Below are 1,136,358 nucleotides of genomic sequence, written 5' to 3' on the forward strand. Positions count from 1 at the left end.
CCCTGGACGGACCTGGTTGGGGTTATGAAGGTATAGATCCTGATGCATTGGCTTAAAGCGCAGGTTTTTAAGATTCTGACCTCCCCCCCCCCAAGAAATTTGGAACTTAGAACACTCATCCCATCCTACTCATAGCTTCAGATCGCTTTTTTCTCCATTTTTTTTCTTTCTGTATAGAGCATGTGTCTGCCTTTGGCTCTTGGAACCAAGACACTTTGCCTTCCTGGTTGTGCCCAGCAGGACATCAGCTGCCTCAGCACTTCTCCCCTCTGAAGGCCCCCGCAGTCTGGGGGGACATATGGTGCTTCTCCGAGGGCCTTGCGCTGGCATTCCTCCCACAGCCCCTGGGCAGCATTCGTCATCTCTGGGGAACAGGATGCCAGAGCCATCTGGGTGTCCCTGGGGGCCCTACTTGGAGCCATTAGTGATGGCTGATTGCTCTCCTGGCCACTCTCAAGAGACAGATGTACTCACCTCCCTTCCAGGAAAATTCATCACCTAGCTTCTTATTTTTGCACAGAACCTGCTGGAGCTGAACGGTGGAATATGGCATAAATCCCAGGGGCAAGGGGCGGGGAGCGGCTTTGCCCATCATTTCAGGCCGGGGTCAACCTTTAACATTTGTTCTTCTCTGCCTACTTCCATCTTCAGGTGGGTTGCTCTCAGCCAGGTAAAGCCATTTCTTTCCCTAGATTTTAGTCCTTGGAGGAGTGCCTTGGAGCCCATGTGCCCTCACAGTTGCCTAGAGAAGGGAGAGGATCCAAAGGAGTAAGATGGACCAAAGACTTTTCAATTTCTATTGGGTAGGGGCTGGGGATTTTGGTTGGTAGTCAAAGAGGGTCCAACTATATCAGTAATATTCTGATTATTTTACCAAGAGGATATATTTATGTATTACTTATGTAATTAAAAATTAAACCAGGGAATAATATGAACACCTTAGGTATTAGACACTAACATAGATGGATGTACTGGGTACAATCAAATGAATTGAACTGAACTAAACCTTTTGCTTTGGTGACTTGTAAGAGAGAAGTTGTCCCTCTCATTTTCTCTTGCCTTTGATCAGTGGATACTTGAGAATATCAAACCAATTTTATTCAAGTTGCTTCTCGACAGATGTGAACCTGATCTTCCTCGTATCTAGTGTGACAAGAAATCCCAAGGAACTGATCACATTGTGTTCCTGCACTGGTACCACGTAATGTTAATTATTGTAGCTCGTTTGAAGGTTGTGTGGTTATTCTTGTGTGTAATTTTCTTAAGGTAAACTTTCACGTGAGTTTCTTTAAGTTACCTACTAAAAGATTGATATGGATTGAAGCTGAATTAAATTTATCTTTTAAATTTTGCTAGAATTGACATTTTAACTATGGTTATTCTTCCCATCTGCCACATCTCTTTATTCTTGTCTTTCCTGGGTCCAAAGATCAAGTTCCGTGGTTTCCTTTATATGGGTCCTGAATATTAAGTTTATTCCTAGGTTTTTAATATTTTGTGCTACTATTATGAATATAGTCTTTCTTTCTCATTATGTTTTCTAACATATGATTGGTGCTATATTCATGAACAAAATTATTCATTTAGTTCATTCTATAAGTATGAATAGGCAAACCATTTATTTTAGAGTTATTTTATAACCTCTACCTTTACTGAATATCCTTATTACTCTTAATAAGTTTGGGATTACTAGGCATATATCATTGATTGTGACAATTTTGAATCTTCATTTACAAAGTAGTTGTGGTAATTTAAAAACATGTCTGAAGACTCTTTGACGCACTTTTTATAGAGGGTGAATCTACGTCCTCTCTCCTTGAATCAGGGCTAATCTCAGTGACTCCCTTACAACAAGTAGACTCCCACAGAAATCATCCTTTGCAACTTAGAAGGCCAGGTCAGAAAAGGCCGCTCAATTTCCACCAGAATCTCTTGGGACATTCAGTCTGGGTGAAGGCAGGGGCCAAGTGATGAGTCTCACTGCCCTAAGACCACAATGGTTGGGGGGGGTCACGTGTAGGTGTCTTAGCCGATAGCCCAGCTGGCCTCCCAGCAAATAGCCAGCATGAATGACAGCCATTTGTGTGAGGGACATCACACATCAAGGACAAACATCAGGGACATCTGGCCCATGGAGGGCTTAAAGATGACTCAAACCCAAGTCCCCACCTGATTGCAACCACAGGACAGACACTGAGCAAGAACTGGCCAGATGACCCCTCCCTGAATTCCTGATCCATAAAGTCATGGACAAACTCAGAATCGTTGTTTGGGGCTCATTCGTTACACAGCAGTGGTAACCATAATAGTCATCTACGAGCATCCCACCTGAAGATGGTAGTAATCTCTTTTTCTTGCCTACTTGCATTAGCTGGATTGGCATTAGCCAAAACATTAAATAATAGCAATGATGTAGGCATTTATGACTTTAATGGAAATACACAAATTTTTCTTTATTATTTAATACATTGGCTGTATAGATTAGGCATTCTGTAGTAATACAGAACCTCAAATGCTCAGTGGTTAAGTACAACAAAGTTCTGCAGGTCCAGGTGGCTCCGAGGATAAAAAGTTCTCAGTGTGGTGATTCAGTGACCAGGCTGATGGGGGCTTCCCCATCCTGTGGCTGTACCCTCTGAAACACAGACCTCCTGGATGGATGGCATGGGAAAGAAAGTGCTGGAGAGTTCCAGCATTTAAACATGCAGCAATTAAATACTTTGGTGTAGGATTGATAGACACTATTTCTGCTCAAGTTTATTAGCCAGGACTGGTCACGCAACCCCTTTATGCCTGGATGGGACAGAGAAGAAGATGGTAATGCCTACTACTCATTATTTAACTCTTATGCTAATACAGTGCTTTGTAATTACTAGCTTACTGACACTATTATATTTAATCCGAAATTGATATTAAATTCTGTCAATTCCTTTTTCAGTACTTCCTAAGAGGATTTTCCCTCTTTCTTTAATTGAATATAATAGGGTGACATTGGTTAATAAAATGACATAGGTTTCAGGTGTACTATTCTCTAGGACATCAACTGTATATTGTATTGGGCCAAGTCAAGGCTTCTTCCATCACCTTTTATTATTAAGATAATTGTATGTGTTTATCCCTTTACCTATATATAGACTTCCTAATGTTGAGCTATTCTTGAATTCCTGCCATATAGGCTCCTTGGACATGGTATATTATTTTAAGAAACAGATGAATGTAATAATAATTAATGCTTAGTAAAAATCTTTGTTGCATTTGTCAATGTGACTGGTCTAGGGAATTCAGAGGTGTGTATGTTCACTCTTTCAGATTTGGCACCTGTGCTGTTTTAGCTTCATATTATTCATAATATGAACTGGGAAGTTTCCCCTTATTTGCTTTGCTGTGGGATGGTACATACAGCACACGATTTTTTTTTTTGAAAGTTTGATCAAGCTCACTCATAAAACTATCCGTTCTTGTATCTTTTAGAATTAACAACTTATTTTTTTCTCTGATAATTGGTCTGCTTGGGTTTTCCATTTTTGAAGACAATTTTGGTGATAGTCATATATTTTCAAAGTCATCTATTTGATCAAGATTTTGAAATTTACTAGCGAGAGTTATTCATAACATCCTTTTAGAATGCTGTGTAATTTCCTCAATCACGATTTTATCTCTTTTCCATTTCCTGCTTTTGAGTATTTGTGTTTTATCTTGATTAAAGCTGTCAGTAAGTTGTTTTGTTAAATACAGCAACAACAAAAAGTGCTTGGATTCAGTTATCAAATCCAGTGTTTTTCTGCATGTGCATTGGTGGTAACATATTTTCCTCTACCTGGCAGGGGACTCGATTTCACAGGCAGTCACTTTCCCCGATTCCTCAAAGGGAACCTCTGCTTTGAACTCCTGCATCTCTTCCTGTGTCTTGTGATGTTTTCCTGTTTGTGCATCCTTACAAGCGAAGTTCTGAGCTTGCTCCGAGTTGGGAGCTGCTAGAGAGCACGGTGGAGGGAAGAAGCGGGAAGGGGAGTGAAGCTGGGATTTAGTGTTATTTTTCTCTGCCAGTTCAGAAATCCAACAGCCTGTGGGGCAGGGGGCTTAGCCAGAGCCGGGGCCCTCAGCACAGGGAGATAAGTCAGCCCTGAAGAGGCTTGTATCTGCAATTAGTGTTGGTTGGAACCCTGCTCCCCCATCTTCTCCTGGCACATTTTCCTCCTTCGGAGCTAGCTGTCTACACAGTTCGTCAGGAGTCTTGTCCTGCCAAGGGCAGGCTGAGAGTTAGTATTGCTGCAGGCTCCTGACTTTGTGGGCCTGGATCCCTGATCCAGATAACCCTCCCATTCCACTGGCCAGCTGCCCTGTTGTGCTAACGCTCACAGTTGGGCCCCATGTGGGGCCACTTATAATCCCTCTTACTGTGTACTGGGCAGGCTCTCTATTTTCGGCAAAACTATGAGATGGTAGGACTCCCACTCCCGAATGTGAGTAGCAAATTAACACTGTGACACTCAGGATGAGCCCAGGATAGCTGGCAGCCCTCTGTGTGTATTGGCGGGGTCCCATCGCCAATTAACAGCTGGAGGATGGGGTAGTGTGCATAGTTTAAAGCCCAGTTTCCCAGCTAGTGTTCCCTAAAACAAAGCCTCAGACGACACTTTACTCGGAAATAGGATTCCAGGAAGCAAGGAGGGCTTGGGACACAGATCAGAGAAGTAGGATGGGGAGGCCATACAAGGTTATGTTATGGAGTTGGCCATTTTTACAAAAGTCCATTTGTTTGTTCTGGGACCATTGGAAAAGTACATGAAATATAGTTCAGAACTACCCTCAGGGGCAAGAAAGGAGGAAGCAATAGTCTGCAGGCTCCAGGCTCCCATTGGTCAAAGGTTGCCCTGGGGGGTGTGGTTAACTCCAATGCATTTCTGAGTGGCGTACAAATGAGCGTGGGTTCCTGTGGGCATGAAAACTACCATCCTCTGCATGCATTTCCACAAGTTTCTCCCTGCTATTCTCCCTCCCACTAAGGGTTTTCTTAATATCACTTCCCAGGAGCTGGAAATGGGTGATTGAACAATTTTCCGAGTGAGTGTGAAGCACTTGGAGGGATTAAACACTTTCTTTCCTTGGAGTCCCCTTTACATCTTCTAGGTAGCAAAACATGACTTAGTATCAACCCCTGATGAGTCTCATTTTAGCTCCTTGTGTCTCTTAACCAGAGGAAACTCCTTCTAGATTCACTCAGTAGCTTGGCGGCCAAGTCGCCAGCTTTTACTACATTGTTTGTAGATATTGTGGAAGAAAGTGGGGTGACATGGACTCAGTCATGATCATGTGGATGGCTTCTTGGTCCTGCCCTGCTCACGCCACAGAAGGATGACTTCACCTTCTCACTAGGCACAGGGACCTGTCAGGGTTCTTGTCATTCAAAAGGAGATGGTAATCTTTCTGGCTCAGCTGGGTCTTAAAGCCAGGCCCCAAATTTAACCATCAACTTACATAGCTGGTAATTGTCTGGGATAACAGCCTCTAGCTCGTGGGCATTCGGAGCACAGGGTAGTGTGATGCGTGGGCTGTAAAACATCCTGGATGCTGCAAACTGACACCTGGCTTAGGTCTGACATGTAAAGAGAATTGTGCCCCTCTGGCCCGTCTCTAGGACTGGGCATGCAGGGCTGGTGTCCCTCACTGTGAGTGCCACCCAGAGGCATCTCTGTGAGGGCACCTGAGTCTCGACGTACCCAAAACAGGTGATACACACACACACACACACACGTGTGTGTGTGTGTGTGTGTATCTGCATAGAAAGGTCTGGAATGGCATAAAAATATTGACAAATACCTTTAAGAAGTGGTTCCTTTCATCTTATGCCTCAGATACTTTTGAACTGAGTTTTTTCAAGTGAGCACGTGCTACTTTTATAGTAACTCTTTAAAAGACATTTCCATGTTGGGGCGGAAAACAATAGGCCCCAAAGTAAACTTGTTATTAGGAGATGTGTGAAATGTTTCCCTTTTTCTTATTTTCCTGGTGTCAACTATTACATTTGTGGAAAAAGAATAAATACAGCAGGCAGAATAAGTGAGGTGAAAAGACCAAGGACAAAGGGGCGAGGATTACTAGCTGGCTGGCCACCAGGTTCCCCAGTCAGGACCCAAGCTGGGAGGCCCGAGTGCTCCAGGCTCTGTGGCTTAAGGGGGTGTCAGTGGGTATATATCTAAGTTACTTAGGTTGGAGAACCCTGCCAGTGTTCCTAAAACTGAGTGAGAAGAACCAAGTGAACCCTGTGCTCCAGCCCTGCTGAGCACGTGCGTCCAACTCAGAGACCGGCAGCCTCTTACCTTAGTTTGGGAACTGGTCTGTCTCCTTGTCACCTCTGGCCCTATCTGCCTCTTTATAACAAACAGCAACAGCATTCAGAACGGTGCTTGCCTAGCTTCAGCATGTGTTACCATCACCTGCGGCACTTGGTAAGCGTGCAGGTTCCTGGGACCCATCCCAGACCTAATGAGTCAGACTTTGCATACTCAGAAGTTTCTCAGGTGAATCCACGCAGGTAATCTATGGACCACATTCTGAGATGAGACGCTTAAAGGCTGCACCTGGCACCATTGGTTTGGTACCTAATCTCAGCATTTACTGGAACATGGAGGAGCAGGGTCTCTATGTCAGGAGGTGGAGTATATTTCCCTGCCCTGTGATTCTGAGTATTGCCATGCAACCAGCTTTGTCCAATGGGATGTTGCAGACAGGACTCAAAATAGCTTACATGATTGGACGTTCTCTCTCATGCTCCTCCTATCACCATGAGAAGCACTTGCCTAGGCTGCGTTGCTGGCCCAGGAGGAGGATAAGAGGCACATGGAGCAGAGCTGCACCAGCCAAGGGATCCCAGGCAAGCTCAGCCTGGAGGAGACAGAGTCTGCAGCTGGTACATAAGCAGCCCGCCGAGATTAGCCGAGCTCAGCCCAGATCAGCCAAGCCCCAGCAGGACTCAAAGCACTACGGTTTCAAGTCACTGAGTTTTGGGTGGTGTGCTACTACGAAGCAATAACAAACCAATATGATTTGTTGATATGTAGATCCTGAAACTGTGATCCTGTTGGGGCTTAAAAATACGTGTGTTTAACCAACTTCCCCAGTATTCTGAGACCAGCGCTCCCGGGGCCACACTTGAGAAAAACTGATTTAGACCCAATCCTTTTACTAGTGCAGTGTGTAATCACAGAAAGTCCCGTAATATTCATGAACCTCAACTTTTCATCTGCAAAGAGGGAGTAATATTTCCTGTGTTGTGGATGTGAGGATTAAATGAACATAAATACAAAAACACTTGGTTAGTTGATAATAGGTTTCCCTCCTCTTCTTCAACGTGTCGCCACCTCACACCCAGCCACGCTCAGGAAGACAGCAGGGCGGGTATCTTAGGAAAACAGAGATCTCAGGGTCACAGCTTTATTGTATAGATTTCCAACACAGCCATATTACAAACATTGTCAGGGGACATTTACAAGAATAAATAAGATGGACTTGCGGGTGTAAAAACATTACACTTCACTGTAATGTACAGTCAAAAAATATATCTGATATTCATTGACCCAACATTATTTACCTTCTGCTTTTTTTTTAAGCTAGAATTGGAAAGGAAAAGGAAAAAAAAAAAAGAACATTGACAGCACAGTGCTGGCTTTTTAGAAAAGTTGATTTATTTTGTTTTCTCTTCTCATACGTGCTTTATCTATCCAACACCCAAACTGTACAATGCAGGCCATTGGGGTTCATGGAGGAGGCCGTGGAGACTTGGGTCTCAGGCGGTGGCATATGCCCAGTGGATGTGAAAGTGTCAGTCTCCGTGGAGCTCAGTGGGACCCCATGATGGCTCTAGAGAGCCATGATGGTGTCCAGTAGTCAAGGCAATGAGAGATGAAGCCCGACCCTTTGCCTTTCATTGGGTAGTAAGATGTAGGGTGGAAAGAGAAGGTGGGAAAGTGCTTTTGAGTCTGATTGCCAATATGGGTTAGCCTGATCCACCTGGCAATGAACTGGATAATAATGGGGATGACTATAATTGTGTGTCAACAGAGTTACTGTGCTTTTGTTTTGCAATCTGCTCCAACAGGCCTCGAGTGGGGAATGGGGATAGAACTAACCTGTGGAGATAATGGATATGAGAAGCAAAGTCCTGCTCTGGGTCCCGCTTGGACCTTTATTGGTTCTGCTATCACCGATGGCCTTGTTGGCCAGTGGGGCTGAATTATGGTTGGTCTAATCAGAGATCTTGGTGGGCAATGGTTTTATGCAAATTGGTTTTATTCTTTTGGGGCTATTTGCTGATACCTGGCCCAGATGAGCCCTGGATATGTAGCCAGGGCAGCATCTGGGCCTGCGTGGTGGGGAGAGTCAGACAGGGGAGCAAGGAGCTTGCGCCTGCATAAACCAAGCACAACCTGCTTGGCTTTGTGCTCTGCAGGAATGAAAGAGTTCAAACATGATCCCAGTTGCAGAAGATCTCACACACTCATGGGGGAAGCAACTTAAAGGCCATTTCAGCAATGCTCCTGTTTCCCTTTAAAGAGAGTCAGGCTTCTGCTGGACCGCTGCTGAGATGGGCAGCTCATCCCCTCTGGCAGACAGCAAGTTTGTCCTTGTATTCAGCTTCACCCACTGATCCTAGTTCCACTCATGGGAGTGGCCTGGGACTGGCAAACTGTGCTTGAGTTTTCTGACACCCTACAGGCCCATGGAGGATGTGGGCACTGGGGTTGTGTCTGACCCTTCCGAAGGCTGATTTGACCTGGGAGGACACCACCTTGCCCTCTGAGCCTCCGGACTGCCCTGGGGGCTTTGACCCAAGGAACAGCTTATATCGTTAATCCTCCACGGGAGGGTGGGGCATGGTAGGCACTGAGAGTTTATCGAACCATCACTGGAGGGGTCCCCTGATTTGTGCTCACAAGCCCAAAGGCACTGAGGAACATGTGCAGGGACTCAGTGTTGCAGTTTTGGTGGGTTACTTCACACGCCCCTCCTCCCCCAGATCTAAGAGTGCCACTCACCAAGGAGCCATGAATTACAGTAATTACCATGAGCTGCACCCTTCGTACCAATGCCTTCCTTTCCAACACTCTAAGGCCCCCAGACCCTAATTCTCCGCATAATCCAACCAAGGATCAGGATTCAGTTCCACCCCACACGGCCGCTCTCAGATCCAGCAGGATGTTCCCTGGTAATCCAGCCCCTATAGCTCTTCCCTACCCATCCTCTGCCATCCCAAGTCCTCCCACACCTCCTGAATCAGGCCCAATGAGCTACCCCCAACCTCTTAGATAACTAAGATGCCAGACCTGGGGCACTGACTGCTCCTCTTGGGGATCTAACATTCATGGAATGGCTTCTAGGGGGTGAATGTGGTCCCTCTGATGACCTCTTCCTGCCTCTTCTGGGGGTAGGCAGGAGGAATACAGATGGTCTTGGTCTCTACAAGAGGGTCATACAGCCAGCCAATGCCCTGCCAAAGTCTACCGCTGGTTACTGATAAACCAGAAGAGAGTCTGCTCGTGCGCACAAATGAGGCTGAGGTACCCCTGCTGTGCTTCTAAGGGTTGTGTCCATGAGCCCGAAATTTGTGCCAGAGGCAAGTGGAGCCCCTTCCATTCTCTGCCACTGACTTCTCTCCCTGCTGCTCAAACAATGCTTGACCTCAAGGCAGGTGTCTGGTAGGGGAAGGCAAGGCCCTGCCTTCTGTCACTTCTAGATAAGTGAACACAAAAACCCCTCTGATGTGGAACCCTAGAATGGGAATCAGGAAAAGGCTGAATCTCGGCTGGTCCCCTCTCATTGGGTTTGCTCTCCCTATTTCCCTGTTTTACCTGGCTGTGGTTTGGAGCTGGCATCGTGGGTGGAGGAGCTCAGGGAAGCCAGATGATGAGGAAGGCAAGTCTGGGGTGAAATTACTATGTTTCACCTTCTGAACTGCCCTGCTACTTGGGTTGCCCATTTGCCCCTAAGGATGCTGGGCCAATACAATCTGTTGGCCTCACGGCTGAGGATTAACACCCTGCTCATTTTACCCTGGGAATCTTCTGTGTGTTCCATGACATTACTTCTGACTCATCTGGGTGTTGCTGATGGCCTGTCTGTCCAGCCGGAGTGGCCAGATGCAGGCTAAGGGGGTGTGGCTTTCCTCCTCCTGTTCTAAGGTAGCGAGGTGCAGACTTCTCACTCTCCTTCAGTGTCTGTGGATCTGGGCTGGGCAGTTCCTGCTGGAGATGACATGAGAAGTGCTGGGCCGCTGCCCCCAGGCCTCACTCCCGCTGTCTGCAGCAGCCTTGCTAGGCTGACACCTCTTTGCACACAGCAGGCACTCAGCCAGAGCTGGGGAGAGGTGGGTCCTGGTGAGGACACACAGCAAGAGCTAGCTGAGCAACAGGGAATGGATGATGCATAAACATGACTGGTCAGAAGGAAAATGATCATCTTTGCTCTAAGACACTGAGACTTATCGTGAGGCAACATCCTTACTCCAGGTGGTTCTGACCAGTCCTCCCCCACCCCCCTGTCCTGTTGTGTCAGAGAAGTGACCACTTTGTCCAGTTGTCCCCATGCACCCTCGATTCTGAGTATTCCTTTTGGGTCCCCACTTCTTGGCCTTGCCTTCCTATTTTTCTTTCTGAAGCTTTCCAAATCTCTTGTACTTGGCCAAGGCTCTTCTTTTCATATCTTTTTCCCATTAAGTGGTTGGCCTAACATTCTATAGCCAAGAAGTAGATGAACTGTTCCATAGTAACCTGTGCTTTCTGGTAGCGGCCCCTCCAGGGAAGGCCCAGGGCATCATGGGAACCCAGGAAACCTGTGTGGTTGAAGCAAAGCGAGGCACCTTCCTGACCCCAGACGCTCATGTGCAGTGTGTCCTCAGAGCTGCCCACAACAGCAACCATGCTGGACTCCACCTGGACAAAGGGCACTACCTTCTAGAAGTCCCAGCATTCAGGAACCTGCTGAGTAGGGCTGTGTCCATCTTCTCCTTCCCCTTCTGGGGATTTACGGGCTCATCTTTCGCCACACCAGAGAGCACATCATTCTGGTGTGTGTCGGTGGGCTCTTCCCAGCATCCAACTGGAGGAGACTCGAACTGAGAGCAACCCATGAACAGCGAGGTCAGGGTACCCCCACACCAGAGGATCTGCTGAGGGGAAGGTGAGCTGGACTTGACTGTGGGTCTGGAACTGGTCTCCAGAGGAAGCAGATTGGCCAGGGGTTGTGACCCTCAAACTAGGATATAACCCCGCAGGGCTCAGTATAGCGAGTTGAGGGGGTCCAAGCCACATGAGGGACAGGGTATGTGGTTAAAAAATATTTACAGTCATATTAAATCGGGCTAAATTAGAGTGGAATGCAAATATTGTGTAAATTGTCAAAGTAAAAACACGGAGCTGTGAGAAAGTTTGCATTTACCCTGGTCCGCTTTGGGCTTTACAAGACCCATCAGGCTACTTGTTTCATCCTAGTCTCTGCGGTTATGGGAAAATCTGACAGAATGACAGGAAAATAAGAGCCAATTTATACCCTGGCTCTCCCTTTACTAGCTGTGGGACTGTGGGCAAATGACTTCTCTCCTCTGGTGACAGTCACAAACGCTTCTTAGGAGTGTGGAAAGGATTCAGTGAGCTCACCTGTGGGAGTCCCCAGCACAGGGCCTGCTGCTTCCATGTGACGGCCGACATCCGGCAGGCTATCGCTCGGGTCTCACCCAGAGAGAGGGCCAGCCTACAAGCCAGCCGATTCCTGCTGTTCCCCCAAAAGGAGGCATGCTGGGGCCTCTAGAGGCCCCTGGGCGACCCGGGGTCTTCATGGAAGAGTGAGAAGACACCTCCTGAAGCTATCGACGTCATAAACACACACCGGCGGGGAGGGCCCTGGCATCTCTTTAATACCTCGCCTCTTCTCCAAGCAGGGTCCTGAACTTGAACCTGAGAACCACGAGGCTTTGTGCTAGGTGAGGGCACCCTCTTTGCCCCTCCAGGGACACAGGGCTAGTGCCAGCTGGGAGACTCAGAGAGCATTTGAACTATTTTCCTCTGCATCCATAAAGGTGAGCCCGCCCTGGAAGTGTGGGTGGGGGAGTAGGGGGAGGGTGGGAAGATATCTTGGGGGAGGTGGTGACTGATCCAGTCCAGATTCTTGGGCACCAGTGCCCCCTCTCATCCAGGCCCTGCCATGTACTTGCCATGTGGGATCTCAGGGAGGGCATCTCCCCGCCCCCCACCCTATGAGCCTCAGTTTCTTCCTTGTAAACTGGCCTGAGACCTGTTCACCGCCCTGGCGTCTCGGAAGGTGGTTGTGTTGGGAGGAAATGAAGGGACAAGCTGCAAGAACTGTCGCTGGCCCTTGGGTTACCCTGCCATGGCCTGAATTTCTATAATTTCCCTTCTCCCTAAAGTCACACTTTAAATTCCTACAATTTGAAAGGATAAAAGCCACTGTCATTTTTTCCCTGCCAGCCATTGTGCCCCTTCCCCAGCAGAGGAAATCCCAGGGTGTGTGTTAGGTAGCCTCACCCCCTCACTCGGTGCGGAGGAACCCAGATCTGAGAACAGGGCGGATAACGGGGTGACCTGCTCTGCCCTAGGCTCTTTGAAGGCTGGGGGAACGCCATCGGAGCGGTGGATGGGAGCCGGGGGCGCCAGAGGGACCAGTGGGCACGGAGCCTGGGGACCGGCTCTGCCTCACCAGGGAAAGGGCGCACGAAAGCAGAGGACTTGGTCGGTCGTGGGGCTCTTTTGCCTCCTTTTGCTTTGAGATGCTTCCTTTTGAACCTCCAAAGCGACAGCCCTCCCTTGATCAAGTCTGGTGTCCCTGGACTTCCAGACAGCTCCCCAGCCCATGCCGAGGGGAGCGGTTTCTGTGGTCCCCTTTCATGTCCCCTCCCGTGGGCTCCGGCTGGGTCACCCCGCTCCGTGGCAGCGCAGAGACCCCGAGTCTCTCGCAGAAGCAGAATCTCCTGATGCACTGCGTATTTTGTTCCAGCAACAAAGTAATGAGCAGACAGACAAATAGCTGTGATATTGAAGAGTACACGCTGAAGGGAATGTTTTCACAGTGTCTGATGAGGGGGAGAGAGGCGGCGCCCCAGCCCCAGAGGGACCTCCTCCAACACCGAGCTAAGCGCATCCCCCCGAGCTCCCTGGGGCCCACAGGGCAGAGCTGGCACTGTCGGCAAGGTGTCTGTCTCCCTGACCTCGGCGCCTCTCCTGTCTTCCAGGAGCGCCGACCTCCCTGCGTGCTGCCCCTGCCCCCGCCCCCGGGGTTTTTCGTGCCTCCTGGCCACTGCCCATGCTGCTCCCTTGGCCTGAATTTCCTTTCCTTCCTTTTTTGGGGGGAGATGTCATATGCTCTAGGAAGCCCTAGGGGAGTCTCCCTTGCTCCTCGGCTCCCGTGACACTCTTACGCGGCACTGGGGTTCCCTCTCCCCAGCGCAAGGTAAGGGAGGACACTGCACCGATTGGGTTCTGTGCCCCTTGGGCCCTGTCTGGTGGGGGACCAGCTTCAAGTTGGAGCTGCCCCGTCCCAGGCCACCCTGGGGCAGTCCATATGGAACCAAGGTGCCTGCAAGAGGCCACTCGACAGACCTCATTGTCTGCAAGGACAGGGGATGGTTTCCACTGGCTAAGAAGTTGTTAGATGAAACCAGTTCTCCCGGGGAGCTGGGAGTGAGGGACTAAAATCCGCCCGAAACCCTGTGCCTCCCAGCAGACCTGGCGTCAGAAAGGATGAATTGCGTTTCTGTCTGCAGAGTTCTCTGCTCAGAAGTGTCTGGCCTTATTTTCCCTCCATGAAATAACTGCTTGGCTGAGAAAGGATGAAGGAAACAAGGAGAAATTAAGCCTTATCACCATTATCTACCTTTTTGGGACCCAGAACCTCATCCCTGAGGAAGATGCCTCCGTTTCCTCAGGTGTTGCGTGGAGCTGATGGAAGGTTCCGGGCTCTCCCATGTGGGCTCTAAGGGTGAGTAAGAAGCCACGGGGAGGGTGTCGCGCCTGGCATACAGCGGGTGTTGGTTCCCTGCCACCCACGCTTCGGGCAGGACCCTGGCTTTCCAGCCGAGAGCCCCTGGGCCTGTTTTGAACCAAAGCAGACCTCGGTGCACCTGGCCGCTTTCAAGACACCAGCTGCGTTTCCCAGGAAGCAGCTCGAGTTTGGACACCCAAGGTGATGCTGAAAGCTGGTACCTGATCTGCCCCAGAAACCTGGGAGCTGCCGTCAGCCCGGCCCGGCTGTGCCCCGCTCAGTGGCTGTGCTGTCCCCGCGTGGGACCTTCCGAGGACACTGACCGATCACAGGTCTGAGAGACTTGTCTTACAGCTGCACAACCAAACCTCCTTCCCCGCCTTTTTTTTTAACATAAGAGACTTAGATTTTACATCCCCCCAAAGAAAGTTTCTTTTAATATATACTTTGGAAAATAATCAAATCTTATCCTGTCGTCCCTCCCAAAGGAGCTGCCACCCAAGGGTCTGTAAGAGCCCTGCCCCAGAGCGGTGGCCCCTTGGCACAAAGACCAGGAAGAGCCAGGCTTCCTGCGGGTCCACCCCCTCCCACTGACCACAAACAAGCAGAGAAAACCTTTATCCAGAGTGCTGTGGACCCAGCAGGCTGGCCAGTGAGGGGAGAAGGTCAAGGCCCAGGCTGGGGGAGGGGTACAGAACGCTAGTGGCCAAGCTCCATGCAGGTTAGGTGACAGGATGGGGGCCTCCGCTGTGCTCTCGGGACACCCCCAGGTCACGGGGTCCAGGTGTCTGGGGCCAGAGGGCACTGAAGGAGACTGCAGATGGCAGTAGGGCAGGGACCACAAGGGCCCAATCATCGCCATGACAGTGTGGAGCAGGAGGTACACCTGCCCCACTGCCCAGGAGACGCAGGGCCGGGGAGGTGCTGCGAGCCTGCCTCTCCCGGCACCTGCGCCGTCGGCTGGCTGTGAGGGTCACACACTCAGAAAGAGCAGAAGCAAGAGGTCGGGGAGCTGGGAAGTCTGGGGCCTTGTTATGGGGACACTGGTGTGCGGGTCCGTGTCTGTGGCTGGTAGGGTGTGCCAGGGAAGCCTGGGCCTTTCAGAGCTGCACCTGCCGCAGCTGCGGGAGGCCCCTGGGAAGGTGCAGAGCCCACCGCGGAACACGGGACCTCCAGTCTTCTCCTTGCGCTGGGCAGGGCGCCGCCTCTCAGCCCCTGAGCGCAGTGGCTGCCATCACAGGAAAGGGGGCGTGAGGGCAGTGGCCTCGGGACTCCGGCAGGTTCCCCGTCCCGTCAGGCTAAAAGGAGCTTAAATATTCCAGTGCCACCTCGTATACAAATTTATACTGTTCCTGAGGGGAGGACAGGCAGACAGGGAGGGGGGAGAGGAGAGGGAAAATGCGATTAGAGGCACAGATTTTGGGGAGAACTTCATCTACATCCGTGCTGAGAGTCAACTCCGAATTATCCATGTGGATTCCGGCTCAGTAGATCTGGGGCGGGGCTCAAGGAGCTGCATCTCTACTCAGCTCCCATGGTGCTGGTCTGCAGAGCAGGCTCTGAGGAGGACTACCCTTAGGGTAGGTTCAAAGACGCGTACTGTGGTCCCTATGTCCCCATCATTGCACTGGGTCTTACCAGCGGGGGCTCTGCCTGCCCAGCCCCTCTCCACCCCTTCTCCGGGGTCCTAACCCCAGTGCTGCACACTATAAAAATCAGCATATGTTCATCAGAACAGGGTTGGACTCAAGTGAAAACATAATCACACTCTCCTAATCCAGAAGCCCTTCCCCTCAGCCTGAATTATCGATACTTCACTAAAGGAAGTGCAGAAAGTAAAACCAAACGGGGTGCACCAGGATTGACGCGTGGGCTGCTCTGCAGGCAAGAGAAGTCGGCGAGGCCTGGAGGGAGGGAAGCAGCAGAGGGCAGTGCATGCAGAGGCCGTGGGCCGTGGGTGCTCAGTATGCATCAAGTCCCTGAGCGATTTTACTATTTGACACTCTTTTCCTCAGGCCCAGGGAGCAAGGGTCGTCCCCCGGGCCGTTGGAGGACAGTGCCTGGGACACTCACCAGCGTCTCCACCATGTTGGACTTGTTGTTCCGCAGCGTCTTCACGATGTGGAACACGTCGATGATGTTTTGCTGCTGGATCATCTCACACACGCTGCAGATGGCGCAGAAGGTCCCGCTGCGGCCTCCCCCGTTTCTGAACACAGAGTGAGGAGGTGAGCTGGAGTCCCGGAAACCCCAACATGCCGATGACCCTAAACCACACCCGCAGTGGTGGGGACTGGCTGCCTGGCCATTGGCAAGGTGAGGCAACGGAGAAAGCCTTAGCCCGAGCCCTATGTTATGGTTTGAGTCCCAGGAACCTGCTTTGACCTTGGGTAAGCCAGTCTCTATGTCTCAGCCCCAATGGTGCCGTTCATAAAACGGAGGGGCTGGACTAGATGACCTTGGAGGGTTCAATTAGCTTGATGCTTCCTTGCTCCTGCGAGCATGTTGTAGTCACCCATGGTACACTGAGCCCTCAGGCCAGACAGGGTGCCGTTATGCATGTGGTGTCTGCATCCTTGTCCAGAAGATGCTCTGGGTCTGCCTACACATCCCGTGAAGACAGTGGAAGGCTGTATGTGATTTTCCCCTGACTTTTCCCCATCCGCTAAGGAGAGCCATACCACAGACATGTCTCAGCCTAGGGTGAGCCAGCCTAGATATTTTTATGGGGGTGAGGGCTTGGGCGGGCCTGAGATGTTGTACCCTGAAGTGACAAGGCCCTATTTGTACACCCTGGTTTAAGCAAGACCCTGCAGACGTGGAGCGTAGGGACAGAGGGCTCCTGGCAGGGTCATCTCCCCGCCACACCTTCTTTCTGATGCCCCACAGCCATCTTCGTGGAAACACCCGCCCCGTCTTTACAGAAAGTCCCCTTTGGAGTCTGCCGGATTCGGAGCTCCTGGGCGTGCTGCCAAGAGAAACTAATGATTTCACGTAATGGTCTGTGTCTAAAGAACATCTGGACGGGAACAGAGGCACTCAGCCAGTCTCCCAGATGTTTCATCTACAGGACATCCGACGACCAGATGTCTCCAGTACAGACGGTTGCCCTCCATTCACTGGCCAGCGCCTGCATTTCAGTGTCTGTTTTGGTATCTCTGGCTCCCAGGGATGCCAAGGTCCCTGTTGATAGAAGGACACCCCTGTGCTTCCTTTGGTTCAAACTGCTGGTCACCTTGGCTGTGGAAGACATGGATAAAACGGGATGCTGCCGAAGAGCAGTTAAAAACCAACCACAATGGCAAAGAGTAGGAGGGCTTGTTTTTTTTCTGGAGCAAGGAGAGCAGAGTTCGAAAAGAAGAGGGGGGTGGACACAGGCATCTCGGGCCCAGTGGAATGAGACCCTGGCAGGGTGGGTGTGGCTCTGTGCTGAAGGGGCGGCCACCTGAGTGTGTGGGAGGGAGCTGAAGGGAGCAGGTCAGCTGGCAGGGAGCAGCTGCCGGTTTCTGGGATGTGGGCAGGGCCAGCCCAGCTTGGCTGATGTCGCCCACCAACGTGACGTGTGACACCTCATGACATCTCCCCGGATTCCAGTCTGTGGCCTGCATCCTCTGGGAAGGAGGATGGCTATAGGTGTTGGTCCTTGCGCTGTGTGTGTGTGTGTGTGTGTGTGTATGTGTGTTCAACTCCCCTTAAGCTTTCTGATTTTTCTGACGTGTGCGCACCGCCTTTCTGGAAGAGGAGAACAGTAAGCTGGTTTTGAAAGGCGACTCAGTTCTGAGGTCAGTAGCTGCTGTTAACGCCTCCGCTAGCTCCCCAAGTACTTATTCTGAAGAAGGGAGGACTCTGGTCCAATCTTCCCTTCACACAACGTTGCAAAGAGGGAGGCCCTCTCAGTCATGTCTCCCCAAAAGATTGTAACCCCCAGGAAGCAGGGTGAATGGTGAACGGCAGTCAATCAAATGCCCCCCACCCAGCTGTTACGGCTCCGATGTGTTTTGGGTCTGAGGTCTCCGTGGGATCCTTCTCTGAGATCTCTTTCTATTCCTATGATGGACTCAGACACAGGCTCTCTGGAGCAATTACATTGGGAACATCTGCATATTCGCTACCATGATATCATAGATCTGCATGTTGGTAGACAAATTGTGTTTATTTTCTAACTATTTCAAAGTACCATGCGGTCTTAAGATGACCTAACTCAACATGCCCATTGGACAGCTGAGGAAACGGAGGCTCACAAAATACATGGTTTCCTTGACCATAGCTTGTCAGCCACAGTCCGCCAAGGGTCCTGACCGCCCCCCTGCGTAATGACATCAGGGTCTGTTTGGGAATCCCAGTGTCCAGATATGGCTGTTCTTAAGACCAGAGGTGAAGGTTCCATTTCACCCCGTAACGGAGGTGTAACATGGTCGACCTGAGCCCCCTGTGCCCTGGGAAGACGTGCTCTAGCCTCCGGGAGGGGTCTTGGGTAACTCAGAGGTAGCGTGGGTTAGTGGGCGACACACTAGCTGGGGAGCCAGTGGGTGGGAATCAAAGCTCCTCTCTCCACTGCCTGATGGCTCACCCTGTCTGTGCCTCCACTTTCTCACTGTAACACAACGAAACCCACCTCGTCGATGGACTGAGGTGATTCATTTTCATTGCTTGACATTAAGCTCACTTCATTAACCCATTCCCCTTTCTTCTTTTTCTTCTTCGGGAAATAACAGAGGCAGATCTGGTCGGAGGGACCCACTGCATCCTGAGCTTTCTTGGGACTGGCGGGGCACATGGCGCCTCCTGTTGGAGGGCGGGGCTTCTCTCCCCCTTGGGAGCATGGGGTGTAGTCCGCCCACCCTGTCTGTGGAAAGGCCACCCAGCTGTGCACTGATAAATATATCCTATAGCATTAGTTCAGGGCAACACACTGGCATCCCCAGGCCATTACAGGGTGTGCTTCCTGACTACACCTTGTTGGCCTTTAAGAGATGTTGAGATGCGTACAGCCAGGAGCGCCCAGAACCCCCCACCCCACCCCGTGTCCCCGGAGACCCCTCCACGGTGCGGTACTCACAGGCAGTGGACCACTGTGCGCCCCTCCCGCCCGTCGTACTGCTCCTGCCACTTCTCCAGCCGCCGCACCACTTTGAGCAGAGAGCGCTTGGAAGGCGGCGTGTCTCGGTAGGCAGGCCAGCCGATGTACTGAAGGTGCTGGACTATACGGTACCCGTCCTGCGGCTGGGGACAGAGAGGCCGTTAGGGCTGCTCGGCTGGGCGTGTGGGCGTGCAGGCCCTCCCGATGCCCTGGGGGTTGCGGCATCGCAGAGGAAGACAGATTAAATGAGGTCTGAGCCCTGCTGTCAACGGTGAGTCACAGACGCTCTCCTTATCTCCCTACCTTTGTGCACACCAGTTCTCCTGTCGTGACTGCCCTGTACCCCCTCTCAACCTGGAGAACTCATACTCAGTCTTCAAAACCCAATTCAAAGGTCTCACTCTTCAGGAAAAGCCTTCCCTGGCTCTACCAGGCGGAATTCATCTCTCTCCCTGAAGTTCATGTACCAGAATATGTGTCACTTCCCCAGCAGACAGTGAATTCTGAGGGCAAGGGCTGCGTTCGGTTCACCCTGGGCCCCAATAATGACCAAAGTCACTTGAGTCAGCTGCCATTTCGTAGTTTACTAATCTGCTCTCCCGCCCATACGCTTCCACCCAGCCAGTGAATTTCCTCTTGGAAGCAACCACTTTTCACTTTGGTGTGGTTCCCAGGGTCTAGCCCAGAGCCTGCTGGAGCCAATCAGAGGCAGCAGCATCTCATGCCAAAACAGCGGGACTCAGTGGGAAAGCGGTAATTCCTGAGAAGTTTAGTCTACATGGCAGCAAGCGTGTCAGGAAACAGGCAGATGGCGGGCGGGATGTCACCCCGTGCGTCTCTGCGTGTCGCAGCCGCGGCTGGATCTGGAGCCGGAATCGGCAGCGGCATGACTTCCCCGAGGACGAGCAGATCCGGAGAGCTCCACACCGGCTCCCGGCCGGGGGGAGGCTCCTCTCCCGGCAGCCTCCATCTGTCTGGTGGGGCGAGGGGAGGCACGTGGGAAGCGCTGGCGGCCGGCCCTCCACTTACCCGAGCCATGTTGCAGATGCGGAATATCCTGTGGATGATGTCCTCGTCGATGTCCGCGGAGACGAACTCCACCTGGATGGGCCCGTAGCAGCCGGAGGTCTTCTCAGGCCAGTACTGCATGCACAGCTGGGGCGGAGGGCACAGGGAGAGCCAGGGACAGGGGTGGGGAGGGCGTTAGTCTCACTTACCAGTGAGCCTTTGTTGCTGTCTGCAGAGCACACTGGTTAGAGATAGGGAGGATCGTGTAGGGAATGAGACTCTGCTTCCCTGCTGGGGGGCAGCCCCCCACTTGGGAGAAATTGTTGACAAGTCAAAGCTCAGAACTCAGAGACACTTGGCTACGCTGATTTCACACCACTTGTTGGCCTCACTGGGCCTCCCTTTCCTCATCTGTAAAATGGGGGAGGAGTGTTTAACTGAAAGCGCTGCTGCTCACAGGACTAGGTAGAACCTTCCGAGGGAAGGGCAGGTAAAACCTCCAGTTCTGTTTTGTTTTCCTCACTAAGGTGGATCACGGCAAACTCTTCTGCACCCCAGGAAACCCCTCACCGTGTTCCTTCCAGGACCAGGCCCCGAGCAGTGTCAGAACACACATACATGCGCCTTGGCACCAGACAGGCTTGGGTCCAGACCCAGCCCCTTGCTCGCTGTGTGACCCAGGCCTCTGGTTCCTCACGTGAGCAATGGGGACCCTTGTGCTGGCCTTGCACCAAAAGGCGATGTGACAGGGTATTGAGGTCTTGCCTGTGATGTTTCCTATTTTCCTGGCATTGAGAACTAGATACTACAGCTATGAGCGAAAGCAATGCCTGCCCCTCAGCCTAAGACAATATCTCAGTCAGAGGTTCCTTTGTCACCCAGGGGACATTTGGCAATGTCTGGAGACATCTCTGATTGTCACACCTGGGGGCTGCTGTGAGCATCTAGTGAACAGAGGCCAGGATGCTGCTAAATACTCTCCGCCACAGGCACACTCACCCCCACGCCCAGTAATCTGGCCCCAAGTATCAGTAGTGCAGGGACCGAGAAGCCATGGCCTGATATCACGGATTGTTCTTAGGTTCATAGTCTCATCCAGAAAGAGGGACAGATGCTTTATTCTCCTGTATTTGCTGGGCCACTGGAACGACTTGAGTTGGGGCAGGAACACTGAGGCAGTTGGCGGGGCTATGGCTCAAAGAAGAGCAAACGAGCTTCCTCGAATTCCTGGCCCCCAAGGGGAAGGGAGATGGACCCTGTCCAGGTCTGCAGGCCTCTGCCCTGAGGCACAGAAGAGAGCTAAGACTGGGGCTGCAAGCTTGGTGGGGACCCCCTGGCACGGACAAAAAGGCCACGTGGTAGGAAGACCCTCCAGAGGGTGGAGCTGAGGCTTCCGAGGTCAGCTTGGGGTCAATTCCTTCCTTGGTGGGGTCTGCTGCAGCCGACACTGAGCTTGCAGACTTGGAGTTAGATTGTCAGGGGCGAGCCGCGGAGATTCAGCGGTCTCCTCACAGCCACCACGGATGCAGGATTTTCATGAAAGCGATCAGGGTCCCTTTTGTGGAGAGAGAACAGCCACCTCACCCAGAGCAGTCACATGCGAAAGTGTCTTTGATACTATCCCTCCTTTAGAACTAGTTCGAACCAGGATGGAAAAGCCAGGAGAGAGAAGAGCACCTGTCTCCCGCCTTCCTCGCTGCGGAACCCAAGTTCTGGCTCAGGGATAACGTTGCTGGAACTATGGCCCACAGGCCACACCCGGCCAGCACCTGGCTCTGGAAGTAAAGTTTTATCGACATGCCGCTGTACTTATCCGTTTATGTACTGTCTGTGCTTGCTTTTGAGCTACAGCCACAGGCTGAGTAGTTGCGAAGATGCCACATAGCCTGCAAAACCTAAACTGTTTCCTGTCTTGCCCTTCACAGAGAAAGATGGCTAGCCCTGGCACCGTTGGCTTGTTCTGGGGATAAAGGGGACGATGCGTGTGAACAAAGCCCTTGAGCCCACAGCACCACCGAGTCCCAGTGATTCATGCTATTATCGCACCGCTCAGAGCTCAACAAAATGACAACAATTATGATAATACCTAACATCTAAAGCGGAAGGATTCTTATTATCGCCCATCTCAAATAGGAAAGATGCGCAAGGTTGGGTTGCATAATGCCGTGGTGCTTGCCTTCCTGGCACCTCCACAGGGGGTTCATTGAGCACACTAATATGTGTGTATGTGTGCGTGTGCATGTATGTGCGTGTGTGTGTGTGTGCGCGTGGCTGGTCACAGGGGCCTCTGAGGCTGCACCATCATCTGCTGAGCTGTGTGGTAATGACAAGTCTACAACTTGACCTTCCTTTCTCTTTGCCATTGGCTCTTCTGCCTTGCACGCTTCCCGGTAATGAGGGACTAGGACTGATACGTCTGTGGCTGGCCAGAGAAATTGGCATTCATCAGAACTGCCCATTAGAAAAATAATAATTGCCTTTATCGCCAGCACTGAATTCAGCCTGGCCAGAGGTTGGCTGTGCTCCTGACCTCAGGGACAAGGGTCCAAGGCATCAAGAAAAGCCCGTCACTCCCGATGTGTTCAGTCTGGAGACAAGGCAGGGTGATTTGTCTCTTTTAATATGATTTCCAGACCAATTTCTCAAGCTAACAGGTTCTATTGTGCCTCAAATGAGACTCCCCTATTTGGGACACTTCTCTGCATCTGATTTTCCAGCTCACTGTCCCGCAATGCCCAGAGGGCTGGGCGAGTTTGCAGGGTCCTTCCAGTCCTCAGTCAGGGCCGCCCTTTCACTCGAGTTCCCTAATTTGTGAGCTCGCACGGGGAACAGCTGGGTGACATTCAGCCGGGTGACATGTGGGCAGATGTGGTGTGTGAGCTGCCAAGGATCATCAGGGCCTTCCCCACATGGGGATGTCACATGGAATCCAGCCACGGGGAACAGGAGAAGGGAGCGGGGAGACAAGTGTTCCCAGTGAGCCTGTGGGGCTTGGAGGTGATTCTCATCAATAGGAAAAGTCCTCCATGGTTTTAGCTCAAGGCTGTCCCGCTGTCCGGGCACTGCTGTGCCTCAGTGGGCGCGGCCATTTTGGTTGTGTATGCAGTGCAGCAAAAGGGCTCCTACTTGAAGTGCCCTGGGTTCAAATCCCAGCCCTGTCACATTCTAACTGAGTCAGCCAAATCTTTTAGCTTCTCTGAGTTATTAGTGGCTGTGAGTCTTAATGTATCTGCTCAGCACAGGAATCTGTAACTAATGAATACTCAGTAAGTGTGAGCTATTCATTATTAGGCAATGTGGGAGAGGGTCACTCAAACAGATGGATAAAGTGAAGTATCTTTTCCCCTCCACTAAGTAGCTCTTATGAAAATTTCTCTTTAGGATAATACCCAAAAGACTGCCCTTGTTGTGAAAACTCCTGATCAGGCAGCCTGGGGGTGCAGTGGGGCACTGCTCTGCATGCCAAAGGAGAGACACGTGTGGGCTGTCCCTGGGGCAGCCCAGGAGACGGGAGGGGGAGGTTGGGATGTAGTGGAACCAGCGAAACGGTCGGAGGTGAATCCGAGTGTCATGTGATCCCCCCACCCTCCTACATACTCAGTAAATTTACAAAAAACTCGCACAGTGCTCAGTGTGCGTGGATTTCCTGTGGAAATGGGCAAGGAAGTGAGCCTTGCTCCCCGGGTGATGCAGAAACGGAGCAGAGACCACATATGTGGTCCGAGGGGCCAGACCACGAACACGTGAGCATCGGCACTTTGTAGGAATCTTGGGGATGGAAACTTACAGTTTCTTAAACCCTGGAAATGGGGGTTTCAAACAGGCCCACTTGACTCTCTAAGACTGTAGGTTCCAGTTGACGTGGGGTCACATGGACACTCAACCCAAGTCTGGTATTTTCTGCCTTAGATGCAAAACTGTCAGAATGGCGGTCTCTAAGAATGGATGCAAATCCTCCAGCCCAGAGCCCGGGCCACCAGCCTCCTCCCACCTCACAGCTCCGCACTCTCCCTCCCTGCCCTGCAGCCTTGGGTGGGGGACAGCTGTCACAGTGGCTTCCCCAGCGCGCACACACAGGCCGTGCTGAGGATCACACTGGGCAGGTGAGAGGGGTCCAGTTGCTGCTGCCGACTTGGAAATGGCCACGCTTCTCCCAGACAAGCAGAGTGGCCTTTGTTATGTGTTGTCAGGACACGTTAAACCAAGCAGAAGCCGTGAAGCCCGTGTGGACGGCCCTGAACAGCTGCCAGATGTCGTTACACCAAGTGGCCTCCATGGCTGTTTGGGTCACGAAAGGGGCAAGTTCACAAAGGTAACTCCACTGTTAACACCTTTTTTTTTCCCTGATGGACTCAGAAAGCTCATTAGTGGCCGGAACAAACATGCCCCGATGTGCTGAGTGAAGACCAGCACAGGGCATATTTCGGGGGGAGTAAACAACTTTAAAATGCATTTCCGTGCACCTTGGTTACGCCTTTTGTTAATGAAATAACCCTTTGATGAAATGGAAAAGCCAGGGGACGTCACAGCTGCAGAAATGAGGACTCTACTTGTCACGGTCCCTGTGACTCACCGAGCGGGGTGGAGGAGCCAATCCCACGCTACCCAAAGATGAAGCGAACTGGTAGTTTCAAGAGAAAACTATAAAAGAGCCACCCGAACTGGTTTTAAATTTCAGGTCAGTGATTATAAAATTCCATTAAGTATATGTGATAAAGAGCCCAACACATATCGTTGGCTTCGCTGCTGGGGCCAGTGAAGGGAGACAGGTGGCGGGTGAAGCAGCGGGCACAGAGCCAGGACAGAGGGAGAGGCGGGCCACATGCCTCTCCCCCACCCAGCCTCTCCTCGGTCCCTCGGGGCTGGGGGTGTTACACAGCACAGTGTGATTCCCAGGAGGCAGGCTGGGGGCCCAGGAACGTATCTACAGGGAAAGGTAAGGTGGGTGGAAGGCGAAGGCTCGGGGAGGGTTTTAGAAACAGGTGTGGAAGAGACGGCTGAAGTATGCAACTTAAGAAAGGAACAATGTAGGGGGAGGAGGAGGAAGACCTAAGGAGGGTGGGGTGGCAGAACAAATAGAGAGAGGGGAAGAAGGTGGTTCGGGCAAGAGGGTGCTGGGTGGGGGTGCTGTCACCCTCAGGTGACACTGGAGAGCACCTCAGGGGTGTGACGCTCACACTGCCCCCAGTGGAGTCTGAGCTGGAACTCAGAGGTGACCAGGAAAACAGGACCCCTGGGAAATCTTGGGAGTGGGCCATGAACTCTCCCACAGGGTGGGAAATAGGAGATGGAGTCCATTTCACTTAAATCTTCAGAGACAGAGTGAACTTGGCTGGCAACACGGTTACACGGATTCACAGACGGTAACACTGAGAACTGGACAAGAAAAGGCTTAGGGTGACAGAGCCAGCACGAAGCAAGGTTCAGACTTGAACCCAGGTCTTTCGACTCCAGACTGCTTATCCTACCATTATCTCTACTGCAGTGGTCTCCAACTGTTCTGGCACCAGGGACTGGCTTTCCCACAGATGGCGTGGGGCGGGGGGTGGTGGGAGAGGCAGGAGGCAAGCTTCCCTCACGGCCAGGTTCCTATCAGGCCGCACACTAGTGCCAGTCTGCAGCCCAGGGGCTGGAGCCCCCTGCTGCACTGCTCCAGTGTGGGCAGAGACAGGAACTCAGCCCCCTGCGAAGTCAGACCTGAGGTGTTCTGCATGTCTCAAGAGCACGCCAGGCTGGGTTTTCACAAGCCGAGATAAAAATGGGGATATAGATGTCGCTGTTCGCCCTGCAGGCACAATGACAAGAAAAGACATCTCTGAAATCTCACCCTTGCTTTTCTCTTAGGAGGATGGTGAGCTCGCTTCTCTCACTTCCAGAAACAACATGGGAATGCATCTTTCTTGGTCCGGCCCTTCCTCACCTTTCCACCGGCTTTGCACCCCCTGAACGCTTCACTCTCCATGGCAGGAGCCTCAGAACTGGGCAACTCCGCTTGTGAACTAGGGAACAGTCCTCCCTGCTCCATACACCCAGGGACCCACAAGTCCGTGCTTACTGGGCATTGGACCCTGGAGTTCCTGTTTCAATGGCAGCGATGGTCCCCACCATCCCCGACAGGAGGCCCCGGCCTGAGTCAGTGATGGGCTGTGGGGCTTGGACAGATCCCTCCCGCCGCCTGGGCCTCAGCCTCCTGACCTCCAGAACCAGGGTGAGTGGACCTGGGTCTGATCGGTGGTTTCCAGAGTGGGGCCCATAATGTTGGCAGCAGAAGCCAATGAGCTTCTCTGGAGATAAAGGCTTATCTCTAAAGCCTTTAGGAGGGGATCCTGCTGTTTTCCTGGAGTAGAGGACACCGAGTGTTTGGCTCTGGGCCGCAATTAGAGTGTCTCATCTTTATTAGCTCTGCACACCAGCAGCAGATCAGAAGTTCATCGGGGCCGTTATGTTTATGGAAAACATACAAGAACACTAATTATTAATTGGCGAATACAGTTTGGGAAATGAAAGCTTTCAAAATAGTGGGCCCACTATTTTTGGAGGGAAGACGGGAAATATCGGCCGTGTTTGCAGAACACTCCAGTTTTTGCTTCTGTTGTCACAGGGCCTTCCGCTGATGCCGAGCCTCCTCCCTTTCTCCTAGGGGGACCGCGACACCCTAATATGGGGCCCACTTGGATGACCCGGGACAAGCTACACATTTCAAGATGCTTAACCTCGTCACAGCTGCAGAGCCCCCTTACCACTGTAGGAGAACACATCCACAGGCTTAGGGCTCAGGAAGTGGATGACTTTGGGGGGGCTCAGAGGGTCTCCTGAGCTTTCTAAACAATGTGGTGGGCATGGCATGGCCACGAAGAGGGCTTTCTTCTGTCGTCTACCCACGCCAGACTCTGGTCTCACCACAGAGCCCACAAAGATGGGCAAGGTCTTGCCAGTGCTATTGGGGGTGACTGACAAGGTTCTCTCTGGCGTACCTATCAGACACCACAGTGTCACTGGTGGGGTGTTGTGGTCCTAGGAGTTTGCCCCAGGAACCTGGCTGCAGGCCTTCAGACTTGCACAGAGCTAGAAAAATCTCTAAGGTTGCACACGGTTGCTTTGGGAGTCTTTATGAGCCTCCGCTGCTCATGGTTATTTTGGACGGCAGCCACCGCAGAGAACGGAAGAGTATCTGGCTGGGCACGGCTGATTGAGTGAAGTAGTGCAGGAATCTAAGCAGAGGCGGACAGATCTGGCCAGCAGGGCAACCTCATTTATTGCGACTTACAGGAGAAGGCTCAGCCACACCACCGACACGAGCCCTTATGGTCCCCAGTCAGACCCCAGGATGTGGCACTGGCCCTCTTGGGGGCACTCTCATGAGCCCGGGACCTGGGGCTGGCCTGCGGTGTGGCTGCGCGGGCTGAAGCTGCGGCTGCCTTGGCACGGGCACCCTGGCAGGCAAATGCTGAGGCCGCTTCATAGATCCGCCCCTCCAGGTGCTGAGGGTGACTTTTCTGAGGCTCTCGCTGGGCCATTGTTTATTTCTGAAAGGGGCCCAGCTGTTGCGGTGATGATATTTATATGAGCAAGTGCTCCGTTCATCTGCCGATTTCAGGGGATGCTCGCCAGCTGCACATGACAGCCAGCCTCGGGGAGCGTCTGAGCCTGATGCTTTTGCATGTAGAGAACCAATTCTCAAAGGCTGTACCAACATCTGGAGCTGAAAGATGGAGCTGAATGGGGGTCATTCTCCCAGGACCCCCCTGAAAGGGTAAGCTATAGCCAATGACCTTGACCTTTGCTTCTCTATGTGTCCCAAAGCGAGGCTCCTTGAAAATCCTCCTCTGTGTCTGAGTTCTGGTTTTGCAAGAAAGGGATATTGGGAAAACGGAAGGGTGAACCAGCTTTCGTGGGCTCTGCTTTGCCACGGGCTCACGGGGCAGTGTTCACTCGCTGTTTTACTTGTTCAGGCAGAGGAACAGGGCGGGGATGCCTTCTGACTCTGCAAGGGTCCTTGTTTTATGGAAAGCCACTTGATGTCACGGTTATCTCAGATTCCACCCACCCCTTGTTTGGGCCCGGCCCTTGAAGTCTTCCTCTTCTTTCTCGCTTCCCATGTTCAACCATCAGGATACGTGTTGGGTCTATTTTTTATAGCCAGAATCCACTCCGTTGCTGCCACCTCAGTTCAGGCCACCATCTCCTGTCACCCGCCTTCCTGCGGAAGTCCCCTCTCTGTCCTATTTCCACTTTTAGCAACTACCCTCCCCCTCCCCACACCAACAGTCCATTCTTAACGTGGCAGCCAGAGGGGTGCTTTTTAAAGAGTTGGATTACTTTTCCAAGTCACTCCTCTCCTCAAAACCTGTCCATGCCTCCTCATTTTTCTCCAAGTAAAATCTGAAGTTCTTCCTAAAATCCTCCTTGCTCCCCAGTCCCTGCCCAGGCCCTCCATGACCTGGTTCTGCTGCATCTCTGGGTCCTCTTCTGCTGCTGTCCCCGCACTCACCCTGCTCCAGTCTCAGTGGCCTCCAAGCTGTCCCTCAAGTGAGCCAGGCCATGTCCACTGCAAGGCCTTGGTGTGGGCTGTCCCCTCAGCCTGGGGCGCCTTTCCTTGAGATGCTCATGTGACCCGTTTTCTCACCCCTCCAAACCTGCGTGCACTTGGATGTGGCCTAGACAGGCCCCGCTTGACCACTCTGTACAGTTGCATCCCACTCCCCAGACCAGCTTTCTCATCTTCATCGGGCTGCCCCCTTGTTTTTCTTGTCCCATGCACTTGTCGCCTGCTAACATGCAATTAAGGACACTAGAGAGTATGTGCTGTTTATTGTCTGCCCGCCTTAGACAGAAGTTGCACGGGAGATGGGAGTTTTCTGTTTGCTTTCCCTGCCTCCTTCCCTGATACCTTCCAGCACCTAGAATGGTCTCGGTGAAGAGCAGACACTGAACAAGCAAGGCTGACTGAACGGGCGGAATCTGCCCCGGCTGTCTCCCACATGCACACCCCCACTGCATGCAGTCTCACCTTCTGTAACCTGCTCCTCTCCCGGCCTCCCCAGCCTTCCTGCTCCCTCTCCAGCTCCTCCCGCGCCTGCGCCCTCTGGGCCAGCTGCAGCCCTAGGTGCCTGACTGCTCTGCCCCACCCCCTGCTGCCATCCCAGACTTGGCCTTCTCATTCCCCTCCCACCTCCCACAGGTCCCCAAACCCAGGCACTTGAACTCTGGCAGGGTTTTCACATCCAACCCTGGATCTCCTGCCTCCTGGTCAGCTCCTCGGCCAGGTTACCCCTGTGTTTTCTGCACGTTTGCAACACTCTCTGCCCCAATCTCCTGGCTTCCAGGCTCATCCTCCAGCTTTTCCCCCCTGCTGGTCCCCAGCTGAGCTTCCTAAAAGGAACTCCATCACACCACTGGGCAACCTCTTCAATACTTCTCCTCCCTGTAGTAAGTGTTTTCGAACTGTGCTCCTAGGAACCCCCGGGGTTCCACAAAGTTACTCAGTGGAGGCGAGTCTCTGAGAGGCCCCAGGAGGAGCCAAGAGACCTGGTGGGTGAAGCCCTAGATCTGTCCCCACCCCCTGCCCCGTCAGTGCTGGCAGGTCTCGGTCATACCTCCTTCATGTGTTGGGCTCACATGAAATCTTTTATTTGAAGAAAGCATTCTGTTGCGCACAAAATAAAAGTCTTAAAAAAAAAAAGACCCAACTTACCATGCTTGTTAGCCCAGCACGGACAGCCCTCTGCTAACTTCATCACCACCCCTCCTGCTGACACACCCCGGGCCCGGCCACCCCGCCCCGAGCTGTTCTGCAGACAAGCCCGCACGCATCCAGCCCACCCTGCCTCTGCCCCTGCCGTTCCCTCTGCCTGGAACGTCCTTTCCCGGCTACTTCATCCCCCACACACCGAATCTCTGCTGCCTTTTTCAAGGCCAAAGTCACCTTCTTTTTGAAGCCTTCCCTCGCCCTGTGGGCAGAATTAATTGCTCCCTGTTCCCCGCCGGCACAGCACTTGGCTGCTGACCTCTATTACAGCGCTGCCACTCGGGGTGGGGACAATTTGCTCGTGTGTCTCCGCAGCCAGACTGCGAGCTCCTGGAGAGCCGAGACCGGAACTCAGAGCCACTTTCACGGTGTCCCCACACCGTGCGGAAGTGTGTCGTGTTACTCTGCATTTCCCGCACGGCAGTGACAACAATGCTTTTCAAAACCCCGAAGGGCCATTCTCACCTCTTCTGCCCAGGAATGGCTGCCCTGCCGTGGGGACGTGGGTTCTAGAAACTGCCCCATGACACATGGCCCATGTCGTGAGTACAGGATGTGCTGTAGGCACACGGTGCCTGGAGCTGTCAGACCCAGAAAGGCTAAGGCATGAAGCCTGCTGGACATGGGGGTCACCCGTGACAAAGCTGGGGCTCGGTTTGCCAGTCCGTGGGCAAAGGGTCCAAGGTTCAAGCCCCAGGCTCTGTCCATGCAGGCTGCACCGTGGAGGGAGCCTCTGGTTGAGGTAGCCAGGCACTGGGATAGTCTGTGGGGCTGGAGACACTCAGAGCTGGGGCAGCTGTCTCTTCTGTGAGCGCTGCCAGGCTTGGAACATGAGTCTGGGGCGCAGGGCCAGACAAAGCCCATCGCCAGGGGGTGTCATTGCAGGGATATGGAGAGCCCTGCGGTGGCAGGGCCTTCTGGGAGGTGCCTGACCTGTGCCAGAAGCTCCATGGGCTTGCCTGGGGCTCACAGCCTCAGGGCCCATCAGACAGAAGCTGGACTGGGCAGAGGCAGCGCTGTGCTGGGTCTCCGGGCTCTCCCTGCGGCTGTAGGCACGGCTGCCCCCATGCACCTGAGCGCCAAGGCCAGTGGCCGGGCTCCCGCCTACCTGGGCAGTGTCCAGCTCGTTCAGCATCACCACGGAGGAGCAGTTGTAATCGAACACCAGCCTCCAGAAGTCCGCCACGGTGTTGGGTAGCGGGTGCTGCGTGACCACGAAGGCGGCGGGCTGCTTGTGGCTCTGACAAAGGAAAGACAGACACGGGCTTCGTAAAATGCCCCTCCGTCAGCGGGGTTCTGATGCGGGCGAGGCCCGGACAGCCGCCCCGCCGGAGGCCCCGAGCCTGCCAGACAGGCTGCACAGAGCGCCGGCCGTTCTGTTGTCTCTGGGTGCCCTGGCGGCACAGGGGACCTTCTCGTAATGAACTCATGCTTCTCCAAATGAAGACATCTCATTAGCAAAGTGTCACTCAGATGGGGGTTATCCAAGTAAATTATTTGTGTCTTGGAGCTCAGCAAATAATCATCATGACAACATGAAATGAGAGACTCTGGATGCAGATTTGCCGTTCTGCTGGCTGAGGTTCCTCCTGGGATAAGAAGGGGTATCTCGTGTCCCTTTGCCCGCAATGCCGCAGGAGGGGCCGGCTCGGCCTGAGGCAGAGAGCCTCCTGAAGGGGCTTATATTGCAGGAGGCTCACTCCTGCCCCAAGGCTGGAACGAGGGCTGAGCGGCCCGGCGGGTGATGGGCACTGTGTCCTGTGAGCCAGCGGGGCAGCGAAAGGTGCCCGGGTTTTAGAGTCAGGCAGACGTGGTTTCGAACCCAGCTTTCCCACCTGTACTTATATCATCCCTCCAGCCATTCATTCATTCGTCTATCTGTCCATCTGTCCATCCATCCATCCATCCAAGCACCATTCACAAAGGGACTTTTTGTTGGTGCTAAGCCCTGGCAAGCTACTAGATCTCTCCAGACCTCGGGTGTTTTATCTGGAAAATGGGCATCATAACTACAGGGAGAGGACTGAATGAGATTTGCGTGTGGAAAGACCAGCAAGCAAGGAGCGAGCTGTGAGCCCCTGTCGGGGCAGGCACAGCCTGGCTCAGTTCTTCGTCCTGGGCACGGGCACGGCGGCTGGCACACTCAATGCCCAGCACAGGTCTGTGGCGGGTGGAACTTGAGAAATAGTCCACATTTGCAACATGCTTTCTTGGGAGACAGTCCCTGTTGGGAGTCCCAGCTGTTTTTGGGGGAATCAGAAGTCTGCAGGAAGATGGGGAGAGGAGAGGAGCCCACCCAGCCAAAAGACCCCACCAAAGGGATTGCCCAGAGCTCCTGTCTGTGAGGTGATCTCTCAGGGCACTTGCGGCAGAAAAAAAATGCCTTGTAGCTGTGGATGCCACCTATGCACCAGGGGTCCTGTCTTCTCAGGGTCTTTCCCTGGCAGTGGGATGGTCAGAGGAAGGTCTGGGAGGGCAAATGAATGTTCCCCAAAGCCAAACTCTAGCTGCCAACATTCCCCTGGGGCAAAGAATCCAAGCTTTTCGGGTTGAAAAACTTGGGGATCAGACCTTTCATGCCATCATTTCTTAGCTACTTGACCTTGAGATAATGATGGAAATACCCTGGCAGCCAGTAGTCACCCCCAAAATGGGGATAACAGTACAGCCAGACGCGGAACAAAGCGGTATAAGTCCTGGGGCCGCCACGGTGGCCGACACTCAGAGAATGTTAGTTTCCTTCCCTTTTCCCTGTCCCTGTGATAAATGCCCTATTAGGCCAGCGCGCCTGACAAAGCCTTATCTGGAAATATGTTCGAGATCCGTGCTCCTGCCGGGTTTCAGGGATCAGCTAGCAATCCATTTCATGGATAACATCATCCTTTACCAGGGAAACATTAAAAATTAACCCAAAGGACTTCATATTTTTCTGCTGGGAGCCAAGCTGCCATGGTTACCAGATAATGCACAGACTGAGCTGGAATACAGATAAGGATTTGTGTTTTGTAAGGAAGGCAAAGGCCCCAGCGAGGGCTCACGGGAGAAATGCCCTGCGGACAAGGAGAATCCTGTCAGCCTCAGAGCTCGGCAGAAGGCGTGTGACTCCAGGCAGTGTCTCACCTGCCGAGTGGGGGCCAGCGGCATGTTTGATCCTGGCCTTGATGGGGGAGGGAGAGGGAGGGAGCTGTGACAAGTGGAAGACAAAGCTAGGAGGGACTCGCAAGTGTGGGTGCCCTGCCAGGCTACACACACACACACACACACACACACACACACACGTCCCAATGTGCACACATGCACACATACATACCTATGCGCCTTGACCTTGGAATGTTCTAAACTAAAGCCAGAGGCCTGACCTCCACGCCCAGCTATTGGATCTGACCAGACTCCCAGCTTGAGGAACCAGGGTTTCTGGGGCGGGGAGCTTGGGCACCCCCTGGGCAGAGGTCGGGGCAGGTCCCTACAGAGCTGAGACAGACCTCTTGTCATCTCCCCACCTCCAACACCTCAGACCCTGAGGGGGAGAGAGTTTCAGGAGGCTCAGAGGTCAGAGAAGTAGTTGCTCTTGACCCCTGGAGAGAGTAGCTCATGTTCCTGCCTGTTCTGGGTGGAATGGGAGGCTCACACGGGCTGGGTGGACAGGACCTCAGGGGCGGTCGGGAAGGGGACCTAGAAGGGCTCATCCTCAATCAGGCAACGGTGTTCTCCACCCTGAGCATCGGGAGGCAAGCTGCCCGAGTCCTACAGGACTGAGTAAACCGCGGGGAGACTCAGTGAATGCACTCCAGAGTGTGAGCCGGGGTCCTGGGTTCTGGTGTTTCCACTAGCTCCCTGGGCGACCTTCAGCCAGTCTCTCCCCTCCATGGCCTCACTTTCCCTTGCTGAAAAGTCCTAGGACGACCCTAGATGATTCTGGCTCTTTCCGGCTGCAAACATCTCTGCATCCCAGAAGTGTAGGGACAAGAACCGGAAATAGTTGGAGGACCCAGAGTAGAACCATACAAGCCAGGAACGTGGATCCACTGGGGCAGGGACATAACCTCCTAATCCCAAACCAGGTTGGGCTGGGCACCCGGTGCTGGGAAAGCAGGAGGCAGTGCCCCTAACAGAATAATCACATTCCCTCTGTGCTCCCTTTGCTGTCCCCACAGCATTTACTGAGTACCTGCTAGGTGCCATCCTCATTCTTGTCTCTGCACAGGAGTTGTCTGGGAATCTGCCTGGGAGCTCCTGGGGGGAAAGAACCTAGGTCTTCCCCACTTTGTGTTCCCAGGGCCCAACCAAGGCCTGGCACGAGTGTCTCCTGAACTGAACTCAAGGCTGGGGGTCAGCTCTGTCGGCAGCAGGGGTGGGGACTAGGTCGGCTGTGGTGTCGTGGGAACCACTTTAAGGTGTTGGTCATTTCTAGAGCACAGCTGATACACAGGTTTGGACAAGGGCCTTCAGGGGGAACAAAGGTTCTTGGGGGCAGCAGGATGCAAAGCAAGGGGGGAATGCATGGGGAGGGTGGTCAGGGCCCTGGGGTCCAGCCTCCTCCACCTTGGGGGAGAGCTTCTCCCTGCAAAGCTGGCAGGAGCGTTCCTTGGCGGGGCTCAGCTTACGTCCATCAGCGCCGCATTGATGTAGTTGCTGGATTCCCCGTCCACCGAGATGAGGAAGGGCAGGCAGCGGTCCAGAGGCAGGACATCCATGCTCCGGTTCTTATCGTGGTTCCGAGGCAGGAGCCCGATGCTGCAGTCCTCGGGTCGCACATGGGGCGTCACAATGTTGAGGGTCTGTGGGCGCAAAGGTGGACAGACAGACACCGCTCAGATGCTTTCCCGGAACAGAAGGGCAGTGAGTGATGTTCAAGCTCAGCCTAAACCCCCTTCTCCATCCTCCAAGCTCGGCCTTCCGGTGCCTTTCCCAGGACTGTTCCTCTTCTGTGGTGATGTTCCATCATCATCTGCTGGCCTCTCCGGGCCCTGGGAGCTGAGAGCCTCTTTCAGGGGCTGTGTGCCACCGCCCTGATGCCAAGGCTGCAGGGGATGCATGCGCCCACGCAGGCTCAGACACCAGCTCCCAAGACCTGGCAACCCTTTGAGCTTAGCTGCTCATCTCAGCCAGCGCTGCATTAAAGGGAGGGCTAGTCGGGAGCGCTGGCCAGGAGGCCGCAAGGTCGGGGGCAGAGGCAGGGCATCCCCGATGAGTGTTAAACTGTGGCTGGATGAGGAAATGAGTCTCACCAGCGTGCCTCTCAGACAGGGCTGAGAGAGGAAAGACGCTTGGAGGAGCTGCCGAGGATGGGTAAGAGACCCTCAGGGGCCAAGTCCTAGCATGTCTGGAGGATTTTAGAGTGTGTGCTTGCAGAGAAGTCTTGTAATTATGGGGCTCGCACTGAGCTGCCCAGACAATCCACGGGATACTGAGTGCCATCGCCAGGGGTCTGTGTCCTCCACTCTCCCATTACTTCAGAATTTGATCTCTACTCCAAATCAATAACATCTATCTGTCTGAAGGACACTGAGGTACTGGCCTGGCCAGGGTATCTGCCCATCAACCATGGGTCCAGTATTTGCCCCTCATGCCCTGGAGCTTCCTTGCTTCCTCCTGCCTGTTCTCAGGCCCTGTTGCCTGGTCTGACCTTGACACTGACCCTGGGGCAGTGAGCTAGACTCTGGCTTTGCCTTCCTCAGTGATTCCCATCCAGGCCTCTAGACCAGAGCTGCGCTCTGGGGTGGTGCTTCCAGAGTTGAATGTGTGGACAAACCACCCAGAGATCTTGTTAAGTTGCAGGTTCCTGTTCAATAGGTGTGTGTGTGTGGGGGGGGCACCCAGATTCTGCATTTCTAGAGCACCCAGGGGACACTGAGGTTGCGGGTCTCTAGGTCCCACTTTGAGTAGTGAGGATCTAGGATGCTCCCCAGCTGTACAGAAAGACTGAGAAAAGCTGCTTCTCTTAGGGGACGGAGGGGCGTGAAGTTCACACCTGCCTGTGTGGGTCTGCTTGTCTCCACGGACAGCCTGGCCTGGAGCTAAACATGCCATCAGTCCAGAAACAGAGTCACAGTCAAGACAAGTGGCAGCCTCACTGAGCGATGGGTCCAGGGTGGCTCGTGGTTGTGCATTTTACGCTGTGGAGTTTGCTCTACAGCGTACACTGCTGCGGACTCTGGGAGCGCGTGGACACGCCCGCTCTCACCAAGAAAGCCCCTCGAGTGTGCTCCGTGCCCCGTGTCACTGAGCCGGGATGTGCCCCTACCTGAAACTCGTCCTTGATTTGGCTGGAGTTGGTCTGGGGGTCCAGCCTGCTGATGTTGTAGTAGAGGGAGCGGAACTCGCACACGGGGATGGCGGTGTTGCCGCAGAGGCACGCTTCCAGGATGGCGTCGTGCACGAACACGTACTGCTCCTGCAGCCCCAGGGGCAGGGGGAGGGGGGGAGACAGGGCACTGGGTAAGAATGGCGGCGTGGGGGTGTGCTGTCCACATGTCATCCCGTGGCTGCAAAGGACGGGCACGATTTATGCTGCGGAATCACTACTTCCTATCCTATAACTGGAAGGACCATTTCCACGTTTTTTTTTTTAGAGAGTGTCTGAGCCACGGTGAGTCTGGTCCCTCGTGTAAAATTGAACAGCACGATCACAGGTGAAAAATTAGCAACTGTGGTCATGCTGCAGCCGGTGCTCTTGGTGTCCTGCCCATGTCCCCTCAGCTGTAACCTTGACTGCTCAAGGCTGCTTACGCAGATACCTGGGGTTCATGCGGAGGGCTTTTCCCCAGTCCCAGGGGCACACCTGGGCTGCGTGCAGGGGAGCCAGCAGGGCCGAGAAGCTACGGCCCCCGACAGGACTCGCCAGCAATGGCAGGTGGGGAGATCGGGGACAAAGACCTAGGTCCCCCTCCCCCAGGTGGGGCACTTGGGAGAGCATGTTCCATGCTGTCACAGAGCTCCCAGGACAGGACTCCAGGTGTCCACAGTGTCCGACAGCTTGTAAAACACTTCAGTAGGGTCAGAGAGCTTGGCGTCCCTCCCTGCGCTCTCACCAGACAGCGTGTCTTGCGACCCCCTCCCACATAAGCCACTTGCCCTCCACTGCTTGTCTCAGGGGCTGCTCCCCAAACATGCGACACCCCCTCAGCCCCCTCAGTCCTTGGGGCCTTGCTGTTCTCTTCTCCTGGACGCCAAGCCCCCTCCCCCTTTTCTGTGCCTTCAGTGTCTCACTTCCTCTGCAAGGTCTTCTCCAAATTCACCAGGAGGAAGTTGGTGCCGTAACTTCCAGGCCCTTAACAAAGCTTTGTCGAATGACTGTTCCCTGCAGAACTTGGCCCATCTCTTTATATAAAATGCTTATCTAGACACATACGATGACATACTTGAATGTCTGTCTCCCCCAGCAGACAGCAAGGGCCACAGCGTGTCTAACTCGAGCTGGTGAGCCTGCCTCCCGCATGCACACCTCTGGGAATGGAGGAAGTGGCCTCCTGGCTTTAGCAGCCTCCCCAGGAGCCTGCAGACCAGCCTGTGGGAGCTGCCACAGGGCCACAGCAGGGTTCCATGTGTCCAAGCCTGTAAGTGACCGGCCATGCCCACAGCCACAGGTAGTTTCCCTCTGCAGGGCTGATGATGCGGCCCAGCTCCGAGTGCCCTGGCACCTGGAGCCTTCACCAGAACCAAAAGATGGGCTGGTTACAGGAGTGACACCATGGTCTCGAGGGCAGAGCAGGCAGAGAGGCTGCCTGGTGAGAGTGCGGTGCAGGGGAAGGAGCCCAGGCCTGGAGGTCACACGGACCCGGGCCCTACCAGTATCTGGTTAGGGGAGGCGATGGGGACACGGGGGCTCAGTTTTTTCACCTGTACAGTGGGGGTAGTAGTAGGATTTACCCCAGGGGGTTGTTGTGAGGAGTAGGAACAATCCCCTGAATGCAAAGAATCTAGCATGATGCCTGGCACATAGTAGGTGCTCAGCAATAATGATGAAACCCTCCCAGTTCCCTCGGGTCCTGGGCTCTCTCACTGGACAGAGAGGTGCTGAAGGTCTATTCCTCCTTCAATGGCAGGGGCTGTGTTCTCTCCCTTGGAATCCCCAGCACCTTGTTCAAGAACTCAGTAACTTCCCTGAGGAAGCCATCCTGGCCATGACTGAAGCAACGCTGGTACAGAGCAGGCATTCAATAAATGCCTGTCCTTCCCTCTCTCTCTTCTCCTTCACCCAAGGCAGGAATACGATTCAAAGAATACCTGAATGCGCTCATTCAGTCCCTGCTTGGATGCTCTTGGAGATGGGGAACTCACCACCATTCCTCACTGGTGGGAGTCCCTGAGCTGTGTGGCACCCCAGGGTTGGCAGGGGTGTCGTAGTTTCTATGGTGTCTCACTCACTGCCATTTCTCCCACACCCAGGTCCTTTCCTGCAGGATGCCACCACCCATGGGTCTTCCTGCTCCACCAGGCTTCTCCTGGGCCGGGGCTGCCGGTGGTTGGCCGGCTCCGTCCCCCAGGACCCACCTCCGTCTGCACCAGGTTGACCCTTTGGGCCCGGAGCTCGCGCACGCAGTTGAAGATGTCCACCACCCCTTCGTTCTCGGCCATGTCGAGCATGGTGTCGATGGCGATGAAGCAGCCGGTCCTCCCGGCTCCAGCACTGGAAGGAAGGACAGTGGTCTGTGTCAGGGACTTGGGGCAGGACCAGCCCCGGGCAGGCCCCTGACATCCAGCCCTGTGCCCAGACCCTGCAGAGAGGTGACACGCTGCAGAGGTCAGGGCTGTCTGAACCTCACTGTCACCAGGAGACCCTGAGCAAACGGCTGAACTTAGAGCCCCAGGTCTGTCGCCGTAGAACGGGAGAGCACTGTTTGTCTGGGGGCTCTTCCGTCAGGACTGGCCCGTTTTTGTTGTGCGCGTTTGGCAAACTCTCACGTGGCTCTTACCAAGCACCAGCCATTGTTCTAAGTGCTTCGCCAGTGTTACCTACTGATTCTCTGATGAGGTTGTTAGGACGTTTCTCACCCCATCTCACAGGTGGGGAAACTGAGGCACAGGGCCCTTCCTTTGCGCGAGAGCCCACAGCTGGCCAGTGGTGCAGCTGGGACTTTACCCCAGGCAGGCTGGGGTAATAACAGTCGTAGTACATACACATGCTCACGCAAACACGTATGCACGCAGTTTCCTCATCTGCTGACTAATGATGGCTCACCTGAAAGGTACCCAGCATGCTGGAGATGCCTAAAAACATGTCAGCCCACTTCCCTGCTCCATATCACTCTTTCTTTTATCTTCTTCAGCAAATGGGTTGATAGATGGAAGGAAGGAAGGAGAGACTGGGGGAATCAGAGAACAGGGAGAGCGAGGGCAGACACCAGCTCTTCTGAGCGGTCCCAAAGGCAGAGCGTGAGTCCCAAGTCCCATGTCCCCACCCTGGGTTTGGCTCCACCTGCACCAGCTGTCCCAGAGTCACGGAGCAGGAGCACCCACGAACTCACGCAGCTGCCAGCCCCAAGGCCCTGGTCTGGGGCCATGTCTCCTGGTCCACACTCGATTCTGATGGCCGAGGGCTTCCTTTAGGAGATCTCAGACCAAGTCCAAAATGACAAACAAAGAAACAAAACCCCAGGGTCTCAAGGAGACCCCATGGACCTCCCAGATCAGGGCTGGGCTCCAAAGCCGGAGGCCATGACTGTATTTTCCTTAAACACGTGTGGTTCTGGGAGTGAAGGCCCGGCTGTCAGGGAGGCCGCTCGGCTGTGTTTCTGTCTCTCTCGCTTCCCTCATGGAGACGAGTGTCTTTGACTCACGGCATGAAAATGAAAGGAGCGCAAAGAGGAAGAATGATGGAACCGTAGGGAAAGCGATGCTGGCTGACCATGAGTCCACGGAGGATAGGCCAGTGGGAACCGTCACCAACAATGATCTGCAAAGCAGACCCCTGGGAACCCACCCCCGACGGTCTGGACAGTGACCCATGGGAAGCAGAGTCTTCACGTATGGCCACATTTCCTGGTTTGAATGAAGTCTGCGTTGTGCTTGCCCTAGTGCACTTCATCCCCAGCAGTCCAGACCCCCAGAAGGGACTCAGCCGGCTGGGGCCTTAGGGTCTAAGAGCCACCCCACCCTGTGCCTTCTCCCCAGTCTCATCCCCTGCCTGTTTTAGGGGAAAGAACTAACTTGACTTGAGTTTGAATCCTGGATCCCTTGCCTGGTGTCCATGAGCCTGTGTTTCCTTCCGCATATATCACACCTCCCTACAGCACTCTCGTGAGGACTGAGCTGTGTTTATTCCAGCATCTCGTACCAATTAAGCTCATGCTCTCTGGGGTCAGACCCCCAGGATTAAACTCTTGTTCTACCGCTTACTGGCTACGTGACCTCCTTGGGTAAATGACTCACCTGCTCTGGGTTTCAATACCCTCGCCCATCAAATGAGGCTGGTAACAATAAATAGACCCTCCAGGTAGCATCGACACCACAATACATGTAAACTGCATGAAATTATGTGAAAGAAGCATAATGCATGCAAATTGCTTTGCCTGGTGCCTGGCTACATAGCAATTTCTCAATAAACAGATGCTACTGATACTCAACAATTACCGTATTTTTTGGACTATAAGATGCACACCCCCCATTTGGGAGGAATAATGGTTGGTAATGCTGCTGTTGAGTTCTGTTTACATTTACACTGGTGGAATATATTATGTTATTTATGTTATTAAATATTTTACCGCACTTTTTGCTTCAAAATTTTTTTCACTATTTTCCTCTAAAACCTACATGCGTCTTATGGTCTGAAAAATACGGTATTCACTGGGTACCTCTTTAGGCACTGGATGCTGGGATTGGGACTGGGGTATGAAGGTGGGTAGGGCATGGTTCCTGTCCTGAAGGCTTGGCAGTCTGGAGTGGGGGACAGCGTTAAGAGGCAGAGTACTGTGGTATGTTTAAGTGCTTACGTATACCCAGAATACCCTTAGGCACCCAGCATATGTCAGCCAACCCATTTCACCTTCAGGAGGGCCCCAGGGGCGGGTGCCACTCCACCCAGGTGCACTGAGGTGGCTTGCTACAGAGATGAGACACGGAGGCATCGTGCAGGGAGGGAGGGTTTGCCATGGTCTCCCTTTTCCCCTACCCCTGCTCTGGCTGCTTTTTGGGGGCACATGACTTGGAGGCTACCATTCTATTGTCCTTGGATTGTAAAGAGATGGAAAGCAGAGAATAGATGCGAAACTCTTAGAGGGCCCAGGGGCATGAGAGTGTGACCTCCTGATCCTCAATCGCCTGGCCGTCCATGAAATGGGATTTCTGACCCTCACCTCCATGTTCTGGGGGAGGGAAAGTAGGTGCCACGCGAGAAAGGGATAGTTCTGATACTGCGCCAGTTCACGGAGCCTCCCTGTGACTTGACTCGAGACCTTGGCTGACGGGGCTGTGCCAGGGCAGGGGTAAGATAAATTGCACGCAGGGTCTGCAAGATGGGCTGGCCCAGTCACACTGGAAAAGAGTCAGTGGGAAGGAGGAGGACAGTGGCGCAGGCTAGTCGGACTTCGGGTCTGGACGTCCTCCCTCCTCCAATCCTTCGTGCCCTTGACGGGATGCTTCATCTCCATTTAGGAGGGTTCAAAGCCGTGCCCGTCATTCCCAATGCGGCTTTCCAGGTCAGAGCTGAAAATACCTGTTGCCCACAGTAACGGGGAGCCTGACACTGCCCATCTACTGTCTGTTCGGGACCCTGCAGGCCAGGAACTGATTTTTGACATAACAGACGTGAAGGGAAGCCCCTTCCACAGTGGCCGCCCGCTGCCACGTCCAGGAGCCGAGGGCGAGCATCCGCGTTAGATAATCCCGGCTCTGGCGCTGCACACCTGTGCGACCCGAGCGAGGTGTCTGCCTGCTCGGCACCTCTGTGTCCGTACCTGTCAAATGGGAATGGTGACGGTGCCCATCTCTCAAGGTTGCTGAGAAGTAAGTGAACTAACGTGGGTAAAGGGCACGCGCAGCAGATGCGGTCCCCGGGGGGGCTTTACTGTTTCTGGACAACAGAGGTAACAGTGGCTGCTGAGGCCCCGCCTACTGTTCTTGTTAGACCGCAGCAGAAAGCACTCGGCACTGCGGACACAGACGGGGGAGTCTTTCAGGCAAAGAATAAAGGCCACTGGACAAGACGGTATCTCCCTCCCTGAGAGAGCAGAGCTGCGGAGGGTCCCTTTTATAGCTGGTCAGGGGCGGGGGTGGGGAGGGGACTTCCACTTACCTGCAGTGGACCACGATGGGCCCAGCTTCAGGAGGGTTGAGGAACTTGACCTGGCGGACAAAGCCCAGGAGGCCAGTGGCATAGCAGGGGACGCCGTGGTCGGGCCAGCTGGTGAAGTGGAAGAGGCGGAGCTCCCGGATCTCATGGTAGCCTTTCTGAGGAGAGAACGGGCCTCTGTTCCTCCAGCTGCTGCCCGCCGCCCCCCCCCCGCCGACACACACCCTGTCCGGCACCCATGGGGAGCCACGGCTGCGCTGCCAGGGAGGACAGGCCCTGGGAGGGTCCCCAGGTGCTGCTGCACAGAGGGATTCCCTGATCTGCTATGTCTGGGAACTTGGGTAGCAGATCCAGTGAAGTGATTGCATGACGGCAGGACTTGTCAGAGCCTTCAGTGTGCTCATACACATCCGGATCTCCTTTGTATGGACGGAGAAATTGAGACTGAGCCAAGTTAAGTAACAGGCCCAAGGCCACACAGCTAGGAAGTTGTGCCATTATAATCTGAACCCTGGCTGCTGGCCCCCCCTTCTGAACTCCCAAGCATCAGGACACACCGCTGCCTGAGCATTCCCGGTTGAAGAGAGGGACGGCTTCCTAGGCAGAGAGGCAGCGCAGGCAGGGCATGGGAGGGGACCTTGCACCAAACGTGCACAGAATCACAAACAGCCTAGGGAAATGCCAGAGTGAATGGAAGACAGGTGAGGGTGGGCAGCAGGACTGGGGTGGGCAGCTGGGTGGGTACTGGGTCCTGGAAGGCCTGGGATCCCACCTTCAGGCCTTTGGACTTGTCCCAGAGGCACCGGCTGGGGAGTGACAGGGAGGCTGCCCAGAGGGCTGCACAGAAGGGGCTGTGTGTCAGATTTGCATTGTAGGAGGGTCACTCCAGCTACTGTGTGGAGGAGGGATTTGGCTGGGTGTGTTGGGGGGCTATGAAGAGGGCACTGTCGATGGCCACCCATACCCCCTTCCCGGGCCAGCCCCCCTTGCTGCCCACCCCAGCTACTCTGACTCTTGGCTGCAGGCAGCTCAGAGTTACCCCTTATTCAGAGAATTGCTCTCAGCCCCGAAGGAGCCAGCTTTCCTGGGCTGGGAGCCAAGAGTGGGACCAGGATGAGGCTGGTCCCCAGCTGAGACCGACACCCTTGCTCTGATCCTTCTCCTGCCTGCCCCGTCCTGCCTCCTTCTGTCCCCTCCTCTTCCTCACAGTTCTCCCTGACACATCATCAAGGGGATCCGAATCCTGGTCTCAAGCTCTGCTTCTTGGATGCTCAAACTGAGACGGGGCAAGGCTGGAGGCAGGGAGCCCCGTTAGGAGGCTGCTGCAGGGCCCAGGAGGGCCCAGGCGGGAGTGAACAAAGGCCTAAGTTAAGGCGCCACTGGTCAAGCTGAAGTGGGAGAAGAGAAAGCAGCTTCAGGAATACCTGAGGTTGTTCACACCATCCTCTGAATCAGCTCAGCCCCAGGATGCCCTTGTTTGCGCCCTCACCAGCCTGTGCGATGACTGTGTATGTCTCCCTGATGGACTGTGTTCTCTTCAAGGGCAGACACCGATTCCTGTTGGTTTCTGGGTCCCCAGCTCAGGAACCGATTCTGAGCTGATGACCCAGGCAGCGCTCGCTGAGCTCCTGCCTGGATGCGGTGCAGAGCCTGGGCATGCTGAGTGAGTCCCCTGAGGCCTGTTCCTTCCTAGGGGGACTACTGTCCCTTGTGATTGTTTGAAAGAAAAACAAAAAGACAGCCCAAGAAGGGACTCCACCTGCCTGCCATTCCCCAAGGCCTCCCCGGCTAGGGTCTGTTGCCAAGACGGGCCGTCATGTCCCCTGTCGCGTCCCCAGTCACCGAGTGGTAGATGAGATGGGTGTCCCATCCAGGTCCTCTCTGGGGCTGTGCTGCAGGCCTCAGCTGCAGGAGTGTGGGCTGCTAGTGATTCACAGGTGCCCCTTCTCTGAAGAAGTACCCTCAGCTGACAGGAGCCAGCTCACCCTGAAGGTGACCCCTCGGTGCCCGACTGAGACGAGGGGCCAACTCTATGGCGTGGTTGATGCTCTGAGGCCCCTGTGAATCAGGCCAAGGCTAGACTTCCCCTTCTCTCTTCTGCTTCCCTCCCTCTCTTCCCAATTTCTCTCTAGAGTGGTCCCTTGATACACCTTGTGCATCTGCACCCGTCTCCCGCTCTGCTTCTAAAGAAACTGACCTAAGATCACATCAATGGAGCTGTGGTCCTCCGTCCAGTGGGGGCGCTGCAGGGAGCAAACGGTACATCCAGCACTCAGCTGAGCACACAGGACTGGCCCTTGTCAAGCCCCGACGGCACCGTTCTCAAAGCACTGACGACCCCAGTGCTCTGCACCCTCAGGCCTGTGGCTGCTGGGTCCATGAACACTGTTGCTTTTAGAAAGTGGCGACTGGGGTGGAGTGGAAGTGACAATGAACTTCTAGTCAGAAGTTCACCACGTGTAAATCCTGCTCCGGCCAACTTGGAGCTGGGTGACTCTGGAAAACTGACTTAAACGCTCTGTGCCTAATTCTTTTTCATCTATAGAACGAAAGTAATAATCGTGCCTACCTCAAGGGGTTGTTAGGAGGATTCAATGAGTTAATTTATGCAAAGCACCTGGTTTAGTAAGTGTTCAATAAATGTTAGCCGTCATTCTAATAGTAGTGATACAGTAACAATGGTTCTATAGTAATTAAATTATAAAGATGGGGATAATAATTTGCAAGTCACATTCTTGCTCTCAAGCTCCTGCCACCTGGCCCCCTCCTCTCAGCGCCCAGACTAGCGTTTCTCAGTCCCGACACTGTTGACGTTTTGCACTGGATAGTTCTTTGTTGTTTGGGGCCGGGCCGTCCTGTGCATTGCAGGACGTTAATTAGCACCTCTGGCCGCTACCAGGTAGATGAGAGTAGCACCTCTCCTCCCTCTGTTTTGACGACTAAAAATTGCCAAAGGTCTCCTGCGGGACAAAATCACTCTGAGTTGAGACCCACAGGCCTAGAACATGCTGAAAAGATTTCCCCCTCGTTGTTTGTCTAAATGCCTCCTCCTCCAGGATGCCCTTTCTGACCACCTCTTGCCTCCACTTGTGGCATGTTTCTTTCATGGCTTTAATCACCATGTGCTATTATTCCATTTATTTGTTGAATTCTGTTCATCCCTCTTGCTGGAGGTGGGACCCTTCGGATCAGGAGCCACATCTAACTGGGCTGCTGATCTGTCAATCACAGATGGGCACAGAGTGGACCTCACTCACTGTGTATCCCTAACGGACAGACCAGCTGGTCCGCCTAGTGGACAGGCTGCCCACAGCCACAGGGATGCTTACCTTCTGGACCGTGAAGGTGCGTATGACGTATTCCGCCAGGGGCTCTGTTTCAATCAGGGTGACTTTAATGTCGCCATAGACCTCCGTGTCATCCGGCCAGTATCGCACACACTTTACCTGTGTGAAAGGACAGAGACAAGGACACATGAGCAGGTGGCTGAGTGTAAGTGGCCACCTCACCTGGCTTTCCCGTTCAAATAAACCCAAGGGTGACTTTGGTGGCGTTTCCGTCCAGGGGGTTCTCAGCTGGCCAGGGGTCAGCAAAGTGCACAGGGCCATGCTCACTCCCAGAGGAGCCGGAGCCATTAGGGATAACGGTGGCACCTTCTTCTGCAGAGCTCCTTATCATGTTCAAGTCCATTATCCAACAATAGATCTAGGCGAGCTAGGTGGGTAGTGGTATCCCCACATGACAGATGAAAATAATACTCAAGTTTGGAGGGTCTGGTGGCTTGTCCAAGGTCATGTGGCCGGTTTTCTACCTTTGGCTGAATGGTGTATCAGGCTGGGGCAGCTGATACCAGCAGAGCAGAGATGAGAATAAAAGGTGGGGAACAGTGAGGAGGTGAAAGCGGAAGTGGTCGGGAGAGGGACATTGGTAGTAAGATCTGGCCACTGGGGGCTGGAAGGAGAAGGTTCTCAGCTCGGGGAGGATGGAAGGTGCCGGGCTCGAAGGGAAGACCCTGCCACAGCTCTCTGCCCGGGCGGTGGGTGCGGGCGCTACGAACAAGCCATTCCCCCATTCGACTCTGAGTCACACTCCGCAGGAGGAAAGAGAGATCACGATTTTCCCCGTAAAAGAACAAAAGCATTACCATTCCGGGGGACGCCGAGCGGCCTAGAGTGGCATTTCCCACAGTGTGTTCCGCTGGGTGCTAGTAGGTGTTAGGTAAAGAACAAGAAAACAAAAAAAAACAAACAGAAAAGGTTTTGTGGTCAAATGAGTTTGGGAAATGCTGGATTAAACAAAGTTCAACGGGCTGTTTCGCTAGAGGACTACTCCTCGGGTTTCATGTGCTACTGCTCATGTTTTGTTTCGTTTGGTTTGGTTTGGTTTTTGACTCTCCAGAAGGGGCAACGAGCGCACAGCATTTCCCAAACGTATTTAACCATGGAACCCTCTTTTCACTACGCATCCTGCAGACCAGCATCCCGTGGAACCCACTTAGGGAAACGCTGGTAGGGCGCCACAGGCTTTGGAGGCCAAGGGGTGAAGTGCATGATTCTAACACTCGGCAGCTGTGCAGCTTCCAGAAAGTGCTGGAGGCCTCTGTGAGCCTCAGCTTCTGTGAATGACGACAGCTACACTTCTTGAGAGCTCACTCTGTCTAACGCGGTCTCCTACACACACTTTGCATGTATTGTTTTAATCACGTATCACTATGACCATGTAGATACTGTTATCCCCATTTTACAGATGAGTAATCAGAAGCACAGGGAGGCTAAGGACATTGCCCAAGGTCAACAGTTAGGAAGGGATGGAGTGAGGGAGCAAATCCAGGGTGTGTGAACAATGACCAGGAGCACTGTTTTGGACCATTGTGAGAAGCAATAAAGTGAACACATGACAGGGTCCGGTGCAGGGCTTGGCCAAGCGGGAGTCCCGTTCAGAGATGGGTTTCCTGTCCTCTTCCCAAATCCACATTAGACTCATGATCTACCCACGCAGGCAACCTGTCTCTGATGTGGGAAGCGTTACAGAACAGGCGGCAATTTGCCTCTGGATTCTTAAATCCTGGGATGGTGCTTCGTCCACAGTAGCCGCAGCCTGGGCCTCAGTCCCTGGGCCTTAGCCCCTGGGCCTTAGTCCCTGGGCGGAGGCCCCACGGGCACTAGGATGAGAATCGGGAGTTGGAGACCCTGTGTGGGTCCCAGCTGGGTGACCTCAGGGCAGTCACTCCACCCCTGTGGGTCTGCTTCCTCATCTGTAAAACTGGGAATGGAGTGGGCTCAAGGGTTAAGTCTCTCCTGGCTCTGCACTCCTGTTAGGGCATGAGATGTCCACAGCCCTTTACTGGGTTATGACTCACAGCCCAGACCCCCCTTTCCCCTGATCTGGGAGGCCAGGATGCTATTTGGATGAATTATCTAGTTCTCGCCAAAGCAAAAACTTACCTGCCCACTCCTTCGTTAGCCCCTCAGTAGAGAGTCCCCCTTCATTCTAGTGTGTGCGCACCCTGCCTATGAATCCAGCAGCCCACCCACCCACAGGCCACAGTTTACCAAGGAGGCGACAGCGAGCTGGGCACGGCACTCCCATTTCTAAGCCCTAGAAGGAGCTGAGGACCACCCAGGAGAGACTTGAGATAGAACAGAGTGGCAGACCAAGGTCTGAACACTGAAGAAGGTGGAGGAGGTTCAGAGGTCAAGGAGCAAAGGGTCGAATGCTGCTGAGTGGTCGAGTACAATGAGAAGAGAGAAGTGGCTGCTGGTTTTGTCCACATGGAGGATGCGGTGATGCTGACAGTGTCACTGTGGGTGGGATGGCGGGAGGAGCTACGAGGACGGCGGTGGGCAGAAGAAAACCAGATACAGAGCCTGCCTGCCGATCTTTAGTTTGGCAGAAAAGTGGGGACAAGAGAATCATTTTGCTTCACCTGTCATATATTTTTAAGGGGGAAGGTACTCAAGATGTTTGCCTGCAAACATCCAGCAATCAGAAAGAGAATTATTTTTTCAAGTGACGGGGGACATGAGAGAAGTCGAGTGGAATCCATGGTTCAAGGCTCTGGGGTTGCCTTTGAAAGGGCAATAGTCGCTTCTTCCATCGTGTTGGGCTGAGCCAAAGAATCGGCCGATATTCTACCGTTTGGGTCATTGGAAACAGTCACTTGCATGGTTCAGCCTGAGGACAGAGGGGAAGAATGAGATGGCTGCGGACACAAGTAGATACGAGCTTTGTGGCGTGAAGATGTGGCAGTTTGCGTCTGATGGCTGACGTTTCCTCGAACCATGAGATAATGTCATCGACGGAGAGTGGGGGTGGAGGAAGGAAGAAAGGAAGGAAGGAAGGAGGGGGCTCTGAAAGGACAGGGCATCCCTCGAGTGTGAAACAGAAGTGAGGATTTCTCCCTCGCTGGTGGCTGCGGGGGTGAGATACGGGACAGGAGGCCCTCAGCACAACGCGTGAAGACACACGCTCAGGTGTGCAGCACCAGCACCCTCTATCCAGGTAATCGCAGGAGGGGCTTACCCTGCCCACCTCCACGAGGTTGGTGACCATGACGATGCTGGCTGAGTTCTCCTGCCAGATCATCCTCCAAAAGTCCTTCACGGTCTCCTGCATTGGACCTGCCGACAGGGAAGGAGACAACAGGGTCAAAGACCGCGAGCGTCAGGAGGCAGCCAAGAGGCCGTCCCTTCTGGCTGCTTGGTCCTGGCTTCATGTGGGTGAGTGACAGTGAGGCTGGGGGGTCCTGGATGGGACACCCAAGTAGCTGAGCCTGGGGCCTGAGGCTTGTGAGGTCAGAGTTTGGGTAAGAAAGGCCACATTGCAAATTTGCCAGCCTCTCTCCTCTTCCCTTGCTCATCCTCTTGCTCAACCCTTCCTACCAGCCCCTTTCCCCTGACCCATCCCCTCATCTGGACAGTATTATGGGTTAATGATAGAGCTTAGGGGAGTTTTTATACAAATTGGGCTTCAGAACCTCAGTGAGACAGGAAGGAAACTGGGCAGAGAGGGCGGGAGGGTGGAGAGCTGCCGGGGCCAGATGCGGAGAGCATGGAGACAAGACACGTGAGCCTTTGCCGGGGGCTCGGGCAGAAAGGGGAACAGAGCAGATAAGGAGTGAGGGTGGATGGGACCTGAGGATCCAAAGCAATTTCCTCAGAAAATCCTCTTTCAATATCCCGGGCCTTCATCATTTTTAAAATTACAAGAGTACTACTATGTGTATTTGCTATAAAAATTTGAATGCCAGCCCTGGTTGGTATAGCTCAGTGGATTGAGCTCGGGCTGCGAACCAAAGTGTCGCAGGTTTGATTCCCAGTCAGGACACATGCCTGGGTTGCAGGCCACGGCCCCCAGCAACTGCACATTGATGTTTCTCTTTCTCTCTCTTTCTCCCTCCCTTCCCTCTCTAAAAATAAATAAATAAAATCTTTAAAAAAATTGAATGCCATTTTTCTATACATATACAGATATGCATATCTGTTATATGCATGGATTTACTGTAATAAGAGCATCATATCTACTATATGGGTTTTCCCATGCCCTTGAAAATTCTTACCAAGCGTGATATTTTTCATAACTGCATAATTTTCCATAATAGGGAAATATCAGACGTTAACCAATCTACCAATTGTTGGGTACTTAAGAGTTTTCACTTTTTTCCCTATTTATTATAGATAACACTGTGAAGAGTATCATTACATATGTCACTGCCCACATGTATGATCATCCATAGGATTTCCTCCCAGAAGGCCTTGAGAGGGATGGCCATTGCTCAGCCTTCTGATCACATACTGCCGAGACGCTCTCTAGGACGGCTGACCGCTTCTCTCGTCTGGGCGCACACGCTGGGGGCATGAGGCGCAATCAGCTCCGCTTCTGGATGGTGCGTTTTGGTGGCACAGGCTCGAGGCTTCTGCTTAGGCCTGTCCTGCCTGAGCATTTCCTCGTCACGCCTCCTCCCTCTCTCACTCAGGCCCCTCCCTGCTGCAGCCGAACTTGCCACCTCCTTCCTTCCCAAACAACCCAATGAGCAATCTCAAGACCTCCGAGCCACTCCAGCCAGACCCCTTCTTTGCACCACTTCTTTGCTGGCAGAAGCTCCCTCCTCTCTGCCAGTGAAGGGCAAGGGCCCTTTGGCGGAAGGGAAAGGAGGGCACTTACCTTGAGTTGCAATGTAGTGCCGAGGTCGATGGTATCCCTGGATGACAGAGAAAAGCATGGTGAAGGGCCTCTCGGCAAAGCTTGCAAAAAGCATCATATCAATGATTATCCTTTCTAAGAGGTGGCTTCCTCACAGGCAGAATGGGAGTAGCATGAGACATGTCTCGGAGAAGTGTTAAAGATGGCGAAATAAGATAGTGCATACAAAGTGCTTAGTGAATCACTGAATGTTAGCTATCACTGTATCAATATAGTCGGGAGGTGCCCACAGGGGCTTGCCTGGGAGCCAGTGGACAGGGAGCAAAAATTGGGTGGGCACCACTTATGTCCACATACCCAGGAAGAGGCAGAAATTTTTGAGTTTCTGTGGGGCATCGACCACCAGAAATTCACTCCTGAGCCATGATTACACGCAGAACACCGCACGAGGCCCCGTGGGGGACCTGAGAGAAGAAAATAATTGCACCACCGACTCCTTGCATTAGTGACAACTAGGAAAAGAACTTCGGGACGTGTGCTCTGATGCCTCTCTGTACAGTATGACTGATCTTGGAACTGATGTCCCATTCATCAGGGAGGACCCTGAGTAGGTGTGACCTCAAGACTGATAAAGCCACCTTCTGATTCCGAGGATCAGCCAGCTTCTGATTTCCCTGTATATCACAGAGCATTCTAGCAGGCCCTGCTGTGCTCTAGTGTGGGGCTACCCCAGTGTCCTATAATCCTAATAGTTGGGGAGGAGGCTGGAGATGACCTTCTTTTTTGCCTGGACACGGCACACATGGAGGGCCCCCTTTCTTATTACAGAGAGGAAGGGTGTCATATTGGGTAGAAGTTCAAGTTTGGGGGGCAGATTTGCATTTAATATGTAATACTGAATGTAATTAGCAATCATGGAATGAATAAATGAATGAATGAATAAATTAAAAAAAATACAGATGCCAGTTATGGAGCCTGTTAGTGGAGAGGTTGCAGATGGCTAACCCTTAGGATTCACCCTCTTGGGACAGAATGGGTCCTGCAGGTTGGCGCACACCTATTTCGGTCTCTAGCGTTGGTGATCAGTCTTCTCTCCCATTGGGGTGGCTGAGCAGCCCAAAGGCCCCCTCCTTCAGGAGCTGGGCCAGACTTGCCATCTGGATGGTTTATGGTGAAACAGATGTAGCAGCTCTGAAGTCCTGGATCTGCTTCTGGTTCAAAGCTGAGTTTCTGAGTGCTCTGCATTTCTCCACCTGTCTTCCACTGGTTCCGTAAACACTTACTGGTCATGCTTGGGCTGACTGTCAGTGCCCACCCAAGGCCAATGTCATGACCAAAAACTGTTGGACCAAGCACTAGAAATCAATAGCATCGCCTAAACTCTTTGTTTGCATGGTTCTATCTTCCTAGTGAGGTTGTCAGCTTCTTGAGGACAGCCTCTGCCTCTTAAGTTTTAACAAAATTTTACATAGAGCCCAGTATGGTGTGAAACTCAGCAATGGCCCATCGACAAGCTATTGACAGGCCAGCTAGAGAGACAGCGTAGCATGATAGTTATGTGCACAGACTTGGGACCTAGCTGCCTGGGTTCGAATCCTGGCTGTGTCCCTTACAGGCTGTGTGGGCTGTGGCAAGTTACTTAACTTCCTCATACCTCAGTTGATTTTTTGCTGTTAAATGGGGATAACAGTATTTACATTATAATGTTGCTGTTAGCATTAAATGACTTCATATACAATAGTTCCCACATGCCAGGACCTATTCTATGATGTAACATATGTCTTTGTTATTGTTGCTATTTTACTGTGTATCTGGCAAACATGTACTGAGTGCCTGTCACCACTAAAAGTATGTGCTGGCCACTCGGAAGGTCCTGAGATGGTGGTGGCCCTCCCCTCCCCTCTGTGCTCCTGCTCTATTACTGCAGTAACTGAGCCTTTCTTGGAGGCATGAGAAGAAGAAAGGCAGGGTGAGAGGTACGGAGAGCTAACTGTCCCTCCAAGTCAAGATGGACAGGGTTTCCCAGGCTCACAGGAGGAATTTGACTCTAGATTCTAGGAGTTTTCTTGAGTAGGTTTGGGAACAGAACATAGTACCTGAGGGCGGGGAATGATGTGGTTTCTCAAGTCCTGTCCTTTGTAACTCCATTATCACTTCCCACAGTCCTTGTCCTCCCTGTCGCGGGCCATGGCACCTCCCCTTACTGGCCTCCCTGCCTCCAGTCCTGTCCCAAAGCCCATCTGCTTCCGGCCACAGCGACCTTCCCAAAGCACACCTGATTCCATGACTTCCCCCCTAAAAGCTGCAAAGGCTCCCGACTGCCTGCAGAGTGATGCCCGAATGCCTTAGCTCGGGACCAATAATCTGCCCTCCACCCTCGTCCCCAGCCTCACTTCCAGCTGTCCCTCTCTGTCCCCCTTCCCGACCTCCTGTGCCTTGTGTCCCAGCTCCCCGCACTGCACTTCAAACGAGACTTCCCTTCTCCGGAGTGGTCCTGCAGGGCTCAGTACTAGTACCTTTACCATACGTGCTGCAGTATGTTTTCTGTGCTTTTCTCCCTCCAGGCCAAGGGACAGGCCACCCAGATCCCGGTGTAATTCCCAGCAAAGGCTGTTGGTGGTATACATGTATGAATATGTCTTTGAGGTGAGGTTGGGTCACTCCCTAAGGCACAGGTTGGAAGACAAACACCCTCTGGGGGAAACTGATTTGGAAGATCCTAAGTGCTTGAAAGTCAACGGGACTGAATTCTGAACAAGAGATTCACATTTCAATTGTGGAGTCAGATGGTTTGGGTTCACTGGTTTGCCCATTCACTTGTTCTCTCAGTCATTCAACATCCAGTGAACAGGTATTAGTGCACACCTACTCCTATGTCCCAGGCCCTGGAAATGCCAGAGCGGACCTGATGGATGTGGGCTCTGCTTCTGAGCAGCTTATAGGCCTCAACCACTGGAGCCAGGGAAGGCGTGGGGGTCTGTAGAGTTCCCATGGGCAATGACTCGGCCCGGTCGGCCAGAGGTGTGTTCTCTGGGGTGGCGGCAGTTCGACGGGCCCCGTGAGCCAAGCTCCAGCATCTTGGCATCGCTGTCACTCCCATTTCGTCCCTTCAGCACTCGTCTCTGTTTTCTTACCGCCCTCCCCATGGCTCTCTGGCTGTCTTGCTGGTCTTCAGAAACAATCCCATTTCCATCTAGAGGCCTTAGCAGTGGCCATTCCTGGTGCCTGCACAGGCTGTCCCCACATAATTGAGTGGTTTAGCAGTTTAGGGGACTAACTGGGTGTTAGTCAGCTCCCCAGAGAATCCTTCCCTGACCATCCTATCAGCCTGTTTCTGCTTTGCCTGGTTACTTTTTTTTTTCAGAGCACTTATCACCAAAGAGCGTAACGCTCTTATTTGCATGCATCCATGCATGCTCTGTGCCCGTTTCCGCGCTGCGCGTCTGAGTGAGAGACGCTGTCTGGCCTCCCAGAACCCATGCAGCCCCCAGAGACAAAGCATTCCAACCACGAGCAAGACTCCTCCGCAGTGTTGATAATAGGAAGTGAACTTCTCAACTGGGGCTCCTCCAGGGATTTGCTACGAGCTGGTGCAGAAAACTTTGTAACCTTAAAAGAACTCAGTTCATTTAAGCCCCACCTGTGTATGGCACACAGATGGACTGCCAACCAGCACCGGGCCTGCCTGCATCTGTCTGCGAGCAATGGGAAGGAGGTGTGCATCCAAAATGCATTTGTCTCACTCTGCACGCATGCATCTGTTACTTACGGGGGACCCAGATCTGATATTTATTTCCATTCTGGTCATTTATAACAAATTCAAGTGGCCAACACATTCTCGGGTACGCAAACCCGCCAGTGGATGGTTCAGGCGGTGGCAGAACCGTGGCCTCTGGAGGTAGAGTGAGCTGGCCGCATTCAGCTCATTATCCAAATGGAGTCGTTTTAATGGATCGTCAAGATCCAGCTGCAGATAAATGATTCTAGTGAGGGCAGTAAGGTCTTTGGAGAGCTGGGAAAACTCTGACTGGGGTGGAGACCAGGACAAAGGGGTGAGGACTACTAGGTAGCTATCTAGAGTATTCTGGCCAGGAATATCCATAGTAGGTTCACAATTAATGGGATTCTCCCACCCTCTGGCCCGTGTTGGTAGCACTGCTGGGAGGTGCTTGCACTTGGTGCCTTCTCTGTCCCTCCATGTTCCCTTTCTGCTCTTGCATGCTCTGCTCTGTGCCGTGGGGGGTTGACCTGCATGGACTGCACCATTGGCTTCTATGCCTTCCGCTTAGAGTTGGGTTTGGTCACTGAAGAGCCGAGAGGAACTCAGGGGCCACGAGGAGCTTGGAGTGTATGTTCTTTTGGTTGCTCTCCCTACCCGGTCCCTAAGGGCTGGCCTTGACTCTCTATCAAATGCTACAGCTCCTGTCAGGGGGCCCTCTCCTTACAGCTATTCTCTCCCCTCTCTAGGCCTGGAGCACCCCGCTGTTGCTTACCCTGGGGACACTGCACCATACCCTGCTGGTTTCCCACCCTTATTCACCTCTGCTGGGTTAATCCATCTGAATGAACCCTATTTCCCAGTGGGACCCTGATAGACAGACACTTCACATCAGGCATCACATTCCTGTGGGGTGGCGTTACCATCCCATTTTACAGATATCAGAACAAGTCAATAATTTACCCGAGATCATCAAGCTAGTGAGCAGAACTGCCTGGATTCAAGAGGCCTTACAAGGACTCAATTCATCACTTTGGTCTTGTGAGCCCTTGACTTTAACCATGGAGACCCAGCACAGAGCCCAGCACCACATACTAAGATAGCACCTTGCAGAGGCTGTCTGGCTGGTCTGCACAATCTGCAGTGGGCAGAGAACTGAATCTAGCTGTGTGAGCTGGAGCGAGGCTCTTTACCTTGACCTCTGGCTGCTTTAACAATTGGCTTGCAGCATGCAGTGCAATGGTAGGACCGGGTAGAAATGGGAGGTGTTACTAGTATTGACGTTACAGAGATTCACTTGCAATCACAGCCATTTCATTTGTTCCCCATAATATACCAAAGCACATTTGGGCTCTGACTGCAGTCAGACGCTCACTCAATTTTGGACTGAGTGTCTATCTAGAAAAATGATTTTTGCTGGAGGTTACGACTCAGATGACAAATGCTAGATATTGCAACTCAGGCCAGCACGTGGGCCATGGCCCTCAAGGCTATCACATCCATTCTACTGCAGGCAAGGTCAAGGGGAAATGGAATAAACCCGCTCAGTCTGGGTCAGCACATGCAGGAGGGACTCCAGTCCAGAGAGCCATTCAGGTCTTGTTCCTTGCCTGGTTCTGCCGCTGACCAGCTGCCTTGCCTGAGACAAGCTTTGTAACCTCAGCTTCACCATCTGGAAAATGGGGATGATGGCGTACCTGGGAGGGTTGTTGAGACATCTCTCGAAATGGACTCATTTAAAACTACCCGTCATAGGGCTCAAGAGGGACTCAGAGTTACTGGCTCTTGCTATTGCTTTGCTGTTATTATTAAAGCCCGTAGGGCCTGGTGGGGGAGGCACCCCTGGTTCAGACTCCTGCTCCCTACTCCCTCACCTCCTAGCAGTGTGATCCTGGATAAGTTACATGACCTAGAAAGCCTCAGCTTCCTCACCTGGAAATGGGTAGTAACAGCACTTACTTTGTGAGGTTGTGGTACTAGTTAAGGTCATGCTGATACCCAAGAGGTGATACTTCTTAGGTTGCTATCACCCCTTCTTGCCTGGCTCACTCTTGCTGCCTAAGGCAGCACTGTGTCACCTCCTCCAGGAAGGCTTCTCTGACCTCAAGCCTTTGATTTTCCTTTAGGCTTCCATAGGCCCTGCTGTGTGAGGGTTTCCTTTGTGAGGGTTTCCTTTTGAATCTGACTCCCTTATTGGACTCGAGTCCCTTCTAGGTCTATATTCCAGCACCCTCATCCCAGACTCCCCTCCTGCTGATCTCTCTCTCACCCCTGGTGATAGATGAGTCACCCTGAAGCTCAGCTCTGAACTGGTCACCTTCTTAATCAAGCCTTTTGATAGCTTTTTCTTGCTTACAGGATAAAGTCTGACTTCCTAAGTCTGGTCACAGACTACCTGTGATCTAGCACCAACCTCATTTCCCACCATTCCCATTACATAGTCTCTGCCCCCCTCAGACTGAGCCACTGCCTATCGCTGCTTCCAGATGCTACATCTTGGCCGTGCTGTCCCCTCTAACCAGAGGCCCACCCTCCCCCTTTGGTTTTCAATTCTACCTGTGCTTGAGGCTTTGTTTCACATCACATTTTACATTGCTGATGGAAGAGGCAATGTTTTTTCCCCATCTCTGAACACCTGCAGCATTTTATCTGCACTTATAACTCTTACCACTTTGTAGTTTGTCCTACGACTGTTGCTGGGCACAGCTTATCTTCCTGCTGAGGTTTTAGAGGGTAGGGCCATGGCATTTTTAGCTTTGTGGTTCCCAAAGCACCGACTACACAGGAAGCCCTTTTCAATTCTTGTTGTCTAAATGGCTATACCTCAAATGAATGAATGACTTGATAAACAGACACATACATGAATGAATCAACAGGTGAATGAACATGACTGGCAGTTGTCTGGGTCCCGCAGAGCAGGCTGCTCCAGCCAGCCTGAAGGAGCAGGCTGCGCTAGATGGATAAATAACTTGGGCCGCACTAGTTACACCAATCAGGGAGGAGCCAGCGGCTCTGGCTCTGTTCTGGGAAGGCCCCCTTCTTGGGGAGAGTCAGAGGGACAGCCACAGATTTTTGAGCCCGACACAGCCAACCCCAGACCCCAGGGGCCCAGCCCACCGAAGACCCTCACATCGATGTAGTTGGCGTTGATGTAGTCGGAGTGTGGGTCTCCATCCAGCACCAGCAGCCTCACCCGGGAATGGTCGTCTGCAGAGAGAGAGGGAGAGAACAGCCCTGCCCTCTGTTAGAGCCGCCATTGGTTAGTTACCATGTACCCGGAGCCACGTGACATCTGCACAGCCCTCTCACTTAACCCCGCCCCCAACCCTGCATGGCCCATCGTTACTACCCCCATTTACAGACAGGGAAGCTGAGGCCCAGGGAGATCACGGTGCCTTAAAAAGGACCTGCATCTTCTCTTTTTTCCACCTGCCCCTGGATTCTGGCTTCGTTGGGGCCTACCTGGGTGAGTCTTAGTGATTACAGTGGGGATGGAAATACCTTCTCCACAGGACAGTGCAAGAGATACTACATGAAAACACCGGGGGAGCGAGAGGCATTGGGTCAGGATTAATAAGCTCCATTTTCATGCTTGCTTAAAAACGGCAAATTTACCTATTTTCCACATGGGTACAAATTGCTTTTCTCTCGCCTCTTGGAGTATTGCCACAAATAGATTGTCGGCCACATATTGTTATCAATACTATCATTCAAGCGGAGCTGGCTAAATCATTATAAAAGAGGTCATCAATAACTAAAAATCGTGTTACGGGGAATACCATTCCAAACACAATCTAGGCATAAACAAGATTTGCAGGCTCCGGTCGATGGCACGCTGACTTCAAATAAACCAAATAACCACCATTAAAAAAAAACAACGAGTACAGCAGAAGAATCGGCCTAATCTTTTACGATTAATTAAAGTGAGCTCCGATACATAAATAGACACAAGCCATCAGGATGCCCGAGTTGGATGGGGTTGGGAGGAGGGGCTCAGCTGTCCAGGTTACTGTGCCTGTGGCTGGCCAGTGCACCTTAAGGTAGGCAGGGCTGGGGTTCCCAGCAAGTGGAATGGAGAGCTCTGAGCATCCCCAAGGGTCCCTGGGGGTCAAGGCCAGGTCAGCTTATTCTGTTAGACTTACAGAGCACTCTGCAGTTCATAAGCACATTTACTACTACGAGCTGGAGCCCCCTGAGAACAGGGATGCTGACGGTTTTGCTCCCTCTTCTATCCTCTGCACCTACGCACGTGGCAGGCGCACAGAGGCACTCAGTGAATGTATGAATGGACTGCCTCACTGGGCTCTCACAATGCTCCTGGGAGAGAGGCAGGATGGGTGCTGTTCGTCCTTGTTACAGATGAGGAGACCGAGGCTCACAGGGACTGACTGGCCATGGCCAGTGGACGGTGGAGCTTGGAAGGGCGGGGTCCTTTTAAGGCTGGGTCCAGATGCTCTGGCTTCCAAAGAGGGATCTAAGTGAATACTGGAAACCACGACAGGTGTCCACGGCGGGAGGAGTTAACAACAGAGAAGTGGTTACTTGGGTGATGGTGGGGCTGGAAGCCAAGTAGAAGAGGGGGCAGCAACTCAGAGATAAGCATCGTGTCTCCTTAGACGCAGCCTCCCAGGGGTGGTGGGACAGAGGGAGGAGGCGCCAGAATACGGTGGCTGGGGGAGTGGAGCTGCTGCATGGGGCTTCTTTGGCGGAAGCTGGAGAAAAGGAGCCTGTGATTGGGACAGAGGGGGAGAAATACCTCCTCTTCTTCCTTTCTCCCGCCTCCTGATCTCCCACTGGCGCCTGTCTCTGACCAAAACCAGCCAGAAGACAGCTGCCCAGAGACTGAGAAAGGCAGCCTGTGGGGTCAGTTCCCGGTGAGTAGGAGAAGGCAAGGAAAGGGTCCCAGGATGAACGAACAGTTCTGGGACTGGGCAGCACACCACCCTGTATCTGTGAATTCATCAACTAATTAATTCAAAATGATTCATTGAGCATCTGCCACGTACCAGACACTGCTGGATGTTGATACACTGGGTGCCTCATTTTTTTCACACATGACAGGGGAGAGTTTCAGTGGAAGCAACTAAGGGGGTAGGTGGGAGGTCTGAGCCATCCGTTTGGATGGGTGGGGAGTCTGAAGCTAACCTTTATGGTTTACGAAAAGTACCAGAAAGCTTACATATGTGATCTTATGCCATCATTTATTCCCCCAAGTAACTGTATAGATTATTATATTAATGCCATAATGATTTCTTCTTCTCTTTCTTCCCATTTCACAGATGTGAACCTGGGGCTCAGGGAGGTTAAGCAAGTTCCCATGTTACACAGCCTGCAAGCAGCAGGGCTGGATTCTGTTTCAAGTCCGTCTGACTCTGGACCCCTGTTCCGTTCACACGTGGGCTGCCCTGGACTTCTCGCATCTCACGGGTCCTGCTCCTGGAGCTCCTGCAGGACCCTGGCCCCAGGGATTAGCCTTCCTGGAAGACATTCCACCCAGCAGGGGCTCACCTAAGGCCCAGCCTCTTACTCTGAGCTCTGGCCATTAAGCCTTGTCACCAGAGGTTACAAAAACTGTAAGTGTTAAACAAGTGAAAATGCATATTGTGTTTTCACTCATTGGTTTCACTAATGACTTATTGATTCAAAAAGCTGCTTTGTTTATTGAGTTATGCCTGCTCCAGGGGTCTACAGCACCGGGGATGGAGATTCTGGTGCAAAATGTTGAAAGGTAATTTACTTTAATATACAATGGAATTTAAACTCTGAAAGCACAAATTATTACAAACCAAACAAAAGGAAACAAGCCTTTCTTTCAGTTCAATATTCTTAAAGATGACAGGAGCCTCTAAGCACCAGATGATGGTGTTCCTCAGTCTTTCCTCTTCATTCATTTATTAAGAACCATCTCCTGAGCACCTACTATGTGCAGGCTTGTTGAAGGGGCTAAGGAAGTGTCACCAAAGTGATACTCAAGCTTAAGGAGTTTGTCAATGTTGTGGGGGAGAGACAGACAGCACGTAGAAAGGGAACTTCAAGGTCTAAAAGTAGAGGTGGAGGGCTTCGTGGAATGACACATGAAGGAGGGGGTAATGGTACATTTGACCAGCGGACAATAAGGAAGGTCTTTCCATCAGAGGGAATCGTAAGGGTGAAGGCAGAGATCCTGAGAAAGCAAGCATGTTTGGAACTGCGAGGTTTCCTGTCTTGTAAATGTGGAGTGTGAAGGGGTTAGCAATGGGAGAAGAGGCAGACGAGGTGGGTGGGGGCCAGATTACAGAGCATTCTCTATGCCGCGTGAAGGCACTTTGATGGCAGTAACCACCCCGGGGTCTGCAGGCCGTCCACACATGGACTCTACTTTCTGAGATGGTGAGGGGCTATTTTCACATGAGATGACCAGGATTCATTCTTACCTGATCTCACTTGTGGCAAGTAAGACACACTGGGGACGTGAGGTATGGAGTTAAGGCTCAGCTCTGGGTTTGAATCTTAGCTCCATCATTTAGGAGGTCAATTCATCTATCTTAGCCTTGGGTTCCTTAGCAACATGGGGCCAATACTATGTAGCTCACAGAATGCTGGGAGGGTTAAATGAGGAACTTTGCACATGAGAACTGAGAGTGCAGTAAGAGCGTGAACAGACGAGCCACAGCCTGGGAGAAAATACTTGTAAAAGACATCTATAAAGGACTTGTATCCACAATGCACAAAAATACTCTTAAAACTCAATGATAAGAAAGTGAATACTCAATGAAAAAGTGGGTAAAAGATCTGAAGAGAGACCTCACCAAAAAAAAAAAAAAGATATGCAGGTGGGAAATAATCATATGAAGAGATGTTCAACATCATATTTCATTAGGGAATTGCAATGTAAAACACCGAGACACCTCTACACACCTCCTCGAACGGCCCAAACCCAGAACGCTGATAGCACCAAATACCAGAGAGGATGTAGAGTGATCGGAACTTTCAGTCATTGCTTGTGGGAGAGCAAGGTGGTGCAGCCACTTTGGAAGACAGTTTCTACCCCAACTAAACAGACGCTTATATGATCCAGCAATGGCTATTTCTGGTGTTTACCCAAAGAAGCCAAAGACTTAACGTCCACACGAAAACCTGTGCATGGATATTTATACGTAGCAGCTTCATCCACAATTGCCAAAACCAAGATGTCCTTCAACAGGAGAATGGATACACAAATGGTGGTACGTCCACACAGTGGAATATTACTCAATGATATAAAGAAACGAGGCATCAGGCCATGAGAAGACATGGAGGCACGTGGAATGCACACGGCTAAGTGAACAACGCCAGTGTGAAAGACTTCACAGTGTATAAACCTAACTGCAAGGCATTCCAGAAAAGACAAAACTATGGAGACTGTAGAAAGACCAGAGGTTGCCAGGGACTTGAGGGGAGGGAGGAAAAGACCGAGCACAGGGAGTTTTCAGAGCAGTGAGACTGTTCTGTATGACACTGTAATGGTGGGTACATGTCACCGTACTTCTGTAAATACCAAAGAACTGTCCAACGCAAAGACTGAACTCTACAAACTATGGACTTCAGTTAATAATAATGGATCAATATTGGTTCATCAACTGTAACAAACAGGTCACAAGACTCAAGATGGTCCTAACAGATGAAACTGGATGTGGGAGGGAGGGAAGAAGGGAGAATGTGGGGTGTCTGCATTTTGCTCAATTTTTCTGTACATCTAAAACCTCTCTAAAAAGTGTTAGGGCAGTGCTGGATACACGGCAGGTGCTAAATAAATGACGGCTGTTGGCTGGATGTGAGGCAGGCCATGCACTGATGGCAGAGAACCTAGTAACTCGGTGTTCCCCGTTTGCTCTTTGTCCCGAAGGTAAATTGGCCTCGGTGCAGGGGCCAAGAGCTACTGTGTGCTCGGGAGAGAGAAGAACACAGGACGTAGGGTCTGCAGAAAGGCATCGCAAGGAGAAGCAGAGTCCTCATGGTTTATGTATTCCTCCTGGGAGACGCTAATATCATTCCGTGCCCCCTTCCTCGTCTAACTTTATATAATTAGAAGGATAAAAAATTGTGTTTATACACACGCTCATGGAGAGAGGTGGGGCAGCGGGCCGTGTGAAGGAGTTCATCCAGGGTAATTTACAAGCAGCCCAGAACATTCATTATGCTCTATCTACCTTTTGCAAGCTTGAAAAACAGCTTAAGTTGGAGCTCCTTGTTTGATATGCAAGACAAGAAGAATTGAGAAGAGTCGCACAGAGGAGAAGCAAAATGCCTCAGGGTGGGAGGAAGGTGTGGGAGCCTGGACCCACCTGGCTCTCGGCCGAGGAGCGAGGTGGCAAGAACTGGGTTACCGGGAGGACATGGCGGCTGGCAGCAGGTGGAGGGGAGGTACAATTGCAAAGCCCTGGAGATCCAAAGGGACCTCCACCCCAAGCGCAAATCCAGGGGAACAGAAACATCATCCCTCTGGAATCAATCTGTTCCTTGTAGTTTCAGGACAAAGACCCGTGGTGTGTTGGCAAATGTTCATTGAACAGCTCTCTGGGGGGAAGAAAGGCCCCGCCCACTAACGTCTGCTGGTCTCTGTGCAAGAGTCACTCCCACCATGGCTGATCTCAAGCTGCAACATGGCATCCACTAGCTCACAACATTCCTGAATATTTAACAGTCTGTTCTTGCAAGCGGGCATGCATCAGCTCCAGGACTCCACAGACGGAGAAGAAAGCCTTACCAGCCCCACCAGCCTTCCCTGATCTGACAGTTTGGGACTGACCTCCCAGGGCAGCCTCCTGCACTGCTCCCTACACACTAGTCTGGTAACTGCGCCCTTCTTTAAGTCGCTCAAATGCATGCTGTCTGCTCTCGCCTCAGGGCCTTTGCACGTGTAAAGGGATACCCCCAAACCCAGAAGACTGGCAACATCTCGTTCTTCTGCTCTCATCTCAGTGTTCCTCCCTCAGGAAGTCTCCTGTGACCTCTGCACCCCAGGCTTGGATAGCTCCCTATACCTTTCTTCCCAGCTCTTAGAGCAGTTACATTTCTGTGTCTGTTAGGTTAACCTGTGGCTCCTCTTCTTACTCTGTTTCAGGAAGGACGCCCTATTTACCAAACTCCTCTACAGTGTGGGGCACACAGCAGGTGCTCAATAAGTGTCTGTCCAATAAATGAATTCATACCTGTGTCTGAAAGGCCAAGAATGAGAAAGGGGCAGGCCCCTTGCTTACAGAGGTACAGTTGATTGTAGGTAACCTGGCTTGGGACCCCAGACTCTTTCCTGTACACGAGAGTGGCAGCGTGTGCCTGGATCATGTGCCTAAACTTCCCTCTCCCCAGGGTGGACCCCTCACCCCACTTGAAGACCCAGCCTGTCCTGCCCCAATTCTCATGGCCAATTCTCGCATTCGGTGGGAGAGAGGCAATGGGTTGGGCAGGCTCCGGAGGCAGATCTGAGGTCTGTCACATGCTGACCATATCACCCAGGGCAAGTCACTTATCTCCTCTGAGATATAGTTGGGTATCTCTGTTTACCCAACTATAGTATCAAAGTCATATCTGCCTTAGCAGACTGTTGCAAGGATTAAAAGAGGGAAGGTATAAACTCAGCTGGGGTGTTGTAAGAAATCAACATGAATGTGTAAATTCAGTTTTGTTATCATTCTAGACCAGCGGTTTTCAAATACAGTCCCTGGACCAAGAGCATCAGCAACATCTGGAAATCTGACAGAAATGCAAACTCCTGAGTCCCGGCCCAGACCCACTGAATCAGAAGCTCCACGGTGGGGCCAAGCAACCAGTGTTCTAACACGCCCTCTAGAAGGTTCTGATCCCACTCAGGTCTGAATGTTCAGACCCATGCCCAGCTCTGTAGCACAGAGGTGCTCTGGCTATTTATTTAATTTGTCTTGGGAAAAACCAAAAGCTCCTACTGGAATTGGGCCATGAGACTAGAGACCTACTTTGTGTTAGGTGGTGAGGTACAGAAATGTCTTTACCTGTGTGGAGCATGTAAGGTTTTCCAGGTACTACTCTAGAAGCGTTATGGATGCTATGCTGTTAGATTTCCATAGTAACACCGTGAGGTATGTACCATTACCCTGTTTTATGGATGAGAAATTCAAGGTTCCAGGAGGTTTAACTACTCAGCAGAAGGTATAAGGTGGAGAGGTTCCTTGTAGCATGGGGGTCCCTACCCCTCCTGGAACCCCAAGACCCAGTGCCTCCAGACCTCTTCCAGGCCAGTTCTTACCCCCAACACTGTCCCACCCCATTGTGTCCCCATGGCCACCCAGAGGACATGGCTGAGTTTCCTGCCAGGTGCAGTTCTACCTCTCAAAACAAATCACACCCCGCATCCCTCCCCTATCACCCAAGGTAACCCGAGAGGTTGCTCTTCTCAAATCACATCTACTTAAAGAGAGCATCGCTTCAGAGAGGTGGGGCTGGGAGAGACGGCCATTTGGATACATGATGCTCTTTCTCCCTGTCTTCTGGGCACTGAGGAGGGTAAAGAAAAGGTGCAATTTTTCAAAGAAAAGAGATTGGACTCATTACAATGAATTGTGCCGCCGAAAAATCATCTTCTAGAAGAATTGGAAATGTTAATGCCATTGTCTTGCGTGAGTGGATTGGGAGGGGGCAGGGAATTCTGCCGAGACTGCCTGGGCACCTCATTGAAGCGAAAGGTCTGCGCATTCAATCTTGATTGAAATAACACCATCAAGAGAGAGGGTGGCTCAGGCAGGAGCGGGAAGCAGCCAACATTCTGTGCACCTCCCTGTCCGGCAAGCCTGCAGTGCGTGGTGGAGGCTGGGCAGCTCCCCTCTGCAGGGCCCTGCAAGGGGCCCCTCCAGCAGCTGGAGGCTCAGGCAGAGCACTGACAGCTGCTGGAGGGACCGGGGCGTCTGATGGATTTACTGTCTCCACCTACACAGGCTGCCCAGCCCGCTGCCCAGCCCACAGCCCATGAAGGCAACTTTCAAGAACGAGAAGTCTTCTTATTTGAACAACTTCAGAAGCAGAATCTGAAACAAGGACTTGAGCGCAACGAGTGGATTTGAGGGGGGGCGGTGAGCCAAGGAGACACTGGGAGAGTGGGAAAGGAGATGGGGAAAGGAAAGAGTTCAGAGGACTGGACATGGTTTTCCCGAAATGTCCCCTTGCCCCCAGTCCCTGCCCAGAGCTACTTGAAAGCAAAGAGCTCTTTGTTCTGCTTTCCCCGTTCGTTTCCTTCCCTTTCACTTCCTTGCCATTTCCAGTTCCTGGAAGCCCCACTGTCTCTATTACTAAATTCCAAACAGAAACATTTGGAAGAAATGGCTTATGCAGCCAAGGTTTTCCTCTCATTGTTTCATTTGCAGGCTGTACGCTGCCTCCTCCTCGCCTCTGATCTTTCAGTTCTCCCTGGCCCGGGCCTTCGCCCTCCACTCCAGCCTGTCTGGGTTCCTTAAGATGCTGATCACATCCCGTTTTCTTCCTGTGCCGAGAATACTTCTATTTATCAAGCCAGGGCAGACTTGCCTTTGGGAGAGACACCTACAAGGGCAGGAACGCTTCCTGTTCCTTGGGGCTGTTTCTCTGTCACCTTTCTCATTTCGGTTCCAGGACTTCTTTTTTCTTTCTTGGTTCCCTGTATGTCTTGTGCTGCATTAGAATCCACTGGTTACCTCGGCACTGTCTCAGTACGCAGTATAGACCTGCTTCAGCCCCAGTTTGTTGCATAATTACTGACTCTTAAACTAGAAGGGAGATTCAGGTTTATTTAAGCCCATCAAGGTGGTGTCATTAGGTGATTGAATTCCCTCTGCCTCCCTTCGGGTTTCCCAAGAAGACGTAAGAGGAGGATTCTGGTGTGAGTAGTTTATATAGAAGGAGAGGGTTCACCAGGGGGAAGGGGGTGAGAGAGACGGCCAAGAGAAGGCAGCTCAGAAAGGCCATTTTCAAGGCTGTTACTACTGTTGGCAACTGCAGCCCACTGCCTGGGGATTCTGGGAAAGGTGTGAAACACAACAGCCTCATGGGAGGGTGAGGAGCTGGGCTATTTCTCGGGCCGGGGAGAGACTGCCTTGTGCATGAAGAGAACATCTTGCTCAGCTTTGGAGAGGGTCCTCAGGCAAAGAGATGCAGACAGGGCAGGACACGGTGCACAAGTGAGTCGCCCTGGGCACCTTAGCGAGGTGCTTTCTCTCGGGGTGGGGCAGATGCAGCATCAACAGCTGAGAGTGTGGAACCTCCTTGCATGTTACAGGCTGGGTGTCTCGCTCGCCCTACCCTCGTCCTGGCCTTGGATGCTGGTACCGTCAGCTGGTGTCACTGCACAGTGAGGCGGTGAGGCCGTGGGGTGCGGGTGGGACACGGAATGCATCTTCTGCACCCACGGTGATGGAATTCTAACCCTCTTTATTGCTCTTCCTGCTGCCTGGGATCCAGGCTCTGTTCTCTTCCTTCAGGTGCGGTACCTTCTTCCTGACTGGAAGACATTACTATGCCACCGTTCCAAGTGTCATCTTGATCTGGCCTTCCTCCATCCATCCTTTTTGGGTGCTCTCCATGTTATTTGGGAAGCCGAAAGGGAGAGATCCATGGCTCAAGGCCTTTGGGGTCTTGCAGAGAATCTGCACTTTCCAACATTCAATTCCTATTCACTGAGCACCAACCATGTGGCAGGTTTGGGGACACAGAAGTGTAGGACAGTCACGGGTCTGTTGTCGCAGAGCGTCTGTGTTTGTGAGGGAGTCAGGCAGGTGACAGGTAGCCACTGAAATGCCTCTGGAATCACGACAACGATAAGGGCTAGGAGAAGACACATCCGTGCTCTGGGAGTGAATAACGGGGCTCTGAGCAAATTCAAAAGGCCAGAAGAATCCCTGAGAAAGTGGTGACTGAGCTAAGACCGAAAGAAAAAGTTGAATTAGTAGAACAAAGAGAGGAAGAAAGGACACTTTGATAGAAAGGACAGAATGTGCAAAGGCCCTGTGGTATCGGTGAGCATGGGAAACCCCAGGGACTGAAGGAAAGTAGTGTGGCTTACTGGAGGAGACCACCATAGAGAGGACACGGAGGGACACAAGACGGGAGAGGCAGCTAAGAGACTTTGGACAAGGAGTGTTCGTGAGCGAAGGGCAACCATTTGAAGAGTTTCCAGTAAGATGACACGATTCAATTCAGGGCCCTCTCGCTTCCGTCAGGGGTCAGATAGGGAGAAAGTTGGGGGCAGAGGTGGATGGGGAGCAACCAGGAAACAGGCCAGGCAGAGGCCAGATGAGAGCAGGTGACGGCGTGGGCAAAGGTGCGGAGAGCAGAAGGTGAGCAGTGGGGTCTGGAGAGACATGTGGTCTGGCTCGGCTTCTCGCCCTTGGCTTCCACCGGCTTTGGCCCCCATACCTGACTCTGCCTGGTTGTCCCTGCCTCTCAGGAAGGCAGGGTCTCCTCACTGTGCTGTAGTCTTTTATTTTTTCTTCTCTGCACAACACCCCTGCGAGGAAGACGTCACTGTACCCATTTTACAGGCTGAAGACTAAGGGTTCGAGTGATCACGCAAGGTCTCACAGCCTATAATTCAGTGACCCTATCTGGACTCACACTCTGATAGGGGGGACAGACAAGCGACCAGATATTTTAGGGCACGGTCCTTGAGCTGAGTAAGCGTGAACAGCCACATGTGCCCAGAATGGGAGCTCCGTGGGAGAAGAGGCTGGAGTGCCCCAGTGCCCACCTCCAGGCCTGGCTCAGAGGATGCCCACACGCCATAGGTCTCGACACACACTTCCCGATCTTTTGCACATTTCTTTCCAGTGCTTCATCTGCGAGAAGTCTTGCCGTCTGCATTGCTGTCTGCATTGCTGTCCTCCGAGAGGCACATTATAAGTGTTTTCTGATTAGTTCTACCATTCATAGCCTATTCCTAAATCGGCACAGGAAACAGCTAAGCTAAAACTTCTGCCTCCTTCTTCCTCTACAGGGCTGCCTGTTATCGTACGCTTTCTTCCTCTGCACTTGTTCTCAGGCAACGTCTAGACAGTGAAACAAACAAATCACTGAGCTGTGCTAGAAATAATTAGTTACTCATGATATTTTTTTTGACTGGCTTACTCTGAGAGCGGAGACCGAGGAGTGTTATGGACCCAACTAGTGAGACATCAGAAGGCCCAGGTTGACTATACTGAGGCGACACAGGCTGTTGTAGATGCTGTTCTAATGAGAACATGTACTCAGCTTCCCGTATGAGGTAACTCTGTCCTCTCCATATCATGGTGCTTTCAAGGCTGTGCATGCCAACATTTGGCAGTGACAATACCGGCATGCCACCTGATGTTTAGCTCTGTGGCAGTCTGTCTCTCCATCTCTTCCCCAGGCACTCACTCCTGCATGCGGTCACACACAAATACTGTTCCTGACTTTGTGCAGGCCTCATTGTCCTTTGCTGGGACTGCTACAGTAGCCTCTTGACTGGTCCCACTGCCTCCAGCCTTTCCCAATCTAACCTGCCCTCCCAATCAGCTACCCTAGAGATCTTTCCAAAATGGACATATGATCACCCCCCTCCTGAAACCTGGCTTATTCCATGACCCCTCATGGGTATTGAGTGAATTCCAGTTGAAATACGGTAGAGTGCTATGTAGATACTGCTTAGCAGTGCCTTTGCAAACGTTAACTCCAGGGCTATGAGTACAATGATCTCAGGTACTGGGTTTTACATACCTTCTTTCAGTGACTCTACCTATGTTTTCAGTGACCCTATTTTCATCATTTTAAAGGTAAGGAATGAGGCTTGGAGAGGACAGGAAACCTGCCTGGGCCCTGTAGGCAGGACGGATGCTCAGGCGGTGTGATTGCAGAGGGCTGTGACCACTCTGCACCACTGCCTCTGTCACATCACTTCAGGGGGGCCTATAGTTCACTGTCACACAGAAGGCAATGCCCTTCCATACGGCCTCTAGCTCCGCACACAATGTGCTTTCCTCCTGCAGGCTCAGGGCCACCCGGTGCCTGTGCCCATGCAGCCCTGGGCGGCAGGCACCCTCCTGAGAGTGTGCCCATGGGCATGGGGTCTGGCAGAAGTCGTGATGCCCTCAACCCTGCCTCTGCTGTGACTGGAGTAACCTGGGGCTCCTTCGAGCCCTGAGTGGTATGCTGCCAGCCCTCAGAGTTTCAGGCTCCTTCTGAGCATCAACCCTTGCCTGGGATTCTACCTTCTTAGAGTTGCAGTGTGCTCTGGCCTGGGTGTTCTCAGCCCCTCCCTCATGGGCTGGACCTTGCTCCCTACCCTGAGTCACTTCTCCAGAAGTACTCTATGTTAGAGGAACCATTAGGAATATAAAGAATTCCTTTTGGCCAGGCTTCCTCTCCAACCTAAAAAAATTTTTTGCATAGTGGGCAATGCCAGGCAAGACCCAGCTTTCAGAAACTTCACAGATCTTCTCCACTGGGACCCAGCTTCCCACCTGCCTCCTGTGGCCAAGGTCAGTCACGCTCTGTCACCAGGCCAGATATGACAGGGAGAGTGAACCCCAGCTCCCAGCTTGGCATGTTGACCCAAAGTTGGAAACATCAAGGATTAATTGCATGATAAGAAATTCTAGGTAAATAATAGTAACAGCGTTGTTTCCTCCATGCCCCCAAAGCCTGGGGCCGCCCAGAAGAGCACTTACAGGATATGATGTTTCCGTATCGATTCTTATTGCGATTTTCATCCTCTTTGGCTGTGTCCCACGAAGCTGTCTGCCCCTCCGGTAAGGCCTACAAAGAAAGGACAGAGTGGTGAGAATGGCCTGAGCCAGCGGGGGAAACGGTACCCACTGTGACGGGTCATTCAGTGCAAAGAGCTGCATGGTCTTGGATGGGGCCTGGGGAGAACACAGACGGGGCCCCTCCATGGCCTTATTCACTCCTTCATTGACTCAGATGCCACTGATGTCTTCTGTGCCATGAGCCCAAATCTGGTCTGGGAGAGGAGTCATTCATTCATTCATTCATTCATTTGACAGATATTTATTGAGTCCCTATGTGTCTGGCACTGTTCTACATACTTGGGGCATAGAGAAATAAACAAAATGCCCCCTGAACTTCCAGATGACTGGGAGAGGGTGAAAGGATAGTGATGGAGGATGAGGATTAGTTCAGGTTACACAATCTGTGAGGCCTTCTCTGAGAACATAGCACTTGAGCTAATAACATAATGGTGTGAAAAAGCCACTCATCCCAAGAAATGCAGGAGGCACTTTCCAGACAGAGGGAACAGCAGATACAAAGGTGGCAACCAAATGACCACAGTCAAGGCTGAGGCAGGGGAGAGCAGTGACAGAGCACCAGGGGAGGCTGGGAGAGTTCAGATTAGAGGGGGCACTGAGGTCACTGGTAACCAGGTGCGTGTTATTCTAACTGTGATTGGAAACGAGCAGGAGAGTTACCTGATCTGATTTATGCTTTACAAAGTACATTTTGGCTTATGTATGAAATACAGGAATGAACGGACCTAGAAAGGAAGCAGGGAGATCAATAGTTCAGGAAAGAGAGGATGGTACCTTGGACCCTGGTACCAGGATGGTGGCAGTGGGCGTGGTGAGAAGCAATTATTTTCAGTTGAATATTGTAGATTTTGGTTCTCTCCAAAGCAGGCTCACTGCTTTAGAAAAAAAGCATCTGAATATGAGGCTCTTATTTAGAGACAATCCTAAGAAGTATGGGTGTGAAAGTCGGGGAAGTGAGGCAATCAAGGGAAGGAAGTCAATACAGGGCAAATGAGTGGGCAGCTTACCACTGCTGTAGCTGGGGCTGAATCCCATGCCCACTTCATGCCCACCAGAGGGAGAAGGAGGCTGGGGTGTTTATCCACCGACTCCCACCTACCAGCTGAGGACAACTCTTAGGGGCTCCCTTAACACTGCCATGCTCTGCAGGCAAGGTGTGCATGTTCTTCGCTGTTGAGGAAATCCTCGGGCAAAGCCTCAGGTGCTTCCAGGAGGCAGGCACTGGGTACAATGAGTGGAGAGGGGATAGAGGGGCAGGTCACAACACATCTACTGTAGACCTGGACTAGGAAGGAAAGAGAGGGATGAAAGCTGACACCCAGACTGTTGGCTTGAAGGACCAAGTGAAGAGTCACGTCACTTACTGAGATGGAGAAGAAGCAGGTGGGGGAGAAATGGCATGGGGGAGGCAGGAATTAAGCGTTGTGTTTTGGGTACAGAAAGCGTTTAGAATAGTGCCTAGCGCTTGTTGAGTACTATGTACTTATCATGTACAAACAAAACGGTAAGAATATCGGTAGCAGCAGCAGCAGCACATTTGAGAGTATTCGACATCCAAGCTGAGATGTTGAATAGGAAATTGAACGATGAGGTTTAGGGTCAAAGTTTGGGGGAGGGAAGAGATGGGAGTCATTGGTTTATGAGGAAACAGACAAGTGAGCAACCGTATGGAATGACTTAGGGTTATGAGCCAAGTGTTACGGAAACACAAAGGTGGGTATAGCCAGTTATCTCAAAGAGAAGGAAGCTGGGCATTTAAGGGAGAAGTGACAGCTTTAGGGAAGCTGTAGAGCATGAAGGTCAGGCCACACGTTGACTACTGTTCCCACCCTGCTTCTGGGAGAAAAGACTGAATGCCCTGCTTATGGGCCTTGCACTGCTTCTGGGACGGAATCCGCAACATCTCCAGTCTATGCAGGTCCCTGTCAGCAGTGCAGGGGAATGGAGCAGCCACGCATCTTAACAAACCAGCTTTGCTTTTGCCCATCTGTTCCTTGCTAGGTCTATTCTAAGCAAGGAGGAATCTGTAACCTGATTGGTCAGAAATTCAGCCATTCAGCAGGCCATGTTTGACAGGCAGGCAGGGCCACTGTCTATCACCAGCACAGCCCAAGCACCACGCCCTCTTTCTTGCTTCCAGTCTCCCATGTGCTAAGCCAGCCTGGATGGGTCCTTTTTTAGAGCTGAGGCTGGCCAACTTTTTCTGTAATGGGCCAGATAGTGGGCAATTTGGGCTTTGCAGGCCATACAATCTGTTGTAACTACTCCTACTCAGCTCCACTGTTGCAGAGTGAAAGCAGTCATAGACAGAATGCAAACAAATGGGCATGGCTGTGGCCCAGTAAAACTGTAGCAAAACCAGGTTGCCTATGACTGTAGTTTGCTGACCTTTGTGCTAGAAGCGCGACCATGACCTTCAACTCTGTAGCCGTTGGGTAGGTAGAATTGATGCCCACTCCAGATGGAGTGGAGATGGTAGGAAGCCCTTGCCTGGCTTCCTGACTAGCCCATGTTCTCCAGCTTAGCTTCCCCAGGGTTTTAGGTTGGGGCAGTAGAGTGTCTTCCTAGCTATCGATGGATCAGAATTTTGTGTGTGACAGAGACCCTTAGACAGGTATCCCAGAGGAGAAGCGACAGAGTATAGGTTCTAGGCACCAATCTCTGCCTTTAATCTCCGTGTGACAAAAGCTCAGTGGAGATAGGAAAATGCTTATTTTATAAATGGAGGGCTCAGCTCCCCTCTCCTGCTTCTTCCCCTCCTCCTCTCCTTGCCCCTGTCAATGACCATCACACTGCATCCCTCCCGCCACCAGCAGAGGTCCTCTCTAGACTGCAAATGGCTCCCGCTCTTCAAAGTGACTCTTAGCACTCAAGATTCCAGCACCTGGTCTCATCCTCCTGCCACAGCCAGGTAGCGCCAGCTGTTTCGGGCAATGAGACAGGGGCACACACCCAGTCCTGGCCCTCTGCAAGGTTGGGCATGCTCGTCTTGGCAGCAGCATTGGACTTCTCAATGTTTAAGCTGATATTCTGGGGGTGGATTTTCTACCTGAAACCCTCTGTGATAAGAGTGGAATGTTCATCCAATTATATTCACCCCAAAGCAGTGTGAAGACAAGGAGAGGACATGCCAAGTGTTTTCAAACTAATTTTCCGGGGCACTAAAGGCACTAAAGGCACTAAATACAATGCTATGGACAATTTTGGCTGTTTCAGATTTCTGAGACTGGCTCTCTGCATGCTGTTCCCTCTGCCTAAAATTCTCTTCCACCTGAGTCTACCTAGTAAACTTCTACATACTCTTCAAAACCTAGTTCGAAATTTTCTCCTTTGTGAAACCTTCCCCTTTCACCTTCCTACCACCTCATCGTACCCCTGACTAGTCAGTCACTTCTGCTGTTATCAGATGGACTCTTCTACATCTAATAATCTGGATGTCTTGTCTCCCAACTTGGTGAAGGATTGCTCCAGGGAAAGGAGAGCCTCTTGTTCACGTCTGTACCTCCAGAGCCCAGTATTGGCTTTGTACTTCACATGTCCTTGAATCACTGCTTTTAAATAAACAAGTGGATAGATGGATGCAAAAATTAGTGGGTGAGGCTCCTTCTGTACATTTAGAAGGCAAAGATATTGGACTCTCAGAGGTGTAAGTGATTTTGAAAATCACCTGGTTGTGTTCCTATTTACAACTGCCTTCTAGGCAGCTGCTACTTGGATACCCTCAGCCACAGAGAGCTCACTGCCCCATAAAGCTTCCTGTCTCACTTTTAGACAGGCCCACTGGACAGCGTTTTGTTCGCTCTGTCTCCACATACTTTGCCTTTGGCCCGCTCCATGGGGCCCTCAGAATAAGCATGCACCTTCTGCATGGCAACACTGCAGAGATTTGCTGAAGGTCCCTGTCTACTCTACCCCCAGAGTCCTTAAATGACACACAGTCGGGAGCCCTCTCAACATCCAGGCCATGCTTTTCAGGATGCACCCAGCAGGCAGATAGCTTTAGAAAAATCTTAAACTACACAAAACCTCTGTGATGAGTGGCCTTCTCCGTGGGAAGCCATTCAGGATGCTGCCTCAGCCCCGGCAGCCTCTGTCTCCCTCCTGGTGGGAGCTGGAGAACAATTTGGAGCTTGGTAGAAGAGGAAGACCCAACAGCTGCCCACCTAGGAGAGAGCGGTGATGAGGTAATGACCCCACGTGACCCCCTAATTGGCAGACTCTGATCACACCTCCATTTTCCTTTTTTAGGGAGCTGCAATCTAACAGAAGATAATCTCTTGGAGGAAAAAAATAAGAGGGGGCAAAAGTATGAAAGAGAGACTCATCTCCGTCTTCAAAGTGAGCCAGGCGAGGGGCATTATTTTTACATTAGCAACTGGTTACAGTAGATTGACCAGGGAATTGTGGCAGTCATTAGGAGCTAATCACATTCTTTTGAAACCAAAATTGCCATCTCATTATATCCATCCATTATCAATCTCCGCTTCCCTTTTCTCATTCTCTTCTCCTTGGGAGTGTTGAGCTCTATTTTCACACTCCTGTCTGAGTGTGAAAATGTTTCCTACTCTTCAACGCTGCTGCTTTTCTAAGATGATCATCTTTCTTCTCAGCCCTAAAAGATGCATGTAGGGCTGCCCTCATCCCTGGAGGTCTGAGACGAGGTATTCGTAGAATCCTCCGAAGTCAGACCTGGAAGGATCTGTTGAAAAAAATCATTGCCTCATTTTATAGACCAGTAAAGTGAGGTCCAGACGTGACTTGCTGAATAATATATATACGTCTGCCTGCTCTCCCTTCCCGCCACAGTGGCCGTCTGGGTGCTGAGTCCTGGCAATAGGAGCAATGGGCATGGCAGACAATCCCCTGAATGTTATGTTTTAGTTGTGGGAAAGTGCAGACAATAAACAAACATGCAAGAGAACTGTTTATAGTAAGTGCTATGAGGGCAATGAACAGGGAGCTGGGATAGACAGTCATTAGGGACAAAGGACAACTGTAGATAGGGTTTACTGGGTGGGACTTTTTGAAAAGGAGATGTTCGAGAAGGAAAAAAAGCAGCCCCTGGCTCCTGGGAGCTGGCCTAGCACTCACAGCTGGATCTTGGTGTTTTCTGGTTGAACATAAGCATTTTAAAAAAAACATATTTTATTTATTTATTTTTAGAGAGGGAAGGGAGGGAGATAGATAGATAGAGAGAGAGAGAAACATCAATGTGCGGTTGCTGGGTGTCACGGCCTGCAACCCAGGCATGTGCCCTGACTGGGAATCGAACCTGTGACACTTTGGTTCGCAGCCTGCGCTCAATACACTGAGCTACGCCAGCCAGGTGAACATAAGCAATTTTATAGAACGCCAACATCAGACAAGGCTACTCTGAGACCAGGATGGAGCTAGGCAAAAACACGACCACTCTGTAATCAGATCTAAACACAGACAAAATATGGACATTGTCTAAGCTAAAAATAAATGAGCAAACATCCTCCTGTCCTGGCTAGGATGACTGACTGCGGTTTCTTTGATATTTACACCCTTAGCCTTGAGCTCATATTCCCCTCTTACAGGTAAGATTTACGAAGGTACCCTGTCATACCGCTTGATACTACTTTCCAGTCCAGAACAAAGCCTTAGGACACCTAAAAGCGCCCACCCACATCCTATGGGTCCTTTCTGTCATCCTCTTCCTGAGTCGTCCCTTAGATCAGGGGTGTCAAACTCATTTTCACTGGGGGCCACATCAGCCTCGTGGTTGCCTTCCAAGGGCTGAATGTAATGTCAACCCCTTAACAGTTAAGCAAGTAAATGCTGCGCTGATTCTGAGTGACAGCAAGTGCGGAGGCCGTGAGATGGCATGAGGCGGTGTGTTCTAGAACTTCAAGGTAGGCTCTCCAGGACAGAGAGAATAAGAGTGACAGAATGACATCATGTGGGTGGGGAGGAGGTGGTGTCCAATCAAGACATTGGTGACCACAGGCAAGACTGTGAGTTTTATTGTAAGTTAGTGGGAATGCTTTGAACATGTTTTAAGTGGAAGGCTGAGCCAGTCCAGCAGCATGACAAGTGGGTAAGAGCACTTGTCTCTTGAAACCTCCTTCATCCTTATTGACAGGCTACATAGACTTTAGGGTAAAACTGTCATCTGGTTCCTACAACAGATTCGCTCTTCCTGTGGTGTCAATCCACCCATGGACCCATCCACTCACCCACGCATCCATCCACCCTCCCAGCCACAGAACTGGGGCCCACGGAGCCAGTGGGGGCTCAGACCACATGACCACCATCTCTGGCTTCTTCTGCTCTGTTGTGCCAAGTCAGCCCATAGGACTGTACAACCTGCCTCCGTTTCCCCATTCGATACTTGAATTCCCTGGTAGTACTGAGAATTGTCCCTGATGCCAGCTTGGTCACTCCCTTCTCCTACCTGTTGACTTGACCCTCTTGAGATATGAGGGTCCTTTCTGAAGCTTGCCATCCTTCTCTGGAGGCTCTTCTTTGAACTTAAGCCTGTTTGAGTTACGCTCCAAATCGTGAGATGTCTTGACAGAACACAGCGCTTCCAGGAGCAGCTCACCTCCAATCCGGGGCTGAGAGCATCCTGGTCCGTTTAATTTACCTGCTCACCGGCTGTCCTCAGCAGATTCTGTCAGCTGTGGTGCCCCCCATCATACCCTTTGGCTTGACTGTATCCCTGGAGATAATTGGATATGATATGCCCTGGGGTGCAGCAAACCAGGCCCAGGGAATGCTGACCAGGCAGTTCCCGGCTGATGCTGCAGGGCACAGGCTGAGGGTGTGTTTCCTCCAGGACCAGTCGGGCTGCCAGGAGTTCCCTGCGGCCCGGCCCACCACACACTCTCCTGGAGCAGGGGAGATTTCGGTCTTCACCAAAGACGTGTTTGCTCATTCGCTTATCTTGTCAAGAAATACCTCTCACCCACTAGTTGTGTGTACGAGTCGGAGAAGGCAGGGCTTTGCAAAAGGCAGGCAGAGTGAATATTTTTTTCTGCAAATCATTTCACCGTTCTAAGTCTCTATTAACTTTGCTGACAATGAAGTCAATAATAGGCCCTTCAGTTTAGGAGTGGGGGAAGGATTCGACTATAAAGGGGAAGCATGGTGGAATTTTTTTGCTGATGGAACTTTTATATATCCCGATCATGTTGGTGTTTGCATGACTCTATAATTTGTTAAAACTCATACATCTACACACTTCTATCCCCAATGTGAATTTTACACTATGTAAGTGGAAAAGAAATATCCTGCGGAGTTTTGTGATGGTCAGTGATTACCCGAGATAATACCTCTAGGCACCCAGCACAATGCCTGGCCCATAGTAGGTGTTCAGAGGCTCTTCCATCCCACTATTTCCCAAGAATATGCTACTGAGCCCCTTGGCTCACCCCTAGAATTCACTCTCTACCTTTCTTTGACCAGAAACACCCAGGTTATTGGCACAAGAACAAGGATGGAGGCTCCCAGCAATATCCATCCTATGTTGTCTGGGACCCAAGGGGTTCCTGGCAGTGGGACCACATGATTCCACTCACATGTGGGATATGAAATTGAAAGCAACAGATGAACAAACAGGAAAAACAAAAGCAAACCAAGACTCACAGACACAGACAACAGTATGGTGGTTACCCGAGGGAAGGGGGGTGGGGGTGGTAAAAGCTGAAGGGGGTCAAGTGTATGGTGGCAAAAGATCTGACTTCGGGTGGTAGGCACACAGTGCAATACACAGACAATGTATTACAGATTCGGACACCTGAAACCTGTATCATCTTGTTAATGAACGTCACCCCCCAAATTTAATTAAAATAGATAAATAAAACTGGTCCCGTTCTGGGAATACTGGGACAAGACGCTCACTCCGGGTGCAGGTGAGACATAGTATTTAGGGTGTGAGAGAGAGTTTCATGAGCTGTTGGCCTAAGGTCTGGCCTTCTTGGGTCCATGGGTTTAGCAAATGCCCATGTTTACAGGTGTCCGTGGCTTGCTGGTGGATGGCCAGGGCCATCAGAGATGGCCGTGCGGGTTGAATCCAGTATAGGAGCGCCACCTCTGAGGGAGAGCCGCAATCTGGTAGACATGACAGATTTCAGTTTGTACGGTGAACGTATTCTGGAAGGTGACGGTCCATCATCAGGAGACAGGCGCACCTTTGGCTATTTCCCTCTAAGGTGCTGTGTGAATTAGTGGGGGTCCTGGCAGAGGCCAGGCTTTCAACACGCGCCTCCTGCTGTGCTGGGAAGCACACATCCTAGGGATTATAAATGTGGACAGAGGAGACAGGGAAGGATGACTGATGACGCCTACTCAGAGTGGCATCAGGAGAGCAAACATTACTGTGCACCATGTCACTAAGTAGAAGGCAATTTATGAGTTCTGCTGGGGAAGCTCGGGGGAAAACCAGATTGCAGCAAGGTGGGGGCATCTGTCTGTGCCAGGAGCTTTGGTCAGGCAGAACAGTTCATGTGTGTCTGCATGCGGAGTCACTAAACACCCTTTAAAGGGCCCATTAAAATCCACATTTTTTTAAAAATTATTAATTTTAAGAGGGGGGAGAGAGAGATAGAGATTGATTTCTTGTTCCACTTATTTATGCATTATTGGTTTCATGGGTGCTTGTTGTATGTGCCCGGCCTGGGGTCGAACCTGTAACTTTGGCATATTGGGATGACTGAACTGCCCAGCCAGGGCCAAAAGCTACAAAATGTTAAATGATAAATTTTAGGTCAGTGGTTTCCAGAGTTCAGTAGGGAGTCGAGGTTCCTAGGAAATTCAGCGAAATGCAGAGGCCTGAATCCCGTTCCATGTTGATGAGATCATGACTTCATTTTCTTTACTAATTCTCCAGTTTGACTCCAACACACAGCGCAGTTTGAGGACCACTGTCTTAGGTGGCAAGGTAGATGAACACAGCGAAGTCCTGGGGAAGGCTCACCTCACAGGCACCAGCAGACCTGCGGTGCACCTGTACAGACTGTCCACAGTTGGGAGCGTTTCTCTGTGTTGGTGCCTTTGCGAAAGAAATACTGTCTCCCCCGCCCCCACCCCCATGGCACTGTCTTAATCGCAAAGTCTTTCACCAGCACTTTGCAATTCAGTTAATATTTCACACTATTAATATTCAGTTAATACTCCTCTATTTCTCCCAGCCCTGAGCCTATGATCTGGGGACCCCCTGCATGCAATTCCAGGCCACAGATTTCTGATCCCCTCTGCACACTGTCTCCACATGTACGCAAGTTTCTGGGTGGCTATCTCTGGGCCCCCAGCTCCACCTCAACCTTGAAGTCAGCTAGAGTTAAGAGGTAGACTGTCAAGAACCTATGCATCCCAATGTTCATAGCAGCACAATTTACAATAGCTAAGTGCTGGAAGCAACCAAGATGCCCATCAGTAAATGAATGGATCAAAAATCTATGGTACATTTACACAATGGAATTCTATGCAGCAGAAAGAAAGAAGGAGCTCCTACCCTTTGCAACAGCATGGATGGAGCTGGAAAGCATTATGCTAAGCGAAACAAGCCAGGCAGTGAAAGACAAATACCATATGATCTCACCTGTAACAGGAACCTAAACAACAAAACAAAGAAACAAGCAAAATATAACCAAAGACACCGAAATCGAGGACAGACTGACAGTGACCACTGGGGAGAGAAGAGGGAATTTCAGGGGAGAATGGGAAGGGTTTACAGGAACAAATTTAAAGGACACAAGGACAAAAACTAGGGGGAGGGTGGTAATGGGAGGGAAGTGGGGAGGGTTGGGAGGGTGGGCTGGATTGGGAGTAAAAGGGAGAAAACTGTACTTGAACAATGATTAAAAAAAAGAGGTAGACTGTCAAAGGCCATAAATATCACCATGTTAATTCTGCTCAGGAAAACTGTGTGTAAAATACCTATTCATCTCCACAACTAGCTTAAATTTCATTTCTTTTTCCACAGGCGGGCATCTTGGCTTCCCTTCTACGAGCTGGCTTGCAACATCTCAATTCTTGCATGTCGCTAAGCCTCTGAATATGCGCTTCCCTCTGTCACACAGGCTCTGCCTTGACCCAGCCTCCTCCTACCTTTTTTCAACTCAGTGTCTCGCCTTTGGTGAAGCTCCTGATCGATCTTGGCAGCGACAACTGGCAAAAGGCAAAAATAAACACCACTACCAATGCCTGCGTTCACCCTGGACTGCCCTTAATCACAGGTTTATAAAGCATTTTACCCAGCATTCTGTTGTGTAATTACATGGTGTGGTAAGAGCTTCCTTTAAAGAAGAGTATTTTTATTTAGCTTTCTAACTATCTCCAGTGCCCCAAACAGCGCAAGGCACACAGTAGGTACTCAATAAGTATTTCTGGCCAAATGAAGTAGACACCTATACTATCAGACTTCAGGAGTCCATGCTATGTAGTCACACCTTTCACAGAAGATGAAATGGGGCCCAAGAGATGGAAGAGTCACGTCCAAGGCCATCTAGCATGTAGGTGCAGACTGGGAATCAGGACTTGACTCTCAGCCAAGAGACTTTTCTATGGTACCTCCTGAAAATTGCTCACTTGGTTGGGGAGGGTTCCTATATTAAACTCAAAAAATACTGTTTGCTGGGTTACAAACAGAATTAAGTGGAAAAATAAAAATAAGCCCAAAGGAACAGAGAGAGAGTTAATAGCCTCTCCTACGTGAGATCTTTCTGCTAGGAAAACTTCCAAGTCTGAAACCACATGGGTTCCTGATGTCTTTTGGTTACCCCCACCAAATGGCCCATTTTCTCCTTCCTTTAATCCACGGGGAGTGGAGTGAAATGAGCAGGTGGAGCCCAAGTGTCCCTACTTGGGTCATTAAGAGTTCCCAGAGCTGGAGAACAACCACGTCTTCCCTCCCATGACTTGGGCATCTGCCACAAATTCCCCTTGCCTCTCCCCAGAGTCACTCTCGTTTGCAGATGGAAAAGCTGAACCAGGATTTCCCAGGGGTCCCCTGCAGGGGGCGCTGTTCTGTGACCGTTACCAACCGAAGAGAGAAAAAGTGGGAGAAAGAGAAGGTCTGCTCTGCCTCTGTTTAGATGGCTCTGGGCCAAGAGGGGAGCACCTGGGGTGACATGAGGGGTCCGTCTCCATGGTTACACCCCATCAGGAGGCCACCTGCTCACTGTCACCCACAGAAGACTGAGAGAAAGATGGCAGCACTGGCCTCTGCCCACGAAGCCGTGCACGTGACACGTCCGCCCTGAGCTGGAAATTGAACAAATGTTTGTTCTTGATTAGGCTGCATCGCACTTCACACAGCTGTTCCTTGCTGCTTAAATAGTCTTAATGGAGCTGTAATAACCAGATACCTTCTGGTCACACTACTGGACCTGTTCCATTCATCAGGATGACAGACTGCCTGCACTGGACTGGCATTAACATGCTTCCCTTTCTTCTCTCCATCACAGAGTCACCTGTTCCTGTGCTCCCTCGTCTTCCCCAAACCTGCTATTCTGATCACAGTGACGGCAGGGCTCACAGACAGCCCTGCTTTCTGGACAGGTTCTGCTTGCATTTGCTGGCACGCTTAGGTTTCGCTGTTGTTGTTGTTGTTTTGGGGAAGACGGGAGAATTTGGGCTGGGGAAGTAAGGTGAGGCGGAGGGGGCCTCTAAAAGCCACAGTGATGTACAGAAGCCCCTTGACTTGAATATGGCTGTGCCCCCCCCCCCCCCACAGGGTAGATTCGTACAGTCACCGCACACCTCCAAAGGCATCAGAGGTGACCAGCAGCAGGCACACCTGGCGAGGTGATGGGCCTTGGGCATATGGAGGGCATGTACTGGGGACTCTGGGTCTTTCTACACCAGTGTCTCTCAACCTTAAAAGTACATTAGAGTCGCCTGCAGATCTTAGAAAACAGAGATCTCTGGACCCCACCCCCAGGAATCTGATTCAATTGGTTGAAGGATGGCCTGGGAATTGGCGTTTTTAAAACTTCCTCAGGTAATTCTAATAGGCAGCCAAGACTGAATACCTCTAAGACTCGCATCTGTATGGCAGGTGCAGTTAATTTGCCCTAGGCCTCCCTGAGTTCTTAGGAACCGGAGGCCCCTGATCACTCATGGTTGCTAGGTCTTGAGACAGAACTATGGGGGTGGGAGACCCAGAGAGTGGGATCCAGTGGGACTGTCAGTAGGAGGAGAACTGGCTGGCTTGTGCAATTGGTTCCTACACAGACTCGCAAAATATTGTGGGCAGAAGTGCTCTTTGGGTCATTTTGACCACCCCCGCCTCACTCTCATTGCGCAGATATGTAAATGGAGGCTGAGGTGGGGGGACCTGCCCAAGGTCACCCAGAGAGTTAATGAAAGAGACATGACTTGAATCTCGGCATTTTGACTATCAATTTGGGATGATTCATACATTACTTCAAGCCATTGGACTTAAAATATATATCGAGAGACTCAGGTTTTTAGGCCAAAGCGAACGAGCTGATTTTATGGCTCTACTTGAGAAATGTGTGTGGGTTTGTCTGGGCTCTGGGCCCAGTCTCCTACTTCAGGCAATTCCATCTTTCCCCTGAATTACTGTCTCAGCCGCCTGTCTGCCTCTGCTCTCCCCGCTCTGATCCAGGCCAGATAAGTTAACATCTAAAATTCGAATCCAGCTTAAAAATCCTGCTCCCTTCAACATCTCCCGTGGCCCCTGGAATAAAACTCAAACTCCTTGGCCTGACAAACATGCCCTTGCCCCAACCCCGTGCCTACCCCCGCTGACAATTTCTGCCCCATCTCCGTCCATGTTCCTTCCCACAGTGTCTACGTACCACACACTGCTTCCGGCCCCAGTAACTCAGCCTGCGGTGCACACCTCCCCTCCGTGCCACAGCTTGTTCGTTCTAGTCCCGTCCCTGCTTTCATTTGGTTATTCCTCCTCCTTTAGCTTTGGTTTAGGCTTTGTGTCTCCCAGAAAGCCACTGGCCACTGACTGTCAGGCTGGGCTTCGTGCATCCCATCCCAAAGGCATCCCTCCGCTGTGACATTCTGCTGAGATGCTGAAATGATCAGCTTAGAGGCCTGTCTGTAGTGCAGGCTCTAAGGTCTCCGAATGCAAGGGCTCTACCTCATCTCCTTTGTTCCGAGAACCGAGGACAATGTCTGCTCTATGGAAAGGGCTCAGACATCTTAAAGCTGAAATGCCTCAAAGTTCAGTCCTCGGGCCCTGCCTTTTTCTCTGCTCACCTGCTTATTGACTTTGAATGGTCTTGTGGCTTTATCACAGCCTGTATGTCCCAAACTCCCAACGTTTTCTCTCCAGCCCTGGCTTCTTTCCCAAGTTCCGGACTCATACGCCCGACTACCTACTTTCTATCTCTGTGAAGATGTCCAGTAGATATCTTGAACTCAGTTCAAAATTAAACTCACAGTTGCTCCATTGCCCACATGCCTTCTCTACCTGCAGCTTTCCCATCTCCAGGAGTGGCAACTCCATCCTTCTAGGGCACAGGTGGTAAACCCAAGGTCCATGGGCCAAATCCAGCCCTCCACCTTGTTTTATCTGGCCTGGCACCTTGTTTCTACCTGGTGGCAGCACTGAACTCTCATTTAACTGCTAAAGAGTAGTTACATTTACACAGCCCTAAAATTACATTTGGCCCTTTGAAGGCAAGTGCGAGGCTGATGTGGCCCCTGGCGACAATGAGTTTGACATCCCTGTTCTAGGGGTCAGGTAATAATAACCCTGGAGTCACCCTTCATTCCTCTCTTCCTCCCACATGCCGCATCTAGTGTGTTAGGAAATCCCATCGGCCCTATGTTGAAAATGTATTTAGAATCCAACCACTTCTCACTACCTCCACTGCCACATCCTGGCTTGAGTTATCGTTGTATCTCACCTGGGTTTCTGCTCTGGCCTTTTAACTGGTCTCCCTGTTTTACCCTTGCTTCTTATATCCATTCTCAACACAGTAGCTAGAATGAGTCTTTAGAACCATTGTCAGATAATTATCAGTTGCCTTCTCAAAACTCTGCAGTGGCTGTCCATTTCATTCAGAGTAAAACCAAAGTCCTTATAATGGCTTATGGTGCCTGATAACAGTCAGCTCCCCTTTATTTCTCCTGTAGCTTCTTCTATTAGTCTCACTCTTTGTTCATTTACTCATGACAGCCTTGGCCTTGGTCTGGAAGTCTCTTCCATCAAACATATCCATCACATCTCTGCTCAAGTGTCATCTTCTAATTAAGGACTACTCTTCTCCCCTATTTAATATTAGAGCTTCCTCCTTCACCCCATAGCCCTGGAACACACCATCTCCCTTCCTTGCTCTACTCTTTTTTTCTTCTACAGAAGATTGTATCATCCGAAGACTGTATTTTCCAGTATCTCCAGTCCTGCATTTTCTCTCAGAGTCTTGCAATGACTCCTCCCTCCAAGAAGAGAAAGAGTCTAATTTCCCTTCCCTAGAACACAGGTGGTTATTACCTGCTTATAACCAATAGCAAGTGGTAGGAGTGGTGCTGTAATATCCAAGCCTAGGTCACGGAGGGTGATGTACTTTCTATGTTGTTAGTGATGAAGCTCACCTTTGGAGTTATGAGCTACCGTAGAATACGCCCAACTATCCTGAAGCTACCATGCTGTGAGGAAGCCTGGGCCACTTGAAGGGGCCACGTGTCAGTGTCGTGGCTGACAATCCCAGCTGAGACCCCAGCTGACAGCTTGCATCGATCACTGGATGTGTAAGTGAAGGCATGTCCAGAGGCTTTCGACTCCCAGCCTTAGAGCCTTCCCAGTGAAGACTTCAGATGTCGTGGAGCAGACACTGAGTATTCCTGCCGTGTGCTGTCCACATTCCTGACTCATAGTTGCAGCGAGAACAATAAATTGGTTGTTTTATGTTTGATTTGGGGTAGCTTGTAGCACAGCAGACAGTATTTTTCACTAGCACACTGCAATTATTTACTAACATCACATTAGGTAAGTGACTGTAAAAGCCTATTATTTCCCGTTTCCCCTGATAGAGCACAAGCTGCATGAGGGCACAGATGTTGTCTGTTTTGTTCACTGTCATACCTAAAATATCGGAACAGTCCTCGGGAGTAGTACATACTTAGTAATAGTTTAACGAATACATTTGCAAGGAATTGTACAGCTGAATTGAATTTTAGAAGACACAGCTTCTTATTGTATGTCAACTTTTCCAACCCACTCATTTGTATTTAAAAAAAAATAACAGGGTCAGGGAGTGGCAAGCAACAAACAGAGCACATGGCGTGCTGGTCTGAAAGTAGGCCTGGAGACCCAGGAATCTGGTCTCATAGGACAGACAGTCTTCATGCTCAGCAGGGAGACTCCAGATACCACAGGAGTGACATCCGGTTATAGTCTAGGACAGGGAAGCAGCGCAATGTGGAAAGATTCCCACTGAATAGTGTTTTCCAATTAGCCCTCACTTAACCAAAAAATGCTGTTAACTAGCAGCTAAGCATTCTAGCTCACTGATTAATGTCAGTTGAACTAATTGAAGTCCAGGCTAGTCTAGTTAGTGATATTTCCAAATGATGAAATGAGATATGCGTTGCTTTTTTTTCTTGTTACAAAAGAAGTTCCATGCCAGAAAGCTTGGGAAAAACAAACAAACATTGCATCAGTGTTGAGTTACCTCGCTGTATCACTGAATTGTGGTTATGAAAGAGTACTGTAGTATGAATATTTCTCTATATGATTGTGTCCCTCCCAAATTCATATGTTGAAAGTTAATCTCTAATGTGATGCTATTAGTTGGTGGGGCCTGTGGGAGGTGCATAGGTCATGAGGGAGGAGCCCCTATGAATGGGATTAGTGCCCTTAAGAAAGCAACACATGGCATGTGTGAACCAGAAAGTGGGCTTTCACCAGACACCGAACCTACTGACACCTTAACCTTGGACTTCCCTGCCTCTAGAACTGTGAGAAATGCATTTCTGCTGTTTATTAAAAAAATAAGTTTGGAGAATGCAAAAAGGCAGTTTTTAAAAAAAAATCAACCACACAGGGATGGATGCTTTTAAAAGACATATCAGTCTGGAAGGAAATGCACCAAAGTAGTCAAATGTATTTGTGTTTTTGTTTTCAAACTTTAGATCGCGAGTTCTTAGAACAGTATTTCGTAGGCTTTGACTATGTCACCCTTGTTGATAAGTTACATGTTTCCCCTAGTGCTATTGGGAACTTGAGAGCAAACTAAGTGTTATGATTGACATATTAAACCATCACGATATTGAATATGTACACACAACACCCTCTCTTGCCATTCACTCAACCAACAGATCTATGTTGGCGTGCAAGCACGCATGTGCACCCCATCCCCCACGCTTCAAGGGTTTGGAGCCACTCAGCCAACTCCCTAGGAAATAAGGACCAGGCACGGGAGCTCATGAGACCATCTCCTTCAACTCTTATCCCAGCATCCTCCAAAAAATGTGTAGACTGAGCATATGAAAAACCTGTTCTACCTAGACCATTATTTGAAATTAACTGCTGGTTCTCCTGAGCAGGTCATCACTCACATCCATTGACATAAACCCTTTTGTTCTCACAAACGTGTCAAACGTGCCCCATGCCGCCACGTTTTACATCCTCATAAAGTTTTAGGACCCGACAGGCCCTTAGAAATCACCTTATCCAAACTATTCACTCAACGGACAACAGAATTTTAAAACTCCGGTAACAAAATGATACGCCAAGACCACACAGTTTGCTGTACTGCAACCCCCCTGTGTGGACCCCCAGTGGAGCACAATTTTGTGACCTCACGGAGCCTCTGAAATCATTGCCTTGTAAGCTCTTTCTGAGAATACCGTCTGCGAGATAAACTTAGTCCGCATTATCAAGAATCCCAAATGGGCAGAGTCTGAGTCCAGGCCTTTTCACTGCACACAACAAAACTGAACTGAGCATATTTGGGGCACAGGCTGCATGTGAAACTAAAAAGCCACACACACACACACACACACACACACACACACACTAGTTCATAAAACTCAGAGCCCAGCACACAGTAGATGCGCCAAAAATATTTATAGGAAGGGAGGAGGAGAGGGAGAGAGGAAAGGAAAAGCAGAAAAAGAACATTTTCAAAGCAGGCTGCAGCTGGACCCCGAGCAGCAGGCGAGGGGGGCAAGGCTCCTCTGGGGAGGCGAGGTGCTCTTGAGTTCTCGGAAACATCTTAATGAGTTTTCCCTTCAATTTTATTTCCCTTTTTGTTTGTGAAAGGTGATGCCTGGCGGGCAAGGTTTGAGACAAAGGAAGCGAAATTGTTCTGCCTAGGAAAGGGAGTATGGGAGGCCTTTTCCTGGCTGCTGGAAAAAGAAAAATAAAGGAAGTTTTGAGGACACTAAAGAGAACTTTTGGGGAGGGGGACAGCAGGCATAGAGACCTGTGAGGGCCACTTGTATTCAGGCACCTCCTGTACTTGGCTGCAAGTCTCTCCCCTCCTTATCCCCCAAACCTGAAGAGCAACTGCTACTCACAAATCCTTTACATTGTAGGCACTTTGTGGGTGTCCAGTGCAGAGGTGAGGAGAAGGTACAGGAGGGGGTAGCAGTCACCAGGGAGGCAGTGTTGACTTGGGTGGTTGGGGGGAGAACTGAGAGCACACCAGATGCATAGTAATGAGGCAAGAGGTGGCCAGGAGCAAGCAAGCCTCCCAGAAGCACCGGCCGGGGAGATTGGCTGGTTTTCCTACAACATGTGGGTTGGGGGCTTGAGCCCCTCTAGCTTCCTATTGAGGGAGGCCATGATGCCCAAGTGCAGAAACTTTGGCGATAACCGAGTTATAGAATGAAGAGAAAGCGTGGGAAAGCAGGAAGGGGGAAAAGGAAGTCTCAGAATCTTTTAGGTGGAGCTTCTCAAATTTGAACAGTAAACAGATCATCTCGGTTCTGGTTAAAATGCGGGTAACGGATTCAGTAGGTCTGGGTGGGGCTGGAGGTGGTGCATTTCCAACAGGTGACACTGATGCTTCTGGTCTGGGGTCTTTACTTTGACCCCATCATAAAGTTTCTGCGTAGGCTGCTGCCTTACCTCATATTCCTCCTTGAAGCCGTAGCCCTGGCCTCTCTTCATCTGCGTGATGTGCTGCAGCAGGTCGGCCACCCGGATGGCGGGCTGGAACTGGTCACGGGGATAGCTCATCTCCATGGGGTCGCAGGCCCGGTAGGGGTGAGTCTGGATCGTGAGCGTGGGCTGGGCCAGCTCTCCGCGGCTGCCATCTGCTTCACACAGAGGGAGGCAGAACAGACCATCACCTATGGGAGCTGGTCCTCCGTTCCCCCGTGCCTTCCCCAGCTTGACCTGAGCAGGGCAGAGGGAGCTAACTCGGGATTCAGCTGCTGAGGAAACCACAGAAAGGGCAGACACACACGCCGCTTCCCTGGCATGGCTGTGGTGGGAGATTTAAAACCTAAAACAACAAACAAGCCCATGAACACAATGACCCTTGGTTCGCTCTGTCTCCGGGGTGTCTGTGGATGGAGCAAAGGCAAAGTCCAGGTTGGCTGTCACTCCCTCCCCATCTCAGTCCTTTCCTGAGGTTCGTTGGGGTGGTCTTGGCCACTCCTCACCATTCCCAGAACCACTGAGGAGCCAGACAGGCTAGATGCTGTGGGCACCCTTCCGTTTAGGAAGTAGGGTGCCTAGAAGGGTTGGGTGCCTGCCTGCAAGGGAGGAGAGCCTCGGGGTCCTGGAGGTCAGGGCCACGTGTGTGTGTACACTTCTGGTCCACTTGCCTATGCCCCTGAGACCCGGTGTCTGTACTTGCTGGTTCCTGTTGGGTTGCACACTGGGAGGAAGGACGTGAGGCCCCAGCAACAGCAGGGCGCCGACCTCTCAGTCACTCTCTCCAGCTGTGTGCTCCACAGCAGCGACCACCTTCCACCTGCTCTCTAGCTTTCCCACCACTTAACGCTCTTGGTCCGGGAGTGTCACTGAGCCCACCTTGCAAGTAGGGAAACCCACACTTCCACCTGCAGTTCCACCAATGACCTCTCCTGCGCCTGGGTTCTATGCCTCGTCTCCTTCTTAGCATCCCTCCTTGATAAAAGAGCTATATTCCCCCCTGATAATAATCTTTATACCACTGAGTTGCTTTAACTGTCCTCTCTTAGTTTGGTCACCCTGGAAACTGGTGCCAGCTGAGGTTGGATTTGAGTTCCTCTGTTCCCCTTGGGGAACCACATCCTTGCCCTACGCCCTCCCTGCTAGGCTTTCCCTGCTGGTCTTTCAGGGCCAGCATACCTTCCCCAGGACCTCTGGGGCTGGCCTGCCCAACCTCCTCCCAAAGACACGGGCAGTGTATGCCCTGAACCTTCCGTCTATGGCTCGTGTGAGATTTGACGTGTCTCACCCAGATGTATTCAGACACAGCCAGGAACCCCCGCAGGACCCCCCAGGCCTCTGCCATACCCATTGCCTGGGGGGTTTAACCACATATTCCTGATTTCCTGCAACGTGTCTTTTCAAAATCCATGTTTCCTTCAGCTTGGTCGTCACTCAAGTCACAACAATGCATCAGACGCGGATGCGGTACGTGAAGGTTCATGTCCCTCCTGTGTGACAGCGCGAGAGGCACTGTCTCGAGGAAGGAGAGAACTGCCGACATGAAGATCTAGAGTTTAGAGCTTCATGCATGAGGAGGAAGGGTCCAGGTGAGATGCCAGCACAACCTTCCCGACTGCTGATTACATTGTCTCTCGAGATTTTCAGTGATAGGGACACATCGTCGTCACTGGCAAGGCTTACAGGCAGCGCTTGGCAAATGTGGAGGCTGCTGCCCTTCTCCATCGCACCCTTGGGGTCGGGAGTTAGCTCCGCTGAGAATGCACTCTGTGCCTGGGGCTCTGGTAGGTGCTGGCAGTGCACAGAGCGATGCAGACCGCACCCTCAAGGCCCGATGGTCCAGTAGGAAAACGGGCAAGAACAGGGGCCGGGGAAGCCAAGTGCTGTCAGGAGAGAGCAAGGAGGGCTGCAGGGATGGAAGACAGTGGGCAAAAATGTGATGGGGGCAGAGCTGTAAGAGATGGTGTGACGCTGGTCTAGGAAGGCCGTGAACATGCACCTCTGAGCCGGTGGGAAGCTACTGAAGAGGACTTTAAGAAGAATCCCTTTCTTTATAGACTCTCACTGTTTCTTGTGGGTGTCTGCTGTCCTGTCAGCTGCCAAGGACATGAGGCATCCTTCCTGTGAACATCACTGCTGTGATGGACAGTGGGGTGGGGTCGGGGGTGGAGCAGAAAGACGTACTTGAGTTAGCTTCTCTAGATTCTGCACTGCGAGACTCCCGGGAGAGGAGGAACTGGAGCCCTGTGAGTGTCTCCCACCTAAGCCACATCAGCTATGGGGACAGATGTCTTCAGAGACCCACGGTCTCCCCAAGGACTGGAAGCATGGGCTGCCTGGGAGACCGGCTGCCTGGCACAGACAGGCTTCTTAGGAATGGGCACCTGGCAATTTGTGCGAGACGCCAAGTGTTTCCAAAACCAAATAGCTACCAATATGGATATTTTCCCTAAACACATGGCTAGACAGACTGTAAACTCGGTGTCAGCAAAACCAACACTGGAATGGAAAATAAATGCATTTGGAACCGAGCGACTTGTGCTGCCGTCACATTTGTAATAATGTCAATGCTGGTGCTAATGATGCTGCGAAGACTCAGAACCAAGGGATTTTCAAGGTTTATTAATTCAACTAGTTGGACTCTTTTTTCCCGACATATCTCACCTCACCTATTCCCTTATTAACCTCCGATAACGCAGAAGCGATGCCTTTTATCACACCCCATTTCACCAGACGCACTATACTTAATTTTCCATCATTAGGTTTAATGAAAACCCAATTTCACATCTCACTTCTCTCAGGAACCTGCGAGTAATGCTACGTTTTTATCAGCCCCAATTAAAAAGCGTTATGATGTTCCCGTGCGAGAGGGAGCCTTAAAACTAATGTGCGATTCTGCTGCTAATTCAACAAGGGTGCTGGAACTCACACGCTGCTCATAAAGTGTAACTCAAACCAGCTGGCCCAGGGAGAGGACGTTCTTCATTCTTCTCCCCACCAGACCCTTCATTTTCATGCCATTTCAACCTCTCATTTATGGGTCTTCCATGTTTACTTACCACATAATAATATTTGGGGTTTCTTTCGCACTTTTTCTGTGGCTGTTGCCTTAGTCGGGGAATTCCCTCGCTGTAACTCTCTCCGCTGCCCTCGAGGGGCCAGTGGGGCGGGCACAGGAGGGGCTTTGGTGATGTGAGTGAGATCCCGGGTCACCACCGTCCCTCAGATTTCCTACTTTCTGTCTCTCTACCAGGTCTTCTTCCTTCTCCCTTGGGGATCTATCTCTGACCTCTCTCTCTCTTTTGCCCCGCTGCAGCCAGTCAGTATGGATCTCCCTCTAGCTTCAGCCACATATTTCCACTGCCTTGCTGGGACGTGCCACTCCTGCTGGTGAACGAATATTTGCTGAATCCCTATTGTACAAAGCACAGTGTTAGATGCCGAGGACACACAGGAGGGTGGAGAGAGTGTGTTCAGAGGGAGATAAGCAGGCTGCAGCCCTTGCGTGAGGGAAGAGGAGATAAGGTGTGCATAAACAGGTCTAACAAAGGAGGGAGGGACAGGCATCTGGAAGATGGATGGGAGGATGCTGTCCTGCAGAGTTAGGCACCATGGAAACGCTTCCCAAGCTTTAGGCATTCCTGCCCCATCCCCCACCTCTGTGGGTTTGGCCATCGCTGTGTGCAACCTAATCTGTCACCTCTGTCCAATGGGACTTCCCACAGTGATGGAAAAGGCCTGTGCCAGTGCTGGCCAGAGGGTAGAGCTGACCACACGAGGCCCCTGAGCATGTGGAAGGTGGCGGATGGGACCGAGGGACTGAATTTCAAACTCTGTTTCATATTAATTAATTTAAATGTCAATACCCACATGTGGCTTGTGGCTACTGTATCGGGCAGCACGGATCTAGAGAAAGGAAGAGACAGGGGAACCAGAGTGCCCTGGAGTTACATTGTAGGGCAAAGGGGCCCGGTGGAAATATATCGTAAGCCACATACGTAACTGAAAATGTTCTCAGAGCAACATTAAATCTCAAGAATACATTTTATTTAACTCAATACATCAAAAATACTATTTCAACATAGTCAGTATAACATTATTAACAATGCATTTTTACATTCTTTATTTGTACTAAGGCTTTGAAATCCAACGTGTATTTTATATTTATAGAGCATTTCAATTCAGACTAACCCAGGTGATTCGTGGCTGCCATGTTGGACGGCACAGAGGTACCCAGGCTTCTCCAGAGCCAGACCGAGTTCTGGAGAGAGCTGACTTGGAGCCGGCACGAACGCTGAAAAGACGTGGGTCTAGTGTGAGAGGCTTCGGCACAGCGCTGCCCGAAGGAACGGTATACGGTTGACAGAGTGTCCTAGGTCTGCGCTGCTCAGTATGGTAGCCGCTCACCCGCCTCCTGTGGCTATTGAGCGTTTGAGGAGCTACATTTTTATTTTAACTTAATTTCAATGAATTTAAATTTACATTGCCACACGTGGCCAGTGGATTGAATCGTGCAGATCTACACAATGATGTCTTCAAGTTTTTTTCTTGAAATCAACTTTCAATCATTTTCCTTTCTCTCATTATGAATGGCTGTGAAATAAAGTCACGGGTGTGATGCCCTGGTTTTGTTTTACTGTTCACTAAAATACTTCCCTAACTGTTTAAGTAAAGGCCTGCCCACGGCCCAGGAGAAGAACACAGTCCACACCCTCAGAAATAGATGCTCGGAGTCTGGGCGTCAGCATCGGACAGAATGGGGCTGGTACCCTTCATCAACCAGTTTGTGCTGTGCGACCTTGGCCAAAGGACTACTACTCCTCAGCCTCAGTTTCTTCATCGATAACACAGAGGAAAGGAGCGCAGTGAGGACTTAAAGAAACAGTGCCCTGTCATGCTTATTCAGTGCCTGGCATCTGGGGAGCTGTGCAGACACAATGGTTGTTCTGATGTCGGAAGAGATGTGGTGCCAGGCACACGAGACTTCACATACCTGCGAGGAGGGCACCTGGAGAGTCTTTCAGGGCTCCTCTCTTCTTTCCTTCACAATGCTCCGCAGGCATCAATTTTACTCCATCCTTGCCCCTGTTGCCCGAGTTCAGGCCTCCAGGATGGGACTCTTCCATCAGGCTCCTGGTGGCTATTCCATTTTCACAGTTCTTTTCACACAGCTTCCATCAAGCCGTTCTCAGCAAAAGCCTTCCCAGAGTCAATACAGAATCCCTTCACCAGCCAATCCAGTCCCTGTAGTTCCTGGTGCTGGTATGCATTGTGTATTTCCTCTGTCACAGTTCCCCTCAAATCCACGCACCCCTTAGGGCAGAGGAGCATGAGGAGTGGATGGGCACATACTTAGAGACTGCCTTCCAAAAGAGAAGAGGCTGAGAGAGGACGGCAGGTTTGAGGTGGGAGGAGGCTAGTCACCTACCCGGAGTGGAGATGTTATCAGGACAAACACGGGGGAGGGGGCGTGCATGGTGAAAGCGGGCTCAGGGGCCAAGCACGGAATCTGAAGACAAAACCTGTATTCAAATGTGAACTTCATGACTTTCTAACTATGAGACTTCAGGTAAGTTGCTTAGAACCTAAGACCTTTATTGGTAATTGGCAATAAAGATGTTGATGATGATGATGCCGATGATGATGATGGTGATAATGATTAGGAGTTTGTTGCAAGGATTAAGTGGGATTCCATTGGAAGAGGCCTCCCTCACCAAATACCAATAAAGCCTCAATAAAATAAACTTGTAATAGCATTGAAATCTATGCGTGTCAACTAACCCAGTATCAGAATTTAGGAGGAATATCCATTATTATATCATTACCACATTTGATATGTGCACGAACATAATGACTTCGTTTTGCCAGAATTTCTTAAGAATCTCTGAAATTGTATAAAATCATTTTTTTACTTGATTGAACATGGCAATTTCCCTCCCAGAGTTGGAAGAGATTGCAATTTCTATGGTGAAGCATCTAACGCAGTAGTTGGCTTATGTTTAGGTGTCAGGCTGTAAGAAAAATTTGTCCTCTTTTTCAGCATCCTAGATTTAAATTAGGATAGGTGTATAGATGGGTGATCCCTGAGAAACATCAAATTCATCCCCTCCCCCATCTCCTATCCACTAGGGGCTGTGCCCTCACTCACTGTAATGGCAGACGAATTTACCTCTTCTCAAGTCTGACCAAGCACAAAGCGTTGAACTGGTAGAACCATAGTAAGTACAATGTCACTCCATTGCACCACATTTTATGAAGTTGAAATGGACATTAAATAACTGGTGATTGACAGTGACATACTGTGTTACTTGATGTAACCATGGCCTGGGGGATAGAACATAATGTTTATTCTTTTCCTATTTCCTTTCCTGGGCTCAGACTCAAAGGCCCTAATAACCAAATGTGGAGGTGGGGGTTGGGCATCTCCAACTCTTTCCCCCTTCACCCCTTTCACTGGGGTCTCTGACATGGCCAAGGCCGAAGACAGTGGATAAAGACCTTTGTGGCCAGAATGCAGATTCACCATTAGGGAAAATTCATGATGGGAACAATTCACGGGGAAAGTGACTTCTGGATTCATTCACTCCTTCTGGTGAAGAAATCAATCTTCCTCTCTGTGCAGGGAGCACGAATCCCCCCTCTGTGGCACTCACATCAGATGGCAGGGTGGTGTTAGACCTGCTACAGAGGGAGGGCCTCGAACATCCATCGCTGTGCCTCCTGCTTATGCCACAAGATGCGGATTCCAGACAGTTAGACAGCGAGGGCTGCTCTGTTTAAGGCAAACACCAGTCCTGGAGAGATAGCTCCTCCTCCCTTAACATCATGTAAACAGAAACGAAACAGTATGGGTCCTAGAAAAATCCACCATGTCGAGAAATAAGGACAAGGACACTCTTGGATGCTGAGAAAAATGCAATTTTCTAAAGATACAAAGCAGTCAGGGTTGACTGTTTACCCAGCCACCATCTGCTACCTTCTTTGCTGGCAGAGCCCTCGAATTAGTTTGGGTGCCCACATTTCCCCCGTGTGACTCAGGAGGGTGACCCTGTTCCTAGATCTGGGGGCAAATCCCGGCTTCCTTAAACCAGTCAGGTGTTCCTACCTCCTCTGCCAATTTTTCAAAAATTTTCAATGAGATTAGTGGGGGGGTTCTAGTAAGGAGCTTCCAGGAAAGGTGTCCTTACATCTAAAGAGGAATATTCCGGAGGCCCCCCTCCCTCCCACCGGGAATTGTTCTATGGGGGTGGGAAGCCTGCAATGGCTACAGCCATCCACGAGGCCAGGCAGAGGGCAAGGTCCCATGAAATGGCCAAGTGGAGAGCCTAAATGAACGTGGGTCCTTAACGACATTCTTGGGCATTTCATTCAACCAGCCGTGGAAACTCATCTAACTCTTGACTTCCGGTTCTATGAGATAATGCATTAACTTACTATTTAAGCACATTTGATTTGTTTTCTTTTTTCTTTACTGGCATCTTAACCTCCAGGACTGAAAACAGAAATGCATTTTAGAAAACATGGAAGAATAAAGGAAGTGAAAGATTAAATAACAAGACAACAGCTTTTGTCAAAATATGGATCAAGTTAAGAAGCAACTACGAAAACCCTCGCTGGGTGAGGCAAGGGGAGATTGTGCGAGGCCACGATGCAATAGCTGAATTAAAATGGATGTTGGAATCTGTAATAAGAATAAGCAACTGGCAGAAACTTGCAGAAAATTAGTTTGAGAACCTTGCAGTGGAAAAGGTAAGGGCGTAACAATGAGACTTCCATTTCCTCTATATCTATCATCTGCTCACGTGTGTTCACGTGCAAGGCACCAAAAGACATTCTCAGAGAGAAGAAAACAGACATATGAAAGCCAGATAATTGGTGTTACTAAAGAAGAGAGCTGAATAAATGGAACCAAGGAAACAATAAGAGGTATAACGTAAAAACAGCTCTTTGGCAGAATAAATACCTAAATCTTCAATAAAGAGTTCTCCATGTACAACTTAAAAATAGAACGGATCTCAAGATACAATTATTTAAATATTAATGATGTAGAAACACTGGGATAAACATCTAGGCTGGAAAAAAATGATTACCTATAAAAGAAAAGAAACAATGCTAACCATATATTCTGTTGCCCACATTTAAGTGCCTTGGGCGATGGAACCAAATGTTTGAAGGGAAAAATGCTGTGACCGCCCCCCAAAGATCCACTGATACATGTTGGTTCCCCTTAGTGAGGCTACAGAAAGACCTTTGCTGATACACAAAGATTCAGATTGGCTCTGTTTTTTTCCAGAGGCTTGGGGAGGTGGAAAGATAGAAAGAAAAAAAAAACTCCACAAGATTGGAGGTAATCATTTTATAAGAGAACTGCTTTTTTAAACACCAAAATCAGTTTAACATACATATGCATATAAAACAGAATAAACTATAAAAGTAATTCTTATAGAGAGACTATACTAAAGAGTAATATAAAAATTCATGGCTAAACTATGAAGTTCTACCAGGAAACGGGTGACTGATACATCGCTACATATAAAAGTATATCCACTTCTGGTGGCCAGAGGGGAGGGGGTGGGGGATGAGTGGAAAGAGGTGAAGGGTTAAGATATGCCGATTGCCAGGTACAAAACAGTCCTGGGGATGTAGAGTAAAGCAGAGGGATTAGCCTTAACAATATTGTAACACCTATGGTGTCAGACGGGTACTAGACTTATGGCCCTGGTCTCTTCATAATTTATATAAATTCTAATCATTATGCCATACACCTGAAACTAATATGTCAACTGCAATTGAAAAATTAAAAAACATTAAAAGTATGTCTTCACCTTTCATAACAGATGGTCAACATATATTAATCTTGTTCTTAATTAAAGAATCTAATTATAGTGTGTACGTGCACATGGCTGTAAGTGTATGTGTGTGTGAATCTAAGTTAAAGGTACCAGTTAGTAAGAATAAAGCAGGGTGTACGGAGGCAGGGAAACCCTGGATCTTTATCCCACGTGGGTCTGGGGCTCACGTTCATGCTACAGGTGTGACAGGCTAACCACAGACATAGAAGCCAACACACAAAACCTGGGTAACATCACTGACGATCCTTTTGTTCTGAAGAGTACATGAAAAACCACCCTAGAGAGGCATTTCAAAATCCAAGACGCATTATTCTCAAAAAGCAAAACTGCCTCCACTAAAGATGAACTCCTAGTGGAAAAATAAAAAATATGGAGAATGACAAGCCACGGGAGGAAGCTTCTCCCCACGAGAGGGAGAGTCGTGAGACATAGTACACAGAGAAATATGCCTCCCCAAAACGGAAAATAATAAGACAATCACAGAGACTATGAAATAGATACATTTGGATTGATTGAAGAGAAAATGGAAGGCCCATGAACCATAGAAATAATGCAACACATCATAGGAAAAAGATGGGTGGATTTGAAAAACACAAATTTAACTTCTAGAGATGACAAATATAGTCATTGAAGGTAGAAAGTAGGTAAATAAATATAAGAACAGATGTTAATGGAACATGATAGAAATTAAAGGTACAATAACGAAGCTGAAGAAAAGGAAAAGTTGGCTCTTTCCTTTGAACACACCCATAAATTTAGACAAACCTCTGCTAAAAAATGACAAAAAAAAGAGACACAAACAAACCACTTCACAATGATAGGAAGTTGGTGGAACGCATTTATCACACGCTTGGAGCGGCGAGTGAGTAAATGCCGGGAAAACCAGGGAGCACATCTGAAGATTCTGGAGATGTGGCCAGGGTCAGAGGTTCCAGGTCGGATCGGCCCTTCACTAGCACATCAGCTTTTCTCTTTTCAACAAAGTTCTTTTTTTGAGTTAATTGTCGATTCACAGACAGTCATAAAAAGTAACAAAGCGGTCCCGTCTACTCTTCACCCAGTATGATCATCTTGCGTAACTGAAGTACGAGGTCACAGCCAGGAAACTGACATCAGTGCACCCCACTGAGTTATTCAGATCTCATCGGTTTTATATGCACGTGTGTGTGTGTGCATGTGCACGCATGTGTGTGTTTGGTTTTATGGAATTTAATCATGCATGCAGATTCCTGCGACCACCACCCCAGCCAAAACGCAGAAGCAGTGTCAGCATGAGGCCCCTTCTGCAACAGGGCACTTGCCTCTGAGTTTCTCTCGTCTCTCAGCCAAGGGCCGGTCACTGGACCCTGGGTGTCTGTAGCAACAATGAAAACAAGCATCTCTCAGTGTGACCCTGAAGTCTGCCAGGGCCCCACACACTGGGACCCCATCCTCCCTGATGCCCCTCTAATCCCGGGGTCCACAGGGTCACCACGTGTGGCCATATGTGCTGCACATGGCTCAGTGTCAGAGGGCCCCATCCACGTAATGGCCCTGCTTTGTGACTCACGCCCTGTTAGTTCGAAGTCATCAGTCTTTACCTAAGAGACTAGCGGTCGGGTCGTTCTTTTCATTTTTCACAAATCATAATGTGAAAGGTTCATTGTGTGGCCTCAAGGAGAAGGAATTACTCTGTGGACTTAGTGTCCTAAGAGCCAAGACCGAGTTAGGAAGGGAGACCTCTGTTCAGGGTGTCTTCTATGGACAGAGAGTCAGGCTCCCATGACGGGTTCTGCACACACATGTATGTATAGGCATGCACACATGGGTGTATAAGCATGTGCACACGAGCATGTGTGTGCGTGCATGGCCTGGGAAACACATGGGTTTCCCATCACCTCTGCTCCATGCAGAGCTAAGTGGTTTTTTTTTTAAATCTCTGTTTTATAAAACAGACTTCTAGGCACAATTGTTTCTGAAGAAAGAATTTTACAATTAAAAACAACCTTTGAAAGACCATTGCTTTGTTTGGATGGGGTCACAGTTTTATGAAAATCAGTGGGAAAACAAGACAGCCAAAGTGCTGACACCGGCGTTCCACAGCGTAGGCTTGAGAACCCCAATCCGACAGGAACACAGTGACACTCGCTGCGTGTGTCGGAGGCACTAGACCTGCAGCGGCGACGGGATGCTCTCGGGTCGCCGTCGCCTAGCAATTGGAGCAGGAAGGAAGTGTATAAAGCTGAGGGCTGTGCACGAGGTCCTGAAAATATGTTGTTGAACCACAAGGGAGAAGCGATGTGATTCTGGACTTTTAATGTGGTTTAGCTCACTGAAACACAGCTGTCTTTAACACCTGAGTCTAATGTTTAATTATTGCATATTCTCCATTCATTTGTACTAGCGGAGGCACGTGTCTGAACTTTGATGAGTAGAAATATATGTCTCTCTCACACATAGACAATGAGATAGGTGTCTAAATTATTTTGCAAGCTAACAATAAAGTACAGTACAAACATTGGCTGGGAAGAAAGGGATTCCCGGATGAGAGTGAAGCATGTTAAACTAAGAAGAAACTGTGAGGTTATTCCGATTATTTTGAAGTTATTAAATAAAAGTTCTGTATATGTGGCTGTGCATGTTAATATAAATAGAATATTCAAAAGAACTTACAGGAAGGGGCCCTGGCCAGTCAGTTATTTGAAGCAAAAATAATAAGGAAAAGTAAACTGTAGACTTTTGATATTCTTTGAAACATGAGAGAGGGTGAAATTGGGTGGCGTTTGGGAGGGAAATTGTGCAGGGAGAAAGACTGAGATTGTATAAGGAAGGGTCTGAGTTATACATAACGGGGTTGACCGAGCCTGCAAACTAAGCACCTTCAGGTGGCCCCTGCATGCCATTTCTGTGTCTCGTGGGGCTCCAACTAGCACAAGTACAGATGTGTTGATTCATCTGCCCCCACCCTTGAATCATTACTTATAGGAAAATCGGGGCTACAGCTGAACGTATCCTTAAAGTAAACTCAGGTTGGTTGGGAGTGCGAGCAACGGGGGCAGGCTTCTACCTTGAAAACTCTGGAACGGTTGAGGAATCTGATGTAACAACGGAGGAAATGATTCCAATGAGAAAGACTGAGAGACTCCCATCATATTTCCCTGCAGACAGGAAAGGGGTCAAAAGTGTATTGACTCTGAACATAAACTGACTTGAGTGAAAACCCCTGATGCTGCCACTTACTGGCTGTGTGACTCTGGGCAAGTTACTTAACCTCTCTGAACCACAGTTTCCACAAAGGGTTTGTGACTGAAATCTCTGAAAGATGAAGAGAGAAAGTGGAAGTCACACAGTGTGCTGTACAATTGTTAGAAGTGCCACACACCAGAGGTCAATAGAACACAGGAATTAGGGATGGTCCCTTCTCTCCATGGGCAGGACCCTCATATGTGCTACCCCTCTTGTTCCCCATAATGGCTGAAACAGTGTCCTCACATCCCCCTAAATCGCGTCTTGCTTCTTCATGTTCTGTTCTCCACAGTGAAGCGTGAGAATGTTTTAGAAGTTCAAAGCCAAGCATGCCACCTACTCACTAAAGCCATTTATTGGCTGCCAACTGCCCTTTGGCTATGTTTCTGATCTTTCATATGGCTACAAGGCTATGACTGGTCTGGCTCCCACCTTGCTCGCTGGCCTCATCGTGTGTCTCTCTCTGACCTTTGCTCACTAGGGTGTAGCCATCCAAGTTCTTGGCCGCCTGAGAATCTACCTGTGTGTGCTATTCTCTGGAATGGTTAATATTCCCCCGACCTTCCAATTCCAAGTGGACTCCTATTGATGATCCTTGAGAACTCAGCTCAGAAGTCAACCTTCCTTTTCTAGAATAGACAAACTGAGCCATGGCAGGAAAAAAAGGTCAGAACTTACTGGCTGGTTGGAGTGGGGCAGCATTTGCCTGGAAATGGCATGAGGGATTGTCTTGGCCTTTCTGTATATTATTAGAGCTCTGGGTTGCACAAGTGCATGCAATTGCTGAACTCAGGGAATGGAAAGCTTAAGATTTGTGCATTTATTTGTATGTAAATTTTACCTCAAAGGAAAAAATACAGCACTGAGCCTGCATTATTGATATGCACAGTGCAGCACTGGGGGAGAGGGAAGTGTACTGACGTCTGAAATTTCCTTCGCGATGCATAAAAATATCAAGATGGATTGAGGGAGGGATGGATGGGAAATAAGTGATAAATTAAGTGTCACAAAATGTTAATGGTAGAATTTAGGTGGTGAGTAAATGGGAGTTTACCAAAAAAAATCTATTAACTTTTCTGAATGCTTGAGGACATTAAGGAAAACATCCCATCTGCCCCCAGCCCCATCTGAGAGTGCCATGTGAGATCCTAACAACAGCATCTTCGGGAATCACAATGCAGCTTTGTGGACATACATGTTATCTCCATAGTTACAACAGTGATGGAAAAATCAATAGTGACATTATTTAATGTCTGCCTCCTTCACCAGACTGTAGGCTCCACGAAGGCAGGTGCCCTGTCTCGGCTGTATGCTGCTGCATTTCCTGGATTTAGTAGCTGCTCAGTAAATACTTGTTTGGTCGGGACACCTGCCCCACCAAAATCCATCCCCCTGACTTGCCGAGAGGTGCGACTCCTGTCTGTTTCCAAGGTCCCTCTCTCATGCCTTCTTGTTTCTACGGTGACAATAGCAAGCTCTTCATTTCCTGCCTCAGTTCCATCAGCCTTGATGGGTTGAGGGAACATTGAAGCCACATGCACTGGAAAAGCGGTTCTTCCCCAGATGGGCTTCTGGTGATTTCAGTGACGTCCAGATCCCATGAGCATCGCGAGACTCCAGCTTGGACTGGACATGATTTAGAGTTCCTCACTGGCCTCAGGGTTACACCCACACTAAATACTGTACTGCCAGCCCAGCATCTTGTGTTGTGTGTGTAACGCTGCACTCCAAGGCCTACATCCTTATAGGATGACGCGTGAGAGAAGGAAAAAATAACAATGCCTCTCGCCGAAACCCTGGGCTTGTCTTATTCTCTCTCTCTCGTCAGTTGTAATAAGGCAAAGGTCTACAAAATAGCTGCAGAGTAATACTTAGCTAAACTGGAAAAATTCCATTTTGACAGGTTACACAATCTTCAGCCTGACAGGTGGCTTTTTCTTTTGTTGATGTGTAAGGAAGAGCTAATGAAATGACTAAACTTGTCCAGGAGAGGACATTTAAATGTGGAACAGCTGTTTGAAATGAGTTTGCCATTGTACTGGGCAGACAGGAACCTGACTTCTCCATTACAAATGATGCCCTATGTACTTAAGTGGAGTTTGTGGATATGATAAACCACAAAGACAGCAGAACTTAACAGACTGGAAGTACCACAGTTCTGGGGTTTTCATCCTGAGTTCTCATTCTGGTGTTGCCATGAAATTGTCTCGGCTAATTACTTCCATTTTTGTGGACTTTTAAAATTACAGAGTTGGATGAGACCAACACCTCTCAAACTTTACTATGCATTATCCATGGAGAGTTTAAAAGGCAGATTCTGATTCAGTGGGTCTAGAATGTGGCCTGAGAATTTGCATTTGTGATAAACTCCCAGATGAGGCTGGTGCTGGTGGTCCATGAACCTGCACTTTGAGTAGCAAGGCCTGGTCTCTAAGGGAAGTAATTCCCAGTTCAGAAATACAGTGTGTTCATTAGCAGTCCTAGCATTGCTCGTAAAAAAGCAAACATTGCCCTTTACGCTCTGAGTGGGCGAACAAGGTAGTAAAGCTTAGCATTGTCCAAAAACAGCCAAACAAAAAGTTTCAAGCAACCAAAGCTACTGGCCTTTATTTTGGGTTATTGGAGCAAGGGCCTCAGTTCCTTACTGGCTCTTGGCTGGAGACCTCCCTCAGTTCCTTGCCCAGTGGCCCTCTCCATAGGTAACCCCCAACAGAGCTCCCCACAGAACAAGCAAATGAGAGCGAGAGAGAAGATTGAAAGCCACAGTCTTTGCATAGCCTAGTATTGAAAGCTATATCCCAACACTCGGTCATAACCTATTGATTAGAAGTCAATGACTAGGTTCGGCCTGCCTTCAAAAGCAGTCAGTGTTACGCAAGGATGTGGAACAGGAGGCAGGGATTATTTGGGCCACTTTAGAGACTGCCAACCACAAACCCCAATGTCAATCTACAATGTTTTTTTTTTGTGTGTGTGAGAACCCAAAGAAATAATGTCAACAAGAGAGTGTGCCTAGACATAGCAATATCCACATATAAGATTACATTATGATAATTTACTCCAAAGGGTCCAATCAAAACCCTCCAGTACTTCTACTTAGCTTTGCTAAGTGTTCTAAATCATTCAGTTAATGAAAGTTCTTTAATTCATGAAAGGTTCTAAATGACCCTCTCTGCACTTCTCTAAACATTTTCTCAACATCTGATAGTTCAAGGGAAATACATGGTTTAATTTTCCTTACAGCATAAATTGTCATTGACAATAATCTTTAATCACTAAAGAGTTAACGATGAACTTTGAATGGCTTTACCCAGATAAAAAATTCATTCCCTAAGTACAGTAAATGAATTAGCCACGTAATTGACAGTCAATTCCACTAATAAAACACTAATTAAGTGATTCTGCTAAGTAAAAAGTGCAATGTGGTGAATTTGCTAGACAATAGACAAACTAATAAGTTTTCATGCTAAATAAATGGCTCGTAATGGTGACTAAACACTCACCATGTGTAGGATCAGTTGAAAAAGCAACACTGCTTCTAGGAAACAATGACAGAAGTGACTCTGCCAGCTAACATCCTAACGACATGACACCAGGCTCCTGACCAAGTCGTAAGTCTGAATGGGGTAGATATATTGGATCCTCCCCCGTGGGTCACTCCCATCCCACTTATCCTGCTCCATTTTTTATAGCACTCATCACTTTCTAGAATACCATATGTACTTAATCTTTTATTGTTACCTATTGTTTACTTCCTATCTCTCTCTTTCCACTCCCAATACCATTATCATGTAAGCCCCATGAAGACAGGGAATTTTTTGCTGCTTTATTCACTGCTATAGAATGAATGCCTATTACATGTTTAGCACATACTAGTGCTCAACAAATATGACTGACAGAGGAACTGGCAGCAGGGTTCTGAAGCTTGTTATTCTCTAGCCATTATGGAGAGTACTGCAATATAAGAAGTAGATGGAGTAAGGAGCAGCCTATATCCTGGGCTTTGAAGACATCACTATCAAATTATGCCATCCCCTGGCGACCTCAGAAGTGTCTGCATATCTCACATTATTTGGAAGGGTAGGTTATGGTAGTAGAATAATATACAAGAGAAAGATTAGGATTGAATCCAAGACCTATTATTTATTAGCTATTTGACTTTGAAAAGTTACTTAATCTCTGAGCCTCAATCTCTGTACTTGGGAAAGAAACCTGTACTAATAATAATCGTTATTTCACAGGTTGTTAGGATTAAAGGATGTAACATATGTGCAACATCCTGCGTAGTCCCTGACACAGAGCTAAGGCTCAATAAGTGTTAGTTTATTCTACTTTGCTCTTTAAAGACAATGTGGCATATCCTTTAATACATAGGGTAAGTTGACTTTTCATATTTTCCCAGGCATTGGGAAAAACCCACAAGGGAATAAAGTTGGAGAAGGGAAAGCAGTGAATGGAGTGAAGGTGGGAAGGAAAAAAAAAGTTGGAAGCACAAAGCCCTCTGGAGGAGAGAGGGGAAGTCATGAGTGCAGGGGCAACAGGGGCCACGAAGTGCTTCTGAAGAGTGTTCCTTCTCTTTTCCAGGTCTGCACTGAATGATGGAGCCTAAGGAAGCCAGTATTTGATTATGAGGCCTTTAGAATTAAGGATTAGGTCAAAGATACCAAAATCAAGACCTATTAAGACGCAAAGTAGCAAAGTATATCCCATATATCTCTCTAAGACTAGTGAAATGGTCTCCTCATCTCCACCATGGGATCAAATCCTAAGAGCAACCTTAGTCATCTCCATGGCAACAGGTCTTCATTTTTTCCAGCGATACACAAGAACAGTTGGTTGGATACAGAATACTGAAAAGGGAATCATTGTGTTCTATTTCAATCACAAAATTAACATAATGACTCATTCAACAAACACTGATCAGATATCTATCGTATGCCAAGTATCACACCAGTCTCCAGGGATACAGTGGTAGTCAACAGAAGTGGTCTCTGCCCTTTGGAGCTGACGTCTAGCAAAGGCAGACATTGACCAAAAAATTCTTAAGTGAGTAAACACTTGCACACATGACTCTTGTGGCTCATGCTGGGAGGCACTAGAACATAATGCTATTGAAAAATGGTCACTATTTAGTTTGGAGACAGGAAAGCCCTCAAAAGGTGACAGTTAATCATAGATATGAAAGATAAATAGGGTAGAAACAATAAATGACAGAGAGGAAGAATGTTCTAGAAAGAGGAAACAGAATTATGGAAGCCATGATGTTGGAAAATACTTAGTGCTTTCAAACAGTAAAAAGCCAATATGAATGGACTATACTGAGCAATCCAGAGAGTGGCCAAAGATGAGACCAAAGATGTAGCCAGGAATCATATCATTCTAAGCCATAGAGGCCATGAAACAAATTTTAACTTCATCTCAGGGGCAATGGTGAGCCAGCAACAGGCTTTTAGTTGGGCAGTGGCATGGTAAGATTTTCATTTTAAAATTGCAGAAAAAACTAGGCAAGTAGGTATTTTATAAGTAAAGCATGATAATGATGTTGAATTATTAGGTAAACCTTTGCTGATGGATAAGTTTGAGAGTGATAGGACAGAATGAGAAGAGATATTACTAGCAGAGTGTCCAGGGACCAGCTTTGCAAGTGCAAGTATTTGCTAGGGCACAGCTGGCTGAAGACTCAGTGGAGAACCATCTGGGTCTACACCACAGCAGAAGCAGAAGTGACTGCTAGTTTGGAATGGCTCTCTTACTTTCTGAGCCTCTGCCACATCTGTAGATCAGAGGGAATTTCATCTAACTTAGATCAAAGTCCCCGAAGATGAAAGGGGTTTTTACCTTGGAAAAACTGAACTGGCCCAATGAGATATTAACTGAATAAGGACAGTCATTTAAAAAATCAAACATGTCCAGATATTTCCAGGTGCAAAACCATCAAGATGTTGACTGACTAAGGGATTATGGAGCAAGCAGGGAATTGAGTTAATACTTGTGAGTGTAACAACAGTCCCCAGATGGAATGCTGTATAGCATCCTTTTTCTATCACCTGCTTCATTACAAGGAGCTGGGCACACCAACTGGTTTGTAGTGACTGATAATTCTGTAACCAGGTATGTGTGTATGTGTGAGTGGGGGTATGCATGTGGATGTGTGTGTAAAATAAAATTTCCATGTGCACCAATATTTTGTGTGGTCACTTTTCTTGAATATGAAACAATACTTAGTTTTTATTAGCCTCATTACCTCCCACTCCAGTACATTCTCCTCACTGTCCCTAGAATGATCTTTGTTAAGTTACACTCAATCCTGCCCCTCCACTTAAAATGTGTTAGCCCTTTGCGGAAAACAATCTATTTCTAACTCTAGTTTTATGGACCTTTTAAAACACAGTCCTTAATTTCTTTCCAGATTCACCTCCCACCACTTAACCCCATGGAGGTAATACTCCAAATATTCCAGGGAGATCAAAACACCAATAATTACAAGTCCAAAGGAAGGGACTTCCTGAGAAAAGGATCGAGGTCAGTCTGACAGCAAGGAGGATCAGCACCTTGGACAGACACCAGGCCACTTGCCCTTTACAGTCTCCTTCAAACCCTAGGAAGAAATTAACATTGTTGGTGTCTTTTGGACTCAGTATTTTAGAAAGTACCTTTGTACTCACAGGGAATTGTACAAGTGAGCAAAAGCTGTTTCCAGATTCTGAAAATCTTCAGAGACCCTGGTGAACCATGTGCTAAAAATAGAAATGTTATCATTCTAACCGTGGAAACTGGAGATGTGAAAAATAGTCCTATCCTCTTGATTTTATCAGCCAAGTAGATTTTCTCACACCTCTGTGCCCTTGTACACATATCCTCTTCTTTTAGAACAGTGTGGTCATTTCTCCAAGATGATATCACTGATTTCTCCTCCCCATATAGGCATACACCATTTCACTTATTGAGAGGTGGAGCTAGTTTCTCTACTCTCTGAGGCTGACCTGTGACTGCTTTTAATAATTATGTTCAGGTGAGGTGATGCTAGCCAGTTCCAAGTTTTTAAGGAGACTGGCATTCCTCCTGGGTTTCCTGGAACACTTGCTCTGGGGAAAGCCAGCCATTGTGCAAGAAGTCAGGTTCCCAAGAGTCTGCCATGCTACAGGGAGAGGGCAATGCCAGCCAGCTCCAGAAGTTCTAGTCATGTCAAATAAGGGGTCAGACATGAAAATAAAAGAGCCATTTGGGCATTCTACTCTCAGCAGATGCCACTTGAGCAAGAACTGAAGCCCTAGATATATGGCCTGGGAGAGCTGTCCCAGTTATTTCCGGTCATTCAAGTCATTCCAGCCGAGTTTCCTCATTTTCATACAGACACAAGATATCCTTGGTGCTCCTTACCCAAACTCCTGGCCTACAAATACAACGAGCAAAATACAAAGGTTGTTGTTTTATGCCATTAAGTGTCAACATGGTGTGTCATATCAAAACACAGACCAATAACATGTTTCTCTCTCTCTGCCTTGACAAACTCTGATCTCTCATCCTGGGGAGAAAGGGTCAAAAATGGAAGAAATCCCTGGGTGGAGATCTAACTAAGTCAATTATGGAAAGAGTGTGGGTGTAGCCAGAGGTCTAGATGAAGAGATGGGAACCATTTCTGTTGAGGACTAGAGAGTAAATATTTTAGGCTTTGTGAGCTAGCTGGTCTATGTAGCAATTAAGATCTACTGAGACAGCACAAAAGCAGTTATACATAGACTATTCTTTTCTAAAAAAAGGAATGTTGTTCCAACAAATCTTTACTTATGAAAACAGAGAGTGGGCTGTATCTGGCCTCGGGGCTGTAGTTTGCTTACCTTGCTCAAGATACAGCAATAGCATGAACAAAGGCCCTGTGGTAGAAGGGGTGTGGAAAAAGTGAAGCACTGGGACAAGAAGGTAGTGTGACTCCTGGAGCTCACAGAGAAAGGGGCAGTGAGATGTGACCACCTGGGAGGGATGGCAGGGCAAGACCTGTAAGTAAGGTCAGGATGAGGACTTTGCTTTGTTGCTTAAGAACAACCAGAAGGCACACAATTGCTTTAAGCCAGGGAGGGATGAGGCAACATGTTCAGGTTCATCTTGGATAGATCTCTCTGGCTGTTAAGAACAACCTGGACTAGAGAATGACAAGAAGGAATATGAGGATTATTTATAGTAGTGAGTTTCAACTGGTGTACCATAAGAATTTTTAAAACATGCACTACCTATTCGTCAGGGCACTGACCTCTTTTCCCTTAAATTGTCAAATAAAAAATGACAACAGCCAATACAACAATAGTCATCTGGCAGGAAGGATTCAAAATCATACCTATTTTTTGTCATATCAGCAAAAATATATTTTATGGTGTGCTGCAGAATTTTAGTAATTAGTTTATGTGTGCCATAAGAGGAAAAAGGTTGAAAATCACTGATTTAGAGGTTATGGGTGTTACTGAGGTAAGAGGTAATGGAAGCTTAGACAAGGATGAAGGTAATGGATGTGAATGGGTTCTGAAAATACTGAACATGAAGAATAATCAAAACTTGGTGCTGATTGGATGTAGAGGGTAAGGCAAAGGAATGTGTCAAGATTCATCCATACTGTATCTCTGCTGAATGGATCTTTACTATTGTGTCTAACACATCTCCCCTGGTTTTAGTGCCATGAAGTTGAATTTTTATTTTCATTTCCAGCCTCCATAAAATTAGGAAGTCAACTCACATGAGTGGTGAGGTGAAAAGTAAATGATCTGAAGGGAAATGAATCACGTGGTTAATGGGCCAGGGCAGCTTCCTCTCACCAGGGACTATTATCTCTGTACTATATCATGTCATATCACTGTTGCCTGTGCTCACTATCACAGCATGGGCTTTTGGGGGACAGAAATGCCTTTTTCTTGTTTGTGTTACCAACAGTATTTTGGTGGGAGGGTCTCCTCACCTGACATAAGAGGTAGGTTTGGGATAGAGATGTATTAGATGTGATGTAGGCAGTTCTCTCAATGCGGTCAAGAGCATCGCACTCAAGGTCAGCCTGAGTAAGTAAATCTTGGGACACCCTCCTTCCGAAATGTGCAGGAGACCGTCCAAAGGATGATGGTTACAGTAATGCCGGGGACAGAGGGACTGCAACTGTCCTCGGCCCTCTGATTTTTTCCTTCCACTTTCTCAAATGTTACTTTTCAAAGACGTTCCCTTTCCAAATCTCTAATTCCCCAAATCTCTAATTCCTGTCTTCTATCTGCTGCACACCTCTGTGGGCAATGGGACAAACCTCCACCTGAGGGAAAACTTTAGGAGGGCCCCTCCACCTGTGTGGTGGAACCAACCCTATGACTTCATTGATTTTCTAAGGAAGGTAGATCCACGCCTAACCACTAACAGGTACATCAGACTCTAGGCTCTTTGCAATTTCTACTTTGAATCAATCAGAAAATTCTGCTTGAAATACTGAGGTCCTATCATAATCCAAGCTGAGTGGACAACCATGAGGCCACCTCGTCCACTTACTCCTTCATACACTCCAGCCCAGCATCCAGGTGGAGGACCAGAGGCTCTGCACTTGACCACACCCTCACAGCCCTTTTTATAGTCCCCTGTTTCACCCTCAGCTTCAGTTGGCTGCTTTCTATAGACACTCCTCATATGTAAACCCTGTTCAATGCTCTGGCTCTTCCATTTACTTGCTGAGTGACCCTGGCAATGTGTTTCATCTCCATATGCCTCAGTTTCCTCACTCATGGCAAAGTCTTCAATCACCCTGAGTACACAATGTGCAAACATTTACATCCCCAGAACCAGACTCCTCTGCCCAGCTCCAGGCTCACAGCTTTAACTGCCTACTTCATTTCTCTTTGATGACTCGATAGCAGCTCGACCTAACCCCTCTTCTGGCCCCTTCCAAAACTGGCCTCTTCCTCTGAGCTTTACCTGAATTAATGTCATCAGCACATACTTAGACTGAGTATAAGCAGAAAAGAGAAGATTCTAGACTAAGGCTTGGGATGCTTCAATAGCTACAGATTGGCAACCAGAGGAGAAACCAACAGAGAAAGCTTAAGAAATGACTGAGGAGGAAGGAGAAACACCAGGAGAGTAGATGTCAAGGAAAGAAAGTGTTTGAGAAGGATGGCTGCTGGTAAGTCAACCATAAAAACCCAGGTGCAAACCTGGGAGGGTGTTCTTGGTAGCTGCGTGCCCTTGAGCAAGTTACCTCACTTCTCTGAGTCTCAGTTCCCCTGAGCTGCCCCACACAGTTGTTGAGAATATGAAGTGAAATGATGCATGTAAAGTGCTTTGTCCAGTAATTACTCACAACATGTTAGCAAGTGGAATTATTATCTATGTTTGCAACTTATCAAGGCTGTAGCTTTGAGCTGAAGGGAAATAAATGGTCTCTGAGTTCGGTTTATTCTGCTACCTAGCAACTGCGTATTTACATTTTCAACATCACTTCTTTATCCCTGATTACTTGAGCAAGCACTTTATAAGCACCCTGTCGTCATTCAGGACCACCTGTGAGGTGTACAGAATAATTCTATTTTCTCCTCAAGATACAGTGGCCTGGCATAAACTGTCAAAGGCAACTTTAGCCTTGTAGCTTTACTGAGGTCTCTTGGGAAGGGTACTAAGAAGGAATGCCTGGGCCAGCTCTTGAAGCAAAGGTCTGTAGCTGATAAAATGCTGTACCTAGGTATCTACCATGCAAAGCTCAATTTATCCAAATCATAGAGACTGTGAGGCCAGGTTCCAACAACATGCAAAGGCACCTAACACTAGGGTCACTCTCATTTCCAAACAAGTTGCTCTTCCTAGAAAGTGAATTTAATGAGGCTACAAATGTTAAATCCCAAAGGGCAGGTTCCACATCTCTCGCAATATGAGCTCAAAACAGAGCACCTTGTATCCCAAAGCCTTTTCTCTGGGCCCATGACGCTCCTTACAGCTCGAAGCCTTCTGTTACTTCTTCCTGGGATGATCTTCCTCTTGTACATCCTTCAAATCAACATCCACTTCCTTGCAGAGTATTGTCTAACCCAGGCAGAACTAATCACTTGCTGAGTCTCTGATCAGTGTTTCTGGGGCACTATATATGTCTTTTCCCTATTACTCACCACATTTATTGAAACCAACCCACTTCCAAATCTCTCGGAAGATAGTACTGTCCCTGAAGGCAGACACTGTGTCTTATTTATCTTTACAACCCCTACACCGCACAGCATATAGTTGGCATTCAGTGGTTATTTAAAGGAACACCTCTGCTACTCCCATAACCAGGGGATAAAAAGTTTAATTCAATTAGAGAAGGATCTGTTCAAGTAGAAATCAGATGGGGGGGTGGTATACAGAAAACATTAAAAGACAAATTATTGACCAGAGTTAATTCCTCTGAAGAAAACCATGGGACAAGGACTAGAGTGGTCACAGCGCCCAATTCTAGCTCAGGTTCTGCTAGTAACTCAATGAATGACCTGAGAAAACTCTCTGGGACTCAGTTCTTCATCTTCAAGACAAGAAGTTGGATCAGATGCTGTCTAGTGTCACTTTTTGGTTTTGATGATCTACTATATCGCTTCCTGAGTCTAATATCCTTCTCTGGCACTTGTCTTCCTTTAACCCCTTCGTGTTTGTGATGGACAGTTTGTCTACTTTCTCAAGGCCATGTAAATTTCCCCTTTTCACTTCCAAGGAATAGACAATTCCATTCAACTTTGGGTTGCCAGGAACTTAATAAGTGTTTCCTTTAATCTGTCAGCCAAGTGGATGTTTGCAAAATATTCAATAATCTCTGTAAAATATTCAATAAAACTGGAGGTAGCGAGCTTGTAACATTCAATTCTTTTCCTAGATTCAATTTAATCCTGGAGCAACCAGAAAATATAATTGTCCTTGCAAACAGAATTTCGTGCATTACAAAAATATTCATCTTCATGATGTTGAGCTCTTGGTTTCACTATGTGACTCATGATTGCTTTTTCTTGTAAATTTCCACTCCTTCCATTCTGACTCTTAGGATGTTTGCTATTCAGACAAAAGGGGAGAAAGTTCCCAAGCTTGTTGGGAGGGGGCCTCTGGGCTTGTGGACCCCCATACTGGCTTTAGCAGCCTTCAGGTCCTCAGGCAATGTCTTCCTGGTGAATCCACCCTGAGAAAGGGGGCATTACAGCCCTTCTCTCCCCATGAGCCTGTAACTGTACAGTCATCAGAGACAACTTAGCACATGAAGAGCAAGGGCTTTGGAGTCTGGCAGTCCAGGGCCTCACTACATGCTATGCTAGCGATTCTCAAACTTGAACATGTGTCAGCATCACTTGGAAGGTTTGTTGGAGACAGTGAGTTTTAGGTTTAGGCTCAAAGATTTACTTCCCAAAAGTTCCCTGGGGATGCTGATACCGCTCATCTGGGGACCGTGTTTGAGAACCATGGCTTTGAGCAAATGACTCAATGTCTTTAGACCCCAGTTTCTTCTCTGCAAAATGGGGATACCAGCATCTACCTTACAGAGGGCAGTAGGGTGACATGGTCTTGGCTGTGAGCTTAGGGTTGTCAGAGAGACCTGGGTTTAAGCTCCAGCTCAGCTATTTAAAGCTATGAAGCCTTGGGCAAGTTTCTTACTTTTTAAACCTGTTTCCTCACCTATAAATCATCAGGGATAATCATAACACTTATTTAATCCTCCCAACATACCAAGGAGATAAGATAATACATATAAAACTCTCGGCTGGAAATGGGCTCATAATTAATGCTCAATAGATGATAATTGGTACTATGAATATTAATAATTATTACATTCTGAGGCCCCAAACTGGGAGGATTTAGTGAGCTCACTGGCTGAAATAACCAGAAATAAAACATATGACTGTATGCTGGGATAACAGGGTCAAATTTAACAAGACGGCATGCTTTTAAGCAAAAGATGGAAGGTCAAGTTGGGGTATTACAAAGATAGGATAGCAGAGATGTAATTAACTTCATTGAGCTTAGGTTTCCTTATTTATGACATCAGGATAATAATTCCTACCTGGTAGCAATGTTTTGAAAATTACAGATAATATGTGATCAGCACCCAGCAAAACAACTGCCTCAGAGAAGCTCCCGAGCAGAGGGAAGGTATCATTAGCAATCCTTAACATCACATGTCATCTAGTCCATAGTTACCCCGGGGAAGGCCACGGTCAGAGCAATTTTTCCAGAGCCCTATTTCTGCAGCTGGCTCACCGTCCTCCTGAAGGAGTTAAGGAATCTTCCTCCAGAGTTTACCATGACCCCCGCTGATCCCTCCTACAATGTAAAAGTCATGATCTGTCTTCCCCATTGGAATGGTTCTAGTCACACAACATGCAACTACAATAATCAGGTTAAAAGTTTGCCTGGTGTTTCCCCTGCCTGCTTCACCTGTTAAACCACCCCATGTGTGGGGTATTGAGCCTGAACATTTCTGCACTTTTATGTGGTCTATGGGCTGAAAGACAGAGGCATCAGGCTTCAGGGCTCACCCTCTGCAGCAGCAGCAGCAGCGGATATCTCCTAAGGCTGTGTACTGCCCACCAGCTATAGTTTGGGGCACATTGGAAGTACAAAGTCAGGGGAAGGGTATTTTTTGCAGCCCGCTACTGCAGCCCTTGTTGGTCTGTGTGAAGATGCCCACTGCTGGACCATCTGTCTGCCCCACTAAGCTGCCATCTCTCAGTGGACACAGGTCATTCCATGCTTAGCTCTCCATTTATCCAGGGCTTGGTCCCGCTCAGAAATGCCTGAGGATGGGACCATTGGTCTACAGTCAGAGCTTCTTAAGAAGCTGGTGCAAAATTCCTACATATCTGCCTGTGAGAGTATCCACTGTCGCAGGAGGTTCAGGCTCTGAAATGGGCAGAGGAACCAAAATGAAGCAGTGTCCTCCCAGACAGCAAGGTTATTCACCTTGAACTCCTTTCTCTCCTCCACAGGCTTTGTGGTGGAGAGAAAGTCAAAGGCTGGAGGAAAGACTAAGGCACTTGGTTTTGAAAGTAAAGCACCTGCTTTGGGGTCCAGACCTCACTATCTAGTCATCATGTGACTTAAGGAAGATCTTTTACTGTCTCAGAGCACCAATCTCCTCAACTGAAAAATGGTTTAATAATAACCATATCAACAGTGCAGGGTTACTGTGAAATGCACTAAGATGCCAGATATACACATGCTTATCACAGAGCTTGGCACCTCGTGGGAAGCTGACTGGCTCCATGCCAGTGCCCAGCCCCAGGCCTCCATGCAGGACACAGCTGTAGCAGCAGCTTCTGCCCATGCGGTAGAACAGCTGGCTGACCATCAGGAGTGGAGTGGAGCCAACCTCCCTCCCCACCTCTGGGCTGCCACTGATGGTGCGGGGGAAGGAACACAGGCCTGGAGTCAGAAAACCTCAGTCCAATCCAATCCCATCCTTACTCTCTATTTGTGCAACTTTGGGCTTAGTTACTTCAGTTCTCTGACTTGAAGTTTCCTCACTTACAAAATCGGAATAATATTTAACTTCCGGGGTTTCTAGAAGGCTTAAGAGTGGGGATTTATATAAAGCATAAGATCTAGCACATAGTAGGTGCCAATTGATGTTATCTTCCTTTTTGGGCTTTTGCTACTAGGAAGTCCAGAGCCAGATTAGAATTTAAAAGCTATCAGCCTGCATATTCAGATTAATTTTTAACATAATATAATGCCATTTTAATATGCACTGGCCTTGCCCTTCCTGACTTCATTTATGTTTTCCTGATCCCGAGTATTTATTTCTCTTACAGCTATTTTATTGTAGGTACTTTTAGTGGATAGTTTCCCAAATTCTTTGTAGAACCAGGTGGTAGAACCTAACTGATGCAGGAGAAATGGGTCTTTATCATGACTGTGTAAGTGCCTGTGTGATTTGGGCCACAGAGCCTCTCTGAACCCCAGCGTTCTCATCTGTAGAATGAGGGCAATAATAAATGTGCGGAGTTAACCCATGGTGCCCGATAGGCAGGTGAGCCTGTCCAGTGCTGTTACGGGAAAGACAGACAACCAAAGCCCATCACATAGGAATCCAACAAGGATTTGTTCAGAAGCATCTTGACTTGGACTGAAAATGAACAAGGGGAAGATAACACCATGAATAAAAGATATAGAGATGAAGACTTGAGCACAGACATAACAAGAAAGCGCCAGACAAAAAACCTAGAAAATGATCCCACTGAGGGAGAGATCTCAGGAAAAAAAAAATCAGGTACTAGGGCAATGAGTCACAACCAGAGTACTTAACGCCAGTATTTCTTTAAACTGAAAACAATGCACATTGTGTGTCCTGGAATTGGAACAGGCTCTCCTTTTTGCAAGAATGTCAAAGCAATGGCCCAGACCCGACACAGCCCCATGACCCCTGCCATGGGGAGGCCAGGGCTCCTAACATGAAATTGGGAGGTTTGATTGAATGAATGTTGAATAACCTGGCCTAGCAGTGAATTGGAATAGAAAACCCCAGAAAATAAACCTATGCGGGAAAACAGAGTTTGCATTGGGCCGAGGCCCACCCGTTCAGTAATAAAATAATGGCTCACGGCATGTGCTTCGGTAATTTCTTCCAGGGCGACACCTATTCTTGTGCTCTGCCCGCGTCAGTGCTTCCTCAACATTTGCAGATAATCTCAGGGCCTCCTAATGGCGCCGATGCAGAAGCCAGGCGCTTCCCTGATGCCTCGAAAATAGATTCAATTTTACATACATCAGGCTGATTTCAGAGGCAATTTCTACATCTCCAGCGTAAGCAGTACTTACATTTTTTCGCCCTCAAATCTTATTCCAGGGGTCCCGCAGGGCATTTTAAAAGGTACCTGATGTATTCCACAGCGTTCAGAGGAATCCCCAGAGCACGTTTGTGGCTGTAGCCTGCGGACCCTGGATGCACAGATGGAATCCTAAAATGTTGATTGATTCGAACAAATGCAAAACTTCTTAGTAATTGAGTGTAATGTCAATTGAAATTTGTTTTTTTTCTGTCTTTTTTTAAAAAAGCAATGTTATTAAAATGAATGTTTATACGTATATGCCTGTGTGTATTGTATATATACACAGCATACATATAATATCTCATGGAAATACTGTCTCTGGACTTTAAAATGTCTAAGAGATTCTATACAGCATGCTTCCTGCTCCTCTCTGGCTGGCTAATCCACCTCAGTCCTAGGTGCTTTCCTCTTAGGAGTCCAAGTTTTAGCCCACGGGGACACAGTGGGCTAAATCTAAGAAATTAGTGTTACCCAGGTTTTTACTTCAGATCAGAAAGCTTAAGATCACAGACCTACATCATGCATCTCTGACCACAATGTTCTTGGCTTTTGGAGTCCTTCAAGGACGTTCTTACAAATGGACAAAAGTGTGCATGAGACCGGCCTGTACAGGAAGGGTCTGGGCTGAGTGGATAGTGCTGGGACAGCATGTTCCATCAGCCAGACTTGCCCCTCGGCCAAAAGCAGGGGGTCAGTGACAAGTTCATCCAGCCAGAGGCTGGGGAGCTCAGTAAGGACACACCAAACCTGCTTCCTTGCTCACCCCGTTTCTGCCTCTCCTGGCCTATGTCAATATCCCCTTGTTCTGGACCCCAGGCAGTGTATGAGTCTCAGCCATTCACCTTGGTTGAGAACGGAGAGAGGACCAGCTTTGTGGTTCAGCAGACCACAAACTTGCTCTGTACTCTGAGAAAAATGAAGTTAAATATTTGCTCATGAAATAGTCAGTATGTGCCATTAGACTTTATCTTTAAAAGACATTACTCATCCCTAAGAAGGGCTCAGACTTCCTCAGCAATGGGCGAAGGGACAGCATCTGTCTGTTGATAGGATGCAAAGGGAAGCACACAATATCGCCAGCCTGTATTATTTATCCGTGCCAACCTGCATAACCTGAATGCAGTCACGATAGAAAAGTCCGATAAATCTGGACTGTGGGGTCCTCTACGGGACAACTGGTCTACACTTTCAAAAAACGTCAGCATCCGGAAGATAAAATAAAGGTGGGAGGGCTATTCTAGGTGAAAGGGGATGAAGAGACTTGATGACCAAATATAATGTGAGCCCCTTGATTGGATCTTGGATCACAACACTATTGCTACTACTAATACTCCTGCTGCTGCTACTACTACTACTAATAATTTTAGGGCCATTGAAGAAATTCAACTATGGGCTGTTATATTACATGTTAAAATAAGATTACATATCTTGGGTAAGATAAGGTCACAGTGGTCATACTGAAGAGCTGTCCTAGTTCTTAGGAAACACATGCTGAATTCTATGGAAGAAGAGTGTTATGGTGTCTGCAATGTATTTCTAAATGCTTGAGAATATGTACATATATTATATATTATATATTAGAAGACAGAGCGCACGCACAAGTATTACAAATAAGAGCAACTGGTGAATCGAGATAAAAGCTATAAGAATACTTATTTTACTGTTTCCCCCCAATTTTCTATAGGTTTAAAATGAATCTCTCTGTCCCGAGGCAGCACATCCATATTTGAAGAAGCCATTTCCTCCCTTGAAGTTTAGTGTTCTTAACCAGGGTGCCTATAAGAACCCCTCAAGTGACTATTACAAAACTCACACCCCTCCCTGCCCCTCATCTCCTCTCTGACCCTCACCCACCCCCTCAACCCCTCTTCCTTCAGGAGATTTGACACAGTGGGTAAGATGTGGGGCCCAGATATGTATGTTTTGAAAACTGCCTCACATGGGGTGGTTCTGTGCTACACAGGAGGTTCAGGACAATGGGTCTGAGTTACCCTCAGGCCCTGGGTCTATCAGGGACTAGCTGCGGAACTCTGGGAACACCAGCAAAACACACTGAGCCTTGGAGACCTTACCTATAAGGTGGGAACAGTAATACGGGCTGTGGTGAGGAGGTCAGCGGTCAGTACGTATTTGCTTCTTTTTTCTCTCCCTCTTCTCAAAGATTCTCATCCTACCAAACTGATCATATCTAAAGCAATGTTTACAAAACATGGTTTCTTCCACTTGCCATGGGCCCCGTGTGTGCAGGCCACCTGTCTGGGCTCCCATTCCTTCTGATTTCCCGCCCTCCCCAACGTGGGGCAGAGGCTAGGGAATCTAGCATTCCTAGCAGACCCAGGAAAAGAACTGGCAGTCAGAAAGAGAAGAACAAAAGTCAGCTCTCTTGAGTCTGGTCACTACGATAACTTTAGGTCACCAGTCTGGAGGTTGTCCTTTGGAGGAGGGTCAGCCGTGAAATCTTCGTCACTTCTATTGGCTTGGGGTCCTGTATTAACTCTGTGTGCAGAATCAGGTTCTCCTCACTAAATGCCACTTGCTACCTCGGCTGTAGGTTGGGACTGGCCAAGGTTTGGGGAGCATTGCTTTCAGGTCAATCTGAATATGTTACTCATCGGCCCTGGGACTTTAGAGTGGTTGCTTCTCTGAGCCTCAGATTCCCAAACGTCCAACATGGAGACAGTAATAACCCAGGACTCACCTACTTGCATGGTTTACATGAAACACAGCTTTGGAAACCCGAAGATACTCAATTCAATACGGCATGTTTTTCTCCTTAAGTGCATAACCGTGTCTTCCTCCTCCTTTTCTACTAGTATGAGTTTTAAACTGTCTGTATTTATGTCCACGAGCCATTAAAATGGTTGCTCCTGTTTTAAGGCCGATTCTTCAATTCTCCTTTTCACCTCAAAATGAGTGGCCCCAACTTTTTGCCAGGGAGAGCCATCATCCTGGGCCATCCCAAGGAAGCATCCCGACCCCATACCCTATAGCACCTGATCATGGTGTGGGGTCCACAAAAGGGGCACCAGGGTTAAGCTGGACCACAGATGTTCCCTTCCCCTGAGTTGGCTCAACTTACTGAATCCATTCACGTCCTGAGAGCTAGAGGAGAACCCTTCGTCATTGCGGCCAGTGCTGAGCTTGGTGGTGGGTTTGTCGGTCGAGGCCACGGGCCCCATCTCCCTCTGCGCTCCACTCTGTGTCTCCTTCTGCTTCTTGGCCAGCTTCCTTTGGGACATGTGCAAGGGGAAAAACCACAGTCAGATGCAGCCAGTTGCACGCAAGCATTGAGAAAATCAGACTGCTCTCCTTCCCCACCCGTCACCCTCAACCCCAAACGAGATCTGGTCTCCAGAAACAGTCAAGGTGGGTCCTCCAATGCCAAGGAGGAATAAACCTAAATCCTCCTAAAACCATTAATGGCTTCAATTTACTCAGAAATATAATATACATCCTGCCTCATCCCCTTCTATGGGTGTGTTCTTTAGGCTGAGCTTAGAACAGGAATTCAGTGAGAACTGCGTGATGCTTCCCTTGCTCTCCTGTCAAAGGGAGGGGGAGGCCAGATGGATCTTCCTGTTCCTATGGCTCTGAGTGAGATTTAAACAGAGTCTAGCCTTACTCAGGGGCTGACTGAGCTCAGGAAATAGCACAGAAAACTATGGTAGACTGAAATAGGGTTGGAGGTTGGCAGTAGGTAAGGGTGGAGTTTTAGTTAGCCTTGCAGCTCAAAAGGAGAAAAGTGAAAACTGAACCTGATGCCTAGCTTTCCCCATAGGAATAACAGACTCTAAGAACTGGATGGGCATCTATAATACTAGTAGTTTAAAGCAGTGTTTTCAAACTCAGGTGTAAACTGGAATCATGTGGGGAGCTGAAAACACACACACACGCATACAGCGGCCCAGGCTCATGGGGGTAGGACAGTGCCTGGACCTTTGCCTGTCCACCAAGCTCCCCAGGCCATTCAGACACTGTCCAATGAAGGTTAAAGCCATTAGTTTTGGCATCAGGCAGACCTGGGTTCACAGCCTACCTCTACCACCTGCCAGGTGCACGACTCAGGGCAAGTTCCCTAACCTCCTTAAGCTCTGCTCTCCTGCTCTGTATACTGTGGCAAGTAACAGGACCGACCTCAAAGGGTAGTGAGAACTAAAGGAGACAATGTGTGATACACACAGAGCATCGTCCCGGCACAGAGTGAACATTCAACATGCGGCAGCCGCTGTTCCCATTTCTACATCGCCACCGCTGGACCAACTACATTCCAAAGTCCAAATCTCCCTCAGCAGCCCCACTGTGAAACCCCCAGGTTACATCACGTGAGGGAGGCTCTGGCACCTCACCGGGGAACTAAAGGGTTAAAAACTTCTTTGCTGTATGGATTTGAAATCTGCTTCCCTGAAGTTTCAGCTGATTTGTCTTAGACCTGTCATCAGAGATAAAGAAATATGTCTAAGCCCTCTTGCATATGACAGTTCTTCAAATATTTCCAAAAGACAACATGGTCCCCCTGAGCTTTCCCAACACTTAAGCATCTAAACAGAGTTATTACGTTCCTATGACATGAGACGCTATGGGTCACCCATGAAATACACTGAGGGTAAATTCTTCCAGGTGTCTTCCTCCATTTTTCACAGAACTTGGTTTCGACTTCCCCCTTGGCCAACGTGAGAAGAGCAGATGCCCCAGGGAGGTCAAAATCAGTGCTGTACAGGGCATACTCTTCCAAAGTTGAGCCCTCCTGATTATGAAATGGGAAGTTTCAAGAGGTAATGATCTCCCCGTCAGAAGAGGTATTAAGTGAAAGAATGAACTTGGACTTAGAAGTATTTTGGAGGAGTTCATTCAGGATCAGTTCTAGTCTGACAGTGTGATAGTAGCCTCCTTTGTGCGGGTCCCTTGACCTTGGTGTAGATTGCATAAGATAACAGATGACACACTTCAGTGGGAGTAATTCGAGAAGAGTTCATGTACGGAAGGACCACCAACGAAGGTGAGGAAAGGGTGTGTGAGTGGAGAGCTGATGAGCACTTGTGTGTCCAGAAGGAAAGCAGGAACCAGAACCCAGAAGGAGAGAGTTGTGAAGAGCCCCTCTGCATAGAAGTGGCCTTCCCTCAGCAGAGCCAGCCCACCCTGGGTGACTTCCCAAGGGGGAAACCAGAGGCAGCAGCACCCTGCCTACACTCTCCCCTCTCCCTTTGACCTCCTACAGTGGCTCTCATTGGCCAGATCTGCTGCGAGCCAGTGGCCCGGGGTCGCCTAGATCTAGCTGCGAAAGCAGAGAGAACAGAGTGGAGAGGTCTGCAGAGTGAATCCAGACTCTGGAAATCCGTGCCAAGAAGACAAGAAGAGATTTTACCTCCCTCCTTTGGCTACTACGTGTGTACAAACACAGCCTAAAATGGAATTCCTCATCACTTATATATTGATTTATTTGCCCCATTGGCCTGGGGAACACAGGGCACCCAGGCAGAGGGATGCATGTTTAGTTACAAGGCTCTGTCCCCAGGCACACGGTTCCACGAGGGAGCCTATGCCAGGCAGAGAGGAAATCGAGAAATGAAGCCCTGGACCAGGGGCGGCTTTCCTCACCATCCGCAGGCGGCCAGACAGGGAGGGGGTGGACGCCAAGGGGGGAAAAATGAGACCCTTTGCTGCTGCTGCGATTTCAAAGTTTTATTCTTCATTTATTATCAAAAAGGAATATGTTTAAAAATGTATATGTGACCTTCTTAATCATATTTGAAAAGCTATGCGGCGGCTCCTTTGCCTCTTTCCGAGTTTTACTCGTGTTGCCCCGGCAGGAAATAAAAGGAAATCTGATAAGAGAGTGAACTTTAAAACTCTAAGTGAGTATGTATTGGAGTCTTTGATATTTCCTTGGTGGGGCAGAACTCTTAACTGATCTCATTCCATTCAGGGTAAAATAATATGGAGAGAGTTGTCTGCAGCACAAATCATTGCTCTCCAAAGGGATGGTATTAATAAAAAATGGCCTTGCTGCATCTATGAAAAATGGAATTTTACAGAAGTGTGTGGGTAGCTCTGACCACCTGGATCAAAATATAAAGAATGGAGCCTCTCCAAGACATATTTAAAAATGAGACAACTAACCAAGGTGTAAAAACTGACTTACAATACCCCTGGACCTCAGCCCATGGCTGACATGGAATGTTCTTGGTGATGATGATGCTTCATAATAGTTTGAAGATGTATAGGCAGGTGTTTCAATAGCAGGTCACTATGCTACAAAGTGGAAATGGTGGAAATAGAAGAAAAAACACAAAACTGCAGTTTGAGGACTAACCCTTAACAGACTTTGAGATTTCAGTACTGAAAAAATCCTCTCAGTAATAATGGAAAAATCATATTTTTCTACATATTGCCATCGAGTTTAATTGATTCCCCTCCCTTTTCAGAAAGGGGGACATCCAAACCAGTGGGATGGCATTCGAGACCCTCGGGCTGTGTCCCCAAGCTTCAGCTCAGCCTTGTCTCCCACACCTGGCTCCCTACAGGAAACACCAGCGACTCATCTCCCTTCTACAACCATTCCTCAACACTCTTGTTTTTTTTAACGTGTTCCCATTCTTCTCCACTGGCCACCTCCCCTTCAAGGCTCAGGGGAAGTCCAAGTTCATATCTTCTTGAGGTTTTCTACAAACAGATTTGCGGTTTTCTCTGCTTGGTGGACTCCCCATTGAACGAACATTTATTGAGCACCTACATGTGCCGATCTCTCTTAGATGAAAGGTCATAGCGACAAAGCCCTAGAGTAACCTTGACCTTCATAGGACATAGAGACTGAGGGCAAAGACAGTCACTAAACAGGTAATCCAGAAGAAATAGAAAATCACAGAGGTGTTAACAGCTCAGGAGGAGAAACACATGAAGCTGTGAGAGAGCTAACAGCTGGTTTGTGTCCTATTAGGAGATCAACGAAGGCCTGGTTGCCATGTCAGCTAAGCACTTGACTGGTCCAAACGCAGTGATTCAACCTTCCCACCCACTGGGGCGAGAACCTCTTGAATGAAGGGCTTTTGACTTCTTGCACCTACTCCAATTTCTTGCTGAGTGTCTGGCACATAGCTGGTGTCAATAAATTCGTTATACAAATTTATATTTAAAACTCTACAATTTGAAGCGTAGAAAGACTGTCATCCTACTCTGACTGCAAATTATGAGCACTTTAAAAAAAAGATACATACAAGGAAAGAGGAAGAGAAACCTGCATGAAATTGCTCTGTGACCTGGAATATTTATGCTTGTGAATATTTTTGGCTAAAGCTTTGCATTTCCTCTCTGCGGTGGTCACAGGCCTCTTGGGCTGCTGGAAGAAGTAATGGAATGTTCACAGAAGTCAGAGATTTTTCCTCTCAGAGCCCATAGAGTAGCCATAGCTATATATATTTTTTAAAAACCCTCATAAAATAGTCACATGATGCATGGAATGGCCATATAACTTCTGGAGTCCCCCGATCCCTGAAGACTCAAGTATTTGTGACTTCACAAACTTGGAATTTTCTTTTTCTCCTTGTTCTGAGATTCTTGCCAGCTGGGTCGCACAATTTCACCAGCAGGGGGTACCAAAAGCTGGTAAAAAGAGAGCGTGCACAAGTCTTGATATTCCTTTGCAGGTTCATTTCCAGGGGCGAAGAATGCTCTAAGACATTGCAATCAGAAGTTTACTGCTTCTGACAGTGGGGATGGTGTGATGTGGCTGCAGCTCTTGACGTTCTGTCTTTTAACAGAGCATTCTGAGGTCTCTCTGACCTTTGCTCAGTAGCTGAGTGAGGCTAGGTGGCAGGGAGGTGCCTGTGGTGGCCCAGGAGTCCTGGGTTTATTCTAAGCACCATTCTTTATATGGGACAGTGGCCCCTCATGTGAGGGGCTGCAGGGCTGCGAAGGGATCCAAGGTCATGCTATGGGCTGGGGGGGGGGTTGAAATGAATAGGCATATTTCTCACAGAGAGGGAATACTCAGGAATGCTCTCTTCACACATCTGACTTGTGGCTCTGGGTGGCCCCAGGGTGCAGAATCAGTGCCAGACTGGCTTGACAAAAAAAAAAAAAAAAAGAAAAAAGAAAAAAAAATGGCACTTCTAGCAAAGGAGAACTATATGGGTATCTTTGGAAATACCTAATGCCTAAATCATCCTTCCCATTCTTCTCCTTTGGCAACCTTCTCTTCACCTTTGAAGGCCCAACTCAAATGTCCCCAGTTTTTAGACATCATGTCCCCTTCCCAACATTATCAGTTTCTACCTCTTTGCACAAGTTATTGGGAAAATATTTAATGAGCACCTAGTTTATACTGGTGACTGTGAGGCAGAAGATGACCAGGCTGTGAAAAGGCAGACATGACCCTGGCCCTGTTTAGGCTTTTGGAAGTAAGGAGCCCTCCCTCACTGGAGGAATTCAAGCAGAGACTGGGAAACCACCTGGACAAGAGGAACTAGGGAATTCCAGCAATCGGACTCTGCAAAACCCCCGAATCTGTTCTGGGCTGAAAACAGGAGGCCCCAGTCCACGGGGGGACAACTCCTGGGGTCCCACCCATGGTGCTTCCCTGGGTGGGAAGAGCCATGAAGCCTCCTGGGGAGACACTGGCCAGACACTCTTTCCCCTCCCCGTAGAGCTCTTGCCCTGACCCCCCTCCTCCAATTGCATCTTTGGACAGACTAGGATACCACGAAGACTGGAACCCAGAGGGCTATCTCCGCCCCTAGGAGGCGGACAAGAAAACACATGGCTGAGACTCTACCCCCGTGAACAGCTGGCGTTAGACTCTCTGAAGCCAGGAGGCTGCTGTGCTGGCGTGACTGCATCTCTTATTAAAGTTACGCGTCAGACCCAGAAGGAAACTGGGCCATCCCCTCCCTGACAGAAGAAACCGAGGCCCAGACCGAGGGGCTTGGCAGGGACACACAGACAGCACGCTGGCGGAGGCCACGGGACCCGTCCCTGCTTTCTGCCTGCCAGCTCAGGACACTTGCTCCAACTTTCCTCCACTTCCCCTTGCAGGATGACATCAGAAATGCAAATTCGGTACACACGATCCTATTCCCTTACGAATGCAGCGAAACCCCACTAACTCAGATGACTATGACTGAGGCAGCCACTGGGCTGAACCCCATCGGAGTCAGCAGGTAAATGAGGGTATGGAAGTGCGTGGGGTTTAGGGGAGAACGCACCGCTTTCTCTTATGTCAGGAGGCAGGGTGATGTGGTCGTTAACACACTGGCTTTGGTGCCAGACAGCCTGGCATCCAAGCCTGGCTCCATCTCAGACTAGCTGTGGGAGCTCTTACGAGGGACTTGTCCCTCAGCATGTCACTTGCCTCCCGTCTGTAGAACTTGGGTAACAGCAGTGCTCCCCAGAAGACGGCTGTGAAGACTAAATGGTAAGTGACTAGCAAAGCGTTTCCCCCAGCACATGGTACATAGTAAGCACTCAATAAGTGCTCTCTGGCACGATAATCTTTTAAATACAGACAGCAGCCATGTTAATTTAAATGACCTCATTATGCATTAAACACGGATCCTCTGAAGCAGAGGCCCCGAAGAACGTCTGTTCTCTAAAAACAATCTTTGATGTATTTCTCAACCTCAGCTGCACAAATCATAAGGGGAGCTTTAAAAATTACTGATGAGACTCTCATGTAACTGGTCTGGGGTGCAGCCTGGGCATCTGGGTTTGCAGAAGCTCTCCAGGTGGTCCTCATGGGCTGGTGGGCTTGAGCATCACCAATGGAGCATAGTGGTCCTCCAGGTGTGGTCTCTGCAGCAGCAGCAGCAGCAGCCTCACCTGGAAGCATACTAAAAACGCAATTTCCCTGGCCCCATCCCTGACCTACTCCAGAAACCCCAGGTGAGCAATAAGTCTGCCAGGTTTCTGACGTTGAGAACCCGCTCTTCAGCCAGCCTGAATGAGCAGAGTCCTTAGCCTGTTTCAGCAGTGAATGGGAAACCAGGAGGCAGGAGATCCCAGGGAGTTACCATGGGCATGCTTTGTTACCTCTCTGGGTGTTGATCTTACTGCAGAGGCGAGTTGGCATCTAAGAACCATGGCAAGAATTGATGCCTTTTAGATGACTGTGATTGGCTTCATAGTGTCTCACTAACAGATAACTTGACGCCCTAACCTCTGGTACCTGTGCATGTGACATTATCTGGAAATAGAGTCTTTACAGATGTAATCCAGTTAAGCTGAGGTCATGAGGATGGGCTCTACTCCGATATGCCTGGTGTCTATAAGAAGAGGGTGATTTGGACAGAGACACAGGGAGAGTGCACATGATGGCAGAGGCGGAGACTGGAGTGGTGCAGCCGCAAGACAGGCAACACCAAGAACTGCCGGCCCCACTGGAAACTAGGAAGAGGCAAAGGAGGATTCTACACAGAGTCTCAGAGGGGCATGGCTCTGCTGACACCTTGGTCTCGGACATCTGCCCCCAGAACTGTGAGAGAAGAAATTTTGTTCTTTGACGCCATCCAGTTCATGGTGCTGTGTTATGGCAGCCCTAGGAAAGGACTACAATGACCACAAAACAGTGCATCCTGAATTCATTTCATTTCACTAATAAACACTATATAGTGCTTATTCCATGCCAAGTGCTGTTCAAGGCTCTTCCAAGCACAGTGTATTACCTTCTTTAATTCTCCTAATAACTTTATGAGGTGGAAATAAAAATCTCAACTTGATGAGATCAAAGAGTGAGGCAGAGTGAGTTGAAATAATTCACCAAAAGTCAGCCAGGTGTCAGGAGAGGGGGCTGGGATTCAAACTCAGGCAGCCAGGCTGCTGAATGTCCTCTAAGCTTCCTTATTATGTCATGTTCAGCCAAGGACCTACATATGTCTGTCCTTGTCCCCAGTTTTCTCAGCTGGCTCCCTTCCTCTCCAGGCAAACACATACTCACACACACATGCACACACACGTATGGACACACGAAGCCAGAAAGCTCACATCCCCACCCTTTCACATCCTTCAGGTGATGCACATCCTTTCTGCTCACTGCGTCCACTGGGCACCAGTTCTGGAACAGCTGGTGGTCCTTCCTTTCCTACCCCCATCGCTCTCCCTTGAGGTCTCTCTGTGCTTCTATCAGAAGGGCAAAGTTACAGAAGCAATAGCAGCAGATCTCACTATGATCTGAAAGGCCAAGGGACCTTGGCCACTGCCTCTGTCACCTCCACCTCTCTGCTGTCTTCCTCTCCGAGTCTGTGGCTCTACCTGCCTGTCTCTGCCTCTACCTACCTGTCTCTGCCCCTGTCTTCTGCCTGTGCCTGCCCTCTGTCCTCCCTGCTGGGATGGGCTCCCCTATACATCACGCTCTTTCCTCTACAGGCAGAGCCAGACCCAGGCTGACAATCTTCTGGAGCTGGCTGGGGAACCAGCACAGGAGAGGGTCCCAGACAGATGCAAGGCCCTCCTCCCTCTGGACCTATGACCACACTACCCCTTGGACTGTGAAGCCACACTCAATGGAAACAGCATGGGCTCTGGAGCCAGACTGCCTGAGTTCACAGCTTGGCTCCACCATTCACTAGCGACTTGGCCAATTACTTAGCCTCTTTATAACTCGGTGTCCTCGTCTGTAAAATAAGAATAACCCTAGTGAATTCCCACAGCCATTTGCAGTAGACAGGACTTATAAATATTAAAGTTCTTACAAGAGAATCTGTCACCTACCCAATAAGCTCTCTATATGAGTGTTTGTTGAATAACAGGCGATGAGAAGGGAATGTGTGCCTCCTGGGGAAGGGAGGACAGAAGCTATGGTTCAGACAGTGGGAACTGCCCTAAAAGCTCTCAGGCCACTGAGCTCTGAACCCCTGGGCTAGGCAAATGGCCCTTTGCTCCTGGTGCTGCAGAGACACCATGGACTTTGGCTCCTGGTTCTAAGCAGCCATGTAATATCACGATTGTGTCTCCATCTGTACGAGACGAACACGCAGTTTCCTCATCTATAGGTTGGTGTTTGGTAAGCCCTGGTTCACAGAGTTGCTATGGTGATTAGAAAGAACAAATGTTAATTTGTCCTGTTTTTGCATCCCAGTCATTTGCCGGCCCCCCTTACCACCCTTCATTATAACAACTTACGTAATGCACGGCTTTGCATCTCCTCTAGCATCTAGTTCAGCACTTGGCACAACACTGTGAAAACTTCAGACACGTTTACTGACGGACTACATGAGTGAATGACGCACAAGTCCTGTGCTGTTGCTCTGTCCGTGTTTTAGCCTCCCCACGATTTACACTGGACACTGCATTCCTGCACTTACTGCCCGACCTAGAATAGGTCCTACTTGCTGGCCTTCCTCTACAGGTGGTGCATGGCAGGGAGTCTCAGACTTGAGGTGGCATCAGAATCACCGGGAGAGCGTGTGAAAACAGGGATTGTTGGGTTCTACCCTCAGAGTTCCTGATCTACTGCATAGGAGGCAGGGCCTGTCAGTTTGCATTTCCAAGTTCCTAGGAGATGCTGGGACTAGACTCTGAGAACTACTGGTCTATGGAATGTCGTCTCCCATCCCCTTGGGAAGCACCTGCCGTTTATCTGCTGCCTCGTCTCCATCATTCACTTTATACTTTATTCCCATCTCCCACCCCATCCTACTCCTAAAATCACCAACGGGCATAATATACCCTTTAATCCAGAATTCCTATTTTCTCAGGACTTTATTCCAATGCAATAATAATAAAAAGGGAAATGTGCATAAATTATGTAGATAACACTGGGAAACACAGCTTCATTTATTCCAGGGCCTCCTCAACTTTGGCATATTGACGTTTTGGGTGGGATAATACTTTGTTGTATGGGGCTGACGTGCATTGCAGGATGGTGGGCAGCATCCTTGACCTCTACCCCCAGATGCCAGTAGCTCCCCCCACTCCTAGCTGTGACAATAAAAAATATCTCTAGACACTGCCAAATGTCCCTGTGTGGGAGTGGGGGGCAGATTGCCCCAGGTTGAGACCCACTGATAAATATAGATATATGTAGATACACACACACACACACACATATATATATGAATGTATGATTAACATTTAGCAGATTTTAGCATGTGTTTGGTACCTTGAACACATCTGTAATCCTCAGAGCAACACTCTAAGGTGGTGACAATGTCTGTTGTGTTATAGATGAGAGATCGGGGCCCAGAAGGGTTCATCTTAAACTCCTAAAACAGGTAAAGGGACGAGGTGGGATTCGAGCTCCTGTTCTGCAGCCCGGGGAGCCCTGCTCCCTCCCTCAGCCTGCTCCGCTCGTTTTCCTGAAGAGCAAACGATCACTTACAGCCTCATAAATGTCTAACAATGGGGGACCGGATCAGTAAATTATGGTGCGTCCCCCGGTTGGAGTATTATGCAGCTATTAAAATGATGGAGTGCCATTAAAAATGAAAACTATGTAACAACGTGGAAAAATGCTAACTGGATTACATTAAGTTAAGAAAAAACCCCGAGCAAATAAAAGCTGTGTTTAAAATGTGATTACCACTATGAGAAAGTGTGTCTGTACTGATGCATTAGATTGAAGGTATTAAGGATAATTTTCCTTTCTTCTTGGAGATCCATTGTTATCAGAATGTCTTTGTGATCATTATTTTTAAATAGTAGCAGAGTAATGAAATTCAAGGCTTGCCCTAGGTCCTTCTTCTACCTGAATTAGTGGAAATAAAGCCTTTTTAAACCCTTTGCACGGGGCAGGGCTTTAATACACTCTTACTTTACCCCCAAGTAACATGATGCGTGTATGTTTCTGAACTAGGACACCTCCCCTTGCACTGACCAGCTCCCCCCCCGGCGCAGCGAGCCGGACGCACAGAAGACGGCGTCTCTGAAGGCATCGGCATGGATCACTGGGGAGCAGGGCTGTTAGGAACGCATGGTCTGTGACTAGCAGCTGTGTCTGTCTGTCAGAGGGCACTGAGCGGAGCACTGGTCTCATGCATTATGCATGAAGAGTGGCCTGGCACCCTGGCCCTGCCGTGCGGGAGAAGTCGTGCGCAAGGAACATCTGATAAACTGATTGGGATGTCAAAATGTCATTAAGGATAAATTAATGGATGTGTTACTTTGGCTGGAAGAGGCCGTGCCAGCGAGACAACAGGCAGCCGGTGGGCTGTTCCCCAGCCCAAGACAGACGGTGTCTGCAATGGAGATTCATGGTCTTGATGCTACGTGAGGTGCTTTGCAGGCAGAAGAATAAACAGAAATGCTCCAGCACTTAAGCGCCATAAAATCACAAGCATGAGATAAATTAATTAGTGTACACTAGGAAGGCGGCTGGCCTGTCGGCACTCTTGGGGGAAGCGAGAATGGATGGCACTGGGCGAGAGATGACGGGTCTCAACACCAGCCTCCTGAAGAGAGCAATAGCATTTAATGTGCAATCATAAACTGCAGCTGATGGAAAGATGAGTCAGGTCTGCGTTTGTTTTTTCTTGGATACCATTTCCGCCTGCTGCTTCAAGCTCCCTGCATCTGTAGGTCGTGTCTTAGGTGACTGGGGAGACCTGGGATGGCTGCCACTTGCTTCTAATGCATGGGAGGAAATTATAGTACCTAAATGCAAGGGGCAACTCTCAGGGCAGCCCGACTCCCCCTATGGCATTCTAGACAGGGGTGGCCCATTCTCCTGTGATGGGAGGCTCACTACCTCACATTCATCTTGTTCTATTGTAAGACAAGCATTGCTATAAAGTCCTTCTTTATGCTTCCCTTGAGCCATCCTCCTTGTCACTTAACAACAAAGGCAACAACAAGAATAGCTAATGCTCAATGAGCGTTTGCTAGGTTGCTAGGTGCCAGGCACTGGGATGTGGTCAAGTTACAACCTTATCATGTATCATCCCCACTGGACAGTGCAGGAAACTGAAGACTAGAGAGGGTGAGAGACATGCTCAGAACCACACAGCTAGCATAGAGCTAACATCCAAACCTAGGCTTGCCTAAAACCAAGTCTTAGCATTTTTACTATCACACAGTTCTCAGTTCCATGACCTCCACTGGTGCAGTAGAGCCTGGCTTTCACAGCTCTGCAAAATACAAGAAGGCCAGGTATGGGAATTAATATTTTGAGCTCAAATCAGGCACTTTGCTAAGCACCTGGCCTGGGTGAGCTAACCTAATCCATTCGTCATGCAACAGCCCTTTTCCTCCATCAGAGGCTTCTCTTTTCTTGCATTATTAGTTATTTCTTTTTGGTTTCATGTATATTTATTTTTAATATAGAGAAATCAGTGTCATTTCTATATATTAACAATAATCAGAATCTATTTAAAAAGTACCATTTATCATAGCATGAAAAAAACAAGCATTCAGGTCTAACTCCACCCAAACACGGGTAGGACCTGCATGCAGGAAACTACAAGCTGCTGAAAGAAATCAAGGCAGACTCATGCAAAGAAGAGACATACGCCACACTCTGAGGCCAGAGGACACAAGGTTAAGTCATTGATTCTCACCACATGGATCTACCGATTCGGTGCAAGCCCAGTCAAAGCCCAGCAGGGTTTCTTGCAGGTATCAACAAGCTGGCTTGAAAATGCCATTGCACATTTATTTTGAAAAGGGAGGGGGACCAAGGCGCCAAACCTCAACTGTCCAGAAAGTGAAAACTGACACCTGTGGTTGTGTTAAACATCATAATCACCTGGGTGCATTTTAGTGGCCATTTATATCGGCTATGGCTGAATTTGAGGGACATCACCTCTATGGCACAATGCTCTTCCTAAGACACCACAAACAAAAACACCTTACAGGACAAAAGTTGACTTTAGAAAATTAAAAGTCTGATTCAAGAGGCCTGTTTACGAAACAACCCCAACGCCATCCTCCCTTTAATCTTTGTTTTTCTTTCTCCAACAAAGATGATACAATTTCATAAAATTGTAGGATGATGAATTATCTTTGTTCTTGTTTGATTCTTGTCCTAATTCTGCACTGAGTCTATTTAAAGGAATAAAGTAGTTGGTACAGGTTTTTTTTTTTCTCTCCCCTATTATAATTGGGTTAAAACTTTCCGGTAGGGACCAAACTTGAACCTTATTCATTTCGTGGTCCACCTGGTCTCCGAGGGTGCAAATGCTATCAGTTTCGCTGCCACATAAAGTCGCCTCCTTCAGCATCCTTATCACGCCCACGTCCCCATCCGTGATAAGAACAGAGCCCCGGTAACTGGCAACTCCCTGGGTCTCTTTCTTCATACAGCCTGTGCCCCTGTTCAGTCTGATGAGCCTTTACTTCCCTCCATTTAAAATACTCCCTCGCTGGAGTAACTTTCAGATTTCATAAGATATCTATATGAAAGTACCTGGTAAACCGAAAAACACAAGTATACATAGTACTGTTCAACTTAAAGCACAATAACAATAACTATGGTGTCCAGAGCACCTACTGCATGCATCACACATAGAGCCAGAGGCCAGACATGCATTACATTGTCTTATGTGACCCTGGCAAATCCCGCAGCGGCCCTCCAAATCTGGTAGGACCGTCCCTCCTTCCCAGAGGAAGCAGGAGCTCAGAGAAGTCAGGTGAGAAAGCGGCAGAGTCCAGGATTCAAACCCGAATGAGGCTGTCTACACTTTTGTTGACTCCGCTGCTGCTCCTAGGTACCAAGCACTGTTTTCCTCACCATTCAGAGCCAAGGTAAAAGCACAGTTTAATACCATTAAGGAGTGGGAGGTGAGATTACTGAACTACAATTTACTGAGCAAATTGCACCCGGCCTAGAAGGCTAAAAAACCCTGCGTGGTAAGAGAATGGAGGCATCTGCTTTGCATTAGCCACGGATCCCCTGGAAAAACCTCAGATCCCTCATTTTCAGAGTAGCGTTGCTGAATAAAGCAAAGACAAACGCATAGTATAAAATCCCTCATCAGCCATATATGAGCTTAGATTTTTTTCATCAGAAGTTGTCTCCTTGGCGGTAGATGCCCACATTATAAATGACATGAGAAAGAAAAAATAAGGTAAAATACAGATTACTGGGCTTTTTTCCATTTCCAAAAAAGTGCATTGTCGCTCTGCTGCTTGAGGGAAGGGGGGGTGGGGGGGATGGGTAGAGGTGGATAAAGGAAGGGGGAATGGGCACATCTGTAACAGTATCAACAATATATTTAACACATCCATTTTTCAGAAAAAAAAACCCCAAGCCTTCCTTAATCTCGAGGCTCAATATGGTTTATAACATTAATGAAGCCGTATTTTCATTCCCAACAAATACCAAGTCTCCTACGACAAACAGAGAAATGACCACACTCATCTTTCCATTCTTCAACTTCACGTGGGTGGCTGAAACATACACACCGATGTCCACCCTCTTAGGATGTGCCGCACAGCGGTTCAAAGCCCCTGGAATGAAAAAGTGCTCCAGGAAGCAGCTCGGCCAGTGTTCTTTTATTCTGCTTGAAAGGAGACTTCATAAACCGAAGTGCCGGGCTCCTCGAGGGCCCATCCCTAACCAGGACGCTTATAAACGGCTGTTTCTTAGGAGACCAGTCGCGGCTGGGAGGTCTCCAGTCCTCACTGCGCACCAACCCCACGACGGGGAGTGGCTGCTGTAAGAGATTAGCTACTACTTAAAACTGAGCCTGGGCATTTTTGCTCGTCGTTACCCGGTCTCTACACATTTATGAGTAGCAAAGGAGTTGTCGACTTCAATATTTAAAGGAAGGAAATGGTGCCGTCCAATAGCATTCTATCTTCTACGGACACTGCCCTCCACACTTGAGTTCCATTGTCATAACCAAGCCGTATCTATTTGATGATCTCAGGAGACCAAATTCTTAACTAAGGGTTCTGTGGCCAGACCAAGGCCGGGAGCTAATCTTCCGTGACCCTGGCCTCAAGCTGTCCCAGACGGGTGATTCTCGATCGGCATTTCTGATTAGAATGACCTGGGGAACGTTGGCATGTCCGGGCATCACTTAAGGCCAGTGCAATCCATCCTGCAGTCTTTCTTTATAGGCTGTGGCTTGTGGTTCCCTCTTTCCCTGGCTGCCCCCTGCAGTCATACAGCAGCTCTTCTGAGCGCTGTTCCCAGGAAGGAGGCATGATTCCCACTGGGCCCGGGCAGAACACGGTGGCCCCTTGTGCATTCTGAGGACCATGCCTCTTTTAAGGCAGCTTTTGGCAGCCACATTACAAAAGACAAGCTTGTCCCCTACCCCGTACATTTAGAAATAACCAGGGTAGCCCTTGGACCTTCAACCACCACCTTTCTTTGCTGTCTACTGGTCTGCAAAGTCGAACCACCATCTCCATTGTTTTACTTCATTATTTGACAGCTTCTTCCCTTCCACTCAGTTTGGTAGACACAACCTCTATTGCCTCCCGGACACACCCAACCACGGCTAAGTTCTCACTCAGCTCTACGGTTGAATGAATGACAACAATTTCCCCTGGCACATGCATTATATTATTTAACTTCTTTTGATAAGCCCATGAGTGGATCGCTATCATTCTCATTTTACAGATTGGAAATGGAAATGCAGAGGGCTCAGGAGTCATAACTATTAGGCAGTACAAATGGGAATGAGACTCTACTTCCCTTGGAAGTGTCCGTGTGTGTGTATGTGTGTGTGTGTGTATTTTAAGATAGTGAAGCCAGAAAGAAAAGGGGGTGAATATGTCATTTCTTTAGGGAAGCATCTCGCATTGGCCCTACACCAGGCACCTCTCATGACCATTAGCTATGGGGTCCTTCCTCGACACAGAACCAGCGACTTCCTCCCTGTGGTAGGTTGTCACTGCTCCTCTTTTGCATATTTATAACATTATTTTAGAATTCTCTGTTAACACTTCCAAGTTACCTTTTCAGCCGTGAGCTCCTTAAGAGAAGGGTATTTCTTCCTAAATACTTAGCACCTTGCTCCGTATGTAGCACAAAGAAATTGCTCAGGAAGCACTTATGAATGAAAGGCTATCCCACTGAAATGTCACAGTTGCTCTGAAACGCAGTGTAATTACCCCCATTTTACATAGGAGAAACTGACACCAAGATGGAATTAAGCGACTGAACTAAAACCGTGGGGCCAGAATGCCCAGGGCTCGTTCCCGCCACACTCATCTGTGTAATAATACCTTGCTAAGTACCTCCAAGCCCAACCAGACAACGAGGCAATAGGTGGGAAATCACTCTGGAAGAGATAAAGCAGCATACACAAACAAGATGTAATCGTTATCATCATCATCATTGCGGAGCTTAACTAAAGCACTTCCTTCCATTAAAAGCACTGTGCTGAGCACTTAGGTGTTTTCCCGTTTGCGTATGTCAGAATCCTCTCTTTGCCACAGTCCTAGCTGCAACACTCATTCCCAACAGGGGATGCTTGCTGGAGGCAGGTGCTTTTAGAATTAAATCCATCCCCGCCCGGATGACACATTGCTAAGGGACACCATGGCCAGGCACTTGGAAACCTGGTTCTTTCCTCCGGCTGGCTCAGCAAAAAGCTCTTACTACGTGAGCTCCCCCCAGCAGGGGCTCTGCATGAAGATGTGCACAGGCTTGTGCCCAGCACAGGCACAGGTGAGAAACAAATGCCTGTGAGTGAATGACTGCCCAAGGGAGGACTTTGTAGAGTATCACCTGTGGGCAATAAAGCGGTGACTCTAACTAGTTGGTATACACAATGTCCACAGGCAGACGAGGCGTGCATGGTCAGGGGAGGGGCAAACCACAGCTCAGATCTACGTGTCTCCAGGCCAAACTGAAGAAAAGTCAAAGGCAATGTCACAGGCGTGTTCCCTGAGAATTAGACGCTGAGACAAAGATTGACACGTGGGAGACCAGTTAGGGGGGCTTCTGGGGTCAGCATCTGTGGAAGGGAAGAAAAGGGGAAGGGAGGGGGAAGGAGTGGGAGGGGAGAGGAGGGAAGGGAAGGGAAGGGAAGGGAAAAGAGTGGCAGAAACGGAAGCTAAATGGTGAAGCAGTTGCAGTGGTGACCTGAGCCAACCCCGTGGGAAGTAGTGAAGCTGGGGTGACTTTTTCACCCATGTGTCAACTGATTAAATGGATGACCTCGGGGGAGGCAGCTCTGAAGGGCGAGTAGTCCAGAAGGGGGCTGTTGGCCAAGACTTGTCTGCCAGCCACAATTCTGGCAACGGGGGTGGGGGGTGGGGTGGCAGGGAGTGAGCTTTATTCTTGAAGGGGAGTCTGAGTAGCAGCACCTCACAGCGTCCTCCACACGGGCTTCTCTTTACAAACACGTTTCAGTGGTCACCCCGCTCTGTCAACAGAGACTCCCCTACATTCTCTCTCACACCTTTACGAAGTTCCAACGCGTTTGCGGAATCAGAGCATTTAGAATCACAGACAGCCCTTCCTCAGCCTCAAGACCTCCCTAATACCTGGTTGGTATTAACACTTACAGTATAAGCTTAAGGGAAGTATAAACCGCTTTGGCCACCTTTGGAGGGGAAACACTCCTTTGCATCTTCCCCGGTTAAGGAGACAGATTCTGACTTACAGGATTGCTCTGCTTGGTATTCATGACTGATGCGTTCAGGCCCAAATTCGACAGAGCGAACAGTAAAGCACCCATCCGGTCACCGCCCCCTCCAAATCTATCCACATACATGGTGTACCCTGTGCCTTTATGTCGGTCCTGTGCAGCCGCATCCATTACTTTCACACATTTATAATTGTGACACAAGACTACGACACTTTGGAACCCGAAACCAATTTAAAATGACCAAATAGGTGATCTGAAAGTCCTGCCATCACTCTATGCCAAGGTACATAAAAAGGGGTACAAACTAACTTCTAGAGAATGGAATAATGTCACTCCATGGGAGACAAAACAAAAAGGAGGGGACAGCCAAGCTCACAGGCACACCCACCTGTGTGTGTACACATTCGTGTGATCAATACAATCTTACGGTGCCTGATTCGTTCTGGGCACCAAGCTAGGCGTTGGGAAATGAAAGATGAAGAACACACAGTCCTCGTTGACGAGGAGATAGCCATGCAAACACACTGAGGGCGGTGTAAGCCAAGCCTGGTTCATGAATGAATCAGTCAATGGGCGAATAAATGAAAGACAAGAGGCAACAACAGAAACGTGAGCCCGGGAGAATGGATATCATCTGTGGGAGGTGGGGGTGGCCGCCTGAATAGGAGAATAACCGTTTCCCCTTTTTAAAGACACTGGGATTTTCCGGGCATGCAACTTGGACAGGTGTACCAGAAAGACGGCACGGCAGGAGCAGAGGTGCAACATTGAGGAAGGGATAGTTATATCAGGGGAACGTGAGGATGTCGGTGTGCAAAATAATGATCTGAGATGTGGATAAAATGCAGATCCCCAGGCCGCAGCCCCAAGGGGTGGGCCCAGGAATCGGATTTCTCACTGAGACCTTCCGCTTGGCTGAGCAGCACCAGCGTGACGGGCGTCCCCGACTCGCCTTCACGGCAATGCTTCAGGTTTCCACCTGTCAGTGTGTTTGCTCTGAGCTTTCCGCAATTGATACTTATCATTTTTAAATGGCTTCCTTTTATTTCTATTTTTTTCTTCATTTTTATTTGAAGTGACTGATAAATGACATAAAATGCTTTTTGAGTAGCTCTTGATATAATCATTTTAAATTCCTCTTTACATGTATCGAGGTAATGATATTTGACTTGCAACAGCCTAAGCTGAGCAGAGGTGTGTGCACTGGAGAAAAGGAGGCAGTTTCTAGTTTCTGACTTTGGTTGAGAACCTACTATGTCCTCGACATTTTGCAAGCATTATCTCATTGAATCCTTGCAAGATCTCTATGAGCTACGCATTTTCATCTCCACTTCCCGTACTAGGAACCTGAGACTCAGAAGACATTGAATGGCTTGTCCAGTTACAGACGCTGAAAAAGAGCAAAGGTTTCCTGAAAGTCACGTCTGTAAGAAAGGTGCAAGTGGAGTGACCTGAAATTGTTGCTACGTTTTCTTTTTAAGAGCAGGTCACCTCCCTATCGCCTGAAGCTGTTACGTCTTTTAATTTCATCTTGTTCTTTCATTCATCCACACACATGTACCAGGAGTTCACTGTGTGTATTAGGGGCACCATGAGGAACACCCTCGATGGGTAAGACATATTCTTAAGATGTATTTGCTCCCACCTCCAATAACAAAGTAACTGCAGCGAGAATTTGGAGAAATGGTTGTTCTCGCAGGGGGAGAGAATCGGGGAAGACTTCTTGAGGAGCCAGTGTTTGATCTGGACCTTGAAGAACAGATGTTAGATGTGGCTGTGTTGAAGTGGGGAGAGGTAGGAAGAATACGGGAAAAGCTCGAGAGCTGCAGAGCATCTGCAGATGGGGACCAGCCCCGATCACTGTCCCTGTGCACTGGCACAAGGCCTTTGTCCAAGGCTAAGCGAGACAGCCGCATGCTCTCTCTCCGCCAGGAGGGTTGGTAAACATCTTAGTGCTTTTACAAGAACTACTCTACTGAAATGTCTCTGTTCGAAACAATTATTGTGTCCATCACACACCTTGAGGTAAATTAACCCATGAACACGCATCGGCTCTTAATATCCTCTTAAAAAGCAGACACTGAAGTTGTTGGGTCTGCTTTGCTACAAAAAGGCAAAAAAAATTCTAGAGAAGCATTTCTGTCAGCTTGGAATGTGAGGAATAACAGCCGCTATTTATAAAACGCCTACTTTGTATCGGCCACCCTGCACACACAGTCTCTCATCACCCCTCACAGAAGTGCTGGAAAGTCACTCTTGCCATCTCTGTTTGGCAGATGAAGAAACTGAGGCTCAGAGTGGTCCCATGATTGTTCAAGGTCATGATTATTCTAAGGTTGACAGAAGAGGCTGATCTGGAATTGTGATGTAGTCTGATGCCAAAACCCACCTTGTTCTCACTTTCTTGTGTGTGTACTGGACAGTGAAGGGTCCCATTCTAGATTCTTCTGTGTCCCTGGGTCCTCAGATCCTTCTGACTGTAGCTCTTTTTATCCTGTACATTAGAACTCTTTTTGTCACCCCCTCACGCTAACCCCTCGGCTACCCCTGATCTGGCTTCCTCATGGTTCTAGCTCTGACCATGTGGCAAATCCCAAGGAAAGCAAAGGTACACTTGGCCCAGGCCCTCTCTGCTAGCCAGGAGTAGCTACCTCTTCTTGCACATAGCAAGGTACTAATGTGCATGCACAGAACTGAAGCTCTACAGGCAGACAGTCTTGCATTTGAACCCTGGCTCTCCCGCAGCCTGGCTGGGGGTTCTCCAAACACGTGGTCCAGGCTGGAGGCCCCCACCCCTTGAAGAACAGGGGTTGGTGAAAAGGATGCATATGACTTATGGGTGTGTGGTCCTGGGTTACACCCCTAGCCCTGCCACATCCTGGCTGTGGGATGTAGACGAGTCCTCAGGCCTCAGTCTTAACATCTAAATAAATTCAACATAACAGCATGTTATGTTGAGGGCTTGAACGGCTTGTCGGTACTACATGACCCTGGCACACGGTAGCTCCCAACAGGGAATTCTTTTCAATTTCTGCCCCTTTCTGGGCTGGGTCAGCTATGGTTCGTTTACCTCTTCATTTGCACGGCAAATGCGAGGTGCAGCTCTCACAGTGGAGCTCAGTGAGACAGGATAAATCTTGAACTTCACCCTCTCTCTGTATCTCAAAGTCTAGGGCAGAGATTGGCAAACTATGGCCCTCAGCACAAACATGGCCCACTGATTTTTAAACATAAATTTTATTAGAATAAGTCCATGCTAATTCATTTACATATTGTTTATGGCCACTTTGTATTATAGTGTCAGAGTTGAGTAGGTGCAATGGAGACAGTTTGAGCCTGTGAAGCCAAAAAATGTTTACTTGCATAAAAAGTTTGGGGTCTCCTGGTCTTGTGTATGAGATCTTTCAAGGGGGGGGACCTGTGAGGGTCTTTTTGTTTGAGAAAATATTTCCCCGGCTTCTCCCCCACCCACACTTTATATCTTCTTTCTCTGATTTATCTATTTTTTTTCTTAGCTCTCTGGACTATCACATAATATCTATATTACTCACTTTCCTTATATATCTTTTTTATTCTCTGACAACTCCACTATAAAGTTCCACGTGGGCAGGGATTTTTTTTGTTTGTTTTGCTCTTATATCCTGGAACCTTGGCCAGTGCCTGGCACATAAGTGGGCACCCCACAGATATTTGTTGAATGAATAAACACAGGTTTTATGAACAAAATTATTCAACCAAAGTGTGTTTGAGGCTGTCTTTTTCATGGACAACTTTGGGATTTACAGGGGGACCAGGTGGACTCCTGACCCCTGGGAGAAGAGCATTGTCATTATTTTTTATTTTCTAGATGAGACAACTGAGGCTCTGGGTACGTAAGTGCTTCTCAAACTTGAACATGCGCGTGAGTTACTGGGGATCTTGCCACCATGCAGGTTCTGACTCAGGAAGTCCAAGCAGGGATCCCAGGTGCTTCTAGAAGCCCCGAGGTGATGTTAACTTTGCTGGTCCATGGCCCACACTTTGAGCAGAGAGAGACTGAAGCTCCCACTCAAGGTGTATACCTGAGACTTGATGGAGTGGGGTTTTGAGTTTGGGGCTCATGGAGGTTCTCATTCCCTCTTCTCTGTCTCCATACATCTCTCAATCTTATGGTCTCACAAGACCTGTTGTTCTTCCCCTCCAAGGCTGCTCCCCGTCCCCAAACACTGTGCCTCCAGACTGTGCCTTCCATAGCCATCCCACTGCCAGCATCTTCTGCACAGGCCCCTCAACTTTACCTACACAGGTGCCCAGGACTGTCTGACCCTTCCAATGGCTAATCTCTTGTTTTTCCACTACTTTAGGGCCTAATGGTTAAAAATAAATATTCTTCTTCATGGGTCCCAGATGGGTTGTCTTTCTTTCCCAACCCAACCCCATGACCTTTGCAAGAGACTACTGATGGCCAATGCCAGGGCCATGCCCATGTCCTCCACGCCCATCTATCTGCCATCAACTCTGCCACTGTCCGTTTCTCCCCAGCAACAGCTCTCTCCTCATGGTTCTTAGATCTCTCCTTCTGCTTCTTGGTCTGCTTTGCCAGGTCTTCCCTTCTTTTGGATATTTAACCACAGCCAGTTCTTGGGCTGGCATGAGTTTCCCATTCTAGGATCTGTGACTTCAAGTCTGCGGCACTGGAAGGGCCTTTGGTTATGCCTGTACCTCGAACTACAAAGACCTGTGTATCTGTCTCCTATACTCCCACACTGTTCACCTTTGAAGTTGTCTGGGTGCCCAGCACAATCAATGCATGATATAAAGTGGGTACCCAAAGGTATTCTATGTGCACTGGCTGAGAGACTAAAGGGCTGAGGTACCCAGAGGTGGTGATGGGTCACTACATGCCCACACTGACTCTTGAATGCCAAGGCCATGAGAAGCCCTAGAAGACCAAGGGGCTCCCAGGGGCCAATGTGAGTGTGTTACCCCTCATAGTTTCTGGAAGAGGAAAGAAAGAGAAGTAGCATTTCATGATTGGCAACTTTGTGATAAGCACTTCACTATATCACCTTATTTCCTCTTCAAGGTAACTGTGAGGTAGGCCTATTGACCCTACTTCAGAGCTAAGAGAAAAGAAGCTCAAAGAGTTTGAAAACTTGCTCAAGGCTGCACAACTGGTGAGTGATAGAGATGGATATGAACTCAGAGTTGCATGATTCATGAAGCTCATTCTCGTTGCCCCACAGCAACAATGTTCCGTATGGTTTCATGCCTCTATTCCTTTGCAGATGCTGTTCCCTCTGCTGGGAATTCTTATTTCTTCAGAACTGGCAGGCCTGTCTCTAAAAACACTGATAACTATCCTCTTCCCCATTAAAAATGGAGTCACCCAGTTAAGTGCGCTTATACTAACAGCCCATATAGACCCCTCTCAACCAACATTTCAAGTATTAGATTTTATGCTGGTCTCTCAGGTAGACTCGAGCACCTTTAAGGTGAAGCTCAAAGTCCTGGTCATCTCTCCAACCAGTGTCTGGAACAGAATGTGCATGTTCAATGCCTAGTGGTCAAAGGAATGAAAGAGCAAATGAAGCAAGTTCCCTGGTACTTCCAGCATTGGTGGTGGGGTTCCATTGATTTCTATATAACATAGGGTAGTGGTATCTGAATCTTATCTGCTCCTTGCCTGGGCCTACTGACCTGTGGACTAAGAACTGATCAGAGGGGATGGAAGAGGCTTCGGCTAGCTCTGTCTGCATCTGTGAAGGCTTCAGCAGGTGATCACTGCCAGACATGGCCTCTCACACAAGGCTGGGTTTCCAGGGGTGGAGGACAACATGGGATGATGGGTAGGTAATATATTACACTTTACCAGGAGCCGGACATTCTGAATTTTAACCCCACACTTTTGAAGACTAAATGTGTGATTTCATATGCCTCTTTGGACCTCGGTTTTCAAGTGTGGAAAATGTATATTAAGAATATGAGACTGATTCAGTGGTTTTCTTACTTTACATTACCAAGGGTCTATTTATGGAGTTGTTCTCCTTTACTCTGTTTTGAAAATGTCTGGTTTAATTATGAGAAAAAAGCATCATCTTTATTTAGAAAGTGCAATAAAAAGCTGACAGGCAATTAGCCAACAAAATGCATCGATGGTATGAGATCACTAATGCTAACACCAAACGGAGATACTTCTAGCCCAAAGCAAAGACCCTGGATGCCACCTGTGAAGCTATTTCTAGATAAAGTCATGATGCCCTGTATACTTTCTAAAATAGTGGAAATAGTCAATGAATCTCTTTCTAACCTTTAAGCCCCTATGGCCTCCAATCCCCCAAGCAGACACATATGGACTCTGTAGTTGCTGAGATCTGAGGTTCTCTGGTTTATGTGTACAAGTTTTGCAGGAGGATTTGGTTGACCTCTTGCTGGAATATGGAGAATTTCTAACTAGAAATTATAATGACAGAGGAGAAACAGCCTTTCACATCTCCAAAAATAGGGGGGAAAAATTGAAGGTGGCAGAAACATAATGGACACGAACAATGAGAGTGCATTTTCAAATGGAGGACATCTACACAAAATAAAAGCTGGGGCTACAGATGACTCAGACGGGAGTGAGTATGAGAAACCAACAGACACTTGGTTGGTGCAGGAAATGCATGCCACAGGTCCCCTTACAGGGCACGAAGCAAAGTTAACCCCGGGTCGATACTTACAAGTAATAGGAGTAGGAATAAGCATTTCTTCTATATATTGATGGGCAGTCAGATGAAGGAAATGTCCAAAAAGGGGGAAAAAGAAAAGACAAATAAACAAGAATTAGATTTATATGAAATCTTGATTGTTAGAAATGCACATAGTATTTCAGCATCCCTAAGCTCAAGGAGATGCGTGTTTCTCTACTAGGTCATCTTTGCTGAGAATCAGGTACTTTCATTGGCAGAAAAAGTGAGAGACCTCTCCTATGATGGAGAAACTCACTAGTCACACAGAGGAAGCCACATCTCATGCTGACTGTGTTAGCTGTTTGAAGGTTCTTTCTTAGGGTCAACTCAAACTAGCATCATTAATTAGGACTTTTTGGTCTTGGGTCAAATATCTGTGGCCTTCCAGTGATAGTCTGTCACTCATGCACATGACAGTGCTCCTATGACCTAAGAAAAACCGTAATGATTTCTGTCTTCTCTGTTACATCAGTCTCTATTTAGTAGGTAATGCCAGGGCAAGGGGATCATGTAGCCAGCATCCTCGATGGCCCCCAGTGATCCACACTTGCCAGCAGCCATGCCTATGTGTAGTGTCCTCCCGCACTGAACCAGGGCAGGCCCCATCTGGCCAACAGAATGGAATGGCAGTTACCTTTGGGGACTTTTTAGAATAGATCAAGAAGAAGTCTTGCAGCTCTGTCTGGGTCTTTGCAACTCTCACTTGGACCCTGGGTGTCCCTGTATGAAGTTTAAGTATCCCAAAGTTGTTATGCGGGAGAGACCATGTGGACAGGCTACAGAGAAAGGCCCTGAGGCTGCATGAAGACAAAGAGCTATCCAGCCAGTCTGAAGCTTATTTTTTAAGCCATTAAATTTCAGGGAGTAGTTGCTTACACATCAGTAGATAACCAGGGCAAAATTCAAACTCAGGAAAAAGCACAGCACTAACAGAGAGGAATTCCAGTCTTTCGTCTGAAGAGTCTACAACCTGAATGAACTCTCTGTGCCTTCATTCCCTCATCTCATCCTCAGATGAGCTGAGCTAGATCAGTGTTTTCCAAACTGTGTCTCCAGGAACCCAGGGGTTCCGCAGAACACTCTCACTGTAATGGGGGAGGGCTGCAGGTCTCCTACTCTGCCAAACCCAGAGATCCTCCGTTTTGTCTATTTCATAAATTAGAGGTTCATTTAGGTATTCAGATGAATAAGAATTAAAAAAAAGCAATGCCTGTAATCTCCTTCTGATATCCCTTCTAGCTCCTGGCTTCTGAACAAGAACTCAAATAAGTCCCTAATATTCCCTTAGTTAAACTTCATATTTTGTAGGAAAGTAAGTAAGCCTGCTTTTATTTGGTAGACTTAGTTACACTGACAATAACTGTTAAATTTGCAGATAGAGAAAAACTGCTGAATAATTCAGGCTCTCAAATATCCGTCTGAGTAGGCAACAATGGTTTTCTTCCCTCTTATCTGGTCAATTGCAAACATCATCCCATTTGTTTGGCACCAGAAGACACAGTCTTTCTATCTGCAAAGTGGGGACATGTCCTCAGGGCCTCATATTTCCCCTCTCAAGTAGGATGTGGCCAAAGATCCCCACTCAGGGCCACTTCTAGGCTTTCTCTCACTTATCCACGAGAGCCCAGCTTTACAGCTATAGAAGGAAACTGACTCAAAGCCAAGAAGCCGTGGCAGAAGGGAAGCCCTGTGCCTCCTTGGGATGCTGAGCTGGGGAAAATGAACCACAGCGAAGCAAGATCTTGTCACTCATAAAACTGGTCAATGAACAGAGGCCCTGGATGAGGGTGAAGGGGGTGAAGAATTCCCAACCATGATGGGTGGGGATTGGGAGAGTCCTTGCAAGTCATCAAATCTCCTTCACCGACCCCAGAGGTTGGCACTGTAAGACCCTCCCTCTTCTTCATTGCTGGCTCCGTGGCCCAGTGCCTGGAAATGGGATTCTTCAAGAGCAGAAAACTCATGATCCATTTAATGAAGACTAACAGACACCTGTGTTCTCCATATTGTCAAGGACACTGGGCTGAGCATCGAGAGACCAGGGTTCTGAGCAAGTTCACTTGCTCACTGTGACATTGTGGGCAAGCTGATTCATTCTCCTGGACCTCTGTTTTCTGATCCACCTACAGGCAAGTGGCACGGATAACTACCAGCTTCAACAGCTTTGAGGAGGGGAGATGTGATGTGCCCTAGCCCTAGCATACCAGTACCACCACTTGCTACCCGATGACCTTGAGCAAGAGTTCTGCATCTTAGTTTCCCCATCTCAAGCTTAGGGACAATAATGGCCTATTTCTGAGAGTCATTGAGGGCATTAACATTAGATCAAATTACTCTAAATTACATTCACATTATGGATGATTTATAAAGCATTATGAGTATATGTTGTATTAATCTAAAGTAACATTAGGTGATATTAATCTAAATACTTAAAATATAGTAGGGCTCAATAAAGAGGATTTTATGCCTCCACCTTATCCACAAACACGAGGTTTGCTGTTTCTCACTCTGGTGGCCAAAAACAAAATGTGCATTTCTTTAGGAATGTTAAAATAGTAATAAAATAGAAATAAATATTTATGTAGCACTACTACATAGTCAGGCATTGTTTTCCTCACAAACAGCCTGACATATAAGTATTATCATCATCCCCACTTTACAGAGGAGGAAACCAAGGCAAAGAAGGGTAAATATCTTGCCTAAGACCACTCAGTAACTGGATTTGATGGGAACATGGCTGTAAACTCATGTTCTTGACCACTGGCCTGTGCTGCCTTTGGGAAAGGAAGAAAACAGATGTGTGCTCAACAATACAGTGGGTCAGGCATTGAGATGACACATATTTATCTCTCTTAATCCCACACACAACCCATGGAGCTGTACTCATTTTTATCTGAGGACTCTCAGGCTCTGAGAGGTCACTTCACCAGGTCTACAGCTCTGTGATTTTTGGACCCATTGCCAAACCTCTATCCTGAGCCCGGCTTTCATCACTGTCAGCAGCCCCAGCTGCACCCACCATTCTGGACCCTCTGGCTGTATGTTGTCAGTCTTCAGGATCCACCTCTGCCTGGGCTGCCTCCTCGTGACAGCATGCTTCCTGAACCTTCCAATCACCACTTCCAGGGGGCTCTTCTGAGTTACCCTGTTTGGTACCAAAAGCCAGTGCTGTCCTGACCCAGCTTTAAGGCGACTCAGAAGGTTGACAACTGACAAGCTTTTATTAATTGAGTACCTTTTCCCAATTAAATTACAAGGCCTTCTGGGTCAGGGATTAAAGTTCTTTATTCTGTGGCTCAAACACAGAATACATATGTGTTTTCTCTAAGGCCTGAAGGAGACTTACTGAAAGTCTAAATTTATAAGGATACAGTGATATTGCGAGAAATAGCCTGAGACCAAACATCCTGAGCAGGAAGACAGCTGTGCTTAGGAAACAAAAACACCCCGGCCCCCAATGTAATAAATCACATACCACAAAATCTTCTTTTCAGCTGGCTTGCAAGACAGACTTGAGACACAGATTCTCTTTTTTGTTCTGTACCATTTAAACAAGACTAAGTTGTCTATTTAACTATCCAATTGACCATCTACCAATCTATCTGGTATGTAAAGCCATCCATCCATCCACCCATCTGTCCGTCCATTCATCCATCTGTCTACCTATCCCTTCCGCTCTCCCTCCTTCCATCCAAATATCTATTTATCTGCCCACTAAATAATCTATCCATCTGCCTGTCCATCTAGCCCACACCCCCCCACACTCGTCTACATGGAGATACTCATCCTGTGTGTCTCCATGTAGCCCTGATTCTGCATAGTCTCACTTGAAAAGAAGCCTGGTCCAAACAGCCAAAGGTACTACAAAAAGAATTGCAAACTTTAATGTGCATCTTTTGTAAACTGTAAGGGAATCCTGTTTGATTCACCCACCATCTCATATCTCTTTCTGCAACCTTTCCTTTCTCAAGATCCCCCCTACCCGTTATAAAACAACCAACCAACAACTCCCTCTCTCCTCTCCTCTCTTTTTCCCCTTTTGTTTTGAAGGTAAATTGATTTAGCTTCTTTCATTAAGTCCTTCCTTTGGTCTTCTGTACCTCTACCCCATTCTCTGACTGCTTTCTAGTTCAGTATCACAAAACAACAACCACCACAGCAAGAGGAAAACTCTCTTTGGAGAGTGACAAAGAAACCCTAAGGCCAATGAGGATGAACACTTCATGGGAAAAAGCTAGAGGCATCTTATGTGTCCTGGAAACATGTGGACGCAGCTTCAGTGAAGACTTAGAACCAGCTGGATCCACTAGGAGCAGGGAAAACAGGCGGCGCCATGCCCGTGTCTGCGGAGGTCAGGGAGAAGCCACGGATCAGGCCGGCGCAGGGGGTGTGGCAGGTGTTCGACTTCTGAGAGCTCCTGGACCCAGAACTAACTGTGGATCGTGATGGTACTGAAGAGGTGCTAATATAGAATCCAGAGCTGTGATAATTTGCCTATTATTTGGGGGTTTCTTTTCCTTTCATAACACTTCCTTTAGGGAGTTGTGGACAGTGCTCTGGCCGGCAGTAAGTTGGTGACAGATGCAATCAACCAATGAATTTTTCCCCGTAAGAGGCAAAGGAGGCCACCACCAAGCCCTTCACCTGCCTTTGGGCATCTCTAGACATGAGAAGACAGAGTGCAGGCCTAGGCTTAATTTCTCTGTTTCCCCCCTTTAGCTTTCTCCTCTCCTCTCTTTCCGTGTCCTTTGCCTATACCCATCTGTACATTATTATCAACTAGTTCAGCAAAATGTTGTATTTTCTCAAGTATCAAAAGATACTGTTTATGTAAACACTGATTAGCAAACTCCCGACCTCTCTGCCCACTGTGCAGCTCCTGGGACGTGCCTCTCGGGGAGACGTGGTGATCACGTGATACCTGTTGGTTGGGTCTGCTGGATGATTCCGACAGAGGTGAGAGGTGAAGATGCCCAGAAGAGGTTAAAAGCCCACGACTCCCTCTACGCTTGCTTCCACCCTTGAGACAGAAAGCCCTTTCCTCCCTCCCGACAAGTCACACACTTCAGAAATAGCTGTTGAGAAGGAAGTGAAATTTCTCCGCAAGCTCACAAACGATGGTGACATGGGTTAAGCCAGGCTTTAGAAAGAGCAAAATTGGAAGAGCGTATCTGACTTACAAATCAGTGGCAAAGAATGGGAACACTGCAGGTCTACCAAATAGGGACGCAGTTCTATCAGACTGGTTTCTCTTTCCAGGTAGACAATCCCAGACTCACCTCTGCCTCCAAGTGCCTGTGATTCTGAGACACATGACAATGATCTCATACATGCCAAGTGCTTACTGCCCCCAGAGAAATCAAAACCCCTTGTTCGACCTCATCTAAGAGCAGCTGACATGTCACTGAGACAGTCCATGTGGCCACATTTTATGGGTGATGGTGACAATATGACAATGCAGTGCTGTTCTTAACCCTTTGGGGGCTCTTGCTCCCCAGTAGTAACAGAGTGCCTTCCCTTCCCTATAACCTCTCTAGCCACAAAGTCAGAAGCTGGAGGAGAACTTGAACTCTTTAGTCATTCTTCTTGGGAGCCTGAGGAAGAGAGTGGCCCTGTTTGACCAAAGGTTTCAAGAAAGGACAAGGTCCTGTCAATAAGACATCCTGGCCGTAGAGGGCACTGGTTGACTCGGAACAGACCATCAGAGACACAGGGACATCTGGAGGCCAAATGGCTAAGAGACAGCTGCCTGTGTGTGTAGTGGGAACCACAGTATATTTCTGACTCACTGGTGGCTGAAAATGGGACATGATTATTCTTTTTGTTTAACTTTCTGCATTTATATATTCACATGACCCGTTATGTAGAAGCTGGGCATTGTCTTTGGGGCATTCTGTCCCTTTGTTTTGGTGGGGAACAAATTTCAGGAGCACTCTTTAATTCTATAAGTAGAACCAAGTCCCAGGTCCTTGTTGCTGGGCTCACCCTGGACTCTGAAGAACCAAACCCAGAGCTTCAGATGGAGGTGTAAGCAGTTTGTTTAATACCATAAAAGTCTCTTAAAGTGGGGGGGGGGCAGGGCACATTGCAGCACATATTATTAAAATGTAGATCCATGTTTTTGCTCTGGCAGACTTGGGGAGTGGAGGCCAAGGTTGGAACCATGGTGTTGAAACTGAGAAGATGTGAAGTGACCAGTAGGTGTGGAAACCTGGTGCCAGGCTGGGGGCTAAGCAGAGGTAGATAGGGGGACTCTCTGTTTAGGGGAAAAACCAGTGCACAGTAGGGACAGCGATGGCTGACGTTCATCAGCTTTCCCTCTCTGCAACTCCCCTATGTTATCCTCAAGGCTTCAGAGTGTCTGGTAAACAGAAGACAGCAGTGTAGTGAACCTTGGGGTTCAGGGAGGAATCTGTACCCTGGTTTCATGACCACACAGTTTAGGGGAAATATGCCACATGAGAAAACAGGGTTAGGTGACCAGAACTGCCCAGAGAGACATCTGTAGAGGGTGGCCGGCAGCACCGATCCAGCTGGAAAGGTGTTATGGGACACAGAGTAGGGAGGATCTTCCCCTGGAGACCATGGCACCATTGGAAGCCTTCTCCCTGCCACACAGCAGGCGGCCAGGACTGCTGCTACTGGACCAAAGGGAAGTCAGGGCTGAGAGGAGACGAGAAGGCTGAAGCATTACTTTCCTACATCTGTATTTCTGAGCCCACCTGTGTCCCTGGGGCTCCCTGGTTATCTTGGTGAGGTGACGCATCACAACAGAACAGTTAAATCAGAGAAGACTCACTTCCTGACACAAAGCACCCCAGGGCACAGCCAGGTGGCTGAAGCAGAGGGATCACTAGCGCATAAGAAACTGACCATCTCAGAGCCACCCGCCAAGCCGGTGGCACGTGTCCTGCAGTCACCAACAAAATGAACCACAGCTGGCCCATGTATTCCAGGACCCTGACAATCACAGCAGTAGGTCCTTGCCCGAAAGAGAACAACACAGCAACGACCTGGCCACACGTCAGTGTGGGGGCCCTGGAGTCACCGCGGGCGGCAGGGCAGCGACCTGGACTCACCTCCTTTTGATGGTGAGCATCACGCCCAAGAGGATGATGATGAACATGAGGAGGCCAGCGATCACTCCAGCCATCTTCACGGTGTTGTCCACCTGCTTCTCTGGCTCCACGGTGTTAGAGTTCTGGGTGGAGGCACCTTGGAGAAGAAAGGAGGTGGAGGAAGATATTGAAAAGGCTCATCCTACATGTGGCTAGACAATAATAATGGTAATGAGAACAGCTTATATTTATTGAGAGCTAACTATGTGCCAGGCACTGTGCTAAGGGTATCACACACATTGTCCCAGTTTTTAACCTTCTGAGGATGATTAAGCCTTCATGAGGTTGGGATTATTCTTATGTCCTTTTTTGTTTGTTTGTTTGTTTGTTTGCAAATGTGTAAAGGGAGATTCAGGGCAATTGAGTCCCCCAAGGTTACACAACCGCTGTGCTGGGACATCTGACCAGTCACCCTTGTCCTCAGTTGGAGGATTTTGTCCCTCACTCTGCTTTACCTCCAGGATCAAACCATGGAATTACAGTTCAATTCTTGGGTTCATGAAATTACTCCAAACCCTACTTCATCCTTTCAGATAAATGGTGAAAACAACAGCTTTATGTTAAGGTAATACAACTAAAATCACTGGATTTACAAAGATAAAAACAAAGGTTTGTTTTGTGTTTTATATGAACAAAATGGTAGGGCAGAAATTCAGTGTTGTAAAAGGAACTGCCTTACATTAAAAAAAAAAACCCACTTATATCTGACTGACTCTAGTTTTTGGGTTTAATGCTGATGCTACATACATACTCTGCCAGATGCTAAGTTGCTGACTCAAGTCCAGGGAGCCGAGCAGCAGCTCCGTCCTCTGCCCTGTGCCGGGACATTTCATGGACCCACTTTGCTCAGTCCTCACACACACTCTAAAAAGTAGAGACGAGCTTCCCATTTTGCAGGTGAGAAAGCCAAGGGGACTTGCTGAAGGTCACAAGGCCACTAAAGGTCAGAGTCAGGATTCCACAGGTTTTCTGACCCTCAGTCTAGGCATCAATAGTCAGAAACCTTGCGTTCAACTTTCGGGTCCCCTGGTCCCTCAATCGCCTGTCCCAAAGCGATGATTTGCTAATGCCATAGGAGCAGCAAGCAGACGAAGAGTGCCTGAGCTCTGCCTGTTTATGCATCGTACCAGGGAGCAGAGGCAGCTGCGCGCTCCGGACACCTGTGTGAACACTGCTGGGGAGTGTCCAGCACCCCGAGTCAGTTCCTCCTGCTGCTCTTCCTATTCCCAGCGGTGCCTGCTTAACTCCACAGAATCCTCTTCCTGACCCGTGCCTACTTTCCTGCTACGTCAGCACCAGCTCATCCTTCATCAGTGACAACATCTTCTCTGGTTGCCTGTGCTCCTGGGGCCGTCCCTCTCCTTTCTCTCAGCCTGACAACTCTCTGTTTCACTTTGCACACACCTTAATGAACCAATATTATTAGTTATCTAGTTATTATTATTAGTTATTATTATTTGTTTCCCTATCTGTCGCCAGAGTTGATCTGCAAACTCTTCGGGGGTGAGGTTATGCCTCCTTTATCTTTCCTTCCTCCTGTTAGCCCAGAGCCTAGCTCGTAATATGTGTTCCCTCAATGTTTGCATTGTTCAGTGTTTCGCTGAAGGGATGACATCGCTGCCCACATACATTTGTTCTCATGGAACCAAATTGAGTTTCTCCTTTTCTAGCCGTGTGTTCACAGAACTCAGCTGAATTGAAGGGACATTAATGCCCATAAGCTATGATTCTGATTCCCCCAACCTCACTGATGGTTCAGAATAGCCCTCAGGCACAATGATGTATCCCCTCTTCTTCCTTGAGAGCGTCGGTGTTTATTTCATCAGAGCGCTTGCCCCAGACACTCCTGTAACTTGGACAAGCTGGGATTACTCAGTCAAGTCTCCCTGGTGAGAACACTAAGCCTTCAAGAGCAGAGAGTGAGTCCTCGATATTCCTCTAATGCCAGTGTCTAGCCCAGGCCTCCATCCTCCTAATTGTTGGTTAACAGATGATTACTGATGGCATAAAGGCAAGTGAACCACAGTTATTTGCTTCATTCACTAATTTGCTCCTTAGCACCCAGGGGCCGAGTGCCAAACTGTGCTGTCAGTGGGGTCTGAGAGTCTTCTTTTGGAAGGACTTATGGATGGGGGATTTTATCCAGTTCCCCTCACCCACTAAAGGCAAAACCAGGGCATCAAACCCCAAGACCATCTACTGCGCATGCTCTACTTATCTGGAGCCCAGAGAGTTCCTGAGGGAATTAGCCAACCACCTGTTTGGCAGGGCTGGGCTCACGTTCTAGAGTTGGGGCTGGTTCCCAGTAGTCCCCCTGCAGCGCCCCTATGCCAGTTTGGACATGAGGTTTCTGAGATATGTCTAGTCCCTGAGACGTATGACATGACAGAACACGAAGGAGGCTGAGCACCTCAGACCACAGTTTCCTTAACACGGTCAGGGTCTTTGCATTTGGACTTGAAGGAAGTGTTGGCTCTGCAGCATTCACTCACTGGCGTAGTGGAACTTTACTTAGTGCGGGCTATGAGATTCTGTTCTAGAGACTAGGGGCACAAAGGCAAAAGAGCCCTGGAGAGGATCCGAATTCCCCAGGAACACTGTTATTGGCTTGGTCTAATGAGATTCATTCCTTCAATGAATAATCACCAGCACCCGCTATATGTCAGGCATTTGGTGATAGAGTGGGGGGCGAAACAGACAGAGTTCCTGGCCTCAAAGAGCCCACAATGAGTGTTGGGTGGGGCTCAGGAGATAGGATTAATGAAGCAAGAATCAATAATAATAAGCTTTCAATTCTATTAAGGAGCAGAAGGAAGAGATACATGCTGTTTGGGAAGTTATAGTGGGGAAATGAATAACTTCTGGGAGGAAGTGGCCAGTGGGGTGCGCTCCCAGGGAGGACAGGACAGGCTGTAACTGAAGGAAGAGAGAGTGAGAGGGTCACATGGCAGCAGCAGAAGAAACAGCACTGGCCAAGGCTGCGTGATGGGGCGAGGGGCCCAGTGTATTCAGGAAATGAAAGAAACGTAGTGGAATGAGGGTGAGAGAGGAACTGGAGGGGGCAGCGCTGGCCAGTCCACATGGGACAGTATAGTCTGCAATGAGTGTTTTTGTTCTTTGTCCCCAGAAACATAGAAACCACTGAGTGTTATCCACAGGGCAATGCTGTGGTGTGATCAGTATTTCCAACACATCATTCCAGCTTCACTGTGAAGCCGAAGTGGACCGGGGAGATGGATTTTGCAGGCATGTGGGTGGGAGATGATAGCAGCTGCGCTCAGGTAATGGCAGTGGGGACAGAAAGATGCAGTAAGAGAGATAAATGACCTGAACTAGATATAAATAAAACCTGTTGATGGACTGGACATGGGAATAAGGGAGAGAGAACTGCCGAAGAGGATCACAGCTCTTTGGTTTTCCTAACAAAGTGGATGACGGTGCTGTTTATGGGTTCAAGAAACAATTGAAAAAGAATAGCTTTAGAGGAAAAATGTGCGTGTTTGGGGCAATTTGAGCTCGAGAGATACTCTAGAAAAGTAGGAGCTCTAAAAAGAGGTCTGAGCTAGAGGCAAAAATGTGTGAATCAAATATATGAAGATGGTACTTGAAGCTGGGGGTTGATGAAGTCACCAGGAGCAAAAAGAATGAAAGGAGATCAGGCTTAGATAGAGGCTTGAGGGCCTGTGGCACAGGAGACAGAGGAGAAATGGCCAGACAGGTAGGAAAAACAACTGGGAGAGTGTTGTGTCCCAGAGCCAATAGAAGAGTTCCAAGAAGGAAGGAGAAATCAACTGTGTCAAATACTACTTCTAGGGTAGAATCAAGCTCCATGTGCAGAGGAAGTGGAGATCTTGGATGAGTATCTGTAAACCTTTCCCAAATACATCCTAAGATGTTCCTAAACAGAAGCACCTTCAGTGGTGATTGTGAACCAGCAATGGGACACATTTGAGGGTCACAGAGGAGCATCCAAGACATTCAGAGAGGTCATCCCAAAGTCAACAGCCCAGTGGTTTGGACAAATTCAATGAGTTTAGCCAACAGACATCAGAGCTGATGTCACAGACTCTATACAGAAAAGTTATTATGAGGAGCCAAGCTTGGCTGGCCAGCTCAGCTCCAGGTACAGGGTTGTGAGCATTCGCTGGGACGTGGCACATCCAACTTCTGCTTCGGTATCTCCTTAAGGGCATTTGCTCCAGCTGCTGGGGGTTTGTGCCTTGGTCCTAAAGGAAGTGTGCCAACAGGGTTCAAAGGGGATACAGGTATAGAGGCAATAGCTCTGGGATCAAAGGCCAGGCAGGATTCCCATGTGGCTCCTGTATCAGAGAGGAAATAAGAGGGACAGGGGCAGAGGATAAGCCAGTCCTGGTCTTGCTGCAGTCAGCAGTGTCCACAGGGCTCACATCATAAATGCCCCAGGGGCAGAGGAGCACCTGTGCTAGGACTGAGGGAAGCACATGAGGTCGGGTAATGATGGGGACCCCTGGTGATGTGATCGGCTGTCTCAGGCAGGCATCGAGCTTCTCATCAAACAGGCACTCAATTGCTGCTTTCTAAAAATCTAGCTTAAGAGTACTAATCCATTACTGGGGGCCGAGCAACGTGCTAAGCACTTTTGTATAATAAGTCATTTAATCATTATACAACTTGACTCAGAAGGAGCTTGAATTAGCTCCTTTTTCTTTTACATATATCAAAAGTGTTCACAAAACAGTGAAGTAACTTGTCCCAGGCATCTAACCAGTGAGTTTCAGAGCTGGGATTCCATGTGCAGGACTCATCCCCTTAGCACTGTGATGGAGATGTAGTTAAGGAAATGCCAGCCCTGAGCTCATGTAGAAGGTCAGCCACCTGACTCACTGGCCTGAAATCCTAGGGAGCTCTCCAGAGAGGCAGAATCAGAAACCATTCAATAATATGGAAGCTGCATTCCTTTTGCCCTAAGCCCACCCTTTTCACGACAGTCAGTCAAACTTAGCACCAGTCCTCAGTCCCTACGAAGCTCTGTCCCCAGCCCTGGGTGACTTCTGTCTACTAAGCAGGAACTGGGAGTCTGAGATCTGAGAGAAGGCAGGGCCTCTCGGCCCTCCACTGGGAGCCAACCTGAGAACAGTCCGGGTAAGTCAGAGCTGGCAGCGAGGCGCCAGGTGGTAGATTCATCCAACTGCGTAGCTTCAAGGCCGGATTCGAGTCCCTTGTGTGATGTAGTCATCAAAAACAGTTTTGTGAATCCAGCCGGCACTGGCAGAGGGCTCCTGTCTCTAACATGAGGCTGCGTGCCTGACCTCCTCCCCCCGCCAGCTGGGCCCTCCGAGCTCTGAGTGCCCCAAAGCCTGAGCCAGTCCTCTCAGAACAGCAGTTGCTGTCCCCTGCTTTTGACTTTCCACAAAAGCTCTTGTGGCATAGAATCTGGTCCCCTCCTAGCTGCAGCTCAGAGTCCACATCTGGCTTTCCACGTGCTACTTGTCCACTCTCGGGCATGGAAACCTGGTGCCCAAGGTGTGGCTCTTTGTGCCCTGAGGTCTGTCCCCATCTCAGTATTCACACCATATGGAGGAGCCAGTCACTGTGTTCAGTTTCCCCTACTGCCTCCTTCCATATCACCGGACAACATGATGGTTTGCATTTCCCCCAAACTCCTGGGACCCAACAAAGGCAACGCTGCTCAGCTCTGCTCTGCAGTGGTCGGACCCCTGTGATGAAGCTTGTGCAGTTGTGGACCCCAGCCTCCAAGAGGGACCTCCGGGGCACACAAAGACAGGCCGAGAGCCTTGCCACTCAAAGTGTGGTCCAGAAGTAACACCATCCCTTGGGGACTTACTACAAAAGCAGAATCTGGGGCCCCACTCCAGATCTATTGAATCTACTTTAACAAGGTCTCTAGGTGATTCAGATGCACACTAAAATCCAGAGATCATTGACTCTGGAGGCACGGAAGACGGAATCAGGACTTCTCAGCCTAGAGAAGGGGAAATTCAGATGAGTCTTAATTCTAGCCTTCACAAAGTCAAAGGGCCATTGTGAAAGATGGAGTAGATTTGTTCCCTTTAATTTTAAAGGTCAGGACTACTAATGCGTAGAAATGACAGGGATAGACTTGAGGCCAGCATAAGGAAGGGATTTCATGTGTAAGTGCCATCCAGCCCCGCCCCCGCCCAGCCCTTTTCACCGTGGCCTTGTGATGCAGGGGAGCACAAAGCAGTGATGGTCCGCAAGTCTGTTTCAGAGCAAGCCCCCTCTTTACCTGCCTACTCAGTATCCACCTGGACCCAGGCTTCTTGGATGCTATTGACCCCGTCTCCTACCTCAACCTCGATTCCCGTGACACCCATGCTCTGGGTAGAGACAGTCTCCCTGTCATCCTTAGAGCCATGAGACTCCCATGGTATCTACCCCAGACCCCCAAGTCACTCACAAAGGAAAGTGTGTCGCCAACAATGAAAGGCACTGCCTGGGCACTCAGCGTGCTCTGCATCAAGCAGAAGAGACTACCTGGCCTCCAATACCCTTTGTGAGGTTCACGATGCTGTGGTTTTATGAGATGGGTTTAGCATTAAAAATACATGAGCCTGCATCTAGACTCCATCACTAACTCACTGTGTGACCTTGATCAAAGCTGTTAACCACAATGTGATTTGATACCCTCATTTGTAAAAGAGGCAGTAAATGCCAAGTTCACAGGCATTTTCTAAGGATCAGATGTAACAACGGAGGCAGAAATGCCCAGTGAACCCTGAGGAACTGCCCACACATGTGGTCTAATGATGGCATGACCTTGGAACTGGTTCCAGGGGAGCAGCGGGGAGGGGGGGGGTTGGGGGGGTTGGTGTCAATAAACTGTGGGTGCACAGTGGGTGCTGGGGCAATGCTTCCTTGCAAACTGCTGCCTGAGTTCATCCAATCCTTAGGATGAAGGCAGGTGGAGGCCCCCGAATGATTCATTTAACTTTCCTCCCATCGTCCAGGCCTGTATCAGGCTCGCATCTGGATGACTTAATGGCAGCAATAACATAATTCGGCAACAAGGGACTAATGATTCACTCTCAAAGTGCCCTCGCTGGCTCCAGGCCCATTTCTATAGCTTTGCCTCAGAGAATTTCCCCTGTAAAGATACGAAGCAAAAATAGAAGTTGCAGATAAAGAACATCTAATTGCAATTGATAAAACCAAGGAAATCCCGGTGGAGGCATAACCCACGCTGATGATCATGGCTGATGGGAAGGAAAGGAGCCGGCTCTCAGGGACACGACTCCTGAAAGCTGAAGTCTTGAAAACACACAGTGGCCTCTTAGCTGTCCAAGGGCGTACTATTCCCAATTCCTACCGTGTTGGCAGTTCACCCCATCTACTCAATGACTCCTTTTGTTGGAGAGACTCTGCCTTTACCCTGGCTCTGCAAGCATCTGCGCCCCAGCACAGAGAACCTTGGAAAGCCTGCGCCTGAGCTGCTGCCTCTGAGCCAGTGAAGGTTTGAAGCATCGAGGGCTTCTCTGATTATGGGGGGGGGGGGGGGGGGAAGGGGGGGGTGGGAGTGGGGTTTGCCAAGAGCCAGCAACTGGGAAAAGATGAGGAAGCTGGGCAACTCCTGGTTCTTCTAAAGTCAGGCGTCTACCAAATCCCTTCTGGATCTTGCCAGAAGCGAATTCTCAGAATGGTGGGTTATTTTTAAGATGGAACTGCAGTCCAGATAGGAGAAAAGCTGGTAGGAAAACATCTGGGTCCTTCATTAGAGGAAGGGCTCCAGACTGTACAAACTGCAGCCCAAGGCCCCCGGCGCATCTGTAATTGCGGTCCTGAGCGACTCTGGCGGCCTCTGGGAATGAGAAGGAAGCGAGCAGGAGGGGCGCGAGAAGCCTGGGGAGAAACAAATGCTGTTGCTGGCTTTTTGTGTTTTTTTTTTTTTTTTTGATGGAAAGATGTGGATTCCAAATATTTGACACAAGTAAGTGTGATGTTGATGCAGGAAAATATATAGGCTGAATGGTGCAATTAGATTTTTTTTTAAATTACCATTTACTAAAGGAGGGAATAATCACTAGAAGCCAGCGCAGGCTCTGCATCTGTCAGCATGCAGCCGGGAAAAGGGAAGCTGTTTCAAACACTTAAACTCGAGCAAACTTATAGAAAATTGGCACCCGGGGTTCAGGAGGGGATGGTGAGGCAACCTAGAGGGTGGCGTCATGAGCCATTACTCTGCCCGTTTTGGAGAGACAAAGGGTAGTGGTGGGGTCATCAGGACCCAGAGGGGATGCCTTCTCCTTCCTCTTGCTCCACAATTCATGTCTCCTCTTGGCCCAAGCCAGACACCATTGGCATGGAGCCCAAGAAACAGCCTGCAGGGGTCTCTGCGCGTCCAGCGCTGCAGGGGGGGAGCAAAGGATGGATGTGAGGCCAAATGGGCAACGGCCAGCATGGGCTTTCTATGAACACGTGATGCTAGGTTCGCCTCGTTGCCACTTTTGAGAGGTGTCTGGACTTGTAGATCGGGACGAATGTCCAGTACTGTGCCTTAACTTGAGCCAAGTCACGGCCAAGATGGAGGAGACACTGGGACTGGCTTTCAGGACAGCCAGGTGTTAAACTGGGCCGTATCTAGGAGAGTCAGCATACCTGACCACATGTAAAACAGTAATATTATTAAAAATAAAGAGTTAACATACAGTGAGGGTTTTTACTATAAGCCAGGATGCTGTTTTATGCTCTTCACATATACTATCTCTTTTAATCCTTACTGCAACACTAGGAAGTGGGTTCTTTCCTTTTACCCATTTCAGGGATGGGAAAACTGAGGCTCAGATACTAAGTAATGGTAGCAAGTGGCAGAGATGGGATTTGAACCCTGGCAGTCTGGTACAGTGTTTATTCTCATTAAACCATTATTCTATTCTGCCACTGCTCCCATAAACAGGGGGAGAGGCTGCAAAGCAAAGAAATCTGGTTGTCTTTCCTCAAATATCAGAAAGAAAGAAGCTGACTGGTATTTAGGGAACTGGGAATCTGATTTTGACCTGGCAGATTAAGATGCCTTTGTATTTATTCCTGTCCCTGCTCACTTTGCCACCTGCTGTCTTGGGCAGCTCCATTTATACCTGCTTTTCTTGGAAATTATCTCATCTCCTCTCATGCCCTCTCACCAAGATATTCTAATATCTAAGGGATTGATGAACATGTCATATGAATCTTGTTATATGGGCCAAATTATACAGACTTTGCTCAAATGATATTTACACTTGACCTTTTAAACTTAAGTTCCCTCATCCTTTTCACTTCCCTTGTATATCAGCCACCCTCTCCAAGCCCTTAATATATTGCATTTAGCTTCATTATTAATCTCTGAGCTTTCTCCATAATACCTTTCTTGATATTTAGCAACCAAAGCATCCCATATAATTTCACAGGGAGACAAGTCCCGCTCAAGTTTAGGCAACTATTTTCTGCTTTATTTCCAGTACTCGCTCTTTGATGGCACAATGACTAATTTTGTAAATTGTTGGCTACCTCCCCCACATCTTGGCATGTGGCTCTATCACCAGATCTGGCTGATAACAGAGTGCATGAGAGGGATTATTCCATCATTCTTCTAAGTGACATCACCTAGGATGTTTCTCAAGTAATAAATAAATTGCCTCAATTCATCATATGACAGTAATTGCTTTTAGCCAAGATTTAACTCAGAGTCAATGTCAAGTAGCTGGAAAACACCACAGAGACACAGGTTTTGCAAAGGCAGCTCCACCCTTGCTGTGGAAAACCATTTAATAAGTACTGAGTTAAGTATAAAGAAGATAGAGATTTATACTATCCCAGGCTCCCTTGCTATTACCCAGCCAGTCCTAAGAGGCAGGAATCACAGGCTATACAACTAAAAACTGCAAAATATTGCTGACAGAGGTGGCCCTCCTTTCCAGACTTTTAATGGAGGTCAGCACCCCATGAGATGGGAATAGCTTCAATTGATTGGCTGAAAGCACTCTGGCCACACAAATAAATTGTTCCTCCAGTGCTGATTCTGCTTGGTCCCGTGCACCTCCTGAGCCCGTGTTTCCAGGTGGGTCTTGTTTTGCACAGCAAATGGTCTGTGTAGGTCAAGTTCTAGTTCAGTCACATTACACACAAGAGCAGAGATGGCGATAAAAGACGCTGATGGCGAATAGCTTCTGGGTGCAAGAAAACTCCTTGATTCTAAGTTTTTAAAAAATGCATTTGGAATTTAGCATAATAGACTTATTTATGGCTAGTCATGATCAACTGATGCCAGGCACTGTCATTACTGACATATATTGAAAGGTACACCCTTTCAAGGGCTGCATCAGTGGTGGGCAGAGAATCCTTTTGTATTTATTTTCCCATGGTCTCAACTGCTCCCTTCTGTGCCCAGTGAAGGCATTCGGCATGAGTGCCAGGACCCTGGCCTGTGAGCAGACGAGGACTGGAAGCGATGGTTAGAGTTGGGTGAGACGCTGGCTAAGGAACCAGAGATGGGCACACTTTGTCGACTGGTTTAGGCACCAAACCACAGTTAAAGTTAAGGACCAGGATGTGGCGGGGATAGCGGTCCAACCTGAAGGAGGAATCAGGAGCCAGTTGGTGGCTAGAGTTTAGGAGTCCATGCCCAAGGCCATGCATGAAACTAGGTAAGTTAAGTGGCCTGCAAATGAATTAGACCCATAGACCAGCCTCAAGAGCACCAGCTGAACCTTTGGCCCCAGAGGAGAAGTCTCGAACGTTGCCCAGTGAGAGTGGTGCCAGGATGTTGACGATGATAGTGGGTACTGCCGGTGAAGTGATTAAGAGACAAACTCACTGTCCGGGAGCTCACTACCTATTGGGAGATGGAAGCATGCAAGCTGAGACTCAACCTCAGTGAGTTAGGTGCTAACAAAGAGGTATGTACAGAGAGGGGCATGCATGACGCTGCTCAGGCAAAAGTAGATGACACGCTGTATTTCCATAGGCCATCGGGAGCGTGGGACAGGCCACAGGCATCCCTGAGACCAGCTGGGGGCCTCCTCCCACAGCTTCCTGCCCGGCTTCCTGTGGTCCAGGTGAGGTCTGCCCTGCTCATGAGGATGAAGAGGCTGAGTCAGCTCAGCCCCGGTGGGTGGTCCTGGCTGCCTCCTTGCAGAAATCTGTGTGTTGAGCTGGGAGCCCCAGGGTCTTGAAGCTGCTTAACTGCAGCTGAGAGGAGCACCCAAGGCCTGAACTGGGGATTAAGGGTTCAGTCTGAAGCACAGATGTAAGAGAGGACACATGCTCTTTTGGATGCCCTGCTGCAAACTGACAGTCCCTATAGACTTTCCCAGCATGACACAGTGCATGGTCACACTGAGCAGACTGTCATTCTTCCTGTGGAGCCGGAGCAGCCCTGGGGCAGCTGTGGAACAGGGGAGCCTTCTCAGGAGTGGGCAGTGTAGAGAGAAGCATAAAAGCCGACCAGGGAGGGTCAAACTATGCCAGGACGCTGAGAACAGGCTACGATAGCCTGATGGGTGAGGCAGAGGCCGAGGCCAGGGCGTGACCAGCATGGATGTCAAGACTATTCAAAGGCAGGAGGCAGAGCCAGAAGGGGGCATCAGAGCCACAGAGCGGAAACTGGTCCTTAGCCAGACACAGAGTACAGCCACGGAGGCCCCACAGGGAGATGGGGTGGGCCAAAGAGATCCGCTGAGATGGCAGCTCCTGGCCTCGGCCTCCTGGAGCTCTGTCAAGGCACAGCTCTTGAGAGTGGACCCCATCCATTGCCCAGTACTCAGGATTGCTGCATGTCCAAGGGTATTGGTTTCTTAGGCTCTTGCAACAAATGATCACAAACCGGGTGGCTTTGACCAACTGAATTTGGAGACTCAAGGTCTGAAATCAAGGTGCCAGCAGGCACCCTCTGAGACCAGGCGGAAGCCTCCCTCGCCTCTGCCCAGCTGCGGTGCTTGCTGGGCAGTCCTTGGTGTTCCTTGATGGGTCGTTCCAATCTCTGCCTCTGTGGTCACATGTGCCTTCACGTGATGTTTTCCCCTTCGTGTAAGGACACCGGCCACATGAGATCAGAGCCCACTCCCATGGCTTTGTCTCACTACTTACATCTGCACAGACCCCCTTTTTAATAAGGTCACGTTCACGGGAACTAGGGGGTAAGCCTGCAACATATCTTGTCTGGGAGACACCACGCCACCCACAGCAGCAGGGTCAGCGGAGTCACCACCCAGGCAGCCTGGGAACGGGCTGCAAACAGGAGGGAGGTCTTCCCATTTCATCAAGTCAAGTCAAACACAAGTAGGAGTCAGGGCCAAACAGAGAGCAGCAGGAAGCAGGATGTAGATTCCTGCTTGGTAGCAGACTCAGCGGAACAGGAGGCTTCTAGAAGGATGACACATGCGTCCTGGCTTTATTTGTCTGCAAGGGCAGCAGGGTGTACCAGGGGCCGAGGTGTCCCTAAGGCTCTGACTCAAAAACATACGGTAATTCAATTCTTTCCAGCTGACTGCAGCCAAATTGATGCCCTGAGATGTGACAGCATTGCCTGACCCAATGGGGCAGGAAGGGGAGGCAGAGGCAAAGATCTGCCCAGCTGGGGCAGTTTTGTCCAAACCTTGCCTCTGGAACATGCAGCTTGCAGCAAGCATCGGAGTGCCTGAAAACGAGAGAGGTACGTGGGAGGGAGGGAGAAATCCTCAGGAGCAGGCAGTGTAGAGAGAAGCACAAAAGCCTACCAGGGATGGTCTGAGGGTCAAACCATGCCAGGACGCTGAGAACAGGCTACGACAGCCTGGTGGGTGAGGCAGAGGCCAAGGCCAGGGCGTGAGTAGGGGAACACAAGCGGGATCAGAGAGAGCAGCCCATAAACACGCAGCACGGAATTCAGATGAGTGCAATGAAACTGAGCGAGGCTAATAACACCAGCGGCGGGGACAACATCACCTGTTGAGACTCCAGCCAAATCCACTACAACCATGTTTTCTTTCTTCCGGCCTTTGCCCCTTGGTTTTGGAAGCAGCAATATCAAATCACTGTGTTCTGTACGAACAACCAATCCATCCCTTTCCCCAAAGGGTGGGAGGAAAAGCAGCTCTTCTCTGAGCAAGAGAAGAAAGAAGTAGAAGCCAAGATCTAGAGAGTCTGGGGCATCTGTTCTTGCTCACTCAGAGTCCGGGGAGAGGGCTCCCCTGTGATGCCCAGGCTGGGCATGGGGTTCAGGGGGCCTGGACCAGCGGATCTGCTGGAGCCCCACTCAGGGGTTCCGGGGATCCAGTCTCTGGGAAGCCTGGCAGGTGGAACGGAATAAAGAGAACCGAACATTCACCGAGCATCTACTCCGTGCACACTCACTTCTGTTCAGCAACAAAGCAACAAAGATGGTCAAGACTTTTTTACCTTTAGATCTGAACTGCCCGTAATGCCTCACGTGGGTTCTGAGCACTTGAGAAGGGGCCAGTGTGACTAAGGAACCAAATGTGAACATTTGTTTCATTGCAACTAGTTTAACTTTAAAAGGAAGCAGCGCAAAGTATGCTTAATTGTAAACGCAGTGTTGATCTTTTTAGGATTATGTCTCATTTGAACTGTTTAAAATTTAGCGTCTGAATTGAGAAATACCGTACGTGTAAAACCCACGCCAGATTTCAAAGGCTTAGTGCAAAAACAGAATGCAAAATACCTTTCATGAGCAATTTGAAAATACTGAATATATGTGAAAATGATACTATGTTGTCTACATTGGATTAAATAAACTACCTTTAAATTAATTTCACCGGTTACTTTAGACTTTTCTAATGTGACTCTAAAAAACGTAAAACGACATTCGAGGCTGAGATCCTATTTCTATTGAAGAGTGCAGCTCCGGAGGCTTCCCACAGGGGGTGCTCTTGCCCCTCAGGGAACATTTGGACAGGTCTGGAGATCTGTTTGGTTGAGACAAATGGGGGGGGGGGCAATCTAATAGAGGCCAGATGCTGCTAAACATCCCACAATGTACAGGACGGCCCCACCCAAAAGGAGAATTATCTGTCCCCAAATGTCACCAGCGCCTCAACTGAGAAACCCCACAGGTCAGGGAGACCCCAAGAGCTCGCTGGAGTGAGCTAAGCGAAGAAGTCAAAGCTGTTATCACGCTTAGTTCTCGAGATGCACTCTGACCACGGGTATTTCGTCCCCACTTCTCCAGATGGAGGCGGGTGAAGCCCAGGGAGGAGGAGTAACCGGCCGCGCGTCACCAGGCAGAAAGCGGCAGAGCTGGGAGCTGAACCCAGTCTCAGCTCACGCCGAACGCCAGCCAGTCCCGCGCGGCTCTCCGCGTCGGTGCTGCCTGTGTTTACAGCCTGGTATCGCCATCACTCAGGTCCGCGCAGTTATAATTTAGATCAGCCATTATTGCTACCAGGGGATGCGCGTTAACAAAACACGCTTTGGAAGGGACAGCCAGCGCCGAGAGAAACACTCGCAGGCACCTCACCCATCAAGCGACGCCGGGGAACGCGGGGAAATAAATGGAGCCCGGTGAAATAAACCTGTCAGGCGAGAAACATTCAGATGCCCGGGAAGGCAAGAGGTAAGAACAAATGTGCCGGATATGGGACTGGCTCTGTTTAAAGAAAACATTATCAGACTGCCCGACTTCAATAGAGTCCAGAGAACAATGACCCAGCACGACGCGGCAGCTCACACTCTGGAGAAGCCATTTTCTCCGTGAAGGGTGTGTGAGTCACTTTCCTGTCACTGTCATGTGCACCCACCTGAAACTCCCACTTCCCTGGGGGTGAGGGCGACACCCAGTGGGCCTGCGATGGCATGCAGTAGGGGACTGGCATTTGGTGAGGGCCTACTCTGTGCTGCTCCTGAGTAGGGCACTCCCAAGGGTCGCCTAATGCAATCTTTTCTCTCTTCTTGACTGGGTGAGAGTAAGCTGGTGATATACAAGGCACCCTCAACTCTGAGTACCTAACATACCCTTTAATACGACTCTGCAGCAGGTGAAATAAGGCTATACAACTCGCTTAAGGTCATATAACTAGGGAGTGGCTAAGATGACATTCCTGGGGTGTTGGTAGTGACACATGGGGCTGGAGGGTCAATGGCAGGGGGACAACTTGGCCTTAGCAAATACTGTTGGGGCTTTGCCCAGCTCTCCCTTACCTGGGCAGCTGCATCTAATCTCCAGCTGCTGTGCTGACTGCGTGCGAACAGCTCACAGACCTCTCCCTGCAGAAGTGCCATCAGACCAAGGGGTGTCGCCTCCCCAGGTGGGTGTGGCACTCCCTTGGCAGCCCTCGGCCACTGGCTGACGGACGTTGGTGTGTGTATTAGTTAGGACTCATGCCAGACCCCTTGTCTCAAGGTGGGAGCAACTCTGTGACACAATTCACCCTCTAGAGCCCCCTGTGGGCTCAGCTGACTCTGGGCTCCTCACCCCTCAGCTTCCCTCCTGCCCATCCTGACTCCCTCTCACTTTTTTTCTTCTGAGAATACTCCTCAATCAATGATTTGCATAAGAACCCCCATCCCAGACCCTGGGTCTAGGGAACCCCACATAAGACATTTACTAACAGCGAGGTTTCTGAGTCTGGGAAAGGGGTGGACAGAAGTGGACGGTGAAGGTACTAGATCGCTGGACTCATGTCACCCTTGCCTGCTGCACCCTCTTTCCCACCATGATAAACTTGACCAGGTAGGGACCTGTAGAGTGGAAGCCATTGTCTAGCAACAACTTTGAGAGAGGCAACAGTCAGATGTTTGAAATCTCTGGGAGACTTCCCATGGGCCAGAAAGGGCCCCTGCAGTAGAGATTCCAGGTCAGCAGGGACTGTCTGTCTCAAGGGCAACACTGGGCATCAGCCTCTGACACAGATGGGCGCTGCATCCCGACCTTGAAGAGTGGCAGATGTTTATGGGAAATGAGGTCAGACAACGTGTTCAAGGGAAGGAGCAGGTAGTTCCTTCAAACGAATACCTAAGCCAGACTGGACGCTCCCATCCCACCGTTTTGCACATCCATTATCTTGTTTTGCCTCAGAACACAACTCCTGAAGACTCTGCATGTGCAGAGAATATAAGCCCTTGGTAAGAGCCAGGTATTATTTATTATTCCTGCTAATGGATAAGAGAAGTGGGAATCGTCACATTTGAAGGACTTGTCTAGGACAAATGGTAGACCTGGGACCAAAGACAGATCTAATCATTTCCTAAGCACAGGCATGCTAAGTCAGTTCTCCAATCTTAGACCACAGCACAGCTGGAACTTGCCTGGGAAGTACTCCGTTAGTTCCCCAGTATGGTTGTTTGTGTGTTTGTTTGTTTGTCTGTTTGTCTGTTTGTTTTGAACACCATGCACCTCTCCTTTGCAGTACTACTCACAGCTGGAGTTGTACCCTTCCTTACTTGTGTAGTTTTTTGACTAATGGCTCTTGCCCTTCCCAGAAAGGTATAGAGACATGTCTTCTTTTGGCCATCATTGTATTCCTTGGTGCCTAGAACAGAGCCTGGCACATAGTAGGTACTTTGTAAGCATTAGCAGAATGCAGGGATGGGTGGATGCATGCATGCATGCATGCGTGAGTGGGTGAATGGATGGGATGGGTGGGTGGAAGAATGGGGGGATGGGTGGATGGATGGGTGGATGAGTGGGTGAGTGGATGGATGGAGGGATGGGTGGGTGGGATGCAGGGACTGCCAGTTCCTCTATGGTGCACCTGGCCTGGAGGACCTGCTGAGCGTGGGTCACTCTCGCTCCCCTCCCACCCGCCCAGGGCTCTGGTGATCACCTGTGGTGAGGAGGCAGAGTGGAGTCCCCGGGGTCACCTGGGCGCTGCCCATTGGTGCTGACCACAAGGAAGCCAGTCCCCAGGCAGCATGCAGAAGAGAAGGAGAGAAAGAAACACACATGAAAACGGGCGGCGCAATGAACAACACTGCAGTTCTATTGGCTCTGAAGAGCTCACACTGAACAGCAAAAGAACATCATGAGTTAACTGAAACAGATCGTTTAAAATGGAATAAGAGTCACCATTTATCAAGCACCCACAACATGCCAGGTCCTCTGCCAGGTACCTCACATACAAGGTTTCTAAGACTTCGAACTGCCCGGAGAGTACAGTAAATCGTTATAAACCAACCCATCACCTTTCCACCCAAATGTCTTCTCTCCCAGTTTCCCCTTTCTTGGTCAACAGTGCCTCCACCCATGCAGCCACTGAGCTAGACACCTGGGGTCATTCTTCACCCCTCTCTTTTTCTGATCTCCCACTTCTGATCACTCAGCATGCTTCACCACTTCTACCCCCAAAAATCTTCTCTCCGATTTCATCTCCAACTCAGTTCAAGCCACCCGTGTTTCACTTGCATTACTGAAGCAGCCTCCAGTCTTGCTCCCCGCTTCAGTCCACTTTTACTCTTCGGCTGAAGTGCACCAGTGGCCCTATTGTTGTCAAGGTCAAGCTTAGACCCTGTCACCCAGCTCACAGGCCCTCAAGGAGTCCTCTGCCTGCCCCTCACCCACTCCCCACGCCCCCCCACTACCACACTCTGTCTTCTGCCCTAAGCACAAACTCCTTTCCATGATCTCCAGACCCCTCCCTTCTTGTCTGTAGGCCTTACCTAGGCTTGTCACTGTGTGTGGGACACACCCCCTTCCTGCCTCCGCAAAAGGCCAACAACTGCTCATTCGGGTGTCAGTTTACAATTCTTTCTCTCTGGGGAATCTTTAGTGTCTTGCCACTGTGCGTCCTCTGTCTTCCCGTAATACCCTAGTCTTATCTTCTTTTTAAAGGTTTTATTTATTTATTCTTAGAGAGAGGGGAAGGGAAGGAGAAAGAGAGGGAGAGAAACAGCAATGTGTGATTGCTTCCTACATGCCCCCAACTGGGGACCTGGCTCACAACTCAGGCATGCACCTGGACTGGGAATCGAACTGGTGACCCTTTGGTTGGCGGGCCAGCACTCAATCCACTGAGTCACATTAGCCAGGACAACACCCTCAGCTTCTCACTGTATTATGAATGGCTGCCTTCCCCTTATTTCCATAACCTCTTTGAAGGCATCCACAGTCCCTCATTAACTAGTGAACTTCTGTGGCCTTGCACTGTATCTGGTACCTAGTAGGTACTCATTGAATATTTCTTGAATAAATGAATGGACAAATGAAGAAATGATGAGTTAGAGAACTGACGATATGACCCACTCAGGGTCACAGAAGTAATAACTGGCAGAGGCAGGACTTAAGCCCTGGTTTGCCTGACTAATGCTCCTGCCCTTTCAAACTCACCACTTGCCTCTCCAAAGAAAATGGTACAAAAGGCTCGTGGGCGTCCTGTGCTGGCCGAAGGCTGCTTGTGCCTCTAGTGATTCATCAACAACACAGCAGAAAGTTTTTATGCAAAACGGAGGGAGAGGCAGGGCATTCCAGACCAACTGATAAACAGGAAATACACAATTGCAGAAATTCACACAAAGGGCAAGCTTGACTAACAGCCATGAAATCTATAAAACGTCACCGACGATACAGTTTGGCTAACAGTAATCATAAGATGGCTCCCCTAGAGGCAGGGAATGTTGCCACTTGCAGAGGTCAGCACATGCTGGCCCCTGAGCCAGGTCCACCCCCGCCCCCCCAACCACTGTTTTCTGTGTGGCCATGTGCTAAAAATGGTTTTTGTGTGTTTAAGTGGTTGGAAAAAAGTAAAAAGAAGAGAAACATTTTTGACAGATAAAATTTACATGCAATTCAAAATTCAACGCCTCTAAATGAATGCTGTTGGCACACGGCTGTACTTATTTTATGGGTATTATTGACAGTGGCTTTTGTGCTGTAGCGACCAAGGTAAAGCGTTCAGAGACCGCATGGCCTGCAAAGCTGAAAAGTATTCACTACTACCTGGCCCTTTACAGAGAAGTTTGCAAGCCCTGTTCTAAGCGGCTGTGTTTATTATTAATTTTCCTCCCAACTTCTGAGGCAGGCAAGACGAGAACTGTTAGGCTTGCATGCCAGAAAAAGAAACAGAAGGCTTGAGAGGAGAGATGACTCACATGTCCCCACCTGGCCCGTTTCAGCAGCATCCTCTCTGTTCTCCCATGTTCTGGCCTTGTCCTTGCCTTGCAACTCCGCCTCTGGTCCATTTTCTAAGCTGTAAAGAGTGTGGCCTTGTCGACAAAGGCAATCTGCCTAAGTACCTCCAAGGACGCCCGCTGTCTCAGGACAGTATGTCCACATACACGCGAAGCGGCTGCACAGAGTGCTTGCTGACCTGGTCTAGCTCGCCACCACAGCCGCGCCTCTCATCAGGTCTAGCCTCCACCGGTCACTGTGGCATTCTAGCCATTGTTCCTTTGCCTTGTCCCGTTCAAGTTCAGCGGCATGATCTCTTGCCTCTAGCCCATGCTACCTCCTCAGCTCAGAAGACCTCCCGGCCCTCCAACCTTGTTCATCGTAAGTGATACTCTCCTGTGCCAACTTGTCTGGAGTTTTGCACACCTTCCACTGATTTGTGTTTCCCTTCTCGGGGCTCACACGGCATCCTGAATTCACCTACTTTCATTGCAGCCCGTAGCAGACTGCACTGCTGCAATTGGTCTGTTCATTGCGCTCCCATTAGCTACTACCCGTTGGGTGTTTATCGTAAGTCAGTCAGCCTTGGGCTAAGCATTTTATATGCACTAGCCCCGTGATATAAGTGGTGCTAATTGTCATTGTTTTTTTTTTAAGATTTTATTTATTTATTTTTAGAGAGGGAAGGGAGGGAGAAAGAGAGAGAGGAACATCAATGTGTGGTTGCTGGGGGTCATGGCCTGCAACCCAGGCATGTGCCCTGTCCGGAATCGAACCTGCGACACTTTGGTTCGCAGCCCCTGCTCAATCCACTGAGCTACGCCAGCCAGGGCGCTGTCATTGTTTTATATTTGGAGACAGTGAGACACAGAGCAGTTAAGTAACTAACTTTCCCAGCCTAGAATCAAAGACTGTCCAAATCCAGTGATGAAGTTCTTAACCTTTAGGGGATAAGGGACCACAAATCAGTACTAAGTTGCACCCAATACATATTTATTGAAAACTAAATGAAGAAATGAAATTCTGGTTTAGTATTTTTCGCTTACTATGTCACTTGGAAAATTATGTACATTTAAGTTTCGATTTCTCTACCTATAAAACTGGGATGCTAAGTATCCTCTGAAGTTCTTTAAAGGATTAAGTGAGCCCTGACCAGGTAGCTCATTGGTTAGAGCATCGTCCTGATGGTACACCAAGGTTGGGAGTTTGATCCCCAGTCAGGGCACATGCAAGAATCAATGAATGCATAAATAAGTGGAACAACAAATTGATGTTTCTCTCTCTTTCTCTCTCCTTTCCTCTTTCTCTTCCTCTCTCTCAAATCAATAAATAAAAGTTAAAAAAATAAAGGATTAAATGCAAAACAGCCAAAGCCTGAGTTCAGTTGGCAGGCCCCGAGGAGCCTCCCTCCCCTCCCACCTAAGGCTACAGCTCTGCTTAGTGAGAATGCTCAGCCATGAGGGAGAGGAACAGAGGTGCAGCCAGACAGGTGCTGGGATGGGGAGAGGTTTCCCCCTAGTGGGTGGAAGAGCAGCAGATAAGTGATGGATCAGGGGTCTCCCAGGATGCAAAGGGAAATGGTAATAGGAGAGGCACTCATATACATTGTGCTAGAGGTCACTAGTATTTACTGGTGAGTGACCCATCTCTCCTTCTTAGGCATACAAAAGAATCCACGTTTCGTCAAGGCCACATAAGTGGACGTGATATGCATCATTTCCAAGTGAGGTATTTAAGATCCATTTTACCACCTCCATACTTCTCCTGTCCCCACTATAAGGTCCTCTGAGGCCATATCTGTTCTGGGTGACATAACAACAAATAAAGCTCTGTGGTATTCAGCTACTAGGATTTGGGTATCACTTTGTTGTTGCAGCAAAGCCTAGCCTCTCCTGACTAATCCAGTGCCAGAAAAGGTGGAGGTCTCGTGCATTCACCAGGTCCCCCATCGCATGCCCTTTTACTGGAGGGTTCATGACCCCTCTCTCTTCACCACTTTCAGATCTAGTTATTACAGATATGTGTCAGCCATTGATGAAAACATGGAGACAGTGCAGAGAAAAGGCGATCAGAAGGCTGAGTACCTCAGACTTCCCTTCTGACTTTTTTCCCTTCTAAAGCAAGGAATGTTAAAAGCAAAGAGATGCTGATGGGCTAAAGAAGATGCTGGAGCAAATAACCTTGAAGACAAACTAATTTCTTGGTTTATTAGCTTCCATATGTTGTAGAAGTAAAGGCAGCTGAAGGCTTTTTGAGGTTTCTGCTCCAGATCCCAGCACTTGGCTTGGATACCACTGCAGACAGGCCAAAGAACCGTCACATCCTTGAGATTCTATTGTCAACTACTCCTGGAAAAGAAGCCTGACAAGGAGTTAACAAATAGGAGCCAGGGGACCCTGAGTGTCCCATGGAGTCTCGCCCAGACCGTGGTATTTACAAGATTCAAAACGATACCCTGGAGAGGCCCTGAGCTTTGGGGTTAGATCTCAGCTACAAAAGACCTTGAGGTCTTTACTTATTTAATCCTTTTGAGCCTACATGGCTTCATTTTTTGAGTAAGGATAATATAATAATGATCACTATTAATTTAGTGCATACTATGTGCCGGGCTTTGCTTTATCATTGCACTGTTACACTCAAGTCATTCTGAGAGCCTCAGTGTGGAAAATTCACTGCATTGGCTGTGGCCAGGGCAGAATAGCACCATCCTCCCCAACCCCCAAACTCACACCCTGGGCTTTCCCCTGGGCTTTCTAAGGACTGAACAACAACCAAGAGCTTTCTAGTAGACTGGTCACTATCATCTTGTCTCACACAAGTGTTTCTCTATTATGATTCCTTCTCCAGTTGCCATGGCAAGATTTGGGCATCCTCCGGCCCTGGGTCCCTCCCGAAATGTCTGGGCAGATGATGAGAAAAGGAAAAGTGTCATATGAAAGGTTACCAAGTGGATGAGCAAGATCCTATACTCAGTCAATAATTATATATAATTGCTAGGTAGACTTCATCTAAATACAATGACCTATAGATGAAAAGGTTAAATGCTAAAAGCTGAGCCCAGCATCATTGCTTTCTCCTTCCAGTTTCTGTACTTTGACTCTAGCTTCAGTCTGTTTGACAGAAGCCCAGTTTATACAATTGTGCGAGAAGGGCTTAGAGTCCAGTCTTTCCCTTTCCTCCTTAGAGAACGGCAGGGACAGGCCATGTGCTTAGCAGACCTGGGTCTCCAGGTCTCATATCAGAGAGGGTCTGAAGGAGAAAAGGAAGAAGGGAAGCTCAAGTTGTTTATTATCTTTTGTGTTCTCGGCCTTTCACATGCATTAGCGCAAGTAATCAGGTGAAGGAGCTCATGACCTCAGGCCTAAACGTGGAGGGATAGACTCATCGAGTGTGACTTCTCCAAGGTCTGATAGTTAATTTTTAGATGCAGGACTCCAATCCAAGTGTCTCTGATTTCCCATTATCCCATGCACCCCCGCAAAGAAGCTTTATGCATATGACATGAACCTTCCATATAGCTTTGGCTCAATGGGAGAGGGAAGAGCAGGCATTTCCTGTCTTACAGCAGACCGTTCCTACATCTCGCTTGGCCTCTCACACCACCTGTGCATGCTATTCCTGTGGATAAGGAGCCGTGCACACACCATTCCCCTTCTCAGCTCCAGTCTCAGCATCTGCAAAATGAGGGCCTCTCACTGGAGAATGGCTATTCACTGCTGTTCCTGCCAGTCCCTGCAGGGGTGACCGTCCACATGGAGAGCAGAGAGACAACGGTGGGTGCGAGGCTCTACTTCAGGCTCAGCCATTAGTAAAACGAGCTACATTTACAAAAGACTATCACCCATGCCTGCTGTCTGTTGCAACTGGGACAATGGCTTTAGTCCATCCGTGCCACCGGGCGGCGTGGAGCTGTCGCTGACATTTGCCCTCGCCTCATGCTTCATTATTCTGGAGTTCGGCTTTCGGCACCTACTCCGAGTATTTAATGGGATCTTCAGAGAGTGTTTACTAGATTAAAACTGTGGCTGTCTTCTGCAAAGTAACTCTGCAAATGGCTCTATGGGTTTCCGGATTTATTCTGTCTCAATGACTCGGCTCAGTTGGCAAATCAAATCAAAGCTTGTTTTTCTAACTGCCACTTGGGTGCAGCCAGCGGGAATGGGCCCAGCCAGCTGTGTTCCCTTGATGGCTGGCGCCAGAGACGGGGCTGCTGCTCCTCGCCGGTGGTCAGAAAGGTTCCAAAGGGAAGGCAGCAGGCAAGCAAGGACCTGCTTGCTCGAGGTGGGGCGGGGGGAGTGAGTCTGTGGTAGGGAATTTTATTTTCTGGAAGCAGCAAGGGCAGACAGGATCTGTGTGGCCTCAAAGACTGAATGGCAGAAATAATAGGGAGCCAATTTGGACTCGGGACATGGGGGGTTCCTCTAACTGAAGTGTGGAAGGAAATCCCTAGGGGAGTCGTGAGGCCCCTGTCACAGCAGGTAGCCAAGCAGAGCCTGGATGGTCTTTTCATTAGCGCGGATTGTAAATCACTTAGTGAATCCCTACCTCTACGGTTTCTGCTCCCCCTTTCCAAGAGAACGGTTCTGACAAACAGCGTGTATTTGAAAAAATGAATGACACGTTAGCACTCCATCTACCCATGCATCTACACATTGATTGACTGGCTGATTCATCAATTGATCCATTCATTCGATGTATCCATTTGTTCATTCTACATATTTTACTGAGCACCAATGTATGCTAGGACCGGGGGACATAACAGTTTTCAAAATAGGCACAATCCTTTCACGTCACTTAGAATCTAGCTGGGAGACAGACATCAAACATGTAAGTAAACGACACACACACACACACACACACACACACACACATCTTTTTCTGCAAGTCATGATGAATGCTATGAACAAAAGCACAGGGTATATAATGAGAGTGGAGAGAATGCTGGGCATGTATATTAGACTGAAGGTCAGGATGGTCTTTATGAAGAGCGGAAGTGTAAGCTACCATCGGAAAGACACATGTCTGTTAAGCAGATACATACACGGTGGGCAGATGATTTTAGGCAGAGGGAGCAGGACGGACAAAGGTCCTGAGGCTGGAAGGAGCTTGATGTGTTTTGAGAAGTGCAAGAAGACCAGTGTGCTGCAGCGTAGTGCGTAAGAGCATAGAGCCTGGATGAGCCTGGAGGGCAGGAAGTGGCCAGATCGTGCAGGGCCTGTGGGTAATAATAGAAAGTAGCAAAGGGAATGGATGGGCGTATGGAGGGCGGACAGGGGGAGAATTAGATGAGCAGAGAATTACTGAGTCAAGGGGCTTGGAGGGAACTGGACGTCTGTTTCCAGAAGAGGAACTCACTGGTATCATTCTAGAACGGAGCCACTGGGTCAGAACCCATTTTCCCTTTCCTGCTCTGTCTGAGCCAGAAGACATGCACTGGGTTAACTGGGCACCGCCTTGAGCAGCTGCAGCCTGGAGCATCTTCCGCCAGATGGGATGGTCAGCTGCCTTGGGAGGGGTTGTATTATCTCCCACTTGAGCTTCAGCACCTTGGAAGTCTAAGTATCCCACCCCAAATTCCCACGTGACCCATCTTCACCTGAGCCCCCGCCTCACCTTCCAAATGGAAACATCATTGAATGAGTGGGTCCAAGTGCATCTCCCTCCCTCTTACTGGCCCTTTCTCACAGTTCCTGTTTAAACCACAAGAACAAAACCTACTTTTAAAATAGATTTTTTGTGCCCCCTGACTTTCTACTGCCCCTGCTTCAAAGTCTGAATAATAGTTTTCTGTTTCCAAGCCAAAATGTAATGTCTGTTACCCATAGTCTGCAGTTTTCTCTCTACAGCTCTGGGTAGACTCCCAGAGCTACAGTGTACCAAGAAAAGGGCTTTAAAAATATTTTTAGCTCTCGAATTTGAGGCCATCCTATTAGCTCGTTGCTATTCCTCAAGCCCATGATGAAGCCCATCCTCTGTGTAACGGAGCCCTGGGGTACCCTGACCCCCTCTTCAGGTCAGCGTGCCGTCCCCCGCTGCTGTGAGTGGTGAGGCTGCGGGCTTGCACCTGAGACTTTCTCCGGAGACCTGTACAAGGCTCAAGGGTGCCATCTGTCCCCGGAGCCACCTGAGAGATCCAGGGGCGGGCGAAGGGTAGGGAGGTGTAGAAGTGCCAAGGACTGGTTGTTCCGAGGGGAGGAGGAAGGAATCATGGTCTTCTTGTCTCAAAACAAAACAACTTTGGAGAACTGTACATTCCACCCCAGGCTTCACTGTATCTGAGAATGGATTCCTGCTCAGCAGTTTTGCCTTCCCTGCCTCCCTTCCCTCTTTCACTTAGATTTCTTCCAAGAGCCCTCCCTCAACACATCACAGGCGCCGAATCCCTGCCTCGGGCTCCGCTTGTAGGGGATCCGTCTCACAACTGCTCTGTTCCTCTTTATGGGCTCTTTGATAAACTCCACTTCCCCACTACGGTGGATCTCCACAGAGGAACATTCTGGTTCCTCTAAACCCCCAGTCAGAGCTCATAACAGCAGACCCCGGCTGAGGAACAAAGTGAGGAAGAGTGTGAAGCTGGGGCATTTGAGATGAGCCTGTTCCCATCCTAGGGCTGACCCTTCCATGAACAAATACTGAAATCCCACCCGACAGCCCCTTAGCTGTGCCTGCCATTTGAGGGTCTCATTTGTCCCTGTGAATAAAAACTGGTGACACGTGAGTCCGCTAGCTAGATCCTCTCTGAACACAGGGGACATGGCCCTTCCTGTGGGACTTGGGCCAGGAGTACGGCTCCTCCCGCAGTCGGAGGTTCTGAGTCAGCTGGCCTCCCAGGCCCCGCCCTTGCTCTGGGTTCCGCCCAATCCACGGTGCTGGTGGAGAGGGCGGGATGAGGGGACTCGAAGGCAAAGGTCTGCTCCACTGCACTAGTCCCAGCAGAGCAGAGCCCAGCACGGTGGGCCAGGAGCACCCAGGCCAGGACAACACGGGGCTCCTTCAGTCCCCAGGTTCTTCAGAAGCACTCATCACAAACACAACTGCACCGTTATCTGTTAAAGTTGTCCCCGTGCTGTCTGTTTCCACACTAGGCTGCAAGCCTGTTGAGGACAGGAACCATGAAACCCTCAGCTTTTTTCAGGATGCCGGGCTCATGCATGCTCCACGAGTGAGCTGCCTACAGGCAGGCAAGAACAGATGTGGACAATAATAGAAGTGTTTTCCCAAACACTTTGGAGTAAATAAAACACTTTTATGTTTATACATAGCATTTGATCCTCATAACAAACTGGGTGGCAGAGGTCTTGGTGCTCTGGAGCTGGCTCGCTCCAGCTGGCTAGAGCTGGTTGTTAAATACCTGGTCCTTCCTTCCTTCCCCCCTCCCTTCTTCCTCTCTCTTCCTTCCCTTCCTCCCTCCCTTCTTCCTTCCTTCCTCTCTCTTCCTTCCCTCCCTTCTTCCTTCCTTCCTTTTTTGCCAGCCAGCTGTTAAACCATTCTAACTTGAAATTGGACGTGGTAGGGATATTTACACCTGCAGATCAACAAGGACAACAAATGTGGGCTTTTCTTTTACAAGGAGCAGGTTTATCGGCATTTGACTGGCAGTAGGTATGTTCAAAAGGTTCTAGGAATGGGTAGATGGGGATCCCTTTGAATATGATGCCACTGAGTTTCGGAAAGATCAAGTGAGACCCTCAAGGTCTCTGAGCCTGGCTGCAGGGAGATGCTGACTCCAATGCATTCGCTCCTTTCAGCCAACTATGTGCCAGGGATCCCTGCCATGGCAACATGGGGTTGGTAGTTAGTTAGTGGTTAGACTGAGCAGCCCTCATCAGAGCTCCCCTCGTAGGGAAGCGCTGGTCCCTTCCCCAGAAAGCCCAGCCTGGTCTGGCCCCAGGACCTCGGTTGGATCAGGTGCAACAGCACCTGAGCTGTTGGACAGCTCAGACCGTCACATGGGGTCTGAGAAGGGTCCTGCTGCCACAGACCCTGCTCCTCCGCCAGAGGCAGCCTCACCAGCTTCTGGAGGGAACAGGAGCCAAAGCTGGACCTCCCCCCACCTCTGGACCCAACTCTGGCAGGGCTGGGTCCCGCTCTTGCACTCCTTTCAAAGCTGCTGGGGTGACGCTGTGAATGGGGAGCCGTCAGAGGCTCCGATAGGAACCACACAGATGCTGCCCCTAGCTGCATGGCTCCAGGTTCCTATGGTGGGTGAACAGTGACCCCCCTACCCCCGGTTCACATCTTGAAGCCCTAACCTCCAGGACCTTAGAATGGGGCCTTACTTGGGAACAGGATCCTTGCAGATGTAATTAGTTAGGAGGAGGTAAAACTGGAGTAGGATGGGCCCTAATCCAACATGACGAGTGTCCTTATAAGCAGAACTTTGGACACAGACATGCACAGGGAGACGACATGTGAACATGAAGGCACAGATCGGGGTGATCCTTCTACAAGCCAAGGAACCCAAAGATGCCAGCACACCACCGGGAAGCCAGGGGAGAGGCCTGGACCAGATCCTGCCCTCCCAGCCCAGGTGAGGAACCGACCCTGCCGCATGCCGCACCCTTCCTGTGGGACTTCCAGCCTCCAGCACCAGGAGACTTTGGTTCAGCCGCCACAGAAAGTTAACACAGGTCCCTGACTTTGCAACCCTCCAACCTGGGTGGGCAGCACTGCATTAGAGCTTGGGTGACCAACAGTGACATTACAGACAGACACGGGCTAGAGCGTCACCCTGGAGCCTGGTATGGCACCTAGCAGGAGATGCGCTGGGCTGGGGGTCAGGTCAGAACGACCCCAAAGGAGTGTTCAGAGCTGCTCTGTTCTGAGTGACAGCCCCCCGCCCCACTTCTGTGACACTCACACAGGTGAGCAGACACTGGTGTCACCACGATCAGGGACAGAACACAAGCAAGTGGCTTTGTCACAAGCGCACTGGCCTCAAGCCTGTATGTGTGACCCCATTACAGGGGCTGGAGGCCTGCTGGCGGACACAGGAGGAAGGTGCCACAGTGACAGAGAGGTGGAGAGAGCAGAGGGCCTGTGAATCTGTCACTGGGACCTTATCTCTCCCGATGCCTGCAGGGTCCCCAGCATTGTCTATTCCTTCATTAAAAAGAATAATGTCTTCAGCAAACCCACTAAGAGGGAAATGTGATTCAGGAAAGGGATGGGTCAAATATTGATTTGGGACCTTGGATCCAGATACAAAGTCCCCACACGCAGTGCATGGGTTTAGTGGGTCTGTCTGCCTTTAATCGACCCTGGGTGCTCCTGCAGTCCTGCCAGCCACAGAGCAGACTCTAACCAAACCCAGGCTTCCTTCCCTTGCCTCTGCTCTGCGGTCACCAGTGCCCTCTTATCTGATAGGCTTTGGAAGGGCATTCTGCCCAGCCAGCTCCCTGCCCCAATCCCAAGGGCTGCTAGAGCCCCCGCTTCTCCGGGCTGCAGTGCTGGCCCTCGGTGAACTGGAAAACCCGGGTGTGGCTGCTCGGAGCCACTTCCGACTCCCGACTCCTCCGAGCTCTGCCAGGGCCTGGCCTGCAGGGATCCCATCATTTCATTCATGAGTTCCGATCCCCTCACTCCTTACAGATTCACACGTTCCAATAACAAAGACTGACCTGGAAGTCAAACAAGAGGAGGAGTCCTACAGGTCTCTAAGGAGAGGCAGAGAGCTCTTCTGCGTAGGTCTCTAAAGGCCACTCACTTCTCCTAGACCAGCAAGGCGACTCCGGAGAAGCACACATGCACAGCGGCTCCTGAATGTTCCGGGGAAGTACAGTGTTACGTGCTCTCTCCAAGCCCTACTGTTATGTACCTACTGCCTGTCTGGTCACACGTTCCCAACTCTAATTCAGAAGGTAGGACCCAACAAACTACCCGTTAAGGGCCTTATGTCTCAGAGGGTGTCCTTAGAATCCCACACATCCCACGGAGGGCATGTCTAGAGGTCAAAGGCTAGAGGGGAACCATGGAGCATCCTCACGTGAGGGTGTCTGTGGAAGCTCCCTTCCCTCTCCCTGCTGCCCGTTGGAGCCGATGCCGCAGACACCCAGCCTGCTGTCCTGCCTGCTGCCTAGTGCTCTAGGCTCTCCAATGGGCTCTCCAACGGGCTCTCCAATGGGCTCTCCAGTGTCCTTCCTCCTGGGTTATCAGCTTTCTTCAGTGGGAAGGTCTGTCAAGGTCTGTGGTTTGTGTTACTTTTGTTTGCAGGCCGTCAATTCTCCCGGCCTCCTCCCAAGAGCTATTTCATTCCTCTCTGTCCAGTAGCGTGAGTTCCCGAGAGGGAACATGTCAGGGACATGCCGACCTCTCAGGACTTATGTGGAATCAGGGTGCGTTCTTGTCCCAGGGAGCCCTAAATGCTTCTGCCTTCTCCTTCCTCCCACATCCTCCCTGCTCTGCCTACCTGCTGCTCTGATGCCCCTCAAGGCTGTAAGGGCTGTGCATGATAGGACTTGGTGCATGCTTTGCCAAATAACCATAGGTAATTCTTCTCTCTCTCTCTCCCCCCGGTCTGTGTCCCTGTCTCCCCCCATATTTGTGTGCCTTTTCCTTAGTGTGTGTGTGCATGTGTGTATATATATTCACATAGGCATACATACATACTAGGGTCATTGTTTTTCTGTATCCTTTGTATCTATGACTCTATTTATACTTATAACTGTCATCTCCATGAAAGCAATCTATAAAACTATATATGCTATCAATAAATGCAGGGAGCAAAAGAGAGCTGCCTGATTTTGGTGTGTTTCTAGGGAAGGGATAGCTATTAGAAATATCAATTCTATAACAAAAAGGTAAACCTGATTTCTAACCATTCAACCTTATAATAGGTTAAATAACAAAGCATTCATTGATTTTTTTTTAAAAAGAGTAATAAACAGACACATATACCAGTTGACAGAGCCACACAATTCAATTATAATTAGGAAAACAAAAAGTGATGAGCCTGAACCGCGTTGCCTTAGTTTTGGGGGTGAGTGTTGGGAATGCCAAGTCCAAAACAAAGCAGCGTTTCCTTTCTTGTTGTTAAAGGCACTGGCAGTAATCCCCTCATTTTTGAAAGCCATGTGCAAATTGAGTCAAGTGCATAACCCAGAAGATACGTTTCATAAATATGCTTCAAAATTCCAACAGAAACAAATATAAAAATATACATAGCAGGAGAATTTTTGAGTAAATCTATAGCCACCATGATTAATGTACCACCCCATCCACCCATCCATTCATCCATCCCTCCATTGATTCAACAAATGTGTTTTGAGCTCTTACTCTGCTTGAGGTGCTGTGTTATTAATATATACTGTCAGATATGCATTAATACCTAGATGAAAATGACTCCAATAAAAATAACAGTTCTTTCCTGTTACTTTCGGTGATGGCTGCCTCAGCTCTCCCTGTGTGGTGTGAGGGAGAGCTACCTAAATGACTAAAGATTGGCCGAAGACAGACAAGAACACGCCAACCTACCTTTCGTAGCCAGGCGGACACAGTTGATCTTTGTTTCCTGTGAACGACAGAAGCGAAACTCTAGTTAACTAGGTGTGGGTTTGGTTTGATGCATAAAGAAAGAAATACACATATATTTGCATATATATGCATTCACATGTATCTTTCACGGTAATTTTAAATTTGTTCTTTTCATTTTTGCCCCACTGGAATCACCCTGTAATTCTATTTCTTCATTCCTTTCCAGGCTAGGTATAGCTTTGTTCCTTTCACTTCCTGGCTCCCATGACTCCCTGAGCTTCTTCCCCAGACAAAAGCACTTGATAAACATACCAGATACCATCCAGCAGTGAACAGCTTTAACAATAATACTAAGTGGGTACATTGTGGCATGCACCGAGCTTCATTCAGTTGCATGGGTTCCTGAGAGAACCCATGGGTTGACAGATGGTACCAAGAGCATAGATTAACTCATGGGTTAGCAACTGGCACCGAGGGCATCCTTGGGAAACTTTGTTATAGGTAAATAATGCATCTATACACACAGACTGAAACAGACACTTGGCAATAGCCCCATTGGTATGAATGTGTAAGAATCAAACTGTAAAGTTCATGTTAAAAAAAACACGTTGGCCCCGAGATCTCTGGTGGGCCTCACAGTTGTGTGTGTTTGTGTGGCAATAGAGTCTTTGCAGGGTGAACTATCTAGTCATGGTCGGCTCTTCCCCTGTGGATGAAATCCATAAATCCGTGACGTTGCTGGGCAGGAGGTCGAGTTACAGAAGATCACTAGGTTAGCCTGTTTCATTAGGATCATCTTTCAGGAAGTCCTGGGACACATTGAAAATTCCTGCTAAGTTATGTCTGCAGTAATAGCCTGAATGTAGTGTAGCAGTGGAAAAAAAGACAAAGAATGCAATGGGTGAGTCTCAGGAACACGATGCTTGTCTTGCTCATGCTCACTCATAAGGAACCATTGCTTCTAGAAGGCACTTGTATAAGTCAGGATAGAAAAGCTTATGCAAATATAATAAAACCATGAACTTCGGTGGCTAGAGACAGTAAAAGCTTATTTTCCATTCAAACTACATGTCCAAGGTAGGTGTGTGGCTGGATCTGGGGGAGCGTAGTGTGATTGTGGGAGATTCTCATCATTGTGGTCACTCAGAGACCAAGGCTAGTACCTCCACTTTAACACAGGCTCCAGTGTTCACCGAGGCAGGAGAAGAGAATGCTGGAGAGTCTGGATTTACATGCAGCACCTCGATCTGAAGCAACACGTTTGCTTTAACTCAGGTTCCATTGGCTAGAAACAGGCAGGTGGCCACGCCTGACTCCAGTGAGGTTGCTGGAGGCCTCCATGCACCCAGAAGTGGAGAAGAAATGGTAACATCTGCAGCAGGCTCTGTGTTGTATACACATGCCTCTGAATGCTGGAAACTGTCACCGCTATTAAACCCAAGCTGGACTCCTTGATGGTCTTGATTCTGTTCCCCAAACCACAGGAAGTCTGCCTTTGCTTGCATAGAAAAGATGTCTGGATATTGGGAGATAGTTTTCAGTTGATTAACATTCTTATTCTTCAACAAATTCTCATAGGATAAGAGTTCAAGGCATTTGAATCATTCTAGCCACTCATCCTAGGACGTCCTCCGGGTTGTCCCTCTTAGTGAGAAAGGACTAGAACATGAAGCAACAGTCCACAGGAGGTCTTGTCAATACATGCTTACCCAGATAGTCACTATTTTCTACTTTCCCTACTCAGACTGGGCTTCTATTTGTACAGCCAACATCCCAGTTTCTAACTGATCACAGCGGATGTACCAGCCACCTGCAAAACCCCACCAAACACATACCTGCCTGCTTCTACATACATAAATGTGGTTGTGTTTCTGAAACCCACATACAGGGTCATGCACACTACTGATGTCCATCTTCTTTGACTCATCTGACTACTATAGCCTATCATCACGTTCTCCATGATCTGCAAGTCACTGGAACTTCAGATGACTAATGTGAGCAGTAACTGAGAAAACGAAGTGGTGGAGCTCTGTGGCACCTACTAGAACAGAACCCTTCTCCCAGCTTGGCGTTCATCTGTTCATCAGAGCCTTTGGTCGGTTACCTAACGAATGACTCATCTCCCCAACTGCTCATTCGCTCACAGGCTGACGCTGTGTTTTCCCACAACATAGCTCGAGAACAGGGTCTAGGCTGCTTCAGACCTTGACGCTCTGCTGCACGGCCCCCCCCTATCAGCCCGAGAACTCTCTCAAGAAGGCTGGGTTGGCATGACTTGTTCTTCGGAACAAGTGCTTCATCTCTTCTCTGTTTTTTATGCTGAGAGTGTTTCTTTTTAAAATAGATAATTGTTTTCTTTCACAAATGGAACATGTAGAATTGTGAAAAGAATATGACACATTAAAGTTCAAATATATATTCATTTGAGGTGTTCATATGGCATTTTGAAGCATGCTATGTTTTGAGAAAAAGGTATTTTTAAAGAATACATTTAGAAGATGGAAAAAAGGAAAAAGGACTGAAAAAAAATACAAATCAAGTTGAACTCTCTAAACGTAATGCCAAAAAAGCTTATATGGCAAATGAATTAAAACTTTAAGAGATGAGAAAAGTGAACAAATTAGTTTTTCTGTTTGGTTGGTTTCATGTTTGGAGAAAGAGCAAAGTTCTTCAAATCCTCTTGGCTTCCATTTTTGTGCTTTGCTTTAGAAGGTCAGTGAACTGAAGCCCAAGACGGTTAAAGAGAAAGAACTGATGAAAATCTACAATGGCCCTGCGGTGCCACGATGACGTCACTGGGAAACTGTGTCAAATGGGAGAGGTGCCAAGAGACTAGGGATGGGCAGAAGGACCTCCCACTTTATATTCCTACAAATGGAAAAGATTTTGCAAATACCATATTAGAAAACTTGCCAATTCTGTGCATGACTGTCGGAATAGAGCTGTGGGCAAGGGTTTGATGAGGCCAATACTGTTGGGGGTAATTTGTAACTATGCAGCTAGACTTTAACGATAATCAATCTAATCTCTTTACCTCCGAGAATCTATTCTCAGTGAATCACCTTTATATTCAGAGGTGTTGGGTTCCGGTGTTTTTATAAACGTGGCCAGGAAGAGCGCCACATCTGCCCAGCCCTACAGGCATGATAAAGAGAGGGGTGTGGCCTAGCCACACAGTGGAAGTAACAAAGCTGATTACAAGACTATGTAATTACATGGGATAGTAAGCCTAAGAAAATAAAGAACGAAAGTACAATTTCTATGACGACTATCATGCAAATGTAAGCATTTAAAAAATAAGTCCTGAAGGAAATATACTAAATCTTAAAAATTGTTGCACAATTAATTTGAAGCATAACATGTGTGTAGACAAGTCTAACGGTCTTAAACATGGCTTGCTGAAATTTCCACAGGTAAACACGCATCGATGACCAGCACCCGCATCTGCACACCTGACAGCACCAGCGTCTCAGAAGTCTTGTTCACCCCCTCTCTGGGTAGCTTCACCCCTGCAGAGGTGAACACTAACCTGCTTTCTGTGGGAATATAATCCTGAAGCTGTGTCACATCCAAGGAAATCCTGGGTAGCTGCAATGGTTTATTCTACTTACTACGTTCTCTTCCCCACTGGGTCATTTGTGAGAACTTTCGTATTAGCATCGTCTCCCCTTCCACAATTGATGCATGATCTTGGGCATTCCCCATCACCACCTCCTCCATCCCACATCTGTCAAAATCTGTTTTCTATAATCTAGGGTGCATGCCTGATTATGCTTCACTCTCTCCAGCTCTCACAAACATGGCAGTGACATGTACTCTTTCTTCCAAGTTCCCGAAATCTTTAATTCCGTAACCAATTTATCTTTGTTTGTTAGAAGTAGGTACGGAGCAACAAAGCCTTGAATCACTCTCTTGACCTTCTGGGTGACTGAACTGTTAGCAAGCAAGTTGGGAACACGCTGGGAATTTTGCATCCTATTGTATGGGAAGTCTGGTTCGTGAGCCTATGCCAAAAGCCCCCAATCAGTTCGGTAAACAGGAAATTAGTACTTTCTTTTGTGTTTAGATTGCGTAAGGCTTTGGAATGAGCAGAACCATTTCATAGTCTCTGTTCCATTTCCACGGTACAATACGATTTCATTTCCCCATCATTTTAAATCACTCGTACCCCACTTCCCACTCCAGACTTGCAAATCTGCACACAGGCATATATCCCTGGGGGTAGAACATAATGTCCTCACTATTGTGCTTCCGTTGAGATCTGCTTCTCCTCAAGGTGCTGCCAGTGCTGGGCAATATCGAGCAAGTCACTGGCCCTCTCTGTGGCTCAATTTCCCCATCAATCAAATGGCAGAGAAAGGAATGGAGACACTCAGGCAGAGGAGGAAGGATATTGTAAGGCTGCTTCAAGCTCTCCCGTGTTGAGTCTGGTTTCAGCCACTGTCAGTACACCTGCTTTTTTAGTACTCTGTCCTCATGCAGCACGCAAACATTACTTTTCTAATATTTGTGACATTAGATAACTATTCCCACTCCATATCACTCCACCCTGCAAAAAATAGCTTTTTCTTTTTAAGTCAGCTATCACCTATTTTATTTTTTCATAATGTCTCACACCTAAACCCCCTGACCTACTTATACCCCCATTTTGAGAACAGGCCAAGTCTGATCCATCCATCTATCCTCCCACCCTTTAACTATTTACTAAAATTATAGGATGTCTCTCTAATGGTGGGTCTTTTAGTAGCTGCTGTTTACTATCCAGAAGGACTTAGGTTAAGTTTTATTGCCAACCTGATCAAGAATCCCTAGGTGCCTGTGCAAAGCATACGATTCTTACTTTACTTCCCTACTTAACAGGGTGGGGGTTTAGCCCTGATCTTGTAGTTTTCACTTGCCCCAACTCATGCCTTTTTCTTCCCTAAGACTGAGCTGCCCAGTTAATATGGGATTTAGTCCTGACCCCACAGTCTCTCCATAGTTTTCCAATTGCTTTGACTTTTGCCTTAATTTTCCCCTAAGACTGGGCTTGGACCTCCACTTAACTCTTTATCCATTGAGTTAGCAAATCAATAGATATTTATTAGTAAAATCGTTATTGATCATATTGATCATGACTGCATGATCAGTATGTGCCAGATCTTGTGCTGGGTGCTGGTGATACAAGAATGAGCAAAATGAACATGCTCCTCATGGAGAATGCAGATAGTAATTTTTCTAATATTTGTGACAATGATTAGATAAACATTCTCATAAATCAATATCTAAGTACAAGTTGCAATGAACACTATGAGGGAGAAGTGATAGGTGTTATACATGTGTAAAGAGGATGACATAGAGTGTGGGAGAGCAGGAAGATGGTCAAGTGCCTTGAGCAAGGACCATTTAACCTGAAGGCTAAGTAGGAGTTAGATATATGAAGTATCCACAGAGGGTGTTTCAGATTTCGGAATGGGTCTGCAGGGGCCTGGAAGCAGGGAAATGCACGGTGCAGTCAGAGACATACCAAAGTGTGGTATGGTTGTACCATCATGAAGGACTTGGAGAATGACGCGAGATGGAGCTAGAGCCTTGCCCTTTAGACTATAGAACACTGGTTTATGTTTTAAGAAGAACAGGAAGCCACCAAAGAGTTATGAACCAGAAGAATAAAAATGTTAGATTTACATTTTTAAATGTGGAAGCTGCTGTATGGAAAATAATTATGAGGTCAGCGAAACCAGTTGATGGGAAGAGTGTGGAGGTGCAGTCTAGCTGAGCGATGGGGGCGGTTTGGATCTGGACAGTGACCGCAGAGATCTTGCCTCAACCTCCCATACCTTGGAAAGCATACTTTGGCTCTGCCTGACCCCAGAGACTTCCCACCACCCCATCCCATGCTCACGGATCAGTCTGTACTTCTGGTACTGACACCTCTTGGGTCCTCAATCTAGCCTCCTTGCACCCCAATTCCCCTTGACCCTCTTCCAAAATCCACAAAATCTACAACCTCAACATAATTGAAATACAGACACACCTCAAAACTTCATAGTCCCTGTTTTACTAACAGACAACAACAACAACAAAAACTACCATACCTGAATGAAATATTTCTAAGGCTCTCAATGCAAGACTTTGTGATGGAAAGCAAGGGCTGCATAAAAAAAAGAACAACATGAAAATAGAAAACACAGGATAGGGTGTAAGACTGATGACAGACTGAGTTTATATGTGTGAAAAATCTGAAAAGGAATCCCAGTGATTAAGGCAATGAGCATGTGACAGGGACTTGGAAGCCCACATAATTCAAGGTGGTAAATCTTCAATAGGTATCCCTTGGGAGATTGGATGGTGAAAGGGGGGATTTTAGGATCCTATAAGTCAAAAGAGAATGACTATGGCAACAACAAGTCAGAGAACACACACAACGACCCATCACCCATGGCCCAAAAATCTCAGTCATTCATTAACAAGCCATACTTCTCTATCAGAATAGTGTGTTTCTGAACCAGGAATTGTATAAGTTGCACTAAATTTATAAAAGCTAAATTGAACAAATGAAACAATACAAAGAGCAACTATGTGAAGAAAACTAAAAATAAAAACATCTCAACTGATAAAATCCACACCTGAAGAAAACAATCACAGACAGAAGAAAAGTGTAACACAACACTAAACTAAACTAAATTTCCTCAAACAACTCTGAATTAGAAATGCAAAGATTAAAAACTGAAATGTGTAAAATAATCAGTAAAAAAAAAAAAGAGGTAGAGTTGGTTGAATGAAGGAAAGAAGGAAAGAAAAAAAGAGTCACTTGAGAAATGAAGATTAAATTACAAGGTGTCCAAAGGAAAGTTTAATAAGGGGCATTGGAGAAAGAGAAAAATCACCCCAAAATGTAACAAGGATCAATGAAAAAGGGACTTAAAGGGAAGATGAAGGAGATCTCATATATAGAGAGATATATATCTATATCTCTATATCTATATCTATATACTTTAAATCCCTGAGAATACAGATTAAACAATTGGACAGGTAAAGATTTATAACAATAATCCAAGAAAACTTTCCGGAATGACCAGATGACCTGAAAGGAGCCAAAGACCTGAGAGACCAATTTCAAGATCCTGGTAAAACTAATTGGAAAACAAAATGTTCTCAAGAACTCCAGGCAAAATGGCCAAATAATTCACAAGAGTCAGAGAATGAGCCTGTCACGAGACATCTTCAAAACAACACACAAGGTCAGGAAATATGAATCGGCATTTTCTAAGATACTCAGAGGAAGACCTTATGAACCAAGGGTTTCATAGCTAGTCAAGCATCTTTCAAATCTCAAAGCTATAGAAACATGACTATCAATATTCAATCACTCCAAGAATACTGTGCTCATGAGTCTTTCTTGGGGAGCACCCCAAAGGATAAGCTTCATTCCACAAAGAAATAACAGGAAACTTCAGCAAAAAGACCAGCTGTAAGTATTTAATAAATTTCATTGTAAATCTGAGACTAAATTAAGGTAGGGACACCACTGAAAGCAGAATAAGTATAAATGTTACATTTTCTGATACCGTGGAAAGAATGCAAGTTAGAATGTGAAAGGAGAAGACACAGGGACGCAGGTGACTAGAATAAGCCCAGTGACTGCTGTGCAGGCAACAGGTGAACATGCATGGATTCCGTCCCAAACTGACACACCGGTGATGTCTGCAAGGCGGCAGGGTGAGAGTCTGCGGCACTCTCCCCGCAGAAACGTAACTCTGACAGCCACCCACGAGTGGGAGTACCTTTGCGGGAGCTTCCAGCAGAGAGGTGCCAGCACCGCTGGAGCAAAATGTCCGAGAGTAGATACACGGAAGAAGGTAAGAAAGACGGTTGCAATTTACCCGCATCAGCCCAGGGTTTCTTCCATGGGGGAAGTGCATGCATAGTGAGTGCCCGGCTTCCCCAGCTCCACAGGAGGGTGCCTGAGAAGACCACGTTTTTTTTGGCCCAACCAGAACAAAGAGGTGACCAGCAGGGTGAAATAGCCTGGGGCAGTGAGGAGCAGGGCAAAGAAAATGTGGTGTGTGTAGTCAGTGGACAACTACTGAGCTGTGAAAAGAATGCCTGGCTATGTGCAAAAACAGGGGTGAACCTGGGGGACACTGTACTGAATGAAGTGAGTCAGACACAGAAAAACAAGCTCTGTGTGGTCTCACTCCCATGTGGCAGCTGAAAAAGCCGAGCTCTCAAAAGCGGAGAGTTAGAGGCAGATGTCGGAGGCTAGAGGGTGGAGGAGATAAGAAGATGCTGGTCCAAGAGTTACACAGGCTGAAGAGATTCTGCAGATTTGTATAATTCTCTATTGTATTCTTAAAAGTTGCTAAGAGAATAGATCTGAAGTGTTCTTACCACATACGAGGGCAGGTATGTGAGGGGACACATATGTTAGTTCATGGGATTGTGGTAATCATCTCACAATGGACACGTCTATCGACACATCCTATTGTACATCATCAATATACAGAATTTTAGTTGTTAATTATACCCCAACATGCTGGGGAAAATGCTGAAAAACCAGATGGGATAAGGTTAAGTAAGGGAGGATTAAAGGTATTAAAAAGTATACGCACAAAGATAACTACTAGAACAAAAAGGCAAACTTCCTAAGTAGCAAAAGACATTTTAAAGTGAAAGAGGAAGAAAGACACCCAGCATGTATTATGAAATTAGTTCAGTAAATTCTGACCTGAAGAACTTAGAACAGAGTTGGGACCAAGTGTATCAGTCATATCAACAAATGGGAATAGGTGTAACTTATACAGTTAAGCGGAAAAGATTCCAAATGTTCTCATAAAGCAAGACCTAACTTTCTGCTATATAGAGAGGTCACACCTATAACAAAGTAATTCAGAAAGGCAACAGTAAAGGAATTGGAGAAACAAAAATGGCAAAAGGGGGAAAAAAGGCAGCCATGATGATCCTGATATCAGACAGGGTAAATTACCATTTAAAAAGCATTAAACACAACAAAGGGCACATTTTAATGCTGGAACCCACAATTACAAAGAAACATAACATCCATGGATATAGATGAGCCCAAACCTGCAACAATCCCCTTTAGGAAGCAGAAACTACAGGAGATGCAAGATAATAAGAAAACTACTGTCAGTGTAGTTTGCATTAAGTGGCAAAACCTTAAGTGAGGAAAACCTTTTTCTTATGAGCTTATGAAACATTCACAAAAATTGACCATAGATTAGCTAATTAAGAAAGCATTGTTATGTCCCATAAAGTAAAAATATTATAAGCAACATTCTATGATTATAAGGCAATAAAATGAGAAATTATTGAGAAGATTTAAAAAACCAAACAGATTCTTTCACTTGGAAATACACAAAATAATTTTTTGACCAATTCCTAGGTGAAAGGAAAAGTTATAAGCAAAAATGTAAATATTTTAAAATAAAATATAATGAAAACTATGTATCAAAATCTATGGAAAACACTTAAAGCAGTGACTAAGTATACTAATAAAATGAAAAATAAAACAAATTAACTTAATTTCCAGCACAAAAATATATAAAAGGAACAAAAATAAATGATCCCCCACAAAACACACAAAAGGGAATAATAAAGGCAAGAGTAGAAATTACAGAAGTAGAGAAGATAAAAAGAGTGGAAAAAAGGAAAAAGAGAGGCAGCACCAGTCTACAAAATAAGAAATGACAAAGGGAAAAGTTGGGGGGGGACTACTTATTGAAAAAGAAAAATTTTTTGAAACACGAGACTAGTTTTTAGATTTCTGGAAATAATTTTTAAAAACTAAATGGAATTGATAAATTTCTAGGAAGATATATCTTATAAAATAAAAATGGATTCTATTAAGAATATAAACTTAAATGTTCTGATTCCACAGGAGAAATAGAGAAAGATATCAAGGAACTCTCCCCTAAACAAACAAACAAAACCACACCCAGATGTCTCCACCGGGATGGGGGGGAGGTGGGGGGGCGGGGTGCGGGGCTTCCTACCAGACCTTTACAGACAAGACAGTAGTAACATAAACTGTTCTACAGCACGGAAAATGAAGAAAAACGTTCTCATTTTTAATGAAACCAGCGTAACATTAACACCTAAACTTGGTAAAGACAATGTAAAGAGGGGGGATTATAAATCAATTTTCCTTCTGAATGTGTAAAATGGTTAAATATGAATAACATTAGTGAACAGAAGCCGATGCTGCATTAAGAAAATGAAATGCCATGATTTAGTGGAATGTATTCTAGAAGCGGAAGGTTGCTTCGATGTTAAGAATTCCATTCTCATCCTGCTACCTATGAGTCTGTCTCTATTTTGTTCAGTTTGTGAAGGATCACAGCTAAGGGGGTGGTCGGGTAGGGGGTGGAAGGATTGAGCAAAAAGGAAAAAGGACTCATGGGCATGGACAGCAGTGTGGTGATTGCAGGGGGGAGTGGGGTATGAGGGGCCTAAATGGTAAAGAAAAAAATAGAATAAAAATTATTAAGTAAAAAAAATCTATTCTTATAATATGCCATATTAATAGTTCACAGGCAAAAATTATGTTATCACTATTCATGCAGAAGAAGCATTTGACACAAGTTAATACCCATGCCTGGTTTTAAACAAAACTCAAGAAAATAGGAATTGATAAGCACTTTCCCAACATGGTAAAAATATACCTTAGTCCTAAAACCAGCATCTTATTGAGTGGGGTCCTAGTAAAGGCATCATCACTGAGACCAGCAACAAGAGTAGGATGTTCTTTCTGTCCACAACTGCTTCAGATTGTACTGGGAGGAGAAGCCAGTGCTTTTGGATAAAAGAAATCAATTAGAGGCATGCACACTGGAAAACAAACTTAACACCAACTCTGTCTGCAGATGATGTAACAGTATATCTGCAAACCCCTGGAGAATCACTCATACGAGGTAGCAGGATATAAAATTAACATGCAAAGTGAACAGCATTCATATAATCAGGGCAGAGGATGTCATGGCAGCAAATCTCATTTACAATGGCCACAAAGATTAAATGCTCGGTAATAAACTTGAAACCTACGGAAGAAAACTTTACAACCCCCCTGAAAGACACAGATGTAGGCTCGAACAAATAGCAGGAAGACATCCTCTGTTCTCAGGTAATTCAACATCTTAAAAGATGTCAGTTCACCCTAATTAATGTATAAATTTAACTCAATCCCAGGCTTTTTATGGAGCCGGATAAGTTGACACTAAAGCTTACGTGAAGAATGAACGTGCAAGGACTAGGAAGCCATGGGAGAGAAAGCCCAGGTCGGGGGACTGGCCGTCTCAGATACTGAAGCATGGAGCCTCCATAATAACCACAAGCGTGTGGTGCTAGAGAGCGAAGAGGGTAACCGGCTGGTGGAACAGAACGCAAAATCCAGACAAAGACCCAAGAACACACAAAAACTTGGAACGGAAAAGTGGCATCTCCAATTTGGGGGGCAAAGATGAACTTTTTAATAAATGTTAGCAACTTAAATAGACATTTGGGAAAACTATATTAGTACATTACTAGGTACATACTTTATACCATATACAAAAATAAATACCAAACATCAGAAAATTAAATGTAAAAAAAATAAACTAGACAAGTTCTAGAAGCACACATGGGCAAATTCCTTTATAGCCTTGGTGTCAAAAAAGGCTTTTCCACTGTGACTCAAAGTCTCGATGCAATAAAGGAAAAAAAAATTGAAGCATCTGACTCTTTTTTTTTTTGGCATGGCAAAAACATTATAAGAGAAGTCTAAAAATGTAATATATATCACAGATAAAGACTTAATATCCCTGATATATAAATAGCTTTTAAAAATTGAGGGAAAAGAGGTAAATATCCTGATAGAAAATTGGGCAAAAGACATACACAAATAATTCAAGTTTTCAAAATTACAATTCAACTTGAATTATTATTTTTATGTATTATTTCATATATTAAAAAATCTAAAAATATGAAAAGATGTTGACTTCACTTTGGTAAGAGAAAGGGAATTAAAACTACATTGGGATACAATTTCTCAGGTGTAACCTTGCTCGAAACTGAAGTCAGACCACACCAACAGCTGGTGAGGCTGTGGAGAAACAGCCTGAAGCATCACTAAGGGAAATGCAAATTAATGCAACCCCTAAGAAAGGGAATTTAGAAATATCTATGACGACTACATACTTGTCCACCTTTTGATCCAACCCTCCCTCTTGTAGGCAAGTACTCTGACACACCTCTAACAATATGAAAATACAGATATCCACAGTCCTTTATTGCAGAAATGTTCGTGATTGATAAACATTTTAAACAATCTACATGTCCACACGTGAGAGTGATGAAGATATATTTACATAATAGGATACTATGTAGCTATAAAAAGCGAGTAAGACCTCTCTCAATGAATTAAAAGTGATTTCCAGATATCTATAGCATGCTATCTTTTCTGTAAGAAGGGGAAATAAAATACACATGGATCTTTTAATGTTGCAAAAATAATTAAAAAGTCAGAGTCCTCATCTACAGAATAGTAGCGATACCTTTCGCACATCTCACTGGGATGAACAACACTTAGCGTGCACGTGTGCCTGAAAGATGCAAAGATTATACGTGAAAGGTTTATCCCCTTCCCCGTGTGCAGTGGAACAAATCCCAGGCATTTTAGTGTGGCATGCAAGGCCTCGCCTCTCCGTCTGGTCTCCGTCTCTGTCTGTCCTTCTCTCTGAATCCTGGAACCAACCCCCAGCTCTTCTTCCCAAGGTATCATGGAGTCCCCAACCTTTGGGTTCTACCCAGGGGCTCCCTTTGCGGGACATGCCACACCCTCTGTCCCATTGTCTGCATGGGACACACACACTTACTTTTCAATATTCAGCTCACACGTTACTGTTCCTACGAGACTTCTGCTAAGCACCTCCTCACCCGGTCCACCCCCAGGCTTCCGCTGCACACTGGGCATTCCCCTAATGCGATTCCCATTACAGTTCATTGTACTTATTTGTTTTCATAGCTGTCTTTCCCCTGGACTCTGGGCTCCCCCGAGAGCAGCAGGAACTGTATGTTATGCATCTGTATATCCCCCCACTGACTCAGAGCAAGCCCTTAATAAACAATTGTTGGATTTTATCATCATTGTCATCAGCATCAGCATCAGCAGCGGCAACCCTTGCCCACTCTGGCCCAGAGTTTCTTTTCCTGCCAGCAGAAGGAAGCTGCACAATCTGTAAGCTCCCTTTCAAAACTACGTGTTATGCTTGCCATTCCACAGCGCCAGGCGTCGGAGGCGAAAGAACTGCCGCACAAATCATCCGCTAATTGGGATGTCAGAAGTGTGGTTCTTCTGAACCTCACGGCGGGGGAGGCTCAGACCCACACCGGGGACTGGCGACTCCCGGGGCTCAGCCAGCCTCAGCCAGAGCGGCCCTGCGGGCCTCCCTGCACCCCTCCCTGTGCCCCTCACATCTGACCTTAATCATCCCTGCTCCCTGGGAGCGATCCTCTGAGCTGTAATTACTAATGGATGTTTGCAAAGTTTTTGAAATTCTCAGGTGACAGATGTAATCAAAGGCCAATTTATTATGATAATTGTTATTAGGACAGCTCCTCATTATTGGTTGATGTTAATGGTGGGGCCAGCAGGTGTTTGAAAATTAAGGAGGGGGGATGGAGGCTGGCCACGTCTGGTGGGAGAGAGAGATGTCATGTATGGCGGGGCTGGGGGGGTCTCCTAGGGACTCCTGCTGGTTTCAGCCGAGCTGGGTTCTACTTTGGGGCATTCTGACAGCAGGAAGCACGGCACTGAATGCGCAGGACCTTCTGGCAGCATTTTTACACGCACGGGTTCAAACCCGGCTCAGTCTCTTGCTTCTGGAATGTGTTCTAGTAAATTGCAGCCTCTCTGAGTGGTGGTTGGCTTGTCCGTTAAATGAAGATACATATAACAGCAGTTTACACTTCACGTTGGAGAATGGATTTGGCGAGACCAATGAAGAGATGGTTGGGGTTTCCCAGGCGAGAGACTGACATTCAGGACTAGGATGGTGGCACTGGAGATGAGAAAAATATATGGACTGGAGAGCAGTTTAGTGGAGAACCGGTAGGACTTGGTGACAACTGGTTATAGAAGGTGAAGTGTCTTGGCCAACCCACACTTCGGAGATGGAAAGACTCAGGGTTGTTTCTGGCTGGAAGAACTGATTTAAAAAGACCATCACCTACTATTTCCATCGGTCTTTCCTCTCAACTCTGCATCCTGATAAACTGAGTTTATGAGCTTGCAGAGCTGGGGGTTACAATGTAAAAGATGGAACTTGACCAAAATTCAGCCTCTGGGAAGGGGGTGTGGAAGAACTGGCTCACGTCGCCACGTATCTCTCTAGAAGTACGACATTCCCAGCCTTCCTGTGAAACTTTCTCTCTCCTCGGTGGACCCAGGCTGTTGGCTGGTGTCCCTGCACAACCTGGATCTCGCTGATTTTGTTTCTCCTCCCTGAACGCCCTCCTCCTGCATCCTATTTGGATAGACTGTCTGCAGTCTATCCAAATTGATTGACGGGTTAAACATCTCTGCACCCACAGATTTTGCTTGTTCTTTCCTTCATGCCCCTCCAACTCCGCCCCATACATACCACCTGTGACATTCTAATAGTGACAGCCGACAGTGTTTATTCCCCACTGAGCACCACGATAAGCATTTTTCCCACCCATCTTCTCCTTTAATATTTGCCAACATTTTTGCAAAGTTGATACTATGGGCATCGAAGTTTTCCAAGTGAGAATGAGACCTAAGAGTCTAACTTGCTGGCGTAAGGTCACACAGACAGTCAGTGCTGATCTGTGCCACAGGACAGACCCCATTGTAAGTGTATCCACTAAGAATGCAGATGGAAGGAAACGGGAAATCCATTAATGTTCTTTAATGGCATAATTAATAGCATTAAGGCCATTATATAGCATACGAAACAGATGATTTGAGTGTCAATGGCTCTGTTTTAATCCCAGTTTAATACTGTATTATGTATGACATTGATGGAGAAGAGACTACGGGTGTTTGAGTGAACAAGATATCATGATACTGACTGGTTTCTCTTCAGAGCCCCTTGTGTGTGTGTGTGTGTGTGTGTGTGTGTGTGTGTTTATATATTTATTATATATATGATAAATTCCCCTTCTAGGATCTCTCATAAAATATACGTAAGTTTCTTCCCATCCAGCAAGAGAAGCTATGCTAACCTGCTATATGCCTCTTTTTGCCTTGGCTTACAGGAAGCTCCAGAGGACTAGATAATGTTCTATTTCATTAACTTCTTATACTAGGGCTGTGGCACAATGATACCTTTCTTCCATTAGGATTCCTGAGGTAATTTAAAATTTTATTTGGACTGAGGATGACTAGATACACATTCATATATACGTGTACATATAGATACATGCATAGAAGCACATGTTGGATTTATGTGTCTGTCTGTATGTATGTGTGTGTGTGTATATATATATATATGTATGCTGAATTTGCACACACACACGTTTATGTTTAGAACACCTTCATTTGAAAAGTACTCAGGAATAAGCAGAGAGCACCCACCCCTAGTTTTTACTCTTCTCAAAGACCCCGGGGAGCTTGGAAGGACACCTCATCCCCATGTGACCGATGGGGAAACTGGAGTTTAATAGGCCAGTCATTCAGCTCATGTAGCAGAAAAAAGGCGGAGCCGGAACTTAAACCCTTGGGTCCAGTTTCCGAATTCAGAGGGACCCACTGGGCTGAGCCTCACGGAGACCCTCAGTTTGGAAGGGGCGTGATGGAGGCGGAAACCCTGCATCCATCAGGGACGGTAGGCTGCCATTTCCGTGAGCATTTTGGGGACAGAGCCTGGGACACTGACGCCTCAAGACCCAGGCTGATGAGACGATCAGCTGTCAACATTTGTGTAACCTTCATCTGCTGCTCCGGATGAGTTGGAAGTATATTTGCATTGAAAGGAAAATGTTCTTGGCCTCTCAGGTCTCATACCATGACAATAAAATCCGTGGGAACTGTATGTGAGCGGAAAAATAAATGAGCAACCTGGGAGAGCTCATCTTGGTATTTGCACAAGACGACCCTCGGGGAATTTCTCACTCACCTGGAAAGAGAAGTCTGAGACCCCGCAGAAAAGTTCAGAGCTTTCCAGAGCAGGTGGTAAGTCTCAAATGCTAGAACAGAGGCCTGGAGGGGCTGGGTGGTCCCCAGGAGACAGAGTCCATGGAGGGCTAAAAAGCAGTCCCAGGCAGGTGACGGGGCACAGAATGCAGGCTCTGCCGACAGACAAACCCTGGGGCGGGCGTTCACCACCAGGACAAGGCTTTCAGAAGTGGTTACATAAAGGCTGTGATGATAACCCTGGATTCCAAATGTCCGTTTCCATCTGCTTCACCCCTCCCCCAGGGCTTCTACGGAACTAATAATCCCCCCCAGAAATATGTTCCCAACAGGACTATGGCAACAAGTCAGAAAAAGGATGCACACAGGCCTTGGGTTTACAGTTATCTGTTACCGTGGCTCCACCATTCATCTCGGGAGAGATCCGAGGTTTTCTAAAGCCTCTCTGCCACTGTCTTTCCAGGTGGAACAGTAGCACAGGGAGTACGAGGCATTCCTTTGCCATGTCTCCAAGGAGGTGAAGAGAGAAAGCTGTTACTGAACGTCCTCCTTCAGCATGGAGTAACCGAGGCTCTACGTGATCCCAGGGTGCTTCTGGCAGTCCATATGGCCGCTGATTCAAGTGGAGTCATTTGCCTGGGAGACCAACCAGGAAGCAGCACAGGTTGTAACAGCACCTCGCTTAGTGTCTGGGATACAGCAGGCACCCGACAATAGAAAGTTCTCAGGACCTCCGATAGGAACTGCGTAGGTGCTTCAAGAGGGGGTCTGGGTGTTATGAGACCTTGAAGGGAAAGCTTAGGGCATATTGGGGGAGTGTGGGGGTCATTAGGATGTTCTCACATATCCCCATCCTCTCTGTAGGCACAGAGCTGGAAGGCACTGCCTCATTTCTTTCAAAGTTAAGCATGGCCACATGACTAGACTGGGCCAACAGGATGAGAAAGTGCTACGTATCATTTTACGTGGGAATTTTTCGGAACCAGAACCTACTTGTCACATATCTCTTGCTCTGCCTTGGTGATTGCGAAAGCGTGTGTCAGGATGGACTTTCTGTCAGTCTGAGTTCCTGAGTGACAACGACAAGCACAGCCCTTCTGCTGACTCACGTTGGACACGTAGAAGGAGTGACAAATGCTTCCCTGGTAATATGTGGAGACTCCATGCTTGTTTGTTACTGCAGCATAACTGACTTCATCCTAACTGATGTAGGAGCTTTCTCATACACTCCCTGATGAAACATCTAAGACCCAAGCCACGAGACAGCCTGTGTGGTCTCAGCTCTACCCTATTTGAGCTTGGGTCCCCCACGTCTCCTCGGTCCATGGTTCACCTGAACTTTTTCTCATGTGACATGTGAACAGCCACTACACTGAAATGAGGATAAGGAAATGGGGTTGGGAGGGGCAAGATCATACCCCAAAGACAAGATCAATTATGTTGAAAGATTCAACAGACACAGATGTCAGGCTTTAAACCACGTATGAAAAGTTAAACCAAGAAGAGGAAAGCCTGTGGTGGGGTGATAAAGCAACTGAGTCATAGGCGAGTCAACAAGGTCAACAGCGGTTGACATGGCTCAGGAGGCCCTCCAGAGTTAGGAGGGTGTGTGCTTCCAGGTGGAGTCTACTGCACAAATGGGGACATGCCAGGTGAGGATGCTCCAACACCCCCCTCCTCTTCCCAGTGAAAAGGAAAAGAGTACAAATATTACAGTAACTGTGACAGATGCCTTAAATGCATTGTCTCATTTAACCTCCCCCAAACTGGGGAGGTAGATGGTTAATCCCATTATACATCTTGAGATGTTAGGTAACCAGCTTAAGTTCATGTAGTTAGTGACAGCTGTGATTCAAAGCCACGTCTGTTTGATGTCCAAGTCTCAGTTCTTTCCATCTTACCATGCCATAGAAAACCCACCCGTGTGCAAAGATCCCTTTAACAGGTCTTGAACACAACTAAATACAGTTTCTTTCGATTCACTCACAGACACGGATTTTTCCCCTAACCCAGCTCTACCTAGATTATCCCAACTATTATAATGTGAATACACCACAAACATGAATACCTATTTGAACTAGCATCTGGCTTCTAACTGTTCTCCAGAGGTGACTGAATTCAGGAACTGGAAGAAGCAGTGAGAGACAGAGAGAACAATCCCCCTTCTCCTTCCCACTGCACTTATTTAGCTCACCGTTCGGCAGAGGCATCCACCAGGTGAAACATGCCCCCACTTGACAGAAAGAATATGGCAAGGAAAGAGTGCTCTCTCCGTATAAACAGAACATGCACAGCCACACCGCCCCAGAGGAGGTGGCTTCTGATAGATATTTGCATGAATTCGCCACACTTGTTTTGCATCCAACCGTTAATTATGGTCCTTTCAACTCCACAATCATGGCTAATGGTGGTGGGAAGCAGAGAACAGTAGATTCAGCAGACCTCATTCTGCGAAGAGTGCGAAAGAAAACACAAAACTGCACCCCCCCCATACTGTTTACAACTGAGACTGTTACTCTGGGTAACATTTGGAGGATTTGGAGGAAATCAAGGCTGTCCAGGAGCCTGGAGCTTTGGAAATGAGACAGCTGGGGAAAAAAGTTTTACTACTATGATTGAAAGAAAGTCCTGTAGGCCTCATCTGTCTATGGTGGAAATAGCCCAAAACGATCTCTCTCATGCTATGCTGAATGGAAATTCAGACTTTACTCACACTTACTTGGTGCCTTTTAGTATTTGAGATCTTTTCTCAAATAACTCTCAAAGTAAGGTGTAAAGTGAGTATTACTATTTTCATTTTATAAGTGAGAAAACTGAGATGCAGAGACAACAACAGTTTGTAACCTCATTCATTTATTCATAACATGGTTACTGAGTATCTACCATGCATTACATATTGTACTCAGTATGGAAGATACAGCAGCAAACAAAACTAAGTTCCTATCTTCCGGAGCTCAGTCAAATGAGACAGGCACGCACTACACAAAAACAAATGCAACATAAACCATGCTCAGTGATACAAAGAAAATGAGTAGTTAATATGCAAGTGAGTACTGGTGTGGACAAATCTTAGATATATAACATGGGCGGGGTGTCCCCAAAGGATATGATATGTTTGAAAGAAGGCGAAGGGATTAGCCAAGGGGACACATATGAAGGCCCCATGGACATGGACAATGGGGTGGGGACTGACAATGGGAGTGGGGGGCAGGCTGGGCAGTGAGGGGTAATAATGGAAACAACTGTGACAGCATGAACAACAAAACAAAAAAAGGACATGCAAAAAAATGACAAGGTCTGAAAAATAAGAAGGTATCAATTCTGCAAAGAATAAATACAAGGGAGATTCGAGTAAAATAACAACTCGTGTGAAGGTCCCGAAGTGAGAAAAGTATCTGGGAATGTTTGGGAAATAATGTCCTAGAAAATGATCAAGAGAAGAAGGATAGTTGAAGTGTAGCCCTCGTAACCACATCTGAAGTGCAATGCTGGATTTGGGGCATTTCTTTTTGATGAGGGCAGGGGGACAAAGCAGTCTGTCTATGAGAAAACAATACCTGGATGAAAGAGACAGAGAAATCATGCCACGTGAGCAACAGAAGTAAGTGCACATTAAATATCAATGAGAAATGGCCTGAGTGGCCAGGGATCATAGTTGGTGCTTTCATATTTTCTCCAAGGGAAAGATCTGATTTGTTCAAATCAACACAAGTGCTCAAGAGGAGATAGTTAAGGAGACAGAATGTGGCTTTACAGAAGGAAAAGCGTACTGATGATGTGCCTGCTCCCCCCAGAACCAACTCCCTCTCTCTCTCCAGGGAACAGCAGTGGTCAAGCTGAGGCTATGGAACGACCTGCCGAGAATGCTTCACTGGAGATAACCTTGTTGGCTTCCAGTCTAGTGTAGATGACACTCCTAAATGTATCCAGCTCTAAAATGCTATAAACACTACATGTAAGACAGGTGTACAAGCTATTCAAAACAAATGGTTACAATATGGCCCGAGTCACAAGAAAGGCACTTCAAATTCAGCACCAAAGTCAGTGCCCCGACAGCTGCAACTGCTGTCGTGTTCATTAAGAAAGCACCCATGTTGCTGAGCCTCCTCTCATGTGTCTGTGGGCCATCTGTATGTCCTCCTGGGAGAAGTGTCTGTTCAGGTCCCTCACCCACTTTTTAATTGGGATTGTCTGTCTTCTTGCTGTTCAGTCATATGAGTTCTTTACATATTTTGGAGATTAAACCTGATGTATCATTGGCAAATGTGTTCTCCCAACATCACTAGCCATCAGAGAGATGCAAATTAAAACCAGAATGAGACATCACCTCACACCTGTCAGAATGGTGATAATTAATAACAAACAACATTAATCAATCAACAAATGACAAGTGCTGGCAAGGATGTGGACAAAAGGGAACCCCAGTGCACTGTCGGTGGGAATACAGACTGGTATAGCCACTGTGGAAAACAGTGCGGAGTTTCCTAAAAAAAATTAAAAATGGAGCTGCCTTTTGACCCAGAAATTTCACTGCTTGGAAAATACCCTAAAAATCCCAAATCAAAAATTCAAAAGTACCTCTGCACCCCTATGTTCACAGTAGTGCTATTTGTAATAGCCAAGTAGTGGAAATAGCTTAAGTGCCCATCAGTAGATGAGTGGGTCAAAAATCCGTGGTACATTCACCCAATGGAATCCTACACAGCAGAAAGAAAGAAGGAGCTCTACCCTTTGCAACAGCATGGATGGAACTGGAGCCTATTATGCTAAGGGAAATAAGCCAAAGATAAACACCATATAATCTCACTTATAAGAATTTCATGAATGAAATAAACCAACAAGCAAAGTAGGACCAGAGACAAGGAAACATGCAACAGACTGCCAGAGGAAATGGGGGAGGGGGGTAATGGTGGGAAGAAGGGAAAGGATTAGTCACAAAAATGTGTATGAATGACCCACAGACATGGACAACAGTGTGGGGACTGACTGTGGGAGAAAGGGAAGGGTAGGTGGAGGAGGGCTAGGGGGGAAAAATGGGGACAACTGCAATGGAAAAAAATATATTTTTTAAGATTTTATTTATGTATTTTTAGGGAGGGAAGGGAGGGAGATAGAGATAGAGATAGAGAGATAGAGAGAAACATCAATGTGTGGTTGCTGGGGGTTATGGCCTGCAACCCAGAAATGTACCCTGGCTGGGAATCGAACCTGGGACACTTTGGTTCCCAGCCCGCGCTCCATCCACTGAGCTATGCCAGCCAGGGCGGAAAAAAAATATTTAAAAAAAAATTTAAAAAGAAAGCATCCCTGGGTAAACATGGTAACACTAACTTAATCAAGTTCCCAACGCTAGTGCCTGTGAACAGCTCGCACCTTGTGAAAGTGTCTGCGAGGACTCTGAGCACCGTGCCGCTCCATGTGCATGTGCTCGAACCCCCATCAGCGCTTACACGGCCGGCTCTAAAACACTCCGAGTTCACACAGGCCACTGTGGAGTTTACACAATGTCTTTACCTCATTCTGACAGCAGTCAACACTTAATGAGGGACCGCCACTCATTCTTAAATCTAATGACCAATAAATTTTTCATATCATTTCCCATATGCATGTATGTATGTATGTATTTTTGGTCTGTCCTCTACTAGAGTATAAACGCTCTGAGGACAGAGAGTTCTTTGTTTGGCTTACTGCCTTACTGCCTTATTCCCAGCACTTAGAAGAAGTACACTTTTTTTTTACAAATATTATGTACTTGCTAGATGTTTACTTAACCAACTAACAATGTCTAACTCTCCTAATGGCTTACTTACAGTCACACAGTTACTGGGGTTTTGTGTGCAGGTGGTGTGATTGGACAGACCGAATTTTTAGTGAACTCTGCTGAGCGAAAACAAATCCTTAATATCCACAGCATAAAGATGTCTGGACCCTAACATTATCTTATTCTGCTCTGGCCGAAACGTGCAGGTGAACTTGGGAGTAATGAGATTGACTGAGAGTGAATTATTCAATCCGGCCCACGACTGTCTTGCAGCAAGTGGCTGTTACTCTCGCCTACACCTTGTTTTAGTTTCACTAAAACTAACTCTTTTAGTTTAACAACTTTGCTTCGTCCTTCATTTTTAATCTTCCAGTGACATAGATTTGCTGAAGTCTGGTTTTTACTCGACCCACGATAGTTTTCCCCTTTTATGAGGGAAGAGAAGCACCACTTAAAAACAAATCTGGTGCTTTTGTCTTTTATCACGACTTATAGTTGCCGATTTTTATTTTTACTTATAATTTCCTTTGTTTCTCCCCCTTTTCTTTTTAGGTTGTTTTTTTTTTCTGGCTTTTAAATGATAGTTGAGAAGGCTGCTTTTATGTTTAAAAACTACACTTTAAAAAAATTCTCAGCATCAAAAACAAAACAGTAGTATTTATTCCATCCTGTCTAAAGTGAGAAAATCAGCAGATTCTTATTTACGCTTATAAAATCCTCTTTTCCTCAGTTTTTATTGACACAATAATGAATTATAGACCTAGATCACAATTGTGAATTTTTTACACTATATATCCTCTCTTTAAGTAATTCATTTTTATATTAATCTTCTCTTTTGTAACATATTTAGAGCAAGCACTTAGCATTAATGTTATGCATAATTAGTTTCTACACTCGCTGGGGGTCATTTTACCCCATATTTCTTTATTTTTGTTCTCTCCACTTTGACTCATTGCTCAGCCAATTGCTCTTTGAAAGATTTATTAGAAGCAGGGCACGAGGGAGTCTGTAGATCCTGAAACTGTCTTTCTGATGTATTTGCACAAGAACAACTTGGCTGATCAGGAATTTGTGGGTTATAACATTTTCTCCTCAAAAATCCTCCGGGCTTAGCTGCATTGTGTGCTCGCTTTCCCGCGTGAAGAAATCCGAGAGGGCCCAGGCAGAGATTTGTCAGCCTGAGAACAGCTTTTCTTCTCCTGTGACCCTTTCACTCTACCCAGTTCAGGAAAACCTAAATACCAAATACAGTAACTTGAAGCAGGGCGTGTAGCCTTTTTCTCGCTGGAAAAATACAGCACTCTGAAAACACAATAGCCCTCACAGCTTTCCTCTCTGTGCTTGTGAGACCAGCTCTACCCTTAGGATGACTGGCCTTCAGACCCTACCCGTTCTGCTCCTGCTTGTGTCTCACTCCTGCGAATGTCAGATCCAACATGGGAGGCCACACAGTGTGGGCTTGAATGCAGGAGCAATTACTGCTTATGAATGAGCAGGCCTTGCTCATCTTGGATGTAGTAATAGACACTGTTTCCTCGATGTGGCAGCTTCAGCGTGGGGCGGCTGTATTCCCAATGGGAAAACCCCATGTCTTGAGAAGGGGGCCTGTTGTGGGATGTTTGGGGAGTTAACCCCCCAGAAGTCCTCCTGTCTGACCCGCTCTCCTGCCCAGGGCCAGCGATGCTCCACTTGAAGTTTATTTGTCAGTGTTTTGGGTTCTGTAGACTTGGTCTCTTGGTGTGTTTTCATGGGAATCTTCGTAGGAATGTAACAGAATGTGAACCGAGTACCGACAGCCACCCTGCTGTTCGCAGCGAGCACTCCTGACAGCATCTCTTAAAGTGCCTCCAAGAACAGGGAAAGCCACACCTTGCCAGAGCCGTGATGAACCAAAACCCTGGCTGGTATGGGATGCAGAGGACCAGGAGCAAGGCGGGCCTGGAGATGCTCCTGCCCACGCTCCTGTCTTCCCCCCTAGCAAGCCAGTGTTCCATGCAGAGGGAGGAGCAGATGGACAGGTGGAAGGCAGTCTGGCTGCTTCTCTTTGCAACGTTATTGTCTCCGTGACGAGTGTTGCCTGAACCAGTAATACATGCAGAACTGAAATACCAAGGTGGAATTTAAATGGGTCTGTGGACATTTTAAATGTTAATTGGTTCCTCAAACCAGGCTTCTCACCAGGTAATGGGCGCCACTGACAGACTAAACCGTGTCTGCCACCAGAGCCTGTGCAGGACGTCCTCCACACGCGTCACCGCATCTTGCTTTGGTCTCAGCTTTCCCTCCTCCAGGGGCCCTCTCGCTTCTCCAGCTATGCCGTGGAGCTCGGCACACTCTCCGTTCCCATGCGTTTCCATGAGGGCGCGTGCAACGTAACCTTCATGTGAACTGTCAGGCCCAGTGTACATCAGCGGTTCATCGTGCATGCGTTGAATGAAACAGGTTAACGTGGGCTATGTCCATGAAAGCATCGTAGGTGGGAGAGACAGACTTATGCGTAAGAGGAATTCAAGATACTTAGCTTGCAGAAACTAAGACCGGCTGGGTGTGTTTGTGAAGAGGGGGAGTAGATGCTACAGAAGATCTTCTGGAACAGAGGGAATACCACCTGGGAGGGTGACTGCATTGGTTCTCTTGGTCCCTAAGGGTAAACCCAGAGCAATGCACAGAAGCCACATAAAAGACATATTTTGACTGATGAATACTTCATACAAAAAACAGGTTACCTTGCCTTTGGGAGAAAAAATATTTTCTAATGTGGTTAATGGTCATCATAAAGAAGCGAGGGTTCACCGATTAACTAAAATATGCTTAGTATATGCATAGATATTGGATTAATAGGTATTTTATAGGTGAGGAAATTAAGATTCAGGCCATGTGATCTGTCCAAGTGAAACACCATTTTTTTATCCTCTCATACAGAGATCTGCAAAATTTTTCTGTGAAGGTCCATGTGGTAAATATTTCAGGCTTCATGGGGCGTAAAGTCTGTGGCAACTACTCAGCCGTACTGCTGCAGCATTGAAACAGCCACAAAACTATATAAATGAAAAAGTATTGCCGTAGTAAAAACAAAATAGGCCTGGCCAGGCAGCTCAGTGGGTTAGGGTGTTGGCTCAATGCACCAAGGTTGCAGGTTTGATTCCCGGTCAAAGCACATACAAGAAGCAACCAAGGAATAAATAAGTAAGTGGAACAACGAGCTCCTTCCCTTCTTTCCTTCCTTCCTTCCTTCCTTCCTTCCTGCCTTCCTGCCTTCCTGCCTTCCTTTCTTCCTGCCTTCCCTCCCTCTCTCCCTCTTATCAATAAAAGAAAAACTTTTTAAAAAATTAAACAGCTTATTTGCCAAAATGAAGGTGTGGGGCTGGATTAAGTTCACGGACACTATTTGTCAACGTCTGCCCTAAAGCCGCACTGCCTTCTCGCCTGAGAAACGGAAACACACAAACAAGACAAGCAACGGCCTCCACGTGGCCATACTTACGCCATTGGCTTTGCTGAGTGCTTGGAAGTAGATACTGTAGCTTTTCAGAGGGGAAAGAGGGGGATTCCAGTAGCCATTGTATGTCTTGTTGTCGCCCACTGTAAAGGGCTGAGTGACGGGCAGGTTGGCGGGCTTCAGCTCAGCAGCGAAGTAGTGCAGAGAGTCGAGGCTGGAGGCGTTCCTGTAGCTCACAGGCACCGAAAAGCACTCAATGATGTCGGCCGCCCGCCGTGATTTCTGCAGTCTCTCCTCCTTGACAACCAGCTGATAAACACTGGACAGGACAGAGAAGAGGCAAATGAACACTGTCTGGAGGGATGGACTGGTTAGTCATTATCATCACTTCTGTCGACAGCTCAACCTCCCTCCGGGACTTCGGGCTTACAAACCACTGCTTTGTAGAAATCTACCTCCCAAAGCCAGTTCACACGGGATTTGTCCTGGATGCAACTCGGTCCCAACCCCTGCAAACCTGCCTGCTCCCCCTACATTTGTTTCTTCCTTAGGGAAGCGTAGTGCTGTCCATCAAGTGGCCAGATCTTGCATTCGGGGCTCATTCTCGATTCCTACTTCCTTGGATCTCACTCCGCACCTCTAATCAACAAGCCCTGTCCACTTGACATCATCAGTCTGAACCTGCTACTCCGCCTTCTCCTCCTCCCACTCATAATGTTGAGGATGGGAACTTCCCCACCTCTTACCCCGACTTAACCTGTCTCTTTGTTTTTAATTTAACTGATCAGCTAACTAGTCAATCCACTGATCTTCCTAATCATATAGCACTGACCCTCTTCTCACACTTTCACAGGCTCTCCACTATTCGGATGACATGAGCTAAACTCCCCATCCTGGCGTTAGGGATATTGCGAGCCTGGCGTCCAGCCCACCTCTCAGAAGTCTGATTAAGGAGAAGAGAAGAAACAGCACATGTACGTTGTGTAAGTTTCCTGGCCCTGATGCTTACACTTTAGGAAGCGGTGTGGGAAGAAAGAAAAAGAAAGTGGGTATCATTTTTGTTTATTGTGGTAACTTTGTCTCATCATCATGGTCTTGGAAATATATTCATTTCAGCTCTTTTCACCTTGCTGATAATGATAAAATCATACCTAAATGAGAATAACTCCCCAAAGTCCTACTTTAGTACAAAAGAAGTGGTTGCAATAAACTATTTAGGGTTATTTGTAAACAACGAGATTTTTTTTCCATGCTAGAAAACTCCTGAGAGTACGAGAGAAGGAAAACTGAAAACGCTCACCTCACACCATGGAGCATTTACTCACACATTTCCCCCCCCTCCCCACACCTGCTCTGTTTCTCCCAATGAGAAGACAGGCATTTATGACCGTATTTCCTGCGTCACTTAATGTGAGGATCTTATCTTACAGGTCCCTGAAAGCTACACTGCAGCCCCACCTCAATGCGTGAGGCCAAGGATAGTTTGACCCTTCTGACACCTCCCTGCTTTGGGTGTCCTTGCTGTGGATCACCTTCGATGTCCACTGCTCTTCCTCTTTGCTACAGTGACTGACCCCCAGCCTTCTTCTCCCTGGCTTCTCAGGCCCAGGCTTGCCAGCAACTTCCACCCTTTCCTTTCGGCGTCTCCTGAGTCCAGAACACTCTACTCCGGTCCCAAATCACAAGACCCGCCTCAACCCCTAGAGGACAGTTGCCTCACACACTTTTAAGAGCAACGCTTGCAGGAACTCCTCTGCAGGCTTCAGAGAGCCCTGCTGCGAGGCTGTCATGCTTCCTCCGAGTCTCGAACTAATGGTTTAGATGATGGCTCCTGCTTTTCTGAGAGAGACCAGGGACCTATCAGAGCCAGCCACCCATCACTGACACACCCTGTGCCCCTTTCTGTATTTAGGGAAGCTGTCTCCAGCCAGAGGCTGCGTGCACTCAGAATGTGGACACCCGAAGGCAGAGAGTACACTGCAGCTCGAAGATGAAGTCTCTTTGACTCCAGAAGGGCACATCTGGGCTCACGTTCTCCCCGAAATAGACTTGTTTTAGTTCAAGTTCTTCCAGAAACAGACCCTACACCAAGGTTTCAAAGCAGATGATGTGTTGTTAGGGAAGGGGACCCCAGAGAAACCAGTGAGGGGATAGGGGAGAGAAGAGGGGAGGGAGCCAAGCCAGGATGGGATTTCAGGCAAAGTTCCCGTCTCAGTGCAATCCCAATGGCAGCTCTGGAGTGTAACCTGTACCCAAGACTTAATCTCATCGCAGCTGGTCTCCCAGTGCCAATCAGCTCCTGGCTGTGCACTCCACTGCAGAGACATCGAGTCCCAGGCACTCCCAGTTCCGTGTGTGGGGCAGACAAGGGGGCTGCAGCAGTCTAACGGCAAACACCGGAAGAAGGTCACACTGGACAGGTCGCAACGGTCACACATTTGCATCAAAGCACACAGAAGCTGGGGGATGGGCACACTGCAAGAAAGGGGCCACGAGGAGACCTGAGTTGACACCTACCACAGTGCCCCCTACAGGGCACTCATGAGACTTGCATAGGAGCAGGGATCCAGTTGGACTGGATGTCCAGTTGGCGTACTTTTCAACCTTTGTTTCCAGCCCCACTCAGATGAAGCACATGGTGTTATCCCATCAGTCCCAGGGACTTTTCTACCACTGATCATTTCCTTTTATGATACTATTTGTTTATTTGTAAACTTGTTGTATTTTTATAGTTGTATAGGAGCCAGATACAAGGAGTTAGCAGATATATACAAATACGAAATATCTAAGTAATTGTGAAACAAAAACAGTTTCAGCCCAGAGGGAGTCCCTCTGGGCAGCTCCCACACCCTCTGGGGCTCCACTGGTCATCGAGCACACCTTCGCCTGAGAACACCGCAAGGTGCTCGGGGCTGACCTGTGCCCTCTGCACCAAGATTGCAAGCAGGCGTTTCTCCCAAGAAGAAATGTAGAAGGCAAGAGCCGGGTACCTAGTGAGCTCATTGCTTCAGCTCCTCCTCCCCTGAGGACATGTTTATTGATTTTAGAGAGCGGAAGGAGGGGAAAGAGAGAGAGAGAAACAGCAATGTGAGAGAGAGACACTGATTGGTTGTCTGTCATCGGTGCCCTGACCAGGAGCCGAACCAGCAGCCGAGGCATGTGCCCCGCCCAGGGATCAACAGGGTGACCTTTTGGTATATGGGATGATGCTCCAACAACTGAGCCACCCAGGCCAGGACTAAATTTCTTAGACACCAAAAATTTATACTGATTGTTCATACTGATATCACCAATTCAAATCCGTAAATACCACAGTCTTCCTCACCTTCCCCATTCTACATTGGGTTTTCCTTTTTTCTACAGTGAGACCCCGTATTTCCAACAGTGACATTTTTACTCATAAACTCTCTCCCACAATACACACAAAATCGTCAGAATTAACTCACCAATGCCGCAACCACTCTTAGTACTTATAACTGAAGTTCACGGTTTCTGTCCTTCCCTGCTCCAGTCCCCTCCCAAACAAGCCAGTCCTAAGCCGTGAGACAGGGCACAGCAGGGCAGGCACCTGTATGGGGTGGGCGAAGCCAAGATGGCGCCCTGTGAGGAGCAGAAGCCCACCTGGCAGCCCTGACGCCAGGTCAGGTGATTTAGGAGGTCAAAACAGGCTTCAGAGCTACATTAAGATGCTTGCCTTGTGCACTTTCAGTGTCTCACAAGTGTACAGTGGAGTTCGTTTGGAGCCACAGGAATTCTCTTCACTTACTTCAATCAAGCAACATAGTGTGACGGCCTGGGTGCAGAAGCAGATGCGGTGTCTAGCAGCCGTCCGGTCCACCCGACGTTAGAGGTCAGCAAAAACGTAAAACGAGGCTACACTTCTCCCTAAGTCATTTTGTTTTAGAAGATAATTGTCTTCATAAAAATGTGTTATTTATGTTATGTGTGATGGGCTTACTGCTATGATTTATTTTTATTTTTTTATTTAAAGTTTTGTTACATGAATGAATACTTAAAAATATTTCTCAGTTGCATTTTCTATTACGGTAAATTGATATATGACGTTAGACATAACTCACATAAATTAAACTTAAGGTTTTTAAAATTCTGTTTGTGCCCTTTGACTACCTACCAGTTGACCGATCAGCTTTCTGTTTCTGTGAGACTATTTTCTACGAGTTGGTTTCTCCAGTCTTTTGAGGTATAACAATAAATAAAAATATGCATATATAAGATGTACACTGCGAGGCTTGAATAGATGTATACATTGCAAAATGGTATCACAATTGAGCTAATGAACACATTCATCACCTCACATAGTTACCATTGTGCATGGTGAGAACACAAGGTCTATTCTCATAGCAAATTTCAAGTACAAAATACAGTGCTGCACAGCTCTGCAGCCCTCGCTCATGCTGCACAGCTGCTGGGCCAGCGCCTCCCCATCTCCTCTGCCCTCCAGCCTCTGGCAACCGCCACTCTACCCCTGCTCTTACGAATGTGGCTATTTTAGACTCCACATGTAAGTGAGATCATGCAGTCGTCGTTTTTCTGTGTCTGACTTATTTCACTTATTATAATATCCTTCTGATTCATCCATCCATGTTGTTGACAATGGCAGGATTTCCTTCTTTTTTTTAAGTCTGAATAATACTGTATTGTCTCTACACACCACACTTTCGATTTCACCAAGGTCACAGGACACAAAGTCAATGTGAAAAATTCAATTACAAGTTTATCATTAGCAAAGAGCAATCTGAAAATGAACATAGGTAAGCAATTTCATTCACAGTAATATAAAAAATACTTAGAAATAAATTTTAAAAAGAATTAAAATACTTGTATATTAAAAAGTTCAAAACATTGCTGAGAAATTGAAGAAGATCTAAGTAAATGGAAGCATGTTCTATGCTTATGGTTTGGAATAGTCAATGTTATAAAGATGAAATTTTTCAACAAATGCATCTATAGATTTAGGGCAATCTCTATCAGAATCCCAAGACACTGTCTAAAAACTAACAAGCTGATACTAAACTGAATATGGAAATTCAAGGATCCATAAGAGAAAAAAAGTTTAAAATAATTACAAAGTTGGAAGGCTTACAGTTTCTGATATCATAATTTATGACAGTCAATACAGTTGATAAGTATAGAATAGACTTATAGATCAATAAAAGGGAATTGGGAGTCCAGAAATAAACCACTATTATGATTGATTGATTCTTGACAAGATGCTAAGACAATTTCATGCTAAAAGAATAATCTTTAAAGTAAATGATGCTGAGTTAATGAAATACATGAAAAAATATAAGTTTAAATTTATGCTACACAGGAACTAACAGATCTAATAGATCATACCATAACAAAACATTTAGGATCATGGTCCTAAATGTAAGAGCTAAAGCTATAAAACTTCTAGGAGAAAATCTTTATGACCTTTGATTTTCAAAAGGAGTAACCAGATGCAACGCCCAAACCATGAGCCATTAATGGGAGAATGACACATAAATTGGATATCATTAGACTTTTTTTTTTTAAATTGGGCTTCACAATACACTATTAAGCAAATAAAAATATGCATTGAGAGAAAATATTTGCAAATCATATGTGTGTGTAAGATTCACATTCAATACACATAATCACAACTCAATAATAACAAGACAAACAATTCAATTACAAAATTGGCAAAAGATCTGACTAGACATTTCTAAAGATAAAATACAAGTGACTAATAAGCTCATGCAAAGACGGTCAAGCTCATTCATCATTAGGGAAACGTAAATTAAAACCACAACGAGAGCTGGGAACCAAAGTGTTCCAGGTTCGATTCCCAGCCAGGGTACATTCCTGGGTTGCAGGCCAGAACCCCCAGCAACCGCACATTGATACGTCTCTCTCTTTCTCTCTCTCTCTCTCTCTCCCTCCCTTCCCTCTCTAAAAATAAATAAATAAAATCTTTAAAAAAAAACACAACGAGAAACCACTGCACACACCCACGAGAATGGCTGGCTGTAAAAAAACAGAGAGTAGCAAGTGCTGACGAGGGCATGGGAAAACCGGAAGGCCGTCGAGGACGAAATAGTTCAGCCACTCTGGAAAACAGTCTCCTAGTTCCTTATAAAGGTCATCCTAAAGCTACCTTTCACCCAGCCACGGCACCCCCAGATTTCTACCCAGGAGAAATGAAAAAGTATGCCCACACAAAAACTTGTATACATGTTAATATCAGCATCATTCACAATAGCCAAAATAGTAAAACAGTCTATATGCCCATCAACTGGTGCACAAATGAACAGTATGTTGCATATTCACATAATGAAATATTATTCAGCGATAAAAGAAACAACGTATTGCTACAGCCCACAACCTGGATGAAGCTCAAAAACATGACTCTAAATGAGAGAATCCAGATGCCAAAGACTATCTGTTGTATGATTTCATTCAGGTGAAATGTCCAGAAAAGGCAATTTCCTAGAGGCAAGATCAGATCAGTGATTGGCGAGGACTGGGGTTGGGAGAAGGAACCAATGGCACTCGGGCACTGGGTGTTTTAGGGCGGACGGAAATGTCCTGAAATGGAATTGCGGGGATGGCAGCACAACCCTGGAACTTTTCTGAACATTATTGAATTGAAATTGGGACAACCGTAATAGAATAAACAATAGAAAAGTTAAGAATGTCGATAAAATCTGACTGTGCCTGGACGGACTTGGAGATGCATGAGACTGTGCTTCCACACCATTTAGGAGGGGCATTCTAAAGCTCAAATAATGCTGCTGTGCCTTTACTGTTCAGAAACACGAAAACATTTTTTTTAGCAAATAAAAGTTGCGGGAAAGTTTCTTCAAAATAGATAAACATTATAAAACATAAAAAATTATTGAATTGTACACTTATAATAGGCGAACTTTAGGGTATGCAAATTGTATCTCAATAAAGCTGTTAAAGAAGCGAAGGAAATGAACTGAAAAATCTCATCTGTTCTTTCTCCCTTCAAAAGTCTGTGCTTTAGCATTCAACCGTGCACACATTTGAATACAAAATGCTATGGTAAAACTTTGGCATTACTGTACGAGAGGGCTAAGAACCAAGTGTCAGCTTTGTAATCCTCCACAGAACCTCGCTTTGCAATTACATGCCCCACACTCTTAGAGTCACTGGCAACTATGGAGCTGAAATTTACAACGGTATGTCTTAGTTACCCAACCTTTGTTCTGGGGCTCTGGGAATTCCTGTCCCCCCCCCCCCCCCACTATTTGCCTAGTCACAATAGTCCTTAGAAGAGGCAAGGAAGTGGAGAGAGGTACACATTTGCAATTTAATTTAGTCAGAGACGACATGTGTTTCTTTGCTTGGCCTCTGACTAGCTGTGTGACCTCCTGCCCCCTGTCTTGGCCTTTCATGTACTTCTTTATTCATCAGATATTTATTGAGTGATTATGGTGTAGCAGGTGCAAATTTGAGTGTAACTTGGCCTCTGGCACCAGGGGCTGAGAACTCAGATGGGGAAGACAGATATTAGCGGTTCACCACAAAACAGTAAGATGAGGGCGGGGCCAGGAACTCGGCCAGGAAGGATGATGAGAAGAGAGCTCTTGCAGGGCAGTGTGAAGACTAAGCGACATAATGTGTCCAAGTGCTTTCCACACAGTAAGTGCTCTGTGAACACTGGCAGGAGCCCACACAATCTCGGCCTGCGCTGTCACCACGGTGTCATCAAATTAGACAACAGCGATTGGTCTTGTTTTCCATTGGGCCCTTCTCTCGTGATTGAATTGCACTTGATACATTTCACGAAAGTGGATTTTAAGTAGACATTTAAAGAAAGAAATATACATTGCGTAAAGGAACAATAACAATTCAACTGTAGAGTTCAAATTAAGTTTTACTTATTTGCCAGTGAACTAGAGAAACCTACCTCACAGGGGAAACCAGGCAACCATCTGATGACAGCCAGAGTGTCAGCTCCGCTTTTCAATGTTTGAAGGAGGCTTGTCTAGCTGTAACTGAGCTTGTCCTTGGCTTGAGGTAAATTTTATGTTGTCTATGTTAATTCTATTTTATTGATTATGCTACTACAGTTGTCCTGATTTTCCGACCTGTTCCCCTTCCACGCAGCACCCTCCACTCCCTCGGGCACCGTGTTCATGAACCATGAACTATGGGTCATGTGTATAAGTTCTTTGGCTACTCCATTTCCTATACTGTACTTTACATCCCCATGGCTATTCTGTAACTACCTGTGTGTACTTCTTAATTCCCTCTCCTCTTCACCAGTCCGACCTAGCAACCATCAAAATGCTCTCCGTATCCATGATTCTCTCTGTTCTACTTGTTTGTCTAGTTTGTTTTTCAGATTCAATTGTTGATAGATATGCAGTTTTGCCATTTTATTGTTCATCGTTTTGATTTTCTTCTTTTTCTTAAATAGTTCCTTTGGCATTTCATATAATAATGGTTTGGTGATGATGAACTCCTTTAGTTGTTTCTTGTCTGGGAAGCTCTTTATCTGCCCTTTGATTCTAAATGATAGCTTTGCTGGGTAGAGCCATCTTGGCTGTAGGTCCCTTCTTGCATGACTTTGAATTCTTGCCAATCCCTTCTAACCTGCAAAGTTTCTTTTGAGAAATCAGCTGACAGTCTTATGGGAACTCCCCTGCAGGTCACTGACTGCTTTTCTCTTGCTGCTTTTAAGATTCTCTCTTTATCTTTAACCTTTGGCCTTTTAATTATGATGTGTCTTAGAGTTGGCCTTTTTGCTTCCATCTTGTTTGGGACTCTCTGTGCTTCCTAGACTTGCATGTCTATTTCCTTCACTAAATTAAGGAAGTTTTCTTTCATTATTTTTTCAAATAGATTTCCAATTTCTTGCTTTTTCTCTTTTCCTTAATGCATCCCTATGATGGGAATGTTGGACCTCTTAAAGTTGTCCCAGAGGCTGCTTATGCTATCCTCATGTTTTTGGATTCTTCTTTCTCCTTGCTGTTCTGATTGGTTGTTCTTTTCTTCCTTATATTTCATATCATTGATATGATTTTCAGTTTCATCCACTCTACTGTTGTTTTCCTGTAAATTGTTCTTTATTTCAATAGTGTAACCTTCATTTCTCGCTGGATCTTTCTTATGCTGTTGAGGTCCTCATTAAGTTTCTTGAGCATCTTATAACCAGTGTTTTGAACTCTGCATCTGATAGATCGCTCATCTCCATTTCATTTAGTTCTTTTTCTGGAGTTTTGATCTGTTCTTTCATTTGGGCCATGTTCCTTTGTCTTCTCATTTTGGTCTCCTCCCTGTGTTTGTTTCTATGTATTAGATAGAGCTGCTTTGACTCTGTGTCTTGATAGTGTGGCCTAATGTAGTAGGTGTCCTGTAGGGTCCAGTGGCATAGCCTCCTTTATCACCCAAGCTGGGTGCTTGAGGTATCCCTTTTCTGTGGGCCAAGTACACCCTCCTCTTGTGGTTGAGCCTTGGTTTCCATTGGCAGATCAATGGGAGGGATTTACCCAGGCCAGTCAGCTGCAAGGATTGACTGTGACCACTGACCACCAACCTCCACCCTCAGTGGAGGATTAGCTGTGCAAAGGAAGGTGGTGGTGCTCTGATGTGGTCTGTAGCTGAGCACTGGGTGTGCTGGCCCTGGGGTTTCCTGGGAGGTGCAGGGCAAGGTCAGCCCCACCTGTGTTTTGCTTCGGGCACCCTGCCTGAGCTATAAAGCAATTTGAAATGGCTGCTACTTGTGCTGGGCTTGGAGATTTGCAGAAGCCAAGCTGTGAATCTAGGCTGGCTGCTGCTAGTGCTGAGTCTGGGGTTCACTGAGGCCAGCTGTTGCTTGTTTGAGAGGGTTCAGGAAGTTGTGAAGCATGAGCTAAAACTAGCCATTCATATGGAAAAGCAGCTTGGGTGGGCCTGTAAATTGGCAGAGTCTCTGGGGATTTCCAAGGCAGGTCGAACAGTGTTAGCCAGGTTGATGGAGTCTCACATATGGCTCTAGCTTCCTGGATCTGTGGGGGAGGGTTTAGAAAAATGCACAATGGCCTCTGCTCGCCTTGATGCCAGATATTTCAGTTTCCCCCCCAGTAAGCCATTGGTGCCTTTCAAGCTGCTACCCCAGTGCTGGAGCTCAGAGGGAGTGAGTCTGAGTAGGTGAGTCCATGTGTGGGTTCTTTACGAGGAACTGCTTCAGGCACCAGTAGTTTCTTCCACTGACTCAATCCGTGCTGGTTTTCGCAGCCAGAAGTTGGGGGCACTTATCTTCCTGGCACTGGAACCCTGGGCTGGGGGGGCTTGGTGTGGGACTGGGATTCCTTGATCCCAGTATCCTTCCCAAATTTTACCCACCACACACCAGTGTGAGACCTGCCTGTTCCTCATCTGCACCCCTCCAGCAGTCTGGATGGATGTGGTTTCTCTATCTCCGTAGTTGTCAGACTCCCACTCACTTTGATTTCTGCTGGCTGAGTGATGTTTGTTCTATATTTTAGTTGTAATTTTGATGTGGTTATGCGAAGAGATGAGCCATGTCTGACTATGTTGCCATCTTGGCCAGAAGTCGAGATATATTTTAAATCAAAATGCAGAAGGCCTGGCTTTTGTCCTTACATATTTGCCCTTCCATCATGGATCCTCATGTGGTTCTAATTTCAGTATACATCCAGAATCAGGCCACTGTCATCTCCACAGCTACCACCCTGGCCCAAGTCTGGTCATCTTTTAATTAGTTTATGCAAACAGCCTCTAAGCTGGTCTCCCTGCTTCCACTCTTACTCCCAATACTCTATTCTCAAAACGGTGGTTAGAGTGACCCTTCAAAAACATGACTCAGTTCCTAACCCCCTTGTGCTCAAAGCTCCCCTGTGGCTCCCACTTTACTTGTAATAAAAGGCAACATCTTTGTAATGCCTTCGAGGCCATTTCTTAGGAACTATCCAACCTCACCTCTTCTAATTCTTCTCCAAGTACTGTTACGTCTTTGCTGTTCCTTGAACACTCTAGACACGCTCCCACCTCAAGGCCTTTGCATTTGTTATCCTCTAGGCCTGGGATGCTTTTCCTCGGATATACACAACCTTTGGAAGCCTTGCTTCTTCACCTCTGCCAGTGACGTCTTACCCTACCACTCCATTTAAAATAGTAGTCCCAACCCCGACATAGCCTATTACACGCCCCTGCTTCAGTTTTCTCCACATCATTTATCATCATCACTTGCACTGTGTGTATGTGTCTGTGTGAGTAAATGCATCTAGGAATGTAAGTCATTTGTTTTATTCTCACCTGAGGACATTTTCTCATTGCTTTATGTTTTAGAGAGAGAGAAGGGAGAGAGAGAAACATTGACGCAAGAGAGAAACAACAGGTACACACCCAGACCAGGGATTGTAAATGACTGGACTGGGGATCAAACATGCAACCCATGCCTGTGCCCTGACTGGGAATCGAACTGCAACCCTTTGGTTACGGGACGTTGCTCCAGCCAACTGAGCCACACTGGCCAGGGTGGTTAAGCCATTTCAAAAGAATAAACATTGCAAATGTCAACCTTCCTTCAGGAAAGAGCAACTAGTAGGTGGACAGATATGGGGCCAGTCGGCTGATATTTGGATAGATGACCCTGCATTGGTGACCTTTTCTAACTCGACTCTGAGCTGAAAAACAAGGTTGAGGTTTCTGTGCTGGCTCTCCCCCTCTCTGGCTCTACCCAACACGCTGAGCGGCCCAGGCACTCCACTTCCAGAACTTGCTTCTGAAACAGGACAATTCTGGCCAGTGCCATCCGACACAAAACAGAAGAGATACACATTTTAGAAAGGAAAGCAATTTATCATCATTTGTAGATAACATGACTGTGACCTAATATATCGAAGAGAATCAACTGAAAGACTTTTAAAATTAGTAAAAGAATGCAGGAAACTGGCTTGACAGAAGATAGAGATAAATAAGCTGTACACCCTGAAAAACAAGCTCGAGAACATAATTGGAAAATCCTGTTAGAACAGAGTCCTTTCAAAATAGCTAAGGAAAACACAAATAAGAAACGTACAATCCTGACGTGGGGAGAAAAAAGCCTCCACTGAGTAATACAAAAGTGTCTGCAGCTCCTTGCGCAGGGCTTGGCAGGGTGGGCGTTAAATAACGTGCCGAACTGAAGAAGAATCAATGGACAGAAACACTGACGTCCTGGGAGAAAGCACCGCGTGTTGTAAAGATGTCGACTCTTCCCAAAATTGATGTGTTTTCTTTGGGAAAAAGCAAATTGTATAAAATATGAGGCCAGTTAAGTGGCATTTGGGAGCTCGAAAGGTCTGAATGACCTTCATTTAGAAATCCCAGTAATTCCAATGAGATTTCTTGCAATTGTTTGTTGAAAATAGAAAATATGGTTTAGAACTTCTTTAAAAAAAAAGGAATGGGGGTAAACAACCACTCCTAGATATTAAAGCATATTACGAAGTTAGACTCATTATGTACCATGGGTACTGCAGTGTGATTTAAAAAATACAGGGCAAATGTACATGTGTGTGTGTGTGTGTGTGTGTGTGAATTTTACATATAGAAATAGAAGCAATACCAGTTGATGGAAAAGAAAAAAATTTATCAATAAATAATCCCGGATTGGATTTTAAAGCGCCTTAGAGGACAATTAATGGGGACAACTGTAGAAATTTGAATACGAGCTATATGTTAGACGCCAATATTATGCCAATTTTAAATTTCCTGAGTTTGATGACTGTGTTGTGGCTGCGTGGAAGACTGGCCTTTTTCTTGGGCGATGCAGACTAGAGGTTTTAAAGAACACGATGACTACAATTAATCCAGCAACCATTTGAGAGATAAGAAGAAGAAAGCAAATATGACGAAAATGTTTACAACTGGTGAATCTTGGGGAAGAATATGTGGATGCCTATTGCACCATTCTTGCAACATCCCATAGGTTTGAAATAACAAAACATATTGAGCGGAAATAATCATTGTAAGCTTTCACAATAGAACAACTCACAAGAGATAAAAAGAAAAAGATGTATCTGCGTACAAATTTGAAATGTCTGATGACAAGAACAGAAAATACAAAAACAACAAATTAGAAAAGCTACTCCCAGAAAATATGACAAAGAAAGAAACAATATTTTGATGTTCAAGGGATTGTACTTGGTATGGAGGATAAAAATGACAAGGGGCCCTACGCCAAACTCAGAGAAGCCTCTGTATCAGTAAAGCTCTACACTATACTATTTCTGCATAATGAGAACGAGCCAGGAATTATTAAACCAAAAATCTAAACAAATAAAAACTCCCAACTGGGGGAGATAAGAAATTTCCCAATTAACTCGCATATCAAATAGAAAATCAAAACCACAATTTTGTTTTCTTTAGGAAAACGGTTTCGACAAGAAGGCTGATGTTTAATGCTCATAGGCTAGGACCAAACCTGTTTGTGGAATGAGAAGCCTTTGTTATTAAACAAAAGAGAATGACAATAAATTAATTAAGCATTCAATAAAAAGAAAATTAGAATAAACAGCGCTGGAGCCAGATGGCTTTTCCAATGAGTTCTTTCAATCTTTCAACAATTGATAATTCCCATGTTATATAAATAATTACATGAGACAGAAAAAGAGGAAAGGCATCTCAAATTGTTGCAATTTGTTCCTCTAACATACTATTAGATTGGCTCCCCACATGCAGGTCACGTACCTCAGGTGCACAAGACAGATTTAGGTGTAGGAAATCTGGGAAAACAAATCATAAATAAGTCCAGGTAGAAAACAATATGATCAAATACAGAGATGCTGAAAAGGCATCTGATACCTGCCTCTGATCTGAAGAATCACAAAGATAAGTGGTAGACTGGAGGTATTTTTCCCGATCATGTTTAAAACCCCTATTTCAAACCTGTAACTAACATCACACACAGGAGAAATTTAATGGAGGGCTGGCCTTTGAGGTTGGAAAGAACATGAACTGGTCAACTCTTAACCTTACTTGGCAACATTGCCCAGAAAGGTCTACCAAATGCAACAAAACATAAAACCCAAATAAGAGCTATTGCAACTGGAAGGGAGGACACAAAATTATCATTACTCACAGATGATGTGATTATTAGACTGCTAAGCCAAGATAATAAAATTTAATTAAAGAAACTCGCAAGAGATTTCAGCAAATCGAATGGATACAATATGGGTGCGCACACACACACACAGGTTCTCAAAACACCAGCAAAATCCAGTTAGCAAACGTAATGGGGAAAAGATGGCACAAGACAGCACAAGCTGAATATTAGCAAGACGCAGTTTTAACAAGGTAGCTATGGGTGTCATCTACGTGAAAAAATCTGCACAGTTTTCCTGAGACACAGTGGCCTCAAATGCACAAACAGGCTTGCTTCTTTCATCGTGGGAAAGCTCCTGTTAATGTAACCATTTGAGGTTAAGAGTTTTAATCCAATTTAAACCAACACCATAGGTGATTATTTAGGGGACATGATAAAGTGATTTTAAACTTCTCAGGGCAACGTAAGTGGGTGAAAATCGCTAAGAACTGTCGGGGCACAAGAATCACTCGGAGGACTAGATAGGAAAATGTTCTGTAAAGCTGTAATTAAAGCGGAGAGAGAGGCAGACCTGACAGAGCAGAAAAGGCAAACTGAGAACACAGTCGGACACACACAAACACTTGTGCAAACTGCACACTCAGGCAACATCACTTGTCAGGGAGACTGAAAGGGGTATCCAGTAATGGTATGGAGAAAAACCTAGCTATTGAGAGAAACAAAAGAATAAGTACACAATACACATCATTAAAATGATAATAGCTAACATGGTATACGGCAAAAGTATTGTAGAATGCAACTTTGTTAGGGAGGATCAAAATTATGCTCAACCCTTTCTCCATATCCTCACCAGCACTCCAGGATCTGGAAGCAACCCAAACGTCCATCAATAGATGATTAGATAAACATGTGGTACACACATAAAATGGAATATTACTTGGCCACAAAAAGAATAAAATCTTGCCACTTGTGATGTGGATGGATGTAGAGGATATTATGCTCTGTGAAATAGGTCAGACAGAGGAAGATAAATACTATATGATTTCACGTATATGTGGAATCTAAAGAGTGAAATGAACAACAAAATAAACACACTTGCAAATACAGAGAACAGACTGGTGGTTGCCGGAGGGGAGGGGAATTTGGGAGGCTGGATAAAAAAGGTGAAAGGAGCCCTGGCTGGCATAGCCCAGTGGATTGAGCGCGGGCTGGGAACCAAAGTGTCCCAGGTTCGATTCCCAGCCAGGGTACATTCCTGGGTTGCAGGCCATAACCCCCAGCAACTGCACATTGATGTTTCTCTCTCTCTCTCTCTCGCTCGCTCTCTTGCTCTCTCTATCTCCCTCCCTTCCCTCCCTAAAAATAAATAAATAAAATCTTAAAAAAAGAAAGAAAAAGTACATTTGTTTAAAAAAAGGTGAAAGGATTAAAATGTGCAGATTGTCAGTTACAAAACAGTCACAGGGATGTAAATACAGCATAGGAAAAATAGGAAATATAGTCAATAATATTGTAGTAACTATGTATGGTGCCAGATGGGTATTAGATTTGTTGGGGGAATCACTTTGTAAATTGTATGTATATATGTCTGTTCACTATGCTGTACACCTGAAACTAATCCAAAATAATATTGAATGTCAACTGTAATTGACAAAAAAGTATCTACAGCCTAACTTTTTAATTTAGTAAAGAAAAATACAATAAAAACCTACCCCACGTGTTAATGTTTTATGATAGGTTTATAGATTACTTTTTCCTCTGTTTTCAAATAATTTCTATATAAGCATATATTACTTTTATGATGACTCTAAATTCAATTTTATTTAAAATAAAGTGATCAAATAAAGTTCTAATAACTACCTCAATATTTTGATGAGAATCAATGATAATGAGGGATGTGAAAAGAGTTTAAAAATGATTGTTTACTATATGTTACAACTAGCTGTGGTGTCATATTTTTAATTGGTGGATGAATTTCCGCCCACAGGTGACATGTCATAGTCCATGTCTAAGACACTTGTAGCTTACCGTGTGATGCTGATGTTTGAATACCGCATCCCTGCTGAACTTTGGAAGTGTGCTTCTCCAGGTTCAAGTTGAACAGCAGTGTCATTCCAAACCATCAAGGACCCAGTGATATATGAAGGAGAACTGATTCGGTTTACGGCGACCACAGACCGACAGCTCTTACTAGCTCATGTTGATAGCTCATGGAAACAACAACGTTAACACAGTTTATGTAGACTTCAGTGACAAGGCGTGCTCAGAGCCAACAGTGGCCATTGACAGCAGCTAGGAGAAGCAGAGCGCTATAGGACCTTGCTACTCAGGGGTCCACGAGCCAGCAGCATCCTCATCGCCTGGGAAAGTGTGGGAAATGCAGACTCCCAGGCCCCCTCCCAGATCCCCTGCTGAACTAGTATTTTAAAAGATCTCAGGTTAATTCACCTAGGAATTACATTCTGAGTAGGAAGAAAGTGAAATAGAACACATGAGGGAACAGAAAATCTTCCTATTGTTTTGTTTTGTTCATTTTTTTTAATAGACATTTGGGAGCGCTTTATGTCCTCCTTGGAGAGTCAGGCTGTTTCCCTCACCCCAGGCCTCCTGATGCTGCCTTCCTTCTCAGACGTCCTGGGAAGCAACCTCTTTCCCCTCCTGCCAAGTTCTCACTTGAAATGTCATTGTTGTTTTCTAAAGTCACCTTATATTGTGAGAGGAAGTAAAGAAGAAGAAATAAAAGTTCAACAAGGCTAGCTTCAATAGGGATGCAGGCTCCGAACTTCACAACTAAAACCCATAGTGACGCTTTTACAGAGGAAGAGGCTACAGCAGCTGTTTTTAGCAGAGTAATCAATAGCGCGCCTTGGATGGCCGTCCATGCCACAAAGACGTTTGCACAAGGAAAGGGAAGTGTCCAGGTGAAATCCTTGAGCACTTTTTTTGTGAGACCATCTGAAATCAATTACCCTCCAAAAACCCTTCTAAGCTCTAAAAAGGGAAAAGGAATGATTATTAATTAACCATTAAATTAACCACAATAACTGGCATAACCGTGCCGGATAGGGCAGATAAATGCAGTCGAAGCATCATAACGCTCATTAAGACATTTTACCTATGGGAACAGGTAACTCAGGCTGAGGTTATTTGCAGCAAGGGGCTGAGCTGAGATTTATCACCTTTGTGTAGAGAATTGAAGGAGCCAGGTCTCCAGCTGGCAACAGTGTCACCTGTGACTTCCGGAGCCCCGCTATGACTCTCTGAATGGGGGGCTAGGAAATAAGAGTTGGAACAAGCTCATTTTGTATTTGTATGTACACCCAAATTCAGAGACCCTCCTGTGGGAGCTCTGCCCTGAATTCGTGAGGTGAATCAGACTGCTGGATACAATATCATAATCTACTCTGGCAGTTCTCAAAGTATGGTCTAGGAACCCGAAGACCCTTTTAGTAATTCTGCAACACCAAAACGATTTTAAAAGTGCACTTTTTTCCACTATGTTGCTATTTGCACTGAACGCAAATTCAACAGTGGGTAGAGCTGCTGGCGCTCCAGCAGGAGCGAGGCAGTGGTACCCAGCCCAACCAACCACACTTGCCATGTATTCTTCATCAGCATATAAAAACTTGCTACAAAAAACATGGATGCCAGTGTGACTTAAGAACGTCCCTGATGAGGCAGTAAAAAGTGTTGATTTCAACCCTTGGGCACACATCTTTTTAATATGCATGCGGCACAGTGGGAAGTATGCGTAAATCACGTCTCCAGTTACTGCAGTACTATGGCTTCTTATGGTAAAAGTTTCCTGTGATTGACTTAACTAGTCACGTTTTTAATGAGGGATCGTTTTTTTTTTTAAAGAATGACTGACACATTGGACATTTGGTAAACATTTCCTCTAAAATAAATAAACTCTACCTGTCACTTTATGGAAACTGAAAGTACTCATTTGTAATAGAGCTTTCGAGAGAAAATTAAAATTTGAGAAACTTATCTGTCACTGTAAATTTGACAGGTTCCCGATACTTAAAAACTTTCCTGATGTATTGGTGGTGAAATTAGCAGATGTGATATTTTGATATATCATAAAATGTGTCAACATTTGAAGGATTTTTGTAATTCTGAGAATTTTTTCAAATAAGGAATGCATAATGACACAAAATCAAGGATCAAACATCAAGGATAAAATATCCATTCAAAGGGCCGCAAAACTGATATATTTTAATGTAACAGAATGTGAAAAGTTTACTGATATGGTTTCACTGTAACTAAACTTTAGGAAACTACCACTCTCTGAGTCTTGGTGTAATATCAAAGAAGAATAGCCACAATCACCCTTAGTGGCTATTAAAATATTCCTTTTTTTCCAATTATATACTGTGTGAGGCTGGATTTCCTTCACATATTTCAACCAGATCAAATCATGACAACAAATTAAGTGCAAAAATATATGAAAATACAACTATCTTCTACTAAGCCAAACATTAAAAATATTTGCAAAAATGTGAAATAATGCACCTATTCTCCCTCATTTTATTGTTTTGTAAAACAGGAATGAGCTATTTATATTCATATGTAATGGATTCACTATTATATTTAAATGAGTTATAATACTTCTAGTACTATAAATATTGACAAACAAAACCCCACGAACAAAAAAAGCTCTTTGGGATCTTCATTATTTTTTAATAATGTAAAGGGATCTTGTGGCCAAAAAGATTAAGAAACTAATTTAATCATGCATTACACAATAGAATTCTAGTTGGCCATAAAAAATAATAAAACATTACCCTTTGCAACAGTATGAATGGACTTGGAGAACATTATGTTAAGTGAAATAAATCAGTCAGAGACAGACAAATACCATACGATTTCACTCCTATGTGGAATCTAATGAACAAACTGAACTAACAAGCAAAACAGAGACAGACTCATAGGTGGAGAGCAGACACCAGCTAGTGACGGGGGAGGGGAGGTTGGGGGTGGAGGGATTGAACAAAAAGGAGAAAGGACTCACGGACATGGACAGCAGTGAGCAGTGTGGTGACTGCTGCAGGCAGGAAGGTATAAGGGGATGACATAGTAATGAAAACATACAATAAAGATGAAATCAAAATAAAAAATAAAAAACAAAAGAAATAAACCCCCCAAATGAAAGAACAAAAAGGCTATCGCGATACTCAGAAGTTAGGGCTTCTCAGTCCTGGCACTGCTGGCATCGTGCCTGGGCAGTCTTTGTTGTGGGGGCTGTGCTGTACGTTGCAGGATGTTTAGCAGGATCCCTGGCCTCTACTCACTAACCAGGTGCCAGGAGCGGCCCCCATTTCTAATTTGTAACAATCAAACGTCTCCAAACAGTGCCTCTGGGGGACAAAGGAATTCTGGTGGAGAACCACTGCCACTCATAAATGGGAAAAGGATGTTGAAAAGACAACTTGCAAAAAAGAAATGTCATAAGTAAGCCAAGAAATGCAAATCAAAATGATAATAGGCTTCCATTTAAAACCCATTAAATTATCAAAGTAAATGTGAATTATAACAGGCCATCTCAGTGAGGTTGTGGTGAAACGGGTAGGATTACATAATTCCACAGCACTGTAAATTGATTCATCAACGCATGGAAATAATTTGCAATGGCTTTCAAGATTCATAAACATCTTTATGACCCAGGACTACAAAGTGCACAGATTTTAAAATCTGCATTAAATTTGAATTTTGGCTCTGAAAGTTACTAGCTGTGGGACCTTCCTTTAAATATTTAAAGGATATTTGAAAATGTGAAGATAATAGTAATGTTTCCAGAAATGATTATTGTCTGAACATCTAGTTAAAAGTGGAAGATTTAATGCACTCCATTTATCTCCCGTCTCTGCTGAGATCCCACTAAAATGACAGTAAGAAAATTTTTTTTAAAAGTATAAAAATCCGTAAGAAAAAAAAAAAGAGAACCCAAAAAGAGCCATTAGTGATGAAAGGTTTCAAAAAAATTCTGGAAGACTAAAAATGCTCAGAGGAAAGGAATCTGGTTTAGCAAGAGGAAGAAAACCGAACTGTCTGAAACCAAAGGTGATATAAAAAGGTGGAGGTGATTTGCCCAGTGGATCTGGAGCAAGACTCTGATCTTGGAGCGATCAAGTGTGGAGAGTGTGCACGTGTAATGTGAGGCTGCAAACACGGGTGTTGAGCACAAGTCTGTACCTGAAAAAAATCAAACTCTTACACAAGGAATTTTATGTGTTTGTCTGCTATTCTCAGGCAAGGGATAGGAGGTTTCATCTTTGGAGAGTTAGAATGCCTTCCTACCCCAAAACACAGCACATATAGTTACCTTTTATGACACCTTACTTTTAAATATTGACTACTGAAGTTCACTGGTTAGGTGAGGAATGCTCCAACAGGGAAGAGAGTAGTCAATTCAAATGTGCAAAAATGACTCCAGAGGAAATGGAGATAATACGGGAGTCAGAAAAGTCTCTCTCTCTTTCTTCCTCCCTCCCTCCCTTTCTTCCTCTCCCTCCCCCCAAATCAAAACAGTATCCTCAGAAATGTTTAAGAAATGATTGTTTCAATAAACAAGAAGTGCTATTGTGAGGGAAAAAACATTTAGAGGACGTTAAATAGCTTTTAAAAGGAAAAATTATGATTGCTAAAATTTTAAACAAATGCTAGACAAGGAAGAAGATACCAAAAGAAGAGAAAGAAAATAAAAAGAAAAAGAGTATTTAATAGTAAAATGAATGACACAGCTTTGTGGGTGGAAAATGTATCAATAGTATAGTAAAAATATCGCCTGAATAAAATAGAATAATTGTAAATTCTATGACAAATTTTAAAAAACACACAGCTCTATGTGATGAGAGGACAGCATAGGGGTTAAGAGTTCCAACTGTGGAGCCAGATGGCTGCATGAACTCAGGTAAGTTACCATATTTCACCTTGTATAACACACAATATTTACCCAAATTTTTGAGGGAAAAATAAGGATGCACAGTATATTCATGGGTAGTACCTGAAATACCTCGTATCTGCTCTTATGTTTTGTAATTATTTGCTACGTAAAATTTCTTGTACCATAACACATTAAAAAATAAAGGCTAAAATTCCTTTATAATACAAAAAACAAATACCTAAATATAAATACATAATTGAATTAAAAATTAAAATGGAAGATTTTTTCCCCTGAAAGTTTGGGCCAAATGGGCCCCAAATGTGGGTGCACATTATATATGGCCAAATGCAGTACTTATCCTTTTATTTCTTTGGCTTTTCATCTTAAAATAGGGATAAGACTTGTTCTGACCTTATAGGGTTGTTTTCTAACCCTCACCTGAGGATATGTTTATCGGTTTTAGAAAGAGAGAGAGAGGAGGGGAGAGAGAAGGAGAGGGCGAGGGGGAGGAGGAGAGGGAGGGACGGAGAGAAATATCAACGTGAGAGAGAACCACTGATTGGTTGCCTCCCATACGGACTCTGCTTGGGGATTGAACCCGCAACCTAGGTATATGCCCTGACTGAGAATCAAACCCGCAACCTTTTGGTGTATGGGATGATGCTCCAAGCAACTGAGCCACCCATCCAGGGTTTTGATGAAAATTAACTGAGTTAATGTATGTAGAGGCCTTAAAATAGTGTCTAGTACGTAGTAAGCTTTCAGTTAATTACATAATACTATTATAAAAATAGCATACCACTCAGTACTGATGTGACCTGCTTTTAGAGCATGACAAAATGAGCCACTGTGTATTTATTTAACTAAAAAATAGTAGTATAACTACATTAGGAAGCTGAAAGGGAGGTACTGGGTGATTTAAGACAACCAAATCCTCATCTATAATAGCAGGAAGTACACAGATAATGCCTGTAATCAATAACTTTAAAATAGCACATTATGTAGTGACATTGCCAATTCCCAGAAGCAATGGCAAAGAATTAAAATGCAGCTGCCCCTGGGGCTCTGGGCTGAGGGGGGTACATTGAAGAAGGCGAAGCAAGAAATGATTTGACTGCTTGATTTCGCAACTACATGCACTGGTTACTTTGAGATTTTCTAATTAAAGAATGAAAAAGGTTAAAATATATGAATTGGCTGTCAGTGCTTGGCATATAAGAGTAGGCACTCAATACATTTTAGTTCCATTTTATTCATTTCAGTAATTCCACTCCTGGGGATTTTTTCCTATTTAAAGATACAATACCAAAGGAAAAACATGAATAAGTATGTTTACTGCTGGGTTATTCATAACAACAAATAACCACAAATGACCCAAATTTTCAGCCATGTGGGAATGGTTAAGAATTATGCAAAAACTTGATGGAGTGCTATAAGCCAAGAACATGAGCTTATTGTTTCAGATGGCTATGAATTGGCTGTAACCTACCACACACACACACACACACACACACACACACACACACACACGCAGAGTCTCTGATGTGTTCAGGGCAGGAAACAGAAACCCGAGAAAACCAAGGGTTCTGAACAGAGGAGATGCAGGTACAGCGTGGCTCAGGGCATCTTCCTCTGGCCCCTGGAGTCCCTAATGAGGGGCTCATGGATGCCTGGGTCACTACGAGGAGGGGGGGGCTCATTTTTTTTTTGAGCCGTGGCCTTTTATACGTAGAATTCACATCACTGTTCAGGAGAATACAGACGAACGACCTATGTCAGTGACAGCAATGATTACAGACCTGTGGGAGCCCCCCCCCCCTCACTCTATAGTCCCACCTGCATTAGCAGAGTCACGACTCACCCCGAAGGCATTCTCAGCAGTGGCTCAGCTCCCAGCCCTGCAATGCCTAGAAACCCCATTTGCTGGCACAGACATGAATGAAGACTCTATGATATCCATGAAGGAAATGCATCCACTGATGCGTTTGAGTCTCCGTCAGAACCTACAGCTCTCAAAGGTGGTCTGAGTCGGGCAAACAGCCTCTTGAATCTCTGGCTGTGACTTTGGGTGTCTGTCCCCCACTTCTTGCTCCTCCACCTCTCTGGGCATTAGGGTCTCCCAGAGGCCTTGTTAAAACACAGGTTGCTGAACCCCACCCAGAGTTCCTGACTACAAAGTCAGGGCGTGGGGCCTAAGCATTTATACTTCTGACAAAGTCGCAGGTAATAACTTTTGGTTCAGGACCAAACTTTGAAAACCATGGTATTACAGGCACAAAACTGACCAAAACCAATTGGGATGAAAGTTGAGAGACTTTGAAGGGGGAAGAGAAAGGCAGGGGGAAAGTTTTCTGAGGGTTCCCTATCTGTCCCTTGTCCCAAGGCCCACCAGGTGGAACCTTGGTTTGGCATCTGTACCACGTACACCCCCTCCCTACGCTCCCTTCCCTGAAGGGCTATCCCACCGAACCAAGCCTTCCTTGTTACCTTCCTGAACTGCAAGATAACCTCATCCCACCTTCCTGCAGCCCACGTGCTGATGCCAGAGGCCACCTTTGTAGGTTCCAAGAAATTATGCATTCATTATGGAGGAAATTAACACCTCAAAGCAAACTATAATTAGGAATTCTTCAATTCAGTTTATGCTTTTTCAATTAGGCGCTCTATAATTTTAATCATGGGAGCATTAACATGTTTCTGTAATTTATATACCTGTGGTATAATTAAGCCTGGGAAATGCACCACTCTGAACCTGAATGGAAGTGATTGCTTCCTGTCACACTCGCGGTACCACGGATCCCTGATGGCGAGACCGTGCCAGTTTCAAAGGAGCCACTTGGGAGTTGCAGAGGCCAACACGAGGGCTCCTGGCTTTGGGAATGTGAAGGCGGTTGCAGACCGTGTGATGCCCTTGAACATCTGGCTCCTGCGTAGAAATCTGCATCCCAGAGCTTCAACTCCTATTGTGACTTTCAAAACATTCCCACCACTGGAAACTGCTTTCGACAACTATTCTTGGAAACTAATTTCAGTTGAGCAGGAACAGGCTGTCCTGGCAGGAGAGACATTATCTGGGAGCAGATGGCTTTGAAGTGAAGAAACTGAACAATAGGCTGAAACTTGGCCTGGATGGGGACCAGATTCCTTTTTTTTTTTCCCCCCATTGATTCGTCTTCCCCCACTTACTCTAATTCTGCTCCTTTCTCATAGTTTCTGCTCTGCCTTTTAGCTACAAAGCAGGCCCTGAATCCTCTGTGCAAGGTTGTTCCCTTGGGAGTCTGAGCAGTTCTGCAAGTCCGAGGAATTCAGAGACACACGGAAAGTTTTTGTGCTTATTCAGCCTGAACCTCTGAACTTTCTGAAGGTTAAAAACCTTCATATTTTTCCTCGTCTTCCTGCTCTCCCCACAATAGCAAATTCAAATTTGCTGACTGCAATAAAAGGAAAAAGAACATAATCAAAACTGGCCCCGGGGGACAATGCATACAGATTCCAACCCAGCTGAGTGACGTGCCCATATGGCCGCGGCATTTTGGCGCTCAGTCTATTGGGTTTGATCTCGGAAAATATGGAGCTTCTTATGGTGTGGACGTTGGAAATGGATTTGCTTCTCCCAGGCTGCTCTAGCCTTCCACAGAAAAAGACAGATCCATTTGGATCTCGATGCTCAGTCTCCCCAAACGTCCTTCTTCTCCCTAAGCCCCGAACCTGTGTAGAAGTGACATTGGCACGTGAGAACACAGCACAGATTCCTTCAGACGCAAGTCACTGTCAGCATCATAAGAAAACAGGGGTGTGATTTTAGCCCTCACGTGAACAGGGATGGAGAACTAGGCTGGCAGAGATCCTAGTTCAGCTGGTAGGAGTTAAAACTGATTATCCTCCTGGCTGAAACATACAGCAAAAAAGATACATCAAACGCTGCAAAACCAACAGGGGCAGCGTGACAATAAAATGCAAAACCATTGCTCCCCCGTGTCGTGAAAACACACAGATATTGGCACCGTGGAAGAAAATACCTGGTTCCCTGGACAGTCCCCTTCTCTTGTCCCCGAGGCCACCTACTGACCAAACCAGTAGTGCTCCAGTTGTGGTTCAAGACCAGCAGGGCCACCAACGCCTGGGAGCTTGTTCAGAATGCAGACCCTCAGGCCCAGTCCCTTTATCCTTGGGATGACCAGGAATCTGCATTATCTCCTAGCTCTCCGAGTGATTCTCATGCCCACTAAGGTTTGAAAACTCGGGTCAAACCATTACCCAGACTTGATCCCCGGTGAGGATGGTGCCGTGGAAGCTGGGAATCCAGTCCGGGAGGTCAGCGTCTCGGCAGCGAGTCAGCCCAGCCGCAGGTCCCTCTCCGGCTTTGGGGACTTACGTTCTATGCCTGTGTCTAAGCCTCCATTGTACTTCTTATTTCCCATGACGGGGTTCCTGGCTTTTGAGCTGTGGCCTCAAAAGCCTACTGCATCAATAGCCTCTCTGAGACCAAACACGGGCCGTGACCTTTTTTCACCAGCCCTCCGGCAGGCTACGGCGGGACAATAAAATCGAATCTTCTGCGGTGGCGGGAACGCTATTCAGTACGGTAGCCGCTGGCCACCTGTGGCTGCTGAGGACTCGAAATGTGGGCAGTGCAGCTAATGAACTAAAGTTTCCATTTAACTCAACTTTAATTCATATAAACTTAAATATCCCATGTAGCTCTGGCTACAGTATGGACAGTGAAGGTCTAAAGTCTTGCCCTTGAAGACTTCTTGTGTTACTAGGTTGCTCCCCCTTGCCCTGCCCATAGCACTTATTTTTTAACCTTTATGATCTTTATAAATTGCTTTGGTGAGCCTACAACCAAGCAGAAATGCACTTAGGAAGAAACGGGACAGGTTGTATTGCGCAAGTGGGCTAAGCACCCGTTTCTTCTGCCTAGTGGCGGAGACTGGAAACTGTGAGTTGCTTATTTCCTATTAAAAATCCAGGGCTTCATGGCACAGGCCTGGGTTGTGGGCCAGGTCCACAGTGGGGGCCATGTGAGGCAACCACACACTGATGTTTCTCTTCCTCTCTTTCTCCCTCCCTTCCCGTCTCTAAATATAAATAAATAAATTTTTTTTTTTTTAAAAAAAAGCCCTGGCTGGCGTAGCTCAGTGAATTGAGCGCAAGCTGCGAACCAAAGTGTAGCAGGTTTGATTCACTGTCAGGCCACATACCTGGGCTTCAGGCCATGACTCCCAGCAACTGCACATTGATGTTTCTCTCTCTTTCTCCCTTCCTTCCCTTTCTAAAAATAAATAAATAAAATCTTTTTAAAAAGCCAGGGCTTTCAGGATCACCTCTCTCAATGCTGCCGAGGGGAGGTAGCCCCCCATGCAGCCCCGGGCAGCTGGGGCCAGCACTGTGTGGAATGTTCTCCGACTGAGAGCGAACCTCCTTGGATTCTAACACGGCACAGGTCTGTGCATGAGCTCAGAAGAACCTTGGTAGATCAGGCACTTGATGATGAAGTCCGACCTGAAAGTCTGACCTTTGGGTGGTTGCAAACGCTGAGACAGAATCATCAGTTATCAGCTGGGCGAGAACTGAGACAAAGCGGCGATGCGAACTGTCACGGGGGCTGAGGACGCTGTGAGAAGTCAAAGTCAGCAGCAGGAAGCGCGAGCAAAAGTGACACCCAGGAGGAGGCATCTTGCAGAGTCACTGCTGCTCTTGCAAAGACCTTAGAAGCCATTTGTCACGTGACGCTGTCTCCTAGCATTCAGCCTGTCAGAGCCCTTGTCCTCCAAGCGGGGGTAGCACCCTCTGTGTGCCTTGCCTCAAGCAGTTGCCCAGGGTGAGAACATTAGCATGACAAGAACTCACCTCAGACTGTCCTTCCACCCACAGCCCAGCCTCTGTTTTCCTTGAAATACTTGGCTTCCGCGACCTTCACCTTGAATCCCTTACCATCATCCATCCACCATCACTGCCCACACAGTCACCCCCAGAGCCATGGTATCCCATAGCAGAGTTCCACCACTGAAGCCGTACCTTTGACCATCTTACTCTCGGGACACCAATTCCCGTCTTTCCAGCCTCGCCCTGCTGTGTACCCTCTACAGGAGCTTTTAACAGCACTGAGGGTGTCTGGTCCTCAGTATCTCTGTCATCTGCACATCTGCCTCCACTAGCTTTTTTAAATCAAGCCTGGACTATATGGTCCACTTTCAAGCACTTTCATTGATCTCATCATCTTTGTTTTCCTACGGTCGTCTATCAACTCCTGCATCTCTCTTCTGCGATCAGACCTGTTCGGAGTCCTTAGGGAAGATTACACTGCGAAATGTTGCCCATCTCTCTTTTTTAAAACCATTCCTCCTTTGGCTTTCTTGTTTTCACTCTGATACTCCTCCCACCTCTCTGGCCAGTCCCCCTCCATCTGTGTGGTCCCCTGGAGGCTCCTGGAGCTGCGTCTCACTCCTCCTCTCGCCTGGAGAAGGCCACTCTCTCCGCCCAGGCCTCACACACCACCCGGATGTGAACCCGGACTCTAAAACCCCTGCTCGGTGCCTCCGCAAACTCCAGCCTTGCGGGATTTAGACAGACCCTGCCGTAGGAGGGGAACATGACGACCACTCTCTGCTTTCCCTCATGCCAGCAACAGCCTCATCTCCATCCTTCCAGATGGCAGACGGCCCAAAATAGACACTCTTTCCTCCCTCGTGTTCCAGCGACTGCTCCTGCGCCTTTTAAAACATTCTTCCTGAAACACCTGTTTTTCTTCCTTGGTTCCTTGGTTTCTTCCATTCCTAAGGAATGTAATCCAGAATCCTTCAACTCCAGTGCCAATGCTTGGTAAGCTGGGTTGTTTTGGGGGGCTGAACAAAAGAGACCTGTGATGCATTTAGGATGAGCAGCAGTGGATGCAAACCCTCCTAAATTATGTGGGTGTCACCTTTCTTTCCTTCTGTTTTCCTGGATGGTCTTTCTGATTGCAGCTCTGTGCCACCCTCAGAAGACTGACCCTGTAACCCTACCTGTCTTGTTAATCAGAGGTACATGTCCCCCCGTCACTGTATCTACACTGTGAAATAGCACCATAAGGAATAGCTCTGCGGCAGCTTTTATCCCACTATTTCTTATTTCTGGTTGTTTCTTCTTGTATCTGGCTCCTCCTGTTTTCCAACCTGGTGTGATGAAGTCCCAGCATGCTTTTAGGCTGCTCGGCTGCAAGTGGTATGACTTGCAGAGCTCAGTTTCCTTGCAATGTATGTGGGAGTGCCTCTTGTCCACCCCCCCAATCCCAAAGTGGGACATATTACACTCCTCATCTTCAGGCCCAGAGGTGGCCCAGAGGGCTGGGAACTAAACAAAGCCAGTGCTGTTTAGGGAGAGCGTCTAAATGCAATCTCAGTTTCTCATCTCTGCCCACAGGGACAGGAATTTAGATACTCCTCAGGCTGCCCCAAGTTGGTAAGTCCTCTAGATTTGCATTTTCTCATCCTAACTAGACACCATCATAGGCTGCCGTCTGAGAGTCAGATGGTAATGATGACAGTTTTGCTCACTGCAGCTCCGCCGACCAGCAACCCCGCCCCCTGTGATTGTTTCATGTGCTCTCCCTCTGGGCCTCATAGCTATTAAAGGAATCCTGAAGGAAATTTGGCAATCATTTCCTTGTCTTCCCAATAATGGTTCTTATTTCTTTAAACTGTGGCTGGATCACGAATCTGTACTGCATCTAATCAGGGTGTGTTTCAGAGTCTATAGTGTTAACTGGCTGCACCTGTCAAAAGCAGAGGGCCCAGGGATTCTCATTAGGGAGTGATGAGAACTTGCAATGACCTTAGAAGCCATTTGCCATGTAACCCTGTCTTTTCTTATTCAGTCCTCCAAGCTGGAGCTGCACCCTCTGTCTTCCAAGCCTCAAGAAGTCCATGAAAGCTGTCCATACATCCTAACTGACTCGAAGAAGGTCCCTCAGAAGTCCCCATGGCTCACCTGGGCCACACATCAGGTCCCAGCCTGTCCCTGTTCAATCGGTTCCTAACTCTTTCATTCGGTTCCCAGACCACTTTTACCACCACTGACCCCTCTTGGATACAGGGTCCTTCCGAACCCTTCCCTCCCTCTGTGTCCTTGGCTCAGAGAATGGCACCATTGTCCACCCCACTAACCAACCCGGAAACCTGGGAGTCACCCTGGCCAGTGGCTTTTCCTTCACACCCACCACCGGCCCCATAGAGAAGTCATCACCAAGGCCTGACCACTTTGCCCCTCCAAGTTTGCGCTCCATCATCACAGCTACTCTGACTCGGTTCACCTTCATGTCTCATCTGGACAAACACAACCGGCTCCCAGCTGGTCTCTCTGAACCACTCCTGTCGTCTCCCATCAGTTCTCCACACTGACGTCAGGAAGGCTACACTCACACTCACACACATACACACACACACACACACACACACACAGGATGGATCATATTGTTCACTTGTTTAAAACCCCTTTTTATTTTTCACTCCTCATTGATCTCAGAATGAAACTCCTGACTCTGACAATAACAACGCTTGTGTTACCTGGCTCTCTCATCCACTCTCACCGTGCACCTCTCTCTCCTTGCACCTTCTCCCCACTGCTGTCCTGCTGGCCTCCTTTCAGTTTCTGTGACTTCATCTCTGGACTCCCCAGTCTGTGTCTGACCCTCCTCTGATAGGAAAGCGTGAGATGGAGAAGGCAAAGAAGTACAGAGCGCATTGTCCAGCTGGCTCTCATTTGGGACACGGAAGAGCAATTCTCCTGGGCATGTGCGAGGAACTGCCGAGGATGCCTAGACTCCCATCCCGCACTGGCCGAAGGCTGCCCCTGCGGCGTTAGGGGTTTCTGATCTGCCAGCTCAGACCAAACAAGATCCACAGGGCTTTGGAGAAAGAACTGAGGGAGGAAAAAGGAGGGAATCAGCAACTGCTTGCAGCTGTCCAGCACAGCTACTGCTGAAATCAGCGGGGAGATGGTGAGGTGACGTGGACCCAGGGAGAACTGGCTGCATCTAATCAGTCTGTCATTAGTGTCCGTTTGCACAGAGCCATCTCCGCCATTAGGATTTCAGCCGTGCGTGGCCTGTTTTGCTTATTTCTGCATCTTCAGTGCTCAGCAGTGTCTGGCACATGGTTGTTTGCTTAAATTCAAATGAGGTATTTATTGACCTAATTAGTTAATGAATTGATAAACACATGAACAAGGGAACGGATAAACCTGGCTCATCTCCTAGGGTCTGGTCTCACCTCTCTGGCTTGGTCTGACTCTGTCTACCCACTCTGGTCCCAGTGTTTATAAGCCCTCAGTTAATGGAGCTCATGGGGTCTCCATTCCCCTTCCTGAGGGGACTTTGATCTGCTTTGCTTTGATTTCACACCATAAAGGTGCATCTCCTCTAACCTGACCTTGGTTCACTGGTCCTTCAGTGGTTGAGACGCCCAGGCCCTGTGTGCCTGATCTGGTATTTGTGAAAGATGCCCAACTCCGGGGATCCATTTGTAAGGTAAGATTGTTCCAAGGATTTGGGGACACCCGTGGAGATAACTGCACATTCCCTGACATGTCATATGGTTGCCAGCACCTTCCATGGTGTTAGAGGAAATCCAGCAAACAGGCATGAGCTTCTAGCAGGGCTCGAAGAGGACTCCACCCCATAGTGACCATGGCAGACAGCCGGTCCCATCCCAACAGTGTGGCCAAGTCAAGAAGCAAGTTAAACAACTGCCAGTTGTACTTCACTCACTTTAGCTTATTTGATCTTCAAAACAACCCGTGGCCTGGGTATTCCCATTTTCCCAACAAGAAGTCTGAAGATCAAGGAGATGAAGTAACTGGCCCAAGGACACCCAGAGAGTCAATGACATCAGCCTGAATCTGATTCCTGGAGCTGTTGCTGTTCCAAGGCACCCGACTGGGCAGTCGGCTGTGGCAGGAAGAGAGTGAGAGATCGACAGTCTGAGTCAGGAGCCACACAAGGGGGTCGCAGGCTGGTAGAGATTGACATGCAAGTCCCTGACAGAGGAGTAGCCAGGACAGAGCGGGACCAGCCGCTCTGAGGAGCAGATGCATTCTGCTAAAGGGTGGGAAATGGCCCTGGATGTGCGACACCTATCAGGACAAAGTCCAAACCCCAAGTGAAGACCTTCTCTACCTGGCCCCTGCCCACTTCTTTGCCTCTCTCCTCATCTCCCTGCTGCTGCCCTCTGCGGTTCCCTGAACACACTGCATCTTCTCTGCCTTGGCTCCTGTATCTGCTGCTTCCTCCTGGGCCACGCCTCCCCTTTGTTGCTAAGCAACCCCAACCCCATTGGAGCAGCTCTCCCTGCACCAGGTGACCAACTGATGGACGCCTCTGCAACTGAACTCTCATAGGAACCTCTGACCAAGTACGCAGAGTTGTCAGCATTTTGTTTCTTTTTCTGAATGTCCTTCCTATAGATCTGCACCATCGAAAGTGGTAGCCCCTAACCATAACTTTCAAAAAACCAATTCCTCAGTCACACTAGTCATATTTTAAGGGCTCAATAGCCACATATAATTAGTGGTGACTACTTGGACAGCACAGAGACAGGGCATTTTCTCCTTGGCAGGAAGTTCTATTGAATAGCACTCTTACAGACTAGGGGGCAGCTGAAGGCAGGGCCTGTGGGGTGCACCTCCACGGTCCTGGGCATCAACCAGGTGTGCAAAACAGACTTGCCGATTTACTTATGTTGTGTTTTTTTTTTTTTTTAGTATCTGCTAACTGCCAGACACTGTCCCCAGGAAAGGGAATCTATTAGTGTCAAGCCTCTCAATTTCTTGGAGCTCACATTCTAGTAAAGAACACGAAGGAAACAAAACCTGAGAGAAGCCAAGAAATGCATAACAATGTAACGTTCAGGAAGGAATGAGGAAGAAGGCACACAGGGCGCTTGAGTAAAACCCGGGAAGGGGCAAAGTGAAAGGAAATAAAGCCAGAAAGGGGTTGGGGCCAGATTCTGATGGGCCATAAATTCCATGCTAAGAAGCTTGAACATAAATGCGGTAGGCAGCCAGTGACCCATTTAAGAATTTTAAGCAGAAAAGTTAACTTGATCCAATTTGTGTGTCTGATGGACTATTCCAGCATCTCAGTGGGAGACGGATAAGGAAGAGAAACTGATGCCAGGCAAACCAGCAGGCCACCCTGACAGGTTAGGAGAGGGGTGGGGGGAGAAGGGGGAAGGAGAGAAGACAGCTAATCCCAGAGCTGAGACTGACGGTGAACAGACGGGTCCCACTGTCTGACTGGATGAGGAGAGAGTAGGGAGAGAAAAGCACACCTCTAAGGAAGCCAGCTGGGCATCCAGGGGAGGGTCTGATACAGAATCCAGGCTCCGCCCCCAGCCTTACTTGAGGGACTGCATTATGGGTGATTAATTTATGGCCAAGTCACTTTCTTATGAAGGTTACTACAGATACATCAGCATGACAGGCGGGGTGTGGAGGGAAAAGGCTCAGCGTGTTTAAGTCAGAGCTGAATATTAGATTCTAGTCACTATTTGATTGATCTTTTAAGCAATTCTGGGATTCTGTCACTTAAAAACCAATAAATCTTTGAAGGCCTGGGGAAAGCAATGCAAAAGCAATAAATCTCTATTGCGGAGTATTAGAAATATAGGCCAAGCAGCCGACATGGTTTGGCGGGAGAGATGAGGGTGTGGGAGCCGCACACACCAATCTTCCTCTCCACCCCTCCTTGCCTCCCAGCATGCTCAGTTCAACCAGGAGTCAGAGCCACAGGACCCCAAAGGGGCAGCAAGTGACAGAGCACTGGGCTGGGCAGAGCAGGGGCTGGAGCTGGGCTGAGCCAGGGCCAGAGCACTGCTGGCAGAAGGAGGAGGAACAGCCTACCTGGGTGACCGCTGGAGGCTGGGGCTTAGGTATGCATCTATTTGAAGACAGGCAGACTTAGAGACAGACATGCTGAGGTCTGCAAGCTACAGGCTAGGCCCACACGACCCGGAGCTGAAGGACCCTGAGAAGTCCTCTTGCCTCCCCCTCACTTCCTAGTTGATGGAGGTTCACTCCACAGCCTCCCCATCGAAAGGTTACCCAATCATCACATGACATCCCAGGCCCGGGAAACTCACCACCTCCTGGGAGGAGCCAGGTCCGTGTCCTGGCTGTACATGTAACAAGCGTGGTAACCTTGGACCAATCATTTAACATCTCAGAACTCAGCTTCATCCTTTGAAATGGAGATGACATTTCCCATCCAGCGTACTCACTGTGTACATGGCCATCAGATGACACAATGCAATGAAAGGACCTATCACTATAAAGTATGATTCCAGGCACCCTGGTCCAATGCATCCTGTGAACATTTTGTGCCTGACAGTCAGAGCCTTTGTTGTTTTCTCAATGCTCCTGCTTCCCCCAACCTGCAGGGCTCCACACTGGCCACCGGCGCTCATCTCTCCAACCAGTTTATTCCTCCTCTCAGCCAAGGCAGTCCCTGTCCTCACTGGCCTCACATTATCTTGTTGGGTCAGTTTCATGAACTCATTTGCTTCCTTGTGTAATGCAGAACCTCCAACCCCATTCACAGGCACAGTTTCTGGACGATAAGCCTGAAGAGGACAGGTGTGCACCTATCTTGTTTCCTGCTATAGCCTGCCTATCTCCTGTTCCTGGGACATGGCAAGTGCTCAATAAATATTCGTTGACTGACTTACTGTTCAACTGCCTCCCATGTGGGCATCTTAGTGCCCTGAGTTCAAGGTGAAAAAGAGTTAAGGCAACTGAAATCTACTGTGATATCGCCACTGCTGTCATTGCAAGTTGTCCCGAAAGTCTTGCAAAGTGGCATTGGTGAGTCCCTTATCCTCCTTGGCAGATGCCCAAGCAATAGTCTGAAAATAATTCCAGAAATGCAGTGTACCCATCCTCAATGATCCAGAAGCTTGGGAAGAAAAGCAGCCAGACATTTCCAGACACCAAGCATTGCCCCTTTGAGCAGTGACATTTATTTTAATTTTTTTAAAAAAATTTTGGAAATGTCACCAAAATATATCATGCATAACTCTCTCCTAGGGAGGTGGTGCTGTGTAGCGGAATGAGTGTTGGCTTGGGGCCAGCTGAACTGGGTTTAAATTCTGCCTGCACTGTTTCCTTGTCTTGTGGTCCAGCTCAGCTCACTCATGTCTATGTACCTCAGTTTCTACATCTGCAAAATGGGGAGACAATCACCGCAATGCTGCGAGCACACAGATAGTTTATAGTGAGAGGCACACAGCAAGCCCTTGCTCAGCAGGTGCAAGCTAGCAGGTTCTTTTTACTTGAAGACGTGGGCCCTAATGCTACATTTTGGGGGTGAGCCAGGAACAATGAATGAACAACTGTGGCGGTGAGGAGCTGCAGCATGCAGACCTGCGTATTCCTGTGTCGGTTTTCCAGAGTTTTCCTGCTTTCTGCTCCCTGCCAACTGTCATTTTTTTTCACTGCTACTGGGGCATTTCCATTCTGTAGTCTCAGAATGCATGAGATTAGTAAACAGATGGGCATCCTAAGAGGATGTAGGCGCCTAGGGACTGCGTAAGGGGCTTCTCTTTGTGGGAACTGGAAGGGCTTTCCCAGGAACATTGGTTTGGGCTGCTCAGAGGACCCCTCTGCTGGTCTCTGCAGTCAGGCGGGCCTGGGTGTTAGTCCCGGCTTCACCACTTACAGGCTCTGTGACTGACCTTCGGTTTCCTCACTTTCGACAGCAAAGTGCTACTCATACGTTAGTCAAGGTTAAATTCTTGGACCATAGAAGTTGCCCAATAAATCATGGTATGAATTACTTTGGTGAGTTTATAGAGGTTTGCAGAGATACAATCTGATTTATCCTGAGGATGGGACCCTGATCCTCAGTATAAAATTTAACTTTAAGCAGCCACTGGGCAGAACCCAGATTGGTTATTTCTTACTACAATTCTTTAAAGAAGTTTTTCAGAACCTTCGTGCCAGAAAAAAGTTAGGGGACCTTCAGGAAAAAGCAAAAGTCCTTCCCTCCGCATCATAAAATCAGGGTCTCAGAAAAGCTTTGGACATTTGAATAGGAAGGAAACAGGCAACTCTGTGATCTTGTAATGGGAAAGATTTTTCAAAAACCATTTTGAACAGCACTTCCTAAGTTCCAAAGAGAAGAAGCAAAGCTAACAAAGGAATGAGCTCTCTGAGAGCCTGCCTTGCTTTGGCTTCTGCATTTCAGCCAGCCTCTGTGAAATAACGACCCTCCACACTTTCCAGATGAGGAAAGCTCAGGTTCAGAGACATCAAGTAACTTGTCCAAGGTCACACAGCAGTGTCAGTGTTAGAGCAGGATTTGAACCCAGGTTCTCTGCCACTAGGCTCACATCCTTTCCACTGCCCCATCCAGCAGCCAGAAGGCTACGGGGAGCTGGATCCACACCCACCAGGAGCCACTGCGGTGCCAGCTGATCAGGTTCCTTTGCTCACAGGTCTGTAGGCTTGTGGGATGAAAGGGGATACCGGGATCTCCTATATAATGGTCATGGGTTTGGGGTCAGCTGCTAACTTACCATGCAACATTGGATACACTGTTTCTCTTTTCTGGGCCATAGTTGGCCACCTGCAAAGCTTGCTAAGATTTTGAAACATGACCAGTGCTGCTGTGTGAGAGAGGTAAGAGCTCTGAAATGGAGCCGGGCATGGGTGGCCAGAATGGAACGTGTGACTTGGTACCTGGAGGACCTGCGTTCAACCTCAGCCTTCCTACCTATTGTCTCTCTGCATGTGGGAATTTCTGAGCCTCAGTTTCTTCACCTGAAAATGAGGATAATAGTATGGCAGTGTATAGGCAGAATTAAATGACGATGTTGCAGGAAAGGAACGGGGATAAAAAGCAAGTAACTCAATAACTATTAGATGTAAGAGACACCACGTGCGCCCTGGCTGGCGTAGCTCAGTGGATTGAGAGCGGGCTGTGAACCAAAGTGTCGCAGGTTCGATTCCCAGTCAGGGTACATGCCTGTGTTGCAGGCCACGGCCCCCAGCAACCACCCATTGATGCTTCTCTCTCTCTCTCTCTCTCTCTTTCTCCCTCCCTTTCCTCTCTAAAAAAATAAATAAAATCTAAAAAAAAAAGGGAGACACCATGTGCTTTGGCTCATCACGGCCAGGATGGACCTGGAACAACCCACGTGAAGAATGCAGGGAAAAAGTTTTCAGTTCAGGTGCTGCACACACATTCGTACACACAAACCTGCTGCCAGGTCTGCAGATTCACCTGACTTAGGACAGAACATTGTCCAAAGCCCACGGAACTGAGGGCGACTTCCCAATTCCCCTCCATTGATTCCGTCTGCCACCAGGCCTATCATTTCTGGGTAGAGTTGGGTCCGGTTGGAAAACAGATAACTAGACCATCTCAAAAGCCTCCTTCCTGGCAGGTCTCCCCGTCCCTAGTTTCACAAAAGTGACACCGCATGTGGCTGTCCAGTGGCTCCCCGTGGCTCCTTAAACACGCCCGAGCATCTCAGACACGGCCCCCTAAGTCAGCCCATCACCCCTGCCGTAACCTCTACACTAAAGCGAACTTAACCACTCCTGGTTGCTCCCAGGGCACCAGGCTGCTCCCCTCCCCCACGCCTGTGCCCAGCCCGGACCCACTCACTGCTTTGCGAAAATCCTACACGACAATTAAGATCTAGCTCTGTGTCACCTCTGCTGGGAATTCTCCCCTCTGAACTCTCATAACGACCTATGCACGTCTCCATAAGTGCTCCCTGCATTCTAATTATGGTTTCATGTTTCTGTCCCCCCAACTAGAGACTGGCTTCCTTTTAGACCACGAGTCATTCATGGCTAGTTCACGGCTACCGTGTCCTGAGCAGTCAAACAGCCCCTGGCACAGAGTGCCGCTCAGTGAAGAGTTGTTGGATGAATATATAAATGGATGATTTTTATCCCCTGGGCTCCTCCCTCTTCTGGGCATCTAAGCTGCTCCGTGCATGCTTGTTGAACTGGACTGAGCCAGTTTGAAAGCTGTTTCACCCAACACGCTGCTTGATTTCAAGGGACTGTAGTCCTTTGATCGCTAAGCAAACCAATGTGGGAGCTGCTGCCCTTGAGCAAAGTGTAGCTGGTTTAAAAGAGATGCCCACCTTGCTGATAGCCATGAGCCATGACCTTGCACTGGGACAGCTTAGTTACTGAGAAGCTTTCATTGCCTGAGCCCTGAGTATGCTCCTGAGCTCCAGCAGCCTCTTGTGAAAATCAGCAACACGGCTTTGACTTCAAGCCCCTCTACGGGACCCCAGCACACGATGGCCCAACCCGGGACCAGCCCAGAGGTCCGGCTCCATTCACAGTCATCTGTCCATGTGTATGCTAATATCAGCCAGACATGGAAAGGAGACCGTGTTCCCAGGCTTCCAACCCACTAAATAAATTTACTGTAGATGTGTTCCAGAAAGTTCTCTCCCAGCCCTCCTCAGATCCCCATCAGCAGGCTCCCTCTGAGTCAGTTCCCACAGCCCACTGAGCAGAGTGAGGCTCCTGGGCTCAGGCTGCTGCCCCTCTTCCTCCAGGGAGCCCGGCTCCTGGCCAGCCCTGCCCATGGGCACCGACGGGCACGGGACTCGCTGGGAGGTGTGCCTGGTACAGAGAGGGAAAACTGTGAGTGCTGGGTGCAGCAGCCTCCTCACCTGACGGGGGCTCCCCTGGACTGAGCAGGCTTCAGCATCACCGTGATGGTCGTGTCCGTCTCGTTCAGCGGGGTGTCTGTGTCGTACTCGGGCATCGACGGAGCTGGGCGGAGAGAGCAGAGAGTGTGGAGCTCAGCGTTGGGCCCGGACCCCGCTCACCACCTCCCCTCGATGCCGCCCCTAAGGATGCTCAGGATGCCTGCAAGGGGGACCTTTGGGAAAGGCTCGGTGAGAGTCACATGGCCTCCCAGGCTTTCAGCGAAGGAGGTCCTGACCTCCGACCTGCCTGAGGGCTCCTTCAAGGTGCAGAAGAGTCTGGGGAAGGGTGGCTGGCAGTGGTGTGGCCAGTAACCCTCATGCATTGAAAGTCCCACACCAAATACACGGATAAACACAGGGAAAATAAGTACTTCATGAAGATGTGCACGCAGCCAACCTTGTTAAGCACACTTGAAATGCACATTTCAGCAGTAACGAAGTAATTCTTATCTTTTTTTTCCTCATGAGACCCTGCCTCTTTCATCCCCAGCCGACAGGAGTGCCACTGAATCTAATCCCTTGGGAAGGTAATTTAGCCATTTGCATTAAGAGCTATTAAAGTCCATATCCCCTTTCATTTAGTATTTCAATTTCTGGAATTTAATCCCAAAGTTACAATCCAAACCAACGAATTAAAGTTTATTCTGTAACTGTTTATTGAAGTGTTATTTTATAACATCATGGACAATACCCAACCACAGGGGAATGTTTAATTAAATTACGTCCAACCACTTGACAGAACATTAGAACGGAAAGCAATGTAGCAACATTGAAAGTGCTTATGGTATAAACATAAGTGGAAACATTAAGTTACAAAAAAACACCATGGGTTCATTATGCAAAATGTGTATGCGTGCAGACCAGAAGTGCACAGGTATTCTGGAAAAATATGTATTGTAGAAAAGGCTGTGAGATAATTCTGCTTGATGCCCTCTGATGATGGAAGGGCCCTACTGGAGGTGGCAGGCGAAGTCTTGGACCACCCTGGCTTTGTAACATTCACTCATTCATTCATTCACCAGGCATTTCATGAGAACCTCTGCTGTGCCCTGCTTTGCCAAAAGAAATGTTCCTAAAAATAAATCACATTTTTACAAGCCATTGTGTATGAAAAAAAAATACTACTTAATACAACTGTGTGGCACATTTTTTGGTGAGTCACTCAGCATCCCCTCTGGTCTAATCGATGCAGGTTTTACACTTTAGGAAGTTGGTGCGTTGGGTTTCATCCCAAGTGGGATGGAGGGATTGCACCGTCCTGATCCCTCCAATGCCAACCACATAGTCAGAGCTGGCTCTGGCCTTTGTCACTCCCAGGAAAATTAGGGACGGGGACACACAAAGCAACAGCCACTTTCTGAGAGTGATACCTGAAATTTTGGTGGCGATCCTCGTGCTGACAGGGGGCCCGAAGCCCTTTGCCGTGCTCGCCTTGATGGTGAAGGAGTAGGTGGTCCCTGGGTACAGACCCACGAAGAGGTGGTGGGTTTCATTCCGGAGCTTGAACACTTTCCCCCTCTGGCTGGAGAGGTCGGCAGTCGGGTCGAGGGAGCCCACAGCCTTGTAGTTGATCTGCACGACAAGCCAGCAAACAAACCAGTAAACACCTCACCCGGGACGCTGTGCAGCGCTCAGGGGAGGGGCCTCTGGGGAGACAGGAGAAGGCACGGGAGCACGTTTGGATGCTGTGGTCCATCTTACAGATCGCCCAGCCTCCGAAATCGCCGCTGCTGCCACTCAGGGGAATTGCTGCCCAACAGAAATACAGTGCCAGCCACAGGCACGCTTTCTAATTTCCCAGTGGTCCCATGGAAAGACTCAGAACGTGAAATCAAATCAAATAATACATTCGGTCGAACCTAATTCATATGTGCAAAAATATTATCATTTCCACCTGTAATCAACATAGGAAGGTAGTGAGATATTCTATATGTATGTTTTGTAATAGAAATAAATATCATCTGTATTTATTCACACGAAGTCTTAGATATCCACTGCACAGTTGGCCCTTATGATGCATGCCCGTCTGGACTAGCCACGTTTCACAGTGTAGTAGTGGCCGTGGCTAGCGGCCACCGCGCTGGACAGTGCAGCCGTAGAGCAGTATTCGAGAGCGGCGTCCCAGTAAGTTATCTGGAAAGCTAGTTAAACATGCAAAACATAGTGTCACAGGTTTGATTCCCAGTTAGGGTACATGCCTGGGTTGCAGGCCATGACCCCCAGCAACCACACATTGATGTTTCTCTCTCTCTCTCTTTCTCCCTCCCTTTCCTCTCTAAAAATAAATAAATAAAATCTTTTAAAAAATGGAAAACAGAAGCAGAGGCACGGACACATGGCACAGGCTGAGAGCTGTCGGTGAGGAGGGGGGAGTGGGGACTGGGTGAAAGAAGGGGAAGGCATCAGCCAGAGGACACACATGCACGACCCATGGACACAGACGGCAGCGTGGGGATGGCCAGAGGGAAGGGGGGCTGCAGGGGCTGGGTGGAAGCGGACAAAGGGGAGAAAATGGGGACATCGGTGATAACCAGCGTCAACAATAAAAAGAAAAAGAAAGAAAGAAATGCAGCTCCTGGGCCCCTCCTCCACGGGGTGCTGCCTGTGACTTTCTCATGCATTATATTGTTTGTCTTCCTGCCACCTGGGGCATCCGGATCTCTATTCTCATTTTAATGAGGGGGACACTGAGGCTCAACTGGGAACCAACTTGCATTAAATCAGCGCTTTCTGAAGTATCTACTACGGTGAAGGCCCAGTTTTGAGCTCCCTCACCCACTGCAGACCGGTAATAATGCAAAGACCCCATCACACGTGGCTCATCATGTGAGTCTGGCAATGACCAAACTGGTTTACACTCTGTGCAGGAAGACGTGTCCACTGACTTTGCACTTGGATGTCAAGGCCCTCTAGACGTTTCTAGGCGCTCGCCCTCAAGTGCTGCACTGACCCTGCCGTGAAACTGACAAAACGGCGGCACCCTGGCCCTGGCCCCCCGGGGGTGACTCTGAGTATCATTTTTCTAAATGAAACATTTGTTCAAGTGGCAAATTCCGGATTTTTTTTGGTTTATTTTATCTAGTTTATTTTATTAACATTTATTATTAGAGTATAAAACACACGCAGAAAACTATACAGCTGGATGAATGTTTGCTAACTGAGCACAATCCCTATTGGAAGCCAATCGAGAGAACATTTCCAGACCCAAGATGTTCCCTTCCCTCCCCTTCAGTCCTTAGCCGCCTCCCACGACAGGGATACTTCCCGTGGCAGGGATACTTCCCGGGGCAAGGATACTCCCGTGGCAGGGATACTTCCCGGGGCAAGGATACTCCCGTGGCAGGGATACTCCCGGGGCAGGGATACTTCCCGGGGCAGGGACACTTCCTGGGGCAGGGACACTTTCTCTCCTGACTTCTAACAGCATGGGGGAGTTTTGCTTGGTTTTGAACTTTATACAAATGAAATCACAAGATTTGCTCTTCGTTCAACATCGGGCTTGTGAGACTCACGCAGGCCATGCGCAGCTGCAGACCAAGGGCTCGAAGAAGGACTGTTCCCAGGTCCCTTAGACTCTTAAACCTCAGCTCTTTCTTCCCTGCCACCCTGCCCGGCCTGGACACCCACTGCATTAATCAAGGGACACATTCGTTCTTTGCTCAGTGCTCCTTCAGAAGTGCTTCCCGAACATCCCTGTATTCTAGGACCTGCACCGTGGGCTGCTGGGGCCCCCAGGTGAACACCAGTTGGACCCCGTCCACAAGTGTCTTCTCTTCCAGACCGAGGTAAGTCAGCTACGTGGCGCCTTCCATCCCTTTGCTTCCCATCCCAAATGTCCCATGCCTGACAGGAAGGCCGAGCCCAGGTGGGAAAGGGAACTCACCAGCTTTACTTCAAAAATCAGCAGTTCGCTGTTCCTGGCAAGGGCAGCAAATGTTTTTGGAGAAAGACAACTTTTCTCTCCCGAAGCCGCACGTCTAGGAGAGAGGCCAGACTCATCCTGGAGCGGAGTGAGCCCAGGAGGAGAAATCTCAGCACTGAAGGACTTGGGCATCGTGCGAGCATGGCCTGGGCAGAGCGCCCCACCCGCGGGTCCCTGGTAGGCCTGGCTGCAGCGCTCCCTCTGGCCACCCCTGCCCACTCCAAGCCTTTCTCAGCTAAGCTACCGACATCTGCCTCTCTCTGCTGGAGGGCTTTTTGCGTGGGCGCTGGCAGAAGTGCCAGGTAAATAACACCCATCGGACTGACAGGAGCTGGTGCACACCTTCCCCAGGCTCCTATCAGCCGTGCAGCATCCTGGGGCATTTTCCTGGGGGGGGGGGCGGGTTCTGCTCCACCAGCCTCCAAAGGGAGCTGCCTGGAAAATACACCCACCACTGGCTGCCTTCCTTTCTCTTCCCCACTCCCTAGTGCTTCCTAAACTTCTCGATAAGGCTACCATTCCAATCTTCGCCTCCAGGGTCTGCTTCTGAGAGACACCCAACAGAGACCAAGTGCTCAGGGGGGTGTCTCAGGGGAGAACTGAACTGATCTGGGAGGATGACAGGGATTTAGAGCAGAGGAGAGAGCCTTCTAGGTTCCAGGTAGAGGGAGCCGCCTGTGCCAAGGTCTGGGGTGGGAACAGACTTGTGGGAGCTGGGAATCTCACTCTCAGTGAGGCTGGAGAGTGGTAAGCAGGAGGGAGAGCTGAGTGCCAGTGCACAGCTGGACTCCAGGTTTCCCTACTGGCAGGAGAAGGAACAGGCTCTGAGAACTCTGCTTGCGGCAGTTAACCCCAGCCCACAGGTGGAGAAGGCATGGATACGCATCCTTTTGAAAGGATGGCAGCTACATTGATATACAGGTGCAGGGAGGTAAAACTCATGCCTTAAAAAAAAACAAAACTAGCCAATTCCTTTTCTGTCCTCCAAATTCAATCCAGAAGCAACTCAATTTCCACCGAGCTGTCAATATAATATACCGTGTTCCCCTGCTCTCCTAACCTTTCCTGGTATTACAGGATCCTCACTTACTTGTAATGAAACACTATGAATAAATCAATGTATGTTAATATAGCGTGTCTTCAATTTTTGATGAAGGGCTTCACCAAGTCTAATCCCCACTGCTTTGTCAGAAACAGTCTTTGAAATATTTAACTTGCAAGTTTTATGAACTTGCAACTTGTGGCGGTGGCGGGGTCAGGCTGGGGAGGGAGAGGAGGAAGGTGAGAAAATGGGATGGGATGGAGCTGTTGGCCGTCCCATGCATAATGCAACGTGAATCTTTGTTTGGAAGGTTTGTGAGAACAGTAAACGTAAAGCAGTAAGTCAGTGGGGGAAAGGCTGCTGAACGGCATGGCAGCCCTGGCCCCAGGGACGGAGCTCTGGCTGCGACAAGGGGCTTGGGGCCACCCAGTCTCTTTGGTCTGTCGGTGGGATCCCTAGCCAGGAGCTGGAGCGAGCACTTCAACATGAGCACCCAAACACACTGCCCCTTAGAATCCCGTAGCTCTCAGGATTAAGACCACTTTCTTATCCCACGGTCTTCATTAGCTCACTCCATGGCTTGGCCTCTCTTGGGCTCCCTCTTGCAAACAGGGCCTTATCACAGCGCCTAAAAAGAGCCACGGCCCTCTTGCCACAGGACCTTTGCACCAGCTCTTCTGTTAGCTCAAAACACCTTTTTCCTTCCCACGCCTCCTTTTACCTAGTGAATGACTCCTCTTACGTAAAACGCTGCTTTTCCTGTGCGCCGTCCCTGACTCCCACCCCCTCCTTCCTTATGTTCCTAGAATCATATCACGTCTCTCCTCTCGGAACCACGAGCTTTACATTTAGCCATGCAGTTGTTCCATGACGAGTCCCTTCCCACTCTCTCCAGGGCTGGGAAAGTAAAGCCTTAAAGCCAAACCAGGTCCTTCGTCTGTTTCTGTAAATGGAAGGATAGTGGAGCCCAGCCCAGCCATTTATTTCTGTATTGTCTGTGGCCACGTATACGCCATAACGGCAGAGTTAAGGAGTCGTGACGGAGACTCCACGGCCCACACCATCTGAGATATTTTCTCTCTAGCCGTGCGGAGAAAGAGGTTGCTGACCCCTGTACTAGACTTTCAGCTCCAAGGGGGCAAGGATCTCAGCTGGGTTTTGTTCTACATTTTCCCTTTGCATGTACAAGTAAGTGATCACACTAGCTGCATGGCCTGAGCAGTTTGCTTAACCTCTCTGAGCCTCGGGTTCTTCAAGGGTTCAAGGGTAATTTTAATGTCAGGCTCTGTTTCGGTGTGTGTTGCAGAGTGACCTCCAGCTTCTTCACTCCTGGAGAGAGCCCCTTTGTTCAAGAGTTAAGGGTCCCGGGAGGCTAGGAGCAATGTTAGCCTTTGCTTCAAGGCTCCCGCTGTGATGGAGCAGAGAACAACAACAGCCTGTCTACCCTGAATGGAAGAAGAAGAAGCAGCAAGAGAGGCAGGGAGAGCAGAAGGAAACCATTCCCCTTGGAGAGCCCCACAGGAAAGGACTTGTTTGTTTCTTGAATATGTGTGGATCGAACCATGCAGGGCTCCAGGCAGTGAGTGGGCTCGGTATGGGGCAAGACCCAATGGTTCTGTGTTCAGAGAGAGCAGCTGACACGAGTCGGGTCCCGAGGATGAGATGGTGCATGAAGGCTGAGAGAAGATACGAGATAAAGTAAGGAGGAGGGAAGAGGCCAGGGCTCAGAGCAGCTGATCAGAAGATGCAGTCATGACAAAAGCAGCATTCGGAAGCACTGGCTGTGTGCCAGGCACTGTGAGAGGGGATTCTCATAAACATCACCTTGTTTAAGCCTCAGAAAGTGATATGGGTTCTTTCTGATCATTCCCATTCCTCAGCTGAGGAAACTGAGGCTGAGGGAGGAGACATGGGCAACGTGTGAGCTGGGGAGAGGGCAGCTACCTGTGTGATCGGGCAGCGTGCTGGAAGAGCAGGGACACCCACAGGTCACAAGTATACTCTGCCGCCTCAGCGTCACCACAGGGATGCCGTGGAGTGACAAGGACTTGGATGAATCTATTCGAATACCCTGAGGGGCCTTGCAAGGACCAGAGGTCTGCTCAAAGGGCTCGCCATCACACAGATAACCCCATACGGATGAAACCCATAACAACATCACCTGCCAGTAGAGATAGCATAGGCCGCGTCACAGCCTGCCCCCTAAGCTCGACATTCCAGAAGCATCCTCTACAGCTTCTGCTATACCCATGGTCTCTTTTTCCTGAACTCTTTGGGGGAGAGGGAAGTCAGCACCCTAAGTTATGCATCCCACCTGCTCCCTGCTTTCTCCAAATGGCTTCCAACTCATATTCTGGAGGCCTTGAAATATTAGCAGGGGTGTCCAGCCTTTTGGCTTCTCTGGGTCATGCTGGAAGAAGAGTTGTCTTGGGCCAAACACTAACAAAAACTGATGAGCAAAAAAAATAAAGGCTTTAAGTAAATTCATGATTTTGTGTGGGGCTGCATTCATAGCCGTCCTGGGCTGCATGTGGCCCACGGGCCCTGCGTTGGACACCCCTATTAGAGTGTTGATAAGACTAAGACTACAGGGAAAGTAGACCCACACGGTCAGTTCACTGAATTAAGGGTTCAACTCATCTTACTTCTCCGTAAACTGAAAACAACTGGTTAAAATATTTACTCCCTTTTTTTGACCCACGGTACAAGCATGGTCATTGTCTTGGTGCCCTCCAAGGAGACCAGTTAAAGGTGATCTCCTCCTGTTAGAAGTGTGGCGTTGGGTCTGCAGTGTCCTGGCAATTTAAAAATAGCATGGGGACACGTTCCTTCTGAAGAACAGCGAGAACACGCAGGTGGCCATCACGCACACACCAGTGACTTCTTGGCCACGGGGCCCGTGTTGTTCCTGGAGAGCCGAGGACTGTAACAGCAGCGGAAAAAAGGACTGTGACTGACGTGTGTGCCGTGTGCCTGGCGTGTTCAACACTGTGGAGCCAGCCAGCCAGTGCGGGACCTGCCGCTTTTCTGCAGACAGCTAACGCTTTGCTTCTACTGAGATGGGCTCATTCTCTCAGTCAACAAATGCCCCCTGAGAATCCACTCTCTGCAAGAGTCTGGTCTGGGCTCTGAGGAAACAGCGAAGAAGAAGTCCCCGTTCCTGACTTTGGGGACAAACAAATGATTGATGGATATTACAAGGAGTGGAGTCCTTTGGGAGTGATGGGTCCTGCCAGAGAGAGTAAGGACAGCGTAGCAAAGAAGCTGCCAGGGGGCTGGGCTGGGCCAGGGGTCCTCAGACTGGACTCCCCTCAGAATGCTCCAGGGACTTTTTGAAAAGGACCGATGCCTGACCCCGCCCCAGACGAATTGAATCAAATGCTGTGGACACGGATGCCTGGGCACCGGTACATTTTTAAAGTTCTCCAGGAGACTCAGTGGGCAGCCAGGGCCGAGGACACTGGAGCTGGGCCCTACGGCACGAAGGGGAGTGAGCGGAACTACGAAATGTGGCACGTGCCGAGGAAAGCTAGCCTGAAAACAACATGCTGGAAGGAACTAGAAACTCACCATTCAATCACAGCGGGTGTAGGCAGGACTCGCTAATGAATGCTCAAGTTGGAGGGAGAAACAGAATATTCCCATAGCTCATCTCCCCCAGATTTCCTAGCTACTATTGTGGTTCCATCACAAAACCCCAAATTCTTTGATACTCCCCCGACCCCTGCCAAAGGATAGAGCCTAATCCTTCTCTCCTTGAGTGTGGGCTGGCCCTAGTGTCTCGCTTTGAATGAACAGGGGGAAATAGTAGCTTTAGAATGGAGAGACGTGGCGGATACCACCTTAACCAAGGGGTCAAGGTCAGCATTGTCAATCACAAGTCACACTGAGGTCAAGAGGCCCCTGGTACGATGTGATGAGAAGGGCATAGGCCCTCTGTGGTCTTTTTCTCCAGAATCTCAGCCCATTAGTGAGAAAACATCAGATAAATTCACACTGACCACTCAAAACAAATGTCATGGTCATGAAAATAAGACTGAGAAACTGTCACAGAATGGAGGAGAATAAGGCGATGTGACCCCTAAATACTATGCAGGAACCTAGAAGGGAGAATAGGACACCTGTAGAAAAACTCAGAAAATTGGAAGAAACAAAAACAAAATAAAAAAACCCTTTGGAGCTTGGTCATTCGTAAGACACAGGTGCGAACTCTCCATTTTGATAAATATACTGTGGCCGTGTAAGATGTCAGCATTCCGTGAAGTTAATGTGAAGGGTAGAGAACTCTCTGGATTATCCTTGCAACGTTTCTGTAAATTCAGAGTTATTGCAAAATAAAACATTTAAGAAGCACCAAGAAAAAGTGGTGTGCTGGTCTGGCACTGTGAGGTATTGGTGGCTGCAGAACAGAACCCACAACAAACACTCATTGTGCTGCGGACTTGGCCCTGGGCGAAGCACTGTGGGGCCTATGGCAACTCACAGCACAGTGAGGGGGACCGGGTGGCCACAGGGATCCGAGGTCAGGATGCATTAGCACTACTGCTCTGAAGGATGGGGCAGCAGTTCTTGGGAGCACGCAATAGAGAAGGCTTCTGGGGCCAGGAGGTCTTCCCCTGGAGTATGAAGGCGTTGGCCGGATGACGGACATGGGAGAGAGGTGGGAGGGAGTGACGGGAGACAGAGGAGAGCGAAGGAAGAGGAAGCCTGAGAGATGCTCCTGGGTGGGATGACCGCCAGCTTCTGTAATGCTTTTGTACAAATTAGAAAAAGGCACCTCCCCGGGCACACACAGTCCCGCTCAACACTGTCCTCTGTACTTCAGTGGGCTGACAGCGCCTTTGTAAGAACAAAAAGGCAGGTCTTTCTTGTGCCCAGTTCTACTGGCAGAGGCAGCCCAGTGCTCCATGAGCTCCATCCCTTTGGTGGAGTGTCTTTGTGCAGCGCACACACTAGGCATGTGGCAGCTCTGCTTCGAGGGTCAAGTCGTGAATACTCAAGTGCTTAGACTTATCTTGAGAGTAATGTAGACCCATAGAAGGGAAGGTGGGCTACCCGGAGAGGTACAGGCCGTGCCTAGGTTTAAGAACAGTGGTCTGTTCTGAACTGTGGTCTATGGCAACAGAGCATCCGCGTCACCTGGGAGCTTGTTAGAGATGCGGATTCAACAAGGGCCCACCCCAGACCGACTGGTCAAAACGTCTGGGGTTGGGGTCCTGGATCAGGGTTTTAACGAGTTTGCAGGTGATGCTCATGCATGTGAAATCTGGAGATGCACATTCTCTGGCAAGGGGATGAGGACTGAACTGCCTGGAGGAACAGAAGCCCTTGGGACGGCCTGGCTCTCACCCGGGGGACAGGCGACAAGAAGGCCTGGTGCAGACCAGCTGAGGGGACGGAGAGAAGGAAGTGGATGTGAGAGCCACTGGGCCCTGGCTGGGGAAGGATGAGGGCCACAGAATATGGTACAGCCAACGCCTAACAGCAGATGAGTCTTCAAGGCTGGAGACTACTGTGGGGGGTCTGTCCACCAGCCTGGTCCTCTGGTGATGCTGACATTTGGGAGTGAACAGAGCTGGGGAGGGGAGGCCTTTGGATTTCAGCACTGCAGAATGCACGCTGAGGCCCCACATTCACCACTTTGCAAGAGATGAGTGACTAGGACACATTTTGTCATCTCACCAGCCACAGTGCTCCACGAACAACTGGATGCAACAGCAAAACCCTGGGCAGGACCTGCCAGGCTTCTTGGTTTCCAAATCTGCGCTCCAGGGTCAGTCAGACCCAGACCATGGCCCGCTGTGCTCCGGCTGCCTGGGCTGCGCTCCTGCCCAGGGCTGCCAGCACAGGAGCCGATGCCTGCCATGTACCCAGCGTGAGAGTCCTGCCATCACCCTGCAGGGAGCTGATGCTGAGCTTGTGTCGCCAGGAATGAGGGGCACTGCAGAAGGGGAGTGGACTTGTTTGCCCACCATGGTGTTTGCTCATTTCCAGTCAACACCCTGCTCTCTGACTTCAGCCGGTTTCCTGGTGGCTTTGGGATCAAACACGGGAAGAAAGCACGCTCAGACTCAGCATCCAGCTAGCTGGCCCAGGGTCATTAGCACTCACCATCTAGCAATCAAATCTGCCAGGCTGGCCAGTAGGTGATAATAACAAGAATTAACATATATCAAGTGCTTATCACAAGCCCGCTCTGCTCCCTAAGTCACTGCCCCGCTCCAGCTCCCCTACAGACTTCAGGAGACGATGCCACCCCTGCTCCCCCATCAATAACAAATGCTGCCCAGCCAGCATCTCAGCCCTGCCAATCCTTACCACTGGGCTGCTCCTCAGTTTCCTCCCCTCCCCTCCACTGACCCACAGGGGAGGGGTATTTCCACAGACAGTTTCTCTCTTCCAAACTGGTCTGCATTTCAAAGACACGGTCAGACTCCCATAACAGGGCCACCATCAACTCTGATGGCTCTAAGCGCTCGCACGCTAAACTGTCATAATGCGGTTTAATAATATGACACTTAAACCTCCTTTCGGCTTTTAATCTCATGATGGGGTGTCCTGGGTGCTATGATTTTGTTATTTTCACAGAAACTTTCTTGCTTAATGAGTCTGTCTAGTTATATTCCCAATTGCTTTTAGCCTGCATTGCAATATTTCTTGGGTTTTTAAATGTGAGCGGCTCGCCATCCAACTTCACACTCAGCTGATTTCTGTTCTGCTGAGTTTAACCTGGTTAAATTGCTAAGTTGCGTGGCCAATTCCTCTCCGGTCGGCTTTGGGCATGGGGATGCGAGAGGGGTTGAATCATCCCTTGACCCGGCGCCCTGGCACCTCGCAGCCCCGCCGGTGGCCTTTCTGGCAGAGAGAGCCTGGGGAAATCCTCCACGGAGGGCAAGGCCTGGATTCTATTTATTCATCGCTGTGACTGCCAGCTCCCAGGCTTGGCAGAGTGGGAGTCAGTGAGGTTTACCGAATAAATGAGGATTAGGAATGAACATGTAACAAACTCAGAATGTCATTCCGCTGGGTTTGCAATGAAGTCACTCTGATGCAAAAGTGTGGCATTTGCTACCCTGCCCTGTCACCTGCCCCGTCACCTGCCCCTTGTGCATGTCCGTGTATGGCCAGTTGCCGGGGCGGGGGGGGGGAGGATTGGCAGCAGGTGGCTGCCATGGTCAGAACACCAGGTTTGTGGCGCATCTGCCTGGGCCTGCCACCCCCAGGGAAGACTTGGGAAGCAGCCCTGGCAGCCGAATCCAGGCCTGCCTGGTACGCAGTTGGCACTCAATTACATTATGTATTTAAACATTAATGTGACCCCAGCTGGTGAGGCTCTTGTCCTCTTGGGTCTGAGTTTCCAACCCTGGAAAAGTAGAAAGACCCTCCCAGTGCTTTCCCAGTTTGGTGGTTTTAAAAACATGGCCACTGGTCCTTTGCCTTTCCTCTTATCAAGAGATGAAGTTCATGTCCCCCACTCAGTCTAGTGGGACTTGTGGCTGCTTCAAGGGGAAGCATGTGGAGAAAACCATTCTGTGTTCCTTCTGAGACTGGGTCACGTGAGAGGCGATGCCGCTCCTGACCTGTCCACAGGGGCACACGCGTGTCTGCAGCATCCACGCTGCAGGGCAAGAAGTACAACCCCTGGACTGTGAGGGAGCACAGGGCACAGGAGGAGGCCCGGCAGGTGCTCTGGTTGACAGTCCCAGGTGCATCCGGTCTCTGAGTCATACCTGTCCAGGTAAGCGAGCCATCCTCCAGGCGATGCTGGTTCTCCGCTGTCTCGTCACTCCCGGCCATTTGAGATTTCTTAGCTTGGTCCCGGGACATCGGGAGGCTGAAGCAAACTATCCTGGCCGTGTCCTTTCAAACTCCTGACCCGAGGACTCTGTGAGCATGACGGGGTTGTTGCTTTCTGCCCCTGCATTTGGGAGCGGTGTGTCATGCAGCAACGATAACTAGAGCACCATCTGTCTGTTACAGTTGAGAGTTTCTTGAGAGCACGGATGCCGTTTTATTCGCTTTTGTATCCCAAAGAGGACACATAGTACATGCTTGATAAATACCTAGTACCTCCTTAACCACGTGATCAGAGTCAACTCCAGTAAGGAGAAATGCGGGCAGTCAGGCACCTCCGGATAAGATGCTCTGAGGAAGGCACATCACTTGTGTGGTCTTTTTGCCAAAAAATGAATAAGCTAAAGTCAAGTCTACAAAATAGACCAGAAGAGACCAGTACTCTTCCCACAGTGCCACAGACTGAAAGGGCGAAGACAGACTGCGGAGCTGATCCAGATTAGGGGAGACAGAGGAGTGAGGACGAATTAAGTGCAATGTAAAATCCTGGATTGAATTGCGAATGGAAAAGAGGACATGGCGGGGGGTGGGGGGGGGGGACAAGTGAAATGCAAATAAGGTCTGTAAAGTATAGTATTCGTCATATTGTAGTTTATAATATTAGTCACTGTTACCTCCTGGTTTGAATCATTTTACTATGGTCATGGATGATGCTAACATTAGGGGAAGCGGGGAGGGAGGTATATGGGAACTTTGTCTAAGTAAAACAAAAATACTTTTCAACTGAATATTTTTTTAAAGGAGGACAAAATAAAAATGTGTGCTACCTCGCATTGATGGGCTAACCTGGAATTGTGGGACCACACCAAAGCCTCAGCTCTCTGCTTCCGACCACCTTGTAGAAATTCACTACACTAATGAGTTCCCATGGATTGCCACTTCATGTTTGCCAAACAAGAGCCACGCAAGCAGGTTCCATGCGCTGTGCACTTAATCATCACACACTTATGAGGCTAGTGCCACGTTTATCCCTGTTTTACAGATGAGGAAACTGAGGCCTAGTGAGAAGAAGTGACTGTCCAGGGTTCTCCCAGCTCGTAGGAGGCAGAGGCAGGCTTGGCACGCAGGCATTGAGAATCTAGAACCCACCTGCTTGGCCCCAGTGCCCTGCCCTCGTCATGCAGAGTGGCCAGCCTGGTTTCCAGGGAGACCAGAAACTCTGCTGTGAGAGCCCGTTTGTTAAAGAGATAGCAGGGGCGAGAGGACCTGCCTGGAGTGTGGAGGAATGGGGAGAGCTCCTGGTGAGAGACTTGGGGATGTGCAGACCACAGAGGAGGAGGACTGGGGTAGAAGTAAATGTGGACAGTGGAGGGAGGTGAGGAGACCTGGCCCTGGACTGCGGTTCCCGAGCCCTCCTGGAAGGTCTCTTCCCCCAGCTTGGAGCTTCCGCCTCCTTCCCAGAAGGCTAAGGCAGGGGGCAGACTCCAGAGACCTTTTGGGGGAGAAACCCATTGATCACATAATCACACGTTCCGGGGCCGAAGTCTGAAGTTTCACTGTTCCATTATTTCCCCTTCATTCAGCATTGTCCTCATGAAATTAAAATGGAATTGATTTCCTCCACCTCCCCTGCCCCGCTTAAATTAGGCATTAGGAGAGGAATAAAAGATGGGCATATCAGAGGTCTGAGCACCAATTCAAACCAGCAGAGTGTATTTGCAAGATGTTTTATTAGCCCCTATTATGAGGGGAAAGTTCGGTGAAAGCCCGCTTTTTTTTTTTGTTCCAGCTCCTCCTCCCCACAAGAAATGAAAGCTTTTGTTTTTCTCTCTTCCTGGTTAAAATGGGCATTTTTTCCCCTCTAACACTCTCTTCTGCTGGTCTCAGGTTAGAAGCTTTCTCTTTTTTCTAATCTTGCCCATGTGGCATTTCCCCAGAAGCAGACACGCAGCAGGGAGCACTGCTATTTAGGGAATTGTTGTTTCTGGGGGAGCAGTTCATCAGGAAGCCCACGGCCTCCTGTCTGCAGCGACCCCAGGCTCTCGGCTGGGTCCCGAAGTCAGGAGAAACTAAGGCTCAGGGAGGTCAAGAGGCATGCCTGAGCTCACACAGTTAAGTGGATTTTCTCTAAGGAGACAGAAACAGCCTGGGAAGGAGTCGGAAATCTCGGGTACAGATCTTGTTGAGCAGATCCAGGTGTCTGGAGTGGGACTTCCCACTAGAATAAAACGTGAGCCCCACTGGGAACTTCTAATTGTCTAGGAGCCGCATTCGAACAAAAATAAAAGGAAACAGGTGAAATTTGTTGTCATGATAGATTTCACGTGACCCAAGATATCTACAATGCTATTACCTCAACATACAATCAACACAAAATAATTAATGAGATGTTTTCCAGTGTTTTTCCCACGAAGCATTTGAAATCCGGTGTGTTGCACGCCTCCCACACATCCTGATTCAGACCAGCCGCGTTTCGGGTGTTCAACAGCCACGTGTAAGTGGTGGCTAGACAGAGCTGGTCCAGACCAGGGTTCCTCAACTTCTTTTCTTGTTATTTTCACTTCCTAAGCAACCTGTTTAGACATTTTCCCCCCTTAGCTTCCCCCATGAAATTTTAATTCTACAGGTATGTTGTATAGCTGTGTATGGGCCCCCCACACACACCAACAGAGCTGTTTATGCGCTTTATGAATGTTATGGGTATGCATAAGAAGATGGGTTTTTCATCCATCCCCTCCCTTTAAGAGCCAATTTCCACCTCTCATGGGCGACAGCACTGGCCATGCATGGAGTAGAACAAGCAACAACAGCCCCGAACTTCCCTTTCTTATCTATAAACAAAACGAGGGCTGGTGAGTGGGTCAAGCAGTTCCTGTGGAGGAGCATCTAGCACTGCTGAGTGCGGCGCCGATGCGAATGAGTGGGTTGGATTGGTGCTTCCAACATGTGTTCTCCCCACGACCCCCCCACAGTTCCCGGGAGCCGGGCCCCCTCCTGAGCCACGTGCTGTTTGCCCATGTCCTCTCTCCTGCTTTAGGGGACTTCACCAAGCCATGCCAGGGAGAGAGACCAGGGGTGCTGTCCTTCAGCCTGACCCCAGCTTGGCCAAGGGAAGCAGGGCCCTTTGGATTGAGCTTCAATGCCTCCGTGCCCCTACTGGACACCGAATCGAAGCTGAGAAGCTAGAGAGCACCCTTGAAGGGCAGCCCAGGTTTCCTGGCACCTGGATCAGGCTTTCCCTCCCTCCCCTGGGTGCCCTCTGGCAGAGGGGTGGTGCCCAGGCTTATTACCAGTGTAGAGCGAAATGCCGCATATCCCAATCCCTCACTCCACTCCTGCAGCATACCCCAGAGTTGAGGCTGCCAACTGTGGACTTAAGTGGCCCTTAACTGTGGTCCTTTATGAAAGCCCACACTCTTTGCGGATAAAGATACAGATCTGATGTCCCAGGTCGTCAGAGATCCTGGTAACTTCTTCCCTTCCCATCTCACTTCGCAGTGGCTACTAGGATCCATCTCTGTACCTGTGGCCCCCAAGCAGCCCTAACTTGTCATTGGCAACTCTGCCATCTGTATTGAGTTCCTCCTTCTGTCCCATCTGAGTGAGACATGTCCCTAGAGCCAATGCCAGGGGTCATCGTGGGTTCATCCAGGACCCCTCTGGAGACAGGGCCCTCTGGGATTGTGCCTCTGGGCGGTGCTCTGAGCACACGGGTGCTGGACTCAGCCCAGGCCGGCTTCTGCGTTCAGCTCTTCCCACAATTCCATCGACTCTACATGGCGCATGTGAAAGGGGCTTATTGCAAAGAAATGACTTGGCGTCCTAAGCTGGGGATGGCAGCGGAAAACCCAGGACGCAGCGAAGAACGGTAGGATTGCCTGGTCTGCCACAGCCCAGCCCTGTAGGTGCCCACTGCGGGGGGACGCCCGGCTACGCACTGGCCCAGAAACTGGCTTTGGAATTTTACCCTTCTCTGTCTCTCTCTCCTCCTTCTCCTCCTCTCCCTTCTTTCTTTTTTCTCTTTTCTCTTTTCTCTTCTCTTTTTTCTTTTCTTCTCTCTTTTCTTTTCTTTTCTTTTCTTTTTTCCTTTTTGGCCTTCACAGTACAGTGCACTGCTCACACTCTTGTGTTTCTTTATGGCTATAGCCCTGCCCTCCCTTTTACTTGGGAAAGGGTTCAAAATAGAAAGGAAATGGTTTTGAAGGTTATCAGTCAAGATTCGAGGAGGAGAACAAAAGGATGAAGCTGGCGTTCTGAAAGAGCTACCCGGGGGTGTGCTCCTGGGCACCTGTGGCTGGTCTGCAGCCAGACGCTAGCAGCTGGGTGGCTGACGAGACTCAGTGTCATCCCCAGGAGAAGAGGCTGGCTGTGAAGCTGCTGAGATGGGCCCATGTGTTTAAGAACCCTTGGAGATGCCTAGAACTTAGTAGGTTGTCAAGCAGGTCAGCCGACCTGAATTTGCAATGTTAGTGAGGGTCCCTGAGAATATTCTGGGTAAACCATTGACTCATTCAACTTGAGTCAACGGATTATTTACTGAGCAGGAGTATAAACTAGCCATTATTTTAGGCACTTGAGATATGTCAGGGAAGAAAAAACCAATAGAAATCCCTGCCCTCTTGGAGTTGACCTTGGAGTTCCTGGAGCAGGAAGAGGAAGGGGCACAAGTATAGAAAACATAATATGTCAGTAATTTTGGATGTTAGGCAATGTTAAGTGCCACAGAAAAGAAAGAAAGAGAAAACAGGGCAGAGTGATGGGTACAGGATTTCTGGGGAGGAGAGAGGCAGGCTGCAGTATTAACCAGGCCTAACTAAGAACACGAGATGTGAGCAAGGACACGACAGAGGAGAGGGAGTTCGCTAGGGGGAGTGTCTAAGAGAAGGGTTTTCCAGGCAGAGCACAGCTTGAACACAGACCCCCAGCTGGGGTCATGTCTGGTTTATCTGAGAACAGCAAGGAGGCCAGTGTGGCTGGAGGCTGGGGGCCAACGAGTGAAGAGTGGGAGAAGGGATGAGATGGGTGAAGGTGTTTCATTGCACCCGTGTAAGTCCTTGTAAGACTTAGGCTCCTGGTCTGGGTGGAATGCGGGCAACTTCAAGTCATGAGCAGCATCAGGCTGAGAATCAGCTCCTGAGACAGACCTGGTTGTGAGGACCAGCTGGGAGAAGTAAACCCTTTGTCCTTAAAGGTGATAAATGAATGCTCCAGCTCAGGCCACAGATGCAGGGGCCCATGACCTCCTGGGACTCCTCCGCCAAGACGCTGGGCCCTGGGCACCTGGCATGACAGGTTGGTACGTGGAGGCTACCTCCAAGTGCTCTGAGTCCTCGGGGAGCTGCAGAGCCCAGACTTTGGACCTTGCCTCCTTGTCAACCCCCCAGTGCAGCAACCCCCCAACCAGGCTTCCTTTGAACGTCCCTGCCGGGTGAATCAGGGGAGAACAGGGCACATGGACCAGACCCTGTGCAGAAAAATGAACACAAATCCAGTATGTTGAGGAAGTGTCTAAGAAGATGACCTTGACCTACTCAGCATGGCTGTCCCCAAGCTGAGCCTCAGGAGGGTGGAGCTGATTTGAAGATGTCAAAAGCTGTTATAAACAGTGCTCCCGAAGAGGGTGACCCTGAGCTTTCTCAGGGGTAGCCTTTGGTTTTAGCCTCCCCTGAAGCCTGAGATCTTGCAACCATTGCTCTTCACGCAGAGGGAACTGGGCTGGGGGCCCAACAGAGCCTCAGAGACCAGAAATACTGCTGGGTGAGTGTTTAAAGCAACCCTTGCTCCTCACGAGATCCACTCCTGCAATTCCAGCCTCCCATCAGGATGCAGAACTCACAAATCACCTCAAATGTGAGGAAGGCAACTCAGAGACCCTCTCTTTAGCATGTACAGGTATGCTACTAAAAGGCACGGTGTGTTTCACGTGGGAGGTGGAAAGAATCATCCCATTGATTCACATGAAGGCTTCTCCATTGAAAAATACCAAAATTTGCATGAAAGACATTTGCTAAAGTAGTAGCAATTTAAATGCACTCTGAAGTGCTCTGAATACAAATAAAGGCATTCTCGCATTGGAGACCTGTCTAGAATGGCTTCTCTTCTTATCCCTTTGCTATGGATTCATTGTTAGCCTGGGATGGCGGGATGTACTGGCTCAACCACACTTCCTGGGTGGAAAAGAAAAAGGACTCGTGGTCACGGACGCCAGTGTGGTCATGGTGGGGGGAGGGGGTGGGGGGAGGTGGAAGAAGAGTATAAGGGGGATAAAGTAGTGATTTAAAAAAATACAATAAAAAGGCATGTGTGGTCTTCAAAAATCTCATGAAACCATGACCCCCAAACTGCATTACTGTTTTTGTTTTGATTTGTGAATTTATTCCTTTTCAAATACATTTTTTTCAATAAATATAAGCATGTGCAAAGAAAAATAAAGAAAGAATTCTGGAACCATGAGAGTGGTCCAATAGCAAACGGGACCCTTAGGGGAGGGGAGCACCACATGTCTCCAACTCTGAGCACCCCCGGAGAGTTTTAACGCTGTCCAATGTCCCCTTCATCCTGACTGTGTGCGTTGAAAGCTCCCTTCCCCATTCTCTGAACCACAGTTTCCATTTCGCAGTCAGTGGAGTCAATGGTGCTGACGGCACATCTGCCAATGACACATCTGCCAACGTGCCTTCACTTGCTCAGAGGACAGAAACTGTGCTAAGCGAAAAGGGCGGGTTGAGCTCAACGGCCCAGAGGTGGTGGGGGCCAGGGGGAGTCCCCTTGCAGGTGCTTCGCACACGCTTTGAAGCAGGTGGCAGGGAAACCAAGGGCCAAGCCCAGAGAAAAGCCAGCGTGCACAGGGGAGGATGGAGCAGATGAACCGAAGGGAGCAGGAAGCAAAGCCAAGAGAAGGAAAGAGAGAAACCTGGGCATTTGACTTTCTGATTATCTGTCCATGACACCAAATCATTTTTTGCCCACTGTCCAGCTTCGCCTGTCAAGCCAATCTGAACTATTGTGAGGGCCTCTTGTTTCTTAGAAGTCTATTTCCCTCTTGAGAACATCTCATCTACATCGTCAGCCCATTTGGATCTTCGATCCATTCCTTGCTCCTTCCTCAGCAAACAGACAAAAGATACCGGCATTCTTAGCCCAGTAGCTGTCTCCATGCCCCCTCCACAATCTGTACCCGTGCTCCATTCCTCCCCACCCCAAGTCCTGCTCCCTGCCATCTACCAGGCATGGGTTCACCCAAAGTGCAGGCTCCTGGCCACATTCATTCAGTCGGGCACCTGGCACTCCCTAAGGCAGTGCAGCTTGTCCAGGAAGCAGAGCTGAATGGCGATGCCTTCATTCCACTGCCATGTAACTCTGTGGGGGAAAAAGCCCATAAAGCAGCTGCGTGGGCTGAGAAGGGCTATTCCACTTTATCAGAGTCCTCGGGCACCACCTCCAGATGGGGGCCAGCAAGCGTCAGGTGTCAGTCTTCCCCTTGAGCCACATGTACACACAGGACAGCACACCACCCCACCTGGCCAGGTCCATGGCCATCCCTCAGGAGACGGGCTGGTTTTCCCCTAAAACAATACTAGACCCTGCTCAGCCCTTCTCAAAACCAAGAGACAGCTCCCTAAAGTGGTTAAGACCCTGTCCTCTGCCACACACCAGCTGTGAGACCAGGGACAAGTTGCTTAGTTTGTTGGTACCTCAATTTCCTCATCTGTCAAATAGGGATAATGAAGTCCCTATCTCCTAGGTGTGAGCAAGGCATGATTAAGATAATACTTGCAAAGCCCTAAGAACAGTGCTTGGGACATAGTAAACACTCCATAAATGTATCTGCTATTATTATTGTGAAAATATTCAAGTTCTTCAATGATTTTTCTTTGCTTTTACAATAAAAGAACTATGTACTCTGTGGCTCACAGATCCTGCATGGTCTGACCCCTGGTGTCATCCCCATGACCATGTCCCCTTGATCTTGAACTTGGACCACACTAGCCTTTTCCCTATGCCTGGTACTGGCCCTGCATCTCCCACCATAGGGCTTGTGGCCATGCTGTTCCCTCTGCACAGCATGCTCTTCCATCCCTTCTTCGGTTGGTTAATGTCTCTTCCTTCAGTTCTCCACTCTGTTGTCATTTCCTCAGGCAAGCCTTCCCAGTCCAAGTGCAACGCGTCATGATTGGCCCCGAAAGGACCAGGACTGTTTGGCAAAGCTCTAGGGAACATTGCTGAGGTTGTCTCCACGTGGATGGTGCCCCCTAGACTTGTACAGAGTAGCAGCCCTGAGGTCAGGGAGTTGAGTCAGAGGTTGGGAAGGACAGATGGGGGTGGGGGACAGGATCTGCATCATCGGATGGTAAAGGAATAATAAGCATTTGCCAACATTTTCTGTGTGACTCAGAGTCTTAGGTCTCACATGGCTTCTTCTACCACTTTTCCGCTGTAATCTTAATATCTACGGCGAAGGCAGCACTTACAGAGCACATGAAGAGAAAGCAACTGGTTCGCTGCTTGAGATTCTGCCCCACAGCTGCCTGGGAAGCAGATCTGCAGAGCCCATCTCACACATGCAGCTTCGCATTTGTTTGTTTGCTTCCGCGATCAGTTCCTGCCACTCCAACCAGGCTAAGTAACATGCAAACAGGGGCCACATCTGCTATGTTCCTGGCAGTTTCAGTGCTCGGGGTTGGGTTGTCTTCCAGCCCCACATTGCCAAGAGCGGTGCCTGAAGTTCCAGCCCAATCCCTGCTTCAAGGGAAGGAGAGCTAGGAGCCTCAGCCGCACTGGCCAATACGCTCATGAGTCAGTCCGTTCATCAAGGGAGGTACTGACAGTTGTGTCCGGGTAAGCTGCTGAGTGTGAGCCTTCCTACCCAGGGGTAGGAAGATACGGGACAAGACCGGGATCACCTTAGAAGGATCAGAGGGGAAATGAGCTGAGAACACAGGTAAGTTCGTTCAGAGTGTGGCCAGGCCACCAGCATTTTGGGCAAGCCTCCCCTACTCCCGGAATTTTGTTAGTCTTTAAGCTGTTGGGGGAGGGGAGGGTAGTTGGGAGACCACACAACAGGAGTTCCAAAGGTCCCGTGCTTCCCTGTGAATCCAGGATGTAATAGAGGAATACTTCAGCATTCAGAGAGCTCCTGCAGACCTTGGCTCCCTACTGAAAAAGGACAATTAAAGACAGATCAGCAAGACAGGAAATAAGGATTTTGGATTGGAGAGACATAGGAATATTAGACTGATAAAAAAAAAAGACAGGATCTGCTCAACTTTGGCAACTAGTTCTTAATTCATTTTGGAAGATATCTAAGTAAAATATAAAAAACACTGAGATTTATGTGGAAGAAACCCAAGAGTCCACCAACGGATGATAGATGAATAAAATGTGATACATAAATACAGTGGAACATTCTTCTGCCTTAAGAAGGAATGAAATTCCGACACTCGCTATAACATGAATGAACCGTGAAGACATTAGGCTAAGCAAAATAAGCCAGTCACAAAAGACAAATTCTAAATTATGCCACTTATATAAGGTACCCAGAGTAGTCAGGTTCAATGAGACAGAAAGCAGACTGGTGGTTGCCAGGGCCGGAGCGGGTGGGGGAACGGGGTGTTATCATTTCCCAGGGACAGAGTTTCGGGTTTACAAGAGGAAAAGAGCTCTGGAGATGGATAGTGGCGGCGCTTGCACAGTGTGAATGTGTTAACCACTGAGCTGTTCATTTAAAAACGGTTACGATGCCACCTTCTACGTCATGTGTATTTTACCGCAATAAAAAAAATTGGAAAAAAAACCCCAAACACTGAGATTTTAGCCACATTCTGTTAAGAAAAAAATGACAGAGCTCACAGCCAAGACAGGGCATATGGAGACGATGGACACTCACATGGTTTGAGCACCTACTGTGTGCCTGGTGTGTGGCTGGGCTCCCCGGTATGCATTGTGTAATTTAGTCCACGTGGTAACCCTAGGAGATCAGTATCACTCTTTCAAGTTATGAGTAAGGACACAGGCTCAGAGGGGGTGAGTGACTTCCTGTAGGTCACAGAGGTGGTGGCACACTGCCCGGCTGGGCTCTGAGTCCTGTCCCAAGAGCAGGCAACAGCATTCTTGTGTGAGGCACCAGAAGAAGTGTTCGAAGACAGGATCACAAACCCATGAGTTCATACATGCCCATTGCTAACCCTTATTATCAGACAGGGGCTTAGGGTTTCTAAGTACTTAGATTTTCATTTGTAAACTGATGGGATCCTGCCAGTGAAGGGAACTCTCAGAGGGGACAGAACTCACTCCTTTTCGGCTGTCACATCCCCTCGTGACCTGCCTGCTGTGTCAATGCTTCTAACCCACACTGGCCAGCGGCATCAGCAGCCTCGGCCGTTAACGGAACCCACTGAGGCAAATATGGTTTGCAGCAGCAGTATCAGAGACCATGGGCATAGAGAGGGAGCTTTGCCATTGGCAAAATGCAGACCCAACTGGGCCCTGCCTGGAAGTCTCGCTGGTGGGCAGAACAGGTGCGGCGCCACATTACAGAGTGTGGGGAGGAGAAGAAAGCCGTGGAGTGCCACACCAGGAGGCCAGCCATCTAATCTCACAGGTACACCACTGGGTTCCAAGCCCTGTGCTCGCTGCACCACCCGGCCCTCCATGAAACTCCTGATGTTGGGAACTGCAGGATGGGGACCACAAGGAGGCCAACTCATAGCATGAGTTGTGCAGGACCCAGGAAGAATTCTGAGCTGAGACCAGAGGGGTACCTTAGGGATGGTGGGAGAGGCCGATGGCCCTGTCTGAGGAGCTGCTCTCTCCCAAGGCAGGTAGAAGGGTGCAAGAACAGCCCAGGGAGTAAAACTGAAGGCTCTTGCAAGTCTGCACCCAAGAGTGAGCATCTCTTTAAATTCTGTTCCCTGGGCGTCTCACTTGCCTCACGGAGTCCCTCACTCCAGAGCAGGAATGCAGTGACTCAGGGTGGGGCAGGATTCCACATAGGTCCAGCCCCAGGGTCCTCCTGCAGCTTCCCTGAGTACAGAGCATCCGTGCAATAGCACTGCCCCCACCGACTCACACTCAGCACCTGTTTATCACCCACCCTGCCCCCCGACCCCACCACAAACCTTACAGAGGCAGGGGCGGCTGCCCTAGGAGACTGAACAAGGAGTGTGGGTGTGGTCTGTGGACAAGAGGGAACCGCACTCAGCAGAGTAGTCAAATGTAAAATGCATGAGATCATGAAGTCATTAATGGTGAACAAAGGTGAGTAATTGTTGGATCTCTGGTCTAAACTTTCAAATCAAGCAAGTAAATAAAGGAAACGTATCTTATAAAACAGAGTGGTAGAGTTTAAAATCAAGTTTCAACAACATTACAGTCTACTATCGGTGTTATTGGGTGCTATTAAAGGGAGAATCACAAAAGAGAAAATATGTGAATATGTATTGCAGAGAAAGTCCATGTCCGTAATATAGAAGATGTTCTTACAAATGAATAACAAGGATGAGCATGCACATGGAAAAATGATAAATGAAACTGATAGGAATCTCACAAAGATACATGTCATCGATAGGCAGGAAGGAGATTTAACCTCTCTAGAAATCAATTTTAAATAAGATATCTAGGTGGGCTTTCCTAAGTAGTAAAGAGATCATAAAATAATAATACAGAACTTTGGTAGCATGAGAGTAAATGGCAGTTGAGTGCACTGCTGGTGGGACTGTAAGCCACTTTTGGGGACTCTTCTCACGGCTGGAAGCCTCCTACAAGGGGTGGGCAACACCAGAGGCAGACATGGAGAGCAGAAGCACAACAAAACGGAATGAATACCCGAAACCAAAACCAGAACTGCAGACCAGAGCATCGACTTTTGAAGAATGATATACTACCAAGGAGAATCTGTTCCAGAAATTCACAGATTATCACAATGAAGATTCCTCCAATGTAATTATTCTTATCCTTGGGTCAAAGTTCATCCCTGGGATGTCAAAATGTTTTAGACAAAATTCAGTATCAACTTATAATGAAAAAGCAGTATTTGTAATCCGGGAAAGAAAGACGGCTTTCTTAGGGGGAGGCAAACATCACGTGTTTTTTTTTAAAGATTTTATTTATTTATTTTTAGAGAGGGAAGGGAGGGAGATAGAGAGAGAGAGAGAGAAACATCAATGTGCGGTTGCTGGGGGCCATGGCCTGCAACCCAGGCATGTACCCTGGCTGGGAATCGAACCTGGGACACTTTGGTTCCCAGCCCACTCTCAATCCACTGAGCTATGCCAGCCAGGGCAACATCACGTTTTACATTCATATTTACCGAGCGCCTGCCGTGTGTCAGAGGTTACAATGGAGAGCAAGACCAGGTCCCTGGTCACATGAAGGTTACATTCTGGTGGGGTGGGGGTGAACAGGTGATAACCAAGTGAACAGATAATCAACAAAAATTAAAAGAAGTTAGTGACAGGCGCTGTAAAGAAAATCAGGAGGGCTTAGTGAGTGGTTAATAGTCACCTTCGCATTTCACGGAGAAGGAGTCAGCGCAGACCTGTGAGGTCAGACACCCAGAGGGAGGGGCTTGCTCTAACCACTAACTTCAGCATTGCTATCATGAGGCCAGCACTTGGAATTAAACAAACCAACAAACAGCAGCAACAAATAGGGCAGCCTACAAGGGTATAAAGACTTTTGTGAAAATCTTTGGAGAAAAAACGGGAAAGATTCCAATTAAAATAGTTCCAGGAACCCAAAGACAGGGTTTTGCCAACAGAAATGATCCCAGTGGACGGGAAACGGCCTCCCCGGCCACACTGGGGAGCCGGGATGAGCCCAGCTGCAGGGACCGGAGGCTGCCGTATGGAAGACGGAGCCGCTCCCCACCCGCTGCAGGGGGGAATAGCGATCCCAAGTTCCAGGAGCAGAAGGAGAGACATTTTAAGTTCATTCAGTGCAAAACTGCCTCCAAAATGTCATCAGCAAAGAATTGCCCTCACACTGACTAACCCTCATCTGACTCTTAAGAGTCTCATATCAACGAATTCTCTTCCCCCCAGGAGGACTTCAAGATGCGTCCTTTCCGGGCCACAGCTGGTTGCATGCGGTGACAGTGATCAATGGCTCCGTTGGGTAGATTTGCTGTTTTTGCTCCATTTCATCCAGCAGACAGTCTAGCTGCCTGTCTGGAGCACACACGCCCGGTGCTCCCGGCCATAAATGCGGTGGCCTCCCTGGGGGAGGCTGACACCAAACCCTAACCCTCACCCTTTCTGGAGGGCAAGTTTCAGCAGGTACAGTGGGTGAGAACCCGGACTTCTGTGTTGACAGGAAAGACATGGGCACCACTCATGCCATGAAATGGGAGTAAGGAGGTTCTGAGCAGACGGGGGCAAAACACTCCAGACGGGAGGAGCAGCCCAAGGAGAGGTCCCCAGTCACGGAGCCCATGAGGTGAGGCTGGGTCTGACCGAGAGCAGAGGGCCCTGAACGACATGATGAAGGCTTCCGGCTCGACGACAGAAACAGCGGGAAGCCAACTCCGGGATTAAGCCAGAGAGTCACATTATCTTATTTTCCTTTCAAGAGAAAGAACACAGTGGTGATAGTTTGAATTCATGCAAACGGAAGATACACAGCACGGGAGGAGCGAGGCTGACAGCTGCTTGTCCCTGAGTTCGGTTTGCAGTCACCTCCTTCCGGTGGTAACTTGGACGACTGCCACTCTCCCCGCCGCTTCCTTCCCAGCACAGCCCTGCGTTTCCGTGTGTGTGAGGCCAGGAGAGAGGGCTTCCAGGGGGCTAATGGTGGACATTCCCCTCCTGTGCTTGAACAGCTTCGCCAGACACACTGGCGTTCGGCAGCAGTCATGGACAGAGTGGGGTTGCATGAGGAGGCGTAGAAAGCCAAAGAGATCGGTGTGTGGGTCCAGGGGAGCTCACGGTGCACCGGGGCTCAGGGTATGGGCTGATGCCAGACACCCTCAGGCAGGGGGCCCACCATGGCATTGAAGTCCAGTGCTCCTAAAGGAAAGACCTACCCAAGCCACGGTCCCTCTGGGCAGATGCTGGTCTGCTGTCTTGCACTGTGCTCCCCAACACACACCTGCACACACACACACACACACACACACACACATGCTTGTACATGTGAATGAGTATCATACATGCACACCCACCCCCAACCAAGTTATTTATAATGTCAACAAATATTCTTCCTTGAGTTCAAGTGCAAAGGCTACAAAAGCCACATTTACCTCTGTCACCTGTCTGGCCAACTCCACATGATTTCCTTCAGACCCTTGCCTCTCACCACGTCTTTATTTTGGCCCCCACAAAGAGGGAGTCACTGAGCTAACTTGCCACTCACACTGGTGGCTCTGTGTTCGCACTCATGGTTCTGAATCACTCGCCCAGCCCAAGTGGGAACAGCATCACCGGCTCTGTTCCCTCCAGGACTGTAAGCATTAAAGGTCACAGAGCCTTGCAAGCTGTATCGTGCAACCAGACGAGACTCTGGCCCAGAGAAGTTCCAAATACTAAACGGCTCAGCTGCCAGTTCCCGGTGTCACTTTGAAAGCACCACTGGACTTGAAATAAAAAACCCAGACCTTAAATCCTGTCCTGCCACTTGTCAGCCTCATGACTATAGATGAGGCATTTCCTAGCTCTGAGCCTCAGTGCCTCCTCTGTCAATAATGCCTGCAGAAGGCATGGCAGAAGGGCCAGGACTAGGGCGATAAATACTGGGGGCTTGGAGGAGAAGGAGGACGAAATGGGGGAGGGGAAAGAGGAAGCCGCATGAAGGGGGTGTAGCACTGTTTGCAGCAATAATACACAGGCAGACCCAGCAGTGACCGCATTACAAATTCTGCAGCAGCGCCAGAAGCATGGCGGCCATGAAAATAACATCCTCATAACTAACGATACTCAAGTCGATACCCAAGTCCTTGGGGTCCGGCTGATAGCAGGTGCCGGTGCTGCCGGCCACAGCGGTGGAGGCAGAACAGGAGGAGGAGCAGATGTGGTCCTCTCACTGCTTAGGAGTCCAGGCTCGAGCCAGACTGCCTGAACGGAAACACCAAATCCTCTACTCACCAGCTGTGGGGCCTGGGAAGCTCGTTTCGTGTTTCTGTGCCCCAGGCCCTTGGTCTGTACAATGGTACCTAATGTCCAGTTCGGTTGTGAAGATGAAATGAATTAGCATATGTAAAGGAGAGGTCAGGGTGTAGGGGAAGAGGCTGGGCTTTGTGACCTTCTGCGGACTGATGGCCTCCTTGAGGCTCGGTCTCCTTATCTGTACGATGGGGACACAAATGGGACTCACCTCCTATGACTGTGAAAGATTAAATAGCTCATGCAAAACTACTGGAGCAGCCCTGACATATAACAAGCACTCACTACTTTCTAGCCACTATAATAGGCCTGCCATCGCTTAAATAATTACCTAGGTAATTTAGAGAAAAAAGAAGTTTCCTGTGAATTCCAGACATGAGCTGATAGATGTGACATTAAACGAACCTGCTCTGGCAGGTCCCCACAGTGACCATTCCACGCTTCAGTCCCTGCGGTGCCACCCACACCTCCGCTTCTCCACTTGGAACCCCGCCTTCCCTTTTGAACGTGGGTGCCTTCGGCTGTCTTTACGCTCAAATCTCTTTACCACGTCAGACTGCCCTCGTCTCACAACTACCATCCCCTCCCTCCCTTACGCTTCTTGCTCTACCACAGTGCCCCTCAGCCTGAGCACGTGGTGCTCCGTTTGTCTGCCATGGAATCCCCCGTTTTCTCTCACCGACTAAACCCTGGTCATTGCTCGGGACCCAGGTCAGGCCCCTTCACTGCAGGAAAATTTCCCGTATGGCCTAGGCTGGTGCAACACGTGGCAAGGTTCTATTTATGTCCCTGCAGAAATATAAAGTTCCCAAACACTTCATCGAGACAGAACAGGAAAACAAAGAAAAACTAGTAGGAGTGCTGTCGTATAACAACTCAATTTATGATGACACCCCAATGACATCAGCTTGCGGGGAGCCCAAGTTCAAAGTGCCCAGAGCCGTGCCTCCCAGGTCCTCTCCCTGCCATCTCCAAAGCAGCCTGAGCCTGCCTGGGGCGCCCCAAGCTCACTCTCTCACTCCATCTCTGCTTCGAGTTCCTCACAGGGAGCCAATACGCCAGGTACCTCCTCCATCAGCCTCGGCCCTGGTCGAATGACTGGGAAAATGAAACACACCAGCCAAGGCTTGGAGCCCCAGAATTGTAATTACAAGGTAATTTGAACTCCCTTCCTCCTGGGGATGCGTGGAAAAGCTAAAGTCTCCTCAAATCAGTGTTGTAGAACTCAACAAAGAATGAAGGTGCCCCTTCGCCTGGCTCCAAAGCCCGTGTGAGACCAGCGGGATAATCAATTTCACAATTCCGTAGAGCTGATTGGAACGTGATTACGGAGCCAGCCAGAGCGTTCTGTCTGGGCTTTAAAAAGGCCTGTTGCCGTGGGACGTAAATTGTACGATGTCTGGCTTTCCCCAGCACGCCCCCCAAAGCAAGGACTCCGCTTCCTGAGCTTTAATCGTTCGATACCCTGAGTTCCAGAGTCAACGTTGCCCAAGGCCTGTAAGGAGCGTGTGTGTGGTGGGTGGTCCTCTAAGAAGTTAAGTTAGCCCTGGCTGGTGTAGCTCAGTGGATTGAGCTCGGGCTGCGAACCAAAGTGTCACAGGTTCGATTCCCAGTCAGGGTACATGCCTGGGTTGCAGGCCATGACCCCCAGCAACCGCACATTGATGTTTCTCTCTCTCTTTCTCTCTCTGTCTCTCTCTGTCTCTCTCTCTCTCTCTCCCTCTCCCTCCCTCCCTCCCTTCCCTCTCTAAAAATGAATAAATAAAATCTTAAAAAAAAAGAAGTTAAGTTCAACTTCAACAGATAGTTTTGGGACCATTTTGCTACTGTAGGCTGATTGAGGAAAACCTTAGACTTCAGTATCACCCTCTGATGGATTTCTGCCTCAGTTTCTTCATCCCACTCTCCAGTTCCCGGTGGTTTCTAGATCCCTGAGTAAATAAATAGCTCTGCCATCTCCTCTGGGTGACAGAGTCCTATGCTCAGAAAGGACTGATGACTTCCTGGCACCGAGACGCAACGGGCCTCGACCAGGAGGTTGTGAAGAGGTCAGGTTTAGCCCACACTCACCACACTGCCATGGGTCCTGGGCCTTCCCTCCTTGGGATCCCCACCTTCCTGAGGCCCCGGCCTGCCCGGGCTGGCTGGTATCATAAGCCCCTGGGTGGGGGGGGTCCATGAAACTGAAGACAGGTACCTGGGGAACTGGATCGGAGCACAGGTTTCCCTCCATGACCCCAATAGAAGAGGGGAAGGTGGTTACACAATGAGCTGCAGCAAAGCCCCAGGAGGGCACCATGGAGGGGGAGTGAGCTCCCTTGGCCCCAGGGCTCCTGGAACAGCCTCACACACAGCTGACCATACTCTTGAGTTTGTTGGTTTTCTGGTTCTCCCAAGCAGACTCTGAGCTCCATGACAACAGGATATCCTTTTCATTCACTCCGGTATCCTAGATCTTTAGATGAGTTGACTCATGGGAGGGGCCTTCGGGATTCGATATAGGAGAATACTTCCATAACCCCTTTAAAGTTAGGCATGGCCAAAGGACTTAGTCTGGGCAAGAAAAAGTGAGTAGAAATGACCTGTTATATCCAGGTAGATGCAAGAAGAAGTAAATGACTGCATTAGTCTTCCACTGTCTTTGGAGGTTAGTTTCCAACTGGGACAATTGAGAACTAAGATGAATCTATTGCGTTACCCTCCGTCTCCAGCCCTTGGAGAACCTGGGAGTACTCAGACACAAAATCCACGCACAATCCTCCTTCCCCAAATCTAATGCACAGCATAACAATATTTATAGAGAAAGGTGGCAGAGAAATGAGGCAGGAAACAAAGCAATTGTAACATTTTGGTAATATATCCAAGCCATAAAGATTTCATTAGCTTCCCTAATAGATTGCTAATGAAAAATAAGACCTTTTTCCTATTTTACCTACTTTCTGAACATTAGCATCAACTTGACTTTCCAAGCTTTGCACCCCATTTACATTAATTAGAAAGTTCCATATTAAGGAAAGCTTTTAATGGGCTGTTATTGCAGATGATTTTACTGGTGAGCGGCATTGTTCGGTCTAATAGCACATAAAATGGCATCTAGAGAGGATACTGTGATAAAATTGAACTTCTGATGGACTTTGGAGCTAAGCTGCCCTTTGCTGGAGGTTGGGTTCAGAGAGACTTTCTGAGTAGGTGAAATGGCTCTTCTGTTTCCTTGGACTAGAGATTGTTTTGAAGCATCAAATGTTCCTAACCCCAGGGTCCCCTGCCTGGGCACACCACTGGCAGGCCACTTCTGGATCCTTGCACAACACTAGGCCATGTCAGGAGTCCTTGCGGAGCAGATGGAACTGTCTTCAGACTGGAATACAAGGAACAGATTTCAGAAAAACAGATCACCAGGGCCAGGTGAAGAGGGCCACGGAGGTAGGTGCCAGGTCTGTCTGTCCAAGGAAAGAAGGGATTTGACTATGTCTAGGGTTAAAGGCAAGAGGACAAAGTGCTTGGGCAAACTGATGCGTCTAGACCTCGGGAAGCAGTTGAAAAAAAGGCATAAGCCAGAACAACAACAAAATGCCCACATATAACAGCAATCAATTATACAAAAAAGGGGCAAGGTGGGGTGCAGGGACAATTGGGATATCGGGGTGGGTATATAGGTGCCAGAGGTGCTGGGTGAAATCCTACAGGACAATACCTACGGTTCCAGTGGTCCTGTTCCCACTTGTGCTGTGCATGAGTGGTCCCACCCATGGGTGTTCTTGAAGGTTTTCCTTGGTGCTCGCTTCCAGGTGCATATTCCCCACCTATCCATTTAGTGTGAGAATAAACGGATTCAGGAGTCAACATGGGGCGAAGTTTAGGAGTTTGAGCACTGGGGTTATGTCTGGGTTTAAATCCCAGCTCTTCTGCTACGTAACAGCTCTGCATTCTGGGCCCCATCCGTTTAGCTCTCTGAATCAGTTTCCTCAGCTGAAAAATGTGTCTTTCGGGCTGTTGGAAAGACGCAGTGAGGCTACTCATGTGAAGAGTTGAATGCAATTTCTGGAATCTAAAGTATACTTAATACACGTGAGTGATTTCGAGCATAATCACATAGTGTGGGTGGTTCACAACATGATGGAGCACAGGGCATCTGAAACGAGCCACCCTGAACCCCGAAGGAGCACTCATGGACCAGTGGGATATGGAGTCATTGATGCCAGTGGCCCTTGAAGGATGCGTTCAGCTGCAAACTTTCAGGCTGGACATTCTGGCTTCCTTGGTGCCTCGACTGGGTGCTATAATCTGTAACTTAAGTGACTGTGAGCAGCATGGGGTCGTGCAGTTTTCTTCCTGTCAGTCTGGCCACAGGACACTGCTAAACAAAGACAGATAAAACCCGACCTTTAGGCTTGGACCGCCTTGGCTGATCACCTTGAAGCCACACCCCACAGGGAGCTTCTGGTATATGTGGGACATCAGGGGGTAGTGACATAGTTGACTTCAGGGGTTATGGACAGAATATCCAGTCTCAGGCCCTTGTTCCGACAGTGTTTGGTGTGCAGTGAGAACTCCGTAATGTTAGTTATTAGTACTTCTATTATAGAAAAATATAGGAGTAAATGCAAGGACATTTTATTTTATTATCTTCTTACTTGAATATCATGTTCAGGACAGCAGGACAGAAGCCCCCCATGCTGTTGGAATCCATTAGGCATCTTGGGTTTCATTATAGACACAGTGCTGGACCCACAGCCGATCGTAACCAGGGAGATGAGCTGGTGTGGGGCCTGGGTGTCATGTCACTCTGGGAATCATTAGAAGAATTTTCCAAGAAGAGCAAATGTGGTCGCTGCATGATGTTGGTTGTATCCTCACAATCCCATGGTGGCCATGTTGAGGGAGTTTATATATATTTTTTGTAAGTAGGATTAGTGGGAGGAGGGGGTAGTGAGGTAAACAAGACAATAAAGACGGAAGACTTGTCAATCTAGGTCTGACGTGAGGCACATCAGCTTGCTGCCTCGAAACGCTGTGAGTTCCCATCCCTTGGGCATTCAAGATAAACATGGATTCATTCATCAAATGCTTATGAGACACGGGCCGGTACAGGGTCAGTGATAATAGCTGAGAACACAAAGATTAATAAGATGCGGTTCTTGCCTCCTAGTAATTCACTCGCCAGTGGAGAAGATAGACCCATAAACAAATACTTAAATCAATGAGGTATGACACTCATCAGAGTAGAAATGTGTACAAGGTTGTGTCAAACAAAGAGGTGATGGAGTGGGGAGGAGGCGAGGAGGAAGTCAGAACATGCTCTGGGGGGTTACTTCTCTAGGTCTGACAGGTAAATGCGGGGAGCAGAGAGATAAATGAAGCTCTATCCAAGGAAGCATCCAGAGCAGCACAAGGATACCGAACAGCATGTAGGGCTCTGTCAGAAGTTTGGCATTGCTAAATGAGGCCGGGGAGATAAGCCAGGATCCCATTTTGGAACCTGTGGGGCTAACAAAAGGTGGTAATCAGGGGGTGACATGGTTAGATTTTATCTGTGGCTACAGCTGTCTCATGGGAAAATCAATGCAAGAGTCCACAAAAAAAATGATGCTGGCCCAACTAAAACACGGAGGTGACACTGAGAGACTCGAAGACCCTCTGGATGCAGAGGGAGAGGGGACAGCTGAGGACAGCCCAGCTCCCAGATCTCCTGGGAAACTGTCTCTTAGGGACACTTGAGAGGAGTTGAACTGGATAATCTAAAGGCAAGAGGGACATTTCATTTATTGTCACCCATTGGATGCCAGACCTCGCTATGATCTTACATATCTCCCTGACAACCCTGCAAGGTGAGAATTATTATCCTCATTACACATGAGCAAACTGAAACTATTCTATGTGTCCAAGATCATAAAATGAGGCCAAATCTGACCCAGCAGTACCTACATTCCAAAACCCACATTTCCCCTGTGAGATCCTCTAAGTCCCGTTTTCACCCAAGTGTTCAGGATTCTAAGCACAGCAGCTAACTCCTATCTGTTCAAGATTGAAATAGGGCCGGCCTTGGTCTCCGACACCATGCCCAGCCTGGTTATGTACTCTTTCCACATTAAATATATTCACATATAGCATATAACTCACATATAGCATATAAGCAGTGCCTATAAATATTTTTCCAATAAAAGTGAGGCCGTGTATTTCTTCTGAGTGATAAGACCCTGCTTCAGGCAGTGATATAAACCAGCAGGCTGAAGGCCAAATAACTTTAGCCAGCCCGGAGATCCAATAAGTTAAAATACGTTTTGGAAGACAGCTTCAGGCCAGACATGTTTTTTCCTTGGCAATTATACGGAGACACCTTATTCAGCACAAGCAGACAGACTGGCTGCAGAGGGGGAATTTCTGTTTAAAAGGGCACCGGCGAGTCATGCCAGCAAGAGTCTGATTTGAATTTAAGCTCGAAAACTAGAGTCAGGGAACCGGGGGCTTTGTTTGTTCATTTTTTACGATCTTTCGGGGGAGGCATGTTTTATTTGGAAACACCTGCCAACAAAAATCTCACTAACATCCTCTTTCCTCCTCCCGAAATGCCCCTCCCTCCTCCCCTCTGTGGTTTCTATTTGAAAACTTCCCGTAGGGCGGTAGTTTTTACCTGGGGGAGATTTTGCCCCAGGGAACCCGTGGGACTATCCAAATGCACGCTAGGTTGTCCCAGTTTAAGGAGGGGCGGAGGGCATCTAGCCGAGGCCAGCGATGCTGCGAACACCCTCCAAGCACAGGGCAGCCCTCACAACAAACAATTATCAGTCCCAAATGTCAACGATTCTGAGGCTGAGAAACCCTGTGCAAGGGCTTTCCCTGGCTTTCAGACTCAATTAGACCCGCATGCCATATGTGTTCACAGCAACCTAAACTCCTGAGTCATAGCCGTCAGCACATGCCGCGGTGACGGATCAATTGTGTGATTACTAACTGAGAAGTCTACGAGGGTGGGGGCAGAACCTGTTTCCCTCCTCGTTGTCTCCAGGCAGCCAGCACAGTGCTGGGCAGGAAAGAGCTGATGAATGAACCGACGCACAGTGAAAGATGGGATGCAATTAATTGGTGGCTTGTGCCTCTGAAATTATCCACATCTCCCCCGCTTCAGCTGGAAAAATTAATGGAAAATAGAAATGGGTTGATTAGGTGATTAATTCATTTAAAAAGTGTAAACTGGGGATCATTTTTCACCCTGGCGCTGCAGATACGCATGGTACTAAATTTCACCAGAGTGAGCTTCCCGGTTGGCCCCTGGTGATCTGCGTCTCCTAGTCTGCACACCCACGTGCAGTGACCTCACACCTCCGGGGCTGGGACATAAAACATCTTGTGATTTCTCTCTCTTCTTCTTGCATCACTCACTCTGGTGGAAGCCACCTGCCAAGGTGCTGAGGCCACCGGCTGACAGCGGTGTGAGTGCACCGTCTTGGAAAAAAACCTCCCAGGCTCAGATGACACAGCCCCGGGTGACATCCGGTCACAACCTCGTGAGACCCTGAGCCAGAACCACCCAGCTCTGGGTGGTTCCCAGCTGCTCCCAGATTCCTGAACCTCGTAAACTATAAGATGAGACATACTTGTTGTTTTTTACGGGCTAAAAAAAAATTAACCAAGAGTAGGGGCCATCTCAAGTACGGAAAAGGAGACTGCTGTGCAGGGGTAAAAAGTTGTGCTGTGCAGTCGAGTCTGAGCTTGAAAACTTATTTAGATTTACTCCTGCTTTATAATTGGCCTTAGCTCTTTCCATTGTTTTTAAAGTAGGAATAGCACCCCGTTTTAAGGGTCACAAGTAGAAACAAATTGAAGAATATGTAATGGGGAGTCTTACAGATCATTTAAGAGGGATATTTGGGTTTTTTGGAGAGAAAAGAGAAGGGAGTTACTAGTTCTAAGCTCCCTCAACCTAGGGAAAAATTAAATGTTTCTTTTTAATACCCCTTAACTGCACTTTGCAGAGAGGAGGAGGCTTGGGTGCTATAGCAGAAACGGGAGAGGGGTGTGCCTTGACCCTGAACACACATGCAGGAGGCCGGGGTAGGATTACCTGAGTTGCAAAGACTTAGACGTAAAGTCCTAATGTCAGGGTGGCCACGTTCTGAGCACCAGGCTCAGCAGCCTCAGGAATGAAAGCCCTGGTCGTGTCCCGATTGCCGAGCCCGGTGAGGTGGGAGTGGGCACCACCAGCAAAGCTTCCAGGGCACCTGGGGCACAGACAACTCACATCTCAAAGGCAACCCGGAGGGACCGAAGACCAGAGGCCCTGGAGTAAGTGGGTCAGCCCGTGGCTCTTCTCAGATCCTAAATAATGGAAGGAGGGAAATGCAGCGATAAATAGGGATGGATGTGTTGTCAGCCACGCCGGCGGAAGTGAGACGTTTTGTTCCATTCAGTAAAGTAGAAGAAAATTAATATGTCTTGTTCTTGGGTATCACTGAACAAATCATACGTGTTGAAAAGAGATTTAAATGTCCTGTCACAGAAATATCGCTGGTTTTCTCTTTCTTTCAGATGCTGAGCATAAACACGTTCATCACTGAGGACATAGTCTAGGCTCGGCTCGACAGAAGAGCTTCTAGTTATCTGATGTCCTATGTGCACCAAGGGCTTCCCTGGGAGATTTCTCTTCCTGCCATGATGGGGGATGACCGGGGGGAGGGGGGCACACTGTCTTTGCCACCACCCTGTGTCCTGCTCTGCCCACCTGCCCCACGCCCGGTCTTGCTTCCAGTAGCTCCTGAGTGGTTCTAGACCCCTCCTATGCCTGGCACCGCCTCTTCACCCTCATCGTTAATTTTTTCCCAACAGGTTCTGCATGCTCCCACAGGTCTTGCTTCCATTTCAGCTCATTCCAGCGGAGACAATCTGACTTAAACGCATTCAGTTCTGACACAACATTTCTTCCCCTACCTTTTAGCAGACCTCGCATGAAATGTCTTTGTTCCTGCCCTCTGTTCTAGCTGTGAGTCAACTAAGGGTTCTGAATGGTAAGAGGGCTGTTAAGCATATATCAAGGAATATGGTTTTCATAAGGAAATAAAGGTTGGCATTTTCTTCTGGTGGCGGTGTTTACAAATCTTTTTTTCTGATGCTTCCTCAAAAATAAACCCACTTGATTTTTCATCCCTTAACCCATGCATTTACCTTTCAAAACAAAAAATGACTGCCATGTTGCAGTGACCCACAGTTCACTCGGCTTACTTAGCAGAGGAGGATGCGAGGGTACTGCAGAGTCGGACAGAACTGGGTTTGGTTTCTAGAAAAGACTGCAGCACAATCATCGCCGCTGGGCTCCCCATCTCCCCAGAGAGTTGGGGCTTCCCAACACAATAGTGGGAAAAAGCCCTGGAAACCTGGAGGGGTCCATATGCAGGACCTCTGAAGAACTTCTGTGAGGTGGGACGGGCATGGAACCTGGTCGAAAACTCAGCGAAGTCAGAGCTGTTGTAATGCTTGCTTTAAAACTGCAAACATACACAGTAGCGAATAACTTGAACATAACCAAGTGTTTGACTACACATCATCTCGTAAAGGGGAAACACTAGGTGATGAACAAATCTGCACCCGACCGGGTCCAACCGTGCAGGGAGACGCAAAACCCTCCCACGGGCCTCCCCCGCGCCTACCTGCTTCCTCAGTTCCCTGTAGGTTACCAGCCACACCCAGTGTTCCAACCCCGCCCACCCCCAATTTTACACAGCCTTCCTTTCACCGCTCCACAGTAACTCACACACTTTAACCTGAGAGCCACTTCCGCGTGTGAGTTTCAAGACTTTCACAAGGTAAAGTGACCTTTGTAAGGAAGGTTTGTGCATTTCATAACCATTTACCGCGATGTTACTATCTTTACCAGCTTTCTACTTTTGTGGTTACTGATAAAGTTTTTGAATGTTAGATCCTTAACTCCAATTCTCCTATAACCCCCATCGCTTTTTGACTGTGCATTTTGCATAGCATGGTGATTTTTAGGAATGCGTAGTCACATTATACAAGGTGGGGCAAAAGTAGGTTTACAGTCGTGAGTACATGAAACACAGAGTTTGCAGTGGTGTTATTATTTATTCATTATTGTATTATTTTTCACAATACAACCATAAGCCTACTTTTGTCCTACCCTGTATGTAGTATATCAGAACCGACTGCATTCCCAAGTGCCAGGTGAGTAAAGGGGGTGGACACCAACAGAGTCCCGTGGGAAGAGTCAGGGAAGACTACAGCTGTGACCACAACCCTCAGGGTGCCCAGCAGGACGGGACTGGCCCCACACGAATGAGCAGGAGCGAGCAAATGCACCAAGTCTACGGAGATGTCACAAGTCATGTGTTAAAAAATTAAACTAATTCAAGTCAAAGTTGGAATGAGGACACAAAAAACAAGTACGAGGTTGGCAAAAAATCTGATAATGTGCCTTCCAAACCATAGTCGTGTACCTCTTAGCAGAAGACATACCATATTTTTCAGACTATAAGACGCAGTTTTTCTTCCCAAATTTGGGAGGAAAGGGGGTGTGTCTTACAGTTCAAATGTAGCTTATCTGGCTTGCTGTGGGGGGTGGCCTATGTTATTTATGTTATTAAATATTGTACCACATTTTTGCCTCAATTTTTTCTCCCTATTTTCCTCCTCTAAACCCTAGGTGCGTCTTATGGTCCAGGGTGTCTTATAGTCAGAAAAATTCGGTACTTGTCCCTGTAGCAACCATCTTCCTTCCCCTCTCTTCTTCCACCCTGCAAAGACCGACTTGGTTGCTATCTGCCCTTCCCTAGTAAGGCCATTAACTTAGCAAAGGGGACCTGATGCCCATCTCAGGGGTAAACACTAAATAATTTCAGTCAATCTTTTTTTTAGTTCTTTTTTATCTTTTTTTAACATTATCTATTTATTTATTTTTAGAGAGAGGAGAAGGGAAGGAGAAAGAGAGAGAGAAACATCAGTGTGTGGTTGCCTCCTACTGGGGACCTGGCCCACAATCCAGGCATGTGCCCTGACTGGGAATCAAACCAGCAACCCCTTGCTTTGAAGGCCAGCACTCAACCCACTGAGCCATACCAGCCAGGGCCTAATTTCAGTCAATTCTGATGACTCTAATTCCCTCACCAGTGATTGGTTTATGTGTGGGCACGTGATCAAGTTCTGGTCAATGAGACGTGAGGAGTTCACACTGAGCTTCCGGGAACACTTGCTCACCTATAAAAAGAGACTCTTAGGAAGGGCTGTTGTCATGTCCACATGGGATGTGTGAGGTCACAGCAGCGATTTTCTGACCACGAGGACAGCCCACCCAAGGGCCAAAGCTGGTCCACTGGAGCTGATAGAGCACAAATCTCCATGATGATGTCTTTAAAATGATGAAGCGAGCAATTCCAAAGGGTATCAGAGGATGTTTTACAGGATGTAATGTACTTTCCATCCTGTTTAAGACATTTTGAGTTGACTTCTGCTACTTCCAGACAAATGTATCCTGATTGTGATCCCGTTTGTTTAGCAATACTGTTTTCAAAAGAAAGAACTGAAAGACATGAGTAACTGTTGAAATAAAGGGGGCTCCACTGAACTATTATTTATAATAATGAATAATTAGAAAAACTAAATGTCCCAGATTAGGCAATTGGCTAAATAGGTCGAGTCCATTGTATAGAATCCCCTGAGACCATTAGAATTACGCTGATATAAACGTACTGCTAGTGGGGAATGTCCAAAATGTTCTTGTCTCCTTCCCTTCCTTAAAGCCACTTGCCAAAACATGAACTGCGATGAAGTCCAACTTCTCACCCACTGTGAGCGCGCTGACCAGCTGCGGGAAACACACTGAAGCATGTTAGCCGGTTTTATTACAACTCCTGTCCATTGATGTCTAGTGATCCCTTAGTGTTTCCTGGGGATGCTTTGGCATTTCCCTACTCCAGTCCCTTTCTGAGATTCCCAAACCATTTTCTAATTCATAGAGTCTTTCCCAATCTCCAACACCTCCATGCACTCCTCACTCTTAGCCAATAACCCTGCTTCCTACATTACTGTGACAATGGAATCTTCACGGCTGGAACCATGGCCTATGTCAACTGCATCACCTCCATCCACACACTGTGCCTCCCGTCATAGTCAGAGGAACAGTTTATGCTGTACCTAAGCCATCTCCACCTATGGGAGACTCCATGCTCTCTCATTTGCCAAAAGACATTCCAACAGCAGTGCCCGGCTCTTCGTGATTAATCTCCCCATTCCATTCAATCCTTCTCATCGGCTCTAATATTTCTCCCATTTTAAAAACATACACAGAACTCTCCCCCTTTCAACCAGAGAGCATCTCCAGCCACGGCCTCAAGTTTCTCCCTGGCTGCACTTATCCTATCCTGTTATTCATCACCTCCCGTTTTCCTGGAAACTCCGTTGAATCGGGTGTCAGTACCACCATTCTGCAGAAACTGCTCACAAAATGTCACCAATGGCCTCCAGGTTGCTGGATCCAAAGACTGATTCTCAGTCCTTATTTTACCTGAACTATCAAGAGCATTTCACACAGTTCATCATTCTCTCCTTGAAATAATTTCTCACTTGACACCCTGGACCCTGATCCCTCTTGGATCTCCTACCTCATCGGCTGATCATCTCAATCTCTTTCTCCGCCTCCAAAATCCAACTGCCCTGAAGCTCGGTCCCAAGAGCTCTCTGGTCTATGTACGTAAGTAGGCTATGATCTCATCCAGCTTCACAGCCATGAATTCCATCGATAGGCTGACAATTTTCTGGACTTCAGACTAGTATATCCAACTACTCACTTCACATATCACCCAAAATATCTAACACAGATCTGAAACGTAACATACCCAGAATCTGAATCCCAATCTTCTCCCCAAAGCCTGCTCCTTGCACTGCCTCTCATGTCCCAGTTAATGGCAACTCCATCCTTTTGTTTATTCAGTCCAGAAACCTGGAGTCGTATCTGGTTCCTTTGTTTCTTTCACACCCCAGCTCTAATTTGTGACCAAATTCTACAGGCTTTACCTTCAAAATAGATCTGGAATTCTGCCAATGCCCCTCACTCTGCCCTATCTTGGCCTAAGACTCCATCGTTTTTCACCTGTATTATTCCCATTCCCAATCAGTGTTCTGACCTTTACCTTTGCTCTTCTACCGTCTATTCTCAGCAGAGCAGACAAAGCATAAACAGTCAAGTCTTTTCTTCCACTTTTTCCCTCACTCACTTGTTCCAACTGTACTAGTCATCATTCTTGGAATGTGAGAGCCATGCTCACCCAAGGGACCCTTTACACCATCTGTTTCTCCACCTGGAAGAGTGTGTCCTCCTGATGGGCCTGTGCCTTCCATCTGGGCTCTGCTCAAGTGCCACCTTTGAACTGGAGCTTCCCTTACACAACATGGTCCTCCCATACAGAGCCCAGTGCACCGTATCCTCTTTACCTGCCTTACTGTCTTCTGTAGCTTTCGCCCCATCTAGTGTTCAAATACAAGTGCTTGCTGATTAGGGGCCCCTCTCCATGAGGATGTAAGTGCTACAGGTGCTGGAACTCTACGTTTACTCCACTGCTATTTTAGTGCCTTGGACAATGCTGGACCCACAACGAATATTTAACAATACATGAGTGAAAAGGTGTTGTTAATTTACGCACAAAGCTGATTGTAAAAAATTACATCTATATGGTCTTGATTTTGTAAAACAAGTCTATCCGAAAGCTGATATTGACTAAACACATTGTACCAGCCATTTTGTTAAGCACGTGCATACCTCATCAAAACCACTAGTGTCTCCACTTTGTGAGGAAACTGAGGTTTGAAAAATACAGTTAACTTACTCTGTGTGTAAGATAACTGGTAAGGACCTACGTGGTAGCACCCAGCTTTAGCGCGAGGGCCTGTGCTCTGTGGCATACTACCTCCAGGTGTGTGTGTGTGAGAGAGAGAGAGAGACACACACACACACACACACACACACACACAGAACATTGTGGGAAAAAGTTTGCAAACCTGAAAGGTACATTCCTTAATAAAACAACAGATAAACAGAAACAGCCAGAAGGCATGTACAATCCGATTAACATCGTGGTTAATAAAATGGCAGAAAATTAAAATAGTGAGATAGTCATTCCTTTTATTGTATTAGCAAAAATAATTAAGCCATAATACTCACAATTTCCTAACAAAATGATTGTTTACGTGTAGGAAGATTTAGGTGTGGGAAGATTTAAGTGCAAGTATTTCCATTACAGAATTGATTATAACAGTGAAAAAATATCCAGTAATAAGAGCAGGTTAAATGAATTGTGCACATCTTAAAGGTGGAGTATTAGGTAATCACTAAAATGATGTAAAGGATTACTTCTGAGATATGAAAATGATGAGTGCATCAGTACATGAAAAAGGAAGGTTATGAAATACCGTGTTTAGTGGTCTTCTAATAGTGCATCGACAGGAACACAAACACTTTGTATATTAAAATTCCTGAAGGATGTAAGTTTTAATGAATAATTACCTCTGCAGAGAGATATTATGAATGATAATTTTTAATTTAGCACCATCAGTACACTATAAATTAAACTGCTTGTTGATTTTTGGCACTTTTGTATAAAAACATAGTACTGAATTAGATATCTATCTATGGGAATCCCAATGTTTAGTGGCTGAAAAGAGCAATGACTTACTATGACTTGTCATAATCCTGTGAGTTAGCCATCCGGGCTGTTTTCTGCTGGCCTGGCTTGGGGTCGCTCACGTGGCTGTTGTCCTCAGTCAGCCTCCGCTGGGGCTGGAGGTTCCAAGATGACCTCACACGCCCATGTTGGTGCTGACTGTTGGTTAGGACACTTTGGTTCTCATTTGACTTATCACTTTCTGGAAGACCAGACTGGGGTTCTTCACAGAACAGTGACTTCAGGGGCCAAGGGGGTAAGGAGAGATATTTCGAGTCAAGTCCTTTGAAGATCTAGCTTTCATACTTGCCCATCATCACATCTACCATATTCTGTTGGTCGGAACAATCCACAAGGTCAGCACAGGTTAGAGGGGGTGGGGAAACTAAACTCTACTTCTTGCTGTTCCCAAAGTGGCAATGCCACATTACACAGGGGCCTAGGCACAGGGGGATGTGATTTATTGGGAATCGCTATTAAGCAATCTAAGAGGTGAACTATAACAAACTATTCAATTTTCTCCAAAATCCGTAAGCCTTTCCAGTGTCCTCTCTTGAATCCCATTTAGAATTGCCTTTGACCTGGCTGGCATGGCTCAGTTGATTGAGCACGGGCTGTGAACCAAAGCATCACAGGTTCGATTCCCAGTCAGGGCACATGCCTGGGTTGCAGGCCAAGGCCCCCAGCAACCGCACATTGATGTTTCTCTCTCTCTCTTTCTCCCTCCCTTCCCTCTCTAAAAATAAATACATAAAATCTTTAAAAAAAAGATTGAATAGTAGAATTGTCTTTGAATTTCGTTGTCTGGGGACTGGTGAGGTGGGTCCACTAGGGCTTCATTATGCACAAAAGGCACAATGGGATCATTATTGTAGCCTCTAAGAGCAAAGACAGGCGCAACAATGAACTAACATCCGTGATCATGGAGTAGTGTCTGGGGGGCAGGTATACAGAGTATGGTACGGTGTCTCATATTCACACTGTCCCTGAGACTCCTGTCTTGAGTCCTAGGATAGGGGAGGAACGGTGCTGTTTTAGTTGTTTTTAAATGGATTCCTGTGCTATGGATAATGTTGCATCAGCACTGCTTGCCCACACACCATGATTAGTTTAGTGTCAGTGCCTTCCAAGGGCGCCCAAGGATATCCATGACTATTCCTTTAGCGGCAGGAGCTACAGTGCCCTCAGGGGCCCTCACCCACAGAACTACAGCACAAGGACGGCAAAAACATGGGCCCAGCACAATTCTGTAGGTCCGAGCCACCACCGACATTCCTTTTCACCACGGAAAAAGTCATTGTGTTTTTCCAACATCTGACTTACAAAGTGACTTTGGCAGTATCACCTTTTGTAAATGGAAGATGGCCTGTAACTTGGTTGCCTTAGCAACAAATTAGATTGAACATTAACATGTGAATCCAGATGGTCATTCCAGGAAGACAAGAAACAGCCGCAGCCCACTCTGTAACGCACCCGTCAGTGCTGTCCACATCAATACCTGACACGGTCCTGAGACACCTCATGTCGTCTTTAACCTGGCTCAGAGCATCATCAAGGCTGGGTTATGTTTTCCTCTTTATTACAGAGACAGCAATGTGGAGTAAAACTTACCATTGACTTTGAAGGCAAAACCCTTCTAGTGTCTGATTCAGGACCCCCGTTGTGAGAATCGTAGGGGCCTCCCATATGTCTCCTTTTCCTCTGCAGAATGACTCTGGATGGGTACTGTTGATTAATTGACGCATTTATTCAAATATTGTTGTGTGTGATAACTCAATTTTTGTCATGGCCTGTGACAGGTCCTGAGGATGTAAGTGCAGTTATTATAATTTCTGCCCTCTAGGAGCTCAAGTCTGGAGAGGAAATGACATTTAAAATCACTGCTGTGTGTTGCGAGAAGGTACCACACAAAGGTATTTGCAAAACTGGGGGAGCCCAGAGGAGCCCAGATGAGGATGGGACTGTCCCCCTCTGAGTGGGTCACGAAAGATACCCTCCAGGAGGCAGGACTCCGTGCATAAGGAAGTCTGAACAGCGCAGAGAGAGGGCGAAGGAGCACCTCTGCAGAAGGAACTGGTTTTGTCAAGGCCGGGACCGGAAGCTCACAGTGCACGCAGGGCATGCTGGGTGCTCTGATGCAAAGAGAAAGGTGGGACGCTGCTGGGCTTTCCAGACGGGTAACTTCTGAGTGTTCTGAGCTGTGGAGCAATGGAATAAATGCACATCTGAGAGTGGTGGTAGCAGCTTTGAGGATGAGTTCAGGAAGACAACCCAACTGTGCGGGGTGAATTCTGTAGCTGGGGCAAGGGACGATGGGTTTTGCACTACTGAGGCTATACCGAGGGACCAGGTATTTGGTGGCCAGTTGGACGTGGGGTTTGAGGAAGAGGGTAGAGGTCAAGATGTCCCCAGGTTTTTGGCTTATGGATAGTGCATCTACTTTTTACCAGGACAGAAATACAGGAGGAGAAGCAGTTTTGGTAACTCAGATGTCAATTTGGAATAACTAAAATTATGAAGATTTTTTTTAAATAACAACTCAGCCCTGGCTGGCATAGCTCAGTGGATTGAGCGCGGGCTGTGAACCAAAGTATTGCAGGTTCGATTCCCAGCCAGGGCACATGCCTGGGTTGCAGGCCACGGCCCCCAGCAACTGCACATGGATGTTTCTCTCTCTTTCTCCCTCCCTTCCCTCTCTAAAAAATAAATAAATAAATCTTAAAAAAAATAACAACTCAATCTTTAAAAAAAACTATCAGGGTTGGCATCTTAATGTTTTGTAAACTCAATATCTCAGAAGCTTATTGATTTAGTCCATCCCCCCCCACCCCTACTCTGCCTACCATCTGCCTGAATATCTCTTAACACAACAACATGCAAGGAAAGTTCTGCCAAATCAATCCCTTGCTCAACGTGGACCTCGATAGGCTGGTATGGAGGAGCTGGGTAAGTGATGAAAGTGATAATAATAATATTTATATCGTATTTTGTAGTTTTCAAAATGTGTGTACCCAACCCATCTCTCTCTAATAACAAGCTTTTAAGGAAAATACAAATATTATCTTCAACCACTATTTTACAGATGAGGAAACACACACACACACACTCTCGCACGCAGGCAGGAGCACAGAGGCAGCCATGAAGAGCTGGGAGAAGACCGGGCGGAGTCAGAGCTGGACCCAAACGCTGTCTCTGCAGATGATGCACAAGGGTGGACCTGGGAGCATCATTCTTCCCCTCAAGCCGCACGCCCGACCCTGTGGTAGTATGGTGAGGATCGCATGCTGTCACCGATGTGCCTGAACCGGCTTAACTAACTAAAGGATGTTTGAATCCCCAGCATCATTGCTCACAGCAGCACAGACAGTGGGGGCAGGTCAGCGGGCCAAGCCCGAAGCCCTTGAAACTACTGGTTTCTCCAGCTTCCTTTTAAAGACCATATTAAGCCCTGGCTGGCGTAGCTCAGTGGAATGAGCATGGGCTGAGAACCAAAGCATCGTAGGTTCGATTCCCAGTCAGGGCACATGCCTGGGTTGCAGGCCATTACCCCCAGCAACTGCTTATTGACGTTTCTCTCTCTCTCTTTCTCCCTCCCTTCCCTCTCTAAAAAGAAATAAAAACAAAATCTTTTAAAAAATAAAATAAAGACCATATTAAAAATACCTAACGGTTTCTCTTGATTGGCTGGGCAGCAGGGGTGCCTGTGCTATGCAGAGCCTGCTATCCACTCCACTGGTCACAGTGCGTGGACACCTGGCCTATCAATCAGACCCTTTGTCCTGAGAATTCGGAATGGGGTCTCTCTGGTTCTAATCAAGCTAAGAACTGTAATAAGGGACTAGAATGGCACAGTCTGTCAGGGGAAGGAGCAGGGGTGGGGGGAGAACAGAGGAAGGTGATTAGTTGAATGCGGCAGGTTTGCAGAGAAAACAGGGGTGCGGTGAGGAGAGAGGGAGGGAAAGATGGAGAGAGACAGAGCCAGAGCCAGCTGCTGCCTCAGTTGCTGTTGAGGGTTTTCGTTCCCCAAAGCTTCAAGGACCTGAGATTTGTGAGTTATCCGTGTACCTTCCCAGCCAATCTTCCTCTCTTGATTAAACCAGGTGGAGTAGGTTTCTACGATTTGCAACCAACCAAGCCTATAGAACAGATGAGGGTCTATATTCAGATAATTGGGCCCAAGAGGCTGGAGGCAAGCACACAACCAACATATGTGTGAAAAATACAATGAAATTCACATACTCCTTCTCAGAAAGATGCCCTAATGGCCTATGGGAGACAGAGCAGTGGGAAGGGGAGAGGCCAGCAGCAGTATTGAGCCTGTTCTGAACGGGACTGAGTCTGACCCAATGACCTACATCCAATGACATGCAGCCATTAGAGGAGGGGGTGGAGAGAGCGAGAGAGAACTCGAGAGAGAAGGAGACTCAAAAATCTAGTTTTCCACAAAGCGAAAGAGATAATAATGCCCAGTGTGGATTATAAGGCATTTAATCTCGAGGAACATGCAGAGTTTGCTAGAGTATCTGCTGCTGCTCACGCTGCCCTGGGTCTCAACTCTCTCAGGAGAATTGTGGTGTGTGTGTGTGTGTGTGTGTGTGTGTGTTCACATTCCTGTGCGCATGCTTATACTTGCTCATGCATGAATATGTGGGTATTGCAATAACACTTGACTCCAGGGATAGCGAAAATCAGCAGCTCCAACAACGACACAATTTTAAAAAGATGTCTGTGTCACTATTCAAAATGCAATACTTGTACTATTTGGAAAATATGTAAAGAAGAAAAAAAAAAGGCTTGGTCCTACTATCCAAAACAGCATTCGAAAAATTGCCATGGATCTCCCTCCCCCTTTTTCTTTTTCCCTGTTCACTTTTACACAGCTCCAGTTATTCTGCATTTGCAATTTGCATTCTGCTTTTGTGACTTTTATTATATGACCCTGCATCCTTGATTTTTCAGCCTCCTACTAAACATTTTTAATGACCCTGTAATATTCCATGGCAAGTACCATCATTCACCTAAAAAAACCCCTCTATTTCTTGAGTTTCATTTTTCAGTAGTTTCATTTTTCTCACAATTACAGACGATACCACAATGATTAATTTTGTTGGTACAGTGTTTTTTAAAGACTATTCTGGACTTGTATTGGTGAGTGTGTCATGTGCTTCACAGATGGTTACTTGTAGTAGCACCATGTGAGTGACAGGTGACAGGGTTTGTGAATGACCTTTTTAGGGCCTCTGGAATGAAAAAGAACTGACCTTGGAGTTAAATTTTAATATCAGAGAGACTAATTCCTTTTTGCCCTGAAGACTTTCAGTCTTCAACTGCCCCCTTTAATAGGCAAACATCTTACGTGATATCTTGGGACAAGATTACCCTATCCAGTGACTGGATCCAGAAACAAAGCCCTACAGAAAAGCATCTGCAGCGAGGCACCTATCTATCTCAGCCCTCCAGCCATCACTCCCAACCTCACAGAGCCCTGCCCTGCCCCGCCTCGACCGCCTCACTCACTCCCAGTGCCAGTGCCTCGAGCCTCTGGCGAGGCCACATGCAAACCCGCCTGTCTGGGAAACAGGTGACCCACTCTCCCAATTGATGGTATAAAGATTTATCTTGATCTGTTTGTGCCTAAGGAAATACTGTTCTCTTTTGTCTCCTTTGTATGGGAGTCTCATGCATCTAGGTCACCTGGGCTTTTGCCCCCGGTTCCAAAAACAGCTCAGTTCTCCCAAGACCATTTGGAACCTCGTCTGGATCCTCAGATGAATAGGAGGAGGAGCCTTGAGCTCAGCTGCCCCGAGGTCAAACAGGAGATCCAAATGGAGATTGTGAACGAGGTAGAAAATACTGAACAGAAACAAAGGGTAGAGGCCATTTCTGTCTAAATACGTGGCGGCTGCTAAAGCTATACTCAGTGAAAAGTGATCCAAGAATTTCAGCTAGAAAAAAGTACCCCCAAAACTAAATGAAATTAGAAGAATAAAGAAAATATATATATAAGTAAAATCCAAAGCTGTCCCTTTGAAAAAACATGTGCACATGTTTTTCCACAACATTTTGTGAAACAAATAAAGTATAACACAAAATAATAGAAAAAAGAATGGTGATGTAACCATTAATATGAGAGGTTAAATGCATTTATAGTTTTAAAGAGATTATTATGCATAACTCTATAGCAGTAAATTTTAAAATCTAGAGAGCGGTGATATTTTTAGAGAAAAACTAAATTCAGCCAAAGAGCAGAAAACCATGGAAGAGTTTAAGAAAGTTACTTAAACATCTGTTATAAAAATCATATCCAGTCTAGATCCTTTTTCCAGCTTATTTAACCTAGCCTTTATAAAAGATAATTCCAGTGACAGGCGGAAAGTTTTAAACAAATGGGATTAATCAGTGCCTCAAAAGGATGAATCATGACTAAGCAAGAATTATTCCAAGGACGGTTCATATCAGTTAATACAGCAAAACCATGGACTATAACCAGAAATTAATGGGAAAGGCCATATGGTTGAATCAATCAATGCTGAAGTGACATCTGTTATTGTGTCGCCCAGTATTTGTTTTCTCCTATTCTGGTAACTAAAACCAAAACTTTCCTCTGGGGACACACCATCAGTGAGGGTTGGATGGGACTCGTCCCACATCAAGGGTGGAGCTGGTGCTCTACATCTGAGCCAATCAGCACGTTGCATTACCCTGGATATAATGACTGATTCAGGAGCAAGCCTATGGCCCTCCCAAAGCCAGTAGAATAGAAAAAGGTATTTCTGTAAATCCTAAGAATACCTACACTTCTTCCACCACTGGATTGGAAACGAAGTACGTGAGTTTTAGTGTTGCTCCAGCCTACCAAGGGGCCACAGGGGTTGAATCTGTAAGAGATACCAGATCCTGGTGGCACAGTTTGAGCCCTTACATCAGGCTGGCCTCGAGTCAGCTGCATTGTGAACATTTTCACTTATGAAAGCCAGTGCATTCCATTTTTGCCTAAGCAAAGTCGAGTTAAGATTTCCTAGCATTTGACACAGAGTGAATGATCATTGATATATATGTCAAGACACATTTGATAAAATTCAGGAGACATACAAAGAAAACTTTAAAATAGGAACTGATGGGCACCACTTAAATATAATAAAGGCTTTTTAAAAACCCTCAGTAAACCCCATATTAAAGGGTAAAATACTGAAGCCATTGTCTTCAAAATCAAGAACGTGACAGGCATGCTCACCGTCTCCACTTCTGTTTCATATCATTTTGGTGGTTTAAGTCAATGCACTTAGTCAGGGAATGAAATATTCAGGAAAAATACTTACAAAAAAACCCAGAATTGAATCTATCTGCAGATAATGTGACAGTAAACTTAACTTGAGAGACTATTTTGAAAACGATTGGAATTTATGCAGGAGTTGCTAATTTGGCTAGAACTGATCTAAATAAATATCAGTGGCAATAATTAGAAACAAAAATGTCATTCGCAATTGACTAAAGTAATGAGATGGTTGTCAGAATACAGTTGTCAGGAATGATTCTGGACTTATGTTTTTAAAAAAGCAATTAAACAATATAATTGTTTATTGAAGACATGAAAACATGTCCTGAACAAATAGAAATACCATATGTATGAATGAGCAAACTCAATATACTAAATACGTCAGTTCTTCCAGACACAATACATTAATGGAATGTATAATTTAAACCTTTTTGGCTTTCATTCATAAAATTAACCACCAAATTATATTATTAAAGACATAGTCTTCCAAATATGTCTAAGAAACCAAAAAACAGAGACTAGAAAATTATATTAGAAAAATAATCAATGAAACTAAAACCTGTTTTTTTAAAAGATAAACAAAATTGACAAACTGTTAGTAGATGAAGCAAATAAAGGGAAGATTCAAACAAAATCAGAAATTAAAGAGATAGTTAAACTGATAACATCCATTTATGATTAAAAAAACCTCTCAATAAAATGGGGATAGGAGGAAAGTACCTCAGCATTATAAGGGCCATATATGACAAACCCACGGCTAACACCATACTCAACAGTGAAAAACCAAAAGCTTTTCCTCTGAGATCAGGAGCAAGACAAGGATTTCTACTCTCAACAGTTTTATTTAACAAAATATTGGCATCCTTAGAACAATTAGGTAAGGAAAAGAAATAAAAGGCATCCAAAAGAAAAGGAAGAAGTAAAACTGGAACTATTGTAGATGACATAATTTTATTTCTATAAAACCCTTAAGACTCTACCAAGAAACTATTAGAAAGAATAAATGAATACAGTAAGTTGTAGGATACAAAACTGATACACAGAATATGCTGTTTCTGTACACTAACAATGAACTATCAGGAAAAGAAATGAAGATTACAATCCATTTACAATCACAACAAAAAGAATAAAATACTTAGGAATGAACTTAACAAAGGAGGTGAAAGACCTGTACACTGAAAACTATAAACACTGCTGAAAGAAATTGAAAACATAAAGAAATGGAAAGATATTCCATGCTCATGGATGGGAAGAATAAACATTGTGAAAACATCCATATCACCTAAAATAATCTAGAGGTACTGCAATCCCTATCAAAATCCCTATGACATTTTTCACAGAAATAGAGCCAAAAAAAAATCCTAAAATTTGTATGGAACTACAAAGTCCCCAAATAGCCAAAGCAAATACTGAGAAACAGAAATAAAGCTGGAGAATCATACTCCCTGGTTTCAAACAACACAACAAAGCTACAGTAATCAAAACAGTATGGTATTGGCAGAAAAACAGACACACAGACCAATGAAACAAAACTGAGAATCCAGAAGTTAATCCACATATATACGGACAACCAATGTATGATACGGAGGCAAGAAAATACAATGGAGAAACAAAAGTCTGTTCAATAAATCATGTTGGGAAAATTTGACAATTACATGCAAAAGAATGAAACTAGGCCACTGTCTTACATGACACACAAAAATTAACTCAAAATGGATTAGAGACTTGATTATAAGACCTGAAACAATAAAAATACATGGAAGAAAATACAGGTGCTATGCTCCTTGACATGGGTCTTAGAGATGTTTTTGTAAATTTGACTCCAATGGCTAGAGAAAAAAACACAAAAATAAGCAAAAATGGGTCTACATTAAGCTAAAAAAAGCTTCTGCACATGCAAAGAACTCCACCAACAAAACCAAAAGGCCATCAATAAATCCACAAAGAACAAGTGTTGATAAGGATGTAGAGAAAAAGGAACCCTCTTGCACTGTTGGTAGAAATGGAGATTGGTGTAGCCACTACAAAAAGCAGTATGAAGGATCCTAAAATATTAACAATGGAACTGCCTTATGACACAGCAGTTCCACAGCTGGGTATATAGGGGCACCTCCCCCAAACACAGAATTATCTTCTGGAAGGCAGGCACCTTATAGTACAGACTTCCCCTGGCGAGGTGAGTAACAAACACATTGGTATCAGTGCACCAGCTGGCATTGTTGTGAGAAGCTGTGTTTAGCTTCAGTGAATTCTTTTTTGAAGACTTGAATAATTTTACCCATTTCATGATGGGTGATTTATGAGCACACATGCCCACACCTCTCTGAGTGTTCAGCAGTTTTTTGACCAAAAATGGCATGACCCCCATTCCTCCCTCCCTACTCACCCTTTCTTGTCCCAAGTGACTTTTTCTTTTGTTTCCCTGGATGAAAAGAGCCCTCAGAGGGAAATGTTTTGCTGATGTGGAAGAGGTGAAACAAAAAAATGGCAGAAATACCAAAAGGCATCAAAGTCAGTGAATTCAAAAACTGTTTTGAGCAGTGGAAAAAAACATCTCAATAGGTGTATTACATTAAATGGAGACTATTTTGAAGGTGACTGAAGTTTAAATATGTAGGAATAAATACACATTTTTAATAAATAAATTTGTTTTTGGGGTCCCCTCATATTTGAAGAAACTCAAAACATAAATTCAAAAGAATATATGCACCCTATGTTCGTTGCAGTGTTATTTACGATAGCCAAGGTGTGGAAGCAGCCCAAGCGCCCATCAATAGATGAGTGGATAAAAAAGTAGCGGTACATACATACACTGTAATATTACTCAGCCATAAAAAAAAGGAATCTTACCATTTGTGACAGCATAAATGAACCTAGAAGGTATTAAGCTAAATTAAATAAGTCAGTCAGAGAAAGACAAAACTCACATAATTTCACTTCTGTGTGGAATCTAAACAACAAAATAAATGAACAAACAAAATAGAAACCGACACAGGCACAGAGAATAGACTGACGGTCGTCAGAGGGGAGGGGCCATGGCGGGCTGGGTAAAAAAGGTGGAGGGATTAAGAAATACAAATTAGTAGTTAAAAAACAGTCATGGGGATGTAAAGTACCTCAAAGGGAATAACCACTGAAACCAATATAAAATAATATTAAATGTAAACTGTAACTGCAAAATAAAATGTAAATAATAATAATAATAATAATATACTAAATACTTAAAAATCTCCTAAACAAAAAGGAAACAAACAGAATGGAAGAACATATTTGCAAATGATATTTCTGGTATGGGGTTACTATCCAAAATATCTAAAGAACTCATGCAACTGGACAACAGCAAAAAACTTGATTAAAAATTATGCTACGTGAAATAAGCTAAAGAGAAAGACAAATACTACATGGTATTGATCTAAAATAACAACAACAACTATATAAAAAGGGAAAAACCACCATTTCCACATTTAAGCTTTTATTAAAGTCACCGTAAGTAAAATAGTGTATTATTGCCCCAGAAAGGGAGAGAACTTCGGTGGGACAGAATAGGATTTCCAGAGTGGAACCAACTTTATATGAGGACACAGTGAGTGACAAAGGTTGACGAAGGTATGTTTCAGTGAAACATGCAAATGTATTTTACTTGGAGATGTTTGGTTATCATGGAAGATGATGTTTTCTTGATAAACTTAAGGAAAAACTAAGTCTTCTACTGGCAACATTAGGAAATACAATGAAAGGATCACAAAACATATCAAGAATGACCACTCCATAAGAATTAACTCCTCCCTTAGCTAAGGAGCTGGACCCTTTGTCTTACCCCAGCCTGAATTTTTTAAGAGAAAACTACATGATGTGCATACATGGGTGACCAGAGAGTTAAATCTGGTAATAGACAACTTACCTTGCAATACAGTAATGCAATTACAGGGGAAAAGATGATAACTGATAGATGCATGGAATATAAATTATAGTTTTCCTAAAATGGGAGTTATGGTGTTGTGAAAAAGTGTTTCGAAACAAAATCAGGAATGATGTCAAATTTAAGGTAGTATTTGTACAAATTGGTGAATGAATGATTTCTCGTGTTATAAAAGTACCAATAACCTGGCTGGCATAGCTTAGTGGATTGAGCGCAGGCTGCGAACCAAAGTGTCACAGGTTCGATTCCCAGTCAGGGCAGATGCCTAGGTTGCAGGCCATGGCCCCTAGCAACCGCACATTGATGTTTCTCTCTCTCTCTCTTTCTCTTTCCCTTCCCTCTCTAAAGATAAATAAATAAAATCTTTAAAAACAAAACAAAACAAAACAAAAAAGTACCAATAAGTTATTAGAAAGCAAAATATTTGAAAGAAGAAGCAGCCTCATATAACTTGTGACTGTATTGTTTTCTGATTTAGTTTCAGAAGAAAATGGTAAAGGCAACATAAGAAAACTAAGGTAATGCAAGTTAGTGTTTTAATAGGCCCGTCAGGACAGGATCTGGCCCAGCCCACGGGCCAGCCCAGCCGTCCTGTTTTTGTAAGGAAAGCGTTGGTGGACTGTGGTCACACAGAGCAGTTACCTGTTGTCTGTGATTGCTTTCACACCACCTCCTTGGATTAAAAAAAAAAAGCTTGTTTACTTCTGAAAACAGAGCAGACTCTATGGTGTCTGGCAACACAATAAATTTAGAAAGGCATTACAAAAGTAGAAACACAAAGAAACAAAACCCCAAACCACTTGGAAACTTCCAAAAAATCTAATCAAAATTTAATTCAAATAAAAAATCAAAACCACAGTTTCATCCAGAAACTTTAGAGAAGAGCAATAACTATTGTGCTTCATACAGACTCTTAGGGAATGCTGCCCAAACTGTGTATTTCATTGTCTTATTACATGCAGGAACAGTGAAAATAAATTATTGGAGGCATTTAATTAAAAAAAAAAACCCACAACATGAATATCTGAGGTAAGGAGAAGGAATTAATAAAGTATAAAGAAAAAAGTAGATTCAAAAGATATATTTAAGATTTAATTTGTTAAAAAGTAAGCCAATAATACGATAGATAAACCAATAGCTAGTAAAATTTTTTAGAAAGGAAAATAAAAACATTAAAGGCAGCTAATGACAGAGCTATATAAAACAAAATACAAGATACCCAAAATAAAAATACATAAACCAAGTTTGTAGAACTGGAAAGAGAAATATACAGAGCCACAATAACTGCTGGAAACTTCAATACACCTCTCCCAGCACTATATAGAACGGTAGATAGAAAATTATTAGGACTAGAGAATAGGAGCCTAGTTAAACTATAAACCAACTTGATGTAATTAGCATTTGTAACACAGGACGCCTAATAGCAAAATATGTATTATTTCCGTGTGCACTTGACACATTCACAATAAACTATATATTGGGCTATAAAACGAAACTCAGCAAATAAAAAAGATGTGCAATCACAGAAAGTATGTTTTCTGTTCAAACTAAAAATCATTCACAGAAAAATACCTGAAAGTCTGTCTATATTTGTAAATCACACAAAACACTTTAAAAGTAATTCATAGGTCAAATAATAGATCATGAGGGAAATTAATTAAATTGATTAAAAATAAAAACATCATATGTTCAACTATGGGAGATAGCTAAAACAGTATTTAAAAAAATTACAGCATTGAAACACCTGTGCTAGAAAATATAAAAGTTTTCGTGTCAATAATTTAAGCTGCACATTAAGAAACTAAAAAAGGAAGGGCGAATTAAACATAAAGGAACACAAGAGAGGAAATAATAAAGGCCAGAAACCAGTGAAATCAGAAAACCAATAAAACGATGAAATCAAAAGTTGATTTAAAAAATAATAATAAAACTGACAAGCCTCTAGCCAGAATAATCATAAGAGAAAAGAAGAAACTACAAATCACTAGTGTCAATAACGAGAGAGGAGACATCACTACAGGGCTCTGAGACAGTAAGAGAACAGGGGAACTACTGGGAGTAACTCTGCAATGAATTGGATAACATAGATTAAGTGGAAAGATACAAACTGCCAAGCTCACTCAAAGATTTAGATAATCCAATTATCCTCATGTCTCTTAAATAAGTTGACTATGTAATTTAAAGAACTTTTCACCATGAAAAATCCAGGCCCAAAAGTTTTCAATGGAGAATTCTACCAAAAATGATAGAAAAATATATATAATACAGACAAAAAGTAGTATTTTTTAAAAATTTTAAAAGATTTTATTTATTTATTTTTAGAGAGGGAAGGGAGGGAGAAAGAGAGAGAGAGAGAGAGAGAAACATCAATGTGCGGTTGCTGGGGGCCATGGCCTGCAACCCAGGCACGTGCCCTGACTGGGAATCGAACCTGTGACACTATGGTTCGCAGCCCGCACTCAATCCACTGAGCTACCCCAGCCAGGGCTGAAAAGTAGTATTTTTAATCAGTGGTGCTGGAAGAGACATCCATATGTAAATAATGAACTTTGACCCATCTCTCGCATCATATACAATACTCAACCCAAAACCAAAGATGGAAGAAACAGTTTGCGACCTTGGGTTAGGTAAAGATTTTTTTAGTTATGACATAAAGACAAAAGAAAGCAAAACCACATTTAATTTGCTGGAGTTCGTCAAAACCAATACTTTCTACCCTTCAAAGGGCACTATCAAGGAGATTGGAAGGTGTCGGAAACAGGCACAGAACAACACCGTGTGAAACACGTATCTGATAGAGGACTTGTATCCAGAATGCACTCTAAAGAGCTCTTGAAACTTAATACAAAAGTGATCCAATTTTTTGAATAGGTAAGTGCTTTGAACAAACGCTTCACCAAAGAAGATATGTAGAAAGCAATAACATATGAGAAGTGCTCAGCACCATTAATCAGACCAACCCAAATTCTAACCACGATGAGATCTTAGCCCTCACTCGGCTACTTGTACAGCCAAAGGAAGCAGGGACAGAAGACCGAGCAAAGTCCTGACAGGCAAGATGCTTACGTACGGCTGGCTGCTGGGCGTGTAAAATGGTCCAGCCCCTTGGGGAGACAGCAGGGGTTTCTGCTGCAGTTATGCATACACTTTACATATGACCCATCACACCCAATCCTGGGTATTTACCCAAGAGAAATAAAAATATATGTCTACTGGAAGACTTGTACAAAAATATTCACAGCAGTTTCATTCATAGTAGACGATACCGGAAACAACATAAATTGCCATCCGTGAATGAGTAAGTTGTAGTATATTCATACAATGGAATGTTACTCAGGGAACAGGAAGCAAATGTTATAAATATTAACTGCACTTACTGTGGTATTCATTTTTGATATATATACATAATAAATATATATAAATAGCTCTGGCTGGTGTAGCTCAGTGGATTGAGCGCGGGCTGCAAACCAAAGCATCGCAGGTTCCATTCCCAGTCAGGGCACATGTCTGGGTTGCAGGCCATGGCCCTCAGCAACCACACATTGATGTTTCTCTCTCTCTTTCTCCCTCCCTTCCAACTCTAAAAATAAATAAATAAAAATCTTAAAAAATACTTAAAAATAAATATATATAAATATATACATAAATCATTATGTGGGATAACCTAAAACTAATATAGTGTCATACAATTATTTCTTAATAAAACTGAAAATGATAAAAAACCAAACTACTGGTACATACAATAATGTAGGTAAACCCTGAATGTATTCTGCTTAATGAAAGAATCAGAGTTCAAAACCCTCTGTGATTTATTTATTAGATATTCTGCAACTAGCAAAACCACAGGGACAAAATTCCCACCAGCAGCTTCTAGGGCTGGTGGAGAGCGAGCACACGGGGCTTGGGGAAACCGCTGGGGGTTATGGGTACAGTTTACATCTCAGAAGGAGTAGTGGTTATACATCTGTATGTATTTGTGAAAAAGCATTAAATTTCCTGCTAAGAAGGGTAAGTTGTATGATATACAATAACACTTTTTTAAAACTTTAACTTAACACACACAAAATTATGTATAATCAAATAATCATGGACAAAGATGATATTAAAATAATAAGGCACAATATTTTTCCCAACCCTACCACTATTCTGTTTGAAAACCAAATGAATTTCCAAGTAACCAGACACTAACAAATTTAACGGAAAATAAAAGAAACTCTAAATAACTCCACAAACATAAACTAAACTAAGTCACACGAGAATGTCCAAATGACCTGTGTTCCCCTCCTCTCCTTCCTCAAAGCACCAGGACACCTAGTTTTATGACAGAAAATTTTCAGTCTTTTAAAAAACAGATAATTCCTAGATCAGTGAAATGGTACTAGGCCATAGATAAAATCGACAACTTAAAACATTGCTGTTTTTAAACCAGCCTAACAGACAAAACACAGTTTTACAAAGATAGGCTTAAAAAACTCTCCAGACCAAACTTATGAATATGGATGCAAAACTCCTGAATTCAATACTGTCAATTTAGCAGCCCATTGAAATGACTTTACCATGTGATGAGATGAAATTGATTTTGGCTGCACGAGATGATTCAATATTAGGAAATGTGCCTTCGTTCATTATAACATGAAAAGGTCAAAGAGGAGATTGCCTGATCATTTCTGAAACCACAGCTTGATCTCTCTGCCCAGGGCTCACACAGCTCACCCCACCCTGAATGCAGAACCCCCAAAGTGACCCCTCTTCGGAACAGCTCTCCAGGACTGCAGGCAGTCTTTGAAATGTCCCCTCCCCTGCCGCCAGCACCATCACTCTACAGGAGGGCGAAGACTTTGTTTATTGCCTCCAGCGGTGCCTGGACCCGATCAATAAATACTTGTTGCATGAATGTCAATCGCTACCTACAAGGCTTTGAAAGAAATTAAGCATACATTCCCAATACAAGGCTTGGTGAAATCGAAATAAATCACTACATTCTAACATGATAAAAGAGGAAGGTATCTCAAATCCAAATCCTGCTTCATGTATAACGTGGGAAAAATCCGAGCTTTTCCATTAGATTCAGAACAAAGCTAGGATGCCCTCTATCGCCCCGGTAATTAAACAACGGGTGGAAACCTATGCCTGTTGTTGGGATGGAGGTAAAAATTATTGCTTGCAAGTCAGTCTCGGCGAATCCACTGAAAAACACATTAGGAAAAAAGAGAAAACTGTAATAAGGTGGCCGGTTACACAACTGGTGTGAAACAGCCAAGGGCTTCACAAAGCACACACACACACACACCGAGAACGTTGGGGGAAGGAACGATCAGTTTGAAAATGCGATGCTAGGAAAATCCTACACGTAAAAGCGTTTCGGAAAAAGTATCTAGAAACAAGCTTAACTAGAAATATGAAGTACCTACATCAATAAAGCTATGAAATTCTATTCAGAAATATAGAAGATTTTATGGAGTCATAACTAGGCGTTAGATAAGAAATTCAATATGGTAAGGATATCAATTCTTCCGAAATTAATGTACAAACTTGAAGCAGGTACAATATAAAACCTACCGGTAGGTTTTATATTGCAACTTAACAAAATACTCTACTACTTATCTGGAAAAATACATAGGTGAAAATATCCAGGATGTTTTTGAAAAAGAGAAGGGGAGTAGGTCCATTAGATATTAGTAATGTGTCGTAAAGGTACAAAGTTAAACACCTACACTGATAGTACAGAATAGAACAACAGACTATTCTACAAACTTACAATAATTACATATACCTATAAAGGCATATATATTTGATTAAGGTAACTAATTGGATATTTTGGGCAAACTGTACCAGCGGTACTGATGTATGCATGAGGATGTTCATCTTCACCATTATTTACAATGATGAGACATTATTAATTCACGAGATTTAAAAAAGGTAATAAATGCCCATATAGTGAACTGCATACTATGCAGTATTCGGCAGCTAATAAAAATAAACTCAGGAGAACTCTATACAACACACTGATGGGAAAAAATATTCCTAATATACTGTTGAGTCAGACAAGATTACGGCCTGACCTATAAGTTAATGTGAGCTTGCAATGAATAATTGCATTCGTGAATGTAAATGCCTTTTCTTCCTATAATGGGTTGAATGGTGGCCCTAAAAGACATGCACCAGGGAGGTGGACTGTGTGTGCCCTTGTTTGGAAATAGAGTCTATGCGGATGTTATTAAGAATTTCAAGGTGAGGTCATCCTAGACTAGAGCGGGCTCCAAACGTAATGACAAGAGTCCTTACGGAGGAAGAGCAGGGCGGATTGTGCACACAGGAGGAGGTCAGGAGAGAATGGAGGCAGGCACTGGAGTTACGCAGCCACAAGCCCGGGAACGCCAAGGATCATGGGTAGAAGCCAGAGAGAGGCATGGGGCAGATTCTCCCGCAGAACCTCCAGGAAGTACTAGCAACCTCGACACCTTGGTTTTGGACTTTTGGGCTCCAGAACTGTGAGAGAATCAATGTCTTCTGTTTTTAAGCCACCAAATTTGGGGTAATTTGTTACAGAAGGAAACCAATATACTGCCCAATCAGGGCTAATCCCAGTATTTATCTTGGAAAAATCCCCTCTTATGCACTCCATCCTGCAGCTCCTCCGCCACCCCCCACCCCCAACCCTGACCCTGGGACTCATTAGCCTTCTATTTGCTGCCCTTACATTAAAACAGAAGAAATTGCTTGTAACCCGACCCCATGCATAATTCATGGCTGAGCCTGGCCGCATTTGCTTTGTCAGCTTTTGACGCACTGGTTATAGAGATAATAGTGTTATCTGTAGTAGAGCAATACTGTCCAATAATAGGGGAATGGGTAAGTAAATTAGGATCCATCAACATGATGAAATATTACATAGTCACTGAATAAGATAATGATAAAGATGGGCAACAAGGGGAAGAAAGGTTTCTGACACAACACGAAGTGGAAGAAAGTATGCCATCAGATCATATCTGCAATATAATAACTGAAATTTTTCCTTAGATGTGGGCAAGGACTCAGTTTGATTTGGGGGTTCTGGGACTGTGGGTGTGTTTCTTCCTTCTTTCACTTAGTCTTAGAGATGTACTGGTGTTTGTGCTCTAGTGAACTAAAAGGTCACCGAAGCCCACAGTCCACCCCAGGGTGCCATAAAACCATCAGACGGGGTGTCAAGATAGCGCCAAGCAAAGGGCTGTGTCTAGACACTCTACCAAACTTCACCCTGAAGGAGAACTGAGGATCTCCTATTACAGTATAGAGTCTTGTGTTTTCTGAATGAAGTTCAAGTTCTTCCGGCAACTTCCTAGTAATATTATCGATCACTGGATATGACACGAGGTGCAGGTAATACCACATCCCAGTCCTCCCAGGTCTGTCTTCCCAGATCTCACTGCTCCCCTCCCCTCCTAACACCTGTGCTGCTCCTAGTGAGGACTCCTCCTTATTTCCTGCTCATCCCGGGCTGTGTTCTTCCTTCAAAACACAAGACAGGGCTGTCCCTTTATCCCTTCTCCTGTTTTTGAACAAACAAACCACCTGGTCATTCTTGCAGGCTCCACTTGACTGCAAACTCATCCCTGGAGTATTTGGGGGATTGCCCTGGGGCGCTTCCAGTAGGACCCTTTGGCTTACTCAGATGAGGACACTGAGTTCTAGAGATGCGCCATGTCCTAGGAGGCCACATGGAGCTCAGAATAGTGGAGACTGACCTGCTTCCCTGGTCATGCATCTCCGATGTCTATCTAGGCTGGGAATGTCAAGGTCAGGGCGAACTCCAGCAGCACAATACAAATGAGTGATGGAGGCAAAAGTTCAAGTGCAATGGGTTGAGAATGAATGGGTTGAGAAGAAGCGGAAACGGTTCATTGAGAGTGTATCATTTCCTTGGCTGCCGTAACAAATTACCATCAACTGGGTGACTTCCACAACCGATAGTTATTTTTTTTGACAATTCTGGGTGCCACAGCTCTGAAATAAAAATGTGAGCAGGGCCGTGCTCTCTCTGAAGGCTCCATGGGAGGACCCTTCCAGTGGCCGTCAACCATCCTCGGCAACATCCTTGTAGATACCACCCCATTCTCAGCCTCCACTGTCACAGGGCCTTCTCCCGGTGTCTGTCCCTGTGTCCAGATTTCCCCCTTCTTGTTAGGACGAGTCACTGGATTAGGCCCATCCTAACCCAGTATGACCTCATCTTAGCTTAACTGCATTCATAAATACAGAAGGTTAGGACTTGAACATCTCTCTTTGCGGGGTAGGGGGACACACTTTAACCCAGTACAGACAGTAATCTTCCTGGACATTTTAGGGTTAAAATAAAAACTCACAACTGGAGAAAAATAACAAAATAGGACAAAACAATGGATAAGCCAATATCTATCACTTTTTTAAAAGCTCATTTAAATTTCGAGGCAAGCATTAACTCCTGCCCACCACACTCGGAGTGGGTGAATAACAGGAAGATGAGGAAAGCCTGACATGTACTAACCCCTGCGCTGTTCCCGGAGTTCTCACACATCTTCTCATGGTCAAGTCCTCGCGGCAACACGGGACAGGCACTTACATCCCCACTGTACGAACGAGGAAACGGGAGTTTGGCCGGGAGCCCTGGAGACGCAGTTAGCAGAGACTGTGAAACGTGCCGCGAGTGGGAAAGGCTCACCGTGTTTCAAAGTCTGAGTACAAGGAAACAAGTGTCAAGTCTCTCGCTATTTTTATACTATGTACGTGTTCAAATGATACTGTTTTGGATATACAGGGTTGACCCTATTTACTGTTTCTCTTTAGTTTTTAGAAGGCGGCTACTGGGACATTTCCCATCACACCCATGGCTCACATGTTTTCCTTTTAGGTTGGAAAGTGTTGCTCTAAAGGGACAACTGAGAAGCGTGCAAGTTTGGGTCAGACCCGGGACTGGGGGCTCCCCGCACAGACCATCGCCTCCTCTCAGGGCTCTGCCTGCACAGCAAAGTCCACAGGTTAGAAAACAGCATTTCAGGCCCTGGCTGGTGTAGCTCAGTGGATTGAGCTTGGGCTGCAAACCAAAGTGTTGCAGGTTCGATTCCCAGTCAGGGCACATGCTTGGGTTGCAGGCCATGACCCCCAGCAACCACACATTGATGTTTCTCTCCCTCTCTCTCTCTCTCTCTCTCTCTCTCTCTCTCCTTCCCTTCCCTCTCTAAAAATAAATAAATAAAATCTTAAAAAAAAAAAAGAAAACAGCATTTCAGAAATCATGTGGAAATGGTGAACATATACATGGGGCTGGTGGGGGGCAGGTCACCAAGCCAGCAATCATTCGTGTGGCGTGCAGCTGACAAATGAAAGACAAGAGGAAAGCAGCCATCAGCTTGTCCTCAGAATCAACGCCCGAATCAGATCAGAAGAGAAGCAGAGGCAGACCGCCCAGATGGGGAACGGGAGTGTTGCATGTGGAAAGAAGGAACCTGACACTCAGAGCTGATGGGGGGCCTGCCAGCCAGGGGCGGCTGGGCTGCGCCCAGTCACGGAAGTTGCTGCCACAGCACGTGACCTAGCCCCATCCACGGGAGACGCTGTCCTAGCTGGAGGCCACTCCACGTGGTCCTGGGGTAGACAGAGGCAGACGCCATCAAAAACCCTAATCTGCTGCCTCTTGCCTTTGACGAAGACTCACCAGGCCTTCATGAGGGCTGTTTCCTGTTGTAACTGAAACATCCACTCCAGGAGGAGAGAGAGTTGTGTCTGTTCCTCACTGATGTGTCCCGGCAGTCTAGCACGGCACCCAGCCCGTAGTAAGTGCTCAATGAACACTGAACAAGTGAATGAGCAAATGACGAATGAAGCCGGCTTCCCATGGGGCACTGCCTATAGGGAGAGGCCATGATGGCTCTAACAAGGCCGGTCATCACTGTGACTGCACGTGTCTGTGATGTTGTGTGTACAGCTGTTGTGCGTGGGTCCACTCCTTCCTTTGTTCCAGCATTACAAGTGCCCGATGTGGGGACAGAGCCGGAGGTCAAGCCCGGCTCGCCAGGGATACAATCAAGCCTGAGCCCAGTTACAGGTGGACATAACATGCCTGAAAAATGCGCAATGAATAGATGAGGGAGGAGCTCCCTTCCCTGCAAGGATAGCAGGAAAGGGCCAGAATTTTTAGTAGAAAAAATATAGTTCCTGCTACTCTGGCATCTCTGCTTTTGACCCTCTCCTCCTCACAGAACCTGGCCTTACTCCATCTCAGAACCTGGCACGCGGTTTGAATGTTAACGCTGTGGACCCTTGTCTCCCTCCTCCATCTCCCCCTCCCCCAGGTCCCCCTGGCCACAGATCTAGCCACCTCCTCCTCCGGTTCCTCTTCTGGAAGTGGAGGGTCATTGGGGACCAACAGAGCAGGGAGGTGAGAGGTGGGGTGGGGTCTAAGATGAGTCGGGTGGGCAAGTTGACAAAGAACTATCATTGCCTCTGTCAACATGCCAAGGGCCTGCTTGCTCCGGATGGAGCTAGAAGCTGGCTGCTTCCCTGCTGCCTGCGGACAGGGAAAGTGTGTGCTTTTAAAGGGCCATGGGTCATGCAACCTGTGTAGCTGTGCAAAATGTCATCACGACCATCTCGCCCATGGGTGGGGCTCGCCTCAGCCTGTGTCACTGTCCGGGAAGCAGCAACTACAGGTGTGCTGAGCGCAGGGTGTGTGGGGAGGAGGGGAGGCCCGAGGGAAAGGCAGTTGTCCCCAAAGGGAAACCCACATTTAATGTCCAGAAGGTGCCTCGTGAGCAAGAACTTGATTCAGCTGCAGGGACACTAGGTCTCCACCCCACTGTGTTCACAAAGAAGGGGCAGAAGCTCTTGGGTGCCACCCAAGTTCAGCTGGCTTTGGCCAAGTTGCTGATGGTGTGTTTTCAGTCAGGCTACAGACCAATGATGTGTGTTGGGGGGGTGTATGTGGGAGGGCTTTGCGAGTGCACTGGCTTGCTGACACTGCTCTCATTTCCATGGATGGGTTTCAGGAAAGGACAGTGACGTGAGCAAACTATCCTTTAAAACACCACTCCGGTCACTCTGTGACGCATGGCCTGTAGCGGGTGTGGACCAAGCACGGAATCAGGGAGAAGGGCTAGGACATGAGGCAGCTGGGACAAGCGATGCGAGTGGGCACAACCCGGGTGGTTAGAGTGAAGGCAGAGGAGCAGGCAGATCTCAGGCACGTGGTGGAGGCAGCAGTTTGAGGACTGCGGACGGCGTGCATCTGGGGCAGAGGAGCAGAGAGTGAAGGAGATGGGAGGTGAGCCCCTTCCACACCAAGTACTGCCAGGGTCTTCCTCGCCCCATCACAGGCAATGACTTGGTCACCAACCGGCCAGCGTCATCATTATCCTCCCCACTTACAGACCAGATGTAGGAGCCCAGAGAAGGGCTTCCGCAACATCACCCTGGGCCTGGTGGTCAAGTCAGACCGGATCTCTTTCTCGCGGGGTTCAGAGTCCACTGCCCCTTCCGCCACAGCCGGAGTCCATCCCAACCTGGTGCCGGGCACTGCGCTGGCCTCGTCCCCCTGGCCGGGGCCTCTGTGCCCACTGCATTTTTGATTGGAGCGTGGGCTGATGCGAGGCACCACGCAAGGGGATAGTACAAACCCAGAAAACGCCAAGTGGCTATGTTCGCTGACATCCTAATTATAATTCTGGAACGTTATTTAAAGGGAGTAACATAAAGATTGAAAGAAGCAAATGCACGAAGGTGTTCATTGAAACCTCATTCATAATAGAAAAATACTGGAGACTCTGAATGCCACACGGGGTGGTTAAATATATCGTGGTAGTGCCACTTGGTGGGACATTATGCAGTCATTAAAATGCTAGTAATGCCATAACTAAGATATACTTTTTAAGGACGGGAAAAGCTTTAAAATTATAGAGATGCAATAATTACAACTATATAAAAATTTCATATGCATATAGACAGGAACGGGAAGAAAACACGGAAAAAGAGAAATGTAAGGTTCTGACTAATTAAAATAGTTTTCTTCTTCTGTGGCTATTATTACATTTTACAGATATGAACAACTAACTTCTTGTAACAAATGTAAAGTTTGTGCTAAACTCCAACTTAGCCCCCTACGGGCCTCTATCCATTTGGCATCTGCTGAACTCACCAAATGCTATTGAAAGCAGAGGGTACCAATCTCAAGGTGGCTTTCTGCTCCAGAAAATACATCTGTTCCTGCCGTACCCGTGACTCTGGACACTCGGGCTTTTCTCAACCTCGACAAAGAAACCCTTGCCTTCCTCAGCCGGACTCCAGTGCCACAGGTGCACTGTCTCTGCGCGAGCAAATCCTCTCAATTACTGAGGGAAACTTACAGCCAGGATTGCAGCTTTCAAGGTTATACCAAGGGCATGGCCACCCCAGGACTCCTGTAGGTCAGGATATGTGATTCTCCACCGACGGATTTCGGAGCGCCCAGCGGAAAACACCAGAGTCGGTGATTGACAGCTCAGGCCTCCCTCTCACGCTTCCTCTGAGCGATCCTGGCTGACGGAATTTGCAGGGTGGTACAGGGGGGAGTCTGGGTCTCAAACGCCTCATCTAGCCAGCAACGTGACCTGCTCAGGGCCTGTCCTGGGGGTGCCTTTCTCATTGACACACGTGGCTGACATTCTGGCATGATTAACTGGTGTCGCTCGGTTCATGTCTACGGGGACGATGTGGCCGCCACCGGCCCACACCAGACTCAGAGCCGTCAGAGCAAAGGCAGCGCTCTGGGGCAAGGCACAATAGCCCTGGCCAGTGCAGCTGCGGGGTTATTTTTTTCCAGGTGAGGACAAAAATACAAAACGAACTTTCGCAACATCTTTATTCTCAGGATGACAACGCAGGAGGCCATCTGGACTGGCGTCAAGATATTCCACGGGGAGATGGTTCTAGTAGGAATCCCAGGTGGCAGCGAGGCGCACGTCTGTGAGGCATGCGGAAAGGGGACGGATTTAGGTGAAGAGCCGAGGACGAGAAGAGAACTTGGCAAAAGACAATATGAGAGTTTTCTTTTTCCACGATTCTCTGACACAAAGTAGCTTACACTCCAGCTAAAATTGGACAGGTCAACTTGGGGCTGGGGTGGGGGGCGGAGAAAGGCCAAATAAAGTCACCCACTGAGCATCCACTATGGGCCAGGACCTCTTTCAGATGGCGGGGAAACTTTGGTAAATAACACAGAGTCCATGCCTTGAGGTGTAGTCACTCACACGTCACTCGAACGTCATGGCAACGTACCCTGCCATATTGCGTGGGGGAGGGCACACACCAGTGGGAGGAGGAGAGAGAAAACGCTGGCAAAGAGGTAATAATGGAGATGACTGACGAGCAGGCAGGGCCCCAGCAAACAGGAAGTGGGGAAGGTGGAGGGCCTTGAAGGCAAAGGATCAGCATACACAAGATACACCGGGAAAGGGCAGCTCCTGCAAGAAGCTTCCAATAAGCCATTCAGTGCTGCTGAGACGCAGAGATGGGAGCAGGCGATGTCCAGGAAGGAGACCGAGGAGGCCGTGGGGGTCAGGGGGCACCCAGGTTACAGCTCATGGGATCTCATGGGATGTTCTGCTGGTGCAAGGTTGTCCGCGTTTGCTGGCTGGCCTGTGTGCTTACTGAGTTACTATCCTGGCTGATGCGGAGGGTGGAGCTTGGAGAAAGATGACCAAGCACTGGCAGATGTAGCAGGTGCTGGGAGCAGGAGTCTTAGGGAGGTTGAGCCACCAACAAGGGCCAAGGCAGGGTGGGGGGGCAGGCAGTCCAGAGAGACCCCCCATAGTGGTATTTAAATCTGGCCACATAAGGGGCTCCTACTTTCTGGCCTGGCCCCTGACATTCTGACTCAGGAGTTTTAGGAGGACCCTGTCCTCCCTGTCTCTGCAAAACTCCGGGGCTTGGAAGCCCAGCCGGGTTTGAAAGCAGCTGGTTTGGATGGTCCAGTCTGCTCTCCCTCCTGCCCTCCTTCTCCCCTTCCTGCCTGTCTAGAACTGTCCGTTAAGCACTTAGTACATAGCAAGAACTCATTAAGGTTAAGAATGTGGCATGGAAGTCGAAGAATAAAGAAAAAAAGTTTTTTATCCTTGCAGTGTTTCTCAAATTGAAACACTTGGATGCCCCCACGTGCCACTGCGTGGACACCCAGGCCACGGGGTTCCAGGGCAGACCATGCCTCGAGGGTCATGAACGACGGCTTGGGGCTGGACGCGCTCTTCTGGGGTTGGAACTGCACACTGAACACGGTCACAGGGCATTCCTGTCCCCACTTTGATGACACAAGCATGTCATCTGGTGGCCCAGGACAGGCGTCCTTATTTTATTTAAAGATGGTAATTGATTTAAAAATGAAACTTTGTAAACCGCCATGGCTATTTATAGGGACCCCTGCCCATGTGGACATGGCTGTGTAGATGTTTGTGAAGGGATTTTTTTCAATATCGATTTGAAATGGGAAACATTTTAATGGTATTGAGAAATATTAGCCCCGTGTGCCTTCTGCAATTTTCCTCTGATGCTGACATGCCAGACAGTGCATATTTGGGTCAGAAATCCCTGTCAGAGCCCTCCCAGAGCCGTCAGGTCATGCACACGCCCGTCAGCTGCAGGAGAGGGGAGGGACGGCACTTGCACTTGGGAAGCCTCTGCTCAGCTGCAGAAACACTCAGGCTGAATGGGATTTGCAGATAGAACCTTAATGATGGAGCCGCCTCCGCGGAGGACCCTGAAGCCTCCTCCCCCATCTGCCCCCACCTGTTCTCTCCCTGCACAAGTCCTCGTCCTGACTGAAAGGCACTCCTCACGGGTTTATCAGTTCAAGTTTGGGACACACCACATGGCCTGGAAGAGGCTGGTTTCAGACCTCATCTCCCTCTCTGTTTCGAGGCTGCATCTTTTTTTTTAATATTATTTATTTATTTATTTTTAGAGAGGGAAGGGAGGGAGAAAGAGAGAGAGAGAAACATCAATGTGCGGTTGCTGGGGGCCGTGGCCTGCAACCCAGGCATGTGCCCTGGCTGGGAATCGAACCTGGGACACTTTGGTTCGCAGCCCGCACTCAATCCACTGAGCTAAGCCAGCCAGGGCTGAGGCTGCATCTCTAATCCCCATCTGTGAGCTCCAGACCATTCCAGGCAGGTGGACTGATCGTGCCTGGGAAATTCAGAACAAATCCATGGTCATGTACTGAGTGCCTGCAGAGAAAGCACCATGGCTGACTGGATAGGTGGATAGGTTTCTGCAATTGAATATGGTAGAAACCCAGGTTTTACTTACTAGTTAGGTGATCTTAGACCAGCTACAGCTCCCCTCTAAGGCTTCACATTAAATGGGGATAACGATCCTCACTTTGTGGGGCTGTGAGGATGGAGATAAAGTACGTGACGATAAGCACTCTGAATGGCACATGGCAATGATAACAGGGGTCTCAATAGGGTCCTAGCAGGAAACAGAGGGATAATTCCAGGAAAGTTTGATAAAGGGACTATTTACCCTGCAGGCAGGGTGAGGGGAGGGAGGTGTAGTTGGGGGTGGAGGCGGAGATCGAGTGAAGGAGAGGCGGGTGGCAGAGGGGCTAGGTTCCAGAACTTGGAAGGTTCTCTCTCTTTTTTTTAAAGATTTTATTTATTTATTTTTAGAGAGGGAAGGGAGAGAGAAAGAGAGAGAGAGAGAGAGAAACATCAATGTGCGGTTGCTGGGGGTCATGGCCTGCAACCCAGGCATGTACCCTGACTGGGAATCGAACTTACGACACTTTGGTTCGAAGCCCGCGCTCAATCCACTGAGCTATGCTAACCAGGGGAAGGTCCTTTTGAGAGGAGATGGGACCTTCCCCAAGAGAGGTGAATAGCAATGACCCTTCCTTCCCTCTCCTCCCCACCTTCTACCTGCTGCAAGGAGCTCCTTCAGCTGAGAAGTTAGGAAGGCGAGGCAACTCAGGGATGCCTGAGGTTTGATCTCCTGAGCCAGAGAGGGGGTGGAGAAGGATAGGGGGAGCTGCAGGATGGAAAGAAGTTGTCTGCACCACTGCCGTTCACGGAGGACCCAGACCGGGTCCTTGTAACTCAACAGGGAATTAAATATGTTCTTGGAAGTCCAAGGATTCTGAGTCTAGTGGTAGACAGATGTAGAATATAAGCAATCACAGCCTAGGGTGTGCTATTGTAACACAACGAGAAGGAAACTCTACTCCAGTCGTTCAGAGACACAGTGTCCCTGAAAGGATCCTTGAGCCCTTGAGACATTGAGGGATGCACAGACTTTAACCTAAGAAAGGAGGCATTGGGAAAGAGCATCCTAGATAGAGGGAAGATGAGAACAAGGGAAGTGTGATGTGGATGTCAAGTAAAGCCTGTGGATTTGGGGAGGTGGCTGTCAAAACAAGGAGAGGATGCTGGGGAGGCCAGCGAGGGCTGGGCTGTTCACTGAGGAACCTGCTGGTAAGTTACAGAGGATTCAGATTCTATCTTGAGAGACATCGGGATCTGGGGCTGGATCTTAAAGAGTAAAGTGACTACTAAGATCTGTGTTTCAGCAAAACCTCAGGGAGGAAGGAGTTGGCCATGACCTTGACCCACAGGAAGTGGTATGTAGGTCCACAGATGTGACAGGATAGGGGAGGAACCTCACTGCAGGGAAGGGGAATCCCAACATGGTGCAGGGAGAGCATGGTTCTAAAACTGGGCCTCCCAGCAATGTTCCCAGCACGACAGAAAATCTTGGCCCGCAGACCATTTCAGGCTGTATTTGCTAAACTTCAACATGTGTAAGCACCACCTGGGGATCCTGTAATGATGCGGAGCCTGACTCAGCAGATCTGGGGTGGAGCCTTAGATGGCACATTTCTAAGGAGCTCCCCGGTGATGCTGATACCAGAGGAACACGCTTTGAGTGTTTGGCTTTACAGACCTGCTGCATCAACCTTCTTTACAGACGAGTAAAGGGATGACTGGTGATGTGCCAGAGTAAGTTGGTCGCAGAGCCTCTAGGAACCTTGCTATGAGTCCTCCACTTCAGAGTGCCCATGGGGTCCCCAGGACCCTCTGGGAGACTGTTGGAGGCCAGGCATGCCCCTTGCTACTTATGGGCAAAGGGGAGAAGGACTGAACAATGAGTTGCTGAGGCAAGAGTATTTCCGACATGCCCTTGGAGAGTGTAAATGGATCTGCCAACATGTGATGAGCTCTTCACACATCCGCATGCTCCGAGAGTATCGTGAAAGCTGACATAAATCTCTGGTGGGCTGCCAAAGGCCGCTTCCCAGACCCGGTGATTGGCATAAAAACTCAACACAGGACTCAAAGCACATGCGCACACTGGTGCAGTCCATTTGGAGAACAATTTGTCAACAGGTATCAAGAGTCACGAAAGTGTCCGTTCTAGTTGACCCTGTAATTTCACGTGGGGGAATGTCTAAAATAGAAATACACCAAACGCACCAAATAGAGGAGCAAGAGAATGCACCAAACAGAGCAGCAAGTAAAACACCCAGGACACTGAATGGCTACCAGGTAGTTATGATGCAACATGTAGCAGGTCTTCAAATAACATCATTTTGTTCAATGTCATTTCATTATAATGTTGATGAGATGCCATAGGAACTGATCTCTTCTTTATATCAATTAGTCTATGGTAAGATTGGTTTTGTAAAATACATTTTGCTTAAAGTCGCAGAATTTATCAATGATGTTAAGTGGGGACTCACTGCTGTATACTAATTCTTACAGTACTCCTAAATTGCAGGCTTGAATACTGATTCTCCTACATAGGCTTTTAAAAAATTTAAGCATATATGATAACTCAATTTTAGAGTGGTTCATTTGCCCAAAAGTCTTCCATCAGTTCATGTTGGAACTGGGATTTGAATCCAAGCCAACTTGACCCGAAGGCTGTGTCTTTTCCCTCAAGACCTAACACCACCATACACATAAGGTTCATTACAGCATTGTCAGAAATATGGAAAAACAATGGAGAAATGGATAAGTAAATTAGCGTATATATACACCCAATAAAAAACTATGCCATCATTAAAAAAGATGAGCTGTTTCCATGGTGCTATAAAAGCTTCATGATTGTGATAAAAGGCTTAATGAAAAATTACGATAGCAAATTACATGTAATTGTAATTAGTTAGGTAAAAGACGTATGCATATTAACAAAGATAAAATACGAGGCAGAATAATTGTTGTGCCAGGGGAAGAGATTATAGGTGATGCTTTTCTTTCAGGTCTCGACTTTCCGTACTACTGTTATAAAAATGGCCGGGAAGTCTGGAATTGCAGGACACACGTGTTGGTGGAAAGCGCAAAGAACCGCTGATACGCATGAGCTCCCTAAGGGAAGTTCCAGTACAGTCCTGGAGCCTCTACACATGCTCTGCATCTGTGGCTCTGTGGCTCAGTCCCAGTCCTGACAACGCTCTCTGGACAAGTGACTCTAGTGTAGACTTTCTCACCTCCGGCATCTTCCTCAGGAAGGCCTCCACAGAACTGCTCCCTTATTCCAAGTAGCAGCGCAGTCATTAAAAACAAACAACAATAAAAAACTGCCTTCCAGACTCGCAGGCAGCACATCCACACAGAAAGAGGGGGAGGGCAAAGAGAGCAGTTAAGCATCACTGAGGACAACACGGCTGACGTTGGGAAGGGAAGGATGAGTGTCCTAGACCCCGGCTCATGGGGCCAGTTCCTGAGGGCTCCAGGGAAAGCACAAGTACACTTGGTTAAGAGACAAAACGACCAAAGAGAAGGGAGTGGCCAGTGCTTTTCTCAGTCGTCACCTTCCCCACAGCTTCCGAGATGCAATCTCCATAGGCCCTTGGAAGGCCAAACCTCACCTAGTGCCAACGGTACAGCAACAGCTTCAGCCAGTGAGGTGCGGAATCTCAGGAGCCTGGGGGAGAATCACAGCCACCAGTGTGTCTGACACAGTCCTTCCTGGGAGGCTGCTGAACCCAGGCTGCTTACTGAGGGCTTGCTGCACTGCCACACACTGCCAGGGACTTGCTGGCAACAGGCTGACCCTGAGGAAACTAAGCCTGCTGACTGTCTTAATTCCTAACCTGTCTAGTCCCCTTGACTCGCCGTGTGGAGTTCAGCCGAGAGACGGGAGCAAGTCTGATAAGGACACGTCTGAAGCTTGCTTTAATCCACTGGCAACTGGACGCTCAGCTGCCCAGAGGGGCAAGTGCACATGGGAAGTTTCCCCAGAATCTGAGATGAGCTGTTTTATCTTCTTATTGGCCCATCATGCTGAGAGGTCCCTGCAGGTATCGCAACAGAGTTTGTCAAGAATATCAAGGTTGCAGAAAGGATCTGAAACTAAAACATGAGCAGAGTACAGAAAACAAAAATAGATACCAAGGAAGTGCCATAAACACAGCTTCTGCAGGACAGAGCAACAAGTGAGTGCGGAGCTTCCCCATCTCTGCATCAGCCTCGTGGAGGCAGGCTGCAGGTGGCAGCTGGGCTTCATCTCGTGTGTTAGCCCCCTTCCCTCCGGCTGGGAACGGCCGCCTTGCAGGAGATGAGAGGCATCGGGAGGCCATGCCCCAGTTCGATGGAAGAACATGTCCTGACTGGTTATTGATCTGTCATGGGAAGGGAGCTCCGGAGGCGTGGGAGGACACATACGCCCCATATTCATCTTCATTTATTAGCAAATAGGCACACCGAGACGTAAACTTTCAAACAAGGAGGAAAATATGCACCTCATTTCGGGTTTATCGATTTCCATCCAAATTTGGACATGTTTTTCTACTGCCCTCCCTTAGATCCATTCCTGTTGAACGGAGAGAGCTATTATTTTGAATGCGTTTCTCTGATCAATGACAGGCATGCAAATGCCTCTGCTCACTATTGACAAACCAGTTGAGAAGGAAAAGGAAGCAGAAGTTCAAACTTTGCTAACCAGCTATTGAGAGAGATCCAGGTCACTCTTATCATACCCTAAAATGCTGTCTCCCATCCGGGAAAATCAATCCACAGCCTCTGACACCGAATGATTGGAAAGTAAATTATGGCCTATATGCCCGGGGACCGGAGAGCCGTTAAATGGGGTAGTTAAGTAGATCACATTGAAATGGGAAAATGTTGAACGCAGTGAAAACTCAAATTGTGCAATGTGGTCGTAATCATGCAAACGATGCTGTAAATGCACGAGGACTAGGCAAAAAACCTGTGGACTGGTTGATATGTGAGGGAGCGAGACAGGGGTGACTTCCTGCTCCCCATCTTTCTAGCACCATATAATGTTGTAATGCCACTCACATTACCAAAGAATAAATTAATTTTTTAAAATCAAGCAATCATAAGAAAGTAGAGATTTAAATGTCTCTTACAGCTGTTGCCTTAAGTTTGATTCACGTTTGGAATCCCGTGTTATTCATGAAGCCAATATATCCTGAGTACCTGCTTTACGCCAGGTACTGGTTCAGGTACTTGGGAAACAAAGACCCCTAACCTTGGTAAGTTCACCTTTTAGCAGTTGGGTTGTATGAATTGCATGTGAACTCACTGGTCGTTGGAACCTCATGTAGTCTACTGTAGGATTTAGGACACAATTGCACAAATGTACCTGGTTGTGTCCAGTCACACCCGTGGGCTGACTGACGCTAAGAGTTATTCCTGCTGATCATTGAACCTCAACTGTCAAAGGGAACCTCTCCAACCTTCATTCATTTTTTAAAAATGAGCCTATTTCCCAGACACTGTGTAAGTAAGGCACCAGGCTCTCCAATGGTGAGATACATATATATCTTCCCGTCCTGCTTTCAGGCCACCTACAATATAGGGGCACACTTATAAATAAACACAGGGTGGGGGAAAGTAGGTTAATAATAATAATGCTAATTAATAATGCAATCATTAATAAATACATAAAAATACAACAGTAAAGTCAGCGTTTGGTGTACTCATAACTATAAATCTACTTTTGCCCCACCCTGCATATGAAATTAGTAATTATGACACATATTATTGAGGAAATGGGAGCAGTGATAGAGAATAATGGTGAGGGGTGGCATCATGCTTTGCTACCCTTAAGCAGGGCCTCTCTGAGGAGGGAGCATGCCCATTGGCACCTGGAGTATGAGAACGAGTTGGCTACAGAGAAGGAGGTGGAAGAGCTTTCAGGGACCTAAGAACTCCACGTGCAGTACGCCGGAGGCAGGAAGGAAGTTGGCACATTGAAGGACATAAGAGGAGGTCACTGAGATGAGAGGGGAAGAGAGGATGCAAGATGCAAGGTCTTTGGGGCCTACACGAGCAGTTTGGACTTGATGTGAAATGCATTATCTCTGTGAGCACGGTGTTAAAGCTTTGGGAAACTTTAAAGAAAAGTTATATAAATAGAGAGATTTAATAGCGTGAACATGTTACCCACCTTCCCCCATGTAGTTCTATGCATTCAACGCAATTCTAATCAAAACTACAACAGGGATTTTCATTGAATTTGATGAGCAGATTCTAAAATGAAAGAGCCAAGGGCAAGAATAACGAAGGAAGGGTCTGCTCTGTTAGAGATGAGGAGTAAGGGGGAACTACCATATTTATGACCATGTGTGGCTGTGATGTACATTGGCCAATGGAATGTAGAACTCAGAAACAAAGGAATGTATATAAGGAACTTGGGCACATGTCAAATATGGCCTATTAGATTAAGGAAAAAGAAGGGCTATTCTTAAAAGCACCCAGGAAAGGGATTTATCCATGTAGGAATTTTGCTCCCCATCTCACACCATCCACATAAATTAACTACATACTTTTTAGTAGAACTATAGGAAATCACCTTTCTTGCCTTGGTTTGGGGGAAGGCCTTCTTAAGGACAGGCCATGCTAACAGAGAAGCTCGTAAGCGGATATAAGATATCACCAAAGTTCTGGTTGTCCTGGTAGTTGGTGTGTTATTACAAAAATGAAACAATACATTAATACAAAAGAAGGTCATGGACAAATCAATGAGGAAATTGTTTCATGAAACTAGGAGTAAGACTGATTCAGCTTTGCACGCTGGAGTGGTAGGGTAGGTCAGAGCAGGAGGGATCCTCTAAACCTACCTGGTCCAATTCTTTCAGGTCATAGAGGCAGAAGACAAGGCCCAGGTAGGGAAACGGATTCACTCAAATACATTATTTGGCTATGGCGAATTGAAAGTCAGTAATACATTTCTGAGTTGCACAATTCACTATTTGACTTGTAATGACACACGTATACTAAAAATATGCATACAATGAAAGGGAGACTGAGGAAGCAATGGTGATTTTTATGACATATATTTTGAAGGGCTCTGAAGAAGACCTGGTATGCATGTATGTATGTATGTATGTATATGCATGCACGCATCGAGTCCACAGTTACGCAGGCCAACACCCCGTACTTATGTGCAAATTTAGGTGGTCCAGGCAAAGGACCGCTGGCTGGCTGAGCGAGGAAAGCCGCCCGCCATCTCCTGAGTCCAGGGAAAACATACGCCCGGAATCACACATTTGAATTCCAGTCTCCAGACGCTCCAGAGTGAAGGTTCCACGTGTCCTGACGACAGATGAACACTCACACTCACCCTTCCTTCGGGTCTCAAACACAGAGCTGTTGTGACCGAAACACGCAGAGGAGCCAAGCCAGCTACAGCGGCAGATCCGCGCGGCCTTGCCCAGTCCTGGAGGAATTCCACCAGTTGCACGTTACTCAGGTAAAACATCTGAGATGAAACGAGAACAGCTTATGATGTTTAAAGAGATACTTGGCAGCGTACACACGGCCCCTGGGCACAGCTTATTGAAAGGACCACACAGAGAAGGCTCCATCTGGGTGTGCGGGCCGCCCCTCTGCAAAGGTGGCTGGGTGCACGGTGCGTCCGAAGACAGACTCCCTCCCACTAAGGAACGAGACGCAGAGCCCATGCTGGCCCAAATGCACGACTACCTTTTCATTTCCTTCCCTCCACTCTCCCAGGACGACTGTACATGCCCAGGATTAAATTTAACCTGCAGGTTGATTTTAATGCAAAATTTTCCTTTAGCAAAAGTTCTAGAGAGGAATTGTGGCAGACGTTCATGAGAAATAGCCAAGGGCCTATTGGAATAACAGGGAGTTTCTCCCATGACCTTTGAATCCATGTCATGGATGGGAGGTGACCTGGTCCCTCCAGTCCAGGAGAAAACAGACACAGACCCTTGTCTCTGATCTGGGCCACGATGAACTCCCCAAAGAAAGAGAGCGGCCTGAGGATGCAATGGAGAATGTGGGTGCAGCCCAAGGGTGAAGGCTTCACACACACACACACACACACACACACACACACACACACACACACTGACAAAGACATAACTCCGTATGTGCATACATGTGCCTCTGTACAGCTGCATAAACTCACAAAGGTGCCTGTTTATGCACCGCGCACACACAGACGAACCTACTTATCCACGTGAGCACCCTGCAGGAGTGTTTTCCATGCAGCAACCTCTCCTGTTTTGCTACAGCTGAACTGAATGATTAATGCTCAGTGCAAAAACTTCCATTGCCAGGGGAACGTGATTTGCTGTTCTTGAGGTAACAAGCGCTATGCCTCTGTTGAATCCTCCCGTCATGTTACCTGGCTCCATCACAAATGTGTTGTAATAGCAAGAAAACAAAAACAACCACCACGGTAAAAAAACACCCCGAGGCAAATGAATAGGCAGTGTCGATAATGCCACCGGTGGATGACAGGCAGCTCTCAGGGTCCCACTTGCACAAAGGCAACTTACTCACTTGGAACACAACTTCCCGTCCTTCCAGACTCGGAGTGCCAGAAGTCATTCTTTTCAACCTCCAGTCTTTTCTACTGAAACACCTGTCAGCCTGTCTGTGAGCCAGCAGGCCTGTGTATGGCATCTACTCAGGGATGCCCGTGCTTTTCGGGTCTCTGGAAAAGAAATAGCCTATGGAGGTTGAGGGATGGGCCGAGGGTTCGGAAAAATGTCTCCCACACATCTCGGGGCCCTAACGCTGAAGATTTAGGGCCAGCCTCTGGGCAAATCTACTAAGTTTTGTGTGCGCATGTGCCTTTTCTAATCTCACAAATAAACAACAGAACTAATTTCTACTATACGGGAGACAGGAGAAGATTTACAAGGTAAGGTCAGTGCTGGGCTCAGCACTGCAGTCTCATGATACCATTAGCAAAACGCAAAGGGAAACTGACAGAATGCCAGCGTATCTTCAGTAACTCCACAGACTTTGTTTAGCAACTTGAGGGGGTGAGGGCAAGTGCTTTTCACATTTGAACCTGAAAAAATGAGCACCCAGCACTCACGTGTGCCTGAGGGGGCTGGCTGCAGTGCAGTGTCAGACAGCGGTGGATGCTGGCAGGGCAGAGTGAGGATGTAGACCGTGCCAAGGCTGTTTAATCAGGGGTACCTGGGCAGGATAACATATCGAAGTAGACTGGGTGAGTTCGTTTTACGCCATACTTCTTCTCTCCTCTGGATGGACATTAGAATTCCCCAAGGAACTTAAGCCCCGCCCCCAAAGAATAGAGCTCTTCCCCAGGGGGATCAGATTCATTTGGAATACAGTGAGGCCCGGGCATCCATCCACCCATCCATTTGTGTATCTATTTTATTTATCTGTATTTTGGGAACTATTAAGGTATGATTCCAATCTTCAGCCAGGCTTTAGAACCACTAAGTTTGTTGGGAAAAAACTTTCAGCGTTACTTCTTGTTAAGATAAAACATGAAATCAGCCCTGGCTGGCGCAGCTCAGTGGATTGAGTGCAGGCTGCGAACCAAAGTGTCGCAGGTTTGATTCCCAGTCAGGGTACATGCCTGGGTTGCAGGCCATGACCCCCAGCAACCCCACATTGATGTTTCTCTCTCTCTTTCTCCCTCCCTTCCCTCTCTAAAAATAAATGAATAAAATCTTATTTTTAAAAAAGGTAAAACATGAATCCACAAAATCAGCTGAGGACTATTTATGGAGCACATGTGTAAACTACCCTCTTACATCCCCAGGAGACACTACTAAAAAGCAAAAACCACATAGGCCAGTAGGAAGTTCAAGATCAAGGGTCATCAGGCTGGGGAGACAGGGAAGAGTGGAAGTCACAGGGTAAGTCTGAAGCTCGTCTACAGGCAGAATTTCCCTTTAGCTCAGAAGAGCTCAGTCTTCTGTTCTGTCCAGACCTTCAACTAATTGGCTGAGGCCCACCCACATTATGAAGGTTAACCTGCTTTACTCAAAGCCCACTTAAATGTCAATCGCATCCAAAAACACCATCAGAGAAACATTCAGAATAATGTTTAACCTCATTTCTGGGCACTGCTGCCGAGCTGACAACATAAAATAATCATCCTACGCCTCATGCCCTAACGGGCTAAAACTCCAGTAAGAGACTAGATGATACTAAAGCACATGGTAAACATGGCAAGAAAGTGCTGGGTAAGTGGAGAGCGTGGAGAAAAGGCACCCTGGAGGGACACTACAGGAAAGGGCCAGCCATGAGAAGCATACAGTGAAAACTCCTATTGGCAGAAGAAACAACATTCACAAAGTCACATGAGCTGCAAAGAACTGGGTGGGCTTGAGAAAATGCTACAAGACCAGAGGGGCGGGTACACAGAAGGCAATGGGAAGAAGGGCCAGGAAGTGAGAGAGGCAGGCAGGGGCCAGGCTGTAGTCAAAGCAGGGAAGTAACACGGTCAGATTTACCCTGAGGATGCTGGTTCGGGCAGGCTGCAGTGGGGAGAAGTAGGATAGGGGAGGTGTCAGTGTGGGGTGGGCAAAGAGGCCCTGACATGTCCAGGCATTAGAGGAGTGCTCAGATGGGGCCATGTTACCTAACCTGTGTCTATTTGGGCAGGAGAAGGAAATCGAACTTTCTAGAGCATTAGGTCTATGGCAAGCAGTGAGCGGAAGGGATAATTCCCACATATCTGGCTTAAACCATTCAAAGGGAACAAGAGCTTTTATCCTAGTTACCAGCCTGGCTCAAGTTATACCCGATAGCAGCCTGCATTATGCAAATTGTGTATTCTCATTAATGTAGATCCAGTTTGATTTATGCAAATTCTCGCTTTGGGCTGTATTAGTCATTTTCTGCTTATCCTACCTCCTGCCCAGCAGGGCCACTTCCTCCCCTCACCCCCACTGCCCCTCTGTGGACCAGAGCCACGAGCGTGCCTGGGCCCAGTGAATTCTGAATGGCCAGGGTGGTGGAGTCAAAAGACAGGAGGAAGGTGTGCCAGAACATTCCAACCGAGCCAGCACCTCCTATGGGCTTCTCTCTCTCTGAGAGCTTGCTCTTGAGCTCAGCACGCGCATGCATGCGGCTGGCCCCCTCTCTCCGTCAGCACGAGCCTGCTCCAGTCCTGTGTGGAACTCCTCTGCCTCCGCGCACACTCCCAGCACCCCCATCCCCAACCCCGCGACGCTCTTCCAATACACTCACACACCATCTGCTTGCTGGAAAAACACTGACAACCCTCCGACCCCATCGTACCTTTTAGCGGCACCCCCACACAGGAATGCCGCCTTATTTTATTGAGGCAAAGTGTGTGTTTTATGCAGCGCCGAACGCCAGGCGCCTGGAATAGCTTGCGAGATAAATGTCAATCAACTCCAGCATAATCAAGACACCCATTCCTGACTCATTAAGGCCCTCTCATTCCCTTTAAGCGCCTCAGATTTATACACTGTAATTAGAAACTTGGTGATTTTGACTGCTAAACAGAAAAGCTTACAGGGAAGCTTCACATGTCTGAATTTTAAATATTTTCACACTTCGTTAACCCCGTTGCTGGTGTAACATCTTCTGGCCCAAATTCCCTCGCACTGTGTGATTTTTATTCTGGGACAGAGACGAGAACAATGAATTGAATTGAGACACATATTGATTACCGTTTTTCACGAGCGCTGAACAGCTTGCCTGTGAACGATTTTATCGAGGAGTTTTTAAACAACTGTTTGGCTGGACCGTTTCCCCCGTGACCTCATTTGGGCCGTCGGTGCCTGTCTGCAGCGTTGATGGTCTATTTCTGGTGAGCTGTGTTATTCGCAAGAGCGCAGTCTGGATGGGAAAGGCCACAGCGACACCCTCTTCTCACACCTGCCCTGATGGGGGCACCCAGGCAGGGCTCTGGAAGGGACTGTGGGAACGGCCCAATTTCACTTTCCTGGTGAAAAAAACTCAGGTCTTTGGACCCCGTGGGAGCGGGGACATCCCTCAGTCCATCCAACGGCCACATTGCTCACCTGAGGACCTGTTTTCACCAGGTCGAGCTTTACCGTGTCTCCGAGACCAGTGCTTCTCACACTTGAACGTGCACATGAATCATCCGGAGGTCTGGTTCAGACTCGGGTTCAGTGGGTCTGGGCCCGGGCCTGAGACTCTGCATGTCTGAGGTCCATCCGCTGGTTTGTGGACCCAAGGCCTTTGACACAGACTCACCCTCCACTACCCATCACTCTGTGATCGCAGAAGAGCATTCCGCATCTCCCACTGAAGTACAGAAGGAGGCAGATGCGACCGAGTTTTCCCATCTCCACCTGGGTACCAGGTCTTCCAGTAAAACCCCGAGCTCTCACTGCAGTATCACAGGTGATGGGAATGTTCTCGCCTCCTGGCACGTTTTTCAGAGGTCCCCAAGATGCTTCGTTAGTCACATACAACAGCCAAGTGATCTTTTAAGAATATAACTCTGACTCCTTCATTTTTCTGCTTAAAATCCTAGGCCTTTTTATTCCTCCCAGGATAAAGCACAAACTCTAGAAGCCCTCCATAGTCAGACCCTGCCAACCCACAGTCTTATCACAGTCCTCCCTGCTCGCAAAGCTTCCGTCACCCTGACCTCCTATTTGTCAAACCTGTTAAAGTCATCCCTACCCCAGGGCCCTTGCACTTGCTGTTTTTCTTCAAGGGTCATCACTGCTTTGCCTTCAAAGGCTCTGGCCACAGGCAAGGTTTTAGCAGTAGAGCAGTTCCAAAATGAGGCATAAACCTCTGATTGTGTGGGTTTGACGTATGTTTATTTTTCTCCTGATTCTCACCCAGTTAGAGCCTGGAACAATCTGGCACTTTCAGGTTACAAAGACAGGACGGAAGCCTGGAGACAGACTGAGATATAATCAAAGCCACTCAGATTTTGGGGGTGAAACTGTCCAAGGACGAACCCACAGGCTGTGACTTGGACTCAAGGGGAAGAAAATTTAATCTTAACATGTTATATAGTACTTGGACCTGCAGTGCTTAACAACAGTGACAACATTCGACAGTTATAACCCGCCTATACCCCTTCCCGCTTTCAGCTTTTGACTTTGCTGAGTTCAAGGTTGTACACAGGAAGGTACAAACAATCTTGAATTTCTCTTCCATTTCTGTTAGCCTATTTTTTTTGTCATGAAATGTATTTTTTGAGGCCAGAGAGGGTGAATTGTAATTTAGGAATTTCTCTCTAAAATTACAACCGGAACCTAACGTTAAAAACCAAGTTGGTTTCATCTAATTAAACTTGGAAATTGCCTCATACCCATATACTCTGTTATAAATGTCACTGAAAGCCAGGTCTGCTTCCTTTCTGGAGCAGGACTGGGCTGAGCCCCGCATGGAGGGGGCACTCCCCACCTCCCTGCCCAGGAGTGCATACTCCTTTGTCCACTGCCTAAACTTTCTCAAGAGCTAGCTGGGTGGTCCAGAGCGGCGCTTCTTGAATGTCATTGGTCATTGCCCGTGTGGATCACCTACGCAGCCCGCTGACCCGGAGGCTCTGATTCAGGAGGTCCAGCGGAGCCTCAGATGCTGTGTTTCTGACTGGCTCCCAGGTGCTGCTGATGCTGCTGGCCTGTGAGCCACACGGACTATGGGGCAAGACACCTGCACTTGAATTCAGGGCCCATGGATTTGCATCTCAGCTGTGTGACCTTGGTCTTTTCTTTTCACCTCTCCAAGTCTCAATTTTCTACTTTTTATATAATAGTAAGAGCTAACATTTATTAATATTTCTAAATGCCAAGCACAGTACTAAACAGGTATTTATACTTAGATGCGAATATAAACGAAAGGTTCCAGGATAAACCCAAGGTTACACAGCAAGTAAGTGCAGAGCTGGGATTCAGAACGAGACTGTCTGACCTCAAAAGTCAACATTCTCACTTGCTGAGGCTTCACTAGCTTGTGACACACACAGTCATGGCCACGTTTATGCTCGAAATACAAGGACCTATGCCCATGACTTCCTTAGCTCCCTTCATAGCACCATCCAAGCACTTGGGCACATTCCCCAAAGGTAACCTCAAGTGCTCTTAAACAAGGCAGACAGCCGCAGCCTTCCACCTCTGCTTCTCTGCCCTCCGATTCTCTGCACCATCCAGAGACCTACTTGACAGTGTCTCACCATGGCTGTTTCCAGTAGAGTCCCTCACGGGGGTGCCAACAACCCCAGCCACCGGCCTTTGAACACCCTCCAGACACTGGGTTCACATCAAAGTGGGAAGCAGGCGGCACTGCCCCAATGTGCGCCCACCTTCGTGCCCAGAGCTCCACAGGGCGTGCCGTCTAACAAAGCCCCGGCTTCGGGAGCGATTGCTCTAACAGGGTGTCTAACGCACAGGTGGTTTTGCACTCTGGCTCCTGCTCCATCGGTTTCTTTCTTCTCATCCTGGAATAGCAGTCAAGGGTTTCCTAGCCCAGCCCGGTGCATAACCCTATCAGAGGAAGTAGGCTGTGCAGACATACGGCTCTACCTGCAACACGGCCTAGACCGGGGGTTCCCAAGTGCAGGTGGGTACCAGGATCAGGGCCTTTTCACGGCAAGGTTGTCCTCAATGTAAGGTGAGATGACAGAAAAAAGACAATTGGCACGAGTTATTCATGACGATCTAAACTTACTCAATTTGAAGGGACTGTCTTTTATTCTGAAATTGTGTCCTCTCTGTATTTTTGAAATGATGTCCTTTATGAAATGAAGCTAAAATATGGTAAAGCACTCCAAGTTGATCCCCCAAACCTTTAAAAATGTTAGCGGCCTGTGAATTCCAAAACCCCCGAACACCTGGCAGAGACAGTCACTTACATAACAGTGCTAAGCAACTCAACTCTCTGAGCCCCGGGTCCTTTGCTTCTGCTCTACAAACAGAGGGTTGCTATACACAACAGAACCCTAGTTCACGTGTGTGCATGAGTGTGTAATTTTGGCCTCTGCCTTACAAAGAACATCATGTAGCTATGGAACGGCTGGGCTTTGTTCCAGCTGAGTTTGCAGCCCCACTCCCCCCTGAGGAGGTGTGAACCCATCCTAGGCAAGGTGTTTCGGTATGCACCTCCCACCTCTCTAGCAGCGTTCCCAGGGAGAAAGCTTCTCCCAATCATAGGGCCCATGATGGGGACGTTACACAGCTCATCTTCCGAGGACTGTGGCATTTCATGAGATAAAGAACTTTCTGAATGTGTTTTCTCAAGCACCTCCTACCCGAGGGATAGTTTTCTCCTCCATGAGCTCTAAGGGCCTTCTGCTCTCTCTGGAGAGCATGTGTCCATCAGGTTCATCCTGAATCTGTCTCCCTCGCCGAGTGCTCTGTGGCTTCCCTTCCCAGAGCTCCGCCTCCCTGGCGGTGGGGATACTCTTTCCTGAGCATGCTCTCAGTACACGTCCCTTTCTGCATGAGCGCTGAGGCCTCACGTCCCTCCATGGGCCTGTTGTGCTTTTGAGCCTGGGGATGCTTGCCCTTCCCTTCTCCCCTCAGATTCCCCAGAGGACCCCTGAAGCACCAGCCACCACCCCCAACTTACAGATGAGCAACCGAAGCTTGGAGAGAGGAAAAACCTGCTAAAGGTCACTTAGGACCAGGAGAGAGCCACTAGGACACCAGCTCCATCTTTCCCTTTGGCTGGCTGCCACGGAGCCCCTCTGCGTTGCTGCGTTTCTCCTTTGCACCCCAAATCACAGTCTTATGCTATCTCAGACCACAAGGCTTAGCCACAGAGGTGATCTCGGCCATAGTCCAATACTAGAGTTCAGCTCTATCAGCCTCCTTAAAGTTTTTGTGCATTTGTTTTTGTTTTGCAGTGGACTTCTATACAAATCATTCTAATTTTGAAAGTATTCAGGAAGCCACATTATGTTGGCTTGTGAGTCACTTCTGCTCCATCTCTGATAGGATACGGTCCTGCTAACCCTGGGACACCATCACCTAGATGACAATAAAATGTGCCTTGGCTACAGAGCAATGTTAAACCTCAAGAATCATGTACCCCTGGGGGAGAGAATGACACTGGGATTCTTTCGGAAGCCCAGGGACTGATGCGGGTAGGGTGGCCAGCGTGTTTGTACTGTGGTTTTCTAGATGAATCGTAACTACTGTTTGCCAGGCTTGGGTCTTCTGGGCTGCACCAGGATGGCCTGCCTCTCCTGAGGCCTTTGCTGAAGAGATGGAGAATCACTTTGATGCATAGTACATCTGGTTTTTGTTGTTATTGGGGCCATTGAGACAGCGCAACCATATATGCCCTTGTGTTTCCGTCCCACTGTGTTGGTAAGTTGTGTCTCACTCACCTTCATGCCCTCACACACAGTAGGTGTTCACCAACCTCTGGCTAAAGTCAATGGCATGAAGCCACAACAAGCGAGATGACTGGCAGGCCTCCTTACCTCGTAAAGCGTGATGACCCCGTTGGTCTCGTTGGGAGGTTTCCACTGGATGTAGATCTTCTCCTCGAAGGGCCCTCCTTGGATGGACTCCAGAGGGACAGCTCCTGGAACTGCAGGAAGAAAACGTTAGGAACCAGATGGCACCTTCCATCTCATGTCCCCAACCCCACTGACCCAGAAGAGGAGCTGGCAACGTTTTCTTGGAAAGGGTCCAATAATACATATTTCTGAGCCATACACTCCTTCGTAGCAACTACTCTACTTTGTGCCTGTAGCACAAAATAGCCTGAGACAACCCATAAATGCGGGGGCCTGGCTGCATGTCAATAAAACTTTATTTCTAAAAACAGGCAATGGCTGGAGTTGACCCATGGGCCATAGTTTGTTCATCCCTCTTCCGGAAGGCCAATGGCTTCTCACCTGCAAACTGAGCAAGTCTGGTCTTGAACTAAGCCTGAGCGGGGGAGGGAGGACCGGTGTAGGCCCCCTAGCCGTGCCAGCATGTGGGACTCCTGGAACTGAAACCTTGCCTTAGGATGGTATTTGCAGAATGCAATGTAAGCTTCACTTTCCGAGCCCTGCCACATTTCCTTCCGCTATAGGAAGTCCTTCCTCACTTGAATCCAACAGGAAATATGTGTCCTGAGGTGTCAATCCAATTAGAAGAAGCTTGCCTCACTCCAAGAAGGCAGCTAGTTCGTCTCGCTGCTGAGCCTCCAACGTCTGGAACACAGTAGATGCTTAATAACCACTTGCTGGTTGGATGAGTAGGTAAATAAATGACCTATGCCAGCAATTGGCCCTAATGAGCAAAATCTGTCCTGGGCTGCTTGCGTTCCAGGCCAGTCTTCCTGCCAGCATCCTCCTGCTGGATGCCACCATCATTAGGACAGTGTGGAAGATACTGAACCATCGGATAAACAATGCCCCAACTTCTAGTTATAACCCCCTAGAGAATCATGAAGTCATGTAAATCATTACCAGGTCTATTTATATTTTGGCCTCATAAGAAGCGGGTACTTGGACTAAGCCCATACTCTTTGATGAGAATTTTACATATGTTATTTCATTTAAGCCACAGAAGGGCTCTGCCCAGTATGTCTCATCGCTCTTGTGTTGATAAGGGAACCGAGGCGAAGAGAATTAAATGACTTGCTCAAGGTCACATGGCTCTTAAGTTGTAAAGAGGGAGCTGATCACCTGTCTGAGCTTCAAAGCGTCTACTCTGAAGGATCCTGCGATGCGTCTCTAGACGCAGCCTCGGCCATATGGCACCATCAGCTCCCTACCGTTACATTAAAATAGATTTAGTTTTCCTCATTATGGACACAATACACAGAATTTGTTGAATATCAAGAATATACAAAAAGATTTAAAAAAGAAAAAACCGTCACTCATAATCCTCATAACTGAAGATAACTTTATGTCTCTGAGTATATATACTTTTTTATTTTTAAAAATTAAATTCCTACCGCACATTTTGTGTTGTGATCTCCTTTGACAGCTACACCAATCACGGATTTTTAAAAAAATCCTTAAATGTTCTTTGGGGCCTTGTATTGTAATGGTTGCTTGGAGAAGGACATGCCCCATTACGGTCACCATTCCTTTATTATTGTCATTAAATTTGGCTTAATTTTTTTTACGATTACAAATAACACTATACTGAGCATTCATATGAATAAGTACTTGCGTGAACCTCTATTGATGTCCCTAAGATAACTTCACGGAAACTGATTTATTGTGCCAAACTATTTCATTTTGAAGGGTTTTGCTACGCATGACCAGAGCACCTTCCAGAAAGTTTGCTACCATTCTGGGATCCCCAAGAGAAGAAGATGCCTATTTCCAACCCTTGCCACCGCTGACTATTTTAAAAAGAAAAATAATAAGTATATCGTTTTTTAGAACACCAGAGAGTGCGGATTTGTTTTTCAGTTTAATTGGCCATTTGCATTGATTCTTTTATGAACGTGCTCTCTAGACCCTGAGCTCATTTCCCTGTATGGCTCTTCATTTTTGTTCATCATTGTTTTACGAGCTTGTAATTATAATCTGTTTTTAAGAACATAAGCTTTTTTTTGCATAAGTTACAAATATTTTTGTCAGTTTTTCATTTGCTTTTTAAGTCTTTTAGGAATGTAGAAGCTCCTAAGGAGTCAGATCTCTTATTGCTTTTCCTTATCTATTCATCCTTTCCACAAATATTTATTTACTATTTAATACGACCAAGGGATGGCGGCAGTCACTAGGGAAGCATCGACAGCAAAGGATAGAATCAAACCCTTGATAAAGCTCATATTCTGGAAAGGGCGACAGACATTAAGTAAATAATTACACTCCTAAGTAAAATTTTAAAGTTATCAGGACTTTGGGAGAATTATAACGAGCAGAGAAAAACCAGTCCCGCAAGTCAGGATAATACGTGGAAAATAAGTTCAAGTCAACAGATAAGCAGAAGTTACTGGGGCAATGGTGGGGAGGGTGGGTGCTGAGTATGGTGGGTACCTTTGGGAGGGAACAGCAGAAGGAGAAAAACCATCCCAGGGCAAAGGCTGGTAACTCGGACCAGGGTGGTGGTATGCAGAAGAGGAGCAAACTGTGTAGGAGAGTTGGGGGTGCTAACTAGTGTGATTTGGTGATGGATAAGGGTGGAGAAATGGAGGAGGTGTCAAGGAAGACGGCTCTGCTGTATTTACACAGCTGCAGCGGATTGGAGAGTTGCTCATTGAGAGGAAACTTAGTGGAGGGTTCATTTTGGAAAGGAACCTTTTGCCACACTTCCTTTGAGGCATGGGTAGGACACCCAAGCGGCGATGTTGAGTAGCGGCACTGGACACACAGGCCTGGGACCAATGCTTAGAAAGGAAAACCACGGGCAGAGAAGAGATACTGCAGCAAGAGTGTGGAGAGGAACCACAGCAAAAAAGCAGGTCTAGGGCTAAGCCAAGAAGAACCACAATACAAACAATTAGGAGGGAGCAAAGAAACTGAGGAACTGAGGCCGTGTTCAGGGGAACCAGGAAGGTGAGCTGTCACACAGTGGACACGGGAGGGTCCAGAAGGGACCGGTTAAGACTGACAGATGTGGCTGAGTTGTCGAGGGGGGTACGACCTCACATTTTCCCACTGAATTTAGTGTCTTCATGGTTCCTCAGGACCCAAGGAAGAGTAATTTAGGAAGAATGTTGGGGTCACAAGCCACCCCCGTGCAGTGGGTGGAGAAGAGAGGGGAGGGCGAGGGACTGTGCTAGACAAGCAAACTATTCTGGCTGTCAGTGGGAGGAGAAAGCGAGAGGTGACAGGGATGAGCTGTGCAGCCACGTAGAGCCCCTTCCAAAGATGGAAGAGGTCATGGCTTAATCAATGGCAATCCCCCAGAAGCCAAAGTGGTAGAAAGAGGTGGAAGTGTAGGAAAGGGAAAGGAAAGACTATATCAAGACTCTATCAAGACTATAGTCTTGTTACTAATCCTTTGATTGGCTACCTGTGTTATAAAAAAATCTTCTCTTGTTTGTGTCTTCCCTTTCCTGTTATGTTACCTTTGGATGAAGATCAGTTCATCCAAGTTTTTCTTTTTTCTTTTGTATGAGAGAAGGAAGAGAAAGATAGACTTTGTAACTGGATTGTGGTAATTATTTCAATATGTACATATATTTAATCATCATGTTGCACATCTTATATATACACAATTTTATGAATCAATTATACCTAAAAAACGTGCAGGAAAAAAGACAGACTTACTAGGGGATGCTGTTGGTGCCCCGCCCCCAGGCTAATGCTTACTAGGAAGCCCTGGCTGTCTTCCCAAAGGCTGAGGAAGCAAACCTGGTCCCCACCAGGGCAAGTGAGAAGTGTCAGAGAATTAATGGCCCCCAAACATCCTTCAAGCAATGAGAGGAAGGAAGTTGATGGATGAGTATCCCAGTGTTCTCCCAACTCAGTTGGGTTAACTCGGAGACCCATTCTATGAATCCTTTTAAAAGATCTCAGTACCAAAACCCCGTGCTCCTTGTTAGTATTTCTATCTCGTTCTGAACCCACTATGGTCTGATACTGCCAGAAAATATGCACACTCACACAGAGAATTAGTAGGAAAGCAAAATTAAAGCGTAAACATGAAATTTAAAAACATAGAAGATGCAAGCTTCTCCTTTTTAAAAATTTACGCTCTATTTCTGCAATCATCTTGCCACAGCCCAGAAAGAGTTCATGAGTCAGCGCTGGTCCCTGGATCGCACTCGGCCACTGTCCTAAGCCCAGTCATTCTCACATGGCCACTTTCCTGACAACACACCTTGTACGGGCTGACTTCTCTTCTCCGATTCAGTTCCCCTCCTCCCACACCCGTGTGCCCTACGCCAGCTCTTAAATAAACTCCTTGCACTGGAATCCGTATCTCAGGGCCAGACAAACACACACAAAAATAACAAACCTGAACAAAAGTCTCATGTTAAAACATTTCCTCTATGCGGAAGTCATGAGGATAGTTTCTTAAAGTTTCTTCATTGTTTAAAGTTATGTGTTTTATAAAAAGGCTTCAACCCATCGGCCCTGGTGTTTTCATGTATGGTGTGAGGCAGGGATCGGACTACAATTCTTCCTCCCTCTCCTAGGGCCACATAATGAAAAAAAATTATTTACTCAAGGTTGGCCCTGCTGCCTTTGCCTTCCATCACATTTCCACCTATGTATGGGTCTATTTCTAGGTTCTCTCTGTCTTGTTCAATTGTTCTATTCGACTGTCCTTGTGTTGTAAGCCAGTATCTGGTGGAGCAAGACCCGTAACCCTGCCCTTCTTATTTAGGACTGTCTCAGTTATTCTTGGCTTCTCTTCTTGCATATGCATTTTAGAACAAGCTTGTAAATTTCCCAGGAGGATCTGATTTTTGTATTAAAATTGTATAAATTATACATCGGTTGGGGATAACTTTTTTTTATATTATGTCTTGGTACGATTGGGTTTTCCCATCCATAAACATGGTATACTTCTTATTTAGGTCTTTAATGTCTCTTGGTGTTTTATGCATTTATATGTACTAGACATATTAAAAGCTTTTGTTGCATTTTTTTCTAAGTACCACATATTTTTATTGCTATTGTAAATAGTATCTTTAAAAATACCACATACTTGTTAGCTAAATGAAAATGCAGTTGACTTTTTAATGGTGACTTCTTTGTCAAACACGTTATATTCTCTCATTAATTCTAATACTTTGTGGGCAAATTTCTTTGAGTTATCTCTGTAAATAATCAAAGCATCTGCAGTTAATGACAGTTTTGTTCTTTTCCAATCTTTTAAATATTTGTTTAATTTTCTTGTCTCCAACCAGAGCCACCAATACAGTATTTATATGATACACTAATAACGTACATCTGTTTTCCAATGTTAAAGAAAGTGATTTTATTATTTCATCCTCAAGTATGGTGTTTGTTGGTTTCTTACAGTTACCCTTTATCACAGTAAAAAGTCCTTCATATTCCCAGTGCAATAAGAATATTTTCTTGCTAAATCATACTGAGTTTTTAACTAATATATTTTCTGTATCTATTATAGTAATTATCTACTTTTGTCTCTTAGTTTCTTTATGTAGTGAATTACATTAATGGACCTATTAATGCTGAACCAATATGAATTTCCTGAAATAAACCACTTTTTTTCTAGTTGCATATAGTGCTGGACTGCTTGCCAATATGTTGTTTGGGGCATTTGCACCTAATTGCTCCTTTTTCTCATAGTAAACTTGTCTGATTAAGATGTCAAGGTTACACTGCTGCCCTGAACTGAGGAGAGTTCTTGCTTTTCCTGCTCTCTGAATGTGCAGATGTCAGCATGGGGCTACCAGTGCTCTGAGTGTTGGTCCGACTGCACCTGCATGACCACCCGGGACTGCAGTGAAGGCTGCACGAGTTTAAACTCCTGATTCTATTCCTCTGTTTGCTGCAGAACTCTATACATTTTTCCTGGAGTCAAGGTTTTAAATTTACGTTTTGCTAGGTATTTTTTCCATACCCCATAAATGTCAAATTTATTGGTATTAAAGGATATTTAGTATTCTCATTTTATCCTTTTTATTGGGAAGTAACCACTCCACAGGTATATAAAACAAATACGCACCTCATTAATTTATTAATAGTCAACTTCATACTCTCAAAAGGTAAACACTTTTTTAACTTCACAATAATCATTACCTTGTTCTTCATTATAATTTTTATCCCTTAAACATACATCCCTAGGTACTGTAGGGCTTATTATTAAATAAACATAATAAATATAATAAATAGTGCTCAACTCTTTTGCAAAGATTAGTCTCGGAGAATGAACCTCTTTACACTAACTTCCATTCCATGAACGTGTTCTCTCCCAGCATTTATTTATCTCTTTTGTTGAGAATGTGGAGCAGTGTTTTGCTCTGTTTTTAAATCTTGCTTCTTGCTGTGATCGTTAGAAGACATTTGCTTTGCATGACCAGATTAATTCCTTTGAATGAGAATAAGAGTATGTTTTCATCTGTCCAGTATCCAATCAATTTTCTTTATGCAACCTTTCAAAGGTGGTATGGGACAGTCTAGTCTGGTGGGTCAACATGTTCTGCTAGTGCTTATATAAGACTTTGTTTTAATATTTCTAACCCCACGGGAAAGGAAAGAATTAGACACACTCATCCATCACTGGGCCAGATGAGGGGTCTGCATGCATGGGAGCGCTGGGAGCGGGTGGAGGAGGTTAGGGAAGGAAAATAAACAGGCAGCAGGCAGCCTCATTGTGGACAGAGTGTTTTTGTTTGTTTGTTTGTTTGTTTGTTTTTTCTGTTTTGAGGGACAGCCTGAAGGTACCTAGAACACCATTCCTTCTACTAGAGTGTCTCTTCTCAAAGACAGTCTTTTATTAAATCTCTTTTCTTCCCTTCCTTGTTTCCTTCCTTATTCATCGACAGGCGTGGGGTGAGGGCTGTGGTCCTCTGCTCTGTGGGCAGGCACAGAAAGATGCCACAGAATGTACCAGTTATTCGGCGTCTTTCGTGGGTCCATACACATTTTAGGATTAGTAGTTCTGTGAAGAATGTCATTGGCATTCTGATAGGTATTGCACTGGGCCTATCAATTGCTTTGGGTAGTGCAGAAATTTTAACAATGTTAATTCTTCCTGTCCGTGAGCATGGTATCTGGGTATATATCCAAAGAAATCTGAAACACTCATTTGAAGAGACATATGCATCCCTATGTTCATTACAGCATTACTTACAGTAGCTAAGGTATGGAAGCAACCTACGTGTCCATCGATAGATGATTAAATAAAGAAAATGTGGTACATATATATAAAGGAATATTACTCAACCATAAAAAGAATAAAGTTTTAACAGTTTGCAACAGTATGATGGACCTAGAGAGTGTTATGCTATGTGAAATAAGTCAGACGGAGAAAAACAGATACCATATAATTGCACTTGTATGTGGAATCTAAAAAATAAAATAAATGAAAAAACAATAGAAACAAACTCAGATACAGAGCACAGACTGATAGTTGCCCGAGAGGAGGGGGCCTGGGGGTCTGGGTGAAAATAATGGTGGAATGTAGAAGCACAAATAGGCAGTTACAAACCAGCCACAGGGATGTGCAGTGCAACAAAGAGAAAACAGTCAATGATACTGTCGTAACTACGCGTGGTGCCAAGTGGGTCCTAGACCTCGGAGGGGGGCGGGATTACTTCCTAAGTCATGCAGATGTCTAACCGCTGTGCTGTACTCCTGAAACTGCTAGAATGCTGAATGTCCACTAGAGTTGAAAAACCTTTTTAAAGGTGCCCACGAGATTGAGATCTCCCACTGCCATCCACCAACTCCATGGCCCCCCCTCGCCTCCAGCACTGCTCAGTGGGAGATGGAGGGCATTAATGCCCTTGGACTTGGAAGGCTTTTCTTCCTGTGCCTGTGGGGCGGAGGGGGTCTCTTTCAATGAAATTATAGCTCGGCCCTTTTTTCCCCATTTGGGTCTCACTAGGGGGTGATGGTGTGATTTGCCTCATGGTTTAACGAGATCATTCTGGCTGCCATATTGAGAAGAGAACAGGGGCCAGGCCTGAAGCCAAAAGACCATTTAGGAGAAGGAGACAATACTCCAGGTTGGAAATCACAGTGGCGGGGACCAAAGAGCTAGCAGCAGAGAGTGTAAGACACGGTCAAGCTCTTGCTGTATAGAGAAGGATGAGCCAAGGGAAGGTGCTGGTGGATGGGGTGTGGGAGTGATCAGGGCTGCTGCTTCACACACAGCAAGGGGGCACCAATCACAGCGAGTGCCAGGGGAAGGGTGTTGTCCGGGGTTGTCAGATGGATGTGAGACGGGGCCATGGATGTGATGAGAGCGAGGAATCAAGGTTTTTGACTCGAGTCCCTAGTAAAATGGGGTTGCCGTTACCGAAATGGAGAAGACTGGGGGAAGAGTGACTTTGGTGGTGGCCGAGGGACGATCAGCCGGTCAGCTCTGGACGTGTTTGATTCCGGAGGCTGATTAGCAACCCAGGTGGTTCGGTTGAACAGGCAGTTAAATAAATGACTCTGGAGGGCAGGGGAGAGGTCTAGCCTGGAGATGTCAATGGAGGAAATCATTAGCATATGGGTGTTTTAAAGCCCAGAGATTGGAAGAAATAATTAGGGGGCATGAGTGCAGATCAATGGTTAACAAACTATGCCTGCAACCAGCTGCTTGTTTGAGAAGTAAAATTTTATTGGAACTCTGCCACACCCATTCATTTCTATTCGAAATTAAGATTGCAGAGGTATTATAGGTTATTTTTAAATGGTTCTTTGTCCACGATGAACAGAAATTTTGCCAAGACCACTGGTTTGGTTTTCCCTAGTTATATGCGTACTGACCATACACCACTTAACACAGAGAGTAAGTCAAGTGGGTCACACGCACCCTTTCATGCAGTACATTAGAGAGCTGGTGGCACTGCCATCCCCAATTCGCTGATGAGGGCACTGAAGGACACAGATGTAACTGATTTGACCAAGGCCGCAAAACAAAGTCGTGAATGGAACCTGGATGGATGTAGCTCAGGTCCTTCTGTCTCCAAAGTACTTTCTGAATCACCCCTTTCTCTCATCGCCCGGTAGACATGTGGTTCAGAAAGGCAATCACACGACCTGTGAACAGCAAGGCCGGGACGTCCCAGACCCAGACCAAGGCTCCTTAGCCACATTCACACACCATAGGTCAAGATGCCCTTTTCAATGAGGCAGATTTATTATTTTTTTCTTTGGACTCAATTGGGTCTCTCTATCCCTGTCTCTCTCATTATAAGAAAAAAAATGACTTCCTGGGGAAAAATTCCTTCTTTGTGTTATCTTCTAACTTCTGTGTTGCATTACCCTTTTTTTTTCTCTGTAATTCTTTAATGAATCCGCATAGCCTCTTTCCACAATTTCATTTCTTCTTCTATCTAACAGCATGGAACTTTCCATCCTTTTGACACAGTTCTACAACAAAGGTTAATTACTTTATAATTTCATTCTCTTTATAAAAAAAAAAGCACACTAAAATTGCTAATTTTAACTGCGCTTCTTGTCAGTAGGTTCATGTAAATTCACTGCAATTAAACCAGATGTTTTCTTGTACCTAAAAGTCAGGCGGTAATTTCAGGGAAATTTTCATTTCAACACAAAGAAAGACAGAGGGTCCTCAAGGGAAGTTTCCTCCTCTCCTCTCCTCTCCTCTCCTCACCTCGCCTCTCCTCACTTCCCTTCCATGTTCATTTCTGAAAAGCGGGGCTAATGATGGTGAACTTGACGGCAGTGGTGGGAAGTAACAAAGCAGCTCATGGAAAAGCACAAAGCCCTGCAGAGTCCATGGAAGTTTCCCCTCCTGCTTATCTTATCTAGGTCATTCCTTCTTTGCCTTTTTATTACAGGTTCCACGTCTGTTGGTTCATTATAAAGAGAATCAGAACTAACTTAAGGAAAATCAAAATAATCTGAACATGGCTCCGAGGCCACCGCTACAGGAGAGTGTGAGTGGGTCTTCTGGAGACAAGACAGATTTAGACAATTTCAATCTACTTGTACTTTCCAGCCTTGTTGGAGGGAAGGTATTTTTCTGGATAAATTTTTACACCTTAAGCTGTCAAATGTATCTTTTTAGTGGATCTATACAGCGGTGAGTTAGTAGATGTCTCACAATGAGCTTCTGGGAAAAACAAGACATCAGTATGTTTGCTGATTTCCACGGTGGCAATATGCCCACCACGGCCAGTTTCAAGGAGTGGATGTGACATCATGGAGCTGAGAGGTGGGAAGAGAGGCCAATGAGCAGCTCACACTGGCAAGCCGGTGTGAATAGAGATAAAATACATTATACGTAGCTTCACCTTCCTAAACAGTGCACCTGAACAGGGCCCTGTGCTATCGTGACAGAGGCAGGGACTCTGATGTCAGATGGTCATTCACTCAACAAACAGTTAGTGAGCACATACTGTGTGCCAGGCTGAAACTAAACATGTATATGTGTATATATAGATACAAACACATATCTACACACTCACATACACATGTAGGCACACATGCACACACAGACAAAGCAGAGAGGATGCTGGGGAGGTTTTGGTTAGACACGGGACTGTGTGTCAGACAGACGGGGGAAAACAGGAATAAGACCTGAGGATCTGTTTATCAGTCCTTCCGTTCGTCACCTTGAACAGTTTCCTTAAACTCTCTGGGCCTCAGATTTCTCTCCCACACAACTGTATCACTGGCACCTGCATCGCAACGTCTGGCAATTGTGCAAATGAAGAAAATCAGCACAATGCTTTGCTCAGAGTGGGCATTCAGAAACCTTCACTGCATTTCTTCCTACCCTTTATAATATTCCAAGGGCATCTTCATTGACATCAAAAATGCACTAAGCTCTAGTTAAGTGATGCCGTTAGGATTTACCATGGTGTGCATCGCCTTTTCCCCTTCCACTGAATGACTCCGGCCTGTATTACATGTTGTCTTGTTGTTAGTGCCTTTTCTGCTTCCCACTTTTCTCTCCTCCAGCTTTCACACACTGCACAGCCTCGGCATACAGGGACGACGCTCTAACCCACGAGATACCTGGCCAGGGCTACCGTTTTGACTTTGGACCCACACTGTTGTTTCGATGTTAAAATAATGACACTAGATACAAAAGCATGGGCTGGGGGAGCAACCCTCAAAACGGAAACAAACCTAATTGAGTATCAAACTGATAGGATAACCATAGAGAGAGAAGACTTAGCTTTTGAGGACACCGTTTTGACTGCCTAAGAAAAGAGAAAAACTGAAAAGAAGATCTTTAACCTAACTCAGTATGCTCTCCTTTGTTGGAAGGCCTGGCATTGTAATTCTGCAACTACCTAATATACGGCAGGGTGGAGCAAATGAACAAAACCTGTGGACGCGGGAATCGGGGTTCTCGCCGTGGGCAGGGGAGATATGAATAGAATGAGGGCAAGTGCAGGAGACTCCTGAGAGGCTGGATTTGAATCAGCGTGAACTCTGATTTCAAAAAGATAAATCATATCCCCCCGCTCTGCCTATTTGAGGAGTCTAGACGCAGTAATACCCCACTGAGCAGAGTACACCTCGCTTGTATACTTTACTGCAAAAATATCACTCCCCCGCTGAAAGCAGCCAGAAATCCTTACATAAGCGGTTGGACTTCAGGTCTGGGGCGGACCCGTTCCGAGGACAGTTCAGAATATTTGGTTGTGCCAGAAGCAAGGAACACTAACGAGAACACGTCCGAAGGACCTAGGGGCCAACTGGAAGGGACTCCCACTAGCCACGTATGAGACAATTTCAGAATGGAGAAGAATTATAAACAGTACTCAATGTTAATGCATTGAGTCAAAAAAATGATCTATGAGTCAATAGGGATGATAAATATGGGGGAGGGAATGAGGAAGGGGATTCTCTACAAAGAAGAAAGTAATTCACACACACGGAGAGACAGATGGAAAATTCACCCTTTTGTGAACACCAGCTTCACGGGGGATTCAGGTGAGGATCGTCAAGGAGTGCGAAGACCACTGGGTGAAAAGCGCTAGCGGAAGCGAATTCACAGAACCTCAAATGTCACCGCACAGATTGGTTGACTTACAAAGGGAAAGGGGACCGTGTTTACGGGCAGGGGGACTGCGTGGTCCCCCTCTTATTTCAGTGACCAAATGCATCACCCGTGGGGCGTTTTAATGAAAAATTTCTCATATCTCAGCTGGTCACATAAAATCAGGTTTAGCCTTACTGGAATTGTGAACTTGGGTGATCTATTCGATTCTTTTTAAGTTAGTGCTAAATTTCTTGGCTGTTGGACGATGCTGTGGGTACGTAGGAGAATGCCCTTATCTTTAGTCATGAACCTCAAGAGTTTAGAGGTCAGATGTCATGATTTCTCCCATTTCCCTTTAAATAGTTAAAAATATTGTATATATTTTTATAAATGAGATTTTCCTATTCTAGGAATCTCACATATATGCATATATATTCATATATATACATATACATATATATACACATATATATATATATGAATAAGAAAATGCAGCCAAGTGTTAACAAATGTTGAATCTAGGTGAAGGGTTTACAGATCATCTTTGTGCCATTGCTTCCACTTTTCTATAGCTTTGAAACATTTCAGAACGAAATCCTGGGTATGCGTCATCATACAGAGCATGCCCATTAGAGACCAGCGCAGCGTATGGGCTCGGGAAGTGGCAGCCGCGTGAGACCATCGTCGACCCTGTTTTGGCTGTTCGGGGTCTCCCATGCCCCACTTCGCGGTCCCGGCTGTGGCCTGGTGAAGGGTCGGGCAGTAACCACCACAGAAGCGAGCGGCGGTTTTGTCTGAGACTGTAGTGGAGAAGGGAAAAATGAAGAACCTCCTCGTCTCCTATCAACAGCGGCTTCTCAGATGCAGCAACGCGACTCAGCCGCCGTGCGCTTCTCCGGCCAGCGGTGGATTCCTCCGCGGGGCCCCCAAGTCACTGGGGTGCTGACACCACACACTCTGTGAATTCCCCTGAAGACAATTCGCTGTGCAGATGGGAGCAGCATGGTCCAGCCAGCTCCGCTCAAGAGAGCTCCCGAGGAAGTTTCAGCTGGGGGGCGGGGCCCTGCTCCAGCCTCAGCTTGTCCTGGGATGAGCGAGCTCCCTGCGGACAGAAGCGGTGCAGCCCCGTGTCACCAGGAGTGGAACCCCTTCCTGGTGTCCCGAGGGCGCCTGCACCCCTGGAGGCCTGCCTTCTGCCCAGCGGCCTCGAGGGCTGGCGTTTTTAATATCATGATGTCCACACCTCTCTGCGGCGTGGAAACCAATGTTTTATTAATGCCGCCTAATTAAAATTTAATTTCAAAGCACCGCTGTTCTCACATCGTTTTGACAAAGGCTGTGTGACTTTTTTTTTTTTCCTGGTGACGAGAAGGAGAACGGGGGAGGCTGAGGTATGGCTTCAAGGTGGGACCTGGGGTTTGCTGCTGCACGTGTAGGGAACCCTCGAAGAGCAGCCCGAGGTGGGCAGACCGTCCTGAGGAACATCAGACACCCTGAGCTGCTTCCGGCGGGCCAGACCCTGCCGTTCGTCTTCGGAGTCCTGAGTTTCCACGCTGGGTTTCAGCACCGGCTCCTCCCCGTCTAGCTGCTAAGCCATCCTTCTTGCCCTGACTCCGCCCCTCACGGCAGCCAATGACAACACTGCTGTTCTTCCAACGTCTACGTCATACTTTCTACAACCAGCTGGAGCACAGGGACGTCTAGAACTCGGGGGCGGGGGTAGTTTCCTAGGGCAGGCGTGTCGTTTCTGGGTTGCTCGTGCTTGCAGATCCTTTGTCGATAAATATTTTTTTTTCCTGGGATTGAGTGCAAGTGTGACAGCTACATTTATTGAAAACATATAATCTGCTGGGCGTTATTCCAATGTCTTTATATACCATCCCTTTCAATGAGCACAGCCACCTCTAAGGCACTGCAGATATTTTTATCTCCATTATACAGATGCAGAACCCTCTCGAGGCAATGAGAGGGTGAGCAACTTGTCCCACGTACATCTGTCTCCAGAGTCCACCTTCTCAAACACCCCATCGTTCTACCTGCCAGAGGGAGGGACTGCACATTTTGTTTTTCAAGAGAAAGGGAGAGACAGGGAAAAAAAAACCATCAAAGTGAGAGAGAAGCATCGATGGGCTGCCTCCAGCACGTGCTGAGACCAGGAATCAAGCCAGCAGCCCTGACATGTGCTCTGACTGGGAATTGAACCCTCAATCTTTTGGTGATGGGATGATGTGCCAATCAACTGAGCCACATGGGCCAGGGCAGGGGCTGCATAATTTTGAAACAATGGAGCCAGATCTGGGGAAAGGACTGGAAGCTTTATCAGAAGCCAAACCCAGGGCCATAGCTCCTGGGCTACAGAATGAAGCCGAGACGATATGCCCAGCCCCTGTGGTGGAGGCTGGAGAGACATGGATTCACAGGAGGCAGAGGCTGATCCAGGGACAGAGGTGCCCACAAGACTGAGGTTCGCTGTAAGCAGGAAGGTGGGGACCAAGGTGATGGAGGCTTTGTCCCCACGGCTGCTGCTGCCCAGAAGTACAGTCTGCCGGGGCTCCGAGAAGGAATTTCAGGGGGGTCGGGAAGGCTTTGTCATGAAGGAGGGCTGTTTACAACTTCCAGTTCTAGGTGATGGGACTTGGAGGAAAGGGGATGCGGGGGGCGGGGCGAGAAGACAATGGCATTTTCCCCTCTACCTCCCTACGGGACTTTGCATCTGCGGATGTGGGTCTGGGTCCCATCTCGGGCCATCACCCGCGGGCCCTGGGACTTGCCTATACGACACAAGAGTGCTAGACAGGATTGTCCTGGCAGAAGTCCTGCCTTTAGGCTCTCAGGAAGCCTGCAGCCTGATGGGGGACATCGGCCCCGTGTGGCCAATGATGACAGTTTTCTGCCCAGATCCTTTCTGATCCCTTTACACCACTTGGGTGTCCCTCAGCCTTTGGCCAGCATGGCAGAAAGCCGAAAGTCCCTACCCCGCCCCTAACCACTGGCTGGTGGCTCCCATCCTGGATGCGGAAGAAGAGTGATGCCCAGACCGTAGCGTTCCCCTGCAGGCCCAGGTACAGCCCGCCCCTCCTTCGCTGGATGTGGCCTGGAGCTGCACCCTGGCCTCCTGCCCCTTCGCTGTCCTGCTTCCCCCCTCCCTTTCCAGTCTCTCCTGGGGAGACTTCCTTCGTCCGTCACTTGCACACAAAGCTACACCTGAAAATGACATAATTTTATTAAGCGATGTCACTGTAATAAATTCAACAAAAAATAAATTTTTTAAAAAAGCTACATCTCAGAGTCTGATTCCAGGGCACTAATGAAAGCCATCCCACAAGGCCAGAGGCAGTCTGGCTGGGGGGAAACTCAAACAAGGCCATGGAGAGTGTTTCCTGGATAAGTCACAGCATGAGGAAGTTCTGTCCTCCCATAAATAAGATAAACACTGCGGCACAGTTAGAGGCAAAATGCAATGGCAGCCTGGGAAGGAACACCCACGTCAGCTTCCGGCAGTCAGGGAAAGCTTCCTGGAGGAAGGAGCATGTGAACGAAGACTTGGAAGTTTAATAGAGCTTGTCCTGCAAACCTGGAGGGAGAGGTTGTTCCAAGCAGGAGAAATGGCAGGGCAAGGCCAGAGGGGTGGGGAAGCGAGGTGTTCTAGGCACAACACGCGGCTCTCCGTTCCTGGAGTCTCCAGTTAAGAGGCACGTTAGAAGGCAAGTTACAGGAAGCAGACTCATCAGAACCCTGTGGGTGTGGAGGGGGAGGGGTGGGAAGAGACGGAGGCACGGGGGGGCGCTGATTTCAGGTCTTTCTCTGGACTTACTGGATGCAGCTCATTGCGACGAGGCACACAGAGGGAGGCGTCAGCATAGAAGAGAAGGTCAGTTCATTTGGGGGGACTTTGGGTTTAGATGCCTGCAGGGCATCTAGCTGAGTATTGGGTTCTGGGTGCCGTCCACGTGCGTGCTAACCTCTTTATGAGTATTTTGTGATTTTGATTCTTTGAGAATCCAGAACTGTCTCACTCCCAAACTCAACATGCTGAAACAATACGACACACAGTTTCTGTTTCAGGAGGCATCCGTGTGGTTAAACATTGAACACAGAAGGCGGTATAAAGTGAGAAGAGGGGTGGGGCTGTAGAAAAGTCGAACTTGAGTGCCTGACTGTGCAAGGGCTGCTGTGTGCATGGGAACAGCGCCCCCTGGAGTTGGGCAATGCACAGTCTGCCTGTAAAAGAGCCCAGGCAGAGAGGGAGATGACAGAAACAGGGAAATGAAAACCTCAGTAACTGCCAGGCGTGGCCCTGTAGCAGGTCCAGCATCCCCTGCTCCCAAGTAAGCGCTTTTTCCCGACTCACCATCCTCCTCCGTCTGCACCACCAGCTCCTCGCTCTCCATCCGGCCCTCAGGGTTGGACAGCAGGAGCCGCAGCCGGATGGTCATGAAGGGCCGCAGGCCCCGCAGGGTGTAGTGGGAGGAGGTCTGGATGACCTCCTCGGCCTCGTACTGCTGCTGGTTGAACACGTACTGGTACTGCACCGTGAGGTTGTAGCTGTGGCAGCGGGTCACCGTGTAGCCAAAGGGCTCCCACTGCAGGGTCAGCTGCCGGGCTCGGATGTCCACGATCTCCACGTTCTGCGGGCCGTGCACGGGGTCTGCAGACACAAGCGTGAGACACAGAGGAGACTGTCAGGGCGGTGGGCTGGGTGTCCCGCAGAACAGCGGGGGGCGGCTCTTCTAACCTATCTAAGCTACTCAGCTGCTGCTCTGGGGTTTTGCCACACAGCGCATAATTTAACATGTTTCTGTAAATCAAGACTCTTTTCTTTTCTTTTCTTTTTTACAGGTTTTATTTATTTATTTTTAGAGGGGACGGGAAGGAGAAAGAGAGAGAGAGAAACATCATCATGTGGTTGCCTCTTTCGTGTCCAGGTCTACTGGTTGTGGACCTGGCCCACAACCCAGGCATGTGCCCTGACTGGGAATCGAACCAGCAACCCCTTGCTTTGAAGGCTAGCACTCAATCCACTGAGCCATACCAGCCGGGATCAGACTCCTTTTTCTTACTTAAATGCATCTACAAGATACCATAAGTATATAGAAAGCAAAAACTTGAACAACCTGCCATAAGTAAATGTTAACCATAAAAATGAATGCAAAATTGTTAAATTCTTTTTCTTAAATCCTCACCCAAGGATATTTTTATTGATTTTAGAAAGAGAGGATGGAGAGGGTGGGAGAGAGGGGGAGGGGGGAAGAGAGAGAGAAAGAGAGAAAGAGAGGGAGAGAGAGAAACATTTACTGGTTGCTTCCCACACACACCCTGACTGGGGATCGAACCCACAGCCTTTTGGTGTATGGGGCAACAATCCAACCAAATGAGCCACCTGGCCAGGGAAAAATTGTTAAGTTCTTAAGGGTTCATCAGGGTACCATGGAAACCCATCTTGGGTAGCACCAGCAGCACACACAATGCCTGGGGGATATGCTAGTTGAGAAGATTGCTAGGGTGCTGACCTGCCTTTCATCAGGCCACATCCTCTCCCCTTGGGAAATTGGGGAGCCACACAGAGGTGCACAGGCTGGAGACCCAGTGGCATCCTAAACACACGGCGCCCAGTCTCTCCACGTGGTCACGGGGTCCAGTGACTACGCCTTGGAATTTCCCCCTCTTTCATTCATCACACAAGTCACTACTTCCCAGCCTTCAACCCTTCCTCCTCTCCTCTCCACTTTTTACCCAAACAGGCCTGCAGGGGACATCGTCCTGAAAGCAGAGCTGATCACGCATTCTCACCACAAGGTGGTCTCCCTCCCCAAGGACTGTGCCCCCGGGACCCCGTACATGCCATTGGCTAGGTCTTGTTTTATTATGAACATTCTGTTTCTAATCTATACACATGAAACAAACTTTCTTTACAAAACAGCTAACAACGGAACGCACCATATTTTGCCATGTATAAGGCACACCCACGTTTCTGTGTGTATTTCACACACGATTATTATGCCCACCACAAGGCGTATCGTTATTTTTCTCTCAAAAATTCGAGCAAAATGTGTGCATTACACATGGTAAAACATCACTTTTTTTCCAGTCCACACATCCACATGTAAAGCTCATTCTATAAGCTTTAGGCATCTATTAGGATATAAACTTAACTTTCCTTGTCATCGGCATCCCCATAAGTTCTCGTGTTGGGTTCTCTCACCTCAGAGTAGGTAAGCACTGGCTACAGATTAAATCAGTACATGATTTTCCATACTACCTACAGATTGTGCCAAGCTAGGCAATCTCTCTGGGTCCATTTTTTACTTCATTCGTGAAATGGTGATGATAATAGCAGCTGGCTTCATTTGGAGGAAAAGGGGGGCTTCGGCGAGTTGTCGTTTGCAGTGCAGGTAGAGCTGCACCTGGAACTTAATAAACGTGCCGCACGTGGTAGTTTTTCTTTTGCAGTAATAGGAATAGGAATAAACATAATAAAGTGCCAAATGCTGTATCTCTTCTGAACGTCCTTTAAGTGACAGTGCTGGGTAGCAGCATCCTTATGCAGAATGATGGATTCTGTCACCTCTCTGGTCCCCGGAAAGCTCGGGGGTGAGCCTGCCTCTGCACCAGCTCGGCAGTAAGAAGCGGGGGGCAGTAGGTCTTGATGCCCCTGAGTTCCCTTAAACCTCCTGCAACTTCTGCCAGAGCCTTACCAAAACCACTTCAAAGCACTCCTCTTGTGAGCAGGATGCCCAGAAACGTCAGGGAGCCTGGCCAGCCGGCTCAGAGGTGCCTGCGCACTGCTGCGGACAGTGGGCAGCCTGGCCCCAGACCAGCTGAGGAGTTCACGGTCACGCTCACAGCCCAATTACTCATGCTCACAGGTCCTCTGTGTAAAGGAGAGCCAGCGTGCCCAGAGCAAATGGGTGACTTTGAAACAGCGACATTGAATGAGGCACTGCTGAAGGTCCTTTGTGCTGAGCCCACGTGGGACAGAAGGTGAAAAGCGTGTTCCCCACAGCTGGGAGGGTCATGAGCTGGGGCGGCGGTGGCTGCTGCTCGGTCTAACAGCCCACGATGGCACGAGGACAAATGTGCAAGCGCAGGGGCAGCGGGAAGCTGCCCGCCTGGGGTGTCCCGAGCATGCCCCGCCGGCCTTGCCCAGCTGGAGCCTTTCTGTCCACGCAGATGCCAGACTGTCCCAGTGGGGAGGCCGCCTGACCCTGCTCAGGGCTTCACTGCACACTCCTCTTCTGGGTGTGCCCTTGAAGCACACACATACACACACACACACACACACACACACACACACACACACAACACCTCTGATGGCCAGCAGCCACAGCCCTGGGATCTGTCCCCTGCATCATCCTGTGACCCTATAAGGGAAGGACTGCCAACCTTGCTCTACAGATGAGTAAACTGAGACCCAGAGAGGTCTAGGAACTTGCAGAGTACCAAGACTAGCAAGTGGCAGAGTGGGGTTTTGACCGCGTGTCTGTCCGACTCCACACCGAGCATGCAAACTCAGTTGTGTCTGACCAGAGGGGCCTGGGAAGACGGTGGGCAGGTGCTGTGTGTGCACCTGCGGAAGGGGACCCACACTCTCTGACCTCACCCCTCCCCGCTGCTCTGCTGGCTGCCTGTCCCCTCCGGACGGTGGTGGGCAGCCCCTCCCCTGCTTCCAGTCCCCTGGCTTTGCTTCTGCTGTGAAGACCTCCCCGCTGGGCCCCTGGGCAGAGATGGGCGGCTACTGCTTTCTCCTATCGTCAACTGTTTCCTTCTGTGTTAATCGTTTTGCTCTGTGACAGCTTTTTAGAAATTGCCCCACCTGGTAGAAGGGGGGCCCTGTGAGAGCAGGGTGGTCCCTCCTCCCCCTGTAGCCACGCCCAGCCCTGAGACCCGCCAAGGGGGACCTCAGCAACTCTCAGCTGAATGGGCATCCTACTTTGTAAGACTCACTCTAAGTGTGGGGAACGCTTCATCCTAGCCTCAGCCCAGAGGAAAGCCAAGTTCTGTGTGTGAATGAGGGGCTCAGAGCCACGCAGTAAGATTTGAAGTTTGAGGGTCCCTTGTTTTAGTGTTTGCTCTGCACCGTGACACCACGAGGGACTGAGACTAGGAGAAGGACACAAACATAAGGCGTGTCACAGTCATCAGGACCTGGGAAGGCCAGGGTAGAAAGTTGCAAGAAAGCCCAGACTGTCAGGCAAAAGTGGCTTGACCTGCAGAAGCCTGGGCTCACCGCCATGGCGATGCCGGAACTTCATCACATTTAGTGTTAGGGTGACCCCTGGCCTGTCTTCCCACCTGGTCTCAGGCTCCTACAGAATTCTCCCCATAGCTCACCTGGGCAGGTGTGCACATAGACGCCTTTCTGCTCCTCTGGAAGGAAGGACTAGGCAGGGGTGCCTTTTCAGGGAGGGCAAGAGATGCTGCCAGCCTGCCACAGAGCGAGCAGATGCCCACCCAGAGCTGGGAGGTCGGGGCACAGGGGAAGGCCCTTGTTCCCTCCAAAGCACACGTGACTGTCACCACACAGGTCGAAGGGACAGTGGGACCGGACAGAGCACAGCTTGAAGCCAGCCTCTGGCGCTCATGACCTGAGTGACCTTGGGCAAGGGCGCTTCATCCCTGAGCCTCCACTCCCTCGTCTGAACAGTAAACATTACTGCCCTCATCTCGGAGCGCTGTTACTGAGCGTCAGATGAACTGAGAGAGAGAGTCATCGCCTGCCCCCAACAGTGGGCATTCCTCTTAGGGACAATGGCCTTGCTTGGAGGAATGCCTGGAGACAAAGGAATACCTTTGAAGGAATTTCTGCGGTTTCTAGAAAGGGCTGAGGTTCGCCTGACTCACTCAGGTCGAAGAAGATACTGCGTGGGCACGCAGTGGCCAGAGGCAAAGGGGGCTCGGAAAAGACGTCCAGGGGTCATCGGCGCCCTGAGAGAGGACGCGGAGGGTTCTCCACACTGTGGAAGTTAAGAGGTCACGTGCAAGAGGCAAGAAGGTCCTCGGTGGACCTGTGGGTTAGGCGCCTGCAGCAGACAGTGTTCTGCAAGTTCAAGAACTCCTGCTCAGAAAGGGAAAGGTAGCGGCTACGGACTGAGCAGTAACCCTGGGCGAGGCTCTCGCAGGCTGCAGACAGGCTCTGGCGCCGGGAATCTCGGCCGGTGATCTCCCAGGGCCGCACAGCCAGGGCCCCAGCGCTGGCCTCCCCTGGCACTTTGCACAGCTGCCCAGCCCACTCAGCATTTGCCACACTTTCTAGGAACTGCTTGTTTATTTATTCATCGCTCCTCCGGGGTTGCAAGGGACCGCGTTCTGTTTGTCCAGCAACCCCAGCACATGGCGCGGGGCCTGTGCAGGGGCTAGCTCGCGTTGGCTAACAACGAGAGGAACAGATGGTGATCTGTTCTCGGGCACTGAGCTCAGACCCCCTGACTCCACGGTCCCTGTTCTGTCCCCTCCAGCATGTCACCGAGTCTTTAAGGGGAACGTATCTATTTTTGCATTCAAGCAAGGGGACGCCCTGAAATCCTAGACAATGAAAAGTAGTTTTCAGAACCAGTGGGATGGAGGCATTCATGCATTCAACCTGACCCCCGCCCCCCCAAAAAAAACCTCAGCCGCCAAACTCAGCTTCTGCTCCAGTAACCAACTGCCTGCAGCAGAGGGGTGCCCAGGCTCGTGCTGGGGTTGCTGCAGACAAGCTGGAGAGTGCGGACAAAGCCTGGGTGTGCAGTGGAGACTGGTTTTGTTGAATTTACTTCCCCTGTGTACATGTGTCCAGGTCTGCAGCCTGTGGTTTCTGCCTCCAGATAAGGCCCCATCCCTGTGGCCTTCTTGAGTTAACAGCCTGCAGGCCGCCGAGATGGCAAATGGCGGGGAAGTGGGCGTGGCTTGTCTGGGAAGCTAGACAATCAACCTCTGGTGGAAAATTAAATTGGCTCACCCTCTGGGTGCACTCTCGTTGTGCTCTGACACTTGGTGACGTGGCCCCATCCTGGCCCCAGGGCATTAGGGAGCAGGCTCTGACCCTCCCTGGATGGGAGTTGGTGGTCCAAAGTGTCCACCTGGCCCCTGTGCTCCCCCTTTGGGACAGGCTTTAGGCACCTGATGCATCAGAATTCCCTACTCCAGTGGCTTCAAACTTACCTCCAAGATTTGTTCACACCCCCTCCCTTGGTCTGCCCTTCCAAGATCAGGCCACATTCCACCTGTGGGCACCCCGAGGCCCCCTGGGTGGCCACAGGGAGGCTGACTGGGGGGATGGACAAAGCATAGACGTGACGACTATGGTCTCCAGACACAGGCACTTGAGGGCCTGTGTGGGGCAGGGTGGAGTCGGGTGAAAAGAGCAAGAAGGGGCCAGAGGCCTGTGTCCACACTCTCAGCCCAGACCCGTCGTGTCCTTGCGCTGCTCGGGACAGGACTGTGTGCGTGCACATGCCTGCTCGACTGCCTCAGGTCTCCAGAGGCTTCTCCGTTTGCGCAGCTGTCCCCGAAGGCCGGCGCACCCTCCTACCCTCTGACCACGTACATCTCCCTTCCCCAGGTCAGAGCTTGCTAGAGCCCCATTTCCTCCCTAAGGCACAGTGTTCAGCCTCACACCTGAACCCAGCTTGCCCCCTCCTATGCCCCAATCCCCTTGTCACTTCCGCTGCTCTCCTTGAACCATGCATTCCTAAAGCAACCTGTCGCATCCTGAGTCCGTTCACGCCTCCACAGGTTTGCCTGCGTTCTTCCCTGCGCTTGAGATGCCGCTGGGCAACCCCTATCCAGCATAGTTAAGGCCCAGCTCCAACACTGCCCTTTCCTTGGAACTTTCTCCAAAAGCCTTCCTTGCCCGGGCAGAACCAGGGCCCCCATCACCTGTTTCCTTAAACACATCAGCACACGTCCTCCATGGCTCCTGCCCATCACATTGCACATGTGTATGTTTGCTTCACGTTCCCCTCCCCTGCTCCCTTGGGAGCCCCTGGGTCTCCTCATTTTTATCACGGGGATGCATAGCTGCTTAGTAAACGAATTGAGGAATAAGTAAATATAGAAAGTAGGAGATGACTGGAGACCAAACCACAATCGAGGATTTAATCTACTGCCAGGGAAAAGCAATAAGTAAATTGGCGGGAGGGAATAATCAGGGTTCTCTTTGCATTCCAATTGTTCAGGGAACCATGTGGTTAAGTCAGAATCGGAGCCTTTTTTTGTGCCGCGTGGACCCCGTCCCCACCCCTGCTGTCAGAGGCGATCGCTGCAGAATTTCCTAATGACCTTAATCAAGGCAGAACATCTTCTTTAAAAAGAACAGCAAAGCAGATTTCCAATTCATGAATTCATCTTTGCATGTGGAGTTGGCTGTAACATATGTACTGTTCAAAGTTGAACTTAAATTGAGATAATTTGGGGCATGGGGCTGAAAATGTGGAGGTGGATAGCTTGTATGTAAAATTAATTTTTTATCCATTTGGAGATGCAATTTGAGTTCCTTTCAAATTAAATTGCAATGGAGTCCCAGGCAGCTGGAAACATTATTGCCAACATAATTTGATACTCCAAGAGCAGTAACACACTGACAGATAGTTCAATGTGACCATTAATTTGCAATTTCGGCATGGAAATGATACATGGAGGGAAAGAGAGGGAAAAGGAACAAAATTAAAATCCATCTTCTTTTCAGCATCATCCAAACCCACTCACTGGCTCACTTGCTGATACCCCTGCTCATTCATCTCAGGTGTTGGGTGGACAGGAATCTGTTGAGAATCACCACACACATCTCGGGAAGGCAGGCGCTGACGGGCAATCAGACGCTTCATTGGGGGACACTGGGACTCTCCCAATCCAGGGTCCCTGGGTCCTGCCAACCCCGACAACTAGAACCATCTGAAGCTGGAACATGTCGCCTTATGGGAAGGGGACCTGGCTGTCACCCTCTTGTAGCAATGCCACAGAGAAGGTCCCATATTTTGCCACGCATCATACGCACTTTTTTGGCCCAAATTTTTAAGGGAAAAATACGGATGTGTGTTATACATAGGAAGTACTAATGCGGTATCTATACAAATATTTTTCATTCTTCGATTTAGGTGCATACGTTCAAAGTGTGACTCTAGAAAGCAATAACGCTGGAACACAATCATGTGTTTTGTTCCTAAATATGAACAAGTAAAAAGTTGAATTAAAAATTTAAAATGATAGATTTTTTTCCCTGAAAGCCTGGGCCAAAGACGTGGGTGCGCAGTGCACACAGGAGTGATGAAACACGGCCCAGTGCTGTAGTGTGCTCACGTGTCCACCGGCTTGCTCGCTAAGGAAGAGAGACTCCTGGGCACCGAGGCATCGTGACTTGCTGAAAAGAACACAGGCTCTGTCATCCCCAGGCCTGAAGCCCTCATCCCGCCTCTGTCTGTGCCTCCTTTTCCACGTGACGACTACTCCCTGCTTCTCGGGGCTACGAGGTGGATCACACAGACAGTGTCCACCCTGCCCCTTGACACGGTGCACGTACATTCCCTCAAATACAGCTCCCGCCTCCAGAAGGGAGGGAGGCAGAGGAGCCATTGAGATGGAATAGGAGTCCCGTAGGTTCCTGGGACGCCCTGGCCTCGTTCTCAATCTAGCTGGCCGCTGGGTTCATCCTTTTAACCAACTACAGCTGGGAGTCTGCAAGCTTCCACGAAAGCATGTTCAGATATTGCTGTATCTATAACCCTGTCCCGGACCTCTGAGACAGGACAGGCACTGAGGAGATAGGTAAGTGAGATGGGCATTCTCTTGCCCTCCTGGGACACCTGCTGTGGGGGTATGGGGGGCAGATGCAGACACAGCAATTGGGAAGGATGGCATGATGACGCCCCACGAGTCTTTGAGAAGGGGGCGGGGAGCACTGGGCTTCCCGGCGGCACGTGGCAGAAAGACACAGCCTCGCTCTAGAAACTCGTCCACACCAACGTAATCAGGACTCGTGCACAACCCTTACATTCTTTCTCACAGACACCAGAAGCCGCCAAAGAAATGTGAGGTGAGTTAAGGTTAATGATTCCCCAACAACTGCATTATTAGGTTACAATAAAAGCAAGTCTCAGGGCAGATTCTCCTATGTAAATGAGTGTCTATTACACAACTGTTTATTGGTAAGCATGTTGAAGAGCTCATTCCATAAAGCTCAGTGAAGTCCCAGCAATCTGTCCTGTTAAGGGATCTGGTTACTCTCTTGCATGAAAAGGTCATTTGCGGCAGTTATGACAATATTATCAGGTAGGAGTTGATACTTTTTTGTAAAAGGCTACATACGAAATATTTTAAGCTTTGAAACAGCCTGTTGCAACTGCTCCTCGCTGCTGTTCTAGTGCAGAGGCAGACGCAGGCAATATGTACACTAAGGGCCGAGCCTGCATTTCAGTAAGCGTTTATTTGCAAAAACGGGTAGCCAAGGCCATGGACTGTGGTTTGCCCAGTTTGCTGTAGCGGCAAAATCAATTACTGTCCTGTCACATCAGACAGCCAGGGACGCCTGTCATCCGATGGGCGGCACAGGGCTGTTTAGGAGTCACAGTTTGGACACCACCCCTAAGGCTGAAGGCTAGAGGTCTTCCTGGGTTCCTCTTCTTTGTGTATATCTGGAGAGCATCTTAAAAAATTTCCCAACTCACACATCATAAAGATCTTCAGTTTTTATCAATTAGAGCCCATGTATAATACTTATTATTGCCCTGGCTGGTGTGGCTCAGTGGATTGAGCACTGGCCTGAGAACCAAAGGGTCGCCAGTTCAACTCCCAGTCAGGGCACATGCCTGGGTTGGGGGCCAGGTCCCCAGTGGAGGGGTACCCGAGAGGCAACCACACAGCGATGTTTCTCTCCCTCTCTTTCTCCCTCCCTTCCCTTTTCTCTAAAAATAAATAAATAATAATTTATTTATTTATATATTTATATTTATTTATTTATAATTATTTATTTTTATTTATTTATTTTTAGAGAGGGAAGGGAGGGAGAAAGAGAGAAAGAGAGAAACATCAATGTGTGGTTGCTGGGAGCCATGACCTGCAACCCAGGCATGTGCCCTGACTGGGAATCGAACCTGCGATGCTTTGGTTTGCAGCCCGCGCTCAATCCACTGAGCTATGCCAGCCAGGGCAATAAATAAAATCTGAAAAAAATACTTATTATTATGCTAAGCAACAGGTCCCTAATCTCAACCACAACACATTTCTGACATTCCCTGTGCAGTGTAGCAAAACAAAGGTTGCTGATGCAGGTACGACATCAAAAGCAGCTGGACTACGCCGAGAGGCCTGCGGAGTGAGGGCTTTGACTGGAATACCCGGGATCTTCCCTAACCCGTGTGGTTTCAATGGAAGGCCGGTAGCACTAGATCTAAGGGCTTAGCATACAACTCAACCATCATGTCCCACTGTTAAACATTTGAGAGTGAGTCACCAGGAACGTGATGTGGCGTACAGAGACCAGGAAGTCTCTCCTGGAGGAGCGGGCCTTGGATGAAGGATGGATAGGATGTAACCAGGTGAAGGTATGAGGTGTGGAGCGATGGGGCAGGGACAGTAGGCAGTGGGAAGGTTAAACCCTGGGCAGAGAAGGCAGTGCATTCGAGTCCAAGAGACAAGAGTCAAGGAGAAAATGCCTGCCAGAATTCTGATGCAGGAGTGGACAGGCCACAGGAGAAGCAGTCCCCGCCTTCCACCCCACAGACACCCCTGCACAGGGATGGGTGAGGCCCGTCTGGGCGCCACACACGTTACAATGGTCCCTCCCACCGCTCCTGACAAGTGCGTGAGAGTGTCAGCTCAGGCGGATGTAACAGTGGGATATGAGCATTCTTTGCCAAAGGTAAAGCACTGGAAAAAATCCAATCTTTATAATAACCATTTCCAAGTTCCTGCCACGTGCAGGATGATACGAGATGCAGAAGTAGACCAAACAGACAAAAATCCCCTCTGCCCTTCAGGGGCTATGTTCTGGAGGGGAGGGGCAGTAAAACAATTCAGAAGATTATACGGCATGTCAGAGTGTTGTAAGTGATACAAGGGGAAATCAAACAGGGAAGGGAGGCAGGGGAGCTCAGAGGAGCTCGTGCCTAACGTTTTTCTTCTTTAATTTCAGGTCCTATCACCAACTCCTTGATCTTTTCTCTCTGTTTACACGAAAGTTCTCACTCTTTTCCTGAACATGATTTAGCTTGAAATATTTATTGAGCACCTGTGGGGAGGTAGGCTGGGTAGTAGGGCTATAGTGTTAAAAATAGATGTATCTGATGGTGGCCAGGTGGGAGGGAGCTGGAGGGCTGGGTGAAAAAGGTGAAGGGATTAAAATGTACAAATTGGCAGTCAGAGTCGTCCTGGGGGTGCAAGGGAAAACATGGGGGCTACAGTCAATAATATCGTAGTAGCTACGTACGGTGCCAGGTATGTACTAGACTCATCGGGGGATCCCTTCATAAGTTACATGAATGTCTAACCACTATGCTGCACACCTGAAACTAATATAACATTGCATGTCAACTGTATTTGTAAAATTAAAAAAAAAATTAAAATAGGTGTGATTCGAACAAGCCACGTCCCTACTCCACCACCCGGCTCCATGCTGGTCTGCCAACAGGGGGCGAAAGAAGGAGCCGGCAAGGCTGAGGGGGGAAAGGAGCTGGCTGCCCACACCTGTGGGCATTGCTCTGTTGTCACTTCATCTGGGAAGTTCATTCTGCCACAGCAGTTGGATCGGGCTTGCAGCTCCTCCAACACCTAAAGTTCCCAGCCTCCCTGCAGAACCTCAGGGACACCAGCACCCGCCCCAAAAGCGCTCCCTCTTTCGATCTTTTAAAAGTTTGCAACTGCAGCCTGAGCTCTCCAGCCCTTACCCACACCTGCCTCGCTCGGTCGCTGCTGGACATGGCCATACCGCCTTCATGCTGTCTTTCCCCCTTTCCGGTTTCCTGGCCAATTCTCGACATAGAGTTAACCAGAGGCTTCCGGACTTTCTCTGCTCACGATGCCCTTGGTATTTGGGTCATTTTTTTTTTGCATAGATTCATAACCAAAGAAGTACCAACAGTTTCCTTTATTAGTCAGACCAACCGACTTAAGTGTGTATAGCTTAACAACTATATGTTTGAGAAAACAGTACGCACGAATCAAAGGAAAATCATTTGCTCTCGTTCTTAAATAAGCATGATCGCTCACGAATGGGGCACATGGGTCTCTTGGCCACTGAGCGACTTCTCAGACAGGATTCAGAGTAGACACGGCGCTGTCGCTGCCTGCGCCACACTGCTTTTTGTGCAACGCTTGCTTTTCATTGCAGCAACCACCAGAAGCCCAGCTTTGCAGGGCAGGAACATCACCAAAAGGAACGTGGCCCAGTCTAGTGCTGAAACTGTGGGCCATCTGCCAGGTGCCACTGTGCGTTTCATGATAATTTAAAGCTAAAAATGTTCACGCCCTCACATGGTGCCTTTGTGAGTTTGGCATGGTTGAACCCACACAGTTCGAGGTTGCCTCGACACGGTTTGAGAACTGTGACTGTCCCCAATTTCTTACAGGCAATCCTCTTTGTTAAAATGAGTGTTGTGATTTATCTCCAAACTAGACCTTGACTCATACAGGACCCCGCTGTCTGGAATTCATGGACATGCTGCCTGGGTGCCCCCTGCCTATAGACCTCATGGCCTCACTGGCCACGCTCTGCGTCCCAGCTCTGGTTCAGACCTGGGTCTTCCCTCTCCGCCTGTCTGGAAGCAGGAGCCTGGAGCGCAGCCGAGCTGGGCGGCAGGGCGGTGGGCCGCACCTCCTACCACGTGGACCGCTCAGTGCTCAAGTGCCGGGAAGAATTAGATGGACAAGGCCCAAGATTGCAGCCCGGAAATAAAAGCTTTCGAATGTTTAAAAATTACTTTTGGGGGCAGAGGAAATCGGGTTGGAAAGAGAGAAGCAATTTCTAAATTACATGGTTTCAGTTTCCGGAGAAAGGAAGAGAGTTTCGGGGTGGGTGTGGGGAGGAGATGGTGAGAGCACATCTTCTGGGCTTCCCTTCGATTCACGGCAAATGTACTTGTTATTTTTTAAAAAAAAAGGCTGGAGGAAGAATAAAACCTGAAATCTCTCAGATGGTCAAAAGCCACCTAGCATGGGGCCCAGGTGAGGTGTTTAGCATTCCAGGCACTCCACTTGTCCATGGGCAGTGCCGGCTGTGAACAGTATGGGCGCTGGAATTAGGAACAGCCTCCAGTGTGGCTAGTGTGCCGTCCCTGTGAGGCTGATGAGAAGCCATGTGTAAATCAAATTATTGCTAGAATATGTAAAACAAACAACCGACCAGAAGTATCATCTCCTGGTTGGACTCTAATGGTCCCTCTCCCAGAACCACCCCCTTCCCTTTCTGCTGGAGAGCTGGGCATTTTATTCCGAGCGGCAGCTTTTCAAAGCTGAGGCCGCTCATAAGCGAGAACCCCGCACCCCAGGACACCCTTGATCTCCCAAGGAATCACATTAATCTACAGACGCCATTCAGGACTGCTGGACCTTGGCAAGCCCTGCTGTGTCAGCAGCCCCAGAAATGCCTACCAAGCTTTTCTTTTTTTTTTTTTTAAATAATGTCCAAAGCTTTATTCTTTGAAATGTACAAGAGTATCATTAAATTGAAGGGAAATTTTCAAACAAAAACCACTGTCTGTTAAAAGAGGCTTATTCTCCGTTGAGTCTCATTGGGAATTTAGCTAGGCAATGAGAAAGGGCACGTGACAAATGGAAAGCCAACTATTTCGGTCACCTCGGGGCAAAGAGCAAGAGGAGAGCAACAAGAGGGGGACAGAGCAGCAGACAGAAGACCCGTCTCCCCCGTGGTCATCTGCCTTCCTCCCTGGTGACGCCCCCTCTGGTCTTGCTGAGCACCCCTCGGCAAAGATGACGGGCTAAAATGTCCATCCCGTTTCCCGGCTGGCCCCTCTAATAGAGGGTGGCAGCCCCTCGCTATGACATTGTGATACACAATCCTGGCACAGGCTCGGACATGAGCCCCCAAATGATAACCCTTCACCTCAGAATCGTGATGAAATCCATCTCCTTCTCCCTGACTTTGACCTATGCTTCTACTGCGGCCCCTGAAAAACATGGGTTTTCTCCTCCGTGTCGCCAGTTGCAAGGCCCCTCCTATTCTGGTTCTGCAAATACTGCTGCTCCTGGGCCCACTGTGCGGCCTTGAATGACTCATTTTGCCCTTTCTGAGCCCCAGGCTCATATTGTGGAAAGTGGAGCTCATGACGCCTATCTCCTATGAGTCTCGTGAAGTAGGAATGGAGTTACATGTGCCCCTTCAGCAGTGGGGCACTGCTGTGTAACACACCACCCCAAAGTCAGCAGTCTACAAGAGGCGTTTCTTCTTGAGCTCACGCACCTGTCTCATCGAGGCTGGGCTCCGCCAGCTTGGCTCCAGGCTGAGGACGGGTGGGGTCTGCCCCGTGCGCATTTATTCCAGAGCTCATCCCCAAGGCCATGTCCTTCCCGTCGAGGATGCACCAGAGCCAAGCTAACCAATGCCAGAGCTCCTAAAGCCTCCCTCTGCATGTCTGCTAAAAACACATTGGTCAAAGCAAGTCATCCGAGCAAGCCCAACCTCAAAGGGGCCACCCCTCCCACTGTGGGGTAGTAGGGGTGGGGGCGGTGAATAGGCGATTCGTGATAACCGACACCCTCACAGATCAACACGAGTTTGCATGTCGGTTGACGTGACAAGCCAGCACTTTCTCACACAACACAGACTGGGTCCCCTGTGGGGAGGAAAGTCTGACTTCGAGTCAGGTCCCGGGGCAGCCAGCAGATTCTGCTGTAACCACAAGGTGTAGGCAGTTTCCCGATGTACCTCCATTTGGACTGTTACATGATCTGTCTCGGTGAAAAGGGGGCAGGAATCTAATAGACAGACCTGGAGAAAGCACCCTGAAATTTGAGATCCTCCTCAATCTCAACAGGACCCTTCTGATCCACCAGCCCAACTGCTCAGCTAGGTCATTCCTGCCCTCAGCTCCCAAGTGCTGGCTCGGACCATAGCCCTTCCCACACCCTGGCATCCTCCGCTTCACATCAGAACTCCTGCGGTGGGCAAAACAACGCTCCCCAGAGATGCCCATGTCTTAACATCCAGAGCCTGTGACTATGCTATTGTATGTGGGAAAAGAGACACTGTGGGCGTGATTAAGTTAAGGATCTTGAAATTAAATTAAGGAGGACTGTCCCGGATTGTCTGGGAGTGCACAAGGCTCTCACAGGGTCCTGAGAGGAGAGAAGGCGAGACCCCACTGTGCTGCTGGCTTTGAGGATGGAGGGAGGGGCCGTGAGCCGAGGAACACCCGCAGCCTGTAGAAGCTGGGATAGGCAGGGGAACGGACTGTCCCCTGGAGCCCCTGCAAGGAACACAGCCCTGCAGACCTATCTATCCGAGACTTCTGACCTCCAGAATCAGAAGTTTGTGTTGTTTTAACCGTCTGTGTTAGTGTTGATTTGTTACGGCAGCCACAGGAAACTAATACAACCCTCCGTTGGTGTTCTGCTTATTTCTATGTCTTTTTTATCCACTCTTCACTCTCATTGCCTTTCCCTAATGACACACATTATGTGTCACGTGTGTTCCTTTGCTTGAATGAGTTCTTGTAAGATGCACGGCATTGTCCAGTGTGTATGTGTATGATTCCATAGATTGGAGCGGCTTAGAGTCCCTTTGCCTTTTTGTCACTTGGCACCCTGCTCTTGGCGTCCACCCGTGCTGCTGTGCACCCTCGTCCACCACTCCCAGTCACTGCACAGTGCTCCCCGGTGAATGTCTCCCACGATGTGCCCACCTGTGACCCACTGAGGGGCAAGCCGTTTCCGACTCATCACAGCCAGGAAGGGAGCTACAGCGACCTCCTCCTACTCTGGGATGCCGTCTCCTAGATCCCTGCGGCTTTCTCTGGGGAGTACAGCCCCAGGCACCCAAGGGCCGGCTGACTCACAGGGCGCATGTGTGCTTAAGCCCACAGGGTACTCCCAGGTTGCTTCCACTCGGCAGTTGTACCCAGACTTAGCCGTGTGTGAAGGTTGCTGTGGACTCGGTCCGCGGCAACAATTAGCACTATCCAATTAAAAAAATTTTGTCAACCTGCGAGGTAGTTTTCCCATTACAATTTTAATTTACATTTCTTGAATACTAATGAATTCGATACTTTCTTCATGCATTCATTACCCTTCTGGGTGTTCATCTTTGCAAACTCCCAGGTCATATTTTTTGCTCAATTATCTACTCATTTGCAGGAATGCTTGGGACAGTCTCGATTTCTTCTTTCTGTTACTTCTGTGGTAAATAACAATCCTTTGTTTTTGGTGCAGGGAAATCAACCACATTTTGAAGTGATGGTTTGTTATTTTTTAAACATGTCTCCCAAATGGTAGACGTGACAACTGTTCTCAAATCTCCCCCTTGCTCCAGACATAGGGTCAGGTTGTGCTGTTTGGTTCCTTTGAAGTTAGGTGTGGCCATGGACCTGCTTTGCCCAGGGGCCTGTACGAAGAGATCATTAGCTGTTGGAGCAGAGCTGCCCTGCCAACGCCCGTGGTCCCACAGCACGAGAGAGAGAGCAACTTCTGCTGTGTTCTGTGACTGAGGTTTGGGGACCGTTGGTTGCTTGGACATACCTAGCCTATCCTATGGCCTGACTCGTTTTGCTTCTTCATTCCTTTCTCTCCCATTCCCTACTCCCTATCACACGCAGCCATTCTGACATTTATTTTCTGTCCTTCGAAAATATATACTGCTACATGTGCATTTTTATTTAGGTAAGTGGTGTTATGTTTTCTTTTTCTGTTTTTTGCTTTCTTCGCTCATTACTATGTTTTCCCTCCATGCATGACTTGCATTGCTGCTTACTGCTGGGTGGTGCTCACCAGTGAGCAGCTATCACTCCCCTGGCCCTCCCCCAGCGGAAGACAAGCAAGCGCTTCCATTTAAGAAGCCCTTGCCCAACGCCGGGGCACGGAGTCCTTCTTCGATGCTCGTTTCTGGTTTTACGGCTGCATCTTTCATGTAGACATCCTAGGTCTTCTGGGGTCAACTACCTCGGTAGGAGGGATCAGGATTCAGTTTTATTTTCTTCCACATGGTGAAAAGGTTCTCCTTAAAAACACTTACAAAATAGTCCTCCCAGTTGATTTGGGGAGCCTTCCTTACCACGCCCGAAGTTTCCGTCTGTGCGTGGGCTGCATTGGTTCATCTGCCTGCGGCGGCAGGAACACCAAACTGCTTTTATAACCAGGCTTTAGAGCATACATGATACATTCATATCTGTTAAGTCCTCTTTTTCTAAATCCTCCCTCAGAGTTGACTGCTAACTAGTGATTTTTATTTCTTTATGTATATTTTAGAGAAAGTTTACCAAGTTCCCTAGAAATCCACTGGAATTTTATTGACATGGTGTTAAGTTCATTGGTAAATTTGGGGAGAACTTTCATTTGTGTAATAACATCATCCCAGCCAGGAGCACGTGCTGTTTCTCCATTTACGCACGTCTTTTATTAGCTGCAAAGTTTTCTCCATTGAGATTTCATACGTTATTGGGCTAGTTAAATCCTAACTATTTTTAAATTTGTGTTAAAATCATTTTAAATGAGATTTTCGAGTTCACTGTTGCCGATATTGATTTGTGTAAGTTGGTCTCATCTCTGGCAACCTTGTTGAACTGTCATATTATGTCTCATGATTTAAAAATTTTTTCTAAGACATCTATCATACCATGTACAGAGGATGAATTTTATTTCTTCCTTTCTAATGCTTACAGGTCTCTTTCTCTCTCTTTTCCTCAAGTGTGGGCCAAAACTCCGGCACAGCTCCGCAGCGGCTGTGACAGAGGGCATTCTTGTCTGCCTGACCTGAAAAGGAAGGTGCCTACATTTTCTACAGTAAGTGTTATGTTTGCTGAGAATTTTGGCTCATAATCTTGCCAATTTAAAAACGTTCTCCTGAAAGAAATCCTTGTACACTGCAGATGGGAGTGTAAACCTATACAGCCATTGTGGAAAATGGTATGGACCTTCCTCCAAAAATTCAGAATGGAATTACCATATGACCCAGCAATCCCTCTTCCAGGTAACTACCCCCCCCCAAAAAAATTGACAGAATTTATTCATAAAGACATATGTACCCCCATGTTCACTGCAACATTATCCACAGTAGCCAAGGCACGGAAACAACCCAAGTGTCACTCTACGAATGACTAGATAAAGAAGAGGTGGTGCGTATATACCACGGAGGACCACTCAGGCATAAAAAATAAAATACTGTCATTTGAGACGACATGGATGATGTCGAGAGTATCATGCTAAGTGAAATAAGTCAGCTGGCAAAGAACAAGAACCATATAATCTCACTCATATGTGGGATATAAGACAGAAAGTAACAAACACACAAAACAGACTCAGAGACACAGACCACAGCATGGGGGCTGCCCGAGGGGAAGTGGGGTGGGGAGGGGATTACGAGGGCGAGGGGGGCCCACTGCATGGTGAGGGACGGAGACCAGACTGGGCCGTGAGCACACGGTAAGCAGATGTGGCACTGCAGAACCGCACACCTGAAACCTGTATAATATTATTAACCAACGTTACCCCAATCAAATTTCTGAAAAGTGTCTTCTATTTTTCCATGAGTTTTTCAAATCATCATAAATTAATGGCAAGCTGTATCAAATGCCTTATCTCAGTTGAGATAGTCATTTGATTGTTATTCTCTGGTTTATTAACATAGTCAATTGTTTTAAGGAGGACACAACTCCGGAAGAGCCAGGTGGGACTGATGCACAGGGCGAGGCACGGGAAAGGGCTCAGAGCCTCCACGCCCTCTCCAGGGGCACCCCCTCCCAGTACCTCCAGGGGTTCACCCACGTGGAAGCTGTTTTAAGATTTATTTATTTATTTATTTTAGTGAGGAAGGGAGGGAGAAAGAGAGGGAGAGAAACATCAATGTGTGGTTGCTTCTCGCACGCCCCCTACTGGGAACTTGGGCCACAACCCAGGCATGTGCCCTGACTGGGAATTGTACCAGCAACCCCTTGCTTCACAGGCCAGCACTCAATTCACTGAGCCATACAAGCCAGGGACCCTTTGGGGTTTCTGTGGAGGGTTGATTAAATCACTGTTCATTTGTGATTGATCTCTATCTCCCTGCCAAAACCCTCCCCAGAGGTTGAGGGGTGAGATCAGAAGTCCCAACCCTCTAATCACAGCGCAAAAAGCTCCTACCCTGAGGTGGGGTCACCCCATTCACATAACCAATGACACCTTTATCATTCTTATTACTTCAGAAAACTCCAAGGGCTTTAGGGGCTCTGTGCCAGAAACAGGGACAAAAACCAAAAACGTATTTCCTACGATAAATCACAACATCACAAGGGTTATCATGAAGACATCTGCTATGAACATTCGTGTACAAGTTTCTGAGTGAACGTTAACTTTTCCTTTCTCTGAAATAAATGTTTAAGAGTGGAATTTCTGGGTCATACATCAGCTCACTTTTGGGTATAAGATAAAATGACCAACTATTTCCCGGAGGGACGGGACCATTTTATAGTCCCACGGGCAGCGTATGCGAGAGGCAGCTTCTTCCTCACCAGCATTTGGTGCAGTCACTACTTTTTATGCTGCCATGCGGGTAGGTGTGCAGTGATGCCTCCTGCCTGTAATTTGCATTTCCCTAATGGCTAATGATGTCGAACATCTTTTCCTGTGCTTTCTGCCATCTGTATATCCAGCTCATTTGTTTTCTACTTTGGTTTCCCAGTAAATGAATTTAAAGCTCCAGGTTTTCCTGTAAGTATTGTCTCAGCTCTGTTCTATGAGACACACGATCCGCTTTCCCTTACCATCCGCTTCACGGTTTCTTTAAGATTTCCTTTTTAATCCAAGCGTTATTTAGTAATATCCTATTTGTCAAATTCATGAGATCTTTAAAGCTGCCCTTTAGTTATCAATTTCTCATTTTATTGTTTATCAGTGGTGACACATGGTCTGTGTGATGTGGAGTTGTCAGAATTTAATTGGGCTTCTTTTAAGGTCTAACACCTGTTTTATTATCGCGACTTGTCTGTGTGCTCAAAAAAAGTGTTTTCTCTAGATGAGCTCTAATAATTAAAATCATTTAATATTGTTTTTTTCAGTCTATTAGCAAGCCTGAGTTTTTGAATTACATTTTACAAATCTTTCAGATCTGTTCATTTTTGTCTACCTGATATTCTCTTGAAATAGACTGACATCCCCATTTGGTCATTAACTTGCTTCCACTCAAATGACGACCCAAACAATGGCCATAATTTGTGAACCCTTATCCATTTCATGTGAAGTTTTGGATTTGGTGTGCCAGGTACTTGGCTAAGCACTTAGCTAATATCACACTTACTTCTTCCAATTATGTGTCTCAATGTCCCCGTTTTATAGATGAGGAAACTGAGGCTCTAGAAACAAAGTGACCTCGACATGCACCCAGGAAATGGCAAAGCTGACATTTAAATGCAGATTTATCTACTAAGCCTACGTGTTTAATGGCTGTTGTAAGGACTCCGTTTGTTCGTTTGCCAAAGGAGGAGGTTTGGAGGATTTTGAGGTTTCATTCTCAGGCTAAGAAATTCTCCATTATCATTGTCTGAGGTAACATTTACTGAGCCCCTGCTGTGGGAGTTCTAGGTTCTGCGCTAAGCTCTGCACGTGTATCAGCTAAAACCAGGAAACAGTATCAGAGAGGGTTCACAGCGAGGGTGTGAGCTCCGTGTAATGTGTTCCCCGTCCTAATGTCCCGGTCCCAGACCATGTCACCTCGGTCTTCCACATTCGCCTGGAGATTTTATAGACACCTCATGTAGCCCCATAAGGACCGCTGGAGGGAAGAAGTCTTGTGCTTCCTGTACGCAGCCACCTGAGAGTCCTCTGGCTGACCCTGGGGCCTCCGGAAAGAAGCCCCGTGTTTCTCGGATGCGATGGAACTGTCCCTCCCAACTGCTTGGAATCTGAAGCACAGCATCCATCCCGTTCTGTGTCGCTGGAAGTGCTAACATGCTTCACCATTTAGGACATAGCCCTGGTCCCAGGCGCTTTCACACTCTCGCCCTCTCTCTACCTCTTCACCACCCCTTCATCTCAACGCCCCCTTTTCTGCAGAGGCTCACATATTCCTGCATGCTACTGATTTTTCCCTGTGTTCTTCCTGAGAAGCACCCCCACTAAAATAGGCTGCTAAACTTTGCCTTAAATGGTGTGGCTCAGTGGATTGAGTGCTGTCCTACAGAGTGAAAAGTTGCTGGTTCCATTCCCATTCAGGGCACACGCCTGGGTTGTGGGCCAGATCTCCAGTAGGGGGTGCTCAAGAGGCAACCACACATTGATGTTTCCCTCTATCCTTCCCTTCCCCTTTCTCTAAAAACAAATAAAATCTTTAATAAAATAAATTAAATTAAAATTAAAATAAAATAGGCTGCTAAACTAGATACAGCTCACAGTATCCTCTGTGAGAAGAGATGTGGGCTTTTCTCACGCATCCCAGTCCTTTTATCTACCTGCTTTTTCTCTTTCCCCACGGTTCCCTGGAGTGAGAAGAGAGAAGCAGTGAGTTATTAGCATGTTAAGCTTCACTAAATGGCTTTACATTATGGTGAGAGACCTCTGGAGAAATAACAATGAGATCACTGCATCTTTTGTTCTTAGAAAAATAATGTTGCAAAAAGGCACCTCTAATCTTCTATTTTAATTTGTTTTTATCGATCGCTTTCAAAATTAGGGAAACAAGTTTTCTTACTGCACATGTTACGACAGTGCTCGGGGAGGCCCTCGTTACAAAGAAGTAATGAAGCCGGGCCCCTGGAAAAGTCTTTGCAGGAGGTGGGGGCGGAGGGAGGGCGGGGGGTGAGCAAGTACCTATGAAAGAAAATACACAGAGGAGGAAACCCGTGGGGCATGCAGGGCTAGCTCTGAGTGGCCGGTTCACGAGTGGCGCGGCATCAAACAGGTCTTCCGTGTCCTCGGTCAAAAATACTCCCTCCCCGTCACCATGTCACTAACACATGTCAATTCTCTTTATTTTCTTGCCACCTGTCACTTGCAGAAATTATCTCATTCATTTATTTACAGAATTTACTTCTCAGAGTTCCTCTACCCTAGCTTGAAAAATGCAAAAAGGCAAGAACTCTGGGTATTTCATTTTTCTGCGGTTTCCCCTGTGCCTAGAATAATACTTAGCACATAATAGGCAGTCGAATATTTGGATGAATTAATGGATGAGTGGATAGACAAATGGATGGTTGGCTACGTGCAATAAATGTTTATCTCTGTCTCCAACCTTCTGTGATTCTCAAATCTCTTATAATGAGAAAAAAAATCACTCTCTAATTAGAAAAAAAATAGGTTTAATTTAGCATCACTTCTCCCTAGAAAACTTCCTTAGGAACAAGGGGATCTCCCTTTTCTGCTCTCCCGAGAGTGTTTGTGCTTCTCCTTGGACACTGGGCTTTGTCATCCTAATACTCTAATTTTATTTGTGTGCATTTCTTGTTTTCCCCACTGGAGTCTAAGGTCCCAGAGTGTTCGACTCATAAACTGCTGGAGCAGCAAAGAACTTAACTTATCAGGTCTAACTTTTCCTGTTACAGATGAAGACAGTGACGCTCAGAGATGTGACCTACTCAGACTCAACAGTGAATGACAATCCAGAAAAATGCCGCAGTCTCCCTGCCATTGTTACTGTTGTTGTTGTAATAGCCTGACATTACTGGGTAGGTCTGTGGGAGGGCCAGCTCTTTGTACTAGGAACCCAGACCTCTCACCTCTGTTGTCCGGGTGATAGGGGGTGCCTCATGCCTTCATTTGCACACTCACATTTCCTACCTCAGGCCATCTACCTCAGGCCTTCTTTCTGTAAAGAGCAGCAAGAGCAGGCAATCTGCAAAGCTACACTGAGATCTTTTCTCCTCATTTTGCACATCCTTGCACGTGAAGTCCTACCTTTTATGCCCCAAGGCTCAACAAGGAGAAGGGAAAATAAAACCATTTCCTGACACTGTCAAAAGGCACAGAGACCATCCACAATGTAACAGGGTGCAGCCAAGAGGGGGGACCCCAAATAGGGATTTGAAATGGGGTCCAGAACTGAAGGTGTTCAGGGAATATTAGGATGTCCTCACCCCCCACCCACCCCACCACAGGTGTGGGTTATGGGAAGGGACACATGGAGCAGGGCCATTGAGAGCTGTTTTGTACAGCAACAGCTTTGCAGCTAACCTCTGATGTGGTCATTTAACATATCTATAACCTTTAACTGGTTGCATAGATATGCTAAAATAGCTGTGGCCATGCTCTGAGCCAGGGGAATGGAAGTAACTTTCCCACCAAGATGTAACTGGGGGACAGTTCCCCCAAGTTGCAGTGCCTGTGTGGGAGCTTGGCGGTGATTGGCTCCATGACATGGGGCCACGCCTGTCCAGACTCACGATGGCAGCCCAGTGAAGCTGGAAGGATATGAGAGTGCTGGCAGGTGTAAGTGATTGTGGGAGGAGTCGGAAATGGGGCTGCAGAGGAGGATTGGTGCGGGGATTTAAACCCGGCCTCGGCAGCCATAGTGGAGAGAGAACCACTCAGTCTTTAGCAGAGTGGGGACTCCCTCAGCCCTGAGAGAGAGAGAACCACGAGGCTTTGGCAGAGTGGAGACTCCCACAGCTATTGTGCAGAGAGGACCATGTGGCTGTGGCAGTGCAGAGAGGTCCACAGCCAGTGGAGAGAGAACCTTGTGGCTTTGCCAGAGTGGGGACCCCTGTAGCTTTAGAAGGGGGAACCACCACCCAGCTTTAGCAGAGATCCCGGCAACACAGCTGAGGGTGCTGAGAACCCAGGGAGACCTACCAGCTGAGACGGATTACTGGGAAGACCCGGGGGCTGCCTGAGCCATGGACTTCTATTTCTTTTCCTGAGATACAGTACCCCAGACTGGGCAAAGGGGGAAGGAAGGACTGTGTGTGTTTGTGGGTGTTTTAAGGGACTTTGGGATTTTGATGAAGACATTAGGTCACTTCTTTAAGTTTGTATAGCATTAAATAAACATTTCCTTTCCCTTTCACGAATCTGTGGCCTTGAGAGATGTCTTTCCTCTGGCGGCGGACATAACGAACCTGGGGGGTTCCTTTTGGGTACTAGTATATGGTCCCAGGCCCCCTCCCCTTGTTGTTCTGTAACAGCAGTGGTTTTCTGATAAATGAGTGCAGACCCTTTTTAGGCTTTGCCATGCGGAAGATCTAGTATAGCTCTTCAGAGAACTTTACTGTGATATGTGTAAGAAACAGGGAAAAGTACAAGGGAAGCATAATAAACACTCCAGAACCTAGCGTCATAGACACTGAATTTAGGATTTAGTATTCCACGCAGGTGTTCATTCATGCTCCCTTTCCAGGTATATACATCCAAGAATTACAAAGTGTTGAGTTGCTGGTTATATTACTGATATTCTATATGTATCCTTTGGCTTCTATCATTTTAGTTAGATCTATTCATGTTGACACATGGAGCTCGATTCTGTTCATTTTCGCTGCTATATAGTTTTCCACTTTATGACTATACCAGAATTTGTTCATTACTTTGTCAATGTTTGTGCATTCCTCTGTTTAGATTGATTGGCTTTTAGTTATGATTGGGATTTGAGTCTCTTCGTCCACTAATAAGTCTTTTAAAATTTCTTGAGCATAAATTTTATAAAGTTCTAACTCTTGCCTATTTCTTAGGTGTTTTGTTCTAGCTTTCTCATTTTTGTTGCTACTGGAAGGAGCATTTAAAAGCTTTAAGTATGAAAAACTTAGGTCCACTGAATTTCCATGAGTCACACACTCACACAATCAGATGTGGACAGGACATCACCAGGGTCACGGAGGCCTCTCTGTGCCCCTCCACTCACTGCCCACCCGCTGCTCTGGCTTCTGGGAAATGACATTGTAAGTTAAACCTTCTCATCCTTACAGAAACTGTAAATAACTTTTATATTGGTGTCCTAGCTCACCACTTTGATACATCACTATTTATAATTTTCTGTAGTTACAAATGTGTTTATTTATATTGTAATACTTGTTTCTCTCTAGACAATCATGTTACATGTCAGTGGTATTTTTTTTCGGCTTTTCTTTTGAATTTCTTTAAAAATTAAAAAAACAAATTCTCTGACCATACTGGCAGCCTGTAAAACCAGGTGAAGAAGGAATAGTGTTGGGGTCTTCCTGCCTCTGTTTCTCTTGGTTTTAAAGGCAATGTTTTGAAATTTCATCATTTATTATGCTTATTGTCTGATTTTTAAAGATGCTCCTTATCAAATTAAGAAAATTATTTTCTATTCCTAGATTTATGAGACTTTTTAAAAGTTTATTACCCATGGGGTTTTAATTTTACCAAATGATTCCATGCATCTATTCAGCTTTGAGTCATCTATTTAGAATAATTAATGTGGTAATTACATTAACATTCTGGAATGTGAGACAGCTCTTGCATTTTCTCAATGAACCCGACTTTGCTTTTATCTGTTTTATTCTTTTTACTTTTAAAATTTAAACTTCTAGTTGCCATATACCCAAATCTGTGGATGTTCAAGTCCCTTATATAGAATGGTATATAGTATTTGCATATCACCTATGTACATCCCTAGATTACTTATAATACATAATATAAATATTATGTGAATAGTTTTTATATCGTATTGTTTAGGGAATAATGACAAGAAAAACATCTGTGCGCGTTCAGTACAAAGCCAACCATCCTGGGCCTGACTACACAGTGTGTGTGTCAGCCACCAGGTAGTGTTCTCAAACAACAGTTTTGATCCGTGGTTGGTCGAACCTTCCAGTGCAGACTCACAGGCGCCAACTGTGTCGTCAGCTTTTAAAAGTGGTTGTGCCAATTTATACAACCATTGTTAACATGCGTGGATGAATTTTAGTTACACTTATAGGAACATTAGGCTGTACTTTCTCTTTGATTTGATTTTTTTTTGTCCTGGGGTGGTTTTGGTATAAAGGTATCCTCGCCTTATGAAATGAATTAGGTGATAGTGCTCTATTTTCCATTTTTTGTGGGAGTTTGCAAAAAGAAAAAGAGAAAGAAAGGAAGGGCGAGAGGAAGTCAGTTAGTTATATATGCATACACATGTCCCTAAAGCAGATGTTTAGTTTAACATGTTTCTGAAATATATATATACACACACACACACACACACACATGCACACATATAAAAGGGAAGATATTATACACAGTCCTCTTTACCTTACATTTTCACTCAAACTTTGTGTTCGTGACAGTCGTCCATATTCATGCCGGGTGATTCATTCTGGTGTTCGTTCACTCATTTTCAATGTTCTGTAAGATGAGACTAGATGAATGGATACAAACTCCAGTTTACTCATTCGTTCACTTGACATGGACGTTTACACGTCAGCGCCACAGCTTTCAGCTCCTGTGGGCAAAGCTGCTCTGCACGTCGTCCATGGGTACATCTCCCAAGGGAGCGCGTGCCGGAGTTTCTCCAGTCTGGGCTACACCACAAATCTGTGAGTGAGACTGCTGGGTACCTCGTTATGCACAGCCTCAGTTTAATAAAGGCAAACTGTTTATCAAAGTGGTGGGAGCAAATCACATTCTCCTGAGAAGTGTTAAGAAGGTGCTGTTGTTCTAAATGGCTTCTCATACTTGGGAGTTCGGGCTATTTGATAGTTGCCAATCTTATAAGTGTATCTCTTATTTTAGTATCAGGTGTATTTTTTAGGTATCCTCTTTTATTTCTAAAGTTTTTCCATTATAATATTGCATATGTACGCTAACCTTTTTCCTTGGGAGAAAAGCTGTGGTTTGGTGGTTTTGTTTTATTTTTACATGTTTTTAGAGTTTTGGCTTTCTTGATATACTCTGTTGTAGCTTTTCCTTCTTGTTTCATTAATGTCTACCCTAGTATTTATTAATTTCCTTCCATGACCCTTAGGATGAATTTACTGTTCTTTTCTTACCTTCTTCAGATGGATATCTAAATCATTAAATATTTAAATGTTCTTTATAGCTATGAAGTTCCCTCAAGGCATGGAGATAGCCACAGCCCATGAATGTTATTTGTATTATTTTCACTTTCATTCAATTCTAAGTAGTTTACACAATTTTCTTTACTCTGTCTTCATTGATCTATGTAATTTGTAGGAGCACTTTTACATTCCAACTATATAAAGTTCTATAAAGTGATATCTTTGCTTTTCATTCCTAACTTAATTTTACTGTGGTCAGAGGATGAAATCTGGGAGAAACTGACTAGGGTTTTGAGACTTGTTGTATTTTTAATACATTTTATTGATTATGCTATTACAGTTGTCCCATTTTCCCCTCTTCACTCCCTTCTACCCTGAACACCCTCTCCCACCCATATTCCCCCCCTTTAGTTCATGTCCATGTGTCATAAGTTCTTTTGCTCCTACATTTCCCATACTGTTCTTGCCCTCCCCCTGTCTATTTTCTACCCATCATCTATGCTACTTGTCGTATTGGCTGATTATCAATTTGTATGACTATTTTGTGTTCTAGAGAAGAATACATATTCTCCTATCTTTTGTTGCAGCATTTTATAGTTTTCAACTAGATCGGTCTTATGTGTCATGCAAATATTTTATTTCTTTCCCCTTTGCCTGCCTGGTCTGTCAGTTATAGGGAGGTGTGGTCTGACATCACCTCCAGGCCCTCTTCCCATCAGCCTCCTGGCTGTTCTGAGATCACGCCCAGGACTCTGCCTCCTTGGGGCCAGTATACTTGCTGATTTTGCTACTTGGAATGCTCTTTCCAATCTATGTCCCTGGCTTTCTCCTGTACTTTTCCAGGTTACATTACAAGGGTACCCTACCTTCATCACAATCTAAACAGCAAACCCCTTGTCCCTTCGTTTTGTCCCCTTACCCTCGTTTATTCTTTCCTTCTGAGTACATATCAAGAGCTGATGCATTAAATACATTTCTTTCATTATCTTTTCCATCCAGGAGAGTATGTACTTGCTTCATAAAGAGCAGAAATTCAGATATATTCATTGGTATTTCCTCAGCAGTTAGAAGGAAGCCTGAAGTAAAATAGATGTTCAGCAAACATTTGTTTAATGAGTGGGTGACTGTTAGAAATCTCCCACTGACAGATCTGAAATTTTCTCTTTGCAATTTTTAAAAGTGTGACTTTACGTATTTGGAGGCCATGTTATGATGTGCATGCAAATTCAGAGTCATTGCAAATCCCAGAATAAACAAAGCTTTTGTAGCTGGGAAGAAAGTCAAATCCTCTTTTAGCGTAAAAAATTTATATTTCACTTTCAGCCTATTTTATCTGATCTAAATACACTTTTGCCAGCTTTTTTTCTATTATTGTTTTCCGATCCATTTTTTCCACATTTGACTTTTAACTTCCCTGCCTCTTTATGCTTTAGGTGTGTCTCTTTTAAAATTGTACCGTTTGGATTGCGTTTTCTAATCAAATGCGACAATTTCATGGCTATCCTAGAGAGTTAAGTTCATTTACACTTGCTGAGAATATTGTTAAGAATCATTGTACCACCTTCTGTTGCCTTGCTCTAGACATACCTGTGATAGTTATGCACTCACATAGCATCCATTTAACATGTCCTACATTCTAGCAGCTGGGTGGGGAGCCTGGGCAGAATTCAGAGACCAACTCGCCCAACAAGGAAGCCCCTTTCCCTTCCCTACTGAAGGTGAGTCGTCCCTTTTCCTCTCCCCGTTGTACCTCCAACCTAATAGCTCAGTCACCAGACATGCCGTTCTATATATCGAGGAGCTCTTAACTTTCAGAAATATGCTTGAGAGAGAGTACATGATGTCATTACTTTTAAGTGGCTATGTGACAAATCGGATTCTTCAGCTATTTGTTCAGAAGACAGACTTTTAGGATTCTAGGTGGAGGGTGAGTTTGGCACGAGCAACAGGAACTGCTGCTTTAAATATGTAAAAGAACAGCCGTCTGCATACCAACAAGAGGAGCCCACCCTTGTGCCGGTCTCCAAGGGACACAGATGGCCCACAGTCCTCTGTGACATTGGAAAGAGAGAAGAAACGTGAGTTGTATTTGCTCTGTCTGTGTCTTGCACTGGAATGTGATTAAAGAATATTTTACTTTGTTCACTGTCCTTTTAAAAACATTCAGCTCAGTGGAAGAAAGGCTGCATCAAAACAAGAAGTTGCAAAGCTTGCCCGTGTTCCTTCCCCATGGGTTCTATAACTGGTGGCAACAAAGTCACTTCCAGGAAGATACAAAGCCTTTGACTCAGGAGAGGTTACCTACATCCCAACGGGGGCTCAGTGACCCGTTGGAGGGTGTGGGGAAAACACTAGACCATCTCTTTCTATTGCTGACTCATCCTTTGAACATCTCCCTTTCGTGTATGTTTTATGTACATATATGTATATCTAATGCACACACTACATTGCTCTACTAGTGTACATATGCATTTATCTGTAAGTATGTACGTGTATGAGTGAGCTCAGGAGGACTTCACTGATGAGGTCTGCCATTTAAAAAAATGGCTCCACTTGTGTGTGGGGGACAGATGTGGAAGGCTGATTGCCTGTCCACACTGTTCCGTGGGCAGAGCTCTGTGGGCGGAGCTCTGCGGGCCCTCCCAGCCCTGCAGCCCCACTTGCATCTGGGGCTTTATTTATTGACCCCTTCCAGCTGAATCTACCCCCAGAGTCCTTTCTTCCTACCTTCGTTTCCTTCCTCCTCTTTTTGTCCAAGACCCAGGTTATTGCCACTCAGTTCCAGATATTTCTGCAGTATTTTACTGTACAAGGCAGTGAACAATATTGCACAGTATCTTGTATAATCCCTTGTATATATCTTTCCTGACTCAAGATAAAATGAGGATCTCTTTTAGTGTCAGGGCCCCCTAAAGGGATATTTCATATATATTATATATATAATATATATATGAAAACTGAGATTAAGTGATTTTAGAAGGATCCTGTTCTCCTGCACGCTAGGGTATGACTGTGCCTCATGAAGCCTGGGGCAGTCGAAAGAGCAAGCGTTCTGAAAGAAGACAGAACCACATTCACATCCCAGATCCCAGGTCCATCCAAGCTGTGAGACCTTGACCATGTGTATTAGGCCAGGCTCTGCTGGAGGAAAAACAAGCACCCAGTCTTAGTGGGTTTAAAAGGACAAGTATTCATTTCTCCCTGATGCTATTATCTATGTGTGGGTACGTTAGCAGTGGGGCTGCATTCATCCTAATTATATGTGGACCCGAACTGAGGAAGGGTCCAGAGGATGGGGTGATTCATAACTTAGCTCTTTAAGCTTCCACCGAGAGAGACATGTCGCTTACACTCACACGGATACACCTCACCCAAGACAGCAGAGAAGCATCATCACACCGAGTTATTTAACATCTCTGAGCCCCGGTCTTCTCAGTTAAAATGAGATAGTGATAAGGATAAAAATCAGATAAATTAGAATTAATGTCTCAATACAAGACATGCCCAGCACAATGTTTGGCCAACAGCAAGCCTTAACAAATATTATTTTCCTCCTTCCTTCATTTTGTGCTCTTCCCCCCAGACCTGAGAAGAGCAAACATTGGGAGGGAAGTGCTGGGGGCCTGGTTTCCAATTCCACTCAGAAACCAGTGAAAATAGGCCGTGACAGCAGCCAGAGGGCAGGAGGCCAGGGTGGCCAGCCAGGCCCCAGGGATCAGAGAGAATTTCATTACCCAGAGGTTGTTTCTTTTTTTTTTTTTTTTTTTTAGCACAAAATAACTACCCTCTAGAAAATCCAGTGAAGAGCAAGTTCACGAAGAGGTCACACAGGTAGCCCGACCTCGGCAAGGCCAAAGCGTGGCGTGCATCAGGAGGCAGCCTGGCACTTTCATTAACATATTTAATCATGCTTTTTATCTTCCATCATCAAATGACTTAATAGTGTGCATTGTATTCCCAGGCCTGAAATAACCGTGGTTATGTGGTTCTGTGATAGATGTTTTTAATAAAATCAGTAATTGCCCTTTGTGTGCATGTGTGTGTGTGTTGTATCTTTCTGTTTCCCTTTTAATTTTGGCTTTTAGGTATGTGCAAAAACAAAAACAATAATGAGGTATAACACTCAAAATGCCATTTTTGTGTGGCTTTGTTTTCATGGTGCCCGAGTGCTGGGAGGGAAGGTGCAGCCTGGGGTGTGGATTCCAGTGCAAGGGTCATGCAGGACTAGCTCAGGGTAGGGGCCGAGTCGGGCTCAGTTCTGACTGGGTTCGAATCCCAGCCGTGTGAAGCAGCTTATCCCATGATGCCTTGCGCTAAATTGTAAATCTGTAAAATGGCATATAAGATGTCTCATGAAGTTGTCGGGAAGATGCTTAAAAAGTAACTTATTTAATGAGCACTTAAACAGCCTTGACTAGGTAACCAGGAACTATTTTAAATGATTTAAAATATTAATTAATTTAATCCTCAATGCAGCCGTACCAGCGTAGGGACTCTGACTATACCTCATTTATGGAGGAGTAAATGAAATCATAGAGAGGTTGAGGAAGCTGCACGTGGTGTCACAGCTAGTAAGTGACAGAGGTGGATCAGCACCAAGACAGCCTGCCCCTGGGGTCCCTGCTTCAAACAGGTGAGCTGTCACTGCCGCTGCGACAGGTTCCGTGCACCCGTTTTTACTGAGCCGACTTGGCTTCTGGACTGGACACCCGGGCCGTTCCACGTTTAACGCCTGCCCATCACGCACTCTCCAAACTCCCTCGCCTCAGTTTACATTTCTAGTCGAACTGCCTTGTGGTGTCAGGTGTTCCATGAGCTCATTTCCCAGTGTCTGATATAGAATTGACCTTTACACATACTCACTGTATCTCCCTCTGCCAAACAGTTCAGGATTAAAAAAAACAAAAGTCTAGTTTCTCTAATTATATCGTTGAAGGCCACGGTGAACCTTCGCATTCTTCCCTGTACAATGAGGCTGTAACCGAAGGGATAGAAAAGCACGATCAGCTCTCATTTATTCAGTAATTATGTACTGAACATCCACTTAGGGAAGTGTCTCTGAGGACACGCAGCACTGTCCACCCTGTGGATTTCAAGGACTCCTTCCCGGGGGCGGGGGAGGGGGTGGGGATGGTCTCCGTAGTTTTACTCAGTCCTGACACCGCAGCTCCAGGACCCTCCCATCGCAGATACAGCCCTGAGTAAGGAAAGAAGGTGGACAGGCTGCGGAATGAGAAATCCAGCTCCTCCACAGCAGCGGGACCTGTCGCCTGGTCTTTGAGCCCCACCTATAAGATGGCGTTACCCTGAAAGACCAAGAATTTGAGAACAAGAGAATGTATGATGCCATGCTGGGCATGAAGCAGGGACACAAGAAGGCAGTCTGTTTGTAGTGAGATTTTATCGTGTCCAAGGGCCCCTAAGGCGCATGGTGTGCTGGGTAGGAAGTCTAGAGCTTCGTTGTCGCGTTCCAACACCCATTCCCCTGACCTGGCTGATGTGCATTCCCAGGGCCCTTCCTTCCCTAGGATCAGAGCTTGGATGTAGCCTATGTTCTTGAGTAATCAAGATTGTTTTTTTTTTTTTTAAATGTATTCCTGAGACTTTGGTAGATTGAAATTCATCTGCAGTTTTACATTCCACATGTAAGAACTCATACCCTATAAACCGTTAATAATGAAAACAACAACCAGTAACAAAGAAAGGAGCTCCCAGGATAGAGACCTGCCGGGGGAGGAAGGGTGCTCACTGGCCATGCAAGAAGTTCCATGGGGAGCACATGGGAACTCAGATCCCCCCAAAGGAAGCTTATTTTTCAACCCCAAAGGATGGAGTAAAACAGCCTTTCCCATTATCACCTTGGGCAAGAAATCAAGACAGGAAGACAGAACCCAGGGGCAGCCAGCAAGAGAATAAAGAGAAAACCCTCAGAATCGCCAGGCCAGGCCAGGAGCTATGGGCCCTGCAGACAGGTGGGGGACGGTACCCCTCTATTCTGTCTGCAGAATGAATGAGAGGAAAGCCCCATTCCTCGCCAGAGCGCTGGAAAAATCCATAGTTTAAAATAATTTGTGAGCAAAAGCATGAACGGAGACCTTCCCCGTTCAGCAAATCATCAGGGACTTCATACAACGCCACCCCAGCAGGGACCAGCATGACAAGAATGCTGAGATGTCGCGGGGAAAGCTGAGGGTGACACTTAAGTACAAGAGGAATTAAAATGCTGCTGGGACAGAGACTTGTGTCTTATTCAGACAGAACTTATCATCTATAGTTTTAATGACATACTGATGATCCACAAGTTGAGAGTAAAAATTATACCAGTTCTCAGCTGATAATGTGCAAGCACAGTTCCCGGAGCAGCCCCTGACTGGGGAATGCAAAAACACATCCGGAGATCAGGATTAGATACTCCCGGCTTGGCTGTAACTGCCATGGTTTTGGTGACAAATGGTCAGAAACTGCTAAAGAGCCTATTTTTTAGAGACTGGTGTCTTAGTGAAGTATATTTCTGTCTAGAAGTTCTGTACCCATTGACTTTGCAGGGTGGCCTCTGGTTTTGAAAAGCAAGGCCAAGTTTCTACCAATGGCGGGAAAGTACCTCCATTCCACGGTGACCTCCATCCTTTAACTTAGAGCAAAACTTAATTCTATACAGGGTGTTCCTCACCTCTCAAAATGTGCAAAGCATGCCGAGCAGGACACAATAGTCAGGAGGCACAAAGCATTAGCAGGAAAAGGCTCCGCCCCTCCCCTCCCCCTGAGCTGAGCTAGCTGCCCGCCCTGTTTCTCTCCCTGGAGGCAATTACTCCTAACATTTGGGGGGTGGAGGGGGGAGTTTCCAGAGATAGTTTGTACTTATGCAAGTATATGTATCTTAAAGAAGTTTTTTTAAAAATATTTTTTAAATTATTTTTTTATTTATAGAGAGGGAAGGGAGGGAGACAGAGAGAGAGAGAGAGAAACATTAATGTGCAGTTGCTGGGGGTCATGGCCTGCAATCCAGGCATGTGCCCTGACTGGGAATCGAACCTGCAACACTTTGGTTCGCAGCCCGAGCTCAATCCACTGAGCTACACCAGCCAGGGCACGCAAGTATATGTATCTTATACACATAATTTTTTAAATTATCATACAAAAATATTTCGTTGGTGGGTTATAATTCTATGAATGTACGTCTATATATGTATATCTATATTTTTCATGTACTCACTACCACTATCAGGATACAGAACTGATCCCTCGCCCCCCACCCCAAACGCTCTTGTGCTCTCCCCTCAGAGTCCTGATGTCACTGTCGACCTCTATCCCCAACCCCTTAACCTCTGGCAGCCACTGTTCACTCCCCGTTGCTCTAGTTTTGTCTTTAAGAGAAAGACACAGAAATGAAGTCATATAATATATAACCCTGTGACACTGTCTTCCTTCACTCAGGATAATGCCTTTGACATGTATCCAGTTGTGGAATGTATCAACGATTTATTCCTTTTTATTGTTCAGTAATATTCCAATCTGCGGATGTAGAGCAGTGTGTCCATTAACCTGTTGAAGGCGACCAGTTTTGGGGAATTATGGGAAGAGTGGCTATAAACATTTGTGTATATATTTTTGTGTAAACATAACTTTTCATTTTTTTTCTAGGATACTCAGGAGCTGGACTACTGGGTCATCTGAAGGTAAAGGCCTTATTTATTCAGAAACTGACAAACTCTATTTACATCTTTCTAAATTTTTATTTTTTTTACGCAAATGGAAGCTGATTTTACACTCTGTTCTGCATGTGGGTTCTCTGCTCTGTCAGCAGCCTTAGATCTACCTCATCCATTTAATTACGCTGTGTTGCTGTTGCTGATATTGTTTCCTATCGATTTTTGTGGTGTTTCCTAGGTTTAAAATCAATCATTGTGCCAATTACTCCCCAGACCCTTGAAGACACCCATTTATTTTTATTGTATTAATTTCTGGACATTTTCTTCCTTCTCCCTCCTTTGGTTTATTATGTTGAAAAATTATGATTTCTTGAGCTAGGTCCTGAATTCACACACGTTAAGGATGAAAGAATATAAATTAAATCCATGAGTGCCTGTTAGCTATACCCCATCAGTTCTGATAATATATTGTTTTTATTGTAATTTTCTAGGTGTTCTGTAATTTTAGCATTGATTTCCTCTTTTACCTGAGAGGCATGTGAGAGGATCCTCTCATTATTATTAGTCTTTTAAATTTCCAAGTGTGGGATATAGCTGGTATGTGTAAAGTTTAGGTAATGATCATAGAAAGAACACCCAGCACCAACAATCTGAGAAACAGAGCAGGATCAACACTTCAGAAGTCTCCGTGTTCCTCCCCAGATTTACATCTTCATTTTTAAAACAGAGGAGCACACTCTTCCGAATTTTGTACTCATCCTTTAAAATGGCTTCCATGCATAAACATGCAAACTGACGTTGTCCCTCGATGTCCATGGAATCAGAATGCGCACACTCCGCTGGGGCGTGCATCGGCCTCTCAGCGCCGTTGGAACTCACCCGCTTCGGAATCGGTGGCTATCACCGCTTGTTCATCTTCTCTGCTGTGTAATATTCCACTCAGCGTAAGTGTCAAAACTGACCTGTTCATTTTACTACTGATGGACCCTTCGGATTGTTTTCAGTTTTTAGCTTTTATACACCAGTTTGCCAAGAGATAGCGTGTGCATAATCCATGATGTCCATCCATGAGGATTTGTCTAGGCTAGCCAGTTCAGAATGGAATGGCCAGGATGGAGGACGCAGCCATCTTCAGCTCTCTAATACAACGCCCATTCTCAGGTAAGGTGGCTTTACCTGTGCGTCCCTCCCTCAGCGGTGTCTCAGCGACCGCTCCACATGGGTGCTCACGTTCAATACCAGGTTTTGTAACTTTTTTTACGTGTCAGATGTGACATCATATCACACAGTACTTTTAATACATATTTCTATGATTTTAATAAAATTGAGCACTTTTTCAGCCCTGGCTGGTGTAGCTCAGTGGATTGAGCGCAGGCTGTGAACCAAAGTGTCGCAGGTTCGATTCCCAGTCAGGGCATATGCCTGGGTTGCAGGCCATGGACCCCAGCAACCCCAATTGACGTTTCTCTCTCTCTCTCTTTCTCCCTCCCTTCCCTCTCTGAAAATTAATAAATAAAATCTTTTTAAAAAAAGCTTTTTAAAAAAATTGAGCACTTTTTCAATTCTTTCTGGTTATTCTTGTTTTATGCAATGTTCATTTTTCTGATTTACATCTTTATTTTTAAAACAGAGGAGCACACTCTGTAAAAATAAAGATGTAAATGTTCATTATTCAATGTTCATCTTTGTTCATTTTTCCTTTTCTTTCCAAATGCGTTAATTTTATTGATTCGCTGAGATCCTTTACATTCGAAATACTTTTTTGTTGGCTTTGTACATTTTCTCTGAGGGAGCAGCTCATCTTTTCAACTCATTTGGGATGGCTTTTTGAGAAACAAGAATTCAACATTTTAATAGACTTGAATTTCTCAACATTGCTATTTGTATACTCTCTCAGAAATCTTTCTCTAACCCACCATCATCAAGTATTTTCTCTATGATTTTCTTAAAATGTAAAGGTTTCCTTAACTCTAAGTATGAGTTAACTTGTCAGGAATTGATTCTGTGCATGAGGAGAGACAGTATTCAGATCAATTTTTCCATGTGGATGATCAATTATGTCACTGCTAGATATTGTTTTTTTTTTTTCACTACCACTTTACAAACCAGTTCCCTACGTATGTGGGCTTATTTCTGGACTTCCTACCAGTTTCCATGCATCCTTCCCTGTGTCAATATCACATTCCTCATTTCTATAATGTATAGTGTTCCCTCGTCACCGGGAGGGCAACACGCTCCATGGTTCTCTCCTCTCGGATGTCCTCCTCTGTACATATTAAAGAATGCACGTGTCGAGGTGCACTGGGATTTTTATTTTAATTGCCATTGATTCCATAGATTAGTTTGGGAAGAACTGATATCTTGGACATATTGAGTCTTTCTATCCAATTACATATCTCTATTTACTTAGGTTATGTTCAATGTCTTTCAATACAAACTATGATTTTCTTCATAAGAATCCTGTACAAATGTTGTTTGGCCTTAGAAAGTTATTAATTTATTGTAAGTATTATCATTTTTGAGTGCCTTTTCTATTTGAGTCTGGGGCACAGAAACGAAACTGGTTTCATAAGCTTTGTATTGAAGTGTGTTGTGCAGAACAGCGCACGAGTCAGAGGTGCACGGCTGTATGAATTTTCAAAGAGCGCACACTCACGTAATTAGCACCAGCTCAAGAACCAAACATCACGATGATGGAAGACCGGCCCCCCAACTGGTGACTGCCCCGTATAAACATCACCACTATGCTGACCCCTTTTACCGCAAACCCGTACTGCGTCTTTCTGACCCTTATGGGATCATACGGAATGTCTTCTATGTCTAGCAACTGTTTTTCTTGATGTTATGTGTTTGTGAGATACCTCCATGTGGAGGGTGGTGAGAGAGTGCTCATTTTCTTTTATGTATAGATACACGGTTTGTAAATAGACTATCATTGATGCATCCTAATGTTGATAGATTTTTACATTGTTTCCAGTTTGGGGACTCTGGCTGCCAAGAACATTTCTGAGGGTGACCTTCTGTGCACCCACCCTCTCGTTCCTGTCGGTGTCTTCCCAGGAGTGGATCTGCTGGCCATGCACATGTTTAGCTTTAAAAGATCCTGCCACATGATTCTGGTTTTCCAAAGTGGTTGTAGCAATTTATGATAGATTTGCAGTGTGGAAGAGTCCTAGTTAGAATGCAACCTGTTCTTGACATTTCAATATTGATTCACAGAAACTTTGGCAAATTCTTACATTTACTTCAACATTTTATCCATAATAAGCTAATATTATGAAAATGAGCTTACCTTGGTCATCATGTTATTTTTGTATATGGCTGGCTCTGATGAATTTGTGCTAATGCATTTCTGGTTTCTAAATGTGAACCAATTAAGCTGTAATTTTTTTCTCATGTATTTATCTACTTTGGGCATAAAGTTTGTAATTGCCATGCAAAATCAGTTGGGAAAAGTTTCTGCTATTTCTTTTCTCTGTAAGATCAAAATTTCCTATTCCTTAAATGTTTGATAAAACTTTCCCATTAAATCATTTGGACCTATTTGCTTTATGGGAAGATTGATAACTAGTGATTATAAAGTTAATTATTTCAGATTTTCAGAGCTATTTAGATTTTCTATTTTTCTTCAGTTTATATATATTTTTTAAAAATGTGTCCATTTCACCTAATGTTTCAGACTAATTAGCTTAAAGGTTATAACATTATCTTTTATATAATCTATGCATTTATATTGTCTTCTTTTTCATATGTAGTATAGCTTATTTGTGTCGTCTATGTTTTTCTCACTTAATCATGGCAAAGTTTTATCAATTACTTCAGCTTTTATTAAAGAATTAACTTTCACTCTGTCGATCTTTATTTACTGTACATTTGTACCCCATTTAATTTCTGCTTTGACTCTACTAATTGCCTCCTTTCCATATTCTTTGATTATCTAACTTTGAAGTGGGATACTTAGTCCATTACACTTCACCTTTAAGTCTTTGTGAACATAAATATTTTATTGCTTAAATTTTTCCCTAAGTGCTGCTTTAATTGTATTTCATGCAATTTGATTTATAATATTTTCATTATCATACAGTCTTATTTTCCAATTTTCATTGTGATTTTTTCTTTGACTCCTGAGTAACTTAATGGCAATTTAAGTTCCTATATAGTACTTACAAAGTTTTTTATTGATTTTCTGTTAATTACTTTATAATCAAGAATGCAGTCTGTATGATACAGATGGTGTTAAGAATTGATTCATGTCCAATATATGGTTATTTTTAAAATAAATTTGTAGGAATGCTTGAAAAGACTATGTAGACTCCATTCATGGTACTTAGTAATTGTGTTGTTCAAGCTTCATACTAACACTTTTATTCAGATTAAAGTATCACGCGCTGACATTGCCCACAACAGCGGTGTATTTGTCACGCTCTCCTTGTAGTTCCAACATTTGCTTCACGTTTTTAAAGCCACATTAGTAGTGGCATACTCAGTTATAATAGGTTATGTCTTTAAGGTGAAGCAAACGTGTGTCAGTGTATAATGGTTATATTTATCGCTGAAAAGATAAGCTTTCTTTTACGTAGTGTTTCCTGACACACCCTCTCCCACACATTTGTCTTTTCAATAATCTTCTGTTTTAAATCCTGACCCCCTCTAAATAGTGTATAGCTAGATTAAAAAAGGGAAATTGAGTTGGAAAAGTGCTTCTCTTGGATAATTTTGCACCTCTTTTCTGGATATATTTTTACTATTTTTTGTGTGTGTTTTCTGTCTAGAGTTCTCTGATGGTCACAATTAATGCAGTCTAGCTAGGTACTTCTCTTTTGAGTGAATCTTGGTGTTTTATTTCTCTTGAAAATTGTCCATTTTGTCTAAGTTTTAAAATGTATTTAAATGAGGTAATCCATAATATCCCCTTATATTTTAAATTCTGCCAAATCTGTAGATTAAGCGTCGTTTCCTTTAACGTGCTCTGTGTGCGTGTCTCCGATTTCTCCCTCTCGGCTTGGCTCGTCTTCCTTGAGGTCTTCGTTTTTCTGTTTCGTTAATTCCCATCCCTATGTAGAGTATCTCTGTTCTTTTTTTTTTCCTTTGAATTTGTTTAATAGTTTATTTTTCTTGCTCATTAGCTTGAAAGACTAGCTAAGTTTCAGCCCTTTTAAAAATCAGGATTAGAAGATAAAAACACTCACTAAAAAAAGACTACAAATCTTGCTTTCAGTGTACCCCGAATGCTTTCATCTACAGCAGCGATGTTCAACCTTCCCCATCTTGTGGCACGTATAAACTAATTACTAAAACTCTGCAGCACACCAAAGAAATCGTATAATTTTTGATGATCTGACCAAAAATTAAAAAAAAAAGGTGTAATTTTGATTCCTTCACACCAGATGGCCATTTTGGGGTTGGCTGCTGTCATTTTTTTTTTAATGATCTAAGGGAAAAAAGAGGTCATTGCCTCTAAGTGGGCAGGTATTGCATGTTTTAAAAATTCTGGTGGCACGCCAGGTGAAAATCGCTGATCTATACTGTTAAATGTGTTTTCTATCAAATGTTGAAATTCTGAGATAATTGTAGATTTACATGCAATTTAAGAAAAAATACAGAGAGATACCAAGTACCCTTTATGTAGCCCTGTCCCCAGTTTCACATCATGCAAAGCTTTCACACGGTATCACTGCGGGTTTTCGACAGGGATACGGTGAAGATCCAGGACGATTCCATCACCACTGAGATGGGCACCCCACGCTGCTCTCTGGTAGCAACACTCCCTTCCCTCCCACCCTATTCCCTTCTGAATCTTGGCAACATCTAACCTGTTTTCCATTGAAAAACTTTTACCTTTTGTAGAGTGTTATGTACATGGAATCATAGAATATGTAACCTTTTAGGACTGGATTTTTTTTCACTTGGGCCTGATTCCCTGGAGACATCCAGGTTGCTGCGTGTATCAAGAGTTCATTCTCTATTATTGCTGAATAGTATTCCATGGTACACGGGTACCACAGTGTTCAACCACTTACCCCTTGAAGGACAGGCAGGTGTTTCCACTGTTCAGCTATTAAGAATGAAGCTGTAGTAACATGCAAATGAAAATTTCTGCATGAACACTACACAAAAACCTGTATACAAATGTTTACAGTGGTTTTTATTTATAGCAAGTGGGGATATTTTAGTACAATGTTATTGTTAATCTATAAATGGTTATTTGGAATTTCAAAAGATATTTATGTATCTGTATTTATATAGGGTTATATCCTTTGTTGTTGACTTCTTTCTCATTTCTAAATATGTGAGTTTGTATTAGGCTTTAATGTTTGTTGCATTCTTGTTTGATCAGTGTTACACATTTTCCATATGTGCTTGAAAAGAATATGTGTATCATTTCCAAATGTAGGATTCTTTATATTTCTGTTTGAACTTATTAATTTTGTTATTTAAATCTTTTAAACCCTCAGTAATGGCTTCTCTGCTGGATTCACCAATTACTGAGATGTGTGTAAAATATCCCACTACGGTGGCACATTCAAACATTTTCTTTCTAGTACAGTCAAGTTTTGTTTCCTATGTTTTATGCAAGCTGATTTGGTGCTAGGATTATTACTTGCCTAGTGAATTTGTCCTTTCATCATCACATAATTGCCTTGTTTTTATAATACTGCTTTTTTTTTTTTTTGCCTAACATCTTCTGGCTAATTTTTGACCATAATATTTCATTTTACTTAAAAAATTGTGTCCATTTTCTCATCTGTACTTCCAGTCTCTTCTCCTTATGTTTGGCAGGTGTTTCTTAAAGAGTATGTAGCTTAAAGAACAACGAGTATTTTTATTGTAAAACGTATGAGAAATCAACAACTGAATACAACAAATAGAGAGTGAAATAAACACTTACAAAGCAAATGTCCTTGACATTGACACTTGGGTGAACAAATAAAATTTGCACTCACCCCAGAAGCCCTGTCTAGTCACAAACCCTCTTTCTTTTCTTGAAAAAGTAACCAGTACCCTGACTTTTATTTTAATCAATTTCTGATTTTCTTCATAGCTTCATCTTCCAAATATCCATCCCCAAACACCACAGTGCGGTGAGTTTCTGTTTGTCCACCTGTCCTGGAAGATACGCCCAGAGTCCCTCCGACCCCAGAGTCTCCCCACTGCATTGGACACGCCCGTACCCTCCAGTGCGGTTTCTCTGCTAGAACACTGGGTGCTCACTGTCCTGGTTTCATCCTGTGTTTTCCCTGTTCCCACTCTGAAGTCAACTAGTTGTCATTGCATCTAGGTCTCCTCAGCAGACACAGCTTGGAAATACCTGTATGTATACTGACCCACGCATACACACATGCCTGCCTATGTATCTAGTCTGTCAATTCATTTCGAGACCTCCAATCCCAAACCGGCTTTGTTCATTCCTGCCTTACCGATTCTGGCCACTTCATGTGAACTTGAGATAAACGATCTCTTGAACTCACACTAACACTTCGGATTCAAACGCAGGGCTACAAGGTTTTTACTTCATCTCTTCTATCTTACGTCTGCATGCCTGTCTTCACCAAGGACCCTGGTTCTCAAGGGGCAAAAGTAAAACAGATCATCAGATAATCTCTCGTGTGCCCTTTTCCATGTTGTGTATTTAACACTCTCAGGATAACACCATGACACCAGTGCTCACTCTTCTAATTGGATTATTAAAGCAGTACGACTTCCTTATCCATGCTCTTTGCACACCTCTGCATCTTAAATACTGTACTGCATGTACAGAGGACACATAGCCACTTAATATTATACTTCTTCCATTCATGTAAATATTTATTTAATGTCTTCCATCAGCTCTTATGTTGATGTCTCTTTAACCACATTGGTTGACTTAAGCTTATTCTTCAGTCGAATCTTCAGGAACAACCCGAAAGAACAATATTTCCTAATTCTTGCATGTTGATAGCAATTTGTCTGCAGTGTGGATGCTGGAAGGTCAGTCTGGCTGCATATAAAGTGCTTGGCTCACTCTTTATTTCAGTGTCACGAGGATATGGTTCCATTTTCTTCTGGCACAAAACATTGCTCTCAAAAAGTCTCATCATATTCTGATTTTCTTTTCTTTATATATGTCTTAGCCATTTTGCCTGGAAGTGTAACAGGGTACAGCCAAGAGGGGGGACCCCAAATAGGGATTTGAAATGAGGTCCAGAACTCAAGGTGTTCAGGAAATATTAGGATGTCCCCCCCACAGGTGTGGGTTGTGGGGAGGGACACATGGAGCAGGGCCATTGAGAGCTGTTTTGCATAGCAACAGCTTTGCAGCTAACCTCTGGTGTGGTCATTTAACATATCTATAACCTTTAACTGGTTACATGGACATGTTAAATAGCTGTGGCCATGCTCAGAGCCAGGGGGATGGAAGTAACTTCCCCACCAAGATGTAACTGGGAGGCAGGTCCCCGGAGTTACAGCGCCTGTGTGGGAGCTTTAAGAAGACTGGCTCCATGACGTGGGGCCATGCCTGCCTAGACTCACGATGGCAGCCCAGTGAAGCTGGAAGGATATGAGTGCTGGCAGGTGTAACTGATTGTAGGAGGAGTCGGAAATGGCGCTGCAGAGGAAGATTGGCGTGGGGATTTAAACCTGGACTCTGCAGCCATAGTGGAGAGGGAACCACTTGGTCTTTAGCAGAGTGGGGACTCCCTCAGCCCTGGGAGAGAGGAACACGTGGCTGGGGCAGTGTAGAGAGAACCTTGTGTTTGCCAGAGTAGGGACCCCCACAGCTTTAGAAGGGGGAACCACCACCCAGCTTTAGCTGCGGATCCCGGCAACACAGCTGATGGTGCTGGGAACCAAGGGAGGCCTACCAGCTGAGCACAAATTGCTGGGAAGAGCCGGGGACTGCCTGAGCCAAGGACTTCTATTTCTTTTCCTGAGATACGGTACCCCAGACTGGGCAAAGGGAGAAGGAAGGACTGTGTGTATATTAAGGGGCTTTGGGTTTTGATGAAGACATTAGGTCACAACTTTAAGTTTGTACAGCATTCAATACACATTTCCTGTCCTTTTCATGAATCTCTGGCCTTGAGAGATGTCTTTCCTCTGGCAGCAGACATAACGAACCTGGGGGGTTCCTTTCGGGTAATAGTATATCGCCCCAGCCCCCCCGCCCTTGTTGTTCTGTAACAGTTTCTGGCGACACCCCCGGGACCATAATTGTCCGTGGCAGACCGACCCCCTCAGGTGTGAGAGGTGCGAGAGTGAGACTTCGGAGTTTTCCCAGTCTCAAGAATTTCTCTGCACCCCTCCTGAGGGCATCAGCCGCCTATCACGCCTGGAAAGGTGGAAAGAAAACAAAACGGGGAGGGAGCAGAGACGTGAAAACGGTTTGGTTGAAAACTGGTGTCTGACCACCGTTTTGGAATAATGGAGCTGTGGATAATGGTTTGGTTAGTATGCTGCTCCCAGGTGGCCCCTGTCTGCTCACTTACAGTTTTGGTGAGCCCAGGTGACACGAAGGTAACCTGTCCTCAGGTGTGGGGAGGAAGCAAACCCCTAGGCTCTGTAAGCCGGCCGTGTACGTATGGTGGGGATTAGACTGCAAGCCATGTGGGTGCACCACCATTTTTGGTAAAATGGAGGATGAGCCACGTGACTGCCCCACCACGGAGAACTGAGCATGCGTGGGTGTCACCGTCTTGGATGACCCAGTGTGCATGGGTGCTGCCATCTTGGATGATGGGTCACGCGAGAGTCCCGCAGTCTTGGAACTGGGCAAGGTGGTGGCTAAGGGTTCTCTTCAGATTATGGGCTGTGTGCTGTTGCTGTGTGGGCATTGCCTCAGTCAGGTTCTCTGTGTAACTGGTTCTGATAGAATGGCTCTGGTTCTGAAGGTCATGAACTGAGGTCCAAGGGTGAACATCTGACCTATAGGGGGTTTGCAGGGTCTGAGCTTCAGAAAGCTGCAGGATGTCCCTGTGAGTCTAGGGACTTTTAGTGGAAGGTACCTGTAGTGCCAGGGACTTTTGGCTGCCACATGCTGAGTTTGAGTATGGTCCTTCCCAGTGTGGGAAAGGAACCAGGATTAAGAGAGATTGATGGTTAAACCTGGATGAGTAAAATTATGTGTAAAGGATGTGGAAGTTTTAAACCTGGAGTAAAGGAAACTTCAACTACTTGTTTTCTAGTTTTGTGGGAAAAGAGCAAATTTCTCACATTGGTTTTGTTTCTGATCAGAAATCTGTATTGTAAGACCTAGGAAAGGTCACCTGTAACCGGTTGGGGAGGATGCCTTTGCCATTCGGGACCCAGGAAGGGTCATTTGGGGCTGATGAGTGTTTCAGCCAGAGGCAAAGGGGGCATGTCTCTGCCATGAGACCGGGCCTGAGGGAGGGTGTCTCTGCCAGGCACCGATGGACGCACTGGTGCAAGAGAATGCCTATACCTGTGTATTGTTCTGGAACTCTGTGTTTTGGATTTTGCTCTGTATCTTCTCTGAAAAGGAAATGGAGGATTCCAGGGAAGGTTGAAACGTCACACTCTAGGAAAGTAAATGGGAAAGTATAAGATATGTAAATGAAGAAGGTGTATGAAAGAAAGATTAGAGAGTTTGTGAATGTTGCAGAAGGTCTGTGGAAGTGAAAGTTTTGAGAAGCCTGGTGGATATCAGAAGGGAAAGGATTTTCCTTCATGCTTTGTATTTTTCTCCCTACCTGATCCCTCCAGAATTTGGCATTCTGAAGGAGTGAGTGAAGACATAAGGTTTCTTTGCATAAATCCAATAAGACCAGTCGTGAATAGTGGTTTTGTTAACCAAGACTTTGACTGGAATGTCACGTCTGAAGGAGGCGTGTATGGTTCTGGTCGTCACCAGAAAGCCCTGAGGAACTGGGATTGACTTGCTAAACTAGTGTAAGCCCACGAGACAACCTGGTTGGTTGTGAGGTTCATGACAGTCTTTCCAGGGGAGGAATGAAGGTTGCTTTCCTGAAAGATGGCTAAAAAGGAACCTGTAGGCACAATGGAAGCCTCAAGGATTTGAGTGAAACAACCAGTACAGGCGAAGCCAGATGGCAGATGTGTGGCTCTGCTTCTGTGCCCCAAGGGGTGGACTGAGAAGTCAATCTAAAGGTTCCCTGTGTGAGTTCCAGCAAAGCAGACTTAATGATCATAAGTGATCCAGGCTGCTCTTGGTGTGTTTATGCAAACAAACAGTCAAAATCAAAAGCAGGACTCAAAGTAGTCCTTTTAATAACAGTGAGGGTGATCTTAAGGAGAAAAATTGTGGTTCAAGGAAAATCACAATGCTCAGTATTGGATATCAGAATGGTGTAGCTAACTGTCTTGAAAGTTTATTTTCATGTGAAAGATGATATTGGGTTTGTAATATCACCAAAGATGTACAATTTACAGGTATGGAGGACCTGTCAAATTTCCATTGCTAAATGTCATTGCAAGAAGGGCTTTGCAACTGAATGTCTTCCCAAAAGACAGTCTCACTGGCACACAGACTGGTTTGGGGATTGTTGTGTGAATTTAACCTGTGTATTCTTCTGTTTTCATAGGATGTATGCCTATGACTTCACTACCTGAGTGATTGGTTGCAATAAAGGCCTCACTTAAGGAGCCCATTTTCATCATTGCCCCCTGAAACTCAACAGTTTGGCTGAACTAAATGGTTGGGTTGGTGAAGTGTTCGGGTGATCTGTGGGCTTCACTTTAGAACTGATTTTCCCTTTTCTGTCTTGATGGCTTAGACAGAAAGGGGCCAGATATCTGAAAGGAGGAAAATCCTAATATATTCCCCTAAGCTCAAGTGAAGTATAGTGGGCCACAAGAGTTTTGGATAGGTATAGCATGCCTTGTACACCTTCCTCCAGATAAGCCATTCTTTACTTAAGTCCCTGCCTTTGTCATTTAGTGGTAATGATTTAATTGTGCCTTCCAACTCTTTCCGAATCTGTCACCTCCAGAACATGACAAGGGTCATGCCAACGGTCCAGTAATGCCAGCCTTTGGGCACCAAGCCTGCGACTTTCTGGTGACAGCCAAGTGACCAGGATTCTGTAAGGTCCTTCCCCTTACAGGAAGGACTCCCTCCATGCTGCATCCCCCAACCCCTTTCAGGGCACCCCTGAGCCACGGGTAGGTAGGACAACGTCCATGTCTAGCAGGAAGCAGTTACAAGATGAGACCTTCCTCCATTGTCCTTTATAAGATTATAAAGGGGGTGTATATCTGAAAGGAGGGATTGTAACAGGGTGCAGCCAAGAGGGGGGCCCCAAATAAGGATTTGAAATGGGGTCCAGAACTCAAGGTGTTCAGGAAATATTAGGATGCCCCCCCGCCACAGGTGTGGGTTGGAGGGAGGGACACATGGAGCAGGGCCATTGAAAGCTGTTTTGCATAGCAACAGCTTTGCAGCTAACCTCTGGTGTGGTCATTTAACATATCTATAACCTTTAACTGTTTACATGGATATGTTAAATAGCTGTGGCCATGCTCTGAGCCAGGGGAATGGAAGTAACTTCCCCACCAAGATGTAACTGGGAGGCAGGTCCCCCGAGTTACAGTGCCTGCATGGGAGCTTGGAGAAGATTGGCTCCATGACATGGGGCCATGCCTGCCCAGACTCATGATGGCAACCCAGTAAAGCTAGAAGGCTTTGAAAGTGCTGGCAGGTGTAACTGATTGTAGAAGGAGTCAGAAATGGTGCTGCAGAGGAAGATTGGCGTGGGGATTTAAACCTGAACTCGGCAGCCATAGTGGAGAGAGAACCACTTGGTGTTTAGCAGAGTGGGGACTCCCTTGGCCCTGGTAGAGAGAACCATGCGGCTTTGCCAGAGTGGGGACCCCCACAGCTTTAGAAAGGGGAACCACGACCCAGCTTTAGCAGAGATCCCGGCAACACAGCTGATGGTGCCGGCAACCAAGGGAGGCCTGCCAGCTGAGACAGATTGCTGGGAAGAACTGGGGGCTGCCTGAGTGATGGACTTCTATTTCTTTTCCTGAGATACAGTACCCCAGACTGGGAAAGGGGGGAAGGAAGGACTGTGTGTGTTTTAAGGGACTTTGGGATTTTGATGAAGACATTAGGTCACTACTTTAAGTTTGTACAGCATTAAGTACACATTTCCTTTCCTTTTCACGAATCTCTGGCCTTGAGAGACATCTTTCCTCTGGTGGTGGACATAACGAACCTGGGGGGGGTGGGGTTCCTTTTGGTAACAGTATATTGTCCCAGGCCCCCCTCCTTGTTGTTCTGTAACAGAAGCAGGTAAAATTATTTTTTATTTCAAAGTAAAAAAAAAATTACTACAATATATCGCAGTGCTGGCTGTTCCAGTATGTAATTTTTAGTTGTTTTGTTATTTCAGAAAGTTTTCTTTGAACTGCAATTTTTGATATTTGGATTTCTTCTTTGGGGGCTGTACTGTAGCTACGATGATCTCATCCTGTCCTCTAGCTTTGTCATTTTCTCTTTAATCCACTATTGCTTTCTTTTGCAAAAGCTCCCCCCTTTCAGCTTGTCTTTCTCCAGGCACTCTCTGTTGTGCTGATTACTCTCGGGTCACTTCGAGTTTAGTCTTCACGTTTGAAATACATTTTCTTACATTTCCAATTATTTCCTGAATCCTTTGACCTCATTCTTGGCTTTTCTAATCCAGACGTTCACTGTTCTTTCATGTCTCATGCCATTTTCTTATTGTCTTCGGCACTTTTTGAAACAGGGTGTTATTGTTTTCGCCTGACTTGCAGCCACATTACCTGGCACGCTTTTATCGTCTTGGTGGATGCTGTTCTTTTTCTTGCGACTTCTTTGTATGTGTTCCGATGACAATCATTTCCTGTCCTCTCTCTGATGTGAAATTAGTTTTCCTGAACATTTAAACAAGGATACAGTTTAACATTGAAGTTCTGACTCCACCGAGCTCTCCCTTTGGCTGTGTGTGTATCACGTTCAAGTCCCATGCCTTACTTTCTGAGGTTCCCCAACTCTGCTTTCCTTCCACTCTTTTATCTGGACCTTCAATTTCCTGTCACTGTTGTCTCTGTGCTGCTCCATTTAGATTCTTAATTCCAGTACTTATTTCTGGGAGGGAGCTTGGGCTGGTTACTTCCAAGAGTTCATGGTCCCATCTGCCCCAGACACTTCACACTTGACCGCTGACCTTTATTTTCATCTGCCATCGGAGTGTCCAAGATCACTCTCAGCATCCAGCTACTATTCTCAGTGTGATTTTCAACCTTTCCGGTGGGTACCTGTTGGCTATTTTTGATTTTGAAATCCATATATTCCTCACTGCTTTCTTCTTCTTCCTCTCCTGATACCACGTAGGTTTTGTAGATGTTGGTCTGATAATAATCGGACTGTTGTTCCTTTATAAAGGATTTAGTTCCTTTTTGCCTGGAAGTACAAGAATTTATTTTTTACTTTTAAAGTCCAGAAGCTTTTTTTGCCTATATCCTGCTTGTCAGAGGTTTGATCCTCCCTACTCATAATTTGTAATTCATGAGAATGGCTCGTCACCTAGGTATTTTGTAAATATTATCCATGGGTTTTTGTTTTGCTGTTTCGCATTCTTTGTCTGTGTGAGGGATTTGGGAAAATCCAAACACTAAGCCACCAGTGTCATTTTCTAGTATGTTGCTTTTTCTTTTTCTTTTCTAAACAACTTAATCTGACAATTTCTCTTCTAACTGATGAGTTTAGTACAATAACATAGACATCTATTAGGGTTACTGATAAATGTTATCTGCTCTCTATAATATTTTGTATTTTACTTTGTCCCAAAACTTCTAAACAATTTTCTTAGCCTCTCTTTAATTCAATTTTCTTTCTACTGTTTTGGATATTTATCTGTATCTTTTGGTTAAATTTTGTATTATGCCTATTTTATATAACATCTAAATAGTATCAGACCCCACTTTCCAAATAAGCCAAGGATGCCAGAACACCTTATAGCAATTACCTCCCTCCCAGTCTGCATATTACTATCTAATAGTTATATCATGTTTTCAACACATGCACAAAGTTGAACATTATTATTTTTCATACACTCTTTAATTAGATTTTCTGTTCTATTTACTGTCTTTGCTCACCTTTCTTTCTTGTATATAACCCTTTATTATAGGGTAGATTGACTTTCTCTTTCCTGAACTAAAAAACCCTTTTGACTTCCCTCTATGGAGATTTTTTTCATGTATACAAATAAAGGACTTTTTTCCTCTCTGCCTCTGAACTTTGCAGATTTTTTGTTGTTTTGGCTTCCACTGATGCCAGTGGCTTTGACTGGCCATTCCATAATATAGCGGTCTATTTATTTTTCCCACCTCATTTGCAGACCTTAGTCCATGGCTCTCTAAAATTTTCTATAATAAGGCTAAATGCCTTTTTATTCTGTTGTTAAAATGTATCCTTCTTAGGATTAACTGGGCTTCTTGAAACCGAGCATCATCTTCCGTCGGTTCCAGAAGTCCTTGCCGTTTCTCTTTGGACACGGCCTTTGCCCAGACTCTGGCTACGGAATTTGCACACGAGGCTCCCTCATCATGTGCTTCACCCTGTCCATGTTGGCCTTTTCTGTCTCCTGGGTACGTTTTGGGTTGTCCGTTTATTTCTATCTTCTGAGTCACGGATTCACCTCTCATGCATGTCTCATTTCCTTCATTACATGTCCACTGATTTTGCAACTTCATCTCTAAATGATATTTGATTCTTTTTATATGATGCCTTGTCAACATGTGGGGCTCTCTCGATCCCTTACCCCATCTTTTATTTTTTTAAATACTTTAAATGTTGTTCCCCCTCTGTTTGGCTGTTTGCTGAGGGTAGACCATTTCAAGCATGTTAGCTTTATTGAAGGCAGGGCCTTACTTCTAACTCTTCCTGTGGCTATGGAAATTCAGCCTCTAGGTTGTTGGCATTTCTTCTTAAACTGAGAAATCCCCACAGGGCAAGCAGTGCTTTCCATTTACTTATTACTCTGTTCTTGGCTGTCTTTTCACTCTGTCCCTGAATATTGCCTTTAATTACACAACTTCCTTATTCACTTAAAAGCACACTTGTGATTTGCCAGCAAATAGGTAATTGTTATGGGGCATATTTTAAGAATACCTTATTTTCGATATTGGTCATTGTGTAAGTCAGTAGGGTAATTACCACATTTCCATTTCTGTTACTTGAATTGCAAGAGTCGAGAATTTTGGGGTTTTTTTTTTTTTTGCATGAAGAAGTTACAGCACAAGGGCTAGGCAGAGAACACTGAGTCTAGTTATCTGTTGTTTGCTGAAGTTTATCCTCCAATAATTTAATGAGAAACGTTAATGGCGACGGTGCTCCTGGAATCGTGTGTTCAATATTGTCCTGCCTCTTGCATTTCTATGTAAATGGAGGTTTGGCTGGTTATAGATTTTGAGGACCCAACTGTGTTGCTCTGAAACGTTTAAAGATATTATCTTGCTGTAATTTAGCATTTAATGATGTGATGGAAAAGCCTTTTTCTTTTAGAGTCCACTTGAAATCTTTGCTTGTACCAACAAATGGCTCTTTGTGCAGAATTTAAATCCACTGGTTTTGCTTCAATACATCTTTGTTTTGAATAGTCTGGAAAATGTTTCCCTAGAACATAGTGTGACCTTTCATTCTTTAGATCTGAGTCTTCTGTAATTCCTGCACCGCATTTTTGGCTTCTGTCTTTTAATTTTTTCCTATTATATTTCTTCAGTTTGCTTCCTTGGTGCCACCAACGATCTATCTAGTGGATCTCCTTTCTCTTCCACGTGGATTGTTTTCCCTCTAATGCTTTTCAGCGTTTCATCGATTTCCATGTTGTTTTCCCCGCTGTTACTCGTACTCTTTAATATTTTTAGGACTGCTCCTTTTCCTTCTTAATGCTTCAAGTAGGGCTCCTTCACTTCCGCAACGGTTTTGTTCTGTTCTACCACCTCATTCCAATGCAGGCAAGATCATGCCCTGTCCCCTGCTGGATCTTCCTTTGTATTGAGTTTTGGTATAAAGAGGTAATTGCTTACTTTTCTTCTTAAATTACTGGTGATACCTGTGGTCCTAATTTTCATTTTATCTGTAGTAATACACTTTCTAACTGTGTGTGTGTGCGTGTTTACTTACATTCTCCCCATTACTTTCCTCAGTTTTATTGTATTATCTTTGTATAGAATCTGTACTGGTTCCTTTTAAAAATAATTGTTATTACCAATCTTTGAGTTGACTTCCACTAGCTATTTGTAGAAGCTTTTATCAGGCGTGGGGCAGGGCCATGTTCTAAGCGAATAGGTATTCTCCCTAATTCATAGTAAAATCCCCTATGGTGCAAAGTGTTGGGTGTGTAGGTAAATTACTTGACCTAGCCAAGATCAGTGACTTGAAGTTTAGTCTGTGCTGCCCTGATGCCCCAACGGGCTGCCTACTTGGTTCTTCATCCAAGTGTTCTCTCATTGCTTCTCTGGGGTGCCAAGTCGTGTCCAGGGATTGCCCCACCCCTCTGTACTCAGATTCCTAACATGCATCAAAGGGATTACTGGTTTTAACCCTTAGCTTACACTCCTACGAACTTCATAAGCCGCTCTGCTGACATCATATGAGACCTGCAGCCACAAGCACCCTCTCTCTGCCCCTGACCACTCCCCTCACGCACACACACTGCAGCCCTTCCTGGCTCACAGCCACTGCCCAGCACGAGGTATTCTCCCTTGTTTTACAACTGTGCTTGCAGCTCCTTTTCTTCTGATATTTCTTTCTTTCATGGAGAGTTGATTTTGGGGAGCAGAAGGGGGCAGAGGATCTTTGTTCTGCCATCTCAACATCAAAAGTCTGTTCCCCACCTTTCTTAACAACCTTGGATATGGAAAACATTGGAGGTTTTTCACAAGTCTAAAGTAGATTATAGGCTGTCCCCCAAAATGTCATTTGTAATTAGGTTGTCTGCAATCTGGAATGCATTTTCTTGTAGAAACTAAGTTATAAATGGTAGTTGGAAGCCAAGGCCAGCTTTTCTATAGGCTATTTAGCTGGGTACATTGTGCTAATAGCATTATTCTGGCTTCACAGAACTACCATGTATTAAGTTATTTCTATGGAAAAATGAATTTCAAGTTCTAGCTGGTAGAATATAGCATATTTTGAAATATAAAACTATGTCCATCTCTGGCTTAAAATTCATAAGTGATTTCCCTCATACTTTGGTTAGAAGCAAAATTCTTAACGTGGGATAGTAGGTCCATGGTCTGGCTCTGTGGGCCCCTCTGACTTGGAGCCATGCTTCAGAATGGCCTTGCTATATTGTTCTTGGAATGTGTCATCCTTCTGCCAGCCCTGGAGCCTCTGCATATTTAGGTCCTTTTGCCTAGAATATCTCTCCCTCCCATCTTGCCTTTTAATGCTTACTCACCCTCAGAACCCAACCCAAATTTCATATGTTTGGGTGGTAGTCATCGACCTCAAAACAGACCAAGCAACTCTGTGGTATCCATGCTCACAGCATCGAGGTGTTTGTATTAGTGTCCACTACTGTGTGCCCAAACTGCCACGATGCCTGGCAAAGGGCAGATATCCAGAAAGTGTGTGTCTGGTGGATGAACATGTGGATGACCAAGCATTTGTCATGTCAAAGGCAAGAGCTTAAACTCAAACCCACTTTCTTGGATCCAAGGAAGTGGTTGTGTCCCTTTCCACTGCTGACACCCCGGGTATCTGGGTCTCAGATGACTCGTGTGTCTGTCACATGTGGCTGCGAGTTTCAGCCTCATGAATAGTAATGCTGCAAGTGGCCCTTCTTACAATTATATGCAAACTCTGTGTAGTCACTAAAACAAGTTTGTTGTCAGATTTCTCATAAGATCACAGCTTAAAACTCCTAAAATATAAACACACAGATATAAAAATCAATTGCATTTTATGGCTGGAGAGTGTCTTAGATATGTCTACTTCTACATTACAGAGCTGTGGCCACATGTTATGGAATTTTCTGGGATGGTCTCATTCTTTAAACAATGCGGCTCTTGCACTTAGTACATCTAACCTGTTGGCCTTGGGCCCTGATTGTTAAAAAAAAAAAATAGAACCTGGCTACTCTCCATCTATGGTCCTGTCACTCATCGTCTTGTCACAACTGTCCTTTTGAATTCTGGTGTGCTTCCTGCCAGGCCTAGCTCCCGCAGAAAGAAGTTAGGTGAGGTTATAAAATCCAATCTGTGGAAAAGAACAACCTTTTTCATTCCAGATTTACTTGCTCCAGGTGACTCGCATGACTCTCATCCAGTTTCCTTACCTGGGAGATGCAGTTAGACAGTGTCAGCACAGCGCACGACACTTTGTGGGTCCTCAGTAAAGGCTAGTGGGTTATACTCACTGATTCAAAAAAAAAAAAAGGGAAAAGAAGAACTCCACCCAAAATGGCACTTAAAAGATCTGTCTGGCCTAGGTAAGATAGGGCATCTTGGGGATAAAAATCCTGAGCAGATAACACGAAAGCACGCACCCTGATGTCCCGTGCGCTCTCTGACAGCCGTCAGACAGGCACACCCAGACCTGTGGCCGGGGGATGACAGCAGACACACCCTAATGCCGACAGCACTCGTTATCCAGTTTGGACACGTCCCCTAGGCGCCCAGCTCAAAGTAAAATCTAAAATCTTGGAAAAAATCACCTTCACTCCTGAGTAGCAATTTAGGGCCAACAGATGATTTTAATGGGTTTGTCATTTGGGCAAGGGATGGACTTTTTATTGAAATATTAGTACCTGAGCTACTATGAAATGGCTTATCTGCCCTCCCATCCCTCCCTGGCTGTGGGCCATCACAGTAACTCCACTTCTTCTCCTGATATTGGCTAGAAGCCTTCATGGTCCACGAGCAAATCAAGGCTGTTTGTTCAGTCGGAGCCATGTTGATACTGGATGAGACTATGAGGCTGTGGACTTGCTGTTTGCCTGTTCTAGCTATTAATTGATTTCTGTGTGGAGGCAAATCTGTGTGGAGGAAAGAACAGGCTTGTATATAGGCTGATGTGGTCATTTTCACAGATCCAATGAAAAATTAGAAATGGTTCACTGAAGCAAGATCAGATAATAATTTTAGAGGAAGAGCACGTGTTTGAGGACCACCCTCTTTTACAGAATCCGAGGGCCCACCCCGCACACCTAGGAGCCTTCTCTCACTCATCCAGCTGCCCATCCATTCCCGAGATGCCACGTGGCCGCTGCAAGCCAGGCGCTAACGCAACATGGCTCCATCTGTAAGCAGTGCGGAGTCGAGTGGGAAGACTTTGAAGAGAAGGAGACCATGGGGATGAGACTTAAGGGGAGAAGAGGAGTTAACCAGGCTGCTTACAGGGAAGGGGAAGCCCTGGGCGCCGTGTTGTCTTGCCTTCCCCTTCAGGTTTGCGAGAGAGCCTGTGCTGTCCCAGCGGGCCTGTGCTTCTGCGGACCGAGGCTTCTCTTTGACCCACTGGCTTGTCCAGTCATCACCCCATCTATCCACTGAGGCCGGCTGGACGGGGAATGAAAGATGGGACTCCATCACTTGCATTAGAGTAACGCAAGTCCGGCACCCAGAGACACTACTTCTCATTAGACACGGCTGGGGTAGGACCCAAGTGCTAGCTTTCAAACTAACACAGAAGATCTATTGGATACCCATGATCCCTGGAACACACTTGGAGAAACATGGCCCTAGAATCTTCCCTGTGACACGGTGCCCAGCACAGTGCCCCCCACCCTTCAACCCGAACACAAAACACAGGAAACAGCTGACGGAACACCAGACTAGTTAATCCCTAAGACCAAAGTGGCCGAGTGTAAGTCCTACCGCCACCTGTGGGTGGCACGAAAACTTGACCCACCTTTGGGCTGGAAGTACCATTTGGGAACGTAGGAAAGTTGGGAACTTCAAATCTGAAGGTTAGGGAGGCATTAATATGTGCTGAAGTAACCAACAGTGGTTTTCTTCTGGCGTTAAGCTTTCTCTGTGTAAGCGAGGCTAAGACGCTCTGAAATGTTATTAGCATTTTGCAATTAGTGTACAAAGATAATAGAAAATTGAAAATTGACCTATGGGTGAGGGTTAATAAAGGGCAGTCTATTTACTTTGATAAAAGGGATTATAAATAGTCAAAAGGGCATCGCCAGACATTGGGAAAGAAGAGCGGTCTCTATAAATTAATTACCATCTTACTGATTATTGTCTTTACTTTGGGGTAGTAGACGGGCCTGACTCACTGTGCAGGGGGGAGGGGGGCGTTGATAAGAAAGCTAACAGCCATTATCAGCCCCTAATTCAGTAAATACACATCACATGCCTCTTGGCTACCAGGCCCGCTTGATTCCTGCTCCTGGCACTTTCATTTTGGAGGACAGCCAACCGTGAGAACGAGCAGCTGTCGAAGGAAATCAGACCACGGGTAGGTGCTCCGGAATCACGCCGCGTGCACGAGAAGAAACGGCAGGAGAAAGGGTTCCCAGTGCCCCCGGGGGAGTACTGGGAACTCACTGTAAGACGAGACCGTTTTCACGTTGGATAGATGTTGGCTCTCTTCCAACAGTCCTGCAAGTGCATAGCTTCACAGTGTGTCAGAGAGAGGGCGCCCCCCACCTCAGCATGGAGTCTAGCCCTCTCATTTCGCTGAAAGGAAAATCGAGATAGAGAAAAGGGAAAAGACTCGACCAAGCCCGTGTGAGCTGGGAAGCAGAGCCTTTTCTCTCTGCCCGATGCTGGGGCTAGGAGGGCGGGCTGCCGGGGCCCCTGTCCTCACGGGAGCTTGGTGAGGGAGACGCCCAGACGAACGATGTATTACAATCATCGTGTGGGCCGTGGTGATAGAGTGACAGGGGCCTCACTTGGTGTGGGGGCAGGCAAGGCTGTGGGAGAGCGAGGAGACCGTGCTGTGTCTCTCTTTGCCTGTTTCATGTTCGGGACGGGAATGAAGCCTTCGGGATATGGGCCCGTGGATGTGAGTATAGCTTGGGTTCATGGGTTCAAGTCCCAAGTTCACTAAGCTCGTTGAGCCTCAGCTTCCTTTCTGCAGTCTCTACCCGACAGGACTGCGTTTGAGGCTGCTACGGTGGCGCACAAACGCTCAGCCCATGGCAGGCTTTCAGTCAATGGCACAACCCTCAAGTCCTTCAGGGACTCAGTCACATCCTCCTAGAGAAAGGCTACAGCCAGCCGTGTCCACTTCCATCTTAAGTGAAGGAGAAGGCCCTGAGAAAGTACATTTGGTGCTTTGGGTCCCCGGCCATCTCCCCAGACCTGATACCAGCCCCCGCCCCGACTTTTGGTGTGAGACCCCAGGAGGTACCTAGGGTTGGCCAGCCCTGGGCTCCAGGTACCAACCCGATCCTTTCAACCTTCTCCTTCTGAAAGCGGACCTACTGTTCTGGCGGGGGAGAGGCCCCTCACACCCTCCCCACACGAAAAGATGCCCCACCGCGCCCCAGAGCTAGCTACAGAATCATTGCCAGCAGCCTCTGAAATCCCACCTCTCAATATGGGAGAGGTACAGAGGCCCCAGAAGCTCTCTTTAATGCAACTGGATTAATTGCCTGCTCAGAAAACAGCTCGATTCTAAATGATCCTAAATGGCCTCTAATACCTGTAATCTTCTCTCCACCACATTGCCCTGCTGCATTGCTAAAGTGGGCTTGGTTCTGGCTGCCGGTTTGCTCAGTAAACAGCGGGCAGCATTGCGGGAGGCCAAGGAAAGCAGGCTCGGTTCCAAGGGAAGGCTGAGAAATTGATGAAAACGCCGCTGGCCTATTCACCAGCCTAATTTGATTCCAGAAAATCAAGCAGAGGAATTCGGGCTGGCCTGTTCCACTCAGTGTTCCTCTGCAGGACTGGGTAATCAAACGTGGGTGGACTGCCAGCTCTCTACCCTCGATCTGCTTTTACAAAGCCACAGGGGGAGCGGACAAGGCACCTGCTGCCTTTCAGTCCGTTCTCTCCTTGTGAACCCGGCGTAGGATGGGGCCGGGACATGAAGGCAGCGCGTCTGGCGTTGAGTGGGCACTGCCTGGGATACGGGTGGGCACGTGATTAAGAGAATGACATCTGGGTGGTATCCTTGGCTCTGCTGTTCCTAACCGTGCCGCCTTGGGGAAGTTACCTCCTGATGCCTCTGTCACCTCAGCTATAAAAGGGGGGTGATCATAACAGCGCTCACCTCAAGGGGTTGCTGAGAAGGATAGACACTTCACTCTGTATAAGGTGCCTCAAGCCTATCTGGGTCATGGACAACCCTCTCTCTATGTTTGCTGTCATTGTCCCAGATTCCCTGCTTCTATACGGGCAGGCACGTGTCCTCCCCTGTCAGCCTCAGTTCCATCTATAAACAGAGGGCAGCAGCTTTGCAGCAGGTGAACAACGGGAAGGTGCACAGGACACAGCACTGAGATGTGCCAGGATCAGTAGCTGCCTTCCTCTGCAATGAGCCAACGCTGAGGGCTTGGCTGCCTTCTGATGCACGCTGCCGGCCCTGTGGATGCTTCCAGCCGGCTGCCCTCTCTGACCACGCCTGCAGCTTGCACAGAGATGCGCAGGCAGCACCAATGGATGACACAGTCCCCTTGGTGGTGGGGGGGGGGGGGCGCAGGTGGGAAGAAGGTCGGCCCGACCCACCTGAGAAACAGAAGGTGGGTAGACAGGGGTCTGCATTCCCTCCCTTTCGGCCAGTGAGGGTAAAGACCATAGAAAGAAACCAGGTAAGCTGTGTTTGCTTGAATCTTTCCGCGTGTGAGCCTGCCACCTTATCGTCCCTTCCTGGGGAGCTTTGACCACACCAACGTCCCGCCCTGTGAGTTCTTCTGAGTCCTCACCCGGCACCTGTCAGTAGACCGGCAAGAATCTAAGGAAGCTAGACAGCCCTAGACAGCGCTAGAGAGGCGGAGTTGTGGGCATACAGGAAGGCTCAACCTCAACTCTGGACTCTGGGAGTGCAGACGGGTGGAGGGGTTTCGAACAACAAATCATCAGGTACTTAGTCCAGTGGTGCAGTCTAGGATCCCGAGGCCCAAATCCTGATTTACAGTCCGAGGAACTACGCCCAGAGCTTCACGAGTGAAAGTGGGGCGGGTGGTTCTATGAGGTGAGGGTGACTGGGAGGCAACCCAGGCCCCCGCTCTGGGGGAACAGATAAGAGAAGTGTAGAATATAATGCAAGTCTTAGAAATAATGGTGGAAATGCATACGGTATATACTAACCCAGATGGCCACTTAGAAAAAGATGGTGCTGAATGGAAAAAAAAAAACAGTGAAAAATAATGAGTTATATATGATTCACTTATGTCAATTTAAGATACTCAGAATAATAGAGTGCCTTTTCCCAGGACACAAAAGAATGCAAATTAAATGCATTCCAAAGACAGTGGGGGTGGGGAGGGAAATGGAAGAGGAGAACAGGGAGGTAGGAGAGTGACTGCATAAATGAAATTAAGAGAGCGGACTTTTGCGGGCCAATGTGATCAGATGTCATAAACGAAGGCATATCATTAGCTCAATACCTGCACCAGAGGTCAAAAGGGAAGTCAGTTTCGTCTTACCTCTACAAATACTGAACTAACATTGTAAAACTACCTGTTAGAAGGGGCACCCACTTAGTCACCTGCCTAGAAGCCTGTGGAAAGATATTTTCCTTAATAACAGCTCCTCACCAGAGCAGCGGAATGGGAGGGTGAGGTTGTAGCGGATGTGACGCAGGATGTGACGCAGGATTTGACGCAGGATTTGCAACAGCCAGCCGTGACCCTCTCTGCCTTCTCGCCCACTGGTCAGACGTACCTCAGCTGCCTCAACACCACGGGAAAAACTAGTTCTAGGTTTAGATGTGCTCAAGGGCAGAGACACACCCTCTTCATTTCTGTCTCGAGGATGCATTTTGATCACCGAGTAAATGAATAATGTTTGACTTAGCCAAAAGAGCTGAAACAAGGACCAGAATGCTTCAGATTCAAAAATGGGCATGAACTGTGAATGTTTTGAGACTTTGCAATTTGGGGGGGTACCGTGTGCTGGCTCAAACTTCAAAAATCACACGAGCCATCTACAGAGTAATTGCTGTGTGACAGGCCCTCCCCACTGATTATCCTGCATACTGACAACCAAGCTTACAGGATCAATCTCAAGCCCATTGTGCAGATGATGAAATGATGGTTCCATAGTAAATAATCACCTATTGTGTTGTCTTTGGTATGCCCCTAGCTTCTGTGAATCATAACTCTCCTCTGTGTGTTCCTGCTGGGCTTCTAATCACCTACCTGACTTGCCTGACACAGGAGTCAGCGTGTGGCCTCAGCAAGGGCAGTAAGAGTCCGTCATGAAAGACTGGAGGTATCTCCTGACCACCCTCCCAAATCCTTGAAGAGAGTTCCCTGAGAAATGAAGATAAAGAGAAAAGCCCTGGCTGGTGTGGCTCAGTGGATTGAGCGCCGGCCTGCAAACCAAAATGTCGCTGGTTCAATTCCCAGTCAGGGGACGTGTCTGGGTTGTGGGCCAAGTTCCCAGTAGGGAACTTGCGAGAAGCAACCACACACTGATGTTTCTCTCCCTCTCTTTCTCCCTCCCTTCCCCTCTCTCTAAAAATAAAATATTTTTTTAAAAAGATAAAGAGAAAAATGCAAGGACGTAGGTGAGAATGGGAAGGGCAGAAGGCAGAGGGAGAAAAATGAGAGACATCAGACACATCACAACCCCTAACACTTCTCACTAGGTGAGCCATAAGGTTATTGTTTTGGCTAAAGTTTTCTGAGTTGGGTTTCTATCAGCTAAATCAGAAGAGCAGATGGCCTGTCCCCAGCCACACAGCCAGGAAATGGCAGACCCAGGTGTCCCTGCTCGAAAGCCAAGACCCTCCTGTCTAGACACAACCTCAGACGGGCTCCCAGGGGCCACCTCAGCACCTGGAGCTGCTTTCGCACGGAATCGAGCTTCATCTGTTGCAGGCAGATCAAGTTTTAAGAAACGGCCCAAGCTTATGTCAGTGGAATGAAAAAAGAAAAGCCAGAAAATAAGTTTTCAGACAGTTGGTGTGCCTGGAAGGAAATAAGAATGACACAGCGCTGAAGTCAAACTCTTGGTTTTGAAGGCTTTTCTCAGAGAGGCCGAGTCTGGTGTGAGCAGTGGCCTCCTCCGTGCAGCAAGTGACTTAGCCGCCTGGGCGGCTTCTTCGAAGAGACAGTGCTCCCGGGTGGGAGTGCTGAATGGGACTCCCTTCCTCCCTTGCTGGGCGAGTTGGTAGCCTACCCAACATGTCTCCATATTTCAGGAGCCTTGTTTGCAAATTGGGGATGGCGACACTTTCTTCATGGGGTTATTTTGCATGGATGAAAGGTAATCACATTCATAAAACACCTGGAGGAATTCTCGCACATTGCTGACCCCCAGTAAATTACACATCTCTCTGTATAAGGTGTATGTTATATGTATTTATGCATATTAGACATTTTAAGGCATTAGCCTTGGTGTGTTGATTAAAACATCTGCCTTGTTACTCCATCATCATGCCGAGCAAAGAGCTGGGCCACGCCCATTTCATACACTTCCCAGCGGGCTCATTCTTTTAGAAATAGTCATCAGGCACACACAAAAAGCAATTTAAATGGTTCATCTTTCCTCCTTTCATCCACAGACAAATTTCAATAATTATCTTAGTCAACCCATTAATTAGTCTAAATTTGCCCAAGCATAATTGATGCTGCCTACACAATTTTCTATAAAAATTTGAAATGGATGGCTAAACAGAGATTTTTGTTTGTTTGTTTGACTAAGTGCATTTTCCCCTCATGCAAAATGTGTTAGTCAATGCTCGTCTGGTATAATAGCCCAACTTTGGATGTGCTCCGCATCTGTCACATGCAGAACTTTGAATGTCTCCGAGGGCACGTGATGCACTGGCCCTCTCCGACGTGGACCTACAGTCTGCTCCTGGAACTCTCCGAGGAAAGTTTCCATTGCCTTTCTTGGTGACTGGAGATCTGGCTGCTTAGGCCTGCCTTCGAGGAACCCTCTCTTACCTTGGCTTTCTTAGGTGAACACTGGTCTGACTACTAGACCCATATCTTTGAGTCCTTTCTGTTTTTCTGGCCCTTCTAATAAGGGCTCATTGGGTTTCCCCAGGTCCTGTTCTTCTTAATCCTCTTCTATCACTTGGCAGCATGCCATTCCTGGGTGACCTGACCGGTCTCAGACCTTCATTGCCACCTGTTCATGAGGGGCATCTCCTCATATATCGGTGTGAGCCTATCACTCTAGCACTGCTGTGTGTAACTCTTTTCTAATGTTCTTTTTGGTAGCGTCTCTGTGCCTCACGGAAATGATTAAGGAAATAAACACAGGGTGGCCTGCAGTAGTATAAGGGCACCAAGGTTTTTTGCTGGATTGCTGATAGAGATGAGGCCATGATGAAATAATAAAAGAAAAGAATGATAAGTTCCAAACCAGCTTCTTGAGAAATTCCAGACACCCTAGAGACCAGATGTAGGAGAACAATACCTCCTTAACCCTGATGGGGATGAGTGACAGCTGCAGCTACAGAAGAAGCATATATAAAGCAGAACAGAACTTCTGGAAGCAAACACAAATAGAGATAAAAATTCAAATCTAAAGGTGGCATTTCAAAGCGGCAGAATAATGCTGCATTATTCAATACTATTGGCATAATTGGTTAAATATATGAAAATATCCAAACGTGCCCCCAAATAAATGCCAGATGGAATAAAATTCTCAGTGTAATGCAAAAGCAAACAAAAAAAGGCATCACAATTTACATAAGTATTTATGAAATTTGTGCAGGAAGCTTGCAAAGATAAAACCATTAACAATGGATAAATTTAATCACATAAAGGTAATATTTTCTCATTATCAAAAACCATTAGCACATTCAAAAGGACATACCCAAATGTGAAAATACTTGCCATACACAGAACCAACCAAGATTAATGCTGTTAATACATAAAGTGTTCTTATAAATAAGAAAAGTGTGAATGCTCCCAAAGACATGTGTGTGATGAAGTTGAATTTGTAACTTGAAAGAAATGCAAGTAGCCACCAAACATGAAAAACTGTTCTACCTCAAGTATCAAAGAATTAAAAATGAAAACAATAATATTTTTACTAGCTTGCCAGCTCTGTGGGGAAAGGGTTTAGAAAAGGGACAATGGCAGCCAAGGAATTCTCCTAGTTTACTATCCTGCCTCAATACCACAATTTGTTTATTCATTTACGTACTGATGGATATCCAGGTTGTTTTCATTTCTCCTGGGTAACTTTATAAGAAACTGACAAACATTTTGCATTGCCAACAACCATGTGGTAAACTGTTCCGATTTTTTTGCCCTTTGAAAAAAACTGCATTGGACTTCCAACCAAGATGGAGGTATAGGTAGATACACTATGCCACCTCACACAACCAAAAGAAGGACAAAACAAATTTAAAAATAAGAAGCAACCAGAACTTGTAGAAAATTGAACTGTATGGAAGTTTGACAAGCAAGGAGTTAAAGAAGAAACATTCATCCAGACCAGTAGAAGGAGCAGACGCAAGTAGTGAGATGGAAAGGACTCGCAGGCAAGGCAGTGGCTGGAGGACCAGGACAGGCAAGGCGGTGGCTGGCAGACCAGGTGGTCCCACATTTGCATGCAGATAAACTAGGAGGAACAACTAGGGAGTGAGACAGACCCCACAACCCAGGGTCCCAGGGAGGGGAAATAAAGCCTCAAACCTCTGATTGAAAACACCTGTGGGGGTTGTGGCAGCAGCAGGAGAAACTTCCAGCCTCACAGGAGAGTTCTATGGAGAGACCAACCCACCCACGCAGGAATCAGCACCAGAAGGGCCCAATTTGCTTGTGGGAAGTGGGGGAAGTGACTGAAATCTGGTGGAGAGTGGAGCAAGTGCCATTGTTCCCTCTCAGACCCCGGCCCCACATACAGCATCACAACGCAGTGACATGGGTTGCTTCACCCTGGTGAACACCTAAGGCTCTGCCCCTTACAATGTAACAGGAGTGCCGAGACAAAAAAAAATGACCCAAATGAAAGAACAAATCAAAGCTCCACAAAAATTACAACTAAGTGATGAAGAGATAGCCAACCTATCAGATTACAGTTCAAAACACTGGTAATCAGGATGCTCACAGAATTGGTTGAGTATGGTCACAAAATAGAGGAAGAAGTAAAGGCTATGGAAAGTGAAATAAAGGAAAATATACAGGGAACCAACAGTAAAGGGAAAGGAAACCAGAACTCAGATCAATGGAGTGGACCAGAAGGAAGGAAGAAACATTGAACCAGAACAGAATGAAGAAACAAGAATTCAAAATAACGAGGAGAGGCTTAGGAACCTCCAGGACAACTCTAAATGTTTTAACATCCAAATCATAGGGGCATCAGAAGGAGAAGAGGAAGAGCAAGAAATTAAAACTTATTTGAAAAAATAACGAAGGGGAACTTTCCCAGTCTGGCAAAGGAACTAGACTTCCAGGAAGTCCAGGAAGCTCAGAGAGTCCCAAAGAAGTTGGACTCAAGGAGGAACACACCAAGGCACATCATAATTACATTAGCCAAGATTAAAGAGGAGAGAATCTTAAAAGCAGCAAGAGAAAAGGAGACTGTTACCTGCAAAGGAGTTCCCATCAGACTGTCAGCTGATTTCTCAAAAGAAACTTGCAGTCAAGAAGGGGTTGGAAAGAAGTATTCCAAGTCATGAAAGACAAGGACCTACATCCGAGATTACTCTATCCAGCAAAACTATCATTTAGAATGGAAGGGCAGATAAAGTGCTTCCCAGATAAGGTCAAGCTAAAGGAGTTCATCATCACCAAACCTTATTATATGAAATGTTAAAAGGGTTTATCTAAGAAAAAGAAGATAAAAATATGAACAGTAAAATAACAAGAAACTCACAGCTATTAACAACTGAACCTAAAATGAAAACAAAAACAAACTTAGCAAACAACTAGAACAGGAACAGAATCACAGAAATGGGGATCGCATGGAGGGTTGTCAGCAGGGGAATGGGAGAGAGAAGAGAGGGAAAAGATAGAGAATCAGTAGCATAGATGGTAGGTAGAAAATAGACAGGGGGAGGTTAAGAATAGTATAGGAAATGTAGAAGCTAAAGAACTTACATGTATGACCCATGGACATGAACTAAAGAGGGGGGAATGCAGGTGGGAGGGGGTGTGCAGGGTGGAGGGGAATAAAGGGGGGGAAATAGGATAACTGTAATACCATAATCAATAAAATATATTTTTAAATATTTTTAAAAATATTTTATAATCATGGAAATTTATTTGTTTTTAGAGAGGGAAGGGAGGGAGATAGAGAGCGAGAGAGAAACATCAATGTGTGGTTGCTGGGGGTCATGGCCTGCAACCCAGGTATGTACCCTGACTGGGAATCGAACCTGTGACACTTTGGTTCACAGCCTGTGCTCAATCCACTGAGCTACACCAGCCAGGGGTATTTTTAAATATTTTTTAAAAAAGGAACAACAGCCTCTGCTCACCTTGATGCCAGACACTTCAGTTAAAAAAATAATATTTTTGATATATGATATTGTTTTGGATTAAAATGCAAAATAACGCCAGGTATTGGTGAGGGGCGGGGAACAAAGACCTCCCTTGCCTAGCAGTGCAGTCGGCTTTAGAGGTCAGATTGCCCCTCTATTGTCTATAGCTACAGTTAAAGCCTCAAAAACGTGCATCATTTTTCACCCAGAAACTCTATTTCTAGGAATTTATCTGAAAGAATCATATGCGTCTGCATTGGTGCATGTATAATAATGCTCTCTAAAATGGTATAATCATGGAAATTGGAGCTAAAAATTCAATGACAGGCTAGCTCAAATTTCTTCCCCCTAAAGTTCCTCCAGTGTATTTCCACTTTGTCACCACATCCCATTCTGTCCCCCACCCCTACCAATCTGTACTTAATCCCTAAATTCTAATGAACTCAACAAGCCACCAGTGGCCCCTGTCAGTAAATTCACGGTTCACTCGTTGGTACTCAGCTCACCTGTCACCCCAGCCACATTCTACATACCTGGCCCCTTCTCTCCTGAAACACTCTAATTCCCAAGCCAATCACCCTTTCCTTGTGATTTCTCCTCTAACTTCTCACTAATGTTGGCATTCCTTAAGCCTTTTCCTCTCCTTTCTGTATACCAGTGCTTCTGAAAGTGAGGCTCCTGGACCAGCATCATCAGCATCACCTGGGAATTTGTTAGAAATGCAAATTCTTGGGTCCCACTTCAGATCTACTGAGTCAGAAACTCTGGGGTTGAGCCTCCAAATCTGTATTTTAACAAGCCCTCCAGGAGACAACGTCACCCGTTAATGTTTGAGGCCACTGCGTCCAGTTATTCTGTGCCAGTGAGAGGAGCCAGGAAGCACAATGACCCATGCAAGGACACAGGGGACAGGCTCACCTGGATTCAAGAATCCCTCTACAGTTACTGTGGGCTTCCACAATGGCTGAATCTCTGTGCCTCAGTGTCTTTACCCATTAAATGGAGCAATAACTATGCCTACCTCCCAGGCTTGTTGTAGGGGATAAATGAGATCATCCAGGTCAAGGTCAAGGTTAGTGGGTGACTCAGAGAAAAGTGGTCACTAATACAAAGCCATGGCCGCTGGGAGGGAACGTCTCTAGGCCAGACCTCTCCTGTGCGTTCCCCCTGTACAGCCTCATTGCCTGTTTGCCACATCCACATGGGTGTCCCCCAGGCACAGGTCCCGAAAACACACTCCCCAGCTCTTCTCCCCAGATTCTACATGTCTGGTGCTTCCACCTCGGCCCTGACCACCTTCAAGCTCTCAGTTTCTTAAGGCACAAACCCCAGAGGCCACCTCTGATTGTGTCTTGCAATTCACCTGTGTCAGGTAACCAACTACCAAGTCCTAAAAGTCTCTGGGCTCATCAAGCACGTGTTCATCCGCATCCTAGAGCTCAATGAAAACCACCTGCTGCCTCTGCACAAGCCCCTTCACCGGCCTCCCACCTCGGCTCTGCTCCTCTTTGCCAGTCTGTGTTGCCCCCCGACAGCCAGAGGGGGTTTTTCAAGTCTTGTCCTGTCACTTCTCTGCTTAAAATATTCTAGGAACATCACACACTGGGTGTGTCTGTGAGGTTGTCTGGGGTGAGAGTAACATCTAGATTGACAGTCTGTGTAAAGCAGATCACCCTCCGCAAAGTGTGGGTGGGCCTTATCCGACCAGTTGAGAACAAAGAGGCTGATCCTGCTCCAAGCAAAAGGAATCCCACCTGCCTGCCTGGATTCAAGGTGGAACATTGTTTTTATCCTGCTTTTGGGCTGGAGCTGAAACCTCAGCTCTTCCTGGGTCTCACACCTGTGGATCTTCCTACTTTCTTCGTTCCAACCTGCTGACTGCAACCCTTGCTATTTATCAATCTCTACGTCTTCTTCAGCTCTGTCTCTCTATCTGCGTATAGCTACATCTGTCATCTCTATCTCTTTCTATGTCTGTATCTGTAACTGTCTCTATAACTACTGTTGGTTATGTTTCTCTGCAGAACACTGACTAATACATCTTCATAGCTTTCCACGACTCCCAAGATGACGTTCGTTGGCCTTTCACGTGCCTGCTTCTCAGTCTGTAATTCTTCCTTGCAGCGCCCACCCAGCTCTTCCGTGCCCCCCGCCCGGACCACAGAGGATGTGCGGATTTTGCTCTCAGCTGTACCCCCAGGAGCAAGCACAGTGCTGGCCAATTAGTGGACTGTTGTGTTTGTGAAATGGAGACCTATGTAGAATATCCTATTCAGTTATAAAAATTACCGTAACAGAATATTCGCTATCCTTATGAAATATGCACATAAAGCTACAGAAACGTATGTACAGTATAATACCATATTTGCATAACACGAAAAATATTGACTATAAAGACGACATTGCTTAGCTCTGGTTGGTTTTTCTGCCTTTCTGCATTTCTTTTTGTTTCTAAATTTTCTGGCTTGAATATGTATTTACTTTTGTAATTAGAATATTTAGTGATAAACACTAGGATTCAATGCCTCTGCATGTCTAAAATGCAGTAAAAGGAAAATGAAAAGCAGAAATAATATTTACACCATAGGACACAACATGTTTATATTTTATGGGTAAAGATCTCTACAAATCAATAAATAAAAGACAGTCAAGGAAGTTTTTAAAAACGGGAAGAGGACATAAACAGATTGTGTGCATTCAAATGGCTGGCCTACGTGCCTCATGACTGTTAACTAGGAAAGAAAAACTATAAACAAAAGATCCATATTGGTCTTATTGGCCAAGCTGAGAAAAAAGATAAAACCCAGTGCTAACTGGATTCCAAATAATTTTACTCAATCATTCAGTTTTTTGGACTTTATTCTAAGTAATAAATTAATGCTGTAAGACAGATGCCTTTGATCATATATTCAACAGTAGTAAAAATGTTGGGAAATCATAAAAAATATTTGGGAATTAATTAGGCCAATTATAGGCTTGTCCATAAAAAAAGAATACTATTGCACTCACTATTAAATATGATACTTCGGAAGAATAGTCACAATATAAAGCACTATTTTGATCTACTTTAACTATTAAAATAGTGTACTGATAACATTACACACTCTGACCGCAGTTTTGGAGGGAGATATATATATTGTTAAAAATATATATATAAGACATATAAATAACCCTGAATGGTAGAATTGCTAATTAGTTTTGCTTCTTTAAACCTTTCCCAAGGTTCCATAGAAAATGCCTCACTTTGATAGACCAAGAGGAAACTATATTCTGGCTACAGAAGATAAAAGACGGGTCGGAAGTGTTGAGAGTGGGCGAGTAACGTGTGTGAGCAGCTGTGTCTAAAGTAAGAGCAAGGGGCTGACAGTGGGGAGGGGTGGAAGGGGCGGTGGCCCATGCAGACCGAGGGAGGGGCCAGGAGATTTCAGGGGGAGTCTGGGAATGCACGGAACAGCTGGGCATGTCTCAGGTAAGGTGTCTCTCCCTGCCATGGCTTCAACAAACCAGAAGACAGACCTAAACTCCAGAATGTAGGGACCATCCCTGGCTTTTGGAGACAGTTGAAGCACATGTAAGGACTTTCGGAACACTCCAGTGATATTTCAGAATCTCTCACTGGCATGCACGCACACACACACACACAAGCAGGGACTGTGTATACTAATCATTCCCATTTCCCCTATGCCCAGCACTCAGCTGCCGGGCAGTAGTAGGTCCTCAGAAAGTGTTTGCCAAAGGGAGAAACCGAAGTACTGGAAAAACTCCTGACCTGAAAACAATCTGAAATTGACTGAACATTACCATGCACGAGCCAACGACAAGTCACAGACAGCCGTTCTGTTCTACTTACTAGAAACCCCCACGGGTAAGACCACACACTTTTTTATTCAATCCAGCCCTTTTTTATTTTTTAAATTGTTTATTATGATTGTGTTCATCTTCACCCAAGGATGTGTTTATTGATGAGAGAGAAAGAGACAGAGAGATCAATCAGTTGCCTCTGTACCCGGACAGGGGGTCAAACCCACACCTAGGAGTGTGCCCTGGCCAGAGATCGAACCTGCAGCCTTTTGGTGTAGGAGACGACACTCCAACCAACTGAACCACCTGGCCAGGGCAAGCCAGTTCTTTTTTTTTTTAATGAAAACATATTCTCGAGGGCTGACAAGCCTGAAACACCAAACAACATTTTTCTTAACAACAACAACAACAACAACAACAACTGTGCATTAGATTTACGTAATTCGTTCTATTTGGACATTCATTGGTAAGCCCAGTTTAACGAGGTTTCGTTCTGTGGCACACGTTTAAATATTGCACTTCTCGCTTGACATTTACACTTGCTCTTGTCCCTAAAGGATGACTTTTCCTCACATCCCACCTTCAGTCTGAAGCCAATCAACAACAAGAGAAGAAAAACCAAAGTAAAATCACCTGTAGAAAGGCAAGCTGTTCATGTGAACATAGAGCACTTCTGCGCATGCCAGGGTCTCCTGTACTCATGCCTGGACCTCGACCATCAAGTCCACAGGCATGTGAAGCTCCGTCGGGGCAGGGGTGAATGAGAACCTAACAGTGTCTCTGGCTTAGGAAAGGTGGGTTGGAAGTCAAAGGTGGTTTGGTTGTGCCCTTCTCCCAGTTTCCCGCTAGGATGACCCATCTTGGTACCTTCCAACAACCTGCATTTTCCTACAGAGGAACTGGGGTCCCGATGGTGGAAAAGCTCCCTAGAATCATGCACCTCTAATAATGCCCCTCACCTCTGTCCCCAAATCGTAAGCTGCGGAGGCTTACATTGGACCTGCCAAGAGCCTCCATATTCCTTAACTCCCAGAGCTCACACACCTTGCTTCTTTGTGACGCCGTGAGGGTCAGGCCTCCCGTTTCCAGGACAAGAGAAACCTGGAAACGAACCAGGTTAAGCTGAAAAGGAGACCTGCTCCCTTGGCCAGAAAGGCTGGGAAGGGCTCTCAGGTACCCGTGTGCTGGGATGTGACCCCAGCCAGCCTCCCGTTTTCTCTCCTTTGTGCTCACTTTGCCTCACTCTTTCTCGTCTCTCTGGCTGTGATTTCTCCAGCTTTCCCTCCCCCACTCCCTTTTACTTTCCTCTCTCCCTCCCCTCAATTTTTGTTTCTCTCTCATCCCCAAACACCTTCTTGGCCTCTCTGCCCAATTTATCTTCTCTCCCCTACTACCTCTCTCTCTTACGCTTGACTTTTCTTTCCCCATCCTCTCTCCCACGTGCGCCTTTTCTGTCTCTTACTTTCGCTTCCTCACAGGCAGTTTGCTTTCGCTCCTGCACTCACAGGGTCTTTCTCTCACACCCTTTCTCCTTCTCTCCTGGGACCTGACTTGCTCTCTCTCTCTCTCTCCCCTTCCGAACACTGTTTGGTTGTCTGTCACACACTTTGACTTTGACTTTGACTTTTCTACACACTTCTAATTGTTCCCTCCCTCCTCACTCCCTCTCTGGCTCTCAGGATGTGAAGCAGAGCGAAGGGGCCAGATCAGAGTTTTGCAAACCGGCCTGGAAGGCATCTTCCCGCAGGCTGGGCTGGCATCTCACGCAGGAAGGTCACTGCAATATTCCAGGACGGAGCTCAGTTCTTTCCACAAAGCACAGTGGCTGTGGGCTGGAGGGGAAGCTGTGGGTACAGGAGGTATTTTGGGTGGAACTAACGGGCCTGAGTAACTGTATTGCTGTGGGGCAAATGGAGGGCAGAATTTCGGAAAATGTCAAGATTTCCAGCTGGGGCAACAGAGAAGAAAATGCCATCAAGAGCCCCGGAAAGTGGTAGAAAAAGCAGGCCTGGGTAGTCTTTGATTCTGGGGTCACTTTAGGGTAAGAAAAGACATGTAGCGTTTTTAGACATAAAAAGCTCTTGGAAGAACAGGGGAGAATTCATAATTACACACCGAAGGTCCTTGAGTTTTACGTGTTCAACTTTGAACAATTCTCCCTCTGGAATACTCTTCAGGGACATCCTTCAGAAACCTTTTCTCTGCAAAACTTAAGCTTTGTGCATTAATACATGAAAAAAAAGAGACTGCGAGAACTATTCCATAATGGCATTCGCCATCCACCAGTTAAGTGCTGGCTGCATCACTCCTTTGTACAATGTTATTGATGCAACTATCACTCCAAAGGGCTTGCAAGGTCCACAAAAGGACAAGGAGACTGTTCTCAGCGCTCACTGCTGGGTCCCAGTGGCTTACTACGGTGACCACCACTTAGTAGGGAAGCGGGAAATAGATTGGCAATAAATGATTACGTCAAATCTCTTTTCGATGCTATCATTCATTATTAGTCTGTGGAAAGAAAAAACTGGAATGAAATTATGGAAGCATTTTTATTTGTGATGAGAAGTACAGTTCCCTCAACCCCAGGCAATGATGAGAATCATTAAGCAGCGTCGAAAGCGGTACATTTTTAGCTTCAATTGGATGCTTGTTGGACTTAAACTGGTCAAATTTGCACACAATTGTCAATGAAAAGAACAAAATTAAAGATACATTAAGAGCCAAGAAATAGAACATGGAAGCTTTTTATGTTAAAAGGTGAGGGTAGCTGGAGGAGTATTATTATTATTTTTAGATTTCTGGAAATAGGCCTTCCCCTTTCCCCCCCAGAAAAAGAAAAAAAGCCTGCTGTTCTGTCTTGGACATCTGCTTTTGGAGCACGTGCTCGGGAAAGCGGCACTTCCTGTCCGTCCCGTTGCCCATCCTGATGTTCCACCTGCAGAGAGGTGAGGGCTTGTCAGCAAACAAGACAGCGGGGGCTGAGTGGCAGACAAGCCCTCAGGTGTGACCTGCCGTAGAGCACCTGGGGACAGAGGCCTGAAAGAGAGGACTCGCTACAGTCATCCGTTGTCGTCTTCCCACAACAGACTGAGTAACTAATCAGTTCAAAGTATTTGTGTGGCTGTCCCAGACTCTGAGGATGCACTCTGGGAAACAGATACAAACTCATGCCCTTAGGGAGCTGACGTTCTAGAGTGGTCAGACACAGACAGACGGACAGTTACAAAACTACCTAAATTATATATGATGATAGAGCTTAATAAAGCATAAAAATAAAACAGATCAGGGTAAGCATGCTGGTGTTGGGGACAACTGCAACTTTAAATGGGGTAGTCAGGAAGGCAGGTGGAGGTACGTTGTATTACTGCACAGAATCTATTACTTCCTGCCCCACACCCCACAAGGTGATTATATCCTGCTCCTGCCCTGTGACCTGTACTCCTTCCCTGCTGGTGGAGATGCATCTCTGACCCAAGACATGAGGCACGTCATGTGACTTGCTTTGTCCACTGAAAAGTGAGCAGATGTAACACACCCCACACCCAACAGGAAACTTTGCATGCACTTGTGTGCTTAGCTCAGTTCCTTCTTTTTAACTTCTGCTGTAAAAACCTAGTGTCCCAGGCCAGAGCTGGCCTCCCACCTGGGTCCCAGAATGAGAAAACGGGCACAGCAGAGCCACAGCCTCCAGCAGGTCACGTTGATACAGAATGTGAGCAAGGAAAAAAAAATATTAGTTGTAAAAGTCAATGATATTTTGTTACCATAATAAAATCGATATTAACAACAACAATAAAAGAAAAACTTTTGAAAAGGTGCTACTGAAGCAAAACCAGAAGAGAAAAGAGGGTAAAACTCAGGCTCGGAGGAATGGTATCGCCCTCTGAGGTCACACATCTAGCACGTGGTGAAGACCGTGTTGGAAACCCTTCTCTCCTGGTGTGTTCACACTGTCCTCTCAGGGAGGGACCTGCCTAGCTCCGATCACGGAGGTCACGCTGTCACAGAGCGTCTCCATCCCACACAGCTGCACGTCCTTTCCCTTCCCGTGGGACCCTGAAGCAACAGGCCTCCAGCCGTCAGACCAGCCTCACGTCACGTGAGGCACGTGGGCCTCTCTGACCATGGAAGGCAGGTGTCACCGCATCTGCAGCTGAGTTCTGCCACCTCCTCCTCCTCATTTCCACCTCCCTGCAATCTCGCAATAGCCTAGGAGACGGGAATGGAGAGTGAATAAGTATCGTCACCTCCCATTTACTGAGAGAAAGCTAAGGCTCAGAGCTTAGTAATTTCCATAAAATCACGCAGGAAGTGAATGTGGATGGTATAAACCCCGCTTTTCTAAGTCTAGGAATATCACTGCACTGCTAGAATTTGTATACATTTGATTATTTAAGCCTCATTACAATGATATCTGTTAGTTTGTTATTCCTATTATGTAGAACACAGGTGGCAAACACAAGGCCCGCAGGTCAAATCCAGCCCTCCACCTTGTTTTACCTGAACCAGCACCTTGTTTCTACCCAGCGGCAGCACCGAGCTCCTGTTTAACTATTAAGGAACGGTTACATTTATATGGTCCTAAAATGACATTCAGCCCTTCGAAGGCAACCATGAGGCTGATGTGACCCTGGTGGAAATGAGTGTGACACCCCCGATGTAGAAGAAGGAACTGAAGCTGTGAGGTACAAAGGAACACTCAGATGGTCTCACGGGGTAGAAGAGAAAGGTTAGAACCAAAGATCTCTCACCCCAGAACCTGTAGGCTGCATGGAGCCCGCTCACTACATAGGTTTCTATAAAGATGCAGACTGGTGACTGCTGGCTACCAAATGTACTGTCCATTGTGATTAGTTTAAAGAAGCTGCATGAACATTAATTATTGTGTAATCAGTTCGTCCCTAACTTGGTGGCAGGGAAAGGCTGCTGATGCCCAGCTAGAGGCTACACTGAATGTGCATGTAGAAACCACATTACGGTGCGTCTTCATTCACATAGATCTACCTCCGCCAGGATCTGAGACCACCACAAGTCACGTGACAATGAATGTGTGCTCTCTCCCCTGCACATCCGCTCTGCCGAACCTCTTCCCAGTTGGGAGAGACAAGCATCCTGAGAACAGAGGTGGCAACCAGGTGTGACAGACAGGGAAGTCAGGGTTGGAAGTTCGCCTCCACCATGGAAAAGCTGTGTGGTCTTTGGAGACTCGCATGGAGTATTCTCCCCAGAACTCATTCATCGATTCATTCATCTATCCCACTGTATACGGAGTTCCCACTATGTATCAGCTATGATGCTAGACCCAAGGTATATAGCAATGAACAAGTAGTCAGCCCTGCTCTCCAAACAAATAGCCACAAATCCTCAGAACTGTTTCATCTGGAATGCAGCAAAAAAAAAACCCACAAAACAACAACAACAAAAAACCCCAAAACAAAAAACAATAGCCCTTATCCTTTGCTCTGAAACGGGCCCTCTGCAAGAAGCAACAGTCCGACAGATCACAGGGAGAAACCACAGCGATGGAGGCGGTAGGGAAGCACTATTCCCCAGAGCCTCCACCCTCCGCCAATGCATGGCCCCGCCTCTCATAACACAGCCAGCCTCGGGCAGCCAGTCCCAGACAACCCTGCCGCCAGAGGTCACACCATTAGCCAATCTCACTCAGCTGCTGTGATTGGAAGAGCCAGTGGATCCAGACCATCAATGGCCAGGGCACGGGAGGGTTTATTTTCAGCAGTAATTTTTAGCTGGATAAAATGGTTTTAAAAAAGAAGTCATGCAAAGAAAGCTGCTGAGCTGCTGTAACAAAGGACTAGAAAGGTCGGCCTCACCTCCTTTCCTCCACCTGGATGAACCCCAGGGACCAGCTCAGAGCTAGGGACACCCAGCACAAGGCACCCACAAAGGCTGGAACAGGCCTTCAACTGACCCACGAGACCTTGCCCACAGCCAACACATTCAGCAATTACAGATACGCTATCCTTTCAGTGAAGTGAATCCTGACTTGAACTGAAAACGGTCTCTGTTGGTGTTTGCCAAACCCATGAAGAGGGACGTAGGCTCCCATGGCACAGAGGAGGGGCCTGGGATCCATCCCATTGCTCTTAGGAAGAAGGTCAAGTGCAGGCAGCGAGGACTAACACAGTCAGTGAGTCCCCAGTGGGGACTGTGGAACCCACCTCACCCTCACGGGTTTTGCCACCCTTCTCATTACTTGATGGGAGTGACTCTCCTTGGGAATTATGACTTCACGTCACCACCTACAGTCTGACGGGTCCCTCCACCTCAAAGCATTCTTCAGTGTCAGTCTGTGGCTGATGCAGAGGTAGCTGGCTGGGGAAAGGCAGCGGGGTTGGGGAAGTTTCTGTAGTAGGAAAGAGAACTTAATCTATACAAAACCTTTGCAAAATGCTGCCTTTTGAGGAGGACCACGTGTTTAATGCCACATTGCCTGCTTTATGATGGGTGCAGGATTCCAAGCTCTGTAAGTCCCCTGAGACTCTGCAAGCCACCTTGGATGTTGTCTTGACCACCTTTCTTTTTTTGACCCCACGGGCCACAGGGACAGGGAAGCGCGGGTGTCTGGAGGAAGCTTCTGATTCTGGCGACAGAAATAACTCGCGTAAGCGCTTAGCCATGGGCCTGGCGCCCACTAGTTGAGCAACGAACCTGTGTTTCCTTGTCCCCATGTCAATCTTCCTTTTTCTTTTTTTAAATACATTCACTTAATAGGTTTCCAAAAGGCATGCACCCATAGTTAAGGGACGGCAGGACGGAACCAGGAGAACGGAATGATGCCAAGAGGCTGGGGGCGTGGCCTGACATTACCTTCCCTTCCACCGACGTACTTTGACCCTTGAGTTAAAGAAACTGGGTGCCGAGGAGAGAACAACTTGGACTCTAAACATCCCTGCGATTCTAAATACAAAGAAATGTCAAAGCTGAAAAAACCGTAATGCAATTGTACTTAGCCTGTTGACTGAAATATCAGGCATTGCTTCACACAGCAATTCCATTTTTAAAGAGCATTGTGCTAGAAAAATGTTGCGGCTCCTTCATTCTTACTTTCTCATCCAAGCCGGGTGGGAGGTGAGAAGTTTTTGAACTGAAAGAAAATCCGCATGAGACATTCAGCAGCGTGTTGGAGCTCTCTCTCTCTCCCACCATCCTGCGCTCTCTCTTCCCCAAATCCAGAGAAAGCTCCTGCCCACAAGGCCTGTTCTCATTCTGAAAGTAAACATTAAAAGAGCATCGGCAGAAGCAAAGGCAAAAACGGAGGACAGCCCAGGGATGCTGAGAACCCCCCCTCCTATCTGAGAAGGACCAGAGCTCACCTGGAGCTAAGGGTTGGGTCCTGCCCCCTTACCTTATAATGTTGGCCCTCTTGCCTTAATCATAGATGTTGGCATCAACAACCAGTGTTAGGGAACTTAATTTCTACAGACTGACCCTCTAGGTTCTCACTGAGTTCAGCCAGTAGGAGAGGAGAGCAGGAGAGTGGAGACAGGATGAAGGAGAGGATGGAGTGATCATTCTCTCCCTGCTTCTTCGGGGTTTGGACAGTTACCACTGTCTCCTATAGTGGGACTTCTCGACCCCAGTTCCATCGGCATTTGGGCCGAAGGATACCTTGGTGTGGGGGATGCCTTGTACATTGCTGGGTATTTCACAGCATGCCTGGTCTTTATTCACTAGATGACAGTGGCACCTTTCCCAAGTTGTGACCAAAAACATCTCCAGACATTGGGAGGCTCTCTTGAGAGGTGAAACTGCTCCCCGTTGAGAATCTCTGCTTTCATCTTGACAGATAGCCCTTCATTTAACTCCCTTTGCCAACCCACTGAGCATGCCTATTGCACGTACCTGGAACCCCAGGACGCATGTATATCACAGTACATGCACCTCAATCGGACTCTCCTCATGAGCAATTGAGGACATGCTGTGTCTCCCAGTAGACTCTGAGCTTCCACAGGGCAGGGACTGGAGTACTCACATCTGGGACACCCCCCCCAGGAGCATTTCTAGGTGTCTAACTGGGATCCCAGTGGCTTTAGGGAAAGCCTCCTTTGCGGCTTCTTCCTCCATGGAAGAACCTAGGCACGCTGCCCCACCCCTCCGCAGCTTGTTTTCATAACGAGTCTTCACGATTGTGGGCAATTTCCTCCTGGGCAGCCCAAGGTCTAGGAGGCTTCCAAATTGGCACAAGTACCCTGTGGTTAACCTGTAGCTGGCAGCAAATGCTGCTGGTCCCCAGGATGCAGCAATCACTTCTAAATGAGGTCTGCCTGTGCCTTCATTTAAGGGCTACAACAATTGCTTTTTCTCCCTCGGAAATATAACCTTCGAGATGAACCGCTCTTGCATCCGTGTGCTAGTTTCTTTAGCAAGTTCTGTGAAGAGGTGCCGGCCTCCTCCTGAAAACTCGAGAGGGAAGCACAGGCCCTCAGTTACTGCCTGTGAGCCCAGGTCCCTGCACAGGGGCTGGGCTGCGGGCTGGAGGCTGGGCTGGGGCCCCAGTGGGCAGCAGGAAGGGGAGGTTGTTTTTTTTTTGTTGTTTTTTGGGTTTTTTTTGCTTTGGGAGTACAAGTGTCACCAGTGGGTATTTAGATTCTACAAGGCTGTCCTAGTGTCACTGTCCACATGCCATGCATGCAAAAACGGCCACGAAGGACCCCACAGTGTACAGCAGGGAAGCCAGGTGTCCACTCCCCTAGCCTATATTTAGACGCTCACTCACAGGCTGCAGCTCTGGAACTGTGCGCGCTTCTGCCTGTTTCCTGCCTGCATATGTTTCTTCTCATGGACTCCGGGGGTGAGGTCAGGATGCTGGTCTTCACACTTCATCGTGCTGCTGCCTCTGCCAAGCTCCACAGGCCGTGGGAGCGGGAAGGTCAGGCAGACTCTGCTCCTAGGATGTTCCTGTGATTCCAATCTGCATGTGCTTACAGCTCGTGCCGACGTGCATTCGTGCCTCAGTTTCCCCCCACCTATCATCGCCAGATTTCTGCTGGCACTGCAGCCTCATGATTGAGGTGCTGACACTGGCTGTGTCCCCCCCCCCAACCCTCTCCCCTCAAAGCCTGCCCCTCCATCCTACAGCTACTCGGGGAAATCACGATGCTGTCACCAGTGGTGCTCCAGCCTTGGGATCAGGCAGCCCTGTCACAGCAAATCACCTTACTCTCTGGGCTGCAGCACTTTGTGTCTAAAATGAGGTTACATGTTTGTCCGCCCAGATTTTTTTCTTTTGAGTTATAATAATTTATTCAGTACAATACAAGATCTTAAGTGAGCAACTTCATGAGATTTCTATGTACATCTGCATCCACATAAGTGCCACCCAAACTGATTTTAAAAAACATGGATTGCCATCACACCAGAAGCACCCTCGTTCTCTGTTCTGGGTAATAACACCCCAGTGGGTAACCATTCTGACTTTTATTGGCATTCCAGTAGTCTTGCCTATTCTTGGAAGTCATATGACTGGAATGTTACGGTATTGCCCCCTTTTGTGCTTAGTTTTGTTTAACATACAGATTTTGAGATTATGCGCATTACTGAGTGTCCAATAATTTACCCTCGTCTATTGCTAAGTAGCATACGATAAAATCCCACAATTTCTTTCTCCGTTCTCCTACTGATGGCCATTTGCGTTGTTTCCAGTTTGGGGCTACTGTGAAGAAGGCTGTTCTGAACATTCTCATGCAGGGGCATCTGCGCACCCTTTGCTCATGCACTCACTGCTCTGGAGTCCATGCCAAGGTCCAGTTTGGAGATCTGACCATCGGTTTCAGCCCACACCCGCATTCCCCACCAGCACAGCCGGGTGTCACACAGGCACCGGGATCGGCACGCTGCACACGGTGTCCAGCGCCTGCACGCCCGGGCCGTGATGACGTGGGAGCCTCGGTGCCTCGGGCCAACTGGCTCCCGCTTCTTTCAGCCCGATGAACATGCCTGGCTCTATCCCCCTGCCCGGCCCTCAGAGTAAATTCATGCCAGATGACTATATCACCACTGTATGGAAATACCTTCTAGAAAGATTAAAGAATGAGAGGCAAAAAAGAAACCATAAAAATGCTAGAAAACCTACCAACTCATTTCATAGTCTGATATCACTTCCCCAAAACTATGATAATGCTAAAAACAAGGAAGAAAAACTGAAATTACAATTAAAAAGTCTTTATAGAAAAAGAATATAAGGAACACACATATGTTTAAAACTAACTACAACTGAACGACATAGTGATATATTATCCTTAATAGGCAAAGGGCTCTTGTAATAATAAGAATCATGTAAAGCCACAGCAGAAAAAAAAATACGCTTAAAGAAGAGGTAATTGGTAAAATAAAGGTCTAATAAACATGAAAAGTTGCTCAAAACTATCAATAAAGGACAACATGTTAAAACAAGCTATTATTTTTCACTTATCAGCTTAGCATTCAGGCGGTTGACAATTTGGGGAAATGAGATCTCTCCTCTATGCCTGACGGAGTCATAAATCAATGCCGCTTTCCCAAGAAGCGATTCCCGTGATGAGCAAAATCCATTTCAATACAGTCAAGTAAAACAATTTCTAGGAATGTGTCCTAAGGAAATGGTTGGAGACATGCGAAGACATGTACCAGCCTGCTCATAGCAGAAGTGCTTATAAAAGTTTTGAGTTGGGAATGACCTGAATGTCCGGGAGCCGGGAAGTAGTTAAATCAGTTACACCATGTGCCTGTGGTGGGGTAACAGGCAGACACCACCGTGGTTGGGGAAATCCATCTGTATCATCCACAGGTGTTCACACCATGTTGGGGAGACTACAGCTGGACACAAAACACAAAGACAGAACCTCACTATTCCACGTGTGCGGTGCACACATGCAGGGGTCCACAGCTAGTGTTTGGAAGGTGTTTTGTTCAGGGTGGGCTAACACCTGTGATCTGGGAGTGAACATAAGAGTTACTTTTTTCTCCTATCACGATCAAGCACAGGCCCGAAGGGAGGCCTGCTTCACTAGATCAACGAAGAGCCCCGACTCCTTCTGTCAGGGGCTCCACTGTCCGCCAGAGTCCAGAAGTCCTCCGCTGGGTCCTCTGCACCTGGCCATCAGAAGGGGGAAGAGACAGCGGCTGCAGAGCGTTTTAAGGGCCAGGTCTGGAGGTGGTGCACGGATTTCTGCCCACATACCTGCCACAGGCTGAAACGCAAGCATGTGCCTGCCCCCATCTGCAAGGGGGGTGCAAAGCGCAGCCAGGTCATGCACCCACCACCTGGCCAGTCTCTTTCACAGAAGGAAAAAAAACTCCCAAAGTGGCTAGGCCTGGCTGGAAGCATCTGAGATCAACTTTGCTTTCTGATTTCACTCTTCTGCAGTGCCTGAATTTTCCCAAAGGACGTGGATTATTTTTAAAATAAGAGAGGAAAAGGCCTATAAAGCCATTTCCATTTTGATGGCCACAGAGCAGAATTAGGCAGAATCCTCCAGTGTGGATCAAGCGCCCACATGCGTCCTGGGGTCCTCATGTCCAAGGCTGGCTGTGGCTGCACCTGGAGCATCCCTCCAGGACTGGGCTGTCCCTCAGCCTCAAGACAGACACCGGCTCTGGAAGCAGCTCAGGGCCCACCCTCCTGGAACTGTCCCCGCCCGACACCTCAGGCTGGGAAGTGAACCCCCTGTTGCTTTCTGACAGAGCTTGTTTTTGTCAGGTGCACCAGCCCAAACCATCACTCAGATGGGTGTTCTCCCCCACCACACATTTGTCTCTGTCAGCCCGGGGAGCAATTATATTCCATCCAGCCAGAAATAAACAGACGCCGGCATCACACAATGGCGGGCAGGCACACGGTCGCTAATGCATCAATTTGGGGCTGCTGAGTGCCTCTCGTAGGTACCTCTCAGCACCTGCTCTCCTCAGGGAGGATGCAGGAATTTGGGGGGAAGCCATCCTCCTTCATGGAACAGTGGTAGAACTTCAAACAAAACGCCCCTACGAAACACATGAGACAGAAACGTGTCTCTGGACTCATCCAGCTCATCAGCCTTCTGGATCGGGAATGAGCCCGGGTCGGTCTGGGTGCCCAGGCAGACGTGGGGTTGCGGTCCGGCAGCACTGCTTAACCGCGGTGCCGGGTGGGCGTGGTGCCGGGTGGGCGTGGTCCTGTAACCTTCCCGCCTGTAAAACGGCAATGAGAGCCCCTGCCTTGTCCCTCTTTCATGAATGCAACTGCTTCTGCTTCACATACTCCCCTCCGTCCTCCTGCGGCACAGACAGCGGGCTGTCCCCCAAGTTCATTCTCTCCACCGAGGCACACAGCTGGGGCTGGGAGCCGGCTCCTCGGCTGGAGAATGTATTTCCCAGCCTCCGTTTCAGCTGTGAGTGGCCTCAAGACTAGATTTCTTGTTTTTTTAGGACTTTAAATTTTTTAGAGTAGTTTTAGGGTCACTGCACAAAACTGAGCAGAAGGTGCAGAACCTCTAGCCTCATTTCACCAAGGAGATGTGAGCAAAGGGGACGGACAGGATGGCGCTGAGCCATCCAGCACCACACAGGCGCCCTCTTCCCCGCCTTGCTGGATGGAGATGACCAGGACAACCTACAAAGCCTAATGAGCTGAGGATCCTGGGGCCTCTGTCCACCTAGGTCCCTGAGTGGCCAAGCAGAGGACCGTGCATCCTGTCTACTGGTCCAGAGTGAACCAAAAGTAAACAGGACTACAAGCAAAGTGGCATCCTGGACTAGAAGAAACAACTGGGGAAATCCAAACAAACCTGGTGCTCAGTTAATAGTAACCTACCAACGTTCATGTCTTAGTTTTGACACATGTATCGTGGAAATGTGAAATATTCACATCCGAGAAATTGGGCAGAGAGTAAATGAGAATCCTCTGCACCACCTTTGCAACTTTATAAACCAAAATATTCCAAAATTAAAAGTTATTAAAAAGAACTTTAAAAAGCCCTCTTCAAATGTATTAAGCCATCGTATGTTTGGGGTATATTTTTTTACTGCAGCCCCAGCCTACCCTGCCCAACGCAGTCCTCTTTATGTATAAAACTCCTCGTCACATTTCAAGACTTAGATTTGACATTCTTTTCCACTAAGAAGCTTTCCGGGATCCCGGGGGGGTGAGGCACCCTCCACTGTGCACCTCCTTCTCCTATCCCACTCAAGAGCTGGCAACGAGGACGCCTGACCGTTTCCCCATGCAGCACGATGAAGCTTCTCTGAGCCCGGAGCCTAGCCCTGTCACAGCTGCAGCGTCCCTCACGGGGCCCGGGGTGTCTATGCAGAGAGTCCGTGCCAGCCTCACCTCTTCGCTGCGAGCACTCGCTGCACCGACCAGACCGCACCCGCTCCGTTGCCGCGGAGGCTCCACACAGGTGCAGGGGATGATTAACTGGCTGCATGGCACTACGAACGCCGGGGCTGCTGCGCGGTCGTGATACGTTTTCCTGGGAGCTGACTGTGCCTGCACTGATGCATGGTGCTCAGTCCCATTATTGTGATTGTCTTAATTAGTATCTATGTGGCGAAATGGCTTACACAGTCAACTCGATGCCTTGCACGGAACACCCCAAGGCAGTATGGTAGGTGCTTCCGTCTACAGAGTGCCCGCTCAGGGTCAAGCTAGCGTTGTCCTGGGCGCTCTCACTCCCGTTATTTCCTAATCCCAGCAGAACCCTCAGAGGTTGGCATTATTATCCTCCACTTTACGGGTGAGGAAATTGAGGATCAGAGAGAATAAGTGATGGGTTTAGCACCGCTCACTCTATGTGGGGCTTGGCTCCAAAGCTCGCCTGTAACCCACTTCCTTTAGAAACAGCGTCTCGACATAAGATTGATCATCTGTCTCCACTAAGATCTGCCATAAAATAAATCCAATTTCTTCCAGGCCCCTCTGGGCTGGACCTCAAATAAGTGGAATGCCAGAACTCAAACAAATTGCTGTAAACGGAAGTCGGTTGTTGAAACTGGGTCTTGGGGTCAAAGGTGCTCCACCCGGCCTCACAGAATGACGTCTGAGCTGCCAGACCCAGGACCCTTCAAGTGTCCTGGGATCATCTGGGAATAAGATCATGTCAGTGCATAGCTCATCAAACCCTACGACAACCTTAGGAGGAGATGAGGAAAGTGACTGGTATATACCTGTATTTTGGGACCATAAAACGCATCTAGGTTTTAGAGGAGGGAAAGAGGAAAAAAACTTTGAAGCAAAAAATGTGGTAAAATATTTTAATAACCTAAATGACATAAAATTTCACCCAATGTAAATGTAAACAGAACTCAACAGCGGCATTGACAACCATTATTCCTCCCAAATTTGAGCAGGGGGGAAGCGTGTCTTATGTTCCGAAAACACAGTGAGCTAACAATTACTGTAAGTAAACAAGTTACTTATTCACTGCAATTACGTATCCAATGCCTTATTTTCAATAGAAAATACTCACTTAAGGGCAGGGACAGCCCCTGCCTGGTTCATCTTCGTAGCACAGCGCTGCACACAATAGGTGATCAATAATCAGTGTGTGAACAAAGGTATGAAACAATCATAGTCACAGGAAACATGGGGAACAATAACAGCTGAGAAAGGCCCCAGAGGAGCACCTACTGACTCAGGCTATCGCATGAACATCAGCAGAATGCCTAAGCTTGCCACTCGCCTACCAACCCCCTCTGCTTGCTCCTCTCCACCCGGCCTCCTGCTCTGCTGCGCTCTTGCCAAGCCCCCAGGAGCCAGATCTGAGTGGTGCCGAATGGTGGTCGGTTCCCTGGAGGCCTCCGATTGTCCTTTCACACCCCCCAGCTTGGCCCTGAGTGTGACCTGACTGGAGATCTCACAGGTCCCCTCTGAAGACAGTTATCATGATCCAGAAGCCATTACCCAGAGCCCTCTGTCCACCCCACAGACATCCCCTTCTTCTTGCCCTTGCAGGACCCCTTGCCCGTGTGTATCCACTCCTGACACCAGATGCCTGGCACAGGTGGGCACAAGAGGACCAGTTCGGCAGACCACTCGGATTCTGAATTCTAGTTTAGACTATTATGAGACACAAGATATCTGCCCGTCGTGAGCTTTCTGCAAATGATTGCACCAACATCTCACCATCTTGGTGAGATGTCGGGGACTGGGGACCCCAGTCTTTACTGCAGCACTGCCTCACAGCCCCACCCCAGCAGGCAAGCTTGGGTGCAGGGCATCAGCTCAACACCCACCGCGCCTGGGAGTCTTTCTGTAGTGCGTGTCCTGCAGCGCTGTCCTCAGGGGCCTGGCCTCACCGCACACCTGCCATGTGCCAGGCACTCTGCTCAGGACTTTGCCTTAGAGCCCCTTGTTGTAAATCCCTATCAGCATTCCTTCCCTTCCCTTTGTAATATTTATGACAATTGCCATTAATTAATTGTTGTGCGTGTCCATGATTATCCGCTTACTGTCTGACATGCTCACTCGTCTCTACACTGCACGAAGGGGCCTCGTTCAGAACTCTGTGCCCAGCGCACAGAAACTATGTCCCTCTCCATGAGCACAGAAGTCGTATAAATCAAGTGTGTGGTAGACGACACTGTCAGCTTAAGATGTCACCCTCCCCTGATCAGGGCCCTGTGCCTAGTGACTCTCCGGCTCTTTGCACTGATGCAAGGGCACGGCCGTTGGGCTGGGCTTTGGCACTTGCCTCGGCTGATAGAAAAAGGCAGAAGTGATGGTGTGTCAGTTCGGGCGCTAGTCTTCAGAGGCCCCGGATATTTCCACTCACCCTCTATGCTTCCGCCTTCCTGAGGAGATAAGCCCTGACCAGCCCACTGGTCCAGAGAGGAGAAAGGGAGCCAGGAGAGCAGATGCAGATCCATGGAAGTACCCCCCCCCCACCAAAAAAGAGCCGGCCCAGCCAGCTAGACCATGGCCCCGAGTCAACCTGCCCATGTGTAGCACGCTCAGGATGGATCACCCAACCTGCACGTCCATGAGCCAAATAATGCTCGTGGTGATTAGACATGTATGCACCTGCCAAAGGGATCGCCGCAGCGAGTCCGCACCCATCTGCCACCGACCTGGTTATTATAATATTACTGGCTGTAGTCCCTAGGCTGTACACCTGAACTAATACAATATCGTATGTCAACTGTTGTTGAAAAATGAAACCAACTTTAAGACAACTCCAGTAAAAAACGGCTCATAGCTGTATGCCACTGCTATGTCGTGCTTGACGTCTCACACGGAATGGTGACTGATAGTTAACATGCCCACGTGAGGCAGAAAGCTGAAGAGCGGTATGAATTAAGTAACCTGGCCCAGCATGTCACAGTAAGGGCAGGGTGCTAATATTTAAATCAGAGCTGTCTGTCCTCTAAGCTGACGTGTCCTTTATCCTTTGAAAGGCTCGTGTATACTGGCAGGGCATCCGGCATGTGTCATCTGTGCTTGAGCACCTCTTCCACTACCACCTCCCAAAGTAGCACAAAGGTGACCTTGGACAGATGCTATACTGAGTCATAACAGTACACCTAGAAACCCTGCTTGTCCTTGCTGAGTAGCTATCCTGACTCTCTCGGCACGTACAGATATTCCTCACTTTAATGTGCAAATGCCATTCCAAATAAGCAACCAATCTACCAGGTAGGGAAGCTCCAGGTGATTAATGCATCTCTCAGGTGGTGAAAACCACTTCATCTTCAGCCTGCAAGTATCTGACTCCACCAAATACAGCTCTAATCACCCACAAATTCACTGCCTGATGGCTTTTATTGCTTAATTACCAAGGTGAGAGCCTCGTAATTAATACACCACTTACTCTGACATTAGATTTTCCAGGAATGTCACCAAAGATTTTCCAAGGAAATTCACATCATTTGTCATCTTGCTCTGTGCCTCCTACTGCCCGCGTCAGTCACCTGCCTCAGTGGTTCCCAAACTTTGGCTGCCTGCAGCTAAGGTGAACAGGCAAGGCAAAGGACCCTCACGGCGTATCTGTTCCTCCCTGCCTCACTTTCCAACTGGCAAGGAACTTGGTGATAGATTAAAATTGGATGTGGACAGAATGGTCAAAATCGTAACAATGGAGCAATGACAAAGAACAAAACTAAAACCTAACCATAATTCTGAAGTCATATTAATGCAAGGGAAAGGGTTACTGAAAATTACAGCTAACTCAAGGCCACACTTAGGATGTATAACAAAATGCCCTTTACAAAAACTGAGGAGATTGCCACAATTTGTAATTGTGTGAGTCCACTTGTACTTTCTGAAGGTGCTGAGCGTTGGTGTCAGCAAGGCAGCCGGCAGTTTAGCAGGATAATGAACTAGATCCTCAGAAAGCTCCACTAATGCGCTGATTTTAGTTCAAGAACACCAATTTTCATCTCCCTCACAAACCAGCTGACTTCGTGGGTTACTGAATAAGCAGCTGTAACTGCATGTAGAAATGAACACGAATGGAATTGGGTGACTGTGTACTAATGATGCACAGTGCTAAACACGCCGGTCTGCACCTACTGCTCAGCCACCCTTGCTCAGAGCCACTAAGTGAGGTCGTGTGCACTAGGTGGGTGTATCGTCTGTCACCCGGGAGCTTAGTGAAGGTCTCAGACCGGACACCTGGACAACCACTGTTAGCTTCGGGAGGAAATCTGATCACACAACTAAGGAATGTCATCTTCAGTGGAGAGCATGCCGAAAAACACCCTTTGTTTATTATTTTACATTCCCCCACGCCACACACAGGGACAGATGCCTCCCACCTTGACCTCAACAGGGGAATGGGGAACTGAGACCCATCCGAGCATCGACTGGGTCAACCATCAGTTTGGCTCCAAAGAGTCTTGAGGAACTTGCCTAATTGTTTCCAATCCCTGTCCACTCCTTCCTTCCCCCCTCCCTCCCTCCCTCCCTCCCTCCCTCCCTTCCTTCCTTCCTTCCTTCCTTCCTTCCTTCCTTCCTTCCTTCCTTCCTTCCCTTCCTTCCTTCCTTTCCTTCCTTCCCTATTCATTTATCCACAGCTGACAGATTTTTTTTAAAAAATCAATGTGTTTCTTATATAAAAATGAGAGGAATGCAGAAGGTTAGAAACTAACAAGCAAATGCACACGATTCAACCCCCAGGTATAACAGTGAACGTGAACCATTATTTCCTGGCAACTCCATTTGTTAATAATCATTCAACTCCTTTATTCATTAGGCAAAGCCTATGACAAGAAAAAAAACATTGAGATGTTCTAAATTAAAATTACAGCAGCTAGAGAGTGAGAGAAAGAGACAAACAGCCTATTAATAACTGTGGGCCATTTCTGACACAAGACTGCTAATATTCCTGTGTATCTTTCGAGATTGGAGATTAATTTCCAAGTGGCTATTTCCATGATTGTCCGACAGAGAGACGAGCCAGGAGCCTCGGCTTCCTCCGCACACACGACCTTTCCAACCAGCCGCCCGCAGCCAGTGCCCACAGGCGCAGACACCGGCCGCTCGCAGCGTGTGTCCCCCGCGCTGCCTGGCCCGGCTGGCGGTGCAGACGGGACCCACGCCCAAGACTGGCTTTTGGTTTTGTTTTTTTGCTAAAGATGACCTAATAGACCCTTTCTTTTAAAAAGACTTTCGGCCATGGAAGTGAAATTTTTTTTTGTCTAATACATAATACTTTAATCCAACCTGGCAATTTCTACTGAATGCTCCAGTATCAGCAGGGTCCAGGTTAGAAGCAGTTCTTCCTAAACATTCTAATAGCAGCAGAAGTGATAAAGGGGAAGATAGTGCTGCATTGTCTTCTTCTATGGGGCACCCGGGTCATCCCACAGAAAGAGTTATACCCTTACAGCAGTGCTTGGCTTGTTTGCCACATGGTGGCAAAAAGAATGGGGTCCCCCCCACCCCGTAACACTGTCTACACTCACGTCTGAATCCCCAGAATCCTATAAATGTCGGTAAGTTACCTTGCACGCTGCCACAGGGATTTTGCATTTAAGCCAATTAATTAAGTCAGTGACCTAAGGATCTTGAGATGGGGAGATTAGCCTGGATTATACAGGTGGAACCAACGTAATCCCTGGGGAGAGGGACAAAACCAAAGAGGGGAAAAGTAATAATGAGGGAGAGGGGGAAGAAGGAAAAGGGGTAGGGAGAGGAAGGAGAAGGTGTGGGGGAGGGAGGGAAAGGAAGAAGAAAAGAGGAGGGGAGGGAGGGGGAAAGAAAGGGACGGGGGAGAGACTTGATGATGCTCCACTGTTGGCTTTGAGGACAGGGCCACACGCCAAGGAATGCGGGAGCTGGAAAAGGCAATGAACCTGATTCTCCCCTACAGCCACTGAAAGGAATGCCTCTCTGCTGATGCCTCAATTTCACTCCAATAGACTACATTTCAACCTTCTGACCTCCAGAACTACAAGGTAATACATCTGTGTTGTTTTAGGCCACTAACTTTGTGGTCGTTTGTTACAGCAGCAATAGGTAACTTTTGGAAACATCCTTGTGACTGAAATGGTTTATAGAGTTCAGATTTCTCTCAGGACAGAGGTCCAGAAATGGAGAGTTTCTGGGTCAGGGAGTGTGACTGTTTGGAAAACTCTTGATGGATGCGGCCAAACTGCTTCCCTAGAGGCTGCAAGGCATCCTGGGTAGGTGCTTCAGAAAGAGGCCCCCACGCCTTGGGTAGGTTGCCCACTTCTGTCCATCCCAGCTGCCAACACCCTTGCCCAGGCCACCCTGCCCTTCTCTCCTCTCGCCTCTGAGGAGGAATGCCTGGCCCCTTTGCTGCACGCCTGCCTCTGCTTGGCAGTCACGGGAGCTGGAGGGATCTCATTGGAATCTGAATTAGAACTCGAGTGGCTCCCCTTCAATGACTGCCATTGCTTTCTGCAGAGGCAACAGTCCCTGCCTGGGTCCCCTGGCCCCGCCTCTTCCCTCTGCCCTCACCTCCCACAGGCACCCCTCACCCCTCGCTTCCTCTGCTGTGGCCAAGGGGGTCTTCCCCCAGGGTTGGCCAACGGGCCCTGCTCCTGCCCACACCTCAGGGCTTTTGCACATGCTGGCTCCTCTGCTGGAAGCTTCTCCCCACTTTCCTCTTTGATGCTGAATAACACCCTCCCGTCCTCCAGAGTTCATAGAAAACGCTGCTTTTCAGGGAAAGCCCTGCTTGACAGCCAGGCACGGTCTGCTCCCCACACCCTGCTCTCCTCCTCCACAATAGCACCTGTCATGACTTTAATTAATTTTTAATTAGCTATTTAACTTTTAATTAAAGTTTAATATCCATATAAAAACATGCACATAATATAATCTCCATGAACTTTCACAAACCAAATACACCTGTGTCAGTGACGTGTCTGTCCAGAAACAGAACGTTCTTGGCATTCTAGGGCATTGGCTCACTCCCCCACCCACCACCCAAAACTAAGTCTACCTGTAACAGAGATTAGTTTGCATATGAACAAAGCCTGTGCTCGGTCATCGTAAATACCCATCTCCCTCATTAGGACATGAGCTCCACCAGGGCAGGGCCTGGCCTCTCTACTCAACCACTATTTGCCAAAGTAAAGAACCAGCTTGTTTAATCAACAGCTGATGAATGCTGCAGGAGCTGGGCAAGGTGCAGGAGGCTCGCCGAGCAAGGTGTCCACGGGAAAACAGAAATGAGAAGCAACGTGCCGTCCTGATGGGTGAAACACGTTCAGAGGAGGACACAGAGGCCTCTGGCCACACAGGAGCTGAGCATGGGCTGTTTACACTGGGGAGGAGAGAAGCCCCCGGCTAAGGAGCCCCGTGAGGGTGTCGGGGTGGGAAGATGAGAGGGGCCACCCTGGCAGTTCAAACCCGGCCTGCCCTGCGCCAGGCTGGCGCTCTGGCCACTAGGGGCTCTCTCCACTGGCGGGCTGAGTGCCCCCAGCTGGCCTGCACATGGCGGTCTGAATGAAATGCCCTTCCCTGGCAGGAAGGGGCTTTTCCAGGAGCTGCCAGGCCCCAGAGAGGCACCTCAATAGAGAGGGGACATGCGACAGCCCTGTGGTGGAGATTCAGCCAGAACCTGTCCATCTCAGACTCTGGAGGAAATTCTAGCCTGTAGGTGCGAAGCAGGGGGCATTTACCAGATGACTATACCACCATCCAAGTTCTGATTTCACCAGACCCTGTTTCCTTCTTTCTGTCCTTCTGTCCGTCCGGTCAAACCTCTGTCTATGCAGTGATCAGGGTAGACCCTCCCTGCGAGGAGGGTGGTCTCAGGCACACCGACGCACTCCTCTACTCCTCCGACTGAGGGCCGCCTGGGCTCCGAAGCAGGGAAATCCTGGAGCCCACAGGTGTGGGCTGGGGGCTGTGGGACAGTCAGAGCATCCCTGGCCGCAGCTTTGACTCTCCTTGGCAGAGAGGGAGGGCTGTGCCAGCCAGCCGGTATTCTGTTGAAGATGCTCAGGGCTGGCAGCAAAAAAACGGTCCATCTGAACAAATCCTTTAACCGGCATGCCTTGCAAAGGGCTCTGTGGGTCACACCATTTCCGTCATGTGATCAGTCAAAAGGGCGCTGGGAACACAGTTGTGCATTATCGCTACCGACGTTTTCCAGCCTATTCCTCTTTGGTTAAAAAGTGGGTGCCCAAAGGTGCCACTTAATAACTTTGGGGCATCATGAAAATGTCAGTCTGACAAGTAGAAAAGTAGATGTGCCCACCCACCAGAGGTGACCTGCCTTACAGAAAGACAGTCACAGCCCGTGTCCTTGCAGGTTGCTATTGCTAGAGCCGAGGGAGTGGACGAGGGTAGTGCCAGCCCAGGTGATGCCTGGTTCACTGGCACAGGTGGACAGACCGGATGCTGGGACTCTGGCAGCACGGGTGGGGGTGGATCCAGTTCTGGTCCCGGATGGGGGTTAAAGTGCATGGAAAACCCCAGGAATGTGGCCATTGGCCCAGAGGCCCGGTCCTTTGGTCCAGGTGGATGAGGGCAACAGGTTATCCTGTGGTCAGGTGAAACCAAGGTCATGGCTTTGGAAGAACCGCCAAACCCCAGCTGAGGGCCAGTGAGACAGAGAAGGGAAGAGAGAGCCCCGTTTTCCCGGGTGGGAGGCGGGGAAGAGCCAGGCCACGTCAGCACCCAGTCGAGCGCCACGGCTGAAGTGTGGCTGCGAGACAAAGACAGCCCCTTCCCTACTTCCTGGGTCTCCCTCCCCACCACAGTCAGTGACACACACAGCCTGGTGTCACCCTCAGGCCTGTCCTCCCCACACCTCCCCGGGACCTCGAACCGAGCTCAGGCATTGACGAATATTTTCTACAAAGGGCCAGATGGTGAACATCGTAGGTCTCGTAGGCCAGAGGGTCTCTGTCACTGCTACTTCACTCGGCCACTGTGGGACTGTGTTCCAATAGTCCAGACTTGGGTCCACAGGCTATCATTTGCCAACCCCTATGCAACAAATTGCAGCATCTGTCCAGTTCACCTTCCAAAATCTCTCCAATCTGCCCACTGTTTTCAGCCCCCTCACCAGCCCTGCTAGCACAGCCACTTCCTTTCCAGCCTGGACAGCCACCTGGCCGCCTCCTGGGACACTCCGACTTGTGTTTGTCCCCTGCGGCAGCAGAGTGAGCATCCAGAGGCGCGGTTCTGATCACGCCCCTTCTCTGCCACCGCTCTGCAGGGCCCCTGGTGCTTTCACGGAACTCTACACTCCTACTGGCCAGCCAGTCCCTCTAGAAATCAGCTGCCACTCACACTCTGTAACCCAGCCAGCATGAGCCTTTGGGGCACTAAGTGATCTCCCCCTGGGCCTGGCAGGCACCACGTGCCCCTCCATCACACTGCGCCTCTTGCTGTCCTCACTCTGACTATTCCCGCTTTAAACACTGCTTCCTCCAGGCAGACTTCCCTGTGTTCTGAGTGGGTGCTCAGGGCCTCCTCCAAACCCTCTGTTTGCTTTTCTGCTGAGTCAGCATCCGGAAGGGAGTTCCGATCCTGCACAGTGATACAGCCGTGCCTGGTAGCCCAGGCCTGACCCGCAGCCAGAGCTGAGTAAGCATCTGCTTACTGACTCGGTGCATCAGTGAGTCAATCCATTAACTCTCTCAGGACAGGAGGATGGAAGTCAGAGAGCATGCAATCGGCCATCCTTTTCCAGGGACCTGAAGATGTGGGGACATGGGTTCCTGCCACTCTGCATGCCCTGGTCAGGACAGCTTTGTGCCTTCCTGACCCAAGAGGCATCCCAGTCAAGAAAATAACCTGGTTTCCAGAACTTTCTGTGCTCTTCTAAGATGAACTAAGTTTTGGAGGGACACAAATACATGATTTCCTGGGTAGGAGTGTAAGTGAATTCATGATCTTTTCCTCTGTATGATGATTAATTTATGAATTCCTTCATCTATTTGCTCATTCTACAGATGCTCCTCGAGTTGCCATGGGTTGCTGCCCCCGAACTGGCCGCTGGAGCCACAGACATGGCCGAGTGCAGTCCTTCCTCAACCACCTGGTGGGGGAAGCGGGCCATCCCGGCAGAGCGCGGCAAATGCCACGATGAACGGACGGCCGGGGACGATGCTGGGGGGTGCAGTGAGGAAGAATAAAAGTGACAATAAAGAATGTTCGGGTCAAGTAGTATTTTAGAAACAAGTAGACTTCACAGTCTGAAGAAAAACAGGTCAGCACCAAGAAGGAGGACCAAAAAAGGAAAAGAGAAAAAAAGAGGGCCAATAACCGATATAGAGACAGCTAAAACAAACAGAGCTAGGTAGGTCAGCTTCACGCCAATGGGAACGTCGGGCGCTCTCTGCAGAATCAGACCCCAGAACCGTAACGAGGTCCGCAAGGGAATCAGCTCACTTTCCTGTGATTCGGTCCCACAAAAGCCCTTGCAGGTGCCCGTCATGGTCACCTCCTAAGTGGAGGTGCATGAGCAAGACTGCTGGGATTCATGGAAGGAGGCAGCCTGGAGGGACCCCCAGGTGGTGGTGCAGACGCAGCGGGTGAGGCTGGGAGAGTCAAGCATGCAGGTCTGGGGACATGCCAGGCAATGCACACCTGTTGTTTCTTCCCTGACCTGGGCACCTTTCAGTGTAAACACGATGGTGCTGCAGGTGTGTGATGTGTACCTGCTCTGTGCCTGACCCGCTGCAAAGAGGCAGGAGTTCATTCCCTTGGCGGCGAGGCCTGCGCTGCTCCCTCTGTCCATGCGGGCCCAGGCCGGGCCAGCCTGAGGAGCTCAACAGCACAGAGCCCGGCAGCTCACATGAAAAGAGGATCGGCCAGAGGCGATCGCTGGAGGCCCAGGGAGATGAGATCCGCCCAAACAGGAGGAAACCCGCAGAGCTGGGCTGTGTTCGTGCACACACGTGTGTGAATTCCCAGTAAGAAGCGGGACACTTAGCAAGCTGGAAGGCAGAGTCCCCCTAACCCTGAGGTCCTCACACTCATGCAACTTTAACGTCAAAACAGACCTAAAGAGTTATTCACGTCCACTCTCACTTTAGAGATGAGGAAACAGAGGCCCGGAGTGGAGGAAGGGAACTACTGGAGAAGACGTCTAGGAGGTGAGGCTGGAATGGACCCCTGGCCCTTCTGGAAACACCAGCCGGAAGGAACTCAGCTCTACAGTGACCCTTGCTTCCGCGCCACACCGGCTCTATCATTTCACCCTCCTCCGCACCTCCAGGGCAGTGCACACGGAGAGAACTGCCTGCGTTTTAAGAGTACAAAATCCAGGACTCAGAGGTAGGTGTTTGTACTTTCCTCCAGGCCACAGAGCGAACCAGAGGCGGAGCTGTGATTTGGATGACGGCCACTGGACTCCGAAGCCATTGTTCCACATCCTCGGTTGCCCGACAGATACCCGGGGGACACTCCATGCCTCGCAAGTCCCAAATGGAACTGCCGACTCCCCAGGGACCTGCTCCATCCACGTTCTCCCCACTTCAGCTCCCATCCTATCTTCCTCTCACTCCCACCACCCACCCACCAGAGGTTCTGCTGGCTGGATTTTCACAATATGTCCAAAATCTAATCACTTCTCCTCTATCCTGGATTTGCAATGGTCTTCTCCAGGCTATTCCCAGCTCTGTGGCCTGAGTGATCCTTTTTCCATGCAGGCAAACCATCTTACTCTTGTTTAAAAAGCCTTCAACAGCCCCCATTTCATGCACAGCAAAAGCCCAAATCCTTCGAGAGACCTCCCTGCCTTCCTCTCCCACAGTCCCCCTCCCACAGTTCACACCAGGTCCTCCTTGCTGCTTTTTGAAAAGAGGAAGCAGGTTCCTGCCTCAGGAGCCTGTCCCTACACTAGAAAGTCTGCCCTTCTCCCCCACCCTTCCTTCAGGATCCATTTGTCCAAATCTTTCTCACCTCCTTTAAGTCTGTCAGTGTATCACCTCAACGAGGCCCAGATGAGTCACCGTCTTCAAAATTATAAAACCACAGCATCCCCAATCTTTCTCACTCTGCGCATGTTTCTTTAACGTACTGATACCTTCAAGAATACCATGACCTTCACTCACTGATGATGCCTATTGCTTATTTTGTTTCTTGAGATCACAAGCGCCACAAAGGCAGGGATTTATTTGTCTGTTTTGTTCACCGATGTATCCTAACGACCCAGGTAACTGGCAGACACCTACTGGGAACTCAGTAAATATTTACTGAAATGGATGGTCTCTCTAATTGTTGCTGCAGAAGAGAAAGGCCTAAGGTCGCAGGACAGGAAATACTGCTACATCACAGAATCCTAGTCTGTCTCTACCCCAGCCCCAGTTCTTCAACAGGTGGGCCGAACATGTGGCCTGAACAAAGGAGTTTGCACAGAGGGGGACATCAAACTTGAAAGGGGGATGTGCAAGGAACTCCTGGGAAGGGCAAACTGTATTGTCTTTAAGTGGGAAAAAGAAAGGCTACCTCAGAGTAATGACATTTAAGACACCATCACTGTACCTGGAAGGAAGGAACTCAGAGGTTGAGGGGTGCTGCTAGGGGAAGGGAACTGTAACTGTTATGTGGGCTCCTGCCTGGAGCATTCCTGGGCTATTTACAGCCCAAGACGACTTAAATTCTGCTCCAGAAAATAACCGAAATGAACACACGACAGTGCGGGGCCACAACAAAGGTACTGAGATCCCCAGTGATCCCACACTCTGGGTTACTTGCTAAGAACTAAATGATGATCATAATAATGGTGGCTTTGCTGGGAGGGTGTCAGTGCAGTCCTCCCGCTGCAGGCCCCATCGATGCATATACACATGCTCTGTCTTGCGGAGAGAAGAGAGAAGAGGCAGAGGGCCCCTGTCCTGGTCCCGCCTGTGGGACCCCCTTCCTGGGGTGTGTGGAGGCTCTTGCATGCTTGGTGTGGAGGGCTGGAGACTCCCAGGGTACGAACGGAGAATCAGCTTCAACCCAGTGCCAGCCAGACGGAGCCCCCAGGCTAGAGATGGAATCACAGATGGGGACTACATTGAATAGCATGCACGTGAGCAGAAACAGTATCAGAGCAAGCCACAAAGGACCCAAGGCACCTGGACTGCCGCCCATGGTTGTGCAACGTACCAAGCCACAGGTCAAGGGGGCCCCTGGGCTGGTGTGAGATTAGCCCGGGGGCCATTATCCGCACCGTGGATTTGGTGAGTCCACAGGGAGGGGCATCTTCTGCAGTTTGTTTACCAATGGCGACTGCCTTTTAAAAATTTGCACAGAGACCCCCAAAATGCTGGCAGAAGTTAAGAATGCTAGCTGGCTCAAAGACCTAGACGCACAGACAGGTGAGAAGCCTATGGACCATTTCAGATTTCATTCTCAGAATCTTGGTTTGCCCTATACATCTGACGCCCTAGCCTCCCAGATTTGTTCCAAATTGCTGTTCATCCATTCATCCAAATATTCACAGGATTCCTGGGAAGCACCAGTCCTACAACAGGCAGGGAAGCAGGACAACAGACTTCACCCTGCGGCAAACTCTTCTTGGACAAAGAACTCATTTCATTCCTCCCTTCCCTACCTTGCCCCTGCACCTCTCAACACAGGGCACACTGACCAAAAAGATGAAACCTTTTGCAACTTGCCCAGACTAACAGGTCCACAGAGATGACCGTGAGCCTGACCTTGACAATGGGGGCATTTTCTGAGAGACTTGGTAGTCTCTAAATATATCTCCAGAAAAAGTGTTTTTAAAATCTAAAGCATACTTGGTTTAGGGTCATGAAAATGGCACCCTGTCTACTCAGAGTCACTGGAGCAATGGCCTGTTGTCTCCTGAACTCCATGGTCTCTGTCTCACCGTCAGCAGTCAGATTTTAAAGGAGTGCCCATTCAGGAAGGTTCTGTCTAAACATTCACACCAGAGGGCCTGGAGCCCTGGCTGGTGTGGCTCAGTGAACTAAGCGCCGGCCTGAAAACCAAAGGGTTACCAGTTCTACTCCCAGCCTGGGTTGCAGGCCAGATTCCCCAGTAGGGGTCGCTAGAGGGGCAACCACACATTGATGTTTCTCTCCCACTCTTTCACCCTTTCCTTCTCTAAAAATAAATAAATAAAATCTTAAAAAAAAAAAGAGGGCTTGGAGATTCTCCGAGCACAGCTGAACAGGTAAACGGTCGGGCCCCTGACGTGGCTGAACAATGACGCACCCCTGTAGGACAGCTTTTCAAAAAGTGGGCACAGAAGCACATGCATGCACCCCCACCACCCACACACACACACACACACGCACACAGGCACAGCCTGCATTATCTTCCCTCATCTGTCCATATTCTCTGAAAATACAATTGTATTGATTGACAAATACTCCAACCTGTTAATGTAAATATATTTAAAATACATTTTGTCACCTTTCTCACTTGGACATTTTGGGTATTTCCATGCTGCCACAGCTTTCAATCACACTAAAATAAACCTGGCCTTTGACTCCTTTCTGTCTTCGTTCACGTGGTGGATTAGACGTGGCTCCAGTTCTGTTTCTCCCATTGACTGACAGGCGAGGTGTGTCCCTCACTGGCTGAACCCAGAGTGGCCCTGTGACTGGGCGGTCATCAGAACTCAGTACAAGTGACCCAGTGCCGATTTCTGGGGGACTTCCATTTCTGTATTCCACCTTTTGAAATACTCTCCGGGAGCCCTGAGCTGCCCTTTAACAAGCCCAACTATGCAAAGCCCACCATGCGGCACATTCGCACGCAGGAGCTGCGGCTGGCGGCCGGCCGGCTGAGCCCCGTCTTCTAGTCGTCCCTGCCGAGGTGCGAAGCTGGGGAAACCATCTCGGACCATGCAGCCCGGCCTGTCTTCCAGCTGAACACCGAATGACCTCCGCCCGTCAGTGCTCCAGGGTGCAGCACGATCCCCCAGCTGAGGCCTGCCCCCATCCCCGACCCACAGAATCACGAAACAGTCAATAAACGCCTATTGTTTTAAGCACCAGCCTGTCCCCTTGATGCTCTCACCATGGATGGTCACGATGGCCCACGAACATCTCTGCTCTGATCTTTCCCTTCCCCTGGCTCACCCCACTCCAGCCACACTGGCCTTCCTCTTCCACCCCGAACACACCAGACTTGCTCCTTCCACCTCAGGACATCATACTGGCTGCCCTCTTCGTGAGGATGCCCCTCTCCCAGAGCCAGCACGGCGTGGTCCTTCGCTTCATGTAGGTCTTTGCACAAGTACCAATTAATCAGAGAGCACTGCTGTGATACCATATCTAAAATAGGAGGTTTTTTCCCCTCCACTTCAGCACCCTTGGGGAACTAGGAGACACACCTCACCTCCTTATCCTGCTTTATTTTTCTTCATAGCACTGTCAAAATCTGACCCACAGGGGTGGGCTAAAGCAGGTTTACAATCGTGAGAATGTGAATGTTATTATTCGTTAATTATTGTATTATCTATTTGTATAATAACTGTGAACCTACTTTTGCTCCCTCCTGTATATATTTCACAATCTGACTGTAGGTGTGCATGGCTCTGAACTGGTGTGAGGGTGTGTGCGTTGTCTGTCCATACCCCATCTCCTTCCCATGAAAACGCATACACTAGAGTGTACGCTGCCCAAGAGCAGGAACTTCCTCCCCTTTATCACTGCTGTTTGCCCGAGGTCTGGAGGAGTACCCAGCTTGCAGTAGAGATCAATAAATATTTATAAGTGAATGAATCAACCAATGAATACATACATCCCTTGCAAACATCTCTGAATACATTTTGTGTAAATAGACATCTTTCTAGGCTTTTCTGATTACCCCTCAAAATAACTCCCTATCAGTTACATTGTTGAATTGCAGGGATCACATTATTTACAATCATTTAGCACTTATTGACAAAACTCCCTCTATGTAGATGGGACTGAACTGATTTTTGCTGTAAGGATGCTGATTTCTTTGCATCGTCACTGACACATGATAAAATCACTCAAAAATATTTGCTATTTCAGGACATAAAAAAAAAGGTTGCTCTTTGTTTGACTGTGCACCTCTCTGATTCCTCATGAACTTGTCTCTTGTTCAGGTCTCACGGCCACGATGATGTAAGTGCCTGGAGAGCTGGGCCTTAGTTCTGCCCCATCCTGTGCCCCGGTGTCCTGGGGAGTCCAGTGTGTGGCAGGCGCACGGTAGATGCTTGTTGAAAGAGGGAATCATTACAAATGCCTTCCTTTACGATTGTCCCACTGAAGCCTTGGTTCACGTTTCCTTTAAGGAGTCTCTCTCTTTTCTCTGACTGACTTGAAATAACTACACATACAGAGTATTTACCCTTTTTCTGTCTTGTAGGTTGACTTTCAACGTGTCATTTGCATTCTATTTTGTGTGTGCTGTTTTGTTGATGTTCGGAAATCCTGAAGTTTTGTGCAGTCACATCTTTCATTTTATTTTAGTTCTTCTATTTGATATCACATTTTAAAACAGTCATAATAGTTAACACTTACTTAGCACTTAACCACATGCCAGGAATTCCCCTAAAGGCTTCACATATATTAATTACTCCTTTAATCCCTGCAGAAACCCTACAGAATAGACACTGTTATTATATCATTGCACAGATAAAGAAACTAAGGCAGGGAGCTATGAAATAATTTCCTACACAAGACTGTTTATGTAAACTTACCTATACATTGTTCAAATTGCTTTATGATTTCAGCTTTAATATTTGTGATCACTATTAAGTAACAGCAATGCATGGAGGGGTGTTTTTTGAGTTTGTCATAAGGTGAGGTCATAATTATGTTTTCCTCAAATAATTGCCAAGTGTTCCAAAAGTGTTTATTGAATAATTTATCTCTTTTCAACTGAATTAAAATTATACTTTTAACATATCTTGCCCTGGCCAGGTGGCTCAGCTGGTCAGAGCATCATCCCAATACGCCAAGGTGCAGGTTCAATCCCCAGTCAGGGCACAGACAAGAAGCTATCAATGAATGCATAACTAAGTGGAAAGACAATCAGTATTTCTCTCTCTCTCTCTCCCCCCTTCCTCTCTCTTTCTCTAAAAATCAATAAATAAACATTTTAAAAACATATGTCCAGCATACTGTAGGACACACACCCACCACACGCTGGAACATACAACCACACGCACACACGGTGTTTGCTGGTGTGCAGCTCACTTGCGCTGCCGATCTTTTTAGTTGTTTAGTCGTTTTGGGGTAGGTGCAGTGAAGCAAATTTATAATCTAGAAATGTAAAAAAGAAACATAACAGGATTATGAGCGATTTCCTACGAATCCTGATGAAATACACGTTCAGTGTTGTTCTCGTGAAATAGGTACCTGTCAAACGAGAACACAGACGCCCCTGAATGGCATTGTGATCGCACAGTCGGCTTTCGCGACAGCCCGCGTCAGACCTTCGGCAGCCGCCACCGCAGCCGCTCCCGGCCCAGGGGGAATGTCGGCAACGGGTGGGTGTTGGGTTCTCTCGCGTTTCATTGCTTCACCTTTCTTGCAAAATCATTTTGATTCAGTTCAAACTAATGAGCAAGCTGTTTATGGTCAGTTTCACAAAGCCCATGTCTGTCTTGCTGTGGGGAAGGACCTGCAAGGCAATTGCTTCTTGTAGGTCACCTGTCTCCCAAAGGTGGGGCCCCACCATTTGACTCTCGGGTCCCCACCCCCCCACCACTCTCAGACCAGGGTGTGGACTTCGAGATGTGGCTGGTGGCAATGCAGAGTCTTGCCCCCAGCTCCTGGAGCTTGAGAAGCTATCCAAGGCCCTATCCTTTGGTCCCTGGACAGAGGTCTGCTCCTTGTTAACCTCTGTAAAATGAAAGCTCCTCAGATTAGCATGTTGTACGTACTTTGAGATTCATTTATACTTTTATTTCCAGGTTTTCTCACATGAAAGAGACCATCCAATGCACCCTGTTCCTACCTTGCTTTTATCCTAAAAATTTATTTGAAAGTTGCTCTGCGTTCATTTCTATAGCTGAATAATGTTTCACTAGATGGCTGTCCCATCACTTATTTACCCAGAGGTGACCCCCTGGGGCCCACTGCCTAACACATGACTCGTTCTAACAAACAGAACCTTCCCGACTCCCGCTGGTGTGCCCCCCACTCAGCTCCATCCTCAGGACTGAAAGGCATGCAGAGTCCAGGGCTCCCCAAATGCCCAGGCCCATCCCATGGTCCCGCCACACTGGCTGCATCCCTGTAAGCTCAGCCCGGCCTGTACCTGTGGGCTCCCTGCGACCACTCTGTCCATGTAACAAGACTGCTGGAATCCAGTTCCATAGACCCTGAGCCCAGCAAGGGTGCGCGTGGTGGAGGCGTCTGGCCGCCGTGTGCTCCTAACATCCCTCAGAGAAGTCACCACTCCCATTACATCCCTCACCCTCACCGCAGCTGCACCCCAAACAGACATGTGCATGGCTCCCCAGGTGGCCCTGGTTACTTGTTTCCAAAAAAAGGCAGAGGAAGAACAGTGTCCTGGCATCTCCAAAGGCAATGCCAGGCATGTGGTCAGCTCCACAGGGTCAACCTTAAAGGTGTGAACTCTCATGAGGTTGCTACCACGCTGCTCCTTGGACAAAAAAATGAGCTGAGACCTTGACTCAAAGCAGAGCCCTGACCTGGGCCTCAGACCAAACATCCAGCTTCAACCCAGCCGTGAACTGAGTCCTGAGCCTGAACGTACACTCAACTCCGACCCCTGCACAGACTCTCGCCAGATCCCAGCCCCACGCTGAGTTGTGACCCAGGTCACAGACACAGTCCTGAGCCCTGGGTTTATCCTGAGCACCAACTGTGGGCTCAGACTCAGCCCTCAGCCCAGTTGTGACTGGTCCCAGCCAGCTCCCTTCAGGTGTGGTCAGGAAGGGGTCTTGAGACTCGTGTGCACAGGGCTCCGTGATCTCTGCCTCAGCTCTGGACAACTCTCGCGCCCCTGCTACCAGTGAAATCAAGCCTCTAGTTACTGCCGCACCGGTTATATTTCACAAATATAACTCCTGCACCCCAGGGAAGGAGCCTCAGTCTCGTAGGCCTGATTTTAAGTCCTGCCTCTGTCCAGCTGCATGACTTGGGCTAAATGAATTCTCTGACCCTGAGAAAGGCACCTGTAAAATGGGGGCAAAGGAGCTGCTGGCGAGACGGTGGTAAGGATTGCATTATATGGCACATGTAAAGTGCCTGGCATGTAGTAGCTGCTCAGTAAAACTCATCTCTACCCTCATAGCCGTCTTGTCAGCTACAGCTGCACTCATGGTGGTTGCCAGCCACGCAGGGTTATCAAGCCCTTGAAAGGTGGCCGGCCCAGGCCAAGACATGCTTAAACAACACACCGTATTTCAAAGACCAAAGACCTAGTACAAAAAAAAAGAAATGTAAAACATATTAATCATTTTGAATTCATTACATATTGAAATGATACTATTTGTTTGGAAAATATTGGGTTAAATTAAATACATTCCTGGAACGAATTTCACCTATTTCCCTTTTTTAAGGTGGCTACTGGAAATTTTAGAATTCTATGCGTGGTCTAGAGGTCTGGGGAGAATAGCGTGTGAGTGACGGTGACAACAAAAACATTAACAGCAGCAGTGAAAATAACAGTTAACACTCACTGAGGACCACACGCTGGGCACTGTTCTCAGCACGTCCCTTAAAGCCTCACCCCAACATCGAACGGCCGGCCACTCCTCCCCCTGTCATTGAGCGGTGACCCTGTCATTGAGCTGTGAGGCACTGAGGAGCGAAATGACATGCTTTGGGCCACGATGCCGGAAAATGGCAGAACACGGATGTTAGCCCAGAATGCAGACCCCAAACCTATATTCTGCGACAACTGCCACATTCATTAGAGGTGGTCTCAGCCTCCAGTGGGCTGCCTTCCTGCAAGTGGCTCACCTCCCAGGACAGAAACTTGTTCTGGACAGTGAAGTGCTGTCATTGAGACGTGAGTGGCAGCGACACCCTCCGCTGTGCCCTCCCCCCAACACCGGGCGCCTGGCTGTCCATCAGACTGATGAGGGAAGACCTAGAAGCAGAGGTGCGGGGGGAGTTCTCTCATTTGGCCTCTTGCATTTCCCATTCTTTGCCCGAGCTGCCCGGCAGAATCCAAGACGACAATTCCTCAAACCCCCTCAGCCTTTTCCATCAGCGAGAGGCACATCTGAGAGCGACCACAATAAACTCGATAGTTCAAAATCAAGTTCAGTTCTTCCATTGGTGTGCCCGTCATAAACACGGCACCTTCCCTTTGAGCAGAAACCCTGCATTTCAGCGGAAATACTTGATGTGTCATTTCTCCTGCATCCATCTTGTTCGAGGTGCTTACCACGGAAAGTGGAGAAGGAAAAACAAGCCCTAATAACCCAGCATGCTGACGGGGAGACGGGAAGTTTATGATCAAGAACTGAAAATGTTTTGCCGACACGACTGCACACATCCTCGGGCAGCTCTCGACGCTGCCGCCCGGGGGGAGGGCTCTCCCAGAGCCCAGGGACTTGGCCTCCCACCCACCCTGGGGTGGGCGGGGGCACCTCCCTCTCAGGCACATGGCTGACCGGTCGGAAGTCCTGGTTCAAGTCCGGCCCCTGAGTATAACCATCCCGGCAATCTTGAAACACAAATATTTGACAAGTATGTATGGGGCACTGTAGCAGATTATGTTGTCCAAAGATGGCCATTGCCATACTGCTTGTTTCACATCTACAATCTGACTTCACCACTGCGCATTAAGAAGCAGGGTTTCCATCCTCTCCTCTTGAAACTAGGTGGACCTTGGAGACTGCTTCCATCTGGAAAATTCAGCAGACGTGGGTCCCTGGGATTTCTGAAACTGAGCCATAAAAGGCAATACAGCTTCTGCCAGGCTCCCTTGCTCTGGGGACCCCACTGCTATGCTGTGAGGTAGCCCCAGCAACGCCAAGAAGCTACAGTTAGGTGTTCTTGCCAACGGCAGCAGCTGAGACCCCCAGGGGACAGCCAGCATGAACCACCGGACTTGTAAGTGGAGAAGTTTTACTCACGGCTCCAGCTCCAGCCACTGTCTGGGGCAATCACATGGGGAGCCAAACCTGGAGGAACCCCAAACGTGGAGCCACCCAGCTGAGCCCATAGTTCACCCCATGAGAGAGAAAAAGTAAAGCACTGTTGTCCTGTGTCCTGTGTTTTCGGTGTTCATTATGCAGCAATGGGTCATCGGAGCAAGTCCCCACCACGTGCTGGGCATTGTGCTCTCTGCTAAAAGATGCAAGAGTGAGGCTGCTTCTGTGATGCCCTCGAGGAGAGTGGAGTGCGGCCCAGTGGGGATCTAGGAAAGCAGCCAATCACAAGCTTGCTCCACATGAGCAGGTGACAGAGGGGCCTGTGGGGGACGCTGGGAACAAAGTAGGCTTGGGGAACATGATGAAGCCTGAGGACATCAGGGAAGGCCCCCCAGAGGAGAGGATATTTCCCACCGAATCTTGAGAATGAGTCTGTATCGATTAGATAAAGGAGACAGAGCTTTGAATTCATCCTAAGAGGTCTAGGGAAAATAGAATAGCAAGAATAGATAGAATAAAACTATGGGAAAGACTTCCCAACTTTTAAATACATTATAAAACCTCAAAATTGATACCTTAATAATCAAAACCCCAATAATTCTCACATCAACAGAGCAATAATCAATGGAACATGACACAGTCCAGAAATAGATCTGAAGGCCACAGGGATTTAGTATGTACTAAAAGTGGGTCTTCCGAAGATGGACCTTTCTAGAAATGCATCATATTTCACACTGTACAAATACTAAGGTCAAAATAATCAAACTTTAAATGCAAAAATTAATCCACTGAAATCCTGGAAAACACATGTGTGTTTCTTTAAAACTTTGGGGTCTCTAAAGCCTTTCTGCTGCTTTATGCAAAATCCAGACGCCCTAAGAGGAAGATCAATAAGTCCAACAGCATTAAAAATGTTACACGTTGTCAAAAGAGAAAGAGGGGGGGAGAGAGCAGCAGAGGTGCAGAGTGAGCGGGGGTGCGTATGAAGCTAAGTTTAAAAACAAGGACTTCTATCAAGGGTCAAGACAGTACAGGGTCAACCCGAAAACTGCAGCTTCTCCTTAGCGATCCTAAGGTATCTGTAGCTTCCTGGACCTCTCCCGGGGCCTGGCACAGGGCAGCTATTCGATAAGACATACTGGATGGCGCAGGTTATAGAGGTCTGGACTAGGAAAGCAGTTCTGGTTTGGTGACCTAGGATATAAACAAATAGGGGTGTGTGTGTGTGTGTGTGTGTGTGTGTGTGTTCGCTCCTGGGATTGGGGGAGGCAGACCGTCAATTGCTTCCCCACTGCCCCACCTCATCCCTGGAAAATCCCCATCATTGTTTTCAAGATAACAGGGTGACATTAAAGTCACCAAGATCGCCATGCGAAGCCGTTAACATTGGCATTAAAGCAGCCCAAGAATCAGGGAGACAGCTAAAATATGACATTGCTTTGTGGATTTCAATTTGTTCCACTAACCCTAGGCTCCTTTCTCCAACATTTAGAACCTGGCTACATCTTGCTGAACCTCAGTTTTCTCATCAGCAAAATGGGGACAAGGACAACTGCTTCCAGAGAGGGTTTGAGGGCTCCCGCGGGAGTAATGCACACGCAAAGTCAAGGACGGGGCACAAAGGACACACCACCAGCTGCCTGTGTCGTCTCTGCGGCCACCGCAATTATTGTTGTGGTTACCTCGCCAGGAATTCCATCAGGATAAACATGCAGGCCAGGCCCTGGCCGGCCTCATAAGCGATCTCCACTGGCCTGTCTCTGCCCAGAAGAGAGGCCATTTCTCCCCGTTCTGGGTTTCCTGCCTGGAAGCCACGCTGCATAGATGAACTGAACGTGTTACCAAAGACGCAAGAGAACACCATGCAAGTGCACACCAGGGTACGCTGAGCTGCTCAAGGTATCCGCTCACAGGCCGAGCTTCTGTGATTTCAGCCTGAGAAACATGGGGCTGCCAAGCTGGGTGTAAGTGTCTCTCACTCCTCCCTTAACCCAGCAAAGCCGGGGCGGCATTATGTGGAACAGGCATTTTCAGAACAAGGTGGAGGAAAAAAGAAGTGCAGGTGAGTCACACCAAAGGAGACACCTCCCTGGAGTTGGCGTTCTTCGCAGACCTTACTGAGCTCTCGTTGGGGGTACCTGCTGGGCGGTGTGAGCTCCCCCTGCGTTTCCACTGGGAGGTCACCGAGGACCCAGCCTGAGCGTGCCTTCGGCCCTCGCCTACTTGAATCCAGGGTTGCAAAGGTGGCTTCGAGGCATTTTCTGGATCTTTGGGAATAAAAATGACATTGAGGAATACCCCGAATGTTTCCTCCTTTTCCAGCGCAGTGCCATGGTCGGCGGATTTCCTGCATGTGAAACGCCCAGCCATTAGAAGACGACGGGGTCAGTGAGGTCATTAATGGATTGCACCAACGAGCTGGGGAGTCTTCCACTAACTCCTAGTGCAGCAGACGCACGCAAAGGTGGAGGCGGAAATGGCACTGCAGCTTCTATTAATAGTTCCTGCATCTCTGCCGACCCAGGTCTCGGGGAAAGCATGCCATGGGATGTCAGAATCATCAGAATAAGGTCCTAAAAGGTCGCCGACTTCTTAGTCGGCAAAATCCCCTGCACACCTTCCTCGCCAGGAGGTCACCTCGCCTCCGACAGCCTCCAAGTGACACTGCCATCTGATTATGAGGAAAGGAGGTTACATCACCATTCAGACACCAATGCCCGTGTCACCTCTGCAGAGAAGCCTGTCCTGTCCACCTTCCCTGTCACTGTCTAATGCATTATGTCGCCTTCTTAATAGCTGTGTTAGGTGCTGCACCACGCACTGGGGTTATACAACTGTGATGTCATGGAGCTCACTTACTGCCACTTAGGCAGAGCTGCAGAGCTTGTTTATCTAATCTGTAAAAAACGAGAATTGGAGGGAGGCACTATTTCCATGTTTGCGGACACACTTCAGCTTTCCCAGAGCAGCGGGGCATTGCTGCTCAGAATCAGGTTCAGGTAATAATGACGACAGATGACAACTGGCTGTTCATAATGGTGGCACTGATTGCATGAAGCCTTGGGTAACCTCCTTAGCAGTGCAAGGAAGGGTCACACCGTCAGCCGTTCTGAGATGGTTCCCTCACCCACGGGGGGTAAGACAAGTCAAGCACCACTTTGCACGTCTCTCACTGGTGGATAGGGGATGGCTCCTTCGCCAGAAGCGGAAAATAGTGGCAGGAAATGCGTTCAGCCTCATAAATGTGCTTTCATCTCACGGGCCTGCAGGTCTATGGCTCATGGAGAGATTGAGGCTGGCGACGTGGATTTAGGAGTTATCCGTGGAGTCAGCTGGTTGAGACCTTGGGAATTACAGAAGCTGATGTGATAGAGACAGGAGTTCAGTGGAAGCAGGGAGGGGTCACAACAGCCCAAGCGGGAGTATCAGGACCCCGGTGTTGGGGGAGGGGAGTGAGGGATAAGAGGTAGCTTCTGCCAAGCGGGATTAAGAATGACGAGGATGCCGCTGGGGAAAACAGTAGGAAGTTTCCTCAAAAAATTAAAAATGGAACTGCCTTTTGACCCAGTGAGTCTACTTCTAGGAAGGTATGCACCCCTGTGTTCACTGCAGCACTATGTACAACAGCCAGGACCTGGAAACAACCCCATTGCCCGTCAGCAGGCGAATGGATGAAAAGGCTGCGGCACATCGGCACAGTGGAACACCGCTCAGCTGTATAAGAACAGAAGAAACTCTCCCCTGTTACAACAGCACAGATAGGCCTGGGGAGTGTCATGCTGAGGGAAATAAACCAGTCAGAGAAAGACAAATACCATATGATCTCGCTTATGTGTGGAATCTAATGAACAAAATGATTTAACAAACAGAGTAGAAACAGAAGCATAGATACACCGAACAGCCTGACAGCTGCCAGAGGGAAGGGGGTTGGTGGGCTGGGTGGAAAAAAGGTGAAAGGTTTGATGCACACACGCACGCATGCACGCTCACACAACACATAACACATAACACACACACACACACACACAACACATAGACACAGACAACCAGTGCGGACACAGACGGGAAAGAGGAGGGGTAGGCGAAGGTGGGTAAATGGGGACAGAAAGAGACTTTGCTTGGGGTGATGGACGCACGGGGCAGACGATGTTTTATTGAGTTGTGTGCTTGAAACCCGAATGGTTTGGTGAACCAATGTCACCCCCAAAAACCCAATAAAAATGTTTGAAAAGGCAATTTACAATTAAACAAGAACGACGAGATGAGCAGCCTCTTGGGCCAGCTACCTTCCCTGCAAACCCCACTTGCTGCTGTTACTCCAGGCTCTGTCCCACAAGAACCATTTCTGAGAAACAGTCTGGAGACACACACGAAACAAAAATTTTTTCTTTCTTAAAACGGGTTCATGGAGGCAGAACACGCATGGATTTATATCCCTTATGAGTGACAGTTTACGGCCAGTAATTATTCTTTGCAGTGTTTGCTCTCTCACTACCTCTTGGGACAGAGACGAAGGCTGCCAGAATCGACACACATTAAGAAAAGGAAGAAAGGAGGGAGACTTGACTTGGGGTGGTGCACACACAATACAATATACAGATGATGTGTTACAGAGTTGTATACTTGAAGCTATGTAATTTTATTAGCCAGTGTCACCTCAATAAATAAGAAAGAAAAAAGAAGAAAGGAAAACTTTGTTCCATTTGGAGTCAATCTGTTAAAAAAAAAAGTCTTCATATCTGTATCCAGTAAGTCCTCATTCAACACTGTCATTAGGTTCTTGGAGACAGACTTCGAGCAGCGCGACGAAATGACATATAAAGAAACCCACCGGACTGCAGGCTAATTGATACAAGCAAGCGTTATGTTTCTTCAAGCATATTATTCACCACCACAACATGACCCAACTTCTAAATAAAAACCTCCGAACACTTCTAATATTAACACTGGAATTATTTGCAAGCTATGTGTACATCTCAGAAGAGCCTCCAGGAATGATTTATTCATTCGCCCACTGCAAATAAAGGCGGGGCTGTGGTCACAGGAAGTGTGTTCTTCCTGGTCTCGGGGGATTTGCAAGGTGCCATTCTGGTGGTGCTGCTCCGTGAGGGAGAAACCTCTTCAGGGAGCTTAGCACCTACTGACGCAGGCAGCACGGTGCACCGCGTACTTCACCTTCATGCCTCTTTCCCGTCTAGTAAAAAGTCGGCTCGAGAACACCGAGCTTTGCCAATTCCATTTCTAAGGGATCTCTGGGCTCAGACCCTTATGTTCCATCCCTGCAACACCTCATGGAGTGCAGGCTTCTCCTGGAGGAGTGCGATGGCCTCTTCACTGCTCCTCCCATCAACCCATCTTCCACACAGACTCAGCAGAACGGCCCTTCTAAAACTCAACAGAATGAGAACACATCCGTATCCATCCTCACCAAATACCATAAATACACGAATTAAAAAAATTGTCGAGCTGGAGAAATGCAATGTAGTTGCAACGTTTGTAACAGATAAAAGGATCTCTATATTTCTGCCTCTTTCCTCCCCTCCACATATGTAAACAGTTCTCACACACCAATAAAAATTTCAAAAAGAGACAAAGGATATGATTACTAACACATATCCCTGAGGATAGGATATACTTCAAATGAGTTTTAAGAGGAGAATAAAAATATAGAAGATGTGCAACCTTACTTGTAACTGAGGGCCAGACATTAGGTTTTTGTAACCTCTTGGACTGGCAAAGATTTAAAAGGTTGGCAACAACCAGTGTTGGCAAAAACTCATAGAAAAGAGAGCTCCCTTAACTGGTTGGAAGTGTACTTTTGAGTATAATTTATCAGAGGCGGTTTTCCTATATTGTAATAGCTTTTTCTTGCTCTATAATAAATCACCAGAAATGCATCAGCTTAAAATAGCATTTGCTTAGTATCTCGCAGTGTCTGTGGGTGAGGAATCCAGGCAGGGCAGAGCTGGGTTCTCTGCCCAGGGTCTCCAGAGGCCAAACTGAAGGTGTCAGCCAGGGCTGGGGACTCATTGGAGACTGAAGGTCCTCCTCCAAGCTCATGAGATTATTGGCAGAATCCATGTCATTGCAACTACAGACTCACGGTGGCCAGGTGGTCTCTGATCTCCAGGCCTTTTTAAAGAGCTCACCTGATTGGGTCAGGCTCTGTAAGAGTAGTTTGTCTTTTGATTAACTTCAAGTCAACTGATTAGGGATCTTAATTACCTCTGCAGAATCCCTTCCCTTTTGCTATATAATGTAACAATCGCAGGGGTGACATCCCCGTCAGCTTTGCCACGATCTATTGGTTAGGAGCAATTGCACATTCCGGCCACACTCAAGAGGAGTTACCCATATTTTACCATGTGTAATATGCACGTTTTTGCCCAAATTTTTTAAGGAAAAATGAGGATGCGCATTATACAGGGGTAGTGCTAATTCCATATCTATCTATCTATCTATCTATCTATCTATCTATATGTTTTTAATTCTTTTATTTATGCTTATGTGTTAAAAGTGTAACTCTAGCCCTGGTTGGTGTGGGTCAGTGGATTGAGCACTGGTCTGCAAACCAAACAGTCGCCGGTTCGATTCCCAGTCAGGACACATGCCTGGGTTGCAGGTCAGGTCCCCGGCAGGGGGCATGCGAGAGGCAACCACACATTGATGTTTCTCTCCCTCTCTTTCTGCTTCCCTTCCTCTCTCTCTAAATATAAATAAATAAAATCTTTTAAAAAAAGTGTAGCTCTAGAAATCGATAATGATATCCATATGCAAAATAATCCCCAGGAATATAATAATCGGTTTTGTTTCTAACTATAAATAGATAAATGAATTAAAAATTTTAAATGAAAATTTTTTTCCCTGAAAGTTTGGGCCAAAAACATGGGTGTCCATTGCACATGGCAAAATGCAGTAATTATACAAAGACATAGGCCATTAGCCAAGGTCATCTGATAATTCTGCCAACCACATATATGGACACAAACAAAATGTTCATCATTTTTGTCACAGCAATTTTGCTTCTAACACTTTATCCCAAGGAAATAAATGTATGCTCACATAAGCCTTTTCATCATTCCGCTATCTGAAATGAGAATATAGAGGCAACCTAAGTATCCATAAACAGCAGGTTAGGTATACAATTTATGATATATCTATGTGGACTATCACTCAAGGTAACCTCCCTGTTGATTAACTTAAAGTCACATAGATGTTATATCATATAGGCATATCCTATAGATGCTGACAGAAAGATATACACGTGATCAACATATTAAAAGAAACCTGTAACAGAGGGCACAGCAAAAGTAGGTTTAGAGTTTTGAGTATGCAAAACCCAGTTTGTTATTTCATTGTTATGTATTAATTGTTGCATTATTTGCCGTACGAGCAACTGTGAACCTACCTCTGCCCCGCCCCGTAGGTTAAGCAGAAAATCGAGGTAGCTGCGTATCCCTTCTATAACGAGAAAGAACCACCGGGCTGTGTTTCACACGCTATGGCATCTGTTAGTGAAAAGAGCTGTGTACAGAACAGGGCACCCAAAGGCATCTCTGGTTTTGTAAAACATAAATGTGCCTGTGAAAATTTGTTAGGGAAGACACACAATTGTAATACTAGCTAGACCGAGGCTGAGATGAGGGGGGGGTCTCAAGCTTCTGCTTGACTCTGCTTTCTGCACTTTTCAATACAGCACAAACATCATTTTCATAGTATTTTCAAATAAATCCCTGGCAATTTTTTTTTAATGTAGAAAAGAAACTGCAGTAAGACAAAAGGCCCTCTCCCTTTTCCTCTGGTCCTCGGTCAGGGCTGGCCTCCACCTTCTGAGCTCGGCAGCAGAGGACACAGAACTCCGTTAGTGGGTCAGCGCTGCCCTTATTACGCCGCCTCCCCCATCAGGCTGTGAGCGCACCTGTGGCCGTGTTCTGTCTCAGTCACCTCTGTCCTTCCAGGGCTCACCACGGGACCTGCTGGACAGAAGGTACTCCATAGCTGCTGCATAAATGAAGGAGACCCTGGCAGGCAAAGGGGCCACCCAACCTTGTAAAGCAGGTCCGGGTGGTGGAGGGTGGAGCCACAGGAGCAAACCCAGACTGAGACAGGGAGTCCAGATCACGCAGCCATGTATTAGATGCCGGGCATCGAGGGCCAAGCCGAGCGCAACAGAGGGGAAGTAGAATGGGCAGGATTTGGGCAACGTGGGGCGGTGACTTCAAGGCAGGGAAGTGTTAAGGGCGCTTCCCAGAATCTGACTGGGATAACTGGTGCTGATATTTGCTTAAATACAGGGCAAACTTTTTTTTTTTTTGGAGAAAGAGCAAAAACGACAAGTTCAAATTTCAGCACACTGGGTTTGAGATCCATGAGTGACAGCCAGGTGGAGACATGCTGAAGGTGCCATTAGGTCTCTTCTGGGACTCCGCCAGCTGTCACGTGCACATGGCTGACTCTGCAAACCACAGGAGCTTAATAGAAGCATGAGTAAAGTCCATCTCTCCCTCCTTAGAGATGAAATGCTCACCGCCTTAGGCTTCAGCTACTTCCTGGAGCCTGGAGAGAGGGCGGGGCGATGGAAGGATCGGGCATAACATCCAGAATTGGACGAGCTGAGCGACTTCCTGGGGACCAGGGCCCTGCTATTCCGCTCCCAGGGAGGTTCCCGTGTGCGTGGATCCCCTCTGGTATTTGCATGTTCTCCATCTGCCTTCCCACGGTGGCAGGTGCTGTCTGCATCCCCAGCTTGCAAAGCTTTCACACAGAATTGGGTGCACATTTCCCAAAACCGTGGGCGACTTCCAAGACCAGCCATCGTGGGAGAAGGCTCCTTCTGACTGTGAATTACATTTGTAATTGAAGGGTCCTAAGCGGATGTCGCCAAGCTCTGAGAATGAGATGGCTCCCACAAACACCATCCCCTCGGCCAGCTCAGCTTCTGCCTGCCTGGCACTCAAGTTACTTGCAAAATGGCTCCCACCACCATGCCCACCTGCATTTCAGGGCTCTCCTTGGAGACACAGCCTATTTCCAATATGGACCGCATCACTCCTTTGTGCTGTTCTCTCAGCCTTGACTCACTTCCCAGTGCAGCCCCTCGGGTCGGGCCCTCCATTGTCCTCAAGACCCAGGTGAGTTACCAGCTCTCCCTCAAACCCTTTAGGCTGTCTCCAATCAGGTGGGTTTGGGTCCCTCTGCCCTGAGCCCTGTCTACACTGTATCTCTCTGTTTATGACTCTGTGTCTCCTGCCAAACTCTGAGCTTGTCGATGCCCATGCCTGTGCTCAGGACCTTCCCCCGCCCCTTGCACTTGCACATGATTAGATACCAGTGAGCGGCTGTGGCTACCTGGCTGACTGAGCTGTTCCCCACAGCGGAGGCCTTGCCCATTTATTCCAAAGAGCACACAGGACAACCCCTTAGAATAAAGGCTTGGGCCACCTTTGGTTCTTCTCTGCTCCGCCCCCAACGTACCATCTGCCCTCCACCCCTCTTAATGGCCCCTTTCATTTTCCATCATATTATTCCAGGGGCTGCAATTCCCTGCTTGCAAATTATCATCCTACCAGTAACAAACGCATCATCTACAAATTGCTTTATAGGCCATCAAGCAGCAGCATGTGTTACGATTATCTGGGTGCCCGTAAAACCCTAGTGCCATTCACAGGCCAGACAGCACCTTCCCTGTCGTACGGAGGAGGGACAGGAGCTCAGTAAATCACTCCAGCTCAGACACCGAGTGGCAGGTTAGCCTGGAACTCAAGACTTGTCATTCTCGGGCCTGAGCTCTTTGCCTATTACCTCCATTTAAATAGCCTTTTATGACTCAATTGTGCGTGTTTTGCACAGAAAGGGAGAACCTTCCTGATTTTCCCTAGCACCTAACTTGCAAATTTGCTCAATAAATCATTGCTGAATTAACGAATAAGTAACTGTCCTTTTCCATCATGGCTGTAGGTGGAGCAGTTCCCAAGGACCTCTCTGGAACCCCCTTCCTGTAACTAGAGATTTCCAGCTCCCAGCCCCGCAGTCACGCCAAGGTGCGCATTGGGTCCAAGAACATCAGCTGCACGAGTTGTGAACAAGAAACAACACAAGAAAGTAAATGGAGACCATTTGTGGAAAAGAATAATAAGACCACACTTGCCTCGATGCTAGAAATACCGGGGGCTCCGTGCCTTGCTACTGGCTCCGCTTCTTCATGTCTTTGCCATCCTGCATTCCCAATCTGCCCGCAGTTCTGTGCAGAAATGTGATTTAGTGGGTAGCTCTTCCCACAACTCTGTGTCACGAACACAGCCATTTCCTTCTCTACTTTTTAAAGTTCCTGTTCTTTGCAGCACAAAAGGCTGCACATAACACTTTCTCCAAAGTCACATGCAACAGAGAAACTCCTTCTAAAAGCTGCTACAGGCCGAGACAGAGAGAGAGTGTGGTGGGGAGAGTGGGGAGAGACAGACTGGGGTTTACACAGAGACCGATGTGCCAGCAGGATCCCACGGTGACTCAGCACCATGCAAGGTGAGCTGGAGGAGGATGATAATAGCAATAAGAATGATAAACACTTAATTATAGTGCTTACCTGTGCCAGGCACAGGTCAAAGACTTTAGATGTATTTTTTCATTTAATTTTCATGACAATGCTGTGAGAGCAGTGACATCGATATGTCCATTTTACAGATGGAGGCACAGGGAGGTTTGGAAATTTGGCAGGTCCCATAGCTGGCAGAGAGCCAGGCTTGGACCGCAGGCAGTGTGGTCCCAGAGTGCATATGTGCTATTTCCTCTGTGCTACTCTTTTCTCCTAGAATTGTTTATGCTCTTCTTCCAGGCAGCCTTCCAGGCTACTTCCTAAACACCACCAAACATTGGGTGGTGACAGAGCAAGCAACTTTACCATCAGCCATGGCTTGTCTCCACTCCTGGCTGTCCCCAGGTCACTTGTGCGATTGGGGGTAGATCAAATAACCAACCTCTTCAAGCCTTAACTTCTTAATGTGTAAAATGGGAATGATACAGACATGCTCGGTGTCTTAGCAAACATTTAAGACGCAAGGACAATAACCGTCCTGTGTGCTCTAAATTTGGAAGGCCCCAAGGGAGAGCTGGCGGGCAGATGACCCTTCCTTTGCCATCCACTGGGTCATTCACGTACCCAGCAATTCTTTACAGAGCAGCAACCGGGTGCCCTGCGTTGCATGGGGTGCTGGAGAAGTCCCTCTTCTCGTGGTGTGTACTGACTCGTGATGGATGGCAGGAGATTAAAAGGCAAATACACAAATGCCATACCATTTCAGAGGGAGAGATCAGGGTAGTGAGGAAATTAAACAGGACATACAAGACAGAGTGCAACGGGGAAGGGAGAGAATGTTTACACGGGTCTGGTGGGTGGCCCTTGAGCTGAGACCGAACTGAGAGGCATCAGCCAGCCAAGTGAAGGTCTGGAGCGGGGAGCAGACTCCAGACAGAGAAAAACAACGAATGCACACAAGCAGAAAAACCTTGACGATTTCCAGGAACGGGAGCAAGGCCGGCACGGATGCAGACAGACACGGCGGGGAAAGGAGACGACGAGCTCTGAGAGGCAGGCAGGGCTAGACCACGCTGGGCCTTGCAGGCCACAGTGGGCACGGAGTCTGGGCTTTATCCCAAGGCCTACCGGCAGCTCCCAGGACACTCTGCATTGGGGAGTGACACGATCTGATTTATGGAGATGTACCAAGTCCGTGAAGGAAATCTTTCACGGCGTACACACATCAAATCATCCCGTTGTACATTTTACTTTTTTACATTGTTCTTTTATACATATCATAATTTTACTTGTGAATTATGCCTCAATAAACCTAAAAAAAGAGAGAGAGAGCCCATTAACACCTGCCCTGGAGCCTGTGCAGGTGGGCTGCACGGTCAGAGCCAGGCCCACTGGCTGAATCCAACTGCCACGTGAGCTCTGGTTGCTTTCTGACTCAGGCCGGGGTGACCCTCAGGACACAGTCTGCAGTAGGGGTTCCTTGGACTTTGGTTGGGAGCAGGCAAAGGGATTCAAAATCCAGGGGGAAGCTGGTGACATTGACCTCGCAGGCCCGGTTCTGCTCATCAGCATCTGCGAGGGAGAAGCCGTGGGTCTGCGGGCCCTCGTCACGCCCCACTGCTGTTCACTCACCCATTTCTCAGACGTTTCCGCAGAAAGGTCAAGGGCTAGATGACCAATCACGGCTGAGCTAATGCCTCGGACCCCACCATCGATTCTCAACCTCAATTTTTGCAAATGTCTCACTATCTTGTCCAAATATGCTCAGACCTTGGAGCAAAGGGTGTTCCTGGCAAAGTTTGTGAAAGATGGAAGTAAAGAGTTGAGGTTTTTTGAAACTGGCGTAAAGACAGTGTGAGCAGAGACTGGCTTCCTGGCACACGTACCACCCACGGGGGTGCTGCTCTGGAGAGGTGTATAATAGCAGGGAAGGGGTCTCCCCCCCATAGGGGCTCAGAACCTCCCACCTCGGTCCACAGATCGGCAGTTCTCAGGTTGCAGGATGCATCAGAATCACCCACCACATGGGTTCGTCATGCAGGCTCCGGTTCTATAGGTGTGGTCCGAGACTCCAGGCTCTCCACGTGACCACAACCCCTAGGGAGCCTGACGAGGTGGGTCCTTAGACCCTTGCTGTGCAAAGTGTGGCTGGTGGACTGTCACCAATGGCATCACCGGAGGACTCACTAGAAATGCAGAATTTCAGGCTCTACCCCAGACCTACAGGATCAGAGTTGGCACTTACAGTCTCCTCAGTGGCTCCTGTGCACACTGAAGTTTGGGAAGCGCTGACACAGACCATACCGAGGGCCCTGGGCCCTTCTTTGGTGCCTGACTCTCCCTGAGTCTGTTCTTCCACCCGGTAATACTGTAAATACAGCTGTCGTCCTGGACCCGAACTCCCAGGGAGAGAGGCCCATGCACGCATCTAACTACCAGGGAGGATGTGGCAGGGATGTGGCCCTTGCAGGGCGGGGACCTCGGCACAGCCATTCAGAAGGCAAGAGATTCGGGACTGAAAAATATCCAGAGGCTGCAGGCTGGCTGGCTGCTTCCAGATTTCAGCAAAGAAAACGGCAATCACTAATTCAACCACGTGCTGTGGTCCAGGCCCTGGGGGAATGACGGATGCCATTCACAGGACGCCGTTTGGATGACGAAATGCGTGCACATGCATTCTCTCACTGAACTGCACACGCAGCGACAAGCCTGTGACCAGAACGCGTGATGCCCATTTCACTGGGGAAGAAACTGAGGCACAAAGAAGCTAAGTACCTTGTCCAAGCTTAAGAAACAGCCTTCCTTCTGCAACCCCCACCAGGTCTGTCCGATTTTAGGTGCTGGGTCACTACAGCGAAGGGAAGCAGAAGGCAGTTGAAGGGAGAAGAGCAACATTCATGGATTTGTGTTGCTTTTGTTATAAAGTTAAAGCTCAGGAGAGGATGATCCCCCAGCGGTGTCGGGCTGGTCCAACAAAAACGTCTCAAGGTTCATCCATTTGAGGACATTTTGTTAACCTTGAGGACATTTTGTAAGAGAAATAAGCCAGTCACAAAAGGACAGACACTGTGCGATTCCACTTACGCGAGGTGCAAAGAGAAGTCCCTAGAGACAGAAAGCAGAAGGGTGGTTGCCAGGGGGAGGAGCGAGTAGGGGGGTGTCGTCTGCTGGGTTTGGCTTTACAAGAGGAAAAGAGCTTTGGAGATGGGTGCCCCACAATGTAAATCTACTTAACGCTACCGGACTGCACATTTAAAAATGGCTAATACAGTACATTTTATGTTATGTGCATGTTATCACAAGTTTTAAAAAATGAAAGGAAAAGAAGCCGTTCCGAGCAGCATTTACGCAAAAGCCAGATCTTGAAATTGGACGTTATGACCGAGCCACCAACCACGGGCGGGATGACTGTCTGGGCTGGACATAAACGTGCCGTTATGTCTGCCAAAGCCAAGATTCAGGAGCTCGGCGGGGCTACGCAGGTGGTCACCTAACGTGCTGATTTGTTATCCCCCACTCATCAGTGATAACTCTGACAGTGGGGGCTACAGTGAAACACTTTCTGAACACACACACACACACACACACACACACACACACACACCCCTGAATGACTGAGAGTACTAGCATATGAGGGTGATGAGGATAAGGAGGGTGCAGGAGGTGGAGCCACTGGGGGCCAGTAAATTCCATAGGGCGAGAGGACCTTGAGTGGGGAAGGGGGGAAGGACCTGTGGGGGCCCGCTTTTGCTGCAGGGTCTTCATCATCATTATAATCCTGGGTATCGGAGGGGTCCCCACTCTGCCCCGCTGACCCTTTTCCTTGGTGCAACTGCTGATCCTTCCGGCCACTGAAAGTAATTGCTGCATCTTCACTCAGACCCATAAGCAATGACAATGAACATGAGTGCGATGCATCATCACAGCTTACAGAGCATCTTTACACACCACCCGCTCACTGAGAAAACTCTGTGCCCTGGTGGGATTAGCATCTCCAGCCATGTGACAGACCCAGAAACCGAGACTCAGAGCAGTAGAGTTGTCTGTCCAAGGAATACCCGGGGGGGGAGACTCACATCCAGACCCCCAGCTCCAAGCCCCAAATTCTGTGTTTGGCGTCTCGTGGCCTCATCTGCCCCCGGGGATGAGTGAGCCCTCCATGGCCCCAGCTGGGCTGTCCCATGCATCACCAGCAGCCCTGACTGCTGCCTCAGCCCCTTTTTCTGATGAACACATATTAAGATGCCACCCTCATAAAGGGACGGTTGTTAGGAAGGATTAATTCATTAATGAGTATGAGGCCTCTGGAAAGCCAGAGTGTGAGATAAATACCCTTGTTGTCAGCTTTGCCTTGTTGCTGCCGAATGAAAAGGACCACAGTCCCCCTATTGTCCTTGGATAACAGCCTCGATTTGGCGAGGGCAGGAGGAAGGAGGCTGCATGGAGATAAACAACGCTGGGTTGTTCCCGCACACAGGCTGGGAGAGGCAGCAGGGGGCCGGGGCTTTGGTCTTCCCAGGGAGCTCTGTGCCTTTGCTTTCCAGCTCCTCCCCACACCAGCCCTGCTGGACACAGCCACACACCTGTGCCGGTGCACACACACATATGCACACATGCACACACACTCATTCACTTAGCCCAACTCTCGCCCTAGAAAGGGCACCTCATCGTGGCCTCTTACGAAGTGAACAAAGCTAACTCACATCCACAAGCAGATGTGTGTGTGAAACAAAGATTTCTCTCCTGGGGGTGCATTTGCAGTGATCAGCCCACACTTTGCAGATGACGCTCATGGTAACTAAGGGACCAGACAGCAAACACAGGGCTCAGTCTAGGTCTGTTCCAGCTTCCTACTGCTGAGCAGCCGTCGGAGTCACCTCGGGCTGCTGCAACGAAGTATCGCAGGCTGCGTGGCTTAAACAATAGGCAGCTATTTTCTCACCGTTTTGCAGACTGGAAGTCTAAGATCAGGGTGTCAGCACGTCAGGTGCTGGTGAGGGCTCTGTCCCTGGCTTTCAGACAGCCACCTGCTTACCATGTGCTCACATGGCCTCTCTTCAGGGGATGCTCTCAGGGAGGAAGAGGGAGGAAAGGGAGAGGGAAAGAGAGAGAGAACGAGCAAGCTCTTGTGTCTTTTCCTCTTGTTCTAAGGGCACTAATCCCATCATGAGAGTCCTGCCCTCCTGACTTTATCTACACCTAATTACTTCCCAAAGGACAGGCTTCCAAACACCGACACAGGTCGGGGGAGCTTTAACATAGAAATTGGGGGGAGAAACAAATGTTCACTCATAACAATAGCAAACATTCCAAAGCGTGCTGGCCAAAAGCAGCAGACAATTTCATGTTATGCGCGTGAATTCTGGGCATCAGAAATGTGGGCAGGACCCAGCCGAGATGGGCTGCTCTGCTTTACTGGGTCCGGGCCGTCACCTGGGAAGACTGGAGCAGTCACGGGTGACTTGGATGGCCACGGGCCGGAGCAGGTGGCGTTGGAGGAATGCATTTCCAACTAGACTTTTCCAATCACCCGTCTGGCGCCCGGGCTGGGCTGGCTGGGACCGTCACCTGGAATGCCGACACGTGGCTTCCCATGTGATCTGGGCTTCTCGCTGCGGAGACAGCGAGTGCTGAGAAACAGCGTCTCCGGAAGAACAGCGTCCCAAGACATCATCCTCAGAGGTCCCATCATGCCTGCTTCTCTCCAGGGGAAGGAACAGGAGCAGGCCAGCTCAGATCCCAGGGAGGGAAGTGCAGGCTCCAGTTCTTGATGGGAGAAACGCCTAGGAAGTTGGGGCCATGTTTTAAAGCCGTAACAGGAGACGGTGTCAGCTCGCTACAGGACTTCAGAATTGGGCTTGAGGGCCACAGCCCCCAGTCCACAGGGGGGGGCAATTCAGCACACTCCAGCACTCTGAATCATGCCTCTCTTACTCCCATGAGGCAAAAAAGAAAGGGGTACCCCAAATTTAGGGTCTTCAAAGGACTTGGATCCACACCTTTCTTTCACTTATGAAGAAACCGAGGCCAAGAGAGGTCACTTACTATACCCCGTGTCACACGGCCGCTGAGTGACACAGCTGGTGTCCCAAACCTGACCCCCAGTCCAGGGCTCACTCTGCCCCTCGGCTGCTGGCTGCCCCAGGAACTGCAGCTGCCCGTTCCTTCCTATTGAGATAAGGGGTCTGTCTTTAGCCTGGAAGCAGAGCCTCCCAGTTGTCCTCCCTCTAGGGAGGCGGGAAAGCAGGGGGTGGCCAGGGGGCGATCACAGGCCAGGGAGGCTGTGGGCTGGCAGGCGAAGGTGAGCGGGTCAGCTCGCCCTGCCCGGGTGGTTCTGTGCTGGGCAACTGGATGAACACACTGGGAGCAGGCTGTGTGTGCAGCCGAGTGTGAGCACATTTTTAAATACACACTTCACATCCCTATGCAGATCCCACCGACATGTGACAAACGCGCAGTGGCCTCCAGGAGCCGCTCTCCAAAGAGGCACTTATTCCACGGGATGCCAGGCATCCGAGCCTCAACCAACGCCAGCATCCAGACGGGCCGTGGGCAGCTGACTTCAGTTACAGCGGGAAGGCCCGAGTCAGACAGCGGGAAGACCTTCTTTCTTTCTCTACAACAATAGCTTTTTCCAACAGTCTTCCGAGACGTAGTGCCACAGGCTCCGCAGAGACCCTGATAAAGAGCGGTGCTCTTTGGAGGCGTGAGGAAGCAATCCGGTGGATGAAAGCTGGGGCTTGAGCTCACTCGCTCTGATCTTCCGGAACACGGTGATGCCCAGGAGGGTGTGGCCCCGGCGAGCGCTCTGACTTACATGAAGGCTCGGTGTCTCTTGTGGGAGGGCAGGCAGTTCAGGGAGAACGTGAAGACTTGAACTTGAAAACAGGAGAACAGGGGCCTTGCAAACCATTCACACACCGCTCTGTGAGACGGGGAGGGGCTTCCTTTTGTTGGAATGTGACCTGCTGGGCACCAGGCCCCTTGTTCCTTCTCCTTCTTTTTTGTTGGCGGGAGGGGGGGGGAGTAACACCCCTGCTGAGGTATAATCAACACACCATACAACTCGCCACCGAAAGTGTACAACTCAATGCATGTTAGCACATTCACAATCCCTTCTAAAACATTTTCTTTACTCAAACAAGAAAACCCATACACATTAGCAAGCACCTTCCCAGTCTCCACAACTTCCCCAGCCCATGGCAACCACTCACCAACTTCCTGTCTCTGTTCCCCAGCCCGTGGATTTGCCTACTCTGGATATTTCATATACAAGGAGTCATACAATGCAAGGTCTTTTGTGACTCTCTCTTTTCACTTAGCATGTTTTCAAGGTTCATCCACGTTGTGGCGTGTGTCAGAATGTCACTCCTTTTGACTGTCAAATAATAATCCCCTGGACAGATGTACCATGTTTTATTCATTCATTCATTCATCAACTGATGGGCATAGGGATTGTTTCCACTTCTGGGCTATTGTGAATAATGCTGCTATGAAGATTCGTGCACCCATTTTCCTGTGGTTGTATGTTTTTATTTCCCTCGGGTCTATACTTAGGAGTGGAATTGCTGGGTCACATGGTAAACTCTACATTTAACTTTTTGAGGATCTCCCAAACTGTTTTCCAAAGTAGCTGCCCCATTCAATTCACACCGGCGCCGCATGTGGTTCTCATCTTTGCACATCCTCGCCAGCACGTGCTGCTATCTGTCTCTCTGGCCAGAGCCGCCCTAGCAGCTGTGTAGGCACGCTGCTTACTTGATCTCGTTTCACCTTCACAACGCGACCACAAAAGCAGGCACCGCCATCCCACCTCGCCGACCGCCAAGCTGAGGCACAGAGAAACCAATCCACTTCCCTGCCGAAGGTTGCACCGCCGGGCAAGGGGAGGGCAGGCTGCCAGCTGCCAGGTCTGCCTGCTGTTCCGCCACTGCCCTGGGGCCCGGCCCGCCCTGCAGGTTTCACTTCGAGACTCGCTGCTAAGATATTCAGGACTGCTAGCAGCCGAACATCCTCTCCAAACTGTCCTTCCTCACTGGGAAGTCCCGGGGCTGACCATCCCCCTCGGGCTGTCTGCAGCCTTCTGTTGACGGTGGGTAGGAACCAACATACTTCTCTGTCCCGGCCCCTCCGGTGTGAATGCTTTGTGGGTTTCCAGCTCCAGCTCGACGGGGCTGCAGGCAACTCAGCAGCCTTGTGACCCACCTACTGGAGCACAATAGACACTCGCCTGGCCCACTGCATGGGTGGCATCGGGACCCCCACATCGGACTCATGGAAGATCTTTCTCTAGTTTGAGAAACTGTAAAGAGCATGACCTTAAAACACCCACTCGGGTGGGACCCTGGGGGTGGGATGCAGCGCATAGCCTCCCCAAGGCAGCAGCCTGCCTGCCGCCCCCCCATCCCCACCCCCACCACCCCCACCGCCCCCACCGCCCCCACCCCACCACGCAGGAAGGTGAGCGGTGCCGGGGAGCCGTCAGGTGCGCTGTATTTATGCGATGCTGCCGCTCCTCATTCTCCCTCCATTGTTTTCTGATGTATGACAAAACTCCCAATTTGTCAAACACTTAACAGCAGTCAGGGTAATCTATTCTCAACACATCCACGGAGCTTTTCATTTTGCACGACTGTCACCGAGAACAGCTTATGAATTTTCCATCATGAGGAATCCGAGAAGATGGGGGGGGGGAATAAAGAGAAAACCACCCAGCATGGCTTGCCTCTCGGGTGAGTCACGGCCTGAACTCCGTACAGAGGCAGCCGTGCCGCTTCGGGGGCGGGGGAGGGGGCCCGATTTGTTTATAGACGTCATTGTACTTTGCACGGAAGTCCACTTTATGTGCAGCGATCTCCAAGTCCTTTTTGCTGTCTGTGTCAAATGCCTCCCTGGGGTGTGCAAGTGACAATCAGGCAGGGCCCTCCTCCTGAGGGGCCCTGAATTTAGAGCTCCAACAAGTCAGCCGGAGAGCCCCGGGGGTCAAAGGCCTCTGTGGCCCTGCCTGACCTTCGGCAGATTCTAATGCAACCCCCAGAAGCCTCGAGCTTTAAAAATATATATACATGATTAAAAAATGCACATTGAATCATCCGTCCTAGTAAAAACCTAGAATTGACCCAAATGTCCCGAGAAAAAAGGGATTAGTTGAATAAGTCATGCTCACGGGACCTGGAGAATCACTGATGCGCGTTTCTGCGGCGTGGGGTGCGGTCAGGATGCCGTGCTCACTGATGCCAGGCTCGGGACTGCATCGCAGTCCGACTCCCGGCGAGTAAATACATGTGTGGGTACATGGGCACAGGGGAAAAGAGGCCAGATGGATAGACAGCCTAAATGTTAAAACTGAAGAGGTCATCTGCTTTTTTCTTTTTTTGCAAATATATTTATTTTCATATGTTTCCCAAATTGTCTGCAATGGGAAAATAAAGTTTTTTTCAAAATAAGAGTTTAAAAACATTTTGGTTTTGTTCAATGCGGTCTGTTCACGTGCTCTTCCTAAAACGTCCAACTTGGCAGAAAGTGGCCAGTTGTGCAGTAGACAGAATTTGCAGCCCAGTGGCCCCCTGACAGGGAGCCACTCTTGCATTCACACAGGCTGACGCCACACTGAACAGCAGCTGTCCCTACGACCTTAATCACAGCCGCTTTGGAAACCACAACCCTCGCTCCCCTTTACTTTAATCCATTCAAAAGCTGTCTCTCGAAGCTCACGGGCAAATTCTCCAAGCACGAGAGCCTCAGAAATGCTGAGTCACAGGGGCGAATAGCCCATTAACTCCACGCTGGGCGTGCCGTCCTCTGGAGACTCGCACGGCTTGGAGACCCAGAAAATCTGCCTGAGACCATACGGGGTCTGTGGTTATCGACTGTAAGTGTAAGTCCGTGCCTGGCAAGAAGGGATTCTTTGCAAATACCTTGGCGAGGATCTAAGTCGAAGTTCTAATTTGAGGGGTGACACAGTGCTCACTTTAGCAAGAACCCAGAGGCTAAGATTAACTTTTACAGGAAAATTCTTAATAGGATTGAGATTTTCCAAGACACTGAGATCCTATGAACTCCTCAAAATGACACTCGTAGGAGCTGAAAAGGACATTTCCACACCAGATCCCTCAGTCTTTTCCTTTTTTCTTTCTGTTTGTCCTCTTCTGTTTCATCTTCCTTCCCTACCTGCCTGGGATTCCTCGAACTAACTCCTTAATAATATTTTTAGGATGTGCTCTCAAAATGTTGGCCTTACGTCCCTCACAACCAATTGAGGGTAAAAAAAAAAAAAAAAAGAAAAGAAAAGAAATGACCCTCTCCCTTGTGCATTAGTGTGCTGAGATGCCATGACAAAGAACCACAGATTGTTTTACACAACAGCCATGTGTCGTCTGTCCTGGAGGCCAGAGGACCAAGACCAAGGCATGTGCAGAGCTGGTTCCTTCTGAGTGCTGGGCGGGAGAACCCGTCCCAGGCCCCTCCCCTAGCTGCGGGTGGTTTGCTGGCACTCTTGGGCATTCTTCGACTTGAAACACCAACTCATCTCTGCCTTTACCTTCACAAGGTGTTCTCTTTGTGTGCCTGTGACTCAATGTCCCCTTTTTAGAAGGACACCAGTCACATTAGATTAGAGCCCTAATGACCTCCTCCTCTTAATTGCATCCACAAAGACCGTATTTCCAAATAAGGTCACATTCTAATATCCTGGGGGTTAATTCAGCCCATGGCACCTTATATCGGTCCAACCAGCCCTGCCCCAGCTAGGCCATGAGCTCTGTTCTAGAAAACCGCACACCTCCCAGACTGTTGGATGGCTTCCGATGTCAGCTGAGGGGCTCCTTACTCATCCCCTCCACTGCCCACCCCGAAATTTTCCACTGCTGCTTTTACAAACTTCCACCACGCTCCTGAATCTTTATCACCCCAGCATTAGGGAATGATCTCACTTCCTACTTCATAGAAGCAGAAAGAGGCCATTGTGAAGGAACGTTCTGACGGCCTGCTGGGAAGCCCTCCCTTGCCTCCGTCTTCCTCCTTCTGCTCTGTCACACAGCAAGGGACATTTCTCCCCTGGGCTCTGGGTCTCCTGACCTCCAGCCTCCTCCTGGCCCTCAGTGTCACCAATTGTCCTGCTTCTGCCATCCTCAACCTCCCTCTCTCCATTGGCTCCTTGCTATCAGCAGTGAAACTTGCCTGAATCTTCCCATCATAGAGAGCAAAATCTCCTATAATCCTGTATCTCTTATCTCAATATCCCAGGCTATTGTCCACACCCTCCCCTCCACCTCATTAGGTACATTTACAGAAAGAATGAAGTAAAGTGATCTCCACTTTTCTTGTCTTCAACTTACTCCATCTGGCTTCTGCCCTCATCGGTGTGTTGGAAAGCCTCCTGCCACGGACCCCTTGTGGCTAAACAAAGGATTTCAGTTAGTCCTTTTCTTAATGGACCACTCCGCAAGTGTGAAACGCCATGGCCCCTATGTCCTTTACTTCTCAGGTATTCTTCTTGGTGTACTTGGCTGGCCCCTCATCCCCTGCCCACATGTTCAATTTTCATATTGCTGTAGTATAGTAGATCTTTCTCCTCCCCTTCTGAGCTCATCTCTTACTATGAATTAAATTACTGTCTATCATATTTTGCCATGTATAAGGTGCATCCATGTTTTTGTGCGCATTATACACAGGATTATTTCACCCATGGTATGTAACCATTATACCCATGCACAATGAGCATCCTTTTTTCTCCCCTCAAAAAATTTGGGCAATAAGTACACATTACACACAGCAAAACATGGATGTATCCTGGTGATTCTCAAGCCTACACTTTCCGCTAGTTCTCCTGAATCCCAGGTGTCCACCTTCCTCCCTACCATTAGATTCCCCCTTGGATGGTCCACACACAAGGACGGTTATGAAGGAGGACAGCCAACAGGTGGTAGACAGAGTAACAAATAGGTATAGATTCGGGAAGGCAAAGATCCCCTTGGCAAAGTAAAGCAGAGGGGATGGCCTGGACAGGTTGCTCAGTTGGTTGGCGCATCACCCCACACACAAATTAGGTTATCGGTTCGATTCCCAGTCAGGGCAAATACCTAGGTTGCAGATTCAATCCTGGTCAGGGCACATACAACTGATCAATGTTTCTCTCTCACATCAATGTTTCTCTCTTTCTCACCCCCTCTCTCTCTTTCCCTTCCTCTCTCTCTAAAGTCAATAAATATATCCTTGGAGGAGGATTAAAAACAAAGAAAAGCAGAAGTGAAATGCACGCTAAAAGAGTTAACTAGATAACTTGGTATGTCTTTGCAAAGTACTCTCCACATTTCCTTGATTCCTTGCTACTCTTCCGGCACACCTGTATCTAAAAGGAGAGGAGCCTCCTTGACATGAATTACATTTAAATATGCCTCTACCCTAGAACACATATTGTTTCTCCATACTCAGGCGTATGGACACTGTCCACTGAAAATTATGGCTATCTCAGTAAATTGCATAATGCTAGCTTTGGAGGGGTTACCCCTTTTTCTACGTAGATACGCATTTGTAACTGACGCATTCATATTAAATTATGCTTCCCACTGCTGACTCAGCTTGGTCCTTGACTCCGTTCCTGGATAGAATTACAGTCGCCTGTAGCTGGGAATTTAAAAGAAGTCGGCATAGAACAATAGATGTCAAAATAAAAAACGAGGTTAGCAACATAAAAGCTCCATGCCTTCCAGACGCATGTTAGTCTGGGAAAGCAAACACTGTTTTTACATGACACTGCCTCACATCATTATTGATAAAACAAAAATATGAACAAAGGCACAAATCTTAGAGACCACGCGGCCCAACACTCTCAGTTTGCAAACGTGGATACTGAGGCCCGCAGAGGAGAATGGTTCAACTTTCTCAAAGTTAAACTCTACAGCATGGGAGGAGGGAGGGAAAGAATTCGGGGCTGACTCTTGAGCACACATGAGGCCTGGGAAACATGGCTTCCTTCCTCTAGGGCCTTTCGGTCACCAGAACTTTTGCAGAATGCATCAGCATCCTCCTCACTAGCACCTCTGGCATACCGCCCTCGTCCGTGTGGTTCTTCCGGAACCCTCATCCCAGCCAGCTGCACCCCCACACACAGCAGGCCCCGATGCTCCTGGATCCCCAAAGCCCACACCCAGTCTGGCCTCTTCTCTCGGACCAACCTCGGCCCCACCCACTCTGCTAGAATCTCCCTGTCTGTTTGCTTCCTCCTTTGGTCCTGCCACGGCCAGACTCACCAAGCAGCCTTCTGCTCGCCCATCTGGGCTCCCAGGAGCTCTGCAAAGTGCCCGAGCTTAGGCCCATGCCCAGCTTGACCCCACTCCACTCTGTGCAAATCAGAAACAATGGTTGTTTGTGACCCTTATCGCAGTGAAGGAAGAATGAGGGGAAAAAACAGCAAAGCAAAACCCAAAAGCCCTGCAGAGCTCCCACGTGAATCCAGCTGTGACGTGTGCCAGGCACTGTGCTCGGTGCCGGCACCAGCACTGTCTCCTTTAATTTAATCTCCCTGCCTTTAATAGAATCCTGCTCTGTGAAATTTGCACAGGGGCCACAAGGAAATAAGGCATTATTTATAATAATTGGCTCGCCATTATCCTTTCACTTGGCCCTGCCTGGGAAAACATGATGGGCCCTTATGCTATTCACAGCCTATAAAAAAGTAGTTCTGTTGTGATTCAACATATAGTAATCTCCATTTTAAGGGGACAATAGAAATACTCAGCCATTATTCATCCCAGAGCTTTACACAGCAGAGAATTCCTTTATCAGGAACATAAGGTCAGAACACATGAGTTATTAATATTGTAAGTAGCCCAATGCATTCATCAAGGTGCTTAAACTCTTGAAAAACAAACTAATGACTTGAAAAAGCTGTATCTAGGAAAAGCCTAGGACCAATCGGCACTTTGAGAGAACCGTGTACAAAGCACAAACTATTCAGAATTTTCATCCCCAACTCACTGAGCCCCAAAAAAGTAGACAAAGGAAAAAAGTAATGGATGTTCAGAAACTCAGATTTGGGAGGGGAGAAAAGTGTGGCCAGGGCTGCAAATCCGAATGAATGAACAATCATCGGCAGTGTGCACAGATCACGCGTGGCATCCACATAGCTGCTCACTCATTTCTTCACCACCAAACTCCACAGAGGATTTGAGGGAGACCTCAGAAAGACCTTGGAACCAGAAGGGTCAAGGGTAAATAAGAGTAAAGAATCAGGACCAGCCTAAGGATGGCTAGGACCACCATGGCAAGAAGGACACGCCTGTGCAGGCCATAAGGTTCTCCATCGGTGATTCAGTCAAGTTCAAATTCCACTGGAAGCTGCCTGGCAAGCCCCCAGTACAAAGGAGAGGCCATTACAGAATTCTAACAACAATTGTTGTGCCTTTTTCATTCAAAGTAGGGTACACACAGTGGCCCCACAGATTACTACAAAAATGGGAGGCCCACTAAACTGTAGTAAGATGTAAGGGACCAGGACACATGGAAAAGGACCGAAGTTCTGGAGCTGAAGGTCTTGCTATAAGATCTAGCGTAACTGCAAACAGCTCTGGAGAAGCTCCTTTATTATTTCTCTGAGGCACATTCTTACTATTGATAAACTAGAGATTTTAAAATATATATATATTTTTAACTTGCTAAGTCATGTGGCAGAGGGTGTGTGGGGAGGGCAGAGAGAGAGAATAAGGAATGACACTGTAGATGAGTTCTTGGCACTTGAAAGGTGCTAGGTCTTTTCCCAGGGTAGTTTTCTTTTTGGCTTTCATCCTTTCTGCGAACAAACCTGGTCGGGAGAGTATAGGGCAGCTCGTTCATCTGGGGGCTGTTTCCGTCCCTCTCTCTTGCTTCTCCTACCCTCTGCCCCTCCCATTCTCTCTTCTCCCCACCCCCACCCCAGGCAGCTATAGCTGCATCTCCATTTCAGAAAGCCAGCATGAGCAGCAGTGTGCAAACCCAAGGAAGGGTCAGTCTACAGTTGCCAGAGCATCACGAGAAGCAGCAAGGAGTGGTGGGCACAAAACCAACGACCACAATGTGGGGAAAGAGGGAGTCATTTTGGGAATGAGTTAAGTATTGACTGATAATCACTGACCACTTACGAGGAAGGACCATCTTATAGTAATAGGTGTCGACTGATGTCAGATGCTTCTGCCGTGAGCACCCCCTCACGAGTACGCACTACCCAGTCCATTCTGACTGTGATGAAAAGTTCTGTTTCATAGAAAGAGCAGCACTGGCTCTCTTGGTGCTAAACACTATCAGCCTTCCGCTCCCAGCATCAGTCCCACTGCGGGGCCTTCGTGTTTCGGGGACCCTGTTTTCTAAGCCAAACATCTAAAAAAAATTCACAATGGTTTAAATATTAAAATTAAATTACTTGGACACATTTTTGAAATCACCTTATTTTTAAGGGAAAATATGATGGAAACTTGGAGCTGCCTTGGATGTTCTGGGTCATGTGGTCACTGCATTAGCAATTCATGTGGGCAACACCCTCGCTTTTCAAGTGGTTCTCCTCACCTGCAGGCTTGGGTGAGAAGCCCCTCTCTGTTCCTTCTGGACATACACACACTCCATCCAAGTACCGCCAACCTCTGTGTATTTTTCATCTTTTTATTTCTGGTCGGAATGATAAACTTACTGCTTGAATCAAAGGCTGGGATGACCTAAGGCATCCATGAGATTCTGTAAGATTAAGCCTCACATTTTAATATAGTTTTCTTCATGCTCAAATGCTGAACATTCTGGATCCATCGTTTGAGTGTTTAATCGTGCGTTTATCATAAAAAGCTGCACTCACGGTAGACAGACTTGGTGTTCTCATTGGGGTAGGTCATGGGTTTCTGAATTGAGAATTACACAGCAGGATGAGGCAAAGGATCGTTTTATTTATATTTGGATCTGTGGCTATTTAGACTTCAATAAAATAGTCCCACCTCCTACTGCTGGGAGAAAGCTCCAGTTTGCAGGTAGTTTTACTTGTTTTCTGTCCTTTGCCTTTTTGTGAATGTCTTCACTAACATGTTAGTTGCAAGCCTGAACACTGTGTTTCAAAGACAAAAGATTAAAATCAGAAGTTCCAGTCCGAGCTTCTCTGATTTATTTTCAAAGAGGATTAATAATGAAGCGGGGACATCTTTGTCGTTTGCTCAAATATTGTGAAGGTTTGTCTTTTTTGGGGCACACGCACACTGCAGAATTGAGGTTCTGCCTGTTCAGGCTGCCCAAGGGGACCACGAGAGGACATGACTCCCTGAGGGTCAGGCATCTGCAGAAACAGACCTAAAACCCTAGGACCTGGGAGCCATCACAGTCCCCAGACCATCTGTGCATCAGCAAGATACCCAGCCGGGAGAAGAAAGGCAGACACGAGTGCGAGGGGGCCAGCCTTCAATAACCTCCCTGGATTCGTGGAGGGGGGTTATTATGTAGGAGCCAAGGGAAGGTGGGGTGGCTCTAATTCTCAAGGAAAATAGTTCCTGGGTGGGACAGGGGAGATCGATGACAGAAAAAGGACTAACTGCTTTCTTAGTGACGGTGGCCCAGCCTCTGTAGCTTACCTGTCTGGCACCGTTGCTCTGCACCATGTGACAAGACATGAGTCTCCTGCTTAATTAGCTCCATTGGGTCCATTATCCCTAGAGCTAGGGAGCACTCTCTCCCTGAAATCGGCAAATTATTCTGCAATAATATATTTAGTTTCAATGCGGCTGCTCCTTCCCTCTCTTCATTTCTTCCTTCCTGTCCCCCTCTCTCCATCCTTCTCATCCATCTTTCTCATCCATCCATCCATCCATCCATCCAGACACTGATCATCTCCTTTGTCCTGGGTACTATGCTAAGCACTTACTATACATTATCTCATTGAATTTTAACAACACCCAGATGTCAGCTTTCAATATTCATTGTTAATATTCAAAGTTTAAGAAGTTGAGTATCTTGCCAAGAGTCAGCAAACTATGGCCCGTGGGCCAAGTCCAACCTGTTTTCGTAAATACAGTCTAACCAGAAGACAACCATGCCTACCGTTTACTTACACTAAAGCTTTAGCAGAGTCGAGCAGCTACAACAGAGATCATGTGACCCACGGTGCCTAAAATATTTACTGCCTGGCCATTGACACAAAAAGCTTCTATCCCCTGATCTTGCCCAAAAACATTCCACAAGGAAGTAGCAGAGTTAAAGATTCCAACCCAGATCCATCAGCCTCAAAAGGGCATCTTCTTCAGTGCTGGGCCACGTGATAGGGGTGTCCGAGCTTCGCCTGCATAACTCCCAGACACCTCCGGGGAGCCAGCCAGGCTGTTTCATCGTCACGAGAGCAGAACTCACGTGACTTAGTAAGTAGCCACCCACAGTCGAGGACCCTCTCTGTTAATGATAAAAGCCAGTGAAAACTTTTTTTCCCCCTGGTGAAATAATCGCAGAGATGAATGTTGATGCATGTTTTGACTTTGCTGCAAAAGTAGTTCTGTCTTCTCCAGTTTAACTAATTACATTTGTTCCTAAATAAAGGAAATAAAACTCTAGTTGTCAAAGAAGGCACAGATCCGTTGCCTGCATTCCTGGTGTGCTAGGTAGGATAGCATTTGAAGAAACTATGAGGTTGGAAGGAGAGAGACTACAAAAAGTCTTGTGTGCATGTGAGTAGGTGGGTGCTGCCAAGCACCTTGTGAGCCAGAAGAGAACAGGGGAAGATGCAGCTGAGTGGAAATGGACCTTCCCACACGATGGGCCTGATGTCAAACAGCTTTTGCTATCATGGTGCCCTAAGAATTGCTTAGTTTTGAGTGTTTTCTAATGTTGCTTGATGTGAGATGTACGTTCTACATGTTCCCTGGGTAGAGTCTGATTTCTCTGGGGCTCTGGGATAATACACTCGGTCCTTCAAACACAAAGATATGTTTGCACAAAGCAAGCAGCTTACTAAGCAAGCAGTGACTTAAGGTCGACGCATTAGCTGTGAAGAACAGGGAGAGGCTGGATTCCAGAACGGGGAAGGGGTAGCGATGAGGGAATTGGCCTGGCTGTAGACCAAAGATCCAAAGGACATAGGGAACCAGGCATGACTGGGAACAGCCACCGCTGAGCACCTGCACCACTGGGGGTGGGTGGGAAAGGTGACACTGTCGTCGGCTTCCACAGCTCACACAGAGTCCCAGATGAAAGGCATAATAAGGGCCTCCCCGAAAGATGTCCCCATCCTAGTTCCCAGAACCTGTGAGTATGTTACCTCCCATGGGAAAAAAACCCCAACAACTTTGCATATGTGATAAAGATCTTGAGATGAACATGCTATCCTCGATAAGCTGGGTGGGCCCACTGTAATCCCAAGGGTTCTTCGCAGTGAAAGAGATGCGAAGATGCTCCACTGCTGGCTATGGCAACGGAGGAAGGGGCCACGAGCCAAGGAGTGCCGATGACCTCCGGAAACCGGAGCAGGCAGGGAACTCGTTCTCCCTGAGAACCTCTACGAGGGGAACCGCCTAATCTACACCCCAGTGTTAGCTCAATAGATTCTACTTCAGACTCCTGACATTGGGATGGGCAGAGGGTCATCAATTGGTCATCATCAAATGATAAACGTATAATGTTTGAAGCCACTAACTGGTGGTAATTTGTTACAGCAGCAACAAGAAACTAACACAGCCCCCAGATAGACCAGGGGCGGTGAGAGGGAAACCCCAGCCGGGCGTGGCCTTTGGTCCCCGGCGAGCAGCTGAATGGGTACCAGGCCAGCAGGCCAGCAACCCGTTCAGTAGTTCTCAGCTCTGGTGTTGCTTGAATCAGAGTGTGAGGACAGAACATCCCCTTCGTTTTCCGAACTTAATTCATCCCATGAACTTTCATTTGAAATCCTGCATTATTTACCTATGAATCCTTCTGTAAGGATCTGCATCCAGGGAAAGAAAGAGAAATTGCCTGTGGGGCAGGTGGCGTGGAAACAAAGGGCATTAGAGATTGAGAAGCACTTGGTATGCGGGCCTGAGGGAGTTCACAATCTGGTGGCTCTCGGGACTGTTCGTGGGTTAGTGACGGTGACCTCAGGACAATGCAGACGACCAGGTGCAGAGTCCCACACCACACATCCTCTCTGAGTGACTGAAGTTGTGCCTACCATGGGGAGTGGTACCACGGAAATGATCTTGTCCCCTGGGCCTCCTTAACTTAGTCATGATGGAGTGATGAGATCACCCAGGGAACCTGCACAGAACCAGAAAATTCCTTAGTCTGAATGAATGGATGACAATAAACTTGGGAAAGTTACACTTATATGCATATTAAAAGTAGATGGATGCGCGTGCACCCAGATGAGAGATGATAATGATGTAAATAAAATTTGAAATAACCACTTTGTAGTGTAGGGAATTTAAGTATCAAGAAATGCTTTAAATTCCATATCATGGTTAATTTTACTCCTGAAATCTATGAATAAAAGGGCAGAGTTATGAGAAAATGGATATAACTTAAGCTGAAATGCATGAATAAAGAATTGAAAAATATAATAGGCAACGATGTGCTGTATCTCAACATTTAAGAGGCTCGAGATCCATATTTTCCTTTGATGTGCAATTACACGAACTTATAATCCTTGAAAAAATGTCATTATTTTTGTTGCTGGAATTGCTTGTAATAAGAATAACAGATATGTTTAGGAATGTGCCTGGTTGATTATAGCTGAACAAACACCACAGTAATAATTCTTATTTTTGGAAATGCTAGGGTTCTGAAATTACACATCAAATTCATAACCTCTCTATCTGGAAGTCTTGGGTTTTGTTTTGTTTCTTTGTTTTAAGACCAGATAAAAAGCCAACTTCCAGTCAATGGATACTAAATCCCAGATCTAGTTGCTGGAACAAGAGTCAAGGGGAGTTCCAAACACCTGCGGAATAATACCTGTGAATTCTCAGCTTAAGATCATCACCAAGAATTCTCCAGGCTGGTGTCCACATTGAATTCTTCAGACTTGCATACAGTTCAGCTATATATTACTCACAAAAACTAATTATTTAGTTTAGTTTACTAGTCTGCAAGGATTTTTCCTTTGGCTCCTAAGGAAAGTCCTTGAGTGAATGTTGAATGTGCCCCTAAAAATTGGTACTTGTGAAAATAACAGAGTCGAGTGACAATCTGAATAATATTAGGCCACATTAACCCATGTTTGGTTACTATTATACGCGATCAAGAAATGCTGGGGAAGGGCTGTGTGTGGGCCTTCAGTTCATCGTGGCCTCACAGAGGTTGCCCAGTCCCTGGAATCCTTTTATCGTTTCAAAGGAGGGCAAAAGTCTCAGCTGGGTAAGGACTGAGTCATACTTAAGATGATTTAGATTCAGTATCATGAAACAAGTCATCCCAGTTACATATAAATTATATAACCTTTATGCTGTGTAGCAAATTGTTCTTTCTGCTACACTTCAAACAGATGGAGAGAAACATCTTACAAAAAAAATTACCAACATGGAGGTATTCTCCACAAAACTGTTTGAGGAGAAGCAAATGTATGGTGAAGAGAGAATGCAATCACTATGGGCATTTAAGAATGCACAGGTAGGCTCTGGCTGGTGTGGCTCAGTGGATTGAGCACTGGCCTGCAAACCTAAGGGTCGCTGGTTCGATTCCCAGTCAGGGCACATGCCTGAGTTGCAGGCAGGTCTCCACATGACGGTGCCTGAGAGGTAACCACACATTGATGTTTTTCTTCCTCTCTTTCTCCTTCTCATCCCCTCTCTCTAAAATATAAATAAATAAAGCATTAAAAAAAAGAATGCACAGGTAGGATTTTTTTTCATTTTTAATTTTTCAATTACAGTTGACATGCAATATTATATTAGTTTCAGGTGTACACCCCAGTGATTAGACATTAAATACACATCATTCCGAAAAATCTCGAACCCATCTAACACCATACACAGTTATTACAATACTGTTGACTATGTTCCCCGTGCCGTACTTTACGCCCCCGGGACCACCCTGTAACAACAGATGTGTAAGGGAGGTCCACGATGGGAAGGGTGGCGAGGAGTGCTTGCCCAGCACGTGCAGATCTGACCGCCTGGGAAAATGTCATCCTGGGGCCTCCCCTCTATCCTTCCAGGAACCGAACAGTACTGACACGCAGGATGGATGAGGAGTGATGCATTAGCCTTCAGGGAAGACGGTGGCCCAGACGGGCGAGGGATAAAATGGCGTGAGAGCACCGAGCTAGAGTCTAGGCCCCCAACTCCAGCACACATGGGCACCACGTGGAGGGGGTCTGAGCACAGAGGGCTGGATCCCACCCCCAGGGTTTCTGATTCAGGAGGTTTAGGGTGGGGCCTAAGAATCTGCATTTCTAGCAAGTTCCTGGTGGTCCCAAGGGCTACACTTTGAGAACCACTGGTCTAGCTGTGCCACGAGGAAGCCAGAAGGATCCACCCCCACTCCCTTCTCCTTGAGCCTAAAACTCAAAGTCCTAACATAGCCTGCAAGGCTCTCCATGACCTGAATCCTGCGACCTTCCTGGCATCACCTCCTGCCACTCTCCCTGTCTCGGGCTCCGCTCCAGGCTCATGGTCCTCCTGCTGTTCCTTACACATGCCACGCTTGTTTTCCCCTCTCATCCCTGGCGATGCTGTCCCCTTAACTCAAAACGCTCTTCCTACAAAATCTTCAAGTGGCTTGCTAGCTCACTGCATTCAGAGAGGCCTTCCATAACCAACCTATTTGAAATGGCCCCTTCTTCATCCTTAGAACCTGCCTCCTCATTTTCCATCCCCTTTCTTGGTTTAACTTTTTCACATCACTTTCAGCTGGACAAACAATACTTTCTAATAGTCTGTCTCCTTTAAGAACACGGACTTTGTTTGGTACGCCGCTACGTTCCCAGTGCACAGGCAAGTGACTGATATACAATAGGCATTCAATGCATATTTATTAAATGAAAGGACAAATGATTGAATGAGCAGACTGATCAAAGAAGCCAGCCTCCACGCTGCAAAAGACAATGGGGTAAAGGTATAAGGTTTCAAAACCAAGCCTGGGTGTCGGGAAACAATCCGGAAACAAGAGGAGCTGTTGGGCGGAAGGGAGGTTGAACCGCGTCCGCTCACGAGGAGTTAATTGTGCACACCTCCTTCCAGCCCCGCATTCGGTGACTGTGCACTGATAGTTTAAAATCAGCTCTGGTAGGAAAATTTACACCAAAGAAATTGGCCAACACTGCAAATCAAGCCCCGCACTACCCCCCACGCTCCACCCCCCACAGAGAGCCTGTCTATCCAGGCACCCCTGGTCCACAGAGAAACACATTCCAGTGCCCAGTCTGATGGCCAAACCCTGGACCTGTCATCCGATGAGCTGGTTGCCGGCTGCAGGAGGAAAAATGAGACGTATCGGGAGAACTAACAGGAGTAGACTTGGAGAGTTCACCCAAATCCTGCTGGGGGGTGTTCATCCTTCGGGGCTAAATAGCTGCTCTGCCCGGGCAGTCCCAACCTCGAATCAGTGCACAGGGGACACGCGCTTTTCGTGTGTGAGGTCCACACCTCCTCCTGCTCCAGACGTGCTGTGGGCAAACTGATCCCTTCCCCGGCGCTGGGGGGATACGAGGCTTCGGGTCCTGCTGACCAGCGCTAAAGGCAGACCCGCCAATGGGGTTTCAGTCGTGTAAGTCAATAAACCTTCCTCTCACTTACAACTAAGTGACTTTTTAAAGGCAAGACACAAAACAGCACCAACCCAAGCAGAGTAAAAATAAATAAAACACATGCTCAAGGCCACCAATGACAGAATGGAGTAAGTACCAGTAAAAATTATTTAGTAAAAAGGAGAAAACTGTATTTGAACAATGATTAAAATTTAAAAAATGAGAAAAAAAATTATTTTACTCTGGGTGGTTATAGGGTTTATTCTTTGTCATCATTTTCTTATTAGTTAAAAAAATCCATAATATATAGGTTGGATTTAAGTTTTCTCCTCTGCTTACAAGCTGTTTTCTTAAACACCAGCAATGATATACATAAGAAATACCTGCAGATTATTAAAAAATTAAAATGGCAGAACTGATTTAAATACAGATATTTAAAGAAAGGCCAGAAAAATAAATCTCTTGTAACAAAGATTGCCAAAGCACCTTAATTATAAGGTTTCAGACAGATTTTTTATGACTCAAACGTGGGAATGTTAAATTACCTTCCCAATTGTTCCTTTTAGCCATTAACGTCTTCCACAGGGTGACAAGGTGACCTTTGAGTTCCAATCAGTTCAGCGACTGCCCGAATTCTGCCCTGACTCCTCCAGAGAGCTGAGGTGTAGTCGCTCTGCAGCCTCACCCTCTTCCGAGCCTGGCACCAGCCTGCTGTATGGCACTTAACTTCGTACGACAGAGCGAGAAATGGCCAAATGAACAGCATTCACTGGTTAGAGTCTAGGTTTAGGCCTCCCTCTCCTTTGAGCGCCAGTTTGGGCTGAAGGATAACCCTGATCCTCAGTTTTCCTTGGGGGGAAGCAGGGCCTCACTCTGCCAGCCCCTGCCTCTGCCCCCGGCTCAGCTCCCTCTCGAATCTCCAGAGCATTCCCTGGCTCAGCTCTAACTAAGAATGTGTTTTATGAAGCATTTTGCAGAGAACACAGGAGGGTGGGTCGCTTTGCCAGGCCGGGGACTATGAACCAAGGGGCTGCCTGCCCGCCCCTCTGAGCACATGGCTCCGCCTCCTTCTCTGACCAGGTCCTCAGTGGTCAGGAGACACGCCCGGGAGAGGAAGTCTTCCACCAGAGACCAAGGGACGGAGTGATGGAGGGTGCTTCACGAGGCAGCACTCTTGAAACCCGGGCCATGTGAGGTGCTTGAGGAGGCCCACAGAAGCCAGCTGTGGCCCTGACTCTATTCCTGCCGCTTCTCAGGGAAGCGCCAAGAATCCACTGCTAATCCTGCAACTGCAGGGGCGGGTTAAAGAGACTGACAGCTCCTGTGCACCCAGACCTGCCACTGTGACCTCTGGGACGGCCTCTTCTGGGGCCCTGCAGCCTTTCTCATCCACCTGCCCCACACCTCAGACCAGGGAATCTTCCCCAGAAGCCCACGGGCACTTGTTACTCTCTGATTAAGAACCTGCAATGCGTCCCTGAAGGGAAACACCTGAGCACAGCACTCAAACCCTGTATTGATTTGCCGGGACATCCTCGGAGACCTAGGGCACTGGGCGCTGGTTCCCAGGGGAGAGCACAGGTTCTCCCTTCGTCCGGGCCCCTGCCCCTCTCTCTGCTTCAGACCAGCTGCCGTAGCCCAGGTCACACCCTTCCCTGGGCTGGGTGTGTCTGGGGACAGGGACCGACCGGGGCTGTGGGATGGCGTGGAGACTAAGCTGTCTTGCAGGAAGAGGTGGGGTGCGGGATCTGCCTCTCCTCAGGCCGTGAGTGCCCTGAGTTCAGGGACTCACCAAGGTGGTCTTCGCTGTACTCCCCAGAGTCCGGCCCTGGGAGCGGGCAGAGAGCCGTCTGGGAGGGAGGCTGAATGGGGAGCTTCAGCCGCGCACACATTAAAATAAAGACCTAGAATAATGAAGACTACTTCATTGACACGGCCTTAATCACAGCACTTAGTCCTTCATCAATTACTTGCCTCCCTATACGCTTCCCAGATTACTGAGTATGAGCTCATCCATGATCTCATTGGAGGCAGAGCAAACACCTTGCCGTCCCTGCCATCACACAGAGGGGGGAGCCAAGACCTGGAGGAGTTCGGAACCTCGCTCGGTCCATCAGAAGGAAGACCCAAGGCTCCTGCAGGGCTTTCCTCACGTCGTCACCCGAGTGAGTGAGTCTGTAACGTCTCCCCCGAGCAGGCTAACTGTCAGGCAGAATCCACTGCCCTGCAGAAACTGGCAACAGATCCCTTCAACTGAGCAAGCCCAAACTGGAGAACACTAGAGGGATCACACAGCGCGGTATTGGCAGAAAGTAGATCAATGGAATGGAAATGAAGTGCCCAGAAACAAACCCACACACATACGGTCAATTTATTTATGACACAGAAGGCAGGAATATATGACGGGGAAGGGACAGCCTCTTCAATAAGTGATGCTGGGAAGGCTGGACCGCCACGTGCAAAAGAATGAAGCTAGACCACTATTTTATACCATACATAAAAATTAACTCAAAGTAGACTAAAATCTTGAACATAAGACTTGAAACCATAAAACTCCTAGAAGAAACACAGGCGGAAATCTCCCTGTCATCCGTCTTGGTGATGGTCTTTGGATCTGCCCCCAAAAGCAAAAATAAAGAAGGGGGACTCCATCAAACTAAAAACCTCCTGCATATCAAAGGGAAACATCAACAAAATGAGAACCACCAGTGAAGCAAGAAGGGTGAGTGAGCCAGATGCTTCCAGGACCCTGCCAGGAGCCCAGCGGTTCCAGGCAGCCGGCCTCATGGCCCCTCTGCCCCAGGGGAAGGGGTTCACTCTGAGCGAATATGCTGGACCCCAGGCTGGGCCAAGCGTGGGGATGTTAACCCCCCAGGAGCTGGCCTCATCCAGTGTGGGAGGGGAATGGGCGAGCGAACAGTCTCACTGTCTAAGGTGTGTATCCAGCAGGGCCCCCCGTGGGACTAAACCTCAGCTGGCCACAGTAACCCTCGCCCCTCCCCCTGCCCCATTAAACACCACTTATTGCATGTACCCCTTCCTTTTCTCTTCCCTCATGTTTTCTGAGGTCACCTCCCGAGGAAACCACCTGCACCCAAATCAGGATCTGTTTTTCTTTTTGAAGATTTTATTTATTTTTAGAGAGGAGAAGGGAAGGAGAAAGAAAGGGAGAGAAACAGCAATGTGTGGTTGCCTCTCATGTACCCCACACTGGGGACCTGGCTCACAACCCAGGCATGTGCCCTGACTGGGAATCGAACTGGGGACTCTTTGGTTTGCAGACCAGCACTCAATCCACGGAGATACACCAGCCAGGGCAGGATCTGTTTTTACGGGAAACTGAAATAAGACAGGAATGGATGGACTTCATATCAAATAGGGAATGTGGGCTGAAAAACAGACCAGGCCATGGGGGTCTCGGGGAGTAGAGCGAAGACACGTGGCAGAAAAACGCTATATGACAGATGCTTGGTGACATAATACCTACATTTCAGATGAAGTGTGTGTGTGTGTGTGTGTGTGTGTGTGTGTGAGAGAGAGAGAGAGAGAGAGAGAGAGAGAGAGAGAGAGAGGAGAGAGAATGTCTGAGAATGTCTTGGAGGAAACTGGTAACCAAGCAAATGAAATTACAGTGATGAAAATCAGTGCACTTTACCAGAACGCGCTAACAATATTTGCATTACATTCACCATGCGGCTCTTCTGAGAACTAAGTCAATAGACTCCACGTGAAGTACACAATAAAAATTGGTAATTAGTGTAGTGGATATTGTGCCATACGCGACTCCTAGATTCTCCTGACCTGGCCGCCCACCACCCCTGATGGCCAAGAGGGCCGTGTCTGAGGGATCACAGCACCCCACCCGCACTCTTACCCCGCTCTGGGAGACACCCTGAGCCAATGGAGAGGCCTCGCCCAGGAAGCACTGCCTCCCCCCAGCTGGCCTGCACCAATGGCAGACGGGCACAGGCCAGGCGAGGCTGGCCCCTTCTGGGAGTCAGGGCGGGGGCAGCTCTGCAATTCGCTTTATGGCCCTTAGGCCAAATCCACCTTACCACTTGTTTTTGTATATAGTGACTGGCACACGGCCACACCCACTCCTTTGGCTTTTGCTACAATAGCAGCTGAGCAATTGCAAGACAGGCCAAGGGGTCCCCCAAACCTAAAGCGTTCACTTACTGGCCCTTTGCGGAAGAAGTTTGCCCACCCCTACTCTAAAGCTGCACTGTCCAGTAGGGCAGCCACGCATCACGTGTGTGGGGTTACATTTAAATTAATTAAAATCACATAAAGTTAGTATTTCAGTTCCTCAGCTACACCGGCCACATTTCGAGTGCTCAGTAGCCCCAGCGGCTGGCGGCTGCGAGGTGGGAAAGCACAGACACGGAACGTTCCCATCGTCTCGGAGGTTCAGCTGCAGGGCGCTGCTCCGGACCCTCTAGTGCAGGGATCAGGCGGAGGCTGGGTGTTCCCCGATCACATCCTCACTCTGCCCCTTCCCCCTCTGAGCCCATTTCTCTCTCCCCTGTGCACGTCCCTCCTTTAAGGAATCGCATGCACCTGTACCCGTTTCAGACTCTGCTTCTACACAGCCCAACCTAAGACCGTTATTTAGACCTTTGAATGGCATCCACAGGTCCACATCTTCGCTTCTATTGTAAAAGGCTGTGAGCTACTAAGTCACAGAAGAGAATGCTAGGTTTCCCCCTCAATCTCCAGTGCCTGTCACAGAGAAGCCTTTCAATAAATATGGAATGAATGAATGGATGAATGAATGAGGTAAATAAATGGCCCCCTGACACGCTGCAGACCAGACCCCCAGCCCACAGCCCAGAGTTCCTCTTAGCCCATTCCTACTGCAGAGTTCGGGCTCAATATCTCAGCCATTCAGCCTTGCCCAGAAGTCCAGCTGTGGCAGCTAATAGACGAAACCATGCAATTTTCAAGTTCCCCTAAGTCTGGCATGTGGAAGAAGCCAGACCTCCAGAATGCTCCACACCCAGATTTAGCACTCAGCCCCAGGACTCTGCCTCTGCAGACGCCCCTGAGAGGCAGGGGCAGGAGACCTGAGAATGGAGAACGTGGCTGCATCTTCCCGAACCCGCTAACAAGGACAGTGTCTGCGAGACAGGTCGATGCTCATTAAACTAGGCTCTTGTGGCCAGTTCCTCTCCGATTTCAGGATCAGGAAAAAAACAGTCTCACGACCTAGACTTCTGGTCTCATCGCAAGATGCCGCAAATCACATCTGAAGTGGCCAGAGGAAAAAGAAATCATTAAGGAATAACAATGGCAGGGATCTCTCCTCTGAGACAAGCTTCGCAGGAACCTGCTGGCCCCACTCAACGGGGCATCCGCGGACACTTGCAGGCAGCAGCTTGGACGTGACCTTTCAGCACTGCTTTTCTCCAAGTCTAGCTGACAATACTCTTTGCCTGGTGCTCGGGGGACGGGGTTCGCCCTGAGGTGTGTTGGGGCTTTACAAAGCTCTCCCAGAGCCCCAGCCCAACCCACAGGTCTGTGGCACGTTGTGCACTGTGCTGGGCTGGCTGCCGCCGGACTGAACACAGGGCATCCAGGGACGGAGGGCGGAGTAAGAGCTCAGTGAGGGGGTCCTTCATGACTGTCCTTCATTCATAGAAAAGGGGGTGCTGGGTGGTATGCCCCTGTCCTACAACACCCTTCCACCTCTCCAAGGATCCTTTGGTCCCGCCGGCTGACCAAGCCTCACACAGAGAGAGAGGCCCTCACAGGACTGAGGTCAGCCTCAGCCATACAGTGTCTCTCATGAAAACATTTGTTTAATCACCAGACCGTGGTGGGGACGCAGCCACTAAGGCGAGGAGGAGAAACAGCAGACCCTGTCGTTGGGCGAGAACCTGCCCACATGAAGGGCTGCCCGTGCCCCTGAACGGCGCTAACAGGTGGCTCAGGAGGGTCCCTGCAGCCCCAATCTTGTGCCTGTGCAGAGGTTCCCTGAGTGTCTAGGGCCACATGTCCTGGGACGCCAGGGCACATCACGCACACAGAAGTCCTGGAATGGGGCAAGGCCACGGCCCTGCACGAGGGCACCTGCGTCACTGACCACACAGAGCACCCATCTCCCTTGTTCGCCTGTACCTGACTTCATATATTCACCATGCCCCGCTCTCTTCATCCACCTGGGCCGCTGTAACTAAAGTCCGTAGGCTGGCGGCTGATAAACCACAACTCTACTTCTCGCAGCCTGGAGACTGGAAGTCCAAGATCACAGTGCGCACGTGCTTCTGGTGGGAGCGCTCCTCCGGGTGGCGATGGCAGACTTCTCCCGGGGTCCTCACTCGGTGGAAGAAGGGGCTAGCAAGCTCCTGGGGCCTCTTTTTATAAAAGCACTAATCCCCTCCTTTGGAGTTAAAAAGATACAGTTGCTGGTTGAGGCGGTAACTCCCTGGGCCCTTGGGATTCCGTGGAGGTCTTTGAAGAGTCCATGAGTTCAAGCGTCATTTATGGCAAAAAGCGCCTGTTTCCTACGTGCAGACATGCCCTTCCACTTCCCCCGGAAGCTGGGAGACGCAGTCCACCTGCAGCTCGAGAACCGCTGGGCACTTGCACAGCACTGAGACTCTACGGAACACAGCCAATCAGAGGCTTGTCCCAGCGGCCGGACACCTGCAAGGCCCACCCCTCACGTCTGCATTACCCAGGCAGGGGGAGAAGAGGAGGGCAGTACAAGGGCCCTCACTAACCTCTGACCCTGAGAAAGAGCTCTCCCAGAAGTCCGGCCCACAACTCTCCTTAGAGCTCACTGGTCAGAATGTGGTCACATGGGCCGTGTCCAGCTGCACATGGGGGGCTGGGAAATGGAGTCTTTTACCTGGTCCTATCACTGCCCAAGTGAAATCCAATCTCAGTAGGAAGAAAGTGAAAATGAATATTGGTTAGGCAACGAGCGGTCCCTTCCAGCTGTCTCATTTTTTTTTTTAAACAGGGAATAAAGAAGCACAGAAGAGTTAAGCAACTTGCCCCAGGAAACAGCAAAACCAGGAGGAGGGACCCAGATCTTCCTGCCCAATTCCCGGCTCACAGCTTCCCTGACGGCACACCTTCCCAGCGGCTGAGGCTTCCACAGAAGTCACTGCCAGGAGCCATGATCAATGTGGTGCTTTTCCTCCCTCCTCCAATCTCCGCCCACCTCCCTCTCTCTCTCTCTCTCTCTCTCTCTTTCTCTTACACACACATCCCCCTCCATCATCTCTCCAGGCTCATCAAGATCATGGAAATCAGCCTCAGTTTCAAAAATAAATCTGTCACTCCCATCAATCATGAAAAACAATCGGTCAGCCGGCCGCAAGCGCGGGTGCCGAGTCCCATCAGGGTCTGGACTCGACTGGGATTGACCAGCGGACGCACGCCAACCACCCGCCCCCTCGACAGCTCCAGGGGACAGGGGCCGGGGCTGCCGCGAGTCCCTGCTGCCCGCGCTTCCGTCTGGGCCCGGGGGCAGCAGAGACACCGAGGCCGCCTCCCACGCTGCTGCTCGGAGATCGCTGAGAACACTTATGCAAAGATAAGGCGGAAGAGAAAAAGCAATTTCCTCCCAGTATTTCTAGCTTCGCAGGAAAACAACTTCAGTGGAGAAAATCTTCATCTCTGCCACTGTGGTAAAGAATGACGAGGTGACAAAGCAAACGAAACTGGGCCTCACGTGCAGGGAGAAAACACAATTAAGAAACCCCGGTGACACTAGAATTCTTGAGAACCTGCACGGCCCTCCGTCTCTCTGGGGAAGCTCCCCAGAGAGGCCCCCAGAAAAGGGAAGAATATTTCATTCTCTTACTTTTCAAATGGGTCCTTTCATGTGCACAGCTAAATGGCTCTTATATCTGAACGGTATTAGAATATAAAGGGTTCTACAAGCAAAAAGCATTTTAATAAGAAGAGTGGGCTTGGTGTACATCGCTGCGGGAGAACCGGGGTTAATGCCTTCACAGAGAGGAACTCTGGGCGGATGACACCGCCTGTGACAACAGAGAAATATTAAACCGGATCAAACAGGAAAAGGAACATATCCAAACCTCCCTGTTTGCCAAAGTGAGATGTAAGAAAATACGAGCATGCTGTAAATTGATTTATAACACCAGAATCAATGAACCCGTATTCATCTTCTAGGTGCCGACAACAGGGCGAGTCACCTTCACAAACGATACCCATGTCCTTCTTATTCTGAGCCCAGGAGGGAGTCCTATCTTATTCCCATTTTGCAGATGAGCAAGCTGAGGCTCCAAGAGATGAAGCCACAGTCATTCAGGGACAGGGGCAGAGACAAGTCTGGAATCACCTGTTGTGACGGCAAGCCCAGGGAGGTGTCCCTGCTCCGAGGAGCAGTCCCTTTTCCAGGGTATTAGTGATGACATTCTCGTGCATACTGCACAGCAGGGTCACGCCAGGGGCTTCCCCCAGGGGCCAGAGCTCGGGTCGAGCACTCACCAGCTCGTGACTGGGCAAGTGACTTCCTTCTCAGAGCTCCTGCCTCATCTCTAAGAACATGACCCCCCCGCTCCAATGGCTAATACGGTTTAATGAGAGAATTAGGCAAAATGACCACCATATGGTCTGTTTCTTTTCTTTTTGAATTCTATTTCTAAACAAAAATGGTCCCTGAGACATCCTGTAGGGAATTGGGACACCGGGAGAAGCTCCCTCGTGGCAGCCGTCTGCTCTGAACCCACACTGCCCTTTGCGTGGTGAGAGCACTTTGCCCTCACCAACCCAAGAGATCTTCCCTGGGCACTTGCCTGCTGCCAGGCTGCGCTGGGCACCAGGGGACCAGAGCTTAGCAGACACCGTGGTCCCTGCCCTTGAGGACTCTGCTGAAGGGCGGTGCCTCAGACAGGCGTGGTCAGTGATTTGCAGCCGTGTCTGCGATGGGCCCTGTGCCCTGCCCACCACGGGGGCTGCTCTCCTGATTCTCTCTGGGAACCTCAGCTGCCCTGTGCATGCACAGTTCCCCAGGAGCCTAAACCCTGTGCTCTCAGCACCAACCCTGCCCCCTCTCTGCTGTGGAGACCACCGAGAACGCTGATGCCAGTGGAGCCTCTGATGGCAGGCTAAGTCAAGGGCCTGATCTCTTGCTCTGAGTGATCACCCACCTGTGTGCCACCTCTCGCATCTTTGTGTCACATCGCCTGGTGTAGAGTTCCTGAGCAGTGCGGCCTTCCGTTCACATGGGAGGCACGTGATGGCATGGCCTGGACAGGTCTGGCAACACCTGGGCCTGGCCCTGAGCACCCCATAAAAGGCAAATTCCTCCAGCAATTCCTCCAGTGCCCCCCCCCTCCCAATTAATAGCACCGATAGCCCGCACTGTGTGTGAAGTCCTGTGCGCTGCACGTGGACCCAGCAGGTGACAAGGCCAACACAGTCCCAGCCTTGCTGGGCTTTCAGCCTGTAGGGGGCAGCATCACACATCACAGGACAGAGTGACAGGACGGAGAAAAAGGTGGATGGTCCTAGAATCAGCAGGTGCGATACACAGCAGGAGGCGGCCAGAGGGTGAGGGGCTGGAGGTCAAGGTAAAGGGAAACCCCAGGCTGTGCGTGACATCCACAGGCCAGGCTCGTCTTGAAGTTCCCCTCATGTCACAGTACGATGCATTTACAGTCTACCAACACTAAGTGCAATATTTTTGTCAGAAAATTATTTTGAACAGTTTAAAAAATAATGCTGCTTTCAATAACGTTTGGCTCCCAGTAACTTAATAATTTATCATTGCCTGGGGTTTCTCCCATCACTTGGTTCCTTTGGGAATTCTCGATCTGTTGAGAAGAGCGAACTTATAATTTATTGTTAAATGTAATGAAATTTTGAACGGAAATTTGAAAAATATATATGTATAAAACGTGCATGCAGATATATTTCCTAGATATAGAATTAAAGGCTGATTCGGTTCAATACGGTTTTCTTTTCATATTTTTGCAGCAGTAAATTGCTTTTCTAGGTCTTCAAAGATTCCTCCTAAACCTGACATCGTCTGAGCACAGTGCTTGTGAGGAAGAGCCCGGGGAGGAGGGCAGGACAGGGAAAGCTGGGGAAGGTCGGGGACGCTCGTGATGGCCTTGAGTGGCAGGGAGGGGACGGCTGCCCCTGTAAGCGCAGTAGAGGCCCCGGAAGTGATATAAAGCAGGACGAAACCGGGCCAGATTTGTGCTGAAATGGGCCACAGAGGGTGAATGCTGGTGAGGACCCCAGTGGGGAGAGGCGGGCGTGGAAGCAGGACTGTTCAGGAAGAAGCCTGGCAGACAGGTCCAGGAGAGCCGTGATGGGGCCCTTCCCAGCCCAGCTCGTGTAAGGATGGAGGAAATGAACATGGTCCAGGGAGGCAGGGGAGGCAGGGGAGGCAGGGAGGTAGGGGAGGCAGGGGAGGCAGGGGAGGCAGGGGAGGCAGGGAGGCAGGGGAGGCAGGGAGGCAGGGAGGCAGGGGAGGCAGGGAGGTAGGGGAGGCAGGGGAGGCAGGGGAGGCAGGGAGGCAGGGGAGGCAGGGAGGCAGGGGAGGCAGAGGAGGCAAGGGAGGCAGAGGAGGCAGAGGAGGCAGAGAGGCAGGGAGGCAGGGGAGGCGGGGAGGCAGGGAGGCAGGGGAGGCGGGGAGGCAGGGGAGGCAGGTAGGCGGGGAGGCAGTTCGGAAAACCTCACTGGAACAAGGAAGTGACTCTGGCCACAAGTGAGACATTTCCATGCCCGACATCCAGGGCTACTCTCCTGCCTGGAACACGCTGGCCGAGGGCATGAACCACTCAGGCCAGAGGATTTCCATACAGGCAGGGTCTGGGCAACCAGAAGGGTGTGTCTTTACAGACTGCCCTCGGCCCCACAGCCCCAGCCGACGCCAGCTCCCCTGCCCCTGCCCCACAAACCACCGTCTTCTCCTGGATGTCAACTACGTTCTGGGCACTCTCAGTGCCTCTGTACACATATCTGCTCATTCAAGATTCACCACAGCCCAGGAAGACGAACACTGTTGTTCTGAATTTCTAGATGAGGAAACGAAGTTTCAGAGAAGTCTAGTAACTCACCTAAGGTCACACGGCTAGTAAGCAGTGAGAGAAGAGTTAGAATTTGGAAAGTCATACTCTCCCCACAATGCCCTTTTGCTTTCAAAAGCCCCCTACCACCAGGGCAAAAACATCACTACCCCTGGCACTAAAAGAGACTTACAGACAACTTATTGTACCAATGTCCTTACATTTAAATCCATTCACTTCTTTAGTCACCATGAGACTACTGCTTCAGCCGCGACAGTCACATGGATCCAATCACGGCATCTTGTATCTGACCGATCCTAGTGGCGATGGGGCCTACAGGGGCCCCTCCTGCCCTGAGAGGGCCCACTGATACGGACCAACCATGGAACGACACAGAAGCAGCAAAACAAAATTGCATTTTGAAATGGAACACAGTCTACTGGAAAAGAAAAGGAAAACGATAATCTCAGAAATTTACCTTAGAAATAGCCTTAGAATTTACCAGGTCTCATAGACCTAATGAGACAAACACTGGTGATGGGTATAAAAATCAAATGTGGGACTTCAAGCAACTGTGGCGGGTCATGGATGTGGGACGGAACTGGAGGAGAAGGGGCAGATTCGGGGCCAAGCAGGGAAAGCGTTTGGTGTTGTGTCCGCCTGGACGTGCGGGCCAGCGAGAGCGGGCAGGGTCTCAGCTGATTCCAGGTATCCGAATGGGCAGGTAGCCACTGTTCGTCAAACAGTCACAGGCTGGTTTCGGTTGAGGCGGGTAGGAAACAGGTAGAAAAGTCAGTTCAGTGTGCAGACCGACAGCTCAGAAGAGAGATGAAAATGTGTCTATATGTTGTTGAAACCAGGGATGGTAAGACATCTGGGCAGCAGAAGGTGTCGTGAAGAGAGAATTAGGCAGGGGACACACCCTAAGAAATGCCGCTGGGCACAGAAGTCGGGGGTGAGAAACAGTGGGCGTAGAAGCAAGTCCTTAATGCGCATGAGCTGAGTCGAGTTCCACCGTGAAAAGCGGAGCTGACGACGCAGCCCCTGGGGAGGCAAAGGGGGAACCCTCACTACGGACGCAGGTAGGCTGGGGTTTTTCCAGGACACCGAGGCAGGGCCGTGCCTCACAAGGATGAAAAGCGGAGGCCAGAAAGGAATGCCCTCGGGGAAAACAGAGGAAAGGACACTGGAAGGAAAACGCAAGGTGCTAAAAATTCAGAGCCCGCCTAAGCCTAGCATAAAGAGAGCACGATAAGAACCTGCAAATATTTGACCTGTGTTAGTGCCGACAGGGGTGAGAATGCCTCTGCTCCAGACAGGGGGCTGCGACTGGAGGTAATAAGAAATAAAAGCCATTGATTATCAGCTCCCAACACCATGCCCCCTGTTTGCAGAGTTATTGTCTCAGGGAAATGGAGAAGGATAGAGAGAGCCTGTAGGCTCGTAATCACCGCAGAGGAGCTGGTCCAACTGAACAAAGCTGCTCATCCACCGCTGAAGGCGGGGCGCAAACCGACGCCATTGAAATCGTTCAGCAAGGATACACAGAAACTCGTATGGGAAAAATAGTAGGTGTGTGCACACAGATTTATATCTATGAGGATATTAATTACGATTTTTTAAAACTCTGAAAAGACCAACATATCCACAAATCAAAGTTAGGGTGAAATCAACAGTACATCCACAGAAGCGCATATTAAGACTCGAATCAGAACAACATTCCCATGTCGTCATCCGTCTCACCGACCCCATGCCCCTCGGGCTTCTGCCTGTTTGTACCACGGGGTCCTGTTAGGGAGAGCGGGTCTCACTCAGCCGTCAGACGGTCTCTCTAGCTGTTCCGTCTCCCTCCCAGGTGCAGCCTCTACAAGTCAACTCCATGGTGGTGGTGGGGGGGGGAGCTCCTCAGGGCTCACGTCCCTTCTCTCCACATTCTCTCTAGATTGATCCATTACCGTGGCTTTGTGGGGGAAGCTCTGCGTCGTGTATGGCACAAGCTTCCTTTATCTGATGCTGATTCTACGAGAGCTATTTTACAACTTGGCAAGCTCTAGAGAGCAGATAGCAAAGCAGAGTAATTTTTGTCTCCAGTCCCAGCAATGGTTCCACCTGAGGGTGGGACGATTTCCCCCTCCCGAAGGAAAACAAAGCCACTCATGCCTCCATTTCCATATCCATGTCCATATTCCTGATCTATAAATGTTCCCGAGTTTTGGATTTTCCTCCGTACTGGTGTGACACCTCACCTGTTTCCTCGTAAATGAATTAAATAAAGTCATGTTCATTTTGACATCTATCTGGAAGTCACGATACTTTTACCTTTTCATGACAATTATCTTTTAACAGTGCTAAGTGTTATCTGAAGCCAAAGAACCCAAATGTCTGTCTTCACCCCTGACCACCCCTCCATCTTACTGATTTGTATATACGTAGAGCTGGTCCTCACTGTTTGCAATAGTTACATTCTACAGAGCTGGACGGACTTAGCAAATACTGCACCAGAGCTCCTGGAGGAAGCGGGAGCTTCGGTTTCTGGGAGCCTCTGCTAAAACAGTTGTCAGCCCGTCAGCATATAACTTTGTCTTATGGATTTTTATTTTAATACACTTTACCCAATATACATTGTTTTTTAAAAATATATATTTTATTGATTATACTATTACAGTTGCCCCAGTTTTTCCCCCTGGCACCCCTCCACCCAGTACCTCCATTCCCTCCAGCAATCCCTCCCCCCTTAGTTCACGTCCATGGGTCATGCATGTAAGTTCCTTGGCTTCTCCATTTCCTACACTGTTCTTAATATCTCCCTGTCTATTTTGTGCCTACCATTTATGCTTCTTATTCCCTGTGCTTTTTCCCCCATTCTCCTTCCCTCTCCCAGCTGATAACCCTCCAAATGATCTCCATATCGATGATTCTGTTCCTGTTCTAGTTGTTTGCTTAGTTTTTGTTTTTTAAATTCAGTTGTTGATAGTTGTGAGTTTGTTGTCATTTTAATGTTCATAGCTTTGATCTTCTTCTTTTTCTTAAATAAGTCCCTTTAGCATTTCACTTAACAATGGCGTGGTGATGATTTACCTTGTCTGGGAAGCACTTCATCTGCCCTTCCATTCTAAATGATAGCTTTGCTAGACAGAGTAATCTAGGTTGTAGCTGCTTGCTCTTCATAACTTTGAATACTTCTTGCCAGTCCCTTCTTGCCTGCAAAGTTTCTTTTGAGAAATCAGCTGACAAGTCTTATGGGCACTCCTTTGTAGGTAACTATCTGCTTTTCTCTTGCTGCTTTTGGGATTCTCTATCTTTAAACTTTAGCACTTTAATTATGATGTGTCTTGGTGTGGTCCTTTTAGGGTCCAATTTGTCTGGGACTCTGTTTCCTGAACTGGCATGTCTATTTCCTTCACCAAATTAGGGACATTTTGTTTCATTATTTTTTCAAATAAGTTTTAACTTTCTTGCTCTCCCTCTTCTCCTTCTGGCCCCACTATGATTTGGATATTGGTACATTTGGAGATGCCCCAGAGGCACCTTATACTATCCTTGTTTGTTTTTTATTCTTTTTTTCTTCTTACTGTTCTGGTTGAATGTTTATTTCTTCCTTATGTTCCAAATCATTGATTTGAATTCCAGCTTCCTCCCCTCCACTGTTGGTTCCCTGTAGATTTTTCTTTATTGCACTTAGCGTGATCTTCATTTCTTCCTGGGTCTTTTTTATTTTGTTGTTGTACTCCATGAGTTCTTTGAGCATTCTGATCACCAGTGTTTGGAACTCTGCATCTGATAGGCTGGTTATCTTCAATTTCTTTAGTTCTTTTTCTGGGGTTTTCTTCTCTTCTTTCATTTGGGCCATATTTCTTTGTCTCCTCAATTTGGAAGCCTCCCTGTGTTTGTTTCTGGGTATTAGGTAGAGCTGCTTTGGCTCCCTGTGTTAATAGTATGGCCTATTGTATAAAAGGCACCTGTAAATTGTGTGGGGTGACATTGAACTCACAGCCAACAGCACTACGGCTCAGCCTGAACAAAGCCCACCTAACACATGCATTTTCTCCATAAGGCACCTCGCAGTTTTCTTGCACTTAGGAACCCTAGGCAGCCTTTCAGCACTGCCTTCGGGGACCATTCTAAACAGCAAAATTGCCAACAAAAAGCACAAAAATGGGGAAATGTGGCACTAAGGAGACGGTGAAAAGGATATTTGTTTACAGTAGAGGACCCGAAACAAAAAGGCAGCGTGCCACCTCCTCTGACCTCACCTGGGAACACATGCATGAGGTAACTCCAACTTTCCACCCTTCCACGCATGTCTGTGAACGACTGTGGGATTCATGAGCACTGGTTTTTGCTATTACAAATGCATTTTAGCAAGTAGGTGAATTTGCAAATACGGAGCCCGCAAATAATGAGGATGGACTGTATTTCTGTATTCCTATTCAGTGTAATGTATGTCTCTCTTGTCAGTGTTCAGAATCCATAAAAAACAAGAGCATGCCTATTTAATTCACCATGCTACATACTTGATATCAAGTTCCATGCCTGGCATATGGAGTTATTCAATACATATTTGTATTTATTGAAATAAAAAAATGCACAAGTACATGGAAAAATATTCCTTATACACTACTAAGGAATTGGCTACAGAACAGCATGTACATGCTGGCTCAAGTTTGTGTAAGGGGCTGTACTTGTTTGCATTAAAATTAAAATGAAAAAAATAAAACCATAACGGGGAGAGTTAGTTCTACCACAATGTGGAGTAGTTATATCTGAGTGGTGATTTATGGGTGATTTTTACATTGTTTACTGTTTTCCTGTATCTTCCAGCCCATAAATAATAGAAACATATTTCTCTTATTGTCTCGACAAAATTTAATTAAAATGTGAAAACCAGCATTATCTTTCTCACTGTGTTCTCCAGGCACCAGTCTCTAATTTGCAAGCAAACATCTCGGTCAGCATCTCCAGCCTGCTCACAGGGCAGGTTTCATAGTTCATCCCCATAACACCAGCACTCTCCTAGGTAACATCTTTCATCCTGTGTCTTGGTGCCTATGTGGACAGAATTAAGTGCCATGGGCTCGGGATATTTTTTGTGGCATATCTGAGGTGTCACATTGCCTACTCATTCTGAATGCTAAACTCCTCTTAATATAGAATGCTGTTCCTTTAAGAGCCATGCCTAATTGAGGATGCAAACTCATTCCATTCTCCAGTCCTCTGGATGAGCCAGCCAGACACAGGTGAGATGCCCAAGGCTCTGTACTCAGGGTGTTTAAAGACTAGCAGAGCTCCACACAGTGGGACGGCCCTTTGCTGCCTAAGAGAGGCCTTTAAATGTCTAAGCTGTCGTGGCTTTGATTAAAGGCTTTGGAGTGAGTACAGCAGTCAAGTGCGTGTAGTAAGTGTAAAGGCAATTAAGGTTCTTACTACCGGATTCTTTCTTCTCGGAGATATTCCTCTGGGCTCAATTTTACTCTGTTTAGTTCACACGCCATCCTATATAAAACAGTCTGGGCCAAGTTTAAATGGATTTGTTGCTTAACCTTCAAATCAAAGGCAACGTTCAATTAATCAGAACTCCTGGCTTCTTTGCCCCATGTCCCCCACCCCACCCCCCTTTCCTCCAAGCCATCCAGTTAGTCCGAGATTCACAGCACCTGCAAACCTCCTGTGGCGGCCAGAGCGGGAACCGGAAGAGCTTGAGGTCAGAAGATGTTATTTCACAGCTGTGGCAGGATTTGAAATTTAGGGATGTTCCCTCCATTCCCGAGAGGTTCAGAGTCCTTCCGTGGAAATCGGGGTGACTAGTCAAAGTAGCCTCAGAGTCAAGATGAGGATAGATAGGGATGATATTTATAAAAGGCTTCCGAAAGACAGTGCTGTAAAGGGTTGGCAAGTGCAGGCGGTGCTGGCCACTTGGACGGGGTTGGAGCTCTCCTCCCGAAAGGAGTTCCCCTCACTGTGGCCTGGGTGTCTGGCCCGCTACTATGACAGACCAGGAAATGCACAACGAGGACCCTCGCTCTGAGACCCTTTCTTTTGCGAAGCTTCTTTGGGTCAAGTCCCCAACTTCCTTCCCTTCTCTCTCCCTAAAGAATTCCCATCCTTCCTCCCCAACGTCTCATAGTTTGAAACCTCACCCTTTGTCAGAGACCAAAATAGACCCCACGTCAATCAGTGAGTTAAATATAAAACATGCAATTATTTTTAAAAACCAACTAGATAACAGTTGTTATCACTGAATGATGCTGCGTTGAGTCATTTAAATTTTTGCCAGTGTATTCTTTCCGGTCTTCCACATTTTCTTCAGCACACACATCTCGCCACCACGTGCATGCGATCGTCACCCATGAACTGAATGCCTGCTCTGTGCCAGGTGTGACACCAGGCACTAGTGACCCGAACAGAGGGGGGCGCTGTCCTCAGGGAACACACCATCTAGCAGAAGAGGCATGCAGGAAACAAACAGGCACACAAATAATTAGCTGATTACAAATCAGAATAAGTGCCATGCAGAGTGTTACAAGTGCTTAAAAAGGGGAGTGGGGGGGAGACTAATCGAGAACAGAGTGTCAAGGACAGTCTGTTAAGTGACTCTGAAAGGGACACATAAAGGATGGTGGTGAGCACACTGGGGAGGGTACGAGGGGGGTGGAGAGAGTCCTGGGGCAAGGGAATGGCTGGTTCAGAGCCCGGAGGCAGGGAGAGTCTTGACCTTGGTGGTTTCAGGGAACAGAAGACAGACCAGCAGGGCTGGCACGTGTGAGTGAGGCAGAGAAGGCAGCAAAAGTAGAGGCTAGAGACGGACGTGAGTTAAAGCAGACTTGAACTTTCACTTCATGCCTATGATGTGGGCAAAATTTAAAAAGTGACGTGAAGGAGACTTGACTTGGGGTGGTGAACCCACAGTACGATATACAGGTGATACACTGTAGAACAGTACACCTGAAACCTAAATAATTTTATTAGCCAATGTCACCTCAATAAATTTAATTAAAAATAACAGTACAAAATTCTGTCAAGGTTACACTGAAAGTGCTCATATCATTACAAAACAGCATAATTATTTCATGGAGGACAATCTGTGAAATGTTGCAAAAGCTATAAGGTTACCTTGACCTTTTAATACCTCACTCCTTAAAATTTAGTCTAAAGAAAATAATTCAAACAGAAGACGACAGGCAGGATGGTGGCAACATTCTGGAAAACACCCAAATATCCAACAATACAGGAATCACTTAGTAAATCATTGTAATTAGACCCAATGGGACACTATGGGGCCATTAAAACAAGGGTGAAAACTCCGTAATAATCTGCAAAACACTTCTTGGTGTTGAGTGACAGGTGGGGACTGTAAAAGGCATGTGGGACATAATTACCTAAGAATGAGGTCAATAATTGAAATGCAATAGGCACTAGCAAAAAAAAAAATTAACTGGTATATGAGATATACATATTTTTTTATTTTTAAAATTTTGTGCTGGTGTTGATACCACTCTATTTTCCTCGAGGAGGAGGAGGAAGAGGACAAGAAGGGGACACGGGCCCAGCCCCCACAGCACCTGCAGCAGCTGCACCTCCAGCCCTGGGCCCAGCTCGGAAGAGGGTTGGTGGAAGAAGGTCTAATAATTCAAGACATCCCCCAGCTAGGCACGTCTATACTGCCATGGTGGGTGGGCTGCCCTCCCTACTGGGTCCCCATAAGCTCCCCAGCTCCTGCCACAGCATCCCCAAAGAACTCAGAATGACCTTGGGCCCAGCCAGCGGTGGGTGTGATTTAGAAACCACGACGAATGCCCCGGTTGCCCTCAGGTCTGGCTGGCACAGTCAGTTCCTCTCTACCGCAAGCCAGGTTTGTGCCCGCTGCTCTGTGTAGCTGTCCCGTTCTCCCCAGTGTAGCGGGACCCCTGCATCCCCAAATGGCCAGCAACAGGCAAGGTCCCCTGGCACTCCTCTGGCTATGCCATACTTTTGGCTGAGGCTGCACACCACACCCCTGAAATCGTGGGTACTCCCGGATCCCTTTGGAGACACAGCAAGTGGCTCCCCATTGCCCCCTGACCCAGTGCTGAGAAGACCGCGGTGTTTCCTCGTGAGGAGGACTTGGGCAGGGCAAGAGAGAGTGAGCCTTTAGGGTGCAAACTTGCCAAAAGCTCCCATTTACTAAACACCTATTAAGTTCTGGGCATTGTGCAGGGAACTTGCAGTTACAGCAGCAGGTGGGTTAAGAGCAGAGACCAGGATCAGACAGACTCCGTGGGCTCCAACCTCAGCCACTGCCTAAGCCGCATGACTTGGAACCAAGTATTTAACCTCTCTAAGCCTCGGTAGTGACGGCGACGATGGGGCACACCTTCCTCCTGGGACTGCGAGCAGAATCAATGCATTCTTTCTTGTTTTTTTTTTTTTGGAATGTCAAGCTCTTTTTAATTGAAGTATACCCATCATTCATATTAATGACCCTTATTTGACAGATGAGAAAACTGGTTCAGAGACGGTCAGCAGATTTCCCAAAGCTGTCCAGCACCTTAATGACAGAACGTGGACTCAAACCCTCATGGGGCTAAAGCAAACCCCTCACCTGCCTGTCCCTTGCGCCATCTGAACACAGCCTCCTGCTCGGGCTGCAGCCCGGGGCCCCGAAAAGGCGCAGCTATACCTGTACTTTGCAAGAACGTCAGTGACTCGCTAAATATGATAAAAAATAACCTCCCACATTTACACATTTGTACAGAGTGCTTTACAATTTGTAACAATCTTTCATGGCCACATTTGATTCCAAGGGGGAAATCTACTTTTATGCTGTATAAATTTTACATAGCACAGCAAAACAAAGAAAAAACAGTGACCCATAATCTCACCACACACGCACACACACACACACACACACACACACACACAAATCTACACCATATTTATGGTATGTGTCTGTGCATGCGCACAGATGCAGATAAATTGAAAAAATATTTTTAAGGGAGCAACATCCCCATTAAAATAAAGGCTTCGGTCTCAGCATCAGCTGCCCTCCCTGGACTGCCCTTATTGTCCACCTCAGTGCAAGAGATGTGCAAAGAGGGGCCTGAAGCTGAAGCTGGAAACTGATGCAGGAAAAGATGAACCGCTCTGGTGATATGAACACCTCGCAGCACCTGTGGGTGACCTGCGGGGAGGCGTGCAGGAGAGGAAAAGGTGGAAAATCCCTGCCCACTGAAAGGACTTTTAAGTCTGCGGAAGGATTTTGAATTGCTTGCTGGGTAGCCTGAAAATGCAGTCCCTTGCCTGTGTCCCATCAAACACCAAGACAGGAAACTGCCTTGTGTTCCTGCAGTTTCGGGGAGGGCGGCTGGGAGGGGCCAAGTCTACATCTGGTCCAGTGAGGACAGCACAGAGCAACAGGGGTGTTCCAGAATGCAGGGCAGGCAGGGAACGGGGGCCACATGTGCTCCCCTGGGAATCTGCAGAGGTCTTGGGGCGGGATCTCGAGCGGGGGACTCACATCAGATCTTTACAGCTCCAGCAGCTAAGCTGGCCCCCGCCGACACATGGGCTGCGTATTTCTATTTCAAAAACTTGAGACATAATAGCCTATGCAGTTCTGCAAGCTGATTTTGTTTTACTCATTACAGCATGGACACTGGCCCATGCCACCAGACAGTCTATAAAAACGTGGTTTGCCATATCAGCATAGGCGTCCGCTGTGTGCACACAATGTATTTAACTACTCTCCTGTCACTGGTGCACTTAGGTGACTTCCAAGTTTCTGCCCTTATAAATAATGCAGCGATGACCTCTATGAATACAACTCTGATTATTTCATTAGAAAAATAATTGGCTAAGCGTCCTCTAAGCATGCATGCTATGCCCGTTAACCCACATGCAGAAGTGCCGACGTGAGCCTGCTTCGCTGCTCCTTGCCAACGCTGATAATTATCAATTACAAATAGATATATTTTGGTAATGTTATAGGTTAGACATGCATTTATTTGATTATCTGTGACACTGGACATTTTGTTTTACACCAAACTATTTTTCTGCTATTCATATTTTGATGGGCAATTGCATGTTTATACCTTGTAGCCTTTTCTGTTTGTATCAGAATGATATTTTTATTGACTTGCTAGAGCTCTTTTGTATGCAAGTTTATTTCTTTTTTCCTCAATTTTGTCACATATGTCCCCACATCCCGTTTACCCATTTGTTTTTTGCATTTTGTAAATATAGAGCAAAGAGTTTTCTTCTCTTTCTTGTACCCTTTTTATGCAGTAAAATTTGTAAACTCTGATTCTACGGGATATTTGTTTGCTTTCAATTCACTGAAAGTCCCTTCTCGCACAAGAACAAATTTTTCTTTATTTTCTGCTGGTTTTTGCTTTTTTCAGCTTTTACCTTCAGTTCTTAACAGATCCAGAATTTCTTTAGCATAGCACGGTATGTAGGCAATAGATTCTATTTTTTCCCCAATTACAAATATACAATTGTTAAGCAATTCTCCACTCACATAAATTGTAACAGCCATTCTCACTACATACTGCATTAGTCTCTGGGATTAATTATTACAGCTATAATAATAAATGTTGATATTTCACAAGAAATCCCCGCCACCGCCACCCCTACTTTCCCAGAGTTCTTCACTACTTTCTCCTGCATATTCTTTCACATCCATTTTGAAATCACTTTTTCAAGTTCAAAAAAAAAAATCCCATTAGATTTCAATGGCAATTGTATTAAGCCCATAAATTAACTTGGGGAGAGACTAGATCTCTTCCCAATATTAAACTTGCTAACCTAACAACACAATATGTCTCTCCATTATTTCGGGTCTTGTTTTAACATCCTCAGTCCAGTTTTGTAGGAGTGCTGTTTTCACGTGCATTCTGCACATTTCTTGGTTTTCGCCTAAGTATTTATATTTTAATTGCATTAGAGAATAGGATGCATTTTATTATATTTTTAAGGGTTATTACTGGCATATGGCTATTGATTTTTGTTACTTGCTTTCAGTCAGACCATAATACTGAAACCTCTTAGTAGCTCTAATAAGCTTTTTTATTTTTTATTTTTTTGGTTTAGTTTATTCTCTGAAGACTTTGAAGCCTTAAGAACATTTTCTGCTAGAAATAAGAAAGTGCCTTTCCATTCTTTGCTTACGAAGAATTCTGATCAGTAATGAAGGCTGAGTTTTTTCAAATTACTTTTCAGCCTCTCTCCAGAGGATCCGATGGTTTTTATCTTGTGACCTACTGAGATGAGGCATTATACCGATGGTTTTTCTAATATTTGACATTTTTCATCGGTGCATTTCTGGAATGAACCCAACTTGGTCGTGGTGCCTCATGCCTTCATAATGATGCTGGATTCTAGGGTCAGGTTAGAAAAATCTTGAGTTTTATAACTATATAATTAAAGGTTCAATTCCCAGCTGAGCCACTTGGGCTGATACATGGTGCTGAGTCAATCATTTACCTTCCACATAGTCAGTAGAGAAAATTATACTTACCCCACTAGGTTGCTGCAGGAATTATAAGTAAAATTCTCAAAGCGACCTCAACACTGTGGGCCTTGCCCATCACAGACACTCAAATTGAGTAGCCGCTGGCTCCATTGTTCTAATCATCCATTGTCTTTGTGCTGTTGCTCAAGAGTTCCAAAGCTACAGCCATGACTGACCTCTAATTTTAATTTATTTTGGAGCTATTTCTTTTAAAGTCAACTAGCTTGATAAACCAACACAGTTAGGTTTTATTGGCATTAATACCTCTCTGTGGCTCACCTTCTCATCATATCTCAGCCTCCACAGTCAGGAGGGCTTGGGGGAGTATCTACCAGGGCATGTTTATTGAACTATCTCACATACCAGGTGGTCCTAGTTCTCTAGGGAGCAAGGGGTTGCAGAGAAATCTAAGAGCAACAAAACGTTTAACTTTTCTTGTTGCTTTGGGATTTCACCCAAGGCTATGAAACCAAGAAGAGAAGCAGTAAATATTGCTGCATCCTACAGTGGACAACTAAGGCACTGCCAGATGTCCCTTCTAGAGAGTGCTAGGAGTGCCAACCAGACCCTTACAAAGAGTGAGGGTCATTCCAACACCACCCTCGGCCCTTACAATAAGGACACTGTGTGGGCTGAGACCCTGAGGTTGCATATTGTAGGTGTAAGGGGAACGGCTGTATCTTTTCTCCTTCCCTTCCATAAGCCGGGTGACAGGTGCTGCAAGTACCGCTTGCAGACACCGTGTGTGCAGTGGGAGGGTCGGGGGAGGGGTCTGCGAGGAGAGGAGATGACATCTCACCCCTTGAAGACACCTGCTCAGCTGCAGACACTCTCTGGCTCACACAGCAGCTCCAGAACGGAGTGTGGTTAAGAACAGGATTTTCCCCCTTTTCATTCCTCATCTCTCTGCCTGGGCCTAACCATGCCCCCGTCCCCACCCCCATGGCAGGGAAGAAATGATAGAGGCTTTACAAAAAGCAAACTAAGCAAACAACTAGAACAGGAGCAGAACCACAGAAATGGAGATCACATGGAGGGTTACCAACAGGGGAGTGGGAGGAGGAGAGGGGGAAAAGGTACAGAGAATAAGTAGCATAGATGGTAGGTAGAAAATAGACAGAGGGAGGGTAAGAATAGTATGGGGAATATAGAAGCCAAAGAACTTATATGTATGACCCATGGACATGAACTAAAGGGGGGGAATGTGGGTGGGAGGGGGTGTACAGGGTGGAGGAGAATAAAGGGGGGGGAGGGGACAACTGTAATAGCATAATCAATAAAATATATTTTTTAAAAGCCAGAGGGAGGGGAAGTGTGAGAACAGCCACCATCCCTAATCCACATCCTTCTGAGTGAGTGGTGGTTGTAGTGCTTCCATCCGGGTCGCCTAGAGCGCTCTGGAAACCACGTCCCTTGAGCAAGGTATGGCCTGCAAGGAGGACCGACCCCTTTCCCTTATTTTCCACAACGCTGCAGATTTCTCCATTGGTCTTCAGATTTTGCTTTGATTCTGGGAGGGATGGTGATTCCACTTCTATTGGCTAATCTTGCTGGGTTTCCCTAAGACTTGTGGGTCACCTCACCAGGTTATGGCCGGGCAGTTAGACATCTGTGCTCCTACCACCGTCCTGCCTAGAAGGGAGTTCTGTTTACTTGTAATTCAGAGCCCTAAGGGTTAACCCCAGTTACACTGCCCCCCTGTACACAGAGTGAAGCTGAGGCTTATGGGAAGGGGAAAAGGCCTCCCAAGGTGACTTGCATGGCTTTTTTCTACTTTCTAGACCCTCAATTCTTCATCCTCTCTGTCTCCACTCTGCCCTCGAACTGCAAGCCAGGTGGACACGCAGCACCTACCTGAGGATGCTCATTGCAGAGGGCAGAACTCATTTCTCTGTTTGCAAAGGTCTTTAAAAGGCTTCCTCACTTGCCTTGACCTCCCATAAGAAAGAAGGGCCTGCAAAACAGGCTTCCGTCTAACTTGGGACCACAGGCAAAATCAGACGAAGGCCAGTTCCCATTCCTTCCACTGTCCGGTGTATTGCAGCCCCTCCAAGCCCCACAGCTCCATGGCAAGGACGCCATACTACCTGCACAGCCACCACACACTTCCCATCCTCCCTGTAGCACTCAGCCGGCGAATGCACCGCTGTCTGAGAAAGGGGCATGGCAGCTAGAGGATCCCTTGACCACAGGGTCCATCATGCCACAGCGGGGAGATCAGCTTAGGTCCCCACACACTCTCTCTGGGCCTGACCTTTATTCCTGAATAAAGTTCGTCGAGGGGCTTCTATGCACTGGGTTCTCTGATAGGCATGTGACATATCTCACTGGAGCGTCACAACAAAAGGGTGTGTCATGATCTCCCATAAAATGAAAGAAGAAACGGAGGCACAGGCAGGTGCACTCTTCTCCAGCCAGCAAGTGGCAGCTTGAAATAAAAACCAGATTCTTCAAATGAGCTACTATCACTTCATGGAACCTCCCTCTTTTAATCCCCCTGGAGACAACAGAGCGGTAGACACATCAGTTGGAGTAGAAGTCCATAAACGTGTAAATAATGTATAATGTGCAGTCACCCCGCAGGTGGGGGGAATAGGAAGAGCCCTCCCCCCCAATCAGCTGTCTCTGTCCTGTTTCTGGTGGTACACAGGCTTCTCACACGGAGGGCCTGAGCTCTGTGAGATCATGAAGAAGTGGTAGCCTGGTATGAGGCCGGTCATTCCCAGGAGGAAGCAACCACGAGGTGGGGTGCGGGGGTGTACTGCATGGTCCCTGGCTTGCTGGGTTGTTCACTGGTGATTCCAAACCATGACATAAGGACAGCTGCCCAGATTCTGGCTCACGCGGGGCTCTGGGGCAGGGGCATCAAACTCATTTTCCCCGGGGGGCCACATCAGCCTCACAGTTGCCTTCAAAGGGCCGAATGTAATTTCAACTCTTTATCAGTTAAGGAGTAGTTACATTTATACAGTCCTAAAATTATTTCGGCCCTTTGAAGGCAAGCAGGAGGCTGATGTGGCCCCCGGGGAAAATGAGCCTGACACCCCTGCTCTGGGGGAACGAAGAGGGAAGCTTTCTGGAGATTAAAAAAGACAACTTGAGATGGCTGACAACCCGTTTGGGAGATAAGGAGGAATAGGTCCCCTGGGAGTAAAACCAGGTCCGTGAGTGAGTCCGCATGGAGACAGATTCAGGTTGCAATGGGGGAGAGTTTCTCTGTCTGATGCGGGGTGATAGTTTAAGACATCAGCAAGAAAGTGCCCAGGACGTTCAAAGTAGAGCCTGCGGAAGAGATGCAGGGACCATCAGGGCTGTGTCTGCACCTCTTATTTCACCTGCTTACTGACCTTGGTGCCCATCCTCAAGGTCATTGCCCTTGGTTCTCCTTGGGGACTCCAGATAGTTGATGCTAGCGGCCTGTCTGCTGCCCCACCTCTTTTAAACCCAATGGGCGCTCTCTGCTCCTACAAAGGACCCCATCTAGAGTTGCACGATAATCGGGCCAACGTAGGGGAGACGGTAATAGTAACCCCTGGGGCCCCCAGTAGTGAAACAGTCTGCCATGGGAGAGTGTGAACCTCCCATTGGGGGCAGCAGTCCAGGTGATACTCCACGTGGGGGTGGGAGGCAGGCACCGGACAGCCCCCCTGGGCCCAACCACTACCATTGGACATCTGCCGTTGGGAATGTGCCAGAGGAAACCGCCCACTGTTCTAGAGAAGAAAACCTCTGGGAGTCCATCCTGCACTATGGTCATCATGTTCTGATATGGGATTTTCCATCAGATGATGAAGAACAACAAAAGAATACAGCCCACCTTTCCAGACACCAGTCAGCCCAGAGAAACGGACAAGATGGACTTCCTGCTTTGATATGATGATTCATGATCATAACATGCGTAACAGCAGCAGCAACAAATAATAATGATTTGTTTCATGATAAGCATCTAAAGAGCATTTGGAGCTTTCCAGAGCACTTTGATGTACATCACCGCATTGGCTCCCTGGGCCTGTATCTCAGGGACGATGGTGAATGATTAAACGGAGCAAGAGGAACGAAATGATGAATGGAAAATGTAAATGAATGGGGCATCTCAGGAGAACAGCATAAAGAAAGAGAATTAAATTGCTTTCATCAGTACTAAGAAGTCCCTTTGATTCTAAAATCCAGGTGCAATCAGGTAATTCTCTCCGTGGAGGGGCAGGGAATCTGCAGGTCTCACCTGCGCTCCAGGTGTACCTACACCACCACCGCTGTGCAGCTCCGCCTCCCAGGAGCTGGTGCAAACCTAGATGCGCTCCCTTGGCCCGAGGCCGTCTTTTGTGCTTCCCCCCCTAGGGACAGGGCTCCACCCTTTGTCTCTCAGTCATCCCAACCAGAAGCCTGGGAGCCTCATCTTTGGCTCTCCTCTCCCATCCCCACATTCCCAGAGTCCTACCCGACAGTCTGTCCAGGTTCAGACTTACCTGGCTACAAGTCCTACTCTGAGCTCTACACTCGTGGTTTGGGTGCCGCCAACGTCTTATTGATGGTCTCTCACTTAAGGGTTGGACCTTGCCAGTGCCCTGATGGTGACCTGTCAGACCTGCCCTTGCAGACCTGGCCCTCTGGTGTCTTCCTGGCCTATACCTGAACTTGTAGCTTTTTGCTGTGAGCCTCTGCCTGCTTTTAGCATGACCTTACCAGGCCAGCCTCTGCCACCAGAGCCCAGCACAGAGTCTGGCATGCGGAAGTGATTGGTTCAGTAGGTGTTTGGTGAAAAGGACTGTTGTTGCAGCGCATGGCAGCCATTCATTTTCACCTGGCCTCCATAGTTACACACTCCCAATCCCACACTCAAGTGGCCACTGCAGAGGAAACTCCATCAGTTCACGCACTGGGGAGTTCCTTAGGCCAAGAAGCTCAGCTCTGTAATGTTGGTTTGGTGATTCTGAGCCTCAGTTTCCTCCCATCTACCTCTCAGAATTGCCTCAAGGGCCAAACAGTATACTGGGCGTTCCCAGGGTGGTGTGTTGGCAGGTCAGTGGTTGTTGGATGTGGATGTGCATCGGCATCCCTTGGGGGGATCCTTAAAGCATAGACCTATGGGTCCCAACCCAAGAACTTCAGGATCATTCAGTCTGGGGTGGGGCCTGAGAACCTGCATTTCTAATGAGTTCCCAGGGGTGCTGGTGCATGGGTGCGGGGGCCACAGTTTGAGGACCACTGCTCCAGATCATTCCATGAGCATTGCTCCTTCCACACCAACCGTGTTCTCCTATGAAGTTTGGTATTTTAATACCAGGCTTTATGTTCATGTTTTACCCTTTATGCTGTTTTGTGGGAATCTCAACCCAGCCTGTAAATTCCTCCGGGCAGAAATTAAACCTTGCACACTCCACGCTCTCTCATTTTCTGTTTTGTAAAATAATGAGTACATTTTCGGTGTGATTAATAATGGATAGGGAAAGGGTGGGAGGGCTGAGACTACCAACCCCCATCAACAACATCCACAAATGAGTATCACCCTTGGAATCCTCTTAAAAAGTTCATCACGAGGCAAAGAACATTCTGCTATCAGCGGCAATGTGGGAAAGAAGATAATCTTCTAGATGATACGTTTTATAAAATGTGGGTTATTGAAGATTTTAGTCAAAACTTAAACATCAACATTTTCTTAAATATAAAACCACAAACAGCATTTCAACTCATAATTTTCATACTGCCAGTCAGCCAATTGTGTTTTCAACATGTAAAATCCATTACACGGTCACGGCGACAATTTTCAATAGATCGTAAATTTTTATTGAGATGATCATCTTGTGATTGAATTTCAAAATACATTACGGGATCATCAGCAGTACATCCATGGGGGCTGCTACAGTCCTTTGGATGGCATTCATAAAGCTCCAAAGCCCTGGAAACTCTTAGATTTACCCCATGGAAAGAGGAAAAGTCTCATCGGCAGGATCGAATCAATTATCTTTCTGGATGGATATTGAATTGCACAGCTGAGATAAGGTAGTACCTGAATTAATGACCCATCTTATGTCCTTTTGAAGTGATACGTTTCATAATCAGGTTTCAATGAGGAATTTCACCAAAGGCCCCGTTTTTCAAAATAATCAAGAAAACAGCATCTCCCTTCATCATGGCAGTTCAGTAACTTTCAAAGGCATATATTCCCGGGCAATGGAAATACCGACTGGGGGTCACATGGTGCCAAGACGCAGCACTGCGACACTTTAGAAAGGCTGCTGTCGCCTTCTCTAGAACCCTTGTCCTGATGACGTGAGTGTGTTCCATCCGATCAGCATATTAGGACGGGCTTGGGGCATAACACAAACTGCGCATGTGCAGTGTGATTCTGCACGAGTGAGGCAGAAAGCTGCGCCCCGCTGGACTGAGCCACAGAGGAGGACACACGGAGGAGCGCCCACCTCCAGCAGCCACCTACTCCTCCGTGCTCCGCCCAGGTTACGAGCCGCACCCATCCACACCCGGGGTCGTGACTTCCCTCACTGTCAGACGGCCCTCCTCCCCTGCTTCACAGCACCTCCCAGGCTGCGACCTCTCTGACGCCCACGTCCACGAGCAAGAGCAAGCGTCAGCACGTTGTAAGGTAACACGCCCTAGGTATTGCCGTTTTATGCACATTCGGGCACTCCCGTGCAAAACCGTGCCGCCATTTTTACTAGGTTTGTCTCTCTCTTTTTTTTTACGTGTCCCTGATGGAGCACAAGTGTTGCGCCTCACGAGCCCTGGGGTTTCACTGCGTAACTCTCCCGAGTGCAGTGATTCTTAGGAACACGTTTGTCGCACCACAGTGGAACTGGCTGTATTTTAGTTGGCTTTTTGTTCCATGGTGGTCACTGTGCTGATGGGTCTTTCTGTCCCCACCCTTTTCCCTTGGACCCCGCAGCCCATGCCACGGCTTCCCTGACCCCCCAGTGAAGCACCCCCAGCTGCACACACCTCACGGGGGCGCACACACCTCCCTGCCTGCTCCTGCCAGTGGGGCCAACGGGCAAGGGCATTCGCGTCAGGTGCGAGTTCCAACTGTGCCACTGGCCAACGCCATGACTTTGGGCAAAACGTGTAAAAATAATGAGTCTCCATTCACTCATGTGTATATGAGATCAAAATAGTCATACTGAAAGGCTACGGAGAGGGGAAACATGAGGTAATATACACCACATGATATGAAAACAAAAAAGAACATCGAGTTCTTCTGATTTCTTGAGTTGCATTCAGAGCTGAAACATCTCAGGGATACATTTAGGGACACGCTCTCAGCCAACGGCCTCAGTGAGAAACTCCAGGGAGGCCCAGAGCCCGCGGGGATAGAGCTGGATCCACAGAGCCTGCACAGTGCCAGTCCCAGCCAGGACACTCTTCAGCAGCATGCAGGAACCCCAGAGAAAGCTCTGGAGCCACGGATGCCCAGGGACCCCTGAGCCAGGAGCTTGTAGGGACAGACAATCCACAGGACCCTTGGAGGGTCAGTCCCAACCCAGACTCCTAGGCAGGAGCCGGGAGCCCCTAGGCGACATGGACCCAGGAGGCTCTTGTGACTAAGCAGCTCCAGAATCCCCTGAGAGACACTTTCGGAGCCAGGTGCCCCTCAAAGACAGAACTGCAACCAGGAACCCTCAGGGAAACTGTGAAAACCAAAAACTCATAAGGGACCTAGGCCCAACGCAGGGGTCCTCAGGGACACAGCAAGAACCAGAAACCTTAGATACACCACAGGAACCAGAAGCACTCAGAGATCGAGTCCCAGTGAGACCTTCAGAGCACACAGTCAGAGCACATAGTCAGAGCACACAGTCAGAGCAAGGCGGCCTGCAGAGATGCCAGCAAAGCCAGCGGGTCCCCTCAGGCCGGGACCAGTGTCCCGACGGCTTTCCTGCACAACGGGACACACACTCACACCAAGGAAGCTGAGGAACGATGGCCACAGAAAGCCAAGAGGAGGACTGCGCACGGCGACAGCCCAGCCTCTGCTAATGAAGTCAGGGAGGAGGCTCTTACCTGCGCACTTGGTCCTGGTGGTGAGTGGAGGCCCCGGTGGCCCTGTGCCCCCCTCTCCCGGCCGTGTAAGCAGAACCCGGATCTCATACTCCACGTCGGGGTCCAGGTGCCACAGCTTATAGTTGGGAGAGTCCACTATGTGGGTCTCAGCCCAGGTGCCGGTGGTGGTGCGGTATTCCACCTCCTTCAGGATGATGGGGCCATCCCCGATGATGGAGTTGGCGTTGGGCTTGATCCACAGGTACGTGGCCCCGACAGCCAGCAGCTCTGGGGGCGCAATGGGCGTGGGAGGCTCTGAAAGACACAATCAGAAACGAATGTGAGGCTCACGTGGTTTGCAGAATAGAATCCAAGCACGTGAGGAAAAGGGACAGGATTCCAGAGACAGCCAGAAAAAAACAGCCCAGACCCCTTTTTAACCCCATTCAGGTCCTACTGTAACTTCCACGATTTTGCACCTTAAGTACCCGAATCAGTATTTCTTCAGTGACTATATTTAACACCTACCAGATCTCTCTCACTTAGAGACAGGGATGAGAGAAGGCAATTGCGAGAAAATGGTTCATCCAGAGCCCAGCAAAGCTGTCTGGGCCACTATTCTGCTTTCAGTCCTCAAATGAGAACCTGGACTTTACTGGAATGCAGTTTGGCTCAAACGCCAGGGGAATCTGAGGTTCACAAACACGTCCTTTATAGGAACCCGTAGGTTGTTAGTAGTTCTCCTGAAGAGTGATTGGAGCCTAAGTAGCCCAAGGATGATGGCACCAGGAAGAATTCTGCTTCTTCCTCAATTGTAGCAGGTTCCTCCTGCAGGGGCAGTGTCACTGGCCACAGCATTCCCAGTGGGGGTCAAGGGTCAAGTCATGCCAAGTTATATTGCATTTGTTATCTGTTGCCACCCCTCTCCCTTAAGTTCTCCATCTTCAGCTAGATCAACCAGGCTTTCAATAAGCATTTGTGGTTGCCTCTGACTGGCAAAGCTGCAGAAGTCCACCCGTGTTTTGTACTTTTTCCCATGAAATCTCACATGTATTACTTTGTGTAGTTCTTGGGACATTGCCACCTCTATTTTGATGGAAAAAAAAACCCTGAGAACTCAGGTGACCAGGTCACCCACCTGAGATCACGGGATCAGGCAGGACAGACCCCAGAACTGCACGCCTCCTGAGACCAGCTCTCCCCCCTCGGGAGGCTACTTACCTCGTGATGCCCATTTTGTGAAAACCGAAGTGGATGTATTTTCTATTTGTTGCAAAACAGAGCAGGGGAATGACAATAGAGAGAGTGAGCAGCAAGAGGAAATAGGTTCCTTTCCCTATGACCCAGCATAACAGCCTTTTTATTTCTCCACGTTCCATTCCAGTTCCTATTCGCACATGCCAACTTTTTCCAGGGGGTTCCAGGTGCACAGAGATATAGTGCACATCCGTCTTTCCTTCACTTACTGTATTCTAAGGGCTTTGCTTGTATACTACATAGATCTTATCACTGTCTTTAATAGCTACACGATAATCCATCGGTTAATCACAAAAACTATTCCCCAGCTGATGCGCCCATGAGTTGGTCCACGTTTTGCTATGGTAAAGAGCGTTGCCATGGACATCTTTGTGCAAATGACTCCGTCCTGCTTGTCTCATATTTTCTTAGGACCCACTTCCAGGAGTGGGATTATCTGTCAAGGGGTACGAGCGACTTAGTGATGCTGTGGGCAGAATTAGGAAGTGGAGGCTGGGAAAGATATTGGGGATGGAGTACAATGCAGGTGTGTTCCAGAGCTTTTGGGGAACCTCTGCATTATTCAGGGGGCTGAGGCAGGTATGAGTTTCAGTTTGGAACTCAGGTGAGAGCTTCTGGATGGATAAAACTCATTCAGCTCCTTTGGTGTTTTCTTTCTAATGAATTACCTGGCAACAAAGATTCTCCGCAGATGGAATAATTGCTCTGAAACAGAGGTGGACAATATTGTCTCAGTGTGACTCAGAGCAAATCTTCAGGGACGGCTTCAGATTGCCTCTATTACAGCCTGCCATTTGGGCAGGGAAGGAAATTAAACAGATTAGTCAGGCTAGATGCTCTTCTTTACAAAGCCATGGAGGTTATTTCTCAAGGCCTTGTTATCTCAAAGGTGTTTGCAAATTGATTTTTGGATAATTTGTTCCAGGTAGAGAAGTTAAGTCGGCAGGCAGATTATTTCTGGGCTCATCCTCTGTGCATTTTAAATCTACGGAGCCTTTGATCACCACCATCAACTCTCCAGAGTTCCCATCAGTCTCCAATGAGGCCCCCAGGGTGATATCTGTAGCTCCGTGATGACCCTGCCCGATTCCTTAATCTAATTATTCACAGACTGGCCCTGGACAGAATTATGAGCAGCCGACTTCAATGCTTTGGGGCTGGAGCAAGGGGCCACCTTAAACTTTCTTCCATCGACTTTCCACCATGGTTTTTGCTCTCCTATTTCAAGCACTAGCAGTAAATTGCTGACCACCAGGAAGAAAATAAAGTATTAATTTTTCCAAATGTTGAGTCTCTTTTCGTGTATTTCCGATGGTTGGTGCGAGTAGAGTTACAAACGTTCCCACGAGTGTATGAATGTCTCCATCTCAGACGACTTACTGGTTCATATGTCCCAGTGCAGACGAGCGATGCAGCCAACTCTCCCTCTGACTCCTCCAGAATATGTCAAAGAAAACATCAGTGTTGTTTGTACTTGACGCCAAGAGCCATCAGGTTATTGATTTGTCTTTTCTTTATTTTGTAGTAATCCATTGATTATCCTTGGCATTCTTTAGAAGTCACATGTGCTAGTGGCTCAAAGGGGCAGAAGCTGGGATAAGATGCACTGATTTTTTTTTTGTAGGCACCACCTTTTTACGAAATGCACAGAGACTGTGTTGATGTGGGTCAGGAGGAGACCGTTGTGATCTCCTCTCTGTCTGCGGTGACTGTCCAACCAGAGAGTGCAAGGAACCTCTGCAGCCATCGAATGCAACCACCAGGGTCAGCATAAAGGAAACTGAGGCCCAGGGAGAGCTCATGACCCGTGAAGCCGGGAGAAGGCAGGGCAGGGGTAGGGCATTAGAACTCAGGACTCGGAGAGCATTCCTGCCTACACTCTCTACTGTTGTACTTGAGGTATTTCAGGAATGGACTAGAAGGATCACTGAAGGAACTCGATACCAGTAGTGTTGAACTTTAGGGGGTGCGTGGGTCCTTATGAAAATCTGGTAAGAAACTCCAGACTCTCTTCCCAGGAACACACATAAGCGCAGTACCTGGAGCTCTGTGCAGCGTTTCAGGAATCCACGGGCCCTTCTGAAGCCCTGAAGAGTCCATGTTGAAAATAAAGGAGACAGGCCACACGCCCATAGTAGCTGACTCCTCTCTGGAGGCCACCCTTCACTGCAGGGGCTCGAGGTTGGGAGTACAATCAAGTAAGCGGATGGAACTTGATGAAGAGGTCACAGCTCTAGTGCTTCCAGGCTCCCAGGCTCCCAAACGTTTGGGTGAAAAGGAACATATAAGGGTTTCCTCAGGACAACTCCAAGTCAATGTCTAGCTTCCCGTGACCCTGACCCACCAAACATACTCATAGATTTAGTATTGGGGCTGAAATGTGTAAAGGGTAGAGACAAGGGCCTGCCCACGAAACGCTGTAACCTAAGTAGAAATCCTCCACGGAGGAGGTCTTAGAAGTGTGGGTTGACAGTACAAAACTCCACAGACTGGGTGGACTAAACAACAGACAGTTCTCACAGTTCTGGAGGCTGGGAAGTTCAAGATCAAGGTGCTGGCTCCTTGCTGTGTCCTCCTACGGAGGAAAGAAGGAGCTCTCCAGTCTCTTCCTCTTCTTACAAGGGCATTCATCCCACCATGGGGGTTCCACACACCCCCACGGCTGCATCTATACCTAATCACCTTCCAAAGGCACCACCTCCTGATACAATCACATGGATGGGGGGTGGGCAGGTTGGTTAGAACCTCAACAGACAAACATGAAGTAGGGGGGCAGGGGAGGGCACCAACTTCCAGCCTTAGCAGTGGTCACGTTTCCAAATCCACCTCTCTCTTCATAACGGACTTTGTCTGATGGCTGGGGTCTTGAGAGGCACAGTCTAGCTGAGAGAAACTCCCTGTGAAAATTATCCTTTCTAGTACGTACCCTGTGCTTCTCACGTGCCAGAGTGTGGAGTGCAGCATTTAGTGGTGAAAAGAAATACGGGCTGTGCGTGCCCGTGGAATCAGAGGTAAGGAGGCCAATCAGAGCAGCAATGACAATCAAGTGCAATGAGGGTCACGATGGGGGTGACAGAGACAGACAGGAGGCCTGTAACGGGACCGAATCTGGTCTAGAGGTTAGGAAGGCTCTTCTCAAGGGAGCCTGAGTATGATGTGCAGACCTGGGAATTCACATAAGTCTGTGGGCAAAGGCATCATCCTGAGAATTCTGCAGCTCTGGTTTGCTTGGGAAAGTACCCACAAGGCCAGGATAGAAGACAAATTAAACTACGTGTCTGAACATGTGTTCATTCCTTCATTATGCAACCACGGAGTGCCTGCTGCATGTCGCATTCTGTCCTAGGCACTGAGGATACAGCAGCGAACAAAACACACACAGTACTGGTTGCCAGGAGCTCAAATGGTAGCTTTCACTCAAGGATGGAGAGGCAGAGGTGTAAGGAGAAAACTAAGCTGATTCAGAAGCTGTGGAAGATAAGCAAATCTGAGAACAAGCCAGGCCTAGGGGGATACTTATGAATCAGCCAGCTGATGCACAGCCACAAGACAGAATATTACACATCAAGGAAAACGGACAAACTGCTGATACACAACATGGATGGAGATCAAAAGAAAATTCTAGTGTGTAAAAAGAAGAATGTTGGATGACTGCATTCATGTGCAAGATTCAAGAAAAAGCAAAGCTGATCTACGGCAATAAGAGTCAGAATCACAGTTACTTACGGGAGCAGGTACTGACCAAGTTAAGGCATCACAGAACTCTCTGGGGGACTGGAATCCACTATGTATTGATTTGAGTGATCAAATACTACTAATAATCAGAAAAGTGTTACCTCTGGTGGGTGACTGCCTGGAAGGGGGCGTGAGAAAAGTTTCTGGGAGGTTAACATTTCTGGAGCTTGACTGGAGTTGTGTAAGACTCTTCAAGCCCTGTACTTAAAATAGCAGCATTTTGCTGTGTGGAAATGACACCTAAAAAAAGACGAAAGAAAGGAAACACAGAAAAATGTGGCTAATCCATGGCCCAGCAGGTGGGAAAGATGCCACTACCCCTCACTGGGAGCTGAACCGCAGAATATTTGGGGGAATGAGCCTTTCATTCTCTACCATATCTCTGAACCACGCAAAGCCGGGAATGACTGTTTGACATTTGATGGCACCCTCTGCTCACGAAATTTGGAACCAGATCAAGAAGAGGGAGGAAGTCCGGCCTCCAGGGCACTGAGACGCGTGTTGGGAGATGTCACTGGCCCCCTCCAGCTCACCGTCAAAGCCCTTTGGGGACACGACTCCGGGAGCCATCCACGAGGCCTGGGGCAACACCCCTGACCTGCCAAGGCGCCCCTTCAGCACGGAGGTGGGGAGATGACCCCTTAATGTGAGTCTGCCTCGTCCTGGGGCAGCAATCTGCAGACCAATTCTGTCTCTCTTTTCCCTGCTGTGAGCTCTTGTAACAGTTTGACTCCCCGGAAATTCCGACAGAGAGCAAAAGTGCTTCAAATAGCTGGAGAACAGGCCGGGGGCCCGTTGCACTGTCCGCTCCAGACAGAAATCAAACCTTCTGAGAAAACCTGAATGTGACGAAGATGAGAAATGAGCCTTGCCGTGTTTAAGGTGGATGCACCCTGGCCTCCCACACTGTCCACCAGCCTCCTCACCCTGCCTGATCACCTTTCTAACTGCACGGCTGTTGACTGACCCGCAGGGGTCTGCAGGAAGGCCCCCGCCCCCACCCACCAATATACACACATGCCCACACATATTTTATCATTTCCCCACTGGGTTTCTGCACATGCCATTTCTCCCAACTGCAATTTCTGTCCCTCCACTTTTAATCGAACTCTACCCTCCCCCGGCCCCGCTCCAATTCCGCTTCCTGACTACTCAGTTGTGTGAGGACTCAGCACAGAGTAGGAGTTCAAAAGCATCATGCTGATTAGACAGATAGCCTACTGATTGGCATGCAGCCCCGCTTCATAAAATTATGAACCGAGGATCAAAAGGCAGAAAGGAAACTGCCCGGGGACCAGGGTCTGAGCTCACCGCGAGCCCTGGCCTCAGCACAGGCCAGCTCGGATGGGTGGCCCTGGACGGAGCTCTCCGCTTTCGTGGTTCTCAGGTTTTTCATCTTTAGAGTGAAAGGTTGTTTCATAACTCGAATGTGAAAGGTATCTAAATGTTCTGTGTAGGAGACCGTTCTGCATGACATGGGCCCAGCTCCCACTGGGAGATGCACAGGACCCACGGCCACGGATAGGTTCTCCCGTGGGGAATCAGGCCTGCAATGTGCCTAGGCTGCTTTGAGTCTTGCTTTTTGCTAAAAAGCACTTTTGCCTTTTTATTTGCAAATAAATATCCCTCTTCTGTGATGTGATTAGCAGCATTGGCTCCTTTGTTTTCTGTAAAAGGTAACCACCTGAAGCCAACCTGTGCATAGTAAATGAGGACCATTCATGTAATGGGCAGAGAAACTCAGTAAAGGCCTGTCATGGCAGAGGATGCAGCTTTTGCTCCCCTTGAGAGAAAAGCCATGCTGTCCCTTTTGCTCCATCAGACTCGGTAGTCCGTGTGAATGTCTCATTTCATCCATAATGACTCGGGCACTGCAGGCCAGTGTCTACATCACTTCCGCCAGAGACCACGGGGATTCTGTGTGGACATGCTCACTGACTCTACCCTGATGGGCGTTATCGGCCGTAGACCCCCCCTTCCCTTTCATCTCCAGTGTGGGCCCACGAGGTCCCTGAGCGGAGGGTATGATAAGTAGATACACTCGTCCCTCGGTATCCATGAGGGACTGACTCCAGGACCCACATGGACACCAAGGTCTGTGGATGTTCAAGTCCCTCAGGTAAAATGCTGTAGTATTTTCATATAACCTCTGCACACCCTCCCGTATACTTTAAATAATCTCTAGATTATTTACAATATCTAATACGATGTGAATGCTATGCTATCCTCTGTTGCTCAGACAATAATGACAAGAGGAAAAGCCTGTACATATTCTGTACACGTATAACCACATAATCCATGTCAGCAACAATGTAACTTTCATTTTCGGTTAGTTGACTGGTTGGTTGAATCCACCCACACGAAACCTGTGGACACGGAGGGCTGGCTGCAAAGCATCCCATCGACCAGCAGGTACCTACCAGAATTAGTCTCAGTGACCTAGCCTAGCACACGGTTCATGTTCAATAAATACTTGATGTTTTATTGAAATGGGTAGAAAAAATACTTGAAAAGTTTTCCCCAAATAAGATGTTGGGGTGGCAATAAAGAAACGAACAAAAGCAAGAAGGAGAATGTTACGGAGAATAGTAAGTGGACATCCGCGCTAAGAACTGGAAGTGTTCGGGGAGGAGCTCTCCAACAACTGGAACAGAACGGCAGTCAAAGACACAGCTGAAAAACGTCTTTGAAACAAATGAAGCCCTGAGTCGCTTGACTACAAAGAGCACAGTGAGTTCCAGACAGAATCAATGACGGGACTCCCACTTAAGCACACACTGGCAATATTTTGAAATACAAGCCCGGAGGAAACGTCCCCCGAGAATCCAGACCAAAACAGCTCTCCATCAAAACAAAGAGACTGAGAAACCAGTTCCCAGGCTTCGTGCTTGTTGCAACCTGGAACCCGGGATGGGAGCGGGAGGGCGAGGAGGGCACCTGCAGCGGCACCACAGACGACAGTGGCCGCTGATGAACACGGCAACCTGTGTGCACCTGTCACTCTCCTTATGCCTTAAGTATCATCTCATTTCACCTTCACAGCAACTCCAGGGCTAGATGCCGTTCTGAGTCGCATGGCTTTTGAAAATAAGAGAGAGATGTGGATTAAGCAACCTGCCCAGTGTCAAACGAGTAGGAGTTCAAGGATCCAGGGCTGGGGCCAAGGCAGCTTGCTTCCCTGGGGTCTGACCTCCTGAGCACAGGGGTGCAGCCCTCACACCAGGTTTTAAGAGGATGTTTCAGGTCCCCTGAGTTTTACAGCCGAGAAGTTGTGGTGCATTTACAATGCCAGTGAAACACTTTTAGATTCTGAAAGATGTAGAAAACTTTCTGTCTACTTGCCCTTCCTTTACGGAAAAATCACGTGAAGATCTACTCCTACTCCAGTCCACCCTGGCATGGCTCCGAACTCTGACCTCTGCCTAGGATGGAGGGATCAAGACGTTAAATGGATCGGTCCAATGGGCAGGTTACTACCCCTGGGCCCTCCGTTCTCAGGTGAGGGTCTAGACGAGAAGCATCACCTCCTGCCAGATGGAACTGGAGCCATAACCCAAACTGTAAAAACAGAGAGAACTTCACGCCCCTCTTCCCAGTGGGATTTAGAATATACTACATAACAAGCAGTTTCATTATGAATGCTTCACCCTTGCTATGGCCATCCTTCTGAAAATAGACACAAAATCGTTCTGTGGGATAGTCTTTCCCTCAGATGAGACTCTTCCTAGGTACAGAAGTTCAATGTTAATTAAACTAAAATAAATGACAAAAATCCTACCTGCTTCTACTTCTGAAAACACCTGGCCATGAGTACACCAAAATGTCGATGCTTTCCTTCGAGTTGTGAGTACACGGATGTTGTTTTCTTTTTCTCCTTCCTCCTCTTCTTTGTTTTCCTACAGATGTTCTCCAAAACCCCCACATCGCTTGTTTGTTAGAAAGGCAGCATCTCACATAAAGAAAGTTTGCCTGTATTTTGAGCTTTTGCAACTGGGTGGGCCCTCTGTCGGCGTTCTACGGCCTCAGCCACTAGGAGTGTTTAATGGCCGATTTGCCGTCCCATCTGCCCATGCCCTGGTACCAGGCAGCAGGAACCATGAACCGCACCTGTGTCCTGTGCCCAGTGGTACCCCACCATGGCTCCCTAACAAGGACAGAGAGGTCCTGGCTGCTCCAAGGCCTCCACCACGAGGGGACACGTGACTTCCCAATAGGCCTCTCTTCATGGCCACTAATATTTTATAGCAATTCTATACCTGTGTCCTCATTTTCCTCCCCCCAGTGACCCCGACAAAGCAGACAGGATTACTCCCATTTCACAGACGAGGACACCAAGGTTCCGGGTAACCTGCCTAATCTCACCTTGCCAGTCTGCAGACAGGCTCAGACCCGGGTTATCCTCAAAGTCTGCACTCTTTCCTCAGCACGGCGCTGCCCGCCGCCCTGCTGCAGGCATTGACGTGAAAACTGCTTGTATTTCAGCTCCACGGTCTGTGGCAACGGCAGAAGCGAAGTGCGAGGCATCGCCGAGGATTAGCGGAGAGCCAGCGGCTGACCTAAGGGCCCCGCGGGCATGAGCTGATTTAATCCTGGCAAACTCTTCCAGGCAGGTGCTATTATCAGTCTCATTTCCTACGTTAATTTAAAAACCCAGAAGCTTAAAGAAGCTGATGGCTCACAATTAGAAGGCTACTAAAAGACAGAACAAGGGTTGGATTTAGGAAGATTCCAGGGCAGGGCTGGTAATCACGAGCTCACACTGTCTCGCGCTAACAGTGTTCCCACAGTGGAGGAAGGCCAAGTGACCCGTCCAAGGTCGCAGAGGAGTGGTCTTGGTCAGTAGGAGGAGCCAGATCGGATAGCAGGTATGTTAACCCCGCAGCAGTGACAACAGTCGGCAGCCGTAGAACCACACGTGAGACAGACAGAGGGAGGTCACTGAGCTCCACCTGCCCAGTGCTGGGACCCCCAACTTGTAGCTGTGACTCAGCCAGAAGACCTCCAAGGATAAGGGGCTCACTCGCTGAGGTCCACACAATTGGTGAAGGGTTTTAGTAGTGAGGGAGTAATTTGAATATAGACCAGAGGTCTCCCTCCACCTGCTGTCCACCAGGGTGTCACCACGCCCCCCGAGGGCTGGCCTCTCTCTGTTGGGAATAAGGAAATTAAGAACTAAATTTCCTCTAATAGACAAGAACCACATTGTAGCTAAAAGGAAATGATAAAAGAGACAAAGTGCAGTTAAGCAAACATCCTGTGTCTAGCAGACGCTCTCCCCTGGGTAGGCTAGATAAGCAATGCTTTGTAGTTTTTAATGAGAAAATAGAAAACTAGCTAGCTAGAGCCAGGAGATTACTAGGTTAATGAACAAACAGCCTGCCTTCCCGCCTTATGCAAAAATGCTTGGTTTGAAATTCCCGCGCGCGGTCTCTGTAAGCGAATTGCTAACTGCCACGTCTGCTTCTGTATAACGCTTGCTTGCCCGCCCCTATATAAGAACGTAGTTGTATGCGCTCGGGGCAGCTCTCGTTTGCAGCTCCTTGTGGGCACTGTGTCGCTGGACACTTTGAGAGTTCGCCCCTGCGCAGGTTAAACTTGGCCAATAAAATAACATCTTTGAACCCCTGAAAGTCTCCGATATTGGTTCTCGAGTGTGCTGGATGCTACACTCTCCACCTCTGCAGGTCCCTGGCCACTAAGTGTTCTTCACCCACAACTTGACACAGAAGTGATGCACAAACAGTGCAGGTGTGCCTGCTGTTCTCTGTGCCAGATCCTTCTCCTCCTCCTCCTCCGGGGGACTCTCCTTTCCTTGTACCCCAAGAGCCAGCTCTCCTCTGGGTGCCCTCACCTCAAGGCGGTACCTCTGTGCTCTGTGAGCGTCTTAGCCCAGGGTCCCAAGACACAGAACACGAGGCAAGGATTCTGTGCAAGTGATGACTGAAGAAGGGTTCTTAGAAGGACATGGGACAGGGGAAGGTGAAGAAGCCAAACAGGGGGGTAGTTTTGGCTGTAGACCAGGGTCAGGCTGTTCCCACTGGTGGTCTGGATCCCCAGATGAACCACCTCCTGGTCCCCCATTGGGGTGAAAGGGCCGGCTGTTTGTACCCCTGTGTCATTAGCTGGATGTGCACAGGACTTCTGCAGCTAAGCACCATGGACTGGGTGGCTTAGAGCAACCAAAAGTTGCTATCTTACAGTTTTAGAGGCAAGAAATCCGAAACCAAGGTGTCGTCTGCGACAGGCTCCCTCCAAAGGCTCAGGGAAGAATCCTCCCTCGCCTCTTCCGGCTCCGGGTGCTCATGGGGAGCCCTTCGTCTTTCTCGGCCTACAGGTGCATCACTCCGGTCTCTGCCTCTGTCTGCATGAGGCCTTCTCCCCTGCATGTCCGTGTCTCTTTGTTCGAATCTCCCTCTTCTCGGGGGGGCTCCATCACACTGGATCAGTGCCCCACATCCCACTTTCACATAAACTACATGTGCAGAGACCCTGCCTGTTTCCGAATACAGCCACAATCTGAGGTTCCAGGAAGAAAGTGCATTTGGGGGGGAAACAGTATTCAGCTCAGTACAAGGGGACGCTCTGAGGAGCCTTCAGTAGCCACCACTCATGGCATCAAGGGGATGGGTGCACCGGCCTGGGAAAGGGGACCTGGACCAGGCACCTGACAGCGTCCTCTGTAGTGGAGAGCTCCGTGGGCTCACATTCATCACAGAACTTGCACCTTATATGGGTCACCTGATGGTGGGTTTGTCCCAAGGGTGCCACCAAGCCATTTTTGCCTGTGGCCCCAGATCCCAGCACGGGGGGCTTTGGCAGTGAAGTCACAACACTCCAGGAGGCTTCCCCTCCCCCCTGTGGTGGTCCTTGCACCCTGGAGGACACAGGCTGGGACCTCTTGTATTCTCCTCTTTTCTGGCATAAATGTTGCTAGTTCTTAGGATGCTAGGCAATTTCACTCTGCAGCATGGTGTCTGTTCCTCTACCCTCCTCACCATATTTCAATCTCTCTTGTGCAAAGAACAGTGGTAGTTCAAGCTCAAATGTAATTCCAGCTTAGCCACCTTTTAGCCACGTGCTGCAGATGCCGGTGCCACCAGCCCATACTCCCCTGACCTAACCCAGAGGCCGCTTGTCACTTCAGTGGTTAATATCTCTATGCACTGATGACTTCCTACCCCCAACACCTACACACCTGCCTGGTGGCTTTCTGTTCCCACCAGAGTGTGATGGCCCCACCGTAGGGCAGACTAGTCATGCCAGGGAGCTCCCGCTCCCAGCAACAATTCTTTCCCAATGAGGGGTGAGAGTTGGGGGCTATATACTCAGTGTTCCTGGCTGGCGGTGAGGCAATGGGCTTGGTTTACTCAGTCTTTGGGAGGCTTTCTAGGGGACTGTTCACCAGTTACCCCCAGGGCTGCCAGTTCATTATTGCACTCTTATCTCTACCAGAGGTCCCTTCAACTTCCCAGTAAAGTCCTTGCAAACCCTCGTCTCAGGGTCTGTTTCAGAGTAAGCCGAACTAAGACATGCAAACCAGGGAAAGTTGTCTCATCTGTAAATGGGGGCGGCAATGAAGATTAAATGAGGTATTCAGCTCAATACCCTTAGAAGACCCCTGCCCATAACAAGAGCACCATGCTGGCTACTGTTACCTTCATCCTTCCGTCCAACCAGCAGCCGTTGGGGCACACAGCAGTCAGTGGGAGACCTGGCTGGGCCCGCACAGAGAGACACAGAGATCCCATTAGAGGCATCCCCTTCCTGTGTCAGGACAATGAGGGGCCACAGCAGTGTCAGTGTGGAGTCCTGCCAGCTCTGTCACGAGCAAATGCATTTAAGTGCTTTGAAATACCTTTCAGCCTCAGTCTACTTAGAGCAGTCACATTGCACCACTGACGTCATGTAAAAATGCATCATTCCCTGACACCCAAGCGCCACTGGATGATCTGCAACACTCTTGTCGGCTCCTGATTCCTCTTCATCCCCCTGCACCCTGACATTTTCAAGATCACTCAGTGCTTGGGCCACTTCACAGAATTAAGAGCAGAGTGATCTCTCTAGGAGAGCCTTCCTTTCCTTGTGGGCTAATCAAGAGTCCTAAGAAAATCTGGGTCGAGAGCCTACCTCCCCCAGAGAGGGGCCTTGGAGAGCCAGGATTCTAAACCTTTGGAATCAGAGGCCATGCAAAAGCTTCTTGTTCCAGAATAGCACAGGCCCACGGCCGGGGCCCCTGGCCCCCCTGGCCCCACCTGGGCCCAGCAGCCTGGCTACAAAGAACTGGGTAGAAGGAGCCCATGACTTAGCCGATTTGGATCCCCGAGCACAGAGACATCCAAGTCTGTGCACCCACGTGACGGGGAGAGCTGTCAGTACCCCACGGGGCAAGGGCTAGCCATGTGCCTGGCTCTACTCCAGGATCTACAGACATGAACTCATTTACTCATCTCATGCTATTACAGCTTCCATTTTACAGACACGGAAACTAAAGGAGCGTACTAGTTATTTCCTTCAGGTCCTCTGGGTTCAATATGACTCTGGGCTGGCACTTCTGTACTCCCTCTGCCAGCTTCGGTTCAGTCTGCCAGTGGAAGGGGGCGGGGCTCTACATGGAGACTGGAAGCTGAAGAAGCTGGGGAAGAAGATGCTCTCTTCCTGCTTCTCAGTCCTTTCAGCATCACTCCAGCAACAGAGATGGCTACACTCCAGGCTCTAACTTCTCCTGGTCCTCGAAGGACCCTTCGCTCAGCGTCTTCCAGAGGTACTGACAACAGAAGCCAGGCCAGGCCCTCTTACAGATGCGGGGTCTCCTGCTGCAGAGGCCCAACATCAGCCCTACAGGCCCCTCCTCCAGACGCCCCCTCCCCTTGCATTACCCTGGCCCCAGGTGTAGTAGATGCTTCCCGTGATGCCTGCTACTTTAGTGTTCCGTGTCCGCCCTGGCAACCTGCCAACATTTGTATAATTCCCTTCAACAAAAGCTCTTGGCTTGAAATACCTCATACAGTTTGAGGGCTTCCTTCCTAGACCCTGACTGATACACAAAGATATTGAATGATCTTCGTTTTGCATGGGAGGGAACTAAGGCACAGAAGTTGAGTAACCTGCCCAAGGTCATGCAGCTAGGACACAGTGACGCTGGGTACCCAGCAGTCTTGCTCTAGTCTGTGATTCTGAGTGATGCTCTGGACTGTGCTCTGGATGCTCTGGACAGGTAAATAGCAGCCAGAGAGATACGGTCTTTTGTTCACCGAGTTAGCACCAAGGGCTGATCCTTTGTTCTGAGGATAGTGAGTCAAAGTGGGTAAATGTCTTTACCCTGGAGGAACCTAGGAGACTAGGGAGTGAAACAGATGCAGAAACTAATGATCTTCAGAATGAAAAAGGCTGGACTGTGGCAGAAACAGGATCTTGTGGACACAGAGAGGAGTGTGGTCCACAGAACAATACCCCCCAAAAAATGTCCACGTCCTAATCCCCAGAACTCTGCGTGGCAAAAGGTATTTGGGAAATACAATCAGTGATCTTGAGTGGCAAGAGGGTCCTGGAATATCCACGTGGGTCCAATGCAATCACAAGGACCCTCGTATGTGCAAGAGGAAGGCAGCAGGACCGCAGGCAGAGGGGGGCTGAGACACGTGGCACTACGGTCCCTGGACATGACGAGGGGGCCGTGAGTGAGAGATGCGGTGGCCTCTGGAAACTGCAAAAGGCATGGGAACCAATCGTCCCCTCGGGCCAGAAGTGTGGCCTCACTGACCGGTTTCCAACTCTGACTGCCTCCTTTGTAAGGAAAGTGTGGTGTGCTGGTGGGGGCCACCGTTCGGGGTCATTACAGAGGCCCTGGGAGATGAACACAAGGAGGTGATCAGATGGAGGAGACGGGGAGGGTCTCCTGCGGAAATCAATTCATGAAGCGAGGAAAGGCGAGGGGGGAGCCTGCAGAGACGAGAACACGCCGGCTCAGTCCGGAATGCACGTGCTGCCGAAACACAGGTGAGTGTGGGAAAAACAGCAGAAAGGCCACCGGCGAGGTTACCAGGGACCAGGTCAGCAGAGCCTTCCTGAGGGGCATCCTGAGGCTCTGTGAGCAGTGTGACACGGGCACATGTTCTCCTTGGCCACCTCCTCTGAGTGCAGGTGGGAGAATGGGCTGGAAGGAGAGAGACTAGAGGCAGGCGGAGTCATGTCATTACTGAGAGGGGAGGTGATGGAGGTCTGGACCACAGTAGTGACCATGGGGCTGGAGAGGCACAGTCAGAGGGGTTAGAAGACTGGCCGGGACTTGCTCCTTGACAGGATATAAGCAGTAGAGAGATGGGACCAGTCTAAGTGGAAGCCTGGATTCAGTGGGCTGGGCAAGTCCCCGCATGTACGTGCCTGTGGAGCCTCAGTCTTTCTTTGACCCCCACGGTGCTTGCCCAGTCCACGTAAGTGGGTGTCCACTTCCACTTCCACTTCCCTGCCCCGCACCCCAGGACACTGTACTGGCTTCTCCATGCCACGCCCGACACTCTGCACTCCACCCCTTGCATTTTCGTATTCATTTTCACTTACAAAGGGCAGTGAGGTGTTTTGAAAGTGCATGATCACTGGGTCAGCCAGACAGAGCTGGGCTTGCAACCTCTGAATTGTGCGGCATCGGGCAAGTTCCATAATTCCCAGGCCTCGGTTTCCCCACGTATAAAGCCAGGCTAATGGGTTGTATCTCACTGGGTGCTTGTGAAGCCCAAATGTAAATGCCTGGAACTCTACAGACCCTGTTTAGATGTGAGTTATTCCCTTTTCCCCACCTCATCGCCCCCTCCATGAAAGGGCCGCTCAATCCCGCTTCTCCAGCCTCCTGCGATCTCTGCTCTCAGCATCCTGGGCTCCTATAGCACGTGTGATGAGATCAGTGTTGGAGTTCTGTGTGAGGAAGCCGCCAGTCTCCCACTGGGATGGTTAACTCACACTCAACAAGCACTGGGGGTGGCGGGGGGACATGGCAGCCGTCGAAACAACACGTCTGAGAGAAGCGAGAATGGTGGGAAAGCGGGGTGGTCGGTGGGAGGGAGGGAGGGGAGAAATAGGCAATTCAGGGCGACCTGCATCCGGGCAGCTTCATCAGTTGCTACGCTACCAGCCACAGCGAGAGAGAGAATGAAGGGACTGGGGCTTTAGAGATATTGTTATTTTGCAGATCTCCCTCCTGGCATATCCCTACTGCAGGGAAGGGACTGCATAATTAGTCTCCAAGCTGCTGGGATGGCTGGACGTGACTAGAAGTCCCGACTGCTCTGAAGTGTCGGGAAAGGGTGTTCAGTGGCTCAAGGGGCGCACCTACCAGAGCCTGATGAGTTTGGGGGAAGGGTGTAAGGAATGACCTCCCCCTTTGGAAAGACACTGAGAAGTGAGCCTCTTCTCCCGGCCCCCAGCTCCCTAGGGTTGCCTCTGGGCTCTGTGACGCACTGCACCGAGAAAGAGAGTTAGGGAGCCAACAGCAGCTGCTCAGGAAAAGGACTCTGAAGCCACAGAAAGCTGCTGCAAGGTCTCAGAGGCCAGAGGCCACTGTCCCCAGCCCCCGAGGCCACAACTCTGACCCAGGCAGGTGGGCACTGGACTCTGAGAAGGGCATGAATGGCTTCAGGGGGGTACTCACTACAGGCCCCTGAAGCCAGGTGCTTCTGTGGCAGGTGGGAAACATAAGCAGACAGGGGAAAGTAAATGTATTGAGTGGTTGTCACGTTTCAGGTACTCTCCCAGCTATTTCTAAAGTCTTACTCATGTACTTCAGGCAGAGGGAATCCGAAGAAATACACAGTGACTACTGAAAAAATCCACAAAGGACACTATCTTAGAGAAAACATTTTCCTTTGGAAAGAATGCTACTAGAAAATGTAAGGTGAAATAAGCTTGAGTTTTTACACACATAAAATGTTTCAAGGAAATACCGCATTTTCACAGATTGTTCCATAGAATTCAAGAGAAGAGATACTTCCAAACTCATTCTACAAGCCCGGGATTACTGTCACGCCGAGATCGTACAAAGACGTCACAGGAAAAGAAATGCTTGGACCCTTGTCTCTCGGAAACACAGACATAAGTATCCTGCACATTATATTAGCAAATCAACTCCAGTGACATATAAAATGCATCATCGATCATGGCCAACTTGGCTTTCTTCCAGGGCTACAAGATCAGTTCACTTTTAGAAAATGAATCAGTAAAACTCATCATGTTGACAGACTAAGCGATAAAAATCATGTAATGGTCTCAAGAGATTTCAAGGAAGCGTTTGATGAAAGTCAGTATCTACTCATGATGAAAACCCTTGGCAAGCGAGAAGCACACGGCAAGTTCTTCAGTCTGGCGACAGACATCTAAAACATGAGTCTAACATCGTAATTCCTGGCAAAACACTGAACGCTTTCCCTTGACTTCCCAATTCTACAGGCGCCGTAGCCAGCGCAATGTGGCAAGAAAAAGAAAAAAAGATATAAGGCGTGGTAGGCAAGTAAGAAAGCTTTCATGATTCACAGACTGCCTGATTGTGCATGGTGAAAAGTCCCATGCAATCTCAAACTATGATGAAAATCAAAAAGGGAATATATTAAAGCCAGGGCACTTTACTGTATTATAGGTGAGATTTCAATTAACAGAAAGAGAGTTTGAAGTCACCCGCTTGTACCTTTTTCAGATCCATTCTCCATCCCGTGTCCCCACTGAGCTTCCTAAAGTAACAGCTGTGTCCCATCCTGTGGCCTCAGACACCACGGACGATGCGGTCCCTGGCCACCCGCTCAGCCTCATCTCCTGCCGTTGCCCCTTGCTGCTCAGGCTCCAGACACTTGAGTTTCTTTTTCAACACCCCTAATGTGTTCCTTTCCACCTCAGGGCCTTTGCACACAGCTTCCTCTTCCTCCCTCTTCACCTGGTTCACGCTGCATATCGCCGCTCAAACCGCACCTCCTCAAGGAAGCCCACCCTGACTTCCGCCGTGTCCCCAGACACTCTTCTTCACAGCACTTACATTCAGTGCGATTGTTTATGCTGGTCTTCCCCACTAGACTCCAAGCACTTTGAGGGCAGTGACCACTTCTAGATTTCTCATCATCTCATCCACTGCACTTGCCTTGATCCTGGGCACATAAAAATGCTTCACGAATATTCATTGAATGAGTGAGTCAAAGCAAAGCCAGAAGAATTCTGTTCTGTCAGCCAATCTGACATTTTCCTTAAAGCTTTGGAGTGGTGAATACTTTGACAAATAGAGAGGGACTGCAAGAACTGGTAGCTGGAGGTTACTAGGAAACCCAGCGGTAACAGAGGGCTCCAACAGAAATGGCCCACCAGGTGCGGTTGAGAACTCGGTTTGTCACTTTAAATACCAGTGTTCACGCTTTTTAATTAAACCTTTTATTCTGAGATAATTATAAATTTACACTAATTGTAAGCAGTAACAGAGAGATCCTGGGTCTCCTTTACCCAGCTTCCCCAGTGATGGCTTTGCGTGAAGCTTTCACCCAACATCCCAACCAGGCCACTGACCCCGGTGCAGTCAGGACGCGGGACCCCCCCAACACCACGTGGGCCCCTCCTGCTGCTCTTCCTTAACCACGCCCACCCCCACGCCCCCACCCCCAGCCTTAATTCCCCGGGAACCACCGATCCAGTCTCCATTTCAATGCTTTTATATTTGTTCCAGTTTTACTGAGAAATAACTGACATACATCCCTGCATATGCTTAAGGGGCTCAGCACATTTTTAAAATGTTAACACTTAAAAAAGGACAGTATGTCATCTTCGGAGGCTGGCTTTTCCCCTCAGCATTGCCCCTGAACATAAAGCCCGGCCGCTGTGCACACCCACAGCTGTCCCCTGTCACTGCGGGTGGCATTCCGAGTCCCCGTGTCCCCCGGTGTGCTTCCCCACCCACCTGCTGAAGGGCGTCTGGGCTGTTTCCAGCTTTCGGCTCTTTCCAACACGGCTGCTAGGAACAGGCAGGATGGTGCAGGGTTTTGCGTGAAGGTAAGTTCTTCTTGCTCTGGAGTGAACATTCAGGATGGAGGTTGCAAGGCCACGTGGAATTTGGAACTGCCTTCCGGAGCAGCTGCACCACCTTATCAATGCGTCCCCGCCACCCGTGGGAGATGAACCCACCACCTCTGCCTCTTCGCTGGCACTTGGCACCGCCGCTGTTTCAGTCATTCTACAAAGTATGTGGTGGCGACCGCTGCGGTTTCGGTTTCTACTCCTGGACGACCCACGATCGTGGACGTCTTTCCACGGGGTTCTTCGCCCTCTGTGTATCTTCCTCCGTGAGACGTCTGCTCCCAACTTTTGCCCATTTTCTAACTGAATTGTTAGTATTTGTTTGCTTGTTTTTTTTAATTAATTTTTTGCTGTGGAGTTTTATGAATTCTTTATATGTTGTAGGTACTAGTCCTGTGTTGCGTTTGTGGTTGGCAAGTATTTTCCCTCGCTCTCTGGCTTGTCGTTTCTTCCTCGGAGCTTTCACGGAGCAAAGTTTCGTTTTAACTAGTTCAATGTATCCATGTTTCTAGTTATAAATCATGCTTTTGATGTCATGGCTATGTTCTTTTTTTACCTTGGACGCTGCTCAAATTCATCGGTGCTCACAAGTCAGTTCAGATCCCTGACAAAAGTGCGTTCCTTCAGACGCCGAGTTGACAAACACACAGCCACGCTGGAGCCTGTTTCCAGCCACGCTTTCTTCATGACACAGAGAAGCGGAAAAAACATCTGTTTTGTTGTGCAAGCTTTAGTGGCACTCTTCACGTATTTTTTAGAAGTAAATATTGTTAAAATTGTGTTTTCAGTCAGGATGGGGGTAGTTGCTTAAAGATAGGAAATAGGAAGTATATGCTCAAAACTATTAAAAAGGTAGAAGACGGTCAAATTCAGAATGACCGGCAGCCTGTGTCCAGCAGGGCGCTGCCCTCCGGGTCCCCTCACTGGGCCTGACAGAGAAGGTGGGTGTGCGACCCCAGAGTCAGCCAGGGAGTCATTATTAAGCCGTGGTCCATCTGGAAAGCGTTAAGCTGTACTTAAACACATATCTGATATGTGGATTTTATCATTGAAGAACTTCAAAGAGCTAAATCAACTCAACAATCTCTCTCGCACACAAAAATCCTGAAGAGTATCTACAAATGACCATCACTTCTGTGGTGATGTTTCTAAGGACCCCGACTGCTGCGGGCAGCCAGTCTCTGCAGTGGCCCCCAATAACTCAGAGCTCCTGGCAGCCACGCTCTTGTGAACCCCTGACCCTTTGAGAGCGGGCTAGACCTCCTGCCTCCCCTCTAGCTGAGTACAGCAAAAGTGATGGGATGGTGTGCCTCCTGAGAGCAGCTACAAAAAGATGCCTCTCTCCCTCCCCCCTCCCTCCCCCTACTCCTCTCTCCTGGTTTATCTGTCCATCTCCCTTTCCCTCTTCCTTCTCCCTACTCCGTCTTCCCTCCTCTTCTGCCCCCCCTCCTCCCCTCTCCTCTCCTCCTCCTGCCCCCCCTTCTCCCCTCTCCTCTCCTCCTCCTGCCCCTTCTCTCTCTGCTCTGTTAAGAGCAGTCTTAAGGAGAGGCACACCTTGCGATAAAATGCTACCTTCAGCCAACAACTGAGAAGTCTCTGAGGCCAACAGCCATATGAGTGACCTTGGGAGCAGATCCCCCCTTGGTCTAGCCTCCAGGGGACAGCAGCCTGTGACAGACCCCGAGCCAGAGCCTCCAGGCCCGCTGCACCAGGTTCCTAACCCACACCGACGAGATCAGACATGCTTGTTGGTTTAAACCAGGGGTCCCCACCTCTGGGCTGCAGACCAGTACCGGTCTGGGCCTGTTAGGAACCGGGCCGCACAGCAGGCGGTGAGCTGCAATCATCCCCAAGCCATCCCCCCACACCGCTGGCCCATGGAAAATTCGTCTCCCACAAAACCAGTCCCCGGTTGCCAAAAAGGCTGGGGACTATGGGTTTAAGCCACTACATCTGGGCGTCATTTTTATGTCATCACAGATGACTAATACATCACACACATTCATTCCATTTATAACCAGAATTTTGAAGGTCTATCAGCAGACTTCCCTGCAACTAAAGAGAGAACAGTCTTGCCTAGAAGTCAGTACAAAGAGGCCGCATCAAATGTGTGTGCAGGTGCGCGCGCACGCTCAGCGCCGGAAGCTTCCTTCAAGATCAGTTTCAGAGTCACCTTTGAAGGGGGAGCTCCCAGCCAGGCGACAGACCCTGGAAGGCACGGCTGAATCTATCGGAGATAAAAAAAATAAAAGGAGGCACCCGACTCCTTGAAGGATGCCCTCAAAGGAGACACATCTTTAACGCACTTAAAGATGCACTTGAACCCTGGTAACCCCAGTGTTTCATTGTGCAGTGGTAAGCAAACCCAGGAATTAACATCTGGCCGCTCTCTGTGTTTCTTCTGTGTCTTGCAGGAGTGGCCATACGTCTGAAGGCACTACTTGGGCACAATGCTTCAGATGGACATCACTGATGGGGAGACGGCCAGCAAGACCCGGATGGACATTAGCTTGGCTGGGGCCAAAAGGAAGGCAGACCCACCCCTAGGGCAGGACACAGGCGTGTCCACCATGGTGCCGTGCAGTCGCACACCCTGGCGGGCCCAGCTCCTGATTTAGCAATAAAAGCCAGCGCTACCATCTGCCTCTTTATGTCTTGACGGGGTGGCATAAAATGGAGAAAAATGCTTGAGCCTCGCCTTTGCAGGCATAGACGCAATAAAGGGAGAAGCGAACGTGAAAGCGAGCCCTGCTTCACAGCCACGCTGCTGGTCTCGGGGAAATTGCCGCCATCCCTCATGGCGGGAAAACACACATAAGTAATAACCACGCTTTAAAAAATCTTGCCTGGAACCTCATCTAGACCTTAATCCGGAGAGCAATCTGATTAAAGCCACATACACTACAGGACAAACAGGTTTAATGCAGCCATTCTCCCAAGGCATTAACATTTTTTAGGGGAATTGATCTCCCAGGGCATCATCCCTGCCCGGCTCTCCGCAGCACGGAGGCCTTTACGGCCTCCGCAGATGGCCCCATGAATCTCCTCTCCTGCCTTCGATTCCCCTCAGGGAAAGGGAACACCACTTGGCTTATGTGTTCCTGGCAGGAGACCCCGATGAGGCTGGGACGTCCTCGAGACCGGCCCCAGACTGTCCACGTTCTGCCCGGGAGGCTGATGCGGGAGTGTGTCGGGGTCTCAGGGACGACTCAAGAGGAAGCAGCTCCCTTGCAGAAGAGAAGCCAAAGCTGAGCCCCTCTAGGAGGCAGGAGGGCCGCTGTGGGCGCTCCGCAGGCCTGACGCTCCGGGGGGCCCTTCCAGAGAGCTGACCCGGACGGGCACCCCGGGCCGTTCCCCACGCCGTGCCATGCACTGCATTCACTGGAAGTCTTTGTGGGAAGCTATCCTGTTCTTTAAAGAAAAGCGATCCTTAGGGGTCACACGGTGGCTCGTAAACTCAGCTGACATCACGTGGAGAGGTTATAAAGCTCCTGGTGTCGAGTTCTTAACCCGTACCGATTTAATAAGTATCTCTGGGTGAGACCTAGAGTCGGTCTCTTCTTAAATGCCCCAGTGTTTCCCACGTGCAGCCCAGGTTGAGAGCCGCTTACACGTATGTATGGCCTCTGGGTGGTCCCCCAGCCGCCCAGCTCTTCTGCTGATCATGCCGTATGTACATACATCCGTCTCTCATTCCAGCACTGAGGCCGCGTGGACGGACGCATGAATGAGTGGAGGGGTGGATGAGTGGATGGCCTTCCTCCTCTGTCTGCCTCCTCCTGCATAAGCTTACAGAGACCCCTGTGTAGACTACCCCAAGAAGGGTCACACTGACATGCTGGCAATGCCCTCAGGGCCAGGCAGGGAAGGGGCGAGATGGTGAAGAAATCCAGCCTCAGGAGGCTTCCTTGGCGAAGGACCTGAAGAGCGGTGCACAGCACAGTCCCAAGGGGCCAACACCACCTCTTAATGCCACTCACCCACAAAGCCCCCGTGCACGGAGACACCCACACGTATTTGCACCGAATCATGTATGAAATATCCATGGCCCTCCTGCCCTTGCTCAACTAGCTCCTTCCTTCGAGGCCCTGCTAACACCTCCCCTGGCCCCCGGCAGGCTCCCGAACGTGGTGCAGGCTGTGGGACGTGGGGTTCAGCGGGTGCACACCAGTGGGCACTTATCTACAAAGTATCCTCATGGCTGAGATGCACTTTAGCTTGTAACACGCGCCTACCAGGCTTCCTTTCATCATCGTGAATGGGATAATGGGAATTCTCATCTGAAAGGGCAAGGGGAGCGTGCGCCCCTTTAAAGGCAGAAGAATTAAACAAACAAGAGAAGAGATAAGGGAAAGGGACCACAAAGGGGACACAGGAGGGACCGATGAGTGAAAAACCCTGCCAGAGGCCTCCGCAGCCCACGTCTGTCTGGGTACAGTCTGCACGGTGACGCTCACCAACACCCGTGTCCTCCCCCACCGCAGTTATGGTGCTAGGTGGGGACCCTGGCTGAGCACGCTTGCACCCCCCCACTGAGCCAAGCACGGCGCCTTACGCAGGAATTTTGAATAGAGACCATTTTTTCCTCTGCGTGACCAGCCCCACTTAGATTAAAGGCAAGTGAAAAAGGAGTGAGCCTATGAAATGATTCAGGTCGTCGCTAAAAATAGAAACTTGATAGTATCCTCAGGAGCAGCCCTAAATAGATGAGGTGCCATGGCACCCTCTCCCCCTCCCCAGCTCCCCACCACGGCCCGGCCCTTCCCCCTGACAAGCAACAGCGAGGGCCAGGCCGACTCCTTCCCCACCAGCGCGGCCACTGGATGACAGATCCTGGAAGGCACTTAAGTCACAAGAGATTTGCCAGATGTCTTGACAGCATGTTCATCCCTCTTGAAACTAGCATTTGGGGGGTTTCATAGAATTAGCTCTGACAAAACGCGACACAAACCTCATTTCAAGGTGACCGGCGGCTTGGGAAGGCGCGGAAGTCGCCATGCCCTCCTGGCCCAGGCTGCACTCATGCAGCTGCGGGGGTCCCCGCGGAGTGCGCACAGTGTGCGCTGTGTGTGCTCCCACCGGCCCCAGAGCCCGCTGAGAACCCTGCAGGCTCGGGGCGGGGGCGGGGGGGCCCTCGCCGGGGCTCTGTGGTACCCGAGGATCTGACACAGCTGAGGGAACGGGTAGACGCAGAGTGTTTTGTCCACACAGCGGATATTTTCTCACTTTAAAAAAAAAAAAAACAGTGTTCTCACTTAAGAATGCTAATGGCCCGCGTACAGAAATAAAACCCCTGACCTACTTTGACGCCGCTGAACTTATTAAACGAGCCAACCTTATTACTCAGAAGAGACTGTGAAAGAGCAGAATAGAGCCCAAATGGAGTTGGTCCTATCCTTCGTGGACGGGAGCTGCCGAGAAAAGCACACAGGAGACGGGGAGCCCCGAGCGGGAGGCGGGAGCCGGGGTTCACGTTCAGATCTCTCGCCGATGCCCGCGGGGTGCCCTGGGAGGTATAGCTGCCCCTCTCTGGGCCTCAGGCCCCGCATCCAGGGGCCAGAAAAGGTGCTGTCTGAGGTCACGTCTACCTGTGATTCTTTAAAAAAGAAAGGATTTAACATTAAAGTGAAAACATAAAATAGAATCAATTACCAGGGCCTACCACGCCAGAACTGTGAGGCCGGTGAGGGACTAAGACATACACTGTGCCCCACGGAGCCCCGGGGCCCAGCCATGCGAGTGGGGCCGGTCCCTACGGATCAGTAATTTGGTCCCCAACAGCGATCTGAAAGCCGCCACGAGGCTGCAGCAGGCAGAACACAACCTGCGTCTGTGACAAGAATTCCCTCCGCAGCTGCCCGACAACTTCAGTTCAGTCGGACGCGTCTTTCAGCGCACCTTAAAGCGCTCACAGCCACGGGCGGCCCTCCGAGAGGCATAGTCAGGTTTACCGCGTCGGGAGGGAAGACAGCGGCGTGGTACCTTTTCCGTGGGGGTTAGGGCGATAACGGGGGTGATCTGGGCTCATTCTGGAGAAAACCCTGGAGTTGCCGGGCACATCATCCAAAGCTGAATATCGGAGAGGCAGGAAAGGTCACTGATGTCCCGGTAGGCGTCAGTGACCCACGCAGTAGGATTAGTCAGTCTTGGGGGATGCTACTGGGGGGTGCATGATGGTGTTGCCCAGAAAACATCCCGGTGCCGGTCATTGGAGGGCCCCCTGCTGTCCAGAACACAGGCCCGGGGACCACCCGGCCTTCCTTCACTGTGTCTTTGGGCCTTGCTGACCCTCACAGGGCTCAGAAACAAAGCTGGTGGGGAGAAGCGACTCCCCGGAGGGAACAAGTGGATCTGGGGTCTGGGTATCAGATTGCAGGTCCCACAGTCACCCCAGGACTGGCCAGGGTGAACTCAGGCCCTGGAGCTGAAGAAAGAAAGGGGAAGGCAGAGTCAGATGGGAAGAGTCTCCCAGAGACCAGATGTGTCAAGACCAGAGAACGTGGGGTCCACAGGGAAGGACGGGAGGGGCCCGGGCCAGAGACAGGTGCATCGCAAGCTGTGGAGACATCTGAGCACTGCAGGCCCTGTGGGACAATGCAAACCAGAATCATTTTTCTCCCCGTTCTACAGGTACGGACACCGAGATCCTGAGAGAGATGCCCAAGGCCACTAGCCAGTAGCAAGGACGAATGGGAGTGTGTGAAGCCTCACCTCATGCAGGTCTACCCTAACCTGCCTCTAAGCCCAGGACTTCCTGTTTGTCCACCTTGCACTTGTCACCTATGCTTAGACTCAACTGTCCCACAGCTGTCCGTCACAGTCTGCACCCACCAATTGCAGCCCACTCCACCCACACCATGGCACTCCCACCCTCTACCCGAGGCTGGCTAAACGTCAGACAGTGTCTCCTTGCCCTTCACACTGGTGATTGGCTGCTGATGGGCTTGCTCTGACGATGATCCTTTGACCTGTTTAGAGAGTCTCCATGTGTCACAGAACACCAAGGTCAAACAAGGTCTCTCTGTGACCAGGGGGAAATGAAGCAGAACAAGATCACTTCAAAATCTGTTCAAGGAAGAAAAAAACGAGGTCACTGCCCAAACCACGAAATGCCATGCACCCCCTCTCCTGGCTCACCCGAGTGGCCACCGTGCCCCCACTAGTCACAGCTCTGGTCTCGCTCCAGAATTACCCCCACGTGGGTTAGATTTACTCAACCACCCAATCCCAGGACGGCCCCCACTTCCGAAGAGTTTCAGTCTGGAGCAAATCCCCACTCCCTGGGTCCCTCCCCACATCTCCCAACCAAAGCCCCGTCCTGGAATGCTCTTCCTCCCTCACAGCAGGGAGGCAGAAACCCAACCTGTTCAACTGCAGGTGTGCTCCCGGTGGTCTTCAGCCGGAGGGCACCGACCCCTCCAAACATGTTCTGCTTCCTCAGCCGATGCAGAATGTTCTCTGTGGCTGACCCTGGGGCTGAGTCCACCTCCACGTCCCTCACCCAGACTTGTATCACAGCACGTAAATGCCGTTCCAGGCTGTTGCCCCTCCCACACGCAGATCCTGCACTTGGGAAGCCCCGCCCCTCGGATCCCACGGGAGTACTGGTTCGGGGTTCTTCCTGACTCCCTCCTGTCCACCACTTCCCCACGCCTCACACATACTGCTTACGGTGGCAAACATCACACCAGACTGTAACTGCGTTTGCCCTCGGTCACCCTCCCTACCAGCCTGCAGAGCTCCTTGGGGGGCAGGGATGCACACTGCCCGGTGCGGGGCAGACACTGAACAGAATCTCCACGTGCTGGCTGTTCAGTCCACCTCCCCCGCCCCCCCGCACTGAACCAAACGTCATTCCTGTTCAATTGCTGCCATATTTCAAATCATATGCCAAGTAAGAGTCAAAACAATAACATGCGGATCGAAGCCCCTCCGAACACGTGGGCTTTGGTCTGTCGTGACAGGGCTGTGTGCCATCTGCAGGGTGCTCCGTGACTTATGCAGCGCTTCCTTGCCACCCTGTCTCACGCCATGCGGTCCTCACGGCAACCCTGGCTTCTGGCATGTCTTACTCCGCCCCCCTCTCTGCCCTCAGGCTGCTCAGACACGTGGAGGGCTCAGCGCTGGGACACGACCAGGGAAAAAACCGGGGCCGCAGGAACTGAGTGACAGGCGGTGGTGCTTCAGGCTCATGGGAGGCCGAGTCAGCTCACGGGGTCACTGCCAGGAGATCTTCGGCGGGTCAAGCCCGACACTCACAATCTCACCTTGCATTGGTCTCCCGTCTGTCTGGTTACGTACTAGAGTACACATACAAATATTTTAGTTCAATGTCACCCGTGTTCGAACAATGGTTGAGACATCAGACAGAACTGAACACCAGTCCGGACTCCACTTACCACCAGTATGACTGGGAGCAAAGCATTTAACCTCTCTGAGCCTTGGTTTACCCAGATGTAAAATGGGAGCTGTGGTAGTACCCGCTTCACAGCGTCCTTATGAGGATTAAATGGCAATGTGTAAGTTGAGAATTTCAGGTGTGATGAGTGAGGAGGATTCCAGACGTAATTCGTTAAGGCAAGGTCTGGGCCCTGACCTGGTACCACTGCTGTGTAGCCCACAGTAATAATAAACATGTAGGAAAATTTAGCTGTTACTAGGATCATGTTATCAACATTACTCTTGCTTTGATTTACTAGGTTGATCCGAGGCCATTTGCCTTGCTCCGCTCTGCTCCGTGTAACGGTGCAGAGGCTGGGCGGGTGGGGCGGGTGGGGCGGGAGGGGAGAAGCAGGCTCCCCAAGCTCCCGCTGTCTGCTGGCTTCCGGTGTGACCAGTGAGAGGCACTGAGAGCGTGGACAGGGGAGGAGAAACCCAGAGTAGGTGCATTACATACGCGTGTATTTCTGTCTCTGACCCGGGCAGGGGCTCCTGCTCAAATTTCCGTCGTAGATTTAGCTTCCTCCTAATACAACTCAGACCCCTGGACTGCAGTAACAGTCTCCATGTTTGGATCGCCCAGCCTAGGGGTGGCAGTAACTTCCGGTCACTGTTAATCTCTGAGCCGGCACATCCTTGTAACCAGCTCCCTGTATTACATTCCTTTTGTTTGAAATAGCTGGAGTTTCTATTTTCCTCGCTGGGTCCCGATGGACAGATACACCTGATATGTACCTATGAGCAAGTTTCTTCTTGCACTAGAGTTCCTTCACCTATGGAGCACTGCTAATATTTTGAGAGTTTATACTGAAGGTACAATGAGAAACATATGGGAAATCCACCCCAGCATCTGGCACAGCCTAGTCATTTTAAGAAACTGGGCTCCTTCTGCCTTTATTGGAAAGAATTTCTGCGCAAAGATCTTGCTCTGAGAACTCTACCCTAAGGAAACAATAAAGAATGAAACTATTTCATGGTCAACAATGATTGTTATAAGATTACCTACCATACAGCATCTTGAGACAGCCTACAAATACAATGAAAGAATATTGTTGATAAGGGTTGAACTATGTTACCCCCAGAAAAGGATATTCTGAAGTCCTAACCCCCAGCACCTCAGAATGCTGGAAATAGGGTCATTTCGGATGTAATTAGTTAGACGGGGTGTGGGCCCTGGTCCCACAGGACGGGAGTGTCTAGAGAAAGCCAGCCATGGGGACACATGCACGGCCACAGGGAGAACACGTGTGAAGTGGAGGACGGGAGAGATGCATCCACAAGCCGAGGAACCGCAAGGATCGCCAGCACACCTTGGGAAGCCTGGAGGAGGCCATGAAGGATCCCTCCACAGGTCTTTGCCAACCCCTCCGGAACTGGAAAAGAATACACATTGTTTTGTCATATGCTGTATCTGTACTTGGTTGCAGCAGCCCAAGGAAGCGCATACCCTGTAGCAAAACGTGGTGCAGTAAGTAGGCAGGACTCTAAAACGCCACTCTGCACTCACAGACCCCGGAGCCCTTGCCCAGTGTAATCCTGTGAGTGGGTTATACCAGATGGAACACTTGACTCTAATCAGGGGAGGTTATCATGTGTGGACTTGACCTGCCCGGGGAACCTGTGAAAGAGATGAGACCCTTCCTAGCAAAGGAGACTGGACACTGCAGGGGCCGTTCTCCGTGGCTGGCTCTGCAGATGGAAGAGTCCACGTCACAGAGAAGGCTCGTGGCTGCTGGAACCTGAGAGTGGCCCCAGCTGACCGTGGCCAGGATGGGGACTTCAGACCTGTTGTTGAGAGGATCAGAATTTGGCCAACAACGAGAATGAATGAATGTGGAAGCAGATTCCTCCCTGGCGCCCAGAGATGAAAACGGAACCTGACTAGCTCCTGGGTGTCAGCCTTGCGAGTCCCTGAACGGAGGGCCTGGCCACCCTGTGCCTGGGCTTCTGACCTGGAGAACTCAAAGACAGTCACGCATTACCTTGGCCAAATGCAGAAACAGAAAACTAGCCCAGGTGGGTTCCCTCACTGTCTAAAATTGTTAAATATAAATTTGGCAGAGGCCATGAAAGAACACACAAAATATGTGCAATGTAACATTAATTTAAAAACATGTGAAATACATGTGGTCTGTCTCGCTCCCCAGTGGTTCCTCCTGGTTTGTCTGTGTGTGAATGTGGGACTGCCTGCTCTGACAGATGCTGCCTTGCCTGGTCTGCTAGCTGCCACCATGATGCCCCTCACTATGTAACAGGAATACAGAGACAAAAAAAATGGCCCAAATGAAAGAACAGATCAAAGCTCCAGAAAAAATACAACTAAGCAACGAAGAGATAGCCAACCTATCAGATGCACAGTTCAAAACACTGGTAATCAGGATGCTCACCGAATTGGCTGAATATGGTCACAAATTAGAAGAAAAAATGAAGGTTATGCTAACTGAAATAAAGGAAAATGTACAGGAAACCAACAGTAAAGGGAAGGAAACCAGGACTCAAATCAATGGTGTGGACCAGAAGGAAGAAAGAAATACTCAGCTAGAATGGAATGAAGAAACAAGAATTCAAAAACATGAGGAGAGGCTTAGGAACCTCCAGGACTTCTTTAAACATTCCAACATCTGAATCATAGGGGTGCCAGAAGGAGAAGAGGAAGAGCAAGAAATGGAAAAATTATTCGAAAACATAATGAAGGAGAACTTCCCGAATCTGACAAAGGAAATAGACTTCCAGGAAGTCCAGGAAGCTCAGAGAGTCCCAAAGAAGTTGGACTCGAGGAGGAACACACCAAGGCACATCATAATTACATTACCCAAGATTAAAAGCAGCAAGAGAAAAGGAGACAGTTACCTACAAAGGAGTTCCCATAAGACTATCAGCTGATTTCTCAAAAGAAACCTTGCAGGTAGGAAGGGGCTGGAAAGAAGTATCCAAAGTCATGAAAGACAAGGACTTACACCCAAGATTACTCTATCCAGCAAAGCTATCATTTAGAATGGAAGGGCAGATAAAGTGCTTCCCAGATAAGGTCAAATTAAAGGAGTTCATCATCACCAAGCCCTTATTATATGAAATGTTAAGTGGACTTATCCAAGAAAAAGAAGATAAAAAATATGAACAGTAAAATAACAACAAACTCACAGTTATTAACAACTGAACCTACAACAAAAACAAACTCAGCAAACAACTAGAACAGGAACAGAATCACAGAAATGGAGATCACATGGAGGGTTATCAGTGGGGGACTGAGAGGAGGGAGAGGGAGGAAAGGGTACAGAGAATAAGTAGCATAGATGGTTGGTACACAGTAGATGGGGTGGGGGGAGGTGTTAAGAACAGTATAGGAAATTTCAAAGCCAAAGAACTTGTATGTATAACCCATAGACATGAACTAAAGTGGGAGGATGCAGGTGGGAGGGGGTGTGCAGGGTGGAGGGGAATGAAGGAGGGAAAATGGGACAACTGTAATAGCGTAAGAAAAAAAAAGATAAATAAAAACATGTGAAATAAAAACGGCACTTTCTTCCAAAGGCATCTTTGCCAAACGCACACATATGTGGACGAATAAAAAAAGCAGAGAGACTCTGGGTGCACCAGGGTGACAAGTGTGTGGGTTCAAAGTTGTCTTCAGTCTTCTGGTGTTGTCATTTATTGTAAAATTTATAAAATAACAAGGGTTTTTTTTGTGTGTGCCTTCAGCCCACGCTGAACAGACGAGTACAAGTCTTAGAATGAGCACAGTCTCCCAAGATTTCAAGCTACTTGGAAAAGGGGGCCACCTAAGAGGCAAGGATTCCTAAAACCCCATCAGAGAGAGGTAATGTCTTGGTTAGGTGAATACATCATCACATGACACGTGACCGTTTTCTCTGGAGTGTCCACACGAGCCCTCCCTGCAGCCGCTGCCCTCCCCGCCCCAGGGGAAGAAACGCAGATATCCGTCCTTGTGGCTAACACCGCTGGCCGTGCCGAGGGCCAGAGGGGGCTGCCCTGCTGTGCTCCCGCACTTACCAAGTCCTTTCCCTTCAGTGTCCTGGCTCACCCTTCCTCTCTGTCTGACCTGCCAGCCTCCCCATCGCTGCCCTCCTACGTGTTCTTGAACCAGCTGCGTAATGTCCTGTGGCCTCAGTTTCCTGTGAGAATGAACTTATCAGCAAGACAATTGCTCAGTACATAACACTTCTCTGCTTTCCTATGTAAGTGCCGCGTGCCTTGAGGAGGACATGGAATCTCTGAGAGCGCCCATTTTACCACCTGAAACGTGGGTTGGAACTACCCACACCTACCTCCATAGGGATGTTGCCAGAGTTGGCATTCACAAGAACTGCACCGCTGAAGGTCAGGGTCCAGAGAAAGGACACTAAATTCCATCCGCAGAAGCAGAGAGAACAGACAGCAATGCTACTTGAGACCAGCAGGAGGCAGTGCGGAGACAGGCAAGCTGCCCCAGGTGAGTGATGGGCCTAAGACCATGGGGCCCCTGTAAATGCAGAGGAATGCTGGGCTTGCTGTCATTATTAAAATACGAGAAGGCATTTCCGTCCTCTGGATAGAAACATTCAGAGGCATTGAATAGGGTCCCCACATCCACTTTTTCTCTTTGTCACTGTCACCTACAAAATTTCAGAGGGCGGCTGCTCTACCACCTTGCAGCTCAGAAGAAAAGGGCAAGGAGAGAATGAAGCCCCGTCTAACTGGTAAGGGCCAAGTACCGTGAACAAAGCCTAACCCGTGTTGCCTGTCTGTTACACAGCATCGCCCAGTGTGGCCCAGCTAGCAGGCCTAACGTCCCCCCCCCCCCTTTACAACGGGGGATACTGAAGCTGAGGGACTGCATAGTTGGCTCACGTTCACATAACGACTAAGTCCCAATGCTAGGACTGAGCCTCAAGTTCAGGTGGCCTCACTCTGGAACCCGTGACTCATCCACTGGGAAGACGTTCCTCTGTCCCTTGATGCTTGAGTGACGCGACACCGTGTTCAAGTGGCAGCAGGGATCTCGACGAGAGTCCCACTTCAAAAGGAGGAGCACCCTGTGTCTCTCTTTACCTGGACTAATGAGTCAGAGGCAGCGTGGGGGACGCCGAGTACAAGGACATTTCGACTGAAATAGAGATATTATTAGGTAAAGAATCTCAAATGACATTTCTCTTGTCCCCTGAAGAGGCTGCTGTTCCCAGATGCCAACGTGACCCCTTTCCCTAAGTCTCGCAGGATCTAATTAAGAGCTCTGCCCAGCCTCGATGTCAGCTTAGTTTTTCTTAGGCCACAGCTGGCTCGCCAGTGGGCGCACTCACCCTTATTCTAAGAGACACAAACATCACCACGCAGAAAAGAGGCCCCTGCAGAGAGTGCTGGGAATGGAGGCAGGCTCCATGTGCTTCCCTAACGAGCAGAGGATGTACAGTGAGAGGGCATGTGTGGCTGGGAACAGTGCACCCCGTGCGTCCCCGGTCCTGCAGACCCCTCAGGCTGAGCGGTCAGGACACTGCCGTTCGCCATCAGCGTGCTCTCGGTCCCATCTCTGAGCCTCAGCTCCTCGGTCCGTAGCGCACGGTAAACAGAAAGGGTGATCCAGGAGGTGGCGTCCGGCTGGAAACTCCCACAGTCAGAACGGATGCCAACACTCACGCATGGCTAGTGGGCATGCACATTCACGCAACCTTTAATAATTTGGCAGTATCTATCACAGTTAACAGTGTTCAGCAACCCCAGGCCTAGGGAATTATGCTGAAGATACGCCAGCACCACGAGAGGACTTCTGCACAAAGTTATTCAGGGCAGCGTTGTTTGATGGCGAAAGACGGGAAGCCATTCCAATGTCCGTCCTCGGGAACCAGTTAAATAAACAGTGGTTCATCCATGCGGTGGGGCACCCCGAAACTACCAGAAAGGAGAGGGAGCTCAGTCAGCCCAAATATGGAGGATATCCAGGAGACAGTAAGTGGAAGGAGTAAGGCTTAAAAGAGCTTGTGTAATATGTTACAATTTATGTAAGAAAAAAAAAAAGAAGACAGTGGAATGGGAATGTGATTAATCTACATGTAAAACACCTCTGCCAGATACACAAGCAAAGAGTGACAATGATAACCTCCAGGGAAGGGAAATGTGTGTCTGGACTAAGGAGCAGGGGACAAATTGTCAGTAGGCAGTGGACCCCTGAACAACACAGAGGTTAGGGGTGCGATGCTCATGCAGTAAAAAATCTGCTTACAACTTTCGACTCCCCAAAACCTTAATTCCTAATGGCCTACCTTTGACTGGAAGGCTTACCGATAACATAAAGTCAATTAACACATTGTTTTGTATGTGATACATGTTATACAAGGTGTGGGCAAAAGTAGGTTTACAGTCGTGAGCATGCAAAACAGAGTTTATCCTTGTATTATTCTGTATTAACTGCTGCGTTATTTTCCACACGAACAACTGCAAACCTACTTTTGCCCCACGCCATATACTGTATTCTTACAACAAAGTAAGAGAAAAGAAAATGTTAAGAAATCTGTAAGGAAGAGAAAATCCATTACAATATTTATCAAGAAAAGTCCACGTGTAAGTGGATCTACGCAATGCAAACCCCTGTTGTCCAAGGGTCAGCTATATATTCTTTTCTGTCTTTTGATGTTTGAGCCACTTAAATATATTACCTCCAAAACATAAATTTAAAATAGCGTTACAATTTTTTTTGTAAACTCCGCCAGCCAAGGGTTGACTGAGAATCAAGAAAACACTTGGGAGCGCATTCTGAGGACCATGAAGGATCCCACACACCTTCTTCCTTAAGCCCAGCACCCAACAGCTTCTTGCGGGAAAAAATCTGTTCTTCTTTCTTCCCAATACACACTGCACCATCTGCCCCGCTACCGCCCCTTACTCCTGAGAAATTTCACCACACACCTAAAATGCATCTCTTCGGTTCCTTTAACATTTCCTTTGCAATTTTGAAAAAAAAAAAAAAACTGTGTTTCAGTATAAGAGAAAGGAACCACAGCAAGGAGGAAGCAATGCAAGGCTCTAGATAGAGTTCTCATTCCCTGGAGGGCTGTTGGACAAGCCCCGTGCCTTCTCAAGGCCTCAGTTTCTCCGCTGGTTCAACAAGGGCCAAGAGGAAGGGAGGTGACGCCCCAGGCCACCATCCTCCCAGCTGCATCTTTCTAGAGCTCTAAGAACCACATGGGACAGAGCAAAGGCAAGACCGCATCCTGGAGGGAGCTTTGCATCTGTCATCTAACACGTACTGTCTTATTCTGCTAACTGCCATCTGACAACATCCCAGGCGGACCGATGAGTGTCCTGAGGGTGGTTTCTGCACCCCAACACAGGGAGCTGAAGTCCCAGCAGAGCGCAGCAGTCTGTCTGAATCGGGGAGGCAGAATGAAGAGTCTGGGGGCTGCCGAAGTGGCTGGAATTTGTAAGGTAAGGTGCCGGAGAGGACATCAGGGAGTCCACCGCCAGTCTTTGGAGGACTGCTGGCCAGCACGTATGCAAGGCCAACCCCTGTAAGGTCTGAAAGAGAGTGGGCGCTACAGGGCAGAGCACTGAACAGAAACCCCAGCGGCTGCACGAGGCTGGGAGACGTGGGAGCTGGTCTGTCTGCAGCAGAGACTCAGTGAAGACCCCAGAAAGAACCCGCCACAGACTGAGTATCACAGCTGACAGCAAGGACCTCACACTGAGATGACTGACACAGACCAAACAGACCCGTTCTTACATAGAATAAACAATCTCGACAATTTCAGAAGGGTGTGCCACTAGGGTGACTGCCTGCCAGGAGAAAATTCAGTATTGTTTGAAGCAAACTGACATAATCCAGACTTCCCACAGATAGTAGCCACAGTTCTTTTGTGAAGGGGGAAAAAAAAACCCCACGTACAATTGAAAGAAGAGACCACAAGATGATTCAGATGTTCGAATCTGCAGATGAGAACTTTAAAATGACTATTATCGATGTACTGAAGGCTTTAAAGAAAATTTGGGCAGAATGGGAGAACAAGTGAGATATCACAGCGGAGGAATGGAAAGTAATTTTTTTTAACTCTCTGACTGAAACACGCCACATTTAAAATGAAAAGTTTACTATAGGCTTGGCAACAATTCAGATGCTGTCGCAGAAAGAATCATTGGACATGAAAATGGATAAACAGAAATCTGAACAATACAGAAAAAAAAATGATTACGAAATAGAGAGATTCGGTAACTGGTCAGACAATACCAACTGGTGTAACATGGATATTTGACATCTCGGAGAGAAAGAACTTAGAGAATGGGCATAAAAAGTATTTAAAGAAAAAATATAATAATGTCACAAAAGTGAAAACCAGAAATAAAGCATCTTAACATCGCTGAGTAATATTTTTTAAAAAACCTTTAGGAATCAAGAGATATTCCATATTCATGGACTGGAAGACTCGACTAAGTGGCAAATTCTCCCCAAATTGCTCTAGAGAGTCGATGTAAATTTGGGTCAGAATCCCAAAAGCCTTTCCATTCTTTATGTATCAATGCTAAGATCCCTATGGAAATGCAAAGAACGTAGAACAGGTTCTTTTCATTAAAACGATGTTGATGACCAAGAGTACGTGTGTGGGAGCAGGGTGCCTGGGGATTCTGGTTCTTCCCATTCAGTTTTGCTCTGAACCTAAAACTGCTCTAAGAAATAACATCTTTTTTTAAGTGCCTGTGCAGGAGAGCTATCCTTTTTGTCCTTCTGTCATTGTTCTGAGACTCTTTTGGTTGGGCAGCTGCTCTTTCCATCCTGGGTCTCGGAATAAAAACGGGCCAGACACCTGAACATTCAGCCCCGCAGCTTGAATACAGCTGTGCTGACAGGCCCGGCTGGATCGGCTGACCCCTAGCTAACCCACAGACACACGAGCAAATACGTATTTGCTGTTTGTTGTTTCTGTTTTTAAATACAAAAAGCAACGCTGTAGGGAAAATTTCAAGACTTACGATCAAGCTGCAGTAATCGTGGCAATGGGATAGTTAAACAACAGTGAACAAATGGGTCAACAGAAAGGAGCAGAGAGTGCAGAAGTGGATCTATACATTTATAGACACCTGAGAAATTACAAAGGTTCGGCAGCAATTAATTGGGGGAAACGATCTTTTTAATAATGGCGCTGGGTCAGCTCACATCCATGCAGATAAAATGAACCCTGATCTCTCGATGATACCATGCACAAAAATCGGCTTGCTCAGATGTACGTATAAAGTGTAGGCTAAGCCCTGGCTGACGTAGCTCAGTGGATTGAGCACAGGCTGCGAAGCAAGTGTCGCAGGTTCGATTCCCAGCCAGGGCACATGCCTGGGTTGCAGGCCATGGCCCCCAGCAACCACATACTGATGTTTCTCTCTCTCTCTCCCTCCCTTCCCTCTCTAAAAATAAATAAATAAAATCTTTAAAAAAAAGTGTAGGCTAACACAGCTTCCAAAAATAACATAGGACAGTAAGTTTTGGAACACAATTATTTCTTAAATATGGCTAGAATTAAACAAATGAACGGATGGATAATTGGATTTTATGAAAATTAAAACCTTTTTTATTCATCAACACAAACCATTAATTACATGAAAAAAAGCATGGAATGGAAAAGAATGGGAATATATTTATATTTATATTTATATTTGTGTGTGTGTGTATATACACAACTCACTTTTTAGAAAAAGGAAAAAATACCTGAATGGGCAAATTGTAAAAGAAGTTATCTAAATGGCAAAAAAAATATATGTGCAAATGTGCTCAAGTAGTCCTCCCCTCGGTGTAAAGGTCCTCATCAGTCATCATAAAAAGCAAGCCAAAGCCGCAACAAGCCCGCCAGAACGGCTAATATTAAAGGACTGACCACATCCATTTGTCACATTAGAATCCTGTCTGGCAGTGTGCATTTAACCCAGGGAAACAGTTCCACTCCTCCTCATGACTCCAAGAGAAATGGAGCCCGGTACTCCCCAAATCACACACAGAACAGTCATGGTACCATGCTGCATTAAGGCCCAGATGTCTGTCAGCAAGAGAATAGATGTATTTTGGTGAATTCATGTAAGAAAATGCTATTCGAGAATGAAAAATGAATTCTGGCCATACACACATGGATGAGACCCACAAATATAATTTCGAATGGAAGAAATAAGACAAAGTGCATACTTTATAATTCGATTCTATACATTCAAAAGCAGGAGAAACTTCTCTAGTTGTTAGAACAGTTTAGGACAGAGAATTGATGACTTGGAAGGGATATGAGGGGGTTTCGTGCCACCGATCCATGCTGCATCTGGATCCGTGTGTTCTCAGTATATCCCGTTGTTGTCTGTGCCTTTTCTGCATTTACGCTATGTTCCAGAATAACAGGTTTACCTCTCCTGCCCGCCCAAAAGGTGCTGCAAGGGTCCGGTTGAGAGCGGGTGAAAGTTGATGCAGTGGTAACCATGATGGCGGGGAAGACACAGTCGAGAAATATTCAGGGGATACACTGCAAGGCCCACGTAGATTGATCAGTTATGTGGATGGGGTGGGGGAAGGACCGAGGAGAAGGTGAGACTCTCACAGGAGTCTCCAGTTTCTCTCTGGCATCAGGATGAAATGAACAGGGGGACCATTAGTGGAAATCAAAGCTTCAGGAAGGACATCTTGAACTTGAGGGGCCTGTGGCAATCCGCAGGACTATCTCTGGCAGCCAGTTCACTGGGAGTTCGGTAGAACTGTCCAAGCAACAGACACGGGTGTGGGAGTCATCAATTGCCCTGGTCGTAATTAAAATAATGAGACTGGATGAAATCGCTCATGAGCAGAACACGCAGTGCGAGTGCATACGTGAGCAGCACGCTGTGGAACACTACATGGAAGGGGATGGCATGGGGACAGTACCTGGGACCACGACAGAAAAGATGATGCTGTGAAACCGGAAGGAAACCAAGAGCCATCAGTCCTGGAAGCCCAGTCCTAAAGGGATGCAAAGAAGTGCCACTGATGAAGTTAGCTCTCTCGAAAAGCCGGGCTGGAAGACAAGAATTTAGCCTCGTAGCTGTGGCCCTTGGGCAGTGCATGCCTCCTCTCTGCACCCCAGTGCCTGCATTTCTGAAGGGGGAAAGACCACCACACCTGCATTATGGGTGTGGTGAGAAATGAATGAGACTGCACAGGAAGTGGTCAGCCAAAGGGAGAGGCCATTGCCTGTAACTGCCATTCCCCTTGCATGTGCAAATCAAGCAACGGACTATTTCTCAGGACGGAGGTGACAGGGACAAGTTCACAGGCCGAGCAGAAAGAGCCCACAGGAGAAAGTCACTGGATACGTGAGAAGTGGCAGAAATAGGCCCCAGCACCACAGGCGAATGCACCTGGTGCTCTGCCACAGGCCAGAGCAGATGTGGAGACAGACACATCTGATGAAGAAGTGGTAAACCCTGCAATGAAAGAGGTCGTTCCTGCCAAGGCTTCCGCAGTGAATTTATACACCCTGGGGCAGGACCCCCATCTTTGGGACAATCAGTGTGGGGATCAGAGAATCGGCAGGAAATTACAAGCTTCACTTACTGTTCATTCACCTGCTCGCATTTAATCAACACATACCGAGTGCCTACTATGTGGTTTACGGGAACAAGAGAGAGTTCTTACCCTTGAGGAGATCACACTCATCTGGAACATCCAATGAGGAAGGAAAGGGGAGTGCACACGCATTGAACGTTTCCTGGGTACCACACTAGGGGCTTTCCTTGCGTGATACATGTGTTTACCTTGTGGCAGGCCTGGGAGGTAAAAACTCCGTATTCCCATTTTTACATTTGTGGACACTGAGGCTTGAAAAGTTTGGTGACGAATCCAAGGCCACATGCTTGTAAATGGAGAAAGATATATGGTATCTTTATCACCATACTGCATTTTACATATATATGGCATGTCATATAGGCACAGAATAATTTGCATATATATGCAAACACTTACTGTGCAGTATGATGAGATGGGTGCACACACATGCCAACTGTTGTAGGAATTACAGAGTTCGTTGTGTTAGGTCCTGAAATAAGAGCCTTCACAAACGGAAAAAAGATCCAAAGAAAGAAAAAGTTGACTAATGCACACATGTTCCCAGAACATATGTGCCCATAGCCTGCTCCCCGCAGAGAGGGAGAACTTGTCTGTAGATCTTGCCTCATTATCAAAATATAGCTCCTTCTTGAATGAGCACAATTCATCCTTATGGCCGAAGTCATGCTGGATTTTCTCCAGGCTTTTCCGAGCACACAGAATTGTCCTTCTGCACTGCCGAATCCCCAGATCGCATACTTAGCAGCTGTTTTCAAGATATTTTGTCAAAACCGTGTGTCATAGAAGCACAGAGTAATTTGTTGCTGGCATTTTTACATCTGGTTGACTCCACTCAAATCATCCAGAGATTAGGCAAAAACTTATCCATTTTATCAGTTTTAATTACTTAAAACAATCCCGATGGCCATTGGAGCCTCTCCCACCCCCCAGATACTCAGCACAAAGTTTCAGAAATAATAGGGAACAGATGGCAGAAATATTTAAAACTCTGGGTTGTTTTTTTTTTTTTTAACAAAAATGATCAAGAAAAGATTTCCTTTACTTTTATTTTTTTTTCCTTTTAGGAGAAAACTGTTTTCCATGAAAAAGAGCATCTTCACAAAATGCAGCCCAACTTTTAAAAAAATCTCTTTCATCTAATTTTAACCAGAAGGAAGTGTTCTTCTTCCCAGTGCAACTTGGACCAGACTGATTAGCACTCAGATGGCTCTCAGAGGTGTGTGCATTAATGGAAGGAGAGCATCCGTGGGCGATCTGTCTGGTGTCTCGGGGCCCTCCACAGATCCGCTGCAGCTGACCATTGAAGGAACCACATCTGGACGTGGAGAGCTCCTGGTGGAGGCTTGAGCTCACGCTGCTTAACTCCGCACACACTCGAAGCACAGCAGGGAGAAGGGGCCGTGGAGCTGGTGTGGCAGATGCAGAACGCCCAGCACCCTGCAGAGAGCTGAGAGCACCTCCCGGGGCAGGAAGAGACCCCAGAGGAAGGCTGATATCTAGATGCTGTGGAGGCAATGATGCCCGTGATTCTTTCTACGAAGGTAGAACTTCTGAAGGAAAGAGTAGAATTCTGAAATAGAATGTGCAAAGCTTTTGATGCAGGTTTGGGCAAAATGGCCTCAGGACTTCCTTCCAGCGCTGAGTCCTGTGGTCCTCAGGCTGACCTGGAAGTCCATCAGCCTCCGGAAGGATGCACTCTGACAACGATATCAAGGTCTAGATGAAAACCCAAGCACTTTAGGGTCAGAAGCCTTCAATTCATCTTCCTCTTCTTCAGCTAACAAGCTAGATAGCCTGGACAAGATACTTAACCTACCTGAACGTTGCTTCCCTCACCCATAAGTCCTCCTTATGTGATGTTAAAAGTACCATAATGTGGTGTTGCTCACAAAATAACCATCAATAAGGAGGAGAGCCCTTCCTCACCCTAACCCCATACAACTGACCTCTAAATTGCAAAGGAGTTCAAATGGGTAATGTGTTTCTATTCACCTGCCTGGATCATACGCATGTTTTATAGGGGCCACTCTCATCTGTTTTGTCTACAGTAAGTGATTTAACCCAGTGACAGGGGGTCTCCATTGTCCCACGGCCACAGATGAGCCCTGAGACTTGCACCACACAGGGGCTCAGTTACCCTTTGGTAAATGAATGAGGACTACCTCACTAGGTAAAGACCATCTGACACTTCACAGGCCTGAGTCCCTTTCTTCCTTGGCACAAGATGGCTGACATGCCTGGCCTCCCTTGCAGCTAGGTGTGACCATGCAGCCGAGTTCCAGCCCATAGAAAGTGAGTGCAAATATGTGCACCTTCAGACTTGGTCCATCAAAGCAAACAAACAAAAAAAACCCATAACAACAGAACATAAGTTTTCTTTTCAAACATCAGAAGATGCAGAAGAGCACAGAGACCTTAAAAGTCACATGGTAAAGATAGCTGACCAGAGATAGAAAAAGCCTGGGTCCCTGAGTCACCACTTGGAGGAGAGGAGGGCCTCCATTTTAGGTACCTCATGAATAAAGTGTAAACCTCTCTTGTTTTAATCATTAGACACTATTTTGGAATGTGTTGTGGCAGCCACCCAAAATCCGTGAGTCTCCAACGTAAGTGTGCACCAGAATCTCCTGGAGGGCTTGTTGACACTCTAGACCAGCGGACCCCAGCCTTTTTGGTGCCAGGGACCGGCTTTGCGGAAGACAATTGTTCCACGGACCAGGGTGCGAAGGACGGTTTTGGGATGATTCAAGCACCTCACAGCAGGGTTCCCATCTCATTCCTTCCATGAGCCAATTACAGTCAGGGAATTGGCCGGTTCCCAGGAGGCTCCTGCTTATCTATGCACCTATGTATGTGCATGTGTGCACATGTGTGTACAGACACACACACACACACACAAATACCTTCACACACATGTGCACCCCTCACCTCCAGTCTCCTAATTTCACAGACACCTCCCCCATCCACCCATCAGGCCAACCTATTCTGGTCAGTCAATAAAAAGCCATTTGGTGAGCACCTACCCGATGCCTGACCCTTCGTCTGCCACTTCCCGCAGGGGGCCCACGGTCTTGTGTCTGCCTTGCTGTGCAGCTTTTCAGAAGGACACCAGTGCCCCCATGTCACCCGCCAAAAGGTCTCTTCTTTATCGACGGCCTTTCCCATCCTTACAGCGTCTGATGCTGCTCAGCCTCATCGGGAAGCCCTGCCCACCCACCTCTTCTCTTCCTGCAGGTTGTCACTCTTCTCTGCGCACACCCCTCCTCTCCAACTCGGAACCCACGGCCCTCTGTCCAGCCTCGTCGGCAACCTCTGATTCCCTCTGTCTTTGTCACCTGCCCGGAAGCACCCAGACACCCCCTAGACCAGTGCTTCTCCATGGTAACTGTGTCTATGAATCACCTGGCAGTCTTGTAAAATACAGACTCTGATTCAGTAGGTCTGAGAGCGGAGCCCAAAATTCTGCATCTCAAACAAACTCCCAAAGGATGCCAACAGCGCGGGTCTCAAACAAGCATCATCTAAATGGTCTGCACAGCCTCACGCCCCACTCCAGTGTGGCCTCCGCCACCCATCACAACACCGGGACAGCTCGCTTAGTTCATTGACGGCCTCCAGATGGCTCAATGCTGCGGACTTGAACATCTGACCCTCCCACTCCTTGACACGGCCCCTTGCCTTGCCTTTGACGTGACATCCAGACTCCTGGAGACTTCCGCTCCTACTCCAAGTCAGCTGCTCAAGGAACTCCCTCCCAAAAGAAATGCTGGTGAAGCCCATTTTCTCCATCCTGGCTGGGAGCCACAATCCTCCTCACTGTCCCTTCTAAGAGCCTCAGGGTTCTCTGGGTTAGCCCGTCCACTCTCCAGCCAAACTCAGGGCTGTCCCACCACCCACAGCAGTGCTGTCTGATGGAACCTTCTGGAATGACAGAGATGTTCTAGATCCACAGTGTTACATAAGGTTGCCCCTAAGCACATGCAGCTCATGTAACCGGCAAACTGAAATTTTCATTTTTATTAATTTTAATTAATTTAAAGTTGAATTTGAATGAGCCACATAGGGCCAACGGCTGCCACACTGGGTAGCACAGATCTGCAGGAACTAATAATACCTTAGAGACAGTCTCATCACACACCAGATGGTCCTCAGGCCTATGGAAAATCTGAACAATTTTGCAAAGCTATCATAGAATACGGTAACCATTAGTGGGTGGAAAGCATGCCAGTCAGAGTCAGATGGCCTGAGTTCAAATCCTGCCCCTGACACTTGTTACGGGAGTGACTTTAGCAATTCACCACCTCTCTGAGGCTCAGTGTCTTTATGTTGAATCAAAGGAGACTAATCATACTTACAGAATTGCTATGAGCATTAAATGAATAAAAACAAGCAACACACTTAGGTTAATGCCTAATACGTAAGTGCTCAATCAGCGCTATCTTCTTGTTGAGATTGTTATTATTAAACCCTTGTAGCAGTCTTGCAAAGAAGGGGTTATTGTCTGGCTATCTCCGTTTTACATGGGGACACTGAGGTACGGAAAAGAAAAGAAGGGATTCCAGGAAACCAGGGTTCGAACCTGGCCCCGCCCAGCCCCAGAGCAGCCTGCTGGCCAGCTGTGGTGTAACACCCTTTCGGAGGCTGCAGTGCCCACCCCCAGGCAGCCTTCCCTGGGGACTGTGGTGCCCGCAGAACCTGGAAGGCAGGGGGGATGGTTCTCTGAGAGCTCACCATTTCCATACCTCTAGGAGCAGTGGGTGGTCCAGATGCAGCCACAGGGGTGTCTGCCATTTCATTAGAGCCCACACCTGTGGTCTACCCCCAGGGCCTAACAAGGACTTGCACCCCACCTTTCCAGATCCTCAGGGCCTGGAGTAACCCCTTCTTCAGCTCTACCAAGCAGGGACACGCTTCCCTTTCCACTCAATGTAGCTGAATTATGTGCGTCTAAATCCCTAGTGGTCCCCAGCAAGATGGCCCCTGCCTCTGTTCAGATGATCTTACCATGCTTCCCTGCCGAAGGCACCCCCACCCAGGTGGCAGTATCTCACAGGCAGGACTGGTCACAGGGAGCCAGCTGTCCAAGGAGCTGGGGTGGCACAAGCACTGGATTTTGACACAGGAGACTGGGATTCACCTCTGGCACTTCCTCCCTGTTTGACCTTGGGAAAATCACTTGACCTCTCTGAAACTGGTCTCAGTTAATTAAAATAAGTGAGTGCAGAGCAATTTGGGAGTTTCAAAGTGTTTTCACAGGTGTACCTTCATTCATTCATTCATCCATCCACCCAACAAGCATTTGTGGAGCACCTACTATGTGTTCTGTTCCCGAGGAGGCAATGATAGGCAAAGCAATAAAATCCCTGCCTTCAGAAAGGCCACTTTAATCTAATTATCTCATAAGAAGTGTAATGTTACCACTGAGTTAAATCTTTTTATTTTTCTAATCCTCACCCGAAGATATGTTCATTGATTTTAGAGAGAGAGGAAGGCAGAGAGAAAGAGAAACATTAATGTGAGAGAAAAATATTGACCACCTGCCTCCAGTTCGTGCCCCAACCAGGGGTCAAACCTGCAACCTAGGTATCTGCCCTGACTAGGTGTTGACCCCGCAACCCTTTGCTGCATGGGACAGCACTGAAACCAACTGAGCCACCCAGCCGGGCTCCACCGAGATGGAATATTACACAGCAGTTAAAATGAACTAACAAGAGCTGCATGTTTGTAGTGATTATTCCATTTGCCCCCCAAACCAGTCTCTGGTCTATGCGTCTGAAGACCTACCCTTACCAACTGTATCTCTCAGCCCCCTTGCCCTCCAGCTCCGAAAGAGTAGGCAGTAACCACAAGCTTGCATAAAGAAGATGAACCCCTCCTTCTTCCGACAGGTGAGAGAACTGGGGCTCAGAGAAGAGTGGCCGAGGTCATATCCCTTCTGTCTGGTCTATGTATGTAAAGTAGGGTGCAGCAATGCCTGCCTGACACAGCGTGGGGACCTGTATTCCTTCCTTGCTGCTGCCGTAACAAATGACCGCAAACCTGGTGGCGTACAACAAAACGGACCCTCCAGTTCCGGTGTGAGTGGTACCGAATCACACTGCCGGCAGGACTGCATTTCCTCTGGGGGTACTCCAGGGCAGAATCGGTTCCCCTGCTTTTTCCAGATTCTACAGACAACTTCAATTCCTTGGCTTGTGGCCCCATCCTCCATCTTGAAACTACTAGCATACCATTTTCCATTCTCTCCCTCTCTCCCCCTCCCTCCCTCCTTCTCCCCCTTTCCCTCCCCCACTCCTTCCCTGCTTTCATGGTCACATCTTCTCTGATTATGACCCCCCGCCTCCTTCTTATAAGGAGCCTTATGGTTATATCAGGCCCAGAAGATTCAGTATACTCTCCCCATCGCAAAATACTCAATTCGATCATACATGCAAAGTCCTTTTAGCCATGTTAGGTAATAGAGTCACGTGTTTTAGGGACCAGAATACAGGCATCTTGCAGGGGGAAGGTGGTGGCCGTTATTCTGCATACCACAGGGCCCTAAGGCCTTCGAGCGGCGGGTAACTTGCCCATTATAAAGACTGACTCACTGCCAAGGCATTACCAGAAACCATGTCACCTATGCAGAGCAACAGGCAAAACCAGGATTGCAAGGCCCTTCTGTCAAAAGAGGCTGGCCCAGCCCACTGGCAGTCATGTGACCCTGACCAAGGTACTTCACCCTCCTGAGCTTCACTTTGCTTTTTGTAAAAAAGGAGCTGTACTTTCCTGCCTGTCGCAAGGACCACATGAGCTGGTGCGTGTCAAGGACACACTCAGGGTAGGGCTCCCCAGTCCCCATCTCTCCTCTTGGCCCCTCCCACTGTCCCTCCTCAGGACACACACCCGCAGCCCACATTTAGTCCCTCACTACACTTCCCCGGGCTGAAGAGCTGTTACTAATGGGATTTGTCCAGGGGCGGGGGGCGGGGGGGTGGAGAACAGACAAGCTCCGACACCTCACTTGTCCTGCTAAGGTTTTGACGCAGACACAGGTCTTAGGAGAATTAGGCAAAGAAGCAGAAATGCCGTGAATAAATGTCAGGCTCCCTCACATAAAATGCTGCCTCCTCAGACCTCACATTTGCCAGCAAATACTCTGAGGTGTCAAAGCATCCACCCAAATGGCTCTGATCGTGTCAAGCCAGCTTTCTAACAGCCTTTAAAGAAGGCCCCGCCACTGACAGGACAAGGGAGGAGGCCTTCTTGGTCTGGAACCTCGGACGGCCTTGTGCCTATCTCCTGAGTGCCCTGACGCCCTTCTGGCTTTGTCCTCCAACCTGCGTGTTGCAGGAGAAGGAAAAAAAAAAGCCATCCCCAAACTTGATATCTATCTATCCCTCTTTAATGTCTACCCCTTTTCAAGTCCTGAAACATGTGACATCTCAGTGTGCGTTGTCTTCAGCTATAAAGTGGGTCATGGTGGGGACTAAGTGGAACTACACTCGAGACACCTGAGGACGTTGTCGGGGAATAATAACTAGCTGGGATCATGTCGACAACAGCGTCTGCAGTGTGCCAGGGGTTCAATGAATGTTGGCTTCCTTTCCTTATCACAGCGTCTAATAGTCACCCTCGTGTGTTTCCCAGGAGAATATGGGTCAGGATGTCGCTTCACTTGTCTTACGCGTGTATCCCTGAATGCCTAGGGTCATTGCCGGTACTCAGTGAGCATTTGCAAGAAGCCAGATGGAAGAACAAATCAAAAAGGGACAACTGGTCTACCAGTTCACGTTCAACTTCAGTAGAAAGTTTCTTCTGAAGCCTCCAGGGACCACTGTTTGCCCTGGCCCATTGGGTGTCCTGCTGCCATCCTGCAGACTCTATGACTCATCTTACAGTGAATTTTGTCTTGGCACTTCTGTGTTTAAAGCCGGATCATCCCAGGATCAAGCTCCAAGTCCCGGACTTGGTAAAACCAGACCCTAGTGATCTGGCTCTATCAGGCTGTGTCTTCAGCTACCCCTTCCCTCAAATCTTCTACCCGAGCAGCACCAAACTTTGCACCATCCTCCAAACACGACTGTGCTTTTGCCCACACTGTGCCTGCATCCAGAAAAGACCTTCCCCCTCAAAAATCCCCAGTCACCTTCCTAAAGTTGGTTCAAATTACACCTTCCAGTGAAGCACACTGCACCTCTTTCTCACCGCCTGTAATTTTTGCTCTCACTGCAATAACAGCTATAAATTCCTTTATCAATCACCAGTATTTGGGCATGGTGGGTGCTGGACAACTTTCACACATCATCTCTAACCCAGTGCTTCTCAGCTGTTCCCACACGTCATAATCAGTCCTTGGCGGACCTTTAAAACACACACTCTGCTCCAGGTTCTGACTCTGTGGATCTGGGGTGGGGCCCAAGAATTTGCATTTCTCAGAAGCTTCCAGTAATGCTGAGGCTGCCGGTCGCTGACCCCACTTTGAGCAGCGCTGCCAAGTGAGCAAAATTCTATTACCATTTTGCAAGGGAGGAGAAGTTAGGTGACTTGCCACAGGTTAAATGAGGCAACGATGAGGCTGAATTTTGAACCCCGATCTCCGGAGGCACAGCCTGAGCTTCCTTATTCAACAAGAGCAGGGACAGCAGCCAGCAGACTCTAACAGCTCACCGCACCCTGGGTACTCCACCAAGCATGACAGATGACAGATACATCCTCTCATTTAATCCTCATAATCTCCCGATGTGAAGTCTATCGGTTCCCCCGTTATAGCTGACGAGGAAACAGACACAGAAAGGGTAACTTACCCAAGAGCATGCAGGCAGTATTTGCTAAAACGCAGACCTGGGCCAAGAGATGGTGACAACCAGCCCGCACATTAACAAGGGCCGTTTTCTAAATGTGACATTGCAATCGCCCTTTAATGCAGGTCTCCCCAGCCAGACTGTGTCTTTGAGGTCAGAGAAACTGCCTAATTCAATTTTGCCTGCCAGACACTGGCAAAATGTAAGCTATCACAGGTACATAAATGCGTTTGATGAATGAATAAATACACAAGACTAAAGGGATAAATAAAGGACGTAAAAGCAACTGAAATTAGAACCATTTAACAAGTGGACTGCGTCTCCCTGTAAACGGACGACTGGATCACAGACCTGTCCATACAGGGGCTCCAAGGGTGCCAGTCCGTCTTCAAATAAAAAAGCAAATGAGGCATAACAATGACAAGAACAAAAAACACTCTGTCCCCAGAAGCTGTGGGCAGGCATTCAGAGAAGGTTCCAGAGCCAAGCGAAAGGCTACAGGTCTGGCCAAATGAGGTTCTCCCCCTGAGCTGAAATGCTTGTCTTGTCTCCCTCTTAGCTAATTTCTCTTCTTTCTGAGCCTGGGGTGGGGGTGGGGGGGTGGCGGCTCGCAGCAGCTGTTCAAACTAACAGCTGCAAGGTGGGGAGCAGGGAGGAACTTTTCTGTTGCTTGTAATCAAGGGTAAAAATAAAAGAGGCACAATGAAAATTAAGGAAAATAAACAGTGATCAAGCCTCTTCTTTCCCACTCACCTGCGGCACCCTGCTGTGTGTCCGACAGTGGGAGACAAGCAAGACTGGGACAGGGACTCCCCGTCGGCTCCCACTGCTGGCAACACAGGAAGACACCCACACGGAGCCAGAGTTATGGGACTGGGGCGGCACACCTCTCACAGCCCCCTCTCCCACGCAGAAGTGGCGGCTGGGGCTGCAGGAGGAGGGAGTTGGGTGGGAGGACGCACAGGCAGAGGAGGGGGTGAACAGGGAGTGAAGGCCATTTGGCCCTTGGCTGTGAGATGGGGGGCTATACTCAGGCGTAGCCCTCAAGGGGTACATTTGCTCAGATCTCTCGGGGAGAGGGCTCAGGCGTGGCTGGAGGCCCTACAGCCAAACTGTGGGCAACCTGTTTCACCACAGACACCTCCTCTCTTCTAGGGACTTTCTCCTACACCCGGAACTTCATTCAGGCGTCTGGGTTCCAACGTGACTCTGAGATTTGGCTTGCATCTCCCTGGGCCCGGCCGGGCTGACCGTGGCTTTCAATGAAAGCAACAAGAATGACAACTGCCACCTGTGGCAGGTGCCGCGCTGTGGGCCTGTCCTGTGGCACCTCGTCCTCACAACTGCCCTGCGCCGCAGGTAGACATATTCCAATTTCATAGATGCAAAAGGTTCAAAGTGATCAAACTCTGACACAAAACATATAAATCCAAGTCTGCGTCCCCAGCGACAGCAGAGAGAGGGCCTGACCTCCTCAGGATTGCTCACCTGGAAAAGGGCAGGACGCTCGCTCTGGCCCGTGTGACCCGGAGCCCGCACTTCATCACCGCCCTGGGGAGCTCTGATGATAGTGAGAGCTGGGCTCCCGGACTCACCGCCAGCGCTGAGACCACCAAAGGGGGAGCCCTGGTGGGAGTGAGACGCGCACTGAGCAGCCACCTTCAGACGCAGCTGACCGGCCATGGGGAGCACGAGCAGACAGTCGGGAGGTGGGGCCCTGGAGGCCAATGGAGGTGTTAGGGGCAAGGAGAACAGAGGCAAGAGGGGCAACTGGATTCCAGGTAGTCAGAGGACTTGCTCCATGTCGCCCAGAGCAGGCAGAAGACACAGTGAAGAGAACTGGGAGAGGGGAGGAGCAGGGGAGGTCAATAGGAGGCAGCTGCTTGGAGTCAGCACCGAGGCAGATCAGGAATCCCCAGGGGCCTGTCACTTCCAGCTGACCTTGTAGGGGACGCAGTGGCAACCTGCTGACAAGGAGGCAGGTGTGCCCTCCCGGAACCTGGGAATGTCACCTGCCAGTGCTCACAGCTCCATCCCTCCCGGGAACCGCCTTACCCAGGTTGCGTGTGCTGGGGTAAGGGGACACGGCAATCAGCTGGGTGATGCGGGACTGCAAAGGCCCGGTCCTCTGGCCAAGGTTTGGGACAACTGAGGGGCAATGCAAGCTCCAGGGTTCTCCTGCTGCCTGAGCCCTTCACCTTCCGTTGTGACCACATCGCAGCCCTGCCTTCCTCACTTCCCTACAGGTGCACCTCAATAGAACTTTCCCGAATAAACCTGCATCTAACTCTTTGTCTCAGATTCCATTTCTACTGAACCCAATCTGAGGCACTCCCTCTTGTCTCAGTGCCTCCCGCCACGCCCTTCCAGGAAACTTCTACCGGGGGCGTCCAATCCACGGCCCACAGGCTGCATGCGGCCCAGGGTGGCTATGAATGTGGCCCAACACAAAACAGTAAATTTACTTGAAACCTTTTTTTTTGCTCATCAGTATTCACTAGTGTTTGTGTATTGAACGTGTGGCCCAAGACAACTCTTCTTCTTCCAGGGGGGCCCAGAGACATCGAAAGGTTGGACAGCCCTGTCTAGACTCTAGAGGGAAGTGTCGCAGAATCTTGGGGGGGATGGGGGGGGGATGGGGGGGGATGGGGGGGGATGGGGGAGGAGCAGCTCAAGTAAACCCCTCCGCTTGGCCCCCAAGCACAGGTTCCTCCTGTCCGACCAGATCCCTCCGCGGTCCCGTGAACAAGCCGCTCGACTTCCACAGTGGTTCTGGCACCGCACGTTCCGCAGAATCTAATTGCACCGAATTTTATTTGAGTCTTCGCTGGGGCTGTCACTTCATCCAATTAAGCAGAGGTTACAGAAGGATCCACTTGTCATTACAGCAATTCCTCCTTGTGCTAAATGCTCCCAGAATCTTAACTACCAGGCAGGCATGATCAGAAAAAATGGCTCCAGTGGCGACGGTAGTATTTCTCTTTCGCAGAGACAAACACGGACAGGCCCCCAAGCCCGACATGCGCTACCCATGTACGGCAGCCCCATAAATTAGACAGGCCTAAATAACTCAGGCTGGAGACAGGGATGGGGACAGCATGCAGATGAGGCTCCACGCCAGGCAGGCGTGGTGCGTCAAGGGCGGGAGCCCGCACCGCCTGGGCGGCACGGCGCGGGACCGGGGCTGAGCTAACAGGGAGAGGTGGGCTCAGCGCCTCGCTCTCTCCAATCACACTTCTCCCGATCCCCACCCCGCACCCCCTCCCCGCCTCAAACACCTGTAATGACCTGACCTCCATCTCTCTCTCCAGCCTTCCACTGCCAGAACTCACCCGATTCACTCCAGCCACGCTGACTGCCCTCAGTTCCTCTGACACGCCCCATTCCTTCCTCCCTCCAGCGTGTCCCACTCACAACTAACTGCCCCTGGAAAAGCCTTCCTCCGCTTTAAATGGTGCCCTCTCCTCATCCTCCAGGTCAGAGATCAAAATGTCACTTCCTCGAAGAAGCCTTTCTTGTTCTCCACCCAAAACAGAGCTCCCCACTTATTTCCTACCCACAGACTATTTGATTCCACCACGGCTCTAATCACAACGTGATAATATACGGCTTTATTAACTCTTCCACAGTCCATCTCTGCCTGTAGAATGGTGCCGTCCCATAGGGTAGCCGCCAGCCACATGTGGCTATTTAAATTAAAATCAATTTAATATATTTTAAAATTTAAAATTCAGTTCCTAAGTCACAATGGCCACATTTCAAGTGCCTGACAGCCACACATGGCCACGGAGTCACAGACGGCAGATGACACAGGCTTAGATTTCCACCGTCACAGGAAGCTGTGGCGGGCAGTGCTGATTCACGGCACACGCTTTGTCAGCTCGATCGACCCCGGTACCCCTGGTTCTGCAATAGTGCCTGGGCGCACCGTGCCACTCGGTAAATATCTGAGTAGACAAATTGCCAAGCCAACAACAAATACTTTAAATGGAGAGAGTTCAAAAGAGCTACGAAGAGGAAATGTATGTATCTTTCCGGGGAGATTGCAGACACCTTCACAGAGAAGGTGACATTTAAACTGAGCTTTGAAAGATGACAGTGGGAGAAGAAGGTGAAGGGGCAGAGAGAACAGCAGAGGGAACAGCGCTGAAGGATGGAAGATCGTGCTGTTAAATGTGCAGGGAGTTTCTTGATGTTGCCGCTGCTGGCGGGACTGAGATTAGAACTCAGGTTTCCTTTCCTTGTAAATCTGATTGATGCTCCCAGGCTCACGGCTGAGCAATTTGCTTCAGGGTCCAGAACTGACACGTGTGCTAGGGAAGCGTAGCATGGAAAAGCAAGAAAAAGAGGGTGGTTTTTAAAACTCCAAGGTAGAAAGAAAGGAGTGCTCACAGTTTAATCAGCAGTGAAAGATCCCCGCATCCTTTTCCTAGTCCGCAGCCTGTGGCGCACGCAGCTGGCACGGGAGACAGGGAACCGACCGTGGGGTGGACACACAGGAAAGCTGGCCTCCGCAGAAGGCACAGGAGAAGACGACACAACAGTGCAGCCCCGTGCAGGGGTCAAGTTGCCCATTCAATACGACGGCACACATCTGGCTTTCAAATAACGCCCGCCCCCCCATGGGTACAAGGCTTAGTCCCCTTCCCTCCAGATGACATGCACATCCCAACATCGCATGGGAAGAAGGTGACTCAGCCTCAGGAAGCCAGTCAGGAGGGTGGCTGGGATCACAGGGGCGGGGAACAAGGCAAGTCCTTGGGCTCACTGCCCCTTTAAAGGAGGAGGGTTCACTCTCTTCTGAAAGACCGGCTCATTAATACAAGCAAATATTAATAGATCAGAATGTGATAGAGGGAGAAATCCCCATGTATCCTTGGCATTTTGCTTTGCCTTGTGGAAATGAAAGAGAGAGACGTAAGGGGAGGAGCTGGCGTGAGCCCATGAACCTGCCCCGCATTAATCCCCTCATCACCCACTCTTGTTGGGGCCCTCTTCCACGACAGCCCCGGATCTTTTGCTGGGAAGTTGCAGGTCGATGCACAGCTGGCTGGGGAGCTCATTAGCACCTTGCTGGAGCCAAGGGCCGCCTGACTTCCAGAAGGTCTTCCGAGCTTGCACTCAGTTACTTCTTGCAATCAACATAATGCTTTTGCAGTCACTCCATCCACTGCCCTCGCAGGCACTGGAGGACTGTTTGGGCTTATCAACACACACGGCTTCACTTCACAGGAAATGCCATTCTATCCTTTGCTCATTGGTCCTCTGGGCTCCAAACTCAGCAAGGCCCAGGTCTGGGAGAAGCACCTGTAGGGGTGTGCTGGGAGTGGGAGTCAGGCCTCAGCTGGGCACTGAGGCAATGTGGACAGAGGGCTCCAGTGACAACAGGTGTGCACGGCGAGGTCCTGCAGGCAGCTGCAGACATGGCTCAGAAGACCTGATCAGGAACCAGACCCTGAAGCCAGGTCTCCCCCTCAGGTGTAAGGCCTCGAGAACATGTATCTGAAATCTAACTATGACTCCTTTGCTGCCTAAACCAGCTTTTAGCTGCCCTGCATATTGATACCAAGGTCCAGGAGAATCTTAGCTCTACATACGGCCCAGCAGGCTCCATGCCTCCGGCAGGCCATCCCTCCAGCTCAGCCAGAGGACTCCGGGACTGGGATCCTCAAGGACCTCTGGACAGTAAGTCCTGGAACACGACTGGCTCCAATTCTGCAGGGCAGCCTTCCAGAAGCCAGTTCCTCTGTGGAGGGCAAAGGACTGGTCTCAGCCCTCCCAAACATCAGTAGGTATCCAAGAGATGGAGCTCCTTCTTGACTTTAGATTGTCTTTCAGTAGACTTGTAATATCCCTGGCCAGATAAAGTGATTCTGTTCTTCAAGGCCCACTGACCACACCTGCATGGAGAGCTGATGCTACCAGATCCAAAGACTTATGATTATGGAAAATCAGAGCTTAGTAGGATCCCAGAAGAAAAGAATCTAGTCCAACCCCATATGTAAAGTGAGGTAATACTATACTATACCTACAACAGAGGATTTGCTGTGAGAGTTATCTAAGATCATCCTTTAAGTGTGTTGTATGTGTCAGCTTTTGCTGCAGTAACAAACATCCCTGAATCTTAAAGACATATGCAGATGCTTAATTCTTGCTCTCAGGTCTATGGGTCAGTGTGGCTTGGCTCCAAGTTGGATTTAAATCTGCTCCTTGTGCCTCTCAGTCCAGGAACAAGGCTGACGGAGCAGCTGCTGCCTGAAGTGGGTTCTAATGATGGATGGCCACGGGCAAGCGGGGAGGCGGAAACACATGGCACCTCTCCTTGGAACTGGCACGCTGTTCCTTCTGCCCACCGTCTACTGTCAAAGCAAGTCAAATGGCCAAGCTCAAAGTCAACGGGGTCTGTTAAAGTCAGTCAGGAAGTGCATTCTGCCTATGGGGCAGGACCAGGGAAAGTAAACATTTGAAGAATTCAACCTTCCAGAGTGCTCAACAAGGGCTCCGCACACAGTAATCTCTCGGAATATGTTAGGTATGACCAACAAGCGTATCATTACCATTCCTAGACGTGGCATTTTGCTGGTGATTCACTGATGCCCAAAGAAGGCTGAGGCAGATGAGGCAGAATCTGGGGCTGCACTTGAGATGGCCTCGGGGAGAGCTTAACCCCTCGTGGGCACTGGGTGTCCAGACTGGCTCAAAGAACAGTGAAGGAGCCAGCGGAGCCGAGCGGAGAGGGGAGAGGCTGCAGCCAGGCCAGTTCTGAGCCTGCAGCTGCCCTTGGGACCAGCAGGAACAGGGAAAGGTGACATCCTGTGCAAAAGTGAGCTTGTGGCAGGGCCAGGGCTCAGGCCCAGGCCACTGACCTCCAGTTCCAGATGACATTCCCCTTCTACCCTCACCAGGGGACAGCAGGCTGAGATGGGATTGATTTTTTTTCTACATGTTTTTCTTAAAAAAAAAAAAAACACTCTCAATGTTTATTTTTGTTTCTTTTAGGCTGAAGCTTAACTCCAAAAATAGCCAGTATTTCTCAGTAGCCCTGTCATTAGCAGTTGCGACAAACACTGTGTCCCCCACACGCTGAACTGCAGGAACGACGCCTGAAAAGAGCAGCGAGAACAGAAGGCTTCTGAGTGTCACGATGAGGACACTAGTGGCCACAGTCCCTGGCGCCCAGAGTCTCCGTAAGGGCACAGCCAAGAGCCAGGCCTCCCCCAGAGCTGCCCGCGCCTCTGTGGGGGCTTCCCACACCCTAGCATTGCTCTCCTGTGCTCCCGAGTATGTGCTTCCCCCAGGAGAACTGGGGGCCACTCTGCCCAGCAACTCTAGCTGTGCGTCCTTGGCCAGGCCACTGAACCTCTGGGAGTCTCGGATCCATCTGCTAGAAAATAGAAATCGTAAGAATTATCAGCTAATTCTCCATCATTTCGTACACATTAAAAAAATCTACCTAATTTCATGCTAACAGCTGCTAACAGAATCCCTCCTATGAACAGTGATCCTGGGAATAAAGGCGTGAGCTGAACACAGCCCTTACCTTCAAAGACACTACAGGCTAGCAGGGGATCCTGCTAAGTGGCTGGAGATTGGGGGCACCTAAAACAACTTCCAGTGCTGGGGCAGGCCACCTGGGAAGGCTTTCTGGGAGGGGAAACGCTTGGGCTGAGCAATGAAAGGGTTGAGAAAGTGGGGAAGGACATTCCAAGCAAAGGGAACAGCATGTGCAAAAGCACAGAGGCTAGCTAACCCTTTGGGCGGCTTTCCAGCCTGGGTGCACTGTGAAGGTCTGGAAGAGATTTCAAAGAGCTCTTCCCAGCCTCCCAACAAGGCTGTAAGTAATAGAGAGCCACTGAGGTCATGCAATTGGGGCAGATGTACGACGAACCTCCACGCAGTGCCTACACCACAGGTAGCAAACACAAGGCCCGTGGGCCAAACCTAGTTTTATACGGCCTAGCACCTTGTTTCTACCCACAGGCCGTGTTGAGCTCTCACTTAACAGTGAAGGAGCAGTTACATTTATACAGTCCTAAAATTACATCCGGCCCTTTGAAGGCACCCGAGGCTGATGTGGTCCCCGGTGAAAATGAGTGTGACACCCCTGGCCTGCAGTGTGCCAAGCACCAGTGACACAGGCTGAATGAGCACAGACTCCATGCCTCCTGAGAGCCATAGTCTAATGAACTTGACACATGTGCTAAAAGACATGGGGTTTGGAGAGGTCACCTTGGATGACAGGGTGGACAAAGTGAAGTCAGGGGGCCAGAAACCAGGTCATGTGAGTAGTAAGGGCACTTGCCAGTGGGGGGACTAAAGTCTGTGGCGTGAACCAGGAAGGGAGCCCAACGAAGGGGTTCATAAAAGCTGTGGCTGGAGAGGCACGGGGTCCCATTTACGAAGAGGCCCTCCTTCTGTAGGCAATGCGGCCACTGGAGGGGGGCGCGGGGCGGCCTGGGCCTGAGAGCAGAATACAGGACGGATGTGAAAGAGAAGAAGAGGGGACAAGAGATGAAGCAAGGGCAATAAAGAACCCGCTCCCATCTCCCAGTTACAGCCACTGCTCACATCCGGGAAGACACACACCTCCGTTTCATCATCAAAGAAGGGGTCCGGATTCTGCGGAAGCAGACACACGTGAATAATTCAGGAGGAGCCGCAAGCGAGATTTCACATCTATAAAACACACAGAGGTGCTGGGAGTTCCGTTGTGCCCTCCAGGAAAGTATGTTCAAGTCCTCACCCCCAGGTTCCCAGGAACGTGGCCTTATTTGGAAATACGGACTCTGCAGATGAGATCAAGCTGTGACGAGGTCACACTGGATTAAGGTGGGTCCTCATCCAATGACTGGATGGCAGAAGACGGACATTCAGACACAGAGACACAGAGAGAGAGAAGGAGGCCGTGTGATGACACAGGCAGCGACTGTGTGACTGGGGTATGTCTAAAGCTTGGAATGCCAAGGACCTCTGGCAACCGCCAGAGAAAAAGCACAGGACGGATTCTCCCTCAGAGCCTTCCGAAGGCTCTGCTGGTAACTTTGACTTTGGACTTCTGGCCTCCAGAACCGGGAGAGAATACATTCCTATTATTTCAAGCCACCCAGTTTGTGATTGTCTGTTATAGTGGCCCTAAGAAACTAATACACTAGTAGATTGAATGGGTACCGGCAGGCAGCACTGGGGCGAGTGGCAGTATGCTGACAACTGCATCCCCCCACCACGGAGGACAGGGTGGGAGGTGGCCAGCGGCAGCCTTGAGGGCAGCGTGTGGCCAGCTACCGCCTCACTCGCGCCTCACAACCAACCCGAGCACAACCTTATCGTGCTCACTTTGCAGCTGAGACCGCAGGCTCACAGCGCCCCAGTGCCACACCCGAGTCATGGAGTTGGCAAGTGCCAGAGCCGGGTTGGATGCGAGTCCTCCTGCAGCTTGCTCTGGAGCCCCAGAGATACGGATAAGCAGCTCCTGACCACACAGCACTCGCTCTTTGCAGAATGAAGAGCCATATCTGATAGTCCCTGAAATGATCTCACTTGTTCACTCATTTCCTTCTTTTGTCCTCCACCAGAATGTTCGGGCGAGATAACAGAAGCCCCGTCCCCACAGGGCTCTCTGGCGTGTCCTTCACTTCTAGAAGATTCCTGGGACAAAGAATGTGCTTCATAAATATTTGCTTTGTTGATGAATCAATTAATAGGGACAATTAACAGGCAGAGTGCGGCAGCACTGCTCAGGTATGTGTTTCTATACTGGTTTACCAAAGCAGTGCATGGTGCTAATTGCTTGCTGTCCTTGATCGGAGGAGCCTCTCGGGAAGATGCTAATACCACACACACGGGCAGCCTCGTCTGGTAAATGCCAGTATCAGAACCGGGGGAGCACTGCCCGCAACTCCATTGGGCTGTCACCCCAACGTCGGTGTCTCACCAGGCATTAATAAGTAAGGAAAAGGAGAGATGGAGAGCATGGAGTCATTGGCAGCGAGAAGGGAGGGTAGACAGTGGTGGGGGAGGGGAGGGCGGGGAAGGTAAACAGGAGCTCTGTCCTCCAGGAGGAACTATTTGCCCAGAGGACAGGAAGTCAGGAGGCAGAGACAGAGACACTGAGAGTAACTGGCCTCTGAGAGGGCCAGAGGGACATATAACTTAGTACTGAACACAGCTGGCTTTTAAATGGCCTTGCATCCTTGCAAAATTCATTAAAACAAACCAATAAATAAAACACATCCTTGTCATTTAATCCCGAAACCAGCAACCCAGACTGTAGACCACAACCTCCCAGCGGATCCTTAATCTTGATGTGGGAGACTCCCTCATGTCGCCTCTAAAAAAAGCCCCCACAGGGTGGGGCATAAGGCAGGGAAACCCCCCTGTGCCCGCCCAGTTTCCACGGCCCAGAATCCCTGTGAGGGGAGGGGCTGCCGCCCCACTCTGCGTCTCCCAGATGGCCTGGATGCTCTCCCTCTGCCTGCTGGCCACAGGGTCGGGCATGTGACTCTGACCAGGCCCTGCCACGTGCCTCTGGGCAGAGGGCTGGTCCAGCACTGGTTAGCAACTCAGGCAGGGTCTGGCAGGTTCCTTTCCTGGAACCGACATTCAGATATAGAAACAGGTAAACTCTTCCCCGTGAGGCTGCTAAACTGGAAGGTGTGCGTCTGGAGCCCTCAGCCCCTAACGTGCCTCCCGCATTCCCCGTGAGCGTGCAGGAGGGTAATGTCAAGAGGGAGGAGCATAAAGGGAATGCAGGGAGGAGACAGAGCCTGGGTCCACCACTTGAGCCTCAGAATGGGATGCGGCACAGGGCTCCATGCCTGGGCTCCCAGGGGCACGTGCCAACAACCTCCCTCTGGAGGCTGGCTTGCAGCCACTCACTACTGGAAGTGGCCGGCCCGAGAGGGCTCCCAGTCACCATCCTCAAGCTCACAGAAGCCCCTGCTGAACCCTCCTGCCCTTGACTGTGTCGGTAACCACAGGGCTCTGGCAGGACAGGGTACAGGCAGGCTGTGGGCTGCAGAGATCTCCAGCCCCAGGGGAGTGTCGAGGACTGAGGCAAGCGGAGGATCCACCTTAGCAGTGAAATGGAATCCCCTACTTAGATGCAAAAGAAAGGCAAGGGAGAATCATACATCTGCCAGGGGGAATTCATCCAAAGCCCAGGGGCAATAGCTGGTGAGTGGGGCTGGCAGAAACGAGCTGTGCAAACAGGGCCCAAGGCAACTGGCTGCTGCCAGGTTGTGCTGCCTCAGTGCTGCTGAGGAAGCGAGAGAGGGGAGGAGCCAGGGCCACATAGCAGGAGGCCGGAGCCTTCAGCAGGGGCAGCAGCCACCAAGAACTCCCTAACTGGGTGGCGAGTGCTGGCAGACCACACGCACCTCATCACCTCATCATAGCCTCACATCCCATTTGGGGGCGTTTGCACTGCTATGCTGCAAAGCTCTTCCCTTGCCCTAAATCTTCAAAACTCTGTTACACCACAAAGAGTGTGGTGTGTGCGCACGCATATGTGTGTATGCACGCTGGGGAAAGAATAAAGAAAAATTAAGGAAAAGGAGCTGAGTTCCAAATTTAGACAGTATAGAGCAGAGAAGAACGTATAATGAGGGACAGGTGACTTGAGATCGAAAGCCAGCAGGGATGGAAACCAGATAAAGTCAGGGGCGACCGTCAGATGAGCCCTGGGAATGTGCAGAAATTTGAATGACAGCTCATCCGCCCAAATCTCAAAGGGCAGGGTGACTGCTGTTGGCATCCTGGTCACAGATGCGTTTGGGACGACAGGAGCTCTTCTCAGACCCAGTCCCAGGAACACCTGGCCCTTGTGTTTAAAGACAGTGATGACAGGTGTACCTATGAGCTGCTTCTGGAAATGGCAGGACAGTTCCTGATGGCATCAGGGCCCAGGGGCTAACTGGGAGCCCGCTGGTCATGGCCGGATAAGGGTGGGTGGGAAGACTTTGGCTTGGGGTTGGGGCCATGAACGCGGGGCCCGAGGTCCAGGCAATAGGACCAAGCCTGTACTCAGCGAGCTTCTGGCTCAGGGCCCGGGAGGAAGGCATCCTGCAGCTTCATCACCTCTGTTTATCACAGGAGTCAAGGATCAAGTCAACAGAGCCCGGGATTCGGCAGACATGCAATGATATCTGGAAGAGTCACCCTTGTCCCTAGGCCTGCAAGCTTGCTTGGTCACTTCGGGGACTGCATTAGCTTAGTCAGGGGAAAAAAAGATGACGGGCAAAAGAGGTGGTCAGCTTGGTGTCCCTGAGAGAAAGTCACAGGGGTGGGGAGACCACAGCTGTGCCTGTGGTAGCAATGCCCAGAGAGAAGCAGCGGCCTTTGGCTGAGTCCGTCCCCGTGGCACCAAGCAGAAAGACCCAGCTGTGACGGGACTGCCAGACTCAAAACCCCCTTCTGATCACTGTTGGGCTCCCACAAAATGCCGAATGGGCACTGCAGCACTATCCTGATGCTACGGGTGTCTGTCTGCCACACAGGCGGAAACCTTAGAATGGGGTCTGTAAGTCATCAAGGAATGGAGGGCCATGGTCACGGACAGAGCCTCCTCGGCAGCCCTCCCCATCCCACCTGCAGGAGGTGGATTAGTCGTGGTTGGTTCCGAGGTTGCTCATTCACGTCACAGCCCAATGAGGTTATGGGTAGGCTGGGGTGGTGCTGGGCTCCGCACATCAGTCAAGGGCCTGGGCTTCTATCTGGAGGTGCTCCTGCCTCAACCCGTGGGGATGGGGCAGACAAGGGGCTTACTTGTGGGACACGTTTTCTAGGCCTGGAAGGGGGGTCTGTCACTTTCGCACACAGTCCTCTGGCCCCACCTGGGTGCAGGGGTCTGGGAAATGGAGAATCCTGCCTACCCAAGTGGAAAAATAAATGGTATAGAGAACAAACACCATTGTCACACAAATCTGTGAACTCCCCCAACTAGTATGAAGTAGGTCCCACACTCTGTAATTTCCATACATTATTTCACTCATTAAACAGGAAGCAAGTAACACTATTCTGTACCTTTCATAGATGAAGAAACTGAGACTTGGTCTCCTGCAGTGTTTAGTCCAACAGCAAAAAGTGGGCAGAGCCAGGAGCCAGACCCAGCCCTACCTGCTTCTCAAGTACGGCCTCCTGGCCTTCCCTTAGAAAGGCCATTTCAACCGCCTGCTGAGACACAGCAAAGCACAGGCCTCATCTCAAACAGGAGGCTCTTCCTCGCTAAGGACATATGATCAGCTGCTCTGCCTGCCAGTAACTGCTCGCTCCCTACCGCCGGTCCGAGTTCCTTCAAAAGGGAAGAGTCCCATTCACTGGGATGGACTGAGTCACCAGTCACATCTGCCTCTGGACACATGTCTACTGCTACTTTATTAACACAGGTGCAAGCACACTCCATTTAAAAGAGAAGAGGCTCGTTTATACTTAACATATGGACACAGACAACACGTGGTAATAGATAGAGGGAAGGGGGGTGGGGGTAGGTGGAGGGGGGCCAAGGGGGAGAAAATGGGGACAGAAAGAGACTCTATTGGGGCAATGGGTGCATGACACAGGGTGCAGCTGATGTTTTATTGAGTTGTACACTAGAAACCTGCAAGGTTCGGTGAACCAGTGTCACCCCGATAAATCCAATATAAACAGATAGATAGATAAATAATACAAGAGAAGAGATCAAATCCCAGCCTCATTCTCTACTAGGCTCCAGAGAAGAATAAAAGAGGAGGAGGATAATATGCATTCAAGGGGGGAAAGCCCCAAAATCCAGCCTTTAAAGAAGCAAAGAAATGCACCTGCCCGGGTGGTGGGGAAGCAGAGACTTCACACCGTTCTAGGAGCCCGGGGCATCCGCAGAGCGGAGTCATTTCCTTTTCCCGCTATTTCAGGAAGGCCTCTGCTGGCGAAGGGGGGGTAAGTTTGGAACCCACTTGTAAAAACAGCCTACCCATTTGAGAAATGGGGAAGTTGAGGCCCAGAGAAACGGTCAACTGTATCTAATTAGGAGCAAAGAGGAGGCTACCTCCCCTCTAAGCCACACCTCCCCTGAGCGCTGGCTCTGCGTCCCCTGGATCAGGGTGGAAACACATCCTGGGCCGGGAACACGCGTGTGGAGTTTGAAAACAGCACGACGTGAACATAACGAACCCCACTGATTACCCTGGGAACCCACTGCGCCCACCTCCCGAGCGCTGAGATAATGTTATTTTGGCATCCGCCTCCTGCTAGTTGCTCCAGCTTTCACGTTCAAATGTGCTGCCATGATTTCTTCAGGAGGACCACCGCTGAAGGACTGGAGGGACTTGTTTTGGAAATGCAAAAATGCTTGATTCCACTCCCTCCTCTTCTGACCCATCCCCAGTTGCAGTCACTGGGTTTTACTGGTAGGTGCAAAGCCTTACATTCAAGGGGTGCTGGTGGGGTCTGGGCAAGAGGACAGATCCAGACCAGCTGGGCTGACTCGCACTGTTCGCCTGGATATCCATCCACCTCGTGCATCTGGCTGGGACCAGAGCCCCCGACCAGCCCCGCCCAGATAGTCTGCCCTCACATTCCCTCACGTATGGCTGGTGTCCTAAACCCTGATACACCTGACAGAGGTACCACCTGTCCTTGGGCTTCTAATGCAAGACCCACCCTTCTGGATTGGGCTTCCAGGTTGTCACACCTAGACAGACTCTCTCTACCTGAGCTCCCACCATTCCTGAGCTTCATGGGCCACAGCCAAGGCCATCCCAGCCCCTCCCTTACCATAAACACAATTTTTTTCTGTGCTCACATGTTCTGCAATTTGTAGGTTCTACATCAATTAATAATGGTTAGGAAGGGACCCTTCATCTTTGAAAAAAGCAACACCTAACAAAAAAAATAGTTTTCCAACTTTCGGGGTATGTGCAACTTGAAATTTTGAGCCCAGTGTCAGTGGGAGAGGGAGGAAGTACAATATCTTCTCATCTCTTTTGAGGTAGGTTGGAAAGTCTTCATTCGGTGAGGGTAAGCCTAGAGAGCTTGCTAATGACTTTGCTTGATCCAACTTGTATTAATTAGCATAAAGTGAGCTGCTGAAACAAACCCCAAGGCATAGTAGCTTAACAGAATAATGGTTTATTATTGTTCAAATAATAGGCCTGCTTCGCAGCCAATTCTTCTCCACAAAGTGATTCAGGAACTCAGAATTGTTTGATATTTTGACACTGTCACCTTCCATGGGCTTAGAGTTCTCTACACCCAACCCACCGAAGAGGGAAAAGAGGATGCGGAGAATGATTAACTGCTTTTTGAACCCTTTGGCTCTGAAAAGACTTGCAGTACTTCCGCTCACCTTCCTTTAACTGGGATAAATCACATGATCCTACTGAGAACAAGGAAGCCTGGGAAATGTAGTCCTTGGTTAGGCCCCTGCTTCTGAGTCACAATCCCACTTAGCAGAAGGGGAAGCACAGGTCTCTGGTACACGTGGAGCGGCTCTGTTGGCCTGAGAGTTAGCGGGAGCATCTCGAATTCCCAGGACCACACTTTCCTCTTACTGGATCCCCATGGGTGTTGAGTAAAAAAAGAGGAGGAGGCCCAGAGCTGCAAGTCAGCGTAAATCAGAAGTTGACTGTCAGTTTTCCAGACAGAGAGGCTGGGGCTCAGAGAAGCTGAATCACTTCTTCATGGCCACGAACCAGCTCTCGCTCTTTCTCCCACACCTCACGCCCCACCTGGCCAGGAGCCTGCGGGCTTGCAGAGGAACACCAGATCCGCAGAAATAAAGACACCTCCCACGGGAAGATCTCGGGTCCATGCTTCTCCACCCCGCTCGTCCCTGCTGGCCTTTGGGGCCGGATGATTCTCTGCGGTGCAGCCCGTCCCGTGCTTTAGAGGAAGGTCAGCAGCCTCTCTGCCCTCTGCTCACTGGGACACCACACTTCCCTTCCAGCTGTGACAATTAAAAACACCTCTGGACATCACCCAGTGACCCCTGGGGGATGAAATCACCATCAGGTAAGGACCCCAGGGGTAGGCAGAGGCTGTACCATTTCTGAGTGAATCAGGCTCCAGTAGGGGGAACAGAGGCAACGACCTGGAGCATCCTTCCAAACCTGGAGCCCACAGTTTCACTGCATTTAACTGAGCCCAGTATTCAGTGTATACCTGTTCTGGAATAGAACACGAGGGAAAAGTAGCATTAGGAGGGCCAGAAAGAAGTCTCAATTACGTAGAAGAGAACAGACCTCGGCAGTGAGACTCTAAGGAGGCTGGGTAACCAGGCCTCAACATCCTCATCAGAAAAAAGGGAGCATGTAAGGATTAAACAGAATCTCATGTGAAATATCCCCGGCAGTGTCTGGCATGCAATAAACGGCCCACAAATGCTAGCTAACTACAGATCTCACAGCTCTCCCCATACCCCAGCTAATTCCTCCATTCGAACACGGCAGGGTAATGTTCCAAGTGAACGGGAATTTAATGCAGTTGCCATTTGATTTAATTTCCAAACGTGTTAAAAGTGTTAATGCAACACGTCAGCATGCAGCTGATGAAGTAGTCAAAATAATTCCAGGAAACCAACACTTGTCAGGTTTTATTTATCCACATTTGCGCTTTTCCAAAAATACCGTAAGCTGGTCTTTGTGCCCATATAGAATACAATACACACACGTATCCCCTGGTTCGCCTCCCCACACACATATGTCCTAGTTAAGTTTCCCACTTTCCTCCCATCTGTCATTCTTCTCTTCGCATGAAAAGCTAACGGTGACATTCTCCAGGAGGCAGGAGGCAAGGGCTAGGACTGGCAGCTGGCAAACTCGGGGATGACAGAGACTGGTGAAGATGAGCAGAAACCTATGGACAGCACCTTGTTTACAGAGGAAGGACACCGCCATGGCCCCTGTCCCAAATCCAGAGCCACACTGTTGTTCTGTTTTATAAGGAGGGAGCCATGAAATGATGTTCCCCATTCACATAGCTAATCCAGAGAAGGACCGGGATCTGAACCCAAGCCCTCTGATTTGCAATCTGTGTGGGCCTGCCAAGGGCAGTCATGGTAAAAAAAAAAAAAATGCAATCCATTAACAAAAGTTATGACTGAAGAAAAGACAAAAAATAAGAACCTGGTCACCAGGATATTCTTCTACAGAGAATAAAGCCTGCAGAGAAGATGAAGATGCTGAAGTTTCTCTGAAATAGCATCTGCCTGGGAAGCCAAGGTCAGACACGGAGTGGGGCAGGAGGTGGGCTAAGTCTGACATGAAAAGGTGTCAAAAAGGTGTCTATGACTTTAAAGCATAGGCTGACGTAGGTATACTCCAGACGGCCGGGCTTAGGGAGGGCTCCCTATAAGACCAGCCTGCCCGTGAGGGGCATGGAAGAGAGCCCTGAGGTTTGCCAATGACCACTAGCCTGGCAACATGGGAGACGGCGTAAGCAGCACAGTAACGGCAGGTCAGCCAAGACCCCAGAACTGCAACCAAAGCAGGACACATAAGGCCATGGAGGGGCAACATGGGGAATGAAAAAGCTTATAGCTTCCATAACTAGGAAGCATATAATGAAGAAAAACACATAAAGGAAATGCTGGAGAGGCACTCATAAAGGAGATCGAACTTGCTTCGAGGCAGGAGGAGAACCTTGAGTTCAAACAACCACGAGACGCTTAGACAAAGGAAGGCCGGGTGAGTGAGGAGCCTGAAATGCCACTGCGGGCCGTGAAGTAATGATTCGAGAACTCTCCACTGGATATAGCAAATGTTCAAGCCCCTTCTCTATGCCAACCTCTGTCCCAGGTGTTGTGGGTCCAACAGAAAGCAAAACCTCCGCAGTGTCTCCCTGCAGAAGCCTGTGTAATAATACACAGATCTCAGGGACAAAGTCAGGCAGCGGTACGAGCCAGGAAGAAGACCACAGCACGGCACCAGGGTACAGAGTTCCAAGAGGCAGGACTGGGAGCTTTTTAGTGAAGGTGGTCAGGGGAGACTCTGAGAGGCTAATGTCAGAACAGGGACCCCAGTGAACAAAACCAATGAGCCAGATAATTATCTAAAAGAAAAGCATTTCAGGTCAAGCAAGAACAGCAAGCACAAAGGCCCGGAAGTCAGAGCAACCTTGATGTGGTTCAAGGAAGACGGAATTGACCAGCGTAGCCAAAAAAGAGAGTGAAGAGATGAATATAGGGGATCGGGAGTCAGACAGAGAGGAGCCAGATCTAGAGACCATGTGAAGAAGTGTGTGGGAGTTAAATATCAGAACAAAGTGTTTTTTAAAAAATGCAACAAACATAGCCCTGGCTGGCGTAGCTCAGTGGATTGAGCACGGGCTGCGAACCAAAGTGTCACAGGTTCGATTCCCAGTCAGGGCACATGCCTGGGTTGCAGGCCACGGCCCCCAGCAACCGTACATTGATGTTTCTCTCTCTCTCTCTTTCTCCCTCCTTCCCTCTCTAAAAATAAATAAATAAAAATCTTTTTAAAAAAGTGGGACAAACAAAGCATTCCTGACATGGATTTTGCCCAACAGGCCGCATTTGCTGAGATCCATCCCGTGTCAGAGGAGGAGACCCGAAGACGACTAAATTTAAATCTCTGCGGTGCAGCCTCTGGTTCCTTTAAGGACAAGAAAGCACAAAAAATGTGCTCGAGTTTTACCCGCAAATATGACAGTAAAATGTGACTACTGATAGGTACAGGTGTAACTGCCTGCGTGTCCGCTTCACGCTAGGATCTCTACATGTACTGTCCCCTCTCACAAGGATCCCATTAGATATACTCACCTCCATTGAACACACGAGGAAACTGAGGCCCGGAGTGTATACGTGACTTGCCTGAAGTCACACAGACAGACAGCTGGGGCCAGGACGGAGACTGAAAGTCTGGTGTGGTTGCATCCCAAAGCCCTACTCTTGAAACGACCAAGCTGCCCCGGCAGTCACATCGTTACTTAAATCAGAACATTTGCTCTCGGCACCAGTACGATACATTTTTCTGGGCACTCATCTGTCTCCTGATAAGAGGGTTCCCAGCCCATGACAGGTCACTAAATGGAGCTGGAAGACAGATTTAAAAATCACTATCAATGACAATTTTTTTTATGTTAGAGAGTTCTCACCAGGACCACATCTGCAGAACTTCGGTTGAAGAGACCTACCTACATCCTTGGGATAAGTGAAGATGCCTTGAAATCAAAGACAGTCAGAAACCTGGAGACGGGGAGAGATTCTGCGCATTTCTGAGTACCGGTCTGGAACAGGTAGGGCACACAGCCGGATCACCAATTGAGCAAAACCTCCATTACCGAGTAATCTAATGTACACCCAGGTACGTTATCACAACTCAATAAACAGCTCTTTAGAGTTAAGTAATTCCAATTTGCTTTCATTTGGATCTGTGTGTCGCCCCGAGAATCTGATATTACCTGCACTCAAATTAGGCGGCGTCTTCAGAAGCACGGATGCTCGGCCCCAGGACAGCCCACTAGCCGTGAGCAAGCCGGCCACAAACACGCCTGTTTAGGGGCAGATGACAGAAACCCAGGCGGGGCCTCTGCCGCTGGGCCCAGCGCCGGAATCCGCCGGGAACGCCATCAGAGGGGTCTCCGGATACCAGCAGCCTCGGGCACTGAGGGGCACAGTGACTTCCCAGCCCCAGTGTGGCCTGAGTCCTGAATGGGCGATGCCGGGTGGGGTGGGGAGCATGTGGTCAGATGGCTGAGCACAGGCAGGACCAGCTACTTGCCCTTTGCCCCCAGACTTCCAGCCCACCAGTGTGCATTCAGGAGCAGACCCGGGGAGTCTGGCCTAGCGTGGACTCCCTGGCCCAAATGTTCCCGGGCCCATACATCGGCACTTGTGCTCCCTCCCTCCCTCCCCTTATGCTCAGCACGTGACTGTGTGGAGAGAGCTCCAGGCCCCACTTTGCAGAGGAAGCCTTCAATGCTTTCATCAAGGCCACACGGAGAGCAGTTCCATCAGCACCTGGGTCAGCTGTCCCGTCCCTACCCACCCACCCAGGCAAGTTATCTCATGAAACAAACGTGTGTCGGGCAGTGGGCCAGGCACTATTCTAGGAATTCCCACCTCCACTGTCTCAATTAGTCCTTAGGACACACGCCCTCTGAGGGAGGCGATCCTATGTCCTCATTCCCAGATGAGCCAGGGGGAGGTTAACGGTCAAGGTCAGAGAGCTGGGATAAGATGGGGCCAGGATTCAAACCTGGGCATCCCGTCTCCAGAGCTCTTTTCTGTCTCTGAATGGGAACTAAATGTGAAAGAACCCTGGGAGAACAGCTGCCCGGGGTGCCCCCTGCCCCCGCCGCCAGAGTGCTGACCTCAGCCCACACCCATCACCAACACTGGCGTGTTGTGAGAGCCAGGAAGAGGAAACTCAATTCAGAGAACGGCCCCACACCCTGGGGGTGCACTTGAGGATGTTTTTGTTTTGTTTCTCGTATTTTCTCCCATTCCTGAAAGAAGGAAGATTTGAATTTTTTCTTGTTTTGTTTTGTAAACAAATGCAGATACTCCAGTATTAAAGGACTGACGCACCCTGGCTCAGCCGCAGCAGCAAGGGCTCAAAGAGGTGACTGAGTCATTCTTCACAAAACGCTTTGCCCCAGACACTCAGGTTTGCTGCCTTCAAATGGGTTCCTGGTGCTTCTGGGTGCCCCCTGCCTTTCCCTTTCTTGTTTGGTTTGGGTGCTACTAGCTCATTGGGAGTGAGTGTGTGTGTGTGTGTGTGTGTGTGTGTGTGTCTAGGAACGGGTTAGATTTACTTCTCCAGAAACCTAGGAGTTACGGCTCTATTCTAGAGAGGTAGGGAGCAACGGTTTAAAAAGGCAAGCTAGCAACCGGTCCAGACATGCATGTCGTGGGCCTCGCCTATTGTCTGCAGTCTACACCCTTCCCAGGCTGGTCACAACACTGTGATACAGGTGCCAACAAGGTCACGATCCTCAGGCCCTCTGGGTGTGGCCAAAGCAGCATGAGCCAGCCCCTGGTTGGACCCCAGCTAAAAAAAAGTGGTATCCCATAAAGCAGTGGTCCCCAACCTTTTTGACACCACAGACCAGTTTCACGGAAGACAATGTTTCCAGGGACTGGTTGCGGCGGGGGGAGGGGGAGGGTGGGTGGCGGCGGGGCCTGGACACAGGAGCTTAAGCAGTACTGTGAGTGAAGCTTTGCTCGCTGGCCTGCCGTCCACCTCCTGCTGTGTGGCCCCGTTCCTAATGGGCCGCAGACCAACCATGGTCGGTCCATGGCCTGGGGGTTGGGGACCCCTGCCATAAAGGATTCCCAAGACCTACTAAAACGGGACCAGGCTACAGTGAACACCAACTCGTCATCAGCCACTGGGAAGGAGACTGAACAAGCCCACCCAGCACTTCCCTTAGAGCCAAGAGGGCCACAGGTGCGGGGATTCCGAGCAGCATCGCTGCTGGGTCCGTTCACAACCCTGGCCTCACACGGCTCCCTCCAGGCTGCTCTCTGGCCCGGGCTGCACGGCCGGCAAAGGATCTATCACTGCCCCCGTGACCCAAATAAAGGTGACGATGCTTCACCACGGGGCTCACATCCTGTCCCAGAGGCCTCTGCATTTGGCCTTCCAGGCCTCCTCCTCCACAACGGGGGATGCAGGGAAGAAAACATGCTTTCTGGTTCCATTTGTCCCATGTGAAAAGTTCGGGATGCTATGCTAGCTCCCCTAGTCACTCTCCTTACTCTCTCATGACCAGCTTTGTGCCAGGCACATGAGGTGCTGGCGAGACCACGGAGAGTGCGAGGCAACTCAGTCCAACATGCCTGGGACTTCCACTCCAGTGCGGGAGACCACCACACAAGGGGTATAAGGAGCGTTCCAGAGGGGGCAGCCCAGGAAATTACATATTCACGGAGAACCTGAAAGGCCCGCAAAGGGCACTTGTCACACAAAACAATCCATTGGTGAAGGAAGGAAGGAAGGAAGGGAGGGAGGAAGGAAGGGAGAGAGGAAGGAGGGAAGGAAGGAAGGGGAAGCCTAATGCAATCAAAATGATGGGATCTTTTTCTGGTTGTTTTGTTCACGACCGCCTAATTTGTTGATCTTCGGCCTAAGTGTTCACGGCAGTATGGGGATAAAATGAATTCCTGCTGAGGCCAATAATCCATTCACTCATCCTTCATTCAACAAATACTTTAAGGCTGAGCCTTATGAAGCGAAGGGCTGCACAGGTTTAAACAGTCGAACCCACGATCTCACGTGGTTCAGCGTGCTCAGCTCGTGGACCGGGTACTCTGCTGCGCTCCAGGGACCAGCTGTGAAGCATGAATCAAATGGAAGAGGCCCCTCTTCTCACGGAGCTTGTATCCCAGAGGGTGAGATAGGAAACTATCAAGTAAACAAAGGAAAACTATAATTCTGAAGCATGATAGTGCAGAAGGAGAGACAGGGGATGCGGGAGGAAGCAATCACCAGAATAGGGGGTCAGGGGCTGGGGGCGTCGGGGAAATTATCTCCCAGAGGATGACACGATGACATTGGGGCTGAGACAAATGGTCAGCCACGTGAATGAATGTCTGTCAAGAGTCAGGGCAACCCTGGAGAGAGAATCCCAGAGCGCAAACCCCACTCTGGTCCGGGCCAGGCTACCAGTTCCCCGGGGCCCAGCAAAGGGAGGTCAAGGCTTCCACACCAACCCATACTTGGGCTGAGGAAACCCACTCAGGAGCCTTCCAGGCGGGGGGGCGGGCGGTCAATCAATGTTTTTACCTTCAAGCACACCAGGTACCACTCCACAGCTAGCGAAAGAGGATCGGCTTCCTTATTGCAACCACCAAATTATGCTACATTAAAATTTTAATCGGTGAACATAACACTGGAAAATGAGTACATTCATATGCTGCTGTTGCCAATGTAACCTGTCAAACTTTTTTTTTTTTTTTTTTTGCAAAAGCAATATAGCAAAACAAAGAAAAATCCGTAATGATCCTCGCATTCTTTGGCCGACCAACTCTACCCCTAGGGAATTCATCCAAGAGAATAATCTGGTTCAATAGGATAAAAATGTTCTCTTTAGAGAACGCCGTTGGGGTGTTAATTGTTGCACGCACAAAGGGAAGATAAACAACAACAGAAACACCTGGAATTACCTAAACGACTACAAACAGGGAGATTTGAAAATACTGCATGATTCACTTGAACCAGCATACGCCCACTAAGCATTATAACAAAGATTATATGGACTTCCAGGCATAATCGGGCATCCAGCCCCTTGAAAGAAGCAGAAAGAAAGCCACGTGCGTATTTTAATGGAAGGCAGATCAACGATCCTTCAAGGTGAACAAGAAAGTTGAAAAGAATTAAATCAAGGCCAGTGGAGGGAGGGATTGCTTATTTCAAACATCCTTCCAAAATATTGTCATTATACTGTGTTTTCAAATTTCTAAAAATTCCTCAGAAACGACTGTACTCTCTGGATGCTGCAAAAGCCCACCACCAACACACAAGGACATGGGCTGATTCTACCTTTAAATGCAAAACAGAGCAGAATTTGGAGATGTCTCCTATGTTATACGAGTATCCCACAGACTTTCACATACGGATCCGACATGTAAGACCCAATTTTCAATAATAGTGCAATACTGCACGATTGTACAATAATGTGTCTTTTTGGGGAGTGTGGCAGGGTGTGTGGGGGTCTTAAACTCCCGACGGGGAGGAGGAGAAGCAGATGAGCAAAGGTCCCTCGCCCCTCCCACCCCCTTACCTCCACCGAGTGAGGAGAGGCGGGAGGCGGGGCTGGCACACTCACCTTTCACGATCAGCTCCGCGTAGTTGGACACTCCGGAGCCACCGTCCGAGCGGATCACGCAGCGGTATTTGCTCACGCTCCGCTGGGCAGTGTCTGCCACGCTGACCGTGGCCGAGAAGCGCCTGTGATTGACCACGCGGGTCACCATAAGGGCTGTGTCCCTGCCGTTCCATTGCTGCAGGATAAAGGAAAAGAGGGAGAGGAGAAATCAAATGATCCTGTGCTCTCCCTGGTGACTGTGAGCATGGAAGCCCCACCCATCCCCACCGAAGGGGCTGGGGAAGGGGGTGGTGACAGTCAGTCATAAGGGGTTTCCCTGGCTGGTTTTGGGGAGTGATCTGATTTAAGAATAAACTCTGCTGGTGGGCTTATTCAGGGGGGCAAATGCCTGGTGGTAAGGAGAGGGCCCTGGCCCCTTCTAAACACTTTGGTTCCTTGCTCAGCTTGCACATGGGGGTCGACACCCAGCCCCTTAACCTTCCCCCCATTTCCCTTCATCTATTAAGCAGTAAAGACAGGGCTCCCTCAAAGACAGACTCAGACAGATTAGAGAAAACCCAACCCTTAAAGTCATCAACAACAGTCCAGTCTCCGGTCCCACACTAGTGTCCTGGTACCCCAGCGCGGGCTCTGAGTTGCACCCCACCGAGGACCAACCTGTCCCCAGGACAGAGTGTGGATGCAGGCTTTTCAGCACCTCCTCCCCTCCTTTGCATGTGCTCCTTCCTCTGCCTGGAATCTCCTGAGTCCCTAGAGACACTCCCTCTCCCTTAAAACCCAGTTCAGTTCATCGCCATCTCCGGTAAGTCCCCCCACTGTCACGCCACCTTCTGGAAGCTATTCACTCTTTATGGGTGGCACAGGCTTCTCACGCAGTTTTGCCTACAGGTGTTTCCCACTGCAGACTGTGGCTCCCGAGAGCAGGCCTGTGCTCTGTTCGCCTGCAGCACTGCTCCCACAAACCTCGGGGCGTGATAAACACTTCCACAACCCAGGTAAATGCACAAGCAGTTTTGCCTTTCTCATCCTGAATCTTAGGGGTGATGTTCTGGGTTTGAATAGGACCCCTGCACAGCAGCAAGTTATGATAACTGGTCAGGCACATGCACGAGGATGCAGTTTGAGTGGATATTTATTAAGCACCTACTATGTACCAGACCCCAGATCTCCTTTTAAATCCTCACGGCCAAAGAACTTGCATGTTAGTGAGATTATATAAATATGTGGAGTGAATAAGTCTCTGATCCAGGTTTTGCACCTTCAAGCCAAGCGTTCTTTTCACTAAGACCTTCTTGTCGTTGCCTGCCTTAAGTTAATTTTTTTTCTCCAAAAGTAGAATCGAGTGTTTTCATCATCTGGTCAGATTTCGGGAAGCCTTGGGATTTATAAATTTCCCTATGTCCCGGGTCTTCCAAGAGGCACGCTTCATCATGTCCTGCACCAAGTAAACAGTTCCCCCACGTGGCGACCTACTGCCACCCTTGTCACCTTCCACTGCCCCGTCAGTGATGTGTCAGGACTGCAGGAAGCAAATGAGGTGGGACAGCAGGGCGCAGCCGTGGGCAGGAGGCCAAGGTGTCCACACGGGGCTTGCTCCAGCCTGGACAGGGAGATGGCAGGTGATGAGTTTCTTCTGTGTTGTTTTTTAAGATTTTTTAAATTTATTTTTAGAATTTAAGGGAGGGGAGGGAGAATAAGAGTGAGAGAAACGTGAATGTGTGAGAGAAACATCTATCAGTTGCCTCTCACACAGCCCCACACAGGGACCTGGCCCGCAACCCAGGCACGGGCCCTGAGCAGGAATGGAACCAGCGACCTTTCGGTCTGCAGAGCGACGCCCAGCCCACTGAGCCACACCGGTCAGGCCAGTTCCTTCCTCCTTTTACTTTCTCTCATTCTCTGGACTTTCTGCCTTAAACATGTTTTGCTTTTATACTTGAAAATAATCAAATAACTGGTATTTTAAAAAGCCACGGCAGTGTGAAAGACAGTCACCACCTCTCTCCCACCAGAAAGTGAGCAACATGACCAGTTTAAAAAACAACAACCACCACAACAACAAGGCAAGGAAATGGAAGGGGGAGGGAAAGTCCTTAGGGCTGTTACTGCCGACATGCCGCGTGTTACAACGAGGATGGAATGATGAGGAATGGCCAGACTCCAAACCCATCTTCCCTTCCCCAAACGGTGCAAAGAAGACGTAGAGGAAGTTGTGGAAAACTGCAGGGAAGGATCCTGACTGGAGGAAGTGTTGGCTGATGCGTGGGAGAGCCTGGGAAGGGAAGGAGTCGCCAAAGAAGCCCATTCTCCCCACTGCTGGGCAAGGTCCTGCAAGGCTGCTGTGGAGGGCGTGAGTGAGTGACAAGTGAGTGAGTGACGAGTGACGGGTGGGTATCTTCTAACCTGCTTTCCTTTTAGCAGGATACACACTTTTTTCTTCGTTTTTTAAGCTAGCAGTGACTTCTCACGAGCATGGGCTGTTTTACACGCCTTCTCATTAATTCCTCACAAAAATTCATAGGGTGGACATACGGTATCTGTATTACATGAATGAGGAGGCTGGAGCCCAGAGAAGCGCAGCTGCCTGCGCAAGTGTGCACAGCTGGGATGTGAGTGCAGAGCGTCTGGCTTCACAGCCTGTCCTGGAAACGTCACCCGTGTAGCTGTAATGCACCCTCACTCCCCAGTGGGGGAGAGTGCGAGTCATGGCTGTGCCCAGGATCCACCTGTTTTGCAATCAATTTCTTAGCTGAGGATCAAAGAAAGAAAAAGAAAAAAAAAACCACCGTGATGGGGTAGAGAAGAGGGAAGTTCCATAGAAGGAGGGAGGTAATAATTAAAGATGCATATGTATGCTCCAACCAAACACACAGCTCAGGAGACACAGGACTCTTTCTCAAACATCCCAGGCTTTGGGCAGCCAAGACATTCCGGGTATGAGAAGGGAGAGAGCAAGGGTGGTAGCAACACACGGGCTCTAAGAAACAGGCGCTGGGAGAGGAGTGGATGAGGAAAGGTGCCCCCGAAACAAATAAGCGAATAAGCCTAGAGATGCTGAGGGAAGAATTACAAGAAGCAAATAATGCCGCCTGCAGAACTCAGAACGGCGTTAGGAGTTGATTAGTCCCGGGAGTAATGCTGCAGAAAATCGGGGACCTGGAGGACAGGCTTGAAAAGGAGAACCAAAGAGCCAGACAGCCAAACGGCAAAGATGAAAGGGACTGGAGAGATGAAGAAAACGGAGACCAGACAGCTAACTACCACGGAAGTAATTGGTATCCTAAGGTAGAGAGCGGAAAGAAAGGAACACAAATCACATCCTGGGAAATACTAGGTCACTCTCCCATACGAAAATAGAACCCAAATTTTCAGCTTCAAATGGCCCACCATCTCCTTGATTAAAATTTCTGAAAACCATAGTAACTCAGGTATCTGGTTCATAAAAATATGGACTCATAAGGATAAGGAAGCATATAGAAATCCAGACTAAAAAATAATGTGCTGGAATGAATACATAAACCAATCTGGGTTAAAACTCCTCGTCTGGGATTGTTTCCAAATCCAAGGATGTGGCTTGTCCCCCCATGGCCACAGGGGAGCGAGCTCTCAAGAGGCTACAGGTATTTAGACACTTGTAAGAGGACAGGGTGGGGCCCCAAAAAGACAGGAGAGGGAGCGCCAGTAAAACAGGCCACCAGATCTTCAGTGTGTGCCAACCTGGGCAGGTGACGTGTTTCGCTGAGCTTCAGTTGCCTCACAGACACAATGGACTTGATCCTGTGTCTACCCCACGAGCTATGGCAATGAATAAATGAGAAGGTGTGTGAAACACTTTGCACTGGAGGCATATTCCGGCATTAGCGGCGTTCTCTGAATTAACCGTGAAATTCGCCATGAAAAGTGGGGTAAGCAGGATCACGCCCCTCCCCTGAAGCTGTCCACATCCTAGTCCCTGGAACCTGTGGCTATGCCACCTTCCGTGGCGAAAGGGGCTCTGAAGATGGGACTAAGGATCCTGAGGTTAGCCGGGGTTATCCAGGGGGGCCCGGTGTCATCCCAAGGGACCTTATGTGTGAAAGAGGGAGGCAGAGGGGACAGAGTCAGAAAAGATGTGGTGACAACAACAGAGGTCAGGGTGATGTGGGTGATGGCTTGAAGGTGGAGGAAGGAGCTACGAGCCAAGGACTTCGGGCAGCTTCCAGAAGGCAGGAAAGGGCTTCTCCCTCTGAGCCTCCAGAAGGCGCACAGCCCAGCCGACACCCCGACTGCAGGCCGTGCGGGCCATTTCGGACTGCTGACCTCACAACGTGAAGTAACGAATTCACATTGTTTTTAGCCACTGCGTTTGTGTGGCTTGTTACATCAGCAACAAGAAACTAACGCAAAGGGCTAAAGGGCTGATTCAGTGCAAAACATTCAGTTTTCCCATTTCATTTGTACTTTATTTCGATGTCCCCTCCAGTATTATTTATTTTCTCCTTAATGATGTCAGATCCTGCAGGACCAGCAAGGATTAGGTGCATCCCCCTGAACGGTGATTCACGCTTTTCTGTTTAGCTCCAGAACCACCAGGCTTTGTCCCGTCAAAAAAATGGGAAATCGTAGGTTGTCTTATAAAATCTCGGGGAAAGGAGACTTCTGATAATCACACTTGTCATATTAGGAGCAGACAGCGGCAGGACAGGAGCGAGCAGGAGGGCCCAGAGTCACGAGAGGAAAGAGCGCTGTGGTGGACAGTGGGCAAGGAGAAGTGAAGGTTAAATCCAGAGAGATGAGCCCGCCCGCAAGGGCAAGCAGGTGCTGAAGGTCAAGGCAGATGCAGAGCAGCCCAGGGACCCAGGAAGGGACAGAGATCAGGAGGGGTTCTGGAAGACCAGCGATGGTGAGAGGCTAAGACGCAGGGAGCTGTGGCAGTGTGGAGATGGGTTTACACAGGGTGAATGTGTAAGAAGCACGGGTCCCCGCCACTGTCTCGGCCCCGGACAGAAGCAGAGGGGAAAATGCAAGGGGATGGGTCATTAAGCAGCAAAGAACTTAGGAATCCGGGCCCGTAGGTTTGAGTGGACATAGGGAAGGGCAGAGCAGGAGCTATGCCAGCAGCTGAAGTCGACCAGAGACCGGGTGGGAGCAGACCTTCCCAGCCGGATTGTCAGGCGCCACATCAGTGCACCGGGATGAGAACGTGGGGAACACCAGGAAAGAGGAGGGGGATTGTGAAGGGAAAGTCAAAGTCCTGGGAAAAGCCGGAGAGAGGCGTGACGTGGCTGGCGCGAAAGGAAGCCTCCCCTCTGGTTTGTCGGACACTTTCTGCTGCCTCCTGTAATCCTTTTCAGACACACACACACGTCTTTGCTCTGAAATTCCGGGGTTCACTTCCTTTCCTCTTGTGGCAAGTCTTTCAGACCTCCGTCTGTTGTCCTAAGTCAGAATTATCTTCTCGCCCCCGAGTCCAGGAGCCGACTGAATAAACTTCCCAGTAGGCACCAATAACAGCGTCGTGGGTCAGGCTCCGGGAAGCCGAGTCTGAGACATGGCAACTCCTGAGTGCTTGCAGGTGACCGTGGGGGGAGGACGGGGGGAGGCAAAGAGCTGAGCAAGGATGCAGCCAAAACCGGAGTCTAGCTCAGCCCGATCCCCCGGGAACCCCCGGCATGAGCCAAGGCACAGCGCTGATCCCTCCTTGGGGCCAGGAGCCAGCATTTGAACCCCATGTCGGTCTGTCCTTGGCCCTGGCCTGCCGAGTGGGGGAGAACCCAGGGCACTTCTCTGGGGAGTGGGGAGCTGTGAGCATTTAGCAGCCAGCAGGCACAGTGCCTCGGGTTCGGGGCACTGAGAATAAGGAATACTATCAAAACCACTGAGAGCACCCGTCCTACCCGGCACCGCCCTCTCTCTGCCTCCTCCTGTAGCACGTTTCATGTAGCGTCTCCTGAAACCCCGTGAGCCACCACTGCCTTACTTGCTGGTAGTCTGCTCCAAAATCTAGGCTTTTTTTTTAAGATTTTATTTATTTATTTTTAGAGAGGGAAGGGAGGGAGGGAGGGAAAGAGAGAGAGAGAGAGAGAGAGAGAGAGAGACATCAATGTGCCGTTGCTGGGGGCCATGGCCTGCAACCCAGGCATGTGCCCTGACTGGGAATCGAACCTGTGATGCTTTGGTTCACAGCCCGCACTCAATCCACTGAGCTATGCCAGCCAGGTCGAAATCTAGGCTTTAAAAACATGGGGCTGGAACTGACCTCCACAGAACAATGACACCATGGGAAAGCTGGGGGACCCCGGAAATAACACGCTTCTTCCTCTGAAAAGGCACTCGAGTGTCTCCCACGAGCACGGAGTCCCATAACTGAGTGAGTCTGATAAATGTTTTAACTCAGTGAGTTCGTCCGAGCGTTTCTGTAGTAAGAGTCACATTAACTAACACTTTCAAGTGCTTGAGCTGTGCCAGGCTCCGTGTTCACTGGATAACATGATAGAATTCACTTAATTCTTTCTTTTAAAGATTTTATTTATTTATTTTTAGAGAGGGAAGGGAGGGAGAAAGAGAGAGAGAGAGAGAGAAACATCAATGTGCGGTTACTGGGGGCCGTGGCCTGCAACCTAGGCATGTGCCCTGACTAGGAATCGAACCTGTGACACTTTGGTTCACAGCCCACACTCAATCCACTGAGCTACGGCCAGCCAGGAAATTCACTTAATTCTTTAAAAATCCCTCAGCAAGTGCTTTGCGAAGGGGGGTTCCAGGCCAGCAGCATCAGCGTCACCGGGAACGTGTTAGAAATTCGAACGTTGAAGAGAATGCCTGGGCTGGTCACCACTTGTAGATGTTGTTTATTGGGGTTAGCAGCCTGAGAGTTTTCCCCCCCTTTCCTTATTCTGTTATTGATCACACTGTAAATGTACTCGTTACTTAACCAAACTGGAAATGAGAGAGTCTGGAGTATGGAAAGTATCATTCCTGCCCAGAGGAATTTACAGGCTGGGTTAAGATTCCCACAAAACAGCATAAAGGGTGAAACGTACACATGAAGTTGGGTACTGAAATACCCAGCTTCATAGGAGAACACGGTTGCCATGAAAAAAACAATGCTCTCAGAATGATCTAGAGCAGTGGTTCTCAGAGTGCGGTCCCCAGACCCACTGCACTGGCACCCCGGGGAACTCACTGAAATTTCAGATTCCCAGGCCCCACCCCCTGAGTAATAAATCAGGAACACAAGGGGTGGAGTTTCCTGGTGATTGTGATGCATGACAAAGCATGAGCTAGGCCCTCTGAATACTCCCATTTTACAAATGAAGAAACTGAGGCAGGGAGGAAGAGGGAAGGTGACCTGCTTTCTTTGCCCAGAGGCTGTCTGCTTGCTGCGCTATATGCCCACGGGGCTGAATCCGCCCCGAGGGTGAGCCTCTTCCCCATTCATCGTCCAGGGGGCACACATGTTGTGGGTTGAGAAAGGCGTTTCAAAGCTGAATCAGTGGTGCTGCTTAATCCCACCTTAGTCGTGTATTTCTCATCAAGGCAACCGTTCCCTCTGAAATCTGTTTTTCTTTCTCCTCTTGAATCCGTCTCTGTCTCTTAAAACAACTCGAATTCCACCTTCCCTTTGTTTGTTCTGTTTTATGCGGAATCAACTGTCTTGGTTTGAAATACACATTCTTTGCAAGAGCAGGGGTTACAAATACCCACACTTCAATATTTCCGCTCCGGCCAGACCTCTCTACCTTCACGAACCACCTGGAGAGAAACCCAAGAGGAGCACCTGAGGCCTCGGAGAGTCTGCTGATGGCTCACGGTACCCAATGAGCTATTGAGGCCTCTATAATGGCCTCGCCACTTTGCAGTCCGCCTTCCTCGCTGCTCTTGGGTGCTGTGACATGACTGCCTTCACAGGGAGATAAGACACAGCCTGCGAGAAAGGCTGTCATTATTTCAGAGAGCGCATGCAGGCTTGTAATTGATTTACAATCGGCAGAAGTGGGAGCATCACAGTCTTAATAAGAGGGAACTGTGTGTAACAGACATTGGTCCTGTTTGACGGGAGACATTCTAATACAGGGCCCTGTTGCCTCCATGTGCTGGTCTGAGCTCCTGCCATTTAAGAAAAAAAAAAGTGGGAAAAAGAAAGGTTAAAGTGAAATAAGGCCCAGCCTTTGCAGCTGAAAATTGTTCTAATTGCTCAAGAAATCTGGCTAGAAAATATTTAGGTAGAATTCCTACAATTCGTTCGCAATGACTATTCTTCTCACTTCCGGTCATACTGTTTCCATGGCATGACATTTGGCAACTTGCTCAAGTCATGCCCACCGATTCTCTGCAGGTCCTACTTAGCAGTCTCTGGAGAATAGCCGTTGATTATTCTTCATTAAAAGTTAAAGGAAACATAAGCGGACATAAATCATTTTTGATTAGCCATGCTGGAGTGCGTGGCTGACTGCTCCTTTGGGGCTGGTTTCTGGCTGCAGAGGTGCAGCTGAGTCAGGAGGGTCGTGGCGTCAGCCCCTCGGGGAGCCAAGCCACAGCCCTGAGGAAAGAGGGGGAGCAGGTGGCAGAGGGCCTGCCCGCATGCCGTCTCCCAGCGTGGCACGATCTCCCTTCGACTACTTCCAGTGCACCTCGCAGAATTCCGCTCCAGGGCCACGCCTTCCTCGAGCACTTAATCTGACACTCATAAGCCTCACCTCTCTCCCTACTCCCTATTCAGCAGCCCCTTCTTTTCCCTGGTAGCCTGGTCACATTTGTAATGAAATATTTAAGTCTGTGCTTAGTGGCTTAATATCTGTGTCCCCTGCCGGAAGGTAGACTCGAAGAGAATAAGAAGCAGATCAGTCTAGTCCAATACTCTGTCTCCAAGCCCCTGTGCACTGGGGCCAGGATGAGGTAGAATCAAAGCCCGAGGCATGTACACTGGGGCTGGGCTGAGGGGAGACCCTGATGAAAAGGAATGAGAAAGTAAAGGAGGAGCGAATGAGTGGGAGAGGGGACATTGCCAGGCCAGAACGGCCAGGGGCCCCAGAGATGAGGGGCACGGGGTGAGGGACGAGGAGGCGTGGGGAGCAGAAGAGTTTGAGAGCGCGCAACCTCCCCCAAATCCAGAGCCCAGCTGGGCTGTCCTGACCTGGCCCGTTCTGGAGGAGCTGTTTGTTCATCTGGGGAACCTGTGACTGAAAAGGAGGAGACACAAGGCACGGGACGATGGCGCCACGGCTCTGTAACTCCACTAAAAAAACCCCAGCAAACTGTGGACTTCCTGAACTTCATGGCTTGTACATTACATCTCAATAAAGACGCTAATGAAAGAGTGGGGCTTCCTAAGCACAGGGTCCCTCAGCTATGACACAGACCTACCGTACGCAGATGCCACCCAGATCTGCCTCCACATCATCTCCACAGGACTTCAGGGGGTGGGGACAAGAAACACTGTCACAATCATGAAGCGCCTGCCTCCTGCAGTAAGGTGAGTAATAAGCCGCGTTGTCTCTGACCCGGGAGACTCGTATCTTCTGCCAACATCCGTGAAACGGGCGGCCTTGCTCATCAGCTTTCAAAATAAGGTAAAATCTCAGGCCCCTTCATAGTTGTTGACCGATGGCTTCATTGAACCAAGAGGGCAGCAAGACTTTCAAGGGGGGAGCATCACCAAACACTAAAAGAGTCGAATATAAGGACTAATAATAATCATACAATGATAACAAGAGCCTGTGGCTTTAGCAACAAGGAAAACACTGGTGACCTTCAGGAGGACCGCTTCTGGGAAGAGGGGGGGACCGAGGAAAGCCCCACTGCGAGCACAGACACCTCGTTTAATCAGAGTGGCTAAGAAAGGAGAAGAGAAGCAAGAAGGCAACTCGAGGGGAGAAACTTGCCAAATATTCTAAGGGGTATTTTTATTTCATTGACTTTGTAGGTTTGAGAAACTCAGATCTATTTGAGTATCTAGTACAATGCAAATTAGACGCATGTAAATATGTGCTAAACTGATGATTTTTTTAATAGAAAGCCATCTGCATGGAAAGAAAAACTGGATGGTGACACAAGGTGACAGGCCCACGAGGTGGGCACGGAAGGACGAGCCCAGGACTTAGGAATAGGGCACAGACCGAGGCTCAAATGCTGCCTCAACCACTCACGACCTGTGTGGCTCCGATCCGTGCCACTCAGTTACCCCGCTGGGGCTCAGTCCCCTCACCGATCCAGTGGGCTGGGGATCGTATTTACCTGAAAGACTGGTCATGAGGATTAAATGCACTGGATGGGTAACCACTCAATAAACATCAGCTGAAATGAGTACTATTAATTTATCGTTATCATCGTTTAGCTGTGGCATGGCCACTAGATTCACAGCAGACGTCCCACGTGCCCGGGACAGCTGATGCAGGTGCAGGAGGAGGAGGAGGAGCTGCTTCCAGAACACGCACAGCCCTGGGAGCCAGCGTGAGCCCTGTGGGGGGCGAGAAAACAGGTTTACTGGAAGAATCGGCCGCAGCAAGGACTGATGTGTGTGCTTATCTGCTCAGCCCCAGTGTGGCTGCTGTCGAGCTGATGTGCTCACGGGGCAGGAGCCTTTTCCTGCCAGATTAGGGTCTGCTCGCTGTTCAGTGCCTGTGATGTGTCTAAACACATATGCTGCCCCTGCTGGGATCGGCGCGGAGCATTTGGACACGTGGCCTGATTTCTGAGGCTCTTCAAATGTTATTTGTTGCAGAAACCCCTGGTGGAGCAAAGCCTTTGCAGGGATGCCTGGAAATCGGCTCAGTAGGGCAGCTGACGGAACCTGATCTGGAGCCCCTGAGGAGTGTGGACGTGGCCCCCAGGGGCCACGGTCTGCCATCAAGCCAAGGTGACACGTGAAATACCGCTAAAGCCCCTCATGGATGAAGACTATCTGATGGCGGTGATGAGGGGGTGGGGGAAACCCAAGGGTGATTTTACCTATAGCCTCAGTGGGGGGCCTCCTACTGAGGAATTGGCTGCCCCAAAGCCCTGCCAAGGCTGCCCGCCATCCTTAGAATATTCCTGACTGTCTTCCCACTGTATTAGCATCTTTTCTATTGAGAGTAATCACCTGTATTCATTTCAGTGTATTTGGGTGAAACAGAATAGAGATGCAAATAAAAAGCACACATTATCTAACTTTACAATCAATTAATGCCTTGATATGTGTTTCATAGTGTTATGTGTGTGTATGTATAGAGGCATGTGCATATGCGTGCTTATAAATACGTGTGTACATGTGTATACAGCAGTCCCCCTTCCAGACCCATGGGGGATTAGTTCCAAGACCCCAGTGGATGCTGAAACTGTGGACGGTATTGAACCCTGTATACACCACGGGTTTTCTCACACACACACACACACACACACACACACACACACACATCTCTTCACTTACAGAGGCACTTGCTGGCTTCTCTTTGGCCACACTGTCTTCCTGCAGACACGTGCCTGTGTACAGCGCTGTGCCGCACTGCTGATCCCACCAGCACCATCAGACCTGCTCGCACGCACCCTGAATGCTGTTCTTTTCTCTCCCTTTAAAGGGCCCCCCAAGCCTTGGACTAGGCACTGTACTCAGAGTGCACACCATCTGCTCACATGAAAAAAATGCTTGAAAAACTGCCGAGCTGGGTTCTAGAGGCCAGTGCGTTACCTAAGAAAGAAGCAGGTCAGGCAGGAGGCCACAGACCTCCCACCCGGCCGGTGTGTTCGCTTGGCCTCGAGGAGATGTCATCCCAGGACAAGATGGGCTTGCCTGTACCTTGGGCTGGGCCTTTACCAGCCTTGTCCCTAGAGCAGGGGTGTCAAACTCATTTCCACCGGGGGCCACATCAGCCTCGAGGTTGCCTTCAGGGGGCCGGATGTCATTTTAGGACTGTACAAATGTAACTACTCCTTAACAGTTAAGAGCTCGGCACTGCCACCGGATAAAACAGGGTGGAGGGCCAGATTCAGCTTGCAGGCCTTGTGTTTGCCACCTGTGACCTAAAGGATTAGAATTGTTCTGGGCTCAGGATGGAGGACTCACACTGTAATCCATGAAAGCAGGCACCGGCAGATAGTAGTAAGAACATAGTAAGTTTCCAGGCCCTGACCGGTGTGGCTCGCTGGGTTGGGCTTAGTCCCACAAAGCAAAAGGTCGCCAGTTCGATTCCGGGTCAGTGCGCATGCCTGGGTTGTGGTGGGGTCCCCGGTTGGGGCATGAGAGACAACCAATTGATGTTGATTGCCCTCTCTTTCCCCTCCCTTACCCTCTCCCTAAAAATACAAAAATTTCATCTTTCTTAAAAAATAAGGAGCATACTGAGTTTTCAGGAGGGTCTAAAGCAGGAGTACAGGCTGGTCTTCCTTTTTAACTTATTATTTATGATTTAAACCCACTGAAGGGGGAGCGGGCTACAGAGTCCCGCTCCACAGAAACGGAGGCAAGCATTCTCGACAGCGCAGGCAATGGGATTTTTCCAAATGGTGAGCCCACCGACTGCTCCCCAACCATGGCCAGAAAGAAGAGCCACTGGCATACTATTCCAGAAACAAAGTCACTGTCTTCATTTCCCTGACTTAAAGCCCGTAGATAAAAAAGTTTCTGCTTTGCTGACTCGGTGAGTCCTCAGCTTATCTCAGAAGCAACAGCAGGAGATGGCATTGTTGAAAGGCGGCGCTGCTGGAGCTGTCCTGTGGCGCCTCCCGGTCCCGTGTGTCTACCTCAGTTCCTTTGGAAATTCGCAGGCTGCTCGCCCCAGCCTGTTAAATGTAACAGAGCTCTGGCGAGTCTGCAGGCTGCCCGTCTCCATGCAGGAACAGACCCAAAACAACGGTGCATAGGAAACCCTCCTCTGCTGCCTTAGCCCGTCTCTGTCCTGGCTGCAGCCATGTCTTAGGTAGCAGGAGCCACGACAAGCACCGCATGTTTTGTAGAAAGATGCTAACTTGTTTCCAAGCACGCTCTTGAATGTAAGTCTGCACTTAACTAGCCCAGCAGGCATTTGCCAGAGAGCACAGCCCATGCGATTCCTGAAATATAGATGAGGGAGACAGCATTTTGGGGAGGTTTCCTTGAAGAAATATTGAATCAGTTCACTCACCGGACACACTTCAAGTATCCCAGGATGCAGATGGATCAGCAGAGAGCTAGGGGCCTCTGTCAGACCGCACTGCCCACCCACGGCCTCTCCAGCCACATCCCCAAACTGCTTTCACACAGAGCATCAGTATGCGCTGCAGGCCTGTGAAACTGACTCATGCGCCGTCGATAAGACTGCGGCGGAGAACGCCGGTCCTTACAGCAGAGGCTGTCTCCTTATGAGGACTCCTGGGAACAATCCCTGTCTGGCCCGTGTGAGCAACAGTTAGAACTTCCCCAAGCAACTGGTGTGTGTGTATCTCGTGGACACTGTGAACTGTGTCTCTGACAAGCTGCCTCGATTCCGTTGCAGCTGCACCTCTGTGGTGCACGCAGGCGGCGGACGTGGAGAAACACCGTTTGAGCCTTCTTTCCGGCTCCAGTGCATTCTTTGCCTTCTATCTCGTGCTGCCTCGCTTTCCATTTCCGCTGTCTTGTCATGTTTTCTGTCCCACCGTGAGCCACCTGAAAACCACTCTGTGAAACAGGCTTTGGTGTACACCGGAAAGTGGCTAAAGAAGATGAGGGAGAGCTCCACCCTGTGCGTTCCCACCCATTTCCTCCAAAACTGCAACCACACCCCGCAATCACACCCTCCCACTGACAGCCGCAAGGCTCAGGGTGTGCAACTCCAAAGTGTGGCAGTGACAACCATCAAATAATTGGGAAACCCACACAAAGGTGCCCAAGGACCGTCCCACCTCATTCTCGTGACTCAGCTGAGGCAATGCCATCAAAATGACAAAGCTTCTTGGGAGCCTGATGCACTTCAGAGCTAAGTATAATGAAAAGGGTAAGTAGCACTACTTAATGCTCGCGCGACACGCGGAAGTACACTTTGCTCTCCTGTGGTCGGTATGCGGCCCGGGGCAGCAAGGTGGGCAGACATCACTGTTATTTTCATTCTGCTGCCCTGCTAAGGAGCAAGGAAGAACTGCTGGCCCCTAGATGGGCTCTGTGGCCGGGGACTTCCCAGCTGCAGGAGAGGTGCCCCAAGACAAGAAGAGATGCCACACTATGACTTCCCGTCAAAGTGTGCTGGGCGTGAGCCAGGGACCAGTATCCCAACTATATCCGTCAGAAGGAACGATAGAGATCTTTCAATATATGAAGCTGAAGGATGCTGGAGTCAGCTTCTTTCAAGCAACGCTCCTGTTCCCTGGAATCAGAAGTGCTCTCTCTCTAGAGCTATGCTCTCCGATTAGGCTTTCTGCAATATTGAAAATGCACTTGACTGACACAGTGGCTACAGTGTGCCTGAAACGTGGCTAGTGCAGCTGGGTACCCGAGTTCTGAATTTTATTTGAATTAATTCAAATTTAGGTTGTCATAATAAATTTAACAGGTTGCAGGATATGAGATCAATATATGAAAGTCAACTGGATTTCTATATACTAGATATAAAAAAATCAGAAATTGAAATTTTTAAATGTCTTCTACACTAGCATCAAAAATAGGAGATGCTTAAGGATAAGTCTGACAAAAGATGCGTAAGGCCTGTGCACCGAAAATGATAAACCTTGCTGAGTGAAATTACTGAAGAGCCTTCTTTTTTCTTTTCTTTTAAAGATTTATTGATTTACTTATTTTTAGAGAGAGAGGAAGGGAGAGAAACACTAATATGCAGTCGTCTCTCATGCGTCGCCTACTGAGCACCTGGCCCACAACACAGGCATGTGCCAGAAGTGGGAATCAAACCAGTGACTCTTTGGTTCACAGGCCAGCAGTAAATCCACTGAGGTATAACAGCCAGGGAACATTACTGAAGATCTTAAATAAGCGGAGATATATACCATGTTCATGGTCAAAAGACTTACTATTGCTAAAATGTCACTTTTCCCCATGTGAGCTATAGATTCACTGCAATCAATTCCCATCAAAGTCCCACAGGTTTTTCTTGCAGAAATTGACAAAGTGATTCTAAAAGTCATATGGAAATGGAAATGTACCCAGAATCTAAAATATCAGTTTGCCTTAGCCCTGGGAATCAGGGCTTAAAGGACAAAGTTTGTTCAATGGTTATTCAGAAAGGTCTACTTCTGGCACTTCAATGTCTGTGGCCTCAGTTTCTCCATCGGTAAATGGGGTATATCGATGCTTATATAACAGAACTGGAGTTAACATTGAAGAGGATCATGGATATTAAATGGTACCCAAGGAGCAGAGGTGTGCAAAATATACCCCTTCCCCTTCCCCACCAAGCCCTTCATCACAGCACACGCGTCCATCCCCTACTAAGGGATGAGCAGGCGTGAGGAGCGGCCTCCCCCATCCTTACCTGGAGCCAAAGCTTGTCGTGCTGAGACCACTTCCCGCCAGCAATGCACTGGAACGTGGCGTTCTGCCCCACGTTCACCTCGACGTTCTGGAGCCGCAGAAAGTGAGGCGCTTTTCCTAAGAGAGAGACCAAAGACCACGTGAGGACAGAGTTCAACAGCCTAAACCCCCTTCTGTGGGGGCACACACAGCTCAGGGGAGACACCAGGCAGGGTGGGATTTGTCCCTGGGAAGTGGCCTGGCTCGGGCAAGAGCTACTGCTGATTGATCACTTACTGTGACCCATGCCTTTACTATATGTCCTAAGAGCCCTGCATGCATCCTCTTGCCTAGAATCTCACAAAAACCCATGAGGTCGGCAGTATCTCCATTTCACAGGTCAGAAGATTACACAGTTTGGCATGGTCAGCCAGCCAGAAAGCGGGGGAGCCGAGACATGAATCCAGGCCTCTGAGAACCTCAGATCCCTATTATTAGCTGCTGGGCAACCCGGCCGTGTGCGGGAGAAGAAACTGGCCAAAGGGTTTGGCACAGAAAACCCCTCCTTGTAGGCGGGGTGAGCAGAAAGAAGAAAGCTGAAGTGACGTGCCTTTGGGCCTCAGGCCTCCACACCCGACCTTGGCGAAGATGCTGATGAGGAAGATGATGAGGAGGGAAGGGAGGGGAGGAGTGAGGAAAGTCGGAGAAGATCACTAGTAGCTTTCGTTCACTTAGTGCGGACTGTGATTTCTGCCACATGTGCATGCTCTCTACACAGTAACTGACCTACACCAGTGCAGTTGGTGGCAGTATCATCTCCATTTCACAGTAAGTGAACTGAGGCTGAGGGAATTCAGGAAACATTCAGAGTCTACATTCTCTAACTACAGTGTCTCCTAAAGATGGGAGGGAGGCAGGGCATTCACGCCGAGGGGCCGGGGCCTAACAGAAGAAATGACGTTCAGATGACACTCAGTGTCCATAAGCAATCAATTCTAGAAGTAAACATCAGTTTTATGTTGGGTAACTTAGGTTCATCTCTTTCCTTGTTTGGGGAGAGAAGTGCACACCTAAGTGAGTTCTTCAAAGATGAGTAGGCGGATAACCTATGCCTAGAAGAATGAATTTCTTCACTGAGGTACAAAAATGCCAAGGGTCCCTAGCACATCAACCAAAATAACACTAATCTGGTCACCGACTGCCCACAGAGCGAGACCCAGTGGAGGGTTGTTAAGAGGATGGAGAAGGTTCAACAAGGGCCTCTGGGCATCTTTCCAGAGGGAGTCAAATATCCAGAGAGACAAATAATCATGCTAATGCTATTTATTGAAAGCTCCCACAATGCCAGGTACTGTGATAAATGCTTTAGATATTTTATGTAATGTAACTTCAGAACATTCCTGTAAAGCAAACCCTATTATTACTTCCCTTTTAGAGAAGCAGAAACCGGGGCTCACCAAGGTCAATATGCCAAGGCTACACAGCATTAATGACAGGAACGGGATTCAGACCAGGCCCATTCTAGCCTCCAAATCAGCACTTAACCATGCACATTCCCTCTCTTCCCGGGCAACAGGAGGTCGATGGTACCACCTAGACTCCAGGGTCCCAAGAAAGGGCTCACAGACAAGGCTGTGTCCAGGCTCCTGTCACTGCTCCCAAATATTTTATCACAAGTGATCCCTTTCCTTGCCCTTTTGTCCCCATGGGCCTCACCCTCAACCATCTGGTCTACCAAATGGCGTCACCGCCTGCAGAAGTCAGCAAAACCAACAACCTTGGTGGGGTGAGGCAGACTCGTGGTGCAAAAGCATATGCCTTCTGCTCAGGTTTTTAAACAGATAACAATAGCTCAGAGACCCCCCCCCCAACATGCTACCTTTGGGGCCCCACGGCTAGAGTGGAGTCCAGAATTCAAGGCCCAAGGAAGCTCTCTCCCTGGGGGCTTCTCAGAGTTGAAGGTTCCTTGCCTCTGGTCAACCTGAAAAAATGTCATGCTGCTTTGGTTGTCTGAAAATGTTTCCTTTTTGCTCTCCTATATAATTTGCAAAGTTATTTTTGGAACTATCAGTTCAAGTCGATTCTTCACATGGAGACACTGTGAACCCAAAGTCCGTTTATGCCACAGGTTTCAAGAGGAGAGAGAACATCTAATCCGTTAAGGGAGGAAGCTCAGAGACTTCGCAGCAATGTTGGGAAGCTTTGTGTTGGGTTTTGCAAAGGGACGCCTCCCCGTACTTTTGGGGGACACTGGGCAAACGGATCAGCCTCTGGGATTTATGCAACCAGAAATGGATCTGCTCTGGATCAATGCCCCTGCTTTCTTCTCGCTCCCCCTTCTCCTTCGATGCAGCAGACCTTTTGCCCTAATTCTTTCATCTCCCGTCCCTCTTCCTCCCTCCCTCCCTTCTAGGTGCAGTGGCGGAGAATTTAGAGGCTTAACAGCTCCCCGTCTTAATATTCATCATTGTGAAATCATGATGGTCTCTGATCTCTGAGCCCTGGTCTCATCCCCAGATCACGACAGATTTCTCTCTCTGGATATTCTCTGCGGGTTGGGGACCTGTTTGGCCCACTTCTCTGAGCTCCTGGTCTTGCCGATCCTGCTCCTGTCCCCACCCCCTGCCCCAGTTCATTTCTGAGCCCTCTGCTCTCTCAACTGTTATTTCCCCCAGCGTCTGCAGCTCAGGGAGAAAAAGAATTATCCCACCAGCTTCAACTCAGTGACCTTCGTCCGAACACAGTTGACCCCAGGACCCAGACCTTCCATCAGCGTGTGGTTTTAAGCATCCCACACTCACGCCCCACTGCTGAGTACGAGCACCCCAAAAATGGGATCCCGCTGAGCAGGGTTAAGAGAAAACGGCTGTGCATTTGGGGCAAAATGCCTTGATGCTAGTGACATTTAAACTCCCGCAGATGTCACTGCAGCATCTGAAGACGTATTATTGTGCCCTTTATCTCGCTCTTTCAACCTGACAGCGCCCAGTAGGAAGCCACACAATTGAGGGGAAAGCTCAGTACATACATCAGAAATGTGGAGCAGACACTCCACAGGCTCGGTGACATTGTCCCAGAGGGTTGGTAAGGAAAATAAAAGTTTATAAAATTCTAAAAATCAGCTTCGGAGCTAGAAACTTGGAAACTGACATTTCTCGTCCACGGTCATAACTGCAATGGCCCCGCTCACGGCTGACCCCGATAAACAACAGTGGCTGAAAGAATTTTCAAATAACACAAAAATGTTAAATGGGCTATAAAATATAGACAAGAGGTTTCAGTTTGTAAGAGAAAATAATTTCCTCTGAGTATTACGCCTATCTTCTGGTCATTGTTTTGGAAGCTTGCGAGGCATGCATCTAAAACCCTAACTTCAGCTTAAAAGTCGATCAAGAATACAATTACAAAGTGGGCACTGACCACCCCCTGGAACTTTTGGAATACTTATTGATAAACACTGACCACATGATCACAGCAATAATGTTTTGGAGGACAGAAGTGGAGAATTAAAAAGCCTGACATGAAGAGGATGAGTATTTCTCCATCTAGTTAAATTTTTCAGAATCTGAGTGAAGTTATAAATGCATTAACATTGAGGCCGGAGTTTGGAGAACAAGAACTGGCGGTCCAGTGGACAGTCCGGGGGCCACCAGCAGGCTGCATGATGCGTGATCCTGTGAGCAGCCCCCAGGATGCATGCACGGTCAGTACCTTGGAAGGCGGGACTCAATTCTCCCTCAATTCACACAGCCTGAGCGCGCACCAGTAGCTTAAGCCACAATGGGGATGCGTCATTTGTGATGCCTCTGGCTCCGGTCCAACCCATCATGTGGGCCCTGTTGGCTTTACCTCCTGCATGTATCTTTAATCGGTCCACCTCTGTCCACCTCTCTGCTTTATGTTTCTTCACAGCACGGCTGACCGTCTGCTGTGGGCTGACTTGTGTACCCCTCAAATTCACCCATTGAAGCCTTAATGCTCAATACCTTCATCCTAGGACTGCATTTGATGACCGAGTCTCAAAAGAACTGATTCAAATGAGTTTTGTTTTGTTTTGTTTTGTTTTTTAAATGTGGGCCCTTATCCAACCTGACCGGTGCCCTCATCAGGAAAGGAAATCTGCACTCACAGACACACACGTGGAGACAAGGTGAGAAAGGGGCCGTCCACAAGCAAAGGAGAGAGCCCACGGGAGCCCACGGAGAAACCAAGCCCGCCAACCTCATCTTGGACTTCTAGCCTCCAGAACCGCAAGCACGTGCTCTCTGTGTAAGCCCCCCAGGCTGTGGTAAGGATTTTGCTATGGCAGCCTCAGCACACTCATACAGTCCCGCATCTGTTACAGATCATATAATGTCCTGATTGTTTGTTGAAGTTCCAGTGTCTTTCACTCAGGGGAAGCCCACGAGAGCGGAGAATGAATTTGCCTTCCCCCCATAAACTCAGACTAGTGTCGGGCGGAGAGTTCCTGCCCAGTAAACACTTGTCAAATGGCAAATGGAGGCCTCTCCACTCCCCTGGCCCAGGCTGCCGTGATCTATCTCTTGCATGACTCCAGGACTTTCTAATACATCTCCTGACTTGTTCTCTATTCCCCAGTGGTGCCCCCTGCACTTAGACTGGAATCACAACTGCCCATGACGACTCTGGGCTCGGTTTGCTCAGGCCCAGCTTCGCTCCCCAGGGTTTGCTCGCGACGCCCAGGGCACTCACCCCGTCGAGCTGACTCCCACGGCAAGCAAGGCCTCTGCACTTACTATCGCCTCTGCCTGGAAGGCCCCCCCCCCGCCCCCCCCCCCGGCAGATCGTTATGCAGCGAGCTCCCCCTTATGACTCGGGGCACAGTTCACAGCGCACCCTTGGAGGCACAGCCGCTGGCTGCGTTATCTAAGGAGCCCGCCCATATCTCAGTCACTCACGTTTATTACAGTCATTGCACTTATCGCAATCTGAAACCACATTAGTGACTCGTTTAATGCTATTTAGTGTCTTTCCTCCCTCTGCTCAGTGCACACCATGGAAACGAGGACCGAACCTGTCCTGATTACTTAAGTATCCCCTGTGTCCAGCAGGAGTTCTTGACCCACAGCTAATGCCCAACATTTTACTTGTTGAAAGAAAGGAGGGGCAGACGCCTGGCCTGGACTTGGCCTGAGCATGGGTCCGCGGGAAGGGGCCTTTGCTAGGCCCCGCCCGAGTCCACGTGACTCATGGGGGGCGGGGCAGACCTCTGAGTGCGGTAGGTACCGCCAGTACCTGTCTACACAGTTAAATGGAATTTGTCCAATTCCAGCCACTGTCACAGGGCCCTTATGGTTTGATTTCTGGGAAGTTTAAGTTTCGGCTGCCTAAGTGTCAAGGTTGAACTTGGCCAGAGCACATTATGCAGGAACACAGCCAGGGTCACGTCTTCCTGAGTTATAACCCACGGCCCATTGGCTGGGTAACTGGCTCTAGCAATCCCATAACCATGCAATACACACTCCTCAGCAGGAGGACTACGCGAGGCTGTCGGGAGAATCCTAAATTCAGGAGCAGCCCCGGCAAGAAGAGGGTTCCTAGAGGAGCCACGAGACTCTGGGGCCGGAATGGCATCCACCTGCCCTCCAGAGGACCCTCCCCCATGGAGACTTCTGAAAGTGAGGGAAGCATCCGGCTGCAGCGGGAAGCCATGAGCAGTGCTTGGAGTCAAGGCAGAGCTTTGCCAGTCTGACCTTGGAGGTGGCTGAGGCTGAGACAAGAGACAGGTGTACGGTTGGGCCTCGTGGTAGAGGCAAAACGTCTCATCAGAACACAGAGTTCTGGGTCCTGGGAGGGGGAGCCAGGCCAGATTCTCCCGGGGAGAGGCAAACATCAGCTTCTAGAAAGAGCAAGGGCGAGCATCGGGCACAGGGAGAGAAGGACGAGTACAGCCGGATGCACCAGATAGTGCCCTCTCTGCGGGTGGGGTGTGCACGGGGCTGGGGAAGACCGAGCCGTGTTTCAGAGAGGCTGCCTCTGAACAGAGGGCTGTGCGGGGCTCAGTGAGCTGACGTGGACGACAGGGAGAGCGGATATCTCCTGGTGCAGCTGCCCAGACGGAGGTCAAAGCTCATACTTCAGGGGGCAGCTGACGCTGATTCCCAGGGATCGAGGGAGGGGACGACTAATCCTGGCAAAGGGGATTCACCTGAATATCCGCTATATAAACCCTGCATAGTGGGGCAGGGGGGGTTTCTGGGACCCTTTTCACATGAAGGTCTGGTTCAGCAGAGACATTTGCCAGACGTGACTGAATGGCCAGACCCATCGGAGAAAGTTCCAAAGACTCAGGAAGTAAGGCCGAGGGGAGGAGGGGCCGTAAGCCAGGGAGAGCAGTGGAGAGAGTGGCTGGATCTCCGAGTTCCTGACAGGCAGACTGATTTATGGGAAGGAGGGGTCTCCTGCACAGCAGCCCATGCAGCTATCCCAAATTCTGTCTCACCCAAGCCCCCTGGAACTTGTCCCAGTTTCCTCCAGAAAGGTGCTCTAAGGTGATGAGTCCAACGGTGGCTGTCTAGCGATGTTCAAGACTCTGACAAATGCACTGCAGCAGAAATAGGAAGAATCCTATCAACTGAAGCAGCATGGATGGCGCTGAAATGAGAACAGCCCCAAAGTGGAAGGGTGGAAAGGCACAGAGGGACAGGGCCATGGTGCCTCTTGAGGGGAGAGCAAATTGCACCGTAGCCAATAGCATGCGTGGCTCACAGCTAGAAGGAGGGAGTAGAAGGAGCCCTACTAAGAGCTTCCTGGAAGCAGATGGCTGCTGAGGAACGGATGAGAATCCCCCATGGGGAGAACACTAACGAACTAACAGGGCTGGCATCGCAACAAGCCCTCCGAGGGGCCACCGCAATCCCCACGCACATCCCTTTGATTACAGCCCTTCCTCCCACCCAATGTGATGTCATCTCAGTGCCCCACACCCAGGACTCGTCCCCGCTGAGATGTACTGAATCCAGGAACCACAGCTCCCTGCTCAAACACGCTCACACGTCTTACAATAAATGCAGCAAAGAGAGAGAGGTTCAAGGGGAAACTTGATGGGCATGGAGGAGAGGTTTGCCCTTGAGGACTCTTGACACTGTACCATAAGTACTAAACACTGCGAGAAATCTTTCTCGACGCCTACACAGAGCTGATGAGTGTATTTAAAATTACTTTTAAAAAATTAATAGCTTTGGGGTACTTTTCCCAGTGAGTGAACAGTGTGCTAATTTGCTCCGTGTTTTGGTGGTATTCTTTTTTTAAGACAATTGCACACAATTCTATCCAAAGCCCTCTAATTCTTCCACTTCAGTGGTCTGAATCCCGCTAATAAACAATCAGGACTGCAGACTGCCTTAATAATGGAGAGGGATTCAAACGAAGATGTTTTGCCAGTCTCTGCAAATTCCTGTAGGTGCTGCCTGTTGAACAGGCTGGCGAAATTATGGATTTATTCAGGACTGATTGCATTGAGTACATAAGCACTTTTGAAGAATTAAAAGGAAAAAAAAAAAAACCCCGAGGGAGTGAGAGCTGTTTGCGAGCAGAATAAATGGGGGCGGGGGGTGTTGCAGCCTCCAAGCTACCCACCCTGGCACGGGGTAAGGCTGTGCTGGGGGGAGGGGCAGACTTACTGCACGGATGAGCGAGGACCCGGACCTCGTCCACGGCGATGTAGCCAGGATGACCTTTCAAAGAGACGGATTCAAATATCACCTGCAACACACACAGGGCGGGAGTCAGTTTCACGGAGGTGGGCGTAGGCGCTGGTCATAGGAACCCTCCCGGCCCCAAACCCCTCTATGATTCTGCTCCCCATCCGAACTGCCTGAAGAGGCCTTGTATTGGGCTAGGATGCCATCCCGGCAACTGACTTAGATTTTCAAACCAAGGTAGAAAGGCCACACTCTGGAGACTAGGAAAAGAAGAGTCAGCCACGTGGAACATTTTTAATGGGTTTCAGAAGTCACGCTTGGATGCAGGGAAACAAACCAAAATATGGCCTGGAGACCCCAATCTGCAGCTTTCTGTTTGTTATTGTCATACCCCAACTTCTTATGAACGGAGGGGGAGCAGCTTACCTTGGAAGGTAAGAAAAGGAGGGCTTATCCTGATTTGATTCTGTATCCCCAAGGAACACAGTCCATGCGACTTCGTTAACAACACCTTTCAAAACTAAGCCCCATGCACAACTGCCGGTATCCGGGAATCCAAGGGCAACAATTGTTTCTTTAATTCTCCATTCTGACTGCCATCCAAACTGCTTATTTCAATACAGATTTTGTGTCTCAGTTAACAGCTTTCTCTGTCATCCAGCCTCTCCCTTCATCTAGGAGCTGTGAACACCCGTGTGGACAACCTGACCAGCTTCTGACCTCCCTAATTCCAATGGCCTTATCTTTCACTCAGCATGAGCCACAGGCTGGGGCTTGTCTTCCACTCCCGAAATTGGAAACTCCAACTCGCTATATTTTGGCACAGCCGCCCACCCCATGCCCCTCTCCCAACTCACTCCTTTAAACCTTCTCTTCGGGCTCATATGGTACTCAGAACATCAACTTTTCTAGAGACCATAGGCCTGCCTGGACTCCCTCTATTCTCAACAAGCCTGGGGTACCCCCCATTGGATAATCACCAATGCCATTCTCACCTGGAGCCCCAATCCCTCAGCACCCTCATCGCAACTTCAGTGAGCCTATCACATTACTGCCTTCTCCACTCCTGTCCGCCCCCACACACATGTTCCCGTCAACGTCACCCCAGCAACGCCAGCAGATACCCACATCGCAGCTTCAAGAAGCAAGGGGACAAGAGAGGGGCTGACTTCTAACTTCCTACCCATCAACCTAATCAACAGGGTTTGTTTTAGATTCCATTCAGGTCAGGTTCCTAAACACCACCCACCGCCTCCTCTCTGCTGACGTGCTTGACCCCTTCCTCAGCTGCATTTTCCAGCATCTTGCTTCTCCCTGGCTGTCTCTTCTAATCCTGCATCGCCAAGCCCTTCCTTTTATTCTTGACCTTGACCTACGTAAATGCTTGGGCTTCTCTTACACTTTAAATGCTACGCTCTGACAGCAAGCTCTTCTCTGGCTGAATCCCGTTGTGTAACACTCACATCTAAAATCCCCACTAGTTTCCTCTGCACTGACTCTCAACACTCCCTTACCCCCCACTGTCAAACTTCAACCCACTGTAATCTGGACTCGGTCCCCAATGCCCCCCAAAACTGCTCTCATGGCAGAGGCCAATAACCTCTTAATTGCTAAATCCACCAGGCACATCTCAACCTTTGTCTTACTTTAAGAAGGAAGGCGGAGTGCATCTCAGACTCCGGGCCAGGTTGCCTGGGTTCCAGTCCTGGCTGCACCAGTTACCGACATGCGACCTTGGACAAGTTACCTTCCTGCTCTGTGCCTCAGTTCCCTCCTCTGTAATTACAGTGTCTGCCTCATGGGGTAAGTTTCCAGATGAAAGGAGTTAGTACACTACTTAGAGCAAGGTGCGCCACGTGGTAGGTTCTCAGTAAATATTTGCTATGCTTACTAATACTTGGCCCGTTGTCTACAGTTGTCAATGATCATAGTTTCTCTCTTTCTGGGTTTGCTTCTGTTTAGGCTCTGGTGATGCTCCACTCTCTTCATTTTTCTCATAAACCTGAGACCGTTCTACCACGGGTTTCTTTTAAGCACTTCTCCTACATCCAACCTTCAAGTGCGGGCCTCTTCTACCCATTTTTTTCTCTTCTTTTTCTTTCTTCCTTTTTTTTTTTTTTTACTGCACACACTTTCTCCAATGGCTGCAAATCATTGCTAATCCCCATGCCCAGCTCTCCACGCCAGACTTTTTAAAAACCTAAACATCTGTCTCACTCAACCAGTTCACAGACTTGTATTTCCACCTCAGTATCCCATAGATCCTCAAACTCGAACTTCAACACATCTGAATGGCCTTCCTTTCAAACGCTCTCCTCGTTGCCTGGGGCACCGTCCTTCCTGAACTACGGACCTTGGCAGCTTGTACTGTGACCTGCCACGTCAGCGGAGATCGGGATTTGGGAACCTGCCTGGGCTTCTCTTCTTCAGCCCTTCACCTCACATCCATCTTCTCTTCTGACTCTGTCTTCTCTGTGCTGTTCATGTCTTCCCGCCCTTCCATCCCTGCTACTAAGAGGGACCATGTGGAGCAACTGTTTCACAGGCCACACCACTGGGACATCAGTGTCATTGCTCCGGATCAAATCTTCGCTGCGTTTCATCTCTAGCACCTCCCCAGCCTACAGAAGGGACCCTCCCCTTCCTGTCTTTTACTCCTCAGTTCAAGCCTGTAGGTGGCATGTACGGTGGGTGATGAGACCGACAGGAAAACCTCCTCCATGTGGAACGTTTTGTGGGCCACGTGGTCACCCCGGGTTCATGGATTCGGAGGTCGGTGGTCCCCGTGGAGCCCAGAGTCCAACCGCCGTAACCAGTGAGCAGGGAATGGGGAAGAGGGCGGTGATGGCTGTGAAGAGGCAGCTTTCTCGGAGCCAACATATGTAAAGTGACTTGGGAATGACAGTCACGGCAAACGTAAAGCAGCTGGTGCCAGCATGACACCCTCTCTGGAAGAGCTAGCAGGGCCCTTCGGAGAGCGCTAACGCAGAAAATTGCGCAGGAAGCCGGGGGGGAGGGGGGGAGTGTTCAGACATAAAAGTGGAAGAGCTGCCCCGCAGAGGAGGAAGGCGGCAGAAGGCCTTTCTACTGACAGCCATGTATCTGGTAACGCCTTTAATAATTCAAAGCAAACCAAAATCAAAGTCCAAAGGGAAAATAATAAAAGAGCAAACACAGAAAATACATGTATAAAGAAATAGTACAAAAGCATTCAAATTGTGTAATACAAACATGACAAAAGTTAACAGAAGGTATGTGCGACAATAAATATAAATAGGTTAAAATAGAGAAAAAGCTCTCAGGCTGTCTAAGTAGATGAAAGCTAATTGTATGCCCTGAGATAAACACCTCAACAGAATGACTCAGGAACCTCAAGAATAACAAGTTGAACAAAGGAAAATAATAGGGAAATACAAATAAACAGAAAATAGCTGTTGCAAAAATAATGTAAAGGCATCGAAGGAGAATTTATAGCACAAGAAAAATAAAAACCATTAAGTGGACTGAAATGGCCATTTGAAAGACTTTGTGAGCCAACAGACTTAGAAGAAAATGATGAAGAAAATAAATAGTAGTTATATTTTAAATAAGACCCATTTATATTTATTTAGCCCATGTTTTAGATTCTGGCCAACCAAACAGGGAAAAAATGCATCTGTCAAGTATGCACATAATAGTGCATTTAGTAAACAAATGTTAGTGAATATAGAGAATGAAATTTCTGGTCAAATGCTCATGGGTTATTTGCACAAAGATCAAATAACAGGCCACAGTGTAACTACAATCAGTCATACAGGATTGAAGAAGAAACCGTATTGGTTCAGGTCTGTACACTTTCTAACCAAATTCACTACAGCTAGAAATTAACAATAAAAGCTTAAAAATCAGTTTCATAAAATTGAACTATTACACATTTCTTAAATATACCTTCTTAATAGCTATGATGTCGAAGTATGTTTTGTATGTTAACAAAGTCTGAAACAAAATTTAAAGTTAAATGGCAAGTTGAAAAAAGTATCTGTCACATATATGTGCCAGCAAAAAGGTTAACAACCTGTTTTGTGTAAAGCATTCTTGAAATTCAACAGGATAAGCAAACTCTCCAAAGGAAAATTGGCAAGTGACCTCAGGAGGCAATTAACAAAAGATGAAGTCACCATGATAATCACCCATGAGTGCAAAACTCTTTTAATGGCAAGGGGTCTTATGAAGACATACTAAGGAGCCTGAATTTTCTTCCGAGCCACTGAAAGATTTGAGGCGGGGAAGTGACATAGTCTAATTTACATTCCAAAAGGATCGTTCCGACCAATCGGTGGAAAATGACTGGCAGGGAGGTGGGCAGCCGGGAAAGAATGAAACAAATAGACCTATCACTCGGCTATTGTAGTCACCCAATCACAGGAGGAGGATGGCTCTGATGGCTGGTGGCTAGGGAGAATAACGGCTGATGGTTTGAGAGAGATTTCGAAGGCAGAGACGAAAAAATTGCCGTCAGGTAAATAGCAGGAGAGTGAGGGAAAAAGAAGACGCAGCCACTACTCCTCAGTTTGGAGCTGGAGCTTCTAGGCTGATTCTGGTGTCATTTACCAACACGAGGACAAGGACACAAGGGACACGTGTGCACCGGCACACAGGCAGGGGCTGTGTCAGGATTTCCTTCTGGCCATGTTAAGTCGCGATGGCAATTAAGTGTCTTAATGGATATGCTGAGCAGGAGGCTGGCGTTACATTTCTGAAGCTCATGGGTAATTCAGGAACCGGAGTTACAAATAGGGTCGCTTCGGCATCTGAATGTCATGTAAAGTTATAGAACTAGACGAGGTCACCTTGAAAGACGGAGTAGGTAGCTCAGAGAGGAGGGCTAGGGCCAAGGCCAAGGGCTAAAAGCCCTATAGAGAATTTATTTCTTAGGACGGTAGAGGTTGGAACATGATTTTGGGTCCAGGGAAAGGAATCGGGGAAGCAGCACAGACTAGAAGGGCGTGAGGAGCGATAAAACAAGATTCTAGAATGAACAAGATTCTAGAAGGAGCAGGATTCAATCGAATTGGGCCAGGATACCAGTGGAGGAATCGGTATTGACCAGAAAGGGCACTTCATCGACTACAACTGATTGATAATAAAAACAATAAAATCAGGGAATATAACCACAATAATATAGGTCAACAACGCTATGACATGCTCTTGATCCAGCCTCTCAACAGCCCTAGGAAGTGGGACCAGCTGAACTCCAAAACTCAGAGAGGGAGCCGGAGGTGTCAGGACAGAGGTTCCGGTCTCCTGGCTCACGGCACACGGCCACGCTCGTTCCTGAACTTCGGTGAAAGGCTTCGCAACCCTCTTGAACCAGGACACCGGGTGAAGCGGAATTCTGACTTTTATTCCAGTGAATCACAGTGGGGCTTAATTAAATTCTTCTAACACTCTGTTTCTTCTGTTATCACCCAGCATTTAACCTATCCCATAATCATTAATAAATATTCCACGAACGAACACGAGGCCCGTCACGGGAGAGCGGGTGCGTGACGGTGCAACGTACACCGGCCCGCTGTTCCCTCTCCTTCCCTTTGCAAGAATGAGGATTCTGGAGTGACACGGAGGATCTTTTATTCATCAGAATTCCTCTCGGGAATGTTTCTGTAAAGCACTGGGGTAGATAAGATTCAGGTTTCTCAAATGTGGGAGAACGCTATTCTGTAAGAAACAAAGGAGAGAAAGTCCTGGTTTTCCATTAAATGAGTTCATAATTCTAAAGCACGTACAATGCCCACGGTAAGATACTGATAAGCGTTACTAACACTATCCCTCTGGCTCTGGAGACAGGAATGGAAATGAGGGGGGAAAGCGGAAAACGGTGGTAGATCCCGGGAGAGGGAGAAAGGGAAGGGCTGTCCAGGTGACTGTCCCGGGGACTCCCACCCACATGCCCACTGAAGTCCCTACACTCAGCAGACACTCTGACGTGAGTCGTGACTGGTGGCAACTGGCAGAGGCCGGGCTCTGGGTCCCCAGGGAGGCCTATTCATGATAAAGAGGCACCTGTGGTCGCAGGAGCCAAGGCGGCTGGGGAAGGTAGGGGCAGCGGGTACAGAAAAGTGTGGAGAACAAGACCACCACAGCCCGAAAAGTCCTTAATGAATGCTCCACACTCACAAGACATTAGAAATAGGGTTGAAGGTATGTTAACACTGACAGACAGGCCCTGAATGGGATGGAGAACAAAGCCCCTCGCAGAACAGAACTGGGGAGCGTCTCCCCAGCCCCACCAGATGGCTCAGAGTAGAACACTCACAGAATCTGCCGAAGCCGGGAGGGTCCAGTCCTTGGCATGCCACTCCAGAATTAGATTTTTCCCAAAAAGTCATGCCAGCTGCCCTGAGGGAGACTCCCCAGGGCCCGGGGAGCGGAGGGTCAACCGTGCAGATACGAGACCGGGTGTCTCAGAGCCAGCCCCAGGAGCATACTGCACTTCCCGGAGAGAAAGGCAAGGAAGGAAGGCCCATACTGGATGGGCTTGGACCCTCAAGGGCCCACTGGACTCAGCTGCTGAGGCAGGTGCCCTGAACTCTGAACTCTGAACTCTTGCAACGGGGCTAGCATGCAGGCCTGCACCCAAGTTCCTGGGCCAGCAGCCAGCATCCTGTTCCCAGAAACGAGGGCTCGCCCTGGCTGGGGGGCACAATCCAGGAATGGAGAGGGAGACCTCCAATAGTGGCCAGACGGTGCTACTAAATTTTACAGGATGGCATGTCTCAGCCACAGGGAAACAATGGGTACTAGGAGAAATTGGCAGGGTCACCCTTTAAAAATCACACGTAGCCCTAAAGCTCCAAATATTGCCTTAGCCACATGGAGTGCTTAACAGTTCTGAACAGGAATCTAGGGTTCATGGTCAAGTTTATGACTGTGCAATAAGACCTCTAAATGTGAGCTAGGCCTTGAGAAGTTTTTGTGAGAGGCCACGGGGCAGAGTGCTGTGGAAGACAATTGAAGGAATCAGGTTCGGCTGTAACAAGGCGCTGTGGGTGAGGCTCACACAGAGGCAGCATTGCCAGGGATGTGTGGACATCGGGAGAGATGTGAGGCCCCCCCAGGGCTCTTCTCACTGTTGGTGACACAGAAGGGAGACCACCCAAACAAACAGGAACAGCAGCAGAGAGCTTCTTCTAGTATGTCCAGGCAAAGCAGTTGAAAAGCTGCCACTCAACCCCAGGACCAGGTTCCTGGCCAACAAACATCTAGGGCACGTGGATCATCAGAGTCAGAGGACACCTGAGACGGTGGATGGACATGATTGCCCCAACAATGTGCTTCCGGTGTGGGGACCCTGGTCAAAAAGACCCCATCCAGTACCTGGCCGGGTCCGTTTCCTGGGGACAGATAGCATAAGGGCACAAGGGATGCCAGGAGGGGACCCTTTAGAAACTCAAAACAAGGCCCTGGAGGAATGGAAGCCAGGAGTGGGAGAGGAGTCAGAGGAGAAGTAAAGGGCAGTGCTGTCTGTTTACAGGGAGCAGGGAGGGCAGGATGGAGGGGGCGGGGCCAAAGTGGGCCTTGCTACCACCCAGTGATACTCCATGCCAGTGTATGGGGGCGGGGACCCTAGGGGGTGGGAACCAGAGCAGAAGGCCTAGGCTGGGAACCCCAGCTTCTCTGCAGGACATTCTCCAATCCCCAGGCTGCCAATGTGGACCTACTGCCGACTGCACACGCCCCAGGCCCTGGATCCTCAGGGACATCCTGGTGGGGGTATGAGGGATGGGGCTTCCCTGGAAAGACACAAACCTCTCCCTGGGCATGAGTTGCTGGGCCAAGCCGGGAAGTGACTTCCCAAGACAGGCTCAGAGATCAGCCTCCAGCAGGCAGGAGCAGGCTGTATGCATGTTTGGGGAAGGGTCTGATATGTCAGCACTTAGTTTAAGAGACCTGGCATTTTATCCTCACCTTTTGGAGTCCTCCAGCAGAGAATCAGGACTGCAAAAATTTCAGGGGGCTGCAAACATTTTCTCCAAAGGTGAGAGAGAAAACTGTGGCCTCACCGGGACTCCTCCAAGGACGGGGCCCATGTGCATTTTCGTGGGGAAGGATTGCTCAGGCTGAAATCAGGAGGCCTGCCCAGGCAAGGAGGAGGGTTTGCTGCTTAGCAGAGACGGGGAGGCTGATGAGAGAGGAGATGGGGTGGATTCCTGAACAGGGAGGGGGGCCCGGGCCTGTGCCCTCCTGAACTGTGCATGAAGTTACCAGCCCTGCAGAGTGCTGGGCGCCAGGGGAGTCCTGAGCAAGGGCTTTGAGGGCTTCACATCCAGAAGAATTTGAGTCGGGTGGGTCCGAAACATCAGGGGTCTACAGAGCGATCCCAAGTGCCAGGTAAAAGGTGATTTCGCCAGGGCAGGGGACGGAGAACAAAGTGAGCCAGTGGCTGCAAAATGAATGAAGAGCTCTATGATTTTTTTTTAAAATCTTGAGATGGAAAAGTTCAGAATCATTAAAAACATGAAACAGAATTAGTATCACCTGGAATGGAGCAGGGGCCTGAGGCAGGGCTCCAGCGGCATCTGAGCAGCCCGCTCACCTGAGAGAGGGCAGGTGGGGTGGGGGGTGGGGGCAGGAGGACATTCCCCTCCCAGGCCCCGCTGAGCCTGGTGTCAGAAAGTCACTCATAAGAAAGAGAAAGCTCCCCTATTTATTATGGAGCCAATTTTAGGGTTGTGAAATATGACTTTAATAAATAAATACAGAAGCCGTTAGTACATAAAGGCCAGCACTGCTGAACACTAAAATTGCGTTTCGTCCACAGAATCGTACAAGAAGGCCAGCGCTTGGGGTCTGGTGAGATTTAAGATCCATCTCTCAAGGGTCTTTGAATCACCTGATGGGGCCCGTCTTCTCTGCCCCTGACCTACATGCATGTGGGTGTCCCTGGGTGTGTGGTGAGTCTGGGAGCATGCATGCATGTGTGCTCCTGTGTGTGTGTGTGTGTGTGTGTGTGCGTGTGCGCACCATTTAATCGCTGTAGCCTGGCAGCCAAAGCCCCCCACTCCCCACTCACCCTGCAGGCTTCATTCCCTGTGTGTCTACTTTGCAGCCTACCTTTCATTGACCTGAGTTTCCAGGCTCTGCCAAAATCTCCCCCTCACGCCTCCAGCCCATGGCCGGCCCTACCCCTGACAACTCCAGTGCCTTGCCCTTCCTTTTGCAGGAACTCATTCTTCACCCTTCCAGACTCGGCCCAGCCATCTTCTCCTGGTGGAAGCCATCCTCACTGCCTTCACCCCAAACACCCGCGTGTCCGGGGGGGAACATTTGACTAGTTAGCCCCTCTCTCTGAACCTCCGCTTTTTCACCTGGAACACGGGATGGTCGGAGCGTCTTCCTCATCACACAACAGTCTCTGCCTCGTCAGTTATTTCACAAAAGGCTTCAATGCCTGTGTCCCTCCAGCATCCGAGGGAGCCCAGCCCCCCGCCCTGTTGTTATTATCTGTGCACCAGGCTCCTCTTCCCGACCATGAGCTCCAGGGAGGCGGGGCCTGGCTGGAAGGAGAGGCTGGGTCAACACAAGTCGAACAAGCACGTAAACAAAGTCCCTTTGCAACTTAACCCTAGGCAGGCAAGAGGGATCTACTAGGTCACTGATGACTTTTTACAAAAGTCCAACCATGGCCTGAACAGCATACCTGGTAGAAGTGTGGCCAGAAGGTGCTGATGGCCAGCTCTGCCTTCACCCAGCCCTCGGTGACCACGCCGGACACGTTCCAGACGGGGTTCCCCTGGGGCCCGCCATTCACCTTCACGTAGACATTCAAGGCCCCGGGGCTGGACCTGTCGCGGCTGGAGAAGTAGTAGTGGAAGTCGATGCAATGCGTGTCGTTCTCCTTGAGGGTCGGCAGGAGGAGGTGGGCCTTCTGGCCGGAGGCCCTCCCGGAGCTGTTCACCATCATGAAGGACCCTGGAGACCCACAGAGGGGGCGGGGAGTGGGCGAGGAGAGAGAAAGAAAAATCCTCCTGAAAACCAGTCACTCCCATCCACACGGCGGCCGGGAACCGGGTCACGCTGGGAGGGCGTGCTGGGTGAGCCCGAGGAAACCACATCCCTCTCTCAACCTGCGTGTCCTCCTCTGTAATTGCAGATAAAAACCCTACTCAACAGGGTGGTTGTAAGAACAGTGAGAGAGTAATACATACAACGTGTTTCTACAAAGTAGACACATTATAAACATTTACAGAAGAGACATTATATCCAGCGGCTCCTGGAGGAAGCGTGGAACAGAAACCCAGGAATTTGGTTAATGGCAACCTCCATGGGTAAAACGAGGTGAAATACCACCTCGTGAGAGCCTGGGCTGTCTCGGGGGAAACGGAACCTCGACAACATGGGAGGTGACGTTATTCCAACATACCCCGCCTGGAGCCCTGCATTCAGTGCACGGAATGTATCACAGGAGGGCATCTATTTAAAAAAATAATTACAATGTATTCGAGTCAGCAAGGAAGATCCTGAAGAAACGGGAGAACCAACTGGAAGATGGTCAGCCTGGAATGGAGGGTAAGTAACACTAAGCACATGAAGAAGTAAGTGCCAGTCAGCTGCTAGGTGTCTTATTTATATGTTACTCGATTTAATCTTCAGAATGACCCTGAGAGACCGGGGATTTTCATTTTATTTAAAGACTGAGTGGCTTGCTCTGGGTCACTCAGGCAGAGAGGGATAAGACCCAGATTCTCTCCAGCCTTGAAGTTGATGCTATTATTACCATTCGCCGGACACACGTTACTCCTTTCCAGCCTTTAAAAGGCTGTTTCCTCGGGAGGGCGTGAGCCTCTCTGGAGTTGCTCCGACAGGTTAAGGGGTTGTGTCAAGGTCTCCACCCTTCCCTGGGTCTGCACCCTTGGCCTCCGGCTTCCTGGGAGAGGGAGAGGGCGTGTCCCCATCCCGGGACTCTGGGCTGCACTTGCTGTGGTTAACAGGATGCTAACAGAGCAGCTCGGGCAGAGGCCAGGCTTGCCCCCCTGCCCTGATGTCACCGTTCAGGAGAAGAATGTGCCCCAGGGAGCTGTGGCCCCTTTCCGCTCAGGTTGGAGAACAGACCGACGGGGAAGAGTCCTGAGCAGAACTGAGAGTGAAGAACCGAGCCGTGCCACCCACACAGCGAGCAGCACGGCCATGCGGCCCACAAGCCCAGCCCCGACCAGCAGAACCACACCCGACGCTCGGACCGTGAGCGTGAGTCAGTGCTCACCGCTGTGCGGCACTGGGTCCCCTCTCGGCAGGTCAGGCAGCGTTACTGTGGCGACAGCTAAGGGCTGAAGGTGCCTCAGAGGGCACACGTAGAGAAGAAACCACCAGCAGGCACGTTTTGGTGCAGAGGGCCCTCTGACACGTACAGCTGATGCAAAATGGGATGGGCCGCCAGAAACAGAGGGAGCTCCCCGTCACGGCAGGTGACACAGAGCCCGGGAAAATCGGGACGTCTGAGAAAACTTCACGATCGACTCCGAGGGCTGCACTCTGGGACTTTAAGCCCCATAATTCCATGACATAAACTGCACCGTAAAACAGATACACTCGGATGATTCTGCGTGAATATGCTCACCACAGTGGCTTTGAAATCTGCCTCCAACCACTGGAATCTTCAGTTCAGGGTGAAACCTTACGACTACTTGCCCTCAGCCACAAAGAGCCGCTACTGCTGGAAGCAGCCTCATTCTTTCACCCTGATTCCCAAAATACTAATAGCTGCCAACCAGTAAGCCCTGGGCAATCCGTATCTTGTTGGGGTTCCAGAGGGTACCAGTCATTCATAGCTCATCTCCTGTGGGATCCGAATGGAGTTAAAAATAGACGAGGAGAGAGATAAAGTTCAAACCCTCCACTTCATTATTCCCAAAGCTGGATTCGAGAAAGTAACTTGGACTGGCGGCCAAATTAGGCCTCCTGCGTTTTCTCTCATGAAGAGCAGGCAGAGTACCAGGAGGATTGCAGACTCCCTCCCTCCGAGTCCCCCCACGTCCCCAGTGCCAGTGCTGTCCTTGAGGGCTGACCACATAGAGCCGTTTGGGCGGGGGGGTTGGGGGGGCTCATCCCCAAAGTAAACCAGCGAGGAAGGAAACAAGGACAGAGCCTTGAACCCATGGCTATTGGACTTTGCCCTCCCACCTCCCGGGGTCGGAACCACTGAAAGTGAGCCAAGGCGGCATCTTCCCCCGTGTTTCCGGGAGAGTCACGTTTCCTAGTTTACAGCTTGGAAGTAGAACAGGGTGAGTGGAGAGGTGTCCCTTGTCAGATGCTGTCACTCATCATCAGAACCTCCAGTGAGGCAGCAAGACAGGGGCCACCGCAGGGGGTAAACTGAGGCTAGCATCCATGCCCATAGCTGTCTGCTGACCTATACCCCACAGGGTTGCAGGGGGTCTCCTTGGGAAGAAGGAGTGACAACCCACAATCCCCACGAAGGTGGGATGGCTGCCCCTGCCACGGAGAAGTGGCACGCCCACGGGTCGGGAAGGCAGCCTGCGAGGCAAAGGGCGTCTGGCTCTCTCCTCTGGAATCCCATGATGCCCCGTGGACAACTCCGCTCCCATCCTCCTGCGGATTCACACCAAGCTCTGTCCTAGGGGCCGAGGCGAAGAGTTGAGCAGGGGTCCCTTCCACCAGCCCGGGTTCCCACTTCTTCCATCCCAGCCCCAGTGGTGGGGCGGGCCACTGAGCGATGTGAAATCCATCCACTCCCCTCTTGCTGCCCCATGGTTGCTGGTAGAAGGCTCAGCGTTTCCCTGGAGGTGGAGCTGGTGGAAAGGGTTGGCCCTCCATGGACTCCCCATGTAGCCAATGTTACCTACTGATGTCCAAACCTGTCCCCTCCATTCCAGGTACATAGCTGGACCACATTCTCCAGCCTCCCTTCATAGAGAGCTGGGCCGTGCACTGGGGTCTAGCCCATCAGGCCTGCATATGAAACGTGCCACTTTCAGGCCTAGTCCCCAAAAGCTGCCTCCCTCTCCCCTCCCACAAGCCTCCTTGCTCCATCCTGCTTAAACATGTCTCTCCAAGGATGGTCCTCAGAGTGGCAGCCTCAGCAACACCTGGAGCTTGTAAGAAAAGCGCAGCCTGGCCTATGGATTCCAAATCTGCATCTCCCAAGACCCTCAGCTGGTTTGTACAGCAGGAAGCATATGAAAGCGTGAGAATCACTGCTCCATTGTTCTTTCCCACCCGCCAGCTGCGAGCGCAGGATGGCGGGAGCCTAAGTGACAGCAGAGCCACAACGACAGGAGCCTGGTGGCCCGAATGGCCATGACCATGAGAAAGGCCACCCACCTATTAGGAACACTCACTTCAGACCTTTTGTAAACAAGAAATAAACTATTATGGGGCCATTAAGCCGTTCAAACTCTGTAGTTTATTTCTGCACCTAGCATCCTCATTATTGTGTTGGCACCCCCATAGAGCCCCTACTCCCCGCAAGTCCCTTTATTTAGGGAGACAGGATGAGTAATGAGAGCTACTGAGCAAAGCTGCGAGACGCTCCCAGCAGGAACATGATTAAGAGCAGCATCCCTGGGTGAAAAACAGGGAGAAAGAAGAGAATGGGGAGAATGGGCTGTGGGAACGAATCCTGGAGGAGAGAAGGAACAGCCTGGACCACCCTCAAGACCATTCGTGTCCCGGGGGGGCCAGAGCTGGGTTGGGTCAGGGTCACATACCATGTTCCTCAACACCACCCTCCTGGCCCGTGATGTCAATTTGTGCGACATGTCACGCATGCATTGGCCCTCAGACCAGACAGAAAGGTATGTGTTTTGGTGCTAGGCTCAGAGAGATGGCCAAGATAATTAACAAAAAGAAAAGACAAAGAAAGATAAAAGAAAATGATGGCTGCCCACCTAGTCTACCCCCAAAGGGGGAAAGGGTGCAGGCCAGAGGGTCACAGTGTCCTGCTCGTGGATGTCTTAGGGACACAAGATTTAGACCTTGGGTCAGTGTCCTGTGGCTCCTATAACAAATTACCACAAGCTCGGTGACTTCATACAACACAAATGTCTTGTGGTTCTGGGGGTCGGAAGTCCAAAATCATGGTGTCGGGAAGGCTGTCCTCCTCCCGGAGGCTTCAGGAGGTCATCCACCTCCCTGCCTGTCTAGCTTGCAGTGGCTGTTTGCATTCCTTGGCCCTCGGCCCCTCCCTCCATCTCCACAGGGCATGGCTCTAACCCCTATTTCCTTCGGCACAACCCCTTTTTCTGACTTTGACCCTCCGGCCTCCCCCTTACAAGGATCCTATGCAGTGCGTCTACCCAGGCAATCCAGCATAATCTCCCCACTGCAAGATCCTTAATCCAATCCCATCTGCAAAGCCCCTTCTGCCGTGTAAGGTGACATATGCGCAGGTCCCACGGACATCTTTGGAGGACCATGATTCCGTCATCACAGGTATTTGTGTTCGTATGCACACAGGTGTCCCCAGCTAGTGAACCGGAGACAAAGGGATGGCCCATGCGGAAGCCGGCAGGCAGGCACTGTCTGCACAGCAGGGACCCCGGAAGACCTGCGTGTTCTCACGTGAGCACAGAAGCCTCCTCGTGGTATCAGGTCCTGTCCTCACCGAAGCCTTACAGGGAGACCGTGATATAAAAAGCAAAATGTGGTGTCAGATCATTTCACTCCCAATCTGGACAGAAAGAAAAGAAGGTTTGGGGGTAGCCCTGGGGTAGGTCCACCTCCCCTCGGTGAGAACTCATCAGGGCTGCCGGCCAGCGTAACCGCCGTGGTCCATGTCCACGGAGGGCTGCTCAGACCCCGCCCACCCAGGGTGGCTGCTCTCAGCCTGCCCTCCGAGGTAGCCGGAGTGATGCTCTGAAGTCAGAACTTGCCCTGTGGTTTGACCACTGGCTCTCTGAACTCCCTTCCTGTGTGGGAGGAATCTCCCTAATTTTTAAAGCAGGGCCCATTTTCCTCTCTCTCAAAGAAAAAAAGCCCGACACCCTCTCTCCCAGACTCTGAGCAGCTAAGACTCGGGCTCACGATCTGGGCTCCACCAAGCAGGCGCACCCTACCCCAGTGTCTGAACTGGAAGCTAGTAACTAAGTGAGCCAGGGCTCAGGGACCGCAGACCGTGTCGAGGGCACAGCGGCAGGGGAGGAAGATGCCTCGTAGTTGTGGAAGCAGCGATCACAGACGGCCGGGCAGCAAATCCCACCCTGACACGGAGGCGGAGGTGACTAGCTCAACCAGGTGGGTCGACCTCTTCCAGGGCTGGGCTCAGCTGAGCTGGAGTTCGAAGGATGACGAAATGTAAAACCTCACCAACCAGCGAGCATGGTATGAACACTGACAGTGGAATCTTACCAGCAGAATCCCCCACCTGGACCTGCTGGAACTCCAGCGCCCAGCCACATTCCCTGGGCGTTCCCCGAAGTCCCCCAGGCACCTGAAGTAATGATGGCAACCCCACTGTCCCCACGGCACTTCCAGGCACAGATCCCTCATGTGCCCTGGCCATCCGGTGTGGTGTCTCCACGACTGGACAGGTCCTGGTTAGTGTCTCTGCTCTGGGACACCCTCACAGGACACACAACTGAACTGCTTTGGCCCAGGAGTCACCAAGGTTCAAGAGACAGCTCTTTGTGCAGACTCTCACGGCAGGGCGCTTTTCCCCTCCTCCCCCAGGATGCACGCTCACCCAGCACCCCTGCCCCCTGCAGTTCAGCTCTTACTTCCACTTGGCATCATCCTTTGGGATGGATTTTTCCCCTCTATCCACAGCCCTGGAATCACGCCCTGCAATGGGGCTCCTCCAGTCTGCAGGACACATGAGTCCTCGCATACCCTAAACTGCACAGGGCTCAGATTTCTCTCCCTTGACACCCCTTCCCCAGGAATATCTCTGGCCACATCAGGTTAGTATAACCAGCAGATAGAAACAGATACTAGAGGACGGAGAGCTCAGCTCCATACATCAGAATGTGTGAGCCTGTCTGCATCCTCGGCCAGGATCCCTTCCATGGAACTGTGCCTGCTGGTAATTTGGGAGGGCACTTCAGACAGAGGGGACAGCATGTGCAAAGGCACAGAGGCAGGAAGCCATAGCGCCCGGCAATGCAAGCGTCGAGTCTTAGGGGAGGGAGGGAGCCAGCCTTCTGCGCCCCGCGCTCGGCGTACAGCAGTCTGGCCACGTCCTCCAGAAAGAAGGAAGCCGTATCTCTGAGTGGAGCCCAGGCCTCCTGGTTTAGAGATTGCTCGGGAGTGAAGCCCTCATCCATCAGCAGCTCAGTGAGGCTCTCTTTCGTCAACAGGTTGGCTTAATTAATATCATCCGAGGGCTGTCAGTTTCCTGGAGATCAAAAATGAGCCGGTCATTATGCTGAGATCAGTCAAAAAACAAGAAAGAGGAAGACTGTAAATACATTCCTTTACCTTCTCTCTCTCTCTCAAAAATCCACTGGCGCGATAAGGAACATAAAACAGCATTCGTTTCCCCATAGTTATTATACACAGCACCGAAACGTGTGAAATTGAACCAGGAAGTGCTCTCCGGCTGGCCATAAATTTTGCATTTTTCCCCCTCCGTGCATAATAACGCCTCGATAAGCGCCCCGTTATTGATGCGTCTGCAGCCTAGACCCCCTTTTTGGAAGCAAAATGCTTCTCCGTAGCAGATGGTGGCTATTGTGTTTACACATGAGCACCTCACGATTGCATTGCCTCACGTTGGCAGTAAAGAGAAAGTCCAAATTGAGTTTTTAATGGCGCTGCACATTGTTCATTAAGATTACATGAGTGTGCTCGGGCGACTGGCAGCTGAGCGCCTGGGGCTCCGAGGCTCCAAGCCATCCCTGCAGACAGGTGGCCCAGCCGGCTCCCGGCGCCAGGACCTATGAGAAGGGAGAGAGCGGATGGCGGTGGGGACCCAAATGCTGCCCGGAGCCAAGCAAGGCAACGGGGTGGAAGGGGGGGAGTGGAACAAGCCCTCAATCTGCAGTCGAGAAAACTGGGTTTCAGTCCCTCTCGTGTCATTGCTTAATTGTGTGACTCTGAGCAAGTCAATAAAAGTTCCTGGGCCTCCATCTCCTCATCTATAAAGTGGGATGGTGACAGCCATACACCAGCATTGTTTCGTCTGTCTGTTTTCAGTGACGATTAAATGAAACACTGGATTTGGCTCAATAGATGTTAATTTCATAATAAACAGGCAGCAGCTGGCGACAGTGGGCCCAATGCAATTTGCAGCGTTTAATGTTATTAATGTTTATTGAAAACTTAGCACGTGACAGGCATTGATCTAAGCATCTTTTCGCATTCCAGTGAGGTGGTACCATGCTATCCCCGAGTTAAATAAAGCAAGGAACACCGAGGAAGAGAAGAGACTTGAGTCTTTTGCCTACACAGCCCTCATTACACTCCGTAGTTAACAGAACAGTCGCTTTAAGATGTCACGCCCTATTCTGTGGAGCCTGTGAATATGTCACCGACAGGGTGAAGAGGGACTAAGGCTTCAGATGGAATTAAGGTTGATAATCAGGTGACTTGAGAAGGGGGATGATTCTGATCGAGAGAAGCAGGGGAGGCAGAACCAGAGAGAGTGGTGATGACGCCAGGACGCCACTTTGGAAACGGGCTTAGGAGCCATGAACCAAGAAATGCAAGTGGACTCTAGAGACGAGAAAAGGCAGGAAAACTGATTCTCTCCTACGGCTTCCAGAAGGGAACACAGGGCTTCCAACACCTTGACTTTAGCCTGGGGCAGCCTACTTAGGACTTCTAAGACCTCCAGAACAGTAAGACTGAAAACATGTGTGCTACTTGTGGCCATTACCTTTGTGATAACAGGCTATAGCAGCAGTAGGAAACTGACATACACTCCAGGCTTCCCTGCTCTTGGGATTCTGCTCAGGGGACGGTCTTCCTGGAATCCACACTGCCCAGCCCAGGCACGGTCCCCGGCCGCTCCCTCTCGGTGACTTTCACTGATGCCCACAGAATCGGTTATTTCTGCATCACTTGCGCCATGCATACCTCTATGATAGCTATTCTGGACAAGACCTAATTTAAAAGTCCAGAATGATAAAGTTCAGCTGTCTGGTCACAGCAAAGGAGCAAGGGACACAGAAATGTCAAAAGATGCAATGCACCGTAAAGTAAGGAAAGATGTGAAAGAGAAGCACCGAGTTCTGCCACTGGGGTCATGAACAGTTATTCCGCTCATCATAAACATAATTGACCAACGGCCAGAGGAACAAACATATCATTCCACATTATCTATATTATCAATACAAGCAACCTAATTATCATGTGTCAAAAAAAAAAGCCAAGAAATTTGTTTCTTTTCTAACAGACCTGAAAACAGGGAGCGAGGGAGGAAGGGAGGGACTAATTACAGTTTAAGGGGTACATAATATTTACTTAACAACAAGGAAAACATCCTGAAGTTTCAAAGGAACTAAACACCGTGAACATTGTGTCGGAGTCAGCGTCCTGAACAAGCAGGAAGTGTTTCTGTAATCACTGATTCAGACCCAGAGTTGGGGTTTGAGCATTTCACATGCAAATCTGCTAGGCAGTTCTCCAGGAAACAGCTACCCCATAACGCGGGTGGGTGTAGGTAATGCAGTTTCAAGATGAAACTGACCCAGGTGATCGGATTGGAAGGCACTGCTGGAAAAGGCTGTATACGTGGGCCTTTCCCCTAAAGACTGGGAACCTGGGGAACCTGCAGGCTTCCTTGGACCTGAGAAGGGGAAAAGAGAAGGGGGAGTGGCAAAAAAAAAAAAGAGAGAAGGCAGTCCTGCCTGGTGAGGCTCAGTGGATTGAGGGCCAGCCAGCAAACCAAAGGGGTCGCCGGTTCAATTCCCAGTCAGGGCACATGCCTGGGTTGCGAGCCAGGTCCCCAGTAGGGGGCGTGCAAGAGGCAACCACACATGGATGTTTCTCTCCCTCTCTCCCTTCCTTCCCCCTCTCTAAATAACATCTTTAAAATGAGAGAGAGAGGGAAGGGAGGGAGAAGAAGAAAGAGGAGGAAGGAGAGGAGAAAACAGAAGAGTCAACACAAAGGACAAGGAGGAGAGGAGGGAGAGATGGAGAGAGGGTGGAAGGAAAAGAGGCCGGGAGAAGGGGAGACGGAGGTGGTGAGGCTGGAGAAACACAGCGCAGGTGAGGAAGGGGCTCTGAGTGGGGCGGAAGCAGCAGAGAAGAGGAAGATGATGGAGACAAAGTGGAATAAAACCTAAACTAGATTCCACCCCTGAACTACTTCTCTCCCCCTTCATTCCCCAAACAAAATCAAAATCAAAATCAAACATTTTCACACAACAATCTCCTTTTGGACCTTACAATAGTCTTGTGATGAAAACAGACCCAGGTAAAATGCTGTGGGGCCCAGCAGGACCAGGGTTCTCCCCACTTATAACTCCATAACTCACCTCCCCCAACATTGCTGTGTAATACCTCACCATCCCAGGAGGAAAATACATGTTACTGAAGGAAAAACAATGGACCCCAACCCCCGACAGACTGAGAACTTGGCCACGTGAGTGGTGAAACGTAAGGCCTCCTTTGTGTTGCTCTTTGAGGTGGGAAATATCCCAACAACGTTGACAAGGTCAAGGCAGAATTGAAGGCCAGGTCATGCCACTCTCCCTTCAGACTCTGGCCCCCTTCCTGTGCACCTGGTGTTAGCCACACGGTGCCTCCGAGAGCGAGCAGTTCTCTCTGTGTTTCTTCACCTGTAAAATCGCTGTGCAGGTGGAGTTTCCGAAGTGCCCTCCAGCTAGAGTGGTCTACGGGTCCAAGGCTGCACAGTCACGTGACCGGTTAGTGGTGTGTTAGATGCCAGGACTGGCTTGATTTTCTGCCTACATGCCTTGGGAAGAGGGGGGCACAAAGGAGACACCTTTTTCCTTGGGTCTTGTTCCTGCAGAAACAGAGTATTTTCTGTGTCCCCACAGAATTCCTTTCCCACGCTAGTCACACCTGCGCATTAATAACAGCAACAAGAGCAAACGCTGTATCACGTTTGACTAAAAGTCACTCATTTAATTCTAAAGTTAACCCTATGAGGTAGTAGTCACTATTGGCATCCTTCTCTTACAAACTGAGGCACAGAGAAGTTAGGCAACTTTCCCAAGGCCACACAGCTAGTGGCAGAGCCAAGATTCAAACCCAGGAAAGTCTAACCATCATTTAGCTCTTAGGCTCCACATCACGAGTGGGTGGGTGGTATCTGGCGGCAAGGAGTGATCGCACATTCCCTGGGGGTCAGCTGGCCCGGTCCTGGGGAGCTGGTGCAGGTAGGGAGAGGGGCAAAGAGTGGGAGGAGAGAACAAAAATGAAATCAGTTGTCAAACCGCTTCCACATTAGGAGCAAAGAGACCAACAGGCTTGTCAGGAACAATGTTCAGACCCCACATTGTTCTTGACACTCACCGGGCCGAGCCCTCTGCTTGTGCAGCTCCAAATCTCTAAACCGAAATGACACGGAACTAAAATATATATATATTTTTTAAATCTGCAAGCTTCACACATCTGCTGGCATGATAATATTTTGATTAGTTACATTTATGCTCCAATTACACTCACAGAATGTTCAACTGTGTCTTATAGATAGCATGTTCGCCATGCTCCGTGGAAAATACTGGATTATTACCTCGTATATTTGCGATGGGAAAAGGCACAATTGGAAATGGAGGGGGGGGAGAAGAGCCAAACAGAGAGATGACTGAGCCTAGGAAAACAGTCCTGTCTTGCCTTCGCATTACCAAATTGGGTCACTGCTATTATTTCCCACGCTTTAAAGGACCAGGGCTGGGAGCCACAGAAAGTATTAAAATCTACCTTCCCCTCTCCTGACGCCTCTATCTCCCCCATCACGATGGGGCCCGACTCTGAAAGCAACCTGACCCCATGCCCACTAAAGTGGCCAATACCGGATGGGCCCTCCTGCATCGTGGAGATGTGCCAAAGGTTGTCTGTACCCCAGTTCCACAGCCCCCGCCCCTTAAATCCTCAGCCACCAGGACTTAACGTTCTCCACTTGTCCTCCCGGCCACTGCATCACTAAGTCAGCCAGTACCTCTGTGCCTCAGTTTCCCCACATGGCTTCACCCTTCGTGTGCGAAGGGTTTATTCACAAAATCCACAAGAACCAAGCATTTCATAAACCAAATGAAATTGGTTCTAACCTCAAGGGTTACTTGCACACCTACTATGTGTCTGACATGCTAGAGGAACAGCGGTCGGCACGACGAAAGGTTCTGCCCTTGTGGAGACCGCAGACAAGCAAAAGGCTGTTATGAGGATGTGGGAAGTTCTGTGACGGGCTGTGTACATGGAGAGGAATCTAACCAGACTGGATTTGGGGGAGGAAGTATAAAAAGAAAGAAAAAAAAAACACCTTGCTGAAGTACATAAACTCCACACTGAGGCCTAGGGCTATCTGGGGGTCAGACGGGTGAAGAGAAAGCAGAAAGAACATTCCCGGCAGATAGTCAATAAAATAGCCTGCTTCAAAGCCAAGAAGAACAACAGGCTCCTCCATGAGGAGGGACGGAAGCCAACACCACCCCTCTGACCGCCTGCCCGGTTGGAACCGCCCTCACTTCACAGAGCAGAAACTCGGTATCCCGGGGAGCTGCGGCCCTAAGGCACACAGGGGAGGGTGGCAGGGCCAGGAGGCCCAGGGGTCCTGTCTGATCCAGGGTCAGCGCTATTTCTGTCTGAACCAGTGGTCCCCCAGTGGTGGCATGCCTCAGACCCCCTTGGAAACCTTGTGGACAGGTTGCTGGATACCCACCTCTGTTGGTTTGGGGTGGGGCTTAGGAATTTGCACCTCTCACAATTTTCCAAGTGAAGCTGATGCAGCTGGTCCAGAGGCTGCACTTGCAGAACCACGGGGCTAGCTGATCTCTAACTGCCAACCCTGATGGGCCGGGGGTCCATGAACTCAGGCCAGTGGACAAGGGGTGCCACCCCCTTTCTCTCTCCAGGGCCAGGAAGGATGCTAACTGGCCTCCTGAGGCGGCTCCCTCCCACCTCGAGCCACACCTGTGCACCTCTCCCAGGGGCAGTAGCGCTCTGGCCACTGACCGTCGAATGAGAAGTCTCTCGGCAGGGCCTCCCCTCCGACGGGAGCATCCTCTTCAATCATTGCCAATTACCGGGGATATCATCAGACACTCACGGACTCCCCCTAATGCACGAGGGTCTGCACGGAAAATAGCACCATCATTATTCCTCCTCTTTACTGTCCTCCAAGGAGCTACAAGAATTTGACAGCTGTTATCCAATTAAACCTGACAATTTTTTTTTAATATAAAGTCATTTCTGTCATCTAAGATGGGAAGAGCTATTTCCTTTTCTGAGGTGAGAAGGAAGGCGAAAAGAGGCCAAATACTTTGGCCAACATCACCAGTGGCATGCCTTGCCTCCTTTCTCCTGTAGGGTCAGTGGAATAATGTGGGATGAGAACACAGACTCTGGATTCAGATCGTCAGATCGAATCCCAGCTCTGCCAACTACCAGCTATGTGGCCTTAGGCAAGTCACTTAACCTCTCTGAACCAGTTTTTTTTTTCCTGCAAAGTGAGAGTGATAATGGTGATAGTACCTACCTCCTAGGTTCGTTATGAGACTGCACTATGTTTATATGTGTTAAATGCTTAGAATAGTGCCTGACACATCACAAGAAATATGCAAATATCAGCTGCCACGGCTCAGCATCGGTGGCGGCAGCACGGCCGAGCCCTCCTGTGGATCTCTGACTACAGCACCGAGTGCGGTAGCTGGCTCCACAAACCAGCAGGATAGGATAGGCCCCGGGGTCACCTTCCACATGCAACAACCCAAGGAGGCACCACGAAGCCAAGTTTACGCCAAGGAGCACCCCTTTTTCACCACCTCCAAAGGTGGTCCCCCAAACCAGCTCCACCAGCACCACCTGGGAACTTCGTAGAAAACCAGATTCTACTGAATCAGAAACTCTGGAGTGGGCCCCGGACCTGTGCTCCTACAAGCCCTCCAGGCGGCACTGATGCACACTCAGGTGTGAGAACCTCTTTCCTTGCAAACAGGTTCCCAGGGCCTCCAATGTCTGGGCGAAGCACCGTAACCCAGGGGACTTATGCCATCCAGGGGACACCAGGATGTCCCTGGCTCTCAACTGGGGCCTCTTATGCCAGTTGAATGGTCCCCACATTTTTCCAGAAGGGACAGGTCACCTGGGGTCACAACACCGCAACACTGGACCAGGGCCTGCATTCTTGACCACCGCCCTCCGCCACCTCACACCAAACTGCCTTCCCACTTGCACTTCCAGGACGGCCTCCGAGCACCCACCCTGGGGGCCAGCCCAGGAGGGGCCAGCCTGGGAGGGGCATTCGTGGCCAGAGGAGGTAACCACAGCTGCCTCTGCATGTCGGAGGCGGAAAAAGGAGGATGCTTCGAGAGAAACGCCGACTCAAAGAAACAGACGCAGCCTCCCGGTCCTGCTTGGGTCCTGGAAGCCACCAGGATGTCCCGTGGCTCTCAACCGGGGTCTGAAATCAGGCCCCTGAACTCCCTGACCATCTTCACGGCCTTCGTCCCCATCAGCTCCCTCTCCCCCTCCCACCCTTCGCTGCACCGTTTCTAACCCTGTCCACTGCCGATCTGATTGCCTGTTTCTTACACTTCTCCCGACGTCAGCGCCAGTCCACCTGCCTTGTCCCACTTCTGTCAAAATCTATGCTGGACTTCGGACTTCTTGACCACAATGCACACCCCCCAAACCCCCAACCTGTTACCCTTCCTCCCGCAGCTGCCCACCCCATCCAGTGGGGATTTGATGCTCCCTGCTGTCCCTGAGAATGACCGTCGGTCCCACCCAGCTCCACGACAGACCTGGACACGGACGGAAAGACAGGGCAGCAGGAGATGGAACAATGACCCAAAGGGAGCTGTGGACTGAAAGCTGTCAGGTGGGACAGGAGTTATGCATCCATCCGCTAGGGCTGCTGGAACGAAGTGCTACGAGCCGAGGGGCTCAAACGGCAGCAATGTCTTGTCTCGGTGCTGAAAGGCAGAGTCCACGGTCAAGGGGAGAGAGCAGGGTGGGCTCCGTCTGAGGGCTGCGAGGGGCCATCTGTTCCAACCTGTGCCTCCAGCGTGTGCCGGGATGCCGGCTCTCTCTGGCACTCCTTGGCTTGTGTATGCATCAGCCCAATCTTGGCTTTCAAATTCACGTGGCATTGTCCCAGCTTGGGGGTCTGTCCCCACATCTCCCCCTTTTATAAAAACACTGGCCTTATTAGGTTAGGGGCCCACCTGCTACAGTGTGGCTCATCTCGTCCGATTCATCTGCAACAGCCCCATTTCCAAACAAGGTCACATTCTTCTAAGGTGCTGGGGGTTAGGACGCCAACATACGAATTTGAGGGGCAGATACTATTCCACCCCTCACAAGTTTCCCGAAGCCCTACTGTGCTCACCACCCAGAGAGGTGTCTGAGGCAGTCACTCAGGAGGACTTCTTGGAGAGATGACTGAATGTCAGATCTGGAGACGTGCTGTGGTATTCGCTGGCTTTCATTACAAAGTGATACCTCGGGGAAAAAAACAGAAGCGTGGAAGGGAGGGGAGAAAACCACCCACCGTGGAAAGACAGCCACACAAACATCTTGAAGTATTTCCTTAGAGACACATTTCCTGGCACGGGTTAGTGCTTTCTACGAAGTTGTGGCATTTAATTGGGCTTTTAAATGCAGTTGGTAAACTTTTCTTGAAGGGGAGGCTTAATGAGGGATCACAATTTATCGTGGTGGACTTGTTTGCTTCGAAGCTACGCAGGGTGCCTTTGGGCGAGGTGTGCGCGTGGCTTCCGCGGGGCTGCCGGTTTGAGGCTGTGGCCAGTTGTCTGCCAGGTGCCAGGCACCGTTGGAGACCCCCGGATGGCAGCCGGGAACAAAACAGTCGCGACTCTTCATCAGAGACAGTGTGCGGAGATGAAAACTCTCCACGAGAGCGCTGGAACAAGTCGAACAGGGTTTTGTAGATGCCGCGTCCCCGCTCCCCTGCCCCGGGGGTGGTCACGAGCCTTCTTATCCCATGATTTCCTCATTTTGAGTTCTTGATCTTTCAGTTAATCTTTTGATGCTGTGAAGTACGTTTCCAGGGATGACTTCTCCAGGAAGACTCTATGAGTGGTGTGTATTTCCTGAACTCGTGCATTTCTGATACTGCATCACTTTTACAGGGTGCATCATGAGGCTGCAAGTACATTTCCTGAGTCTCGACCTAGTCCCTCCTAACTCCCAGAGGCCCACGCTTCTCACTTTGCTTGTAGGGCAAGGAGAGCAGGTCCTCCTCTCGGACACACACCCGGGAAGCAGGTAGGCAGCCAGAGCTCACACGCTGATTCCAAATACACAGAAGATTCTTTTATCCCGTGGGTTTGTACTTGAGAGCGTAGCATAGCGATGAAGACACCGGCCCCGGAGTCTGACTGCCCCGAGTCACATCCCAGCTCCGCCATTCCCTACAGAGCACTGTCAGGCAAACTACTTATACTCTCCACGTCTTTGTTTCCCGATCTGCAAAATGGGGAGAATAAGAATACCAGCCTCACAGGATCCTTGTGAGGATGAACTGAGCTAAAATAAGGAACGGCTCACAACAGAGGCTGACAAACTTCTCCCATTGAGGGCCATTTAATGACGCTTCAGGCTCTGTAGGTCATATGGTCTTCATCGCGATTGCTCAGCTCCACTGTCAGAGCGTGACAGCAGCCGGGGACGGAAGAGGAATGAATGGACGAGGCTGTGTCCCAAAACCCTTGACTGAAACAGGAGGCAGAGGCGGCCCACGGGCTGCAGTTTGCAGACCCCCGATTTGGAAGAGTACCAGCAAATACCGGGCTCTCAGTCAATGTTAGCTCATCGTACTACGGCTGGACTCAGAAGGATGGCGGTGAGATCGTCTCCTATGCTCACGGTCTGGTCCGCTGACACGAGGAACAGATGGCGTACACGCGAAACCATAATCCACAGAAACTCTCCCCCCAGCCCACCTATAGCACTCCGCGTGTGAAAACCGCACCTCCCAAGATGCAGCGTGCTGCCAGCCTTCTCCCTGCTAATTTTTGCCTTGTTGTGTTTGTGAGTTTCGGCCTCCAGCAAGAAACACAAAGACAGGGTGGAAGGAAAACAACAGAACTGTAAAGAGGCGTCTGCCCCGTGTTAGGTCGGTACAGACCTTGAGCTTCTGCTGGAGGAATGGGGAAGAATTAAAGCCACACCCCACTTTGGACAGGCAAGAGGGCACAGCTTAGGTGGCTGATGTAACTTTTTTTTTGTTTGTTTTACCATTCAGTTCATTTTAGAGGTGGGAGACATTTCTCCCAGATTCTGTCAAAAGACTTGCCTGTCTTCCTGTTACGGCCTTGGCCTTTGGTGCTGTCCTTGTGGGAATTTTTATGGACTCTACATAAGGCTGGGTTCCCAAAGGATCTTAAGGTATATGTCCACCCTGGATCCTAAGCATCCACAGTCCAGTTCCCGAGCCCCATGCTCTCCGGGGTGCCCACTGTCTCACTCCAAACACAGTGATCCGATTCTTTACCCACTACTTGGGGTTTTCAGAGTTTGTGCTTCACCAACTATATACATACGAAGGGGTGAGTTATGCCCTGCTTTTCCTGTTTTCACCAAAAATGATATATTAGGGCCGAGAGTCAAAAGCACAGGTGACAGGTATGGGCCAAACTTCTTAACTCCTTTCAGGAATTTTGACTTGTTTTGTAGCAGGGTGCTGAGACAGAGGTCCTCCCAAAGAGAGAACCCCACCCCCCTCAGCTATCACTTGGGGGGAGGAGAAAGCGGAGCAGGGCCACTGAGAGTCCCTTTGCGTGTCTGAAGAGCTTGGCCGGTGCTTTAGTGACGTTAAAGGGCTGTGCCTGCTCGGAGCCAGGGAGATGGGGGTGACTCTAACACGTGATGCAATGGAGCTGGAGGGGCTCCCCGCACCTGTGCAAGAGCAGGAAGGTGGTTTGCTCTGCATCCTGGGATCACGCCTCCCCAGCTAACAATGGCAGCTGAGAAAGGCACAAGAAGTGCTGGCAAGTGTAACCCAGTGTGGGAGGAGTTGGAAATGGGGTTACAGAGGAAGATCTGTGTTGGGATTTAAACTCAGGCACAGGGCGGCAATGTGGTCTTGGCCACGTGATTTGAAAGGATGCAGAAGGAGCCCCCACCGGTCCATCGTGAGGACACAGTTTTGGATTAAGAGCAGGAGCCTCGCTAGCCGAGCACAGATGACTGGAAGAAGCCAGAACACAGACGAGAATCTGCCCAGCTAAGCTACAGACTTCTCTTTATTTTCCTCAGAGACGGTACCGCTGACTGGCCTGGTTTTGGCAATGGGGTAGGGAGGGGGAGCGGGGCAGGACTGTGTGTTTGTGGGTGTTATTTTTTCTAAAGGGAGTGAGATTTAACAGCAGAATTCCACCATTACTCTAAGTCTGTATAAGTTTTGAATGAGTAGTCCCTTTCCTTTTCATAAGACTCTGGCATCGGGGGTCACAGTTCTCACCGGCAGCGGGCACTAGAACCCAGAGCACTAGAACCCAGTGCTTCTGTTACACTCTGGGTTCCCATCCCGTCCATGCACTCACAGTCATTCATTGACTCGCTTCCTCATCCCGTGTCCATCAGAAACACACACGGGGCAAGCACGGTGTGCACGGTGCCAGGGAGGCAGAGCTACATAAGCAGCAGCATGGTGTTCCCTTGAGGACTTCCCAGTCCAGACAGGTGGAGTGTGCCTGGTGGTGCACTGCCCAGCTCCCTCTTTAAGGAAAGCTGGTTGCTCCAGCTGCCAGCACACCGGCATACACCCTTCAGCCATCAGCCCTGCCATGGGTTGTCTCAGCTGTAGAGAGAGCCTCACCCAGGACTGTTGGGAACTGCCCTGACTGGTATCAGAAGCTGAAACCCCCACCTGGGCTAAGGCTAAGGGAACGCCCTTGGAACCGTAAGCCAGCAAGGAGACAAGGGCTTGTCTCCCTGGCAGGAATGCTGCTTCTGCTGCTGAACCCCAAAAAGCTTGGTCGGTTAGCCAAAGACGGGTAAGATTCCCCACCGGGGGAATGACCTAAGGCAGGCACGATCACTTTGGGAGGCCCCCCAAAAGAAGGACTTTGGGGGCTGCCGCAAAAGGGGGTGACGGACCCTCGCTCCTCAGCTTTGACATAGCCTGAGTTCTTATCATCTGGGAGAAAATCTCCTTATTGCCTTAGTTCCCGAGCTAAGCCTGAAACAATGACAGGGTGATGCAGCTCTGTGCTGAAAGGGCGGATTCCCCGGGTGATCAGGCCTAAGAAAGAACATGTAAATTACTGTGAAACCTTCTTTGTTTAGAATGCTCTCAGTTGAATGAGAGGGGTCTAAGGAGGAAGTTTGTTCCTCAAAGTCTTACAGCTCTTTGACCCCCACTCAATAGACCAGCAGAGTTCCTTGTTTTCTATGGTTCCTTACTTCCCCCTGATAAGTACTGTACTTTACCTGAATTATTATGCAAAATGAGCCCAATAAAAGCATGTATGGACGGTAAATCGGGGCCCTCCCCACTATGGGGGGTGGCCATTCTGTCCCTACTTCCCCACAGAAACTAGTCTTGTCTCTGTGCATGTGTGTTTGTTTCTCGCATGTTTTTCGGCGAGCCATCCGCAGCGTTCCGTGGTCACTGCTGGCCGGTGACCCACGCGCAACACAGGACCTGTCGTTCCAGGGTACCACACATCCAATGGCAGATGGAGGCAGGAGGGTGGAGTCCCCGCTGGCCCTGCCCCCTGCACACTGGGATAGGTCAGTCTCGCTCCCAAGTTCCCTTGGAGTTGGCTGGGATTTCTCCCTCTGCCTCCCCCTCCTACCACAGCTTCTAGGCCCAGGGGCACTTCCTAATAAGCATCCGAACAAACTCCATCTCCGATTCTGCTTCCCAGAGAGCTCCACAGTGAGTCTGGGGACTCAAGGGAGGACCAAATCTGTCTGTCCGGGAGGCTTGGAGGTGGCATTCGCACTGGTTCTTAAAAATGTCATGCAGGACTATTCCAGGTAGAGGAAGGGAAAAATCATTATGGGCAAGGAACCAGAGTGAGGAAAGGCCTGGCAGGTGTCCCACAGCCAAGTTCCAGAACCCCTTTGATATCTTGGCCTGACTGGTGCAGAGGGACATGTGAGCCACAGTCAAGGACGAAGCCAAGTCCATGATGCTCAAATGATGGGGCTGACCGTGCACATGGGATCTGGCGGTGAATGTTTTTAAGAAAAACTGATGATAAGCTATTCATTTCACGAAGACCATGTTCCTACCAAGGCTCCATCAAAAAAGCCAAATCCACTCTGGGTATCTCAAGCAGGTCGAGTTTTCTTATGACCCAGACCCTTGCCCCTCCATTGGAAGGGTGAGGAATGGTGAGCAGGAAAGTTCCCTTTAAGAAACCCGTAAGTATTGGAGTCACAGGAAACCCGGTGCCCATGGTTCTGGCTCCTGTGCCCCGAAGTCGGGTGCTCAGCAAACACAGGCACGACCCTCTGTCTGCTGACTGCCGACACCCCTACACGTGCTCCCAGCTGCTGGGCACTTGTGGCTTCCAGCTCTCTGTCCCCACTAACCCCTTCCAGCTCTCGGTCTCTCACTAACACAGTTCCAGGCCCAGGGAAAGGATGAACTCAATACTGGTTGAATGTGACTCAGGCACCTGCCCCATGGCCAGGGTAGGCTCCCGGGGACCGGTCAGGACTGGGAGACTGACTGGGAGGCTTAACACGATGCATTAAGCTCTGTTCACATTCAGGACTGCACTAGATCGCCTCAAAAGTATTTTTTGGTTCTAAAGTCTCTAACCGTGTGAAACAGCATCCGGTTCCAAGTGCAGGTTCGATGGAATGGTTTCTAGATGCCTTCCAGCTCCCACGGCCTATGGTGTTAGGGTCGCTATAGAAGTGTGGGCATTAGATTCGTGACACTCACTCACTCACCAACTGAAATAGCACCCACTGACCACAGGGGGCGAAGCAGACCCCACAGGGAGTGCTCCTATTCACCGAGGTTTTCCGAGGCTGCTTCCTGCTTTTGCTCAAGACGCGGCCCACCGCCCCGTCTGTCTCAGTCTGTCTCACGATCCCCCGTGCGCCGGCACCGAAGTTTAAGTCGAGGCTCTGCTGCTTGCCAGCCATGCAACTAACGTAAGATGAGCCCCTCTGCACTTACATTTTTAATGCTATTTAAATTTTAATAAATTAAAAGTGTCTAAAAAGAGGAAAACCTACAAAGAATAAACATCCATAGCTCTGCTTTCTGGGATTACCATTTTTAACATTTTGACATATTTGCTTTGCCTTTGTATTTTTAAAGGAAGGTTCCTTCATTGTTGTCATGAAAATGATACATATTCATTTTGAACAATCCAAGAAATAAAAAAAAGGAAAGATCTGAGTTAAAAAAAAAAAAACTCCTGAGCCTCGCCACCCAGAAATAGCTGTCATTAACAATGGCAAACGTCACTGTAAACACTTGGATATATGCAAAGACAGAAGGATGGGTGATGAATGTTTGGATGGACAGAAGAATAGGAAGAAATAAATACTATCAAGTGTGGGATAAAATATTATATGCTACTTTACTTTTTATGTGTTATATTTACTTTTACTGGCGCTCACCAGAAGAGGGAAATTAAAACTGTAGGAAATCTAGACCTTCAGATGTTTATATGCCGCGAGATATTTGCCAAAAGATCCCTTTGAGGTTAAGAATACAGATTGTGGGAGGGGGGGGAAACCATAAAAAGTTTGGAGTCATTATGTTGTTTTTTAACGATTTGATTTTTAAACACTATTTAACGACTCCATGCTCTGGAAGATGGCATTTGTACTCCCAGACTCCCCCTCAGCTCCCCACCTCCCCCCCCCCCCCCCCGCAATTTCTAAGCTATAATTGTTGGTGTGAACGGTTGTTTTGCTGTCTGGTGAGTAACCTTCACATCCTGATCGATAACTGCAATTGCCCGAGTTGTGTATCGTTAGTTCCCTATTTATATGGAGTTGCTACTCATCATCCATCCTTACACCATGGATTCCACCTTCATAAACCTTTTACTTTTATTCATTCTTAATTGGCTGGGTTTTGTGATTCAGTATTTTTTTGAAGGTCTCATGGAAGTTATATTTATTCTGAGTACGTTTGTTCTTGAGGGCCATTGATTGTTCACTCTATGTCCATGGTGTTCTTGGGCTATGCCTTCCCTCCATCGAATCTATTGGATACTATTCTATTGTCTTCCCAAACCAAATGTTGCTGCACAGAAGTTGGACGCCAGCCTGGTATTTTTTCTTCTCTGTGTGCAGGATGTTCCTGGGTCTGGAAACTGTCTTTTTTTTTTTTAATCTGAAGGTTTAAAAGCTTAACTAGAATATGTGTCGGCATTCTGCATTCTATACCAAATTTTCCTGGAACACAGTATCTTTTTAAATTTTTTTCTTATTGTGGTAAAATATAAAACATAAAATTTGCCATTTTTAACCCCTTTTTAAGTATACAACTCAGTGGCATTAATTACAATCTCAATATTGTGCTACCATCACCAGTACCCATTTCCAAAACTTCCCATCACCCAGAGGGAAATACTGTGACTGCAGGAGGCAGTTACACAGACACGGGCAGAGCAGGAACACTACGCCAGGTACGGAGGGTCACTGGGGCAGAAAGCCCCAGGTGCTGAGCTACAGACAACTGTAAGGTGGGACTTCACCCCCAGGGGACCTTTCCTCCCCTAGCATGTGGCTAGTCATGTGGCAGACCCCCTTAGAGAAAGAACAAGAGGACCAGGGAAGAGCCTCCTATGACTTCCATGTAAGCCCTTGCACGACCACTCCCCTAAGCATTAAGCCCTAGAGATAACATCCAGGCCTCAGTCCTGTTTCAGCCCCAGGCCCAGGAAAGAATCAAGGCCAGGCAGGGGCAACACCGTGGCTGACATCAGGACCAGTTGCGACGACTAAAGACCCCCTACCCTGGCACTGACCAATCAGTAGGGACCAAAACCCTACAAGGACACACCTGCAAAGCTAATGAATATTCTACTGAGACCTCCAGATAAAAGCCCTTCAGGTGAAGAACCCAGCATGTGCTCTCTCCTCCTTTCTCTCTCTCTCCCCCAACCCTTGCTCTCGCTCACACGCACCCTCCTCCCCATTTCCTCCCTGGAGGTGCAGACTGACTTTGCCTTCTTTCCCCTGGGCTCCAAGGGCCCTTCTTTTTGCCTCTGTAACGTGCTTCCTAAGCCCAAGCAGCCCAGCTGGCTCACTGCTTGCATGGCTCACCTCCTCTACCTCTGCGACCTTTTAAATAAACTTCCACTTGTCTTGGGGCCTTGGCTCTAAATTCTTTCTTAGCCAAAACTCTTCAAGGACCAAAGTCTAACTTCTGGTGCCATTTGCAGTCAACATAACCACTGAGCAGCAACACCCCATTCTCCCCTCCCCCAGTCTGGTCACCTCTAATCTACTTCCCATCTCTGTGAATGTGCCTGTTCTACATATCTTACAAGTGGAACCCTATCATCAAAAAAAGTGGGGGGAACCCAAGTAATAATTGTTGGGGAGATGAGGAGAAACTGAAACCCTCATACATTGCTGGTGGGAAGGTAAATGGTGCCCTGGCTTGCAACACATTGTCTTTTTAGCTGTACATTTAGTTCTTTATTCACTTCGGGAACTTTTCCTATTCGGAGGTAGTACAGCATAATCCCGTTCTTTTGCATCACAATTCTGCTCTAGATACTAAGGGTGCAAACTTGGGCAAGTTACTAATTATGTTTTCGTTTCCTCATCTATAAACTGGAAATTAATAGTGTTGACCTAATACTCTTGTTGTAAAAAATTAGTCACATATAAACCTCTTTCAAAAAACTGCCTCATGCATAGTCAATTCAGAAGGATTTGTTCTTTGTATGTTATATTAAAGTAAGCTATATTATGTTAAGTATTTGAATGAATCATGTGTTTCATGTATACATATACCTACATACTTCTATTTACTTTGAATAACTCTTCTTTTCCCTTTTACTATCTTTTTTAAAGTATTTTTTAAAGATTTTATTTATTTACTATTTTTAGAGAGGGAAGAGTGGGAGAAAGAGAGAGAGAGAAACATCAATGTGCAGCTGCTGGGGGCCATGGCCTTCAACCCAGGCATGTGCCCTGACTGGGAATCGAACCTGTGACACTTTGGTTCGCAGCCCATGCTCAATCCACTGAGCTACGCCAGCCAGGCCCTTTTACTATCCTTTTATTAATCTTCCCTTGATTACCTGCATCAGTCTTTCATCGGCATCCACGTGTTGGTGAAGACTTGCCTTCCCGCGGTATATATTCTGTCTGGCTTTTGGTTTGTTTCATTTCTGCTGCTCCTAATTTACCGAAGGGCTCTTTAATCCTATGAATACCATTTGGGGCCTCAGCTTGTTTCTGTTTGTCCCTATTAACCTCATTCTGTAAATTTATCACCTCGTCTTCAAGCTGTTTCTTACCTTATTGACTTCATATCAGCTTGTTCTGCAAAGCAATTGTGAGTAATTCAGGTCTGAGCCTTAATTTATACTTCTTTCTGGGCTGAAAATAATGTTTTTGCATTCTACAGCCCCTGCTTGCTAGCTTTTTTTTTTTAACGCCCTGATGTTACCATGCCATTTCTCTCCTCGCTCTGCTTGGGTGGCTCTGTCCTGACATTCCATTTGCTGTGATATATAGCAGAGGCGACACCTGACTCTTTTCCCGCCATAGCAGGGAACAGTTTCTTTTCCCCTTGAAGCTGAAGTTTAAGATTGAGGGGTTTTTCGAGTTGGGTTTTTTTTTTTTGAGGGAGGGGGGCAGATTTCTGTAACGTAAAGAAACTGTGCCCTGGCTGGCGTAGCTCAGTGGACTGAGTGCGGGCTGTGAACCAAAGTGTCGCAGGTTCGATTCCCAGTCAGGCCACATACCTGGGTTGCAGGCCACGGTCCCCAGCAACCGCACATTGATGTTTCTCTCTCTCTCTCTCTCTTTCTCCCTCCCTTCCCTCTCTAAAGTAAATAAATAAATAAAATCTTTAAAAAAAAAAGAAAATAAACTGTAACAGGAAGGAGAGAGCTCATCCAGGGTAACAGTTAGTCTGTGGTTAGAATACTAGAGACCTATGCCTTCTAACTAGATTTTGAGAAATATCCTATAATCAGATTCACTCGTCTACCTGTAGGTGTCTACTCTTCCTAGAAGGAGATGTGCTCTCATTTCCTGTGTCATCTCCAGTCCAGACTGTGGTCCCGAAGCTTCTGTTACCGTGACACAATGAACCGCCTCCATAACCCTTCAACCTTTCCCCTGCCCAGCCCTGACCCAGGCTATTTTTCTCACTCTGTAGTCAGACAGGGAAATGGTAATGTTACCCATCCCCCCTGTTTTCCTCCGAATGTTTGTGTCTCAGTGAGAAATCCCGGGGTGTGCTTTTTAATGCACAGGGAGAGCGAAGTCCAGCTCTAGCACTCTCCGTCCCAACGGTACTGACTCTTTCTTTCCTTATTTACCAGTTTTAAAAATATACTGCATCTGATTATTCCCTTTATCTTGTTCAGATGTTGTGGTGAATTTTATTTTTATTTTCTTGTACCTTCACTTGCTCAGCTCACTAGGTACTGGGCAAGAGGAATGCTGTAATACAATTTCCATCAATGATCTTAACATCTGAGTCACGTTTTCCATCTATAAGTTGAGAACTCATGGATTTTTTTTTAGGAGGACTAAATTAGATAATATATGTAAATTGCTTTGCAAGCTCTCAAATTTTATATGAAGAGTAAGTTTTCAATAAATGTATTTGTGAATGAATGAGCTGTTATTACTCCATGAAAACGACTTCAGTCATCTCATTCACAGGATGATGAAACGTCGGCGCGCGGAGGAACCCTGGGAATCACGCAGCCCGTGATTTTACACAGGAGGGAACAAAGCTGTCCTCTTCAGGGCCATGTTCAATCGAGGGGTGGGTGACACCGGAGTTCTACTGTCTGTAAGGAGATGAAAGACGTGTGATTCACCAGAATGTTTCTTAAGAATAACCCCTCTGAGTGAGAAGAAATATTTTTACTTTTTTCTTAAGAGGAAGGTCCTCTCCTTCACAGGCCCATTGTTTTGCTCAGCACTGAGATGTGCTTGCATAGGCAAGCTTGTGGGTAAGAGAGGCAGACAAAGCTGAGCTGCTGTCCAGAACTGAAGGGAGGCAACACACAATAGGAGAGAGAAAGGGAATCACACAAACTACGCCAAGCGTTGAGTGAGAGAAAGGCAGAGTTAAATCAAATCAGTAAAAGACAGATGAGAATAGAGAGAGAAAAATCAAAGTTTGATACTCATTTGCAGCTGTCTCCTCTGAAGTGTACACTCTCTCATTCTTACGTAAGGAATATTGGTAAAGTCTACACTACTCACTGATGTTCGTGTAGTAGGTTCTTTGGAAGGCTCGTCACTCATCTGAGTACAGAACAGGCAGACACACCACATCCATTTACAGACGTTGAAGAATAGGGAGCCCACTTGATTATCTATGTTGGTCAGCTGTGCCTGCCTGCACCCAAGCACAGCCCTGGAGCAAGGGACAGCACGGGGCGGAGAACTGGCCTTGGGAGGACAGGCTTTGTCCGGTGACTGGATGAAGAGACGAGTTTTAGCCTAAAGCTGAAGGGATGGCCAACACCAAGAGGGAGAGCAAAGCCCAAACTGTGATGGGAATCAGAGACTTTGATACACGGCAGAGCGAATCAGGTAGCAAATTAAGCATGCACCAAGAAAGAGGAGTTTTGCCAGTCCCAAATCTAAAAGCTGTTGCCTGCTTTCCAGCATTTTCTAGGATGTTTGCATTTACCTGATATTAAGACCAAATGAAAGAGTGCACAAAATTTAATCAATATTTTCAGACCCAAATAGCAAACTGAGCATTGATAGTTATATCCTAGGGCTCCTCTGAAATGATAAATGGATTTTTTTAAGTGTCTAATTTAAAAACCACAATGATAAGTGGGAGCCTTAATCAAGAGGATTTCTTTTCAGTTACTTTGTATCCTAGAAAAAATGTCACAACAGCTTTACATTTTGAAGGAAAAGGTGTTTTCAGCCAAAAATTGCATACCCAGCAAAACTATCGACTGAATCTGACCCAAACATTTGAGTCATACAAGGCCTCAAAAATTTCACTTCCCACATACATAGTCTTTCCTTTGGAAGTTATGTGAGAATGTAGCCTTATTTGGACTGAAAATATTTAATTTCTGTGTTCTCTTTCATTTCATTTTGATACCAGACTCCCATGAGCCTCCTCAGGTTGTCTGGAAGCAAATACACTTCCAAGTTCAGGGCAGGGGGAAAGAAACCTTCTGTGTTGGGTCAAAGCCACGAACATTAGCTGTGAAAGGGCAGCTCGGAAGACAGCCATGCAGAATACCAGCAATGATGCAAATAGTAGGACCCACGGCTGGGGAAAGGAGCGAGGTCTCTCACAGAAGAGGAGGGGTTGACAGCTTAGCGGGTGTGATCCAAGTGAATGGCGAAATGTGAACACGAGAGAGAATCTACTCAACCTTCGAGCTAGGAGCATTCTCCTCTGAGGGGTGCAGAGGATGTTTCTGAGTCTGGCAGGAAACAAACCATGACCCCAACACATTGGCTTTGTAGAGACACAGTCTGTGTAGCCATAATACATGTGTTATTTATGGGTTTCCAACTTGCATCACCGTGGAACTATTTAATCCTGAAAGGCAAGAAGCGTTACAGAAAAAAGTCTAAAAATTACCCACCCTGGCCACAAAAGAGTAAAACACAAGGCTGAAGGACGAGAAAGAGGGGGCTGGGTGAAGAAAGGGGAGAGCACCAGCAGCCCCCTCACCTTACCCGGGGCCTGCCCTGGGAGGGGGATGCTGGCACAGGAAGTGGAGGGTTCAGCATGTTAGCTGAATTGGCAAAGGTTACCACCAGTGAAAGCCATGAAAAGTAAGCTCTAACTACAATGGAAAGGAGAGGGTTATTTAAGAGGGCAAGTCCTTACTACTTCTAAGAGAAAGCCCGTAGAGCACTTTAAGCAAAGTCTTTACACATGCACAGGTGACTCCCAGAACAAATAAAAGTAGACACAGACACCCGTGGAAGTGGGCTCTGGGAGGCAGAGGCGCCGGATAGCCTGTGGTGGCTCTCAGTACGGGTCCTTCCCAGCTGCTGGGCATCTAAACCGTGTTTATTTTTATGTTGTTGTTCAACAAACCTTTCTAAATGTTTGGAAAATGTAAAAACCAGAAAACAGTCTCACCTATAAATATGTACACAGAAATATCTCCCTGAATTAATTATATTCAATCATTGTACAGAAAACGAAATAGATGCCTATTCAGAGACAATACGTTTATTCCAGTAATGGAAAGATCATTGGAAAATGTGAAATGTATTTATATGTGATCATTTTAGCAGAGTGAAGGTGAAAGAAACAATCTCCAACCTAATGTTGCTAAAGAAGCCTGGGGTAAAATCTTTTCAGTGGTTTGGGCTTTTTAAAAGCCGGTATTCCAGACATGGAAAAATGCTTCCTTGGAATAAGAGAGTGCCTGTCTGAAACTAAAAGACAACATCCCAGGTAGTTTCAAATGCCAAAGTTATTTCCATTAACTTCAGAAATGAAACAAGGTTACATCAATATTATTCAGCATTGATTTGCAAGTGCTAAGGAATGAAATTCAAAAGGGTGAGAAAGGAGGAGGAAGTGGGGGAAGAAGAAAGGAATATATAATTAAAAGCAGGAGATCAAATTACCATTATTTGCCCGGATGAGAAGATCCAATACACAGAAAACCCTAAGCAACAACTCAAAAATCGGCAGGACTGATTAAGAAAGAGTTCAGCAAGGTGAGTTGTTAAAAAACAGGTAAAACACCAAGCTTTCTTACAGAGCAGCAAAACCACTTGGAAACTCTAACAGGAAATAAATTACATCATAATAGTAGCAAAAACCAAGGAATCAACTTAAATGGCAATGCATAGGGCCAGATGAAGAAACCCATAAAACTTTACTGAGGGATATAAAAGAACCATGAAAGAGAAAAGATACCTGTCACAATTCCAAATCTGAATAATAAAGTCAAAATGAAAATTCTCACCCCCCAAAAAATCTGTACAATATTTGCAAGTCTCATAAACCCCAAGAGTTTTTTGGAATTTGATCAAGTAATTCTAAAGATCATCTAAAGGAAAACACAAAAAGCCCTGCCTAGTGTGGCTCAACTGGTTGGAGCGTTGTCCCGTAATCAAAGGATTACAGGTTCCATTCCCAGTCATGGCACATACCTAGGTCGCAGGTTCAATCCCTGGTCCAGGCATGTACAATGCCCCAGTCTGGGCACGTGCAGGACGCAACCAATCAATGCTTCTCTTTCACACTGATGTTTCTCTCTCTCCCTTCTTCTTTCCCTCCCACTCTCTCTAAAAGCAATTAAAAAAAAAAAATAGTCCTGGTGTGAGGACATAAATAAATAATAAATAAGTGGAAACAAAAGAGCCCAATTTTTTTGGCAAAGTGTAAAGACAAGGGGCTGTCCCATCGGATATTAAGTCCCTGATGAAGCGACAATAATTAAAGGCTGCTGTCCTGACAGGAAAGCGGATAAACTAGCAAACCAACAACAGATTCCATGAAAGGTCGTGCTGGGTGAGAACGTGTCCCCCTCACATCAGCGCAGGGTGTTTGCCTGGTCCCGGGATGCCAGTTAGCTGTTTGGAAAACAGCGGACTTGGACTCCTATCCACATAACGAACCCAAACAGGATTCGCTCATTAGTCAATTAATACATACATAGACAGAGCAAAGAGTTGAATAAGAAAAAATGAAAAAATCAAATAATTTAAGATCGAGAACAAAAATAGGAGAGTATTTATTGAATTTGGAGATGGGAAAATAACTTTGGAAACTCCAAAGCAAACGAAGATTTAAAGTTTTCTATAATTGACAAGTAAAAAGTAAAGCTATTCTTCAGACATCCCATATTCTGAAAGCAAATGAAAACTGGGGAATAAATATTTTAATATCAGTAGCAGGGAAACTTATTCCACAAAAGATCCTGTGAACATATGTGAAAAATACAGAAGTGTTCATGAACAGATAACGCACAGAGGACAGAACACACAACATGTTTGGTTGCAGAAGAGAGAAAATCCTAATTAACGTATGCGCTCTCATTTCCTCTCAGCAAATCAACAAAGGTTTAAAAACAGCAATAATTCTTACACTAGCAAAGGTTTAGCAAACAATCACTGATGCTTGGACCAAAGTTGGCACAAAGATTTTTCTGAAGGACAATCTGAAATTATTAATCCCATCACCACTTTATGATCCATATACCGAAACAGAAATCGCATGTCACATTCAAATGCCCACACCCCCAAATGGACAGCCCCAACCTAGAAGAATAATTAGAAGTCCTGAGATACGCGCGACAAATGTCACAACAGTACTATGTATAATGCTGAAAACTCAGAAGCAACTTCAGTGCCCAAGAGTACGGATGTGATTAAGTAAATAATAATATGACGATATGATATAATTTGATTGATGCAAAACTTCTGTCATTAAAGGATAATCAATAGCACAGCAATTATGTCAAGGATATAATTTTAAGTCAGAAAAAAAGCTTCCTAATAGTACTAATGGCTTGTTTTCAAGTTTTGCAAAATAAAATTTGCATATTTAGCAAATGTGTGAATGTGTGTTTGTGTGACTGGTAATCATCATCTACAGAAAAAAAAGACTGGAGGAGAATTTATGTTTAACATAATAGATTCAACACAAGACTTAAGCCCCCTTTTTTTCCCCAACTCTCACTAAAAAAATACAGGAATTAAAAAGACATAAACCCACAAGTACCAAGAAAATGGTCCTTGGAAGGAAATGACAGCAATTGAGAGATGTCAACACTGCGGACAAAGAACGATAGCTGGATTCATGGCAACTGACCAAGCACGAAGGATCCCGTGACCTGCTGAGGAAGGGTAATATGCCGCACAAAACCAGGGTATCCCGGAAAACCAAGGCCCTGAGTGGAAACCACGGAACCTGAGAACAGCAGCAGTCAGCCTTACATGCACTGACCGCCCCTTCAGAAGAGCAAACGGTTTCTCTCTGGGGAAACTGATCAGATAAAGAAGGAGAGACTTTGTCTGTCAACACTGCAGGAGTCACCGGTGAATGATACACAGGTTTACCACCTTTTCTCTGTATGGCCAAGCCCACCAATGAGCAAGTCCCCTCCTCCCCAGGATACACACTCAACAGTTTAGGCCCCCTCTGTTAAATATGCAAGGACGGCCAATACTCACCAGCAAACCGGGCAACCTCTGACATGAGCAGAATAAAAGCAAGGAAGAGGAGGACAAAGGACAGATATAAAAACAAAAGACGATTCAAAAAGCATTTTAAGAAACGTACAGAACAGATATTTCATCCAAAAATAGCAGGTCATAAGAAGAGGTGCAGAGAACCAAAAGAGAGCTTTCAGATGTTAAAAATACAAAAGTTGAAATAGAAATTACAAAAGATGGCTTAGAAAGTGAAGTTGAAGAAATTGTCAAGAACAAAGGAAAAAGAGAAGAAAAAGGATAAGGAAATTAGAGGATTAGCCCACAAAGTCCAAAAACTGACTAATAGGATTTGTCCAGGGGGAAAAAAAGGCAAAACTCAAAGTATGTTATCAAAGACCTGATATCAAAAAGAAAAATTCCTAGAACCGAAGATAATAAGGTAGTAGATTGGAATGGTAACCCCACAGCCCTAAGCTACAAATAAAAAATATCTACTCCAAGGCCTTATGAAATCCTCAAGAACACTGGGGTCTGAAAAAAGACTCTGGAGGTTTACAGAGAGAAAAAAAATCTGAGGTAATGACAAAGTACAAAGATAACGCAACATTCAATAAAGAGGAGTCCTTTCAACAAACAGCAATGGAACATTTGGATGTCCATATGCAAAAAAAAAAACAAAAACAAAAACAAAAAAACAATCCATACATCTCGCCAGATACAAAAGTTAACTCAAAATGGACCATAAACCCCAATGTACAAGGTATAACCATGAAAAAGGGGAAAATCTTTATGAACTTGAGTTAGGCTAGGAAATCTGAAATGTGACACCAAAACACCATCCATAAAGAAAAAATGTTGATACAGTTGGACTTCACCAAAACTCAAAATCTTTTGCTTTGTAACAGATATAAGAGAGTGAAAAGACAAGCCATGGACTAGAAGAAAATATGTAGAAGTCACATATCTGACAAACTGCTTATGTTCATAATACATAATAAAATTCTCTGAGATCAATAATAATAATATACCAGACAACCCAATTTTTAAAAAATAGGCAATAGATTTAAACCACCACATCACAAAAGATGGTATAGAAAGCACATAAGCATATAAAAGGTATGCAACATCATTACTTGTTAGGGGAATGCAAATTAGAAACACGATGGGATGCCACCACACACTCACTAGAATGGCTGAAATTAATTTTTTGAAAGGTAATACCTAGGTTGGTAAGGATGCGGTACAAACTGAACTCTCACATTGCTTGTAAGTACACAAAAAGTCACAGCCACTGGAAAACAGACAGATGGTTTCCTGTAAAGTTAAATGAACACTTACAACCCCGCAATCCCTGCTGTTCACCCAAAAGAAACAAGAACTTACATTGATCATTGATACAAATACTTGTGTGATAATGTAACAGTTTTACTCCTGATCACCAAAAACTACAAACAGTGCAAATGTTTCGAGTGATAAACAGGTAGACAAGTTGTCATCAGTCCAAGCAATGGAATACTATTCGGCAGTAAGAGAACGAACTAGGGATGCACACTATAATATGGGTGACCCCCAAGCGCATCGTGCTAAGGGAAAGAAGTCGGACTAGAAAAGCTAGGTGACACAGGACCGCATTTACATAGCAAGGCACAACCACAGGAACATAAAACATGCCAGTGGTGGCCAGGGCAGGGAGGAGGGAAAGAAGGGGTGGACAGCAAAACGTCGATATGAGATAACTTTTCTGGAGGAATGGGTTTGTTCTAGATGTACGAGGGTGATGGATACATGATTCCCTGTATTTGTCAAAACCCACAGAGCTATATTTCAAAAAGAGTGAATTTTACTGTATGTCGATTTAAAAAGTTAATTATGAGGGAAAATGAATCCCTACTAGAATTCTATACCCAGCCAAACTATCAAGCACAAGTAAAAATGGAATAAAATGACTGTCAGCCATTTTCAGTTTCACTTTCCGTCCATGAAGAAGCCTTTCTAAGGAAGCTCCTAGATACTGCGCTCTAAAGGAACGAGGAACTCACGGAAGCTGGGAAAAGGAGAGAGCGAGCAGACAATCCCAGGAAAATCGCCATCTGGTTCCAGAGAACGAGCAGATCAGATAAAAGTGGGCATTTAGAAGGCCCAGACACGTGAAGGCAATACATAACCTGATGAGTCTGCACATAACCAGATGAGATTAGCTCTTTGGGGAGAAGAGTCAGAAAATCTTTGTGATCAATTAAAAGAAAACTAAATAATCAATTGTAAAAGGCAATTATTAACTCTTTTTTTTTACAACTTTTTTTTTTTGAGAGGGAAGGGAGGGAGAAAGAGAGAGAGAGAGAGAAACATTAATGTGTGGTTGCTGGGGGTCATGGCCTGCAACCCAGGCATGTGCCCTGACTGGGAATCGAACCTGTGACACTTTGGTTCGCAGCCTGAGCTCAATCCACTGAGCTATGCCAGCCAGGGCTGCAATTATTAACTCTTACAGGAGAAATAAGAATGTAGTCACAATACATGCCATCCCCACGAAATAAACGGTACCGACAGACGTCAAATGAGGCCAACCCCAAAAAGTTTCCTCCGCCTGATGATGTGACCTTCCCCATGGGGAAGGTTGAAGAGGGAAACACACCTGGAGAGTGTGGTGGGGAGAAAGCTTTAAAAAGTTGCCAGACAAGTGGAGTGATAACAGGCAGATGAAATAAACCAGAAGCCACAGAATTCGTGGGTAACTTAGCAAGGCGGCGTTAAACACACGCGGGAAGGCAGCGAGGTGCTGAAACTGGCTGCCTTGGGGGAGAGAGGATGGGGGGCGGGGCTGCTGCTTTCCACTGTAAGCCTTGTGGACTCTATTTTCTGTGACTGGTCTAAACAAGGGCACGGTCTTTAACTTAAAAAGATAAGAGGTAACTAGAAGGAAAGATGCCAGAATAGTAATAATAATGATCTCTGGTTATTGGATTTACAGGTAATTATCACTTTCATCTTAACGGTTTCCTGAATTTTCCAAACTTTCTATCTTAATAATCAGAAGAGGGGGGACAGAGAGAGAGAGAAACAAGCAAACAAGGAGACACAGGGAGAAGAGAGTAAGAGAGAAAGTGTGTTCAGAAGCAGAAAATACTTCTCCCCTCTCCTTCATCAGGCAAAACATATTGGAAACCCCTGTGTCCGGAAGCAGGAATTCTGCATGTCAGAAGTGGGGCATCTCCAGAGGCAGAGTGAAGGCTTCTGGGCCAGCACGTTGGCAAACGGCTGTCAGGGTGCCGCACACACAACAGGGTTCAGACGGCAAGAACCTCTCCACTGAGCTCCTGGGCCGGCTCTCCCACTGACTGCTACTGCAAGACGAAGGCTGGGGATCGGCCAGCTCTCCAGCTCTAGAACTGGAGTCTGGGAAGCTGTCACCAAGAGACCTCCCAGGAGCAGGTTCCCCCAGCCCCCCACTGCTCCGACTGGAGGCAAGGAGCGCTTCTCCGCTGACTGGAGGGCCAGGGCCGGGCCAGGCGCACTCCCATGCCGGACACTGCAGCCACGGCCATCTGTCCCTGCGGTTTGGGGCCTCCTCTCGCTGGCCCTCCTCCCAGCACACAGGTTCCCCAAATCAGCTATAAAGGGTCCCTGGGACCTTCGTGTCACTGCCCAGTCTGTGCCCTCCCGGCTGTTAAATAAACAGCAACCCCTGGACACCCTGTTTCCTGCAAAGCCCTCCCCGAGCAGAGGCCGGTCCTGAGGACTCTGCAAGCCTGGCAGTTCAGAGCCAAGCGGAGCGCTCCAACGTGGAAAGAAAGACCGAGCCTTTAGAGAAGCCTAAGTCCTTCGGCTGGAAGACGTGGGGCGGAACAGCAGCGAAACACGAGCCAGCTGGGGAACAGAGCCACCCCGGTTTGAGTCCCTAATCAGCCACTTACTTCCTGGCACTAATCTTGATACCTGTTGGCAGATTTCTCCATCTGTGAAGCTGGGACAATTTTATTATTGCCAATTTAGTTTTTAAATTTCCATTTTAAAAGGCCCACGTGATGTGTAAAACAACTCGCACAAAATTACAGGACAACAGATCATGTTTCTCTTTTCTTTAGCACTTGCTGTGTCTGTGGCACCGGGCCAGGCCTTGTATGTCCCTTTGTGTGAACCCTCCCAAATTAAGTATCAAGAAGTACTACTTCCTCCTGGTAAAAACATGAGGTGGGGAAAGACAGAGCAACTTGTCCCACGTCATTCAGCAGATAAGTACTGGAGTGGGGATGTGAACCCACCCAGTCTGAGGTCAGCGTACCCATAGTGCCTCGCGATTTCTGCAAAGATGCACCTCTTGAGGGTGAATGACCACCAGCCTGCTCTGCCCTGCCCATGTGACAGATGGGGAGACCAAGTCCTGAGAAAGGACATGGGTGTCCCCACAGTCACACAGGGGCTAGGAGAGAGCTGGAACTCGATCCCAGTCATTCCTCATGCTGCCAGAGAGTGGAACCCACGAAGACACACCCAGAGGACCCCCAGACACCGCGATGAGCGTGCTCAGGCTCAGACTGCCCACGGCCTCTGTCCCAGCAGTGCCCTGCCTGGTTCTCACAGGCACCATGTCTCCCACTGGGAAAGTACCTGTTGGGGCCCGGCCACCCTCAGCCACACTCCACAGGCTTGTCGTCCTGTCCCGACACCTGACAGTGTGCTCCCCAAGCCCTCTCTCCATAAGAGGTATACTGCACCCGTCCCCGCAAACTGCACTGCTGGCTAGGGCCTGACCTCAGAGCAGACATCCCGTCCCCTGTGAGCCTGGCTCCTGCCCCTTCTCCGGGAGCACCGTGGCTCAGAGGAGGAACCTCTCTCAGTACTGAGTGGAAGCCCCTTTGCAAGCCCTGACGTGTGGATCAGGCTGTGCCACGCATGAGCTGAGCATCCTTGGGCAAATCCCTTACCTCTCTGAGGCTCCGTTTCCCTAACTTTAAAATGCACACTGTCCTCTAGGCCCTCCCTGATCCCTGGTCCCACACCTTCCACACGAGAACTACTTCAGAATCCAGAATGGTTCCGATTTTTAGAAACACAATGTAGCCGCGTCAAACTTCCCCAGTGAGATCTGGGGCAATGTATTCAATATTTCCACAAGGAGACACATGAAAATTCATCGGAGGCAAGATAAGTAAATACTATAACCAGCTTCCCGTCAGCTTGGGTCAGATTTGGCAGCCAAATGAATTTAGGGTTAAACTTAAAAAAAATAGCTTTCTATTTTCACAGCTTCTTGGATTTCTGGAGCATGGGAAGAGAATGTGGCCTGAATCTGGTTCATGAGCTTGTGGTGACTGTTACGGAAGTGAATATACGTGCAGCTCCCTGCAGAATGGCTACTTCCAAGTAGTTACATTCTCGGGAATCTGGGAAAGGAAAAAAGCTTCAATGCAGCTCAAGCCGAAGTTTGCCACCTTCCTCAAAACACTGCCATCTGGCCCAAGGGCGCCGGCTTCTGTGTGATAAGGGGCTCCATGTTCCAGCCCCCTCCGCCTTGGCTGCCTCCCCCTCTCCCCCCGCATTTCATTTGTCAACTCCACGCCAAGGTCTCAGAATAGTACAGAGGCCACATTCGTGCTAATCATCACAGCAGATCTTGTTGAATTAGCTCAATTCCACATCTCCTAAGGTTTGGCACAAATCACTGTTAGAACAAGGCCCGCTCTTAGAACAATACTCAGGATTAGAAAACTCTCCTTCTCTCTGACAGCACCCTGGCCTCATGAAAGGCGGTCAGACCTGGGTTCACAGGTCCCCCTCCTCACGTTGGAAGAGGTTCCCACAGAGGCTGCCAGGACAACATTCCCCAAACGCCAGAAGACACACCAACCAGAAAAGAGCCGGGTGTCTGCAAAGCAGGCACCGCCCCATCAGACAGCGAAGCTGCTAAATCCGGGGAGACCAGAGTAAGGGAAAGAAGCCCCCTCTAGCTTGACCCAGGGTGACCTTGGAAAAGAGAAGTCGCATCCTGGATCTCCAAGTCTCCACCTGCTAAGCATGTGGATTACATTGTCTCCACAGGAGCTTCCGGCTTAAAAATTCCAAGATTAAAGGACTCTTCCCTCGTGAGATAAACTTTAGTTCCCTAAGGAGATTTGGAAAATAAACTGCAGCTATTGATAGCTTCCGACAGACAATCGCAGGCAGGAGGTAAATAAGCAATTACGGAGCACACGGAGTGCCCCACGTGCCGCCCGACGCACTGCCTCAGTGTGCCGGGGACGACAAGGAATTGCAGGATCAGTGACAGCTCTGCAGCAACCCCGGGGCCCTGCTTGTCACCCCCCACCTCCGCCCCGGCCCCAGGACGGCCGCTCCCATCACAGCCTCTGCCAGAGCAGCTGCCACAGCCAGGGGCCTGTCAGAAATCAACCCAAGGAATGATTTCCTTTTGGAGGCAGAAACTCCAGAATTGGAGGTAATTCAGGTAAATGTGGCAGATGGTAGCATCTCAAGTTGTCATTTCTCCAAAGAAAGCTGGCAAGGGTGACAACCTCTGGTGGCCTGAATCCAAAGATGAGCAACATAAAGGATGTGGCAGGTGTAACGAGCACTGGAAGGGGAGAGGGGTGGACCGGGGACAGAGGGAGCGCTGAGAAGTGCGGAGAACGGGGCAGCGTGGGTTCTCAGGGGGAAGCGAGCATGGCGGGGGGTCGGCGGGGCACTCCTGAACTGGACCGAAGCCACCTCTGAGCTTCATTCTCATAGATGTCCCATTCTTATTCGCGTAAAGGAAGGGGCGACGGCCGCCTGTCATCATATACGGTGACCTCAGACAGTATATGTTGTTTCTGAGGAAGAGAATGCTGCAGCTGGTTAGGACAACCTCAGGTGTGTGAGTGGAGGTGTGTATCAAACCTTCGAAACTTGGCCGAGAAAACTGCCAAGATCAACAACCTTCACAGAATTTGTCAGAGCAAGATAATGAGGAAAAACACTGAATGTCAAAACAGAACAGGCAAGTTAGAAACAGATGCGGGGGCAACACGTGCCCCGGGGGGCCTCCGAGAGGGGCCGGCCTTCTCCTGACGGCCAGCTGTGTCCCGGGCTCCGGGCTCCGCACGTTAAACACAGTATTTCACTTCACTCTCATAACAAACAAAAGAAGTAGCACCAGCAGTTATGCGGCGGTAATAATAAGGGAAGTACCATTAGTAATAGCAATAGTTTTTTTTTTAATTTTGTGATGAAAAATAAATTAACTTAGGTTCATAATAGGAAGCCCATAAAACCCAAAAAGCATTGAGGGGACAATGAGGACTCTCATCATCCGAGCTAAGCCTGATGGGGCAGGTCCCTGCCCCCACAGGGTCCTACTCTACCATCTGCATTAAAAGGTCCTTTCTACAAGATGACTTTTTGGTGTGCAGAGTGCTCCCAGGACCAGTGAGTTCACAGATACCACTGATAGACACACTTTCTCCTTGTGGCCCAGAGCATCCCGTGTCAGAACACTGACTTGGCAGAGGGCGCCCTGCTGGGGTCCCTGGAGGACATCCGTCGTCGGACCACAGGCATGTAGGGCTGCTATCTGCCCTCTCCCAAACCACCAAAATAAACAGTCCTTGGGTACCGCCAACATATCCAGAGCCCGCATAACATCGCTCTGGCATTCATTCATTCATCCCCCACCCGTCAGTGTGAGCCCTTACTTTGGGCTGGACCCCGTGCTAGGAGATAGAGTCCAGGGAGTTAACAAGCCATCTACCATGGATGATCTCACAGTCCATGCCCACCCATCCACGGCTCTCTATCCAACCTCCCCCCACCCCCGCCCAGGCACTTTGTGTGAGTATTTTCTCCTAGTATGTCAATAAAGTGTTGCGTTTGGGGTCTCTGAGGTTCAGCCCTCTGAGAATAGGTGCTTTTCTTGAGCTTGGACCGCCACATGAAGTTCCCCACCGCCTATTAAAGTGCAGAAGAGGATGGAGATGCCCCCATGAGAGAGACGAGATGCCTAAGGGCAAAGGGCCCAGACCCTGCTCGGCAAGGAGCCCTGCCCCTCCCTCACCGGAGCCTGCGAATGTTCTCAAGATCATCGCAGCCGTCAAACAAGTGCCTGCCTCCAAGTCACGCGTTGGAGGCTTCTGTCTGGCTTGCCCCCTGCGCCCCGTGATCACTTTGGTGGAGAGAAGTGCAGCCTTGGGGAAGGGCAAAGGACTGGCCCGGGGTGCGGCACTGGCCAAGTCCCTGCCCCTCTGGACCTCCGGGTCCCCGCTGCTTCTCCCGGAAGACCCGAGGCCCGTACGAGCTGGCTGTGCGAGGCTGGCCTTCCCATGTCTGATGGTTTACGGTTTTATGTAAATCGATTTCCCAGCCTATCATAAATTGAAGAGCAAGTACGTGTGTGTGTGTGTGTGTGTGTGTGTGTGGTCCGTGGTTCCAGCTGAATACCTCCACTAGATTGCTTTACAAAGTCTGTAATCCCAGACTCTCCTTGTCGGGAACAAACAGCCTCTGCTATGGGGGTGGGGGGTGGGGGGATGGGGCACCTTCGGAGGCCACACAACCCACGTGCTGCGTGAGGATGGACCCGAGCCAGGGTGAAGGACGTGTCAGGATGCCCCCAAGGCACGCTCTGTACGCAGGAGTCCGAGGCAAGTCTGAGCAGAGCCCTGCAGTCTGGTCTAGCCAGGAACGCCTGCCTGCTCAAGGGCAAGCTGGATTGTTCCGGGACACCTCAGGAAACCAGGGGCAGCCCCGTACCTCTGAGAAACAAGGACAGGGACAAACGGGGCAGGAGAAGAATCAAACCCCTGGCAGGGCCAAGAGCTTGGGGTTCAAGCCAAAGGTACCCCCAAAGAGCACACAGAGACCTTGCCCCAGTCAGGCGACAGCCGTGCCTGCTGCGTCCAGGGTGTGGCTCTCTATGCAGCCAGAACTCTTCGGGGTCTGCGGGGGGGTGAGCACCTGAAGTGCACACCTTCCCGTCACCTGCAGGCACGCCAGCCCCTGTGTGTCACCCAGAACCACAGCTCACTTGCCGCCTGCTCTCTTCTCCCACTCCTGATAAGGTCACCCACTGTGCTTTATTATGCAAAAATAATACTCCTGCTGCCGACGAAAATTATGTCTGAACCATCCACCCTTCCCTGCCTCATGTGGAAAGCAGCTCCACGGGGGAGAGGCAGGCCAGGCTGCAGTTACAAGGCTTATTAAGACGCCTAATGAAACACCTTGTGGTGACCGCCCCCTCTGAAGAGAGCTCAGCAAAATGCATCACAGAAGCAGATGTCAGGCTTGGGGCAAATGCTTCCAAAGCACAAAGCCGGGCAGGGAGGGACTGGGGCTGGCCACATCCTCACCAGCTGTTCCCCAGGTCCTGGTGCTAGGGCTCGTCTCCTTGCTTCTCAGGCCAGATAAGCCCAGCGACCGCCTCACATCTCTTGGCCTCAAGGGGGCGCAAGAGGCACCACTCTGGCTTGATGGGAAGCAGGAAGTGAAGGCAACAGACATTTGTCGATCCTGGAATGCAACAGGGATAAAGTTTTAGTCTAACTGAAGGGGTTAAAAACTCAGGACTCTGGGAAATGACCTCTTTAGGGCTCTTTGGGCATGCCCCTTAGGAGCTCGGAGCCCCAGTGTGGCTGGATCATTCCTCCCCTCCATCAACCCTGAGGATGAAAATGAGGATTGGGTGGCAGGGTCCTAGGAGGCTGCACAGCCTGCTTCTCCTCGTATTTTTGTTTCCCTTTTCTCCTGTGTCTCCAGTCTGCTTAGAAAAGAGGCCATGGAACTAGGAATCCTCATGCAGTGGCAAAAAACAGGGACAGGCAGGATGCAAACTGTGTCTACCCCTTCCAAACAGTGCGACTCTGGGGGAAATGATGGGATCGTTCTGTGCTAGTTTTCTCACTTAAAAATAGGGGCGATGATGATAATAGTCTCTGTGTCTTTTTTTCTATTAATCCTCGCCCGAGGATATGTTTGTATTGATTCCAGAGAGGAGAAGAAAGAGAAAGAGAAACGTCGATGTGAGAAACATCACCAGTTGCCTCCTGCATGTGCCCCAACCGGGGATCAAACCTGTGGCCTTGTGGTGTACGGGAGGACACTCCAACCAACCCGGCCACCTGGCCAGGGCGTCTTCCAGTTCTTATAACGACTGAATTAGATACTACATAGGTGTCGACCAGGGTCGCACTTGGCATGTTCAAAGGAGAATCCAGGACATAATAAACTATTTATGCAGGTACAGGCAGGGCAAGAGCTGGAGCACTGTCACCACCGCCCCTCTGGGTAGGAGGGATTGGGGGAGCGGGGGAGTCATGGGAACTTAACAAGAGGGAACAGTGGTGAGAGGCCCCTCAGACGGAGCAGTGGTCTTCAGCCAAGGGATACAGTGGCCCACAGGTGACTGCATAGGGGGTGTCCAGGGAATAAGTACCCAGACCAAACATCTCTCTGTCCCTCCGTCCAATCTCTGGCCATATGAAAGGCAGCAGGCAGCGGTATGGTGCCTACAGGTCAGCCTTCCAGGGCAGTGAGCAGGGTGGGGAAGGGGAGGGGATGGATGAGAGGGTCCCGTAAGTGCTCCAGGAGCAAGCACGCAATACCCATGAGACGCTCCCATTACCCATTACCATTGCCGGGGCTGTATGGGCCCAGCCCTGGTCACCAGACTAGATGGGTGGGGAACTGGAGCCTGATGCCAAGGTCATCAGTGCCTCTTGCAAGCCTATAGCTGCATTTGGGTGATGGGAGAGCCACCTCCCGTTGGCACAGCTCCTCCAGCCCCTCCCTAGATGACCAAGTTGACCTACCAAGTTCACCTTGACAATGCCTAGGCTTTGGACCCATCCATGGTTTGCAGCAAGGAACAGGGGGTGCTTCCATCACTTAGAAAACAGGGGTCCTTCTGACAGTCAAAATAGCTCTTGTCTTTCACTGGGTGAGCAGAACTTGTAAAGTGAACGGAAGAAGTCCATCCCTCCAATTAACAGAGTCCCACCTTCTCTTAAAACACCACCAGCCCCCTTCCAAGTTTCCAGCACCAGCTCCAAGTCTGAATTCAGAGCTCCATAGAACCCTTGGCATGACAATGCAATAACTCGAATCAATTCACCCAACACTTAGGGAGAGCCAGGCTGAGACGCATCTGCGGGCAGTCAGCTGGTTCCTCTTTTCCAAGAAGACCATCTCAGAGCCCTTTCGGCACACGTCCCCAGGTCAGCCCGAACTGGGAGAGGCACATGGTCCAGAGCAGAACAGAGCAGAGCAGTAGGCAGAAGGCCAGCTACGGACCCACAATCTCCTCCATCTGAACCAGCTCCATTATTTACTTACTATATAAAGTTGGGCAAGCCACTTAGTGTTCCTGAGCCCTGTTCTCCTCATCTGAACCTTTCAGGGAATAATCCCTAACTCACAGGATGGCTCTGAGTTTTAAATGAGACGAAGTGAGTGAATCTCCTAGAACAGCACCCAGCACACAGTAGGTCCTCAATGAATGTTGGCACTGCAGCCCTGCAGGCAGCTGCAGGTATCCAAGGATCCAGGTGCCTCAGTTAGTGTTCCCCAGGTCTTCCCTCGGAGACTCAGAGCCAGCGAGTCCCGCTGTTTCCGTTTCCTGCAGCGTGGGCTGTGGCATCTGTCCCATTTCTTTCCAGGCCAAAGACTCACCATCCACAAAATAAAGAGATGCAGGTTACACAATGGACTAGACAAATGGTTCTCAGCCTCCCCTATGAGTATACTTCTCCCTGGCCCCCACGTTTTGAAAGATTTGTCGACTACATAAATGGAATTTCCATAGTAAACATGACTTCTTCCTCCATTTTCTCTTCACCAAAACAACACCGAACGGCCCCTCTCCGGGCTCCTGAGCAGCACCAAACCACCAGCCTTATTCTCTGGGATGATTCCCCTTGAACCCTCACCCAAAGAACTTGAGATTTCTTTCAACCTGTGTGGCTTACGCATAGTGTCACACAAGCATCTTGAAATACAAAAAGTCATTCAAGAATGACCACTTCTCCTTCCCAGATCCCCCAGGTCCTCACGTTGAAAAAACAATGGACTAGCTGATTCCTAAGGCATGCCATCCTAAGACCCTAGCCAGAACCACCACGGGTGATCAGGCCCCACCGGGAAAGGCATTTGCTGACACCAGACAGTCTGTGGCTCATCCAGAAAGGCTTGTACCCACAGGGATGCCGGTATTGTGCTTCTGCAAGCAGGCCGAGTGCCACCATCCAGTGCTGTGAGTTTACCTACCTCCGCTAAATCTTTTGGCGTCTCCCTGGCAGCAGGAAGCCAAAGTCCTTTACGTTCAATTGCCAGATACCCACCGCCCTGTGGTGTCACCCTGAAGGACCCACACTTACACACTCCTTCATGAGACCAGCTGTGGGTGTAGCCCGCAGCACACGGCCTGGGCCTTACTCCCCACGGGCCAGGGAGGATGCCCAGAATCCCAGGGACTTCTCTGCAAAGTCATTCTCCAGCTCACCTTGGAGCATCCCCTGCCCCGCTCGACCACGAAGAAGTGACCTAAAATTAGATGTCTTCACAGAGCACCCCCAGGGCCAACCTGCCTCCCAGCACCCTAGCTTTTCATCACATGCAAAGGTCACAAGTGGGGGAAAAACAAGCTGGTCGCCGTGTCTCATTTCCCATAAGCACCTTCACTCTGGTCATCATTAAAGCCCTCGGCAGCTGGCTCACCGCTAAGGCAGACTTGCAAAGCACTGTTTCATGCCACTTCCTCAGATATGCCCTTAATTACAGCTGTTCCTTCCTGTCAGCCATTCTGCACGATCTCAAACATCGAAGTTCCTAGTCTTCGAACGCTCTTCCTACCCACTCATTAGAGCTGAGCATTTTGTTCCTGTCTTACATCTCCGACTCTGTCCCCTGCACGGATTAGGAAGTCCTCGAGTTTTTGCCTCTGCCATTACATTGCATAATAAATAGCGTTCCGTGCAGTGTGGGACCAGGAATAAGTGCTTGACGTGCTGCTTTCTATCAAAAATATCTAACGATACAGTAAGAGTCACAGGGCTCCCCCCTGCTGTTAGGAGACTTCGTGCCAATTTCTATTACTCTTACCTAACTTTATTAACTAACCTCATTCCAAGCCCATCACTGCATTTCTCCCTTTGCAACAGAGTTTCCAAAGATCCACTACAAGTTGCTATACAACATCCCTTTCACAAGTGTCCCAACTGAGACGAGATATATATATATATATATATATATATATATATATATAGCCACCCAGCCACGGAAAACAAGATGCTTTGTGTTTATCTGCCATTGCTTCAACTCCAGTTCTTGCTGTCCATGGGACAAAGCAGGAATCAGCAAACATTTCCGTGAAGAGCCAAACAGAACAGTTTCGGCTTTATATATCACACTGTTGCTGCACCTACTCAATCCTACCGCTCCAGCACAAAAGCAGGCATAAACAATAGGTGATTATATGGCTGTAGCTACGTTTTAATGAACCATATTTACACAGACAGGCCGAGAACCAGGCTTGCTCTGGAGGCCACAGTTGGCTGACTCCTGCGACAGAAGAAAGTGCTGCTATGTTGTATTTGCATTATTTGCAGTGATGCTGACATTTCACCCCGCTTTATGAAGACCAAGGGCAGGCACAGGCTGAGGGCAGGAATGTGGAAAGATTACAGTTTTGGTGCGGCACTTGCCTGATTTGGAGAAACCAGCCCGACAACCAAATGAGCTTATGGCGTGGGCAGCGGGGAGCACCACGCAAGGGCTTGGGAAAGGCCTGAGCTGGAGATAAAACCAGGAGTCGTCAGCCCACGGGCGGTCTCTGAGCCGCAGACCCAGACGAGATCACTGCGGGAGACTGTGCAGCGAGAGGAGAACATCCAGGGGTTGCTCCGCACTCTAACAGCACCGGAAACCAGCCGAGGTGAGTAAGAAGAATGAATGCCTTAGAGGACCCCTAGGAGAATATGGTGATTTAGAAGCCAGATGGTAAATGGGTTTCAAGAAGGAAGAGACTGGCCGACTGGACTGGACGTGGCCGACAGGTCAGCGACCTGAGAACTGTGGCACTGAGCAACACGGAGGTCAGCGGGGACTCTGGCTGGCACGTTCTGGTGGACTGGTGGCAGCGGAAGAGGAGCAGCGACTTCCGTGACTGGGAGTGACTTCGGCAGAGGCGGAGCAAAGGGAAATCAGAGACAGTGCGGACACGAGTCCTCTGGGGGGGGCTTTGCTTTGAAATGCTCTGAATGGAGGAGCTTTGGAAATGCGAATAGAAAAATGGGGTATTTTATTTTCATTTATAATATTTTTTAAGATTTTATTCATTTATTTTTAGAAAGGGAAGGGAGGGAGATAGAGAGAGAGAGAGAAACATCAATGTGCGGTTGCTGGGGGTCATGGCCTGCAACCCAGGCATGTGCCCTGACTGGGAATCGAACCTGCGATGCTTTGGTCCACAGCCCGCACTCAATCCACTGAGCTACGCCAGCCAGGGTTTCATTTATGATATTTTTAACATTCATTTTCACATATATAATATCAGTGTAATACTGATATATGTATGTCAGCCATTCATTATAATTTCCATCTTTCATTTGTCCTTTGAAATATTCTTACTCCAACACATACCGAATTCAAACAAAATTCAAACACATCGTTTTCTTTCCTGCATTAACATACTAGCAATCTGTTTTCATATGAACTGAGTTAATGATCTGATTTTCCCCCTAAACAGCGAATTTTCCTAGCAGCATTAATTAAATAATCTATTCTTTCCCCCACTGATCTGAAATCCACCATTATCACATAATAAATATTTACACACACTCCAATCTTATTATTTCACTTTCAGTTCTGTTCCAATTATATTTCATTTCACCAGCCACTAAACTAAATTGTTTGTAGTGTTAAATTATTTTTATAACCCTTTATAACTTTTTACCGTGTAAATCTCCCTTTTATTACCTTAGCATAATTTTTGTCAAGTTCTAAACAGCAATTCCTTAAGGACTTTGATTGAAATAACATGAACGTGTAATCAATTTGGGGGAAAACTGACATATTTACACAATTAAACTTTTCCATTCAAAAACATGGTACTTTTCCAAACAATTACATCTTCTTTGTTGTGCCTCCGTGTGTTATGCCTTCATGTAGGTCCTGAATTTATCATCGTCCTGAGTCCCAAGCTTTTAAAACTACTCTGCCCTATTATGATTGGGATTTTCTTTGTTCTATACATTACCACTCAGACAGTGCCCGTATACAAAAGCTAAAAAATTTTTGAAATTCATTTTGTACCTGTCCCCGAAGCCTCTTGCTAATGCCAATGGGTTTTTTTTTTTTCCCTTTGATGCTCCTGCATCCATTTTTTAGAATACTAATCACACTTGTTCAGAGGGTTATGTGCTTGCATTCTCAGAGCCACAGCTGGTTTTCATTGCTGAAGATTCTTTTTTCCACGGACTTATTCTGGAGGTATATCCTTCACCCAGGGACTCTATCCCCACCATACGCTCCCTCCTCTACTTCACATAACCTCTCGCCTGACCTGTCAACGTGGGATCTTGCATCTGTAATCTTCTGGCTTGGATGAGATCTGTAGTAGCGCAATACGACTGGGTGGGGAAGGAAGACTGGGAAGTCGGTGGTGGTGGGAAGCCTGCTGGGAAGACTGGATCTACCCAGGCTGTGGACACGAGTCCAATCTGACTCATCAAGAGAATATCACACATGCAGATTCCACCCAGGGTTCCAGGGTACTTGGAGTCCAGGCTGGGGGTAGGGCAGGACAGCCCAGGTGTTCAAGTCAAGGCAGAAGGAGACGGGGATGCTGACAGCCAGACCCTGGATGACGGGGGAACTAGCAACAGCTTTGCTGCATTTCAGTGTAAGAACAAAGGAATTTAAATCTCAAGTATACTTTGGTCCCACATATCAAGACGAGTTCAGCATCCACAGGGCCTCCTGACCCAGGTGGCTTGGCCATGACCCTTTGGTCCTATCCAGAAACCACAGATGTATTATTACTATTAGTCAAGGAAACCAAAGCAGAAGTCTCATACAAAGACCCGGTGAAACAGTTTTGTATTCAGGGAGATGACAGTTCAGGCTTTGCCCAGGATGAGTGCAAGCCAGGACTGGCCGGCAGGCCGACTTCAATTCCCACCGTCGTGGGGACAGTCGCCTACAACACAGCTGAGTCCCATATCTGAATAGGCTGAGCCTGCGGCGAAGGACATCTGGGCAGGACTAGGCGGGAAAACAGGATGATCCTGTACCTCCTTCTCTCGGTCACGTACATGCAATAAAGTGACAGCAAGTCCTTTCTGACCTGCCAAGTCAAAGCTTCGGGAGTTGACCTTGGACGGCATGCTGCACCGTCACTGCTCACAGTCCCTTTGTCACGTCATGATTTTGAACCCCCTGGACTCGAATAGTGTTTGTCTGGGGAGTGAGTCTGTGTATGGGACACAGCGGTGACACTCCATCTACCCCTCTGTGTGTTTCCTTTCATTCATTCATACATTCATTCATTCATTCATTCGTTCATTCAGCAAATATGTGCCAAGCCTCCGCTCTGGCAGGTACCCTTCTAGGTCGTGAGAATACAGACACAGAGGAGACACACTCTGTCCTCGAGGCACGCACCCTCTCCACACACGGCGCACAGACACCAAGGCTCAGCGAGCTCGAGCAGCTCAACGAAGGAAACCGACCAGTCAGGTAGGAGCAGGGTTTCATCCAGGAGCGCCTACCCCTCCCATTCCTGCCACCCTGCAGAATCCACACCACAGAGTTTTCCCAGGCACACGGTGACAGAATGGATGGAGGACACCCTTCCTAACACTACCTCCTAACATGCGCCTCGTACCCATCACAGGCATGGCATCCCGAAGCAATGACACAGACCAGCCAGAAGCAATGATCCCACTGCTACCCTACCCTTCTTCCCCACAGGCCTTCAGACAGACACTCGTGTTGCTTAGGAAGTAGCATGGCAGTTAAAGCCATCACAGGGAAAGTTTCTGAAATCTCTGTGCCCTTCTCATTAGCATACACCTCCTCGGAGAGGGCTGATGAAGCTCAGAGCTTATCTCCAACCAAGCTCGCTCCCTCCTCTCTGCCCAGAGCAGCAGCTGGGCCAGAGAGCGCCTTCTTTGCAAGGAAGCAAATTAAATTAAATTAAATTAGATCAGTTATTCCAGTCCAAGCAGCAGCAGCAGCAGCAGCAGCACCTTCAACAAAATTAAGATCTTCAAATGAAAACAAGCAAATGATCTTCTGAAAACCTCATCCCACTGCCCAGTTCGAGGGCACTCTCCATTGAGACCTTCCGTGGCAACTCGACATAAATGCTTCCGGAAGGCACCAGAGGAGGTGCTGCGGTCCTTTTTGGCAGCCTGGAACTGGGTCTTTAGTTTGTTGCTGTTCCACTCTTTCAGAAACATATCCAATAATGCACTTGACACATAAATAGGCCATTTCAGTGAATATGGTCATTGAAAACCTTTTCCAATAAGAGTATGTCACGCTGGCTGTGCAAGAGTGTATTTATAATCACACAGCATGGTAGAATGGAGAGAATGCCAGGTCTTCCAGAAAATATGGTGGTTTGAGTACCATTCCACAGAGCCTCCCGCTCCAGAGTGGACCACAATGAACAAAAAGAAGTGAAAACAAAACAAGAATACACCATTAATGCTGAAACACAGAAGCAGCTCTAACTTCATGCCATAGATTTTAAGTGTCATCTTGGACCAAAATGAAAGGAGACTGTCCATGCCTGTCTTCCACTCCTAAGTAGGGCAGTGCTGGCAGAGGGAAAATGGGTTGAGTAAACCGAGAGGCTCAACCTCAGCTCCCAGGCTGAAGTGGATGAATCAGAAAGTGCTGCCAAACCACGGGACGGCCGTAAACCACCCCAGCGGGAGTTCGCTTTCCCCACTATGGGTTCGAGTCCTTCCCTGGTCCCTCCCCAGGGCTGCCTGTTGGGCAGAAACCAGCTGGTATCACACAAGGACTCAGAGGGGCAGAGGAAGGCAAGGAACAGGCCTCGGAAAACCAGAAACAAAGCTCCTAAACCAGAAGGACTTCTCGTGACGGTGGCTAGCTCACAAACTAACAGCAGCTTGAGGGGACTCAGTAGACACGGACTTAGGGTAAGACTTTGGATACACTGAGAGACGGAGCCTAGAGACAAGGCTCCCAGTGGCTTTTGGGAAGACTCCAGCAGTCTCCTCCCCCATTGGAGGAGGAGTCAAACTGTGCCCACGTCAACAGGAAGAGCAGCAAAAGAAAATCCAGCATTCACTATCTGGATCAAATAACACATCGCATCATTGACCATATATATACATCCTAGTAGGAAAAATAATTGAAACCAGCCTAAGACTTAAATCTTACATGAGCATTGTGTTGGACCTCAGTTAGGTCTGACATGCAAAGACAGTTTAAAAAAAAAAAAACAAAAAACTCATCCTGGAAGAAGAGGTGCTCCAGGGAACATCAACAGACAACTGCTTTGTAATCCTGGAAAAATGAAGGGACTATGAAGTCCCGAAATAAGCAATTAAAACGTGAGACGGCAGGGGACTGCCCCCCACCCACACCTGACCCACACTTGCCGAACATGTGCTGGCCAAGTGTGCGGCAAGGTGCACACCACCAGGGCCGAAAGGACCTTCATCTAGTCCCAGTCGATGACCAGACAGGGAAACCAAGGTCATGTATTTAGTAAGGTTATATATTTATTACAATAAGTGGGGAAGAGGAAGGGGGGACCAGGAGGGGAGGAGGAGGAGAATGGGAAAGAGAAGCAGCAGCAGGAGTAGGGGGGAAGATGGCACTAAAAGGAGCATTGGACTAGCAGCCTGAAAACCCACCGTGATCAAATCTGGGTACCCGTTTTCAGTTCTTTTGGGGCTATGCCTGGGAGTGTAATTGCTGGGCCATGTAGTAACGGAATGCTCAAATGTTTGAGGCACCACCAAACTGCTTCCCACGGCAGCGGTACCCCTTTGCATTCCCCCCAGCAATGGGCAAGGTTCCAACCTCTTAGCTCCGGCACTTTTCTATGTTGTGCGACTTCAAACAAGTCACATCATGTCTCTGGGTCTCAGTTTCCACATCTCTTAACAGGGGTTAAGACTAGCTAGCCCATTTCTGTGGCTGGTGTTTCATGTCCAAGCTTGCTTTCTTTCCAGCCGATCGGACCTGCCCCTGCCCACACCTCACCCTGGGAGCTCCCTGACAGCGTGAAACGCTATAACAAATAAGTCCCGGCTCTGCTCCTGCTTAGAGCTGAAATGATCTTAATGCGTGTTCCCAAGTTATACTGATGTGCTTCCATTTCTGTCCATATCTCTGAGTGTCCTTTTTTTCCTCCTGTCTATTCTTTTAACCTTTTTGCAAGCATCATCTCATTCAGTCTGTTGGCTGTCAGCTTTTCTTTCCGAGCTTTTGCAGAGTTGCGAGATTCTTGGCTATTTCTCCACCCTCAGCTCATAACTACTTTTCCCTGGAGCTCAGCGACTGTTAAGTGGTCTTTGTGAAATCCTATTAGGATAATCTCCCTGTCCATGTCCCCTCACAGCTGGGCTGCCTCTGGAAACCTCAGCTACCTTCCTTTCCACAGTCTGCACGTCACATCATGGGCTGGCTCCTGATTCACCCAACACCGTCCTTATTCACAAACGTGCTTACAAGGCTCTGAACCTGTGGACACCTGCAGCTGACAGACAACAGTTAAACTCACAGGAGACCCAGCTCAGATGCCATCTTTTGCCGGAAGCTTTCTTATTCACCTGGGACCTCCCCCCTCGCCCACCTTCCCTCAATCCCCAGGGATGAAGAACCTGCCCTTCTATGCTTTTCCTGTTTATGTTTGCTTTTATCGTCTATCACCTCAGACTGTGGGATTCACAAAGGCAGGAGCTGGAGTCTCTGGCTCACAGCTGCACCCCTAATGCCTGATAAATTACAGATCCCTGATACATGTTTGTTGAATTTACGAATGAATGAGCTCCTCTTTTATACAGCTGATCATGCATCTGCCTATCTGACTACCCATGAAACCCAAAGCTCCCTTTGGGCACGCTGAGATTTACTTGCCATGGTAACCACCGTTAAAGAAAAATTACTCTGATGCTTGTTTCGATGGCAAGGAAGAATTTACTCCAGACTATGGCAACACAGGTGTTGCAATGGGAAGAGGTGTTGCAATCAGGCTCAGTTGTGAATACAAGCAAAGACAGCTGGGGGGTTCACCACCAAGGAGCAGGGCAAGGGGGTCAGTGGGTGGAAAATTACTAAGGGGATGGGGGGAACCTTGCACAATTGCCTTAGTAAGATTCTTGCTGGAGGCAAGCAGGGTGATCAGATGTCAAGGGTAAGGGGACTCGCGCCATTCTGACTTAGCAGGATTCCTGCTAAAACTGGGCTAGGCAGGCCAAAGACAGGATGGGAGAATGGGAGCTTTAGGATGAAGGGGCAAGGTCGAGGCCTGGTTGAGAAGGGGGATCTGAGGGATCAAACTGACATCTGGTCAAGGAGAGAGTCTTAGTTGCCCCCAGGTCTGGCACATCCTGTCCTGCATGTGGCTGCTGCTAACTAAATGCTTGTTCACTGAGCATCCGTCCTCCCAGTGGCCCTGCTCAACTGGAGCAAAGGTTCAAAGCTCTGTCTCCTTTGTCCCTTCTTGACCTGAGATGGCAGAAGAAGGTGCCTTGGTAGATAGTGTCCAAGGGGCTGGGCGTACAGGGGGAGGCAACAAAGCGTGACAGAGCCACATGAATCAAGAATGCACCCCATTTTCCTAGCAGGTCAGAGCTCCGACGCTTTCCTGGGCCGCTCGCCCCAAATGACCCTCCCAGCCACCCTGCCAGGCAGGTTTACCATCTTGCACTGTGGATGGACAAATGGACACTTAGGCAGGTCAGGCGTCATGTCATGGGCCATACCTCCCAAATTTTCCACATGGCATTTATCTCTGATTATTTCCTAACTGAAATAGTTCCAAAAATATAACATTTCTGAAGAAAGGTATGCATGCACACTCAGTGACTCTGACAGGCATTAAGTCGTTGTCCTCCCTAGATGCTGTCCCGGCCTACACACCGGCCAGCAGTGTGCGACCTCCCGCTTCTCCCAGTCTCACCAGCACTCAACATACGTCCAGCGGGTCCTTTCTCCTGCTGATCAGTAAGAGCTCTTCTCATATTGACGGCGTCAATCATTTGTGTTGGGTGGTAAGTGCCAGAGCTTAGCTCACTGTGGATGTGTCCATCTTGTTTACAGTAGAGGCAAATACACAAGGTTTGTTTCTCCATTGCTTCCTCCCTTAACAGTAACGTCAGAGAACAGTCCTCCTCCCAAGGATGATTCAAATGTTTATGCATGCATTACCTATTTACATATGGTAAGTGTTTTCAGAGTATCCCGTTCAACTGGCATGCCCTACATTTGTCTAAAGTGCATTTTGATACATGTGTGAAGGACTTTACTGGCCCACACCCTCCTGGGTGGGTCATCCTCAAAGTTCATCTTGACTTATCCCACTGATTAGAAATGTTTAGCGCATACATACACATACACACACACACACACACACACACACACACCACTTTTAGGGGTAGCTTTTGTTCTTTTGAGCTCTCTGTCTCTCCTTGGGTTGGTATGTGTTCTTTGGGCTCTTTGAATTGCAGAACATATTTCTAACATTTGTAAGTAGAAGTTTTCCCCCATTACTCCCTTTTGGTATCTGCTTCCTAGTCGATGACCAGCTCTTTTTCCAGATAAACTTTAAAAGCATTTTGGAAGACTGATGACAAATGTCTATTGTACTTCACATTATGCATTTTAAATTGGCAAGCCTTAAAAATATCAAGTCTTCCCATCCAGGAAAAAGATACATCCAGTTATTTTTTTTCCCTCAGTTGTGCTTTATAGCTCCTTCTAAAGGTCCTCCATACTGCCTCTTGCACCGATTCTTCAGCCTTTTATATTTTTGTTGCTTTTATAAAATGAATCCTTTTAGATTATATTTCTAACTGGTTATTGCTAGGATTTAGAAGTTGTTGACTTTGTATATCCATTCCTTAACTAATCACCTCGAGGACTCTAATAATGGCTTCTAATAGTTTTTCACTCACTTCTCTTGGAGTTTTGGCAGATAACATTCTCTGCAAATAATAACTGTCTCGCTTCCATTCCCACAATTATCCACCTAATTCTGTTACTACAAATCCCTGAGTGAATGTCAAATAATTTTAGTGATCATAAGCATCCTCACATTTTTAGGACATTGGATGGTGGTTTGGAGTGGAAGTGCTCTAGCACATGGAGAAAATAGCTTCCCGGGCCTTTTCCAGGACAACAGGTATTCTCTGTGCCAGTCCAGACCCACCCCCACCCCGCCCTGTTCTCTGAGGGTCTGCCCTCTGCGGTCGGTGTCCCCCGGCCTCCCTCCGCCCCTGCTCTGGCTGACACTGACCAATGGCGGCGCTGGCAGAACTCCAGCGGCTGGGAGGGATGCGGTCTGGCAGTGGCTGCAACCCTCAGGAGCGTGGCAGGCGGCCCCGCCACACCCTGCCCCACCACCATCACCCTCCAGTCCCAGGAGCGGGGACAGCTCCCCACTGTGGCCAGCACCTGGGTGCTTCGGTGTCCACTGCGGATTCCCTTCCTCGGGATCCCACCTGCACGTCATCTAATGCTCCCTTCAAGCCCTCTGACTGCCACGCGCTTCTCACCCAGGACTCCCGTAAGTTTTCCCAGATATCTTTCCAGCATCTCAAAATGATCACAATAGTTGTCTCCTCTGTGACATTTAAATACTCGTTCACTCATTTAAAAAAAATGGAGCACCTACGTTGTGCTAGTTGCTGTGACAGGCAATGAGATTAGAGCAGGAAAATAAAAAAACAGACACGCTCTGTGCCTACTGTTCTCTTAGAAGAAACAGACACAGAAACAATTAAATAAAAAACCTAAACATTGCAGTTGTGACTAGAAAGGAGTGTTTTGACGAAGAAGGACGGGACGGGTGTATTTAGATAGAGAGGTCAGAGAATATTTCTCACAGAAGATGACATTTACACTACAAAGAGCTGGGGAAGAGCCTTCTGGGGAAGGAGAATGGCTCGTGCAAAGGCCCTGAGGCACAGCAGAGCCTGGTATGGTTGAAAACGGACAGAAGGGCCAGCAGCAAGGGGGTGGTGGTGGGTGGAGGACGTGAGAAACTGGGAGCAGGGGCTCGATCGGTGACGCCCACCGGAAACACAGTGCGAGGCATGGATTTGTGGTTTTGTGCTTTCTAGCAGCCATGTCTTCAGAGGTAAAAAGCAATAAGTGAAATGTATTTGAATGTGTTAACCCAATTTATCTCTTCGACATTTTTTTTATTTTTTAAAGATTTTATTTATTTATTTTTAGAGAGGGAAGGGAGGGAGATAGAGAGAGAGAAACATCAATGTGCGGTTGCCGGGGGTTATGGCCTGCAACCCAGGCATGTACCCTGGTTGGGAATCGAACCTGCGACACTTTGGTTTGCAGCCCATGCTCAATCCACTGAGCTACACCAGCCAGGGCTATCTTTTCAACATTTTAATAATGTAAACATTAATCAGATTTTATATGTGTAACAGATATAATAAGATTATATATGTATATACAGGGTCTGGCACAAGTAACACCCCTTTTTTATTACAAAATCCTAAGCATGTAATTCTGTGACATAACAATATCACACTCAAGCTCGCCATGTAACATTGTAGGTGAAATGTTCAAATTAAAACTATAAATTATTACACCCATATTATTACCCTACCAACCACACTCAAACAAGTGTTGGTTCTGCTGGACCTTGCATATAACACATATAATAAGATTATATATGTGTGTGTGTATGTGCGTGCATACACACACACACTAAGATTTTGAGGTGTGCCGTGTATTTCATATTTAAAGCACATCTCCATGTGGACTGGCCATACTTCAAGTGCTGAACAGCCCTAGGAGGCTGGTGGCCACGGTGTGGACCAGCACGGGACGGCATCATGCCCATGGGGCCTTAGTGACGGGGGAGATTGGCTGGGAGGGGCAAGGCAGACAAGATTCATTGTTACCACCACCAGCACCATGCACGGTGCTCAGGAAGTGCAGAGCGAATGCTGGCTGGACAGGACAACAGAAGACCTACCTGCAGAGCAGATGCCAGGGTCCACCGCACAGCGGCATCACTGAGATCACCCAGGGACCTGCTTTAGGAAACTGGGTCTCTCCTGGGTCCCCAGCCAAGAGAGGGAATTGGGGCCTGCCTGCTGGGTCTCCTACTTTGAATGTGGGGACCATTCAAAGCCGCCTCTCCCGTGCCCGGGGCACTTGGCCCAGCTGCTCTGTTAATTCGGAAAGATCACACGGGCCACACACCGGGGAGCAGGAGGAAGGCAAACCATTAGCATTCATTGTACACAGCTTTACATTTGGAAAAGCACCTCGAAGGTGCCGATCTGCATCACTTTGCTTCATTTTTCAACATTCACGAGTGTAATTGCGTTTATTTTTCTCGTCAAGGCTGCAGAACAAGTAATAATTTAGTACATTACAGCCTGTGTCGGCTGGGTTTACAGCCACAACATTTCTAATCTGCCCTCAGAGGGGCTGGGTGGGGAGGTAGAGGGGGGCGGCCTTTTTCACTGAAAGCAGCTCATTTCTTTGCACCGGAAACCTCGGCCCGGCTATTCGTCAAGATCACAAAACCAGGGGCAACAACTACCCCATGCGGAGGCACTCCCCGAGCCCCCGGCATGTTCAACCCCACCCCCTAAACTGCTTCTCACAGCAATAGGGTGAGGCAGACGCGCACCCCCATTCCTGAGGCAGGGGAGAGTCAGGACGGAGGAAGATAAAGGACGTCGATACAGGACGGAGACCCTGTTCTAAGACCAGTTGTTCCCACTCTCTGGAAAAGCGCTGAATCACGGTGACTCCTGAATGCACCTGCGCAGAAGATGCTGCAGGACCCCTGCTTCATCATAACAGCATTAGAATAAATTAACACTGTGGGACCCCCTTCTCTGGTGGCCAATCAAGGAAATTCATGGGAGACCACATGTGCAGTAGCTTTAAAGTAATATAACTACTTGTACGTGTGCAATGAAAGCCGGCCAATACTAGCCAGGAAATATCCGCCCTATAAGAATAGAATCCCTCCAGCCCCTGAGGTCAGTCTCTGCTCGGAGTTGGCCCGCTCCCATGTCCTGTGGAGTGTGCTATCGCGTCATAAATTTGCTCGCTCTCTCTTTCTGCTATAAACTCTCTGTGTGTTTGCTTCAATTCTTTGTCCACAGTCACCAAGAACCTGGTTACCTGTGCCCATCTGTGACATTCCCACTTCCCAGAAGGAGAGACTGAGGTTCAAAGAGGCTATCAATCATACAAGGTGACAGAGTGGTGAACCTCAGAGCCAGGGCTCACACACGGGTACATGTGACAGGAAACCTGGCGCTCCGCCCACAGTGCCCCGCGGCAGTGCTCAGGCCCCGGTGCCACCTGAGACCCTGCCACGGTGTTGTCAGAAGAGCAGCGGGCATGGTCTTAAGAGTCTGGAAATCCAAAGGGCTTGCAGCAGCCGGGACTCCAGAGGCGACCTACTTCCCTGAGTCGACACCACACACCCATGCTGACTTCCAGGGTTCGCACCCTTGCTGAGGGGTACACCCAAGCACAGTCAGTTCTGTTTGTGATCACCCGGAAATGAGAGCGGGGAGGCACGGTCTAGCCCTGTGTTGGGGGGTCACTCTCCACCATGTTTACTTCCCTTTGAAAACAGAAGCCACGCCCCCAAGGATGTCAGACGGCAGGTCCCAAACGCTCCTGAGTTAAGGAGCGACTTTAAGACTGGTGGACAGGGCCTGGCCCTACACGCGTGTTCGCAGATGTGTTAAACTCATGTCCTAAGGAAGCTGAAAGAAGTGCACGTGTCAGTGGTGGTGCCAACACCCTCGCCCCCCTCCCACCCGCTAATTGTAACATGTTGGCTGCAGACAGAGTGGCACAAAGAGCGGGTTTTGCCCTTGAGCATCTGAGTGCGGTGCGTGAGACCCATGTAAACCTCAGATCTGAGTCACAGGTGCTTCGCCGCAGTGTGGCCTCCCTGGGGACCGGGCCCACCTCTCCGGCTCCCGCCACAGCGGAGAGGGGGCTCAGGGTCCCTGCACAATCTGAAGAGTCAGAGCAGAAACGGATTCAGGAAGTCCCTCCAGCCACAGGGCCAAGGTGCTGCTCCAGTCTGAAGCAGACGCCTCCTACCACCCCTGCTCCTGTCCCCTCCCTGAAGAGTCAGGGCCCCTTCCCAAATCCTGACACCGGTAAGTGGGGCCCTTCGTGTGGGCTCTCTTGCCCGAGGCCAGGGCTAAAGTGGTCAGGACTGACCACTTAGGTCCCTGTGGCTGAGCTTCCCCAAGCATGTGGGGACAAGGGACTTCCAAGGGCCACAGTGGGCTTCAAAGAAGGCCAGTTGGCGGGGGGATGACCAGTGTCACTGTATACCATCTTGTCACCTCGACACACACACCCACCCACACACACACGAGAGAGAGAGAGACTGAGAATTAGTTCAGGCCCAACAATTCCTTGGGTTTTTCCTCAGCAGGGACAGGTCAACCCAGCATCCCCAGGGTGAGTCCCCGCTGAGACAGGACAGTAAGGAGACACGGGGGCGGAGAGGACCCACCATGCGCCCACACGCCCCCATGGCAAGCATTTTGTCCTATGTTCTCATACGTTACCTCATTCGATCTCCACATTCTCCAATCGTATACCTTCATTTTATAGGTTACAGAAAACCCTGCGCCACGGAGAAATTACGTAGCTCTGCTGAAGGTCCTCCATGTACACCCCTCTGGCCGAAGTGTCCCTGAACTTGGCACATGTAGCCTTTCCTAAACTCAACCACACGGAGAATCAAAGACAGAGGTTATTGAAGTTTCACTTCAAAGGCAGGAAAGTGATCTTTTAATTTGAGAAAATCACCTTCCCACGATTGCTTTCCACATTACAAAGTCTAAAGACTCAGCCCCTCCACTTCCCACCTAACATTCTGGGCCTCAGTTTCCGCATCTGTAAACCAGGGGTCATAACAGTACCCAGAGCTGTTGAGGTATTAAATGAGTTAAAAACACGTAAGGCCCCTAGAACACTGTCTGTTGAGTAATGCACGCATGTTAGGTCAAAAAAACAGCGGTTTGCTGTCCATTGCTGTATTGCGATAGAGACTTGTATTCAAAGTCGTCATCTGCCCCACTGACATCTGGGACTGCCACGGACTTAAACCACCTTTACTTCCAATTACACTCCTTGGACATAACAGGTTTTGGCTCTGGGTTGATGCCACAGAAGACTGACCCCCCAGGCACACATCCGTGTGAGCATTAGAATGAACATGTTTCTCCACACGTCTGACACACACATGCTCCGCTCTAAGCACAGAGCCTCTGCTGCTGTCCAAGCCGCCTTAACCGCTCATTGCGGTTTGAACACATCCTCCCGACTAATACTCAACTCGCCTTCGATTCCTGGCCTTTTACTTCCCATCAATTCTGTTACCGCCCTTAACATCCCAAAATGGCATTGACCGGGGTCGTTGCAGGCTAATGCAGTTTCCTCAGTCAACTCTGTATCCAAAGTATACAAGAGACCCTCCTACTATATGAGATGTTTTGCAAGATTTCCGAGAGCCATTTGGAGAAAAGACATCCTGCTTTTTACTTGGGCTAATGGGGTACGGTTTGATTTTCACCGTTTCTTCTCCCACTGTTGTCTGTCTGGTGTGGTGCACCATCCAGTGGAGCAGCGTGCGACCAGGGAGGGGGACACGGGATTCACACACGGGGCGTGGAGAGAGACCAGCGACTCGAGTCTGGGCGCTGCGAGCCCAGTCCTCACCTGAATTCTAGGGAGGCGCTAGAGAGCAGTGGTCGTGAGCATGGACTCTGGACCTGGGCTGCCGGCGGGCCAATCCTGGGCCCCCACAGGCCAGCTCGGACCTTGGGCGAGCCAGTCAAACTTTCCGTGCCTCCATTTCCCCAATTTGTAAAACGCAGGGAATGATACATCAGAGTACTGTTGTAAGGACTAAATAAGTTAATGTGTTTAAAGGGCTTAGGAGAGTACCTGCTACATAATAAGCACCACATAAATATCGCTTCCTTACGATTATTGCTACTATTATCACAGACCTATATTCTTTCTTTGTTTCCCTCTCTCCCCCCTCCCCCATTCCCCCTCCCCACCTGCCCCCTCCAGCACTCTTTCCCCTTCCCCTTCTCTGTCTCCCGTGTCCCCTCTCTCTCGATATTCATCAGTCTGTTAATGGTAATATTGAGGAAACTGAGATGGGGCAGGAGAAAGTTAACCTATAGATACTAACTCAGCATTTCCTCCAGAATAAATATATAATATTTTATCATTAAAAGGGGAAAGAAAAAAATGTATTGACTCAACAGTGGTTCGATGCAAACCTCAGAGCTTACAGCTTTAAGCCAATCAATAATAATATCAGTCCTGATTAAGGGTGCTTAAAGGCCCATATGTCCAGAACAGTTTAGCGTAAGCATTGCATTGCAGAAACAGAAGGTCGGATTTTGGATACAACACGTTTTTCTAATGGGGCACTCTCACACAGGTCAGCAGCAAATCTGTACTTGTGAGAGTGTGCCAGGCCACAGAGAAAAGGCGGGGCAATCCCCAGTGTCCCTTTATTTGCTCCAAGGATCAACCTCGGAGCAGAGGAGCCCTGACCAGCCAGGCCCTGGGACCACACAGCCCTGCCAGACCGCAGCGCCATCGAGCTCAGAGGGGGTGCTGGACAGATGGAAGCCGAGGATGCCCCAGGTAGAGCGAAAATGCCAAAGAAATCAGCAGCCTCTCCAGGGTTCTCTCCGCAATTTGTTGACCTCATTTTCTTCTTGACCTTCCTAAGGGGAATAACCCTAATGATCCTTTAGTCCCTATATGAACCACCTGCCCTGTTCTAAGGCCTACATAGGGCACAGGGAATTCAGCAGTGAGGGGCCCAGGCCCTGGCATAGCCCCCAGCCCCAGCGGGGAATCAAAGAAAACATGTTGTAAGAAACTCGGCCACAGAAGCATGGAGGAAAGGCAAGTGCCACGGGAAGGGCTGGGGAGGAGGTGGGTCCGGGCAGGGTGTTGACATGAGAGAAAGGGGACAGGAGGTGCCTTCTAGCCAGAGGGGTTGGCAAGTGCAAAGCATGACAGTGTGACCTGCAGGGTTTGTGGGTAAAAACAAGAGAAATCAACCATGATTGTCTTTGTCAAAAATAGGAATGTTCCGGATGAAGATTGGGAGGCTCAGGGAGGATCAGGCTGCAAAACAAAGCAGGAAGTAAGGCATGTGTGGGAACCAAGAAGCAGACAGCAACCTCTGGGAGCACAACGTCCCACGGCCCAGACACTGCCCCTCTACCACGCACCCCACTGCACTGGCCGCTGGCTGCTGGCTCATCCTTTCTAGACCAGAAATCCCGGGCAGGAGGGTCCAGTTGGCTTCCTCCAGGTCACATGTGCAGTCACACCCAGACTGTCATGTGTGGCAAATCTCTGGCCCCTTCGCCTTCCACTGGGCTCCACACTCCACCAGTAAATGTCAGACACAACAGGAGGTTCCCAAAACCAGGCAGCAGGGTTGAAGGCTGGAGTCCCAAAACAAATGCACAAGGGCCTGTCTCACTGATTATGTGGAAGGGGAAGGGGCCAGGGCAGAAGAGGGGGCTGAGGCTGGGGACAGATCATGAGAAAGCACAACTATTAACAAGGGCGATTCATTTAACACACATTCACTGCTACCTTCTAAGTCCCGGGCACCAGGAGCTACTACGCACACGAATAAACTGGTGCCTCGGCCCACAAGAGAGACAGAAGCTAGTTCCGTGCAGACTATGAAGAGGCTGGTATTCATCCAGCAAGCACTGGAAAGCCTGTTCTGCTTTTTATACCTGATGTCCACCTTGACTGGTCAGTGCATGGACCTCTCTGGCTGGTTACTGTTTCGAACACAATTCCTGCTACCCGCCAGAAGGTCTCCATCCATTGTGCAAAGAGCTATAACGCAGTGCGCTCGGGACCATCACCGGGTCCCGACTCGTGCTGAGAATTCACAGAGCATTTTCCCAACGCCAGCTCATGGGCGAATTTCCAGGATTCCATGTTGGGCACGTGGGTAACATTCTTCCTCCAGATCTCAAAAGAGGAGACGGCATCTCTGAGCTCCCAGGACGGTGGCCCATTAGACGAAACGTGAAGGAAGATGCCAGACCCAATTCTGGGTTAAAGGAAACGCCAGTTCTCCTAAAAGCAAGCAAAGGCTCCGATACTCACAGCGCTCTGCTGTGAGTTCTACCGGAGAGAAGGTGGTGCGGCCGTGGTGCTGACGCGTGATGCAGCCAGCAATAGTTCCCGAGCGCTGCCGTAACAGACTCCCACCAGCTGGGTGGCTTGAGGCACCAGAAACATGATCTTTCACAGTTCTAGAGTCTAGGAGTCTAAAATCTGGGGGTTGGCAGGGACACGTTCCTTCCAAAGGCTCTGGCAAGAATCCTTCCTTCCACCTTCTGGCTTCTGATGTCTGTTGGCAACCCTGCGCGTTCTTCGCTTAGAGATGCATCGCTCCAATGTCTGCCTGTGTGTGCACGTGACCTACCTGCGTGTCTGTGCCTCTCCTCCTCCACCAGTCACGCTGAGAGAGGGCCCAGTACGACCAGTGTGACCTCACCACAACCTGTTTACATCTATAAGTATTTACTTTCAAATAATTTCACACTCATAGGTGCCTGGGTTAAGACTTCAACTTATCTCCTTGGGGAACACAATGCCACCCATAACAGACCCCGCACTATAAATATCAGCAGTTAGAGCGAAGCAGGAACACACCGCCAGGGCGCCGTGGCGGGAAGGAAAAGCCCAGGACTCTCCTGAGACTGTGTCTGCCTCCCACGGCAGGCTGGTGGGCTGAAACACTCCCCGTGTGTCTCTGCTCCCTGGACTCTTCCCAACGCCTGCCGCTCCCAATCAGGTAACCGGCTACGATGCTATTTCTCTGCTCCAGAAATTTTTGCTGGAGACAAGAAGCTGCCTGGTGTTTTCTAAGTTTAAACTCACAGAAGAGAGAATGCTACGGGGCCCAGAGAGGCTGGGCCAAGGCAGGTGTGTTTTTCAAGGCTGAGAGCGAGAGTGGAGAAGACCCCCCCACCCTGGGAAGGGGGAGAGATGGATCTGATGGCCCCACGCCGCTGGCAGCAGTACTTGAGGAGGGGACAGGCACCAGCAGGGCTGCTGCGTGATGCACCTGGGCTGGCTGGGCCTGGGACAAGGGCTCCAAGCCTGGGGAAGAGGCAGCAGAATTTCGAGTCCCAAAGGAACCACAGGAAGTGCGACGGCAAGCTTCTCGGAGGAAACCACAGTGGCCTGCGTAAGTGCCCAGAACGTTGGTAGCCCCTTTGAGAAAGGGGGAGCATAGTGAATGAAAAGCTCTAACTCCATGGAGGTTCAGGGTCAGGTTCAAGTTGATGTAAATGCAGTATTTCTTGTGCACCTGGTTTTCAACCTGAGATTCAATCCAAATTCATTCCAACACTTAAAATAACGCCCTACAAGCATTAGAAGGAAATAGAAGGAAACCTCCAAGCTGTATCGCCTCTAACTTCGGCCCTTACAGCACTTGCACCTCCGTCTGGCCCCCCCAGAGACCCTCCCGTGGGGCCCCGGGCTGTTCCTCAGGATGAAGCTGCGGAAACCCTGCCAAGGCCAGGAGGGCAGAGCTGGGAACCCGTGGTAGCTGCAGGCAGCTCCATGGAAAAGAGGGGGGCCTGGAGAGGAGGTCCAGGGTGCAAGAGTCCCCACCCCTCTGTGACAGCCCCAACAAAGACGAGGCGTCGGGGAGGATTAGGTCCAAGGCCTGGAGTGCTAGCCCGGGACTTTCCCCGCAGAACACGACCATGGTATGTGCGGAACACTGAACCAGCAGAGCCGAGGTAGAGGGGGTGCGCAAGCCCTTGGGGTGGCACACATCCTGGGGATGAGACGTCTCTCTGTGCCCCTCAGGGATCCTTGGCAGACCCCCTGCTGGAAGGTTCACCTGGGCAAAGCAGCACCTGGTGGCAGGTGAGCTTGCAGGAGGGGGCAAGGTTCTAAGTCAGACTTAGGCTTCACGAGCCAGAAGGGAATGAAGGGGGCCCAGCACTGATTAGACCCTGTTATGTGCGGACACTGGACGCCCACACAGGCAACGTCCCATTTAACTCTCACGCTGGTTCCCGTGGTAAAGGTGAGGAAACCGAGGCGGAGGGATTCAAGTTCCCAAGTCGCTGTGCTAGGGCAGAGAACTGGAATAAGCTCGCCTGTAAACGTGTCTATGAAACGAGGACTTGGAAAGCCAAGAACAAGGGGCTGTGAGTGAGACAATGAGGAAGCCTTTCTTTAAATAGACCAATGAGGCACGATCTCCTTGAGAAGGAGTCATTCATTGAAGCTGAGACCTCAAGAAATCCGCCAAGTCAAGAGTGGAGAAGAATCCCAACGGGAAGGCACAGCACGTGCAAAGGGCCCCAGCCGGGAAAGAGCCTGACATGCCCGAGGAACTGAAAAATAACCAGCGTGTCTGCAGCACTTTGAGAGAGAAGAAAAGGGGCTCAGAGAAGACACTGGGTCTCACAGGACCGTGCAGGCCACGGCATGGAGTTTGGATTTTTCATCCCAGGTGCCCAGGGAAGCCACCAGAGGGATAAACGCCAAAATGACACGGTCTGGTGTACCCAGAGCTTAACACAGAGCCCGGCACACACAAGAGGGTCAGTAGAAGGTAATGGAGCACGTGAACAAATAGACTCCAACTCGGCTTCCACACGGAGGGAGACTCCTAGCTTTGTGGAAGGAGGAGTAAGACTTCAGCCTTTGCCCAGAAGAACAAACAATTCCGCCTCATCCAAATTCACTGTCATGCCTCCCTGCCCAAGAGGCACGCAGAGCCGCCGAAACCCACGGGCGCGTCGTGACAATAACTTCAGTGATCATTATCAAATGCCTCTATTTGGAAAAGCTCAGAAGACTGCATTCGCACAATCCAATTTTTATGAAATGATGCTCCGCCGTAATGAGGGGATGAGGAAATTAAGACCAGAAGCCATGGCTGTCCCACCGGGGGGAGAGAGGGGCCCGGTGCAGAAAGCAGCAACGTCACCCAGCATCCCGGAACCTCGGTTTTCCGATCCGTAAAACTGAAGGACAGTGTACAAGGCCGAAATGCGTGGTCAGTTAATAGAGAGCTAAAGGCATTGAGTGTTGTTTGTCATTCATTCCTTCATGTAAAAAAAATGTGATAAAGACAGCTTACCCACCTAGATGCATCCACCCAACAAAAATGTTACGTAGCACATACACATGCTGAGTACGACGCACTGCAATAAGGAGGCAGATGAAGCTGGGAACGAGACCCTCAGGGGCCCAGTCACACGGGACTGCTCGTCCGGGGGAAGACACACGCTGAGCAAAGAGCACCGGCGGCGGTGCATGCTGCCGAGGAACAGCGCGGGGCACGATGGGAGACAAGTGCAGAGGGCAGGCCCACAGCCGGGCATCTGGGGAGAACTGCCGTGTGGAAGTGACGTTTACGCTGAGGCGTGCGGGGAAGTACAGGAGAACCAGGAGAACGGGGTGGGGAAAAGGCTCCATGAAAAGTGCTGATCTCATGTGAGTTTCTGAGGCAGCAAAGGGCACGGAACATTCTGGAAACTGACAGAAGTCAGAGTGACATGAGCACGGGGGGAATGGGACGTGGCCTGGCTGGAGGTACAGGCAGGACGAGCCACGTGGGGTCTTGGAGGCCACAGCGGAGCTTGGATTTCTTTCTCGGGGCCACAGGGATCCTCAGAAAGATTCTAGGCAGAGCAAGGTGGGGCAATAAGTGAAAGAGGTAACAGGAACAGATCCATATTCTAGAACAATCTCTTTGGCTTCCATGTGGAGAGAGGATAAAAGTTGAAAGAGGAGGCCAAGAAGCCTGTTGGAAAACCTCCCAGCTACCCAGGCACGAGCTGACGTGACGTGCGCCAGGCCAGGGCTGGCGGAGAGGAAGAGAGGTGCTCGGGAGGCGTGGTGGTGGCAGAACCACATGGCTGGCAGGCAGAGAGGGCAAAGGGAGGGAAGAGAGGGGTGTGACCCCTGGGTTTCCAAACCGGCACCGGAGTGGACAAAGTGGCCTTTCCTGAGACAAGGGACTAGAGGGTGAATAGACGGGGAGGGGGAATGGGGGACTCAGGAGTCTGCTTTGGAGATGCTGAGTGTGGAGAGCCTGCAAGAGCCTATGGGGCTTCAGGTGGGCTCACCAGGAGTAGAAGGAGCATGTAAACATGTAAACACTCTCTCTCTCTCTTTCTCTCTCTCTCTCTCCGCCCCCCCTTCCTCCCCCCCCCCACCAGACCTGGATTTATCAGCCAGCATCAAAGACAGCCACGCAGAGCAGAGCAGAGGTGATATACTCCAGCACAGATTCTCTGGATTCTCGGGGTCCCTAATGGCCTGAGAAATTCCATCATTTAAAAACCAAGACAGCCCTGGTTGGCGTAGCTCAGTGGATTGAGCGCAGGCTGCGAACTAAAGCGTCGCAGGTTCGATTCCCAGTCAGGGTACATGCCTGGGTTGCAGGCCATGACCCCCAGCAACCACTCACTGATGTTTCCCTCTATCTCCCTCTCTTCCCTCTCTAAAAATAAATAAAATCTTTTAAAAAATAAATAAATAATAAATAAATAAAAACCAAGACACTTGGAGAGTACGAATTACAATGGGGCAACAGGCACAGATGTTGTCCCATAGTCACGTTACTAATGAGCATGTGTCTTTGCTGGTGACTCTGCTCATGCAAAGAAAGACCCTACCAGATCGAAAAGCTCAGTTTTGTGCCAGAGCACATCTTTAGTATATCTGTGGCTCATGTCCACACTCAGAAGAAACTTCTCCAAACACCCAACACCCTTAACAGGAACTGAGCTGTGCAGTAGCTTCTTGCTTTGGAGCCAAACTTAAGGGTCGATGAGGTAACAAGGAGCATGACCTGTCCCCGCTCAGACATCTACCCCTGAGCATCTTGTCTGTCCTTATCTTAGTGACGTCTGGAGAATTCCTCTCCCCAGGATCAGCTGGGAAGACAGGGCACAGTGGGTCGTGTATGTCCAGAGTTCAAAAGAGATGTCTGGTGGCACCTGAGGCCACAGGTGTGGCTGCCACCCATGGTGTGATGGTTGACTTCGTGATGCCTAAACAGTTGGTAAAAGCTTATTTCTGGGTGTGCTTGTGGGAGGGTTTCCACAAGAGATTAGCACTGAACAGGCGAACTCAGTAAAGCAGGCAGCCCTCCCCAGGGTGCGCAGGCATCCCCCAGTCCCCAGGGGCCCACACAGGACAGAAAGGCCGAGGGAGGGTGAACTTGCTCTTCCTCTGCTTGAGCTGAGACGTCCATCATCTCCTGCCCTCGGACACTGCTGCTTCTGGTTCTCGGGCTCTCACACTCAGACGAGTGCTCGCACCATCCACCCTCAGTTCCCTGGCCTTCAGACTGACCACCACCACCAGCTCGCCTGACCCTCCTGCTTGCAGGGGGCAGGTCACGGGACTTCTCCCAGGGCAACTCCGTAAGCGTGTGAGCCACTTCCTATAACAAATCTCCTCCACTGTGTATCTCTTCCTGTAGCCTGTCAGTCCCGTTTCTCTGCAGACACGTGCAAAGAGTACAGAAGGAGCCTGCAGAACTCCAATGTTTAATGGCCGGAGGGAGGTGGCCGAGGAGCCCGAGAGCGAGCACCAGGAGGGTTGGGGAAAAGCCAAGTCAGGATGAAGGTCAGGAGAGCCCATGGTCAGGGAGGAACCACAGAGGATCGATTGTCCCGACGACTGTCCCAGGGATCCCATTTTACAAAGAGATGAGCTTCATGTTCTCAGAGTTAGGATTCTCCCTGTCTAACGGCATCAACTCACCCCGACCTACCCCAGCCTGTGTGTGTTCTCCCCGAGCACACCTCCTCTGGGTGCACCCCCCCCCCCCCATTGAGCACACCTCCTCCAGGTGCACCCCCCTCAAGCACACCTCGTCAGCCTGCCTCCTGCAGGACGCACAAGGACGCACATCACAGCTGCAGCCCCATGGGTTTAGGATAAGCCTGGTGTTCAGGATGCCTGGACATTAACTTCATAAGTAACCTTCTCACTGTGCAAGTTTCCCTACATACGTACAGGCCTGCAAAGAACAACATGACCTCAAATTCTTCAGAAGCTCCTTCTTCCCCAGAAATCCCACAATTATCCGGCTCCCAAGCAAAACCCAGGGATGCCCTACTTGGAGCTAACGCCCAGAATCTCAAAGCTAAATGAAATCTTTAAGTTTCCTGAATCCAGGTAACATTCTTACTGCATTCTTAAGAATTCACCCAGCCTTCTTTGCAGGCCTCTGGGGGCGGGGAACTTACTACCCACAAAGTTACGCAATGCCCTCTCAGACATCAGGTAAGATAGCATCCCACCGCGGCTCCGGACACAGCGGGTCACCCACCTGTGGGCACGGCCGGGTCCAGCATTGGCTTCTCCCACGTGTTGATCTGCTCCCAGGTGAACCCATTGGTCCCCAGGGCCACGCTGTAACCGCAGTTGCTGTAGTGCTCATCGAAGGAACAGCCGCCTGCGAACGACAGAGATGCGGGTAAGTACATCCTCATGTCTGCCACGTGGTTCGTCACCCCTGTCTCACCGGCTCCTCATTCACAGCTTTGAATCTTAAACTCGGGAGAAGATTCAAAGAAAAAAGAAAAACGGCGAGCAAATTGGATTTTTATATGTGCTTTGGTGCTCTCAGGAAAGGCGCCGGCAGCTGCCGGTCCCCCTATTTTAAACAGTTCATAAGGCTAGTTCCATCGATTTCCATCTTCCTTCCCGAGAAAGTAAACAGCGACGTCTCAGGCTAAGCAGGAAGCGGTGAGGGCCAGGCCGCGCCACTGCGACTGCTTCCCGCAATGGGCAGAGATGCCGCGAGGTGGCAGAGAGCCCTGGCTCCGGAGTCCAGCAGAACCGGACCCAGACCTCAGCTTCGCAACACCAGGTCGGCTTGGCCCAGAGGCTCCGGCCGGCTGTCAGGTCTGGGCCTCGGTTTCTCCTCCTGCAATGGGGAGGGCTAGGTCCACCCGACAGAAATGCCCTGAAGATGAAAAAGGAGTGACACACGAAAAGTAACCAGCACAGAATACGTGCTCGAAGTGTACCTCCTCCCCCGCTTTACAAAAGCAATTCTTGGGAAATCGCTTTCATAAAGCAGAAATCAACTCTGTGAAGAATCACACCATCATGCACCTGGCGGATGAGAAAGTCAATGTTGATAGTTCAAAGCTTTCCCCTGTAAAATCTAAGCCATCCACTATTTTACAATAAGCCGTGTCAGTTCGATTTTGGCAAGAATTTACTAAGCATGTGCTGCGAGCTGGAAGCCCCTCTGGGTAACCCTGGAAATGCCGGTCCGACCAGAAAAACAGGAGCCCGCAGTCTCCCGAGGAGGTATGCTGACCAGCGCTGGGAACGCTGCGAGAGCCTCCAGGATGGAGGGCAGGAGGAAGGGCATTCCAGGGCGGCTGGCGGGACACACAGAGGCAGAGGCAACCCCTGGCCTGGGTTCCACAGCAGTGTCCTGTCCTGGCTGCTCCCCAGGCCCAGTTTCACGCTGGTCCACCTTCTCCACTGCCCCTTTCCTGTCTCCTTCATGTTCAGATCTCCTCGCGTCACCATAAACTCCCACTGGGTCCCTGTCCCACATCCAAACGTGGCTCTGCTTGAGGTACCAAAACCAGCCCCCAGCAAGCCCCCCGCCCCCGTGTCTGCATTCTCAGGTGACATCACCATCGTCTCCATCAGCTGTGGAGGACAAAATCCCTCCTGTGCACCCCACGCCAGGATCCCCTCTATACATGGTGGTGGGAGTTCTGTCGACAGATTCAATACAGAACCTGGCTACAACACCGCTACAGAAAGGCCGTGGAGTCAAAGCTTTCTCCACCTTCCCTTCCTGCTGCTCATGGGAACCCAGAAGACTGGCCTTCGGCCCCCCAGCAGGTCTCGGGCTGGGCGCAGGAGGGCTGAACCTCGCTGGGTAGTACAGAGGTTGGGAAGTCCGTTGTGTATTGAATTGGTCTGCACTAAACAGTAACAGAAATGTGGGGTGTTTTGTGTAGACAGCTAGAGAATGACGGCAAAGAGAGGGAGACAGCAGTCCAAGAAACACCATGAAGAGCAGAAGCCTACGGAAGGTGATGGCCGACGAGACGTGTCCTGTAATGGGAAGTGGCTGATACATTGGTAGGAGCTAAAATATCTACTTGCTTTCATGTGTTCATTCAGTAGTTCAGCAATTATTTAATTGAGCAGTTAGCACAGATCTTACAGAGTACTAGGTCCCAGCTATACAGCGGTTTACAAAAAGGCATGCTGTCACCATTTAGTCAGACAGCAAACAAGTGAACCAATAAGTAACCGTGTATTTCAGCGTGTGCTGGGGAGGCTGCAGCCAGTGCAGGAAGCCTGTCTGACTGTGAGCTGGAAACGGTTCCATCATGTTCTATCATGTCCCGCCACTACACCCAGTTCCTCTGGGGACCTGGCTGCACACGACAGCCACGTGCCGCTGGTGCCTTGGGGGACTGGGAGAAGACGGGCAGCGACTGATGGGGATCAACACGGGTCGACAGGCGAGGATGCGAGGGCCAGAGGAAAGGTGAGGAACAGGTAACAGAGGAGACGCGGCCCCAGATACAGTGGAGAAGCATGACCTTTCTAAAAAAGGTATTTTTTTACATTTTATTTTTGATTTTAGGGAGAGAGGATGGGAGGGAGAAAGAGAGGGAGAGAAACATCAATTGGTTGCCTCCCCAAACCCACAACCCAGGCATGTGCCCCAACAGGGAATCGAACCAGCAAACCTCTGGTTTGGGGATTGACGCCCAACCAACTGAGCCATACCAGCCATGGGCAGAAACGGATGACCTTTGAAAGGCAAGGAGGGAGGTAATCAACCATCTTCCACTAGATGTCAAGTGGAAACAGTTCTGGCACATAGTAGGAGCTTAATAAAGACCGAATGAATGAGCCAATAACTGCCCATGGGATGCCTGACACAGGCCAGCCACACTCAAGGAACTGTGGCCCCATACCCGTCCCCCAACGCGACCTGCTCTTCCAAGTCTCGCACTTGCCACTCCTACCTAGAAAGCTGCCTCCCCACACCATCTGCCGAATTCTCAGTGATTCTCCCAAATCACTTCTATAAACCTCCTCTGACCAGAACAGCAGAGCGAGTGCCCCAGATAGGAAAACCCAACATACTGCATTTAAAATAAAAAAAAAAAAACGTTGCAGCAGCAACTGCAGTGGCTCTAAGAGGGTCAACCTCCTTTCCCTAAATTGCCATCACCCTGCTGGAGCCCAGCCTGTGGGAGGCAAGTGCATCGGGTCAACGACATTGACAAACAGATCCCGATGCGCTGGAGCTGCCAGCAAAGGTTGCCTGCAGCCTCTGCAGTGCTCCTGGGAATGACTCCTGAGAATCGGTCCTCAGCTGAGATCAGCGTCCGGGGCTAGAGACAGAAAGTGTGGCCGGGACAGGGCTACGTGTACAGCACACAGTTCGGGTCTTCTCTCTGGTGCACCAAAGAACACCATGCGTCCAGGCCACCTTGCAACTGGGGAAGACCATGCGATACACCCTGGAAATATGTAACAACGTGATAGCCACCATTTGCAGCACCAGCCCATAACAATATGCCTTACAAGTATCCTTCTCACCTGTCCTGGCTGTGAGGACCTTCAAAGCTGTTGTTGAAGGTGCTGGCATCAAAGGAAGAAAGATATCTAAATCCCTGGGACAGTCATTGGATGACAGCCAGCCGGAGAGTCACCTAAGCAGTAATGTTGGCATTCAGCATTTCAAGAGCAAAACACCAGCTTTTCTTGTCTTACACCACTGACGCCCTAGGATTAGCTGTTACCACAGCAGACCCTTGCCCATCCTGACCAAGATGAGAACCGTGCTTTCTCGTGCATTTGCTCCATGCCAGGAATACACCAGGCACTGACTACATATGCCAGCTTACTTGCTCTCACTGAATCTTCGCAACATTGTGAAGTAGACTTCTATCCCTACTTTAAATAAAGTAATCGATGCATCGAGGGGTTAAGTGACCTCTTCAGGTCACACGGAAGACAAGTGTTGGAGCCAGGTTGAAATCCATTGCAACTTAACCACAGAATCCACGCTCTTTCTAATAGACCAGAGAGAGAACGTACCCCCCCAGCCCAAGGACCAAGCTTTTCCCTTACAAGGCGATGAGAGGAGAGCAGAAAGATAAAGAACTTCTAGCAAGGTTGGGTGGGTCTCTCCCATTTGAATCCATTCCCTTGCTCATTCTAGCAACAGTTAACGAAGATCTTTTCATGGGTTCCCTGCACAGAACCAGCAGAGGTGTTTCTTACCCTCAGGAAGTTTGCAGAGAATCAGAAAAGACAGCCGCACCAACTTAAGGTGCAATGCAGAAAACACTTCCCTAGAGATGTGCCAAAGCTCAGAGAGGAAGTTACTGATAAATTTTAATTAATGGTCTAAATAAACCAATTCTCTGCCTTCTTCTACACAAGATTTGGGAGGGCTCACAGTTAGCATCCTGGACATCCCAGCTTATACAGCCCAAGCAAGGTGACATTAACCATCCGTCCCTGGTCTACTGGGTCAGTTGTCCACTCCTCACATCCCGGCCTCCCAACACTCTAAGGGGCCCTATGACAGCCACTTCCACAGCCACTCCCTGGGCCTCTTGCTGCCGCCACCTGCAGAGCTCTGGTGGTGACTCCAACCTGCAGCCAGCAAGCAAATGCCTTTCCCTTCTAACCACCTGCGCGCTGACACTGGGGTCCCACCGCAGCGGGCATGGGGCCCCGGTGACCCAGCTCTTACTTTCATACCACAGTCCTCTCTTTTCTCCTACAAGGAGCCGGCTTGCAGTGGAGTCAAAAGCAGCCTCTACCTCCACAGGGTCCAGCAGAAGTAATGCCGCTGAGTGTGGCTGGTAGGGTACGTGAATGTCTCGCACGAGATGGACAGCAATTTTGAACATTCCATGTAAACTGAAATATGGTGTGCTTGAGTGTGATGCTGTTATGTTACAGAATCACATGCGTATGATCTTGTAACAAAAGATTTTTAGTTAATAAAGAGGGGCGTTATTTGTGCCAGACCCTGTATTGTGAGCTGTTCTTTCTTTGGGACAGTCAGGTCCACCTGTGGGTTCTACCCCACTCTTTCAGAATTTGCCAGCCCTCAGGGGACCATGGTGTCCCTCCCTAGAGAAGAATATCTAGAAACAGGCCCTACGCCTGCACGTTATCACATAAGTATGTGCAAACCTCGGGGGTAACTCAGGGTTCATGACTCTTCCTCGGAACTGCAGGGCTCCCAGCAAAACAAGGTAGACTCAAAGGATCATGGGAGTATCCCTGTGCTTTGCATCTATGAAGAACATAGACTCCATTCAAAGGATGCTGCCGAGCTGGTCTACCCATTAGCGGCTCCAGTCCAGCTAAGACGGCCTGACAAACACAGAAGCAGGAAATACAGCAGGATGGCCAGCAGCAAACAGAGCAGGAAAAGAAAGAAAAGCAAGACAGAAAAAGAGTCACAGGTCTGTTCTGCCACTGCGACTCTCTTAATGTCCACCTGCTAAGAGGTGGTTACATGTTTGGGTCTGAGTTTCTGTTGACCACGGAGGAGGAAGAGGAGGGAAATCAGTCCAGACACTGGACACTCTGTGTTCACACACTAACAGCCACACTGCTCAGGAAAGTTACAACCACTCCAGGTGTTCAGACGACACAACAGCTTCTCCCCAGGAGAGCTGGCAACAGCAGTCCCATATGCCATTATGAAACCACCAGAAACGACAGCCAACAGCAAGGGATGCACGGCCAGTTTTGTGAGACGATTCCTCATAATCATTCTCCGTATAAACTGAGAGCATCACCCAAACATACAATTCAGGAAAAACAACTCACTGGGGACCAATGTGATGTGGTCTAGAAATCTCTCTTGCATTGGTCTGGCCTGACCCAGAGATATATTTTAAAAACTGTTCAGGAGAGAAAAATACACTTAATAAATATTTTTAAAGCACTCCTACCTGAATTTTCTTCTTCTCCACCAACAGATGGAGAAAAAGTATCTCTGAGCTTCATTCAGATCACACACCCCGGCGGCGACCTACCCTGCCAGCTGGGGGCACACAGCCCCCTTGGCTGACGTCCCCTCCTCGTTTGGGGGCCTTCGCTTTCCAGTGTGCAAGGCAACGGGCTGGCGAAGGTGAAGAATTCCAGAGTCTCAGAAAGGACCAGGAACTCCCAGGAGCCATTGCAACACAGAGCCGTGTCACCAGCCCAAGGGCCAGCTATTGAGGGCCACAGGAAGAGACGAAAGAAAAGCTGGCTGTCTCCCCGGACCCCCAGCATGCAACAGTCAATCCATGATCTTGAGTCTCAATGCAGCCCTTCTTGCTCTTTCAAAAATTACGTTTGTCTGTCTTGGTGCAATTCCTTGGGGGCAAAACATCCGACAGAAAGCAGCCCACCGAGAACACCTGGCCATGTCCACAGGTGTTTGTGGCGGACTACTCGCAGGAGACACGGTGGGAAGAGAGTCCCCAAAAGACACCTGTATGGCTGCTCACCTCATTCGGTCTGAAAGCAGCAGCAGCCCCGTTTAACTGATGTCAACCCATCGCCATCATGTTGGGGGAGATCAAACCCCTCCTAAAGCTACCCCCACCCCAGGAATTGGGTTCAGCCACTGCAGGATGGCTCCTTGTGGGGGGAGGACCCGCCTGATCGAGGGGAGATGGCAATGCAGTCACAGGCCAAGGACCCAGCACTGCCTCCCTGCACGCGGCAAGGGGAGCTGTTCACTGGCCAGGTTGGAGTCAAAGTGTGCCACAGGCCCCAGGTGCTCTGACGTGAGCCGAGCATAGAAAGTCAGCACAGAAATGGAAAATTATAGCAAGGAAATTGGATTTTGAAAATCCATTTGGGTTTGGTAACGTATAGCATATCGGTGTCTGTAAGAGAAGGAAAAATAGTGCAGGATACATACTTTAGGATACATTAAAGTATAAATAAGGTTTATAGTGCTAATCAGAACTGTTTTTAACATGAACCCTTCTTTTGAAAATGAGATAGAATTCAATAAAATAATAAATGTGTCTGCCTCTGCATTTCTGATACGACCCCTTGTATTCTTGTACAGAACTCAGTACAGAAGAGGAACTAGAGATTTGTTAGGCTTCTGCTACCTACCAGGCACTGTACTTGATCTATGTACAAACGTATTTACATGTGTGTGTGCATAAATGGAGGTGAGTTCAACCACCACCCCTTTCTAAGACAGGGGGTCAACATACTTTTTGCGTAAAGGGCCAGCTGGTAAATATTTTTGGCCTTGCAGCCACACAGTCTCTGTCACAACCACTCAACTCGGCCATTACAGCATAAAAGCAGCCAGAGATCATTGGTAAACAAGTGGATGAGGCTGAGTGCCAATAAAACTTTATTTATAAAAAACAGGTGGTGGGCCAGATGTTACGCAGGGGCTGCAGTGTGCCAACCCCTACTCTAAGAGAGAAGCATCGCTCTCTCCATTTGCACAAAGAAACTTGTCGTCAGAGCCACTAAGAGACGTGCCCAGCCAGAGCTCTCAGGGAAAAAGAGAGACATCACCTTCAGCAATAAAAACAGTGACACATCTCAGCCATAAAAAAAGATGAAATATTGCTATTTGCAACAGCATGGATGGATGTTGAGAACATTATGCTAAATGATCGAAGTCAGATGAAAAAAAGACAAGAACTTTATCATTCCACGCATGCAAAAACAAGCAGACATAAAACCAACTCATAACACAGACAACGGAATGGTAGTTAACAGAGGGGAGGGGGAGGGGGAAGAGGGTAAAGGGGGTCAAACCTATGACGACAGGAGAAGACTAGGCTTCAGGTGGGGAGCACCCAGTACACCGAGACGCCGTGTCATAAAGCAGGAGACTTGAAATGTACGAGTTATTAGCCAATGTCAGGACACTCAGACCTCACGGGGTCACCCAACATGTGGGGGGACACTTGGGAAGCATTCGGACAGATGCAAGACACAGCAGGACTGAGTGGTTAAGGGGCTCCGGAAAGGGAGACGTCGTAGAAGTGGGGTGCATTGGTTTTTGACTCGGGGCCTGGCAAACATTTTCCATAAGAAGACAGCAAAAACTTCCACCTTGTGGCTGTCCTAGCTTCCTGCTGTTATCCACCAAATCACCTCAGACTTAGGGTCTTAAAGCAATGCCGATTTCTCTTCTCACTGTTTCTGCAGGCCCAAAATCTGGACGAGCTTTCACCAAGGCCAAGGCCGAGGCGCAGGGGGAGCTGCATGCCTTCCTGGAGCTTGGGTCCTCGTTTGGGCTCACGCAGTAGTTGATAGAATTCAGTTCCTTGTAGTCAGAAGCTGCAGGGCCCTCCTCTCCGCCTGCCCGTCACCCAGAGGCCACTCTCAGCCCCTCGCAGCCGCCCACAGTCCCTGACCCAAGCCCCCTTGTGTCTCAAACCTCTTCCTTCGGACAGGGCACTGTCCTTTTAAAGGGCTCGTCAATCAGTCAGGCCCAGTGAAGATCATCTCCTCAATGATGGACTAAAGTCAACTCATTTGGGACCTGAGCTACATCTGCAACATTCCTTCACCTTTGTCATGCACCTGGCCTCATCAAGGCAGAGAACACTACCCCATCCACAGTCCCACCCACGGGGTGGGAACGGCACAGGACATAAACTGCAGGGGCCGGGAGTCTTGGGGGCCCATTGAGCATTCTGCCCACCTCAGCAGACCACTCGGTCTCTGCCGCTACCCCTCAGCAATGCCAGTGAAGCACAGGGGCGGCCATAAATAACGCAGGAAAAATGGCAGAGTTGTGTTTCATAAAACCTGATTTATCGACGCTGCACTTCGAGCCGCATGTGACGCTCACATCGCAAAACCATGTTCTTCTTGTGATTTGTCTAACCACGTAGACACGGAAAAACCATCCTTCCTTTATGTGCTGAGCAAAAACCCGTCAAGATGCGGAACTGCCCCGGCAGGCTGTGCTGTGCGGTTTGCTGACCTTGGCTTTGAGGCTATAAAAGTTTCCAATTTTAACACAGTCCCAGAAAAGCGCCCGGTTTCATCATTTGAGTGTTGGATGTCACGTGCTTTCGACAGCTCCCTCCCAGTTCTCACTTGTGGAGTGTTCCTTCCCTCCTCCGGAAGTGGAGGGGGGCGCGCCCCCCACTGTCACCCATGGTAGAACAAGGGAATGAGAGAAGCACAGTGGCTCCCTGGATTTAAACAACCCCATCGCCTACATTACAGCATGTGCTCTCCATGGGCAAGGAGTCGTTCTCCAGGAGCCTTCCCATTTTACAGGCAGGGAAACCAAGGCTGCAGCGATGGACAGACTCAACACCACACGTCCATCAGGGGCAGAGCCGAGACTATAGTCAAGGCCCTTCTTGCCTAATCCAAAAGGTCTGAGAACCTGGGGCAGATCTCAGCTACAAGATTGGTGAGGCCCAGTGCAAAACTAAAACACAGCGCCTTTAAAAAAAAAAAAAAGTTAAGACAGCCCACAGCAAAGCATAAAACTAGGCAAGGGGCCTTTTTGGGTGCCGGGCCCTGTGTGACCACCCAAGTCACACCCCTGTGGAGCCAGCCCTGCTCTGTGGACACACAGATTCCAGCAATAAAGGCCTCCAACCCCCAAATCATCGCGATTCCACCCTCGTGCCGGCGCACGCTTGGAAGGCAGGGCCGTATCTAAGTGGGGCTTATTAATTGTGAGCTGCCTGTCGCGGGTAGGCGCGTCTTGCCCCCTGAATGAATGAAAACCAGCCTTGCATAAATCGCATTCCCTTTCTGAATATCTAATTGAATTTGCAGAAGTGTACGCCAGGGGGGTATTTAAATAAGTGCACGAATATGATAAGAAGGCCTTCACGCCATCCTATCTAATTCAGCAAGCAAAAAGAATGGCAGGGCACGTTCCAATTAGTGTTTGATTTATTTGCTTTAACAAATCCAATTAGTGGAATGTTTTATAAAGTCATCCAATGTCAAACACTCCTGGACTCAACAGATAGAAACAATAGCCCTAATAGGAGAAAAAAAAATGTTTTGAATCTCTTTGAACAGTGAATTCATTATAAATAAGGTGATGGCTCTCTGACGGCTCGGACATTCCCCGAGGGCCCGAGAGACGCCGTCTGTTCTTTCTCCCAGAGACCCCGGGCGGCAACCCCGGTTAATGTGGCCAGTGATAATACATCCAGGACTGAAAACAAGCAAGGGGAAAGTTAGCAATGGGACTTCAAGGGGAGAGTAATGAACTTGCTGCTGGGTGTCTTCCAGACCAGAGGTGTGTCCCAACGCCCAAGGCAGCGCCGTGTGGCGGGGAAAGTCGGGGCTAACAGAAATAGCGACGTTCTGGAACCCGATCCAATGCTCTCGTGCCCTTTGCAGGTCCCAGCTTTTCCATGTGCAAACCAGAAAGTTCAACGAGGGGAGTGCCCTTGGGCATGCCCGCCTTGGAGAGTGGAAGACCTTTGCCTAGAGACGCCGTATAGGTAGGGGTTAAAGTGTGGACTTTCTCGAGTTAGCGTTCCAGCTATACTATCTTTTTAACTGTGTGACCTTGGTTATATTATTTAACCTCCCTGTGCCTCCATTTCCCCATGTGTAAAATATGATAATAATAGTGCCCATCTTTTGGGGATATCATTAAAGATTGGGTGAATTTAATATTTGTAAAGCCTTAGAATAATAGTTCCTGGCACACAGTAGGCACCAAATATGTTTTGCTAAATTGATATTAAATCCCAAGGTATAAGTTGGAAGTGGAAAAGATAGCTATGCTGTATGTGTTCAGGTTACATGGTTTCAAAAACAAAAGATCTGAAAGAAACTCCGAGTTGGTCCATCATATCCTGTGTGGATCAGTAGTATCTACCGTGACAAACTACTGATCGGCCTGTGAGTCCCAACTTCATTCGCCACTTGCTGCCGTGTGACCGTGGGTACCTCACCTAACCACTCGGGCCAGAGGTTTTCCCCGTGGGACTCACAGAAGGCAGTCACTTAAACCCTTACAAAGGGCGCTTCGATTTCTGACGCCCTACGAGGCGGTGACGGTGTCCTTCACCAGGTTCCATCTGGACATTGTACGGGAGGAGAGCACAACGGGATGTGGCAGGCAGATTTCTCTCTTCTCCCGAGTCCCGTGCCTCCCAGGCACTGGACTGCCTGCAGACCCCAGAGCGGAGGCTTGGAGGAGAGCAGGCTTCTCTGCCCCAGGCAACCTCGCAGAAGTCGCCACACACTGGGACCAGCCAGAGAGAGCAAAGGAGGAGACTGTGAGTGGGGTGAGCATCATCCTGCCAAGGAGAGGATGCAAGACGGGGGGAGAGCCTTCATCTTTGGTGAAAAGGGGGAAGGGGTCCCCCTGGGAGCCCACCAGCCTGAAAAGCAGCCCCACCCAACAGAATCTTTTTTCCCAAGAACAGGCTGGGAGCAGATTCAGGGATTCAGCTGCCACCCCCCATTGGAAGAGGGAAGGGGCCGCCTGGCACGGCTCCTACCTTCACAGGTGGGGAAAGAGGCAGGCGAGGGACAAGGCCGAGAAGAAAGGGGCGCAGGGCTGGGACAGGACCCAGCTCCCCGGGCCCCGGGCCAGAGCTCTGCCCACTCACAGCCCAGAATAGCATCTTTCATCTTTGCTCAGACAATGGCAATGGCTTTTTTATTTTTATTTTGGAGGGAGCAGTGAGAGAAAGAGATGGCCACAGGTCATACCCCACGTCAGGGAAACTTCAGATCTGCTGGGGAAAGGTGAGCACAGATTTCCTCCACACACAGGGATGGGCTTCATGCTGATTTCGGGCAGGAGCTGTGTCAGCTTCTGAAGGCCCGGAGGCCCAAGGCAAGCCCTGGATGGCCTCAGGGTCTTTGCTCAGCTGGTCCCCGGGCCTGGAATGTTCCTGCACCTGCGTTTCCTGTGGCTCCACGCGGCGGGCTGGCTCTGGCCACCCGCCACATCAAAAGCCAAGAGCCGCCTTCTCCCAGAAGCCTCTGAGCACTGTGTGGGATTCAGCCTCCTCCCGCCCCCAATTCTCTATCGCCCTGCCCACTGCTTCTGCCCCATGGGGACCGTTGCCAAGACCCCTTAGTAACTCCCACCACCCGTCTAAGACCACAAGGGCAGGAAGGGTGCATCCGTTTTCTTTGCCATTGAGTCCTCAGGACTTAATGAGGAGCCTGGCACGCTGACACTTGAGAGCTAAGAGGAAACCCAACACACACCTCCTGAGAACGGAGCATGGTCCAGTGTCGGGGGGGCGGCTTGGCTCCAGAGGGTAACGCACAGGTCTGGCTCTGGCTCTTTCTCTGAGACCTCGGGTGGACCCGAGAAACCCCCGAGCCGCTACTTCCGCATCTGTGTGGAGGGGAACACCAATGCCAGCAGCTAGCATTTATGGAGGGCTTACTGTGTGCTGGGCACTGCGCTCAGCCATTTCCATGGATTACCTCCCGCAATCCTCAGGGGGCCCATGAGGTGGGTGCTACTGTGATCCACACGTCACGCAGGACGAACCTGAGAACCGGTCGAACAACACATCTCACAGCTAGGAGGTGGCTGGGCTGGCACCGGAACTGAACCTGTCCGACGCCGAACACCACGTTCTGAATCACCGGGACGCACTGTCGAAGCGACCAGGAGTGTTGCTACTGCTACAGGCATATCTGGCTTTCTAAAAACCTCTTCTTCTGCAAGTGGCTTATTTTTAATATAAATTTTGTTTTCAGAGGAAAAGAGAAGCAGCCACATGTCCCGAGCCTCAGTGGACAGGCCTAGTCAACAAGGTCAGCTTCCTGCAGCTCCATTCACTGTCCCGGGGTCTCTAGGTCACATATGGTAGCACAGTCCACACATGGCACCCTCTAACCCCACCCCGGACTCAGCACCATTGGTGACCCGGCTTAGAGCGCCTCAGGATTGACCACAGCCAGGTGCTGCCACCTGGCCCAGCGAGGAGTGGGCCCTTGTAATCGTCACTTCGGAATCATCAGAAACATCGTAGGGTCATTTAAAGCTGCCCTGAGTCCCACCGTGGGAAAAACCTGCCATCTGTCCCACTCCGGGCGACCCGGGCACTTCTGAGAGTTTTCCCCTAGAGCAGCCCTGCCGTGTGCCCTTGGGGAGGCCCCCGCACAATTCTGCCGCGTTGGAACCTGAGCCCCAGAGGAGTTGAATAACGTCCTCAAGGCGACGCAGCTTGTAAAGGGCAGAGACAGGAATAGAACCGCTTTCCGCCTGTCTGACCCCCAAAGCACAAGCCCTCTCCACCGTGTCGGAATGTCAGCTGCGCAAAAATCCAGTGAACTCCTCCAGTTTGGCATTCTCCCTCCTCATTATCCTCTCTGAACTAATTCAACCCGTGCTTGAATGTCATTCATTAATCTAACATGGAGTATCTCCTGCGAGCCAGACGTTTTCTAGGCACCAGAGATGGAGCAGGGATTGGCAACGGCTGTGGCCCCGCCCCCTTCCCGGAGCTCAGGTTCTAGTGCGGGAAGCTGACAATGGGAATGTGGAGAGAAGCGGAGCAGGCAGGGTACCCGCCCTGGCTCATCACAGTGTGGAGGGCGCTCGGTACACCAACCCACAACAACCCACAAGGTGAACCTGGAAAGCCGTCTTCCTGAGCAGCCCTTCCTCGCCTCCCATCAGCCCCACCATTCCCCGTAACCCCACGCACCCATAACCGCCACCACGAATTACTCTCATTTCAAAGATGAAGACCCTGCGACTCCAAGGAGGTAAGACTCCGGTCCAAGTTCCCTGGATGTCTGGTTTCTGAACCTGTTCCCTGTCCTCGAAGGCCCTCCCCTCTCCGCTGCATACCGTGCACACCGAAGCTTTAGAAACTTTTAGGACTGGTTGACAGGCGTGGGTTTATGGACTGGGTGCTGATAAGTATATTAACACTTAATCACGTAAAGGAAAAATGAGGGCTCCATACAGTCAATTAAATTCCGTAGCAGCATCCAGCGCCACATGAATCACCAGGCTGGTAATTGTGTAGATAAAATATTTACTGGGGTCTGAGTGTTATCCTAAGTACAGCTGGTGTGAGGAGCCCCTCTGAACAGTTAAGCGTTGGCGAGCCTGTCTGTGGTTGCCAGCTGGCCTTCCTCTGCCGTTGCCTGTTACGCACGCACTGAATGGGGAATGAAGGCTTTTTAAGGACAGAGCATAACGGAGCCTCAGCTAAGCTACGACACAAATGCCCAGGGTGCCAGGATGGGGTCCGTGCAGAAGGAGCGGTGGACCCACCGTGTTCAGGTCTCAGGGGCGGTGGCAGTGCCTTGGGTCACTGCACTTAGAGCTTTGCTAGCAGGTCATGCTGTGCAGTCACTAAACCTGTCCACTCTTTCTCTCCAGTGTTGACACGTTGGGTAAATGTCGCCAAGGCAGAGGCACCCACGGATGGGAAGTGGGCACTGTCCTGATAAATAAGGGAGCGGTCTGTGACGAACATTTCAAAAAGAGAAGCAGGATAATCACTGAGATTCCTAAGCACAAAGAACAGACCCAGGACCTCCCAGCGGCCTCACCTCCCTCTTCCTCCCCGAGGCCTGGGATTCACGGCCAGGACACATCTACTCTGTGGAACAAGCGCTCGGCAGCTTTCAGCCCCGTGCACATTTCTTTTAATTTGCAAAGGCCCTACCCAGAAGCCTGTGAGTCCACCCCCTGCCAGCGAGACTCTTCCTCAGGCTAGAACTCTTTGGAACAGAAACTTCTAACAAAGCCACCACCTGCTGAAGCGCACCAGGGCTCAGGCCCTGGCAGGACCAGAGCAGCAGGTGGTCCTGAAGACTGAGGATTTGCCTGGCAGGAAGGAGCCCCGCATTCCAGGCTGGACTCTGCCCCCAACTGGCCACGTGACCTTGGCCAAGTCACGTTCCCTTTGAAATGCATCTGGCTGGGAGCTCTTGAAAGTCTCTCTCAGAAACTCACTGCAATGCCTATGAAAACTTCCAACAGAAATGAAAACAAGGACTCGCAATAAAACTGTCACTAGCACCTGGAGAAAACTGAAATGGATTTTAAAATGCAAACGGCAGACCGCCCTTGTTATGCCCTTGTCGTGATCTGGAGAAGAAAAGTTGGGGAACTGCACTGCCTGGAATCGGCGGACCAGGTGTGTTCCTTCCGCACTGTCAACCCTCAAAGTCTGAAATAGTGTCTAAAGAGTAGAAAGCCGTGTCACTAGCTTCTAAAATAAATAAGACCTGTTTCAGACACTCTGAGTGTCTCATCCTTGCCATCTCCTGCTTGCATTCAAAAAATAAAATATTCAGGAAAAAAATAAAAATTATGAGTTTTTAAAAGTGAACAGAAAAGAAAAAGCAAAAAAAAAAAAATTATCACAGAAACTTAGACAGAAGACCTCTAGAACGGACCCAGTACAGGAACCTGAAGAATGCTTTAAAGGACATTCAGCATCCTCAGCGGCATGCAGAGACCCGGCCCTTTGTGGAACAAGAGGAGAAAGCCACCAAGAGAAACTAACATAAGATGTAAAGACAACAGGACTGGGTGGCAGATCTGAGGGTTCATGAAGGATTTCAGAGAAAGTAAAAATGCAAAAGTCAGAATCAAAACCAGCAGAGAAAGAGAGTGGATAGTGGATAAAGGTAGATTCTTCAAACCTTCTGACCTCAATAATGACTGAATTAAACAAAAGGAAGCAGAAGTAGCAAACATGGAGGCTATATTCTTGTCTCATTGACTTAGAGGATGCATGCGTGATGATTTGAGACCCCCTCAAATGCCAGGAGTTTATATACCAATGACTCATTCTTGAGAGGCCCGCACAGTGTGAGAAGACGTGCAGGAATTCTGGGAAACCCGGCGGTACCTGCTGTGGGAGTGCCAGGAGCCGGAAGCTGTGCATAGATAAAGGAGGCGTGACTTGGTGCCCTCCACCCCATCAGCTGCATCTAAGGTCCTATCAGTTTGTTGCTGTTTCTTCTCTAACCCATCCTCCCCAGAGTCCCTGAGACCTTCCCTCATCCGGGAGAGCCCCAGACTGAGAGGTAAGAGCTCAGGGGCAGAGTGGAAGCAGTGAGAAATGGCAACCTGGTTTTCCAGGTGAGACCAGCCGCAGCCAGGATTGTACAACTCTTCCGCAGGACTCTGCCCCTGAAGCCAGGTGAAAGAACTCTCCTGCATCACCAGGAAGCAAGGGAACAACAACCTAAAGACCGTGAACAGCAGGGGGCAGAGAACCTCCCATATCCTCCAGGACTCTAGCCATGGCAGCCGCAGCTCCACTAACACAGAGAGAAGCAAAAACACACCCCAACCACTGTCCACTGGGAGGGCAGCACAAGGTTGGGTGATGAGCATCTTCGAGCCCAGCCCGTGACCACACGACCTGGGGCAAGCCACTTAACCTCTTGGGGTTTCAATTTCCTCAACCTGTAAGAAAGTAATAATAACATTGCCCTCCCAGGAACTGGTCTGACCGACAGTTGTGGAGCCTGAAGCTTAAATATTCTTTAGGGAAAAGGAACACAAACCGAGAAAAGAGACTATTTATTTGGAGTGGAAAACAAAATAACTACACATAGCAAATTGCTAACAGCCTGCAAGTAACACAGACATTGTGCAATCCAGAAAAATAACTTGTATTAACTATCTTCCTGACAGTATTTCCCCTCCCTTCCCAGCTGCATTCCCTCAGTTACCTCTTTGTGCCAATACTTCTGCAGTATTTTTTAAATTTTTTATTGTATTTTTTCCATGATCATTTACCCCCTTATACCACCCTCTCCCCTGCAATCACCACACTGTTGCCCATGTCCATGAGTCCTTTACAGACACACTAAGAGATTCCAATATCTCCTCTAGCAAGTTGATTGAAAGTCATTTGTTATTAATAATTTTTACAAATTTCCTGCAAGCTCCCAAGCCATTATCTATGTAACGTCTTGTAAACTTTGGGACCGTGGGCAAATGTGGGGAAACCACTATCAAATTTCTTTCATGTATAACCTGCAATGCTTCAGGGCACTATGTGTGTTTCTGTGAGCTCAGCAGTCATAAATCATCCCTCCTTGCATGACTGGTGTTCCTGCAAGTCACTTCCACACACATGGGGGCAGCTAGCGATGGTGGGACTATACCCAAGGGAAAATATGCATGGGATATGTGAATGTAAATGACACATACTATATATGCATGTGTATACATGGTATATGTGCATGTGTACAGTACGTATGAACAGTATATAGAATATTTACAGATGTTACATACACTATAAATATATACACATATACTGTATGCGAAATACAGGTACGTGCACGTAAAGCGTCCAGCACAACTAATGTCCTTTTTATCCCAAAATCTTTCATTACAAAATCATAGGCATGTAATTCTGCAACATAACAATATCACACTCAAGCACATCATGTGACATTTTAGATGAAATGTTCAAACTGAAACTATCAGTTATCGCACCCATATCATTAGCTACCAACCACACTCACTCGGGCGTTGCTTCTGCTGGTCCCTGTATCTACTGCACACATGTCCCGCCAGCCCAGGCGAAATGTCCACTTCCACTTAACCTAGATCCCAGAATGCCCTGTCTACTCCCAAAGCCTCACCTCGCCTCCACCCCAGCCAGAAGGAAAGTATGATGACGGGAACGTCGGAGGGGAGTCACACACCATTCTTAACCGATTGTGCTTTAAACTGTCCCACTTTTGATGATAATTTGATAAAAGACATGGCTATCTGAATGTGTGGCCAGGCCTGTCCCGGAGCCTCAAGAGGGTGACAGCACAGGAGCCCAGAACACTGGAAGGGGGCGTGGCACAGTGCTGGCTCCGGGAGTGACCGGGTCCTTCCATGCGGCCTGGCGCAGAGTCCTCTGCCCGCTGCCCGGCACCGACAAGCCTGCGCTGCACCTGAGCAGCCGCACACCTCACCTTCCTAACTTAGCACCAGACCTCAGGCAGGAGACGGGCCGGGCCAGGCCGGGCCGGGCCGTGGGGAGCAAGGTAACATTCTCCAACACTCAGTTACATCCACACAAACATTCCGGATTGTACCCTGGGGGGAAAACATGCAATGGCGGTGCTGAAAAACAACACTGCTATTGTTGCCAGCTGGAGCGGCTACTGTAATTCAGACATCGGCCTGGTTAGCTAAAACATGCTGAGGCCAATTGCTATTGCAGACTCCAGTTAACAGTGCCTTCCTCTCCTCTCCTCTTCCCCCTCGCAGCTCCCTCCGCACCTCAAACACACCTTTGCACCTTTACACTGATCCGGGAAAGCTGGCTTCTTCATCCCCTTCCATCCCTATGGGTTGTTTGGCTGAAAATATTTTTCACGAGGAGCCCAAGGCCACACCATGTGACCCAGCATCCCCAGCTCCAAGGACGGCCCAGCACCCTGCAGCACACCTGGGAGTCTGAAGCTGTTTTGATTCAGACTCACTAGAATTACCCTGATCTCCTCCTCTGAGCTTTTGCCTGCGTTTCTTTCAGCAGCTCCCAACAAGCCCGGGGATGCTCCTGAAGGCATGCCTTCAGAAGCAGAGCTGTGCCCCTGCTTGGCAACATCCGGGCACCAGGACTTCGCTGGCAAGCAGCAACCTGTTCGATGGTAGAATTAATGGCAGTTGTCATATTCTCCTTTATCATTTCCTAGTTACTTTGGAAAGGACAAAGACTATGTAAGACCGGGAAACTGTTGCCCGGTTCTTACTGAAAACTTAGGCAGGAGAAAGGATGTCGTTGGTGGGTGGGCTTAAAGGGAGTTCATGCCACCTACTCCCCAGGGAGTCTACAGTTTGCTCCACGATGACACCAGCCGCCCCTGAGAGCAACACGCTGAGTCTGCACACTTCCCTGAGCCTCCACAGAGCTCCGCAGAGCTCCGCTGAGCCCTGGTCCCCGCAAGGGCATCGTGGAGTCTGCCACACAGAATGAGAATGGAGTTGAGGTGGAGGGGATAACAAAACACAAAATCCTCTTTAGAATTACTCACAAAAAACAGTTTCCTAAATCACGGTGCCCCCTCCCAAAAAATCTAACCTATGTATCTTACGTACTCTGTGAATCGTGGTGTGTACACACACACACACACACACACACACCCCTCCCAGAATTTCTTAGGGGACTTAAAAGAGACCACAAACATGTAGAACCTAGAAAAAAGTCTGGCCCATTTTAAGAGCAAAATATTGATTAGCTATTATTGTGAGGAGGAGCAGAGTGCCTATAAAATATATTCATAATTTTAAAAACACACATTTTAACACATTATACCTATTGATACCAGTAACTAGTAACTATTCTGGTTCACCTAAAGTCCCAAACAGTCAAAATTCTCACTAGCACCAACGCACCTGACAACAGGCAGGTACACTGTATTGGAGCACCCTACATATGTTTGTGTACAAATCTAATCAGGTTTATCAGTTTTATTCTAATTGCAAAAATAATACACTTTTACTGCAGATAATTTGGAAAAAAAGAACACAACCCCTCTAATCTCACCCCTCCAACAGTCACCACTGCTCCTGTGGATTTTGAGACTTTTCTCCCCACTGATAGATATCCAAATTTATTTTCTAAAAATAAGTTAGAGCCAGGGTGAACTATGAAGCTTTGCAACATGCGTCTAGCTTGCATTTCTACGTCAGACATATTTTTCAGTAACTGTTCTTCTAAAACCCATGTGTAATAATTGCCATTTGATATGCCCATAATTTACTAAACCAGATACTTTTCTTATTGGTGTCACTTTCATAACTACTATTTATGAAACAAGGAGATAAACCTTAGGACATATCCACATTTATTACCCTAGGACCATTTCCTGGAAGTCGAATTTCCAGCGTCAAAGGACATGCTTAACCTGATGCCAACATGCAGTCACCACACCTTGCAGGACAGTGGTCCCAAGTACCAGTGCAACGTGAGAAACTGTTCACTTCCTCTGCATCCTCGCCAGCACCAGGTATCACTGTTGTTGTTTTTTTTCTTTTTCAATTTAATTGGTTAAATGCAAAGGCCCACTGGTTTGGGTTTTTTAAAATATTTTATTTATTTTTAGAGAGGGAAGGGAGGGAGAAAGAGAGAGAAAGAGAGAAACATCAATGTGTAGTTGCTGGGGGTCATGGCCTGCAACCCAGGCATGTACCCTGACTGGGAATCGAACCTGTGACACTTTGGTTCACAGCCTGCGCTCAATCCACTGAGCTACACCAGCCAGGGCGAGGCCCACTGTTTTAACTTTCAGTTATCTGAACACTAGGTGAGGGGGAATGTTTTCCACAAGTTCAGCTGACCACCAGCACTTCCCCGTTTGTAAATTGCCTGTTCGTGTCCTTCACCCACTTTGTCATCAGGCCACGTGTCCTTTCTAACTTGTAAGTGCTCTGATTACATCGAAGACATTAGCCCGTTTTCTGTGGTTTTCCTTATAAATGGTTCTCTAGTTAACCTTAACCTCTGAATTATTTTTGCCATTTGGATGTTGCTGAGTATAAAGTAAAATCTATAAATCCTTTCCTGCTCTGGCAGAACTGCCTACCAAGGATATCGGATACTCTGGTTTTTGGTGCTGCATAAGAAATAACTATTTGCCTGTAGTGGCCTTTGATCCTCTTGTTAAATCAGGAATACATAAAAATCTTTAATTCATGCAGAAGTAATTTTAATGTGTGACATGGCATATAAATATAACTGTTTTACTATTTCAAGTACTGCCATTATTGTTATAGCACCACTAAATAACCCATGTACCCCTTGATAACTACATATGTGAAATGCTTCCATATACATCATCTATTTCAGAGCTTTCTATCTGTTCTACTGATCTGTGTGTCTAACTATGTCAGAACCAACATGCTGGAATCTCAGTGGTAATGTCCGGGATTAGTGCAGGATACACACTGAGCTTGAAATCCCTGTCCTATCCGTTACTCGCTGGATGGCATTGGGAAGGTTTGCTTTTATAAGGACCCAGTCAGGATGGATTAGGGCCCACCCTAGTGACCTCGTCTTCAATCAGTTAAATCTTCAAAGACCCTAATTTCCAACAAGGGAACGTGATGAGGTGCTGAGAGTTAGGACTTCAACGTACGTTCTTTTTAAGAACACAATTCAACCCATGGCGGCCACTGCTGATTACACCTTTTCTGTGTCAAATGATGAAGGCATCAGACAATTTAGTCTTAATATTGGCCTCCATGTCAATGTTTCTCGCTTTTCATAGTAAGTGATGACATTCCTTTTAGATTTAGAATAGGGCTTTAGGTTTTGGGAGAGAAGTTTTGTTTTGTTTTTGTTTTTAGTGTCACAAAGACCCTTCTCTCAGCTTCTAGTTGACTGAAGCATTTGGTGTGTTGGGTTCCTTCTATCTAAGTTTTTAACCCAGAATGGGGGTTGGATTTTATGAAAAGCCTTTTTAAGACCACCAAACTCATCATTTGGTTGTTGTATTTCAATATAGCAATGTGACATGAGTTAATTTCCTAATGTTGAATTTTCCCTACATTTCTGGGATAAACCTTGTTGCATCGGGCTACGTTATTCCTTTAACATGCTCCTGGAGTCGATTTGCAAGGGTCTGTTTTGTTGTTGTGTTGTGATAGTTGTATCCATCTCTATTTGTGAAAATGTCCTGTATTCTCCCTTGACAAATCTCACAGCCCCGCCAGGGCTGTTTCTGCCTGCTCAGGAAGGAGATTTGTGGGTCAGCGCTCGATGAACCTCTTCAGTCTCATCCCATCACTCTGCCTCCCGGAAGCCACCCCGAGTGCGAGGCAGGGGGATGGCGCCTTTTCCGGTCCCCAGCCTGGCACCGTCTTTTTGTCACGTCAGTTCATTTCAGGGGAGGCAGGGTGAGCAGCTCCCTGAGCTCAGATCCGCTCAGAAGCCCCACCCACTGCACATCCGTGGATGAATCACCCATAAAGGCAGCACCAGCCATCTCCACAGGTCCTTGGGTACTCTGAATCCGGTCCAAGGAACGAAGCACTGATATACCCATACCATAAACAAATATCAAACACTCTATGTTACCCGAAAGATGCTAGATTCATAAAGCTATATATATATGATTCCATTGGCCTGACCCTCTGGAAAAGTCAAAACTACAGGAAGCGTCATCAGATCAGTGGTTACTAGGAGCCGAGGGTGAGGGAGGGTGTTGACAACAGAGGGGCGGCAGGAGAGAATCTGGGCCATGATAGAAAAATATATTAACAACAACACAAGGGGCAAGCGAATGGGGGGCTATGGAGTAACACAAAACTGGCCACAAGGTGATCATTATGGAAGCCGGGTGATCAGGGCTTATTAGGCTAGCCTGTGTCCTTCTTTGGTACAAGAAGTTTGAGGTCTTTAAAAAGACACAGTGGAAAAAGCAAACACAGACCAGCAAGTCTGCGCGAGGCAGGGGCCTGGAAAACACAGCTTTAGGCCAACCTTTCGGACTCCAATTATCCAAACCCTTACTCCTCCCGAGATGGCCTCTTTCACGACTGTGCCAGCCAGTGATTTAATCAACCAAGAGACAAAGAGGAAGAAAGAGAGATGCAATTAAGGAAACGGAGGCAGCCCGAACTCTGGCCCGTCCCAGTGAAATGGCCGCGCTAATGTCCCCATTAATGTTGTGTCGTCAGAACAAAGAGGAAATCGCTCCCCGATTGCAGCCTTGGCCGTTTTAGGGCCTCTCTGAGAGCCCAACTGCAATGTACAATGTGCTTCGAATTCCGAGCTCCTATTAAAAAGTTTATGGCCCAGCTGGAGGCCCCCACAGCAGGACGCAGCTCAGCCTCTAGGAACAAGATCTGCGATCCTCGGCCTGCCAGGCTGGAGCTGAGGCTGGCGGGCTCTCGCCGGTCAGCACGCCTCTCGGCTGGAGGGCCCCCTGCGAGCTGCCTGCTGTCTGCACCAGGGCTCTGTGCCCAAGGGCTGGCTGCTGCTCCCCGGCCCAGCCAGGTGACACGGAGCACCCACGGGGTGGGGACCACGTGCACCCACGCTCTCGGCTCCGTGCAGTGCCGAGGGCTGATGTATTGGTGAATCGCCATGACGATTTAGTAGCGGAGCCAGCTGTGTTAGAACACTGCTCCCGAGGTGTCGGTAGCTTTGCTGCACAAGACAGATAAATTGGCTATTGTTTTTAAAGGCCATTTCCCTCACGAGGGCTGACTTACTACTCTAAGATCTCAAAAAAGTTCAAGCAAATAGCCAGTGAAATCACACTGATTCCTGCCTTCCCATCAATCCAGCATGGAAGGGAACTCCCACGTGCTCAGGAGCTTATAGGTAAGGCAGGTGCCTCTGGCCCCATTCTATTGGGAAGGAAACTACCTTCGCCGGAAGTCATGCAGGTTAGTGAGGGGCGGATGGAGCAGGAACTTGAAGCTGCTTGGAGTGGGTGGGAGAAAATGGTTACCCCTCTTCCCCCATCCTCTGTCCTTCTAAAGTCCATTTCCCTCCCTAAGGGAGGGAGGGGGAAGTGCACACCTGATTGGTCACGTTTGCCATTCCTCAAGCTACACGGTACCAGTGGGCAGAGTTGCAGTGTCTCAGAGGAGCATCTGTTTCTACAACCTCTTTGCCCACCTGAGTGCAGGCGCCAAGCCCTCTGACCTGCTCTTTGACCCCCCCCCCCCACTTCCAGGCTCAGGTGCAGCAAGCCCCCCAGAGCAGGGTGCAGCGCCATCCTTCTCGCTTTATCCTGGAGACCAGTAATGAGAAGTGAGCCAGGGCACTGCCCACTCACGGACCAGGGTTGCCAGTGCAGAACCAGCCCAGGCCGGCCCATCCTGTTTCTCACAAGATATGGAGCTATTCTTTACAGACAACAGAACAGCGGCAAGTCACGCAGCCAAAGCGTGTGCACAGGAGAAAATGTTGCAGATTACATGGGGAACCACAAAGTTCTGTCCCCCTGCACCCCCCAGTCGCTCCACAGAACCCAAGGACCGGGACGGGACCAGAATCTAAATGCCACCAGAATGCTTTCAGAAGCGAAGGGTAGTAGCTAGGAAGATCTGGTGCAGAAACCCCTTAAATTCCACCCATCATCAGGGAGACAGATTTAAGCTTTGCCTCCTGTCTCCTTGCTTGGCCAGCTTTGCAGTAAAGAGGTTTTTGTTTTTGTTTTTTTTCCTCAAAGCCAGTGCCATTGTATCGGCTCCTATGTGCACGGGGCAGCGAGTCCTTGCTCAGTAACAGGGTGAGTGCTGAGTCAGGGCAGAGTCTTGCTGGTGACGATGTTGAACATCACTGAGCCCCGTGCTCCCGGAAAACAGTGAGGGCCAAGAAATCCCCGCCCTCCCGTGGCCACCCTTCCCCATTTGGCTTAGGTAAGACCTGGGGTGCCCATCTGTTGACCTATGCTGAGGCCAGACACAGATCCCCAAATGCACCTTCTTTGTCTAAGAAATGGTTAGCAGCGATGTTAGACCCTGCTGACCGATCTAACTTGACCAGCACAGGCTTCTCTCCTCCCTGCAGATGCCGCCTTCCGAGGATGGAGCTGAACACGAAGGAAAGCGTTTCCTGCTCTGTTCTGGGATCAGGCCCCAGCTAACTGCCCCCCCGCAACACCCCCCAAGCACAGCCTGCACTCCCCACTGCAACAGTCTTTCTGCCCCTGCTCCAATCACCCTGGTGATAAACTCCAACTAGCAGTTTTCTCTGTCGTCGGGAGGAAGGGAGCTGAAGCGTCACTCTGCCTTGAGAGGTAAACCCAGTTCCCCGGGGCAGGCCACCGCCAGGGCTGAGGGCATGCCTGCTCCAGGTAGGACGGCTGGGCCTGCATCCAGGATGGTGCGTGTGCTCCATCCGACCGTCAGTGAGGCCTCCCAGAGAAAGGTGGGCAAGGGCAGTCTTGGTTCCCAAACACCTCGACTCTGCCACCCGCCTCCCTCCTCTAGTCTCTGCCTGCCCCTCAGCACCGGGAGAGGCCCCATCCGCTCACAGCACCCGACTCACCCAACTCCCTGACAACGCCGCCACACGGAAGCTGAAGCCTCTCCCACGCGTAAAACACAGTGCCCTTCTGGAAAAGCGTTCTCTGTGAGCCGTGGGGGCACCCACCATCTCTCTGGCCCTTTCAGTGCTAGGGCCCCCCAAGATAACGCCCAGGAACACCTTCTGACTTGGCCAAGCAGCTGGGAATTGAAGCAGCACATGGGTCAAGAAACACAAGGGGAGGGGGGGCTTGGGCAGCAGCAGAGCCCATGTGCTCCTCTCCCCTTCGGTGCCCGAGGGCGGCAGGACCCCGCCATCCGGGATCCCGTGGGGGACCGGACACGGACGCAGAGGATGAGGGGATTCGGAGGCCAACACTCAAGGGCATGAGCGTGGCGGCTGGCCGGTGGGGCCGCCCCAGAGACCAGCAGCCGGCACAGACTAAGATTGGATGGCCACGCTCTGAACAACCTTTCAACACACACAAGACTTCCGTGAGAGTCTGCTGTGGCCGGAGGGAGATTCAAATCTGTGAAACTCTCTATGTGCCCAACTCTGGGCTGACTGTTTTTTTGCAAATATTGCCTCATTCAATCCCCACTACGAAGAAGTGGGTAAAAAAACCAAATGAGTAAATGAGTAAAGAAATGAGTAAAGAGGTAAAATCATTTAGATTAAAGTTACGGAGGCTCCATACTCAAACAGGGCAGGAGGCCCTGAGAACGCCTGCCCACTAAACGCGGAATGCCTTCCTCGCTCCTCTCATCTGCGTAGCTACGTTCTTTTTGTTCTTTCCTTCAGTCTGGTTCAAAGGATCTTACACTGCACTGTGCGTAAGAAGCGCTCAGGCAAACACACTGTACCGCGGGCGCCTCCAGGGGTGCTCCGGGGGTAACCGCGATGATCCTGAAATTCCCAGCGTATCTGCCGACTTTGGGATCCAACCCCACCTAGGACCCCAGTCCCCTGGGTCGGATGTGTGATCCTCACATAAGGGGACTGTGGCGAGCACAGGTACAGGCAGACCTCTCAGCATTGTGATTGTCCTAGGGGATTGAACACATTAAAAGAAGCTCTCTGGCTGTCTCTGTCACTTGCAATTTTAGGATGAATAAAGTGAGTGAGCTGCGCGAGACAGGAAACAAAAAGTTACTGAAGGAATTGACAAATTGTGGGAGATCCTTATGACGGAAGGACGAGTCACCGTGGAATGTTAATGCACGGGACCAGATGAATCTCACCAACAGGAGAAAAAGTCAGCTTCGAAAGACTAGATGCCATATTATTCCTTTATATAAAATCGTAGGGGAAAAAGCACGGTATCAAAACACAGAAAACTGGTGGTCTGGGGCAAGGAGTGGAGGCCGGTGACAGGAAGCAGAGAGGGAGGGGACATTTAGGGCGAAGGAACGGCTCTGCATCTTGATGGGGTGGTGGCTACGGGGCTGTATACAATGACCACCACTGGCGACACTGTACACTTAATGCTTGATAGTCTGGAAATGACACCCGAATCACATCTTTAACAAGAGAGGGGCGAGGAAGTCCTGCCCTCACACCCGTGAGAAGATCCGGGAACTGCATCCCAAACAAAAGCCCCTTAAGTGACGCGGGTCAGAAGAAGGCACGAGGCAGGTGGGTCTTCCCTGCAGACGGCCCCTCTCCCACCTGGGCAAGGAGAGCAGGAGGGAGACAGGAAGCGCACCGGGATCTCTGCTCTCCTATCAGGGCGGCAATCAGCGCGGAGAAGTGGGGAATGCGTGAGACCGAGAGTGTTTAATTAAACGGAGCAATCATTAAACTGGATTTAAGAGTGCTTGTGTTTGCAAAACAACAAAATATTTACCGACATTTTCTTCATCCCCTTCATTAGTTGCAGACTCCGCAGGAAATACGGAGGCTGGGAACAGGCCCTAATGAGATCGTGCAAATTTTAACGCCGGAGGTTACTGTGGCAGAGACAGCCCGGACAGAAAACGCTCCTGATGAAACGTTAAGTGAGAAGCGCAGCACAAAAAAATGACCCCTGCACCAACATTAGAAATGGTTAAAAATATACGTATACGCATGGTAGGCGCTGGGTGCTGACATTAAAATATATACGATCAGGGGTGGTACAGGAGAGGTGGGTCTAGGGTATTATCTTCCTCTTCTCCGTTTCCCAAGTTTTATTTGTCACTGACTTCCTTTCGAAATACAAAAAGACTGTTGGAGGCATGCAGGGCATGCATGCTCACTGTCTCTGGGAGAGTTCTCTCTAGTCACTGTGTGGACCACAAGCCACTGTATCGGGCACCCACTCCAATCAGAATTTTGCTGCCGCCAGGATAGGAACCCGCACGCCCCCAGGTCGCCTGTGACCTCCATGTTGCTGAATCCAAAGGTCACTGTTCAGACCTCACCCCACTGGCCTGGTCAGGAGTGTTGGTACGGCCGAGGGTCACCTGGATCCCAGCTGCCGCTCTCTCTCGCCCTCCCACCTCCCTCTTTTCACTTCCCAGCAGGATGCTGCCCCACCTCTTGATCTGCAGATGCTGGAATGTGCAGGGCTCTGTCCTGGCATTTCTTTCCTTCTCTGCGCTTCCTCGAAGATCTCCGTCCAAGCCCATGCCCGTAAACGATGCACATACCAATGAAAATGTCTCTGCCTTTGGTCCAGACCTGTCCCCCGGACTGCCGGGCTTGTGTAGCCAAGTGCCTAACTGACATACTCACGGGAATCTCCAAAAGCCACGTCAAGCCCACAGGACCACCCTCCACACCTGTTCTTCGAGCCTCGCCCAGGTGCCTCGGCTGCCCTGCAGGCTCCTTTCCGCCGGGCCTGCGCCTCCTGGAGGCGCTTCATGAAATTCTGCTGAGTCACACCTCCTGAGCAGAATCCTGTTCTCCTGCAGGAAACTGACTTACACGTCTAGGATGACGGCCTTGGAGCGGACAGCCCCTCCCCTGCCACCACCTGCCCATGGTCCAGTCCGCCTACCTTAACAGAGTCACCCAAATGCATGGGAGCACTCCCTGCCTTCGGGTCTTTATCGTGGCAGAGGGTGAAGCCTAGGCCACCGTCCCTGCCCTGTCTCCTCACCCTTGGAAACGTCCTTCGAGCATCCAGGCTCCTCAGGGAGGCCTCCCTGACCACCCCCTTCCACCCCCCGCTGGGCTGGTGTCTCATCCCCTGGCCCCAACATGGCTCTTTTGGGAAGAGCCCTACGTCTGATGTTGGCAGAAAGGTGACGTTCAACACTCCTCCTCCTCCACCCCATCGTCTCTCTGCTGATGCAGAATGGTGGCTGCAGGATGGCCAGCCACACCTGCGGCATGTTCTCCCTCCACACCTGGGGACTATACCTGGAAACCAAGAACTTGGAGGTCACTTTCAGGTATGTCTCAGCCCATCTGTCCTATATAAAGGAGCAAAGCTAAAGGCTGGGCAATACAGAGGAGCAGGGTGTTCAACAAACCAAAGAACACAGATCCCATCTAAAAGCATCCCGAAGCAATTTCCACAGAACACCGTGCACTCAGGAGGATTCATGCCTCCGCATCAGGCTGGCCTCATGGTCCATGAATTTGCCATCTCTAAGCCAAATGACATATGAAGTCCCTCGGTGTTCGAGACCATGGGAATTAAAACTGATTAAGGCTTCCTGGTGGACGGAAACCGCCTGCCCACAACTTTCCAAGTGACAGATGGGCGGACAATGCATCACCACCGAGATGACAACACACTTTTCACATGGCTCGTCTCCGTCCATCCTCACAGTCGCCTCAGGAGGCCAGGTCCTTACTATTCCCATTTTGCCTGCATGCAAACTGAAGCCTGGAGAAGGCAGATGATTTAACAAGGTCACACAATAAGGACTTAAAGAGCCGGAAGCCCTAGCAACCATCCCTGCGCCCTTGTGGGTTGCCGGGCCAGAGGACACTCCACAGACTGAGGATCACCCAGGGTTCCTTGTGCAGCCAGTGTCCAGTGTCATCAAAACCCGGCCCATTCAAGCTGGGCAGTGCGCTCAGACCCATGCGGTGGACTCGCACGAGAATTTCCAATAACACCGCTGTAAACCTGCCCTTAACCTTTCCTTTTTTTTTTTTTTTTTTTTTTTTTTTCAATTACAGCCTGAGCTGCAAGGTCCTGGAAGATCCCTGCAGCTAAAACAGCACCCCGCTTGCTGAGGAAGGCCACAGCGTTTATGTGTCCAACAGCCTTCCAGTCTGGAGGGGGAAGAGGCTGCCATCCGAAGCACCGGCTATGCAGCATTCGCCGGCACCTGAGGTCACCCTCGGAGGGAAAATACGTGATGTCCGAAGGTATGCCTACAAGGAGCGAACCTGCCGACAGGAGCCCCAACTTGTCCCAAACTCCATACAAAACTGGACCGGGACCCTGGGCCAGGCTCTAAACCCCATCTCAACCTCTTCGCCATGATGGTGAGGTGTAAGGAAAATAGCTTTGAATCACATCTTCCAGGTGAAGAAAGCTGGGCTCACACAAAACACCTAATATGAACAGAGAACATCACGGCTAGTAAACTGTCTGAGCCTCACTCCAATCCCCACCCCCCGGACAAAAAATCTGCTGCTAAACTCAACTTGACAGATAAGGAAACGGGGTCCGGGAGGTTAGGCGAGTCGGTGAGGCCGAGCGGGGATTTGAACACACAGGCCATGGGATTTATGGATGCGTGTTCTCGCCCCCTCACCTGTGGTCCTCAAACTCTGTTGGTCACGTGAATCTCCTGCGAGTGTGTTAAATGCAGCTTCCTGGGCTGTGTTCCAGAACTCTCCTTCAGTAGTCCAGAGGTGGGACCCAGCATTCACGTTGTTCAAGAGCCTCCCAGATTGTGCCTTGTCCGCAATATGAGAGTCACCGTGGCCATATGGCAATTGCCTTCCAGAAGAGAAGAGCATCCTTGGAAACAGATACGGCGCCACCACTGATTGGATGAGAGCTCTCCCAGGTCCTGGAGCCAGTCTCCACTGCAGCGTTGGCTTCTCAGAACCCCTCCGAACAGCTCCCCCACCTCTGGCACAAGCTTTGACAATTCCTAGCACCCCCGGCACTAATATTAAGTTACTGTTTTGTTAAATGATTCGCTTTTCCTTAACTTACTTTAAAAGGAAACTCCGTATCACTACCAAAAAAGGAAACATGTTTGCATTTGCCCCAAACACAGCATGAGGCTAAAAGCAACATTAACAACAAAAAGTAAGTAAATATTGGCTGGATGTTGTTGCTCACCTCGGGTTCTGACCTTGAACCCTGCTTTCTCCCAGATACCACTGGGCATTAGCAAGTGTTAGAAGGGCAGAGTGTTAGAGACACCCGAACACTGAGAGGTTCTCCTTACAGGGGCAGGATAATAAACAAAAGAGAAGAGTTTTCTCAGTGGAATTCAACACCCTGCCCACACACCACCTAAAATGCCGAGAACGCCCAATGGTAACCTGCCGAATTTCATTTTCAGATCTGAGGGCGAGTCAGAATCACTGGAGAAGCACACGGATGCTCTGGTTTCTGGTTCGGCAGGTCTGGGGCGGGGCTTGGGAATCTGAATTTCCAACAAGTTCCCAGGGCATGCTGCTGCTGCTGCTGCCGCTGCTGCTGCTCAGGGACCACCCTCGAAGGACCACAGAATGAGGAGCAGTTGACGGGAAGCCGGCTAATTCCTGATGCTCCCGATGATCCCTGATGGGTTGTCGCCTGCATGCGAGGACCAGATGCTCATAATTTCTAGGGTGAATTCTCAACATCAGACAGCCTATCATCCCACAGCTCCACCCAACTCCATGTAAGGCCGTCAATCACTTAACTCCAGTATTCTTCCAGAAGCCTCCTCTGAGAGGGGCTAGCCCCCACCAGCCGAGGCTTTCCAGTGGGCTCTCCTAGGGGTTGAGGATTCAGGGGGCAGGAAGTCTGGCTCACCACGTGGCCCAGTGACCCCGGGCACTGCACAGCAGACTGGGCTGGCCTGTAAGCCTGACATCAGAGGGCCACGCATCTGCTTCAGACCCTGCTGTCGCTGCCACACGGCCTCTGCACCTGCCCGCCGGACCGCGTCTGGCCGGCCCGCCCTCCCTCACCCAGCCGGAGCTGCGCTCAGACATCGAAGAGCTCCCTTGATCCCACGTGGGAGTCTCCTCACGTCCGACCTGCTGGAACCCTTGCCTTGCTTTTTCCGGGTCACAGAGCCCAGCAATGGGCTGTGTTAGCCTGGTCCTCAGTCCTGGCTCCTTTCCAGCAATGATCAGGTTCAGGCGGCAAAGAACAAATATTTTTTTAAAGCAACTCTTACTGCAATTCATTTCACAGCACCTGGTGCTTACAGGGATACCCAACCTTCTGGCGTCTCTGGGCCACACCGGAAGAAGAGTTGTCTTGGGCCACACGTTCAATACACAAACACTAGTGAAAACTGATGAGCAAACACAAGGTTTTAAGTGCATTTATGAGGTTGCATTGGGCCACACTCCAAGGGTTGGACACCCTGTAAGAGTTTACAGAGTCAAAGGAGGGGTCCAAGAACACACACTTCATGCCCCACTGGAAGCACTTCCCAGGGAGCCCTGGGCCCAGACTCGGGCTGTACACCCAATGGGATGACATTCTTGAGCGGAGAATCACCGGGTGTGTCAGAGCCCAAGCAGTGAGCATGGGCTGCAGGTCCGCACAGCCAGGCTCGAACTGCAGCCTCACACGTACATCCTGTGTGTCCCGGGGCCTGTTCCCAAGCCCCCTCGTGTCTCATTTCTTCACACGCAACACAGAGAAAAGCACGCTTACCTGCAGGACTGTTGTAGGGAGGGAATCAAATAACCCACAGGACGGCGGCCAGGCCTACAGTGCTCCCCAGGAAAGGGTGGCAGCAGCCAACAACACTGCCTCTATTATTAATGTGGAGCAACCACCCTAGACGGTGGCTTTTTCAACTCCTGCCCCAGGCCAGGGACTGTTAATGCTGGGGAAAGAATGTTTCCCTGCTGGTGCATGCACGCATGTGTACATCTGTCTGTCTGTCTGTCTGTCCGCATGCATGCATGCATGCATACACCAACTCATGCAAAGTCCCACAGGCCCCGGAAGGTAAAACGTGGGTTATGATGATGATTCCAAGGGTGCAGTTGAATGTCTGGATGTCTGCAGTGAGAGAGGGCTGGGAAACCTGAGGCCCAACACAGCATGAAGAAGCCCCGTTCATCCAGGGTTTCCCCCTTGCCCCCAGGAAGCGGGTAGGGAATGGCAATTCCCAGAGCTGAGGCCACTGCTCCTGAGCTGAGAAAAGGAGCAAAAGGCACAAAGATGGCACGGGAAGGAACGGGGGCCAGGCATGAGGAGTGACGGACGCATGCCCACGGTCAGGCAGCCCAGCGCTCGAGGCCCAGCCGCATCCCCCTCGCCACGTGCTCACACGCACGACTTCATTGCCACAGGGCTCCACTTCCTCTTCCGTAGGTGGAGAAAGATTCGGGAAACTGAGGCATCAGGGGCTTTAAATAAAATTCTAATAATATAAACGAACACCAATTAGGCACGTACTCTGCATTGCCCGGCCTCTATGCATTATTTCACTTGACCCTCCAACCATCTATGACGAAAACTAGCAATTCTCGCATTCCACAGAGAAGTTAAGTAACCTGCTCCAGGTCGCACAGCCAATAAAGGACAGAGCCGGGATCTGAACCCACACAGTCTGGCTCCAAGTCACACGTCACTAGCCATGAACAGCACAGCACAGTGCCCAGAACATAGAAGTTGTCCATACAAATGGGGGCAGGGAGGCTGGGAGCATGGGCTGCTCCCCCAAAGCCTCTCTCTGGATGATGAGAAAGGGAGTGACTCCACAGGCTTGATTACTCTAAGCCCAAGCTCGCTGCACAAGGCTCTGGTTCCCTGCCCCGAATTTAAACAGCTGCCCTCCCGGTGCAACGGAACGCAAATGTCTGAAGAGCTTCGAGTTTTAATTACCACGGTCCTGATGAAAATCCGAATCAACAGCTGCTCCCAGCAAGGCGGCGCTCAGAGGTGCCCAGAGACGGGCAGAGGGAGGGGAAGGGCAGACGCAGCCCAGACAGGACACAGACGACTGCAGCTGCCTGGGGACAGCCCTGGCACCTGCGGCTGTGAGCCGCGGGGCGGACGACACGGGCTGGGATCGGGCAGGAGGGAGGGGGAGCCTCTGGGGTGCACGTGTCCCTGTACCACGGAACGTGTGTGTCTGGCATATGTCCTGGGAAAGGGACAACGTGGAGGGGTGACAGCAGGGGCTCTGGGGACGTCCTGCCATGCTGTTTCTGAGGGGCACGGGAGGGATGTGGGGACAGCTGCCCAGAGAGCCAAGAAATGCTCAGCAGGACAGACAGCGGGTGTCAGAGAGGTGGCCTTCAGCCAGCTAACAGCAGGAACTCCTGTGTCTCAGGCACCGGGGCCTCTGCCCATCGCTCCCACCTTCTCTTCGCCCAGTGAGAAACTGCCCCCGTTCCTCAGCTACCCAGGGCGGACACTGCCCCTCAACCCAAAAGCCCATCCCTGCTTGCTTCAGCTCCGAAGAAACAGGCATTCTGCCCACCCAGGGGCTGACCTTATCGCTCACTCATGTCTTTAACTCGTCTCACATCTAACACCTTCCCTGCCAGTGACGTTGGATACTTCCAAGCTGGAAACACTAAAATAACAAAACGGCCCATCAGCAGTTTGGCAGGATGGCAGTGAAAGAGTTACCGCCGGAGGACATCCAGGTTGCTACGTATCTAGAAGGAAGTTTGGACGCGTGTGTTGTTTTTAACATCCTTAGAGGTGGATACAGGAATTCTCTCCTGGGAAGGTGCTTTGTCCCTTGCAGGCAAGGAGATGCGATAAAGTGTTATTTATACGAATGCAAGGCAATCCAGAAATGCTGAAAACGAGAGACGGGTTAACAAACTTGCCGTGGATGCACACAGTCGAAGGACATGCCGTTACCCATGACTTAGGAGTTCCAGACAGCCCCGAGTGCGGGCTACTTTCATGGCGAAGCGTTAGGTAATAAAGCAGGACGTGAAATAAACTGCCACATACATGATTATTCCAATTGTGTTATCAAAATGCAAATGTGCAAATACGAATATTAAAAAGACTGGAAGGGAGTGCTCCAAGTACAACGTGAATCACCTCTGTTCTTAGGAATGAGTCTTACTTCTTCTATGTGCTTTTTCATTTTTTTTTCCTACATTTTTATAGATAATTCACCTTATCTATAAACTTAATTTCTGTGCAATAAAAAATTAAAAACTAATAAGGGAGGAGAGAGGGGTCAGGGTGGAAGACACAGTGATCAGACTTGACGGGGGCCCAAACCCCGTGTCTGGCAAACCTTCCCCAAAGCACTCCCCCAGGGCCGGAATGACGGGGGGTGCTGTCTGCCCTCCCACCGGCTCCACGAGATAATGTCCGAGCTGATGTTTGCAGGAATGCAGGTGTTCTCAGCCCTGCCCAGCTTAAGTGCCTCCAGACCCCTTCCCGAACGAACCCTCATGGACTAGCCGTTGCCACGGCAACGTGTTGGCAAAGAATATGTTAAGTACTTGGAATTTCTCCTCCACTATTGATTAGTAAACGGGCATTGGAATGGCCACATGACTCTGGCTGCCAGTTCTGCATCCCCCTATCAGTGCCCCATCCGACTGCAGAGGGGCCCCAAATTAGGGGGCCTGGCTGGGCGCTGCTGCCGCCGGCATGCTTGGTACCCGGTCCAGAATGCAGTTACTTGGAAGGCGCTTAAGCTTAACCTCCCTAACCTTGTTTCTGACACAGCAGAAGAGTGGCTTGTGCAGCGCTTGTCAACGCAAGGAGGATGAGCTCCGCCTTTGGGGTCCTCTCCACCACGGACACCCAGCTGCCTCCCCAGGACCCTCCTGGCACCGCCCTCACCCTCAGCTGGAGGCCGGTTCACCACCACTGCGGGCCCACATTCCGGAGGATGCAGACCTTCTGTTATTATTTTTACGAAGTCTTCCCTAAGGACCAGAAGTCTGTCCTCCTACCGAAAGTATCAGCGTATCCTAAAAGAACCAGCCACGTGCCCCTGGGCCTTCAGCCCCAAGCCACTCATTCAACAAAATTCCCCTGAGGGTGCCAGCAATGTGACTGGTCCCAGTAGAGCCCTGGTCTGGCTGCCCCCCCTCCTCTGCCCTCACAGACTGTCCCTCGACTTGCCTTCTCTGTGAGGAAAAGCAGCTTGCACTGTAGCTACATGGTTTACCTTCTAGTAAGTGGCGTGGTAGCACTGCCAGATAAATGAGCTAAGCTTATGATAATGTGCGCGCCTGGTATCTAGAATACAGAAGCTCTTTTTAAATGTCCTCTCATCTTTATACTGTTGAGACCAGTCGGACCTGCCCCCACCCTCTCCGCCTTAGCCGCCGCCACCATCCCCAACTCTGGTCGTGCATTCACTCACTCAGGGTGCCAAGCCCTCCAACCAGCAGTGGATAAGAGTCAGACATGGAAAACTGAGGTGCTGTGGACTGCATTGTGTCCCCCCTGGAATCTGAAATGTTGAAGCCCAAACCCTGAATGTGACTACATTTGGAGAAAGGGCTTTTAGAAAGTAATGAAGGTTAAATGAGGTCGTGAGGGTGGGGCCTTGACCCAATAGGGTTAGTGACCTTAGAAGAACAGACAGAAAGGAGTTCTCGGTTGCCCCCCCCCCCCCCGGACCATGCCACGTGAGGACACAAGGAGAAAGTGGCCACATGCAAATCAGCAAGAGAGTCCTCACCAGAACCTGACTCTGCCCAGCCTTGATCTGGGACTTCTAGCCTCCAGAGCTATGAAAGGGAAAAAAGTCTACTGTTTTAACCCCCAGTCCCCGCAGTCTGGTATTCTGTTATAGCACCTGGGCAGACAAAGACATGCAGACTCTAAGAGGTGAACGTCACTGCCTCCCAAACGCTGGGGGATAATCAAGGTGCCTCAGCAGAGCCGTGGGGAGAGCGTAAGGGGAGCCTTCTGCTCAGATGGAGAAACTTCGGGGCAGAACAGGCATTGCTCAGGCTCCTGGCGGGTGTTGGGGGCGGGGAAGTAGCGCTGTCACTGATTCCTGCCGGTGTGAGGAAACCTTCCATATTGGGTCGGGATTAGCTGGGAGGACACAGCCCAATAAACTTTGTGGAAGGACTGCCATGCGCAACCTCTACCGGAAACCAGGCACGCACACAGAAGATCGTGGCTATGTAGCGGGGGCAGACGAAGTGCTGGCACAGGTGAGCCACAGCCTTGGACGCCACGGAGCGAAGGTCTCGGCCACTGGTTGCCATGTTATCTCTACGGCACTAAACGCTCATCCCGTCAACACTGTTCCTGACTGCACTCATCCTAGTCCTCACACGAAGCCTGGGAACCACTGTCTGAGGCCACAGCGGCCTCCTGGTCCCGTGGCTGGTACACGCAGACCAGGTTTGGGCACAAGTCCTACTGAGGCCAACCTCTCAGAGAACGCGGGGCCTGGGCCAGGGAGGCTAACACTGATGTGCGGCCCTAAGTACACGCGACTGTGAAGGCACCTGGGGCCGAGGGAAGGCTGGAACCCAGGTCCAGGCCTAGAACCGAGCCTGGGGGAGATGAGGCTCCCCACCAGAGAGTCCCGGATTAAGGGCAGCTCCAAGAAAGCGACAAGCACCTCCTAGTGGCGCACATCCCTGGTCTGAGCAAAGAGCTCCGGGTCCCGCTGCAGCTGCAGGAGCAAGTGAAAACCACGGGCTTTGGAAAGTGGCCAGTAACAACATCTGGGACCAAGTGAGCAGGGGACTGAAATGCTGACTTGGGTGACCAGCTGGTCCCAGTTTGCCAGGAAATTCCTGGTTCTGGCCATAAACGTCCTGCCTCCTGGCAAACCGGGACAGCTGGTCGCCCCACTGCCAACCCACTCTCAGGCTGGGCCTTCACTGTGCTCTTGGGGAAGGACCTGGAAAGCCCTGTGCCTGCCCCCAACACCTAAGTTATCTCTGAAATGACTGTCTGCTTCATCTGCCCACCAGGGGCCTACAGACACATGGCGATGGCTGCAGCCCACCCCAAAGCGGGGGAAACATAATGGGTCACAGCAGGCATGGCTCGGGGCGGTGCATTAACAAGCATCCTCGTCTCTGGTCTTGCTGACCTGTCTGCTCCCGTTGTCGCCTCTTCCAACCTCCCCTCCCAACGGGACGCAAGAGTGACCCTTCCAAACCCCAAAGCTGAGAAGGCCGTCCCCTCTGGGGACCCTACGTGAGCTCCATGGCCCTTACAATGTAAGATTCCCTTAGAATCTAAGTTTGGGCCTGGCCCTCAAGGCCTTTCCGGACCAGGCCCTCCTCCCCCTCCGCACCTCCTCTTTCCTGCCTCCCACATGTGTGCCTTGATACCTTTTCCATCCCCCAACCCAGCCGAGCTGACTTGTGTATGAGGCCTTTGCACAGACTGGTCCTGCAACCCAGAATATCCGCTGTTGCCCTACATCCATCTCCTGCTATTTACCAGCTCATTTTATTCGTCTGCTCAGAAAAACCTTATTTTCCCTTCCCTGTTTCCTGTGGGTCAGGCCAATCGATCTCTTCGGCCTCCCACAGAGCCCGAGCCCTCACTGTAGCAAACTGTGACTTTTTTTTTATGTTTCCATGTGTCGCCCACCACTCTTCCATGCATTCCTGCTAACAGGAATGGAATGTTATTTAGCTACATTTTTCCATCACTGAGCATGGTTCTGGCCACAAAATAGGCATACAGGAGTTGTTTGCTGATTGACTGATGGATTGATTGACTAAACTCAGCTCCCCCAAATCCTTCCACGGGAGACTGTATTTTCCTCCAAGTTCTCAGCCCTGACAAATGACAGACAAGAAGCCTCTTTGAATTTCTAAACGCTTATCTCAAAGCGCTTGGTGTTGTCAACCAGCTCGGCCCGCCAATGAGATGAGCCTCCCGATGTTTCTGTCGCGGCACCTTCCTTCCTGTCAACTTATTTTAAAATGCAACTCGGTGGCTCCGAGGTAGAAAAAGAACGCCGCCGTGTCCTCAGCCTGTCCTCGAACATCTATCACCAGCCAGCTGAGGAGACGTGACTGTCATCTTCTCAACCAACACGATGATTTGGCTCCTCCACTGTACAAGCCCAGTGAGCTGTGCAAGCATGGTGAATTCCCAATCAGCTCAACATCCGACACAATTTTTCAGCGACTATGATTCTATCTGAAAATAAGTGCAACAGTCTGGAACTCATTTTTCCCCAGTGCCTAACTCTCGGCTTCCTATAAATACCAAACAGCCTTCCAGGCATTGACACACCTCGGAACTATCCAACGAGCATTGCTTACAACTCTGCCTTGAGCAGCGCCAGAAGGTGCTGAGAATTTACCCGCCTTGTTATGGCATTGCCAACAGGGTCTCAGGCAGCATCCTGGGCCTGGAGGTGTGTCACACACCAGTGTCAGGAATGCCTCAAATTAAAGTGTGTGTGCGTGTGTGTGTAGCCGAGGGAGGGGGAAAAACATGGAGAATTCCACTCCTCTCATAAAGAAACATAGCTCCCAATGAGCAAAGAAAAAACAAAAACAGTAGAAGTGTATCAGTTACCTACCGCCGTGTAACAAATTACCCCAAAACTTAGCAGTTCAAAACAATACACATTTCTTCGCTATCAGGCTGGTGGGTCAGGAATCCAGGCGCAGTAGAGCTGGGTCCTCTGTTTTAGCATGTCACACGTCACAGGCCACAACCAAGATGTTGGCTCAGGCTGCGGTCTCAACCAACGGCTGACCTGGGAAGGGTCGGCTACTAAGCTCACTCACACGGTCATTAGCAGATTCAGTGTCTCGTGGACAGTTTGGAGGAGGTCTTAACTCTCCCCAAGGCACTGGCTGGAGGCCTCCCTTGGTTTCTTAACTCAGGAGCCTCTCTGTAAGGTATCTCACAACATATCAGCTGGCTTTATCAGAGCAAGCAAGGCAAGGGGCAAGAGAAAGTGCCAGCAAATAGGCATCACTAGCAAGGTGGAAGCTACAGTCTTCTGTCAGCTACTCTAAGAAGTGACATCCCATAACTTTTGCCATATTGCAGTTGTTAGAAGCAAGCCTCCAGGTCCAGCCCACACCTGAAGGAATTACTCAAGGGCGCAAATACTAGTTGACAGGAATTATGGGGAATTGTCTCAAAAACTGCCTGCCACAGAAATGCCCAATGAAACCCCAGGAAAGTATCACCAGAGCCTCTCATCTAAGGTCTGGCACACACAAGACTTTGGGAAACACATTCATTTGTTTTTTCAGGAAACAGTTAACGAGTGCCAGCAGGGGACCCAGCACTGCCCTAAAAGGGAAGCGAACGAAACACACGAACATCCCTGCCCTCACGGAGCTTACGTCGTAATGGAAGGAGAAAGACAGCGAACACCAAGGTAACGTGTGTTGGAGGTGCTCACTGCTGCAGAGCAAACAAAGCAGCGAGGCAATGCTGGGGAAGAGGCGAGGGGCGCGGGTCAAAATAAATAGCATAAAGGAAGGTCCCGATGATCAAGTGACAGTTGAGCAAAATCATGAACGAGACCAGGTAGCAAGCCACACGGCTACCTGGAGAAAGAGCATTCCAGACAGAAGCAGCAGGCATGAGGGCCATGAGGCAGGAGCGTCCGTCAGTGGGGCTGTGGGGCCGGAAGTCAAAGATATGCAGACAGAGCAGTGGGAACGAGGCGAGACAGGTGCGAGGGGCAGATCACAGAAAGCCTTGTTAGGCGTGTGTGAGCGCTGTGGCTTTCATGCTGAGTGAGAGGGGGAAGGCTCGGGCCAGCGGAGTGACATAAAAGGTGTCATAGCTTCACAGGCCTCCTCTGACTAACAGATGGAACCAGATTTTAGGAGGACGTCAAGGACGGAAAGCGGGAGCTCAGTGAGGGGGCTGCTGCTCTAATCCAGAAGAGAGCGGATGACGACTTAACCCAGCGGGGTGGCAGCGGAGATGAGTAGGCTGGATTCTGGATACACCTGAAGGTGCAGTCAAGGATTTGCCAATGCGCTGACTGTAGAGTGTGGTATCAAAGAAACCAGCAAGAGCTACGAGGTTCTGAGCCAAGCAGTTTGAAGAGCAGAGGCGAAGGCGGAGTCAAACGCCAGTCCAGAAGTGAAGTCCACAACTCAGTGCTGGACGGGACAGAAAACAGAGAAGAGCACTGGACCTGGGGGTGCTGAGCCCCCCAGAGTGGATGTCAGCTCCATCGGGGCGATCCAGCGTGGTCATCGAGCACGCCTGGCCTCGGCTTCCTGGCTCACCCTGCAAATGGCCAACCCCACAGAAGTCACACACGTAGTCACAACCCAAACCTGCACAGTGGGATGGCCAGCTTTCCCTACCATGTATGCCTATCATGTTGCTGTATAAAAACTTAATGTCTGGGAAAAACTTATTGTGAGGGTAAACAATAAAACTCTTCCAAGAGGACACATGACTTAAAGCCATCATTCATGTGCACCTACTGTGTGTCAGGCAGTATCCCAGGCACTGTTCTTATGAAATCCACATAGGGGCATAGGGCTCATGGGGTGTCTCAGGATTATGAGGCTGGGGCTCTTGGGTTCCTGGCCAGTGGGCTATGGTCGTTTTTCCAACCTGTGCCTGTGTTTCTCTACCTTAAGCATCTCAGAAGTGGGGGGCAAGGCTGGGACTCTCTTCAGCACTGAAGTTGCATGAGCAAACCAGTCTCTGACTGCGTGCTGTCTGTGTTGGAAGACTCACTACCCCACGAGGCAGCCCAAGGCATCATCACAGCACATTGTTAGAAAAAAAAAAGTCCTCCCCTCTTATCATCAACCAGAGCCTGACCTGATAGTCTACCCATTGGTCCCAGTTCACCTTCTGGAACCAACAGAGAACATTTCTTCTCCCATTCAAATCACAAGCTTTCAGAGCAACTCTCAAATCTTCATTTGATGCCAATGATACTAGCAGCGGCTGAAATCTGCATCACACTTTATGAATCGCACTTGATAAAAGTGTCTTCACAAACACAATCCCCATGCACAATGGCTAAAATTCAACCACCAAATGTCAGTCAGCTCTCAGTGATAAATGGGACGATGCGAGGGAAAGCCCTCGGTAAAAGCTGTGGTCCTTTCACTTGGTATCATTATTCCCATCCTGCAGCTGAGGACAGCAAGGCCCCAAGAGGCGAAGCAACTCAGAGTACATCTCAGTAAATGACACAGAGAGAGCAGTAAAATCATGACCCCCGTACAGATTTAAAATAAACATGTGATAGTTTATTTTACTGTGTCATTAATCAATGAAGATTAAAAAGCTATTATAACTGGTTCAAAAGAAAACCCAAATAACAGCCACATCCCTAGATCATAAACATTTAAGTGGATGTGCCAAGGGAGGTAACGTTGTTTGGGGGAGGTCGTGTGGGTCATGGACCCTCTCCTTCCGGGGTGGGGGGGCGGAATGGGCATCACTGATGAGTTACCTGCAACTCACAGATTACAAAATCGGCTCCGTAAGAGCCAGATCCGATCACTCAGAGGGGTATCCCCCAGCATCCAGGGCCTGGACGGTCAGAATTTCTCACAGGAGCACAGATTTCCTCCCCGCTCCAGTAGAGTGAGGACCTGAACCTGGGTCTTCACGACCCTTCCCACGTGCTCACAGTGCCCTCTGTGAAAACCTGCAGAAGCCCTGACTGCCGTGGCTCCGTGGGTTGGATGTCGTCTCCCAAAGCAAAAGGTCACCGGTTCGATTTCAGGTCAGGGCACATGTCTAGGTTGCAGGTGCCACCCCTAGCCAGGGTGCATATAAGAGGCAACCAATCGGTGTTTCTCTCTCATGTTGATGTTTTTCTCCTTCTTTCTTTCTCCTGTCCCCTCTCTTCAAAAATAATTAATTTTTAAAAAACCAGTGAACACATCCTCAGGTGAGGAGTAAAAAACATTTTAAGACAAAAAACAGTAGAAAATCGATAGAAAACTTCAACTGACTTTTTTTTCAGCCCCACCCATACAGTGGTTAGGCCCCACACAGACGGCAGCGTACGAGAGAAGGACCAGAGAAAGGCTCTGGGGGGGAAAGAGTTGGGCAAGAGCATGCAGTCTCCAGAGCTCTGCGTTTTCCCATGCCAGGAGCAGCCCTCCGCTTCCTCTTTCCCGCAGCCGACCTCTCGTTCAGTAACGTGTTGTTCAGGGTACTCAGAGGGTGGCGCAAAAGTAAGTTTACAGTGGTATGGAAAATAATACAGTGAACAAATAATCATACAAAATAAACTTGGTACATGCTTACATGCTTACAACGGGAATCCTACGTTTGCCGCCCACCCTCCCACCCGTTTCCCGCCTGACTCCCCCCCGCCCCGCCCCCCTACGCTCAGCAGAGAGGGCTCCATTGTGCAAGGAGAGGAGGGAACCGGGTTCTGCGTGGTTTGGGTTTTACCCGAAAGCCTATGGTGTTTCAATAGCCTCTTTGTTCTCTCTCTCTCAATAGTTCCTGTGTCTTCAAAAATTACTAATTTTCATTCTTCATATTGTATTAGTAGTTTGGAGGAAAAAAAAAGAAAAGAAACCAATTAAAAAATAAAGTTCTTAAGGTTTTAGAACAGCATTTATAATAACTTCACAGGTCTAACCTCACTTACTGCCAGCAGTTTAAACAGAAGGTTCCTTGAGAGGTGAGCAATAAAGAAACCATTTAGTACTTGTTCTCCAGAGATGCTTTTATCAAGTCATTTGCCCCCTTAACTGTTGCTGGCTTCCGTATAATCCATAGCGAGAGGAGACGTGCCAACCAGCTCTCATGCATTTGCATGGGTCAGGCCTCCTATTAAGTGAGTTTCCCCCCAAATGGCAACGCTTACAGTACTCTGACGGCAAATGCTTAAATATCTCATCAATTTCAATGGGATGTCAATTTCCCCTGCCAGGCAAGGTGGCCTAAGCTAATTCCAGGTGAGGAAGGGGAGCCAACGCCAGCGTAGGATGTGACTCTGAACACAGAACGCTTTCATGCTGGGTGTTGCTTTTTCCCAGTCTGCCCTCGCAGCCCATGTTCCCACCAACCCTGGCTCAGAAACGGGAAAAGCGGGAGACCCCAGTTTCCTGTCTAACCCCGGGACGGAGCTAGCCTATCTCCCCTCCTCCTTCTTGAGAGCAGAGTTTGTTTGATTCATCTCTGCATCCGATGTTTGCATCCCTCAGGCCCAAAGCTGGTGCTGAGAGGATGTTTGTTTAATCAAATTGAACTAAATCCTTTGGTTCAGTTTTTCATTCACTCACCAAATATGCACTTATACCTACTATGAGCTACCTTCTCCACTAACAGGTGGGGCAGTGGCCGTGAACCAGACAAGGTTCTGGCTCTTAAAAGGCTTACATTTTAGCAAGAGAGAAAGGTAATAAATAAGTAAACAAATGGCATCACTAGTAAAAAAAAAATAACATTCCATGTAGAAATAAGGTCTCAAAAAAAGGCAGGCAAGAGTGATAGAGAGTGAAGAGTGTCGGAAAGGAAGGAATTAATCTTATCTGCATCCACCTATCCAGCAAAAACTCAAGCGTGCTTTCTTATCCATTGAGGGACTATTTGGTGGACAGAAAGGTAAACCTAAACTATCGCCCCTCTCAACACCACTGCTCTGTCCCTCTCTGAAAGGTAATGCATGAGAATATACTAGCACTTAGTGTGGGTCCACTATGAGTCAGCCATGGTGCCAGGCCTTCCAAATAAAATGATCAGATTTACTCTTAAAGTATCATCTCCCCAGGAGAGATGACTTATGACTTTAGGCCTACCAATGAGGAACGAAGGCTCAAAGTCATTAGAATATCTTGCCCATGATCATGTATCAACAACATGATGGAGCCAGATTTGAATGTAGGTCCCTCACCTCTGCAACGCACACTTTGTGTACCACACTGCTCCAGCTCTGGACCCAAGGCAGCACGCCAGAGAGTCCAGGGGATGTAACTCAGACAGGCAGAAGCCTCTGACCCGGTCAGAGAGACCACAAGCTCACTGGGGAGAGGGGTTGGATTCCCATAGCCATAACCAAGGCAAAGAGGACACGTATTTGAAGAGAAAGAAACAGTGATGGGCTGAAATGACCAGAAAGGCAATGTGGAAGGGCAAAAAGTGTCCATAAAAACAAGACAGATCCAGAAATCAGAGATGAAGTTGAAGCAGAAGAAGAAGAGTGTTCAGACATCCACCTGAGTATCTACCAAGTGTCAGGCCTACGTGACATTCAAAAACATGCATGGCACCTGCCCGCGGGTGAAAGGATAATCTCCTACCTCGTTCCTCGACACCAGGGGACCAGAACTTGAAGTGGATCCCCTAGACAGGGTCCAGAGGGCCACAAGGATGCTCAGAAGATGAAACCTCTACCCTATGCTTGCATCGTCTCCTGAAGCTGGGTCCATTTTCCTTACAAAAGCAGAATTCCTGTTGACGGGTCCTACCTTGGCTTCATTAAATTCCATAAATGTTACCAGTATTTCTGGGTAAGCCAGGACCACACCCAAATAAAAGGTTGGAAAAGAGCTTCAAAGCCCACACAAGGGGAACGGCTTCACCTCACAGAAGCTCAGCTTCCTCATTTGTACAATAAGATGATGATTCAAAAAATTTGAAGGTTGTTAAGAGGGAAAGGTGTCATCCTGCAAGTGACTTTTCACGGTGCCTGGCCCAGACCAAGATGCCCGATAAATATTAGTCTTAATCCTTCTCCCTTCACTCTCCCTTCACTCTCCCTTCTCATGGAAGGCACCTGGTAGCAGGGAAAATTTCTGCAGTCACCTCATCTCTCCCCTATAGCCTGTTCAAGACGTACATTCAACGGGTCATGAACTCTGGCCACTTCTCCCACTCACAATGCCAGTCACATCCTCCCTTCTGCTCCCACAACTCCTGGCCTCGTTCGACGGCTGTGGCTTCCTAACCAGTGTCCACGCTCCATGTGTGTGCCCTCCTGTCCTTCAGAGCCCCAAAGACCAGACAGAGAGAAATGGGGCTTAAACTTCACGGGCTATTCTCTCATACTCCCTGTTTGGCCATGAACTCTTTGAGGTGAGGGAAAGAACTATGAGTAAAAATGGGAATATCCTCCAAGTAGAAAATTATGCTGTTACGAAGGGAAGGCTGTATGACATTGGGCATAACGTGCTCAAATGGCCTTGTCTTCAGTGGCCCCTGCAGTGGGAACATCGAAAGGCACAACCTAGGGAACGTCATGCAAGAGGCCATCCACTGTGCACTGCAGCTGGGAAGTCACTATCCCCACCGAAAACAGCAAAATGCAACTCTCTCCAACGAATGAGGGCAGAGCAAAGGGCTGAGCCCAGGGGGAAGGACACCCAGGCTGCAGAAACTGAGGCCGTGGTCCAAGTGAAAGTCAGGCCACCCGAGAGGAACTGCAGTCCTGAGAAGTCAATGAATAGAGATTTGATTCCAAAGGTATCATGGAGCATTTGTGGATGTCCAGCACAAAGACATTCTGCAGACAGAAATGACGTGGCATGTCCACACGGGCTGGCAAGAAACACGAGGGACATTCAGCCAGCGAGAGGAAAGACAGATCACCTGTCCACTCACCCCAGTCACGGCTCCCAAAGAAGAGCATGTGCAAGCTGATCGCAGAACCCAGGTGCGGTGCTTCCAGATAGAGAATGGACTGAGGCTTAAATGGCCTTTGCCTGTGGAAGCCTTCCCTGACCAACCCCACCCAAAGCAGGATAGGATAGGCACCCCACACACCCTCTTATTGGACTTTGCTTTCATCACCTTTATCATTTGTGTAGTCCTCTGGGTGTTTACCTAGAATCTGCCTCTTGGCACCAGACTAAGGATGAAAGGGGCCCTTTTGTGCTCTCTCATGCCCGTACAGGCAGCATCACCACCAGCTGTCGCTCAATGGCCTTCAACCAGTGGGCAGCGCTTCTAGGTGTCAGTTATTTTATCCCCCAAAAAGGACATTAAAAAGTACCATCCTGCCCTGGCTGGCGTAGCTCAGTGGATTGAGCACGGGCTGCGAACCAAAGCATCACAGGTTTGATTCCCAGTCAGGGCACATGCCTGGTTTGCAGGCTACAACCCCCAGCAACAGCACATTGATGTTTCTCTCTCTCTCTCTTTCTCCCTCCCGTCCCTCTCTAAAAACAAATAAATAAAATCTTTAAGAAAATAAAAAAAATAAAAAAATTTTAAAAAGTATCATCCTCATGAAGCTGACAGAACATTCATTCCAAGAGATAATATGCCCAGATTATTTTGGTCCTCACTGGCATATAAAATGTGCTCAGTAAATGTCCACTATGACCTTCTGACTGTGGTCAGGAGTCCACAGATGCTTGTTGAATGAGTGGGGAGAGGTTTACATTAATTGCATATTCATCTCTGCAACAGGCCTTGGCATCCACAGAGTTTCATATTCAGCACTTCCTTCCACTCTTCATGAGAAGGGCTCATGACTTGCTGTCACTTGAAGTTTTCTATGTCATTGACTTCAAACATCCATTTATTTAGACCCAAACCCGGACACGTCTTGAGGGGGAAAGAGGTCTTTCAACAGTGTTTCACGGTTCAGCCAAGACTCCCATGCAGGCAGAAGCCCAGCTGCCTGGATGCCAAAAAGGCTGAGGTTAGGAAAATATCAGAGTGTGTAAAGTATCCCCAAAACTCCCCAGACACCCAGTGGACATCAGCCTGGAGCAGTAAGATCAGAGCTCGCCAGCTGCTGGAAGCGATCCAACTGCTCTAAAGCCAGACCTTCTGGGGAGAAGCTTGTGGCTGGATATACAGCCTTCATGCTGCAAACTTATTTTACTTTTTAAAAATATTTTATTTATTTATTTTTAGAAAGAGGGGGAGGGAGGGAGAAAGAGAGGAAGAGAAGTATCTATATGTGATTGGTTGCCTCTTGCACACCCACAAGTGGGGACCTGGCCCACAACCCAGACTTGTGCCCTGACTGGGAATCAAACCAGTGACCTTTTGGTTTTGCAGCCTGGCACTCAATCCACTGAGCCACAACAGCCAGGTCAGGTTGGAAACTTCTGCCCAACACATGGAGCTGAGCAGGCACAGGGAAGCCTGGCCTAATGCGTGATGCTGCCCATTGCAGGCCCTGCAGCTTACTCTCCTCCTCCCCAGGACCAGGGGAGGCACAGCAGCCATGTCTCCTAGGGCACCCCTACCACCCAGCGGCTTCAGGTCTCTGGAAGGAAGCAAATCAGGCAGACGGAATAGGAAGCACAACCTCCACCCTGACCAGAATCCCGCACTTCCCTTCCTCCTGCATAAAGGATCTGAAGCCACCCAACTGATCTCTCGACGTAGAGTTCAACACTATCAGCTTCCTTGAAGTTATTTAAGCCCCCTCTGCTCCAGAAGAGTCTGGTCATGAGTTCAACCTCACTCAGGGGGTCAAGTACTCATGGGTGAAGACGGCCATCAAAATGAGGTCCTCCCTGGGCTCTGCTGCCTCCAAAAACACCTTCCACGCCCCTGTGCCCACTGTCTTCCCATTGAGTTGTGAAGATGTTTCTAAAACAGCAAAAACAGGAGAGCAGAGGGGATATCCGTTGAGGATCTTGGAGCTGGAGGACCCAGAGGGGCCTCTGCTGGAACATCTGTGTTCCCAAGGTGACTGGAAAGCGAGCCTCTGCTCCTCACAGGGACAAACACAAGAACTTGCAGCGCGTCCACACAGAGGTCGCCAAACACTCTCCCTCACAACAGCAAAGTGACGTGCCTACAGCAAGCACCCAGTCACTCAGCCACCCTGCACTGGCTCTCCTCTAAACTAGAATCCACACTCCTGGAAAAGGTGCACGTGGTGCTCACTACGTGCAGACCATGCCCTCTGCTCCTACCACCTTGTCTGGAGCCATGTTCCTGTCCTTACTGGTCTTCGTTCACGTCCTCAAACAGGCCAAGCCCCCCTCCCACCTCAGGGCCTCTGCACCCGCTGGACCCCCCACCTGGAAGCTCCCCACTCTTCACGTGAACAGCACCTTCCCTCTGGCCAGGTCTCAGTGTAAATAGCGTCTCCTGATCCACGCCCTTCCCAACCACCACGTAGAAAGCCCACACTCAGCTATTTTCTACCTTAAGCACTTCCTCACTGGTTTTAGTCATCGTTATTTACTGTAATTTGCAACCGTGTTTGTCTTTGATGTCCTATTTTATCTCCCCGCTGGCATATAGGCTTCATGGAGGCGGAGAAGATGCTCATCGTAGTCATGTTTAGTCCCTGTGCCTGGCACAGAGTAGGCGCTCAGTAAACTCCATGAACGAGTGAATGAATGAATGAACCCACTCCATCATTTTACAGATGACATGAATATTCACCAGCATGATCGTATGTGGGCCAGACATTGTGGAAGGAGCAGTGTGCATGTATCATATTACACATATGTCATATATTATATATGGTATCTATATCATATATAAACATATTATAAATATCTCTATTTTGACACTATATATCATAACTACAGCATTGTAAATGTGTTGTTAAATGTGTTTATATATTATATTTATATGATATATACATGCTACACATAAACATAAGTACATATATTTATACAAGCTCATCTAAGCCTCACGCTCTCCTGCGGGACAGGCATTACAGCACCATTCTGCAGGCGAGGCAACTGGAGCACAGACAGGTTAAATAACCTGCCCAAGGTCACACGGCAGATAAATGGCAGCTGTTTGACTTTTGTCACCACTAACCACCACTGAGGGATAAAATGCAAGCATCATGTGCCCCCCAGGGTGGACCACAGGGAGTAGGGGGTGAGTAACAAGGTCTGTTTTCTGCACCCCCACGTCTGCCGGCCGCCCTGCGCGGACAACGGCCACTGGCAGACCGCCCCCCCCCCCCTCGCGTCTGTTTTATATCCTGCAGGAAGCTGCTACTGAGGAGGATTTAAACGTGTCTGCCAGAGCGGCGGCGGCCTCTCCCAGGACTAATCTGCCGTGAAGCAGATGCAAAGCTTCATTTATCACTTCCAGCGGAACAGGAGAGCGCCGGAGTCCCAGCAGATGCTCCTTGCTCCCAGTGTCCGACGGGGCAGGGCGCTCCCAGCAGGGCCTCCCAGGGGCTGCTCCCCCAGGGCAGGGCCTCGCCCCTGCTACCCACCCGTCCCTACACCCCGTGGTGGTCCCAGCGCCTGGGGCCCAGAGATGGGCCAGCCGAGCCTCTCTGTCCATTGGGTTGTTTTTTCTTTTAATTGAAGTGCACTTCACTCAACATAAAATTCATCATTCCAAAATGTCCAGTGCAGTGGCATTTTTTCGTACTCTCACGATGCTGTGCAATGACCACCTCTATCAAGTTCCAAAACATTTCCCCTCCCCCAAAGAAGACCCCCCCCACCCATCAAACGATCACCCCCATTCCCCTCCCCTCAGCCCCTGGCAACCACTAACCAACCGGCTTTCTGTCTCTGTGGATCTGCCTGTCCTGGACATTTCACATAAATGGAATCATATCATATGTGACCACTGTGTCTGGCTTCTTTCACTTGGCATAATGTTCTAGAGGTTCGTGCACACTGTAGCATAAATGTGTTCCTGGCAGTGTTGACCCCTTGCCAGTTAGAGATAGCAGAGCCTGGGCTGAGGGGCACCGACGGAGAATGCAGAGCTGACCACCGGTCTTCTCTCAGCCCACCCAGACCCGCTGAGGAGTGGGAGGACCGGAGTCGGTTTCACCTGGAAGGTTCCTCCCTCTGCAGGAGCCCTGGGGCCCAAACACATCCCCTCCCCGTGCCTCGCCCTGGGGAGTGCCAGGTCAGGTGGCAGAGCCGGACCAGTGAGGGACCCCAGAATCCAGCCAGCCCCGCCCAGCCCGGGAAGGTCCAGCGCTCATAAAGAGAATAAACCATTAATGTGTATGTGCCTTTTTGCTTTTGCTGGAAAAAAGCTCCAGCAAATCCCAAAACCTGAGCAACCTTGAGAGTCCAAATGTTGCTGTATTTTAGCTGCGAGACGACAGACCGAGGTCTGACCCTGCTGTGGCATCAGCAGATGCCACGCCACACACGTGACCCGGGGTCAGAATGTCATGGGTTCCCCAGACAAGGGCCCCGAGTTGTGACTGTAAGTACAACCATTGAATTCTCCGGCCAAAACTCAGTCCCAGTACGGATCATCCCATACCCACTAGCAAGGGGCTCAAGAACCATCTGCTGTATATATTTGTACAGTTCTTCCATCACATCCGCCTTTCTTTCTTCACCCAACACCATGGCCTCTCCCCTCTGCCACACAAACACACACAAGCCAGCAGGGTTTCCCAACCTCGGCACCGCTGACATTTCAAGCAGGTAATTCTGTGTCCTGGGAGCGCATCCCGCTGGGAGCACTGCAGGATGTTTAGTAGCATCCTGCCCCCTCCCCAGTCATGACAGCCAAATATGTCCCCGACTTTGCCTACTGTCACCTGGGGAGCAAAATGGACCCTGGGTGTGAACCACTGATTTAAAGTCAGGTGAGAAAGAGAAGCTATAAAGAGGTTTCTGACACGGTTGCCCGAGAACTGTAGGTGTGAGCTCCTGCGTCGTGCTTCCAAAAATTAGGTTAATTACAATCAGCTCTCAATTATTCAGGGGCCGATTATCCACATTACCCCAGCCCCTGCCCCCATGCTACCTGGGGTCTGCCCAGTTCACCATTCCTAAGTTGCTGTTGCCAGCCATTGGGGGAGGAGAAGGAATTTAGAATCAAGAATGCAGACTCACTCACAGGGAGGCTGAATTATTTATTTTGTTGTGTTCAGGACGGAGAGACTTGAGCATGTTAAAATGCATCCTCCCAGCCTTCCCCCACCCCCTGGCAGCAGAGTCGCTAATGGAAGGTGGGATCAGGGCACCCTCCCTCCTCTCTGGATGGCAGGACCCCTCTGTCCTTTTCCCTGGGGCAAAGACAATTCTGGTATTACCTCTCTCCCTCCAAGGGCCTCCCTCCTGGGGCCTTCTTCAGGCAAAAATCAACAAATAGAGCGGACTTTTCCGGGGGACCAGACCACACATGATATCACACCATATGAGGCTATAGAAGAATAAGTAACATATACACAGAAAGGGAGAGCCCAACTCGCATTTAAAAAAACAAAAACAATGAAACACCGATCTACAAATTCTGCCCAATGTCTCACCCGCTCCAGCCCCAGATCCTTTCCTCCCCTCCCTCCGACAACCTGACTCCTGCAAGAGCTGTGAGGACTGTTCCACTCACTGTCCAAGCCAGCACACTCTGCCCCTCCCCCAGAGCTCCACTGAGACTGTTCTCGCCAAGGCCACCGATACATGTCCACTCTGTCATCGGCTCTAGTGACCACCCTGCATTCCTACCTGGGCTGTAAGACCCCAAGGGCAGAAATCAGGTCTGCTGTGTTTGCTCTCGCATTGCCAGTCCGAGAACAGTGCCTGGCACGTAGTCGGCACTCAGCTGCCTGGCACGTAGACGGCACTCAGCATGTGTCTGCTGAATGAAAGAGGGGATCTCACTGGATTTCTGCAAGTGCACCCTTCCCTTGGTCTCTGGGCCCCACTCCCACCCAGTAACACTCGCTCCCTAGACCTCCTCATGCGTTCCCCAGGCCTCAATTACCACGTGGACAAGGTAGTACCATTCGGGTTGCTCTCTCCTCACTCATCATTTGTCTGTAAGAACACGTGGGTCATCTTCCGAAGAGCTACCGCCCCCCATCCCACCCTGGCTCACATGCGGGCACTTAACTTACAGCTGGTCAATGAGACACCACAGGCTCCTGGCCAGACTGAATGGCTCATGGTCATGTGACCCAGCACAGCCAGTGCGAGTCTGGCCTAGGCTTTGAGTGGCTGGTGACGAACAGGTCTCTCTTTCCACTGACCTTAGACTTGTAAGGATGTTGCCCGCTCACCTCCCCAAGAGGAAGTCATGCCTGGGAAGAAGTCCCACCAGCTCATGAAAAAGCACAGTGAAAAGATGAGAGAGCAACCAGGAGAACTCGTGACATGTGAGACCCTCGATCCAGCTGTGTGCTTGAAGAGCCCAACCCCGGATTTTTCCACTAAATGATTCAATATACTTCCTGTTTCCTCACTCCAGTTCTGGTTGGAGTCAGTCATGTATAACTAGCAGCCCCAGCTAGAATAACGACTCCCAGTCTATATTACCACGTCTGATTCCATTCTGAGCATCATGCCCACATGCCCAAGTGTCGGGGGACATTTCCATGACCTCTGTCACATGGACACACTGCTGGGAACACACTCCCTGAATCAAAATCAGAGCCAAGAGCGCTCGCCGTGTGCACGACCACACCCCATGCTGCCCTCCCCCCACCTACTGGACCCACATCCGACAGCAGCACCCCCACCACAGCACGGACCTCCTCTCCATCAGGGCCCCCCACACTCCTGAAAACAAAAACCTGCAAAGCCTCACCAAGGAAGCTCATCTCCAAGGTGTCTGCAACCCACTCCGCCCCTCCCATACATGCATGCCATTCCGCCTGCCCCAAGAAGGGGGGCCTGTTCCCCCCCTCCCCTCCCCTCCCATCTGCTCTAGCCTTGATGATCAGTTTTCCCAACAGAGTGCCGTGAGTGAACTGCTCTGGGACTTCTGAGGCCAGGCCATAAGAAGCCTCACTGCATCCACTGCCATAAAAGAATGTCAACTTTCCTGAGGAGGCCATGATGTAAGGAAGCCCAAGCCACTGGTGAGAGAGCAGGATGCCCAGGAGCCCCCGGCTGTTCGAGCCCTCCCAGCCAGGCGTGGCCATGTGGGTGGAAGAGCCACTCCTAGACACTGCAGCCCAAGCACACGCCAATGTTCAAAATAAGCAAACCCACCGAGCCAGGCCAGCCCAGCCATCTCTGGCCTTGCAGCCACCGCAGCTGACGCCCCAAACATTAAGGAGCAGACACAAACCTTTCCACTGCCCAAATTGCCAACCCACGGGAGCAGGAATGTAGGAAACCGCTGTCGGTTTATACTGCTAGGCTCGGGGGCAGCTTGTTAGGCAGCAAACATGACGGAACCACTCATCCACTGCTTCTCCTTGCCAGGCCGCCCCTGAGATCCACTCAGCACCATGCACTTCTCATTAAGGGAGCCCTGGCCGGGTAAAAAACAAAAATAAAACATTTCTGATAGACCTGAAACAAAGCTATCTGTTTGCCTGTCTCCCTCACTATTGCATGGACTCCTCTGGGGCTTGGTGCAGCGTCTGGTGCCAAGGTATCAGCGTGTCTCTGATGAACAAATGAATGGAAGAAAGGCAGGAGGCTGGGCAGCGCTGCCCTCCGTGAGAACGCTCTAGGAGCCCTAGGACTAGCCGTGTCTTTGGGGGCTCTCCAGGAAGAAAGAAGTACCGCAAGTGTTCTTATAATAACAGGGACCGGTTCCAAGCCTGGTAATCATTAACCATCCCCAGGAGAGCTAGTTAGTGAGCCCGGAAGAGAGCCCCCCTCCCCGGGGTTGTACCTTGACGGTACTTGGCTTCAAACTGAACTCCCCGCACCTTCTCACAGAGCCGATCTGTCTATAAAATTGGTGGTTTCTATAGAAACAGAAGCACTGTAGTAAAGCGAAGGGAAATCGTACATTCTGTCAGCGTACGGAGATCAATCCTGTTCTTATACGGGGCCAGGACTCTTTCACGCTTTATTTTTGAGCATCTCAACTTTCATTTCCATCCCAGCCGTCTCATCTCATATTTATGAGGCTCCTGCGCTGGTTATCTTGTCCCTCCTCACCGAGCTGCCTTTGTTAACCATGACCATGGGCAAAAAGTCTGTGTAAGCAGCATGGAATCCCCAGCATCGCCTTGGGGTGCCAATAGCTCCAAACCCCGACCTCAGAGGCCCAGCTGGCTTCCCTGGCGTTCTGGGGGGCACCCAGGCTGGTGGACAGGGGCTGTACAGGTGAGGCTCTATGGACCTCCAGCTGAACATTATAAAACTCTGCTCTGTAATTGGGTACCTGTTTTACATGCCTATCTCCTAGCTTTAGACTCCAAGCTCTTAAATATTAATATGTCTGCAATCTCTGTTTGGCACCCTGAAGTGCAAGTGGCTTTCTAACAGGCAAGGAATTAGAACTTGGCTTGTATTTGAATTACTCAGGCTGTCCCTGATCACCTATGAAGGAAATTAGAAAAGGCACAGGTTGTAGTTTAAGATTTCGGATGAAGGTTCAAATTTTGAGGCACGTGTTAAGTCGTGGAACGTGCCTTCTTTTATCTTGAGTCACTCGTAGAAAAAGAAATAACATGTTTTCCTCATCAAAGAGCCCTTTTATAACACCTATGGAGTCTGACCTATGAACACTGAGTGCATTTTGCATTCTTCCTGCTCTGATAAATAACTGATTAGACAGAGAAATAGAGAGATCGGTAAACGAGGGGATGAAGAATGGATGAAGGGCGGATGGATGGGTAGGTGGGTGTGATAAATAATGCATGGATGAATAGGCAAATCCCACTTACCAGGATCATTATGCTAAAATATACATCTACTCATCCATCCATTTATTCGTTCATAACATCTGTGAGAACCCACCACGTGCCAGGCATGATGCTAACTAAGCACTGGGGATGCATCAGCAGCTACGAGAGGTAAGGTCCCAGGCCTCGAGGAGCTAAGACTTCAGTATCTCTGGAGTCGGAAATGAAGTGCGGTGTGGGAAGAGGAATGCACGGTCAATCACCATGGTCCGGGGAGAGCTGATGGGAGGGTGGCCTAGGGTAATGGCCCTGGGTACAGGGAGGCGGGAGCAGATTCCAGAGTCGTCAGCAGGCTCTGATGACTGACGGGAGTCCCAGAGCCCCGAGTCTAAATCCCAGCTCACCCACTGCCATTCTGGGCGAGCCTCAAATCCCTCGGCCATAGATCATGGATAACTGGACCCTCCTCCTAGAGTCGCGCTGAGGAATAAATGAGATGAAGTATGTGAAGGAGCCAGATATAAGGCCTAACCAAAAAAAAAAAAAGGTTTTAAGACCAAAAACCTCCCTTTTAGGGAAAGACACTCAGACGCCAGGTTCTGGCCCCCCAGACTAGGAGCCATGAGGACCACCAGAAGCTGTCAGGGTGAAAGAGCAGGCAGAAGGTCAAGAGAGAGAACTCAAAGGCACAGCACAGCAGGGGCATCGGCCACTCAGTGTCCGGCCTGCTCTCTCTACTCTCCCGAGGCTCCCGCCAGATGTCTGCTCCACAGCCAGCTGAGCCCACACACGACACCACCCCCTTAACTAGTGAAGGCTTTCGGGAGCCCGGGCCCCAGCCACCCCACTGGGGGACGTGGCCAAGCCAGAACGTCCACAGAGCCGGAGCCATGAGGTCACACCAACCACGTAAGGTCATGCGTGTCTTGCTCCACAGGAAGCTTCTTGTCTCTTCTTGTGTAGCCACAAAGCACATCGAGAACAGCAACAACAAAACGTGCCCCAGCTGCCCCCCTAAGTCCCCACGTGTGCTACAGCATTTGGTCCACATGACAACCCTGAGAGCAATTCAACACACAGTACAAGGAGTCTGGAAGCAGACCTGCCGGCCCCTGGCTGTGTGACCGTGGGTAGACACTGGACCTCTCTGAGACTCCTTTCCTCGCCTGTAAAATGGACACAAGAGCACAGTTTCCGGCACCGAATGGGAGGGCGGGTTTGTTCCTGTGTGCTTGTAAGAACCTTGGGCTGGGTCAACAGCGCCTTTGCAGACACATCCACACCCTCTCAGCTCAGGACTGAGATGGCCCCCTTCTCCACCAGCTTCCCTCTTCTTAACAACACTCCTTCCAACCGAAAGGAGAACACAGCAGTGGAGGGAAAGACAGCAACTCCAAACCACATGGTTCCCCCGGAGCCTCTTTTATGCGGGTACTAATCTCGTTCACACGGGTGACTTAAGTCATCTCCCTGAGGCCCCGCCTCCAAACATCATCACCCCGGACGTTAGGATTCAACAGATGCATTGGAAGGGGGTGGAGAAGCACAAACATTCTGTCCATCGCATCTCTGAATTAAAAAAACGAGTGCTCCTTCACTCAGTGGCAAAAAGCGTTCAACTCATCAAACATCCCAATGCCCAGACACCTGCCTTGAAACCACCCACTGAAAATGTGCCGCTCCACAAGCCACACCCGGAGCTAAAGGAACAGCCTCATCTGGCGGGTGACCGCGGAATCCACACGTCTTAAACGAGCTCCCGAGTGACTCCGGTGCCCACGAAGCCTCACACACCCCTAGAGCAGCATCACGAACCGCCCTGTGCAGGTCTCAACTCCCCGACTCATTTCAGGGGAGAAAAATCAAAACCCAGAAGTGATTAACTACAGATCGATAGAACAGAACAGTGAGTCACGCAGGTGGACAGCTGTGGCGCACAGAGGCACGTGGGGGACCGTGTGCAGGGCACGCCGCCGTAAGTAGGGGCCCTGGCCCACACCGCCCGCTCATAAACATTTACAAAAACAGGTTTCCTGGGTATGAGAGAAAGTTAATTTTTCATTCAGCTGTAGGAAAAGTAAATTTGTTTTTAATATCATGCTCTACATCAATTTGATATTCTCTTCCTTTCTGAGTGATCAAAAGTCTCCGTCTTTGTTTACCTTTCTTTGTGTGTGAGCGGCACTGCAGGGGCGGGAGGCCGCATGCACTTCTCTCCCAGGGAGGAATGAGAAACTTCCGACTCTCCCACGTGGAGGCTTACCATTGACTCTCACTGCGCCGGCTGACACCAGATGCTCCTTAATGGAGACAAATGATGCCCGGTGAGGTCCAGCATAGGACGGGGGCCTCGGGTGTCAGTTCCATCTGCGAGACTTTCTCACTTGTGACAGTTTCCACTAATAAACCCTCCAGCCCGACTGTCCCGGTGTAATGTACCCATCTCTGGAAATTTTTAACAAACTCACATTTCATTTCCTTTTTCATTAATTAATTTTTGTATTAATCTCATCCATTAGAGGCTAATACCACCCAATTACACATAATGAGCCTGGAGGAAAGTTAATTGAGACTGTCCCAGGATTCCACGAGTGCCCTGCTCAGGATGTCTGCTCTAATTAGGTTTTCATTAATTACTTTTTCATCAATTAATACTTTGTACTCTCAGCCCAATACTCACAATCTCCACATCACCTGCTCTTAAATGCCACCTCACGGAAGGTAATCAGTCTAGCAAGGGGGCCTTGACAGAGTTCAGCAGAACCAGCTGGTGCTGTGACGGTCATTATCAGGCTGCACGAGCAATTCACACATCGCCCTTTCGGGGGTGTGCATCACCCCAAAATGTGTGCTGCGAGAGCCTAGGTAAGCTAGGAATACAGAGAAAGGAAGAAGCATGAACACTGGCTGGTCAAACCAACTCGTGTGCAGACAGGGGCCTGATGCCCTGGGAGGGAAGGGGCCTGACGCACCTCTCAGAACATCAGATTAGAAAGAACGTTTTTTCTCACTTCCACCTTGTTCCCTGCACCTCCCCCACCCCACCACGGTGGATGTGTAACTGACTGTCTACACTGGGCACCTCTGGGAATGAAAGGGACTGTTATTAATAATCATGCATATTAATAATTATGGGAGTAACAGACACAGCAGAGCTGTTCTCCGCACACTGGGGTACACTGTCCCCCAACCCGCAACCACCCCCCCATGCAAGCTGTCCTCCCCTGGCTGTTTTCTTGTAAGCCTCGTGCGGAAGCAGACACACTCCTGCAAGGTGGCATTGACCTCTGCACCCTTCACATAGCCCCGTGTTTGCCTGGGAAAGTCAATACACATCAATTCATGATGATAATATGATATAATCTCCACTTCCTGAACTCTCTCACTTGTCCCACTTTCTTTTTTATTTTAATATATATATATTTTTTTAATTTAGTTCTTTGAATTTTTTTTAAAGATTTTATTTATTTATTTTTAGAGAGGGAAGGGAGGGAGGGGGAGAGAGAGAGAGAGAGAGAGAGAGAGAGACATCAATGTGCGGTTGCTGGGGGTTATGGCCTGCAACCCAGGAATGTACCCTGGCTGGGAATCAAACCTGGGACACTTTGGTTCCCATCCCGCACTCAATCCACTGAGCTACGCCAGCCCAGGGCTCGTCCCACTTTCTTTTTTGTGTGTGTGGTAAGAACACTCATCACAAACTCCGCCCTCTGAACAAAATGTCAGTGTACCATACAGACCACTAACTGCAGGCACAATGTTGCCTGGCAGGTCTTGCGAGTGTTTTCACCTCGGGTACCTGAAACTTCAGACCTGCCGGATAGCAACTCGTCCTTCTCCCACTCCCCCGGCAGCCACCATTCTCATCTCTTTCTGTAAATTTGACTATTCTAGATATTTCATACCATGGAATCATATCGCACTTGTCTTTCTGTGACTGGTTTATTGCACTTTGCAATTAGGATTTCCTTCTTTTTAAGGCTGAATAATATTCCACTGTATGACTATGCCACCTTTTCTTTATCTAGTCATGTGTCAATGGAGATTTAGGTTGTTTCCATACCTCGGCTATTGTGAATAACGCTGCAATGAACACAGGTGTGCACGTCTCTCTTTGAGAGCCTGATATCAACTCTTTTGTATACATACCCAGAAATAGATTCCTGGATCATATGGTAATTCTATTTTTAGTTTTTTGAGGAACCACCATATTGCTTTCCCTAGCAGCTTAACCATTTTACATTCCCACCGACAGTGTGCAAGGGTTCCGCTTCCTCCACACCCTGTCCACACATCTTCTCTGGCTAAGCGCCACCCTCACGCGTGTGGGGTGATATTTACACGGGGAATGGACACAGTCTCACCTGCAAGCGGTGCTGGGGAAACCGGACATCCGCATGCAAAACGATGAGATCGAACCCACATCATACATAATACGCACAAATCAACTCAAAACGGCTTAAAGATTTAAACATAAGACTCAAAATGTAAACCTCCCGGAGGAAAACACAGGAGGAAGCTTCATGACAGGAGGGATGGTGATGCCTTCTTGGATACGGCACCAAAAGCACAAACGACAAAAGTGAAAAAAGGTCAGTGGGTCTACATCCAACTAAAATATGCTGCTCAACAAAAAAAATTATTAACAGAGTGAAAAGGCAACCAACAGAGTGGAAAATATTTGGAAATAATGTATAAGATATTAATAATCAAACTCTATAAGGATCCTGCAACTCAATAGCAAGAAAAAAAGAGAGAGAAGGAGGAGGAAGAGGAGGAGAAGGAGGAAGAGGAACCTGATTAAGTAAAATGGGCAAAGGACTTGAACAGACATTTCTCCGAAGAAGACATACAAATGTCTTCTGATGTATCTTGATAGGGGCCAGAAAAATATCTCAATTAGTCAAGTCAAGAGAAGTGTCCCTTCTGGTGCAGTCATCACACTGCACCTGTCACCACCACGCACCCTCCTCCCCACACTAACGTGCATGCACACGTGTACACACACAAACACAGTCACACACACCCACACACCCCTTAAACCACTGGCCTTGCTGAATAAGCAGCAGCTGCCAGGGTCATACAGCGTCTCAAACATCATCTGAGCAGACAGCAAACAGCACCCCAAATAAATCAGTTCCCTATTTGTGGAGAATACACTAGGACAGGTAAACTGGCCCCATTTAAAAATGACTACAAAAGAAAAATACAACCAATATGGGCCTAGGAACCTATTTTGTAAATTAAACCAGAGAGAACAAAGTATGTAGGGAAAAACGTGCTCTTCTAAATTGATTTATCACATGAAATGCCATTAAATTTCAGGCTATGTGCTTTGTGTCCTCCACAAATTCAAGAAAACCTGGTTTCTTAAAAAAAAAAAAAGGAAATTTTATAAAATGAGATAAACAACCAACAGAGATAAAAGGGATCTAGTGAAAAGACTAGAAAAGACTTAAAGACGGTGATTAAAATAAAGAATGTGTTGAATTTGAATGTTTGATGAGGGAATTTTTAATGTTTTTAAAGCTATAAGAAGAAGCGAGGCTGTGGAATTCTGAATGAAGCAGTGAACACAGAATAAAACTTCCCAGAAATGGAAAGGCAGCAGACGACGAAGATTGTTCTGGCCTTTGTTGGTTCTCTAGGAATATAAAACCTTCTTGTATCCCCCATTAAAACCAGCCCTCCATATTATGGTATCCCAGCTCAGAAATGACAACTACTTTAGTTATTGTGTAGAACTGGGTGCCAGTCGGATGAGGAAAATAAATAAGACATGCCTAAGAAGAAAGGTTATACATTGTTAGGTTTGGCCAGAAGGAAGGAATGGGTGTCTTCAGATAGAAGAATGAAGAGTGGCACACCCTGCATCCTTACAGCAGACACCCCATAGAAAGAAGACGGGTGAGCAAGTAGGACAGGGACCCGGTGACTGCCTTCTGAAGGGGACCACAGATGGGGGTGGCTCCACACAGCAGGGAAGGGGACTGAGGGGGGCTGATAATGGCCCCCCACATGTCCATATCCTAATGCCTGGAGCCTGTGAGTACGTTATCTTACATGAAAAAAAAAAACAGACTATGCACGTATATTTAAGCTAAATACCTTGACGTGGGGGATTCTCCTGGATTACCTGTTGGGCTGTTTGTACTCACAAGGGTCCAGAGAAGGGGAAGGGGGTAGGCAGGAAAGTCAGAGGGTCAGAGAAGGAGCTGTGCAGACAGAAGCAGAGGCCTCAGTGATGTGGGGTGGAGAGCCAACAATGCAGGCGGCCTCTGGAAGCTGAACAGGAGGGAAGTGGAGGCTCCCCCGGAGCCTCCAGAAGGATGCAGCCCAGCTGACACCTTGACTCCGGATTCCGACCTCCTGAGCTGTAAGATAATGAACCTGTGCTATTCTGAGGCACTAAGCCTGAGGTAATGTGTTACAGCAGCCTCAGGAAACGAATGCAAGTGCTCTGTTGGAGAGAGGAACCAAGATGCAGCATCAACTCTCGGCTTCTACATCTGGTGCCTCACTTACAATGCCAGTACTCCCTAGCATTAGCTGAAGTACGAGCACTTAATATGATAATAAATCTAGAATCACCATAAAGGGTTCAAGAGGCACTGAAACGCTGGCCGACTGGGAAAACCTGTTACTACAGGTGTCACTGCAGAGAGAAAGTTCCCAATTATAAAATGAGCACAACGAAAATTAGAAATAAGAAAGACGTGGGAGGTATAACAAGAATGAGAATTCCTAAAAAGAGATTTGATCAGATTTTTAAAAAATAAGCTCTACTGAATATCCTAAACATCCTGAATGATAATTTTGCAAGCAGCAATGAAGAAAGAAAAGTGATACCTGTATGGTAAACATTAATATAATTAAATGATCTCGGACTTCTCCTCTGCAGTACTGAAACTGCAAAGCTAATGACTAAATACCTACAGGGCTGAATGCCCTCTCCGTTCACGTACGGACGCAGCAGGAAGCTGTCCACAAAGGTCAGAGGACTCAGACATTAAGGCAGAAACAACGCCGTTGCCACCATCCACCCTCTCCGCCGACCAACTAACTTTCTGCAGGGACGTACTAAAGTGAAGACCAAAACTAAAGACAGGTCATTTTTTTAAAAATCAAGAACAGGTAGTTATAGTTTTAAAGGCCTGGTAGTGAGCACCAAAACAAGCTAAATGTGGAGTTTTCTCAAAAACTGATGTAAATACAGTTATAAACAATATAAATTATGAATAGTTATTTTTTAAAAAAATGTACAGATACATATTTTATGTAAAAATGATTGAATTGGAAATGGGTAAAAATCCCATACTACACCCTCGACAACTGAGGAAACGCACAAAGGTGATGTAAGGGGGTGTAAAACTATGTTACCTGCCCTCCCCCTGCACAGGGAGGGGCCAGTGAAGCCCTTTGTATTTTGAACACACTTAGAAGTAAGTTTTAGAAAAAGCTAAATTTACATATGTTGTTGACACAGCAACTATTGGTACCCAAAAGCGAAACTAAGAGCATGATGTCCTATAAGTACCTAATTATTAAGTGAGGAGCTGGCAAACTTTCCGTAAGGACCAAACAGCAAATGTTCCAGGCTCCTGAGCCACACACAGGTATTGTTGCCACGTGTTCTCCATCACTTTGCTTTGTTCTGCAACCGCTGAAAAATGTAAAAGCCATTCTTAACCCGTGTGCTGTACTCCGGTTAAAAAGGAAAGGAGGGAGGGAGCCAGAAAAATCTAAAAACAAACAGGAGAAAGGGAAAGCATTAAATATAGATGATGAAAGTCAGAAAAAAATATAGCAGTTATGCTATTCAGTATTAATGGCCTCAACTTCCCCAGTAAAAGACACTGACGGGCTGAATCAGAAATCAAACACTGCATAATTAAATATCTCCCACAAGACACAATCTGAAGCGATTAGACTCAACTGCCTTCTAACGGGGAAGGTTTATTAGGCAACTGTCAGTGGAAGAAATACAGGTGTACCTTATCCATATTAAAGTGGATTTCAAAGAAAAGGCATTAAACAGTACAAAGGGAGTCTTTTACATCGATAAAAGGTATCATTCACAAAGAAATCCTAACTATCACGACACTTTCTGCGGCAAGTAACCCTGCATCGGAACACAGGAAGCAGGTTGTTGGAAATCAAGAAATCCACAGAAACAGAACGATAGGGACTCTCTGAGGCTGACCGATCAAAGGGGGGAAATGTAAATAAAGAGAAGGAAGCCGAGACTAGTGTAATCAATGACACCGATTTGACTTAAAAGGCACCTATAAACCTCTTTTCCAATAAAGAATCCTTTTTACTGTGCTGTAAACATTTTTAAATGATGATTTTAGAAACAACATAATGTCACCAAAGATCCTCAACTGACCTTTTAAGCTGCGTAACCTGATCACAACTCCAAAAATTAAGCAACATTTTAAGAGCAAAGAAAAAAGAGTGCACGTATGACTATTCATTTTATAAAGATTTCTGTCGTAATCTTCATACTCAAATCTGACCAAAATCATAAGAATTATAAACTATAAACCAATATCATATGTATAAATAAAAATCCAAAAGTATAATTAAGAACCAAGTCTTTTTATATATGAATATAAATAAGATAACATTACCAAGTAAATACCATTCCAGAAATACAAGGATATTTCAGTGTTAATAATTCATATATTTAATCCAAGGGGAAATGTACAAGGTCCGGCACAAATAACACCCCTTTTTTATTACAAAATCTTTTATTTCAAAATCATAAGCATGTAATTCTACAACATAACAGTATCACACTCAGGCACATCATATGACATTTTAGGTGAAATTTCAAATTAAAACTATAAATCATTACACCCATATTATTACCCTACCAACCACACCAGGCCTTGCTTACTAGGCCGACCACAAGTAGGCCTTACTTCTCCCAGACCCTGTATTTTTAAATTAAAAATCATACAAGTATACCAAGGCACTCCAAAAGATATTTGATGAGAGTACGTATCCATTCTTGATTTAAATTCTTAGTAAAACAGTTTAATTACCAGTATTTGAAAGTGATTCTCTAGTTGGGAAAGCCAAGGTAATCGAGGAAAGTTATTGTAACATAGACTGAAATTCAATAAGATGTCCAGCATAAAAGCAAATGAATAAACTCACAGCTTTATCACACAACATCACCATCCAATAAGAAAATAGAAAGCTGGGGAAAGGGCCATCTCACTCACACTACATGCACACAAGTGCACACGTGGGCATGACACACACACACACACACACACACACAGTGATGATGAATGAGCACCCCTCCTAGAGCGTTCCAGTAAACGTTTAACAACCTGTTCTCTCGGGTGGGAGGGGAGTCCTGATTTGCAGCACTTGCTGATTTCTGTACTTTCCATATTCCTACCACAGCCAATTCCAAATGACCGACATGGTGTCGCTCAATGTACACTGAGGGACGGGCCACAGGACACCCTCTACACCATCCCCGCCTCACAGGACACAACAGACGTGACTCCCTTCACAAGCACAGACCATTCATAACATCGCACCGTAAAACAACTAGGAGATCCCGAGTGTTGAGTGGTTATCGTTTTCAATTCAATTCATCAAGTCATAAGTTGATACAATTTCAGTTTTAAGAATGCCTGTGCTTAACAATGACCTCATGGAAGTGCTGAAATTTTCATAATCAGCTCTTGTGAGCAGGCACAGGCTGGCTCCGGCACACCACTGTTTAAATTGTTTCCACCAGCAAGATGACAGTATTCATAAAAATACTACCAAGCTTAAACAAAACTTCAACAAATAGAATTACATCATGCTCATAGATGGGGAAACTCGATGTGTAAAGGGTTGGTGCTTCAAATTCATTTATACACTTAAAAATTCCCAAACAACATCCCAGTTTAATTTATTTAGAGGGAGGATTTGGGGGAGTGCTGGCAAAACGATCCCGAATGGGATCCTTAAATATAAACAAGCAAGAATACCGAGGAAAAATCTACAATTTTGAAATTCGGAGCGCACTTGATCTTACAAGGCTGGGATGCCCCGAAAAGCATGGTACTGAGCCAGCATTGGAAAAACAGAAGCCTGGCTCTCAGTCCAGTGGCACAGAGAGATAACCAAACAGGTCCTTCCAATCCCATGTGGCAAGTGCCGGGACGGACACAGCGAAGAGGATTTGGGGGACCTGAGGAGCCCGGGAATGTCACAGAAAGGAAGTGACATCTACAGAGATTTTCCTTTCGCCAACTGCTATCCAGGAATCATACCCATTCACGTTCCCATCACCAATGTGCAAGACTGTCTGTTCTCTAACATGCTTGCCAACACTAAGTATTATGCTACTTTTCATTTTATCTCACCAAGTTTGACAGATGAAAATAGTACCTTGCCTTAAACACCATGCCCAGCTCTCATGAGGCCAGTGATATTTCATAGGCTTTTTGGGGGGTTCCTAGTTCTCCTTTTGTAGAACTTCATCTCTCCCGTGAGCTCCCCCATCTCCGTGTGCTGCCATGTCAAAGCCCTCGGCACATCATGTCACGACCACGCACCCATTTCCCCCACAAGACTATGAGTCAGGAGCAGGGACCATGTCGAGTTTATCCCTGCCTCTGCAGCAGAAAGCACCACCCAACTTCTAGCAGATGCTCTGCGCACATTTGCCCAATGAACAGGACGGCGAATTTCAGAGCACGTGGGTGTCAGCAGCAGCGACCTCGCAGCCACAGAAAAATGGCGCTGATTTCCCAGAGACACAGTTCTGCCTACATTCCTAACAGCAACGGGGCACAAACGAGGAGAGAAACAAAACCAGGGCATATGGCTGTAGTTCATTCTATTGTCCGTGATCATCGTACAGAGAAAAGTCTGTAAAATTCAAGGAGAACTGTCTTCAGAAAACACATTTTGCTTATGAGATTACTCCACTGTTATCTATGGAACTGTCGGCGAAAATCAGATTCGCTGCAGAGAAGAGTCACTTGAATTTCTACTTTATTTCTGAAGAGTTCCCCTGCTTTAACGTCTATTTGTTGTTGGCTCTTTATAACACCTCCTCTCACAGAGGCAGGTGGTCTGGCGTTATCCACCCATGAGACACCGGAAAGGCACGGTAGGGAGGCGGCACGGCACTTCGGCACACAGTGAGTTCCTACGAGTTTGCTGGGACCTTTGTGCAAGAGCCCAGCCCTTCTGCAACTACTTACGGCCACCGAGAGCAGGAGCTGCTGCATTCATTTCATCTGCTAGCTGCAGTGGGTGGGATGGTGCCACCCCCAAAGATACAGGCCCACACCCTAATCCTTCAAAACCTGTGAATGTGACCTTATTCGAAAAGCAGGTCTTTATACTTGTAATTAATTTAAGAATCTTGAGATGAGATCATCCGGAATTACACAGGTGGGGCCCTAATTCCAATGACAAGTGTCTTTATTAAAAATAGAAGATATAGACGCATGGAAAAGAAGGTCACGGGAAGACAGAGGCAGACAATGGAATGATGCAGCCACAAAGAATGCCAAGAGCTACCAGCCGCAGCCAGACAAGGCACGGGGTGTCCTCCAGAGCCAGCAGAGGGAGAGCAGCCCCCCTGAGGTCCTGGTTTCAGATGCTGGCCTCCAGAGTGTGTAAGAGAATAAGTTTCCCTTGTTTTGATGTCCCAAGTTACAGCAGCCCTAGGGATCCACACAGTGGCTAATCCTGCTCTCCAGCACCTGAAGACCTTTGCAGCTTCTGTGCCCCCGATGCCCTGTGCTGTTCCCTTCCCTCCGAGACTGTCACTCAGGCCACCAAAACAGCCCCCTTGTCAGCCTTCCTGCCTTCAGCCTTGCCCCGTCCAAGCCAACTCCCCACTCCGGCAGGTGGCAGCAAAAACTTCTAACAACTCAAACCACAGACTGACAATCTCCAACCTTGAACCTTCAGTCAATGGCTGACAACCCAACCTTGGAACCTCGGAATAACTCCCGATGCTCGGGCTGATTGGCGAGTTTTTGCACCCTCTGGCCCCAGCTTACCTGTTTCACCTTATATCTATCAGGACAAAGCCCCTGAACACCCTCTACTCCATCCAGGAATGACCTCTGCATTCAGTCCTCTAAATGCGAGAGGCTGGCACATGGTAATTTTCAGGTGTGCCTTCCCTAAGGCTCTGCTCAGGTGTCATCTCCTTAGCCCTTCTCTGCACCTCTATGGCCATCCTCAGCAGAACTGGGCCCTCTCACCTCCTGTCCTCACTGTCTGGAGCCTCGTTAGTACCCGGCCCACAGCGAAGATCCAGTGGAGAGGTGGGCGGGCAGGTGGGTGTGTGGACGGACGCACTAACGCGTGGACAACTTGTTGCCAGAGGAGTGCTGGAACTCAGGGGCACAGCTGGGAGTTACACAAGTGACGGGATGTGGCAAATCAAAAACTGACTGCAGATAAAGGCATCATAACAAGACGGGCATTTCCTGGAGCTTCCCGCTTTATAAATCATTTTCACATGCTTCAAGCCATTTACTCCTCCCCGTGGCCTGCGAGGTAAGGGATTACTATGATCTGTAGTCACAAGGAAGGAAGCCGAGGCTCACAGAGTTTGTGGGCATTAACTGAGGTCTCACGACCAGTGAGCGGCGGGTCAGAACCCGGGGGCCTTGGTCTGTCCAACTCCGCAGTCTACACCCTTTCTGCACGACACCTACCCAGTCTCTGCTCTAAGCCCCAGACTACCCATCAGGCGCTTACAGACAAGTGAGTGCTGGTGTACGTTCGACTGAGTCCACGTGGAACCCAGAGAGACGCACTGTCTGCCTGAAAGTGACTGATGGGATGGAAACTGACAAGTCATCATCCGCTTCTGGCGCTCTTGACGGCGGGTAACGTGAATATCGTGTTGATTCCCGCTAGATGGAAGAAGATGTCGCTTATCGTTAATGGGGTGTCACACGTATGCTCGCCTAGAGGAAAATGCTCTTTTGGCGGTTGTTGTTGTTCTCAATTTCCCCCTCATTTTACAGCCATAAGAAAGGAAAGAGTCAGCAGAAAGGATGATTCCACCTAGGGGTGGAATGGGAACGGGTCCTTCTGACTGATTTCCTTCTTTCTTGACTGGAACAACCAAAAGCCCGTCAAAACGCTGGCGTAAGTCAGAGACCAGACCTGGCTTCTGAGACCTGCCGGGTGCTCTGGGCCCTCGACCAGGACTTCAGAAGCTCCAAGCCACAGGTGAAAGGTGGTCAGAGTCCAGCCAGGAGCACCAGGCCCTCCGCCAGGCCGGGCTCACCTTACACAGCGATGATGCTTGAGAATACACACAGTCACAGGTACCATTATGAGCACTTCACCCATGTGGCCTATGGAATGTGCTGAGTAAGCGCTTTACCTTCGGGTAAGCCTCACACTCACCCCGTGAGGCAGGCACAGACCCACAAACCCTGGTCTCAGAATTCTGACTTCTCAAAAGTTTTTGAAAACCAAGAGATTTTTTCAGGAGTTTGCTGCAAAACTTCTCTGGTGCTACGACTTAAATTGATGTGGATTTAGTCACAGTTTTTATGTTTCCTTCGTCATGTTATTATCTGTACTTTTGCTGCAAAAAAAAAAAAATCAACATGCTTGATTTGGCAGTGTTATATATTCGGTATATGTACTCTCTCCCTGTCCTAGAATGCAAATGGGAATTCAGAAACACATTTGGCCACAGAAGCTGCCAGAAAAAAGGGCTGAAAACTTATTCGACCCATTTTATGAATGACACAGCAGACGCAGAGAGGCGAGCAGGGTGCAGAGAGGCGACCAGGGCCCAGAAGCAGTCAATGTTTGGGCCCAGCAATCCTGCCCCAAAGCTGGGTGGTCGACCGCTGTGCTCTGCTACCTTCAGCTGATGCCCCCTGCCGCTGTCTCAGCCCTCCCCCACCCCTGCCCCGTCCCTCAGCCCAGCAGCTCACTCCGGTTCCTCTTGAGCAGAGAGACAGGACTGGCCGCTTAGACATCTGAGGTGTGAGATGATTCCCAGGGCAACAAGACCAATACTAAAGACTTCCTCCAAACAAACCTTGGGATATAGACTCGTATTTCAGATGTACAGTCAAGTGCAGTCAATGATGGGTAACTCCTGGTCAGTTCCCTGTTGACAGGCAGATTAACTGGAAGGCTGAGCACCGAGCTACACAGGTGCCCCGCCCCCGCCTCCCCAGGCCCCGCCCCCGCCTCCCCTGGAAGAGCTGCACACGCGACTTGCATTTCCAAACTCCAACAAATGGCCACAAGCCATTAGCTGGAATTTTTCCTAGTTTTACTCTGGGCCTCTGTCACCTTTAGGATAAAGGTAAAGATGTTAACCTTCAAAATTAGCCACAGTGCATGCCAGAAACAATCCAAAGACGACTCAACACGTGTTCGGAACCCAGGTGCTTTGCCTGAACATGTTGCCTGAGAATTTTTCAGTCTCCAGAGAAGCAAATCCCCACCTCTTGGAAAAACTAGTCTCAAAACTAAAAGTTTCCCCAAAGCATATACTTGAGACAAATATTAAAACAGATTCATCCGTAAAGCTAAAGAAATAAAACTGTAAGAATAAATAAATCGTAAATCAGAGGCCTCTCCCCCGCTTCAAGTCCTCCAACGGCTTCCCACTGTGCTTGGAATGAAATAGAATTTCCTTGCCACGGCTCCCTGGGTCCCTTGTGACCTGTCCTCTACCCGTCGCTCCCGACTTGTTTCATTCTGTGCCTCCCTTTACTAACTGTATTCCAAGCATGCCAACCCCTTTTCTCTTCCTTCAACACATCAAGCATACCCCTGCCTTAGATTCTTTGCACTCTCAAAGATGACCCCTCCCCGGGGCTGCCAGGCTCGGCTGTGCAGGATGTTCCTTCCACAAGGGCAGCAGAGCAAAGAGTGCCTTTCTCTGATTCATATAAAGGAGACATAGGGGCCAGCAGCTGTCCCGAGTCCCTGTGATGATTCATTCATTCCTCAAACAAGTATTAGCTGAGCACCTACTATAAGTCAGGCAGTGTGCTAGGCACTGGGATGATCAGCTTGAACCAGACAGACAAGCCCCTTGCCATTTGGGAGCCTGCACACTAGTGGGCTGAGACACGCAATGGACAATTCAGCAATAAATGAATAAGCAAGGCATCAGACAGGAACCAGGGTGCAGAGGCAGTTTAACGTGGTTACATGAGAGTGACTGAGTGGCTACTTAGGTTTGGAGGGCCAAGGAGGGCCTTTGAGGTGGTGGTAATTCATTGTGAGATCCAAATGGCAAGGAGGAGCCATCAACACAAAGCATTTGTTTTGTTGGGGGAGGGAAGGCAGGCATTCCATGCAGAGGGGACCCAAGGTGTGAACTCCTGCAAAGACCCCAAGGACAGAACAAGCTCTTTGTGTTGGAGAAACAGGAAGTCCGGGTGTGATGTGATCAAAGAGGGCAGAGGAGTGAGATGAGGCTGGACAGATGCGTAGGGGCTGGATCACATGGGACTCCATTAGTCAGAATAAAGAGTTCAGATTTGATTCCCAGGGAGCTGCAAAATCAGCTGAGGTTTCAAGAAGGGAGTGTCGTGATCTGGTGTATATTTTGAAAAGATCACTCGAACTCAGCATTACCACAAAAAACCTCCTGCTATGATGTCCTCTATCCAGACTGTTGACGGCAATAGCCACTAGCCACAGGTGGCTCATAAGCACCCGAAATGTGGCTGGTGTGACTGAGAAGCTGGATTTTACATTTTATTCTATTTTAATAATTTAAATTTAAATATCTCCATATGGCTGGTAGCTAGTGCACTGGCCTGGGCACCTGAGCTCCTGGCGGAGAATAATTACAGGGTACAGGAGGAGGGCAAGAGGAAGCGGGAAGATCACCCAGGAAGCCGGGACGGCGGTCCGGTGCGGGGAAGTGTTGATGGCTGGAGGCAGCGCTGGAGAGAAGGGACAAGCTGGGGATATCATTCAGGGATGGAGACGAGAGAGTCAGGGGGAGAAAGGGAAACGAGGAATCGGACATGACTCCTAGACTTTTATTTGATCACCTGGGTGGATGTGGTAGCACCATTCTATGGGAGAGATGTTTAGAAAGAAGTAAGTTTGGGGGAGGAAACAGCATTCAACCACAAAAACAAAAGTTGAGCCCTGGCTGGCGTAGCTCAGTGGATTGAGTGCGGGCTGCAAACCAAAGCATCGCAGGTTTGATTCCCAGTCAGGGCACATGCCTGGGTTGCAGGCCACAGTCCACAGCAACCGCACATTGATGTTTCTCTCTCTGCTTCTCTCTCTCTCCCCACCCCCTTTCCTCTCTAAAAATAAGTCAATAAAATCTAAAAAAAAAAAAAAAACTTGCTCCTCCCCACTTGTTAGGTGGCAGGTTACTCTTGACACTTGGGCTTCAAGTGTCAGCCTGAATACCACCTCCTCAGAGGCAGGGCACCCTCCCCACCCCACCTCTTCCTCACTCCCCCTCGCAGGCCCTGTCCCAGTCTTCGCTGCACTGCCCCCTGCAGTCACCTGGTCGCTAGTGCACTGCCGCCCTCTTCTCTGGACTGGACCACCTCTTCACGCACGGCCCCTCCGCACACACACAGACTTTCCTGGGGTGGCACCTGCGAATTGCAGGCATTTACATATGTGTCCAAGCAACTAAAGAAACAGGTGTGCACATCTTTATCTTGCAAAACAAACAGGCAACAGGGCTGAAGCCTCAAAGGGTAGGTTTCCCATTTGAATTTCTACAACCAAAAAAAGGTAGTGGAAAATAAAGTGTGTTCGCACACCTGGCCCAGGTATAAATGGATACATTTTGTTTGAGGTCATGTACTAGTACTTTTCTTTAAACAGAAAACTGAGTACCAGTTCCGGGTAATGATCCCCCTCACCCGACAGGTGTGAAAGTGAGATGCTAACCAGGATGGGGTTCCCTGCTCTGCAGTCCCGTTTCTCTCCAAGAGTTTTTGGGGAGAAAGTGGAGGGTGTGTAAAATGAAAACCAGGTGCATCCTGGGCTGCTGTTTTTAAAGTTCAGAATGTCCTTGAGTCCTGTCTGCTCTTCGTTAGTCACTGCAGGTCCCTGTCACCCACCCATGTCCCTCCAACCAGCAGCAGATTGCACCCCAGCTCAGCAGCAGGTGCTACATGACGGGGGACAAGGGGGAGGAAGGTTACCATGATGCTGATATTTATTTAAACTGAGCTGCACAATCTTGGCAACATGGAACAGCCTGTCTGGTCCCCACTCCCCACCCCCTTGCGCTGCATACATCAGGTCTCCCTGCCCTCACCAACCACAAGCAAAAACCCCACCCCCCCAAAACTGCTGAGTCCCAGAGTAGACTTTCCAGTTTACCCACTTCAGTGGGACAAGAGGGCAAGTCCACGCATGACGGTGATCACAGCGGGGAGAGGAGTGACGTGAGCCGCACACGGCTTTGTCATTATTACCCTCCTTCTCCTCTCCACTCAGGCTTCCTTCTCTCTGTACGTGCACCGCACCCCAGCACACACTCTCTCACGCGCAATTCCACACCCACAGACACACACGCAGGTTTCCGTAGCTTCTGTCACTCCACGCCGGCTTACGGTGGTGAGAATACATTTCCTTTCCCTCTTCATAGGCTCCCAAAATGAGATTGTTTGTGCTAAAAGCCATCGTAAGCGCTGGGTGAACAACTCCAGAAAATGAGTACAAGTTCGTTCCACTAAGGCTAGAGACAGAGAGGAGAAAAATCTGTTCAATTTCCACCGGGTCCACATTGCCCACAATGGGGAACGTGCCTCTCATTCTTTTCTTCATTAATCTTAGTCCTTAACAAAAATTAAAACGAAACCTACTCCCAGCGCCAGCTCCACGGGGTCATTTTTGATTCACCATCAGCACTCACTACGAATTGGGAATACGCTGTTCTCTTCACTTCTCGAAGCGGGAGTCCTCATCAGAGCCGGGGCAACATTCAGCTTCCAATGGAAATTGTAAACAACATAGCATTAAAAACTAGCTGCAGTGCATTCAGGATTGGACCATGAGTCACTGCAGGAAGGTAACTCTGCCAGCCCTGGGCCTGAGAGAGAGACACTCCGAACAAGGACATAATTTGAAGAATATCTGAGATAGACACAAAGGATAAGAGAAAATAGCAGACATGGAAAACAGTAGTGCCTTCCACTGACCTGAAAATAACTGAAATACGGTCTAATATCCACTGGAGTAATATTGCTATTCAAAGCTACTTTTACAAAGTTTTTAATAACATGAGGAAAGTGTATATTACGTGGCCAAATGAAAAACAAAAGGAAGATGCGTGAAGATGTATACAGCACGACTTCAATTATGAGAAAATGCAGAGACGACCCTGAGAGGAAATAGATACATGGCAATACTAACAATGGTCAGCTTTGGCTAGTCAGAAAATATCAGCATCCCTGTTTTTCCAGTCTTCCTGCTTTTCTGTATTTTCCAAACTCTGTACGTACACATATATTCCATTCGGTAGGTACATATATGATTGTACATAGACATATATTCCATTCAGTAGGTACATACATAATTTAACATGCACAATTTAATCCAAACTCTGTACGTACACATACATTCCACTCAGTAGGTACATATATAATTGTAGACATACATACATTCCATTCAGTAGGTATAATTATAATTTATAATTCCTTTGCATTCAGAAAATTTTTCTTTTAAAATAAAGTCTACGTAATAGCTTTGATTAGCTTTGAAATGGCTTTGAATAGGAAACTCCTTTTATTTTGTGAAAACATTTTCTGCAAAATCTTCAGTCTTAAAGCGCCCTGGTGGCATTCTGATATTTTAGAAAGAAAGACGGAATTTCCCCCATGCCCACGCCCACCCCCAGAGTCTAGGGGAGCTGGCTAAGGATCCGACCGACACTGCTCCGGGGAGCTACAGGTGGGTGGGGAGTCTGGCAGCCTGGCTGTTCCCCAGGGAGCCCAGGAGAATCCATGCAGAAGGCTGGAGTGTCCACCATTTTCAGTCCAATTCACCAAAACAGGGGAATGGCCTAGATGCGTGGTCATAAAGCAGCGGGCCCTTCCTGCCTGCACCGCAGGCTTCCTCCCCTCCCCCACACACCAAGCCCCTGTGAGGCCAGCTCCGCCACTCACATTTTAGAGACAAGGAGACAGGACATGGACACAGAGCGGGGAGGCATCTGCTCAAAGTCACAAGTCAGTCGCTTCTCAATGTCCAGATACGGATCTCTGCGTGCTGGTGCCAGCGAGCTGTCTCTGTGTGGCCCCACGTGGACTCTGTCGTCAAGACCACAGTGGCTGAGAGAGCAGTGTCTGACGTGTGATATCCTCCAGACAGACCCGCACGGGGCCTCCTGCCAAAGCAGCCCTCACTCTCTCTATGGGTTTCACGAACATAAGCACCCAGATATGTGCCTTATCCCACCGGATCCTAAAAAGGACACGGGGTGGGAATCAGCTGGGGATAACGTGTGGCATACAATGTTTATTATCTTCAGACAATGTCACCCAAACACGAGATTAATGGGTCAAAAGATATGAAGACACTTAAAGGCTTTTGACATATTTTCCAAAGGTTATATGAGTTTTTATGTCCATGAACATGGTATACAAATGACCATTTAGCCACACTTTTGCCACCACTGGAAATTACAATCTTGGCATACTCAGTCAAACCAGCAAGAGACAGAGGGAAGAAACCTAAGAGTCCATCACCCAGTATGATATAATCTCAACACGTCCATTCAAATTTTTAGCCACAGCAACATCAAAGCCAGACAACCAGACTGATTAAGTCCCCTTCTGATCTGAGAAAACGGAACAAGTGGTGGTGGCTAAATAATTAGGAACCCCCCCAAAACAAGCATGAAGTCATAGAAGAGAGTTCAAAGGCCAATCCAGGCCCTCGGTTCCAAATCCAAAATGCCAGGAAGACCAACAGAGAGAACGCAGGACCCTAGTTAATAGCTACTAAGAGTCTATTCAGTGCCGCATTCTTTACGGATATTCTGAACTGGCCTTTAGGGCAGCCTTGTGCAGAGTTGCGTGCACCCTCCTCCCAAAGACGGGGAGGAACACGTTCAAAAACGCTGACAAGATCAACCAGCAACTGAATGCAAAGCTCAGATTTATACCCAGACTCATCTACCCCAAACTTCTTGACTCTCTTAATTCTGTTTTCATTTCAGCATTTCATTTTCACATCATTTGTTAGATTCTGACATTTTTAAAAAGAAATATTTATGTATCACAGTAAGTATGAAAAATGCTTTGGAAGTTTCTTTAGAGAAGGAATTAAGGACTGCCTATCATCAATCTATCACTCAAAGACAAATGTTGCTAACACTTTGGTTCGTTTCATTCTATTATTTATGTATGTTTATATAAAATTTAAATAAAATCAGTAATAGATTGTATAAGAACATTCACTTCCTAATTGCTAAACTAAACGTAGTATGAGACTTTCCACATGGTATTCAATATCACTTGAAACTATTATTTTTCTATGGATGCAGATCATTGCATTACATAAAAGCCACATAATCATTTTAGCTACTCTCTGTTACTGGGCATTTACATTTTTTCTTCATTTCTCTGCATCTCAAATAATGTGCTGATAAAAATCCTTTCTCTTTCATGTGCATCTCTAATTATCTTCTAAAAAAATTAATTCCCGGGTACGGAATTACGAGGTCAAATGTACGCATATTTTAAGAGTCCCAAAATGAGGCAGGAGAGTAAGAAGCTAGAAAAACTCCTTGGCAAGTGGGATGGGGAAACTGAGACAGACGGCTGAAGACACTGGCAGAGCGATTTACAGCCAGATAATAAATCACAAGGTGTCACCTTCCCCAACCAAGGGCACTCAGGAGCAGATGGTTGACAACCAGGGGCGTCCAACCCTTTGGCATCTCTGGGCCACGCTGGAAGAAGAGTTGTCTTGGGTCACACGTTAAATACACAAACACTAATGAAAACTGATGAGCAAAGAAAGGTTTTAAAGAAACTTGGGGTTTTGTGTGGGCCGCATTCACAGCCACCCTGGGCCACATTCACAGCCACCCTGGGCCACGGGCTGGACACCCCTGGCACGCATTCCAGATGTCTGTGCGGGGCAGACCTGCCTCATGCCTGGCTCCTGGTCGGTGACATCCTCGGAAGGTGAAACAGCCCAGAAAATACCCTGACCCCTCCACACACTCACCCCGACGAATGAGCATATCAAAGCACATACCTGGAAAGCTAAGGAATATTCTATGGGCATCCTCCCGAGACCTCCCTCCAAAAGTCCCGCCTTTAGAAAACAGATAAAACTCCTCCAGATAAAAAAAAAAAAAGCCGGTGCTCTCTCCTTGAAGCACACCCGCACCCCTTCTTTTCTCAGGCGTGTACTTCTGCTGCCTTTCTCCTAAACTCTGAGGGTCCCCACAAGACTTGCAACCAGGGGAGCACTGGGCAGCAGCAGCTCATCCCAGGCTCACCCCCTGAACCTGTCCCCGATGCCCCCATTTTCTCTGGCTTCCCAGTGAGCTAATGGCAGCCCCCCCATGGCTCACTTCTGTCCCTGCGACCTTTACTTCTCAGTGAGTTCACCCAGCCCAGCATGGCCCATTTCTTTCCTGCAACGCTTCCAGAATCCAAAGCAGAGCCCCGCCCGGGCTCTCTCCTGTTGCTTCTCCTACCCTAAGCCCTTCCTTTGCTCCACCGTCCCCAGCCTTAACAAACCTACTCTCAGAATCACCTGGATTCATAGTGTGAAATCTTTCCCGCATGACAACAAGAACCCACACACTCCCAGCTGGCCCACGGGAGACCTGCCTGGGCTCAGTCCCTCTCCAGTGCCAAAACCATGTATGAAACCACCCTGCAGAAACACTGCAGAAATGTATACTCTTTTGACAGCCACATCATTGCATCCTCACCAATATCACTGTTTAAATTGTGAATGTAAATAGAGAAAAAGGGTATCTTTATTCTTTATTAATTTATATTTCAGTACCTACAAGTGAAGCTAATTTACTTTTTCTCAGGTTTTTATTGACTGTGGCAGTTTTTCTTAATTGTCTATTCATATTCTTTTCTTTTTTTTTCTACCAAGACAGCGATCTTTTTGTTGACTGTTAGTGTTCTTTATATATTAAGGATAGTTGCCCACTGTAAATCATACGTGTTGTAAATAATTACCCAGGTTGTCTTATAACTTTTTTTGTCATTTTGTTTTTACCTAAATGTTTACATAAAATATTTATGATTTTGACATAACCAAACCTATCACTCTTTCCCCTTATACTCTATTTCTTGGCTTTTGTTCTTGAAAAGTCCTCGGTCCTCTTGAAATTAAATAAATATTCACTTATATTTTCTTAAACTCTTGCCTTTTCCACTGCACTGTGATTTTTATTTCATATGGGTAAAATGCCAAACAAGAATAAAAAATAAATAAATGAAAGTATCCTTAAGGTAAAAAGAAAAATCCATCTGAGAAGCCACATTCACTGGCAGATAAACTATGGGCGATTCCGCCCCCTTTGGAACCTCAGTGATGACAACCGCAGGGAGCATCAGGCGCCCTGAGCACAGCTTCCTGCTCCCAGGTCTTCAGTCCAGGCCCCGTGAGGCCCCTCATATTCTGATTCCCCCGGGAAAGTAAGAAACTGTGGTCCAAAGCAGAAGCACATAGTTTCTGGCCCGAAATCTCAAACCAGCCAAGTATTCCCGGAACCTCTGGCCTGTGCCCAGCCCCCAGGTGCTGCCTGGGAACCCAGGGAGCACACAGGTGTGCTGAGCGGGGTCTTTCTGAGGTCCCAGGAGCTGGGGAACAGACAGGTATGCCTGGAGGGGTCTTCCAGAGAGAAAGCAATTAAAATTCACATCACAAAGGAACGAGGCTTTTTTTAATTCTAAACTGTGAAGCGTGGTATGGTTAATCAGAGCAATTATAAATGGTAACATCATTATTCAAGCTTCTATTTCCAAACGAAGTCATTTAAATGAGTGTATTTTCTGCCTTGGAGCAGTAGCTGCCAGGGAGCCTTTAAAAGGAAAAAGAAAGAAAGAAAACAGAAGAGGTGGCTGGTGCAAAGTCTTGGAGGATGGGGTCAAGAGAACTCCATGCTAAGAAATGCAGCCCTGGCCACAATCTCAGGGCTGAGCCTGGCGTTCACTCTGTGACCTTGGGCGAGACCTGGTCTCCCACCTGCACGCCCAGGGGAATGAGTTCTCTTGTATCCATGAGCCCCTTGGGCTCTGATATTGTGGGTCTGAAGTCTACAGCTTATTTTAAATAGAGTTTCTCTCAAGCAATCAAAATTAGCACTGGTTAGATGCTAATGTTAGGATAAATCATTATGTTCCTGTTCAAGTAATAAACTAAGGAATATACCACTTTCTGTGGTATACTGCCAAAATGTTTAATTCTAATCATGAGGAAATATCAGACAAACTCAAATTGAGGTACATTAAACCAAACAAATGGTCTTTACTCTTGAAAAATATGAAAACTTTTTTAAAACCCCAACAAATATGGAAGAACTGTCCCAGATTAATGGAGATTAAAAAGTGAAAATTAAAAACAGTTAAGATCCTGGATTTGATTCTGTTCTGGGAAAAACAGTATAAATGACATTGTTGGGACAAATGTAGAAATTGAATATGTTCTGTGGATTCAACAGCCTGTAATCAATGTAGAATTTCTTTTCCTTTTTAAAAATATTTCTTTAGACAGAGTGACATAAGGGAGGGAGGAAGAGAGGGAGAGAAACCTGGATGCAAGGGAGACACACTGACTCAAACCAGCAACCTTTCGTTTTGTGGTACAGGGCCCATCCCACCGAACCACTCCGGCTGGGGCCCAGGGAGAATTTCTTAATGTTAATAAAGGCCCTATGCTTATGATGTAAAAAAAAAAATTTTTTCTATGTTATATCTACAACTTCACAGAGCCATCAATGTGTTCAATGCATCCTCTTAATTACATAAGACGACAAAGTCTTCAGCAGCTGCCCAAACTGCCTCGAAGGGACAGATTTACCCCTTCAGTTGCAGCCCGTACTGTGTGTGGCCACTAGGAGCTGTCGGGGGAGGAAAGCACGTGCTGGGATCCCATGGTTCAAATCTGGGTTCTGGCAGTTGCCCTGGATGCAACCAAGCTACACACAGGTTTCTTTCCGACCAGAGAGCCCTCGTCTCCCTTTTCTTGGAGCATTTACTTTAGAAAACTTGTACTTGAAAATCCTTTCTCTACCTCTTTGAAATGTACATACCCCTTCTCCCAATCTCTTCCGAGTTTTGCAACTCACGAAACAAAATGTCCTTCACAAGGACCTAGGAACAAGGACCTTACGTTTCTTGACACGTAAACTTCAAGGGGGGAAAAGAAGTGCCCTTGTCTCCTAGTCCCTGTGGGAACCTCACTTCAGTGAGCTCCTTGTTCCAACGGCAAAACTCTCTCCAGCCATGCGGAACAAGAGAAAGCTGCATCTTCCTTTGGTGAGACCAGTCAGCAAGCACAGACGCCGAAGAACTCCCTCACTCCAGCTATTATGAATTCTCCAGTCCCTTGCTCCGGTAGCGTTGAGTTCAGTCTTTCTTTCCTGTTGCAATAATCTTGAATTAAAGTCTCCCTCCCTGTTGAACTTTGCCCAGTGCAATTTTTATTTAGTTCCAACTGTGTGAATGCACCTCCTTCTACTTCTCTGTACCTCAGGGTCCCTCTCCCTGGAAGATGACAGTAAAAATTCTTATTTTAAAGAGGGACTGAGGTCGTTCGAGGAATAAATCAAATCATGAGTGCAACCACCTGCCATAAAGCAGAGTGTTAAATTGTCTGCAAATGCTGCCTCCCTGTAACCACGCCCTGGCATCATTCCCTACCCTCAGGACTGTGGGCGTGGCCATGAGTATTGCTCTAGCAGGTAAGAGGTGAGCAAGCGTGAGGCAGACAGAGGCTTTTGCAAGGACCTGTGCCTGGAGGCTTGCCCGCTGATTACACCTGGAACCCTGACAGCATCATAAGGATGAACCAGAGCTATCCTGCTAGAGACTACAGGAAGGAAAAACAAGACATGCTGGAAAGGCCACCCAGGAGTCTCTATCCTTGGGCAATCAGCACCCAAATACTCTGCTCACTATGGGGTAGGCACTGGGCTCAGTGATGGACAGACAGCAATAACTGAGAAGCTACCCATCTGTCTACCCAGAGCCCGCCTGCTGGTGAGGTCACATAACGGAGTACACAAGTGAGCACCATGACTCCATCAGGTGGTACCGGTTCGGAAAGAAACGAGAGTGGCGCTTGGCAGAGGGTGACTGAGCCAGGGACCGTGAGCACCTGCTTAGCCGGGATAATCAGAAGAGCCTTTCTGAAAGAAGGAGCTCCTACCCTCCACGACAGCATGGATGAAACTGGAGAGCCTTATGCTGAGTGAAATAAGCCAGGCGGTGAAAGACAAATACCATATGATGTCACCTATAAGTGGAACCTAATCAGCAAAACAAACAAGTGAGCAAAATAGAACCAGAGACATGGAAATAAAGAACAAACTGACAGTAACCAGAACACAGAGGGGAGGGGGATAATGGGGGGAAGAAAGGGAAGGGTCTTCAAGGAGCATGTATAAAGGAACATGGACAAAGCCAAAGGGGGGAAGGATTGAGGGTGGGAAGGGACAGGGGTGGATGAAGCAGGAGAAAGCGGTGGTAAGAAAATGTAGACAACCGTAATTGAACAACAATAAAAATATATATAATATAGAGAAAAAAAGAAAGAAAAGGCCTTTCTGAGGAGTTCAGATTTGAAATAAGATCAAAAGGTATGAAGAAGTTGATCAATCACAAAACTAAAAAAAGGAAAAGAAAAGAAGGTTGTAGGCAAAGAGAACTGTGCAAAGGCCCTGAGGCAGCAAGAGCCTCGGAGACGTCAGAAGGCAGCCAGTGCAGCCGGAGCCCGATGAGCAAGGTGCAGAGCAGTGGGAGCTCCAGAGGTGACTAGGGCAGGCTCTCCCCTGTGGCATGAACAGCTTCCACCCCTTCCAACCTCTCTCACACCCACCCTCCTGAGGGCATGCTCTAGGTGGTCATCGCTGCCCTGAGTTGTGGAGGTTGGAGGTCAGAGGTCAGGATACCTGCTGACCCCCGGTACTATTTTCTCCATGTGAGACACTCTTACTTTCTAACTTCTCAGCAGCTTACAAGGCTGCACAACCAGCCAGGTTCATCAGGCAGTGGCCAGTGCTGGGGTTTGAGCCTAACCTATTTCCACAGGCTCAGGCTCCTGCTGTCTCTGACGGTCCTCGGTGCTGGGGTCACATAGCCCTGGGGGCTTTGTCTCTTCTGTCCTTATTTCCAGCCCTCCAGTCCTCTGCATGCTGGGTTGGTCATTTCATGGAGCCCCAAGGGAGGTCCTTAAATGTCTCCTGAGGTTAAAGTCAGGCCTGTCAGAGCCATGCAGGCTACCAAAAGCCCTAAAACCTCAGAGTTGGAAATAATAATAAAAGTGAATTGAGAAAAAAGACCTGGCGTTGCCCCAGTGATTTTTCTCTGCCCTAAGCACTCTGTTTATATCATTGTGTTGTTTAAGCCCTTGATCAACTGCAGGAGGTGGAGCAACTTGCCAAGTTCACAGAGCTATCAAGGGCAGAGCCACAGTGGGAGTCCAGGCACCTACCGAGATGAAGCTCCCCCAGGCTGCCGAGTGCGCTCCAGGGAGACTTCTGCAAGCAATGCGCTCTGCTCCTCTCCGACCCCGTCTCCTCACTGTCCGACTCAGACAGCTCCACTCTGACCCCAGCCCCTGGGTCTGGCTCTGTCTGGGCAGGTGTGCCACACACCTGTGCTTCGTCTGCAGGAAAGCATCAGGTTTACCCACAATCACACACATGCAGATAAAGACATGGGTACTCATCCACACCGTATGCATGTGATAATAGACATGATTTATCCACACGCGCTCGAGCACACAGGTCCCCACATATGTGTGTATATGCTAGTGCACATGCTCACAGGCCACCCCTCTCCTCAATTCACAAAGAAGTGACTACACGAACACCACACAAGTCATGCAGAAGCCGAGTAAAGACTGGAATTGACAGACCATGTAAAGAGAGACAGAAAGAGCCTTAAGCACCCCAGTTAGAAGGCCCCTACTATTGTCTGTCACACAGAAGCTTGTAAAGAGGCCACATTATCTCTGACACAAATACAGCCTGCCTCTTTCTGCAGAAGGAGTCCAGCAAAGATAAGGGCGTTCTCATTATTCTAACGTTGAGCAAAAACACTCCCCCGTTCCAAAATCAGAACGTCAGAATCAAATACATTCCGTTAACACGCAGGTCCTCACCCCCAGCCCATGACTCCAAGGTCACTCGAAAGTCACTCGACAACTTTTCTTGAGCACCTACTACGTGCTTTCATGCATGTTATCTTATTTAGTTCTCAGGTAGATATCATTATTCATGTTTTTAGAAATAACCCCCCAGGTAGGTAACATTATCATATTTTTAGAGCTAAGTAAATAGACTTAGAGAAATGTTTAAACTCAATCTACTCTAATAAGGAGAGGGGAAAAAAAGCTGGGTTTGCCTGACATCAAAGTGTGATACCACTCCCTGTGCGATACCGACAATAAGCATGAAGCATTTATGGACTCAAGACCTGAGCATGGCCGACAGGTAAAGGAGTGAATATCCCAAGGCGGGCAGAGCCAGGAGTGCTGGCTAGGGGCCGGCAGGCTGGTGTGAGGGGCTGCAGGAGCCCGCAGGAGGGGCGTGTTAGCTGAGCGGGAAAGAGAAGAGTAAGGAGAAATGAGGGACATAATGTCACGAAGGTCAAGTGAATGTGATCCAGTTGGAAGCCAGAGCCGGCTGGATCGTGAAAGAGTCAAATGAAAGTTGACATTGCAGGTCAAGGCCTCTAATAGCAGACTAAAATGTCTGGATACTTTCTTTATTCAGCATTTTTGTGGTTCAACCGCTCTGTGTGTGCCAGACCCTGTTCTAGAAAATGAAGGCACCGCAGTGAGCAGGACAGAAGGAACCAAGAAGCCTGCCTTTGTGGGATTTACCTTTTTGTGGGGGGAAAACAGGCCAAAAACAGTAAATATGCCAAACGAGTGTTGGCGAGGATGAAGAGAAAAGGGACCCCTCACCCGCTGTAGGCGGGTGTGGAAATTGGTGCGGCCACTGTGGAGAACAGTATGCAAGTTCCTCAAAAGAGGAAAAATAGAACTAACCCAGCATCCAGCAATCCCACTTCTCGGCATATGTCTGAAGAAAAACACTCCCTCGAAACGATACACGCACCCTGTGTTCACTGCAGCACCGTCTACAGTAGCCAAGACCTGGAAGCAACCTAGGTGTCCACCGATGGGTGAACGACAAAAATGATGTGCTATGTAGATACAGCGGAATATTACTTAGCCGTAAAAAAGAACGACGTTTTGCCAGTTGCCACAGCATGAATGGGCCTAGAGGGCATAAGTGAAATGTCAGACGACAAAGATAAACAGGAGATGATTTCACTTACATGTGAAATGTACAAAAACCAAAACAAAACAAAACAAGCAGACTCACAGCTGACAGAGAACAGACAAATGGCTGCCAGAGGAAAGGATCCTGGGAAGGTGGGTAAGAACGGTGAAGGGGAATGAGAGGTATGAACCCCCAGTTGTAAAATAATTGAAAGTCCTGGCACAGCACAGAGAACACAGTCAATGCTACCATAATGCCTCTGTATGGCGCCAGACGTAACTAGACCTATCACAGTGGTCACAACACAAGTCATATGAATTCAAACCACTGTGTTGTACACCTGGTGCTAATATAATATGGAACATCAGCTATTCTTGAATGAGTAAATGAATGATTTTTTAAAAGTAAGGTGGGTAAAATGAAGGATGGGGAAGACAGTAGAAGTGATCAGAGTGAGGAGAGGCCATCCCTGTAAACAGAGTGGTCGGAGCCAGCCTCACTGAGGTGACCTTGAATGAAGGAGAGACGGAGAGACAGGGAACCCCACACATCTCTGGGGATGGAGGGGGAGGGTGCTGCGGGTGCCCAGGAGAACCAGTGCAAAAGGCCCACGCCAGGTGCGTGCCCTCACTCAAGGAGCAGCCACGCAGCCGGGAGGCTGCCTGGAGCCACGTGACCGAGGACGAGAGAAGTGGGTCACGAGGTCTAAACTTACCCCTGCGAACCAGCGGGGCCTCGAGAGGCGAGACAACAGAGGGATAAAATTAGTCCCGCGGTGTAGGAAGCCTGGGCTCACTGATAATTTTTTCATTCATGTGGGGAAACCATTCAATCCAGAAACTGAGCAGCAAGGGAAAAAGATACTATATTCCTGTAATACTCAATTAATGCCTGACATCGACAGGAAGGCCTGGCACTATCTGAAACAAGCACTTTGCTGCACACGGGCGACCTTCCTGGGGCCACAGGAGGCGAGAGGACCCTCAAGCTGGATTTTCCTGGCTAACAGAGGCACTTTCAGAGTGCCACTGGCTGTGACGACACAAACCTGGGGGTGTTCCCGTTCCTCTGTGAGTCACCAAGGAGCACCCACTGTCCCCAAAGCCCATCAGCTTCCTGGAATTCCATCTGTCCATTTTAGGGCAACCACCAGCATGCGATGAAAAGGGACCGGAACATTCTGGTACCCCTCTCCACCCAAGCTCATCGGCTCCCCTCTGCAGCGGCCAGCGAACCCAGTCCCGGATTCCCCTTAGTGACAGCTCCCGGAGCTGTTTCGGGGGCTAGCCCTGAGGCTCACGTGAGGCCGGGTGCAGTTAGCACATGGAGCTAGGGGACCCCAGCCCACACACGATGCTGGTGGTGAGAAGGCAAAGAGCAGCACACGGTCATCCATCCACCACATATCACTCATTGTGGCACGTGGTTCAGATGGATGTATCTCATTGGAGGCTCAGGAGGTTCCCACATTCGGCTGACAGGATTACGGTAATATCCGATCTTCAGACGAAGACACTAACGCACAGGCACTAAACCACCTGCAACCTAGGGCTGTACAGATCCCCAGCCACACCTGAGCCCGGGCAAGGGGGCTGTCCAACAGGGACTTCAGCAACAGGTAGGGGCTGGGGACGGTCCCACCTCCTCTGCCAGAGGGGAACCCATCTGCCTGTACAGCTGGCTAAGAAGCACTGCCTGGGAGACAGGCCCCTGCCATCAGGCTGGGCCAGGTGGAAAAGTCCCCACTCTGACCCCCATCTTCAGTGTCTCCAGCCCTTTCATGGTCCTGGGGCCACAAGAGGGCGGGGAAGGCCACAGAACCCAGGGCTGCTGGGGGGGCAGGCAGCCACCCTCTCTCCCCTGGACCACTGCACAAGCCTCCCCCAGCCTCCCCCTGCCCACCTCCCATCCGCTCTCCCCACAGCAGCCAGCAAGATCTCCCTACAGATACCCACGGCCTGGCCTGCTGGAAACCTCCCCCAGCTTCCCTCGCACTTTCTCCACTGCCCCATATAGTACCCACCTGCCACGTGGAAATCACGTTTCCACTGAAATCCCAGCACATTAAATAAAATGAACAGCTCCGTACCTCAGTGGCACCAGCCACACTTCCCGTGCGAAAGAGCCCCCTGTGGTCAGCGCTCCCCTACCAGACGGCAGCGGTGTACAGCACAGCCGTCACCACCCAGAGTTCCGCTGGGCAGGGCTGGCTCAGGTGATAGAAGCCCCACCTCCTCACCATGCTCGCACGGCCTACAAGGCCCCGGGGGTTTGGCCCCTGCTCGCCTCTCCAGCCTCCTCTGGTAAAGCACGCTGTCACATTTGTCACGCTCTGCGTTCTTGCCCTTCCTCCAGTTCCTCGAGCTTCCCAAGTGCTTGCCCACCTTGGGGTCTGCCCCCAGTACTGTCTCCCCAGGTGACACCCCACATTTGTCAGGAGTCATGTACACCTCAGTGACTCAAAGGTGCCAGACACTCCCTACACTCAAACTCACAAACACACAGACGTGTGCACACGAGGGGGTCCCAGCAGTCACTCTGATCTGGTGTCACTGCCCAGCTTTCCTTCCATGGCACCTGCTAGGTTGGTGACACCTGAAGGCAGCAGTCACCTGAAAGCCTGGCTAGCGCTGGGGGTCCTCTCCTGCACTCAGTCACTCACGTGACTGTCGGCTGCAGGGACTCGGGCTCGTCACAGTCAGGGCTGCTCACCCCTTGGCAGCTGGCGTCCCTCAGCGCGAGGCTCCGACGGAGAGGGAGGCCCAAACGAGGCTGCAGCAGCTTCCACTACAATCTGATCTTGGAAGTGGCCTGTCATCACTCTGCCAGATTCCATCAGTCACACACAGGGGACGACTCGAGGGCGTGTGGACCAGGAGACGGGGGGCCTTGGGGGCCGTCTTGGAGGCTGGCTGCCACAGGCTGTCTGTCCTCCTTGTCACCACGTCCCCAGAGTGCTGTGCACTCAGTAAATACTCCACAAATATTACTGGGGAAAAATGATTAAGTGTCTTTTTTTCAGCCTCATCTATGAACCCAAGGAGTCAAGCCTGAAAATGTTCAAGGCTCCTTCCCATCCACAATATCCTTGGGTCTGTTTCGGCGACACAGTCTCTATCTTGCCCTTGCCCTTAAACTGGTGACCCGAACATGAAGGGGGTGCATCATTGGTGGTCCATGGGGCTACTCTTTGGGGGACAGGGACTTGGGTGGGAAAGGGGGGGGGGGCAGTGTTTGAGGCTTCCCACCCTCTGGCTCCGGTCTAGCTCGGAGTTCCCAGCCCCCACGCGCTGCCAGCAGCTCAGCCTCACATCACACAGGGAGCGACAGGTTCATGATGGTCAATGAAATTATACGTCTCGAGCAGCAGGGAAGCACACACTCACGGAAGACCAGCACAGCCATCGACTTTTTATTAGATGCTTCTCACGGGCAATAAACTGGGAGAGACAGTGGCTGCAGAGAAATAGGAGCCCCCTGGTCAGAGCCTGCGATCGGGTCAATCACCGGAGCAGAGATGAGCACCGAGTGTCGACACGGGGTCCAAAGGTCAACTGGTGGGACAGGCGAGGAGCGAGGGTGACCAGTGACAAACTCACCATGTACCTTGTGAACGGAGGTTGCCAAGACCAGCGAGCACAACGGTGATGGAATAGTAACAGCTACCGCGTACAGAGCCCCCACCACCTCCAGGCCCTACACATATTTTATCCCTAATCCATGCAGCAGCTACTGGACTGTAAGCCCACATCCAGACTGTGTCATCACGTCTCTACAGCATCACACAGTGTCGCACACAGTAGGCACGCAGTCACCTCGGTGTAAGTACATTAGTGAACGAATGGGTGGATGCCACGAGAAACAGGTTATCATACTCACTGTATAGAAACCTGAGGTCTTTGTGTTTGTTCCAAGTCACGTTAAAGGCTGCAAATAAAACCACAATTGTGAAGGATGCAGAACAGGGGCCGGCAAACTAGGACCTGCTGCCTGTTTTTGCAAAGAAAGTTTTACGGACAAAAAATATTCACGAGGAGGTCCTTTAGAGAAGAGTTGGCCAGCCTCGGGCTGAGGGAGTTCACGGAGGTTTTGTTGGGCGTTGGCATTTATAAAGATGTTCATGGTAACTGGCTGCTGGCGAAATCATCTGGCACACGGATCTGGGTTTGTGGAGTTTGAGGAGAGCAAACTGATTGATTTTTCTTGAAGTGTGTGAACTTACACACTGACGGGCCCAAATCAATAATGAACAAAACTGTTGATGGCTCCAGGCCACAGTGAATCCGATGCCCTGGAAACGCCCGCCTCGCTCGCGGACACCGCCTCCTCTCCCCAGAGAGAACGGCACCAGGGCGGCCGAGAGGACGAGTCTCGGAACAACGAAGCCCAATGAGCATCTGCACTGAGTTCGTAAACAAACGCCTGGTAAAGTGATAAATGACGTTGAAAACACAGGTACCGCCGTGGTTTTAGAATTCTGGGTTGGAAGATTATCTTTCTTTATGGAGGGGATAAAATAACACAAAGGTCAAAACCTCAATGAAGAAAACTAATCCATTACTCACCTTCAGGAAGAGGGGAGCTTGCAAAGGTCGGTGTTTTAGCAGAGATTGTTTCATGACTGTGAAACAGTTGCGTGGAGTGTGCAGTATCGAGCGGAAGAGCCTTCTGTTACACAGAAAGGAAAGGAATAAAGATTATCTAGTACAAAGTGTCCGGCCTTTTGGCGTCTCTGGGCCACACTGGAAGAAGGAGAGTTGTCTTGGGCCACACAGTAAATACACTGTGACACATAATCACACACACACACACACACACACACACCCCTCCTAATATTTTAAGTAAATTCACGATTCTGTGCTGGGCCGCACGCGGCCTGCGGGCCACAGGTGGGACGCCGCTGAAGCAGAAACAAAGTGCATGCAATTAGGAAATTCAGAGGCAGGAAGAAGAGCTTCCCAGGCTGGTTAGACCTTGTGGAGAGGAACAAACCCAGGAGAGAAACCAGGCAGAACTCGGAGATGGTTTGCATTCTTTTAACCTCAAAAAAATGAGGGAGGCTGAGAGCAGCAGGAATTTGATCCAGCAGAGTTGAAGGCCTGTGATGCTTTTATGCTGTAAAAACCCACCCTCCCAGGGCCGGGAAAGAGGCGCCTTTCCCACGCTCGGGAAAGAGTCGCAGAGGGCAGCCTCCCCGCACCCAGGGCAGGGGTCGGCACACTTTCTCCACAGAGCATTCACACGGTAAACGTGTCCAGCTCTGCAGGCCGCGCAGTGTCTATGACAACTTCCTACCCCGGCTCTGGAAGTGCAGAAGCAGCCAGCACAATACACAGGTGAATGAGCGTGCGTGTGTTCCAGTAAAACCGTTAACTGTTTTCTTTTTTTAAAGGCTACCTGAAATATTGGGTGATCCCACCTATACAAGCACCTAAAATAGGCAAATTCAGAGAGACAGAAAATAGGATGATCGTCCCAGGGACCAAAGAGAGGGGAAAAGGGAACGTTAACATTGAACGAGCACAAAACGTCTTGGGCTGTAACATTGAAACGCTCTGGAAATGCAAAGGGGTAAGGGCTGCACAACAAGGTGAATGCACTTAATGTTGCTGAACGGTCTACTTAAAAATGATGAAACTGCCCTGGCTGGCGTAGCTCAATGGATTGAATGCAGGCTGCAAACCAAAGCATCGTAGGTTCAATTCCCAGTCAGGGCACATGCCCGGGTTGCAGGCCACGGCCCCCAGCAACCGCACATTGATGTTTCTCTCTCTCTCTTTCTCCCTCCCTTCCCTCTCTTAAAATAAAATTTTAAAAAAAAGATGAAACTGTCAAATTTGTGTTATGTGTATTTTATCATAATAAAAATTTTAAATATATTAAAGTAAATATAAATGCACTCACTTATATCTGATAGCTCCTTGCGAACATCACATCTCGCCACTGGGACCCCAGTGACGTCTTCCACTGAACCAAGTGCACAGCCCCATGGGGTGGCTTTGCCCCCAGACTCAAGCCGTCTCAGCCCATAAAACTGTCTCAGGACGGCCAGCAAGTTCGACGCTCTTCCAATCACAGCCAACCAACTCTGACCCTAGTAAATCTCTTTTCTCACGCTGGGATGAAAATAACCAACAGATTCTTTCCTGGTTTTCAGTTTACTTAAAGCACCATAGGTGGCACAATTTCTCTTGAAAATATATAGAATATGTATCATTAATATTTAAGAGATAAATATAAATCAGTGAGATATATAGATGTATAGTATATATATAATTTTAAAGGCTATCCCAGTCGGCCCCAGGTCACGGTTTGCCATCCCCAGCACTGGTTAACCGCTGGAGACAGTCTAGGGCAGCTTTGCACAGCAGATCGAGAACGAGGAAAAGAATTTCAGGTTCAGATAAAAGGACTAACGTGAGCCCATACAATGAGCGCCTCCCCGATGATGTCGGATAAACTGTTGTAGGTTTGTACAGATGGGTGCCCGCATTGCCTGACTCATCAGTAGCCATTCATCAATGGAAAGATGGGAGAAGGAGGAAACCCAGGAAACTGGGCTAGGGTCTGAGGAATCTAGCTGCCCATACACCCTTCTCTCCTGCCTCCCAGGAGGATATAGAGCAGAGAAGGAAACTACCGTCTTTGTTCAGCAATCAAGGTGAAACTCTTAGTGTGTTTCTGGTGACAAATGGCAACACAGCTGAGCCAGAAAAGGAAGCTGGAGGACTGGATGCTTAGAGCTGATTAGAGGGAACTGTTCCAGTTATCCATTGCTGCATAACATACCACCCCAACATTAGTGGTTTAAAACAATAATCATTTGTTATTTCTCATGGTCTCTATGGATGAGGAATTTGGGAACAGCTCGGCTGGGCACTGAAGTTATTAGTGACAAAGGAAATATTCTTGGTTCTCTTTCTTTGCTCACAAACTCCTCTGACCAGCATTTCCCAGAGACGGTAAACAAGACAATATGCTCTAAGCAACCTGTCACCACCAACATTAGCTTGAAACATTGCATCATGCCCTGGCTGGTGTGGCTCAGCGCACTGAATGCCGGCCTGCAAACCAAAAGATCACCGGTTCGATTCCCAGTCAGGGCACATGCCAGGGTTGCGGGCCAGGTCCCTAGTAGGGGGTGCATGAGAGGCAACCACACACGATGTTTCTCTCCCTGTCCTTCTCCCTCCCTTCCCCTCTCTATGGAAGTAAATAAATAAACTATTTAACAAAATGAAACAAAAAAATGCATCATGCCACCTGCCTGGCAGCATTCAGGATTTATTGCTGATTGCCCTGACATCACTCACGACACAGTGAAAGAACCAATCTATGAGCATAAGGCGTGGTGAGATACTGTGACACAGACAGAAGAGAAACCGCCTGGACACAGAACCCGAAACGCACGGTCAGCCCTCCTGCCCAACTTAACCTCCCAAGCCGAAATAGTAGAAAGCTTTTTTGATGTTACTCTTTGGAGAGTAATTTAAAGTATTTGTGGCAGAGGCAGTGCTCTGTATTTATCAAATCCTGTTTAAACGCTCTCTTCCTGCCTATACGTGACCCCCTCACCCCAGTCCTCTCTCCCAGTCCCACCAGGACTGGGCTCCACTCAACAGATGGGCTGTAGACCATTTCCCGGCTTGGCCACAGAATGCCCCAATAATGCTCCATACTCACCCTCTCTCTCTTCCTTCCATGCCAACATCAGAGGCCACACGTCATTGTCACCAGATAAAAGGACCTGAGAGTCACCCCCCGGAGGGGCCACGGAACCCACACTGAACTGTGATTTGAATGAGAAATCCCCAATGTGTATAAGCGTATTAAACCACTGAGATTTTTTTTCTTGCCTGTCCCAAAGTCAAGAGCCAAATTAAGAAATCCCAAACTCAGGCCCTGTTGGATTTGGGGTCAATACAATGCTTTGGGACGCCGGTGGTCTCATACCTTGAAAGGCTATGAGATGCCAGGTGCGTCCCCCAATCAAGGGAGCCACTGAGATTTTGGAGTTTATCTGTTATTGTGGTATAACTGAGACTGGCCTAACATAGCATCATGTTAAAGCCAACATGAATATATTAATGAGAAGAGTTAAAAATTCACATGAATTTTTTAAGTCAGAACATGAAACTTTAAAGAAATGTACAGCTTGAGGCGGGCTACTCTGGCTATGCCCCAGGCCCCCAGGGAGCGAGCACGCATCCTCTTCTGCTATTAGAAAAACTTCAATGCGAATGCGTGAGAAGCATCCTCAAGCGTTTGGCAGAGACGGCCTCGGGGGCCAGATGAAACCCAGCTGTGGGACCTCCTCACTGAATCACGGAGTAATCACGGCCCCTTCCCTGAGCTTCGGTATGGGAGCGAGGAACAATGGGTATTGCATAAGCGGGTTACCTTTGGACCAGGTGGCTGAGAAGAACAGCAGAATTGCTGAGAGAGAAGCAATAGCCCTTTGTTTAGTGAGACACCTGGATGTGTTTATAAAAGATGAGCCTGTCTGGACGTGGCCGACAGGAGGGGGATGTTTTTAAAGAAACTGTGATACGTAATAGGAATTCTGGAAGGCCCAGCCATCTCTTAAGAAGGGTCCTTAAAGGGCGAATGGAGAGAAAGGGCTGAGAAAGGGGACACAGCAGCTTGGGGAGAGAACAGAGCGTTCAAAGGGCATCGGTCACTGAGCAGTTCCCATCATACTAGTTGCCTGTTGCTGCGTAATGAGTCCCCTCAAATCTCAGCAGCTTGAGGCAACGAGCATTCATTATCCCACAGTTTCCTTTGATCAGGAATTCAGGAGCAGCTGAGCTGGGCGGTTCTTGTGCGGGGGTCCCTCATGAGGTTGCAGTCAAGATTAATGAATAAATATGCCCTGACTGGCACGGCTCGGTGGGTTGCGCATCATCTTGCAAACTGAATGGTTACTGATTCAATTCCCAGTCAGGGTACATGCCTGGGTTGTGGGCCAGGTCCCCAGTTTGGATGCAAGGCAACCGATCAGTGTTTCTCTCGCACATCGATGTTTCTCTCCCTCTCTGTCTCCCTCCCGACCATTCTCTCTAAAAAAATTAATTAAATCTTTCCAAAATTAATGAATGAATAGGAACAAACCCACTGATTCTGTTTTTTAAGTCACAGCCTATATGGAAAGTGTTATGCAGAAAAGGGAAGAGAATCAGAGCTGGGGGAATCGAGAGACTCGCATTCTAGCCTTGTCTCTACTTTTCAAAACTCGTGTGAACCTGAGCAGCTCACCCAACAGAGGTGTCCACCCAAGGACTGATAGCATCCCTAAAACCATCTGAAACTCTGGTGATCTGGGGCCCAAATGGCCATCCCAAGACACTGGGTATGAGAGATGTGGGCAGAAGAGCACCCTGCGCTAATGACAGACAGCAGGGCTCACCTCACGTGACACTGGTGATCGGGAAGGTGAACACACCCAGCGTGCAAGGAGCCACACACCTCTTCTCCCCCTGCTCCCAGTTGGGGGGATGGCATAATGGGCAATACCTCTTCAGGGGCCCCAGCACTGGGTGGACTGAAGATGGAGAACCAGGAGGCAATCAGTAAGGAAACTACGATTAGCCTTCTGTCTTTTCCTCTAAGTCAGGCACGAAGAGTTTGAGACACCGTTCCTCCAGGGAACTTCTGTCCCCTCCACGGAAAGGTGAAATATGCAAACGTTGACCAGAGGATAGACGAGAATGCATAATTCACAACTAGCTCTCTCCCTGGACCAAAGCCAGAAGGAGCAGGTTAAACTTCAGGTCAGAAACAAACAAACAAAAAAATTCTAGCTGTGGCATCCCAGCACCTAAGTATTCAATTACCGGAGTCTTGGCCCCTGGGGAGACCACTGGAACCTGCATCAGCATCGAAACCTCTCCTAATGCGATTCTGCTGTAAGCTGGCAAATGCAGCACCCCTGACAACCGATATGCAAATTGAATAAACAAAACGACATATTAAATCTGTCTCACAGGATGAATGAATTAATCATACCGCAGTGATGAGAAGAAGCTGGCACTGTCACCCAGAAGACCACCGATTTGAGAAAAAGGAAACATTCCTAACCGGGCCATTTCGGTAGAGGATGGAGCCTCGTACCGATTCCCTGCACTGGCCTCCGGACAGAATAGGTGCTCAGTAAATGTTAGTGGAATCCAATGGACTTTTGCCACCAAGACTGTCCCTCTACCCTATGTGGAATCATTCATTCAATAAGCAATGGAACGGACTTTTTCTCACACCAATTTTACTTAGGAAAATAATAGCTCCACGAAGCAGGTGAGAGCAGGTATTGCCATCCCCCATTCCAGAGGGGAGGGAAATAAAGCTGAGAGGACCTGTGATGACCACGTGGCTGGGGTGACAGGAGCCTGGACTCATCTCGGGACTCCTGGCACCTGGTGTCACACCACCCCCGCACCCTACGTAGACACGAGCATGAATGGGAACACCCGTGTCTGCGTGAGGGCGAGTGTGTGTAGGGAAAAATGCTCCAGCCAGCCACTACTTCCCCAACCATTTCCAGTAATAAATCCATTCTAGATGCGTTTCAAGTTCATACCAGAATGCACTTTGTGCCTCTCCCATTTTTGCCTTTTGTTGAGTGCCTGTACATAGCATCCTGTTACAGACAACTGAGAAACACAGGTATGCCTGAAAAAAAAAAAAAGTACTGTATAGCCATTCAGTTGATGAAAAAGAATATTTAGCCACATGGGACAATTTCTATAATATATTGCTAAGCAAAAAGAAGGTTTCCATCCAGCATGTAGATTATCCACATTATACTAACATAGACACATGGACGCACACAGGTAAGAAAACGAAAAGTGTGCGTCAAAAGAGCAGCCATGTGGTGAGATTATAAGAAGCTTCTGTTTCCTCTCTTTGGACAGCTTCTAAGACTTTCAGAGAGTTGTACACAATGAGAATGTATTACTTTTGTAATTAACATTTTTATTTGTAAAACTAAGGCGAATTGTAGTGGGATGGGGAGGTGGGGAATAAAATGCTTCAGAGCCCAAATCTAATAGAAGCCATAAATATTTCAGTGGGTTTTTTTTTTTTTTGGTTTATTTGTTCATTTGTTTTTAAAGGGAATTACTTAACAGCAGGGCTAAATTTTGAGAAGCTGTGGGATGAGGAGCAATTTGGAATTTCATCCCACCGCGAGACCAGGATACACCCTCGAATCAACGGTAAACCCTCAGTCTCACACTGAGATGTAATAAAATAATATGAGGATAGGAGGGAAGGTAGGGAAGTGGAGGAGAAAAGACAGGGGTCAGAAGAGGGGAGGGGAGGGAAGGAGAAGAGAGAGGGGAGGGAAGGGAGAAGGGAGGAAGGGGGAGAGGGGAGAGGGGAGGGGAGGGAGAAGGGGAGAGGAGGGGAGAGAAGAAGAAATTTTAAAGGCTGCGAAGGCAAAACTCCCAAGAGGCAGTAAACCACAGATCCAGCTCTTCCCATGTTCCTCATCTCACAAAGGGCTGAACAACCCAAGACCGAATATAAACCCCAGACACAGCCCTCCTCCTCAGTTCTACAGGAGAATCTGATGGTGCCTAAGAAAGCCAGCTGCATAGCAAAGGCAAACCAACCAGACTAATTCATGGCAAGTAGGAGACCCGGAAATGTAACACATACTTCTGGTTCAAAATGAGTTTAAAAGGCAGCAAGAAGATGGAGAGACTCATGCAACACTTTTGCAGTGAAACAAAAAGGAAATAAAATTTTTAAATAAATTATAAGTATGTATCTCTAAGAGCATATTCCTTACAGAGGTTTACTCCAGGAAGCAGAAAATCATGTTGTAACAGCAATGGTTTGAACTCTAAAAGATAGCAAAGAATTACGGAAACAATAAATCAACATCTAAACTAGGAAATCTTACACAATGAAATGACAGGACAGAACTAAGAAAATAAGCCAAAGAAACAAGTTAGCACACCATAGAATTTAAGAAAGAATAATGAACCAGGTTAACGAGGAGAAACACAAGCTGGGCATCACCAAGGACACAGCATGCCGAGGTCCACAGTGAAGCGATAAAAGCCATTCAGTGAGACGAGGTTACACGTGAAAGATAAACACCAAGGATCTGGAATGGGTGGACCCAAAAGAAAATTGAGAAAGCAAAACAGAAACTATATTCAGTGATATGACAGAAGAAAAAGTTCATGATCATAGAGAAAAATCTGACTATGACTACTGACGGAACTCAGACATCAGAAAAACAATAATGAAAAATGACCGACATAGAGAAACATCTTAGTGATATCTGAGCATGTGGAGTAGGCAGGCAGAATGGCACAGGCATGTAGGCCAAAGTCAGTGATACACGAAGGGCAAAAGGGAAAGCTTTTCCTTAGCATCTTAAGAGTCCAAGGGACAACAGGGCAGTATTGACAGAGACGTGAGAGAGAAGGCATCCTTCCACCCCCGGACAACCAGACGGTCCTGTGCAGAAGGGCAAGACAAGAGGCAGAGAAAAAGGAGAAGGATGACCATGTAGAAATGGGCAGGGGGGAGGGAAGGAGAATAAAACCCGGAGACGAAGATGAAGATCACGTCCCCTGCGCAAGGATGATATGCAAATTCATGAAGCATTCCATATTAAAAAAATATATAAGATATTCTCAAGTACACAAGAAGGACTCAAGAAGGCTGATGCTCATGTACCACTGCTGAAAAAAACAGCTCAGTGACTCCAAGTAACCAAAAGCCCCATCAAAATACAGATCTCAAAAATGAGTAAGGAGTGATATGAACGTATTTTAAATTCTTGATGAAATTCAAAAATTGAATTTAGTCTAAATACCTGTGGTAAACATAGCTATATACCCTGGCTGGCGTAGCTCAGTGGATGGAGCGCGGGGTGGGAACCAAAGTGTCCCAGGTTCGATTCCCAGCCAGGGTACATGCCTGGGTTGCAGGCCATAACCCCCAGCAACCGCACACTGATGTTTCTCTCTCTCTCTCTATCTCTCTCCCTTCCCTCTCTAAAAATAAATAAATAAAATCTTAAAAAAAAACCATAGCTATATAAATGTTTTATTCATAGAACTTTATTATTTCTAAAATGTAAAAAGTGATTTGTAGTTAGAAATAGTAAGTTATAGGTCTTGCCTTTGAAAAAATGAATACTCGTAACAAACAGGAAACAGATGTAAAGGCAAAGGTACCAGTTAAAAATAAAAGACCAGATGGGGGGAACTCATCAGTAACAGATTCCCAAAATGAATACAAAACCAAAACAAACAAACAATATTTATCAAGAAGAAGAATAAAGCTGTAACTCAAAGACAGAAAATATAACACAAAAAAACTATATATAAAGACAAAAATATACAGAAAATTCAAAGAATGAGAAAGCAGAGATTATTTATATATGTTTTGATTGAATTCAGTGAGGTGACTATTATTGATTTTAACCAAAAATGGACAGATGGCTATTTCCACAATAAAGATATCACCATCACAATATCCATGGTCTAAATAATATAGAAATTAGAAATTATAAAGAAATCAGAAATTATAAAGAAAAAACTGCTGAAAATAGAAAGTGGGAAATGAAAATAATACTGGCGGCTTACCAGGAAGGTAAGTAGCAAAGTCGGGGATTTGATCGATATTACTAAAGTCAACGGAAAAGCTTTATTCGTACTTTGTATGCTGCAAGTAAAGAATTCAGCTCCCTTTCTAATGCCTACTAAACAGTTGTAAAATCAAACAATATTAAACAACCAAGAAAATCCCATTAAATGCCAAAAAGAAATTAGTAATAGACTATATTCTACACTCACACTAAAATAAACTAGAAATTAATTTCAAAAGTAGAACAAAATAATTATTCCAACAGCTTGGAAATAATTCCTGGGTCAGAAATATAACCAACATAGCAATTACAGAATTGTAGAGACTAGCAATAATAAAATCAAAACATATCAAAACAAATGGAAAGTGGCCAAAGTGAACTTAAAGTAAATTTCATAGCCTTAATATTTGAATAACTCAACAAAACATAAAATGAATCAGTGATTTAAGAAATTAACTCAAGAAGCTGGAAAATAAAAAGTTGAGAGAAGGAGCAGTAAGGGCTTAATAAAGACAGAAACAGAAATCAATTCATCAAAAAACAGAAAAACACAAAAAGCAATACCATACAATACAGAAGACAAGTTGATTCCAGGAAATGGACAATAGTTTCTTACTAAATCTATTAATATAAAAGAAAAATATGAGTGAATTTATATTAAAAATATAATTTTAGGCTAGGGAAGGTTTTCTCAGTATGGTTTCCCAGCCAGAAACTATCAAGGCAATGGTTGAAACACTTGGTAAAAGTTTTTAAACTCTATTGAAAAAAAAAAAGACACTAAAATTGCAAAGAGAAACGATGAACTCAGAAAATGTATCTGAAGTATCAGACAATGGGTAATTATCTACAATGTGTAAAACGCTACTAAAACTTACCAAGAAAAAATGCCCTGGCCAGGGGCTCAGTTGGTTACAGCGTTGTCCAGATATGCTCAAGTTATAGGTTCGATCCCTGATCAGGGCAGATACAAGAATCAACCAACTAATGCATAAATAGGTGGAATGACAAATCAATGTCTGTCTGTCTGTCTCTCTCTCCTGTCCTTTCTCTCCAATATCAATAAAGAAAAAATTTAAATAAAAACTTACCAAGAAAAGGACAACCGCTCCCAAAAACAATGGAAGGATATTAACCAGTTCACAAAAGAAAGGCAAATGGCCAGTGTCTTCATCCACTCAACCAACAAGAAATAAACAAGCAACCACTACTCTCCAGGCACCAAAGTTCTGTTCTACGTTCAAAACAAAAAAACAAAGTAACTTCCTATAAACAAAGATAATGTAATGAATAAATTATGAAAAAAGGCCAATTCATATATATTCACCCACCTACCTGAAAGGCGTAAGACTGAAAAGTCAGATTAATATCCTGAGTTGACAAGAATGTCAAGAAACGGGCACCTTTATACATCAACGATGGACTTTAAGCTCTTGCACAGTTGTGCTGGCATTTAATTTGGTTGATAATTCTTCCAAAGGCGTACTTTGGAACAGAAAATACCCCAGAAAAATAGATCAGTATGGATACAGGTCTTCATCACAACATTATTTATAACAGTGAAAACAACCCAAACGTCCACCAACGGAAAAAATGCCATAAAAATATCAAATAACATTTCTTGACCTCATTCTTTGTTCATATATAGAAACATGTTATTACTTTTATCACATCTCTAGCAGAAGGAAATGCAGCTTTGAATTATTTCATTTCTTTTACAGCGTTTCAGATCCAAAGCTAAGACACTTAGAGGCAATAGAAACCCTGAGACATTGTGAATGATGACGATGAAGTAACTTATGTGAAGAGCCCGTCCTGAATGTATACTAGACACAGGTGTAGGCAGATGCCACTCAGAGCTTTCTCAATATGATGTCCAGGGCCGTCCAGCTGAGTCCAACAGCCCTGAGAACAGCATGGGTGGCCGTCCCAGTGCCTTCCGCTCTGCTGTTCCTGATACTCACAGCCCCTCCCGAGCCTTTATTCATGCAGCCGCCTTTTTAAAATGTGAATGAAAGCCCAGCTCTCCCTCCGCTGGCTTTTCAGTGTTCGTACCCCCCAAAATGCAAACTCCAGACAGATGGGTCCGCAAAGCCTGTGCACGGTGCAGCCCCATCCCCCCCACACACTCTCCCAAACCCACATCATTCCATCTTTCCTTCCACATCCTAGGCCCTCTGGCCACGAGCACCTTCTAACACTCCCCAGAGCGTTTCAAGCCCCGTCCCACCCCAGAGCCGTTGCACGTGATGGTCTCCACCACATGGGATGTTCGTTTCCTGTTCTTCCAGAGCGGGCTTCCCCGCCTTCCGGTGTCGGTTTCGGTGTCATCTCAGAGCAGTGTGCACTAACCAGCCCTCTGGTTATTAGGCATTACAACTCCCTGTCTCCTTCATTACACTTAACATGTTTTGTTTTTTTTTAATGGGATTGGGTTGTAATTTTTTAAATTAATTATGGATTCACTTATTCCCTATCTGTCTTCTCCAGTGGAATGCATGTTCCAAAGAAAGCAAAACTTTATTTTGCTCTTCACCAAATCCCCAGCAATCTAGTTCAGAACCTGCCATGCTGAGAGTATTCAAAGGCCGTTACAATGAATAAATGAATGTGAACACGATTTTGAACAGTGAATCAAGAACTTTAAACATATACATATATACATATATTTTAAATCCTCACCTGAGGACATATTCCCATTGATTTTAGAGAGAGCGGAAGGGGGAGAGAAAGAGAGAGAAACATCAATGTGAGAGAGAAACATCGATCGGCTGCCACCCGTACACACCCCAACAGGGGATCGAACCTGCAACCTAGGCACGTGCCCTGACCAGGAATCAAACGGGTAACCTTTCAGTGCACAGAACGATGCTCCAAGCAACTGAACCATGTGGCCAGGGCTTAAAAAAATATTTTTGATTCTCTTTTTCTATTTCTGGCACTTAGTCGGAAATAATCAGAGAAGTACACCAAGACTGATATCATTACAAGCTTCTTCTAATAGCAAAAATTGGAAACAACCTACATGCCTAACAAGAAGAAAATATTTCAATAAATTAATAGGTGGTAAATTTTTAAAAGGTTACAGTAAGAAATTTAATGCACAGTTGAACCCCGAATTTACAAAAACAGAGTGTACAATTCTATATGTAAAATGAGGGAGAAAATAGTCCAAAATATGAGTCATGATTTTTTTCTTCCATATGTTTCCTGCATTTTCCAATTCCACAGAGTTCTAATTTTCAACATTGAGCAAGAGGATACATTTTTAAAACAGAAATGCAAAGTAAACATCATTTTTAAAATAATTTTAAAAACAGGTCACTCCTCCCCAAGTGTCGTCTTTAGGTTTCATCGAAAAGGAAACTTTACTTTTCGAACACATTTAACAATAAGGCAGAATGGCTAGCACCCAATCAAGGAGGACTGCTCCAGATAAAGCTGCGTGAGATTCTATCAGCATGCAAAGCATGGTAATAGCATATGATAATTTATTCCGATTCCCAAACCCAGGAAAAAAAACATAATTAATATGGGCTCTTTCAACTCAAACTCCACAGAAACATACAACATCCCCCAGCGGTGAGTCCTGTGTCTATCTCATCTGCCCCTTTTGCTACCTGCCCTTCACTGGGCTCCGGTTTCTCCCTCTGTAGCTCCCTTTGCTCGTATGTTTCATGCTCAGTTTCCCTCTCCTTCCCTTTGAACTTGACATCCTTGCTTCCCTTACTCTCCCCAGGGCTGCCGCCTTCTCCTTTCTTGGCCATAATATGAAAATAATAAGTATTTATTGAACAGTTTTTGTTTCCTCCCGTTAATATAAAACCAGGCGAGTGGAATCATCTGTTTACATTTCTCTCCAGACGAACTAAGTTAAATTATTTTTGTTTCCGAAAGTTTGACTTTCAGAAGCCCGTCAGTCCCCCTCCTGAGAGGTGCCCCCAGGAAGAGAGACGGGCCCCTGCTGAGAAGTCTAGCACTTCAGCACAGACGCAGACACTGATGATAAGCTGATTAAAAAGTCTCTTACAAAAAAGCTGCGAGGCAAGGTGTGCCACTGCGATCTGAGTCTACCCAGAAATCTGGAGACCACAGGCAGCGTGAAGCTCCTCGGAGTCACAAAAATAGCATCTCCTTCTAAGTCAGGGGGACAAACCCTTCCTACATCAGCATGAACTGCACTACATGAGTCTCCCCCAGAAAAATCAGAGCAACCAGAACCATCGGAAATCAAGAACAGTGTCAAGAGAAATCCAGAAAAAGAGCAGGTTACAGCTCATGAGGTCACGCCATCGGAAGCTCTAAACAAGCTTTGAAACATCATCACCCAAGAAAAGAAAGCATCCACCCGAGTGAAAGTGAAAGCTGCCAGCAAAGCAGGTTTGCTCTCTCCTTTCCCAGTTTAAAGGGTTCGGAGGCAACAACAAAATCTCGAGAAGAAGTCGTTTTTTGGTCCTGATTTTTTACTGGGGAATAGGAACACATATTTGAGTTTCACAGCACTCAGAATGGAAATGTTGGCTTCTGCATTTAAATACATGCAGTATCTGATCACATTATTCTTCTATCTTAAGCCACTGTTCGCCTTCATGCGTTATTTATCATTTCACTTTCATAACTTTCATATGTAAATTAAATACGCTGTACCAGTGTTATGGTTTAGATAAAGATCTGGAAACACTATTATTTCTCATTACATATTTCACTTATCCATCTGAATCCAAAAGAGCTGCCCGACTTGAACCACGTAGGGAAAATGATCAGACATAACTTTGTGGACTTTGAGACAAATTAAAATCCAAAGTCACAAACTGCGTCTCAGTTTGTCATCACGGCCCACTGTCCAGCAACTTTAAAACCACGATCAAATTTTCTATTTAAAATGCAAGCAAAGTTGGCCCTGGCGGGTGTGGCTCAGTGGACTGAGTGCTGGTCTGCAAACCAAAGGGTTGCTGGTTCGATTCCCAGTCAGGGCATGAGCCTGGGCTGCAAGCCAGGTGCCCAGTAGGGGGCACGCGAGAGGCAACCACACACTGATGTTTCTCTCCCTCTCTTTCTCCCTTCCTTTCTCTGAAAATAAATAAAATCTTTTTTTTTTAAATGCAAGCAGAATCATTCCTCGGCCCAATTTGGAAACTTCTGAGTCTTCAGGCTCAGAAAGGTATGAAGCGCAGTGGCTGACACTGCAGGCATTATCTGCACTTACCAGCTCTGCGACCTCGGCCAGCTTATAACCTCTCTCCATCCATATAAGTTTCCTTAACTCTAAAATGGGTAGAGAAACGGAACCCGCCACGAGTATGATACAAGATGATCCCAGTGGCAGTGCTGGCGTACCCCAGCGCCCGGCACAGGGCAGTGCCCACCAGAGGCAGGCAGGTCGCTGTCCCCCAGTCAGAAGGCTGCAGTAACAGCTCTGTCATGCTCTTTAGACTCAAGGGATCGCTCCTCTTAGGGACTGAGCGACGGCCATGTACAGTCTCTTTGTACAGTGAGGGGGTCAACATGTAGCTAAATTCAAACAAAGACGCAAGGACTGACGTCTGCCCTGACCGTGCAGGCCGCCCTTCCCGCCTATCTGTGGTCCTCTGCGACGGGCAGAGTAAACCCCAAAGCCACTCTGGACGCTCGGGCACCTGTCAGGTGACAGTGTGGGACTCTCCACCTGACGTCCGGAGCTTCCTTTCTGAGAACGTTCTGCAAATCCTGGTGCTTCCCCAGAATGTGGTGGCCTACAAGCATCATGTGGTCGAGCTGATGACCCTGACATCTCGGTGAAAAATGGCAAGGCAGACTGAGCATGAGGCAAAGGGAGGGTGCAGGCTACCTCAAGGTCACTGAATGCTTTCTTCTCCAGCTGGTATTTCCTCTATCTATCCATTCACCCATCCACTCACTCACTGATCCTTGCATGCTCTGTGAGAAGCTGGGGATGCAGAAATGCCCAAGAAGCAGCTCTTGTCCCCAGCAGGGAAAAGGGACTGTCAAGAGACGCATTTGGCCCACCGTGTGACAGGCTATGAGATGCTGAGCTGGGGTGTTGACGGACAGGAGAGAAAGGGCCAAGGAGGAGGTTCCAGCAAAGGGGGGTAGCAGGTGCAGAATCTCAGAGTGAGTGGGACACCATGTGCCCTTCAAACTGCAGAAGGTTCAGAGGCTGCGGTCAGCAGGTCACAAGAGAACGGTGCGAGATGCGGTCCGGGCCTCAAGGGACCTCCTCACACGTAAGCCAAGGAGCTGGATGTCAGTCATCCCAGGAAGAACAGGGACCCTCCCCTGGAGGGCAGACCTGAGAGCCACACGCTCAGGTTTGCATTTTAGAAAGAGCATTCTGCCATCTGTGCCTCCTGAGGCTTCTTGACCCGTCCCGTTCACTGGCAACTGTGACCGTGGCCCCATTTACACAAGTTCTGATCATGCGACTCCCTCAGAGAGCAGGGGCTCCTCGCGCGGCCGCAGCCTTTACTTCAAGTTTACTCCAGCAGAGCGAAGAGGGGAGGCACCTCCCAGCTGCAGGCCCCACAGCCAGCTGCCCGAGAGACTCTCCCACCTGCCCTCCCAGATGCAGCACTAACTCCACACGCCCAAGGCTGAGTCCATCATCATCATCCCCACAAAACCAGCTCTTCGTACGTGGTACTCTGGTCACCCAGGTCCAAAAGATCCTTCTCACGCTTTGCCACCTCCCATCTCTCACCAAGGCCTGCTCTGTCCTCCTTCCAAAATGTCCCCAGCCCTGGCTGGAGGAGCTCAGTGGACTGAGCATGGGCTGCAAACCAAAGGGTTGCCAGTTTGATTCCCAGTCAGGGCACCTGCCTGGGTTGCGGGGCCAGGTCCCCAGTAGGGGGCGCATGAGAGGCAACCACTCATTAATTATTTCTCTCCTTCTCTTTCTCTTTCCCTTCCCCTTCCCCTCTCTCTAAAAATAAATGAAATCTTTTTTTTAAAAGGCAGCCACATCCCTGTTTCCTTCCTAGCCCACTGCCCCCACCCGAGTTCAGACTGGAGCGACCTCACTCGTGAACTCTCTCCACGCTGACCCGCCTGGGCTCTCTGCCACCAGTTGTCCCCCTTGTCAACCCATCTTCCACTGTCAAGTCCCTCCCTGCCAGAGCTGGCAGACTCGCAGCTCCCAGCTCGTGCCGAGTTAATCATCGCTGGTGAGACATTCAGACCCGAGGTAGTCACGTCCCTCATTGCTGTGTTCCAGCTGGGCCTCCTTCCTCGCAGTCACACTGTTGCGTCCTCCTAGTGAACAAATCCCCCAACTCACGTCACGCTGCCCACTCCAGCTGGTGTTCCCTGTGTGCACTGGGTTGACCAGTGTCGGCCAGGAAGTAATGCCCCCCCCCAAACCTCAGAACATGACGGTATTTGGAAAGAGGGTCTTTGCCGATGTCATTAGTTAAGATCAGGTCATACTAGATTAAGTGGACATCAATGACTGGGGCTCTTTAAAAAAAAAAAAAAAACAGAGGCGAAGACACACAAGGAGAAGATGGCCATGTGACAGCAGAGACACAGACTGGAGCCACGTGTCTAGAAGCCGAGGAATGCCAAGGACCGCCAGCCACCCCCAGAAGCTAGGAGGGAGGTAGGAAACAGATGCTTCCTCAGGGCTCCCAGAAGGAACCTCGTCTACCAGCGCCTTGGTTTCAGACTTCCAGCCTGCAGAACTGAGAGGACGTTCGCTGCTGTTGTTTGGAGTCACTGGAACACGGCGCCTGGTTACAGCAGCCCTGGGAGGCGTGCACCATGCCCTGGGCCACCACCGGGAATGCTGGGCGCTCTGGCTGCCCAGCGGCCCTGCTGAAACTCCTCGCCCTCCCACAGGAAGCCATGGTGCTCTCCTCTTCCTCCGAAGAAAGCTTTGTCACGTCCTAGCAGTCCGGGGTTTCCGAAAGAGCTACATTCCAAAGGCCACTGACACAGGTTCAGTCACCTTGAATGACTGATCGGCCCCTGAGGAGCTCCCAGCTCTGTTCCTCTTGCGAATGAGGGCCCGTGAGATGCTTCGGCTCATCTCCATGGGGGGGCAGGGGGGGCGTGGGGTCATTGTTTCAATTTACCGCCCCAGGCTGCCCTCCTAATTCCACCCACCATGTGCCACATCGCTGCCTGTGCTCACCGGTGGAGGCAGATGCATAGCATTCACTCTCTCCCTGGTTTAACCCCAACTGCCCTTTCTACTTTTACCACCCTCCCATCATCTGCCATTGTCACCCCCCGCCCCCGCCCCCGCCCCCGCTCGTCCTAACGCAAGCTTGATGACTAGCCGCATCTGAATCCCAGACAAACGCTACACACCCCGCCCCAACACCTGTTCTGGAATGCCCGTTTCTAGCTTCCCGCCTCCTGAAATCCTTCCAGTCCTTCCAAGCCCACTCACACGCCACCCTGGACAGAAGATCTTTCCCCATCACATGCCATTAGAAATCTACTCCCTTCCTTTAGAATAATAGCTCAGGGCTTGGCTGACATCTCCATTGGGGTATTGTTCCTGTGAGCTACATTGCAACATGTCTGTACAACTCTGCCTCTTGCCACCTGTGTGACCTTGAGCAAATCAGAACCTCTTTGGACCTCAGTGTCCCTACCTAATGCAATTGACACAGCCATAGCACTGACCTTACAATGTACGAGGGTTGGACGAGATGATGCAGACAGAGCATGAAGCCCAGACTCACAGTTGCATATTGGTTGACTGAATCATTATGTACAATCACCATGACCCAACTTTATTTCCAAATACCTTGCACCAGCTAGGAACACAGAGCTGCAAAAATCCACTGCTTGCAAGGAAGAAAAAAGAAGAAGAAAAACACTCTTTAAAATTAATGCCCCCACTAACCATGAGTACCAGGAAGGTTATTCACGTATCAAGGACAGCATATTATTACCCTCATAAAACCCCTTTCTTCCTAAGAGATTAAAGAGCTAGGAAGATCTCATTCCACCCGGTTTCACAAGCCCACTGAGAGAGAGGCAACAGGTGAGCCTGCCCTCCCATGGTCCTCGGGCGTGTCAGGACAGAGACGGAAAAGAAAGGCGGGTGTCCCTCGTGCTGGAGCCGTCCTGCTCCCCAGGCTCGGGAAATGAAAGAAACATGGATCGCCCTCTTGCTTGTTCCCTAGGCAGCTGTCCTTCACTTACTCTGAAAGCAAGTGAGTGAGCTGCAGGCTGTTGGCTCACATCCAGGGCAGACTCACTTTCCACACACACACGGACTCATTCATTCACTTATTCATCCATTCACAATCTTTCGCTGAGCCTAGGTTCCCACATATGCTCTGGAAGCACCAGGCGGGCTATGGAGAGTGACAGGGGCCGGGGAGTCCAGGGGACCCTCCTAGGGAAACCCCCCAAGCAACAAGTGGCCAGCCAGGGCCTGGCCTGTCGAGTAAAAAGGTAAACTGCGTCTAAAACATCACCCATTTTCTCCTCTTGTGATTTTTTTAATAAAGTGGAATTTAAAAATCAACTCCATTTCTATAAATACTTCCAAAAGATGTGAATCCCCCCAAACAGGAGAGGCTTTCCTGCCCACACGCAAGACCCCTCTCACCTCTGCTGAAGCGTGGGGGCTCCACAACCACAGCCACCAATGACCGGGGGAGGTCTGTGCCCGGGTGGGGGGCGCGACGCTGAGTCGCAGCACGGTGCCCGCCCCATGGCCACAGTGCGCCTGCGCAAAAAATCCAGGGACGCAGACGGCGCCTGCGCAACCGTGTCCGCAGCAGCGCTGTTCAGGACTACCTAAAGGTGGGTGCCGCCCGAGTGTCCGCTGACAGATGAAAGGACACACAAAATGCGGGCCATACATACGATGGAGTATCATTCCGCCTTAAAAAGAAAGAACATTCTGACACGGGCTGCAATGTGAAGGAACCTTACAGACATTAGGTTAAATCAGACGGGCCCGTCACCAAAGGACAAACACGCATGATTCCACTTGCATGAGCACCTAGAGTGGTCAAGTGCACAGAAAAGAGAACAGAGGTCGTCGGGGCCTGGGGGACAGAGAGGAACAGGGGGTGGTTCAATGGGTGCAGAACTTCGGTTTGAGACGATGAGAGCGGTTCTGAAGACAGGTGGTGGTGATGATCACATGGCAATGTACATTTAATGCCACAGAATTGTGCACTTAAAAATGGTCAAAGTGGTAAATTGGATGTTATGTGCACTTTACCACATAAAACATTTTTTTAAGATATCAGAGGATTTCTCCAAAGTCACTGGAGAAATAAATGCTTTGAGCTGTCGAGCAGCGGTTTCCAACCTTTTTGGCACCAGGAACCAGTTTCGTGGAAGACAATTTTTCCATGGGGTGGGGGCAGGGGGGATGGTTTTGGGGTGATTCAAATGCACCACATTCAAGCTCACCTCCTGCTGGGCAGCCCCGCTCCTAACAGGCCTGGACCAGTCCGGTGCCTAGCCCTGAGAATGGGGACCCTTGCTGTACAGGGTGCAAGGTGGCGCCCACCCAAATCCCCTTTAGGAACCTGCTGCACTCCACCCTCAGCCACCGCGGGGTTGGCTGCTGCAGGAGAACAGCTACTGCTTTTTCTTAACCACCGTGGCCACCTGGGAGGTTCCTCCTGCTCACCCTCGTGTGGACGGCCAGCGGCCAATGGCTGAATGACATGGGGGTACACAAGGCCATTTGCCTCGAGGGAGAACCAATCAATCCACACTCCTGACCCCTGGGATCCCGCGGAGGCTGCTCTCCAGCTAAGAAAGAGCCTCAGGTTGCTTAACGCTCTTCCCCTGCCCTGTCCTGTTTCCCTCATCCTTCCCCCGAGAGCGCTCCCTCCACAAATCTCAGACTCCTCATGCAGAGACGTGCTTCTCAAACTTTCCCAACACCACCCTCCCAAGGAGCCTTTTCAGACACTTTCCCTAATCGCCCCAGTATGATATTGTCATACTGCAGATACACTGTATTTCCACGTACAGACGATCACATTTGTGCTTTTCACACAAAAAGAACTTTCCTCTCTGCAGTGACCCGTTCTGCCCTCCTGGAGGTGCTATCACACCCACCTCGAATGCTCCTTCTAGACACCTGACCTCACCGTGGGGCTATGCCTCAGTGCCAGACGCATGAAATACAGGATTCTGCCCCAAAGCACCGAGTGCTTTGAAATGATTTCTGCTACCATGAATGCATTTTATTCATAACAGCAATCTTCAAACCAGCTAGCGCAACAAAATATAAAATCTGCTACCTCCTGTGTGCCCAGGAGCTATGCTAGACCCTGGAGATACATAAAGCAATGAATAAGTCAGAATCTGGAGTCTGTCTGCATGCGTGTTAAGAGTAAACAAATAAACAGGGGCTGTAAAAGCTAAGAGAAAGCATAAAGCAGGGCGAGGGTACCTATCTGGGAGGGGCCTCCCTGCTCACAGGCCCTTCCTTCTGGGAGCTGTGGGTCCTCTGGGGACACACATCCACTCAGCAAGATGTCAGAGGGTAAGCATGGCCTGAAGGGAAAAAAGGGGGACATGCTGCTTTTACTCCCCGGTTCATTCATTCATTCACTCATTCACTCACTCAGCAACCACTTCTGAGCACCTGCTCCAACACGCTGCACTGTGCCAGCCCTGGGCGCACCACATAATTGCAGCAACAGAGAGGCTTGGAACACACCGATCTGGGTTGGAGTTCTTTTGTTACCAACCAGACACATCTCCTTCCCTGTAGAACCTGGCGCGGAGATCGCTTTTCAAGTGTAGTGCCTCGTGGCATCGTGGGAACATGGATCTTGCCCACCTTGAAAGGACTGATCTCTTTGAGGATTCAGTTTCTATGCGTCACCTCCTTGTCCTGACTCCTGGCCACGCACGGAACCTTCCTGGGCGAGTCCCGTGGCTCTGTTATCTGCCTAGAACGAGATAAGCCTACACTTCCAGCTCATTTGGCAGAGACTAGGAGGGACTAATGCCTACAACTGTCACCATTTAGTGGAAAATTTAATAAATGCGGTGCTTTGCCAAGTCCGGCTTCATGAGCCAAGCTGAGGTCTCAGTCCCCTCAGTGTCAAGGTTGGCACCGGGACACCCAGGGGCAAAGCATTCGTTTGCGGCCACATTCAGACCTCGGTGACTTCTGAAACCAAAGCCACGTGTCCACGTGATGAGATGAGAATAAGAATCAACATTCTGGGGATGCGTCGCCAACACTGAGTTTCAGGGGGTTATTTATTTATTATGTGATAATGGCCCGAATGCATATACTACTCCAAATCGGCCACGAGAATTCAAAACATCTTTGTAATCCCTGTTTACAAAGCACACAGAGAAATTAAAACAGGCTTAACTGAGCAGTGCTTGGGCATATTAATGAGCCTAAATTCTAAATCTGGATTTTGGAAATAAAAAGAGTAAAAGAGGATTCATTTCAGACTAATTTGCTTTTGAATGTGACACTTTGCATGTCAAACAGCACAGGGGGTGTGGAAGTTGGGGCCTGGATGGGCATTTTCAAGCATCTGCAGGCGAGGCATGGGCCTACGATGTGTTCAGAGAAAAGGACCACGTTGCCCCAGTTCTAAGACTTTTATGGCAGATAACCCTCTACCTTCACCTGTGCCCTGCTCAGTGAGGGATAGAGGGCAGGTCTGCACACTGACTACAGGCTCGTCCTCTTTTACAGCCTGCTTGAGTCCTACTTGTCTGGTCCCACTATAATACTGGATGCCACAAAAGATGCGGTCTTGGAACTTGTGCACGAAGGCCCAGGGGTGCTGAGGAGACAAGCCAATGCTGGATGCAGAGTCAGACAGACCTGGGTTCAAATCCCCACCCTACCTCTCACCGATGGCAAACTGCTTCCTGTTTCCCAGCTTCACGTCCCACATCTGCAACAGAGTGAAAAGCCCTGTGCTTTGGCGTAACAGAGTAGGTGTTCAAAGGGCTTGCCTTTGGTCTCTTGGCTTTGTCCTGGAGCAGTACTAAATCAGGGAGGTGCAAACAGTAGTTTATGAAGGCTATAATTCAATGAACAACCAATACCCAATTTCCCATGCTCTAGGTCTGCAGGAGAGGAGAGGTACAAATCAAGAAGATCCCGAAGGGGGCATTTCAGGATAGAGACAGAGACGAAGACAGAGACAGGAGCATCCTGACTGAGGTCCCCTCTGGCTTGCTCTCCTTGGCATACAGCACACACTGCAGCCTGGCAGGCCTCCAGCCCCGAACGAGAGTGCGGGGCTGCGGAACCAGACTCCCTGGACTGGTCTCCACGCTCTGCCACTTACGAGTGACTCTGCACAAGTCATCCCACTCTTTCAGGAGCTGGTTTGCCCCCCTGTGACTGGGGACAAGCACGATATCAACCTCCCCAGCTCTGTGACTCCTGTTAGTTACCTGCCAGTAGATTTCTTTGGAGACATGAATATGTGATCCAGGAAGAGGCCTAGGAAATTATATGCAAATCAGGTAGATTCACAGAATAAGTAAATACACGCTAAGTATTGCCCCCGAAAAGAAAAGAAGTCACCCCACACCGGAACTGGGAGATGTCCGTCTTCCAGGATCGGAGTGTTCTACCCCAGCCCCAACCTGACAGTGACCCCGCTGTGTCTCAGGCTTGTCAGACCTGAAGACCCCCTCACACCTTCGCTCTTAGTTCCTGTCCAAGAGGGTCTGCAGATCAGCTGGTGTCCAGGGGGCGAGGGGAAAGAGCTCACCCCACACTGGGGCAGATTCTCGCTGCCTCTTGCCACCCCCTCCCCTCCCGCCTTGCTCCGGGGTCCTCACTCCCTCTCCTTCTCCCTCCGTGTCCCCCATCTGCCCGCCTCCTTTCCCTCTGTGGAGATCAGCTTCCCCACCACTCTCCCCTGGCAACTCTGTCCGGCCTGTCCTCTCTGCTCGAGTCTCTCACTGCTCCCTCCCCCTCCCTCTGTATCCCTCGACATCCCTCCCCACCCGTCTCCGCTTCTTTTTCTCTTTCCTCTCTCCCCATCACGCTCTCACTCTTTCCCCCAGGCTCCCCTTCTCCCAGCATCTCTCTGCTTCTTCCTTTTGGGGCCAGGACTAGTGCGAGATCAGCAACGCACAAAGTGAAGGAGGTGCCAGTAAATTCAGTCATCAAAATAAGTATTATTTTCATGTCGTGTTTTTAAAAACCCAAACGAATGCAAAAAAAAAATCCATGAAGAACAAAGAATCGAACATTTGCGAAAAGACAGGACCCAACCCCGCACTTGCCCACCCTCCCCCACGTCACCCCAACCCACCCCTTCTCCAAAACTTCATCTGTGAGACCGCAGAGCCGGAGCCGGCCTGAGGGCTGCAGTGTGCCAATTCCGATTTTTTAAATAACACATTAAAATATCATCCATCTTGTTTGCTGAGTGTTCTGGCATCCCCCGAAATTTCACCCTGGAGGGAGATGCTTCAGACTGGGGCCTTGTTCCCTCCGTGTGCACTTCGGCTTGCTGCCTGCCTCCTGCTCTCTCGTCTCCCTTCCCTGCTCCTCCTCCTTTCCCTGCTTCTGTGGAACCGTGCCTCTCTCCTCCTTTTTGCCCACCTTCACCTGTCCCCGTCTCTGCTATTGTTGCTGTCTCTCCCTCCCCCTCCTGTGACCTGTGTCTGCATACACACCTCCTACCACCATACCCGTCTCTCTGTTGTTCTCCCCTGGATGTCTTTGTGTCTCCCTCTCCTTCTGTCCCTGTGGCTCTCTGAGGTTCTCACCCCCCACCACCACCACCCGCTCTTGTCTCTCCTCCTCTGGCTGCACCTGCGGCCAGCCCGTCAAACGCACACACTACCGAGAATGCAAAGGAAAGACAGGCAGGATTCCTCCCGACAGGAAAGCAGGACTCGGAGGGAAAAGCCCCAGACCCCACGCTGCCTCAGACTTCCAGCCTCACCACCATCTGCGGCAGCCCTGTCAAACCTGACGTGAGCAACAAACGTCTGTGTGCGTCCCAGAGGAAGGCGAGCAGGCAGCTGGCTGGCACTCAAGGCCCATGGTACCCTGGATGGGAGGCAGGAGCGTGGTGGGGGGCAGAGAAAGCCTGTTGGCAGGAACTGGAGACACAGTGGCTGGAGGGGACCCAGATTCCCCGGAACAGGGCAAGTCAGCCTCTGTGTGGCCCGCTCAGGCCAGCAACTTCAAAAGTAAAGCAGAAAGGATTGGCCTGACGTCTCTGGGCATGCCAGGGGCTGCCAAGTTCTGTGCTGAATTCAATGCTCCACTCCACCAGACTGCACTCCACCAGAGCAATGACTCTTTCTGCACCCGGAGGAACCGCAGTCCCGAGAGGCTGCGTGACCTGCCCAAGGGCTCACGGCCTGGTTCCAGCTCCCAGGCGAGTCCACTTCTTCTACCATCTTATTTTTTTAAGACTTATTTATTTTTAGAGAAAGAGGAAGGGAGGGAGACAGAGAGGGAGGGAAACATCAACATGAGAGAGAAACATTGACCAGTTGCCTCCCATATGTGCCCCGACAGAAGATCAGACCCATAACCCAGGCATGTGCCCTCAGCGGGAATCGAACTGGTGACCTTTTGCCTTGCAGGACGGTGCCCATCCAACTGAGCCACACTGGCCAGGGCTCACCTTATCCTTTTAAAGAGCTAACTTCCTCTCACACACCTCAAAGACCAAGAAATAAAGGCAGCCCAGGGTTTCCACGATCATTTTTCGGAAAACAACATTCACAATTAGCTAAGTGATCTGGAAAAACTAAAGTTAGATCATCAGAACTCACCACCATAAGAATAAGTTGCAAGTGAATTAAATAACTAAGTGCAACTCAAGGATTGGCTGGACACCGTACAACTGCTGCGGGGAACACAGGAGCGCGCCTCTGATCAAAGGACAGGAAGACCGCTTTGGTAGGACTTGAAACTCACACGGGACGGGGGAACTGATTGCATGTTTTTTAAAAAAGGAGGTTTTGTATTGCAGAAGACACCAAAAACAATACTGAAAGCCAAATGGAAAATAGGGAAAACACCTGCAATCTACATGACAAAAAGTTGGCATCTTAGAAATGTGAAGCAAGCCTCTCCATCAGCAAAGAAGTCAAGTAACCCTAAAGGAAATACAGACCGAGGTCTTGGACGAGCGATTTATGGAAAAGTACTTACACCAGCATATGAAAGAGAAAAAAGAAAAATATCCTCATAAGTATTCAAACTTTCATTGAAAAGTATGAGGCATCATTTATCAGCCGCTGGATTCCCAGAGATTAAACGCCCGCTGTCACGAAGAGTTTAAAGACCTGGAAACTCCTCCAGAATTCATGACAGTAAGCACGGCTGCAACTTTCTATCGAGAAGCTGGCCACTAGTTATCAAAATTCCAACGCTACATTACCTTTGACCCATGAATTCCACTCTACAGATAGACACAGATGTGGATAGAAGGTTATTCAGAACCACATTGCTTGAAAGAGCAAAAACATAAAAAGGAAACATTCTACATGCCCTCCACCTGGGTCCTGAGTAGATTATAGTGCATCCAGGCACCGGAGTACAACGCAGCCAGTAAAAGGAGTGAAAGAGACCGATATGAACTACTAGAGAAAGGTTTCCAAAGGGAAAATGTAGAAATAGATATTGTGAGCCCTTATGAAAATGTCTGTGAGTGTATGAGTGTGTGTGTGTGTGTGAATGTGTGAGTGTGTGACTGTGTGTGAGTGTATGGGTGTGTGAGTGTACGTGAGAATATGTCAGTGTGTATGAGCATGTGAATGCATGTGTATCCATGTGTGCAGGAGTGTGTGGGCATCTGAGCGTGGGTGAGAGTGTGTATGAGTGTGGGTGTGTGTGAGTGTGTGTGTCTTTACATGCATAGAAGGAGGACTGGAAGCAGGACACGCAAACAGGCCCCAGTGGCTGCACTGGGATGGAGGTTACAGAACATCCACTTCTCCCTTCAGCATTACCCACAACCGTTTACATTTGCACGAGTGCCTGTCACTTCTATATTCAGAGAAGAGAAGCTACGTCTGTAACAAAAAGAAAAGTACTCAGCAACCACGATTGAAATAGAACGGTTTTGAACACAGAAAGCTCTGTTTCCCACCTCAACGCCAGGGGGCCCCCACCGGCTCCGATCCCGGAGCGGAGCCTGCCCTGTGCGTGCTGGGCCTCTGAGACACTGCTCTCTCCCGGGGGAGCAGGTGGCACAGACGTATTTGTAACTAAGCTAAACCTGTGCTTCGAGATTTTCAAGAATCAAAGTTAAAACAGTTTGCCACCTATGTATCAAACGTCCACCACCACCTGTGCTTTCCAGCCTCTATCTCCCCCGTTGTCATAACGGCCCCATTAACGACTCAGTGCCTAGTTCACTGAAGAATACCAGGCGCCCCCTCCTGGTGTGAGTGGCAGAGCTGGGGTTTGACCCCAGATCTCTTGGGCAGAACAGCCCGTGTCCATGCCAACACTGGCCCCGAAGATGACCAAAGACAGCCCAGGCCACTGACCAAACCAGACTGAAAGATGGTGTGCAGATACCACCAACCAGAGTACTACCGAAATCAGAAACCCGCAGTGATTAAGCTGGGCACAGTGCCTGGTGGGCACTGGAAATAGCGGGGAGAACCACTTTCTAAAGTAGATGGTTGTCTAACCACAAGGCTATACCCCTGAAACTCATACAACACAATACTGAATGTGAACGATAACTGGAAGATAAATTTTCATTACAAATGGACACAGTAAATCACCTCTTCAGAGCAAACCGTAAACCCTCGACAGCGTGAGCCAACAGAGGGGAGCCGTCCCTCTCACACCACAAACCTGTGCACTGCCAGGCCCAGGCCCGAGGGGCTGCGGAGGGAGGTCCGGGGAGGACCCTCCCTGGGTGCACCTTGGCTCAGGCTGCGGAAGGGACTGTGGCCATCACAGCGGAGCCCATGGCTATGCAAAATTCTGCATGCTCCCTTCAGGTTAAGATCACTCCCTCAAAAGCGAGAACCTGCCCATTTTGCCCAAAACCCATTCAGCACTTGGAACTCAAGAACTGGTGTGAGTTCAGTTGAATGGAGTGGGTTATCCTCGCAGTGGGGCCGGGGACCCGGGCGGGAGAGCAGGTTCCCCGGCCTGCTCCACTCTGGCCCTCAGGGACGGGAGAAGGCTGCGTGGCAGGGGTCGGGGGGCCTCAAGGGCCCCGGCGGACGCCGCCCAGAGTCCTTTCAAACCTCTGCCAACACAGGGGACACAGACACTTCATGCATTCAGACAAGAGAAGCAGTGTTGCTAGGTATAAATCTTCGCCACTGCACTCAGCTGGAACAGAAACCAAAATAATGTGGCCTAAACAATTAGGGTTTTGTTTTTCTCACATAATGAGAAGCATAGAAAAGAAATGGCCGCCGGCACTGAGGCGAGGCTTGAGGTTGGCAGGCTGAGATCTCTGCGATCCCCTTGTCCTCCCGGCTCCCCCATGGTCACAGGTGACTGCTCGGCCTCGAGCACGGAGTCCCTGTCCCCCAGTCAGCAGGAAGGAGCGAGGAGAAGGACCCACGGGAGCAAGCCAGCTGAGCTGGCCATCCTTGGAGGGATCTCTCCTGGAAGCCTCTCCCATCTCACTGGGCAGACCTGTGTCACGTGCAAAGACGGCTGGGAAACGTGGCTTTTAAGCTAGACACACTGTGCAATCAACTCAGGGATTTTCAGTGAGGACTAAGGGGAGAATGGATACTGGGCTAGCAACTCACAAAGTCTATCTCCTGAGATAATCAATTGGAATACACATCGTGAATTTCTCAGCGCACTAGGACAGAAGGGGTGGCACATCAGCTCGAAAAGTTTGGGAATTGGGGGGTATAGGCGCAATGTTTGCGTTGGAGGGAGACTTTCACAAGAGACCCCCAACACAAGGAAGGCAAATAAGTCTTGTAGTTATTGCCTTCTCTGGTCTCCCCACACGGCACCATGACCCAGATGTCATGGCTGTCAGAGCTGGGTGGGGAAGGGCGAGAACAGGCAAAGGACGCCGGGCACAAGCAGCTCCACAGCCTGACCTCCGCCTGGCTGGGGCCCGTTTTTGAAGAGTTGGAAACGTGGCTACGGTGAAGCCATGAGAGGGTTAAATAAAGTACGCCCAGGGTGTAACTGGACTCTGGTGTCGAATGATGCCCAGCCAGGGCAAGATGGCACGCAGCAAAGACCCTCACAGCAGAGGATGAGTCGCTGCAAACCTGCAGTGCGTCCCTTCCTGAAGGGAGAACTTACACTTTGACCTTAACATCAACAGGCTCAGGCTGAGAGCCACGCCTGTGCCTGAGAATGCCTGGGATCCCCACAACATGGCGTCCACAGCACCAGTCCCCACCCCGCTGGAACCTCACCCTACAGGTCCGGGGAGCCGGCTTCCCAAGCAGGGTTGGTTTTTCAGCTTCTGCTGCATGAACGACTTTGACCGATTCTGTTGGCACCAGACCGAGACGCGCAATGGGCCCACAAAGGGGCGGCTGCAGCAAGCGCACAGCTCATGCTGCTCCCTGCGCGGTCAGTGTGCAGGGACGAAGCACCAGGGCCACAGTAGAGGAAACCCAAGTGCCCGCCCGTCCCCTTCTGGCAAGCGCACGGAGAGTTGCTCCTCTGGGGGCCGAGCAGGCTGCCCACACTGGCCTGCTCTCCTGTTCACACCAGCCCCAGAAAGTCCATCTGATTTCCCAGCCGTATCATCATCGCCTGCCTCCCCGAGAGGAACTGAGACGTGTGGGCGCCCCAGCCCGGCTGGTTACTTGGCACCTCTTCGTGCAGATGTTCTTCCAGCATCAGTTTATCTGGAGGAGAGGCAGCACCCTGCATGAGCGCAGACCTGGTGGCACGTGCAGCGTCTCCTTCCTCCTCCCTGCCCTGCCCTGCCCCGCCCCGCCCCTCCCCTCCCCTCCCCTCCAGCTCCCGCCCAAACCCACATCCCTCTCCCTTCACAGCAGAGCCTGCAGCTCTCCTGACCCCTCTCCTCAAAAGGTGGCTTCAAAGTCTGTTTCTTCTTATTTGAGGTCACCTCTGGGCCTCCCTGTCCACCCCAAATGTCTTACCGAAGTGACCCCTCCCACCAAGCAGAGCTTCCCCCTCCCTGAGACAAGCGCTCTGGTAAATACAGGGTATTTTCCTTCCCAGTTTGTTCCCAGGGATGCTCATGCCCCTGGATCACTTGGCATCCTGGCCTTGCTGCCTGTCAGTGGACGCAGCTCCCAGGAGCCAGCGGGTTCCCCAAGCCGCAGTCTTTGCAGGATTATGGTGCAGAGAGAGTGAGCGCAATGGCCGTGACCATGGGCCCCGGCACCTGTGCATGAAGCCCGCTCTGCCACGAGGTGCCTGCTGTGAGAGTGTGGCCATTACTCAGCCTCTCTGTGCGATGGGGCGGAATCAGTGCTCACCGGGCAGGCTGTCCCAAGGGTAAGATGGGAGGGCACCTGGATGACGTTCCTCACAGTGCTGGACACACAATCACAGCCCTGCTGGTATTTAGTGTTAGTATTACCACTGGAGGTGGCATGCGATGTCTCCAAGACACTCTCATGTGAATCAGATACGCACCTGGAAACACGCTAAGCAGGGTGGTGTTGACGACAAAACTACAGACATTCACAGAAATACCGTCCTGCCCAGTACACAGGGTCAGGTCCCAAACGCCAGGAGCGAGGCCCGGCTCAGAGCGCCGGCACCACCATTTCTCAGCCGGCACACACAAGGCTCGCCACAACTTCGCCCCTGCCAACCACTCCAGATGGGTCCCCAGCCCAGCCCCAAAGGGCCGACCCTGCAGCCTCTCCAGGCGGGAAGCCTCGGGTACCCTGAACCTCACAGGGATGCTCTCATCACTGACCTTCAGTGCACACAGTCCTCATGTCCTTCTGTGCCAACGGGACAGTTAACCATCTTTAAAAGGCCATGCAAACACCACCTCTCTGCCTGCCACAAATACAGCCGGGACCTGCAGGGATCTGCCGGGACCCAGAGCCTTTAGGGGCCCCAGGGTCCACAGGCACCTCACCTACAGGGTGACCCGCTCTCCCCCAGGCCGTGGATGTCTGCTGGGGCACATCCTTAGCTCTCCACGCCCGGCCGTTTGCTGAGTGAGAATAGGAAGCACGAGAGATGCATCTCGCTTGGCTCCCGCACACATGCCCACACACGGCCTGCTGGTGAGTACTTAAATACAACTGCAAACTAGAAAACACAGTGGTGCCTCGCTGCTTGTCATTAATTCGTTCCGGAACTCGTGACAAGCGCTGAAACCTGCGAGTGCCCAACGATGAAGCATGTTCTCTTGCGGGGCGGCAGCGGCGTGACTCACACACTTCCTAGCAAGTACAGCGGGTCCTGAACGAGCACCAAGTGCTGAAACATTTTTTTCCACGTCAAAATGCGATGCGCACAGGGCTTGACGAGTTCTGAAGCCGACGAGTACTGAGGTATGACTGTGAGGCTGTACTGACAAGTTCAGGAATCCAGGAGACCAGATTCTCAGGTAGCAGCTGTTTTTACACCGATGGTGAAAATGTGAGCAACACTTTGGCTTCCATGGTCCTGAACAGCTGACAAAGCACTTGGAAGTGGAGAGGCAACCAGGGTCGGGAGACACCGTCAAGTCATCTGGCCTCGTTCTCCAGGTGAGACAGGAACCCCCTACGCTAAACCCTGCCGTGGGGTCTTCCAGCCTCTTGCCTGAACACACCCTGTGCCCAGGAGCTTCCCGTCTTCTGGAACAATCCATCATATTGTTAGAGCTCTCTGACCATTCAAAGGTTCCCTTCTTATGTTAAGGTTTGCTTCCCAGGACTGTTACCTACCTACCTACCTTTTATAAGCACACAGAATGTTCTGAAAACAGCCTGTCAGAATTCCACTGGTGACTATAATATCCTCTCCAGTCTTATCTCCCTGAGGGGGCCCACGCCCAGGAATTGAGCACCCCTCCCTTTGGCTAGAACCCCAGTCCTCTCACCCTGCGGGGCACCCTCCTTGGGAGGGCTTTCCGCTGGCCTTCCATGAGGGATCCCGATAATAGCGAGGAGGCTGTATACAGTAGGCGTCTATCAAGAACAACACGCGTTGCTCCAGTTGGGTGTCTCAGTCTTCCAGAGTACAGGTCCATGCTGCCTAACGGTGAAGGGCTAAACTGTGTCCCCCGAAATTCACGCGAGGAGTGCCTGACTCCCAGTAATTCAGAATGTGACTGTATTTGGGGAGAAAGGACCTTTCAACAGAGGATTAAATTAAACTAAGGCCATGAGGGTGGGCCCTAATCCAATCTGGTGTTCTTATAAGGAAATCTGGACACAGAGAGAAACCAGGGGCGCATGAAGAGAGGAAAGACCGCGTGAGGATGCAGCCAGAAGGCAGCCATCTGCAAGCCAAGGGGAAGGTAGCCGTCTGCAAACCAAACCTGCCCACACCTTGACCTTGAACTTCTATCCTCCAGAACTGTGGGAACATACATTTGTCTTGTTTACGCCAAGCCACGCAGTCTGCAGTGTTTTGTCAGGGCAGCCCTAGCAAACGAATACACTAACTACATACATAACTCATTTCTATGGCCTACACAGCCCCAGTTGCATTTAAATTGCCAATTTCTCTGGTCAAGAGTTCAGTGACAAGATTCTTTCTGGAATAAATCTCAGAGCTAAGTCTGCGCCCTTGCCGAACTTCCAAAGAACGGCTCAGAGCCCAGGCATCCTTCCCATCCCAGGGCCGTCCTTCCAGCCGGGAAACAGTGGCCTCTCTGTTCGAAGGCGAGTGAAAAGCCCTTACATGATGCAGGCCAGGAATCCCTGAATTAAGATGTTTGTTTTCAATGAGACATGAACGGGAAGCAAGATGATCAAACCCTGAGGCAACGAGAGTCACTGCGCATGCTCGGTTCCCGCACCACGTTAAGGAGTAGGGAGCAGAGGTCGTGCCTCGTGGTCATCTTGCATGAACTCAGTTACATGCTGTTGTCCCTCCCCCTCACATTTGGCCTCAGGCTCCTTCAGATGCTGTAGGAGGGACATTCCTTCTTGGATTTCCTCCTTTGCCCTTTGAACTTGATGCACAGCCATTATTTCCCTGGACAATTAAAAAAAAAAAACTCACCCCCAAACTTCCCTAAATTGTAATAAGCAAAACACCCTCTCTTATTTCATGGAGTCCTGGAAGCCTCTACCATCTTGCACTGTCATCACTCAAGGTTTATGCTAGCCCTAAGATAAAAGAAACCGAACGTTATAAAATCAACCCCTTTTTAAAATGACTTTAGCACCGTGGTCCTCTGCCCTCCAGAGGTCCAATATTTCAGGAGAGACAAGCTGGGGTCATGAAGCATCCCTAAGGATCAAGTGCCGGCAAGAGGTCTTAGACCACCCAAGGAGATGCTGAGTGCTACTTCCGCCAGCCTGAGTGCCCCAGAGCCTCAGGCAAGGCACAGGTCCCCAGGGGCTGAAGGCGGAGCGAGTCAGATCTGATCTAAATGCCTTAGGAGCAACAGGGCTAAGCCTGAAAAAACCTCCAGTGAATGCCAGTTCGGAGAGCAAGATGAGAACTGAAATAGGGGAGCAGGCTGGGGGGAATAAAGGAAATGGGACGAGAGGAAGGCAGCGGGTGGTGTGGGCGGGGCCCGGAGAGTCAGGAGGACAGATGGTCAGGCTTGTCACACTCACTTACTTCCCTGGGCAGGACCCCTGTGATTCCCCCACGTGACAGAGCTGCGCGCCTCCATGTTAAAGCGGGAAGGGACAAGAGTAGGGCCGTCACCCATCGGTGCCTCCGCCCAGCTGCTGCACGCAGATGCGAGTTTGACTTTCATCTGCAAACCATGAGGTCTGTCTCACCAGGACCTCAGCTCCTTCCACAGTTGAGTCCATCCTGCGGCTGATGGGACCAAGTCTCTAAAAAGGTATTTTTCAACGTCATGACGGTACAGTAGTCAGTCTGTCTGGCCCCTGACAGTGCCAAACACGCTACAGGCCCAGAAATTACACAGAGCAGCTGTCCACCAAGTGTCTCCATGGCCCACCAGCTGCTGGTGAGTCACGGTGACGTCAAGAGACTGGCATCACATCCAAGAACGACAGCCTCCAAGAACCAATCAGATGCGCCTCGCAGCAGCGGTTCATCCCCCTGCCTCCGGGGCCCTGCATTCCGAAGGTGACTCCCAAAGACCCTTGGGCAATGAGCTTGGGATACCACTCGGGGTCTCCTTTTCACTACACAGTACTTCATATTATTGATCAAGACCCTTATTGCTACCAGCTGACCTCGCTCCACTCCAACGACACTCGACCTGCCCACTTGACTTGGGGTGCTTCTCCCTGGAGGAAGATTAGACATCCCTGTCCCAGCAGGAGGCAGCTTGGCCAGGTGATTTCTGGCATCTTTCCTAATGGACGATACATCCCTATGCAACTGAACTCGGGAGTGGCCATGTGACTTGTTTGGCCCATTAAATATGGGCAGCCACGTGTCACTTCCAGGTTTCACTTAAGATCCAGTGCACGGTTATCCACGTCAGCCATTTCTCTGTGTCACAGACCACCTATTTCTATTTCCCAGGTAGAAGTGGTTCCACTGGACTGAGTAGCAGACTAGAACCCGTGCAGAGTGGAGACACAGCCAACCCCACATGGAGATCAAAAGAATTATTGTAGTTGCAGTTCACTGAGATTTGAGAGTCATTTCCTATGGGGGATCATTCCTTATTTGAAGCATAACCTAGCACATCCTAACTAAAATACCTTCTTCCCTTTTCTCTTTTTTTTTCTTCACTACTATTTATCAAGCACCTACTACAAATTGAGGGCCTTTCATGAATTGAGCCCCTACTATGTGGCAGGCATTGGGTTGGGCAGAACGTACAAATAAGAGACATGCATTGATGGGGACATGGGGACATTACACAGATACACGGTGATACACTGCGGCAAGTGTCAAAATACAACGCATGATGCATCGGGAGTCTGAGGGAGGGAGATTCTATCTCCATCTGCTCTATGAGGGGGAGAGGGAGCACTTTATAGAGACACTGGGAATATGTGATGCTCCACAAATTGGCTTTGACAGTTGAGAGGAAGACTAGGGCTTCCCTAACAGGGAAAAAATGTCATTCCAATAGCAGAAAATGGGAAAGGACATTTCATGTGGAGAAAATGGCATATGCAATAACATGAGCATGCCTCTGTTATTCGGTGAGACTGGTGCTTAGGGTGGAAAGATGAAGAGTTAGATAAAATGAATCTACAAAGATCCAGTGGAGTCAGGTAGAAAAGAACCTGGAAGACCATGCCAAGGAGGTCCGACTTGACCTTGATGGTTATGAAGGAACACAGGGAGGCTTTTAAGCAGGGAAGTGTGGGGCAGGGGGCGTGGCTGGGTTTGGGAGTCAGATAGAATGGGGCTCACTCTGGGTGAAAGAAGATTAGAACATTTAAAACAAGTCTCAAATGGATAAAGGGAAAAACCATTCTTCGTCTCAGTTTGGCTTCCCTGGGAGACAGACTCCAGAGAGATTTGCACGCAGGAGATCTAGCCAGGACCGCTCTTGGGACCATCACCATAAAGGAGCGCAGGAAGCAGGGTGGGGCAGAGGGGGTGCTCACGCTGCGCAGCCGGCACTGCAGAGGCCTCGGCTGAGCATGCAGGGAGCTGTAACCTTGGATGGCCGTCCTAAGTTGAGGCAAAGGTGTCAGACTCTTGCACCCTCACATCAAGCAGCCCTATACATATTTATGGCAGATGGGCTGTCAGAGGAAAGGGGTGTACCCTTGGGCAAGGTGTGTCCCTTCCACGGAGGGCAATTAGGGCTGAGGGGCTCAGCTGCGAGCTGTCAGCAGCCAGTGCTCTCAGCTGCTGGGGAACGAGCGCCTTGGTCCTGAAGGACAAATCAGGAGGCAGACGCCGGCAGCCACGACACAGCGTCACAGCGGACAGTGAACATTCACTGAGCATCCACTGTGGGCCAGGCAGTGTGCTGAATCACTTAGTTGTATCGTGTCATTCAATCCTCACGCTCTTTGCAGTAAATTCTATTATCATACACAAGAACTTGAGGCTCGAAGAGTTACATTATCTATCCAAGGGACAGCAGAATGAGACTGAAGTTCAACTGCAGCTGTGCCTGCCTCCGAAGTCTGCATTCTCCCCATACACAGCGGTGTTTATTTTGGAAAGACCCAAACGTCTCTGCACAAAGGCAGGGCAGACCGACCGAAGGTTTGATCCGAGAGACTCTCGCTGGTTCTCTGACCCACCTGGGGACTGAGCAGGAAGACGTCGAAATTCAGCTCTGTCTCTGCGTTGGGCAGCTCTACCCCCCAGCCGCTAAGGCTTCCCTTCTTGCCCCCTTTCTCTGTCCTGACCGAGACTGAGCTGGGCTTGGAGGGGAGCGAGTGAGGCTCGGTGAAGAGTGGCCAACAGGCAGCTGGAGACTGGGGGAGCAGTGGTCAAGGATAATCACAGGCATCATGCATGAGTCCCCACTACGTGCCGGGCCCTAAGACGTGCATCAGTACCGCATGAGTCCTGACTATGTGCCAGGCCCTACCACATGCATGACCACCACTATTACTCCCACTTTACACTCAAGAAACTAAGGCTCAGACAGTTGAGTACCTTGCCTGATCACACAACCTGTCTGAAGTCAATCCAGCATTTTGCTCTTTCCTCCTGGACCCCCAGAAGTAAATAAAACTAAAAATTCAGTTCCTCAGATGCAGCGTCCACAGTTCAAGCGCTCAGTGGCCGCACATGGCTAATGGCTCCAGTGGCTACCATACGGGGTAGGTCAGGTAAGAGCATTCCCATCGCTGCAGAATACTTACTGGACAGCGTGGAAAGGGGGCTGCTTTGGGATCATCAGCACTGCCTCAAGGATGACCCATATCTTCCCCACGCCCCTCACCCACTGCCCGCCCCAAGTCTTTACACAGGACAAACAGTAGCAAATATGTCTAATGAATCCAGGGTTGGAGAGGGACGGGAGGGAGGGATGGGCAAATGTGTATAATTAATCCAGAAGGGAGACGAGAAACCGATTTTGTACCTATTTATGCTCACTTGATAAACAGGAGAAGCTAATGACTCTGCGGTTCCAGGGGCATCCACAGGGAACCTGGAATCTCTTATCTGAGCCCCCCGCAGGGCAGGAGAGCCTGCGCGCAGAGATCAAAGAGGATCTGTGCACGTCACTACCGAGCTTCCTCGTGGGCCTCCCGTGTTCCCCAGCCCTCTCCCGCTTCGGGAGCCTGGCCTACATCAGCCTTCCAGGAAGGCGTGAGGCCTGGATTCCACGAAATGACTAATAAATAGGACACAACAGCTACAGTCGCTGCTCCCACACACAAACGCGTGACGTGCAGAAACGAACCGCAGCGCCGCGGAGGTTCTCTGGCCCCACCTTCCATCCACAAAATCCACGCTAAGCTGCTCGTGTCTTTAAATGTCTCCTGTAGCGTGTGTGTGTGGGGACGTGCAGTGGGGCACTAGGGACCTCCCAAGGAGAACAGCTCTACTTCCAGAAACCTACGGATGTCACAACGCTGGGTGCGCTTCTCACACGGCATCCAAACCTGCCTCCTGGACCCGCAGCCCATTTCTCTTGGGTCTCTCGCCGGGGGCTCAGAGAACCAGCCCACGTCCACATGACATTCACTTTGAAGACAACAGTTGTATCCCCTTGGGCCTTCCCTTTTCCCTTTGGACCGTCTCCGGGGTCCTCTCAAGGGTGCCTACAGGAAGCTTCCCTGCCCTGTCTGCCTCCTCCCGCCGGGTGCCAATCTCCTGCTGAGAGGTGAACAGCCAAGCCTGAGCCCCAGCCTGCCAGGGGATGGGAACGGGCCTCGACCCCATCCACACAGAAGGCACCAGGGGTCAGGCACAGCAGCTGCCACAGAGAACTGCTCCGGCATCCTTAAGCCCGCTCCGCCCGCCCTGCATCCTCTCCTGGATTCTTCCCAGGCCTCTCATTGTAAAGGCCAGGTTAGGAAGGAGCAACATTAATTAGTTATAAATTGAAAGCTATTACCATAATAATGAAAAGATGAGTGAAGGCAAAACCTCCTCCTTTTCACTGTGGTATTTACAAAAGAAAGATTAATAAAGTAACGTTAGCCCCAAATCTACCAGGAGCTCAGCAGGTGCTGCAGACAGTAGGAGGGAAGGCGGAGGGAGGGCGTCTGGGTTCCCCTCCTGCCCTCCAGGACTTTTCCCTGGGGCTGGGGGGCCGGGTGTCAGAACAGCACCCAGAGGGCACCAGCTGGCCTGCTGGTCCCTGGGCATGACTCACAGGTAGCCCCTCAGGCTTGGCACGCCACCGCAAGCTCAGCCCCACCGACCCCTGCCACCTCAGTGCCACCTCCCTGTGAATCAGCAGGAAGGATTCAGGGAACCCTGTTTGTGTGAAGGATTTGCCTCTCCCTGTACCTGCAGAAGGTCAGCAAAAAGAAAGATGGCATATTAGTACTTTTCTCCCCATTTTACGGAGGATGTAACCGAGGCTTACAGGAGATGGGGAACATGCCACATGCCTCACAGGCTAGAAGACGGGTGCGGAGACTCATGGCAAGGCTTTGAGAGCTCCCCCTACACCACAGACATAGAAGGTATACCCACCATACCTGCTTAGGGATCCGCAGCTGCTTTGCTGAACCTCCTCCCAGAACACGGCATCCCCAGTCCCCTGGCTAGGAGCTCCAGCCCATCAGAACTGGGAGGGCCTGAGAGGTTCTCCAATCTGGCCCACTCGCTGTGACAACATTGAAAAAATCACTGAGACAATGGCTTAACGGGGGCCAGACTTCCCCACGCTCCTGATCCCACCCGGGTCCCTCCCCTCTGCCAGTGCCATTCCCACACTGCTGCCCGACCTCGAAAGGCAACAAGAGAATGTCTTATCCCCAGTTTAGAGACAAGGCATCTGCCGTTTAGCCTCTGAGCCTCCTCTGCTCAGCTGTAAAAGGGGCCCATGGCAGCGCTGCCTTGCAGAGGGGCAGGAGGATTAGGTAAGGTGACATAGGCCGGGGGCTGATAAACTTCCTCTGTGAAGGGCCTGGTAGTAACTACCAGTCTTTGCAGGCTCTCTGGCCTCTGTTGCAACTACTGGGCTCGGCCCTGACGGCACAAAAGCGCCACAGGCAGTAGGTGGCTGTGTACCAATAAAACGTTATATATGAAAACAGGCAATGGGCAGGATTTGGCCTGCAAGCCAGCCTCTGATGCAGGCAAAGAACTACACATACTACACATATGTAACTACACATACCAAGCAAGTCTCGATAAATGATCACTACTTGTAATAAATATGCCCCTTATTACTGTTGTTATGACATTACCAATGTTGTTGTTCAAGGTCATCCAGCTGTAAGAGACGTGCAGACTCAGTCCCATAGCTAAAGAAGAGGAAGAGGAGGGAGAGCTGGTCACTCAGCATCCGGCATGCCCTCACCTGCCACCAGAGGAGGCTCAGTCAGCTGGGACAGGGAGGGGTTTGTTGGGAGAGATCCTGTCAATGTGGCCAAGAAAGGAGGCAGGCAAAGCTGCCACTGGCCTCTCCCACAGCGCCTGCAGGCCACAGAGGGTTTCACTGTTTGCAAACACCTAGCAGAACTTTTTGTGGCAAGCATGGTGCCAAGCATTTTGCAAGTATTATCAGAGGCAAATGAAAGCAAAGTGCCACTCTCTGGTTGGCTGGGCTTGGGAACCCAACTGCGGCCCTGAGGCCCCTGGGAAGTGAGACCAGGCTCCTCGGAGTGACCCGGCGCCTCTGCTGTCCAGAACAAAGCAGGAGGTTCTGGTGCACCACCGCCCCGTGAGCAGAACCCACGAGGCAAACGAGAACCACCTAGAAAATGGGCCCAGCCCTCACCAACAACACTTGGAGCTTTAGGGTATGATAGTGTGCCTGGGGGGTCCGTGCATCTTACTGCACTAACCTTGACTTTCTACATCAGGGGTCAGTGAATTGTTTCTGTAGAGGGCCAGACAGTAAATATCTTAGAATTCGTGAGTCATATGGTCTCTGTGGCCACTGTTCAACTCTTGTCATTGTAGCACAAGAGCTTTGGACGATGCACAAGAGAATGGGTGTGGCTGTGTTCCAATAAAACTGTATTTGCAGAAGTGCGTAGTAAGCAGGATGTGGCCATGGGGATGGATTCGGCCACTAAGGCTGTAATTTTCTGGCCTCTGTTTTAGAGGACAAGGGTCCTGTCTGATTCATACTGGCTTTGCCTCTGAACGGTGTAAATACTCCGTTGCTCTCTGTGGAAGGAGGGAGGAAATCTGTGCTCAAAAGCAGATGATTAAAGACAACCGCTGAGGCTGATGCATCCGCAGGTGTGCCTGGATGCTGAAGCACAGTGATTAAGTGCAAAGAAGCTCATACCGGTTTAAGAAAACTGAACGTGGGGTTCACTGAACAAGGTTAATTGTTCTCCTGTGTCAGATTTCTCTTTTCCACACTCACAGCAGGCTGCCCACTTGAGGGAAACTCCAGGTGAGGCATGTTTATTGAAAATTTACATGGCATCACCATAACTTACAGAGGCGATCTCCCTGCTCACTCACATCTGGAAGCCGAGGATGCGAAAGGTCTGCCCAGGGCTGTCCACGTAGGCGGAGCACTGCCCCTGGAGCAGCAGCTACAGGCCAGGACCCCACCCCCCATTCCTCCGGGTTCCAGTGAGTCTGCCTTGACACCCGCTGAGGGGCCAAACCCCGAGAACAAAGGGAAATGGGGCCTGGAGAGAAATCTCAAGCTGAAATGCATCCTTCAGAGTCGACAGAGGAAAACGACATTATTAGATGTTATTATGCTAGAACCTGTATCATAAAGTTGAATGAGCTGGTCGGGTGGCTCACATGTTACTTTGTTTTTATATTGCCTCCACTCAGAAAGGAAATTTTTAAAAAGGACCTCACACATAATAATTAAATAAATGCCCCCTAACCCATGCTATTCAATTTCGGTGGGAGGAATAACTCTTCTCAAATTTCTCAGAGTTGTGTGGTATGTTGTGGGAAACAGAAAAGGAGAAAAGTGAAAAATTAATTTTGTGCTTAACAGTTTACCAAGACTAAACACAATAATTAGTCCCAAACTTTAAATCATGGAGGTAATATTCTATGATCACAATGCAGAAAATCTGAAGTTCGTTATGAGAAATAAAATATTTAAAAACGCAACCACTAAAAACTTTAATATGCTAAACTATTGCATTAAAGAGAAAATAAAATATAATTACAGACTAATTAGAAAAATGGAAGAGAAATAACTACCATTTCAGGAGGAAGCCAAAGCTGTATTTAATGAAAATGTATACCTTGAATTTTTCCATTAAGTTACAATGAAAATAAATGAACTGAGCAATCAATTTATAAGTTTTAAAAAAGAGAGAGAAGTGAATTAATAAGCCAAAAGAAGTATTAAATGAATTAGAAAAAATCTTTAATGATAGGATTGATAAATGTAATATATGGGTCTTTTCAAAAGACTCTAATGTAGATAGAGCTTTAGCAAGAGGCAAAAAGATAAATAGGCAAAATTAGTCATTGAGAAAGTGAATACGCCACACTCATCGATTCTTTCATTCAGCAAATATTCATTGAGTACTTATTAAGTGTCAGGAATTGGTGATATGACAATGAATTAGACAAAAATCTTTGCTTTAACTTAACTCGCAGTCAAGGAGCCCACTTATTCTATGTTATGAAATCATGCAAATTTTATGAGCGAGGACTCTGTCCATGAAAGGCACTATTTTTCAGGAAAATATAAAGTCAAGAACCGGTTTGACTAAATCAATAATGCTTATTTTTAAAAACCCAAATGTTTGTCAAAATTTACCTCCAAACACTGTATGCTGTGACGGGTGGCGTTTCAGGCTTGTTCCGGAAAACCTTCAGGGATCTGATGCCTCCAGTGCTTTCCAAAGGACACTACAGCCCCGAGAAAGGGAGAAAAGCCCCCATCTTCAGCAGCTAGGACAACCCTGCTACCAAGCTCGACTGGAGTGCCGCAAAACAGCTTCACTTGGAGAAATTAAATACACAAACGCAATCTCTTATCCAGAATTCTGAAAGCATAACGTTTCTAAAAAACTGCTTTGTTTGTTAACCGCTTTGGTGGCAGTGGCCTGGGCTGTCCAAGCCCCGCCCCCGCCTCCTTGAGGACCCCCATCTATTGTTCGCACTGTGATGGCCCAGCGCAGGGACATCAGCAGCCCAGCCCCCCTGTCCCGGTGGAGCCAGAGTTGTCCTCCCTGGGTCTTTCCTGCTTCCCTTCTTTCCCTTCCTGGTCGCGTGTGTCCACGTGCCCACCCCTTTTTCCTGGGAACACGTTCAGATCCATCAATCACCCTCCCGTGAGCCTTTGTCTCGGGCCCAAGTCTAGGAAGCCCACCCTGAGACAGGTGCAGCCCTGCCCTCAACTTCTCTGGAAGCCACCACACCTGACCCGAGACTATCATTAGCATTTACTTCTCTGACTCAACTTTGCATTCACGTGTTTGGCTCCATACATATTAATGTGTCTGATGAAGGGGATAGGTCCCCAGGTTCCACTGGGCTTATTACATAACATTCACAGTATCTGCATCATATTACCTTTCCAAAAATCTAATAAAATATGAATTGCAAACACATCCCACCCAAAGAGTTTCAGATAAGAGGATTATGAAACTGTATAAAATACTAGTGAATCAAACCCAGCACCATATTAAAGCAATAATAAACCATAGCCAATTGAAAATGGTTACAATAATGGCTGCATACAACTGAAAGTTCAGTCGTATAATTTGTAAAAACAATAGGTCACCAGGTTCAAAGACACAGATGATCTCAACGTTTATTTCTGATGGGGAAAAAAACTCAGCAATAGAATGCTGGTTCCTTAAAACAATAAAGAACATCGACCTCAAAGAACAGTCATCATATTAATAAAACTCTACAAGTATTATAACTGAATCAGGAAAAGGAGAAAGGATATCTGCTATTATCACATTATTTAACCTCATCCTGGAATTTTTGGCACAAGAAAAAAAATATAAATAAGACTGAACACAGATTAAAATGGAGAAGATAGACGGATCACTATCTGTGGGTGATATTACTGTCCACCTTAACACCCAAGGGCGTAACTGAAAATTATGAGAACTGAGATTTTTTTAGTATGGAAGCCAAATATAAATTATATGCCTAAAAACCACATCTTTTTATAGCACCTATAGTCAATCAGAAAACGTAATAGAAACATTTGTCCCATATACGAAAGTAACAAAGATGTAGGAATAAACCGGAAGAGTATAACACCTAAAAGATGGAACCGTCAAGTCCCACTGAGGCGCACGGAACACCAGGATCGCAGTAAATGGGGAAACTTCTCTTGTGCTAGGGTGAGAGGGCTAATGCTGTAAAAACGCCTGTGGTCTCTAAGTTAACCTATACAGCCAATGCAGAGCAAACCAAAACCTAAACAGAAAACTCGGGGAGCATCTGACAAAATGAATCTAAAATTTTTCCAGAAGAATAAACAAGCAAAAATGCAGGGGGAACTTGAAACTGTAGAATATCGGGGGCATACTTCTGACACTAAAGCATATCACAGCTACAGTAACTAAGACAGACGGTACCAATGTATGACGAGAAAGACAAGTAAGTGGAAGTTAACTGGACCCTAAAAGATGTGGGAATGTTATTCAGGTTGCATTTCCCAAGAAACACATAGATTATTCAATAAAAGAGATATTGAGACAACTAGCTGTAATCTTGGAATAAGTAACAATAAAGCAAGCTCTCTACCTCACCCTTTACATCAAAATAAGGGCCTGATATATTAAAGATTTAAATCAAAAAAGAAAAAAGAAGACCTGGCCAGGTAGGTAGCTCAGCTGGTTAGAGTGTCTTCCTGATACACCAAGGTTGTAGGTTCGATCCCTGGTCAGGGCACATACAAGAAACAACCAATGAATGCACAGATAAATGGAACAATAAATCGATGCCTGTCTGTCTGCCTGTGTCTCTGTCTCTTCTCTCTTTCTCTCCTCAATCAACAAATTAAAAATAAAAAGAGATGAAAGGAAGAAGACATCATAAAGTTACCAGAAAAAGGAAAATCTCTTATGAAAGTGAGGAAGGCCTTTCTGATGATGACTTGAAACCAAAAGCAACAAAATATTGACAAACTTCACCACAGAAAAATTAAGAAAGCCAACAAAAATACCTCTGTGTGACTATATGTATATGTATGTATGTGTATGTGTGTATGTATATGTATGTATGTGTGTATGTGTGTATATATATATAACCCATAACCAGGTAAAGGAAAACGTAAGAAAAAAATAATTTTGCACATGTGACAAAGAACTACTATTTCTTACAAACGACAAAGAAGAAAACCACCTGAAAGAAAAACGCTCGAAGGGTACAACCTGCTGAGTCACAGGAAGGGGAAATAGGGAAATAAACAAACATTTAAAAATACCTTCTGCCTCACTAATAACTACACAACTGCTAACTGAAGCATTTTTCACCTATGCAGTAAAAAGGCCGGAAGGACAGGGACAAACAGGGCCGGGAGGGAGCGCGCAAACGCCAGCTCTACTAGGAGCACGTCTGTCCTCGCGCAGCATCAGGAGTGGCCGGTGTCGGTGAAGGAAACGCCCGAGAGACGCGCCCCAAGCGGCCCAGGTGGTTACCGAGAGAGAGAGCAACACTGAGCAGGAAAGAGAGAGGACCTTTCCCAACACACACCTCTGCAACAATAGACTTTTTTTACAACACACAAAATAATAATCGCTAGTACTTCTTGGCTGCTCCCCACATGCCGGCCACTGTGCTTAGAAAGCACTTTACTTGCATTACTGGCATCCCCCGAGACCCCGGGGCCCAGTGCTGCAGGGAGTGAAACATCTCCTTACTGTCCTGAAGGGATTCTCACACTCCCGTGTCCTCCCTCCCAGGGGAGGGGTGAAGAGAAGCCCCTGCCCCTCTCTCCTTCCCTTACCCTTACCCCCCACCAAAGCTTCTCTCATCAAACCACCGAGAGCTGGACCTGCCCAGGGCTACCTCCCGGTAGCCATGGGTGGTTTTACTAGGCTCCCGAAGCTGGAGGAGTCTGCACGCCCCCACGTCTGCTTCCTGAGCATGCCATGGGAATGAGCTGCTCCCTGCATCCGACAGCTTGCATCTGCTGGCAAACAGAACCTGGAACACTTCGCATCCTCCTACCCAGCGGTTCTCCAAGTAGAGTGCCCGGCCCGGCGGCAGCAGCGGCATCACCTGGGAACTTATTATAAACACAGACTCGTGGCTCTGCCCCAGATGCACTCAACCAGCCATCCTTGCTTTTAATAAACCTTCCAGGTGATTCTCCTGTGTGAAAGATTGCAAACCTCACCTTCACCACTTAGCAACCGAGGACACCCAGATTCCGGGCTCCAATGACCTGCTCAGGACCGAGCAGCTAGTACTGTGTTGCCAAGCGAGGGCCTGAGCCCAGGCCTTTCTGATTACAGAGCTTTACTCTCACACATTACGCTCTCCTGTTTCCCGAGGTGCTGCCTGCGTGACAGCATTCATTCAGGGAGCACGGGTTCTCTTTCAAAATATACTGGCCTGGAATGTTGCTACGATTAACTTTAGAACTGACTTGCAAAAGTTATGAAGGTGACTCCAGAACAGAAAATTATGCTAATGTTCTTTCTCATTTAACCCCCTCTGGACCACAAGCCTCCTGATTAGACCACAGGGACAAGTCTCCCCTGGGTCCCCAAAAGCAGCAACATCTAGTTGTCGGGAAGCACCTAAATGAGCCCCGTCACCCTGGAGGGATGGCAGTAACGTGCCACCTGTCTCCTCTGGCCCTTAGATCACTGAACGAGACTCACCTCCTCTACGAGAATCATTTTCATTCTAGAAAGTAAACCCGGCTCTCTCGGCCACTTGGTGCAATGTAGTGTTTACTGTCTTGACAGATAATCTAACATGAGGGTCAGCAAACTGTGGCCCTCAGGCTAAGTCCCGCCCACTGACTATCTTTATAAATAAAGTGTTAGAGGAACACAGCTCGGCTCACGTGTCTACGTGTTATCAATGGCTGCTTTCATGTGGACAGAAACCATATGCCCCACAAAGCCAAAAGTATTTATTACCGGGCCCTCTACAAGTAAGGAGAGCCCACCCTTGGCCCAAATATTTGTCACTCACTGGAGAGAGAACAGATTTTTGCCATTGATCATGCCTAAGGTCAAATTCTAGGCCTGTGATGTCTCACCCACAGCAAGTCCTTTACCCTCCCTGAGCCTCAGTTTCCCCACTGTGGGACAGTCACTCTGGAGGACGGTGGTAGGGAGGAAGTGGAGCAAAACACACTGGCTGCCTGACCACAGCCGGTGCCTGTTAAGGGCTAGTTTCCTCCCTCGCCCTCTCTGGGTGGAGACATTCCCCCAGACCAGTGAGGGCCGCAGCTGCAGCACAAAGCGGGGCCCCTGTCTGGGCATTCAGGTCCAGTCCCAGGGCAGTGTCAGAACACAGAGGCACCACGAAGCCCGCAGGCTGCGGTGTAAAACTGTCTCTTTGTCCAGTAATCGGAGGGATAATTTACTAACCAGGCAGCACACTTCGATACCATACATCATCTCCGAAAGCCAAACCTGTCCTGCCCGGGGCCAACAGTTGGCTCTGCCCTGGGAATGAGAAATGGGGCCCCCGGGACAGCAGGTCCGGGGCTGCAGGAGGGGGAGAGAAAGCCGTGTAAGTGCACCGCGCTCGTCCCCACAAATCTCCACCTCGGGAAGAATCATCTGTGGGGATTTTAGGATCTTCCACAAGCAGAAGTTTTATAGCCCATGGCCACCCCAGGACAGAGAACTAAATCTGCCTGTCCTCTCGGTCAAGTTCAAGAATGACCACACAAGGAGTATAGGCTTGGGCCAAGGTAGTGGGGAAGGCCTCCACCCACCCATCCGCCTTCCCATCTGTCCCTCCCTCCCAGCTGCCCTTCCAGCCTCCCGCACCTCCAGTATCTCATGTGACCCAAGCCCCAGGGGTCCAAGCCTCCCCCTTCCTCCTCCTATTCTGAGCTTTGTCTATCAAATCATCTAAATAGGGGTTTTATGCTGTTCTCTCTCCCCTGTACCCCCATGTTGCTACTCCTCTGTCGAACTACTGATCGTTATTATGGGTTGAACGTATCACCCCAAAAAAGATACGCTGGAGTCCTAACCCCCAGTATCCCCCGAAGGCAGCTTTAGTCGGACTTAAGGCCTCTATAGAGAATATCCAGGCAGAATGAGGTCACGGGGGCGGGGCCTTACCCAATGGGACCGGTAGCCTTGGGAGAGGGAAAAGCTGCTCGCAGAGACCCACATACACAGGGAGAACGCCAAGTGAATGTGAAAGCAGGGATCGGGGTGATGCTGCCACTAGCCAAGGGACGCCGGACAATGCCAGCAAGCCACCAGAAAGTTAGGCCTGGAACAGCTTCTTGCCCCGTGCCCTCAGAAGGAACATGGCCCTGCCGACACCCTGATCAGGGACTTCTAGGTTCCAGAACTGTACGCCGATAACGTTCGGGTGTGTGTGTGCCACTCAGTGTGGCACTTTGCTGCGGCAGCCTCGGCGAACTAACACGACCGTCAATGCCAAGCGCTCTAAGGCCAGGCCTGCTGGGCAGCAGCCCTAGTCCCATCGGAATTACATCATCCCGTAAGTGCTGGATGCGATGAACCCATGCACCCCTGACCTCTAGGACTCTGGTCCTAAGGACAGGTGAGCCTCCTCTTGCCAGAGCCCAGTCTGCCAGCGCCGGGCACCGGAGCACTCCGGGGCTGGTGCCGGACACAAGCGCGCAGCGGCTGGCAGAGGCGCCTCAGCCCTCGAGGGGCGCTGGGACAGCTGTTTGATGAGCTGATGACTCTCAGGCCACAAGGCCACAGGTGGAGGAGTAAAGGACTCCGTGTCCAGAGAAAGAAAAGAGAAGGTCAGGAATTAGGGCAAGAAGGGAAGAGAAGGAGTAATAGCTAACATATAGCGAACATATACAGCCAGACTGTACCATGTCTCAGTCACAGGCTAAGCTGCCTGGATTAGCTAGTCGGTCCTCAAAAATATCCTCTGAGGGAGGCCCTAGTGTTGCCCCTACTTTAGAAATGGAGAAATGGGGGTTGGGCAAGCTTAACGGGCTTCCCCAGGGTCATAGAGCCTGCAGGTGCCCGACTCCATCTAAAGTCTCCCTGCCTCAAAAGTTCATGACCCTAACCTCTAGGTCCCTTTCCATGACAGTGTGTGAAAAGGTCAAGGGCAGGCCAAAGAACAGACCACAGACTTGTGAAATTATCCAGTTCAGCCTTCCCACTTCACGAATGGGTGAACCGAGGCCCAGGCAGGGATGTGACTCGCCCAGGGTTCCCCAGTGAGTGAGTGGTCCAGATAACACGAGGAATATGATCTTTATAAAGCACTTTCGCATCACAGGCCTGGGAAGCAGGCAACACTTGGCAGGCTCAGGGCTTCTCTTGTGAGTCTTCCCCTCGTTTCACGGCCGAGAACGGCTCACACGCACAAGCCTAGCCTCTCTGATGCTGGGCTGAGGGGCCTTTTCAATGGGCACCCAGCAGGAATGCCCAAAAGATGGCACCACTGTGGCTCGGGTGGTCTACAGGGGTCGAAGCAGGAGCCCAGAGAGCAGCAGGAGTCCAGTCCCCCGAGCCAGAGTGTGGCAAGGCTTAGGCGGAAGCAGAGTCTGGGACTCAGCAGAACCTCTGGTCCTGGCAGGAGACCAGAAAGCAAATCCTTCCTGGATCCCAGCACAGGTAGGCCAGGGCTGGGAGCGGGGAGAAGGCTGGGCTAACCGGAGGGCAGCTGACCAGGGTGACCACCTACGGACTTCGGGGGCAAGGGGAGTCCCTGCAGCCAGCACCAGTCCAGGGGACCGGCCTGGGAAGGCTGTGGTCTTCCACGCCAGAGAGGAGGACCCCCTGCAGGGCAGAGAGTGGGTGCACTGCTACTTCCTTCTAGCATGTGGTTCCTACTACAAACAGTACGTTATCAGCTGCAAAGGAGCAGACCCCCATATCACGAGAATGGTCAGCACTGGAATCGCTGACCCAGATGCAAGTCCTGCATCTCCGTAGCGTGTGGCCTATCCGACCGGCACTCGGCCACCTGTAAAACTCCGATGCACAGGCACCGCCCCCACAGTCTTCGGGAGGGTCAAATGCAGCAAGGTGTGTAAAAAGCTCCACTGGACGCTCCTACCGATCGCCCGAAGCAATGGGGAGCCTTTTCCAACAGCACCTCCCTCCCACCGCTCCCCAAGCCAGTGTAGACGACTCCAGGAAACGTTACTGAGCAAATCTGAAATCTCCTACAGAACTCACTTAACTTGTTGAAATGAGGACGCAAACAACTGTGGTATAGAGGCCCTCGGCATTTAACTACCCCTAGAATCAAATTGTTATTCCACTCCACCAGCCCAGCTCTCCTGCCAAGGTTATTTGGCGTGTCTGGCGTGTGACTACTTATGGGGTAACAGCCTCGAATTAAGCCTGAAAACGTCAACGGGAGACAGGCAGGCCGAGAGGCAACGCCGCTTCACGAAAACATTTCTGGGGCCGGCTTGGGCCAAAGAGCTGTCAATCAATAAAATGTTCTGTCTCGGAGCTTTTACACTCAGTGAATTCTGAGAGCCAGGAGGGCGGATACTGGAGCATAATTTCTTTTAGACACAAGGCAACCCAGGTCCCCAGGGGCCGGAGAATTTGGTTCGGGTCTCCCGAGGTGGCACTCCTTCCATAACACCTCTCATCCCTAAAGTTCCCTCCCTTTTCTTATTTCATTAGCGCTATCTGCTGCTGACTCAGCTGCTGTAAGCAGGTCAGGTACCATGGACCGAGCACTTGCTGTGTGCCAGGTACTGGGACAAAGAAGTGAACAACACAGCGAAAGAACCTGCCCTGTTGAGTTCACAACTTCGTGGGGAAAGAAGGACAAGAGTAAGGAAACAAATAGTAATTGGAAATAGCAATCACAGATGTCAGAGAGAGAGAACAGGAGGGGGCAGGGGAGGCAAATTTGAATTCTGTGGTTAAGCGATGTCCTCTAAGGCAAACCCTGGAAACTCAGGAGCCCCATGCCACGCAGAGTTCGGGGATGGCTATTCCAGAGAGAGGAATGAGTGCATGCAAAGGCTCAGAAAGGGAAGAGAACAGGGATAAGAGGTTGGTAGGGGCCAAGTCTGCCAGGTCTCCGGGGCCACGCTCAGAGGGCGGGTTCTAGTCCAGGGAAAAAGGAAGCCAGGTGCAATGCAGAGCCCACAGGGTCACGTGCTCCACTCTGTGATTTAAGACTATCACCATAGTTCGGACAATAAAGGCCAGGGTGGTGGGGACACAGGGAGAAGCACTCAGGGGCCCTAATCGGTTGACCTGCTTCTTCCAGGCCACCAGAAGGCCTGAAAAGGCCATCGACCCCTGGGGGAGCATGGCCCAGGCCCCGATTCTCCAGTGGTTCCCCTTGGCTCGCCAGGAATCCCCTCGGGCCCAAGGAGCCAGTCGCCACAACCCCAGCATGGTGCATGGATCCAATCTCAGCCCCAGACGCATCCCGGGATTTCAATAAACACTTGTTAAACAGAAATGAACTCCGTAGACACTCCCTCAGGAGATACAAGTTCTGCTATTGACGAAGGCTCACAGTGAGACGAGGATAATAGGCTCCAATCTCGTTAGCAAAGTCAGAGAGCTGAGAAATCTCCAAGCTCAAAACAATCATTTCCCTTCTGCTTTCAATATTTTTGCATAGCGAGGAATCATTTACAGGGCGGCCAGGAATCGTTCTCGGGCAATTATTCAGCACGTCTTGAACTGGTTTTGCTCCTTCTCACCGAAGTTAAAGATCAGTCAGTCACTCCACAGTTTCTTTTCAATACGACCCTCCCTTCCCCACTCTGCTCCCTCCCCCACCCCACCATTTCCGGGCCTCACAATCTAGCTGTTGTCCTTGATCCTCCCTCCCCTTCCTCCCCCACAATGGATGGTCCCCCATCTCATCTTTCTTGGGAAGCCAGAGTGCTGTGCCTAAGCTCAGCAATTCCCAACTTTTTTATTTGACATCCCAGTGTGTCTCCAGGCGCCTCCAAGGGAGTTGTGAAATTCATTTTCACTCACTTTAATTTAAAAAAGAAATATGGGCCATTTAGTTCTTTTAAGAGGGGAAAATGGGGTGTCACTCAACCAGCAGGGAGGTGAATCCTGACTTCAGCTATTAGCTTCTTGGGCAGAATGGCTCTCTTCCAGGCATTCCTGGGTCGCTTAGGCAAAGTAAAATGTTTTGCTAACGCCTGAGAATCATTCCCTCTTGGGGGAAAGGAAAATAAAGTTCAGGGAGGAAAAAAGAGACATCAGAAAATTAATGCGCTTTTATTAACTCCGTTTCAGATGAAGTCGGAACTCCGCAAAACGATTCATATCACTCATCCATTTAGTCCAATTCAACAAGAGTTTATTGAGTATCGAAGCATCCTCCAGAAACTAGTCACAATAATGATGGTGGTGATGAGGGTGATGTCACTATCTAACATTTATTTAGCTCACTTATTCTGTGACAGTATAATTCTCTAAGAATTAATGCCCACAGTCACTCCATAATATGGTGGCTGTTCTGTCTCCACCACAGTGCTGCTAAGAAAAGGAACCGAATCCCCCAGAGCACACAGATACAAGCGGAACTGGAACTCAGGGCTGTCTCATCACCCCCGTGGCACACTTCTCCCTGCCTCAGGGGTTCAAAGATAAATGAAGCGCAGGCCCCTTCCCGCTAGGAACTCAGTGTGTGCGGTGAGCAAAACAGGTAAGTGATTGACTGCGTGAACTGTTTGTGAAAAGCAACATGAAAGAGAATCCGGGACTATGAGTGCAGAGGCAGGTCCTGGGCTCAGCCTAGAAGCAGAAGAGATGTGAGGATGCGTTCCCAGGAGATAAAGAACTCCCGGGAGTTGGCTAGGCAGATGGGGTGGGGCCAGACAGAAATGAGAAAGTGGGAGGGGATAGCCTGAGAGAATGGGCTCTGTCTTGGGAAGAGGCGGGGCCAGCAGTGGGCGGGGCAGAGGGTCCAGGGCTGGCAGGAACCAATCATGAAGACACTTTCAGGAAGGCGAAGGAGGGGTCCTGGAGAGCCAGGGAAGGGTGTGAGCACCACAGTAGCACTGCCAGTCATAGGCAGCACCTTAGACAATCCTGTGGCTGCTCAGCTCAGATTTGGATGAGGAAAGAGGATGCAACTTGCTCACCGGGAAGGCAGTCTGACAGGTGTTGGGCAGGCATAAGAGGATGAGGGCTTGACCCCAGGCAATGATCCCGGGGGAAAAACAGCAGGTATTCAAAAGATGCTAAGAGAGTAGAAATGACAGGTATTGCCAGTGCCCACAGTGGCACCTAGGAATACCAGCCACCATTTTTCCAAATATCTCCTGGGGCAAAAAAAGTTTCTACTTCTATTTTTCTGGTGGTGGTACCTAAAGTATTTTTGCCATCTGTTGCACAACTAAGAGACAAAGATAACCAACAAAGTGACAAAGTTGGTGACATGCCGAGATGCCCTGTCCCATCCCTACGATTGCAGAGAGAGAGGTGCTGACCAACAGCAGTCTTCCTGCAAGTGACACTCGCCTTGGTGCCTGCTCACCTCCTCCTGGCCACTGCCCTCGAGTCACAGGTATCACACTGTCCCTCGCTGTTCCCTCCCACACCACACGTGACTTCAAACAGCGGCGGGAGCATCACAGGTGGCCATCGACACTGACATGTGACGGATGAACAAGAGAATGAAACGAGGCTTGCATATTCGGTGGCTGGCTCTGCCTCGGAGGCCGTCACCCTGCGTTCTCCCTGCCGTCCCCTCAAGCCCAGGTATGTGGGAGAAGACAACCAGCCACCTCTCAGCACCTGGCCTCCTGGACCCAGACTCAAGCCATCACAGAACAGGTGGCAGGGATTAGCATCCAAAACGCTCAGGGTCACAGCACGCTGTCAGGCTTGCAAGGAGAAAAAAGTAATACTCTTGGGAAGAGAAGAGTCAACTTATAAATCTAACTGGTGTTCTACTGGCTTCAATGAAAGGCTTGATAAAATTTGATACATAGGAACATATATACATACACAGACACGTAGATACCTTGAAACTTCAAAGCACAAACCCATCTCTCTACTTCAATGTCTAAAAACCCATCTTTTCAATGTATTTCCCAAGAGGCACAAAGTTGGTAACAGGAGTATAAATAGCAGTGTAAAGTTTATAGCCTGATTATCGTCTTGCATCCGAACGTCTCAGACACAGGTAAACCTGGAGCTTTGCAGAATGAGCTCCGCGTGTGCGAGTGAATTCCCACCAGAGCCGGCGGGGTCACTGACAAGGACAGACCGGCGCTGTGTTTAAACTCTAAATTACCCCACTGACACGAGGCTTTCTGTTCCCACATCCTATGTATTCCTCCTGCCCCAGTGTTTCCTGGGAAAATCTCTCGGGCAAGCAAGCTTTGCTCTCCTGGGGGACACTGGCACCACCTTTCAAGTCTGAATATGCTTCAGGCAGCATCATGAGGCCTGTTAACTCTCACTCCTTTCTCCTAAACGAGACAGGGGCTAGAAGACCTCAGTTGAGGACCTGCTTGCCTGCTATCTGATGGTAGGAGCGTTGACTAGCCACAGAATCTCCCTGAGCCGGTGGCCGTGGGTAGCAATGACCACTAATGTTTACTGAGTTACTGCTGTGGCCCCAGCTTTACGCTCAGCACTTCCCACGGGTTATTTGAGCCAACCCTCCCTTCCCATCATGAGTCCCACCTTCTGGGTGAGGTAGGGGGGCTGGCGAGCGGGACAGCTGGAAAGCTGGGCCCAAGCGCTCTCAGCGCAGTCCGTGAGCTGCAAGGCACCACACACAAGCTCCCAAGCAGCATCTCGTGGGTCCGGTTCCTTCGGCCCTCACCGTGTGGCAGGCACGGCGCTGACCCTGCTGAGTACAAGGAAAGAAAAGCGCAGTCTCTGCTTTCAAGGAGGACCGTGGCATGAGAAAGGCCGCTGGCAAGGATGGTGCTGAGCCACACTGCAAAGTTTAGGTAGAGTTTCAGCCACAGAGGAGGGTGGGAAAGGAGTCCCAGGCAGAGGGAACTGCAGGCTCAGAGGGCTGGCTGGCCCAGCCAGTGCTGAGTGAGGTCACGGCCGCCCTGGCAGGGCATCCGCAGGCCATGTGTGGCTAGCTCTCCGGCTCACTGCGTGTCTGCCATTGACAGGCCCAGCCCTGTGCTGGTGGGTTTCTGTTCATGCAATGGGGTCCGACTCCATCATATAAAACCAGTAATGGTGGAGTGCTTGGTCTGTGACATGGGACAGGCTTAGTTTTAGTCCTGGGTCTGTCTCTTCACTGTGGAGCAACCGTGGGCTGGCCATTTTGCTTCTCTGAGTCTCATCTGCAATATGAGAATCAGATGGCTCTTGTAACCAAAATATCGGTCCAAATAGCAAACTTTGCATTCACTGCTTCTGCAAATGAAACCCCTTAGGCCTTACTCCTTCCCTCCGTTCCTCCCACTGGCAGGAACGCGGGCATCAGGCTGGACCAGTCAAAGTGTATCCCATCTCCCAGCTTCACTAAGAGGTTCAGGGATGAGCAAGGGACCCAACTTCCCCCAATTTGAATCCTCCTAGGGCACTCTTTTTAAGCCGTTAGAAAAAAGTGGCTCTCTTCTCTGAGATGACAAATATACAACGGACACAAGAGTGTACGGAAACATCGAGAGAATGAGCCCAACAGAGAGAAAGCAAACTGTAACAGAACCAAGACCTGAAGATTAAAGCAGCTCCCGTGGGGTCACACACACACTCCCAGGCCCGTCGCCCACCCATTCACAGGACAGCCGGCCAGGGACGCAGCTCCACTGGCTGCGTGAAGCGCCCTGGGTCCTGCACGCACACCCATTTCTGTTCCCGCCTGTTTGTGCTCTTCCCCCGGCCCAGAATGCCTGCCCCTGCCTTTCTCACCTGGAAGTATTTCTGCACAGTTCAAGCCTTTCCACTCCTCCCGACACTGAGCTGTCCAACTCCTTCCCAGCCTTCACAACCGTCACATCCCCACACCGGTAGAAGACTGCTCATTGGCCAATGCTGGGCCAACCTCTGAGAGACAGGAGTGGTATCTACCTGCTGCTACATTCCCAGCAACTAGCAAGCACCCAGCCTGCTTTGCATATAGCAGGCTCACAATGAAAATGTGTTGCAGGAAGAGAGGCAGAGAGGAAGAGGACATTAATATACATATGCCAATAATTTAAGGGCCTATTTTGTTTATCAACAAATAACGTTGTCTCCGATATTGAAAGTTTCTGCCCTCTTTAGGTTTTTCCCAGGTTCACCCCCCCACAACCCCTGGTCTGAGCAGAAATAAAATAAAAGACCAGAGTGGACAACAAAAAGGAAAACCCCAACACAACCCAGCTCGAGCCCCATCAGGGTCACAATGGCAAGTTTCCTGCCTTCCTGGAATCTTGATCATTTCAGAAGTTTTACCTCCAAACCCACTTGTAAAACCAAATAGGGACCTTAGGTAAAGACGGGTTCATAGAAGAGTCAAATCAGAGATGCTACCACGGTTTTAGGGCCTTGATCTTAACCTAACTCCCAAGTCTGTGAGCTTTGGGGGCTTTACCTTTCTTTATATTCTCTGGGCCGCTGAGCCGCACTGACGTCGCTGGCTCTCATCTGTGTTCAGAGACGCCCACGGGGGCTCTGACAGCCCCCTTTTTCAGATAAGATGCCGTAACCGAAGAGACCGTGGAGATCCCACTTGCCTCTAGGGGGCGATACGATGGCTCACAAATCATTGTAAAGACCCAGCTAGCTCACACTCTTGAAGATACCCAGCAGAGAACAAAATAAGATGCAATAACAGCAATATGCATGAGCCCAATCAGGGACTTCCTTCTCAAAGATAAAAATGCAAAGGTGCAGTTCAGGATGATTGAGAGCGAAACACAAGAAGGAGCGGCGTCTCCAATGGGTCTTGATCGCTCCTAACTGACTTCCAAAATCTCCCCACCACCCTACCATTATAATTTCCCGCTAATTACTACAAGCAATTTTATTAATATACTTTTCAGCCTCATTAAATATTACCTGGGGCCTAACATTAAAAATGATGAGGCTCAGTAATCTTAATGAGCATCCAAGTCTCATCGACCCCTGGAAGCCCAGACAACAGAGAAGGGAGCGCGCTGCCAAGCCGCTCTCTCCCCCGGGCTCGCGGGAAAGCAACTTCAGAGACGCGAGACAGATGAAATGTAAAGATCAGAATGCAACCTGACTGGGGAGCACACAAGTTTGGCCGAACCTCCTCCGGGGTCTGTCGATTAAAGGAGAGGGGAGATTGTCGGGGAGGCGTCTTGCTTTATCTCTTCGTCCTCTTTCACCCAAAGTACACACAGTACCAATCGGCACCATTTTCACGAATATTAAGTCTTTCTCGTGCCTCTGACAGGCGGCGCCCCTGGTGATGGAGGGCTGGGCAGGGGCAGACCAGCTGGAAGTGGGAGGTGCTCACTGCTCCAGCAAGCGGAAACCCGCGGCTTTTCTCTGGAATGGTAGTGGGCGCGCCAAGGATAGGCAGGCTTGGGCCCAAGACGATACATTTTATTCTCCCTCCCTTCCTGGCATGACCAGAATTGTCCATATCGCTCAAGCAGCAAGCTACGCAAGAAAAGCGAGAACAGCTTCCCAATCCTCCAAGTAAATTATTTATCAGGAGCTGAATCTACGGCTCTCCTGACGAAGCTGTCAAAACCCTTGCACTTCCACCTGCAGCTGTGCTGTGTGGTCCCAGGGTTTGCGATGGTGCCCTTAGGCTCCGGGTTACAGATGAGTGGGCAGGTGCGGGGCTGGTGTAACGGGCTAGTCCCGATGCACTGAGCCGGCAGAACCTTCAGCCAAGTTCTCAGAGATTTTTCAGTGTGCCGGAGACCAATCAATTGAGCAAAGTATAAAACCACTATATGTTAGAGAAGAACCTTTCGTATTATCTAATTTAACCCACTATTGGTAGATGAGAAAACTGAGATGCAGAGAGGGGAAATGACTTGCCTTGGTTGCATGAGAAGAACCTGAACTCTTGGATCCTGCCCATGACACTGCCACTGACATTGTTAACCTAGAATGGGGTCTTTCCCTGGGACGAAGGCAGAAAGAGCCATCTGCCGAAGAACTGTGGGCCCCCTCTTCCATGGCATAGGGGTACCTCTGGGACAAGGTTGCCACCAGGAACTACATCTTCCCATCCTTCCACCCACTCACATGCCACCTCTCACAGCCCAGTCTAGTCACAGGAATGCACTCTGGCCCATGGAATGAGGATGGAAGTGACGCACCCCTCCCGCCTCCAGGCATGACCCAGGCATGACCCAGGCATGACCCAAGCATGACCCACTCAAACCTGCAGTCTGGTGCTCCCCCATGCTCCTCCCCATCCGATGGCTGGATCCAAGGGACTTCAAGGTTGCAAGAATCAGCAGACATACAAAAACAGAGGAGACCTAGGTCTCTGAATTATCTTATGGAATAAAGCCTTTTACTTATTAATTTTATTAAGCCTTACCTGCGGTTATGTTTATTGATTTTAGAAAGAGAGAAAGTGAGAGAGAGAAACATCAATCACTGCCCTTCACATGCACCCTGACTGGAGATCGAACCCCCAACCTAGGTATGTTCCCTGACTGGGAATTGAACCTTCAGCCTTCTGGTGTACAGCATGACGCTCCAACCAACTGAGCCATCTGGCCAGGGAGGGAATAAAGCTTTCAAAGACGAGACACACACACATGCTCTGTTGCTGGAGCAGGACACGACATTTATAATGTGAAGCTACTAAACGTTCAGGTTTGTTCCAGTGCCTGGCATTAACCTAACGAACACAAGAAACATTTTCTAGCTGAAGGGAGGTCCTCAAATACACAAATCCCAAAGAAAAACTGAGGGTTCGTGGAAAAACTTGGTTACGACAGAGGGAAAACCTTTAGCAACCACATAACTAAAAGTAACATTCTACCAGCTTGTCCACTTGCGCATCAGATTCAAACGGACTGACTTCTCCAGGTCTCTGAGGGGGGAAAAAACAAACCTCAGTCAAGGTGAGCCTTGAAACAAAGTGAGGACGGTCACGAAGGAGTTTCTCCCTCAAGTCTGTCCTACGTGTGATTCCTTTCATCTCAAAAACCAGCGACGGAGAGAACTCCTGATACAGGTAACGACTCCGATGGCTGTGCAGGGAGGCATGCTGAGGGGAGAAGGCCAGTCTCTAAAGGTCCCATGCTGTCTTGGTTCCAGGTATGGAACATCCCTGCAATGACAAAAGTGGGGGGACGGAGAACCCGCCGCCAGGGGTTCGAGGTGGGGGACACGTGTGACTGTGAAGGCACCACGCACCACGCAGGAATTCTTGGGGCTGATGGAGCCAGCACGCTTCCTGGTCGTGGGAATGACCCCCGGAATCCACCCAGGTGCTCACATCTCTCAGAACCGCCGTACTTTGCCGGGTCTGATGCACACCTGTTTGCCCCAGTGTTTGAGGGAAAAGTAAGGATGTGCATTATACAGGGGTAGTTCTAATTCCGTATCTATATACATGTTTTTTAATTCTTTTATTTATGACGATGCGTTGAAAGTGGAACTCTAGAAACCAGTAACGGTATCCGTATGCAAAATAATGCCCTGGAATAGGATCATTGGTTTTGCCTCTAAGTATGAATTTTTAAAAAATGAAATTAAAAAATTAAAACAAAAAAATTTTTTCCTGGCCCAGACCATGAAAGTCTGGGCCAAAGGCATGGGTGTGCATTACACACAACAAAACACAGTAGACACCAAAGGGATGGAGGATGGGGAGGGAGAGAAGCAGCAGCGCATCAAAGCTGCAGTCCGCCCTGGCTGGTGTGACTCGTCGGGTTGGGTGTCGTCCCACAAAGCGAGAGGTTGCTGGTTCAACTCCCGTCAGGGCCCATGCCTGGGCCGTGGGCTCATCCTGGTTGGGACAAAACGACAGCCGACCGATTTTTCCCTCCCTCTTTTTCTCCCTCTATAAATACACACATAGAGACATAAAGTCCCCCTCTCTGCTATGCATCCCTTATTAAAACACTGAGGTCTGAATCGGGTCTATCCCAAGTTACCAGTCCCCTTCCTGGTTCTGACAAGGTACTGACTGTGGTTACCTAAGATGCTGCCTTCGGGGAAAACTGGACAGAGGCACAGGGAACTCTCTCTATACCACTTCCACCATTTCTTGTGCACCTTGAACTAATTCCAAGTAAAAAGTTAAAAAAAACACACATTTTTAAAGTGATAGTGTAGGCCCTGAACCGTGAAGTTCCGGGTCAGGAAACAGTTCTCGTGATCCCACAACAGGAGTGTGACAACCACAGAGAATTCAGGAGCTAGCTAGAGGTCTCTCCCGAATGACTGGATGACTGTGTGTTTGGTCTCAGCCTCCCTTCTAGAACGTACTGTCCGACACCAGATCTGCCCTGACCCCTGCGCAAGGCCCAACCCACAGACAGGTCCACAGAAGGCACTCAGTAAATGTCTGTTGCACGAGCCGATGAAGGAAGCAACAGGCAAGGAAGGAATTACTATCCGCCTTGCACAGAGATTTCAGTGCCCCGCCCTGCGCACTTGGCGGAAGGGCGGGCAGCAGGGTGGCTGCCCAAACACCAGGCCTCTCCAGGGCCCGATGGCCTTTCCATAGCAGCACATGTGTCCTGACAGCTCGACTTCCCAGTAGCTGCTTTATCTGAGGATTCAGGATGAGCGCAATAGGCAGAGAGTGAGAGCAGACGCATGGGAAGGGAGAGAACAAAAGGGGAAGAGAGAGAGAGGTCAAGCAAAAGCGAGACAGAGCAAGGAAGGGAGGGAGGGAAAGAGAGAGAAGGAGAACAAAGGAGAGTGGAAAAGACAGAGGGAGGGAAGGAGAGAGGAGACAGGTAGGCAGGGAGGGAGGAAGAGGGAGAGGTGGGGACAGGAGAGGGAGAGGAGGATAGCAGGGACGGAAGACGGGGGGGGAAAGAGAAATTCTGCACCAACCACAGAATGGCATTAAACAGACAGATTCCACATATCAACAAGACCGCACTCCATGGGCCCAGGGCTTTTGCCCTGACATGGCATTGTAATGTGAACAATGTATCATTAAGTAAAATAACGAGTTCGTGCAAAACCACAAAACGGTCAGCGGTGAGATGCAAATTAGGAATAACCAACTCGTCACGCTCCGATTACCAGACTGCGACCGCTGGTTCTTTTGTATCTTTGGAGAAGGTGCTGCTGTTTGCGGCACACCGAGACTGAGGAAAACTGCCTTGTGTGGCGGGTGCAGCCAAGCCTGTGTAGCCAACAGATCCAACTGGAATTCAGGCTCTGCCGCTTTCCATCCACGGGACCGTGCGCGAGTTATTTAACTTCTCTGAACATCGGCATCCTCCTCGGCAATGCTGGGCAAAAACACACACTTTGCAAGGTTATGGTGAAGACCCAATGGAATAATCGATAGAAGAGCCGCCAGCATAGCGCCCAGCATGTTGACACTTAATAAGAACTTCCCTGTTTCCCCAGCAGCTAGACATGAAACAGCGCGCACTGTAGGATTCCATGGGGCTGGGGCTCTAGAACAGACAATTGTATTTGAGAGAAATCAGGTTAATTATTGCTTGGGAGGAGGGGGACTGAGTGCAAAGGGGCCCAAGGAAACTTTCTGGGGGATGGAAATGTACTACTGCGTGTTAGGGAGGGTCGTAGGGTTTGCAGGAGAGTATGCAATTGCCGAAACTTAGTGAACCATACACTTAAGTATATGTACTTAAGTACATATACTTAAGTTATACCTCAAAGTTTTAAATTATAAAATAAGATAGGAATATCTAGATACAAGATAGCTGGGTAGCCTAGTAGTTAGATAGCTATAGAGAGGGGAAAGAGAGGGGACAGGAAGTAGAAGAGGAAAAGAAAAGGAGACAGAGAAGGAGTGAGAATTCAGTGAAAGCACCTAACACCGCATGTGGCTTATGCCAAGGGCTCCACGTATGGTTATGCAATTCCAGGACCAAAGTGAACATCCCACTCCTTCTCCTGCAGAGACCACCCACTGCACTGTGGGGTGGCATGGCCAGTGCCGAAAGTGCTTCCTTTTCCATTCCGAAATCCTGGCCCCTGACTCTCCCGCCCAAGAGGCCAGGTGCACGACCTCTGCCCAGTCTTCCTCACGACAGAACTCCAAGGTCCCAACCATCGGAAATTCTCTGTCTGCAGGTGAGCATCTGCAAGTCCTTTGCCGCACGAGTCACACTCCACTCTTCAGAATTTCCTGGGGCCACGAGCCCAGATGGGCTGCCAGAAGCCAGCTGTTCAGGATGCGTCCTGGAAGCTCCGCTCAGCGAACGGGCTCTGGGCAGCTCTGCAGCTGTGAGTGCTGCCTGCCACGTTGAGCTCACGACTTCGACCTGGAACACGACAACTGCTCTACACCTTCTGAGCGCTCACTATGTGCCCAGCACGGCTCCGGGGCCACATGTTTTCATTCCTTGGGTCCTCATCGTGCATCCATAAACAGGTCCATCATCCCCGTTTTACAGTTGAGCCGGCAGAGCTTCAACGTACCCCTTCACCCCAGTCTTTTCAGGTCCCACGAAATCCTATCTGCAAAGCTGGTCTCCGCACCTCAGTCCCACCCTTCACCGCCAAGGAACTGCCACACCTCAGGAAGAACAACTCGGACCTAATATGCACAGGACAGGAGCTCATCTGAAAGCCTGACAGTGGACCCTTGCATGGACAAATGAGTGACACACAAAATGACATGCGTGACACTTAAAAACACTATGCTACACGAAAGGAGAGGAAGCTGATACTGCAGGATCCCATTTCTATGAAGCACTTCATGAGACCAATCGAATCTAGAGAGACCCAAATCAGGTTGCTGGTTGCCCGGGGCTGCAGGCCAGAGGTGGAGTTGCAAGGGGGCATGAGGGAAACTTCCACATGATGAAAATATTCTACACGTTGATCCAGGTGATATGTGGCTACGCACATTTGTCAGCATTCAGTCTGTAAGGATAAAAAGTGCCCATTTCATCCAATGTGACTCAAGCTGATTTTTTTTTTTTGCAAAAACAAAGAAAAGCCTTCAGAACCGACAGCCCTTGCTTCGAATCTCTCCGTGTCTCTCCCTGGCTGGTGGCCTGGGGCAAGCGACTTAACACACCTGAGCTTTGGCCTCAGGCTGTTGTCCGGGTTGGAGGTTGGACACGCCAAACACCTGGGAACAGAGTAGGCCTTCAATAAACAGCAGCTCCTATGATTACTGTTAATAATAATGAGAGATAATAATCGGAGTAACAGCTTCAATTCCCTACTTTGCAGGGTAGATCTCAAACCGCTAAATGTTCCTTGCTATTCGCTCTCACTGAAAACCAGCACACACTCTTTTGTGGCAATCATTTTAATATTATGCTGGAAGAGGTAATCAAGAACGAATACCAAATGGATGTAGATTACAGAATTCATGTTTATACATGCACATGGACCACGGAATACGTGGGATGAAGCAATACACAGATTGATTCACACCGGGACACTGCTGACAGTTACCATTTTCTTTTCAAGGAATCAGATTTTGTCGAAGCAACTCCCTGGGGAGTTTTCCACTATATTGTTATATTCCAGGGTGCAATTTCTCTAATAAGGGCACTAGGAAAAGAAACAGGATTCTGGACTCTATAATCCCTTTGCATTAGTTTTTCCCTAAGAGCCTCTTTCTCTGGGGATAAGGCACAGCAGCATGGCAAATTTCAAACGTATAAGCAATCAGGTTTGGTGGGTTTTAAAGCAAAAATCTGTGAGCACATCTCCTTGTTTTTGGTCACCTTCCACTTTCAGAAAATTGCTTCGCGGAAAGCTGTTTGGTTCTATTTAGGTTTACAAATAATTTCTCTGCAGCTGGAGCAAAGGTGAATGAGAAAGTTTCTGGATTCCCGGTAGAAGCGAGACTGTCAGTGTGAGGCCGCAGAAGATTGAGTGATCACGGTGACCCTGTGTGCCATGAATGAGAGGGGCCGTGCAGCAGCGGGATCACACTTGCAAAGGTGTCCATCCATCCACCCTGCAGGAAATGCCTCTAACCACACTTCAAGGGGCAACATCCCTGTCCTGCTTTTACCCAGCCCAGGAGCCAACTTCTATTGCCAAATGCTGTGCTGATTCGCCCCAGTATGCTCTCGGTCTTAGGACAGATCATCGACTCAAGGTCATGAGCTGTCTCCCTTTTGCCAGAAATCCCTTGGTGCGACTATTACCTGAGAGCTGGGGGACTCAGGGCCTTCTAAAGACATAGAGAAGTCTCCAGAGAAAGAAGGAAGCAGTCGGGACCTAGACAGGAGCCACTGAAATGTGACTCCAAGAGGAAGCTTTGCAAGTTCCCAGGCGTTCCCCTCTGTCCCCAGCCAGAGTCGGGGCCTACCAGTCCAGAGGTCTCAGGAAATAAAGATCCACTAGCTCCATTTCACTTGCATCCTGCAGGGTATAAACTTGGCTAAGAGCACAACAGTTTTATGATTGGATTTTCTTTGCACTTACCTGTAAACAATAGCTTTTCAAGAGACCCAAACAACTTTTCTTAAAAATGACCTCCCTTCTCGGGCAGAAACGTCTGCCTGTTCATTCTGCCCCATTTCCTGTTCTTCTGGGGAACCCAGTGAGACCACATCTCCCAGGATCCCTTGCAGCTAGGCACTACAGTGCCATCGTGTAACTGAATGCTGACCAATGCAATGCCAACAGACATAATAATGGCAGTTCTTAGGCCTTGCCCAAGAAAACCCGCCACACCACCCTACGCCCCCTCTCTCCCATCCACCAACTGGATGGAAAGAATTCCATGCACCTGGAGGATGGCAAAACCACAATATGGAAAAGTCCTAGTCCTGAATGACTGTGTGAAACACGGCTCCTCTGTGACCCACACCGGGTGTGGCGAAGGAAACCAAGATTTATTGTATTAAGACAAGGAAATGTGAAAGTGGTTTGTTACAAGGATTAGCCTGCCCTGACTAACACACCTTCCTCCTATAGAGTCATCCCCTCCAAAGCTCCATTGAATGATTTCAAATTGAAACCATTGAAATCCATTGAAAAACGACAGAAGGATCCGGCTGCCAAATGCAGGACAAATGCTTCTTCATAAGATCCCCGCCCAAGTCACCCCGAGAACTGTGGCTTTGAGCTCTGAACTGTCTACAGGCATCTCATCCTGTTCTCCCCACAAACACCAAGTTCAAGTAAGTCTTCTAGAAGTTAAGAGTCGGCAGGAGCCAGCTCACGTCCAACAGGAAACCCATTACAGCTCAGGCCGCCTCTGGTAACACTTTAATCACCCACCACCACCACCTGCTTATCATGAGCTTCTGGCTTTTTCCACTGTCTCCCAAAGAAGAGGTTAACTGGGAAGGGTCTGACTCTAATAGGCAGGAAATTCCTGATGCTTGGTTGAAAAATAGAAGAGGTTATTTCTAGACTGTCATGGTTCTGGAAGGTACCATATATTGTTCTGACGCCCTCCAGTCTTCACATCTGCCCCTTCCTGTCATGCTGATGTGGCATGTCCTTGTTGCTAAAGATGACCCTTCTACCCACAGCCAAAACTACCTCCAAGCCATGCTCCTGGAGAGGCAGGCTCTGGACTCGAGCCACCTCCAACGGAGAAAGCATCTCTTTCCCCTGGGCATCCCCAGCCCCAAGCACATAGTAGGTGCACCTGTCAGCACAGGCCAGCTTCTGTACCAAAGAACCACGACATTTTGGTCGGCTAGAACAATGAACGTTTTCTTAGCACTCATGCAACAACAGCCCAACATAAACTCCAGGCTCGGGCCCCTACGTTCCAGCACAGCACACGGCCTTAGAGTCTCCTGCAGACAAGGGAAGAGAACAAAAATCCCACTCAGTAAGGGGCAGGGGAAAGCCTCAAAGGGGCATACGCATGTCACCACAGTCACCACACTCCACTGGCTGGAACTCCACACAGGCCCACGTCCGACGAGGGGTGTATAAATGTATTCTCACTGCGGCCCAGAAGGAAAGGAAACACGGACTTGGGAGATCACAGAGTCGTGTGTGACCCAGTGGGAGAAGAGAATGTCTCCCAGAAGGCAGTTCGCCAGCTTCCGAGGGCCTGACCCAAAGATCTATTGCTAGAAAAATGACATTTCCCAGAGCTGTGCGAAAGAGAAATGTTGCCTTGGTGCGTACAACAAACCAGGATGGTGTACGCCACCCTGAGGCCCATGTGAGGGGCGACCTCACACAGGCCAGGAGCAAGGCTGTCTGAGAGGGAAATTCGTGTGCATACGGCATGGGCCAGGAAGGTCTTAAGAGGAACCAGCTTGTGTTGCCTCATCGATTCATGCTGGCTGGGACAAGCTGACTCGTGGTGTCACAGACAAAGGGCTCAGAGTGGGGGACCTCTCCCTTTGCAGGTGGGGAAACGAAGGCATCCAGACAGATAAAACAATTTGCAAGTCACACATCTATCCGGGCCCGGGGATCTGCTCCCTGATTCTGTCATCGCCGGTCTGCTTGTCAGTCGCGTGTCTATCCCTACGCCCGCCCAAGCGTGGGCCAGGATTTCTAGAACCCAAGTTTCCCACCCCGGCAGCTTGCTTCTCCCGAAGTCGCTCCTCCTTCCAAAGTTACATAAACCGCACACGCGGCAGGGGCCTGAATGAGGCGCAAGGACGAAGACGCACACCCACCACAGCCTGTGTCACCCAGATGGCTTCCTGCTCATGCAAGAAGGGCTCGGCTCAGCCTTCTCCCATAAACACTTCTTCATTTGTCCCCGGAGGCCTTCCTGTCACCTACAGGAGCGCTTCTCCGCAAGCTCTGTGAGTTACAACTCTTTTAAAGGGCATGTTCCAGACAATGAACCTCTTTCTTTCCGTCTTTCAAAATGAGACCAACCCGAGAACAGTGCAGAGGCTCCGTGAAAGGCTTCCAATGATGAGTGTTTCTCTAGCACTCATCTCCGCACTGTTTCCTGTATTCTGGGAAACCGTGGGAGCCCAAGGTTGGCCTGGAGAAGGACAGCAGACAAACACAACTCCTGAGAACTTATCCACACGGCATTCAGGCCCTGGGGGGGCTGTGAGTCAGTTCGCTCTCCGGGGTTATTTCTAGCTACTCTCCTTTGCACTCCAACTAAATCACACCTACCTCTTCTCCAACCACACTGTTCCGTTTTCCATCCAAACCCCCTCGGCCCCTTCTACTCTGTTTCATCTGAACCGTGGGACGTGGCGAAGAACAGTGGAAGGACAAGGGAGGACCACACAGTCGGGAAGGATGTGAATTCTAGGGAGAGGGACGTCGTTTTGCTCTGCACCAGAGGTCAGGAAACTATGACCTCTGTGGGCCACTCTGCCTCACCATCTCTTCTTATAAATAAAGTTGTATCAGAACACAGACAAGCCCATTCGTTTACATATTTTCTATGGTTCCCTTTGTGCTACAACAGCAGAGTTAAGCACTTGCGACAGAGACCCTGTGGCCCACAAAACCTAAAATATTTATTATCTGGCCCTTAACAGAAATCGTCTTTAAGTCATAAGAGTGAGCTCTACAGCAATAGGTAGTCAGTCTGTAAGCAAAGAAACAGACACACACAGGTCCATAAGAATGCTAGTCACAACAGCCAGGCACTGATGCCCGCTGCCGCACCGTGTGCACCTCAAACGCGCTGGGCTACAGGAAAGCAGCCAGAGGCAGAAGATCACGTGTTGGGGGACTCCTTTGTTATGGAATACCCAGAATGGGCAGACTCACAGAGACAGTGCAGCATGGCGGGCACCAGGGGCTGGGGAAGGGAGGAACGGGAGAAGCTGTTTAACAGGCTTGGGGTTTCCTTTGGGGCAATGAAAAGGTTTTAAAATGAGGTAGAGATGACGGCTGTACAACGCTGTGGATGTACTAGATTCCACTCAACAGCTCCATTTAAAATGGTTGTTTTACATTGTATGAATTTTACCTCCATAATTTTTTTAACTCAAAAATATATACGATTTATGTAAAGGAGCCAGCCTCTGGGGATTTGGGAATGGGACAGGGACACCGTCAGACACGTGCTTTCAGGCAAGAACCCACCAGCAACACTCACCAAAGGGGAAGTCCTCCGATTACGCCTGGGCACCCGCAGAGAGGGTACCACCAGTGACAAAAATTAGAAACAAAGGAGAAAAATGCAAATTAGGAATGGGGGCAGTCAATTTGGGACCTGTTGAGTTTATACACCTGTGGGACAACTACAGGTATGGGGGGGATAAAAACAGGAAGTTACTGATGTTAGACCGGGATTCAAAAGCAAGATCAAGGCCAGAGGGAGAGATGCCGTGGGCACCCTTAGGGCAGTGCTGCGGCCATGGGAGAAGGGAGGAGAAAGGACTAGGGCAAACACTGGAGGACTCCTGTGTACAGGGCAGGGGGTTAACGCAGCCGGAGAGAATATTAAGGACAGCGTGGGCAGAGGATCAGGAGGAGGCCAGGTGGGAAGGGAGCCATGGACAGGGCACAGCTGGTGGCACTGAATGCTACAAAAGCACAGAGAAGGGACTGGTGGTAGAGGAAGAAGAGGAGGAGGAGGAAGGCGACTAGCGAAAGGGTAACAACAGAGTTCGAAAGCTACCTCCTGCTTCTTGACTTTTCCCCTGAGAAGCTGCGGTTGCCAGATAAGTGAGGCCGTGCATAATGAGGCCATGCGAAGTATCATGAGGACGATGCTTCGTACCCAAAAGGAGGTAAATTCCAAAGCCATGAGCTCTGCCCCTCCCTGACCTTCAGCTCTGTGCCTGAAAGGGCAGCACGGGCAAACCCCAATAGATACTTGATCCCAATATGGCCCCAGGTCCAAGGCTGAGCTCACGCCCAAAACACGGGATGCCTCGAACCACGGCACAGTCTGTGCAGCCCAGGGCCCCGGGTGAACACGACGACCCGGCTGGTATACTCCGTATTGATGTCACCACTGCCCAGGGCCTTCTGGCATCAGCGGCTGCTGACTGGACTATACAACTATTTCTATTTGCAGCAACAAATCCTCTACAATATTACATTAACTTCAGAATGATGACATTTGGCATATTAGAGCAAATTGATTCCTTAGAAACAGAATGAATTTTACTCGCCATTATTACCATAAGTGGAATCCAAAAAGGCTATAATAAATAATGTAGCCACATTCTATTTATTCACCCTTGACTCTCCTTTATAATATTAACTAAAGAGGTAAGCACCATGAAGGAGGAAGAATTATCTCCAGTATGACAAGGAAAGAACGTGGCTGGCGATGGGGGAGGTGCTTAAGGAGAAGCAGTGAGGTGTCTTTTAGCAAAGGCAAGTTCGTAATGAGTATCCGGCTGACTTTTTTAAATGAGAGCTATTCAGGTGTGAAATGGGCTCCCCAGAAATGAGGTGGGAGTCCCTCAGCTTTTCTGGGGCCGCAATAATGGGTCAGTCATGTATGACAGCCCGCATAATGGCCAGACCCGTCTAGGAGCCTCTGGACAGCCTTCCTGTGATTTATGCAATATCAGTCGGAAGAGCATCCTATGTTGCCAGGGCATGTGTTCTGGAGAGCCCAGCTCATTGCAGGCTGCGGAGGCTTCAGGTTATTTGGAAGACATCTACCAGCCCCAGCATGGGCCTGCTTTTTAGGAAAACCTGTAGCCCAGGAGTGATCAACAGGCAGCCTACGAAACAAACCTGGCCTACAGGTGTGTTTCAATGGCCCTGCCTATTGTGTGTGTGTGTGTGTGTGTGTGTGTGTGTATCAGAATTTGTTCCCATTCTTTCACACCTGAGGGATGTGATGGATGCTGTGGGGAACTGCCCAGATCTTTTTTCGCCAGGAGGTGGCCATTCCCCAGCTCATAGGCGCTGATTCTCTAAAAAGCTGCCCTCAGTCCAACAGGGGCCACCCACCTCCACCTCAGAGCAGTGGCCGATGACTGATGAATACAAGGGTGTTGGGAGGACAAAGGACCTGCCCAAAATCGTCACAAGGTGGGACCAAGTTTGGGGCAGCTCATGCTCTGGAGCCCGACCCTGACGTAGGGTCAGCCTGCGAAGGTGGACGTCGGCCACATCCTCGCTTAGTACGTGTTCCTTCCGGTCCTGCTTCCTTCACCTCCACGGCTCTTCCAGCCGTGACTCGCAGAGCAAGGTCCCCAGACCAAGAGCAGCATCTCCTGGAATTTGTTAGACATGCAAATCCCAAGGCCCCTGGAGACTTTCTGGGGCAGGAACTCTGGGGGTGGGACCCAGTATCTTGCGCTCAAACAAGCCAATCCGGTGATGATTCTCACGTGTGCTAGAGTTTGAGTGCCCAGCCTCCCAAAAGGCCTTAGTTAAATTATTGTACTTCCACACACAGGCCCCCGTCCCAGGCTCTGCTTCCAGGGAACCAACTCAAAAGAGGAAAGCTCACATTTTCAAAATCTGCTCCGTCCAGCTCCTCTTTCCTGCAGGAAAGCAATTGGCTTGACCCAGAAGGGCTGTGGCCCCACTGAATCAGCCTCCACGCATCTCCATTGGTGTACACCTGGCCTGTCCCATGCATATGGGCCCGGCCTGTGCAGACCTCTCTGGACAAGGGATCTAGCTCTCGAGGCTGTAGGCTCATTGAGATCAGGGCGTGCCTTTCTCAGCTCCGTGTCCTCATAGCCTGGCATGCAGCCGCTTTCATCTATTTCTACTGAGGCGAGGTGAGCTGACCCAACCCCGACTGTTGAAACCGGCCAAGATTTCTGAGACTCAGAGGCAAAATTCATGCAATTAAGAACCCAAGAAACAATCCCTGCAACAAATTAATAAAATGACCTTACAGACATTATAGCTCTGCATTGGCTATAATTGTGCAAAGATGTAATATGCAGGAGAAATTGGTTGCTGAATCACCTGGTAGCCATCCCAAGCCCCGAAGCCAGCAGATTAATAACCCTTGTAATTTTGTCCCAGTCCGTGTAATTGCAGGTGCCATCTTTACTCATTTAACATCTAATTCCTCAAAGTAGCTTTGCAGGCCTCTGACACACGGTTCACATATTCACATTGTCTCCTTAGCCCGGAGACATTTTTTATTAAAGAACCGAGCTGAATATGAAATAAAACAACACAAAATAAAATCTGGCTGCAAACCTGAGCTCTGGGGGGAAGAAAGTCATTTCCAAGCCGGCACTAGCTGGCTGCTTTCAAATTATCCATGTAGAAAATTGCCCAAACTTTTCTACCCAAAACTGCACTTGCTTCTGTTTTAAACGAAGTTCCGTTCCTAATTTGTCTTCCTTTCTCTAAGCTTCTCTCTTTAGGAAATATGGAGCCCGAGTTCTATAATTTGCACTTCATTTGAACACTAATGAAAAGAAATGCTCTTCCCCTTCAAACTATTTCCTCAGTCAATTAAACAAATCCTCTAAGTGGAGTGTGTGAAGTGATTTGTGTCCAAGAACTTAATTAGTACTTAATTCTGGAATTTGTATCTTCGCAAGCCCACACTCTTTCAAGTTCCCACCAAGCTCAAAAACCGGTCCAGGTGTGGTCCCTTGCCACAAGACCCAGGCAGCGGCAGATCTGGAGAAGTCAAGAGGCATAAAAGACCATCTGCGCCTTCAGAGCGGCAGCAGCCTCCAGCCTCAGCTTCCAGGCGGCCTTTTCGCGACCAGCGAAGGTCCGTTCAGGTCTGCAGCGCGGGCAGGAGCAAAAGGCACACACTTAACTTGGCAGCGCGGTAGTTGTCTTGTTGCGGATGGAATCCATGCTCATTGTACAAACACGGGGGTGGGGGGGACACGTGGAGCAACAGAGTCAAGGAGGAAAAGAAAATCCGCTACCTAGGGAGAACGACTCTTTACATAGATGCTCTTTATTTTCATAGCAAACATACAATGCGCACCTTACCCTGTACATCACACTTTCTGTCCCTCTCTCTCATTCCCCCACGCAGTGTAACATCTTCCTGTATTATTCAAAACTGTCTGCATGAGTCTCTCTCCTAATCCACTGACAAGAAGAACTTGGTGGCCATTCCAGGCTGTCCCTCTGCATCAGGCATTCTCAAATCTGGGGGTGGGTGCAAAAATATCTGCTTCTTTTTGCGTACAAAGCACAGATATAAAACATACAGTCTATCTGTAGTGTTAACATTTTGTGGGGGAGCAAATGTCTGAAAGATTCTCTGGAAGGAGAAATCACGATTTAAAAAAAAAAAAGGCTGGGACACTCTGCAGCAGATAACGGTAACAGAACTGACTTCACCCATCCTTTGAATGAAAACCTGCCAACGCACACTTAAAAGATTGCTCGATATCAGGCTGTTAAATAAAAGCAAAAACTAAACAAAATTTTGCAGTGTCTGTTAATGACCATATGTTCTGCTTCGGAGGAAAAGAGCCGCTTCCCTGGGGTTTGGATCCTCAGCTCTCGGAGTCCCTAAAGCCGCAAAATGCAACTGATCCACTGTGTTGGCCCCTGCATACCGGGCTTCCCAAGTTCCCTGTGCCCGTCACCCAGCTCCACTTCTCGGGGAAGAAAACGACGTGGTGAGCCCTCTGTAACCCTCAGCAGAACACCACAAAGTCAGTCCTCTCTCCACACTCCCACAGAGCTTTAGTGAAGTCACTCTCAGAACCTTCTAGAATTCAGTTTCTCCCAAATGGGAGGGTTGGGATGGATGCCTAATTAGGGCTTGTAATTCTAGGCTTCCCTGCACTCAGGCAGCTAAGTGTTTGGGTCCACGGGTTAAATACCAGGCTGTCAGGGAAAATGGAAGAACAGCATTCTTCCGTCTGCTCTCCTGCCACATTTTGGAGGCACCAGTACTGACAGAGGTTCTGCCCACAGAGCCAAAGCCTTCCAGAAAGGACGTGCTGACTGCAACTTTGAAAGCACACATCTGCCCCTTCCGAGAGCTTTTGCTCAGCCTCGGTCCCAGTGCAGCGCCTCTGGAGAGAGCCCTGCACGGATGCAGAAGATAAACACGCGGCCCTTTTAACGAACAGCGTTTTGTTTTTCTTCAGGCAGCTGTCCTGCTTCCTTAGCACTGAACAACAGGCATGTAGCAGCAGCATCACACTGCTGTCTAATTAAAAGAAAGTTTCAAGAACTGCAGCCCTCGCGGGATTCCTCACCAAAGCATGAGCATCCCTACGCTGAAAGAGCGCGCATATTTAAGGAGGTACCCTGGATGGCGTCGTTTCAAGGGCATATGGCGCGCTGCGTCTTTCCCGATCCGCCTGGCACTGAGAGGAGTGTTCTGTGCAGACACACACCCAGATGTTGGGAGCTCAGCGGAGGGCTGGAAGGCAGCGTGTGCTCGCAAAGGCGGGACGGCTGGTAGCATTTCTTCTGTGCCGATTCCTTCTGCCGCCAGGCTATGCTCTAATAAACATTCATCCGGCTCCATCCCACAGGTTGCTGATCTCGGCGATAAAGCCGGGATCCCTGTGCAAATGTGCCCGGCAGCCTCGAGTGAAACATGCTGCCCAATGGAAATCATTCGCGTCTCACGTGAACTCCTCGAGTTAAAGGTAAAATCAGAATAAATCCCCTCTGAGTTTTGCCAGGCCACTTGGACCCTTCCCCTGACCAATCGACAACCACATATGGGCTAGAGCTGCATGGAAGCCCTGAGAGCAAATAAAATTTGAAATGGAAAGCACATCTCCAAATGTGGAATAATAAATAAATGTGCAGAACCTAAACTGCTTGCTGAACAGGTGTGTGCACAGTGAGAATTTCACAATCCTTTGCACAGAGCAGTGATGAGAGCTTGCTGCCCACTTGCAACGCAAGAAATGGGAGTTCCCAGGCCTATCCCGTGCACTACAGAGGCGAAGAACCTCTGGCCAGAGGCAATTTCTAAATAAACATCGTGTCTGTCAGGGATCTTAAATCCCCTATTCAAAAATCATTTCCACGTTGTAACTGAATAAAGACAATAACTGAGTGGTTGTTTTTTTAACCTAATGGTGACAACAATGTAACTAAATTCTCCTGTTGGGTGGGCAGATAGTGCCTTTTGTCTTCTATGCACATCTTTTCCATTCATTTTTCCAAGAAAAGCCCTGCCTTCCCAGCGCCCTTATGATTGCTAGGGCCCAGCTATGAGAGTCCTGGAGTCCAGCCCTACATTCTCTGATTCACCTGGGATACCATGTCTTAACTATGCACAACATGAAATTAAAATAAAATGTTACTATGCGATCTATTTCATAGGATTTCGTCTCATTCTCCTTGATTTTAAGTGCAAGCTAAATGAAACAAACAACAACAACAAAAAAAACCCACTCTCAGAAAAACACTAATGAGCCTGCTTTTCACTTTGATGGGGTCTTCTGCTGCCCTTTTACTGTAATAAATACGTGGTCTTTCATTGGAAGATACAGAAAGTAGTCTCAAGAGTCTTCTTGGGTCCCTAAAAAAGATCCCCAAGGACACATTCCAACCCCAGAACTTGGGAGTTATGTGCTGGCTGAGACAAAGAGGAGGCAAAAATCACAACTGCCATCAGCACCACCCCGCACACTCTCCTCCCGTCACTCCATGATGCGGCACCGTCTACCTACCTGGTCACCTGAAACACAGGTCCTGGGGACAGTTTCATTCCTCCCTGTCCCTCCCCTCCCACACCTTCACATGCGTCTCCACGACCATACCTCCTAACCATTTCTAAAGACTGTCCCTTCCTCTCTTGTCCTCCCCCTCAAGCCACAGTCCTCACTCCAGCCCTTGGTACATCTCAGCTGCATTTCCCACCAGCCTCCCCAAGGGCCTCCTGGGCCTCCCTGCTGAGATCTGAGGCCTGGTTCTAAACCACAAACGAGATCACATTAACTCCTGCTTGGGCAGCATGGGCTGGATTCCCACTGCCCGAGGATGAGGTCCAGGAGGCCAAGCGTGACTACAGGGCCAGCGTGATCTGGCCCCTGCCCGCCTTTTCATCCCATCTGCACTCAGTTAATATTAAGATTCAGTATGTATAAAAGGACTAAAAAATAATAATAGCAATTGCATCCAACACTACAAAATGCTTACCCTGGGGTGTTACAGTGCCAAATGCCTTTTATGCATTATCTCACTTAATCTGCTCAACAAGGAGGAGGCAAGTATTACTAGTTACCCTATTTGTCAGGCAAGAGCGTGGCCGCACGGCTCATTAGGTGGTGCAGGCAGACGTTCAACCCCAGCAGAGGTGACAGCGCCCAAGTCCTCCCCACCACACCACACTGCCTCCCACAGGGCATCTCAACAATGATAGTCTAGGTGACCTGGACCTAAGGGTGTGGATCAAAATCTCATCGCAAATACCCACCAGGGGCTGTTCAGGACAGCCACTTCAGCCAACGCCCCTAAAGGTGCAAGAGGGAGCTCCTTGCTGAAACTGAGAGTTCGGCTTTGAGAGAGTCCAAGGGACCAGCATCAAGAAGTCTGAGCGCAAACTAAAGGGGAGGAGCCCAGGCCCAGCCCACTCCACTTACCGTATTTTGCTGTGTACAACACACACTTTTTTGCCCAAACTTTTGAGGGAAAAACAAGGATGCTCATTATACATGGGTAGTGCTAATTCTCTATATAAATGTTTTTAATTCTTCTATTTATGCTTATGCATTAAAAAGTATAACTCTAGAAAGCAATAATGATATCCATATGCAAAATAATACCCTGGAATACAACCATCGGTTTTGTTTCTAAATATAAATAATTAAATTATTAAATTAAAAATTAAGACCTAAGATTTTTTTTCCTGAAAGCTTGGGCGGAACACATGGGCGTGCAGTCTAGACAGGAGCACACTGTACACAGGGAAATACGGTATCTTTCCCAGTCATCCCTGAGCACACGCAGAAGGGAAGAGACTGAAGGATTCCACCTGCCAGTGTCCCTTCTGATGGGTCCGTGCTCACCAAGCACCGCTCTTACCCACGTGGGCGCCTGGCACGAGAAACCTACGGAAGTGGGGAAGTAAGAGGCGGTGGGCCTCGGGGTGTCTGCCCACCATGTTCTCTCTTCCTGGGCTGCGCCTCCCCGCTCACAAGCGCCATCCTCTGGCCTCATCAGTGGTCTCTGTATCTTCTCAGCTTAGTGAAGTCATATAGTAAATGCCCACTCATCTTTGTTGAATAAATGAATGACTGAATAATACTTTTACTCTCCCCCACAGTTACATTTGTCACCATGAATTAATAAGTTCAGCATCTGGTGTTAGTGCCAGGGTCTTGTGGACTTGGTCAGGGAGCCAGTCTGCTGAAACTGACCCCTTGAGAGGCCCTGAGTGAATGAGTCTGGGGGTCTGTGAACAGGAGGAGTCGGACCTAGATCTTGGTGACTCGGCAGGGCCCAGCTTGGGCATGCAAGCAGCTTATGTCTCCAACATGCCCCGTCTCATCTCTAGCGCCCAGGAAAAGGTGTCCAGTGGCAGCCACTGCATCACTTGCAGACACTGCTACCCCACACATAAAAATTAGATATTATAAATAAATGGGAATGGGAAAAATGCAATAAAAAATAAATGTAAAAAAAAATTGATACAAGCCCTGGCTGATGTGGCTCAGTGGATTGAGTGCCAGTCTGCAAACCAAAGGGTCGCTGGTTGGATTCCCAGTCAGGGCACGTGCCTGGGTTGTGGGCCAGGTTCCCAGTAGGGGGCACTCAAGAGGCAACCATACATTAATGTTTCTTTCTCCCTCCCTTCCCTTCTCTAAAAATAAATAAATAAAATCTTCTAAAAAAATTGCTATGATGGCTCCTGGTTCATGCATATTCATGCTCTAAAATCAAAAAACAAAAGCAAGCTGGTGGGGGGCGGGTAGTGAACAACAAATGCCTTGTGAAAAAAGAATCTAATTTAAACAGGCCCTTCCACCGAGGGATGACACATGCACCATACCATGGTACTATAAACTGTAAGCGGTCTGCCCCTTTAAAAATATAACCATCAACTCTGTTGTGAGGCTCACACCCCGCTGCAGTATTAATCACACTCTTTTGGCAAGAGAATCCATTTCCCGATAAAGTTTGAGTGGCAGAGAAAAGGCAGAGCCAACAATCAGGAAATAAACTATGCTTCCAAGTGATCGAAGGGAAGCTGCTCTTGTCACAGGCGGCTCTCCCGCCATCCTGCCGCTCGCGCCAGGCACGCATAAATACATGTGCCACTCCGCTTCCCCCACGTCGTATTTCCATCCGTGCAGGGTGCTCTGCAGTTCTGTTCCGGGCCCGTTTTTCACTCTGTGCCATTTCTGTGCACTCTGAACACAGACCTCCCCTAGACATCAAGAGTCGCTTCTCAAACACCCCGCCATCCCCCTTTTCTCGCTTCCTCCTCGCCCTCTCCTTCGTGTCTACCAGTATCTACAGCCAACCATGCTCACCAGTATCTGTGTCCTGCCTCGTCTCTGAAGGGCGAACTCCCAGAAAGCAGACTCCAAACCTTATTCCCCTTCATTGCCCCAGTGCCTGGCACAAAGTAAACGCTCAACGAATGCTTGAGAGTAGGGTTGCATTCACTCGGAGAGATAAACCTCTCACAAATGAAGCGGACTCGGAAATCAGTGAACTAGAATGTCACTTGGAATCGTTCACTAGAACGTCCAAGCAACCGACGTTCAGATGCCAAACTCACATTAGAGAGAGAAGGAAAAATGCCCTTATTTTCTCTCCTTCTCCCTTGATCAGCTACTCATGAGTATTTTTCCTCCCACACAAACGGGAAGATCTATTTGACCAACCGCCTCTGGAAATGCTGTGATGTTACTGTATCTACATTCAGTTTATAGATTAACTTGAAATGAATGACATTTTGACGATAGTAGGTCTTCCTTCCCATCCATGAGCACAGTATATACCTCTCCACTCATTTAAGCTTTCTTTCATGCCCTTTGGAGTTCCTCCGGGTAAATCTTATGCACTCTTTGAGGAGATTAATCCCTAGATATGTTATAGCTGTTGTGAATGACATCTTCAATTACATTTTCTGAATGTATTATTCTGATACCGAGGGAAGCTACTGATATTTGTATGTGTATATTACCTGAAAAATTACTGAACTCACTACTGCTGGTGGTTAGACTGCTCGTTTTTTTTTCCTTCAAGTAAATGATATTATATGTAAGTAATGAAAAAATGGCTGTTCCTTTCCAATCCCTATGACTTCCTTTTTATCTGTTTTACTGCATTCCCCATAACCTCGTTCAGTATGTAGCGGCAATAATCATGGATAGCCTTCCTTCTTTCTAACCTTGAAAGAGAATGCTTCTAAAATCTATCCACTTATCATAGTGTTTGCAACAGGCTTTTGGAGGAAAGCCTTTGTCAAGTTAAGGGCTTCGTTCCCATACGAGACTGGACCACTGTTCTAATCTGCTGCCTGTCTACCAGGCACATCCCCACAGGGCATTTCCCGTGGGGCCGACTACTGATCCTATCACAATGACATCAAGTTTGGCCATGTGACCTTCTCTGACCAATGGATTACAAAAGAGGTGACACAGGTGCCCTGGTCAGGTGGCTCAGTTGGGTGTACACAAAAAGGCTATGGGCTCGATTCTCAGGCAGGGCACATACCTTAGGTTGCGGGTTTGATCCCCAGTCAGGGCACATATGAAAGGCAACCAACTGATGTTTCTCTCTCTCATCAATGTTTCTCTTTCTCTCTCTGCCTCTCTCTGTCTCTTTCTCTCCCCCCCCCACCTCTTTCTCTCTCTCTAAAATCAATAAACATATCCTCAGATGAGGATTTTTTTTAAAAAAAGATTACACCTATTTAAAAAGAGGTGACACAGGCCACATCCAAGCTGACACTTGGAACCATCATCTGCGCGTCCACCAGTCTCTGTCCTCTGTTACTGGATCACACACCCCAGGTAGGAGCTGCTCCTCCAGCCTGGGCTCCAGATTAATACAGAGGACAAAGACACAGCCAGCTTATGGCCAATATACTACATGAACCAGAAATCAACCTTTGTGGTCGTAAGCCACTGACATTTGGGGGTTGCTCATTACTGCAGTGCAGCCTAGCAAAAAATTGATATACCTAATCTATTCCTACGTTTTTTCTAATCTTTTGTCATAAATAGGTGCCTTTTCTACATCCTTTAAGATCATCAAATGGTTATTCTCCTTTAACCTGTTTGTGTAATGATTTATATTGATAGGTTTTCTGAGGTTAGATCTGTAGCAGACATTAGCGATCCCATCCAAAAAATAGTGTTGTTCCTCCTACAGTGGGGCACGGTGGGAGATGGCTGGACCCACACTTACCAGCATGCAGATGTGGCCATGAGACTAGTTCCGATAGACCAGGGGTGTCAAACTCATTTCCACCGGGAACCACATCAGCCTCGCAGCTGCCTTCAAAGGGCCATATGTAATTGTAGGACTGTATACATGTAACTAACTACTGATTAACAGTTAAGCAAGAGCTTGGTGCTGCCACCAGGTAGAAACAAGGTGCTGGGCCGGATAAAATGAGGTGGAGGGCCAGATTCGGCCGACAGGCCTTGTGTTTGCCACCTGTGTCACAGACAGAATGTGGGCTGAAAAGCTATGTATCACTTAAAGGCCCAGAGCTCTTACAGAGAGATTCTCCACTTTCTTTCCTGGGACTCAGGAGCCTGAGTGACTGAACCACAAGATGGAAAGAGCCTGGGTCCTCAGATTGCCACATGGGCTACCTGCCAACTGCTGTTCCACTTTGCAAGCAAGAAATTAACCTCTATGTGCAAGGAGGCTTATTTGTTAGAGCAGCAGGCGTGACCCTAATACACCACACTTGCACTTCCAAGGAGAAATCCAACCATATACCATTTTTCAACATGATGCTGGATTTAGAATGTTAACATTTTATTTCAGATTTTCACCAAAACTGACTTGTAATTTCTCTTCTCTGGTGCTATCTTCATTCAGTTTTGATATTGAAGATATAAATTTAGTATTAAGCTTCCGAAAGCAGCCAGAACAGCTCCCCCCCCCACCCTTGTTATATAAGTCTCTGGAACAACTTGTACAAGGCAGGGACTATATATTCATGCAGAACTGTGTGGGCCTAACAAGTTTTGGAGGAGGAGGGAGTTTTCACCACTATTTCAATTTCTTCAGCAGTGATTGTTCTACTCAAGTTTTCCATTTATCAACTGGCTGGCTTTGGACTCCTATTTTTTTCCCACAAACCTACTCATTTTACATGGTATTTCACAGTTATTTGCGTACAGTGGTTCATCTAATTCCCTTAGGATCTCTAAGCTGCTTCCCTATCTATAGTCATGTTATATGCACCTTCTCTCCTTTTATCCTTGATAAGTCTCACTAGAAACTTGTCCATATTTCTAATCTTTTCAAAGAACCAATATTTGGTTTTTTGAATTGTTGCTATTTTTCCCATCCCTCTTTTATTGAATTCGACCCTATTTTGTTATTCCAATCATTCTGGTTTCATTGAGTCAGAAAATAGGGTGTAAACGATGTTAGTTCTTAGAAATCCAAGACTGACGTTCTTGTCTATAATGTGATCCGTGTTTGTGAAAATTCCACGTGTGCTCAAAAAATAATGAGCATTCACTGTTTTCTGGAGGGCTTATTAATCATGTTATCCAAATCTTTTATAGTCTTGCTTATTGTTGCCTGTTTGATGTTTCCAAGAAGACAATATTAAAAATCCCTATCTATAATGGTAGGTTTAGCTATTATATTCCTATAATTCAGCCAATTATTTCTTTATATAGTTTGAGGCTATATCACTAGTTATATTTGTTCGTCACTATTATTTCTTCTTGGAATGTTGTGGTATTGTGGAATTTCCAGAATAAATCACTTTTTATCTCTTTTCATGTTGTTCACCTTCAATTTTACTTCGCATGACACTGAAATTGCTAGCCTGGTATTATTTTGGTTATTTTCCTGGAATGCCATTTTTATCCCCATATTTTCAAGCTTGCTCTGTGCTCTCGTTTATGTGGCTCCCTTAAAACCATGTGTTGTTGAATCTTTCTTGTAACCCAGTCTAAGAGCTCCTGTGTCTTCATCAGTGAAATTGGGGGATGGATCTCTACATCCTGTTTTGTGTTTTCTACTTATGCTTTTCTTTCTAGTTTCCTATCTCTTGCTTAGTCGGTCCATTTTTTTTTTTATTTTTTACTACTTCTAGTTTTAAAGTGACAAACTATATTTTCTTGGCTGTCCCTAACTCACAAAGTGAGATGCAGAGTGACACTTGTGTTCTCCTCTTAAGATCCAAAGATTATCCATGGCCCTGTCCTCCCCACAGTCCTGCTTTCCCCTGCCTCTGACCTTGGACATGACCTCACAACACACTTCATGGCTCGTGCTGCTGAGGTCGGGAAATTTGGTTCCACTCTGGTTATGGGACCCTGGCCCTGTGCGTCCTGGCTTAGCCATGAGCAGACCGCGCTCTCTCTCTCACATTGCCTACAGCCGGAATCCTCCTCTTCCTTTATTATTTTTGGTAGGGCAATTCGGAGCAGTGCTTCTATGAATGTTCTTGTTCCAGTAGCTTTATTGAGGTACAGTTTACATACCCTACGGCTCACCCATTTTAAGGGTATGATTCGGTGACTATGATGATGTTTCCACAGTTGCCCAGCCTCTACCACAGTACGGTTTTAAACATTCCCATCACCCCCACAATCTCCCTTAGGCCTCTTTCTAGTCAAACTCTGTTTCTAACTGCAGCCCAAGACAACCACTAATCCACTTTCTGTCTCCACTAATTTGCCATTTTCTGGACATTTCATATAAATGTAATTGTCCGGTATGTGGTCTTCTCTGCCTGGCTCTGTCCACTCAGCATAGTGTCTTTGCGGCTCATGCATACTGCCGCGTGGATTAACTCCTCATTTCACTTTACTGCTGCGCAGTGTTGTATTGTACCGTGAGGATGTGCCACATTTTCATCATCCGTTTCCCAGTTTCCAGACATTTGGATTGTTTCCATTAGAGGGCTGTTTTAAATAATGCTTCTACGAACATTTTCATACAAATGTCTTTCTGTGCGTACAGGTTTCATTTCTCTCGGGTAGCTGTCTAGGAGTAAAATTGTGGGGTCCTATGGTAAACTTACGCTCAATTTTTCTAAGGCACAGCCACTCTGCTTTTCCAAAGGGGCTGTGCCACTTCACGTCCCCACCAGCCACGTGAGAGGTTCCAATTCCCCCACACCCTTACCAACACTCACTACTGTCCTTTTTGTTACACTCACCATCATAGGTAAATTTACAGTTTCATAATAAAAATCAGGCAGTTAAATGAACACATGAAAATTGTGTCTGTCCTATCACCTCAATGAAGTTAAGAGGGAAGAAACAAAGCAAGAAATATTAGAACAAAGTTGCCCTGGCTGGTGTGGCTCAGTGGACTGAGTGCTGGCCTGTGAACCAAAGGATCGCTGGTTCGATTCCCAGTCAGGGCACATGCCTGAGTTGCAGGCCAGGTCCCCAGTAAAGGGCACTCAAGGAGCAACCACATATTGATGTTTCTCTTCCTCTCTAAAAATAAAATAAATAAAATCTTAAAAAAAAAAAATAAGAACGAAGTACACCAAAATCTTCAACATGGCTGCCTCCAGATGACAGGATCGTGGGTGCTTCTTCTTCCTGTCTTTCCTTTACATCAATGTGTAGTTGCCTCTCACGCACCTCCAACTAGGGACCTGGCCTGCAACCTAGGCATGTGCCCCCTGACTGGGAATCAAACCAGAGGCCCTCTGGTTCATAGGCCAGCACTTAATCCACTGAGCCACACCAGCCAGGGCTCTTTCTTTTTGATAAGGAATAGGTCTTTACTTTTCTAATGAAAAAAAAAAAATGTTTATAAAGTAAAAAGTAATCTGTGTTTTACAGCTACTGTAACCTTATTTCTTTTTACCTCAACACTCCCCCGCAGTGAGAGTTACACAGCAAAGCTGCCCTCCAGCCTCCAGACAGACCCTCAGAGTAGCTGCTGGTTTCGTTAAGTTCCAGGGCACTGGGGAGCCTCCGGGGCCCTCTCTCAAGCCAGCCAAGGGGCCTGGCTTCACCGAGGTGCCGCCACCCACCCCACAGTGCTTCTGTGTCAGCGTCAGAACACGGACCGTGGCCGCTCAAACATCCTCTTCCTTTACAAGCCTCCTGGGACTGTCCAGGCTCTCCCATCCTCGTTTGGCTCTTATGCCGAACTCCACGAGATGCACGGTATTCAAGTAGTTCTATGCTCAGCTCGTGAACCCAGAGGCCACCTCACCCCACGTGATTATAAATGCTACCTGGTTAGCACGTAAACTAGAAATCTTGCTGAAGTGGTTCATCCAACAAGTAGTAACTGAGCACCAACTGTGCAACCTTGCTGCATTTCCTGGAGTTTACAGTCTAATTATAAACCATGTACCTTTCAAAGAACAGGGCACTAAGAATTGTAAGGAACAAACACCCAGAGGGTCTTTAAGTGTTTGGAAAAGGAACCTTTATTTTTCTAGCTGAGAAATGAAAAATATTTTCCTGGAAAAAAGTCACCTGCGAGTTTGGAGTGTCAGTTGCCTATGGAAGGAACCCAGAGATCCCAGAATGACAAGATGCCCCCAAGACGAGTATGAAGGGAGCGAGACCAAGGGCGAAGCTCCCCTTCCCTGTGCCCAGTTTCCCTCTCAAATGCTTCCCCCCTGCTCTCTATTCCCTCCAACCACACCAAGGCCAGTGCCCTGCCTTAAATGGATGCCTTAGGCAGCCGTAAGCCCAACTGCAGCCAGGCAAGATCCCTCCACTTCAACTCATCCAAACCAAGAAACACCCTCCCCCCAAAAATGCCCCGAGTCACGTTTGCACCATGACATGGCACATAAAAGCTCTATATCCTTTCAAGAATAAAACATTTGACCAAAAAAGTCATTTACCTGTGTATCATAGACCATCATTTTAGGCTAAAACTCATACTTTGTTGAATAATTTCAGAAATGTCTTTAACATCAAGAGCCAAAGTAACACCTTCAACTAGAGGGGACTGTGTTTTTTTGGCCTGATGAATAATTTGTGCTCAGTAATAGGGAGTCATCCAAGCCGCCAAGCATGAATTACTCATTTTCAAAAAACCAAAAGAAAATAATAAGGTACATTCAACCTTAAAACCATTCTAAACATAATCTCCCTCTGAGGATTCGGAATGCCTGGGAACACTTCAAATTTGTGAATAAGGACCACGACTCCAGCCTGTCACATCCATACAAAACAGTTCTTCAATAAAACCCAGCAGGCTTAGGGCTTGCTAATCCTTCTGTTCTACGCTACAAGGAATGGCTCTTCTAACAGTAAGTGAAGGTAAATGCCACCAGAACCGGGTATAGGAGCTGTGCCTATTAAAGAATGTCATTGGCCCAATTTTAATTTATGCCAGGTTTACTGCATGTAGCAAAATTCCCCCTTCACAGGTATACAGTTCTGTGAGTTCTGACAAATGTATACAGCCATGTAAGCACCACTGCTACCACAGAATATTTTCATCGTCCCCCCAAACTCCTTCACGCCCCTTTAGAGGGAGCCCCTTCCCCTTCCCCTAGTCCTTAGCAACCACAAATCTAATTTCTGTTCCTACATCTTTGCCTTTTCCAGGATGTCCCATAGAGAGAGTCGAACAGTATATAGCTCTTGAGTCTGGCTCCTTCCACTCAGTATCATCTTTAAGGGCATTCTCCGCCATGTTGTTATTTTGCTTTTGTTTTTCAACTCAAGTACAGCTGGCACATCTGAAAGGGGGCTGGTGGCCTCCGGCCAGGCTCTTTGTCACTGTTCACAAGGTGTGCGACTCCTTTTCAGGGGGCCTCCTGAGCAATCTGATACCTTCTTTTTTGTGTAGTAAAGGTGAAACAATCTTCATTTTTTAAGAGCAAGGCAATGTTTTCAAAAAGCAAAGCTCTAACCCGTGAGCTAGTATTCAAGGACACAGACCCTGGCCTGTGGAACCTGGTGATGTCGGCGTCTCAGGGTACAAAGCCGACGGGTCAAACTCACCTGACCTGCAGCCTGATCAACTCGGATAAGACCACGTTCGTTCAAAAATAAGACAATCCCACTGGGCAAATTTCTCATGAACTGGCGAGCACCTTACTTTGTTTTGTTTTGTTTTGTTTTGTTTGTGTGTGTGTGTGTGTGTGTGTGTGTGTGTAAAGCTGCCTCTGAAGACATTTCCCAAAGTAGAACTCCCTAAACTGCCGTGGACAGAGGCGGCGTTTTCTGAATGAGTGGTCAGGAGCCTGAGGCAGCTCTGGAAGGGAGGCATGCACTCTGCTCAATGAGGAGAAGCAGGGGGCCAGGAGGAGCCTGCTCCTCGGTTCCTCGGTTCCTCGGTTCCTCGGTGTCCCTTTCCCAGGTCACCAGGGAGCGGGGCTGAGGTTCCCAGTGGAGGTAGCCAGGAGCTTCCCTTCGTGCACCCAACTGGACATCTGCCCCTGCAGTCCGCACGTCCATCTGGGCGTGCTCACGCCCGCCCCTGCACATGTTTACTGAGTGCCCCCTGGCAACGACGTGGTGCTCATCGCGGCCGTGATTCAGCTCCTACACGCAGCCAGAAATACAGGCTCCGACTCAAGCTGGTGCTGAGTTCAAATTCCTCCTTTTGGCCCTTCAACCCCCTAGACACTCCCCAGCAAAGCTTGATGCCCAGGGTGTTCGGACCAGGCCCTCACTCTGCCCAGGCCAACCAGCGTACACAGCTGTGCCCATCCCCAGGCCTGGGAACCCAGCCTGGCTCCAGAGGGCTTGGCGGGGGCTTTCCAAACCTCTCCCAAAATGTCCGCCTCTGAATAATAGCTTGATTCTGGAACTCCCATTACTTAAAGCATCTCTGGATGGGTATGGATTCTAGAACCACCATTTCTTCCCTCACGGGCCAGCAGCTGGGCAGGAGGACGAGAGCAATGGCTTGAGAAAGTGACCAGTCCCTGAATCTGTTTCTCTCACCCATAAAACAGGGTAAATAATCCCTCCCTGCTGTAAGGATTAAATCGTGGATAATAATAATAATAATAATAATAATAACAGGCATTATTAATTGAAAGTACATTTTAGGGACCAATACCATGAACTATGCATTACTTTCATTACTGACTTTAATCCATGAACTCGGTCCCAGGAAATAAGAACGTTATTATCCCCAGCTAATAATAAATGATGAAAATGAGGCTCAGAGATGCTGAGCCACTTGCTCAAAACCACCAGCTAGTAAACCATACAGTGAGGATGTGACCTGTTCTCTTTTCCATAGCATTTAACCTTCCTCCACTCCTGGCAATCAGTCCCAAAGAAATAATGATTGAAGGGTTAAGCGTTTTCTTACATAAAGGTGTCCTTTGGGGTTTAAGAGGAGAAAAATCAGAGAGAAATTAAACAGCCAGCAGCCAGGCGTTGCTAACATAAGCCCGGAGGGGTTTAGATGGTGACAATAAACGGCTGGGGAAGGCCAGCTGAGATCCGTGTCCACCTCCCTGCTTCTCCCGAAAGCCCACTGACTTCACAGTGGATAAGTACCCACAGGATGCTGTCCTAAAAGCACCGTGACCTTGTGGTGACTTTACAAAAAAGAGCAGGCAGGTAGCGGTGCTGGTAGCAGAAATGGGGACACGGGTGGGGGGAGTGGGAGAGGCTGCTTCCACCGGGGAAGCCCCAGCGTGAGCAGACGCAGATCCGAGTGGGGGGAAGGGGGTGGATGAGTGAGAGCCCTCTGCAGGAAGGTTACAGGTGCGGGCCTCCCCCCAGTGTCACCCCTCACCCCTGACCCCTGACCCGTCACCCCTTCTCCCAGGAGCAGCAAACGAGCTTTCCCGGGCTGAAAAAGGAGATACCCCTTCCAAGAACACTTAACAACCCCCCGAGAAGGTGCTTACACTTCTGGAGTGTGGATTATCAGCCAAGAACACGGTCCTCTTTGACTAAGTGTGAGGAGAGCATCCGGGAGGTACGACTTGTCTGCCTTTGTTCCATAAATGTCCAAATGAAGCCTGCCGCTCAGCTCAGCTGCCTACAAGGGGGACCCCAAAAAGCCCAGAACCACCCTCTGGAGGGCGGGCCCTTTGTAGTACAGGCTTCTTCCACTAGGTGAGTGTTCTAGCAACCCATCTGGATCAGTGAACCCGCTGGCGTTGTGAGAGGCTGCTTTCGGCTTCAGTAAATTTTCTTTGAAGACGTTCAATGCACTTGGCCATTTCACGATGGGTGATTTACATGCGCACCTGCCCACACCACGCTGAGTGTTCAGCAGTTTCTGACCAAACGCAGCATGACCGCCATGCCCCATACTCCCACTCACCTGATCTCGCCCCAAGTGACATTTTTTTGTTTCTCCAGATGAAAAAAAAGTCCTCAAAGGGAAATGGTTTGCCGAAGTGGACGAGGTGAAACAAAAAATGACAGAAGCACTAAAGACATCAAAATCAACAAGTTCAAATGCCGTTTTGAGCAGTGGAAAAAGGTCTCGATGGGGGCGCTGCATCAAATGGACAGTACTTTGGAGGTACTCAAGTTTAAACATGTGAGAATAAACACACAGTTTTTTTATGAGTAAATTCCCTTTTTGGTGGTGTTCCCCCTTGTAGGTGCTTGATACAGACAAATGACGCCGACCCAGCCATCCATATCAGTCACCCCAGGCCTGCATTCCTGGGATGAATGAACCACCAAAATCATGAAACAATACCAGAGAAAGGAACGAGCCAACAGAGCTGACTCCGAGGAAAACACAGACAACCCAGAAACAGACAAGAACTTTCCAAGAATCTTTAATAATATTTCCCAAGATCTCAAAAAAAGATACTACACTCACAAAACAAGAAAGAGCAGGTGGTTGTTTAAAAAAAAAAAAGGCAAAAAAAAAAAAAAAAGGAAATAAGTTTCTAAAAATCAGGAACATTTCTGCTAAAGTAAACCCCAAAAACTTAATAGAGAAAACTAGGAGAAAAAATTAAGGAACTATCTCACAATACAGAGCAAAGAGAAAAGTAGCTGCAAAATGAAAGACAAAGTCAGAGAAACAGAAGGTCATTCCACAAAGTAAATACGCATCTACCGGGAGCCCCTGAGAGAGAATAAAGAGAACAGAGAGAAGGACACACTCACAAAAGAATTAAAAGTAAGTTTCACAGAACTGAAGAAAGAAGATCGAAAGGACTCACTGGGTGCCAAACAGGGTAAACGGAAAATACCATAAAGGAAACATCCAACATGTTCCAGGGGCACGTATGTTAGGGGAGGCGGCACGTGGGCAAAGCAGAGCGGACCCTGCATACATGAATGAGAACTCCCGGTGCTGGGCTAGTTAGCAACACAGTGTCAGAGGACAGCTGAGCGCGTTCTAAAACGTCAAGGAGAAAATTACTTTGACTCTGATTTCTAGAGTCATCCAAACACACTCACACACACACCCCACCGCAAAGGTTAAAAAATTTTTTTTTCAGTCCTCAAGAACAAAAAGGTTTCGCAGCCCTATCCATTCCCAAAGTTAATTAGAAACAGAGCTAAACAGAGTCACGTACCCCTGTGAGGACTAGGCTGTCTTTCTGAAGCAAGTGGCACTAGCTGATTACTGCAAGGTACGGCGGGGTCATCAAAGCTCCTAATGACCGGTGGATCTTCTAGGCGGGCTTATATCAGTGTTTTGGTTTTGCCAGAACAGAAACACAATTCATTATCTAATCTTATTTCTTTTAAACACGAAGTAAAAATTAAGTGTGATTTTGTTACTTTTTCCCCCTAGGAGTTGTCTTTACTATGCTTAATGTCAAAGATCAAATGAGTATGACAAGAAAATAAAGCGTGCTCAATAAAAATACATTAGTTAAGTACCAAAAAAAAAAAAAAAGAAGAAAGAAATACAGTGAGACAAAATGAGAAGGAATACCTGAAAAAAAAAATAAGAAAAAGAAGATAGAGCATTCCAGAAAGAAAAGAATTCCGGGAGAGCAGGAAACACACTGAGAAGACGAGAAGAGAAGACAAGAAGAGAAGACGGCAGGGCCGTGGCCCCAGGAAGGCGAGAAGACGTTCACGCCCTTCCCAGGGGGTGTGACTGAGCAGCTGCGAGGTGCTGGCGACGCAGGGAAGGAGGCACCTGCTTCCTCCACCACCAGGAAAAATGAAAGACAATTAGCAAACAAAAAGCTGTACGAGAAAGTCAGATCCCAACACTGTCAAAATCCAACACGCCGTGATTCTAGAATAGATGGAACGGTAAAGAAAGCAAATCCATCCGCCCCCAGTGCTGGAACTTTTGAGGGGCACGGTTCTAACTGCAGAGGCACTCCTGTCTCTCTTGCTCAGGTTTTCCTAAAATGCAAAGCATGAGACAGGGCTATGTGAGGGGTCCTCTATTTTAGGAAGTGACCCCAGGTGACGGGCCTGCAGCACTGGGAAGCATGGAGCAGCAGGGAGGGAAAGTCAAACCAAGGGTGTACTTCCTACAGGGCTGATCTCCACCGAAACAACCCGGGCTGCATCCCACTAGGGACCCCAGGAGAACATCTGTTCAGGGAAGGAAGCTGGGAACGTGTACCCACTGGCTTCCACGCCCCACTGGTCGTGGGCAGCCCCAGGGGCCTGGCACATCCAGGTGTGCGCACGCATCAGGATGCGTGAGCAGGAGCCCCCCCAGCCAGGGCAGCAGAAAGGCCCCCCGACAACAGAAAATTCGAAATTCACAGTTCATTATTTAGAAATACATTTTCCACGTGCACGTCAATACTTTGTAATAATATAAAAGTAGTTTTGTAAGTGAGAGACACAAATGGCATGTAGACATTAATACTGCTCACCAAATATTGTTGGCTCTCAGCTTTCATAGCCTATGATGGAACTATGCTCTTTGACCCCACTGGGGTTGAAGGGGACATGTGATTCGTTCTGGCCAATGAGTTCACGTGACAGTGATATTGTTGGGAACTGCCCTGACTGGTATCAGAAGCTGAAACCCCCACCTAGGCTAAGGCTAAGGGAACGCCCTTGGAACCGTAAGCCAGCAAGGAGACAAAAGCTTATCTCCCTGGCAGGAATACTATTCTGCTGCTTTATTCATAACTGAACCCCAAAAAGCTTGGTCAGTTAGCCAAAGACGGGTAAGATTCTCCACGGGGGGAACGACCTAAGACAGGCACAATCACTTTGGGAGGCCCCCCAAAAGAAGGATTTGGGGGGCTGCAGCAAAAGGGGGTGATGGACCCTCGCTCCTCAGCTTTGACATAGCCTGAGTTCTCATTGTCTGAGAGAAAATCTCCTTATTGCCTAAGTTCCCTTGTTCCACCTAAGCCTGAAACAATGACAGGGTGGTGTAGCTCTGTGCTGAAAAGGGCGGATTCCCCAGGTGATCAGGCCTAAGAAAGAATATGTAAATTACTGTGAAACCTTCTTTGTTTAGAATGCTCTCGGTTGAATGAGAGGGGTCTAAGGAGGAAGTTAGTTTGTTCCTCAAAGTCTTACAGCTCTTTGACCCCGACTCAATAGACCAGCAGAGTTCCTTGTTTTCTATAGTTCCTTACTTCCCCGTGATAAGTACTGTACTTTACCTGAATTATTATGCAAAATGAGCCCAATAAAAGCAGGTATGGACGGTAAATCAGGGCACTACCCACTAGGAGGGGTGGCCATTTCGTCCCTACTTCCCCACAGAAACTAGTTTGTCTCTGTGCATGTTTTTTCTCGCGTGTTTTTTGGCGAGCCATCCGCAGCGTTCTGTGGTCACTGCTGGCCAGTGACCCACGCAACATGATATCCCACTTCCACTCAGGACACCTCAATGCTGACGTGAGGCACTCTGGAGTATTCTTTCCACCTGCTGTCATGAGCAACCGCAGAGCAGATAACAACTGCTCCATTTCCACGCATTGGCAAGTAAAGAGGACCCAGTACACGGATTCCAAGCCACCCTAGAAGACACGCCAGCCAAAGACAAATAAAGTTTTGTTGCTTAAAGCCACTGAGACTTGGGGATTATTTGTTATTGCAGCCCAGCCTAGCCCATCCTGACTGATACAACGAGTAAATGCTTTACAACGTTGTGGGGAGGAAGCAGCTTAAAAATTTTTACAATCACAGTGTATCTAAAACAGAAACCCGTGCGCAACAAGGGATGACAACAAACCAAGTGCTCAGCAGTGTTTGCACTAGAATTCCGAGATATTCTTAACTTTTTCTCTCTTTAAATTTTACATAATGAGTCTGTGGTATTTATAAAAAAAAAAAAAACCAACAAAACAAACATTAAAAGAAAAACTCAAATCAGGAAAAGCATTTTATGTAGGAAGAGAGATGAGTGGGCAGGACGTTTTTGCTTATTACGAAGACTAAACTCTGTAAGTTTTCCACTTAGCATGCGAATCTCTTTTCAGATATCAGGACAGGTGGGGCCTAAATGCTCCAAAGGTTGCTTCAGCTTTACAATTTGCATATTTTGAAAGTCTTCCGTACATTCAGTAAGATTCTGAGGTACCTTGGGCTGCTTCTTCCCACTACTTCCAAATCTCCCAGTAACTTATACAGCTTTTGCTAACAGGGGTTATTTGTCTCAAAAGAGAAAAGAATCTTAGGAAATCCAATTTGCAGAATTCAACAACATGAATATTTGTGTGCACGCACACTCACACCCACACATACATACAAGTCAGTATTTTTCTTTTTTTTCTTCCTGTTTTTTTTCCTTAATCCTCACCCGAGGACATGCCTGTCAGTCAGAGAGAGAGGGGAAAGCTGCGAGAGAGGGAAACACACATGGATTCGGGAGAGAAACAGCAACCGGCTGCCTCCCACACGTGCCCCTGCAGGGGGCTGAACCTGCAATGCAGGTATGTGCTCCGACCGGGAATCAAACCCGTGACCTTTCAGCCTACAGGACAATGCTCCAACCAACTAAACCACACCGGCCAGGGCCAAGTTGGTATTTTAAATCAATTCTGAGATCAGTCATCCAATTTCTTCCATGTCCCTCTAAGCTATTTTCCAAAGAGCAGCCAGAATGATCTCTAGAAAGCTACATCAGTTCATGTAACTGTCCTGCCTTCAAGGCTCTGTGACTTCCCACTGTACTTAAGGAACGAAATCTAAACTGCCAGCCGTGGTGTGCAGGGTCCAGATCCTGTCCCACTCCCTAGTGGCCCATGTCACTCAGCTGTGTGGCCCTACTCTCAGCTCCTTGAACACACAGAGCCCTTCTCTGGCCTCAGGGCCCCCATGCGTACTGTTCCCCATACCTGCGATGCTGTTCTCTGGGCTCTTTGCAAGGCTTCCTCCTCCTCATCTTCCAGGATTCAGCCTAAACGCCATTTCCTCCGAGAAGCCTTCCCCAAACACCACGTCCAAGTGACCGCCGTCCCCTCAGTCCCCCTCATCCTGCCCCTGTCCTGCAGGGAACTCAGCGCACCCTATGTCTTTTGCATCCTCACGTTTCGGTGCCCATGGCCGGAAGCCTTTGTTGAGGTCATGGGTGTATCTCCAGCACTTAGAGCAGTGCCCTCACACAGCAAGTGTTTAATGTGTGTGTGTGTGTGTGTGTGTGTGTGTGTGTGTAATGAACATTAAGACAGGTAGTGTACCTGGTCATGAACAGGATAAGAAAAGTGTACATCAAGCATCACAGTGGATGTGAGCAGGTCATTGGGGGAGAATTCTAGAAGGGGAAGATGCTGGCACTAAGCTCTGAGGGACACAGGCTATGCAGAGGCCCAGCAGCCTGAAAGGGTTTGTGGGGTGCGAGCAGGGACAGCACCATGGAGAGGTCAGGGACTCAGGGTACAGTGCTGAGAGACACAGGCATTCTCTGCATTTGGAGATTAAGCCACGCCCCCGCCCTCGGGAGCCTGGGCAGTGTCCACACCTGGGGCTCCCGTTCAGACACACTGGCCTGCTATCAAGCCATTTCACACCCAGTGATATCTTGTACTTCCACCTGCCATTAGTAATGTGTCCCACCAGCTCTGAGAGCCAAATCACTATTATTACTTTTCAGCTTTACAGCTGCGAACTGAGAAGCATGGAGGTTAAGTGACTGGCAGAGTTAGTAGCTGGACGGGATTAGAATTCAGCACCTGTGGGAAAACGCAAGGCCTGGGGCCCACACTCTCCATGTTTCTGGGCACTCAGGCCAGGAGGCCCGTGGGCTCTGGGTGTGTCAGTGTGGCTCCCCCGCCCACCCTCCAGGCTGTCACTCTCTTTCCCTCTCCTCCCTCCCCTCCCCCCACCACCAGACTGCAGACAGGAGATCAGATCACACATCTTCTCAACACAGTCAGAGCGGCAAGGTTTGTACACTCCTTCCTCAGGTGATCCAAGCAATTAAATGGCATGTGAGGCAAAGCTGATCCCAGAGTGACAGCCCAGAAAAGCCCCCCAGGAGTCGGCTCCCAAGAAAGGGCCTCACACAGGGGCCCTGCCCCCCACTCCTCCTTCCAGAGCTCTAGACAGAAGGGCTGCCTCCAGTGCTGGCCAGCTCTCAGCCAGGCCGGCTCCCCGTCCACAGCTCTGCCTGCCCGGAATACTAACAAGGGCCCTTCCAGAGGGACGGAGGAAGCCAGACAATCCTTCACAGCCCCCCAGGGGCTGGCTGGACCCGGCTGGAATCCAGTGCATCAGTGGGCAGGCCAGCTCATTATGGCTCGGCATGCCTGCGGGGACCAGAGGAGGCCCCAGTGCTCAGGTAGCCGGGATGAGGGCAGGAGGCTGCTGGCTGAGGAGACTGGAAGCCCCCCAGGTACTTTGGAGGAGTTTAAATTAGAAAGCCAGGGCTCCAGAGCACCAGGGGGCCATGGTAACCATAAATCCATCTACAGAAGAGCACTCAGAACAGCGGGCAAGCCAGCTCTCTCCAAGCGACTGATGAGCGCTGGCTTCAGCAAGTGCATGCTTCAGCCACACGTGGGCCTCGGCGCCCCAGGTCCAGGCAAAGCCCTGCAAGGGAGGCACGAAAGGGCCCCACGGAAAGGGAAGCCTGAGGCCGTGCAGAGGTGCAAGCTGAGAGGGTCAGGAAAAGGCTGGCCCAAACCCCAGCTCTGTGGCTTACGGCTGTGCAACCGCAGACAAGCCCCCTAACCTGGCTCAGAAAGTGGAGTTAAACCCAAGGGACCTTCCAGCAGCGTTGTGAGCACCTGCCCCACCAGCACCACTCAGAATGGCAGGTGCAAGGGCAGCAAAGTTGATGACAGTGACCACAGGACAGTAGTGAGAGCTAACACAAGGTACCTACTCTGTGCCAGGCCCTGTTCATTCTTTCCATCCTCGTGACAATTCTATGACAAGATGCCACGATGGTTCCATCAGCAGTTGGAGAAATGGAGGCACAGAGAGGCTGAGTAACTTGCCCAAGGTCACACAGCTGGTGGTGGATGGTGATGGGATTCAAACCCAGGCAGCCAGGCTCCCCCGGGATGGCAAACACTGCGCTCTGTGGGCTCTCCAAGACTGGGGGACAGCAGGCAAACAGGGATCCCTCTTTCCATGTTCATTTTGAAGAGACATGTAAGCCCAAGGGCAAGGGGGTAGCCCAGGCACACCCCAGACAGTGACAAGATAGCCAAACCCCAGCCACAGCACCTTAGAACAAAAAGCACAAGACTCTTTGTGACCCACAGTGTCCTCTGTGTGACTTCAAAAGCCCCAAAATGTCCCTTCTTACATGAAAATCAACTCATGACAATCCACACGCAAGATGCAGGCACAGTGCAATGCCCAGGCTGTGGCAGGTGAAGCACGAGGTGGCTGAAGATGACCCCCAAGGTCCCCCACCGGCCCCCCTCCCCCGCCAGCCACGTGAGCAAGGCGGAGACAGCAGGGTCCCTCCAGGACATGGGGCCGGGTGCCAGGCACCCAGCCCGCCCACCCCAATGATGGAAAGAAGCCCCAAGGGGCCTGAGGATAAACTGAAATGTGGAACTTCATCACAGGCCCATGGTTACCAAAATCAATGTTTAATTTGCAGTTAAGACTTCCTAAAAGTCTCATTCCCATTCTTGCACATGCAGTCCTGCCAGGCCCGGCTCGAACAGCCCTGTCTCGAGAACTGTGACCGCCCCCCACTCAGCCAGCAGCAGCTGCGGGAAACGCAGCAGCCAATGGAAATGAAGCACCTACAGGAAACGCTGCCCGTCCGCATCCCCACAGCACTGACTCTTCCTCCCTGGGCCACTACTTCTGGTCTCAGGACTTCTCTTCCGTTAACCTGGGCCCCTCGAGGGCACGGTTTGTTTTCCCTGGAAGACCCCACAGGCCTTGCCTGGTGCCTGGCACATAACAGGGATGCGATCACTCCTGGAAGGAAGGACTGTGCCTATTACTTGGAGAGAGCTTTGCCCGCTCAAGGACAGCCCCCTTTAGAAATTCAAGAGTATGGACAGAAAGTGACCTCCCTGCACTGGGTCAGTGCAGAGTTGCCTTCAACCCAGGCAACACGCAGATCTGTCTGTGAATTCAAAGGAGCAAGTTCAAGCATCATCAAAACAGGCCTTGAAATAGAACCTGAAGCTCCCCCTAGGCCTTGGGGCTGCATCCACGCAGTTTTCCTTCCAAAACCATCACAAATGTCTCTTTCGTTCCTGGCCCTGAGGTAGGGTCGGGGACAGGCGAGACTCTTATCCCAGGCCCTGTCACGATGGAGCTCACAGCCCAGCGGGGAAAAGAGACTCGCGACCCGACAAGGACAAAACAGTGTCCACACACTCTCACGGGGCATGTCTCAGCGGCCACAACAGTGCAAAATGAGAAGGCATCCGGGCGAGACAAGGTGGCAGGAAATATACAGACGACTGCCTTTGCCATGCAAACATGTATACACGTGGCTCTGTAAGTGTGAGTGAGGAGGAGGAGGAGGAGTGGTTAAAATGTTGAGGAGTTCAACATTAAAATTCCCAGGCAAAGCCAAATATGCCACGAATTATCCAAAGTCTACCCCGACCTCAGATAATACGCAAGACCGAAGGAATGTCTCATGCCCAAGAGACAAAATGTGTGACTAACTTTTCCTGCATTTCCTTTTACGTAAACACACCACACATTCTCGACCAAGTGTAAAGTTGATTGAGACAGCATTCCCTCCAAAGGAAACAGAAACAAGGAAATTCAAGTTGTCTCATCAATAGTACCAGGGAAAAAAGAGATCTCGCGGGATCTGCCGCGGATGGAGTCCCACAGGAGACAATGTGCATAAAACACTCTTGGTGGTGAAAACCACGGAGGGGGCTCCTGATTATGCTGAGTGTCAAGGTCCAGGACAAGCACAGTGTTACAGGAGAGAGTGCAGCCTGGAGCCTGCAAACGTGGGTTCCACTCCCAGCCACACCTCCTAGTGGCTGTGGCCTCAGGAAAAAATCCAGGGCACCTTCCTGGACCTCAGTCTCCGAAGCTGTAAAGTGGAAATCCTAAAGCACGGCTCATGGTTCTAATGATCCAATGAGGTAATATGGCAAAACATTCACCACAGGACAGGTAGTAAATTCCAGACCAAGTATTATTAGGATTGTGTCCCTGTTGTCAAATATCTTCTCTAATGTTTGAAAGGTAATTTAGCAAACTGAGGATATGACCCACGCGTCCACAGACACCCAGGTGTTGGGCGTAGGGAAACACTGGGGAATTCTGGGTCTGCTCACTCAGCACGGCTGGCTGCCTGCGCAGGGCTGACTCTGGTCACAGCTGTGCTGCCAGCCTGGCGGTGTCCAGGGAGTAGGAGCAATGCTCAGGAACAGAAAAAAAGTCAAAGTTGTGGGCTGGATGTTTCGATTATATATCCAATGTACTTAAATTTCGAGGAAGACCAGCTTTTCATCGGCACTCATTCACTCACACACACACACACACACACACACACCCTGCTCCAGATAAATTTTTTAAGGTTCTATTTATTTATTTTTAGAGAGAGGGGACAGGAGGGAGAAAGAGAGGGAAAGAAACATCAATGTGCGGGTGACTCTCACGTGGCCCCCACCAGGGACCTGGCCTGCAACCCAGGTATGTGCCCTGACTGGGAATCGAACCAGTGACCCTTTCACTGGTTTGCAGCCCATGCTCAATTCACTGAGCCACACCAGCCAGGGCCCAGATGATTTTTTCAATGTGCGTAAGCAGTGCAGGGAAATGAAATATTCAGCTGACCTCATTCTTACATTGGGAATAGGAGACACTATAAGTGTATTTTCAATAAGTCCAAGAAAATATTTACTTCATTTCGACACTGAGACGTAAAGAGCCAGAGAAAGCGAGGAAGAGAGCACGGCAGACACAGTCAGCACCCACATCCCCTCGACGCCCCATGAAGCCACTGTCTGCAGAAGGCTCCCGTGTACGCCAGCGGCGACCTGAGTCCTGGTGTGAGGGCATTTTCTGGCAGTGGGGGCGGAGCAGGCTGGAGGTGACAGTTGGTGGAGAAACACGCAGCCTCCATGTCCCTTGGGGGGAGTCCTGGCGTGTTTCCGTCTCTGGGAAGGCCCCCAGCAGACTCCGCTCCACTTGCCCACACAGGGACTCGCTCGTTAACACACTCGTTGTGGGCTTCCCACACTTCCCTGTCTCACAGCCCCTCCCTCTATCAGGTGCTACCTGGGGTCACCTCTAGAATCAACTACTTGCCCCCAAATCCTTGTTTCAAGGTGTGTTTGGAGGAGAAGCAAAACTAAGACACAGAGAGAAACACAGGATAATAATATAGAAAAACGAAATAAAGGCCGAGGAAGAATGTAACCGATGGGAATGTAAACTCGGAGGGAAAGTCCAGATGAGATTAGAACTGAGCGGGAGAAGGAAACAACCAGAGATGGACTGTCAGCTTCCTCAGCCAAGCGGCCTGTGTTTGCGGCCACGCGCCCCATAATCCATTCTGGTCTGCTCAACCACCAACCCCGTAAACTCACGCACCCCACAAAGGCTCACCCATCCCCTGCCCCTAGCGGAGGTGGTCCACACCGATCTCTGGCCACCGGGCCCACCAGACAAGTGCCGAGGGCAGAGTCTGGCCCCACTGTTCTCACGGCCCCGACCCTCCCCACTCAGGCCACACCTTCTTCCCAAATCACAGGTGGAAACCTCAGGTCAGACAGCCAGCACCGCGAGGTCAGACACTCCAGGAGTACACACACAATAGCAACCTACAGTCTCTTTTCCTTTTTTCAAGGAGGTTTATTTGATTCTCATTTCAGAGAGAATGAAATATCGATGCAACAAACACCCATCAGCTGCCTCCTGCACACACCCCAACTGGGATCGAGCTAGGATCAGGAATCGAACTGGTGACCTTTCAGTGACAGGATGGTGCTCCAACCAAGTGAGCCACACCAGCTAGGGCATAACCTACACTCTTGATAAAGACACGCTGGTTGGGACAAGTCCCTTTCCCAAAACCATGCACTGTGTTGCAAGGGACAGCCAGAGGCAAATTTTAGAAATTTTGCTGAGAACCCAGAGGTTCAGGGCAGCCATGGGGAAGGAGGGTCTGCACCCCTGCGCTAAGCCCCCATGTGGACCCTCCGTTTGTGGACGCCACAAAGCTTCGCGTAACTCCTGTACCCTCAGTGGGGATGGTATCACCCCAAAGAAGCCAAAATTGTTTGTGGGGGGTGGGAGCAAAATAATCTTAGATGTCACAAGGGTCTGTGGCCCTCCCTAGCACAGCCCTACCTGACAAAATCCTATGTCACTTAATTTCATGGGGAGGAGGGATTCGTTTTAAAAAAAAATTTTAAACGTCTCCTTAGGGGAGGGACAATGGAGAGCAAAGCTCGAGAAATACCAGGACCCTGATGAACAGTCTACCCTGGGTTCATCTTCAACTCCGCTTGGGAAACGACAAGGGCCGAGGTAAGAACTGATCTCCTGTCTCTCATCTGATTAGTATCCTGGGGAAACGGACATTGCAGAGCGAGGCACGGGGAGCGGAGGCTTCAAACAGCGTGTGGACTCGCCCCTCTCTGACATTTCTAGCACTTTCCATGGATTCCAGAGGTTGCCTTCACCTTCGCCACTCCACAGCGAGGCAATAGAAATCAAGAAAGGTGTCACCATTCTGAAGTCAGCTCTAAGACCCACTGTTTAAATCGTTCGTCCTGGGTCACAGAATACAGCTCCGGGACGTCAGCATTGTGAGTCCTGCCCTTTTGCACCATCACCGTGAATGCAGGTCCCGGCACAAAAGGCAGTCAGGCCTTTGACGAGATTTTGGTGAAATTCCTCTAGCTCACCATGTCCGGTGAATCTCTTTCCCCAAGCTTACTCTGCTACCCAGACCTCCAGGGCCACCAGCTATGTCACCACTCCCCAAGGTGCCCGGCAAAATCCTTGGGGTTGCATATCATCCAGCCAGTCAACTAAACACAGCGGCCAAGAGCCTGGGCTTTGAAACCTGCTACGCCCGGACTGAAAGTCTGGCTCTGCCACGTACCAGCTGTGATCTCGGGCGAGCTATTTAACTCACCTCCCTGAGCTACCATATCCCCCTGCAAAACAGAAACAGCAGCGCCGCCCTTCCTTGCTGGGGAGCGATGGGCTTTAAACACAGTGAGATATGTGAAACACTCAGCACCGCAACGGGCACGCAGGAGGCACTCAGTCGCTGGGACCTGCTATTGCTGCTGACGCCATCGGCACGGGGGTATCTTTCCTCTCCGGACTCCTAAATGATTGCATAATGTCACTTAAAAGCATAACGTGCCCGAAGACTGACAAAGTCTCATCTCGGCTCCATAACTCACTCAGGCAGACTCTTCACAGAATTCATTTCCTCCTCTGGTGAACGTGGATAGCATCACAACGCCTACCTTGCGAGGCTCTTGTGAGTATTAAATAGATAATGCACATAACGCACACAGCAGATGTCCAATAAAGTGCGGTGGCTGCCGCGCTCTTAATTACATCCCATTTCAAATCATCCCCTAATTGTTCCTCACGTGGAATACTATGTTCAAGTACCTGGCCGTTCAGGAGTGCAAAATACCAACAGGGACCCTCGTTTCCAAAGCCTTCTTATGTTAATTAAAATCAGGCATTGCGAGAGAAACTTTGCTCTCCTCCAGCCAGCTGAGGTCTCAGAACACGGCCAGACGACCAGGGGAAGGGAGGGGACGGTTCAGGCCAGGGGTGAGGGGGCTTCTATCCAGCGCCTTCGGTGGAAGCAATTTAGAAATGCAAATTCTCAGCCACCTCCAGCCCGCTGAATCAGGAACCCTGGGAGGGAGCCTAGCAGTCTATGCTTTCCCGAGCCCTCTGGATGACTCCGGTGCACGTATGATTATTGCATTGGTCTGTACAGGTGAGGTCAGATGCTTCCAGCTTCACTCCCCCGATCCTCCCCACTGTAAGAGGGCCAGTGATTTCACTGACTTGATGAGTAATTCAATCTCTGCCCTTCCTCACAGGATCTGTTACAGCCAAGGGGCAGCGTAAAGATAAACGCTAAATAAGATAGTGTAGCCCTGGTGGGGCGGCTCAGTCGGTGGGAGTGTTGCCCCTGAACAAAAAGGTCGCAGGTTTGATCCCCAGTCAGGGCACGTACAAGAAGGCAACTGACAGATGCTTCTCTCTCACATCAATGCTTCTCTTTCTCTCTCTCTCTCTGCCCCAGTCCCTCCCTCTCTCCCTAAAATCAATAAACATATCCTCAGATGAGGATTTTTAAAAAGATAGTATATAATGATAGCTCACGACAGGATTTCAAAGACAGCTGTTCCTTTGTCCTTTGACCCTAGTGGAAAGTGGTCCATACTTGGGTGGTTGAGAAGGTGGAGAAGCCTCAAACTAATTCATTCTCCCACAGGCCAGATGCTAGTTTCCAATGTCCAGGGCCCTGGACGCACTGGGGCCCTTCATTGGCAAGGATGCTACAGGCCCGGGAAAGGGAAGCGGGTCACTGAGGGGCTGCCCCAGACAGAATGGTCCTGGATAAGCCAAGGCTGCCCCCGGCCTGACAGCTGACAAGGCAACAACGAGCAGGCGTAGCCTGGTGCAGCCAGCAGAGCATGACAACCCCTGAACCGCCGTGCTGCCCTAAGCAAACTGTCTGCTGTCTCCTGGCCTCATCAATGACATCAGCTCCCTTCCTTGGTTTGCACTGGTTCTCCCAAGGTCCCGTCTAGCCCGGTGCTTCCCTGAGTCAGCAAACAAAAGGGAAAGAGTTAACATTCCTCCACCCAGGTTTCTTCCAGTTTAGAAAGACCTATGCGTGAGAAAAGCGGGCATTGAAATTAAATAAAAATATTTTTCTTAATTTCACTTTAACTGTTTCTGTTTCCACTTAAAGGGAGAAGGGGATGCAGACCGCTTTAAAGAATTTGCAAGTAAAATGAACTCAGATTCTTCCAGCAGAGTCACGTGAGGGGGAAGTCATCTCAGATTGACATGCGGCGAGGGGTGTGTGGGAGACGGCCAATCTGCAGCAGGTGGACGAGTAGACATCTCAGTGTTTCAGTGATTCGCCACTTTCAGAAAAGTTTGCTGGAAGAAAAGGCAGCCAGGAAAAGGAGAAAAACATGCATTTACCAATTCACTTGACGAATCTCTCCTGAAAACTAACATGGCAACACAGCTTGAAGAATTTCATGTCAGCTGGTTAAAAGAATAAAAGACAAGATGCCCTCTTCTAGTGGGCCTTTCTAAAAGTTGCAATAAATGATATAACAGAAAAAAAATGACAGTCATTTACCACCAAGTTCTGGCTTGCTGGTTAATGCTGCAACAGGCAGAGGGAATGCGTCGGCTGCATTAGCATGCACTTTGTTCTCAACTCAAAGGATCAATATCGCAATTACACAAGGCAGGCAGAAATTTAAACAAGTTTACTTTCGAGGTTGATCTAAATGCAGCAGGTAAAGGACAGATCTTTAGGAACCTGGTTCCTACATGGTGGTAAGAGGACCCCAGGAACCACAACATAAAATTCAGTATTGTGTGTGTGTGCATGTGTGTGTGTAAAGTGTGGCAACAAATGGCACCTTAATCTGACACCTTTTATAATTACATCATTGTTTATCTGACACATTAAACATGCAGAGGTCAGTAGTGAAGTAATGCTGGGCAATTGCTCGATACAGGGAATCACTCCCAAAGCCCACAGCCTTCTGGGAGAACTGCAGGGAGGGGAAGCTGTAGAAACGGGGAAGCATGGCAGACTGTCTTTTCCAAAGACGGCAGCAACCCCACCATGTGTTCTTCTGCGAAGTGCACTTGCCCAACAAGAGGCAAAGTCTATGGCTCCATCCCTTGGATGGGGGGGGGGGGGGGGGGGGGGGGCAGGGCAGAGCTCTGCCTAGACCAATAGAATGTGGCAGAAATCACATTGGGCTGGCTCCAGGCGTAGCTCATGACTCCCCTGCCATCTTGTGTTTCCTGTCTCTGGGGTTGCAAGTTTCTCAGTGGCCACACTGCGAGAAGCTACTTGTGGGGGCTCTGGTGGACAGTCCCAGCTGAGCTCCAAGTGGACGCCCAGTATCAACTGCCAATCATGTGCAGGAGCCATCGTGGACACCCGGCCCAGCAGAGCCTGTGCACGACCCCAGTTCCCACACCCTCTGTCCAGCCTCCTAACGACCCCGGAGAAGGGACTGCCCGGCTGAGCCCGAGCAGCCCGCCACACCAGGACAGACAATAACACACTGCTACTCAGTCACTAAATCTGGGGGATTTGTTTGTTACACAGCAACAGGTGACCAAAATGTGCCTCGAGAGACAGAGCTGGGGCAGTGACTTGAGACAGATAAAGAATCTGTCCTCTCACGGGTCTTCGACAAGTGCTGCCCTTATCTGCCTTGGAGGACCTCTCCAAAAAAACAGCACGACAAATTCCACGGCACTGCAGGGAGACACGAGGGGAAAACGTACTTGAAGCCAACAACGTGAAAAACCAAATAAATGTCTTACTAGACACACCATTTTAAGGGTACGAAAATCACTGCTCTGAGACAGGCGATGGGACAAACAGAATTTTTAAGCTCTGAAATCGAAAAAGCCTTTTTAAAAAATGCAAATAACCTTATCTCCTTTAAGTCTCTATTTTAGAGTAATAAAAAATTCATTAGCCAAATGTATCGCTTCTGGCACCGATCTAGGATACAGTCGCTGAAATTCCAAGACCAGCCCCCACCCCCCACAGGAAATTGGATGCCTATACCCGAGAAGTTGGCTAAGGAGGTCAAGCTCTTGCTTGGTTTCCTATTTTATTTTTCTTTCCCTTTCTCTGCATTTTTCTTACTCTCCAAGACACAGTAACACAATGGGGAGGAAGCAAGCAAGCCTCTCAATGCAAGGACTGGGGTCGTGTGAATGATTGTATCAGGACAGCATGGGAAAGGGACCAGACCTCATCATAGAGAGGAGAACGGAAAACAGAGCAGACAGTGGCCACACGACTAAATGGGCTGGGGGCCCAGCCCTCTTGCTGATTACTCGACTGGAAAGTGGCAGTGCGTGCCACTCAAAATTCCCAGCACACAATGTCTCAAACATGTCCCGGGCTCACGAATCACGGGTGCCCACCAGGACCGGGCGATCCGCCTGACCTCCCTTCCAAGCCCCTCACTGTGGGACATGACTTCACTCCCTGCCTCGGTCCCTCAAGATTGCACATTGATACTCGGCCTGCTTTGTGTCCATTTATGCATCCGATCTTTACTTTAGTACCTACTGCATGAGGGGCAGAGGATATGGCAATGAACGAGTCAGATGTGGTCCCTCTCATCACTGGAGCAGACAGGTAAAAAGCAAAAAGCAAAACCAAAACAAAAACACAAAGTTACTGCAGAGACAGTGAGCAGTCAATATGGGAACAAACGGGAGATGTGACAGAGGGGGCTCTATGAGAAAGGCCACTGCAGGCCAGGTGGCTGAGGAAAGCCCCCCAGAGGGGGTGGCATTCAAGCCAAGGCCTGAAAGGTGAAGGTATCTGGGGAAACGGCACTCCAGGTAGAGAGCTCAGCATGTGCAAAGGGCCTGAGGCTGAAGAGGAGCTTCGCACGATCTAAGCAGGGACAGGGCGGCCAGGGTGGCTGGGTAATCGGAAAGGAGGGGAGAGAGAGGTGGGAAATGAGTGGAGAATGGATGCCAGGGTCTAAAACAAAATGGTAAGAAGTTCGATGTTAGCTCAATGGGAAGCCATTAAGAATTTTAAATAGGAAACTGACAAAATCTGGTGGATGATTCCAAACTTGCACCAGCGTTAGGGTAGTGGTAACCTTTCGGGGGACAGTAACAACAAAGGGACAGGCTGGAGCACACAGGGGGCTAACAACATCCTACAACTTCATCAGGGCTCTGTTTACGTGGTGGTCTTCGGTTTGTAAAAAATTAAGGCACATGTCCTCTTCTGTATGCAGGAGTGGGCAAAGGAGGTTAACGAGTATTCATATGGAAAAAATCATAATACAATAATTAATAAGTAATAATACACAGCCCTGGCTGGTGTAGCTCAGTGGATTGAGCACAGGCTGCGAACCAAAGTGTCGCAGGTTCGATTCCCAGTCAGGGTACATGCCTGGGTTGCAGGCCATGACCCCCAGCAACTGCACATTGATGTTTCCCTCCCTCCCTCTCTCTCTCCCTCCCTTCCCTCTCTAAAAAATAAATTTAAAAAAATTTTTTAAAAGAATCTCCCCTTCAAAAAAAAATGAAATGTCCAAGATGGTGCCATTTAAAAATAATAATAATAATAAGTCCTGGCTGGCATAGCTCAGTGGATTGAGTGTGAGCTTCGAACCAAAGTGTTGCAGGGTCAATTCCCAGTCAGGGTACATGCCTGGGTTGCAGGCCATGACACCCAGAAACTGCACATTGATGTGTGTGTGTGTGTGTGTGTCTCTCTCTCTCTCTCTCTCTCTCCCCCCTCCCTTCCCTCTCTAAAAATAAATAAATAAAATCTTTAAAAATAATAATAATAAGTAATAATACAAGAATAAACTCTGTTTCATGTACTCACAACTGTAAACCTACCTTTGCCCCACCCCATATATGGCAGATTTCAATAAAACATTTAGTAGGCTTCCCCCAGGAAATGGATCTTGGAGCAGCAAGAGAAGACGTAAGGAGGTTAAACAGGAACCCTGTGTAGACACCGAGGGTGAGCACTGAGGGTGCTGTGCGTGGGGCACACTCATCCAACACCAACAAACCCATCAAGCATTTCTGAAGCACCTGCTGTGTCTCTCAGTTGTTGGGAATGGCTAGAAAAAGAAGAAAGGGGACTCCAGGGAGGGTAGGGAAGCACAAATTATCACGTGGACAGGGTGAGTCAAGGCCAAGGGGCAGAGAAGCAGCTGGTGACCAGCGGTTAGCAGGCAACTGAGACGCTCCATTCACGCTGCTCTGACCACTCGTCACGGATGGTCCCACAACGGGACTCCTTAGTTCTTTGCTGGAGATCTGGGCTCTGTGATCTGTTTTAAAGAACAGAACTGTTTCAAGAAGAAAAAAATAATCTAGTGTGAAGCAAAATCTTAAAAGCAGAGAGTTGGAGAAGCCAAGTCTTCATTTGGAAAGGCCAGGATCAAATTGATCTGGAGAAAAATTTGTATAATGAATTATTCTGAGAATTCATCACCTTTTTGAGAAACAGGTCATGCTAATTATCCCTGGAGTGGACAAACAAATGGCTCCTAGCTACGAGGCTTCCATGTGTAGTGGTCAGCCACAGCATCTGTTTAAAAAATGAAAACTCATTTGCATGCCACGGTCCAGTGCCAAGGGGGGGACATCGTCTCATCGCCAGGCAGCACATGTCCCATTTCCCTGAAAAGGACATTCTCTTCTCACCTACCTCCCACTCCAGGTGGGAAGTCTGCAATCTAGATGAATGGAAACATGTCCCCATATGTAGATGTAGGTGGGGAAAAAAGGGACCCAAATTATATCTATTGATTCAGCAGAAACTAGACCTACACTGATAACGGAGGACCAGAGCATTCTAGTAACATACGAGCAGATGACACCTGACATCTCTTTTGAATCTGAGGATGAATGATCTTCTATTTGATTGGCTAGAAGGCAAAATGGTTGGGATCACTTGTAAGCTGCACTCCGACAAACGCATACCCATCGGAAAAGACAAATTCAATCTACCCCGCACCAAAGGGTGCCAAGAACTATTGATGGGAGGCTGCGATGCAGAAACAGGGCTCCTTGGTGCCTGCAAATAGCAAATTTCCATATGGGATAATGAGAATGCACTTGCCTTAAAAATCAGAAATCGTTCACTGGCTCCCACTCCATCCCGCTCCATGCTGTTCTATAAAGGTCATCTATGGGTCAGAAAACTAGATGAAGAAATAATGGAATCTGAGGCTGTGTGGGGGGTTGGGGGGTGGAGGATAGGAGTGGAAAGAAAGGGAGGCAGGCAGGGAAACGGAGGATTGCTTTCAGAGTAAGATCCCAGGGCGTCTGGAATGAGAGTAAAATCAATACGGCACAGAAGGAAGTCACACCAGTTTCGATGAACCTGTACAGCTTCAAAAAGGATTCTTTCACAAGTGAACTGAAATTCCAATGTTGAAGAGGGAGATTCGGTCGCAACTTTTATTAACCCCACATGGCCCAAGGAGACTTTCCGAATATGGATGGTTGCTGCTTTCTCCACCGCTGGGTGGCTGGGTTTCTGGATGCCCCTCACTCCCGACACAAACGTGTCTCCTGCTTTAATTAAACTGTCTCTCATCAAGGGGACCAGAAATAATCCCAATCTAACATCTCACCCATGATAAACTTTGCTGTCTCCTGCTTCCAAATGAATTTGGCTTATTAAAAAAGTAATGAGTTATTAATTAACTCTACAGTCATACAAAGCTGTTTAATTCTCAATCTAATTAGCGGCAATCTGTTGAAGGATTCTAATGATTATTTTAAATTTGCTAACAGAAACATCTTTTCACTTTTCATAAGTTATTTATAGCGGGGCTCGCTGGGTCCTGCTTGGTTTTTGATTTGGTAATATTTTTCTTAAACGCTCCACGCTTTTCCCATCTCCATGTGGCAGGGATTAAAACGGACACCACTGGAAAGCCCAGAAATCTTATCCTGGGCCGGCGACACGGCCAGTCTGTCTTTGAAAGCAGCTTTTCCAAAGAACGAGTTCTATGGGGAAGGGGGACTCTGTCTCGCTGATGCCATTCTCAAAGAAGAGACGAAACTCCAGTGTGGACCCGGGGGAAGACCGAAGGCTGGGAAGTTACTGGCGGGGTCGGATGTGACACAGACAGAAATGCCATGTTCATAACTGACACCATATAGAGCATCCCTGCACCTCTTGTTTGAGAAACCACACACACGGCATCGCATTTCATTTCCGTGTAGACTTGTTACCAGAACCGCGACAGTAAAATGTAAAATCGTACGTGCCGTTTTGCAGGCATGCTCTTTATGATCTGCATTTCCATACACATTAGGGTTTGTATGTACACATTAATGTAAAGGGCTGTACGCACACGAGCTCCACATAAAACAAAATGTGTTTATAGAAAGGCGTTTTTATTCTTCCCCGTAAAATGGAAGGGATCAGATCATCATCAGCGTGCCACTCTCTACTCCTCTAAGGTCTAATGCGAGGCAAACCTGTTTTGCAGTTGGCATCACTGTCGAGGATTATCCAGATCGGTGATTTTCAACCGGCGTGCCACAGGACTTTTCAAACACGCAACACCTGACTATTTTAGTCAGGGGCACTGACTTCTTTTCCCTTAGCTTGTCAAATAAAAAAAAATGACAACAGCCAACACAACAAGAGCCATCCAGCATGAATGAATCAAAATTACATCTGTCTTTTTGGTCATATTGGAAAAAAATACTTTTTCTGGTGTGCCACTGAATATTACTAATTAGTTCGCATGTGCCATGAGATGAAAAAGGTTGAAAATCGCTGACCTAGAGAAACAGCGGAGGGAGGAATAGCAGGTTCATTAGCGTTCTCCTAATGTTCCAGGGGGGATGGGAGACCACTCCCTGGACCAGCCCCCAAGAGGCAATATGGATACTGGTTAAGAAAATGAGTTCCAGAGCCAGACTGCCTGGGTTTGAACCCCAGCTCTGTACTTATCAGCTGTGTGCCTTCGGGCAAGTTATTAAACCTCTCTGTGCCTCAGTTGACTCATCTAAGAAAATGGGAACGATAACAGTACCTACTTCAAAGGATTAAATGAACTAATACTTCTATAGCCCTTGGGACTACTTCTAACATAGTACATGCTCTCTCATTTCTAAATAAAAGTAACTCTGGCTAGGCACTTCTGCCTATAAAATATGTACAGTCGGGTACACTGTGAGGCCATTATCCCCACTGATAACAACAATTTTTTAAGTAAAGCCAGAAGCTCAAATTACAGAGAACATTTGGTCACGATGTGGAAATTCTTGTAGACAGTTTTTTCTGTTTCTTTTTTAAGAAAACACAGGTAGGGGGTTAAATTAAATGGCTTACATTTTGAGCCCTCACTGGTGTTATTATTTATTAAATGTCATTATTTATTAAAATGCTAATAATTTGCTAGGTTTTTAAAAAATTAAACACAGGACCTTGAAAAATTAAATTTACATAAGTTGAATATTAATGGAGCAGAAAGCCGGGGGGGAGTGTGCTCTGGAAACTAGTTACTTATTTTACCAAAAAAAAGAGTTATATTATAAATAATATTACTAATAACTGTAATAATACCAGCCCTTATCAAGCATTGCCCACACGCTGGGCACTAGGCTCAGCGGGCCACGTGCACCATCTCGCACACGCAGCTGCGTGCATGCGGAGCTTTGGCGGTGACAGTCTCTCCTCTCCAGGTTAATCGTGTCTCACACCTCCTTTCCCCGGTCACTCACCCTGCAGCCAGTGCCCCGAGCAGGACAGTTGGACACCTCTTGGGAGGAAATGCCTGATTCCAGTGTCCCTGCCCTAGAAGGTCAAGTGGGAATCGAGAAGATGCCCCAGAGACAGGCAGTACAAGCAGGTGGATGGAACCTGGAGTAGCCCTGAAGCTGGAGGCCAAAGCCAAAGTCGTGGGCCTGTATGTTCACTCTGTCATACACATGGGCACTTAAATCAAAGTCCCATCATGGAATGCTATCTGGGGGTTGTCCTCGCCCCCTCACTTGGAGATCCTGGGGACCCAATTGGTCTCCCCTGGTCACCCTTGTCAATCATACCATAGCACATAGAGCACAGTTCTACCCAGGGGCAATTCTGCCCCTTGGGGGACTCTTGGCAACGTCTGAAGACATTTTTGGTTCTCAAGACTGGGGAAGGGAAGAGTTCCGACAGCGTGTGCTGGGTAGAGGTCGTGGGTTGCTGCTGAACATCGTACAAAGCACAGAATGGACCCCCCACAACAAAGAACTGCCTGGCCCAAAGCGTCGATGTAATCTCCAATTTAAGCCAAAGATGAGACACCCTGCCCTCAAGTGCCTCACACACAGCACAGCCTTCAAGTGAGCCCAGACAGGCCCGCTCACAGCTGTATTAAAAGCAGTCAAATAGCCTTGGGCGAGTAACAATCCCTGAGCCTCCTTTTACTCACCTGCAACACCGGAGCCTAAAACAGTCATCTGGAAACCCCGTAACACAGCACTACAAACGTAGCCAACTGACGCCATCATCATGAGCAGTGTGTCCTCAAAGGAGTCGTGCAATACGGCTTCTGTCCGTGCCAACTCCAGTTACTGGCTTGGAAACCTTATCTCTGGGTAATGAGTTGCAAGTGGTGAATCTAATTGATCCTTACAGGGGAATGAACTCATGACTTTGGCCTCATCACCTCAAGAAAGGAATCTACTGAGCTGGACAAATGAAGGCGCAGAGAATAGCTTCTCTGTTTAATGACACTCCGCAGCTGACTCAACACCATCAAAGCCGGTCGGCCACAGGACAGCCCTCGAGCACCACAAGGAGCAGCTTCCATACAGAACCGGGGACTTCCAGACACCCGACCTGGCCAGTCACTGATAATGATCGCAAACCAGAATACGAAGAGACAGCAGGGGACTCATTAAATGTTGGTAGTATTAACATTGGGTTGGCAAAAAAATCCATATTTTTTTTTCCATAAAATAAAAGACATTTTTCATTGTTACCAACAATTCATTGATTTGGATATTTTAAGTATGTTGACTGTCTCCTGTGTGGGACTGTTCTCAGTTAATGTCTGGATTTGATCGCTGTCAACTTCAACTGGTCTACCCGACCGTGGAGAGTTCTCCAGCGAGGAAATCTCCAGCAAGAAACTTCGCAAACCACTTTTGTTGTTGACGCATTCCATCAGCCACAGCACATTCTCCACACAGGGCACTAATGTGTGTTTGCATTTCAGTTGCGCTTTTACCTTTCTTGAAATGATAAAGCGTAATACACTGAAAATGTTGCCTATTTTCTTCCATCTTCAATATTAAAATGGCTACACGAAAATTTACCAATTTTGATGTTTTTTAAATGCATGCTGATATGACAGCTGTTACAATACAATCTAACCAAACTGGTTCAAACGAAGCAAAAGACAACTAAGTGCTACTAGGGCCATCTTACGGAAAAAAGCCAAGTGAACTTCTTGGCCAACCCGATATCATGAAATTAATGACATAATTACCTCTAACAATTGCATCACCTCTAACAATTATTTACCAGATTTACCTGTGTGACAATAAGTAACAGCAATGTTCACCCCACTGCCTTACTCACTCAGGCAATGCCTCCTGGTGCTGTTAGTTCACACATCATCTCCTCCAGGAAGCCCTACCTGATGCGTCTCACCCCAGGTCTAGCTACCCTTCTGTATTCTGGTGATGCAGCAGAATTACCACCATCACAACTGCCTTCCTGTGTTACCATAATTCTCTCTTTCTTCTTCTACCACAAGTCTACGGGCTCCTCATGGCAGAAAAGATATTTTTGTTTGGGTCTATGTTTGCAACAGGTGGCATGGGGCTAGGACACACCACTGCTGACCAGCTGCCAACTATGGGTTCAGTGCGGGTTAGCACGTGGCTGCTTCGGATAGCTCTTGCCACAAAATTGCTGGCCCTAAGTTCAGTGGCTTAAAACAGAACATAGTCTGTGCTCTCATGTCTGTGGGTTGTCTGCAGGACCCCTGGTCTGGGTGTGGCTCAGCGTGGGCCTCCAGTTGGGTCCAGGTCCCCTCCACACGACTCTCATCCTCCTTGGGCCCATGGACTAGCTTCCCCGACAGCTCTTCTCATGCCAACGGCCAAACACAAAAGGGGCAAACAGAAACACGTGGTGCTTGTTGCAGCTAGGACACAGATTTTTCTACCTGTATTTTATCGGTTTGAGAAAGTAATATGGATGATGCCAGCCTCACCAGGTGGGGAAGTAGGGTACACCTCCCCTCCTCTGCTGGGGGGAAGTGCAAGGTCTTGTGCACAGAGGGTGGGATGAAGAATCTTGAGTCACAATCCACTCCAGCACGAGAACTCTCACGTGGAAAAGAGAGGGCTCCCACCAGCCGGAGTTAACACCTGTGTTACACCATCACAGCATCGCGCACTCTGCTGCTCCCGGTTACTAGTCAGCCCAAGGTCACACAACTGGAGAGAAGTAGTGATCCACACGAACCGAGGTCTGTCTAATGCCCAAGCTCACCACATGCCGCTGCTCCCCTACCCACAAAACCCAGTCCGGGTAGACAATACAGTTTCTGAAGCCTTGCTCCAAACATCCTTTTCTGTCCTGAACTCCATTTTTGAAGTATTTTGGAAACAATGTGACACCGTCAAAGGAGCTCTGAATAGGAGGTGGGAAAAACAGCGGAGAGCCAGCCTCCTGAACTGAGCCACATTGCCAAGGTCAACCCTCACCCACGCACCAAAGAGACAGGGTGACAGAACTTCTCGGATATTCTGTGAGCCAAGTCCAAGGCACTCTTACCCAGAATCGACTGCAGAAAAAGAGGTCATTTGGGTGGCAAGGGCAAAGAGCCCATCCCACACTCTGATGCCAGATGCTTCCCAAACACTCTTGATGGAGCTTCAAGTCGGGCAGCGCTAGGTTCTGCTCCAAACACTGGCGACGGAGATAAAAATCACCCCAATCTCATTTGAGGTCACCCTGGCGTTTTCCCAGGGAAATCTGAAATGGTATGTGTGTAATGCAAAGGCAGAGGCCCAAATGTTCTCGTTCCTTTTTTTAGCAAGGTAGCATTCGCATTCCACAGTGTCAGCTCGGCCACACAGGGCTTGGGTCTGTATCACGGAGAAATTTCGATTTTAGAAGTATAATGCACTCATCTATCGTGAGTTCAGAAATAAATATTTCGTGTTTGGTAAGAATCCAGCAAAGTTTTTCACGAAAGGGCCAGATAAAAAATATTTTTAGTCCTGCCGCTTTGGCGTGCAAGCCGCCACGGACTACACAACACGTGGGAGCAGGGCTGCGTTCCGTTCACAACAGCCGGAAGCGAGAGGACCTTGAGCCATGCATCGTGCTCCGCTGAGCCTGCTCTAGAAAGATGAGAATGTGTTTGGCTAAAATTCTAGAAAATTGGTCAATACCTTCAAGACAACAAAAATGTATAAAATTTCTTTGGCAGAACCTGATTTAAGCAAATCCTCCTAAACACCTAGGTACTCATTTAATCCTGTTTCTAGATAGATAAGATGGAAAATTATGTTCCCATTTTATTTCATATATATGTATATTTTATATATATAGTAAATATATAAGAGGTCTGTCCAGAAAATGTTCAGCCTATTAATTTAACGAGAATGGTTTGCACGACATCGATGTAACCTGGCAGCCAAGGAGAGCAGACTGGAATGTGCATGTGTGAACAATGACGACTTCACTGTACTAGTCAGTGGGGATAGTAGATGCTGTTGAGGAAGCATGGGCACTGTGTGGCCGTCGCATTCAAAATGACTGAGTGAGTAGAGCAATGAATCTGCATTAAATTTTGCGTTAAGCTTGAACAGAAACTATTCGGATGATACAGAAGGCTTTTGGAAACGATGCAATGAGTGCAGCACAAATACGAAGTGTGGCACAAACGCTTCAAAGATGGTTGAGCATCTGTAGAAAGTGATCCACGTTCTGGAAGGCCTGCGACAAGCAGGACCCCTGGGAATGTCGAACATGTACGGGCTGCAGTCAGCAAAGATCAGCGACTGACAGTGTGAGAACAAGAAGCTGATCTGGGGATTCCGAAAACCACTGTGTTCAAGATTTTGGTGAGGGTCTTGGCGTGAAACGTGTTGTGGCAAAATTCGTTCCACAGCTTCTGCTACCAGGGCAGAAGGAACATCGTGCTGCAGTTGCTAATGACCTGATGCAAACCGCTACCAATGAACCAGCTTTCCTCAAGAAGGCCATAACCGGAGATGAATGGTGGGTCTATGGCTATGATCCGCACACAAAGGCCCGGTTGTCCCAATGGAAGTCAGCTGGTTCTCCACGCTTGAAGAAGGAGCAGCAAAGTCACAGTAAGATGAAGACCGTGTTAACTGTGTCTTTTGATTGGGAAGGTGTTGTCCATCAGTAGTACATCCGTCCAGGCCAAACAGTTCATGAGGAGTACTGCCTCAGTGTTCTTCATCAGTTGAGAGATGCAATACAGTGAAAATGGTCTCAGCTATGGGCAACGGGTGAGTGGCAGCTTCCTCAGAACAACACGCCCGCTCACCCACCACGTCTCGTGCAGAGATTTTTTTGGCAAAACATGAAACCACCCAGGTGATTCAGCCCTCCTACAGCCCAGATTTGGTATCCTGTGACTTCTGGCTTTTCCCAAAATTAAAATCACCTTTGAAAAGAAAAAGATTTCAGATCGTCGATGAGATTCAGGAAAACATGACAGGGCAGCTGATGGCAATTCCAACAAAGGGTTTTGCAGAGTGCAGAGTGTCTTGAACCGTGGAAGAGACACTGGGAGAACTGTGTGAGGTCCCAAGGTGCCCACTTTGAAGGGGACTGAGGTGTCATTGTCCTATGTGCAATGTCTCTTTCATCTTCTTCAACAAATGTCTCTATTTTTCATAGTGTGTGGCTGGATACTTTTTGCACACACACACACACACACACACACACACACATCAATAAACATATTTACATATCTTCAGGTGATATCCTCACCCTCACCCGAGGATATCTCCCAAGGATATGTTTATTGGTTTTAGAGAGAGAGGAAGGGAGAGAGAGAGAAACATCGATGTGAAAGCAAAACATCAATCAATTGCCTTTTGTACATGATCCAACCAGGGATTGAACCTGCAACCTAGGAATATGCCCTGACTGGAAATCGATCCCACAACGTTTTGGTGTATGGGACGACGCTCCAACCAACGGAGCCACCTGGCCAGGGCGCTATGTTCCCATCTCACAAAGAACGAGACTGAGGCTCCCAGAGCTTCGTGGCCGCTCAAGACCACCCAGCCAGTGTGCGTGGCCAAGCCAGGGTCACAGCCGAGGTCTGTGCTCATTCCTGGTCAGTGATATTCCAGCATCGTAATAAGTATAGCCATTACGCACTCTGAGCCTAATATAGTTGTAAAGAATGATCAGAAAATGCCACTTTTACTCTAGGAAAATCAGTGATGAACTCAAATTTATGAGTAAGATGCTCATTAAAGCCCTTTTTACAATACTATAACATTGGAAATAATTTGTGTCCAATATTAAATGGAAGGTTGAACAAATTATGATGTAGCTATGGAAAATAATGTTAATAAGAATATGCAATAATATTGGAAAATGTTCACAATAATGATAAGTTAAAAAATAACCAGAAAGCAACACAGTGGCTAAATCTTTATTGTTTTAGCGTGTATATTATACACATAAAAGCGCTGGAAAGAAACACCCTAATTATTTATGATCATTTGGGTCTCTCTGGTTTAGAGAGAGCAGGTAATTTTATTTTATTCTTTGAATTTTTTTGTTTTACCAAACTGTGTTCAATATATATACTTGACTTTTACAATCAGATGAATATGTTTTTTAAAAACAATTTATTTTCTAGCCTCTCTTCTATTGTTCTGTTTCATGGGTAAGTTGTACATAAATGCAAATTTAAAAAGCAACCATTCTGCCGTCCAAATTGAAGGGAAACACACATGCACAATCCCCAACCAGAAGCTGCAACACAAACCGTGGTTTAAAGCTCTAATCTCTCTAAGGGGCTGAAGCGGTGTTCAGAGTTCACCCCCAAGAGCCCAGGCTTGCATGAATCCGCTCCTGCTTCCAAGCCTGTTGAGCAGAAATAAACCTGCTTGTTCCAACACTCATCCTTTCTAGGGTTATTGGTTAAAAAGAAAAAAAAAACATCCTGCTAATATTATGCACAATGTCCCAGTGTCATCTGCAATGCGTCTGATGTGACCCGTGTCATTTTTTGCATTTTCTGAGAGGTGAGCGACAAGTCAGGAGTTTCCTCCAAGCACCTAATGGCAATGTCAGGAAATCGGGTACCAGACCAGGCCTGAGTCCCCAGCGAGGCCACTGAGGGGATGAGTGACCCAGGACAAGCCACTTCAACTCTCTTCAGCTCAGCATCCTCATCCTTAAACTAGGACACGTTAACCACACACATTCAACACCCGCCACGGGGTCATGAGGATCGAAGAAGAAAAAAAAAATGAACATCACGAACACCCAAAATATCTCAGGGGTTCCCGTCACCACTGCCAGTGACGACACTGGGGACGTCTCCTTCACCTACCACTTTCAGGTCCAGGCTTGTAAAACAGGTTTTCTTGGAAATTGGTGATCCGCTCTACACTGGAGGCAGACACTCTGTGTGTGTGTGTGTGTGTGTGCACGCACGTTGCTCTGCTCGAGTCAGTGCTGGCAATCCTCGTTTTATTCAGCTGCACGGAACTGGGAGTCGATGATAGGTGAGAATGATTAACGTCCTTCTAGCCAATGCCAGTCCCACCGTCTCCCTCAATCATGCTTTCTGTTTCACTATAAACATTTTGCATAGATACTGCAAGTAAATGTATTGATGTAAGCATGCATCCAGAAAAGCATACAAATCATGGCTAGATTGCTTAATAAATTTGCACAAACACACTTAGATAACTGTCATCCAGATCAAAAAATAAAATACTACCAGCCTCCCAGAAGCACCGTTCATGGCTCTTGCCAGGCGGCCTCGCCTCACCCGCTCGAGATAACCACTGTCTTCACTCCTAGCCCCACAGATTAGTTTTTGCCTGTTTGGAAAATACTCGTTAAGGGGATCATAATGCTCGTTTGTCATCTGTGTTTGCCTTCTCTTGCTCAAAGTGGACTGAGATTTGCTCATGTTGTTGCAACGCAGTAATTCTTTATCTTCACAGATAGTATCTCTTTGCATAAATATATCACAATTCATCCGTTCTACTACGGGCATTTGGCTTGCTTCTAGTCTTCCTCGGTTCTTATGAATAATGATGCTGAGAACATTCATGTACGTGTCTATGAGTAACTATGTTGACTCATTTCAGTCAAGTGTATATCTCAAAGTGGAATGGGACCTCATAAAGTATGCATATATTAAGCTTTATGGGACCTGCCAGATTTACACGCCCAGTAGCAGCTACGAGAGTTCCAGTTGCTTTACATTGTCACCAACACTCGACAGCACATCTTTGTCACTTAATGAGCCAGGTGAGCGCGGGGTGAAATTCCACTGCCGTTTCATTTGCATTTCTGGATGACTAATCAGATTCAGTACCTCTGCATCCACTTAGTGTCCATATTCCCTCCGGTAAAACACCTCTTCACGTTTCTTAACCTCATCGCTTTGTTTTCCAGAAGCAATTCGTGTTTTACCCACGCTGAGCAGGAAGGAGTAGCAGGACAAATCAAAAACGGTAGCCGTTTAAAAAGAATCATTTATCTTTAAATTTCTGTTTTTATTCTGGTGCTTAAATACGAATTTCCTTGAATGCTCTGAATTCACAATGATAATGCCCCCCATAAAGAAGGCAGAAAATAATGACAACTGCCATCCACCATGCACTCACTATGCGCCAAGCACTTTGCCGCCCCACATATATTATATACGTATTCTCGGGACAGTGCTACAACCCCCTTTTACAGAGGAGGAAACTGAGGTCCAGAGAGGTTGAATAACTTACCCAGCACTACGCAGCTACTAAGTGACTGAACCATAATTCAAACCCAGACCGGGAGCTCCAAAACCTACGTTCTTGATCACAAAGCTGTTTCCCATCATTGTAAGATTCCAGTGTTAATCAAACTTCAGCACGTTTCAGAACCCCCATGGAGTGCTTATTAAAATAGAATGCAGGTCCACCCTCAGAGCTCCCGAGGGAGGGGGCCTGGGGCAGTCATGCATTTCTAACAAGCTCCCCGGTGATGCCCGTGGAGCCACACCGCGAGAACCACTGCTCCATAAGACGGCAGTCATGCCTTCCATTTCTCAGTGTCCACAGGCCCTGGCCCAGAGCCTGGCAGACACCACACATGCCCATGATTACTGAGTGACTCCTATTCCCACTTCGCCCTCCAGGCTGGCATGCAGAGCCATGCCGCCAGGCTGCTGCAGGCTACCTACACAACCCCGTGGGTGCACCCCGTGCCCCTTCGGACTTGAGGGGCGCCGAGAGAAGGGTAAAAACATGCTCTGTTCTGGAAGTGCCTGTCCACAAATGTGAAGGGAGCAAATGACTCCACAGACCACCCCACCTTCTTTTAATTAATATAAATGAGCACAAGGGAAGAGTGAAATGGCTTCCTGGGGTGCACACCGCTCCAGGCAACGAAGCCATTCTGTACTCAGCACCCCAACACCCAGGATGGCGCCGGTAGCTTGAGAGAGTCCTGACTGATGGTGCCCAGGCCCCTGCGTGGCGCGCTTCCTACGCTAGGCCCTTCTGGATGCACGCCGTGGCACAAACGCTCACGGTCATCCCCTCCGACGTATTCTGCCCTTTCTCACTGAGCCACGGCACCCCAGTTTTTGCCAGGCACTGTGTAGCCCAAGTAAAAGACTATTTTTCAGCCTCCCTGGCACTGCACATGATTAAGTTTGGAGCAATAAGATGCAAGCAGATAGTATCTCTTTGCATAAGTATATCACAATTTATCCATTCTACTATGGGCATTTGGCTTCTTCTAGTCTTCCTTGGTCCTTACGAATAACAATGCTGAGAACATTCACATACGTGTCTATGAGTAATTACGTTGACTCATTTCAGTCAAGTATGTATCTGAAAGGGGAACAGTGCGCTTCTGGGAATGTTTGGTTTTGGGGATTAAAAAAAAAAATCTTCCTGAGCGCTACTGAAAGGTGGAATGAAAATATATAAAAAACAAAGGAAAATTTAGCTTGGTCTTCATGAACTTGGAACCTTAGTACTTCAACACAGAGAGGACTCTTTCAGTATTACCAGCAGCAAAGTCTATAAATAGCCATGTTATCATTGACTAGCAATGGATTTCGCATGACTACACATAGCTAAGCAAAAATAAATCTTTTTTGCTTAATTGAATCAGCTGAATCATTTGACATCAATAGTTTCAGCATGAACTACAGAAGTAAAAGTTGAAGGAGGTGTTACAACACCGTGTTTCTGAAGATAGTTTTCTTCAGCTGGTACTGTGGGGATACGAGAGGAAACTGCCTCTTGCTGTTCTCGCCACCTGAATCTATTCTCGCCACCTGAGTCTGTTCTCTGCCCGTTCTTCCGTCTCCATCACCAAAATACCCACCTTGGCTACAGCCTTGCTCGTTTTCTTTAGATGTGCATCTGAATGAGGAATACTTCTAACAGCTTCAAGATGGGTTTCTATCTCTCAGTGAAAGCCACTGCCAACCCCTGCCAAGGTACCAGGTACCTGTGATAAGCAGCCTCAACAGGTGGGTTTTCCTGGCACCTGGGTGGGTTTCAACAGTCTTCATCTGAGGGACGGCTTCTCTTTCAGCACTGCTTCCGAGTGAGTGGTCGTGCTCTACAAAGTGGGACACTTCTGAGCTAAAAAATGGAGGATGAACAATATCTGCTCTACCTTTCTCTGGTCTTAGAAGTTCAATTTCAAGGTGTTTCTGATTGATTTCAGCTTGAATATTTGTGATCTGAGGCAGCCTGGAAAAGTTCACCAAGCAAGGAGCTCATTTCTTAGAAATATTTAACATCTCCTGAGGACCAACCCCCTGAAGCTATGAAATACTCACCTCCCCCATGCCCCAAAGTAGCCTGGCAGCATTTGGTTCAAAAGCTGGATCCCAAGGGTTCACTGAAGTCATGGCTGAGACCCACCTCCCAGGGAGTCTTAGAAGAAGTACGCTGTTCTCTATCTCCATCCTGCTACTCCACATCCTGCAATGGCTGGAACTCAGGCAGCCACCTCAGCCCATGAGGTTGGAGGCCACAAATCATGTGAATGATAGTGGGGTAAGCTGGAAGGTGCCTAGGACCCTTTCAACTTTGTCGTGCCACCAGACTTGCTGGATTTCCTCCTCTGTGACAGCGTTTACAAGAGGTGAAAATCAACTTGGATGTTATTTAAGCCATGGTTATTTGGAGGCTTATTTTTTATGCAGCTGAACTTAGTCCTCACTAGGACATAGAGGTTAACGGGCACTATAAGCCAGCTAGAAGGCCACGGGGCCCCAGTTTGGCCTCCCTCTCTCATCAGTGTGTCCTAGGCAAGTCACTTCAGCTCTCTGCACCTCCGTTTTGCAATATGTAAAATAGGAAGAGAAACGTGCATTGTGATTGCTTCGAAAGACTTTAGTGAAGCACAAGCATTACCTAGTCCAAAGATGCTTTATGCAATACAAAGCTCTACAGTATGTAAAGGACTTTTATTACTCACCGATTAGAGAATTTTAAAAGAGGAAATGAAATGGAAGGAAGTAATGTATGAAAAGACTCCTCTAATGAAGGAACTGAATCAGACCAGTGGTTTCCCTGCTCATCTCGGCCCAGTCCCCCCCCCCGCCCAGTCCCATCCAGGTCATCCTTTATTTCCCAAATGAGAATTTAATGTTGCTCTAACACCAGTATTACACCTCAATTAAATATTTACCGGGCTAAATGTCCATTGATTTTTAGAAATAGAGATCTGAGATGCATGAGTTGAGGATCCAAGATGGCGGCAGAATAGACGGATGTGACACTCACCTCCTCCCAGGACCGAACTGGAATCGCAGCTAAAACATAGAGCAAGCAACCTGGGCAACCAGCTGAAGACTCGCTGCAGAGGAGTCTTACAACCAAGGATTTACAGGAGAAGCCACATGGAGACTGGAAGGAAGGGCGGAGCTGTGAACAGGGCTGGCCCTGCACCCATGGGAGGCAGCGAGATTCCAGAGGGACATCTCAGCTGTAAAGGTGTCCCCCGAGAAGCGTGAGGTCTCAACCCCAAGCCGAGCAACCCGTTCCAGAGCACCAGAGCCAGGAAAAGATGCCCACATAACATCCGGCTGTGAAGAGAGCAGGGATTCTGTCCTCCAAGGACAGGCAGGAGTCTATCAGAGACACAGCACCCTATTAAAGGTCCAATACACAAAGTCTTGTTTGCAGCCACGCATCCTGGGCTCTGGGAGAGGGAGGGCACAGAGGACTAGAGTCACATGAAGAGGGACTGGGGTTTGTGGCTCTGGGGACAGACAGAGGGGACGCTGCCAGGATCCCTGTGCTGAGTCACTCTCCCACACCGCAGGCACCATCTTTCCCGGGAGCACTACCTTCCACATGGCAGCAGCCTGGGGGGAAGCAATAGCCTCACCCACTGGATTCCCTGTTGCCCCACGCTGCAGAGCTCACGCCCTACTGAGGGTCAGCTACTGGGCCAGGGTGCAGAGGTCTGGGAAGACTCAGCAGATGTCAGTGACTGGGTATGGGTTAGGGGCAGGGTCATTCCCCCCTCCTTTTCTGAACCTGACTGGCCCCTCCGCCTCATGGGAAATCTACTAGCCCCACTCTCAGGGCTTCCATGGCCCCACCCTCCCATCTCCTGGTGGCCCCATCCTGCCAAAATCTGGGCGCTATCCAGGACAGTGGAGTTGTGTGCCTCTGGGATGGGGTTCCATGCCCCCCACCTTCACCCAAGTCTGACAGGCACCTGACCCTCATGGGAGACCCAATGGCCCCACCCTCCTGACTCCTAGCAGGGCGGCCCTGCTGAGATCACATTCCTGGCAGAATCTAGGACAGACTAAGCTGTGTGGCTCTAGGACGGGCCACTTTTCGCTTGCACACCTGGCTGGCGCACAGCCGTCTCTCCACAAGGCCAAGTCTTGGTCTACTTGGGCCTCATAAACTCCACTGGTCTCACCCTGATGATTCCCTCAGACCCACACCACCACAGAGGTGTATGAACACCCAACGGGTAGCAGTTAGACTTGATTTACCCTGGAATATCTCCGGAGTGGCCTCAGACCCAGGACTGGCACCAAGTTTGAACCTGCATCAATCTGGTGAACACCACTCACCCCTACCTGGTGACTCACTGGCAACCTACCTCATGCAACCACCAGAGGCTCGGGTACCACCAGAGGCTCTTTCAGTGACTGAGCCTAACAGGCAACTGGCAGGCAGAGGTGAATCTTCAGGTACCTTGAACTTTTGCAGACCTGCCCCTAGGCCCAGTGCTGGTAATAGCCAGCCTTGGTGCATAGCTTGGTCCGTCCCATGCAAACCCAGGGCCAGCAGAGGCAGCCACAAACAGTGGATCACTTTGTAGCTCTTGAGAATAAAGAACAAAGTTGGAGGAGTCACACTACCTAGTAGCAAACTATACTACAAGGCCATAGTAATCAAAACAGCATGGTACTGGCGTAAAAACTGACATATAGATTGATGGAATGAAATTGAGTGTCGAAAAATAAACCCACACCTTTATGGTCAATCAATATTTGACAAAGGAAGCAAAAACATACAGTGAGGTAAAGACAGTCTATTCATGAATGGTGTTGGGAAAATTGGAGAGATACATGCAAAAAAAAATGAAACTAGACCACCTCCTTACACCATACACAAGAATAAACTCCAAACAGATTAAAGACTTAAAACCATAAAAAAAAAAAAAACCATAAAAATCCTAGGAGAAAACCTAGGCAGTAAAATCTCAGACATTTCACATACCAATACTTTTTCTGATCTATCTCCCCACGCAAGGGAAACAAAAGAAAAAATAAACAAATGGGACTACATCAAACTGAAGAATTTTTGCACAGCAAAGGGAACCCTCAACAAATAATAGCCCACTGCACAGGAGAACATATTCACCAATGAAACATCTGATAAGGGGTTAATATCCAAAATTCATAAAGGACTTATAAAACTCAACACCAAAAAAAAACAAACAATCCAATTAAAAAAATAGGCAAAGGACCTGAATAGACACTTCTCCAAAGAGGACATACAGATGGCCAATAGACATATGAAAAAATGTTCAGCATCACTAATCATCGGGGAAATGCAACTTAAAACCACAATGAGATATCACCTGACATCCGTAAGCATGGCTATCATCAATAAACCAACAAACCAGTGTTGGCCAGGGTGTGGAGAAAGGGGAACCCTTTTTCACTGCTGGTGACAATGCAGACTGGTGCAGCCACTGTGGAAAGCAGTATTGAGTGACCTCAAAAATTAAAAATGGATCTGCCTTATGACCCAGTGACTCCACTTCTGGGAATATATCCAAAGAAATCCAAAACACTAATTTGAAAGAACATATGCACCCCTATGTTCACGGCAGCATTATTTAAATAGCTGCAGCCCAAGTGCCCATTAGTAGATGAGTGGATTTAAAAAAATGGAATACTACACAGCCAAAAAAATAAAATATTACCTTATGCCACAGCATGGATGGACCTGAAGAATGTTATGCTAAGTGAAATCAAATGAACAAAAAAAAAAAAAAACAAAATAGGAACAGGCTCATAGGTACAGAGACAAGACTGACAGCTGTCAGAGGGGAGGGGGTTGGGGGCTGGGTGAAAAAGATGAAAGAATTTTTTAAAATCATAGACATAGACAATAGTATGGTGGTTTCCAGAAGGGAAGAGGGTAGAGGAGGGGGAAGAGGGTAAAGGCTGGGATAAACTGTGATGGAGGGAGAACTGACCTGGGGTAGTGAACACACAATACAGTATACAGGTGACATATTATAGAATCATACGTCTGAAACCTGTATCATGTTATCAACCAATGAAATTTATGAGCCAACACAGAGTAATTCAGTAATTGCACATTTCACCACTGAGCTTTATAATCAGTTACTGTTTAGTGGAGATATAAACACACGTTCTTCTCAGGAGACCCTGGACAACTATAAATCAGCTTCCGCAAGCACAACGGTCTGGCAGCACCCCCACACAGGCCCGGTCTCTGCCGAGGCGGCACCGAGCCCGGGAGTAATCCCAGGCCAGCTTCCCGGGCCGTGCACTTGGACCCATCGTGCTCACCAGTCAGGCTGTGCTGAGACCAGGCTTAATGGGCACTCACCCAGAACACAATTCGGAAGATACATCACCTGGAAGGCAAACCACACAACGCAACTCAGAGAAACGCTGACCACGTGTGGGTCACAGAGACCACACTTCACCCATTTGTCTATCCAACCAATCGTGACTACGTGAGTGCCTGCTACGAGCCGGACACCGCGCCACATCAGTGTAAGAGACGAAGATACCGGCCCCCCTGGAGGATGAGAAGGAGGGACAATGAACAATAAATAACAATCAAAGTAAACTGGGCTCAACGTCCACTGACTCTAAGAAATGAAGATTTGAAGTTCATGAGCTAACACGGTGTATTAGCATGTCATAAATATTATGAAGAGAAACTTCTGGGCAAAGTATTACTCTAATTTTATGTATAAAGAAATTATAAATAAGGTTCAGAGAGGAGAAGTAACTAGCTCAAAATCGGAAACTAACTTAGATTTGGAATTTTAATTTAAATATGCCTGATGCCAAATTCTGCCCTCTTCCTACCTCCCACACCGAACGGGTGGATGAATGGCCAGACTTCTACCAGCAACTCGGACCGCATTTATCCCTGACTGCAGAACAGAAACTCCTGTTAGGAAATGCCCCCTTCCACCCAGTCTGTAAGAGGCTCCCTAATTCAGAAAATAAGGCTAACATTGAAGAATATTCAGCAGCTAGACTGAACTGGCAGTACTACGTAGCTACCCACCATGCTTAAATCTGGTCTGGGCTTGAGCAAAATTTCCATTTTAATTTCTCTGTGATAAACGTGAGCATTATTTCCACTCTGAACGAACCTTTAAGCAATTCTGTGGATCACTGTTCATTTGAAATTCATTCCTTGCCTTCCCAGCACTGGCCAGCTATATGAGAATGCACTATAAACTTGGCTTCCGTTGGAACCAAGCTTGGTAAGGGGTGCTCTAACCTTGGAGGAGACCCCTGTCGCAAACCCACAGATTCTGGTAATTGATTAGAGAGCTTTTCAGTAAGCTCAGTGATTCCATTTTGAATCCTTTCATATTGATTATTAAAAGCAAATTATGCTGTTGAAAGGAGAGCCACAGAGAGGTGCTAATTTAATGAAATAAGTCAGGGAGGCCTTCTGGATGAGGTAATTGGTTTTAAAAATGAAAGGCATTTGGGAACAGGTCTGTCAGAATGGATCTGAGCAGCCGAACACTGTGTACTTAGTCAGTGTTTACGTGTTCCTGGAAGATGAAAAGTAGCTGATGACTCGGGAGAATGTGGACACACAGGAAGGGAAGGACAGCCTGCCGTATTTATAAAACTCGCTTGCCCGCTGGTGTAGTCATGCCTGCCTACGCCACGCCGGCATCGCTCTCGGTAACCTGCAGTGGAGAGTTCCCGCGAGAAAAACAAGGATTTCACCTGAACGCTCTCCTTTTCTCAGGCTATCGCTTTTCACCAGGTGTCAATACTTCCCTGCAATAGGGAAAGATGTTGCAGAAGTCGTGGGAGCACCGATTTCAGAATCACTACCTTATGCAAACACTGAACAATACACTTTTGTTCTAAGAATGACACCAACCCCTGCAGTCCTCCTCGACGTCTCGGTGGGAGGCAGAGGCGTGTTGTAGTAAACAGCAGTGGCGGGGAGTGTGGGAACACTACACACAGCCACCCATGGTGCTTCCTAATAGTAGCAGAACCCATGGGCCTCGCCGTGGATCCTTACGGGGGTGACATTCAGCAGGACGTTCAAGGCTACAGACTTCCATCCTAGAACTAGGGCCCAGTTTGTCCATAACCTCCCCGAGAAGATCACAGCTCTGGAGAAAGAAAAAAAAAAAAAAAACACCGCTGTGACTTCCTCAAAGCCTTGACTGGCCATATTTTGGCACTATGCCAAGCTTCCTCCAACCCCTGCTCAGATGCCTGCAAATACTCAGAGCTGGCGAGAAAAAATGTATCTATATATATATAAAGAGGTCACGGTGCTCAGACTGGTAGCTTCAAACGGCTCCCAGTTAAGGAAGCTCCGCTGAATGGCTTGCTGCCACTGAAGTGCGAGTGTGATTTTATGCGGAGGAGATCACGGGCGAGTGGGGCACCGCCGGCGGTCATGGCTGAAGGCCCATCTTGAACACCTGTTTCTTTTCGGTTTCCTATTCGAATGTGCTTGGACTGTGCGTGATCAGAATGGCATTTGAATAAAAAAAAAAAAGATAGGTCAAAATCAATGTTTTCTGTTTCAAACACGACACGGAAGGTCACAATTTCTCCTGATATTAGTTAGGGTGGGTTGTCTTTTGTTTTAATAATGCGAGTCTTTGCTCAGCCTGAAAATACATGTGCATATACCGACCTGGTACACATATTTACGAGGATAACATTTTAATTTGACGGGTTGGAAACAGTATATTTTATTCCCAGAAAAGTCATGGGAAAGGCCTTGAGAAAACGAGAACTTGCTACAGTGGAAGAAACGGTAATACCATGCACCACAGTTAAAGCAGGTCAGGAGTTAGAGAATAAAACTGGGATGGTTTCCCTTTGCTAAGCCCAGAGAGAGACCTTTCCGACAACACCTGTGGCTGTAAATGTTGGGATACTACGTGGTATTCTAAACATGTACCTTTGAGACATCTTTAATGCCAGGAGAGTGGATAAGAGCCGTGACCTACATTTTTAATCTAATTTTGCTCTGTGAATTATTATGAATCTATCAGGCTTTATTATTTTTAAAATCTATCTTTGCAAAAATAAAATACCCTATGAATATTTAAGCAGGGTTATAACTTAGTACCATCCATGGGCCTAAAAAGTAGATTATGTCCTTAAAAAAATAGAAGTGACTGGTTATCAGTAAAAAAAAAAAAAAAAAAGAAAAGAAAATTCCATGGAGTGCAGCTTCAGAGTGGAGTTCAAGATTCATTGCTGGGAGGAGGGCTGCCCCGGACAGCCACCCAGCCAGCGGCATGCGCACCGGGTTCTGCGTAAACAAGAAACAGACCTCAGATTATGGTTTTCATTCCTACTCTTCACTGCAACAGGACATATATTGTGGTGAAATATTTGTGGGGCAGATTTGTGTATGGTTGAGACCTATTTCTCCCTCCTTTGAATTCCTCCTTAACTCGAGACAAGGAAAAAATTGCAGTCACACACACACAAGTCAATCACGAAACACAGCCAGACCACAGGCTGCATCTACACCCTCACGCACCTCCTGACATTAGTAAAAGCCCAGAAACGAAACAAGACCAAAAAGCCCAGAGGGCACGTCACTCCGAGCCTGTCCCTTGGCCATTCCCCAGCCCTGTCACTGTAGCCACAAGCATCGTCCCGATGGGCTGACGCAGCAGAAAGGCCGGGCCGTTACACTGAGGCGCAACGCAGTGCTGCTGTGGCTTCCTGTGGCACACGGGGCCCAGGAAGGGGGCAGAGCGTCCAGGGTGGGGGGAGGGGGGCGCAGACATGCCCTCCCTCTTGGCATTCCGAAGGGAATTTCCCCAAGGGCAGCTGTAGTGTTAGAGGCTGAAGAGCCTGGGGCCTTCATTGTTTCTTTTCTTTTTTTTATTGTTCAAGTACAGGTGTCTCCATTTTCACCCTACTACCTCCCCCGACTCCCACCCATCCCCACCTCTCACCCTTGAACCTACCCTCTTTGGCTTTGTCCATGTGTCCTTTACACATGCTCCTTGATGCCCCTCTATGAGCCCCCTCCCTTCTCCTCTCTGGTAACTGTCAGTGTGTTCTTTGTTCAAGTGACTCCAGTTGTTCACGAACAAATCAACACACAAGTGCTGGCGAGGAATGCACTGCTGGTGGGAATGCAGACTGGGGCAGCCACTGTGGAAAATGGTATGGAATCTCCTTGACTGTTTCTGATGGCAGGTAAATGGGTTCTTTTGCATGCCAGGCTGGGGCTAACCTCCACCTCTCACTTGGTTTTGATGAGTCTCGCTTTGATTGACTGATTTTCCCAACTCTCTTCCCACAGGTGCAAATCTGAATATTTCAAGATATTGCTAGATCGTTCATGCTGACAACTGCACAAAACAATATGAGCTTCGGAAGAGGTGCGTTCCTTCCACAGTAATGGTTAGAATAAATATTGTTCTTCTAGGCACTGAGCATGGGAAGGCAACGTTAGTCAGATGCATGAAGAGCATGAGACGCCTACTCTACAAATGATGAGAAGCGGAGCGAGTCTGTGTCAGGTGACCTTATCAGAGGAGATGACGACAGCCCGAGGCCGTCCGAGGCGCCACACCAGAAGTGCTCAGCCGGACACCTTCGTGGCAGCCATAAAGAAGGACAAAGAGATCCAAAAGGGGTCAGGGAACATTCCATAAGGGAAGAGGGGGAAACGACCAATTGCCGACTGATCTGTACTCAGTCTCGTCCTGGCCCAACTGCTCTATCCCATCTCAGATGACACCACCCAGAGCTCTGAAAGCTTCCAGTATCAAGTCAGGCAGTTTGATACTCATGACAATTTTGAGCTCACCGGTCCACAGTCCACTCTTTTGAGCCCATCCCAGCACAGACACCACCAGGGCCCCCGCACAGTCAGGTGGGAAGGTCAGAAGGCAGGACAGCACCCCCAGTGAATATGGCACCGGAGGAGAAAGGCCTAGCAGGAAAGAGGGACTTCTATCTAAGCACAAGAAGTCGGACAAGGGATACAGGTCTTCACCAGGCTCCCCATTCCTGTCACTGCACCTGAATAAACGGATCTGGGCTCTGAGACCCACAGGGGTGCCAAGCCCTTGGCGTCACCAGCCTCCAGCATGCCTGGAGGAAAAGCAAACCCAGACTGTAGGTCACCACTGTAAGCCCACTCTGTCTGCCATTCAGACCTGGCTGGGCTAAGAGTTTCCGAATTAGGGGGTGATCTGTATCTTTACCCCACGCGCCCATGCAGTAAGCCTAGGACAGGTGCCCCAATGTGTTTTTAAACTATGCATATCGTAGTACAAGAGGGTAAGCTCCCCTTCATCACAATTTTAAATATGTATTTTAAAAATATATTTATATAAGCCCTGGCTGGCACAGCTCAGTGGACTGAGTGCGGGCTGTGAACCAAAGTGTCACAGGTTCGATTCCCAGCCAGGGTGCATGCCTGGGTTGCAGGCCATAACCCCCAGCAGCCGCACATTGATGTTTCTCTCTCTCTCTCTATCTCCCTCCCTTCCCTCTCTAAAAATAAATAAATAAAATCTTTAAAAATATATATATATTTATATATGAGCATGTATGTTTACATATGCATATACATATACCTGGTACTATATGTGTGTGTGTGTATATAGTATCAAGTTCTCTGACCATCCTCCCTACAAAGCTGTGAGCTCCACGAGGGTCTCCATGAAGACCCTGCCTTTCACTCCCACCTAGCCCCGAGCCCGGCCAGGTCATTCATAAGTTAGTCCAATAAACGTCTGAAGCTTTGGTCTCAGACCATGTTCATTGGTGGCTTCCCCCGCCTTTCAAACAGGCTCTTGCCCTCCCTGTGTGAGGAGAAGGCCGGGTTCCAGCCCCCCCAGCAGGGCCACACCCTGTGACTCCTCCTAGCAGCCCCCGCAAAGGCACTAGGGTCTGAAGGCCCCCACTCTCCATGCACTTGGCCACAAGGGGCTGCATCTTTGTGCAATCTGCACACCCACACAGCTACTGCACCCCGCCTCGTGTACCCTTCCTGGCCCCATAACTTCTCTACTCTGATGGGGAAAGGGGACTGATTCTTTGCCGCCTTCCTCCCTTCTCACCCACAGGGAGCTGCTTTTAGCTGCTTAGCTGTCCTCTGCCTCCACTTCCCCTTCCCCACTCCAAAGAGTCCTTTTTTAGAAATTTTGTGATACAGGATCAAGGAAACAAAGAAAAAAGAGATAGAAATAGAGAGGCAGGAGACCAAAGGAAAGAATTCAGGGCAAAAAAAAACTAAGCTGATCTACGTTACAAAGACTTCACAAGTGGGGCAAGGGCAGGAGAAGAGAAGTTAAGTTGGGAAATGTGTATTTAGATTCCCATCAATAAGCAGTGTTTAATTGATGTGAGTAAATAATTATATGTCCTTTTAATTATCTTTGCACTCCTAAAACACAGTGTTATTCAGAATCTGAACCACATGGGTTTACACGTTCCTGAGGGCTTTATTTCATTGACCCGGAGAGAGTGCAAATCCCAGAAAACTAGACAGATACGGGGCGGGGGGGGGGGGGGGGGGGAGGAGCAGAAAACACTGGAATAGATTGTCTTCTCCCTCACCCAAACCCCCACCCCTGGATTAAAGGAGGAGCAGAAATTGTTTTTAAGCCTGGGGCCAATGCAAAAGGAATTCTTAAAAGCCAAACCTGTGAACCTGTCCAGAAGCCATGAGGTGGGAAAAAATGTTCAACTACCACACACATAAATGATGCAATTGTCCCTTCCTGGTGATCAATAAATGTGGCTTCTGAACAGATGGCATCCTGTTCACGGAAGAATAAACAGAACAAGAAAAAACACAAAACTTAACTTGCACATATTATAAAACAACATTATAGAACCGCATTGAGAGGCTTTGGAGGTACACACCTCTGAAAACAATCTACTACAGGATCTAGCAGAAAATTTCAGGAATCTGTCATGCTTTAAATTTTTTTAATCTCACCTGAGAACATTTTTTCGTTGCTTTTAAAGAGACAGGAAGGAAGGCAGAGAAACATCGATGCGAAAGAGAAACATTGACCATCTGTCTCCCGTACATGCCCAGTCTGGGGATTGAACCTGCAACCCAGACACATGCCCTGCCTGGGAACTGAACTCATGACCCTTTGGCCATGGGATGACGCTTCAGCCAACTGAGCCACACTGGCCACAGCTGTTTATCATGCTTTTTCCCTTATTCATGCCACAACTGGCAATAACATCTCCATCCTCACTTCCGTTGCCTGATGCTCGTTGCAGGGAGGCCCTGCTTTCGCCGGCGTGCTGTAGACATGGCGCAATGACTCTTACATTCCTTCTACTTCTTTGGAATTTTCAGATTTTTCTGTAATGATTATGCGTTGTTTCTATAATAATTTTAAAAACTAACTTGACAGGGAATAAACCCATTTCCCTTAACTAGTATAAGTTTTCTTTTAAAAATGATTCATTTTCTGTTTAAAATAAAAAAATAACCTCCGCCTTGTCAAAGAATTCGCCCTCAAAGAAACATTCAGGCCTAGATGGATTCAGAAGTGGTTTCTATAGTCAAGCTTTTATTTGTCAGACAAAACTAGCATAATACTCTTAACAGATTTTGTCAAAGATCGGGAAAAGACTTGAAACCAGCCTAACTTATGAACATAAACAAAAATCCTAATTAACCACTTAGCAAATAAAAATAGGAAAGCATTTTTTAAAGTAACATGCCATGTCCTAATGGGGTTCATCCCAAGAACAGAGCCTATTAATCACCACATTAATACATTAAAAAGCAAACATTTTAATTCAGTAGACACCAAGAAGGCATTTAATCAGATTTCTCACATTATGCCTAAGAAGAAGAAAAAAGAACCTTGATAAATTAAAAGAGAACTCTTGCTTAACTCAGTGAAATATTCATACACCACCACCATCACACCACAAAATACTCAGCAGAGCACTTAAGACAGAACCCCTGGAAGTGTGCCCATTGGAGAAAAAAAAGACACCCATTATCGCCATTGTTCCTGCAAGTGCTATTCAATGCACATAGAACAAAATAAGTAGTATGTATTGGAAAACATATGGTGAAATCATCTTTATTTGTAGCCAACTGTATACTTGAAAAATCCAAAAGAATCAACCAAAAGGCAGATAGAAAAATAAGAGGACAAAATTAAAAAATAAATATTAAAAAAAAATCAACAGCTTTTTATACCAAGAATAACTATATTTTTAAAAAGTAGGAAAAGCCCTGGCTGGTGTAGCTCAGTGGATTGAGTGCCGGCTACGAACCAAAGGGTCGCTGGTTCGATTCCCAGTCAGGGCACATGCCTGGGTTGCATGCCGGGTCCCCAGAAGCGGAGGCATAATAGGCAACCACACACTGATGTTTCTCTCCCTCCCTTTCTCCTTCCCTTCCTCTCTCTCTCTCTAAAAATATAAATAAAATATTTTTTAAAAATCATTTAAAAAATAAAAAAGTGGGAAAAAAATACTTCTTTTTTAAAATAAGTTCAACTTTTTCATTGTTGTTCAAGTACAGTTGCCTCCATTTTCCCCTCACCACTATCCCCCACCCCATCGACCCCCACCCCTCACCCTCAGTCCTACCCCCCTTTGGCTTTGTCCATGGGTACCTTATACATGTTCCTTGATGACCCCTCCCCTTCTTCTCAAAAGCACACAAATGAGCAAAATAAATATTTAGGGATGAATTTTACAAAAACACACAAAATTCTGGACAGTTTCACTAGAGGACAGAAAGGGACTACTGAATGCACCCAATGCATTGTTCCCCATTGCTCTGTGACATCCGTGGTGTGACAGTGCGGAGGAAATTCCCATCAAAAAATCCCAGTTGATGAGCCTTGACAACATGACTCCAAAATTCATCTGGAAGAATGAACTCAGCCAGAATTGTCAGGGCCAGGGGTGGGGGGGATCTGAAAATGCAATGACTTCAAGGATTTGGGGTGACCTGGCCTGCTAGAGAGTAAAAGATATTATAATGCTTTAGCACAGGAAGAGACATAGAAATATAACAGGACAGCCAGACATAGATACAAGTTTATATGGAAGTTTAATATCATATTTTAAAAAGGCATTTCAAATCAGCAAGGGGGACAGGAAGGATTCAATAAATGATGTTAGAACAACCAGCTAGTCACTTGGAAGACCTGGATCAAAAGAATATGTATATTCTTTCAGTATTTTATCATCTGGGGTTGAATAATACAGTTCGTAACATCAGACCAAGTGCAGAAACCGTGAAAAGAGCAAACGACTATTTTGATTGCATAAAAACCAACGGCACGGAAAGAGATGGCACAGACACAGTTTAAGCACAACCGCGTGTGCTGGGGAGGGGGCGTCCCCTGGGGAGGGGCACAAGGCGGGTCTGGAAATGCTCCGTATCTGAGCCGGGACGATGGCCGCACGGGTGTGCACATACGTAAAATTCACCAGGCTGTACAGTTAGGATTTGTGCGTGTTATCAGGTGTAAGCTATGCCTCAATTTTCAAAACATGTTAAAAAAAAAATAAATCAGGCATTTATCCTGTCTTTCTTATAGAAACTGTATTTCAGGGTAAGCACAGACTTAATGAGGAAGAATTCTTCTTCATACAAAAGTTACAGTTAATAAATGCAAGAGGAACAAAAGAACTAGAAATTCACCATTTTGCAATACCTGATGAAATAATTCATCTGGAAAACATCCGCCAATGGCCGTTAAAGCCGCTGCAGCGGCGGTTCTCAAACTCCGGCTTGCATCGGCATCGCTTGGTGCGATAGTTCCTTTTATGCATCAACTTGACTAGCCACGGGGCGCTCAGATACCCAATCACACGTTACTCTGGCTGTTTCTGTGAGGGTGTTTCGGATGAGGCTAACATTATCAACCAGTGGACTCAGTGAAGCAGATTACCTCCACAATGGGGGTGGGCCTCATCCAATCAGTTGATGGCCTGCGTAGAACAGGCTGACCTAGCCCCAACCCCCACCCAAGCAAGAGGACTTCTGTATTGTCTGCTCTTCCTGGTTCTACAACGTGTCTCTGGGCTTCATCTGCAACATTGGCTCTTGGACTGGAACTGTGGTGTCAGCTCTCACCGGGGCTCCCTGCCAGCCTACTCTGCAGGTTCTGGACTTGCCAGCCTCCTTATTAAATCAATCTATCCATATCTCTCTATAGAGATAGACAGATGACAGATAGATAGGTAGGTAGGTAGGTAGATAGATAGATAGATGATGGATGGATGGATAGAGATAAATGCATGCACATGCCCCATTTCTCTGAAGAACTCTAATACACCTGGAGAACTTGGAAAAACACACATTGCTGGGACCTACCCCCAGAATTTCTGATGCAGTCGATGTGGGGCTGGGACACAGAATTAGCATTTCTCCCAAGTTCCCAGATATGATGGTGCTGCTACTGGAGAGACCACACTTTGAAAACCAATGAATTCGACAAAAGGTTGATGGGGAAATTCATCATGGACACATCGGACCGACAACACCTCAACTTACTGGTCAATCTGAACTTCAATTTTTAGGCGATGGGGCAACAGAGGAACAAGACACAGAACACCTTGAAAGTGCAGTCAGCTATGCCCGGTGTATGGGAAAATGTACAAAAAAAAAAAATGGCCGTGTCTTCAACTGATAAATGCCATGAAGACCAGCAAAGGGGGGCTGTCAGTGATTGAAAGGAATTAAAAGACCTTTGGCGGTGCTGATTGAAGCCAGCTTCCTATTTTTTTAATTGAGAAGTTGAAGAAATATTGGTCATCGGTGTTGCTGGATATGACGACAGAATTATGGGTGTACTTTTTGTGGTTCTGATCTGTTAGCCCAGGGTTCTTAGCCTCGGCTCTGGTGACATTCGGGGCCGAAATAATTCTCTCTTTTGCAGGGTTGTCCTGTGCACTGTAGGACCTGTAGCAGCATCCCTCATCTCTCTCTGCGAGACACCGAGGGGAGCCTCCAGCGCCCTCGGCTGTGAAAACCCACACTGGCTGAGCCAGGGCCACCACGTGTCCCTGGAGGGCCGAACTGCTCCCGGTGGAGAACCACTGGGTCAGGTAGATCTTCGGAAGGATTTGCAAGTGACGTGATGTGGCTGGGGGGTTTTGTGTTCAAAAACACTGCAGGAAAAACTCTGCAGTGGGTGGGATGAGGAGTCATGACGTCTGCAAACAGTGACAACTGCTGGAGCTGGGTGGTGACTGCTCAGTGTCATTCGTCCAGTCCCTGTACTTCGATGCACGTTCAAACACTTCTGATGGAAAGTTTTCACGAAAACACATGCACAGGCATGAGGTAATCCTGTAGAAACATGTTTTTGACAAATATCTATCACATTAAGTGGGGGAAATAAGAGCGGATCACCAGGTAGTACCTACACTGTGACTCTACAATGATAAGAACGAGAGACAAAGAGCCACTCGGAGAAGATTTGAGTCAAAATAGCGACATGGATGGTCTCCGGGTGGTAGAACTGTAGCTAATGATTCTCTTCCGCCAATCCATAGTTTTAAAAGCTTTCCACAGGCACATACACATATTATTCAATGTAAACAAATAAAGACTAAATAGAGGAAAAAGGGATTGCTATAGAGGGATACAATATGGGCATGAAAGGAAACAAAAAGGCTGTTCGAGACAAATTCAAGAGCTCAAAAAGTACGGAAAGCACAGAGCTCTTGAGCAGAGGGGCAGAGACCTCAGGGCCCCATTAAAGCAAGGTCATGGGCGTGCGTGTCTGCCTTTCTGATACTGATCTCCCGCATCTAAATTCCACTTGATTTTCCCCCATTTCACAAAGCAGAGTCACGTGGAATAAATTTTAGAAAGACTTCTCTCTACACAGGGAATGGTATTTTCCCTGCCAGACAAATATTTAAACTAAAGTTTTTAAGCTAATCACGTCGGCGCTGAAATCCAAGAGGAAACCTCAGCCATTGAGCCAGACTCATGTCCCAGATACTTGGGGTGTCAGGGGTTTCGCTCTTCTGCGTTTCAACACCAGATGTAAATTACTTGCCATTACATCACCTGTTGCTTTGGCTCACCTGAGCAGCTGCAGCCTGACTCTGGCACAAGTAATTAACAGGGAGCCTGGGTCCCCAATGTTATGCTTCCTTCTGCAGTACCGGGCCTGAATTTCAGTCCCCTCTCTGCTGTGATCTGCTGTAAGACCATCTCCACACTCAGGGTCATTCCCGCCCACTACAGGGCAGAGCTCATACAGGCAAAGACTTTGCCTTCTTCAGCGCCTAGAAGAGGGCTTGGTGCCTACGTAGGTGCTAATGCTGAAAAACTGATCCAATTGGGCTTCCTTTCCTTTTCTCTATTTCTCCTCCTTGGGAAACATCCATTATTCCTGGGACTACCAAATGCCCTAAATTCTCAGCAGTCTCAGAATCCATTAATGTGCTGCCCACGCCCACCTCAAGTAGATTAACGAAGATGTGAATATACACCCACCAGATATTATACACACACACAAATGCTGTGCAACACCCCCAGACACCTCCACACCTCGGCCCTGGTGATACTTTCCATTCATTCTTTGTGCCTCGGCCAATCTGTGCCCAATCTCATTGTCTTCTTAATAAAAGTAATGAATTCATTAGTCTCCAGAGTTAAAATTCACGAGGCAGGGTAGGTAACATCTACACGTGTAGCTGTTTCTGAATTCCCTCTGGCTGCAGACTTTCTTATTCTGCAACCAAGGCTCCTGAGGTTTTCAGAAGCCACGCCCCCGGCCTCTCCCAGGTCCTCAGCGGTCCACAGGGGATCTTCCTGCTACCCCCAGACATTTTCCGCTCAGTCCACTCTGGTGTTTGGCGTGAGGAGTGACATCGGATTCTGCAACCAAGGCCCACTCTTAGCTAACAATCCTCTACCATGCCTGCCTCCTGGCCTCTGCCAACATCCCCTCAGGGTCCCCAGTATATCACCCCAAATCTTCCTCTAACCACCCCCTAGTGATCTAGTCCAACCCCCGGCCAAGAGAAGAGGAAGAGAAGCTGCTCCTCCCGAAAGGTGCAGCAGCATGTCAGGGTGACATGGTACGTGAGGGGCAATTCAAGGATGGTGACTGAGGTCACCTGACTCCCAGGGGCGCAGTTTCCATTCTCCAGAGCAGCGATCAACAAACTAACCCCCTTGGGCTAAAATCTGGCCCTCTGCCTGTTTTTGTAAATAAAGCTTTATTGAAACACGGCCATGCCCCCATTATTCCATATTGTCTATGACTACTTTTGGCAACAACAGCAGAGTTGACTAGTTGTGACAAGAGACTGTATGAACTGCAAGCCTAAAATATTGGCTATCTCACTGTTTACAGAAAAAGTTGGCTGACCTCTGCCACAGGGTTCAAAAGAACAGGAAGTAGGAGGGAAAAGGCTGATGCAGAAATTTCACAGAATGCCAGCTGAGCACCTTGCTAGTCTCAAGGCGAGTAGCTCCAAAGAGAAAAGAGAGTACCACCCCATCGAGGCAGAACCAGTCATCTATCTGAACCCCCCACCCCCTTACCTGCCTCTGCTACCCCTGGCATCTTGGCAGACTTTGCAGAAATGCAGCTTCCCCTACATACACCACACATACACACAGAGACACACACACACACACACACACAGAGTTTCCTGTGTGCTGTGGCTATCATAAAATAGTTTTGGAATATTAAGCTCAGGCTGCCACAAAAAAGAGCCTCCCAACTCCAAAGCCAAGGTCCATTGGCCTTTTCCAGTTCCTAAGAAAAAGCATGGTTTCCGGGGTCAGGCTGCCCAGGTGACCTGGAGTTACTTAATTTCTCTGAGCCCACAGCTCCTCCTCAGTAAATTAAAGATGGCCAACAGCTGTGGGGATTCAGTGACGTCATGCACATGGAGTTCCAAGCACAGAGTGAGTGCTGAGTTGCGGCACCGGTGAGTAGCTCTGTAAGCCCTGCCTTGGACGTTTGCACAACTGGGTGACCCACAAGTCGAGATTCTGGTATCCGGAAGAGCCTCTGACACACGGGGCCTGGAGTAGGCTTCTTCCATTCCTAGGGCGATGCTCAGAAACGCTAAGCAAGAAGACACCTGAGCAGGCCAGAAGCAATCACACGGCCTGGAACACACACGGACGACATGGCAGTTAGCAGCATGGTGAGCACGGCAGTCAGGCTGATTGGAGATCCTCCTTCTCCAGTCTGGGGGAATCATGCAGCCCCAGGCATGTGCTCAGTGATACTTGACCCTCAGTTTCCTAATTTGTAAACCAATGACAGCATATACCCCACAGGGCCACTGTGAGGCACGAAGGAAATGAAACACCCAAGGACCTTAGTACTAGGCAGAGCTGGGGCCCCTCGGTAGATGAGTCACTGCTGTTGTCCTTTAAAAGGATAACAATTCAACTTGGAAATGTCCTCTCCAGTCTGACCACTCCTGGTTTCCTGTCCCAGCCACAGAGTCCCCTCGCCTGTGACTGGGGCACTAGCACATTTTCCCGATTCCCCTGGACACTCGGTCAAGGTGGATCCTCTGTCCCTTCCTTCCGCTGCCCTGTCAGTCCCCGACCACAGCCCCACACATCCTCACTGCCGGCCACACCTTGCCTTCAACGCTGCCCTCAGTGCCAGAGTTTTATCGGCATGAAACCAGACACACCACAACCAGGTGGGCACAGAACCACCACCATGCAACACAGCAAGAGCAGAGGGCGGGCAACAGATGCACCAAGGCCTCACCCTGGCAGCCCAGGCTCCTTCCTGTGTGACTGCGGGAGAGCCACTCACCCTCTCTGGGCACAAACTCAGTCTGTGAAACGCAGGCTGCAGATCGGTTACTCCTCAAGTCCCTTCTACCTTGCACATCCCTGCAGAGAGTCTGCTCTGAAACCATAAGAACATTGCCCAGGGTATTTCGCTAACTCCAATGCTGATTTTCACCAAAACAAATCCACCTGATCTCATAGAGAGATGAGCTGGTACGGGCAAGAAATGTTGCTTCGCCAGTGGCCCTACTGAAAGAACTCAGCTGGACACTGCAAATTCATCCTATCCTGGCTCCCTCCAGACCTCCTCCCAGACTTCTTTTTCTCCCGTCTTTCTCCCCCGATGAGCACTTTTAGACCCTTGTCTTCTCCACCTGTTTTGTGAACACAGAACATGGCGCTTCTCTGACATCCCTCCACACTCCTGCCTGTTCACAGTCCTCAGCGTCTTGGTGTATTTGGTTTCTCCTGGGTGAGAGCCACAGGCCACAGAGAACCCCAGGAGGGAGGAAGGTCCTTAGAGAGGTCCCACCAGGCACTGGGGTCTCGCAGGGACACCTCCCACCTCAAAGAGCTCGCCCTGCAGTGACGGCCCACCCCATTTCCACATGGCAACCGCAGGTGGCCCCGGGGAGCCCTGGAACCAAGCCGGATGGGGAGCCCGAGCTTCATTCCTCGGCTATTCCCAGGACGAAGGCCAGTAGCCTTGCTCTCCCCACTCACTGATGAGGAAACCAAGTGCAAAGCCTCCAGGGTGGCCAAGAACCCAGACAAGACCCCAGAGTGGGTGTCACCAACTCTTCCGCCACGTGGGAGCTTCCTCCTCCTCCTCCTCCTCCGGAAATCAGTGTCATCGGCTTCAAGGGGCTTAACATAGAACAGAGGCAACATAACAGTCTTCTTCATTTTCAGTTTCTTCCACAGTCAACCACGGTCCGAAATATTACATGGGGAGTTCCAGAAATAAAGAATTCGTTCCCTTTAACAAGCATGCCCTTTTGAGTAGCACAATGAAGTCTCGCGACATCTCACTCTGTCCCGCCCCGCCCCATCCCATCCTGCCCCGCCCCGCCCCGCCCCGCCCCGTCCTGCCCATCACAGAATCGCCCTTTTGCCCAGCGTCTCCCCGCTGTAGGTGCGTTCACCCCACCGTTAGTCACTCAGTAGCTGTCCTGGTTATGAGAGAGAGAGAGCGCCCACCTTCACACAACTTCTATTACAGCATATCGTCATAACTGTTTGCTTTCATTATTATTCACCCCTTATCATGCCTCATTTATAAATTAAGCTTTATCATAGGTAAACATGTATGGAAAAAGCATGGTGTATGTATATAAGGTTCCATACTACCCATGGTTTCAGGCATCCGCTGGGGGGCCTGGAACCCATCCCCCATGGACAGGGGGGATGACTGTACTTTAATACGTTGTAGAGCACTTTTGTCAAGAATATCCAGAAATACAGTGAAAAGTAAACACAAAAGACTAAAGAATAAAACCTCCCTCCTACGCATGACCAGAGACCTCCCAGCTCCCTCTCAGATGCTTAACTGTTGGCACTCCCGTATTTCCTGCTGGCACTAATCTATGCGTGTAAGTCTACGTGTGTGCAACTACGGGGTGTGTGTGTGCTCTGTGAGTACGCTTTTGTTACCAAAATGCGAAGCGACTAGACAGCGTTCTATGCCGTGCTTTATTCATTCAGTAAATCTTGGACGGTGTTCCATATTCATGCTTAGAGACCCCGCTCTCTCCCCTTAATAGTGGTATGGACATTTACATTATGTATGAGGAAGGCTGCCGTAAATATCCTAGTCCATCCATTTCCTATACTTGCATGCACGCACGCACACACACACACACACGATGCACCAGGCAGCATTCTTCTAAGTGGAGCTCCTTTTGAGTGGACGAGAGCTGGCCAACCTACTCCGGGGGGGGGCGGGGGGGGGGGGCGGGGCGTGTGCGGGTAGTGAAAAACGCCGCCGGCTTCTAAGGCAGAGAATGGGATGAGATCTTCCGGTTGTAGAATATTGGAGCTAGATTGAAACTCATCCTATTTCACCTCATCTGCGTTACTTCGAGCCTGTTGTTCCTCAATTTCGTCCACCCTTTTGGTTATGAATGCCCCCATTCCACATTTCATATCCACTAGGCCTTCTTAATCCAGTTTGCTTTTTTGAGGCTTAATACCCTTCTCAGAGACATGGAGTGTGGAATTATCTTTTCCAACGCTGAATCCAAGCAGTTTATAGTTTTCAGTCAATTACTCCCAACTGCCCGAGCGGTGCTCAGGACGCCATTTCTGGTTAAATTTCTTCCTTCTTGGATCATGAATTCTCAAGGCACGACTAATCCTGGTGGCTGGTGAGCCCACATCTTCTGACTCACACTCAGGCCAAAGACTCTCTTTGCACTGAGAAATCCATACTCATAAGCCACAGGCATTATGAAAAGTTCTAGCACAAATGCCAGGCTGACAAGCTGGATGATATTTCACAGCCCCCGATAAAGAATTAGCTTCTAATAAATCCTGTAACAATTCCATTTGTAATTTTTTTCTCTTAAATCCTCTGGCTAATAAAAAAAATCACTGACCGTTAAGTGCAACTCTATCAGTGAGCTTTTCCTGTATAACACACTACCCTCAAAATTTAGTGGCTTCAAAAAACCACTGTTTACTTACCTCATGATTCTATGGGTGAGTGATTTGATCTGGGCACAGCTGGGCGGTTCTGCTGATTTGGGCTGCACTCGATCATGCATCTGTGATCAGCTGCTGCTCAGCTTCAGGCTCTGCTTTTAGAATTAGCTGGTTATCAGCTGGGGCGATGGGGACAACGGGGGCAACAGGGTCATCTGTGTGTCACCAACCAACAGGCCAGCATGGGCTCCCTCATATAGACAGGGGCAGAAGCGGGGCTCCCAGGAGCCCACAAAAGCACACCCCAGTGCCCAAGTACTTTTCAACTCTCGGCCTGTGTCCCATTTACTATTCTCCCATTGGCCAAAACAAGTCACATAGCCAAGCCCAGATTCAAAGGGTGAAGACTCCACCTTGAAAAGGTGGAGTCTACCCACGGGTTACCAGCCACCCATGCAGGTAAGAGTGGGAATTCACAGCCTTACTTTTTACAGTGGACCACATCAATGGTTGATAAACTCATCAAACTGAAATGATGATTTGTAGAAGGCTTTGTAATGCAGAGTTGCTTTCAACCATTGACTTGATTCCTAGAATAGCTTCTTGAAACAAAATCCACGTAAAGCAACCATTGGGGCAACCTCCAATTTCAACAGTTAGGTGTCCATATTACCACTGAAATTGTCCTACAAGGTAGCATCCAGGTCCCCATGATGCAGATGTGCTGGGCCTCAGAAGGGCCTTCATCAAGGTGACCATGGCCCAGGAAAGCGAGCATGTGACCTGGGCTACAGAAAGCTCAAGCTTAACTTCAGCTCCTAAAGCAAGTTATTTCACTCCCATGCACCATCCCTTCCCTCCTCGCTGCAGGGATGGCAGAAGCACTGTAAGGAAGAATTGCTGGGAAGATTCAAATGACACAACATTGTGCCTGGGCCCAGGTACCTGAAGCACCCAGTGTTGCGTAGAGAAAAACCTAGAACAGCGAATCAAGCTCAAAGTTCGAAAAGGACGTGATTACTCAAATTATAACTGTGAGCAGAGTGCGTGGTGGAAGGCCAAGGCTATGAGCTGGCACTCGGGGAAGCGGAACGAGTGTGGGCACAGGGCTGCACCCTGGTCAGGACATGAAATTCTGAAGATGGCAGAACTGCGTGTTCTCGACACCTTCTGTGGTCAGGGCCAGATCTTGGCCCTGACCTCTACCCGAAGGAATTGAAGTCCCCAGGCGATTCCCTGCCGGGAAGACAGCCCCACACAAAGAAAGGCACGCAAATACATGTGGTTCCACTGACAGCCTGAATGAAGGGATCATGCAACTTGCTCCCTGCAAAAGGAAATAAACCTTCCATCACAACTACTTTTTGTACTTCCAGGTAAGTAACAAGAGGGGAAGCTATGATTTGGTGAATATCAACCACATGGCAGATACTCCCAATCAGCCCACCTACAATAAATAATTAGCATTCAGATCACAAATATCCATTCAGTGACTTCCGCTGAGTACCCACCGTGTGCGCCAGGCTCCACATGAGGGGCTGGGGAAGCAGCCCCGATGTGCCTTAAGGTCCAGTCACAATGGCTGACGCTGCTGTTGCTGCCTCCACCACACCACCAACAAATGCCACCAACAAGAGATTGCGACCAGCTTTTATGAATGATCGTCACATCCCAGCTTCACACACACTGTCTCAGTGACACCCACAAGTACCACTAGAGATAGGCGTCATGAGCTCCACTTTACAAATAAGTAAACTGAGGCACAGAGGACTTGTGCAGGAAGCATGTGGCAGACCTGGATTCAAGCCAAGGGGCATCACTGCACCTTCGGGGAGATCCCGGCTTGGCAGTTCCTCCTCTTCTCCCAATAAGGAGGGGGTCTCACGGAGCACCAAAGGGTTCCAGTGGAATCGGAAGCCTCCATCCCCTGCATTGTGAGTTATTTTCAACCATGCTCTGCACTCGCTCTTCCTAAGGCTCTTAAGTCAAAGGCAAGCGGGGCCCGTTTCTGCTACCCTCTCCCGTCTCCTTTCGACTTCCCAGTCTTCAGCAAACTGAGCAGCCCAAGTGCCCATCCATAGATGAATGGATAAAACAACTATGGCGCATTTCTACTATGGAATACTCCTCAGCTGTAAAAAAAGGAGAAGAGTTTTACCCTCTGCAACAGTATGGATGGACCCAGAGAACACTACGCTAAGTGAAACAAGCCAGTCGGAGGAAGACAAACACCACACGACTGCATTCATATGTGGAATCTAGTGAACAAACTGAACTAACAAGCAAAATAGAGACAGACTCAGAGATAGAGAGCAGGCTGACAGCTTGGGGGGGCGAGGGGGTTAGAGGGTGAAGGGACTGAGCAAAAAAGAAAAAGGACTCATGGCGATGGACCACAGTGTGTGGGGGAGTTGGAGGAGGGTGGGCAGAGGTAGGAGAGGGTATAAGGGCGACAAATGGTAATGGGAAAAATACAATAAAGTTTTTTTTAAAGCAAATATAAATTAAACAGTTTGCTGGCTCTAAATCTCAGCTCTGGCTCTTTATCTGCCCAAAGGGCTCATGGGGTGGCTAATTCGGCTCTTGGATAAAATCTGGCACTTACACATGCATGCATCCACTCATTCATTTGACAAAAACATGCCAAGTGCCCACCAAATGCCAGGCGCAGTGTGGGAGCACCAAGGAGACACCCGCGAGTTTTGCACAGGGGGTGACGTGCCTGCACTGAAGTGGAAAGGCCACTGGGGGAGCAGGGGGTGCTGAGGGGTGGGGCCGTCCGAGAGATGCTAGCCTGGTCAAAGGCGGCAATGACCCGGCTGGAGAAAAGCAGGCAGGACCAGTTCTGGCTTGGGTCCAAATCTCAAAAGAGGAGTTATGGCTGGAGGTACAGATTTGGGGGGTGGGGGGGTACTGTCATGTAAATGAATTGGGTATGGGTAAAAGGTCACACAGGAAGCCCTGGCTGGCGTAGCTCAGTGGATTGAGCGCGGGCTGGGAACCAAAGTGTCCCAGGTTCGATTCCCAGCCAGGGTACATTCCTGGGTTGCAGGCCATAACCCCCAGCAACCGCACATTGATGTGTGTGTGTGTGTGTGTGTGTCTCTCTCTCTCTCTCTCTCTCTCTCCCCGCCTCCCTCTCTCCCTTCCCTCTCTAAAAATAAATAAAAATCTTAAAAAAAAAAAGGTCACACAGGGTGACAGCTCTCAGCTGAGGGGTGACATCTGGCCCAGACTCCTTGGGACGCTTTGTGGAGGCTCCTCTCCCCAGAGTCTGGTCTGCCTCCCAAGCAGGGACCACGCACTCAGCCCACCCAGAAGCACCAGCATGTTCAAACCAGAGGGGAAGTTAACCAACACAGAACCCCGGTCAGCGGAGAGAACAAGCCCACAGAAGAGGCTGGAAAGGAGCTGCTGGAGCCCCCAGTGCCAAAGAAGCCAGAGGGAGAGGAGTGACTGGTCCATGGCATTGAAGGTCGCAGGCAGTGGCTGGGGGAGGACCTCACTCCGATCAAGGGAGAGGGATGGCTTTGCTTGTTCGTTTTCTCGTTTGCTCCCAAGGATTAGCTGAGCATATACACATGCTGGTGGGAAGGTGTCTCAGGAGACCACAAGACGACCCCTGACTGTCAATGTTCTGGCCAAGGACTCAGAGCATTCAGCATATGCTCACACAGCTGGGATTTTTTACAGCGAGAGGACACAAAGCAAATCAGCAAGAGAAACGATGCACAGGGAAGTCCGCCAGGCATGGAGAGAGACGTGGCAGGCTGCAGAGGAGACCGGGAAAAGGTTGCCCAGGCACAGGAACATCCGAGAGCCAGCCCGTAGGGCCAGGTGAGGTTGGGCAAGCATTTCTAGAGGCCAACAGCACCCAGCCCCCTGATACAAATGAGAGGAGAAAAACAGCTGAATTTGTCCAGGCACTGGGCTCGATGTAGACACAAAGAGGAAGGGAACTGGGGCTCCAGAAAGGAGAATGGCAGACGTGAAGACGACGGAACCCACACTTGAGAAGGAAGTGGTCACAGGAGGAGGCAGACAGGCAGCCGATGGAATGTAAGGGTCTGGACATAGGTGCCTCCGTCCAAAATGGCAATTTGACTGACTGAGAAACCAGACCACGGTGGTGTCTAGAAGTCTCTCAAACAACACTGGCACCTACTGCATGATGCCTTCTCCAGAATTGTGGGCAACTGGTTGCAGGGCTCTGTCTGGATACCTCTGGCAGCAGGAAGCTCACGACCTTTAAGAAACCCACGCATTTCCGGGCATTTGTAATCATGTGAGAGTCCAACCCACTGGCAAGTGATCACCTGCCTGCTGGAATTTCAGGGTCTGGCTCTGCCACGCACAGCTACACAGAGCAAGGATCTGGGAGAGGATACCTTATCTCCAATGCAACCGGGTTGTGTGGCCACTCTCGGTTCTTCCCCCTGTGTAGCTGTCCATTGCTCCCAAGATTCAATGACCATCTGTGTGCCCATGGCTCTGAGAGCTGGAATTCTAGCCTCCCTCCAAACTCCGCACTCCCACACTCAACTGCTTCCCAGACACCCCCACCGCCACAGCCCGTGGGCACTCACTCTCTGAACGCACACAGATCGGAACTTGTGGCCGTGACCCCACACACCTGCACACCAAACACTCTGCACTGGAGGACGGACCCTATCCAGGCCCCAACCAGGCATCTAACCGGCTCTCAGTCCTGAAACAGCCCGATCATCATCTGTCTATTGAACCTTCCTCCTAACTCGTTCTCCAGTCCATGTCCCTACCCCCTCCCTCCTTTCTGCCATGACTCCAGATGAGGTCATCACTATTTTTCTCAAACATGTTCCCTAACTCGTCTCCCTTCCATGCTGTCTTACCCCCTCCACCCATTTTACTGGCATAAAAGTGAACGTTCATCACATCACGGCTTGAAGCTCATCAGTGGCTCCCACCACCCCCAGGAAACAGCCACAACTCACCCCCATGATCTGCGTTTCTCTGCAGGGCTTGCCTGTTCACCTTGGGGTCTCACCTCCCACTCCACAGCACCCCCCGCCTCTCTGCTCCAGCCACCCTGAATGTCTGCTCCCCCAAAGCACCACGCTGCCTGGCCTCCAGACCAATGCAAAGGCTGTTTTCTCTGCCTCGTGCCTATTCCCGGCTTCCACATGCAATGCTGGACTTCTCTTGCTGCTTTGTAATTCACTTTCCATTTATCTTCCTCCTTCCAAAGTCTCTGATGTACAAGGAAACATGTCTGTTGCTCACCGCTGTCTCCTCAGCCCTGGCACGTAAGCAGCCCTCTATAAACACCTGTGGAAGGAAAGCAAGGATTCCCACCCACTGGTCACCTCGACTGGTCCCTTTCCTCTTCTTCTGTTAACGGAGCCCCAAATTCCATAGTTTTCTTTAAGTCACCACAGCTCACTCTAGATGCACACATAATTCCCCTTGAGATTTTTTTTCACCTCGAGAATTTTTTCCATTAACTTGCTATTACACCGGGTCTCCACCATCTCATACCCAAGCAATTTCCCAATCCAAATTCTTGCTCCAGGAGTTCCTTATCAAGACAGAGGGAAGGAAAACCCACTTTCAGGATGGAAAGGGGGAACATGAACAGTTTTGGCACCCATTTTTCTCTGATTCTACCCGGGTTCGCAGATTAATTCCGGGCACCAGGCCTGGGGGCCCGACGGCAGGGACTCGCACAGAGGAGTCAGCCCCAGCCCGCAGAAGCGACAGCCTCTCTCTTCCCAGTCGCCCGCGTTACAATGTGTCTAATTATAACTGAATAAATTACTTTCGCCATTCTGTAGAAATACTTAAAATAAATAGCTCTCTTTCCTGGAATTAAAATCACGGTCTTTTGTTCCCTGTTTTCTGTTCCAAAAAGCAACAGAGCCTGTTGATTAAAGATCATTTATAGGACTTCATTTTCGATCTATTTTATGATATCACTTTAAAATACCCCCCAAATATTCAGCTGCAAGGAGGGATAAGAACTTCTGAAAATTGGCTCTTTGAGACTTTTTGATGAGAAATGAAGTTGTGGATGTAACTCTCAGCAGAAGAACATATATTAGAAAAGTCTATTTTAATAACTGCTTGGTTCTTCTCCCTGGATTTTTTTTTCCCGCTACCCACTTCTATATTTTTCTTGAGATTACAACATAATCCCTGCTGACACACTAAATATTACCTCTCTGTATTGAATGGATGACACTGAGACAATAAATCACTTTGAGCTAACACAATATGCCAACCAGCCCCAGCTAAGCCAAATATTTGACGAAGGACACACAAACTGAAATTTAGCAAGGCACTAACACTCTGCGAATTATGTTCTGAATATCAACCATCTGGAGACCCGCTGCAGAGAAAACAATGCAGGTGTGAGGAGGCCATGCGTGAAGGCGGAAGATGACCGTGCGTCCGGAGCAACCGGTGAGCCCGTCCCGGGACGCTGCGTGGAGAGAGACTGAAGTGTGGCCGCCCTCCAGGTTTGGGGGGATATCAAAACGAAGACACCTTGGTTCTGTGGCCCACCCCCCCCAAAACAAACAAACAAACAAACAAACAAACCATGAAGCACCATTTTCCTGGACGGAGGCAGAAATAAGTGTGACATCTGTGAAAAACACGGGCCCAGGTTGGACTTGGCAGGACGCTAACCAAGCTGACACATTACAGCCCCTCACTTGCACACACACACCCTTCTCAAGGCCCTGCACCTGATTCTGTATTTAAAATGTTGTATTCTTTCTCTCCAAGAGAGCCGACAAGCTGTACATGCTTCCACAAGCCCTCCCAGACCCGCCCTGTTGATTCTGGGCACGTCCCAGGGATGCACTCAGGGGTCAGCAGGAGCAGGCCATGTCCACAGGTCATCCGTGGTCCCCTAACAGGAGGGCAGAGCACCCTTGGCCAGTGCCCAGGGCCCTCCTGGAGCGACCAGGCAGGATCTTGTGGACTCGGATCGCACTCCCTGTCGCCTCCCACTGCACACGCTCATCCCACCCGGCTTTACTCAAGCTAAGCACACGCTGCCCCAGGTCACCACCCTGGACACCTCTCCACCTCCGGAGCCCCCTGAAGGGGCTCCAGCTCTGGGAAACCCTTCCTGCGGCCCCCAGGTGAACCTGACCACATGTCCTCTGTGCCCCCCAGCTAGGAGCTCAGTAACCACCCTGGACCTGAATTCTGGCTCCTCTGCTTACCAGAAAACCCCAATGCCTCCGTTTCCTCACCAGCAAAGGGAGAGACAAGTGTACCCCCCTCCCAGAAGGGGCATGAAGACAGACCTTGTTGCAAAACAGAAGCTCAGCAGATGCCAGCTATGTTATCATCCTCCTCCTCCTCCTCCACATCCCTCAGACAGAAATCCCCCAACAATTATTCCACTGTCCCCACGAGACTGGGGACTGTCCCCACGAGACCAGGGACCCCTTAACAGCAGAGACGGGAGCCGCCGCATGGAGCCCGGTGCCCCAGCAGTGTTTGCCAAACACACGAAGGAATCAAGTGATATTTATATTCTGCCCAACAGAGGTAGGATTCAATAGTGCAGCCCGCAGTCTCTTGTTTGCTAACATTTTAAGTCTCTATAGGAGAATTTGATGAAAAGTGGAAGAAGACAGGAGGAGCGGGGAGCAGGGCGACTTGGCATTACGTTTCCCTGTACATGCCTACGTCTCCCTGCCCCGCGTGTGCCTGCAGAGCCCGCAGCTGCCAGCTGGCTACGGAGTGCGCCTTGCAGAATGGCGGCACCCCTCCACCTCTGTGTGTGGACAGGCCTCCGAGGGGCCTGCGGACCAAAGGAGCATCTGGCCCTGACCGGTGTGGCTCGGTTGGTCAGGCATCATCCCGCAAAAGGTTGCTGATTCGATTCCCAGTCAGGGCACGTGCCTAGGCTGCGGGTTCAGTTCCCAGTTGGGGAATGTATGAGAGGCAACCAACTGGTGTTTCTCTCCCACGTCGTCGTTTCTCTCCCTCTCTTTCTCCCTCCCTTTCTCTCTCTCTTAAAAAAAAAAAGAGGGGGGAGAGAGAAAATCTGGTCAAAGCCAATGCCAGAACTCGGCACTCACCCTTGACAATAAGCACACACACCATCTGGCCCATCTAGGCCCTTCCAGTGGGATTAGACGGCATGAACACCTCCGTGACCCAAGACAAGAGTTTAAATCCACAGAGGATCTCCTCGAGGAAAGCCAGGGCTCTGTCTGTGGTAGCTGCAGCGAAGACGTGATCGAAGTTTGCAAAGGCGACCTAAATGCAGAGCACTGACATTAGCACACGCCCCAGCTGGGAGGCATGGTCTGCCTCCTAGTTACCCCCGCCTCCTGCCACACCCTCACAGCCAGCCTTCCCACCACTCACCTCTACAGAACCAGAAGTTCCCAGAAGGTGCCTCAGCCGTCCCCACCTCCCTGCCCTGGCACGTAGGTCAACCCCCAACACACCCCGCCATGCATTCTCACCAACCCTCCACCCCACCCCTGGGGCAAGAGGCATGCATCCCAATCATTTCTATCCATTCCTGCCACCCCCATCACCCTTCCAAACCCCACTTCTCCGGAGTTCCCTGGTTCTTGTTCACGTGGCTCTCAGCACGGTCCAAACCACGTCATATTTGTCTATGTGCCTTTCACCCACCAGACCAGACGGTACCTGCACGGAGCAGGAGCTGGGTATTTCATCTCCAGAAGCCCAGCACCCAGCACAGCAACTGGCGCGCACAGCAGGCCCTTGACCCTCGTCGGATGCACCCGTGGCTCACGGAGTAATCCCCCCTGAGATCAGAGGCTTAAATTATGTTCCACATAACCCCTGAGTTTCTTAAAAGAATGTATGTTTCCAGCCAATGGATCACAACCAGCCTAGCTATTTTTTTGCAGGAGGGATAAAGAATGTGTGGGTTGGGTTTTTTTTTTCTGGAAGAAATTACCCGGAGCTGAACCACTGGAGGCTCAGGTGCAGCGGCGGTATAAAGTTAGCATGCCTCAAAAATGTGCTATCTGCTCCCTGTTTTATGGGCCAAAAAAAAAAAAAAAAAATAAGGCAGCAAAAGTGAAGAAGTAGATGGGTTTCACTCTCACCTCTGAGATTGCAAAATATCAGGACTGTCTGCTCACAAAATCTTTAAAGTGCCTGAGGTAGGTCAGGGTTGTTTTTTTTTTTTAATGTCTGTGTTGTATTTTACCTCTGCAAGACAAATTAATGCTGCAAAGTAACAGGGGAAAAAGGAAAAATATCTTGATTCATGTTCGCCTGGAATGCAGTTGGCTTTAATTGTTTTCTCATGTAATTACATATATTACCAATGTAATTACTAATAATAAGTATTTGATTTGCGCATAGACTAGTATATAATTTTTAAATGTGGTACATTTCTTTCTCCCCAAGATCCCCTTGTGGGGGAAATGATTTATCTTTTCTAAAAATGTGCCTCTGTAGCGTTACATTTTAATAAAGTAAAAATTCGTGAGTATTTGCCTTTCTTTTGTATTTTAACAAAATAAACTTTGTCATGAAAATTCAGGTTTGAAAAGCCTCCTTACGAGACTGGAAAAACTGCTTCGACGAGGCTAGCTCTCCCCATTGGAAAAAAGCCAACCAAACATCATCATCATCATCAAGAAAAGCAATTGGAGAAGACCTACTCTGCGCAAGGCACGGTCCAGGGAGGTATGGGTAATGGACCAGAGTAAAGGGAAGTAACATCTCGATGAACTGGTGAAGCCCGGCCCATTCTGGAGGTCAAAACATGGACAAGAAAATGAGTGGGATTCCGTCCCTTACCAGCCCCACATCCTGGAGCAAGTGGTCGAACTCACAGAGCACCAGCGAAGCAGGAGTCACGCCAGCTGGCTCACAGTGCATTGCCAGGGTTGAATGAGATCAGCCCCCACCACAGTCTCCTTGGGCAGCACGCACACACTGAGCCACGGGTGGTTCTTCCTGCGACAACGTAAACCACACCCCTCCTTTACCGCTGTTGTCTTTTCATTTGCAACATCACTGCACAGCATCTGTAACACTGGGTTCTCTTGGTCTCACATTTTCAAAAGTAAACTGACAATGAAGTGGATTCACTCAACACAGGGGAGAATTGTGAGAGGAATGGGTTAACCCCTGCAGAGTCTCCTGGAGGATGAGACAGGGTGGGGAGGGGGTGGGGGGGACACAGAATTCTCAACTGTGAAGATCAGAAAGGAATTTCTAGATAATCCTGACCCAACCAGTAACCTACACTTAGGCCCCGTTGGATCCACACAATAAAATATCTTGTCTGAAACATAGCCAACATTTAAAATTAGATTCCCATGAGAAGCTGAATTTAGACATTCTCTTGAAAATGGGGAGCACAGGCAAGACTGACCCCAAGATGCCTCGTGGCTCCAGCTTGCTGGCGCCCAGGAGTGTTGCCCTCCTGTTGGCCTGGCCCTGCGGGCTGCCCTCCACTGTGCTCATCATTTGCATAAACTAAGGCACCCCTTAAGACAAAAAAAAAAACAAACAAACTTGGAGACTCTCCAGATAACACAAAAGTGGGGTCAGCCCCGCTCTTCCCAAAGCCATTGTCACAGCTGCGGTCACAACCCTTCAGGGTCTGCAAACACCTGAAGCTCACTCAGCCCCAAGGAGAGAAGAAACTCTAGAAGAAAATTGTTGCCACGGAGTGTTCTCCCATCCCAGGGATGAAGGCAGGCGTGGTCTGCCTCCACGTTGAAACTCCCGTGGGAGGGGGGCCTGAGGATGCGCCGCCTGAACACTCAAGAGTATGTCTCGAACCCCTGCACCACAGGGGGGTGAACGGCGCCGGGGCCTCCCTGACATAGGGACAGGAGGCTTCTAACAAGGAGAGCGAATAAGGAATGCAAGAAAGCAAGCTCTGCCGCTGTGAAAACTGAGTCTCATAGTTTTAATAACTCTGAGAGCCGTGAATTGAGTCCGGGAATGCAGACTCCAGATAGCAACCAACAAACGGCAGCCCAAGCCACTGCTTTTCTGACTAATTAAATACAGCTGACCTTTGAACAACACGGGTTTGAACTGCGTGGGTCCACACAGACACGGGTTTTTTTTTCAATGAATACTGTAGATGTGTTTTCCTTAGTCACATTTTCTTTCCTCTGGCTTGCTTTATCATAATATTGTATATAATGCATGCAGCATACAAAATATGTGTTAATTGACTGTTTATGTTATCAGTAAGGCTTCTGGTCAACAGTACAGTCTCAGTAGTTAAGTGTTGGCGGAGTCAGAAGTTATGCATGGATTTTCGACTGCACTGGGGTGGGGGGCAGCACCCCAAATTCCTGCTTCATTTGAGGGTCAACTGTGTACACTCCATTCAATCCATGGATCTATCAAGAGCCGGAAGACCAGTGAGACTAAGAGGCACCACACCAGCTGACCTGAAGGTGGAGAAAAGGACGACCTCAGCAAGCCCAGCTGATGGACCCGGCAACCGCATGAAGGATTTGACGCTTCTTTGTACGGTGACATCAGGATGAGGCCTGAAACATTTCATCCCGGATTCACTCCCCACCGTGGAAACAATGGTTTCATCCAATACAGAAATCGCTCAGGAAAAGCTGCTGTCATGTTCAAGTTCACTGGCTCAAAGACTAAGTTTACATTGTCAGGGTAAGCCAAAGATATCAAGAGGGAAATTAACAGAATATCAAAGTGGCCAACTCCCCTGGCTGGTGTGGCTCAGTGGTTGAGTCTGCGAACCAAAGGGTCACTGGTTCGATTCCCAGTCAGAGCACATGCCTGGGTTGCAGGCCAGGTCCCCAGTAGTGGGTGCACGAGAGGCAACCACACATTGATGTTTCTCTTCCTCTCTCTCTTTCCCTCTCTAAAAAATATTTTTTATGAAAGTGGCTAACCGTACATAGTAGGATCACAGGGAGACGCCATTTCTGCTTCTGTCCCTTTATTCTAGTTGCTTTGTCTTTTTACATGAGCTAGTCTTACTTGTTTCAAATAACATATAACTAAATAAGACAGAAAAAAATACATGAATTGGTCCCACTCATGTGAGGGAGATGGGTCAGGCAACTGATCTCCACCTGGGACCCAAGAGATCCATCCCAGTCAAGTTCAGCTTACACGTTTGCCTTCTTTGTCCCCTGCTAGACTAAGCAAGGCCCCTCCGATGCCCTGCCAGCCCTACTGCACCCCCTGAGCTGAGCAGCAAGGTCTACTGCACACAGTAGGCACGTGGCAGAGATTCGTTAACATGAATAAATCATAGTGTCTCGTATTTCCTTCACCTACTCTTTCTCTGGGCCTGTCAATTAAGAGGATGTTACTCAGGTGAATGATCGTTCCCAGAAGAGACCATACAATCAATTACCCTTGTAACCTCAAAAATCATATTTGCAATCAAATCTGCACAAGTGACAGGCAGAGGATATAAAAAAACGGCCCTCTCCTCAGCCTCTTAATTACATACGATACATCACGTTTCTCCCAAGCCCTGAAAATGTCCCATTTAACATTCTGCTCCTGGCACTCAATTCCAAAGCCTGAAATGGAGACTGTATTACCTAAATACTTCCCTGATTTTCTACCTTAAAAATATCATCCCCCATTTTTACCCTTCAACCAGGTTTTAGCGACCCTCTTCTTCCTTCTTATGCTATTGTGTACTGGCCAAAAGAATTCAGGGGAAGGCTCACAGGTGTTTATATCCAGATACTGCATTGCCCTCAGACCAGGGGCATTTACCCAATGGCACACTCGGAGTATATAGAGAAGGCAACTGCCATCAGAAATATAATGACAGAAGCAGCACTGTGGCAAAGGCGAGTGGAAGACACGCAGAGGGAATCGGCCCCCTGGCATTACATCCAGAGGCAGAGGGAGCACTGGCTTCCCCTCGGTCCCCTCATTGGCCAAGTCAGGGTCACATGTCCACTTATTCACCAGTTGCTATGCCCAGGGAAGTGCATGAGCATTATAACTGGTTCAAGAACCCAGGCCTAGGTCAATCACCGTGGCTAAGAAAGCGGGACCAACTCTGATTGGCTAAGACCAGTTCACAGATTGGGGGTGGAGATAGGGCTGCTGGAAGTGAGGTGGATTCCCAGGGAGAGAATCAAAATCTCGGTGCAATTGGAGGGAGGAAAGGGGGAAGTAATGGTGAGTGGGCATCCACAGAAGGGGCCCCTGCCTTCTGTATCTACGTCCTACGGTGAGGACCCTGGGCAGGCATCCTGGACTCGCCTTTCCCTCAGCATCCGCACAGCCATGATGTAAGGTCACAGCCATTTCCTTACCAGCTACCTGACACACACACACGCGCCGCTGCTTTTATCTGAAATGTGCAAGCCTTAATCTGAGCTATTCTAGATTCTCCTCACTTACAGCTCTGGTTCTGGGCTTGCCCTTTTCAATTCATCCTTTACCAACCGAGAGAGCAATTATTTTATGAAGCTGACTGAACTATGTCAGTCTCCTACTTAGAACCTGTCGATGGCTTCCAGTTATCCCCAGAGCTCCTTGGTGTCGCCCCGTAGCAGGGCCCTGGGCGAGCTGGCCCTGCCTGGTTATCCAGCGTCCGTTCCCACCACTCCCTCTGCACAACCTCTGGCCAGCCGCACAGGGCTCCCGAACCGGCCGTGCTCACTCAGACTTCTGCATCTCAGCTTCGTTCCGGCCTCAGATTCCCCTGCCCTGCACAATGGCCAACTCCTATCCCTACCTCAAGACCCAGACCGCCTAACCCACCCTACCCCCAACAGCGCTGAGGAAGCCACGTAAGCTTTCCAGAAGGAGGTGGCTTGTGGAGAAACTTCTGGAGACGGCGCTCTCTCCCCCAGGAGGGGAACAGCAGCAGGACCCTTCCAGGTGAGACGAGAGCCACCTTCTACGTTCTCGGGTCTTGGAGGGAAGGAAATACCACACTGTTAAAGCCACAAACACCACTCTGCAGGAGAGGCATTACCCCAACTGCTGAACTCCCCCTCGGTGGTATGAACTGATATCTCGCTCTTCGCACATTGGCAGCCGGGGCCCCCGCAAGGACTTCCACACATGTGAGGAGGGCCAAGCCCCATCAGGCTCCTGTCATGACAACAACGATCCCTGTTCTCAGCATTCCTACACATCCCTCCGCCACTTCAGACCTGGCCACCATCTGGCTCGTGACACACTACCCACACCACTCCCAAGTGATGCTGAACGTCACCAGGGCTTAGAAAGCTACAGAGGCTGGCAGGCAGGGTTCTGGTGTCTGGAAGGACAAAGGTCTCATTTCCCAGGCAGCTCTGGGGCCAGGAACACGTGAACAGTCCATTCGGGTCAAGCCTGAAGCTGGCACATAAGGGCCACTAAGAATCAAGAGCTGCTGACCCAGAGGGTCCTTAGCAATACCCACTCCTCCATGAGGACCCTGAGACCCAAATAAGGAAAATGATTGCTCGGGAAGTTAATGACAGAACGGGACTGAAATCCCGAGCTCCAAACTCGAGGAGCTCAAACGATAGACGGGTGGGGAGATGCACAAATGGGCAGAGGGCTGGAGAGGAGGGAGGGACAGAGACAGAGAGACATGACTTGCCGGCCTCTTGCTATAAAAGGTGAAGTGGAACGGTCTTATCCCCAGGCTGAGCTGCTCCCTGGTCCCACATGTGTCCTGAGACCCCACGCAGCCACCTTACACATCCCCACCGTGGTTTACAATGGAAAAGAGAGTGAATGGTTGCCCCACACTCAGTGCCACCTTGAGTGAAGAAGGGAGGCTTAGCACCAGGAATGCCAGGTTCTTGTCCGCCCCTGATCACTCGACGGAGAACGCTGTCACAACCTGACTGGTGATGATCAAGGGATACCAGCTTCAGTGGCTTCCCTGCCCGGCTTGTAATGGGGGCTCTTTGCTGATGCCTTTGAGGTTAAAAGAGGGGTACATCTACATATCAGCTCCTTGGCCAGGATTCATGCAGATGCGGTGAGCTGGGTGGGATGGATCAATTATCAGAAATCTCTGGCTCCTTCATTCACCCATTCAACACCTATGTTCAATGCCTACAGCATGCCAGGCACCATGCTAAGGCATTGAAACTCGGCAGTAAGAGTCATAAATCACCCTGGCCGGGTGGCTCAGCTGGTTGGAGTGTTGACCCCTATACCAAAAGGTTGCAGGTTTGATTCCCGGGCAGGGCACATACCTAGGTTGCAGGTTTGATCCCTGGTCAGACAGGATACAGGACACAACCAATTGATGTCTCTCTCACACATTAATGTTTCTCTCTCTCTCCGCCTTCCTCGCTCTCTCTAAAATCAATAAGTACATCCTTGTGTGAGGATAAATAAAATCACAAATCCCAGTCCTCTCAGGTTTACACCTTCCCAGGAGTGGAACATGAAAACACACCATAAACAAGAAATACAATAAAGTACACCGTGCCACTGCAGCATGTCGAGGAAAAAAGAAACAAGGGGAGACCTACTTGCTCCCTGTTGTTAGCTCACCCGGAGCCGGAGCCGCACTGCAGGTGGGAGGGAGGGAAGGAGCAGACACTTGGCAGTACTTCCTACAAGAGGCACTCGGGGGAGGTCTCACCAATCTGCCCAGGGCAGTCAGTCCTGCCTTATTCCAGCTGCAGCCCACCAGTTACTTCTCATGCTACCTCACCTCCCCAGATGATAAACTATACAGTCATCTCACTAAGTGTGCTTTAAGGCTCTAAGCAGACAAAGGAATTCACCAAGTGGGTATCTGGGGGAGGAACCAGCAGAGTGAAGACCCCAAGCAGGAGGGTGTCCATGTGTCAGAGCGGGGGACCGGCGGTGGGAACCCAGGGGGTGTGGCAGGCAGTGCGGGTCCTTCACAGAAGGGCTGCGGGTTCACTGAGTGACGCAGACAGCCAAGAGAGGGTTCTGAGCAGAGGCCGGACGTGATTCAATCCTTGTTTTAAATGAACCACTCGGCTGCCATCTTGAGAGGAGAGCCAAGCAAGACAACAGCAGAAGAGAGAAGACTCGTTAGGAAATTCTCAAACTAATCCCAGAGGGGGAAGGGGGCGGCTTGGCCGGGCGGCAGCAGTGCAGGGGGTGGGAGCGGCGGGCTCTGGAGTGTCTGGAAGACAGCACAGCACACCTGCGGATGGATCAAACGTCGGGTGTGGGAGAGGGGAGGAGTCAGAAGATGAGGGTGACTTGGCCTGAGCAACGGGATGTGTGACGTTTCCCTCACCTGGCTTGGGAAGGTGGACTGGAAACTCAGGAGCTCAACTGGCCAGGCAGAATGGGAGATGTCCGTTAGCCACGCAAGTGGAAATGCCAGAGAGGTGGACACCAGAGTCAACTTTGGGAGCCGCCCTCAGGGAGAGGGCCTTTCAACCATGTCCGCCACCTAAGAATACCTGGCTGTTAGTCCAATTCAAAGCAGGATCAACTCTGTGGTAATGTTTTATCTCTCTCCCCATCCCGTCTGGGCTCCCATTAAAGCTACTGATGACCCCAGAACACATAGCCAGGCCCCCTTACAGGGCCCGAGTTGCCACAGCAGCAAGGCACCGCCAGGGGCCTGAGTACCTCCTGAAACAATCTATCCCATAATAATCCGAGTGTTGCCAAGGACAACTTGTGTCAACACAGGCAGCTGGCTGAGAAAGAACACTGAACCTGGAGACAGAAAACCTAGAGGAGAAATCCTGGCTCTGTGAAGGGTATGATGCTTTAGCTGTGTGACCTCAGGCAAGTCACTCAGCCTCTCTGAACCTCAGTTCCCTCGCATGTAGGGAATACCTTGATATACATAAAGAACATTCACATCATAGGTTTGTTATGGGAGCAGTTAGTGACAAAATTCACCTAAACAGCTTAGCACAGACCTGGGACACAGGAACTGCTCAGCACATGTCAGCAATAAGTGTTAGGAGTAGTATTTAACGGTAGTATTGGACTTTGCTCCAGAGGCAGTTTTTCCAGGACAAGACTAGAGAACAAATACTTTCCTGGGAAGTGACCCTGGGAGACGCTGGTTAAGGAGAGGGGAAGTGAGAAATGGAAGGGAAGAAGGCACCAGAGGAGGAGTGGTCAAGCAAGAGACCACCGTGCACAACGGGAGCTTAATCCTGTGGGGGCAGCCGGGGGCCCAGTGTAAGACACGTGACCACCAGTTACCCCGCCTGACAGGGAGCACGCTGATGTGTTTAGACATCAACTCCCATCAGGCACTGCGTGACAGCTGTCTGCAGGCTTGGGGCGGGGACACCAACAGCAGGGAGAGGGACCAAAGGACGTGGGCAGGACACTGGCATCTACTGCCGCAGCATCATGACACGGCTTTGCCCCCAACACTGGGGCACCCTCCCTGAGCCTCCGTTTTTCATCAACGAAATGGGGGTGACAATATCTGCCTCTGAGTTGCTCTGAGGGTTTTACAAAATAACGTTTGTAAATGCCCCTGGCACGGTGCCTGGCCCGTGGAAGTTGCTTCTTTTCTGTCTTTCTTTCCCTCCCCGTGAACACCCTTTGCACATAAAAGGGGAAAGCTGGCTTCCTCGCAGGCCACTCCGGCCCTGGCGAAGGGGGACGTTCAGTTTCGTGTCATCGCTCCGGTAACGTCCTCTCTGACGTAGACAACGGACTTCTGGAATGCTCCTTTCTGGGTGGAGGAACAGGAAGTGCTTTGAGAGCCATGACAGCAATTCCTGTCCCCCTAAGTGCGTTTAACTTCTGTGGCTGCCCTTGATCGCACCCCATCTCCAAAGCAACCCGGTGAAGATAGTGCGGCTGGACACCCGGTGACATTCGGCTCCCCCGTGTGCATGTTGTTCCCGAAACACTGGCATGCTGACCCAAAAAGGAGCCAGTCCCTCCTGCACACCCCCCTGCCCTGCGCCTGCCCCAAAGAGCCCCATCTTGAACAGCCCCCTGGCAGGAAGCAGGCCTGCCTCCCGCAGCCCGCCAGCCCATCCAGCAGGGCCGGACTCGGGCTGGAGACAAGCGCTCGTGTGTGAGCGAGAAGCCACTGGCATACCAATGAGCGGGGTGGCCTCCGTGCCAGGAAACCCCCACAACGGCTATTTGTTCGGCGCTCTGGGAAAACCAAATGCCAGCAGAGGCCTCACGGAGGCAGCCAATGGCCAGGATACATCTGAAAGAAGTGAACCGCACTGGAGGCTGATCCAGGCCGGCTGTTGGCATCCAAATCGGTTCGGCTGATTGATTGTCACCCTCTCGGTCGAGTCAGGGACAGTCCCCAAGAGTGGCAACCCGATGCACCCAGTGACATGCTCGCTGGCCTGGACAAGGCAACGTCATCTATGGAGACATAGAAGTAGGGGGTCTCTGTGCACAGGACCACATGAAGGACCTCGAGCCTGGCATCTGACTGACGCCACGCAGCCCCCGACACAAGCATTCCTGTCCCCACTTTACAGGAAAAAACTGCACCTCCAAGGGCGCAGCAGTAGTTCCATCCTGGTGCTGAAGCCAGTCGGCAGGAGGGCCGGGCACAAGCCTGCTCTCGCTCAGGTACCACGTCTGCTTCTTGAGAATAATTCTTTTTAAGTCTATGGTGTTTTCATATGCAGGTTTAATGTAGTGCAAAATGGTATTTACTGTGTTTAGAAGCCACCGGGGTTGGAGACAGAGGGACACGTGGGAAGCAGGATGAGAGAAGCCGAAGGCCCTGGTCCTGTCTCCTTCCTGGACTCCGGGGGAGTCTCACGGGAGTGACATCGTGTGATGACAGTTTGTCAAGAGGGACATGTAGTGACTGGTGAACGTTCTCTATGTTACACTAGTGCAGGGGCCAGAACATCAGGACCTGCGGGCCAGCCTCCTTCCTTTGTAAATAAAGTTCTGCTTCTGCTGGTCTGACCCCGGTGCAAAAAGTCTGCTGAGCCCTGTGTCCACTACAGGCAAAACATTGAACTTGACTTGGGCACACAGTAGGTCTAGCTTCTTGCTTCTGTTTTTCTTAGCCGGTCACGTAAAACAGTTTGCGGACTTGAAGACCATATCAAACGATGAGGAGGAAAGAGAGCTTCATGCTGCCCTAACGTGTTCACAAAAGAATTGAAATGATAGCTTATAAAAACACATAGAACCCAGCGAGAATACAAGGAAGAAGAGCAGAATAAACGGAGGAAAATCAAGGCCGAAGGGAAAACCACCCACTGTGACATCTTAGCTAACGACTGAGCGTGGGCTGCAGGTGTGACGCAGAGTCCCCTGGACGCCCAAGCGATAATGGCAACACGTGCGGCACGAACATCGGGAAACCGCCTGGGATCTTCAGACCTCCCCTGCCCAGTCCGGAGAGCGTCCGGGCCCATGCACACAATAAAAAGCTAGCTGCTCTTAAGTTAAAAAAATAAAAATAAGAACACCTTCCCCCCATTTTTCCCGCAAGAAGGCAACTCATTTCTTGCTCTGATGGGCAAAAAACCCCTCAGGAGCCTCTTTTTCACCAACTGCCACGTGACCCCGCCCGTCCCCATCTGGGCCAGCTGGCACGGAGCGCGGCGAGCAGGGCAGAGGGCCCCAGGAGGGTCCTCTGCTCGTGAGCCCCCTCGTCGCAGCCTGCTTGGGAGGAGAGCAACGGCGCGGAGCGTAACTGTGTTTTCTGGGTCACACACATTGCACAGATGTTCCTTACTCACACGGACTTGGCAGATTACGATGGTGACATTGCCGTGCTAACACGGTGCGTCCTGCCTTCGAGACTGGAGGGCAGGACGCAGGGACATGTAATTAAACAAGCACGGTGCACATTCGGGGGGCCGCTCAACAGAACCAGACCACGCGCTGACACTGCCACCTGTTACTCCGTTTTATTCCACAAGGGGCACCCAACGGCAGTGGTTCACACTCCCACGCCCTGCCGTCTGCGGGCCTGACACAGCCATGAATTACAAGGGAATGCTAGCAGTAGTAGGGGCACGGCATGTATGCTCACCATGTATGTGCTTTTCATGTGCATTAGCTGACTGGATTCTCAGAACAACCCCATGAGGTGGGTTTTAGAATGATGCCCCTTTAACAGATGAAGAAACTGAGGCAGAGCTAGACTAAGGAACTTTCCAGGGTCCGAAATGGAGTGGCAAAACCAGTGTCTGACTCCAAAGCCCTTGCTCTGTTAACAAACACACAGAAAGCAAGGAGAGTAAAAGCTTTCTGCAAGAGGCAGAAGCTGTTCCGTGCTGTCCCACCCTGAGTGGCTGAAGCACATGGCTAGTAATGCCCAAAGCGATCTGTGATCCCCGGCAAATAGAACATCGCCTCCCTGCACACAGAAGTCTCCATGGTCCTCGACTCCGGAGGCAGCAGAAAGTCAAGCTTTGGGCTCAGGTCAGAAGGCGGCTTCCCGCCCCTTCCCGCCCCTTCCCGTCCCTCCGGCCACACCAGCTCTGCCTCTGCAGGCTCCTACGGAGGGCTCAGCTTTCCACAGCGACCAGCTGGGCAGTGGCTTGGCCCCGGCAGCTCTCCCATGCCCCCACCTGGCTCACACTCCACAGCCCATCATCACTGCCTTCCAGACACAGCTCCAGCCAAGTGAGCTGTCCCCTAGGCTGCCCCTTGCAGCACTGTCTGACGTCTACCGTCCTGCATGGTGACTGTCGACACGCCTGTCTACTCCCCCAAGCCAGAAAGGGGTTCCTTGAAGGCAGGAATGGTCCTCCCTGTCTCCCCTGCTGGTGTCAGCCCCAGTAAGCGACCCAGAGAAGGAACTGAGCGAACACCGGTGGACAGAGGAACCAGCTAAGGGGAGTGGAGACCCGCCCTCAACAGCAGCCAAGGTGCCCTGTCGAGAACCGCAGCGTGCCTACTGAGATTTGAAACAGTCGCCTCTTAGCCACTTTTGAGTCTCCAAAATAAACATCTGTGGTCAACCTTGAGCGGGACAGAGCTCTTGCGTGGAGACATGCCACTCCGTGACACAAATCACGGTCCATGTGGGCCACCACGAGGGGACGCACAGGCCGGTGTGTAAGGCGGTAGCTCGTTCTCACGTGTTATCCAGAAGGTTCTGTGGCTGCTGCTCTGGCCTGCTGCCCTGGGGCGAGAAGAGTGGCCAAGGATGTCCACCCGCAGCACATCCTCCTGCCCTGTGTGCGTCCTCGTGCGTGTACGACAGGAGGGGGCGGGAAGGAGGAGGGATCAACACTCCTGTCCCGTATCTTCTCTTTTAGAAAATGTGCTCCCCAAAACCAGCCGAGAACTGAAAGCTCGACGTTTGGAACATGTAGATCCTCACACGCTTGAAGAGGAGCGTGGAGGAGGGTGACTGCCCGGGGGAAAGTTTCAAAAATTATGAAATTGTAGTTATGATGCGAATGGCTCATGTCCTCACACCTCGAGTGTGATCCAGTGTACACCTGATCATTCGGGATCACTTAAAATATTACACAATGGATTAAGTTACAAACAATAAATTAAATGTGGTGACGTCTCAAGTTCCAGTCATCTCAGTTTACCGAAAATGACACCGTGTGTGAAGGAGGCCGTGAGTTTGCTGCTGGAGAGAAGGACGCACCGGCAGACGAGCTGCGGACTGGGCACTGATTTCCCTTCACTCGTGCAGTCTATCAACAAACACTGATAAAGCACCCACTATGTGCCAGGCACTTCCTCTGGGGTGAGCAGAACATAACTGCTCCCCACTTACATTCAAGTGGGAGAAACAAACTAATAAAGAAAGAAATTAATACCTTCGGTTCCTGACACTACTAACATATCAACATATTCGAGCTCACGTGGACAGAAGGAGCGGTAACGGAGCAGAGATTAAAAAGGAGCAGCACGTTTAGCAGTGAGAACAGCAAGTGCAAAGGTCTGAGATGGGCACAGGTCCCCTCTGCTCAAGGTGGGAAAAGAAGGCCATTGTGGCTAGATCAGGAGCGAGCAAAGCCCTTCTGTAAAGGGCCGAACAGTAAGTACTTCAACCTTTGCAGGGTCCAGAGTTTCCACTACAACCAGAGTAGCCCCTTTTACCCGCAGGGGGTACGTCCCTAGTCCCCCAGTGGAGGCCCGAGGCCTCAAACAGTACCGAGCCCCACACACACTGTACTGTGTTTTGTCACACACAGACATGCCTGTGACCAAGTTTAATTGATAGATGAGGCACAGTAAGAGATCAACAATAATAAAGCATACCAATTGTGATAATATACAAAGATGAAAAGTAAGTAAGTGACCCTTGGGCTATTATTAAGTAAACTGAGGGTTCCTTGAGAACGCAACGCAATAACTCGTCAGCTAATCTAAAAACGGAGACAGCCACTAAGTGACTGATGGGCGGTGGGCACCCACTGTGTGGATGTGCTGGACAAAGCCACGATTTGTTTCTGGAAGTTTCCACTGAATATTTTTAGACTGCGGACAACGGTGGGTCACAGAAACCGCGGAACCCAACTGCACCCAACTCCACCCTTCCAAAATAACTTCTTTATGGATGCGGAAATTTGAATTTCATACTGTCTTCCGGTGGTAGAAACTGCTCTTCTTTTGCTACCGACCATGGAAAAACAGAAAAGCCGATCTCAGTTCCCAGACCACACACAGCCGGGTGGCGGGCAGCTGTGGCCCCCGGGATGGGGTTCGCTGGCCCCTCGGCCAGACTCAGGTAACGAGGGAGGAGCGGGGCGGGGTGAGAGACATTATAGGAGCCAGATCTTCGAGGCGAGAAGCAGGGGTTTGGGCTGGGGCTTTATTCTAAGGGCAGGCGGAGTGGTCTGAAAGAGGAAAGGGGCGTGGTCTGATTTATGTTTTTAAAACATCACTGGGGCAGTTGTGCGGCGACTCTGAGAGCGTCATCAACTTTCTCGGAAAAAAATGTGTCAACAGGAAGCTGAGCACCGGCCTCTCGATTAAGGAGTCAGGAGCAAACCACCTCCCCACCAAAAGCTCTATGGATCCCTTGGTTTCTCCCTGTATCCGAATCACTGAAATGTTTTTTGTTTGTTTGTTTTTAATGTTGATTCTCAATCCATAATGTTAGAGTCCCCTGCTGTCCTCCATCACCGAGCTCGGCCTTGGAGACACGAGGTTTAAGGATGCGTTTCTGCAGCCCTTGCGGGGTCATTCCTTGTACTCCCTTCACAGCGGAAACCGCCGGGCCAGCAACAAGTGGCAGCGAGAGAGCCGACACCCCCGTACACCTAACAGGCCGCAGACGGATTACCATGCATGCTGGCATTTTCACATTTCCATTTTCAGCTCAGCTTTATAACGTAAGAGAAAACTGAAAAATTCAATCACAGCTAATGCAGGCAAAGACGGTCGGAAAGAAAAACCGTCCTTGTGGTTGGCAGGGGTCAGAGTACAGGGCTTCGGAATGGCTTTACGGAGTCCGAATTCAACACTGGGGGACATGCACCGATAATGAGGAAAAGCACAGTTCCCCGCCCCCCCCCCCCCCCCCCCCCGCCAAATTCTAACTTATGTGAAAGGAAAGCCTGTCAAGGCACTTGGCCCTTATGGGCTTTGCCATGCTTCTCTGGCTACCCTTCTGCATCCCGACTTCCCGCATCCCCTCTGGAGCCTAGTCTGACCTTCATACCTGCTCGTAGACTGTACTTGAACTCCCGACACTGAACTTGGCCCAGTGGCCCAGCTCCAGCTAACCCTGCCCCCGCCCATGGAGAAAAAGGGCCCCCATGTCAGTCGACTCCAGCAAAGCCCTTATCCCTGAAGCCTTGTGTTCGAAGTCCAAGGCTCTGGACCCTTATGAGCGCAGACAAGATCCGGGCTTGTTTCCAAACCTTGGCTCCCTCACCTGCCCACTTCTCGGGGTTAGGGTGGGGGTGCAGGGAAATCACGTACTGCAAGCCCTCTGCAAGACGCTTGGTAAGCCAACGCAGGTGAACAGGTAACCAGATCAAATTCCCTTGAGCTGTCCCCTCCCTCTCGTGCAGTCCCTTGGATAAATCTCAATCTCCCCCATCCTCAGAGAAGCAGAGCTCTTCGTGTCGAGGCTCTGGAGAATACGCAAAAGGGCAGGTTATGAGACGTGGGTCTGTGGCAGGCCAACTTGGAGGTGGCCCCCAGTGATCCTCACCTCCCAGCGCTCCTGCCGTGACGTAACCCCGCCCCCCAGAGCGTGGGCTGTGGGCTGGACTACTGACTACCTTCTAACCAGCCAGAATATGCTAAAGTCTATATAAATACATACATAGATGATGTCATGCCTGTGATCAAGTAAACCTGTGGCTCTGTCTTGCTGGCTGACTCTCTCCCTTGCTGGGGAGATGCAGCAAACCACGGTGCTGAGAAGGCCCATGTAACAAGGGCCCCAGAGTGGCCTTTGGCCAATAACCACAAGGAGGTGAGGCCCTCAGTCTGGCAGCCTGCAAGAAACAATGCTGCCAACAGCCACGTGAGCTTGGCGACAACCTGGCCCCAGTCAAGCCTTCAGATGTGACCGCAGCCCTGGTTGGTCAGCACCTTGGCTGCAGCCTCGCGGGAGACCCCGAGCCAGAGGACCCCAGCTCAGCTGTGCCCGGATTTCTGACCCACAGAAACTGTGAGATAACTAATGCTTTTGGTGGCGTACGAGGTTTAGTAAGTGTTATTTTTTAAGTGGTTACCTTTGTGGTGACTTTTTAGGGAGAGGCAGTTAGCTAACAGAGGGCCCACTCCAATGTGACTTTCTCAGGTCATCCTAGTCCAGCAGCCACCGGCAGTCACCTCTCCACACGCCTCCAACGGCATCATACGCAGCTTTCACAGAGTTAGAAGAACAGATTGGCCATTGATTTCTTTCAAAGAACCACATGATTAAACCCGTCTCGATCCCTCTTCTCCAACAAAGGGGCACCATTTGCCAAATCTTCCTCTTTGACCCAGGAGACAAAGAGGAGTCAAACCTGGCAGGGCATCTCTGCAGCCGGTGGAGGGGGGGGGGGGGTGCTGTCAGCACTCTGCCTGGCTGTCCCCCACCCCCACCCCAGGGACACGGTCAGGGGGCTCTGAGCCACGGCTGCCCCGTCCACCTGGATAGGACGGGCGTCTGAGGGAGTCACAGGGAGGCTACGCTTTGGTGGCTTATTCTGTCATTGCTTTCTGTCAAGTCTCTATTCCACAGCAATGTTTTCCCAGGCTGGTATGAATTTCTCTTGGCAAATAAAAGTTATTTTTAACAAAGAGCCGGAGGCTGAAAACCTGCTCCCCCAGAAGAGTGAGGTGAGGCAAAATCAAAGGAGTCACAGGAAGGAGAGAAGCAGCATCCTCCTCCAAGTAAAGGCCATCTGTCCTGCCCCACGACCGTCCCCTGCATGCCAGTCTGGGCCCTTGGCCCGCTCCTTCTTTTCACCTGGACTCTTCTTTATGCATTTACTCCCGCCTGCCTGTCCTCCTCCACTATGCCTTCATTCACACTGCGCCCCAGAAAACTTGCCTTCGTGATGACAGAGCTTTCCAAATCACTAAGGCATGCTCTTTAATTCAATGTACTACTCCAAACGCTTAAATCCCGGGTCCATGGGGCTGAAGGCGGCATGCTAAACAGCACAGCTCATGCTTGAAGGACTGTGTCTACAAAGGCTTTAGAAATGTTCCACAAACTTCCCTTCCCTCTTACAGGGCAGGATGCGGCCACGGTGCACAACCCCAGGTGCAAAATCTAAAACGCAGGTTTCAGCCCCCGTGTGCCCTTGGGTTGGTGCCTTAATGCATCTAAGATTCTGCCTCCCATCTGCAAAGGGGAGGTAGCATTTATTAAGAGCAAGGATTAAAATGCAATGATGTGCCTGAAAATACTGTGCAAAGCATTATAAAAATAGAATCATTGGGATTAACGGAAACAATTTAGTGTATGTGTGTGTGTGTGTGTGTGTGTGTGTGTATATCTCAGATTATCCATTAAAGATCAGATTGTATTCAGAACCCAAACCTATTTTTTTTCTCCTGGAAAAAAAATCACCTCATCATGATGGCCGATACATCTGTGGCAAAGCTGTAGGTGTGGCCTTCGGGGGCCTATCCGAGGAGAGTAGCATCCCTGCCCACGTGCCCAGCAGCTCCGGCTACCGAGTGTACTGAGCTCGCACTGCTGCTGCTCAGGATTCTCTTCTCTCGCAACCAGACCATGGCCCTGGTCCTTCCCACCACTGCAAGCAAGCCTTCCAGGGCAGCCAGTCTCCTCCTTCCTCCTCCACCCTCTGGGCTCGGAAACCAAATACAAGCCTGTCTGTAAAGATCTGGACACGATGTGGAAGCTACAGCCACAGTTGGAGAGGCTGAGGGCTCTCCCTTGGTCAAAGGACAAGAGCTTTGTGTGGCTTTAGCATCTGGTTGGTAGCCTAAGACTCTTTAGCTTCTTTCCAGGTTCTTCGCAGCACCCTAGGAGGTGGGCTTCTTAACCAGGGAGATTTGGGAGGAGAAGGGAGCTTTTACACAATGTCTGATACATGTAGTACCACTTACTGTTTCTGCACAGGACCTCGCTCCCGCCCCACTGCTTGCACAGACGTGAATCTACGCGCGAAATATTCAACAACGGTGACGGCCGTGGATGCATCTGATATGCAGAGGAAATTCCCACTGAACAGTGATGGTGATTCTCACACCAGGTACTCACTGTCTCGCACGTGCTACTTCACACGATGCCCATAAGCATCTACAACACAGGCGCTATCATCCCCTACTTTCTAAAAAAGAAATTTAAGGCTCAGAGCCATTAACTAATTTGCGCAAAGACAAGCAGCTGGTAAGCGGGATGATTAAGGATCCCAGCCAGCCTGACCCCAAAGCTGGTCCAGATGGGAATGAGAATGTTTCCAGAGCCTGCTGTGGCTTGAAGTTACGCTATCGGTTTCTCCTCACGAAGAGCAATCAATTCTAAAATCCACCTATTAAATTGAGACTTACCACGATTCACACATGAATTACCAATTCTCAGAAAAATTCTCAGAAATGACTGTTATTTATCACTTGCCAGGTATTTTCTATGCATCACCTAAAATGGTCACCACCCCCCTGCCGGACTGGCAGAATTATCCCCGTGGACAGATGGGGAATCTAGGCTCAGAAAGGTCCAGTAACTTCCCCAAGGACACACAGCCAATAAGTGGCAGGGAGCTAGGTTTCAACTCCAGTCCCTTGGACTTCAATGCCTATTCTCTTTCCAACTTGTTGAGTGAGCCAAGATAAAATAATACTGCATTTCAAGGCAAACTACTTTTTATGATATAACCAATCTTTGCAACTCAGTAGATTCTTCTGAATCTTGCACCACTTTGGAAACTGAAACAATCCCGGCCTGGAAGTGAGCACAGGGTGACTGAAACCTGGATTTGGCCCGTGAATTGCTGTCACGTTGGGCATGTCCCACAGCTTCACTGACACTGCATTCCTTTACAGTGACCCCGTTTCGCAGAGACCGGACTCTCATTAAACGGGGTAACGTGGGACAGGCTGCGTGTGCCGTGGTCCCCGACACACACACGCATGCATGGCACTTCCAGTGTTCTTCCCCTTAATTCATCAATTACTATTTTCCTTTAAAAATGGAATTGTGGGTTGGGATGTCAGATTGACAGGTTTATGATAAACCAGCCATTATTGTATGAGAGAACACAGAATCTTCAAATCACGATGAAAACTGCTGACAGTGACTGTAGCAATCCCCTCATAGCCACGCGTTTGCCAACACCGAGTGAGTGCTGTGCACAGGGACAGCGCTGGGCAGGGAAACCTGCAGCGGACAGAACAAAGTCCTGGCCACCGTGGTGCTTAAATTCTAGTAGAAAAGAGTCAGAAAATAAACACTTAAATTAACTTAGCTCTGGCTGGTGGGGGGCCTGCAAACCAAAAGGCCGCCTGCTCCATTCCCTTCCTGGTCAGGGCACGTGCCTGGGTTGTGGGCCAGATCCCTGTGTGGGGGTATGGGAGAGGCAGCCAATCAAAGTGTCTCTTGCCCATGGATGTTTCTCTCCCTCTCCTTCTCCCTTCCCCTCTTTCTAAAAATAAATAAATAAAATCTTCAAAAAAATGTAAAAACTAAGAGAATCAAGTGCTATGAACAAGCAAAGCAAAGAAGCTCCTTCTCATCTGGCTAAGATCGAAACTAACCTCCAAGCCACAGCATGAACTTGAGTGGCCAAAGGCCTCACACGACATTAATGATGTATCACTGCTCCCTAGACCAGCAGTTCTCCAATTTTCCTGTGGATCAGAAGCACCTAGAGGGCTGGTCAGAGCACGGATGCTGGGCCCCGCCCCCCAAGTTTATGACTCAGTAGGTCTGTGGTGGGTCATGGGAATTTGCAATGAGAAAAAGTTCCCAGGCGGGGCTGGTGCCCTGGGCAGCACATTGTGAGACCAACCACCATTGAGAAATATCACCATAATGGAAAGCAGTGAGACACAGACAGTGGGGGATAAATACCCCAACCCCTCTCCTCCTGCCTTGTAGTCTCCTGCCAGTGATCCCCATCTGCTAAACACAGTCAGAAACCAGAAGGCAAAGGAGTCGTGCCTCCTGGGACTCAGAGCAGTGCGGAGAAGGACTCCATGAAAGCAACCCCTCCCCTTACCCCTTTGCAAAGTGAAGCATGCTAATGGCCTTCCCCTGTCCCTCATCACTAGCTGTCTCAGCATCCCAGGCGAGCTCCCTTAAACTCAACCCACCCCGCCACAAACAGTCCCTCGTCCAAATCTCTTGACACGTTGGAGCTGAATCCTGCATTCCGTCAGGATCCAGACAGGGGCACCGCCAGGCCCCAGACAGCTCCTCTAGGGGTGGTATTTTCAGAAATTGACAAAAGCTAGTCTATTTCTTCCAACAGTGACATCTATAAAATGCAAATCAAATATCAGATCAGCTTTTTTCTGCTACATGAATATGAATTATGTACACAGCTTGCAGGAGCCTGCACAGCGCATGCAATCGGACGACTCTGAGAGAGCCGAGTGGGCATGAGAGTGACCAATCCATCCTCGTTTGCCAGGGACGGTCCTGGTTTTAGCGCTGAAGGCCCCACACGCTGGACATCCCGGGACAACTGGTCACCCCAGCCGTGTACGCTTTGCTCCGCTGAGCTCGGGCAACACGGCTCCGGCAAGAGCGCCACCGTCGAGAATGGCGAGCATTTACTGACAAGCACTTCCCCCGAGCCTGGCCCCACGCTGCGCATTCCACATCCATCACTTCATTGATTTCTCACAGCCGCCCTGCAAGCAAATCGTTCTTATTGGCCTCATTTCACAGATGATAAAATTGAGACTCACAGGGCTCAAATAACTTGTTCAAGGTCACACAGCTTGTAAATAGCACAGCACTGGCTTGAACCCCCACAGCCTGAGATCAGACTTTTAACCACTACGGTTTCCTTCATGACAGAGCAGATGGGTCCACCTGCCCCTGACCTGCTTCCACAAGAGAAACAGCCAAGAACTACCAAAGGTCCCAGTAGGAACCAAGCTCAGAAACCGCAGTCAGAAGAGCAGAAATTGACACGACACATTCTTTATTGTAGGCGCCCAGTGAAAAAGTTGATGGCAAGCATTTCCGTGCCTTTGGAAAATTGGAGAGAAAAATTATGCAAGCCCCTATATTGCAGAATCAAATATTCTTACAGCAAAATCTGTGATGATCAACACCTGAGGCATCCCACAAGTTCAGGGGCAGTCCTACCTGACGGCAGAGGCTTCAGCCTCTCCTTTGTAAAACTGGAATGACAAGCACCTCTCTCAAATACACAGGGTGGCTACCCTGTGGGTTAAATGAACTCTGTTAACTACGTCCAATCCAAAAGTGGTTTCCCGAAATGTTTTGTTTGCTGCAGATGCAGAGGTCTAAAGACCGTGGTCCGAGATGCAGCCTTCACCCCATCTGAGTTCCCGGAGGTGTGGCACCTGCAGCTACGGGGCCCCCAAGGTGCGACCAAGCGGCAGCCACATCTAGGGGCTCACTGTTGTTCCAGGACAAGTGAAGGTCCACCCCTCAGAACTCTCCTCTTGTAAGACTGGGACAGTTACAAGTTATTTGGAAGGGAAATGAGACATTTTCTTGGAAAGACAGCCCCTCTCTCCCATACCTCTTACGGCCATAGAAATCTCCTGACATTCAACATCATGTGCTGGTTATGAACTTGGACTCTGAAATGAGGCAAACACAAGTGTGACAGTGGCCAAGACCTTGCCCCACCATGAAACCAATTCTCTTATCTGATATATGAAATTGTCATGCCTGTGTCATGGGATGATTATGAGAATTAACCAGAGTCGTACAACTCCCCCAAAGGAATGCTCATTAAAAATGCTGAAGGAAGCCTTTCCACCCAGGAATTTTAAATAGGATCTGAATTTTTCCCCTGAGCACAAATTTAGCACAGCATTTGATACAGCGTGAACCAGAGACAGGAGACAACAGTGGCTAAGAAAACACATCCCAGCCTCAAATCACTCAGGTTCAAGTCCTGGCTCTACCCCTCACTAACTGTGTGACCTTGAGCTTGCTACTCAACCACTCTGTGCCCCATTTTTTACGATAATTATACCCATATAATAGGACCCTTACGAAGACTCCATAAGCCTTTGAAAAATGTCTGGCTTATTATAAGCATCTGGAGTCTACAACAACGCCAGGGTTTGCTATTTGGCAGTCATTTCCTTTTCTGTATTTATTCCCCTGGAGTTCGGTTTGAATTCTTCATGCTCGGCAGACATACCCAGGTGCACCTGTGATTTTTCATAACTTTTGAATCTGGTTCCCTCTTATTATTCCCCTCTCATCCATCACTTTAGCAAATGACTTGTCATCTCCTTGTATTGTCTGCTTTCCATTCCAACACGGGCCCAATGCTCCTCTCTGCTGTGTACTCTTCTGGGTTAAGAAACCTCCATCCCAGGAGGGCGGAAACCCTGCTGTTGTGTTCTAACACCGACAGTTAAACTGGGGCTGCCGTGGGACGGGAAAACCCTGGAAACAGAGTCCGTTTCCTCTCCTGGACCTGGAACTTCACAACTTACTCCTTTGGAACAAACCAACCATGGGTGGCATCAAACAACAAAACTGATTAATCAGGAAAGGGCAGATCTTTCATGTACTTAATCTCTATCAAAGATCTCCAATGTTTTGATTCTCAGGGTGGGGGAAGTCAAATCTTAAGGTCAGAGACTTGAACTCCAGCCCTTAAGAACCACAGAAGTCATTTCACAGTGGGAAAACTTTGCTAAGGTTCAGAGTATCTCCAAACATTGCAAAGGTGGTGTGACATTACCCCCTATGCCCAACGTGCCTTTCTGGGGCCCTGAGAACACCCAAGGCCAAGGGCTGTCCCATGGAGGACTCTCTGCACTTTCTCCACGGAGGCCCCAGGAGGGGGGAGTGTGGGAAGGGGATGGACAGTGGCTAATAAGGCCCCTCCATCGGGACCCCAATCGCCCTGGCTCAAACGTCTCCCTGCACCTGAGACACGACTCTCTCCCTCTCTCCTTCTAACTAGATGCAGGTGTCTTAGAAGTCCCCGCGGAAATCATCATTCCAGCCTTTGAAAGAAGGTTCTCCATATAGAAAATAAGACCTAACTTGTTACAAAAGAATGATGGATGAAAACAGTACATATGTTTAAAATCTCGATCATTTGCACATGACTAGCAAATATGGGGTTGGCCAAAAAAATCCATTTAGTTTTTTTCCATAAAATAAATGACACGTTTTTCATATAATGCTTGAAATAATAAAGAATACACCAAAAAATGTTGCCTATTTTCTTCCATCTTCAATATTAAAATGGCTACGCAAAAATTCACCAATTTTGATCAGTTTTTTTAATGCATGCTGGTATGACAGCTGTCACAATACAATCCATTCAAATTGTTTTTGAATGAAGTTAAAGACAACTAAGCACTACTACAGCCATCGTAAGGAAAAAAAATAAGACTTTTTTGGCCAACCCAATATTAAACTCCAAGAGTTTTCCTTTTTAAGGCAGTAACTTGAAGGCAGACATTACAAAGAGAAATGTAATTAACACCTAGTGTTCTTCTCTATTAAGAATTATCAACCGATTTTAACAAATTTTCTTAGCATGTTCCTCTTTTCAAATGAAACAGAGTATTACCACTCTAGCAAAATCGCCCTTTATCTACCACCCCAGCCCCGTTTCTGCCCACACCCCTTCTGAGGAGGGCAGCCTCCCATTCCGCATTCTGGACTGACATAAACATACTGGTCTGACCATTAATACGCTTTTGATTGTTATATCCATGAAATTGGCACTTTTTTCTTCTTCCCACAGAAGATGGTCGAGCAGATGATGTGTTCGGTCCGTGAACCAGAAGAGCCTAATATTTGTAAATACCCCTTAACAGACGCTCGAATTTGCAGCATAAGCTCTCCCAGAATGCTTAGGAGAGGGCAGCAGCCCAGCCAAAAGCCCGCCCCTGGGCTCCAGCAGGACCCTGCCGGTGCCGAAGGTGTCACTGCGAACTGTGCACCCCATTAGGGGACCGGGAGCCAAGGAGGTCAGCCAAGGCCTGCCCCGTCCACCACCTCTCCGTGGGGCCACCTCACTCCCGTGACACCCCGCATCCTTAGCTAAAGTGCATCGGGGATTTATGAACGTTTGAGAGCACGTGCCAGGGCTATGCCACATCAGCTGCCACCCACGTGAAACGATGCCATTGGTGTCACTGGTGGGATGGGCATACAGAGCTCGCCATCGGGGCCCGAGTTCAGTCAGGGACCCGAGTGCCAAAGTAGGGAACAGTGAGTGAGACATGCCTGGACCAGGGGAATTTGGCAGGAGGGGTGGAGTGGGGCGGGGTTTGTCCGCTGCTCCTCGCCCTCCGGCCACTTGGACCTAACACGTAATGCAGATAGATGGCTGAGCGAAGGGCGAGGAACCCACAGCCAGACTCCTGGGGCCTTCTGTATGAGGTCTGACCCAAACTCTGCAGATCACACAGGGAAGCCCCCCCCCCCACGCAGACTGTGAAAAGGGAACCTGGGGTGGGGGAGGTGCCAGGAACTCTGCAGCTCCAAGTGGGGCAGGTGGTCAGTGACTTTCCAGGGGGGAGTGCCAGCTGCTGAGGTCTGGGGGTGAGAGGCAATGGGAATGGAACTGAGAAAAGCTTTGCAAATTGCCGAGCCAGCTCTCCGGGGAGACCAGTAACGACGTGCTTCTTTGGCGCACAGGTGAGTGGGAATGCACGCACGCTACCTGTCTTTTGTGCAGGAAGAGGCAGAGATAACAAAGGTCAGGAAGCTCTGACTTGATTCCCCGCCACTGAGAAAGTGGCCAACAAGGACAGTGGTCCCAAAGTAAGCAGGACGCGCTGTTTTAAAATGTGTGCACGTCTTTTACAGACAATGGCGACCTTGGAACTCCGGGATTTGTTCAGGGTCATGCGCTCCTCCACCAAAACTGGTGTTCCGAGGGTCGAGTCCCAGGAAGCACATTCCACCTGGAACACCCACCCTCTGTGCAAAAAAATTTAGAAGACGTCCCTGAGATGGAAAATTTGCATTGATTAGCATACAACAAAGTTTTCTAAACTTCTGTGTGCAGCTCTGGTGGTGTGGTACTTGGGCTCAACTCAGGTGTTGGCATGTTAGAGCTGAGTGTTGCGGTAGGTGAAACTTACGTTTCCTCTTTTTCCGGGAGGTTCCACAGTTCCTCCGTAAACTAAATTTAAATGGCCTCCAGACAATGCAACCCAACTGTTCGAGAGCTGCCCTTCCTTCGTTCCAGACAGTTTTCAGAGGGAGAGAGAACCACCCTGAACTGCAGCCAGCCGAGATGCAGTGCAGAGGCTGGCGATGCTCCCGCCTTCTGAAAATAGCTGATCGGGACTCCCACTGCTCCCCCAACCCCTACCCTTACCCCCCCCCCCGCCCCCCAGTTTGAAAGAGGTTAGAATCTTGGCTTAAAGTCTTGGTTTCCGAAGTTTCTGAGCCGAAAACGGCTCCCCCCACCCCAGTACATGCACATCTTAATGAAAAGATGAAAAAAGAAAGCAAAGGTGAAGGGAGAGTAAGTGGATAACACCCAGCAAAGATTTGCTGAATAAAAGGGAAAAATAACAGTAAAAACGCCCGGAGCTCAGGATCTGGAAGTAGGAGAAGTGGACACGGAAATGGCTTTGAACTCGCGCAGGTACCGCGGGCTGGAATGGGGTCCTTGACACAGTCCTGCACAGGCTGCTCTGCGGGCTCCACGGACCCACCTGAGGCAGCCCTGCCCGGGGCACTGGGAGCTACACCCCCCTCACACATGCAGGGGTGTGCACCTCCCAGCCTCGCACAACCTGACTCAGCAGGATTGAGACAACAGTAGGTCCATGAGAAAGTGCTCAAACACCCAAGGCCCTGCAGGTGGGGGCCAGACACTCCCCCAGGGCAAATGGAGGGCCCACTCAGGGTGTCCTGGCTCCCCCTTCCCCAAGGTCACCCTGTGGAAATGACTTCAAAAGGACCTGGGGTTAGGGCCATCATACATTGGTGACCCTCCGGCCTAAATACCGATAATGCAGAGACAAGCACAATGGGGACCTTTGGAATGACAACCACCAGCACCCCCAGCCCAGCACAGGTAAATTCCTGAAGCAGGCCCCCGCCAGGAATTCCAAGGTCCGGCCTGCCCACCTGGATTCCGGCAGAACCATCCTCCGCTAGAAGAGCCCGTGGCCCCAAGGCTGAAGGGACACTGCGGCGAGTTTCCTCTGTAATGACTGCAGCAGCCCTGGGAGTGCGGGAGGGACACAGCTTGGTCCCTGTGACCGTCTGTATGTTTACATTAAAACTCTCCACCACTGTCACTTCTTACATCCTCAATGTTAGTTTTCCAGGACAAACACCCTCTGGAAATGTGTCCAACAGGTCTAAAAGAAGTCCTAATTTTTACAACTGGGGAGTCCAAATGTGATAAAAATATTAAATTGCAGCTAAATTATCCTGTAGCCTTAATCTGTTTGGTGTTTTTTGTGAGCTGGTTCTTGTGAAATCTACATACTAGAGTGAAAGATTTATAGTCTTATAACAACATAACAGTTCTTCAACTTTGAGGGTAAAGTTTGAAGCTTTCTGATGGGTCTTCCTAGTAACTCATTTTTACTTTCTGACATTCCTAATTAACTTCTTTAAGGTGTGAGCTAAGTGAATGCTGAGATAGTAAATCTCTCTTTTCAAAGGTCTTTAGAGAGTAAAAGCGTGACACCGAGTTAACACTCATGCCCAAAATAATAAAAAGAGTTAAGAGACTTGGACCCACTGTAAAAGCGACACTTGCACTTGCCTCGTGGATCCGAGGCTCCTATACTGACTGGCCCGGGCTTCACGCCGCTGCGGCCAGCTGGCGGCTCCTGAACTGGCTCCCCGTGACCCCCACCTCCCAGGGGGGGCAGGATTCCAGCCCTCGTGTGATCTTCTCCCCTTGAGCGTGCGCTGGACCTGTGACTTCCTCCCAACAAACAAAACACGGCCAATGCAATGAGATGTCACTTCTAAAAACTAGGGTACCAAAGCCAGACTCCGGCCTTGCTCACGCCCTCTCCTGCCCTCTCCTGCCCTCTCCGTGGCGTTGCCTGCTCTGCTGAAGCCAGCTACCCTGCTGTGAGGGCGGGGCCCCTCTGGCAGGGGACTCAGGCTGTCTTCGGGCCAGCAGCTCCTGAGGAACTGAGGCTCTCAGGCCAGCAACCGAACCCTCCCAAGAGCCACCGGAGTGAGCCCAGAAGCAGATCCCTCCCTGTTTGCACTGTGCTGACCCGCAGCCCCAGCAGGCGCCTGATTGCATCCTGTGACTCACCCAGAACCAGGACCCTGCTGTGGCCACACCCAGATTCCTGATCCAAAGAAATGATCCAAAGAAAGCCACTACGTTTGGGGGTGGCGGGGGGGTGGGGGCCTTGTTTGTTACACAGCCGGCGATAATTAACAGAGTCAGTCTCCCTCTAGGGAGACTAGGATTTGCTCCTCTTCTTTTCAGAAAGTCGGTGCCCAAGACACATGGGCGGATGAGACTCAGCTGGACCCAGGCATTTAGGGGTCAATCCCAAATTACTCTTTAAAAAAAAAAGAAAGAAAGAAATGGTGACATCAGTGTCTAAGTTATCCTCTAATTTAAGCACAGAGTATGACAGTGTCAAAAGCATCCTTCATTAGAATACGTTCTCCTGCTCAAATCAATTTTAAAAAGTCAAAGAGACACACGGTCGCACATGCATGCCGTCTAAAATATCCCTCTTTTTCTGCCTCCGACACCAGCAGCGGCCCCCGCTGTGTTCTGCTTGACTCCGGAGTTCACACAAAATGCCACAACGTGCACCTCCGTCTCTGATGTCGCCACCAAAAAGGGACCGGGGCTCTTTAAAAAAAATGAATAAGTGACCACGGGTTTGGGAGAGGAAACCTAGAGGTGAGGCTGAAGATCCCGCTCCCCAGGAAAATGAGCTCGCTCTCAAAGACGCCCGCAAGTGGTGATAACGAATCCAACCGGGCCGACCCGCGACCGTCTGAGCAGCAAAAATAGGCCGTAATTACAGTCAATCAAAGCTCGTCCGAACCTTCTTCCAAAGCCACTCATTCATGATGATCAACCCTAAGTGCCCTTTAAGAAGTTCTCCTTGCTGGCATGAACCCATTAACTCACGCTCCGTTCCGAAGAGTCAAATGCAGGATGAAACGCAAGGATGAATAAAAAACCGCCCCCGTGAGTCAGGCGAGGACCAAGAGAAACAGGTCTGTGGTCTTGGGATTGGCCTTGGAACCACCAGGATGGAAGGAGAGTAACGCAAAGCTGGGGAGACCTGGAAGGAAATGGGGCTGTCCGGGGTTCTGGGCAGCTGGCTCTGGGAGTGTCGGGGGCAGCACTGTGTCCTCGCCTGGATGAGGACGAGCCTGGAGGTACCGAGAAAGTCCGAGGTTCACAAACACCTGTTTCAGAACAGGACATGGGCCACCAGTGTGATGCTCTTCCGGGGAGCCCCACACAAAGGCTGAGAAAAGGCAGGGACCGAGCTTTTTCTCACCTCTGGGAGCTGCTCGCCCTGTTGGTAAACAAAGGGGCCAGACATATGTGGCCTCTGCTCCTGAGGCAGGGCGGGGGGAGGGGGGCACTTCTCCTCTCCTGTGAAATGTCTACATCCTTGGCTTCATGAGAAGGAAAAAGGACAGTCTGTCCCCTCCCCCCACCAGTCCCTACCCCAGCAAAGCACTCCAGGCACAAGGTATTCACATCTTCAATGTCACAGGCGCTGCCAGATTTAGCGCTCAAAGAAAGCTGTTTCAGTATCCACGGCTCAACAATGAGCACCTAATTGCTCAGATCCCTTTCAACACTTGATAGCCTTAAACTTTTTCATTTTTGCCAAACTGCTGAAGGGAAAGAAATGTTAGTTCATTGATTTAATTCACAGTCTAAAGAGAGAGAGAGGAAAACAACCAGAAAATAATGCCTTTCAAAGAACGAATGCAACCAACTATTTTGGAAACTGGCAAAGGAGAAGTAATAGTAATGCTGTTTACCAGGGGCCTGTTTCGTGCCAGGAACACAGCTGGACAACGGCCAGCAGTTATCTCTGGCTCTCACGGCACCAAGGCACTGCCGTGCCCACTTTTACAGCTGCAGAAATATGGGCTCCGAACGGAGGAGTAACTTAGCAAGGACACGTCGCAGGCTGGGAGCCAGGGTTGATATAGTTACCACCACCATCGTCACCACCACCTTCCAGTTTTCAAACCTTTCTGTCACTTCAGAACATTTTCTCTATGAATCGCCACTCCCCTGCCCAGCGCCAGGCAACCACCGATCTGCTTTCTGTCTTGACAGGCTTGCCTTCTCTGAATATTTCCTACACCACGTAGAGTTCTGCATCTGGCTTCTTCTGCTCGGCACAGTGCGTTCTCAAGTTCGTCCGTGTTGCGGCACGGGTCAAGAGTTCATTTCTTTTTGTTGCTAGTCCTGGTCCACTGGGTGGGTTCACCAGCGGGGGGTCACTTGGATTCGTCCCAGTTTTCCGCTGCTGTGACTAACGCTGCTGCGAGCATTCACGCCTGTGTCCCAGTGTGGACACATTTCCAGTTCCTGCTGGGCACACTCCTGCAAGTGCAGTTGCTGGATCCTGTGCACGTGTGTGTTTGACTTTTTACCTAACCCGCCAACCTGCTTCCCAAAGGGGCATCACCATCTTCTGTGCCCTCCAGCATCAAATAGGCATGTTACGCTGTGTGTTCAAGAAGCTGGAAAGACTTTATTCCACTCAGGCCCCGGTGGACGTGGGCGCGGGTGCACACACGTCAGACAGCAGCTGGAGTCGGCGTGAAGTGGAAAGAAGTCTGTGACCCTTTCACGGGTCACGTCGCCGTGTCGACGGCGGGTCAGGGAGGGCTCTGAGCGGCCGTCCTCTGTGCGCACACCGAGGACGGGCCACGTAAAATAACGCCGCCATTTGGGATCGAAGGGGCCAAACGGTCACCATGGCTCAATGGCCCCTTCTCTTTCCCCAGCTCTGCCTTTCTCAGTTAATTCACATTCATTCTCACCTTCCACAGCTGACTTCCTGGGATCTGGGACTACCATCTTCTCCGGGTCCCTCTGTACCTTCTTTACTACCTGAAACTCTTCCTAACAGATAACAAATAACTGATACGGTCATGTTCATTCTTCCCTCTTCTAGGCAAACAGAAGTGTCCAGCAAGCCCACATCAAACCTCGGAATCTCACGACCCTGGCAGGTCACTGGGGCCCACCTGCACATGACACCTGTGATCGCCACTGCCTCTCTGGCTGCATCTGAATGTCATGATTCCATTTTAAAAATCCATAGTTTTCTTCTCCTCCTCCAAACCAGTTTGACTCCATTCGATAAGATTTCAGAAACATTCGCAATGCTTTCTAACACCCACTCAGTGTTGTCTTCTGGCCCCGCGCGCCGAGGGGCCTGCAAATGCTCCTGCACCTGTCGGACATGGTCTATCTGCAATAATCTTGTAGCTTTTTCCTCTCTTTTCTGGATCGTCACAGGCCTCCGTGTGTGCTTCCTCTTTGCTTGTTTATCAGGTGCACTAAGCATCCTTCCCCTGAATGCCCGGGGCACCATGCCCTTGATTTCCAGGTACGAGACAGAAACAGGTGAGGAGAGCCCTGAGGTAAGGAAGACGGGGTGAGGCGGGGCAGGAGGAGGCAGGGAGAGAGGATGAACCCCGCATGCTCTTCTGTTATGACGTACAACTGTGTGTTTCTTTAAATCAGTTCTCATCGAGGAAGGTAAATGTACTTAAAGCATGTCCTAGCGAAACCCCTGAATGGCCACATGTATCAGTGTCACCGGCTGGAAGATTTTGTTTCTAACAGTGGTGGCAGGGAATCAACCTCCAACAGGAAGAAACACTAGAAACCGTCACCCAAGCCCAACCACCTAACTGGCCTTTCCTGAGGGAGAGGCGGTGCCCAGGCCAGTCATGCACGAGGCTCCCCGGCGGGAGGAAGACCTGCCCCGCACCAGCCTCTCACGCGCTCTGCACACATCACCTTCGGTCCTCACGAAGCCCAGTGAGGCAGCTACGGCCGTCCTCTCTTTACCGATGAGACGCCGGGGCTCCAAGGAGGTGAATGACTGGCCCGAGCCGGCAGAGCTAGCAAGAGGGGCAGTGGCAGGATTCGAACTGAGGACCTCAGACTCCAAAGCGTGCGTCCTCGTTTCTCTAAAACAGGCTTCCTGGCGACTCACAAACTCGCCTGGACCTTCACCACGGTTGCCACGAGACCCTACCCTCTCTTCATCATCATCGATAAATATTTATCAAGGGCCCACTGCCTACATGGCTTTGCTCTTGTTTCCACAGCAACACACTGTCGGAGAGTCATGGGAGTATCCTGTGCCTGAAAGAACGATGCTGTAATGCCCCGTGATGGTGGCTCTGAAAGGTGACGGCTCCTACTACCAGGGATGCCTCTCAGCGGGCAGCTCGGGGCCTGAAGGAGCTGTGCCGAGGGGTGGGAAGCAAGGAGAGGTGAAGGGGAGGAGACAGCGAGTGGGGTTATAGCCCAAAAAGATGGTCTGCTTTCACTAGGAATGTGTCTGCAGTGGCTGCTGAAACGGAACCCAAGCCAGGTTTGCCCATGAATGGTTTCTTTTATGGGGAAACAAATCAAGCAATCCAGGACAGAAAGTAAAATTTGACGGTACTGCTAACAGCTCCCCAGAGGCGTCTGGCAGTGACCGAGTTAAATGGCTACATTGCTAACAGCTGCCACCTCAAGTCAGGCCCCTCGGGGACCCATTTTTGCTCTCAGTGAATGGATGCAGTGACCCCAGAGTAGATGGACCCACGACCCCCTTATCTGTTAAACTGTTTCCCTCTTCCCCATCCCAAAGCGTATTTTGCCACACTCTTACAGGGCTGATTTTTGATGCTTTTTTTTTTTTACTATCGTTCCTTACAAAAATCATCCTGACTCATGAAACACATCTTAGAGTAAGGAAGAAGGACCCTGCCTTCCGGTGACAGGCTTATACCACTGACTTTTGGGCACTGTGACCGACATGTCACAGCAAAACATGTCACCGAGACTGTGTCCCCAACGTAAGCTTGCAAATTCACAATTGCTCTCCAGGCTGGGAATTTTCATATTGAAAGACTACAGAGGGCACACCACTGAATTTTAAAATGTATTGTTTACCCGAACTTGACAAAAAGTTTTAAAGAAGCTACGTTAAAGGAAAGCACGCTATTTGTTGTATTTATGCTAGATTTGGATTTCATCAATTTCTGCCTTGGGGGGGGAGGAGTAAGAATATAAGTCCAGTATTAAAAGTCAACATTTGCAGCATTCCTGCATTCACAAATGCAAATGTAGGAACCTGGAGGCGAAAATCATCTAATTTACCTGGTCTAGTTAGCATTCAGCCAGCATGAATAGAGATATATACAGAAAGTCCCCATTTTTACAAATAACCGAGGCTTACAACACAACCGAATCCCACTCGTTTACAAAGCCCTTGGAACCCACGCAGTCACGTGCTAAGTAGGTGCCATAGTAGGTTTGCAGAAGCCGCCCAGCTCCGGTGGAAGGGAAAAACCCACACCGTGACTTCACGGTACACTTCTTCCTAAACCGTACTCCGGCATTCCTTTTTTCTTTCCCCTGTGTTCCAAAGAGCAAACAAAGAAGAGGTGCTGGCTCTTCACACTTCTCTAATGTTTTAACAAAAGGCTGCTGAATAAACACATTACTCATTTAAAAATTGAAAAGAAGTTCTATTCCTGAGATGAAAGCAACTCGATTTGCATTTTAACAGTTGTGGGCGAGCGCCACCTGGCGGGAGCATCCGGAAGCTGCCTGCTTTCAGCCGTGGACTCGTCCCCGAGCCGGTAAGGTTTCACCGGAAGCTACCCAAGAACGGATTGCATGAGACCCGTGGTGGAATTTTCTTTCCTTTCTTTCTTTTTTTTTTTTTTTTTTTTTTTTTGCTGTAGTTTCTTTGCCGCGGGATCGTGAGTACTATCAATGTGGGCCAGGTCGGAAAGGACTTAGAGGACAGGAAAACCTAAGTCACCAATCATGCCCGGGTCTCCAGGTCTGCCACAAGCATCCTCCTGCCCTCCCCTCCCCAGCACCCCGAACGCCGACCCCAAACCAGGCACACCAGAGTCGAACCCCATCTTCAGAACGATGTCCTGGCTGTCCCTCGTCTCTCCCTTGCTCCTCCGACCTTTCAGCGTCATGCACCTCAAAAGCAGCGTCCTGGTCGCCTAACTTCTCAGCCACGGAAACAGTCTGTCCCTTCACCTAAGTCCCACAGGCAGTTCCCGTCTTCGGTGTGGAGCAAGGGAGACCCCGTGGCATTTCCGACGGAACGTCACCCCGGCGATTCTCAGCCTCAGAGGCAGCCTGTTCAAAGAGGTAGCATTCCCCCAAAGCTCCTTTCGCCTCTGCCTGTCTTTCTTGCCTACCTCATTTCTCTCTCCGTGCGATGATACAATCGGCACCGCTGGCAGCCAGCAAGCCCAAACCGAGCCTTTCCCAAGTCCCACTGGCTTCTCTCAGCCTGTCCCTGCGATCCCAGCAGCCTCCCCTCAATGGGCCACACCAAAGCCCACTGGTGCTAAGAAACTTCAAGGTGATTTTGAACTTGGAATCATACCTCGGCCACTTCCTCCTGTCTCTCCTTCCCGCCACTGCTCTTTTGGGGGGTTCAGGACTGGGACCTGCCTGCGGTGGCATGTGGTGTGTAAGTCCCCCCGAATCATGGGGGTCTCCCGTGCATGCTAACTTACCATCAGACACACACCAGGGCAAACCACCCACCCACCCCCCGCGCTGAGCACCGCCTCTGCTCACCTCCTCCCCATGGTCAAACCCAAATGAGTCCCCCAAACTTTTCAGGAGCAGGCATGCTCACAGGTCAAAGCTACTCTGCTCGGAAGGCCTTTCCCAGGGGCGTCCATTTGCTCCGGGTAGAACCGGGGGGTAGGGAGGAGGTTAGCTGCCTGAGTCGTTAATGCAAACACCCCACAGGTGCAATGGGCAGCAGCTTAAGGGCCGGCTTCACGGGGCGCAGCCTGTTTGGAGGTAGTCGGGAGCTTCCTGTGTATCCCGGGAGAAAAGGAAAGCCACCTCCCTTGAAGCCTCGGCCTGCTGGCGACCAGTCCACCCCGGGAAAAGCGCGCGCTGCCCGAGAAGCTGCTGGGGCGAGAACGCTCCACGCCGGGCGTCGCTGCCGCTTCTCATCTCGCCGCCCCAAACACTCGAGTGACAGATTCCGACAAGTGGGAGGCAGCAAGTGGAAATATTCGCAACAACCGCGGAAAGTTACTCCAGCCCCGGGGGTTGGGGGGTGGGGCGGCCGGAAAGTAAAGCAGGGAACTTCGCCAAAGGCAGGCGGTCGCCGGACGCGAGGGGCCCGGCCCGCTGGCCCGGGCGCTCCTGGACGCGGCTGCCGGCGTCTGGGCAGGAACTCGGGCTCCGGCCACCGGGACCCGAGCCCCCCGCGAACGCGTACAACTTTCTCCTCCGAGGGTCCCGTGGCGGGTGCCCGGGCGCCCCGGGGAGGAGTGGGGAGCCGAGCGGGCGCACTCACCTGCGGCGCTCTGTGCCCCGGCGCCGGGCAGCGGCGGCAGCTGCAGACGCAGGAGCAGGCTGAGGGCGAGCGCGGCTAGGCTCGCCATCCGGGCGGCGGCGGGCGGCTCAGCCCCTTTCCGCGGGGGCCGGGGCCGGGACTGGGGCGGGCACGGGGCGGCCCGGCATCGCCGACGCGGCCGCGGGCTGTGCGCGCCCTAGGCGCCCGGCTGGCTCCGCTGGGCTCCCGGAGCTGGCGCCGCTGCGCTCGAAGCCGAGGCGCGGCGCGAACTGAGGCGGGAGGCTGGGCGGGGGCGGGACGTGCGGGGCGGGGGGCGGTGTCCCCCGAGTCCTAACGCCGCCGCCGCCGTTGCCCGCCCGGGCGCTCCGCCTCGGCCGCGCACACACCCTCGCGCGCACGCCCGCGCCTGGCACACGCCCGCGGCTGGCACACAAGGGCTCCCCCGCTCACCCTCAGCGGGGCTGGTCGGCTCAGGGCCTCTCGCAGAGTCACGCGCCTACACACGTCCCCACCCCCGCACCGACTCCTGCACCCCCATGCCCCGCAGGGTCCTGGCCTCTTCGCCCCGCGCCGCACCACGCAGCCAAGCATCGTCTGCCCGACTGGGGCGCAGGTACCGGGGGCGGTGGAGGGAAAGAGGGAGCAGCCGTTTGAACTCGGAGTGGGAGAACAGGTGAGTGGGGGGGTGGGGGACGGGTGGTAGAGGAGAGGGAGGAAGGCGGTCAGGTGAACGGGGGGGGAGGGGAGGGGCATCTGCCCTAAACTGGGGCAGGCGTCTGCTGGCAGGGTCTCGGGCACTTCTAGAGATGACAGTTTTACCCAGGAGTCGCCATCCCCCACCCTCTACACACACACACACACACACACACACACACACACACAGGACATGCACTGCACACACACGCGCACTCTTCTGGGCTCAAGGCTGACCGCTCCGCTGTCACCTTATCCGCCTCCTCCCGCCCCCAACCTCGTCAGCCGCCTAGGTATTCCTCTGATTCACCTACAGCTTTCCCCTGTCCCCGCCCCCACGCTGGAGGGGCAAAGACAGCCTGAACCTTCCCACCCCCCCTTCCTCCGGAGACAGAACCGTGTATGTAGCTTTTTTCCTTTTTCTTCCCGGTCTGAACAAAGACCTGGTTGGGGCTGAAAACCCTAGATCAAAGCCAGAGCTGTCCCTTACAGCCCACAGGCTGGGGATCGCAGCTCCGCTGGGGGCAGGGGCCTCGTGGGTGCCGGCGGGGGGCCTGGGCTGTGAGGACCAGGGGCAGGGGCGCCTGGGAAGTACTCAGGGGATTTGCGCTGTGAACCTGGCCCAAACTCCCTCCCCCGGTTTCAGCACAGCACGCCACCCCCTCCCCCAAAAACCTTCATCCTTGATGGGATTCCAAGAATTAGACTGGATAGACTTTGGGGGAGAAATAGGAAAGTCAGGCATGGCCAGGGTTTCCAGAAGTGGAGAGCCTCGGCCGGACATGCTAAGGCAGAGCGCGCAGGGCCTCTCTCCCGGTTTCCACTAGGTGGAGCAGCACGGCCCCCTTGCATAGAGACCCATTGACTCCCCCCTCTCTGCACACCTGCAATCCTAGGCACAGGTTTCCCCTCGTCTGGCTCCCGGCACTACCGCCACCTTCGGAAGGTGGAGGGCTTGGACTGGCCTATTGGGATGGCCAGTGCGTCCCACACAGCAGAACTGCCAGGGAGGCCCCTCCAAGTCCTGCTTCCCAGGCCCCTGTCTGGGGAAAGAGAGACTGCAGGGGTGGGGGCGGAGGGGCTGTGAGCGGGACCTTTCACCGCCTGCTCAGCGATTCCTAATACTCTGCAGATGCTTACGGAGCACTGAGCCGTGTGCCTGCCTCTGTGCTGGTCTCTGGGGACGATTGAAATGGGAGGTCCCTTCTGCTCAGAGCTAACCCGCTGGCCGCTTCCCTAACCCTCACCCAGAGCCTGAGGAGAGGCCTGCCCCAGCACGTGACCCATGACCCTGGGCATGACTGACCCCAGGGGACCCCCAGGAGAGCAGGAGGTTTCTAAGCCACTGAAAAGCTTGGCGTCACACTTCTAACTTGTCCCTGCTCCCTTGGGCTCCTCTCTCAAGCTTTCCGAAAAGTATAAAATAGCAGTTTTCTTGGTGATCTCAGAACACACACCCACCTGCACCCCACTGAGCCCTCCCACTATTGATGTCACATCCTGGCCTGCCAAGCTCCCAGGTCAGAATAGGGGCAGGGGAGGGGAGGCAAAAGGAACCGAGCTGGGGGTGCAGGCCTGGTGCCCTACCTCGGCAGCAGCAGCACCAGGCTGAACCTGCCCGGGGTCCACCATGGCCCCCTGTGCTGCCCCAGCTGCCCTCCACACCCAGAAGCTACCCCCCCCCCCCGCTCTGTTCTTTCAGGAGCAGCTACTCTCACCTGCCGTCCAACAGGACGCCCAGCGCCCAGTCACGTGGGCGAGCTGTTGCGCCTGCTGCTTTCTCTGTCTGGAGGGCCCGTCCCCGCAGCGTCTCCCTGGTAAACCCACGCTGGTCCTCAAGGCTTCCTGTGGAACTTTGGCCAAGGAGCACTTCCTGCCCAAGGCCTGTTGCCAAGGCCCCAGGGCTGGCCCCTGGGATGGTGCTCTCTCTGCACGTTGTAGGGGTGTGGTTTCTCACCTTGGCCTGTTCCACAAGGCCGAGTTCTCAGAAGGCACCTGGACATGTAGTGTTGGGCTGCTGTGTGATGGAGGGGGAGGGCTGGCTCGAGGCCACAGATGCCTCCAGACAGGCCCCCTCTGACCTGGCTTCTCAGGGAGGGTAGAGGGACAGCAGCCTCTCCCGCCCTCCTTCACAGGAAGCCCGTGCTAACAAGACAGGCAGGTCGTTTTGCTGTCTGTCGGCAGAGGCCTGGGGAGCTCAGGGCTGGGCTGGGCATCAGTGCTGGGGCAGGGAGGCGGGGCCTGGGGTGAGCTTTGCCTCGCTGGAGAGGGTGAAGTAGCACTCAGCCCCTTTTAATTCTGCTCCAGAAGCCAGCCTCTTGTCCTTGGGGTGACTCTTGCCCTTAACCCTTTGGAACCTTTGGCGAGACCTCTCTGGGCCTCGGTTTCCCTACCTGCACAATGGCTTCCCTTTCAGCTCTGGTGGGGGCCGAGACGGAAGTGTCCAGACGTTTTAGCTGCATATCCCCCAATCCCAGCCCAGGGGAGGCCTGCAGCTTGGGGCACCCTTTGAACCACCAGTGAGTTAGCAGTCCGCCCTGTGCCAGGGATGGCGGGGCTGTGGGCTTGCAGCTTGAACAATGGGCGTGGTCGGCATGGTCTTCAGTCCCCCCTCCCCCCACCCAGTGCAGCCGGCAATGTGGTGGGGAAGACTAGACGGCGAGAAGGGAGGCAAAGGACCCCGAGAGGCAGAGATGGCCTCTTTCTGTCTCCCAGCCCCTCCCCCAGCCCGAGGGATGGCCAGCCCTCCCGTGGGGAGCAAGCACAGAGCAGGGGGCAGACAAGTGGGGCCAAGGCACCCCACCGTCCCGTGGGGAAATCGGATGATGTAACTGCTGTTTTGTTCCCGCCTCACACACGAGGAAACTGAGGCTCAAACCCCTCTGAGGTCTGACCCTGTGTGAGGAGATGGCGGTGGAATGACCTCTCCATTAGCGCCTGCGGTCTTCTTCATGGGGTGCCGTTTAAATTTAAAACGTAGAAATTCGGTTTTTCATCACAGGAACCACCTTTCCAGTGCTCAGCAGCCAGGTGTGGCTAGCGGCTGCCATATCGGAGAGCACAGACAGACCACATTTCCATCATCACAGACGATTCTGTTCATGCTGCTCCGGGCTGCCAGGGGCTGCTTGTTCTAGAAACTTCTGTTCGATCATGCTGCTCTAGAACAGAGGTCAGCAAACTGCTTCTGGTGGGCCAAGCCCGCCTCCTGCTTTTGTAAATAAAGTTTTATCGGGACACATCCTGCGTACGTGTTTACATATTGCCTGTGGCTGCCCTCTGCACTACAGTGGCAGAGTTGGGTGTGACAGAGGCCATCTGGCCCGCCCCCAGTGGGGAAAATACTTACTGTCTTGCCCTTTACAGAAAAAGTCTGCCGGCCCCTCCCCTCGAGGCATCCCCCCAGCACCGCCCGACAGTCATGGATCCAAAGCTGGTTCTCGAAGTGTGGTGCTTGGGCCAGGCCTATCGGCATCGCCCGGCATTGGGTGAGAAATGCACGTTCCCAGGCCCCTCCCCTGATGTGCTAAAACCGGAATGCTGGAGGTGGGGCCCAGGACTCGGTGTTGTAACCGCCCCGCCCCCCACTCCAGGGGATTCTGATGCAGGTTCAAGTTGAAAACCACTGATCTGAAACACCCGTGGAGGGACTGCCAACAAGTGGCTGGCACAGCGAAGGCGCTAATGGGCTCCCGTGGGAGCGGAAGAGTTTGGAAAGGCACCAGGAGAGTGGCAGCCCTTTCGCTGCTGGCCCGTCCGCAGCTTAGCCTCGGAGCACCCTTCGGTGAGGCCCCGCCAGCTGGGGCCGGACCTCGCGCCGGCCGGCCGCCTGCTCGGGAGCGCCCAGGCCCCTCCGCCCGCGCCCCGCCCTCCCACCAAGTTGTCAGCGCGTTTGGAGCTGTCTCCACACATAAATTCATGGGCCAGCTGTCTCTTTTAATCTGGTTGCAAGATGAAACCATTAATAGATGTCAGACACATTGGCAATGATCTCTTCATTAATTATTTCCTCCTTTCTGAGGAAAAAAAATTAGTAACAAGCAACCATCAATAATTCAAAAATACAAGTTAACCTTTCTATTAGCAGAATGGCTTCTGCACACACCACGACTCTTTCAGAGCCAGTAGCTCCGGCTTGAGTAATGTTTTTACGGCGGGAACATTAATGCTGTCTGTCAAGACATGCAATTATAAATAACCCACATGCAACTTAGAAACCATAAGTATTTTTCAAGTGTAACCTCATGAGTCAACCATTTTGTTCTATAAAAACACGCATTGTCCAATGATACTGCTGTGTCCAAAGCAGGACTTTAAGAAGGAATTATTTACCCATATTTTCCCATGTATAATGTGTATTTTACCCAAATTGTTGAGGGAAAAATAAGGATGTACATTATACATGGACAGTACTAATTCCGTATCTATATAAATGTTTGTAATCCTTTTTTTATGCTTAGGCATTAAAAGCGTAACTCTAGAAAGCAATAATATAATGTGTTCAAAAATGCTAAAATTCCTTTACAACGCACAAAACAAGTATCTAAATATAAATAAATTTAATTAAATCAATTAAAATGAAAGATTTTTTTTTCCTGAAAATTTGGGCCAGAAACGTGGGGGCGTGTTATACACAGCAAAATATGGTACGTTCAGGCCCTTGTGGGTGGAGAGACTTCCCCGCCAGTTGGCCCCTCTCTCTGGGGACACACAGAGCAAGCCCGGGGCCACTTCCAGGCCACCTGGATTTGGTCGTCTGTGTGCTCTTGGTAGGCGTCCTCTATTCCCTCCACCAGGGGCATCACACGCATTTCCACTGGGGGCCACATCAGCCTGGTGGTTGCCTTCCAAGGGCTGAGTGTCATTTTAGGACTGTGTAAATGGAACTGCTCCTTCGCAGTTAAGCAAGAGCTCAGTGCTGCCGCCAGGTAGAAACAAGGTGGAGGGCCGGATTCGGCCCGCAGGCCTCGTGTTGGCCACCCGTGCCTTACAGCCTTCCTGCTCTTCTTCCTACATGATGTTCAGACTTCCAACACCTGGGGTCTCTTCTCGCACGTGCTACCTTTTGGTAACACCCCTCTTCCGGGCAGGCAAGGCCTCACACCTGCCCACATTCCTTGCGCCTCCATTTAGCACCCAGGTGAGCACAAACTGGTTATTCTCCCTCTCCAAATGTGCCCCTGCCTGCGAAATTGGGGTGATTATTTCTACCTCGCTGGGCTGAGTGGAAATTAAGTGAGTTAATGGATGTGAAAATACCTACAAGGCCGGGCCCACTCAAGAGATACTTTCCTTTCCTTTCACTCTCAAGCCTTCGGCTCGCCGCGCCAGCCCAGCCTTGACTGCAGGCCAGCTCTGCCGACATCTGCATGACAGCCCAGCGCGGAGAGCCAGCTGCCCCATCTCTGGGCCAGAACACCGGCGCGCGGCCCGGACGTTTAGCAAGCAGGCCTCCGAGCAGGAGATGGCCTGAATTTAGTGCGAGGCAGTCTCTTGCCTGACCTGAGTGGGTTCTGCAAACAGCTGTTTCTTCTAATTAAAAAAAAAAAAAGACACACACCCACGAAACACAATTAAGTGATGTATGCTAGGCAGCCTCCATGGATATTTTTGTCTCTGACCTGTGCCCAGTCTCTTGCTGAGAAATGAGGATGCCCAGCTAGGGGGACCCCGTCCACAGGAGCCCACAGTCGGCCCACACTGAGAGGTTCCACCGGCACCAGGGACAGGGGGGGCTTACTGCCAGGGGCTGGCCGATGGGCAGCAAACATGACTGAGGTGTGGCCCCAGCCTGTACTACTTGCATCCAGGAAAGGGGTTCTCTGATGAAGCAGCAGGAACGCCCCACTGTTCCTGGGGCAGCCCGGTGTCTTGCAGTGGGACGTGGACCTCGGCAGAGCGCTGAGCTCCCCCAGACTCTCCGCCCCTCTCCTCGCCGGTCTGACTCCAGGCTGGGATTCGGGAGGGTCCCAGGTAGGGGTGGACTCAGCGAGGGGAGGGGAGGTGAGCCTGTTGCTTCTCTGCATCTCCCTGCAGGGAGCTCAGCTCAGACCCCAGCTCCCCTCAGCCTCCCCTTCCAACGCCGCCCTAACACGGCAGTCAAGAAGACCGTCTCTCCGCAGGCTCGGCACTCGCCAGCTGAAACCCCTTCACAAATGTCCCTCTGCCCTCAGAATAAAGTCCAAAATTCTGGACATGGCCAACGAGACCTTTCACTGGCTGCGCCTCGCCTGCCTTTCCAAGCCCGTCCCCTCCCTAGTTCATCTTCAACTGCCCCCACATGGAGTCCTTGCCAGGTAGACAAGGAAAGAAGAGCATGATGGGTAGCGAGAGCAGCTATGCAAATACTCACAGATGTGGGGCTGAATATTGGAACAGGACACATGGAGAGGATGGGCAAGTGGATGGTGTTCTCAGCATGAGCCCCGGGACACGCCCACCCCAGAACCACTTGGTGCTGGTTAATGTCACATGGGACAGAATCAGAATCCCTAGAGGCTGAGGCTCAGGAGTTGGGTTGTTTAACACGGACACAGGTGATTCTTAGGCACGCGTGAGCTTGTGGGTGGCTGATGCAGTGTCAGGAACCAGGGACAGCTCTGAGCCTACTGAAGCCAGGTCTGAATCTTGACCGAGTCTATGTCTCTGACCCCAGGCAGGGCTTAGAGGATGGGCACTGAGCCCAGAATGTGTGTGTACATTGTGTTTCAGGCAAGACTCTTTGAGGACATCCAGCTCAAACAAGTGTAAGTGAAAAGAGGAATCCAGTGACTCATTTAGCTGATTGATATATGAGCACCTTCAGGCAAACATGGATCCAGGTACTCAGCTGCCATTCATTCTCCCTCTCTCTTCTCCCCACCCCTCTCCAAACCTTAGTTGTGCTTCCCTCGGTGGGGGGTCAGGGAAATCGGACTATGGCAGCTCCATCTAGAGTCCTCACAGCCAAGGACTCTCAGTAAAAAAAGGGGGAGAGAGACCTTTGGCAACATGCTTGGCAAACTTTAGTGAAGACACTGGCTGATTAGAATCACATTTCATTTCCTGAAACCACCAGCATGGCCAGGGAAGTCGGGGGGGGGGGGGGGGGGCAGGGAGTGGACAGCACCGTAGCTGGCCAGCCTCGGTCCTTTGCTCACCTCTCCGTGGTGTTAGGGGCAGTCAGCACAGCTGATGGTCCAGGGAAGACGGAGCAGAGTGGGGAAGGGGCGTCTCCTCCAAAGGATCTCGGGCAGTCACGTAACATCTACCCACCTCGTTTATGAGTCAGAATGTTCGTTAACCTCTTTAAGATGGAGCCTATTATCCTATCCACGTACACAGGGCCTGCCCTCTACTCACCCACACCCCCTCCTCCGACACCCCATTCACTCCCCACACCCACCTACAGAGACTGTCTGAATTGCACACGCCCTCCCCGTCCTCTGTGCCCGGGCATGGATGTCACACTCAACACATCTCCACCAGCCAGCCAGCTACCCCATAGCCAAGCCAGCCAAATGAATCTTTCCATTTCAGAGAACAGCATCTGTTTAAAAAATATTTCACTCTGCTACACAGAAAGACATTTCACCCAAAATGATAGCGGCAGACTGCGGCCCCCAGAATCCCCTTCGCCCCTCCTGGCGCGGAGCAGAGCGGGGCGGTGGCGGAGGACGCCCGGACGCCCCGCGATTGTTGGCACCACAGGCCAGACGGCGCTCGTTCATCCGAGCCATTCTCACGTCAAGGAAAACGTTGACAAATCATTGTTTCTACAAGCTGAGAAAATGCTAATACCTCAAGGCAGAATGAGAGTGCGCTTGCTGAAATGAACGTGAAGAATAGAGGGTAGGATCTCGGAATGCAAACCGCAGACAATATCGTCTGAGAGCGCAGGCGTCATCTGTCTTATCCGGAGGGCTGTCTCCCGAGTGGCAATGGGGGGACCGGCTGGAGAACAGAGCGGGCCCTGGGGAGGGGACTGGAGGGCAGGGGGGGCTGAGACGCCGCTTTACCCAGAAACACCCTTCCCCACTGTCTGCCACTAAAGCTTGAAGACGGATGATCTTGGGGATCTTTTCCTTGGGGTTTGTCTCTGTCCTCCTGACGTGCTTGGACTTGAGTTCACTGTGAGCCCAATAGGCAGCCCAGAGCCTTCCGTGTGACTCCCTCCACAATTCCCCCCTCAAAGTCCCCCATTTACAGGTGAGGAAACTGAGGCACCAGGCGGTTTGGTGATTGAGGGTGGTTTTAGGTTTTGCTTTCTTCTCAACAACTCCTGGACCTTTTTCAAATTGCTGTAATAGCCGTGGCTGGCGTGGCTCAGTGGGATGGAGCATCATTCCATAAGCGAAAGGTTCAATTCCCAGTCAGGGCACACACCTAGGTACATACGGGCTTGATCCTCGGTCTGGGCTCGTATGATCCCCAGTCCAGGTGTGATCCAGACACATATGATTCCCCAGTCTGGGCACGTGCTATCCCTGGCCCAGGACGGTACAGGAGGCAACCAGCTGATGCTTCTCTCTCACATCGATGTTTCTCTCTCTCAAAATTGATGGGGAAAAAAATGTCCTCAGATGAAAATAACAAATAAATAAATGATGAGTAAATGAAAATCGTTGTAATAGGGTCTCTGAGCCACCAAGAATATGAGTATTAGCAGGAAACCTCAAGCTCAACCATCTCAAAACCCTTTCCATTTTACAGACATTTCAACAGAGCTTTGCTAGTAAACAAGGACAGGTTCCACTTACTCAGAAGCCAGATTCCCTGTAATAAGCCTGAGCCGGGTTCTCCCCTGAGAAGAGAACACACAGTTATAGTTCAGGCTGATTGTGTCCCTTCGGGGCTTTGCTTTTCAAATTTCTCAAGCCTTCCCTCCTCCAGGAACAGCCGAGATGGGGGGGGGGGGGACGAAAACCAGGGAGCCCCAGAAAGTCCCCAGGTTAACAAAGGTGGGTGGTCCCCGGGGCTCAGCTACAGCCAGAGCCTCTGCTTGGAGACACTGGGCCTCTGTCTGATCCCTGTTTCCTGCATGAAGAGCATTAAGGGCCCACGGATGCTGTAAGATATAAGTGCATGAAATGTTGCAACCGCTCGATAATTGGGCTTCTCCGTTCTGGCAGGATTCAAAAAAAAAAAAAAAGAAAGAAAAGAAAAGAAAAGAAAAGAAAGAAAGAATCCGGAGTTGGCAAATGTTAAATATTTCCTTGCTGCTAATAATGCCCCCTGCTCCTTCCCTCCTCGCCCCTCCTATAACTCTTCTAACATGAATTTATTTTCTATTTGAAAGCCAATCTCACTGGTTATTAGATATTCTCCCTGCTGTCACTATCAGTAAATTATTAAACAGCTGACCAAGCTTTGTTTTAAACCGATTCTCTTATGAAGCTCAGTGATACATTTGCCATGAATACCGAATGGTGCCGCCATCCCCAAGGGCCCGTGAATGATTCCTATTTACTCCCTTTAGCAAAACGCATGTGCAATTAGCAGTGAGAACTTGACTGGAGTCACCGTCACCAGCGATGCCTGCACCTCATTTACACGGCACTTCTTTACACATCAGACTCCTGACGGTTGAGTTTCTAGACCATGTCACGAAAAGTTACAGACCTGACTTTTGTCATGCCTCCCCTCCTTTCTCGTCCTCCCACCCCTGAGCCTCTGTACACCTGTGAGAACCTCTTTCTTATTTAAAGCAGCAGCTGGTTTGGAGTGAGTGTCCCCGTAAAGAACATAAACTGGATGGGGATACACTTACCTAACCTGTTTGTAGCTCCGCTTCCTCACCTGCAAAACAGAAATCATAATTCCTGCCTCACTGATGAAAACAACGCTGAGCACAGTGGCTGACGTGTAGTAAGTGCTCAGGAGCTGATAGCTGCTCTCTTCCCCACTGGCTGCTGCATGGGTCCAAGCTCCCCAGGCTGTGAGTGACAGAGACCTGTCTCAGATTCACTTAAGCCAAAGACGAGACCCATTGGCTCTCCAAATCAAACAGTGGTTCATCAACTGAGATCTGATGGGGAAAAGATAAACTGTTTCAAGTATTTACAACAGAGAGAATTTAATCCAGGGAATTGTCTCTAGAGGCGATGAGGGAGCTGGGAGCCTGGAAAGGGAGACGGAAGGAACACAGAAACACATGAGAGCAAGAAGCCACTCCCGGCCCTCAGACGGAAGGACGGAGGCATGCGGTAATGCGTGGAGGCCGGAAGCAGGACAGATGTGTCCAGAGGAAGCCGAAGCCAAGGAGGATACTTCTCTGCTGCCGGAGACAGGAGAAGACATTCCCTTGCACCCCTTTTCCCCTTCCCTTTCAGCCCCCAGCTGTTCCTCCCGCTGGTGAAACCCAGCTGGACGCCAGCAGAAACGTGAGTCTGGGAAAATACAACGTGCTCTAGATTGTCTGCGTCCGTCCGCAGCTTGTGTTCAACGTAGCCACTCAGAAACAATGTCTCCCTCTACAGCCCCACGAACATCACCCCCCTGGTTACACCTGCGCTAGTTACATTCCCTCCCCAGGCGCTGTGAGCAGCCCCGTTCCTGGTCCTGCAGGATGCAGGGGCCCTGCCTGGGCAGCTGGCTCTTCCGCCGCATTGTAGCGCTGGGGATGTCCACCAGACACGCTTCTGTGGAGCCCTCCACACCCAGCATGAAGCTGCGGCCCTGAGCACCCTGGATCTGGGTTTCAGAAAGCCCACTGGGAGAAATAACAAAGAAGTGGTGGGGCCCCAGGGACAGAAGGGTACCCCTCAGGCTCAGCACCAGGTGTCAGCGGGGTCAGGAAAGACCGGAGTAGCTTGAGAAAAGCAAGCATTCCCGTTCACTTTGCTCCTACAGAGTTTGTGTGTGTTTTGTTTTGTTTTGTTTTGTTTTTATTGAAAAGTGGAAGTCAAGACCTGGTCGATACGGCTCAGTTGGTTGGGTATCATCCCACAAAGCAAAAAGTCACTGGTTCGATTCCCAGTCAGGGAACATGCCTGGGTTTTGGGTTCAGTCCTCAGTCAAGGCATTTACGAGAAGCAACCAATCAATGTTTCTCACACTGATATTTCTCTCTCTCACCCTCTTTCTCTGAAAATAAACAAAATCCATAAATAAATAAACAAATAAATAAATAAAGTCAAATTTGGAAGCCAGGCTCAGCAAGGCCCAAGTGCAGACTCTTGTTTGAATAATCGATTTTAATTGATGATATTTTGCAGCAGGCTCTGAAAGCAAGGAATGAGGTGTGCTGGATCTCTTTAGGAAATCTACGAACGAGAGGAGGGTCAGTGGAAGTTGTGGAGTCAAGGGTTGTTGCTGTTCATCTTGAAAAGCGCTGGCTGACATCACAAACACTCCTCCTCCAACTTCTGAGCCCGAAGCCTCCAGTGAGGACACGTCTTATCTGCTGGAAAAGATTCCAGTCTGCAGAATCAGTCTCTTGATAAGGCAGTAATTGCTGGAGCGATTTTCACAGACACGAAGGCATTTTTTAATAACTTTAATTATTCAAAAGCCTGATTAATTATCTAGCCCCAGGATCAGAGGCCAAAGAGGGATAAAACTGTATCAGAATGGTTACCATGGCGGGGCCGGGGAGGGGGGAGCGGAGCGCTCATCCTCCTCCAAACAGAAGCCTGCTCCCTGCAACCTGGCAGCTGACTTTGGGGCCCTGCAGTGCTCACAGAGGATGGACCCCTGCACTCGGCCCTCGGAGACCTGGACTCCAGGCCTGTCTCGCCACTGACCTGTCCCGCCACTGACCTGTCCATCCTTGGCTAGTTCCCCTTCCCGGATCAGCACCATGTGAGACGGGCAGGGGCAAAGATAAAGGGACACCTCAGATGGTCTCCGGGCCTCTGTCAGGCGTTGACATTCTGCAGCAATATGGGACTTTTTAAAGTAGAGACGCCGTTGGAAATTGTCGGGGGACAACGGAAATCCAGGGAAAGGTCACGAGCATGGGAGGGTGTTGATCATATGTGACTCGGAGATCAGACCCCTCTGGGGGGCCGGGCTAGTGTGGGGGAGACATGGCAGGTACGTGGGTGTGTCCCTAAATAAACACCTGCTTTGGGGTGGAGAAGGTCACCCCCATTCATGAGCATTTACTGAGCACCCCCATGTACTTGGGGCCCCACAGGAGGTGCTGCGGAGACGCAGGGGCTGCCTTCAGGGAGTTTGCCAGGGGAAGGATGCCTCGCTCAGGGTAGCCCCCGACGGGTCTGTTTGGATGATATCAGAATATTCTAGATGCAGAGACACTGTCCACTTTTACTGGCATGGTCATCACGCCCCCACCCTCCCTGAAGGCCCCTCTGCAGGCAGTGACGGGGCCACCTCCCGGAGCAGCCCAGCTCCCAGCCCTCGCCCCAGCCTTTCGTCCAGGTTCAAGTGTTGGCAACCCCATCACGTTTCCCATACATGAAAACTGCAACCAACCTTGGGGCAGTGGACAAAGACCTTCCAGTTTGTTCTCTCAGTGGTTCCTCCTGCCAGCCCCGTGTGCTGCTGCTCGGCTGCCTCCTGGGTCAGCACAGCGGCCGAGAGCACGAACCCTGAGCTAGGCTACCTGGTTTGCATCCTGGCTCTGTCTGCTCCCTGGCTGCGCCACACAAGTCCTGGGTGCCTCAGTTTCCCCAATATGTGAAATACGTATTGATATCAAGATTAAAGCATCTGCCCATCGTTGGTGTGATATAAATGACTAACAGCTGTGTTGTTACTTTATCCTCAGCTCTGGCGGATTCAGTCACTCCATGTCTAAGGTGGGACGACAGTCTTTGTGTGTTGACTCAGTAAATATTCACTGTGGTCCTACTAAGTGCCGGTCACGGCTGTGGGAGCTGAGGACACCACACTAAGTAAAACAAGATCCCTACCCTCACAGAGTTTGCATTTTTGTGAGTAGACGGGCAGTCAGAACAAGCAAATAAACGTGTGAAATGGAAAACATAAAACAGAGTGATGTTGCAGGGTGTGTGTGTGTGCTTTTTAAGGGAGGAGATGAGGCTGGTGCTACTTCCTGTGGAGTCACTAAGATTCTGGGCTGATTGTTACTGCAGCACAGGACGGCTGGGTTGGGTCCTCCCGCCCTGAGGGGGGCGCTGATCACGTGACAGCGCCTCTAACAGATGGGCAGGTGTTTGTCACGCACATGTCACCCTGCCATGACGCTATCCCCTCGGATGCAGACTGCTCCGTCAGTAAACCCGCTTCGCATTTGCAGCCATATCGGGAAAACCCGTCACGCACTCGGCCACTGCTCTGCTATGGAGCTCGTCCTGACGGAGGAGGGCTCGCTCTGTGCAGGGACTCGGCTCGGCATCTCAGCAGACGGAACTCCTCTGATCTGTCGTCACAGACGGTCTGCCGTCACGCTGCGCACATCCTCACCTCACATCTTCAGGGCGCACTGAGCGACTGCCGGCGGCCAGCACGCTCCCTGCTGTGCCCAAGGGGCTCTCTCCTCCTGACGGAGCCCACTTTACAGGTGGCAGGGCAAACCGGAGGGCCAGGGAACTAACACTCCCACCCTGCTTGTGCATGCACAGGCATGCACACACATGCACTCATGTGGGCACATGGCACACACGTGTACACACACACAAGAGAAGCCCTCAGTGAAGGATGAATGGGAATTAGTAGATGAGCACCACAGCCCCTCGCCCCCAGGTTCGTGCTCGACTCTGTGGGGCATGTTTCACTGTCACCCAGGCTCCCCGGTGGGACTCAGTTCCAGTTGCCCACAGTGGTGGCTTGCTCAGGAACTCACTGTCGACCGGCCATGCTCTTTCTTGTCTCCACTCACCCTTCATCTACCTCTACCTCCTAATTAACTCCTTGCTCATAAATGCATGTCTCAGGGTCTGCTCCAGGGGGTCCAGGTGAAGACACAGCCCTGGGAGGCAGCAAGGTACCATAGTACTAAACTTACTTGGCAGGCAGGACAACCGAAACAGAGAGGTTGAGAAACTCTCCCAAAAATACAGAGCTGCAAAGCAGCAGATGCTGGCTCAGCCCCAGCCACGGAACTCCCAAAGTGGCGCTCTTAACCGGACACTCTGCTGCCTCTGGCTGGGAGAACAGCCCCAAACCACAGAGCACCAGCCTCCTTTAATCAGCCAGATGAGACTTGCAACTGCACAGGTTCATCTATAGCTGCCTGTTTGGAGGTCCAGTGTGTAATTCCGAAGGGTGTTTGAGAAGGTCTCTGATGTGGTTTTCCACGCAGGGGTAGTCCCACAGTGATCCATCAGCCAGCTCTCTCTGACAGAGGATTGATCTCCCAGGTCAGGAAGCAAGCCTCAATTTACGTGGGGTGCACTCGGAATGCGCCCTCTTACTAGCACGCAGGAGATAAAGCAGAGTCAATGGCAGCTCTTGTCAATGCGCTTGTTACGGCAAGAGGGAGCGGTGAGGCTCTCCGGGCTGCGCGGGGCGGCCGACACTCCACAGGCACGCTGCTTCGTGTGTGATAAACACTTGGCCAGCGCCGTCTCGCCCTGCCTGTCAATTCCGTGACGCTCCCGAGTCCTCGTCCCATCCAGCATCTTCATCCAATGGCTCGCAAGCAAAATGAGTTCTTTCTGGGTTCCCAGGCCATTCACCATTCTCCTTCTTTCAAATGAGATCTCTCTGATTTTTCAATTTTGTCTCGCGTCTGGATGAGTCATTTCAGAACCAGGAGGTTGGTGAAGTCTGAGCTTCCTCACTCAGGATTTCTTGCCTTTGCACAAAAAGAAAAGCCCATTGTAGCAAATTGTCTGTATGATTCATTCGTTGCGGGCGCTGATGAAAAGGAATTTTTTTTCTTTAAAGACATTTTGAAGATCCCGGACCATTCTGGTAGGAAATAACCCCCAGAAAGTGAGACAAGCAAGACGCAAAGATTTAATATTAGATTTATTTTGTCATTAGAAAAGCTTATCCCTTTTGCTTTTGGGGTGAAATCTGAGATATAGAGGATGAGAAATTGAAGAATAAGAGATCTGATCAAAACCGCCTCTGCTGGCCGAAAGATTAATGTTTTCAAAATACAGATTTATTTTCCTCATGGCAAGGTCTCCTGTTCTTTATTCATACCTGAAAGAAATTAAAAACCATGTGGCTGGCTTCTTCCTGCTTCTCATACAAGCTGTTCATGCTCAATGGACAAACAGAATTAAGTATAAAAGAACGAAAGGAGGGAGGAAAGAGGAAGGGTGTGAAATGGGAGAGATGGAGGGAAGAAAACAGTCCTACTGTGTGCATACAAGAGGGGCCGCAAGGTGGGGCAGACGTAGGCTAAGAGTTGTGTGCATGCAAAACACAAAGTTTAGGCTTGTGTTAGTATTTATTTAGCATGCCAACAGCTCTGAACCCACCTTTGCCCCACACTGTATTTGGCGAGCAGCTAATGCCAACCACACACACACACACACACACACCTCTTAACATGGAGGAGTTCCCTGTCTTTTAAAGATGGCAATGCCAAAAAAAAAAAATTTTTAGCATGTCCCTAGGACGGGGGACAAACTATATTTTGCTGTGTATCATGTGCACTCTTTGCCCAAATTTTTGAGGGGAAAATGAGGTGCCTGTTATACACGGGTAGAACGATCACATACCATGGGTACAATAATGGGTATAACCCCGTGTAGAATGCGCACGAAAACGTGAGTGTGCGTTATACACGGCAAAATACGGTAAGTGTCACCAGTTCAAAGGAGGCTAGGAGCTGAGCCTTAGAAAATGAGCAGGACTTTTACAGGTAGAGACGATAAATTGGAATTTTCAGGAGCAAAGAAGAGCAGAGCCCAGGCGAGAGAGCCAGAACGCATGCGTCGGTTGCAGAAGAATGAGGGGTTTGTTTTGTCATGAGTGGAATGTGTATTTAGGAGTTCAGAAGATCGAGAGGAGAGGGTGGGGCCAGCTCCTGGGAACACTGCACACTGGGCTTGGGAGGTGGGTCTGCTTCCTGCACATCGCTTCATCGCTCATTCATTTATTCACTCATTCAACTAAGACATGTACAAGTACGATACAGGCACTCTACAAGTGCAAGTGCAAGCACTAGGCTCTGAGGATGCAGCCGCAAGGTACTAAAAATGGAATGAAGGGAATGAGTTTGAAAAGAGAATTGGAAGAATTGGGCGCATTTATGATAGGTGGCCTTAAGAGGATGGGGAGCTGAGGCCAAAGGTGACCCTGGACGTAAAGGGTGTTTGGAGCCTAGCACCAGAGGGCGCGGGAAGAAAGAGAGTGGGGAGGGGCCGTGGCCTGTGGGCCGCAGGATGAAAGGGACTCAAGGGGTGCACCCGCCAAAGCCACATTGCAGTCCAGTCATCAGGTATGTGGGGGGCCCTCTAGTGGACATTCCTGGTGATCAGCCTGATCCCCTCAGAGCCCCGTTTCCACGTTTATGAGACCCGGGTTTGGGGTCTTTGGGGGGGCATCACCCTCGAAGCCTTTGCCTCTGACAGTCCACCTCTGTGACCCTCTGGGAGACTGGCTTTGGACTCCTGAAGCCGTTTTCATGTGCATTCACACATCCGGGTGTTGGAATCTCCCTGGCGCTCTCCTCCCACCCCCCTACTGGCTTCTTTTGCAAGCAGTTCCTTCGTAAATCACTTGCAAACAATGCCCATCTCGGGTCTGCTTCTGGGGAACCCAGCTCCTGTCCAGCACCTGTAGCACCCAGGCCCTTTGAAGAAGACCCCGCCCGTGTTTGCAAGGAGCTCACCGTCTGGTGGGAGACAGACCTGCTCTCACAACTTCAGTGCAGTCTGTGAAGGTGCTATAGGAGAGAGGTGCTGGGGAGTCACGGGAAGGCTTGATAGACAGTAAGGTTAAGGGCTCATCCTTCCTCCGAAGGAGGCAGGGAAGGCTTCCTGGAGGAGGTGACACCAGGTGACACCTGGAGGAGGTGAACTGGATCTTAAACAATGAACAAGATTTTGCTGAGGGAAAGGTATGGAAAGGCAATATAGGCAGAGGGAGAGGAAACCCAAGTCAGCAGTCAGAAAGGGCTGGGGAAATGGAGTGTGGAGAAATCCCAAGTAGTCTTCTATTACTGGAGCACAACGGGAAGGACAGAAATGGGGGGCAGAGACCACAGACAACCTGGGGGCCATGGGAGGCACCTAAGGGGTAGGACCTAAGCAGGAGGAGCAGGTCTGACCCCTGAGGGGGTGGTCGTGGAGGACAGATGGCCCCCAGGGACACAGAAGGGAGAAGCAGAAACTACCCACACTCGTTGGGGAAGCCCTTCTTGTAGTCTGAGTTTTTGCAGGAGCAGATCACGGGACAAGTATTTGAGCAGGTGGAATTTATCGGGGAGGTGCAGGAAAATACGAGCACAGGAGTGGGGAAGGGGGGCTCCTGTGGGCGACAGGAGCCTGACTCCAGGGGGCTCTGACCTTTGCTACCCCTGGGACACAGTAGCTGGGAGTTTTGTACCCCAATACCCATCCGTCTTTGCATGGGGGCTGCTCCAGGACCAAATTCCCTGGGAGGCAGCCAAGTGCCAGCAGGTAACGAAATGCCGGGGAGACTGTTGGCAGTTAGGCCACTGTGTCTGCAGTGGTCCAGCAGTGGTCTGGACAGGGGGTCTGCGCAGGTGGCCACAGTGCGCTCTGTGCTTCTCCTCCTCCCTCCCCGGCGGGGGGAGCACGTCTCTGAGGCTCTGATTGTCTTCCCTTCTCCTCCACATGAAGGTGGGAAGGAGAGTCAGAAAGGGAACTGCCGATCAAAAGGAAGGGGATGGCTATCAATCCAGAAACCACTGGAGCTTCATCGTCCCTAACCGAGTCGGCCCGTGTGCCTGCCAGCTGGCACGGACTCACTCCTGCTCTCCATCCAGCCAGTGCGCAGAAGAGAAAGCAGGCTCATCATATCCTTCCACAAAGTCGAAGCTTAATTTGACTTTGGGTATGGAAAGACTCTCCTGGTTCTTTTCACTGAAAAACACCGGCAAAAGGTTGCTTTCTCAATGTACCGCATCCACCCTGGCTGGGCAGCTCAGCTGGCTGGAGCGTCGTCCAGCACACGGAAGGGCTGCAGTTTCCATCCCCAGGCGGGGCTCACACAGGAAGCAACGGGTCGTCGATGTTTCTCTCCCACGTCAATGTTTCTCTTTCTCTCCTCCCCCCCCCCCCCGCCCGCTCTCTACAGTGAGGAGATATATATATCACCTTCTACTAACGCAGAGAACATGTACATTTTTCAATACCACAACCATAAGAAACACAGGCTTTTTAACTTTATTATTATTCTTTTATCCTCACCCAAGGACATTTTGTTTCATTGCTTTTAGAGAGACAGGAGGGGAGAGGAAGGGAGAAAGAAGCATCGATGTGAAAGAGAAACACATGCCCCAACCAGGGATCAAACCCGAAACCTGGGCGTGTGCCCTGACTGGGAATAGAACCAGCAGCCTTTCTGTCTACAGGGCGACGTTCCAACAAACTGAGCCACACCAGCCAAGGCAAAACAGGGTTGGTTTTTCTTTAAAGTCCAGGGGTTTGCAAACTGCTCTGGGCCTGGGAGCTCTGCAGAGGTGTCCCGGGAGGCAAGGAGGTGGGGAGGGAGAGTCTTTTCTGCCCAGAGCCCCTGTCTTAGTTTGGTTCCCCCCAGAAGCTGACTCTGAGACGAGGATTTTAACCCCAATCTATATGTAGGCGGTGATTCCAGGAATCACCAGCAGGGGAGGGAGGACAGGAGAAAGGGAAGGGAAGACAACCAATACGAGCCATGCAGCCACCGCCCTGGGCACCCAGGCTAGTGCCTCCCCGGGAACTCTGGGAGCCGGTCTACACCACACTGCCCACCAGAGGCCCCAGGGACCTGGGGTGCAAATGCCCCAGCTGCCATCAGTCATGGGTGAGTGCTGCCTGTGGGGGTGTTAATTCCCCAGTACCTACCACATGGGGGGTCGGATGGACTCTGACAGCCAGAGGAAAGCTTTGGGCAAAAAACAAAAACAAAAACAAAAACCAAGAAGAAGAGAAAGCACGTGCCAGCAATGGGAATTCAGTCGGACGAACTGAAATTTTTAAGAGCAAGGGAAGACGGAGGCACCAGAAGCATGGGCCGAGGCCCCCTACTTACTCCTCTGAGCGAAGCTTATATCCACCTGTTCCGCAGGCCTGAGAGCTGGGTCAGAGCAAAGAGACACACCAACAGAGAAAATCGGAAACCCTCTGGCCTGCTTCAGTGCACAGAGGCCCAGGAAAGGCTCCGCGGGGCTGAGCCGGACCTGAACCGACGTCTCCTGAGCCGCGGGCCAGGCCTCCTACACGCTGCAGGCTCCCAGCCAGAGCCTCTTTTTGCTGCTCTTCCCAGTTCCCGTTTCCCAGTTCCATTCCTTCACATCGACCTCGCTCCCCGGGAAGGCCCGTGACCTTTGCCGACAGTGCCCCAGCATCAGCCCCTCTGAGCTCTCCTCTAGACACATGACACTGTTCTCCTCCTGCCTTTACCCAGCTCCTCAGACGAAACCTTTTACACGTTTGTTTGCACAAGTGACCAGGAGCATGAAAACCGGACGACGGGCGTTGGCACAACCACGTTGGAATTAGAGGTAAAGGCACCACTTCGCTTGAGCGACGTGCTGGGCTGACAGAACAGCCTCTGCAAACTCTGCTTCTGACACACACGACTAGTGCCTCTCATGTTTGATGATTGTTCCAAAGCTCTCGGGCTGCTTCACACACTAACACGCAGCTGTCTTCATTCATAAAGCCCCTGATGAAGCCATCTCTGCATCCTCACTCCCCGGAACCCTTGCTGGCACGTGGTAAATGCTCAGCAAACATTTGCAAAATGCAGAGAAGACTCTGGGCCCTGTACTGTACGCCTCACTCTCAACCCGAAATTGAAAAGCCGGCTGCCCTGGCTGGCGTAGCTCAGTGGATTGAGCGCGGGCTGGGAACCAAAGTGTCCCAGGTTCGATTCCCAGCCAGGGTACATGCCTGGGTTGCGGGCCATAACCCCCAGCAACCCCACATTGATGTTTCTCTCTTTCTCTCTCTCTCTCTCTCTCTCTCTCTCTCTCCCTCCCTCCCTTCCTTCCCTCTCTAAAAATAAATAAATAAAATCTTAAAAAAAAAGAAAAGCCGGCTGCTCGAATTTGGGGGCGTACCCCGAGTTTCAATGACGTTCCATCAACAATCGATTGTGACTTCTCTGCCAGAGATTTTTCTTGGACTATAAAGATGAAAATAATAACCAAGTCATTCAGGTATTAAATAAATATTGATTCAGTGGTAACTGTGTGTTAAATACTGGGATGCAATGATAAGAAAAGGGGGAAGTACTTTTCTTCTTTGCCCAGTGCAGCCCAGGCAGATGTTAGCCAAGTCACCTCCCACGTTAAAGGTGCACCGGCAGCTGCGATAAGTGACGCACCCACAAACTCTGTGATGCTCCTCCTCTCAGGAGGCGGAGCTTACTTCCCCGTCCTGTGAGCATGGGCTGCACTCAGTGACTTAGTTCTAACGAATGGACTGGACGTGGTAGAATGTCATTTCCAAGATTAGGTTATAAAAAGACCAGGGCCAGGTGAAGGGAAGAAGCCAAAACAAACAAACAAACCTCACAGACAAGGGTATGATGACCAGAGGGAAAGGGGGGTACGAGGAGGTTGGAGAGGGTAAAGGGGGCATAAATGGTGAAGGAAGAAGACTTACCTTGGGGTGGTGAACACACAACACAATATACAAATGATGTATTACATGGTTATACCCCTGCAATCTATATAACTGTATTAACCGGTGTCACCTCCAATAAATTCACTGCATTAAAAGGAAGGAAAAAAGACTAGGGCCCTCATTTCAGGTGCTTATTCTCTCTCCCCCATCGCTGCCCAGTGGGAAGCCAGTTGCCGTGCTGTGAGGCTGCTCGGGTCGCTGATGGGGGGGAACGAGGACCACGGAGCGAAACACCACAGCCTTCCAGCAACCACATGAGCAGTCCTGGAAGCAGAGGCTCCAGCCCCAGCCAAGCCTTCGGGTGGCTGCGGCCCTGGCCAACAGCCTGACTGCAACCTCATGAGAGACCCCTGAGCCAAACCCCCTCAGCCAAGCCACTCCCATGCGCCTGACCCACAGAAACTGTGAGACAGCAAATGTTTCTAACTTCAGCAACTAAATTTGGGGTGGCTTATTAGACAGTAACAGGTAACTAACATGAAGGAGAAATACAAGATGTTGCATAACGTGAAGCAGGGTGCATTGATGTGATCTGGGAGGTCGGGAAAGGCTTCTCCAAGGAAGCAGGTGAGTCATAGGGGAGCAAGAAGACCAGGACAAGTCACCCAGAAAACGGGAGTGACATGTGCAGAGGCCCTGAGGCAGGCAAGGACATAATAAGTGGGGAAGATGCAAAGAAACCAGTGTGGCTGCAGCCTAGAGATCAAAAGGGGGAGTGGTTTTAAATGAAGCTGGCATGGTGGGGGGTCCATCCGTGGAGGGTCTTGAGACACTGCCAAGGACCTTTGTCTGTATCGGGAGAGCAGTGGGAAGCCTTTGAATGTTTTTAAAGAGGGAGATGACGCCATCAAACTTGTGTTCTTTCATGTCCTTTCAGCTATAACTCCTTATGACATGCAGCTGACAACAACCCCGTTCACTGGGCACCTTTTGATTTCCCCGTAGACTTCCCGCAAATAATGGCAACTGCATGGGCTGAAACACCCTGCTCATAACTTGCAGGGCTGCCTTCATGCTCACCCTCATTCCATCCCAGCAGCTGCCAGTCACCGGCTAGCCGCTCTGAGAAGGTGGGACAGGCAAAGTCTGGGGAGCACAGGGCGGCGGGAGGGGTTCCCTTCAGGGTTAATGCCCCAAATCCTTGCCAGGGTTGGTGTGTAAATGCACCTTTGCTTCCTGCAGGGAGTGTTCCCGCCCTGTTCCCCAGGGGCTCTGGGATCCCATGTGTCACTGAGCAAGAGCTCTCTGGGGGACGCTGTCAGGAAGAAGGAAGGGAAAGGGCCCAGCAAGGATGCAATCCCTGGTCGGGTCATGCAGAGCCCCGGCCTGGTCCACGGGGGGACGCTGGAGCACACTGTACCACAGAGTGGCCCCTGCCTGTGGCGAGGGCTAGGCCTCTGGGACCCTCCTATCCATCCAACATTGGCTGTAGGCTGGTCCCCTCAACCACAGACAGTTCACTGCAGAAGAGGTGGAGCTGCCAGGCAAAATAAATTATTTTATTTGCACCCCTAAGAAGGGGGCAGCTGTGAGACACCAGCAGCCAATACACACAGCAGCCGGGAGGCGAGTAAGCGAAGGGACCTTGGCAGGCTCCCCAAATGGAGTCCGCCACAATCTGTGACCCCGAAAGCATTCGAAACACTCCGTATGTAAGTTGGAAAACCATGATAAATTCCTCACACCCAGGAGCTAGGACAGGCCCCCCGGGAAACCAGGACAGAGCCCCGTCCAATTGTCCTTGCACAGCCAGCCACCTCCAGCTGCCCAGCAAATTCAGTCCAAACCCGGAAGTGCCAACTGATTGGAGTGCAGGAAGGAGCCTCGGGGCCAAAACTGACCAAAGCATCATTAACTGAAGTTGCACAAAAATTCCAAAGAGGGTTGGTCCCCTGGAAGAACAGGTCCCCCATGTGAGTGCGAGGTGGTAGTTAAAAGCAAAGGCTATCAGGGTTCAAATCCCGGTACCCCCACTTACCAGCTCTGTGACTCTGGGCCAGCTGCATGACCTCTCTGGGACTTGGTTTCTCACTTGTAAAACAGGGATGATAATAACAGTTTATACCCACAGGACCCATACCAGTATAGGGTCAACTGGGTTAATTCATGTCACCTGCTTAAAACCATACCTGCCTCAGAGTAAGCACCAACAAATATTACTGGTTAATGTGATTCTTTAGCTGTTGAAAAGAGAAGACAGAGTCCTTTAACCTGAGGCATCCCAAACCAGCTCCTCCCACAACTGTGGGACGCCCTTCATATTTTATTGTCACTTGCCTGATGCCTGGCCCTGACTCGCTGGGGGGACCAGTTGGGTGTCACTGACCTCTGTGCACAGTGCGATGGGCACATGGTTGGATCTGATAAACATTTGGTCAGTGGGTTCCGCTGCTGCCAGGAGGTTCACAAGGAGGCTTGCTGTCATTAGGGCCCTTCCCGTCCACCCACCTCTGCAGCCCGTGGCAGGGGGACTTTACATGCCTACGTTCTAGCAAGTCATTCTCTGAGCCGCGGTTTCTGGGCACGCAGTGGAAGGTCAGTCTAGAGGAAATCTCTGGCCACCATTTTTGTGTCCTCCCTCTGGGCCAGGCACTGCCTCAAACATTTCTTAAGCATTGCATCTTTAATCATCTCAACAAATGCTGTGGCCTGAATGTTGATGCCCCCTCCCCAACATTCAGAGGTTGAAGCTTAATCCTCGAGGGGAAGGGATGAGGAGGTGGGGTTTTGGGGAGTCGCATAGGTCGTGGGGGTGGAGCCCTCGTGAATGGGATCAGTGCCCTTATGAGATGCCCCACAGAGAGCCATTACCCTGCCACCACATGAGGACACAGAGAAAAGTCTGCACCCTGCAACCGGCAAGAGGGTCCTCACCAGAACGTGACCATGCTGGCACCCTGACCTTGGACTTCCAGCCTCCAGAACTGAGAAATGCATGTCTATCATTCATCAGACACCCAGTCTATGGTGGTTTGTTACAGCAAACTGAGTGAACTGAGACAACAGCCCTATGCTCTTAATCACCCCATTGTGCCGAGGGGGAAACTGAGGTGTAGCCACCTTCCCAGGCCACACAGCTAGCAGACTCTCTCGCTCCCAGGCCTGCGCTGTGCCCAGCAGAAAAGGCACACTCTTGCCAATGCTGGCTGAGCTCCCTGGGATTTCGGGAACTATTTGGTGGGCAGGTGCTGGAGCCAAGCTCAGGAAGGGGGTGATGCTCTTGGCCAGCCACCCTCTAGCTCCCAGCCAGAGCTCCTGCTCTCCAGAGCAGGGCCCAGACCACGAGAGAGAACAGGATGTCTCCTGCTGTCATGGGGGTGCTGTGGAGCCAGGGGGATGATAGGAGTAGCAGCAGTCCAAAGGGAGGTACCGCTTGCAGAGTGCTCACTGAACACCAGGCTTGTGCTGCGCCCCTGCTTTGGTTGGGTACCCCCAAAGCAGATCCTGCATCGTGGATGTGGGTGCAGGTAGTTTATTCTGGGTGAACCCAGGTCGCAGAGTGAGAGTGAGGAATAGAGGCAGAGAAGGGCGGAAAGCCGACGAAACACGCAATAATGAGTAGATCACCTCGGGGGGCAGTGGGCGCTCGGTCCTCACTGGGGACACTTTTGGAAACTGTTACACACTTAAGAATTATTCCACTGAGTGTGAGGTTCATCCACCAACTCCCACCCCTCACTGAGACTCACTCCTGAGACATGAACTCCCTGGCCCTTCTGCATGCCGTGTGGCACTGTCATGTGACCAGAGAGGCCCTTGGGCAGTGGGAATGGCAGGTGCTTGAGGCAGGAAGGAGGCCATCAGCACATACAGGTACCACCCAGCAGACCTGCAGGTGACCGAGAGAATAGCAGAAGGACCCTCGCACCTGTTCTGCAGCAACTTCCTTGAACTGTCTCACCAGCCGGATGACACAGGTGCCATTATTGTACCCATTTTATGGTTGAGACTCAGCAAAATGGAAGAATTTACTCCAGGCCACAGAGCTGATAAGCCAAGAATGAATTCAGACAGTAGGTTACAGAGCCCGTGGTCTTCAACTTGATACTACACTGCCCCTTGGCCTGGGGACGCCCCAGACAGTGCTCTTTGGCGCCCCCTAGCGGGAAGCAGCCCCCTCTGACTCCATGGCATTCTGGCCTCCATGGGTTCCAAGTCCTGCATACTTCCCACCTGCCAGCAGCCCACATGGCCAAGCCCAGCATCACCAGGGCAGAGAGGGGCACGCCTCCCAGGGAGGTGTGGGGAGTGTTGAGCAGTGGCCACGCCTCTTAAGTCTATTCTACGTGCGTTATTGGTATGTTTGGGGAGGGGCCAAGAGGGGGCAATAATGGCAGTTTCTGCAGTAGGAGCGGTCTCTCCAGGAATACAACCAATGAACCATTCGGGAGGCACACTTACAGCGTGCAACAGCGGCCTGCGTCCCTGTGCTGGTACCCACCAGCTCCATGACCTTGGTCAACTAGCTTCATCTCCCTGACCTTCAGGTTTCTAACCTGCAGAGTGGAAATGATGAGGGTGTTTGGCCCCAGGGCTGTTGTGGGGAGGAAATAAGGCCAGGAAGATATTCTCAGCACTGCGCCCAGACCATCGCCAGCCATCAATAATACAGTCATTCTCACCCCCCTCAAGGTGCCTTCCGCAGTACCTGCAGACAGCAACAATGGGGACGGCTGGACAGGTGTGCCTGCAGGTGGTGTGTTTGTGGTGACAGGTCCAGCGGGATGTAATTGAGGGTGGCCTGTGATGTGTCATCTGCGGCACTCAAACCCATCCCCGCCCTCACCCCCGCCCCCATGGGCTCTCAAGTGATTGTGAAGGATCCATTGAAACGTGTTATAAGCCTTGATTGCACAGAAAAAGTGGTTTTCCTAGAGCGGGCCGTCCATCGACTGGAAGTAGCCAGGCCCCCATGGCAAGGAGATATAAGCTGCGGAGAATCTCCTGGAACTCTGCAAACTCCGAGTCCTCCGCATGAAGCACAGTCCTTCCCCCGGCAAGCCTGATTGACAAGGCCCAACAAAACCCCCGAGAAAAACCCATCCAGGGAGCCAAACGGTGTCCAGGCCCGGCTCCGGCAGCCACAGCGTGCAGAGCAGCCTTGGAAATGGACGATAAATGGTACCTTTTCATTTACTAGCGCTTTCCATTACGGGCATAATACCCCCATTCTTTCCCTGGTTTGTACATAAACATCTCAAAATAGGATTATTTTAAAAGGACCTTGGGACACAATGCTTCTGTTGGAGAGAGCGGCTGGCAGTGGAGTGGGCCGGGTTGCTGCGCGCTCGCCTCCTTTCCGGAAGCGCTAGCCGCCCAGTCCTTCCAGGCAGAGGAGAGAACTGCTCAGGAGCCATCCAGCCTGGGAGCCCGGCCCGGCAGCTCCGAAGTCACGTGGCCCTTGGTGGTCACATGGCCAGCCCTGTGATTAGCGATTTGAGGACCCATAGCCACTGGAGCCATAATGATGGTTTGCATTTTGGGGAAGACACATTTCCCAAGCCCTGGTCACTGGCTTTAAGCTTATTTAATCTGCACGCACTTGAGTTAGTTGCCGGTCCCTACAGTGTTAGGCACTTTACCTGGCACCTGTCCCTGGCAGAGGACCAGCTGAGTCCTCTGACGTCACATCCCCAGCATTCTGTCCACTGGTCACCCGTTCCCTGATCAGCAACACCCTCAGTGGGAAGGGGTGCTGTGAACCCCAGACTCAGAATCAAGTGTTCCCCCAGCCCAGGGCAGGATCTCCACCAAGTTCCTTCTTCCTCTTTGGGCCTTCATTTCTTTGTGGGTCTTCTGAGTGTGGGCTCCCCCCAGGAACAGACCTCAGTCAAAGGTTCAAGGTTCAAGTACAAGTCATTTATTTGGGAAATACAGAAAAAAAAACAGTAGGAAAGCAGGGAAAAGAAATGGTATATTTTATTTGCCTTGTTATGACAAATTGCCCCGAAACTTAGCAGCTTAAAAATACCAAACACGTATGATCTGTTTCTAGGGATCTGGGGGGAGGGGGGGCTTGGGCGGAAGGTGGGAGGGGCTCCTCCCGACAGCGGCTAGCCCAGGGGTCCTGTGCTGCCCCTTGTGGGCTTCCCCAAATGCTCCCACCCCCTTGTAAACAATCCTTTTATTAAGCCCTCCTTAGTTAAACACGTCTTGTGGGAGACTGGGAAGATGACAACTCTTCAGATCTCCACACGTCTCCCAGACTCACTCTCTGTGCATGAAACACGGACTCTTCAAAGATTCCGTTTTTTGGTATTCCGGCCCCTTCTCTTTACTTCGTACCTTGGACTTTTAAGTTCTGGTTCTCTCGGCAAATCCCCCACTTTTCCGTCACAGTTTTTGTGCACGGAGAGCTAGCTCTGTTGTGCACCTGCCTTGTCTAAATCCTCTCCAAATTCCGAATCTTGATGATCCCCTTTTTGCGTGGTTCAGTATTTTTTCACTTAGAATTTTTAGAAAGGCGGGGCACTATCTTGATTGCTGAAGGAGACTGCCTGTCGGTCAGTTCATTCTCAGTTTTTACAGAATTAAATTAAACAAACCGTGCACAGAAGAAAGAAAAAAAAGTTGAGGTATGTTCATCCACTTGGGTCAAAACTCAGAAGCCAGGTGGTTACTTGGCAATCGACGCCCTGGGAAGGGAACCTGACAAAGCAAACACATTTTACTTATGGTGTTTCTTAGATTTCAATTATCATCCAGTGCATGGAAACAGCCTTATTATAATCAAGTGACTGTGGTCCCAAGCAGAAGTGCCATTAAAATTATTAAATAGCAAATCCAGCATGGGCAGGAGCAATCAGAACAGACACCAGGAGGTTTGCTGAACCAGAGAAACCAGCGGAATATCGACCTTGTGTGTTCTGGGGCACGTGTGTTCTGCAGTCCCCGAGCTCCCCACGTCCTTTCTCGCTGCTGGGCAATTTCTCTTCTCCACAGGAAAGCAATCTGTTAGCATCTTTGTGAAACACTTCATGGTCCCTGGGGAATTGTTTTTCCACAATTGAGGAGTAGTCTCTTGTTTCCTTCTTAGTTATAAGTAAATTGGGTTATTTAGCCCAACATGATTTACTCGGCAGATACGCTGGCACAGTGTTAAGGTTAATAATTCATTAGCAAATCTGCCTGAAATCACTCACCTTGCATTTGCTACAATTCTAATGTGATTACGGAGCCCTCTCTCCCCTCACCCTCTACCAGCCCATTGCTTGGCATGGGAAATTTCCTTATGATTGAGGCTTTGCATCTCTAGGCCCAGGTCAAAAGGGATGGGACGATTCCCAGGAGCTAAAATTGATAGCTCCTTGGACAGACCTCAGTGCGGAGGGTAAAGTGATGTGGGCTCTCGCGGTCCATTTTGAAAAGCTAAGTATATAACCTATATTCTCTCTAGCAAACCTTTATATAGCACTTACATGTCCAGTATTATTCAACATACATTTCAAACCATAACTCATTCACTCTTCATAACCACGTTATGAGATGTATCCTCTTTTCACCCCCGATTTGAAGACGGGGGGCGGGGGGGCGGGGGGGCCTGCGGATCAGACCTAAGGGACTTGCTCAAGGTCACACCGCCGGTATGCAGAAGGGGGAGAATCTGAACCTAGCCTGGTTCCAGAGTCTGTACTTTTTTTAAAATTGAATTTATTGGAGTGACATTAGTTAATAAAATTATAGAGACTTCAGGTGAACAATTCTATTAATACGTCCTGTGTACATTGTACTGTGTGTTCACCAGCCCAAGCCCAGTCTCCTTCCATCACCACTTTTTCTCCCTTTTCCCTCTTCGCCCTCCCCCACCCACTTTCCCCCTGCCAATCACCGCATTGCTGAGTCATTTTCTGTTTTGTTGTTTGGCTTTGTTTGTTTGTTTTGCCTAATCCCATTTACATTTAAAGTGACTATTGATAGGCATGTATTTATTGCCATTTTATTCTTTCAACTACGTTCTCTGGTTTTCTTCTCCTCCTCCTCCTCCTCCCTCCCCCTCCCCCCCACTTTTTTCTTCCTCTTCTTAAAGAGGACATGTAACATGTAATACTGGTTTGGTAGTAAGGAACTGTTTTTCATGCCTGGAGAGCTCTTTGTTTCTCCTTCAGTTTTAAATGATAGCCTTGCTGGGTGAAGTAATCTTGATTGTAGGTCCTTGCTTTTCACCGCTTTGACTATTTCACGCCGGTTCCTTCTGGCCTGAAATGATTCTGGCCAGTCAGAAGGGGAACCAGCTGGCAGTCTAAGGGGACCTCCCATGTAGATAACTGTCTTTCTCCTGCTGCTTTCACGCGTCTCTTTGCCTTTAACCTTTGCCATTTTAAGCATGACGTGTCTTAGTGTGGGCCTCTCTGGGTGAATCTGGCTTGGTCAGAGTCAGTGCTTTCTCAGCCACCACATTATGCTCGTAAATGTGATGTTTTTACAAGTCAGGTGATCACGCTGTGGTCGCTCACAAGAGAAGTGACACCTGACTGATGGGTGCAGGAAGCGGCAACGTTGAATGAGCACCCACAACACACCAGGCTTGGTCCCAAGAGCTTCGGTGCACCACCTCATACCTCTCAACGGTCTTGCAAGGCAGACCCTGTCATCTCTAGTTTACAAGTGAGTTCACTGAGACTAAAAGCATAGAACAGAATGGGAGCCCTAGTACCGTGACTAGTAGATGGTGGTCGCTCAACAAATAGTAAGCTAAACATGGACTCAGAGTCACGGCTAGTGTGCAATGGAGTCTAAACTTGAACCCGGGCCTCTCTGACCCTCACCTGAAAACTGACCAGGATATCTGTCCCTAATTAGAAGACTATGGACATAGCTCATTTTTAATAAAAATATAAACATTAACATAAATATTGACATGTTAAACTATAAATATTAATTTAGTAGCTTAGCTATTAGCTGATTGCTAATTATTGAGTATAAATGAGATATTTATTTTCCAACATTACTTCATCTAACCTCAATTTACTTTGCTTTAAAGAGAGTATCTGACTTTCTATATTTTATTACTTAGGAGTATTTAATCCACATGGAATTTATTTTGGTATATGGTATGAATTATGTTTTTATAAATAAAACATATAAAATATAATAAATACTATATATTTCTCCAAATGGTTGGATAATTGCCCCACCATCATTGACTGAATAACCCATTATTTCCCCACCTTACTTACAGTAAACTATTTCTCAGTCCTTCATCTGAAATAATTTTAGTCTTTAAGAAAATTGCAAAAATAGAATGTAGAGTTTCTGTATACCCTTCACTCACTTCCCCTAATGTGAAGAACTTATACAACCCTAGTGTAATTGTTGATACCAGAAAATTAACATTGATACAACACTGTGATATGATCTATGGGCCTTATTTAATGTTCACCCATTTTCCTTTCTCTGGCCCAGGCCCCAGTCCAGGGTCCTATGTTGCATTTGGTTGTCATATCCTCTCAGTTTCTTTCCATTTGACAGTTCCTCGGTCTTTTATCTTTCATGACCTTGACATTCTGGAGTACTTGACAGCTATTTTGTAGCCTGTCTCTCAATTTGGGTTTGCTTGGTATTTTTTCATGATTGCATTGAGCTTGTCTGTTTTTAGCAAGAGTATCATGGAAGTGACGCTGTGTCCTTCTCAATCCATCATGTCAGGCCATACATGATATTGATGCGTCTCATTGCATGCGATGTTGCCTCTGATCACTTGGGTGAAAGTGGCTGCTGCTGGATTTCTTCGCCGTAACATGACTGTTTTTCTCCTGGTAATTAACAAGCATTTTGTAGGGAAATACTTCAGGATCATGCAAACATCCTGTTTCTCATCCTTCGTTCACCCACTAATTTTAGCATCGATCGATGGCACTTGCCTGCAACAATTATCATCCCAGACTTGCCTAATATGACTTTCTCTTTCCATCACTCCCTCTACACTTATTAATTGAAACTCCTCTGCAAGAAGAGCTGTCCTTTCTCCCCCAATAAATATAATTATTTGTATCTGCATAGACTCATTAATATTTATTTCATGAATTATAATCCAATTTTTACAGTGATTTCTAATGTATCATTTTTTTTCTCTTTCTGGATTTACTCTGTTTCATTGATATATTAGTATATTCCTGCCCCAGTAATATATTATCTTCATCATTGTATCTTTATAATATACATTAGAACCTGAACATTGAAGTCTCCTTCTCACTTTTATTATTTTGTAAAAAAAAAAAAAAAAAAGCCCTTGACTATTTTCCCCTATTTATCATTCCACATGAGTTTTTGAATAATTTTGTCAAGTTACACAATAAATTCCTAAGAGCATTGAGTTGAAATTGCATCCAATTTATGGACTAATTTGGGGAAAATTGTTTTCTTTACAATATTAAGTCTTTCCCATCCGAAAACACGATATGCCTCTTCATTCATTCAAATTGGCCTTCATGGGTCTCTGGGAGGTATCGCCATTTACTTCATGAAGGTGCTGCACCTTCTGGTTGTGGAAACTTTCAGGGTTTTTCTCTTTCCAGAACATTTTCTTAACTAGACGCCTTACTAAACTCTCTTAGTTTTAAACTTTCAGCTTATTTATTTTTTTCAACAACTATTCACTGAGCACCCACGACATGCCAGGCACTTCTGTAAAAAAAAAAAAAGGGGGGGGGGAGGAGTTCATTCTGGCCCTCGCAGAGCTTAAATTCTAGCAGGTCGGGCAGGCAAGTCACAGGAACACAAATAAATATTTACAAATAGCACTGTTGTTATTTATCATAGGGCGCTATGAAATGCTCCTGATCATACTAAAGCAGCAGAAGACAGTATGAAATGAAAGCACGGGGCCTTATTTTAGACATGGCAGCTGAGACAGCCTCTCGGACCGAAATAAAACGGAAGAGCGAGCCAAGAAACCACATGAGCAAAGGCCACTCCAGACGAAGGAAAGAGCCTGCACAAAGGTCCTGGGGCAGGAATGACTTTGGCAGATTTGAGGCGAGGCGAGGCAAGGCCAGGGCCATCAAAACAGAGCAGGAGAGTGTCAAGGGACAGGGTACACGAGGTCAGCGAGGCGGGCAGAGGTCAAGCCCTCCCAGGTCGGGAGGCCCTGGTGAGGCATCTGTGCGGTGTCCCGTGTGTGAGGAGCGGCGTGGAAGCAGGCTTCCCAGGGAGGAGGCGGTGTGAGTCGTCCTGGTGAGGGAAGACAGCTGCTGGGGCCAGAGCAGCAGTTGTGGGGTCGTCTGAAGCAGTCAGATTTTTGACACTTTTTAAAATGAACTCTGGCAGGACCGTTAACAGATTGGACACAGCGGGTGAGGGAAGGCAAGAGTAGTAGAATCCCATGCATCTCACACTGATTCTCAAGGATCCAGACTCAGCCAACACTTTTTAATGCATACAGTCAACACAGAGTTTTGGCTCATTTCCTTTGTCATGAAAAAGACAAGATCTGTCTTCTGGATCCTGTCTTTGGCCATGAAATAAATCCACAGGAGATGATCAGCACAGCACCTGAATTACGTCAAATGCACTAGGAGACAGGGCTCTGGGCGAACTTCAGCTCATCGCTCAACCTCCCAGGGCTCGGCCTCCTCACATAAAGTGTACGAACTTAACAGGAACCCCTCGGAGGCCTACTCCAGGTCCGGCATCCCAGACTCTCCATAAATGCATTAACGTGGGGACCTGAGTCAAGTTCAACAACTTACAATGGACAAGCAGAAGAGCAGAGCCTGGTCCCTGCTAGTTGCCTAATGACACACTGGGATCCCCCAAAGCTGGAACCTCCCTCCGCAGAGGAGGAGGTTGAGAGGACCGAATGAGATAAAACCTGTAAAATTCTTAGCACCATCTAGCGCAGGTAAGAGCTCACCACCGCAGGAGGGCTGCCCGTCTTTCATCTAGTGAACAGAGAGTTAAGAGTTACCTACAGAACGCGCATGTTCAGCTCCGTTATGCTTGTCAACTGAAACTCTAGCAAACACATCATGTTTTGCTGATGACTCAAGTACCCTTCAGGCTCTGGAAGGAGCCTGAAGGTCACGATTATAATCTCTAATTAGCTTTGTTCTGGATCTGCGTGGGAGGGCTGGGTAACCAGAAGTTTCGGGTACGTGAGTTCCAGATAAAGAACTGCGGCCTCGATGGATTGAGAGCACATCTTGTTCATTTATTGAAGTGCTTGTTAATTGTGAATAATTACTGGAGGGTGTACTTCAGCCATCACCTACACATATAAATAACCATTTGTACCGTGACTCTGGGCTATTAATGCACTCCCGGGGCCCTTCTGATATAATGTTCTGTGTGGGTTTTTGTTTGGCCTGACCTCAGAGGGAGCCAGGAGAAAAAAGAGAAAAACTCCACTGGGATCTATGTTAGCCTGAATTAGTCAAGGTTTGAGCAACTAGCATCCATAATGAAAGTTGCTAAGGGAAAAGGTATTTTTGGAAGCCCCCCACAAAGGGTTATACGAGAATTAAACTCTGCGGCGCCTCAGATTCAAAGCAGGGCCCTCTGCCGTCTTGGAAGACTCCCGGCTCCTCGGTGAGGAGTGGAGTGAGAATGTGGTTCTGGTGTCTACTGACCAGCATCCTCCCCCCACCCCACCCCGCCCACCACCTTCTCCCTGTGCGCTGTTAGGGCTTTAGGGGTTTAGAACGAGTGACTGGTACAGAGACACAAGCACAGGCAGAGAGGGGGCAGCTCAGACCCAACCGTCTCACCAAATGCAAGTTGCACGTGCCCTTCCATAAAAGGGAGTCAGCCTCGTTTATCCCTTGGATGATCCTCCATTATCCATGACCCCTGTGACCTCTCGGCCTCCCTCCATCAATACTGGGCTCTCCCTGAACGTCTCCCATTGGTGCGTATCAGCTCCCACTCTCATACACGCTGCTGCTTAGCAAGGCCATGCCTCGCCGCCTGAATCGTGTTCCACAAAAAGATATGATGAAGTACTGACCCCAGGTTCCTGTGAATTGTGGCCTGATAGGACCTTTACAGATGTAATTCATTAAGATGTGGTCATACCAGATGGAGGTGGGCCCTGAACACAATACAAATGGTGCCCTCATCAGAAGAGAAGACGCAGGCACGTGCCCAGGAGAGCGTGACTGGAGCGATGCTTTGACTAGCCAAGGATTGCTGGCAGCCCCTGGAAGCCAGGAAGAGGCAAGGAAGGGTCCTGTCCTGGAGGGAGATGCTCAGGGGGCACGGCCCTGCCCACACCTTGATTTCAGCCTTTCAGCCTCCAGAACTGTGAGCGAATGAATTTTTATTGTTTTAAGCTACTCCAAAACTAATATGCTATGGAGTGGTGAGGACATGTTCAAACATCTCAATCCGGCCACCCCCTTTTCAAAAAAAATTTGGGCTGAGGGAGCCCAAAAAGATATTGGGAGGACTCTGATTAATGTGGGAGAGAGAGGGGTGGACAGGAAACAGGGCCTCCTCCTCCTCCTCCTCCTCCTCCTCCTCCTCCCGGTGGCCCTGCAGCCTGGGAGTCGGAAGGGTAGGAGAGAGGAAGGCTCGCCCGACACCCCCTCAGGCTCCATAAAGCACAGCTTGACACGAAATGAGCAGGAAAAGCACAGCACGGGCCTCCCCTGGATTTGAAAGTCAGCTCCTCCCCCCTGCTAGCTGTGCACTCTTTGACAGATAAACCCTCAGAGCCTCAGTTTCTTAATCAGTAAAATGCAGATAAATCCACCCACCCAACTGGATCACCACGCAGCAGGAAGGAGAGGCTGTTTGCAAAGCTCCCAGACTGAGCCTGGGTTAGGGGCTGAACTGCGTGCGTTCCCCCAAAGTCCTCTGCTGAAGTCCTAACCCCCAGCGCCTCGGCATGGGACTGTATTTGGAGGTGAGGTCTTTAAAGAGGCAATAAAGTTAAACCAGCAGCATCAGGATGCGCCCTAACGCAACATGGCTGGGGTCTTACAAAAAGAGATTAGGACACACACACGTATAGGGAAGATGATGTGAAGATGCAGGAAGACGGCCACCAGCGAGCCAAAAGGAGAGGCCTCCAGAGGAACCAACCCGGCGGCCACCTTGATCCCCAACTTCTAGCCTCCAGAACTGTGAGAAAGTAAGTTCCTGCGGCTTGAGCCCCTCGGTGTGTGGTATTTTGGGCTGGAAGCCCAAGCTAACTAATCCAGCTGGTACACAGAGGGCACAATGTTAACTTCCTCTCCATTCTTACACACCAGACTCCCTGCCAAGCAATTTACATTAATCACATTTGGCTAATTATAGATGCCCCTTCTTTTTTTTCATTTTAACGTCTCTGAAATGGGGCTGTAGCTGGCAGCCGCTGGCCCCAGGCCAGGTGGGCACGGTGATGCCGTGGGGGCTGCACAGGCTCCAGCTTGCCGGGTGGTTCCTGGTGCACCGGGCCGGCCCCACATCTCTGTCAACGCACTACTCACAGACTGTGCCACTGAGTGGTATGTGTCCACTGGACTGGGCCAAGGGACGCCCAGACAGAAGGTCAAATATTCCTGGTGTGTCTGTGGGGGAGTCTCCAGTAGCAATTGACATTTCAATCAGTAGACTGAGAAGAGAAGAGGGCCCTCACCAGTGCAGGTGGGCATCACCCAATCAGCGGAGGGCCTGGACAGGACAAAGACGGGAGGCAGGTGACCTTGCTTTCTGCTTGAGCAAAGACAACATCTTCTCCTGCCCTCGGCTCCTGACTCCCCCGCCTGGAGACTCGGATTGGGTTTACACCATCAACCCCTTGACTCTCAGGCCTCTGGACCCGGGCGGAATTCCTGGGTCTCCAGCCTGCAAAGGGCAGGCCGCAGGACCCCTTGGCCGGCACAACCACGTGAGCATCGCAGCCACCTGAGAACGGAGCGTGAGTCCTGGTTGTTGCCTACAAACCTTTCCCTTGATGCCTCCCAGGAAATTCTAAAAATTCCAGCACCAAAGTGAAGTAAGCCGGGCAGTGAAAGACAAATACCAAGTGATCTCACTTCTGTGAGGAATCTAATGAACAAAATAAACAAATAAAATAGAATCAGAGGCATGGAGACACGGCACAGACCGACAGCTGTCAGAGGGGAGGAGGGACTGTTTGAAAGAGGTGAAAGGATCAGCCGGAGAACGGGTACACGTGACCCATGGACACAGACACAGTGTGGGGAGGGCCTAGGGGAAGGCGGAGGGCGAGGGTGGGGTGGAGGTGGGCAAAGGAGGAGGGGGCGGAAATGGGGACAATTGTAATGTGTAAACAAAAATAAAGTTAAAAGAACAATACAAATTGTTTTTTTTTTTTAAATTCCAGCATCAAAATTCGCAGAATGGGCAGGTTGGGAAACAGCCTGTGGGACTCGAGTGGAGAGCGCTCTTCCGAGAATCACCGCATCACAAACCCCTGGGGCAGCACGAAGCACAAGGTGATGTGGGAAAATGCAGATGTCAAGGACCGAGTCACAAAGTGACTCAGAGAAACTGAACTTCACGTACAGAAAAGTTTTAGGAATACCTTCACCAATTTAGTTCGCTGGTATTTTCCTTTTAGTATGCAAATGGGAATATAATAGAATCTGTGTCTAAATGAATTTAAAAGACCCCTTTCCATAAGCATAAAATAAACATTCTAAATGTTAAAAAGCATTGAATCCAGTTTAGTTGGCAACATTGTTCTTTCTTGGTGATGCATAAAATAAATGGCATCTTGCAGTTAGTGGTCAGTGGCTTCGGTTTGATGAAATATGGTAGCATTTTAATTGCTACAATAATTTTAGGCAGTAACTATGATTATCCCCATTTTACAGGTGAGAAACCGAGGCTGAGAGAGGTCAGACTTGCCTGGAGCCACACCTCTATCCCCACCAAGCCAGGACTGAAACCCAGCCTTGCACCTCCAGACCCTTAGCACCTGGCTGCAGGCTCATCTTTGCTGCCCCCACCTAAACCTGAATTACCTGAGTCCAGCTTCAGGCAGGAAGGTATTGCCAGGGAGTCAAATTAGTTGGTCTTCCATGCATATATTCTGAACTCTTAGTAATAAATAAGCCTCTATGGGTGGCAGAATTATCCATGTTCAGTTTATGGTACCAAAGTAAAACCCGCCTGGTGTGTATTTCTAACAGGCGCTGCCCCTCACCCCTGCATATGTAAGTCAGTGGTGTGAGACGGCCTCCCAGAGGACCTAGAAGGCGAGGTGTACGAGGCTGACAATACTCACAGCCCCGAGAAGCCTGCCGTACACAAGGGCAGAATCCACTGGGAGCGCTGGGTTGCAGAGACTTAGCTGGTCGAGGAGCAGCTATTGCGTAGCCATAAAGGTGGTGTTTCAGAGGATTGGTGCGGTCTGCAGGACACCAGGTGTGGTGCCTGACACGTGGAGCGTGCCTCAGAGGGAGGGGGAGAGAGAAGCCATTCCCAGGACAGCACGCGGAGCAGGCATGCGCAGAGCACTCGGGAAAGAAGCAAAGCCTTGGAGACCAGGGCCTCACAGTAGAATTGCCTGGAGAACTTGTCGAAACAAACGGCGGGGCTCCACCCCGTCAACTAATCGTCATTGGTGCCAATTCGACACCAAGAGGAACCCCCCCCAGTTTGCGGTGCGGAGAAGAAGAAAACTTTATTCAGAGCAAACAGCTCAATTACAATGTAGTGCAGCTGTGGAGCAGCTCAATAGTGTTGTGTTGCTCAACTGTGATGGAGCATGGGTGCAGAACAGCTGGGCTGTGAGGGGCTGGATGGCCCTTGGGCGAGGTGGCCTCTCTGGACAGTTCTGCTCAGCTCCAGTCTGCCAAGAGGCCTGTCTGGGAGTGGAGAGGAAAAGTTACTTCCTGCGCCAGAGAGGAGCTGATTTACATAGAATTCCCTGCCCCACTCCCTGACTGGTCCATCCTCATGCAAATGAAGACTCCAAATCTTCAGTTTAATTTGCCCAAAAGCACTGTCCTGATTGGTCAGAATGAAGTCACTCTGGTTGGTGAAGATGCTAATAAGGCTACCTATAGCTGTGCAGCTCTGATTGGATGGGGAAAGTCTCTATTTAGCCAGTTCTATTGGCTAAAATATGATCCCAGAAACAGAAGTATAGTGCAAGAGGGCAGTTCAGTGCAGGCAGCAGGCAGGTTAAGACAGGTTTCTCAAAAGCACAGTTTAAGTTTAGAAATGGCTGCTAAGCTCTGTTTTTAAAATTTAAGCCCAGTTACCCATGAGGAACCCTTCTTAATAGGTTATCTTCTTTCTCCAGGGGGACAACCCCAATAAATTCTGACTCAGGAAGTCTGGGCTAGGGCCTGAGATTCGGCATTTGTCCCAGGAGAGGCTAAACCTACCAGGCTGCAGGTCACACTTTGAGTATCAGTGTCTAGACTATATTTTGAGCAAAGGCACATATATGTCACATATCTAATCAACTGCACTCCCAGGAATGTAGATGGCACAATATTCCCAGGTCGCAAGGGCCAGCCCCAGGACACAGGGCAGTAGAAACCATGGACTCTGGAATCCAGCTGCCTGGGTGACTCTAGGCAAGTCGCATAATCTCCCCGGCCACACTTTCCTCATCTGCAGAATGGGGTAATCATGGTGCCCATTGGATACAGCTGTTGAGACGACTGAGGGTGTTCTCTGCTCTGTAATTGTGAAGCTGAGTAACAGGTTGATGGGGGTTTATTGTACTATTAGTTTCATGTTCTGTTATAAACTTTCCCATAACAAAAAGTTTTTTCAAGAGGCAGTAATGACACATAACCCCAACTCAGAGAATAATCAATTCCATTCTTTGTATCCCCACCCCATAAAACGATGGAAACAACATCCCTAGAAACAAATGTACTTTAGGAAAGTGGGAGGGAACCGACATAACAGACCCGCTGAAGTAACTGCTTGTTTTATGTGTATTTTTATTTGCTTCCAAAATAAAGAACAGGAGTGGTGAGCGAGGTTTGTGGAGGACCAGACAGCTCATTGCCTCTTTCTCCTTCTCTCAAGATTTCATCTTCTCTCCCTCACTCCTCCCTCCTCCTCTTCCTTCCCTTCTCCTTCTTCTTTCTCTCTAGCCCTTCCCCGGTTCGAATCAGACTCACCTGGGTTTGGATCCTGGCTCAGCCCATCGCCGGCCTTGTAGCCTCAGATAACTGATCTCTCAGAGCCTTGGTCTCCTCACCTGGGGAATGCAGGTGCTGCATTTGGGTCCCCTGAAAGCAGGCCTGACACGAGGACAGAGAGGTGACCTGCGAAGCAGGAGAGCAAGACATAGGGGCGGGGAAGCCCACTAGGGGTGTGTTTCCGGGTCAGGGCCAGCCACCACAGGCCTCAGCTCTGCAAGGGACTCTGAGAAGGGTGAAAGATGCCTTCCAGAATTGTCCCTTGCAGGAAGAAGGTCAGGGCATTTATCTTTCAGTTTCCAGTCCCCGCTGGCCGGGAGACCCCTAGGGGTGTGAAGTCCCTGCACTCAGAACTGCAGCTGTGTGTGCACTGAGTGATTCCACGTCTGAGACAGGAGAGCAGGGTGCTGAAGGGATGTGACCCAGGCACCAGAGTGTCTGCTGCAGCAAACTGCAAGAGTGAATGACATAAGCTGAGCCACGTGATGCAGCTGACCATGGAGGCCCCCTCCCTTCTCCCTCTCACCCCACAAGACTGGGAGTCTGGCCCTTCTGCCCTCCTCCTACCTTCCCCCAACTGAGCTCGTGGGAGCTGCCCAGCAGTAAAGATTTCTCCCTCAGGTGTTTGTAAGGTTCCAAAAAGCTCTTCCCTCCTAAGGAAACCATGGAACATTTCTTTTCTTTTCTTTTTTTTTTTCATTCTTTCATTCATTCAAAACTATGTGGTAGTCCTACCAGATGCCCAGTGCTGGCCTGGGATAATAAACTTGTAATGTGTTAAACTACTAAATTGTGAGGACTTGTTTGTTATAGCAGCAAGCATAATCCACACTAACCTTCCCTGCCCATGAAGACCTCCCTGACTCGTAGGAGAGAGGAGACATGTCCTCAAGCATCCTAGCAGAGAGATGACTCACACAAACAGTGTCAGACACTAGAGGACAATTCCTCACGGTGACACCAGGCAGCTCCACCATGCTGCAGGACAGCAGGAGGCTCTGGCCCTTCCTGGGTCTGTAGGACCTGTCCCTCTGGCATCAGGGCAGGATCCCCAGCAGAGCAGGCACCCCTGCTGCCCCTCAAAGGGGGGAGTAATGGGAACAGACAGGCAGCAGGACAAAACAAAAGGAACAAAGCTACATTGGATGGAAAATCAGGGGGGGCGTGAGGAGCAGGAACAGCTGCCAGTGTTTCCCGGGCGGGAACGACAGGCCCGACATTGTGCTAAGCTCTTCACACGCATTAGCCTATCTGACCCCACAACACCCTCGTGTGGGAGGTACTGTCATTATCCCACCTCACGAAGGAGGACACGAGGAGCAGACATCTGCAGTAATTTGCCCAAATCACAGAGTCAGAGAGTGGCAAAGCCAGGATGGGGATTCAGACAGCCTGGCTCCAGGCCCTGAGCTTTAAACCGCCCTGGGCCTTGTGATCCCTCACGTTGTCACAGTTAACAAAACTCCTTTGGATTCATCTGTTTCTGCCATGGCTACCGCAGCTGCTCCCATTTTATAGATGAAGGAACAGCACTAAAGGTCGTGGGACTCGTCAAGGTCACACAGACCAAGCAGAGAGGCCAAGGCTCGAGCCCAGACTGAGGATGCTGCAGCAAGGCGTCTGCACAGCAGCCTCCCTCCTCCTCGCTCTGCACCAGGGGTGAGGCGTCTATATTTAGATCATTACAAGGAGCTGCTAAGAGAATGTCCTCGGGCTAGGAGTTTAGCCTCACACACCTTCCCGAGCATCCAGGAGAAGGCCAGGAATAAACGTTTGGGAGAAGGTCCGTGGTTCCAAACGGGAATGGAGCTGATCAAACACAGCTCGAGCACAAACAGAGGCTGCAGGAGGGAAACCGGATTTACCTCAAACCCTGTGGACTCAGTGTTTCACGCAGTCCTTATCTCCTCGGTCCAAGGCCACAGGCTGTTGGGCTGTTGGGCTGGAAACAGCTCAAACCCTTTCAGATTACTTTAAAGCCTGAGTTGTATCAGGGACGAGGGTTTGTGGGCAGAGCAAAGACATGATCCCACTCCCAGCTGCACTCACCGAGGCCTCTCTGATGCAGTGTCTGTTGGGTCGGCCCCTGTGGCAGGGGTGGTCTGCTGTTCATCAAAATGCATGCCCCCCACCCCCTTTCTGTGATAGGGAGTTCTCTCTGAGGAGCACAGCCCAGCTAGGAACTACATTTCCCAGCTGCCCCTGCATCTAAGTGAGGTCATGTGACCAGTTCTCACCAATCAAATATGAGCAGAAGTGATTTGGCATTCTTCTGGACAATAAAGTGGATATGCTTTCTCCCCAATCTCCCTGTTCTGCCTGAATGCTGACCCTGGAGAATGGTGAAGCCATAATGTTATAGAACATACAACAAGGGGGGCCTGGGATGATATACTATTATTGAAAGAAGGCCCCGGGTCCATTATGTCCGCCGCCAGAGGAAAGACGTCTCTCAATGCCAGAGATTTGTGAAAAGGAAAGGAAACGTTTATTTAATGCTATATACAAACTTAAAGTAGTGACCTAATGTCTTCACCAAAAATCCCAAAGTCCCTTAAAACACCCACAAACACACAGTCCTTTCCTTCCCCCTTTGCCCAGTCCAGAGTACCGTGTCTCAGGGAAGGTAATAGAAGTCCATGGCTTAGGTAGTCCTCTGGTTCTTCTCAGTTAGTAATCCCTCTCGACTGGGAGACCTCCCTGGGTTCCCGGCACCCTCGGCTGAGTCACCGGGATCTCTGCTAAAACCAGGTGGTGGTTCCCCCTTCTAAAGCTGTGGGGGCCCCACTCTGCCAGGCCGCATGGTTCTCTTCTCAGGGCTGCAGGAGTCTACACTCCGTCAAGTCCGCGTGCTTCTCCTTCTCCTCTCAGGGCCAAGGGAGTCTTCACTCTGCCAAAGCTGTGGGGTTCTCTCTTGCAGAGCTGTGCATGACTCTCCCCATCCAATGGCTGCTGCGTCTCGGTTTAAATCCCGGCACCAGTCTTCCTCTGAAGCCCCATTTCCGGTTCCTCTCACAATTGGCTACAGCTGCCAGATTCTGGGCAGGTGTGGCCCTGTGGTGTGGAGCCAATTATCTCCAGGCTCTTCTGGATCTTATTACAGATCCCTATTTGAGGCTCCCCTCTTGGCTGCACCCTGTTACACTCTCACAATTGGCTACAGCTGCCAGATTCCGGGCAGGTGTGGCCCTGTGGTGTGGAGCCAATTATCTCCAGGCTCTTCTGGATCTTATTACAGATCCCTATTTGAGGCTCCCCTCTTGGCTGCACCCTGTTACACTCTCACAATTGGCTACAGCTGCCAGATTCTGGGCAGGTGTGGCCCTGTGGTGTGGAGCCAATTATCTCCAGGCTCTTCTGGATCTTATTACAGATCCCTATTTGAGGCTCCCCTCTTGGCTGCACCCTGTTACACTCTCACAATTGGCTACAGCTGCCAGATTCCGGGCAGGTGTGGCCCTGTGGTGTGGAGCCAATTATCTCCAGGCTCTTCTGGATCTTATTACAGATCCCTATTTGAGGCTACCCTCTTGGCTGCACCCTGTTACAATAAGACAGAAGGAACCTTGGTATCCACAAGGAGAAAAAACTTGTATGAGGTTACTAAAATGACAAGAGTTATTGGTTATGACTGCAAGAAGAACCTGAATGAACGTATCTCTTTCTGACCCTGGCACCTTCAGCTCCCCACGGAGGGAGAGCTGAAATCACACTTGAGGAGAGCAGTAATCTTCCACTTTTCCTTGTTGTGTGCTGGCCTGACTCTATCACCAGGTTCCTGCCTCGAGTTCCCTGAAGAGAATAATAGATTGGCCCCAAAACAGGACTGCCGGGTCCCAATCCACTTGGGACCACCAGGTTTGGGCAACATGCTGCCATCCCAGGTCTGCACAGAGACCAGAGGTGATGCCCACCTGCCCTCCAATTCATGTGACCGCTGCCCAGCAACCCTGCTACCGAATTCTGCCCCTGGAATGGGTCCCTTCGATGTTGGCACTGGCCGGGTTTGAGTCCACAATCTCTAGCCTTCCTGGTGGCCTGATATCAGACCCTTGGGGAACACAGGACCCTTGGGGGACACCAGACCTTCAGGGGGAGAATGGTATGAGAGGCAAGTGCAGCATGAACTCAGAAGAACCTCAGATCAAACCCATACTTTTCAGGATAAAGCCTGAACTCCTCCGTTGGTCCACAGGGCCTTCCACCGGCTGACCTTGCTCACGCTCGCCCCATCTACTTCCTCATAAAGCACCTCCTCCCGTTCACCGAGCCCATTTCTGCTCCTGCAATGTACGGCATTATTCCGCACCCTACAGCTGCGCGTGTGCCGTCCCCTCCATCCAGAACACCCTTCCGCGCTTCCCCTCGGAGGGCCTAGATTTCTCCATCTGTGGCTTGAGAGGGTTGGATTAAGCTGGCTACCGAAGGCCCTCAGGCTCTGTTACTCAACATTTCTTAAAAAAAAAAAAAAAAATAGAATGCCCTTTTTGTTTTTTGTCTATTTAGTATCTCTCCCTCTTTTAGAAATATCAGCCTGTCCTGGGGAACCTTATACATGAGGTTTATTTAGAATCAGCCCCACCACCATCCCTACCAGCGGGCTGAGCATGAAATTGTGCTGGACAACCCAGGAAACTTAATACTTGGACACCAGGAAAGATCAGGCCTCTTCTCTTTATAAGCTGCATGGAAGACACCGCCCACAGCCTTCAGCGGTCACCTCCTGCCCACTCTATTTGAGAATGGAGCCAAGAAGCAGGCCTCAGAAGAGGGGTCCGAGAGGAAACCCGGAGTTGCTGCTGGAGCTCCTGGATGTCATTGTAGGTAATGTTGTTGCCTCACCCACATTCCCTCCACCAGATCGATGCACTCCTCTGGAAGTGTTAACTGGGGTTGTTGATTGCTAACAGCTCTCACTTGAACTCTTCTTAGAGCATTGTCATTGGCCAAAGGGATTCCCAGGAGGTTATGCCCCCCCATTCCAGAAGCAGTCCATAGCAGTCCAATGTCTGACTAATATGGGAGTACAAATGGCCAGGCCTTTTGCCTTAGAGTGAGACAGCCTTATGATATTATTCATAATCCAGAGCTCCTAGTGGGATCAGGCTGACGCTAGACTCCAGCTGAAAACACATTCTTTATTGCCTCCTTCTCCTGCCTTATCTTACTTACAGATTCACTCCCTTGTAGTTCCTTCTGAGATCTCTCCCTCAATAAATCACTTGCATGAGCATCCCCATTTGCTAGCTCTGCTTGTAGGGAATACAGCCTAAGATGCACCTAGATCAAGCCATGCCTGAAGCCAGTATGGACTTCCTAGCCCCAATAACCCATAAATTCTCTCTTTTTTTTTTAATTTAAGCTGATAGGAATTGAGTTTCTCACTGCCATATTTGACCTTGGAGACCTCTTCATTTAGTGAAAAATAAACATTCATGTGGCACTTATTCTCAACCTCACCTTCATCATCACCCCAGAGTGGGGTAAGCCTGCAGCCTGCTGGCTCCCTAGAGATCCACGTGCCTAACCCATGCAAGCAGACACCCCCACACCCAACCTTCCCATGCTGCAAACAGAAACTGTCGCACCTCCCCACACGTCTTGGGAACTTTATTTATATATAGTGTGTGATTCTAAAAAGAGTTGCCAGATTGGGCCAGATTTCAAATGCAATAAAAAGGACCAACTGCTTAGTCTTTCTTCAGTCTGTGCTGAATACAAATAATGTTTGTATTTGTAATAAATGTTTAGAGAAAAACTGCTTCAGTTCTCGGCTCTAGAAAGTTGCATGCCTTTCCCAGAGCCTTGCATCTGCCTGTCGTGATGCCGAGACTGCTGGCTATTAGGATCTGTCCTAAAATCCTCCGAGATGTTGGCACTGGATAATAGGAGAAAATTACAGTGTTCTGCTGTGTCGCCACACACACACAAAAAGATTAAACACAAAGCAGGGTTTAATAAATAAAGTTGAAGGTTGCTGAGCAGAACAAGGAAGCCCACTCTTCATTCCTATGGCCAGTGCCTTGAAAAGTCTGGATGAATTACATCCCCCCCCCACCTCCAGACCTACCCATCCCCAGCATTTTCTGTCTTTCTTGCCTTCAAATGGATTCTTGCCGGTGACTTAGATTTTAGTGTGTGGTGTAGATTTCAGCTGACGTGAGGTGTAAACCTCAGAGCTACAGTTTATTGAGACAATCTCACCAAATTCTACAAAGTAGTTAAATCACGGTTCTCATCCCCCAGTTTTACAAAGTGGCAGAGCTGAGATTTGAGCAGAGGCCTCTCTGAATCCAAACACCTGTGTTGATAGAACTATACTGCCTAATGTGTCAAAGAATATAAAGGATCGATATCCTTTCTCGTCCTTAAAAGTTTGATAACTTTGTATGGGGCACTGTGAGTGAAGCTGACTGTCGAAATGAAGATTTCTTTCCCAGATGAACATTTTAAGTAAGGCTGACGACAAGTCTCCAGGGATCAAGCCTGCCTCACTGTGGTTCCCAGGCAGTCCCTGCCACCACCGGGGCCTCCCTCTCTCAGCCACCACTCCTCATCAGGAAAATGCAAGTCCTAATAGTCCCTCAAGTATCCGTTTTGAGAGCTAAACGACAGCGACAGTGAAGAGTTGCAAGATCTTAGCACAGGGTCTGGTACATACAAGCTGCCTGGTTATGTTTGTTTTTGAATCTGAATGGATCCAACACATTCATGTTACAGATGAGAACACTGAGGCCCAGGAAGGGGTCGTGACTTGCTAAGATTAGGGAGCCAATGGGGCTACAGGGTCTGGCTACACCCAAGGCTTCCTCCCCTTTGTCTTAGGCCCTTTGTCACCAGTTGAGGGCAGCGTGGCTCTGTCTCCCCTGGGCCACACTGCAGGGTGTGTGGGTGCCTCCCTGCCTGGGAAGGTAGTGCTTGCACAGACCTGCTGCGGCTGAGGAAGATGAGCCAGCAGCAGGGGGCAGCGAGGTGGAGTGGGGGGCCTCCATCCGCCAGAATTGCCCGGACTTCTTTCTTCTGAGATGGAGACTCCAACTGTCTCTAGCCGTGTAACCAGCCTTACCTGCTCCCTTTCAACCTGAGCTGAGGGCAGGCACCTGGATAGGGCAGGGGAGGCAGAAGCAGAGTATTTCTCATGGCGGGGCGGGAGCAGCTGGCTCCTCAGGCCGCTTTACCCCGAAGTGTGTCTCCCATGAGACACACAGCCACCCACTCCTCTCACACGTCACCATGCTTAAAACCAACTTGTTCGTGGGTCTGCGCTCTAGAGGAGCCCCGACACCCAGCCCCTGCTCGGGAGTGGAATTCACCAAATACACCGCCTTCCCAGCCCTCCCACTAAGACCTAATCTTGCTCCTGATTAAACTCTCTCCCTTCCATTTGTAATTGCGCTCAGGGATGTGGGTTTTGAAGCTCCGTATAAATATGTGCTTTAGAATTACACTGGTTCAGCAGTTCTTGACAACGATCTCTCCGAAATTAAGCCGGGACCATTTGTTTGGCTGGGGCAGACCTCTGAAATGCGCGTGATGGAAAGGCAGCGCACTCGGAGAGCTGGAGCCCGAGATGGAGCGGCTGGGTAAACACCCGCTCCTGCGAGGGCGCGCAGGCTCCGCGGGGACGTGCTGCCCCCTGGCCGCGCTCGGGGTTAGTGCCGGCCCGGAGCCCAGAACGTCACATGCTCCACAAGTAAAGCAAACCGGCACAACTCCTGGGCACCTGCTGTGCGCCAGCCCTACCAACCCCCATACGCACACACTTCTTCCCTTCACTGGCAGAGGACCCTGGAGCCCCGCCCCCCCCGCGGGTGGAAGTTAACCATGAAGGGGCACTGTGGGGACTGATGTTTATCTGCGCATCTGGTGTAGCGGGCTCTACGCAGCACGGGATTTAAAAGGAATGAGGTACGGATCCACACACCAACAGAGACGAGCCTCCAAAACGGCACGCTACATGGAAGAAGTCAAGCACAAAAGGCCATCTACGAAGGAATCCGTTTATTTGAACCCGTCCAGGAAAGGGGAATCCCTGGAGATGGAAACTGAACTAGTGGCTGTCGGGGCCTGACTGGGGGCGGGGGGGGGGGGGGGGGCGGGCCCGAGGGGGTTGTACACACACGACAGGGAGTGACTGCTCACACGGGTTGCCACTTGGAGTGGTGAAACGTTTTGGAACTAGGGGTGATAGTTGTACCGCACTGTGAAGGTACTGAATGCCACCAACCCGTACACTTTAAAATGGTTACAATGACCAAATTTATGGTATGTGTATTTTCCCACAATAAAAAAAATACATCACAAAAGAACCTCAACTCTCCCATCTCACACTGACTCCCCATCTGTACCACGTCCGCAGGAGCCCGGCCACCTCGAGGTTCTGCACATTTCTGAGCGTCCCCGGCCAGTGTCTTTGCTGCCCTGCACTGTCTGCCAAGCCTGTCCTCCGGTACCGGGCTGGCTGCAGCCTTGCCCCCTGCACCTGCCAGGAGCTTCCAGGGCCGCGCTGGGCCCTGAGGGGTATCTGCTGTGGGGGTTGGGGGGTTGGAGCAGCATCTGCACAGACAGCAGCATTTCCTCTCCTGTCGAGGCTATGGGTACGGAAGCTGCTGACTCCCGGTGTCCCAGCCCGTAGCATTTCCTGGTGGCCTTGAACAGCTGCCTTTCCAGAAAGCTTAGGAGTGGGCAGGGCCGGGGACTTGCTCAGCGGCAGGCAACGCTCTCTGGTGGGATCCACCCTCTCCAGCCAGACCTGTGGGTCTAAAGCACCCTCCCCAGGGATCCCTGGGACGCTTGTGTTGACAGAACCCTGGCAGGCCTGTCTCCACCCCCCACACCCCCATTCCCTGACAACACTGTATCCCAGGTGCTCCCCTGTTTAGCTCAAGTATATCGCTTAAGACTCCTGTAGGTGTGAAGCACAGATTATTATTTTCATTTCCCTGCTGGTGACACCGAGGCTCCAAGAACGAGAGCCATGCAGGAAGTCAATGCCGGCTTTGTCCAGCTTGCCCCTGAACCTGGCTGGGTTCCCATGGCACAGCAGGGTGTCTGGGTCAAGGAGAGCTCTGGGAGAGCCGTTGGGCACCTCTCCCACCAGCCTGGGAACCCTGAGAGGGCAGGCAGAGGGCAGGCAGGGGGTCCTCAGTGCCAAGGCCAAGGCAGAGCCCCTGAGGTGGAAACGGCAGCGTTGGCTCAGTCCCCAAGGGGCTGAGGTGACAGGACTGGCCTGGAAAATACCAACTGACCCGAGTCTTGAGACAAATGATGGAGGCTGGGCATCTTACTTGCTCAACTTCTCACTTCTTCTCTTTCTTCTTCTCTGGCTTGAGTTCTATATCACACACACATACACACACACACACACACACACACACACACACCCAGTCTCAGCTTTCCACAAAATCATCACAGAACAAGGCATTTACCTCAATGGCTCCCTATGGGCTTCCCACCCACCCCGACCTTGCGCAGTCAAACCATTCTGAAAGGGGCTGAAGAGTTGCTCGAAATCCTGGGATTCGGCCTTAAACTGTGAGGATTAATTTTCTTCCACACTCGTAGAATGACAGAATCGGGTTTCAGGAATCTTGCCGAGTTGAGGTGGGGGGCCAAATCTAACCATGGAATTCACAGAAAAAAAAATGAACTGACCACACTCAGTTCAAAAATTGTTCGTGTATCAGACAGGTGAGATGTGGCAATCAAGTGGACCCGAGGTGCGACCTGAATGCCTGACATGCCCGGTTTTACACTGGACCACATGAGCACGGCGCTAGGACCAGGCAGGTGCGAGCGTGGTGCAGTCCCACAGCTGCAGCCCCACACTCCCCGCTCAGGGGAGCCCACTGGAGTCCTTCCAGAGGGGCTGGCCCCTTACTTTCTCCCTCAGATGAGCCTGGGCCTCCTTCGATCCCCTTCTCCATTGCTGGCATTACCACGTCCTCAGGCTCCCAAGAGAAGAACAGGAAAAGACCCTGGCCTCACCCTTCTCCCCCACCTTCTGTAATTGGTACGACTGAAACACCCCCAGCGCCCTCCCCCTTTCCGGCCCATCTCTATCTTACTTCCAATGTGTCCAGCAGTCTCCTGCGTGCTCCCCCGGCATGCCCTCTGCTTGTTATTGTCCACTCTTCATCTTGTGTTTAACTCCCTTGTCCCATCCCCCTGAAGGTTGCCCCTGGCCCCAGCTACACACAGGATGAAGTCAAACAGCTTAGTGTGACACTCTCCTGCACATCCTCCCAGCTCCCCTCTGTCTCTCTCCGTCTCTCTGCCTCCGTGTGTCCTCACCTCGTGCCAACAAATCCATCTCTCTTCTTTGGTTTTGAAGGTGTCACTTCCTCTGGCAGATGCACCACTGACCCCCCTTTTCCCTTCAAGGCCAGACTCGTCCATCCCCTCCTCTGAGAAGACACAGGCAGCTGGTCCCTCTGTTGTCCAGGCTCATGGAGCTCCCCGAGTCTCCCTTATGACCCTGCCCTGAGCCTGGCAATGTGTCTGTCCCCTCCCCTACGCTGTGAGATCCTTCGGGACAGGCTCTGAGCCCTGTTCACCCATAACCCCCGTGCCGAGCACTGAGCCCTGCGCACAGTACGCATCAGTAAGCGCACTTAGAATGAAGAGATGGGGGTGGGTGGGTGGGTGGTGGCTGCGTGGAGAGATGATCGCTGTGTCTGTGATCAGCTCAGGGTGACTCCAGACAGCCTCGCAGTGAGCACAGGGTCTGGAGTGGGCATGAGCTGGGGGTGTGACTTTGCCTTTCCCTTGGTTGGTCTCGGTCCCTTTGAGACTTTCACAGTGTGGGCATCTCTCCGCATTGAGGAGGAGGAGTCCAGGGTTGGAGGATGCACGTTTCTTCATATGAGGCCCTGAACCAGTGACCTATTCCAGCGCGGGAGGGAGAGAGGCTGTGATGGTCCTGCCCAGAGCCCTCGCGCCTGTCTCCACCGAGAAACCTTCCTGCGGGGCGGTAGCAGGTTGGGCTGTCCAGAATGCAGAATGCTGAGCCAGAGACTGGCCAGCGCTCCTGGGACCTCTCTCTGGGGAAGGCAGCTGGACTGGGCAGACAGAGAGGCTGGACGGTGATGCTGGACAGTGACAAAAGCCTCAGCTGGCTCCTGGGCACTCTGTGAAGTTGGTGCTGCAGAGTTGTCCTGAGTTGGGGCAGGGGGCTGGGCTTCCATATACCCGTGTCAGTACAGGCTGCCCTGGGCAGGGGTCATGACCCAGAGGGAGGAGACTCCCTTCCTTCCTGAGGGCTCAGAGCCAGCAGCGCCCCCAGCAACCCCGGGGAGTGAGCCCTTCAGTCCTGCATGGGGGCTGGGGAGCATGGCAGGTACCCCCACTGTCCAGGTGGCTTTTGATTCACGCCTCTGGAATCCCTGCTCATCTCACACTGTTCACCCCATCACGCCCCGGGAGAGTGCACCCAAATCCATAAAGTCGGTTATCTGGCTCTGCATCTCTCTTTCACCCCAGCACACGCAGGACTCAGCCCCACACACACTCGCCGGGCTCCCCTGCTGGGTTATGTTGAGACTGACCCCTCACTGCAGCCTCTGGCTGGGAGGGGGCGGGGTGCAGAGCCTACCTAGCAGGAGCACAAGGCTCTGCAGGACGGAAGCTTCTGCACCATCTTCAGGCCGTGTCTGCAGGCTCCGACGGGTTAGGGAAATCTGGGATTCCAGGTATAGCGGTGCACCAACTCAGCTGTCTCTGTCTCCTGTGTCTCTGTCTCCTGTGTCGCTGTCCCGTTCTTTCCAAACAGGGACTCTCCCCATGGCTCAGAAGACAGGGTTAGGTTGGAGATCCATCTTCTGTGTCTCTCATGATGAAGGCCTCAGCTCTGTCTGCCCTCGGGTTTGAGGAGAGGAGAGTTCTTTCCTTGGTAGCAAAGAGGCCCACTGGTTTTTCACACTTTGCTTCTAATTGCCCATTAATCACTCAAAGTCTTGCCTTATCTTTTTCCAATGTGTCAGCTGAGCTTAGCACTGGCCATCGATTCCCCTGAGTTTACAGATGCCATCTGTTCCCATTTCTCCAATTCCTGATCACCCGTGTCACCTGGCACTTCCCCTTCCTTAGACGACTGTCCCGGCTCACACTGGTGGTGGTTTCTTCATTATCAGGGGCTCCCTGTGCTTTGCCCACCGCTAGGAGTGCGACCCCATTGCTAGCCAGGTAGCGGATGCTCTGCCTCCAAACTCCCGTCGTAGCGCCTGCTTCCCCAGACCACTCTGGGTACCAACTCCTCCAGTCCGGGGCCTCGAGGAGCCGGCTCTGAGCTGGAGATAAATAAGGACGTGGGCTCTGGAGCTGATGCTCTCTGGTCTGTCCCCAGAGTCAAAGTGATATTAGCTGCTGCACGATATTTATACATTGTATTTCAAACCTGATATAAATTTACTTCTCTTCACATAAAGATAAAAGAGGCGTTTGGGGTCAGCAGATAGCTCTCCTCCAGGTGGTGACTCAGGGGCCCAGGCTCCTCTTCTCTCATGGAGAGAAGCCGTCGTATCATGCAGCTTCCAAGACCCCCCTGCTCCCCGCTAGGGCATAAACACAATGAGTATGGAGGACACGGGTGGGAGGCTTTTACGGGGCTGTCTCGGAAGCAGTACCCATCACTTTCTTCACATGCCACAGGCTAGAACGAGTTGCATGGCCACACCTGACAGCAGGAGAGCGTGGGAATCCAGCTACATGCCCTTCTTTCGAAGAGCCAGGTGCTGTGATTTTCAAGAAGCTGCAACTTTCCACGATAAAACCAGGGTAACATGGGGGGATCTCTCTCTGACCCTGACTCAGCCAGTGATGCTAAAGTCACTCGAAGTCAGTTAAGAACTCTTGGTTTAAAATCCCTGCTTCCCTCTTTGCACTGCAGACCCCCCCCAACTTCTCTTAAGCTCCCACGAGAGCCTCCCCTGCACCACCCATCACGTGCCCCAGCGGCACTGACCACAAACAGCACGTGTGAGAGTCACCACCCACAGCGGAGGAGGAAGCAAGGGTGAGCTTCTGCCTCAAGACCCAAGCGGCATCCTTATCTCCGGGAGGAAGCCACGATACCTTGTTTCTTTACTCTTCCGCCTCTTACAGGAGCCGTGGCAGTTCCTTACGAAATCTTCCCTAAGATCCAAACACTCCAAGGATCGGCAGTGGACAAGTTAATGAGAAATACAATCGTTGCTGTTAGGAGTAAAGAGCTCATCACTGGTGAAATGTGGAGAAATGATTGCATTTATCTGGGGTTTGTCAGTTTAAGTGCAGGAAGTTAATGTTGGGGAAACACAAATGATCTTTGAACTGAGTGAATAATGCAGCCACTTCCTGCTATTTTTAATAACTGTTATTAAATTAAATACACATGCGTTCAAATGCCCCCTCCCCACCCCGGGTAACACATTGAGAATCCCTTTGGGGGAATAAGTCATATTTGCATTTTGAGATGCTTAAATCCATTTCCTCAGATCTACCAGTAGAAATGAACAAAGAAATCTGAAATGGATAGAAGAGAAGAATCTGTCTCCGTGTAAGAAGACGCGGGTGGGCACTCTCAGCGAGACAGAGTCCTCGTGGACGCCCAGGAGGGAGGAGGCGCCAGATGGAGGGGAACGCCGGCCCACTCACAGTCCTAAATAAGGAGACGAAAATGCCTGCCCCGAGACTAGGCAGGGCAGGTCTCTGGCGGGACCCAAGTCCCTGCCTTCTGCCCAAGCCTAAAGGAGACAGGCTAAGAGTGTCAGGGGTTGGAGGAAAGGGTGAGATGGAGGAGACACTTGGTGGAGGGAAGATGTTAGCCCCATAAGAGGTGTGGAGGCAGCCACAGGTGTAGAGGAAGCACAGGGCGCAGGTGCTGGCAGGGCCCCACCTGCATCATCTCAGCATTCACCGATGTCCCCTCGTGCAGGTGGGCCTGACTTCCGACTGCCAGCACTGGCAGGGTTTCGCCTGGGGCCTCCCTCTGACCCGCAGAGGTAGCTCTAGCTGTGTGAGGTAGACCAGAAGTACCAACCCCGCCCCCATCCCACCCCTCCAGACACAGGTGTTAAAATGCATCTGCTCCCTCACCTCTCAGGTGTGCTCTCCTCTGGTTCCCAGAGGCCCTTGGTTGGAATGAGCTCCAGGTGTCCCTTGTGGTAACCGGCTTGATGATCACATGCACCTGCCCCAGCTGTTGGTGCTCCCCACCTCACTTCCTCACTCCCCACATCACGTGGGCCCTGCCATGCCCTCTCAGATACAGTACTTTCATCTCGGGATCTGGGGAAATCAAACTCAGACAGGGAGTTAACCCCAGACCTTCAGAAGGTGTGGGTGGTGGGCCTGATAAAGCGGGGTCATTGCCACAGTGGGGCCGTGGAGAGGGCCGTGGGACCGTGAGGGAGGACAGCTGCTGTCTCAGCTCAATTCGAACTACTATGAATGATAGGAAAGGGTCCACGCAACTGGAGGGCCCCCCTTTAAATGCCCCCACCCTAACACACACACACAACTGGACTTTCCTCCTCTCTCTTTGGGGAACATTGGGACAGAGACCCTCACAGGACTGGGCACACCCCATTTCAGTCTTAGGCAAACACGATCTCTCAAAGAATAGAAAATTAAAGCAAAAGCGCCTACCGGAAGAGAAGGCTTGGCGGTGACAGCAGAGCCCAGCACAGTAGGGTCCCTGCAGGCGTGTTCCTGCGCCTACAGGTGACACCCCCAGGAAATCTCCCCTTGTACACGCAACAAGGTCCAAAAACACCCTGCCAGTGGCGGACCCTGGGCGGTCGGGAAGGAGGGTATATGGGGACTCCCTGCGCTATCTTTGCTATCGTTCCAAACTAAACATGCAAAACAAGGCGAGACTACACAAAACCAAAGGAACGTTGCATCTATGCAAGAGAAGCCCTGAAAGCAGAAAACGCTTTCAGTAGGAAAAGCAGGAGTGATCCTGAAAATGTCTAACGCAGTGGAGGCCGAACAGCGGACCAGATTGCCAAAACCCCAATGAGTCGCTGGGAAGTTCCGTTTGAGCAGTTCCCCCAAACTCAGAGGAAAGGGAGGGGAGGAAGGATACAACGCGACGGGAGAGGGGTAATGGAGGCGGAATCCTGGGGGCTCAGCAAGCTCCCACTCAGAATTCTTCGAGGAGCGAACAGAACAGATGGAGGAGAAGCAATAATGAAGGAAACAACAAAAGGAAAATCCCCTCAACTGCAAGCAGGGGCCCAGCTTCCGAGGAAGCTGAGTTAAGTGCTGGCACGAAAACCCGCAGCGGCTGGTGCCCAGGACAGGCGCCAGAACCTGGCCCCCAGGCCTTGCCCGAGCCCCTTGGCGTCTGCCCAGGAGGACATGGCAGAGAAGAAATGCAAAAAAGCACTGGCCTGTCTGGGCCGTTGCAACAGAACAATCAATGCTATGGAAAAGTCCAAGATTCCTGGCATTGCCCCGGGCGACCGGAGCAGTTGCAGAGGTCTGGGACACCTGAGGAGAATGCAAAGGAATTCTCTTGAGCATGTCTGCACAGCTCTGGGAAAAGAACAAAGCTAAGGTGGCCTTGAAGGGGGTTTAAGGAGTTAGGATCGGGCCCCGATGCCATGGTTTCTCACACCCTGTTTCCCTGCCTTCCGATGCCTGCCCCGCCACCACCCCGTCACACACCCTCTCAGGACAGAAAGCTGAGATGATTCTGGACTCACCCTATTATCCCTTGGGTCTGTTTGGTTTCCTGATGATGACTTTTTATGATTGGTATCTCCCTCTTATGTATCCTTTTCTCTTCATCCCCACAGACTCAACCCGAGGCCACACCCTTGGGTTATTGAATGATAGCCCATAAGGTGTTCACGCTGCCAGCCTCTGAAACTCAGTGGGGTACTATGCACCAACCTTTGGGCCAAACCAGGCGTCAAAACCTCAGATGCCCTCAGATGACATAAATGTGTGAAGTGAGCAGGGTTGGCAATAGGGAATAGTGAGGACTGTGGTAAAGTGGAGAGTAAGTGCTCTGAGTAAAGGGAACAGTCACAACTCACCTATAGCCCACCGTTTCCCACAGGAACAGTCAACTCAGAAAGGCCAGAGCTTCCAGTTCTTTAAAGAAATTTAAAAACACAGACATCCAGACTTTTGGTGAAAGCTGGTCTTTAAAAATTGGCAATTCGGTTTTGAAACACTTTGAGATTTTTTTGTCTGTTTTCATCTCAGATATGCCCACGACACCTAGCACAGTGTTCCAAAATCATCTTAAAAGCTAAATGCCACACGGATGCTAACAGACAAGCAGGCTCCAGTTTGCAAATTCTGCACTGAAGAATCTTAGTCAACCTTCCTACGACGGAGCGGATGGTATCTTTCGTGCTTTGGAAATGAGGAAGCTGAGCCCAGAGAGGAGGAGAGGCTCACTCCCCCGCTCCTCCCCTCCCCGAGTCACTGGCCAGTGCCAGGGCTGCGATTTAGATCCCAGTCTCTCTGACCCCAATACTCCATGCAGGAGAGGAGACTCCAAGATTCTGATCCCACCGCTCTTACCATCAACCTGGCGGTTCTTGGAAAAGCCGCCCTTGGCACCTCCGTGCCCCACACACCTGCGCCAAGCCTTCCCCAAGCTCCCTCTCTTTGCTTCTCTAAGCACACCCACCACGAACCCAGTCTCCTCTTGTCCCCTGACTGTGCAGTGGCCTCCTTCTTGGTCTCTGGGCCTCCACGGCCGCCTCCTTCAACATCGTCCCCAGGGTTCTGCCAACTCTTATTCCCGGAAAGTCTTCCAAGGCTTTCCCAAGAGAAGTAGAGGCCATGCTCCCAGGCCTAACACTGGAGCCTCTTTCCTACCTCACCTGACTCGCCCCTCAGCCTTATTTCCCACCACCGCTGGCCCAGGTTTTCCACAGCCAACCCCTCCAAACCTCTCGCCTAAAAGCGCTGTTCTCACGCCTCTATGCTAGTCTCTCACACACAACACTTGTGCTTCCCTTCCCCTTTGAACACTCGTTCACCCTTAAAGGACTGAGAGTGAATTGATCTACTGAATGAGAATGTCCCTAAGACTCCCAAGGCCATCCATGGCTTTCTCAGTGGCCCCTTTTAATGCTCCCAACAAAGCAGCAAAGCTCACCTTGTGCTGTGGTCACTCATCCATCTGCTCCGTCAAAAAGGTGGTTCTCTCTGTGTCTCACAAAGGCCTATCTTTCAATCTGGATTTAACAAATACCGTATAAGGGGACAGTGACAGCTTTGCCTTCAGCAAGCTCACAGAAGAGGGGAATCAAATATATTTTACAGATTATGTGATTCTTTCAATAATCCTACAACTCTGTAATTATCTCCATTTTACCAAAGGGGAAATTGACACTCAGAGAGATAAATATGCCCAGAATGTGCACTCAGGTACTCAGTGGCAGGGCCAGAGGTTAAATCCCTGCCTGCGAGCTTCCCAAATGCCCACTGTGATCCTGACCCACATTCCCCTTCCCCGGCAGCCCTTCGGATGCTCCCCCCGAGTCTTCTCTTGGCCAGGCTTGGCAGTCTCGGTTCCTTTAGCTCTCCCTGCTGTGTGAGAGTCATGGCTCGCCATCAGCCTGAAGGTGGTGGAAAAGTTCACTACGGTCCATTGTGTGGATCTGACTCCCACACTTGACCTTCCCCTCTGTTTCGCCCCGGGCCCAGACAACATGGCTCCCCCAGGCAAATATCTCTTTGAGACCCTGCTTTCAATTCTTTTGGGTATATACCCAGAAATAGAATGAATTTCTGAATCAAATAATAATTCCATATTTAATTTTTTGAAGACGTGTTTCATGTTTAAGTTTATTCACTCAATGCATTCACTGAGCACCTGGGCCAGGTGAACTGGAAGGTGGTGGGGTTTGGGGAGTAAGAGCATGGGCTCTGAAATCAACTTGACTCAATTCAACTCCTGCATCTGCCACATACTGGCCTGAAACGTCACACAAGTCACTTAACCTCTATGAGCCTCTATTTCTTCATCTGCAAAATGAGGATAAAGTAGTAACAGTCCCTGACTCAGGGTTGTTGTGAAGATCAAATGAAGGATGTAAAGTGCTTAACCCAGAACCTAGAGTAGGTGTAAAGATTATCCACCTCTGTATGCATTAGCTCTGAGGGTTTTTTCATCATTGCTGTTGTTGTTATTACTGGCTACAGAATCTTGAGAAAGGTGTCTGATAAATACTTGTTGGAATCTGGAAGGAAGGAAGGAAGGAAGGAAGGAAGGAAGGAAGGAAGGAAGGGAAGGAAAGGAAGGATAAATATAAGGGTAGATGGATCAATGGATGGATGGGTGGATGGATAGATGGATGGATAGATGAATGGATGGACGGACGGACTCTCTTGGAGGTCAGAGAGTTGGTATTTAGAACCCCCTGTTGGTTGGAAGGGTCAGCAACCTCAGGACACACACAGCCCCATCAGTTGTAGCACCTGCCTGGGCTCCCTCCTCTGACCACAGAGTAGAAAAGACACCACTAATGCACAACACACAACCCTTGAAAATCACTTTTAACAAAACTCTAAAAGAAAAGTACACCTTGCCTCTGCCATGAGAATTACAGGCTGTCAGCTGCCCAGCATCAGCACATATCCCTAGACTTTGCTTATTTTTAATAATAAAGCTTCTGGGCCCTTTGATCATGGGGGCCGTGCTGTCATCAAATCCCCACCTGCTGCCTGACAGAGATGGGGGCCACCCACACTGCCCTACCCCGAGCAAGCCGTCCAGCTCCAACCAGACGGCGCCATCAATCATAATTAGCTGCTACCTCCGAACATGAGTGTGGAGGGGGAGGGGCAGTGCAGCCCACACCAACCTTGGGCACAAAGAGGAACCTCAGCTCGATTCACTGAAGGGTAATTACTGGGATTGTCAGGGCTGCTGCTGTCTTCACTTCCTCCCCGAGGAAGCTACAGAAACCCAAACACCCCCCATATTCCACAACAGTCCCTGGCTTCCCACGGTGATTTGGGGCTCAGTCACTCATCACACCCTGATAAAGCTGTCTAATGAGTACTTTGCTCCTTTAAAGTAGAACAAAAAAGAAAATGAGTTATTGCCTTTTCAATGATTCCCAAAAGGGAGGATGGTAGAAAAGCAGTGTTTATTAAGCATGTACTATGTACTGTGCTAGACATTTATGTAAATGTGTCAGTTCAATCACACATCTTGTGAGGTTGGTGTTACAGTTCCCCTTTTACATACAGATGGGGAGACCGAGGCCTAGGAGTTAAATAATTTACCTAGGTCACAAAGGACAGAATGGGGTCTGCACCCCTATTTGTGACTCCGGAGCTGGTGTGAGCTCCCAGATGCCCTCACTGGTTATCTTAGTAGGTGGTTCATCCTGTAGCTGATGCTGCTCCCTGTTTCCCATAGACCTGCCCAGCTGCCCACAGTGATGTCCAGTTATTTGGACATGCTGACCCAGCCAAAAAGATGTTTGTGTTGACCTGGCCTGGGGCCGCTGCCCACACACCCGACTCAGCGTGCCAGGGGCGAGAAAACTGCCCACGAGCCCCTGCCCACGCAGTGTCTGTGACTGGCCCCTTGGTCCCTGCTCTGAGGTTTCACCCCGGTGTAGCCATGGCTGGACACCTTGACCCAATTCCTACCACCCCAAACATCCAGGGCTGCCCCGGCCCTCTGAGGGCCCCTGGCTCAGGCCCACATCACCTTTCTGCTCTTCTCCCTGGAACAGACACTTACTGTGTGCCTGCTCCGAACCAGGCTCAGTGCCAAATTCCGAGGGTGCAGCAGTGAACAGCACAGCCATGGCCATCACAGAGCGGCTAGTCCAGCAAAGGACACAGACTCTGAGCCGTCAGATCGAGCATCTGCAGAACCAGCCATTCAACACACCAGTGTTCCCACTGCGACTGTAACACGGCGTCCAACCGGGCTGAACACCATCCCCAAAGTGATCTCAGTTAACCCTCCACGAGGGTCCATGAGTTAAGGAGTAATATATTTCCCAGTTTACAGATGGAAAAACTGAGTCCCAGAGAAGCTAAGTAAGCCTGAGAGCTCACAGATGACAAGTGGAGAAGCCAGGGTCTGAACCCGGGCTGTGTGAGCCCAGAGCCTGCCCTTAATGCTGCCTGGTGAAATGTGCTGGTAGACAGACCCAAGTAGCCAATAGCCTCATGTACTCTGAAAACAAGTTCAAAAAAATAATTCAGTTGGAGGCTAGCATACTTACACTGGCCAGACATCATCCTTTAAAACAGCTTGTTTTTACCACGCGACAGGTGTCCTGGTGGCCCCGGGCACAAATCAGGACGCATTTCTTTGCCAGGAGGGAGAGTCATGGCTGAGGATAGAGGACAAGCCCTCCTGACAGCCCTTGGCAGCCCGGGTCGGTCTGGCCGGCTGGCGTCCCTAGCGAGAGGCTGCAGCTGACGCCTCCTCTCCTCCCACGCCTCGGGGAGGGCGGGCCACGGTGCACAGACAGCGAGCGATTGATTTCGGATCGCTCTCTCTGCCATCCCAGGAACCCATCCATTACCCGTGCGCATGAGGCCCATTCGAAGGATGGATATTACCTTCTGCGCTCACAGCAGAGCCGCGCGTCTTGATCCAAGCACAGATGGAAGACAAGGGCGTGGGGTTAATTGATCAAGCGGCACCGGCTCCTATGCGAAGGTTGGCATAAAATGGCTAGTTCCACAGATGCACGGGCCCCCTGCTCGCCGGTCTCCTGTGATTAAACCAGGTCACTAATGCGCTTTCGAACAGACACCCCTGAACCTTGGCATTCAGGTTTGCCTTGTCTCCTCCGAGTGGTCACCTTGGAATACGCCGCTCACCTTCCTCCATCTGCAAAGATGGACTGCATACAACCGGACACAGAGCAGGGTGCTAGGACTGGGGGCCTGGGGGTGGGTTACAGTTCAGTGCAAGCTAAGTTCACGTCAACCGACATTTTTAAAGCATCTACGGGGTACGAGGCAGTGTGGTAGGTGACTGGAAATATGAAGATGGGTCTTACTGTCAGGAGAAGGACGGACAGACAGACAAATAAAAGTGTGTCTTGCAGGGTAGCAGGGTGTGAGGAGGGCAGGAGGGTGGGGGAGGGCAGAGCATAGGTCAGGGGACAATATAAGACAGATGGTGCTAAACACCAGAAGAAACCGTAGTGAGTGTTGAGCTCAGAAAAGCAAGAATTGTCACAATAATTTTATTTCCTCTGAATTTATCCCAGGCTCGGCTTACTGAGCTAGCAGGCCATTCACATTTGGGGTCCCTTCTTGTCCCCCAGGATCTGGTTAAGGTCCTAAATGTCTTACATAGAGCCAATCTGTAGATGTCCAGTGGCTGTAGGTCCATGCTGGCTGCCTTTCTCAAGCCCTTGGGGATCCTTGCTGGTAGGTGGCAATGCTACCTGCACGCCAAGGTGGGCTCAGGAAGCTGCCCAAACTGGGACCCCCAACACTGGATGCCCAGCCTCCTTAGAACCCCAAGTACTTGTCCCCTCTGACCCTGATACCCCCAGCAATTTCCTTCTTATGGAACTCCATCAACACGTCCCTCCTGGTTGTTGTGAATTCATTCATTTTCTCTCTCTCTCCCCACCTCTACCTCCCCATCCTCTCCCCCACTTTGCAATACTCCCCCCACACCCAGTGAACCTAGGTTTTCAAAAAAACAAATCCAGAACAGAGATCCCTCTGCAGGAGGCTTATCTTTGCTCCCCGCAACATGTCTCCGCTTAGACAAACACTCTTACCTTAGAACAGGGAATGCGAGAACACAACACAAATTAGTATTAAGTTATCCCATCTGTCAAAGGCAGACTAGGAAACAGAAGTATTTAGAAAGGAAAAGAAAATTTCGCTTGCAAAGAGTGCAAGGGTGTCAGATTTCCAAAGGACTGGCTCGCCAAAGGCAAAACACAGCGATTATTTAAAGAAAAACAATTGCCAAGTCACCAAGCTCTCAGCGTTTCCATTAATCTGTTTGTGGCATGAAAACAGCAACTTTCTCCCACGGTGATCATATTCGCAAAGGTATCTTCAGAGATCGTCACTACAAGGGCCAGGGGTAAGGCTGGCTTTGTCAGGCAGCCCAGGGTTAAGGGAAATATTCCAGGATTTATTATTATGGGGACCCTGCTATGTTGGGTCGGTCTCAGGGTTGAGCAGTCTGTAGCTATGTTGGTTCTGTGTCCCTTTTTCCCCTGGGGTGGTCTGTGAAGTCCTTGACCATATTGGAAGCCAGGCAAAGTGGCCGTTTTGGCTTCTACAAGCCATACAATCAGTAGAGAAAATGCAAAGGGAACCCAAACTAGTTCATCGGGGGAGATCAGGAAAGAATCAGTACGCAAACTGAAAGCTAGGGCTGGACGGGCCCACAGTGGGGGAGGGCATAGACGCAGGGTCACATTCGCCCAGCTGGGGACCTGCACGGACCGTGGGGTGCTGGAGGGGAGGCAGGAAGACCCGACTGAAGGCCAGTTGGAGGACCAGGGGTGGGTTTCGGTCTCCCTGATGCCTCAGCTGTGCAGATGTACCGAGAATGGCAGCTCTACACCAGTGGCCTCGGAGCCTTAAACCCTCTGCCAGGCATCAAGGCCATTTCGTCAACCCCTTCCAACACAATGGGGAAACCGAGGCCAAAGAGCTTGATATGTCCCTGCACTCCCTTCAGTGACAGTGGGTTGGTCTTCAGGACAGGGGATTGGCACAAAATGGGGGGGGTCATGGATTTTTGAAAATGCTCACTTAAAGTCAGATACGATTAATTGGGCAAGGACCAAGGCGGGCAATGACGCTGCCTTTTAACATTTTTGTCAAGGTAACTCCAAAGGGTAAAGACAAGAGTGAGAGCCAGTTTCTTATGCTGTCCACTGCCACTGAAGGCCACTCCCAGGAGCCCAAACACTGCGGACAGACTGACTGGGCTGTGGACACGACCTCCCGAAGGGGTCAGCCGTCATGTCAGCGGTTACATTCCGGGGTCTTTTCTTTCTTCCTAGGTATTGCTCCGTTTAACTAAAAGTTATAATCCATGCTCACTGCAAATCATCTCTCCAATAAAGGAGGAAATTAGGCAAAAACTGAGGGCTCCCTTGAATCGCTGGCCTCGGTCTCTCTCTTCTCCCAGAGGACAGTCCGAGCAATTCCGTGTCCGCCCCTCCAGAGGTTCGCACTCACCCACCCATGTGCATGCACGGAAAATCATTTAATGAAGAGCTTTCCTACTCAGAGGGCATTCTACAATACAGTCTTACAGTTTTGTTGGGTTTTTTTTAGACTGAGCTTGGCATCATGAACATCTTTTCATGTCATATAGCTTGGCCTTTTTTCATGTAAACGTCCGCCAATCACATTGTGTGGGTGCTCCATGGCTGATGTGAATGTTCCTTATAATAAGGCACATTTAGGTTATTCCCCTCAATGGCACCCTGAATATCACACACCTTTGTACAGATATTGTGTGCACCTTCTATAGAAGAGATACCTGGAAGTGGAATGCTGAGTGAATGAATACATGCATTTTATACTCTTGACATCGGCACAGTAAGGGGGACAGATTTGTTTTGTACCCCTTCACAAAACCAGATAGTAACAACCTTTTAAAAAGCTTGGTCACCCCTGGCTGGTGTAGCTCAGTGGATTGAGCGTGGGCTGCGAACCAAAGTGTCACAGGTTCGATTCCCAGTCAGGGCACACGCCTGAGTTGCAGGCCATGGCCCCCAGCAACCGCACATTGATGTTTCTCTTTCTCTCTTTCTCCCTCCCTTCCCTCTCTAAAAATAAATAAATAAAAAGCTTGGTCAGTTTGATGTGTGGAAAATAGTACCACACTTTAATTTGTACTTTTTCAGTTATGAGTAAGGCTTGACTAGCTTTTTATGTGCCGCAGCACGTTTCTGAGAAAACCTCCGCCAGACCAGCGGGGAGCTTCCAGGGTGGCCTGGCTCAAGGGCCCCGTGGCGCTCAGTCATTGACCAGGAACTGACAGCCAAGGGGAAGCATGGCCTGGCGTGGCCACCACGGTGGGTCCAGAGATGCCCCAGCTTCAGGCTATCGATTGGCTGTTCTCCCCACGGGAGGCTCTCTCGAAGGGAGAGCTGAGTGACGCATCTCCGTGGCCACTACTGTGGCTCAGCGCGTCCTCTTCCACAAGTTACCTGGCCCCGACCTCTGCCTCCTCTTCCACTGCCCCTTTGTCTTTCTGTCACAGATCTGCAGAAGCTCTTCGTATATTTGGAACTGTGGCTCTTTGTCGTATGTGCTGCAAGAATTTCCTCCCAGTTTTTGCTTTCCTTTAATTATGGCCCTGTGTTACATTGGATGGAAATTTTTTAAATTTTTTTCTAGAGTAAAATATGTTGATTTTTTTCCTTTAAGCCTTCTGTGTCTTATTGAAGAATGTCGTCTTCTTTTTACAGAAAGAAAAAAATGGGAAGAGGGTCCCATTACTTTATCGCTTACCTTCCCTGGCTGCACAGTGTATTATGGACATAAATTCAGTATAAACGATTATATTATACACCAACCAGAGCTTGATTGAGTTTCCTTCTCATCATTTCCAGTTTTTTGCCATCTAATTATTACAAAATATGTTACCTTTTGAAATTAGCGGCTCTATCGGTTCAAGTCAAAGCCCATAATTCCACACCCTACCCCACACCCACCAATGTCATCAATCACTTTTGTGCAGCCAAAGAAAATCTTTGCAACAGGAGACATGGGCAACATTCAGCATTTGAGGGAGGAATTTGATGTGGCTTTCGCGGTGGGCTGGGCCTGGAGATACACGAGACCCCGGCGAGCAGAGAGCTGTGGGAGGGCGGAGGCAGCGCTCCCACCCCGCGCGCTGCTGCTGAGCGGGGTCTAAGAATATTGCCCCGTCCCGCACATGCCTGGGTCGTCTCTGACGCAGCCTCCTTCTGGTTTCCTCCAGAGCAGCTCTCATAGGTTCTCACCGTTACAGCTATGGCTTGGCAGCCGGGGTTTCCTGGCATCTTTGGGGCTCACCATTAGGCAACTGGTTCTGGGACATCCGCTACAGCTAAGTCCATTTGCAGAAGGGTCTGGAAAGGAGGTCCGCCTTGCAGGGGATGAAGGGGGAGCCACAGGAAGCAGGACTTTCTACTCCACCCACCCACCCCCGCCCCACCGCCCACTCAACCTTATTCTGTCTTACCCTCCCCATCACTGCCGTCAGCTCCTTCCAGGGCCCGCACAGGGGACAGCCCCACACGGCCTCGGATGCCATCTGCCACGCCCACCGTCCTTTAGCTCCTCCTACGCCCTCCCGGGACCACAGCAATTAGCCCCAGACCATTACCAGGCACGTGGGACCATCTGGAGCTCACATTTTTATGTCAGAAGGAATTTGAATTCTGAAGCTGAGCTCCTCGTTTCGAGGGCTTTAGGAGGGAAAGATTAAATCGTCCTCTTGTGTGTGCGTCATTAGGCCCCAAATCCTTGAAGAGTCGTTAAAGCACCTTCTCATTGAAATGCTCTCAATCTCAGCTTGATGGGTATCGGCAGGAATAATCTCTCCATGATTTGGGAGCTAAGCAGGCTGGGAAGTTCTGCCCGGCGGACATGATTTCACTGCAGTCCTTTGAGCCCGGCCGCAGCCTGTGACTCAAAATCCATGAGTGTCACAAAACCAGAGACGGATCCTGTTCTGTTTTCCCAGGAAAATTCATTCCGGGCCCTCCCATCTCCCCTGAGGGGAGAGGCTTGCCCTGAGTCAGCTCATGAGCCCACAGCTGGAGGTCTAGTCCACGGTCAGGGCACAGCCTGGGGCTGCTCCGTGACCTGGTTTACAGCCCAGCCTGTGGCCGAGGGCTCACTGATGGATCCCGGCCTGACACCAGCCCCCAGCTCAGGGTACCAGAACCTGACACCTTGTCTGAGAAGCTCCAATTCTCAAGTGTTAGACAGACCTGTTCCTCTCCAATAGCCCCTGAGAGACTCAGGCTACTTCAGGTGAGAGGGAGCAGACAGGGGTGTCGGCGGTGAGGATCTGTGTTAGAGGTGGGGCGGGAGAAAAGCTGAGGCAGAGCTGTGAGGGGGCTGGAGTGGGGTCAGGAGAAGCCGGGTGTCACCAGGGCCTTGGGCTCAGAAACCCAAGGCTAAGACAAAGGGACCCTGCGTTATCTCCAGCCCTTCCTGGCAAAACTTACCATTGGCTCATTTTCTGATTTCAGGGCAGAAAGAGCCGAATCTTTGGGGAAGGGTCCAAGCTGATGCCACCTTCCCTTCCCAGGATGGCTGAGGAGACAGTTCAGTGGGAAGCACGCAGGACTTGCTAGGCAACCATCGACATGTCACCCTTTCTTTCTGGACTTTAGGGTGCTTGGCTACAACAGAAGGCATTGGAGCAGCTCAGCTGCCACGCCCCCTCCGTTCAGCCATCCGGGAGGAGAATGGGAAGCGGGCACCCGTCGGGAGGAAGGGCGTTGGGAAGGTCCCGGGCAGAGAGAGCTTGGCAGGTCCAAGGACCTGGCCTGAGCCTCGTGTGACAGACGGGTGACGGGGGCAGACAAATAGGTCACCACGAAGCCCGCGGGGCCCGGGTACAACGGAAAGGAGTCTGGTTTCTATCCGGTCGGCAGTGAGGCGTTCCAAACAGCAGACACCATCAGATCTGCATTCTAGGATGATCTGTCCAAGTCCTGGGTGCAAGGTGGAGCAGAGGGGTGGAGACGAAGGGAGAGACAGGAAGGAGAGTGTGCAATTGTCCAGGCAAAAAAACGTTAGAGGCCTGGACCAGGGCGGGGGCAGAGGAGCTGATGAGAGACAGGCAGATCCAAGAGCAGCCAGAGTGTCGATAGGACTGGATGACTGGCGGACAGGAGGGGGGAGGGAGGGAGAGCCGAGGAGAACTGGCGAATCCCACACTCTGGCTGGTACAACACGCACAGGAGGGACACCGACCGAGACGGGAAGATCAGACATGCAGGAGTGGCGGGAGAAGAGGACGGTGGACGGCAGCCTGCACCCGCTGAGTTTAAGGTGACCACGGGGCTTTCAGGTGGATGTGTCCGAGAAGGAATTGAGAAGAGGGGCCAGGAGTTCAGGTGAGCAAACTGGGCTGGGAGACTCTAAATTGGGGCGACTTGAGACATTTCCCAGGGGTAATGTATAGGGAGAGAAGAGGAGGGGACCCAGGATGGAACCTCGGGACACGCACCAGTGGGAAGAACCAACAGAAGAGAAGTCAGCACAGGAGATGGAGAGGGAGTAAGCAGACAGGTGGGGGGAACGAACCTGGGGAGGTGGCGCGTGGGAAATTCGAGACAGATTGGCAGGGGGCGTGGCCAAGGGACAGGGTGTGAGCACTGGAAGGATTCGAGGACCCACCGTGAAGGTCGCTGGTGCGAGCAGTTTCTGGGACTCGTCTGGGGGCAGAAGCAAAGCTGAAGGGAGTAGAAGATGAACTGGGGAAGTGGGAGTAGAGGTCAGAAGGGCAGACAACTCCACAGAAACGTTTTATTCTGAGGGGACCAGGGAGGGCCGCAGACGGAGGAAGGCACGGGGTGCGAGGCGCAGAGGTGTGTCCCAGCAGACAGAGCCTTGAACAGGTGTAAACGCCGGCGGGAAGAATCCGCTGGTGGGAGAAATCAAGGATATAGGCAAGCGGGCTACTGGGGCAAAGAACGGGTCACAGGGTGCCTGTCCCCCGTCCTCACACGAGACACACCCCACACATGTAACATTGAACTCTCGGGCTGCCCGTGGTTTCCCATAGCCGTGCCTACTGCCTTCCCATCACTTCCCACCATCAGGAAATTATTCTAGTTATTCTTTGGCTACTTTACTGACTCTCTTCGCCACTGATGTCCAAGCTCCGGGATTTCCCGCTCACTATCAGGACTATCTCATCCTGTTTGATTTTCTGTCGTGGCACCTCACAGGCCTGGATATGATATTTTTCAATTGTCACCTGATTTTTGCCAGCCTCCCCCACCAACACGTCCACCCAGGGGGCTGGGACTGAGTCTCACTTGTTCTCCAGGACAGCCCGGCACCCCGCACGGCTCCCCACCCAGTTTCCAGGGGGCCCGTATTACATGCGTGGAGTGAATGGACCGAATGGAAATACTCTAAGAAAAGGTTCTCCGAGCTACAAACTACTGTTCCAAAGCAAAGGAAGAGCAGACGAGCCTAACGCTGGTCAAGCTGACACCCTCTACCACGTACCTTCATCGAACCTTCAGGGCAACTTCTCCAGGTAAGAATTGTCTCCTTTCCAGACACAGAGAAACGGGGATCCAAAGAGATTTGAAGTCCTGTCAGAAATCACCCAGCCAGTCCATGGTGGCACCAAAACGGAAGCCCAGGGTGTTTTGTTTCAGCTGTGCATTTGTTTTTCTCAAAAACCTGGCTCATAGCCTGCCCCGCCCCACCCCATCCCCACCTGGGCCTCTGGGACAGCGGGCCTGGCAACAGAGACTCCCGGCCTGTGCTCTGGAACTGTCCCCCTGGCCGCAGCCACGTGGGAGGAGGGGAGCCTTCCCCAGGGGGGTGGTGGCAGGGCCACCTGAGTTGAGGGACAGTCCGGAGAGAGACTTGAGAAAGAATGTGGACTGGACCTCGGCATGTTGGGATGTGGAAGGGGAGAAGAGCAAGACCCGGGATGGACTCCCAGGTTTCAGGCTCGGGGTGGGTGCTGTGGGCTGAGACCCAGAGAAGAGAAAGAGCAAGTGTGGGGAGGGGGGTGGGCGCTATCTTGGACAGGCTGAGCAGGCAGGGCCTGTGGACATCCAGGAGGTGGTGTCCAGTGTGACGCTCAGGGGAGCAGGCCAAGTTGAGAGTGGTCAATAGCGCCCACACGGTGGACACTCCTGCTGAGGGGAGCCTGGCGAGAGGGAGGGCCTGGGGCAGCCCCAGCATCCCGGGGTCAGGGGTGAGGGGTGGGCAGAGAGGGGGGCGGTCTGTGAGCCGTGCTTAGAGGAGCAAGAAGTCAGTAAGGTGGGAAGAGAGTGTCCCTTCTGAACCCTGCGGTTGTGGAGACAAAAGACAAGACAAATGAGCTTTTCTGTGTGTTCGCTCGACAGAATATTTTACAGCCTCCCTGCATAAACAAGCTGTCATCCACCACCCAGCCCTCTATCAACTGAAGCAGCTTGGGGAAAAGATAACGCTGCGGGTTGAATACTCTCAGCTGCCGGTGCCTAATTACTACACAAGCAAACAAACCCAGCGAGTCCCGGGCAGGCGGAGAGGGGCTTGCCGGCTGCCTGGGAAGAGGAGCCATCTCTCCATCCCTGGGGACCGATGGAGGACATGCACTGACAAACGCTGAGCTCCTACTGTGTGCCAGACACTCGGCGCTGTCGTCTCATTTAACGCAGTGGCGGGGGTATCAGCCCCATTTTGCAGATGGGGAAACGGAGGCTCGGAGGGGCCAGACAACACGCCCGAGTTAAAAGAGAAGGTCCAGGTTTGGTCTCCACCCCCTTCCCCAGCCCTGCAGGGTCAAGTCCAAATGCCACGCTCATGAGTTTGCAGCTCTGTTTACCGATCTTCTCCGAGGCTGTCCATGTGTAAGAAATAAAACCACTGGGCGCAGCAGCAGGACAATAACTATAAAGAAAAATGCCATTAAGAGCATGGACTTAGCTCCCCGCATTACCGTATATTCAAAGCAGATTTCCAAAATGCCATTTGCCATAGGTGGCGATTCCAAGGGAACCCATTTGACTCTTTCCTCTGGCCTTGCCCCAGACCTGTCTGTCCAGGGTGGAACCAGGAAGAGGGGAAGGCCACGAGGGCGGGGGAGGAGGAACTGGACCGCCCCTCAAGGACAGTTCAGCTGAGTCCTCCCGCGCCCTCCCCTCTCTAACCTTACAGCTGGGGAGGTGACGCCAGAGCGGATCGGTGACCACACCATGATGGGATTAGTTCCCAAGTCCCTTGCCTCCTGGCCCAGTGTTCTTTCCGAGAGAGCATGTGGCCTCCTAAGAGGCCAAGAAATCCATTTAGAAGAAAAACTTGTATATATTGCTTTTATGATTTAAATTAATTTAATTATTTCACATTTAGAAAGAATCCCAGTATACATTTTCCAATGCAGTTGGGCAAAGACTACATCCCTATAAAGGGAATGAATATCTAAAGAGCAATCAGAAGGTTCCTGGTACTCACTGTCTTTTATCACTAATTTGCATGACCGTACACCAAACTCCAGCCACACTGGCCTTTTATTTTCAGTCCCTGAAGTCCCCAACTTTGTTCCTATCTCAGAACCTTTTTTCTTGCTATGCCCTCTGCCTGCAATACATATCTCTACACTTACACGACTAGATTTCTCTTACCGCTGAGATTTCAACTCAAATGTCACCTCCTCTGAGAGGCCTTCCCTGACTACCCCAGTTAACCAAACTGTCACTCCCCGTAACAGTGGATCTCAAATCGAGCTGCATCAGATTTACCTAGAAGGCTTAAAATACAGATTGCTGGGCCCCACCCGAGTTTCTAATGCAACAGGCCGAGGTGGATCCTGAGCATGTAGATCGCTCATATGTTCCCAGGCTGTACTAACGCTACCAGGACAGGAACGCTTGGGGGGAGCCTCTGCTCTCTGTTGTCTTCATAGTGTTTGTCACAGTCCGAAATTACCTCGGCAATCTATTCAGTGACTGGACTCGGTTCTCCCTTTCACGTCGACTGGATGTTTCTGAAAGCAGGGTATCTGTCTGCATGGTGGACTGCAATATTCTCAGGACCCAGCACCGAGCCAAGAATCTGATAGATGCTCAATGAGTACTTGTTGAATGCATATATTTGCAAATGGGTGGATGAATGAATGAGTGAATGAATGAAAAATTGATGCCACATGGATAATGGATGGGTGGGTGGATGGATGGATGGGTGGGTGGATGGATGGATGGATGGGTGGGTGGGTGGATGGATGGATGGGTGGATGGATGGACGGATGGACAGACGGATGGACGGATGCTCACCTCAGCCTCTGGCTTCCTGCCTCCATACATCCCGTCTTTGTTCCACACCAAGTTGATCCATGGCTAAAACCAGTCCTATCTCTGGTTTCCAAAAACCCACTGATAAAAGCAAGCGTGTGGAACAAAAAATAATACAGAACATTTTTCCAAAGACGTTGGAAAGCCACGGCCTGAAGACATGCGTCACGAAACGACAAATGACGTTAGACTACGTGTCGGCATAACTGCTCTTAAGGTCATGGCGGCTACCCTCCCACCCCGGTTTGCCCTTGCCATCTCCAAGGCTCCTCTCTCCTCTTCCTCCTCCTCTGCCTTCTCCTCCTGCCTCTTCTTTTCCTCCTCAAAGATCTAAAAAATAATCTTTCTCTGAGGTGGGAGGGGGAGTGGTGGGAGGAAAAGGCAGACAACTGTACTTGAACAACAATAAAATTTTTTAAAAAATAAAAAAATAATGTTTCTCATTTTCCAACATAGAGCAGCTTAACCATTATTTTTTTCCATTGCACAAGGATCCCAATCTGTCTTTAGAATCTCCTGAATCTTGTGCTGACCAGTGTGGATCAGTTGGTTGGACATCATCCTGTGAGCTGAAAGGTTGCGGGTTCGATTCCCAGTCAGGGAATATGCGGAAGATAGCCAGTCAACATTTCTCTCTCACATCTGTTTCTTTCCCTCTCTTTCTCCCTCCCTTCCCCTCTCTCTAAAAACCAAAAATCTCCTGCTTCTTTGAGATGCAGATGAATTGTACCTTCCCCTCCCCATCTTTTTGTAACCTCCTGGAAACTATGCCTCATTCAATGAAGTCTTTGGTCCCAGCTGCTGACTTCATCCTGAATGACCTCAGGAGGCAGGTCAACTGCGGATAGCCAGGTGGGAGGGAGAGGTAAGAGGTGTAATGAGAGGGAGGAGAGCTCTGAGTCATTGCTGTGGATGGTGGAGGAGTGGACTGGCTGGAGAAACACAAGTCCTACTTCTGGAAGCTCCGGTGGGCGTTGGTGGGGATTTACAAGGAAATAGAGAACCCAAGAGGTGAACAGGCATCCAAATGCTTCTTCCCATTCCCGAAGTCCCTTTGTTAGTTTCCAATTGCTGCTGAAACAAATTTAGTGACTTAAAATGACAAAAATATTGTTTTATAGTTCTGTAGGTCAGAAGTCCAGAGTGGCTCTGTTCCTTCTGAGGTCCCCAGGAAAGAACGTTTCCTTGCCTTTTCTAGCTTCTGGGAGTTACCAGCATCCCTTGGCTTAACGGCCTCTTTCTCCATTTTCAACGCCAGTTGTGTGTTCGCTCTCTCTCTCTCTCCCCACCAGGGTTGAAGGGTTAGAACTCGGACATGTTTGGAGGAGGGGTCACTATTCTCCCAGTCGCCCACTGAGAAAGTCACTCCCTGAACCCGAGCAGCATCTGAACCTGTCTGCTTGAAAATCATGAATCCACACTCTTCCCCTGCAGCCTCCCCTCCATCCAGCTCGCATGCCCAGGGGCCCCACTCCAGCCCTTCTGCACCCTCAGGACCCAGTCCCTCCACCGCTTCTCCTACCCCCTTCCAGGAGCCCCTCCTGCCTTCCCCCTCCTCCCTTTGTCACTTGGATCCTGTGATCTCTCATCACTACATTGCCTCGCCCCTCCATCCTGCTGTCACGTCTATTGGCTGTTGCCCAGTCTTGAATGAATCAACCATCTTCCTCCTCCAGGCTGTCACTGGGAAAACACCGATGGACAAAAACACACGGCAATAGCATGGGAATCCTCATTGTCTGACCCCAAGTTTACCATGGAGGCGAAGAGAAATGGGTGGAGGACTTGAAGCTTGGAAGTGATCCAATCAGATTTATATTGTAGCAAATTAATTTCTGCAACAGCGTGAAGGATGAGAGGAAGGAGACAGAGAGATGAAGGATGCTTCACGCCAGCACCTCGCCTTATTCTCAATGCTCTGTGGTCAGTTCACAGCCGGTACCCTCCCCCTTTCTCTTCTCTAATGTTCCTACAATCCGTCGTGTCTCTCATATTCATCATGTATCTGTCTCCTGGGCAAGTAAGCAAGAAGTTTAGACAGGAGATCCAACTTCAAGTTTAGTCTCTTCACTGACAGGCTGTGTGAACTTGAACAAGTTACTTAACCTCTCTGAGCTTCCGTTTCCTGGTGCACTCAGGACAGGCCACAGAAACAGTACTGAATGAGTAATATCGTGATCAAAAGCATTGCAATATTCACAAGAGGTGCCTCGCAAACTGGTAAACACCCTGTAAATCTGACCCATTATCATTATCCCTAGTTTATAACCCCTCTGAGAGTGGGGCTCATACTTCGTTTGTATTTGCATTCACCCCTCCCAGTGCCGCACACGTTGAGAATCCTCTATAAATGCCTTCAGAGATAAATAAAGCCATTGGATATCACCCTAATGAACATTTAAAGGGGGAATAAAACATTACCAAGGCTGCCCTTTTAAAAACCTCCTCCTCCTCCTCCTCCCTCCCATGGTGATCTTTGTTCTGATTTGATTTTCCGTCCTCAGAAGGGTCCATTCTCACCCAAACGCAGAAATTAGTGTGTTTGCAGAGAGGTGCCTGCCTCCTGAAGCCCCAGCCCAGGAGAACAAAGAGCGGCCTGGTGTCCGCCCTGACGGAACACTGAGGTCTGGAAAGTTTGTTTTTGATGCGCTCCACATGCCAATCCAGTGCCTCTTTGTCCAGAGAATGTGCTTTATGCTGCTCTTGTGAAACCGTTGTCTTTGCAGTATTCCCCCTTTACCTGCAGGGCACGCATTCTGAGACCCCCAGCAAATGCCCGACACCGCAGATGGTACCGAAGACCCTAGATACATTGTGTTTCTTCCTGTGTATGCGTACCTTACCACTTGAAGACTTTTCTTCATCACACCCAAAACACCAACATCATTCCTCTTGTGTGTTGGGGCCATTAGTGAGTAAAGTCAGGGTGACTTGAACACACCCCTGTGACACCCTGACAGCTGCTCTGATAACTGAGATGCCTACTGAGTGACCAGCGGGCAGGCGGTGCATGCAGTGTGGAGACACTGGACAGAGGGGCACTTCACATCCTGCACAGGACAGAGTGGGGCAGCCCCAGACCCCATCACGCTCCCCAGAACGGCACACCCTTTAAAACTTAAGAATCGTTTGTTTCTGAAATTTTCCATTTCCTATTTTCAGACCTCAGTTGTCCGTGGGTACATGAAACCACAGAAAGTGAAACCACAGATGGGGGGCGGGGGGTACTGTACCTGAAGATCCCAGAAATGGGGCTTCCTCTCAGAACCATCCGGCCACCCGCTTTCCCACCAACACCCCATCTTCCCAGCAGGAGGGGGAGCCATCAGGGCCCACACCACCCTCATACATCCCGGTTCAAACACTGCCTCAGGATGACTGGCTAATTTTAAGAGACACCGAGGCACCTGGCCAAGGAGCTGCTGGCACAATCTGTGATGAAATGGCCCTGATGGATGGGCTATTACAGGGAAGAAAGAAGCAAACAGGACTAAGTCAACCCCGACCCCAGGAACAGACCTCAGGCAGCTCTGAGGCCTGGACCTGCCAGGTGAGGCTGCATCTAGAAGTTTACCTCTGAGTCTTCCCAGGGTCAGTCCTTGCTCAGCAGGGCAATGTAACTGTATTTCCCTGGTTAGTTGACAGAGCATCCAAAACAGTTCGGAGAAAAGGGCACTCGAGAGAATAACAACCCCCATGAGAATGACAGAGGCTGGCTTCTCTCGTCCGGCAGTGGCACGAGCAAAACCCAAGCGTCTGATCCTGCATCTCCTTGGGGAATGCCAGGCAGCGTCTCATCATTTGTGTTACCGGCTTCCCTCACTCCGAGTCTGCAACAGAGGGACACAACTGCCAAAATGTGGGGACGGGGAGGTCCTTCCCTTCCCACTTCCTCCCTACTGTTCCTCCTCGCACCCTCGGGAGCTGCCTTGATTCTTGCACCCTGTTCTCCGGCCGCCCTCCATTTGGAGGGCTCCGAGAGCCAGGGCCAGTTTCTGAACCTTGTGATCCAGTCCTTGGGGAACATGCAGATGGTGTAAACATCCAGCAAAAGGCTGGCTCCTTAAACACAGTTGTCTGAGATGATGTGGGGCGGAACTGCTTCCCCTCTTCTCCTGCAGCGGACGCGCACCGAGGGGAGAGCACGCAGTCTCTATCCCAGGTCCCCGTGGGGCAGGATGGGAGTGGCTAGTGGAGCTCCGGGCTCCGGGGATCTTTGCCGGCCTCGGGACGTTCAGTCCTACTGTCAACTGCTCACACAGTAGGCAAAAAGCAGAACCGTTTGCCAAGAGCAACTCCTGGTCCTTGGCTGTCCCTGAAGGAGTAGAGCCACCCGCACACAGAGATGGGCCACGCAGAGAATTCCTGGAGGGTGAAAAGAGCAACTCTCACTCACAACTTGAGACGATTATTCTTGCCGGAAGTTCTCTCTGTCCATCCCGAGGGGCACTGCAGAGTCCATTTAACTGTGTTTAATGTAATATGCATGGAAGCAGACCTGCCGGAACCCCCAGCCCCACACTGCCCTTGCCCTGGTAGACAGCCCACTACTTCCCGCTGAGCTCGGAGTCAGAGTCCAGCCCTTCTCCCAGCAGAGCCTTCCTCTGCAGAGGCCCGGGGGCGCCCGAGACGTTCTGCAGGACCTTCCTCGTACGGCACTGGGTCAGACAGAGCAGGCGAACTGATTTAAGAAGGAACCCCGATATCCCAGCTGTGGAACATTGCTTTTCACATCACAGCCCAACACAGGTCATTTGGAGATGTGGACATTTCCACTCTGTGCAGTCATGCAGAGACCCAAGCTCTTTCCATCTTGTGGCTACCCCCGTCTCAGTGTTTGGAGTTCTGTCCTTTTCTCTAGTGGATGGTGAAAGAAAGTGTTGGGAATTGCACAGGAGTTTTATACGGGCCATGCTAGATATTGGTCTACATTGCTCCTGACCACATCCCACGGTTCTGAACTCAGTCATGTGATCTCACCTATCTGCAAGGGGGTCTGGGAAATGTAGTCTTAGCTGTAGGCATGGGGTGGGGTGGCGGTGGAGGAATAGGGCTTAGCAAACAAAGGGAGAGCACTGATGCTTAGCATTTGTGTCGTCCTGGAGCAGGGTCTGCCTCCCTCAGGTGGCAAGTGGAGCCGATCTCACATTTGCTTCTCAGACTCACAAACTTCAAGCTGCAAACCCAGGTTGGGTGGTCCAGAAGGTGGCGTGCCAGATGTAGAAGTCACAGCCGAGCATGCCACCCACTAAGCTGCCAGGCACCGGGCAAAGACAGGCAGATCATGACAAAGGCCACCAGACAGGAGTCTGGCCCCCACAGCAGACCCAGAGGGCTTAGGGTAGGGAAGGGAAGAGAACCTAAGACAAGAAACCAGCCTCCTGTCGGAGCAGGGAGAGTTCTGGGAAGGGTGCCACGCCAGCTCGGACTGTCTCATTCAATGTATTAACCTTGACACCAAAGAGGTCAGGCCTCACACACCTACTTCACAGATAGGGAAACAGAGGGATTTCCCCCCTGCTCAGCCAGCACTACGACCCAAGTCTCCTGCCTAAGGAACTACTTGACCCCACCAGACTACATGTTACTAATCCGAGAGTGTTCAGGGACACATCCCTGCAGGGACATCCAGGGTCCCGGGAAGCCCCCGCCTCCCTAGGAGCACTCTGCACTATGCCCTGCCCCAAGTGACCCGATGACCACTCACGCCCGGCACTGACTTACATCACTCACACAGGGTTGAGGGACCTATCTCGTGTCTTCAAAGATATTTTATGTCATTGCCACTTTTAAAAATCGACAAATTTCACATAAAAACCTGGAGCTTTGACTTTTCAAAAAACTCAAGAGGTCCAGCCATCGTGGGTCCAATTCCTATAAGATGACAGTCCTTCAGGACTGAGCAGCTGTCCCCACAGACAAGACATGGGTCCTCCAGGTCCCCACAACCTCCACTGCCCTGCTTTCCCCCTTTCTGAACCACGTCACCCACTGTACCCTGCCCCCAGCTCTCCCAGGCATCTGAGTCTGCGATCTGTCCTGTGCGTTTTCCTATCTTCAGTCACTCACTCCCTCGGTTGTCCGCCAGTCCGTCAGCAGGTGTTTGCTGAGTGGTCGTTCTGTCCAGATTTGTGCCGGGCGGTGGGGATAAACAAGACACGGCCCCACCCTCAGAGCTCGCCTCGTCTGCAGGGAAAGACAAGCACGGAAGCACATCCTTGCAGACGTGGGGTGTCCTGTAAACCCCCGGCTTCTAAGTCTGTGCAGACACCGTGGGTGCCTGACTCACATCCCCTTGGCACTACTCATCACTCCTGTGCACGGCGTGGGCTTCCCACTCCCAGCGCCTACCGCTCCCACTGGGGTGTCCCCGTGTGCAGGCCGCACATGCTAGGGCGTGAGTGTCCCCAGGCTTCAACCAACAGCTCACCAAAGTTGGTGGATACACTCCCCCTTTCCCTCTCTCTCAGGCGGGGCAGCGTGATGCTTGCTCTATGACGTCTACCAGAAGTTTCTGGGGGCCACGAGCAGTGTGACCTGCTGACTAAGGCACCCTCAGCTTTCCCTCCTCAGACCCCCTCCCCTACGATTAGTCCCTCAGACCGCCTCCCAGGGAAATGACAGGCATTCACACCCTCATCTGCTTCTGAGGGAGCCCAGTCTGAGGCACGCACCGATAAATAAACAGGGTGCGCAGCCCTTAGAGTCCTTTGGAGTCTGTTTACTTCAAATGGAAATTTACCACCAATTATCCTGGAATGGGTTAGGGGATAAGCCCAAACAATTCACCAGCTTCCCTTTAAAAATAATTACTATAGTAATCAGACTGAGATGAAACAGAATAATTCTACTACATCAAACATATTCATACAAAAGAGGGAATAAATGAAACAACAAACGTGGTCGCAAAAACGCTGCCAGAGCGAGGGTGGAGGGTGTGTGTTGCAGCCCCGGGGCTGCTGCTGCTTGTCTGCTGTGGTCTCGCCGCGTGCCGTCTGCTCACTCAGTCCCTCTGTGGAGGGGCCGGGCCCACAGCCGCAGGGCCTCTCGATGGGCCCCGTCGCTGGTTCTTTTAGGAAGAAAGGGAGGCCTGATCAGCCACAGAACAGATCAGGACCCTGGAGGGACTGGTGCTTGGGAATCTTCACTCCAGAAACCTCCTGCACATTCCTGTAACCTTCTGCACGCTCCTTTATCAATTCCTCCTTGGCTGGCCGGTGAGGGAGACAATATCATCTTCACTCTCCCAGAGGGCAGCAGGGACTCAGGCGAGTCAAGTGGCCTGTCTGAGACCACGTGTCCCAAATCCACGTGGCTAGAACCCGTCACTATTGCTGGCACCTCAAGCGCTGTGTGTGTGTGTGTGTGTGTGTGTGTGTGTCTATAGCCTGGAACCGGGCAGGGAGAGCATGAAGACCACACCTCGGGTCTCAGAGCAGGAGCCACAGCAGGGACGGCCATTCGCCCAGCAGCACGCTGCCTCCCTTCAGTCCGAAAGGTGCCCCGAGAACAGTAAAGGCAGAGCAGAGAGCGAGACAGCGTGACAAAAATTTGAAGCAGAAGAAACAAAGAGAAATGGTTGTTTTTTTTGGTTTTGGTTTTGTTTTGAGATCAAGGGCAGGGTTCAAGGGCTCAGAAACGTCCGGGGGCTGTTTAAGAGAGGTTCATTGTTTTTAAAGAAACTTCTAGAAGCTGTGCATTAACCATTCGGACAAAGAAACAAAAATCTTTGTGTGATCTCACTATGTGCTCACCAGTAGGCGAGGCCAAAAATATAAGGGTCCAGCTTCTTTGGGTAATGGAAGGACTCTGTAGCAACATCCATATCCGGCCAGCACCGGGACTGGCCCTTAGGCATGGCCCAGTGAATGTTTGCCCACTCCTTCTCACCCCTTTCTCCGTTCCAGCAAATGAGAGGGGCCCTGCATTGATTTTTCATCGCTGACGCCTGCCTTCCACAATCCCTAATGCCTGCTTCTCTCGAGAAGCTAAACCGATATTTCCAACCCATCAACACTTAAACACGAGGCCAATTTGCCCAATACACTGTCTATTTATTTTCCATGCTGCAGTCTTTATGATGCATATTCCTGAGGCAGTTAATTTGTTCTTGAATACATCTCTTTGTGTATTGGTTACCCATTTCATTAGCCGCGATATTGAGACGAGCTGGGACATGTGGGGGATTTTTTCCGAGTGAAAGAAGGTTTTTAATAAGCCCCATCATCGCTGGCTTTATGGTGCTATTTGGTGAGCAACGAATGTATTCATCTGGCAGCTGCATTCCTTAATCAGGTATTCACCGCGTGGCGGCAGACACAAAGATGGAGACACAGAATTTGGGGGGCCGACTACAGTCGTTTTCCGCAGGGACTGGGGCATTGTCTGTGTGCGCCATCGGTCTCCAGGCAAGCGCCTCCTCCCGCGGTACGTGGGGTTCTGCATCACCCAAGCGTGCACTGCCCAGATATGTCATCAGCGTCACCTGTCAAGAGCCGCCCGCCTCCCCTGAGGGGCCAGACCCTCCAGAGGACACTGGTCCCCTCTTCCATATCAAACACATTCCCAGCCCTCTGGGGTGGGGGGGGGGGGGGTGGTTGATCAATGGCACTAAACCTCTCCTGTGGTTCCCATTCCATTTGCCTCTGTTTGGTAATAAAAATCACTAAAATCTGTTAACTCTAATTTTTTAACAGTGTTATTGAGGTATATATGTTTTTTTAAAGATTTTATTTATTTATTTTTAGAGAGGAAAGGGAGAGAGAGAGAGAGAGACATCAATGTGTGGTTGCTGGGGGTCATGGCCTGCAATCCAGGCATGTACCCTGACTGGGAATCAAACCTGTGACACTTTGGTTCGCAGCCCGCGCTCAATCCACTGAGCTAAGCCAACCAGGGCACGGTATATATGTTTAAGGGGTACAACTTGATGTCTTGATACATGTGTACAGTGTGAGATGATCGCCGCATCAAGCTAATTAACATACCTCACATTTTCTTCTCTTTTTGGTAGTGAGAACACTCACCTACCCTGTAAACAAAAGTCAAGTATACAACACGGTGTTGCTAGCTGTGGTCATATGGGTGTACAGCATCAGATCTGCACAACTCAGTCGCCTTGCACAGCTGAGACTTTGCATCCTTTGGCTGTCTCGCCATTTCCCCCTCCCCCCCCCCACCCCCGCCCTCGGCAGCTGTCACTCTACTACTCTGAGTATAGCTTCTGAGTTTAGCTATTTTAGATTCCACATACAAGCGAGATCACGCAGTAGGTGCCTTTCTCTGCCTGGCTTATTTCACATAGCATAATGTCCCCCAGGTTCGTCCCTGTTGTTATCAATGGCAGGATGGCCTTCTTTTTCATGGCTGAGTAATATTCCGTTGCGTGTACACACCACACCTTCTTTATCCATTCATCCGGGGACCCATACGTAGGCCGTTGCCATGCCCTGGCTCTTGTGAATAATGACGCCACGAGCCTGGGAGTGCAGGTCTCCCTTCCAGATCCTGACTTCGGGGCCGTGGCACTTGTAGCCAGAAGTGGAATTGCTGGATCACTTGGTAGTTCTAGCCTTCATTTTTAAAAAGGTTTTGAGGAGCCTCCACACTTTTTTCCATAAAGGCTGCACTAATTTACATTCCCACCAACAGTGCCCAAGGTTTCCCTTTTTCCCACATCCTTGCCAACACCTGTTATTTCTTCTTTTTGATGAAAAGGCATTCTAACAGGTGTGAGGTATGTTCCTAGGAATGTCTTCTGTTTTCCGTAGGCTTGAGACAGAGAACATTTCTATGAAGACAGTGAGGCTGGGTCACTCAGGAGGCTGGAGTGCAGAATGAGTGTGTGTGTGTGTGTGTGTGTGTGTGTGTGTGGAAGGTGCCCCCATTGACAAAGAAGGTGCAACACACCCAGCTGGACTAGCTAGGAACCACGCTGGTTCACAACCTGGCACACCTGGCACACCTGGATGCTCAGCACGGGCGAAAGGAAGGACAAATCAACCAATCAAGGGCCAGTTCTCTGTCCACTTACTTCCAGGCTGCTGTACGTGCAAACTCCTAGGTGTGACAACAGAAGAGGGTGCAGCAATGAGCAGGAGCCCTTTCTGTGACAATGCCTCCACTCCGTGAACCCCAGGGGAAGGAGAGGGGCAACGAAGGGGAAGAGCAAAGGACAAAGCAAGCAGATGGAGGAAACCCAGCCCAGCCGCTGGCGGCCGAGAACAAGAAAACCAGCCTCGGTTTGGAGAGGAGACTGTCTGTGAGGGCTTGGCCTGGGGTATAATTAAAGGAGAAAATGCACTGAATGTTGTGGAAAGAACACAGTCAGGTTTTTTCCCCCTTGCATCTAGAACTACCTGAACCTCTCTTTATAGTCACCATCAGAACAGGACCTGGATCAGGGAGAGGTAGGCTGGGCCTCTAATAGATAGGGAGCTGGGAGGCCCAAGGTCACAGCCAAAGGGACATGGTGGGTTCTGGTGTGCACAGTTTGGTCCAGAAGCAAGGGCCCAGACCAGAGTCCAGACAACAGGAGACGGCACAGCAATCCTGGGATCCCAGTGTGTGGTCCTTGAGGAAAGGAACAGGGGGTTAGGAATCAGGAGACATCCATGCAGAGCGACAGACCGACAGCCCATCTCCTCCAAGGAGCCTTCCCTGACTTCCCCCTCCAGGAGCCAGTGCCCGTGCCGGCTGCCCACATCCCCTCCAGTTAGCACTACTTACGCCACATGCTTTTCAACTGGTGACTTTCCTGGTCGTGCAACCACAGACAGATCTCCTTATTGGCAGGATCCCTGTCTTGCTGGATGTGAAAAACAAAACAGAAAGGGAAGAGCCTGCCATTCAGGTGGGCTTTGGGGGGAGGGAAAAAGCACTCTGGAACAACAGACAGACTGGGGCTTTGCTACTGCGAGTTCTGCTGCTCCAGGGACCAGCAGCGGACAGCGCCCGGAGCTCTGCTACAAAGGCAGCATCTCGGGCTCCACCCAGGCCTCCTGAATCAGAGTCTGCACGTTAACAAGATCCCCAGGTAAGACACACGATCATTACAATTTGAGAAGCAACGAGCTAGAGAGGTGAACTGGGATCTCTGGGACCCTCGACTTGGGCCGCTTTGAATGCCCGCATTTCCATGGCCCTTTGAAAGTCACGCAGCCCTCTCATACATTTCCTCTTCCTGCTTCCCCAGTCTGAACTGACGTGAGCAAGGGAGGGTGGGAGACACTGGAAGTCTCTAAGAAGGTGCCTGCTCTACGCCAATCGCAAGGCTGGACGCTATCACGTGCAATCTCTGATGATGTCACTGAAGCATGCGCTGAGGTTGGGAGAGCAGTGAGCACCGTTTTCCAGATGGAGTGAGATGGAGAATGGTTGAGTAAGGTGACTCGGTTCACACGATTTGGGCCTGCTGATCTGCAAGAAACAGACAGACCTCAAGTCAGCTCAGCCGTGGAGGGGATTCTGGGAAGGAAATAGATTACTCGGAACCCTAGGATGGGAGACACGAGACCAAGTCCTATGGAGCCTCAAAGGGAGCGTCAGTTAAGAGTCAAGGTTACTTGTCTTTGTTCCTTGGAAACCCATCTTGCCCTTCAAATGGGGATTCTTGGGCAAGTGACTTATTGAAGAAAGCCCTTAATAGAATGGGGGGAGGGAAACAGGACAAGGGTGGCGAGGGTCAAGAGAGCTAAGCAAGGACGTCGTCTCAGGTGAAGAGGGAGAACGTGCTGGAACACGATCAGGAGAACTGAGGGATGCACCTGTTCTCCTCGGGACAGTGATCGATGGAGCAGGCCGTGCTGGAGATTTCTAGCTCTGCCCATTAGCTGGAATTCACGTTCCTCTGACTCCAAAGCCTGTGTTCCTCCCACCTTACTTCCCCCTCACAGTACAGTTGCTCAAAACAAAGCTCTGTCTGGGTTCAAATCCCAGCTCTGCTACTTGCTAGTCACGAAATCTCAGGCAAGTTCTTCAACTTCTTGGTGCCTCAGTTTCCTCATTTAGGAAGAATAATGGCACCTGCCTTGTAGGGTTGTTAGGAGGGTTAAATGAGTTCATGTTTGTAAGGTGCCCAGCACATAGTAAGCACAATAGAAGTGATTGCTAAATAAATGAACATAATAAAATTTTCAAACTCTCACCATAAGGATAAAGGAGCTAAACAGGCGTGGCCCTGCAGGGTAGAGGCTGGCCAGCACCCCGGAGACTGAGGGTACTTCGAGCCATCTGGGACAGAGCCCTGGGAGACAGACAGGAATGTCACCACGGAGGCTCAGGCGAGAAAGACTCTGCTATCCCCTTTGCAGAAAATCAGAACCATGGCAACTCGAGATGGCCTGGGGCAGCACGTCAGAGCTCACGAGCACTGTGGTGATAAAAATGACCAATACTTCTGCTGTAGATGCTACAGATGCTTGTTATGTGTTGAGTTGTGTCTCCCCTATGCCCCCACTCATATGTTGAAATCCTAACCCATGCTGCCTCAGAATGTGACCTTATTTGGAAAGAGGGCATTTCCAGAGGTGATTAGGTTCAGATGAGGTCTTTAGGGTGACTCCTATCCCAGTATGACCGGTGTCCTGTGAAGAAAGGGAAATCTGGACACCAACGTGCATAGAAAGATGACATGAAGAGACAGGATGACCCTCTACACAAGGAGAGAAGCCTGGAACAGACCATGCCCTCACAGCCCTCAGAAGGAACCAACCCAGCTGGTTCCCACCTTGACCTTGGACTTCCAGCCACCAGAACTGTGAGACAATGTGTTTCTGTGGTTTCAGCCACCCAGCCTGTGGGCCCTGCTATGGCAGCCCTAGCATATTAAGATGGCACGCTAGACCCTCCAAAGGTCTTGGCTCAATTAGTCCTTGTGCCCATCCTGAGATGTAGAGGTTGCACTGGGTGAGGCAAAAGTAGCTTTACAGCTGCTCAGATGGAAAATAATACAATAATTAATAAATGATAATACAAGGATAACACTGCATTCTTCGCACTCACAACTGCACACTTACTTTTGCCCCACCCTGCACCGTCCCACTTTACACATGAGGGAGGGGAACCACAGAGCTGGTGCGTGCTCTGTCTACACTCACACAGCAAGGAAAAGGCAAAGCTGACCTTGAACTCCTGTCCACCTGAACACTGCCTGGCACACAGTTTTTGATAGTCTCGACACACTGTCATTAGACCATTAGGCCAAGTCGACAGCAATCCAAATTTTCTTCCTGATAAATACCGCTGCAATAAATACCCTGTATGTGAACCTTTTGGTGTATTTCTGGTTGTTTTAGGACACATTTATAGGGGTAGAACTCCTGGGTCAAATAACACAAACTTGAAAAAAAAATTTTCTTTCAAGACTATTAATGTGTTTGTTGTAGGAAGGTATTTAGCTTGAACTTCCATCTGAACTTCCTCCTATAAATGTTTTTATTTGCAGCCCTGGCTGGTGTGGCTCAGTGGATTGAGTGCCAGCCTGTGAACCAAAGGGTAGGTGGTTTGATTCCCAGTCAGGGCACAGGCCTTGGTTGCTGGCCAGGTCCCCAGTAGGGGGTGTATGAGAGGCAACCACACACTGATGTTCCCCCCGCTGTTCTCCCTCCCTTCCCCTCTCTCTAAAAATAAATAAATAAAATCTTTTTTAAAACAAATTTTATTTGCATAGGTATGCAAGAGTCACCCCATGTTTATTTTTTTAATTCATAATTGCCCAAAACTGGCAGCACCAAAATGCCCCTCAATAGGTGAATGGATAAACAAACTTTGGCACATCTATTCAATAGAATACTATTCTGTGATAAAGACGAATGATTTCCCCAACCACAAGAAGACATGAGAGAATCTTAACTGCCTCTCACTTGATGCACACAGCCAGTCTGAAAAGGCTACACACTCTATGACTCCAACTGCATGGCATTCTGAAAAGAGCAAAATCATAGAGACAATAAAAAGTTGCCAAAGTGTCCCAACCACGATGCCCTGCAGATGCCCGTAGTACAACACTACAGGCAAGACTGTACACTTCGAAAATAGGTTACAGAAGGGGAGACACACTGGACTGGCCTGTGAGAGCTAAGCAGAAGCCAGCACGGGCCGCTGAGAAGGCTTCCCTGTACTGACACAGGGAGCTCACATCGCTGCAGCTCCCACTTGCTCTTCACCTTGACTCTTCTTCGTACTCCAAACACACTTCCACCCCATGTTTATTTTTATTTTAATCACCCTCGCCCTCTCATGTGTACAGGAAAGCATATAACTAGTCATACAAACACTGCGGCCAGGCTTTTTTCATATTTGTGTGATCTTGAGAAAATTCTTTAACCTCTCAATATTCAGCTTCCTCGTTTTAAAGATAAGGGTTCTGAAGTGCCCACCGCACGAATATAGGAGAAATAAATAAGTTAATGTGGATAAAGCATTTGTACCTCCCACAGAGAAAATGTTCACTAACCATTAGCTATTACTATTTTTATTCTTTCCAGAATTATTTGTGACACTCGCTTTCCATTTAAAAATATATTTAGATTTAGGCTAAGTTTAAACTATTTCATTTCTCACTGCCCACCATTGCTATCCTGAATTTTCCATCCTTAAAATGTTTATCTCATGTGTTGATATATTGAAATGTATTTTCCTTTTTTTTTTTTTTCAGAAAAAAAAATGTGCAAATGATGTAGTCGCTATCTCTGCATACCTGAGGATATTTTTAAATTGCCTTCCAGTATTAACGGCTTCTTCCTTGGGTCTAGAATTTGGGGATAACTTCTGCTTCAAAGCCTTGACTCTTGATTCTTCTGTATTTCATGTTGTGGAGAAATTTGCTGTGAAGTCGGTCTGACTTCTCTCCCTTTCTTTCTCAAATGCTCACCTGTGAGTGTGCTTGTAGAGATGTTTCTTTTTCCTTGAAATTCAACATCTGCCCTGGCGGTGACTAGGGGATGGTTTCTTTTCCTTATTTTTATGGGAAGAGTTTTTAAGAGATTTTATTTATTTATTTTTAAAGAGAGGAGAAGGGAGGAAGACAGAGAGGGAGAGACACATCAGTTGCCTCTCGCACACCCACATCTGAGGACCTGGCCTGCAACCCAGGCATGTGCCCTGACCAGGAATCGAACTAGTGACCTTTCAGTTGGCCGGCCAGTGCTCAATCCCCTGAGCCACACCAGCCAGCACTACAGGAGGACTTTCCATCCGCAGATTCAAGTCTTCCTTTAGCTCAGGTTTTCAGCAAACACGCCTTTAGGCGCCGCTGCTTCCACAACAAGGATGTCTCCCGCTAAAGAAGAGCAACGTCCCAGGTTTCGACCCTCCAGGTTCTCCATCCTCCTTCCGATCTCTCTCACCACCTCGCACTCCTCCGGAACTCCCTGGTCTCTGAGTCTCATTGACCTTTCTCCCCTACCCATTTCTGAAATCTGTCTACCTCTCTCCATCCCGACTACCCCATGCTCATCGGTCTTCTGCTTCTAGTCCGGCACCTCTGCAATTCATCTCCACTACCCAAGGGGGGGAAAGGCACCTCTTTTAAAATGTAAATTAAGTCATTCTGCTCTCCGAGTTGTAACATCCTTCCATGGTTTCTGGTTGCACTTAGAACAAAACCACTCACCTCATGGGTTGGCCCGGTGGGTCCGAGGACGTGTCCACCAGCCTGCCCCACTAGGGCCTGTGGGGGTGGACAGCATCCCCGGATGGAGCTTGAAGTGGGAAATACTAGGAAGAGGGAGCACCTCTTCTGCAATGGGCCCCAGGCACAGCTATCGAGATGAGGATAAAAAGAGGTGACATCACAGGAGGAATACATGGTCACAGTTTCAAGGGGTCAGTAGGTTCCAGGTTCTAAAAATGTTTCTAGATCCAACTGTTAGGTAGGATAGACAGTACACCAAAGTCTACAGCCAAACCACCCTGAACGCGCCCGACCTCATCTGCTAGTACACCAAGGCAGGGAGGAGGAGGGAGACACGTCTCACCCACGGACTCAGCCAGTCCTGAGCCTGGTCTGACGAGATTGCCAGGTGTTCCGAACATCACAAGAAACACCATGTTCACACCTTGAAATTCTATATATCATTTCCACTCTCTGGGAAAGACAGCCTTGGAAACTGCATTCATCCCAAGGTGCAGAAGGGGAACAGGAGGAGAGTCCACTGTGCCCAAAGAAGAGGCTCATAAAACAGCTCTCATTAATGGCCTACCGCCAGTCCCCGTCTCCTTTACAGGGGAGTCCCTAATGCTTACAGAAAGAGCCAGTAAATAACTGTGGGTAACTGCCCCAACTTTAATGAACTGCCTCCTGTCTCATATCTGCTTTACAACACGATGAACAAATGGAGTCTGGAGCAAGATAAGGACTCGGGCTAACAGACCCCCACACACATCTATGTTTGGGTAGTCGTGCCCCCCGAGGAAAACTGGCCCCACCTTTCCCCGTCAGTCAATATGTAACTTCTTCATCCCCTTCCCGCCAACCATATAAGTGCTCAGAACAGAGGACCTGATGCTCTTGCCACCCCTGCTCCGGACACCCTCACCTTGCCCTGCCCTGAACCTGTATCTTTCCACCCCGACCCCAGCGAGGCCTGTTCTCGTCCAGGAGAACGTATCACGAATAAACCTCGCTCGCATGCTAATAGACTTACTGATCTGTAATTCCTTACTGCCTTGGCAAGAAGAACTGAGTTTCTCCTATCACAACACCAGGAAGGATATAAAGAGCATATTTATTGAGCACCTAGTATGGGCAAATACTGTTCTATACCCAGCCCATTTAATCTTTGTATCTTTTTTTAATTATCACCTTTCTGATAAAGAAATTCTGAGAAGGTAAATGACTTGCCCAAGGCCCCAGGGCTAACGAGACATGGGGACAAAGATAAAATGTGGGCCTGCAGAATTTCAAAGATTCTGATCTTCCCCTGTATCTGGTGGCCTCCCTAAAAGATAAGCTCCAGCATGACAGCTGGGGACAGAAACTGGCAGAAGTGCAAGGCTTTAATAAGTCCCCAACATGAGGGTCACCTCCCTGCTCCAGAGACCTTTAACCTTCATACTAAAACTGGCTACGTTTAGCTAAAGTAATAAATGCCAAAATGTAGCAATCCGTGCAAATATTCCTGGCTGGAGGACAGCTTTTTCTGTGTTCCCCCCTTGAGGTGGATGGATCTGCCATCCTGGTCACCCCATGACAAGCAGGAGAAGGCCCTTTGTCGTCCGCTCTGAAGATCCTTTGATTGACAGAGCCAAGAGGTAAAAGGAGCCTGGGCTCCTGAGTCATCGCTTGGAAGGGCGTCCATGAGGTGCACAATTATCCTGTGTCGTAAGCGAAAAACCACACTTTCATGTTGAAAACCAACTGAGATTTTGGAGTTGTTTGTTCCCGCAATCAACATTAATTAGGCTGACTAATACAAGTAATAATCACAGGATAAACACACACACACACACACACACACACACACACACACTGAGGCTCCAAGAGCCAAGGTTCGCGCTGCAGTTGCCTCACGTCTAATTCAGGGCTCCTTCCCCCGTGGCACCCTACGGCTAGTTCCCGCTCAGGCTCCAGCTGTCTGTGGACGGACCTCAGGGAAAGTCATGTCCCGTCCCTGGGCCTCGGTCCTCCCACCTGCAGAGTGAGAACTTGGTCCTGCATGGTGGCATGTCCTACTGCTGCCTGCAGCCCAGACGCATCATTCCACGGCGACCTCAGGCAGGGTCGACACCCACAGTCTTGGGTCGCCAAGTAGTTCATTGCAAGAAGAGAGTCAAAACTTCTTTTCCCAAAAGAGTCATTCCAGCTGATTATATAACTATCTACATTTAGACTGCCTTTATAGTAACCATGGCAACCACAGCATATATGCAGTTCAAACTTTGTTCTAAATCTGCTGATGAGGATTTTTTTTAAATGGCTCCTTGGGTGGACTGTCAAGGGCCTGCCATGGCTCTGTCCCCTCCTCTGTGGGGCTCTCAGCTTGGCTGATGGCCTGAGGAGCCAAGACCAGAAAGAGAAAGGCTTTCCTGATAGAGGTGACCAATATCTGAGCTGCATTTTGCCAGATTAACTAGGGTCATGCAGGTAGAGAAGAGAGAGAGGGGACTCTTGGTGGGTGACAGAGCACGTGCCAAGACCCAGAGGGGTGAAACAGCTTGCCGTGTCCAGAAAACAAGCAGATGGGTGTTTCTAGGTTTAAGTGTGGGGAGAGGGATAGTAGCAGGGGAGAAGGTCAGGGAGGTGGAGTAGAGGCAACTGAGGTGAGTGTTACAGAGGGACCGTGTACAAAGAGGAGCAGGGTGCAGGAAGGCAGCCACAGCCCCACTAGCTTCCCTCTCGGCCACTGCGCAGTCCCAGCATTCCCGCGGGCAGTTTCTGCCTAACATCCGGCCAGTCAAGGGAGACATCCCCTTGACTTGGGGGAAGGGAGACATCCAGGACCTGTAGGCTTTGATCCTGAGACAAGGTTCAGGCCAGTCAAGTCTGGCTCTGCCTTCTTGTCACCTCCCACTACAAGGAGAAGGACACCAAGTCCGCTGTGCATGGGTGTAGAAGTTGTTCGCTGCACAAAGGTGCCCAGCTGGATTGAACAGTGAGGACTGAAATACAGCCCACGCTCTACTGGCCAAGCCGTGCACCTGGCGTAAGCTGGGCTGCCCACAGAAAGAACTGCCTTTTTTCTAATCTGAACAAAGATGCCTATGGGCTAGGAGGCTACCCTGAAAGAGATCCTACACAAAATCCGGGCAGAAAAGCTATACCCAACACAACTGGGGCCTGCCATATTCCTTTAGTATCTCAGAATTTCAGGAAATCAGATGGCTTCATGGCTAGTCCTTCCTGTGGAAATTCATTACCCACCAAAAAAAAACCTTCTAGAGTAACAAAAGATACCACTGCAATTACATGTATCAAAAAGCATGGCAATCAATGTCTCATGCATAGACTGCGTTTCAAATGCCCTTAATCAATGGCTGTGCTAATCGCACATTTATTGCAATTAATTTCATTTCAATTATGCCTTAATTACTAACCTTGAGTGAGATTGGGCAGCTCCGAGAATCCATCTCACCACACAGCTAGGACCCAGAGATAAGTTGCCGTCCTTCGACTGAGAACCGCTGCTCCATTAAAAGTTGGTTTATTGGATGAAGGCCCTTTTTGGAGAGGAGGGGGGTGGCTTCTCCAGGGAGGCCATTCATAATGCGAGCCTGAAATTGAATGCAGGAAAGCAGGCAGCTGTGCTTACTGATTAACTGGAGCTGCTGTTTCATTTGCTTCTTATTGATGCCGATTCCTCGCTGGTTCATTAGCTGTGGCCAGAGTCTAAATGCCTTCAGAGTCCATGCTTTTGTGATGTCCTCAGCCTCTGGCTCAGTCCCACTTGTTCCTTATCTTTCCTGCAAAAGAGGGCTCTTTCTTAGGCCCTCCTCATGTCTACAAAGCTCAGCTATGCGGTCTTCTGGCAGGGCGTGGGCCCCTTGGCATCGAAGGCCTGCCCTTCGGGACTTCCAAAGACAATGCCATTTTGACAGCCTAGAGGAGGTGTTGGGAAAGAACTCGCCCTGCGGGAAAGCCAAGAGCAGCGTGCACAATAGACAGAAGTCAGGCTCTGGAACCCCTCGGTCCCAGGTTCAAGCCCCACTTCTGATGCTTCCTAGCTCTGTGGTCTTTGGACAAGCCATTTAATCTCCCTGAGTCAAGTACATGGAAAACAAAAGTGCCCAACCCTGGGAGGAGCTCAAAAAGTCATCAAGCGCCTCCCCAGTAAACCCTTCTCTGTGACTTAGAGCAAGCCTTCCTCTGGGAGGTTTCCTTATTTCTAGGAGAACAGATCTTAATGCAAAACATCTTTTTAACCAGCTCAGGAGAAAGGTACAGTAGAAATCTGCTAGTCCAGGCCTTCATCTTAAAGGCGGGGAAACTAAGGTCTCAAGAAAGGGGAAGCCTGGAGTCACATCATCAGTTGGTGCCAGAATTAGACTAGAAATGAGTCACCTGAGTCCCAACACTAGCACTTTCTTGCCACATCACAAGGCAGCCTCTTCAGAGAGCCATCTGTCAGTATCTGATAAAAATTGAAGATATAGAAATATCGCACATATGTGCTCAAGGGGAGAGGTACGAAGATCTGTACTGCACAACTATTTGTCATCAAAAGAAATGTATGAACAACCCAAATATCCCTCACCAGAGAAACACAGAGGCAAGTTGTGATGGATTTATGGGCTGGAATACTATACAGCAGCTAAAATGAATGCACTTGGTCAATAGTCTCAGCATGGATACGTGTCTGATATATACTGTTTGAATTTCAAAAAGTAAGTTGCAGAATATTTACAGCATGATGTCACTTATGTTAATTTTTAAAATTCACATAGGCAAGGAGAAAGATTATAAATACTTCCATATGTAAGTGAGATATTAAAACATGATCAGGAGGAATATTGTCAACTGAGTGACTGACTACCTGGAGAAAGGGAGACTAGGGTTGGGGGGGCAGAAAGAGGTACTTACTACTAAGTGTAGTATTTTACTTTTTTTTAATTTTCTTGTTGTTCAAAGACAGTAGTCCCCATCTTTCCCCCATTGCTCTCCCCTGCCCTGCCCACCCTCCCACATTCAGTCCTCCCCCCATTGTCCTTGTCCATGGGTCCTGGTCCCAGCTACGTGGGAGGCTGAGGCAGAAGGACCCCTGGAGCCCAGGAGTTCTGCGCTATGGCGCATTATGCCCATCGGGTGTCCGCACTAAGTTGGGCATCAATGTGGTGACCTCTTGGGAGCGGGGGACCACCAGGTTGCCTAAGGAGGGGCGAATCATCCCAGGTCAGCAACAGAGCAGGTCGAATTTTTTTAAAAGAAATATTGAAAGCAAATATGATTACATACCCATGTGTTTGTTTTGGGTGGTAGATACTTGGCTTTCTTACTTCCCAAATTCCTTGTTCAGTTTAAAATATTTCATCATTACAATGAACAAGTACAACAGTTCAGCTTGATCATCACCATGTACTAAGAACAGAGACACTTAATGTAGAGGTCGTTTCGGGTTAACACTCAGTGACACCAGAGATGGGGTGACCATGCATCCCGGCTCTTCAGACCTAAAGCAGAGCTTGTAGGACATTAGTAGACACTCAATAAATATTTATTAAGTGAGTTGATTAATTAAAGATTTAAAAGAGAGTGGATACTCAATAAGTGCATTTTCTCTCCTTCCCTCACATTCACAGGAAAATCAACGAGAGGGAGAGTGAGACACAGAGGTCAATGGCGAGTCCACTGTAGTTGTCAAGGTCTTAGACTCTCCCAGAAGGACAATGGCTACTGGGATGAGGGGCTGGTAGTGGAAATGGAGAGAAGTGGGCATTAAGTCAAGGACGATTAAGAGATGGAGTTAGTTGGGTGTGCTGATCTGGGGACTGAGGAGGAAGATCACATCTGAGACCCTGGCTTCACGGCTCCCTTGGAAAAGGCCAGGCTGGGGGAGAGATCTCAAGTTCCATCTTGGATACAAGGTGTTTAAGGGATGTTTAAGGGCAACCCAACCTTCAAAGGGCAACAAGCACCTTTCAGTGCTCCCTCCAATGCCAATAATAGCTCTTCCTGGGGCTCTCGGTGATGAGCTCAGCCCTACACCAGGGCTGTAGGCCCCAGAGGGCTCCCAGCTTCCGTCCCCTGGGTCTTCAGGGAGTTTCCAGGGATCCAGATGTTAGTGTGGGCTGACGGGGGGGGCTCTGGGGCAGCAGTTCAGCCTGGGCCCAGCAGGACAGCCTGTCCCTCTCCCCTTTGCGTTGTCCAACTTCTGACGATCAAAATGACGCAGGAAAGAGCGTTCCCCCACCCCACCGCTAGGCTTCCATCCCACTGGATCCCAAAGGGGACCCATCCTAGAGCCTGTCCATCCCCTGGGGGCCAGGGGCTGGGGCTAGCTACGAAGAAATGTGGAAAGGTTTTGGCCCCCAAGTGCCTGGGGAAATGTGTTGCTTTGATAGAGCATTGGCATGCACCCAACAGTCGTCTGCCTTTATATCCCTTAAAAGGAAAGGCATTCTGTGAGTGGGAGATTTTACAGTGCCAGTGAAAATTATGCAAAAAAAAAAAATCATGAACCTAATCAAAATCTTTGTGGGTCAGGCTGGAAATGCCTTTTCTTAAAGCATTAGTCTTGCTCTTGGGTCTCGTTCTTTTTTTTATGTCCTGAATAGCATGGACATTCCGGCTTTTTCCAGATGGACTCACTGACTCTGGGTGGCTGCAAATGGATTTCGCAAAGGCTGTGCACAGTTGGTTTTCTTTCAGCTTTTGTTAATTTTCATTTATTTTTTTTCCCATCCTCACCCTGGCCTTGGGCCAGTGCCTTGGAGTTGAGTAAATGTAAATGTCATGCTGATAATGGGAAAAGCCAAGCCCACCTCTGAGCCATGTCACACAGTGTAACTTTTTCAAATGGGGGGTTGGGTGGGGAGGATTAAAGGGCATCAACAGCATCACTCGCACGCTTATCCAAAACCCTTCAGGCACCAGTGCATCGAGTCCCAATTCAAGTTCAAGGTCTGTGCGGTTCTAGGGTGCCTCCAATTATCTGAATGACTCTTACAAACTTCTCCAAAATTTCTCAAAACAAATCAAATTTTCATTCAGTGCTCCATTACATATAAGTGCATATCGTGTGAGACTTTGAAGCAGGGCTTCTCAACCTGGGTTCTGCAAGTCTGTGCATAGAATTCACTGATCTATTAACTTGACCTGGAAAAAAGTTATCTTTTTTTTTCACTATCTGACTGATATTTAGCATTTTCCTCCATTATGAATATAGGTAACAAACTATAGTAGTACTAGCTAGACCCCTGGCTTTTACCCATGAAAGTCACGGATATTTTCATATCACCCAACAATTGCTATGTTTTTCAGATATTTTGAAATATTTCTATTCAGTACTACTTTGAAACCATAGTATTTATAAAACTGCCCACTAGGTTGATAAAGTGTTAATGAAGAAGTGTATTTATCACATCACGAAATTGTTTTATCATTTGAATAACTATAGTTCTATATACTTTGATTTCCTTCGGAATCCTTTGTAGGTTACGCATTTAAAAGCTTTATACAGAGCAGAGGTCCATAGGCCTCACCAGAGTGATGGGCCGGGGGTCTGTGCAGAAGAAAACGCTAGGAACTCCGCTTCAGAGGGGAGTCAAAGGGGCAGGAGGGAAGAAATGCAGCAACCGTGGGTGGAAAGCCAGGCAGCGTGCCCTTCTGTTCTGAGCTTCCCCGGGGGAAGTGGCCGCTGAGGGGGAGAGCACCAGATTCCACCGCGCTTCCGCCCCTCCTCCTAAGTCAACACTTCTCAAACTTTATTTTTGTGTAGTAAGGCATTTGGCTTTGCCCAAAGCCAGGTCTGGCATGTGTCCCCAGCTCCTGGAAGACGACCTCTAAACCCTTGAACTTTCCCAACAGAAGTGAGAATTTGGAGGTTGTTTGTTGCACAGCAATAGCTGGCTGATGGACCTCTGGCCCCCAGTGCTCACCCCACTTGGCCGAACTTCCTGCTCCCCCGCCCTCTCTAAGCCAGTTATCCCGGAACCTGACCCCTGTTGGGGGCAGGTGTGGTGCCAGTTCCCAACTTCCCCCTCCCCCACCTCCTCTGTTCCTATTTGCTTCTCATTAGCATGTGGTCTTGGGGGCTGAAATGGTCAACTTTTCTGAGTCTTCCTTCCTTAGGCTTGTTGTGAATATTGTATTTTTATAAATATTGGTGTTTATAAACTCTCTAGGACAATTCTAGGCATATAGAAAATGTTCAATAAATGGTAATAAAGCAGCCATTCCACGCTGATTTCTGAGAAATAGTATGGGCGTCACTCCATGGAGGTACGAAAGAAAGAACCAAGAGCTAAGGTGGAGGACGGACAGACAGATGGTTAGTTAGACGGGTGATATACAAGGATTTGTGTGAACAACTGGATGGATGGACAGGAGGATGAATGAGGACGTCTGTACCTCTGGGAGGACAGATAAACAGATGACCGAGGCACTTATAAATGGATGGCTGGAGCCCCTCACCCCTGCAGACGCCTCACTGCCTCGCACTTGCTCCGGCCCCGCTGCCTTCAAGCACTCACTCGGTCCTCTCCTGCACAATCAGCTCCTGGGTTTATTTTAAGTGTCCTTTTAAACAAATCACAAAACTCAAATTGGCTGGCTGAGAGTTTCTAGCATTCTAATTGTGAAGCATGCTTCTGAATGACTTAGGAGCTGATGGGATCTTGAAAAAAGCCCAAGATCTGAGAGAAAATGAGAAACATGACATTTTGAAAAGGAAGCCAATTTTCCTTAAAACTATCGCCTCTGTAAACCGTATTATAAATCCAATAAATTCACATAATGTGATGGCAAGTCCGTCACAAAAGAGAAAGGGGAGGGGAGAGGAAGGGAAAGGAAAAAGAATGAGAAAAACCTTGATTGGGAAGCAGAGACTTCCAAAATCATTCTTCCCTTTAAAAACAAGTGCTTTGATCCGTATGACAGTTACTAAAAGCCAGACTACCTGGGTTCAAACACAGGCTCTGCCACTTCCGAGGGGAGCAACCTTGGGCAACTCATTTAACCTCCCCATACAACAAGGGTGTTAACAATACCTGCTCCACTGGGTAGTTGTGAGGATTCCTGAGATAACATCGGTAAAGCTCTTAGACATCTTGTGGGGGCACAGTAAGTGCATGGAGAAAGTGAGCGAATATCATTACCATTACTCCCTCACACACTCCCCAACCCAGTGAAGAGCACAGCACCAGGGACTGGGGGACGTAGGGTGTGTGAATAGGTTTCGCGCTGTTCTAAAGACTCCTCATCCTGTACAGCCTCACGTGTTGGTATCCTGTCCGCCAGGTACCCACCCCCGATGACACTGACAAGGCTCACAAATTCGCCCCCCGACATCATGGAACCTAAGTACGGAGGTGGACCACACGGTGGGTCTCAGCACAGTGCTCCACTGAAAGAAACAGTCCAGCAACCCACAAGTAATTTAAAGTACTTCAAACATTTACTAAATCTCTCAAAGAATTTCAAAGAGGAGAGGACATTCTTCATACACAACATACATCTTTAAGAATGTCCCCTGTCACTGCTCCTCCCAATATCCCACACACAACATCTACCCAAAACTCCCTCTCTCTTTCACTCACTCTCGACCTCCAAGACTGCAAAGCTTTCTAGTCCTCACCCCCTCTGTTCGTTCCCACGTTCCTTCTTCACTGGATACATCAAGCTAACCTCCTGACAGTTTTAGTGCTTTCTCTTCATTTCCTACTTTACCAGATTCTGTACAAAAAAAGGTCAACTCAGGAGGTAACCAGCTGGGCCAGAATTCTTCCCTGTAGAACCAGGGAGAAAGTTCAAAATACTCATTCACAATTGTTGTCCCTGCGATACCAAGTCCTCTGATATCTCCATGCCTTTGCTCAGGCTGTTTCCTCTGCCTAGAACGCACTTGACCTCTTTCGAGCAGCTCTTGGCTGGACTGGCATCTCTGTTCTGAGAGCTGGGAGTGAAGCCGGGGGGCAGGGGGGGAGAGAAGGGGAAGGGCTAGAAACGTGAGGATTAGTCCAGGCAGTGTGACTCACCACCAGTCTGGTTTGGAGATGGAGAATGTGTCCCCGCATAGAACAGATTACCATCCACCCAGAATGTGGTCTGAGAGCCACGTGGCTAACAGACCACTGGACTAGTTGACCGCAAAATGCAGATTCTGTGGCACTTAGAACAAAAGAGCCCCATGGGAGCAGGAGAACAGGCCAATGTTCACCCTCAATAGCCATGGCCACCAACTGCCACCCACTGGTCCCTATGAAGAAAAGCCCTCAGATTTCAAAGGTAGTTCAAGGTCCTCCATACCAAAGACATCGTGGCATCTCTGCACCTTTCTTCCACACACTCCCCCCGATGTAGAACCCAGAACCCCTAGATCAGATTTTTGGGAAACACCTTGGAAATGTTATCATTTACAAAGCAGTTTACAGTTTTCGATGGGCTTTCCCCTGTGCCCTCACAACTCCACGAGACCAACAGGAGCAGAACCCCACCTCTGACCCTAGCTCCATGTGGCTTTGAGCACATCCCTTCCCCTCTCGGGGGCTCAGTTTTCTTACCTGCAAGATGCGAGTGCATTGGTCAGGATAAACTAAGCTATGCTACATAACAAACAAGCTCCAAATAGATGTCTTTGTACCATGAAAATTTATTTCTCGCTCACAGTAAATACCCCAAATGAGCCCATGAGGGGCTGTGCTCCGCACCATCACCACCATCGTATAGCGGCACCGTGTGGAAAATACAGCTTCCTTATTCACACGGCATGGGAAGAACTACACTAGAGTGCACTTGAACTATCTCCGAAGCGACACATGAGACCCCCACTCATATTTCGTTGGCTAGAAGAAGTCACCTGGCCCTGCCTAATTCCAAGGGGGCCAAGAAATACAAGAAAACAAATGGAATATTTGGTGAGCAATGCTGTCTGCCACAGAAGAGGATAATGATACCTCCCTTCCTAGGTAACTATAAGAATCACATGAACAATTATATTTCGAGAAGACCTACCATGCAACCCTCAGTAAAATATAAGGAAGACTTCTCTGAGGCGGTCGTTCCTGAGTGAAGCTCTGAGGGATGAGCAGGCACTCAGTAAACGAGCATAAGAGAGACAGTGGTGCCAAGAACACCGTTTGTTGGCAGAGGAAACCGTCAAGGCAAAGGCCCAGCAGCGGGAAGACCCCAACACACCCGAGGAACTGAGAAGGAGTCCAAGAGGCTCAAGTACTGAGGCCAAAGGGCAGCTGGGAGGGAAAGGGGTCATCGAGTTCAGCAGGGGACAAATCTTGAAGGTTGCCACAGGATTGGTTTGTCCTTTAGCACTGCAGCAAACCACTGTCACAGTTACTGTGGCCGCCGCTCCCACTTTGCAGAGGCAGAAACTGATGCTCCGAGAGGCCAGGAGACCATTCGGAGTTCCACAGCCAGCAGAGGAGGAGCTGAGATCCAGACTCGAGCCCTAACCAGTTATGTGCTCACCCTCAAAAGCTTCTGGGCGATTCAGGACTTAAAAAAAAAAATCTTCCCCAGCATGAGAAAAACCACTTCTTTCCTGGAGCACACTCCACCCCTCAGCCCATAATGGGTGCAGACAGTACAGGGCTGCTCTGGGCTGGGAGAGCCCCAGCGTTTGGAGCTAGGCCAGTCTGAAGCAAAGAGCTGGGGAAAGAAATTAGACACCCCACACATTGCCCTCCCACCTCGGCTGAGCCACTAGTTTAGCATGTGACTTAGGGCTAGCAATGCCCCTGCCAGCTCTCAGCTTCCCCACCTCTGCAAGCAAGGCGTTGAACCAGATGGTCCCCTAGGTCCCTTGCAGTGACAGGACTCTGAGGTGTGTTTTCCGGCTGAGTAATGAAAGGGGAAAGTGAGCAGACGCGAAACCGGTCTTTATCTAGAGAACCGCAATTTGCCAAACAAGAAAATCAAAGGGAAATTGCAGAGATGATGAGGGATGGACCTTTTTTAGGAAAAACAACCTAATCACAAGTCACTGCGGGAAAAGAAATGTCACAAAAACCTTGATTTGCAGCTTTCGGGAGAGACGTGCCATAGGAGACAGGCAATTAACCACGCAAGAAGCTTCACAGAGGCAGAGATGAATCATGGGAGGCAGCATCCACAGGCTGCACAAGATGCCAGGCGGCACATGATCAAAATCCTAGTCCGATTCATGAAGTCCTGTGGAGCTGCCTCACCTAGAATTCAGCCTGCCTCTTCCTGGATCCCTCTTGTGATGGGGAGCTTTGTACCTGTTCCCCTATTGAGTGGCCCGCAGTGCATGCCACATAGCAAGGGCTGAACACATATTTATGAATGAATGAATAAGTGCATGAATGAATGAATGAATGAATGGCTCTGGTGCCACTCCAAAACCTCTCCGGATATTTTCACCATGGGTCCTAATGGTATCCTCTGGAGCAGCCTTGGTCTTGACTTCCTGTGTTAGGAAGGGATGCCCAAAGCAGACCCTGATCTTGGAGGTGCTTTTAGGAGCCCCTAGTTAGGGAATGAGGAACTGAGACAGAGAAAGGAAGGAAGCTCATGTGAGGTGGGGGGAGCGCTGATGGGCACGTTGCCGCTGTGAGCAATTGTGGCCCCTCCCTCTGCGCAACCTCTGGGAGATGCGATAGGACTGTGCAGGCCCATGCAGCAGCCACCAGCCACCTGGGGCTATTGAGTACCTGAGCCGTGGCAAGTTGCAACTGAAATGTAGAGTAAAGGTGAAATACGCTCCAAGCCCTTACCTGGGTAGCTAAGTTGGTTAGTGTTGTCCTGATTATGCCAAGGTTGCAGGTTCCATTCCTGGTCAGGGTACCTACAAGCATCAACCAATAAATGTGTAAGTGGAACAATGAATCGATGCTTCTCTCTCTCTCTCTCTCTCTCTCTCTTTCTTTCTTTCTCTCTCTCTCTCTCCCCCCTTTCTCCTTTCCTCTCCCTCTCTAAAACCAACAAATAAGAAAATATATATCTCTATACGTTGAAGACTTTCTTAAAAAAGAAAATTATCTCATTAATGATAATGATTTTTATATTCATTATGTATTAAAATGACAATACTTTGATATACTGGGTTAAAATAAAGCATTAAAATTCATTTCACCAGCTTCTTTTTAACCTTAATTTAAAAGTACATATGTGGCTCGCAATTATGGCTTACATTGTATTTCTATTGATCAGTGCTGATATAGAACATTCCCTAGAGTTATCCCACCTAGCAGGTGAGGAGGCTGAGGCTCTGCCCACCCATTTCCATACATCGTTGGTTGAGTGTACATTCCCGGTATTTCCACCCACCCGTGCGCCGGTGAACTCTGCAGCCCGGGAAGACCCTCAGGCAGGGTTGCAGGCACTCACCATAGGAAGCCTCCAGCAGGCTCCAGAGCCTCACGTGGAGGGTGTGCGGGCAGAGCACCAATGGCACCTGCTCCTCCGCCCTCCAGAAATCTGATGAGCACATTCATGTGCTACCACAACGCCCCCACCTCTCACCTCAAACTGCACAGCCAACTCCCCTCTACACGACCTTCTCATAAAATGGGCTCATCTGTCCCCTCAGCTTCTGAGTTGCCTCCTCTAAACATATACCCCTTGACCACTGTCCTTTTTACAGGGTATCGCTTGAGACTGTCTCTCATTCACAAGCCTCTTAGGCTTCCTCCATCAGGAGCGCCATTGAGATTCTGGTGACTCGATAGAATTTCTTCCCTGGAAGATGTGCACCTCACTCACATGCTCTGGCATGGCACTTCCGAGGGGTTCACAGTCCCAATGCCCAGACACAGATCCCCGCAGAGGTCCGTGGGCCCAAGGTTGAAACCCCCAGCTGTACGCTTGTCTGTCCAAACCCTTTTTCCTCCACTCCATGTCTTCGGATCTAAGTCCTTCCCATTTCTCACCAGAAGAGGTGGAGGCAGGCACTCCCAGAGGATCTGCAGAGCCCTGGGCTCTTCAGGTCAGCCCCACCTCAGGCCCCAGTGGTTCTCTGGTTCCCGGTAAACAGCCAGTTCTGTGACGACGGGCACTGCGGGCAGCCAGGGTATCAAGGCAGAGTCCTTGCCATCAGGGCATAGAAGGTTACGGCCCAGGACGCCAGCATATCTTAGGCATGCCGGCAATTTAGAGTTGACACGCCCCCTCGTTTTGATGCTCAGTGAAGCAAACAAGGCTATGGTCTTCATTCCTCAGTGGGAAAAGGTGAGGCTCAGAGTGGAATGGTACCTGCCTGAAAGCACGTGGCTGGCAGGGTTGCGGGGAGGGGGCGGTGACAGGGAGTCAGGACTTGAACCAGTATCTTCTGATTCCCAGCCCTGTGTCCCTTCACCTAGATCAAGTTGCTCCTTGGGGGGCAGACTGCTAGCTGTCCACCCAAGTCCATTCTCCCTTTGCTCCATAGTCGCTGTGATGGGAACATGGCCGCCGGGCTAGGGTCTGCATTTTCCGGCTTCCCTGGAGGCTGGGGACGGCCTTGTGCCCCTTCCAGTGATGGGACACAAGTGAACAGGACACGTCCCAATTCTGTCTCGTGTGCTTACAAAGAGCTTACAGCGCTGATGGCCCTGGATCTCTGCCGCCCCTTACTGGAGGGGTGGCAATAACCACAGTGACCTTGGGAGCCACAAGAGGACGGCAGAGGCATGACCAGCCTGGGCTCCTGAGCAACCGTGTGGAGCAGAGCCCCCCGCTGACCTAGAATGTCACCCCCCAACTATTGAATGAGAGGCAAACATCTTCTTTGTTCTCTGAGCCACATTCTTTGGAGTCTGTTGTTACAGCAGCTGGGCCTTTCATTTTAACTAATAAACAACCCCGGGGAACACGAAGCCAAATCCCCTTATTATACAGAGTCAGTCCTCCCTCTCGCTCATTAATTCATCCATTCACATAGAAAGAAAGCCTCTGAGCCCTGGGGATGCTGGCACACCAGGACAGGCATGGGGGTCTGATTTTACCCATGACGCCAAGGAGAAAAGAGGAGGCGGACTTGTGGATTGCCAGCACGGCTCCCAGGGGGCCGGACCGGTAGCTCGGATGGCCACCTATGCAACACCTGAGACTGCAAAGATGCAAGTGACGACATTTTCTTGGTCACAGATGCTCACAGTCCAGGTGCGCAGGGCACATGAGGTCACGTCAGGCCACGTGGGGTCACGCCAGGCCACGTGGACATTATACTCTAAGGCAGAGAAAAAACCAGGGGCTGTGGAAGACAGGCCTTGCAGTACCAAGAGGGCAGGATGTCCCCAGTACCCATGGGAGGGTGGAGCTGGCTTATCTGAATGATGCCACGATCTGGCAAGGATCCCAATCCTGCTCCTCAGTGATAAGCGGGAGCTGCGCCTGGCCCCCTTGATAAGGAGGTTGTTTGACAGGGGGCCCCTGGCTGCGGGAGCAGCATGGAGAGGGGAGCCTGTGGACAGGCCATTCAAGGCCTCCCAGTTTCACCCCGATATCACGGCAGCACGGTCACACTGTGCCTTCATGTTAAGCCTCACACTGCGGGAAGATCCCCGGGGATTCCGTCGGCAGCGACCAAATGTGTCCCATCACGTGCGGCATCTCAGCCCAGAGATTCCTGAATCTCAGAACCCGACATACGCGTGCTCACTGCTGCCCAAAGTGAGCTCAGAGCTGAGCTTCAGCCTGAGAGGCGCAGGCAGGAGAGACACTCCGTTCCTCCTCGCACCATCCTGACCCTCCTGCCGCTCAGCCGGCCTCCGCCTGGTCGAAAACCCCCACCCCCGGCTGTGTGTTGAATCCTGGCTTTCCTCCATAGCCCCTACACTTGACACAGACAGACATTAATACATCTGCCCTTTGCTCCTGGAAGAAAACGGGCTCCGTAACCAAGACAACTAGTCTTGGCCTGTAGCGCAGGCAACAGAAGGCAGCTAGCTGTCAGTGATAAGGGTCCACCCTGGGACCCTCGCTTCCAGACCCCCACTTCCTTCCCTTCTGTCTCGTTTGCTCCTAGTGACCCAGCTCAGCCAATCAGAGTGCTGTGTTTGCTTTCGGCACTGGCCTTTCTCAAGTTGTGTAGTCAATTCCTGGCTGGAGACACCGTCTAGGCTAAACCCACGGAAAGGGATGAACTTTGTTCCGCTTTTAATGTAGCTCAGGCATCCAGCTAATGATGCGCTTCGGAACCCTGCGCCCCAAGGAAATGATCCCCATGAAGGCACGGGAGACTCTGCGGCCACTCTGCTAGAGGGGGAACTTCACGCTGCCAGTTCTGAGATTACTTAGGGGTTAGGGCTTCATCACAAAAATTTGGTGGCGGTCTTAATTCAGATGACAATAGCCCATTCCCATTCAGACAGGGTCAGCAAGCTCGTGCCTCTGGGGCAGAGCTTTCTTTTCCCAGGAGATAAACAAACCCGCAGTGGGAGTGGAGAGGCAGAAGAAGGGCTCGTTGTGAGAGAACCCGAGGAAGGAGCAGCAGCCTCCTGAGAAGGAGGTGGGTGCAGGGGAAGAGGCGGAAGGAGCCCTGGCATGCGCGGAAGGAGATCCGGCCACCAGACCTGATCAGGGACGTGAATAAACGCAGTGCGCCTGCGGAGGGTGGACAGGCTGTGATGAAGCTTACAAGACAATGGGGACAGTGAGTCTTAAGAAGGACAGTCTCCCCGTCTTCACCTCCCCACACAGGGGTACCCTGTGTGCCCCGGAGGACGGAACCAAGACCTGTGGGCGTAAACCAAAGCCAGGCACCTGTCAACTGCAGGAGAATAAAAGCGCCACAGGCATTGAAATGGTCAACCTCGGGGTTATCTGCTCTGGCAAGTACAATAGCGAGCTCCCTTCACTGGAGGTATTTGTCAGGAGGGAAGATCATCCTGCACTTCTCGGACTCTGTGATGTATCAGATAGGAGAGCGGGACTAAATAATTCAGCGTGAAGCCTGCCCTTGTGGTCCCTTGGTCTTCTGTAACACTTAGCAGCCTCTCTCCTTCCAGACCGGATGAGTTATAGGGGGAGCAGCTAATGGCATGGAATTCAGGCTCAGAGCTCGTGACGTTCATCCACTGTCCAAGCTGCTCTGTATTTATAGTAGCCTCTATGATAAATCAACAGAGCTTTCTAACACGCACACAATAGCAGGAGGACGGCTTATCTAAAAAGTGTCAAAGAACTTCTGGACCCTGTCAATAAACTAAGCGTTTTAGAAGAATTTGGCTCTGTGTCTATTGAGCTGGGAAGTCAGCATCATTCCAGGAGGCTGCGGAAGGCGAGATAATACTCTGCCTGCCCCTGAGTGTTGCCTACATCCTAACCCTCAGCACCTGTGCATATGGGTTTTTTTTAGGTAAAAGTCATATAACGCAAAAGGAACCATTTTAAAGTGCACTGTTCAGTGGCATTTAGTGCATCCATGACCTTGTGTCACTACCTCCTCTGTCTAGTTCTGGAATGGTTTCATCGTCCCAAAAGGAAACCCCACACCCGTTAAGCAGCCATTCTCCCCCTTCCTCCCTGTCCCCAGCCCATGGCAACCACTAATCTACTTTTTGTCTCTATGCATTTACCTATTCCGGATATTTGACATAATGGAATCATTCCATAATGCGGCCTTTTGCGTCTGGCTGCTTTCACTGAGCATGTTTTTGAGGTTCGTGCAAGTTGCCGCATGGACCGGGCCTTCGCTCTTTGATATAGCTGAATGATATTCCGCGGTGCTTAAATTTTGAATGAGATGCTCCTCATTTTCACTTTGCCCTGGTCTCAGCGGGCCCTGCTAGAGCGTGGGAGCCGGGCACACAGGCAGCTGCCTGCCCCTCCTCCCTCCGTGTGCCCTTCGCCACGCAGCCAAAACGAGCTTCCTCCGGGGAAGCCTGACCACTCACTCCCCGCCTAAAATCCTCCCGGGACTGGCGCTCGTCACCATCCATGTCTCTCAGTGCCTCGGCTCTGGGCTCCAGCTCTCTGAAGGGGCCAGGCTCTGCCGGCTCTCCTGACGTTCTTCCAGACCCCCTCTCGGCCAGGAAGGCCCTCTCACCGCTGTGCTGTCAAATTGGTTCAAACACCAACGGTATGATTCTGGGGTCCTTGTGCTCAAAACTGAGGCGAAAGGGGTGGAAGAGCCATGAGATCGGTGGAGACAAAGATGCAAGTTGCTTCGAGACAGACCTCCTAGGAAGATGGGCTGAGAAACTGATGAGTCCATTTATGCTTTCATGCTGACACTTTTGGAAATCAGAGAGCTTGGGAACTTGTGTAACCAATGAGATAAATACTCACATTAAAGTATTCCTGCTTCAGTCCAGCTTAATGGCCAGGAAACTAATGGTCAGAAATTGGAAAGGATCCGAAATAAATATGGCTGGAGCGGCACTTGATATCACGTAAGGAACTGGGCTGAAGGAGTCGGAACAAACTCGGGGACACGGCGCAGGGGCTTCCCGACTTCCCCTGGGTGGTTTTCCACTTCGCTCATTACGTTTGCCACTTCCCCACATCAACCATCAGGCAACAGCAGCCAGCCCCACCCCCACCCAGTTTCTGCTTCTTTCCTGGAGGGAGGAGGGTGAGTTGACAGAGGGGCACCGGAAACCCGGGGGCCTGAGATTGCCCATCAGCTTGCCCTCTCAGCAGCCAATGCCTTGATGGTGCGGGACCTCTGACACCGGAACCTCAACTGTGAGCAGGAATGTCACAGGTCAGCCTTTGTGGCTGGGCTCACGCTATAAGCTGGGTTCCCAGGTGTCAAAGACAACACCTGCCACTCGGTCCTCCCCTTCTCCTGACCTGGCCTTGGGCTACCATCTCCAAGGTCTCCCTCCTTGGGACACCCTTACCCTATCTCCCGTCTACACACGCACACACACACATTCCTTCATGCCACCCTTTGGACAGACTCGTCTCTCCACCCGGACAAAAGGCCCGTGCCCTGGCTCTGCCTCTCTCCTAAGCCACTGTCTCCTCTCGCTCCTCCTACCAAATGTCCACCTTTTGGTGGATCCGTCCTTCCTCACCTCCCCGGATCTCCCAGCCTCCAGCAGAAAGACCTCTCCTGTCCCTCCTCCCCAGAAAGATCTTTCTGAAGCATCACGGGACCCAACATTCACCCTTCCTGAACCTTCCAGTAGCTCTTTAACCCCCGAAGGAGGCCAAGTCTCAAGCTGGGCATTCGAGGACCACCTGGCCTGGCCCCCTCCCCTGTCACCTCTCCTCCATCACATACCCTACAGACCCCCCATCCACCCTTCCCAGGCGCCAGGCCTGCTCACCCTCCCCAAAACGTACCTCTGTCTCATTCCTGCAGCCCTCCCCTGTCTCCCACCTCCCACCTCTCTGCACCTCCGTCTGTCTCTCGTCTATAAGGGGATGGATTAGGACCAGCTAATCCCTGAGGCTCCTCCCTCCTGGTTCCGAAAGAAAAAAGCAGCAAACACACCACATATCCTTTCTTCTGAGCATCTAAGTGCTTTCCATGGGAAACCCAGGAACTGCCAGTGAGGATGTCAGTGGAAGCAGCAGGCGTGTTCTCGCTCACGCTTCTTTTTGCCTCGCTGCTTCCAACGTATTTCACCATCTCATGAACACAAATAGCCAGGTTTGATTCCCCAAGGAAAAACAGAAAGGAAGCTGAGAGTCAAATTAGTGTCCACTCTCAGAAAGCCAAAAGGAAAAGTAAAGACAGGGGAAAATAAAATTTTTAAAATATGTATAAGAGGCATCAAACTCAGATGGACCAGATGACTTATCTGCCCACAGCTGGGGATCCACATGGGGCCAGAGAGATGGGAGAAGTCGAGGCAAGAAGGAGGGTTTGCCCAAGGGTCCCTGTTAGGCGCCTGCTCACAGGCATCATGAACCACATATTTTTCAGAGCAACACACGTCAGTCCAGACATTCCCCTCTTTCTTGGTTTCTCACATAAGAGCAAGACTTCACCTGCCAGTAACCGGGCTGATCCTCAACATGTAAGTGGACAGCTCTTTGGGGAAAATGGTCAGTTTATCTTTGCTTCTTGCTCAGTCCTTGGAGCAGCACTGATGTACATCTGGCCTTCTTGGGAGGAAGAGGAGGGATGGAGAAGTGTGTCCTGGGATCCCCAAGGACAGGGAACCCAGCTGTCACCTCTGGGCGGTGGCCAGGGTTGAGCGATGAGAAGAGGGACTTTCACTTTTGGCACCTTAATGTTTGTGTTCTTCCTCAATCAACACCCACTGCGGTTGGCTTGGGCGTTTTGGTTTGGTTCTTTTAACACGCACAGAAGTGACAGAAGAAGTTTCATTCCCCAGGTTGTCCCAGAAAACAGATCATCCCTGGGCGGCCGGAGTGCCTCGCTGGTCCTCTGCAGTTTGTTAACCAGCTGTGTGTAACAGGGCCCGCAAACTACGGCCTGCCGGCTGGAGAGAGCACCCTACTTATTGTTGTAAGGTCCACATGTTTCTAATGTTTTCCATAGTTTGCAGTGACTTTTGTAATCAGAAGAAGAAGACTACCTGGTGACGTGTGAACATTACGTGAAATTCAGACGTCAGTGTTCGTAAATGAAGCGTCACGGGAACACAGCTGCTCTCCCCACCGCCGCGCGGCCGCAGAGCCGAACCTGCTCACTCTCCGGCCCTTCGCGGAGTCTGACGTCCCCGCCCGAAACCACCGCTCCCGCTGTCTCCGGCGTTAACGAGTGAAGGAAATGTTTCTAAAAAGTTAAATTTTAATCAAACATCCCTGGAACCATGAGTGTATTCTTGAGGAACACTATCTTAAAAATGCTCAAGGACTTTGTAGAGTAATGTGGGTGTTTTCTCTTTACATTTTCCAGCATAAAACACCGTCAAACCCATTCAACAGAGCACACGGCAGCATGACGAGCCCCCACGCACCCACCACCCAGCTTCAATAACTATTTATGGTCGACCGGTTTCCAACACACCCCACCCACTCCCCCCTCCGGTGGCATTTTGAGGCAAATCCCAGAGTATATGATTTCTTCTGTAAGTATTTCGTAGCATACACTGTTTTAAAATAAAACCTTACCACTGGGGGAGACTGACGAGCTGTGTGTAATAAATAGTTCGCTGCTGAAGAATCGTGAGCCTGTGGGGGTCGGGGACATGCTGGAACTGATTGAGGAATGCCTGCCACCACCCCGTCTTCCAGCCACAACTCTGGGCTGGGTGACAGTCACTGGCCCTTGGGATAGGGCGGTCCCTCCTTCCCCCACCCATTGTGATCGAGGAAAAGAAATTGGACAGAGCAAGGGACAAGGAAAGGGGGCTTAACATAACTCAAGACTGGGAAGGAAACGCCTACTCTCAGCTCAGAGTGTTGCCAAAAGCTGTGCGAGTACTGGCGTAAGATTTCACCCTGGCAGCGGGTGACGTCTGAGTTTTCATTGAAAAGTCAAAGGGAAGAAAGGAAAGCAGGCTGCTTTCCTGTGCCCAGACCCCTCTCTGGTCTTCCTCCCCTCTGTCAGCCCCAGAACCCCAAACACACCCCCATCCCCTCCCTCCAGGAGAAATAAACGGATAGAGAAGAGCCACACGGGAGGTCAGGAATGGAGGGGGGGGGGGGGGGGTGCCCTAAGAGGAGAGGCAGATGAGTGAGAAGAGGAAGGAAGCTCCCCAGAGGTCAGACGGCGCCGGCCAGGGCAGGTGCAGTGGCCGGCGTCCTGCGTCCCCTCGGCCTGGCTCCAGCCCCAGTGTGTCCCATAAACACTAATCGGGTGTCGCTGGGAAGTCTGCTGTACACTCGGCCAGCAGCTCCAGGCGGCTGACTGTGCCTGAGGGGGATCATCCTCCCCGACGGGAGTGGGCCGCGTCCAACCCACAGGAAGGACGCGAGAACAACGCCGAGGGTTCCCTGCGGAAAAAGCAGCTCTGCCTCGAGGCTGCAGCCTCGGCTCTGCCGGCGAGCTTCCAGGCTGCCAGCCCGCTCCGCAGATCCCAGACTCGCCAGCCCCCACAATCTCACGAGCCAATTCCTCGAAATACATTTATGTATATAAATACAGAGCGAGATAGAGAGATAAAGATAGGATGTAGATTTGGATATAGGCACAGATATCCAGAGACGTAGATACAGATACAGAGAGAGAAACAGAGAGAGATGACTGGAGAGATACACGACTATTGGCATAGATACCGGTATAGCTGTAGACGCATATAGATCAGATGGTAAGAGATACAGATTAGAGATGAGACAGAGACAGACATACAGATCCCACTGGTTCTGTCTCTCTGGAGAACCCCGAGTGATGCACATGCTCATTATTTCTCTCCCCCCGACTCTACAAATGCGTGATAATAATGCCTGACATTTACCGAGCGCTTACTACGTGTCAGGCATTGTTTTAAGCGCTTTACCTGTAGTAACTCACTGAACCCTCGCCACAGCCCCACGAGGGCAGGCGTAATTACTGGCCTCATTTTGCAGATGAGGAAACTGAGGCACAGAGAGACTGGGTTGCTGTGAGCCTGTAGCAAAGAGCAGATGGGGCCTGGGAGGAAAGCATTCATTCCTTCGTTGGGGGCTGACCCGAGATACGGAGGCCGGTTCCTTCCGCTGGCGGCAAGAAGACACCTACCTGGAAGGTGCGTGAACAGGGAGGAAAACACCAAAAGGTGCCCAGTCTTCCTGATTCTTCTGTCGTGGCGTCAAAAAAAGCACATGATCTCAGTAAATTTCCCCATCCCACTGCTGTGATGCCACAGTGAACATTTTAATATACTAAGTCTTCCCATCTTCTCATTTACACTTTCCCTCCGATTTGATCTCATTTGAGTTGTGCTTGAGGAGCTACTAATTCAATCAAAGATACCTGAGTCGAGCCCTGCTGCCAGGGATAGGGAGGGAGAGGGTGCAGGAGGCGTCCAGGGAGGCAGGCAGGCAGACATTCCGGGTGCCCGAGGAGCCCGGCAGGCGGGGCCCTGAGACCCTGCGTCTCCCACCAGCCCAGCCGCCTGGACTCTCTCTCAGCTCCAGCTCCACCTGCGCACAGAGCCATGGACGCCTGTGGACCATTCCCAGGAAGGCTCTGGTCAGGTGGGGGTGAGATTTTGTTCCCTCTCCTCTCCCTTAAAACCATATGTGACGGCTTGTCATTCAAACTCGAACAGCCTGGCAACATGCCAGAGTGCCCTGAAGTGCCCGGGATGAGACACAGAGAGATTCAGAGGGAGGCGCCCGGTCCCTTAGCAAGGCCAGCCTGCAGGCACGAGGCCACCAGGGTCCCTGAGTGACGGGGCCTGTCTGCTGGAGGACCTAAGGTATACATTCCAGCCTTCCAGAAATTCAAAGAGCTGGGCACCACGAGAGAAACAGAATTTGTTTCCTGAGGTGGAAGCCTCAAACAGATACACCATACTCCAGCCCATGAGGGAGGTCCCCAGTTTGGGGAACCCGGGGAAGCCCCAACACAACACATGCCATGGTAAACACCGGAAACACAGCCCGACAAGCAGAGGCTTCTACTGAGCGTGGAGCTCGCTCACCAGGGGGTGAGCTCTGGGGAGCTTCCACTGCCTCCTCTCTCCGCCCTCACATTGCCCCCAAGCCAGCGGGACCTAGGGAGACCTGAACACATGTCCCCTTGGTGACCTTCCCTTCTGCTCCAAAACTGCACCTAAGCTCTCCCCACCCCCCACTTCAACCCTCCCCTCCTCCGTTCCACCCAGGACGCCCCTTTCTTTGACTCCATCCAGGCAGCCCTCTGGGTATATCCCGTCACAGTTAGGCCAGACTGTGTCACATTGGTCTGTGAGCAAGAGGGCCTTGCCCATGGGACCAAGAGCTCCCTGTGGGGGCATCCAACCCTGGGAAGCTCTGACTGACAAGATACTGTCCCATCCCACTGATGACCCCTCTCCACCCCCAACACACACAGAGTTTGTTCTCTGCCAGGCACCACTCTGGGCGCTGGAGAAACAGGAATGGAATGAACAAGACATACCTGTCCATGCCCTTCGGGCAATTCTGTTCCACTCATTTGTGTGTGCAACAAGTATTAATTGAGCACCTACTACATGCCAGGCACTGTTCCAGAGGGGGGTGTTGGGGAGACCAAAGTGAACAAACAAAGCAAAAAGCCCCACCCTCCTGGAGCTTACATTCCAGGTAAGACACTCCATCATTATTCAAATTTATTCAAATTATTCATTACAAATGTGTAGCTGCTACAGTGGAAGAGTTCTGGACATCAAGAAAGCATATGACTGAAAAAAAATCTAACCTGGTCACCCCCTAGGAATCACATTAACTGAGGCCTCATCAAAGAAGGGGAATCAGGTAGGAGAAGGGCCGGGTACGGAGGAAAGGACGCCCTCGGGACTGAGAAACCACCAGTGTGAGGGGACACAGGGAGAGAGGTGACGCTCAGTGAAGATGAGGGACAGGCCTGGCTCAGCTCCGCAGGGTCCTGTGACTGAGGTCTGGGTCTTCACCCTGAAGGTCTTAGGGAGCCATGGCTGAGTTTAGAGCAGGGGAGAGACAGGATCAGCTGTGTTGATAAAACATGATGCTGGTGGCTGGTCAGAGAAAAACGGCAGGGGCCAGAGGAAAAGCAGAAAAGCATGTTAGGAGCTGCTGGGGAGCCCAGGGAGGTGCTGGGGTTCGGGTTCCAGAGAAGGCTCCGCAGATGGACTGGGCAAACTCTGGGAGGGATGCTCCATGGAGACAGTGTGCTAGGTGATGGACCACCACAGACGGGTGGTTGCACGAGCAGGAATTCATCGCCTACAGCTCTTGAGACTCAGGTCTGAGGTGGGGGCAGGGTCAGTCCCCTCTGAGGCTGTGAGATAAGGATCTGCCCCGGGCCCTTCTCCTGGGCTTGCACATGGCTGTCTCCATGCTCACATGGCTGTCTCCATGCTCACTTGGCTTTCTCCCTGCACGCACATCTGTCTCCAAGCGTCCACTTTTTATAAGGACACCAGCCGTGTGGAATTAGGGGCCACCCTAACGACCTCATTTTAACTGGATTACGCCTGCAAGGACTCTATCTTCAAATAAGGTCACGTTCTGAGGTGACTGGGGCTCAGGACTCCTGCATGAGCTTTGGGGAGGACACAGTTCAGCCCTTGACACTAGGAAAAGTCTGATGGTGGAGGGGGAGTGAAGGGAGGATAGAATGGCCTTCTGCGATTTCAGAGACACTCAGACTAAAGCAACGCTTTGGTATCTTTCAACCCACTGGACTCGGTTTCATTGTTTGCTTGTTTGAGGCCAGACCTTACAGAGAGGACCTGCGCAGTTTCCAGGATTAAGATCCAACCCAACAGACATTCCCGCCCTCCCACCAGGTACTTTAGCCAGAGGAGGAGCTGAGGCCTGGGCTAGCTACAAAGCAGGAACCACTGAAATGTAAATAGGGCCCTGGGGAAGGCTAAGAAAGGAGCACAGAAGGTGGTCTATTTTCCTGTCCCTTTCCAAAAATGCCTGGAACTTTATCTACAGTATGACTGTCACTTCTCAGAGATCCCCCAATCTGACTCCTTGTGCTCTGGGGTACTTGTTAAATGCAGGCTTGCAGGCCAGCCCCCCTCGGAGATGCTGCAGCGAGCCCCCAGGCCTGTGTCTCCGGTGTCACAGGTGACTCTGGTCTCCAGTGGCATTGGGACGCTGCTGCCCCGTGGGCCCTTTCTTCCCCGTGGGCCCTTTCTTCCCGGGGGCCTGAAGATAAACATGCACTCAGGGCCCGTGGAGCCCAGCGGTTTTGATCTGCGGGGAACTGGCAAAATTCCTAGCCCTTGATTGTGCCACCAAATTGTCTCCAGGCAGATTCTAATTTCCATTTCTATTCCTGCCTCTCAACTCTGATTACTTCAGCAAGTGCATTTCAATTGCCCCATTCTTTTCTTTGTTAAAGAACAGCCTCTAACTTCAATTTTATTTATATATATATATATATATATATATATATATATATATATCATATTTCCTAGGTTCTGGAAACTTCGTACTTCCAACCTCAGGGAGGGGTTTAAGAAAAGACTTTATTTCTCCTACCCTTGATTCCTGTATGTCAACAGAGACAGCCTTACATGACATTTTGATCAAGCCTTCTTTTTATTTTATTTTATTTTAATTGTTGTTCAAGTACAGTTTTCTGCCCTTTACTCCCATTCCAGCCCACCCACCCACCCCTCCTCACCTCCCTCCCATTTCCAGCACCCCCCCCACCCCAGTTTTTGTCCATGTGTCCTTTATATTTGTTCCTATAAACCCTTCCCATTCTCCCCTCTCCCCTCTGGTCACTGTCAGCCTGTCCTCTATTTCAATGTCTTTGACTATATTTTGCTTGTTTCTTTGTTTTGTTGTTTAGGTTCCTGTTACAGGTGAGATCATATGGTATTTGTCTTTCACTGCCTGGCTTGTTTCGCTTAGCATAATGCTTTCCAGTTCCATCCAAGCTATTGCAAAGGGTAGGAGCTCCTTCTTTCTTTCTGCTGCATAGAATTCCATCGTGTAAATGTACCATAGTTTTTTGATCCATTCATTTACTGATGTGCCCATCAGTAAACGACCAAGCCTTCTTAACGCAGGCAGAGATGGCCCCTGGTGGGTTACTCGGGTATCAGTTTGGATTGGCCCCATGTCTGATGCTGGCACACTGACGGCTGCTTAGGGCAAACCTGACAACTCGCCGCCTGTGGCCCTGGGTACAGGCAAGGCCGGTGTGCAGGGCAAACCCCCACAAGCAGCCCGCGTGCAATTGACAGACCAGGAATTGGCGGCTAAATGCTCCAGCCTTATTGTTTCTCCACTGAGATAATTCCAAGGCATGTTCTGCACCGGATAGACTGAGCTGAGCTCCGAGTGCTCACAGTGGAGCCCTGCTTGCCAACAGGCCCTTATTGGCCGCCTGCTCTTCCGTCTCATTGCCTCCATTCCATAACAGGTGTTTCCTGGGATCGCCTCCCAAGGAGATGACTTGTACTCAAATCCCCGTCTCAGCATCTCATCAAAAGGAACTCTAAGCAAGACAGGTACTATTCCAAATTGCTCTTCTGTGCCACAGCTCCTGCTCAGGAACTCTAATCCAAGACGGTATTTTACATTTTATTACAGGGTATTTAGCAGACCACATTGTAGACGATGGAAGGTCTTTTCTGGCCATGCTAAATCCAGTCCTTTAATTCAATCGGAGTGTTCCTCTGAGACTTCGAAGCAAATTGGGCTTGAAGCTCAAATAAATTGTCAGCATCTGCAAACCCATTTCAGCCAACATAAACCATACAAGAGTTTCTGGAGGCGGGCTTGTAAAAGGGGCAGCCACTTTGAAAAGCAGTCTGACGGGTCCTCTGAATGTTAAACAGAGTCACCATGTGATCCAACCGTTCCAATACCTAAAAGAACTGAAAACATAGGTCCACCCCAAACCACCTACAGGAATGTTCACAGCAACAGGCTTCATCGTAGCTGAAGAAAGGAGACAACCCAAACGTCCGTCAGCTCCACTGATGAGCAGATGACACGTGGTGTATCCATACAATGGAATATTATTTGTCCGTCGAAGGAATGAAATGCTAATTTACATAAAACAGGTGAACCTTGAAAACATTTTGCTAAGTGAAAAAAGCCAGTCACAGTAGGCCACACACTGTACGAGTCCATGTACGTGAAGCGTGCAGAGCAGGCAGGCTCGGAGAGACAGAGAGTACACTGGTGGCTGCCAGGGATGTCTGAGGCCTGGCTGCTCACAGGCGTGGGGTTTCTTCAGGAGGTGATAAAAATCTTCTAAAATTAGAGAGCAGTGACAGTTGCACGACAACTCTGTGTTGTGTTTAGCAACGGTGCGTGCTAAAAACCGTTGGACTGTATTCCTTTACAAGGTGCAATTTATGGGATGTGCATTGTATCTCAGTGAAGCTGTTGTGTGTGAGAGAGAGAGAGTGTGTGTGTGTGTGTGTGTGTGTGTGTGTGTGTTTCTGAAGTCCCCAGGACGTCCGCACCTCTAAACTTTTTACTGCTTTCTAATTTTCCTGAAATATCTTTTCAAAGCCTATCACAACCTCGGGAGACGGGGAAAGGAGGAGTCTGGTTGCGGGTCTTGGGAATGATGGCAAAGCGGGCTTCCAAGCAAAGTGTGGGCCCGTGAGTGGGCACGGCAGAAAGGATGCCAGGGGTACCTGGCTCCGGGTCCCAGTGCGGCCGCCTGGGTTACGCCTAGATACAGGGCTTTGAAAACATTAAATGAGATACACCTACATGAAAATCTGTCTCAGCCGGGCAGAAATGTCTTCTTAAAGCAACCCTTGAGGGAGGTGGTCCTCCAATGTGCGCATTCAAGGCACCTGAATCTTCACAGCAATGGACCAGCTGGTTCCGATGTGCCTCTGTAACAAAGCCAGGGGGGCTCTTGAACCCAGAAACTCATAAGGTCACAAAGGAATTCCTTCGGAAGGACTGAGGTTATTCTCTGGGGCGAGCGCCGAACACGGCTCAGCACGCGATTAATTTCAACATCATGAAGTTTAATCAACTACGAAAGCCTTGCGCAGAGTGTAAAGTCATCTCCATCTAACAGAAGAGACACAGACTCGGAGAAACCAGATGAGTGGCCCCAGGTCACACAAGCAGAAACTGGCGCTGCTGGGGCTTGAGCCCCCATCTCCAGCCACACGCCATGTCTGCAGGCAGAAGCCGGACAAGCCAGGGCTTGGGTAGGACCAGGCTAAGGAATTCAAGGGGACAAGGATGGAGACAAAGCCAGGGCCACACCCAGAGCTGCTCCCTACCCCAGGGAGGCAGTGAGCATGGCCATCTGCGGTGACCCTGGGAGGGAAGCCTAGAATGACCGCCCGTGCAGATTGGCACCGAAGAGCCAGGTGGTTTCACATAGAAACCGCACAATAGCCCTGTTCCGTGGAGATCATAAGGCAAGTGGGTGCAGATGAGGAAACAAGACTTGAAAAGGTGGTGAGACTCACCCGGCCACACCGCTGGTGCACTGGGGAAGCAGAATTCTAACTCAGGCCTATAACTCCAATTCCTATGTTCTGTGCCCCTTGGTGCCCAAAATAAAATGTTCTGTTCAATTTACTTAGATGTGGGTGGGGAGGTCTAGAGCATGACCCCCAAAGTAGTTGTTCCTGAACTTGCAGCTCATTCATTGTTAGCTATAAAATGGAAGTAAAACCTATGCCACTGAACCACCGCGGAGTAATGAGCTGACTGACATAAAGCACCCAGAGGGCGCCCGGCACAAAGCAGGGAGCATAAATGTGGACACCTTGCCCTCCACAAGAAGGCTGCTGGGCCAGCCCACGGCCTGCTTCTTGGTGCAAATAAAAAGACAAGATTCACAGCAGCGGTGCAGAGAATTACAAGATGGGGTGGGCGGGGCCTCGAGGAACATCTAACCCTATCCAGCAGACAAGGGCTGGACAAACCGAGCCTCAGAAAGCAGCCAGTTGCCCTGGGCCTTCCACCAAGATGGATTAGTCATTGGAAGGAAGAGCCATTCCATTCCCCAAGTTTTATCCCTGGACACTGAGTAGCAAAAACGCTTTCTCCTCCAGCGATCCTGGGCAACTCTTAATAAAGACACTCCTCTGGCATAAATGCCAAAATCGCCTAAATATGGCTAACTCCTGGATAGTGCTGGTTAATCCTGGCTAATGTTTCTTTTAATGCTTCTCTAAAGCACCTTTCCCCACCAGTAAACTTTTTTGGTCAGAAACGTTCCTTTGCCTCGTGTTTCTCATGGAAATGTGATTGGTGCATGCGTCCTCCCTGCATAAATATTTAGCTCATCACAGTGGTGCACAAACTCCCTGCAAATTAGGTGGAAATCAGCCTCAGCTGACGCGAGCATCTATCCTCATCCGGGGGAAATCATTATTATTTAGGACTTATTAAGCCCCAATAGTAAGTACTGCATGGGCCTGGGAACGTCAATAAATACTGAATGCAAATATAAGCCCAACACTTGAGGGAAAATTGCTCTTGTAATTTCTGCCTGCCAGGCAGCAGCAAAAGGTTGAAGGAAGAAAATGGGTGGCGACCCGGCTCTGCCTGTTGCAAAATGTTGCAACAAAAGCAAATTGCTGAGTCCCTCCTTGTCTAGAAAATGGATCAACCATGACTCTCTCGTAGAGTTTTTTTTATGACAAAGATTAAATGATATAATATGTGTCAAGTACCCAAGTGTGGGGGCCTGGCACATAATAGATGCTCAACAAATGTTCATGCTTCGGCCGGGTGGCTCAGATGTTTGGGGTGTTGTCCCATACACCAAAAAGGTTGCAGGTTCAATTCCCAGTCAGGGCACATACATTAGGTTGTGGGTTCGATCGCCAGTTGGGGATTATATGGGAGGCAACCAATCTACGTTTCTCACATAAATGTATGTTTCTCTCTCTCTCCCTTTCTCTCTCTAAAATCAATAAACCTATCCTCAGGTGATGATTAAAAAATAAAATAAAATAAATGTCCACTGCTCACAAAGTAATGAACCCCAAGTGGCGAGGTATGACATTGCTAGCCCACAGGCTGGTTACGGCTGTATCCCCTGTGCTATGCATACAATTTGCTCCCATCTTAACTGGGTTTATTTTGAAGGCTGCAGTTAACTCTGCTACTATGACATAAAAGTAAGTGGAGGACCAATTTTATCCTGCTTAGGATACAAATTGACATACTTACACAAATCGCATTATTGGACGTGGGGGCCATCGCGTGTCCACATCCTGCCCACACCCCCATGGGCGTCGCAGCCCCCAGACGTGCCAGGGGACAGTGCTGCCAGGGGCCGCCCTCCACCGGTGGCTGGGGGATCAGAGTAGAAATGCCCGGCTCCCTCACCTCTCACCGGGGCCACCCTGAGGCGCATGCTCCTCCACGTTGGCCACCACGGGTGCAGCCCAGTGACACGCCCTGTTGGCTCCCTTCCCTGTTTCACGTCCCCACTTGTGCGACCACCGCTTCCAAAATAAAATCCCTTCACTTGAACCCTGTCTCAGAGGCTGGGAGAACTCTGAAGGAGCTCAGGACACGCCACCTCAAAATACGTCACTTGGTCACATTGATTCTTCTGAGCTGAAGTCGCCCAAGACACTACAAGAGCAGGAACGGCTCTCTGCCTTCCTCTTTTCCACCTGAACACAGTCCCTAAACTCTCCCACGAGAAAGGCGCCCTCCCCGTGCCGGGCAGACGACGACATCTTTGTCACCAGAGATTTGGAGCCCACGGGGAAAGGGGCCTGGACAAACTCATTAAAACAACCCTCGTCGCCCTCCGGCCCCCCAACATCACTCCAGACACTTCCCCAGAGTTGACTGTCCCTACTCCAAACCCTCTGTCTTGTCGTTTCTTCACAAATTTATCATTCCTTTGTCTACATGGTGTAAAAGTTTCTGTTCTTGTCACTTCTTCGGGTCCTCATTCTATTGTGAAGGCCCTGAGTGCCTGTTAAAATGTAATAAAATTTTGTATGCTTTTCTCCTGTTACAGCAGTTGAATCCTTAGGCCAGCCGGAGATCCTAGGAGGGTAGGAAAGGACTGTTCCTCCCCTACAACCCCAACCAACTCACGCATGTGCCAGGTTCTGAGCGCTGCGCCCGAAGCTCCGGATCAACCAAGTGTGGCAAGGGAACGAAGTCAGCCCCGCTTCCCTCAAGGTTGGTCCTGCAGAGCTCCGGCCCCGCGCACCCAACAGCACACTGGGCATCCCCACCTGCTCTTTATAATTCAGTTTGAAACGTGCTCTGCCCCCTGCCATCTGACCTGACACCTGCGAGCCGCCCCATCACCCCCTCCTCCTCCCATGCCAGAAACCTGGATATCACCTCGCACTGCCCCTTTCCCTGCGCAGCCATGCACCAGTCCTGCGAACTTGACCTCCTCAACCTCTCCTGGAATCCGTCGCTTCTCTCCATCCTGCAACCACCAAGCCAAGCCAGACGGTCACCACCTCCAGCCTGGACCACCGCAGCAGCCTCCCTACTGCTGTCCCATCTCCAGGGTGGCTTCCCACCATCCTCTCCCCATACCACAGTCAGAGGAATTGTTCTTTGAGCTGCAAATAACAAAAGCGACACTAACATTTAGTGCACACTTACTTTGTGCTAGGCACTGCCCTGAGCCTATGGCTCCCCGGCTTAAAACCTTCCACTTCCTGTGGCCCTGAGCGGAAAGGCCCTACCTGCTCGCTGGAGCCGGCAAGGCCCCATGTGATCTGGCTCCCCCTTTTCTCCACGACTCCTTTTCTCGCTGTTCCCCCCCCGCTGGACTGATTCCCAGAAGGCCTCCCTTTGAACAGTGGTGTGAGTCAGCATTCCCCTCTCGTTTTTCCATGGAGAACTGATGTCGAGGATGAGCACAGGTGGGCGTGAGTTGGAGCGGAGAAGGCAGACCTTAGGCAGGAACCACTGACAGGAGGGGCAGAGATGCGCTCTGCTCTGATGTGTACAGAGGGGGCGGGGCGGTTCAAAGGGAGAGGCGGGAACGGGAACGGAGAGGGCCTGAACAGAGTTGGGGAGGAGGAAACGGACAAAAAGCAGGAAGGGGATGTGGGGCCACGTGAAACCCCCCTGGGTCTGCTAACCAACACCTACGGAGGTTAAGCGCCTACAACCACCAGAGAGACTGGGAGACGGAAGTCAGGGCCCACTCATGTCCACTCCCATCCACCCATTATCTTCTCACGCCCTATTGGGAAGCTTCCTCCTTCAGAAGGAAGGCTTTCCTCCTCCAGGCTGTCCCTGGGGCACCAGGGATAACATGAGATTCAGAGCTATCCTGTTTACCGCCTTTAACCATCCACAGGTTCTTTAGAGCAAAAGCTCTCCCCCCACTGCTACAAGGCCTGACAGGGGACCCAACACACAGTAGGTGCTCAATGAACGTTTGTTGGGTTAATTAATAAAGCCATCTGGTCTCAACCGCAAATGTTTGGGATGCTTCCTTCATAACCGCCTTCCCCCGGGGACCTGCGGTTGATTGGACAATTACTCCAGCGCTGGAACAAATCGCCCTCAGGCGCTCGATAAACCTATTCAATGAAGGCTGCTGACAAAGGAGCTGATTGCACGGCTCTGACCCTGAAAGTAATTACCTGCCCCAGCATTCATCTGCCTGTGGGGCGGCCCGGAAGGGGGTCCTCACCTCAGTGCAGCTCTGTCCTCTAAATAAACTCAAAAGAGCATACGTACATTGTTGCTTCCCCCCAGGATTATTGTCACTTGTTAGAAATCAGAGAGCAAGTAAGAGGCGTAATCCACACGTCTCCCCAGGCTCCAGTATAGCTCCCTTAATCATCTCCATCTCAGACACCAAACACCGTCAGCCCCCTGCTCCCCAAGAAACCAGCAGGACAGCCCCGGATCAAACAGGTGACTGTCGGCTCTGCCTTTGGCCCGTCCCTGTCTCGTCCACACATCAGCCACCACTGACCCCATTACCTTCTGTCTCCCATGCTGAAAAGCAGCAGGTCACCCTTGATGCTTCTGTCTCTTCATCCGTCATCCATCCCCCCCATTCACTTGTTCCACAAGGACTGACAGATCACCCATTAGAAGCCAGTAGACAGTGCTGGGTTTGTACTAAGGAACAAGGTGGGCCTGATCCCTGCCCTCAAGGAGCTCCTGGTTTAGCGAGGGGAATGGAGATGAACCAGGGAGACGTACAAATGTTCATTTTCAATTGAACACACCTGTCGTTGGCCAGGTTTCTGCCAGGTCCTGCAGGGAGGCATGCTGGGAAGTCACCGACCAATGAAGGCCTTAACGTTCCTCTCACCGTGACTCACCTGTGGACAGGTTCTTCCCGACTGCGGTCTCCTGGGCTCCCTTTCTGGGAGCCTTTATTTTTAAAAACTTGTCATTGTAAACACAAAAGGCCTCATCATGGAGACAGATGTCCTCCAGGAGACTTCCCTTAGCTCACCCCAGCGCTTCAAAGCCCTCCTGCCCCGAGGAGAGCTGAGTCTGGTCTCTCTGCCCCACGGCAGTAGCCTTAAATAAAGTCTTCCTTGCCCGTTTAACTCCGTCCGGGGCAACTTCTCTTTGACGCCATACAGAAATGAATAAAACTCGGATCCTGCCCCCCAAGAATTTAAGGTCTGATTAGGAAGATAAATTGCAACTTTCAAAATTGTAGTAAATGCTATTCTAGACAACCAGAGGAAGCCGTGAGAGAGAGACCAAGGAAACAAATGTAAATGAGAATAAGATCAAGGAGACGCTTGCTGCTGGGAAGTGATATTTAAGCTGGAACAAAGGATCAAGGCAGAGCCACTGGGACACTTGAAGGCCCTTAGTTCAAACCCTCATTGCTGGATGTACCGAGTCTCTGTCCCCGCATCAAGCCTTCTGCGGGTTCTTTAGAGCAAAACTCTCCCCCTACCCCTACGAGGCCTGACACGGGAGCCACGCACAGGAGGGGCTCGATGAATGTTTGTTACCAAAGCAGAGCTCTAACTGTGGGCTCCCTCAGCTCAATAACCTTCCAGGAATCCCAGGCACCCCCAGACTGAAGCCCATAACCCTTCACTTCCTCACCCTCAGGTCAAGACTGTATTCCATCTGGCACCTTTTGTGTCCCGTGTTTAAGTGCTCAGGGGGTGGCGGAGGAGGGAGCTCCTGGCAGAGGTAACGAGAAGACAACCTAGCAAGTACTTACTAAGCACCTATTAGAAAGAAATAGTGCAAAGCACTCAGATGATGGAGTCAATTCATGTAATTAAAGTATTAACACTAATAGGAGAAAAAACTGTTCTTTCCTAGTGGACCAAAACTCCAGCTACCTGACTTTGTTCTGTGACACAAGAACCCTAAGCAACCAGGAAGCACGAGACCAGCTTTGGTTAGCTTACTGCCCAGACAGAAGACATGCCTGGTGCCTGGCTGTCTCCTGGGACCTCACTGGTCCTGGAGCCCCCTCGGTCCCCAAGAGACCCATCCCCACAGCTCCTCCCTCTCTGTGATGGGGAAGGAGCATCAAGGCTATCATTGTGTTTGGGCAGAAGTGGGGCCTGGCTGCCATTACCTTTGGGTCCTCAAGGACGCCTGGGTTCCGCCTCCCTGCAGGGCTCCTCAGGGAGCCCTCATCAGAGAAGTCACCCAACAGGACATTCTGCTGTCGTGAGGTGGGCGCACGTCCAGTTCAAACAGCACAGAGCTCCAAGGACCCAAGGCGGCTGGCGCACAGCTGGTGGAGCCTCTGCTTCCCTTAGAGCTCCAGGAACACCGCTGGCAGGGAGGGCGTGCTGGCCTGAGACACCCCCTCGGGGTGTGGGAGGAGTGGCTTCCACGCACCGTCTGCACCCGGCGGCCTTGCCCTCAGCTCCCTGAGATCCAGTCACCGGGCTGGCCTGTGACCTCTCAGGCAGTTAACTCCTCCAACCTTCTTCCTGGGTCATGCTCTCCATCCGAGAGCCAAACCTTTGCCTTTTCATCCTCCTTTCTCCACCCCCAGGCCCGGGGCCTGCTTAGGCCTCTGAGCTCTGGTGGGGCCTCGAGCCGTGGGCTCCTTCCCTCTCAGGGTCAGGAGCTCCCTGCAGCCAGGCCCGCAGCCCAGCAACCCCCTTGGCCTTGACTCTCGCTTCTGTGATAAGCTCTATTTGCATCCCATCAAGGGCAATGAGTTACCATGGAGAGAGGAGGGGGACTTTTTCCTTTAATTCAATTAAGCCACATGCTGACTGTGATACTTTCCCCACTATCTAAGGCAGCAGGAACCTTTGCAATGACTTCCCCTCTGCTGAGGTTGCACGTTAGCGGGGGGTCTCCATGAGATAAAGATGGGGTTGTGGAGTCACAAGGGCGGTGTGATGGCCCAGGGGACAGGCCAGGGAGACTGGGGGACTGACCTGGGAGCACCCGAGAAAAAGACCAGCCAGGAATGAGATGGCTCAAGGAGGTCCAGAGCAAACCACACCTGGGAACCAGCTGAGATGTGACTTCCAGTGACTGCAAGGGCCTTAGAAGGAGGAAGGCATGTCTTAATTTGGGCATGCCTTAAATCTCCCCCCAAAAGCAGATCCTGAGATAAGGATGGGGTGTAGGTGGTCTATGGGAGGTGATCTGAAGAAGCACAGTGAAGAAATGTGGGGGAGAGTCAGAGGGTCAAAGACAGTCAGCAAATGCTGCATTAGCAAGCAGGTTTAATGGTCATTGGACAGGCGGGGCTCAATCTCACTTGTGTGTCCCCAGGGGGTGAGGAGGCCAGGTGTCCACTCACTGTAGTGGGTTGAACGGTGGCCCTCAAAAATATATATCCACACCCTAAACCTCAGAACCTGCGAACGTGACCTTCACTGGAAGAAAGGTCTTTGCCCATACAATTGAAGATCTTGAGTTGGGATCGCTGAGTTACCCAGGTGAGCCCCAGATCCAATGACAAGTGACCTTCTAAGAGACACAGAGAGAGAACTCGAAAAGGCCGTGTGAAGTCAGAGGCCGAGATGGGAGCGATGCAGCCGCACAGCAAGGAACGCCAGGAGCCGGCGGGAGCCGCCGGAAGCCGCCGGGAGCGGGACAAGTCAAGGAAGGATTCTGCCCTGGAGCCCTCAGGGGAGCAACTTGACTTCAGACGTCTGGCCCCAGGAACTGGGGGAGAAGCAGCTGCTATCGCTTTAAGCCAGCCCGTGTGTGGTACTTTGTTACTGCGGCCACAGGACACGGACACACCCACCAACTCCCGTCCCTTCTCGGTGGAGGACCACTCCTGTGGTCGCCCCCCCCCCCCCGCCTGCCCCCCTGCACTGCCGCGGATGGGAGCTCACTCCTGCAGCCAGAGAAAAGCCTCAGGCAGGGCAATGCCCGTGCTCGAGGTAGGAGGGCACCACCGAGTACAGGAACTGCCCCCAGAAACGGCAGGTGACCTCTGGGGGAGAGAGGGGCACTGACAGCACCTGCTACAGGGTGGCCAGACGTGGATGGGGCCACCTTCTGGTCCCCTTGACCGTGTTTTCCAAGGGAATCCCGCCAGGAAGCAGGCTCCTGCTCAGAGTCAGACCTTTGGGCAAGAAAAGAAACCCACCTTCGGCCGTGCCAGCTGCGAGCCCACACACACAGCCCCCGCACACAACCTTCCAACGCCCCTGTGAGACACGGGCATGCGGCGGGCAGAATATCGGTCCCCTCCAGCCATGCCCGCACCCTAATCCCCAGAACCTGTGAATGGGCAGCCTTACGTGGCAAGAAGGGCCTTCCAGATGAAGCGAAGGATTGTGAGATGGGGGACGTGCCTTGCATGGTCCAGGTGGATGTCTGTAAGTAAAAGAAGGAGGCAGGGGGGTTTGGGCCAGAATCAGAGAGAGGCGAAGAGACTAGCTAGCCTTCTGCCTCGGAAGACAGAGGGAGCAGCCGGGAGCCAATGGGCACAGGTGGCCCCTGGAAGCTGGAAAAGGCCAGAGAAGGAATTCTCCCCCGGAGCCTCCAGAGGGAACACAGCGCTGCCGGCTCCTTGATGGGGCCCAGGGAGACCCGCTGCAGACCTCCGGCCTCCAGAACCGATAAGAGAACCAGTCTGTGTCATTTTGAGCCAGTAAGTTTGTGGTCATTCGTTCCAGCAATCATAGGACACAAATACATTTTATAGACTTGAAAAAAATTGGGATCAGCCCATGGGCTGTGAGGAATGGGATGATGGGAGCGCTTATGAGAAGCTTCTCTGACTCCGGAGGGTAGCGTGTCTGAGATTTGAACTGATACACTACTAATGCTGGAACTCCTTACTTCACAAAGTGAGACTAGTTCGCACTTACTGTCCTCCATTGTTCTAAGAACTTTACGTATATTAACTCGTTTACATTTCAGGACAAGTGGACACTGGTGGTTACTGTCATCACTCCCACTCTGCAGAGGAGAAACCGACGCACTCAGAGGCTTGGATGCTGTTTGTGGAAGCACTTTGTACACCAGAGGTGCAGCACGAATGTGACCAGCCTTGGCAGTCACAGAAGGGAACATTTCTTGTATTTGGGCAGGGCCAAGGACCAGGAATATCAGAGAGAAAAAAGAGGGTACATGTTTATGAGCCTGTTAACAACCTGGACAAAATAGTACAGCCAAGTTCAACAGTGCCAACGTTCTGGGACTAAAATGGAGCCTGTGAAGACAGCCAAACGGTGTGGCCGCGTTTCCCGATGCCAGGCAGCCTCCTGCCAGAGAAGCGTTTTGACTCACAACAGAAAGTGTGTGGTTACAGAGAAATGGCCTCAGTGTTCTCCAGTGCCCCGGAAATCCAGCAGCCCCCAGCCCCAGCGCCCACCACCCAGCCCCGAGCCCGGGTACACAGGGATTGCTGACCCCAAAGCATGTTCAGAGGGGAGAACTGCACAAGGCAAGTGACCCCACAGCGGCTCACGGAGATGCCCACTCTGATGCCTGGGCAAAGAGTAAGGCGATCTAGAAAATCCACAAACCCCTCCCCAGAGGCAGATAAATAAGGAGAATAAAGCTGCTCCTTACAAAAGCACATTGAGTGCCCACATTGCGTTTGGGCTGGATGCTTCTTCCAACGTCTCCCTTGCTGTCTCTCATTTATTGAATGCATGACCCCTACAGCTGCTCTCTTCTGCCAGCTGCCTCGCAGGACTAGGGCACAGAGGGAGGCTGTCACAGAGGGGACTAGGGCTAGAGGCCCCAGGCCACCCCCAGCTGACTCTGGGAGTAGCTGGACAATGCTAGAAAAGGCCCGTCCTGGCAGGTCACGCGGGCCACGCTCTGTTCAGCACTAGAATGGTCCTGTAAGCCCTGCTTGCGTGCTTCCAAGGATAGGGCACTCACTGCTGCTTCTGACAGCTTGTGGGCATCTCACGTGGTGAGAACAGGCGGACTGTCGCCCAAGCGTGCCACGCTGCCCTGTCGCCATATGCAAGCCACATCTGTGGTCGGCAGGTCTTTCACAGACTGTCCTCAGTGAAAGTGTCCAACATGCCACTCGCCAAGACCCATGCTCCCCAACCCAAACAAAGCCCCCCTGCCCCCACGTTGCCAGCCCTTGTCTGCAGCCCGCACTGTGTCTCTCTGTTTCCGCCTGTTTTACAACTGTCTGTCTCCCCGGTTTCACTGAGAGCTCGTTGAAGGTGAAAACTGAGTTTCCGCCTTGATACCTGACCCACATGGAGGCTTTAAAATCTTTTTGTTGAAAAATGCAATTCTTTTTTTTTTTTGAAAGATTTTATTTATTTATTTTAGACAGAGGGGAAGGGAGGAAGAAAGAGGGAGAGAGAAACATCGGTATATGGTTGCTTCTTGTACGCCCTGCACTGGGGACCTCACCTGCAACCCAGGCATGTGCCCTGACTGGGAATTGAACTGGCAACCCTTTGGTTCCCAGGCCAGCGCTCAATCCACTGAGCCACTCCAGCCAGGGCAAAAAATGCAATTCTCTAACAACATTTTGTGTCTCTGTCTCGTTGTCTCTCTTTGTTTCTCCGTCTCTCTCTCCCCTTGGCCACATGCAAAAACCAGACAGAAAGCCCTCGCCTCTGTGTTGGCACACAGCCCACACTGCATCAGTCACCTCTCCCCTCAAGTGCCCTGACCCCAAGTACAATTCCCAGCTTCACTCCACCCCTGGAGGAGACGAACTCAAATCCATGGTTTGGGGATCTTGAGTCAGTTTTCTCATCCAATCCTCTGTTCCTGTGGTTCTCAAACTTGCCCAGGCGTCACAGCCCTATAGAGGGCTTCTTGTAAGGCCCGGGCTTCTATTCAGCGGGTCTGTGGTGGGAACAAGTTCCCAAGAGGAGCTGCTGCTGCAGCTGCTGGTCCAGGATCCACACTTGGAGAGCCTGGAGGCGCAGTGCTTCACCGAGGAGAGTCCTCAAAGGGCATTCCCAGCCAGGGGAGTGGCTTGCACGGAGGGCCTGGGTGATACCCTGCCTTCTCTCACCATCCAAGGCCCCCGCAAGCTATTTCAAGTGGTACTGAGCACCTCAGAGGCCTGTAAGCAGAGAGCACAGACTATTATACACACTTAGCATCTCCACTCGTGCTTTATCTAACCTCTGCTTGTATACCTCCAGCAACAAGATGCTCACTACTGGCCAAGTTGGACTATCCTATCTTGGGTTATTTCTTCCACCAAGTGACTTGTCATCTCCTACCTAGGGCTGCCAAATAAAACAGAGAGCACCCCACTAAATTTCAAAGCCTGATAAACAATGAATCACTTTTTAGTTTAAGTGTGTCCCATGCAAATACAGTTAGTTTTATTTGCTAAATCTTGCAACCCCGCAGTCCTGCTCACCAGGTCTCCAGGTGTTGGAGCCACATGCCCGCCAACCCTGAGGCAGCCAGGCGAACCCAATCTCAGATGCAGCTACCTCCTCCACTTCACTAACACCGTGGAAGTCAATGCCAAGAGCAGTGTCAGCCTCAGAAAATATACTTGCCAGAAGTGCACTTGGAGTCTGGATCCTACAGCTAGTCCAGGGCTTGGCGGCTCTCCGGAAATGGCCTACCACCTGGGCCCTGCAGGTGTGGGCCTTCTTGCTGGAAGCAGAGAGACTTTTATGCCGGAGTCCTAGCCAAATGCCGACACCCGGCCACCCATCCACAACTACACCACAGGTCAACGTTAGCGCCTGGACTAAACCCTGCTTCTTCGGAGTCCCAGGCTGCAGCCCCTCCACTAATGCGAGAGTCACTTCCTAGGAGGTGACCCCAGGATCTCGCACAGGGGCTAAGTGGTAGAGGAACCTTCCCAGGCAAGATTTGTCATTGCAAAACTCCAAATACTGAGAGTCAGAAGCATCCGGCCCACTGTGCGGTGTCCCCTTCAAGGCTATCCAGCCCAACCACCCACTTCATAGAAGACCAGAAAGGGAAGGGACTTGCCCAAGCTCAGGTTCAAGTTGACAGTAGAGCTGAATAAGAATCTAGGTCTGCCCGGGCTGGTGCAGCTCAGTGGACTGAGTGCTGGCCTGCAGACCAAAGAGTCCCTAGTTTGGTTCCCAGTCAGAGCACATGCCTGGGTTGCGGGCCAGATCCCCATCTGGGGGTGTGTGAGAGGCAGCCGATCAATATTTCTCTCCCTTCTTTCCCCACTATCTAAAAATAGATAAATAAAATATTTTTTATCTATACGTATATCTAACTGGTGTGGCTCAGTTGGCTGGGCACCGTACCACAAAGCGAGAGGTCACTGGTTCGATTCCCACGCGGAGCACATGCGTGGGTTGCAGGTTCGGTCCTCTGTTGGGGTGCGTGACAAAAGCAACTGATTAATGTTCCTCTTTCACTTCAGTTTCTCTCTCCTTCTCTTTCTCTCTCCCTTCCCATGTCTCTAAAAATATTAATAAGTATATATTTTTTAAATCTGAGTCTACTGACCTCGGCTGGTCCCACCCTGCCAGGGCCTCTTCCAACCGAAAGGGAACTACTGGCAAAATAAAACCACAGAGGCACGCCCTGTGTCTGCCTTAGACTCTGCAATGATAAAAAAAACCTCTGACAAGAACAAGCATGGAAGAGGATGCAGATAAAATCACACTCTCCTAGGCTGCTGTGGAACATGTAAGTCACCAGAGCGACCGTGGAGAGAAACCGGCGGTTCCAAGCGAAATTGAAAGTGCGCGCACGTGCCGTGTACCCGCGGCGAGCCCCCGCCGGAGTGTTCCCACACGTGTCCAACGAGATCGGTGCGAGGGCGCTTCCCGCAGCCCTGTTTGTCACCGTGCAAGATGGAAACAACCTCTGTATGCAACTGGACGGACACGAGAAATGAAACACGGTTTAGCAGTGCGACAGAATGCCTTGCAGCAGTTAGAATGAATGGATTAGGGCTAAACTTACGAACGAGAATAGAGGTCAACCGTGGCCTCGTGAGAAAAAGCAAGGTGTAAAGGGACCCAGAGCCAATTTATATAAATTTGAAATCTTATATACATTTATAGAAATATTAAAACATCTTCACAAAACAATACTATGCTATTATTTATAACACATTATGTATGTCTACATAAAGATGCAGGTTTCAAAACATTGTTTTAAAAGTCTTGCCTGAAAGGAAACACAGCCATTTATAAAAGTTGCTATAGTGGTTGTTTCTGGGAAAAGGGTAATATTTAAAATTTGAGGGTGTCTACGGAGCATGCTTCAACTTTACCATGTTTTATCTTTTATTAAAAATCTACTCGAAGTCTCCTCAGCTGGTGTGGCTCAGTGGACTGAGCGCCAGCCTGTGAACCAAAGGGTCACAGGTTCGGTCCCCAGTTTAGGGCACATGCCTGGGTCGCGGGCCAGGTCCCCAGTGGGGGCACATGAGACACAGCCACACATTGATGTTTCTCTCTCTCTCTCTTTCTCCTTCCCTTCCCCTCTCTCAAAAACATAAATAAGTAAAATCTTTTTTAAAAAATCTCCTTGAAGTAAGTATAACAAGATGTTCATAGTTAGTATCCCAGTGGTGGGTATGCGAATTCACTTCTTTGTGTTTTTCTTTTGTTTTCACTTCTCAAAGAAAACTAAACAGGCTATTCAGAGGGCTGCTCTCTGGGCGCCCTCCACCCCACCCCCGCCCCCACCCAGGGCTGCGGAACTGACCACACACGCGTCTCTCAGATCTCAATAATTCATCAAGTGAGCAGGGGCCTGAGTGCGGCAAAGTCTCCCTCCTTAAGGGAGCACGGAAGAATGCACCCGGTCCAGGCTAAAATCGCCCTCCCCCCCCCCCCCCCCCCCCCCCCCCCCCCCGTCCTCACTAGCGATGACCTTGGGTCTGAATGTAAAGGGAGAGGGCTTAATGCACTGGGTGCTTCTCCCAGTCTGCTTTGGAGAGGCGGACGGGAGCTCTCACCTGGCTGAATAATTGACTAGAGCCTCCTCGAGACTGGAAGGGGAACCTTCCACAGGCAAGGGCCGAGAGTCCAGCAGCGGGCAGCAACAGCTCCCCGTGACCGCTCTCTGGTGGGCTTCAGGTGAGGGGCTCATCCTAGCTCGGGGATGGTAGGAGGGGCTCGATCCCCTTTGATGGGAGGGGTAAAGCCCTAATGTGCATACAAATCACATGGAGATCCTGCTGAAACGCAGATCCCAGTTCAGTAGGTGGTGGGGGGTTGGGCAGTGGGGGTGGGGAGGGAAGGCTGGGGCCGGCATGCTGCATTTCCGTCAGGATCCCAGATGCTGCTGGTGCAGCTGGTCCAAGGACCACACTTCGAGGAGAGTCTCTACACTGCCTACTGTCGCCTGCCGCCTGCTGCGTCTGCTTTGTCATCCTGCTTAACATAAAAGCACAAACATCCGATGGGGTCCTGGGACCAGGAGAACCCACAACACCTAACTCCTGCCTGTCAGTCCCCAGGGAGATGGCAAGGGGGGGGGGGGGGGCCTTGTTAGAGTCCATGGGTGCTGGGAAGGAGGCAGGGGTGATGGGAAGGCACAAGCTTGTCTGGGGTGACCAAAGGGCCTGGTTTGCCTGGGACGCGTGATTTGTCAGTGCTAACCCCAGACACTGACATGTGTTGGCCACCCTAACAGAGCTCCGCCTGGAAGACTAATTTGTGGTGACAGAAATGAGGAAATGGTTTTCCGCCAGGAGGGGAAGAGGGGATAGACTGGAAAGGGAAGTGGGGGGGCCTTCCTGGGTTGATAAAAACATTTTCTACCGGGTACACAACTGTAGAAACTCGCCCAACTTAAGGTCTGTACATTGTATTGGATGTAAATTGTATCCTAATAAAAAAGATCTGAAGCAAAACAAAAGCAGGCCGGTCCACCGACTTCCCTTAAGCACCATCTAACACTCTAAGTATCTTGCCGCCCACTAGCTGGCCGGGAAGAGCTGGTCCCTCGTGACCCACCCAACTGTGGGGAGGAAGAAGTTGAACCTGAAGCCAGTCCTGGGCACCCCCCACCACAAGTCAGCATGTCCCTCCATGGGACATGGAATGTGTCCCACTTCACAGCCCTTCTCCGCAGGAGGAATCTAGAAACGATGTGGGCAGAGATGCACACAGAAGGGTGACGTGTTTCTTCTACCCCCACCACAGAGGCCCTTTTAAAAGGTCACAGTCGCCACTGAGAGGCGGTGGGACCGAGGGAAGTGTCCCCTCAGTCTGTCCTTGTTAACGTCCCCTTCTGCCTTTCCAGTGCTCCTGCCCGAGCATAGCCCCAGCCTCTCCTCCCACTGGGCATCGTCCGACTCAAGTCCAAGTTAACCGAACACGGGCTGTCTCTCTCTCCCCAGCTCCACTTCCTCCCTGGGCCCCTGGCCCAGCCTTCCCCGAACCGCAGACCAGCTGCTTTCACACCCCAGCGTGCACTGTACTCACCTGGAGAACTTGTTAAAGCAGGACGGCTGGGCCCCTCCCCAGGGTTTCCCATTCTGCAGGTCTAGGGTCCTGAGAATCTGCATTCCTACCAAATTCCCAGCATCACGTCAGACTTTCACGCATATCTGCTAAGGGGATACATAACTAGCTCTAGGAGACTCCCACTGGGCCTCCCTTCCTGCTTCCGCAGCTTTCTCAGTGGGAGGAATGCTTTAAGGAAATCTTTCTTCCTTTCTGAGTCTCAGCTTATGCATTCGTGAAATAGAGATAATAATGCCAACTTCACAGGGTCCTGGTGTGGATCCAATTAGGTGATGCAGGCTTTTCTGTGAACCCCAGTGGAACCTCCCTCTGCTTAGGGACTATCCCTGACTCTCTGAGCACAGAGCTGTGCACACAGCAGGTGCTCAACAGATCTGTGCACACAGCAGGAGCTCAGAAAGGTGCCATCTTTGGATTAAGAGGCCTGGCTCTTGCAATGCCTCCTGGGAACAACGCCTTGTCTGACCCATGGCCTGAGAAACCAGCAAGACCAATGGACCACCTCTCTCTAATGAAACTAATGCAGGCAAACGGTGAATCCTCCGGTTAACACAAACTTAAAGAGAAAAAGGCTCCCCTATTCACATCAATGCTCTGCCTGTAGCTCAGCCACCATCTGGCTGCCACCTGCTCCTTGAGGCCTGGGCCCCAAAGAGCTCTGATGTTACCCCTATCCTTAAAAAACTCCCAGCCCCTCCTCGGCACCCAGTTCCTGAAGGAAGCCAAGGAGATCTAAAAGAAGGAGAACCTTTCCCAGGATAGGGAAGACCATGGGACCTAAGGCCACCTAATTTGCCCACTGGGTCTCAGCTTCTCCATCTGTGAAATGGGGATAAAAACGCCCATCCTCAAGAGTGCAGTGAAGATGACGGGAGGTCACGTGAGCAAGAAGCCTGGCCCCTAAGTGGACAGCACGGAGCCAGTGCCTCCGGACGCCCCTCCCCCAGGGCGCGCGGGCACAGCGGGAGCCGTGGGTGAGGGGAACATCGGCTCCGCAGGACTCTCCCTCCGGCTGCACCTCCGCACCCGCGCTGCCCTTCAGCGGTGTTTCTGGGAGCCGGAGTGCGAAGGCCCCAGTCCTCCCGGCTCTCCGCTCCGTGACTCAGCCCCAAGCAGCAAGTGTGGAAATACCACAGGCAGAGCCTGTTCCGGTGGCATTTCAGACCCAGAGCATCTTTCCCGTCCCCTCCCTGGCCGGGGCTGGTCAGCACCCACTGCTCAACAACTTCATGGAACATTCCTGTCCCTTTTCAAAGGCCCTTATTTACTCCACTTCACATGGGGACAGCACTGTCACATGCCTAACCAGACTTAATCCCCCCAGCAACATTGCCAAGGAGGAAACACACTCAAAAAGGCCAAATCAATGGCCCAAGATTACTCCACTGGTTTGTGGGAGAGGCAGGATTTGAACCCAGGTCTACCTGGCTCACAAGGCTTGTCTTTTATACAAACTCAAACAGAAACAGGGGAAATCCACTGTTCCTCTTGGTCCTCAGACTGTCCTTGGTGCTAAAGAAGAGCTGGACCGGACACTGGACAAGGACCTGGAACTCCCCAGCACCCACACACCTGCCCACGGACACGCAGTCCAGCCAGCGAGGCCAGAAGCCCAGAACATCCCACCCAGACCCCCCTCCCCAGGCAGGGCACCTGGAACCTCCCCACGCAAGCTCCCTACAGAGCCTGACATCAGCACCTGGGGAGCCCACAGCACAGACCCTCTGGTCACTGTCCCCTCTGACACCTTCACCTTACCAGGCTCAGCCTCGGGTTCGCTAACGGACGGGACTGGATTTACACCTCAGCCCGACCCCCCGCATAAAAGATCCTGCTAACGGGGCCAAAAATTTAATTGCCCACACCTGCCCCTGCCTCCATGGTCACCCCCACAATGCTCCTGGCTTCCCTGAGCCCGCCCCACCTTCCCTCACAGCCCTCCCTCCCTGACCTTCTCCCTGGGCCCTCAGGGGCACCTCTGTTAAAGTAAACGAACTCACCCTCGTGCGTGCGTAACCACTTCACCAAATGCTCAGCAACTGCACTTTCTGTCTCAACTGAAGCTCTCTGGCCCCCAGAACGCCACTTTCCCTGCAGCCCTCTCCAGCTGGAGGGAGCTAGCTGCCCCTCCCTGCCACACACCGATGCACACACAATGTAAGGTCCTGATTTGCAGTGAGCATTCTCACTGCTCCTCACTGCCAACCCCTGGTCATGGCTCTTGTATAAAGCTGTCTCTTCAAGCTCTCTTCTTCCCTCCTCATGGCCGTCCTTCCTCCTCAAGTCCCTCAGGCTCAGTCCCCCTCAGCACCCTAAGTTCTGGCACCTTCTAGGGCAAGGTCTCTCCACCTCGGCACAACGGACACTGGGAGCCGGACCATCCTCTAATGCAGGGCTGTCCTGAGCACTGTAGGGAGTTCAGCAGCATCCCTGGCCTCCACCCACTAGATGCCAGCGGCACATCCTCCCAAGTCGTGACAAGTGAAAATGTCTCCAGACACTGTCTAATGCCCCCAGGAGAACAAAACCACCCTCGAGTAAGAACCGCTGGTCCAGAGCAACGTCCATATCTGGGCCCAGGTCCAGCGCTCCTGGCCGTTCTGGCCCAGCGACCTCCACTTCTCTCTGCATCATCCCTCTCCTGGGGCAGCCACCTGCCTTCCCCTGCGCCCAGGGCCCCCTAGGAAGCGCATGGAAGGGTGAGGACCGAATCCATCCAGACCTACTCCGGGTCTGATTTCATCCAGCCAGGCTGCCTGCTGCACAGCACTTCCCTGGGTCTACAACGGATCTGTTATTTCTTAATATTTCTTCCCTTTGCCCATTGTCTTATCTGCCTCCTCCACCAGGACACAAGCTCCTTGAGAGCAGGACCTTAAACTGTTCCCATCACTGCTCTAGCCCTTACACTAGTGGAGTGCCTGGCACAGAGAACATTGTGGGGAGAGGGAGGAGTAGGAGGGAAGAAAGGGAGAAAGGAAGGAAGGGAAAATGTGGGGAAGGAAGAGGAGAACTCTGCAGAAGAGGGGAGGAATTGATTAGATGAAGCAACAAGAGTCAAACATCTTGTGTTGTAAAATAATCTGGAGCTAATAAAAGGAATAATGTGTCTATATTTACTGACATAGAACTATCCTTAAGAAAGCTATTTATATACCCATCTGTGTATTTATGCCCAAAGAAATATCCAAAAGAATGCTCACCAAAAGGCTGAAGATTTTTATCTCAGAGGTTTTTATCTCTGAGATTTTTATCTCTGAGATTTTAGGGGCGACGCTGCTTTCTCTTTTACTCCAATTTCCCTTAATAAGAATATATTATCCTTCCCAGCAGAAAATGTTGTAAATCGTGTTTTCAAAGCATGTATTTCAAAATGGGAAAAGTCCCATGATAAAAGGTTAGGTGGAAAGTAGATACAAAGAAAATGTGGCCTAATTAAAACAACTTTTTAAATTTCACATGGAAAGTACTAGAAAAAAAAGATCAAGAGGAAATGTACCACATCCCAACAGGGGTGGGATTCTGAGGGGTGGGAGGAAGGAATAAGGTCCCTTTATCATTTCTGCTTTGACAGAGGGCCTGATTTTTTTCAATTCGATTGTATTATTTGAGGTTGAAATAGGACTAGTTTCACGTACCTGGTGACCACTGTATTGGAGAGCAGAGCTCTGGTATGGACAACTATTTTTTTATATGTGGAATGAGAATACTAGATGCGACTTTTAAATAAAAACTCAGAACAGCATATCCACACGCTGCCCCCGTGTCTGGCCCAGTTCCAACTGGGTGCAGCGTTCTGCATCGCTTATTATGAGATCTGAATGCCCCATCCAAACTTTCTTGGCAGATGTATCATTTTTTACACATTTTTCAAGACTAGAGGCTGATTTCTTATTTCTTATTCAGTGTTTGGAAGTGAGGCAGAGTCAATGAACCCACACATCTTCCAGAAACTGACTTCCTCAGACCTTCACAGAAGGTACTTAAGTGCACAGATGTTTGCGGGTTTTAAAAGGCGGCCTTGCCGGCGTATGAAAAAAAACATTCCCCCTAATTTTTTGCTCAATTTGTTTTAAGTCAGTAATGAAATCTGTGAATCTGCACTCCTTTTCTTCGGGGAAAAATGGAATTTTGATCTCTTTTAAAAATCAGAACACAGGGGGATAATGGAGAAATCAGTCTCAATGGTACATTTCATGTCCGTTTCAGAGCTGTGGTGTAAACACCACGGATGCTGCCGCGCTCGGGGGGTCTTTGAGAGTTCTGCCACCAGCGTCGCCGCTCAGGTGGATGACTGCCTGATGCGCGCTTCTTTGGTGGGTTTTTTGTCAACAAATTGCACGTCTGCGCGTTTGAAGGAAAATCACGAAGTTGTTAACATCTTTGCACAAAGACCACTCCGTTCTGTGTGCCCTGGGGAAGAAGCCTTTGTACTAATCACCCCATTCTCTCCCCGAGTAAAGAGCTTCAGAGGAACAGAAAACCCACACTGATTGCGCTCTTCCTACGTGCCAAGTAGTCACACACAAAAGAGGTTTGACGGCGGCGCTCGCTCCTCGTAGGGGCGAGAGAACAGAGCAGGCACTGCTTGGCTTCTGGTTTCACAAAATAATAGTAAGATAAAACACGGAAAATTTGTGTCTTACTCGCCATCTGAATACATGCACTTTGTAGATTCTGCATTCAAAACGCAGAACAGGCTAATGGGGGGGAAAATTGTTTCCCCAAATCTCACCACCCAGAGACAAAAATCATCCCCTTTCGGAGAGCGTTTTCCACCTCTCTCCCCATTCCAGTGGTGCTCACTGAGGGCACTGTCGTCCCCCAGGGAACATTTAGCAAAGTCTAGAGTCCTGTTGGGTTGTCACACTGGGAGGGGATGCTACTGGCGTCCAGTGGGCACAGGCCAGAGATGCTACTACACTTCCTGCAACGCACAAGACGGCCACACACATACACATAAAGAATTATCACCCTGGCTGGTGTGGCTCAGTGGATTGAGCACCAGCCTGTGAACTGAAAGGTCACTGGTTCGATTCCCAGTCAGGGCACATGCCTGTGTTGCAGGCCAGGTCCCTAGTAGGGAGCACACTTGAGGCAACCACACATTGATGTTTCTCTCCATTTATTTCTCCCTCCCTTCTCCTCTCTCTAAAAGTAAATAAATAAAATCTTTTTTAAAAAAGTGTTACCCAGCCCACACATGAGTAGTGCTGAGGCTGAGGGACCCTGCTATCCCCACGTGGACATGCAGTATTGTGTCCATTACCTAATCAGGTTCGAGTCGTGCCAGCGCTCGAGCATCTGCAAGGCCACAGCTGTTGCTTGTGGTCAAGCACTGCCCACTTCCTGGAAAGGGCCTCGTTTCATTCTTAACAGAGCTCTGCAAGATGAGGAAATATTACAGATTTTATGGCGGGAGCGATGGAGGCCCAGAAGGGGGCAGTGTCTTGCCCAGGGCTGCACAGCAGGTCGTCATGGTGCCGAGTCTGAAGTCCAGGTCTGCAGGATTCCAAACCCCGCCTTTCTCACCACCTACCAGTTCTCTCCTTTCCCACACCCCCAACCCTGCCCCCCCCCCCGAACCTAGGACGCAGTTTATGAAGAGCAGTTATGGCCCTAGGAGAAAGACCCCTGACTCCAGAGAGCTCCCTCGCCCCTTTCGCAAGGTGAGGGTGCACGAGAAGTCGGCAGTCTGTGACTCAGAAGGGGGTTTTTACAAGACCCTGACCATGCTGGCACCCTGACCTTGGACTTCCGGCCGCCAGACCAGTGAGAAGTAAATTCTGTTGTTCATGAGCTGCCCGGCCTGTGGTACGTTGTTATGCAGCACAAACAGACTCAGACACATTTTCTCATTTTTCCTGCCTTCTGCTAACTTGTTAAACAGAATGTCTTTGGTTCTACTGGTGAAATTCCCGACCCCATCCTTTTTTCCTCAGTGTCCTTCACGGCTTCATTTTCTTCTGGAATCTACTGCCAGAGTTGGAAAGCTGAAGCTGATTTTTATTTTCTTTGAAGACAACCCACTTCCTCTGCCTCAGTTTTCATCACTCTGTCTTCATCTTTGAAATGTAATGATTTCATCAGAGTCCATTTACTAATTTTATTATTCCCCCTAAATACTTGGCAACCCTTTCAGAGCTGAAAATGCCTAACCTCCCTCCACTTTGGGAATGTTTTCTTCTGTTTCCTCTTTGCCTATTGTTTCTGTTACATTTGCTCCATTTCTTACAGCCAAGGACGCAAATTATCCACACGCCAGTTCCCGCTTTCCCTCTTGTCCGCGTCTCAGTCTATCCGTCCAGATCTGGTCAGGAGACAAAACCACACCAGTTACTTTACCAGAAGCAGTTTAAAGTGAATCATTGTTAACTGGCTATAAAAGTATTAATTAGGTCCTGAAGAGGCAGAAAGAGAACACTGAGATGATAGGAATAGCAACTTCAAGAAGCAGCTACCAAGCTGAGAGCTGCGCAGACAAAGCAAACCAGCCGGCGGTCTTCAAGGGAGTTTGGGAGCTTGGAAAAGGGCTCTTGCGAAGCTGCAGATCTCGGGGCTGTGCTGGTATCTCTGAGCTCAGAGGTGGGGCTCCTGGAGGCCGGGACACGAGCATGCAATTCCTATGGGCTGAGCTAGGCACTTCACCTCCCCCTGCCAAAGCCTGGAACCTTGGCAGGTCCTTTGAAAGATAGTTACTCCTGGACCAGTGGTTCCCAGCCTTGGCTGTACATTAGAATCACGCTGAGAACATTTAAAAATGCCGATGCCTGGACCCCATCCCTCAAGATTCTGGGCGAATTCATCCAGGATGCTGCTGAGCATCGAGAGTTTTACTCCCCAGCTGATTCTAATGTGGAGCCAAGATTGAGGACCACTGGCCTAGAAGGATCCCTGCATGGGTGGGACCTGTTCCCACCTCTGAGAATAAGGAAAAGGTATGGTTTTATTTATTTTATTTTTTAAAGATTTTACTTACTTTTAGAGAGAGGAAGAGAGGGAGAAAAACATCAATGTGTGGTTGCCTCTCACACCGCCCCCCTACCAGAACTGGGGGCCTGGCCCGCAACCCAGGAATATGCTCTGACTGGGAACTGAACCGGTGACCTTTTGGTTCACAGGCCAGCACTCAGTCCACCGAGCCACATCAGCCAGGGCAAGAAAGATATGGTTTTAAAATGTTATGATAAGAAAGCTCTTTTACACTGGGGGTGCACCCCCGCCCCCGCAAAGGTCCTGATTTAATCCATTTGAGCTGGGGTGGACACTGGGATTTTTAAATCCCAGGGAGTTCCAACATGCAGCCAGGGTTCAGGCAGAGGAAAGGCCCACAATGCATGTTTCTCCTACCAGGGAGTTTTGGCGAGTAGATGCCAGACATCGCCTGATAATTAGATCATTTTAATAGGCAGCCCCTTCACGAGGAGATGTCAAAAATTAAGACAAACCCAGAAACCCGCACGCATGCCCATTCATTGGCTCCACAGTGGGCAAAACTGTGAGCATGAGTGGAAAAGACGAGTTGCAATTTCCTGTAACACAGCTGCAAGTGAAAGGTGGGTCTCAGCGCCCCGGGGCAGTGGTGGCTGGACCAGCATCACCCGGCAGTGTGTCGCACACGTGGATCCTGGGGCCCCACCCAGACCCCCCGAATCAGAACTTCTGCGGGTGGGGTTCAGCCACCTGCGTTCCAGCAGGGGCTCCAGGTCGGACACACACTCCAATCTGAGAGCCACTTCCCCAAGCAGGGGCTTCTGGGAAAGCCACACCAGAGGGGCGAGACACTAAAAGGCCTGTGTCCCTCTCCGTCCCAGGAACCCCTTCGGCAGACAATTGCAGAGTAGCCCCCTCCCTCTGGTAGGCCCACGGCATCACCATAGCAACACGGATGCTCTTGGTGGGCCTCATTCACCACAAAGACATCTTTTCTTAATACACGGAAGAATTTGCATATCAAATCACCTCCTGGGCCCTTTGTCTTTGCCTGCCTGTGGCAACTAGTACCGTCTCTTTGCCTTGTCCTTTGGCACGCTGAGAACTTACTTTTATCTAATCACGCTTCACCCTCTGGGATCAGTGCCAAGTCCTCCAGGTTTTGACAACAGGGCATCTGATGGTCCGAGACTTTGCCTTTTGCTGGGAGCCTTGTCCTTTAGCAATGCTTTCACTAACGTCTCTGTTATGTTCGCTTTGGGAAGGGCCACCTCAACCTGATGACGCTAATTGAGCTCAGAATAACCTAGAGCCCCTGATTTCTTTTCCACAAGAGAAGAGAAGCCACATCTTCTCCATCCTGCATCTCAGCTGTTGGTATACTGGACCCAGGTACACCGTCTCATAGCATCTTGTGAGATGGGAGCACGCCACTGTTTCTGGATTCAACTGTGCACGGGTAGCAGGCTTTGCTCCTGCAGGGGTGCCAGCCATTTTGGTTTGTCAGGGACTAAGGGGTTTCCCAGGAAACAGGACTTCCAGGACTAAAGCCAGGAAAGCCCCCTGGCAGCAGCTGCATCCTTGGTGGGTGTCATCGACGGCCTCCCAGACGGCCCCCCAGTGGTCCCACCTCTAGGTAGTCACACCATGTGTGTTATCCCTGCCCTCGGTGGTGGGCTGGACCTGGTGAAGGGACGGGACACCCCCTCTGAGATCAGGTCACCAGAAGACTGAGACTTCAACTTTGCCCGCTTTCTCTCTGGCTTCCTCCCTGGCCGGCTCTGGGCGAGGCCGGCTGCCGTGCTGAGAGGTGCCCACAAAGAGGTCCACTTGGCAGAGAACTTCTGTCTCCAGACCACGGTTATGGGTTAAGCTGTGTCCCAAAAAAACTATGTTCAAGTCCTAACCCCCTATACCAACCCACTGCCCTCTTTTCTGGGACACCCCCCACCATTCCCACGGCTACTGCAAAGGACCCCCTTTCATACACTGGGACCTCACAGCCCTGGCCACAGTGAGGGGGCTTGGAGTGGGTACCTGACCTAAGTTGAGCCCTTTCTTGGGATTTCAGTTTGGGCCAAACCGAGAATTAAACCCATCCCTCGGGGATGGAAACTGCGATACTTCCAACTCTGGAGCTAGTCCTCCACGTTGTTTCACTTCTGCTGTTACCAGCACGGAAGTTCCCTGCACTTACGGCCAAAGAGACCTAACTCTGAAACAAGGCTCAGCTGAGAAAGAGGAAGGAAGTCCCTTTCACCGCCACAACGTCCAGGGGGTCTGGGCGGATGCACGGCTGCGCCCCTCGCCCGTAACGCAGACGCTCCCTCCTGTCTTCTCCGTGGCCTGCAGCCTCTAAAGAGAACTCGGTCTTCCCTGAAACACCAGAGCCAGGCGAGACCCCCGGCCTCAGAAGGTCCTCCTGGGTCCCCCCCCATCGTGCCCAACAACACTGCCTCAGACTGGGGCAAAGTTTCGCAGGGAAGGAGAACGGGGAATAGTGAGAGTCAAAGGGACTGCACGTTCCTAAACGTGGATGGAGACGGGCCCCACAGGTGAGGAAATGCAGGAGTTAGGAGGAAATCTGGGGAAAAATATTTACTGGGACAGCTGTGACTCCAGACCCTCCCTGCTTAAGTGGGGGGCCCAAAGTCACCCCCATGATATTTATCTTTGTATAGCCGGCAACAAAAAAGGCCTGAGGCAGGCCTGGCATGGATGGGTGGGTGGGTGGATGGGTGGATGGGTGGGTGAGTGGGTGGATGGGTGGATGGTTGGGTAGATGGGTGGATGGGTGGGTGGATGGGTGAATGGGTGGGTGGGTGGGTGGGTGGGTGAATGGGTGGATGGTTGGGTAGATGGGTGGATAGGTGGGTGGGTGGATGGGTGGATGGGTGGATGGGTGGGTGGGTGGATGGGTGGGTGAGTGGGTGGATGGGTGGATGGTTGGGTAGATGGGTGGATAGGTGGGTGGGTGGATGGGTGGATGGGTGGATGGGTGGGTGGGTGGGTGGGTGGATGGGTGGATGGTTGGGTAGATGGGTGGATAGGTGGGTGGGTGGGTGGATGGATGGATGGATGGATGGGTGGGTGGATGGGTGGGTGGGTGGGTGGATGGGTGGACAAAGGTCAAGTGAGAACACAGTAGTTCTCCATAGGCAGAATTAGGAGCACCCAGATGAGGCGGGTGGCAAGGGCTTTTGGTTGATCCTGGCAACAGCTTGCAGCTGCCGGATCTCTTCGGTGAGCGGGACAAGTGGCTGCGAGGGGTGCAGAGAGAATACTGACCAGGGAGACAAAAGCCCGCCCTTCCACTGACCCGCCGTGTGACTCTGAGCCCCTCCCTCCCTCCTCCGCCTCTCTGGGCCTGTTTCCCCATCTGCACAAGCATAGGGCTGCCCGAGCTCTCCCCGCCTCTGGTCCCTTCCGTCTTCCGGACCCACGGAAACGCCCCGGGGCTGGGGCGCTCCCGAACTGGTAAAGCAGAGCCACGCTCCAGGTGCTCCGCGGAGCGGAGCGGGAGTCACGGCCCATCTGCCAGTTCTGTTCACAGAATGACACCAGGAAGGGCGGGGAGTTGGGAGGTCTCCAACGTCTGTGAGAACATCTCTGCAGATGCTTCTGAAAAGGGTGACGCGTGGGCCTTGCGGCGAGTGAGAAGTGTGGAACGCTGCCACTCGGGCGTGCCTGCCCCCCCACCCCCGCTCCCCAGGCAGCCACTGAGAGACCCCTACCCGGGGGCTCTGTGTCCTCCCATGAGGTGACAGGGGCTCTGTCAGACTTAGTGCCCTCCCCTGCCCTGCCAGGGGTCAAAGGGTAAACTCCCCAACCACTGGGATAACGGCAATGATGGAGATGAGGCAACTCCCCAGCCTAGGAGGACATACGGAGCCACATTTGGGGGGGTCCCTTCCTCCCAGTCCAGTCCACTTGCTGCTCCTCCCTGCCCAGGGTGCCCTCAAGCCTCTCTTACAGCGATGTTCCTCAGGCCCCAGGTGGCTGGTGACTGTCCGTGAATACCACTGCTACAACCTGGACTTTTCTAAAGCCCCTCCAGCCATCACAGTGCAAACCATTCACACAGAACCTCCTTCTGTTAGCACTCACTCCGTCCTGGGGGCTGTGCTGGGCTCCTTTTATGTAACCCTCAGTATGGCCCTAGCCAAGCCCCAATACAATGCTGATGCATTAACCGAGGCTTAGAGCGGCTATGAGCTCGCCCCAGACCACAGGGTGGCATGGTCAGTGGCAGGACGGACGTGAAAATTTGGGTCAGTCCTCAGGCAGAGCTTGCTTGTGTGCCCTAACTGGGAAGCAGTGCACAGCCCGGACCTCAAAACCAACCCTTCCAGCCTGGACCCACCGGCCCCGCGCTCGCTCGCACCCTGGCTGTAGCCTCACCACGCCATTTGCGGCTCCCACTGCACCTCTGCTCGTACTGTGTGCTCCCCGCAAAATGCTCCGGGTGCTGCTCATGGGTCGCCTCCCATGACACCTTCCAAACTCCCAAGGGAGAATGCACCGGTCTCTCCCCCCTGCCCTCACCGACTCCTATAGCTGTGTCTACTGCAGGAAATGTGGCCACAGTTGCTTACTTGCGGATCTCAGCCTTCTGGCCTCCATGCTTCTGGGAAATACCGCCTGTGCCTTGCGCATCTCTGCACGCCCAAGGCCTGGCACAGTGCTAGGAACACGGAGGCTCGCAGGAAAGACCAGATGAAGAACCGAGTGAAGCTAAACCTCGCCCAAAACCCAATTCAGGTGCCCAGGACTGCAAGGTCACGGGGCAGGGGTGCCTGGCACACAGTGCATGCTTGCTCGGTGAAAACTTACGTCGTGAATGAATGATGGACACAGCTGAGCATGCATACCCTCATTTCTACACACTCTCCAGGTGACCTCCGGAGCTGGTTCCGGATGTAACCTGAGGGGTTAGAAACGGAAACCTCGGGTACTATCTAGTCAATGGACCATTAGCTCTAAGGTCCCTGTTAGGGACTGAATGTTTGTGTCCTCCCCCCCAGCCCCCACAAAATCCACCTGTTGAAACCCTAACCCCATGTGATGGCATTTGGAGATGGGGCCTTCGGGGGGTAACGAGGTCATAAGAGTGGGGCCCCCATGGATGGGATCAGTGCCCTTCTAGGAAGAGCCCGGATTGCTGCCTAAGCTCTTCCCCACTGCAAGAGGACGCGAGGAGAAGCCAGCAGTCTGCAGCCCCGCAGAGGGTCCTCGGCAGACCCGGGCCGTCCAGCGCCCTCCGTCAGCGCCGCAGCCTCCAGGCCTCGGGACACACGTCTCTGTTGCTTGTGAGCCACTCGGTCAAGGGCACTTTGTGGTGAGACTGAGCCGCCTCAGAGCAACTTGCTAAACCCAAAACTACCCTTCTGAGACGACAGACCTCCACATTTCATTAAGAAAAGAAGCCCTCAATTCAAAACCTTGACAATAAAGGGGTATTAGTCACTCCGCACGGCAAATAGGCTTGGCCTCATTCTGGAGGGGCTAATGAGATCCTCAAAATAAACGTATAAACATATAAAGTCTTTTCAGAGTTGGGTTTTCTGAGAAACAAACCAGCCACTCCCCTGGGCGGTGACCCCAGGAAGCACCAGCCGGGGGGGTTCGGAGAAGGAATGGAAGAAGCCAATGAATAGCATGTTGTCGGTTCAGCTGGCACCGTGGGCAGCGAGGGTTCAGTCCTGCTAAGGACTCGGCCTCGGGGAGACATCGCTGAACTGACCCCCGCAGGGGGAAGGGAGCTGGGCTGTCATGCTCCAGCTCCCAGCTCCCGAGGTTGGGGGGTAGAATTATTGCCCCAGCATTTCCAGCCCGCCCACCCACCCACCCAGGGATGAGGGAAAGCTCAGTGGTGGCGGCCCAGAGCAGGACACCCGTCAGTATATCCAGGAACGTCATCAACGGTGCCTGTGCCGAAGCCCAAAGGGGAAAACCACAAATGACGAGAGCACGTGTCTCAAACTAACTGATAGGCGTCAGAAGCTCCTGCGCACCCAGCCAGGAAGTGGGGGTCTGGGCAGAGCAGAAGCCGGACCCTCCCATCGGCCTGTCCTCCTCTCTTTCCCGTGGACTGTGTCTATCTGCCTTTCGCCTCCTCTCCCTCCCCGGCCTGGAATCTGTTTTCCTCTCGGTCTGCGCCTGTCTCCCTCTCCCCCTCATCACTTCCAGCCGCCCCTCCTGTCCCTATTCTCCCGTCGCTTAAGAGCCCATAACACCAAAGTGAAGGATCTTGCTCAATATTTGTTTACTTAGAAACAGTGAGTTTTATATACGCTGATCTTAATTAAAATCTCAGTGAGTTTCTATTTGTGGATGGAGAGGCATTCTGCCCAAGAAGGGGGCCTCTAAAAATCTTGGCACCTTCTTGCCAACGCACCCCCAGCACTCGGAAGGAAAGCTTGGGATTCGGGCTCTCACTGGGGGCCCATAAAGCTGTCTGTGTTCTCGGCAGCGCTGGTTACTGGCAGTTTCACTCTGTGAGGGACAAGGATTCCCTTGCATGCATTCCGGGGCGGCGCCTCAGGAGCCCAGCGGGGCTTCATCTGCGTGGGCAGCCGACGGTGTCAGGTAGGCTGTCTGCAGTGAGGCGCATGGTTTGCACCCAAACCCCAGTCTCCCGTGATTGCTTCCTGCCCTGCCACTTTTGGGGGGCCCCTCTAAACAACTGCCAAAAAAAAAAAAGCTTTTCATGGCCTTCCAGAACCTTCTCTCTCTCTTCAATTCCAATTCATTCTTGACATGGCTTTCCTCAAGTCCATTCAAACATCACCTCCTCCAAGAAGCCTTTCCTGGCTGCCTCTGGCTGCCAGGCACCCTCTCCTCCGTGCTCTGTGAACTTGGGGCCACCTGCTCGCGTGGCATGCGCTGTGGTCCCCATGCTGGTTAACTGTCTCACTGGGGGTTCAGCATAGAGCACAACCTTGGCAAATGTTGAATGAAGGAATGAATGAATGAATGCATGCATGCCAGGACTTACCAGAGCTTCAGGCCAATGAGTAGGAACTCTTGGGATGATGGCCAGCAAAAAATGTAAACAATCCAGAGGTCGGGAAGCCCCGTGCTTTTCACCCAGGGGTGGGTGTGGGCTCCAGAGGAGTCCGGGGAGACTGAACTGCTCCCACAGGGAGCGCCTGTTGATTCTACACACTGGCTTTCCGGAATGGAGTTCCGCTTCCTCAAAGGTAGAAAGTTCCAGCTAGGGAGCATGACTTACACCAGGGAGGCTGGTCTGGGACCTAGGTTTACTGACTCCCGGTCCGGTGCTGGCTCGGGTCAATACCGCAGGCAAGCAGGCCCAGAGGTGTGTGTGGCCTTCCTCCAAATGAGGGCCTTGAACCTGGAGCCCCAACCCAAAAAGGGAGTCGGGGGTGGGGAGTTGGGGAACCCGCAGCCACACGGATGGGGGGGTGGACAGTGAGGCTGAGAGACCCCTGAGCCACAGTGGAAGCAGGAACTTGACCTCCAGGTGTGGAGAGAGGCAGAAGCACACAGGATGGACCCCAAGATCAAAGTGGAGCTCAGGAGCCTAGACTGGTCAGGCAAGGCTGGGCCCAAGGCCAAAAGAAGGCCCCCCCCCCAGCCCTGACAGACGGACCTGGGGTGGCCTGAGCCCCGAAGGGTGGGAGGTCAGGAGCAGCCTGAAACACGCATTGGAAAGAGCAAATTCCTTCTGGGCCTAGGTCCTGCCTCCCCACCCCTTACCTTGTAGGGAAGGGCAGAAACCCCGGGGTCCTCCGCGAGGCTGGCGAGGCTTCGGGGGCTTCGCAGGAGTTTGGAGCCCTCCGAGAAACAGCCTGCCGAGGGGCGGCGGCGCCACCTCCTGGCGTTTTGGGGAAGTGCAGCTCACACCCTGCCAGCCTCAGGCCTCAGGCCTCAGGCAACAAAAGTTGGGGGGGTGAGGAGCTAGGCCCAGAAGAGTGCATCAGCTGTTTATTATTACTTTTCCTTTTGCTACATGTTATTATGGAAAACTTTAAACACACAAAAGTAGCGAGAATTGTAGTCACGAACTCCAAAGTGTCCATCACAACCCAGTTATTAGTTCATGGTCAGTCTTGCTTCCTCTTCCCCCCCACCCCACCCCCACTTACCCCTCCAAATGATCTCCAAGCACATCCCAGGCATCCTATCATTTTACTCCTAAATGTTTCCTTTGCGTGTCTAAAATTAATATTTTTACAGTGCTACTGTAATACCATCTAAGCCAAAAATAATTCCTTAGTATCATCAATTGTCTTATGAATCCATACATGCTTTAACTACAGTTTGTTCATCAGAATTCTAATAAAGTCTGCATGTTACAATTAGTTCAGTGCCTTTTGATTTTTGGGGGGGCTTGTTTTTTTTTTTTACCTGCAATTCGTTCGTTCAAAGAACCTGTCGTTGGTCTGACATCTCCCAGAGTCTGGAGTTGGCTGATTTTCTGAGTTGGGGATTCTGCCAGCTGGAGGAACCTAGAGGTCTGCTCAGATTCCGTTTTGAGCTTATGTCGCGTCGGCCGCAGAGGCGCTGCTGTCCTCTGGCCGCTGCGACAACCGGCCTTTCCCCTGGTGGTCCCCGCAACCACCCGCGGTCATCACTAGACCCGCCATTGCACGAGGGCCGCAAGCCGCCCACGGTCCAGTTCCAGCGTCTGCCGTGTGCTTTCGGACTGGAGATTCAGTGCAGGTTCAGAACCAGCGGCCCCGCGGGAGCAAACCCCCTTCTGGGCCCCGGGACAAGCCTCCTTTTCCCAAAAAGGCGTTGTGCCGCTGCCCGCGGGTGACCGCTGGATGCCTGGCGAGGAGCGCGGCCGAGCCTGAGATGCTCTGTAAACGTGGAATGCGTTTCCGATTTCAAAGACGTCGTGTGAAAAAGTGATGTTAAATACCTCATTAATTGTGCTTCTATTGTTTTCATGTTCAAATATTTTGAATAGATTGAGTTAAATGAAATACATTATTAAAATTTTAATTTTACCTGCTTCTTTTCACGTCTTGAATGAAGCTACTAGAAGTGTTTTAATTGGAAAAACATATACATCCTCAGCAGTGGGATTCTCTCCCAGGCCTGGAGCACAGCGCTGCTGGGGCGAGGATTCTCACTGCTGCATCGTTTATATCAGCAAAAGGCTGGAGGTAACCCACAGTGTTGCCATCAGTAGGGGAGTGTGCGCACGATTCTGGGTATGAGTGGCAGACTGGAGGTGCATTTAAGACCTAACCTGAACTTCGGCGACCGATGCCGCGGCAGAATCGGGGCAGAGTCCACCCCCCCCCGCCCCCCACCCCCCGCCACCGGGACTCCCGTCCTGCTCCGCCGCTGCCGGGTGCCTGACCTGCGGCACGTCGTCGCCTCCCTGGGCCTCGGCTTCCCGGTCTGTTCAGTGGGAGGTGAGACCCCCTTTCCCAGGACCACACAGGTCTGCAGGAAGAGCCAAACGGACGTAAATGTGAAAGCCTTGCGTTTCTCTAGAGGGCGGCGCAGACCCTGGCGGGATGGCTGCTGCTTTCCGAAGTGCAGACAGGCCGGCTCTGCTCAGGTGGCCGCTGGGACCCTGGGAGGCCCAGTCCTGCCTGCGTGTGACAGGGTCACCCTGGGAGGCCCCCATGCCTCTCTAGCTTGGCGCACACACACAGAGAATCGCCCTTCGATTCCAGCGACCAGGGCCCCCCTGCCTTGTGCCCCTACATCAGAGGGCCCTTCTCTGCCCCTCGGAGGGCCAGCACCCTCCACAGAGGGCAGGCGTCTGAGGACCAAAAGGATACGCCCACCTTTGGCCTTTCACCCCCCAGACCACGCTGCAGCTCCCCAGAACCCCAGAATTCCCTGCTCAACACCTGCTTCCAGGGCCTACATCGACCCTTCTTTGGGTCCTTCCTCCCAGGGGTGGGCCGTCCCCCCCCGTGTGGGCAGCCTCAAAGGGCCGGGCGTAGGTTGTCTGCAGGGGTGTAAGGGAGGAACAGAGAGCTGGGGAATACAGTGTGGAGTGACCAGATGCGTGTAAGGTGACCCCCCAAAGCCAGGGACGCAACGAGAGAGGGATGGACTCCAGAGCAGACCCCCATGTGTACACTTGCTCCCAAACACCGGGCTGTGAGCTCCAACACGCTCACACTGATCAGACCCCTCCCTCGCCCCGAGAGGCCGATGATAAAACACAGGGAGCGAACACAAGCGTCGCTGGAGGCCTAATTATGGCGAGCAGCCTGGTGGTGCTGTATATAGACTCCGCTTTGGGGGAAATGTGCTGATTTATGCAGTTCCCAGCATTTAAAGGTGGAGACCAGACTGTGGCTGAATTAGATCAGATCGTTCCCTGGGACCGACTGCAGTCCTCGGCTGCTGAGCAGAAATTCGTGCGGGACTGTCTCTCCCTTTTCCCCCATGACCTGTTGCTGGCTTCGCCTTGGGTTCTCCGGCCATTCCTTTGGGCCAGAGGCTCAAGTTGGCCCCACGGGCACCGAAGCAGAAGTCAGTGATTACTGAGCACCTGCTCTGTGCCAGGCTCTGGGGAGACCGAGACGTCCCAGACCAAGGCCTCTGGAAGCTCACAGCCGGCTGAACTCAAACAGACCCTCGGGGCACGAAGGCTGTGCAGCGATGAAAGACTGCAAAACCGGCCCCAAGACCCCCACATCTGCACCTGCTTGCTATGTTCATTTGAATGCCCGCCCACTCCAACGCCGGCTCAGTCGGGTGATGTGTCTTGGCCAATAGGATGCTAGCAACCATGACACAAGCAAAGGTTTGACAAGCTCTTGGGCAGTGGGGCTTGTTAGCTCTTAGAATCCACTACAAGAAGAATTGGGCCAGCGTGCTGGGGGACGAGAGACCACATGGAGCCACGTGGAGAGAGACCCGCTTCCTGCCCATTACATCATCTCAGACATCCCAGGTGAAGCCATCGGGAGCCAGCAACCCCAGTCACCCCACCAGTGCAGGGCAGACCCGTGACTGAGCCCCACCTAGTGCAGAACCACCCAGCTGAGCCCGGCCCGAGCTGCCACACTACAGAATCGTGAGTGAAATGGATGGTTGTTCTTTAAAGCCCCCCACAGCAATGGAGAGGTCTGAGCCAGACCTACAAGGATGAGTAGGACTGGGCAGGTAGACAAGCGAGGAACAGTAAACCGGGTGACGGGAAAAGCATAAGCAAAGGCATGTGAACACGGGGACTCTGCTTTCAGAGAATTACAAGCCACCCTAGATCACCGGGCCTCTGGGAGAGGTGAGGCTGATGAGTCAGGCGGAGGCCTCACCACAGGGACTTCAGGGCCAAGTGTGGGGTCTGCAGAAAGCAGTGAGGGGCACGGGAGGGCTCTGAGCAGCAGAGGGCCAAGGTGAGATGTGTATTTTGCAAAGGTCACATTGGCAGCAGTGAGGGGAACCAGGTGCCCACCCTCCACCTCCAGCAGGGGGCCAGAGCCACCAGCCTGGATGTCAGGCTGCAGCCCTTCCCGCCACCCCCTTACCCCTGACCTCAGTCAGACAGGAGGGGCTGCCAGGATCCCAAAACAAACGCACTTAAAATGAATCAAAAGAGATGTTTCCAACGTCAGTTTCCAGAAACCAGTCTCCGTGTCTGGGACAATAGCAGTGCTGTCTCAAGGGCAGTGGCAGGCATGCTGGACCCTCCGAGTCAGTGACAAGGACGGACAAGTGTGGACAGTGAGAAGACAGCTTCACAAGATCATTCCTTCCCGGAGCTGGATGGGACCCCAAGGACCAGGTGGCCCAGCCCCTTCTGCAGGAGGTACCTACCACGCACCCTTTCTGACATGCCTCCAGGGACGGGGTGCTCAGCACTTTGTCTGCCCACATCTGCTCTGTCCGCAGCTGCCTTCGGAGGTGACGAGATGTCAACCGAAAGCCTCGATTTGCCTCTTCTCCAGCCTCTACCTAATGCTGAAGTGATTTGACTTGTGCAGAATGGGAAGGGTCAGACCCCAATTTTATTTCCAGAACCAAATCTGTGTCTATGTAGCCTAAAACATTGTCATGGCAACTACATCAGTCCCAGCCGCATCGCCTTCAGACCCCTTCTCTGGACGGGACAGAGTTTTGTACATCCTGCTATCGTAGCCAAACTGCAATTATTTCTCCAATGTGACAAAATTATTCAAAAACAAGCCCTAGAGCGAATTCATCTTTCTCCCTTGCCCACCCCAGCACAGCACAAGGTCTGGCACACAGTAGCTGCTCATTAAACATCTATTGAATGAATGAATCTCTTTCCTAAGAGTAATGGTCATTGGATGGGACATATTGAGCAAAACCGCCTACTACCAAGTTCAGGAGCTGGACTGCTTGGGTTCAAGTCCCTCTTCTACCTAGGCCCTCCCCTGGGGCCCACAGTTCCCAAACTGTGTGCCAAGACACTATGGGGCACTGCAGCAAAAACACGTGGGGTGCCACAGGTTATCGCTAATGTTCGAGAGAAACATGGCAGCTGCTGCCAGGTAACCACAAACGACAGCTCACGGCAGTCACAGTTTTAACACCAGCTTGTGCTACGTTCCTTCTGATGACATCATAGCTTTGCAAAGCTGGGTTTACAGCGGTTACAGTGAGAAAAGGCAGAAAAGCATGTGAAAATCAGTGTAGAACAAAAAATGAAGATGGCAATGTCCCATCTGGTTCTGAATTTTAAGAAGCTGTGCAGTACCCAACAACACACACATCCCACTATTACATAATCGTGGTTATTTAAGATGGAATAATTTTTTCTCTTATGTGAGTTAGTTTTCAAATGACTACTAAGTTAGGACATAAATACTTATAAGTTGTTTGGACTACCCACCTAATAACAAATACTAAGTTTTTTCTTTTTCCTTTCTTTCTTTTTCTTTCTTTTTTTTTTTTTTTGGCCTTTGGACATCATGAAAAAATACTGAGATACTAAGGGTAATAGGTACAGAGAAATAGTGGGAATCCTTGTTTGGCCATTTTATTTCACCTCTTCGGGCCTCAGTTTCCTTAAGGACTAACTGGGAGTGACAATATGTCATCAGGTTGCTGCTGGGGTTAATAAGTGAGGCTATATGCAGTGTTTAGGGTTATACCTGCCCCAATAACTGCTGTATACATGTTGTTATTATTACATAGAGAGGCCAAATTAGAAGTTGGCGAAATCATCGGGGAAACGTCTAAAGCACCTCAGAGAACAGTATTCCAACATTCTGTTCTTTTATTAGTAATGGAATTACCACATGCCAAGTGGTTCGACGCACACACTGCAGAGAACACTGGACTGGAGGTCAAAAGGAGGTGTTTTCCGGCCACAGCTCAGCTGTGGAACCTTGAGCAAGATGCCCACCCCCCATCCTGTCTCCCTAAGCCTCAGTTTCCCCATCTGTGTGGTAGACGTGCACTTGGGACCACGTGGTTGGGAGGGAGGGGGGTTAAGACTTTTGGGCTGTGCAGACACCAACAGGAGCCCCACCACAGATGGGTTAGTGCCTCCTGTACCAGAAACAGTGCAAACATCGGGATGTGGGTGATTAATATTGCGCAATTGATATGCTAATTGCAAACCATCTTTATCAGCTTGTTGCTGCAAGTTCCTCGGGCTCCGGAGGCTACAGTTTGAAAGAATGAGTTTCTCGGCTTAGTCTGAGTTGAAGGTAATTAAGCGCGTCAGAGTTACAAAACCACATGCTTCAAACTGATTCAGACCTTTCACTAAATTAGGAACATCTCAGAATGTGTCGGAATAGCGAGGGTTTGCCAGCTGTATAATCAGTTCCGTATTCAATTCCTTAAATAGAGATTTGTTGATAAACCAACCTACTGTTTTTAAAGTGCCGTTTGCCTCCAAACAGAAAATAATAAAGCTTTCCTTTAAAAAGATCTCCGTTTTCATCAGATCAAATTTCCTTTGCCTCTTGCCTCTAGGGTTCCTAGGGACTCTGACTTTTTTTTTTTTTAATGCTGAGTTATTCCTTTATTAGATAGTCATTGAAATCGACCTCGTTCCCATAGAGGGGTGATTACGGGCACAGAAAATGCATTCATCCCTCTTACAAGGCCGATGGCTGACAGCAGTGATTCTGCGGTGGCGTCAATGGCAGTGTGGCATTTTACAGAACGAGCACTGAGACGGTTATGAAGCTGACTTTGGCATGCTCGCCTAAATGTGAAAAAAGAGGGGGGAAAAATGCCGTCTGTCAGGTGAAGGGCTCCCCCTGCCCCTCCCCTTGCCAACTAATGAAGAAGATGGGCGTCACTCCCTGACCTCACTGCCCCGCCCCCAATCCCAGGCACCCTCCCAGGTCTGTCTGTGAGCGGGAGCAGAAAACAGACCTACTACCCATGATCCTCCCCGTGGGTACCTGGCATATAGACATAGTGACTTAAGAATGTTTAGGTGGAAGGAAACAATTCTCTTTTTGGCTCTTAAAAAAATCACATGAGCCCACCCTTGAGACTGACCACCATGACCTCAGAGATACGTCTGGTAGAAGGGAAAGCCTCCCACAGTGGGAGAGGGGTGGAGCCAGGCCCGACAGCATCCTCCCCACAGAGCTGCCAGAGCCAGATGCGCCCGGTGCAAATCCCGGCTCTGCCGCTTACTAGCTGTGTGACTTTGCGCAAGTCACTTAACCTCTCTGTGCTCTGCTCTTTTCATCTGCCAAGTAACGATTGAGAATCAGTCGTTGACTTAATATTTGTAAAGTGCCTGGGACAGGGGTTAACACGGAGTGTTTAATGAAAGCAAGCCGCTGGGGCTCTGCCTTGTGTCCGCCAACGGACACCCACCCTTACCCCTGCACCGCCTGCACCCCGCACCCCGGGACGTCTGCTTCCCCAGGGAGCTTCCTGCTCACGTCCTCTCTTCTGGCCTCTCCTGCCTTCCGCTCCAGACTAAGGTCTGTCAGGTCAGGTGCGCCATGGCTCGCCCACCCTCTGATTTGTCTCAGCCTGTCCTGCCTTCCCCACGGAGACTGTGTCAGACCTGCCCTTGCCACCAAACCTCTCCCCCTCGCTCTCAGCCCATCTCTCCACCTTCACAGTGAGAACGCCATCCCCAGGCGGAACCCCCAACCTCCTTCCACACCCCTCGCTCGGTCCCACTCCCAGCCGCCCACCCTCTCTCCCACCCGCCCCCTCCTTCTGGGATGGAGACACTCCCATCGCTGTGCCCCCCCCGGCCCCCCGAGGCCAGCTGTCATCCCCGGTGGGGCTGCCAGTGCCGTGGGCATGTTGGCACTGCACGTGGGCTCCCGGCCCAGCTGTCCGTAGGAACAGAGATCCAACCCATCTTTGTTTTCCAAACCCTTCGCCCTGACATGAGACACCCAGACACGGGTGCCTTTTCTAATTCATCCACCCAGAGTGCCCTCCTTTTCAACTTTGAACAAAAGTATCTTCTAGATACTTTTTGTTCAAGTGGGAGCCTGGCCCCTGAGCACAAAGCTTCACACACCCCTGCCCTCCCAGAGCCCTCCTTCACTCAGTCACCTCTCTCTGACTCCACCAGTGGCCAACCTCCGTCCCGTGGCTACCGCAGGCAGAGGACAACGTTAAGGAAAACTGGCCAACAACTGGAAACATGGAAAGAAATCATTGCATTCCTTCAGCGTTGGGGGTGGCCAAGCACCCACCTTCTGATTCTCCAGTACCTGTCCTGTCCACTCCGGCGGCCATTAGCCTCCCGTGACCACTGTGCCCTTGAAACGTGACCATCTGAACTGAAATGTGCCGTAAGTGCAAAATGCTTACGGATATCAGGGACTTAGTGAGAAAATAAGAATGCCAAACATCTCATGAATGATTCCTCCATTACGTGTTGTACTGGTTTCCCGGGGCTGCCATCACAAAGTCCCGCAAATCGGGCGCCTTAAAACCACAGAGCGGCACTGTCTCACAGTCCTAGAGGCGAGAAATACAAAGTCAAGGTGTCGGCAGAACCCTCCTCCTTCTGAACCGTGAAATGGAGAACCCCACCTTGACTGTCCCCGGTTGACGGCGGTGGCCGTCTATCCTTAGCAGCCCTTGGTTCCAATTTCTGCCTCTCTTGTGACAGGGCGCCCTCCTGTCTTAGGAGGATACCAGCCAGATTTAATTAAGGGTTCACTCTACACCATTATGACCTCATCTTACCTAATTACATCCACAAGGAACCTATTCCCAAATAAGGTCACATACTGAAATACTGGGGGGTTGGAGCTGCAACATGTCTTTTGTGGGGGACACCCTTCAACCCACAACACGTGTTTAAAGGATACTATTTTGAATGTGTTGAGTTAAATAAAATGAGTAATTGCATTTGCGTCTTATTCGGGGGGGCTCACATTGTATTTCTATTACTCTAGGGATGTGCACTGTATTAACTATTGATCAGGTACGTTACAGCTCTGAAAGCATAGATAGTAGCCCTAGAAAACCAACCGAGATCAACGAATTTTATCCTGCAGAGATGTAAATGGAAAGATTGTGCCACAGAGCTTACAGATTTCTTTGCATGGTCTCTAGCAATCTTATTCCAGCATTCCTTTACGTGCCTATAAATATTTCTGTCTCTCTGAAACTTTTTTGAACTCTCCTTACCATCTTGTGGGTTTCCTCAGTAAGGAGTTAATTAAATCTTTGACACGTGCTCGCTTTATGGAAAGTTAAGTTTTTAACATTCTGGAAATGATATGTCGTCATGGGGATTCTGGAGACAGAGGGGCCAGAAGGGACTCCCCTTTCTTCCCGTCCCCGCCTCAGGCGATGGCCTCTTCTGAGCAAGAGCGGGCTCCCGAGCAAATCACCACGTGGGGCTCCCTTACTCCTGGACAGTTGACTAGCGAGCAGTGCGGAGGGGAGATCCAACCGAGGCCGTTCCAGCGAAAGCTGGGCCTTTAGGATCTACAGGCCCTGCCTGAGCTGCTGAGCCTTCTTGACCTTTAAGAAGCCAGGAAGTCGTCGCCATGGGCCAAGATGCCCTCCTCAAGGATGTGAGAGTCCAGAGAAACCAGGGGGCAGAGAAGCCTCCTTTGGACTCTCTGGCAGGGGGCCGACAGTCCCCATGAACCACAGGTACTTAGGGCCAGAGACCCTGCTCCCCTGCCCGTCTCTAAGGACACTTCCCGGCCACATCGGAACCCCGACAAGCAGACAGCAGAAGATACCAGCCTAACACGGGGACGTCGGAGGAGGAGGAGATCGAACTGCCAGACCACAGGGTCACTAAACAGAACTGCAGCTGGAACAGACCAATTAACACATGCATTTAAAAAAAAGATAGCAGGCTGTAAGATGAGCCAAACCCCTCTCTCTCTCTCTCTCTCTCTCTCTCTCTCTCTCTCTCTCTCTCTCTCTCACACACACACACATACACACATTGGAAGCTTAAAAACAAGAACTTTGAGCTTTAAAAAAAAAAACAGTAGATGAATTAAAGGAAAGGATGACATTGTTGAGCCCTGAATCAGAAACCGGGAAGATCAAGTATGAGAAACATCTTAAGGCTTAGAGAAGAAAGACAAGATAAAAGTCAAGAGGGAAAAGAAAAAAAGATTGCGAAGAAGGACCCAGGAACCCTAGCACGCAGAGAATAGACGCTCCAGGCGGAGGCAAAGAAGAGGAGGAAGAAAAGCAGTCGTCAAACTCGTGCCAGAAGAAAACTGCTCTGAACTGAGGCGAGATCTGAGTAGCCTATTCAAGTGCGCAGAGACGAAAGGACTACCTGGCTAAGAAACTATCTGTGTGATGGACAGAAGAAAGACACTCAAGGACACCCGGGAACTCGGAGGTGAGTCAGCAGACAGACAACAAGGAGTCTGAGCCCCAACATGGCAGCTTGTTCGTGTCTGCCCTGCAAATCCCCCGAAACAATCCCTCTCCGGGGTTCACCTTAGCGAGAAACATAAAGGTGAGGGGATTTGTGGACTGTGGTGCAACCCAGCCAAGTTCACATACTGCAAAGCCACCAGACCCAGCCAGGGCTAAAAGAACTGAACGGACACAATTAGCCCCGTCTTGTCTGGGCGGCTTCCAGCCAGCAGAGGACTGTGCAAGGCCGTGGCGCCAGGGCTGGGCCACCGCCGCCCACTGCGGGGCTCCTGTAGCCGGCAAGGTCGCTTCGGAGCTCTCCCGCCACGCCGGCAGAGGCGGTTCTAGGTGCGCACCGTGGCGTGATGGATCCACCTGGCCAGTCCTGCCTCCGCCCACGGCCTTCCGCAGGTGTTGTTCCTGTGCAGGGAATCTTCTGTACTGCTGTGGTCTCAGGATCTGCCTCTCAGAAATTCCAGCCCACGTAAGGTTATTTTAAAGCAGGTACTGAGTTCGCCAAAAAGTCCATTTAGTCTTTCCCATAAAATAAAAGACACGTTTTTCATTTTCACCAATTACCTTGCTGATTTGAATATTTTTGAGTATGTCAGCTATCTCCCTCATGGTGTAATGTTGATTGTTCTCAATTAATGTCTCAATTTGACCACTTTATTTTTTTTAGATTTTATTTATTTTTAGAGAGATGGGGAAGGGAGGGAGAAAGAGAGGGAGTGAAACATCAATGTATGGTTGCCTCTAGCACACCCCATACTGGGGATATGGCCTGCAACCCAGGCATGTGCCCTGACTGGGATCAAACCGGCGATGCTTTGGCTCGCAGGCCTGTGCTCAACCCACTGAGCCACACCAGCCAGGGCTCAGTTTGACCACTTCACATTTCAACTGGCCTACCCGACCGTGGAGTATCATCCAGTGAGAAATCTCCAGCACGAAACTTCGCAAACCACTTTTGACATGTCTGATCACTCACAGCACCTTCTCCACACACTGCACAATGTTTTTTGTATTTCAGTTGCATTTTTACCTTTCTTGAAATAATAAAGCATAATATGCCAAAAATGTGTAGTTTCTTCCATCTTCAATATTAAAATGACTACACAAAAATTCGCCAGTTTTGATAGTTTTTTTAATGCATGCTGATATGACAGCTGTCACAATACAATCTAACAAAACTCTTTTGAATGAAGTTAAAGACAACTAAGTGCTACTAGAGCCAACTTATGGGGAAAAAATGATATTTTTGGACACCCCAATACTATAACCATGTTCAAGAACTTAAGTGAAAAAATGCTTCAAAAAATGAACAGATAGAAAATTTTAATGGATAAGTTAAAACTACTAAATGAATATTCTAGAACTAAAAAAAATAAAATATGTGGAATTTTCTTAAAAAGTTGACTGGGTGGGTAACAAGAGAGTGTTGACAGAAGGGTCAACAAACTGAAGTTATCCAATCAGAAACAAAAAGACTTAAAACATTTTAACAAAATCTCCGTGATCTGTGGGGCAATACAAAAAGGTTCAGCATATGTAGAAGTGGAGTCCCAGAAGGCAAGGAGACAATGGGACTAAATAAAGTTTTTTGAAGCAACAACAGCCAAATTTTCCCATTTTGGTGGAAGTTATTACAAATTTACAGTTTCAAGGAGCTCAACCAATCCCAAGCAGGAAAAAAAATACAAGTAAAACCACCTACAGACCCATCAGACCAAACTCCTGAAAAGCGAAGACAGAAAAACTATGTGAAAGCCGCCGGAGGAAAATGGCACATTGCATTGCATATGAGGGAATGATGCTTTGATTGAGTTCTGGCATCGCACTGGAGACGATGGAGGGCAAAAGACAATAGAAGAACATCTTCAGAGTGGCACAAGAGTAAATGTCAGTGCAGAATTCCAAAGCCACTTAAATGCACCTCAAAAATAAATATAGTGCTGCATGAGAAATTACTACAAACTTAGTGACTTTAAAAAACACATCTATCGCCCTGACTGGTGTGGCTCAATGGGTTGGTTGGGTGTCATCAGACACTCTGAAAGATGGCAGGTTCGATTCCCGGTTTGGGCACATGCCTGGGTTGCAGGCCAGATCCCTAGGTGGAGGTGCATGAGAGGCAACTGATCGATGTTTCTCTCACATATCCATGTTTCTCTCCCTCTTGGTGTCCCTCCCTTCCCCTCTGTCTAAAAATAAATAAATAAAATATTTAAAATAAATAAGTAAATAAATAAACACATCTCTTGTCACACAGTCCCCGTGGGTCAGGAATCAGAGCATTGTTTAGCTGGGTCCTCTGCGAGGCTGCAGGCAGGGTGTTGGCCAGGGCTTGGTTCTCACGAGGAAACCCAGCTAACAATGAAGCCACCTCTCACAGGCCGAGCGAGCCTGTGAGTCCATGGAAGAATTCACTTCTTTGAGTCTATAAGACAGAGGACATCCTCAACACTGCCTGCAACTTCTTTTCATTTATTTATGTTTAGAGAGAGAGAAAGGGAGGGAGAAAGGGAGAGAAACATCAATGTGTGGTTGCCTCTCACGCACCCCCTACTAGGGACCTGGCCCACAACCCAGGTAGGTGCCCTGATTGGGATTCAAACCGGCAACCCTCTGGTTCGCAGTCCATTGAGCCACACCAGCCAGAGGTCCCATCACTTCAGGGCATCTCACTTGCTCAGAGCCAGCAAGTGAAAGGGGAGCTCCAGAGCGAGCTAGCTACCAACACACAGTCTTCTATCACATGACATCATCCCACCACTTCGCCATGTTCTGCTGGTGAGAAGCAAGTCCCGGGCCCCAGAGGGGGTTTTTTTAAAGGCACGAACGCCAGTGGTGGGGACCGCTGGGAGTCATCTCAAGGCCTGCCCACCCCAACAAAGGCAAAATAAAATATTCGAGTTGATGAAAACTAAGAAAACTCATTGCCGGCCGACCCACACAACAAGGAACACCAAATGAAGTTCATCGGGGGAAGGAGAATGGCAGAGATGGAAACTCTTCGAGAAGGAATGATAATCCCTGAAAATGTTAAATAGGTAAATAAATAGGAAATATTAAACTTATCTTAATTTCCCAGAAGAACGCATCTGACCAAAGTAAAAATTCGGACGCTGCATTGCAGGGTTTATAAAATATGGAAAATGGAATATACACGAGAAGAGTGTGAGGTTCCTAAATTTTGTGTGAAGTGGTAAAATAGTAAATCTAAGTAGAACATGGGAAAAATTAAGAATAAATAGTGTAATCACTAAGCAATCCCTTTGAAAAGTGCAAAGAAGTATAGCGAAAAAAACAATTAAATTAGGATAAAATTCTAAAAATTATTTAACAGGAAAGAAAACGGAAAGGAGGAGCAGGAAAACAAAAATACACACGACAGACGAATAATAAAATGGCGGACCTAATATCAAATAATATCCGTAATTACAGCATCTATAAACAGGCTAAACCCTCCAACCCGAAAGCAGAGAATGCCAGAATGGAGTTTTTAAATAAACAAAAACAAAGACAGAACATGCCGTCTTCTGACTACAAGACGCACTTTAAATACAACAGTGCAATGAGGGGAGGGAAATGGATGGGAAAAGATATATCATTCAACATAAAATCAGGGTATCCAGTGGTGGAGTGAGGGCTATGTTATTTCAAATAAAGAGGACTTCAAGACAGAGAGTATTAGAAGAAATAAAAAGGAACATTTCGGAGTGGCGGGGCTGGCTGACGGTAAGGGTGCTTAGAGGCAGTTCACAGAGCAAGCTGAAAATGAATACCAGAGGACTTGGATCTCAGCTAAAGGACAGTATTCCTGTTACAGAACTTTCAGCAAGTGGACCTTTTGAAAGTCATGATCTTCTTCGAAAAGGTTTCACTTGTGTGAAAAATGAACTTTTGCCCAGTCATCCTCTTGAATTATCAGAAAAAAATTTCCAGCTCAACCAAGATAAAATGAATTTTTCCACACTGAGAAACATCCAGGGTCTGTGTGCTCCACTAAAATTGCAAATGGAATTCAAGGCAGTGCAACAGGTCCAGCGTCTTCCATTTCTCCCAAGCTCAAACCTTTCCCTGGATATTTTGAGGGGTAATGATGAGACTATTGGATTTGAAGATATTCTTAATGACCCATCACAAAGTGAACTAATGGGAGAACCACACATGATGGTGGAATATAAACTGGGGTTGCTGTGATGCAGCGTGCTGATCCTGGAAATGGGGAGACTACATCGTGTTTATGTCGTCTTTTTACTACAGTTGTGTGTGTACAATATTAAAAGTACTGGTGCATGAGAATTGTTGCCTAAAATGTATCTGATCATTTGAAATTATTTGGGTCTTTGGTTCATGGCCATGTGACAGTTGAAAGCACTAGAGATGATTTTAAAACTCCTGATTTATATTAAAACAATAGCCTTCTGTGTCTTTAAAAAATCGTTGCCAATGAATATTATACTGACAACAGGTTCCAGTTCAACCTATATTCTAAGTATTCCATGAATTGAAATTTAAATAGCTGTTACCAGTATTTGAGTCTGCAGTCTTCACAGTAGCCTCTTTCAGAGTAAACATCTGTAATTGATTTCAGGGGTAACACTTCAAATTAAGTACAAAATCAGATATTTATATTTCATCTGGTTTCAATATAGTCCTTTAGTACTCATACGAATAACATTTGCTTTATTGAAGCTACTTTAGAACTACAGCTATTTTTGATTCTTTCAGGTTGTAAAGTGTGAATTCAGTGGTTTTGATTTTGGTCTTTAAAGTGAAAAATTGAGCAACCAACAGATATCAATTAAAGTGTTATACTGAATAGATTTATATATCATAAAATGCTTAAATTAAAAATAGAACATTCATGTATATACACACACCTCGTTTCCATGAACAGATTACATTGTAGTTTACTCAAAAATAAATCTCCACTATGTTTCTTTCTTACAAGGTATGCAAAAAATTAAAGATTTTTAGATTTAAAAAAAAAAAAGGAACATTTCATAATGGTAAAATGGTCCATTTTCATTAGAAGGACATAAAGATTATAATTACACTTAATGGTAGGGCTTAAAATGCATGGACAAAAATTGACAAAATCTAACATTCCTCTCTCAGAGACTGCTAGAATTACATTTTTTAAAATCATTACAAATGTAAAAGAGCCCTGGCTGGTGTAGCTCAGTGGAATGAATACAGGCTGAGAACCAAAGGGTCACAGGTTCGACTCCCAATCAAGGCACATGCCTGGGTTGTAGGCCAGGTCCCCAGTGGGGGCCACATGAGAGGCAACCACATGTTGATGTTTCTCTCCCTCTCTTTCTCCCTCCTTTCCCCTTTCCCTAAAAAAATAAATAAATAAAATCTTTTTTTAAATCTAAAAGATTTGGACAATGCCATAAACCACCTTGATCTAATTTATATTTCTAGAACACTACTATACCCAACGGTAATAGAATACACTTTTTTTTCAAATTCTCATGTTACATTCACCACACAGACCATATCCTGAGCCATAAAATAAATCTCAGTAAAATTAAAGCAACAAAGAGTACATTTTCTGACCATGGTAGAAATGAATTTAAAGTCATTAGCTATTACATGTGCAGAAAACAAATTATTTGGGGATTAAGCAAAAACTGTATAAATAATCACTAGGTCAATGAAGAAATCAAAAGGGAATTTTTAAGCCATTTTGTATGAACAACGAAAATACAATATATAAAGTTGTGTAGGATGCAGTTAAATCAATGCTTAGAGGGAACTTTGTAGTTTAAATATTTGTATTAGAAAATAAAATAGATGTAAAATAAATAGCCTAAGTTTCCACCTCAAGAAACTTTGAAAAAGAAGAGCAAAGCACACTCAAATTTAGTAGAAATAAGATATTTTTAAAAGAGCAGAAATCATCTAAATGAAACAGAGGAATAATAGAGGAAAATAACAAAGTCAAAGCTTGTTCTTTGCAAAGATTAGCAAAATTAATAAATCCAGCATTTGACTGACCAAGAAAAAAAGAGAAAGAATACAAATTTCCAATATCAGAAATAAAAGAGGAGACAGATTTACAAATCCTACAGATATTAAAATAATAACAGAATATTATAAATAACTTTATACTAAAATGATTTAGACAACCTAGAAAAACAAATTACTTGAAAACTACAACTTACCAAAATTGACATAAAGTAAATCTAAATAGCCATACATCTAATAAGAAATTGAATCCATAATTTAAAACCTTCCCACATACCCACACAGAAAACCTTAGCACAAAAAAAAAACTTCACGTGGTTTCTCCAGAGAATTTTATTAAGGACGATTAACTCCCATCCTACAAAAACTCAAAACATGGGAAAGAGAACACTTCCCAGCACATTTTATGAAAACAACACAACCCTAGTGACAAGCCTGACAAAGAAATTACACACGAAATAATTACAGACCAAAATCCTTTATGAACATAGATGTGAAAATCCTTCACAAAATATTAGCAAGTAGAATACAACAGCATATAAAAAGCAAAATGCATCATGACCAAATCCTGTGCATCCCAGGACTCCATGCCTGGTTTAACTTATACAAAGCCAAAATTAATAGACTAGGAAAAAAAACAACAAAGACTTATTTAAATAGGTGCAGGCCCTGGCTGGGTAGCTCAGCTGGTTAGAGCGTCGTCTGGATAAGCCAAGGTCGTGGTTGGATCCCTGGCCAGGGCACGTATGAGAATCAGCTGATGAATGCGTAAATAAGTACAACAACAAAGTGATGTCTCTCTCTCCCTCTCTCCCCTCTTCCTCACTCTCTAAAATTAATAAATAGTATTTAGAATGAATAAATAGATGCAGGAAAATTATTTATGAAAAAAATTAACCACCATTCACTAAGAAAACAAAACCTACTTCATCACACCAGCATTAAAAGGAAACTTCAATCTAATTAACAGCATCTTCAAAAAACCAGTTAACATTATACTTAATAGTTAAATATTGAATGCTTTTGCTTCTAAATTGGGAATAAAGCGAGGACATCCATTTTCACCACTTCTAATCAACACTAGACCAGAGGTCCCAGCCTGTGAAGTGAAGACACACAGATTGAAAAGGAGGAAGTAAAACTGTCTTTATTCCCAGATGAATGGTGTTTACATAGAAAATCCTAAGGAATCTATAAAACATCTACTAGAACTAGTAAGTAAATTAGCATACTTGTAGATGCGAAGACAATATATACAAAAACAATTGTGGTTTTATATCCTAGCAGTGAAAAATTGGAAAGTGAAATTAGAAAAGCAATTTCATTTACTGTATTGTCAAAAACATAAAATAGGAATGAATTTAACAAAAGACATTACCTCTACATTAAAAACTCTACATGAAAAACCACAGAATATTACTGAGATAAATTAAAGATCTAAATAAATGTAAAGATATACTAAATGTACTGAACGGAATACTAATGTTTTTAAAATGTCAGTTACCTACACATTTAATGCAATCCCCAACTGTAATCCAACAGCCCATCGTGCAGTATTTGACAGACAGTAAAATGTATATAGAAATGCAAAGGACCTAGCAATACCCACATTAACCTTGAAAAAGGACAAATTTGAAGGACTAGCACAACCTGACATAAAGACTTCCTATGAAGCCCTGGACAATGTGGCTGTGTGGGTCGGTCGGTGTCCCGCAAACGAAAAGACCGCTGGTTCAAATCCTGATCAGGGCACATGCCTGGGTTGCAGTTTCTGTGCCCCATTGGGGCACATGGGGAGGAAGGCCAGTTGAGTACCTCTCTCACATCGACGTTTCTCTCCCCCTCTTTCTCCCTCCCTTCCCTCTCTCAAAAATTAAAAAAAAAAAAAAGATTTGTATGAAGCTACAGTGATTAAGGCACTGGAACACTGGCATGGGACAGACCGAATAGAGAGCCCAGAATAGAGATCCTCATTTGTGAGGTCATTTGAATTTTGATGAAAAGATACCAGAGCAATCCCGTAAAGAAAGCAAATGTTTTCAGCAAATAGTTCTGGGGCAACTGGATCGCCAAAATGGAAAAACAGCGACCCTCAACCCTTACTTCCTCTCACTGTGGACAAAAGTTAAACCAAGAGAGGACCATGGATCTAAACTCAGAAGCTTAAACTATAAAGCTTCTAAAAGAAAACGTAGGTGACTTACTTCTCAACTTAGGGAGTAGGTTTCCTTGGCAGGTTTATTAGGCAATAACCATTTAAAGTCGTAAAAGAATAATCAAATAAGCAAGAATCATTAAAAAATTATAAATTAGACTTACCAAAGTTTAAAACTTCTGCTCATATAAAGACACCTTTAGGAAAATGAATATGTCACTGAGGGGAAAATGAAGAAAACGTATATTTGACAAATAGCCATTATTCGGAGTATATTTTTTAAAAACTCAATTATTTTTAAAAACCCATTAAGAGATTTTAAGAAATGCTTCACAAGACAAAATATATGAGTGGCCCATAAGCACAGGAAAAAATGCTCGATGTCATCAGTCATCAGAGAACAGCAGATTAAAGTCACAATGAGATACCTTCATATATTTACCAAAATGGCTACATTTAAGGACTCACGACTCCGACTGTTGTTGAGCATGTAGTGTGACTGGAACGCACACATTTCTGAAAGGAGGGTAACACGATGCAATCCCTTTAGAAAGAGACCCTGTCAGACCCTCATGTAGCTAAACGGACACCTACCCCAAGACCAGCAATCCGCTCCCAGGCATTTACCCAAGAGAAAACGAAAGCGCGTGTTGGCAGAAAGACTTGTCCACGAAGGTTTACAGCAGCTTTTTCATAGTAATCAAACATCATCGTCTCAAGCAGCCTTACTCAACTCATCTATCTGTCCGCTGCCTCCCACTCGCTCCCCGTAGAAGCCAGTGAGATCTTCCTAAAACACAAACCTGACCACACCACTTATCTGCTTAAAACTCTTCCAGGGCTCCCCACCGCTCTTGAGACCAAGATCAAACTCTGAATCACGACACGTTGGTTTAAAGATATGCTCGGCCTCCCTGGCACACATCACCTCCGCCGCTTGCCCGCGGAGGGAGAACGCTGCTGGGGGCCGGGGTCAGGGTCTAGGGCGCCAGGCGAGTGCACGGCACACATTGAAGAGCTGGAACGCTCGGCCGAGGTGGTGTCTCTCCTTCATCAGAAAACTACTCTCCAGAGGGCTGAGGAAGAGTATGGAGGCTGCTTCTCTTAGGGTGACAACCTGGCCTCTGTCACTCACCCCTCTGACTGCCTCTCTCAGGAGGTTAGAGATTGGGCTGCTTGAAGGCTACTGGCCACAGGGGGAAAAGCCTGGAGTGGAGATGAAGCCCATTTGCCTTAGTTTTAGGGAGTTTTTGCTCTGGCTTTAGGGCCCCCATTTTAATTCCTGACTCCTCAGTATTGGAGCTTGGGACCGAGGCCAAAGGGTCCCTTTGCTAGTGACTGTCCGCTACACGCACACAGCACAGTGCTGGGTACAATAATCGTTTTAATTAAATCTTATTAGTGGAGTGTACAATAGATATTTCCCCTTCGCACCCAAGCTCCCAGGCCAGAAGATGAGCCTGAATAGGCTGAACAAACTTCAGTAAGGAGAATGGAGCGTGTCATGCTGTGGGCTGGTGTGAGAGGCCACCTCCCCGGAGAGGTGCCTGGTAAAGTGGCCACATGCTGCCTTTGGGGTCCACGTTTGGCTTTGAGTGCTGGCCCTGCGGGTCACTCAGTGTGTGACCGTGGCCTCAGTCTCCTCCTGGGTGAAGACAGGGCCATAGACCCAGCACCTGGCAGAGGGGCGGAGGGGCTGCTGGGGATGCACTCAGGGCTCTGGAAGCTAACGCTCTCCAGAAGGGGCCAAACCGGAATGCTTCCCAGAGAACGCTCCCGACTCTTTCTTTGGTAACTTCCACATTTACATATAAATTGCTACCTAATGGCTCTGCCCTCCTTTATCTTAGCTTCAGGTTCTAATGAGCTGGAAAAATGGTCCTATGTGAGGAATAATGAGGCTTCCAGGCTGAGGACAGGAGACAGTGTGATCCCCCCCTCACTGTGCCCTGGGAAGGGAAGGAGGGGGAACAGGATGCCCCCGACTGGGACACGTGTCCCAGGGTCCCAAAGGACGGAGGGTGAAACCATTTTTGTAACAGTTTAACATAGGTGGAAAATCAAGCATGGAAGTATGGGAAACCCACTACACAATTTGTGAAAAGTGAGTCATAATTCTATTTGTTCTGCCCAGCGTACACATTGCAAATTTTTCATTCAGGCAGAAACTAGAAGTAAAGATGAGCCAGGAGCGCCCTCTGGGGCGAGAACTGTCACTACATCTGCCACTCAAATTCAGAGACAGCCGGCAGCGTGGGTTAGCTGATATAAAGTCACACACACACACACACACACACACACCCCGCTGAGTGCCCGACCCCTCATAAAGCACTTTAACTACACCTTTCCATTTCAGTTCCACAACCCGTGATGTTCACACTCCCATTTAGAGACTGAGAAAAATTATGACTTGCCCAACTGAGTAATTGGTAGGTTTGGGATTGAAGCTCAGTCTAATGCTAACTAAGGCCCAGGTGCATTTACACTTAACCACTGAACGTGTCCAGGAGAGCAGAAGCTCCTAAGTGAGATCCATGGGCAGAATGCAGCGGGTCTATGAATGGGGAAAAAAAATTACATCTTTATTTTCTCCTAACTGAAATTTTAGCATTTCCTTTCAATCTGAATGTGAGCAACAAACCAGTACCTGGAAATTTATCACTAAGAGAAATCACTGATATTTTCATATCCTGTAACAGTTGTTGCTGATACCTTAAAATGTCGTTTTCGTTCATCACTATCTCAACACCTCAAGTAGCTATCAGCCCCACCCCGGGATCGTGTCATCTGATGTGTTAATGAAGAAGCACTGTGACAGCGAGGTAGCTCCCCCAAAATAAAGCTCTGCCGTGCAGCACTTGCACGTGATTTCCGTAGTGTCCACGCTACCACTGCCAACTTCAAGGGCGGCTCTGTTTATCAACTGGTTTTCAAATTTCCTGAAAAAATTTTAACAGCCCGTGGCTGGGGGGCGAGATGACTCCCGCACACCATTAGCACAAGAGTAGTTTCCCGGGTCTGCCCGCCCCTGTGTGCGCCTCTCCTGCCCGAAACTCTCTGTGGCTTGCAAGATAATGATGTTAATAACAACAATGGATTTTATATATATATATATATATATATATATTTATATATATATATATATACACACACACACATATCTATACACACATATATATAAAATCCTTAATGTGCCAAGCATGTGAATCAGTATGCAGTATGACCTATATATATCATTTGATCTACCAATGATGCTAATATAAGGCAGGTACTATTGGAACGGTTCTCAGTGCCGGGGAGAGGGGGTGGGACTTGACCCCTGGGGACACTCGGCATTGTCTGGAGGCATTCTCCACTGTGTAACTGGGTTTGCTACAGGCATCCACCTAACGAGTAAGTGCCGCTGACCGTCCTGCAATGCACAGGACACCCACACCACCCAACAAAGATTATCAGCCCCCAAACACCAACAGAGCTCAGGCCGAGAAATCCTGTGTCACTGCTAGGCCGTTTTCGAGATGGGAAAGCTGCAACCCAAAGAGATGAGGTTACCAGGGTCACAGAGCCGTCGTGTGGTGAGTTCTCAGGGAAGACGAGCTCCAGGCCCTGGCTTGCCCTCGCCAGATGTCGGAGCTTCCCGGAAGGAAAGCAGCCTGCTGGGGTGAGCTTGGGCCGTGCGTGTCTCATGGAGGCTCGGCCATCACCTGTCGGAGGACCCGACCCCAGCTGCTCCTAAAGAGGAGGTAGGACCCAGGCATTCTCAGGGTGGGTCATCCAGGTGGCCCATTGGGCTGCTTGCAAAATTCATTTAAGATCATAAAATGGTGAGGGGAAGCAAGGATCGCCCCTCCCACAGACATTTGTTAAGCACCTACTATGTGTCAGTATCCCTCAGGGTACTGGGGATGGCATAAAAAACAAAACCAAATGGCCCTTGCCCTCATGGAGTGTGCAGTCCAGGGGAGGAGACAAAAAAAGCAAATTTGAAAACAGGTTAAAATCATTAAAACAGATGTTGTGAAGGAAGCAGGTAAGGGGCTACGAGAAATCATTTCAGGGGAGCTTTCTGGAGACCCGTGTGCAGAAGCCCGGATTCTGAAACAGGGAGGCTCAGCTCAGGGGGCAGGCGATGGCAGGAGGCTGAGGAAGCAGGAAGGTGGAGGTGGAGGGCAGGGGACAGACTCCAGCTGGGCCCGCAGTCTGGGCCCGCTGCTCGGGAAGCCTCACGCATACCCATTGTCTTGTTTGGCCCTTCCGCCAAGCGGGCAAGGGGCACTGTTCTCCCCGTTTCCCACGCAGGGACTTTGGACCCAGACAGGCCCAGGGCTGACACCCAGACCTCTGCTTCCCTCCCTGAAATGCCCACCCAAAGTCTGGGTCCCACCACCACTACGTCAAAGAACTTCTTTATCCACTCAGAACCTAAATCCGTGAGCAGAGGAGCCATGCCTGTGCCCCAGGCAGATAGGGCCCTCCAGTGGGGAGGGCATGCTAAATGGGAGAGCTTGCTGGAACTCTCCAGAAAGTGTGAATGCCCAGGAGGTGCATGAAGGACTTGGGACATTGCAGAGCCAACCGACTGCCTCCAGGGGAGAATGGTTTCGAAACTTCCCAATGGATCCATCTATTCTGCATCCCTGAGCCATGGTGCTCTGTGTCCCTTCACCTCACCCCCTCCTTCCCTCCCCGCTGAACCTGGACATCCATTCCTTTAAGAGGAGCGCAGACACCACCTGCAGTGAAGAGGCCACCGTCTGGCTCCAAGTCTCTCTAGGGACAATAGTCTTAAAACCTGGCCCTGGTGTCGCAGGTTTGATTCCCAGTCAGGGTACATGCCTGGGTTGCAGGCCATGACCCCCAGCAACCGCACATTGATGTTTCTCTCTCTTTCTTTCTCCCTCCCTTCCCTCTCTGAAAATAAATAAATAAAATCTTAAAAAAAAAAAAAAAAAGAAAGAAACAAACCCTGGCCCCGAGAGGGGAGAGGAAGAGAGGTTCTTAACCCAGAACCCGCCCTATCGGGTTCTGGCGTGAGCAGCTGAGCAGACGGGGCACGATCTACACCAGCATGAGGGGGGGGAGGCGGGTGAGGGAAGGGAAGCGGGCCAGGACTGAGGCGAGACACGTGAGGTAGAGATGATGTGCATCCCAAAAAACTCCGTAATCCAGATAAAGGATGTTTTCATGCAATAATATTTTTAAATAGAAATGAATGCCCCCCAAAAATCCATAATGAACAGGATCGGTGTTACTGATTTTCCCTTCGGCCTCAGGCTCCAGTGCCGCTGGGCTCAGCGCTGTTCCTGATCCTGGCTTGACTTAAAACTCCACTGTTTTATTCAGCATGGATCTTTTGCATCCACTTCTTTTTTTTTCCCCCAACATCATATTAAGATATCATTTGACTGCTGTGGTTTTGAGTGCCCCATGAAATGCTGCGCCCCCCGGCATGGGAGCTTCGCTCACCGGTCCCTCCCCGGGCTCAGCGCTGCGGGGTGGGTGTGGGGAGAGGAGGTTAGCTAAAACTCGGTCTTGGGTGTACGCAGAGGGGAAGGGGCCTCGCAGGCACTGAGTGCCTGAACCGGAGTCGTGGACTTGGTGGGTGCCTGGCCGGAATCCTGACTACTGCACGGCAGCCAGCAGACAGGGTCTGCATTTCCTGCCCAAGGTTGTTTTCTGCCACCAGGTGAGAGCAGCTGGGCCTGCTGCAGGATGAGCACCCCTGGAGGGGCCCTCTCCGGGTGCCCCACTGGAGCCCGGGTACGAGCGCCCCAGCTCCCTCACCTTCGAGCGGGTAATGTTGAGACAGAGGCGCTGTGCCATTGCCCAGAGCCCCAGGTGGGACTAAGCCCCATCGCCCACAGTGTGACTGGCTTGATCGTACACCTCTGAGCTCTGTCCCTCCCTCATCTCCCTTCCTCACCCGCCTCCCAGCGTTTCCCAGGATCGCCTCCCAAATACACTCCATGTACCCCAAATCCTTGTCTCAGCGCTGCTCCTAGGGCACCCAGACCAAGATACAGGTGTGTCCTTCCTTCCCTCACACTTGTGTCTGCGGATACATGCGACGTCCCACACACACTTGGAAGTCTGAGCATGCTCTGGGAGGACAGACCCCTGACTCCAGCACCCTCTTGGGAGGGAAGTCGATAGTGGAGTAATTGTCAGCCATCGCTGGGAGGCCTGGCTCTGAAATGTGCTCAGCTGTGTTTCTGTAATGTCCGCATCTTGAGCTGAGAAATCACTGGCAGACACCTTTCCTGGCCATTAATTCTTCGCAGCCGACACTGAGCCCTTGGGGGGAAAAAGTGATCGTCTGCTGTTACTGCCAGCCTGGCCCTGAATTCAGAACAGGAAGCCTGCCTCTCCTCTCACGCTCTCTGCAACTACTCCTCTCCCCAGCACCGCCCCCCACCCCACCCCAGAGACCCCGGAGGGGCCAGCAGAGGCTGTTTGTGCCGACTGGAGGGGACGAGAAATGGCCTTCGATGCAGAGGGGCGAAGGGTTGAAGGCCATGGGGTTAAAAATCAAGGAAGGTAGAGACTTTTTTTCATGCTTTCTTTTTAGAACAATTCTTTTGCAGCGTCCACACTCTTTCCCATGACGTCCAGTAACACCTGCAGGAAGCTCATGCAGCAGCTGTCAGCACGATGCCCATTCTGCAGGGAAAGAGGCGCTGGGGAGTGAAGTGTCTTGGCTCAGGAGTCTCTCCTTGACCAAACTGTGCCCAGGCTCCTCTGAACTCTCCTTCCAGCGAGGCCCTGACTTCGGGGCTTCTCTGTGCATCCCTGCTGATACACACGATTTTAGCAGGCATCCTGCTAACATGGGGTCCCCAGAAGACCCCACCCTTGCCACCTGATCACCCTCAACAACTGATCTGGTCTCTCATCCTCCGCCATCCCCCCGGTCATGTCTAACTTTTCACCCACTGGCACTCCCACCCTGCTTTTTGCCTAACTTTCCCTTATTGTATTTGAAGTTGAGCTCACTCTCTGTCCCCCACAGCAAAACCCCACTGCAGTGGTCCCTGCACATGTCTCCATAGTCCCCTGAACAAAGTCTGCCTGCCTGTTTTTTAAAAAATGTCATGAATAGTCTTCCTTTAACACGGGTCCCAGAGAGAATACATGGATTTGGGCCCAGGTCTGTTTGCCCCCAAAGGCCATCTCCCCCTTATTCACACGCTACCTTCCCTCAGTTAACTTCTCCTGAACACCGCCCGGGAGCCAGGCCCTGTGCTCAGTCCGGAGGAGAACACAAGGACAAGTGAGAAACACGTCTTCCCGCCAAGAGGAAGAAATAAAATCCTCCCCATTCTGCTCACGCTCCACCCCAGGGGCCAGCGCCCACTGTTAGAACCTTTGTGTACAGCCCCTGGGGCTTACACTGCAAGGGCAGGTCTGCGTAGGGGCAACCGAGGCCACGGAGCCACAAAGCCAGTGCACGCACTGCCGGGCCCTTACAGGGAAAGCGTGCTGACACCACACCAGGCTCCGAAGATGCGCCACCTCAGTTCTGTCTCGGCTCAGCTCTGCGAGGCTCGGCCTGTGATCACGCCCATTTCACAGATGAGGAGTGAGGCTCGGAGGCGTGCGATGACTTGGCACACTGCCGGAAAGGTGGAAAGGGGGAGAATTCCAAAGCCCTCTGCACTCAAGACCCACTTGTGGGAAACGTGCGGTCATTTGAACAGCCTTAGGTGTACAAGCAGGACCACTGGGCGGATGAGTCAAGGTTGTAATTTTTCACTTTCTAGAAGGAATTTGCTCACAGGAGGAGATGTCTTAAGAATGGACTGAGCCGCCTGGTTAGGCGGTGAACTCTCCATCACAAAAGGTGGAAGCCTTTTTTTTTTTATTTATTTTTTAGAGAGAGTGTAAAGGAGGGAGATAGAGAAAGGGAGAAACAGTGATTGGTTGCCTCTTTCACACCCCAACTGGGGACTTGGTCCGCAACTCAGGCATGTGCCCTGACTGGGAATTGAACCCACAACATTTCAGTCTACAGGCTGGCACTCAGTTCACTAAGCCACACCAGCAGGGCAGGTGTAAACTTTTTTTAAGGGCCAGGTAACCTATGGGTGAAGAAGAGCTTGGCAATTCAAAAACTTGGACTTGGGGACCTTCAAAGGTCATCTATCTCTGAGCTTCACTAACACAAGAATGAGTGAGGAAGCCTATGGAATTTATCTACCACTGTAATCACACAGACAGCCACCAGGTGGCGACAGAGCACCAGGAAGCAATTTTTAGCCTACAGGAACTTAATTGGGAAAAACAACAAAAATTAACTCATTGATTCAGACAAATTAACATTCATGGGCAAAGACTATGAATCAAGTAGATTCAGTAGAGCTTTAGTCCCCAGCATGACCCAGAGGATTCAAGATCAAGTAAATTACACATTTTTGAAAGATTTATTACCCTTTTAAAAATACTTTCCATCAAAGTACAACATACGTTCAGCAAAGTAGACAAATCATAAATGTACAGCTCAAAGTATGTTCAGACAGAGCACACCTGTGAAACCAGAATAGCTCAAGTAACAAAATAGGGGCACTGCCCTGGCCTGAACGAAAGCCCATTCTTGCTTTTCTGTGTTCTCCTGCTGAGGAATTCCGCTCTCTCCTGGGGCTTTGCCGTGGCACCCCAGCTCTGCGGCCTGCGGAGGCTTGGCCCCACCAGACAGCATCTGTCTTCCCTTCGCAGGCACTCAGCTGAAATGAAACTGTGCCATAGAAGTGGGACAACGAAATATGACCCAAACCCCAGAAGCCCCTTTCCTAGTCACTCCCCACCCCCCAAGCCCCAACCTGACTTCTCACACCATAGATTAGTTTCGTTTTTCAGTTTTACACACATGAAATCACAGTGTACGGGCTCCTCTGTCTCGCTAGATAGTTACATTGGTGAGATCCACCGACTTTGCTGCGGATGGTTGTGGCTCGTTCTCATTGCTGCATAGCAGTGTGCAGCGTGAACAGACCAGTCGATTTTGCCCATTCTCTCTCTTGTGCAGGTGCACCTGCGTGGTTCCCAGTTTGGGGGCTACTACACTTAACGCCACTATGAATCTCCAGTCCATTCCTCAGGGAGAGGGTATGCCCATTTCGGTTGGGTGTGGAATTGCTGGGTCATGGGGGTAGAGGCCAGCAGCTGCTTCTTTAGGAGACAGTTTCCCTTCCCGCGGCCAATGTGTGAGCATTCCGGGGACTCCGGAGCCACACCACTCCTCTCTGTCTAGGTAGGATCTGGTGCAGGAAATGTGGGGTCTGCAGTGGGCATTCCTGAACCCCTCTGAGCGCTCCGAGGTGGGGGGCGGGTGTCTGGGAAGCATGAGTGGGCGGGCACAAGCCAGGGGGAGGGAGAGTCCATCCCACCAGCATATCCCGCTGAGCCCTCGGCACACTGCTGACGTGCTGAGAGGAGAGCCTCACCTCGCAGGCTCTGGACAGTGGCCAGCACGGTGCTGCTCTCCCCGAGCCCTGACTGTGTGCCAGACCTGTCCCTAAGCGCTGAGGACACCACAGGGAAGAGCCAGGCATCCCTGCTCTAAGTGTGGTGGGGGGAGACAGTAAATAAATGTGTCTGGTAATGAACCTTCTATTAAAAAAACTAAAGGAGGGTAAGAAGAGATAGAGTGCAGAGAGGACACTGTTTTAAAACTTGGCGGGGGGGGGGGGGCTCTGCCCACAGGGCCCTCCCCCCTGGCTGCCACGGATGAGAATAAGTCTACCAAGACATGATCTGCTTAGGGGGGAAAGGTGGCCGATCTCTCAAAGGAGAAGGGCCAAGAGCCTTTTCCTCAATGGGCTTTGATTGGATTCGTTTACTCAGGAATTCAGGTAAAACTCATTACTCATTGCCGGGAAGTAAGGATCAAATAACAAGGAACCTGAGGGCCTATTTTGAGTCAGGGTCAGATAGCTAAAGAGCTGTAAAAAACTTTAAGGAACAAACTTACTTCTTCCTTGGACCCTTATCAGTTAATTGAGAGCATTCTAAACAAAGCAGGTTTCACAGGATTTTACATATTCTTTTTTAGGCCTGATCACCTGGGGAACCCACCCTTTCCTGCAGAGCGGCACCACCCTGTCATTGTTTCAGGCTTAGGTGGAGCAAGGGGAAGTAAGGCAGCCAAGAGATTAGAAGATTTTCTCCCAGACAATGAGGACTCTGGCTATGTTAAAGCCAAGGGGTGAGGATCCATCACCCCCTTTTTCTGTAGCTCCCAAAGTCCTTCCTTGGGGGCCTCCCACATAATCAAGCCTGTCTTAGGTCATTCCCCCCTTGGAGAATCTTAACCCATCACTGGCTAACCAACCAAGCATTGTGGGCCAGGCAGAGTGGAGTAAAAGGAGCAGAAGCGGTGCTCCTGCCAGGGAGACAAGCTTTTGTCTCCTTGCTGGCTTATGGTCCAAGGTCATTCCCTCAGCCTTAGCCTTGGAGGGGGTTATAGCTTCTGATACCAGGCAGGGCGGTTCCCCAAAAACTGGTGGTTACAGAATCACCTCACACTGGTTAGAATGGCCATTGTCAAAAAGAAAAGAGAGAGACAAGAAGGATTGGTGAGGCTGTCGAGAAAAGGGAGCCCTTGTGCACCGCTGGTGGGAAGGTACACTGGTGCAGCCACTGCGAAAAGCAGTACAGAGGTTCCTCGAGAAATTAAAAATAGAACTGCCATATGACCCAACAGTCCCACTTCTGGGGACGTATCTGAGGGAAGGGGAATCACCGTCTCAGAGAGGCATCTGCACCCCCACGTCCACTGCAGCATCGTTCACAACAGTCAGGACATGCACACACCCCGTGTGTTCACCGGTCGGGGAATGGGGTTTTTTAAAGATGCGGTGTGTATATACCATGCGATATTACATAGAAAGGAAGTCCTATCCTTTGCCACAACACGGATGGACTTGGAGGACATTATGCTAATAAGTCAGACAGAAAAAGGTAAATACTGCATGTTCTCGTTTATATGCAGAATCTTAAAAAGCCAAACTAATGGAAGTAGAGTTGAATGGTGGTTGCCAGGGGCTCAGAGGTTGGGGAAATTGAGAAAGGTCGGTCGGTCAAAGGATAAAAACTCCCAGTTATCAGATGAGTAAATTCTGGGGACCTAATGAACACTGTGGTGACTGTAATTAACAATAGTGCAGCTATGTACTTGAAAGTTGTTAAGAGAATTATGTTACATGTTATCACCACACAAAAATGGTTATTATGTGAGGGGACAGAGGTATTAACTTTATTGCAGTAATCATTTCACAACACCTACATTTATCAAATAACACTGTACACCTTCAACTTACATGTTGGTGTCATTATCTCAGTAAGGCTGGAAAAGAATAAAACGAGTGGTTTGAGCAGAAACCACAAGTGAAGGAACAAACTGTGGACAAAGACCCCTCCAGAGACCGGGAGCCAGTCAGGGAACTGGCCCAGCGGCAGTTGTTCCATTGCTGAAACAGCATCCTAGGGCCCACAGTTTTATCAGTTGGTCTTTTTTTTTTTTTAAGAATTTTTAAAAATATTTTATTTATTTTTAGACAGAGGGGAAGGGAGGAAGAAAGAGAGGGAGAAAACATCAATGAGTAGCTGCCTCTCCTACTGGGACCTCTCACCAACTAAGGACCTGGCCCACAACCCAGGCATGTGCCCTGACTGGGAATCGAACCAGCGACCCTTTGGTTCACAAGGCAGCAGTCAATCCACTCGGCCACACCAACTAGGGCACAAAGTTTGTGCCCTAGTCCTCTGGTCCTCTTGTTTGTCAAATAGATTTCTAGGAGTGGGGTGACTGGGTCAAAGACATTGTAAACTTTCTGTTTGTCAGCGAACCACTACCTCCCTGAAACCTTTTCCTCTCTTGGCTCCTGGGACCCCCACTCTCATTTCTTCCCCTACCTCTTCAGTCACTCCTTCCCAGTCTCACTTCCTGTATTTCACTAAATTTCGGAGTCCCTGCAATAGGCAGAATGCACTCCTCCCCCAAGATGTCCGTGTCCTGATCTCCAGAATCTGTGAAGATACTACTTTAAATGGCAAGAGGGACTTTGCAGATGGGGTTTAAATCAAGGCCCTATCTTGAGGTGGGGCACGAGCCTGGATTGCCCAGGTGGGCCCAATATATTGAATCCCTAGGTGCTAACAAAAGGAAGCCAGGAGACCTGGAGTCAGAGAAGACGAGACAGTGGTGATACGACAGAGTCGTCACCCAGACTCCGCAGAAGGCTGATGGCCCAGCACCCCCTTCAGTGGTATTTCTGTTTCCTCTAATGTAGCCAGTGCTGCTCGGGGTTTTTTAATTAAATTTATTGGGGTGACATTGGTTAATAAGATTATAGGTTTCAAGTGTGCAAATCTATATGTCACCTGTATACTGCATTGTTTGCTCACCACCTAAAATCTAGTCTCCTGTCACCACATACTTGACCCCTCAGGGTTTTTTGTTCAAGAGTAGCTACTGGGCTTTGGGGAAAGAGGTGAGCGGAAGTGAAAGATGACCTCAGCTGCACCTTTCTCTCTGGATAAATGAACTGCAAAAGGGGAGGAGGTGAAACCCCACTCCACATATGCATCTTTTAATAAGTCCTACCCCATCATACCCCCCCCCCAAAAATAATGTTCAGTCCCACCAACACTATGAGTGTCATTTTCTGGTTCACCTCTAGCCAACAATGAATTTTAAGTTTCAAAATATTGACAATTTGATGAGTGAAAAGTTACCACATTGTTGAATTCCCCTTTCCCTGTTATATTCCACAATAAAAAAAAAAAAAAAAAAAGATACACCTATTTTCTTTCATTTTAACACTTGGTTAGCACAGTCGTGAAAACCACCATCCCCGCAGACTTGGTCCAATGTCCCACGGGGGATGAAATCCCCTCCTTTCAACCAGAAGCCGAAGAACATCAAGACTGCCGCTCTAGAAGAGCTGGAATATTCGGAAACAGCTAAACAGCCAGTATTGAGTCAGCGGTACCCTTTTTCTCTAAGCGTCTATGACACCATGCTCTCACGGTTTTTTCCCTACCTCTCTACTCTCCTTTCCTGCACTTAAGTTTCAGAGTACGCCTCAGGGTCTTCCACGTTCCACTTACACTTTGTTGGGGTTTTCATCTAGTTCTCCAGCTCTAAATGGCATCGCTAATGATAAACTGAAAAATGTCTATTTCTGCCACATAGATAAGTTGCTTTCCAAACCAATGGGGGAAGGGATGGCACTGGGGCAACGGACTCTCCATATGGGGGAGAAAAAGTGCGCAACTCTGTAGGACAACAGCGAGGTCTTGCTTAACTTTCTTGAGCCAGAGGCCTTAGCCGTGTTCCCTTCGCGAACACCTAGGGCGAGCGTTCGATTGTCCCGTACTCAGCAATCTACAGGTGGCTCCAACTGCCAGTGCTCCAAGAAAGACCTACAAGGGTGTAAGGGGGATGTGCAGGAAGGCGGTGAGAGCTGATGACGGCTAGGAACGAGACCGAGAGATACAGAAGCCAGCAGGATGCGAGCGCTCAACGCGCCCTCCACGAAGTCACAACCGTGGAGCGCAAACTTCGAATTCAGTGAAATGACCGCGTTCCCCACCCAGCAAAGCGGGGGCCAATCCGTGGAGAAATATGCAGTCTCGTTTTAACGAGCCAATCCAAGACCGCGGAGACCTATTATGACAACCTCGAGAACCAATGCAAAATGGGGACTCTCCTAGCCTGCCTCCCTAGCGCCAGACTCGAAGAGATCACGCGGAGGAAGATTTTTAGAAGTTACAAATTAGAACACAAGTCCGTGTCTAAACGACGGGATATTACGCTCCCAAAGATGAGTGGAGAAAATTCTGTGAGCGAGTGGGACAGCATTTCCTCGAAACCTCGCAAGCGGCGGACCCGCAAGTCACCCTAGGGCAGAAGGCTCAGGCACCGGAGGGGGAGGGGCGGTACGTGCTACGCGCCGACGTAACGCGCCGGGCCCCGCCCTGGCCGCCCGCCCTTATAGCGTAACACGGGCGCGCGCGCACACCATTGTGTGGCTGGACTTGGCCGCCGCTCCTGCGAAAGGCGCGTGTTTGGGCTCTTGACGTCCCCACACCCGCACCGCGGTTTCTGCCTTACGGGCCATCTTTCGGCAGCAGCCTCCGGGCCCCTCGCCCGCCACGGACATGCCGCGCGTCTACATAGGACGCCTTAGCTACCACGTCAGGGAGAAGGACATTCAGCGCTTTTTCAGTGGCTACGGCCGCCTCCTCGAAATAGATCTTAAAAATGGGTGAGTCGGCCCTGGGCGCCTGCGTCACTCCGCAGCGCTTCGGGCCTAGCGTCGGCGGGACACTCTTGAACAGGAGAGGCGATCAAGGCCGCGGTGCCGCGTCGCACGGCCTCCAAGATGGCGGCGGCGGCGCGGGGCCGCCGGAGCGCGCGAGGGGGCGGGGCCGCGTGCGCGTCCCCGGCCTAACGACGCCCCGCCTGTTCCCGGCCCTCGCGCCGCCCCTTAGGTACGGCTTCGTGGAGTTCGAGGACTCCCGCGACGCCGACGACGCCGTTTACGAGCTGAACGGCAAGGACCTCTGTGGCGAGCGCGTCATCGTAGAACACGCTCGGGGCCCGCGCCGCGATCGCGACGGCTACAGCTACGGAAGCCGCAGTGAGTCCCACCCCCGCGCGCTCCGCGCCTCTGGGACCGGGGGGCGGGCGCAGGCCTAGAGGGGGCGGGGTGGGGCCTCCCAGCCTGGGCAGGCGCGGTAGGCGGGGTCGGTTTGCTTGGGTGTCCTCTGGACCCTCGGCCTACACGCCTGCCCAGGGCAGTCACGGGACGCCGGAGCGCGGAGATTGGGTTGTGGGGTTTGCCTAGTCAGAGCTGGGGTGTTTGGGGTTCCTTTGCTATGTTGGGAGGGGGTGGGTCGTTCTGGGCCCCTGTCAGCACTGTCGTGGGCTCTGCCCACCAAGGAAGTGAGGGATGGCTGTATTTGTTGCATCTCCCTTGCTTACCTGTCAGTGCATTAGCTAGAAATGTGAGTGTCGTAGCGTAGAAGTTTGGAGACTGGCTGGGGTGGAGGTGGGGTGGGGGCGGGGAATGGGGAGGGGTTGTAGGTTTAGACTTAGAGTTATTAAGATTGGCGGGGGCCAAAGAAAGTGCTATATTGAACTAATGTGGTATTTACCACGAGTAGACCTAAATAAGCTTTATGCTGTATTTGAATTAATGGGGGCATGTTATTGGGAGGAGGTGGGGGGTTGGTTATGTTAAATGTTTGATGTTGAAATTGTTGCATGTTGAATTCAAACTTTTTAACAAGTCCTTGATGTTTCAATTTGAAAGTGACCAATGGGGCTGAGGCTGTGTCCACTGAGGCTAAGATGACTGCCTTTCCTGATTGGCCTTGGCTTTTCCATACATTGTGTGACCCTTGCCCTATGACCCTTTGGCTGACCTTACCGGAAGCCATGACGACAGCAGCCTTTTGCCATTAGACGCAGGGTGATGGTGAGGATTCCAAGGGTTAGACAAAACTGGTTAATCTGAACTAGGTGACTGTTACCTTGCGTGTTTTGTGGCCAAACCACCACCAAAAACCTCACACTGTGATGTAAGTACTTAGTGTAACTAGTAAACATTTTTGTAAAATGTAGAAATGCATGTAATCAGTTAAGTTTTATATTTTACAATGTTCTGTAAAATAAAACTTAGCGAGGTAAATTGAATAAAGGAGCAGTCACTCTCTAACAGATTGCAGGAAAAGTTTAGTTGGATTTAGTCTATTTGGCTTGCCCTTAATTTAATTTGTGGCAAATCACAACTGTATCAAAGGTTTAGCAATATAATAGCAAAGTCCTACTCCAGTAAATAAAAGTTGATATGTTTGTACTAACTTTCAAAAACATGTGTCCCTATCATTACAAAGCATCTGATTGTTTTCTTCATGTGATAAAGGTGGTGGAGGTGGATACAGCAGTCGGAGAACTTCTGGCAGAGACAAATATGGACCACCTGTTCGTACAGAGTTCAGGCTTATTGTAGAAAATCTTTCTAGTCGCTGCAGTTGGCAAGATTTAAAGGTATGTGCTATATAGATCAAAATAAAAGTGATGCTAACATTCCAAAGAGTAGGCTTTTGTTTCTGTTTATTCCTGAAAGTACAGTATGTAAATCTTTTTCTTTCAGTTTTTGGGACTGACCTGTCTTGCTGTTTTTTTAGGATTTCATGAGACAAGCAGGTGAAGTGACCTATGCGGATGCTCACAAAGAACGCACAAACGAAGGAGTGATTGAGTTTCGCTCCTACTCTGACATGAAGCGTGCTTTGGATAAGCTTGATGGTACCGAAATAAATGGTAGAAATATTAGGCTCATTGAAGATAAAGCACGATCGAGCCATAGGCGGTCTTATTCTGGAAGCAGGTCAAGGTAATTTGAAGGGTAATTGGTAGGGGAGGAAAAAGTATTTGCCAAAAACAAAGAAATTTCTAATGGGAGTATTTTAATTGACACCTAATTGAAATTAGATCAGGTTTGGGCTGCGTCTTGGGGTTCTTTTCCAGATGTTTTGATGGTGGATTTAAATTGTAGTGAGCAATTACATTTTGTCAGTTGGTCTGTTCTGTGTAAATGGCACAAACGTGTTGAGACATACTGAGATTAAGGTTTTGTTACGATCCTTACAGGTCTCGATCTAGAAGGAGGTCACGAAGTAGGAGTCGCAGGAGCAGCCGCAGTAGATCTCGAAGTGTCTCAAAAAGTCGCTCCCGGTGAGTAATGTTGAGTCTTCCTCTGAATGTTCCTGTACTTGTTTGTGGATACTTGTGTTTTCTGGCAACATATTGAAAGAAAAACTTGGCTTTTCTTGTTCAGATCCAGGTCTCGGAGCAAAGGTCGATCTCGCTCTCGGTCAAAAGGCAGGAAATCCAGATCAAAGAGCAAATCGAAGCCCAAGTCTGATCGAGGCTCTCGTTCACGCTCTCGAAGCAGATCGAAGGATGAGTATGAGAAATCTCGAAGCAGGTCTCGTTCTCGATCTCGTTCCCCCAAAGAAAATGGAAAAGGTGATATAAAGTCAAAATCTAGATCGAGGAGCCAGTCTCATTCCAAATCTCCCGCACCTGCTCCACCCGCAAAGGCTCATTCTGTGTCCCCTCCACCAAAAAGAGCTTCAAGATCCCGTTCTAGATCCCACTCAAAGTCAAGGTCACGGTCCAGATCGAGTTCCAGAGATTAATCCAGAACTCTATGTTCTTTGCACACTATTATGGAACACTTTCCTACTTGCTTAGGCAGTTACTCTTCCATGTTTGTACTTGGCCTCTCCCGCAAGAGGAATCCCCTGAAAACACGGGCACACAGAAATTTGTGGCCAAATTTGATGAAAAAGATGGGGTTCTAAAGAAATGGTGGCATGAAGACCTCCTTCCTTCTTTGTAGAATTAAGATAACTTTGATTTTATAGCTTTTGAGCTAAAATAACTTTTGTAAAGATTAAGCTCATTTAGATTTTTTTTTTTTTAAGTATTTCAGCAGGATCTGCTGCAGGGGTTGTATTGTTTTATTTGTTTGCTTTTCAATTTAAACAGTTTCAAGCTTTGGATACTTAAGGCTTTAGAGGGAGAACCCATTTTTCAATTATGTTGGCTTTTTATAAAGCCTAAGTTATGTAAGATTTCAATAAAAGTTTGTTACCAAGATGATTGCCTTATTGAATAGGTCACTATTAATTCCTTTAAATACTGATATCTGCTGTTTGTGGAAACAATGTAAATTCTACTTAAATGTAAAACGAGGAAAGCTTCAAACCAGCAATAAATTATTAAATTTGGATAAAATTATTTTGTTGTTAATCAAATTTGCCAAAGTCATTGTATCTGCCCATTTAACAAGTTAAGTTAAAAAATAAAATATTTTGTAGTCAATCTGTTATACAATTTTGCCTAAATTAATGGATTTTAAATAATGAAACCTTATTTTCTTAGTTTGATACTTTTTAATTTAGATGTTTATAAGAAATGGGTCTTGGCCCTGGCTGGCGTAGCTCAGGGGATTGAGCGTGGGCTGCGAACCAAAGTGTCGCAGGTTCGATTCCCAGTCAGGGCACGTGCCTGGGTTGCAGGCCATGGCCTTCAGCAACCGGACATTTATGTTTCTCTCTCTTTCTCCCTCCCTTCCCTCTCTAAAAATAAATAATCTAAAAAAATAAATAAAAATAGCATAATATTAAAAAAAAGAAATGGGTCTTTTTTTTTTCAGTATAAATTGCAGAATTTCAGAGAAGAGGTTGGTGCTTGTAATTAAAGGTCATTGCTTTGCAGATTTGAAAAAGTAGAAGTTAATGACTTAAGAGGCGAGCTTCCATTGCTTTTCAGAATTTGGTGTTTAACCACAAGTTAGTGTAAGAGTTGACCTTGACCAAAGTTCTGTTTTTAAGGAAAGAACAAAAGCTTATAGAAGGAGAAGGTGGGGAACCTTACAAGGTGAAATTTGACTCTCTAAAAGGATGTCACATTCTCATGTTAATGTTACATCACATGGTTTGTAGGCAGGTGTTCCACATTGTTAGCTGGTCCATAGTGGGTATAGGTAAATTCTTGCACTTGTAAAAAATTCTAACAATAGCAGAGACCAGCTTACTAAAAATTTAGTTTTATCCATGCCTGTGGACCTACATCATTCATTAGACAGCTAAACCACTCTGGCATTGGTCCACTTCAGAACGGTAGACTGATAAAATGTTGAGTTCCTTGCTAACTTGTGAGTTGGTTCCGACTGTCTCTACAACAGGCCACATGTTGATCTTTGACTAGGTGGTGTATTAAGTTGATAGAGAGCAAAAGAGAAGTGAGCTCAACCCCTTTTCTTTCACCTGACTGTTGATGGATACACCATAGTGCCTTTGTGGCAAGTTTAAGACCGCCCTGCTCCTGTGTTACCATCTTTCATCTTTGGAATCTTTTTCCCACTTTGTTAACTTTTTTTTTTTTTTTTGCTTTATCTCCTCAATAAAATGCTTACTAAGGGAAAGGTTTGTTTTGAATTTATTGTATATGCCCCTTAGTACCAGATTTCTTGGCAAGTGGTCTTTCAAATTGGAGCTATTATTCCTAACTTGAACATGAGAAAAGTGATCTTGTTTTCAGTTTCTCCAAAGCAGTGAGTTGGGGGTCGGCATCATCACTGACCCTTTTCGTGCTTCAGTGTCACCCATGAAATGGCAGGGGTGAACCCTCCTGGGTTGTGAAGAGTAAAGGCTGATACATGAGAAGTACTTAGAACAGTACCATAGTAGTACTACCGGGAAGGATTAAAAACACTTGCTATCAATCCCATTTTCACGAAAAACGTACTCATTTTTATATCGTAGTAGTTTGAACATTTTCCGTGACAATTTTTTTCTGATAACACTAAGAAGCATTAATCATTTTTTCCCAAGTTCTTAACTTAGACTCGGAGTGCTCTAAACTTTGGCAATATATGCTTAGGAACCATCATATTTTTATTTGCTTTTCAGAAAACATTGTTTTCTGACTATCCAGTTTTAGCCCTGTGGCAGTGGATGTTTCTTAAGTACTGATTTAAGTAATCACAAAAAAACTATATATTTAGACTACTACGTATTTCCTTTAGAGCCTGCTTACCAAGGTAGCCACTGTTGATAGTGGCGTGGTGCTCTGCAGCTTGCTTTCACTTAGTACCTACCAATGCATAGTTCTGCATTAAATCCCTGACTGGCATTCTGTAGAGAGGATGTGTGCATTCTTTTCAGTACCAACTTTTTATGAAGTCGGTAATCTGACTTGTACAACATGAATGAAAACAAATTTTCAGTATTTCATGCAGTGAAACTTGCAGAGTTCTTACAAAATTTATCAACCTAGTAAGAGTAATTGTATCAGTTTATACTAATTTAGCTTTCTGAGGCAGCAGCCATATCCTGAATAAAGCCCGTGTTTGTATCCCAAGCACCATGTACGCTTCTATTTGTTAAGAGGATTAGTTCATAGAATTCTGTCATTGGTCTAGATCCTAAATAAGAATTGCTTGGCGGTCCTACAGCAACCTTGCAAATGAGCCTCCAGTACGGTACTGAATGAAGTGACGTAACTTCACACTTCACCAGAAAGGATCATGGTTCAAAAATCAGGAGATACCCAAGAGCAACAGCAAAATCCAGCTTTGGAGAAAACCAGGATTATTAATGCATCCTTTTGGAGATGCAAATCGAGAAACATCACGTTCCCCAGATAGTGTCATTGTGGCTTGTTTGTGTTTTATAAAGACGAGTGAAACTAAATACAGCTTACAATAGGAGACTACTTGTAATTAAACTTACATTCATTTAGCATTCATATTTATACCCAATTTTGAAAACATTTCCAAGGCAATAGTTGAGCATTAGCATGAAGATTCAGAAGCAGAGGATTGGGAGCAGCCCTAAAGCATTAAAACTGCCTATTCGATACTCAATTCCTCAAGTGAAGAGTGAGTAGACCTAAAATTCTTCTGATAAAATTTCAAACTTGAAAACTAACCAGTATGAAAAAAAATACTTTTTTTCCATTCACCAATTACTTTGATTTACATGCAGTTGTTTTCCTTGAGCCACCTAAAAGTAAGACTGTCTTGCTGTTTTATCTCTAGAAAAATGTTCATTTTCTAGGAACAGAAACATTTTGTTATATAACCATAGTATTCGATTAGGGAAACCAGGAAATTAGCATTGATAATATACTGTTGTATAATCTATAATCCTACTTACATTTTTTATCAGTTGTCCTACAATGTCTTTTATATTTTTCCATAGATCCTGGGTTATTTGTTGAATTTTGTTTTCATGACCCTTAAAGTCTTTAATCTGGAACAGGTTGTCAACTTTTTTCTTCACTTTGTCACTTTTGAAGAGTAAAGGACAGTTATTTTGTAGAATTCCCCTCAATTTGGGCTTACTTAATAGCTCCTCATTGCATTTTTTGGCAGAAATAAAACAAGAGTAAGACTACCCTCAGTGCATCATATATAGTGGCACATTGTGATAATCCGGATCCCTTAAGTCATCCATTACTTCAATGGTAGTAATGACTTACTATAAATTACTTTATAATCAGTAATTAAAGGGGGTAACTGTAGTGAGTCAAACACCCAAGTTCCTTACCAAATTCACCTACCGTCAACATTGAATTTCTAAGTTTCATTGGCATTCTCATGAAAGGAAGTGTTTTCTGTGAAGGATAGACTGTTTGAAAGGTGAGGTCAAAAGACAGGGGTATCTATTTTTTTGGAGAAGGAACCAGTCATCTTGGATTTCGAGAAAGAGCTGCCTCAGGAGGAGCTTTGGTGCCATCAGACTGGATTCCACTGCCGGTGAAAGCTTCA

General features: G+C 49.0%; 3 protein-coding genes, 1 long non-coding RNA gene and 1 pseudogene across 14 annotated transcripts; 3 read left to right on the top strand and 2 right to left on the bottom strand.

The window, feature by feature from the left end:
- Positions 1–7,403: 7,403 nt before the first annotated feature.
- PTPRT (protein tyrosine phosphatase receptor type T) lies at positions 7,404–952,226 on the bottom strand. 11 transcript variants are annotated; one of them, XM_036009841.1, is made up of 33 exons: positions 951,988–952,226; positions 683,409–683,534; positions 616,110–616,381; positions 606,410–606,491; positions 598,789–598,904; positions 583,394–583,568; positions 511,856–512,149; positions 345,132–345,428; positions 328,711–328,820; positions 244,738–244,939; positions 243,329–243,431; positions 205,762–206,035; positions 180,385–180,421; positions 166,634–166,690; positions 149,844–149,979; positions 142,756–142,785; positions 118,663–118,811; positions 87,683–87,870; positions 69,556–69,643; positions 57,045–57,121; positions 50,218–50,254; positions 48,577–48,674; positions 46,199–46,258; positions 45,384–45,500; positions 42,058–42,212; positions 38,319–38,454; positions 36,070–36,219; positions 34,430–34,603; positions 30,934–31,065; positions 20,099–20,224; positions 19,049–19,212; positions 16,063–16,198; positions 7,404–15,341 (listed from the first exon to the last, which is right to left on the bottom strand). In XM_036009841.1, the coding sequence occupies exons 1-33, from the start codon at positions 952,073–952,075 to the stop codon at positions 15,288–15,290; spliced, it is 4,440 nt and encodes a 1,479-aa protein (XP_035865734.1). In that variant the 5' UTR covers positions 952,076–952,226; the 3' UTR covers positions 7,404–15,287. The 11 variants fall into 11 exon arrangements, with proteins under 11 accessions (XP_035865734.1, XP_035865732.1, XP_035865736.1 ...); XM_036009839.1 differs by having other exon boundaries at positions 87,683–87,873; XM_036009843.1 differs by lacking the exon at positions 166,634–166,690 and having other exon boundaries at positions 87,683–87,873.
- Positions 391,515–402,814, top strand: LOC118496843. The gene is made up of 3 exons (XR_004899403.1): positions 391,515–391,606; positions 402,393–402,395; positions 402,801–402,814. It is a non-coding gene; the product is annotated as an uncharacterized LOC118496843 (long non-coding RNA).
- LOC114506865 lies at positions 886,772–888,338 on the bottom strand (annotated as a pseudogene).
- Positions 952,227–1,110,582: 158,356 nt separating the features above from the next.
- Positions 1,110,583–1,111,311, top strand: LOC114506441 (proteasome maturation protein). The gene has a single exon (XM_028524169.2). It carries the CDS (start codon positions 1,110,646–1,110,648, stop codon positions 1,111,069–1,111,071), a length of 426 nt encoding a protein of 141 aa, XP_028379970.1. The 5' UTR covers positions 1,110,583–1,110,645; the 3' UTR covers positions 1,111,072–1,111,311.
- A 17,524-nt stretch (positions 1,111,312–1,128,835) lies between these two features.
- Positions 1,128,836–1,132,904, top strand: SRSF6 (serine and arginine rich splicing factor 6). The gene is made up of 6 exons (XM_028523680.2): positions 1,128,836–1,129,272; positions 1,129,499–1,129,647; positions 1,130,935–1,131,059; positions 1,131,200–1,131,408; positions 1,131,666–1,131,749; positions 1,131,853–1,132,904. The coding sequence occupies exons 1-6, from the start codon at positions 1,129,166–1,129,168 to the stop codon at positions 1,132,214–1,132,216; spliced, it is 1,038 nt and encodes a 345-aa protein (XP_028379481.1). The 5' UTR covers positions 1,128,836–1,129,165; the 3' UTR covers positions 1,132,217–1,132,904.
- The last annotated feature ends 3,454 nt before the right edge of the window (positions 1,132,905–1,136,358 follow it).

The sequence above is a fragment of the Phyllostomus discolor genome, chromosome 9 (assembly GCF_004126475.2).
Source record: "Phyllostomus discolor isolate MPI-MPIP mPhyDis1 chromosome 9, mPhyDis1.pri.v3, whole genome shotgun sequence".
NCBI lineage: Eukaryota > Metazoa > Chordata > Mammalia > Chiroptera > Phyllostomidae > Phyllostomus > Phyllostomus discolor.

Bases quoted from the DNA above. Each gene is read 5' to 3' on its own strand.
- SRSF6 (XM_028523680.2), top strand. From the start codon at position 1,129,166: ATGCCGCGCGTCTACATAGGACGCCTTAGCTACCACGTCAGGGAGAAG. The intron at 1,129,273-1,129,498 runs GTGAGTCGGCCC...GCCGCCCCTTAG, and splicing joins GAAATAGATCTTAAAAATGG to GTACGGCTTCGTGGAGTTCG. The intron at 1,129,648-1,130,934 runs GTGAGTCCCACC...CATGTGATAAAG, and splicing joins CTACAGCTACGGAAGCCGCA to GTGGTGGAGGTGGATACAGC.
- LOC114506441 (XM_028524169.2), top strand. From the start codon at position 1,110,646: ATGAATACCAGAGGACTTGGATCTCAGCTAAAGGACAGTATTCCTGTT.
- PTPRT (XM_036009839.1), bottom strand. From the start codon at position 952,075: ATGGCGAGCCTAGCCGCGCTCGCCCTCAGCCTGCTCCTGCGTCTGCAG. The intron at 512,150-583,393 runs GTGAGTGTGCCA...TGTGTCTTTCAG, and splicing joins CGCGGAGCTGATCGTGAAAG to AGCCTCCCACGCCCATTGCG. The intron at 34,604-36,069 runs GTAGGGGCACAT...TTGCGCCCACAG, and splicing joins AAATCAAGGACGAGTTTCAG to ACCCTCAACATTGTGACGCC.